The sequence below is a fragment of the Cetorhinus maximus genome, chromosome 1 (assembly GCF_964194155.1).
Source record: "Cetorhinus maximus chromosome 1, sCetMax3.hap1.1, whole genome shotgun sequence".
Classification (NCBI taxonomy): domain Eukaryota; kingdom Metazoa; phylum Chordata; class Chondrichthyes; order Lamniformes; family Cetorhinidae; genus Cetorhinus; species Cetorhinus maximus.
The window spans coordinates 80260481-81256482 of record NC_135879.1 but is presented as its reverse complement, the minus strand read 5'-3'; the positions used below and the strand labels follow the sequence as shown (position 1 = coordinate 81256482).

The following is a 996002-nucleotide window of genomic DNA, read 5'->3' as shown; positions in this document are numbered from 1 at the left end:
GGGCAAGCACATAATGGCAATATGTTGCAGTATTGAGGGGATGCTGCATTGTTGGCAATGTAAAGTGCCTAATTGGAAGATGAGGTGCTGTTCATTGAGCTAATGTTGAGCTTCATTGGAACAGTGTAGGAGGCCAAGGTCAGAGAGGGAGCAGAGCAAAGAATTAAAATGAGCAGCAAGCAGAAGTTCGGGGTCATGCTTGCGGAGTGAACAGAGGCTTCCGTTAAGTGGTCATTCAATCTACATTTCCCAATGTAGAGGAGACTGCATCGTGAACAGCGAATGCACTATGTTAAATTGAAATTGTTCAAAAAGGAAATGGGGAGGGTACAGGCTCAACATATTCCCTCTAGGGTGATAGGAAGGAGTAACAAGCCCAGAGAACCACGGATGACCAGAGATATTCAGGCTACGATGAGAAGGAAAAGAGAGGCTTTTAGCAGGTACAAGGGAAGCAAATCAGCAGAGGCATTAGTGAAGTACAGACAGTGCAGGGTGGAGCTTAAGAAAGCAATTAGGAGAGCAAAGAGGGGATATGAGAAAGTTCTGGATGGTAAAAGTACGGAAAATGCCAAGATATTCTATAAGTATATCAATGGGAAGAGGATAACCAGGGAAAGAGTAGGGCCCATAAGGGACCAAGGGGGCAATCTATGGGTGGAACCAGAGGACATCGCTAGAGTGTTGAACGAATACTTCACATCCATCTTCACCCAAGAGAATGAGGATGAAGGTATCAAACTCGGGGAGAGAGACTATGAGGTTCTTAAGCAAATTGATATAGGAGTGACAAGGTATTGAAGGTGTTGGCAGGCTTAAAAGTGGACTGGTCTGGATGATTTGTGTCCCAGACTGCTGAGGGAGGCAAGGGAGGAGATTGCAGGGGCAATGACCCAAATTTTTGATTCCTCTCTGGCCACGGGGATGTGCCAGAAGACTGGAGAACAGCTAATGTGGTTCCGCTATTTAAGAAGGGTCCTAGAGATAAGCTGGGGAACTACAGGCCATTGAGTCTCATGTCAGTGGTAGGGACACTATTGGAGAAATTTCTGAAGGAGGTTATCTATCTCCACTTGGAGAGGCAAGGTCTGATCAGGGAAAGCATAGCTTTGTCAGACGGAGGTCATGCCCAACAAATTTGATTGAATTTTTTGAGGAGGTGACCAGGTATGTAGATGAGGGTAGTGCATTTGATGTAGTTTATATGGATTTCAGCAAAGCCTTTGACAAGGCCCCACATGGGAGACTTATAAAGAAGGCAAAGGCACATGGGATACAGGGTAATTTGATAAGGTGGATTCAAAATTGGCTTAGTTGGAGGCAGAGGGTGATGACAGAAGGATACTTTAGTGACTGGAAGCCAAGTGGCGTACCACAGGGATCTGTGCCGGGTCCCCTATTATTTGTCATTTATATAAACTACATAGATGACTATGTGGGGTTAGGACTAATAAGTTTGCGGATGACACAAAGATTGGCCGGGTGGTTAACAGTGAGGTTGAGTGTCTTGGGCTACAGGAAGATATAGACGGGATGGTCAAATGGGCAGATAAGTGGCAGATGAAATTTAACCCTGAAAAGTGTGAGGTGATACACTTTGGAAGGAGTAATTTAACAAGGAAGTATTCAATGAACGGCATGGCACTAGGAAGTTCTGAGGAACAAAAGGACCTTGGCATGTGTGTCCATAGATCTCTGAAGGCAGAGGGGCATGTTAGTGGGGTGGTGAAAAAGGCATATGGGACACTTGCCTTTATCAATCGAGGCATAGATTACAAAAGTAGGGAGGTCATGTTGGAGTTGTATAGAACCTTGGTGAGGCCACAGCTGGAGTACTGTTTCAGTTCTGGTCGCCACATTATAGGAAGGATATGATTGCACTGGAGGGGGTGCAGAGGAGATTCATCAGGATGTTGCCTGGGATGAAACATTTAAGTTATGAAGAGAGGTTGGATAGACTTGGGTTGTTTTCGTTGGAGCAGAGAAGACTGAGGAGCGACCTGATCGAGGTGTACAAGATTATGAGGGGCATGGATAGGGAGCAGCTGTTTCCCTTATTTGAAGGGTCAGTCACAAGGGGGCATAAGTTCAAAGCGAGGGGCAGGAGGTTTACGGGGGGTGTGAGGAAAAACATTTTTCCCAGAGGATGGTGACGGTCTGGAATGCACTGCCTGGGAGGGTGGTGGAGGTGGGTTGCCTCACATCCTTTAAAAAGTACCTGGATGAGCACTTGGCACATCATAACATTCAAGGCTATGGGCCAGGTGCTGGTAAATGGGGTTAGGTAGGTGTTTCTCACGTGTCGGTGCAGACTCGATGGGCCGAAGGGCCTCTTCTGCACTGTGATTCTGTGAAAGAAGTACAGGTAAATTGCTATTTTGCCTGGAAGGAGTGTTTCAAGCCTTGAACAGTGGGAAAGAAAGAGGTAAAAAAGCAGACGTAGCATCTCCGTCACTTGCATAAGAAGAAGTGTAATTGAAAAGTAGACCAAGGTATCATGGAGGGAACTGTCTTTTCAGAATGCTAATAGGGAAAGGGAAGATGATGGTAGCATCGTGCAAGAGGTGGCCAAAATGGAGGAGGATAATCCATTGAATGTGGAAGCTGGTGAGGTGAATGATGAGGTCAGGGACAACCATATTGTGGTTCTGGGAGGGAAGGGGGCAGAGGTGAGAACAGAAATGCAGGAGTGGAACAGACACAGTCAAGGGCCCTATTAACAAGGATTGGAGAGAGGGAGTCCTCACTTGACAAAAAAAGGAAGATATCGCAGGAGCATTGGCCTGGAAGGTGGCAGTGAGGAAACTGGGAGAATGGAATAGTGTCTTTACAGGAAGTGGAGTGGGAGAAAGCTGAATGAAGGTAGTTGTGGGAGTCAGTGAGCTAACGGTGGACATGGGCCAGTAGCTCATCCCCAGAAATGGAAACAAAGGGCGGAATTTGCCGGGTCCACTGGTGGCGGGCGTGATAGGTGATGTGAGCAGACAATATGGTGTGATTGGGTTCAGGAAAGCAGGTTGTGATTGTTTGCTCAGCCCGCCTATGGCGGGCTGCGTTTCCCGCCATTGGTCGTCGGGAACCTCATTGTAATACATCAGGCATCTCATTATCAGGCCACCCTGCAGGCTCTTGCACCCCTGCCGGATCATCCGTCCATATTGGCAGGAAAGCACACCGACATGTTTCAGAACAGCACAGAGGCGATGTGCACTTGGTGGCCTGCACTTTGGGTGAACTGGTGAGTGTACAGCTACGTTCTGCAGAGCCTGCCAGGGCCACCAGTTGTTTTGCAGGCTTCAGGGGCACCGGGGTGGGGGAGGGGGTTGGGGGTAAGTGCTGCCCTGCCTTGGAGGCGACTGGTGAGGGGGAGCGGAGAGCAGGTGCAGCCCTGTGTTAGGGGAAAATTAAAAATGCTAAATGAGAAGACTAAGAATTTACTGAAGAACACTTAAAATATCCAGGCAGACATGGTTGCTGAGCATATTAAGAGTTGACGATTACCAGATGAACATTGCACAGCCTTGAGAGTCAGGCTGAAGACACAAGGAAGACATAAAATAGATTACATGTGCTCTCCTCTCACATAGGGAAGGGGCAGATGGTTTTAGTTTAGATATGGGAAGACATACAATGGACAAAGAGGGGGCTTTGATGAAACACAAGCAGTCTTGAGTTGTAAGAACCAAGGTCTTTGCGTACATGTTTTAATTTTGATTGGATAATATAATTACTTATACATCCTTTAGAATAATTGGTTAGCAAAATCACATGTTTATGTACTCAATAGGATAGTTTTAACATGGTACCTGTGTGTCGGTTACCGATTGGATGTATTCAAATATACTCAAACGTATTATGAAAAGAAAAAGTACAAAAGTAATGAAATGTAATCATTCTGGGAGCTGAGTCTTCATTCTTAGGAATGATTGCGACTCCCTTGCATATGCTTGAATAAAGCCGGTTAAAGGAAGCCTGAGTCTCTGTGGTCACTATGTGATTGGGGATTGTAATTTCTCCTCTTCAGCTGGCCTATGTGGTAGCTGCTGGATTGGAGGGAGTACCCTCTTCAATTGGCGTAGTCAGCAGGATTCGCCCGGATCTCTGTGAAGGCGGAACAATGATCTGGTGAGTATTTTCTTTTTGAAAGATACTCTCCGGTTGTTTGTGTCAGACTAGAACGGAGGTCTAATAGGGCGGATCTGAAAGTTTCAGCCAGGGAGACTCAGGACTCGGGGATTGTAATTTCTCCTCTTCAACTGGCCTATGTGATAGTTGCTGGATTGGAGGGAGTACCCTCTTCACCTTCCTTGGAGACGACTGGTGAGGGGGAGCAGCATTGCCGGTGATGCGACTGATGGCAGTGGGGTGGTTAAGGGCAGCCCTCCTTCTGAGGCAGCTGGGGTTTGGTGGGGGGGGTGACAATGGCAGCGCTGCTGTTGAATGTAGCGCACAAGTATTCGGAGTGGGGGGTAGGGTGGGCAAGGGAACTGACCACACATTAGGGAAACCTGTATAAAATAACCATTCCTCTGCAACTGAGACAGTTAAGGCACAGCCACATTGATATGATTGGGGTTGGGCTCCTAGCTGATCTGCCCACTCAAGCAACGCAGAGGCATCAAAGTGCCACCAAGTTTTCCAGAGCTAGCCCCACACCCACCCCAGCCGGCACAGACTGCAAATTCATGAGCACTTAGTGGACTGCAGAGCAGTTGGATGACTGCACACGTTGTACAATCTTCTTGCTAAAGCTGGCCATGGAGCAGTCACTGCTGGAGGCACTCAGAGCCCCTTGCAAAGTCAGCATCCCAGTTTGGACCAGCCACCCCATGGTTCAAGCTAGCAGGGCAGCCATGCAGCGCACTAATCTCTGGCCATCCAAGTAGTGGCCAGCACTCTCCGGGAATCGTTAAGGAGCCGTCACACTTAACCAGGACAGGTTCTTAATACACCCATGCTAACCTACACGTCTCTCTCTTTCATCCTGCAGAAGGAGTACATCAGGATCATGGAGCCTGGTGAACTAGCTGTATGTCTGATGGCTTGCAGAGAGCGAAGACGATGGAGGAGAGAGCAACTGAGGCTCCTGGCTGCACAGAGGCAGGAGCAGCACTCTCAGGAAGAAGGGGTGGCTGGGGCTCCTGTTCACGCCACCCAAGAGCCACAGCAAACCATGGCAGGCCGGCGCCTAGCGATACCCAGGGTCTATAGACACTGCCTTTCATTCCTGCAGATGGCCGAGAACCAGTGCCGCCAAAGAATGCACATGTCCAGGGAAGTGGTCGGTCACATCTGCCACCTACTGCAGGATTTGGCGCCACAGGGACATGGAGGGCATCCAATACCTGTGCCTGTGAAAGTGACCACGGTGCTCAATTTCTATGCCAGTTGCTCCTTTTAGGGCTCCACAGGTGACCTCTGTGGGATATCACAAGCCTCCACCTACAAATGCATCCATGAGGTCACGGATGTCATCTTCACAAGGGATCACAACTTTGTGCATTTTGCCTGGGACCAAGAGAGCGATTAGATTTGCCCAGATCTCGGGTTTCCCACAGGTTCAGGGTGCGATCGACTGCATTTGTGGCGCTCAGATCTCCATTGCAACACACGGTGGACTACATCAACTGCAAGGACTTCCATTTGCTGAATGTGCAGCTGGTGTGCGACCACCAGAAACGCATCCTGCAGGTCTGCGCACGGTTTCCAGGGAGTCTGCACGACGTCTACATCCTGAGTCGCTCACAGATCCCTGCAGTCTTCCAGGTCCACAGAAGCTGCAGGGATAGCTCCTCGGGAAGAAGGGCTACCCGCAGATGATGTGACTGATGACACCCGTGTGGCAGCCTCAGACTGCAGCAGAGCGAAGGTATAATGAGGCTCATGCTGCAACTCACAACTTGGAGGAGCGGACCATTGGGATGCTGAAGGTGAGGTTCCGATGCCTGGACCGGCCTGGTGGATCCCTGCAATACAGTCTGCAGAGGGTGTCATGCATTGTTGCCATCTGCTGTGCCCTTTACAACCTGGCGCTGCAACGGGGAGACGAGCTGGCTGAGGAGGAGATGGAGGAGCTGCACAGCTCCTCAGGTGAGGAGGACACTAACAGGGATGATGCTGAGGAGGTCCTTGGAGGCAATGGTGACGGGGATGAGGCCCTTGTACTGGCCAGATGAGGCAGGTGCACTCGGGAGGCCCTCATAGCTGCTAGATTTGTGAAGGATGATGACAACATGCAGTGAGATGACCCCATAGTTCCTCACATCGCATTTGTGAAGGTTTGACTCCAGTCTGGCATATGGAAGTGCGAATACCCTCTGTGAGAATGCTTCTGTCATGGCGATGAGTGGAGGCCCTAATAGTCGCTCAATTGCAGGAGGATGACGACAACATACAGTGATGACACTCCATAGATCTTCACATAGCCTCTGAGAATGTCTCACTCCTGTCTGGCCGAGCGAAGCTTGCTTGTGCTCCATGATCAGGGTCATCTCAGAGAAGCAGCCATGAAACATTAGAAGTTCTGATGCTTTGTCCGCCTTCAGCACCTGAGCCCTTCAGAGCTGGAGCACAGCTTCAGTGGTCACAGAGATGGGGATAGCCCCTCCTTAAAGGTGCTAAGTGCTCACAGAGAGAATGAGAGAACTCTGTGGCGCCTGCCCACTACATTCTGGCAGCAATGACCAGCACCGCTGAGGTGCAGGCATCAGTAATGTTTCCAGGAAGTGTGAGGCCGGACCATCACTTTGGTCTGAAGGCTGCACAGAGCACATGGAATAGGCCCTGGACTGAGACACCTGCCTTTATCTTGTGCAGAAAGGTTTCACATCTGAGTGACAAGAACACTGCTCATCAGAACAAGGAGCCACAGGCAGGGAGACATTCTTGGGGGAGTTTATTGATAATAGTGAACAGTATGTATAAGTGATTATCACCCGTGCCTTGGCTGTGCAACTAATTTCCCTTAACTTTCCTAACCCTGCCTCTACGTTTTGGTGCTCCCTGGGCATCCACAGTGGAAGTGGATGCTGCCTGCTGACTGTGATGCCCTGTCCGTGATGACTTTGGCAGGCGTCCTCTGTAAGGCCGAGACCTGGAGGGCCCCGGCCTGCTTTCGGGGTCCTGCTGTGTGGCAGTGGCACCCTCCTCAGCCTGTGGAGCTGGACCTGCTGAGGTCACAAGGAGAGAGAATTCGGATGCGCTGGTCGTTCCTGGAGTAACCTGGGTGGATGGCCCTGGAGCGTGCACCTGCTGATACCCCCCCCCCCCCTCAATGGGTGCCCGAGGGCCTCCGGCTGACTCCGTGAGCGGAAGGGGTATCTGGAGTGAGATCAAGCTGCCCGGCACCCCTACACTGTTGTAGGCCAACTATGGCATCATCGATGGAGTTGAGCCCGTGCAGGAGTGACGTCCTGGACCAGGGTCTCCATGGTAGCCGCCGTCCTACAAGTGTTGACCTTGGTGCATTGACATGCCGCGCTATCACCTCCACCGTGCCTTGCAATCTGAGGAGTGCAGTGAACAGCCCTTCCTGATGTTCCCGAGCTTGCTTTTGCAGCTTCAGCAACTGAGGTGTGACTGAGTCCAGAGGCTCGTCATCTGACTCAGACTCAGCAAATTTCTGACCTTCAGCAGTCCTCCGTGTGACAGAAGCCTAGGAAGTCCCTGCCTCTGCCTGCTGAGGATCAGACAGTGTGATGTGCTCATCAGATTGTGATCCCGTGTCTATTCTAAAGCTAGGTCCCATCGAGGTGTGTGCCTCTGGACTGGTGGAGGGTGTGGGTGATGCTGTGACGGAACTTCGAGGAGGGTGCCTCCAGATTCCCCTTCGGAGGTTTCTTCGGGGCTTGATTGGAGGCTCTGGGTCATGGACTCCATCAGCTATTTGGTAGATATGCCTGCGAAAGCAAGGGGAGATAAATAGTGCATGGCAGCGGCCTGTGAAAGAGGACACATCACTCACGGCATGGTTGCCTGATGGGTGTTGCACTGCTGGATCCTCACTTGGTAGAGCAGCACTGACCTCACCGTCAGCACAGGACTGGCCATCCAGCTAGATGGCTCTGTTTTCAAAGTCCATGAGGATCTTGATTTCGGGCATTCTGCCACCGTTCTGTGGCCTCTCCCTCTTGTGTGCCAGCTTGTCCTGCATGAATAGAGATGGAGAAAGTGTAAGCAGGATGCCTGCCAGGCCAGATGATAAATGTGCTTGTCCTGTGCGGGTGGTGAGTGGTCCCATGGACGAGATGAGGACAGTGAAGGTGTGTGTGAGAGAGTGAATGGTGATGTCCCTTGAACTGGCAGTGAGTGAGGGCCCTGTGGATGTGCGATGGGTTTGAGAGTGTGTGAGTTGAAAGTGATAAGAAGAGTGACTTACACTGGCGGAATGGAGGAGATCATTCATCCTCTTGTGGCACTGGGTAGCTGTCCTCTTCTGAAGGGCATTGGCGCCAACCACCGCTGCCACCACTTCCCAATGTTGGATCGATCACGTTGCTACCCACCCTGTGGCCAGAGCAGGGGTACAAGACATCCTGGTGGGCCTCCATGGCATCCAGCAGTCGCTTGAGGAACCCGTCATTAAACTGGGGGGCTGCAACCTTCTTGCCTTTAAGGACCATGTCCCCTGAGAAGCATTTGTGAGCTGGAACCAATGAGCGCTGTGCTTGCAGCTGGCCTTTAAACATGGCGCCCGGTGTGATGCAACAGCGGGATGATGGCGGGTGGGTGAACGAGGAACCCGCCTACCATGGAAATGGCGTGTTTCCTGGGAGTGCATAAATAATGAGATAGACTTGGGACAATCCTGCCCGCTACCGCACTTAGTGCAAATCTGGGAAAATTCCACCCAAAGAGTTGAGGAAGGGAAGAGTCACAGAAGGACCATGTGAAGGCAAGGGAAGTGTGGAAGTTAAATTTTTCAGTTTGGGGCAAGAACAAGGGCAAATTTTTAGCTCGACCTTTGTGAATTGACAGACGTTGGTTGAGCGTCCTGACCTCAACGCACAGTCGTGCGATATTTCAGTCGATGGACATGCGCCAGAGTCGGCAATGCACCCGCCAACAATTAAACGACCTTTTAACACCACTAACAAGACTATTGAAAGGAAATTCTTTATTTCTTTTTTCACAACTCTTCATCTCCCTGAGGCAGTATGCACAAAGATCGCACTCACCCCACTTGTACTCCCCACCCCCGCCTGCACAGGCAGCGCTGAGCACTGCCGCTCGCATTTCACACTGGGTGGGCCTTAGTTGGCCCGCCAGCGCAAAATCGCCTTCCGGCTTCGATCACGGGCGGTGGTCGGCTTCCTGCCCACCCGACAAGGGCAAGATTATGCCCCAGGAAATGGCACTGATACATTCATCAATTTACTGGAAAAAGGGGGACCTAAGTAGTACTGGAACTAAAAATGCTCCAGTAACCCCACAAAAAAGGCATATATACATATATAGCAAGGACCCATATAGATTCCCACAGCAACACTTCTTATTTAGAGGAAGTCAGTGGAATCAATGGAGAAGTTGTTCAATGTGAGAACAAGTTTAGCTAGAGGGAGGAGGATGGTGGTGGATATGGACTGGTTGGGCTTCTGTTCAAGGAAGAACCAGGGAGCCCTTAGGATATTGGGGGATGTAGATGGAGAAACTTGATCCCATTCACTGAGAAGGAAGGGAGGTGGCAGTCAGTGCAGATTCGCCCTGACTTGAACTCGGTCTTTCACTCTCCTCTCGTCAAGGCATCTTGAACCGCTGCAGTCCACGTGGTGTAACTGCACCCATAAGGCCATAAGCCGTAGGAGCAGAAGTAGGCCATTCGGCCCATTGAGTCTTCTCTAATGAGATCATGGCTGATCTGCTAATCCTCAAATACACTTTCCTTCCTTTTCCCCATAACTCTTGATCCCCTTACTGATTAAAAATCTGTCTATCTCCGGCTTGAATATACTTAACGACTTCCTTAAGTATAACGACTATACTTAAGAATTCCACAGATTCACTACCCTCAGAGAGAAGAAATTCCTCTTCATCTCTGTCTTAAATGGGCGACCCCTTACTCTGAATTTATGCCCTCTGGTCCTCGACTCTCCCACAAGGGGTAACAACCTCTCAACATTTTCCCTGTTAATCCCCCTAAGAATCTTATGTGTTTCAATAAGGTCACCTTTCATTCTTCTAAACTCCAATGAGTACAGGCCCAACCTACTCAACCCCTCCTCATAAGAAAATCCCTCCATACCCGGAATCAACCTAGTGAACCATCTCTGGACTGCCTCCAATGCTAGTATATCTCTCTTTAGATAAGGGGACCAAAACTCTTCACAATATTCTAGGTGTAGTCTAACTAGTGCCTTGTATAGTTTTAGCAGACTTCCCTATTTTTATACTCCATTCCCTTTGAAATAAAGGCCAACATTTCATTTGCCTTCCCTATTACCTGCTGAACCTGTATGCTAGCTTTTTAGGATTCATGCACAAGGATTCCCAAATCCCTCTCTGCTTCAGCCTTCTGCAGTCTTTGTCCATTTAAACAATAATCAGCTCCTCTATTCCTGCCAAAGTGCAAAACCTTGCATTTTCCCACGTTATATTCCATCTGCCACTTTTTTGCCCACTCACTTAACCTGTCTGTATCCCTCTGTAGACTCCTTGTGTCATCCTCACCACTTGCCTTCCCACTTATTTTTGTATCATCCACAAATTTGGCGATAGTACATTCACTTCCCTCACCTAAGTCATTAATATATATTGTAAATAATTGAGACCCCAGCACTGACCCCTGTGGCACTCCACTAGTTACAGGTTGCCATCCTGAAAATGCCCCTCTTACCCTAACTCTCTGTCTTCTATTAGTTAGCCAATTCTCTATCCACGCTAATATACTACCCCCAACATCATGGGCTCTTATCCTATTAAGTAGCCTTATGTGCGGTACCTTATCAAATGCCTTTTGGAAATCCAAATATATTACAACTGCTGGTTCCCCGTTATCTATCCTGCTTGTTACCTCCTCAAAGAATTCTAATAAATTTGTCAGGCATGATTTCCCCTTCATGAAGCCATGCTTGATTAGATTATGTAATTCTAAATGCTCTGCTATTACATCTTTTATAATAGACTCTAACATTTTCCCTCATTCACCCACATTGCTGATAGGAAGGGAGTTCCAGGATTTTGACCCAGTGATAGTGAAGGAATGGCAGTATAGTTTCAAGTCAGGATGGTATATGGCTTGGAGGTGGACCTCGTGCCTCATGTCTTTATAGGTGATAGAGGCCACATTTTAGAAGGTGCTGTCAAAGGAGCCATGGTTGCTGCAGTGAATCTTGTATATGGTACACATTGCTGTCAGAGTGCGACAGTAGTAGAGAGAATGAATGTCCCTAGAAGATGTTGAACTCCTGAGGGCTGTTGGAGCTGCACTCATCCAGGCAAGTGGGGAGTATTCCATCACACTCCTGACTTGCAACTTGTAGAAGGTGGACAGGCTGTGGGGAGTTGGGAGGTGAGTTACTCGCCGCAGAATTCCCAGCCTCTGACCTGCTCTTGTAGCCACGATATTTATACCACTGCTCTAGTTCAGTTTCTCGTCAGTGGTAACCCCCAGGCTGTTACATCATCTACATCAACTATATCTCATTCAGTTCAAGAATCCTGCAGCTACTGAAATCAACCAATATCAGCCCAATCTGTACGCATGCATACATCGGCTTGTTTTCCAATTTGATTTTTTTAATCCTGTATTTTATTACTTGTGGGGTCGCAAATGTCAATGGGTAAGGAGATGGTGGCGGCTGCAAGGAGAAAAGGAACTGCTGGGGTCAAACAGTGAGTTGCTGACTTCCTGGCGGAAGAGGAGCAGAGTATATCAACATTGGGAAACTACCACGATTGACAATACCAGCAAAACTGAAACAAATACCAAACTTCTTTAAAATGTTCTGTACTGTATAATTTGTTCACCAATTTTCTCTCCTACATTGAAGGCCTTCTAATCCTGTATGATTAAGTGGTGACTTAGTGGTATGTCAAGAAATACCTAACTCCATTGTCCCCATCCATTCCCATGCTACATACTGGCCACACAATTTAACTGATACTCAATCATCCTATTTATACACCATTGTCACACAGTCTGGCCTCTTTTGCCTTATGGTTTTGGTGATGACTATACATTTCCCAGCCTGGACTCTTACCCTACTTGCAAAGTCCCTTGCTTGATAACCTCATGAGAGGCCCCTTGATGCAAAATCAATTGCCACTTACCCTGGATGATCAGAGGAGGTTGTTCATGGGTTTGCAGAATTGGGCCCAGGACCTTGAGTAGACCCATGGCTGCTCACCTCCTCCGTGATCTCTATCTAGGCCACTGTAGTCAAGCAGGATGGGTCTCCGATTGCCATCCCTAGAAAAAGGTACCTCCCACCATTCCCGGACAACCTGCAGGGACGCATTGCTAAACTGTGCAGCCGTTCTTTGTCTGTAGGAAGACCTTTTGCTAATTGGGTTGGGGGGGAGCAGGGTGGCGACTTTAGGGATCCAAGAAGGTAATTTTCCAGCTGACAGGGGGACACAATTGGGCTGGGGGGCTGGGGGAGTGGTGGGGGGTGAATTGATGGCAGGGGATGGAGCCTGCAAGACACACAAAACTGTCCCAGACGGGTGTGCGGGTGGAGGATCACTTTTCCCAATCGGCAGCAGTTGTCCCTGCCTCCAGAGACTGGATGTTTGCAAAGGGAAGCCTTTTCTCACCCTCTCTGACTTGCAGCTCAAGTCAGCTGATGATGAGTATGGATACCTCCTACCTGCTCTCACCGCTCGATTGCCTGTTGTGCGCACTTACAATTTGTAATAATTGCATATGCTGCGGCCCCTGACACTCGAGCACAAATGGCCGCCTACTTCTGGTCCCACTGTCCAGAAGCCACACTCATTGCATTAAATTCCACCCATGAATTCAATTCTGGGTGTCACACAAGCTGTGAAGGCTTGAGAGAAAATATTTACGTGAATAGTTCCAGAGATGAGGGACTTCAGTTATGTCGATAGATTGGAGAAGCTGAAATTGTTCTCCTTAGGGAAGGTTGTTAAGAGATTTAATAAAGTTTTTCAAAATCATGAGGGGTTGAAACAAAGAAGGTAAATAGGAACTGTTCCCATTGGCAGAAGGGTCAAGAACTAGAGGACAGTTTTCAGATGATTGTCAAAAAGCCAAATGTGACATGAGGAATAAGTGTTGTTATGCAAGTGGTTACGTGCTGGAACGCACTGCTTGCGAAAATGTTGGAGGCAGATTCAATCATGGCTTGCAATAGGCAACTAGATAAGCATCTGAAGAGAAAAAAACATTGCAGAGCTACAACGAAAGGGCAGAGAAGTTGCACCAGCTAAATTGTGCTTGTTGAGAACTGGCATAAGCTCAATAGGCCAAATAGCCACCTTCTGAGCTGTAACAATTGGATGTTGAACTACAAAGGCAAAACAGAACAGAAATATAGGGCAGAGCTTCCCAACCCACAACCTGAAGAATCAGCGGGGAATACATCCGGGCTGATGCCGGCTGCCCCTCAGCCATTTAATGCTCCAAGGAGGAGGTCTTACCTCCGAGAGCTATCAGCCAATCCGATTGGACGATAGCCCCATCGTCCTTGTCACGCCACATGTGAGTGGCAGCCTCTGCTGGGGCCACACCGAGTTGCAGCGAAGAAGATCCAGGATATGGACAGAAGGTAAATACTGGGGGAGTCTTTCAGCAGGGGCAAAGCAAAAGGCCCTGAGGTGGGGCAAGGGGTTGGTCTTGAGTGAGAGGTTGGGGAGAAGGGAGCATCCAAGGCGCACAGACCTTGGTGTAAGCCCCCTGACCAGGAAAGGGGGTCATGAGGGAAGTGCCTCCCCACCTACTGTCCTGCCTGAAGCATGAGCGGGGTGATGATCTGGCTTTGCCCCGTCCATGACCACTTCCAAATTGAGGCTGAGTGGGAAGTTGGCCATTAATTGGCCACTTAAGGGCCTCATTTAGGGCCTCGGGCCACCTGAAAGCAGAACAAATACCACAATGTTGGTAAACTTGCAGATTCCCTTAGTTAAAATTTACCTGCATAGTAAGTTGGTCACTCGGATAGGTCATATCAAGCTTACCAATGCAGGAGGTTGACCAATGTTGGGTAATTACTTGGCTGGAGGTGCAACATTGTGTCCAGAGGGTCTAGGGCAGTCCATAGAGACTGGAAAAGCTGAAGGAAGTAAACAAAATGCTGCTCAACTGCAGAGGCCTGAGGAAAACCCTAGAATCCAATGGGGCTGGTGGGGGCGATAGAATCAGTAAGGACTAAAGAAGCTCAAGGAAGGCCAGCAAAATTTACAGGGGCTTGGGTAAAGTTGGTAGAATTTAAAGCAGCTAAGTTTACAAAGGCCAGTATTGGGCCTGCAGAATTTAAAAGCACCAGAGGAGAGCAAAAGTACTAGGATAAAAGCAGCAAGCGTTGAAAGAAATTCACCCGAGGTGTGGTTTGCAGAAACCTTCCAGGATTTAAATAGGACCAAGAGTGTTCCCAAACAGGCAGACAGAAAGTGATGGAGATGCCTCACCTTCTTGAAGTGCTACAAAGGATGCAGCAGAAACCAGACCACCACCTGCAGGCAGTAGTGTCCCAGGGGACATGGGACAGATTGGGGAAAAATCCATCACTGAGGTGAAGGAAAATGGGAAGTTGATACGTCTTAAGACAAGTAGTACTTGGGAAAACCACAAGGGAAATACAGGTACAGCCAATGGGGCACTGTAGCTAAAAGATCAAATAGTCCAGTTCAAACTTCAAATCTCACCAAGCTCAACAATTCAGCTTCAGAATCCACTAAAAACTAGGTGCAGGAGGCAAACCCAGATGTGCTGCAAGGGATTAAAAATAATTAATCACCCTCCATCACCCTGGAAATATAACCTGGAAGATAAATCAATGTCCCAGAAACAGACTATCTAGCCAATGGGTTATAGAGACAGCCATCGAAGGGTTAAGGCTTGTGCAGGCAGGACAGCTGGGCAATAACAGAAATTTGCATAGGAAAAGGCTAGTCCTTAACAGCCTGTGGAACCAGGTTCTTTCTGAGGGGATTGCAGACTCAAACAGGATTCTTTGCTAACCCTGCAGCTCACCAGAAAGTACGTGTTTGTTGGTAGTAAATTTTCCAAAGGACAACAATCAAATGTTAATAAAAACCCTATCCCACCAGACAAGGCATAACTGGGAATGTTAAAAAAGGGAATTGGGGCTAGAAAGCATTAAGCTCCTGAACACAAGTCTTCTTAAAGCTAGCCCCAACACCCGAAGAAATTCAATTACACTTGTACCTCATCCCAAAGAGAAACAAGGAAGCTGAGAAAGCCTAAGCTTAAAATAAACTTACAATTTCAATAAAAGGGAGAAAGTGTACAGAATGTGTGTTCATTTTTCTCTTGCTTTACAATGGAAGCAATGTAAAAGAAAACCAAGATTACTATGGTACAGCAGGTGGTATTTACCTGGCTGACTAAATCCACAAGGGAAACTTGGCCATGCTCTCACAACTGTTTTGCAATGTGTATTTATTATGAAAAGGCTTGTGCATTGAATTCAGAAATAATGAGTCCACTAACACCTTTAGAGATTTTAAAAATTAAATTAAAACATTTATTAACAAAAGAAAAGAAGAAAATACATACACAAGATTACAATTACATGATTACTTAATATAACAATTCCCAAAATTCCTGGTTAACCAGACTCCCAACTGCGCACCCGCTTTAAGGCAACAGCCCAAAATAGTTTTAAAGTTATAGTGACAATCCAGCAAGGTTACCACAAGCACCAACTTGACAGTGGAATTCCAAAGGCTTTTAACACAACTTTGATTACTGTAACAGCAGACTTTTGCAAAGTGGCTAGAGGCTTTTCCCCAAGTCTGTTTCACACGGCCACATCCATAGCCTTCCAATCCTTCTTTAAATATATTTCTTCCTCTTTAATCTATAAATCCCATTGTTCCCCCATGTCTTTGGAATTTTCTTTTCCCATAATAGAAAAATCTGTGTGTCATTATGGCCAGCACTTTTGGGAAAAATCAACATAATAACCTGCCCTTATTATCATGTTAGTTGTAAACACCCTACCATCCCTTTGAAAACCAAACACCTCTCCACTTATCTTAAAATGAAAATTTCATTCACACCCTATCTGCTGAAACTTTACTCTAGTTCACTCATTAGCATTTCCACGTCCTTTTACGCCTAATTCTTTTGATAATTTCGACCTTGCAGACTATCCACCTCTAATTTAATTAATTCAGCCACACAGACAGAACCATCCATCCACACACACACACACACAAATATAAGCCTACTTTATAATTTCCCATAATATTATGAAAAATATGATAGCTTTGTGACAAGATTCCATTCTTTTCCCATGCGGCAGAGGCGTATTATGCCCGGTAAAGACATGTCATATTCATACCTTTAAATATTGACTTTGTATTTGTATAGAAGTTTCTGGAGTGGTTTTTTATTCAAAATGGATAAGGATGAACTATTAAGATGGCTGCCAAGGGTTAGGTGACATTTGCAATTTCAACACAGTCTATGTGAATCTTCTGGAAAGTTCCTAATTGTATCATCCTGTTTGAGGGCCTCCCCTGCAATGGACATATCAAGACGAATACTCTCTGTGGAATTCACACTTGCTACTGTTTGGGGATTTATCCAAAAGACAAGTCAAGACTCCATGCCTCTGAGTTGGAACCCCAACAATGGGGGTTGAGCAGAAACCAATTTAAGTGTGAAAAACTTATCCATTATCTCCATTGTACAGCTATGGCCTTCAACTAAGCCATTCCGGGTGGACAATATCAGTATTGGTCATGTGACCAAAACTGGCTGGAAATTATGCGTTCTTATCTCAAGACCCAGAAGGACCATGGGCAGCCTGCAGAAGAACACCACAAACTACAGCAGCTGCAGAAAAGACAGTGTCATCTTGGCCTTTTGAGATCCTAGAGGCTGTAACAGTTTTAAAAACCTCCCAGCCTGATTCCTAAATCCAAGTCCAACTGTAAAGTAATTGGACCTCCCGATACGAATGCCATAAGTGTCTAACTTGATGACCTGCTGCACATTCATCTCTTTGAGGGCATCCTGCCACAACTTTGGCCATTTGAATCCACCTAGACTAACCCTTCAAGAGCAAAAAGCCATCTTCAATGGACCTGCGTGAAACTGTTTTCCTACAACAAGACAGACATGAGCACTATGAACTTTCGGTTACAAATTATATAAGTGCCCTATTCCCTTTAACTGTGTTTCTTTTCTCGAGTGTGTGTTGAAGTATATTGCTATGGCACATTATGTGGGACTGAGTGCAGTATTGCCCACACTGTGATGTAAGAGTACACATGACTTGTACCAAGGGATCAGTCTAGTGTTGGACAGGGCCATGCACACAAGCAAGCATGGAGAAAGGTCCTAGCTTGAACCCTTTACTGTATAACAGGCATAGTTCTTATAGTTAATAAAAACATACAGTTAACCTACTTAAGATTAAAAATACTTAATTAAGACCTAACGAGTGAAATCCAACACCTTCCAGCATGAATGGAAAAACCCTAAACCTTGCAAAAAATGCAAAGAAAGACTAAAATTCTGCAAAACTAAAGAAGCATTCAAAGAAGCATTCTGACCTGAAGAAAAGCTCGAGAAGCAGGCATACAGAGGAAAATGGCCAGGGAAAAGCTCCAAAGAAAGGCTTGGAAGCTGAAGGCGGAAATTTAAACTTCTTCACTGTAGTTGAAGACTTGGAAGTCCAAATTCAATTCCCAGAATGCAGAGCCAGAAGACCTAGCAGGGGTGAGCTAAAACTTTTAAATTCCAGGGTGAAGCAAACCCTGAGAAATATTTAAATAGTTCAGTGGTCAGAAATTGCCATCAGAAAAATCAAATCCCTGAATCAGCACCTGAACACCAGAGCTCACTCCAGAAAAAAACGTAATTAATTCAGAAGGATCACAACTAAAGAATCAGCTTTAAAGACCAGCAAAGGCCAGAATTTGACCTTTTCATTACCTTATCGCACAGCACTGAAACAGAGAAGTCTGCAGCTTGTTGATCCAAACAGCCATTGTTTAACATTTTCTCGAGGTTAAGCATGAGCGCCATTGCAGCATCAGCCTCCGCTAACTAGCGAGCATGGGTTAAACCCTTTGTCTTCAAACAAACAGCAGCGCCATATTGAATTTCAACAACTTCTTAAAGCTGAACTTACGCTTTTAAATCTTTTAACCATGGATCAGAAATCCACTCTTCCAGATCAATTTAGACTTAACCAAGGCACAGATCGATCACTTAATTGGGGATTTTGGAGGGAAAGATTCCTTAGATTCATGATTGCTTCAAGTTTGGATAAACTGACAGAAGCTCAACAAATTAGCACACTGCTTTATTTGGTAGGCCCAAAAGCGGACATTATTGCTAGACAAGGAATCAACAAATCATCTGCTAAATTTGAAGAAGTAATAAAATCATTTGATGTTTATTTTAACCTAAGAAACAACAAAATCCTCAAAAGGGCTAAATTTAATATGCGTGACCAGCAGCCAGGAGAACCTGTCGACTCATTCATTAATGATCTGTACAGAAGGGCTGAAGGCTGCGAATATGGAGACCTGGAATTCAAACTTGTCAGGGATAGAATAGGTGTAGGAATCGTGGATGACGCACTCTCAACCATGCTGCAAGCGAAGGAAGATCTAACCTTTGAGAAAGCTATCCAGATGGTTAAGCAAGCAGAACTCCATGTGGAGCGCAGTTCCATTTTAAGAGGAGAAAATAAACTGCAGTGCAAAGGAAATCCTGTAGTCCAGCTACTAAAACAGCACAGAAACAGGGGCACTCCAGGCCAAAGGAAACACTACCCTAACCAACCAGTAGAGTGACCATGCCAGCGCTGTGGAGCAAAGCGCCCCCACAGGTGAGATCAATGCCCTGTAATTTCAGACGAATGCTCTCAATGTAACAAGATTGGACACTCCCGCAAACTGTGCAAGGTCAAAACATCTAAATGCACAGAAGACCCAAAGATGATTCATGAGGTTGAGACTACACACCAAGAGGACACACTGCCATGTTTTTTGGGTGAGGTCAACGAACCAGGATTTTTGTATTGGAATGACGACATTTTGGTTAATGGCCATCTCACAAACTTTAAATTGGAAATGGGAGCCAGTGTTATAGTCCTATCGGACAAAGAACCATGGCTGAGAGACTTCTTGCTTCTAAACAACAGACACACCAGTCTATGGGCCTGGAGGAATCTGACTTCAGTCATAGGCATGCTTCTGGAACCACTAAGGTAGGATGGCAAACAAATCTTCAAGCTGATGTATGTCATCCGTAACCAGTCTTTTTCTCTTTTGAGTAGGGATGCTTGAGTAGCCCTGAATCTTCTCAAAATGGCAGAAGATGTTAAGACAGTTACTGTTGTAAATTACACAGAACTGCAAGTTCCTGAGAGCTCAAACAAGGAAGAGGATCCTGACCAGGACTGCAGCTCTGAACTGTCTTCTCTCTTTGCAAAGGAGGTTTGTCCATTTTCATTACAGGTGCCTGAAAGCTCTCATTGGTCAGGATAGCCAACCACTCAAATGGTTACCATGATGCCTCAAATGGAGAATAGACAATAGAGCAACCAACAACCAGAAGAGCGTCAGTCTCCAACTATTGAGGATGCCAACACTGCAACCACAGAACAAACACTGCAACTCCCAGCCAGCATGACAGTGCCACAGACAATGCTGGAACCGAGTAGCAGCCACACATTACCGGCAGCACACCACATTGCCAAAGGCAAAGGTGAGCTTATTAAATAATCACATAATTCCTCATAACAGAAATATCCATCTTCTGTCACAAAGGACATCGCAATGACCCACATGACAAAGGGAGGAGAGGAAAAAATGACATGGAAATGAACACGTTTGTCTACCCCGCAAGTAACAGGATGGAGCAACAACCACCCCCCACCACAACTGGCGAATCGACAAAGAACGGTTCAAGATCAAGGAATGGAAAAAGAGGATAAAAAGAAACCCAAATGCCAGAACAACCCCTAAGTTAACAGAGTTTACATGCAACAACAGAGCCCATCATTCCTTCAACAGCGGTGTAATCGAGATACAGCAGGGCTATAAGGCCTCCAGACCACCTGAACCAATGAACTCAGAAGGGGGAAGATGGGGTAGTAATAATGATGTAAATAAATGGAGTAAACTAAAATAACCTGATAGGCATCTGATAAAGACTTGTGGGAAGAGAGCTGCCTCAGGGAGCTGAAGGATATAAAACCCTTAAATAAAGATGTGGGAAATATGAAAAACATGTCCCCACAAAGGACTTACTCACATGAACATAGACATAATAAAAAAGCTGTCAGAGCATTTTTATGTTTTTTAAATTAATGTTGGAAACCTCATTCTGTTCGTGGATGAGGTTTCCTCAAAAAACACAGAAGCCGCCTGGCCGATTCACCCGCCCACCAACCGTAAGGTTGGATAGGCAGTGAAAAATAGCAGTTAATTAATTGATTAATGGCCCCAATAGGCCTTTTAATTGTTGGCGGGCGCGCTGCTGACTCTCGCACACGCCCACCAAGTGAAATATCGTGCAAGTGCTTGATGACGTTGGGACGCCTGCCCAATGTCATCGTATGCTATTTTACACTCAATCAGGTCGGGCACTCGCCCACCCACGGGTTGTAAAATGCTGCCCTTAATAGTTATGTTTTTCCTAAAACCTCTTTGTAGTCATAATGCTTCTGGGCTAATTTTGGAAAAAACTGATACATTATTTATAAATCAGAATCATGCTCTGTTCCACTGAGTTTGCCTTATCTGACTATGAATTATGTGTTCTTTCACTCACACTAATGAATTATGAACACATTCTTGCCTTTTCACCAATAACAGATCTCTGTAAATTGTCTTTATAAAATGATGCAATTTTATTCTGTTCTAGATTTCCTTGCAGTTATTTGAAACCCCTTATAAATGAGTGTTGAAAAATGTGTTTTTTATTAAATTCATTCACAGGATGTGGGCATCGCTGGCAAGGCCAACAGTTATTATCCATCTCTAATTCCCCTTGAGAACATAAAGATAAATGCAAAATACTGCGGATACTGGAAATCCAAAATAAAAATAAAAATACCTGGAAAAACTCAGCAGGTCTGACAGCATCTGTGGAGAGGAACACAGTTAACATTTTGAGTCCATATGACTCTTCAACAGAACTAAGGAAAAATAGAAAAGAGGTGAAATATAAGCGGGTTTAAGGGGGTGGGGTGGGACAGGTAGAGCTGGATAGAGTGCTAGTGATAGGTGGAGATTGCCAAAAGATGTCATAGACAAAAGGACAAAGAGTTGTTGAAGGAGGTGATATTATCTAAGGAATGTGCTAATAGGTGACATTAAGGGTAGAAAGCAGGATGAGCAAGGTACAGATAGCCCTAGTGGGGGTGGGGTGGGGGGAAGGGATCGAAATAGGCTTAAAGGTAGAGATAAAACAATGGATGGAAATACATGGATAATACAATGGATGGAAATTTAAAAATAATGGAAATAGGTGGGAAAAGAAAAACTATATAAATTATTGGAAAAAAGGGGGATCGGAAAGGGGGTGGGGATGGAGGAGAGAGTTCATGATCTAAAATTGTTGAACTCAATATTCAGTCCGGAAGGTTGCAAAGTGCCTAGTCGGAAGATGGGGTGCTGTTCCTCCAGTTTGCGTTGAGTTTCACTGGAACAATGCAGCAAGCCAAGGACGGACATGTGGGCATGAGAGCAGGGTGGAGTGTTGAAATGGCAAGCGACAGGGAGGTCTGGGTAATGCTTGCGGACAGACGCAAAGCGGTCACCCAGTCTGCGTTTGGTCTCTCCAGTGTAGAGGAAACCGCATTGGGAGCAGCGAATGCAGTAGACTAAATTGAGGGAAGTGCAAGTGAAATGCTGCTTCACTTGAAAGGAGTGTTTGGGCCCTTGGACGGTGAGGGGAAGTAAAGGGGCAGGTGTTGCACCTTTTGCAGTTGCATGGGAAGGTGCCGTGGGAAAGGGTTGAGGTGTAGGGGGTGAAGGAGGAGTGGACCAGGGTATCCCAGAGGGAACGATCCCTGTGGAATGCTGTCGGGGGGGTGAAGGGAAGATGTGTTTGGTTGATGGTATCATGCTGGAGTTGGCGGAAATGGCGGAGGATGATCCTTTGAATGCGGAGGCGGATGGGGTGATAAGTGAGGACAAGGGGGACCCTATCATGGTTCTGGGAGGGAGAGGAAGGTGTGAGGGCAGATTCCATTTTCTGAATTGCTGCAGTCCTTGTGGTCTAGGTACTCCACTATGCTATTAGGTAGGGAGTTTCAAGGTTTCGTTTCAGCAATGATGAAGGAGCAATATATTCCCAAATAAGGATGGCATGAGAATTGGAAAGCCACTAGCAGGTGGTGCTATTCCCACGCACCTCTTGCCTATGCTCTTCTAGCAGTAGAGATCATAGGTTTGGGAGTTGCTGTCAAAGAAGATTTGTGAGTTGTTGCTATGCATCTTGTATATGATACTTACTGCAGACATCGTGCGCTAGCAGTGAATGAAGTGACAAATCAAACGGGCTGCTTTGTCCTGGTGCTGAACTTCTTGAGTGTTGTTGGAGTTGCACCTATCCAAGCTTTGGGAACATTCCATCACTCCTGACTTGTGCCTTGTAGATGGTGGACAGGCTTTGGGGAGTCAGGAGGTGTTATTTGCTACAGAATTCCCAGCCTCTGACTTGCCCTTGTAGCTACAGTATTTATGTAGCTGGTTTGGTTAAATTCCTGGTCAATGACAAGAGGTAATCAGCAGATTGTCTTGCTCATATTTGACCTGATGCCATGAGACTTCATTGTTGAGGACTCCCAGGACCATTTGCTCCTGATTGTATACCACAGTGTTGCTAGCTCTGGTGGCTCCTGCCACTGGGACAGGACGTAGCGAGGGATGGTGATGGAAGAGTTTGGGATGTTGTCTGGACTAGTCTGTGAGACAGCTCTCCCAATTTTAGCACAAGACCCAGATGTTCATAAGGGCTTTACAGGCTGTGCCTTTGTTGCATCCAAACCTGGTGCCTAGGTCAATGCCAGTTGGTCTGTTTCTTTTACTCTTATAGGTTTGTGTCATGGTTTTCATACAACAAATAGATTGCTAGGCCATTTCAGAGGGCAGTTAAGAGTCAACCATATTATTGTGCATCTGGAGTTACATATAACAATGGCAGATTTCCTTCTCTAAAGGACGTTGCTGAATTGTGGTGTTTTTACAACAATTCAGAAGTTTCATGGCCACCATTACTGACAGTAGCTTTTCATTCTACATATATTTAATTAACTGTATTCAAATTACACAAGCTGCCTTGGTAGAATTTGAACTCATGTCATTCGTCTAGGCCCCTGGGGCAGAAGTTTGCCCTTGGTGGGCAGGCTCGGCGGTGGTGGTCAGGAAGCCGACCACCGCCCACAATCGGGACCGGATGGGCCGCAATTCCACGCTCGCAGGTCAATTAAGGCATTGCCTGTGCGGGGGGTGCCAGGGGGAGGAGGGTGAGCAGGCCGAGCGTGGAATTCGCGCTTGAAAATCTCCCTGAGGCCCAGAGCTGCCTCAGGGAGATGAAGTGTATTTTAAAAATAAAGATGTAATAAAACATGTCCCCTCATGTCACATGAGCAGGGAAATGTTATTGATTACTTTTTAAAGCTCTTTTTTTTGCTTTTGAAAACCTCATCCCGCCCGTGGATAAAGCTTCCAAAAAAATGCAAAGGCCTCTCGGGCAGTGAAAAATTTAAGCTAATTGATTATTTAATGGCCTTAACAGGACTTTTCATTGTCAGCGGGTGTGCTGCCGACTCCGGCGTACGCCCACCAACCGAACTATCGGGCATCAATGCACCGACGTGGGCACGCCCGGCCGACATCAACGCGCATCATTTCACAGCCGAGCGGGTCGAGCGAGCACCTGCCCGCCAAGTGAAAAATTCTGCTCCTGGATTACTGGACCATAACCACCCCCCTTCAGTACCCCTTGAATGCACTTAGAATGATGCAACACAGAAATGTACCCAAACTATTCAATGGTTATCCAATCTTTGTCTGAGATGGAGAACTCTCATGATTCTGTGTGCAGCAAGTGTAATTTGATGCAAGTTTACAATTTAGTTATCAATGAGGCTACAAAGTAATTGCAATGACCTTCATCAATGGTGTGTACAGCTATCTAGACTTTCTAAAGCAGCCTGAGGTTAAAAAGTTGGAAGTTTTCACTAGTTTCAAGATTAACATAAGTATTTCGTATTCCTTTGAAGATCTCTTCCTTTTTCCCTGTGTCCCTCCTCCACCCTAATAAAATAAAAAACCTTATAATGCCATGCATTACATTGAGAGACAATCAACCCAGCAAAGCTTCTGGTTATAAGGCAAATAATTCAATTATGGTTAACAAATGGGTCCATTTGTGAAGATGGCACATTCATTACTCTCACATAAGGGGCAGGGCTGTCAAGTCGTTGGGCGGGCACAGTGGGCAGGCCCGGGAGCGGGCGGGAAACAGTCCACTGCCTGCGATCGGCCCCCGACTGCGATTTCACGCTGGCGGGCCAATTAAGGCCTGTCCCGCGTGAAATGCAGCCCTGCACTGGTCAGGAAGGGTTAAAAACGGCCCAGGCAGCCCCTGGAATCCTGCCACAGAGGAACGTTTCCTCTGCATTCCCAAACCGAAGTGATGGAGTCGAGTGCGGCTGGACATGGCAGGAGAGAGGGCAGGTCCGGTGGATACTTGGCACCCCCCCCACTTTTCCGACAAGTGTTTCGCCATCCTCCTGGAGGAGGGGGCTGCCAGGAGGGACACTCGAGTCCTCAGAGATGGGAGGAGGCTACCGCGCCTCACCAAGAGGGCTTGGGAGGAGGTGGTAGCAATGGTGAGCAGCCATGATGTGGTGCGACACACATGTGTGCAGTGCCAGAAACGTTCAATGACTTGCTGCACTCAGGAAGGGTGAGTACCATGTTGGCATGGATCAGAGTGGTGAAGTGTTAAGGGCTGGCCATCCACCTGTGGAGCTCAGGGGTGCTAGAGTCTGAGTGCCAACTGTCAATGATGCCGGAGCTGGCCAAGAGGGTGAGCCCTGGTTCCTTGGACTGAGTGCCTTGTGGCTCGAGGGTCACAACTCGGATGTGCCCTGCAAGGTGTTCCTCAGCTGGGGTTGGCCAGGCTGCAATGGTGCAGAGAGTGGACTAATCAGTGCTCCTCTGTCCTTTCAGAAGACAAGCCATAACCAGGTGGGAAGGTCAAGTACAGATGGAGGGCAGCCCAGCCCCCTGCTGCTCAGCAGGTTCGAGCAGGAGAGCCGGCGCACTCCCCGTGCAACTGGGCATGGAGAGGCGGGGGTACCAGATGAAGGTAAGAGCGCAGAGCACAGAGGTGAGAGTTTTGGATTGTGCGACCGTTCTAGTGCAGTCTGTTCAGTGATGTGAGCCTCGAACCTGGAGTCCCCATTGATCATTGGAAGATGATGGCACTGTGATGCAGGTCTCCATTGTCTCACCAGGATACCTGGCACACACAGTGACAGTGTGATGACTTTAACTAATGACACGTCCTTCTTCTCCCTTTCAGGTTCACCAGCAGGCGTCCAATCTGCAGACCCTGAAGGCCTACCCCTAACACCGGAGAAGCACCAAGCTTCTGTTGCACCTGTGCCACACTCACTCTCTGAACCAGGCACCAGCACAGATACCAGCACCTCGGTGGGAATTATTTCGGCAGCTAGTATCTCAGTGCACATTGGTGAGGGCACTTCACATTCGCTTGAGGTGCAGTCAGAGGCAGAGAGTGCCCAGGGCGCCAGCAGTCGGAGGACTGCTGGGGACCAGGAACGTGCTCAGCTGGTGGCTGATGATGAGCCTCTGGAGTCGCCCATTAGGCGGCAGATGCTGGATGTCCAGCGAGATGGGTGGGAGGATCTGAGGAAAACCATGAGCGTATGCGTGTCATGGTCTCCATTATGGTGGAGTCCATGCGGAGCGTGAGCACTGTGTTGACTCTTGTGGCCGAGCACATTGCCTCCTCCATTGAGAGAGTGGCAACTCTCATGGAGAGGCAGCTCCAGGGACAGAATCAGGTGTTCCTGGGGTTGCGCTCAGACCTGCAAGCCCTCACATAGGCAGTGACCTGAGGTGATCATTGTCAGTGTGGGAGATGGATGAGGCACCCAGTGTCCCAGCTAGGTGCCCGTCCAACAATAGTGAACAGGAAGATCCAGAGCGATCTCACGTTGGCACATGAGCTGCTTGTTGTCTCTGTGGGTTCCTCTCAGGACGCTCTGGATGACAGCAGCAGCTTCTCTGCCCCTCTGCCAGTGACCATGGCATCAGATGTGGCAGCGGCAACTGGGGAGATGCCAGCTGTGGCACTGTCTGCTCCCTCCCAGCCAGGGCCAGCACAGGCTCCACTGGCCAGAGGACAACCACCAAGGTCATCAAGGCCAACAAGACAGCAGACTGGCTCCAATGCCAGTGGCAACAAGGTGGGAGCACCAAGACGTAGTACTCGGAGATGTAAATTAGCACAAGAGGGACAGGTCACGGGTGATTTTATGTCCATTTATATTTACTTATCTATACTGATATGGGAATGAAGACCAGAGAAATTTATGTAAATAGTTTGGAATTGTTAAAATGAGATAAATTTTGTTTTTGTCATCATGGCCTGGGTATGCTTCACCTTTTTATTTTATTGGTGCAGGGTCTGCCAGTATGTAATGCTGGATGTAAGTGGCTCTGAACTTTATTGCACAGGCACTGTGTTCTTTGTGTTCAAATAAAAGGGTCCTTTCAGACAACCGGGATGGAGGAGGCAGCCCTGGCATGCATTTGAAGCTGATCTTTGGTAGCCTAGCTGAAGGAGCGTTGGATCAAGGCGTCCCTGATGTCCCTGCCTCCCCGCAGGTTACTGAGGTCTGGCTTCACGCCCTTAGCATTCTCCTCACTGTGTTCATCTTTGGACTCACTACTGGACTCATCAACTGTGGCCTGTGCAGCTGTGTCAAGATCCTCTTCCTCCAGTGGGTCCTCTCTTGCCAGTGCCAGATTGTGGAGAGCACAGCATACAACCACTATCAGTGACAACCGCTCTGGGGGTGTATTGTAATGCTCTCCTTGAACGGTCCAGGCGTCGGACGCACATTTTGAGAAGACCTATGGTCCTCTCTACCACCGCCCTTGTGGAGACATGGTTCCTATTGTAACACTGCTCTGCTTCTGTTCTTGGGTGGCGGAAAGGCTTCATGAGCCACCACTTCAACAGATAGCCCTTGTCAACCAGCAGCCATCCATCCAGTCAGGCTGGAACACTGAAGACCCTTGGCACCTGGGAGTGTCTGAGGATGTAAGCATCATGGGAGCTGCCAGGGTACCAAATACAGACTTGCAGAATCTGCATCCTGTGATCACACACTATCTGCACGTTCATGGAGTGGAAGCCCTTCCTGTTGACGAAGGCACCCGGCTGACCCACTGGTGCCTTGATGGCCACATGTGTGCAGTCGATCGCACCCTGGACACGGGAAGCCAGCAATCACTGCAAAGCCTCTGGCTCGCTCAGCCTGGCTGGCCTCGTCCATATGATAAAGAATAAAGGTCAGTACCTGCCTGAACAGGGCTTCTGTCACCAGTTTGAACCAACTGTGGACAGCTGATTGGGAGGCTTCACAAAGATCCCCCGCTGACTCCTGGAAAGAGCCGGAGGCATAGAATTTGAGGGCCAATGTGACCTTCAGAGCCACTGGCATGGGGTGTCCACCCACATAGTCGGAGCTGATTTCAGGCCCAATCATCTGACAAATGGAGGTCACTGTCTCCCTTGAGAGGTGGAGCCTCCTTCGGCATTGCACCTCAGACATATTGAGGTAGCTGCATCACCGCCTGTAAGCCCTGGCAGCAGGATAGTGTCGTCTTCCATGGCCCCTTCCGCCTTGGGCTTGCTGCTGTCCTCATGCCCCTTATGCCTGCACCTATCTTCTTCCAGGCCCCTTCCCTGGACGCTGCATTGGGACACCTGGCCTCCTCTCCCTTCTGCCCCTCTCTTCCTCCTCAGAAGATTTGCCACTAGCAGAAAGCACAATCCCCGTTACCAGGGTAAGGGAAGGCTGTCTGATACCTGGAAGGGTCCACGCTGTCTGAATCCTCTGGGGGCCTTGCAGATACCAAGGAGTCCTGAAATGAACCCTGGAAATGCAAAGAATGAAGCCCCAAACAGATGAAGCGGCCAAGTGCCAATAAGTCACCAGCAGCAAACTATCCCGAATCTTCTCACTACTAACACTGGCAATGCAGCTGACCTTTTTTATCCCGCCCTTGGATGAGGTTTTTGAAAATTTCGGCTGGCCGCCTGCCCGTTTTGCCTGTGCGATGAACGCAAAATTGCACAGGCAAGGAAAAATCTCCGTCAATTTGACTGTTAATGGCCTTAATAGCGGGAACAGCTCCAGCACCTGCACGCGCCCACCAAGCGAAATATCACGCGAGTGTGTGATGATGTCAGGATACTCGTCCGATGTCATCGCGCATCATTTTACGGCTGATAGGGTCGGGCGCGCCCCCACCCACAGGACGTAAAATCCTTCCCAAGAAATTCATCTAACTGCTGAGATTACCCAAGTCACTTTGCAGAGACTACCCCAGAAATCTAGACTGATAAGTTATCTTATTGCAATGTCAATATATTTTTCAACTAAATTCCACTTCAATCGGTTTTTTAAAAAGTGTTTACTACTTAAATTACTAGGTTTTAGATTATGTTCCAAATTTCTTATAAATTGTAGGCGGGAGAGGCAGTAACGTAGTGCTAATGTCACTAGATTGGTTTTCTAGGACCCAGGGTAATGATCTGGGGATCTGGGTTCACATCCCACCTCGGCAGATGGTAGAATTTGAATTCAATAAAAAAAAATCTGGAATTTAAAGTCTAATAATGACTGTTGTTGTTAAAAACCCATCTGCTTAACTAATCCCCTTTAGGGAAGGAAATCTGCTGTCCTTACCTGGTCTGGCCTACATCTGACTCCAGACCCACAGCAATGTGGTTGACTCTTAAATGCCCTCAAGGGATTGGCTGGCCTAGCCAATGATGCCCACATACCAAGAATGAATAAAGAAGATACTTGAATTCAGAGCCAATCCACCCCCTCTATTACTTTCCATATCACTTGGGTCTCTGTATGTTCTGAGAACCCTCACTCCAATTTCTAACCAAATGTACATATTTTTCATTCTCTCTTGCTGGTCTAAAAGTACAGGTAAAAGTACTGTCTATTGTAATATCAAGCTAAACAAAGCAGAATATCAATCTGTGCTCCCTGTACTGTTAACTGATCTATGATGGGGCATCTACTGGGAATGTGGTAACCTGATGTGTAATATACCTTTGAGAAGAATGTTATAATGGAAGATCACATGATCTTAGTATCCAATAACAGAGTAGTGTGGGCTACCTCAGTAGTCAACAGTCTATCGTTAGGGTCTATAATATGCAGAGACAGGGTTTGAGTTGTTGGCACACAAGTGTAGCTGCTAAGTTCCTTTGTAAATAAATAGAATGTGTTCTACTTAAGAACGGTCTGCTGATCTACTCTATGTCTATGGTACCAACTCGGCCATCCTGAAGAAGCGTACAACCCGAATCCTTAAGTCCAACCAACCTAGTGACTAGGATCCGATATACTGGCGACGAGGTGAAAAAAACAAAGAAAAAGCAAGGAAGGATGAGAATAAAACAAGTTAATGACAGAAATCAAGAGAAATGAAATTGGGCCACACCTGGCATGGTAATTGTAAGTAGAATTTCCGTCCTGATCGTCGAAGCAGCCCCCTTGAAGCATTCCACAGTTTGGAAGAATAGATCCTTTTGATCCTGCCTCGGATGATTGGTCCCATTATGTTGAATGCCTCATGTTCTTTTTCCAAGAGAACAACATTGTGGGGGAGGAGAAGAGGCGAGCGATCTTCTTATCCACGTGTGGGAGTAAGACCTATGAATTGATTCAAAGTTTGGCGGCACCCATTGCCCCAGATTCGACAAGTTTTGATGACTTAGTGAACCTCATAAAATGTCATTACCAGCCAAAGCCCTTGGTAGCGATGCAACGGTACAAATTTATCTCAAGAAATAGAGCCCCAGAGGAGGCAGTTGCTTGTCATGTGGCAAGTCTGAAACAGTTAACAGAACATTGCGAGTTTGGTACATCTGTAAATGATATGCTTAGAGATAGTTTGGTGTGCAGTGAAAATGAAGATACGATTCCGAGGAGATTACTGTCTGAAGCAAATTTCGATTTTGAGAAGGCGCTAGAGATAGCACTGGCCATGTAAGGGATTCAAAAGCCATACAAGGAGTGCAGAATGGCACTGTCCTCCAAATTGGGGGTGGAGGCCCAGCCAAATGGGGCAGGAAAATGCACAGCTCTGATGAGAAGCAGGAAGTAGCCAATGCTAGCAGACAAATAAAAATAAATGACTTAGCAGCGAAAGCATGAAATTATGGTATCAGAGGTGGAAGTACATAATCTCGTAATGAATGGAAGTTTTAAAAAATCAAATGTTTTTTACTGTCATCGAAACAGACACCACATGAGATATTGCAAGGATAGAATCAGGCAGGCTTTCAGTCAAAAGAAAAAACCCTGTGAGATCCACAATGTAGAAGAACTTGAAGTAACAGATTCAGATATTTATTAATTGTATAATTTGAAGGTAGGAAGAACAGAACCAATCTAAGTAACAGTGAGAGTGAATGATAGACCTATTAGAATGGAGGTGGACACAGGAGTTTCCAATATGGTAATAAGTGAACATATTTTCAAATACATGAATTATGGGGAATGTAAATTAAATTTGTAAGAAATAGATACCAAATTGAAAACTTAGATGGGAGAAGACATCAAAGTCAAAAATATATGCAGAGTTACTGTACAGTACAGGAGCCAATCAGTAAATCTATCCTTGATGGTGATAACAGGCATGAGGCCAAGCCTCCTTGGAGGAAACTGGCTGAAAGAAATTAAATTGGAATGGGGTGAAATTTTCCAACTGAGAACAAGTGGGTTACAGAGCTCCTACAAAGATACACCTCAGTTTTCAAAGATGAACTCGGGAAGGTCCAGGGGCTGCAGGCAAAAATTCATGTGGCTCCAGAGGCAACCCCTAGATTCATGAAGGCCAGACCAGTACCTTATGCATTGTGGGAAAAAGTCGGCGCCGAACTGGACAGATTAGAGAAACTGGGAGTGATACAACCTGTGCAGTTCTCAGAACGGGCAGCACCAATAGTCCCCATACTCAAACCTGAACAAAGTGTTCAAATTTGTGGAGACCACAAATTGACAGTTAATAAAGTGGCTAATTTGTACAGACAAACTGTACCAAAAATCGAAAACCTATATGCTAAGCTGGCAGGTGGAGCCGCCTACACGAAGCTTGATATGAGTCATGCTTATCAATAATTAGAATTAGAGAAGGCCTCCTGGAAATTTGTCACAATTAATACACACAAAGGGTTGTACCAATATACCCGTTTGACCTTTGGAGTCTCCTCAGCTTGCGCCACATTCCAGAGAACAATGGAAGTTTACTGCAGGGACTGCCCCACGTTGTAGTTTATTTAGATGATGTCCTGGTGACAGGACTGACTGAAAAGGAGCATTTCTCAAACTTGGAAGAGGTTTTGAAACATTTCTCGCAGATTGGAATGTGTTTACAAAAAGAAAAGTGCACGTTCCAAGCAAAGAGGTAATCTATTTAGGTTAGAGAGTAGATTCATAGGACCTCCATCCGGTTGAGGAAAAAGTGAGATCCATAAGAGAGGCCCCTGCACCAAAGAACACCTCTGAGCTCAAATCATTTTTAGGAATGATCAATTATTATGGGTGCTTCTTGCCTAATTTGTTGACAGAACTGACACCCCTGTATTGCCTACTCTATAAAAACCTGTGGTATTTGCCAAGATCAAAGTTGTTTCTTTTTCCACCACCGAGACACAGTAACAGCAGTGTGTACCATCTACGAGATGCACTGTAGGAATTCACCAAGGCTCCTTTGAGAGCATCTTCCAAACCCATGACCACTACCACTTAGAAGGACAAGAGCAGCAGATAAATGGGGATACCACCACCTGGAAGTTACCCTCCAAGTCACTCACCATCCTGACTTGGAAATATATCACCGTTCCTTCAATGTCGCTGAATCAAAATCCTGGAACTCCCTCCCTAACAGTACTGTGGGTGTACCTACACCACATGGACTGCAGCGGTTCAAGAAGGCAGCTCACCACCACCCTCTCAAGGGCAACTAGGGATGGGCAATAAATGCTGGCCCAGCCATCAAAGCCCACATCCCGTGAATGAATAAAAAATAAACAACTTTGATCTTCGCAAAAACCACAGAAAGAAGCTTTCACAAGGTGAACAATTGTTGCACTCATCCACCCTATTAGTACATTTTGACCCGAGAAAAGAGTTGGTGTTGACATGTGATACATCTCCCAATGGAGTGGGAGCAGTGCCCTCCCATCGAATGGACGATGGCTCAGAACAGCCTATTGGATATGTATGAAGAACGCTCAACATAGCAGAAAAGGGGTACTCACAGATAGAAAAAGAAGGCTTGTCAATCATCTTTGGTGTCAAGAAACTTCACCAGTATGTATACGGCCTCCATTTAACTATCGTATCAGACCTCAAGCCTTTGCTAGGATTGTTCAGTGAGGACAAGGCTATACCACCCGTAGTCCCAGCAAGAATACAAAGATGGGCGTTGACCCTGGCAGTGTATGAGTATACTTTCATCCACAGGCCTGGAAATCAGGCTGCAAATGCTGATGCACTTAGTCATTTGCCCTTGCAAGAAAATGATGAGAATGTTCCAGTTCCTCCAGAGCTCGTTTTATTGTTGAACTTCTTAGATTCATCACCAGTATGTGCTAGGCAGATTAGGGTTTGGACAATTCAAGACCCAGTCTCATCCACAGCATGAGAACAAATTCTTCATTGTTGGTCACAAGAGCAGGAATCCAGTGAAATGAAACCGTATTTTCACCAAAGATATGAGATAACCAGCTAGGATGGTATCTTATTGTGGGAAGATTGAGTGATTGTTCCTTCAAAAGGATGAAAACCATTGTTAACTGAATTACATAGTGCACATCCAGGAATTTCCCGAATGAAGACCATAGCACGCAGCTATCTATGGTGACTTGGAATGGATGAAGAAATAGAGAGCTTAGTGAGGAGCTGAATGCAGTGTCAACAAGTACAAAATTTACCTCCAACAGCTCTGTTACACCTGTGGGAGTGGCCAGGAAGGGCATGGGTGTGATTGCATATTGACTATGTGGGGTCTTTTATGGAGACAATGTTTCTTCTTATGGTCAATGCTCACTCAAAATGGATGGACATTTATGAGGTGAAGCCATCAATATCTGCTACAAATGACAAACTACGTCAAAGCTTCACCATCAATGGACTACCAGAAGTGGTCAAATCAGATAACGGCATTCATGAGTGCTGAGTTTCAACAGTTTACCAGCCTCAATGATATTACTCTTGTAAAAACTTCACTGTACCACCCTTCGTCAAATGGACTGGCCGAGTGAGCGGTTCAAATGTTCAAAGCTGGCATGAGAAATTAACTGAAGGCTCCATTGTGACCAAGTTAGCACATTTTCTTTTCCATTATAGGATGACCCCTCACACAACAACAGGTGTCACACCTGTGGAGTTGTTGTTGAAACGCTGTCTGAGGACGAGATTGTGCTTGATAATGCCAAATTTAGGGGTGAAGGTGGAAAGGAGTCAGGGAAGTCAGAAAACTGGACTATGACTGGCATAGTCATGACAGTAAGTTTGCCGTAGGAGAGACGGTATATGTGAAGAATTTTGGAGAGGGACCCAAGTAGTTATCAGGTGAAATAAGTGCAGTGACTGGACCTCTTCCTTACCACGTGAAAGTGGAAGACCGAGTCATATGGAGACATGTGGTTCATATCAGGAGGAGAGAAACAAAGTATCAAGAAATGATTCCTCCAGTGCTCACAACTGCGTCAACGTCTCCTGTCAAAAAAACTCAACTGAGTACAGAGTCTGAAGGATCGGCTATACCGGCAAGAGTTGAGGAAACGGATTTGCAGGTGCCCACCGAAGAACCTGATGTTCGGACAACTCCAGAAAAGGAGATTCCTAACAAACCATCGGAAGCTGTAGAGCTGAGATGTTCTGCGTGCATAACAAAACCCCCAGAAAGACGGATTTGTAAATTATTTATCTGTGTAAATAATTTGATATTTTGAGAAAAATTTTAATTGTGACTGTAAAATGTGTTTCTGAGTAAAGGGGGAGGGATGTGGTAATCTGATGTGTAATATACCTTTAAGAAGAATGCTATAATGGAAGATCATATAATCTTAATATCCAATAGCAGAGTAGCGTTGGCTACCTCAGTAGTCAGTCAGTAGTCTATAGTTAGGGCCTGTAATACGTAGAAACAGCGTTTCAGTTGTTAGCACACAAGTGTAGCTGTGAGTTCCTTTGTAAATAAATAGAATGTGTTCTACCTAAGAATGGTCTGCTGATCTACTCTGTCTATGGTGCCAACCCAGCCGTCCTGAAACAAGCTTGCAACCCAGAACCATTACTCTAACCAAACTAGTGATCCAACATGGAAGCTATATTTGACCTGATACCCAGATTAAGGAAATAAGATGTCAACCAAGGATCCTAATCCCAATTTCTGGAAAGTGCATGTTTAGTCAGTATAGGATTAGACTTTGATATTGTGCCCTCCACAGTTGAATAGCGCCATCAACACTCAAGAAGCTCAACACCATCCAGGACAAAACAGGCTGCTTGATTGGCACCCCATCAACCACTTTCAACATTCACTCCCTCCAACAATGATGCACAGTGGTAGCAGTGTGTACCATCTACAAGATGCACTGCAGCAACTCACCAAGGCTCCTTCGACAGCACCTCCCAAACCCGCGTCCTCTACCATGTGCAAGGATAAGGACAGCAGATGCATGGGAACATCACAACCTGCAAGTTCTCCTCCAAGCCACAAACCCTTCTGAGTTGGCACTATATCACTGTTCCTTCACTGTTGCTGGGTCATAATTCCAGAACTCCCTCCCAAACAGCACTGGGGATGTATGTACACTACATAGACTGCAGCGGTTCAAGAAGGTGGCTCACCAACACCTTCTCAAGGGCAATTAGGGATGGGCAATAAATGCTGGCCTAGCCAGCAATGCCCACATCCTGTGAAAGGATAATAAATAAAAAACACTTGTTGCCTGGGCTCACAACAAAAAAATCACTTAGATTTTTAGGTAGAAGACAGTCAGCCAACCAGACCTAACAAGAGTCAGCACCTAAAGGCAATAGGGGCCTCTGCAAGCTTTGACACTTCGGGCTGAATTTTGCCGCCGGTGAGCAGGGGGCGGGCCCCACTCGCCGACACGAAAATGACGCGGGATGATGTGAGGGGGGGATCCCCCAAAGTCATCCCGCCCCATTTAAATTTTCAGGAAGGCGGGGACACAGCGCAATCAGCTATCCACCCACCGACCTGTCATTGGCCAATTGAGGCCATTTGACAGGATAATTAAAACAATTAAAGGACCTGCCCGTCCAACCCCAAGGTTGGCGGGCAGGCCAGGAGCCCCGGAGGGGAATAGAAAAACCATGAAACCTCATCCACCGGCAGGATGAGGTTTCATGCAGGGTTTAAAAAAGTTTATTAAAGCTTTAGTGAAATTTAGTAACATGCCCCATCTCGTGTGACATTGTCACATGAGGGGGACATGTTAAGGATTTTTTTATTTTTCTATTTTTAATGTTTATACAGCTGTCAGCGATCCCCCTGAGGCTGCACCTAGCCTCAGGGAGATGTGCGCTCTTTTGTGCGTGAAAGAGCGCACTCTCGCTTTTGGGGAACCCTCCCCTCCCAGCCCACACAGGAAGCACATAGCGCTTCCCGCCGGGCGTCACGCTGGGAAGGCCTTAATTGGTCCACCCACTTAAAATGGCGGTGGGGCCCACTTCTCCGGCAGGAATCGGCTCCCCGCCCGCCGGAGATTGGGTCAGGCCCGCCCACCCAACATGCAGAAAATTCTGCCCTTCAAGTTTGTACCAGTTTCAGCAAAGAACCATGACCAGTTTGAATCTTTAACAAGCAAACCTCTGTTTAAAATTCTTGTTTAGAGAGAAAGCTGGTTATATTTTAACGTATAAAGGAAGTTAGTGAAGTGCACGTTTTGCTCTTTTACACACCACATACTGTTCATTATTTATTTTTAAAAAGTGTTGATTCAACCCATGAGCCTCAATCTGATAAGAATATGCTTCCCTGTTTGAAATGATAATTAGGTAAACATGGGGAGGAGTAGAAATATAGTTGTCAAGAGAACATTTGCATTTTTAAATAAATCAGACTAGACTGTTTTCAAAGGAGTGGTGAAATGCATCACCTAGCTGGGTAAAGTTTAGAAACAGTAGCCAGGGTTTCCCGGTCGGTGAGCAGAGGGTGGGGCCTGTTCGCCGAGGCATAAAATGACGTGGGATGATGTCAGGCGGAACTCCCGACGTAACCCCGCGTCATTTCAATTTTCAGGTCAGTGGGGGCTCAGCCGAATCAGCTGTGCACCCGGCGACCTGTCAATGACCTATTGAGGCCGTTGACAAAGTCGTTAAAGTAATTAACGAACTAACCTTAAGGTTGGTGGGCAGGCTGGGAACCCTGGCGGGCTTAAGAAAAAGCATGAAACCGCATCCCCGGGCGGGTTGAGGTTTCATCTGGTTTTAAAATTTTTAATAAAATTGCCAATGAAAGTGATGGACATGTCCCAACTCGTGACAGTGTCACATGAGGGAACATGTCAGGGAAATTTATTTCTCCTGTTTTTAAAATTTTGTCAACAGGAGCCAATCTCCCTGAGGCAGCACTTAGCCTCAGGGAGATTAATGCACTCTTTCGCACGCCTGCGTGAAAGAGCACACTCTTGGCTCAGGGAATTCCCTCCGCCTGTACAAGGAGCGCATAGTGCTTCCTTGTGGACGTCACGGTGGGTGGGCTTTAATTGGCCCGCCCACATAAAATGGCAGCATGCCCGCGATCAGGAGCGCCGATCAGAGACGCACCTCCACACGCCCGCTCCTAAACTTCACCCCCGACGGGGGGAAAATTCTGCCTACTGAGTTTATTTATCCCAAAGACTACTGGTAAAACTGCCAAGCTTCTGGCACCACAAGCAGCCTGTCTGTACAGGAGGGGAGGAAGAGACGAAGAGCAATAGTAAAAGAGGATTATAGTCAGGAGAACAGATAGGTGCTACTGTGGCCATCAACATGACTCCAGGGTGGTGTGTTGCCTTCCCAGTGCAAAGGTCCGGGATGTCACTGAATGGCTGCAGGGTATCCTGAAGGGGGATGGTGATAAGGTAGAGGTCATGGTACATGTTGGTACCAATGACATAGGTAGAAAGAGGGATGAGGTCTTGCATCAAGAATTCAGGGAGTTAGGCAGTAGACTAAAAAGCAAGACCTCTCGGGTTGTAATCTCTGGACTACTCCCAGTGCCACGTGCTAGCGAGCTCAGAAATAGGAGAATAGGATGAATAAGATGAATACGTGGCTTAAGAGTTGGTGCAGGAGGGAGGGTTTTAGATTCCTGGATCACTGGGACCGTTTCTGGGGAAGGTGGGACCTGTAGAAGCGGGACGGTCTTCATCTGAACCAGAACGGGACTAACATCCTTTTGGGCGGGTTTGCTAGTGCTGTTGGGAGGAGTTTAAACTAATTTGGCAGTGGGAGGGGACACAGAATATTAGCAGAATAGGGACACATCATAATACAGTCAAACAATCAAGTCAGAGGGAGTACAGCTGCATTAAGTTTCAAGGGAGTTAGGCAAGGCTGGATGGCCTCTACTTTAATGCCAGGAGTATTACAGGTAAAACGAATGAGTTAAGGGTGAGGATTGACATGTGGATTTGTGATATTGTAGCCATCACTGAGACGTGGTTGAGGGAGGGGCAGGATTGGCAGCTCAACGTTCCGGGATATAGAATCTTCAGGCGAGACAGGAGAGGGGTTAAAAGAGGAGGAGGCATTGCATTAATAGCTAAGGAGTCCGTTACTGCAGTAAGGAGAGATGATATCTTGGAGGGGGCATCGAATGAAGCTTTGTGGGTAGAGCTTAGGAATAAAAAAGGAGCAGCCACATTGTTAGGTGTTTATTATAGACCCCCAGATAGTCAGCAGGAAATTGAGGAGCAAACATGTGCACAATTTGTGGAGGTGTGTAAAAACAATAACAATAGGGTAATTATTAGGTGATTTCAACTTTCCCAACAGTAATTGGGATAGACATAGTGTTAAGGCCTTGGATGGAGTGGAATTCTTGAAATGTGTGTAGCAGAACTTTTTAGGTCAATATGTGGAGGGTCCAACAAGGGACGGTGCAGTGCTGGACCTAATTCTAGGGAATGAAGCCGGACAGGTGGCTGAGGTCGTGGTGGGGGAGCGTTTTAGTGATAGCGACCACAACATGGTACAATTTAAGCTTATTATGGACAAAGAAACAAATAAGTTGCAAAAAAATGTTTTGGATTGGGGGAGAGTCGATTTTAGTAAAATAAGGCAGGGTCTGGCCAACAGTGGGGAAATCTACAGAGGAGCAGTGGGGGGCATTCAAAAAGGAAATGGGGGAGGGTACAGGCTCAACTCTAGGGTGATAGGAAGGAGTCACAAGCCCAGAGAACCATGGATGACCAGAGATATTCAGGATACGATGAGAAGGAAAAGAGAGGCTTTTAGCAGGTACAAGGGAAGCAAATCAGCGGAGGCATCAGTGGAGTACAGAAAGTGCAGGGTGAAGCTTAAGAAAGCAATTAGGAGAGCAAAGAGGGGATATGAGAAAGCTCTGGCTGGTAGAAGTAGGGGCAATCCCAAGATATTCTATATGTATATCAATGGGAAGAGGATAATCAGGGAAGGAGTAGGACCCATTAGGGACCAAGGGGGCAGTCTATGGGTGGAGCCAGAGGACATCGCTAGAGTGTTGAACGAATATTTCACATCCGTCTTCACCCAAGAGAATGAGGATGAATGTATAGAACTCGGGGAGAAAGACTATGAGGTTCTTGAGCAAATTGATATAGGGAGTTACAAGGTATTGGAGGTGTTGGCAGGCTTAAAAGTGGATAAATCTCCAGGTCCGGATGATTTGTGTCCCAGACTGCTGAGGGAGGCAAGGGAGGAGATTGCAGGGGCTCTGACCCAAATTTTTAATTCCCCTCTGGCCACTGGGGAGGTGCCAGAAGACTGGAGAACAGCTCATATGCTTCTGCTATTTAAAAAGGGTTTTAAGCCAGGGAACTACAGGCCAGTGAGTTTCACGTCAGGGAAACTATTAGAGAAAATTCTGAAGGAGAGTATCTATCTCCACTTGGAGAGGCAAGGTTTGATCAGGGATAGTCAGCATGAATTTGTCAGAGGGAGGTTATGCCTAACAAATTTGATGAATTTTTTGAGGATGTGACCACGTGTGTAGATGAGGGTAGTGTAGTTGATGTAGTTTATATGGATTTCAGCAAAGCCTTTGACAAGGTCCCACATGGGAGACTTATAAAGAAGGCAAATGCACATGGGATACAGGGTAATTTGATAATGTGGATTCAAAATTGGCTTAGTTGTAGGAGAGAGAGGGTGATAACAGAAGGATGCTTTAGTGACTGGAAGCAAGTGTCCAGTGGCGTACCACAGGGATCTGTGCTGGGTCCCCTATTATTTGTCATTTATATAAACGACATAGATGACTATGTGGGGGGTAGGATTAGTAAGTTTGCAGATGACACAAAGATTGGCAGGGTGGTTAACAGTGAGGTTGAGTGTTTTGGGCTACAAGGAGATATAGACATGATGGTCAAATGAGTAGATAAGTGGCAGATGGAATTTAACCCTGAAAAGTGTGAGGTGATATACTTTGGAAGGAGTAATTTGACAAGGAAGTGTTCAATGAATGGCATGACACTAGGAGGTTCTGAGGAACAAAGGGACCTTGGCGTGTGTGTCCATAGATCTCTGAAGGCGGAGGAGCATGTTAGTGGGGTGGTGAAAAAGGCATATGGGACACTTGCCTTTATCAATCGAGGCATAGATTCACCAGGATGTTGCCTGGGATGAAACATTTAAGTTATGAAGAGAGGTTGGATAGACTTGGGTTGTTTTCGTTGGAGCAGAGAAGACTGAGGGGTGACCTGATCGAGGTGTACAAGATTATGAGGGCCATGGACAGGGTGGATAGGGAGCAGCTGTTTCTCTTAGTTGAAGGGTCAGTCCCGAGGGGACATAAGTTCAAGATGAGGAGCAGGAGGTTTAGGGGGGATATGAAGAAAAATCTTTTTACCCACAGGGTAGGGACGGTCTGGAATGCATTGCCTGGGAGGGTGGTGGAGGCGGGTTGCCTCACATCTTTTAAAAAGTACCTGCATGAGCACTTGGCACGTCATAACATTCAAGGCTATGGGCCAAGTACTGGTAAACGGGATTTGGTAGGGAGGTCAGGTGTTTCTCACATATCGGTGCAGACTCGATGGGCCGAAGGGCCTCTTCTGCACTGTGTGATTCTGTGATTCTGAGAGGTTTTTATTATCAGGGAAGATAAAGTCCAAAGACATAGTGAAACAATTGAGATTTTCATTCAATGGAGAAATTATATATAAAGAAGCAAAGGTTGTGTGTAAGAGGCTGTGTGTAAGGGTAGGCATTTTAAGATCTTACAAGCATGAACAAACCTTCAGCATCTAGGCCTCAAGCTGCTATCTTCAAAGGGTTGAAGTTAAGAAAACTCACTTTGAATTAGACTTGTTCAGGGTATCATGTTTCTTTGCCTGTGTCTTTTAAAATCTATGAGCCTTACTGTTGACTTAACGAAACTGTAAATGGGAGTTAGATTGATTCGGGGATTTAGAAGTTATCATAGCACTAATTTGTAGATCTTTGCATACATTTAAAATCATTTCTCTTATTAATAAATGTCTAATCTAGTTTTGTAAATCCTATAAGACTTGGTGCTCTTATTACTAATAAATTCAAGGCACACATCTCAAAATGTATACAAACTGCAAAACAAATTGTGGCAGTTGCTTCAAGTTTCCCTTTGGGATTTGAAAAACTCAGCATTTACCATTGGCTGTGTCATAACACCAAAGTTAGGGTAACTGGCTGCTGAGTTGATCAGAGAAGTGTTGGAAGCGGTCTGTGCCTATAGTCAGAGCTGGATTCACTTTTCTACAGATATTTCCTGGTCAATCTCTCAAGGCATTAAACATGTGATTCAAGAACGAGTATAGTCTTCAAATGGTGCAGGGTTCGAGTCCAAGAATAATTGGGCTAGGGTAAGTGTGCAGATTTAATTCAGTCCCAGTTTTAAAGTCATGCATTCTATCTTTCTTTTTTATATATTTTCATTATAAATTCCAGAGTCCACGCTTATAATGTAAACTACCTAAGCAAACGTGTCATGTCACAATTAGATGGTTCTACAAGAAATTGCTAGAAGCTAAAGAAGCATCCCATCAGCACAGCTGCATGGCATATACTCATGATGCACAATCCAATTTCAACCAAGAGATACAAAGCTCAGGACAAATAGAGCCAGGCTGTGGATGTGATGGGCCAAATGGCCTTCTACTTTGCATGCTATGCTATTCTGTGGTTCTGAAGGATCATTGTTAAGGATGACAAAAAGAAAGAAATTCAGACAAAATTTAGGTGAAGGAGTAATAATGATATTGAACAAATAAAAGTATAGTGGGGTTTAAAAAGGGATTATGTAAGTAAATAGAGTTCTGAGTTATTAAGATTTAGCAATGCTTCAATGTAATCTTGTGGGTGATTGAATTGATAGGCTAATGGAGTAATAATCTATTGCTAAAAAGATGTTACATTACCAACGCTGTTAAAACAAGGCTATGATTCCAAATGACTGGCACAAAATCGCTGCAGTCTGACTGCACTAAAGGAGTGGGAGGGGAACATGAATGGAAATGTTGTAAATTTAGATTGTTGTTCTCATTTTTACCATTGCCAAATTTTTTAACTGACTCAGTTGTTGCCGTCTTGCAAAAAGGAAAGTACTGCTTTTATCAGGAGACCCAATGCCACAAGCAAATCCATTTTTCACTTCTAGTTAATTAGCACTTAAACTAATTGGCACTGGCTCAGGTCAATATTTACAAATTGTTGATAGAAAGTGAGGAATAGAATTCAAAGTCTTGTCAGCGATTAAAGAAAAGCCTCACCAGCTTACATTCTTTCCAAAGCAATGCCTTACATTTAAATTCAAATGATTACTTCCACATCGGACTTTGGTCTACACAAAATATGCAGCAAACTCTGTAATGTGGGAAACCTCAGTTGTCCTATGCCCTAACTAAAACCAGCAAAATCTATATAGAATTTGGCTGCTCACCTGCCTTAATTGAGAAGTCACATTCATAAAATTACACCTTGTCTGTTGTAAGTATGCCCTTCTTAATAAGTCTCAGTAATTCACAAGCCCCGGTCTTGTTTAGGTATTGGAGACCAACTTGGACATAAACACAGCCATCTAAGAACAGTAACTCTATTTGGTTAAAAAATAGATACCTTTCTTGTGACCACAAACAGCATCCTATGTGACTGTGACCGTGATGCACTATTCCTTTTAATCCTTCTCAGCCTCTCTGCAGCCTTTGGCACGGCGGACCACACCTTCCTCCTCTAACACTTCTCTTTATTGTTCAGCTATGTGGACCACCTTAGCCTGGTTCTGGTCATACCTATATAGTCATAGACCAAGTGCCCTCAGACCACTAGCTCTGGAGTCACTCAACAATCTATCGTTGATCCCTACCTACTTCTCCTTACCATGCTGCTCTTTGATGACATCTGGAGAAATGCCAGTTTTCACACATAACCCAACATTACCCAGTCCTACCTCACTGCTCTTCACCCCTCTGCTGCGTCTGTCTGGTTAGATTTGTTGCTTGACTCTTCATACTGCATTAGCTGGAATTGTGATCGATTAAATACTGGGAAGAGTGAAGCTATAGTCATTGTCACTGAATCAGGAGGCTAAACTCTTCTTGGCTTTTGTGACCATGTCTTCACTGGAGCAGCCCTGGGCTGCAAGCATTGAGAAGTGTGTGCGCTGCTGCAGTTTAAATATGGTGCCCTGTGTGAGGAAGCAGCGAGACAATGTTGTGGCAGGCAAATTGGAGGCCGCTCACCAGTGAGGTGGCGTATTTCCAGCTGAGGCAGGAATGGGATAATACAGCACGAAAAGCTGCCATTGCGGCTGGCCGGTAAAATGTCCTTTTTCCCACCAGCTCCACCTGCACCACTTGGTGCAAACCCAGGGCAATTCAGCCCTGTAGCTCGGTGCTGATTTTAGTTTGCAAGGCCAATATGACCCTATATGCTATTTCAGGTGAAGAGAAAATTCTAACTGGAGTCATGTTTAACACTGCTCTTCATTTGAATTGCCTTTAATTCATGAAAAGTTCAATATTTACTTTCGTTGATTCGAAGCTTATCATTACAAGGATCCTGCAATTGTTAGAGCAGTGTGCCATCTTGTGGTAAATGCCAGGTATAGCAAACTGGTTGTGAGAGATATGGAGGGTACAGGAGGTGTGCCCATGCCCACACCTGTTGGAAACAGAATGGGTAAAACATAAAATTCATCTGCCCACTCAATCCACCAGATAGGAAAGCCAGAGGCCCAGAGGAGGACCAGGATGAGTGGAAAGGTGCAGGGCCCTGTGCAGTCCAGGTCTCCATTTCAGTGCAAGCTCCTCTGCACACTACAGGGAGCTGAGTAGCATTCTTCAGAAAATTATTCCAGGCAGCCTTCCCTTTTTAAAGGCACAGTCCCTATTAAAGGGAAGCTGCAGCAATGCAATGCAGGCATCTGGACTATTGCTATTGGTCACTGACTGAAAAACCATGCCACACCAAGGGAAGGAGCAGGTTCCCGGGTTTAGCGGTACTGCCCTGCATTCCCTCTGCCAAAACCAGGGAGGAGGCAATGGTTCTGGAGGGGGCAAGAATCCCTCCAGAGTGACCATGTGTTGGGAGTGGGAACACATGGCAAGGGTTGTGAATGCCCAGATATGGCATCTTGGACCTGGCAGCAGTGCAGAAAGAAGTTTAACAACCTCACTCGAGTGGCCAAGTGAGTAAATGCAGCTACACATCACACACCAAACCCACATCACCACTTACATTTCACGCTGCTCAATGCACCAAACTCCTATCACTCAGCCAGCAACACACAGTGGATACACAATGTCCTCACACTACACCTCTCTCACACACACCTTCAAAGTATACCAACCATGTACACATCTCCCACTGCCTCCATATTGCTCCAGCTATTCCGATATAACAGGCATGACACATGCACACTGACATACAGTCATTGCCATTCTGCCTTCTCTCTTTTACAGGATTAGGTCACCAACACCAGATAGGAAAGCCAGAGGCCCAGAGGAGGACCAGGATGAATATACCTCCTCAGCAACCTGGAAGAGATGGTCCTTCAAATCATAGGAAGCAATACCAGTGGCATCCAGTGCAGTGGAGGCCATCTTGATGATAGTGAATTGTTGCCTTAAGCACCTTCTGCACTAACACCTCGCCCTCATGCTGAAAGGTGTAATGAAATAAAAGCTGCAGATAAAGTGACAGTGGATCTTCTGCTTTCCTCCCACACCACTTCCCTCACACCAACCCTCCCTTTGTGCTTTTGTGCTTTCAGATAGTCAAGAACTACTGGCTGCCCAGACCCTGCAGAAGCAAAGGAATGGTTATGGCACCGTAGGAGGTTATTTGGCCTGTCAAGTCCGTTCCGGTTCTCTGAAAGTGCCATGTAGTTAGTCCCATTCCCCCTCGCTTTCCCCGTAGCCCTGGAAAGGTCAGAGGAGGAACAGAGATTTGATGAAGAAACACCGTCACTCAACTTAAAACTCGCAGCCACCAGCTCAGACATTGGCACTACGAGAATATTAAAGTTTTAAGGTAGAATCAGGATTGCACCTGGTGAGCCACTGGACATGAGTGGGCTGCAGCTAAGACAGGGAGATAGGTCCGTTTATGTATGAATTTCCCAGTGGGTGAGATTGCACAGCATTTCTGCTGCATGGGACTCAGATGAGGACTTCATTGTGTGGACCACACGAAAACACTGATGACGTGCACACCGAGATGTGAGGTGCATCAGCAGTCCTGCCTGATAGCCTCCAGGCACTGGCAAGGAGCTGGAGGAGTCCGGCTCCACTCTGGCAGAGGGAATGTGTGTAGACCCTCGATACGCAAACACCAAGTGTCACTACGTGCTGAGGTTCTCCCTGTCCCTGGTGTTGTGAAGGATGGGTCTGGCCAAGCTGCCGCAGAAAGCACCAAGTATCCTTCATGGAAAAGTTTATGCAGAAAAACACCTTTGACCACAAGTCCATCAAGCAGTGGTCTGCACATAATATCCTAGAGGCCCTGCAGGAAAAAGAGATGGTGGATCCTGTTGGATGACCCCCCAAGCAGACTGTCAAAGTCATTTGGCAGAATGCCTCATCGCCAGAACTTTCAAACAAGCACCAAGATATAGCTTGGCTGGTGGTGAGAAAGGCCCTCCCTGTCAGATCCTTCCTACATGCCTGAGTCTCAGCCCCCCCTCTGCACGTTGCCCTCGAGGTGGCTGTGGTGGTGAAGAGACCATCACCTACCTCTTTGTGGAATGTGCCTTTGCGAAGAAGGTCTGGAGAGAGATGCAATGACTTTTGTCGAGGTTCATCCCGAGCAGCTCCATGACGCATGACTCTGTGCTCTACGGGCTGTTCCCAGGGACACACACCGAGACAAACCAGCTTCAGCTGGTGGATCATCAACCCAATAAAAGACGCTCTTTGGTCTGCCTGAAACTTATTGGTCTTCCACTACAAAGAGTTGTCCCTGACCGAGTGTTGCAGACTGGCACATTCCAAAGCCCAGGACTACGTACTGAGGGACGCACTAAAGCTTGGGGCAGCTGCTGCAAAGGCACAATGGGGAAGGGTCGCTGTCTAAGATCATTCAGCCATAGTGCACCGAGGGGCTGGGAATTGTATAGGGTCCCTCAGGCTGTGTGACTCACACTGAATGTATACAGTAAATATCACATGTACCACAATTGTATTGAAGCACCTCAGAGTGCAACATGATCTATGTAGAAAATTTGAATATCATTGCACTCTCTGTGATGGCCATTTTGAAAAGTTTTGCAATGTTCTTTTAGATATTTTATGAATAAAGTGTATTTTTCAAAAAAAATTTCACAGATCTTGGAGCCCATCCTTTCCACCATGGAAGTTGATGGGCACCTCCATGGCAGCACTGCCAGACAGACCCACCATGGAATGTCTGCTGGCCACTGTCTCAGCTTCCGCTGTCATCCTGCCAATGCATCAGTGCTTGCATGGGAAGCTCAGGCAGGGCTCATGAGATCTCTGGCTGTTGACATGTAGACTCAGGCTGCTGCCACCCATTCTGTGGCTGTTTCCATCCAGACCAGGCAGCTGCCATCATGGGTGCATATCCCAGTGTTCGATGGAGCAGGGTTTCACAGCAGTCCAGTAATCCGTGTGCCAGCAGATTACTGGAATTGTTGAGGCAATGTCCCATTGGAGATGCTCAGTGGAGCACAAACCTGCTGTTCTCTCACGGGATGACAACATTCGAGCTCCCACCAATGCCATTCTGTCCGTGCCCTTGCTGTTGCCTCTCAGCCAGCCAAGCCACTATTTGAGGTGTTGCAGTCCAAAACCTTCAAGACTCAGAGCTGCTCAAAGGTATCCTCTGAGGCCATCTGCAGTCTCCCCCATTGAATGTCAGTAGCCTTTCACCAGTCATGCTGCAGCCACTGGGGGTGCACTGTGTCGGAGCACTAGGACACGTAAAGGCATCAGCAAGACAGGCACCAAGGGGCAGCAGAAGGGTGAATAGTTGAGTTGTTTTTTTGCATGATTGATGTATTTCCGAATAAAGTTGCTGTATACAGATTTCTGCTCTTGGTCTTTAGTGAGTGATGTTGGCCAAGGGAACTTGTTCATGGGGAGTGTGTAAGGGGTGCACTGCAAAGGGGCTTGTGGGCCATATTGAGGGAGGCGATGTTCCTTTCAACTGAAGTGAAACCTCATTACAAGGCAATTCCTCTCACTCCTGGTGTTCATAAGAACAGAAGAAATGGGAGCAAGGTTAGACCATTTGGCCCCTCAAACCTGCTCCACCGTTCAATAAGCATGTGGCTAATCTGGCTGTGGCCTTAACTCCTTCCATGTCTGCCTTCCCCTTGTCCCCCAATAACCTTTGACTCTCTTGCAGGTCAAAAATCTATCTAACACTGCCTTGAATATAACCAATGGCCCAGCCTCCACAGCTCTCTGTGGAAGAGAATTCCAAAGATTAATGACCACCTGGGAGAAGGAATTCTTCCACATCGCCACCTTCAATGGGAGATCCCTTATTTTGCAACTGTGCCCCCTAATCCTAGGGGAAAGACCCTCTCAGCATCGATTCTGTCAGGTCCCCTTAGAATCTTATGTTTCAATAAGATTATCTCCCATTCTTCTAAACTCCAATGAGTATAGGTCCAACCTGTTCAACGTTTCTTCATAAGACAAACCCCTCAGCCCAGGAATCAGCCTAATGAACCTTCTCTGAAATGCTTCCAATGCAAGCATATCCCGCCTTAGGGATGGAGACCAAAACCATACACACTACTCTAGGTGCAGTCTCACCAATGTCCTGTACAGTTGTAGCAAGACTTCCCTACATTTATGCTCCATTCACTTTGCAGTAAAGGGCAACATTCTATTTGCCTTCCTGATTACTTGCTGTACCTGCATGTTAACTTTTTGTGATACATGTACAAGGCCACCCAGATCCCTCAATACTGCAGCATTCGGCATACTTGGTGTGGAGATCATGGCTATGAATGAATCCTTTGCAGTAGATTCAACAATTTGATGCTTGAGTTAAGCAGATCTGCAATTTTTCACTGAATTGTTGATGACTGATTAGTGAAACTAACGTATTGATGGAGACGGACCTGTTACAGCAACTGAGTTCTTCCACCTTTAATCATCATGTTCCAAAGCTCTCTCAATTCAGGGATTGACTCCTTGGACTGGAAAGTTGTTAATGTCACTTCGTTATTTCAGAAGGGTGAGATGGATAAGTTAGGAAATTTTAGATTTTTTTAGTCTGAAGTCAGATACTAGAACCTGTTATTAGGGACAGAGTGACTAAGCATTTGGACAAATATGAACTGATTAGAAAGATCCATCATGGATTTGTAGGGAGTAAGTCATGCCTAAAGAACTTTGTTGAATTTTTTGAGGACGTAACAAATGTAGTAAATAAAGAAGTGTCTATGGATGTTGTTTATATGGATTTCCAGAAAGCAATCAACAAGGTTTCATGTAAGAAACTGTTACTAAAAATGAAAGTGCATGGAGTTGGGGGCGAGCTAGTAGCTTGGATAGGGCATTAATTGGGAAGTAGAAGAGAGAGATTGGGAATAGGAAGAATAGATGTATACACAAATTGGCCAGATACAAGTAGTGGTCTGTACTGGGGCCTTAACTTCTCACTATTTTTATCATTAAGTTAGATGAAGGAAGAGTGATGTGTATATCAAGTTCTCTGACAATACCAAATTAGGTGGCACAGTAAATAATGTAGATTGAAGCAGAAAGTTACAAATTACATTGATAGATTAAGTGATAGGTAAGATCAGGCTATTTTCTAATCGGTGAGAATCCAGGAACTGTGCAGAAGCAGAGAGATTTAGGAATCCATATACAGATGTAACTAAAAGCTACTGGACATGAACAAGTAATAAAAAAAACCTAATGGAACGTTAAGCTTTATCTCAAGATGTTTAGAATACAAAGGGGTGGAAGTTATGTTACAGAGTGTACAGAGCTCCAGTTGGACCCTATCTGGAAGGATGCATTAGCCTTGGAGGAATTGCAGTGCAGATTCACCAGAATGACACCAGGGTTAATTTCTGAGGTTAGATTGCATAGACTGGGTTTCCATTCACTTGAATATAGGAGATTGAGCAATGACCTATTTGAAGTGTTTAAAATGTTTAAAAGATTTAACAGGCTAGATGGAAATAAATTATTTTCTCTAGTGGGAGAGTCCAAAACAAAGAAGCATAACCTTAAATTTCCAGCTGAGCCATTCACAGGGGTGATGTCAAGCAGTACTTCTTCACACAATGGTAGTGGAAATATATGGACCTCTCTCCCCCAAAATGCTAGATAAGGCTAGATGAATTGAAAAGTTTAAAACTGAGCCTGTTAGATTTTTGTTTGGTAAGGGTATAAGGGTTATGGATCCAGGGCAGGTACAGGTCATCCATTATCTAAATGAAGAGCAAAACAGGCTTGTGCGATGACTGGCAAATTTTCCTTAACTCAAGATAATCCTACAGGCCAAGGCATAATGGATGGTCCTGTAATACATCCTTAGCAATTCAGTTTGGAGATCCTTAAGCAAAATAATGGATTTCTATTCAGGTCTATTCTATTCTATTCGAATATCATGGTGGCCAAAAGAAATTCAGCTTAAATACAGAGAATCGCGGTTGCAGAGGTCAGCTCTATATGAGGGCACCCCATAATAAGTACATTTCATTTCTAACTCAGCAAAATGTGTGTTGTCTGCTAGAAATGTAGAAACACAGATAAGCCACTGTACAGCAAGTGATGATAGTCTGTGTAATTTAAATGATAGCACAGATGTTGAGACTGTTATCACATCCAGTATTCATAATTGTTATTTTTAAAAGTAACTTGGCATTTGTTAAACCTGTGCTACTGCAAGCTGTTGAAACTGTAGCAGGAATTCAGCTGCCATGCTGTTACTTCTATAAATATAGGTTGCACATAACATTTTGGAAAATGTGTTCTCTCCATTTTTAAGAAAACTGAAAAAATTAAGGTGTAAAGGATTATTATGTTACCTATCCATTCCTTGCACATAGCCTCTCTCATCTATTGATATTATGTGGTTAGTATTGATCAATCAGAAAACACAAAGTGGCCACATTTGAACCCACACCAGCCTCTCTGTATCTGCCTGACTTTGAGGCTGTCCCTCTCCATCCATTTTCAAACTGATGGTCAAGGCATTCTCTCTATTTCCCATTTACACTTCTTGTCTACCAGTGGTCTTACCTCCCCTGATCCACCATTCCAATGTATTCCACACCCACACCTACACTTCTAACCCAGAGAAAAGTTGGGTCTTAGTCTCAGGTGGTTATGGGGAAGCTACCAACTCAGATATGTTCTGCAACTGTGTAATACAGCTACCAACTTCTCAAATCCTTAATAAATGAACTTACATGTTTTTGTGCTAATCAATCCCTTATGCATGATTGCTGCCTTATGTTTATCTACTAAATAAGCACAAGGAGAAGATGATGGCAGTGGTTGAGAATTTTTCATTTCAAGCACACTGTACACAATGTGGTGCCAGTGCTAACGGGAGAAGCTGGTAAGCAGGAAAATCCAGAGTTTAAAACCACTTAGTCAATGCAAGGTTTTTGGTCTCTAAGCAGAGATCAGAGTGCACAGTCTGTGAGTTCAGCAGTGAGTCAAGAGATTCAGCACCAGGCAGTGCCCAGTTGGGGAAGGTGAGTAGCTGAAACACGGGCGGAATCGATTGCAGGCAAGGAGGAATCGAGAAACGTTGCGTAAATTGGGCCGACTAAGTTTGCTGAAACAATAGGTAAATCAAGAGTGGGTGAAAGCTGAAAAGTCTTGGACACCGTCATTCATTTTGTGGAGCATCAACCCGCCACAACTTGGCTTCATGGGCGGAGCTTTAGAACTGTACATACAAGCGGCAACAGTGCCACTCTTCCCAATTGCTGCAGCAGCAGCCATTCAGAGGCATGTGTGAAAAGCAGGGAATAGGTCACACAAGGTCAAGGTCATATGAGGTCATCACACCCAATGAGACGGAAAGAGGACAAATCAGAGAAGTACCAATTCTCAACCGCAACGTGAGACCATTGCATCCAGGTGCTGGGGCAAGGGCTGCATTGTGGCTGGGGTGAGTTGTGGGGGCAAGGCAGCCTGGTCTGATGGTAGTGCACAAGCATGTGCAGAGTGGTGGAGGGGAGGGAAGCAGCCACGCATTAGGGAAACCTAGTATAAAGCGACCATTCCTTTGCAACTGAGACAGTTCAAGCACAGCCACATTGACATGTGTAAAGTCGGGCCTCTAGTTTATCTGCCCACTCAAGCAACCCAGAGGCATGAAAGTGCCACCAAGTACTCCAGAGCTTTTCACCCCTCTGGCACAGGCTGCAAACTAATGAGTGCTTTAGTGGGCTGCAGAAAAGTTGGATGACTGGGCACGTTGTACAGTCTTCTTGCTAAAGCTGGCCATGGAGCAGTCACTGGTGGAGGTGCTCACAACCCCTTGCAATGTCATCATTCCGGTTTGGACCAGTCTCCCCCAAGCTAACAGTGCAGCCTTGCAGTGCAGGTTTGGAGAATTCCTGCATCTGAGCTGAGAGCACGGCATGCAGTCCAGTGGGCAAAGCTGCTGCCAATCGGTCAGGTGGAGTGGGGTGGAGAAAGGTGGGGTTTTGGGCAGCCATGCAGCGCACTAATCTCTGAGCATCCACGTGGTGGGCAGCACTCTGGAATGCGTTAAGAGGCCTTCAGGCTTAACCAAGACTGGTTCTTAGTTAACGCATGCTAACTCACGCATCTCTCTCCTTCATCCTGAAGGAGGAGTACATCAGGAGTATGGAGCCTGGTGACCTAGCTGTATGTATCGTGGCTTACAGAGAGTGGGGAAGGAGGGGAAGATAATGACGGAGATGTCTGGCTGGGCAGAGGGAGGAGCAGCAACCTCAGGGAAAAGGGGTGGCTGGGGTTCCTACGCACATCACTGCAGAACCAAAGTGAGCCATCGCTGGTCGGTGCCTAGCTAGACCCAGGGCCTATAGATATCGCCTTTCATTCCTGCAGACGACCGAGAACCAGTGCCACCAAAGATGGCGCGTGTCCAGGGAACTGGTCGGTCACATCTGCCAGCGGCTACATGATTTGGCACCACAGGACATGGAGGGCATCCACTGCCCATGGCCAGGAAAGTGACCACGGTGCTCAATTATTACGCAAGTGGCTCCTTTCAGGGCTCCACAGGTGACCTCTGAGGGATATCGCAAGCCTCCACCCACAAATACATCCATGAGGTCACGGGTACCATGCTTGCGAAGACCCACAACTTTGTGCATTTTGCCTGGGATCAGGAAAGCCAGGAAGCAAGAGCACTGGGATTTGCCCAGGTCTCGGGTTTCCCACAGGTGCAGGGTGCCATTGACTGCACTCACGTGGCGCTCAGATCTCCACATGGTCAAATATGTCAACCACAAGGGCTTCAATTCACTGAATGTGCAGCTGGTGTGCAAGCACCACAAACACAACCTGCAGGTCTGTGCACAGTTTCAGGGGAGTGTCCATGACTCCTACATTCTCAGTTGGTCACAGATCTTTGACATCTTCCAGGGTCCACAGAGGATGCAGGAATGGCTCCTTAAGGGAAAAGGGCTACCCACAGAGGACGTGGCTGATCATGCCCATGCTGCGGCCTCAGACTGCAGCAGAATGACGGTCTAACGAGGCTCATGCTGCAACCTGCACTTTGGTGGAGCAGACCACTGGGATGCTTAAATGAGGCTCCAGTGCCTGGACCGGTCTGGTGGAGCCCTGCACTATAGACCGCAGAGGGTGTCACACATTGTCGCCGCCTGCCGTGCCCTTTACAACCTGGTCCTGCAACGGGGAGGGAGCTGGCTGAGGGGAAAAGGAGGAACTGCACATCTTCTCTGATGAGGAGGAGCCTACGGTGATTGAGGGTGAGGAGGTCTTCAAAGGCAAGGATGATGGCGATGAGGCCCTTGCTCTGGCCAGTCAAGGCAGTCCTGCTGGGGAGGCCCTTATAGCTGCTAGGTTTGTGGAGGATGATGATGAGATGCAGTGAGGAGACACCATAGATCCTCACATTGCATCTGTGAACATTTGTCTCCAGTCTGGCTTACAGCAGCACACGTATTGTCTGTGATAATGCTTCTGTCATAGAGACGCAGTGGAGGTTCATAGTCCCGACATTCCAGGAGGATGATGAAGACATGCACTGGGGACACTCCATAGACCTTCACATAACTTATGTGAATGTCTCACTTCTGTCTGGCTGATGGCAGATCACTTAGACATTGTGAACAGGGTCATATCATGGAGATGCAGCAAGGAAACTTTAACTTCTCCTGATTCTATGGCATCCTTCCTGAGCTGAACCCTTCAGGACCACACTGTCACCAGACGCAGATGCTGATGAGATGTGGGGGGTGGGGGGCGGGGCAGCAGTACCTCGAAGGTGCTGAGAGCACACAGAGAGAATGATGGAACTCTGTGACGCCTGTCCACGACATCCTGGCAGCAATGACAAGTACCATCAAGGTGCAGGCATCAGTAATGTGTCCAGTAACAGCGAAGGGGCACCATCAGTGTGCTGGGAAGGTTGCACAAAGCACAGGGAAGACGGCCTGGACTGAGATACCTGCCTTTATCTTGTGCAGGGGCTAAGGCTTCACATCTGAGCAACATGAACACTGCTCATCAGAACCAGGAGCCATAGGCATGGAGACATTTTTGGAAGTTTATTGACAATAGTGAACATTATGCACAAGTGATTAACACCCATGCCCAGGCTGTGCAACTATATCTTCTTAACATTCCTAACTCTGCTGCTACATCTTGGTGCTCCCCACGACATTCACAGCGGAGGTGGAGGCAGCCTGCTGACTGTGAAGCCCTGTCTGTGATGACTTTGGTAGGCACCCTCTGGAGGGCCGAGACTTGGAGGCCACTGGCTTGCCTTCGGGGTCCTGCTGTGTGGCAGTGGCACCCTCCTCGGCCTGTGGAGCTGGAGCTGCTGGGGTCACAGGAAGAGGGGGTTCGGATGGGTTGGACACTCCTGGAGTCACCTGGGTGGATGGCCCCAGATGTGCACCTGCTTATCCTCCTCCCTGTGGGTGCCGCCGTGGTACACAGAACAATGGACTCACAGTTGAGTTACCAGAGGGATGACCTGGTGCATGGTCCTCACTTGAAGGTTTGGCGCCGACTTCGCCATCGCCTCAGGAACAGTCCGCGTCCTCTCCGGCCAGCTCCAACACGCGGTCTTCAAAGGGAGTGAGGACCTTGATGTCTGGCACTCCACCCCCGGTCTGAGACCTCTCCCAGTGATTGCGCACGATCCTGTCCTACAAAAAGACAGATGGAGAGAGTGTGAGTGAGGCGCATGCCAGGCCAAATGAGAAGGATGGCAGGCGTGCATGTGTGCTGAATGGAGGCATGGACGGGATGAGGAGGCAATCGCCAGAGGAGATGAGGCCAGATGGAGATGTGAGGGTGTGAGTGAGAGAGTGAGCTGGCAGTGAGTGAGATGCCAGTGAATGTGTGATGGCCTTGTGAGTGTGTGAGTTTAGAGTGATGAGATGGTTGATTTACCCTGGCAGCGCAGATGAAGTCATTCATCCATTTTCTGCACTGGATGCCCAACCTCTTGTGGGCAGTGTTGGCACTGATCATCACTGCCTCCACCTCCCAAGCTGGATTGGCGATGTTGCTGCCCCTCCTGTGGCCAGAGCATGGCGGGCCGCCAAGGTGTTCAAAAGGTATTCCAGTGATGCGGCACTGAATCGGGGGCTGCAGTCTTCTTGCCTTTTGAGGCCATGTCTTCCTTGCAGCTGTCCTGGGCTGGAAGCACTGAGAGGTATGCGCGCAGCTGTACTTTAAATATGGTGCCCGGTGCAAGGTGAGGGTGTGGCGGGTGAATCGGAGACTGCTTGCCAGCGAAACGGTGTGTTTCCTGGGAATGCATGATTAACGAGGTGGGAATTGGGATGATACGGTGCGAAAACTGGCCATTGAGGCCAGCGGGTAAAATATCCTTTTTTCTGCCCGCTACCACACTTAGTGCAAATCTGGGATGATTCTGTCTTTAGTCTTACGTTGTTCTGGAGAAGATACCAACTCAGACATGTGTCCTAGTTCTCCAACTGTATAATACTGTTATCAACATCTCAAATCCTGAATAAATGAAACCATATCTTTTGTTTTATGTGTGGTTGGTGCCTTGATGTTTATTCACTGAGTAAGCGCAAGGAGGAGAAATACACAAGAACCAGGTTATATATATATCTTACAACACTCCTACAGATCAACCTGCTCAGCATTGTTCCCAATCCCAGGTGCTTCTCCAAGGGAAACAAATTCTATTTATTTGCAAGCATCTTTCAGCTTTGTTGTAGCTAAATACAAATGGCATCCTTTAAGGGGGCCAACTCCATAATTTCTAGCAACATTTCAGTCTGACTTTCTTGAACTTTGGCCACCTGAAATGGAGGAAAAGGAAATTAGACACAATGTAGAACAAGTCCATTCGTTATTGCTCCTTTATTGCCAGGGGTCAATTTCAATTAAAATAAGAACCTGAAAAGTGCACTGCTGCTCCAGGAACACTCACGTTGGGAAAGGTTAGTTTTACGTCCATGAAGACAGGCTGAACTGAGATACTCAATGAATGAGGGGCAAAAGGCAAATATATTTGTAACTACTGTTCCTCAGCTGGTAGTATTCTCCAACAATAGTTTCTGCTGTCGTCTAATAATAAATAAACCCTTTTCTCATTTTTATGCTCATAGCAAACAGGAGAACCCTTCCCTCTTAATCTCCATAGAATGGGCATTTATTCAGATGTCTGGAAATCAAAAGTATAACAAATTAAAATAATGAATGAGCAGTTTAGCCTGAATAAGGGGCGGAATTTTCCAGGCCCGCAGGCGGCAGGTGTGATAGGTGGCGTGCGCGGAAATAATGGTGGGACCCACTTCACGACGGTGTGAAGGCAGGTCGCGATCTTCTGCTCAGCCCGCCATCGGTACACGGGGAGCTAATTGTAATACATTAGCATTTAATCGAAAGGCCACCCTGCCGGGCTCTTGGAACCCCGCCAGATCATCCGTCCACGTGGGCGGGAAAGCACGCCGACATTTTTCACAACAGCACACAGGTGATGTGCACTTGGCGGCCTTCACTTTGGGGGAACTGAGGTGAATGAGCAGCAGCGTTCTCCACAGCTCACCCGTTGTTTACAGGCCTCAGACGGGGGTGGAGGAAACTGAAGCCTGGCCCCGCAGGCAACTGCTGAGGAGTTGGGGTATCTGGGGGTGAGTGGCGACCAGCCTTGGAGGCCACTGCTGAGGGGTGGGGCTGTCAGGGGGCAAAGTGCTGGCCAGCCTCAGAGGGGACTGCTGAGGGGGAGGTGGTCAAGTGCTGCCCTGGCGCTGTATCTCACACACAGGCAATCGAGGTGGGTGGGGGCAGGGTAAGTGAGGGAAGTGGTCACACATTAGGAACATCGGGATGCTGAAAATGAGGTTCCGGTTCTTGGACCGGTCTGGTGGAGCCCTGCAATACCGTCCACAGAGGGTATCACACATCGTCGTCGTCTGCTGCACCCTTTACAACCTGGCACTGCAACGGGGAAAGGAGCTGGCTGAGGAGGAGATGAAGGAACTGCATATCTCCTCCGATGAGGAGGATGTCGACAGGGATGAGGATGAGGGTGTCCTTGGTGGTGACGATGACGGGGATGAGGCTCTCGCACTGGCTAGATGAGGCACGAACACTCGGGAGGCCCTCATAGCTGCCAGATTTGTGGAGGATGATAGCAACATGCAGTGATGTGTCCCCGTAGATCCTCACGTCACAGTTGTAAACGTTTGACTCCAGTCTGGCTTATGGCAGCGCGAATACTCTCTGTGAGAATGCTCCTATCATGGAGACACAGTGGAGGCCCTAATAGTCCCTCAACTGCAGGAGGATGATGACAACATGCAGTGAGGGCACTCCATAGATCTTCACATAGCCTCTGAGAATGCCTGACTTCTGTCTGGCTGAGGGCAGCTCACTTGTGCTCCTGGATCAGGGCCAAATCAGAGACGCAGCCATGAAACTTTAGACACGTCTGCCGTGTCCGCCTTCAGCACCTCAACCCTTCAGGAGCTAGTGCACAGCATCACTGGTCACAGGTGCTGGTGTGATGGGGGCCAGACCCACCTTAAAGGTGCTGAGAGCACACAGAGAGTATTAGAGAACTCTGTGGCGCCTGCCCACTACATTCTGACAGCAATGACCAGCACTGCTGAGGTGCAGGCATCAGTAACGTTTCCAAGGAATGTGAGGCTGGACCATCACTTTGGTCTGAAGGCTGCACAGAGCATAGGGAAGAGGTCCTGGACTGAGACACCTGCCTTTATCTTGTGCAGAAAGGTTTGACATCTGAGTGACAAGAACACTGCTCATCAGAACAAGGAGGCAGAGGCAGGGAGACATTCTTAGGAGTTTATTCACAATAGTGAACAGTATGTACAAGTGATCAACGCCTGTGGCTAGGCTGTGCAACTACTTTTACCTAACTTCCCTAACCCTGCCGCTACGGTGCTCCCCGAACATCCACAGTGGAGGTGGAGGCAGCCTGCTGACTGTGAAGCCCCGTCTGTGATGACTTTGGCAGGTTTACTCTGGAGGGCTGAGGCTTGGAGGGCCAGGCCTGCTTTCGGAGTCCTGCTGTGAGGCAGTGGCACCTTCCTCGGCCTGTGAAGCTCGATCTGCAGAAGTCACAGGAAGAGGGGTTCGGATGGGCCGTCACTCCCAGAGTCACCTGCCGATCTTCCTCCTTATGGGTGCCCGAGGGCCCCTGGCTGACTCCATGAGCGGAAGGGGTAGCTGGAGTGAGATCGAGCTGCCCAGCACCCCGCTCACGTACACTGTTGGAGGACAATTATGGCATCAGCGATGGAGTTGAGCCCGCGCAGCAGTGCAGGAGTGAAGTCCTGGACCAAGGTCTCCATGGCGGCCACCATCCTGCCAGTGTTGGCCTCAGTGCGTTGGCATGCTGGCACTATCGCCTCAGCTTGAAGGTGGACAGACTCCTCCATCGTGCCTTGCAATCTGAGGGGTGCAGCAGACGTCTCTCCCTGATGTTCCCGAGCTGCCTTTGCAGCTCCAGCAACTGTGACGTGACCGGGTCCAGAGGCTCATCATCTGACTTGGACTCAGCAATGTTCTGGCCTCCAGCAATCCCCCGAGCGCCGGACACCTGGTAAGTCCCTGCCTCTGCCTGCTGTGGATCAGACAGTGTGATGTGCTCACCAGATTGTGACCCCAAGGCTACTCTAAAGCTAGGTCCCACTGACGTGTGTGTCTCTGCGCTGCTGGAGGGTGTGGGTGAGCGCTGTGATGGGACTTCAGGGAGGGTGACTCCAGATTCCTCTTCGGAGGTTTCTTCGGAGCTTGATTGGAGGCTCTGGGTCGTGGAGTCTGTCGGCTGCTTCCCAGATGTGCCTGCGGAAGCAAGGGGAGCTAATTAGTGCATGGCAGTGGCCTGTGAAAGAGGACACATCACTCACGGCATGGTTATCTGATGGATGTTGCACAGCTGGATCCTCACTTGGTGGAGCAGCGCTGACCTCACTGTCAGCACAGGAATGGTCCAGATCCTCGCTGGCCAACTGGGTGGCTCTGTTTTCGAACTCTGTCAGAACTTTGAATTCCAGCATCCCTCCACCTGTCTGCAACCTTTCCCTCCTGTTGTGAGCCAGTTTGTCCAGCATGGATAGAGATGGGGAGAGTTTATCAGGACGCCTGCTGAGCCAGATGATAAGTATGCCTGGCCTGTGTGGGTGGTGAGTGGTCCCATGGACCAGATAAGGGCAATGACAGTGTGTGTGAAAGAGTGAATGGTAATGTCCTTTACACTGGCAGTGAGTGAGGGCCCTGCGAATGTGGAATGGGTTTATGAGTGCGTGAGTTGGGAGTGATGAAAAGAGTGACTTACCCTGGTGGAACGGAGGAGATCATTCATCCTTTTGCGGCACTGGGTGGTTGTCCCCTGCTGCAGGGCACTCGTGCTGACCACCGCTGCCACCGCCTTCCAAGCGGGTTGGTGACATTGCTACCCATCTTGCAGTTGGGTGGTGGTACAGCACATCTCGACCGGCCTCCACGGCATCCAGCAGTCGCTCAGAGGACCCGTCGCTGAAGCAGGGAGCTGAAGTCTTTTTGCCTTTGCTGGCCATGTCTCCCAAGCAGCGGTGGTGAGCTGGTGGCAATGAGCGCTTTGCTGACAGCTGCCTTTTAAAGATGGCAGCCGGCCTGATGCAACAGCGAGGTGATGGCGAGTGGGCGAATGAGAGCCCGCCCACCATGGAAACAGTGTGTTTTGCTGGAGTGAATATATAATAAGGCGGACTCGGGAAGATATGGTGTGAAAACTCGCCATTTTCATTGGCGGGTAGGACTCCATTTTACCCGCCCACTACCGCACTTAGTGCAATTCTGGGAATATTCCGCCCAAGGTGTTTCCAAGAACCTCTGTGTGCCACATTCATTCAGAATTTACAAGCTTATTAAACATGTACTGTTGTCAAAAATTGTGATGAGCTGGATTTCTTTGTTCTTCTGTGTGTCTAATATCACTTTTATACACACACCTTTCATTAGCAGTTAGCCTAACAAGGAAGAGTCATCATAGAGGTTATTTGTTTAAAGTCAGCATATATTGCAATCAGGGAAACCTGCGTTCTCACTACCTGCTTTTGGAGGAGTGAGTAGGAATGAGGGAAGGAAAGGTAGATTCATGTTCAGGTGAGTGACAGTGGAGTAAAGGAAACGGGGGAATAAAGGGATTGCATGGATAGTTCCAAGGAGGGGAGGTAAGAAAAGCATTGGGAGTAATTAGGAATAATCAGAAGGTGAAGAGGTAAGCAAGGGAAAGGAGGCACAATGGGAGTGAGGGATTGGGAGGAGGCACAAATGGTGGTGGAGTTAAGGGAAAAGGGGCCACTAAGGTTTCATGACTACCCATGCCCGAAGCTCCAGCCATAGACTGCTCCTTCCTCTGTCACAACATGACATGGCATCTGTCATCTCACATGTAACCGATAAGAAGAAATTAGAAGCAGAAGGTGACATAGAGAGAAACAAAGAAAAAGCAAGAAAGAAACAGAGGAAAAAGGGAGAAAGAAGTAGGAGGAAATAAGAAAGTTTTGCATTTATATAGCACCCTTCACAACCACCAGACATCTCAAAGCACTTTATAGCCAATGAAGTACTTTTGAAGTGTAGTCACTGTTGTAATGTCGGAGAAGGGAGATAAGTAAACTGCAACAAAGGGCTTAATTTTCACTCCCGAGTCAGGAAAACTCCCAACTGCGCAAACCTGACTCGGGAGGAAGTGCCTTGGATATTCAGATTTTTGTTTCAGGTGAGGTGGGTGTTAGCGGGAGTTGGGCCCACTGCCCCTGGAAACAGTGCAGTGGCAGCCACAGGGCTTGCCGGGTGCCAAGGCAGGCTGTTTAAAAGGCCCACCTCAGTGCTCTGGGACTTAGTCCCTTATGTAAAAAAAAACAATAAAACCAAAAACAGCCCTTTAGCCCTCACCCCCCACACACTCCCCATTCCCCGTCTATGTTAACTCATGCCAACTCATGATCCTCATCCACTGCACCCCCCACCCCAACCCCCAAACCCCATCCCCACCCCCAATGGCCACTCATGCCACGCGTGAAATTCAGGCTTATGGCATTTCTGGGAGTATTTTTGCTGTTTTATGCGCTAATTTGCTTATCATTAATCCTGTGCTCACAGTTGTTTCTTTAATGGAAATTCTATCAAAGCGCAGCAGAAGGTATTCAAGTGGCAAGCACCATCTCACATAGGCACCATTTTGTTTCCAAGGCCTGAATTTTATGTTCCGAGGTCAGGCTTGCCCCTGACCTGAACGCACGTGAAATTGCACGAGATGACATCTGGCGTGCATCCCAAAATTATCGTGCGTGCATGCGAGCAATATCCAGGTCAGCAGGGGCGTGTGGGAGTCGGAACTGCACCCGCTGACAATTAAAGGCCAGTTAAGAAGCCAATTATATTCGATTTTATGTTGCCTGCGTGATTCCCCGCACGGCACAAGGGAAAACTGGGCAGGCATTCTGCCCATTTTTAACAAATTGTCATCCAAGGGCGGGATAAAAAGGGTCTGGAGCATTGCCATTGTGAGTAGTGCGGAGTTTAGTTGATAGTTTGTTGCTGATTGCTTAGTCAAACTTAACAGCTTTATCCCTGTTTTGAGCTTCAGTCTGTGCATTGCTAGCCTTCATTTCAGGACTTATTGGCATCTCCAAGGCCCCTGGAGGATTTATATCATGTGGACTTTTCCAGTCACCAGATAGCTTTCTGTTTCTCTGGTAATGAGGATTGTGTACTCCACTGGTGGTAACTCCTCTGAGGAGGAAGAGAGGGGCAGAAGGGAGAGGAGGCCAGGTGTCTGTAGTCAGCATCTAAAGGAGAGACCTGTGGGAGGAGAGGTGCAGGGGGAGCAGGCCCAGCAGGGAGTCCAAGGTGGAAGGGGCCACAGAAGATGTCACTTTCCTGCTGCCAGAGTGTACAGGCAGTGAAGCAGCTACCTCAACATGTTGGAGGTGTAGTGCCAAAGGATGCGCCGTCTCTCCAGGGAGACTGCGACTTCCATATGTCAAATGATTGAGTCTGACATCATGTCCAACTGTGTGGGTGGACACCCCGTGCCAGTGGCCCTGAAGGTCACGGTGGCCCTCAACATATATGCCTCCGGCTCTTTGAAGGGTCAGTGAGGGATCTGTGTGGAGTGTCCCAATCAGCTGCCCACAGTTACATGAAGCTGGTGACTGAGGTTCCGTTCAGGCAAGTCATGACATTTATTCATTTCTGAACAAGGGGGCCCGTGCTTTCTTGGTCAGGTGCGGTGGCCTCTTACCGTTCCCGAGGATGAGGATGTCCTACCTGGCACTGACCTCCTCCACAAGGCTTCCCGGGTACTCATCGAAGAACGGGGGGAGTGCCCACACGATACAGGATTTGCCCTCCAGCCTGGCCTGCCCAACAGGTGTAGATGCCATTGCAGCTCCAAAAAAAATGTTTTGTCAAATAACTCCAAAGCTACAAAGTGTCCGCTGGTAGCCTTCAGGGAGCTGCCTCTGCTGCTTTTAAGTCCCCCACCAGGTCGCCATTGGACCTGGTGCCCGACAGGCTCCCGCCTCTGCCCAGCCCCTCCAACCTTTGAGCAAACGTGTTTCATGCTGGGTGGCCCTTAATTGGCCACCCATTGCAAAATCGCATTGGAAACGCAATCTCACCCAAGAGTGGATTATATGTTCACTTCTGGGCCCACTGATTTGGTGCGCTTGCCTAGCATGAAATTCAGGCCCAGGTCTTTTCCAGTTATTAATTAAGCTAGTGGCGGACCATAGGCATCAGAATAAAAACAATGAAGAGAAAATTTTACTGATATAGAGATGATGATGATGATGATGATGACGACCATGATAACTCTTCATTAAAATGGTCTGACGATCATGGTTTCCACACAATTGGCTAATTAAGTACTATGTGGTAATTATGGCTTTATTTAGTGTGCAATGTGCCTTTAAGAGTAATACTTGTTGAGGAAGATCACATGATCTGTAGTAACCAATAGGAGAGTAGCGCGGGCTACCTCTGCAGTCAGTGTAAATATAGACCTGAATATTGCTGTCGGCGTGCGGGGACGGGTGTGCGTCCCGACGTCAGCACGCAACATTTAGGTAGGATGAGGTTTCCTGAAGGTTTTATAAAATAATTAATTAAATTTTGGACAATTCACAAACATGTCCCAGCTCATGTGACACTGTTACATGATGGGACATGTTTAATTAATTTTTTCCCTCCTTTATCAAAAGGTTTTACTATCAACTTAATCTTCCTGAGGCAACTCTGTGTCTCAGGGAGATTTCTGTGCTCTTTTGCGCGCATGCGTGAAAGAGCTCAGGCCCCAACTCTCCCTCCTCCCCCGCCCGCACAGGTACTGGCCATGCGTCACACTGGGCAGGCCAAGTGAGGCCTGCCCACATAAAATGGTGGCACGCAGCCAATTGTGGGCAGCGATTGGCTCTGCGCCCAGACCGCCCGTCATAGGTAAGATGCAGCCCATTGAGTTGGAGTTGAAAGCACACGGTGTAGTTGCTGTTGAGTATATTGTAAATAAACTTAAAGTTTCCACCCAATATGTGTGTGCTGATCAACTCTATCATTAATAGCACAACTTGGCAACCCTACAACAAACTGGTGATGAGGATAAAACAGGATTGAACAGAAGAAATCAAGTTAGAAAGAAATCGGCACTGTACCTCGCCCAGTGATTGTAAGTGGCAAGCTGCGTTAGAATTGAAGAAGTTATCCTCTCTCAAAATGCTACAATTTAGGAGAATTGATCCTTTTAAACCAACCACAGACAATTGGCCTTGTTGTGGTAGCTTTGACAAACGGACCACAGGGGGCTCAGGTACAGGTTGCGATCATTTATTCAAGCAATTGCAAGCAGAGACCCACCTCAAGCAGCTTGAGGTAGCACTCTGCTAAATTACAAGTGTTCAGCATATTTATACATTGCTAGTCACGTACAAGAACATTTTTCAGATTCCAATCTCGTCAACATATAGGTTTACATTAAACAGACATCTCTGGTAACAGGCACATGCATCGTATGTCCCTATTTTCATCCAGTCAGAGACCTTCCCTCCTATCTAAACTAGGACCATCTGTTCTTTCCCTATCTGCTAAAAACAGGCTCAATCTTAGTTGTTTTTCAACTTAAGTCTCCAGTCTGACTCCTAGGACACCTAATCTATCTTATTTGCATTCTTCTATGTCCAGCCTGGCTCCCAGGGCCTTGCTGATGATCACAGGCCCTGAGGGTTTACAAGGTTCATATGGTGGTTTTTAAACTGTTTATGTACTTGCAGGCACAGGTTGTTTGGAGATTCAAACAGTATCACTCCCTTACAATAGATTATTACAGTACTCCTGTAGTCCCCCCTAACAGTCCCCACTTTTGGCCCTTGGCCTAGGCCAAGGTAGCCAATTACAGTATACTGTCTTCTCCCTTTACATACCGCCACCCATTGATACTGGCCAGGTATCCAGCTTTGGCACGTAAAAAGGTACTGGTCAGACCATCTGTTTCATCTAGCCCTTCAATTCAGACCTCTGACTTGCTAAATTCCTTCTCCATCCGTTAAAACTCCCCCAGCGCCACCTTTTTTGTTTCCTTCGGGTGCAGTGAATCAAGTATGTTAGATATATAATCAATATCAGCTGAAGTATAACTAGGGCATGGGAGATAATCTGAATCCAGGGCCATATCTGTACGTTTGAGCCCCAATTCCACAGATCCTCCCACCATGTGGAGGAACCTATTTGCTCAATATCATCTTTTAAGGTTCTAACCTTTTGCTGCAGTGTATAGTAAGTTCTGCATATTTGCTGAACCTGTCTCCAAATCGTGTTTAGGTGCTCTGGTAATAAGGGAATTTCATAGGAGAACTGGTTCAAATACTGTGTCAGGTTATCCTTAAGGGTCTCCATGACCTGAATAGTAGCCATTCCCCTCTTGTATATTTCGACCAGTTCTACCTTCCCCACCTTTGCTGGCACCTGTGGGTGTAGGCACACTGAATGATTGTGGATGGGGCACATCCGGTTGTTCCCGTATTGGATCTTTTGCTGCCACATGGTGATACAATATCTCCCATTCCCTGTATATGCAACATGGGTGGGTTATTTTGCAACCCATATAGTTTCCATTGTACAGTTTGCTGCTGCTTTAAATCCACACCTAGCTTCTTGCCTCTCATATATTGGATGTGCACATACTACTGCAGTGGCCTCCATACTATATCCTTCTAATGTGGTGCTAACTATATTCCCTTCTATGTTTACTGCATATGGCGGAATATCATGGTACTTAATATAGTAATCCCCCGTATCACCCCAATATTTTCTACTCTATATAATGTCCTGCCGGGTGTTGACATAGGTATAATAGGTATTACTAAGACAATGCCTATTAGCATATTATTATTCACTATACATTCAACATTCATTCTATATACACGTGTTAAACCTCTGAGCTGGCAACCAGTCAAAGTCACGATCCTTATATCGTGTAAGATTAAATAAATGTTCATTAGTTACCCATAAAAGAACTATCCCTTCATTAATCTGTCTTAAATTCTCTCGGGTTTATTCCAGTGCCCAGGATCCATAGATACTGCAAACATCATTTCTGCTTGCTTCGTCTGAAATATTTTTCCCTATCCCAATCAGTTTATTGATAGTCCCCGCATGACTTTCGAGCACGGTAGCAGGGTTTTGGATTAGCTGTGTCATGTCCTGGTCTATATTTAATTGGATGTTATGCATTCCCTGTCCCCACTCTCTAAAATTTCCTTAAGCTTAGAGCTCAAGGTTAGACCTTCTGGTCAACAGTTGCTAGGTCAATAGAATTAACCATTGATGTCCCTGTGTTGAATATCATGGCAACGTCATTCATCATGCTGCGCTTATCTCAGTTTCCTTCTAGGCCTGATCGCATCCCACCATTGAACTGAACTGCTTCAGTCATCAACTGGCCCATCAGAGCCATATAAAGTGCTCGAGTATGGGTTGAGCACCAGTGGGGCAGGGCAATACCGGATATGTTCAAGACTACGGGTGCCAGCTCATGGTGTACATTATCATACAAAACTTTATTCTGATTAACCAATACGAAACCATTCGTCGGCCCTGGATTCATAGCTGGACAAGGTGGGTTGGTTGGTGTGGTTTGAGAGGCTTCAATTGCCTCTGCTCGGACTGTGGAGATAGTCGTGGGAGGTGGCTGGGTAATGGTACCAATCTTCTCTTCTGGGCGGACCTCCAACGCCCACCTCCCATCATGTTTCCCCAAGTCGGTATATTGTTATTGTTTGGGCTACAAATGTTCCATTTCGAATCCCTGGCGTGAGAATGAGTAACCATGGTCTCTTACATTGTCAAACATGCTACATAAACATGGCTCTCTAGTTCACAGACAAAATCGAACTGCCCTGCCCATTCCTTAAGCTTAAAACACACAGTAGTTAGATTTGGGAATTTAACATAAGAGCCAACTTTCGCAAACAGCCCCCACCAACCTCTCACATGTGTCATGTCTCTGACACTTCCACACCCGATCTGAAGCAAACCTTTACTACAATTCAAAAGCACTAGTTCCCCTACTGTTACAGTTATCATTCCCCGTTGTGTGTCACATTCGGCACTGCCCGTGCTGTACCATAGTCCCTCCTGCAGTGTGGGACGAGTTGTGATCACTCCCGACCTTGTTGACAGTATCGCCATGCCCACGAGCGTTGACATTATAATTAAAATTCTGTGAACTTAAGCAGATAACCATCCCAGTGGTCACCGGTTGGTTGTTGAGGTTAGTTCTGTGGATAAAAATCAGTTAATAAATCGCTTCAATTGTGACCAGTGTTTCCAGTGCCCCTTTCCCCTAAAGTCCATGCATGCGCATGTATCGCTGCTCATGATTACCTCATACGGCCCCACCCACTTGGGTGCAAACCCAGGTTTCTCGGGGGCAACTTTGACCATAACTTTCTCCCCTATGCCAGACACTTCAGCTTGATCCGATCTGACTTCCCCTTTCAAATCCCGTGTAATCTGCTGATCCCTGGCCTCCTGCCTTAGCCCGTGAAGCTGTCTACACAGCTCCCGGACAAATTGCTTCACTCTTGCCCTCATTGGCCCCACTTCCTCACTGCCAGTTATGACGTCTCCTGTCAACCTCATCGCTCTTCCCGTCATCAACTCATATGGGGTTAACCCTGTTGTTCTGTTAGGTGTCGCCTGAAGTCCCATAAGAATGCTGGGCAATAAGTCTGCCCACCCTCATCCCGTATCCTGGATGGCCTTTGCCAATGCTCACTTTAAGGTCCTATTCATTCGTTCAGCCATGCCTGAGCTCTGTGGGTAATAGGGGACATGAAACTTCTGTTTAATTCCTCGCCACCTACATATTTCTTTGAGTACGCGCCCCGATTTATCTCGCGGAAGTAACATAGCTTCCCAAGCCGCTCACCTACCATCTGAAACCGTTCTTCATTTTCCCGTATTGTGTAATTCCACTATAGTACAGTTGTGGCTGAGCAATCCCGTATGGGGAAAGCCTCTACCCATCTTGTGAATTGATCGATAATAACCAAGCAATAGTTTTTCCCTCGGCTCAGCAGGAGGGATCTCGTAAAATCTATTTGTATCTGTTCCTAGGGACTCCTCAGCCGGGGTTGGTGCGACATACGAATTTTGATGGGCCTGCCTGAATTATGTTGGGTGCATATTAGACACTGCTGGCAATATTTAGCTACACCTCTTCCCATTCCCCGCCACCAACAGAATCTGCCCATCTGTCCTAACATGGCTTCCCTTCCATGATGAGAGCTCCCATGGTATATTCTCATAAGACTCTGTTGGATACACTGGGGTGCTACTACCATCCATGCTTTCCATTGCACCTTGCCCCTTCCACTGCTCTCACTCCTCTTTCTTAGCTTCTCTGTGCAAATCCCTTACATTCACCTCCTCTAACCCAGCCGCTGTTACCGCCACCGGATACTCTGGGCCGGTAGCTGCGGCCTCTTTAGCCGCTTTGTCTGTGCGCTGGTTGCCCAGCTCGGCGGGGTCCGCTACCTTCCGATGGGCTTTCACCTTTATTACTGCTGCTTCTAGGGGTAGGTTAGCAGCTTCTCCTAGGTCTCCAACCATCGCATCATTCTGCACCCTCTCCTCCTGACGTGACATAACCCCTGTGGCTCCAGGCAGCCATGTAATCATGTACTACCCGAAAGGCGTACCTACTGTCCGTATAAATATTAATCCTTTTTCTCTGCGCTATATGCAAAGCCTCTTTCAGTGCCACTAACTCTGCTACTTGAGCTGAAAAATTACCTGTCAATTTTCCCCTACCCAAGATCCATCCTTCTCCATCCACCATGGCCCACCCAGTGCATGGGATACCATCCACATACCTACGGGATCCATCCATGAACAGGATCAGATCCGCATCTTCTAACTCATTTTCCCTCAGTGCCTTTGGATTCTCCTCATTTATCTCCCGCGAGCAATCATGCTGGAGTTCAATAACATGTTCCTTCCCTTCTGACAGCAACCCCTCTGCTGGGTTAGTCCCTGAATCGCGAACTATTACAACTGATTTATCTCGCGGAAGTAACATAGCTTCCCAAGCCGCTCGTCTACTATCTGAAACCGTTCTTCATTTTCCTGTATTGATAATTCCACTATAGTATGTCTTGTGTGTAATACCAGGTCTCCAGTCATTACTATTGGTTCAGGGGCTCTAACAGCCCAAGATGCATAGTCAATTGCTGCTATGCACCGAGGCATCCCGCCAGCCACAGGCGACTGCTTCGTTGAAAAATACCCTACGGGTCTCATCCGATCCCCGCGCTCTTGGGTCAGCACCGCACTGTAAAACCCTCCCTCATTATGGGTATAGAGATGAAACACTTTCCCCATACAGGGCAATCCTAAGGCTGGCGCTCGAGTGAGCGCCCGTTTTAGCGCAGTACAAGCTATTTCTTGTTTCTCACTTCATTCTACACAATCCTGTGATGCTTTCCCCCCTCTGGTCAATTCCTGTATGGGTGCTGCTAACTTCGCAAAATCCTCCACGAAGGTCCTACAGTGATTAAACAACCCTAAGATTTGCCTAACCCCTCGCACACCTATGGGTCTCGGCATTCTTTCTATAGCTTCCTTCTGACTATGGGGAATCTCTCGTTTCCCTTGCGATATCACATAACCCAAGTACCACACCTCCCGTTTTCCCAACTGAGCTTTCTTTACACTTACTTTAAACCTGGCTGCTTCTAATAATTCCAAAATGTGTAACAGCGCCCCTATGTGTCCTTTTGCCGTTTCTGAGGCAATCAAAAGATTGTCCACATATTGGATCACTACACTGCCCTCATCTAGTTCTGTGTGACTCAAAGTATCGCACATTACCCGGTGAAAAATAGCCGGACGATTGTGGAAACCCTGTGGCAAGCGAATCCAAGTGTATTGTCTGTGCCCTATCGTGAAGGTGAGTTTGTTCTGGGATTCCTCATCCAACGGTATTGCCCAAAACCCATTTGCTATATTTAGGACCGAAAAGATTGTGTGGCTTGATCATAAGTTGTTGAATATGATGGCAGGACTTGCTGCTATTGGGTGTTCTCAAGGTGTTACCTTATTTAAAGCTGTATAGTCAATTGTCAGTCAATATGACCCATCCAGTTTCTGAACGGGCTAAATAGGGGAATTGGTGGTGGACTGGGTCCTCCTCACTATCCCGTCCTGCTCTAGACTCTATATGATGTCCCACACTGCACTGTGTGCCTCTGATTAAATGGGATATTGTTTCCTCGGAGGGTGTTCTGGCCCCAGAATATGTATGGGGGTCATTTTAACCCTACCACAATCAAGTCTGTGTCGTGCCCAGACTTTGGCAACTTGCCGACATAGGATGCCCCATTGCCCATGTTGCTTCCATTGATCTGGGTTTGACTCCGTTACTGTAGCCACACCACATAGAAGAATCAGTGTTCGATTCTTCTCGAGTGGACCTTGCATAATAATATTACCGTCCTGTGGGCTGATTACTGCCTCTAATCTTTCTAAAATATCCATTCCCATAATGCTCTCTTCATTAGTTTGACCTACTCAAATCCGGATAGGGACGAAAAACCCCCCTATCTCTAAGGGAGTAACCTCACTTTGTCTCGCCCGCGTATGTACCCCACTTATTCCTGTCACCATTATGGTAACACACGTAGTTGGTAGGTCCAGGTCCGTAATTGAAATGGACACCCCGGTGTCTATTAACATTCTGCACTGCCGGCCCCCTATCAGTGCGTCAAAAAACATGCGTGGGTCTCCTGCCCTGGACATCCTGAGGGCTGGTGCTATCTATGCACGGCTTGACAAGTCCCGGAATGGCCTCCGGGCCTCGTCCACTGTCAGCAGCTGTTGACCCGGGTCAGCCTTAGTGGCTTTCTGTCTGCCCCCATTTTTGAATTTTTGAATAAAGGAGTTACATCTGCTATTTTCCAGACTCATTCCTGAATCTCAGGAATTTTGGAAAATTAAAACCACCAATCAAGCCCCGAAGAAACCATAGAAGAGGAATCCTGTAGTAATTATGGTTTTATTTAGTGTGTAATGCACCTTTAGGAATAATGCTTGTTGAGGAAGATCACATGATCTGTAATAACCAATACGAGAGTAGTGCGGGCTACCTCAGGAGTCAGTGTAGAGATAGAAAACAAAAACAGAATTACCTGGAAAAACTCAGCAGGTCTGGCAGCATCGGCGGAGAAGAAAAGAGTTGACGTTTTGAGTCCTCATGACCCTTCAACAGAACTAAGTAAAAATAGGAGAGTGGTGAAATATAAGCTGGGTTAAGGTGGGGTGGGGGTTGGGGGGAGAGAAGTTGGGGGGGGTGGCGATGGTTGTGGGGACAAGCAAGCAGTGATAGGAGCAGATAATCAAAAGATGTCACAGATAAAGGAACAAAGAGGTGTTGAAGGTGGTGATATGCGCGTGCCCCCAGTTTCATTTTATAGCGCGTGCCCCCAGTTTCATTTTATTATTACTTACCCCTCAGTGTAGAGATAGAGTTGGAGTTGAAAGCACATGTGTAGTTGTTGTTGAGTACAACGTAAATAAACTTACTGTTTCCACCCAAGAAGTGTCCGTATGTCAACTCAATCGATAGTAGCAACTCGGCCACCCTACGACAAACTGGCGATGAGGATAAAACAGGATTGAACAGAAGAAATAAAATTACGAAGAAATTGGCACTGTACCTTGCCCAGTGATTGTAGCAAGTAGCAAGCTCCATTAGAATTGAAGAAGTTGCCCTCTCTCAAAATGCTGCAATTTGGGAGAATCGATCCTTTTGAACCAGCCACAAACGATTGGTCTCAATACATAGAACGCCTCACGTTCTTTTTACAAGTGAATGAGATTACGGGGGAAGAGAAGAGGTGAGCAATCCTCTTAAGTGCTTGTGGGAGTAAAACCTATGGTTTGATTCGAAGTTTGACAGCACCCAGTGCCCCAGATTCGAAAAATTTCAATGAATTAGTGAACCTCGTGAAGGGTCACTTTCAACCAAAGCCCCCAGTCACAATGTAGAGGTTCAGGTTTAATTTGCAAAATAGTTACCCGGCTGAGGTAATTGCATGCTCCATGGTAAATCTGAAGCAGTGAATGAAATATTGTGAGTTCATTACTTCTCTAAACTACATGCTCAGAGATCATTTAGTGCGTGGTGTGAAAGAGCACTCTATTCAGAAAAGATTATTGTCCGAAGTGAATCTGGATTTCAAGAAGGTGCTAGAGATAGCACTGGACATGGAAAGCACAGTAAGGATTCAAAAGCAATACAGGGTGCGCAAAATGGCGCCATCCTCCACATCGGGTGGGAAAGGGCTCGAAAATGCAAGACACCACCGAGAAGTGGGAAACAGCCCCCGCTAGCCGAAGAATAAAGAAAAGTAACTTAGCAGCGAAATCGAAGAATAATTGCAATAGAGGTGGAAACAATCAGTCTTCTAGCGATTGGCAGTTTAAAGAAATCAAATGCTACTATTGTCATAGAAATGGACATATGATGAGACAGTGCAAGGCCAGATTCAAGCAGGCTTGTAAACAAAAGAAGACCACCAATGAAATCTACAGTGTAGAAGAGCCTGAAGCAACAAATCCAGACATTTGCTCGTTGCTTAATCTGAAAGTTGGAAAGACAGAACTAATAACTGTCAGAGTGAAAGTAAATGGCAAACCTGTTAGAATGGAAGTGGACATGAGACTTCCACTACAGTAATTGGGGTACATACCTTCATATATCTGAATAATGGGGAGCATCAATTAAGTTTAGAAGAAACAGCTGCCAAACTCAAAACACATATGGGTGAAGACATTCAAGTAAAAGGCATAAGCAGAGTAACTGTCTATTATGGAAGCCAATCGGCAAAACTACCAGTGTTGAGAGGCAGAGGATCAAGCCTCCTAGGGTGAAATTGGCTAAGGGAAATCAACCTTGAGTGGCCACTGAGATTCCAAAGGAAAGCTCGAAGTGTTCTTGTTTTGAAAAAGGGGTGTGTAAGGTCTCAATAACATGAAGAAATGCAGGCTGTCTTCAGCCAAATCTGGAAGAACAGCAGAAGAAACTCGAAGATACCCTGCTTGTGACAGAGTCTGAGACAAGGTGAGCAAACTTCGAAAGGAAAAAGAAAACCTGTTGAAAGATCTTCACACACGACAAGATTCCCTCAGGTCAAAGTTTGTACCTCTGGAAAAGTCTGAAGAGAAACAGAAAGAATTCAGCACTTCTCTGAACAAACTGAAGAATGAGTTGGCAGAGAAGGCACAACAATGTTCAATTTTCCAGGAGGCAGCAAACAAATACCAAAAAGAAACAGAAGAGCTGAAGAATCAGGTAAATGAAGCCAAAGAGGTTTTGGAAACAAAAGTTACAGAATTTCCCAAGAAGCAGATAGATAATGAAATTTTGGGACACTCAGCCACTAAGCTCAGACAAGCTGAGCTTGCATCTGAGAGAAGTCTGGCCAATGGTGAAGTCAAAAAGAAGGCCGAGGTTAAAGTCTGCACTAGAAAGAAGGCGGCACGTAGAAAGAAGATACAGAAATACTTATAGAGCTTTAATTCTGGCAGCATACGAATACACTTTTGTGCTTGTACATAGGCCTGGCAATCAAATTGCAAACGCCGATGCACTTAGTCATTTGACTTCACAATAAAATGATGAGCATGTCCCAGTTCCACAGGAACTTGTTTTACTGTTAAATTTCTTAGATCTCTCGCCGATACGAGCTCAACAGATCAGAGACTGGACAAGTCGGGACCCAGTCCTATTCTCAGGTACGAGAACAAGTACTACATGGTTGGTCACAGGAGCTGGTAGCTGATGAAATGAAACCGTACTTTAACAGAAGACATGAAATAACCAGCCAGGATGGCATCTTATTGTGGGGAGCACGAGTGATAGTTCCTCCAAAAGGAAGGGAGCCACTTTTAATTGAACTACGCAGTGCCCATCCAGGAATTTCCTGAATGAAGACCATAGCATGCAGCTATCTATGGTGGCCTGGGTTGGATGGTGAAAGAGAGAGTTTAGTAAAGCACTGTGTGCAATGTCAGCACTGCAGAAGTTGCCAGTGATAGCTCCGTTACACCCTTGGGAGTGGTCAGGTAGACCCTGGGTGCAGTTACACATTGACTATGTTGGACCTTTCCTGGAAACATTGTTTCCACTCATTGTTGATGTCTATTCAAAATGGTTGGACGTATATGAGGTGAAGTCACCAACATCGGCCAGTACAATTGAGAAACTATGTCAAAGTTTTTCCATTCACAGACTACTAGAAGTAGTCATTTCTGATAATGACACAATATTTATGAGTGCTGAGTTTCACTGGCTTATCAGCCTCAATGGTATCACTCATGTAAAAACTGCACCGTACCACCCTTCCTCAAATGGACTGGCTGAAAGGACGGTTCAAACGTTCAAGGTAGGCATGAAAAAGCTAACTGGTGAATCCTCAGCAACCAAGCTAGCACGCTTTCTTTTTCATTACAGGACTACTCCTCACACAACAACAGGTGTCACACCTGCAGAGTTATTGTTGAAACGCCATCTCAGGACAAGATTGAGCTTAATGTTGAATTTAGAAGGGAAGGTGGAAAGGAGTCAGGGAAGCCAGAAAACTAGACACGACTGGCATGGTCACAAGAGGAAATTTACAGTGGGATAGCCGGTATATGTGAAGAACTTCGGATAAGGATCAAAGTGGTTATCGGGTGAAATAAGTGTGGTGACTGGATCTTTATCTTACCACTTGGAGGTGAGAGGCCGAATCATCCATAAACATGTGGAACCTTTAAGGAAGAGAGAGACAAATCACCAAGATTTGGTTCCACCTGTGATCATGACCGGGTCTACAATGTGTCGCAGGAAAGTTGATCGGACCCTGGATAGTGTGTCTGCAGGTGTTTGATGTTTCCTTTGAGCTTATACTATCTCATATGCAATTCCCATGAGATGCAAACAGAATCTCTGAATTATGGGGGGCATCTTTGCAAGTTCCTTCTCGTGTAACAGTGAGACCAATGGTTTATGATCCATTTCAATGGTGACTTTCAGGCCAACAATGTAGTCAGAGAACTTCTCACAAGCCCACATGACTGTGAGAACTTCTTTTTCGATAACTCCATGATTGCTTCTACACAGGCCTCTGTCCAATCCACAACTGACCCTAGTCTCAGGTCATATGTCTCTTTACATCACACTGTTGGCAGTACCGTTTCCCAGTCCCACATTAACCCTTGCTATGCCAGATACCTTTTTACGACATTCAGCTCCAAAGTAGCAGTGCTGGTGTCACACCAGCAGTACACACTGAAAACACCTCATTTTGTTCACTTTGCAAACTGCTGGCAGACGCTTCTTGTGCATGCATTACCTTGCTCACCAAATTGGAGTCCAGTGCGACTGGTACCAGAAGTGTGTGCACATACCTTGAGAGTTACTTTGTAGCCAGAAAAAAGCTATTGCTAAAGAACCAAATTTTATGGCCTTAGTCTGTTATTGTTGGCCTGTAGCATCATTGGTTTAGGAGCTAAAATAAAATATGTTTACATCTTTGTGCTTTTTCTTTATTACCTCAATTTCATATCACTAAAGGATAGTCTCAAATATTTATTGACAGAAATTTATATTTTGTGATTGAGCAAAGTTTTTTTTAAGAATGTGCCGTTTTAACTGCCATTTTGTTCTCTCTTTGGAATCCTTAGAACAGTACTCATTCACTGAAGAGTGAAAGTTATAAGACTGGGCAGATAAGCCATGTACAGATTTATGAATACTCCACTCTTGAGACAACTAATACATGTGTAAATTTTGTTTGAGGAGATTCAATGTCTAACTTTTCTCTATAATGTTAACCTTGGCACAGTGGCGGCTAACCTGCCTGACAGACGGAAGGTCATTGTTCATAGCTCTCCTCCAGGGAACATAATCCAGGCTGGCTTCAGTACTGCATATTTAGAGGTTCTTCATTTTAGATCAAATGTTAAATTGAAGCCCTGAGCACCTCATTTTAGGGTGGCTATAAAATATTCAATTTTTGTAAGATATGACAGGAGCTTCCTTATTATCCTACCAGCATTTATCCCTTAACCAACATCACTGAAACTATCTAACTACTTTTGTAGCACCTTGCTATGCACGATTTGGATAGTTACAACAGTAACTATGGAAATCTCAATTTTAGTGTGTACTTAACTGTTTATGTGCTGTGCCTATAAAGATCTAGTCAGACAGATTTTCTTGGTTAACAAAAGGATTTGTTCTATCACTCTAAAAAAACTGACCCAGATAAAATATTAAAATTCTCCCGCAAACACACATGCGCACACACACTTGAAAACCAGACACATAAATACAAAAGAGGGTAGGGGAGGATAGATTTAGCCATATAAGAGTTCGTTAAAAAAAAATAAATTCACAGTTTGTAGCTTGCTGTCTTGTCCGGCTGCAGGTGGGATCCGATGGTCTTATTGCTTCTGACTTAGGTAGATGACTGAGTTCATTGTTCCTATGGAGATGCAGCTGTGGAGGCGAATTTTTTCTTTTAAAAAATCTTTGTCTACTGCAGAATGGAGTCACAGCTATATTAGTAGACAGGGCTCAGCTTTTAACTGGAGAGAGAGAGAGACAGAGTGTGGCGGGGGATGGGAAGAAGAGGCTTTCTTTCACTCAACTGCTGCTGGTTTTTTGCCCCAAACAAGCACGTGCTTCAAACACACACAAAAAGCTTGGTTGGCCACATGACCTCTCTCCAACTGCCAGTATTTCAAAAAATAATTCTATTTTCCAATGATATCTCAATTAGCTCCTCTGGGGAGCTTTCTTTGAGCAAAATCCAGGTCTTTAATCCAAGAAATTAACCTTTTAATGGTTCATCTTCAATTGTTAAATACTGTGGATGTCTCCATAAATATCTTTGATTTGATAAGACAAGACAGTTGTTTACAAATCCGCAGGGAAGCCATTGTCTATAATGGAATTCATAGACTTGTTATCTTAGATGTAGTTAGATTTGCTCATCTTGCTGCAGATTTGAAATCACTTTAGTCTGTCTCAATGAAAACCTGACTTTTTAAATAAAAGCAAAAAACTGCGGATGCTGGAAATCCAAAACAAAAATAAAAATACCTGGAAAAACTCAGCAGGTCTGGCAGCATCTGCAGAGAGGAACACAGTTAACGTTTCGAGTCTGTATGACTCTTCGACAGAACTAAGTAAAAATAGAAAAGAGGTGAAATATAAGCTGGTTTAAGGGGATGGGGTGGGACAGGTAGAGCTGGATAGAGGGCCAGTGATAGGTGGAGATAGCCAAAAGATGTCATAGACAAAAGGACAAAGAGATGTTGAAGGTGGTGATATTATCTAAGGAATGTGCTAATTAAGGGTAGAAAGCAGGACAAGCAAGGTACAGATAGCCCTAGTGGGGGTGGGGTGAAGGGAAGTGATCGAAATAGGCTAAAAGGTAGAGATAAAATAATGGATGCAAATACATTTATAAATAATGGAAATAGGTGGGAAAAGAAAAATCTATATAAATTATTGGAAAAAAAAGAGGGGGATCGGAAAGGGGGTGGGGATGGAGGAGAGAGTTCATGATCTAAAATTGTTGAACTCAATATTCAGTCCGGAAGGCTGTAAAGTGCCTAGTCGGAATACGAGGTGCTGTTCCTCCAGTTTGCGTTGAGCTTCACTGGAACAATGCAGCAGGCCCCTCACACCTTCCTCTCCCTCCCAGAACCATGATAGGGTCCCCCTTGTCCTCACTTATTACCCCACCAACCTCCTCATTCAAAGGATCATCCTCCGCCATTTCCGCCAACTTCAGCATGATGCCACCACCAAACACATCTTCCCTTCACCCCCCCGGCGGCATTCTGCAGGGATTGTTCCCTCCGGGACACCCTGGTCCACTCCTCCATCACCCCCTACACCTCAACACCCTCCCACGGCACCTTCCCATGCAACCGCAGAAGGTGCAACACCTGCCCCTTTACTTCCCCTCTCCTCTCCGTCCAAAGGCCCAAACACTCCTTTCAAGTGAAGCAGCATTTTACTTGCACTTCCCTCAATTTAGTCTACTGCATTCGTTGCTCCCAATGCGGTTTCCTCTACATTGGAGAGACCAAACACAGACTGGGTGACCGCTTTGCAGAACACCTTCGGTCTGTCCACAAGCATGACCCAGACCTCCCTGTCGCTTGCCATTTCAACACTCCACCCTGCTCTCATGCCCATATGTCCATCCTTGGCCTGCTGCATTGTTCCAGTGAAGCTCAACGCAAACTGGAGGAACAGCACCTCATCTTCCGTCTAGGCACTTTACCTTCCGCAGGAGGCCCATCAGTCTCACCACTCCAGCTTGGGAGATGGTGGCAGGAGTGGTCAGTGCCAATGCTGCACACAGCTCAGCCATCCAGTGCATTAAATGAATGAATGATCTCATCTGTGCCTCCAGGATATGGCAACCATCTCATCAATCTCAACTCACCCACTCACAAGCCCATCACATATTCACTGGCATCTCACTCACTGACAGCTCAAGGGACATGACCACTCAAACTCACACACACCCTCATATCTCCATCTGGCCTCATCTCCTCTGGAGGCTGCCTCCTCAGCCCTCACCATCTTGAGGCCACTTGCACAGATCAACATGTGCCCCCACACACACCCTGGGATACCCCCCTTCCCCAGTACAGCCCTCGCTCTGCAGCTCCTTCCCTTGCCTGAGGCCACTTCTCCCACTTCCCCAAGCAAGCCCTAGTCCTGCAACTGTTGAAAAGCCACCCCTGCCTTATGGCTGATCTGGTAGGTAGAGGCCTACTTGTGAGTCCCTCTAAAAGTGATGTGGTGCTGCCTACGAAGTTTGGCACTGATGACTGCGAGTGCTGCCCGAAGCAAGGTAGGCAAACAAACCTCGAAGTCCCGAGTGAAATGCAGCTCGCCAGGTGCACATCGCTTACGTACTGTTGTGAAACAGGTCATCGTGCCAACGTGCCTGGATGATCCAGCATGGGGGGGTGATTCCTGTGAACAGGGCTTATAATGAGATGATAACGCATTGAAATTTGGTTACCGATGTGTGGCGGTCCCCCATTGATGGGTGGAGCTGACGATCGCAAACAGGTTTCACAACGGAGTAAAATGGATTTTTGGCCTTCGCACCATATTATCTGCTCACACCCACCATGATGCCAACGGGACCAGACGATTCCGCCCATGGTTACTAAAATAACTTACCATAATCCAAATGAGTCAATGAATGAGGTCTCTTGCTTTCTTGAGATGATAAAAGTTAGGCAAAGCAAGAAACACTCAGTACTTTTCTTTTGTTGCAGCCATTCTTCTCAGGTTTTTAATGTGTCACCTTTAAACGGGTGTTGAGTTGTTTTCTGTATTCATCGGTATCCCGAGTAATTCTGATACTCTATTTTGGGGGGCATTAGCACACTTCAATGCCCAATGGTTGCACTCATTTTATTGGGAAATCATATAACAACCTCTTTTAATTTAAGGGTTGGGTTTCTCTTATTTTTTCTAATCTAAATAAAACTTTGAAATAAGCTTGAGTACGTTCTCCATCTCCTGCAATTTTTCTGTCAGTGCAAAATAAGTTACATTTATACATTTAATGATAAAGATCAGGTTCTTAATTTTGTGGCGGGGTGAAGTTAAATAAGTCAGCATACATGACTCCCTCAGACACTATTTGAGATGAATTACCTTACTATCAGCAGTAGCTTATTGCAGAAGGTACAGCTCTTACAGCTTTCTGTTAGCTATAGCTGAAGGGGGTGTCACTTGGTTCACGAGTTCAAGTTGTGTACACTTTAAGAAATTAAAAATGTTTGCATATGACATGGTTTATTTTGAAGTTATATCTCACTAGGGGAAATTCGTTAATTATATAAGCCAAGTGTGCTGAGCTGTATGATGAAAGATCACCACCAGGAGTTACAGCACAGCATGTTTTCCAGTCTCAGTCTTACTATCAATGGCGCCAAGTATATAGGCTGGAGGCTTCTCTGCAGGGAAGGAAGATGAGACACTGTCGGTCACTCAAACACCCATGGACAGCCAGTTTCAGTTCAGTACTAGCAGGGACTTAGCAGCAGGTCTCCAGCCCATACTCTCAGTGTGGAATGAAAACAAAAAAAGGGATGGAAGGGAAGAAAATGAAATAACTTGTATAACATCACAATTTTGATTACAAGAAAGTACAAGGTAATAAAATAAAGTTAATTTATGAATTATAAACACTGTAAAGAAACCGTGCTGCCATATTGGTCAGCTTTCAGAAGTCTCAGTTCTGGGAACAGCCTGTTTTGAAAATTCTGTAGCAAAAGTCACCACACTGGTCAACAACAAAATTTTGTATTGGATAAATCGTTGTTCGTGCTGCAGTTCAAGTTTTTATAATACAGGCTTCTGAACTTTACCTCATTTTATTAATAATCCAAGTAATTAATTACTAGCACTATCCATCACTGTGGTAACAGTGTGTTTCAAGACCTTTGCCATAATTCTTCATACAGAATATGATGTATACAAACCTGACAAAGAACTTTGAAAGACACGGTGAAAACATCTTTTCCGGTTCTTTCCAAAAAAAGTTATCCTTTGAAATTAAAAACAAAGTACAAATGTCATTTTGATTTTACTGCCAAAACCTGATTGGTTCTGGCAGCTGCAAGACCATCATAATCATTTATAAGCATTTTACTGCTTGGGAGAAAAAATAATAATCACAGACATTTACATGTAACACTTGTACATTTTATTTTAATTAAATCAGCCATTTTACACATTGCAGTTGCTATGTATTTGTTAGTGTTTTAAGTTTGCTTCCATTTATCTTTATTCTAATACATGCCCTCATAGATATCATATACAATATTTGTTATCACCATGGGAACAAGATGCTGAATCGTCAACTTAAAATTCACTCCTTCTCACAGTTCTGAAGTTCTTTGATTACACAGCAAAAAAAAGGTATAAATCAAAATGTAATTACAGAGACATCATCTGTGCTGCAAGTAACACCACATAGCATGGCCAAAACAGTTACACACTCTCTCCATTGGTTCTTGTAGTCAGTCAGTACAGGCCTCGACACAAACAAAACAGGACTGACATTCTGCCTGCACTAATTGAGTGAGTAAATTAAAGATTTATTTATTTAACTTTCTGAGCACTGAGCAGATATTGTCCTCATATTAACAAGTTTTCTGTGCCATAATAACTTAAAGAAAATCTACAATAAAATCTTATGAATACATTGAAGGGTAGAACTGAACAATTAAAAAATACTATATATTTACCATAATTGATTCCTGCTTTTATTGTTTCTCTTTTTTTCTGTTGAGGCAGCGAGCTGAAACATTTCCCCAGTGCAAAGATGGTTAAACAACCGTATAGATGATTACAACAGCTATAAATACTACATGCACTTACAAAAAGAAGCCAGTCTTGTTACATAATGCTGAAATAACCAAAGGATTCTGTCTTTTTTTTTGTAAAGTTCATCCCAGTTCCACTTATCTACAGTGCAGGTGCCAGTAGAAAGTACCAGACCACAGATGCAAGACTATGTGGTTTGGTGGAAGCAGTGAAGAAAGTTGCAAATTTCTGGAAACAAGTATGGCAGCATGAATTACACGACCAAATGTAGCCTGCCACACACCCACTGTTTAAATTCATACTAATGCAATTAATGGAGATATGTCTGATACATTAAGTACAGGTGCTAGCATAGTTATTAAGCTTTGAGAAGTTTTGAGGGACTGTAAGATTCATAAGTGCTCCCTACTAGGCCTGCACACTCACACTCTGTTACTATGGCGACATTTAGTCAGACTCAATTCGGCAATGAAGAAAGGATCTTGTGTTTGGTGGTGATTGGTGTAGTCAAGGTAGGCAGTGTCTTAGTTTCATAAGCCAAAACACTTTTGCTATTTACATGTTTGTGTTGTAAAGTCCTTCTGAAACAGAAAATGAGAAGAGGCCTGTGGATGAAGTATTTTCTGAATTTCAGAACAGTTGTTGCAGTTTGGAGGCAGCAATGTTTGCATGTTCCTAATACAGCCATATGAGGAAGCTCTATTGTTCAAACAGTATAAGTCATCCAAGATATGGATGCCATCTTTGGTCACAAATTTACTTACGGTAAAGAAAAGTCTAATTCAAATCTACCTTTCTGCACAGGTACTCCAGCATCTTCAGATGGAAAAAAAATAATATACAATTTCTTCATGTGAGCAAACTGTGCAGTAGTGACAGAATAGATATGCGTGATTTGAGCTGTTTATTTTTCATCCTGTTTCCAGTCCTCACTGCAAAAGCGACCAAGAAGTTGTTGTAGGTCGTGTTGCAGATCATCTTTTTGAAGCGCTTCAGGCACGTCCTCCAGCCGTTCCTCGTGTATATGCTTCCCCTCCTGATCCTTCACCACAGTCCTCTTCTGTGTGCTAGTCTTACTCATGGTCGCCCTGGAAACAGGGATGGAGGGAGAAAACAAGACAGAGATGGAAAAGAGAGAGTAAACAAATAAAGGAGACGAGAAAGGGAGGCTCCAGGAAAACAAAACTTAGTATTATGTTTATGGATACGATTAATGCTTTCCAAACAGCCACTTTGCTAATTATTTGAAGAGCAGAAAAATCCATGAACAGTCCAATCAAGAACTGACAGCACTCTTGCAGTTGTACAATAAATTAGTGCAGTATTTATCCTCATGCTTTAGCTCTTAAACCATTGATATAAATTTGAAGAAACATCTGGCTTAAATGGCGAAATGTAGACTGGGCTCTTAAATTGTAAATAATCTTTTATCATTCCCCAAATGTGTGAAGAAATAGCCCCTGCTCTGCTGAGGAAACAGCATGCCTATGAAAAGAGAACTTTTTTACAATGTACAATAAATAACTAAGGCTTGCATATATTTTTCTGCATATTCTGAAGCAGCATGTTTGTTTCATTCATATATTAGGCACAGCAGAATGCGGTGTGTTGAGCGGTACAAGTGTACAGGTATATATATATATTTTGGAAATAAAGAATTCCCATTGGCAAGGGGCAGAATTTTTCAGTCGGCGTGCGACACAGTCACGAGGGGACATGTTTATATACATTTTTAAACTTTTTATTTAATAATTTCAAAAGCCTTTCAATCTATCTGAGGCAGCTCTGTACCTCAGGGAGATTGAAGCGCTCTTTAGCGCACATGTGCAAAAGAGCGCTGGCCCTGACTCTCCGTCCTCCCCCTGCCCGCCTGCACAGGTAGTGCTGAGCGTTACTGCTCGTGTCTTATGCTGGGCAGGCCTTAATTGGCCCGCCAATGTAAAATGGCGGTGCAGAGCCGATTGTGGACAGGCGACTGCCCCCGCCTGCTCCCGCTGAGTCCGCCCACCGCCTGAAAAATTCAGGCAAGGATTAAGTATACCAAAAAGAAAAATAATTCAACCTTATCATCCAATGCATATTCAGGGGCTGGCTCAAGTTTTTTGTTAAGGTGGGGGGGTGAAGTTAAAATGAAGGACGTCAATGGTAACGAATAAAGGGGTAGAAATTGGTACGTGTTGCATGAAATAATCACAAAGCATTCCAACTTAGCAGTGAAACAATCTGTGTCCAAGCTGCACAGGCATTGCTCGCACTGTAAATTCACATGGGTCTTTTTTTTAGGGGAAAAATTTCCCCCCTGTTAGCGGGGGGGGGGGGAAGTGTGGGAGCGGGTGCGGGCGAGCACGCCTCCAATCAGCGCCCCCAATCAGGGGCGCGCCATTTTACGTGGGCGGGCCAATTAAGGGCCACCCAGTGTGACGTCCGCTAGGAAACGCTATGCGCTCCCTGTGCGGGCGGGCGGGGGGGTGGGGTGGATTCCCTCAGCCGGGAGTGCGCTTTTTTGCGCGCATGCCCCAGCCCTGCTCGCCGATCGGAAGATCCTGCCCTATGTGTTCCAGGCAGATACTGGAAATAGACATTGACGACTTAAATGCTTAAACTAGGAAAATAATGCCTTTTGAAGGACCCTCTCAATTTGGGGATTAGTGAGGCAGGTGTTCTACTGTGTCTGGTTATGCAGTGGGCCCAGATCAAAATCTACCCCACACTATTTTCTAAAATCTGCACCCAATATTAGCATCAACCATTCATTGGAATCTTACAGCCAGCAAGAAAGTTGGGTTCATTCCGAACTGTAGTGCCTATAAGAGATTTGAAATTACACTGCTGTATAAAAATGAAAACTAGGTGGTATTCATACAGTATGGTTAGATGCAAAGTATACTGCCTCCTCATTACATCAATGATGTGCCTTAATCCCAACCTTGGAAAAGCAAACCTTACTGCATCAATGTATTTGTTTCCATTTCTCGCGCCAGCTGTCATTATGGTTTTATTGAATGCGACTATCAATTCAGTGGCATCTGTGATCCAGTGTGGACAGTTTTGTGCTATGGAGTTACTAGAAACTAGGTAGGAACATTATAACCAGCAGGAAATCGGGTTCAGTCAGATCTATAGTACATATAAGAATTTTGAGATTACGCAGCGTGAAAATGAAGAGTATAATATATTGATTTCATGAAAACAATCAATCAGCACACTGAAGAAGTCGAATTATCTAACACTAGCAATTGCTAGCTCCAGTGGAGCTGCAAAATAATCTCAGCCCTTTCAATAAAAAGTGATGGAAGCAGAAACAAAGATGGAATATTTCAACCTTTCATCTAAAAACTCAGTAACAAGATTGGTTCATATCAAATTTTCCTCCAAAAATTGAACCTTTCTAAACTGAATGGCCCAGGCTTTCGTCCGTGAGTCATGTTCGCCAAGTCGGGTGATTTCCCTGCTCAGTGAACCAGACCTTTAAAAATGGCCACCAGCAGGTCGGATTTTCATAGGGGGTGGGTATGTGGGATGGGGGATGGAGGGGAGGTGCATGGGCAGAAACAAGAATCAGGGAAGGCAACCCTGGAACAAATGCACAGACTGCTAGATGTGGAGGGCGCAAGGCCTGCCTCTGTGCTCTGGCACTGTGTTTAAATAAATAATAATAAAACAAAAAACACTCCTCCAGCCCTCACTCCTCATCATCACACCACACACTCCCTATGCCCCATCCATGCCCCACTCACTTCCCCATGGCCCCTCACAACTCTATGCTAATTTAGCACCCTACTAGCCATCTTCACATTGCCCCCTACCCCTATGCCAACTTAGTGCCCCTCTACCCTCCCATTGCCCCATGCCAACTTAGTGCCAACTCATGCCAACCCACACCAAACCCACCACCCTGTGCCCTTAACGCCTCCATGCCAACTCACCTAGTATCCTGGCAAGTTCCTTGACAGATTTGACACTTCCTGGACAGCTTTGACAGCTGGACACTTCCTTGGCAGCTGGACAGCTGGACACTTCATTGGCAGCTGGACACTTCCTTGACAGCTGGACCAGTTCCGATGAGTTTGTGCGTAAAAAGTGCATAATCATGTTCACTTTTAACATTCCCTAAGGGCGCCTTACTTCTCCCAAAAGATGTCTTCCCTCTCCCAAATTGTGCCTTACCTCTCTCAAAGCTGTCCCAGGAACCTTATCCAAAGGGGTAGCCTGGTTATCCAAGCTCATCAACAAGTTCAGACCTTCTTTTACCTGTTCTAATCTCCACACTCTGGATTCCACACTCCTGTTCTTCCAAACTCCCACTTCAGTGGAGGCAGCTGGTGATTTAAATGGCCAGCTGCCTCCACAAATTGCGTATGCACAAACCCTGGCCCAATTCGAGTCCCGTCCCGGCGAAGATGTGAAATACAAGGGGTGGGACTTAATTTTCAGCTATTTCCAGAATTTTTGCAACGACAGAGAGACTCTCCATCGTGTTGAAGATCTGCGCCAATATTTAGTGTGTTGGAATAAAAACAAAAAATGCTAGCAAAGCTCAGCAGGTCTGGCAGCATCTGTGGAGAGAGAAATAGAGTTAATGTGTCGAGTCTGGATGACTCTACTTCAGAACGTTAACTCTGTTTCTCTACAGATGCTGCCAGATATATTCACAGAGGAAGACACAAGTGACATCCCCAAAGTTCAAGAGAGTCGGGGGGCAGAGGTGAGTATGGTGGCCATTACCAAGGAGAAGGTGCTAGGAAAACTGAAAGGTCTGAAGGTGGATAAATCACCTGGACCAGATGGATTACACCCCAGAGTTCAGAAGGAGATAGCTGAAGAGATAGTGGAGGCGTTAGTGGTGATCTTTCAGGAATCACTGGAGTCAGGGAGCGTCCCAGAGGACTGGAAAATTGCTAATGTAACCCCCCTGTTTAAGAAGGGAGTGAGGCAAAAGACGTGAAATTACAGGCCGATTAGCCTGACCTCGGTCGTTGTTAAGATTTTAGAGTCCATTATTAAGGTTGAGATTTCAGAATACTAGGAAGTGCTTGGTAAAATCGGGCAAAGTCAGCATGGTTTCATCAAGAGGAGGTCATGCCTGACAAATCTGTTAGAATTCTTTAAGGAGGTAACGAGTAGGTTAGACAAAGGCGAGCCAATGGATGTTATCTACTTGGACTTCCAGAAGGCCTTTGACAAGGTGCCGCACAGGAGGCTGCTCAGTAAGATAAGAGCCCATGGTGTTAGAGGCAAGGTACTAGCATGGATAGAAGGTTGGCTGTCTGACAGGAGGCAGAGAGTGGGGATAAGGGGGTCCTTCTCAGGATGGCGGCCGGTGACTAGTGGAGTTCCGCAGGGGTCAGTGTCGGGACCACAACTTTTCACTTTATACATTAATGATCTAGATGAAGGAACTGAGGGCATCCTGGCTAAGTTTGCAGATGATACAAAGATAGGTGGAGGGACAGGTAGTATTGAGGAGGCGGGGAGGCTGCAGAAGGATTTGGACAGGTTAGGAGAATGGACAAAGTAGTGGCAGATGGAATACAACGTGGGGAAGTGTGAGGACATGCACTTTGGTAGGAAGAATAGAGGCATAGACTATTTTCTAAATGGGGAGAGAATTCAGAAGTCTGGAGTGCAAAGGGACTTGGGAGTCCTAGTCCAGGATTCTCTTAAGGTTAACTTGCAGGTTGAGTCGGTAGTTAGGAAGGCAAATGCAATGTTGGCATTTATTTCGAGAGGACTAGAATATAAAAGCTGGGATGTGCAGCTGAGGCTTTATAAGGCTCTGGTCAGACCACATTTAGAATATTGTGAGCAATTTTGGGCCCCGTATCTCAGGAAGGATGTGCTGGCCCTGGAGAGGGTCCAGAGGAGGTTCACGAGAATGATCCCAGGAATGAAAGACTTAATATACGAGGAACGTTTGAGGGCTCTGGGTCTATACTCGTTGGAGTTTAGAAGGATGAGAGGGGATCTGATTGAAACTTACAGAATACTGAAAGGCTTGGATAGAGTGGACGTGGGGAAGATGTTTCCATTAGTAGGAGAGACTAGGACCCGAGGGCACAGCCTCAGAGTAAAGGGAAGACCTTTTAGTACAGAGATGAGGGGAAACTTCTTTAGTCAGAGAGTGGTGAATCTATGGAATTCATTACCACAGAAGGCTGTGGAGGCCAGGTCATTGAGTGTATTTAAGACCGAGATAGATAGGTTCTTGATTGGTAAGGGGATCAAAGGTTACGGAGAAAAAGCGGGAGAATGGGGTTGAGAAACTTATCAGCCATGATTGAATGGTGGAGCAGACTCGATGGGCCGAATGGCCTAATTTCTGCTCCTATGTCTTATGGTCTTACATGCTGAGTTTTCCCAGCATTTTCTGTTTTTATTTCAGGTTTCCAGCATCTGCAGTATTTTGCTTTTATTTTAGGGCATTGGATACAGTTTCCCTGTGCAATCAATGACTGGTGTATTTCTAAGGACCACAGCACCAAAGGGATCAACTGATTAAAATATTTTCTGAGGTTTGGAATAGAGTAAGACTAAAGAGAAATGTTGAGTGCCCTTGTGATTCAATTGGTAAATACACTGCCAAATGTGGAGCTAATCCATACTGCCAGATTTAAGATACAGTTTAATATAACAGAATGTAAGATACTTACCTTTTGACTTTAAATGGGGAAGCATGGAGGAAAATGACTGAAAAGATATTAGTTGCCTGGTCAAAGAAGCCACCAAAAGCTAGCTCATAAGTACAAAATGTGATCAAAAAGGTTAATGGAAGTTGGGCTTCAACAGGTCTATAGGCTCAGATTTTTGTGAGTTGTGCCAACTAGGGCGCCTTTTAAAAATGGTGGGCGCTTCCGGGAATCCTGCCCCCATTCCCATTTGTGGCAATTTCTGCCAATGCAGGTTAAGGGTGTTGTCAGTCAGCCCACACTCAGCACTCCCACCTTGCCAGCTCCAATGTATGGTTTGGGCAGTTTAACTCCCTTGCTACTGCAACCCCCCTCTCCCGTGGAGTCAGTGGAGTTGATCCCTTTTTGTAAGTACACATTGTTCATAGGCTCTCATAGAAGGTGTGAACAATGGGGGAATTCCAGTCCCAAGTAAAGAAACAAAACAAAAAGCAGCCACCTGCTCCTGGAATACTTTCATTAACAGGTTTTGCAAAACAAAACAAAAAGCATTTTTGCTTTCAATTTTGATAGTTAAAAGCTGTATTTTAAGTTAACTTTGTTTTTACTGCATTGATTGATTTTAGGGCTCTATCTTGTAAAGGTAAGTTGACCATTATATTGATCAGCATTGTGTAAGTATTGAGATGCATTTGGATACTTTTCAGATTGGGAAAAGTGCTACTATGTATACAAAACTGAAGACAACACTGCTTGGGATCTCTAGTATCATAATCCCAAATGATTTATCTGCCTAGAGCCCTATTAATTTGAAAAAAAAAATGTTTACAGCTTTCATTTAGAGGAGGGTAAAAAAACAGATAACTGCTCCTGGGCTGCTTTGATTGATGAGGCATTTGGTGCAGTTTAGGGAAAAAGAGCAAATGGGCTTTTAGTTTCAAGAGGCTCCATTATTTGCATTGGCAAAAATTTGTTTTGACAGCTGAGCATATGAATGCTTGGCTGAGTTTCAAAAGTTACAGAACCACTTATCTGAGCAGAAGGCTGTATTCACATTTTGATCAATAGCATTAAGAGGTTATTAAAGGATAATCAGTCTTTGATGTGGTTAGTGAAATAGATGTTTGCTTTTATGACAGATTAACCACTTGAGGGGATTTAAATTTTTTGAATGGGTTTAATGAATGACAGTTTTTTTTCAGCATGAAGTGTGTTTGAGTGAGAGTGCTATTAAATGTTAGCAGTTTAATTTTTTTCAATTTCCATTTCAAATACCATGGCTCCTGAGGTCTACCCATAGTGAATACTGGGCAAGTGCCAATGGTGGATACATGGTGGATATGGGGGGGACTGGGGGCGTCGAGGTGGCATGGAGAATATGAGGGGGCATGTGGGGTGGGCGGAGGGTGAGGAAGGCTGAGTGTTTGACGGCCCAACATTCATCATTTAAACTGGACTAATGTCCAAGTAAATGGAGGCAGGCATTCTAGCATGCCGGCCTGGCCAACTGCCTGCCTCTGTTGTTGCCACAGGCCTGCCTTCCGCAGTGGTGGGTTTGACTCCATTCTGCCCTCACCTCCTTGGAACAGAAATATGGCAGGCGGGGGCCTTTTTAAAAGAGATAGGTCCACCAAATTGGGAAGTTTCCGGATGCATCCTTCCCCCCCTCCTCCACAAAAATCCTGCCCATAATATAAATACATGGAATCATTACCATAGTTAAGCATTGGTCGTACAAACAACAACAGCTTCCCTTTTTATAGCACCTTTAATGTAGTAAAACTTTCTAAGGCAACTTTATAGCGAATAAAATTTGACATCATGCCAATAAGGAGATAGCAGAACAGGTAACCAAAAAGTCAGATTTGGTGAACCGGCTCGAAGGAGAAATGTAGAGAGGTGGATGAGCTTAGGGAGTGAATTCCGGAGTTTAGGGCTTAAGCAGCTGAAAGTATCTCAGTAGGAATATCATGTTCAATGTTGGAAATTCAATTTTTTTTCTTGAGTCACAGGATGTGGACATTACTGGTGGGAGCAGTATTTATTGCCCATTGTTAATTTCCCTTGAAGAGATGGTAGTGAATTTCTTGATACAATTGAGTGGCATGTGGCCATCTTTGATGACAGTTAAGATTCAAAGGTCGGTCTGGAGTCACATACAGGCCAGGTTGAGAAAGCACAACGTATTTTCTTATTTTAAAAACAAGAATCTGGTAGTTTCATGGTTACCCCTACTGCTACCAGGTTTTTTATTCCAGATTTTATTCAAGTAATTGAATTTAAATTTTCCAGCTGCTCCGGTGGGATTTGAGCTCACGTCTACAGATCATAAATTCAGACCTCTTGACTATTTGTCCAGTTACATAATCACTAATGCTCCCATACTTGCTTCTGAGGAAGGACAAATTTTCCTTGAGAAAACCCATTGATGATTCACCTGGATGATACTTGGATTAAAGGGATTAGCTGTGATGTGAGACAAAGTAAATTTAAGTCATATTACCTAGAGATGAGGATCAGGGTGATCTGATTGAGATGTTTAAATTAGAGTAGGGACATGACAGGGTCACAGAGAGCAAGTCTTCCATCCAGTAGAGTATTTCAAAACAAGGGTCTCGAATGTTAAAATGCGAAATAAGCTGGTTAAAAGAAAATCATGGAAAAAAATCGTCGTAACAAAGGAATGGGAGAATGTGGCATTTCCTCAGAAGGGCATAATGTGAAACAAATTAATGGGTTTAAAAGGTAGATAGGTACATACTTGAGAAGTAAGCACTCATTGAACTACACTCCAGTATGAGTCATTGGGGCAGGATGGTGGGATCGGAAATTCCTGTCCAAAGTCGGGGGATATTTGGCTGCTCTCCAAATTTTCTGGTCCCACCCACGTTGATTCCCGTCGCAGGCATATCCAGAAAATTCCAGCCATTGTCCTCAGGAGAGGAATGGAGAATATTAGAAAGAATCCCAACCCGACCTCCCCTTCCAAAAAAATACTTGGGGCAGAATTTTCCCATTGGCTTGAGGGGGCGGGACCCGCATGCCGAGGCGTAAAATGATGCACAGTGATGTCGGGCAAGTGTCCTGACGTCACCGCGCGCCATCGTGATATTTCGTTGGGCGGGTGTGCGATGATATTCGATGCGCACCCGCCATTAATTAACGGGCCACTTAAGGCCCTTAAGGTGCCAATTGACAGTGAATTTTCAGGTTGGCGCACGGGTACAACTGGCTGGCGGGTAGGACACATTTGTATAAACCTCATCCACGGGTGGGATAAGAGGGCTCAGTGGGGTCACGAGTGTGCTCTGTCAAATATTGTTTTTTTAAAGCTACTGATACTTGCCTGTGTGATCTGCAATACTTCAAAACACACACCAGCTGCTTGGTTTGGGCTCTTAACCTTCAGGACAGCACTTTGCACTGAAGAATCTTTTTTGGGCCTGCAGGTTTCAGGAAGCCTTCCCTTAGCCTGGGAATGGGAGTTGAACTCTCCACTGGAGGCACCTTCTCTGAGGAGGAAAGAGGGCTAGAAGGGGAGGAGGCCAGGAGTGCACATTCACCTTCCAGGGAAGCTACCTTTGGGAGGACAGGCGCAGTCACAAGGGGCACAGGGCCAGCAGGTAGTCCAAGGCGGAAGGGGCCACAGAAGATGCCATTATCCTGCTGCCAGGGTTTACGGGCGGCGAAGCAGCTACCTCAATATGTCCAAGGTGCTGTGCCGAAGGAGGCTCCGTCTCTCAAGGGAGACAGTCAACAATATCTGTCAGATGATTGGGCCTGAGATCTCTGCAAATTGTGTGGGTGGACACCCTATGCCAGTGGCTCTAAAGGTCACAGCTGCCCTCAACTTCTATGCCTCTGGCTCCTGCCAGGTTGTCAGTGGGTGACCTTTGCGGTGTCTCCCAATCAGCTGTCCACACTTGTGTCAAGCAGGTTACAGACGTTCTGTTCAGGCATGCATTGACCTTCATCTACTACCGTTGGGACCAGGCCAGCCAGACATAGCGAGCCAGAGGCTTCGCAGCCATTGCTGGCTTCCCCCGTGTCCAGGGTGCTATAGACGGTACACGTGGTCATCAAGGTGAGCCCGGTGCCTTCGTCAACAGGAAGGGCTTCCACTCCATGAACGTGCAGATAGTGTGTGACCACAGGATGCAGATTCTTCAAGTCTGTGCAAGGTACCCTGGCAGCTCCCACGACGCCTACATCCTCAGACACTCCCAGGTGCTGGGGCTCTTCAGTGCTCCAGCCCGGCTGGATGGATGGCTGCTGGGTGACAGGGGCTATCCCCTCAGAAGGTGGCTCATGACGCCTCTCCGCCATCCAAGAACAGAGGCTGCATAATAGGAGCCATGCCTCTACAAGGGCTGTGGTGGCTTCCGATGCCTGGACCGCTCAGGGGGCACACTCCAGTACCCCCCATATCGTGCGTCGCTCATAGTGGTTGCATGCTGCGTTCTCCACAATCTTGTGCTGGGCAATGGCCAAGCCATGTTGCAAACTTCAGTCACTGAACTTTCAGCACTGCCATGGCTACTGAGAGAACAATGGTGACCTCACTGCTGGGCAAACATACCTGCCCCTGGCACGCCAGCCTCACCGACACCGGTGGACCTGGGCGCATGGCACCTCTCCAGATCTAGGGCCTCCTGCTTGAATCAGCTGAGAATCGCCACCTGAACCGGCCCTCCGCCAGTCCTCACCTGCTCGGCGGCATTATGTGCATTCTTCTCCTGAAAAGGAGGGAAGAGCATTGATTAGTGCAACTTGTACCTGGATTTTCTTCGCGCATGGCCCAGCCCAACCAGATTGGGACATTGCAGGGCTCCAGTGTCTCCTCATTCTGCTGCTGTTGAACACTCACACAAAGATGCTAGACCTGTTTCCTCCCCCCCACCTCCCTTGGCCAAATGCTGCCTACATCACATTTGGTACCACACGGTCTAACCTTCCATAGCAAGGAGGTGCAAGCACGTGCAGCGCAGAGGACAGCAGATCGATCGGTGCCACGCCACCTTTAAGCTCCCCTCCCAGCATGTCATTACCCTGACTTTGGCATGTCCTGGAGTTCCAGCACTGCGCCTAGGTTGCCTTCAAAACAGTCATGTGGGTCTCAGTGTACCACATGCTGCGGGTGCAGAACCCATCTCTTCACCACCCTCTCAGGGTGACCTGCACATGGGCAATATCTGCTGGCCCACCCAGCGAAGGACACATGCCGTCAATGATTCAATGCAGTCAGTACACTCAGAGTTGCCGGGGGTGGGGGGCCGCTGGGGGGGAAGCCTGCCTGCTGGGTTAAGTGATCAATGCCAACATGGTACTCACCTTCCCAAGCGCAAGAGGTCGTTGAAGCGCTTGCGACACTGGATCCAGGTGCATCGCACCAGGTCGTGGGAACTCACCACCTCCGCCACCTCCTCCCAGGCACGTTTAGTCATGTGGGGAGGCCTCCTCCTCCCGTCCTGGGGTACGAGGACCTCCCGTCGTGCTGCCACCTCCTCAAGGAGGGCAGCAAGACAATTGTCTCAAAAACGAGGGGCTCAGTGTCCCCCTGCCATTCCCTCCTGCCTGGCCTGCTCACCAGCAGTGCTCTGGGGAGCCCTTCCACTAGCCGCGTTTGTCAGCCTTTCAAAGGCTGCAGCAGTTTTTAAAACAGGCCCCCGGGTCGCCATTGGACCCTGTGGTCATTGCAGTCCCGCCGCTGCCCATCCACTCCCGCTGTCCTCGGGAGTCGCGATTCACACTGGGCGGGCCTTAATTGGTAAAATGGTGGCACGGACCCGATCGCGGGCTGCAATCGGATCCATGCCCACCCGCGCCCGCTCCCACTCCGCCCGCCCAATAGGCAGAAAATTCTGCCCTTGGAAAATTTAAGGTGAAAATTTTGAGGTACCCTTGATTTTCAGTGTAAATCGTATATATGGTAAATCTCATTTCTGCCTTCATATAGGAGAATTAAGAGTTAGAATCATGTCGTAAAGAAGCAGTCTATTGCCCTACATGTATACTGATTAAGTAATGCTGCATATCACTTTCTATGCTGACTGAATATTACTTAACATAGTCACAACTGTAGTCACAATTATAATTTGGTAATGTATCCCAATTATTCATTTAAAATTATTTACAAAATAGGGTGGTCGTCTGAACTGTTTGATTAAATGGCTTCTCAATGTACTTTTTAAAAATAAACACACGAAATGAGTCATATTGCAATAGTTTTATCTTATTTTGTGCCTTTTCTCCTACCAGAAGCTATCGCAGCCAATGCCATCTGCCAGCACTCGCCATACGGCTTTTATAGTTTAACAGCGCTTCAGAGCAACAAAATAACTTAAAAACATGCCAGCAGGTTTCAAATCACTGCATGCAATGCCTCTAGATTAATTGTTAGCATACACCAATCATGTCATGTTAAATGACACCACTGTAGCTACTTTCCAAATACTGCTCGTTCCTGAGTGGTAAGAGGTGCAGGCAGACCGCCACCACACTCTGGCTGGTTAGTAATACTAGCTACTGAAAAAAACAAGAACACTACAGAGTAGCCCAAACCTTTTAATAACTGATCCATCCTCTTTTACAATCTCTCTGTGAGCTACATTTGGGATGTGGACCTTTCCATGGTTCCCTGCAAAACTTAGAGCCTGGGCAGAACGAAAACAGTACAAATACATAAACACATATTGCTGCACTAAAAATCTGTATAAACCTCTCAAAGAATGAGAAACAAAAAAAAAAGCACAATAGTCATGCATTTCCCGAGTGGAAAATTTACAGTAATTTCTGTGTCAAAGTGATCCAGAAAAGTTCTCAGGCTGCTTGAGATGCCTTACTGCTGCTTACTTGATTATTCACCTTATCATTCTCAGGGTTACTCTTAGAATAATCTTATTACTCCAAAATTTAAAACTTGGACTGAAATTTTTATTTGAAATAACTCAGTTTTCAAGGCATACTGAGGTTTATATGCTGTTATTTGGGGGATTTTAAAAAAGTCTTTCATGGGATGTGGACATTGCTGGCTAGGCCAACATTTATTGCCCATCCCTAACTGCTCTTGAGAAGATGATGGTGAGCCGTCTTCTTGAACCACTGTTATGTGGTTCAAGAAGACAGTGCTGTTATGAAAGAGAATTCCAGGACTTTGATCCAGCGACAGTGAAGGAATGGCAATATATTTCCAAGTCAGGATGGTGAGTGACTTGGAGGAGAACTTGCAGGCGGTGACGTTCCCATGCATCTGTTGCCCTTGTCCTTCTTAGTGGTCTATGTCACAGGTTTGGAAGGTGCTGTCGAAGGAGCCTTGGTGAGTTGCTGCAGTGCATTTTATAGATTGTGTACACTGCTGCACCTGTGCGCAGGTGATGGTGGATGAGAATGTTCAAGGTGGTGGATGTGGTGCCAATCAAGTGGGCTGCTTTGTCCTGGATGGTGTCAAGCTTCTTGAGTGTTGAGGAAGCTGCACTCAACCAGGCAAGTGGAGAGTATTCCATCACACTCCTGACTTGTGCCTTGAAGATGGTGGACAGGTTTTGGGAAGTCAGGAGCTGAGTTACTTGTCACAGAATTCCCAGCCTCTGATTGCTCTTGTAGCCACACAATGTATATGGCTGGTTCAGTTCAGTTTCTGGTCAATGGTAACCATAGATGTTGAATGTGCTGGCAAACTGGGTGGGAGGATGGGAGTGGGGGGTGGGTGTTGGGGGTCCAGAACATGTGGGAAAGCCGGGGGTCTAGGTTTTCCACGTATTATGGAACCTCAAAACCAAAAGGTCCCAAAGGGGGATGCAACCCCATCTTCTGGAGGAGGGGTCCAATCTAAGAGGTTGGGGTGGGTATGAATGGGGAGGGGTTCAGATGGTGTCAGAGCTTGTTGGGGAGGGCGCTTGGGGCAGGAGGGAGGAGGCTCTCCTCCTCCTCGTGGGCCACAGGGAGTGCTGTGAAGGCACTTACATTCTCCACGGAGCTCCTCGTCTTGCTGCAGCTGTCAGGTTTCCCACTCATGAAACTCAGTCGACCACAGATGAACCTGCTTCCAGCCTCATTAACATCTTCTAAAAGCCTTTCCACTTCCTGGAACCAGGTTGGCTGCCCACCCCTTGCCCTGCCTCAGTAAAATCTGGAAGTCGAAGGGTTGGAGCGGTTGTACCAACACATTTTGAAGTTTTGCCCATTGAACCACCCCACCCACAACCAATCCTACCATCTGCTCATCCTAAAACTCACCCCATTGTATCAGGCTCGTAGATCAGGAAACACCCCGCAGAGGATGTCATACATCTTAAGAAATGATTCAGGATGAAGCCTGAGTCAAGCACTTTCACTTGTTCTGGCATTGTGTATTCATCCTCTTTTTAAGCCATTTCCAGGATGTCATCAATGTTAACATTTTTCATGATAGATGAAATCTGAACCCTTAACTGCTTTGCCACTGGACAATCTATACTCTGAATCCTGTTATGTTCCTGATACATATTTCTGGAAATATTCTGCTACACATTACAAAATACACTCACCAGTTGCCCTAACACCGAATTTGCATTCAAGGGAACTAATGTCATTATCTGTTATGAGTTACATACATTAAATTTTATTTAACTAACTAGTTTGTCAGAGGTCATTTTAGTGTACCAGAGTACTCCCCCATTGATGTATGCATTGTTGGCACATGTAAGAGTGCAAATTAAGGTTACTGTTTGGGCGTTGAAAGTAGGGCATAATATTTATTCTGCAGATCATACTCATCTGCTTTGTCCTGTTCTTCTGCCAATAACAGCCTGTGCCTGTCTAATACTACTCACCACTCTCATGCCCTCGATGTTTTTCATTCGGTTAGTATTCCAGTTTCCCCCTCCGTGTCTGTGCAGAGCAGTGGCAGCACATGGGATAGTTAATTGCATTCAAAACATTTTTCCTGCTCTCTGGGGAACCATAATGACACGGTTTAGCGCAAGGGTCTTAGGTTCTCAATCAGAGTTTTTGAAAGTAGATGTATTTACGTGACATAAAAACAGGAGTAGGCAACATGTAATGACCTTGAACATGAGTATACAATGGTAGAAGAACATTTATTAACACTTAAGATTCCCCATGAGGGAAAGGAATCAAAGAGTCAGTCAATATGGGTTTCTCTTGCACTTCCTAATGAGAAGTGACTTGAGAAGAGGAAAGACCTGGAAGCAAAGACATCTGCTTGCTCACTCATACAGCAAGACCCTAAGCTAGGAAAGAAAATAAATTCAAAATGGGGAACGAAATAAAAATAAAATAAATTGTTGAAATATCCATTGCCTGTATGATGAAAATATTTAAACGGTACAGACAATGGCCAAGTTGTGAATTGTACCATGGTTCATAATATTCTGTGTTTAGTCAATACTGAGATGGACTCCCAATCAGACTCGGCTCCCTATCAGGGTCCAAAGATCTGAGAAATAAACTGTGCTGGTGGTGGGCAAATATCAGGGTGAGTCAAAATTTATAGTCCAAGAAAATTACTTTGCTTAAAAGTGTGTTATCCAGAAAATCGCTTCAAAAAGAAAAGGAAAAGTCAAGATTAAATCAGACTTCAAAACGTGAGCCTTTTGTGTATTGCTCCAAGATCGATCAGTTTTTTGAAATAGCTAGCCCAAACGAAATAGATCACACTTAAAATAATTTATCTGACTACATAAGTTGCAGAATTTCTACTCTGAATTATATTTTGTGGAAAAGGAAAAAGGTTACATTGAATGAAAAGACATTGGTAAGGATTTAAAAGTGCCATATCATACCATATTAAAATCATCTTTGGCTGTTGGAAGGTCAGAAGCTAACTTGGGGTCTCCAAGGTGTTTCTCCATTCTGTCTCCGTGGATGACAGTTGTCTTGATGACCTTACTGACCCTGCGACCCTCAACCTGCTCAGACTGGAATTCAGAGCCAGGGGCCACTTGTGGTTCTGAAAATGTCATCTGCGGGTACACACAGAGGATTTTGTGATATTAAGTATTCTATACATGTATAAACAAAATAACATGTAGAAATACTTATGGCGCAGACCTGTTGATCATAAATAGTATGAAAAGAGAAAATGTTGAAAATATACAACATACCAGACAGTAAAAAGGAAATACATATTATTATGGCCCTGATTTTAATGGAGGACTGAAGTGGGGACAGCTTGAGTCCCAAACTGGGGTGTTTGGGCCATGGAGACTTGGCTGTTAATTACCAAAAAGTTTGTGCCCTCCTGCCCAAATCCACTGCCTGCTGGCGGACAGGTACCACGATTCACCAACACCAGTAAAGCAGAAGCAGGAAGTCACAGCTAGGAATCCAAGTTAAGTGGTAAAGAAACTCTGGATGCAATAGGCAGTGGGGAGCCTGAGGCCCAAGGCCCAAAATGGGTTCCCTCAGGGAAGTTGCTAACATGCCAATGCATTGAAGTGAGCCCGATCCTATAAACAACTGTGCAACCAGTGCTTGTGGAAAAATGTTCCAAATAGGTATGTCATGAAGTCAAGTGGAGATTCATTGCTGTTGCTCTGAGAAGTTTCTCTGTATTCACAACTGCTCATATAGCTCTGCCTCTGTTTCCCTTCAAGAAAGTATAGGTTAACAAGCTTGGAAGGAAGCAGGTGTCTTTCTTTTGAAACACTTTATTTGAAATTGTTCAATTGTGATTTGTTGCTGCAATATGATTATGATATGCAAGATGATCAGATGTAAATATGGCACTTTCAAGTGTAACGCTGTGAGATCCAACAAACATCCTATGCACAACGCTTTAATATATGTATTAGCAAATCTACTGAAGTGCAGCTCACTGTAAAGCAGAGAATGCATTGTAAAGGCAGCAATGTTATTACATTTAAATCCTTCTGCAGATTTCTGTCCTGTAGAAGCTCCAATGTCTAACTACTGTTAAGAAAACACAAGATAAGTTCATGCAGAGCTGAATTAAGAGGTTGGAGATATTCTGGCACTGATCCTTTGGGTTCCTGGGGAGTCCCTTCACTTATATCTCTTTGGGCTGTGAGACAGAAATATCAAATGTGGACATGACAGACAAGAAATGCACAGATTGGATGCATAATTTCTATAATATATAGATTAAAAGTGCTGCATAAAGCATGCACGAGCACATATTTCCTGTATTACCTTTGCATAGTACTTCCTGAAACCCTTCTCTACAACATTTCACAGTGACAATAATCATAGCCAAAGTCATTCTAATTATTCATGAATTAATTTTAAACTAGGCAAGTTTCTTTTACTTATTTAATTGGCTCATTCTTTCAACAGCACTAACTCCTACATGTGGTTCCCTAGCCTCAACTCCCAGACTGGAATAGTATCAAATTCAATAACAATGCAGCACTGGTGTTGTTGGTGCAGCATGAGCGATGCACCAGTAAATCGTGCAAAATCTGGCAAAGTCAGGCCACTTATACGCAGGTGTACTTTGCACCTGTGCAGCTCATGGGTTGCATTATCTGTGCCCAACCCACAAGTTTTTTTTAATTCATTCTTTGGATGTGGGCATCACTGGCTAGGCCAGCATTCATTGCCTATCCCTAATTGCCCTTGAGAAGGTGGTGGTGAGCTGCCTTCTTGAACTGCTGCAGTCCAGGTGGTGTAGGTACACCACAGTGCTGTTAGGGAGGGAGTTCCAGGATTTTGACCCAGTGACAGTGAAGGAGCAGCAGTAAATTTCCAAGTCAGGATGGTGAGTGACTTGGAGGGGAACTTCCAGGTGGTGGTGTTCTCATCTATCTGCTGCCCTTGGCCTTCCAGATGGTAGCGGTCATGGGTTTGGAAGATGTTATCCAAAGAGCCTTGGTGAGTTCCTGCAGTGCATCTTGTAAATGGTACACACTGCTGCCACTGTGCATCAGTGATAGAGGGAGTGAATGTTTGTGGATGGAGAGCCAATTAAGTGGGCTGCTTTGTCCTGGGTGGTGTCAAGCTTCTTGAGCGTTGTTAGAGCTGTACTCATCCAGGCAAGAGGAGAGTATTCAGTCACAATCTTGACCTGTGCCTTATAGATGATGGACAGGCTTTGGGGAGTCATGAGGTGAGTAACTCGCCACAGGATTCCTAGCCTCTGACCTGCTCTTGTAGCCATAGTATTCATATGGCTAGTCCAATTCAGCTTCTGGTCAATGGTAACCCCAAGGATGTTGATAGTGGGGGATTCAGTGATGCCAATGCCATTGAATGTCAAGGTGCGATGGTTAGATTCTCCTTTGTTGGAGATGGTCATTGCCTGATGCTTGTGTGGCGCGAATGTTACTTGCCACTTGTCAGCCCAAACTTGGATATTGTTCAGGTCTTGCTGTATTTGGGCATGGACTGCTTCAGTATCTGAGGAGTCGTGAATGGTGCTGAACATTGTGCAGTCATCAGCAAACATCCTCAGTTCTGACCTTATGATGGAAGCAAGGCCATTGATGAAGCAGCTGAAGATGGCTGGGCCTACGACACTACCCTGAGGAACTCCTGCAGTTATGTCTTGGAACTGAAATGATTGACCTCCAACAACCACAACCATCTTCCTTTGTGCTAGGTAGGACTCCAACCAGTGGAGAGTTTTCCCCGACTCCTGTTGGCTCCAGTTTTGCAAGGGCTCCCTGATGCCACACTCAGTCAAATGCTGCCTTGATGTCAAGGGCAGTCACTCTCATTTCACCTCTGGAATTCAGCTCTTTTGTCCATGTTTGAACCAAGGCTGTAATGTCAGGAGCTGAATGGCCCTGGTGGAATCCAAACTGTCAGTGAGCAGGTTACTGCCAAGTGCCACTTGATAGCACTGTTGATGACCCCTTCCATCACTTTACTGATGATCGAGTAGACTGACGGGGCGGTAATTGGCTGAGTTGGATTTGTCCTCCTTTTTGAGTACAGGACATACCTGGGCAATTTCCCACTTTGTTGGGTAGATGCCAGCAAAGTAGCTGTACTGGAACAGCTTGGCTAGGGGCATGGCAATTTCTGGAGCATAAGTCTTCAGTACCATTGCTGGAATGTTGTCAAAGCCCATAGCCTTTGCAGTACCCAGTGCCTTCAGCTGTTTCTTGATATCACGAGGAGTGAATCGAATTGGCTGAAGACTGGCACCTGTGGTGCTGGGAACCTCTGGACGAGGTCGAGGTGGATCATCCACCTGACACTTCTGGCTGAAGATTTTTGCAAATGATTCAGCCTTATCTTTTGCACTGATGTGCTGGGCTCCTCCATCATTGAGGATGGGGATATATGTGGAGCCTCCTCCTCCAGTGAGTTGTCTAATTGTCCACCACCATTCATGACTGTATGTAGCAGGACCGCAGAGCTTAGATCTGATCCATTGGTTGTGGAATCGCTTAGCTCTGTCTAACGCTTGCTGCTCATGCTGTTTGGTGTTGTAGCTTCACCAGGTGGACAATTCATTTTTAGGTATGCCTGGTGCTGCTCCTGGCATGCCCTCCTGCACTCTTCATTCAACCAGGGTTGATACCCTGGCTTGAGGGTGATGGTAGAGTGGGGAATACGCCGGGTCATGAGGTTACAGATTGTGTTTGAGTACAATTCTGCTGCTGCTGACGGCCCACAGCACCTCATGGATGCCCAGTCTTAAGTTGCTAGATTTGTTCGAAATCTATCCCAATTAGCATAGTGGTAGTGCAACACTATGGACGGTATCCGCAATGTGAAGACAGGACCTCGTCTCCAAAACGACTGTGCAATGGGCACTCTACCCATACTGTAATGGACAGATGCATCTGCAGCAGGCAGTTTGGTGAGGATGAGCTCAAGTATGTTTTTCCCTCACCACCTGCTGCAGACCCAGTTTAGCAGCTATGTCATTTAGACTCGGCCAGCTCGGTTTGTAGTGGTGCTACCAAACCATTCTTGTTGATGGACATTTAAATCCCTCACCCAGAGTACATTCTGCGCCCTTGGCACCCTCAGTGCTTCCTCCAAGTGGTGTTCAACATGGAGGACTGATTCATCAGCTGAGGGGGGACGGTACATGATAATCAGCAAGAGGTTTCCTGGCCCATGTTTGACCTGGTGCCACGAGACTTCATAGGGTCTGGAGTCGATGTTGAGAACTCCTAGGGCAACTCAGTATACCACTTTGCCACCACCTCTGCTGGGTCTGTCCTGCCAGTGGGACAGGGCATACTCAGGGATGGTGATGGTGGTGTCTGGGACATTATCTGCAAGGTATGATTCCCATGAGTATGACTATGTCAGGCTGTTGCTTGACTAGTCTGTGAGACAGCTCTCCCAATTTTGGCACCCAGATGTTTGTAAGGAGGGCTTTGCGGGGTTGACAGGGATGAGTTTGCCATTGTCGTTTCTGGTGCTAGGTGGATGCCAGGTCGTCTGTCCGGTTTCATTCCTTATTGACTTGATTTTAGTGGTTTGATACAACTGAGTAGCTTGTTGGTCCATTTCAGAGTCAACCACATTGTTGTGCATCTGGAGTCGCATGTAGGCCACAACAGAATGGTGTGAATGGTAGATTCCTTTCCCTATAGGACATTAGTAAAACAGATGGGTTTCATGGTTATCGCTGGAATTTTAATTCCAGATATTTTATCGTGGTGGGATTTGAATCCAGGTCCCCAGAGCATTACCCTGATTGTCTGGATTACTTGTCTAGTGACAATGCCACTACACTACTGCCTCCCCATGTAACCAGTTGTTATCTTTTAGGAGCATCTGGAGATTAGCAGACATGTCCTAGTTCTGGTCTTGGCATTCTTTGACTATGTTATCAATTCTCTTTCGTTGATTTTTCTTTCCAAATTTCTGTCTCTCCTTTGCTCGAGGCATCATTTCCTCACCCTGGTACAGGTCCAGAGGTTGCAATTACTCTCCAGTAACTTAATGTCAAGCACTTTGCCTATAGTGCATCAAGGGATTGGCTTCTATCTTTATGTCAGAGTACAAACTAACCTTACTCACAAGAAAAGTTCCAACCTGCCCTTTCATACCAATTGACAAAATTTGCTTTCAACAGCGTTCATTTGACATCAACTGCACTCAATTGCAACAATTTTGCCATCATTTGACATCAATTGTTCTCAGGTGCAATCATGTTGTCATCACTTGCACTCAGAAGTAATCGTCTGGCTATCAGTCTATTACATTTTAATTCAGAACTGACCATTTCGTTATTATTTTCCCTCAGAACCATACTTGTGATGTCAACAGATAGTTATCAACTGACATCATTGTCATCAATTGCCATCCTGCAGCGATCACAGCAAAAATGTGACTATCTATACAGCCAAAAGTTATTAAAGTCCCAGTTGATTATGTATGTATGCGTAGGGTCAACCCCCCAACACCCCCATCCAACCTCTCTCTCTCTCTCTCCCTCCCTCCCACTACACCTCTTGTGCTCCTCCCCAACACCTCTTATTCCCCTCCCTCTTCTCCCCTCCCTTCTTTTCCCCCCACCTCCTCCTTTCCCCCCTCTTCACCCTCCCCTCTTTCCTCTTCCCCTTCCCCGCTCCCCACTTTCCCCACTCCACTCTTTCCCCTCCCCTCCCCCTCTCCTTTACCCTGACCCCTCCCTCCTTCTCTCCTCCTTCACCCCCTCACTTTCCTCCCTCCCTCCTGCCCCCGCCACCACCAACCGGAGATTTCTGTTCACATCGCTTCTGGTTACCAGCCAGTCCTGGTGCAGACTTAAAGTCAGCGGAGGAGCAGCAAGGACCGTGGCAACGAGGTAAGTATTGCGGGAGTAAGGTGGGGGGAGTGAGGGTATCGTCGAGAAAGGTCGGGGGTGGTCGTTGAGAGAGGTCAGGAGGTTATCAAGAGAGGTCGAGGGTGGTGTCGTCAAAAGAGGTTGGTGGGGGTCGTTGAGAGAGGTCAGGGGTCATTGTAAGAGCTATGGGGGGTCATCAAGAGAGGTCTGGGGGTTGTCGAGAGAGAGGTCAGGGGTCACCAAAAGAGAGGTTTGGGGGTCAGTTTTTGAGAGAGTTGGCGGGGGGTCATTGAGAGAGATCGGGGAGCGTCGAGAGGTTCAGGAGACGATCGTCGAGAGAGGTTAGGGGTTCGTCAATAGAGGTCGGGGGGTCATCAGTGAACATTCCCACTTCTGACCTTATGATGGAAGGTCATTGATGAAGCAGCTGAAGATGGTTGGGCCGAGGACACTACCCTGAGGAACTCCTGCAGTGATATCCTGGAGTGAGATGACTGACCTCCAACAACCACAACCATCTTTCTTTGTGCTAGGTGTGACTCCAACCAGTGGAGAATTTTCCCCGATTCCCATTTAATCCAGTTTTGCTAGGGGTCCTTGCCACACTTGGTCAAATGCTGCCTTGATGTCAAGGGCAGTCACTCTCACCTCACCTTGTGAGTTCAGCTCTTTTGTCCATGTTTGAGCAGGATCTTAATAATCACCATATAAAGGTGTGTGGGTCTGCTGTGCAGACATTTCTCCTGGATTTTTAACATCTTTAATTTTGTTTTTAAAAATCTTCAGCTCCCTGTGCCTTAAGGGAGCTTTCAGTGAGCGCAGCCCCGCGCATGTGCAAATTTCAGCGCTCGTGCTCGTCCCGCCCCCACCCCAGCAGTGCTGAGGCTCCCAGTGCGCGTTTCACGCTGGGTGGCCGCTAATTGGCCAGCCAGCGTGAAATCGCGGACAGGGCCCGATCGCGGCTGGTGGACTGCTTCGTGGCCTCTCCTGGGTCTGCCCGCCACGCCTGCCCGATGAGGAGAAAATCCTCGTCCTGGCGTTTTGGAGCCATTGGGCAGAATTTTCCTATCAACTTCGGGACCCTGTATTCCTGCAGCCAGCCTCCTAATTGGCCCCCTCCGAGCTTGCCATCCAATTAAGGATGACGGGCAGGTTCCTGATGCTGCCAACCCAATCACGAGGCTGGCAGTTCAAGGGGGCACAATTTTCCTCATGGGCTTCAATATCTCACTTTCAGGTTCAAATGGGGGTCAGAAGCCCACACTACATGGGAACTAGTCACTTATTTGTGATTTTCCCTGAATTAGCCAATTACTGACCAGAAGGCAGGTTCACCACCCTCAGGGTTGATGCTTGAAGGTGGCGGGGGTAATAGGAGGCCCTCCAGCTTGGAAGCAGCAGCAGGATGCACCTGCAGGTAAGTGAAAAAGGGAGGGCGTCTCAAAATGGTGGTGTGCTCTCTCTAACTTTTTGGCCTGAATTTTCAGCTTGGCAGGCAGGCGCAGGCACAGTCAGTGGGCCCAGGAGCGGTAGGGAAATGGAAGGCCGACCACGATTGGCCCCCAACCGTGATTTCACGCTAGCTGGCTAATTAACGGCCAGCCAGCGTGAAGCGCGTGCTGATATGATCAGCGCTGCCTGGGTTAGGGGCGGGAGTAGGGTGAGCACTGAAGTCAGTGCGGGCACAGGGGGAGCGTGGAATGAAAGCTCCCTGGAGGCAGAGATCTGCCTCAGGGAGCTGAAGAATTTAAATACAAAAAATAAAGATTTTAAAAACTGGGAAAAAGTGCCCACACATCGGAAACAGTCACCTGAACATATACAACATCAAAATTTTGTCCAAACTTTTTTTAATCTAATGATGGAAAGCCCAACCCGCCCTTCGATGAGCTTTCCTGAAAAATACAAAGGCCGCCTGGCGATTCACCCGCCCGCTGACCATAAGGTTCGATGGGCAGTGAAAAATCCCAGTTAACTGTGCCACTAATGGGTTTAAGAGCCCTCTTAATTGTTGGTGGGCACACTTCCAAGTTTAGCGCACACTTGCCGACTGAAGAATCGCACAAGTGCGCGATGACGTTGGGACGCACGCCCAATGTCACCACGTGCCATTTTACATTGCTTGAGAGCAGGTAGCCCTACCGCCCCTCATTCCACCTCCAGGAAAACAGCCTGGGGATGGGATGGCTCTAGGGATGTCGCATTTTGGCCATTGGTGCTATTTTACTATGTGCCAGCTTCAATGCAGCATTGGGCGGGGCCTGGGATTTCAGCCCAAAGTCTCAGCAGCCTCACCGAGAGAGGCAGGGGCCCTGAAGCAGATGGGAGAATGCAAGGGCAAGTCAAAATGGAAGTGTCCTTGGAGGAATGAAAACAATTACATCTTTTAGAGGGACCAAGAAGGCAGGCCTCTCCATTCGGAGGGTGCAGTCTTTGCTGCTCTAAACATCACTTGATTGGGGACTTAAATGTGCAGATTGACTGCCCGCCACCTTGCAGTGAGCATCTGATCTGAATGCCAGCCCGATTCTGGGAAACCTCCCTGTCGGGAATGCATCAGAATGCCATCCCGATGTGGTTCCCTGCTATTTTCTGGACCCCTGCCTCCATCCTGCTGCCTCAGGACTGGGAAAACGCCCCCTCTTATGTCTTTAAGGCATCTGAGCTATGCAATTTGAAAAAGACCACCATGTGGATTTTGCTTGATTTATCGAGTTACTGTTTAATAAATCTGTTTAGTAACTGAGCCATAGGGCAAAATTTTCCCCCCATTAGGGGGGAAATGCAAGGGCGGATGGCCCTCTGATTGGCGCCCCCAAATTTGGGGGGGGGTTGCCACCATTTTTAGTGACTCTGCAGGGAAGCCCTATGCGTTTCCTGTGCGGGCAGGGGGATTCCTAAAATTGGAAGTGTGCTCCTTCGCGTAGGCATGCGAAAGAACACTCCGATCTCCCTGAGACTAAGTGCTGTCTCAGGGAGATCAGTTCCCAAAGTAAAAAAGTTACTGGAGTGAAAATTTCATTCACCATCCATCTCCCCTCATGAGTTGGAACATGGACATAACGTCAATTAAAAGTGTCTCTTAATTTTTCAATTCAGCAATGAAACCTCATCCTGCCCGTGGATGAGGTTTCATGCTTTTTCAGGTGGCCACCAGCGCTCCCGACCTGCCTGCCAACCTTAAGGTTGGAGGGGCAGGTCCACTAATGAGCTTAATTGTTTTTTGAATGGCCTAAATAGGCCGTTGGCAGGTGCACAACTGATTTGGCTGCGCTCCCGCCAACCTGAAAATGCAAATGACACGGGATGATGTCGGGAGTTCCGCCTGACGTCATTTCACGTCATTTTACACATTAGTGAGGGGGCCCCTCCCCTGCTCGCCGACGTGACGATCCAGCCCATAGTCTACTTAAGTATTTATTTTATTGCATTTCTCAACAAAATTGAGAAAATCACCAGAGGGCATGTGATAGAACCAGAAAACTATAATACTTTCTATTTCTACTCAACATCAAGGCTGACTATAAATTAACCAAATATTGAGCAGATAAATGCACACTCTGGATGATAGGAGCAATGGCTGGTCTATGGTAATGGGCTGAGATATATCAGAGAAAAACAAGCAAACTTGATCCTCCTGTGAATCAGCATCCATGCATTCACATTCCCAGTAGGGGTCACCTTACAGAGAAAAGGAGCAGAAAACCTGGCCAATTTCCCTTTGCCTAAACCATGGTTGCTACAGCCAATTTTGGTATCAATACTGGTGCCACAGACCAAGGATTACCTTCCGCCACTCTGTTTCAGGCAGTTCTATGAAGTACGTGGCTCACCTCATTTCCTTTTTCAATTCTGATGAAGGATTTCTATCCAAAATGTTAACCCATATTTTATTTTTTTGGATGTTAACAAATGTGTGTCCCACATTTCGTGTTTTTATGCATTAATGCTAGAACCTTAGGATGGAATTTAAATTTGGCAACAGTGGTCGTGCACTCGCCCAGCCCCGGCTGGAGAAGTGGCAAAAACCCACTGTAATCCTCCAATGGGGAAGGCCTGCTGGAATTAAGTGCCCAACAGGCACTTAACTGGCCATTGTTGAGCTTTTCCCAGGATTTAGGAGCCTGGAGGCAAGAATCCCACCCTCTGACAGCTGCTGGCCAATCAGCTGGCTCCTGCTGGTAATACGCCCACCAATGACCTAGGACCGACAAGGGACCCAGGCTACAGGTGAATGAGGAAGGAATGAGTGCTGTGGGGTGGGCCTGCTGGCTGTTTGTTGTAGCGGGCGGGTGGGCGAGTGGGGTGGGGGTGGGCTGTGGTGGCGGTGGGAGGAAAGGGCAGGGGTTTGGATCCTAGCCACCATTGGGAGCATTATGTCCTGTCCTTAGTTTCTGGGTTAGTTGTTCTGCATGAAAGGAAAGATATTTCCTTATACATTAGATGTTACCATAGAGTTGTTACCAACACTTTGAGGCCAGTGGCTTTCCTAAGTTAGATATAAACTATATGTCAACTATAAAATTGAGATTAATCATTGACCTCAATTAGAAATTTATACTTGCCACATATCCAGACTCATTTGAACTGAATCACGTTCAATGACTATTTAACTGAAGCAGTCCACACCCAAATGCAGGAAGACCTGGACAATATCCAGGCTTGGGCTGACAAGTGGCAAATAACATTCTTGCCACACAAGTTCCATGCAATGACCATCTCCAACAAGAGAGAATCTAACCATCACCCCTTGACATTCAATGGCCTTATCATCACTGAATCCCCCACTATCAACATCCTGGGGGTTACCATTGACCAGAAACTGAACTGGACCAGCCATATAAATACTGTGGCTTCAAGAGCAGGTCAGAGGCTAGGGGTCCCGTGGTGAGTAACTCAAATCCTGACTCCCCAAAGCCTGTCCACCATCTACAAGGCACAAGTTAGGATTGTGATGAAATACTCTCCACTTGCCTGGATGAGTGCAGCTCCCACAACACTCAAGAAGCTTGACACCATCCAGGACAAAGCAGTTCACTTGATTGGCTCCCCATCCACAAACATTCACTCCCTCCGCCACCAACGCACAGTAGCAGCAGTGTGTACCATCGACAAGATGCACTGCAGGAATGCACCAAGGCTCCTTAGACAGCACCTTCCAAACCCACGACCACTATTATGTAGAAGGACAAGGGCAGCAGATAGTTGGGAACAGCACCACCTGGAAGTTCCCCTCCAACCCACTCACCATCTGACTTGGAAATATATCACCGTTCCTTCACTGTCGCTGGATCAAAATCCTGGAACTCCCTCCCTAACAACACTGTGGGTGTACCTACACCACATGGGCTGCAGCGGTTCAAGGCAACTCACCATCACCTTCTCTAGGGCAATTAGGGTTGGGCAATATGTGCTGACCTAGCCAGAGACACCCACATCCCATTAATGAATAAAAATAAACATGAGAAATGACAAATGATTTAAGAAAATAGAAGATATTTTGCCAATCAGGAGCAGGTGTTAAAGCTAACCTCTGTTTGTTCACTATCACTTTTCAGTACAGTCCGTTTTAAAACTTTTGAATATCCATCTCCATCTTCAATTGTAATTGGTTCTTGCTCTGCTCCTTGCATTATCACTTCCTCCTTTTCTGTCCCATCGGGTGAAACTAAGCGCCTGATAATCTTCCTGGTAACCTTAAGGGAAAGGAAAATGAGAAAATAAATGCTTAATTGCTTACTCATGCATGGACAATTTATCATTTCACTTCACTGCACCTCAGTTACTTTTAGTAATTTAATGAAGTGCAGTGAGGTAAGTATTATGTATGTGTCAATGTTCCAGTGTGGGAATTTCTGGCTCCGCTGTGATCGATTAGTCCTGCCGAAAGTCAATGGATTTTTGACTGGGCCGCCAAATCTCCCATGGCGGGGCCTGCCATGACAGGGCCAGAACATCCCTTCTCCATCTATATGAGGAGAAAAAGGAATGCACATCAAGGTTAACCATGCTTGCTACTGCATTACCTTTTTCACAATGGTATTTCCATGTTCATCTGTGTATTGTTCTTCAGTAACTGACTCTGGTAGAATATCAGACATGTCATCAGCCTAGGAAGTTAATAAGCTCTATCAATACCAGATAATGGAATAGACACTTTTCTTAGAGTGCAATCGACAATCCGGCCACAAATTGTGCTCAAAATTGTGTTAGCTTTTCAAGGTGAATTTATCCTTTGAGTTTCTGATCTAACTCATTTGCGTATCACTGAATTTTCCTGGTCCAGATCAGGACCAATTAGAGGCAGGACTGAAAAAAATGGCCACTGAGCAGGGGGGCCGAAGGTCCCACCTTCATTTCTGCCATCAGCTGTTTTCACAAGTGTGGGTGAGGGAGGAGGCTGTGGAAATTGCACACTTCTATGAAGATGAAATTGACAGTGTTGTGGGCCCATTAAGAGCCCACCTCAGGTAAGTTTAAAAAATTTTTTTTTGGAGGTGGCCAGGCTTTAGCAGCTATCGGGTTTTACACCAGCAGTTGTGAACCATGGATTAGAGTAAAATAGCATGATAACCAAGTGTAAATGCTTCATCTTTTCTCATTGCTTTTATGTATTCAATCTAGACATCTGTTCAGATAGCAGTTCTGAAATTTGTTTGTTTACTCAGGTAGTTTTATGGGCTCTTGGTTGCAATCCAACTGCCTAATCATTTTACAAGTGCTTCACATTATATATGCAGTTACTTTGAAGAGTCTGTTTGTTTACACAGGGTGTTTTATGGGCTATTCAACAGCTTCCAACTCATGATAGGTTTTGTGAGTTCTGGTCATAAAGTGGATAGTGGATGAGGGGGTAAACGATGAGGGTGAGGAGGTGAGTGGAGGGGTGAGGATGAGGAAGTGAGGGGGTGAGGGGATGAGGGGGCTGATTTCCTCAGAAGTCCTGGGCTGAGGCTTCTTGAGAACAGAAACAGGTCTTTTAACCTGCCTGCTCTGGACTTAGCCTGCCTCCATTCCTGCCTCAGGCCTGCCTCCTCTGGTGGCAGGCCCACCTTCAGGCCACTTCAGGCCTGGACCCCCAGAAGATCCTGTCTACCGGCAGTCCCGAAGTTAAGGTGAGACCACGGCGGGATTAGTCCCGCCTCCCAATTCCCACCTCCAACATGAAAATTTGGCCCAAATCTTCCACAAAACAAGGGGGCATTTTATAGCGCAATTGATTTATTCTTGCATTAAAAAATATTCCTTTGTCCATTTAAGAGTGGCAACCTGCTGCAGTTTTATTAATACAGTTGAAAATGGGTTTATTGCAAAAAAAAACATTTTTTTTACTGCATGTCGAGTGTGCCTAATCTAAGTTTAAGTAATTGAAAATTACTTAAAAAAATTTTTTACAGAACCATTTGCTAGCTTCATTGTTGTATAGTAGCCAGTTTTTTAGTAAATTAAACATGTTTTATAATATTTAGAAATTATGAAAAGGTGCGTACTAGTTCCTTTACATCTAAAAAACCTTAAATTGAACAGCCTCCTTAAAAGTGGCAGAAGGGTCTAGTTAGCAGAAGTTCGCCAAGGTGAGAAATTCAATTGGGGGTGTCATCAGTTTTGCAGTAGGTGTTGGCTATAATCGCAATGCTTTTAAACTAGCGCAAAACATTGCTGAAATTTGATTTGCGCTGAACGTAAAATTGCTTTTACAATTTGCCAATCTTTGGCTGATTTTGGATGAATTGTACTGGGAAAAGAAATGCAACCTTGCAGAAACTTGAGGCCTATATCTTTACTAAATCCCATTATGCAATAGATCCTGTTTTGATTTGGGGGAGAAATTCATTTGTGCCTTAAAAATACTTCAAATTTTCTTTGTCATTCAGGGTTTCATAAGACAATATTAAATAGTTGTCAGAATTTTCTAATAGTATTAATAACACATGGAAACACCCTCCTTTCCATGAGAACAGGGCAAATATTTGCCCTTTAATTTAACGATACGATGAAGGGAACAGTGAGAATCTTAAAAATCTCTATTTTAAAAAAAATGGGTCCAGAACTTCCATTCCCTGGGGTGTTGTACCTCTGAGGCACCCTAGAAGATGCGCTGGGGGACCCCTGGAAGTCCCCGTGCAAGAGCTACACAGGAATTGACCGGGAAGTTTAAGCTTCCAATGGACGACTAGCCTGCACTGGGAACAATCCAATACTCCAAATTAAATTGGAGACTTTGGATGGTTCTGACTCTCTTAGCAGAATAGTTACGCAGGAAAAGAAAGAAGGGTTAAAACCCCTTTGAAATCCTGGGTAATAATGGTACTGACCCCACCGACTCCAATCCCACTGGACCTCCCAACTATGCCCCCCAACCCCCAACTATCCTCCCAACCCGACTACCCTTGCAACACCCTAACTATTCTTCCGACACCCCGACTACCCTCCCAACCCCCAACTAACCTCTCACCCCACTGACTATCCACCTGACCACCCTCCTGACACCCCGACTACCCAGCCACCCCCCTGACAGCCCTCCCGATCCCCCTGACTACCCCCCACTCCCTGACTATCCTCCCCACCCCCCAACTGCCCCCCTGACCCCACTACTTTCTGGCTACCCACCCGACTGCCTTAGCCGCCCACCCCCGACCACCCGGGCCCCCTCCCCCTGACCACCCGACTCTCCCCCTTCACCTGACTACCCGAACCAACTTATCTTACACACTTACCATCTTCCTGGTTTCTCAAAGTGGCTGGGACCTTTAAACTTACCTGATTTATGGCAGCTAGTACCATTAAAAGGGGGAATGGCTTCATTTCCCCAGATGCTGCTGCCCTGCACTAGAAGAACTCAAGAACCAGTCTATGCTACTCATCTTTAAGCAGGCCCGGGTCAGAAGTCTGGGTGAGAAATCTGCACTAAGATAAATTAAAAGGAGCCGAGTGGCAATCCAATGGTGATTGCTACTGCTCGAAAGTTATGGCCTATGTATTTCTTTCTCCAATTTTTAGATCTTTACTACTGCCATTTCTGAAGAACTGGACACCAGTCACCACCATTGATATCATTGATAATGATAGGTAGCATATTATTCAAATGGAGAGAGATTGCAGAACTCTGAGGTATAGAGGGCTCTGGGTGTCCTGGTATATGACACACAAAAAGTTAGAATGCAGGTACAGCAAGCGATTAGGAAGGCAAATGGAATGTTGTTGTTTATTGCAATGGGAATGGAATATAAAAGGGAGTGATGTTTTGCTATAGTTGTATAGGGCATTGGAGAGACCACATCTGGAGTACTGTGTACAGTTTTGGGCTCCTTATTTAAGAAAGGGCCTAACTGCATTAAAAGCAGCTCAGAGAACATTCACTTGACTGATTTCTGAGATGAGGGGGTGAGCTTATGAGGAAAGGTTGGGCCTTTTTTAGTTTAAAAGAATGAGAGGTGATCTTACTGAAACATATAAAATCCTGAGGGGGCTTGATAGAGTGGATGCTGAAAGGGTGATTCCCTTTGTGGAAGATGCCAGAACTAGGGGACATAGTTTAAGAATAAGGGGGCTCCCATTTAAGGTGGAGATGAGGAGAATTATTTTTCTTCCAGAGGGTTGTGAATCTGTGGAACTCCCTTCCCCAGAGAATGGAGGAGGCAGGGTCATTGAATATTTTTAAGCTAGGGATAGATAGATTCTTGACTAATAAGGGAGTCAAATGGTATTGGGGGTAGGTGGGAATGTGGGGTTGAGGCCACAATTAGATTAGCCACAAACTTATTGGCTGATGGAGCAGGCTTGAGGGACCGAATGGCCTACTCCTGGCTCCTAATTCGTATTTGTATATCAATGTTGTCATCAGGGCCACTGGTTTAAAATAAGTCAAATTAATTTTTATTCCGTGGAATTCTGAGCTTTCTACTGGTGTTTTGTGGATTGCATACAGTGATTCTGTATGGCTTTAACTAATTCCATTGATCTATTGGTAACTGCATAAGCTAACATCTATTTTTATTAAATGGGATTTTCTGCAGTTTTGCAAAATACATTCTACAACTTGTCCTTCTTTTCATTATAACTGTAATTCCCACAATTATCAATGCCACTTCAACACACCCAACAAAAAGCCAGATGATTGTTTTGGGTGCAATTGATAAATTCCTGCATTAAATAGGGTTCATCCAATATATTACTGCAGGTGCACCATTTTGCAACCTACCTAGAGTTGGGAATGTACACCTTGAGCATGGTAGAGGAGGTGTCAGCTGTGGCTCAGTTCATAGCACCCTCGCCTTTGAATCAGAGGGTTGTGGGTTCATGTCCCACTCCCGGAAACCAAGAACTGTGATTGTACTCCAACGAGTTGCAATCTGTGACTGTTGATAACTCAAAAGAGTTTGAGCATGGCAGACAGGCTTAAATATCATTGAGGGCTCGTTTTCAGGCTTGTACTTACCTGTTAGGAGTTCAATCCCCGACAAATGCAGCCATTAGTGCACCTGTAATTTATTTGTTAACAACCAATATCAATGTAGTAGAAAATTCCAAGCTGCTTTGTGGGACTGGATGGGATGTTAGAGCACAATTTGGAGAGGTGGCCAAGAGCATAGAGAAGAGGGAGGTTTTGAGGAAAATTTTGAAAGGTGGAGAGAGATGGAGAAAAGTGGAGGGGGTCAGTAAGAGAATTCCTGAGTTAAAGAATATGAAGGCTCCATCATTATGGTGGCAAAGACAAAACACAGTAGACCATAACTGTAGCGAGTGTGGGGTGTGGGCTTGACTCTAGGGCTGGAAATAAGTTATAAATAGGGTGAGGCAAAACTGTAGGGATTTGCAGATGAGGGTGAGGACTTTATGCCAGTGCACTAGGTGCTGAAGAACCAGTGGAGGTTGGCTCGAAGAATCAGCCAAGATGTGCTTGGAACTTAGTGCGTGATGTAATGTAAGGAGTGAAGTTTTGGACAAGTTTGGGTTTGTGTAAGGAGGAGCTGGCGAGACTATTAAAAAAGCAACGGTAAAATCAAGCCTCAAGGTGATGAAGATATGGATGAGCGTCACAATGCTGGTGAGGGTAAAATAAAGACAGTGGCGAGTGAAGGTGAAATAGGCTGCCCTGATTTTTGAGTGGGTGTGGGATTGGATGTACAAGGGATATTCTTACTTACTGATGTTTTTATTTCCCCATCCACAAACAAAAAGTTTGAAATGCTGAATGGAAGTCACAGGAACAACAAATATTCAATGGCACAAGGAATAGTAATAGCTTAAAAAGTGACAGAATAAAGAATGATGGAATAAATTTTCCTTTGTCATTCTTTTTAGCAAAACTTGGATGTGAATGTGAAATCGTGCTCTGCACTTTATCTACATTTTCTGGTGAAATTAGCAGAGGAAAATATATCTGAATGAAATTATCCGAATGGGTTGATGTTATTTTTGCTAGCAAATCCATAAGAGTGATGACCCTGTGGCCAAGCGCTCCCAATGCGGAGTGGAACTCACAGGAAAGTCACAGACCCAGTGTCCAATTTTGCTTCTATTTATATTGGTTGAGAATTTGCTGAAAAAAATAATGACATGTGAACAATGTATATCCTTATTAAAGGGCAAATCAGCGAGCAACTTGTGGTAAGGAACAAATATGTCATGAATTGCAAATCCCCACCAACTATGGAGTTTAATTCCTTCAGGTTGAGTTTTGTTGGAGATTTTAAAAAATGTCACAGTTTTAAAAAACTGACTATATCCTTTCTACCTCTTTTTCTCTGTTTCTTAATTCCAACCTTTCCCCCCTCTTTTTATTTCTCTTCTTATGCCTGATTTGACATTAACTCCATCCACTCTAATTAAAACTCTTTCTCAGTCTTTTGTCTGTTTATTTCTCAATTCTTTAACCTCATTGGCTAAGGATACACTGTTTGTCCCATTGTTCACCAGGGTTGAAGAAATTGCCATTGCTACGTTATTAACATCTTGCACTTCCAGCAACTTATAGGGCAAAAAAAAACTTTGAGCTGAAAGGTGCAGGAAGAAATCTAACTAACAGGGCTTGCAAAATGCCTCCAACAAATTCTAGGCCATGAATTGATTTAGTTATCAAAAATAAAAGGTCGCATCCATCAGGAAAGGCAGTTACTGTGTAAAAATTAGAGGATGTACAAGTTCTGAAAATTGGTTCAGTTAATGAATAAAACTGGTGGGTGCAGAAGGATCCTCCAACATCACCCTGCCCTCCAGCCCTGTCATCTCCTTTCATCCTCCTCCAGCATGCCAATGAAAGATAAGGTGACATGTTATATAAATATAGACCATTACTATTCAGTGCAAACAAAGTAGAGAGATTTTTGAGACTTTTAAAAAATATATATAGTACAACAACTCCTGTAAAGCTGTTGATACATATTCAGACTTGATGCCACTACCTGACAATCCATTGTTCTTGCCTTCTCCTGATGGGTTACATTTGCGAGACTAACTGGGGTCAGTCAATCATAAATCCAAGAATAGATGTATTTTATGAAATCACAAACACAGCAAATTTCAAATGAAAATAAAAATGATCAATTGCAGTGAATGTTTAAAAGACACACTGTTCAAACAATAGTGAAAAGAAATCATACGCAAGGAGTTCTCTTCCTTTGGTAAACTACTTTATGTGAAAATTCCAACAAAATGCTAAGAACCACAACTATTCACACCATGCCACAAATCCTAGCATGCATCAGTGCAGAAAAATTGATACTGCTAATTCCATGCACAAAAAAAGTTTGATCTAAATTGAAAACTAGCACATTCTATACTTGATCAAAGACCAGCATTCCAGTGTTGGGTACCTGAATGATCACCCGTCGGCGAATGACCCTGGTAGTTACTGTCTCCTCATCAGAACTGCTTTCAAGGGCCCCCAGCTCTTCTGCTATCTCCTAGTGAAGGCAGTCAAGGAGACAGGATTGCAAAGCTGGCAGACTGAAGCCCCACACTATTATTCACCAGAAAGGTTTATTCTTTTCAAGCTACCCTTTTGCTTTAACCTACTAGCTTTTCATAAGGAATTATTTCATGTAATCTATGAGTTCACAATGAAAATGTTGGACTTCTGGTTGTAGTATATTTACTTTCCCTCATCTGACACCTATCACATCACATTATTGACACTGTAGAATGCTCTGAGGATAGGAAAGGGTTTATACAAATGCAAGTTCTTTCTTAAGGGTATTATAAGGTTAAAATTGTTACTAGTGCCTATGGAGTAAAACATGAACTTTTTTCTTAAAACAAAAAACGCTGAAAACTGCTTTACTGTCTGAAGGTTTCATGTCTTTACAGATAACATTTAAAACTTTTAAATGTTTCTTTCCTTTCCAGATCTCTTTCACAGCAAGTGTCTACTACAAGTGACCAGCTCCAAAGCTTCCACCTGTACTATTCTAAACAGACCAGTCTGAGGTGTACAAGAGTGGACTGGGGACAACATTCTCACTGAGGTTCCTTTCATCTATGTGAGAAGGTAGCCTATGTCACATGTTTCTTTCACAATGATGCAGCTAAAATAAGAACCAGTGGCAACCAATATTACTATGCAAATCTATTGCACCAATAAGCCACCACTTTTCAATAACTTCTAATGGGGATTAAATTCGGATTAAACAGGCATGTTTAGGTTTCTAGTTAGTAAAGAGACAGCCTGTTTTAAATGAAAACCATTTTACAGCAGGAACAATTTTCTGTTGCAACAGCATACAAGCATTGTTCTCCTAAAAAGAGTGGATGTTGTTGCAAACATCTGGTTCATTTGTTTTAATATATAATTTTTAGTTTTAGGAATTAAAGTTTAACTGTAGAAAATGGGATAAATACAATTAAAGCCTCCAACTTAAAATGTTGGAGCCATGTTGTTTTAGGAGGTTAACAGCTAAAAAGGTAAGATCATAAAACAGATGGGCTTACTTAGCTGGGGAACTGGGGATGTGATGTCTACACTGCTTGCAAAGAAGTGCAGTCCAGGGAGGTGCTTTTGTTTTGGGAGTTACAGCTAAATTAGTCTAAAAGCATTCAGGGAACCTTGAAAGGTTATAAAGTGCAATTACTTCATCAGTTCAAAAGGAAGAAGTTGTAAATGAGATATAATTAGCCTAACGGTTGGTTTGAGGATAGCCCACAGCAGGCTACATTATCATGGAGATGGGTGCATCTTAGGAAAGCTCTATGGTTTCAATTTATCTAGGTGTTTGTTGAGAGAAGTTTTTAGTTGCAGTTTGGACCGCGTGTGGTTTGCAGCTCATTGAGAGATCCTCCAAAATAAATGACAGTTAGTTAGACCTGCACTGTAATTAGAGTAGAACCTTAACTTCATCATTGACTATGTGGAAGGCAGATGAGTCTTAATCTCAGTTTGAATTTTGTGAGGGACAGAAGATGGAAGATTGCCTAGTTTGAAGCCAGTGGGAAACTCTACAGTAGAAGACGTCACACTGACTTATTGCCAAAGAAGATAATCAGCAGATTATCTTGGAAATATTGGAAAAGTAACCAAAACAAAGGAATGCGGCCCCAATTCTATTTTCCTGCCTATCCCCTCTACTGCTTGACTCATTTGTCAATCAAGAATCTATCTAACATAACCTTAAAAATATTCAATGACTTCTCTTCCACTGCTCTCTGGGGGAAGAGAATTTCACAGACTCGCAACACTCTAAAATGGAAGTTTTATCTCTGAGAATAGCTGGAGCTGTGGAAAACTCTCCAGAGGACTTTGTCATACTTATGGATGGTCCCTACAGAAGTAAATAACTTTAAGATTGATGTGTCTTATAAGAGAATTCTTGGGGGAAGTAAAAAGTAAATCTGAGTGCATAACATATGTAGTTATAAACCATATTGCTAAGTTAATGATAGTTGTTTTGTTTAATTCTTTTACGTACTGGGTTTTGCTTCATTTTTAAAAAAAAGGGAAATCTTGTGGCGTGGTTCTAATGGTTAAAACAAGGTGTTCGGATTTCTTACTAAATATTTATTGTCCATAACTATATCGTAATAACATGACCTCACTAAGATTACTATTCTTACATTATAAACTGGTCTGCCGAAAAAACGGTTGAGAAAAGCACTTTGAAATAAATTACAGTTACTGACAGTATCCTATGTCTGAGTCTATCCTGGCAGAACCTCATTACCACCCAAGGAAACAGTTTCTTACCAGCAAAAACAACCTGCATTTATAAAATGTTCTTATCATAATAAAACATCCCAAGGTGCTTCACAGAAGCATAATCAGACAAAAAATTGAGACTGAACCAAAGAAGCAGACAAACAGGTGACAAAAAGCCTTGTGGAGATGATATGTTTCAAAGAGGGTCTTACATGAAAACAGAGAGGAAGAGATGTTTAGGATGGGAATTCCAGCACTTTGGGCTTAGGCAGTTGAAGGTACCATCCTTAATACTGTGGGTGAAAGCAGATTGGGATAGAAAGAAGCCAGATTTGGAGGAACACAGTGATTTTGAAGGGTTGTAGGGCTGGAGGAGGTTATAGAAAGAGAGATGGGTAAGTCTACAGAGAGATATGGACATGAGGATAAGAATTCCAATAGGGAGGTATTTGGGGGCTGGGAGCCAATATAAGTCAGCGAGCACAGGGATGATGAGTGAAAGGAGCTTGGTGCGAGTTAGGATTCGGGCAGCAGTGTTTTGGGTGAACTCAACTTTATTGAGGGTCGAAGATGGAAGACTGCCCAGGAGGGCATTGGAAGATCTCCATATGAGGTTAAGATCAGAAAGCTAGTGTAGCAATAACTATTAAGTAAAGTGTAGCTATCAGTGGGTGAAAGATCAATCAGTAACAGCAATAAAACTGCTATTTGGTATTGCTGCGAGAAGTCACATTCATTCCTCTTTTATTAGATACTTCTATTACTATTACTATTAGTTGTTCAGTTCAGATTCTGGAAGCCCAAAGCTGGCTCCCTGTGTTTGTACTTGTGAATTTTTGTAAACCCCATATTTCATGGATCTATGACTCTGAGAAAAGGGAATGAGGTTTAGTCATTTAAGTGCACAAAGCCTAGTCATAGACACTGGTCTTTCAGAACCTGAATTAAACAAGTGCCAATATAAAAATGATAGTTTTTCCTCACATCATGATCTTTTCATATGAAAAAAATTGTTCAGTACATTAAGTTACAATCTTACCTTTTCTAGTGATTGTTCCTCAAAGGCTTTTTTAGTGGTCTCTGGCTGCTCCTCCGTTGTTTCCACTATAGTGGGGCCGATTGTCCGGGGAGCTTGCAACCCCTCACAAACTTGAACTTCATCAGGCTCCTGTACAATGGGACTTTGTTCCTCTATCCTCAGCGTTACCATCTCTTCAGGCTGCTCAAATTCCTCTTTCTCCTGGACATCACACTTTTCTAGCTCCTCACATTTTTCTCTAAGAAAATCAATGAGTGCCCCACCAGACGCTGCAGTCTCTTGCTTCCTCACTCTGTCCGAAAGAATTTTCATATCATGGAAGTGTTACAAACATTTGACTATTATTAATTACAGCTAAAGATTAATTTTGAAGCTCTTTTCTGTCCCTCATTAGTTTGAATTTCTGCAGACTAAGCTCATCCTATAGTGGCAAAAACTTTAAAGATGCAGAAATTAATATTCTACTGATGTATCAATGTTCTACCCAATGCAAACTTTCAAAATCACCTTCACTGTGCACTTGAGATGATTTCCAAAATGACTGTCAGTAAAAGCACAAATACAATCAAAATCAAATCACTCAAAGCAACAATTTTCAGTATAATCTGGTTACTTCTGATCAAATTCCAGCAACAATTGCTAAGAAAAATTTCTAGAGTCCTGCAACTGAAAGTTTCTTTGAAGGGGGCTCATTCTGGCATTCCAAACATAAATAGTTCGCACTTTGAAACACCAAGTGTTAACGTGCCTGACATTCATCACAATTGCATTCTTCCGCATGAGAAAAGATTCTTTTGCTGAAGCTGACATTTATTAGAAGTGATATTTCCCCTCTTAAGTCAACAAAGAGCTCAGATAAGCAAACTGATCCTGGCCGCCACGTATGTCAATAGGAGACTTTCACCAACTCTGCCAGTTGAGCGGCTTGGCATGCCCCTTTATTTCTTTCTCTTCAATGGAGAGTCATTTTGACTTAAAAATGGAAAATGCTGGAAATACTCAGTAGGTCAGGCAGCATGTGAGGGAAAAAAACATTGGTCTAAATCTTCTAGTCAGTGACAATGCTGGTTTTCTGCACCCCAACAGAACTACCCATTTTCAGACAGGACTTTTGATACTGGCTGGAGCAGAAATGGGCCAGTGCAAGTCCAGCAGAGTCAAAGGAGGAAGTGGAGACACCCTCTTTCAATGGCACTAGCTGCTGTATTCAGGTAAGTTTTCAAAGGTCCCCAGTCTTCTAATGTATGAGTGCGGGTTAGTGAATGGGTGAGTGAGTGGATGATTGAGTGGCTGGCTGAATGAGGGGGTGGGTGAGTGGGTAGGCAGGTGTGAGTGGGTAGGTGGGTGTGAGGTTTTTTCTTTTACTCATTCATTCATGGGATGTAGGATTCGCTGGCTGGGCCAGCATTAATTGCCCATCCCTAATTGCCCTTGAGAAGTTGGTGGTAAGCTGCATTCTTGAACTGCTGCAGTCCATGTGGTGTAGGTATACCTGCAGTGCTGTTAGGAGGGGAGTTCCTGGATTTTGACCCAGCGACAGTGAAGGAACAGCGATATATTTCCAGGTCAGGATGATGAGTGACTTGCAGGGTAACTTCTAGGTGGTGGTGGTCCCATCTATCTGCTGCTCTTGCCCTTCTAGATGGTAGTGCTCGTGGGTTTGGAAGGTGCTGTTGAAGGATCCTTGGTGCATTCCTGCAGTGCATCTTGTAGATGGTATACACTGCTGCTACTGTGTATCAGTGGTGGAGGGCGTGAATGTTTGTGGATGCGTTGCCAATCAAGTGGGCTGCTTTGTCCTGGATGGTGTCAAGCTTCTTGAGTGTGGTGGGAGCTGCACTCATCCAGGCAAGTGGGGAGTATTCCATCACACTCCTGACTTATGCCTTGGAGTTGGTGGACCGGCTTTGTGGAGTCAGGTGGTGAGTTACTCGTCGCAGAATTCTTAGCCTGTGGCCTGCTCTTGTAGCCACAGTATTTATATGGCTAGTCCACTTCAGTTTCTGGTCAATGGTAACCACCACGATGTTGCTAGTGGAGGATTCAGTGGTGGTAATGCCACTGGACGTCAAGGGGCAATGGTTAGATTCTCTCTTGTTGGAGATGGTCATTGCCTGGCACTTGTATGGCATGAAAGTTATTTACCACTTGTCAGCCCAAGCCTGGATATTGTCTAGGTCTTGCTGCATTTGGACATGGACTGCTTCAGTATCTGAGGCGTCGCGAATGGTGCTGAACATTGTGCAGTCATCAATGAACATCCCCACTTCTAACCTTATGACGGAAGGAAAGTCATTGATGAAGCATCTGAAGATGGTTGGGCCGAGGACACTACCCTGATGAACTCCTGCAGTGATGTCCTAGAGCTGAGATGACTGACTTCCGAAAACCACACCCATTTTCCTTTGTGCTAGGTATGACTCCAACCAGTGGAGACTTTTCCCCCCGATTCCCATTGACTCCAATTTTGCTAGGGCTCCTTGATGCCATACTCTGTCAAAAGCTGCCTTGATGTCAAGAGCAGTTGCTCTCACCTCACCTTGAGAGTTCAGCTCTTTTGTTCATGTTTGAACCAAGGCTGCAATGAGGTCAGGAGCTGAGTGGCCCTGACGGAACCCAAACTGGGCATCAGTGAGCAGGTTATTGCGAAGCAAGTGTCACTTGATAGCACTGTTGATGACCTCTTCCATTACTTTACTGATGATTGAGAGTAGACTGATGGGGTGGTAATTGGCCGAGTTGAATTTGTCCTGCTTTTTGTGTACAGGACATACCTGGGCAATTTTCCACATTGCCGGGTGGATGCCAGGGTTGTACCTGTACTGGAACAGCTTGGCTAGGGGGCATGGCAAGTTCTGGAGCACAAGTCTTCAGTGCTATTGCCAGAATATTGTCAGGCCCCATAGCCTTTGCACTAGACAGTGCCTTCAGCCGTTTCTTGGTAACACGTGGAATGGATCGAATTGGCTGAAGACTGGCATCTGTGATGCTGGGGACCTCCAGAGGAGGCTGAGATGGGTCACCCACTCGGCACTTCTGGCTGAAGATTTTAGCAAATGCTTCAGCCTTATCTTTTGCACTGATGTGCTGGGCTTCCCCATCATTGAGGGGGTATTTGTGCAGCCTCCTCCTCCTCCAGTGAGTTGTTTAATTGTACACCACCATTCACGACTGGATGTGGCAGGTCAGCAGAGCTTCGATCTGATCCGTTGGCTGTGGGATCGCTTAGTGCTGTCTATCACTTGCTGCTTATGCTGTTTGGCACGCAATTAGCCCTGTGTTATAGCTTCACCAGGTTGACACCTCATTTTTAGGTGTGTCTGGTGCTGCTGCAGGCATACCCTCCTGCACTCTTCATTGAACCAAGGTTGAACCCCTGGCTTGATGGTAATGGTAGAGTGGGGGATATGCCAGGCCATGAGGTTACAGATTATGTTCGAGTACAATTCTGCTGCTGTTGATGGCCCACAGTGCCTCGTGGATGCCCAGTTTTGAGTTGCTAGATCTGTTCGCAATCTATCCCATTTAACACGGTGATTGTGCAACACAATAATGGAGGGTATCCTCAATGTGAAGGCAGGACTTCAACTCCGCAAGGACTGCACGGTGGTCACTCCTACTGACACTGTCTTGGGCAGATGCATCTGCGGCAGGCAGGCTGATGATGATGTCAAGTATGTTTTTACCTCTTGTTGGTTCCCTCACTACCTGCTGCAGACCCAGTCCAGCAGCTATGTCCTTTAGGACTCGGCCAGCTCAGAGTGGGTAGGTGGGTGTGAGTGGGTAGGTGGGTGCGAGTGGGTAGGTGGGTGTGAGTGGGTAGGTGAGTGTGAGTGGGTAGGTGGGTGCGAGTGGGTAGGTGGGTGCGTGAGTGGTTGGATGAGTGAGTGAGTGAGTGAGTGGGTTAGGTGTGGTTGGGTCAAGTAGGCAGTGGTCAGGGGAATAGGTAGCCGGGTTATGGAAGTGGTCGGGTCAGTCTGGGCGGTGGTGGTGGGAGAGAGAGTCGGGTCAGCAGTAAGTAGTGATTGCATGACCAATTGTGGTGTTCAGTTCAGTTATGCTGGTTAATCTCAGAGTTAGGCCAGGTATTAACTAACGTAATATTTCCTGGGTAAGTATACAAGTAACTCCCGCCAGTCTGGCCCAAGACTCTGACCCTGAGCTTAGTTTCAGAGACATTCATGGAGGGTCCTGGACAGTGGAAATCAGTGCATAAGAAGTTTAAACTTCCTGAGCAATTACAGCGCATGGGCGTGTGCCAGGACGTCCGCAGGGTCCTTATGCATAACACAGATTTAAATCCAGATTTTGCTGCCGCGGTCAATGGAAGATTTAGGCTATTAACTCTTGCCAGATTGCTGACTCTTTCCAGCATTTCATGTTTACATTTCATGTTTCCAGAATCCACAGTATTTTGTTTTTGATTTTGACTCCTCAGTTGTCCTGTCTTTTGAGCTCAGTTGAGACTATGGGTGGGATTCTCCAGCCCCGCCCATCGCTGGGATCATCCAGTCCTGCCGAAAGTCAATGGGCTTTTGTCTGGGCCACTGAACCTTCCGCAGAGGCTCCCGCCACAACAGGGCTGGAAAATTGCGGTCCACAGCTCCAATTTCAATCGTGCCTGCCAATTGGGAAGGATGCAAGCATGGGATTAAAATGTTGGCTCGGTGCTGTCCATTTTCTTCCTGCAGCCCCAGAGATTTTGGAGACCAAAAGGATACTGCAGTGCCCAATGGTGTAATTTGAACTCTGGCTCTAGGTGAACTGTGAAATCTGAGAGGCCTGAGAGCCACCAGTGAGAGCTGACAGTGAGCCTGAAACACAAAAAGTTAGCATGCAGGGACAGATAGCAATTAGGGAGGCAAATGGAATGCTGGCCTTTAAAGCAAGGGAGAATGGAGTCTAACAGTAGCGAAGTCTTGCTACAACTGTACAGACATTGGTGAGACCACACCCAGAGTGTACAGTTTTGGTCTCCTTAAGGAGGGACATAGTTACATTGGAAGCAGTTCAGAGAGCTGATTCCTGGGATGAAGGGGTTGTCTTACGAGGAAAGTTTGAACAGGTTGGGTCGATACACATCGGGGTTCAGAAGAATGAGAGGTGATCTTATTGAAACGGATAAGATTCTGAGGGGGCTTAACAGGACTGATGCTGAGATGGTGTTTCCCATTGCGGGGGAATCCAGAACTGTTGGATTCAATTTCAAAGTAAGGGATCTCCCATTTAAGGTGGAGATGTGGAGGAATTTCTTCATACAGAGGGTCGTTAGTGTTTGGGATTCTCTCCCCTTCGTGAGCAGTGGAGGCTGGATCACTGAATATATTCAAGGCTGAGTTTGACAGTTTTTTGATTGATAAAGGAGTTAAAGGTTATGGGGGCAGGCAGGAAAGAAAGTAGAGTTAAGGTCACATCAGATCAGCCATGATCTTACTGACTGGCACAGCAGGCTCGAGGGGCCAGATGGCCTACTTCTGCCCCTATTTCTTATGTTCTTATGAGCTTTTCAGGGTCAGAGGATGCTCAGGTAACTTCCTTTTTTAAAGTTTTCTCATGGGCTAAGTGGATTAAGATTGCCCCTTCTGGCTGCACATGAAATCCTTAGACTTCTGCTCAGGTTTCCTTTCCTCCCCAAGCATGATCACCAGGAATCCCATTCCTCAGCCCCGCACTTACATTGCTGGTGCTTGTTTCCTTGATTTCCTGGTGCCATCTTCCATTTGCTCTGACTTCCCACTTCTGGTCTCCACATTATCTTACCAGCTTCAGGTGGGAGTGAGCATTGGGACGTTTAAATAAGGGCAGCATATTGGTGTCAACTTGGGCTCTTCCTTCCTGCTGCATAGTCTGCGTACACCTCAGCCCTTGCCCGCATCCCCCACCCCCCCACTCCCCACTCCCCCCAAGGTTGACGTTGGGCTTTTCAGTTTGTTCCAAACCTATGTTTAAATACTCTAGTACAGCATATGTTTATATCATCGGACTTCTGCTAACTGTAAAGTTTTTTTTGTGTAGAACAGATTCTCTGCACATCAATTTGTGTTTTACTTTATGAACTGTCAAAAAGAAACTGATGGAAAGACCTGACTATAACAACTACAAATCATAGATCACTTTGGCTTAGAATTGCACTTGCTTTGCATTATAGTACTGAGGTTTAAACTGTTTCCTAATTTCCTAATTAACATTACTGTCTGTGATCCACCCTTTTAAAAAAAAAACAAGTCCTATAATCTGTGTCAAGCAGGCAAGGAAATAGTTTTGAGCTCAAATTTTCCTTACTGGCTTCAGAACAACTATTTTCTAAGTTGTCCCTACCGCCAGAGAGAAGCATGTGATGATAATGTAGAATCAAAATTTTGAGCTGTCCCTTTGAAAACTTCAGATTAGCAAAATACAAATGTCAGGAGAAGCCCAACAGATGAACAGCCACACTAACCAGAATGCGTTATGTAAAAATGTCAAAATTCTGAGTCCAGTTCTCACAATATTGTGCCATAACTGAAATATGATGCAAATCCGCTTTACCATCTTTTACTTGACGCTTTTTTGTTATGTCCTGAAGAACAGGAGGTCAATGTAGCTTAGCTGGGGCAGGTGGGCTAACCCATTTACTCCCTCCATAGGCAACTTCACACACCAGGAAACATTAGAAACTCAAACTCTCAGCTCATGGGGTCAAAGTATCTGGCGCCAATATTTAAACGCCAGCCAAAAACACACATTCCTTTCTGCAGCCCAGCTGTGTGGTCAGCAGTTCTGGAGATGGCTCCACGGAACAAGGCGAGTGTGCCAAGGTTTAGCCACAGCTCCCTGGTGACTTTAATTGGAGGTGCCCGCCAGCACCAGGAGGCTCTTTTTCCCAGGGATGGATCCAGCAGGTCCACTAATCTCACCTCACCAGCCTGGGAGGTGGTCGCAAAGGAGATCAGCTCCGTGGCCAACTGCCAGGGAAATGCCATCCAGTGCAGGAAGAGGATGAAAGATCTCACCGCACCGCCAGGGTAAGTCAACCTTCAGCACATTCAAACTCACACTCTCATCATGGCATTATGCACTCAAAGCGTCACACAGCTCAGGGATCTCACACAATATTAGTGGGCAAGATATCAGCATTGAAAGCCTATTCACCAGCATCTCAGCTATAATCCTGCACAAACAGCACCTTCACCCCTTACTGAAGGTGGGATGGGGTGGTGGGGCTCAGCGCACACAGCAGGCATGCATGCTTCCCAATCTTGTCTCCATCCCTTCTCATCAAATCCCATTCATTTGTCTTCATGCAGGACAAGTTTACCCACACCAAGAGGGAGAGATCCCAACTGGAGGAGGGAGGGCTGACATACAGGAGCTCTCCAAATTCAAGGAGGATGCAGCTGAGTTGGCAGGGGAGAACAGAGATCGCTCCTGCGGGGAAGGCAAGATCAGCCTCACCCAGCAAGCCAGTATGGATGAGCCCTCCATGTGTTGATCACATCCTGACATTCTCAGAGAATGACATGCAGTGTTGTATTCAGCCTGTTCATAAACTAAATCTATCTTCTCTCTCTTACAGGCAGCAGCAGGTCCAGACAGACCAGCACAGGCAACAAAAGCCCCAGCCCTAGGCCACCTCAGAGGAAGATGGTGAGGATTCATTTGAAGAAGACCCATCACAGCGTTCACCTGTACCCTCCACCAGCGCAGAGACTCATACCCTGATGGGTCATGGTTCAGATCCAGCGTTCTGGCTGAGGTGCAACCTCAGATCTAGGTGAGCAAGGTGCCACCCCAGTTACTTGACATCTTAATCCCAGAGAGGTTGGAAGAGGATTGAGCACATCCAGGATACATTCAACCTTACCTAATGCACTCCTGCTATGTCTGATCTGGTATACTGATTATGCCTAACCTGCACTTTTGGAATGACTGGATGCCCTTTGGCCTGTTGGCCATGCCAATTGGAGAAAGCACATTAGAGGCTTTCATTGATCATCTTGCAGATATCCAGCAGCTGTGCTCCTGTCATGGTTGGCTGCATCTTCCACTCTCACATGAGGTGTCAGCTGTGGCTCAGTTCATAGCACCCTCGCCTTTGAATCAGAGGGTTGTGGGTTCATGTCCCACTCCTGGAAAACCAAGAACTGTGATTGTACTCAAAAGAAGTTGCAATCTGTGACTGTTGGTAACTCGAAAAGAGTTTCCACTCTCACATTCCTCTCTGTTAAAGCTCACATTGCTCCACTTCATTGTAAACCCAGTGACTCCTGCAGTCTCCTGTTAAAGCATTCCAAATGTCAGTGGCTCCAATTGCATCTTCTCAATAAACTCTTCCTGAGTTTTGTCAGCTCAGACTCTATTTCCACATTGTTACTCTAAGCAGTGTGAGCTTAGGGCCCCTGAGTCCAGCTGTGAGCTACTCCCACACTGCCTCAGCCCCCTCCCTTGCAGATTCATTTCCAGTTTCAATTTTAAACTGCGTCATAACTCTGGGGTTGCAAGATGGTTGTGCTGCATTTCTACTTTGAGACCAGCTTTGACCCTCCCCCTGTCAGAGTTGGGTCCTTCCGATCTTCCTGGAGCCTCACAATGTGCGGGTAGACCTCCCTCTGGTGATTCCCCAGCCTTCAGTAACCCTAGATCACATTGTCATTGTTGTGGAAATTCCTGCCCTCCCCTTCTTGAGGCTGTGTGCACGGTAACATACAGAGGTGATGCCTCCCTGCCCCCCAAGGAAAGTTTCGAGTACCGCCCTTTTATTATGTTTTCCCCATTTACAGGCTGCAGTTGCCTCCCCTGACCATTACCATCCCATCAGCAGCCCTGTACCAAGACAGGCACCTCACCACCACTAACTGTGAGACTATGACCACGCCCTGCACATCAAACTATGCCTCGCCCCCATTGAGCACAGAGGCCTTACCCCTCCCTGGAGCGGGAACACGGCATGTGTGCCATGAATAGCCCTGTAGCATGGCCCACAGAGCCCCAGGACTGCCTTTCGTCTCTCACCATGACTATGAGGTCCACAGAGCCCCAGGATTGCCTTTAATCTCTCAACGTGACTATGAGGTCCACAGAACCCCAGGATTGCCTTTAATCTCTCACCTCGACCTCTAGGCAATAGTCCAGGGACTACGACTGTCTACCACTCAGCTCTCTGGCTCCTCAATCAATGATCACCAGACCGTTTCCCTTTGCCCTCACTCCATGAGTCTCTGTGCAGCTGTGATAACCTGATGTGTAATATACCTTTAAGAAGAAGGTTATGAAGGAAGATCACATGATCTTAGTATCCAATAGCAGAGTAGCACGGGCTACCTCTGTAGTTAGTAGTCAGTAGTTAGTCGCAGCAGTATGGCAGAGATCGAGTTTGAAGTGTAAGTACATGTTTAGTTGCTGCTGAGTACTTTTATCAATAAACACAGAGTTTCCACCTATGAAGTATTTGCTACTCAACTCTATCATTAGTACCAACTCGGCCACCCCTTACAACAAGCGTGCAAAAGGGATTCAACAAACTGGCGATTAGAATTTAACATATTGGCGACGAGGATTAAACAAGTTAAATAGACAAAATCAAGAGAAATGAAATCGGCATTGTAACTTGTACAGCAATTGTAAGTATAAGTTACGTTCAAATCGTCAAAGTAACTCCCTCACAGCACACCGCAATTCGGAAGAATTGATCCTTTCGATCGCGCAATGGACGATTGGTCCCACAACATTGAGCATCTCATGTTCTTTTTCCAAGCAAATGAGATTACGGAAGAAGAGAAGAGGCGGGTGATCCTCTTAAGTACATGTGGGAATAAAACTTATGGCTTGATTCGAAGTTTGATGGCACCAAGTGTCCCAGACAGGAGGAATTTTGATGAATTAGTGGACCTGATGAAGGGCCATTATGAACCAAAGCCCTCAGTAACGATGCAAAGGTTCAAGTTTAATTCAAGAATTAGAGCCCCGGGGGAGATAGCTGCAAGCTATGTAGCAAGCTTGAAGCAATGGATGGAGCACTGAGTTTTCTACATCCTTAAAAGATATGCTTAAAGATTGTTTAGTGTGCGGTGTGAATGAGGACACAATTCAGAAGCAATTGCTATCCGAAAGTTTGGATTTTAAGAAGGTGCTAGAGAAAGCACTGGCAATGGAAAGTGCAGTTAGAGATTCGAAAGCCATACAGGACGCACAAAACGGCACCGTCCTCCACATAGGGCGGGAAGCCCCAGCCAAAAAGGGCCCAAAATTGCAAGACTCTGCTGAGAGGCCGGAAACAGCCCCCGCTAGAAGGAAAATTAGAAAAAACGACTTAGCGGCGAAAATAAGGAGTAATATCAATAGAGGTGGAAGCAAACAATCTTTTAACAATTGGCACTTTAAAAAGATAGAATGTTTCTATTGTCATATAAATGGACACAAAGGCCAGGATTGGTACCTTGTCGGGTGGGCGTGGCGGGCAAGCCCGGGAGCGGCCACGAAGCTGACTGCGATTGGGCCCCGACATTGATTTCACGCTGGTTGGCCAATAAACGGCCAGCCAGCATGAAACGATTGCTACAATGCTCAGCGCTGCCAGGGTGGGGGCTGGAGAAGGGCGAGCGCTGAAGTTCGTGCATGAGCACAGGTGCGTGCAATGAAAGCCCCCTGAGGTACAGAGCTGCCTCAGGCAGCTGAAAATTTATAACATTAAAAATAAAAAAGTTAGCAATGTTAAAAACATGTCCCCGTGAGCAGGGGTATGTTATGAATGAATTTTAAAAAATTTCATTCAATTAGAACTTTAATGGCCTTGATAGGCCTGTTAATTGTCCGCAGGTGCACTGTCAACTCCCATGCTTGCCCGCTGACCAAAATATTGTACGAGTGCACGATAACATCGGGACGCTCGCCCAACGTCCTCGCCCGCCATTTTGTCGCTCGAGCAGGTCGGGCGCGTGCCTGCCCACTCAGCGCAAATTTCTGCCCAACCTTACAGTTGGCAGGCAAGCAAATCAGCCAGGCGGCCTTTGGATTTTTTATGAAACCTCATCCACGGGCGAGATGAGGTTTCCAACAGGAATTAAAAATAAAAATGTTTAAATCTCATTGATAACAAGTCCTTGCTCATGTGACAGTCACGAGGGGACATATTTTTTAACATTTTAAAATTCTTTATTTATGTTTTTAAAATTCTTCAGCTCCCTGAGGCAGCTCTGTGCCTTCAGGGCGCTGTCAGTGCACGTACCCACGTGCATGAGTAAACTTTGGCGCTCGCCCTCCTCCTGCCTGCATTCAGCAGCACTCAGCGTTGCAGCGTGCGATTCATGCTGGCTGGCCTGATCGCGGGCGGCAGTCAGTTTTGCGACCGCTCCCGGGCCTGCCCAATGAGATAAAAATCCTCCCTGCCCAGTGAGACAGTGTAGGGAAAGAGTCAAACAGACTTTTAAACAAAAGAAGAAAAGCAGTGAGATCTACAATGTAGAAGAGCCTGAAGCAACAGATTCAGATATTTATTCATTGTATAACTTGAAGGTTGGAAGAACAGAACCAATCTATGTAACAGTGAAAGTGAATGGTAGACGTGTTCGAATGGAAGTGGACACAGGAGTTTCCACTACAGTAATTGGGGAACATACCTTCAAATGTCTGAGTAGTGGGGAACATCAATTAAATTTGGAAGAAACAACTGCCTAATTAAAAACATACATGGGTGAAGACATTCAAGTCAAAGGCATAAATAAATAATTGTTTATTATGGGAGCCAATCGGTAAAGCTACCCTTGATGGTGGTAGCAGGTGAGTGGCCAAGCCTCCTGGGCTGAAACTGGCTAAAGGAAATTAAATTGGAATGGGCTGAAATTTTCCAATTAAGAGCAAGTGGGTTACCAAAAGTACGCCACAGTCTTCAAGGATGAACTCGGGAAGATCCAGGGGCTGCAGGCCAAAATTCATATGGATCCTGAGGCCACCCCCCCAATTCATGAAGGCCAGACCAGTACCTTATGCATTGAGAGAAAACGTCGACACCAAACTGGACAGACTAGAAAAAGTGGGCGTTATACAATCTGCGCAGTTCTCAGAATGCGCAGCGCCATAATTCCAGTTCTTAAACCCAACCAGAGCGTCCAGATTTGTGGAAACCACAAAATGACAGTTAATAAAGTAGCTAAGCTAGACAGACACCCCGTACCAAAAATCGAAGACCTGTATGCCAAGCTGGCAGGTGGAACCACCTACACGAAGCTTTATATGAGTCATGCTTATCAACAATTAGAGTTAGATAATGCCTCCCGGGAATTTGTCACAATTAATACCCAAAAAGGGTTGTACCAATACACTCGATTGCCTTTCAGCTTCTCTTCAGCTTGCGCCTTCTTCCAAAAAACAATGGAAAGCTTACTGTAGGGACTGCCCCAGGTTGGAGTCTATTTAGATGATGTTTGGGTGATGGGACTCACTGAAAAGGATCATTTCGCAAACTTAGATGTCTTAAAACATTTCTTGCAGGCCGGGGTGCCTTTAAAAAAAGAAAAGTGCACGTTCCCAGTGAGGGAGGTAATCTATTTGGGTCACCAGGTAGATTCACAGGGCCTCCAACCAGTTGAGGAGAAATTGAGAGCCATAAGAAAGGCACCTGCACAAAAGAACACTTCAGAACTCAAATCATTCCTAAGAATGATCAATTATTATGGGTGGTTCTTACCCAATTTGTCTTCAGAACTGGAACTCCTGCATTATTTACTCAAAAAGAACCAACATTGATCTTGGGAGGCACCCCAGAAAGAAATTTTCAATAAGGTCAAACAATTACTGCACCCGTCCAACCTATTCGTACATTATGACCAGAGAAAAGAATTGGTGTTGACTTGTGATGCATGGGAGCAGTGCCCTCCCATCAGATGGACGATGGCACGGAATGGCCTATAGGATACATATCAAGAACGCTGACCACAGCAGAAAAGGGATACTCACAGTTAGAAACAGAAGGCTTGTCCATCATCTTTGGTGTCAAGAAATTTCACCAGTATGTACACGGCTGCCATTTTACTATTGTTTCAGGCCTCAAGTCATTGCTAAGATTATTCAGCGTGGACAAGGCTATTCCACCCATAGCCCCAGCAAGAATTCAATGATGGGCTTTAATCCTGGCAGCATATGAGTATACTTTCGTACATTAGGCCTGGTAGTCAAATTGCAAATGCCGATGCACTTAGTCATTTGCCTTTACAAGAAAAGGATGTGAAAGTCCCAGCTCCATAAGAGCTTACTTTGTTATTACATTTCCTAGATTACTCGCTGGCATGCACTCGACAGATCAGAGCCTGGTTAAGTAGGGACCCAGTCCTATCACAAGTATGAGAACAAGTACTTCATGGTTGGTCACAAGAACCTGTGTCTGATGAAATGAAACAGTACTTCAACAGAAGGCATGAAATAACCAGCCAGGGTGGTATCCTATTGTGGGGAGCACAAGTGATAGTGCCTCCAAAGGGTAGAGAGCCATTGCTAATTGAAATACACAGCACTCGTCCAGGTATATCCCGAATGAAGACCATAGCTTGCAGCTACCTATGATGGCCTGGGATGGATGGTGACATAGAGAGTTTAGTGAAGAATTGTATGCAATGTCAACAACTGCAAAAGTTACCCTCAACAGCTCCATTACACCCTTGGGAATGGCCAGGAAGGCCATGGGTATGATTACACATTGACAATGTTGGACCTTTCCTGGGAACAATGTTTCTGCTCATTGTTGATGCCAACTCAAAATGGATGGACATATATGAGGTGAAATCACCAACGTCTTCTGCTACAATTGAGAGGTTATGTCAAAGTTTTGCCATTAACGGACTACCAGAAGTGGCCGTTTCTGATAACGGCATGGCATTTATGAGTGCTGAGTTTCTGCGGTTTTTCAGCCTCAACAGTATCATTTGTGAAAAAACTTCACCATACCATCCTTTCTCAAATGGATTGGCTGAAAGGGCAGTTCAAACATTCAAGGCAGGCATGAAGAAATTAACTGGAGATCCCATAATAACCAAGCTAGCATGCTTTCTTTTCCATTATAGGACTACCCCTCACACAACAACAGGTGTCACACCCGTGGAGTTACTGATGAAACGCCGTCTCAGGACGAGATTGAGCTTAATTATGCCAAATTTATGGGAGAAGGTGGAAAGGAGTCAGTGGAGTCAGAAATCTAGAAACAACTGGCATAGTCACGAGAGGAAATTAACTGTGGGAGAAACGATATACATGAAGAACTTTGGAGAAGGACCGAAGTGGTCAACGGGTGAAATAATTGCAGTGACTGGACCTCTATCTTAGCACGTGGAGGTGGAAGGCCAAGTCATACAGAGACATGTGGATCATCTAAGGAAAAGAGAAACAAATCACCAAGAAATGATTTCACCATTGTTCACAACCGGCTCAGCGTTTCCTGTTGAGAGAACTCAACCTAGAACAGACACATCTGTTGTTCCTTCAATGGTGGACAGTACAAATCTGCAGGAGCCCACCAAAGCACCTGATGTTTAGACAACTCCGGAAAAAGAGGTTCCTGACAAAGTATCTGAAGATGTGGAGCTGAGGTTCTCTACATGCATAAGGAAACCCCCAGAAACACTGAATTTGTAAATTACTTATCAGTGTAAATATTTCACTATTTTCAGAAAATTGTAATTGTAAATATAAAATGTATTTCTGAGTAAAGGGGGAGGGATGTGGTAATCTGATGTGTAATATACCTTTAAGAAGAATGTTATTAAGGAAGATCTCATGATCTTGGTATCCAATAGCAGAGTAGCGAGGGCTACCTCTGTAGTTAGTAGTCAGTAGCAGCAGTACTGTAGAGATAGAGTTTGAAGTGTAAGCACATGTTTAGTTGCTGCTGAGTACCTTTGTAAATAAACACAGAGTTTCCACCTATGAAGTGTCTGCTGCTCAACTCTATTATTAGTATCAACTCGGCCACCCCTTACAACAAGTGTGCGAACAGGGTTCAACAAACTGGCGATTAGGATCCAACAGCAACCCATCCCTCCTGTGCCACACTAAACCCCTCCCCTTCATGCAAACGGAACCCATCCACCCATGTCTGCATTTTACTGTTCCATGTCGGGCTCCAGCTTCCCCATCCCCAGTCTTCCCTCTGCCTGCCATTGCTTCCTCCCCCCATCCAACCCTAACAAGCCCCCTTCACCCTCATGTCTCTGTCATCTCCCCCACCCCAGTTGCCATGCTAGTCTCTGTTTTAGAGTACAACCCTGTCTGAGACTTGCAGCACACAATGCTGTCCTGCTGGAGTAGTGTAGCAACCATGGCGAGCAGCCCAGCTCAACACCCGAGGCAGCCACGGTGAGCAGTCCCACCATACGCCCCCACCAATGTGGGCTAACACTGGCATCACTGAGGAACTGGAGCAGTGCTGTTGCAGATAGGCTTTGAACGTTGCATTCACCTTGAAGTCACAAGTGAAGTGAGAGTAGACAAGTGCATGCCACTTACATCCGGTCGTGATTTAGACCAGTCTAATTTCCCGCTGGCATGACAAGCAATTGGGAGGGGGAATGTGATTGAGGCGAGTTGTGTTTTTAATGACTATTCTTGACATGCAAATGCATGCAAATGGCATTCATGACAAGGATCAGTGGGAAAGCTAATCCGACTTTATCCTGCCATGAGACTCGTGAGGGGAAAATTCCAATTCGTTTTTCCATCGGTGGGAATCTGACTTTTGGCTTCACTCTGAATTTTCTGCTCCTGCCCACCATGGAACCCGCTGCTGATGGGACCGGAAAATTCCGCCCTGAATGTTTAACAGGTTCCTATGAAATTCTTCAATACACTCTCAGCTATCTTGTCCAATGGCAAAATAGCACTCATGTAAGCATCCAATGAATAATTAAGATAATCTCTTCTCATTGTACTAAAAACACTATGAACACATTTCTCAGGCAGTTTGGCCACATCAGCCTTTTAAACTTAAGTCAAATGAAACCTTACATGGGTCCTTCGCTTTGAGAGTCAGGAAGTGATTTCTCCTTTGCTTCAGTTTCTTTTTCCTTTTGAGTTTGTCTCAAGAGTTTGGGGATGGACTGTTCATCCCCCGAATCCTCCAACTGATCCCATGACTTTGCTCTGATCTGTGGACTGGTTTCCTGAGGTTTACAGCTACTGATGGAACTATCTTCTTCTGAGACAAGAGGTGGTTGTGTTTGAAAGTATTCACCATGGTGTTCACGTGCTATTTGGGCTAGATCACTATAAAGCTCTCTAGAAGCTGGCTGTCCAAATTTCATGGTCTTTGGACTGTACAGGTCATCTGAAAGTGCAGAGAAGCCTGGAAGTAGAAAAAGCAAAGTGTTTACAGTGAGCTGCTATTATGGACAGTGTTAGGGAAAGCAATGTATTCAAAAGTGTGAACATTTACTCAGTTTGGCTTTCATGTCTACATGGCTCAGTAGATTTAAATCTAAAATATTAATGAACATTTTTCCTCACTATTCATCTGTGACGATTCAAAAAATTGACCAGCGCTAGGTATGACATGAGAAACTGTTCAGTACAGTAGTGGACATTTCCTGCATTGCACCTAAAAGGTAGACTCAGTGCACTGTTTCAGGGGTGTGCTTTAAATGGGCGCCATTTAGGTGCAGTGTTGGAGAACAAACCGATGGTGCTATGAAATAATATGAATCAGGTTTGTTCCACTATTACAAGAGATGGAGGAGGAAAGAATGGAATAGATTTTTAATTTGCCTCCCAGTGTAAAATTAGTTTTATGGATCAGTTGTCCATTATAAAAACCTCCTATTTAAATTAATAGAAATGAAAATCAAGTGATTTCTATATCACGCACTCAATCCGCAAAGCTAATCTTACACCTGGGTGGCATGTTGAAAATCTATTTTAATGTTTCACATTAGCTGAGGTGTTGAAATATTTGATGATCCTGCTCAGCTGAGGAAAATGAGTGGAAGGTAGAAATCGTGAAATCTGGCTCAAACCATCACATGCACATATAGATCAGAATTTTACAGCCCCCCTGGAGGCGGGATGGTGGTGGGGGGGGCCGCAAAATTGGGCACCATGGTCAGTGGCGCATTCCCAGTACCGACGGTCTCCCACCCGCCCCCTCTGCAATTGTATCAGGGGCAGTGGTGCAAAACTGATGGTCGCAAATTGCCAACTGTTATATACCCCACCCACTGGATGAAGTCCACGGAGAGGAATGTTCAGCAGGGTGTATAGCGGGTGGCTAATCCATCATCAGCAGTTTTCCGCCACTGAAAATTACTCCTGAGTGCTTTTTATACAGATTTTATTTAGTGTTTCATACTAGCTCTTGGATTTTGAGAAATGCATTTACCTTCACTGTGATCCAGTGCTATTGTTTGTTCAATCTCGGCATAAGTGCGGGAAACAAGCTCTCTGCTAGGTGATGTCTGTGTGGTTTCCAACAAGCTGATGATATCCATGCGATTAATTTTGGCCAAGGTCTCCATTAGTTTTTCATCTTGGAATGAAAAGAGCAAAAATGTTAATAGGGAAAACATTTAACAAACACTGATTTACAGTTAACTGCTGGAGAACTGAGAAAAATACACCATTTGAGCGAATGTGTTTCCTTTTCCAATCTAAAGTTTCAACTTAATAAGCATTAAGGCTCAAACCAACAAGAAATTGTCTTTTTTTAATTCCAGGATCTCAAGAAGGACTGTGTGTTTTCACAAATATATTCACAAGGAAGAAAAAAAAGAGGAATTAAAACATTAGAATTAAATACTGCATACATGTCAGTGCTTAGGCAAGCAGACAAAAGAGTTTTTATAAACATTGTACAATCTGTGAAGAAATGGCAGTCTTACCTCGTAGACAAACCTAGCTATCTGTAACTACCCATTATAACAAGCATATACAATTAATCCTTTAATCATGGCTGAACAGCAAAAGTATAAGGGAGAACATGGGGAGATGGTGGCGTAATGTTAATGTCACTTGACCAGCAATCCAGAGTCCCAGGCTAATGCTCTGGACACATGGGTTCAAATCCCAACATGGTGGAATTTAAATTCACTTAATGGCCAGAATTTTTCCCTCATTGGGCGGGGGTGAAGGTGGGCGGCTGAGAAGCCGATTGGCTCCGCACCGCGATTGCACGCAGACTCAGCGCTGCCTGTGCGGGCAGGGGGAGGAGGGAGAGCCGGGCCTAATGTGCAGTTCACGCATGTGTGCGAAAGAGCGCTTCAATCTCCCTGAGGCCAGGAGATTGAAGCGCTTTTTAAAAATTAATTAAGACAATAAAAATGTAATAGTCCCCTCATGTGACTCTGTCACATGAGCTGGGACAGGTTTTAATTCAAAAATAAAGTTTTTATTTTATTTGTATTTGTTTTAGGAAACCTCATCCTGCTTGTGGATGAGGTTTTCTTAAAAATGTAAAGGCCCTTGGCCTTTTTGCCTGCCTGCCAAACATTAGGTTGGACGGGCAGCATAAATTTCAAGTTAATTAGATTGTTAATGGCCTTAATAGGCCTTTAAATTATCGGCAGGCACGCAGCTGACTCCGGTGTGTGCCCACCGAACAAAATATCACGAGACAGTGCGGTGACGTCAGGACAAACGCCTGATGCCATTGCACGTCATTTTACTCTCGGGCATCCAGTGTAATATTCTGACCAATAAATCTGGAATATAAAGCTGGTCTCAGTAATGATGACCATGAAGCTATCATTGATTGTTAAGGATCATTAATACCTTTTAGAGAAGGAAATCACCCTTTGATATGGCCTAGCAAACCACTCAGTTCAACGGCAATTAGGGATGGGCAACAAATGCCGCCTTTGCCAGTGATGCCCACATCTGATGGAAGGATAAATTTTTTAAAAACTGAAAATTATATAAGAGGGGCAAAGAGAGCGTATGAAAATACAATAGTGGCTGTTATATTGTTATTAATGAATATCATCCAATATGAAATGTTATCCAATGTGACTTAGGAACTATATGTGTGTATACATAAGTATCCAGAGTGTCACAGCACTCATTACTGCACTACAGTACACAGCACATGGCGTGATCTGAGAAATACATTCAATGAAGCTCCAGCATTTGTGTCTAAAAGTGTGTGATTATTTCAAACTTCTGGGAACCAGGTTTCTGTAAGTAAAACCCAAACATTATAAACAAAATAAATGCTGAATTAGATTGGGAAAAATCAACCCAAATCAGTGCTAGAGAGAGAAATCAAAACTGAGTGTATCGTGTGAAAACAAAATGGCTACTGCCACAGCAATGAACGCACAGATCCAGCTCAGGGTGAACTGGGAGGCTGATGATGTTGCAGAGGCATTTGAGAAGTTTAAACAAAAGTGCAGATTAACATTCAGTAGTTTTCTACAAGGTACTAGTGAAGAGGAAAGGATCAGCTACATCCTTTTGTGGGCAGGAGAGAAAGAGTTAATACTACTTAATAGTTGGGGGATCAGTGAGGATGACAGTATAAAACTCAGACAAAGTTTTTGATGAATTCAGTGTACATCTCCAGCCAAAGTCAAACCATTGGATCCACCTATTTGAATTTGAAAGTCTGAGGCAGGAACTAGATAAGCCTGTTGATAATTTCTTAATTAGATTGAAGAATGTAGCCAAGAAGTGCAAATTCAAGGAAATGGATGAAAGGCTGATTGATCAGCTCATTTGGGGGCTCTACATACCCTGATGTACAAAAAACTGATTGGAAAAAACAAGCCCAAATTATGACACAGGCTATAGACACTGCCAAAGCACATGAAGCAATGAATAGACAGATGAAGATGCTGACTATGCAAATGACTAGTCTTCAGTTAAGTCAAGAGAAAGGCAGCAGGGTTGATGCAGTGTGCAGAATGCACACCAGGCAGAGAGAAAGATGTGCAAGAGCTGTGGATGACCAATAAGTTCACAGAGAGCAGGAAATGTCCTCCATATGTATCAGGCTATAGAGCTTGTGGAAAGGTCAATCAGTAGGAAGAAACTGATCTTTCAGCAACCTTGTAAACAGGGCCCTGGCCATTTGCTCACCTTGAAAGCTTGACACAGAAATAGAGAGCATCAAAGCTTTCCTGCGGGATAATGGCTAACCTGGTTAGATCATTGTTCACTTTGTATTGCACAAACTCACAAATGGGCCAAAGGCCGCCACTTGTGGACCTGAAAAATGCTGGTCTATCACAAATTATTCTGGATAGGCAAAATATTGCAAAAATTTGTAGCAAGCCATTTCACGCAGCTACTATGCAATGGCCACGCAAGTGGTATTTTCTACTCATCAGTCCAAAAAGATGCTCTGCCTACTACACAATAGAGCAATGTCATGTATGAATTTCAGTGTCAGTGTGATGCCAGGTACATACACCATACTTTCCAACGGCTGGCCGATTGAATCAAACAGCATGTTCCTTTGGCTGTTCGTAATAGGCAAAGCACAGACTACACTCAACCAGCCCACGCTTACAAAACCCAAAACAAATTGTCCACTGTTAGATGTGATTCCTGGATTGGGCAGCACTTGCTGAACAAACCTGAGTGTGCCAATAGCTCCAACTAGCAACCAATTTAAGATAATCAGTTGAGATTGTAACGTGGCTAATTTACTCGTGCTGCAAGTAACATACATTCATACGCAGGGACCCATTCTATTCAAACACAAGGAAAATGTTCCAGGCTTGCGCTCTTTTTGAATTACTCAGGAGCCTGTGGAGCCTATAGTTCCCAATAGCTTTCTCCATGGCAACATCTCGGCCAATCAGAGTTGAATTGTCAACCAATCAGCATCCTTTTCTCTTGTAGTGCAAATTGTGATCATTTGAAAATTGGCATTCTTGCCAATTATCTTGTCCTGATGAGTGCAAGACAAAAAGCTTTGGCAGCATGTCTCGCTTTTCAGTTTAGCAATATTACTACTGTTTAATGAGTAACACTCTATTCAAGAAAAAATGGGACAGGCAAATAAAGGCACAGAATAGAAACTCTTAAATTTATTTAATAGAGCTATAGAAATATTTATATTCTATAAAATTCTCTAAAAATTTAGGAGTATAATCAACAACGAGAAAAGTAGTAATTGGCTTCAAGAAGACATAGACAGGCTGGTGGAATGGTGGGCACATGACAGTTGAGGTTAAATGCACAAAAGTGTGAGATGACACATCATGCTAGGAAGAATGAGGAGGCACAGTACATGTGAACAATTTTAAAGTGTATATAAGAACAAAGAGATCTGAGGGGATTTGTGCACAAATCCTTGAAGGTGGGATGATGGGGTAACAACACAGTTAATAAAACATATGGGGTCTTGGGCTTTATAAACAGAGGCGTGCAATACAAGAGCCAGGCAGTTATGCTAAACCTATATACCAGCCTCCAGCAGGAGTATAGTGCCCAATTTAGGCACAGCACTTTAGAAAGAATGTGAAGGCTTTAGAAAGGGTACAGCAACTTAACTACAATGGTTCCAGGGATGAGGGATTACAGTTTTGTGCATAAAGTAGAGAAACTGGTTTTGTTCTTCTTGGAGAAGAGAAGGCTAAAGGGTGATTTGATAGAGTTATTTAATATCATGAAAGGTTCAGCTAAACAAAGGGAAAATGTTCACAATGGCTGAAGGGTAGATAACCTGAGGACATAGATATAAGGCGATTGATAAAGTAACTAGGGGAAACATGAAGAAAATATTTTTCCGTGAGATGAGTGGTCAGGTTTTGGAATGTACTGCTTGATAGGGTGGTAGATGCAGATTCAATAGTATCCTTCAAAAGGAATTGGATAAATACTTTAAGGAGAGAACATTGCGGGGATATGGGGAAAGAGCAGGGGAGTGAGACTAATTGGATTGCTTTTAAAATGAGCCAGAGCAGACTTGATCTACGAATGGTCTTCTTCTGTACTATACCATTTTATCATTCCATGAAAATTACTATCAATATAATCAGCAAGGCAAATTGAAACTGCCATATCAATTGAAATGAATAAAATGGAAATTAGTTGGGTTCCATAATGGGTGGGTCATACTTTCTGCCAGATTACTGCTCATGTGGTGGAGGTAACAATCTGAGCAATGATTTTGAAGGCAACAAAGGTGTGAATGAGAGATTCAGCAGCACATGGGCTCAGATAAATGGAAAATATTATGAAGTGAAAATGAAGAAGAGGATAAGTAGAAAACTCAGTTTGGGGCTGTGGACATTTTGATTTATTTCAACAGTAGGGAGGAGAAGGAACGAGTTGATGGCAACGGTCCAGAGTTAGTACTAAAAATCAAAGATAATGGGCAGAATTTTGTCATGGCCTTTGGGAAAGTGACATCAGGACGAAATGGGGGTCACAAGCCTGCACTTGCCATAAGCGAGACAGGCTTTCTAGAAGCACTCCCAATTGGCTGCCTCTGAGCTCACTGTCCCCATGGGCTCACAATGTTGTTTGCACAATCAGAGGGCCACCAGCTGTGGCTGGGGTAGGAAACTGACTGAAGAGATTGAAGTAGGGGGCTAAAGATCTTGAAAATGCTTAGATCTTGAGAGGGACAGTATATTTCAGAACCTTGGAAAAGAATGAAAGCAAGCAGCCCAGGAGAACTTCAGGAAACTCTACAAAAAACATCCACCAATTTAAGATCAGCCTGGAGCACATTGGCCTAAAGGCAACTCTAAACAGCAGCACATGCACCCATTGTGGTTTTTGTAAGTTTCATGGCAACTGCATGTCCTGCATGGAGAGGTGGGACATTTCATTAAAATATTTAAATTGGGCTCCCACCATGCAATTGAGAGTCAGATTTAAAGTTCACTGCTGCTGTGCAGGGTTCCCAAGGCTTGGGAAACCTGCAGTGAAAGGGAGTCAGAAACTGCTAGATCCCCAAGGTAAGTGGGTTTTTTTCAGCACTCCTTGTGGACCAAGAGGAGCATGAGTGTCTCCTCTGCCCCTGAAGACCCATCCTGACTGTCAACCTTTCTCCCTCCCAAATACCAGGGACAATCCCAAAGTTTCCCTGTCTGTAGTCTCCTGCTGCTGGTTTTCCTTCCTTGTCACCAACCAGTGGTCAATCTGGACAGCTGCTGGGCAGGAAATGCATCCATAAACAACAATGAGGTTGCTCGATTCAGCGTGGCCTCCATGTCCTCGGCCTGTCCGTGTCCTTCAGTTGTTTTGGTCTTTCCCACACCCTCCCTGCAGACAGCAGGGCCATGAATGTGATATCAGTGACAGAGAAATCCATGAGCACTGAGCACTTGCTAATAGTGATGGTGGGATGGGTGTTCAGGATGAGAGCCAGTTAGTAGATGATAACAAATGCAAAGGGGTTTCGGGTTAGCATTGTCCTCCAGCCTGATCTTAAATTAGTGGATGGTTTTAGTAGAGGTTCCTAAAGTTGCCAGCCAGACCTGGTGGTGGATGGCTAAGCTGGTGGTGTGCCAGAAATGCTGAAGTTTACACCCCTTCCACTTGAAGAAGAAAAAATAAAGATTATATCAGGGGAGTGACTGGGATTGAAGGCTGTGGACATTTGGGGAGGAGACTTCAAAGGCAGAGGTGAGGGAGTGGTTGAGCAAATCAACAGCTTTCATGTGATTGGAGGGCCAAAGATTAGGCAGTTAGAAAGGCCATGGGAGATCGTAAGTCCGAGGAAGTGGCCATGAATATGGGTAGGAGAATTTATAGTGAGGTGGAGGTTTAGGAGGGATGCATGCTAAAAGAAGACAGTGAATTCAGAGGAGAATGGGCAAGGACGTCTGAGATGGAGGTTTAAATCACCAAGGCTGAAGATCAGTGCAAAGGCTGAGAGAAGAAAGAAGGAAAGATTTTTCAGAGAAAAACTTGGGGTGGAGGTGGATAATAATGGGGGCTTTAAAGGAGAAGTGAAAGGTGTGGAACATTGTGTCCTAGGCCCAACCATCTTCAGCTGTTTCATCAATGACCTTCTCTCCAACATAAGGTCAGAAGTGCAGATGTTGTCTGATGATTGCACAGTGTTCAGTCTCTTGTGCGATTCCTCAGATGCTGAAGAATTCTGTGTCCATATGTAGCAAGACCTGGACATCATTAAGGCTTGGGCTGATAAGTGGCAAGTGACACCACACAAGTGCCAGGTAAAGACCTACTCCAACAAGAGAGAATTTAAGCATCTCGTCTTGACCTTCAATGGCACTACCATTGCTGAATCCCTGACCATCAACATCCTGAAGGAGTGCCATTGACCACAAATTTAACTAGACCAGATATATAAATACTGTGGCTATAAGAGCAGGTCAGAGACTGGGAATTCTACATCAAGTAACTCACCTTCTGGCTCCCCAAAGCCTGTTCACTATCTACAAGGCACAAGTCAGGAGTGTTTTGGAATGCTCTCCACTTGCCTGGACAAATGCAGCTCCAACAACACTCAAGAATCTTGCCATCATCCAGGAGAAAGCAGCCCGTTTGATTGGCACCCCATCCACCACCTTAAACATTAATTCCCTCCAACACCAGTGCAGAGCAGCAGCATTGGGTACCATCTACAAAATGCATTGCAGCAACTCCACAACAATTCAACAGCACCTTCCAAAAATGCATCCATCACCTAGAAGGACAAGGGCAGCAGACACAAGGGAACAGCACTACCTGCAACTTGCTCTTCAAGTCACACACCATTCTTACTTGAAACTATATTACCATTCCTTCACTGTCACTGACTCAATAACCTGGAACTCCTTTCCTAATAGCACTGTAGGCGCACATACACCAGATGGACTGCAGTGGTTCAAGAAGCTGGCTCATCACCACCTTCTCAAGAGTAATTAGGGATGGGCAACATATGCTGCCTTGCTAGTGATGCCCACATCCCATGAATGAAAAGAGAAAAACATGGTTAAGTAATTGAAGGAAAAGATGTCAGAGGAGAACTAGGAAAGGCCATGGCTTGCTGCTGAGGCCAAGGTGCCACACCAGCGGTTTCTGTGGATGATGGATAGTATAGCCAGCTGGGAGGCTTATGACAAGGAAGCATGAGCCAAGTTTAATCAAAGCTTGGATGCCAGTATGGCACAATAGGTTGAGGAAGGCGTGGGCCTTGCTCACAAGTGAGCCGGTGTTCTAGATGAAAATGCAGTGTGGGGCAATGGTTATTGAGTGCGGTAGTAGGCGTGGTTCATGGGACAAGAAGGAGATTGCTGAGGTTAGCCCCCAATGGGTGCATAATTTGGGAAGCTGGTGACAGAGAAGGATGTTATTACTCTAATGCCAGTGTTAGTTGCCACATCAGATCCATTGGAGCACAGAAGGAAAAAACAGTAAAAACTGGGAAATAAGAATACTGGTCCGAACTGGCCTTGTACACTTTAAAATGGTACGCCAGTAAAAACTAGGAAATAAGAGCACTGGTCCAAACTGTTTTTTCCTTCTGGGAGGATGCCAGGAGAGGCATCCAGAGTAGCTGTGGGTTTGTTCAAGGGAAATTCAAGCCATGGTGATGGCAGGAGTGAAGGAAGAATGAGGAGTAATGAATGATTGGAGTAGGAATTTGGTGAAGATGAAGTACCTGACAGGGAAGTGATGAGAGGAGGTCTGGTTGGGTGTGAAGGGAAGGACAGCAAGGTCTGCGATGTGCTGACAAAAGAACAATTGACCAATTCTGTGGTAAACCTGACAATTTTTAAAAAATCATTTTAAAACTATACTTTCAGGTACAGTAGATTGCAACGTTTTTTCCTGACCAATGCCATTAACTAGAAACAGTTAGTGTATTTCTCTTTTTTGGGAAGTATTGTTGACACTGGAGGTTATATATTACTGATACACGATAGGAGTGAAATTCAAACCTATACATAAGCCAATGAGGTAAGTAGTGCGCATAATTCAGAGTTGCACTTCATATGAAATGTGTTAGTAAACAAAGAATGTTTTACCTGAAGCACACTTGCCATCTCTTTCCAACCAATATTTTAATAATGCTTGACTCTGGTCCACCAATGAGTTTGGGTTTTCTATTCTGATCTGATGGATCTGTTCCTCACTGAAGTCCAGGTCCCTGGCCAGCTCTACAATAAAAGCAAATGTTTAAACAAATAATGTACACAAAAATCACTTGGGTTTCTTTTCACTGAATCACGTCAAAAGTATTGTAAATTTAGGCATGCCATGCTATTCCGATGAGGCCTGCTGACATTTTGCTCAAGATCCGGATCATGGACATAATTGTTCTGAATGATTCAAGATTATAACATAATTGTAAGTTTATCAAAAGGTTATTTCCAGTTGATTAGAGAGAAATTCTCTGTCCAATGCATATCATGAAGAATCACAGAAGATTTAACTTAATTTCTAATTGAAATATAGAGAAAAGGAATCTTCATAGAATAAGGAGAATTATTTACTGTCCTTGAAGAAAATTTTGGGACAAACCAGAAGTAGCACACAGAGCCTGTGGTCCGTACAATGTTAATCAATAAAGGCAAACATTTTCAGGGACTGCTCCAACTTTGACTAAGGTTTCACCTCATATTTTCACATATCACATGATATTTCCAACACTCCACAATTGGTATATTTTGATTCTTCCTAGGGTATCAGTTCCACAGGTCTTATCCATCCTCCAGCACCTCAATATAGATTTTGTACCCATTGCTCATGAATGGGTGATAAATATCCAAAATAAATGCTCACAAAAGAGAGCAAAGAAGAATTAATCCAGAGGCTGTCAATGAAAAGCGAAATGTAAACCACCACGATTAATGCTCTTCCTTATAATGGACTAAAATGATAAGTGAGAGATTGATGGAGAAAAATAAACTGAGAAAGAATCAAATGGAAGCAGAGCTGGGGAATCTGATGGAGAAAGACTGATAAATTAATAACACTGATGTTTTGCATTTAATTTATTGTAGACTGAATTGTAATTAAGCTGATTTTATACACGTAGCATTTAATGATAGTTTATTGGAGGAGTTCTTGAAAGTTAATGGACTGGAAATTCTGTGGGGGTTCTCTTGGATTTCCTGTTGTAACTTTGGCAAGAGGTTGGCAGAATTCCCAGAAAAACAACTTAAACTGCTGTTTATACCATTTCTCCAGGCATTCTGCTGATTTCCCAGTCATTTACAATGAAAGATTGGGAAATTCAGGACCAAATGTCTTATTTTTAAGAAGTGCTCAGTGACAAACAACTCTTCGATTAATAGCAGACATTAGGTGGATTGAGATTGAGCAGCTAATGGCAATTGGCTTAATAACAGGCATGCAACAAACTCTCATTAAATCTGTCACTATTAGTTTTTAAACAATATATAAATACTACCTGTTCTAATCCTGTCTTTGTTTTGAATGGATAATCTCATCTTGAATGGGAATTATTGAGGGCAATGGCATGACCAATTACTATTAGAAGAGACATCACTGAACAAGGGAATGTCAATGCCCATACAACTGCAACCATGGTTTGCATTTTACAGGGCGTCGTGTTCCCCACAGCCAGTGACCAGCTCTTAGGGAATGAATTATGGGACACATTGGTATCCGAGCTGGGTTGGGGTTGGGGGTGGGGGTAGGGGTGGGTTGGGGGGTGTGGTGTGGTGGGGTTGATGGGGTGTGCAAATCTGGAGGAGTGGAGGGGGGTGCGAGATTTCATGATCAAGAGTACGGGGCAAGGATCATTCTGGTTGCAGACGCCCTGGGAGGCAGGACAAGCACCTAAAATAAGCGACAGTCCCAGGAAATTTGGGACGGTTGATTACTTTACCATGCCTCCAGCTACAAAGTTGTGGGGGGTGGGGGACAGGACAGGACAGGACGGACCGGGGGGGTGGTGGGTAGCAGTGGATAACCACCCAGCAAAAGAATATCTGCCCCACAGCAATAGACTTCAGGTGGCACTTTCACCCCTCAGGTACAGCCCCACCAGCACTGGGGATGGTGGTCGCTGCTGGTACTGAAATGATCTCACTTCAACTGCCAAACCAATCTTAAATAAAGGCATTGTTTAGAAATTAGAACACTAAGATACTGAGTTATAAGTTTTACCTGTCCAGCTGAATCCAAGGTGGTCAGCAATAAGATAGAGCCTTTGCTCAGCTCTTTCAGAATCCTCCTGAGCATCCACAGCTTAAATTAAGAAAAGAAACAGCAACAACTTGTGTATAACAGTTAGAGCAAAACAGGTACTCTACTGCAAATAAGTCAATCCTATTGATATTGTTAACGAGGCACACTACCAAATTGAGTCTTTTCCTTTAAATATAGTTGGAAAGTTAAATAACACTGACAAACCAGTTTGGAGTGAAGGAATACAAAACACACTCTGGACAAAGATGAATAATTCAGAGCAAATTGCTTAATTATGAAATGGAAAGTTTGGATGGAAGTAAAGAATAGGTTTCTCAATTTGGATTGGGGAACTGCCCTAACCCTGAGAATATGCCAAACCTCCATGCTGGAGGGATCCTTCCAATTTCTTTCAAAACGCGGGTTTTAATGTAACTGATCCCTTCATGAATCATGCTCTAATTCTGCTGCTATGTTCACACATTAAACTCAACCAGCCTTCCGCTGATTTTGGAAACATAAGACATGAATCGTTAGCTTAAGACATTCAAATTTATTTTTACTTAAACATTTCTGTTAATTAAATTAAAAGGTTGGCCCCCACAATAATCTGATCAATTGGTTGGCAGCTGGTACCTACAGGAACAAAGCACCCACGTAGCATTATGTACACCATTGCATCGCAAAGATATTATAAGGCCACCAAACATTTCCTGTGCATTAAGTTCAGATATATCTTTTTTGTTTGAATTATATATTAATGCCCTTAATTATAATTAGAAATATTATTTTTAAAATGATCTTTCAAGGAAAGTGAATCATTTTTTTTAACATAGTAAGGCTCCAACATGAGAATGCACCAATTAATTAACACATGGAAGATCCTGTAGCGTTAGAAGCAATGTTGAGAAGCACTACAAAGCTGACCTCCAGCATTGAAGGCCTGAGTTATGGAGAAAAATTGAAAACACTTTAAAAGAGGCACCTGAGAAGTGGTCTTATAGAGAATAATATACTTTAAGATATGGAAACAGTAAATCTAGAAAATTAATTTGAATTGAGCTGTGGGAATAAGGACATTGTTTTAAGAAAGATCTGCATTTGGAATGCTAACTTGGCTGTTTTTTTTCCCACAGATGCTGACCTGCTGTGTGTTCCCAGCCTTTGCTGTTTTTGTTTCAGATTTCCAGCATTTGCAGTATTTTTCTTTTTATTATTTGTATCTTTCTTGTTTTATAAAGGCAGATGAAAGTTGATATCATCCCTAAACTGACCAAAACCCAAACTCAGCTTGTGTATTGTTCATCGGCAAACAGCTGCATGTCAAACCAGTACTGGCAGAGACCAGGCGCACCTGTATTCAATATTAAATATTCATGGGACATACTAGCAGACATCAGTGGACTTGTGAATCCCTTAATTCATTTGCCTAGATCTTCCAGTCAAGGGTGAGACCGAGGCACATGCTGCTGACTACAACTTAAACGGTAGTCTTACCTTTTGGCACTGGAGCTTTAGGGATTTCCTGTCCTGGCTGCAGGATGCAGTCATCTGCAAATAGAGCCACACAAGGTAGTGGTGCAGCATAGAAGCGCAGAGGCCATGGCTCCTTTGATATTAGTAGTGGAAGGAATGCCCCTGAAGGTCCAGCATTCTTGGAGTGTTATAGTTGAGCATTTTTTTCAAAAGTTGAGTATTCTTTAAAATAATTTTTAATTTTTCAAAGGCTTTTAACTGCTTTTATAAGTTTGTATAACCTTTAATTTAATGTAAGTAAACATGCAAAAGTCTTGAAGTGAATGTAAAAAGTACTTAAAATGAAATAGATGGTAAAGGAATTGGTCTTGTGACTTTAAAGTGCTTTATTGAATTGTTGACACAGTCGTTGGATTTTCTCCCATACTTAAATGTGTTTATACTACTGAACTTAATGCTGGGGTTGGGGTCAGAGATGGTGTGGTGGCTAGGTTGGTGATGAGTGTGGGTTAGTGGGTGGGGAAGTGGCTGTAGAGTGGAGGGCTGGGTGGGGATGGACATGAGGGGGAGTTGGGGATTGTTCATAAAGTTTACTTTTAAATACAGATTGAGGCCTTCCCTATATATCTTCTGCTGTTAAACACTTCCAACCCAGGTCCTTCGCTTGTATGTGTGGCAGGACTTCCTCTGAGTTCTAAACAAGCAAGTGACAAACATCTCAACATTCGTTGCTTCTTCAATTGGAAGATCTGGGCCATTAGTTTCAGTCACTCCATTGAGAAAATGATATAGCTTGTGCCTGCTTATACATACATATTCAAACTGTAAACATAACATACAGTCTGCATGTAGAAATGAATACAATTATACGGGATACAGAAATAAAAATAGTGCAGCTTCACTCAGCCCACCTCTGTGGATTTGAATATACAGGCACTGAACCTCCATGAAGGAATTCCCACTCATCTATCATAATTTGGGTGCAACAGCCACAGAAATCTTGGAACCATTGTGTAAATGCCATTCATGCCATTACTCTGGGATTTCACAGCTCTTTGCAGAAGTTACAGCAAATGGGTGGGAGAACTCCAATTGCAATTTACCTCCTATGTGTGGATTCTAGCACTGAATCTCAGCTTCAACATGATAATCAGATGATCATAGTTACATGTGCTGCAGAGTTCTAGCTAGAAGACTCAGAACACAATTTCAAATGAGAAAACAGCTTTACTGTGAAAAGCAATTTTAAAAATTTATATGTTGTTTTACAACAGTGAACAATGGCATCATCTCAATATTTCATCCTTTTAAAATATGGCTCTCTGTATACTCAGGTGCCACAGTTGTCAGTGCAATCAGTTATTTAGCAAGAATGTTTGCATATATTGCTATGCACTTCTCTGGAAGATATTTTCCTCAGAAATTCCTAAGGAAAACTAAAGTATCTTTATTAAACATCTTGAATTTTTATACTTATTCATGGGGTGTAGGCAACACTAGCAAGACAGTATTTACTGTCCATCTCTAATTTTCAAGGGTATTAATGACCAACCGCACTATGTGGGACTGAAGTCATGTATAAACCAGACTGAGCAGAGATGGTTTTTGCAGAAATTCTATAGCCTTCACTTTCATTTTCTGGTGCCAGCCTATAATGACTACCTTTATGGAATTCATTTCCATTACTCGCCATGGTGGAATTTGAACTCACAACCCCTAAATTGCTAGTCCAATGCCACACCCTTGTAGATGCCACTTGATAATCGCACACTTAATTCGTAGAGCAAACTCCTGTCACACTTTGCTGATAACATATCTATTGTTAGAAAATATCACATCCTTCAACTCACCGTAATGTAATGGGAGATCTTCTGGTAGTTAAATAAAAGCCATGTTAATTGTAAGAATTTTTGTATTAGGAAAATAGTTTCCTGTGTAATTTTTAAGGAAATATTATTTGGAATCATTTTACTTAAGCCATGGGAAAATGATTCCATACCAATCTCAAGCATACATTAGGTTTATGATTTGCCTTCACCCAAATCTCAGTGGCATGTTCCTTCCAAATCTCCCCAGTGCATTTTTCTGTTGTTGTAATTTTAAAATATATATATACTTTTTCCAACGGCTGATAAGGAATAATAATCACCCTGGTTTGAGATGGACAATGCAGTGAAATTACTATAAATCTTAGCACCAAGTAGTCTAGAAACTTTCCTTAAACAAGGTGGTTGGCTGAAGAAAGAACTTAGCTTATTTTTCTATCGCACTCCAAACTGGTAGTGTCAGTGAAATTAATATCTTGGTATCCCTATTATCAGTGGGGCTGGATTTGCAGTGGTCTCCTTTTGAATTTCAATTTTCCCAGTCTAAATAAAGAAGCATTTATGAAGCTTGTTGAATGTTGTATAAACAGCTGTCATTGGATATTTTGAAATGTTGTCTTTTGCATGAATAAAATCATCCTTACAGTGACATACTTTTTTAAATCTAGTATTCAAAATTTAAATATTCTGATCAACATAGATATACATGAAAAAGATCCAATTTCTTTTTTTATTAAACGAATAATCATTTATTTTACAAACCTCTCATGAAATCTAAATCTCCATATTTTAAATTTAACACCGGGCTCGATTTTAACCTACTCAAAAGCCATCCACATATACAGTGTTAAAATCGGACCCTATGATTACTAGTTATGCTGGTTTTAGACTTTCTGCTCAGTACCATAATGCTTCTTGAAGAAAGTGGGAAAATCAAATTCAAAATGGTCAAAGATTTCCTCATTACTGATGCTAGCTGCTACTGATAAATTGCCATTGTTTTTCTATGACCTAAATCTATGATCCCCTCTTTCCCTTTCCAGCTTGCCAATCTTGAGATCAGTCTAGTAGCACATCACAAAACATGAAAATCACAAAGCCACAACACAGACTCTCACAGGACCACATGAACAATCACAAAAGCTTCAACTGAATGAACTGCAAAGCTAACTACAAATTCTGGTGTGCTATAGCACAAAGAACCCCAGTAGATGGCTGGTACCTTCAAAATGATCATGGCCATTTTCTTCAGGAATTCTTTCAATCTGGGTTTCAACAGATTCATCCCAGATAGGCCTCACGTCAAACAGATCTTCAGGAAGAGGTTGATGTGTTTCACTAGGATGTTCAGTTTCAACAATAGAACTATCTACAGCACTGCTATCATCATCTGATAACACCTCACGTTCTCGTTCTTCCTCCGTCAAACGATCTACCAACTTTGAAGCCTCATCACTTATCTCTTCAAAAAATTCAATGGAATGTTTATAAAGTTCAAAAAATTTATCCTTATTGCCTTTAGAAGAACCAGTTACAGCTTGTGAACTTTGGCTAACTTTGGTCTTCACTGGAAGTCTGGATTGGAATACTTTTGGTTTAGTACTTTCGGATGTTTCTGATCCAGTGCTAAAGTGGTCGGTCAGCTCTTTTGCATCAGGTTCGTTATCACAACTCTTCCCTTTATTTATAAGTTTAAATTTCAACTCTGCAGAATTGACCGCATCAGACTCAGACTTGCTTCGTGGTTCTTGTCTTACTGGCAACCTAGATTTAACCTCATGGGTTTTGATGGACTCTGAAGTCTTTTTCATTTCTGGCATCATAGATGAAGAGTGGTGGTCAAATCTGTGCGCAACTGCCTTAACAGGAATTCTCGACTTTGACTTTACTGAATCATCTGTAGATCCTTCTTGTACACTTGAAGGGGATGAATGAGATGTTGAAGGAGCCTTGTCTTCAGATGTAGTTGGTGCTCGAGGAATTGCTGTTACAACAGCAGTATGTCTAACAGGAAGTTTTGATTTTGCCTCTGCCTGATAAGTTTGTTGAACAATTGCAGTAGGAATTTCAATAACTGAACGTTGCTCTTCAGGTGATGAGTCTGATGAATCATCATCACTCTTTCCAGCCTGCTGTGAGCAAATGGTCCTTGTCACCGTAGAAAAGTCTAACTGGACATGAGTCATAGTTGACTCAGGAGAGGTAATAGCATCTACCTCATCATCAAAGTTGAAAGGCTTTACTTCGGCCACTTCAGGAACAGAAGAGTCTTTTTTTGAAGGTTTGGTTGATGCAGAAATGCCCATTTTGATTGGAATTCTTGATTTTTGCTCATTTTTTGTCGCTATTTGTTCATCTGTACAATTTAACTCAGTAGAGGATTGAACATTTGATTCAGCACTGGACACTGAATCTGGTAATGAACTGTATTGAAACTCAGTCTGAGGCTGGGTAGGAAATCTATCAGGCATGCAATCAATTTTGGGAGACTTCACCTCATCTTCAGTTTCCGATGTTTCTGTTAAAGCTTCAGCAGCCTGATTTTCTCCGATTTGGAAAAAATGGAAACTTTCATCTCCATAGCTCCTTTTGCTCATATCAATAGCGCCACTTCTGGTCATTTCAAACAATTTTCCCTCTTGAAATAAGAATGGGTTTTTTTCATTGGTTGGCGTACCATCCTCAGTGGGAGTTCTTACTGGTGTGGTGTCTGGAGTTGCACCTCGAGACTGTTTGTCAACCATTAGGCCAAATATTTTCTGTTCTTCCTCTTTAAGACGGGCTGCAAACACCTCATCATCTTCTCTAATTGTATTCCATGAGTCAAGGTCAGCCTCTGTTTTAGTTATTATTACTTTGCTTAGCTGCTCTTCAGCTTCTTGCCTTGAGAGTATATCCTGCAATGCAGCTTCATCTGTAAAATCTGACCTATATTCTGCACAGTCAATTGCTTCCACAGCTTCCTCTTGGCCTAGTTGCTTTTTGTCATCTGCTTTTACTTGACATTCTTCAGGTTTGCTATCCACCCACAGTTCACCTCTCATTTCTGCAGCTTGCTCAAGACGTTGGACATCTTCCTCAGTTAGGAGATCATCCTCTTGCATTTCAGGCATGAAACAGGCTGCTTCTGAAGAATTAATTTCTTCAATAGAGTCACCAGTAGCTGCAAAAGAACAGACTTCAGAAAAATGATCAATTTCATTAGCTCCACATGTTATGATAACTTTAGGCACTGCTTCACAAGACTGTGAATCAGCTAGAACATTGCAATCTGTGTCCAAGCTTCTGTTTTTTGTTAAATCTATGTCATTATCATCTTCTGCTACTTGGGCACTTGATTCCTTTTCATCATCTATTATCTTAAAAGTATATTTTTTGCCCACAATAGGGTGAAACTCTGCATCTTCAGGACTAGAACCATCAACTCCAGCGGGTAGTGGAGACGGAGGTTCAACTCTAATAACAGGTTCCATAATCAATCCACATTCAGCATCTTTGCTTAGCTGAGTTAGTTCTGGCTCACTTTCTGAAGATGAGGAGCTCTTTCTATGTTCAGCATGAGATACAATTATTACCTCTGCTTCATCTATATTGGTTATAGCAGGAGTTGGAGATATTTCAGGTTCTTTTTGTTCCTTTTTACCTTCACGCTTTAATCTAGCGTCCTCTTCTAGTTCATCAAATGTTTTAATTTTGGCTGCCATTTTAAACATTTCTTCTTCTGGTGTAAACCTTTTCTTTGATTCACTCTCTGGGGAATCATCATCAATTTCCTCTTGGATTTCAGGGATTGCAATTGGTTTTTCAGCAACTGACAGAATGTGCGCGTCAGGTGTTTTGGGTGTGACTTCATAGCTAATCTCCTCAGAGCTTGGGGTTTCAGGTGAAAGAGGGCTCTTTCCTGAACTTTCCATTTGCGATACTTGGTCCAAACTATCTTCCTCTGCACTTCCTTCAGGTGACATAAGTTTCCTTGTCTCTCTGTTTATGGGTCCTTCTCCCCGCATGTCTCTGAAAACTCTACTCCTGACAGACGTGGCATCCAAAGAAATATCCATTCTTTCACCTTTTTTCTCAGTGACTATGGTAGAAGTTGGCTTCTCATTCTGTTGTGCAATGGAAATTGCTACACTCAACTTCTGTTCCACAGGGCTACTTTCAAGAGAATCTGGACATGGCGATTCTTTTATTGGACTTGGCTCGAGTGAATCTGGGGATTTGTGTGAAGTTGTGTCAATATCATCCTGTGTGGGACTAGCCTCTAAAGAATCTTTATGACTGACAATGTGTTCATCTGTCATTGGACTGAGACTATCGAGTGACACTCCAGTTAGGCATAATTCTAGCGCATGACTCCTTGTTGTGTACTCTGGTGAAACTGAAGAGCTAACTGGTGAAACAGCTTCCTGGTCCTTTTCTTTTGAAGAAGCATCTGGAGCTGCTTTCTCTCTTGGTATAGAAACAGAGAAGTTTTCATCTTCGTCTTCAAATCGACTCCCCAGTGAAACATCACATACATCCAGAATGGGAAGGGATGCTGTCTCTTCCTGTAGAAAACCACCTTTTTCACTCATATCATCTGCAGCTTTAAGGGCAGAGACTGATTCGCTAGTGGTCTGTTCATCCACCTCGTCTAAAAGAGATGTGGCTTGAGTCACCTCTGTTGATTGAAATCCGTCATACTCTATGCAGCCAGAGTCTGCAGTGAGTTCAGCATCAGTGCCATCAAAAAATTCCTTTGTTGCTTTTACATCAGAAACTGCTTCAGTCGAGACAATATTTTCATATCCATGCATTTTCTCTTGTGGTGAAATGTCATTCACCATGAGCTCCCCAATCATGGCAGATGATTTCATGACGGAATCACCTTCCTTTTCTGTGGCAGCAGTATAACCAATAGTCTGTGTAGAAGGTGTGGTTTTCTGAAAGTTTTGCTCCTTACTGTCAGTTTTGGCATGATCTTCAACATCATGTTTTTCTAATGTTGTTTGTTCAGTTTGCTTTGGTGAAAGGGACAGACTTTCAGGGCTTGTTTCAGGGGTCTCTGCAAGACCTTCATGTTTGTAACTCTCCTCAGAGCTAATCTGAGGTGTGCCATCACCTAAGCTAAAGCTAGGTGAGTCAGCAATACCTTCATGCTTTAGGCTTTCTGAGCTGTCATCAAGGGCACCATTTTGCAATGCAATATCTGGTGTAAATCCATCCTTCACATATTCTTGTGTGAAACTAATGTTCAGATCATGGTGAATTGGACTAGTCACTACCTGTTCAAGGTAAAGTTCTGCTTCTGGAGTATCTGAAGTTTTCCTAAATTGCTGATACTTGTCATTATCTTCTAACTCCTCTTTAATGACATCAGTGAAATCAGTGGACGTTTTCCTGTCCGGACTGATCTGTAAATCAGTCGTCACAGTTATTCTGCTACTGTGTATTTCAGTTTGCTTTTCAAGATCTTCGGTAAAAACAGGTTCATAGTTCTCTGATGTTGCAGAACCGAGATCATTTCTTTCAATAGATATTGTGATTGCCTGCTTATCTTTACTTGATGGTATCCTTTTCTTTGCTTTAGCTTCTGTTCTTACTTCCCCTGTGCTATGTGAAATTGGACCAGTCAACACTTTTTCATTGTAACCTCCGTGTAACATATCCTGTGTGGGCACTTGTGACTGAAATTCTTTTGATGAAAGTTCTAACTCATCTGCTTTAGCTTTATCACCAACTGTATGGGGAAACAAATCTGGTTGACTTTCTTTACTTTCACATACATGATGAGATTCTTCAGGCTTCTTTAATTCTTTCAAACTTTGTTTTTCTGGTAGAGAAGTATCCGACGTGTGTTGGAAGAGTCGAGACATTTTCTTGGATGGATCTTGTCCTGATTGGAATGCTTTCATCAGTTCACGCACAGACATTGTTTCTTCAAGTCTTTCTGTAACAGTAGAAGAAACAGGGACCTCTTTGGTTATTACTTGTTTAGTCGATGTTGTGGAGATCTCATCTTTTACAGGAGCTTTAGTTTGTTTCCGTTGTCCTTCCTCTGCTTCTACACGCTTCTGAAGAGCTTTTACCTTCTCTTTTATTGAACCAATAGGAGTTTCTTCCACCACGGGTGAAATGTCATCTGCAACAGTTGGGGGCACTAATGTTGTTTCTTCCTTCACTACCTCAGTGAAATCAGATTCAGTGATAATATTCTGTTGCACTTTTCCAACCTCTGTCCTAGTATCTGTAGCTAGACCTTGAATTGCAGGATCCTTAAAATACATTGTATTTTCTTCCTTGAATCTCTGAAAAACAGGTTTTGTCTTTCCAGGAGCTAATTTAGTTTGGTCTTTTATTATGTTTGATAGTTCATGTTCTGTCCCCTCCTCCAAACACACAGATTCTGAAATCATCTGCTGTGTTCCCTTTTTAATATCTTTGGCAACAATCGTTGCGTCAATTCTTTCTTGAACAGTATCTATTTGGCAAACTGCTGAAGGTATTGCCACTTCTTGTGTTAAATATGTATCTAGATCATTTTCCAAATAATTAAGCATTCCACTCATATCTTTCTTAACCTTCTCTATGGTACCTCTGTCAATGTGGTGCTCTACAAATATAGGTTCACAGACCTCTGCTGGCATCTCTCGCTTGATCTCCTCAATTTCTTCATCACTGATAATAACCCAGTCTTCTTCCGGAGGTTCTTCATCTTTTTCAGCGCCAATGGCTTCGTGTATGGGTTCTTCACCTGTGTATGTTCCACTTCTTAAAATCTTACTCACTTTTTCCAAGTCTTCTTTCACTTTCTCTACAATTTCAAATGGCTCACCTGGTTCTTCTTCAGCTTCTTTTGCTAATTCCTTCACCTCAATGGGACTTCCTTTACTTCCTGCTGTTGAGTCTGTTTTCAAAATTTTCGTCACCTTGATTAAGTCTTGTTTCATGTCAGACACATCTGAAAGCAAGTCTGGGCTTGCTAGTACAGGGACGTCATGGACCAGGTGTGATTTTATGGCAGAAGAAATCTCAGCAGATTCAGTCTCCTCCTCTTCATCTTTGATTTTGACAGAAATGGTTCGAATTTTTTTCAAAAAAATGGGATTCAAAAAACAGAGATTGGAAAATGTAATCGGGGTGACACAATACAGAGTCTGAAGCGGTAGGTCAAAATAAAAAAATGGATTTTTGATGGTAGACAGGGATCCACAGGGTCTGAGGGTGGGTACAATCGCAAAGCAAAGCCAACTCAAAATTGGAAAGAAACAGGCAGGAAATAACTTGCTTTATTTTCACCAGAACACATCCACACCACGTACAACACCAAAGCAATAACAAATTGAATTAATCAGGACATCAACAAATCAACAAACTGAAATAAATAGGAGCAGTGGATTTACACAGAGATAGGCATCTCAAGATTGTTTAGATGTAACAGATTCATGTCTAAAGGAAAAGATCAGAAACCACAGAAAGCTGATTTCCTCTTAAAGAAAGCCAGTGCTAGCAAACTGTCAGAACAACATTTGTAGCCCTCTATTTCTAAAGATTTTTAAGTAAAAGCTTATTTTTTTGAGGAACTAGAACTGAAAAACTGCAATGAATATCATATTATCTGAACCAGCTGCAAACCGGCATTTCAACAAGAAGAATCTCAAACCTAAATGTACAGAGTAAAGAAAAAGCTATTTAAATGAAGTAAGGTCCTTTCCTTGGAACATCCTAGTTGTTCTGACAACTAAACAAAAAATAAAACACTTGCAAAAAATCAACCAAATTAATAAAAATGGACAAACCAAAGAGAATTTACTAATAGAGATCAAAAATGTAACAAGTGGTGAATTCAGAAAAAAAAAATGGTATATAGCAAAATGAAAAATTTGAAACACTCACACAAACACACAGAACGCTTAAGCCAAGTTATTTCCATGCAAAACTAAAGTTCTGACAGCACCAGACATGCAGTCTTATGTAAGCACTGAATACCAAAGGCAATTTTAAAAAATGTTAAGTGACATTGTGGTGAAGTACAGTGGTTAGTGCTGCCAAATATTTAAAAGTAGGACAGACAATTCATAGAAATGCATTTTTGTTGAAACGTGTAAACAATTCCAGCATTAAATAGTCTCCACGCTTTAGGGAAAGAAAATTTGGAAGCTTGATTAATTTAAAAGTTGAAATGTGATTGTGAATAATCTTATTTCATGGATATTATATTTGTGGAATAAGGCACTTTAGTAGCTTACGTAATTGTAATTTAATGCAAGCTGATAACTTTATCTTTCTATGTTCAAAATGAGTGAGCTGCAGAGTGACAAGATCTTAATTTATTTTTTTATTTTATGTGCAGTATTTCTTTCCCTCAGTGTTATAGCAGAATTGAAAAAATGCCCATTGACACCCACAATATAGCAGTCCCCTCAGTTGTACACCTAACCTGCTCAATTTGTATACATTTACTGCGATAAGAACTTTGTGAAAAATTATATTTTATATGCTTTTACTTTTGAAACAGTTTAGTACAAGAAAATAACCTTTATGATAAACAATCAGCTCATTGGATCCAAATCTTGGAGCTCCCTACAAGAAGTACAGTGGCAGTGTCTTCGCTACATACAACAGGCGGCTCACTATCTCCTTCCACTATCACCTTCTCAAGTGCTTGCCCACAATTGTTGCCCAAATCAAATGAATAAAAAAAAACACTCCTGTTTGTTGAAAAGCCTGATTATGTCCATCTAATATTAAAATTGGTTTGTCTTGTCAACTTTTTAAAAACATTCTTTTATGGGAACTGGGTATCACTGGCAAAGCCAACAATTGTTGCCCATCCCTAATTGCCCTTGAACTGAGGGCAGTTAAGAGTCAACCACATTGCTGTGGGTCTGGAGTCACATGTAGACAAGACCAGGTGAGTTAGATTTCCTTCCCTAAAGGACATTAGTGAACCAGATGAGTTTTCACAACAATCGTAGTTTCATGGTCACTATCACTAACTTTATATTCCAGATTTAATAACTGAATTCAAATTCTACCAGCTGCCATGGTGCGATTTGAACCCATGTGCCCAGAGAATTAGCCTGGGCCTCTGGATTACTAGTGATATTACCACTATGCCACCATCTCCCCTTCCACTCTTCCATTCAGGATTCTAATTATATTCCCATAGGGTTTTCAATGATAATTGGGTCTATATGTGTGATATATCTGTTGCAATCTACCCTGTCACCTAGTTAAAAGCATTTTTCTTTTATTACGTCAGAGTGAGATGTTCAAAAAAACGTGTTTAAGAGATCTGGCATACTGACCTCTACCTCGCAGAGGCTGAGCGCCAATCCATAGACACTTCCTCCTACCTCCTCCTGGACCATGACCCACCACCGAACATCAAGTCATTGTTTCCAGACTGTCACTGACCTCATCTCCTCTGGAGATCTTCCCTCCACAGCTTCCAACCTCACAGTCTCAACCTCAGACAGCCCGCTTCTACCTCCTCCCCAAAATCCACAAACAAGACTGTCCCGGCAGACAGATCGTGTCAGCCTGTTCCTGCCCCATGGAACACATCTCTTCCTATCTTGACTCCATTATCTTTCCCCTTGTCCGGTCTCTTCCCACCTACATCCGCGATTCCTCTGATGCCCTACATCATATCAACAATTTCCAGTTCCTTGGCCCCAACCGCCTCCTCTTCACCATGGACGTCCAACTCCTCTACACCTCCATCCCCCACCAGGATGGTCTGAGGGCTCTCCGCTTCTTCCTTGAACAGAGGCCTGAACAATCCCCATCCACCACCACTCTCCTCTGTCGGGCTGAACTTGTTCTCTCACTGAACAATTTCTCCTTAAACTCATCTCACTTCCCCCAAATAAAAGGTGAGGCTATGGGTACCCGCATGAGCCCCAGTTATGCCTATCTCTTTATGGGGTATGTAGAACATTCCTTGTTCCAGTCCTACTCCGGCCCCCTCCCAAAACTCTTTCTCTGGTTCATCGATGACTGTTTCAGTGCTCCTTCATGCTGTTGTCTGGACCTGGAAAAATTCATTAATTTTGCTTCCAATTTCCACCCCTCCATCATTTTCACATGGTCCATCACTGACACTTCCCTTCCCTTCCTTGACCTCGTTGTCTCAATTTCTGCTGATAGACTGTCCACCAATATTCATTACAAGCCCACCGACTCCCACAGCTACCTCGACTACAACTCCTCACACCATAAGGACTCCATCCCATTCTCTCAGTTCCTTCACCTCCGTCACATCTGTTCCAGTGAAGCCACTTTCCAAAACAGTGCTTCTGACATGTCTTCCTTCTTTCTTAACTAAGGTTTCCCACCCACGGTGGTTGGCAGGGTCCTCAACCATGTCCGACCCATCTCCCGCGCCTCTGCTCTCATACCTTGCTCTCCCTCCCAGAACCATGATAGGGTCCCCCTTGTCCTCACTTTTCACCCCACCAGCCTCCGCATTCAAAGGATCATCTGCCGCCATTTCCGCTAACTCCAGCATGATGCCACCATCAAACACATCTTCCCCTCACCCCCACGTCAGCATTCTGTAGGGACCATTCCCTCCGGGAGACCCTGATCCACTCCTCCATCACCCCTAACATCTCAACCCCCTCCCACGGCACCTTCCCATGCAATTGCAGAAGGTGCAACACTTGCCCCTTTACTTCCCCCCAACCTCACCATCCAAGGGCTCAAGCATTCCTTTCAAGTGAAGCAGCGCTTCAATTTGGTCTACTGCATTTGCTGCTCCCAATGCAGTCTCCTCTACATTGGAGAGGCCAAACGCAGACTGGGTGGCCGCTTTGCGGAACACCTTCGGTCTGGCCGCTTTGCGGAACACCTTCGGTCTGTCCGCAAGCATGACCCAGACCTTCCTGTCGCTTGCCATTTCAACACACCACTCTGCTCTCATGCCCACATGTCCGTCCTTGGCCTGCTGCAATGTTCCAGTGAAGCTCAATGCCAACTGGAGGAACAGCACCTCATCTTCTGATTAGACACTTTACAGCCTTCCGGACTTAACATTGAGTTCAACAACTTCAGATCATGAACTCTCTTCTCCATCCTCACCCCTTTTTGATCCCCTCTTATCAAATATTTATTTTTAAATTTTTATATATTTTTTTTTTCCATCTATTTCTATTATTATTATTTTTGAAATGTATTTCCATTCATTGTTTTGTCCCCACCTTTTGTCTTATTTCGATCTTTTCTTCCACACCGTCCCCTCTTTCCAACCCACCCCCACTAGGGCCATCTGTCACTTGCTAATCCTGCTTTCTACTCTTAATGTCACCATTAGAACCTCCTTTAGCCAGTATCACCACCATCAACACCCCTTTGACCTGTTGTTTATGACATCTTTTGCAATCTCTCCTTTGCCTCCACCTATCGCTGGCCTTCTATCCAGCTTCACCTGTCTCACCCCCCCTCCCCCCCACCCCCCAAGCAGTATATATTTCACCACATTTTTACTTCTCTTTAGTTCTGAAGAAGTCATATGGACTCAAAATGTTAACTCTGTCTATCTCTCCACAGATGCTGTCAGACCTGCTGAGCTTTTCCAGCTATTTTTGTTACTGTTTCAGATATCCAGCATCCGTAGTATTTTGCTTTTATGTTTAAGAGATCCTCCCTTTCAATGTCCAGTCTGCATGTAGTCATAGCCAATGGCCACTAGTTGCATTGGGGGAGATTTTTTACCGGGTCAGGATGACTTGGGAGCTCTTTAAAAGTGATGGGGATGGGTCACGATTCCGAGATTCCCAATCCAAGACCTCATTATGTATTCTTGGCTGAGAGCCCAGAAATACATTAGCCATACTAAAACCCCTGAGCCCTGGGGAAAACATTGTTTGATTGACAGCTCTGGCTCTGTGATCTATGCTGTCAATTTCACAATGTTTATTTATGCAAGATGAAGAGGTTTCAAGTGCTTGCTGTTTCAGTTAATGGTAATTTAAAGAGTCTGGATGATTGGCACTTTTATTGGGCTGTAGTAATAAGGTGTTTTTTTAAGGAAGTGGAATGTTATCAGTGAATGACAGTTTTTTAAAGATTTTTTTTACACATCCTACTGTCATTATAGCATTCATTGCTTCTGTACAGGGTATAGTTGGTGAATGGGCATGGAAGTGCCAAAGCTTGACACAGACAGAATGAGAGGCTATAGGGATTGTTTAGGGAGGCATAGCTTGGCATGGAGGCATGAGGGGCCATATGAGTAGGTGGGGGAATGAGGTGGCACAGATGGGGCATGGGGAGTGTGTGGGGTGAGAGCTGGAGGGCCTTTCTGTTTTTATTATAATTGGGACAAAGTCCAGGTATATTAAAAACCAAGGCAGGCCTTTTAAACAACCCAACTTCATGCCCGGCAGCCCCTGTGGCTGCCTACAAATGTTTTCCCTGATCGCCTGAACTGACTGCAGACCGAACCCGCTCCGATGAAAATCCCAACCTTACGGACACTTTCTCCTGGGCTTGGAATTTTTCCAACTTCCTCTACCTACCCTAAGAAGAACTTCCGGCTCTGAAGAAGAGTCATACGGACTCAAAACGTTAACTCTGTCTTTCTCTCCACAGATGCTGTCAGACCTGCTGAATTTTTCCAGCACTTTTTGTATTTGTTTCAGATTTCTAGCATCCACAGTATTTTGCTTTTATCTAAGAACTTCTAGCCGATTGTCTCAATTTCAGGAATGGCTAGATTTTTTACTTTCGGTGGCAGATAAAGGCCAACAGAAGATCAGCCACTCATTTATAAACCCCGTGTGCTGCCACCAGTTTTCCACCGTCATCAAAAGTAAAAATTGGCCCTGCTGTCTTTCAAACTTTTTAGACGCCCAGAGTAATTTTTTGAACTTCAACCCAAAATGGATGCAAAGTTAGTGGTGCATTCAGAGTGCTCGCCCAAAGCAATGGTGAGGAGTTCCAAACCTACTTCAGGTTCAGTTAATTGACAGGAGCAAGGGTAAAGCAGGTCCTCTGCTGGGCTCCCTGGTTCTGAAAGGAAAAGCGTTTGGCTTCTGCTTAGTCTGTTGGGCAGGTGGGATCCGATCGTGGGGTAGGGAGGACACCTAGCAGTGGGACTCTGTAATTGACCCAGAGGAATGGGTCAATATCTGGTTCAACTGGGCCTAGCGTTCATGACAGACTACCACCCATCGTATATGAAAGCAGCCTTCGGAATTCTGAACAAAAGTTGGACCACAATTTGCATACTTAAACATGCTGCTATGTATTTTTTGTGGAAAAAAGTGGGCGGCCATTTAATGGCTGCCTGAAAATTGAATCAGGAACATCTCTTTCGTGGAAAAGGTGTCCAACCTCTGCCTGTGGCCCCCATTCCTTAGTTGAGAAATAGATGAGTGCCAGTTAAAGTGCTCCCCTTCTATCTGCCACGTTGTTAATTATTCATGAACATCTTACTTCAAATGTTGTTTCTTTTTAACTGTTTACGCTTTAATTGCCTTCTTTTCTCCTTTTTGGGCTCTTGCTATCTTTTGGCCTTCTACTACCTCTCAAAGTAAACTTAAAATTTGATTCCTGTCTGCCTTCTCCTGCTGGCTTCTTCTTTGCCCATTGCTGGATCTCTAGACATTGTCTCTCCAAAATGACTGCATTATATAACAAATGTACTTTTGACAGTACACCTTCATGTGTATACTAGCTCCAGCATGACCTGAAATTCCCTCCTGGTTACCCCTATGGGTCTTGCTTTGAATCACAGAATTGTTACAGCACAGCCCATCGTGTCTGAATGAGCAACTCACCGAGTACCATTAGCCCACCTTCTCTCATAACACTGCACAATCTTGCTTTTCAGATAACAGTTTAATTCCCTTTTGAATGCTTCAACTAAACCTACCCCCACCACACTCTCAGGCAGTGCATTCCAAACCCTAACTACTTGCTGCGTAAAAACTTTTCCCTCGTTTCACTTTTGCTTCTTTTACTAATTCTTTAAATCTGTGTTTTCCCGTTCTTGATATTTTCATGAGTGGGAACAGTTTCTCCCTATCCACACTGTCCAGACCCCTCATGATTTTGAACGCCTCTATCAAATCTCCTCTCAACCCTCTTGTCTCTAAGGAGAAAATCATAACTGAAGTTCCTTATCACTGGAACTATTCTCATGAATCTTTTCTGGATGACATTCAGGATATTTTACCCCATCCCTTACTTACTGACCATGGTTGAAATAACCCCGCCCAGCTCCTGCTATTGTTGTCTCTGTGTTTGGCCATGCTCTCCTGTATCATTGCTTTGGTCGATTTTGGCTCCTCTGGCATTTTCTGTACTGGTCAGTGCAGCAGCCATGTGCTGAACTCAAAAAATGAGTGAGCGGGGTTTCTATTCTAACAAGTAGATAAACTAAATTATTGAAGATAAGAAGATAATAGCTTTGATTCCGCTATCAAGTCCAGAGTTTTTCTGGATTCTCATGAAGAGGTAATAAATGAGCAAGTGGGTTGACTTTTATACTCATTATAAAACTTGAATATTTAGTTTAATCAAATTGAGAATACATTGTAATTTCAGATCAGGCTAGTTATCATTTATAATTATGTTAGCTATTGTAACTCAACTCACAGGTGGTCACACCTTGTCCCTTTACTGAAGCCTTCTCACCTGGCCATACATTTCATTACCTGACACAACCGAACCACCGTGGTGGCAGTATGGCTCTCATCACCAAATCACACCTCAATTCCTTCCCTACTCTCCTGGCACTTTCTCTTTCAAGCACTTTACCTTGTTCAATCCCTTTTTGATCTCCTTTGAAACCCCAATTCTCGACTGGTTCTCAAGCCACACTTTGGTTGCTTAATGAGATATCCTTCCTCCTTTCATCCCTCAGCTTCTGCACTGGGCAAATCCTCATCCTCAATAATTTCCATCTCTAACTCAATTTAATTTTGCCCTCCTGTCCTTCAATTTCCCTGCCATCCATTCCTTCCTATAGCTCACCCTTCCATAAACTCTCCTACTATATTCACAGACAAGGCAATCTCAACCCACTTCCTTGTATCCCTCAACACACATCTTCCCATCCCTCTCCATACTCTTCTCATTTCGCATCTACCACTTGAATAAACTCTCTCCCAAATCACTTGCAGCTACACCCTCTTCATTAAACTTCTAGCATATATCCTTCTTTGGCTTGGCATTCATTTTTTTCTGATTATGGCTCTGTGAAGTGCCTTATCACATTTTGCTACTTCAAAGATGCTATATAAATGCAAGTTGTAGTTATAGTTAAAAAAGATAATTTCTCACAAAATAATGATTTAAATTTGCTTATGTTTTGCTTCTTGGGAGACAGCGATTGCAACATTTATCTTTATTAATTATTATTCAGCGTATTCATTTGGGGCAATGTCAATTGTTCAGAAAGATAACACTTTTGCACCAAATTAAATATTGAATCAATAAAAGTGCTGTATGTACAAAGTGCTAATATCCACAGGGCAACTGCAAGGAATGGGGGGCTTTGAGGGTTTTTAAAAATATTTAGCCAGAAACAGCATCAGGGCTCAGTAATTCCTAAAATGCAAGTTGACTTCTCTCTGGCAACAAGCTGCAGAATAGTAATCTTATCTCTAAATTTATGTAATCCCAGAGCAAAAGTATTTCCACCTACCCTCAAATCAACCTCCAGCTAAAAAAGAGATTTTAAAGGCTTTCAGGGCAGCCATTCCCTGGTTCATTTCCCAGGGCAATGCCTTGACCAGAGTTGACCCTGCCTTCGAAATGGAACAAAAGCTTGGCAGTTAACTGTTGTCTGGTGCATTCTCCATGGCAATGCCTCTATCAATCAAAGTCCATTTGCCAACCAATCAGCACTCTTCTCTCATGAAGTATAGATTGTTGTTCCCTTTATAATTGGTATTCTTGTGAATCTGTCCTGATTAGTGCAAGACAAAAAACTTCAATAGCATGCCTCTTCTTTCAGCAATAATTTTATAATGATCACACCTTTATTTCGCTGCAACTGTGTTTGTATTCATTCCTCTTATTTTATCAATATATTTAATTACATTTTATGCAATTGTATCTCTTTAATAATCACCAGGATTTTCCCCTCGGTGATTTGGGGGCGGGGCCCGCTCGCCAAGGGGAAAATGACACGGGATGACGTCGGGAGGAACCCCCGACGTCATCCCGGTCCATTTAAATCTTCAGGAAGGCGGGCGGGCAGTGAAATCAGCTGTCCACCCACCGACCTGTCAATGGCCAATTAAGGCCATTGACAGGCTAATTAAGCTTGTTAAAGACCCTGCCCGTCCAAGCTTGAGACTGGCGGGCAGGCCAAGAGCCCCAGCGGGCTCCAGATTATTCATGAAACTTCATCCACTGGCAGGATGAAATTTCATGTCCGTTTTTTAAAAATTTAATAAACTTTATGTGTTTCTTATTAACATGTCCCATATAGTGTGACATTGTCACATGAGGGGGACATGTGAATAATTTAAATATTTCTCTATTTTTTGACTTTTCTTACCTGTCAGTGAACTCCCTGAGACAGCACTTTACAAAAGAGCGCACTTTGACAGATGGGGAATCCCTCCACCCCCCGCACAGGAAGCGCATAGCGCTTCCTGTTGGGCAGGCCGCTGGGTGGGCCTTAATTGGCCCGCCCACTCAAAATGGCGGTGAGCCCCATTTTGGTGGCGGGGGTCAGCTGCCTGCCCGCCACCGAGCTGGTGGCGCCCGCTCGCCCACCAAGGGCAAAATTCTGCCCAATTTTTCAGAAAATAAAAGCATTTATTCCTTTTATTGATTAATTATCCCTGTATCTATTTAATTAATAATTTTACACATGCATTTGATTAAATGCCCAATGCTACTCTTGTTATATGTCCGCTCTTCTCATTTAATATATATTTTTCTTTAAAAAATCCATTGTTTTTATTAATAATGTTTTGGAACAAGGTTTCAGTTCCTCTAACTTCATGTCAGCACTTTGATGTGAGCCACTAGTAGTAATATTAAATATGAAAGGAAACTGATTTGAACCTCTGCAAAATTTATAATAAAATATTATTTCAACCATGTAATTGCCAAAATTTTTGTAAAAGATGTTATTTTAAATCCAATCTGATTTTGCTGTCTGCACTATTTACTTCAGAGCTGCTTTCTAAATAGCAACTGAGGACAGGATGATTTTGGTTCCGAGCAAATTAGAACTGATACTAAGGTCTTTAAAGGGGTTAGATAATGTCATTCAGTAAGGCTAGGTGTCGTTTCATCATGTAGCGTTGAATTAGAATAGTTAACAGATTAGTGTTTCCAAAAATGAGAATAGGTCTAGTTACTAAGTCTGAGCACTGTTAACACACTGCAAATCTATACAGTGAATTTATACTTATGCAACATTGCTACTACCAAAGACATTCCCAGCTCTTTTTCAAGTTGAGATTTTAAAATTCTTGTCCTGGTTTTCAAATCCGTCCGTGGCCTGACCCCTGTCACTGTAACATCCTCTGAGATCTCTTCACTCCTCCAATTCTAGCCTCTGACACATCCCCAATTTTTATCACTCCACCATTAATGGCCATGCCTTTAGTTGCCTGGGCCCTAAGCTTGGGAAACACTGTTCTAAACCTCTCCACCTTTCCTCCTTAAAATTTAATTCTTTGACTAAGCTCTGGGTCACCTTTCCTAATTTCTCCTTATCTGGCTGGGTATCAAACTTTGTTTGATCGTCATGCCTATGAACAGCTGTGGGATGTGTCATTTTAATGTGAATTCTTGTTGTTGAGATGCTATTTGTGCGTTTAGTAGCACAGATACCTAAGGAAATGGCTTTTCCCTACACTTTCAAAATATATTACTGTACCACACTGGAAAATATTAACAGCCGGTGAAGGCACAGGAGACTGTATTTTCAGGCCACAGGTGAGCGAAATGTACACTAGCACTGTGGTATTGGAGTCAATGCTTTCCTCGACATTGGGGATTTTTTGCAACTAGAAACTGCAATGATATTTTTAAACAGCTGCATCTTTGCAATATGGAACTTGACGGCTACTGTATTTCCTCATTGCTGCTGGTTTCTGCAATGTATACTACTGTGTGACCAGGACAGAGTCCAGATTTTGGCAGCCTCAGCACATTATGGAACCACTTGGGTAGATATGGTTCTCCGCATAAATGCACTGTTAAATTAAAACTATTACTGCTATCATACACTTCAGAGAACAGCCTTCTATCAAAATAAATTGGGAAAACTGTTTGTAGAAACATTAAAAGCACCACCGCACATAAGTGTGTTAAACTCTCAAAGGCCAGTATTTAGTGTTTTGGAATGCTTCAAAACTAACCCTAGCAATGTCCTGAAGATAGAATATTTCAAAAGATGATATCGGGTGTTGTTGTTTCACTTCTGTGTTCAGTTTTTAATATGAAAAACCAAAACTGTACTTCACCACAGCAGCTGCCATCCTGATATTGGAACACTTATTTAAATATAATGGAACTAAATGTCAAGTGAGACATGGAGGAGGCATGTCCCCTGCTCATCAAAGAGCATGAAAGAGAAACATGGAAAAATGAAAGAATTTCATAATGAGCGCAACAGGCACAGCAGGACTATAAGGGATGTCAAAGGAAAGTGGATGCTTAGATGATACACTGATTATTTAGTTATTAATGCTTTATATAAGCAAAGTATAATACTAGCATTTTAATCAATTAAAAAGTTGTAAACAGAATTACTGTTATTTCTACAAGCATTAGTAACAGTTTGTTAAATTATTTTAAATAGTTCATACTCTGTTATCTTAATACTTATATTTTACAGATAGAAAATATTCTTACATTTATCTTGTATTCCAGTCACCTGCAAAATAATAAAGGTAGAAAATAAGTACATGATATACTTCATCAATTAGAACTGGTCATAAGGTTTTATGGCTGGCTACGACTTACTGGAAACAGTGGCAGGACTTGAATTAATGTGTGCAGTCCCCCATATTTCCCAGTTCCCTATCTCAGCCACACTGCTGTGGGAAAACATTGAATGGAGGTCAAATGCTTTCTCAGAGACAGGACGAAGTCATCCTTGGAATATTTTCATATCTTGTCTAGTAACTCATGGCTACTATCACTTCCCCAAAGGCAGAGGCCTGAATTCTTCTTCTGCATGAAAATGCTGGCAGAGGTCTGGATCTGGAAGACCACTACCCAAAATTGGCCTCTACTATTTTCATGGGGGGGCGGGGGCATGGGGGAAATGGGTGCGGGTTCTAATCATGGTTTCTGGAGGCAGCTAACCCTATAAATCAGCAGCGGCCTCCACTGTGTGTGGTTTTGGTGAGTTAAGTGCCTGAAACTGGAAGTGTGAAGGTTTGATGTGGTAGGAGCAGGTCTCAATCTTGTGGATTTGTTTGGATGGCCAGGGTACCATTTTAGAGCGGTAGGTGCCCTTTGGTGGAGGTAAGTTACCCTTTGGGAGAGGTAAGGCACCCTTTTGGGAGAGGTCAAGTGCCCTTTAGGATTTAAAATTAGGCATAAATGTGCATAAAAGTGCATAAACTCACTGGAACTGCCAAGCTGTCAAAGAACTGTCAAAGCTTATTGAAACTGTCAAAGCTGTCAAGGGATTTAACTGTGCTGGGCTTTAAATTGCCATTATAGGATTTGTGCTGCATGACTGATTTACAGCCTAACATTATCACAATGTGGTGCCTGTTAAGTGAGCAATTTGATTGACAGCTCCAAGTGGTTATAGAATAGAGATGCTTACTTTCAAGAGATTAAGTACTTAAATAAAATGTTTGTTTTCATAAGAGAAGAGATTAAGTACTGAAATGAAATATTTGCTTTTATAAGAGATTAGTTGAAGGAATTTCAATGTATTGAATTTTTTTAATCAAGGAGAGTGTTATTTTTAAATAGCGTCATCATCAATAGACAGAACTTTATTTTATGCCAGCTTGGCTCCTGATATTTGCCCTGATGGATATTAGGTGTGTTGACATGGAGGGGGTAAGAACAAAGGGTGGTGGGTGGGGTCATGGGTAGGCATGAGTTGACATTAAGTTGGCATAGGGGGCTATATAGGACAGTGGGAATGAGAGGGGACACAGGTTAGCATAGGGGGTGGAGGGTGTGGGTAAAGGAGCATAGGGTGGCACAGGGGTATGACAGGCCTTGAGGGTGGCATAGGGGTATTAGGGGCCATGGGGTGTGGGTACTGGGGAACAGGTTGGTTTGTAAGGGATAGTTGTCCATGGGGGTGGAAACAGTGCCATTGGTTGATATGGAGGGTATGGGGGTCAATGTGGGGTGGGTACAGGGACACAGGTTGGCATTGAGCATGTGGGGATGCATGGGAGGATGGGTGGGAACATGAGGTGGCATGGGTTGGCATAGATGGGACATAGGGAGTGTGTGGCAGGTGAGGGATGAGGGCTGGAGGGATTTTTTTTGTTGCTTTTTTTCAATCTTTCACACAGTGCCAGTGCACAGTGGCAGGCTTTCCAGTGCCATCTCCACACCTAGCAGCCTCCGCACTCTTTCCTGGGGTGGCTGGCCTGACCTCTAATTCAGTTTGCCCCCCGGAACAAAAATCTGACATTCCAGGCCACTTATTCCTGGGTCAGGTTCGCGGAGCCAGGAATGTCCCAACTCTGCATACCCGACTCGGGAGCGAATATCTGGGCCAGAATGTTGATAATGTACCCTAATGTTCTCAGCTACAGATATTATACCTTAATCTGCACATGTAAAACAACATCCTTAAAATCTAATAGCAACAGCAGAATATAAACACATGTACCTTATTCAGAACATGCTTAAAAAGTCCTAGAAGCCAGTGATAGTAAACTAATAGCTATCATTAAAATAATACGCAAGAGTTGTTACAAGGCCAGGAAATGTACCATTTTGAATTATCTTGCATTTCAATGGTGCTGTTTGGTCATCTCCTTATTTCATAGCTATGTTTGTGTATAATGAATGGCATTAACAGGACAATGGGATATTGATGTACTTTGGCTATCTGAATGCAATGTTTGCCCTTAGCCTCTTGCCAACGCCCCCCCCACCACTGAAATACTTATCCATACCTTTTTTAACCTTAAAATAGCCTATGGCGAGTCATTCCTGGGCTACTTTATGTACTTTATCTATTAGTTCACAGCAACTATTTCTCCAAGGCTCAATTACTCCAATGCTGCATTTGCCTGCATCCCCAGATATGTCCTACACAAGTTCCAAATTGTGTATATCCATATCCATCGCTTATTCTTGCACCTTATTCTGTGCAGGGTCCTGATCGCTGCCATCCTCTTCAAGCTCCTCCAGAAATGAGGGACGTTGCCTGTGGAGGACTCACAATCATGGATGGATAGCAGAGAGTGAGGATGGATGAATATTTTGGAGTTTTTGCTGAACTACTTCTGATAATCAGAAACTACAGCTGGGGTTTTTTGCTTCTGCCAGCAGCAGGCATCATTGCAGGCAGGATGGGAAAATGTGGGGAACAGCCAAAAGCCAATTGACTTTTAGCCACTCTCCAAATTTTGATGTCCTGCCCATGGCCATGCCCACTGCTGGTGGGACTGGAAAATCCCACCCTACATTCCCTCACAAGTTTAAAGGATGAAGTAGGGCAAATAAATGGACCAGTTTGTGGAATGTTGTAATTTGCATCCTACTTTGAACTAGGTCTCCTCCCAGATTCATGCAGTTGGAATTTCTGTGGAGGTCCTCCAGATCTCCTGTGCTAAGTTCGGCACAAGATTGGCAGAAACAATGTAAATGGTGCACTGTTCTACTTTTCCCCAGTTTCCATTAAGGAGAATTGGGAACCTTCCTGGAAATTCTAACCTTTTATGTCTTTTGAGAATAGCAGAAAGGCATAGTAGCAGGCTTGACTGGCACCTCATCTGGCTATCGCTGGGGGCGTGGGGGGAGGCGGCATGAGGGGGATTGGGGTGCATCAAAGATGTCACTTGAGGAGTAAGATTCAGGCAGATCTCCTTTAAGAAGAAGATCAGCCCTGACTTAGGTGGCTGGTCAAATTCTAAAGGGAAATCACAATCCAAGAAAAGTGGATTTTTTAACCCATTCAAGTACTAATGCGGTGTAGTTTTACTGGGTTTGTTGGATTTGGTAATTGTGCTACATGCCCTATGTCTTCAGCAAGAGGTGCGAGCCATTTATGCTTCCTGAACATACTATCAGTGAGCGTGGAACTCTCTGGAGGTAGGGGGAAGCAGGAGATTTGTGGAAGCAGACCTGCTGGTATCTGAAAATTTCATTGGGAGCTTAAAAATGGCTTGGGTTTCCAATTTGCATATTACAAGTAGATTGCAGACTGAAACAGGCAGGCACTCTGGCCAACCGTTCCCACAATGTGTCGGAAATGGCAGAGGATAGATCGGGAAAGGGATCGGGACAGTAAATTCAGCACTACAATTTTTGGAGTGCTACCAGCCAGTAAGGTGAAGCAATTTAAGCATTCTACATTTACCATTATGATCAGTCATTTAAACCTGCAAACCATATCATCATTCATGGGGCATTACAATTCATTAAATGAACTCAGTAACAAATCTTTTTCAAGTAACTCCCTTTGAACTGCGCTCAAACTTGAGCTTAGCTTCCTTTCCTTTCCTGAGGACTGATTATTAGTGACCCTTATGCAGTACTGTTGTCATAATTCTGTTATGAGTGTAGAGGGTGAGTGAGAGATTTGGTTAATAACCTTCCATGGAGGTTAAATGAGATCTTATAAGGGTCAGAGCATTGTAAAAGAGGTTGGTTGTGAGGCTAGGAAGGAACTCTTCTTAATCCCCTTACAAAGGTGGAGCATAGGGGCACTACTGGCACCGTCCTGAAGGAGGAACCACTCCCTTCCAGAACACACACTGTCTGTCAGCCTCCTGGATAGATAGGTGCCTGAAATTCTGAATTGCATCCCTAGTGGCATTTGCACCTCCCTGGGATATATAAATTGCACGACCTCCCCTCCGCCCACCCAATCTAGCTGTCTGAAATCATGGCTGTGCTAACATCAGGATGCTGGGACTATGAACTTTTGGTCCCTGATTAGTATCAAGATCATTTTCTTTCACTGCGAAAACATCAACCACCGTTGCCTCTCCTCCTCAGTGGCCAAAATCATATCCATGACTTTATTACCCCTAAGGCTTGATTTCTCCAATGGTCTCCTTGCTTGCTTCCCCACTACCTGTCACAAAGATTTATTCAGAATGCCAGCGTACACTTTCAGCCCTGCACCAAGATTTACATTAACCATGTCGATAACAAGCTAAAAATTCTCCCATGCCCTGAAGAATTGACTTTAAGAGTCTGTTAGTGTCAGTTCTGCCGAAGGGCCATGAAGGCTCGAAACGTTAACTGATTTCTTCTCCGCTGATGCTGCCAGACCTGCTGAGTTTTTCCAGGTAATTCTGTTTTTGTTTTGGATTTCCAGCATCCGCAGTAGCTTTTAGCTTTTTGTTTTTATTTAAGAGTGTCATGCTTGCCTTCAAATTCTCTCAAAGCTTTTGCCTTACAGTGCCTGTTCTATATGTGAAGAATGCTGCATAATAGTAAGTTGTTGCTGTAAGTACCTAACAGTAATAGCATGTGCAGTAGACATGCTTGCCTCTTCAAGATTGACCATTTGAGCCTGCCAAATTCTCAATATGTCAATTCAATGATTAGCTGAACTATACAGACCAGGAAAACCTGTGGTTGGTTTCCATGTTATGTTGACTTCATTTCAAAATAGTTAGTTTCAAAATAAGGGGTCTCCCATTTAAGAAAGAGATGAGAGGGAACTTATTCTCTCAGAGGGTTGTTTCTTTGGAATTCTCCCAGTGAGCAGTGGAGGCTGGATCACTGAATATATTCGAGGTTGAATTAAACAGATTTTTGATCTATAAGGAAGTCAAGGGTAGTGGTTGCAGACAAAGAAGTGGAAATAGGAATCATAAGCCATGATCTCATTGAATAGCAGTGTAGGCTTGAGGGGCCAAATGGCCTAGATTTTCTTCTATTTCTTATGTAAATGATTCCCAGCTATAGCAGTAGTTCAGGCACCATAAGGACCTCAGTATCCTCAGGCTAGGGAAGAATATGGCAAGGCTTCCAAATCTTGGTCACTATTCAGTGACCCCTGTTGCAAATGCAAATGTGGATGACAGCCAAGGACAGGATTGGGGGGCAGGATTTTATGGCCCCATTGCGGCAGGGGCGAGCCCGGAAAATGCGGTGAGCTGTTCAAAACTCCATTGACTTTGGCGGGACTGGAAGATCCCACTGGCAGGATGGGCCATAAAATTCCGCCTGGGGTTGGCTTCATGCGGTTGAATAGCTTGCAAACAGCCATATGAAGGATTACAACTGAATGATGACCACATGACTGAAATATTGAAGGGTGAGTGATGCCTGTAGGATTATACCCCAGGAGAAAGGCAATTGTTTTAGACAGATGGAGAGGAGAGAAAAATGGTGAACAAAGTGGTGAGAAAAAAGGACTGTCTTCGTCATAGTAGGTGAAATGATGATAGCTTCATTTTGTGCAGTGTGCTGCTCCAAACCCCATGGGAAACTAAATACATTATTTATTTCAAACTTAGATTTAAACTTCTTAATCAACTGCCAAAGAACTGATGCTGGAAATCAATGGACAATTAACAGGAGATAATACTGCACAATTGTTGGAAACAGCATAGTTTCATTTTGGAATCAATTCCAGGCCTTGTTGGAATATTAGCGATGATCTAGTTAGGCAGCAATGGATTACTAGTGTTAAAATTACCTCTTCCTCTTGCTCCTGATCTGAATCTGACTCCTTTTCATCCAAAGGTGATAACAGAAAGAAGAACAGGCAGAGCATGGAATAATCAGAAAGGGATGTGGTAAAACAGAAATAAAAAGAGCATCAAGGAGTCACAGCTCATCAACATTACAAATTATTCTAGACAAGCGCCGTGCAATACAAAAAGCAAGCTTCAGTATAAAGCTCACAGAGAAAAGGTTGGATCCATCCTACATTGATAAGACTGATTATTATCAATATAAGGTGCAAGACAACATGCAAGGGTTTTAGTTTGAATGAGTTGTTTAGTAATAGCTTATCTTGCTCTGAATAATAAAAAATGGAAGAAAAGATAAGATCTTCCCGATGAGCTGGCAAAAATTGTTAGGAATAGATTGCAGTAAAATAAGCAATTTGAATCACTGATTAAGTTGAAATTGGACTTTCTGAATACCACAGAATCATTTGCAGTTCCTTTATATGCGTAAAGTGGTACCTTTAAATATTTTGCACATGATCAAGACACATTTCTACTTTCAGGTGAACACAATGGAGAAATAATGCAGTATCTGACAAAAGATGCTTAAATATTGCCACATCTAATCTGTCACCACCTACATGCTGTCAAAAAGGCTTTTGCTGGATGCTGTAAGATGTTGGGATTGATGTTCAGCAAGTCATTTTACATCTATATTTCAGCCAGGCAGTTGTCATTTTCTGCTTCATTTATTTGAGTAATTACCACCTGCACAGACCAACATTTTTTTTCCTTTCAAACTAAAACTCCATTATTATCTTTATCACCAGTGGGAGGTTCAATTTCAAGTGTTAAAATGCCAGGCTATCAGCTTGTCTTTCCTGCTGTATAGAAAGTAGCCTGTGGCAGGGAAAGAGTGGGATAGGGAGGGGAAGTTATGAAGGAAGGAAATTGGGCAAAGAAGCACACAATAAGAAAAGTCTGTGGTATATTATGCAGTGATGTAATGGGGTGGAGCTTAAACCTGCCGGAATCAGGAATAAGGGCAAAGGTTAGCAGAAGTTGAGTGGGGTTTGGCTGGGAGGGGTGGTTGGGCAGGTGGGGGGGTGGTGGAGGTGTGGTGGTGAGGGGAGGTAGAAGGGTGGAAATTCATGAATAGAGCACAGAGAGGATACAATTTCTATTTTCAAACAGCTGCACACATTTAAAAAGCTGAGCAGGTTCTTAGAAGAGGAAGTGAAATGGGAAAAGGTAAGGATTTTTCTCTGAGGTGATGTGAAAGTACTCATGGTCTGAAATAGAGAAAGCAGGATGTAGCAGAATGCTGTTGTTGGAAGAAGTCATTACATGCACTAACATGGGCCAGATGGAAGTAAGTGGCTGTGGCTTTGCATGGAACCTACAAATCGCTAAAGAATCATTGTAGTGGTACAAGTTTAATGACTTTACTTGGTCAGGAAAGGCAACTGAGAAGCAATTAGTTATTCCTGAACACAATAGTCAAGTAATTCCCTTTGGACCATCAACAGCAGCATGTTCTTAGCTCCAGAAGCAAAGTTACCTGGCATTATTTATGTCAATTGTCTCAGATTCTCTAACGCACACTAGCCGATTGAAGACTCTTATCCTCAGTCTTTGCTCTTTTATACCTACAAATAGGACCACCTATCCATGAATCCTGACTGTGACTGTAGGATACAGAGAATGCAGCAACCAATTAAAACAGCATTTCTTCTACAGAACAGTACAAAATGCCAGGAAAAGTCAGACCACTGGGGTAAGGGGTCCAAACATCCAACATTTAACACTACATGATGAGGAAACAACGGCAATAATTGTTTTCAACACTAGCTTGGCCATTTTTTTTTTTATTATTCATTCAAGAGATGTGGGTTTTGCTGGCTGGACCAGCATTTATTGCCCATCCCTAATTGCCCTTGAGAAGGTGGTGGTGAGCTGCCTTCTTGAACCGCCGCAGTCATGTGGTGTAGGTACACCCACAATGCTGTTAGGAAGTTCCTGGATTTTGACCCAGTGACAGTGAAGGACTGGCGATATATTTCCAAGTCAGGATGTTGAGTGACTTGGAGGGAAATTCCAGGCGGTGGTATTCCCACCTATCTGCTGCCCTTGTCCTTCTAGGTGGTAGTGGTCATGGGTTTGGAAGGTGCTGTCAAATATTCCTGCAGTGCACCTTGTAGATGGTACACACAGCTGCTACTGTGCGTCAGTGGTGGAGGGAGGGAATGTTTGTGGATGTGGTGCCAATCAAGCGGGCTGCTTTGTCCTGGATGGTGTCAAGCTTCATCAGTGCTGTGGGAGCTGCACTCATCCAGGCAAGTGGGGAGTATTGATGGAAATAGGAGAGTTATTGTGCCTTCAGTGGGTTTAAGAGAATTAAATTAATGTTTTTAAGTATTGTCAAGTCTCTTCACCAGTTACAAGTTTCCTCACAAGAGACCCACAAAGTAGTTGACCAAGATAAAATTCTGCTTAATCAGACCAAGGTTACAGTACTATTTATTCTTCCAGAGGCTGAGAGCCAGAATGCAGCTGAGAAGATTGCTGAAGAACAATACACTGCAGTCCCCTCTACTTTGGAGAAAAACTTATGAACATTCACCAATCCCACCATGGACCGTCTCCCTGAGGAGATAGATAGGGTGGATGAGGAATTGATATGTGGTGAGAATCAGAGCATGACAAAGCCAGAGGTTGCAAATGTGGAAGCAAAGCCTGGTGTAATTGAGTGTAAGCAGAAGACATGTCAACATCTGGCTGCAATGCAAGCAGATGATGCTCTCAGGATTCTTAAATAACAAGGAGGATAGCAGAATTACACACATATTACAAGAGGAGTTGAACATAAAAGTAAAGATGTTCTGCTTCAGTTATACAGGGCATTGGTGAGACCACATCTCGAATACTGTGTGCAGTTTTGGTCTTCTTCTTTAAGGAAGGATGTAAATGCATTGGAGGTGGTTCAGAGGAGGTTTACTAGACTGATACCTCGAATAAGCAGGTTGTCTTATGAGGAAAGGTTAGACAGACTGGGCTTGTTTCCACTGGAGTTTAGAAGAGTGAGGGGTGACTTGATTGCAATATATAAGATCCTGAACGGTATTGACAAGGTGGACGTGGAAAGGATGTTTCTGATGGGTGAGTCCAGAAATTGGGGGCACTGTTTTAAAATTAGGGGTTGCCCTTTTAGAACAGAGATGAGGAGAATTTTTTTCTCTCAGAGGGTTGTATGACTTTGGAACTCTCTGCCTCAGAAGGCGGTGGAGGCAGGATCATTGAATATTTTTAAGGCAGAGGTAGATATATTCTTGTTAGGCCAGGGAATGAAAGGTTAGCAGGGGTAGATGGGAATGTGGAATTCAAAACACAAACAGACCAATCATGATCTTATTGAATGACGGAGCAGGCTCAGGGGGGCCGAATGGCCTACTTCTGCTCCTATTTCATATGTTCATATAAGAAAGGTCTGTGTGCCCTCCCCTAAGGTTTGTTGCAAATGACAGAGGTAGCAGTGGTGCCCTCTGGCCTGCTGTGTAGTAGTACAAGAGGGCTTCAACTCGTTTCAGGACATCCTATAGAAAATAGCAGCTGCAGGAGCATCTTCAAACCTTCTCTTGCTTTGTGAGAGACCTGGGCAAATCTGTAAACTCAACCCTGAGGCTTTAAATGAAGAACTACAGATCTTGGGAGAAACCATCTTGTGAGGTCAATAATACCTAGACTGCATTTAGGGCAACATTTTGCAGGGATTTTCTTCTAAAGATTAAATTATATTTTCGATTTTGTGAGGTCCTTTCCCAACCTAATTGCTAGACACTAGAATTCTGTTTCCAGTGCCAGTTAGGTAGTGTTCATGTGTCACACAGAGATTGTTTCCTCTCACGGCAACAGCAGAAAGCAGCACACTAGTAGCTTCCTCCAGAAGCCTTCAACTTTGCTGCCTGTTGCAAAATTAGCCTATCTAGGACTTGGGTACCTTAAAGGAAGGACAACCTGTATCTCACAAAGCTCATGTTTCACAGTAGCCCCAGATCCTCTGGTAACACATGCAAGTGTTAAAGTAGAACAAACAGAAATGTGCATTGCCACAAAAGGTGTATATGTTGATGAAGCTAAGCAATATTTTCAGACTAATAAATCAGTAGGATATTTGACAGAAGAACTATATGGCGTTTATTCTTTTTTGTATGATAGTGGGGGCAGATAATGTATTGGTGTTGAGGCTCATAATTATGGTATAATAGCTAGTATGGTATAATAGCTGTAAGAAGCAAAGAATTTGCTTAGACTACAGGGTAGCAAGAAGGCATCGATGGGCAGACGGGTTGAGATTTTCAAATAATGTTGCTCTATTAATCTGTGAAGTTATACTCATGAGTCCGTTCTTCAGGTGTGACAGTAGTTGCCACGCTTGTTTCCTGATTTTGATATACTGGGCCTTCAACATAAGCATTATCATCATCAGCCTCCTTGGTATCTTCTGGGACATTTCCTAGCACTTTTCCCTCATTGCAATGTTCTGAAGCATACAACATGTTTACCACAATCTGCAAGATCGTGCTAGTGCATACTGCAAGACACCCCCTAGATCTAATCCAGACACTTGAACCTTCCTTTCAGCATGCCTTTGAGCTTTGTTTAATTCTTCTCCCTGCCTTCACATGTGCTTCATTATAGCATTTAAATGCTTGCCCTATAAAGAAACAGCAGGGAGTGAAGGGAGGAGTGGGAATCCTCATCACCCAGCAGCAATCCTGGCCCTTGCCTCTGCTTTTGAAATAGAGCTAAGACACTGGACTGATGAAGTATATAAGCATCATGACAGCTTCAAACAGGCCATGTGCAAGTAGCTGGGTGTTGTATAGCTGTGCATTTAGGGAGTAGAAACCTTATGGTACATATAAATATGTGGGTTTACATTTGGGTCAAGCAATGTCACAGGGGTGCCATCAATAATCCCACAACCTTACAGGATCCAGCAGTTCTGAAAGGTTTCTACAAATCTTCATGACTGTAACATAGCTCTCTGAGATAGAACTCCTGGGAAAGGTCTCAGAAAATGCAACTGGGTCTACATATTGTGCTGGATGGCTACAACTGAACTGCTCTGTGCCTCCTCTGGTTGTGTCTGATCAATCTGGTATCCGTGACAGCTTCCTGATGCTCCCCTTCCTTCACCAAGTATGTTGTGGAAAATGGGGTTCCCATTGTCCAGCCTTCAGTTGGAAACTCAGCAATTCTCTTGAAAAGGAATGCTTTCCAAGGTTAATGTAGAATGAAAGGGAATGTTCCCTGAACAGACAGAGTTTTTTTCCAATTTATGAAGTGAACCCAAGATAGAGCTAAATGTTTCCAAAAACAATCTTTGATGAACAGTGACCCCTTTTAACCAATAATAAATCCAATAAAAGATTCAAGAGAAACTTCCTTGCCCAGTGAATAGCTAGAATATATAACTGGCTACCACATGGAGTAGTTGAGGAGAATAGCATAGATGTCATTAAAAGGCAGCTTGATAAATGCATGAGGGAGTAAGAATTAGAGGGACATGCTGATAGGGTTAGATGAAGTAGTGTGGGCCCATGTGGAGTATAAACACTGGCACAGGCCAGTTGGAATGAATGGCTTGTTTCTGTGCTGTATAACCAACAATCACGTATTTCTGCCGTGGCCAACAGTTCTGGACGGATTGCCCCTTTTAAATTAAATCCTAACTTTGTTGCAGGTGTTGCTTCTGCAAAGCCAAAATACCACAGGATTTGTACCAGGGTATTTCTACAAATGAGACTCAGCATGCATCAACCTTGTCCAAATTTTCTGATTCCGCAAACGTGTAATTGCCAGCTGACATCCTCCCCAACACAAGAATTTCAGGGCCTACTATTTCACAAAAAGAAAAACAATTATTTTTCTAAACAAGATATCTTAGACCTCTGTTGTGTCCTGTCTGAATAAAATTCAAGATTTACTATCGCCCAATTTTAGCAATAAAAGGTTTAATATGTCACAAACAGGCATGAACTTTCAGGCCTCCCACCTCGCAGATGCAAGATAATAATGACTTAAAAGTGATGGGCTATCAACCCATTGTCACTGTCATTGTGGCCTTGGCAATGGTTCCCCAAGTCTGGACTCTAGACACCTCAAGTGAAGCAGTGGGCCCATTTAATATGCTAATTGATATCCGGTGATGTATTAGGACCAAATTACCTATTGGGCGATACTGGCCAAAATGTACACAGTGCAGCAGCAAAGCAGCTCAGACCACAATTGGTAATGGGGTCCTAATATGTTATTAAACAATAAGTTACATTATTATATTTGAAATGTAGAACATTTTTTTACCTTGCAGTAAAGCGGTAGCGTAATATTGAGGTTGCAGATTGCATGTTGTACAAGGCCTCTTGTCGATTTTGGCTCTTTTATGAAGGATAATCGTCCACAAGGTTCCTGAGTCGTATCTCGTACCTGTTGTGACACAGTTCAGAATTGGAGTTGGTTCATACAACTAATGTTGAAATACACCGCATATATCTGGCAAACTGGCAGGCCAGCACCCATCCATTTAGGTTAATCCCACTGAAATGCACCAATGCATCATTTGTTCACAGTTCATCATACTAAAAAGGACACACAGACTGTTTCTTCCCTAAAAAGGAAACTGTTTGTCAAACACCTTGTATAGTTGTAACTATAGTAATATATTTAATACTCTTCAGAATTCACAATGATAAGCCAGCACATTCTCACAACTTGAACAAGTTAAAATTCAAAGTTTAATATAAAAACATTAAGTTTTAGTATAAACATTTACATATAAAATAGTCATATATAAGAATACTCTCATTGGTAAGGTATGCTTTCCAAGTTCATTTGGGTACTGGGTTCAGAATCCACTTTTGATCATCTGGGGTATGAAAGCTCTGAAGTCAAGATGGATGTGTTAAAACCACAGCACACAAATCACATTGGCAGAAATGTTTATTCATGCTCCTAGTCTCTATAATATATGAAAGCTCTTGCATATAGCAGGCACTTTGTATAAATTTCATACTTATTTCCTGTAACATTTTAACTATCACATTGTGATAGCAGTGCATCATCCACTGACAGCAATGCTGCAGAAACTCTGCTAGCATAGGTTATAAACAGATTTTACCAACTCAAAGGTTCAGGGATAATAACCATTAACATTTGGACTTGAATGGATACACATGACCATAAACACACTGCCAAATAAGATTACCAGAGATTGATGAGATTTATTATTACTTTTTATGCTCCTTATTCCAACAGGAATTAGATAGCTACATCACAATCATGAGGGTGCTTCCCTTGCCCATTATATCATGAGGATATAATTTCCACAGCTACCAGACTACCAGAAAGTGGATGGATTCATTACAACTAGATCACATGCTTCCCCTTCAGGAGCTAGTGCAATGTACCACAACACCAAAATGTCCCCAGCACACAAAAAAAGGGAACAGTTTGATGGATTCCTTTAATAAATTAAGATCAAATTAATTTTCACTGTCACTATAATGGCCAACACGAAGAAATCATTAAATAACCTTTTAAATCATTTTGAACTTTACGGGCCACCGATAGGAGGGAACGCAGATGGATGGACCCATAAATTAGGCCCCATGCCTGGGGCCCAATTGAGGTCCTTAAGTGGGCAATTAATGTGGGCAGTTAAAGAGGAGAGTGGCTCTTGCTGGGCCCCTGGTGCCAATTGGAGGCCCTACCCTATAGTTTTGCCTCCCCACATCCACCTGTCCCCATTGCCCTGTCTAACATGCCCCCCACCCATCTGCCAGAGCTTGCCAGCCTGGTCCAGCGAGAGAAAGTGAGTCTGGGAATTAATAATGGAAAATAAAGAGATGGCAGATAGACTGAACAAGTATGTTGCATTGGTCTTCCCTATAGAGGATACAAGTAACATCCCAGAAATAGCTGTATATCAGGAAATGGAAAGGAGGGAAGAACGCAAGAAAATTACAATCAACAGGGAAGTGGTACTGAGCAAATTGTTGGAGTTGCAGGCTGACAAGTCCCTTAGGCCTGATGAACTTTTTCCTAAGGTTTTAAAAGAAGTGGCTAGTGAGATGGTCGGTGCGTTAGTTTTAATTTTCCAAAATTCATTAGATTCGGGAAAGGTTCCATTAGATTGGAAAATAGCAAATATAACTCCTTTATTCAAACAGGGAAGGAGGCAGAAAGCAGGAAACTACAGGCCAGTTAGCTTAACATCTGTCATGGGGAAAATGTTGGAAGCTATTATTAAAGACATTGCAGCAGGATACTTAGATAAATTCAAGGTAACCAGGCAGAGTTAACATGGTCTTATGAAAGGGAAATCATGTCTAATTACTTTATTAGAGTTCTTTGAAGAAGTAACAGGTGTTGTGGATGAAGGGGAACAGGTGGATGTACCATACTTAGATTTCCAGAAGGCATTTGATAAAGTGCCACATCAAGGGTTATCGCAGAAAATAAAAGCTCATGGTGTAGGGGGTAACATATTGGCATGGATAGAAGATTGGCTAGCTAACAGGAAACAGAAGGTAGCCATAAATGGGCCATTTCCTGGTTGGCGGGATGTAATGGGTGGTATGCCACAGGGATCAATGCTGGGCCCTCAACTTTTTACAATTTATATAAATGACTTGGATAAAGGGGCCAAAGGTATGGTTGCTAAATTTGCTGATGACGCAAAAATAGATAAGTTGTGAAGAGGACATAAGGAGGCTACAAAAGGATGTAGATAGGTTAAATGAGTGGGCAAGAACTGGCAGATGGAGTATAATGTGGGAAAATGTGTAATTGTCCATTTTGGCAAGAAGAATAAAAATAAGCACATTATCTAAGTGGTGAGAGATTGCAGAACTTTGAGATGCAGAGAGATCTGAGTGTCCTAGTGCATGAATCGCAAAAGGTTAGTTTGCAGGTATAGCAAGTTTTTAAAAATTAATTCATGGGATGTGAGAATTGCTGGCTAGGCCAGCATTTATTGACCATCATAATTGTCCTCGGGAAGGTGGTGGTGAGCTGCCTTCTTCAACCACTGCAGTCCATTTGGTGTAGGTACACCCACAGTGCTGTTATGGAGGGAGTTCCAGCGGCAGTGAAGGAATGGCGATACATTTCCAAGTCAGGGTGGTGTGTGGCAGGAAGGGTAGTGGTGGTGTTCCCATACATCCGCTGTCTTTGTCCTTCTAGATGCTAGCGGTCATGGGTTTCGAAGGTGCTGTCTAAGGAGCCTTGGTGAGTTCCTGCAGTGCATCTTGCGGATGGTACACACTGCTGCTACTGTGCATTGGTGGTGGAGGGAGTGAATGTTTGTGGATGGAGTGCCAATCAAGCAGGCTGCTTTGTCCTGGATTGGGAAAGGTAATAGATTGTTATTGTTTATTGCAAGGGGAATTGCATACAAAAATAGGGAGGTTATGCTTCAGTTATACAGGGCATTGGTAAAACCACATCTGGAGTACTGTGTATAGTATTGGTCTCCTGATTTAATGAATGATGTAAATGCATTGGAAGCAGTTCAGAGAAAGCGTACTAGACTAATACCCTGGATTGGGCAGGTTGTATTATGAGGATAGGTTGGACAGGCTAGGCTTGTATCTGCTGGAGTTTGGAAAAGTAAGAAGTGACTTAATTGAAACATAAGACCCTGAGGGGTCTTGACAAGGTAGATGTGGAAAGAATGTTTTCTCTTGTGGGGGAATCTGGAACCAGGGAATTGCTGTTTAAAAATAAGGGGTCACTCATTTGAGACAGATGAAGATAATTTTTTCTCTCAGAGGGTCGTGAGTCTTTGAAGCTCCCTTCCTCAAAAGGTGGTGGAAGCAGAGGTAGATAGATTCTTCATAAGCAAGGAGATGAAGGTTATTGGAGGTAGGTGGGAATGTGGAGTTGAGGTTACAATCAAATTAACCATGATCTTAATGAATGGTGGAGCAGGCTTGAGGGACTGAGTGGCCTACTCCTACTCCTAATTTGTATGAGATTCTGGGCATACCTGAGTGTCTGGGTCTATTGCTGAACACCTTTGGCCTACCTGAAGTACATGCAGTGGCACCATCCCTGCTGGCGTTGTCAATATGCAGAGCTGTTGGCCTCCGATTGGCTGGCAGCTTGGATTGGTGTACTTGGATTTCCAGAAGGCATTTGATAAGGTTCCACATCAAAGGTTACTTTACACAAAATAAGATTGCATGGTGTAGGGGGTAAAATATTGGCATGGTAAAGGGTTGGTTGGCTAACAAGCAGCAGAGAGTAGGAATAAATGGGTCTTATTCGGGTTGGCAAGTTGTGACAAATGGAGTGCCACAGGGATTAGTGCTGGGGCCTTAAAATTTTTACAACTGCATCAATGATTTGGATGAAGGGACTGAATGTATGGTAGCTAGGTTTGCTGATAACACTAAGATAGGTAGGAAAGTAATTGTCAAGAGGAGGTAGAGAGTCCGTAAAGGGATATAGACAAGTTAAGTGAGTGGACAAGAATTTGGCAGATGGGTTATAATGTGGGAAAATGTGAACTAGTCCAGTTTGGCAGGGAGAATAGAAAAACAATATACTGTTTAAATGAACAGAGATTGTAGAACTCAGTGGTGCAGAGGGATCTTGGTGTCCTGGTACATGAATCACAAAACGTTAGTCTACAGGTACAGCAAGTGATGCTGTCGAATGGAATGCTGTCATTTATTGCAACAGGAATGGAATATAAAAGTATAGGGGAGTCTCCTTATTTGAAAAAAGATATAGGAAAGAATTTTACATTTCCCTGCTGCTGGGTTGTAGGTGGTGGGGGGCGGTGGGGGGGTGGCGTGAGCACTAAATTTCTCAGATGGCCTTCCCGCCAGGTTCCTGCCTGCTCTGACCTCAACAGAATTTGACACTTGGACGGGCGACAGATTTCAAATGAAATATTAGACTGGCTAACCAAAATTTTCTTTATGTTTCATTTTCGAGGAGCAGGTAATTTAATTATTCGAAAAATAAAATGATGAAATGTTAAACCGCTGCCCAATAAGCGGCAAAGTTTTACAGGCCAAAAGATCCCAGGTGTGATTTCCAGTCTCTACAGAGTTAGCTCAGTTCAATTGAGTATTTTGTCCCTGGGTTACAGAAAGGAAAAGTCTCTAAAGGGTCCTCTGTAGATCGGCATCCAATGTCCTCTGCTGCAAGTGTTGGGTCTTGGGTGAGCAGGGGATCCTGTGGTTAAATAAGTTGCTCACTCTCTGGACCCACACATATTAAATGGTACCTGTGGCAAGATCCTGGAGGGTAAATGGTTTCCAACGAAAATCCAGCATGATTCAGAACTTTTAAGAAGTTTGGGAGGTTAGTTGAGAGGTAGGGAAGGAACGAAATAGATAAGCATGAAGTCTAAATATACCTTGATACATTACAAGTTCCTTTTATGTACTGGCACAAACAATAACTTGATTTACTATACCTTGACAAACAGTGCAAGTCTATTTTCTTTGAAAGCGTAGAAACTGAACAGGTGATGCTGTCCACTCTTTGTGAGAGGCACAAGATTGCCAAAACAGTCAGCATAAATTGGCTTGCCCTCCAATACCTACAAAAACACAAATGATTTAGATGAAAATTCATGTCCCCATTCATAACATGTTTCTGATTCATTCACTTCTTATGCTGTATGTTTTAATTACACTGTTAGAAAGGAAGAGGAAGAGGGACAGAGTAAAGGAGGAAGGAAGGGGCAGAAAGAGGAGGGTGGGTACAAGAACTAATAGTACTGAATGTCTAACATTTGTTGTCAGTTTAAAATTAACAAAATATCTGCATGAACTTAGGAAACAGAAGTATTTTTGGATGGAGTCAGACTGAGTGTGGAATTTTCTGTGCCCGCTGGTGTCAGGCGTCATGGTGGGCGTGAGTGGACAATATGGAGGGAAGGCCAAAAATCGGTTTCACAACGTTGTGAAACCAGTTTGCAATCGTCTGCTCCGCCCGACAATGGTGGGCCACGTATCCTGCCGGCGCAGGTCGAGAACTTCATTGTAATACATTTGTATATCGTTATAAGCCCAGCTTGCCAGAATCATTCCCCTACGCTGATTGCACGCCGATATGTTTCACAACTGAACATAAGTGATGTGCACCTGGCGAGCTGCACTTCACTCGGGACTCTGAGGTTTGTTGGCCTACCTTGCTTTGGGCAGCACTTGTGGTCATCAGTGCCAGGCTGTGCAGGCAGCACCACATCACTTTTAGTGGGGGCTCACGGGCACGTCTCTACTTATGAGACCAGCTGTAAGATGGGGGGTAGCTTTTCAATGGCTACAGGGCTACGGCTTGCTTTGGGAAGGGGGAGAAGTGGCTTCGGCAAGGGAAGAGGCTAGAGCATTACTGAGGAAGAGGGGTATCCCAGGGTGTGTGTGGGGACACATTGATCTGTGCAAGTGGCCTCAAGAGAGTGAGGGCTGAGGAGGCAGTCTCCAGAGGAGATGAGGCCAGTTGGAGATGTGAGGCTGTATGTGAGAGAGTGAGTGGTGATGTCCCTTGAGCTGGTAGTGAGTGAGATGCCAGTGAAAATGTGATGGGCTTGTGAGTTTAAAGTGATGAGATGGTTGCCTTACCCTGGTGGGATTGGAATGATATGGGGCAAAAACCCGCCATTGCAGCCAGCGGGCAAAATGACCTTTTTCCCACCCGCTACCGCATTTAGTGCAAATTTAGGATGATTCAGCTCTGAGTCTTTATATAGATACACTGTTATTTTAAACTATTTTTTAACAATTGTTGTGATTCATAATATAGTCAAAATAAATGTAATATAAAGTTGTATTGAATCAGAGGGAGTGAATTAAACTTTACAAAAAATGTCAAGTTCAAGCACATGGGTATATGTGTTAAAGTGGTGAAATACAACAGATTTTATTGTATAAAGTGGTGCCTTGTGGGCACATTTCCCTGCTACTGTGCTTTTATGCATTGCATCACATGGGCACAGTGAATAGAGAAAAATTGCGTGGAGAAAATTACAAATCTGTAAGTGTTTCTCTATTCACTGCACCCATGATTTAGACTTTTGGAGGAAGAAATGCACAGATCAAACCTTGGTGCATTCCTCCATTACTGCAGAGGACTGCCTATCCATTAAACTCATTCATTACTTGTTCTAGTACCTCAACATCCCTGCTCCTTGCAACTTCCGTGAAATTTTCCTGCTGTTCCAATGTTTTGTCCACCTTGTCATCTGTCATACAAAAACATCTCAACCGTGCCTCGATTGGATCAAGTGATTTGGCAAAAACTACAAATTTGGCCATGTACGGTACACAGATAATTTCTCTGTACATTTGTGTGGCAAAGTTGACAGATTCTTGAATCTGCCGGCAATCTATGAGCCAGAACCTGCAAACAAGCAAAACAAGAAACATTTTATTCAGTCTCAGCCAGCCATTTGCTTTTCATGTAGGGTACCAAATTGGTTAGGATTGATAATACGTGATGATTATTTTAAGTTCAGCAATCTGATGTATCTTGGGAAATCATGGGTGCACAGCTTTAAAACTCTCTAAAATCCTTACCTAGCTGACACATTTGTAGTGAAGGAAACACATTCATTGACAAATGATAATGGTGTAGTTCCAGTTATATCTTCCCATTGGGCTGGCGTTGTTCCACCTAGGAAGCAAGGCAAAGCCAGAAACTATTACTCCAACTGTAAAATGTGCCTTTCAACCACAAGAGAGCTAAACGTGTACAGAGTAGATTTGCCACACAGTGCATTTACATATTGTTATAATGGAGAAGGAGGATGCTTATGGAACAGCACAACTTGAAAAATAAATGTACCCACACGAAAAGTGAGTAAATTGCTGAAATCCAAATGCCATTTATGGTGTTTATAAAACTCAACCAACTTGAACTTTCAGTATAATTAATAGCACTTCTGTGTTAAACATTTTCAAGAATTTTGGTAACCTCCAGACAGTAAAGCAGGACCAGGTAGGTGTGCAAGGGTCTCCTGAGATCACCAACGGCAGGTCAGGGGCTGGGAATTTGGCAGTGAGTAATTCACCTCCTGACTCCCCAAAGCCTGTCCACCATCTACCAGGCACAAGCCAGGAATGTGATGAAATATTCTCCACTTGCCTGGATGAGTGCAACTCCAACAACACTCAAGAAGCTCAACGCCATCCAGGACAAAGCAGCGCACTTGATCGGCACCCCATCCACCACCTTAAATATTCACTCCTTCCACCACTGATGCACAGTGGCAGCAGTGCATATCATGAACAAAATGCACTGCAGCAACTCATCAAGCTTCCTTCGACAGCACCTTCCAAACCCACGACCTCTGCCACCTAGAAGGACAAGGGCAGCAGATGCATGGGAAAACAACCACCTGCAAATTCCCATCCAAGTCACATACCATTCTGACTTGGAACTATTTTGCCTTTCCTTCACTGTCACTGGATCAAAATCCTGAAACTTCCTGTGGGCGGTGCACCAAAATCAAGAAGGCCACTCACTGCCACCTTCTCAAAGGCAAGTAGGAATGGACAACAAATGCTAACGTTGCAAGGGATGCTCATGTCCCATGAAAGGTTAAAAAGACTTGCTCACATTCAGTTCTGAATACTGGCAAGAATGATATTTCCTAGTACAATTGGAATACAACCAATTCCATGCTACCACGGCTGACTTCACTGGTCAGTTTGGTTTAGAGTAGTTTTGGAAAAGCCAGGGTGACCAAATTTTATGAAATAAAATAAGGGACACTTAAACCATCAAGGTGGAGGGGTGGAGTGGGTGGTTGCTGGTGACTTTTGAGAGCAGAGGCCATGAGAGCAGGAGGAGGAGAAGGAGAGGGGATTGGTAAGCATCATAGTTGTGAGCTGGGGGGTGGCGGTCACAGTTAGAGGGAGGTCTCTTGAGACCATAATAGCAAGGGATGCTTTAAATTCAACTAAAACTTACAATTTATCTTGTTGAGTCACAACATTATCATCTCTCTGCTAGCCAACTCACTCATTTGCAGCCCTGCTTGAATCACTCAGACTGGACTCTCAGGGTTCATCTCCCACAGGCTGTCCTAGAAATAAGGGCCAAAAGGCATCCCTTAAGGACATGAGGCAGTCAAATTAATTGGGGCAATCCCTTAACATACAGGGCAGTTGGCCACCCTGGGAAAAGGATAAAGATAGAACAAGGGTAAAAGTTTTAACTTGGGTGAAGGCTGTTGTGTTTTATGCCTTGGAGATAAGTAGAGATGTGTCTCACCAGGTTCTATGGGTGAACAGGACTTCATTGCAAATGCTTTTAAAATGTCTGCAACAAGCTTCCAGCTTACTTTCAGTTTCTCTGTAACCGCATCCAGCACAGTAAGCAGTCAACAGACACAATCAAAAACCAAACAATGGAACACAACAAAGTCCAAGTAAGCTGAGATGTGATTTGCAAATGTGGACTGGAAACAGCTCCTTGAAGGTAAATCAGTGTCAGAGCAGTAGGAGGAATTCAAAGCAGAAGAGCTAAAGAAGGTCCAGAACATGTTCCAACAAAGCAAAAGGGTTAGACCACCCACCCCACCTCCCCTTATACCCCCCTCGCTCTGAGATGTCAACGAACATACAGAACAGGATAAGGCAAAAAAAGAAAACTTATGCAGCTGCCAAAGATTCAAACTGCAGAAAGCAGAAAGGAGTATAGAAAGTGCAAAGATGAAATTAAAAAGGGCATGAATAACACAGCACAGGTTGTGCAACTCAGGTACAGATAAAACGAGGACCTTCTGAAAGGCCCATTTGAGAGGTAGGCCAACAATGGTGAAGTCCCTGTGGCACAGAGTGCATAGGTGGGTTTCCAAGCTGTGAATGTTGTCCAACTGTTAGCTGACCCTGGATTGTCATTTTTGCTGCCCATTCAAAGTGTAATCTACTGAACCATTGAAAGCACGGATTCTCAAGACACAGTAATGGAGATGGCATCATCTTGCCGCCACTACCTGGTACAGATATTATGCAGTAATGTGGTTAGCTGCCACGGCTCAGTGGATGGATGAATGATGAACGGTGCCATGCTCATTATCCCATCCACTTGCCCTCCTGCCACCCATCTATCAGGATGCATCCATACTGTTGACCCTTGACCAAGTCCCTCACATCTGCACACTGTCACAGCATAACAGTGTGACTAAAAGGGGGGTAACCAGTGAGGCTGTCAGTGGTCAACAGAGCACAACATGCTACCTTAGAGTCACAGCCGCAACATACATGGCACCAAGCATTTGCGGAAAGCCTGTTTCTCCACCACACCTTATCAGTAATCATTGATGATATGATGAAAATGGTTACTGTATGTAAGCACACAAAAGTGAATGAGAACATTACAGTCTGAATGGCTCACAACCCTTTTAGCCTTATATTTTTATTCATAGAATGTCACACACAGGAGACGTGTGGAAGGGATGGGTCTAGTTACCCCACGCTTTTCCCACCAGGACTTTCACGTTTTGGTGGATGAGGTGCAGAAGAGGAATGCAAGAAGGCCTGGATTCAAATTGGGGCTGTGCTGTGCACAGCAGGAGACCATCAGCGCTCATGGATTCAGTGCAGGAAAAGGTCCAATGACCTGTTGTGTTCTGTGAAAGTGAGTAGCTTGGCTCATCCACACAGAGCTTCATGGGAATGGTCATATCTGCATGCTGCAGCTAAGGTGTGAGACATGACACATACCTTTGCCTCAGCATTGAGGCTTGTATGTGTACACAGCTCATGCAGGTTCACACAGAACATGTGTGAATGAGCACTGTGATGTACTGATGTGGTAAAGAGCAATATCCCTACAAGCACTATATCTCAGGCTAACATAAATTCATATTGTCGTTGCAGAGGAAAAGGGTGAAGAACACCATTGAGATGGTCCAGACTGTGGGGGGGGGGTTGCCTGGCTGAGATGCATCTGCCCCTTAATGGCCATGGAGATTGCCAGGATGCCTGAACAGTTGTCTGTTGGTGATGTGCCAGTGACCACAGCTGCCCATGCAGTGACGCAGAGGCCACAGTTTGAAGGAGGTCCCCAACAGGTGCCTGCACGACACGGCAGACCACCACGCTCCTCATTGCTGTTTAGACAGAAAAGTAAGCAGCCTCCCTCCAACTCATCCAAGGCAACATGGGGGGGCACTTTGCAGGGGTGTGTGAGGGCAAAGGGTGCCATCTCACCTAGCGAACAAATGGGTTCACCATGGTAACACATTTCACTTGAGCATTTCTTGAATATATTTACTTACACTTGTACATGACATAAGAGAGCTCAAAAAGAATGGTAACATTATGAAGACAGCTTTTACCAATGATAATGAGGGTGGTATACTAAGGTCCATCTCGTTGTGCTGTAAGAGGATCAAAGTTGTCTGTTGATTTGTGTTGCTTTGGAGGGCTCCTTCCTTCTCTGCTATATCACATAAGAATCCAGAGGTCAAAGGCACAAGTACTGAGATGCTCCTTGCATATTTCATCGTCCATCCAAGCTTGACTTTAATGGAGGCTTAATGATCAGAGTCTATAAACAGATGCTGGGCAGCAGATGCATCTCAAGCATGATTGACAGCTGCAAGGCATCCATCTTCACTGCAGTGTTACACATTGGCCTTAGTGTAGGCACTGCAGCTTGAGAGGCCATGAATTGTGCCGGTAATATTGGTTGTCTGCTGTGCTCACTACTTTGGCTGCATTTGCATTCCAGGTGTTACAGGGTGTGCTTTGTGTGGTAAGAAGTATATGGAAGCCAGGAATGTTACATGTGGCACCCACATCAGAAACTGGACCATTGGCTAGAATGGATGGTGCACAAGTTATTTCAAAAAGCTGTTGTTGGACAGATATGGACCCCTCATGCGCAAGATGTCTTATATGTATGTATGGTTCAACATACAATCCTATCAGCATGTATAGGATTTGAATTCTAACATTGTGTCACTCTCAGCATTGTGGGCATGGTTTGATTATGGACAATTTGGTGGCATGGTCCCCTCATTTACGGTCAGTGGAGTTCATGAGAGGGACCAGGTTGTGAATGACTTATTACCATGTGTGTTTGCTATATGATGAGGCTCATGGTTATGATAGTAAGGATTTCAGCCATGTGACTGAGTCCAACTTATTGATGTTTATTGTCTCCCTTGTGGGGGGTGGGCAGCCCCTTGAGTAATTGTGGAGTCAATGTACAAGGTTCTTTAGGGAAGTATGTCACAAGGAACTGGCTGATGGCAATTGTGATACTGGAGAACCAAACGAGAATCTATTTTACACAAGACTCATCTGGCGATGATCCCCTCCTGCACAGAGTCAGCCCTGGCTACATCGTCATGCCTCCCAGCTGCTCTGCCATTGGCAACCTCCTTACCTTCAACTGTTTTGGAATCTTCCAAATGGACAGGGGCTTCCTCCTCCTCCTCAGAAGTTGGAGCTCTGCCCATGGCGTCATCATCATTGATTTGTAATCCCCTCCACTGTGCCATGTTGTGCAGCATGAAGCACACCACTACTGTTCTTGATACCCTTGCTGGGGCATATTCCAGAGCTCCACTTGAACGATCGAGGCACCTGAAGTGCATCCTGAAAATGCCAAATGGCCTGCTCAACAGTGCTCTTGGTGACAATATGGCTGCTGTTGTAGCTGTGCTCTGCCACTCTTTGTGGGCTCCTAGAGGGAGACATTATCCAAGTTCTTAAGGGGAAGCCATTGTCCCCTAGAAGCCAACCATGGATCTGCGAAGGTAGCTGAAATAGCTGAGAGAGTTTGGAACTCCTTAGCATGAAGGAGTTGTGGCAGCTATCAGGGAACCTTGCACACACATGAAGGAAGACCTTGTGATGATCACAAACCACCTGGACATTGAGTGAGTGGAAGGACTTCTGTTTGACAAATGTGTCCACTTGTTGGGTTGGGGCCTTTGTGGCAACATGGGTGCAATCAATGACACCCTGCACCTGAGGGAAGACTGCTAATTGACCAATGGCCATGGCTCCCTGCATCTGAGCTGCTAAATCTATAGGGAAATTAATTTGATCCCCAACATGAGCAAACAGGGCATTAGTTACAGCCTTAACGCAGCTGTATGCTGCTGACTGGGATATATCAGACAGGTCTCCTGATGATCCCTGGAAAGATCCCGAGACATAGGCATTGAGGGCAACAGTTATCTTCACAGTCGCTGGCAGGGCATGGGGATTCAATGAATTATGGCTCGAGTTGCTGCTGGACCATGCGACATATGCCTGTCACCATCTCATGGCTTAGTTTCAGTCGCCTTCGACACTGGTTCTCCATCATGTTGAGGTAGGACATTCTTGGTCTGTACACCCTTCCCATAGGGCAGTACCTAGTTGTCCTGCCTCTCCTCCTCCTCCTTCCTAGTGCGCGGACATAGTTCATCCTGGCACAGGGGACCCCAGAATAGCCAAAGAAATAAGCCAAATTCAGGCCTGCTCTTACCAGGTCTACCTTGCACACTTCGGGATCCACACTCCTCAGCTAACAAAATCAGACTAGAGTGGTGGCAGCTGTTAATTTGATGGCCAGCTGCCTCCGTAAGACGCACATATGAAAAATGTGATGCCCCTCCATTCCTGCCCCTGCAAAAGTGGGAGATCCTTTGTTCAGGAGCAATTTCCAGCCACTGCTACAATGGAGAGGCTCTCCGTCATGGTGAAAATCTGAACCTCTGTGTTTGTTTTCACAAGCGAGGGACAAAGCAGACATTGCAGCTAAGAAGGAGAAGTGTGAAATATCGGATAGGCTAAACATAGTAAGGGAGAAAATGTTAAGGTGTTTAGCATCCTTGAAAGTGGATAAGACCACAGGCCCCAAATGAAATTTAAAATAAAAACAGAAAATGCCAGGAAAACTCGACTGGTCTGGCAGCATCTGTGGAGAGAGAAACAGAGTTAACGTTTTGAGTCCGTATGACTCTTCAGTTCATATGACTCTTCTTCAGAGCTAAAGAGAAGTAGAAATGTGATGGATATTATACTGTTTAAGAAGGGGTGAAGCAGGTGGAGCAAAACAGAACTTTAGGGATAGGTGGGAGCTTGGAGAGATTGACAAAGATGTTATGGGCAAAAAACAAAGTGAGTGTTAATGGTAGTGTTAAAGACTAAAGAAAGTGCTGATAGTGGCATAAAGGTAAGATAGCAAAATGTGAGGTGAGAGTGACTGCCCTTGACATCAAGGCAGCATTTGACTGAGTATGGCATCAAGGAGCCCTAGCAAAATTGGAGTCAATAGGAATCAAGGAGGAAATTCTCCACTGTTTGGAGCTATACATAGCTCAAAGGAAGATGGTTGTGGTTGTTAGAGGTCAATCATCTCAGTTCCAGGATATCACTGCAGGAGCTCCTCAGGATAGTGTCCTAGGCCCAACCATCTTCAGCTGCTTCATCAATGAATTTCCTTCCATCATAAGGTCAGAATTGGGGATGTTCACTGATGATTGCACAATGTTCAGCACCATTCGCGACTCCTCACATACCGAAGCAGTCCATGTCTAAATAGCAGCAAGACCTGGACAATATCCAGGCTTGGGCTGACAAGTGGCAAGTAACATTAGCACCACATAAGTGTCAGGCAATGATCATCTCCAACAAGAAAGAATCCAACTATCGCCCCTTGACATTCAATGGCGTTACTATCACTGAATCCCCCACTATCAACATGCTGGGGGTTACCATTGACCAGAAACTGAACTGGACGAGCCATATAAATACTGCAGCTGCAAGAGCAGGTCAGAGGCTAGGAATCGTGCATGGAGTAACTCACCTCCTCACTCCCCAAAGCCTGTTCACTACCTACAGGGCACAAAAATCAAGAGTGTCATGAAATACTCTCCACTTGCCTGGATGAGTGCAGCTCCTACAACACTCAAGGAGCTTGACACAATCCAGGACAAAGCAGCCCACTTGATTAGCATCACATCCACAAACATTCACTCCCTCCACCACTGACACACAGTAGCAGCAGTGTGTACCATCTACAAGATGCACGGCAGAAACATACCAAGGCTCCTTAGACAGCACCTTCAAAACCCACGACTGCTACCATCTAGAAGGACAAGGGCAGCAGATACATGGAAACACCATCACCTGGGAGTTCCCCTCCAAGCCACTCCCCATCCTGACTTGGAAATATATCGCCGTTCCTTCACTGTTGCTGGGTCAAAATCCTGGAACTCCCTCCCTAACAGCACTGTGGGTGTACCTACACCACATGGGCAGGAGCGAGTCAAGAAGGCAGCTCACTACCACCTTCTCAAGTGCAATTAGGGATGGGCAATAAATGCTGGTCTAGCCAGTGACATCCACATCCTGTCAATGAATAAAAAACAATAACAGCTGAATAAAGGTCAGCGCTCTATGAAAGCACAACACCGAAACAAGTGACAGAAGGCCCTGTTAGTGGTGGGGGGAGCAGGAGGAAAAGTATTTTAAAAAAGGATATAAGTAAAGAATAATTTTTTTTTTTTTAATTATTAAAAATGGGGTAAAGATGGAGGAGAGAGTTCATGGTCTGAAGTCGTTGAACTCAATGTTAAGTCCAGAAGGCTGTAAGGTGCCTAATTGGGAGATGAGGTGCTATTCCTCCAGTTTGTGTTGGGCCTCACTGGAACATTGCAGCAGGCCAGGGACGGACAAGTGGGCATGTGGCAGGATGGTTTCATGAAATGGCAAGCGACAGGAAGGTCTGTTTCATGCTTGCGGACTGAGTAAAGGTGTTCCGCAAAGCAGTTACCCAGTCTGCATTTACTCTCCCCAGTATGGAGAAGATCGCATTGGGAGCAGTGAATACAGTAGGCCAAACTGAAGGAGATGAAAGGAGTGTTACAGAGGAAACATATCCTGGGCAAGGGAAGAAATAGAGGAAGCTTTGACCATCATTTTCCAATCTATTCTGGTTACAGGCAGAGTACCAGAGGATTAGAGGACTGCTAACATTGTCCAATTTTTTTTAAAAGAAGGGATAGCTTGAGTCATTACAGCCCAGTCAACCTAGCCTCAGTGGTGGGCAAAGTATTGGAAACAATTCTGAGACATTTGAGGAGGTAACAAAAAGGGTCGATGATGGCAGTGCATTTGATGTTGTCTATATGGATTTTAGCAAGGCTTTTGACAAGGTCCTTCACGACAGACACCAGGATTTCCTGGCCCCACATGGCAAGACCCACCTGGGGAGATTCGGTGACCCAACCAGAAGTCCATTGATTTTCGGAAGAGTAGACGATCCTGGCGGCAGATGGGACCGGAAAATTCCACCCAGGCAGTCATAAAAGTAAAAAGTTATGGGATCCAAGGGAAAGTGGCAAGTTGGATCCAAAATTGGCTCAGTAGCAGGAAGCAAAGTGTTTGTGTGACTGGAAGGCTGTTTCCAGAGAAGCTCAGCAGGATCCAGTACTGGGTATGTTGTTGTTTGTGATATATATCAATGACTGAGACTTAAATATAGGGCGCATAATTGAGCAGTTTGCAGATGATGCGAAAATTGGCCATGAGATTGGTAGTGAGGAAGAAAGCTGTAGACTGCAGGAAGATATCAAAGGTCTGGCACAAAAAATGGCAAATAGAAATCCATCTCGAGAAATGTGTAGTAATGAATTGGGGAGGACAAACAAAGCGAGAGAATACACAATAAATGGTAGGATTCTAAGAAGTGAAGAGGAACAGAAGGATCTTTGAATGCATATCTTCAGATCCCTAAAGGTAGCAGGACAGGTAAATAAGGTGGTCAGGAAGGAATGCGGGATATTTTCCTTTATTGACTGAGGATTAGAATAGAAGGGTAGGGAGGTCATGCTCAAACTATATAAAACACTAGTTAGATAGTAGCTAGAGTATTGCATACAGTTCTGGTCACAGAATTACTACAAGAACGTAATCACACTAGAGAAGATACAGGAGATTTACGAGGATATTCCCAGGAATGGAAAGTTTTAGCTATGAGGAAAGATTGGATAGATTAGTATTCTTTAAAGGGAGTAACTAACGAGCTTAATCTAAAGGGAAGTCATGGCAGCAGAGCTCACACCCGTGATATGCTCCTCCTGCGTTATGTGGGAAGACATGGACACTTCTAGTGTCCCTGACGACCATGCGTGCAGGAAGTGTAGCATTTTAGAGCTGGAAATGCGGGTGGATTCACTGTGGAGTATCTGCAATGCTGAGATTATCGTGGACAGTACATTCAGTGACGTGATCACACCGCAGGTAAAGACTAAACAGGCAGAAAGGGGATGGGTGACCATCAGACAGAGTAGAGGAAGGCAGATATTACAGGAATCCCTGTGGCCATCCCCCTCTCTAACAGATATACCATTTTGGATGCTGTTGGAGGAGACAACTTCTCAACGGAAAGCAGCAGGAGCCAAGTACATGGCACCACAGGTGGCTCTGCTACACAAGAGCGGAGGAAGAAGAGTGGCAGGGATATAGTGATAGGGGATTCAACAGTAAGGGGAACAGACAGGCGTTTCTGCAGCCATAAAAGAGATTCCAGGATGGTCTGTTACCTCCCTAGTGCCAAGGTCAAGGATGTTTCAGGGAGGCTGCACGGCATTCTGAAGGGGGAGGGCAGACAGCCTGTGGTCGTGGTACATATTGGTACCAACAACATAGGTAAAAAAATGAATGAGGTCCTACAAGCTGAATATAGGGAGTTAGGACTTAAATTAAAAAGTAGGACCTCAAAGATAGTAATGTCAGGATTATTACCAATACCATGTGCTAGCAAGAGTAGAAATAACAAGATATATCAGATGAATTCGTGGCTGAAGAAAGGGTGTAGGGGGAGGGATTCAGATCCCTGGGACATTGGGACCGGTTCTGGGGAAGGTGAGACCAGTCCAAACAGGACGAGTTGCATCTGGGCAGGACTGGGACCAATGTCCTCTGGGGGGTGTTTGCTAGTGCTTTCAGGGAGGGTTTAAACTAGAATGGCAGGGGGGTGGGAACCTGAGCAGGTAGACAGAGGAGGGGGAAACAAGGATAGACATGAAAGAGAGAAAAGTGAGAAGCAAAAGTGGAAGGCAGAAAAAACAAGGGCGAAAAACAAATGGGGTCATAGTGCAAAATAAAGCCAAGATGACTAACAAGATTAAAAAGACAAGTCTAAAGGCATTGTATCTTAATGCGTGGAGCATTTGCATTAAGGTAGATGAATTAACAGCGCAAATAGATATAAACAGTTATGATATAGTTGCGATTATGGAGACATGGCTCCAGGGTGACCAAGGATGGGAACTGAACATCTAGGGTTATGCAATATTTAGGAAAGACAGACAAATAGGGAAAGGAGGTGGGGTAGTATTGTTCATAAAGGAGGAAATCAATGCAATAGTGAGGAAGGATATTGGCTCAGAAAATCATGACGTGGAATCTGTTTGGGTGGAGACAAGAAATACCAAGAGGCAGAAAACATTGGTGGGGGTTGTCTATAGGCCCCCAAACAGTAATGGAGATGTAAGGGAAGGCATTAAGCAGGAAATTAGAGATGCATGCAATAAGGTACAACTGTAATCATGGGTAACTTTACATAGTTTGGACAAACCAAACTAGCAATAATATAGGGAGGAAGATTCCTGGAGTGTGTACCTGATGGTTTTTTAGACCAATACATTGAGGAACCAACTAGAGAGCAAGCTATCCTAGACTGGGTATTATGCAATGGGAAAGGGTTAATTAACAATCTTGTTGTGAGGGGTCCCTTGGGGAAGAGCGTCCATAAAATGATAGAATTGTTCATTAAGATGGAGAGTGAAGAAGTTGAATCCGAAACTCGGGTCCTGAATATAAGTAAAGGGAACTATGAGGATATGAGGCACGAGTTGGCAACAATGGATTGGGGAACCTTACTAAAAGGGTTGATAGTGGTTAGGTAATGGCTAATATTTAAGGAACATATGCATGAATTACAACAATTATTCATTCCTGTCTGGCGCAAAAATAAAACAGGAAAGGTGGCTCAACCATGGCTTACAGAAGAAATTAGGGATAGTATTAGATCCAAAGAGGAGTAATATAAAATTGCCAGAAAAAGCAGCAAGCCTGAGGATTGGGAGTTGTTTAGATTTCGGCAAAATTGGGCAAAAAGATTGATCAAGAAGGGGAAAATGGAGTGTGAGAGTAAACTTGCAAGGAACATAAAAACTGACTGCAAAAGCTTCTATAAATATGTGAAGAGAAGGTGATTAGCGAAGACAAACGTAGGTCCATTATTGTCAGAAACAGGGGAAAATATAATGGGGGACAAAGAAATGGCAGAAAAATTGAACACATATTTTGGTTCTATCTTTACCAAAGAGGACACAAATAGTTTTTCAGGAATGTTAGGGAACCAAGGGTCTTGTGAGAGGGAGGAATTGAAGAAAATCAGTATTAGTAAAAAAATGGTGCCAGAGAAATTAATGGGGTTAAAGGCTGAAAAATCCCCAGGGCCTGATTATCTACACCTCAGAGTACTAAAGGAAGTAGCCCTGGAAATATTGGTGGTCATCTTCCAAAATTCTATAGAGTCTGGAGCAGGTCCTACCGATTGGAAGGTGGAAATGTAATCCCACTATTTAAAAAAGGAGGGAGAGAAAACACAGAGAATTACAGACCAGTTAGTCTAACATCAGCAGTGGGGAAAATGCTAGAATCTATTATAAAAGACGTGGTAACAGAACACTTGGAAAGCATTAATGGGATTAGACAAAGTCAGCATGGGTTTATGAAAGGGAAATCATGCTTAACTAGTCTACTGGAGTTTTTGAGGATGTAACTAGTAGAATAGATAATGGAGATGTGGAGATAATGGATGTGGTGTATTTGGATTTCAAGAAGGGTTTTGATAAGGTCCCACATAAGAGGCTAGTGGCCAAAATTAAAGCACATGTGATTGGGGTAATTTACTGGCATCGATTGGTTGACAGACCGGAAACAGAGGCCTGAATTTTTCCCACATTGGGTGGGCTCAGCGGGAGTGGAAAGGGGTGGTCGCGGAGCCGACCGCCGCCTGCTGTCAGCTCCATGCCGCCATTTTACATGGGTGGGCCAATTAAGGCCCACCCAGCGTAAGACACGAGCGCTAGTGCTCAGCACTACCTATGCAGGCGGGGAGAGGAGAGAGAGTCTGGGCCATGCGCGAAAGAGTGCTTCAATCTCCCTGAGGCAGCTCCATGCCTCAGAGAGATTGAAGTGCTTTTCAAATAAATAAATAAATGGATTGAAAATGTAATTAAACATGTCCCCTCATGTGACTATGTCACATGAAATGGAACATGTTTTTATATTTCAGAAAAAGTTTTTATTTAATTCATAAAAGCTTTAGGAAACCTCATCCTGCTCATGATTGAGATTTTCTAAAAAACATAAAGGCTGCTTGGCCTTTTTGCCTGCCCACCAACCTCAAGGTTGGACTGGCATCGTAAACACTGACATTAATTAATTCGTTAATGGCCTTAATAGGCCCATCAGTTATCAGCGGGTGGAGGCAGTGGAGGCCGGGTCACTGAGTATATTCAAGAAAGAAATTGATACATTTTTGGATATTAGAGGCATCAAGGGGTATGGAGAGAAAGTGGGAAAATGGCGTTGAGATAGAGGATCAGCCATGATCATATTAAATGGTGGAGCAGGCTCAAAGGGCCAAATGGCCTACTCCTGCTTCTAGTTTCTATGCTTCTATGATAGGCTGGGGTTATTTTCTTTGGAACAGAAGAAGCTGAGGGATGATTTAATTGAGCTGTATAAAATTATGAGTGGCCTGGATAGAGTGGAGAGGGAAAAATTATTTCTGTAGCAGAGAGTTTAATAATCAGGGGCATAGATATAAAGTAATTTGTAGAAGGATTGGGGGAGTTGAGGAGTAATTTTTTCACCAAGGTATGGGGGTATGGAACTCACGCCCGAAAGGGTGGTAGAGGCAGAAACTCTCATCAGATTTAAATTTTAAAAATGGGTATGCACTCAAGGTGACATAACCTATAGGGCTACAGACCAAAAGCTGAAAGTTAGGGTTAGGCTCGATAGGACATGGACATGATGGGCCAAAAGGACTCCTTCTGTGGCATAAATCTTTCTCTGTTTCTAAGAGTGGAACCATGAAACAATGAAGCTGGACACAGAGGAGAAGCATGTAAGAAGCATGCTGTGGTCGAATGTATGGAAGGCTGCAGAGGTTGAGAGGATAGGAGAGATAATGCACCACGGCCATTATCACAGACAATTTTTTTTGGTGCTGTAGGAGAAAAGATTCTATGGGTGTATTGTGGAAGACTTGGGTGCAGATCTGAGAGACTATATAGATCAAGGACCTTGGAGAAGAAATGCAGGTTGGAGGCAGGATTGTAGTTTCTTAAACCCCTCTCCCGTGTCCCCTCCACCCTCACCTTCAACAAGTGCAAGCATCTCATGGGCTTCTTGGTCACTAAAATAGAGACAATCTGATCAGCTGCCGGAGCTGCGTAAATCCTTTCCACTAGGTCGCCTAGCCAAACTCTCTTTAATTCTCCCCCCTGCCCTGCCCCTGAACTTGCATCTTTCTCTAGTTTCTCTCCTATATCCCCTCATACTCTCTGGGAGTTCATCTTATCCATCACCTCATCCTGTTCCCTCAATCCTATTCCCACTAAACTGCTGATCATCCAACTTTCCTTTGTTTCTCTCTCTTCAGGTGTCATCACTCTCTCCTTTAAATCTGCCGTTGTAACCCCCACCTCAAAAAAAACTTTTGACCCCTTGATCCTTGCAAACTACCATCACATCTTCAACCTCCTTTTCCTCTCCAAACTTGTTGAACATGTTTTGACCTCCCAAATCCATTCCCAATCTTTTCCAGAACTTCGCGCTTGAAACCCTCCAATTAGGTTTCTAGCCCTGCCATTGTATCAAAACGGCCGTTATCAAAGCCATAAATTATATCCTCTGTGGCTAAAGGCAAACTTTCTCTCCTCATCCTTCTAAACCTGTGTGAAGCCTTTGACATGGTTGCCCACACCATCACCCTCCAATGCCTCTCCATTGTCATCCAGCTGGGTGGGATTGCTCCTGCATGGTTCCATTCTTATCTATCTAATCGGAACCAGAGAATCACTGCAATAGCTTCTCTTCCTGGTCTCGTACCAAAACTTCTGGTGTCCTCAAATGATCTATTCTTGGCCCCACTCCTATTTCCTGTCTACATGCTGCCCCTTGGTGACATCATCCAAAGGCACAGCGCTAGTTTTCACATGTATGGTGATGATACCCAGCTCTACCTTACCACCATCTTGCTTGATTCCTCCACTGTTTCTAAATTATCAGACAACTTATCCAACATCCAGTGATGGATGAACAGAAATTTCCTCCAATTAAATATTGAGAAGACGGAAGCCATTGCTTTAGGTCTCCGCTCCAAACTCCATTCTCTAGCCACCAACTCCAATCCTCTCCCTGGCAACAGTCTGAGACTAAACCAGTCTGTTCACGGCCTTGGTGTCACATTTGACCGCGAGATGAGCTTTTGAGCTCATATTCGTCCCATCACTATGTATGCCTATTTCTACCTCAGTGACATCGCCTAACTTTTCCCGTCTCCACTCACCTGCTGCAGAATCCCTCCTTCAGGCCTTCATTATCCCTAGGCTCAAATATCATAATGCACTGCTGGCTCCAACAGTCTATCCTCCATACCTTGAAGTTATTCAAAATTCTGCTATTAGTGCCTTAACTTGTGGCATGTCCCATTCCCCTATCCCCCATGTTTGCTGACCTACATTGGCTCTTGGTCAAATGACAACTTTAAAATTCTCATCCTAGTTTACAAATTCCTCCATGGCGTCATTCCTCCATAACTCTGTAATCTCTCCCAGCCCCACAACCTTCCAAGATGTCCACACTCCTCTAATACTAGCCTCTTGTACATCCCAATTATATTTGTTCCACCATTGGAGGCTATGTCTTCAGGTGCCTAGGCCCTGAGCCCTGGAATTCCCTCCCTTCATCTCTCTGCCTCTTTAACATCACATCAAAGAGAGAATAACTTGTTACAACCTCAAAAAAGTATCAAACAAAGCTAGCACTTCCCTTCGAGCTGTGTCAACAGTGCCAACAGACCTAAATCCATTAGTCAGTCTTGGAACTCAGCCAAGTATTAATAATGAGGCCATCGAGCAACTGTATCAACAGAAGAAGATTGACCAAGTTTGAAACCATCTTTTTTCGACTCAGAAACAAGGCTAAGTATGGTATACAGCAAATTATATAAATGGAATTGAATTTAGTCCAGAAATTGCTGGGAAAATAATAGCGAGTTCATGGCATTCATCATTATTAGTGTGCAAAAAAAAACTAGCAGTTTGTGGTGTGGAAGAGAAACATCATAAGTTGTAATCAGCCTCATAAAAATGGACACTCACCATCAATCTCCCCAAGTGTTGGAAAATTGTTCGGTTCACCACCTTCATGCCGACTCATGCCCTCCACCCACCCTCATGCCAAGTTATAAAGACCCTGTTATGTGATTTTTGCTCTTGACATGAAACTACACCTTGGTGATCCAAAAAAAGAACAATTGAAATCATAGAGCCTCACTCCTGCATGAAGTAAATTGTTCCTGGAGGGATTTTTTTAAAAATTAATTGTTTAATTGTTTTCTTACTTTTTCTTTCTGTCTCTTTTTTTCTCTCTCTTAATCCAATTTTTATTTCCTTCCATTTCTGTTTCCATAGCTAATATGACTCTAATTCACCTGAATTTCCCTCTCTATCATTCATCTGTTGCTGCCTCTATCATTTTGTTTCATTGGTAAGAAGACCTTCACAAGGTCCTGGATATCATGTTTTTAATCTGTGGAACAAAAATAATTGGGAGTTGAAGGGTGAGAAAAAAAAAAATCCAATTCACACCTCTCATTTTGAGATGCACCATTCCAGGATTTACTGAGCTATTACAGTAAATAGAGCAGTAAAATAATAATAAAGGATGGGGCAGGATCACTCAAAGATAAAGGGAGTTCAATTGTGCAAGGTGAAAGCATGGCTGACATATCTAATAAATACTTTTCATTTTTTTAAATAAATGGTGAAAACAAGAATGTACTAAAAGAGTTTAGGGAATAGCTACTGGCCTAAATCTTCTAGTCTCCAGATTGTCGGGCGTTCCAACGCACTGATTCCATGGAAATTATACAGAAGTTTGAACTTCCAATGGGCAATTCCCCTGCTCCCTGGGACCCTCTGAAAGAGTCTCCAACTCTGAATTAGATTTGGAGACTTTGGACAGTTCTGACTTGTGTCCTGAATAGTTACCCAGGAAATATTAGACAGAAAAAACCATGGCTAACTCCTGGGTAACTATACAACTGACACCCAATCCTCACCCTGAACCCCAGACTCCCACCTGACCACCTGCTTACCTCCCTGACACCCAACTCTGCCTGAACCCCCCCAAACTTCTGACACCCCCTGACCCGACCTGACTAGCCCTCTAACCCAACCTCATTACATGAATCCCTTCTGACCCCCTGACTACCCTGCGACGCCCTGACTCCCTCTCAACCCCACCAACTACTACTCCTGACACTCTGATTCCCCCAAAACACGTCTCCCCTCTTGACAGCACCCCCCACCACTGAGCTGATCTGACTAGCCCCAGACACGACCTGACTATCCACTCACTCACCTGTCACCCGGTTACCTCACCCAACTACCACACCATCCACCCATCACCCTATCTACCTACCACCCTACCCACCTGCCACCCTATCCAGCGGCCATCCTACCCACTTACCACCCTATCCACCTGCCACTATACCCAGCTGCCACACTGCCACCCTACCCAGCTGCCATCCTGCTAACCTACCCACCTGCCACCCTACCTCCTCACTCACCCTTACCCATCCCACTGCCTTACCCATTTACCTTCTCTCCGTGGCTTTTCAAGGAAGCTTTGAGACATTAAAACTCTTTACTTACCCAAATATAGCAGCTAGTGCCATAAAAAGGGGGCATGGCTCATCTTCCCCCGATGATGCAGCGCTATGAAGAAGCAGTTCCATTTCAGGTATGCTCCACATTTCTGGTGAAGCCAAGATCAGAAGTCCCGGCCAGAAATGCAGAGCTCTAGCATGGTAGAAAAGAGGAGCGGAGTGGCAATCCGACAGTGATTCCACTCTTCGGAAGATTCAGGCTGATGACATGGGGCCAGATTTTCACTCCTGAGGCTAGTAGGAGGCTTCCCAATTCAGAAGAACAACCTTGTTTTAAAGGTGCCGTTAGATCCAACTTTCACTCCAGGGAGGCAAGGGTAGGATTGCGTTGGACCTGCCAACCCCAGAAGCAGAATTTAGGTGGCTACAGAGTGGGGGGTGGGGGGGTGAGTGCTGAGGCGGCCTGGGCAGAAGGCACACCTTGGTTCTCTGGGACTTTGTTTGTGTTGTTTCAGATGCTGTTAGGGCCTTTAACCCTCATTCCTCACACCCCCAACCGTCCCCATGCCCCCTCATACATCCATGCCAATTCATGCATCCCACCTATCCATCATACTCTCTCATACCCCCTATGGAACCTCCATAGGCACTCACCCAGTATCCACCATGGGCAGGCCTCAGGAGCCATGTGGAGATGAAAATTCTCATTTCAATGGAATGAAAATCAGTCAGATTCTTTAACAGGCTAACAATATGCTCCACCAGATTAGCAGGCAGGCAGTGAAAACAAAAGTCTCAGCTTTGTGTCACCATTTAAAACCAAGTACTTATATCTTACCTGTTATACTACAAAGTAACCTGAGAGTTGGAGTATCTCTACCGTAGCCATTCATTAGTCCCTCAGTAGAATATTTAGGAATGGGAATCGTCATAGTAATAGGTTTATGGAATTTCCTTCTTCTAGGTTCCAGGGTGACTATTGGACTAAAGGTTGCCTTGTTACCCAGAATTTTCTTGACTAGCTCAAAGTGCATGGGCTGGGCCTGGACATTAATAAAGAAAAACAATCAAAACTCTTTTCATGTATAAAACACAGTGAATTAATACTTCTTATTTAAACATGTTTAATAATTGGTTCCAGTATGGTATGTTGTTTAAAATTCTGGGAGATCAGTTACCTGGAGGCCAACTCTAATCCTCTTAGTTAAAGCTCCTTCAGGGAAGACAGCCTGAACCTGTGGTACAACAGTACTGCTCAGCACACCCCCTTCTGGCCCAATCAAGTTACTGTCCTGTCTGACCCTGGACACAACTGCAAAGTACTGTGGGAAGTCCCTGGTGATGATACGGCAAATACGTTTCTTGTCAAGTTCCTCTGGGCTGTCAAGCACTATAAGTAGTAAAGAAAAATCATTACTGCAGATTTTCTGTTAAAATTGTGTACCTTAATCATAAATTTACATCCCACTGTTAAGTGATCTATTTAAAAAGATAACAAATTACCAAAAGTCATAGATACAGAAATCTGAATTGGACTCGAGCATTAAATTGCTAAAATACATTGTTTTAAGAGCATATTTATGATTTAATTTGGATCCATTAAATCAATGTGAAGTTGTGCTTTTTTATGGCCTTACGTATGCCCTGGGCAAAGTAGCTTGTACATTTTAACAATGCCAATGTTGGTGGTGCGGTTAAAAGGTAAATACAATAGTTCTGAGGAGTGAATCTAATACATGAAAAAAAGCAACATTCTCCATAGTTGAACATGATAGAGTTGACATATCCATTGGAGACAAGGTTGGAGGAAGCACGTGAAAGATACCTGCTGAAATATGCAGAGTTGGTGGCTGAGTACAGAGACAGAGGGTGTATAAGCTGCAAGTGATGGAGAGTGGGTGTCAACCATTCGAGAGACAATGAATGGTGGAAGGCTGGTGACGAGAAGAACCAAAGCAGTTGATGTGATCAAGAAATCAAGAAGATTGAGAGTGCAACTTTGGAGAAGGCATCATGAAGTGTGCTAACCTTTACCTGAAAAAGGGCTCAGGGTGAGAGTGAGTGATCACGGGTTGGTGGCGATGTCTGCAGGCATCAAAACTAGCTGGCCCCTAGCTTGAGCAGTAGTCTGACAATGTCTGACTTGCATTGCAGGAAAAGTAGTAATTGTACTGTTTGTGTGATACAACTGAGAGATCATAATTTATTCAACAATCCCTAGTCACACAGAAGTGGTACATAAATCCTTAATTTTATAACTATAAACTAGAATCTTGATCAATTTACATTTTAAAGCTGAATGTATAAAATTATGAATTTCTGTCATTCAAAAATAATACCATAATAATAAACACTCCAATAATTTTTATTTTGGAATTGAGGAGAGAGAACTGTTTCTAGTGCAAGGTACAATCCTATTGCTTGCTCTAATAGATGGAATTATTCTACATGGAATAAGATAAACTATGACTGCATATGTTTCTTTCTGAATAATTGACTGATGTTGCAGAAAAGATATTTGCCTTCCCATTGTAACACCATCATTGCATTGTTACAGCCTCTGTTTCAGCACCCACACCTTCAAAAATTACAAACTCCTTCAGCTATTCCCAGTAAAATCCAAGGGTAAGACCTACGCCAGCCCACAGTACAAGGACAACTTTAGATTGATTTAATGGGTCCAAATGCATCTTCAAGGAAGGATGAATGTTGGACCCATGGTTACCCAAATATGTTCATAAGATAATTATAATGGCTCTTTATTTTTGTCAATTGTCTCTTGCACTACCTGATGCCTCCCATCACCCCAACAAAGTTGGTACCTTCATCCATCCCATTCAATATTTCATTCAACTCTTCCTCAGTATATTCACATTGATGCTCCTTCCAGGTCTCCCCAGTTTCACTGCGCAGCACCACCAATTCCCGTTCCTTCCCACGCACGGCTGCAAAGTGTGGAATCTCCACAATCACAGGCCTGAAACACCAGATGTTAGAAATGAGTAAAATGTGGAAACAGACCTAATTCTAGCATGTCTCATGACACTCTTTACCCCCTTTATATAGTCAGTAACAAAGTGAGCTGGCATTCGTTTTTCAACATGGATGCAAGATGTTCAGATAGGGACTACTGAATAGGGATGCAGGGTTTGCCTCAGTGTCAAGTTACCTCAATCTAGCTGCATATGAAATAGGTTGCAACAATTAAAATGCATTCTATCATTTAAAATGAAGCAGCCAAAAATTCCTGTTCAATTTTTATTTTCTCTCCTTTTTCTAACAGAAACTATCCTATTAGGAGGCAGCAGTCATTCATACTGAGAATTTCGGCATGACTGCTTTGTGATCAGGTGATAGAGATCAGAATTACTGATTCTCATTTAATTGTCTGAATCGGAATGAACTTCAATTGAAATTGCAAACAGAAAGATGCCCAAGATTCTATAAGAGGGGTGCAGTCCTGAAGTTGAATGACATGCTACAAATCTGAACTGTTTTGAAACAAATTCAACATCTTACTGCCTAGAGGTTATCTTGAAATGCTCTTCAACCATTTCACAATTAGCGAATATCCCAAAAGTTTATAATATAGACTTACTGGTTTCACTCCGTATTCCACAAGGATTTGAAGCAGTTCTGAATTTTGGTAAACTAATACAAATTTAATATTTTCCTGAAGAAAATCATATTATAGACATTACCAATGATAATTTAATAAACAAATGAGAGTAAATTGCAGAAATGCAGATTAAGGGTCAAAATACCAAATAATCTTCTTGTGCTGAATTTAATTTTCTTACTGTTTTGCAACTCCCCCATCTATTCATTTCTGTTTATGGCTAAATGGTATATATAATGCATTTGTGCTCATTTCTTTCAATATATAAAAGTATTGAAAGTTTCTTCCTGCCATGACTGACTCCCTACTTTGTATCCACCTGCCTTCAGCTAGTTAGTTTCTGGCATGTATGGCATTTTAAAAATTTGAACTACATCCCCTGACCAGCTCTAAAAGGACTTTTTAACAGGTATCATTGAACTCAACTGGGAAGAGAGTGGGATTCCTATCCAGTCCGTTGAAGAGGGCTGGCAATCGCACCCCACCCCCCGCCCCCCCACCCCCCCCAAAGATCATGGGTGTTGAAGAGCAGAGGGCAAGGTTGCCAAGGAATACTGGATAGTCACCTGGCCAGAAGGAAGGCTCCAGCTGGTATTGCTGTGCGATTGTCAAATTTCAGGCCCTGTAACAATGAGAAGAACACCCTCCGCAGGGAGGGCAGAAGCTCAAGAACCAGGAGGGTATGGGAGAGGAAAGAAGGACAGGAAGGCAACGAAGGCCAATCATTCAATAATGGTTTGCCTGCTGAAGACAGAGCTACCTGGAGATGACTGAAAAAGCAGTTCCACAGCAGACAACGAATGATCACACAGACATTTGTGTCCTCATCGTCGAAGACCGCATGCCTCGACATACTGGTTGCCGTAGCCGTCAAGGTCACTGTGGCCTTGAATATCTTCATTTCTGATTCCTTCCACGGATCAGATGCGGACCTTAGCGATATCCAAAAATAGCTGGACACCACTGCATCTCACAGGGAAATGATGCTCACTTTGCCAGAGTTAGAGGGCACATTCATCTAACAACAAACATGTCCTCAGAGGTACGGTTGGCATTGGGAGTTCCCTCCATCATTGGATTACCCAAAAGCAGGGCATCATCAAAGGCATCCATGAGGCCATCAAGGCACTCCGTGACTGGCCAGTGACATCGATCAACAGAAAGGGCATTCACTCCCTGAATATCCGACTAGCCTCAATTACAACAACATCTTCCTTCATGTACGCACTCGCTTTACTGGCAGCTACCATGACTCCTTCATTCTCTGCCTCATATCTTCACTCCAATCCCCAGAGGGTATGGATGGATCCTATGGGGAAAGGGAAATCCATGAGTGGATAACTACTATGGGAGCCTCAGACAGAAGCACAGAGGTGATACAACCAATGCCACCTGCCCTGTAGAACAACCACTGAGCAGGCTATCAGGCTTCCGAAGGTGCAATTCCATTTCCTGGACCAGTTGGGTGGTGCCATCCAATACTCTCATGCAAGGGTTTCGGTCATTGTGGTGGTCTGCTGTGCTCTCAATAACACAGCCCTCTAGAGAGGTGTGGGCCTTGAGGATGGTGAGGCCCTGGAAGGAGACAGCTCACTGGGGAAGGATCAGGAGCAGGCAGTAAGAGAGGAGAAGGAGCTAGAGACAGAGGGAGATATTGCTGAACAGGGAGGTGCCCCTGCTACACCATTCACTCTCTCTCACACACCTTGATTGTCCTCATCCTGTCCATGGGACCACTCACCACCCACACATGCCAGGCATACTTATAATCTGGCCTGGCAGGCATCCTGCTTACACTCTCTCCATCTGTATTCATGCAGGACAAACTGGCACACAAGAGGGGGAGGTCGCAGACTGGTGGAGGAATGCCTGATAACAAAATCCTCACAGGCTTTGAAAATAGAGTCATACAGCTGGCCGGTGAAGATCTGGACCGTTCCTGTTCTGATGTTGAGGTTGGCAGTGCTCTACCAAGTGAGGGTCCAACAGTGCAATATCCATCAGACAGCCATGCTGTGAGCGATGTGTCCTGTTTCACAAGTCACTGCCATGCACTAATTATCTCCCATTGCTTTAACAAGCACATCTAGGAAACAGCTGAGGGAGCCCACGACCCAGGGCCTCCAGTCAAGCCCCAAAGACACATTGGAAGAAGAATCTGAAGACACCCCCATTGAAGACCCATCACAGCGCTCACCCTCACACTTCACCAGTGCAGGGACACACACCTGGGTGGGACCTAGTTCTAGAGTAGCCTTGGGATCACAATCTGGTGAGCACATCACACTCTCTGATCCGTAGCAGGTAGGGACTTCCCAGGTTTCCAGCCCTCGGAGGACTGCTGGAGGCCAGAAATCACTGAGTCCGAGTCAGATGACAAGCCTCTGGACTTGGTCATACCTCAACTGTTGGAGCTGCAAAGGTAAACAGGAAGGGATGTCCGCTGCATTCCTCAGATTGCAAAGCACGATGGAGGAGTCCATCCACCTTCAGTCGGAGGTGATAGCGCTGGCCTGCCAATGCACCAAGGTCAACACTGGTTGGATGGCAGCTGCCATGGAGACCTTGGTCCAGAACATCAGTCCTCCACTGCTGCGTGGATTGAACTCCACCACTGAAGCCATAGTTGGCCTCCAAAGGTGTCAACGTGAGAGGGGTGTGGGGCAGCTCGATCTCACTCCAACTTCCCCTTCTCCTCAAGGAGTCAGCCAGGGGCCCTTGGGCACTCATAGGGAGGAAGATCAGCAGGTGCACACCCCGGGGCCATCCAAGGTGACTCCGGGAGTGTCCAGCCCCATCCAAATCCTCTCTTCCTGTGACCCCAGTAGCTCCAGTTTTGCCGGCCGAGGGGGATGCCACACAGCAGGACCCCAAAAGCAGGCCGGGCCCTCCAGGGCTTAGCCCACTAGTAGACGCCCATCACAGTCATCACAGACAGAGCATAGTAGTCAGTAAGCTGCCTCCACCTCCACTGTGGATATCCGGGGAGCACCAAGACACAGCGGCAGGGTTAGGAAGATTGGGAAGGTGTGGTTGCATAGCCAGGGCACGAGTCTTAATCACTTGTACATACTGTTCACTATTGTGAATAAACTCCCAAGAATGTCACCCTGCCTATGACTCCTTGTTCTGATGAGCAGCATTCGTGTCACTCAGATGTGAAACCTTGGTTCCTACACAAGATAAAGGCAGGTGTCTCAGTCCAGGGCCTCTTCCCTGTGCTTTGTGCAACCTTCAGACCAAAGTGATGGTCCAGCCTCACACTCCCTGGAAACATTACTGATGGCTGCACCTCGGTGGTGCCAGAATGTTGTGGGCAGGCATCACAGAGTTCCGTTGTTCTCTCTGTGTCCTCTCAGCACCTTTAAGGTGGTGCTGGCCCCCCAGCTCGTCAGCGTCCATGAACAGTGACACTGCACTCCTGAACAGGTCATGCGCTGAAGGCTGACAAAGCATCAGGTGCAAGTAAAGTTTCACGGCTGCATCCCCATGATATGACCCAGATCACAGAGCACAAGTGAGCTGCCCTCGGCCAGACAGAAGTCAGACATTCACAGCGGCTATGTGAAGATCTATGGAGTATCCTCACTGCATGTCATCATCCTCCTGGTATTGAGCAACTATTAGGGCCTTCGCTGTGTCTCCATGACAGGAGCCTTATCACAGAGAGTATGTGCACAGCCATCTGCCAGTCAAACGTTCACAGGTGCAATGTGAGGATCAATGGTGTCTCCTCACTGCATGTCATAATCATCTTCCGCAAATCTAGCAGCTATGAGGGTCTCCTGAGCACGCCTGCCTCATCTGGCCTGTGCAATGGCCTCATCGCAGTCATCCTCATCATTGAGAACCTCCTCACCCTCATCCCCATCGACGTCCTCCTCATCGGAAGAGACATCCAGCTCTTTCATCTCCTCCTCAGCCAGGTCCTCACGCCGTTGCAGCGCCAGGTTGTAAAGGGCACAGCAGGCTACAGCGATGCATTGCACCCTCTGTGGATTATATTGCGGGGCTCCGCCAAACCAGTCCAAGCACTGGAACCTTATTTTCAGCATCCCGATGGTCTGCTCCACCAAGGTACAAGTTTCAGCATGAGCCTCATTGTACCTTCGCGCTGCTGAACACAGGTGTCATCAGCCACATCCTCTGCAGGTAGCCCTTGTCCCCAATGAGCCAACCCTGCAGCCTCTGTGGACCGTGGAAGACATCAAGGATCTGAGACCGACTGAGAATGTAGGAGTCCTGGACACTCCCTGGGAACCACGTGCAGACCTACATACATACGAATTAGGAGCAGGAGTAGGCCACTCGGCCCCTCAAGCCTGCTCTGCCATTTAATAAGATCATGGCTGATTTGAATGTAACCACGTTCAATGTAGGCACATTCCTGCCTACCTGCCCATATTATACTCCATTTGCCTGATCTTTTCCCTCTCACTTAACCTATGTCACTTTGTAGCCTCCTTCCATCCTCTTCACAATTTACTTTCCTACCTCATCTTTGTGACGTCAGCAAAGTTAGTCACCATTCCTTTGGTCCCTTCATCCGAGTCATTTGTATAAATTGTAAAAAGTTGAGACCCCAGCATTGACCCCTGTGGCACACTACTTGTTACATCCCGTCAACCAGAAAAAGACCCATTTATGCCAACTCTCTGTTTCCTGTTAGCTAGCCAATCTTCTATCCATGCCAATATGTTACCCCCTACACCATGAGCTTTTATTTTCTGCAATAACCTTTGACGTGGCACTTTATCAAATGCATTCTGGAAATCTAAGTACTGTACATCCACAGCACCTGTGACTCCTTCAAGAACTCCAATAAATTGGTTAAACATGATATCCCTTTTACAAAACCATGTTGACTCTGCCTGATTGCCTTCAATTTTTCTAAATGTCCTGTTATAACAGCTTTAATAATAGCTTCTAATATTTTCCCTATGCCAGGTGTTAGGCTAACTGGCCTATAGTTTCCTGCTTTCTGTCTCCCTCCCTTTTTGAGTAAAGGAGTCATAGTTGCTATTTTCCAATCTAATGGAACCTTCCCTGAATCTAGGGAATTTTGGAAAATTAAAACCAGTGCATCAACTATCTCACTAGCCACTTCTTTCAAGACTTTAGGGTGAAGTCCACCTGGATCTGGGGATTTGTCAGCCCGCAGCCCCAACAATTTGCTCAATACAACTTCCCTGGTGATTGTAATCTTCCCCGAGTCCCTCTCTCACTTCCTTTTCCTGATTTACAGCTATTTCCGGGATCTTTCTTGTGTCCTCCATAGTGAAGACTGAAGCTAAAATACCTGTTTGATTCATCTGCCATCTCTTTACTTTCCATTATCAATTCCCCAAGACGCACTCTCTATAGGACTAATGTTCACTTTGTTAACTCATTTATTTAGTTATCTATAGATACTCTTACTATCCATCTTTATATTACTAGCTAGCTTTCTCTCATACTCTAATTTTACCTTCCTTATTAATCTTTTTGTCATTCTTTGCTGTTCTTTATATTCTTTCCAATCTTCTGACCTGCCACCCAGCTTTGTGTAATTATATGCTTTTTCTTTAGTTTGTTACTGTCCTTAACTTTTTTAGTTAACCACGGATGGTGGGACTTCCCCTTGGAATTTTTTTTTCTCTTTGGAATGTATATATTCTGTGTATTCTGAAATATCCCTTTAAATATCTGTCACTGAACTTCTATTGACATATCCCTTAACCTCATTTGCCTGTTCACTTTAGCTACCTCTGCTTTCATGCACTCATAATTACCCATATTTAATTTTAAAATACTAGTCTTGGATGCACTCGTTTTTCCCTCAAAATGAATGTAAAATTCAATCAAATTATGATCGCTGCTACCTAGGGGTGCCTTCAATAGGAGGTTACCAATTAACCCTATCTCATTGCTCAATACCTGGTCTAGCATAGCCTGCTCTCTGGTTAGCTCCAGAATGTGCTGTTCTAAGAAACTAGCCCGAAAACATTCTATGAACTCCTCATCTACATGACCTTTGCCCATCTGACTTTTCTAGTCTATATGTAACTTAAAATCCCCCATGATTATTGCTGTACCTTTCTGGCAAGCTCCCATTATTTCTTCTTTTATACCCTGTCCTACTGTGTAGTTACAATTAGGAGGACTGTACACCACTCCCACAACTGACTTCTTGCCTTTATCATTCATCATCTCAACCCAAACTGCTCCCACATCCTGGTTTCCTGAACTTAGGTCATCTCTTTCTAATGTGCTAATACCATCATTAATTAACAGAGCCACCCCTCCACCTTTTCCTAACTTCTTGTCCTTCCTAAATGTCTCATACCCTTCAATATTCAGGTCCCAATTTATGTCATCTCTGTAATGGCTATCAAATCATATTTATTTATTTCTAATTGTGCTATCAGTTCATCTGTTTTGTTTCAAATACTACATGCGTTTAGATACAGAGCCTTTAGTTTTGTCCTTTTATTATTTTTGTAGCGTCTAGCCTTATCTGCTGATTTACTCTTAGAATGGTACTTTCTGTCCCTTCCTGTCACAGTCTGTTTATCATTTCCCATAATAATACTTGTCTCTACTCTTTGGTTTACCACATCTTCCCAAATTTGATCCCTTGCCCCCACTATTCAGTTTAAAGCCCTCTCTACGTCCCTAGTTAGGCAGCTTGTGAGGACACCAGCCCCAGCACGGTTCAGGTGTAGATTGTCCTCATGGTACAGATCCCACTTTCCCCAATACTGGCGCCAATGCCCATCAAACCGGAACCCACTTCTCCCACACCAGTCTTTCAGCCATGCATTCATTTCTCTAATCATATTTGTCCAAGGTCAACTTGCATATGGTTCAGGTAATAATCCAGAAATGACTACCTTTGACTTCTCAATTTGGTGCCTAGCTCATCATACTGACTATGCAGGGCCTCCTTCCTCATCCTGTCTATGTCGTTGGTACCTACATGGACCATGACCACTGGATCCTCCCCGTCCCACTGCAAGTTCTTCTCCAGTCCTGAGCAGATGTCCCAAACCCTGGCACTGGGCAGGCAATAAAGCCGTCTGGACTCTCGCTCTTTGCTACAGAAAACAGTGTCAATCGCCCTCACTATACTGTCCCCTACAACCACTACATTCCTTTTTGCTCCCCGCATTTGGATGGCTTCCTGTACTACGGTGCCCCCACTCTCATCCAAACAAGCTGAGAGAACTTCAAAGCTGTTGGGCAATTGCAAAGGCTCACATTCCTGCATTTCTGCCCTCTGGGTGCCCTTACCTGCCTCACTTGCAGTCACATGCTCCTGTCCTTTGCCACTGACCAAATCAGAAAACCCTATCCTAAGTGGTGTGACTGCCTCCTGGTATAGGGCATCCAGATAATTTTCCCCTTCCCTGATGTGTCGCAGAGTCTGCAGCTCAGCCTCCAGCTCAATGACTCTGAGCCGAAGTTCCTCAAGCCGCAAACATTCACTGCAGACGTGTTTGCCCCGGATCATCATGTTATCCAGGAGCTCCTACATGCAGGATGCGTTTGTGGTGGTCGCACATTCAGTGAAATGAAGCCCTTGCGGTTGACATAGTTGACCGCTTGTTGCGACGGAGATCTGAGCATCACGTGAGTGCAGACGATGGCAGCCTGCACCTGTGGGAAATCTGAGATCTGGGCAAATCCCAGAGCTCTTCGCATCCTGGCTTTCGTGGTCCTGGGCGAAATGCACAAAGTTGTGTGCTCTCGTGAAGGTAGAGCCTGTGACCTCATGGACGCATTTGGATGGAGACTTGTGATATCCCACAGAGGTCACCTGTGGAGCCCTGAAAGGAGCCACTGGCATAAAAATTGAGCGCCACGGTCACTTGCATGGCCACGGGCAGTGGATGCCCTCCAACTCCCCATGGGGCCAAATCCTGCAGCAGGTGGCAGATGTGAGCGACCAGTCCCCTAGACATGCGCAATCTTCAGCGAACACTGGTTCCTGGACATCTGCAGGAATGAAAATCGGCGTCTATAGACCCTGGGTCTAGCTAGGCGCCAATCAGTGATGGCTTGCTGTGGCTCTTCAGCGGTGTGTGCAGGAGTCCCAGCCACCCCTTTCTCCTGAGGGTGCTACTCCTCCCTCTGCCAGCCAGGCGTCTCTTGATCTCTTTTCTCCTTCATTTCCACTCTCTGTAAGCGATGAGGATCACAGCTAGGTCACCAGGCTCCATGATCCTGATGTACTCCCCCTGCAGGATGAAAGAGAGAGACATGTGGGTTAGCTTGGGTGTACTAAGAACCTCTCTTGGTTAAGTCTGAAGGCCTCTTAATGCATCCCGGATAGTGCTGGCCACCACTTGGATGGCCAGAGTTTACTGCGCTGCATGGCTGCCTGAGACCCCACCCCACTCCACCTGCCAAATGACAGCAGTTTTGCCCACTGGACTGCATGCTGTGCTCTCAGCTCAGGCATTCTCCTAACCCACACTGCAAGGCAGCACTGTTAGCTTAAACCATGGGGGAGACTGGTCCAAACCAGGATGATGACATTGCAAGGGGCTGTGAGCATCTCCACCAGTGACTGCTCTATAGCCAGATTTAGCAAGGAGATTGTACAACATGCCCAGGTGTCCAACTGTTTTGCAGTCCACTAAAATGCTCATTAATTTGCAGTCTGTGCCAGAGGGGTGAAAAGCTCTGGAGCACTTGGTGGCACTTTCATGCCCCTGCATTGTTTGAGAGGGCAGATAAGCTAGAAGCCCAACTCCATGCATGTCAATGTGCCTGCATCTGAACTGCCTCAGCTGTGGAGGAATGGTCACTTTATACAAACTTTCCCTAATGCATGGCCGCTTCCCCCCACTGCACCCCACCCGCATGTGCACTACCATCAACTGCAGTGCAGCTCTTGCCACCCTCCCACAACTTGCTTCAACCGCAGGGCAGCCCTTGCTCCCCCACCAAGTCGCCTCAACTGCAGTGCAGCCCTTGACCCCCGAAAAGTCACCTCAACTGCAGGGCAGCCCTTGCCCCCCCATCCACAAGTCACCTCAGTCGCAATGCAGCCCTTGCTCCCCCACCAAGTCGCCTCAACTGCAGTGCAGCCCTTGCCCCCCTGCACAAGTCACCTCAACCACAGTGCAGACCTTGCCCCTCCCCCCCAAGTCACCTCAACCATAGTGCAGCCCTTGCCCCCCTTCTCCCCACAGCTCGCCTCAACCACAGGACAGCCCTTGCCCTGGCACCGCACTGTCAGCGAGCTGGGAAAAAGTGACTTGCCTGTGCCCTCGCCTTAATGCACGGCACTACAACCTTTAAATCCAACTGGCAACCCTTGCGAGTGCTGCGCAATGTTACTGTGCGCTCACTTCCGAGTTCCCTCCAAAATGCAACTCGTCGACGCGCAATCACCCCGATGTACTTGGATGGTCCAGCGTGGGGGATAATCCTGGAAAGCTGCGCTCATAATAATATAAAGATGCGTTACCATGAGGTTCATGACGTCCAACGGTGGGAAACGTTGGCCGCCATTGACGGGCAGAGTGGACTTTTGCAAACTGGTTTCACAACATCATGAAACCAATTTTTGCCTCTTCGCCATACTGTCCGCTCACACCGCCAAACACATCAGCTGCCAATGGGCACGGAAAATTCTGCCCACAGTCTCCAGCATTAGATCCAAGTCGGCATCAATGGAGGGAGGGTTATGCTCTGGGTGCCAAGTGTCCAGCTCTCCTGGGACATCTCGCTTATCTTTGGTGCAGTGGAACACTGCAGTGGCACAAACCGCTGATCACTCCCTCAGGACAGCCAGCAGCCTCAGTGATGGCTGACATGAGGTATCTAAATGAGTCTCACACTTCATCTGACCCGTCTCCATTCCTATCCCCATTGGCTTTAAGATGACAGGAAACCCGTATCTATATCAATTAAGGACTCACACCATGAAAATCTGAACGTTAATCAGTTTCCCACTGGAGGAGATGTTCTGACCCAAAAACAGACCCGCCTCCTGTTTCCTGCCTCCGTGGTGAAAATTCAGCCCTTAATTGTCATGAGTAAGGATATAAATCCAGTATTTGTAATTGAATAAGGGCTGCTTCCTAATTAAGTAATAAAACTACTAGAATTTATTTTTATTTGAACAGTGTAGCAATATTAGAATACATTTACCCAGTGAAACAAGAAATGTGAAGGAATGTTCTTCAGTAAATAATTCTCAGAAATATCATTTACCTCTGCTTGACATCTAGCTACGTATACATCTTGGTGGCCTTTGCTGCAACAGTGACTGGTGTTGTTGCTGGTTCTGTACTTAATGATTCTGCTAATGTACTTCCTCGTCAAGAATGTGTTAACTATCAAAGCAAAAGGAACTAAAAGGTCTGATTATCAAATAGTGGTGCAGACAAAATTTCCCACTCTCTGCTAATCAGAGGGCTCCAAATCCAACTTTTTTTTTTTTGCATGGAGGCCAACCACATAGAACATGGGGTACCCGGCATCAGATGCAGATTGACAGCACAAAGGAATGGAACAACAGAGCTGAAAACACAGACACTAAAGATAGTTGGAAAAGGTTAGATATAAAACAGCAACTTGAGAGAAAATGGATAAGAGAATGAGCAGTAATGGTAATTAGGAAAGCAATTGCAAAGGAAATTGGTAGCATTTTCCAAATGAATAAATGAATCAGCAGCAAGAAAATATTGGGAGATACATCGAGAGATAAAAATGGAAAATAAAAAATGAATGGGGCATGAATGGGCAAAACAATCAAATTGATTGTGTTATCATGCATACATTAAATATTTTACATTGTTCTCCTCCATCCCCACCACAGCTGACTCATCTTAACTAATAGCGCAACATGATTTTGATTTTGTGTTGTAAATGAATCAAGGGGGGAAAAAAACGTAGTATCACAGGAAAGAAATGAGGAAGAGAAAAAGACCATTAAGACCACACTGTATCTAAAGAGGCAAAATGCTGGGTTGAATTTATTTTTTGGATTTAAAAAGTTAAGCCCAACTGAGACCCAGGACTTAACTATTTTAAATCTTAGCAGGATCCTAGCCTATAAATAGGTAACAAGACACAAGAACTTCAGCACGCTTGTATTACGTCTTTCTAATAAGCCTTCTTTCAGTTTCCATTTCACTTTGTTACAGACTACAATTTAATACACAGTTTAACAAGGATAGGAAAATATGAGTGAACATTTTATAATGTCCACTAACACATGAGGAATTAACAAAAGGGATGGAGGGGTAGGAAAGCAACAGAGGGAGTTCCTTACTATGTTAAGCACAGTATTCCCAGCTATGACAACATTCACAACACAAAGCCACAGAACACTACAACAGTTTACTTCTAGCGAATGTGATCCATATATATATAATATATTTATATTTATATCTATATATATATTATATACACAAAAAAGAAACATTTAAACACGTTAGGGATAAAGATAGATGTGTTAAAAAATTAAAGCATAAAGAGTGTTGGAAAGGGTTGCAGGGAATATGCATGGAGGCATCCAATGAATTCTTCTCTGAACATTTTGTTTGTCTCTCCTACCCAAGGAATTTGGTTCCTGAAGGCCCAAGCTGCAGGATTCGGCTAACCAAGCTTTCTCCCTCATTTAGAGGGGGAGGAGAATTAGGAAGATGCAGTTTACTGAGTAAATCCAAAGCAGCAGTGGAAGAGAGAAGATGAAAAGTATAAAACCAACAAACATTCAGTCTTTGTTCTGATTGTTTCTTTTAGTTATTCAAGCCTATATTCCTTGCCTATCTTGAAATCATTAACATGCAATCAATACCTTTTCTTTTAATATGCTGGATGCTTGAAAAATTATTAGGAATTTTGCAATCTTACAATTAAGACATATTACAGATATTAATAATTGACCATCAGTTATTGTTGATAATGTCTCAATCAATGAGATATTATAATTCAGGAGTTAAAAACGGCTGATTGACAATTGATTCTGTGATTGCCTGCTGGACAATCAGTGAAAACGAGGTTGTTTGTGAAAGGCTTAATTCCTCTCTTATTTTCCTAAGTTTCTCCCTTGTATTCTACACTATCCTAAGCTTCTTACTGATACCTTGGCTTCATTGCAAAAGATACAGATTTCTCAGGAACAACAAAATATAGCAGTTCAAAAGATGTTTCATACTGGTCTTTTGGAAGGTCACCCTGACAAAGTGAAGCTAGTGAGATTGACAGGTAAAAGAATGGTGGGCGGCAGAGGTGGGGAGGAGATGGTATAAAGCACATATGTATGTAATATGCAAATGACACATACTGCTTTATTTCCAGCTGGATGCCAGTGCAGATACTTGTATCAGTACAGATACATATCTGTAGTATTAACATTTAATAGGGTGTTGCATTCATTATGGCCCCTGTATCATTCCTTCGTAGTTTCAGCAAGATTAGTCCACCACTGGGCCTACATATTAGCTGACTGGTACTTGATTGACTTGATTGGGCATAGCTAAATGTTGGGATCTCAATTTAATATTAAGTCAAAATCGTAATTTGACCATGCAGATTAATAATACAAATAAAGCCCATACAAGATATGATAAAAATTCATGTACAGTTCAATCCCATTCATTGTAATGGAGAGAGAAATGATTAAAGAGTGTGTAGATGGGTAGGTAGGGTTGCTTAATCAAAATGAAAAAGGCTTGTGGAACATAATGGACTCTCCCTGTTCTCTAAATTCTTATGTTCTTGTATTATATGTACAAAATATATATGTTAGATCAACCTCTACTTAAGAATATATTTAAAGGTACAATTTAACGCTGGATAATTTAGCATCGTTCCTCTATTTCTTGCTCTACAATAGCTTGCTAATGATTAGTGATTATACTCTCATGATGAATGAAGAAAAGACTTGCTGAGTATCTTTCTACTGCATCTTGATTACCTTGTGCTCTAAATACAACACATTACAACATTTTGCCACATTAGAAATGCATAATTTTCATTTTGCAATTAGCGCTAAAACAAACCTTGCTTTAGTTTTGTATTTCTTTGTAATTTATGGTTAGACACCACCACCTATTACACTACCACATTGCCCAGATCTGTAGATTGACAAGTTCTTCAGTGATTGCATATTAGCAGGCTGGCCCTTATCCGAAGAAACATATATTGACAAATAATCTTTCTGTAAGAATATTTCTTTAAATTTATCAAAATTAACCGGGTGTAATGTAGCCTTTGGATTGATAATGACTGCATTTTAAACAAAGCAAAAAGATAACTTTGGCAGTTTATAGAGTTTGCATTTTTAGGAACTTACCCAAGGAATTGAGCACCTGATGGTCCAACTTCAATTAGCCTAGTTGCATGGCCCTCTCCTTCCACCATAGGGGGCATTGTGGCCAGTCTGTGACGTTTAACCAGGCGGCAAGTCACACGTGTTGGGGCTGTGCACTTCCGAGGGGGAATGATAATACGAAGCCCATTATGCCTGCAGCCCCGCATGGATCCACCACGAGCATCCACCATGAAACTAACCAGGAAACTGTAATTAAATACAAAGCTTTTATTATCCACTTTATTCTTGTTTCGAATATTTCTTTTTGATTTGGATAGTGTAGTGATGGCTGTTCATTCACGTGAGGCAGAATGTAAATGGTGAAAGGGAACAATCACTCAATCTGTGGTCATATGGGACATTTGTAGGTCTAGTTTGGTGTAAAGGCTCTAGTGGATTCCTAGACTTCAATTGGATGGTGCAGCCTTCTGTAGAGTCGATTCCACTTTCAGGCACAGCAGGTGAGATTTCCAATTGTCATTCTTTATCTGAGGTCTCAATAAACAGAACGCTTTGATTTATTTGATACACTGAAAGAGATTCTAGTGGTATAGTCATTGTTTTAATGCTAAGGTACTGGGCTGTGGGAAGAATGAGTTGCAGGTCCTCCTAATTCATGAGAAAGAGAGGGGTAAGTTGAGTATAGAGTGATAGAGAAACAAACAGCTTTTTTCATTAAACGCAGCTAGAATTGTACCAAATCCATGCTCTCTCAATCCTTTTTTCCAGTTTAAAATCATGCCTTTAATCTAAATTCACTCATCTAATTAAATTAGAGGCAATTCACACATTCACACTATCATGTTTAACATACAACAAAGCTGCTTTGGATTCATGGCCTCCAAACAGTAAACTTTGAAAGCTAGTAATCAAATCTATAGTCTCCAATAAGCAGCTCCAATGGGGAATGTTATAACAAACCCTAAGCGTCATCCAACCATATTCTGGATAGATACCAGCGATGGGTCTGGTGCATCCTGTGTGTAAATCAACATTCTCAGCAATCATTCTGATGAACTGGGAGTATGAACATGGGCCATGAAGGCTCGAAACGTTAACTGATTTCTTCTCCGCCGATGCTGCCAGACTTGCTGAGTTTTTCCAGGTAATTCTGTTTTTGTTTTGTAACTGGGAGTATTGTTTGGTAACAACTGAACAAAAACCCAAAAGCTGCACTGTATCTGATAAATTCATGCCAGAAAGAGGGAGACTAAAAATTTCACAATGAACAGAGGTAGATGTTTATCAAGTAAATATACACATTTAATGTACATTCACCTGTATTATGTTTAAGAATATTTTTCTTGAAATTAGTACATGTGGCTAAAACAGTATCACCATAGCCACACCTGTGGCTCGTCAGCGATTTCTATGGCAAATCACAGCAAAAATAGACAAGGTATCATTTGTATGCTAGTAAACTAAGGCATGACATCATGGTCAGAATAATTTATTATTTCATAGCCTGTGTCCAAGCAGTGAAATGAAATCAGCAAAGGAGCAAAGAAAATTCTTCTCCACTGACTACTGTACTACCAGGTAACAAGCAAATGGTTCTGTTCCTTTAAAAAGACACTTTCGGTCATTTCAAATTGAGTTACTCACAGGTGGTGGACTGACAATGTGATTAAAAATGCTCATTTTTATGATAAACCCATTTTCCGCTGTATGAATCAAACTGAACCAAGTTACCATTCTTAAACAAGGTAAGGCTGAAGCATTTGCTACAATCTTCAGCCAGAAGTGCCAAGTGGATGATCCATCTCGGCCTCCCCCAGGAGTACCCAGCATCACAGTTACCAGTCTTCAGCCAATTCAATTCACTCCATGTGATATCAAGAAAAGGCACTGGATAGTGCAAAGGCTATGAGCCCTGACAATACTTCGGCAATAATACAGAAGACGTGTGCTCCAGAACTTGCCGTGCCCGTTGCCAAGCTGTTCCAGTATAGCTACAACACTGGCATCTGCCTGGCTATGTGGAAAATTGCCCAGGTATGTCCTGTACACAAAAAGCAGGACAAATCCAACCAGGCCAATTACCGCCCCATCAACCTACTCTCAATCATCAGTAATGGAAGGGGTCATCAACAGTGCTATCCAGCAGCACTTGCTTAGCAATAACCTACTCACTGACACCCAGTTTGGGTTCTGCCAGGGCCACTCAGCTCCTGACTTCACTACAGCCTTAGTTCAAACATGGACAAAAGAGCCAAACTCCTGAGGTGAGGTGAGAGCGACAGTCCTTGACACCAAGGCCGCATTTGACCGAGTGTGGCTTCAAATGGCCCGAGCAAAACTGGACTCAATGGGAATCAGGGGGAAAGCTCTCCACTGATTGGAGTCATACCTAGCACAAAGGAAAACGGTTGTGGTTGTTGGAGGTCAGTCATCTCAGCTGCAGGACATCACCGCAGGAGTTCCTCAAGGTAGTGTCCTCGCCCAACTACCTTCAGCTGCTTCATCAATGACTTTCCTTCCATCATAATATCAGAAGCGGGGATGCTCATTGATGATTTCACAATGTTCAGCACCATTTGTGACTCCTCAGATACTGAAACAGTCCGTGTCCAAATGCAGCAAGACTTGGACAATATCCAGGCTTGGGCTGACAAGTGGCAAGTAACATTCACACCACACAAGTGTCAGGCAATGGCCATCTCCAACAAGAGAGAATCTAGCCATTACCCCTTGACGTTCAATGGCATTACCATCACAGAAACCCCCATTATCAAACTCCTGGGGGTTACCATTGACCAGAAACTGAACTGGACTAGTCATATAAATACTGTGGCTACAAAAACAGGTCAGAGTCTAGGAATCCTGCGGCGAGTAACTCACCTCCTGACTCCCCAAATCCTGTCCACCATCTACAACGCACATTTCAGGAGTGTGAAAGAATACTCCCCATTTGCCTGGATGAGTGCAGCTCCCACAACACTCAAGAAGCTTGACACCGTCCAGGACAAAGCAGCCTGCTTGATTGGCACCACATCCACAAACATTCACTCCCACCACCACTGACGCACTGTAGCAGCATTGTGTACCATCTACAAGATGTACTGTAGGAATTCACCAATGCTCCTTTGACAGCACCTTCCAAACCCATGACCACTACCATCTAGAAGGACAAGGGCAGCAGTTAGATGGGAACATAATCACTTGGGAGTTCCCCTCCAAGTCACTCATCATCCTGACTTGGAAATATATCGTCGTTCCTTCACTGTCGCTGGATCAAAACCCTGGAACTCCCTTCCTAACAGCACTGTGGGTGTACACGCAACACATGGACTGCAGGGATTCAAGAAGGCAGCTCACTACCACTTTTTCAAGGGCAACTAAGGGATGGGCAATAAATGCTGGCCCAGTCAGTAAAGCCCACATCTCGTGAATGAATAAAAAAAAATCAAGGAACCTATTTTAAAGCAAAAGGTAGTTTTTAAATTATCTTTTAAATTACTTTCAAAACACTGCCTGATTGTGTTGGTTCAGGGCAGATTTTGTATTTGTCAAATGTAAAGGAGTTTGAGCAGAAACTTGAGGAAAGAAAAATACTTCTCAAAATGTTTACAATTTTGGATGCAATTTGTAGATGGATCATGGATTGTGCTCAAAGCAGAAACTCTAATTCGCTATGTCAGTTCCAAGCAGACAGGGTGCATATTCTTTGCAAGTTTTCCTTACAAAGAAAAGTGAAACTTTACTACATAAGGCATTTTTCATCAAGGTATTTGTTATGTTACTGTTAGTTGGTGCACATCTATTGAAAATAAGACTCCAAACATAAAGATGTTAATACAGTTGTCAAGAGCATATTAAAACACACAAGAGGCAACAACAAATAATATTATTTAATTAAACAATAAGTATAATTCCAATTAAAGAACTGTTCTCCTTATGAAGTGACTTTATACAAGTGCAGAGATGATTCTCTTTCAAATAAAATTATTTTTTTCCCATTTTACCTGAATTGTTATAAATTCAGTGTAGAAAATAAGTGGATCATAGGACTGGTCTGGTTATTTCATTTTATGGCTCTACTAAGAGTTACTTCTATGTCAATAACATTTCTATACCACTGCTCAGAAAGAATTCCAAACAATGTGATTCAGGCCTTATTAATTCTTTGCATAAAACAGATTTACACTAGCAAAGGAAGAAAGCATGAAAAAAATTCATACTGCACCAGTGATAATGTCAGTAATGGTCTTTTCATTTATCCCAATACTAGTTGAGTAAAAAGAAAAATCACTTCAGTGCTTTGCATCATCGATGCTCTTAACCTTTAGGATGGGAAATCATACTTGTAGAATTACATTGCCTTTTTAAATGCAACAGTTGTAATGCTGCTACGGCTGTGTAAAGATGACAAAATTAGTAGCTTCATACAAGAAAACAAATGGAACATTTATTATAGAATAGTCATCTCTTCAGGATGGTCATTTAATAGATAGGTTTACATTTCATAATTTGTTTTCCTGTTTCTTTCACTGATGTTTAAAGAGAGAACAAACATTTGGTGCAAATTTCCATTAGCCAATAAAAATGAATACCCAGTCTGGAAAAGAATATGCGAGTTTAAATACTGACACTTGCAGTTGTTTTTTGGTGGCCAAGTTAACACGACCACGTGAGACAAAGCACTGAGGAATTTTAATCCTTGGTTAAGGAGGGCTGTGAAATGCAATAAAGCAAATGGACCCACACAGAAAGCCACGATGCAAATCTTCACCTTGATTCACTTTCAGAGATTGGAGAAGAATAGCTGAAACAGAATATGCATGGAAAGCAGGGCATGAGCTAGCAGAAGGTTAATTGCTCAAGAAGGCATATGACCACGATATCTCAAGACACTGCCAGGCAATAGGCAGAAAGAGAGCGGAGCTATCAGCTACTACAATGGAAGATGAGGTTGCTCTTGGCTGCCTGCTGGCTTCTACCTGAGTGTGAAGAGGGGGGATTCAGAAGGGTCTCACAAGAGAAAAGGGAAGAAGTCTGGGGAGGCTGCAAATTTCCTCGTGGTTCCAAAGGCGCACTACTGCTCCTCCTCCGAAGGACATTTTCTGACTCACCCGGAGCTTCTCTTCAACACTTTCACTGGTCGCTGACTTGCTTAAGTCTTATAGAAAAGCTGCAGTGGCAACATCCCCTCTCAGGCCCCAGTCAAAATGCCATAGCAATCGCATTAACTTAATAGGACTCTGGTTTCATCAATGCTTTATGTGGGTGCCTCATCTGCTTGCAAAAACCTTCAGATTAATATTGAGGACAGTGGGATGGAGTCAAAGTTCATACTAGTAGGTAACCTGCCTGTTGCTTAACTAACCACCTGCTGGAGTTCTGCTGACAGGAAAGGGTTAAAATGGATGGATCCTCAGGTGTTCATCATGTTCCCATTTGGTTGGGAGACTTCATATATTACTGATGTCAGGGGAGGGGATGCAAAGGGCCTTGAGCCAGTAAAACCTTTTGTTCTTTCTTTCAATGAAGTAGTAAACCCTCCAAAAATATCAATCCAAATGGATAACAGAACTAGTAGATTATTTCCAGGTATTGTAGGATCAAAATCCCCTCCAACTGGGAAACTTATGGAACATAATTTCAAACCCACAGACATATTTTGACCTCATGGTTGGAACTATAAATTTCAAAAAGATAAGCTGCAGTCAGAAGTACAGGGCTGGGCAGCAAGAGGTTAATTTGGATATTTAATGAAAACACTATGACTCATCAAAAGGGTTTGGACATTGACCAACGCGATCAACAAGTCTGATTACCCAATACAATGGGACAAAGGACATATCATCAATACAATACATTCAAGGAATTATTTAACCACCACGGACAATAGTACTGGAAATAGGGTCATTCAAACCCTCATTAACTTAGGAGCCAGGTGCTGTTGCTGTGCCACCTCAAACAGCAGGAGAATTGCTCATACAATGAGAACGAATAATATTCATCTAAATACATCTTCCATGGAAAACCCTGCATTGTTTCAATCAACTGGAACTGATGACATTTGTCTGGGCTTTGCATGGAATCAACTCAATGGACATTGGAACGACAGGAAATGTGTTTTGACATGTCAGAGTTAGATTATTATAAAAGAAGGGCAGGTCTGAAGGTTTTGGGCTGCAGTTGGAAGGAGGGTCGAGTTTGACTCAGGCCTACAGTCAACACCAGACAGACCAGCCATGTTGGGGGTTGTAAGTGTTTTCAGCCATATCGTGGTGATACTGGCCTGAAGGTTTGGGGCTGCAGTCAGAAGAAGGGTCGAGCTTGGTCACCTTGACTCAGGCCTACAGTCAACACCGAACAGACCAACCGTGTTCGGATTGTGAGTTTCACCCAAATTGTAGTGATATTGGTCTGAGGGTTTTATGAAGGTTTGGGGCGAAAACTTGGTGTTTTTTGCCAGTACCTTGTAACTTGTTTCAGCCATATCTTGGTGATATTGGTATGAAGGCGTTTTTTTCTTAAGGTTTCAGGACAGGACGTGGTGTTTTTTCTGTGTTTTTGTAAGTTTTAACCGAGCCGTGGTGACTTTGTGTCGGGTACTGGGAATAGGCTGTTTTAAATTTTGGGTTCTGTATTGTGGGGTTGTGGGTGATTCAATAAAGCAATTATGAATTATCAGAAGAAACTTGTCTCGCTGGTCATTCTGTTCAAGCCATACACTTGTGAATCTGGTGCCACGAACTTGAGTGTGGGGAGGGTCTCTGAGGAAAAAGGGGAACCCCTACAGTATCCATCAATGAAATATGTTTCTACTTTTAATCAGCACTAATAAATAACTTCACTAGCCTGAACCTTGACTATTTTCCTTAGGGAGTCTGCTTGTTGCAAAGCTATGCCCCGTAGAGGTCCTAAGTTGATGAGCTGGAAATTCCTCTCTGCAGTGATTATTTTGATTGTTTTGAAATGCCATTACAGTGCCAAGGAAACAAAATGCTTTAGCCATTGTGGTTAACATTTAGAGTACTGCATTACTGTTGCAGGAATAACTAAGGTAAGTGGTGGCAGAGTTACTTGCATGGAACTACTGGTTACAAATAGTTGTAATAATGAATCAGAAAGCTTTTTCAGTCCTTGCATACAGGTCTCCATTTAACATGAATGATTCATTTCAAAATTATAATTTAGCTACTAAAACCAGCACAAAATGTCAAAAGTAATATGGAATCATACATTTTCATTTGGAATGTTCAGCATTGTTTATATACTTAGGCACAATGGTCTTTAACAAAATCATTGAAGAATACGCAATGCAGTACAGCTGGATAGACATTGACCTTTTACCTCTAGGATCTGGGAGGGATTTTAAATGTTTTTTCAATGGGCAGCTACTGGTTTCAGCTAGTTTTTCAGCTGCCCACAGCAGTCTGAGGCCATGGCAATTTTAACCATTCATTGTATTACCATGCTTTGGTCAACTTCCTGCCTGGATCTAGACAGAAGTAGGTGGAAAGCAGCAGTCAGCCTCCAGGCACTCAGGAAACAGGTTTTTGGAGGTGACTTCTGATAGTGAAAGGCTCAGGGAGTTTAGGGCAAGGGAGGACTAAACTTTTCTTATGAAGCATGGAGGAGCACGCCTGCTCCCCTGGCACTATGAAGGAGACCTAGAGGGACTCTTCAGCTCTCCAATCCTCTTCCCCAGGTGGGAAAACTGTGGTGGCCTCCCCACTCAGGCCAAGGTGAAGATTATGGCTGGGCCCAAGGGCATCATTAGAACCCCATTGCCATATAGAAATTAGGACCTTTCCAGCTTTGGGTGGGCATCTTAGCTGCCTGTCTAGAAGCATCTTTTACAATCTGGTGGGTAAGTAATCTGGAGCATTTTAACTGCCCACCTCCTCGGAAACCAATGGATGGGTGGGCTTAAAATCCCTTCCCACCCAACCCCGAGTTCAGATCCAGTCTAGACAGATAGGATAAAAGTCTTCTCACCCTGCTGGCTGTAAAGTTCCTATGTCTTGCACCATCTTGCTCCAGTAGCTGAAGGATAAGATACAAAGATGGGAGGCAGCAATGGGGGATTTAAAAAAGATAATAAATGGGGGAGGGCAACAATAAATATATGCTGAGAAATGTAACCACAGCAACCATGACAATTTCACAGATAGTCAATCACTACTGCATTCACTAAACTCATCTAAAATTTAGTAAAAGCCATTTAATTGAGATACCTCAATGGAAATAAATGTATCCAGATTAATCAATTGTCACTGACCATTGTACTTCTGGATCATTGATCCAGCGGTCCCCGTCAATTATTGAATCTTAATCAACCTTGAGATTCCACTATTCAACTGGGTACACAATCAAAGTAGGTTCTCAGTAAAATATGATTTTTCAGCTGTGTTTGAGTGTTGGTAGAATAGCTCAGTTTCACAACTGACTGAAATGCCAGGAGACTGGGAACTAGAAGATCGTTAGTCAGTGAGACACGTCAACAGATCAGTCAGCTATACGACTCATCTCTGTTTGCATAGCTCTAAAAAAGTTGATTCTCGTAGGTGGTTGCTCAGGTTTTGCACCTCCCCCTTCAGCTAATTGGCATTTCAATTCAATGGTATCCTCGTCAGCTGAGAGATTTAGATATTGTTGTGTTTTATTGAAAATTCTCCTAGAAGCCAACAGTCATTGCCTAAATGGATAGGCCAAGTAGATAGATGCTAGCAGGCCAATCCACAGGAATTCATGAGGGCAAATCAGTTTCCAATGGGCCTTCTCTGTAAGGTGGTCTTAAATGGCTTCTACTACATTAGATGTTTCAAGATTTATCTTGTATCCTTTTGTGATAAGGATTAAACAGTTTTATTCAGATTCATGCTATCTTAGCTTCTCTGCTGAAAATGCAACTGCTTTGAAGCCATGCTGAGAGATGATTAAATTAAAAAAATTGAGTAGCCATCTACTATTCCTTTAAATATTAATAATTTAATACTGCCATTTAAGCCCTATGTTTGACATCCTGAACTGATAGCCTTGCTATTAAAAATTGGTTCCTTCAGTGACAGATTATCTTTGAGATTGGTTGAATAACGTTGGCAGCTGATATCTTGTTGGGTGCTCTATATCACTTGTTGAAATATTGGGTAGGAATTCTAAAGCTATCCATTCCAAAGTGAAATCAAAGTATTTGCAATGAATAGCAATAACATTTCAGTTGACAGTGTGTACAAATAATGTTTTGATTTCAATGATTAATTTGAACATAACTTCAAAATGTAAGTTTAAACTTTAGAAAAATTTCTTGTGTCTCAGCCACTTTGCAAAGAGAGGGAGCTTAATTGGTTAAAGTGGTAAATGCTATAAAGTACACTTTAATGGGATGGTGTGGTGTATGGTAAGTTATATATTGGCATGCTGAGTGAACTGAGCTCTAGGGGCCTCGCCTGAAGGACAAATGTGAGCCCAAAGCCAAAGTGGTGCTTTCCATCTGCCTGTTCCATGTGAATGAGGAGCCCTCCTGCTGAGTCTGTCTGATAGTCCGTCCTAAAATCTATACATCTCTTCAACGAGCTGCTTACAGTTCATGGAACAAGATTATTATGAAAAATTGATAGGCCTTGAAAATATGCAAAAACAATGCATTTTAAGGATGAAGCTTAAAAAAAACTTATTTAAATGTGAAAAATGCAATATTAAAATGTATTTTAAAAATCCTTGGACAGAGTGATATATTCCCAGTGAATGCAGAATATCACATGCTGTTTTCCCAGCTCACCCACAAACACATGCGCTCCCCTTTCTTCTCTGTACTTGCCAGATATGTTTATAAATCTCACCCTGAATGGATTGGACTGGAAGAAAGAGCCACATTGTCCAAGTTCTCTCCTTCCCAACTTAAGCGATATGAGGAGTCCTTGTCAAGGCCCTTGGCCAGAGCTACCTGTAATTTCAAAGGAACACTTCTTTTTAGAACTAACGAGATATTTTCTACGTAACTGCTGATGAGACTGTCTCTATAAATAAAGTTAGAACTACTACACATGCTTAATAATAACAGCATTTAATGATACAACTCAATTTCAAAACCATTACAATGTAATTGGATGCATATTGTAAACTTCTCATTCTAAGTGCGTATGAGAATTCTTACCAATGAAAACCACTTAATACTAAATTTGAGTTGCATTTTATAGCAAAGCACAATACATGAAGTGCTACTTTATTCCTCAGTTTTTCAATTTTAAAGGAGGAAGCACATTATCTAAGAAGAATTCTTGAATAGAAGTAAAAAGGAATAACTCTTAACCGATGCAGAGCAAAGAAGAATCCTTTTTATTAGTGAAAATACTGCATGTAGTTTAAAAATTAGGGATAAGGCATAAATTTGCATTAAAACAGCAAAAGTGCTACTCAAACTATATCAGAGATGCAATGTTGCATACCTGGCTACTTGTAGCTGTGATTAGTTCTTCAATCATGGCACTGTCCCTCTGGTATGGGCCATGGCTTGGTGTGTTGGACCTGTCTGAACTGAAGGATCGCAGGCTGATGGGTTGGCCAGTTGCAATGGAAATGCAGCAGCACAAAGATGATGTGATGGAATGAGCAGGAGAGTGAAGAAAGCATGCTATTAGCATATTATGCAACTTCCAGGGGAGTGGGATTCAATAAAAAGAAAATAAAGTAGGGCCAATGGCAGCACTCATTGCATTCAAGGGACAAAATACTCAATCCCTAACTACTGGGAGCAGTCAAAATAAAAAAATACAGTCCCCGCAAACCAGTTTAATATGATGGAGCATTTACACTAAGTGAGCAATAAATTCTGACCTACTCTCCCAAATAAGACATATAGGAGATGCTTAACACAATTATGGAATATTTTGCTTTTCTTTCGATCAGAGTAACCAAGATACTCTAAAAATGAGTGGGAAAGTGACTGAAGAATCAGGATATTTTCTGTGCTGCATCAGCTGACACAGAAGGCAGTGTGCATCAGAATGAAAGTAGTAGTTAGCACCTCCACTACTTGAAAAAGATAGTACTTTAATTTTTCAAACTATGACTAATCTAAGAAAATCAGAAGGCTTTAAAGGGGATATATTTTTAGAAAAAAACATGCAACTAAAGAATTAAAAATCAACTCCAAGAATCCCAATGTGGTGATGAGCAAACTCGCCTTTGGCTTTGTATAAAGCTGCTCAGCAACATGAACACTGATCATTCTGTGGAAACCCCTGGAAGGTACATTGAGGCAAGTAGTGGTCAGTCACATACGTCTTACTGTAGATATGTGACTATGCTGTGTATCAAAAGGCCTGTAGAAGCTGGTATTAATTATAAGCAGATTTCTATGGGTGCTGTTATAATCATCTTCAACCCTATAAATTCACACAGGTCTACTTGAGTCACATTAGAAAGAAGTCAAGGAACATCAGATATTAAAGTAAGGAACTTAAGAAATTGATCCAAGTTGAAATGCTCACAGTGACAATGAGTTCTAATATCAGGTGGTCCAAGCGAAAAATAAAGAAACTTGGGCCCAGATTTTCGCCACAACGGAGAGGCTCCCTGTCATGGAAAAAATCCTGGAAATGGTCAAAATTTCGAAATCCCACCCCCGAACCTGGCATTTCCCATATTCACAGGGATGGGACTGGAGTTGGGTCAGAGTTCGGGCATGCGCAATACGTGGAGGCAGTTAGCCATTTAAATCACCAGCTGCCTTTACTGAAGTGGGATTTTGGAAGTGTAGGAGTGTGAAACCCGGAGTGTGCAGATTAGAACAGGTAAGAGGAGGTCTAAACTTGGTGGATTTGTTTGGGTATTCCTTTAAAGAGGTAAGGTGCCCTTTGGGAGAGGTAGGACGCCCTTTGGGATTATCAAAAGTGAATGGGCAGAATATTACGCTTGGTGGGCGGGTGCATGCCCAAGCGTAAAATGGCGCACGATGACGCCGAGCGAGCATCCTGACGTCATTGCGCAGTCTCACGATATTTCATTCGGTGGGCGTGTACCGGAGTCAGCTGCGCGCCCGCCGAAATTTAAAAGGCCTATTAAGGCCATTTAGAAGCTAATTAAATACAAATTTACGCTGCCCATCCTACCTAACGGTTGGCGGCCAGGCGAGAAGGCCAAGGGGCCTTTATATTTTTTCAGAAAATTCATCCACAAGTGGGATGAGGTTTCCTAAAGCAAATAAACATCAAATAAAAATTTTATTTTTGAATTAAAAACATGTCCCAGCTCATGAGGGGACATGTTTTATGACAATTTTATTTCCATTTTTTTAAAAACAGCGCTTCATCTCCCTGAGGCAGCTCCGTGCCTCAGGGAGATTGAAGTGCTCTTTCACACGCACGTACAAAGATTGCGCCAGGCCTGCTCTCCCTCCTTCTCCCGCTCGCACAGGCAGTGCTGAGCACTGCTGCTCGCTTTCCATGCTGGGCGGGCCTTAATTGGCCCGCCCGCACAAAATCGCGCGGTATGGAGTCGATCGCCGGTAGCAGTCGATTTCCTGACTGCCCCCGCCAAGCAACCGCCCACCCCCCAGGTCAAAACCTTGCCCAATGTGATTGCATACTTTTTAAACGCACAAACTCATTGGAACTGTCACGCTGTCAACAAACTGTGCAGCTGTTAAGAACTGAAAAAGAGCTGTCCAGCTGTCAAGGAACTGCTAAAGAGCTGTTCAGCTGTCAAGGCTGTCAAAGCTGTCCAGGAAGTGTAAATGCTGTCAAAGCTGTGCAGGATGTGTCAAAGCTGACAAGAAACTGTCCAAGGATACTAGGTGAGTTGACAGGAAGGGGCTAAGGGGCATGGGTTGACACTAAGTTAGCACAGAAGGTATGGGGGCAATGGGGTGGATAGAGGGACATGGATTGGCAGGGGGATATGTGAGTCATGGGGGATGGGTGGGGTTATGGGTTGGCATAGTTTGGCATGGATAGAGCATAGGAATTGTGTGAAGGCTAAGGGCTGGAGAGATACATTTATTTAATTATTTTTTGTTTGTTTAAACATAGCGTTGAAGCACAAAGGCTGGTCTTGCACCTAGACCGCCTTTGCATCCGGCAGCCTCTGTGCTTGTTCTGGGGTCGCCTGCCCCGATTCCTGTTTTGGCCTGCCCTCCCTGACTGAAAATCCAACCTGCAGGTGGGCATTTTTAAAGGTCAGGTTCGCCAAGCCAGGAAATTGCCAGACTCAGTGAACCCGACCCCGGGACGAAAATCCAGGCCTTGGAGTAAGAAAGGAACCATAGGTACCAGTTTCAATCAAAAGGTAGGAAGGAGGCTTGTGTAATAAGGTGCCAGGGAAGACCACTGAAGTTGGTAATGAGTTCAAGCAACAATTAGTTATGTTTCTTGGGGCAGAAGGAATTGAGTGCTATTTTGAGAAGGAAGGCAGTTGAATTTGAGATTAATCAAAAATGGACAAACGTATTCTCAAATATTCCTAGGTTCCTATTTTATCCTCCAGTGCCTATGCCCCTGCTCTCTGGAACAACCTCTCTCAGTGTCTCTGCCTTGCTGCCTTGCCTTCAAAAGCCCCTTTCCTTTGGCCATGTTTTTGTGCTCTTTTTAATCCATCTCTTCCCTTTTACCTTCCTTCTGTTGCCCACTCATTGTCCATTCCAAAACACTTCTCTGTACATGAAAAGCAATATAGCAACATAACTAGTTTCTTCACTATTCCAGTAAATGGTAACATGATTAGAGGTTTGGCAATAATTTTTACTGGATATAAAAACTCACATACCAAAGAGCCTAATTTATAACCTTTGGGCTTGGTTCAGTGGTCATCTTGTTTTATTTCACCAGTCCAATCTCTGTAACTATTCACAATTCCCACCCTGAAGTGCGTTTTCAAACTCTGCATCACTTACTTTACAACTATAGGTAGAAATCTACCCTCTTGCTACATGTATTTTCTAATCTAATTTTGTCTTTTTGCCTTCACGCCTTATCAGGGCACTGTATACATGTTGGATCAGGATTCTCTGGGTACTCTCAGCCCTCCAGTTCCACACCCAAGTCAGCTTATTTCACGTGTGAGCTGCATACGGGTGTCAGCAGTCCAATTCTGGAGAGCACCTTGGCTGAGCCTAGTCCTGTCAGGCTTCCTAACACAGATATCATTGGACAATTAACTGTACTAACAATGGCTAATTTTCTTTCCCCTCCATTGCCTGGAGGACTGAGGTCAATTGAAATACAAGTGCTGCAACCAACTCAGCACAGCGTGGAAATCCTACTGGGATCCTGGGCCAGATTTTGCTGTCCCAACATGAGGCAAACTTGCGGGAAAAAGAGGCAACAGAAACAGGGGTTCTTAAGTTGCAACCTGATTCCCACCGGTCACCATTTTGACAAGCGTGGGAAACATGGCGGGTCATGACCTGATGTGCATGAAACTGACGTCAAGGCTTCCATGTTGCTGCCTACCTCAGTTCTGCATTTCATTGGGCAGAATTTTACATCTGGCGGGCGGGTGCACGCCCGACCCGATCGGGCATAAAATAGTGTGTGATGGCGTTGGGCGAGTGTCCCAACGCCATCACGCACTCGCGCTATATTTCGGTCAGCAGGCGTGCGCGAGAGTTGGCAGCGCACCCGCTGACAATTAACAGGCCTACTAAGGCCATTAAAGCTTCAATTAACGTGGATTTTTCGCTGCCTGTCCAACATTATAGTTGGTGGGAGGACGAATCAGCCAGGAGGCCTTTGCATTTTTGGAGAAACCTCATCCAAAGGCGGGATGAGGTTTCCGATATTAATTTTAAAAAAATGTTTGGGCAGAATTTTTATTATCTATATGTTGAGTCCTATGTGGAGGCATTTTTTTCAGAATTTCATAATCTTTACTTATGGATTTAAAATTCTTTAGCTGCCTAAGGCAGCTCTCTGCCTTCAGGGAGCTTTCATTGTGCGCTCCCTCGCATCCACACTGATGTCAGCGCTCACAACTTCTCCCGCCCCGGCAGCGCTGAGCATTTCAATGCGCCTTTTACACTGGCTGGCCATTAACTGGCTAGCCAGCATGAAATTGCAGTCGGGGCCGATCGTGGGTGGCAGGTCGTTTCCTGGCCACTCCCAGTCTCACCCACCGCACCCACCCAACGACCCAAAATTCCTGCCCATTGAGTTTGACATTTTGAACGAGGTGGGTGGATTTCTGAAGCCTATGTGAATCATGTCAGATCTGAGGGTTCATGAACCATGGTGGAAGCTGGTTCTGGAGTCAGGAGCCTTTTGACAACTTGTTGACAAGTTGTTGACAACTTCACATGTCATAATTAGATGCTGTATGATAATTTTAGTATATTTTTCATTCAATGATTGATGATAGGCCTTTGTTCTTAAAAGGCAAGTGACCATTAAATTGACCAATATTGTGAAAGTGTTCAAGTATATTAAAGTACATTATCCACTGGATAAAGTGTTCTTCTGCATTCAACTATTTTGAGATTCAGATTTTAATATGTCATTTGGATCCTGTAATTGTCTTTACACCAATTCACAGCCCGGCCAACTGTTGAGCCTTTTAAATAGCTGACCAGATTGCTGACTTCTTTGTTTGACATCCCAGCCATCTGTTGAGCCTTTGAAGCAATGGACTGGTGGAGTTTGAATGACTATGTGTTTGATTGACAGTTTCATGAGTTCCTAAGAGAATTTAAGTTTTTGAAAAGGTTTTTGAATGGCTGTTTGTTCATTTCAACAGTTTCATGGGCATTTCAAAGACTTCCCAATGTTATTATAGGGCTCATGAGTCCTCTCCATAGTGGAAACCTGATGAGTGGGCATGGGAACCATAGAAGAGCGATGTGGACCTTCTAACCTGCTCATCGCAGCATCCACCCACCACTGTTCCAGTCTTCTTGAGGCAGTAGACATGACTCCAGCCCATCTCCATTACCCAGGAAAATAGCCTGGGCGTGCACTGCCACTCGAAAGATTGAATTACAATGTCGGGAAATGGCGTAACATACGATTCCTGCCTCAAAGGGGAAAATCTGGCCCCTTATGTTTATATGACATAGTACTACCAGGAATACCTTAAATAGTACACATGGGAACTGCATTTAAAAAGTGCTCATAGAAATATATTAAGAACTGCTTTGGAAGCTCTGACAGTCATTAACTGTTCTGTGAAAGTATTAGAAATCAATATTACATAAAATGCACAGAATTTCCAGCACAGAAACAAACTATACAGCCCAACTGATGTCCATACGCCACATGAATCACCATTCACCTCTATTTCATCTAAGCCTATCAGCATAGTCTTTTATTCCTTTCTCCCTCACGTACTTATCCAATTTCCCCTTAAATGCATCTATACTATTCACCTCAAATACTCCTTGTGATATGAAGTTCCACATTCTAACCACTCTGGGTAAAGAAGTGTCCTCTGAATTCCTACTGTATTTATTAGTGATTATCCTACACTTATGGCCTCTAGTTTTGGATTCCCAAAAGTGGAAACATTTTCTTTACATCTCCTGTTCTAGAGTGATGCAAAAATATCTTGGGGGCAATTTTATTTTTATTTCCTGGGCAGTGGCTGAAATCAATTAAACGAAAATACACCCTGTTATACAAAGGGTGGGCAATCTGCCAGATTACCTTCCACTCAGTGAAGCACATTACACTCCATATGTTTGAACTTATTTTCATTCCAATGGTACAGAAAAGGTTGCATTTGGCCAATGGTAATATTTCTGAGGGTTTACAGTACGGTCAAGTCTTTGCAACAAATGATTTGTAAAACGCTAATTCCTGATGACGATAGGCCTTTTGACGAGCCAAGTTACATTGTTCTGGCTGCCACACAATCAGCTTTTGACAGCCATCAGTCTGTCCTGGCATATTAAGCCACTTCATTTTGGCAGATAATGCTTATACTCATTAAATCCAAACTTTAACGTGAAAGAATGCTTTATCACCTGACATAGATTGGTTACTTTAAACAGTAGGAAATTTGATTTTATCTAATAATTTTGAGAAATGGGGAAGTCTGGAGAGAGCATTTTTAATTGAAAGCACACTTCAATTTGATAGAAGCAAATATTAACTTCAGTTTCTCTTTTAGAAACAAATTTTCTTATTCCCATGGAGACCCTTGAGTTGGATTTCCCTGCTAGGCACTCCAGTGAGGTCACCAACAGTAGCATTCCCATGTGTTCTACAAGGGTAAACAGCAGAGTCTGCAACTGAGAGTAGCTCCAGAGCCTCTCAACTTCAGGAAACCATTCTAGCCGTGGGGAATGCAGAATGCATGGATTCCTGGGTCTAGGCAGCTGAGTATCTCTTAAGCCATTCTGAAGTCAAATCTGCCACTGCATGTAATAGAGCAAGTTACATCAGTGATATTGCTGCAGCCAACTATCAGTAAGAAAATTCTTTTAAAAACTTCTTGCACATTCCAATACAGCTAACTTTTCTTCTCTAAATTTCAGTGGGTTCCAAAAAGATGCTTGTATAGTAAGGGTTGAGCCAAGAGAGGCCTAAGGATTCTCTTGCTCTGCCCGACCACCCCCAAGGGATCTGCATGAAGAATGGTATCTTATTTTTATTTACCACAGGCTTTTCTGGCTACTCTCCTGCAACCCACTGTTTTTTTTCCTGGTGGTCTTGACAGTGTTTGCGCCTCCCTCAAGTCTTTGTTAAGATCACATTGTGAAGCTGATGGCACCCTCCCCCTTACAGTATCCACCTGTACCTTGCTAAGAATTCTGAACCCAGTATTTAAGATATCAGCTTACGCCAGATTCAATAGTCAAATATATATCACAAGATACTAGTCAAAATACATATAATAATCAGATCGCAATCAATAATTTGCACCATTGAATGGCAAGTTTTTCTTTTGTTTCTCTTTTTGATGGATTATTTGTTGCCTCAACATTCAGGTTATATTTCCATGTTACATTTACCTTGAGTGACTCAAGTACAAATGTGCTCTTAAAGGGTTAAGCGTATGCATTGCTCTTTCAAGTCTAAAGATAGCAAGTTCAACAATGAAGATGTAAGGGAAAACTGAAGCTTTTCTCCCAGAGTTCTGCATTACCTTAATGTGGCAGCTAAATAAGTCAGAGCAACATAACCTACGTGGCTGGATTCGAAACATTGTCTATGTGACATGACAAAAGGTTATTAATGAATTCAAAAATCATAATGTAATAATTTTCATAGGATGTCATTAAAGCTTTTATAAAAATTTAAAACATAAAATGCCAATGTCTATAAAATAACATTCATAATTTCTACTAATCATAATATAATGCAATGTCTAATCCTTAACAGGCAAGCAGTACATCAGAGACAGCAGTAATAGCACAAACAGTAAAATAGGTGATCACAGTAAACAGTAAATAGATGTGACTGCTAGCAAAATACGAAGAGAATCATATTTATAATTTTTTACAACAAATACCTGGAAGAGGAAAACAAATTGTGTCCCTGCAGCAAGAATGTATTCCTAAAAATATACACCCAGCAACCCACTGGCAGAGGAAGAAAAATATAAAATCATAATCAAGCTTCGACTCGCCTCCCCTATCCCACCCCCATTTTGTCAATCAGTGGTAGATTCCAGCTGAATAATCCAGGCTGCTGAATCTCAGGCCAGCAGTCACAAGAAAAAGGAAGGTAGCAATGGCAGCTGTTTCAGCATTATTACAGTCTCGTAGACCTCGCCTGATGTGAGCAGCTTAGCAGTGAACATAAGAAAACACCAAAGGAAAGCAATGCAGCCATGAAAGCAGTTCCAGTGCACCAGATGAATGTCTCAAAACCCAACCCCAAGCAGAATTACCATATCAGCAAAAGTGGATTACAGACATTGCCACAGCACTGTGACATTACTCTTGTGTCAAGGACCACCTACCTGTTTACACCACTGTGTGGAAGCATATGAAAAGGAGAGGGAAAACAGCAACAATGAAGGGAGAATGGCAGAACAATGGTAAAACTATGCTCTCTTCCACACCCACACATGCAGATGCATACAGAACAACAATGTTAACCGACAGACAAAAACTTCTAACGTAACATCAAAGTCATTCCTTTTATCACATTTATCAAAACAATTAAAAGAATTGGAAGGACATGGATTTATTTTTGAAAGAAGCTCACAGTATTGCGCTGGAAAAGAACAACGTTTTACTGACGTTTTGATACATTACATACACAGTACACAGAAGAAAAAACATTTAGCTGTTTAATTAGTTAAAGACATGGTTAGTAACTGGAAAGGGTAATGTCCATTGCCTCATCATTTTACATGCAGCTTGGTGTCATGCCAAATGCAAAGCTGGGCACATCTAACAGGTTGATTTAGCTTTGTGTTCATTATTCTCTTCCCAATAAATGTTACAGCAGTTAATTATTTTGAGTTTTGTTAAGTGTTTTCTCCATATATTTGTTTTGTTCATGTCTCCCTACCATAACAGGCCTGGTTGAGAGGTCATGCAGCTGACCTCCTTCCAGTGCTTATCAATGTCACTGTAAAATGGCCACGAATGACTTTCACTTATTCATCTCTTACACCTCTTCCAATGAGGAACCTTCTGGCTTCTGATTTGCTCTTCTCCCCAACAATAGGAAAGGACCTGCATTTACATTTTTGCATATTGCATACTTCAGATGTCCAAAAATGCTTTATAGCCAAATTTCTTTTGAAATGTAGTTATTATATTAGGCGGGTAGATAAATGCAACAGCAATATATACACAGCTAGGGAACTCCAACAACAATCAAATTAGTGGTCAGTAAAATTGTTTTGGTGTTTGAGGGGTAAATATAGACTAGGACACCAAAAGAGCTCCTCTAATCTTCTTTAAATCTCTCATGGCCACTTGAGCAGGCAGATTGGGCCTAATCCGATAAACAGTGGGTGAAATTTTCTGGCCCAGTGGCGGGAGGGGCCGGAAAAGTCCGGCCAGTATTTCTAACAACAACTTGTGTTTATTTACTACCTTTAACATAATAAAATTTCTCAAGCACTTCACAGGAGCATTATAAAATAAAATTCCAGAGCTGAGGGCCTAGGCTACTGAAGCCACAGCCATCAGTGGTAGAGCAATTAAAATCAGGGGTACTGAAGAGATCAAAATTAGACGAGTCCAGATATCTCGGAGGGTTGTGAGGCTGGAGGAGATACAGAGATAGGGAGGAATGGGGCCACGGAGACATTTGAAAACAAAGATGAGAATTTTAAAGTCAAAACTGTACAAAGCAAAGTTTGTGGTTGAGATTTGCAAAAGCTATTCAACCCTGGGGGAGCATTCATGATTTAAATGAAATACAGAATACAGTTTGCTGTAGGCAGGTGTATAGAAGCTGACCAAATCTTACCAGCATTCATTGTGAAGGCCAAAAAGCTTTTCAAACTAAAATAACCTGTTAAAAGCTGCAAGTTATTGTTTTTTGCTGATGAACAGAGCTATTGGGCTGTGATAGAAAATTGCTCTTTCAAAGCTATGGAACATTTAGCCAGAGGCTCAAAAGTCATAAAATCCTTGGGTTGAAACCAATAAACAGACATACTTCAAAGCTGTGTTACTTTGGTGAAACTTTATGTTTCGATAAGCACACAAAGAACGTGCAGACGTAAGGCTGGATTTTAATCCGAGAGGCGGGTAGCAAGAGTTGGGAAATTTCCTGGCTCGGCACGCTCGCCCTAGGAAAAAGTGCCTGGAAAGGCAGGATTTTCGTTCTGAAGAGGTGGGTGCTAAGTGGAGTCAGGCCCGCCGCCCCCAGAAAGAGTTTGGAGGCAGCCACAGTGGCTGCTGGGTGCCGAGGTGGGCTGGTAAAAGGTGCACCTCAGTCTTCTGGGACTTTGTCCCAGTTACAATTAACACAATAAAACAGAAAACATCCCTCTAGCCCTCAACCCTCACATACTCCCCATGTCCTTTCCATGCCAACTCATGCCACCCATCCCCAATGGCCATTCATAACCTCCATGTCAACCTATATCTCTCCACCCGCCCCCAATGTCCACTCATACCTTCCATGTCAACCTATACCCCTTCAACCACCCCCCCCAATCTATGTTCCTACACCAACCCCTGATGGTCTGTCCTTATAGTCCTCCATGCCAACCTATGCCCCACCCATGGTCCCTTATACCCTCCATGTCAAAATATGGCTCTTCAATGCCCATCTACCCAGGATACACACTGTACAGAACCAACGGACTCTTTAGCAACAATGTCATGTGTGAAAATGCCTTAAAAAAGTAATATCTTCCTTACAAAAACCTTCTTCTTACTACACCCTTATAAAAATGTCAATCAACCAGCCCTTTAAAGTGTCAAGAGCAGAAACTGCAGGCGCTTGACACCTCTTTATCTTGTGTAAATAAACAATGTGCAATTGAGAAATTGATCTAAGAGAAAGCTGTCAGTCAAGCAATGTTTTCTCTTGGATGCAGCTGTTTCAACAGGCTAATGGATGCCTGGGCTCTCAGCCAAGAATGCATAATGAGGCTTGGGTGAATGGGGCATAGGTTGGCATGGGGGGGGCATAGGTAAGATCTTTTGAACTTGCCTTTCAAAAGGTTCCCCCATCCAGACTATGGGTTCATGACACCTCTGAGGGACCATGAATCACGACTCATTGAAAAGCTGGCCTGTCTCCACAAAAACTGTGGAGAGCTAGGAAATGCCCATTCCTGCAATGAAGCTGGCCAGGTCAGGAGTGCAACATGTGGGCTCGCAACCTCCACCATCCCACACCCTTGATCCACGCTGGTGAAAATTGGGGGTGCTGGGAATGGGGCTGGAAATCCAGGAATTGCGTACTGTCTGCCATTTTTAAAGGCCCACAGAGTCGGAGAGATTCCACAAAAATCCAGCCCATATTGTTTGTCCTGAACGGTTGTAAAATGCAAAATATGGGAATACCTGAATATATTTAAAAAATGATAATTAGGCAGGCACTCCATTGGGTGTTTTGAAAACTGTGAGAAAGCAGTACAAACTGACACTGATTGATGATGTCAGAGTTTGTCTTCTTTTGAAATGCAGGGAAACAAGAAGCAATTTTAAAAATTTGCTTTATCAGAGAAATTCTGTCTTTAATTCATCAAGAAATAATGTGTAAGAAGTCAATGATTTGAGCGGCTCTGATTGTTTAATTATCTTGGTGGTCATGAAATGTGCGCAATCAAGAAAGGAAGCTGCTGTTGTGTGCATTGATAATGATCTAAAGACACCTATAGCATCCAAAAGAGATTGAAAATTACTGAAGGGCGCTTAAAACAAATGTACAACTTCTGGGAAGACTCTCTAATATTGTGTTTGAACAAAGAATTAGATGCCTCACCGGACAATTGCTGGATTTTGACAGGATAGCATGAAGCTGTCAACGAAAAATCTTATCACCTTGGAAAGAAAGGTATAAAAAATTGTTGCAAAGAGTGATTTTGTGCTATAGCCGGGTAATTTGGTTGGCTGCTGAAGAATACAACTGACAGGAGGTTGACTGGGTGATCGTATGTATAAGTCCTTGTTACTTTCATCACTGAAGGTGGGCACAGGTAATGTTATGGCCCCTGTTAGTCTGTTTGTCTATAAATAACATATCTCAAAAACTAATGGATGGATTTCAATGATACTTGGTACACTGATAGGGTAAAGAAGAGCTGATTAGTATTTAACAAAGATGCTGATCCAGATCTGAATCCTAGAATGCTTTAAAGGGGCTATCCGTTATCATTGGAAAATTGGATGAATTTTTCTAAAGAATGTTTCGGCTTATTTGATTTAGAATGTTCTGGACTACTTTAAAATATTGTGGATTGTCTCAGTTCTCTGGTGCAATTTGTCACAGTTTTCAAACTGTGAGTTTGTTGGACATGGATTGTCCTGAAGCCTCCACACTGAGATGGAAGCTCTTAATAAAAATATTTATTTTTTCTCAGCTTTGTCGTTAGAAAGCATCAACCAGGCAGGAAAAAGCTTCAAGGAAGAGCTGTGTAATTGGAATAATATTGAGTTAGCACAATGTGGCAGAGGTATGCGCTCTACTGAGTGCCCTCTTGTAAGGTATTTGTGACTAACTGGTATAATGCTAACGGACATATTGTACTGTTAACTGGCATTCATACTAAACCTAGTAAAGACATTTATGATTAATTTGGGCTTTGAATATAGACTCATGGGTAGAATTTAATGCCCCTTCCCCAGAGGCAGGTTCGGAGGTGGGGGGATGTGCCATGTGATCAGGGTGGAAATCCTGCCAGTTGCCCGCCTCCCTCTGGGGTGGGCGGCCTTCCTGTCTGGAGGCCAATTGAGGCCTTTAAATGGACACTTAATGGCCTCATTCTACCACCATTGTTATTCAACCAGCAGCGGGCAGGGGACACGCAATCTGGGAAGGCCACCCAGAAAGCCCTGCTGAATTTTCCTGCAGCCTTCTAGGGGAAGCAACTCAGTGCCCAACTGACAGATGAGAGGCCCAACCTCAGGAAGGAGTGGGGGAGGGGGGTGCCCATAGGAAGCCAATCCCTTGCCCTTGCTGTCGACTACCCCACCTCCCAGTCCCTGGCCAGCATCCCTTCCCCAGAACTCCATCCTGCCCACTTACCTGTCTCTGGATCATCCATCTCCGATCATCCCAACGTCATTGTGCACTCACGCGATACTTTGGTTAGCGGGCACGCGCAGGAGTCAGCAATGTGCGGTCGCCAAAAATTAAGAGGGTTGTTAAGCCCATTAATTAATTAATTAATTAAAGTGAAAAATTCCCTGGGCAAATAGGCCAAGCAGCCTTTGTGTTTTTTGCGAAACCTCATTTACGGGTGGTTTCGAGCAGTAATTAAAAAAAAAAGTTTTAAAGCTCATTTTTAACATGTCCCTGCTCATGTGACAGAATCACATGAAGAGGCATGTTTTCCTTATATTTGAGTTCTTTATTTTTGATGTTAGAAATCTTCAACTGCCTGAGGCAGCTCTGTGCCTTCAGGGAGCTTTCACTAAGCGCACCTGCCACGCATACGCAAACTTCAGCACTCGCACTCCTCCCACCCCCACACTAGCAGCGTGAAATCGTGGTCAGGGCCCGATCGCGAACAGTGGACCGTTGCGTGGCCGCTCCCGGGACCACCCGCCAGGCCCACCCGATGAGGGGAAAAACCTCCCCCACTTGTCACATCCTACCAGCCAGAAAATGACCAATTTATGCCTACTCTGTTTCCTGTTAGCTCGCCAATCTTTTATCCATGCCAATATGTGATCTCCTACAACATAAGCTTTTGTTTTCCACAATAACCTTTGATGAGGCACCTTATAAAATGCCTTCTAAAAATCTAAGTACATTACATTCACTGTTACTTCTTCAAACAACTCCAATAAATTGGCTAAACATGATTTCCCTTTTACAAAACTATGTTGACTCTGCCTGATTACCTAGAATTTAACTAAGTGTCCTGCTGTAATGTCATTAATAATAGCTTCTAACAGTATGGAATGATATGGCTGAAAAGTGGGGGTTGACTTACATGCTGAATATAAGCAAAAATAATAATTTTGGGGGCCAGAAAAATGGGGTTGTCTTATACATTAGGTCGACCTATATGCCAAAATTTATGGTAATTAATTCTGTGGCAGATCATGGCCTTCACCTGAATGCTAGTTATTCCATGGTACTGAAGCCTAAAACCAGTGTATCAGTGCATGAGCCAGAATTAGCATTATTCTTAATGGAATTCACAGACATTTACATGCACTTTGAGCAGGACAAACAGCTACTAAGGTTTGCACCAGAACACCTGAAGCCCTAACCAAATTCACTATACTCTAATTTCCAATATCTATTCAAAGTATATGAAGTAAAATGAAACTATTCACAACCTTTCTATTATATTTGTCCCTGAGGTGAGTTTCAGATTGCATATTTGCTCCATCAACAAGACTGCCTATTTCCAACCTTGTAGCAATTCCCAACTCTGACCACGTCTCAAGTCATCTGCTGCTGAAACTCTCATCCATGATTTTGTTTCCTCAAGACTTAACTATTCCGATATTCTCCTGGCTGCCATACTATCTTCCATCCTGCATAAACCTGGGCAAGTCAAATACTCTACTGCCCATATTTTAACTCACACCAAAACTTGTTCACCATCACCACTGTGCTTGCTGACCTACATTGGCTCCCAGTCCTGCAACACCTTAGCTTTCAAATTCTCATCCTTATTTCCAAATCCATCCACAGCCTTATCTTCCCCATCTCTATAACTTCCTGTGGCTCTACAACCCATCAAGATCTCTGTACTCCTCCAATACTGGCTTCTTGCACATCCCTGGTTTTAAATGCTTCACTATTGGCAGTTGTACCTTCAGCTTCACAGTTCCAAGGTCTAGAATTCCCTCCATAAACTCTCCTCACTTAAGATGCTCTTTAAAACCCACCTTTTGACCCAGCTTTTGGTCACCTACCCTAATGTATCCTTACATGATCTGGTGTCAAATTTTGTTTGATAATGCTCCTGTGAAGTTCTTTAGTACTTTCACTACATTAAAGGCGCTAATATAAGTGCACAATATTGTTATTGGGGTGAAAGCTGGCTGGTTTTTCCTTACCCTCCCTCAAGGGTACTGAGGTCAATTGCAACATGAGAGCTACTGGCCCAGGTGAGATTGACCAACACAGCACAGTCTGGGTATCAAACCTGAAATCTTCTTGCCTGTGTGGTTGAGTACCTCACCATCCAGTGTACTTTCCAATTTAGCCATTGGAGAAGGAAGCATAGTAAGTTTCTCTGTAAATTGATAAGCACTACTCCTCTGCTTACAGTGCTGAGGTGAACAGTAATCCAAACTTAGGTGTGAGGTACACTGGGGTTTCATGTGTTTTAAATAAAATTTAAGTAAAATGCAGAGGCAAGGATTATAATTAGTTGAGGAAACTTAATGAACTGATGATAAATTTGATTTATGGATGATTACTCACAATTAGAGATATAATAACACAAAAACAGAATAAATGGATGCCATATTTGTAAACCTTCCAGATATCACAAATAAAAATCAGCAGTTGGTATGAAAACAATTGAAATGCATATCTTAAGAGCTCATTATTGCCACCAGTTTAGTAAGGCCTTCTGAGATGCAGCTTTGGTCTGTTTGGACAGCCTGGCTACTCCTGAAACTTTGCTTGGAATCCTTCAAAATTATTGAGGGAATAGAATGTTTCACCCATGCACAACTAACAAGAATTATTAACTTCCTGGAAAGTAAAGCACAGTGCACTATACACAGTTGTTTGAGACTGGAATTTCTCTTAGCCAATGAGATTGCTCAAATGTAAATATCAGTTACAGCAGCATTTAGATCAAGCTTGCAAAACCTAAACACGGTTACCTGTCTGAGCGTTCTCCAAGGCGTCCTATTCCTCTATACATCATATTGTCCAGGTACCGACTGCTGGGTAGAGAGTCATCTCCAAGTTCTTTCAAATCCTCTGGTCTAAGGTACTCTCCTCCATCACCTGTCATTGTATCATCTCCTTGGGATCAAGAGATAGTTGATCAGTCAGGAGAGACACTGAGGTTGTAATGTGATCCCAGAAAAAAAGCACAAGCCGGAAATTAATCATGCACAGTCAAGCAGCATTAAAGCACAAATTTCTTGTTACTAAAGGCTGAAAGAAAACGTACAATAAGAACCTAGTGGCTGCAATACATTACAACAGAACAGTGCACTGCAACTGTAAAAACTTGGGGACGCTTCTCTTATTATCAAATAGTAGGCTGAAATAAACAGGCAGCCTGGTCATGCGAGGGACACTGATTTTCTGGATTCGATGATGCAAAGGCTGGAACCATTTTCTGTCTAGGGCAGACACCACCTTGCACAGGAGGTAGATACTTTGTAAAATCAATAAGGAGACAGGGCTTCCCCTGGACTGGTTTTGATTGTTTGCATTGTCCAGGATTATTTACCCTAATTGGCCTGAGCTTTTATGTCGTTTTTTGGCTCTTCCAGGAGATTCCATAGCTCTGGGTGGCAAGGAAGTGTATTGTATTGAACATGTTGTGTTGCATAGAGCATCATAACTGTATGGAAAAGATTGGATGGACCAGGTGGTCTTCTCCTAGCTCTCATTTTCTGTATGTTAACTAGCAAGTGACACTCGCGCCAAACAAGTACCAAGCAATGACCATCTCCAAAAGAGAGAGGCTATCAGCCACCCCATGACAGTAAATTTTGTTATCACTGCTTGATCCCACACCAACAACATTTTGGACAGGTATGTGCACATGTACAGGTGGGGGGGTCGGGGGGCGGTGCAGTGGTCACCATTGACCAGAAACTTAACTGGACCCAGCATATAAATGCTATGCCTATTAGAGCAGGTCAGAGGTTGGGAGTTTTGCAATGAGTGACTCACCTCCTAATTCCCCAGGGCTTTTCCACCATCCCCAAGTTCCAAGTCAGGAGTGTGATGGAATACTCTCCATATGCCTGGATGCATGGAATTCCAACAATACTCAAGAAGCTTGACACCATTCAGGACAAAACAGTCCACTGGATGCACACCCCATTCACCAATTTAAACCTTCACTCCCTCCACGAGTGGCACATCGTGCTGCAGTATGTACCATCTACAAGATGCACCACAGCAACTCACCAAAGCTTCTTGAACAGCACCTTCCAAATCCATGACTTCTACCAGCTAAAAGGACAGGACAGCAGGTACATGGAAACAGCCTAATCTCCAAGTTTCACAAATGTTGACTTGGAAATATATTGCCATTCCTTCACTGTCACTGGATCAAAATCCTGGAACTCTGTGGGAGTTACTACACCACATGGACTGCAGTGGTTTAAGGGGGTGGCTTAATAACATTTCTGAAGGACAATTAGGAATGGGAATAAATGTAGGCCTTGCCAGTGATGCCCACATCCCATGAATGAATAAAAGAAAATCCACAAAGATGAAGTATTGTAATCAAAACAATACAGTGCAATTTAGCCCCTGTAGTTTGCTTTGTAGACTACTATGAGAAAATACTTATATTAGCATAAATTACTCCTGTATCTTTTTATTTCCGTCAATTTTCTCCCAAAGCATCCCTACTTCCTGGAAGTGTTAACTCCTGCTAGCACACAGTTCCACAGGCACCCCTCTATGCACCTCACACTGGTGACCACTCATTAGATGTGATTCTTGACATTGATTTTTTGCAAGTTACTCGACTGTACAACAACTAACTCTGACCCTGACCCTTTTCTCATCAACACACTGGTACTTCCAACATCAATAGCTGGGCAGTAATTGTAACTGGGAACTCTGGCCAATTTTGCCCTCTCTAGCCCAAGGGCAATTTGTCTCGGGTGACAAAACAAAAACAGAAACAGAAATACCTGGAAAAACTCAGTAGGTCTGGCAGCATCGGCAAAGAAGAGCACAGTTGACGTTTCGAGTCCTCATGACCCTTCAACAGAACTAAGTAAAAATAGGAAAGGGGTGAAATATAAGCTGGTTTAAGGGGGGGGGGGGGTTGTTGGGACAAGAAGCCAGTAATAGGTGGAGATAACCAAAAGATGTCACAGACAAAAGGACAAAGAGGTGTTGAAGGTGGTGATATTATCTAAAGGAATGTGCTAATTAAGAGTAGAAAGCAGGACAAACAAGGTTCAGATAGACCTAGTGGGGGTGGGGTGAGGGGAAGGAATACTAAAAAGGCTAAAAGGTAGAGATAAACAATGGGTGGAAACACATTTAAAAATAATGGAAATAGGTGGGAAAAGAAAAATCTATATAAATTATTGGAAAAAACAAAAAGGAGGGGGAAGAAACGGAAAGGGGGTGGGGATGGAGGAGAGAGTTCATGATCTAAAATTGTTGAACTCAATATTCAGTCCAGAAGGCTGTAAAGTGCCTAGTCGAAAGATGAGGTGCTGTTCCTCCAGTTTGCGTTGAGCTTCACTGGAAGAATGCAGCAAGCCAAGGACAGACATGTGGACATGAGAGCAGGGTGGAGTGCTAAAATGGCAAGCGACAGGGAGGTCTGGGTAATGCTTGCGGACAGACCGAAGGTGTTCTGCAAAGCGGTCACCAAGTCTGCATTTGGTCTCTCCAATGTAGAGGAAACCGCATTGGGAGCAACGAATGCAGTAGACTAAGTTGAGGGAAGTGCAAGTGAAATGCTGCTTCACTTGAAAGGAGTGTTTGGGCCCTTGGATGGTGAGGAGAGAGGAAGTGAAGGGGCAGGTGTTGCATCTTCTGCGGTTGCATGGGAAGGTGCCGTGGGAGGGGGTTGAGGAGTAGGGGGTGATCGAGGAGTGTACCAGGGTGTCATGGAGGCAATGATTCCTACGGATGTCGCCGGGGGGGGTGAAGGGAAGATGTGTTTGGTGGTGGCATCATGCTGGAGTTGGCGGAAATGGCGGAGGATGATCCTTTGAATGCAGAGGCTGGTGGGGTGATAAGTGAGGACAAGGGTGTCCCTATCATGTTTCTGGGAGGGAGGAGAAGGCGTGAGGGCAGATGCGCGGGATATGGGCCAAACATGGTTGAGGGCCCTGTCAACAACCGTGGGTGGAAAACCTTGGTTAAGGAAGAAGGAGGACATGTCAGAGGAACTGTTTTTGAAAGTGGCATCATCAGAACAGATGCGACGGAGGCGAAGGAACTGAGAGAATGGGATGGAGTCCTTACAGGAAGCGGGGTGTGAGGAGCTGTAGTCGAGGTAGCTGTGGGACTCGCTGTGGATATTGGTGGACAGTCTATCACAGACTTCTGATGAAAGGTCATTGACCTGAACAATTAACTCTGTTTCTTTCTCCATGATGCTGCCATACCTTTCAAGTGTTTCCAGTATTTTCTGTTTTTAATTTCAGATTTCCAGCATTCAAAGTAATGTCCTGGTCCAGATCAGCTAATTTAGCACAGACTGGGAATTAAATCTGGCCCTTCCTGGCCAGGACAGTTCTGCTATACACTGCTTTAAACAGTTGTACCCTTGCCAACTTATATTTGCATGGAAGAATTAGTTATCAATACATAATTACTGCCAGTTTATTAGGTAATAACCTGATCATTGTTTTCTATATCTGGTGCAGTGTATTTTAATAAAGGTGTCAAAGTACATTTGAGGTTAAAAATAATCTCCCAAAGATTTTGCTTGGTGAAGGGGAGAACCGTTCCTCAGTGGACAAATGAGGGTCAGGGAATTAAAAAGTAATTATTATATAGTTACAGCTTTTTCATTCAGATATACACACTCAATTTAAGTGAAACTAAATATGTGCAAGAGTCACATTATTGCCAGTGAAATAAAGCTGCTTTTAAGTTGTTTTATGCATTGATAAATACTGTTTGCTTACAGCAATCTGCATGCATTACACACTTGTTCATTATACAACAATGCATTATCCTTTCAAAACTATTTCTTGTGGATTTATTCAAGCCAAAAGACATGTCAATTTGTTTCCAAGGGGGAAAGAACTACCCCTGTCGCTGTGCACTATGAAGCCATAAACACATTCATTTTCTCCACAAGAGAAACTGTTCTGAAATACATTCTTTGGATTTAGTTTTTCAAATTATTTCTACAATTTTATATACAAGTAAATTGAACTGAAAAATACAACTGTGCAATGTTATAAAAATAAAAAGGAGGCATACTTTCGACAAAATCCAGGATACACGAATGGGGAAATTTCCATCTTCATTTCAGCTGGATATGTTAGTATTGGCAAAGGAATAGCACCTCATCTTTTGATTAGGCACTTGACATCCTTCCAGATTCAACATTCTATTCAACAATTTCAGATTATAATCTAAGTCCCTATTTTCTTCTCTTTTCTTGGTTGGCGTTGATTTTACTGTCTTGTTTTTCCCCCTTTGATGCTTTCAGAAGGCAACTGCACATTCTGCTGTTCACACTGCCTCTTGGCACATCTCCTTTTTCTTTGCCTGTCCCATTACCACGACCTTTGGCCTTGCACCAACAACCCTATTGATAATTTAATCTCTCCTGATTTCTACCCATCACAGACATGCCCTTTTGTTCTCCCCCACCCCCGCCACCATCATTTGCTTAAAACGTTTTTAACTCTTCCCAGTTCCGATGAAAAATCATTGACCTGAAACATTGGGCAGAATTTTCCCGCGGGTTTCGGGACCAAATAGTAATCCCAGGCTCATACGTGCTGGAAGCCAGACCAGCAGAACTATTTTCCCAGATGTGGCCTCCAAATTGGCCACGTTTGCCATCCTATTAAGGATGGTGGGTGGGTTTCCAATGGTACCAGCTCAATCACAGGAACAGCAGCTCTAGGGCCTTGGCAGCCTGACCAGGGGAGGTGGCTGTGGCTCAGGCAGGTTTGAGGAGCGACATTGAAGGGTCAAAAATAATTAACTATTTTAAAGGGGGAACATGGTAAGCCCCTTGGATTTGAGGGGAATACCCTCCATTTGGATCATTAGAGTCAAGGGGGTTGCCTTTCCTGCAATGGCCCCCTCTTTGGAGGATGGAGCCTCTGGTTCCAATGGTCCTCAGCCTGTCACTGAGAGGCTGCCTCCATGGAACTGCCAGCGGCGCCATAGCATGCCCCCTAATTGGGGCTCCTACTATTCAAGTTGCCTGCCTGCCCCCTGCGGTGGGAATGCATTGGGGCACTGTCCTGCCACAGACCCCGCCTAATATCCCACCCTCCTTTCCAACTCCGTTCCCACCACCACAGGGTCAGGAAAATTCAGCACATAGTAGAATTTTGCTGGCACCAATTCACCCCTTTGAAATGATCATGGTGTTAGAAATCACAGCAGTTCAATGCAGACTCAATACATCTGAAACTTAATTTGATTTCTCAGTACAGTACAGCATTACTCTGGTCCAGAGGGAAAATGTTATGGTCCCACACAGAAGGTTAATGAGCAAAATTAGAGCACATGGGATTGGGGGTAATGTACTGCTAAGGATTGAGAATTGGTTAACTGACAGGAAACAAAGAGTTGGAATAAACGGGTCATTCTCAGGACGGCAGCCTGTGACTAGTGGGTTTACTGCAAGGATCAGTGCTTGGGACATAGCTGTTCACAATCTATATAAATGATTTGCATGTGGGAATCAAACATAAACCAAATTTGCTGATGGCACAAAACTAGGTGGGAATGTGAGTTGTGAGAAGGATGCAAGGAGGCTTCAAGGGGATTTGGACGGGCTAAATGAATGGGCAAGAACATGGCAAATGGCATATAGTGTGAATAAGTGTGAAGTTATCCACTTTGGTAGAAAAAACAGAAAGGCAGAGCATTTCCTTAAATGCTGAGAGGTTGGGAAGTGTTGTGACCTGGGTGTCCTTGTTCACGAGTCACTGAAAGCTCGCAAGCAGGTGCAGCAAGCAATTAGGAAGGTGAATGGTATGTCAACCTTCATCGCAAGGGGAATTGAGTACAGGAGTAAAGATGTATTGCTGCAATTGTATAGAGCCCTGGTGAGATCACACCTGGAGTAATGTGTACAGTTTTGGTCTCCTTATCTGAGAAGGGTGTATTTGCCATAGAGGGAGTGCAACTGAGGTTCACCAGACTAATCCCTAGGATGGCAGGATTGTCTTATCAGGAGAGATTGAGGGAACTGGACCTGTATTCTCTAGAGTTTCAAAGAATGAGAGATGATCTCATTCAAACTTACAAAATTCTTACAGGGCTTGACAGGGTAGATGTGAATAGGATGTTTCCCCTGGCTGGTGAGTCTAGAACCAGGGGCTACCACCACAGAGTAAGGGGCAGGCCATTTAAGACTGAGATGAAGAGGAATTTCTTCATTCAAGATGGTGAATCTTTGGAGTTCTCTACCCCAGAGGGCTGTGGAAGCTCAGTCATTGAACATGTTTAAGACAGAAACGATAGATTTCTGGATACTCATGGCATCAAGGGATATGGGGATAGTGGGAAAATGGCGTAAGAGGTAGATGATTTGTTTCAATGGCTCAATGGACCAAATGGCCAATTCCCGTTCCTATTTCCTCTGTTCCTATGTACAACCGATATTAATTAAAAAGCAAGTTTTCCATTTGGCAATGTTTTGTATTCATCAAGATTGTTTAATTATCTGATTAATTCCCACTCAGATATTTCAATACTATCTGGTAAATTTCAGACAAGTATTGAAGTATTTTTGTTACCATTTTAAGGCTGACAATTTTGATGGGAACCAACATTATATATGTACATAATTATGTATTAGCATGCTAGATACATGCAACCTGCTTTCGGAGATACAACAGTGTAAATATTGACCACAGCAAGTATTGATTAAACAGTATATTCTTACAACAAGCCTCTAAAATTTATCAAGTTAAATAAGTGCAGAAGTACAGGATAGAAAATGGAGAAATGTAACATACCTTTCACTGTGCGCATTAACCCTACAACTGACCTCTGCTCACTGACACCTCATGGAGGCAAAGCTGAGATTGGTACCTCACTGTGTGGAGACACTTTATTAACAGTTTCTAGAACGTACACAATGGTGAAGTATCCAAATATCATTCAACATTCCTCTCCGCCAACAATCTGGGTAAATTGGAAATTGCACGTTCAAATCTGCCTTGTATCCCATTATATCGAGGCTGTCTGCACCAGTGTAATCACCACAGGGAACACTTTATTTTCAACCAACTATTAACCACTAAGTTCAGGTGCATTTTGTTAAACAGATGATGAAGAGCTGTTTTGCCCCAACGTACATAGTTATTAAGTTGTGTAAATTAGGATGAAGGTGCCTGTTGCAGGGCGAAAGTCTTTCCTGGTTAGGGTGGCTGTGGGTTCACTTGGAAACGGGGCCTTAGGATTATTATTAGTCAGTGGGTTGAGGCAATAATGAGGATGGGTAAGAGCTGAATGGGATTCTTTATCTTCTCTCTTCAGCAATTGGACTAATGGGAGGCAGACTTGCAGGAAAGGGCACAGCGACCCTTGATGTTATCTCAGCTCCATTCCCAAGCCATGCACTCCTAGCTCTGAGTGGTAAATGCCCGTTTGTGCTTTGCCAAGGGGCTGGGTTTTACAGGACACTACGGTGTCCACCCCCTACCCCTACCCCCCCACCCCCCCACCCTCCCCCCCCGCCGACTTTGCTGTGGTGGGGGGCCAACCCACAATTCCAATGGCTGTTCCACAGCAATTTAACACTGGAAGCAGCGTTAATTGCGTTAAGGCAAGACTACCACCGCTCTCTCGGGAGAAAGTCCCATCTTAGGGAGCTACCGACCATCCGACTGTTGTCTCAGCAGTCCAGGTAGGAGTGGTGGCCGCTCCTGGGATACAGGCAGTCTCACCACATTGAGGAGCTCAAGTAGGTCCGGAGGTCATGAGTCTTGGCGAGGTGGATGAAGGCCAGGTTCAAGAGTCCCAGGTGGGGGGGTAATGACCTTGAGGGAGGGGGTGCCTCTGATGGGCCCAGCACTCTCACAAAGGAGGGCCCGCTTTTGCCTGACACCAGCCTGTGCAGCTAAAGCTGCTGGGCTTCCTGCATAGAACAGGTCTCCCCCCACGGTTGGTAAAATACCGGCAGCAGTGGGATGAGGCCCTAAGTGGCCAAAAGAGCTTCAAGAGGTCCAAAGGTGAGCAGGCCACCTGACACCTCCCCTGTCCACAGTAAAATTTCAGACAGTTCCAGGATGAGCGGGTAGGCAGTGGGAAGGCCACCCACTGGATGATATGTGTCCCTGATAGGGAAGTGTAAAGTCCAGCACCATGTGTGTTGTGGGCTTTTCTAAGTTGCACATGAGCAGAGAATGTGTTCTCATGCAGCCAAGAGTGAAAGTTTGGTACAAATCAATAAATGGATGTGGTTCCTCAACCAAGTGCAGCAAGATGTTGGATGCTCAGAAGTTGGTTTTGGTGAGGTGGGGGGAGAGGATTGGGGAAATCATTAGATCTGTCATTCCTTCATTAAGCTGCAGGATGTCAATTCGGAAGAGTTGAAGGATAGCCAGAAGTAAAATGTGTAGTGGAGTGTCAATTGAGCTCTCCTCTGCCAGGGTGGGATGGAGGTTTCTACATTCATGCTGAGTCAGGTATGTGGGGTAGAATATTTTGAGTTGACCATATTTATTTTTCTTCAGATGGAGGATTGGTGATAATCACTTCTTTGCAGTCTTTCACAAAGATGGGGTGATCCAGATTGTACCTACTGAGCCATGGAAGTTCTCCATGTTAACTGGTATGGCCTGGGCAACATTGAGTAGTGGGTCAAGATGAACCAATGAGGCAGCAATGTGTGTGACAGACAGTTCTAATGAGGTTGATGTACATTAGATTTTACAGACCAAGGCAGGAAGATGAGATTCCCTAGGACTTTACATGACATATTCTCAGAATCTATAAGGTTCATTTTAACTTTCAGTGGTGGCAAAGGTGGATCTGCTGCCCATTATACATCCCACCCAATTGACCTTTCCACTGGAAGAGAATATTGAAATGTGTATATAACAGTGCTGATTTGCTACCAGCCATTTCCGGCACTGCTTTAAGTTAAAATCAACCCTTATATGTGACGTTAGTGAAACTCAGTTCATAGATCTAAAATCATTATATGTGGCTCAGGTTAAAGTATTCTATTACTACTCACTAGCATTTAAGTCCATTACAAGAAACCTGCATCTCTGAGCTGATCATTAGTTTGCAACGACTATATTGTCAAAAGTCTCAGTTAATCATTATTAGGCCGTGTGCATACCTTAATCTAATGAAAGAGAGGAGAGTAAATTGAAGTAGATTGCATTGACAGCGGTGGTAAAGCACAGCGTTGCTACTATAACTATTGCTCAAACTATTAATAGACTCCAAATCTATGAAAGCTTTGAAGGGAACAAATCAAGCAAAAAAGAAAATTGCAACATACTGGATAGGTGAATTAATTTCTGAGAAGATTGTGAATAAAAGTTTTCTCCTATAATTGTTCGGTAAAAGGGAAAAAAAGAAATGAGAAGGTTTAATCATGCAGAATGAAACAAAATCAATTCTTGCAATGCAAGCAAAGTACTTTAAAATATACTAAAAACATATACACAGAGGGCTCAATTTAAATCTCTAATCAAATTGGTGAAATTACACCCCAATTCATTAGTCTGGGTATTTGTAACATTAACAGCAACAAGAACCTGCATTTATGTGACAACATTCACATACTAAAAAATGTTCCAAGGAGCTTAAGTATGGTCCATGGCAAATTGATTTTGCTTTGGTATCCACTAGTTAAAATTGGTTCATAATGACACTACACCAATATAAATGACTTATCAGAAATTGAACAGAGGTAAGAAGCAGAATCCGCCACCGATGTTAAAGATTTTGTAATATAATGATGAAAAAATAGCACCCGTCATCACTTCAAGCAACCTCAGATTTCAAGACAATCACAACTGTATGCTTTGATAAGGGGACTTTATATTTTTTCTAGCTGCTTGAGTTAGAAGGGGCCAAAAGGGCCCTCTCGTCTGCAGCTGTCATGAAAACATGCTGGAGTCAACTCCTCTTAAACTAGTTAAAAATCCAGTTGTTTATTTTGATGGCAATGAAGGGGAGTGAACCTTAAAGCCTGACTTATTGTTTTGCATTCAACTTGCACTCACTGCCAGGGCAGACTTTACCCCCCTATCAAGTATACTTTTTTTCTCTCCTGTTACTATAGGTGAAATGCTTAAACTAGGTGCTTAACAATGATTTTGAAAGCTACCTGTTGTTACCGAAACAAAATTATCAGCAGGCCCTAATATCTGGGCATGTGAACTGTCCTTGGGACAGTTATGCAGTATTTTAGATTACTCGTGTAGTGTTGATGTGATTTACCTTGAAGAGTGAACATCCAGGCTCTACCTTGTTGTGTCTGGGATACTATTACTTTCACAACCCGTAAGTTAAGGAGATACACAATTCCTTGCCCTATTGTCTCAGATGCCTTGATTCCCTCATTGTGACAGCTTCAGCTTGCAATTTCAGCAACTTGGGATGTAAAAATTTTAAAGACCTGTATGGGCATGGGCAAGTCTCACTAACAGCAGATTGTGCTAGGTGCCCAGCAACATGAAAATTATGGCTCAGTATAATAATGTTGCTCAGCTACTTTGGCAACCAGAAACACCATTAATTAAACCTTTTAGCTTCAATAACCTAATCATAACATACCCTGAAAGAGTGACATAATTAGGTTTACAAATATTCAAAGACTGCACAAACTTCCACCTTATTTTTCTCTGGCTAGAAATGGGTTAAATAGGAATTAACGATGTCTGCTTTGACAAAGATATTATTGATAAATGGCTGCCTATTCAACATGAAAGCTTACATAGCCGTTGTTATGGTTACAGATTACATTTTACCTTTTAAGGACTACTGTCAGCTGACAAAGTGCAAAGCTGAAGCTCTTGTTGTAAACAATTGGAAGAAGCAGGATGAGTAATGAATCATTTTCTAAAGTAAATAGATTAATGCCATAATCAGTTCAGACGGGAATGGCACACAAGGGCATTAAATATTTGGACATTAATTTTTGCCAATTTGAATAGATTTCCACACAGAATAGTGACAGTTAAGGCATTCAAATCAGATTGATCATATTCCTTGGTTAAGCATAGAGGACAATACAGCCTTGAAACCTGGTTAGGTGAGGTTTTGAAGAGACAGAGCCGAGTGACTGGAAAAGCAGATAGGCTGAATATAGATTTTTTAAAAATCAGGATATTCATACTTCTTACCTGTTTCCCAAAATATATTCTTTAAGTGAGATAAATTTAGATTACCTGTTATCTGAATTTATTCAAATCCTCATCTGAACAACAACAGTAGAAATTATACACTGGGATTTCAAACACTGAAGCAAATATGAAGCTTCAATTTGGACAAATAGAGGGTACATTAGGTAGTTTTTCAGGACAAAGTTAAAACTTTCCTAATAAGAAGAAACTCAATTCAAAAAAAATAAATTAAATTGTGTTAGAATATCACAGCCAAAATCCACGCTATTTTCACCGTGGGGTGGTGGGGACAGACTGGGGTTGGGGCTGCCACCATCTGAAGTGAGCCTGAGATGGGAATGGAGGCAGGTGGATGCTGAGGTCGGCAGGTTAGACGGTCCGCCTCCATTTGCTGGGACATCGGCCCAGTTCTGTACATGAAATTTAGGCAATTCCTCACCCCTCACTCCATCACCCGCCCCATACCAATCTCAGCCCATGCCATAACTCTCTGCCCTCCCCATATCACCATATTCCCATGCACCATATCCCCAATGCCCGCTCCATACCACCCATGCCCCCTACATTCGCCCCGTGCCTTGTCAGCCAATATTCATGATGGACAGAACTCATAAGCTGTATAATAACTTTGAGAAGTATTGAAAAGATCATGAATATATCAAAATAAACAAACAGCCATTCAAACTTCACTTGAAAAAAAAATCCTCTTAAGGGCTCATAAAGCTGTCAATCAAACATACAGCCATTCAAACTTCACTTGAAAAAACCTTAATCTTTTTTTGGCAGTCATAAAACTGTCAAAATAAACAAACGGCTATTCAGAAATCACTTCAAAAACACAATCCTCTTCAGAGTTCATAAAGCTGTCAATCAAAATAAATCTCACAGTCCCCTTGAGAGCTGTATCAACAATCCTTGCTGAGCTGAATGCATTAGTGGGGTTTCATAGTGAGATTCCACTGCATAACTGTGTCAACAAAATCTCTAGAGCTGAATACATTAAAGCCTTTGATTGTTCCACTGCTTCAAAGGTTGAACAAATGGTTGACTTATCAAAGAACTTAGCCACCTGTCACACTGCTTCAACAGTTCAACAGATGGTTGGGTTGTCAGTCAAATAAATCAGCCACTTGTTCAGCTATTTTGAAGGTTTAACAGATGGTTGGACAGTCAATTACTGCAAAAATCAAAGCACAAGGCCCAAATGACACATGAAAGGCCGAATCTCAACACCATTGAATGCTGATGAGAACTTTATCATCAGGATAAAGTACCCTAATGCATCTTTCACAACGCTGGTCATTTTAATGGTTTTTAATTTTTTAAGTACAAAGTCCAATAATCAACCACTGCATTAAAAAAAAAGTTAAAACATTATACAGCATCTATTTATGACATGTGAAATTGGCAACACCTTTTAAGCTACCTGCAAAATGTACCAGAACCAAATGGTTCACAACACCTCTGATCTGGCAGGAACCATGTCACTTTTGATGCCAGAGCTGGCCCGAATCCATGAAAATTGCGTGGATTCTGAAATCACTACTCCTGTAAAGGAGCTGCTGCTGTTTGGATTGCTGAGTGTGGAATTGCAACCCCTGCACCTTTATCCCGTGCCTTTGAAAACAGCACAAGGCAGGAATAGGGTTAGGAACCCTGGAATTGGATCCCCCAGCCTCTTTTCCCCTAACTGACACAGGTTTGCCCCAGTTTGCGTGGGCAAAATTCAGCTACTTGTTTAATGCATCTTAAAATGTCAAATCAGAACTAATACTAATGATAATTAGGCATCAAGTTATAAAAAACAACTACTTGTATTTATATAGAACACTTAGCTTAACAATATGTGCCAAGATACATCACAGGAACGTCATAAAGCAAAAGTTTGACAATGGGCCACGTACAATAATATTTTGTCAAATAACCAAATATTGGATCAAAGTTTTATGGAGCATGTAAAAGGAAGAAAGATAGATAGAGAGTTGGAGAGCTTTAGGAAGGGAATTGCAGAGCTCAGAGCTTTGGCAGTTGAAGGCATAGCCACCAATTATCATGCGATTAAAATCAGAAGTTCTCAGGAGAACAAAATTAGAGGATGAAAATATGCTCAACCAGGAGCAACAACAGGTGCTAGGTGAACAGGGCTTTGCACAAGATAGTGTTACTATGAAGAGGTTTATAAGATTGTTATGTTTTGGGACTATGGGCAGAATTTTGTCCATGGAGGGTGTACGGGGACAGCCAACCCCCGCTGCCATTTTGAGTGGGCGGGCCAATTAAAGACTAAGTGCTGTCTCAGGGAGAGTAGTGACAGTGCACAAAACTTAAAAAATAGGAAAATAAAAATATTATTAACATGTCCCCCTCATGTGACAATGGCACACGAGATGGGACATGTTAATAAAAAGGACATAAACTTTATTAAACTTTTTAAAAACGGACATGAAACCTCATCCCGCCAGTGGATGAGGTTTCATGTATTATCAGGAGTCCGCTGGGGCTCCTGGCCTGCCCGCCAGCCTTAAGATTGGAAGGACAGGTCTTTAATGATCTTAATTAGCCTGTCAATGGCCTCAGTTGGCCATTGACAGGTCGGCAGGCGGACAGCTGATTTTGCTGTCCGCCCACCTTCCTAAAAGTTTAAAGGGACCGGGATGATGTCGGGGGTTCCTCTTGACGTCATTCCGTGTCATTTTCCTGTTGGCGAGCGGGCTCCACCCCCAAATTGTCGATGGGAAAATTCTGGCCTATATCTTTAAGGTAAAATGAAGGGATCATGTGACCTGTTCTGATGTCTACCTGACAGCATGCCTGGGTGGTTTCATTACTAAAGATTAAAGGGGATCCAGACTATTTTACTGCTAAGAAGATGTAAGCTGTTTACACTTGGAGATAATGGCAGCAGCCTATGTGCTAACAGTAGATAGGCTGTGAGTCTCCAAATCTCAGACAAGTGTTCAGAATGTTGGGTTGTAAACAGTTGTACTTTAAACTGTCTACTAACTATGAAGATAAAAGAGAGTTGGGGTCGCAAGTATAATTAATCAGCATTTCTACCTGGATACAAGACACATGTGATTCACATTGTCATGGAGATGGGCTTTGAGAGAGGTCTAGATATCCCTGAAAACTCTCAGACAAGCTTAATATGCCACGATCTGGGAGGGAGAGAGAGCTCTAGGCAGCAAGATGTTGTGGTTCATCACGCAGGGATGCCTGTGGGAGTTTGTTCTTCGATTGAAAAGACTGAATTCATGAGGAATTAAAAATGAGGTTGTAGGATTCACCTAGCTTGCACTACAGGAAGAATCTCTGGGGGTTGGGGGGGGCGGGGGGGGAGAGAGAATTCACTTTCAAAGCCTGTTCTGGGATTAAAAGTTCCTAGGCTGAGAAAGGAAAAGAGAAGTAAATCCTTGGGTGGTTCTGGGAGAATTGAATGTCTAATTAAGAATCAGTATAAAGTGTGTCTGTTAGGTGTTTTTGGTTGTACTAAAAGAAAAAGGGAATGTTCTGTAGAACAAGTCGGAAGATGAGGCGCTGTTCCTCCAGTTTGCGTTGAGCTTCACTGGAACAATGCAGCAAGCCAAGGACAGACATGTGGGCAAGAGAGCAGGGTGGAGTGTTGAAATGGCAAGCGACAGGGAGGTCTGGGTAATGCTTGCGGACAGACCGAAGGTGTTCTGCAAAGCGGTCACCCAGTCTGCGTTTGGTCTCTCCAATGTAGAGGAAACCGCATTGGGAGCAACGAATGCAGTAGACTAAGTTGAGGGAAGTGCAAGTGAAAAGCTGCTTCACTTGAAAGGAGTGTTTGGGTCCTTGGACGGTGAGGAGAGAGGAAGTGAAGGGGCAGGTGTTGCATCTTCTGTGGTCACATGGGAAGGTGCCGTGGGAGGGGGTTGAGGTGTTGGGGATGATGGAGGAGTGGACCAGGGTGTCCTGGAGAGAACGATCCCTACGGAATGCCACCGGGGGGGTGAAGGGAAGATATGTTTGGTGGTGGCATCATGCTGGAGTTGGCGGAAATGGCGGAGGATGATCCTTTGAATGCGGAGGCTGGTGGGGTGATAAGTGAGGACAAGGGGGACCCCATCATGTTTCTGGGAGGGAGGAGAAGGCGTGAGGGCGGATGCGCGGGAGATGGGCCGGAGTCGGAAGATGAGGCGCTGTTCCTCCAGTTCCTCCTGTTCCTCCACATGGGCCCCAGCTATGCCTGTCTCTTTATAAATTAAAAATGTTCTACTCTCCGAAGGGGAATGTTCTGTTTTGTGGTGTAACGTAAACGTTGCCTACCATGATAGTGTTTAGTGAAGAATGTTGTAGTCTTTGGTTACAATAAAAGTTTTAAAATGTAAAATTTAGTTGTGTCATCTTTTCAGCTATTAACTGGAAGTTCAAATTCCTTTTTAAAGGTTATCAGTCTCTACAGGGAGGAAACAAGCATTGGTACTTTGGATGACATCAGAATTACAAAGGGTAAATTGAGAGACTTTTGAGTGTGTAGATGTGAAACCACCAAAGCCTGAATTTTGCCCTTGGCGGGCGAGCCCAACTGACTTGGTGGCGGGCGGGCAGCCGATCGCCGCCGCCAAAACGGGCCCTGCCGCCGTTTTAAGTGGGCAGGCCAATTAAGGCCCACCCAGCGTGATGCCTGGCGGGAAGCGCCATGCGCACGAAAAAGCACACATCTCCCTGAGGCAAAGTGCAGCTTCAGGGAGATCGCTGAAAGGTTGTCAATGTGTAAAAATAGAAAAATAAAAAAATCATTGACATGTCCCCCTCATGTGAAAATGTCACACGAGATGGGACATATTAATAAAGTGCACAAAAACTTTAATAAACTTCTTTAAACCCTTCATGAAACCTCATCCCGCCAGTGGATGAGGTTTCATGTTTTTTCAGAAGCCCGCCAGGGCTCCTGGCCTGCCCACCAACCTTAAGGTTGGACGGGCAGGGCCTTTAATTGATTTAACTACCCTGTCAATGGCCTCAATTGGTCATTGACAGGTCAGTGGGCGGACAGCTGATTGCGCTGTGTCCCCGCCTTCCTGAATATTTAAATGGGTGGGATGACGTCGGGGGTTCCGCCCAACGTCATCCCGCGTCAGCGAGCAAGCCCCGCCCCCAGCTCACTGACGGAAAAATTCAGCCCTAACAGTTGGATGTTTATAATTTAGCAGCAAAATATAGCTTGTGTCACACTGAAAAATTATGGGTATTAGTCTTCAGTATTAGCCGCTTCCTCAGGTCTCTAAAACCACAGATGCCTGTCTTCAGCAACTTTTAAAAAAAATTCATTTACGGGATGTGGGTGTCACTGACTAGGCCAGCATTTATTACCCATCCCGAATTGCGCTTGAGAAGATGGTGGTGAGCGGCCTTCTTGACCAGCTGCAGTCCCTGTGATGTAGGTACACCTGTTAGGGAGGAAGTTCCAGGATCTGGACCCAGCAACAGTGAAGGAACGGTGATATATTTCCAAGTCAGGGTGGTGAGTGGCTTGGAGGGGAACTTCCAGGTGGTGGTATTCCCATCTATCTGCTGCCCTTATCCTTGTAGATGATAGCAGTCATGGGTTTGGTGGGTGCTACCTTGGTGAGTTTCTGCAGTGCAGCTTGTTGTAGATGGTACACACTGCTGCCACTATGCGCTGGTGGTGGAGGGAGTGAATGTTTGTGGAAGGGGTGCCAATCAAGCGGGCTGCTTTATCCTGGATGGTGTCAAGTTTCTTAAGTGTTATTGGAGCTGCACTCATTCAGACAGGTGGAGGGTATTCAATCACACTCCTGACTTGTACCTTGTAGATGGTGGACAGGCTTTGGGGAGTCAGGAGGTGAGTTACTCACCACAGGGTTCCTAGTCCCTGACCTGCTCTTGTAGCCATAGTATTTATATGGCTAGTCCAGTTCAGTTTCTGGTCAATGGCAACCCCAGGATGTTGACAGTGGGGGATTCAGTGATGCTAATGCCATTGAATGTCACAGGGTTATGGTTCGATTCTCTCTTGCTGCAGATTTCATTGCCTGGTGCTTGTGTGGTGCGATTGTTACTTATCACTTGTCAGCCCAAGCCTGGATATCGTCCAGGTCTTGCTGCATTTGAACATGGATTCACTCCATCTATATCAAAAAAATAGCTGAAGGCACACAACAAATACTATGGGCGCTGACGACATCCCAGCAGTAGGACTGAAGACTTGTGCTCCAGAACTAGCCCCACCCTTAGCCAAGCTGTTCTAGTACAGTTACAACACTGGCATCTACCTGAAAACATGAAAAATTGTCTCGGTATTTCCTGTCCACAAAAAGCAGGATATATCCACCCATTATTGCCCCATCAGTCTATTCTCAATCATCAGCAAAGGAATTGAAGATGCCGTCGACAGTGTTATCAAGCACTACTAACACAGCAGTACCCTGCTGAGTTCTGCCAGGGCTCCTTGGCTCCTGACCTCATTTTCACCCTTGGTCCAAACATGGACAAAAGTGAGGAGAACTCAAGACATGAAGTGCGTGTCACTGCCTTTGACATCAGGCCATATTTGACCAAGAATGGTACCAAGGGACCTAGTAATATTGAAGTCAATAGAAATTGGGGGACATCTCTCCACAGGTCAGAGGCAGGTCTAGCACAAAGGAAGATGGTTGTGGTTGTTGGGGGCTAATTATCTCAGCCCCTGGACACTGTTGCAGGAGTTCCCCAGGGTGGTGTCCTAGATCTAACCCTCTTTAACTTCTTCATCAATGAACTTCCATCCATTATTTCAGAAATGAGGATATTTGCTGATGATTGCAGTGTATTCAATATTATTCGTCACTCCTCAGATACTGAAGCAGTCCATGTCTATAAGCAGCAAGATCTGGACAACATTCAGGTTTGGGCTGATAAGTGGCAAGTAACATTTGTGCCACACAAGTGCCAGTCAATGACCATTTCTAACAAGAGAAAATCCAACCATTTTCCCTCAATATTCAATGGCATTACCATCGCTGAATCATCCACCATCAACATTTTGGGGGCTACCACTGACCAGCAACTTAACTGGACCAGGTATATAATTACTGTGGCTACAAGGGCAGGTCAGAGGCTAGGGATTCTGAGCTGAGTAACTCACCTCCTGGTTCCCTAAAGCCTGTCCACCATCTATAAGGCACAGGTCAGGAGTGTGATGAAATACTCTTCACTTGCCTGGATGACTACAGCTCCAACAACATTCAAGAAGGTCAACATCATCCAGAACAAAGCAGCTCACTTGATCGGCACACCATCCACCACCTTCAATATCCACTCCCTCCGCTACGGACGCACAGTAGCAGCAGGGTGTACCATATACCAGATGCAGAAACTCACCAAGCCTCCTTTGACAGCACCTTCCAAACATGTGACCTCTACCAGCTAGAAGAACAAGGGCAGCAGATGCATGGGAACACCACCACCTGCAAGTTCCTCTCCAAGACACACATCATCCTGACTTAACCATATCACTTTTCATTCACTGTTGCAGGTCAAAAACCTGGAACTCCCTTCCTAACAACACTGTAGGTGTACCTACATCACATGGATTGCAGCGGTTCAAGAAAGCTTCACAAGGGCAATTAGGGATGGGTGACAAATGCTGGCCTTGCCAGTAATGCTCACATCCCATGAAAGGATAAAAAATGTCTGTAAAATTAATTGACAAATGTTGTTTGTAGCTGACAGAAATCATTCTTTCTCTGGTATCTATATGTTAATGGCCCAGAATTTGCTGTAGCCAACAAATAAATGAAGTCTGCCATTCATTAAATTTACCCTTACCTGTCTGATTTCTATGAGACTTTGCCCTGCATTTGCTGTTATGGAGAAATTGAAATGGTGCAGCACCCTGTACAGAGCATCTGAGATCTGAGTGAACAGGCTAAGCAACTGTATGACTCCTTAACAATCAGATTGAATTTTTGAGGATTGAACAGTGCAGAGATTGATCCAGGAAGCATCAACTCGAATAATGCACTCAATGTCAAACCAGGTACAGAAAGAAAAATAATGGTATGAATCATAACAACAGTTAAATTCAAGACGCTGAATGATAATAAGGCTCAAGGCTCATTGCCCGTCCACCTTCCTGACTCATTTAAAGCCAGAATGAGTGGGTTGGAGACAGGTTTTGGTTTGGCAATCTGGGCCTGGATTTTCATGGTCCAAATAAGTTGGAAATGGGTTGGATCTGTCAAAAAAACAAGTCTATGGGACTGCAATTTTGAATTTCCCATTGAAAAAGTAGCCCATACAAACTTCCAATACATTGGGAGAGCTTTGGGTCAGGTTCAGGTAATGACCCCACATGTACATTCTATGATGGGGTTGCTATTGACAGTTCTAGAGGAAGTATAGCTTCCATCAGGTTGGATTGGTTTTGGAAGGCTTCTGAAAACCTGCCTTGATTGACAGTCATGAACCTTGGGGGTGGCCGGCTGAGGAGTCAATGACATTCTGGCAGGTAAGCGTTAAATGGTTTGACAGCTTCCAATACCATTCTTAGAAGCTGTATTATAAGTTAGATATGTTTTTACTGTAGTGATTAATCGTGCAGATCTGTCCCACAAAGGTAAGTCGACCATTACATTCACCAGCATTGTGTAAGTGTTGACATCAAGGCAGCAACTGGCCGAGTGCGGCATCAAGGAGCCTTAGCAAAACTGGAGTCAATGAGAATCAGAGGAAAAAATCTCCGCTGATTGAAGTCATACCTAGCACAAAGGAAGATGGTTGTGGTTGTTGGAGGTCAGTCATCTCCACTCCAGAACATCACTGTAGGAGTTCCTCAGAGTAGTGTCCTCGGCGCAACTATCTTCAGCTGCTCATCAATGACCTTCCTTCCATCGTGAGGTCAGAAATGGAGATGTTCGCTGATGATTGTACGATGTTCAGCACCATTTGCAACTCCTCAGATACTGAAGCAGTCCATGTCCAAATGCAGCAAGACCTGAACAATATCCAGCCTTGGGCTAACATGTGGCAAGTAACATTCACGCCACACAAGTGTCAGGCACTGGCTATCTCCAACAAGAGAGAATCCAACCATCGCCTCTTGGTGTTTAATGGCATTACCATCACTGAAACCCCCACTATCAACATCCTGAGGTTACCAGTGACCAGAAACTGAACTGAACTAGCCATATAAATACTGTGGCTACAAGTGCAGGTCAGAGGCTAGAAATAGTGCACTGAGTAACCCACCTCCTGACTCCCCAAAGCCTGTCCACCGTCTATAAGGCACAAGTCAGGAGTGTGAAAGAATACTCCCCACTTGCCTGGATGAGGGCAGCCCCCGCAACACTCAAGAAGCTTGACACCATCCAGGATAAAGCAGCCTGCTTCAATGGCACCACATCTACAAACATTCACTCCCTCCACAACTGACACACAGTAGCAGCAGTGTACCATCTACAAGATGCACTGCAGGAATTCACCAAGGCTCCTTCGACAGCACCTTCCAAACCCACAACCACTACCATCTAGAAGGACAAGGGCAGCAGATAGATGGGAACACCACCACCTGGAAGTTCCCCTCCAAGTCATTCACCATCCTGACTTGGAAATATATTGCTGTTCCTTCAATGTCGCTGGGTCAAAATCCAGGAACTCCCTTCCTAACAGCACTGTGGGTGTATCCACACCACATGGACTGCAGCAGTTCAAGAAGGCAGCTCACCACCACCTTCTCAAGGGCAGCTAGGGATGGGAAATAAATGCTGGCCCAGCCAGCGAAGCCCACATCCCATGAATGAATGTAAAAAAAAGATGCATCAGAATACTTTCCCAATTGGGAAAAGTACCATTATGCAAAACTGAAGAAAACAATGCTTGGAACTCTACTGTCATGATCAGAAGTGATTTAAATGTCCACAGCTCTTTAAATTTGAAAAAGATTGATCTGCAGCTTTCACAGAGAGAAGGCAAAAAAAGCCACTGGCTTCTGGACTGCTTTGATTTACTTTGAAAACACAATTAGGCTCATTAAGAGCCTTGTCAAAGGTAAGTTTTGAAGGCCGACTGGGTTTTCCAGTCAGCTTGTTTCCCGATGCAGCGGGAAGCTGATTAACAGCCTGGCCAAAGATATTCCAGTAGAACTGGTCTTAAATTAGTCTAAGCTGATTTTTCCTTCTTCCACAGGCCCTCCTTATCTGCCTGGCTAGGAGTGCAGCCAAAGACCACCCTGTAGAAGGGTTCTATTGTGTTAATTTGCAGGTGTGTTCTCACAATTTGAAAGCTTTTCAGTCCATTGCAGAGTTTTACTTGGAGCTGGTATACTTGGTCTCCACCATTGTCCTTGCCGACACGGCGTGCCTGGCCAGTTCCCCGGGCAGCAGCAGGCGCACGGTGGTCTGGATCTCCCGGGAGCTGATGGTGCTGCGCTTGTTGTAATGGGCCAGACAGGAAGCCTCACCCGCGATGCGCTCGAAAATATTGTTCACGAACGAGTTCATGATGCTTATGGTCTTGGAGGAGATGCCAGTGTCGGGATGAATCAGTTTTATCACTTTGTAGATGTAGTGGCTCAGGGTTCTCATGATATAAGTAACAGCAACTAAAAGTTTATTGTCAACTCTTTCACCTGCAAACCACTTCTGCCCACGCTTTGTCCCACCACATTAGAACTAGCTGGCATACAGATCACATCGTTTAATTCCACAGATAGATTAGTCTCACATTTTCCCCGTCAGATTTACAGGATAGTTTTTGCAATTCTGAGCCCCTGGCAGGGAGCAGTGAGCACAAAATAGGCATCCAGTCTGTGATTCATTCTAATGGACTGAGAATCATGGATTGGAGACCACAATTCATAATCCTCCTGCAATTGTGAGAATCACAGAATTATACCTATAGGGCCTTCACAAAATGTTCCTAATCAAGTGAGTTTGGATTTCCCTGCAGCATAATTACCAGGACTGTTCTCACTGGGCAAGAACCAATGAAGTAAGTTGGTAGGCCATTATACAGCCTGTCTGAATTTCCTTTCCATTGATGGACCTAATCAAGTAGGTGTAAAATGGACAACCAACTTGCTTCCACCTGTGTTCTGCCTGGGGGAAACAATTAGACTGACCCATGTTCTGGAAAAGTGCTGAGGGAATTGTAAATAAGAGATTATACAAATGACGGAGTCACCCCACACCCTGCTCCCCACCCCCAAATTATTTTTGAGGTCAGCCCACACAGTTTTGGAAGACCAGCTTTATTTTTAACCCAGGAACCTCTGTCACCCATTCATCATCCAGATTTGGCCCCCAGATGCCTCCAGTGCCTGGCTCGGACTTCTGAGTAGGTGGGTTGGTATTCCCAGTTCCTGGCACAGCCTTCGGGCTAAGTGAGTCGGAGTTCAATCCATGTGTCCCCTATCCCCAGTCACTCAAAACCCAGCTCCACCACTACTTGAAACCACATAAAATTTACTGCATTGTTTAAAAATGCAAATCTTGCATTTGAACAGATAACTTATATGGATCTCTGACCGATTCCTTAACATTTCTACAGTTTTTACTCATATCTCTCAAGACTGAATTTTTATTTTACAAAATGGAAGGACATGGCATTATCTGTACATTTGGGTGCTAACCTGCGGATTTTTTTTTTAAAAAGGTCATAAGTTCACTTTGGAGCTTTCAACAAGCAGGCCTCTTCCAAGAAATCACCTGACCTTTATGGTGCTTAAGGAAGATCTGGTTGTTTGTTTTGAACAGCAATCACTTTAATTGATGGAGGGAAAAAACTGAAAAAGCAAAGGCTGGGACTTGCTGGAAATCACATGGAGAGAGAAAAAAACTTAAGTTGTAAACCTGCTGGTTGTGAAAGCAGTCTTGTTGGGAACAAGCTGAGGAAGGAAGGCTACTCCCTCTCTTTACCTTGCCTAAAATTGTGTGTAGCTATCAACCTGCAGCCAGAGAAACTGCATCTGAGTGTAACTGGTCTGCATTTGAACGTGCAAAGCTAAGACCAGTTGGTGAGAACTTCCAGACGTCCACTCGGACAGGAGGGAACTCCAAGTTGACAGCGTTAAGACCCTGCAAACTTTATCCCTTATTTTATGACATCCATCCTCTAAAACCCAAAACAAAAACAAAATTACCTGGAAAAACTCAGCAGGTCTGGCAGCATCGGCGGAGAAGAAAAGAGTTGACGTTTCGAGTCCTCATGACCCTTCAACAGAACTGAGTATAGTTAGGAGAGGGGTGGGGGGTGGTTATAGGGACAAGCAAGCAGTGATAGGAGCAGATAATCAAAAGATGTCACAGACAAAAGGATCAAAGAGGTGTTGAAGGTGGTGATATTATCTAAGAAAATGTGCTAATTAAGAATGGATGGCAGGACACTCAAGGTACAGCTCTAGTGGGGTTGGGGTGGAAAGACTGACAAGGTATTAGTTGTAGATTTAAAAATAGTGGAAATAGGTGGGAAAAGAAAAATCTATATAAATTATTGAAAAAAACAAAAGGGAGGGGGAAGAAACGGGGTGGGGATGGGGGAAGGGAGTTTAAGATCTAAAGTTGTTGAATTCAATATTCAACCCTGAAGGCTGTAAAGTGCCTAGTCGGAAGATGAGGTGCTGTTCCTCCAGTTTGCGTTGGGCTTCACTGGAACAATGCAGCAAGCCAAGGACAGACATGTGGGCAAGAGAGCAGGGTGGAGTGTTAAAATGGCAAGCGACAGGAAGGTTTGGGTCTTTCTTGCGGACAGACCGCAGGTGTTCTGCAAAGCGGTCGCCCAGTTTGCATTTGGTCTCTCCAATGTTTTGTTGTTTTGGATTTCCAGCATCCGCAGTAGTTTTTTGTTTTATTTTTGTTTTATTATAAACAATCGTTATGAATTTATTGAAAGAAGCCTGGTTGAAGACTCTTTATTCTGGGCATCAGTAGGAAAAATAGATGATTGGCTATTTTGGTGAGAAAATTAAACTTTTAAATTAAAGGTATAGCCTGTGGAGTAGCGGGGCTAGGTCATACACGTACTCCTCTTATTTATAATTAATCTTTTTTGGTATTTTCAAACAGCAAGCTTGATAATTACAAACAGTTAAAATAGCAAGGTAGAATTTTATCTTTACTACCTCAGTAGTAATCTGTCAGAGCAGACTGACTACACTTTATAGAAGCGGACTGATTTTCAATCCACTTAAATCAATGAAATAAAAATCAGCTGTGTTCTATAATGGTTGTGGAAGTGCTCTGCTAAATTACCACCTACCTGGTGAAGATGAACATCTACCCATGCCTCTCCTGTCTCGCTATCAATAGTAAAACATAAACCTAGCATTTCATTGTGGATTTCCTTTATCCTGCATGCCAGTAAACAACAACTATCAAGATGAAACCCTGCTGTGAAACAGTAGCATATACAGAGCAATTCCATGCCATATGCATGAAGGTAACTGATGTTCTTTTGATTTTTTTTGACACCACAAAATATTTATATGATTGGACAGAAGTGACAAATTTTTAATGGCACATAGAGGCCCATTTCAAGACTGAAAGAAAACATTCAGGAACAGGAATACCACAAGCACCAGTTTTTTTTCATCCTATGGCTGTTGGGTCATTTTCAAAAAAATGCTGAAGGCAGACATGTTATGAATAATTCCTGGATTGAAATCTTTTTTTATATTTCCATGTTTGCATCCCTCCAATCTGGCCACTGTCACAAATGATATCCTATGTGACTGTGAAAAAGGTAAACTATCCCTCCTCATTCTGACACTAACCTTTGACATGGCTGACCTTGCCATCATCATCCAATGCCTCTCCACTCTTGTCTAGCTGGATGGGACTGCACCCACCAGGTACCATTCTTATCTATCCAGTCACAGCCAGAATATCACCCGCAATGGCTTTGCTTCCCAGGCTGTTGCCTCTGCTGGCTGCAAGAATCTATTCTTGGCCTCTTCCTAGTCCTCATCCAAAAGCTGTCCCTTGGTGACATCATCAGAAAACACAGGCCGGAATTCTGCAGAGGCAGCAGAAGTCCCGTTGTTTAGGCTGAAAGTGGGATCCTGGCTGCATTTTGCCAGAACAGCCAGTTAAGTGGCTTCACTGGGACTGCTTTCTTATTAAAGAAGGCAGCCAGCCCCAAAAACCTGACGACCCAATCATAGGGCTGGCAAGTCAGATGCCTCAGCAGCAGCATGGCAAGTAATGGCCATTGCCAGGGCTCCACTTGGCAGGAGAAGGTCCATCAACAGCTGCACACCTTGAAGACAAGTCTGTGGATGCTGGCTACAGGCAGGCATGCTCCTGTGAGGTGAGCGGGGGATTGGTCACTTGGGGCAGGTGCAGTGTTGCCGCAGGGGCAGCCATTGTTGCTGGGGGAACCCTCCATGGGCCAAAGTGTGCCCAAAAAGGAGGCACCACACCCCCACCCCCCTCATCCCCTCAAGGAGCCTGCTTGGTGGCCACCAGGGTTTATCTGGTGGTTTCTCCATGTGACAGCACGTCCCCTAATCATTGGTAAAATGCTAACTTTGGTGTCATAGTTGACTTTGAGATGAGCTGCCAACCACAGACCCATTCCATCACTAAGGCCATCTATTTCGACCACCTTAACATTATCTGACCATGCCCTTGCCTCAACTCATCTGTTGCTGAAACTCTCATCCATGCTTTTGTTACCTCTAGACTTAGCTATTCCAATGCGATCTTGGCTAGCCTCCCACATTCTGCCCACTGTAAACTTGAGCTCATCCAAAACTCTGCTGCCCGTATCATGACTCACACCAAGTCTTGTTCACTCATCGCCCCTGTGCTCTTTGACCTACATTGGCTCCTGGTAAAGCAACACTTTGATTTTAACATTCTCATCTTTGCTTTCAAATCCCTCCATGGCCTTGCCCCTCCATAGCTATGTAATGCTCTTCATCCCTATAACTGCATTCCCACATTCTGGCCAATTTTAATTGCCATTGGTGGCCATGCCATTAGCTTCCAAAGCCCTAAGCTCCAGAATTCCCTTCCGCAACCTCTCCACCGGTTTACCTCCTTTCCTCTCTTAAGATGATTCTTAAAACGTACCTCTTTGAGCATGCTTTTATTCATTTGCCCCAATATCTCCTTATGAGGGTCAATGTCATTTGTTTGATAATGATTCCAGGAAGCACCATGGGATGTTTTACAACATTAAAGGTGCTAAATAATTCAAGTTGTTGTTGCAGAATCCATAACCAACATAGCCCCAGACAAAGAGCAAGCAGTACCTATAGTGCTTTACACTGCTTGCAGTGAGTTTTTTTTTAATCTGAGCACTAATTTTCATAAATGTAGTGATCTATAGATCATTTGAGAATATGATGTGTATGTTTCCAATTATTTTTTCTTCCCAGTTTTTTTGTCTCTTTTCTCTTCTCCTCTCCTGAAGGCACTTAATGCCGCTGGTGTACTGTTTCAATGTCACCAAGTACCCTCACGTGCTTGTCCAAAGTGGTTATTCTTTATATGTAAGTTCACAGGTGATAGGGTACTTCACCCTGGGTATCGTCAAAGGTAAGCCCAAATCAGGCTTCATCTTTTACACATACATTTTGTGGCAGCAGTCAATGATCAGGAGATCAGGGTGGCACAGACAATTTACCTGATGCATCATAACTGCTGTCCCAGCTGAGATCAGCTAACTCAGTACAAACCAAAGATTGAACCTTGAATCATATTGGACTAGGTGGCTCAGTAATTCAGTGGATTTTGCTTTTACCCAGAAGCATACTTTAGGCCAATTAAGTTTATAGTTATTATTCTTCCATTTTACTACTTGATAACAGGGAGATGCACACACGTCATAGATCCCATCAACTTTTAATTACAATTCCATGCAAAGGAACTTGACACAAGCTCAGGAACCAATGATTTTCCAGAGGAACTTACGGCCACATGAAGCTTGGACTTTATTTTTGCACCAGACTGAAATGTGATTTAGGGAATTTTCTAGCATTATTATCAATTTATCCTGAGAAACCTGTTCCCTACTTATCAGCTAGATAATATGCAAATTGTAGATCATTTAAAGTTGGCTGAAATGACAGGAAAACTGACTCTAGCAAAATATATTTTGCAGCAAAAACACCAGAAGATCAACAAACGGCAAAATAGCTAGATAAATGAAATAACTCCAATATTAGTTTAGAATTTCTCACCTTCACTCTAGGGTATAGAAAATAAAACAATCTAACAGTTATGAACAACACCTTATATTATCAAAAAATCTGGGTTAGATCTTTTAAAATGGTATTGCATTTTAAAATTATAACCATCACATCAAGGAATGAGAATAATAATCATAGTTTTAGTATGGCAACAATTCATATCATTGTTGATAGTATTGTACAGATAAAAACATTTCTCACCTTCCTCATCTGAGACATCCAAAATCTCAGTCATGGTCTCGGGTACATTCAGCTTGTGTTTTTCAGTTACAGTCTGCAATAAGTAGGAATAGAAATACAGGAATATGTTAACTGTTTGCAGGAAGAACCACTGAATGGCAGCATACCAACCTGTCAACCTCAGTTTCATTTCTGCTGTATCTATTTTGAAAGTTCTGCCATTTGTGCTTACATCAATCAGGTACCACAACTCATAATTCAATAAATAATTATTGTTGGTAAGCTCAGAGGATAACTGCTTCTTTGTTTATTGACTTTCTTCACTTCTCAAATTTGGTTCAAAACTTGAACCACTTTTGCCTAATTGCAATAGCAATGAAAATTCAATAGCAATAATCCCAATCGCAATGAAAAGCTGGTTGCTATGAGGATCAACAGGGGGGTGGGGGGAGGGTGGTAGGGCAGCAGGAGCCTCAGGGAATTATCTCCCCTTTGACCTGCCCCCTCTGATGTCACAAAATATATTTAGGGTGGATGAAGTTTCAGTTCCAAATAGAAATTCATGGCCTAGCTGAGAGTCAGGCAATCTAGGCCTGGTCAGTTGTGCTGCAGTCTTGGCTGATTTATGCCACCTAACCTCTCAGGATCAGTATGTTTATCAGCATAAATATAATCTTAAAACTTCTATTACTCAGTATTTATTTATCCTTTCACCAGGACAAAGCTGCAGTTTGATTTAAACAAAGTGCAATACTAATGATATTAACCTGAATCTCTGTGCACAGCCAATGTCATTATTTTTATTTAATTGAATTTCAAATACTTGTGGCATTGTTTGAAAGACAGACACATAGATCAGATGTTACCTGACCCAGGATGTTAGAAGAACAGCGTAAAGTAATTATTGAGAAGTAAAGGCAGCATTTAGTGATAATCTGAAACCCGCCAGAACACTGCCATAGAGACCTTTGGCTCAATATAAATTGGTCAGTTATAGCAGAGGAATCAGGTGAGACCTATTTTGCTCACTTATTGTGAAGCTACTTTTTGTATATTGTTTTCAGAGAATGTTATATTGACAGGTTCAATATTCACCGGCAGATGTTCGAGGTTATGCATTTTCAATTATTTATTGCAGTTAAGTGATTCAGCCCTTACATTTATATTTTGTTTTACTATCTATCTCAAAATCCATAATCCTTTCTCTTACTTACCTTGGAATAAAGTCAAACAGCAAGTGAACATCAGCAAATGCAGAAAATTACAAGCAGTCATGCTTCTCTATGATTCCATTGAGAGCCAATGGATGTTATCTACTTGGACTTCCAGAAGGCCTTTGATAAGGTGCCGCACAGGAGGCTGCTCAGTAAGATAAGAGCCCATGGTGTTAGAGGCAAGGTATTGGCATGGAAAGAAGATTGGCTGTCTGGCAGGAGGCAGAGAGTGGGGATAAGGGGGTCCTTCTCAGGATGGCAGCAGGTGACTAGTGGAGTTCCACAGGGGTCAGTTTTGGGACCACAACTTTTCACTTTATACATTAATGATCTAGATGAAGGAACTGAGGGCATCCTGGCTAAGTTGCAGATGATACAAAGATAGGTGGAGGGACAGGTAGTATTGAGGAGGCGGGGAGGCTGCAGAAGGATTTGGACAGGTTAGGTGAATGGGCAAAGAAGTGGCAGATGGAATACAACGTGGGAAAGTGTGAGGTCATGCACTTGGTAGAAAGAATAGAGGCATAGGCTATTTCCTAAATGGGGAGAGAATTCAGAAATCTGGAGTGCAAAGGGACTTGGGAGTCCTAGTCCAGGATTCTCTTAAGGTTAACTTGCAGGTTGAGTCGTTAGTTAGGAAGGCAAATGCAATGTTGGCATTTATTTCGAGAAGACTAGAATTTAAAAGCAGGGATGTGCTGCTGAGGCTTTATAAGGCTCTGGTCAGACCACATTTAGAATATTGTGAGCAATTTTGGGCCCCATATCTCAGTAAGGATGTGCTTGTCCTGGAGAGGGTCCAGAGGAGGTTCACGAAAACGATCCCAGGAATGAAAGGCTTAACATATGAGGAACATTTGAGGACTCTGGGTCTATACTCGATGCAGTTTAGAAGGATGAGGAGGGATCTGATTGAAACTTACAGAATACTGAAAGGTCTGGATAGAGTGGACGTGGGGAAGATGTTTCCATTAGTAGGAGAGACTAGGACCCGAGGGCACAGCCTCAGAGTAAAGGGAAGACCTTTTAGAACAGAGATGAGGAGAAACTTCTTTAGCAGAGAGTGGTGAATCTATGGAATTCATTGCAACAGAAGGCTGTGGAGGCCAGGTCATTGAGTGTATTTAAGACTGAGATAGATAGGTTCTTGGTTGGTAAGGGGATCAAAGGTTACGGGGAGAAGGTGGGAGAATGGGGTTGGGAAGCTTATCAGCCATGATTGAATCGTGGAGCAGACTCGATGGGCCGATTGGCCTAATTTCTACTCCTATCTCTTATGATTCCCTTGTCCCCGTAATACTTTGCTCACCACAGTGGTGCATCACTCAGAACAGACAATTTTGCAACGTTGCTATATGTCTAGGATGCAGCTTCCCAAAACAGACGTATTGACCAATAAAGGAGATGGTTATTTTACGGATTGTAGTTACTGATCCATTTGCCAAATCCTGAAATGGATTGGAATATATGCTCACACTATTATGTTAACATAGGGTACACTGTTCTGTTCTGAAAGCGAATAAGGTTCATTGTAAAGTTATATTTAAACTTGGCATATGCTTTACTTAATTCTAATCAACCATCTCTGTTGACAGTTGGATTTCATGATACTCAAGGTGTGGTCTGATCAGAGTGTGTGTGATCATGGCTTCCTCGAGTTTAAATCCTATCCTTTTAGCAGCAAAGTTTGAGATTCTATTGGTTTTGTTGATTGGAGCTCTTGCACTGCTTGGACACGTTGAGTGTCAGGTTTACTAGAGATTGTTAGGTTTTTTTCAATTTCATCTTAGTTATTTCAAGGAGTACCTATATCATCATTTTTCCTTCCTATGTGCAGCATTTACACATATCTGTGCAAATTTAATCTGCCATTGTTCTGTCAACTTCTATATTTTGTCCAAAGTAATTTCTGGGTTGTCTCCTCTAATCCCACTGACCCACCTAGTTTGGTGTCTTAAGCAAATTTGATCCATTTCATTGAGTTTCTGAATCTAAGTCATTGATGTAAAGGAATAACAGTAGTGGTTCCATTATCAGTCCCTGGGTCACCCCACTCTTCTAAGCATAATATAACTCTTCTAAACAAGCACCCAGTTTCTTGCACTCTTCAGCCAATCTCTTAAACTTTCCCAAAAATTACTTGAAATCCACATGGCTATGAGCTTAAGCAATAGTCTTTCATATGAAACTTTGTAACTTGTCTTTTGAAAATCTAATTGTATCATTCTCTAAGACATTTTACGGTCCTTTGGATTGTCACATTCTCATAGAAGTTGAGGAGGATGGTTAGGCATTTTTCACTTTTGAATTTATGTTGATTGCTGTTTATTGGGTTACTGCTGTGCAGTTATTCTTCAAGTTCACTTCTGAAAATAAATTCCATTGTTTCACACAAAATTGGGTAAAATTAGTGAGTCTGTAGTTATGTGTATTTGCTCTATTTTGCCTTTTGAATATGGCATGTTAGTGTGTTTCCAATTAACTGGTACCTCCCCAGTGTCCAGTGACTCCTTTATCATGATCATCAATGTCTCAGATCACCTCCCTAGTCTCTCTTAATCCAGGAAGATACTAATTGTGTCCATGGGAATTTGTTTGTTTTGAGTCTTTGTTTAAGGGAAGAATTTTCCCCCCGTCGGGGGGGGAAGTGCAGGAGCGGGTGCGCCTCTGATCGGGGAGGTGCCGCCATTTTACGTGGGCGGAGATTCCCTCAGCCGAGAGTGTGCTCTTTCACGCATGCACACGAAAGACCACACTCATTTCCCTGAGGCTAAGTGCTGCCTCAGGGAGATTGGCGCCAAATTTAAAAATGGTGAAGGGGCAAAAATAAAACTTTCCTGACATGTCCCCTCGTGTGACACTGTCACATGATTTGGGACGTGTCCATCACTCTTAATCAAACATTTATTAAATTTTTAAAAACCCTCATGAAACCTCATCCCGCCCTTGGATGAGGATTCATGCTTTTTCTGAAGCCCGCCAGAGCTCCCGGTCTGCCTGCCAACCTTAAGGTTGGACGGGCAAGTCCATTAATGAGCTTAATTACTTTTTCAATGGACTCAATAGGCCGTTGACAGGTCGGCGTGCGCAGAGCTGATTCAGCTGTGCCCCCGCCGACCTGAAAATGGAAATGAAGTGGGGGGACATTGGGAGTTCCGCGTCGGTGAGCGGGCCCTGCCCCCCCGCTCGCCGAACTAAAGATCCTGGCCTAAGGGTTCTATCTTGGAAGGGACAGAGTTTATTTCAGTTATATCTGTTTGCGGTGAAGCGTGTTGCTCATGGCCTTCTCTTGTGAGTACTTGGAGGAAGTAGTCATGCAAAATATTTACTATCTTGTACTCATCCTTTGTTTCAAGCCTATTTGTATCTTTCATAGTTCTCGCCTCATATCATACTAAAATAATTATGGCCTGAATATTCTGTTCAGTGTGTGGGAGAGGGCCTCACTTGCCGACGTGTAAAATGAGGCGCGGTGATGTTGGGCATGCGACCCGACATCACTGCGCGCTATTCTGATCCTCAATTCGGCGGGCACGCAGCAGAGTCGGCTGCGCGCCCACTGAACTGTCAAAGGCTTATTAAGGCCATTATTAAACTAATTGAGGAACTTGTCGGGGCTGTCCATCCAACCTTAAGGTTGGCGGGCAGGCAAAGAGCTCAGGCGGCCTTCGCATTTTTCGTGGAACCTCATCCATGGGCGGTATAAGTTTAATAAAAAATTTTAACATTCATTGACATGCCCCAGCTCATGTGACACTGTAACTGACATGGACATGTCTGAAATTTAAAAAAAATTATTTTATCCAACTTTTCATAATCAAAGTAATCTCTCTGAGGCACGGAGCTGCCTCAGGGAAGTTTCTGCACTCTTTCGCATGCATGAGCGCAAAAGAGTGCAGGCCCCAACCCTCTCTCCTCCCCCCACCCGCACAGGGAGCACTACGCGCTTCTGGGTGCGCATCACGCTGGGTGGGCCTTAATTGGCCTGCCACGCAGAATGGCAGCGCACAGCTGATCGCGGGCGATGATCAGCTACGCGCCTGCTTGCGCCCACTCCTGAACCGCCTGCCCAATGGTGAGAAAATTCTCCCCTATGTTTCTCATCTACAGCTTTTACCTAGGTCGTCCTCTGCCCTACTGATTGCCCTATTAACTCATTTCTGCATGTTTCTATACTGATCTACGTGAACAGTTTCCTCATTCTCACTACAGGATCTGTAGAAGTCCTTTTTCCTTCCTTTTTACTTCACTTTGCTTTGTTTGTAAACCTTTTCAGTGTCATGCTTGTATGGGGTGAAATTGTGATTCAAGTAATGTAATTATTGTACATATTCAGCATTATTCCTTTAGATTGCTACGAAGCATTGTTGAATAACTTCATTCAACCAATTCGCTTAAGGCTGTTTCTCATTCAGCCCACTTAAAGTTTTATACATATACATATATATATATATCCCAGTTCATATTGAACTCAGTCGTTCTGTGGCCACTATCCTCCAAAGTTGCCACAACTTAAATTTTCTTTATGTTATCAAGGTCACTTACAAGCTCCAGGTTAAGATGAGTACTGTGTCTCAAGGGGTGATTTAAGATACATTACATCAATCTGACTCCAAGCCATTTGGGTTTTCCCTTGTAGTGTTGGTTGTTTGGAGCACTTATTAAAATAACTTTTCTGTTCTCACATACCCAATCTCTTTGTTCAGAACAAACTGACTTCCTTTCATGCTCACCCAGTGGTCTGTAGTAAACTCCTATGTTTTTTTAAATAGAGGAGTCTACCCAGAGTTATTGGGCTGAATTTTCATCCCGTTGGAGGGGAAGTTGATGGGCGGGTGCTTATGGCCGCGCTTCCGATTGGCACCCCCGATCAGAGGCGCAGCGCTATTTTACATGGGCGGGCCAATTAAGGCCTGCCCAGAGTGACATCTGCAGGGAAGCGCTATGCACTCCCTGTGTGGGCGGGGGGATTCCCAAAATCGAGAGTGCGCTCTTCTGCGCATGCGCACGAAAGAGCGCACTCATTTCCCTGAGGCTAAGTGCTGCCTCAGGGAGATTGCCTCTACTTTCAAAAATATTAAAAATAGAAAAAGAAAAATTCCCTTACGTGTCCCCTCATGTGACAAAGTCACATGAGTTGGGACATGTCCATAATTTTTACAAAATTTTTATTAAAAGTTTTTAAAGCCTACATGAAACATCACCCCGCCCGTGGATGAGGTTTCATGTTTTTTCTAGTTCCTGCCGGGGCTCCTGGCCTGCCCACCAACCTTAAGGTTGGACGGGCAGGTCCTTTAATTACTTAATTGACCCTGTCAATGGCCTCAATTGGCCAATGACAGGTCGGCAGGCACGCAGCTGATTTTGCTGCGCCCCCGCCTTCCTGAAAATTTAAATCGGGTGCAGGGACATCAGGAGTTCCCCCTAACGTCACCGCACGTCATTTTACGCGTCGGCGAGCGGGTCCTGCCCCCGCTCGCAAAATTCTGCCCATTAATTGTGTATCTTTCTGTAATGTGGCCAGCTAGTGTTATTGTTTCACTGCAATTTGTGACCCCTTCACTGGGCAGTCTAGAAATGCCCCTAATGGGGTGAGCGTCTGACATTAGCATGGAAGTCAAGAAGTATCTGAATGACCCGTGAGAGCTTTGGCAACGGAAATCCTGAAAATGACCCCCAACCCAGCAGATTGTCTTTAGAACCAAGTTTAGGAAGCATTGTGCAATTTCAGCAGCAAATTGTTTATGACAACCAATTGATATGTAAACTATTGGTTTTGCTTCAATAAACATGCTGTAAATTAACATGATTTCATATTCCCTCTTCTTTCTTTCCTCATTGCATCAACTTAATCCAAGGGTTCTGCTGAACTAGGCTGTGAAGCAGTCATGATATTTTGCTTAATTAATAATACATTCCTCAAGCTATATATAAACTTCCATCAAGTCAGCCCTGTAAGAAAATTCTGATTGTCCTCACATATAGCAAGTTGAATCTCACCACAGATGTCTCATCAGCAAATATTTATATATCAAAAATAACAACCTTTTGTCTCTAATCTAGTGTCATAATTTGTCAATTAATTTAATTGTTAAACCTATTTGTGACAGGGCAAAGGTTTATAATATTAGTTTACAACCAATACTGCAAAAAATGCTGCAACATAAAAATCAAATTTATCCTTAAAATGCCAAGAAAGAACAGTACCTGAAACTCCCTGATGAGATTTTGTCTTCAGGGATATACTCACAGTTGTAGTGGTGGTGACTTCTTCTGTGACAACCTTCAAGGTATCAACCACAGAGATATATCCAAGGCGTTTGGCAATTGCTAAGGCAGTGTTACCATTCTGCAAGGAAAAGAGTTGGGTTAATTGTGAAATTGCACTTTGTTTCGCCAGAGCCCTGTGTGAGCTGATGTCCCGTCAATGGTGATCACTAAATCCTAAAAGGATACTATTTGAAACTTTCCACTCATCATATCTATTTGAAATGTGCAGGTTCACCTGACTGCCATAAGCTGACTAGAACTTGATACTTTATAAAACTTACATTAACTGGAGAGGTGGTTATTAGTAACAGCTAAATAACAGTGAAATTATTTATGCAGTCCTTTTATTACACGATCTGACCTTATTAGCATGGTAAAAAATTAGATGATGTAAGATATAATTTTTTAAACACAGCTTATGCTGAAAAGGATGCTAAAATCAATAGATTGTGACCTTTTGAGATGACAGCAGCAATTAGCACTAGTATCAATGATCCTTACTGAGGCATAAGCCTTCTGCACACACACAATCTTCCAGCTACTCCATCAAGCAAAGAGATAGACTTACTGCAGTGATGGCATTGGCTCTGGCTCCGTGTTGAAGGAGGACGTTGATAATGTGGGTGTGACCCTGTTGTGCTGCCTGATGCAAAGGTGTATATCCATTCTGAGTACGCAGCCAGGTTTATTCAAGAGCATTCAGATAACAGGAAAGAAATAGCACAAATGAGAAATTTGATTGCCCGTCATTAGCATATCACTGCAATAGTGGATTGAGGAAGTTCTCTCAGTGTTGAGAATGAACTGCTGAAACCCCTTGGCCTGAATTTTCAGGTCGTTGGGTGGGCGTGATCAGCGGGCCCAGGATCGGCTGGGAAACAGACCGCTGACCACGACTGGCCCAGACCGCGATTTCACACTGGCTGGCCAATTACCAGCCAGCCAGCATGAAACGTGCACTGAAAAGCTCAGCGCTGCCGGAGTGGGGGTGGGAAGAGGGCGGGCACTGACGTCAGCATGGGCGCAGGCCGGCGCTGACAGAAAGCTCCATGAAGCCAGAGAGCTGCCTCATGGAGCTGAAAACCTGAAGCAGCAAACATAAAGCATTCAAAAGCTGAAAAAAAGTGTCCATGCATCATAATCAGTCACCTGACAACTTAGCTTATGAAAATGCTGTCCACAGAAATTTATTTATATTTTATTTCATCACGGAAACCTCATCCCACCCGTGGATGAGGTTTGTGGAAAATGCAAAGGCCGCCTGGCCGATTCGCCCATCCACCAACCATAAGGTTGGATGGGCCACGTAAAATGACAGACAACTGCGCCGTTAATGGACTTAATTGCCCTCTTAATTGCCGGCGGGCACGCTTCTGATTTTTGCATGCGCCCGCTGACTAAAATATTGCGCGAACGTGGGATGACATCGGGACGCTCGCCTGACATCATCACGTGCGATTTCGTGCCCGATCAGGTTGGGCGCACACCTGCCCAAACAGCATAAAATTCTGCTCATTGAGACACAATAAAATTTTTCTTTACATTCACTCTCAAAATGTGGACATCACCAGCAGGCCAGTTTTTATTGTCTATTCCATATTTGACCTTGAGATGGTGGTGGTGGACAGCTTTCTTCTTGAGCTCAACTGATTAGCCAATAGTTGAAAAATGGTTGAGGGGGAATGAAGAGCTTAAGTGTCAATTGAGAGAACCATCCCCCAACTAACATTGGAGAATGATGTCTAGAATAGATCATATAGAATTAATACAGAATATATAGCACAGAAACAGGCCCATTGGCCCAACTCATCCGTGCTGTTTATAAATCACACACATCTCCTCCCATCCTATCTGCTTTATCTCTGCCTACAGCTTATCTTTCTATTCTCTTTTTTCTCAAGTACTCTTCTAGTTTCCTTTCGAAAGCTTCTAATGCATTTGCCTCAACAGCTTGTACAAATGCAAAATACTGCATATGTGGGGAAAATTGAAATAGAAACAGAATGTGCTGGAAATATTCAACAGGTCTGGCAGCATCTGTGGTGAGAGAAAGGGAGTTAATGTTTCAGGTCAATGACCTTTCATTAGAACTCATGCCATTGACTGAATATTTTCTGCATTTCTGTTTTAATGCCTCAGCAAACTTTTATGATTGTGGATGTTTTTTAAAAATTCATTCATGGAATGTGGGTTTCGCTGGCTGGGCCAGCATTTATTGCCCATCCCTAGTTGCCCTTAAGAAGGTGGTAGTGAGCTGCCTTCTTGAACTTCTGCAGTCCATATGGTGTAGGTACACCCACAGTGCTGTTAGGAAGGGAGTTCTAGGATTTTGACCCAGTGACATTGAAGGAACGGCGATATATTTCCAAGTCAGGATGGTAAGTTACTTGGAGTGGAACTTCCAGGTGGTGGTGTTCCCATCTATCTGCTGCCCTTGTCCTTCTAGATGGTAGTGGTTGTGGGTTTGGAAGGTGCTGTCGAAGGAGCCTTAGTGAATTCCTGCAGTGCATCTTGTAGATGGTGCACACTGCTGCTACTGTATTTCGGTGGTGGGGGGAGTGAATGTTTGTGGATGTGGTGCTAATCAAGTGGGCTGCTTTGTCCTGGACGGTGACAAGCTTCTTGAGTATTTTGGAAGCTGCACTCATCCAGGCAAGTGGGGAGCATTCCATCACACTCCTGACTTGAACCTTGTAGATGGTGGACAGGCTTTGGGGAGTCAGGAGGTGGGTTACTCAGTGCACTATTTCTAGCCTCTGACCTGCACTTGTAGCCACAGTATTTATATGGCTAGTCCAGTTCAGTTTCTGGTCAATGGTAACCTCAGGATGTTGATAGTGGGGGTTTCAGTGATAGTAATGCCAATGAACATCAAGGGGTGATGGTTGGATTCTCTCTTGTTGGAGATGGTCAATGCCCGGCACTTGTGTGGTGCGAATGTTACTTGACACTTGTCAGCTCAAGCCTGGATATTGTCCAGGTCTTGCTGCATTTGGACATGGACTGCTTCAGTATCTGAGGAGTCACGAATGGTGCTGAACATCGTACAATCAGCAGCGAACATCTCCACTTCTGACCTCATGATGGAAGGAAGGTCATTCATGAAGCATCTGAAGATGGTTGAGCCGAGGACACTACTCTGAGGAACTCCTGCAGTGATGTCCTGAAGCTGAGATGGCTGACCTCCAACAACCACAACCATCTTCCTTTGTGCTAGGTATCACTCTAACCAGCAGAGAGTTTTCCCCCTGATTCCCATTGACTCCAGTTTTGCTTGGGCTCCCTGATGCCACACTCTGTCAAATGCAACCTTGATGTCAAGGGCAGTCACTCTCACCTTGCCTTGGGAGTTCAACTCTTTTGTCCATGTTTGACCCAAGGCTGTAATGAGGTCAGGGGCTGAGTGGCCCTGGCAGGACCCAGACTGGGCATCAGTAAGCAGGTTATTGCTAAGCAAGTGCCACTTGACAGCACTCTTGATGACCCCTTCCATTACTTTACTGATGATGGAGAGCAAACTGATGGGATGGTAATTTGCTGGGTTGGATTTGTCCTTTTTGTGTCCAGGACATACCTGGACAATTTTCCACATAGTCGGGTAGATGCTAGTTTTGTAGCTGTTACAGGTCAGTATGTCTTAAAGATCTCTGTAGTCTTCTGTAGGTTAACTCTAAGTATTTATTAACAGCTGGAACTATTGACACGTGTACAGTAAAGGGTATAGGCTAGGAGCTATCTCCGTGCTTAGGTCTTTACACAACTATACTCAATCCCTGGGTCTGGGTCATGTGCCTTCTTACATCACTGGGTGGGTGGTACTGTACTCAGTCCCATGTTAACTTTATATGTGCCAGACCCTATACTACAGCAGAGGTCTTGAGAGGCAAGGTTTCCAAGACAGGCAGCATCCCAGCCTCTAAGCCAGAAGCACCAGATTTGTGTCCCACTTCAGGACTTGATGACCAAGAAAGATCCGTTCATAATGCGGCCAAACAGGTTAAGCATCAACCCGCAAATCCATCCAACATAAGATGGGGGCACCCGCTGAATGCTTCTGCAGTTTTAAAACTTAAGTTTGGCTAAGCTGTAAGGCCATCATTGTGGAGGGAGAACCCATCCACAGGACAGTCAATGGTCATGGTTATGCCCCTCTGATACCCCTGGATCATGAAGGGGGGATTTTAAGGAGGCATTGATGGCCCCCAACCTATTTTTGGGAGGATGCCTCCAGACACCTTCCAGGCTTTGGCCTCAGTGGGGCCCGTCCTTCGATAGGAGGATCCTGACAGCAATTTCCCACCAATTGGGCATCTAATTGCGAATAATTGGCTACCTGCCACTGGCGGGAGGATAGCCGGTGTCATCTCACCTCCGGCAAGATCGATAATAGGCAGGACCGCATCAGAATGGCTCACCGATGTAAGGTTCTCTAATTTTGCTTCAAATTCCACCTCAAGGCCTGTCTCCACGGGACTGAGAAGATGCGGCCCCATGGGTTAGCTTTCCCTCTTCCTATGCCTGCTCATATAGGATCACCTGATATCAATCAAATATGTGACAACGAGCCCTAGCAAAACTGACATCAGTGGTGACGGGGTGGCGGGGTGGGGCGGAGAGATGGAAATGTATCTGACAAATAACCCAATTATCACATTAATATTGGAGATCCTGAGGGTGGTGCCCAAGCCCCAAACATAAGGTAAGGCCTGAACTTTACATTGTCCAGCTCCGTTTGCAACTCCTCTGATAATGAAGTAGCCCATACCAGCCCACAACAGAATCTGGCCCCTGCTGCTCGATTCAATGCCCACCCTCACCATCCCTGGCACACTGTGGCTCCATTATGTTCTGTATAGAATGAACTGCAGTGATTTGCCTGGTGTAATCAACAGCGTCTCCCAGCCCTGTCAGCTTGACCGTCAACAAAAGAAAACAGTAAAAAGATCATGGGAACAACATCATGTCCAAGTTCCCCTCCAAGTCACACACTATTCTGACTTATATCTATGTTGCTTTTCCTTCACCGCGACTGCATTAAAATCCTAGAATTCCTAATCTAATGTCATGATAGGAAGAGCATTATCACACAAGACCTGCAGCAATCAAGGAACACACTAACCCCATTGCCTTTTCAGGGCAACTAGGGATCGTCAATGAGCGATAATAAATTAATAGGGCCTTGTATACAAAAACCAAATGTTTAAAAACATATATCCTGTGGACTAAAAGTTGCTCTTTTTTTTTACCTTGGTTTTGGCATTAACATTGGAGCCATGCTGTAGGAGGAAATTGACCATCTTAACGTTTCCATAGTGACAAGCCACAATCAGTGGAGTATAGCCAACCTGAAAGAAAGAAGTTTTAGTCAGAACGTATAAAGACAACTTTATGACTGCAGGAATCCTGAAATATTATAAAAGTGACAAGAAATTTAAAACAGAAAAATGAATAATTTGCTGTCAACAAGTAGATGCTAAATCTTATCATTATTGGCATGTGATACAGTTCAGCCAAAAATCTAACCTATGGTCTCATTTCCAAAATATTTTTGGGTTTGTGAACATCATTGGACAAGAAAAGGATAGAGTACAGCAATGATGTCCTCGTGCCACTCACTTCCAAAACTCACACAGGAAGATTGATCAATCGAATGTAGTGCCAGAGAGCGATAGACACAAATGGAACCTTGTCCCCATTATTCAGGGGGAGAGAGGAATTGAGACCAAAAGAGAGAGAAAAAAAAAACTAGCTTTTTGCATTTTGATATTAGTCTACATAAAGTACATATTATAAAGGTTCACGAGTTCACCAACCACTACAGATGCGTGTGGCGTATCTAAGACTGGCAATGAAAATGAACAAGAATAAAACAAAACTACGAAGAAAAATAATTCCGTGCTGCAATACCTTAGTCTGTGCATCAAGATTTGTGCCTCGTTTCACCAGAATTTCTGCAACATTAACCTTGTCCTCCTGAGCTGCCAAGTGCAGTGCTGACAATCCGCTCTAATGACAGACATAGGAGAGAGATGACACATGAATTTTTTTTAATAAGCATGGAGCCACTTCTTTTTTTTTAAATCACTGACTTCTATGATTTCTTTATAAGATTTATATTTATTGTTCCCTTTCTGGTCTCTTCATTTAATTTTCTAAAATGGCAGGTGCTATTTTGCTTGCTTTCTGCATATCAGCATTGATAACCCAAAGCTTCTATCATTGCTATATTCATCGGGACCAATGTTATTCAGGCCATCTTCCAGTGCAGCTGAAAAGAACATTTTCTTACACTTGAACTTACCATAGGAATCTTGGCCCTTCAAATCAACATACTGTATGTATTTCTCTGTTGGGAGTTAATTACAGACTGATGAACAGTGGATATGTGATACGGGAAGAGATAGGCAGATAAATTTGAAAAAAAAATCTGAACCAACAGGGCCATAGTAATGGTCTTGATTTTTACAGGGGCAGGATTTCTAGGCCAGGTAGGGTGGTGGTAGTGGTGGTGGTGTGACAAGAGCTGGTCATGTACCTGAATGCCATGGAGTTTTAATTCCATGGCCTGGAGAGCTGCTCCATCTATCACTTTTAACCCATCCCTCTCTTTTCCACCACAAGTGCAAGATGGCTATAGCTGTGGCCACAGGCTGCCCCGCGAGGGGTTTTCCCTCCACACTGACAAGCCTAACAGCTGTGGCCTCCTTATTTTTAAGGCAATAAAAGGTCTTCAGAGGATGGCTCCAACTTGAGGTGCCCTCCCTCTCCTACCTAGATCAGTAGCTCCCATGCAGGGGCTGTCAATGTGTAAGTGTTGGGGGGCCCCCTATTGGCCTTCCAGCCTTGAGAACCTGCCTGCCATTCTTAATCGGAAGGCAAGTGCGTTCCTTGGCCACTGTTCTTCCTGCTCTCCAAGATTCATGTTGGGCGCAGGCATTTTCCAAAGGCAGTTGATAATGTTTTTCATAGGCCATTTCTTAACAAGATCAAGACTTATGGGGACTGATTTTCAAGTCAGCCTCAAAACTGATGTGATATTGATGATGTACCCACTCAAGGCCACAGTCGAGAGCACAGTCTAAGCCATGTGGCCGCAGCAACCTGGAAGTTCCGATGCTGGCTGAGCACAAGTCAGCCCCTTAATGTTACCAAGCATGCAGGGCTCTGCAAACAAATGTAAAGGACCCACACACCTATATAAATAGACTGTGCACAACATAAAAAAATTAGAGGGGACATTGGTTGGAAGGCTGGTAAGTTTTCAACTTGGGCCGCGTAAATTTTCATGAGGTGCCAAACTGGTGCTCTGCTCTGCTGCAGCGTGCTGTTTGCTGCATCAGAAAACCTGTCAGCTCCGGCACCGATCATTCTCACCCAAAACCAGCAGATGGGGCCCATTGTGGCTGGCAGCCGATTGCCGGGTGGATTGACTGAGTCAACTGTACCTGGCCCAAAAAAAATGTAAAAAGCAAAAACTCTCCTTTCACAATGGCAATACAATCAGGAGAGGCAGGAACCAATGAGTGAATGGTGTCAAAATTCCAGCATGGGGCCATTATTTTTCAAATTACTGCAAAGTATATTTGCTATCTTTTTTGGTTTTATATACGAGAGCAGGAAAGGTACAGTACTCAGATGGTTTAATGATTCATTCCTGTAGATAATGTTATAATTAAACACACAATCCAGTTATTGTCTTAACATAAAATCAGAAGTTTAAGATTTGCTGGACATGTCCCGTGAAGACTATACACTGTGTACTAAATTTGCATTTTAGTCATGGGGCAGAATCTTCTGCCTGTTGGGCGGGCAGGTCGGGAGCAGCCGCGGAGCCACGATTGGCTGCACGCCGCCATTTTACATGGGCAGGCCAATTAAGGCCCGCCCAGCGTGACGCGCACCCGGTCACGCTCAGCACTACCTGTGTGGGCGGGAGGAGGAGGGTGAGCCCCATGCGCGCAAAAGAGCACAGAAATCTCCCTGAAGCACGGAGCTGCCTCAGGGAGGTTAAGTGCAGTTTTAAGGCTGTAAAAAAAATTAAATAAATAAAATAATTCAGGCATGCCCCCTCATGTGACAGTGTCACATGAGCTGGGACATGTTTATGAACTGCCATAAAATTTTTTATTTAATTAATCAAACCTTCATGAAACCTCACCCCGCCTGTAGATGAGGTTTCATGCAAAAAGCGAAGGCCGCCTGGGCTCTTCGCCTGCCCGCCAACCTTAAGGTTGGACGGGCAGCGTTCAGAATTAGTTTAATTAGTTTATGAATGGCTTTAACAGGCCTTTGGCAGTTCGCAGCTGACTCCAGTGCGTACCCACCGAACGGAAGATCGGAATGAAACGTGGTGACGTCAGGACGCACGCTCAACGTCATCGCTCATCGTTTTATGTGTCGGCGCGCGGGGCCCGCCCCCAAATGCCGACGAGAAAATTCTGCCCATGTTTTCAGCTGACTCAAAAAAGCTGAAGGTTTGGTGTCAGATTGAAATCATTTAATCAAATGGCCAGAGAAGACAAATTGATTGATTTTATGGTATAAACACCCTTTTTTGCTGGTTATTAACATTCAAAAGCTTCTAAAGAATAGATTTTCAAACATAAATAAGCTACATATTTTCTTGCTGAAAATTTGACTTGAAGACTTTCAAATTTCAATGGCCTCTTCATACCAGAAATTCAGGGCAGCCCTCAAGTCAAACAAGTTTCACTATTCTTCATGTAAGAAAAATGATACCAATAAACTTGTCTGAAGGCATTCCATTAAATATTAGCTGCATATCTTCTTAAAATCGGTTACGGTTTTCATAAATATGTATTATGAAGCAATATTTTAATTTAAAATAAAACCCAGAGCTATAAATCTGGAGTGTTGCAGTCCCAATGGGAGACATAAGGCTGAATATCTTGACTGCTATCATCTCTTGGGTTTTATTTAATAGACGACTAGTTTCACCAGATGTCAAGGCCTGGCTGTGGAAGGGAGAGAAAAATGGCCCTGTTGTGCTGCGAGGTAGTCCTGCTCAATCACTTCACATGCAAGGTCAACCAAGGACTTGATGCTCGCAAAAATGTAATAAATATTTACATTTCTTGCTGTGACATATCTTAAAGGTACAATTCATTGCCACATATTGTCTTTTTACTCTCTTTAGTTTCTGCATCATTCCTTATTATGGAACCAAAAGTGCCATCAGAATGTGCCCAGCTAAACTGCACATGGAGATGTGAAATCCATAAACAGGAGTATTTCTGTGGCATACATGATGCTTAGTGCAACAGAGGCCTGGGCTTGGATATTGGGTGTCTTATAGTGGGAGAATGTCTCCTTCAAAAGTCCTTGAACATGTTGTCACCTCCCAAATCCATGTTCATCTTTCCTGGTACACCATGTTTGAATCCCCCCATTCATGTTCCCACCCCTGCCACAGTACTAAAACTGCTTTTATCAAAGTCTCAAATGACTTCCTATGTGACTGTCACAAAGGTAAATTTTCCCTCCTCATCCTTCTTAACCAGTCTATAGAATTTAACATAGTTGACCACACCATCTCCATCTGCTCCACTGCCTCCCCACTGTCATCCAGTTATGTTGGACTACTCTCACCTGGTTCCATTCCATGTGGGGGTGGGCCCGACACGCCGGCACGTAACATGATGCGCAATGACATCGAGTGTGTGTCACGACATTTTGTTCGGCTGGCGCGCACCTACCAATAATTAAAAGGCCTATTAAGGAACTAATGAATTTCAAATTTACGCTGCCTGTCCAACCTAATGGTTGGCGAGTAGGCAAAAAGGCTAAGCGGCCTTTACGTTTTTTTAGGAAACCTCATCCACGAGCGGGATGAGGTTTCCTAAAGCTTTAACAAATTGAATAAAAAATTTTTACGAAAAATAAAAGCATGTCCCACCTCATGTGACACAGTCACATGCGGGGATATGTTTCATTTAATTTTTCTTGCATGTATTTATTTTTTTCGAAAGCGCTTCAATCTCCCTGAAGCAGCTCCGCGCCTCAGGGAGATTGAAGCGCTCTTTCGTTTGCATGCGCGAAAAAGCGCTGGACCCGACTCTCCCTCCTCCCCCGCCTGCACAGGTAGCGCTCGCTACTGCTCCTGTATTATGCTGAGCGGGCCTTAATTGGCCCACCTGCGTAAAATGGCGGTGTGGAGCCGATCACGGGTGGCGGTCGGCTCTGCAACTGCCCCCGCCAAGCCCGCCCGATGCGGGAAAAATTCAGGCCCTGATCTATCACCCTTTGTAAACTTGAGACTCTCCAAAACTCTGCTGCCTGTGTCTTATTTCACACCAAGTCCTGTTCACATATCACTCGGGTGCTCACTGACCTGCACTGGCTTCTGGTCAAGTAATGCCTCGATTTTAAAATTCTCATTGCTTAACAGCCTCACCCCTCCCTATGTCTGTAATCTCCAGCCCCATAACCCTCCAAGCTATCTGTGTTCAATGAATTCTGGCCTCCTGAGCATCTTCAGTTTGAATTGCTCCACTATTGGTAGCCACGCCTTCAGCTGCTTGAGCTCTAAACCCTGGAATTCCCTCCCTACACCCCCGGCTTCTCTACTGTGCTTTTCTCCTTTAAGACACTCTTTAAAATCCACCTCTTTGGCCAAGCTTTTGGTGTGGCTTAGTATCAAATTTCTTTTGGTAACACTTTGCGAAGCACCTTGGAACGTTTTACTACATTAAAGACACTATAAAAATACAACTTGTTATTGTTGACAGCAGCAACTAAAGGGCTTCCAACAGCCAGTTACCCTGCAAGAGCAACCAATTTTGTCCACAATAACGTGAAACACATACCAATCTGATGCTTTCTGTTGTTTTTATGGTGATGGGTTTCGTGGCATGCAAGTGTCCTCTCTTGAAGAGGTGGCACATTTCATTAACATATTTAAATCAGGCTCCCACAGTATAATTGTCAGCCTGACTTAAAATTTGCAGTTCCAAAGGTGAAGTGTCTTTTAAGGCACTTCTTGAGGGCCAGGAGGAGCAGGAGTGCTCACCCTGGCCCCTCAAGGAATCCTTTGGACTTGACCTGTCGATTCTGATCTTACTATGTCTCACCCCCTGTCGCTATCAGTGACCTCTCCCCATCCCCATAAGCCCCAATCTGCAGTCTGCCCACCTCCCAATTACTGGGCACCATCCCCATGGATCCTTTGCTGCAATCTCCTGCCATTGGGTTTCCTATACGGGAGCTTGTCAGGTTGTCAGTTTGGCTGGCTGCCAGGTGGGAAAATGGAGGAAAAAAAATATCATGAAGTCCCGTCTTTAAATTTGGTATAACCTCCTTGTCCCCTGTCTTGCCAGGTCCTTCGGCCACTTTTGGCCTGACCCTCCTTCCCTTCCTAGAAATATCAGGGTCTGAGGGCAGGATTTTCTTGTGGGCTCCTGAACCCTGTCACCAGGCTCAATTGGGGCTCAGAAGTTTGCATGGTGTTCCTCACCTGTGATGTTCCCCGCATTGGCAAATTATGGTTAGTGGTTTGCCAATTAAGGATGGTGGGCAGACTCTCAAAGCTAGAGGGCCAATCAGAGGCCCTCCAGTTTGAAAGCAGGATAAGAGTGCCATGACAGGTAAGTAAGAGAGAGGGTGCCATAAAATGGAGGTACTCTCTCCAACCTTTTCAAAGTTAAAATAATAAATTCCAACAGACTGGCCGCCACTTTGGCCGGGAAGCAGCTAGGTGGGAGCCCCTCTACAGAGCAGCCTGCGGTTGCTGCTGAACCCAAGCAGTTCAGGAAGGCCTCTAAGCCTGCTTGGAGCGCTGGCCCCCAGGTCAGCTGCCAGAAGCTGGCCTCCAGGCAGCTAAACTATCCCTCACCACTTGCAGGGACCTGGAGGTCAACTGGAAAATCCCAGTCGGCTTTCAACAATTAGCCTTAAGTGGCCATTAATTAGCTGAATTGGCTACCTGCCATTCATGGGCGGGTAGCCTTGCCACCTGCCCTCCCTCAACCCACCACCCTCAATCCCACCTCTGGGAAAATGGCCCAGGGTGGGATGGAGCCGGGGAACCAGCACGTCGGTTAACAGCACTATTTTTAGTGCCCGCCTGCCTCAGTTCCTGGTTCATATGAGGCCTTAAAATCCTCTCCTCAGTGTCTGGACTGCTCAGCCTACATTATGGGGACCTGCCATCTTGAAATGAAAGGTGGAGCCTTGATGAGCCTTCCTTACAGCCAGTGTGCAGGCTTGCAGAAGATGAGACACTTCTTCATGCATTTCCCTGTATTCCAAGGCTGATAATAGAGAATAAGCACCTGATGTGCATCAGAGTTTCAGGCGTCTGCCTTCATATTATTGGCCCCTATGAACATAGAACGCTCATGTAGTCTTACGATCTTCACAATGCTTTGTCAAACTCTAGGATAGACAAAAAATAATTTCTATATTGATTTCTATAATCAATCCTTGCACCAGGGTAATAAATATGAGGAAGAAATCAACTTGAACTTATTTGCCTCTCCATTAATTAATATTGGACTCCTCAATTTAATTTATAAAGTTTTTAACACTATTTCATAAAATTAGAACAAAAATGCATAAGATTCACCCAGAGCAACAGGTAAAATTAACGGCACCAAACATTAGGCGTCTCAAGTTCACAACATTTAAACACTTCTCTCTTCACAGTAATAAATGACACAATTGACACAATAATGCTTTGCAGTTACCTTTGTGGCCACATTAACATTGGCATTTTTATCCATCAGACGTGAGACCATGTCCACATGTCCCTCCTGTGAAGCCAGGTGGAGGGGGGTCACTCCCTGCTTCGTTAGGGCATTAGTCTGAGCTCCATACTCTAATAAGGTGGTGGCAATCTCCATTTGGTTCTTCTTGGCAGCAATGTGCAGAGGTGTATAGCCATTCTGGAAAGGCACGAATTTAAAACCCGAGGCAGTTAGTCTTTACCAGTTTCTGATCAATGCTGAAATTTACTTTGCAAAATATTAGCTACAGGCAAATCCACCAATTATCTGTTCCTTAATTTGCTGACTGAGATTTAACTCAATTTATTTGGCTTTTAATTTAGATATTATTTACCAAATATAGTTTATTATTTTTTAACCATATTTTCTAAAATAAAACATTACCAGTTCAATTTGCAAACATTTTTCACTATCTGCATGCCTAGGACTGAACAGTATTTGACATCCAGTTACATTGCTAGAGAATGAGAGTTTGGTGTGGTACCTTCCATTCCATTAATCATGCCTACAGTAGTAGGTAGTTGTGTAACTGCCTATATCACTGCATCTCCTTGACCCTTTGAAAAATCTCCTTTTTAGCTATCCATCTTCATTTAATTTGTTTTGGCATTCAATTTTATACTTGCTATGATTTGACTCAGTTGAAAATAGATGTTCTCATTCTCATTACACCTAATAATCATCCTGGCAGATTGTGTATAATTAAAGCAGGAATCCATGGCAACTACAAAAAAAATATATAAAACATGGCTTCAGGTTGAGGTCGTGACAAAAAATCACTTCTGTGTAAATTTAAAAAGGTAATGGTATTTTATAAGCACTCCTGTTACTTATTAATTTCAGTGCACCAACAGGGGAAAGGTTTGAAGAGAGTTAAGGCTTAATGATCATTAGCACATAAGAACATAAGAAATAGGAGCAGAAGTAGACCAGTTAGCATCTCAAGCCTGCCCCACCATTCAGTACGATCTTCTGCCTCAACTCCACTTTCCTGCCCACTCCTCAGATCCATTGACTCCCTGAGAAACCAAGGGCTGGATTTTCCCATCCTGACACTGGATCGAACTATGTCATGTGGGCATTAAAAATGGCCGATGGGACCTGAATCCCACATTCCCGCCTCTATTCTCAGCGTTAACGATTTTCAGCAGCGCAGGATAAGGGGTGGGTTGCAAGTACACAAGCTGATGTGCCGATGTTGCTGGCACCATTGCGAAAGTGGGCTCGGGAGCAGTCGAAAAGCCGAACGCCACCCAAGATCAGGCCCTAACATGGATTTCATGCTGGCTGGCTAAGTAACAGACAGCCAGCGTGAATCACACACTGCAGCACTCAGCACTGCCAGGGTAAGGGCAGGAGGAGCGTGGAAGTCTGCACATTTACAGGGTTGTGTGCAGTAAAACCTCCCTGAGGCAGCTGAAGATTTTTAACAATAAAAACAAACATATTAAAAATTATGAAAACATGTCCCCTCATGTGACTGTCATATGAGCAGGGACATGTTAAATATAAGTAAAAGTTTTAATTTTTTTAAATAGCTGGTCAAAACCTCAGCCCGCCCGTGTAAGAGGTTTCACCAAAAATGCAAAATCTGCTTGGCCTTTTTGCCCAAACGGTTGGACGGGAGCGAAAAATTCGAGTCTATTGGGTTCTTAAGGGCCTTAATAGGCCGCTTAATTAATGGCGGGCGCAGCTCAGACTCCCGCGCATACCCAACAACCAAAATATTGCGCGAGTGCGAGATGAGGTCAAGACGCTTGCCGACATCATCGCACATCATTTTACGCTCGTTCAGGTCAGGCGCGCGCCCGCCGATGATCGAAACATTTTTCCCCTTGTGTGTGACACCTTATCAAATGCCTTTCTGGAAATCTAAGTATACTAAATCTATTGGCCCCTTTTGTTTATCCTACTGGTGTCATCCTCAAAAAACACTGGTAAACTTGTCAAACATGATTTACCTTTTATAAAACCATGTTGACTTTGTCTGATCATATGGGGCAGGATTTTATGCTCGGTGTGCGGGCGCGGCCCGACACACCGGAATGTAAGATGACACGTAATGACGTTGGGCGTGTGCCCGAAGTTGGCTACGCGCCCGCCGATAATTAAAGGGCCTAATAAGGCCATTAACAAGATAATTAAATTCAACTTTACGCTGCCCATCCAACATAACAGTTGGCGGGCAGGCAAAAAGGCCAAGCGGCCTTTACATTTTTTAGGAAACCTCATCCATGAACGGGATGAAGTTTCCTAAAGCAAATAAACATTAAGTAAAAACTTTATTTTTGAATTGAAAACATGTCCCATCTCATGTGGCACAGTCACGTGAGCGGACATGTTTTATTAAATTTTTACTGTCACTATTAATTTTTTTAAAAAGTGCTTCAATCTCCTTGAGGCAGCTCCATGCCTCAGGGAAATTGAAGCGTACATGTACGAACTGCGCACTGGGCCTGGCTCTCCCTCCTCCCCTGCCCGCACAGGGAGTGCTTAGTGCTGCCGCTCGCAATCCACGCAGGGCGGGCCAATTCCATGAAATCGCGGAGTGGAGCCAATCGAGGGCAGCAGTCAGTTGCCCGACTGCCCCGCCGAGCACCCCCACCAAGGGAAAAATCTTGCCCATGATTTTCTAAGTGCATAGTTCTGATTTCCTTAATAAGAGAATCCAGCAATTTTCCCGATGACTGATGTAAGGCGAACTGGCCTTTAGTTCCCAGCTTTCCCCTGCCTCCTTTCTTGAATAGAGGTTACATTTGATGACTTCCAATCTGCTAGGAGGGTTCTAGAATCTAAGGAATATTTAAAAGCCTGAACCAGTGGATCCACTATCTCTGTAGCTATCTCCCTTCAAACTCGAGGGTGGAGGTCATCAGGTTCTGGGGATTTGTTGGCTTTTAGTCCCTTAAGTTTCTCCAATACTTTTTCTTTGCTGCTATCAGTAATCTTAAGTTCTTCGCTCCTATTAGCCCCTTGGTATCCCTCTATTTCTGCTCTGCAATTTTTGTCTTCTGTAAAGATAGACACAAAATATTTGTTAAGCGTCTCTGCCATTTCCTCATTCCACATGATAATCTCTCCTGTCTCTGCCACTAAAGGACCAACATTTACTTTAGCTACTCTTCTCCTTTTTATATACTTGCAAAAGCTCTTACGATCTGTTTTTATATTCCTGGCTAGTTTATTCTCAGTGATTTTATTTTTCCCCTCGTTTCTTTCAAGTTCTTGGTCGCCCTTTGCTGGTTTCTAAAACACTCCCAAACCTCAATTTTACCAAAATTCATAGCAACAATGTAAGCCTCTTCTTTAATCTCAGGTCATCTTAAACTTCCTTAGTAAGCCTCAGATACTTTGAATTGTTTTCTTAAATTTTTCCTACTGTTTATCTACTGCCATACTTTTCAGGCTACTTACCCAATCAACCTTAGCTAGTTTTGCCATTGTGCCTATGTAATTGGCTTTGTTAAAGTTAAAGGTTCTTGCTTGGGATTAGAGTGTGTCGCTTCCAAACTTAGTATCTTAATAATTTTAATCAATTTGATTTGTCCAGTCTATACGAAGATTAAAGTCCCCCGCAATTAATACATTACCTTTGTTACAAGCTCCAATTATGCCTTGATCAATGCTCTGTCCAATGGTATAATTACTGTTTTGGGGGCCTATAAACTGCTCCCATGACTGATTTCTGACCCTTATTCTTCCTAATCTTCATCAATACTTCTGCAGAGCATCATTCATGTCAGTGATTCACACTTCCTGATCTTTTCAGCCAAGATCCTTTCTCACTACTGTCCTTATGTTATCCTTTACTTTCAGGGCGCCTCCTGCTCCTTTTCCATGCTGGCTGTCTTTTTAAAATGTTGTGTACCATGGAATATTTGTTACCAATCTTGGTCACCTTGTAACCATGAGCTGGATATTCAAAGGGCTGCAGGATGGGGGCCCGGTGTGAGTGCGATTTTTAAATCACAGTCTCCGGGATCATCTTGGGGTCCCGGCACTTCGAGGACAGCTTTTAATTTTCAAAGGGCCGGTGGAGGGAGCGAACGGGAAACCCATTCACCATTGATTAACAGCCTTTAAGCTCATTAAGGAGCACGTTCAGAGGCACATCCTGTGCCGAATGGAATCTTTAAACTTTATGTCAATGAACCTGAACAGTCTGGTGCATCTTAATGCACAGCTTCTGGGTTTGTTGTGGGGCCAATTAAGATTTATTTGTCTTTGTTTCAAAATTGTTTTTTAATTAGTCTACATGCACCAGTGCTAACACTGGACCTTAATTTTGCCTCCCAGAGGTGCTCAGTGCCACTAACTGAGTGCCAAGTTCACCTCCTGGCCAACTAGACCATTTGAATTTAAAAATAGCGTCGTGAGAGTGGCGCAACTGAGGTGTGGGCTCGGGAACCAGAATTCATCAAGTGTTTGGGTTCCCAACCCTGCTTTGAAAATCTTCTTCCATGCCTCTGTAATAGCAATTAACTCTAAAATGTTTATCTCTATTTGTGCCATCTTCAGATAAAGAGCCATTAATTTTCATTTTTTACCACTATTCTTTGTATGGACCTTATTCACTGATGCACTATTACCATCAACCACTCTACCCCTTCCTGTCCTAGTCTTCTTGTTTTTACCCAGATTGCTACACTGCTCTATTGCTGACTTTTCTCCTTAAATTTCTAAATCCCGCTTTACCTGACACTCTCCTAACTCCTGTTAGTTTAAAGCCCTGTCCACAGTCCTAGTTACATGATTCACCAGGACATTGATCCCAGCCTGTTTTAAGTGGTGCCCATCCCAATGGAACAGCTTCTTCTTTCTCCAATACTGCAGCCAGTGCCCCCATGAATCAAAAACCTTTCTTCCCACATCACTCTTTATGCCGTGTGTTTAATTCTCTAATCTGCTTGAGCCTATGTCAATTGTAGGTCAGGTGTCAATCCAGAGATTATTATCTTTGAGGTTCTGTATTTTAATTTGGATCCTAAATCCTGCAATTCTTTCCGCAGAGCATCATTCATGTCAGTGGTTGGTTCACATGTAGACCACAGCAACTGGATCGTGTCCTTTCCATTCCAAGTTCATCTCCAGCAGCGAGAAGATGTCCTTAACCCTGGCACTGAGCAGGCAACGCAAACTTTGGAGCTCCCAGTCGTGGATCCAGAGAATAGCATCTTTCCCCCTGACTATAGTGACCCTGATCACTACCACATTCTTTTCACTCACCCCACTTGCATGGTTTCCTGCACCATGTGCTATGATAAGTTTGCCCACCCACACTGAATCCTTGATCAAATAGCAAATATCTCGTACCTGTTTGTCAAAAGTCAAGGGTTGTGGCTCCTCCATCATGACATGCTGCTTCTCCCTACCTGCCTGACCTATAGTCACACCCTCCTATCTCTGACCACTGACCAACTCTAAAGTTCTACACAACCTAAGGAGTGTGACTGCCTCCTGGAACCAAGTGTCCAAGTAACTCTCCCCTTCCCTGATGCCTGCAATGTTTGCAGCTTGGACTCCAGCTCAACAACTCTGAGCTGAAATTGCTGCAGACACTTAGCGTAGATATGGTTGTCTAGGACTGAAATGTTCTCCACACCACCTACCCTGCCATGTCTGTCCCTTATTTATTTATTTGATTAGTTAACTAGTTATTACTTTAGTAAATAATAAGTTACAGTCTCCTAGCTCAGAAACAAAACTAAAAGAGTAGAAAGAATAAAAAGCAGAAGAATATAAAAAGGGAAGCAGCACTTCCCGCCCCCCACAAAGTCATGTTAGCCTGGATTTTCTGATTGGTGACATTTTAATATTGCCAGTAGCCCATTTATTTTAAACATGTTAATGTTAACATTAGATATTGCATTGCAGAAAATGTAGGCACATTACGTTTCAGAACCTGGCTTTAGGAGTGTACCAAGCAAGGGTGATGACAAGTATTGGAAGGTCAGCCATTTGGTGCAAAGTGATTCGAAGATAACACTACTACAGGCCAACATCCTGAAGGATGAATTTAAGGAAAGTTTCTCAGGTAATGAAACCTGGTGCATTGATGTGAATGCTGTTGTGGTTTGTGTTATGGAACATGACTGTACAGAGCTAGGGTCGGATCTTAGGGTTGCTTACAAACAAGAACAGGGTTATATGAACAGACAGGGATTTCAAAATTTCCATATCGCTTCTAACCAGATCCCTTAACTTCTGACCAGAGCTCAATTCAATTACAAATAATCCTCCTCTTGGTTATCTTTCTAACTAAATGCTTTTAAACTTCAATAAACACAGATCAAATTATTTGAGAATAATTAATGTCTAATGTTACCACCAAATCATGGATAATGTTCTTTACCACTAGATTTCAAATCCAAAGGTGCACACTGTACATCTACAAATATTATTTAAACAAGTACTGGTCCCTAAAAAAAAGAACTGCTGGTAACTACCAACTAAAAGCAGCAGTATATTCATGTATCAGCCAATAATAGGACAGACCAGTTTCTTTTATTAATACGTTTCAATTGCCTCACGGAGATAACCTCGACCTGTCTTCGCTTTCAGGTTTTCAAAAAAACCATTTGGGCATTCGACAAATTATTTTTCTTCCTTCTTTCAAAAAGGGGCTTTGTTTATTTCATTAAAAGATTTAGCGGCAGAATCTTGTTGAGGAGTCAGAGGTCTCGCTTGCCGAGTGGAGAGTCAGTGTGCTGCCTCTTTTTGGGAAGGCCCACCGAACCACAAGCCAATCAGGTGGTGGCGAGGCCAGTGGTGGGCCGTCCCTTCATTCAAGACTCCGGGGGCGGAGGTCTTGCCTACCAAGAGTTGTTGGCCAATCAAAGGCTGGCAACTCTTGTGCTCAGTAGCGCCACTGGGGAGCCCTGGCTGCTGCCAAAAGTACAGGCAGCAGAGTCCCAGGATTTTGGACAATCCAGACAACAGGTAAATAATGTGGGGGATGGGGCGTGGGAGGGTTTCATGGGGTTGGGGTCTTGGTGAGAAGGATGCGAGGGGCGGGTTTGGCAGTAACGGCAGGAGGGTGGCTCTCAGTGCCTTCCCCTTCCCCAATGTCGAGTCCCTTGATCAGGCACTGCGTGCCTTTGATCAAGGGACTTCCCCCAGGGAGTGACAAGCTGGCCATATGGTTTTAGCTGCCATGCATACCACATGGCGATGGGCCTGCCTGCAGCTACCAGCAGTGGCAGGATGAGGCCTTTAAGTGGTCATTAATTGGCCACTTAAGGGCCTCAATTGGTGGCGAGGCAGGAATGTCAACCATGGACCTTCCTGCCCAGAACTTAATTCTGACAGAGGCGGAAAGGCAGCGAGGTTCAGGTACACCGCCATCCTGCCTAATTAAATGCCCTTCCCACCTCCAAGCTTGCCACCAGGGAGAGCAGAAGATTTCACCCATTAAACGTTTCAGTTCCCAGTTCTAATTAAGAGTCCACAACCCAACCTTTTATATAGACTTGCTGTTTGTTTCCACCATTTTCAGTTTTTATTTTGGTTTGCAGCATTTAATGTTTTTTATTTGAACTAGACAAGGCCTGTAGTGCTCAGTATTATATTTAACCCATGGAGACCTAAGCTAAATTTCCATCCAGGATTCAATTCTGCTTAGTTCTGACAATTCTCGTAAAGACCAGTGTGTTTCTGTACAGTACACAGAAAGCTATGCTGACCAAGTAGGAATGAGGATTATGTATGCAGCTAGTATAGCTGAAGGAATTCCTCTATAGTTTAGGACTGTAGAAGCAGTGGTCTGTATATCCAGCACTTTCTCTGAAAGGAGGAGATTTGACTTTGAGCAGTCAAACTCGACTAAAATAGTAAAACACAAAGATTCCTATTTTCACCAATGTTGGGATAAGTGAAACATTACACCAATAGCTTCTACTGCACTTTTTTCATTCGTTCTTGGGACGTGGGCGTCACTGGCTAGGCCAGCATTTATTATTCACCCCATCTCTAATTGCCCTTGTTGAGAGGGCATTAAGAGTCAACCACATTGCTGTGGGTCTGGAGTCACATGCAGGCCAGACCAGACAAGGACATCAGATATCCTTCCCTAAAGGACATTAGTGAACCAGATGGGTCTTTACAACAATTGGCAATGGTTTCATGGTCATCATTAGACTTTTAATTCCACCATCTGCCATGGTGGGATTCGAACCCAGGTCCCCAGAGAATTAACCTGGGTCTCTGGATTACCAATCCAGTGACAATACCAATACGCCACCGCCACCCCATCAAACATCAAATGTGCTACAATTATTCAAACTTTAAAGGAAAAATGCTCCAGAGACATTTTTCCAGATATCAATGGAATATTGGCCTGTAACTCAGGACTGGAATCAAAGGGGAGAAAGTTCTGCGTCAGCTGTACGGAGCCTTGGTTACACCCCATCTGGAGTATTGCATTCAATTCTGGGCACTGCACCTCAGGAAGGGTATATTGACCTTGGAGATGGTGCAGTCATGATTTAGTAGAAATATACATGACTTGAATGGTTAAATTATGAGGACAGGTTACATAAACCTGGTTTTTATTCCTTAGAGTTTAGAAGGCTAAAGGATGATGTAATCAAGGTATTTAAAATGATGAACGGACTCAATAGGATAGATACAGGGAAACAATTTATTTTGAAAACCAGGACAAGGAGGTACGATATAAAAATGAGCACCCTTCAGAAGTGAAATCAGGAAGCTGCTTCCACACGAAAGATGTGGAAATCTGAAATTCTCTTTTCCAAAAGGCTGTGGATGTTGGGTCAACTGAAACTTACTAGACTTGAGATTTTGGGCTGGATCTTTGTGGTCCTGATTGGGAAAAAAACAGAGACTGGACCAGAAAAAACATGGCCACCGAGTGTGATGGCTGGAGGTCCCACCTCCATTTCTGCCATTGCCTATTTTTACAATGGCAGGGGTGGGATCAGTCCCCAGAACCCACTGGTTCCTATTAAGGTGGCAACAGACAACTTTGTGGGCTTATTAAGAGCCCACCCCAGGTAAGTTTTATTTTAATTTTCAGGGGAGCAGCTGGACTTTAGCATCTGCTAAGTTTTTTACCAGCTGCATGGAGGCATGAACCATTTATTGGAGGTGGGAGGAGCTTAAAATGTAAGTAAAATGGTTTTGCTTCCTTTGGAGTTCATCATTAAATCATGTAGCTTGAGTTCTATCTGTATTCATTAAGGTGGGTCTTAATGATGAGTTAAAATCATCTTAAAGATGAGTGTTCAGATGAGCTAAAAAAGCTCATCTAAAGGATGTATAGGTCAAATACATTTCACACTACTGAAAGGGTAGTCTGTATGATAACTGTGTAAATTGTTCATCTTTCCCATTGCTTTTATGTATTCAGTCTGGACATCTGTTGAGATGGCAGTTCTGAAGTCCTTTTGTTTACACAAGGAGTTTTATGGGCTCTTGGCTGCAATTGAACGGCCTAATTGTTTCACAAGTGCTTAACTTTGTTTACACAATTGTTTTGAAGTAACTGTTTCATTACTCTGAGTTTTAATGGCTATTCAATTACTTTCAACTTTATTAATAGGGCTTATGAGCTCTGTTCATAAAGTGGATAATGGATGAAGGGGTAGAGAGTGAGAGATTGAAGGGGTGAGGGTAAGAGGGGTGAAGAGTAAGGGGTGATGAGGTGAGGGAGTGAGGAGATAGAGTAAGGGAGGAGGATTAAAGTGGTCACAAGGTTCAACTTTATACAGATGATCCACGGATTGCCTTGGAAGCACCGGGCCAAAGATTGTTTTTGGGAACTTAGGCGGGCCTTTAACCTGCCCACTCTGGACTCAGTCACCTCCATTGCCGCAGGCCTGTCTCCAAGCTACCTAGGGCCTAGAGCCCTGGAAAAAACCCACTCTTCGGCAATCTCAAGACGGAGGCGCGATAGTGATGGTGCAATTAGTCCCATCTCCCGACTCCCACCCCTGCCATGAAAATCTGACCTCTTCTACCTGGTAAGTGCAACGAGGAATATGGATCAAAAGTGAGGAAACAGAGTTGAGATACAGAGCAGCAAATCAAGCGGGGGTGGCTGAATGGCTCCTGTTTTTATTCTTCAATCTTTGGGTTTCAATTCAAATAAATTAAGATCAAGCTAGAGGATAAATTAATGGAAGCATTAGTTGCAGGTGATCCATTTTCTCTGTGGCACAGCTAGGAATGTTGTGCTATTTATCCTGTTTGCAACAGTGCAGCAAAAACAGCACAAAAATGTTTTGTTTTCAAATCATATCTGAGTTTTAGCAGGAGCGGTAGCATCAAGAGACTTGGGGTTATACGTAGCATGTAGATTCATAAAGTTGTAGCACGGTTGCTCTAACGTTTTCGATTGCCATTAATATCTATCTTATAAGATCCTATCTTTTGCAACTTGTCATATTCCAGTCAAGCATAGTAATTGATACTTTTATTCAACACATGTGAAAACTTAATGATTGATTCAAGAAATAAAATATCAAAGTATCGTTTACAAGTAACTAATTGTGTCTTATTTTGCAAATTGTTACAGTGAGTGAAATCCAATCTTCAGATAAAAATGAACTGCAGAACAGCAGTTGAGAAGGGATGCTATGCTACACTGTTGCTTTGCAAATTTACCATTTGAATATACAATCCTGCAGAACATTTCAGCTGCCCTTCTTTGGTGACATCATGATGGAGAAAATGCTACACATTTTCAGTTTTCAAGGAATTTTTCATACAGGCTTTAATTTAATTGCCAAAGGTTTATCCATTTAACTGTTAGCAAGACACTCTGCATTAAAATACAATTGTTATTTACATGTCTGTTAAACTCAAAAACATCAAACCATCTACTGCATTTTGTTTTGAGGTTACTGACAATTATTATTCTCTTGTAGCAATTAATACCTTGGCAGAGGCATGGGGAGAGGCACCTTTCTCCAGCAACAGCAGCGCCACCTTCTGGTTGTCATAGTGAGCAGCAACATGGAGTGGGGTTAGGCCGTTCTGTAAGAATTCGTCTTTGTTAATAAGTGCTAGTGCTGTTCTTAAAGAAACGTGTGTTAGCAAACCACAAATACAGAAAATTGCAGCTGCAAGCAGTTCTTGTCTGTACAAAAACATCAAAAATGGAAAGATGAGTGTCAAAGAAAGGAGCTATAGCAGATCCTACAGCATTGTGATCAACAGCCCATATCTAATGGCTTCTTTGCACAATAACAAACTGCTGAACTTCCATTGTATTCCAATAGTCAGGAAATTTTCATAATTTGAATGATGATTCAATAAATTGTAAAGGTATCTTTTATGCACTAACAAGATTTTGATCTTGCTTTATTCCAAATTGTACAATTGGAATGAAGCAAGATCAAAATCTTGCTCAAAAACAGAAACAGAAATACCTGGAAAAACTCAGCAGGTCTGGCAGCGTCGGCGGAGAAGAGCACAGTTGACGTTTCGAGTCCTCATGACCCTTCAACAGAACTAAGTAAAAATAGGAAAGGGGTGAAATAAAAGTTGGTTTAAGGGTGGGGGGGAGGGGGGTGGTTGTTGGGAAAAGCAGCCAGTGATAGGAGCAGATAACCAAAAGCTGTCACAGACAAAAGAACAAAGAGGTGTTGAAGGTGGTGATATTATCTACAGGAATGTGCTAATTAAGAGTAGAAGATAGGACAGATAAGGTACAGATAGCTCTAGTGGGGGTGGGGGAATACTAAAAGGTAGAAATAAACAATGGGTGGAAATACATTTAAAAATAATGGAAATAGGTGGGAAAAGAAAAATCTATATAAATTATTGGAAAAAACAAAGAGGGGGAAGAAACGGGAGGGGTGGGGATGGAGGAGAGAGTTCAAAATCTAAAATTGTTGAACTCAATATTCAGTCCGGAAGGCTGTAAAGTGCCTAGTCGGAAGATGAGGTGCTGTTCCTCCAGTTTGCGTTGAGCTTCACTGGAACAATGCAGCAAGCCAAGGACGGACATGTGGGCAAGAGAGCAGGGTGGAGTTTTGAAATGGCAAGCGACAGGGAGGTCTGGGTAATGCTTGCGGACAGATCGCATTGTTCCAGTGAAGCTCAACGCAAACTGGAGGAACAGCACCTCATCTTCCGATTAGGCACTTTACAGCCTTCCGGACTGAATATTGAGTTCAACAATTTTAGATCTTGAACTCTTTCCTCCATCCCCACCACCCTCCCGTTTCTTCCCCCTCCTTTTTGTTTTTTCCAATAATTTATATAGATTTTTCTTTTCCCACCTATTTCCATTACTTTTAGATGTATTTCCACCCATTGTTTATTTCTACCTTTTAGTATTCCCCCAACCCCACTAGAGCTATCTGTACCTTATCTGTCCTGTCTTCTACTCTTAATTAGCACATTCCTTTAGATAATATCACCACTTTCAACACCTCTTTGTTCTTTTGTCTGTGACAGCTTTTGGTTATCTCCACCTATTACTGGCTGCTTGCCCCAACAACCCCCCACCCCCCACCTTAAACCAGCTTATATTTCACCCCTTTCCTATTTTTACTTAGTTCTGTTGAAGGGTCATGAGGACTCAAAATGTCAACTGTGCTCTCCGCCGATGCTGCCAGACCTGCTGAGTTTTTCCAGGTATTTCTGTTTCTGTTTTGGATTTCCAACATCCGCAGTTTTTTGCTTTTATCAAAATTTTGCTAACCCAGATGCTGTGATTGATGTAGTATCAACAATTGAGGCAGTTTTTCTCAGTGCTAAAACAAAACGCCAGTTGAATAATTTTGTGGTGCTAATACTTAGGTACAGTAGAATGACTACACATGGCACCAAGTGCCCATTTCCTGGGCAAGAAATAGACAGACTTCAGGAAAGGCAGTGCTGCTGTTCAGGTCCATCCCTCTACTCCTCCTGTCGAGTAAGGGACAGCAACAAAAAGCGCTTTTGTGTTCAGTTGTCTTTGAAGAAATATTCTTGTCTCACACACACTTTAAGTAGTCAAGTGTGGAAATCCCACAATGCAACAAATGAGAGGATGTTGCTGTGGGGGCTCTGCATTGCATGTGCTGAGTGGAAATAGTAATTAACAGAAATGCAAAGAGTGTATAATTTGCCTTCAAGTATTCCATTTCTAGACATTGCCCACTCTGTTTGTTGGATGATAAATCTTCAAACAGAAGTTAGTCATTGTTCCTTCTGTTTTTAAGGGAATAAATTATAAAACAGAAGACTATATTTTCACCCTGGAATCACCAAGTAAATTTAATTTGCCTCCTGCCCACAAATACAAACAGAACATAGGTCAACAACTGTGAAGCAGCTGAGCTATTATCACCTCCCTTGCTACCCTGAAAACAGGAAGTTAGTGTTTCAGGTATGCAAAGGGAGTCAGGGTGGCCAACAGCAGTGCCGGATGTTAATTTTTTATTCTGACCATGCAACAATCTCTCTCTCGATGGCAGGAATAAGAAAACCCCATCGCATCATGGTAGAAGCAGAAGGATTTTTGTGATGTAAAAACCTTCAGTGAAACAGCTGCTTAAAATTGGGTGAGGCATTTTCTTTTGGAATGTTTGGCATACAGAATGGACAGCAGCAGGCAGAATATAAGAGGAGCACATTACCAAGAAGGAAACATGAATCAGAACTCATCTCTAGTGATTCATGCAGAAATCCGGGAAGGTGCTGTGAGAGCAGAAGTGCTTTAGGTTTTGAAAGCACAGGGGTGAGGGAAAAGGACTACGCAGGTAATATTTTGACATGCAACAAAGGTAGTTAGGTCAAGCTACTGGAAAAATAGGTTCAATTGCAGTGACATTCAATATTTTCTGTATTTTGAGTATCAAATTTTTCTTCAGTGGCCTAGGAGACCATAATTTTTATAATTTTTGGAATTCACGTGTAATGTTTTATGCATAAACCAATGCAATTATGAATCTTCTAATTAGAAACTGTAAATTGCTTTTTGTTGCCCAAAATTTTAGATGGCCAGAATTGTGTTAGTTTTATCTTCTCATGGTAGACAAAACTAATAGCATATATCCAGACTGAACTTTTAAAAGTTCAATAGCAACTTGCCTTGCCAGCAGAATCTGGAGAAGCAGCGCGTTGCAGAAGGAGTTTTGCCACATCTAGGCTCCCGTACTTAGCTGCGACATGTAGCGGGGTAAATCCCTTCTGCGTTAGGGGACAGAGGAAACACAACTGCTACTTAGTTAACAAGCATGCATAGAATACAGTATAAATAAGGAACAGGGATGCAATAATACTGTATAACACTAGTGCAAAATATAGGCAGGTGTACACAATGGTAAAATAGTAGTAGTTTTACCATACATGATGACTTTTCTCAAATGAAATTTTGGGACAATATGTATTGGGAAATCTTGGAATACAATGTATAATTCTTTGAGTGAGGATGGCTTGGTAATTTAACTATCCGAAACAGAAGAGTTGGTAATGGACACTGCTTCTACAAAAGCATGTGATCTGGCAACTAGGTGGATATTTTTCCCTATGTTCATGGGTTGCCTTTAAAACGTATGTATTCATTTTAACATGGCATATTTTTTATATGTGGCAGAAATGGAAAATGTCACAGGCAGCATCAAGATATGATAAATATTACCACTTGAGGAGTTTGTCATAACCCATAAGAGTACATCTCTTATGTACTAGCTGCTTAGTGTTAGTTCTGGAGAGATTTATTATATCGTAGCATTTCTCCATTAGATAAACTATATTACTAAAATTAGAAAGTCTACCAGAAGGAGATGGACTCATAATGAATGTTGTAATATCTTTCCAAAGATTCACTATTGTGCAAGTGAGGAGGGTTGTTAGCCTTTATGTGACTGAGTCTCAATGTCACTTGTCGCATTGAAGGATGTTTGCACTAATAAGAACTGAACTGAAGCATGTTATTCTGAAATATATTGTGGGGAATGTATGGATTCCAGTTGAAACAAGATTATTTTCAAAAGGTCTAGCCCCTTTGAGGACATTGGTTGAAGAAGAGTGAGTTAACTGAAAAAGACTATCAATATAAATGGCTTAACGATATGTCTGATTCAATTGCTTGTTTTTAATGGACAAATGACCAGTGGCTTGTTTGGAATATAAAGTTATCAATACTGTGCTCATGAAATATTCAGTACATTGAAATTTGTAAATGAATACACCTGCTTTGTCTACTAGCTCTTCCTTTCATTTTTTTTTCTGATTCTTCATTCCCTTCTGTTTCTCTCGGAGTAATTTAGCCAAGTTCTGCTCCTGGCATTGAGGCTTAATAGGCCTGCATGCTGTTCAGGGATAGGGTAGGGGTGATTTGAAACTTGTATTCGTGTGTGCGCGTGCGTCTGTGTGTGACTGCTGGCCATGACATATAGTTTGCTGCTTGGGAAAGGAACAAGATTGAAAGATTAATTTACTACTTGATAATTGTCAAATTTACATAGACAGTTCATATGTTCTTGTTCCATATACCTTACTTCTCAGCATGACTTTGGAAGGTTCCAGTAGTTATGCATGATTTGTAAACATTTGAGAAAATCAGTATTGGCCAGAAAACGTACAACTTTGGAGTTCTGTACAGATCTATCTGCACCTTACTTAGTACAGAACATTAACTTCTAAAATATGGGGCCAGAATTTGATGTTAAAATAACGGCAAGGCTAATGGCATTCACTGTTAATCATGGGTAGCTGGTACAGCAACTTCAGGCAAGAAGCAGATGTGCAGTTAAATCTGAATATCTAAAAGCTGCTGACCGAGTTGTGCCGCTCTGCCTTTAGCTTTGCAAAAATGCATCTCATATTGAGTCCCTCTTTTTTTTGGAACTTGCTGTATTTGTCCATTAAACTTATCAGAGAAAGTTAATTCTTGTCATAACAAATGAAAGCATCCTTTTAACAATGTGGTAAGCATTAATTACTGCTAATCAAACTTTCTGGCATCAAAAATTAACTATTACGAGCGTGGAATCGCATTCCTTCAAGTTTTGATTTCTTCAAGATCTTAAAAATACCAAATTTAAAACTCAAAATTATTTTTCTTACTTTTCCTTTGTCTTTTTTTCTCCCTTTTGCCCTTTGTTTCTCTTTCTGTACCTGGTTTGACATTGAATTTAACCCCTTTAATTAACCCTCCTCACCAGGCATTCCTATGTTTATTTCCCAGTCGTTAAATCTGATTGGTTAAAGGGGATATCATGTCGATTGCACTGTTCACATGTCCTAGGTGTCCTGTTTCCTTGTTGTATTATTACCAGCCCACATTTTCAGCAACATTGTGGGGAAAAAACAAAAACTGAACTGAAGAGTGGACGGACACATCTAACAAAAAGCATTAGGTGCCCTGTTATGTCAAATTCTGGCCCATTATGTTGTTTTCTATTTAATATACTTTTTACAGTATTTCTCCATGAATCCAATATAGCTTTATAGTCAAGAGCTGATCAATTTTGGAGAAGTAAACATCTATGACAAATAATCACGGTAGTGGAAGAACCATCCCTCTCATTTTATTCTTTCTCTATGCTGCGTTTAATATATTGGTATCCATTTTACATCCATCATCTAAGGATAAGCATCAAGCATCTGAAATAGATCTATTTAGTTGTTTCAAATTTTGATGCACCCAGCCTCATAAGAAAATTGCACTTGTGCAGTGGGATTATTTCCCTTTTTTGTCTGGCCAGCCAAAGATTTATGCTATTTTGTTCGTATTTTTGCTAGCTTTTACCTCTGGGGATTCAGTATCGATTAAGCCAAGCGGAATGATGAAAAGTCAAACCTTCCCCATATGTTGAAAACTTGTACATAGAACACTTTTGGCAATCACAGTACAACTGGAAACAGGCCAGCTGCAAACAGCTAACTTGAAACTGGCAATTGTATTTAGATACTCAGCATGGAAGATGGAAAATCACCCTGGGCTGCAGGTGTTCTGCTGAGACTGGGGAAAGTGGTGGATTAAAAAAAAAATTAAATCACCTAATTTAACTTTCAACTTCTCATAAACAGTTCCCCAACTTAAACTGAAAGACATCTGTCCTATAATGAAATAAAATAAGAAAGAGTATTGGTTTGAAAGTGGGAAGAAATCTGCACGATTGGTAGAAGCAATAAATTGGTAAAAGAAACAGTTGAGAATTATAGATGAAGAGGTAAACAGTTTATTACAATCTGGTGAGTTTCTTTGCTTTACAGCAAGTGACTGGCAAATCAGTAAGGAGAATTTTCCAATTTTATTGTGGAAGAAACTTATTATAGGATTGGAGGGGGTGGGGACAGAGAGAGAGGTGGCTACATGTAAAGTGGAACAATGTTTAATTTCTCAGTTGCATCACATATAATTATGATATCCAGAAAATATGGATCGAATAGAGTTTTTGCTATCCTCAAGCTGACAAACCATGACAATCATTCAATAAAGAAAATTAAAGCTGGAACCAGGATTCAACATATAGAAGTTTGAACATGTCACCAGAAAGCTATGAAAACCACGAATTACCTTTGTTTTAAACAGTCGCTTGTTCCTATTACGTCGCAATTCAATATTAGTTCAATATTTCTCCCTCTCCAACAAACAAATAACCTCTTACCTTTGTGGCTAATGAGTGTGAAGCACCTGCCTCAAGCAAAATGGAAGCCACATCTTCCTGCCCCTCCCTGGCAGAAATATGTAGTGGGGTGTAGCCATTAGTTGTGCAAGCATCTGGAAAAGCCATATGCTGTAACAGCAGCTGCACAATCTCAGTTTTACCCAACCTTGAGGCAATGTGTAAAGGTGTCTGATCCTCCTGGGGGAAGAAAATGGAATAAACACAAAATATTTCTTATCCATTGCAGCTTTGTCTACAGAATTCCAAGCAGGAACACACCATCTTCAGCTTTCTGCCTTAAGCAAATTTGGAAACCAATTTAAAAACAATCATTTTTGTGATCATCCAATAAAAATAGTATTTGAAAAAGTTTGGAGTTATTTTTCATAGATATGTTCAAAAAGATGACTACATATAGACAACAGTTTTGAATGAACTCTATCTACCGTCTGACAAACCAGCGTTTGCAACAAAAGCTGTATATAAAAGGGTTTAACACTTAATACCAACTTCTGGTCAATCCATGGAAATGTAAATTATCAATATTAGTCAGGTTTCAATGCTGTCTTTGGAGCCCAATTTGAACATTAAAGAAGAAGTCCACCAATTTCAGGCAGGTATCCTGTCATAAGCTCAAACATTCCTAACTGTTCGAATGAAGCAGGTCATTAGTGGGAAAGCCTTGCGGCTAATTTTAACTGCCGTCTGCCTGACTTCTGTCAGGAGCACAAAGTTAAAATATGACATTCAGTCTTCACTGCTCTGCCAGATCTTGGCCTGGTTTCTGATAGAGAACTTTATAGGAATGGTGTACTGTAAATTCAATTTCCTGTCCTGTTATCCACTTCCAGAAGTTGTCTTTTATTGAATCATTATTGATCAACAGTGGCTATATATATTCACAGCCAAGACTCTACCAAGGGTGAAGGGTAAACTAGGGCAAAGGGAAGAGAGTCAATAATGGGAACTTAATTAGGAGAAATATAAATTTCAGAAGATTGTTCATATTGACATTGACTCTTCTCATCTGTAAGGCAACTTTAAATTCATTCACAAAATAAGGTACAATTTGGAGCTGAATGTGGCTAATTACCCTCATTTTCAAGTAATTGTCAGATACCACTGAGTCTGTCTTTTGTTGAAAAGATATCTTCTACATGTTACCCTTTGTATCAGTCATAGTATGCTTTATTAGTGCCAATTTCATATTGAGCCGTCTGTTGAAATTGCACTTAGCTTGGATTGGTTACTTTAGCCTTAACGTTCACAACAATCATTAACCGCATTTTAGTGGCATATTGACCAGCAAGTAAATTGGTATATGAGACTGAACACCTGCCTTTACTGAATGCGCTTCATGGAAATTGCAAAAAAATACTGATCAATAACAGATATACAACAGTTTAAGGGATTTTGTTTCTCCTTCACCTAAGCTTTCCATTTTGTTTGTGAAATCTGGCACAACAGAAAGCTTATTCCAGCAACCTCGCATTTTATAATGCTAATGTACCTTTTTAATAGCCAAAAACTGCACAAAATGTGTGCCACATGAATCATAACTTTGCTGTAATATCCAAGAGGCATCAAAGAATATGATTAAAAGAAAATTCTGATGTTGCTCCTTCTTTCATCTTTTTCTCCATTGTTTAGTTCCCGCCATTGTTTCTTGCTACCATGGTTCATAGCCAAGATTTTGTCATAATGAGCATCAATGCTACTCTTAGGGAAATGAGGGAATGGAAGGAAGATTGGTTTTGATGGTTCAACACCTTCCCCACCCAACTGCTATGTCATGCTCCAGCTTTTCCAATAAAAACTGGTGGGATTGAGCACCTGTGATCCCTGCAATATGAACATAGAGACATCTGAGCTGAGAGTAAATCACTTTGTTGCAAAAGCCACAAATGCCAGTTTATTTGATATCACAGCTCCAACATGTAAAAGTATGAGTTGTTAAACCTTAACTTGTTATTTTTGCACAACACTAAACTTTTAACACCTTTTGTTAGTATCAACATCTGTTCTGGTAGCATCAATAAACATAATCATTCGCTGTTCTTTTACAAAACCTACCCTAGCTTTAGCATCCACTAGGGCCCCATTGCGTAGCAGGCAGCGCACGACTTCCACCTGTCCAGCTCGTGCAGCCATGTGCAATGCAGTTTCTCCACGCTACGGAAAGAAAAATAGTTCATAAACAAGACAGAGGTAAACATTGCCATTTTAGATGTGACAGAGAACTCCATTTCTATTGTGCTGTAGAACAAATGATCAAAAAGGAAAAAATACAGCAGTCGATTTGTTTGGTATACTTTCCATATCGCTCCATAAATAACAAGGTTGAGAACAACATTTTTATTTGAATTCAGTGGAACAAACTGAAATGTCCCTGAAATCTAAGAAATTTCAATTCAAGCCGTGTCTTTTGGGCTTGTAAACACAGATTAAGGAAACTAAATTGGATAACAATGCAAGATTAACCAGTGCCCATTAATTGCAAACAAGTCAGCATGTTAACTTTGTGTTGCCTACTCACTTGAATGATCGCTGTGTCCAACCAGTGCTAACCGCATTGTTCATCGGTTGGGTGCAACAGCAGGGAGCCAATATTGTGAATGGCTACCACCACTTAAAGCTATTTTGCAATGCTTTAAGATGGCTTGCACCTCTGAAACGGGAGGTACATTATGTTTGGAGCAGGTGCTGCTCCTTCAGCATCAGCATCAGCATTGCACACTTATTGACATCAGGACCTACTAGCTCTGCATATCTGGCAGACATTCACTGACTGCTACACATGCATCAATATGGCGATTCACCCCATTAATGTACGCACATACCATAAATGCCATACTGGAGTTCTAAGGATTCTCATAGTTCCTAAAGATTGGCACAAATGAGCCCAATTTCTCACCAAAAGTGTCTGCTCTGTACAGTGGGGAACAGGGTGAAGGGCTCAGAGTTGGGACTCCGAACATCACAGCCAGATTCTCCAAATGAGTTCCAGCTGTAGTCTTTAAGCTAATTTAATCCTTTTATATAGCTGCCACTTAGCTTTACTTAGCATAATTAAAACAAAAAATAACTATGACTCATGCTTTGGCCCTAATTACAATTCTGGTTGAAACTCATAGGGCCTGGAATTTCCTCAGAGCTGCTCCCATCCACTGCTGTAACTCAAAGTGTGTAAGAATGTCCATTAATATCCGTAAACAGGAATTTTGGCACACGTCCGGTGAAGTTACGGTGATGGAACAGGAACATCTCTGATGAAATTTGTAGCCATAGCCTCAGCGCAAAAAGTCATCTTTTTCACTAGTACATCCTGACTTTATGAACTTTCAGATGAATATTGAAACTGAATCTGAATATACTTCCGATGTGTGCTTAACATCTTGGCTATTCGTTAAGGTTAGGACAAATAGCTTGGTGTCATATAGCATCCTTGATTTTCTATACTTAATACATATAGTTGGATTTTTTTTTGCCAGAGTAATTGAGTTTGTAAAAAAAATCCCCTGAGGCAAAGAAATTACCATATTCTGTGGGGACTCAATACTCACAATACTGAATAGCCATAATGAGAATAGAGCCCTGCATGCCAGCATTTCACTCTACTCTCCAAATTTATTCAAACGCTCAGCTCTTCTGTATCAAACAAGCCTGCTACTTCTCCGGAAGGTTCCATTCATATAGTGGGAGTTTCATGCCTGGATTTCTGCAATAAACACCTTTTATCCTGTGTTAATTTTTTTTTTCTCTTTATATATATGTTCAAGAGTAACAAGGCAAGAAAACCAGCATGGAAACAAGTAAACTGTATCCATTCATTTCGGAGTGGCGTTTTGCTCACGTCGGACTTTTCCCCTTCATAAAAACCCGTCATTTCAAGTTTATTCCTCTGTGTCACTGTTAGAGAGTTGCATTTGGAGCCAATCTTGTTTATCCATTGTAGCTTCCATTAAATGAATGGAGCCACCAGAAGACATTGCCAGAAGTTATCTGTTGTTGGATCATTATTGATCGAAATATTCCTGTAAGTTAGTCCTGGTTAGTATGATCACACAATCAGTTGTTTGTTTTCTAAAGTCTTCACCACATTCCATATCAATGAAAAGCAATTATATAGCCTATAATGCAGTTCTAACACAGTAATATAACCTTATTTATCTATTACAATCTTTAAAACCTGTAGGGAAATGATAGTGTTGTGCTTTGAGGTGTGACACCAGGTTAAGGCTTCAGGGTTTAAGATACAGTGAAGTCTTTCCATAATATCCGCACTGCTCTAAATGGTAATATTTCTAGATAACACTCTGCTATGCTGAAATAAGCAGAACTAGTTTTGCCTGGAGAATCAGTGGTGAGTGAATTCTTGGGTTCTTTGTTGAAAGTGAGAAGGCTAACCTGTGTGATGTGAAGATAAGCCTTTGCTGCCCTTTCACACTCTAGTTATTAGTCAACGAGAGCACACAGAGGAATGTATTTCAAACCTATTTATCAGATAGTACATTTTTAAGTGCTGCACTATAAAGGAATTTAAACAAGCCCAGACCTTTTGTACACACTTTCTATTGATTAAGGCTAGCCATACTCACAATGTTAGAAACATCCGGAGACGCTCCATTCTGCAGCAAAAGGAGTACTATATTCAAGTGGCCCATGAAGGCAGCCACATGTATTGGTGTAAGGCCAGACTGTGAAACAAAGCAATAGCATTTTACTCCTCTGCAGGGGCTGCTACTTGTTTTAAATTGATGCAACAGAGGCAGTGACTAGGTATTAAAATTGCCTTCTACCTCTGTTATGGCTTGGATTGAGGCCCCGTATTTCACAAGAAGTTCCATCACTTTAACACGATTTTTCTTACATGCAATGTGCAGTGGAGTAAAGCCATTCTGTACAAAAAAAACAACCAGGTTAGCATTCACATCAAACATGCATACAAAATTGTTACTCCAAGATCATGCATGTAAATCTCATGTTAATTCAGTCAGGTTCCCATGACTGTCATCTAAAGCTGTGTTTAATCTAAAGCTAGCGGCTTGACACTGATAGATACAGAATCGATTTACAGTCAGGCAGTCCATTGTTCATAAAAACAAAAAGCTACTGCGGATGCTGGAAATCCAAAACAAAAACAGAATTACCTGGAAAAACTCAGCAGGTCTGGCAGCATCAGTGGAGAAGAAAAGAGTTGACATTTCGAGTCCAACATGGGTCATGTTGGACTCAAAACGTCAACTCTTTTCTTCTCCACTGATGCTGCCAGACCTGCTGAGTTTTTCCAGGTAATTCTGTTTTTGTTTTAGTCCATTGTTCATGCTGCCTGGTCCCACACTGAACTATCAGGGCCTGGAGGAAGATATGCACAGAACTGCTTCTACACATGCAGCCACCTCCAATTCTTGCCAGTAAATTTGAAATTTACTGATGTACAGGCAGGAGCAACCACATTTTAGAAATATGTCAAACCTCTTTTTGACTTGTGGAACCAGGGTTGACACTGCAATAAAGTTATCCTCCATGTGGTGTCAAGCACAAGCAGAGTGAGCTGTCTTATTACCAAGGCCATCTAAGATAACTTGCCTTTGGAGTGGTCTGGGACCTGCTGCTGGAATAATATAGTCGCCTTTGTAACACTTCAAGAGCATATAAGGATTGAATTCCCCTCCCTAAGGAAGTCTGACCCTCAAATAAAGTCTCCCTAATTAACCCCTTATCAACAGACTCCCATATTAATGCTGTTTCTTGATAACCACTCTATCTCAACTGACAGTTGAAGCCTGATCACCATTTCTCACATACGGGGCTCCGACAATCGAGTAGTTAATTACTCAGGAACACAATGCACAGTATATAAACAAATAATATGTTACAACAGGAAAAAATTAATACAAAATAATGCACCAAATAAAATTCTAAAAAGTAATATAAAATGATTATATCAAAAAAATTCTACCAGATTAACTTTGTTAAATAGTGGAATAAACATAAAAGTTTTCACACGCGTGAGCAGAATGCTCATTTCCAGAATTCTTTATTATATATTTTTTAATTTATCACTCCATAATGAAATGTATTGTCTAGCAGATAAATATTATCACAATGCTTGGACTTTGACCTCCACCCAGTAAGGATCCATGTGCCTCCATGTTGGAGGAAGCTTGTGCTGTCACTAGCTCTTTCCTCTCTCACTTACAGGTGCCAACAGGAAGAGGCCAAGCCTCTTTTTTTGTTTATCTCAGGAGATTGTGTTACAAGGGAACAAGCTGGTGGTCTATGTGGCTGTACCATATCTGAACAAGGTGGGTTTGATGGACCAGATGATCTTTTCCCTTTCTTTTTTTCATATGTTTGTAATATAATGTCCATTACGACCAGAGTCATCCTGTATATAAATCCAGGGCTGGATTTTACAAACCCCACATCCGCCCCCGCGACCACCACCCTACAAACCCCCAAAGCGTGTTTTCAGCTGGAGGTGGAATGCAAAATATTTTGGGTGGCTACCCCACCACCTTCCAGCCCACCCTCAAATCCCCCATAATACGACAAGGGGGGAAAAGGTGTCCACTAGCCTGGTCACCCATAAGCCTATTGAGGCCCGTAAGTAGCCAATTATTGCCCATTGAAGGCCATTGATATCAAATGCTATGCAGTGGCAGACAGGCAAGAATGAGAAGGCTGTTTTTTTAAATAGCTTTGTTGAGCAGGCTGGGAGTAAGGGGGACACATCATCCGGGAGGGTGCAATGTGCACATCAGGGCCCCCCACCACCTTTGTTCCTCCAAACAATGAACGGCATGACACTAGGAAGTTCTGAGGAACAAAGAGGCCTTGGCTGTGTGTCTATAGATCTCTGAAGGTGGAGTGGCATGTTAGTGGGGTGGTGAGAAAGACATATGGGACACTAGCCTTTATCAATCAAGGCATAGATTACAAAAGTTGGAGTTGTATAGAACCTTGGTGAGGCTACAGCTGGAGTACTGTGTGCAGTTCTGGTCGCCACATTATAGGAAGGATGTGATTGCACTGGAGGGGGTGCAGAGGAGATTCACCACGATGTTGCCTGGGATGAAACATTTAAGTTATGAAGAGAGGTTGGATAGACTTGGGTTGTTTTCGTTAGAGCAGAGAAGACTGAGGGGCGACCTGATCGAGGTGTACAAGATTATGAGGGGCATGGACAGGATGGATAAGGAGCAGCTGTTCTCCTTAGTTGAAGGGTCAGTTACAAGGGGACATAAGTTCAAGGTGAGGGGCAGGGGGTTTAGGGGGGATGTGAGGAGAAGCTTTTTTACCCAGAAGGTGGTGACGGTCTGGAATGCACTGCCTGGGAGGGTGGTGGAGGCGGGTTGCCTCACATCCTTTAAAAAGTACCTGGAATGGCACTTTGCACATCATAACATTCAAGGCTATGGGCCAAGTGCTGGTAAATGGGGTTAGGTAGGTAAGTCAGGTGTTTCTCACGTGTCAGTGCAGACTCGATGGGCTGAAGGGCCTCTTCTGCACTGTGTGATTCTCTGATTCTGTGAAACCTGTCCCCCCCAATCCCTTAGCCTCCTGCCTAGGTTCCCTAGTCCCTCCCCATCCAAAACCCCGGACTTACCTCTCTCTGGTGGCCATATCATCTTTATCTTGGGGCCTCCTTGTAGTCCCAGCAGCACCCAGTACTGACTTCTGGTGCTGCTGGGACTGCAAGAGCTGCCGACCACTCAGATTGGTTGATAGCTCTTGAGGGCGGGACTTCATTACACTGAGAGGTGGAAGCCTAGCCTCAGCTTGTTTAGGCTGCTGGCAGCACGTTATTGCTACGGAATGGCCTTTTTTTTTTAAAAAGTAGGTCGGTTTGGAGCCGATTTTCCAATCCAGTCCTTTTATCGTTAACAGAATGACAGACAGTAGAAAAGCAGAGAATGCTGGAACTACTCAGCAGGTCTGGCAGCCTCTATGAAGAGAGAAACAAAGTTTGACGTCAATGACCTCTTATCAGAACTGATGTTAGCGTTAACTCTTTTTATCTCTCCACAGATGTCTGACATGCTGAGTATTTCCAGCATTTTCATTTTTTATTTCAGATTTCCAGCGTCTGCAGTGTTTTACTTTTGATAGAGAACATATATTGTTGACATTTTTTTGTAACGCTGAAATGCTATTATGTGATTTATGAAGAGTAATCTTGATGCCTGCTATAAATAAATGTTAGTTTTACAAAAGCGATCAGCTTTAATTTTAAAAGGGATTACCATCCTTCAGAGTGCTTGCTTGATTTTTCCGTGGTTTTGATTTTCAACAGTTATGTGCTAAGAAAGGATTGTGCAACTCTGAAATCCATGTTATTTGCTGAACACTTCTTCTTGAGCGTGCTCTGTGATTTTAGGTTAGATTTTGTTCCTGGGCCAATCAAATTGTTTATGTTCACCTGCTGAATAATCTTGTTAAATAGTCCAAATATTTCATGCAGCTCTTTCATTTCTCCTCTTTACCAGTCACATAATTGTGTCCCTATAATAATAATAAATTCTTTCAAAGGGTACTCATTTATATAGCGTTCTCCAGGACATCAGAATGCCCTAAAGCGCTTTGCAGCCAATTAAGTGCTTTTGAAGTGTTGTCACTGTTGCAATGTAGAAAACGCTGTAATCTGTAAAAAAATGTCACTGTAGTGGAGGTACCATAACACTCAATCCAAAAACTCCTTAGACCTGCCACTGCTGATACCACTTGCTACAACGTTCCTCCTGTTGTGCTAATTTTAGCAAAATACTTGGTGCAAATATCTGCTTTGTAGTTACACTGACCTCTCCCATGAAAATTATCAATAGAAAGAATCTTAACTTTGGCTGGAACATAAAAAGATGTATGAAGTGTTAAATGCAGGAAAAATTACAAGAAGAAAAAGTCCTCAAGTTAAAACTTTGTGCTTGATAAAGTATTGTAATGACGCGTATGTCAGTGCTCCACTCTGTGCTGCAAAGCCAAGTTTGTGTGTGGAGTAAGTTCTCAATTTGGTACAGTACATGCAATAAGATAGAGGGGCTATTTGGCAACAATGCACTTCCCTTTATAGCAAGATGAAAATCAAGTGCAAGTAGCTCTGGCAGCATCTTCTAGTGTCCATCTATAAATTAGCATTAACAGAACCCCGAGAAACGGTAACATGTTCTCTGGAGAACTAAAAATAGGTAAAGAAAATCAAAAGAAAACTCAGCAAAAGCAACACTCACTTCTTGGTGCCAGAGTTTTCCATTATACTGCGTAATTTAATATCTGGTATGGAACGGATAATTATAACTTCTGATCATAATAACTCTATGCGCAGCATAAATCAGAACAATGGTGTAGCTGAATTAATAAAATGTCAGCCTTTTTATGCAGTATCATTGATAGTTCAATACAACTATAAAGTGAACTTCTTTAATTGTATTTACCAGTGCCCGAGCATTAGGATTGGCTCTCTTGTCCAGAAGAAGCTTGGTGGCCCTGTAGTGACCGCAGTGAGCAGCGACGTGCAAAGCAGTGAGATAGTCAAGTGTGACATCATCGACAGGTGCCTTATGTTGCAGTAGATGCTTGACACATTCCACGTGATCTCCCTGTGCAGCCATATGGAGGGGTGACAAACCATTCTGTTCACACAAAAAGGAAGAATGAACACGAAGATTATTATTGATCAATCATTCACTCAAACTAGGGGTAGATTTTAGATAACTTCAGGAGAAAATTTCCTTTGGCAGAAGCAGAAACTCCAAAGAAAGTGAGTAAATAGCTGTAGTTCCTCCTGGGTTTTTGCTAATCTTCTGCTTAAGTTAGAGGTAGATCAGCAGAACCCTCGCAGAAATTACTATGGCAGGTGTACACGCTCATGGAGGAAGAGCGATTTCTGATTTGTTTTTAGAAAAGCATTTATCAATTTAAGGGACAGATGTCATTTCAAGATCAAAGTGGGATAACTGAAATGATTTCATATTTGTGGATATTAAAACATTTAATAGCCTTAAAGCCTCTAAGCATGATGGGAATTGTAGCCAATGCTGTAGGAATGATGGGATGTGTAGATAGTACTGTGGGAAGCTAGCTAAGAATAGAAGTTGTAAAATTTAATGACCTTCACAGGCTGAGAAAACAACTGTCAGGGTGATAAGAGGACAGAGGTGGTGCTGTTAGACCCAAAACATTAACAAACTCCAAGGACTAAAGCTGAGATGAAAGGAACATCTGCAGAGCATGAATTACCAGTTCGTTGGTTAGGATATGTGATGTATATGTTAAAATATTGAAGGTTGTACCAAGCAGTGGAGTGAAATGTGATATCTAAAAGCTATAGATTTGTTACACAGACTTAGTATCAGAGAGAGAAACCCTGCAAATCAACCAGGTGACATCTCTCCCAGCTTATGCTAGAATTAAAATCTTCATTTGCTTGAAGCTCACAGACTCAGTGGTTGATTTATTGATTTTACCACATCAAAGATCTTGGGGTATGATTTACTCAAAGGTTCCCCAGTCGTCCACCACAACTGTGGCAGAAGAATGGCGGAATCTCTGGAGAAATGTGGAAAGAAGTTGCATCTCGAGGATTTTAGCCAAAGTTGCGGTGGGAGATCGGATCTATCTTGCAGAACTTTCTGATACTCATCAGGAAGAATATGGTATGAAGCACTGCAATACAACAAAGTGATTGAATCTGTCGGGAGAAATCATTTTTATGATTTAAAACAAAATCTCCCAATCTCTTCCGTGGGTGTTGATTCATACTGGCAAGCAGCTGGGGTTAATTTTGACCAATAGGAAGTTGACTAGTCCCTAAGTGCAAATCGACCCCTCTCTCATTTATGGCCTTAATCATTAAGCAGTGCCAGGCTATACAACCATTAGTGAAATCTCTCAATTTGCTGAGCCCTGCATCCTGCAAGATTGTAAAGGCTAGAAAGTTGTAACAATTTAGTCAGACATTGCTAGCTTAATTGTCTACTGTCAGTGTATCTGTAAATATATGACATATTGCCTTTCAAAGGAAGAGCATTGCTACCTCCAAAGTTTGGTCTATTCTCATGTCATGTGACATCTGCATACAGACGTTTTTCAGCAGGGATCAATCAAAAGCAAGAAGCTTACTTGATTTAATTCCCTGCTCTGTTCCCGAGATGCTGAAGCCAACTGTTCTGCCCATGTACTTGAAATCAGTGAACTCGGATTAGAATAGGACTGAAGCTTGGACATTGTGAGTGGAACTTTCCGCTATGGAAACTAAGTGTGGTCGCAGGGGGGATCAGCGGATCAGATTCTCATGCCTGATCTTCTGCTTGAAAACTGATTAATTGTGTATAGGCTCACTGCTTGCTGAATCACATGGGGAGGGGGGCATTGATTCGTCAGCTCGCCATCACCTCATGGGGTTGAAGTTCCAGGCGCCATATTTAAACACCACCCAAACACACACATTTCTCTCTGCAGCCCAGCTGTGTGATCGCAAGTTCCGGAGATGGCCCCAAGGAACAAGAAGAGTGCACCAAGGTTTAGCCATGGCTCTCTGGAGGCTTTAACTGAAGATGTCTACTGGCACTGGGAGGTTCTTTTTCCCAGAGATGGATCCAGCAGGTCCACCAACCTCACCTTGCCAGCCTGGGAGACGGTCACAAAGAAGATCAGCTCCGCAGGCAACCACCAGAGAAATGCCATCCAGTGCAGGAAGTGGGTGAATTATCTAAACCGCACCGCCAGGGTAAGTCAATCTTCAGATAAAAACAAAAAGCTAAAAGCTACTGCGGATGCTGGAAATCCAAAACAAAAACAGAATTACCTGGAAAAACTCAGCAGGTCTGGCAGCATCGGCGGAGAAGAAATCGGTTAACGTTTCGAGTCTTCATGGCCTCTGCCGAAGGGCCATGAAGGCTCGAAACGTTAACTGATTTCTTCTCCGCCGATGCTGCCAGACCTGCTGAGTTTTTCCAGGTAATTCTGTTTTTGTTTAAGTCAATCTTCAGCTCACTCCAAACTCACGCTCTCATCATGGCATTATACACTCAAAACGTCGCACAGCTTAGGGATCTCACACAATATTAGCGGGAGAGATATCAGCATTGAAAACCTATTCAGCACCTATCATCCTGCAAAAACAGCATTTCAGCTCTTACTGGTGGCGGGGGGGGGGGGGGGGGGGATCAGCACACACAGCAAACATGCATGCTTCCCAACCTTTGTCCATCCCCTTCTCATGACATCCCATCCATTTGTCTACATGTAGGCCAAGCTTGCCGACAACAAGAGGGAGAGATTCCAGACTGGAGGAGACACTGCTGATATACAGCAGCTCTCCAAATTCAAGGAGGATGCCGCCGAGTTGGCAGGGGAGGACAGAGATCACCCCTATGGGGAAGGCAAGATCAGTCTCTCCCAGCAAGCCAGTAGTGATGAGCCCTCCATGTGTTGATCACATCCTGACTTTCACAGCGAGTGACATGCAATCTTGTATTCAGCCTGTTCATGACCTAAATCTATCTTCTCTCTCTTACCGGCGGCAGCAGGTCCCGACAGACCAGCACAGCCAACATAAGCTCCAGCCCCCAGGCCACCTCAGGGGAGGATGCGAGGATCCATCTGAAGAAAAGCCGTCACTGTGTTCACCTGCACCCTCTATCAGCGCAGAGACACACACCACAGTGGGTCACACTTCTAGGCTAGGCTTGGAGTCTCATTCTGGGGAACACACAGGGTGCAGCAGGTGGAGGCAGTGACAGCCCAGGTCTCTGGCACTCGGAAGACTGCTAGAGAACAGCCACCGACTGAGTCTGAGTCAGATGATGAATCTCTGGAAGCGGCCATCACAAACATGATGCAAAGACAAACGGCAGAACATCAAGCAAAGCTGCAAGAGGCAGTCAACAGACTAGAGTGAAGGATGGAGGATCTGTCCACATTCTGCCTGATGTCTTGGCTCCGACATGCGAGCACCTCAAGGTCTTTATAGGAAGGGCGGTGGCTGCCGTGGTCCAGCAGGTCCTGCCGGATTTGCGTTCAGACCTTCAATCCATCGCTAGAAGCATTGGTGGGATCCATCAGTGGCTAGGCGAGAGGGGAGCTCGGCACCTCGACTGCTCTCTAGGTGCCCCTTCTCATCCAGAATTCTGGCAGGGGCCCTTGGGCACCCACAGGGAGGGGGACCAGCAGCTGGACACCCCGGGGCCATCCACTCAGGTACCTGCGAGTGTTCAGCCGATCCCAATCCCCTCTGCCTATGACCCCGTCACCTCCAGCTGCACAGGAGGAGGAGGGTCTTCTGCCCTCCAGGCTTCAGCCCTCCAGAGAACACCTGCCAAAGTCATCAAAGACAACAGGACGTAGCAGTCAGCAGGCTGCCTCCACCTCTGCTACAGATGTTGGCTATCCACAAAGATGTAGTGGTAGGGTTAGAAAGATTAAGAAACCTTGGTATCACTTTTGGGTACAGATGTTCACTCTCTGTATATATCATGCATCTTTGTATTCGCTGTTCATGACAATGGTTTTGTCATTTGAATGCATCGTGCCTATGCACCTATGTGACCTCTTATTGCAAGGGTGACCCAAGCTCCCACTCTGTGTTCACCTCCATTTGTGAGCCTCACGTTCATGTGATGTCTAGCTGACTCATGTTAATTACCCACCCCTTGTCTGATGTCAGGGAGATGTGTCAACCTCTATTAAAAGTGACTGCAAATTGAGTTAGGAAGTGATGTTCATTAAACACACCATGGAGCTGTGCATGCTTTGTTGCATGGGAGGGTTATCACTTATGTCTCTTCATCAAATAGCTGTCTTCATTGTTAGTACCAAAGCACAAGATCTATAGCCATGATGGTCTCTCCAGCCATATGTCCATCTCTGTGGCAGCAAGAAGTGTCTCACTCAGGAGGCGACGACTGCATCAAGTTCACTTGACATGGACTTTGCTCTGGCATGCTGCCCTTCACTTCCTGGAGTGGCTAACTGCAGCTTTGGTTGCTGACCTTTCCAAAGACTAGGGCCTGGTGGAACATGAGGGTTGGAGGTCCAATGCTGACTTTGCTCTCGATGTTAGTGGTTGTAAAGGCCTTTCAGATCACTGGCATGCTGCCAAGGGACTGGAGAAATGTGCATGGGTATTTCTGCCTGCACTTTATTCCTCCTGGAACCTTGTCACAGGTACGTCTTCTACATCTTGTGGCTTCAACCCCAACCTTATATGGAAGCTCCTCATCATCGCCCTCTTCAAGTTCCTGCCCTTCTAGGTGGGCATCATCCAAGGAAATCTCAGCGCTTCCATGTCTCCCTCTAGCAAATGATCTCCCCTTTTAAGTGCTAGGTTGTGCAGGGCACAACAGACCTTGATGATGCGGGGTACACTCTGTGCAGAGCACTGCAGAGCCCTACCTGGGTGGTCCAGGCATTGGAAGTGCATCTTCAGGATGCCAGTGGTCTGCTAATGATGATGGATCTTGTCGAACTATGCACTGCACTGTATCTTTCCTCCGAGGCACTTTGAGGATGATACACGGGTGTCATGAGTCATCGTTTCAGCGAGTACCCCTTATCACCCAGCAGGAAGCCCTGTAAGTGCTGTGGCCCTTTGAATATCTGAGGCACCCGGGAGTCCCTCAGGATGTATGAGCCATGGGAACTCCCAGGGTACCTGGCACAAATGTGCATGATTTGCTTCTGATGATTGCACACCATCTGAACATTTAGGGAGTGGATCCCTTTCCTGTTAATGAACATCAGGGGATGCTGCCATGGAGCTCCCAAAGCCACTTGTGTGCAATTGATCACACCCTGTACTCTAGGGAAGCCAGGGAATGCCACGAAACACAGGAATCTAGCAGCCTGGCTAGCTTCACCCAGTGTGAACTTTACATAATGATGAGTCTTGCTGTAGAGGGTATCCATCACCTCCTTAACACATTATGTGTTGAGGACTGAAAGATGCCATAGGTTCCTTGTGGATCCCTGGAACGACCCACTGGCAAAAAAATGAGCGCAGCGGTGACCTTCAGGGGCACTGGCAGGGTATGTCCTCCCAGCCCATGTAGCATTAGTTCCTCCCACCGGATGTGGCAGATATGAGCCATCACATCTCTTCACAAGCGCAGACGTGCGTGGCATTGTCTCTCGCTCATCTCCAGATAGGAACAGCGTCTTCCGTAGGCCCTTGGTCGTGCGAGTCACCTCCGTAGGATGGGTCTGACTTCTTCATCCTCTGGGTCTTGCTGAGGCTCCCCAGACCATGGACCTCAGGCCAGGCCTCTTCTCGAAGCTGTGCCAGGCGGCACTGGGCCCTTTTTCTCTTCCTCAATCGGACCACTGCCATCAAGAAGGCAGATTGAGGGTAGGCTCCATTATTCACCCTTTCTCACTGTGGACAGATAGATCCAACAGATTAACGAGTAATGGGCAACTACAGTGGATCTTCTGATCACTACCAGAAAGCCAGTCATGGCCTAGAGCTGCATCTGTGCTACTCACCTTTCCCGATCCAATGTTCCAGCTGAGGCGCTACCTCACAGATCTCGGTGACCAAGATGCCACCCCAAGTACTTGACATCTTAATCCCAGAGAGACTGGAAGAAGCTTGAGCACATCCAGGATATATTCAACCTTACCTAATGCACTCCTGCTATGTCTGATCTAGTATACTGATTATGCCTAACCTGCACTTTTGGAATGACTGGATGCCCTTTGACCCATTGGCCATGTCAATTGGAGAAAGCATCTTAGAGTCTTTCATTGATCATCTTGCAGATATCCAGCAGCTGTGCTCCTGTCATGGTTGGCTGCATCTTCCACGCTCAGCTGTGGCTCAGTTCATAGCACCCTCGCCTTTGAATCAGAGGGTTGTGGGTTCATGTCCCACTCCCGGAAACCAAGAACTGTGATTGTACTCCAAAGAGTTGCAATCTGTGACTGTTGATAACTCGAAAGAGTTTCCACTCTCACATTCCTCTCTGTTAAAGCTCAAATTGATCCAATTCATTGTGAACCCAATGACTCCTGCAGTCTCCCGTTAAAGCGTTCCAAATGTCAGTGGCTCCAATTGCATCTTCTCAATAAACTCTTCCTGAATTGTATCAGCTCAGACTCTATTTCCACGTTGTTACTCTAAGCAGTGTGAGGGTGCCCCCGTTAGGGCCCCTGAGTCCATACCTGGGCTCCTCCCACACTGCCTCAGCTCCCTCCCTTGCAGATTGTTTTCCAGTTTTGATTATAAACTGCATCATAACTCCGGGGTTGCAAGATAGTTGTGCTGAATTTCTACTTTGAGACCAGCTTCGACCCTCCTCCTGTCAGAGTTCGGGTCCCCCCATCTTCCTGCAGCCTCACGACATGTAGGTAGACCTCCCTCCGCTGATTCTCCAGCCTCCCCAGGAATCCTGGATTCCATTGTCATTGTGGTGGACATTCCTGCCCTCCCCACTGAACCCATCACTGTTGATGTACCCATGCCTCAATTGGACTTCAGCCCTCCCCCTCTAGAGGCTGTGTTTTGAGTACCCCCCTTTATTACATTTTCCCCATTTACAGGTTGCAGGTGCCTCCCCTGACCATGACCGTCTCATCTGCAGCCTAGTACTGAGCCAGACACCACCATCTACTGAGCCAGACACCCCCATCACCACCAGCTGTGAGACTATGACTACGCCCTGCAACCAAGCTGTGCCTGAACTCCATTGAGCACACAGGCCTTGCCCCTGCCTGGAGCTGGAGCACAGCGTGTGTGCCATGCGTAGTCCTGTAGCATGGCCCACAGGGCCCCAGGATTGCCTTTAAACCCCCACCCTGACCTCTTGGCATCATTCTAGGGACTATGACTGTTCTTCACTTAGCTCTCCAGCTTCTCAATTATGAGTCTTGTGCAACCCTTCCCTCTTATGCCACACTAACCCTCCCCTTTCACACTCTAGAGCCTGTGTGCATCCCCTCCCATCATGCAAATTTCATTCACCCACCCCCCTCTGTGTCCGCATTCTACAGTTCCATTTTCGGCTCCAGCCTTCCCACCTCCAATCTTCCCTCTGCCTGCCATCATTTCCACCCCATCCAACCTTCCCAAACCCCCTTCACCCTGATGTCTCTATCATCTCCTCTCCTCACCACCACCCCCAACTCTGATCCCAACCCCCCACCAGTCACTGTGCTGGTTCTCTGTGTTAGAGTGCAGCCCTGCCCGAGACTCGCAGCACACAATTCTGTCCAGCCGGAGTAGCGCAGCAACCATGGTGAGCAGACCAGCTCAACACCCAAGGCAGCTATTATGAGCACCTCCTCCAGTGTGGGCTAACACTGGCATCTCTGAGGAACCGGAGATGTTGCACTCACCTCAAAGTCACAAGTGAAGTGAGGGTGGACAGCTGCACGCTCCTTGTATGTGGTCGTGATTTAGACTGGTTTAATTTCCCACTGGTGTGGCACGTAATTGGGAGGGGAACGTGATTCTGCCAAGTTGCGTTTTTAAAGGGTATTCATGACATACTAATGCATGCAAATGGCGTTCCCAGCATAGATCAGTGGGAAAGCCGATCTGCCACCCCACCCCCGCCATGAAAGTGTCAAGCGGAAAATTCTGACTCATTTATCCGCCTGCCGGAATACGACTTTTGGCCTCGCTCTGAATTTTCTGCTCCTGCCTGCCACGAAACCCACCGCTGGCAGCACCGGAACATTCCATCCTCTGAGTCTGTATTGTTTAGTTCCAACTCACATGGTGCTGTTATTCAGCAAGAATCTATTTTATCATTTTTAACATAAAGCTAGTGAAACATGCAAGTTTAGACTAGAATACAGCACAGCATTTGTTGTGGCATGAACTCTTCTTGCACAAGGATGTCAAAATAGCAGTTCTGCTCCTTTAAAAGCCACTGTGATGGCTATTATAGCATGGGTTATGATAGCTCCAAGACTTTGGGGCTGGCCACATGAACTGCAATACTATCCTCCTATTCTACATTCCCATGTTCATATCGTACACTGAGCATAAATATAAAGAAATATATGAAGAGATTTCTACAATCATATTCTAACTTTTACAAGACAGGTCAGGTGGTGGTGGGGGCTGGGTTGGGCGCAGTGTATGGGGAAGATGGGGGATTAACAACATGGTGTTGTTAATCCCAGTGCACCCAATGTTAACATCAAGCATTCCCAGGTCAAGCACATCATAGCCAAAGCTCCCTTTCCTTTCCTCAATCTCACAAGAGCATAAATTATAAATTACTCCCAGATTTTATGAAATAAATAATGAATTCATTATGCATTACTCTGAAATGCCACACTCTTAAGTTGTACACTACGCCACACTGAGCACTAAACTACCTTTGTCCTGGCGAGCATTGGGGCCCCCCTCTCAAGCAGAATTTCTACAGCTCCATCATGTCCGCTCCTTGCTGCACAGTGAAGTGGGGTCAAGCCATCCTGATGGAAAAGAGCAACACAGTTAAAATACATACTGCATGATATCTAGCTAAAGCTATACTTTTTCTCATAAGGAATTTGCAATCCAGAAAAACTATTGTGACAAATCAATTGTTTCCTTAAAAATGAAATCCCACTTAAAATTTTAAGTGACTAGGACAAAAACTTGCATTGGAAATAGAAAATTCACCTTCAAAGTTTTAAATATGCACCATTAATTTTGTTGCCAAATTTTGTCTGCCTCCTTTGCCAATGGAAAATCACAACATGGCAGAAATATGAAGGTTCAAATGATGAGATTAATAAATAGAACAGTTCAAAGAACATAAGAACGTAAGAATGGGAGCAGGAGTAAACTATATGGCCCATTGAGCCTGCTCCACCAATCAATACAAAGAAAAGGGAGCTTAAATATATTGGCAATCAAAGTGTAAAGAGGAGATTCAGAATGATAATCTATCAGAGCTTAAATGTGCTTTTAGATCATAAGTTTACTTTTTAGCTTGGTCTCTAGTCTAATATAGCTTTGAATTGTATTTTACCTATTAATATGTATCAAATAAATGATTTAGTTCTTCTGAAAGGAAATGCCAACAATTCAGGCAAGTTAGGAAGAGACATGTCTTTACTGAAAGTGCTACGCTAGAGAACCTATTGGAAACTAACTTGTTTCCGAAATTGCACAACTGGAAGGATAGCAACCATCTTTCCCTCGCTCCTGAATTGTTTGAAACAATACAGCAGCACAGGCTGGAGTATGTTGAATGTTAACATTTAAAGAGGAAGATGTTAGACTGTACCATAATATTGTTAGTATTGGTTAAAAGCAGGAATTCATGACAGGGTGAACCATAAAATGATGAAGTTGATGATATATTAGTTATTAATTAAAGATTAAATTAAAGATTTAATTAAAGCTTATGTATAATTTGGTGATGGAAACAGTGGCACTACTTCCATGGGATAATCTGCTTAAGGTGAGCACTTTGTGGGCACAGGCATAACAATGAAAGCAACAAATAATTACAATAGACAGCATACAAAAGAACAAACATTCAACTAAAATAATACTGAAGAGGCTTGATTTGAAAGGTAACAAATTATCATTTGTGATTTTTATAAATGGTCTTTAGTTCATTACTACTGCTAGAATTTACATGTTTCTGAATGCAGGGTACCTGTAGTAATAAATTAATATTATACTGACCTTTGTGATCAATAACCTATTTAGGTGCTGTTTGAATAATATTGCTATAAAGATGGTCCAATTTTATAAAGCAGTTTTTCTCCATAGATTTGGCTGAGAAACCTTCAAAAAAGTTCAAAGCTTACCGAAGATTTTCATCAAATAGTAAATTGCTTACAAACTCAAGTTCAAAAACACGTGACAGTGTCATATAAATGACACACAATTACTGCACCATTTCCTTACTTTATCCAATGTTAGATCTAATGCCCTGCTCCTCACAACGTGCCTCCAAAAATTTCTAATCAGTCTGAATCCAATCTTGGTTTCCACAAAATTGAACACTCGAATGTAAATAGTTTCCTACCAACAGAACCTTAAACCCTACAGAAGCAATTAAATATGAACCAGACCCTCTTGTTAGAAAATTTTAAATTTGATGGAAACTTATCCTCATTTATTACTGCAAACATATTTGCAACTTACTCATTTTGGCCCAATGCGGTAATAGAATGCAACACAATATTACCTAGGTGAAAAAGTTGGACCTAATTGGAATAATCTTCCTTATAATTTAACAAAAAAAATATTACACAGATTGACCTTCATTATTACCCTTGGAAAATAATGAGAACAATTTTGACCTAAGCCACACATGGGGAACCTGACATGATCGGGTGGAATGCTGGTTTTACATCCCACCTAAGTTTCTTCTCCATTGAAGAGAATGAAGTGAATATTAGATGAGCATAAAATCAGTGTTCCAACTGACCCTGTGGGTTTTCATACTAGCAAGTTAGATTCAAATTATCCCGTAAATATGTGTATATATTTCTAAAATTCTCAGGAACTAAGTGGTTTAAAACATTTTAGTTTTCTTTTAAGGGCATTTTGAATACTTCCAGTAAGAAACTTGTAGATTTATGGTACTATCTGTCTGCTAGTTTTCTCAGCTCACCTCACTGTATGTAAAGATCTAGCAGCAGTAATGGCCATCAGACCATCTTAATGTACTCCTGAGTACTCTCAGTTGGAGAACACAGTGCAAACAGTTAATAGCACATGAAAGCAATGAGGCGGATGCACTAACTGGCCAATATGTACAATGGGTGCAGATTAGGGTATGGGTATGAATCAAGAGATAGCAGACAAACATTTTTCTTGCTGCTTGTATTGTAGTTTTCACATTGAGCTTTTTTTTTCCATTGTTAGCCTGAGTCACATGATAGCTGGCACCTCCAAAGATGAGAAATGTGTGAATTTTGAAGTGAGGAGGAAGAGCCAGATGACTTCCCCTTTAAATGCACAGGACTGGCATGCAACAGCAAACCTACCTCATCAATACCCTACAAACCCATAGCCATAGCAAACACATGGAATGCGGTTAAAGCAAGAAAAAGAGACACCAATAATGTAAAAAGAAAATCACTTCAGCAACACGCACGTGAAGGATATAAGTAAACCACACATCAAGTTAAAATAACCCTAACATACAAATAGATGGAAAATGAATACTCAAGTACTAAAAACAAATCAAGCTGATAATATAAGGAAAGTGCCTTCACATCACAAGGTTGTTTGTTTATTTTGCAATTCTGATAAAATTATAATTACGTAACTACAGTGTCACTATTATAATTTTACAAAGGTTATTTTCAAACAAAGGCTTCATTTTAAGATGCAGTGAGCTCGTATTCATTTGCTGTACTGACATAACAAGCAAAATAAGTTACTTCTGATATAAAGGAAGTAATTTGCTTGTATCCAATGGAAATAAAATCGGGGGTTCCACAACAGGTAATTGATCACTCTGTCAGAATAAAGTTAATGATGAGGATGGTGATCAGGCAATCGATGCAGCTTGCCAGGTTGACCAATTTGGGACAAAAATAAAAATACCTGGAAAAACTCAGCAGGTCTGACAGCATCTGCGGAGATGAACACAGTTAACGTCTCGAGTTTAATTGACTGTCATTTCTCTTCAAGGAATGCCTACCTTGAAGAAGTATTGCTCTTCTCTATTTTGCCTTAGTTCTGTTGAAGAGTCATACGGACTCGAAACGTTAACTGCGTTCCTCTCCGCAGATGCTGTCAGACCTGCTGAGTTTTTCCAGGTATTTTTATTTTTGTTTTGGATTTCCAGCATCCGCAGTTTTTTGCTTTTATCTTAGTGACCAATTTGGGGGTCAGTTTCACTTCTGCTTTTCCTGGATCCACACTCAGGTAAGAACATAATGAAAAAGTAGGTCTCCTTCAGTGGCCTCCAGCAGGCCTTTTAAGGACAGAATGCATAAACCAGGAGAAGCTATTCAGTTTATGTACAATTTAGCAGGAGTGTCCTGAAATAGCTAAGCCTCTAATTAGCATAATCAAGTGTTTAATGCCCATTTTAAGTGGGCACCTCAGGCACTCAGAGTTCATTGACTGCCAATTCAGACAAACTTCCAGCAGGATTGGATATACTGCTGTCCAAAATTGCTCCTTCCAGCCCTCATTTTACACCGAGATATCAGACGTGGCGCATACCAAATTCTAGCACCAAGTTCTTTAAAATTCATTGACATATTGGAAGAATAATTTGGAAGAATAATTCAAATATTGTGCATTATATTTAAATGCTTTTCAGCTTAATATTCTCCTAATTTTGTTATGTGAGGGCTTTTTCAGAAAGACTCATTTGCTAAAGCAGACTTCGAAGAGTCTTTAAAGCAATGTTGTGCAGCTTTAAACTAATTTTCATTCTTTTTATCAGCATTTTTTCACTATGTGCAGCATACTTGACAACACATTCAGTTGGTCGATATGAAAATGCACTGACCTGTAAATGCATGCTCTCAAACCTAGCTCCAGTGAATCTGCTCTTATATTGAAAAGACATAGCTCTTCCCAAACTCTCAAAATAGACTACAATACAGTGTACTAACTGGACGAGCATGATGTATTAAGGGGAAGCAGTGCTGCATTAAGTAACAAAAACTCACCCTCGTCTTAGCATCTATCTGAGCTCCTCGATCCAGAAGCAGTTTCACCATGTTGGTATTTCCTCGTTTAGAAGCTACGTGTAGTGGAGTGATTCCATTCTGGATTGGGATTGGGGAAAGGTGAAGGAGGATACACAGTATTATATCCACAGAAAGTACAAAACAAACAATGTATTAAAAAGCAACAGTTCAATTTCAATACCATTACATTTGTTTACGGGCTTTCTTGCAATGGAATAAGAATATAACGATTTTAGAAATAGGGAAAAAAGACCATGAGGTGTAACAAATCATTCTTGATGAACAGCTCTTGAGTGTGAGAGAACTGAGCAGCTGTGTTTTAACACAATTGACAGCTTCATCAACAAATGTATTTCAATGTATATAAATCAGTAGCTTTTTAATGAAACCTGCTGCTTCCCACTGATTTGTTACGTTAATTTTTTCTTAACCTTCACAACAATCCAACATTGAACTGCATTTCTTAACGTTAAAAAAAATTGCATTCAGCAGTTTTTGGCAGTTTATAATCTCTATCTGGTAAACTGTTTAATGTGTCTATTTTGGACTTAATTGGGTGCATAATTGCAACATTGGCATTTAGTAGTATTAGGGGACAGTCTCTAAATTCTTATACTCAAGTTGACGTCATTACTTAAGAACAAATTATTATTACTGTCAACGTCCTTGAAAACAAGAAAGAATTGCACTTTTTATAACTAAATGTTTTTCGTGCTGTCCATTTTCATCAATTTTTAGAGAAGTTCTAATATATTGATATATATCAATATAACAAATATCGAATCCTTCCGGACTGAATATTGAGTTCAACAATTTTAGATCATGAACTCTCTCCTCCATCCCCACCTCCTTTCCAATTTTCCCCCTCGTTTTTGTTTTTTCCAATAATTTGTATAGATTTTTCTTTTCCCACCTATTTCCATTATTTTTAAATGTATTTCCATCCATTGTTTTATCTCTACCTTTTAGCCTTTTTCGATTCCTTCACCCCACCCCCACTAGGGCTATCTATACCTTGCTCGTCCTGCTTTCTACCCTTAATTGGCACATTCCTTTAGATAATATCACCACCTTCTACACCTCTTTGTCCTTTTGTCTGTGACATCTTTTGGTTATCTCCACCTATCACTGGCCCTCTATCCAGCTCTTCTTGTCCCACCCCCCCCCACCACCTTAAACCAGCTTATATTTCACCCCTTTTCTATTTTTCCTTAGTTCTGTTGAACAGTCATGCGGACTCGAAACGTTAACTGTGCTCCTCTCCACAGATGCTGCCAGACCTGCTGAGTTTTTCCAGATATTTTTGTTTTTGTTTTGGATTTCCAGCATCCGCAGTTTTTTGCTTTTATCAAATATAATATATTGTTATTTCTTGAAACTAATAAGGAAATACACCTAGTTGTGTTTTGAAACTTTAGAATTTTAACATATGATTCTTTATAAGTCTTTCATGGTGTCTAATCTCATGATGCAATGTTACTCCAAGAACCTCCGTTGGTTATGGACATTTTTTTTATTGTCTCTGATCCATCACATAACGAAGATAGTGCTGTTGGGTCAGACTTATTGCTAATTTAAGACTTCATTCTTCATTGGTTTCTCTAATGGCCAAATAAAGTACAATGTTATGTTTTCATCACAAGTGCCTTGGATGCAACTGCTCTTTGTTGGTATTACGTAAGAACATAAAAAATAGGAACAGGAGTAGACCATTTTGGCCTCTTGAGCCTGCTCCGCCATTCAATAAGATCATGGCTGCTGATCTTGTGTTTCGATTTCCACATTCCCATCAAACCCTTATTAACTTTGATTCCCCTGCCTAACAAGAATCTATCTACCTCTGCCTTAAAAATATTCATTGACCCTGCCTCCACCACCTTCTGAGGCAGAGAGTTCCAAAGTCGCACAATCCTCTGAGAGAAAAAATTTCTCCTCATCTCTGACCTAAAAGGGCGACACCTAGTTTTAAAACAGTGCCCCCTAGGTCCGGACTCACGCACAAGAGGAAACATCCTTTCAACATCTACCTTGTCAAGGCCGTTCAGAATCTTGTATACTTCAATCAAATTGCCCCTCATGCTTCTAAACTCCAGTGGAAACAAGCCCAGTCTGTCCAACCTTTCCTCATAAAACAATCCACTTATTCCAGGTATCAATCTAGTAAACCTCCTTTGAACCGCCTCCAATGCATTTACATCCTTCCTTAAATAAGGAGACCAAAACTGCACACAGTATTCGAGGTGCAGTCTCACCAATGCCCTGTATAATTGAAGCATAACATCCTTATTTTTATGTTCAATCTCTCTCATAATAAAGGATAGCATTCCATTAACCTTCTTAATTACTTGCTGTATCTTTATACTAACTTTTTGTGACTCATGTACTAGAACACCTAGGGGAGAATTGTGTGTTGGCTGGGGGAGGAGGCTCTCCCTGAGGCATGGAGCTGCCTCAGGGAGTTTAATTTCATTATGAAAAATTTAAATAAAGAGAAAAAATTTTTTCAGGCATGTCCCCTCACTTGAGCTGGGACATGCCAATGAATTATAATTAAAAAATTTATCTGATTTATAAATCCTTCATGAAACCTCATCCCACCCGTGGATGAGGTTTCATGATAAATGCGAAGGCCGCCTGGGCTCTTCGCCTGCCCACCAACCTTAAGGTTGGACGGGCAGCTCTGTTAATCCTTTTAATTGGTATTTAAATGGCCTCAATAGGCCTTTGACAGTTCGGTGGGCACGCAGCCAACTCTGATGCGCACCCACCGAATTGAAGACCTGAATGACGCACGGTGACGTCGAGACACACGTCCAAAGTCACCATGCGTCATTTTATCCATTGGCAAGTGGGGCCCACCCCGCACACCGACCAGAAGATTCAGGCCCTAGATTCCTCTGCATCTCAGAATTATACAGACGTTCCCCATTTACATATTACGCTTTTTTTTTGTTTTCCCTGCCAAAGTGAACAACTTCACCTTTTCCCACAATAAACTCTATTTGCCAGATCTTTGCCCACTCACTCAACCTATCTGCAACCTCATGTCCTCCTCACAACATACTTTCCTACCTATCTTTGTATCATCTGTAAATTTAGTTACAATGTCTTCACTCCCCTCATCTAAGTTATTGATGTAAATCGTAAAAAGTTGAGGCCCCAGTACAGACCTTTGTGGGATTCCACTCAACACATCTTGCCAATCAGAAAAAGACCCATTTATGCATATTCTCTGCTTTCTACCAGCCAACCAATCTTCTATCCATGATGTTACATCCTACACCATGCGCTTTTATTTTCCGTAATAATCTTTGATGTGGCACCTTATCAAATGCCTTCTGGAAATCCAAGCACAGTACATCTACAGGCTCCCCTTTATCCAATGCACATGTTACTCTTTCAAAAAACTCCAATAAATTGGTTAAATGTTATTTTCTTTTCACAAAACCATGCTAACTTTTCCCGCTTGCCTTGAGATCGTCTAAGTGCCCGGCTATAACCTCCTTAATGATCGATTCTAATAACTTCCCCATGACAGATATCTAGGCAGATGTATTATTGTGTATCTATGTAATTGTGGTAGAATTTCCAAGACACACTTTATCATCAGATTTCAGTCCTGGAAAAACTACATGGTTAATTACCAAAGTGAAACTTTTGTTTGTTGCTCCTTTCTGTACCTTAGCAAATATTAATTATCAATAATTCTGTCATGATTGGTAGATCGGTTCTTATTCTTGTTCCTATAAAGGAGTTGTTCTAATGATACTTGCTTTCTAATAGGTTAAAACGTCAAACTTAAAAATTCAAATTCAAATCATTACTGCTGTTGCACAATTTCATGAAATCTTTTACTGTCAGTTTGGCCTATCTCATGAGTTCCTCCAAATGTGCCTAATTAAAAATTGAAGTTGTGTAAATGACATTGCATTCACTGGCAAGGTATCTGAACACAGTACTTGAAAACTGTGAACCATTGGCACTAAAGACTTCATTAAGTATTTCATGGCTGGAGAAGCTCTCAAGTAACATCAATTTTTTTTGTCTAGGATGTTTTGTATTGTACACACCTCTAAGTAAATTATATGGTACTCAGTAAGCATTAAGTAGCCCTTCCCCTGTCACATCAAGAAATCAGTATGAGCTGTTTACTGTAGCTGGTATGGTGAGGATTCAGCAATTCTATATTTGTATTTTTGGTCTATACTTAAAGCAAGGTGGGCAAGTTTTTTTATTCATTCAGGAGATGTGGGCATTGCTGGCTCAGCCAGCATTTATTGCCCAACCCTAATTGCCCTTGAGAAGGTGGGGGTATGCTGCCCTCTTGAACTGCTGCAGTCCAAATTATGACTAACATCCAGATTTATTTTGGGGAAACATATGATACTGCATGATCACTGTTCACATTTCTCTACACCATACAGCAGTTACGAATCTTTTGTAACAAGCATTATATACATGTTTTGATATCACTGTAGAGACATAGAGCAGAATTTTACGCCAGCAGGATGTTCCGGTGCCATCGAAGTCAATAGAGTTTGGAATAGCTCCGCTCATTATACAGCCCCATCCCCACCTCAATGAAGCCGTAAAATTCCGGCCATAATCCCTTTGTGTACTACTCTGTTAACGTTGCTGTTAATTTCTTTTCTAGTCCATTTGTATTTCTGAATACCAATATTGATTATTTGTGCCCTTACTTCTATTACTCTTTCTTTGAGGATCCCAGATGTCTTTCCTGACTCAGTTCACATTAGCCTCGCCTTCTGATCAAATGCCCGTAATAAACACTTTCAATTTCAGCTTGAATATTCTTATGAGATTTTGTATTTTGCTTTCGCATTCTGGTCCACGTCTTATGTTTTGCCATATGTCTGTGACACACTTCGGTCATAGTTCTGTAGTCTGACAATCACATCTTGTTTTCACAAAGAACAATCATTCAAAGAGTTGAAAAATAGCGGTTCGCTGTATTTCTCAACATCAAGGAACCAACCATACATGAATGGATTGAATCCTTTATACAAAAAATAATAAAATATACTATAAAATAACTGCTTTCCTTAAGCTATACAAACCTTGGCCGAAATTCTCCAGCCCTGTTGATGTCGGGTGTTATGGCGGGTGGGGGAAGGGACAATATGGTGAGAAGGCCAAAAATCAGTTTTACGCTGTTGTGAAATCAGTTTGCGATCATCCGCTCCACCAGAATTGGCGGGCTGCATTTCCCACCCCGGTACGTCGGGAACGTTATTTTAATACATTTGCATCTAATTATAACCCCTGCTCGCCAGAAGCATCCCCCCACGTTAGTTACCGCCCGCATCGGCGTGACTTCAGAACAGCGTGCTTCACGACTGCCTTTGAAAAGCACGCACCTGGCAACCTGAACTTTGAAGAGAACTCAGAGGTGAGTGCACACAACCTTGCACAGCACTCGTGAGCATCGCCCATAGGACATCAAGGAAGAGGCATCACATATTTGCTAGGGGCACAGGCAAGCCACAATTTCCGGCTGGCTTTCAGTGCGGTGCCGGGGCAAGGGATCCAGTGTGGGTCAGGCCGGGGTGGGGGGGTTGTGGGGGTGGCAAGGCAGCACAGGCAGACTGAAGGAAATACTCAAGCACATGCTGTGGGGGTGGGGGGCAGTCAGCACAGAATGAAGGAAATATTCAAGCATATGGGGGGGGGGGTCTGAGGGGAGTGGCCACGGACTTGGAAAAGCTTGTCAAAAGTGAGCATTCTTCTGCAGCTGAGACCATTCAGCTGCAGCTCCATTGACATGCTTGGAGTCGGGCCTCTGAAGCTTTTCTGCCCACTCAAGCAACGCAAAAGCATGAAAGTTCCACCAAATACTACAGCTTTCCACTCCTCGGGTGCAGACTGCAAATTAATGTGCACTTTAGTGGACAGCAGAGCAATTGGTCAACTGAGCAACTTGTACTATCCCCTTACGAAAGGTGGCCATAGCGCAGACATTGGTGGAGGCGCTCACAGCCCCTTGAAATGCTTTAGTAAGGTTTGGGTCAGTATCCATCATGGTTCAAGCTAACAACACAGCCTTGAAGTGCAGGCTAGGAGAATGCCTGCACCTGAGGAGAGAGCAGAACATGCAGTCCAATGTCCAAAGCTGCTGCCAATCTGTCAAGTGGAATGGGGCGGAGATGGGTGGGGTTTCAGACAGCCAATAAGCACACTACACATGGGCCATCACTCTCCTGCATGTGTGAAGGGGCCTTCACAGTTAACCAAGAGAGGTTCTTAGGACACTTATGCTAATCCACACATCTCTCTCTTTGATCCTGCAGGAGGAGAACATCAGGATCATGGGGCCAGGTGATTTAGCGGTATGCCTCATGGCTTACAGAGGCCAGAGAAGAAGAAAAAGAGTGATGCGGAGGTGCCTGGCTTGGCAAAGGGAGGGGCACCTCCCTCAAGATGAAGGGGCGGCAGGGCTTGCTGCGCACGCAGTTGAAGATCCACAGCGAGCCACTGCTTGTAGGTGCCTTGCTAGACTCAGGGTCTATAGACAGCGCCTCTCATTCCTGCAGATGACCAAGAACCAGTGTCACTGAAAACTGCACATGTCTAGGGAACTGTTCGGTCACATATGCCACCTGCTGCAGGATTTGACACCACGGGGAGACAGAGGGCATCCACTGCCAGTGGCCATGGCGCTCAGTTTTTATGCTCGTGGCTCCTTCCAGGGCTCCATAGGTGATCTGTGCAGGATCTCGTAAGCCTTTGTGCACAAATGTATCCAGGAGGTCACGGACGCCATCTTCGCAAAAGCGCAGAACTTTGTGCATTTTGACCAGGATCAGAAAAGCCAGGAATCAAGAGCGCTGGGATTTGCGCAGAACTCAGGTTTCCACAGGTGCAGGGTGCCATCGATTGTACTCATGTGGCAACTCTGTGGCAACAAGCAATCAACTACATCAAATGCAAGGGCTTCAATTTACCGAATATTCAGCTGGTGTGCGACCACAACAAATGCATCCTGCAGGTCTGCGCGCATTTCCCAGGGGCCTCCATGACTCCTACATCCTTAGCAAGTTTCAGATCTCTGACATCTTCCAGGATCCTGAGAGGATGCAGAGTTGGCTCCTCAGGGACAAGGGCTACCCGCAGAGGACGTGGCTGATGATGCCCATGCTGCGGCCTCAGACTGCAGTACAGCGATGGTATCACGAGGCTCATGTCCCGACCCAGACTTTAGTGGAGCAAATGTTAGGTATTTTTGAAATGAGGTTCGGGTGTCTCGACAAGTCCGTGGAGCACTGAAATGCAGTTCCCGGAGGGTGTCGCACATCATCACTTGCTGCATGCTCCACAATCTGGCGCTGCAATGGGGGCAGGACCTGGCTGAAGAGGAGATGGAGGAGCTGCACATATTCTCTGATGAGGACGATGTCAAAAGGGATGATGGTGAGGAGGTCCTTGAAGGCGAGGATACCGGCAATGAGGCCATCACACTGGCCAGAAAAGGCAGGTGCGCTCGGGAAGCCCTCATAGCCACCAGATTCATGGAGAATGATGACGAGATTCGGTAAGGACAGTCCTGACATCCTCACCTTGCATCTGTGAATATTTGACTCCTGTGTGGCTGATGGCAGCGCACATACTCTCAGTGCTCAGGTTCGTGTCATGGAGACACAGCAGAGACCCTAATAGTCTCTAGATTCCAGGAGGATGATGATGACGATGTGCAGTGAGGACATTCCATAGACTTTCACATAGCCTCTGTGAATGTCTGACTCCTGTCTAACTGAGGGCAGCTCCCTTGCGTTCTGTGATCAGGGTCATATCATGGAGGTGCAGCCATGAAACTTTAAATGCACCTGATCCTTTGTCAGCCTTCAGCACCTGAGACCTTCAGGAGCACAGCATCACCGGTCACAGATTCTGAAGAGATGAGGGGCCAGCCCCACTCAGTGAGAGCACACAGGGAGAATGATGGAACCCTGTTACGCCTGCCCATGACATTCTGCAGCAATGAGAAGCATCATCGAGATGCAGGCATCATGAATGTGTCCAGTCAGTGTGAAGTTGGACCACCAGTTTGGTCTGAAGGTAACACACTGCACAAGGAAGAGGCCCCAGACTGAGACACCTGCAGGAACCAAGGTTTCAAATCAGAGTGACATGAACACTGCTCATCATAACAAGGAGCCATAGGCAAGGAGACATTTTTGGGAGAATATTTACAAGAGTGAACATTAAATACAAGTGATTAACACCAGTGCCCAGGCTGTGCAACTACATCGTGGCTCAGTTCATAGCACCCTCGCCTTTGAATCAGAGGGTTGTGGGTTCATGTCCCACTCCCGGAAACCAAGAACTGTGAATGTACTCGAAAGAGTTACAATCTGTGACTGTTGATAACTCGAAAGAGTTACATCTTCTCAGATTGTGTTAATTTAGTTTATTGTTTTAACTCTGAAAGAGATACATCTTCTCAGAGAGGTGTTAGCTGTGGCTCAGTCCATAGCACCCTCGCCTTTGAATCAGAAGGTTGTGGGTTCATGTCCCACTCCCGGAAACCAAGAACTGTGATTGTACTCAAAAGAGTTGCAATCTGTGACTGTTGATAACTCGAAAGAATTTTTTCACCCGGTGCGGAAGGGGGTCGGGAAGGAGGAGGACCTCCTCGTGAACCTGCTCCTGGGCCTGGCCAAGTTGGCCATCAACAGGTCCAGGCAGCGGGCGATCGACGGGGGAGTCCCGCCCAATTGTTTGTCCCTCTTCCGCGGCTACGTTTGCGGCCGGGTGTCCCTGGAAAGGGAGCACGCGGTGTCTGCCGGCACCATCGAGGCCTTCCGTGCCCAGTGGGCACCGCGGGGACTGGGGTGTTTTGTTGACCCCTTTAATCACATTTTGGTTTAATGTTTGTAAGTTTCCTTTAAACTTTGTCCTTGGTTTTACAGCTGACCTGAATTAGGGGCTGTGCTTAATTTCTCCCTTGTTATTGTTAATTTAGTTAATTGTTTTGACTCAAAAGAGTTACATCGTGGCTCAGTTCATAGCACCCTCGCCTTTGAATCAGAGGGTTGTGGGTTCATGTCCCACTCCCGGAAACCAAGAACTGTGAATGTACTCGAAAGAGTCACAATCTGTGACTGTTGATAACTCGAAAGAGTTACATCTTCTCAGATTGTGTTAATTTAGTTTATTGTTTTAACTCTGAAAGAGATACATCTTCTCAGAGAGGTGTTAGCTGTGGCTCAGTTCATAGCACCCTCGCCTTTGAATCAGATGGTTGTGGGTTCATGTCCCACTCCCGGAAACCAAGAACTGTGAATGTACTCGAAAGAGTTACAATCTGTGACTGTTGATAACTCGAAAGAGTTACATCTTCTCAGCATTCCTAACCCTGCCGCTAGGTCTTGGTGCACCCCCAACATCCACAGTGGAGGTGGAGGCAGCCTGCTGACTGCTACGCCCTGTCTGTGATGACCTTGGTGGGCATCTTCTGGAGGGCCGAGACTTGGAGGGCCCTGGTCTGCTTTCGGGGTCCTGCTGTGTGGCAGTGACACCCTCCTCAGCCTGTGGAGCTGGAGCTGCTGGAGTCCCAGCAAGTGGGGATTCAGACGGGCCGGTCACTCTCGGAGTCACCTGGGTGGATGGCCCAGGGGCGTGCACCTGCTGATCCTCCTCCCTATGGGGACCAGAGGGCCCCTGGCTGACTCCTTGAGGAGAAGGGGTAGCTGGAGTGTGATCGAGCTGCCCCACACCCACCTTGCGTACACACTGTTGGAGGCCAATTATGGTGTCAGTGTTGGAGTTCAGCCCACACACAGTGCAGGTCTCATGTCCTGGACCAAGGTCTCCATGGTGGCCGCCGTCCTGCCAGTGTTGACCTCTGTACATTGGCATGCCGGCGCTATCACCTCAGCCTGAAGGCAGATGGACTCCTCCATTGTGCCTTGCAATCTGAGGATTGTAGCAGGCATCCCTTCCTGATGTTCCTAAGCTTACCTTTGCAGCTCCAGCAACTGAAGTTTGACCAAGTCCAGAGGCTCATCTTCTAACTTGGACTCTGCAGATTTCTGGCCTCCAGCAGTCTCCGAGTGCCAGAAAACTGGGAAGTCTCTGCCGCTGCCTGCTGTGGATCAGACAGTGCGATGTTCTCACCAGATTTTGACCCCGAGGCTACTCTAGAACTGGGTCCCATTGAGACACATGTCTCTGCACTGGTGGAGGGTTTGGGTGAGCACTGTGATTGGTCTTTAACTAGGGTGTCATTAGATTCTTCTTCCGAGATGTCTTCGGGGCTTGACTCCAGGACCTGGCTCGTGGGCCTCCTTGACTGCTTGCCAGATGTGCCTGTGAAAGCAAGGAGAGATAATTGGTGGATGGCAGGGCACTCCAGAATTGGGTAGCTAACTCACAGTTCTAACTAACTGATGGATTTTGCACTGCTGGATCCTCACTCGGTTGAGCACCACTGACCTCACCATCAGCACAGGAATGGTCCAGATCTGCGCCGGCCAGCTGGATGATTCTATTTTCAAAATCTGTGAGGACCTTGATGTCAGGCATTCATCCACCAGTCTGCGACCTCTCCCTTTTGTTGTGTGCCAGCTTGTCCTGCATGAAGACAGGTGGAAAGAGTGTAAGCAGGATGCCTGCCAGGCCAGGTGAGAAGGATGCCTGACATGTGTGGGTGGTAAGTGGTGCCATGGACAGGATGAGGACACGATCTGCACAACAGATGAAAGTGTGTGTGAAAGAGTGAATGGTGATGTCCCTTGAACTAGCAGTGAGCGAGATCCTGTGGATATGTGATGGGTTTGAGAGTGAGAGAGTTGAGAATGATGAGAAGAGTGAATTACTCTGGCGGAACGGAGGAGATCATTCATCCTCTTGTGGCACTGGATGGCTGTCCTCTTTTGCGGGGCATTGGCGCTGATGCCGCCTCTCACGCTGGATTGGTGACCTTGCTTGCTGGTCATCGCCCAGTGTGGGGGTAGAGGGCTTCACGGCAGACGTCTACTGCATCCAGTAGGCACCTGAGGGAGGCATTATTTATTACTGAGGCAAGTTGCGTTGAGAATGGGACGATAGAGTGTGAAAACCCGCCATTGGGTCCGGCGGGTAAGACATCCTTTTTCCCATCCACTATCGCACTTAGTACAAATCTGAGACAATTCCACCCCTTGTCTCTGCATAAATTGATTAACATGACACATGACACTTTGTAGCCAATTGTCATACTTTTGGGACAATACAGTTCTTAATCACAGAGCCATGGTCCATCTGGTGAAATTTTTGTTGACCTTTCAGTATTGTAGAAGTTCACAATTACTTATTGCATGAACTTCCCTTTCAGTTTTCTTCTGTTTTTGTCCGTTTGTGATTCTAGCTTCATTTAGTAGTCTTAAAAGTGAAAATTTCTCTGATGCATCTGTATGAATTGATCCAGATCATTGGATGTGCCAAAGAGTTGCCATCCTTTCTCATATATAGATGTGACCCATGACTAGTAGCTGAGTACTTCCTATTTTCAGGTTTGAAACTTTATGATGACTACCAATCAGCTCAGTGACTCCAAATAAGCAACTGTCATTAAGTTTCTGGTTGAATCATCTGGTAATTTTCAAAGTCTGATACTGCATTTCTCTTTGTCAGTGATTTTATGCCATAAAATTCATGATATACTTCTAGAGCCAAAGTAAGCCAAGGGAAGCCACAACAATTTGTATTTCCTATAAGGAATATTGAATGACTTGGATCTTATTTCATTCAAGTTCAGTCACTAGAAACCTGACATAATAAAACATTTTACATTTGGAATATTTATAGCTTGTCATTATAATTGCACAGGTCAAATTATAGATTTACCGAGTATTCTTATTCAGGTGCAACTCCATTGCACAACACATGCTTTAGAGTATAATACACCATTTTTAAATGTACACACAACTACCCACACTTATAGTGCAGGTCCACTGGCTTAAACTGTTCTTTTACCATTCAGCCAAACTTGAAAATGGAAACAGTGGACCAAGGGCTATATGCTGTCTGGCCAAATTCATTTGGTTAAAACAATAAGAAATGACACTGTAATATCAATAAAATGCCGAATCAATGTTTTTACCAAATATAATGAGGTGCAACACCTCAACAAGTCATCAAAGTTCTACAATAAAACATTTGTTTTAGCTACTCCATTATTTTGACCAGCAGCTAAACATAAGAGTGCCCTCAGAGCTGCTTTTGCTTCCGATTCTATCAATATAATGTCATCGGAATTACAACAAAAACTCTGTTTATTTGGTGTACAGGGATTCAGATGCACATCCAGTGAAGTTAGGGCAATTGTGTGAAGACAGAATGACTGCAAAGCTAAAAGGAGGAAAAAATAATTAAAATCAAAACCAGGAGGAAACAAAAAACTTACCCGGGCTGTGAAATCCACAGCAGCTCCTCGGTTTAATAGCAGAGTAGCTACATTCACGTTTCCATAGTGGGCAGCAATATGCAGAGGAGTGAAGCCACTCTGTGAATAGGAGGGAAAGACATTGAAAATGTAAACCCAACCACTGTATAGCTTAACTTTCAAGGTGTCTGATACCCAGATCTTCAATAAGACCCTTGTTCACCCAAAAGCAGAACCTTAAACAATGACCATCTCAATAAATACTGAACTATCCCACAGCAAACAGGTAAGTCGAGTCACCAGAGCATTCCCTTGTTTTACTGGTGGAATCATCATATCATCATCAGCACTAGGAAGGAGATGACTTTAATTCCCTGTTTTTTTTTTCCTGCAGAATTATATTTGGGAACCTCTCTCAGTTCATTAACTGCATCCTGTAGCTGTATTTGAACTAGGTAACAAAGCTTAATGAGTTGCAATATGGTAGTGGAGTGATTCCAGACCACAGGTAGATATACTTTGGCCATGGGGTTCCAATCTGTGGAGGAATCATTTCCAGCACTGTCAGAATAAACTTTTTGTAAGTTTGCCAATAGCACAGTTATTATAATATGAGAGTAGATTTTCTGTTGCATTCACATGGTAGGTGAGGCAACTCGTTGCATGCAAGGGCTCAGGTAATTTACCCAATTATTGTCATTACGCAACTTATTGGTGGGTTTTTGACTGAAAAATTATCTAATGTTTACAAACTGATGGCTAATTTAGTGCCTAAAGGAACAAAGAGGCAGATTTTCAACTTGATGTCAGAGGTTGGGGTTGGGGTGGTGGGGGTGGGGGGGTGCAAAACCCATGTCTGAGATGCCTGTTGATGCAAGATCAATTCATTGTCATATTAAATTATTGCTACCCAATAATAATGCAAGGCATGCAGGGAGTGTATTGAGCTCATTGATGGAATTTTGGGCAACAACAGCACATAAGCAGCTATTGACATCCCAATCTTCAAGCACATCTTATTGATTTGCGGAAGGGAAGGAGACTGATAGCCAATGCTTGACAAGACAGGATGGTCCTGGTGTGAGGTTAGAGCACCTAATGAAAAAAAAAGAAATAACCATTTCAGTCTCCCCTGTAGTTCCATTGAGTAACTGCAGCATTGCCCAGTCAGGTGGAGTTATTCTGAGCACCCTTAATTTAAATAAATTATTCAGCCTTAGTGAAACTTTGATGCAGAGACTCCCAAAGGGTTACATCGCCAGCCACACTGCTGATTGGTTGGCAATCAGAACTCTCTTCACATACAGCATAAATTGTTGTTTTCTCCTTTTATGGTATTCTTGCAAAGTGTCCTGATGAGTGCAAGACAAAAAGCTTAGGCATGTCTCTTTTTTCAGCAATACTCAAGTTCTGTACTACCAAATGACTAATTGTATCATTACTGTGTGACTATGCTCTAGGGTGAACAATTGTGACATAAACAATGCAAGTATATTGAGGGATAATCAACTGGGAAATAACACAATAATACAGAAAATAAAAATGAATTCACTTAAGAGTAATTTTAGGGTCTGTAGATCCCGAAGTAACTTACTCCCAGAAATATGCGCAGGAGTAGATTTTGCCTTCTGGCAAAATGCACCGGTCAGTCACCATAACAGGACTGTAGAGGCTGCAGCCATTATGAGGGCCAGGGGTCATTTAAATAGAATTGCAGAGTAATGGATGCCAAATGGGTATCACATTGCAACTTTCTGGATTTGGGTTACCACAATAGCTTATGGCTGAGAGGATGCCCGGCTGATGTTGGGGGGCGGGTGGCAGCAGCAGCAGCAAGGTTGAGGTTTCAGCCTGGGACAATAGACACCCAGTTTACTTTTGCGACAGCGAAATACTCCTGCTCCACCTGGCTCTTTAAAAATAATTTTAAACTTACTTTTTGGGGCTTCTTCAGCTGTGCTGCCTGTAAAACTGGGCAAAGCATGGGAGACACACTCTCTACCCAGTTGTCTCCCTCAATGGCAGTTGGAGTCTTATGTATGTCATATAATCCTGATCTGCACATTAAAGGGTTGAAACTGCTTGTAACAGTGGTGGGCCACTCTAAAAATGGAAAGAGCTGCAACATCAGCCTTAAAGGGGCAGTAAATTTCCTACCCATCTTGTGGCCAATAACATTGATCTGACCAATTTAAATTAAACTCCAAAGAGTGAAGATGTGGCACTGTCTATTGAAATTCCAACACATAGCCCTTAAATTTCTGAGGGAGTTTGCCCAAATTTCTCCCGAAATATCAGCAGGAGAAATCATTAGAATCTCTGTAAAAAGAAAGGGAACATTAACAAGAAGAAAAAGCATAAACTCTGAGCAAAGGAAGGCAAATGTGCTCAGACGAATGATAAAGCATAAAATGAAAACAATATAAACATCAGAAATCAGAAATTTAAAACGGGAAGTTCTTTCATTTGAAGGATTTGGAAATATAATGATATAACTATTGAGGGTAGCTTTCAAAAAAAATGAGAAAATATGAGAAGGTCTGGATATATACCTCTGTAGTCCTATTCACCATCATCTGAGCCAGCGTTAATAAGAAGCAGAGAAATAAGTGTAAGAAGGAAGAAAAATGAAGAATTTAAAATGGAAAGAAGCATTGAAACAAAGGACTGTCTATCAGTGAGGACATACAGGATTCTTTGTCACAGAAATCTGCACAGAAAACACAATGTGTATTGCAAAACCAAGTAAAGACCAGTATGATTATGTATAATCTATATCAAATGGCAATAATGACTTGTATTTATTTAGCACCTTTAACATTGTAAGCAGCATCCCCCAGCAGCATCAAATATCTCCTAAAGCCATGGAAATTATGATGGTGTTTATATAAAAGCAATTTATCAGCGATGTCTCTTAACTACCCAATTCATTATACCGGTATAATATTGCAAGAACATAAGAACACAAGGCCACACCCTCAACTAACCATGTACAATTTACCTTTTTAGATTAATCTACAAAGCACACTCAATCTTCTGAGGCAGGGACCGAGCCACAGGTCAGTTTTAAAATGATAAAGTAGTATCAATTATTTTACTGACTTATGAAGATAGTCGCACAAAATTCCAGGATATTAGTCTGTCTGCACAAGGCACAATAAGATCTTAATTTATTGGAGAATTTAATGCCACAACTGGCCCACGCACAGTCCCATAAGACTTAAACTGTCATGTTCCAGACTATTTCATCATTTTTATCTATGCTTATAACCTTCAATCCCCTTTTTAATCATTTATCTAACTCTTTTCAAAGAAAGCAGGAGGATGGGCATTGCCGTTATTAGATGCTAGTTTTTTGATGATGGTGAAATAACAGGGTGATCGGTGAGATAGAATTAAAACTGGGATGAGAGGATTTTGTAGATTTGTTTTAATTATAGAGAGTATTACAATTGTTTATCCTAAACCAAAGAGTTTCCCAAAAATTGTAAGGCCGGATTTCTATCTCTGAGGCAGGTAGCGGGAGTCAGGGAAATACCTGGCTTGGCTCGCCTGCCTCGGGAGACAGCACCTGCAAAGGCAGGACCTCCATTGCGGGCCAGGGGAGATGAGTGGGGGGAGAAATTGTGGCGAGTATGGGCTGGAGTCGGGCCAACTGACTGGGGAAAGAGGTCGGGGGCAGCCAAAGGGGTTGCTGGGTGCTGAGGAATGCAGTTTAAAAAGCCCGCCTTGGTGCTGTGGGGCTTCAGCCCAGTCAAAATACAAACAGAAAAGCGCTCCAACCCTCATCCCTCATGCCCCCTCACCCCACACATACTTCCCATGTCCCATCCATGCCAACTCATGCCCCATATGCCTAGCTATGCCCCTCCAACCACAAGCCCTCCATAGTCCCTCCTCATGCCCCCTATGCCAAGCTATGGCACTCCACCCGCCCTCATGATCCCTCATGTCCCCATGCCAGGCTATGGCACTTCCATGCCCACTGACCCACAGTACAATGTATAGAACCAATGAACCCTATAGTGACAGTAGAATGTGTAAAGAAAAGCTTTTAAAACAGTCATTTAATCATTCATTACTTTCCACTATGTTAAAAAGTGTCATTTCGCTACAGAACAATATGTCAATCATCCAGACACTTTAAAGTATCAATAACAGAAACCACAAACCCTCAAAACCATTTAACCTTGTGTAATTAAACATTGTGAAATTGACCTCAAAAATCAGAGAGCTAGGGTTGTCAATTAAGCAATGTTTTCTCTGGGGCTCAGGTGTTTCAACAAAAGTAATGGATGTTTGGGTTCTCAGCCAAGTCTCATTATTCCAATTCTCTACTGAATATTTTCCATTAACTCTAGCAGTGTGCAAGGATGCAGTACAGATACCTTGGGTAGGCTGAAACCAAGGTGCCCCAACATGAATACACTCTATAGCAGATGGCAGTATGGGTGTGAGTTATGACTATCGTGCTAATTATTGATTAGTCATGTTATGAAGCTGCAAACTTTCCTGCAGAAACAGTAGGCAGGATTTTCCAGGCCCGCCCGCCACTGGGAGTATCGAGTCCCGCTGAAAGTCAATTCCGGTGGGGCTGGAAAATCCCGGCTTCTGTTAACTATGTCAACAAACTGTGAACAGTATTTTAAGGGGTTTGCCTATTCCAGGTGAAAAAGGCTCTACTATAGAAAGTATTTAGGAGCAGGAGATACATGCACTCATGTTCAAATGTGTGAAAATGAACTATTATGCAATATGTCTTCAAATAATCTGGAACAAGCAGAATCACTTGTGTCTATCAAATGTACATTGCTATGATTTGCTTCAGATTTATGCATAATTGCAGACTTCTTTTCAAACATCAATCCAAATGATTCTCTGGATGTAAATCTTCTTCCACATCGAGGAAAAAATTGAGAATGAACTTCTTAAAGGCCATTCCCTTTAACAAGTTACTGAGAAGGAGTGGTGGAAACCCAGGAACAGATCAGTTGGCCAACCTGAGCACGTGGGCTACAGTGAGTAGCAAAGGGACAAAATAACAAAGAATGGAGTCATCAATAAAGCAAAATAATTTGTTCTGCATCATGCATTTTTTGTGTCCATGTGCATCATATGGGATGGGGAACACATATCAATATCTTAAATAAATCAAAGATATCAGAATGAATGCCCCACTGTGAAATGGGGAAACAAACAACCTGCTTCAAAAAAGGTTAAATACGCACAATCTCACTAAAATAACTTTATATGTGACATGAAGTGATGGATGTTCATCCTTTCCAGCTTTATAAGCAGCCCAATACAATGCATGAGTTGCCCTACCTTGGACTGCACATCAGCATTGTGATCATTCTGTAGTAGCAGTGCCGCAGATTTGGTATCATCCTTCCTGGCAGCGATGTGCAGGGCCGGTAGCCGCACCTTTCCCTTGGTGTCATTCTCCAGTAAGATGGCAACTACTTGGTTGTGACCCTGTTGCAGCGCAACAGCTAGGGGAGTGAACCCATCCTGACAATGTAGAAACAAGGATTTTACTTCAACAGAAGGTGGCTTTGATTTGGTTACTTGAAAGTTTGACGACAGATTTAACAGGTCAACCACAAAATACAAATAACAACTTGCTTTATAAAGTCCTTTTAACTTAGTAAATGCCCCAAAATGCTTCACCAGAGGAGAAACACAGGATAGTAACAAGAGTGTTAAGTGAATTGGCGGTTTTGAGGAGACTTTTGAAGGCATGAAAAGAAATAGCAAGGTGAAGACCATAAGACCATAAAACCATAAGACATAGGAGCAGAAATTAGGCCATTCGGCCCATCGAGTCTGCTCTGCCATTCAATCATGGCTGATAAGTTTCTCAACCCCATTCTCCCGCCTTCTCCCCGTAACCTTTGATCCCCTTACCAATCAAGAACCTATCTATCTCGGTCTTAAATACACTCAATGACCTGGCCTCCACAGCCTTCTGTGGTAATGAATTCCATAGATTCACCACTCTCTGGCTAAAGGAGTTTCTCCTCATCTCTGTTCTAAAAGGTCTTCCCTTTACTCTGAGGCTGTGCCCTCGGGTCCTAGTCTCTCCTACTAATGGAAACATCTTTCCCACGTCCACTCTATCCAGGCCTTTCAGTATTCTGTAAGTTTCAATCAGATCCCCCCTCATCCTTCTAAACTCCATCGAGTAGACCCAGAGTCCTTAAACGTTCCTCATATGTTAATTCTTTCATTCCTGGGATCATTCTCGTGAACCTCCTCTGGACCCTCTCCAGGGCCAGCACATTCTTCCTGAGAGATTCCAACGAATACAGTGAGCTCTCCCACTGATGGAGAAGTGGGGGAAGGGAGAATGCATGAGATGTATGGATCAGAAGGCTAAATGAGAAGTAGGGCTGAAGGAGATCCCAGAGATAGGGTGAAGCGTACCTCAGGCGAGGCTAGAAAACAAGAATTAGGATCTTGAAGTTAGTGTGTTGGGAAGTGGCTAACCAACGGAGGTTGGCAAGGCCAGGTGTGATGAATGCGTAAAACTTAATGTGGCACAGGACGTGGGCCAGAAATTTCATCTGAGTTGGGGTTTATGTCGAGTGGACATTTTTGAGGCCAGTGAGGAAAATATTTCTGAAGTCAAGCATGGAGGCAACAAAGACATAGCTAAAGGCTTCCGTAGTCCAATGGAAAGGGAAATTGAATAGGCTGCACACTGCATGGCCACTATCAAACTTGAACTTTACCCTGGATATTTCTACTTTTTATTATGTTATTATCTATAATAATACTCAGAATTGTCTATCTGGAATCTTTTGATTGGTCAGTTTAAAGGGTCTATTTGTTGGTGGGTTTATTTGGTGGGCAGTGCCTGGTACACACAGAGACATGCGGGGCACATAGAGGGCTGGAGCAGCGAAACACATGTGGCTGCCAATGGTTGATAACTGCGGTGTATTGGTGGGAAACAAAAAGCAGCGGAGCCCAACAACAAAGTTACCATGGCTGGAGAGATTATTCTGTGAGGAATGGGATGGGATAGGAGGGATGAATGGGCATGGCAAGAGTGGGATGGGGATGGCATGGGAGAGATGGGAGGAATGTGGCAGGGATGACATGAGGAGGATGGAATGACATGGGATGGAAATGGCATGGAAGGGATGGATGAGATGATGGAATTGGTTAAGTGAGACAAAATGGCAGAGATAACTATTTGATACAACTAATTATTCAAAAGCTTTTTGTGCTAAGAATGAAGATTCGCTAAATTTGAATGATAAGGTTTTAGAAAAGCTGTCTAATGAATCAAAATAATGCATCAGCTTGATTCTATAGATGAAGAAGATGATAACAATCTATAACCCCTAGAATTTCTACACATTTTAACTCCAATGGGCATGCCACCGTACAAACTCAAGGAAGTAGCAGTTGTAGTGTTGATATGAAACTTGAATCCTAACCAAGGACTTTGTCATGGAACAAGATTGTAGTTAGGAAGTGGTAGATGCTGATATTATAACATTCAAGGAAATAAGAGTGTTTATTTATCAAATCATATTGAGCCCATCACATGTAAATCTGCCTTTTCAATTCAGGAGAAAACAGTTTCTAATTAGACTTTCATATTCTATGATTAAACAAGGCTAGACTTTTGACAAAGTGTGTATTTATATTCCTAGGCCTGTTTTTACACTTGGACAGCTTTATGCATCTTTTACCAGAGTGAGACATTTTGATTCTGTTAAGGTTTTTGGTGAAAAAAAAAACTAAAAATCCTGTATTTAAAGAAGTGCCATTGGAATAAAGACAGTAATTTAACAACAAATATTTTGCAGATCTGTGCTAGTATTATTATAATTATATCTAAACTTCATCCCTTGAAAATGTTTAACACTGCTTTTAAAGCACAACATAATCTCTTCCGTTCCAATGAAAACAGTTGCTATCTTTCAAGTATTTCTTAATAATTGTATTTCTTCATGTCAACAACCCATTGAAACTGCATTGTAGCCCTTCATATCACTTCAATGGTTTTGTTTTGTTGTGGAGGCCAAAACTGCATACACTACTCCAGGCTATGGTCCTACTCAGGTTTTATATAGATTTAACCATTACATCTCAGCTTTTACATTCTTATGTCCTTTCATAAAACCCATTGTATCCATTAGCTTTTTTATGGTCTTATTCGTTTGAAGTACAGCTTTTAGTATCTTGTAAACCTGAATTCCCTAATCTATCTGTTGAAGCTGAATAGTATTGAGCCCATCGCATGTAAACCTGCCTTTTCAAGTCAGGAGACAGTTTCTAATTAGACTTCCATATTCTATGACTACAAACCAGCCACAAGGCCTGACTCTTCACAAAATTTGTATTTATATTCCTAGGCATTGCCTGATTCACTAATATCAGACAACCTTCCCCATTCAAAGAATAATTATCAATTTCATATTTGTTACCAAAATTTATCACCTAACATTTACTGATATTGATTTTCATCTGCCACTTTTTTGCTAATCGATATCTCATTTTTGAAATTCTCTCCTCGTACTCTATCCTTGCTTTCCTTATCCCTTTTCTAATTTCATACCTGTCCTCATTTTTTTACATTTTGTTGTAATTATTATTTTGCTTTTAACCTCTTTATTTATTCACAGCATCATTAAACTTGAAGTAGTCATGGTTTAAATAATATAATGTTTTGAAACTTTACTACTTCCTTTTTAAAGATAGTCCATTGCAGATCTATATGCCTATTCCTCTTTCCACCTAACCATAGCTCATTCATTTTTCAAAAATCGATTGTTTTGCAATATTTTACACCTTTCCATTAGGACCTTATGGAGACTATTCTCCTGGTGCTCCAACATATATCTCATCTTTTTGACAGATTAGTGGGTAAATGCATTGAATACACAGCCAGGGTTCCTGTTCCCGATTGCTACCAAGTGGCTAGTATAGAATGTGCTCACATGAAAATTAGGTGAGGACTGCAGTAGGCTAGGCTATGTTGACTTCAGAACTAATTGTTTTTTGACACAGTGATTTGGTGCTGAGGTTCACACATGAAAAATGGTCATTTGGGGTATGTAGTATCAAGCAGCCAACAACCATGGACCTGTTCCCGAGCATGAAGAGACAAAATAATGGGGAGAAAATTAATTTAAAAACTCTTTCTGTCCCAAGGCTCTTTAAGTTTTGGCAGGTTGTTTGCAATGAATAATGATCAACTCAGTTGACCATTTCAAAGAACACCAAAGACAATAAGAGAACACAATGGATCAAATGCCAGTTCTTACTTTTTATGACACAGGTTACAGTCATAAAACATGGTCGGGTTATGCTTCCATGTTATGCAAGACAGCAATCTCTTACTGTTAATGGCAATACTAGATTGTCATAAAGCAATATTTAAGTCATAGATAAATTAAATTAAAATACAGCCGTGCTGTTAAAAACAACTATCATCATTTTCATTAAATGTATTAAAGGCATTTGCAGCATCTGTATTTTCTAAGCATTTAAAGGTTTCAAAAGTAATCACTAGCTTCTCTCCTGGCACTTTCTAAACCAATTTGACACTGCACTAGACTTAGGCTCCATCTGTCAAACCCACGAGCTGTGAGATTGCCTCCTCCATGAGTCCCATCCACAACACTTCTCTCTGGAGTAAGGTCAGGCCATGGCTCTGAATCTATATTGCGACTTCAACATTGCTACTAAGCGGAAACCACTTCAGAGATGTTAAAGTGGTAAGGTAGATGGTTATATGATACTATAATGCTTGAAAGTTTGATCCACCACCCTGCTGAGTCCTTGCCACTAGCTGAGTTACAGTGGGGAAGTGTTGAAACATTTCTGCTAGAGGAAAATGATCTTTTTGTGCATCATTTTTAATGCTGGTTCAGTGGCGAAAATCTCGGAGTCCTTTAGTTGAAGCTCAAAATGACTGAAGAAAAAGAAAAATGAGGAAGAAAAGATATAAAATATTCCTTTAAAAATGTAATTATAAAAAACATAATTGAACAAAATGCAACATTCCAGGATGCTTAACTGCATACCTTTAACTGGGTCACATTTCTACTGAATCACTGTTTTTGCCATGCAGCTAAAAACGTTTAAACAAAATGTACATATACTGTTTGTTCAGTGATGATTGGATACTGTGCACCTTCTTAGATAAGCCTCAAAATAAAGAAAAGCCTTGCATTTCTACAGCACCTTTCATGGCCACCTGGCATCCCAAAGTGCTTTACAGCCAATGAAGTATGTTTGAAGTGCAGTCACTGTTGTAATGTAGGAAATGCGGCAGCCAATGTGCACATAACAAACTCCCACAAACAACAATGTGATAATGACCAGATAATCTGTTTTTGTGATGTTGATTGAGCAATAAATATTGGCCAGGACACCGAGAACAATCCCCTGCACTTCTTCAAAATAGTCCCACAGGATCTTTAAAGTCCATCCAGTTGAACATCTCACCTGAAAAACAGAACCTACAATAGTGCAGCACCCCTTCTGTATGGCACTGGAGTATCAGTCTTAATTTTTGTGCTCAAGTCCTGGAGTGGGTCTTGAACCCACAACCTTCTGGCTGAGAGGCAAGTGTGCTACCAGCTAAGACCACAGTTAAAAAGGGGAAAATAAAATGGTATGGGGAAAGTACAGAAATTGAATTAAGTAGATAGCTCTTTACGAGAAGTAGTGCAATTGTAATGGAATAAATGCTCTTTTTCAGTACTGTAAAATGCTATGATTAAGTTAAAATGAGAATTGTATTGTTAGTTTGTGTGCCGAAAGTGATAAATCCCTTTTGCTTATGGTTAAAGAAACAACTGAAAGCCAAAGAAATAAAAGGGCTATCTGTGATGAAAGAAACACAAAGTTAATTTACATTGGCAGCCTCCATGCATCATGCTCTTGGGACTGCTACAACTTGGCTGAAGTAATGTGAGTAAATGAACGTATGCATCTTTTAGAGTCAGGCTGAATTATTCCCACTATTTGTGAACTCAGTTGGGTGAATGCTTCATTAATTTCTAGATCAGATATTTGGCTCTTTCTAAATGCCCTTGAAGATTTCATATGCAAATCGAGTGCACTAAGGGAGAAGCTGACAGCAGCGCCTTGAGACGAGAATGCAATTGTGCTCTTGCCTTGAACATCTCACACCTGCCATTTTATTAAAATTCATTGTGCCATGAACTCTCAGGTTTTTCTCAGACTGAGCCCTGGCTGGAATCCACAAACTGTGAGAACAGCCTGAAAACCACAGTGAATGTGGCAAAGTCAGATCAAAAGATGGAGAAGATAAAGAAAGGATGCAACAAGCTCACTGCGACCAATTTTCAAACAAACCTGTGACTCTGCCAGAGGGTTTATGATTCCAAATACCTCAATTTTTGCAAAGAAATTTAGGCTGCTGCACATCTTACTCTTGAACTTTATTGCATCTTCTGCATCTCTGTCAGAAGGAGGAAGTAGCAATGTTTTCAGAAAGCCGAGAGGAATGTTATCATAAAGTAGCCCCATCTCTTCTCTTTCATATGGCTTTGAAAATAAAAACACTCCCTGGTGATTGTGTAAACTTGGCTTATATTTCCTTGAATGTAGAAGATCTAATCGAAGTGTTTAACATGTTAAAAGGATTGTTATGACGTTATAATATTGATAGAGTAGGTGGGGGGAATCAAGAGCAAGGGAACATGGCCTTAAAATTAGAGCCAGGCAATTTAGAAATGAAAACTGGGAGAGGTTTTTCATACAAAGCATAGTGGAAATCAAGAACTTCTCCCATCCAACCCTCCCCAGCCCCCCTGCCATCTCCCACCCCACCCCACCCCACCACACACCACCGGCCACATGCACACAAAGGTTGTGGATTCTACGACAATTGAAGAGTTCTAGAAAGAGTGAGAAGTGAGATAAATTTTTATTAGATAAATGTATCAAACTATATGCAGCAAAGACAGATAAATAGAGTTGAGGTGCAGATCTACCTTGTTTTAATATAAGGGTAGAGTCTATGTAGAAGAATAGATTTGACAATTTTAATATTGTTCTTCATCCCCCTGTTGTTAGTTAGGTTAAATAAATTGGATTCAAAAGGGCTAAAAAATTGTGTGCGCAGTTTTTCAGGCACACAAGAACTAGAAGCTGGAGAAGACCATACGGCCTGTTGAACCTGCTCTGCCATTCATTCAGCATGATCATGGCTGATCTTGAGCTTCAACTCCATTTTCCTACCCACTCCCCATCTCCCTTAATTCCCTGAGATACCAAAAGTCTGTCCATCCCAGCCTTAAAGTTCTCAAAGATGGAGCATCCACAGCTCGCTGGGATGCAGAATTCCAAAGATTCACAACACTTTGAGTGTAATAATTTCACCTCATCTCAGTCCTAAATGATTGGCCCCTTTATCCTGAAACCATGCCCCTGTGTTTTAGATTCTCCAACCAGCAGAAACGGTGTCTCATTGTCTACCCTATCAAGCCCCTTCAAAATTTTGTAGGTTTCATTGAGATCACCTCTCATTCTTCTAAACTCCAAAGAATATACGCCCAATTTATTTAGCCTCTCATCATAGGATGACCACCTCATCCCAGGGACCCATCTCAAGAATCTTCCCTATACCACCTCCAATGCAAATATATCCTTTCTTAAACGTGGAGACCAACACTGCACACAGTATCCCAGACGTGATCTCACCAAAACCCTTTACAATTGCAGCAAGACTTCTTTATTCTTTGTAGCATGTAAACTTTGTGCTGCCTCCTCATTTACATTTTGCCATGCAATCCTGCATGACCCACACTGCTGGCTGGCTGCACACACAACAGGGGGCCACAGAGCCAAGGCTAACATGGATTCTAACTCGCCTTCAAGGCAGTCTATCCTTCTTAAAGGGAAGCTGCACTGGATAACTGAAGACTGCAAATAACTCATCTGATACAGGTAAAGTGAAGGAGCAAAGAATACCAGACCATGGAAGGGGGTCCAAGGTTTTCAGATGCTGCACTCAAGGCACTAGTGTTAGAGTTCTGATAAAAGGTCATTGACCTGAAACATTAATTCTGTTTCTCCCTCCACAGATACTGCCTGACCTGCTGTGTATTTCCAGCATTTTCTTTTTTATTTCCAATCGCCAGCATCCACAGTATTCTGCTTGTATTGGAAGTGGGCTCAAGGAGAGGTGTTTTTCCATGGGGAGGGTGGGATCAGTGGGGGGCCAGGAGGTCTTCATACCAGGCCCTTCAGAAATGGGAGCAGATGGTAAGGGAGGCAAATGCCCAGAGCCTAGCCCTGAGAACCTGGCAGCAGTACCAGGAGATGTTTAATGACCAGACACATGCAGTCAAGATCAGTGAATGCATCTTCATATGACATCTCATACCCACCAATCTGCCAGCCTCTCTCTTGCTGCTCAATGCACCAGATTGCCAGCAATCACACATTAGCACTCCTTAGTACTCAGGACTCATGCCTAACATTCACATGCTCTGCACCTACTGTTATTATCCCAGTTGATGTTACTACAAGTTGGATCCCTGGGCAGAGCCTGGCTTGATAGGTCCTAGTTTTATTTTTGTTTCGAAATGTGAGTCTAAACAGAGTCACAGAGTCTGCTGATGTACTTTTAACAAGAAAAAGATGGATTATGTTACACTACTCCTTCATTCGCAACCACATCTTTACAGATATAGAAACATAGAAACTAGGAGGAGGATTGGGCCATTCGGCCCTTCGAGCCTGCTCCACCATTCATTATGATCATGGCTGATCATCCAACTCAATAGCCTGCTCCCGCTTTCTCCCCATACCCTTTTGATCCCTTTCGCCCCAAGAGCTACATCTAACTCCTTCTTGAAAACATATAATGTTTTAGTCTCAACTACTTTCTGTGGTAATGAATTCCACAGGCTCACTACTCTCTGGGTGAAGAAATTTCTCCTCATCTCAGTCCGAAATGGTCTACCCATATCCTCAGACTGTGACTCCTGGTTCTGGACTCCCCCATCATCGGGAACATCCTTCCTGCATCTACCCTGTCTAGACTTGTTAGAATTTTATAGGTTTCTATGAGATCCCCCTTCATTCTTCTGAGAATATAATCCTAATCGACTCAATCTCTCCTCATATGTCAGTCCCACCATCCCAGGAATCAGTCGAGTAAACCCTTGTTGCACTCCCTCTATAGCAAGTACATCCTTCCTCAGATAAGGAGACCAAAACTGCGCACAATATTCCAGGTGTGGTCTCACCAAGGCCCTGTACAATTGCAGCATGACATCCCTCTTCCTGTACTCGAATCCTCTGGCTATGAAGGCCAACATACCATTTGCCTTCTTTACCGCCTGTTACACCTGCATGCTTACCTTCAGTGACTGGTGTACAAGGACACCCAGGTCTCGTTGCACATTCCCCTCTCTCAATTTATAGCCATTCAGATAATAATCTGCCTTCCTGTTCTTGCTACTAAAGTGGATAACCTCACATTTATCCACATTATACTGCATCTGCCATGCATTTGCCCACTAACTCAGCTTGTCCAAATCACACTGAAGCATCTCTGCATCCTCCTCACAGCTAGCCCTCCCACCCAGCTTTGTCTCATCTGCAAATTTGGAGATATTACATTTAGTTCCCTAATCTAAATCATTAATATATATTGTGAATAACTGGGGTCCCAGCACCGATCCTTGCGGTACCCCACTAGTCACTGCCTGCCATTCGGAAAAAGACCCGTTTATTCCTACTCTTTGTTTCCTGTCCGCCAACCAGTTTTCTATCCATTTCAATACATTACCCACAATCCCATGCGCTTTAATTTTACTCACCAATCTCTTATGTGGGACTTATCGAAAGCCTTCTGAAAGTCCAAATAAACCACATCCACTGGCTCCCCCTCATCAACTCCACTAGTTACATCCTCGAAAAATTCCAGGAGATTTGTCATGCATGATTTCCCCCTCATAAATCCATGCTCATTCTGTCCGATTCTGCCACTGTTTTCCACGTGCTCAGCTATTAAATCTTTTATAATGGACTCCAGAATTTTTCCCCACTACCGACGTCAGGCTGACTGGTCTATAATTCCCTGTTTTCTCTCTGCCTCCCTTTTTAAATAGTAGGGTTACATTAGCTACCCTCCAATCTGTAGGAACTATTCTAGAGTCTATAGAATCTAGGAAGATGACCACCAATGCATTCACCATTTCTAGGGCCACTTCCTTAAGTACTCTGGGATGTAGGTTATCAGGCCCCAGGGATTTATCGGCCTTCAATCCCATCAATTTACCCAACACCATTTCCCTACTAATACTGATTTCTTTCAGTTCCTCCCTCTCACTAAACCCTGTGTTCCCCAACATTTCTGGTATGTTATTTGTGTCCTCCTTTGTGAAGACAGAACCAAAGTATGTATTTAGTTGGTCAGCCATTTCTTTGTTCCCCATTATAAATTCCCCTGTTTCTTACTGTAAGGGACCTACATTTGTCTTCACCAATCTTTTTCTCTTCACATATACAGATCCATAAGAATAACACAAGTTTCAAAAACTCTATCTTATACACTAATGTTCGCAGTAAGTACACACTCCATGTAAACCAATAGGTGACCTGTGGTTAGACACACCACCTCTGAAACCAAGTGACAGATACCACCCCAAACAGATGCTATGGATCTCTCATCCACTACCCCAGACACTTGTCACACTATGAGCCAACCGGTCTCATGAAATGAAACTTTCACACGAGGATTTCCAATGTCCACTCTCAGAGAACTCACTTTGGAATCTTCTCCCAAATAATGCTTTCTCTCAGATGCTTTCCACAAGGGTCCATTCAAACTTAGCCTTCCATGAATTCTCTCTCAGATACTCAGCCATGCCAATGAGTACCACCTATTCTCATTTCCATAGTAAAGACACCTTTGGTTATCTCCTTGGATCTTCTGGCTTCTTGCAAGCTGATTTTGTTTTAAGTCTATGTCCTGTAGCTTTCTCCCTTTAAGCTTGGAACCTTCCTCCCTGCTCCTTAATTTCACTTCCACTGAACAGGACCTTTTCCAGACACCTTTTGACTAGAATGTCTTCTTGGGATCCCTCCTTTCTGTCTCACTTCTTGATTTTGGGACATTTTGGGACTCTTGTGAAATCTGCTCTCTCTGCAGTTCCATATGCTGTGTCCAGCCTCTCCTAGCTCCTGGCTTCAATTGAACTATAAACTGTTCTGTTTCTCCTTTTGTCTGTGGGCCTCTTGTTGCTAGGCAACAGCGCAGTTTTTCTACCTTGTATTTGTTTTAACTCCCCTTCAAGAGTCATAAAATCTCATTAAAATGCAGGCGTCCTTTAAAGTGAAACAAAAATCAAGTTCCTCCCTTTCTTAACACACCAAAACAGAAATATAAATTGAACTTAAACTTAAAGCTAAAACTCATTCCCCAATACCTATAAATACAAATATAACTCACTTCAACTAATCCTAGTTCCTAACACACACAAATTCCAATGATGTAACCCTCACACTTGCCTTTCACTGTCTACACAAACCTCAAGCTATTCAGCTTTGACAGGCACATCACCCAAACACATAATCACTGACATTCTACCATCTCTCTTGCAAGACAAGGTGGTCCTTAATAGGAGACCCAGGGAAGTGAAGCAGGAGTGGAGGGGTGGTGATGGACCGCCACAATTCCATCCACTCAGCCCAATTCAGGAGATGATACTCCAAGTCATCAGGCCAGTGGCAACAGAGACCATGGCATCTAGCAGCGCCAAGGTCATTCAGGATGATGTTAAATTACTGCCTTATGCTCCTTGTCAACTCCCTCCTTACCCACATCATGACATCTGGCATGAAATGAAAGTTTTAGATGGTGTCACTGTGGACCCCCTGCTTTCCTCCTAACCCCTTACCTCAGTCCAACCCTCTCCTTCTGCATTTATACTTTCAGAAATCCAAGAGCTGCCACCTAGTCAGCCGCAACATAGCCAGGAGGAAGAGAGAGATGAAGAAACACTGTCGCTTGGCCCAACACTTGTCAGTCACCAGCTCAGGTACTGGCACTCTGCATACCTTAGAAGACAGTATGGAGTCAGGATCTACAGTTGGTGAATTGCCTGACAGGAGCACACTGCAGCCAGGCCAGGGGAAAGGGTGACTCACTTGCCAGCTCTTCAAAGGATTAAATTACAGGGACCCAGAAAAGAACATTGATGGGGTGCCATTCAGGAGAATGTTAGTGACCACAGACACAGAGATACTTGGTGGATTGAAAGGTCTTTGCCACAGAGCCTTCCATCACTGTCAAGGGACATGAAGGAGTCAGGCTCCAACTTGGCACAGGGCTTTGTGCAGAGCTTGGAGCTCATTCAGTGTGGAAGTGGCGCCAGCTTGAAGACCACTCTGGCGGTTCCAACTGTGATGCAGCGTCTGGTAGCCACTGTCTTAGCTTCCACTGTAGCACAGGCAGAAGCCATGCAATATCTCAATGCTGCACTGGAAGCTCAGACAGAGATCATGAGATCTATGCAGGCTCAGGCTGCTGCCATCATGGATGTGAATCGCAGTGGTCAAAGGAGCATGCAGAATCTCACAACAGCATCCTGCAAGGCCATGCTGCACTCACCGGGGTATACTGTGATGGGCAGGGATTGCCAAGCCCTCGGTCCCAATCCCCAATGGAGTCATGGATGAGCAATTGGGGTTACAAGCTCCCTACCGCCAGGGCAGCAATGGTGACTGAGGAGGGAAGACAGTGATGGGAAAGCCCTGGGATCAGTTCCAATGGCCCAAAACATGCACTCATATATATATTTTTTCTTCCCATGGTTCGGTGAACATGTCCTCAGGTGAATGAGCTTCAAGGCTCTAGTACTGACTCCATCGAGCCTGCAAAACAGTCAGGGAATAAACCATTGGCCCACTGCTTTCTTCCTTCAAACCCCACCCTCACAATTCCACCTCCCTTGGAAGTGGCTGGCGATTAAACCTCACCCCAAGAAGGGTGATTGGCTCCCATAGCATTGTTTTCAGCCATGTAGGATGTCATTTATGATTTATTAAGAGCTGTTTCAATACTGTGGCAGGGGTGGAAACCTGACTGGGAAAGGTAGGCATGGATTTGGAAGGGACAACACACTCAAGGACTTTGGAATGGAGAGGGAGTTTGAAAATGTGACTGTATCAAAGGTAATCTATCCCTCCTCGTCCTTGACCTGTCTGCAGCTTTGGGGAGTTGTCGGGATGGCTCTCAGCAGTGGGCTGCGCAGAGAATCAGCTGCCTGCTCCATAGAGGTGGGCTGGCAATTTAAAGAATTAAAGCCTCAGCTAGGGGCCATTTTACATAGCTGTTGGGATTTTGTCAATGACGGTGGAGCCAACCACATGGGGAAGCTGTCAGCTTCTTGAGGCAGCCTGCCTGCAGCAGCCTGGGGGACCAGAAATGGGGGCTCTCTGATTGAGCTGGCAGTATCAGGAGCCAGCCTGCCACCCTTACCTGGATGGTGGGCCCACAGGCGGCAAACTAGGGGCCACATGTGCTAAAATCACCAAGCCAGTCCCACTGCTGGCAAGTGTGCGCTCAAGACTCACTTTTTAGCTGGACTTTCAAGTCCCAAAACCTATGGTAAAATTCAACCATAGTGGAATCATCCGTGCCCACTGGCACTGGGTGTGTTCGGTGGCATGAGCGGACAATATGGCGAGAAGGCCAAAAATCGTGAAACCAATTTGCGATCGTCTGCTCAACCCGTCGATGGTGGGAAACGCAGCCCGCCATCAGATGTCAGGAACCTCATTGTAATACAACCGCATATCATTAAAAAGCTAGCCCGACGAACTGATCCCCCCCTTGCTGGATTGTCCGCCCACTTGGCATGCTTACTTGTATAAAGTGACCATTCCTCTGCAGCTGAGACAGTTCAGGTGCAGCCACAGTGATATGATTGGAGTTGGGCCTCTAGTTTATCTTTCCACTCAAGCAACGTAGAGGCATGAAAGTACCACCAAGTGGTCCAGAGCTTTTCACCCCTGTGGCACAGACTGCAAACTAATGAGCGTTTTAGTGGACTGTAGAACAGTTGGATGACTGCGCATGTTATACAATCTCCTTGCTAAAGCTGGCCGTGAAGCAGTCACTGGAGGAGGCGCTCACAGCCCCTTGCAATGTCAGCATCCCATTTGGACCAGTGTCCCCCTTGGTTTAAGCTAACAGTGCAGCTTTGCAGTGCGGGTTTGGAGAATGCCTGCACCTGAGCTGAGAGCACAGCACGCAGTCCGGTGGGCAAAGCTGCTGCCAATCGGTCAGGTGGAGTGGGGCAGAGGAAGGTGAGGTTTCGGACAGCCATGCAGTGCACTAATCTCTGGCCACTCAAATGGTGGCCAGCGCTCTCCAGGATGCGTTGATGGGCCTTCAAAATTAACCACGAGAGGTTCTTAATACACCCATGTTAACCCACGCATCTCTCTCTTCCATCCTGCAGGAGGAGTACATCAGGATCATGGAGCCTGGTGAACTAGCTGTATGCCTCATGGTGTACAGAGAGCAAAGACGATGGAGAAGAGAGCAACTGAGGCGTCTGGTTGTGCAGACAGAGGAGCAGCACCTTCAGGAAGAAGGGAAGGCTGGTGCTCCTGCACACGCCACCAAAAATCCACAGTAAGCCATCACTGGTCAGTGCCTAGCTAGACCCAGGCTCTACAGATGCCGCCTTTCATTCCTGCAGATGGCCAAGAACCAGTATCGCCAAAGACTATGCATGACTAGGGAACTGGTTGGTCACATCTGCCAGCTACTGCAGGACTTGGCACCACATAGACATGGAGGGCATCCACTGCCATGAAAGTGACCATGGTGCTTAATTTCTACACAAATGGCTCCTTTCGGGACTCCACAGGTGATCTCTGTGGGACGTCATAAGCCTCCACCCAGAAATGCATCCATTGACTCACGGATGTCATCTTTGCAAGGGCACACAACTTTGTGCATTTCGCCAGGAGTGCCAGGATGCAAGAGCAATTGGATTTGCCCAGATCTTGGGTTTCCACAGGTGCAGGGTGCCATCGACTGCACTCACAAAGCGTGCAGATCTCTGTCGCAACACGTGGTCAACTATGTCAACCACAAAGGATTCCATTCGTTGAATGTGCAGCTTGTGTGCGACCACCACAATTGCATCCTGCAGGTCTGTGCACGGTTTCCAGGAAGTGTGCATGACTCCTACATTCTCGGTCAGACACAAATCCCTGAATTCTTTCAGGGTCCACAGAGGGTGCAGGGAAGGCTTATTGGGAACAAGGACTATCTGCAGAGGATGTGGCTGATGACACCCCTGCAGCGGCCTCAGACTGCAGCAGAATGAAGGTATAATGAGGCTCATGCTGCAACTCGCAACTTGGTGGAGCAAACCATTGGGATGCTGAAAATGAGACTCTGGTGCCTAGACCAGTCTGGTGGAACCCTGCAATATAATCCACAGAGTGTGTCACACATCGCCATCACCTGTTGTACCCTTTACAGCCTGGTGCTGCAACAGGGAGAGGAGCTGGCTGAGGGGGAAATGCAGAAGCAGGAGGTCTCCTCCGATGAGCAGGATATCAACAGTGTTGCGGATGAGAAGGTCCTCGAAGGCGACAATGACAGCGATGAGACACACACACTGGCTAGACGAGGCAGGCGCACTCTGGAGGTCCTCATAGCTGCTAGGTTTGTGGAGGATGATGACGACATGCAGTGAGGAGAAACCATAAGATCCTCACATTGCATTTGTGAACTTTTGACTCCAGTCTGGCATATGGCCGCGCACATACCCTCTGTGAGAATGCTCCTGTCATGGAGATGCAGTGGAGGCCCTAATAGTCGTTCAATTGCAGGAGGATGATGATGACATGCAGTGAGGACACTCCATAGATCTTCACATAGCCTCTGAGAATGTCTGATTCCTGTTTGGTCGAGGGCAGCTCACTTGCGCTGTGTGATCAGGGTCATATCATAGAGACATAGCAATGAAACTTTAGAAGCACCTGATCCTTTGTCAGCCTTCAGCACCTGACCCCTTCAGGACCACAGCATCACTGGTCACATATGCTAACAAGATGGGAGCCAGCCCCACTTTAAAGGTGCTGAGAGCACACAGAGAGAATGACGGAACTCTGTGACGCCTGCCCACTACATTCTGGCAGCAATGACCAGCACCATCACGGGGCAGGCATCAGTAATATTTCCAGGGAGTGTGAAGCTGGACCATCACTGAGGTCTGAAGACTTAGAACCTGCCTTTATCTTGTGAAGAAAGGTTTCACATCTGAGTGACATGAACACTGTTCATCAGAACAAGGAGCCATAGGCAGGCAGAAATTTCTGGGAGTTTATTGGCAATAGTGAACATTATGTACAAGTGATTAATACCCATGCCCAGGCTGTCCAACTACATCTTTTTAACCTTCCTAACCCTGCCACTACATCTTGGTGCTCCCCAGACATCCACAGTGGAGGTGGAGGCAGCCTGCTGACTGCTACACCCTATCTGTGATGACCTTGATGGGCATCCTCTGGAGGACCGAGACCTGGAGAGCCCTGGACTGCTTTCAGTGTCCTGCTGTGTGGCAGTGGTACCCTCCTCGAGCTGTGCAGCTGGAGCTGCTGGGGGTCACAGGAAGAGGGGATTCGGATGGGCTGGACACTTTTGGAGTCACCTGGTTGGATGGCCTCGTAGTGTGCACCTGCTGAACTATGGGTGCCCAAGGGCCCCTGTCTGACTCCTTGAGGTGAAGGGGTAGCTGGAGTGAGATCGAGCTGCCCCACACCCCTCTCACATGCACAGTGTTGGAGGCCAACTATGGCATCAGCGATGGAGTTCAGCCCACACAGCAGTGCAGGAGTGACGTCCTGGACCAAGGTCTCCATGGCGGCCACCATCCTACCAGTGTTGACCTCGCTGCATTAGCATGTTGGTGCTATCACCTCAGCCCAAGGTGGACGGACTCCTCCATCGTGCCTTGGAATCTGAGGAGTTCCCTTCCTGATGTTCCCAAGCTTGCCTTTACAGCTTCAGCAACTGAATCCTGACCGAGTCTAGAGACTCATCATCTGATTCGGGCTCAGCAAATTTCTGGCCTCCGGCAGTCCCCCGAGTGCCAGAAACCTGGGAAGTCCCTGCTGCCACCTGCTATGGATCAGAAAGTGTGATGTGCTCAGCTACTCTAAAACTAAGTCCCACTGAGGTGTGTGTCTCCACGCTGGTGGAGGGTGAGGGTGAGCGCTGTGGCAGTTCAAGGAGGGTGCCTTCAGATTCCTCTTCAGAGATTTTTTTTGGGGCTTGACTGGAGTCCCTGGGTCATGGACCCCCTCAGCTGTTTCCCATATGTGCCTGTGAAAGCAAGGAGAGGTGATTAGTGCATGGCAGTGGCTTGTGAAAAGGACACATCACTTACAGCATGGTTGTCTGATGCATGTTGCACTGCTGGATCCTCACTCGGTAGAGTACCGTCGACCTCACCGTCAGCATAGGAACAGTCCTGGTCCTTGACGGCCAGCTGGATGACTCTGTTTTCAAATTCCTTCAAACCTTGATTTCAGGCATTCCTCCACCAGTTAGTGACCTCTCCCTCTTGTTGTGTGCCAGCTTGTCCTGCATGTATAGAGATGGAGAGAGTGTAAGCAGCACACCTACCAGGCCAGATGATAAGTATGCCTGGCCTGTGTGGGTGGTGAGTGGTTCCCTGGACGGGATGAGAACAACGACGGTGAGTGTGAGAGAGTGAATGTTGATGTCCCTTGCACTGGCAGTGAGTGAGGGCCCTGTGGATGTGTGATGGGTTCATGAGTGTGTGAGTTGAGAGTGATGAGAAGAGTGACTTACCCTGGCGGAATGGGGAGATCATTCATCCTCATGTGGCAGTGGGTGGCTGTCCTATTTTGCAGGGCATTGGCGCTGACCATCACTGCCACCACCTCCCAAGCCAGATTAGTGAGGTTGCTGCCCATCCTGCGGCCGGAGCAGGGGTAGAGGCCATCACAGCGAGTCTCCACTGCGTTCAAGGGACGCGTCATTGAACCTGGGGGCTGCAGTCTTTTTGCCTTTCAGAGCCATGTCTTCTTTACAGCAGTCATGTGCTGGAAGCGCTGAGAGGCATGTGCATGGCTGCACTTTAAGTATGGCACCCAGCGTGATGAAGCAGCGAGGTGATGGCGTGGCAGGCAAATGAGAGCCCGCCTGCCTGGGAAATGTCGTGTTTCCCAGGAATGCATAATTAATGCAGCATGTATGGGATAATACGGCATGTAAAGCTGCCATTGTGGCCAGCAGGTAAAACGTCATTTTACCGGCCCACTACCGCACTTAGTGCAAATTTGGGACAATTCCGCCCCCATTGTCTTTAGTCCCTGTTCCAAACTCCACTCCCTAGCTACCGACTCCATCCCTCTCCCTGGCAACAGCCTGAAGTTGGACCAGACTATTCATAACCTTGCTGCCAAGGACTGTGGGGTCCAGGGTTGTTTTTCTTGAGGGTAGGGCTAGTGGCTGTAGGTTTAAAGGACAGGAAGACAATACCTGATAAGAGAGAACTCTGAACAATACCAGCTAACCTGGGGCTAAGAAATTGTATATATTGTTTTGGAACTTGTGATAAAAATAGACATCTCAGCATGTAGCTCTGGAATACAGTTTTCGTCCCATTCATGAAGAAGTCCTCATCACCTACGGGTCTCTCCCATCTGTCATGAGGTAAATTAGCATTCTGCAGTAACCAACTGCTTCAAATCAATATATATTACTACATAAATATAAAAGCAAAATACTGCAGGATGCTGGAAATCTGAAACAAGAACGAAAATTGCTGGAAAAACTCAGCAGTCTGCCAGCATCTGTGGAGAGGAAGACAGAGTTAATGTTTCAAGTCCGTATGACTCTTCATCAGAACACTGGTTCTGACGAAGAGTCATACGGACTCATTATATTACTGCATTATCTGTTCAAAACGATAAAGGAACTTGTTGGAAAAAGTCTTGCCAGCATCATTGACAAAGTTTTAGAAAAGTTTTGAATATGAGGCCTCATAATTTTACTAGTAAAAGGCAAGAGTTAAATGTCAGTTGACCAGCTTGTCTTCTGAAAGGTCACTGAACATAACCTTTAGTCCTCAGCAAAGCCTGAATTTCATCCCCTTACACCCCCATCACAATGAAGTTTGAGCTGTGCATGATGTTGACCTCTTCTTCAGTCACCTCTGTGCCCATATCTTTGGCCAGGAGTCATCCCTCAGCACAGTGGAACATTTCTCTCACCATCAGGATTATCATTCCACTTGCCTCTTACCCTCTCCAGATCTTTTCATTGGCAAGTGCCAGTATAACATCAACCACCTTAATTTTTCCACTCGGCTCACTGACTCTAATCTATCCCTTCTAAACTTGCACCCCACTCTATTCTCTCAGGTCCAACCCCAACATTACCAATAAACGTGCTGACAAGGGTGGTGCTGTTGTTTTTTGGTGAACAGGCCTCTATCTTCTGGAGCCTGAATGTCAACTCTCCTACACCTCCTCCTACCTACCCTAGATCATTGTCCCATCAAAGAACAACAAGTCATTATTTTCCAGACTGTCATTGATCTCATTTCCTCTGGACAGCTTCCATCCACAGCGTCTAAACTTTCAGTCCCCAAATGCCTCACAGCCCACTTGTATTCCTTCCCAAGGTCCACAAACAGAGCTGCCCTGGTAGACCCATTATTTCGGTCTGTTCTTAACCTAAGGAACTTATTTCTCCTTATCTCAACTTTATTTTTTTTCTCCTCTTCTTCAGTATCTTCCCACTTACAGTTGGCAAATTTATGATGCCATCCACCATTTTAACAGTTTCCAGTTTCCCAGCTAAAAGCATCTCCTTTTCATGGACGCCCAATTGCGCTCCACCTCCATCCTCCAGCCTAAGGGTTACCGTTTTTTTTCTTCCTTGAATGGGGGCACTACTAGTCACTACTGACCACCACCCTCTTCTGCCCGATTGAACTCGTTCTCACATTGAACAGCTTATCCTTTAGCTTTATTTACTTCTTCCTGTTTTATCATGGGATACATGGAACATTCTTTTTCTTAGTCCTCCTCAGTTCCTTTCCCTCCCCTCTTTTTCTGGTATATTTATGACTAAATCAATGCCACTTCCTCCTCTCATCTCATCAACTTTTCCTATAATTTCCACCGCCTCCCTACATGCGTATTATTCAGTTGTCCGGTGTTTGAGTGTGTGCATCTGTTGACTGTTCTCTGTGCTGTTAGTCAAGCCTGTGTGGTAACTGAGAAAGGGAAACTAAACTCAAAGCTAGAAACTGTAAGCATGAGAGCAGACATTTCAGAAGCATTGTAAATAAAATTACTGCATATATAAAGAAAGTGGTGTGCCATCTCTGCATTTCTCTGATGCATAAAACACAACAACATGGTCCAACTTCAACTCCTCTCCTCCTTTCCTATCATCTCCAACTACGTTTCTGGAGATAGGCTGTCAACAAATATCGACTATAAGCCCACCGATTCCCACAAAAATATGTTGATTATATTTCCTCCCATCCTGTTTCCTGAAAGGGTTCTATTCTATTTTCAGCTTTTCTATCTCTGTCACATCTGTTCTGATGATGCCATCTTCCATAGTGCTTCTGATATGTCTTTTCCTTAACCAAGGCTTCTCCTCCACTGTGGCTGAAAGGGTCCTCAATCATGTCCATTCTATCTCCTAAACTTCTGCTCTAACGCTTTCTCCTCCCTCCTAGAACCACAATAGAGTTCCCCTTGTTCTCAACTTGCACCCCACCAGCCACCATATATAAAGGATTATGCTCCGCTATTTCCGCATGATGCCACACCAAACACACCTTCCCTGCCCCTTACAGCATTCAGAAGGGACATTCCCTCCACAAAACCTGGTCCACTCTTCAATCGCTCCCAACAAGCCTCACCCCCTTCCACAGAACCTTCACAAGCAAGCACAGAAAATGCAACACTCATCCTTTTACATCCCTGCAGAGGCCTGAGCTGCAAACTCACCCTTCAGGCAAAACAATGATTTACTTTCTTATTACTTTCTTTTAACTTAATATACCATATTTGCTGCTCGCTATGTGATTTCCATTTCATTGGAGAGGCCAAACCCAGATTGGATAATCGCTTTTCAGATCATGTCCGTTCAGCCAGCAAGTGTGACCCCGAGCTCCCTATCACCATCATTTTAATTCTGCATTTCATTCCGACTATGACCTTTCTGTCATCAGTCTCCTAAATTGTTCTAATGAAGCTTAACAGAAGCTCGTGGATGCAACACTTCATTGTTCAATTAGCCACTTTACAGGCCTCCGGGCCCAACATTGAGTTCAACAATTTCAGACCATAACCACTGCTCCCATTTTTTCATACAGCAATTGCTGGTAATAATTCTGCTTTTATCATTTTCAGCTCCTCTAGGCCCATCCCTTACTTCATTTATTGTTCCATGACCACCCTTATTTGCCTTACACCATCATCTCTTTGTAATTTAATTTCTCCTGCCTTCCATCCTAATACAGATCTTTAATTTTGTATTTTTGTCTCTTCTTTCCCCTTCCCCTGCTTAAGTCTGCTTTTACAACGTGTTAGATATCTAACTTTTTCCAGCTCCGGTGAAAGGTGATGGACCTGAAATGTTCACTTTGTTTCTCCCTCCACAGATGTTGCCTGGCCAGCTGAGTGTTTTTGGCACTTACTGTTCTTATTTCAAGTTTCTAGCGCTGCACTATTTTGCTTTTGTAGCAGTCTTTAATTTGGTTGGTGCAGTTTTTCATTTTTTGAATATAGGGCAAGTCAGAATGAGAAGGGATGGCCACAGTTACTTTAATTCCAGGACAGTACAGGAGATGCTTACAATCCACCAGCATTTCCTTGTATCTTTTCTTTCAAAATCAGTGATCTATTGTTTTCAAGTCAGCAAAAAGGAAGTGGTAGACTTATAAATACAAAGTTTGTAAAGTAGCTCCCATTCCCTGAAATGAATTAAAGAAATGCTTTGGTGAAAAGGTGCAGGAGGCTCATTTTTACCATAAAGTACAAACTTATCAAAAATTCAAGAGTTAGCACACCATAAGCTGCCCTTAATATTATCACTAATATTAATAACAATAATATTAATTCACTGCAAGTTCCTCACTAGAACCTAGTGGTTCACTAAGTTTTCTTTAAAGGTTACAGCAAAAATTTGGTCTGTATCAACCAGCCTTAAATCCCTTTAATGTTTCTCTAGAATTTCAAATACAAGTAAAGACTGAATGCTCTCAAGAGGGCATTGTTGCCACTGTGAAGTTAATAGAAGAGTTTCTGGTTTATGTTGATAAATGTATAATTTAATGTTATCATCCAAGTTGTAAAAATAACCAGCTCCCATGAGTTATTTCTCTCCCCTAATGATGCTGAATTCTTTTAAACTTTGCTGCTCACAGGACATGGAATTGAAGAAAAAGTCTTTAAGAAGTTGAGAGTTTAATGGGGAGGGGAGTCACTTCTCACCTTCACCTTTTCACTACAACTTCCCTGAAAACTGAACTTTATATATACATTGAGCAAAATTTAATGGTTTTCCCCTCCTCGGTGGGGTTTGCAGACAGGTTAATTTACCTGGGCAGCCTTCCCACTGCCCAACCCTGCCCCTGACCTGTCCTCAAGGTTCTTCTGACCTGGTCTGAATTTTGAGGCCAGCAAGAGGAGCTCAGGGTGGAGGGACAGGGGAAGCCTGGCAGTTTACTCTGCTCGGCCTTGTGTGGGAAAAGGACACTTCCCTTCAGGGCCCCCTTTCCACACCAGGTGACACCTCCCACGAGGTCTGCCCCACCCTAACCCCCGGGTGTTCCATGCTCTCTGGCCTCTCCATCAAGACCCCTCTACCCCCACCCCCAACCTCCCCACCCACTCTGGACTTCACCTTCCCTCCCCACCATGAAAACCTCTGTACTTACCTGGTCCAGAACTCAGGGACTCACACTCTGGGGACTGCTTGTAGTCCCAGCGGCCACTGCTCCACGTGGCACTGTTGGAATCACAGAACTGACAGCCAAACTAATTGGCTGACCGCTCTCTGAGGCAGGATTTCTGTTGATCGTTAAATGGCTGAGGGGCAGCCAGTATTGGTAGTGGTGCATTCCCCACTGGCTCTTCCCACCCCACCACCCTTTTAATTCTGCCCATAATGTTCTTTCAAAAGTTCACAATCTGTATGTTGTTGCCCTTCTGAAGAAGCAGTGCCCCTGAAAGTCCATGGTAGCTTACATCTTTCTCCAATGGTACTACTGATGAGTGGCATGGACAGAGTAGATAGTCAGAAGTTTTTTCCCAGGGTGGAAGAGTCAATTACTAGGGGACATAGATTTAAGGTGAGAGGAGAAAACTATAAAGGTGATGTGCGGGGCAAGTTTTTTTACGCAGAGGGTAGTGAGTGTCTGGAATTCGCTGCCAGAGGTGGTGGTGGAAGCAGGTACGATAGTGGTATTTAAGAGGCAGCTTGACAAATACATGAATAGGATGGGAATAGAGGGATATGGATCCCGGAAGTGCAAAATGTTTTAGATGACGGGCAATGTGATCAGCGCAGGCTTGGAGGGCCGAAGGGCCTGTTCCTGTGCTGTACTTCTCTTTCTTTCTTCTTCTTTGCTGATTTCCCAATGATGGGAAATTGTGAGAACCTCCGCAGAAATTCAGGCCCCTAATGCTGAAGCCTAAGGTCTAAGTCTTTAACTTATACTTACTGCAATTTCTCTAATGTTCAAATGTTTGAACCAAACACCAGTCATGCACTAATCAACTAACTAAATAAAGAGAAACAGGAGGTCTCCTTTGTGCAGACAAAGTTCCTATTTTAGATTACCAAAACACATAGACTGACTGAATCAGCTAATGCCGAGGATATTACCATTTATCTAACTGATTAATGGGAAGCCTGCAGCATGTTTGGCTATGAGATATTGAAACTCTGACCCACACTGATTCACTATAACCTAAGGGCAAGTACAGATGGTGCCTGCAGGCCTCAGCCCCATGGGTATCTGTAACAGAATCAGAATTTAACAGCATACAAGGAAGCCAATGAGCCAATCGCACCTGCAATGGCTCTCTGAAACAGCAATTCACATCGTCCCATTTCCCTGCCCTTTCCCCGTACAGTTGTAAATGTCTTTTTCCCTCAAAAAGGTATCTGCTTTCCTTTGTTAAGAACATTGTGAATTTGCATCCACCTCAGTTTCTGCTAGGCATTCCATGTCCTAACAGCCCTTTGTGCAAAAAATTATCTGAATCCCTCCCTTCATTCTGATGGGAATGACCTTAAATTTATGCCCTCTAGTATTTTAAAAAAAATATCAGAACCTATTGTATTTTTGAGCACCTGCCTCAGATCTCTCTTTAATCTTTTTTGACCTATTGAAATGAATCCCAGTTTCCCATTCCTCATTTAATTTAGCAAGTCTCTTTTCCAGCTACCCCCTCCCTAGCCCCACCATTCATAAAATTTGACAGACAAATTACACAGAGTAGTGGAGATATTCCTCGGTCTGTGCCCAAGTGCACTGGATCACCTGAGCAGCTCATACATTAGGGGCAGAATTTTTCAGTCGGCGTGCGGGTGCAGGCCCGACATGTCAACGTGTAAATTGACGCACGATGATGTCGGGCGTGCGCCCCAACGTCATCGCGCTCAGTAGCGATGTTTCGATGAGCCAGCTCCGCACCCGTTGATATGTAAATGGCCTATTAAGGCCATTAAGGATCTCATTAAGGTTATTGTCCGGGCAGGGAAAAAGTCCAAGCGGCCTTTGCGTTTTTTAGGAAACCTCATCCACGAGCGGGATGAGGTTTCCTAAAGATTTTATTAAATAAATTTTAAAATTTTCATATAAATAAAAACATGTCCCATCTCATGTGACACAGTCACATGAGGGAACATGTTTAAACAAATTTATGAACCTTTTATTTCATTATTTCAGAAGCCCTTCAGTCTCCCTGAGGCAGCTCCGTGCCTCAGGGAGATTGTGCGCATGTGTGGAAGAGCACTGGCCGCGACTTGCCCTCCTCCCCCCGCCTGCACAGGTAGTGCTGAGCGCTACTGGTCGTGCCTGACACTGGGCGGGCTTTAATTGGCCCGCCGGCGTAAAATGGCGGCACAGAGCTGATCGCAGGCGATGATCGGCTCTGCACCCGCCCCCACCTGCCAAAGGAAAAATTCTGCCCCAGGAAAACAGGTGGGTTGTCCTATAAAGGAACCAGCTACATTTTCTTCCATTTATGGTGCACATCAAAATCTCTGCCCTTCCTCCCATCAATTGACTCAGTCAAGCTTGCATTTAGGTAATGGAAGAAGGGAAATTTGTTTGCAAAAAGAGTCCTTTTGTTTTTCTTTAGTTAATTCGTTAATTACTGCGCGATTGGTGTTTATTTCTAATATTTGCATATTAGAGCAATTGCACTAAGTATAAGTTAAAGACTTAGCTCTTAGACTACAGCATGCCCACAGCACCATAAACTCCTCCATCTTGCTATATGAAAATGGAATTAAATAGTTGTGGTCCATGGGGACCTACCGCAAGTCACATTCGGGGAAGCACTGTCAATTTGTCATATGAATGACTAATACTCTAAACTGAAATTTACATTAAATGATTTAGTTCATTTAACAAGACTCATTGGATTTCGTAGCCCAAGGGTTCACATTTAGGTGCTGGTTTATGCAAAATAATAGAACTCATTCCTCAACAAGTCAGGCTTTAGAAATAGCAGGCAAATAAATGATAGGAAAATCAGAATTTTTTCCTATTTTCATTTTTAGTCATCTTTCACTACCAAAATAAGGCAAACATGTATTTACCATGTGTCTCAGAGACATCTCAAAGCACTTCAACACAAGCCTTACCTAGGAGTGCAGTAACTGTTGTCATGGAAGTGAAATAGAGATATTCATTTATAAAATATTTATAAGATAGAGACTATGCAGAAAAGATTTACAAGAATTTCTCCAGGGGTGAGGAACTTCAATTACCGGGATAGAGTGGAGATGCTGGAGTTGTTCTCCTTGGAGAAGAGATGGTTGATAGAGGTATTCAAAATTATGACAGGCCTAGACAGAGGAGATTGGGAGAAACTGTTCCAATTGACAGAAGGGCCAAGAATGAGAGGATGTGGATTCAAATGATTGATAAAAGAACTAAAAGCCTTATGAGGAAAATCTTTTTTACACAGCAATTGGTTAAAATCTGCAATGCACTGCCTGAAAGGGTGGTGGGGAGCAGATTCAATTGTAGCTTTCAAAAGGAGATTGGATAAGCTCCAGAATGGAAAATTCTGCAGGGCTACAGGGAAAGGGGTGGGGTGGGGTGGAGTGGGGTGGGGCAGGGTGATGAATTGAGTGTTGCTAAGTGGTTCTTGCAGAATGCCAGCAAGGGCTCAATGGGCCAAATAGTCTTTTTCTGTGCTGCGGCCATTCTATGATGCTATTCTATATTGAACTAATGCACAAAGACCTCAAGCACTGTATCTTATTTTTAATTTTTCATCCTCGACTCCTTAACCAACAGCAAAACTGTCCTTTCTATCTTAGTTTGGTGTACAGACATTTGGTAGATGTGGCGGGAAAGACAAAAATTTGCAATTTAACTTCAAGTTAACAAAAGATTGTTCAGATGAACTGGGATTAAATTAATTGCGACATATGCAAATTAATGATCTTTAACTAGACACTCCTCTACTACCAGTTTGTGTTAACACAAATTAATGGACATAGTTTGCCATTGGAGGGCGTCTAAAATGTCTGGCATTAATTAGATTTGCCCTTGTATGTTTAGCTTTTTAAGTTTTTTATGTGGCAAGTTGCTGAAAGTACAAGCTAATCATGTCACAGTGAGAGAAACTGGGTATCAGGGACCTGACTGAACAGTGGCAAGCAACTGTGTATCTCCTTAATCAATCAGATTGATTGAAGGGTTTTGAAATAAACAGTGCAAGAACTGAAGGTAAGTGTAAATTAGAGTGGGCAAATTCAGGGTCAAATCACCAACAGAAAGCTAAGTAGAGAGAAAGACTGGAAGAAGAGTGTAAGAATGCAGAACAGAAAAACACATTTATTTTTTAATTTTACAATTTTAAAATCTCTAATAAAAAAAAATGAGGAATGAAATTCCTTGTTTATAGTGGTTAATTTTCAGTGCCAGAGAGGTTGATTGGCAGGAATTAGAACATCACATTGTTAAAAGAATGATTTTAGTTTGTAACTACTGTGTAAATGCAGCAACTTTCCATTCAATGCACTTCAATGGTGAGGCAGACAGTGAGATGTCATCTTCATGAAGCTAATGGTGGAATATCACAACTTGGGAAGCAATTTTGGGAGACCTGCACTAAACAACCCCTCACCTGAAGTTCTTGTAACATTTGTGCATAAATAACAGTAAGCACCATTAGCCTCATCATTATTTGGGCAGAAAATTCTGGTCACATCAGATTTGAGGTTTGGTGAACTGTCACTTATAAAAGCCATGAATGACCAGGAGAAAATGCTTCCAACATTTCAATGTTAATATTCGTAACACAGTCTAAAAAATTGGCCGTTGCTTATTCTATAAGTGCTAATTGAACGGATCATCAGCGTAGAGTAACCTACCTCAGTGGCTGTGCTCTGGTTAGCTCCAATCTCCAGCAGGAGCCTCACAACTTCAATGTGATTTTCTTGGGCAGCCATATAGAGCGGAGTGAAACCATTCTAAAATAAAATTTTAAAAGTGGCATAAGTTAGCACATTTAGAATTAAGCAACAACCCACAAGAAATGCAAGACATATACCAAAACTCCTGCCTAAATATCTCAGCTTTATTGTTGATTGACACAAACCACATAGCATGAACAGTTTTCAGAGACAGACATCATTTCTCTTGTACAGTCTTGAAAAATCTTGTCCCCTCCTTTTTGATTGGTCTTTGCTCACTAGCTCAGATTTTTTAATTTGGTTATAATGCCAGTGTTATTATAAAGCTTGCTGACCTGAAAATCTAGGCCAAGATGTCTGGCTGACAGGCCAATCTTTTGCCAATGATCTCGGGGCAGTATGTCTAGAGTTTAGAATGATTTTTTATCTGACCTTTCCTCTTTTGTAGGAAAGTGCCTAGAATCCCTTGGGTACAACACATAGAGAAATGCATATCCCAGTCACAGAAACAGAACAGAAATCATGGCCTCACATGGATTGTGAAAGTAAAAAAACCTTGAAATCCAATGAACTGAGGGAACAAAATGTTGGCTCTCTAACACTCTGCAATGTCATATTATCCCTATTACGCTTTTTCTGAAGTCCACTGTAGTTAGCCTATTCTGCAGCTGGTTAGATGGTTTTCCCTCCTGAAAATCAGACAGTTGTAAATTGTACTAGTACAACTACTTCAAAAAAATGGAACGTTTCAATCTATGGAAATAGTGCCTCTCATAGCATAACACAAAAGTTAACTTCTTCCTTGTGGAACCATCACATCTAATCTGAGGAACTGATCTATTTAAATGTGGTGATCCCCAAGCAGAATATTAAAATGCATCTCTGTTTGCCAATAAGTTGCTGGAGTTGATTGCTGTTATCTAACGTAAGAACATAAGTAATAGGAGCAGGAGTAGGCCATCCAGCCCTTCAATCCCACTCCATCATTCAATGAGATCATGGCAGATCTTCTACTTCAACACCATTTTCCTGCAGTATCCCCGTATCTCTGTATTGTTTTTAATACGTAGAAATCTATCAATCTCAGTCTTGAACATACTCAATGATTGAGCCTCCACAGACCTCTAAAGCAAGACTGGATTTTATGCAAATCAATTCATGAAATCTGTGATTTCTGAAATACGCATCAGACAAATTTTCAAATCCCTTAGGTTCTCTATGTTGGTGAATTGGGCCTTTAGAATGGTCACAACACTAGAAATACACACTCTAAATCTGACATTAAATATGTGACATATTTTGTTGTAGTGATTCAACAAAGAACAATTCTTTTGGAGGGGTGGCAATAACTAGTAACCAGAAAAAATGGAACAGCACATTATTTTGCTGAGTTGGCACTCCATTCAGTACTGAAAAAAAACTGTAGATGTTGCAACAAGATGATCAATGATGATATCACCTGCAGTTATCAAAGTGGGAGAAGTCATTAGACACAGTCATAGACTAGCTGAGCTGTTTTCAAACATAATTTTTTAATATGTTTATTAAAGGGCGAATTTTGTAGATGTTACCATCTGCTTATATTGAGAGGCAGAATCTCAAGAATCTTTTTAGTACAATTAAATCAGGCATTATTATAACACTAATCATAAAATGAATATTAAAATTATTAGGATATTAAAATTAATGATAATATTACATTGTCCCATCAGTATGTAGCAATAACCAACAGGTTTTTGTGTGTGCATGCTCATTTACACTGGGATGAAGGTTTAACCAAGTTCAAAAGCTGTAAGCAAAATTTGACTATTTTGTGTTCATTTGCAAGTACTAAGATTTTGTCGAATTGAAATTATGTCAAGTTTGGGTTGACTAACTTCAAAATTTTGCAGTGTAAATGGACAGAGGTGTTCTAATGAAAGGTTTTTGACATGAAGCTTGAAATCTGTCGGCAGGGTTTTCCCAGGGGCTTCAGGACCCTCCCGTTAGACTCCACTGGGGATCAGAAACCCGTGTGGGAAACAATCACACCCATCTGTGTTTTTCCACGACTAATGGCCAGAGGGCGAGCTTGCCAGCCAATTAAGGGTGAAGTCGCGAACATGGGGAGCCAATAGGTGGCACTTTAGTTTGAAAGCATCAGCAGGGTGCCATGGCAGATAAGTGAAAGGGGCCCTCTCCTCAACATTTTTAAATCCATGCACCCTGCCACCCGCTCATCCCACTTCTGGGAAAATTGTCCAGGGGTGGGATGGAGCCAAGAATCTGGCACACCAGCTGGTGGCATGAAATTCTATGTCCACCTGCATCCATACCCACCCCCATCAGGAGCTAAAACTTAAGCCCTGTGTTTCCAGCACTTGGAGTATTTTACTTTTTATCATCTATCAATACAGTGAGCCACCATCCATTCAGTCTGAAGTGGGGCGTCAGATGCCTGGAGGTGTACGTGTAAATGCCAATTTTTTTTAATGGAACAGTGTGGGGGTTGTATTTGCACTCTATATTGACATATGAAGAATGATCTCTAACTGGGAGATCATAATCAGGTTTTTTAAACTTTAAGTTCTGATTTGCTGATAAATAGCTTTTAATATTTCCAAAACTCAGTCTCGCAGCAGAATGAATTGGCACCCATAACATATGTGATGTATTTGCCTTAGTAAATATGATGTTCTTATATCTGGGTGTCTGTCAACAGTTTGAAGGAAATACAATTGAGACCAAGACCAAAACTATATACAGTACGCTAGGTCTGGTCTCACCAATACCCTATACAACTGTAGAAAAACGTCCCTACTTTTATATTCCATTCCCCTTGCAATACACAACAACATTCCATTTGCCTTCCCAACCACTTGCTGTACCTGCTACTAACTTTTAGTGATTCATGTACCAGGACACTCAGATCCCTCTGTACCTTTGAGTTCTGCAATCTCTCCCCATTTAAATAATATACTGCTTTTCTATTCTTCCTGCCAAAGTGGACAGGTTCACATTTTCCCACATTATACTCCATCTGTCAAAGGTTTGCCCAATCACTTAATCTATCTATATCAATTTGCAGATTCCTTATCTCCTCTTTACAACTTACTTTCCCACCTATCTTTGTGTCATCAACAAATTTAACAACCATGCATTCAGTCACTTCATCCAAGTCATTAATATCAATTGTAAATAGTTGAGGCCTTAGCACTAATTGAGGCGGCACTCCACTCGTTACATCTTACCAACCCGAAAATGACCCGTTTGTGCTTACTCTGTTTCCTGTTAGCTAAGCAATCCTCTATCCATGCTAATATGTTATCCCCTACACCATGAGCTCTTATTTTGTGTAGTAAACTTTGACATGGCATCTTGCCAAGTGCCTTCTGCAAATCGAAGTACAGCACAGCCACATCCCTTTATCCATGTTGCTCGTTACTTCCTCAAAGATCTCCAATAAATTAGTCAAACATGATTTCCCTTTCACAAAACCATGTTTACTCTGCCTGATTGCATTGAGACTTTCTAAGTGCCCCTCTATTACCTCCTTAATAATTCCAGCATTTTTCCTATGACAGATGTTCAGCTAACCCGCCTGCTTTCTGTCTCCCTCCTACCTTGAATACAGGAGTTACATTTGCTATTTTACAATCTGATGAGACCTTTCCAGAATCTAGGGAATTTTGGAAAATTAAGACCAATGCATCTACTATCTCAGCAACCACTTCTTATAAGACCCTAGGATGAAATCCATTAGGACCACAGGACTTGTCAGCATTTAGTTCTAATAATTTTCTCAACACTCTTTCCTTGGTGACTGTAATTGCTTTAAGTTCCTCACTCCTTTTCACCTTTTGATGCATACTTATTTCTAGGATGTTATTTGTATTCTCCATAGTGAAGACAGATGGAAAATATCTGTTCACTTCATCTGCCACTTCTTTATTTTCCATTATTAATTCCCTGGATTCACTCTGTAAAGGACCAACTTTACTTACTCTTTTCCTTTTTAAATATCTGTAGAAACTCTTACTATCTGTCTTTATAATTCTAGCTAGCTTTCTCTTGTACTCTAATTTCTCCCTCCTCATTGGGCAGAATTTTGCCGTCAATGAGCAGAGGGCGAGGCCCGCTTGCTGACGCGTAAAATGACGCGGGATGATGTTGGGTGGAAACCCCGACGTCATCCCGGTCCATTTAAATTTTCAGGAAGGCGGGGGCACAGCAAAATCAGCTGCGGGCCTGCCGACCTGTCAATGGCCAATTGAGGCCATTGACAGGAGCAATTATACAATTAAAGGACCTGCCCGTCCAACCTTAAGGTTGGTGGGCAGGCCAGGAGCCCCGGCGGTAACTAGAAAAAACATGAAACCTCATCCACCGGCAGGATGAGGTTTCATGCAGGGTTTTAAAAAGTTTAATAAACTTGTTATGTAAATTATGAACATGTCCCATCTCATGTGACATTGTCACATGAGGGGGACATGTTAAGGAATTTTTTTTTCTATTTTTCATATCTTTACAAGTGTAATCGATCTCCCTGAGGCTACACTTTCCCTCAGGGAGATGTGCGCTCTTTCGTGCGCATGCGCGAAAGAGCGCACTCTTGCTTTTGGGGAATCCCCCCTCCTGCCCACACAGGGAGCGCATAGCGCTTCCCGCCAGATGTCACGCAGGGTGGGCCTTAATTGGCCCGCCCACGTAAAATGGCGGCGGAGCCCGCTTCTCCAGCGGGGATCGGCTCCCCACCTGCTGGAGATTGGGTCGGGTCCGCCCGCCTGGTAGGCAGAAAATTCTGCCCATTATTTTTTAGCCATTCTTTGCTGTTGTTTATATTCTGGCCAATCTTCTAACCTGCCACTAATCTTCACAGAATTGTATGCTTTTTCTTTGAATTTGATACTACCTTTAAGATTGTTAGTTAGCCATGGCTGGTACATCCTTCCCCTAAGCCACGGGCAGAGCTGCTACCTCTGAGGAGGAAGAAGAGGAGGAGGAAGCTCCTGCACATTCTACTGATTCTAAAATGGATGAAGATGAGGAGCCCGCCAATGGCAGAGCAGCAGGGAGTGATGGCCATGTAGCCAGGGCTGACACCATGCAGGAGTGGTTCATTGCCAGACGGGTCCTTGCTCAAAACAGATTTTCATGAGGTCCACCTATATAACACTTGCCATCAGCCAGTACCTGGTGACATACTTCCACATAAAGATTCTTGTAAACTGACTCCACAATTACTCAAGGGACTGCCCAACCCCTACAAGGGAGCAAATAGAGTTTGACTCAGTCACATTCATATGACTGCGAACCTCTCCATCATAAACACGGACCTCACCATATTTGAAAGCACGCATGGTAATAAGGCCATCACAACCTGTCCTCTTCACATGAAGGCCATTAACTGTAAATGAGCCGCCAGCTTGTCCCCATAATCAAACCATGCCCATAATGCAGAGATGGACACGGCTTAAGACTTAAACCCTGTATGCACTGATACGAGTGCATGTTGTATCATACATGCAGATATGGCGCTTTGTGCATGATGATGACACAACTGTGCCCTTGCAGCTTCCTGAAAGAACTTACGCAACATCCATTCCAGCCAATGGCTCTGTTTAAGAACTGGGCACCAAATGCATCATTCCTGGCTTCCATATATACCTCTACAAACTGCACAAATCACAGTCTGTGACACCTGGAAATCCAATGTAGCCACTGTAGTGGGGACAGCAAATAACCAATATTATCTGGACGATACATGACCTACCGAGCTACGATGCCCACACCGAGGCAAAAGGGCAAGCCTACAGAACGGATGAATGTTTTGCAACCAGCTCTCATGCTTGAGATGCAGTTGATGGCCAGCATCTGGTTGTGGAATCTGATCACTGAGCCTCCCTTAAAGGCATACTTAAATGCAAAATGAAAGATACAAGAAGTATTTCAGTGCTTGAGCCTTTGCCCTCTGGAGTCTTATGTAATACAGCAGAGAAAGCGGAAACTCTCCTATGGCTCATCAATCAGCCCAAATCCTTGCTCCTGTTGAGGACACATTGAGATGGACCTCAGTTTACTGCCCTCATTATTACTGGTAAGAAGCACCTTCATATTTTGATCATTCTTTTTGAGCTCTTTAGTATACAAATACACACCGACTCATGTAGAAGTGAAAGTAATTATATTCAAAAAGTGCTCAAGTATGATAAATAAGATGTGACGATTGTAACCATGATGAACCCATAAGTGCTCTAGACGAGACGGCGCCCTTTTCTCCCCACGTTGCCTCAGAGGAGGTGGAGGCAGGATGCTCACTTCTTGGTCTATATGGCAATGAGCAGTATGTTGGCTGGCCTCACTGTGCAGGTGCCCACTGGGCATCAACTTCAGACTGCAGCCTCTCTGCATGGTCAACCATGGTCACTCGCACATGTGCAGCAGATGTGGGCTCTGGCAGAAGGGCTGGGGAGGTAGAGAAGATGAGAGTGCCACAATCACTGGGGCCTGTGTTCGAGGGTATCTCAGCATGGAGGCACCTTCCCCATCTACCTGTAGCCTGAGCAGGGTCACCTATATTGGTTGCACTACCGAGCTACTGGCCCTTTGATTGGTCCAGCATTTCTGGGAGGCAGGCTACTGTCCTCAATTGGAGGGGTGATCCAGAAGGAAGCCTCTAAATTGGTTGCCGCCAGTAATTTGCTGCTCAGGGGCCCACCACCCCACATGCTGAGTCAGCTCCCACTTTTGGTTCCAGTAGTGGGACTACTTAATTAGTGAAAAAATTTCGGCCATTGTTTCCAAAGGCTGGTTTTGAATTTACCCCCATTTTAGTAGAGTGTCCTCTGGTTCTATTGTTTTGCACAATGTGAAACAGCCTGTTATGGTCTACAGTATCTAGACCATTTAGAATTCTATAAACAGCAATCCCATCACCTCTCAACCTTATGTTTTCCAGTGAGAACATCCACAATTTATCTAATCCAATCAATCCATCGCCTCTGTCATCCTACTTGTCCTCTTCTGCATTCCCACAACTTCAATATTTTTTTCCACTGTGGTGACTTGTGTAATGACATTTCCAACCTTAGAGATATGTAAGGTAAATCAAATTCATTAAAATACAAAGGAGAACTGAATGTTTTTTTCAGTAACGGTTAAGGAGGTATCATCTTTAGTTAAAAGTGTTTGACTAATCTTTTATTAGAAAATAAACACAACTTAAATTGTATCAAAAGTTCATCACTTCTTCTGTTTGTAATATTATTGCGACACAAATGACTATTCTCTATCACCAAACAAAAACACCTTTGTCAAATATTTTTCATTAATGCCTTGTCCCTTTTCATGTCTATTAAATAATAATAACTAAACATGCTAGATGCATGTCTCCCATGGAATAACAATAGCAAGAAAACCCAAGAGATGTTTCATTGAAGCAATATAACAGAGCAATCACAGCCTAATGTCTTTAGTTAAAGAGTAACAGATGGACAATGTTTTGAAAAAGAATAAAATTGAAACATCATTTCACGCAATACTAAAGCCTGAGGGCATGCAATGCATACAAATGAATTCCCTCAGTGACCCACGGCAACATTAAATAAATTGCTACTTGTGCAATTAAGAAGATTAAGATAAAATAGCATTATAGGTCTGATGTTAAAAAGCATCTTTTGTAAAGGTTCTTTTTGGGCCACTGAAATTTTGAATTATCAAAATCAAAAATAGGTCTCACCAAATGAGGTCCCAGTTCCAGAGGAGATGTATTTTCGCAAATGAAGTTAATATTGGATGATAAGCACCATAATTCACTATGCTTGTCAAACATAGAAGCTCAACACCCAGTGATGCACTTTATTACATATTAACAGCAACTCTACAAGGGTAAATATTGTGTGAACAATCTTCCATTTTCCAGGTGCAACATTGGCCTAGCAGTCATACATGCGTAAAAATACAACAGAAAGAGCAGCCCAACCATGGTTAACAAAAGAACTTAAAGATAGTATTAGATCCAAAGAGAAGTCACATAAAGTTGCTAGAAAAAGAAGCAAGCCTGAGGATTGGGAGCAGTTTAGAATTCAGCAAAGGAAGACCAAGAGATTGATTAAGAGGGGAAAAATAGAGTATGAGAGTAAACTTGCAAGGAACATAAAAGTGGACTGTAAAGCTTCTTTAAGTATGTAAAAAGAAAAAAAATTTGTGAAGACAAATGTAGGTCCCTTACAGTCTAAAATGGGAGAATTTATAATAGAGGACAAGGAAATGGCAGAGCAATTAAACAATTACTTTAGTTTTGTCTTTATGGAGGAGGACACAAATAACTTCCCAGAAATACTATGGAACCGAAGATCGCGTGAGAAGGAAGAATTGAAGGAAATTAGTATTACTTAAACAATAGTGCTGGAGAAATTAATGGGACTGAAAGCCGATAAATCCCCAGGCCCGTTAATCTACATCCCAGGGCACTAAAAGAAGTGGCCATGGAAATAGTGGATGCGTTGGTTATCATTTTCTAAAATTCTGTAGGTTCTGGAACAGTCCCGGCAGATGTAACCCCACTATTTAAAAAAGGAGGGAGGGAGAAAACAGATTGGTTATCCTAACATCAGTGATGGGAAAATGCTAGAGTCTATTATAAAGGGTGTGATAACAGGACATAGAAAATATCAATGGGATTAGACAATGTCAGCATAGAGTAATTGAAAGGGAAATCATGTTTGACAAACCTACCGGAGTTTTTTTTGAGGACATAACTAGCAAAATAGATAAGGGAGAACAAGTGGGCACGATGTATTTTGATTTTCAGAAAGCTTTTGATAAAGTCCCACATAAGAGGTTAGTGTGTAAAATTAAAGTACATGGATTTGAGGGTAATATATTGGCATGGATTGAGAATTGGTTAGGAGACAGGAAGCAGAGGGTAAGAATAAAGAAGAAGCGGAGTGGCAGACAGTGACTAGTGGAGAACCACAGGTATCAGTGCTTGGGCCCCAGCTATTCACCATATATATCAATGATGTGGATGAGGGAACCAAATGTAACATTTCCAAGTTTGCTGACAACACAAAACTTGGTGGGAATGTGAGCAATGAGGAGGGTATTAAGAGGTGTCAAGGTGATTTAGACAGGTTGAGTGAGTGGGCAAATACAAGGCAGATGCAGTATAATGTGGATAAGTGTGAAGTTATCCACTTCAGTAGGAAAAACAGAATGGCAGAGTATTATTTAAATGGTGATAGATTAGGAAATGTTGATATACAAAAGGGCCTGGTTGTCCTTGTACACCAATCACTGAAAGCAATCATGCAGGTGACAGCAAGCAGTTAAGAAGGCAAATGGTATGTTGGCCTTCATTGCGAGAGGACTTGAGTACTGGAGCAAGGATGTCTTACTGCAGCTGTACAGGGCCTTGGCGAGTCAGCGCCTGGAGTATTGTGTCCTGTTTTGGTCTCCTTACCTAAGAAAGGATATACTTGTCAAAAAAGGGAGTGCAATGAAGGTTCACCAGACTGATGCCTGGGATGGTAGGATTGTTGTATGAGGAGAGATTTGGTTGACTAGACCTATATTCACTGGAATTTAGAAGGATGAGGGAGATCTTATTGAAACATATAGAATTCTGACAGGGATGGACAGACTGAATGAATGACATTTCCCTCTGGCTGGGGGGGTCTAGAACAAGGGGTCACAGGATATGGGGTAGACCATTTAGAACTGAGATGAGGAGAAACTTCTTCACTCAGAGGGTGGCAAACCTACAGAATTATCTACCACAGAAGACTGTGGAGGCCAAGTCGCTGAACCTATTTAAGAAGAAAATAGATCGATTTCTGGACTCCAAAGGCGTCAAAGCATATGGGGAGAGCGCGGGAGTACAAAGTTGAGATAGAGGATCAGCCATGATCACACTGAATAGCGGAGCAATCTTGAAGGGCCGAATGGCCTATTCTTGCTCCTTTTTTCTATATTTCTATTTCACCCATTCTTGCTAGCTAAATGCCCAAGATATTTGGGGACCAGGGATTTATCTGCATGCTGCCAGCCAAGTTTAAGGGTGTCATGTTTTGAACTGTCTCTAGTAGTCCATGTGTGGGTCAACAGATAGGCCATTCAATCAATGCCTGGTACAAATGGGTAGAACAGAATTGTAGTTGGGATCTTCCAATCAGCATAATGTGCTGATTTGCTTATTTAAGCAGTCTGTTCCAGGCAAGCGAGCTGCTCCCCATTTACCGATCTGTATTAAAATTACATACAGTGACCAGGGATAACTCTTCTTTGAAGTATTGGCATGGGATCTCTTACATCCATAAGAGTAGGTAGATAGAGCCTCAATTTTTAAAATAGGACTCTAACCTTTGTATTTTAAATTATTTACCTCTTGCATGGTAGTTTCGTCTGTAACTGTAATAAGCACGCATATGTGTTGGAACAAGGCTCCTTCTAGTCTCTGAGTATCACAGATCTAAAATTTATAGACACTTTAAAAAAGTTAATTGATAGGAATTAAAATGCTCCAGCCTACCAAACATGCTCATTGCTCAAATATACTGCAATGGAGTAAGAACATTTCGTGAAGTTATGGCCCTCAGTATATTGGAGAATATTCCTCTTATGGTGCTTTCTGGAGGCAATGTGAGTGCAGCATACCAGAGGAACGCATCAGGCTGAAGTAGTATGTGATTTTCCTGTGGCTCTGACTGGAATGAACAGGGTAGACTTTGAGCACATGTGGAAGCAGCAGCATTGTTAAAGAGTCTTTTAAGTGGAAGCCCCAGAGGAGATCCAGACAAACTTTGAACTTTAAAGGAAATATGAGTGGAGCTTTTATTGAAGTAATTTCTGAGGAATTCTGGCTAGTTTATAAAAAAACAAATTGTCAGCCAGATAGTGTGATTTGCATATCCGCTCTTTCACCGCTATTTAAAGGTTCTGTCCCCATGAATGAATTTGTGCTACTGTGCCATGACTAGAATGGCAGCAGCACCCAAGCAGGGGATCAGTGCTCCTGCAGTCTATGTTGGACAGATGTAGTGCCAAGCAATAGAAGGCAGAACAGAGTATGGATATGAGGAACAATGGGGAAGGGATAGGAGCAGACAGCTGATATAACTGTGAGGTTTCTCTTTCTTTTCATGGGGTAAACTCTTGCTTTGTGGCAGAAGTCAATTTTAATGGCTCAGGAATGGCCGAGACAAATAAGTTCAATAGTGATCAAGGGAGGCTGCAGTTATTTCACAACGGCCGCATCCAACATGTGGCAAAAGTGTCATCTCTGGGCACAGCACTGAACGCAGTCTCCATCACTAAATTTAACAGATTAACAGCAACACATCCTGAAGCAGCAAAGCTATTATTTATTCAGAAGGTCAGAAGTATAAAAAAAACATACTTAATGCAAGCAGCAGCTAACTGGCAGCTCGGAATGCCACAGTGCCAGGATTTTATGAGGACAGTTTACTTCTGATTTGCAACCAGTTCTATTGGAGAAATTTTGTTTGCATAGTCTTTGAATATTCATGCATGTGTAATTTACATTGCTGAAATATCTTCAGGTGCAGACACCAGAAAAGCTATTGAGGGTGTTTTGATGCAGGTCTTTTCAGAAGGTGACTGTAGGAATGGGATTGGTGTCCACTTTTACCGTGCACGACAGCCATTTCCAGGTTTTATTTGGAAGCAACGCAGGTGAAAACTGGCATTCAGATAACTTTCAAAATAAGCAGGTGGATTTATTTTCAGTCATTAGATATTCTGGAGTAATGGTTCATGCACGGGTTTTAAAATCTACAAACTAGCAGCAATGCAAAATTTTTGCAGGGTTGAGCAACCAGTGCCAATGGATTTTCACCAGCAATTCATGGACAAGCACACAAATCAAATTAGATACACACAGATTTCTTAAATATGCAGCCATTCTACTATTCATAACTTGTTTCATTTGTGCCACACACTATATCATTATTACTCAGGCATAGTTTGGTTTGTAAGCTAAACTACACTTGCTAGAGGCCTTCTCTGTAATTTTGATCATGAAAGCTGCAATTCTGACCCAGCCACTGGTTACAGAGGATCTCCATTCATCACAGTGACAGTCCCTCATGCAGGAGCAGGGTGCAGAAGGAACATATTAAAACACAGTCATTGTTTGGGTCAAAGCCTAGCGGCAACCATCTCTTTTTTGAGTCTTTGATGGAAGTGCTTCACAGCCACAATAACATAACTAAAAAAGAAACAAAAAAATAACATAACCAAACTAAGGATGTGAGGTACTGGCCTGGATGTTCATAGAGTCAGGGAGCCCTTTTAAAATGGCAGGTGGGACCTGGTTCAAGGATTCCTGCTCCCATTTCCATTTCCAGCTATTTTTGCCAGTGTGGGAAGCTTTCTCACATGCAGCGTTCCCGCCCTTGCCAGCTCCATTGCAGGGCTGGGCAGTCCAACACGACCCCCACCCCATTTTTGTAGAGTCGGGCCCAATAAGTATACCTGGTTCACAGCATTTCAGAGGAGACATGAACCATGGGGAAATCCAGTCCCAAGTAGGGAATGAGAATAAAAGTCACCTGGTCTCGGAATTTCTTCATTGACAGACTTTCAAATATATTTTAAAAAGTGCTTTCAATTTCAATAGTTAGATCTTGTGTCCTAGGTAAGGTGTATTTTCACCACAGTGATTGACTATAAAACTCTGTCCTGCAAAGGTAAATAGACCATTATATTCACCAGTAATGTGTAAATGTTGACATGCATTAGAGTCCTTTTCCCGTTGGGAAAAGTGCTCTTATGCATTCAAAATGGAAGAAAACACTGCTTGGGAACTTTAATGTAATGATTTTAAATGCCCAGAGCTCTTTAAAATGCAAGAAGAACCTTCAACAACTGTCAGTTAGAGGCAAAAAATCACACACACACCTGCTGCTTAGTGGATTGATTGACAGGCCATCAGGTATAACTTAAAAAAATCTTAGGCATCTGTGTTTTGCAATTTCAATAGACTCCATTGTCTGAGAGTTAGAATGGCTTGTTTTGATAGCTGTTACCATTATGAATGCTTGGCTGTGTTTCAAAAGGTCCACAACCACTTATCTCAGCAGTGTATCGACACTTTGATTGACAGTTTCAAGGGTTTGCTGCCTTTGATGTTGTCATTGAAATAGATGTTTGTTTGTTTTTCAACACACTGAGCACTTGAGGGATTTGAAGTTGTTGGAATGGCTTTTGTCGAAGGAGGTTTTTTTCACTATGGTGTGTTGGGATAAGATTATATTGTTAGAAGTTTTTAAAAAAATAATCCATTTCAAAGACATCCTAGGTCTTCCCATAGCAAACTGGGTGAGTGGCTACGGAAGATACATGAGGGACATGAAGGGGCAAGGGGGATCTGAGGAGGCAAGGTGTGGCATGGGGAGTGGAAAATGGAGGATGAGGGAATGAGGGAAGGTGAGGGAGTGAGGGGTGTAAGTGTTTGAGGGCCTGACATTCATTACTGAAACTAGACAACATTCCAGTAAATGGATGCGGGCATTCCAGCCTGCCAATCCGCTTGCCTCTGTTACCGCCTTGGGCCTGCCTCCGGAGGCGTTGGCCCAACTCCATCACTTCCCCACCTCTCCAGAGCAAAAATAGTGGGTACAGGAGCCCTTTATATGGAGATGGAACTGTCCAGTTGGAAAATTTCCCAACTCGACCTTCCCGCCTCATCAGCAAAAGTCCGGCCCACTATCTTAATTGATGTTTATTTTTGGATAATGTCAATTCATATTAATCCAAAATGAACCAATGAGTTCAGTTCCACCTCCAATTATTTACTTTAATGTGTTCAAGCATAATGTATTGAATCCTTCAAAGCTTCGGCGTTTATGTTTCAACCCATTCTCACCATCCTTTCATAAAGATCACTGACACATACATCTAAGTCATCGTGTTCGAGCTAAGCAGCCTGCTTTTGGAAAGGCAAATATTGTGAAAGTTAAATCTGCCTTACGACATTCTTGGGGGAATTCAGCAAGCATCATAGGATCCACAGTTTTCAAAATCACTCACTGCTGTGGCAATTTAATGAGGCAGCTTAGTTAAGCTACATTGAAAAAATATACTGGGAGCACTCAACAGGCTGAAGGTAATGCTTTTTATTGCAATGTTTATGCAAAAGAGAAAATGCTGCAATGTAAGTACAAATATAACTTTACAGAAAAAATAAACGAATGAGTTATGCTCCAGTGATGCTGTTCTCAGAGGTTGGACAATGCTTTAGGACAGGTTTCAACCATTGGGTGACCAGCCAGCAAAGTGGACAGTTTGGCACTCTAATTCCTTAGTCATGGGCCATTAATCAAGGGGTGATAGAACGGTCAGAGAGAGGAGGGGAAGTGAGAGAAGTCATGCTGGCAAGAAACTAGCTGGACAACATTTAAATAAAATTTGATGAAATGGACAATTACCAACCTATAAGGGAATTGACGTTTCTCATAATGCCAGGTGTGTTCCACTTGTACCTCTGAGCACACCTGATGCTGGATTCATCGAAACATCGAAGTTGCACAGTAGTAGGGAGATCTGGACTGAGGGATTTCACTGCCCTCGGGTTAGCCCCCTGTGACATCGAAGGCCATATTTGGGACAGATGGAAGTTCTGCCTGCCCCAGGCCATATGCTAACATGAGTGGGAAAGATTCCAGAGATCTGACATTCTTGAGCACGTCAGATATTCTTGTGCAGTCAGGCCTCCTTGTCCCTGACTTAGATATACCTTGAGGGGCCCATATGTATTCCTCAGAAGCTGCTAAGCAACAGAGAATTCTCATAACTTAAAGTACATTTTTGGACAGCTTCCCAATAGTTTCTGACTGTAATTGCTTCTTCTAGGTGATTGCAATATATCAGTTTTGAGATTTTCATGATTGTACAAATCAATATTACAGCAGTGAACTGTAGTGGGGCTGAGTACAGTACACCCACACAGTGACATAGGAAGGCACGTGATCAGTCTAGCGGTGGACAGAGATGTGTGAAGACTGAGGATGGAATCAGCTCCATATCTGTACCCTCCACTGTATACATGTACACAGTTATGAGTTGCTAATAAAGACTTGCTGTTAATATACTCAAGGCTACAAAGCCTACTTCATGGTGTCCGAAGCAGGATTCTTCATGAACCACACTTCTTTTCCATTGTTCACCAATTACATGCCTTCAGCATTAGCTTGATTGTGCAGTTTGAATAATTTGGCGAAAGATGGCCATGACAGCAAAGGTGACGGCAGCCCCAAATTTAGAGATGCCTCTCTGGGGCACCTGCTGGATGCAGTGGAAGGCCGCTGCGAATGCCACTGCCCCAGCTCTGGCTGCAGGAGGTCCACCAGAGTCACCAATGTGGCCTGGGAGGCGATGGCAGCAGCAGTCAGCGCCAATGTCAGCCATCCAGTGCAGGAAGAGGATGAATGCTCTCATTCATTCCACCAGGGTAAGTCAACCACCCCATCAATCTGAACACACACTCCCAAACCCATCACACATTCACAGGGACCTCACCTCAAGGGACAACATCACATCTCCATCAGGCTCATATCCTTATCCCAGCCATGGCTCCGCTCACCACACAAACATTCCATGCATCCTTATCAACTGCAGTGGCATGTGTCCTGCTCACACACTCTCCATCTGTTTTCATGCAGGAGATGTGGTTCACAACAGCAGGGAGAGGTCCCAGACAGGGGGTGGAATGGCCCACATTAGGTCCCTCACTCACTTTGAGGAGCATGCCATCACACTGACTGGTGAGGACATGGACCGTGGCTGCGGCAACGGTGAGGTAGACAGTGAACACCCTCGTGAGAATCCTGCAGCACATCATCCCTCTCTCAACGCAACTGAGTGCACTCTTTCCTGTTTTTGATTCTGCTACCTTGCACTAATTATCTCTACTTTTGTTCATAGGGAGCTCTGGAAGCAACCTATGCTCTCAGCCAGCCAGTCCGTGAGTCCATCCAGGTCCTTAACTCCAGACAAGAGGGCACCTCCATTGAAGAGCTGGAAATAAGCAGTCTGGAAGACCTGTCACAGTGCTTACCCACATCCTTCACCAGCGCAGAGACACACACCTCGGTGGGACCTAGATTTAGAGCAGGCCTGGGTTCACAATCTGGTGGTCACTGTGTGACTGCAGCAGGAGGAGGCAGGTTCAGCCGAGCTCCCCAGTACTTGGAGAACTGCTGGATAAGAGGCATCTGTCAGGCCCGAGTTAATTGACAAGCCTCTGGGTTTAGCCTTCCAACTCATTGTGGAGAGCAAGCAGAAGACGCGGGAATATCATGCAGAGCTGTTGGAAGCCTTCAACAGGGTGGCATGCAAGTCGGAGGTGTGCATCCGCCTGCTCCCTGATGAATTGGTGCCCACATGTGCACACATGGAGGTCTCTATGGGAAGGACAGTGGACACTAAGGGGGCCTGGTCCAGCTCTGATCCAGCAGAATGCAGAGATGCACACTGAACTGCACTCCATTGTGGTAGCCATGGGTGAGTTCCTGTAGTGACAACGTGAGGGGGAAATGGCATTACTCCAGGTGCTCCTTCCCCTCAAGGAGTCAGGCTGGGGCCCATTGGCACCAGAAGTGGGGAGGAGCGGCAGCTGGACACCCCTGGGCCATCTACTCAGAAATCTCAGAGGCTGTCTGCTTCCTCCAAGTCCCCTTTGCCTGTGACCCCCTCAACCTTGTCCTCTGCCACTGCAGGGGGAGTGGTTGGCCGACAGGAGGACAGCTAAAGCAAGCCCAAGCCCCAACACCTCGGCTCTCCTGAGGGTGCACACCAACGTCAACAAGGCCAACCATTGCACAGGCTGTCTCCACCCCTGCTGTGGATGTCAAAGCAATGGTAGGCATATAAAAGTTTTCCCGCCGGCGTAACGGTAAATCAGACATGGGGGACGATTCCGGTCCTGCCTTTCTTTGCATCCCATTAGCAGGATGTAAATCAGGTTCACACCAGCCTCCAGCAAGATTCGCGACCCGCCACAGCGGACACCATCGGATGATCCCGCTGTGATTTCATGCCAATGAGAAACCGATTTCTGCCCTTCCCGCTGTATTGTCTCCTCCCGCCTGCCTTTGATGCCGCCATAAACGAGAGCCGACAATTCCGCCTCTTGTCTTTGACAGTCTCTACGCTATGAATGATTGAAAAGACTGATGGGGCGTACTGCACAGACAGGAAGCCACAATCAACCAGCTCAATTCCAGAATATTCTATGCTCCATGCTATGTTGTTTTGTTGATGATGGAAGTGGAAACCACCTCAGGGTCCAGCCCTGAGATATGGAGCACACCCCCGAAGATTTTGATGAGATATATTTTGATCAGCAGCTAGTCTCTACTGCACTTCCTTTCCCCTTCTTCTGATGAGCACCTGAGGTGCAGCTTTAGAGATGCAGACATGTATAGAGATCATTAGTAACCGAGCCTCTCCTGATTCTAGAAAATCTGAGGGAGTCCATGGCTGAGGTTTTACAGAAAAAAAAGCACATTTTTCAGGGTATTTTGAACCAGTTTACACATATAATTGCAGAATTATATAACCAATTTGAGTGGCATGTTGCACTATGTTTCAACCAGAAATCATTTTTAGGACAAGGCAACACATTTATTTAAATACTTTTCCAACTATTTACATTTATGTGACACATTGAAAGTATCAAAACTTTCAAGGTGAAGTGCAAAGGTGTAGCATGCAATTGACCAGGAGCAGGACGAAGGTTAAAGGAACTCACTGAAGATATTGTTTTAATGAGAAAGATTTTGAGGTAACTTTTAAAGGCGGGGGAGATATAGCACAGCGAAAGGTTAAAATACAGATCTGCAAAGAGCAGGGGTCTGATAATTGAAAGATGTGCCAATGTAATACAAAGACACAAAAGAATGTGAAGAGCTCACAAGGTAAGCTGCCATAGGGCTGCAGTGGTAGATTAGAGAGACGCCATGGAGGAATTTATAAATGCAGACTAAGATCAGAAAATCCATACGGTGAAGCAGGGGGCACCAAAAATTATTTAATGCTCGTTAATTGGGGACATTAGACTACAGCCAGAAACCTTCAGGAAACATCACAATTCATAACTAAAAGCTTGTGCACATGTGGCATCAATATTTCATGTGGGTGTGCAAACATTACTCCGCTTCTGCGCACATAGACCCCATTGGCTGAGTGTCAATGTGTAGGGAAGAGAGGCCTTCATTGATGTCCCACTTGAGAAGCCTTTAATCTGACCTCTTGCATTTTCTTATTCTCCTCCTCATTGTAACACAAACTAAAAGCATTCCACAGAACAATATATACTTTGAATGCCAAGCAGAGCAGAGTAGTAACAAATATTCTGACTCAGTCTATGAAGTGCTTTAAAGGGCACATTGCAGACAAATAAACATCAACCTTCAGTATGAGCACATAAAGTGGCCTCCTCTAAGCAGTGCTTGGCTTAGGGGTACCTGCTGCAGTCTCTCCCATCACAATTATAATACCATTAATTATTTGAGGCAGATTTTTAAGTGAAAATGGAGCGTGCTGGGTTGACAGGGCTGGCCAACCACCCTGACTCCACTTATGGGGCAATAAGCACCTCTGGCAGGTCTTAAAGGGAATTGGGATAGGAGAAAGCAGGTGCAATTTGCTGGGTGTGGATATGCGGAGGTAGGTTTAAAAAAAAATCTGCTCCAATGTTGTCTCAAAAAGTATGACAATTTGAAGGAGAATTTCCCACCGCTGGGGCAGAATTTTTTGCTCAAGCGGGGTGAAATAGCGAATGACGATGTCGGGCGAGCGTCCCAATATCATCACGCACTTGCGCGGTATTTTGGTCAGTGGGCGCACGCAATGGTCAGCAGTGCACCCACCAACAATTAAGAGGCCATTAACTTAGTAATCAACTGTGATTTCTTGTTGCCCGTCCAACGTTACGGTTGGCTGGTGGGCGAACCAGCCAGGCGACCTTTGCTTTTTAGAGGAAACCTCATCCAAGGGCGGGATAAGGATTCCAATATTAATTAAACAAAAATAAAAATGTATGGGCAGAACTTTCATCAGGTATATGTTCCGGTGACTGATTCTGATGAGTGGGCATTTTTTGCCGGTTTTTAAACTCTTTATTTCTGGCATTTAAATTCTTCAGCTCCCTCAGACAGCTCTCCACTTTCAGGGAGCTTTCTGTGAGCGCTCCCCTGCACCCGCACTGACTTCAGCACTCATCCGCCTCCCACCCCGGCAGTGCTGAGCCTTTCAGTGTGCCTTTCACACTGGCTGGCCAATTAGCAGGCAGCCAGCGTGAAATCACAGTCGGGTGCCAATCGTGGGCGGCGGCCCATTTCCTGGCCTCTCCCGTGCCCACCAACCACGCCCGCGCGCCGAACTCAAAATCCTGCCCCTGATTTTCATAATCACTTTTGTACTCCGCAAATTGCGCTAAATATATTGGAATATCTCCATTGTATTATTTTGTTCTATGTATAATGAGGGCTATTAACAAACATTCTGCTTTTGCCCAAAGAATGCTTATAATCTCTAACAATCTATATATAACCTTTCAGATTTTCAAATAACAGCGATTTGAGTGTTGAGTCATAAAATGGTGAACGAGATTTGGTATCGAGTTAAACACATTCAATTTAGATTTGTTGCTGTCTATCCACGTACAGTCTGTCTGGATTTTATAATGAAACATAATTTAAACTGCATTGTAGATCTACAATAATCTGGACAGCTGTTAACTGCTTTTATTATTAATGAAGGAGATGTGTGGTTTCAGTAAATTGTCAGTTGTTATAACATAGTATAATTATTGCAGCAGGGATGGTGATGTAATTGTATTTTGTTCAATTATCCCAAAGATCCTTTGGCCAGAATTCTCCTATAGGCATTATATTTACTTTCTGATTTTACATATCATTCACCAAGCGCCCCTCCCCCCCGCTCCCCCACCACCCCACCACCCCGACCAAAAAAAAAAGTTCTATCTGCATCCACACTGGTAATGAACTGGAATCCACTGCCCAGAAGTCTGGTGAAAGCAGATTCCATAGTAATTTATAAAATGGAATTGGATGTATACTTTGCAAGGAAATTTTAAAAAGTACAGGCTATGGGGAAAGCTAGTGAGTGGAACTAATTGGGTAGCACTTTCAAACAGGGGGGATATGTGGTGGCATAGTGGTATTGTCACTGGACAAGTATTCTAGAGACCCAGTGTAATGCTCTGGGGACCTGGGTTCAGCTGATGGTGAAATCTAAATTCAATAAAAATCTAGAATTAAAAGTCTGATGATAACCACAAAACCATTGCCGATTGTCAGGAAAAACCCATCTGGTCCTTAGGGAAGGAAATCTGCCATCCTTATCTGGTCTCCACGTTACTCCAGCTCCACAGCAATGTAGTTGATTCTTAAATGCCCTCTGAACAAGGGCATTTAGGGGTGGGTAATAAATGCTAGCCTAGCCAGTAGTGCCCACATCCCATAAATGATTTTTTTTTAAATGGGTTGAATGGCATCCTTCAGTGCTGTATGATTCTACTATAATAGTTTACTGCTCATATCTAGGGTAGGGATGATGCATGCCTTGGTATTCTAACTCTTTACAAGTTTTCAGCATAAGTGGCATTGATAGCAAATAGATGCAATCCTTATCAACACTGTACAATAAATACATCATGCTCTCTTCACAGATATGACTAGACATTGGTCCCCTGCACTGCAGCTTCACAGTGCTGAGGCTAGGTATAGGATCTTAGAAATTTGAGCACTGAAAGAAGGCATTTTAATGTATCATGTTATGTCATTACTAGCTTCATACCTGGATGTTTATTTTAATCCCTTAATCCTGTTTTTCTCACATGGCCTGTAGTATTTTCCTTCTGTATGTGCTGACCTAGCATCCAGCTTAAATATTTGATTGAATCAGCCACTCTTAATCAAACAATGGCTTTGTCCCCCAGGAACCCTATCCTAGTTCTGGGAGGGAGGAAAGGGTGAGAGTGGAAATGTAGGAAATGGGACGGACATGGTTGAGGGCCCAGCCAGCCATATTGGAGGGGAATTCTTGGTTAAGGAAAAATTAAGTAATTTCAAAAGCACTGGTATGGAAGGTGGCATCGTCAGGACAGATGCAATGGAGATGGAGAAGCTGGGAGAATGGAGAAGTGTTCTTACAGGAAGCAGGAAGGGTTCTCCTTGTCCTCACCTTCCACCCCAGCAACCACCACATTCAATGAGTTATCTTCTATCACTTCTGCCACCTTCAGTGTGATCACTGATGCCATCACCAAATGCAACTTCCCCTCTCCTCCACTTGCTGCATTCCAAAGGGAGCATTAGCTTTGCTGGATCCACTTCTTAATCACCCCTAACACTCTTACCCCCTGCCTGTGGTACGTTCATGTGCAAGTGTTGGAGGTGCAAAACCTGTCCCTTTGCCTTCTTCCTTCCCATGGTCCAGGGGCCCAATCATTCCTATTAGGAAGCTATGATTTACATTTTCTTGTTTCAATTTAGTATACTGTATTCACTACTCACAACGTGGTCTCCTCTACTTTGGACGACTGCTATGTGGAACATTGCCATTTTGTCTGCAAGCATGACCCCAAACTTCCAGTTGTCTATTATTTTAATTCTTCACTCCACTTCCATTCTGAGTCCTCCTTGGCCTTTCACTCTGTTCTAATAATGCTCAACAATTCCTCATCTTTTGATTAGGCACTTTACAGTCTTCTGCACTCAACACTCAGCTCAATAGTTTCAATTCATTACCTTTGTTGCTATTTTTTCAGACAGCAGCTGTTGAGAACGATTCTGATTTTCTCATTCCCACCTTATCTAAACCCATCTTCTCTGAAGGGCTAAGACCTCACTCTACATTTTTATAAGCTATACATATAGATATTCTCATGACTATTTCTAAAAATTTAAAACTTGACAAAGACCTTTTAAATTGGCTGAATCCATGTCTGTCTGTGACCCTTAAATAAAAGGAGTTACCCATGACAGTATCAAAGAAACTTGTACCTTGTTATCACTGAAGAGAGACTAATGATCCCACTGAGGGTGCAGAGAGCAAATTCAAAGACAGCTATACAAAAGCCATCTGCATTTCATAACCCAGGCTGACCAACCAGAATCTACTTGTCTGTTAGACAAAGGGCCCTGCAACCTTCCTTTCAATTCTTAATGGTTGAGACGTTTAACCTTCTTGGGGACCCAGACAAGGGATACACATCCCTTGCCAAAGACAATGTAGAGAGCTGGTAGTCATGTGACATGGACCTCTAGCTTGTGCAAACAGTATTATTGCCTTGCTGTACTGTAAAATCTTGGTCTGCTGTTTTAGCAGCCTCACAGAAAAGTGGCTCTGCCAAGATTGAATCTGGCCCCAGCTACGTTGTTTATGCTGGAACTTCTGTACCATCGCCTACAAGACTGATTCATTATGTGAAGTCAACTCCACCAGAAAAGCATATTATACAGCATCAGTTTTCAACCTGCTGACCTCTGTGAAGGAATACCTCATTGGACTTTGATTCCGGACTCTAGAACCCATGTAAAACATCATTTCTTTTCTCTGTGGTCTTTGCACTCTAAATCTTTCTTTTCTCTATCCCTCTTTTACTGGATGAATACAAAAGGGGCAATTTTGTTGTTTTGAGTATGTGCAAATAAACTAACCCTTTGAGTTCATCCTATCCCAAGTTTGCTGTTGGGTTATTAATAGAAATTGGACAACACCAAAACCAAAGCGTTGGAGAAATATGCCACCATTTAAAGGAGGAAACAAGTTATAACACTTTTCTGTTTACATTCGGGTGGTGTGGGGAGAAATTAGTGCAGTTTAAATTAATGCCCCTCCTGTCTGTAACACTTAACTTGTCGCATTACCACCTCCTTTTGTTTGCGCCATCATCTCTTTTGTCATTTAATCTTTCCTACCTTCCAACCTATCACAGACCTTCCCTTCTGTTCTTTCCATCCTCCCCTCTTCCGCTTTGTCTGTACTTGCTTAAAACCAATTACATCTCTCACCTTTCCCAGTTCTGATGAAAGGTCATCGACCTGAAAGACTGCGCTGGATTTTTGACTCCCATTGGAGGTGTAAATCAGGTCACAAAACACTGAACTTAGGCCTGGATTTTCAAGGAGTCAGGAAGAATCTGCAGACCTTTAAAAATGGTAGGAAGAACCTAGATGCGCCCATTTCTGACAAATCCAATTTTTGCTGATGGGAGAATGGGGGATGGACAAGATTCACACATGAGGGAAACCTCAACTCGGTAGGGCCATTTGAACTTATGACTTATGACCCTATTTTGGCTGTTGCAAGGACATTAATCCGCAATGTGGGAGCCTCTGAGTCAGGAACATTCAGAAAGGTAAAATATTTTTACATCTTCAAATGTAACTATTATATGCCGTATTGTAATGTAGATGTGTTTTTAATGCAGTGATTCATCCTAAGGATCTGTCCTGCAAAGGTAAGTTGACCCTTACATTGACCAGTATTGTCTTGCATTAATTATTGTACTTTTCCAAATATCAAAAGTGCTATAATGCATTGAAAAATATAAAGAAAAATGTCTCATCAGCCGCTGCTGTCATGTTTTGTGCTGTAATTTAAATTGACTGACAGCTCTGCCTATCAAAAAAAAAACACTACTTATGAAAGTTGAAAAAAACTTCCGCAGCTGCTCCCCTCCATGGATTGACAGACACTCTGCTTTGAAATGGAAATGGGACATCATTCTATTCTGCCAGTTTCAGGCAATGTAGCTGGAAGTTTTTGTTATGATAGCTGTGGCCAATATGAATGCTTGTCTGGGTTTCAAAAGTTAAAATGGCTTCAACTCAACAGGTGCTTTATTGATCCAAGAACAATTGAAATTTTTAAGATGCGGTAATAATGGAATATGCCTTTGATGTGGTTTCTTATTTGTTCACAAGTCTAATTGGCACTTTAAGGATTGCAATGTTTTTTGCACTGGAGTAGCTTTTATTCCAGAATCAATGATCGTGTGTTTGAATTCAGGGTTTTATTAGATTGTTAGAGGTTTATTTTTTCCCAAGGGTTTTAAAATAATCCCCATTGCTATTGCACGGTTTATGAGGAATGTACGTAGTGCATATTGGGCAAGTGGCTATGGAAGATATATGGGGGGTATAGGGGTGGCATGCGTGATCTGAGGTAGGATGGGTCAGCGTGAGGCTGGGTGGAGGGTGAGGAGGCATTGAGATGGAATAGATATTTTGGAGGGACCATGTGGTAACATGGACGGCCTGAGGGGGCATGCAGTGAGGGATGAGGTTCAAGGGGCCTTTAAATGACGTTGGGAGCTGGGCTGCTGTGTTGGAAAACCAAGACGAACACACCTCCACAACCACACTCCTCATGAACTCCATCGTGGTTCGGACAATGCACTTTGCACCTGACCCCTGTGCAAAAAGACAAAAGTCCCAGGCAAAGTCAGGTGTACATTTCAGAAGCTGCAGAAGTGCGCAGGTCGGGTGTTCCTGTGCCCAAAAGAAAATCTGGTCCATTAGCTTTGCTTCTCCCTCCGCAGACCACATTTAACCTGTCGAGTATTTCCAACATTTTCTATTTGTATTTTAATTTTCTTTTAGTTGTTCCAATGCTATTGCATATCTTTTCCTTAAAGGAAAAAGCTAAAATACTGCAGATGCTGGAAATCTGAAACAAAAACAAAAAATGCTGGAAAAACTCAGCAGGTCCAACAGCACCTGTGGAGCGAAAGACAGAGTTAACGTTTCGAGTCTATATGGCTCCTCTTCAGAGCTAGAGAGAAGTAAAAATGTGGTGAAATATTATGTGGAGTATATATTTCTCTGGTTGGCCATCAGCTTTCGGGGGTGGGATTTCCACCCCCGGGGTCCTAAGTCCCAGGGAAAGCCTGATGCTGGCCAGCTGATGGGCGCTTAATTCCTAGAGGCCTTCCCCAGCAGAGGCGGTGCAGGCTCCCGCCAGTTCTTCCGCTAGCAGGCGACACCCCTGTCGCCAACATTAAATTCTGGCCATTTAACTTTGTTAGAAATGGATTAAAGTTTGTCCTAAATTTTAAACCAAATTTTGGAAAAGATTAGTTTAAAATTAATAGGGTTAGATTTTACCATTCAGGATGCACCCATCTCTCTAAGCACAGATCGACGAGACTCATTTAATTTAGTTTTGACAGGATCTGAGCTATTTCCACATTTGCCAGGTCACTCACTTTGGATGAGACAGGAGGAATGTTATCATAACATGATCAGAAGCCTCCAGAACTGTCAAAGGCAACGTTTTTATAAAAATAATTTTTCAACGATCCATTGTGCTTTTTCATAAAACTTAAAGCCACTCCGCACCACCATCACACCCACCACTCTGCTTCCTTAACAATGCTGGATAGCAGGGACGTGGTGGAATTCCTGATGCCTAGTATTGCTTAGGAGGTATTTGACAGGAAAAATGTGTGATGTATTCCCATCACTAATCAATGATTTCAATACGCCTGCCCAAATATGGTCAGGTGGATCCAGCTCGCTATCACTTCCAGGAAAACATAATAAAATGACAACTGATACTGGGAAGCTAATGGAAATGTTCCTCATCTCCATTTTGTATCTCCGCTGCTTCAAAACTAACTGGCATCGCACAACAAAAAAAAAGGAAATATTGCCCAGAGGGTCTTGCTTCCCAATAATGCCTGAGAAAAATCTAAACTAAACTAGCAAAAGCAGAATACTTCAGATGCTGGAAATCTGAAATAAAAACATAAAATGCTGGAAATACTCAGCAGGTCAGGCAGCATCAGTGGAGAGAAAAACAGTTAACGTTTCAGGTCTGTGACCTTCAGTATAATGCCTGAAGTGGAAAACTGAACTAGACTTGGATAAAAGGCTTCAAACTATTTAGGTCCATTGCTGTGAACATCTAATCCATGGTTCATGTGTTTTAGAAGATGAAAGTTTTAGAAATTAAAGTGTTAACTGTAGAAAATAGGGCAAATGCAATTAAAACCAGCTTAGAGTCTGTTACACTTAAAAGGTTGGGGCTATGTTGACATAAGAGGTTAACAGCTAGAAAGATATGATCATAAAACAGCAGTTGGGCTTACTGAGTTAAAGAACTGGTGCCTGACTTGTGCAATCATTACAGTAAGGGCAGCCCAGACAGCTGTTTCTGTTTTAGGAGTTAGTGCTTAATTAATTTAAAACCATTCAGTAAACCCTGAAGGGTTGTAAAATCCATTTATTTCATCAGGTCAAAGAAGGAATTGTAAATAAAGGATAATTAACATGAAGGCCTGTTCGAGATCATTCCAGAGCATGCCACATCATCTTAGGCTTAGGGGGTTCTCTGGTTCAATTTTACTTGGGTGCTTGATATGACAGTTAGTTGCAGTTTGGACCTGGTGTAGTTTGCAACTTACTAAGAGAGAGCCAAAGTAAATAATAGTTAGCTAAATAATAGATTGCCTAGTTTGAAACTAGTGGAAGAATCCACTGTGGTCCTCACAGAGTCTTGTGGCAAATTGGAAGTATTGGAAAAGAAACTAAAACAAGGGACTGAGGCATCCACAGTCAAGAGATGGGAAATGGAAGTTTTACCTCTGAGGAGAATTTAAATAGTCTCCCTAGGATTGTGGCATACTTATGGTTGTTCGCTATAGAAGTAAAGAATTTTAAGATATCATAATGTATAAGAGAATTCTTGGGGGAAGTAAGAAGTAAACTAAGGCCAACATATGTAGGTATAAGCTATAGTGTTAACTTAATTGTATTTGCTTTGTTTAATTTGTTCTGTATACAATAAAGTTTCTGCTTTGTTTTAAAAAGTAAAATCTTGTGACAATAGTTTTATTGCTTAAAATGAGGTATTCAGATTTCTCTTTAAACATTAGTAGACCCTAACTGGATCATTACACCATCCATAGCAAAACTCTGAAACCCAGAATTCTAGCTTAATTGCTTATGTTGCCTTTTTTACAGGAAAATTTTACAAACTATTATTGAGTGAAGACAAGCCTCTGAGCCTTTACTGTAAAGCAAACATTGAACTGGAACTGAAATACCAGATCAGTTTGAGGTTTTTTCAAAAATTAGATTCTAGTCTGTCTAGATCCCTTTACTGCTACACATTTACTGCTTGTTGCACTTTTCAGTGTTGAAGTTGTATTAACTCCAATTCAAGTCTGTTGAAGCACAGGTGGCAATTATACATATCACTCTGGACAGCAGTTGTCAGCTGTGTGTCCTAATATTCATATATGAACCAAATATTGACTTCAAACTATCCAATTAGATGTGTTTAACTTTAAGATGGTTCCTAACCTTGACTTTTTGCTGACCTTCAAAAGTGTTATTTACAGCAGAACGGGGATGATACAGGTCGAGTGTTCTGTTTTATTTATTGAGACACTATGAAGATGTAAGAGCATAGGAACAGAAGTAAGGCCATGCAGCTCCTCAAGCCTGTTTCACCATTCACTGAGATCATGGCTGATCTGCAGCCTAACTCAATATACCTGCCTTTGCCACATAGCCCGAATTCCTTTGGTTAACAAAAGTCTATCAATCTCAGATTTAAAATTACTAATTGATCTTGCATCAAATCCTGTTTGCTGAAGGGAGTTCCAAATTTCTACCACACTATGCATGTAGAAGTGTTTCTTAATTTTTGTAAGGCCAGGCTCTAATATTTTGTCTCTAGCCCCAACCCTCCCAACCCCCAGTCCTGGACTCCTCAACCAGTGCAAATAATTTATATCTATCTATTCTATCTATTCCCTTAATATCTTGAAAAAGTTGATCAAAACATCATTAACCTTCTAAATTCCAGTGAACACAACTGTAATTTGTGTAATCTCTCCTCATGACTTAAGCCTTGGAGTCCAGGTATTATTCTTGTAAATCTACACTGAACTCCCTTCAAAGCCAATGGGCAGAATTTTCAAGGAGCTTGGGAGACTCTGCGGGCCTTTAAAAATGGCAGATGGGATCTGATTCTGAGATTCGTCCCCCATTCCCGGCACCCCCAGTTTTAGCTGGTGCGGGAGAAGGGTGAGCTCACACCATGCATTCCTGACCTAGAAGGTTCCATTGCAGGGTAAGCATCTCCAAGCCCCCAACCATTTTTGTGGAGTCAGGCCAGCTTCTCATGGACTCATGGTTCATGACCCTTCAGAAGAGTCGTGCATCATGGTCTGGATGTGAGAACTTTAGTTCTTACTTGTGTCCCCCATAGAACCATAGAAAAGTTACAGCACAGAAGGAGGCCATTCGGCCCATCTTGTCCACGCCAGCCCGAGGACGCCCTTTCTAATCCCACCTTCCTGCACCCGGCCCATAGCCCTGAAGCTTACAGCACTTTAGGTGCAGATCCAGGTACTTTTTAAAAGAGTTTAGAGCTTCTGCCTCTACCACCAACTTGGGCAGCGAATTCCAGACACCCACTACCCTCTGCGTAAAAAAGTTCTTCCTTATGTCCCCCCTACACCTTCTGCCACTTATCTTGAATCTATGTCCCCTGGTTCTAGAATTCTCCACTAAGGGAAACAATTTTATCCTGTCCACTCTATCTATTCCCCTCATAATTTTGTACACCTCAATCAAATCACCTCTCAGCCTTCTTTGTTCTAAGGAAAATAACCCCAACCTATCCAATCTCTCCTCGTAGCTACACTTTTCTAACCCTGGCTACATTCTTGTAAACCTCCTCTACACTCTCTCCAGAGCTATTACGTCCTTCCTGTAATGTGGTGACCAGAATTGCACACAATACTCCAGCTGTAGCCTCATCAGTGTTTTATACAATTCCAACATTATATCCTTACTTTTATATTCTTTATACCTCTGCCAATGGAGAGCATTCCATATGCCTTCTTTACAACCTTGTCTACTTGAACTGCTGCCTTCAGGGACCTGTGTACTTGTACGCCAAGATCTCTCACTTCATCTACCCCTCTTAGTAAATTCCCATTTATTGTGTAATCCCTGTAACTGTTTGACCTCCCTAAATGTATGACCTCACACTTCTCTATGTTAAAATCCATCTGCCACTTTACCACCCACTCCACCAGCCCATCTATATCATTTTGGAGATTATGGCTATCCTCTACACTATCCACTACTCGGCCAATCTTTGTGTCATCTGCAAATTTCCCAATCATGCCCCCCACGTTCACGTCCAAATCGTTAATATATAACACAAACAGCATGGGTCCGAACACCGAGCCCTGTGGAACACCACTTGAGACAACTTTCCATTCGCAAGAGCATCCATCGACCATTACCCTTTGTTTCCTGTTACAAAGCCATCCTTTTATCCAGTTTGCCACATTACCCTGAATCCCATGGGCTTTTACTTTCCTGACCAATCTGCCATGTGGGACCTTGTCAAATTCCTTGCTAAAATCCATGTACACAACATCCACTGCACTACCTTCATCAACCCTTCTTGTCACTTCCTCAAAGAATTCAATCAAATTTGTGAGGCAAGATCTTCCTTTAACAAATCCATGCTGACCATCCTTGACTAGTCCATGCCTTTCTACATGACAGTTAATCCTATTTCTCAGGATTGATTCCATTAATTTGCTCACCACCGATGTAAAACTAACTGGCCTATAATTGTTTGGCATTTCCTTTGATCCCTTTTTAAACAATGGAACAATTTGCATTTCTCCAGTCCTCCGGTACCTCCCCTGTATCAAGTGAAGATTGGAAAATCATCCTCAGAGCATCTGCTATCTCCTCCCTGACTTCCTTCAGCAGCCTCGGAAACAATCCTGGTGACTTATCAACTTTCAAGGATTTCAACCCTTCGAGTGCTTCTTCTCTCTTTACGACTATCCCGTCCAATATCTCGCAGTGTTCCTCCTGGACTACTATATCTACATCCTCCCTTTCCTTTGTAAACACAGAGACAAAATATTCATTTAAAACCCTTCCCACAGCCTCTGCATCTACACACAAGTTTCCATCTTCAACTTATGACCCCCACCCACACCCAATGGTCCCTCATACCCTCCATTCCAATCCGTGCCCCCACCCACCCCTGATGGCTCCTCATACCTTCCATGGTGACCCTTGCTCCCCCAGCAACTTTCAATGGCCACTCATACCCTCCATGCCAACTCATAGCACCTCCATGCCCATTCACCTAGTATACATTCTGTATAGAAACAATGAACTCTATAGTAACAATGACATGTGTGGAGATTCTTTAAAAAAACAGGCATTCATAAATTGCTTAAAAAACTTGCTGTTACTACAACCCTATGGCCAGGATTTTATATTGGTCAGGTGGGCTCGGCGGGAGCAGTTGCAGAGCCGACCACTGCCCGCGATCAGCTCCGCACCATGATTTCATGCAGGCGGGCCAATTAAGGCCCATCCTGTGTGGATTGCGAGCTGTAGCGGAGTGCTAGGTGAGGGGAGGGAGAGTCGGGTCCAGCGCTCTTTCACACGGAGCTGGCTCAGGGAGATTGAAGACCTTTTTAAAAAAAATATAAGGACAGTAAAAATTTAATGAAACATGTCCCCTCATGTGACTGTGCCACATGAGATGGGACATGTTTTTATTTTCAAAATGAAGTTTTTGTATAATCAGTATTAGCTTTAGGAATAAAAACAAAAAACTGCGGATGCTGGAAATCCAAAACAAAAACAGAAACAGAATTCCTTGGAAAAACTCAGCAGGTCTGGCAGCATCGGCGGAGAAGAGCACAGTTGGCGTTTCGAGTCAACTCGAAATGTCAACTGTGCTCTTCTCCGCCGATGCTGCCAGACCTGCTGAGTTTTTCCAGGTATTTCTGTTTCTGTTTTTGTTTTAGTTTTAGGAAGCCTCATCCTGCTCGTGGATGAGGTTTCCTAAAAAAACGTAAAGGCTGCTTGGCCTTTTCGCCTGCCCGCCAACCATTAGATTGGACGGGCAGCATAAATTTGAAGTTAATCAGTAAATTAATGGCCTTAACAGGCCTTTCAATTATTGGCGGGCACACAGTCAACTCCAGCACATTCCCGTCGAACAAAATATCGCGAGACAGCACGATGACATCAGGACACACGCCTGACATCTTCGTGCGTCATTTTACATTCCGGCGTGTTGGGCGCACACCCGCACGCTGAATGTAAAACTCTGCCCCATAAAAATGTCAATCAACCAGACCCTTAAAGTATCAATACCAGAAACTACAAGCACTTGACACCTCTTTTTCTTGGTAAATAACATTGAGCAAGTGACAAAACACTTTATTGCCCAGTCCTAATTGCCCTTGTTCAGAGGGCATTTAAGAGTCAACCACATTGCTGAGGGTCTGGCATCACATGTAGGCCAGACCAGGTAAGGATGGCAGGTTTCCTTCCCTAAAGGGCATTGGTGAACCAGATAGGTTTTTACAATGATCGACAATGGTTCCATGGTCATCATTAGGCTTTTAATTCCATATTTTTATTGGATTCAAACTCCAACAGCTGCCGTGGTGGGATTCAAACCCGGGTCCACAAAACATTACCCTAGGTCTCTGGATTACTAGTCCAGTGGCAATACCACTACACCACAGCCTCCCCTATCAATAAAGTAATGTTTTCTCTTGTGTGCAACTGTTTCAACAAACTAATGGAAGTCTGAGCTCTCAACCAAGCTTCAATTATGCATGGATGGGGCATGGCGAGTGGGTGGGGGCTAGAGGGCTTAATATTTAACCAAACAATTGGGACAAAGTCCCAGCCATTTAACCAGCCTGCCTCGGCATCTGACAACACTTGTGGCCACCTCTGCTTACAGACAGATGGCAAGAGAATAAGGAGTTTGGTTTTGCCTCTCTCTCCTGTCCACGACAGTATTCAGAAATCTATCAATTTCTGTCTTGAACATGCTCAATGATTGAGCTTCCACAGCCCTCTGGGGTAAGGAATTTGAAGGTATAGTGTCCAGAACAGCTCACAGAACTCCAAGTGAGGTCTAAGCAGGGCTTCATTTAGCAGAAGCATAACTTTTACATCTTTCTATTCTGATCCTCTAGATATAAAGACCAGCATTTCAATAGCCATTTTTGACTATTTTCTGTACACATTCATGATATTTTCACGATCCAAGTACATGGGTATCCAAGTCTCTTTGGACCATCCACTGTCTGTAGTTTTTCACCATTTAGAAAGAACTCTGTTATACCTTCCCATTCATTTAATTTATTAATATCTCTTTGTAATTGTATGCTTCCATCTATATCTGCTTCCATTCTTTGCTTCAACTTACTAAGCCACATTATCTTTGTGTTAGGGCCACACTAGGATATGTGGCTTTCTATGCCATCACCTAAGTTGTTAATGGTGTTTAAAGCTGAGTCTCCAACTCAGATCCTTGTGGAAAACCACTCATCCATCTTGCAAATTAGAGTACCTGTCCATTATCCTTGACAACTCCTGTCACTCAGCCAATTTCCTAACAAAGTCAATAACTTGCCTTCAATTCTATGAGCTTCAACTTTAGTTAACTATTTCTTATGAGGAACTTAATCTTAAATGCTTCCTAGTAGTTCATGTGCATACCATTCATAGCCATTTCCCTATTCATTCTTTAGTCATCTGGGGTTTAACCAGTGGTGCGAGGCCCACGCCAAGCAACCAGCTGGCAGGCCTCCCTACATGGGATGGTGGTGGGTGGGTGGGGGGAGGGGCTGCCTCCATAACTGGATGAGGCCCTTAAATGAGCATTAGGATTAGGGGTTAGGTTAGGCCCAAAGCAGTTTGGCAGGTGGAACAACTCAGTTATAGTTTTGTGAGGGCAACAGAATCGTCTCAAGCATTGCTGAGTATTCCACTGAGACCACTTACTGTCCTGTGTGTGTCATAATCCTCTGCTCTATTTTCTCAAAGCACAGAATGGGAGAAATCCAAGGATGGCACCATTGATTCCTAATGCCAATTCCATAAGATTATCAAAAAAACCCACAGTAATAGCCTTTAAAATAGTGGTCAAACCTTCAGTTGCCTCAATCCTACACTCTGGATTTCACCTTGACATCACAGTCAAATGGGGGTCACATGACTGCCCTGTAGGGGAAATGGTCATCTGGCAGTGATTTGCCTCAAATTTGCCAATTAGTGGCCAGAGGATGGGCTCGCCATCTAATTAAGGACCAAAAGGAAGCTCTCCAACATGAAAGGGACAGCAGCCTGTAGTTCAGGTAAGAAAGAGAGAGAGGGGATACCTCCATTTTGAGGCATTGTCTCTGCATATTTTAAAAGTATTACATTTTTAAAAAGCAACTGGAGGGCCACCTTGCTACAGGGCGGCCTATGTCCATTGGGAGGGAAGGCTGACGTGTCCCCACCATGGGATATTATCAACAGTGGGAATGGCAGCAGCTCTGTGCTCACTGACCAGAGGCAGGTGGTCAATTAAGGTCAATAATTTGCCTATTGATGGCCGTTTTACAAGCCTTGGCGAGTCGAGGTAGCCTCCCAGTGTTTTCCTGCAGGGGTGGTCTGGCTAGCTGGCCCGCGCCGCTGGACAGTTCATCCCACTGACCACAGAGCTTGTCCGTCTGGCCCTGGCATATAAAGAAAAAAAATTCCACTCCCTCCTTCCCCTTGCAACCTCAACAGCGGCCACCTCTGATTGCGCCGGTAGCTTGGATGGCAGTCCCAGCAGTGACCTCTTAATTGTCCACCGCCAGTAAAATTGCCCCATGGTCCCGCATCCACCCGTGTGAGCTTGGGAGCCATTTTCTGTCCCGATATCAGGGCCCATGGTGTACCGGCATCTATATGAATAGATGGTTCAAAGGAAACTTCCCAGCAACATAAAACAATCCATTCAATTAAACAGCAAAGAGTTCAATGCATATATACTAAATTACTATTAATATTTTGTTGTGTTAAATTGAGTATTTGCTTCATTTAGTTGAACATTGTGCACAAATAGCTTTTGGAATCTGTTGATTTTATAGGAAATAACAACTCTAAAGAGCCTCACTGTGAGTTTTTTTTTAAGATTTGTCCATTTAAAGCAAATTTGACAATCTGGCTGTTAAAGTGGCCAACCCTTACGAAGCGACTCCTGTTATTATTGTACCATTTATAGTCACAAAAGGGCTGCTCATTTACAAAGTGAAATTTGATTCAATCAATCACTCAGTGTCCTGCTAGTAAAATTGGTGGTGGGAAAAAAAATCACTACTTCAAGGTTTGCAAAGGATTAAAATGTAGCATTATAGCTGGAGCAATTACAATGCTAGATTTTGGGATGAGATGGTTCATATTAGGTAGAACACTTTTTATCCAGAAAGAAAAACTGGATTAAATGTCAATCAGGCATTTAACTGTCTGCCGTCGAGGCTTTCATGCATTTAAAGGTGAAGAGCCCGTCTCCAAGAGCTGCCAGCCAATCAGAAAGCTGCAGCTCTTCAGTCCCAGCAGCCCTGCCAACAGTAGTGCACTAGAGTCATAATCCAGAGGTCCAGACTAATGCTCCAAGGTTATGGGTTCAAATCCCACCACGGCAGCTGGCGGAATTTAAATTCAATAAATAAATCTGGAATATAAAGCTATTCTCAGGAATGGTGACCATGACAACTATCCTTAATTGTTGTAAAAACCCATCTGGTTCACCATGTCCTTTAGGGAAGGAAATCTACCATCCTTACCCAGTCTGGACTACATGTGACTCCACAGCAATGTAGTTGACTCCAAACTGCCCTCTGAAATGGCCTAACAAGCCACTTAGCTCAAGAAAAAGTAGGGACGAGCAACAAATTCTGGTCATGCCAGTGACACCCAGGTTTTTTTAAAAAATTGACCTCAGGGTAGGAAGGCCATCCTCAACCTTCCCCGTTCTTCTGATTTAATCAGTGTCAGTCAGGAAGGGGATGGCACTCCAACCCCAGACTTCTCTAGAGCCCTCCTGCCTCCAAGCCCACTCCTAGGGAGGAGGGGAATGAAATGCCACCCTGTGTTCCCTGTAGGGGATAACTAATTTACAGTGCATGATTGAATCAAATTACATTTTTATTATTCCATATGCTAGGATTTTGACTGTTGCAATGGAGGGTCTGGTATTATTTTGTGAATAACTAAATGTATGGCCTATATATGTTCCTTCACTTGTGTGTTTACAATTCATCCCTGACCACTCTTTAAAAGCTGAAGACAAACAGCAAGATGGTAGAGAAGCTACACCAGTTGGAAGTAAATGTTGCCATATTGAGAAAGGATTGGGTTTGACTGTATTTTTGCATTGTCATGGGCTTTAGCAGTATTCTTAACTACTTTAATTAATTTCTTAATGGCCTTAATAGACCCTTAACATTTTGGTGGGCATGTGCCGGAGTTGGCTGCGAAATATCGTGAAGCACGCCCGACATCATCGTGCGTCATTTTATGAGTCGACGTGTCAGGCCCTCTACCACACAGATTCTGCCCTAGGTTCCAGTGCCTTGACAGGCCAGATGAAGCACTGCAATACAGTCCCTAGAGTGTGTCGTACATCATCGTCACTTGCTGTGCACTCCACAACTGGTGCTGCAACAGGAGGAGGAGCTGGCTGAGGAGGATATGGAGGAGCTGTATGTGTCCTCCAATGAGGAGGATGTCAACAGGGATTACGATGATGCGGTCCACAAAGGCAAAAGGCAAGGATGCTGATGAGGCCATCGCACTGGCCAGAAAAGGCAGGTGCGCTCAGGAGGCCATCATAGCTGCAAGATTGATAGGGGATGATGTCGAGATGCAGTGAGGACATCCTCAGCTTGCATCTGTGATATTTGACTCCTTTGTGGCTGATGGCAGTGCATATACCCTCAGTACTCAGGATCATGTAATGGAGACACAGCGGAGGCCCTAATAGTCTCTAGATTCCAGGAGGATGATGATGACGTTGTGCAGTGAGGACAATTCATAGATCTTCACATAGCCTCTGTGAATGTCTGACTCCTGTCTGGCTGAGGGCAGCTCACTTGCCTTCTGTGATCATGGTCATGTCATGGAGACGCAGCTGTGAAACTTTCAATGCACTTGATCCTTTGTCAGCCTTCAGCACCTGAGCCCTTCAGGAGCACAGCATCACTGGTCACAGATGCTGATGAAATGGGGGCCAGCCCCACCTTAAAGGTGCAGAGAGCACACAGAGAGAATGACGGAACTCTGTGACGCCTGCCCACAATATTCTGGCAGCAATGACAAGCACAGTTGAGGTGTAGGCATCACTAATATGTCCAGTGAGTGTAAGGCTGGACCATCACTTTGGTCTGAAGGCTGCACAAAGCACAGGGAAGAGGCCCTGGACTGAGACACCTGTCTTTATCTTGTGCAGCAACCAAGGTTTCACATCTGAGTGACACGAACACTGCTCATCGTAACAAGTAACCAAAGGCAGGGAGACATTCTTGGGAGTTTATTTACAATAGTGAATATTAAGTATGTGTGATTAACACCTGTGCCCGGACCATGCAACTACATCTTCTTGACCTTCCTAACCCTGCCGCTACATCTTGGTGCTCCCTGGGTATCTGCAGCAGGGGTGGGGGCAGCCTGCTGATTGCTACGCCCTGTCTGTGATGACTGGGGCAGGCTTATTCTTGAGGACCTAGACATGGAGGACCCTGGCCTGCTTTTGGGGTCTTACTATGTGACAGTGGCACCCTCCTCGGCCTGTGGAGCTAGAGTCAAAGGAAGAGGGGATTTGGATGGGCCTGAGACTCCCGGAGTCACCTGGGTGGGTGGCCCTGGGGTGTGTACCTGTTGATCCTCCTATGGGTGCCCTCGGCCCCTGGCTGACTCCTCGAGGAGAAGGGGAAACTGGAGTGAGATAAAGCTGCCCGCACCCCTTTCATGTTGACACTGTTGGAGGCAAACTATGGCGGTGGATTTCAGCCCACGCAGCAGTACTGGATCAATGCCCTAGACCAAGATCTCCATGGCAGCCGCCACCCTACCAGTGTTGACCTCGGTGCTTTGGCACCTCAGACTGTATGTGGACAGACTCTTCCATTGTGCCTTGCAATCTGAGGAGTGCAGCGGACATCCCTTCCTGGTGTTCCCGAGTTTGCCTTTGCAGCTCCAGCGACTGAAGTGTGACTGAGTCCACAGACTCCTCATCTGATTCAGATTCATCAGATTTCTGGCCTCCAGCAATCCTCCGAGTGCCGGAAACATGGAAAGTCCCTGCTGTGGATCAGGCAGTGCGATGTGTTCACCAAATTGTGATCCCGAGGCTACTCTAAAGCTAGGTCCCGCCGAGGTGTGTGTCTCTGCGCTGGTGGAGGGTGTGAGTGAACACTGTGACGGGTCTTTAATTAGGGTGTCACCAGATCCTATTTCCAAGGCTTCTACAGGGCTTCATGGCCTGGCGCGTGGACCACCTCGGCTGCTTCCCAGATGTGCCTGTGAAAGCAAGGAGAGATAATTAGAGCATGGCAGGGGACTGCGGAACAGGGCCACTCACTTACATCAACGTTGGCTGTTGGATGTTGCACTGCTGAATCCTCGCTTGGTTGAACATCACTGACCCCACTGTCAGCACAGGAATGGTCCAGATCATGCCGGCCAGTTGGATGACTCTATTTTCAAGGTCTGCGAGGACCTTGATGTCAAGCATTCCTCCACCAGTCTGTGACATCTCCCTTTTGGTTGTACAGCAGCTCGTCCCGCATGAAGACAGATGGAGAGACTGTAAGCAGGGATCCTGCCAGGCCAGATGAGAAGGATGCCTGGCATGCGTGAATGGTGAGCAGTGCCATGGATGGGATGAAGGTGTGATCCGCAGGGCACATGAAGGTGTGTGAGAGAAAGTGAATGGTGATGTCCCTTGAACTGGCAGTGAGTGAGATCCTTGTGGGTGTGTGATGGGTTTGTCAGTGTGAGTTGAGAGCGATGAGAAGAATGATTTACCCTGGCAGAATGGAGGAGATCATTCATCCTCTTTCGGCACTGGGTGGCTGTCCTCTTTTGCAGGGCATGGGCACTGACCACCGCTGCCTATGCTGGATTGGTGACCTTGCTTGCTAGTCTTTGCCCAAAGCGGAGGTAGAGGGCTTCACAGCGGGCCTCTACCGTGTTCAGTAGGCACCCGAGGGAGGCTTCGCTAAATTTAGGGGCAACATGTTTTCTCCCTTTGGCAGCCATGACTTTGCAGCAGCTTCCAATCCCTTAGAGAATGCTAGCTCTGTGGAGGGATGCTCTTTAAATATGGCACTTGGATTACTGAAGGCCTGAGGTGACGATGAGGCAGGTGAATCAGAGGCCATCCCACCAGCAATCTGGGAACGCATTATTAATTAGGCGGGACACGCCTTGAATGGATCAGTATGGCGCGAAAACCCACCATTGCGGCCGGTGGGTAAAACGTCCTTTTCCCCACCTGCTACCGCACCTTGCGCAAATCTGGGATGATTCTGCCCTCCATCTGCCATCTTGTTGCCCACTCACTGAGCCTGTCTATATCTCTTTGCAGCCTCTCTGTGACCACCCCACAGCTCAACTTCCCAGCTAGCTTGGTATCATCAGCAAACTTTGATATATTACTTTGTCTCTTCATCTAAGTCATTAATACAGATTGTAAATAGCCGAAGTCCCAGCATTGATCCTTGCAGCATTCCATTATTCACTGCCTGCCTGCTTGAAAAAGCCCTGTTTATGTCCACTCTCTGCTTTCTATCCATTAACCAATCCTCTACCCATGCTAAAATACTACCCCCAACTCTATGAGACCTTATCTTGTCTATTAACCTTTCGTATGGCACCTTATCAAATGACTTTTGGAAATCCAAGAATACTACACCTACTAGTTCCCCTTTATCTAGACTACCAGTTACATCCTCAAAAAACTCTAATAAATTTGTCAAACAGGATTTCTCTTTAGTAAAACCATGTTGACTTGTTCTAACCATGCTATGCTTATCTAAGTGCATTGTTAAGACTTCCTTCATAATAGATTTTAGCACCCCAACAGCTGATGTTAGGCTGTTGTTCACTGTTTTCCCTCTCCCTCCTTTCTTGAAAAGTGGTGTAACATGTGCCAACTTCCAATCCAAAGGGACCGTTCCCAAATCTAAGGATTTGGCCCACCCACTATCTCTGCAATGATCTCTTTTAGAACCCTAGGGTGTAGGCCATCAGGTCCCAACAATTTGTCGGATTTTAGTCCCTCAATTTTTGACAATACTTTTTCTCTATTGATATTAACTTCTTTAATTGCCTCACTCTTTTTAGCCCATTTCTGGTATGAAACTCCTGTCTTCTGCTGTGAAGACGGGTACAAAATATTTGTTCAATGCCTCTGCAATTTCCTCATTCCCCAGGATAATTTCTCCTGTCTCTGCTTCTAAGGGACCAACATTTACTTTCGCTACTCTCTTCCTCTTTTCTACTTATAAAAGTTCTTACATACCTTTTTATAGTCCTGGTTAGTTTACTCTTATATTCTATTTTTTTCCATTTTTATCAACTTTTTGGTGGCCCTCTGCCACTCCCAATCCTCAGACTTGCTACTGATTTTTACAACACTGTAAGCCTCTTATTTTAATCTAATGCTATCCTTAATTTCCTGAGTGAACCATAGATGGGTAGTTCTCATTGAGTTTTGTTTTTAAATGTAATTGAGATGTAAAAAATTATGAAGGGCCTAGAAAGCTTAAATAGGAAGGACCTATTCCCCTTAGAGAGAGGTCAATAACCAGGGGGCATTGATTTAAAGTAATTGACAGAATGATTGGAGAGGAATTGAGAAATCTTTTCACCCAGAAGGTGGTAAGGGTCTAGAATTCACTGCCTGATAGGGTGGTAGAGGCAGACGCTCTCAACTCATTTAAAAAATACTTGAACATGCACTTGAAATGCAGAAACTTACAGGGCTATGGACAAAGAGCTAGAAAGTGGGATTAGGCTTGATAATCTTCTTTGGCTGGCACAGATACAATGGGCCAAGTAGCCTCATTCCATGCCATAAATGTTTCAGCTGCAGTTGTTCGTATCTTTGGTTGGGGGGCGGGGGGGGAGAATTTTAACCCCTCCCAACCCACCAGCAGAAACTGGCCAAAAGGATAGTTAAAACGCTGGGAGCCATTACCACCAGCTCTTGCCTCGATCCTGACAGAATGGCAGTTTTCTGACAGCTGCAATTTATGACTTTATTTTCTGGTTGCCAACTTTCCCCAAAGGCTAGGCAAATTACATACAAGCTACAAAAGCAAAATAGCACATCTTTGACTTGTGCAGATGGCCATGCAGTAAAGGGAACAACCTACTCCTCTTGAGATGATTTTGTATTGCTGATGGAGCTGTTTTTGCTTTCAAAGAAGTGTCAGCAAAAGAATACTGCCTCTATAGGTTTGTCTTCTATATTCATGGAAATTTTACCATATAACAATCCTACTAAAGTGAGGGTTGCTCCCGGCAAACTATCGCTGCAAGGTAAATGCATCAAGGGATACTCAACTTTCCATTCATTTTAATAAAGGAAAAACACATGGTCCACTGCTAACTTCAAAAAGCTGCAAAACACATTTCAAGAAGGTGTCAATGATAAGTCTTGGCACAATCTATTTCTAGCCATTTCAGCTTCTGACACTCTCTCCTTTCTAACTTCTATGGGCTTGATCCCAGTCTAATTAACAACATTCATATTCACAGTTAAGAAAATGTCAGACTGTCAAATCATCCAGCAAATATTTTAAAATAGCATTTTATCTAAATAGCCAGAAACAGTCAATAGATTATTTTTTGCACTGATTGATGACATTTGTGTCATAACGCTTGGAATACATGGATGGATGCCAAAATTCCAATCATACTCTGAATATTTGGATCTGTTTGATTGAGTCCAGCACTGAAAACCTTTGAACAGCTTGATGCAATAACATTACCAATATATAGTGCAGCAGTGGCAACACAAAGGATAACCAATTAATGGCCGTAATGACGATGATAAGTGACAGATTGGCCCTTTGGCAGCACTCTCACCTCAAAATTATGAAGGTTGTGCACTCAAACATCATTCCAAAAATTGAGCATATTATCTAGGTTAATAAATTAGTGCAATGAGTAGGGATTATTGTACTGACAAAAATATATATTTTAGATGGGGTGAGATGGGCTGATCTGTTTGTTTTGGTGGATGTAGAATATCTCAAAGGCTTGATTTTCAATCTGGGATCAGGATCCCGGCTTTCAGATCATTTCTGGCCACCGTCCCAGCGCCGCATCTATGTGGTTCACGCAACACTATCTTAAAATGCAGGTCTACTAATTGGGCCGTAGATGAGCTCAGCACCCGACCAGCGATGGTGAGTGCTGCCAGGAGGCAAAAAACTGACTGCTGAGTACAATCCTTAAAGGCAGATGGCAGCCATGACTGGGCTTGTCGCTGCCTTGCAAAAAAGAGGAGGCAGGAGATCAGAGGGCCAGCAGCTGCACAACGCAGAGCAGAGACCAAACGGCCAATGGTAAGATATTATGCACACTATGACACAATAACACTTTTTTCCAAAATCAATTTCTTCAGAATCAACATGAATTAATGGCTCCCCACATTGCACCTAACGGCTGTGCACTAACTTGCACCAGACTTTTTGGGTTCTCCGATCTGCAACTGGAAAATTGCCTTCTGTTGCTCTCCAGGCCATTACCAAGCTCCTCAAGGAGCTTAACAGGCATCTAGTTGGAGCCAAGTGGGTTTCTGGCTCCTCCTGGCTCCTCCTGGCTCCCCCCCCACCATCCCCCATCCCGTTTGCCCTCACTTTGAAAATAGCAGCGTGACAGAGATACCGAAATGAGTTATTTTCAAATGTAATTGCACCCGCAATCCTGCCCCCAAGGGTGATTGGAAATCATGCCCCATAACGCTATTTGAAGAATCGTATGGAATTTTGCTGGTATTTTGCAACATTCTTCTCTCAGATAACACTAAAGGTGGGTTAACTGGTTAAGTGGATTTCCTTGTACGGAAATTGGCTGCCATCTTTATCTAAAAATACTGACTGTGCTTAAAAGGAAAAGTAAATTAATTGGTTTTGAAGCATTTTGAGAATTTCTAAAAACATCAAAGTCACCATGTAAATTAGAGGCTTTCTCATGTCTAATGACTCATGAGGCAGACAAAGCACATGCTTATGTCTGTTTTCATGGCTATTTTCTCCTTGAAAACATCACCAGCCTGACACCAGAGGCTATAGCTTGAGGGCCGCCACTCCACATCAAGCACTGCTGACCAGGTGATTCCCCTTCTCTCACCACCTGCTATTTCATTGTGTGCCGGATATTGGAAGGATCTACAGGTTGCTGATTATCCTGTTTTGGCCATGTTATGCACACACCTTCCACAGTCGGCAAGTCTTGGACTGGGACTTGAGCCCAGAGCTTCTCACTCAGAAGCAGGGATGCTACCCACTGTGCCACAAGACCTCCTATATAAATGTAAATGGAGAGTGATTTTGGCTGGAAACTTTAAGTGCTGAAGAGGTGACCAAGATGGGGTCTTAAGCTGCAAGATCCATTTAGGCCACATTTAGCGCAAGACACCGCCTTGGTGGAGGACTTGAAGCCGGCGTGGGGAACAGCTTCCTGGAGACTATAGTTAAACAGTTGATTGCCATTTAAAATGTCTACTCACCAATATTCCCTGAAAACTGCATGGCCACTCAGCAATCCAAAAGTCCCTGTGCACAAGTCGGCCCCTTAAGCTGCTGTGCACAGACACACAAAATAATTTAAAGGGGCTGCGGACTGAAATAACTCATCCGGACACTCCAAACAAAATTAGAGGGCACGTTAGAAATTGCAGGGGCCCTGGCAGAAATATTTAAAATGTCCTTAGCCACGGGTGAGGCGCCGGAGGATTGGAAGGTAGCTCATGTTGTTCCGTTGTTTAAAAAAGGCTCCAAAAGTAAACCAGGTAATTACAGGCCAGTGAGCCTGACGTCAGTAGTAGGTAAATTACTGGAAGGTGTTCTGAGAGATCGGATATATAATTATTTTGACAGCCAAGGGCTGATTAAGGATAGTCAGCATGGCTTTGTGCATGGTAGGTCGTGTTTAACGAACATTGTAGAGTTTTTTGAGGAGGTTACCAAGAAAGTAGATGAAGGAAAGGCTGTGGATGTTGTCTACATGGACTTTAGTTAGGCCTTTGACAAGGTCCCACATGGGAGGTTAGTTCAGAAGGTTCAGACAATTGGTATCCATGGAGAGGCTGTAAATTGGATTTGAAATTGGCTGTGTGGGAGAAGACAGAGTGGTAGTGGATGATTGCTTCTCAGACTGGAGGTCTGTGACTAATGGTGTGCCTCAGGGATCTGTACTGGGACCATTGTTGTTTGTTGTCTATATCAATGATTTGGATGATAATGTGGTGAACTGGATCAGCAAGTTTGCTGATGACACTAAGATTGGAGGCGTTGTGGACAGCAAGGAAGGCTTTCAAAGCTTGCAGAGAGATCTGGACCAACTGGAAAAATGGGCCAGAAAATGGCAGATGGAATTTAATGCGGAAAAGTGTGAGGTGTTACATTTTGGAAGGTCAAACCAGGGTAGGACATACACAGTAAATGGTAGGGCACTGAGGAGTGCGGAGGGACAAAGGGATCTGGGAGTTCAGATACATAATTCCCTGAAAGTGGCGTCACAGGTAGACAAGGTTGTAAAGAAAGTTTTTGGCATACTGGCCTTCATAAATCTAAGTATTGAGTATAGGAGTTGGGATGTTATGGTGAGGTTGTATAAGACATTGGTGAGGCCAACTTTGGAGTATTGTGTGCAGTTCTGGTCGCCTAACTACAGGAAGGATTTCAGTAAGATTGAGAGAGTGCAGAGAAGATTTACTAGGATGTTGCCGGGTCTTAAGGAGTTGAGTTACAGGGTAAGATTAAACAGGTTAGGACTTTATTCCTTGGAGCGTAGAAGAATGAGGGGAGATTTGATAGAAGTTTACAAAATTGTGAGGGGTATAGACAGAGTAAATGCGAGTAGGCTCTTTCCACTTAGATTAGGAGAAATAAACACGAGAGGACATGGCTTTAGGGTGAAAGGGGAAAGGTTTAGGGGGAACATTAGGGGGAACTTCTTCACTCAGAGAGTGGTGAGAGTGTGGAACGAGCTACCATCTGACGTGGTAAATGCGGGCTCACTCTTAAGTTTTAAGAATAAATTAGATAGATACATGGATGGGAGAGGTCTGGAGGGTTATGGACTAGGTGCAGGTCAATGGGACTAGCGGAATAATATTTTGGCGCAGACTAGAAGGGCCGAATGGCCTGTTTTCTGTGCTGTAGTGTTCTATGGTTCATGCTCACACTCACTAAAGAGGGTGCATGGCATTTTGGCAGCTAGCACTTCATGCAATACACCCGTCTCACAGTAGCTAGCTGTTTGCTATTACACGCGGCAATCAAATCCAAGTGCTACTTAAAAAGGAAACTTGCCATTCAATGTTTATTTCTCCAGCAGCTGTGAAGAAAACCTTTGAAATGCAACAGGAGACTTTTGGGGACACTTGTTAAAGCTTCATCAACACTAGAGCAACATTTATCCCTGAAGATTTCACCTAATAAGAGTTTGCGCTATTGGACACAGAGGAATCATCAGTAGAACTGGACTGCTTGGGCATCGGCATCTTGCTAGGGATCACCCTTGCTCTGCACAAGGGTATGAGGCCAGACAACACAGCACCAGCTGTTGCAGGCAAGACGGATAGGAGGATGAACTGGCATCCTTCTTCTCCACTGAGACATACAGTGCCACATCCAAGAGCCTGTGCATCGCCTCCCTCAGTTCATGAGCCTGCAACCTGCCATTGTGCGGCTGCCAGAGCACCCACACCTCAGTGGAAATGAGGGAGTGGAACCCACAAATACAAAAATTGTAATTAATCAGCACTCGAATGCTAAATCTGCAGGTTTCTAGTTTACTTTCTGCAAGCAAGCTCAAATTATGATAATCAGAAATTGGAACCAAAATTGTGTGCCAAATCCAGACTCTCAAACAGGCATGTTGTGTTAGCATAGCATCCATTTAGTCCCTGTTTTCACTCTTTGGCCAAAATAACCCCTAAGTTCTTTCTTTTTTTAATGCAGGTGTAAAATTTACGAGTACCGATATCAATCAATATCTCAACAACTTATCCTACATAAAAGTAAACATTTTTCCCAAATGTTCTCCTCTTCTGAAGCTGCTGGATCACATGGGTCCACAACAACTGGTTGTTCTTCAATCCTTCATGTGTGTAAACCCTGGCAGTGAGTGACAACAGATTATTTTATCTGGGGGCCATGACATGTTAGCTTGCACCCACTTTCATCCAACCACAGGAAACATGCAACTTTACAGAAGAGACAAGAAAAATATAATTTCATCCACACTAACAAAGCACTCATCTATTCTCCTTTAATAATGTAGTAATGACTGCAGGGTCGAGTATTGTTGTGAGCACTTTATTTCTTGCCAGAAGCAACCCCAAACATCATGGGCAGAATCTTCGGCTTGCCGAGCGGGTGTGGGCCCCACTCGCCGATGCTTCAAATGACGCACGGTGATGTCGGGCATGCGGCCCAATGTCACTGCGCGTCATTTAGGTTTTCAGTTTGGTGGGCACGCACCCAAGTTGCCTGCGTGCACGCCGAGCTGTCAAAGGCCTATTAAGGCAAGTTAACTATCAATTAAATCAATAAACTGAGCGGCCCGTCCAATCTTAAGGTTGGCGGGCTGGCAAAGAGCCCAGGCGGCCTTTGCATTTATCATGGAACGTCATCCATGGGCGGGATGAGGTTTCATGAAGGTTTTTTAAGTCTTGTAAAATTTTTAAATAAAATTAATGGACATGTCCCAGTTCATGTGACAGTTTCACATGAGGGGACATGTCTTAAAAAATTTTTTTCCTTTATTAAATTTTTTTGAACTTAAACTGATCTCCCTGAGGCAGCTGTGTGCCCCAACACAGGCAACCGCACCCCCCCAGCCCTCCTCACCCGCACAGGGAGCGCTCAGCGCTTCAGGGTGCACGTCACACTTAATTGTCCTTAATTGTCCCGCCCACGTAAAATAGCGGCATGCAGCGGATCACAAGCACGCCCGCTCCCACCCAACATCCCCCCGATGGGGAGAAAATTCTCCCCTATGTGGGTCCTTTAAAGAATCAATTTTTCTGCAGGTATTCATAGATATTGTTGCTGTAAAATAATTGATCCAAGCAAAGAATTGTCTTGCACTGACAGCAACTTTAGCAAACCTTGTAGTGGAATCTTCGCTGGGGTGGGACTGGAGTCAGGCCGGGGTTCGCACACAGTGATTCGCGGAGGCAGCTGGCCATTTAAATCACCAGCTTCCTCCACTGACTTCCAGTTTTTGAACCCTAGCTGTGTGAATCCTGGAGCGCGAAGAGCAGACTCAGCAAGAGGTCTGAACTTAGCAGATTCTTTGGAGAGGTAAGGTACCCCTTTGGAAAAGGTCCTGGGACACCTTTGGGAAAGGTAAGGCAACCTTTGGGATTGTCGGAATTAAACATGATTGTGCACGTTTTACACACAAATTAATTGGAACTACCTGGCTGTTCAGGGAGTGTCAAGCTGTCCAGGAACTGCCAAACAGTCCAGGAAGTGTCAAAGCTGCCCAGGAGTGTCAAAGGATACTAGGTGAATTCAGATGGAAGGGGTAAGTACAAACGGTAGTAGGTGGGAGCTATGCAGTGGCATGAGTTTACACTAATTTGGCATAGGGGGTTTAGAGGGGCCATGGGGGTTTGGTGGATGTTATGAGTTGGCATGGATATTTCATAGGCCGTGTGTGGGGGGTGAGGGGTAGGGGGTGAGAGCTGGAGGAATGTTTTTTGCTTTCTTTAATTTAAAACTGTGCCGGAGCACAGAGACAGGCCTTAAGCCCAGCCCACCTCCACACCGGCAGCCTTTGCACTCATTCTGGGGTTGCCTGCCCTAACTCCTATTTCAGCCCACCCTCGCTCCCCCCTCGCCACCGACTGAAAACTAACCTGTGGGCAGCCATTTTTAAAGGTCAAGTTCGTTGAGTCCGGAAATTTCCTGACACTGGAAACCCAGCCCGGGGACAAAAATTTGGGCCGTGGAATTTTTGTCCTTGCAAAATACTTTCACAAAGTTTCTTTTAATACTGATGAAAAATTCAATTGCAGTTACCAAGTTCAAATTAGAAACACAACTTTAGTGAACCTGAAAATGCACTGAAAACATTAATTAACGTTAATTACTTTGAGAAATCCACTTATATTCCAGCTAGATAAATGGTATCAAATTATTGAAGATTGCGAATAGCAATTGATTACAATGAACCTTTGAAGACATCAGAAAAGGGCTGAACAAATAGAATTACCATTTTAAATGCTTAAAATCAATGCAGTTGATTTTACTTTCAAGCAATTGACTGAAGATCAAATGGACATCCCCATGTAGTTCACCACATTAAGGCTAGCATATATCAGGCTGCCCTAGCTGACAGTTGACATAACTGGCTCCACAAAAATAATTCTAAAGCCCAAAATAAAAACAGAAAATTCTGAAAAAACTCAGCAGGTCTGGCAGCATCCATGGAGAAAGAAACAGAGTTAACGTTTTGAGTCTGTATGACTCTTCTTCAGAGCTAAAGAGAAGATGAAATGTGATGGGTTTTATACTGTTTAATAGGGGATGGAGCAGGTGAAGCAAGATAGAAGATCAGGGATAGGTGGGAGCTAAAGAGACTATTAAAGGATTAGCTGTGTTTGATTTGGGGTCTGAATAGAAGTTTGTTTGTTTTTCTAAGATATCAACCACCTGAGGAGATTGAAACCTTTGAATGGGTTTCTTGAATGGGAGTTTATTTTTTAAATATCAAGTATGTTTGAGTGAAAACGTATTAGATTGTTAGAAGTACTTTTTTTTTTCATTTCCATGTTGCTCCTGAGGTCTGCCCATGGTGAACACTGGGTGAGTGGCTATGGAAGTGGCATGGGGGTATGAGGGAGCATGGGGAATATGAGGGGGCATGGGGAATATGAGGGGGAGTGGGCAGGTACTTGGGGGCATGGGTTGGCTTAGAGGCGTCATGAGAGTGGGAGGAGGTGTGAGGGGTGCGATCTAAAACAACTGGCCCCAGAGAACCAAGGCAACCCTTTTAATTAGCCTGTCTAGGCACTCGCCCACCCGGTGGTTGCCTACAATCTGCTTCTGGGATCAGTGGGTCCAACTCGATTCTGCCCCCATCTCCTGGACGTGAAAGTTGGGTCTAACGGGGCCTTTTAAACCTAGGCGGTCTGCTGAGTTGGGAAAGTTCCCACCTCGAGCTATTTGCCCTAGAAGTGAAAATCTGGCCAATACTCCAGCTGAGGCATAACCAGTGATTTGTAAAAGATTTAACATATCTTCCTTGTTTTGTATTTTGACGCCAAGGATCCCAAAAGCTTTTTTAACAGCCATATCTACTTCTCCTGCCACCTTGAAACATTTCTTCATGTAAACCCTTGTGTTCCTTCCAAAATGCATCAATTCACAATTTCTCTACATTAAATTTCATCTGCCCCGTGTCTGCCCATTGTATCAGTCTGCCAATGTCCTCCAGCAGTCTGCTACCAGCTGCAGCTAGCAATACTAAAAAGCTTCTAAAAATTGACTAATTCCAAGCTAAAAGCTACTTAAAAAAAAAATAGTAATTTATGATTTTAAGTTCAACAAAATGTTGTATAGCAGTTACATTACAGTGGAACTAAACTTAGAATATACACTGGGGGAGATTTTCAACTGCTGGTAGCCTTACCTTGCCTAAAATAAGGACAATCTGCCAAGTAATATTTGGTGGGGACCTTGTACCCAATTTTCCCGCCTTAATAAATTTGCAAGTAGGTTTTTAAATGGGTTCCCAGTGGCCCCACCCTAAACAAGCTTGTTCAAATATGCCCGCTTGCGAAACAACGTGTTCCCAGTGGCTGCAGAATTAATGAGTTGGGAAGCGAACGATATGGCGTGAAAAGCCACCATTGCGGTAGGTGGGTAAAACATCGTTTTTCGCACCCGCTACCACACAGTGCAATTCTGGGATGATTCCACCCCCAATTTTTGCTCCGGGGAGGTGGAGGCAGGATCAAGTTGGAACCACCAACCCAAGAAGTAGACTGTAGGCTTCCATGGAGGTGGGTGAGTGCCGAGGCAGGCTGGTTAAAAGGCCAGCCTTGGTTTTCTGTGACTTCATCCCAGTTGTTTCAGACCTCACTCATCACACCTCCATCCACCCTTCATGGCCCCTAATAGCCGTCATGGCACCTCCATGCCAACCTACACCCCCCTGATTATGTTTGATCCCCATTGCTCACTGGTAACACTTAAATGAGGCCCAGACCTGAAAATGGTTCTGAACTCCAGACTATGGGCGGAATCATCCCAGATTTGCACTAAGTGCAGTTGTGAACGTGCAAGAAGGCATTTTACCCGCTGACCGCAATGGCGGGTTTTTGCGCTGTACCATTCCCTTCCTGGCACGTCCTGCCTCATTAATAATGCATTCACGGGAAACACTCCAGATCACTAGCGGGTGGGCTTGGATTTGCCCACCACGCCATGACCTCATCACTTCCTCGCTCCAGGCGCCAACTTTGAAGCACACCAGAGCGCAGCCTACTTCATGTCTACGGACCAGGACTGCTCCAGGCAACAGAAGGCCCCAAAAGCAAAGGAGGAGGCATCCCCAAATTTAGTGATGCCTCTCTGTGGTGCCTGCTGGGTGCAGTGGAAGCCCGCCATGATATCCTCTACCACAGCTCTGGCCGCAGAAGGTCCACCAGAATCACCAAACCGGTTCAGGAGGCAGTGGCAGTGACGGTCAGCACCACTGGGGCACAGAGGCAGTCAGCCATCCAGTGCAGGAAGAGGATGAATGCTCTCATCCGTCCGCCGGGGTAAGTCAACCACCTCATCACTCTCAACTCACACACTCACAAACCCATCTCACATCCACAGGGATCTCACACCTCAAGGGGCAACACCACTAACTCTCACACACACCCTCACATCTCTGTCAGGCTCATTCCCTCTGGAACTCACGTCCTCATCCATGGCTCCACTCACCACACAAACATTCCACGCAGTGGAATGCAAGATGCTCACAAACTCTCCATCTGTTTTATTTCAGGAGAGGTCCCAGTCTGGGGGAGTGGCCAACATCGAGGAGTGTGCCATCACACTGACTGGTGAGGACCTGGATCATGCCTGTGGCGATGGTGAGGTCAATGGTAAACATCCATGTGAGGATCCTGCACCTCATCATCCCTCTCCCAATGCAACTGTGAGTGCTCTCTCTCCTGTTATTGACTGTGCTGCCATGGACTAATTATCTCTACTTTGGTTCACAGGGAGCTCTGCCAAGCGACCGACACCCTCAGCCAACCAGTCCCTCAGCTCCATCCAGGTCCTCACCTCCAGCCAAGAGGACACCTCCTCCATTGAAGAGCTGGAAATAAGCAGCCTGGAAGACCTATCACAGCGCTTACCCACACCCTGCACCAGTGCAGAGACACACACCTCAGTGAGACCTAGGTCTGGAGCAGGCTCAGGTTCATAATCTGGTGTCACCACATGGACACATGTCCGCAGCAGGAGGAGGCATGTTCAGCCGAGCTCCTCGGCACTCGGAGGACTGCCGGGGAAGAGGCATCTGTGAGGTCCGAGTCAGATGATGAGCTTCTGGATTCGGCCTTCCAACTCATCATGGAGAGTCAGTAGAAGGTGGGGGAACATCACACAGAGCTGTTGGAAGCCCTCAACAGAGTGGCATGCGAGTCAGAGGAGTGTGTCTACCAGCACTCTGATGAAGTGGTTCCTATGGAAGTCTCCATGGGAAGGATGGCAGACTCCATGGAGACCCTGGTCCAGTAGAACACAGAGATGTGTGCAGACCTGCACTCCATCGTGGTAGCCACAAGTGAGTTCCTGCAGTGGCAATGTGAGAGGGAAACAGGCACCTCAACATCCCTCCAGGTGCTCCTTCCCCTCAAGGAGTCAGGCCGGGCCCTCAGGCACCCAAAGGGAGGAGGAGTGGTAGCTGGATACCCTTGGGTCATCCACTCAGAAATCCCAGAGGCTGTCTGATCCCTCCGAGTCCCCTTTGCCTGTGACCCCCTCAACCTCGTCTTCTGTCACCGCAGAGGGAGCAGCTGGACCACAGGACAGCAAAAGCAAGCTGGGGCCCCCAAGGCCTTGGCTCTCCAGAGGATGCACGCTGAAGTTATCAGCAGCAACAGGGCCAACCATTGCACAGGCTGTCTCCAGAACTCCTGCAGCACCGAGAAGAAGGGATCGGCCTAGAAAAGTTAAGAAATTCTGATCACAAGTGGTTGCACAGGTGAACACATTTTGTCACTTTATAATCTGAAAATATATTCACTTTCACTGAATAATGTGAGATGTTCTCTTTCAGCTTCATTTACAGACTTCACCTGTCCTCCCCCTGTATCCCCAACACCCCCCCAACCCCCCACCTCCCCAGTAGCAGTTCAGCTGCTCGCAGCCAGACAATGAGTGATTCTGGAGGGAGAAGCCTGTGTGTGTGGGGGAGGCAGGGCATTTTAGAGACTCGGGCAAGCATTCTCCCACGCACGCAGAGCCTTCACCCATCACACTCACTTTACCGCCCCGAGCATTTTCAATGCTGCCTGCTGGGGTTCTCTTTCAGTTGTCCATCTGAGCTGACCTGCATCTCCGCCCAGCCACTGATCACACTCCCAAGCAGCAGCTTTGCCCATCCAACTCGAGGCTCCGCTCACTTATAATTTCTGCGAAATGGTAGTTGTCAAGTTTCTCGTAAGCCCCAACCGCCCCACTCGTGCTTTCCCCTCCTCCATGCCCTTTCCCCATCACTCTGGACCCCCCGGCATCACCTTCTACCTCCCCACCATCACCTATCAGTCCGAACCCTTGCCATTCCAGGATGTCTAGGTGAATGTGCACGTTCCTTACTTTCTTGAAAATCCCACCCCCATCCACATTGTCCTCCCCAACATCCTCCTTCCCACCTCCAAGGTCAAAGTTTGCCTCCGAGTCCCCACCAACCACCCTTGTCATCCCTTCCAGTGTTACCAACACACCTTCACCCTCCCAGCTCCCCCTGCCCCCTCTCACACTCACCATTCCCTCCTAACATTCCCCCCCTCAGTTCACTCCTCAGAAGGCAGTCATTGACTCCACAGACTCCTCCTTTCCACATTCAACTAGATGTTTCCCATGCCCCCCCACCACCACTTATACCCTCTTATACCCTCCTTCACCCTTAGTCCCTCCTCCTCACAGACACCTTCCCCTCTCTGAACTCCTTCTTCCCCCTGGGCACCTATCCCTCTCCAAATTCCCTTCTTCCCCTCTGACACCTTCCCCTCTCCGATCTCCCTCCTCCCCCCAGACACCTCCCTTTCCGAACTCTCTTCTCCTCCTGGACACCTTCCCCTCTCCAAACTCCCTCCTCACCCCAGACACCATCCACTGTTCAAACACCCTCGCTTACACCTTCCTCCCCCTCTTACACCTACATCCCCACTTTCAGCATTCTCCCCTGTTACACCATCCTGTTCCCATACTCCACCCTGTCCCAGTATTCCCTCCTGTGCCTGTACTCCCTCCTACCCCAGACACCCTCCTTCTCCCCCCCAAACTCACTCCCCCTCCGACACCTTCATTCCCCTCCAACCTCACCACCCCATCCCCCGACAACTTTATCACTCCCTCCCAACCTCACTTCCCCGGGTACACATTCCTATCCCACTCACACCTAGACCTTCCTCTCCACCCCCCCACCCCCACACCCCACACCACGCCTCCCCCCACCCCCGACCCCGCAACTTTGCCAATCATCCGTAGCAGCTCATCGCCAAGACTGTGATGTTCCGATGAAGGTCCAAAGCATCAGTGGAGACCTCCCAACTTACGAGAGATGCATCGTGGCAGAACCATGTCCATAAGAATTCACCCAGCATGCGATGCATGTGTTCCTCCAGGGTCTGGTAGCTGTAGGGCTCCAGCATCTTCTTCTCCTCAGATATCCACAATTTGAACAAGGCCCTAACGATAAGTCCCAAATTCTGCACGTCACAATTGTCCACGTGTTCTGGGCCGGCGTAACAGTAAGTCAAGCGTGAGGTGACAATTGTGGTTGGGCCTGACTTTGCATCCCATTACCGGGATGCAAATCGTGTTCACGCTGGCCTCTCCAGCGGGATTCGCATTCCGCAATGGCGGACACCAACGGATGATCCCGCTATAATTTCATGCCGGAGTGAAACCGATTTCTGCCCCTCACACCGTATTCTCTCCACTCACCTGCCATGATGCCCACTGCCAACAGGTCCAGACAATTCCGCCCTGTGGCTTTGGGCTGTGGGTTCACTACCAATATCGCATTCAGTTTGAACCTGTTTCCTGTTGGTTCCACAACATATTGTTCTAAGAAACTGTCCTGAATATCTTTGAACTTGTCCTCAAGTCTACCTTTACCAACGTGATTTGTCTAATAAATATTAAAGTCACCCATGATTATTGTAGTACCTTTCTTGCAATGGAAAGGAAAATTGGCCAGGGTCTATAAGGGGTGGTTAATCTTCTGCCAGTTGTCTGCCTGGTGGTGAAAGTTAAAATCCACCCTTGGGAATCACATTACACTCTGCAGCTGCTAGTAGGTGTTGAAGGAATACTATGTGAGAGAAAAACTCTGCTTATTTCTTAAGTAACAAACCATTGTTGATTCCTATGAAAATATGTGTGTGTAAAATGTAATTTACTAAAGCAAATTAATCAGCTAGTAAAATTTGACCCAAAAATGCTGTGAAATTTAAAATAAACAGTCTGGAGGAGTTGGATAGTAAAATAACATTCAGCATTTAAATAGCATTGAAAATACAAATAACTTAAAGTGGAAAGAATATAAATCATGCATCTAAACGATTATCAAGATTATGTAACGGGGTCCTGGAGTGTTAATGTGAATTCAGGGAGTCCGAGTTGCCGTGGCAACATGAACTTTCACATACATGTTGTAGTCTGGAGCTTTGGATAGTGATAATAGAGGCTCTAACATTCTTTCCATTACATGGTTGACCAGGAATCTCTCCCTCTCTTACCACCTGCCATTGGCATGTGTTGGAAGGATTTACAGCTTGATACTCAACCTGTTCGGCTGCATTATGGGATGGGACTCGAACTCAGAGCTTCCAGCCCAGAGGTAGAGACACTATCAACTGTGCCACATGACCTCCAACCATGACAGGGTAGTACAGTATTATTTTATTTTTCTACCACTGGTTATATGCTCCTAAAGTGCACATTATATGGATAATCGTGTGTGACATACAGTGCAATTTGAAAGCAGCAAATCATACTCCAAGCTCAGGGGCTCCATAAACAATTTGTAAAGATGGTCATTAAACTGAAAGGACATATAGTTTTTAGTAAATCAGTTAATTTCCATCTGAAGGAATATAACAAGATCAAAAACTAAATGGTACAAAGAAGTTCTACTTTAGAAAACATTAAAAACACAAAAGCATTGTACATTCTACATGGATATCTGAAAATCATTCTCTTTGGAAATTCTTAAAAGACTTTGAATGTTGAATTACTGTAACAATTCATTTGCTTAATGTTATGAACTCAAGTTAATAGAAGTACACACAGGCTAATGAACTTATAAACCAGTTTTGAATCTGATGCATTGATTAAAGGCAAAGTGATACTTCACTTTACCAGCTGCAGAGCCAGTACAGGAGTATCAGAAAGTATGACGATGATAGACAGAAAACAATTTTTATGTTGCCATTTTATTTCAAGTGTGCCCATTCTGATGTGTTTCAGTTACTTGCCTGGGACTGCGAATTGATGTTGGCACCCTGCTTCACTAGAGTTCTAACCACATCAGTTTGTCCAGCCAGAGATGCAATGTGTAGGGCTGAGTTTCCTTTCTGTTAAGAGAAAGAAATAATTAGCAAGAAAGACAGAAAACCCAGAACAAGCCACCTTGTTCAGGAGTGACGAGGTAAATAGAGAATGACAAAGAAGCCTGGAGCAGAAAAGAATGTATTTTCTTAAGGATGTATTTTCTTAGGAAAGGGAAGCAAAACATTTAGGAAAGCTCCTATTAATGTTCAAGTTCAGTGGCTTCCTCTATGTTAAACGATACCATAAAATTCATCTGTAAAGAGTTAACTTTACATAAGTATGAAACGATTTGATGATCAAATCTTGGATAGTGTCACACTTTCGTAAAAATGGTATGCAACTTGAATAATATGTTAATTTTGTTTATCTTACGACCATAAGAAACATGAGCAGGAATCAGGTATTTGGCCCTTTGAGCTTGTTCTGCCATTCAACAAGATCATGCTTGATCTTATACCTCAGGTACATCTTCTGCACCATCTCCATATCCCTTAATTCCCTTGTTATCCAAACATTTGTCAATTTTGGGCTTGAATATACTCAATGACTGAACATCCACAGCCCTCTGGGGTAGAGAATTCTCAAGGTCCATTAACTTACAGTGAAAATGTTTTTCTTTATCTCAGTACTAAATAGTGAAGACCTTATTCTGAGACTGTGACCCCCTAGTTCTAGACTCTCCTGCCAGGGGCAACATCCTCCCAGCATCTAATATGTCAAGCCCCTTAAAAATTTTCAGCTGATCAGAGAGAGACAACATGGATTTAAAAAGAGTAAGTCATGCCTGATGAATCTGACTGAATTATTTCTAGAGATTACTAAAGTGAACAGGGCAATGGCTGTGGATGTTATTTACATGGGCTTCCAGAAATCCCTCATCAGAGATGGTTAACTAGTATCAAAACTCATGGAATTGAAGGCGAAGTAGTGACCTGATTAGGAAATTGGTTGAGCATCAGGAGACAATGAGTAAGGATAACGGGCAGGTTCTGCAACTGGCAGAATGTGACTAGTGGCACTGCAACGACCTATGTTGGGGCCTCAACTACCCACTGTATTCATTGACGACTTGAATAATGGAATAGAAAGCCAAGGACTCCAAGAGATTACACAAACCACAGTTGTATTCTGTAGAATTAAGATGATTCAGAGTGATTTGATTAAAGTTTTCAAGCTATTAAGGGGAAGACATAGGGCGTATAGAGAAAAATTGTTTCCACAGGTGGGGAGCTTAGGATTGGGGGAGTGCAGAGAACTCATCCACAAATACCAATTAATATTAGACAATTGTTAATTTTAAAATTGTTATTAATGGTTTTTTGTTAGCCAAAATTATTAAGGGATATTGGGCAAAGATGAGTCAGTGGAGTTAGGTCACAGATCAGCCACAATCTCATTGAATGATGGAACAGGTTTGAGGGCTAAATGGCCGACACCTGTTCCTATATTCCTAATTTGGTATTTACTTCAGCAAGATCATTTCACATTTTTCTACACTCCAGGGAATAATCAATCTCTTGATCCCAAGAATCAGTCCAGTGAACCCGTGCTACATGCCTTCTAAGGCAAGTATCCTTCCTTAAGCACGGAGACCAAAATTGTACACAGGGCTAAAGAAGCGGCCTCACCAAGGCCCTATACAATTGTAGTATGATTTCTGTATTACTCCAATCCATTTGTAATAAAGGCTAACATACCATTTGTTTTAATAATTGCTTGCTGAACCTGCATGTTAACTTACTGTGACTAGTGTACAAGGGCACGCAGAGCCCTCTGAATACCAACTTCTCTCATTCTCTTGCCATTTAAATATAATACTGCTTTTCCATTTTTTGCTGAGTCAGGCCGATTTTGGAGGAATTTTAAAATGGCAGGTGGGATCAGATTCTGGATTCTTGCCCCATTCCCATTTCCGGCAATTTTGGCTGGCATGGGATAAGGGAGTCTTTTTATTCATTCACGGGATGTGGGATTTGCTGGCTGGGCCAGCATTTGTTGCCCATCTCTAGTTGCCCTTGGTGAGCTACCTTCTTGAACCGCTGCAATCCAAGTGGTGTAGGTACACCCACAGTGCTGTTAGGAAGGGAGTTCCAGGATCTTGACCCAGCGACAGTGAAGGAACAGCGATATATTTCCAAGTCAGGATGTTGAGTGACTTGAAGGGGAACTTCCAGGTGGTGGTGTTCCCAACTATCTGTTGCCCTTGTCCTTCTAGATGGTAATGGTCGTGGATTTGGAAGGTGCTGTTGAAGGAGCCTTGGTGAATTCCTGCAGTGTATCTTGTAGATGGTACACGCTGCTGCTACTGTGCGTCAGTGATGGAGGGAGTGAATAGTTGTGCATGTGATGCCAATCAAGTGGGTTGCTTTGTCCTGGATGGTGTCAAGCTTCTTGAGTGTTGTGGGAGCTGACTCATCTAGGCAAGTGGAGAATATTCCATCACACTCCTGACTTGTGCCTTGTAGTTGGTGGACAGGCTTTGGGGAGTCAGGAGGTGAGTTACTTGTCACACGTTTCCTAGCCTCTGACCTGCTCTTGTAGCCACAGTATTTATATGGCTAGTTCAGTTCAGTTCCTGGTAAATGGTAACCCCATCTGGTCAAGGGTAGCCAGCCTATACACAGCACTTCCGCCCTTGTTAGCTCCATTGTGAGGTTATGCAGTTCAAACCCCTCCCTCAATTTTGGTAGAGTCGTGCCCCTTCAGTAAGTATATGTGGTTCATGGCCTTTCAGATGAGGCGTGAACTACAAAGGAGTCCCAGTCTTGAGTCATCAGCCAAAAAAAAAACAGGCATTCAACATTCCCGTTGAATTCCCTTGGCCCTTGTACCTTTTCAATCAATCAACCACAGATATTCATAACATCAATGTCAGAGGCTCTTCTCCACTTCACAACTTTTAATCTTGTGTGAATAAACAAGCAAGCAAAAAAAAAAATTCTTCAAAGAAACAGCAGTTTATATGAATATACGAGCATATAAATTAGGAGCAGGAGTAGGCCTTTCTGTCCCTCGAGCTTGCTCTACCATTCAGTAAGGTCATGACTGATCTAATTGTGGCCTCAACTCCACATTCCACCTATCATTGATAACCCTCGACTCCCTTGTTGGTCAAGAATCTGTGTACCTCTGCCTTAAAAATATTCAATGACCATGCCTCCACTGCTCTTCGGGAAAGAGAGTTCCAAAGACTCACAGCCCACTGAGAGAAAACATTCTTCTTATCTCTTAAATGGGAATCCCCTTATTTTTAAACTGTGCTCCCCCAGTTCTAGTCTCTCCCACAAGGGAAAATGTCCGTTTTGGATCCACCCTGTCAAGTCCCCTTAAGATCTCATATGTTTCAATAAGATCATCTCTTACTCTTCTAAACTCCAGTGGATACAGGCCCAGCCTGTTTTTGCATTGCCAGTGTGTTTATTCACACAAGATTAAGAGCTATGAAGTGGAGAACAGCTTCTGACAGGATGAATGACTGTGATTGACTGACAGCTTTATCAGAAAGTAAAAGGGCCAATGGAATTCAATGGGAATGTTGAATGCCTGTTTTTTTTTTAGTTGGTTACTCAAACCTGAGTTCCTTTCCTTATAACACCCCACCCCACATCCAAGTTTATTACAAGATAATAGAGATGTCAACCAATGCTTTCACTACCTTCTGCCGCTGTATAAACATTGCTTGCTGAGGTCTAAGAGCATTAGCCATTCTTGGAGCTCAGCCAAGTATTCAAAATGAGGCCATCTATTCAGATTGCTTTTGTTGATACAGTTGCCAGAGTTTTCTTGTACTTTCTGCCATTGAATAGCTCAGCAGATGATTTCATATCAACCCTGAGAGGTGTAACTCGGAGTGACAATAAGGCAAAGTTTGGGTCCGCCTTTGTCTCTTGGCGTTTTGAGAGAGTTCTCTTGATTGTCTGGATGTGTCTTTCTATAAAACTGTGTCTCCTTGGGTAATGTGGAGATGAGGTGATGATGTTCAACCCATACTGTTCAGAAAAATTCTTAAATTCTCTAGAAGTGAATTGGGTCCCATTATCACGTGTTACTCTTTCAGGAATCCCTTGCTCAGCAAACAGAACTGGTACTGCTGAGAAAATTATCGTAGCTCTCAAATCTTTTACCTTTCTGAAAAAACTTATAGAATCATTGGTTGCAGAAGGAGGCCATTCTGCTTGTCATGTCTGTGCCGGCCCTCTAAAGGAGCAATTCACCTCATGCCACTCCCCTGTCTTTTCCCCATAGCCCTGCAAATATTTCCCTCTTCAGGTAATGGTCCAATGCCCTTTTGAAGTCTCAATCTTGCCTCCACAGGGTCTCAGGCAGTACGTTCCACATCCCAAACACTCATGAAAACGTTTTTCCTCATGTCACCATTGCTTCTTTTGCCAATTACCTTAAATCTGTGCCCTCTGTTCTCGATCCTTCCACTAACAGGAACAGTTTCTCCCTATCTACTCTGTCCTGAACACTCGCAATTTTGAATACCTCCGTCAAATCTCCGCCTGGCCGTCTCTTCTACAAAGAGAACAGTCCTAACTTCTACAATCGTTCCAGGTAACTGAAATTCCTCATCCCTGGAGCCATTCTTGTGAATCTTTTCTGCACCCTCTCTAATGCCATCCTAAAGTGTGGTGCCCAGAACTGGACACAATACTCCAGCTGAAGCTGAACCAGTATTCTATACTGGTTTAACATAACTTCCTTGCTTTTGTTCCCTATGCCCCTTTGATAAAGCTCAGGATGCCATATGCTTTATTAACTGCTCGTTCAACTTGTCCTACCAACTTCAATGATTTAGATACACATACACCCAGTTCCCTCTGCTTCTGCACCAGCTTTAGAATTGTAACCTTTATTTTATATTGTCTGTCTGTGTTCTACCTCCCAAAATGAATAACTTCAAACTTCTCTGCATTAAATTTCACCTGCCACTTGCCTGTCCATTCCACCAACCTATCTATGTCCTTTTGAAGTTCTACACTATCCTTCTCACCGTTCACAATACTTCTAAGTTTCGTACCATCCGCAAATTTTGAAATTGTGCCCTGTCCACCGAGGTCTAGGTCATTAATACATATTAAGAAAAGCAGCGGTCCTAACACCAATCTATGTGGAACTCCAATATAAAGCTTTCTTTTACTGACTGAGAAAAACAATTACTCACCATACTCTTTTTTTCCTACCGCTCAGCCAATTTTGTATCCATGTTGCTTTATTCCATGAGCTCTAAATTTGCATACAACTCTGTTATGTGGCACTTTATCACATGCCTTTTGGAAGTCAATGTACACAACATCATCAGTATTATCCTCATCAACCCTTTACGTTACCTCATCAAAAAACTCACTGTTTTCCCCTAAACAAATCCATGCTGGTTTTCCTTAAATAACCTACATTTGCCCAAGTTACTACTAATTTTATCCCAAATTACCATCTCTAAAAGCTTTCCTACAACTGAGGTTAAACTGGCTGGCTGGTAGTAGCTGGGCTTATCTTTACATCTTTTTTCTGAAAAAGGTGTAACATCTTCAATTCTCCAGTCCTCTGGTATTACCCCTGAGTCTAAGGAAGATTGGAAAATTATGGCCAATGCCTCCGTAATTTCCACTCTCACTTCCTTCAGTATCCTTGGGTGCATCTCATCTGGTTCTGGTGCCTTAACAACTTAAGTACAGACAACCTATCCAACCTATCCAACACCACCTCCTTAGCAGTTTTAAACACTTCAGTATCTGAATTCCCTCCTCTTTCATGATCTGGGCAGCATCTTCTTCCTTGGTAAAGACTGATGGAAAGTGTTCATTTAATACCTCAGCCATGCGTCCTGTCTCCATGGGTAAATCCTCTTTTTAGGTCTGTAATCGGCCCTCCTGCTCCTCTTGCCACCATTTTACAATTTTATGTCTATAGAAGACTTCTGGATTTCCTTTTATGTTAGTTGCCAGTCTCTTCTCATAGTCTCTCTTTGCTTTTCATATTTGCTTTTTCAATTTCCCTCTGAACCTTCTGTATTCAGCCTGATTGTCAATTGTATTATCCACCTGATATCTGTCATAAGCACACTTTTTCTGCTTAATTCAAATCTCCATATCTCCTATCAGGGAACTCTAGATTTGTTTGCTCTACCTTTAGCCTTCATGGGAATATACCTTGATTGCACTTGAACTCTCTCTTCTTTAAAGGCAGCCCATTGTTCAGTTACAGTTTAGCCTGCTAATCTTCGTTCCTATTTATTTGAGCCATACAAGGGCTGCAGGACTTTCTGAAGAAGGGACCTTCTCAGAGTAACTAGGGGTGGGCAATAAATGTGCTTTTGTCCTTTCTCGATCTGAGGTCTGAGGTGGGTGTCATACTGGCAGATGCCACTGCCTCTCCGGTGACGCTGCTGACTACGGAAGAGCTGCCGGCCTCTGATTGGCCGGCCGCTCTCAGCAGGCGGAAATCCCACCCTCAGGGTCCTTGATCCTGGGGAAAGGTCTGCTGCTGGCCTATCAATGCCTGCATGGTACATGATGCAACAGGCCTCCCCAAAAAGAGGTCATGCGGGTGCCTTGCTGGCTCCCCAGCTGGCAGTTGAGGCCCCTGCTGCCTCCACAAGATTCCGCCCTCTCAAACTACCTGAATTCAGAATGAAGTTCCCTTATTTGACTTGAGTCTGTGGGTACCTATGCCACTTTGGTGCATCTCGTGAATCAGATAGAAGGAGGGACCAGCTGCTCAATCATCATCCAATGCCATGGCCTAATGGCTTAAGACATAGGGGTGCATTCTGGGTTGGTTCTCCAATGTAATGCATGGCTGCTGTGTAAAAGTTTACATTTTTAAGAAATAGCTTTTTAATTTTTACAAAAATATTCAGCAAAATCCAGGAAATTCTAATTGCTTTATCTTATTCTTGATGGATTTATTAGTGCAGCATTTTTAGCCAAACAGTTCTTCCTCAATGGAAATGTCCTCATGTCTGCCCAACCTCTAAGAAATGTAATCCTTCTTACCTTTCAAACGACTAGTCTGTTGTGTTTGGATGGCCTAATCTGTGATTGATTGCACAAATTTGGCATGAGTGTTCCACTAAATACTTTATTGTTTACAATTCATTTCTAGAAATGTATCCTTTATGTTTACAAACCTCAATTGTCTTGTAATATAATGGTTAAACAAGACTATCCTGATTCCTATGCCCTTGGAAGGACCAATGAATATATTGCTTCTTTCAATTTTTAAAAGTCACATGTTTTGAAATGCTAATGCACTTGTCTGAGATTTCTGCCCACTACTTTTAGAGAGGCATTAACCCATGCTACAGGCTACAGTTACTCCACAACTTTGGTAGAAGATCAGTCAAAATCCTGGAGAAACAATGCAAACAGCTATTTCTACTAGTTTTAACTGAAACTTCAATGGAGCATGGAAGCTGTCAGCTCTTGACACTCCAGCCAACAACTACAACCTCGTACCTTTCATCAGCCCACCCTTACTATAGTGTTCTTCTTTCAATACTCTTTCCCTCAATATTGCCACTAAAAAAAGATGGTTCTCTCTTTTATGCCAAACACTTTTTATCCCCTCACAGTCTCTTAATTATGTACAGAACCTAACCCTGTCCCAGGTTTGACTATTTCTCAGATATCTGGAATGACTATATCCCTGTTCTTTCGAACTCTTGGAAAGAATACAAGAAAAAACTCATCATCAGATGGACAATCATCTCTCAACTCTATTCTTCTCATTTTTATTGCTACTATTCTAGTTAGTCCTTTAAATCAAGCTGCTTTGCTCCCCCTAAACTCTAACTCACTGGCCCAAGTGTTCCTTCCCTTGAGATCCTCACTGAGTTGAAATCAAGCCTCATTTCACACTCTTTTATCCTGTGCCAGGAACTCAAAATTGCAATATTTCTTACCTCCCTCCTCAGCTTCTCCTTTCCCCATCACCTTCAGGCCAAGCTTAGTATCAACTAATAACTAGTTCCTGATTTTTCTGATCTTTCCTTTTGCCCTTTAAAATTTGCATTAGGGGATTTATCTTGGTTTGTCAAAAAAGTTGGCAGAGAGAAGGATTTTGATTGATTAATCCTTTCAATGCTCCATTTATATTAATAATCAGCTTCAAGCAGAAGTTGTGATCTAAATCGAGTGATGCACAAAGCCCCAGGAGCAGGAAACACCACTCCATAAGAAGGAGTCAAAGTGCCACTCAGGGCAAATATGAATGTTGTTGCCTGTGTTAGATGACCTCAAGACCTCACTTTATTCGGCATTCAGGTGTGTAGAGCACATATGTAGTTGCACTCTTCAAATATAATTACGCCAGATAAGGAAATAATTTGTTCAGAGTGTTTGATGTCAGATATTACCTTTGTTGATGAATCAACGACTGCACCTCTCTCCAGTAATTCCTGCACAAGTTCCACATGTCCTTCTTTTGCTGCCAGATGCAATGCATTGAGGCCATTCTGCAACAGTAAAGTACACATACCATTGTATAGCTGCATATCAATATCACATGAACACTTACATTCCAATGGACTAATGCGAGGATAATACACTAAATCCTTCAGTTAAAGTGGCATATTTATCCAAGTTCATTTTTATTAGTTTATTGAAATGTTTCATGGCAACCAATGTCACACTGAATTCCATCATTGCAACACTTGTGTGTATTATCATCATGTTTGAAAATATACAACCTTTTTCATCAAATCTCTCATCTTGCAAATTTAAAATGAAGCTATTAAGACATATCACAGCCCACTTAAATAAAATTATTCAAAAATAAAATACAATAATTCAATAAAATAAAATAATTCAAAAGTCACGTCAATGCTTGTTTCAAGAGTGGATAAAACACTTATATCAGACATACTGTCCTGTGTTAGCCATTCAGTATTACTGGCAGAGACGTATTAAAAACTCTTTGTACCTTAGGCACCAAAGACATTTGGGAATCTTATGCACCCCCTCACTCAACCCTCCACCCAGCCTCAATCCATGGTGGTGTGTTCAGTTTGGAGCTTTACTCCGGCCCCTCAGCCGTAAAGGGATTTGAAAGCAGAACTCTTTAAGATAACATGTAAAATATGTTAATATATCCAATGAAGGATTAAACTTCACCTCTAATATCTAGACCGTCACGTTAATTGGAAAATATATCAATCAATCAAAATAACTTCTGATTGGAACTATCTGACCACACTATTACTAGCATTTCTGGATTTCAAGATGCAACCTGCATTAATTTTTTATTTTCCTTTATCTTTTGCAAACAGTTGTGAGAAAGGAGTTTGCTCCCTTAAAACAATTTTCTAAAAGAAATGAAATTGCATCTGAATCGCTTTAAAATCTGGGTGATGAACAGTTGATCCATTTTAAATCTTTTAAACTGGCTGGCAAGTAAAACCAGAGCAAAATTGTGTTCCTTTATACATAAATTAAGATAGAAAGTAAAACCAACGTGCTGTATAAAAAGAATTCAGGTTGCATATGTAACTACAACCTGTCTAGTCCAGTTGTAGCCAATTGACTAAAAAAATCATTCTTGGGATTTGGGTGTCCCGACAAGGCCAGCATTTATTGCTCATCCCTAATTGGCTTTGAGAAGGTGGTAGTGAGTCACCTTCTTGAACTGCTGCAGTTCGTGTGGTTAAGGTACTCCTACACTGCTGTTAGGCACGGTGATATACATCTATCAGAATGGTATGTGACGTGGAGGGAAAATTGAAAGTAGTTGGATGCCCACGTGCCTGCTGCCCTCTAAGCGGCAAAGTTTGTAAGTTTGGAGATTCTTTTTGAGACGCCTTGGCGAGTTTCCTCAGTACACACTGTAGATCGTAAACACTGCAGCCACGGTGCAGTGGATGTTCAAAGATGGTGGATGGGTTATCAGTCAAGCAGAAGGTTGAATAATATCAACCTTCATGACTAGATGGGTGCAGCTGAAATAACACTCAAGTACAGAGTCTTCCATCACACTTGTGGCATACCTTGCAGTTGCTGGAGAGGCATGGGGAAGACACAAGGTAAGGCACTCCCCAAAGAATATCCAGCCTCTGACCTGTTATTGTATTTACATCACTTATGTGGTTGTCTAGTTCAGTTTCTGATTCATGGTGACACCTGGGAAGTTTATGGTGGGGATATTAGTGATAGTGATATCAGTGAAAAGTCAAGAGAGGTGGTTCAACACTTAAGACTGAAACTTCCACACTTTGAAAATTTTTGGGCATCAGGACCATTTTTGGGTCCTGATCCCATTTGCAGCAACAGTGGGACTTCAGGCATGATCTTATGTGAGATGGTCAATTAAGAATCTTCTTCTGGAATCGCCATCCAGGGAAGCCAGGTGGTTTCTGGAGGAAGGTGGTGGAAACAGTGAAGCCCATTGCTAAGGTGGCTGCCAACCTTCACAGTGTTATCAGTGAGATACTGCTAAGGAGCAATCAATAGGAATTGTAGGGACATAATGGAGGCACCATCATTATCAGGGGAGTGGCTGGCAAAGTACCAGTCTCAGCATTATCTGAGTCAATCTGCAGGAGATCCTCACGCTATGGCAAGCCTCTTATATGGGAATTCATCAGCCTTGCCATATCTTTCCTGTAAACATTAAAAAAGCTTTATAATTTCACACAGCTTCAACCTCCCACTGTGCAGCCACTTCCCATGAGTTGCCGAACTGCTGAGACAGCGCGAGCCCTTGTGGCACTGGAAAAATTGCCTAGTGCTGGAAAATTGCTGAAAACTGATCCTTTAAATACCTTAATTGGCATTCTGCCACTGATGTGTTAGTTGCTGACACCGGACCCGGCCAACCCCTAAGAAAAGCAGCTGGAGGTGAAAACTAATCAGCGAATCGGCCCAACACATTTTTTCTAAATTTGCTTAGCCTTCCCCCACCACCACCACAGCCATTTCCATCTCCAAGGACCTGGGAAAATTATTCCTAATTCCCCTTGTTGTTGGAGCTGGTCAATGCCTGGAGGTGTGAATGTTACTTGCCACTAATCAGTCAAAACCTGGATGGTGTCCAGGTCTAGTTGCAGGAACAAAAACAGAAAATGCTGGAAAAAGTCAACAGTCTAACAGCAACTATGGAGAGAAAAACAGAGTTAACGTTTCGAGTCCATATGACTTCTTCAGAGCTAAAGAGAAGTAAAAATGTGATGGAATTTATACTGTTTAAGAGGGATGGAGCAGGTGAAGCTGGGTAGAAGGCCAGCGATAGGTGGGGACAAAGAAGGGATTGCCAAAGATGTCATGAACAAAAGGACAAAAGGGTGTTAATGATAGTGGTGCTGGCTAAAGGAGGTGCTGATGGTGGCATTAAGTTCAGAAAGCAGAATGTGATAATAAAGAACAACACGAACAAGTGACAGATGGCCCTTATGGGGGTGGGGGGAGGGGGTGGTGGCGGTGGGAAAAAAGATTGAAAATAGGATAAGAGGTGGGGATAAAACAATGAATAAAAATGAAAATAAATAAAAATAAAAAAAGTGGATAAAAAATAATTTAAAAATGAAAATGAATATTGAAAAAAGGGGACAAAAAAGGGGTGAGGATGGAGGAGAGAGTTCATGGTCTGAAGTTGTTGAACTCAATGTTAAGTCCGGAAGGCTGTAAAGTGCCTAATCGGCAGATGAAGTGCTGTTCTTCCAGTTTGCGTTGGGCTTCACTGGAACATTGCAGCAGGCCAAGGACGGACATGTGGGCATGAGAGCAGGGTGGTGTGTTGAAATGGCAAGCGACAGGAAGGTGTGGGTCATGCTTGCGGACAGGCCAAAGGTGTTCTGCAAAGCAGCCACCCAGTCTGCGTTTGGCCTCTCCAATGTAGAGAGACTGCATTGGGAGCAGCGAATGCAGTAGACCAAATTATAGGAGGTGCAAGTGAAGCGTTGCTTCACCTGAAAGGAGTATTTGGGCCCTTGGATGGTGAGGAAGGAGAAGGTAAAGCGGCAGGTGTTGCACCTTCCACGATTGCATGGGAAGGTGCCGTGAGAGGAGGATGATGTGTTGGGTATGATGGAGGAGTGGACCAGGGTGTCCTGGAGGGAACGATCCCTACAGAATACTGACATAGTGGGTTGGGGGGGGGGGGGGTGCAGTGAAGGGAAGATGAGCTTGGTGTGTGTCATTTCCAGAGTGCTTACCCTTGTCCTGCTATAATCACATTCTGCTTTCTCACCTTAATGCCCACCACCAGCACCTCCTTTAGCCAGTACCACTACCATTAACACCCCATTGTCCTTTTGTTCATGACATCTTTGGCAATCCCTCCTTTGCCCTCATCTAGCGCTGGCCTTCAATCCAGTATCAGCTGCTCCAACCCCTTAAACAGTATAAATTTCATCACATTTTTACTTCTCTTTAGCACTGCAGAAAAGTCATACAGACTCAAAACGTTAACTCTGTTTTTCTCTCCACAGATGCTGTTAGGCCTGCTGAGTTTTGCCAGCATTTTCTGTTTCTGTTTCAGATTTCCAGCATCTGCAGTATTTCGCTTTTATCTAGTTGCAGGAAGCTTCCAATGGGATGTAGTGAATTAGATGTATTCACATTTTTACTGTTCTTGATTATTTCTGGAAACTACTTTAAAGTTTCAAGATAGCTGATTTTCTGCAGTATCCAGGGGAGAAATTTCTTTCTGCAAATTCAAATTTTGTTAGCAAGAAATATTAATGTCAAATCATAAAACCCTTCTTTGCACCCATACAGGGAAATTTAGAATGAGTTATTAAGTTCACCAGCTGATATATAAGAGTCCTCTGCGAGTGAGCACCAGGTTCCTCTAAAATAGATAAGGCGTATTTCAGCACATTGTCATTGTCATTAATCCTCAGAATCATGGATCAAGTCCTGTCAAGATTGGGGCTGGGGGTGATCATGCTTAGAGCAGAGAAGGCGGGCCATGGTCCACAACACAAGCGTGCCCAGCAGCAGATGGGGCATAGAAGATACTTGAAGCTCATGTGTAACTTTACAACTGCCAACCACCGTGTTCCCAATTCAGTCAATAAGAGAACATTGTTAAATTGAAATAGTTTTAATTTATTTGTGTCACTAGGTATGGAAGCCCATGAGATCTGTTTTTACGTTAGTCTTTTTCATACCAGTTTACTGGTTGATACGCTCCTTTGAAATAATTGTTCTGTATTGATGTATCCATGCAATAGTGCATTAGTGGCCCTGACATGATGCAAATTTGGCGACTCCAACTTTCTTGACTGCTGCTGAGCTTCATAAAATGTCTGGTTAACTGCAGTCATAAAATACCAAGTACCTAAATCAATATAAAAGAGATGTATACCACACAATTAATTTATATTTCATTACCTCTGCTTTATAGGAAATAATGTATCACTTCTTCTATGATTTTAATAGCAGCCACCATCTATTTCTCCAGTGAAAGTTCTCAAGCTAATTTAGTGATTAGATGAACTAAAATGTGATACCATGGATATAAAAGCGCAGTAGGGACAATGAAGCTTGCATGGCTGATGAAATACTGTGCTGGATTTTGCATTGGGCAGGGGGTGTCGATAGCAAAATGTCAGCTTTCACCCTCATTACCCCCTTGACCGCAACTTCAGAATGTCAGGCAGATGCAGATTAGTGTGGAAATCCTGAAGTTGTAGTTTGGCACTCGGTTTTGACACATGCTGTGCTGTGTGTATCCCACCATCCCATTACATCCCCAGAGCCAGCAATCACTTAAATCAGTGAGAATTTTAACTCTCCTGCTCCCACAATGTCACTTGAAACCCCTTTAAAAAGTTACACCTTGTTCAATCAGGTGTGACTGAGGTTTTAATGGCAGTGTAATTAATAAACTTTGATGAAAACAGATCTGGGGCTGGAAACATATTTTTATAATCCTGGAGTTCTGTTAAATGATTAACCATTAGGGCCCAAATCTTCCTATCTCTGGATTATGAAGCTCAGCAGCAGTCAAGAAAGTTGGAGTCGCCAAATTTGCGGGACTTACCTGGATACTTACCCAGGAAAAGTTAGACAATTTAAAACCTGGTCTAACAGCTGGTTGACTTTACAACTGACCCCTTCAAACACCTTCTCCCCACCGTCTGACTAGCCTCCCAACCACATGACTACCCCCTGACCAGCTGCCTAACCTCCTACCACCCAACTATCCCCCCAACACCCTGAGCATCCCCCCAGGCACCCGATGATCCCTGCACCATCCGCCTACATCCCCAACCACGCAACAGTCTACCCAACCACCCAACGATCCCTGCACCACCTGACTACATCCCCAACAACGCAACAGTCTGCCCAACCACCCGATGAACCCTGCACCATCCAACTACACCCCTGACCATCTGATTGTCCGCTCGACCACCCGAGTACCTCCACAACCTGACTACTCCTGACCCAACCTGAGTACCTTGACCACTCAACTACCGTCCCCGACCACCATATCCCCGACAACCCGACCACCCCCACCTATCCGACTACACCCTCCAACTAAACCCCCCGACCTGACCGCCAGCCCAGCCCAACTACTCCCCGAGCATCTGACTACCCCTCAAACCCCGAGACAACTCGCCCAACCCGAGCTAACTACCCAATGACCCCCCCCAACTACCCCCTGACCCAACTACGCGCTCACCCACCTACCCACCTCACCCAGCTATACACCTGCCTGCCTCAGCCACTCAGCCATCTGTCTACTTACCTACCTCATCCACCTCACCCACCTACCCACTCACTCCCCCTTTCACTCATTCATCCATTCACTAACGCACATTCATTTATTAAAAGACTTGGACCTTACCCAAATACGGCAGCTAGTGTTGTAAAAAGGGGGCGTGTCCCCTCATTCCCTCTTCTCTCCTATGCTCGCTGGACTTACCCGGTAGAGACTGTGCTGCCCATTTCTCCTTCAACTGGGATCGGAAGATCCCAGAAGAAATGAGCAGTTTTGTTAGGTCAGTAAAAACTTCGCAGACAGCAGCAATGTGCTAAGCATTGCCACCGACTGGCTGTTTTACACTATTCTTTAAAAGCTTTTTCAGAATAGTTTAGCTTCTACTTTCACCCGATGTGTGTGTCTCAATCTTTAATCTGCCCTCTGTAAAAAAAACTTTGAAAAGTGATTTTATTTTACTGCTTTTATTTTCCTGCCTGGGTGGGTGTCTGTGAAAATCTTTTTATGTGATTGGCTGCTCGGACATCACTCCAAACTGGGAAACTCCAGTAACAAACACTGCAGTCACAATACAATAATAGAGTGGAAATTCTCACCAGGGAGAACGCTGGGTCTCTTAGCCAGACTTACTTCATGGTCAGTGCCGAGCACCCTTGTTTCAACACTGACTGCAAAATCTGGCCCAATGAAACATGGACAAGTCAAGGAGGCTAATGTTGAGTTATTTTATGAAGATGACCATGCCTGTAAGTTTCTGTGGAAACCTCCCTGCTCACTACCCTAACTTTACCAGAACACAGTAGAAACCCCACTTATGCAAAAGTAAAATTGGATTTCCATGACATTTCTAGCATAGTTCTGACAGCAGACTGGAAGTGCTCCAAGCAAATTCCTGACATGTTTTTACGAAAGCCATAGAAATTTTCAAGAAAGAATTATTCCCAAATGCTAAAAACTGTGCATACCTGATTTGATGTGTTGATATCTATCCCTCCTTTGAGGTACTCGAGCACTTTATCTAGATTCCCTGCTCTGGCAGCACGGAGGAAGCTTGCATTGCTGTCAGACTGCAAAAAAGAAATACCATCAATTAGCGATACAATTTGCTCCACTAATGGGATACACACAATAAAAGGGAATTCCAGACAGTCAGTGGTAAATATTAATTTGTGGGGAACTATAAGAGTATGCAGCCTTCATGCTGCAAACCAAGTAAACCACTACTGGCTTGAGGCTGGTTATATTAAATATTGTTTTTTTCTATTACTTAATTTCTTGAACCTTTAAAACTGCAAATTATTTTCTCAAATAGAGCAATGGAATACTCCATTCAGGTCATATGCATTTGGTCGTGTCACACAGAATTGTTAGCCACCTTGGATTGTATAAAAAAAGTTCCTGTAAAGTGTAATCGCTCCAGTCTGATTATAATAAAGCCTGTCCAAATTATGCGCCCATCATTTACAGTACAGCAGAAATTACCTGATAAACATAAAGGATACTGAATGAAGGAAAATATGAAGAATAAAACTCATGATTGAGTAACTTCTTGGCAACCCAGAATAATCAAATTCTTTCAGCACAGACTGTTTTTCAAACAAAGGCATTTAAAACTCACAAGGAAATCATTAGTAGCTGCTTGGTTGCGTAAACCCAAATTATGATTCAAAGTGACGCAGAAAGGGCAAGTGGTGAAAATACACCACAAACAAATCAGCATATGAAAAGAAAAATGGTGCACAGATTTCATCATAGCTCATCCGTTTTGCTTTATATGCCAATATGCTTCCTGTATGTTTCCAAAAATTTTGATTTTAATTACAGATTTCCAATGTTTGTACCTTGTCATTTCAGATGGTTATAGAATTCATCCTCTGGTAGGGGTTAAATTGGACAGCACCCAAAAATGAGTGCGATTACCACATGTCTATGCAATGTGATGCTGGCACTACGCCAATTTTGTGACATTACTATGATTGTAACAAGCAGCCAGCACTAAAAACATTGTTCAGCAACTACAAGCATCAGCAGGTGGTCGGGGGTGGTGGGGAACAAATCATGAGAAGTAAATGCAATTTAAAAGCCAGCCTACACTACTTAAAGCCATCCTGCATCTCTTAAGTGGATCAGCATTGTGCCTGGAGCCAGTGGTGGATGTCCTTGTATAAGTTGTTCTGATGTTGAAAAAGATTCAATAAAGGTATAACCTTGGGAGAAAGCATGCTTCAAGGTTCTCAGACACTGCAATGGAGATCTTGGTGGAGGAGGTGAAAAGGAGAGAAGTGCGGTATGGTAGGGGGCTAGGAGGCACTCCAGACAAATGCTCAGAAGGAAGTGGGACCAGATAGCTATCAAGGTCAATGCCAGGAGTAAAGTCCCAAGGAGCTGGAGTGGTCAAAGTCAGTGAATATATCTTGACCATAGTCACAGAGCAGCTGCACTTGGAGGAAGTGGAATCCCTTTCAGTGCTGATATAGGACAGAGTTGACATGTGGCCCCTGCAAAGCAATGTGTGTGCAGTCAGTGGTACTCTGCACCTTGAAAAGCCTGGAGAAGGAGTGTGCTCACCCCATTTGCTTCTTTCTGGCAAAAAGAATGCAATGTATTCAGCCCTCTTTGAATAGAGATCCTCAATGACCTCCTACACTACAGTGGAAGGCAAACTGAGAGATGTTGTAAGTATCTCTAGCTGCACTCCAGAAAGAGCTCGACCCATAAAATGTCATGTCCACAGTTACTTTCATGGCTGCCTTAATGCTGGGTCCTTGCACTGCACTGAGCTTGCAGTAGTTGCTGCAGCAGGTTTTAGCGAAGACTGTCCCTACTGAAGTGCAAACATCTCACACGTAGTCCTCCCTGGTAGGAGAACATCCTGTGTCCTGAACAGCCTGGTCTGCTGTTGCAAGTCCTTCTCCCCTCCTACTTCCTCTTCCCTCTTCTAGCAGCTTGCCCTGTTCTGTGTGATCTCTGCTCAATCTCTGAGTTATGCTGTATTCAAAGGGAAATGCCTACTTATGCACTCAAGTCTGGGTGCAATTGATTTGTGCAAAACCATTGAAGCCAGAACAAGGTCCTTCAGCACCACACCCTACGCAGCCCCCGACCCACCCCGTGCCCGGAATGAAAATCTCGTGTTTACTGCCACTTTCTCCCAAGGCGGGCAGACCGAGCCAGGAAATTTCCTGGCTCCTACCTCTAGGATGAAAACCCAACTCATACTCTGCCTTGTGGAAATGCTGAAGGGTAGCACAGGTTGACTTGTCCTACAATTTTCACTCACCAGGAATTGTCATCGCCATGAGCCCACACATCAGTTGAAAGCCATCAGCCTGTTGAAACAACTGTACCCCAGGTAAAACATTGCTTGACTGACGGCTGTAATCTATTCTGTCAATTGCACAATGTTTATTGACATAAGATAAAGAGGGGTCAAGTGCTTGCAGTTTCTACTATTGATACTTTAAAGGTTCTGGATGATGTACACTTTCAAAGGGCTGTAGTAAAAACAGTTCTTTTTAGAAAGTTATGGAGGAATGAAGTCTTTTAAAGCTTTTTTATACATACTATTATCACTATAGGGTTCATTGGTTCTGTGCAGTGTGTATAGTGGGTGAATGGCATGGAAATACCATAGATTGGCATGGAGAGTATGAGGGCTCATGGGGAGTGGTTAGAGGGGCATAGCTTGACATGGAGGGCATGAGGGGCCATAGGGGTTGGATGGTGGCATGTGTTTGCATGGATGGGGCACGGGGAGTATGTGGGGTTTTTTTTATTCATTCATGGGATGTGGGCGTCGCATCTATTGCCCATCCATAATCGCCCTTGAGAAGGTAGTGGTGATCTGCCTTCATGAACTGCTGTAGATTAGGGGTGTGAGGGTTGATAGCTAGAGGGCTGTTCTTTGTTTTGCTGTCATTATTACAAATGGAACGAAATCCCAGATCACAGAGGGAGACCTTTTAAACAGCTCACCTCGGCACCTGGCAGCCCCTGTGGCTACCTTCCAACTCTTTCTGGGTGTGGTGGGCCCACCTCCTGTTATACCCCTGTTACCACCCCACCCCATCCTCCCCAACCCCGGGAATGAAAATCCTGTGTTCGTTGCCACTTTCTCCCAAGGCAGGCAAGACCAAGCCAGGAAATTTCCAGATTCCCGGCCCTAGGATGAAAATCCAGCTCATAGCTTGCTTTAAGATCTCTTGTGGGGGAAATTCCAAAGAGCAGCACAGGTTGACTTGTCCCACAATTTTCCCTCTCCAGGAATTGACATCACCATGCATCATCTCCCCATCCTACCCCAGGGACAATGCCAACCTAAGCTTATTTTTTGTAACTCCCAGCAGCCATTTATGGAGCAGGATCTAGCAGGGTGATAATAGATTAATAATAATAAATAGATTAGGGTGTGATACATGGAGGAGCCTGTGGTGACTGAGATAAAACACACGTGAATCAGTTCTCAATCTCCAGAATAGTCTTGAAGCATGCCCTGCAGTTGTTTTGGAAATAAATATGGTAAACATACCAGCCCCTCAAGACCACAACTCTATCAAAGATCCTGGTCAAAAATAAAAACAGCCCATTTTTCCCAGTGAAACTCAGTGTTCAGGGATGGTATGGACATATTTTTGTGCAATGTTCAATATTTTGCTTGAAAATTTGTAATTGTTTTGAATTCCAGCACTAGGTACGTCAATAAAAAGGCTACAGTTTTGATTTAAACTATATTACGTTCAAAGGGCTGAACATCAAAAACCCTGCCTCTCAAATTCTACCAATGAAACAGCTCAAAGAAATGCTGCACTGCAGTGACACACTTCATTAGATTTTTTTTCACATCCTCAAGCATATCTCCCAGAAAATAATGTAAAAATGCCATTAAAACAGATATGTATGTAGAGAACATTTCCTCAGGGCAGTGTGACTATCTACCATATTTTTCTCCAGCTGCTTTTGTTTAATTGAGTTCCAAAAGAGAATCAAGTCCAGCAATGCTGCAGTGCACCGAAAGAAGACGTGGTAGTCTGCATTAATACGTAATGATGCCCTGCAGCTCCTGTTAGTCAATCACTGCTCCAGCATTACATATGATGCAGTGGTACAGTGACACCCTCCACAATCTGCACTGACAGAGGCGTGGTCATATATATAGCAAGGACATCAGAAAGTTTCTATCTCTGTTGGGTTTCTGCAAATTATCTAACCATGTTTATCAGTCAAGTAAGGAGATAAAAGGCAGGGTCTTTTTTTTTTTACACTGGTCCTGGATATTGAACAGTTGTCTGCATTTCCATCAATGGTATTTCACCAAGCTAACTGAGCTCAGAGTGCTGTATATTGCGGCATTGCAGTATTCATGTGACTCTACCAGTCCATAAAGTCTGCACCAATGGAAAACCTGACTTTACTAATCCCATAGTCTGTGACCACTGCAGTTTCAAAGATCACTCTCTTCAATGGAATCTCAACTGAATTAACTTCAATGTTCAAAATATTACTGTATATTATTTGAAAATGCATTACATAATCTACATTTATTTGTATAGTTTCCCTGCCCATCAGACTAAAAATACATAAGATGTACCATCTTATTTATGTGCACAATCAAACCAATAACAGTTTGTTTTCCTGCTTCTACAGCGATGATTGTTATCATTACAGACATTACATTTACTTTGTGGAGAAGGCGGCAAAACTAAAATCAGTCATGGAAGACCTTGACTTTATGAATCATTATAATCCTATTTAATCATGAGAGTTGAGACCCTACCTAAGAATACTCCTTATATTATTGCTGTTATACTGCAGAAAACCAGTACCGACTTTGAGCAGTTTACAACCAGCACTGTAAAGTTACTCTGCTGGCTCTGCATTCTTCTCTAGTCAAGGAATTAGAGTATTAACATGCATGCACAGAGCTACATTCACCTCCATCAAGTGTCATTTACATTTTATTGGTAGTGAAGAGGTAAAATGGCTGTTGCTTCTCTTCTGACACTATCAAAATTGAAAATCAGCAAGTTCAAAATGTTCCAAAAGCTTGGGAATGTCTTAAATCTCACTTTTCGTGGGGTGCAAAAGTCCTGTTTCTTTTTTATGCACCCAAAGAAGTTCAACCATGGTAAGCACAAGACAACTAAAAACTATAATACTATATTTGAGTAACAGCCAGTAAAGAATATGTATTTTAAAATTACAAAGCTGATACTTTTAAGTTCTTCATTTTCAATTTTCTTTTATAGTACTTGAGAATTCATTGACCCTGAAAATCCAGGGGCTTTTTGATTGCTGAAAGCTTGATTTTCCACCAGAAGAAATCCACCAGGATTTGGATTAGAAGATGATTCTGCTCGATTTTGCCTAATTTATTCTGACACTCTAAATCCTGAACAGGGAGGCCATTGAATGGATCTTCTGCCCATCTTCCCCACATTAAGGGAAGATAATAGGAGTTCTTAAGCTTCCTCAGGAAAAATTATGTGCAATCAATTTTCACACAGCAAAATACAACAAATGGTAATGTTTTTAGGTGTGGGATACATGTTGGCACTGAGTCCTCTATTTCCTTCGAACAGTGCCATGGGACCTATCACATCCACCCTAACAGGACTGACTGGGTCTTGGTTTAATGTCCCATCTAAAAGATGGTACCTCTGACAGTGCAGTACTCCCTTGCTGCTATGCTGAATTACCAGCCTAGATCTATGCACTAAATTCTCTAGAGTGGGACTTAAACATACAACTTCTTGACTCAAAGACAAGAGTCAAGGCTGACACTTGCAGAGAGAAATAGGCATTTCTCACTCTGAGAGATAATTAGTACAGGTGAAGGAGGTTCATCTTTCCAGAGGGTGCTGTTGCGGCAGACTTGATAGCATTATTAAAATAAATTAATATCTTAATAAAGGTAAAATTGGACACTTTCTGAGAAGCATTCCAATCATATTATGCCCTATTTTCAGTGGCATTGCATTAAAGGAGGAGATCAAGAGCAATGTTCTTTCTAGTGTTCTTTCAGTGTAAGTGGTCTGTTTCTTGCACTGCATGGTCCCTTTAAGATTGACGCATGGCCTTGCAAGTGTGCAACTTAAAGGCACCATTGCTTGTTCATGGCCTGTGCTGCAGATTCCTGATTACTGCTTGGCTGCACCCACACAGCTTAGAGGGAACATTAATCAAGAGCCAGTGTGACAACAAAGTGCCACTGAATGTTTCTGTTAGCCTAGACACATCTACCCAACAATGAAGATGATTCAGAGACAGCTAGTGAGCCATATGCAAAACTTTTCCATCTGTTGCCCTGATCATAACTGCCTAGCAGCCACATCTTCATTCCCACAGGTTCTGGAACTCAGTATGCTAATGAGTCCCAAGAGTTAATTTGGTCCAAGCCTCACGATGGTACATTGTGGGTACATCATTCCTATCCTGCCAACATATGCGAGTTAAAAGCAGGGCTGCTGAATTTGCACCCACACAGTGACCTCCATCAAAGTACCAGATGAAGTATTCTCCCTTCTTGAGTATCCATATAGCATATAGCATTGCTTGACTGAGAGGACTGTCTGCTCATCTGCTCTCCTCCTAATGGTAAGTGTGCCGTGAGAAAGTAACATGGTGCTCCCTTCCAGATCGTGCCTCTAAGTAGAAATCTAGCCTCCATTCACATTTACCCATGACAGCATAGCTGAGATCAGGCAGATGTATTTGGCAGATCAATATTTCTGTCAGTTTTCCAGGTTTTTATGGACTAGTTTTGATTGTCACTGGGGGTCAAAGTGGAATTTCCTGATTCACCCTTTCTTTGTCTAGTTATTTGCTTCTCTTAGAAGGATGCTAGTGAATAGGGAATGTTGGGAATCATAATGCTAAGGGTGCCAAGATTCTATGAGGCAGAGTCAGTGGACAAGCTGGACTTTACTTCTATGATTTTCTTATTTTTGTATACTCGGAGAAAAAGAGCAGACATTTAGAACATTGAACAATAGTGCCCTGGATAGGAGGCTCTGGGCTGCATGGTATAGCGCTTTAGAGTTACAACCTAGTTCCCTGGTGAAACACTAACTCACAAAGACCAGAGGTTCCCAGGCTCAATTTTTATCCTGTGCCCATTTCATTGATTTTGTCCAGAGGAGTAGTTGTGGTCATACAACTGGCCTCAGCATCCGTGGATGAAGGAAAGAAAAATCAGCCATAGTTCCTACTTTTTATTATTAAACATGTCTCCCTTAGAACCGGGTGAGAACAGGATCGGGCTTGACTAATATGCCCACCACAGTGGAAAAGCCTATTGATGCTCATTATCTAGGGCCTGAATCTTCTGGTCGGCATGTGGGGGCGGGCATCGCACGCTGAAGCGTAAAATGACATGTGGTGACAAGGGGCTTTTGTCCCGACGTCACGGCGCGTCATTCCAATCTTCAGTTCAGCTGGTGTGCACCGAAGTCGGCTGCGCGCCCGCCGAACTTGTCAAAGGCCTATTAAGGCCATTTTTCAACTAATTGAGCTGATTATCTGGGCTGCCCATCCGACCTTAAGGTTAGTGGGCAGGCGAAGAGCCCAGGCGGCCTTCGCATTTCTCATGAAACTTCATCCACGGGCAGGATGAGGTTTCGAGAACGCTTTATAAATTAAATTTAAAAATTTATAGAAATACTTAAATATGTTCCAGCTCATGTGACACTGTCACATGAGGGGACATTTCTGCGTAATTTTTTTTTCTTTTTCACAATGCTTTATTCTTAAACTAATCTCCCTGAGGCAGCTCCGTGCCTCAGGGAGATTTCTGCGCTTTTTTGCGCACATGCACGAAAGAGCGCAGGCCCCGACTTTCCCTCCTCCCTCCCGCCCGCACAGGTAGCGCCGAGTGCTTCCAGGTGCGTGTCACGCGGGGCGGGCCTTAATTGGCCTGCCCGTGTAAAATGGCGGCGCGCAGCTGATCGCAGGTGGCAATCAGCTGTGCGCCTGCCCACACTCGCTCCCACCCAGCCCGCCCGATAGAGGGAAAATTCTCCCCTAGGTTTATGTGTGGAGGCTGGCCATGTTCACAAGGGCTACTAGAACCCCAGGAAGATTTTATTCAGGAGAAAAAGAGAAGTCATTTGATAAATTGTGAGGACCCTTGTGCTTTGGGGAAAAGCCTGTATTTTCTTTTGGGAATGTCCCTCTAATTCCAAAGTGAAACTGGATAGTATTATGAAAAGGGGTAAATGGACTTCCAGCAATTATTTTACTTCCAAGAAATGCCCACGTGACTTGAGGTTGCTATGGGAATGAAAACTAAAAAGCAAAGGTCAAATAGACATCTAATTGGGTGATCCAATTATAGCTGGTCTCAGAAGCTGCAGTTCAGAATAAATCCTGGTGAAGAAACAGGGAGAAGACTCTGAGATTAGGGCAGGGACTATTTTACTGCCTATGTTACACAGTTGGAAAATACAGTGAGCTGAAGACAAGGAGAGCAGGAGCTGTGGATTTGACGAGCCCACCACTGCTGCTGTTTCAGTTTTGCCAGAGCTAACTACACAGTTTAAAAGTTGCAGATGGAGTCTCTTGGGATTCTATGCCATCAAGACTGTAGTCAATCTAACTAAGGAGGTTCTGCAGGGGTGTGCCATTTGGGTGTTGACCGTACCCGGTAATTTAGGATGGAATATGTTGTTGATTAAAGTGACTTGTGTGTCAAATCCATTGAGTAGGAAGTGAGAGATCCTACCTGAGTTGGAAAGGCTGTGAGGTTGCAGATGATGTCACATTTGTGTGGGAAGTGATGTGAGTGCTTGTAAATAGGTGAGGCATATCTTAGTTGCAGTGACTATTTAAAGTGAAATTTATCTTTATATTTGAAATATCATTTGCCTATTAATTAATGTTTGAATTTTTTTAAGGAATTATGATGATTTAGTTGGCTTGTTACAATAAAAATTTTAAAGAGAGAAATCTTGTCCATTGGTTTTCATTCCACTGGCATCATGGGTATTCCTGTCTTTTTAAAAGTTATTTGTATCTACGGGAATCATAACAAAATAAATTTGTCCATAAACTGGTTTCTGATACAAGTTAGCAAATGTCTCTAACATTGCCGACTTGACTGTAACCACGCCTTGCTACCCAATGAACTAGTCAATGAAAGCCTGTGCAACACAAAACAATTTCACATAAACAGGGTCAATGTGACCTTTCCAACTAAAATATCATAGAATTTTATGTCACAATGTATTGTCACAACAGTCTGATCTGCACAATATGGCTAGTCACATTTCATGACAGTTCAAAATACCACGATATGATAATCAAACACGGTATCACTGATTTATTTGGCTCATTTATCTTATTGTGTCTGCTTAGTGAGTGGCAGAAGACTGAAAGGTCTATAAATCCTCCTTCAATCTGTAAAAATGAATTTGCCAACAGGTTAAAAAAAGCTACTCAAAATGATTAATAGTAAATGACTAGTCCACTGCTTGCAGCAAAAAAATCCATAAAATTCCTGGATATTTGAGCCCAGTAAAGCAGTCATCTATGGACTGATATTGTGCAAGGTCCCAGAGAAGTACTTTCTCCTCGTTGAAAACTGGGTGAAGGCTGGTGTTTATTCTTGAATTGCCTGGTTAAAACTAGTATTAGTTTCATCTGTTGATAATCCAATCTTAACTGCTTCAACATGGCAACCTATCTCTGCTTGAACAAATTGTGTATTAGGGACATCCTGTTACTGAATAAAAACTGCAGTTTGTGGCAGTAAATTGAATTTCAGTATTCTGGAAATTAAGAACTTGAGAAACAGACAAAATTTAAGATTATGTAATAATCGTTGAGGCATCTGGTGAAAAACAAGCTTTTATAACCAGACAAACATTGTTTGGAGACAGCTTCAACATAAAGCCATAGACAATTCCATGCAGCTTAATACAACGAGATTTGTATTAAGGCTAAGCCCTTGTGGCAGGTATACGTTTACATATTAGCAATTATCAAAACATTTAGACACAATTTGTGGTTGTAGTATGATTTTCTTTTGTCAGTAAAATTAGCAAATCTAGTTATAAGATACAACTGGGTCAATTAATTTAGTGGACTGTTCACCAAATATTCTTGTTACTATGGTTTTCACAATAATTTACTGAAAAATATACTTTCACAACAACTGGCAAAATTTTCCTTTTTAAATTGTAACTGTCCTTCAAAATTGAACCAGACAGAGAAAGATTTGCTCTACGACCTTGTTTACAAAGAATGTATTTTTCCCATTCTCTCAGTTCCTTCGTCTTCGTCGCATCTGTTCTGATAATGCCACTTTCCAAAGCAGTTCCTCTGACATGGCTTCCTTCTTTCTTAACCAAGGTTTTCCACCCACGGTGGTTGACAGGGCCCTCAACCGTGTCCGGCCCATCTCCCGCGCATCCACCCTCACACCTTCCTCTCCCTCCCAGAAACATGATAGGGTCCCCCTTGTCCTCACTTATCACCCCACCAGCCTCCGCATTCAAAGGATCATCCTCCGCCATTTCCGCCAACTCCAGCATGATGCCACCACCAAACACATCTTCCCCTCACCCCCCCGGCGGCATTCCGCAGGGATCGTTCCCTCCGGGACACCCTGGTCCACTCCTCCATCACCCCCTACACCTCAACCCCCTCCCACGGCACCTTCCCATGCAACCGCAGAAGGTGCAACACCTGCCTCTTTACTTCCCCTTTCCTCACTGTCCAAGGGCCCAAACACTCCTTTCAAGTGAAGCAGCATTTCACTTGCATTTCCCTCAATTTAGTCTACTGCATTTGTTGCTCCCAGTGTGGTCTCCTCTGCATTGGAGAGACCAAACGCAGACTGGGTGACTGCTTTGCAGAACACCTTCGGTCTGTCCACAAGCATGACCCAGACCTCCCTGTCGCTTGCCATTTCAACACTCCACCCTGCTCTCATGCCCACATGTCTGTCCTTGGCCTGCTGCATTGTTCCAGTGAAGCTCAACGCAAACTGGAGGAACAGCACCTCATCTTCCGACTAGGCACTTTACAGCCTTCTGGACTGAATATTGAGTTCAACAATTTTAGATCATGAACTCTCTCCTCCATCCCCACCCCCTTTCCAATCCCCCCCTTTATTTTCCCAATAATTTATATATATTTTTCTTTTAAATGTATTTCCATCCATTATTTTATCTCTACCTTTTAGTCTTTTTCGATTCCTTCACCCCACCCCACCCCACCCCAACTAGGGCTATCTGTACCTTGCTTGTCCTGCTTTCTACCCTTAATTAGCACATTCCTTAGATAATATCACCACCTTCAATACCTCTTTGTCCTTTTGTCTATGACATCTTTTGGCTATCTCCACCTATCACTGGCCCTCTATCCAGCTCTACTTGTCCCACACCCCCTTAAACCAGCTTATATTTCACCTCTCTTCTATTTTTACTTAGTTTTGTTGAAGAGTCATACGGACTCGAAACGTTAACTGTGTTCCTCTCCGCAGATGCTGCCAGACCTGCTGAGTTTTTCCAAGTAATTTTATGTTTATTTTTGAAATGCATTTTTGATGCTGCTGTGCATTGGGAAATATAACCAATGTGTGCAAAGAAAGCTAATATTTATGTCAATTTAAATTCAAAACTGAATCTGCAAACTAAACTTTGGATATTTACATTAAGAATTAGTGAAAAAATAGGGAGGGGTTTTATTTTTCAGTTAAATTCCCACACTGCCATAACATCTTAATAGAGGCTTAAAGGTTGATATGCACTCACACTGGGAGCTAATCTGAATTTTAATTTATGAAAGAGCATTTTAGTGCTCTTCTTGTGGGCACTATGAATATTGGACAATCACAAACTAGATGGGTGTGTCAGTAAAAGAAACCAAGCAAACTGTCCTCCTTTAACTTAATCAGACAGGTTACTTTATAAGCGTTATGTTCCCACTCACCTGATTTTCCAATACTGTTGCATCAATATGATCCAGTGCAGCTGGGTGCAAACCAAGGAAAACCTCCCCCATTGTATCCTTTGCTTGATTTTTAAAATTAATTCTCAAAGCAGTGAATGTCAACAGGCTAGTTTTCATTAGTCATCTCTACTTCTTCTTCAGCTGCTGACAGTTTGAATGACTGAATGGCTTGTTAAGACACATAAGAGGGAAATTCAGAGTCAACCACACTGGTGTGCTCCTGGAGTGACCTGACCAGATCAGGTAAGGACGGCATGTTTCCTTCCCTAAAAACATTTGTGAATGAATTGGGTTTTTAATGACAATCTGACAACTTTGTAGCCATTTATATTAATTATGTTTTTCAATATGAATTCAAATTATATGATGGTGGGAATGGAGCGCACATTCTCTGGATTATTAGACCACTGGGTAACTTCAACACTGCTGTTCTCCGTTCACAGTATTAAGAATATATGCATGAAGATTTAATGCTGCTCTTGTTCTCCTTACTATGCAACTATCATTGACAACATGGCTGCACTCACCTAGCTAGCTTGCTATCTATCTACTTATCTGTCTATGCTATAATAAAAATCTTATGTTTGTATGCACTTTCCTGTTATCTTGTTAGTTCTTGTTATCACACTTGGTGTCAGCTTTTTAAATCATAAATTCCAATGTCCATAATGGAAACTGTCTACATGTAAAATTTTCCACAATGTAAACCAATAGTGGTGCAGCAATACCAGTTTTACATGAGTTCCTTAGCGTGGACTGCAGAAAAAGTCTTATGCTCCAACCAGTTTCGCTTCCACTTTGTTTTAAGCTTTGCTATTTAGCTGTAAGTAATAATATAAAATGAAATAATTATTTCATAATAAGGACAGAACTTGTGACATTGAATAAGGGCTGTATTATGCTGGCATGCCTTAGTCCAATGATCCCTCACCCTACAACCTAAATACTCCACTAGAACTTGACATCTCAAGAGCAACTTGGGACATGAACTCTAGTAAATATTATAACCATTAGTCAAGCTTTTTTTTATTTGCTTTGGCTGAAAGTACAGTTATACTCTTTGGACAGTCATCAGAATTGGATCTGGATAATTGTCTGGGATCAGGCTTGGTGGCAAATTTTCAGCAGGCTCCTAGTGAGTCTCCCTCTGTCTGGGAATCTGTCTTGGGGGGAAAGAAGTAATGCAGCCTTGCAGGTATCCGCCAGAATGTAAGAGAACCAGCTACATCTAGGGCAACCAAATTAAATAAAAAATAAACACTTAAACTTACTGGGCGGGTGGGGGGTGGGGGTGGGGGGTGGGGGCGCCCCCAAATCGCCGAAGGGAAAATCCTTCAGCATATATCATAACAACAATGGATACCGGGAATGCACCAAATTCTGTCTTCTAGCTCCATCAACAGGCAGCTGAACTCATTATAAATCATAATCCTTTAAACTCATTAAACTAATTTATGTATTAATTTCTGGATGACCTTCTGTTTCCTCTTCAGTTTTATTTCCCTGCTGCACCACTGGATGTTTTCTAGTTGGCTCAGACCATCCATTCCACTTGGGCCTTGCCCATTTTGTCACTTGTTCACTCACCCAGTTCTGCTACCACTCCTGCTTGCCATTGCTCTAACACCTGCCCTCAGCCAATTTGTACCACCCAGTCGCTACCATTGCCAGGAAACTGACAAGTTATTTTTAAAGTACTATGGTCTATTAATAGCATTATAAGGAGTTCAGAAAATTGCTGGTTTCATTATGAACTCCACTGCAGGTGGTTGAGATTGGAACAAGCAAAGGGCAGGCTGAGGATGGTTGTGGGGAGGGGAACTAAAGGGACCAGGAATGGTACTAAAAGGGCAAAGGGATAAATGAAGTGATATGTACACCACGGATCAATAGCACAAATGGTGGGCAAGGTCATGAAGGAGTCTGGAGATGATGTGCTACTAGGGAGGGGTGTTGGGGCAGCATACAGGCAGTTGATATGATTGTAGGTTTCCAGGGAAGCAATAGAGGAAAAGTAAGGAAGGGGATGTGAAGGATGAGATGCAACAGGGGGATAAAGTGGCAAGTCAGGGGATAATGGTCAACCAGAGGTAAGGACAATGGGAGGCACCAGCGACATAAGGGAGGCAGGACGATATGGAAGCTGAGCACCTCATTCAAAATGAAATTAGTAAGGAGAAGGGCAAGGGGGACGTGCCTAAGGCAGGAACATTATGAGGGGAAAGTTTTCTACCACTACAGAGGAAAGAGATTGAAGGGATATTAAATCAGATTGGGTAAATGGCATTAGAACTTTTTGCCCATGTAGAGGTTCAATACCCACATGGACTGTGTGGGCCAAATAGACTGGTTTGTGTTGTGGCTTTTTTTATTTCTATGTATTTTTATGACTCCTTTCCATGTAAAAGTGCACCACGAACCAACTCCTACCTGAAAGGTCAAGAGATCACATAAAGAAGCAGAAGGGAATGGACACAGAAGCAAAAAGCAGGAGTTAAAAAGGCAGAAACATAGGCCAGAAATTTCCCCCCCGGGAGGGTTGTGCGGGGGCAGACTCAAACCCGATCGGCGCCCCCGGTCGGGTCCTCACCGCCATTTTACGTGGGTGGGCCAATTAAGGTCCGCCCACCTTGACACGTGCCCAGAAGCGCTGAACGCTCCCTGTGCCGGGGGGGGGGGGGGGGGGGGGGGTTCCCTGAGTGGTTTCCTGTGCTCTTTCGTGCATGCACGTGAAAAAGCGCAGAGATCTCCCTGAGGCAAGGAGCTGCCTCAGGGAGATTTGTTTCAATGTTAACCTTATAAATAAAGGATTTTTAAACTTTTAAAACATATCCCCTTAGGTGATACTAACATGTCAAAGAATAAATGTATAAATTTTTATTAGATTTTAAAGCAGTTCATGAAGCCTCATCCTGCCCGTGGATGAGGTTTCATGAAAAATTCAAAGGCCGCCTGAGTTCTTCCCCTGCCTGTTAACCTTAAGGTTGGACAGGCAGCTCATTAAATTGAGTTAATTATGTTTTAGTTGGCCTCAATAGGCTTTTGACAGTTCGGTAGACGCACAGCCGAGTCGGCTGCGTGCCTGCCGAACTGAAAATCTAAATGACGTGCAGTGATGTTGGGACGCCCGCCCGATGTCACTGCACTTCCCCTGCTCACCGATGGGAAAGTGCTGCCCATAAGAGAGGCCTGCAAACTATCTCTCCGATAGTGGCTTAGGGGCTGTCTGCTTAAACAGTCCATTTCTACCAAGATTATGCCTGAGATTTCTTTCTTTTTGTATTGTAGATAGTGTAAAAATGGCTGAATAGGATGATAAGGTGAATTTACTTGTTCCATGCTTTCTTATGTTCCTGCATGTCTATGCAAAATGTTTTTCTGGAGTTGTACAGGTGTGTTGCATATTTCTTGTAGATTGTGGGGTAGGATATCCATCCACATTATCTTTTTGCGCAGTAATCTTGGAAAGAGGCATATGCTTCTATAGCCCATCTATCTTACTTTCAATTGGAAGGGTCCTCCCTATGAACTTCACGTGGCTTTTTTTTTGTGGAGCAGGGGGGTGGTTTGGATTCACGCTCAGACCATCTAAAGTTTGAGTAATTCAAATTGTTCCAAATGCTCATCACTACTCATCCAGAGTAGATTATTCTGACATATGACAGCCGCATGAAGTCAGTGTCTGGAGAATCATTTATATTATTACAGCAGAGTACCCTGCACGAGCAAGTGTTGACATCATTCAACATATCTAGAATTCTCCTCGTGGCATCAGTTTGCAAGTGTATTCAAACAGCCCATTGAAAGGGCGTGGGTGAGATCTTAGTGCTGGTTCTAGACATTACTCAGATGATGGAAATTTTGGCATCTTTCAGTATTCTGTTACTAAATAAGGCAAAGGTTACACAGCACTGATACAGGAATTACTTTCCTAACTTGCTTTGTTACTATTATTAAGATAGTACCTCACTAATTTACAATTTGCATACCTGCTTATCGTAACTTGCGACACACTTCATATTGCACTAAGTCTGAGTGACACTCTGGCTGAATTTTTAAACAGCCACAAAGGCAGAACTAGAGGCTTATGGACCCATAATTGCCTGCCGCTGGCCAGCGCTTTTGAAGGGCCTGTTTGGGTTTTTGGCGGGGGTCAGGGTCGGGGGGTCTGGAAGGCCAAGCGGCTACCTGCCCAAAAGCAGCAGAAAGCCAATTAACCCCCTTCATAGACCTGTGAAGGCTAGTGTGCAGATGCCGAGTCAGGTTCCCTGCTAAGGCCGCAACCAGATTGATGAACACATGAACTGAAGGGTCCAGCACTCCAGCTATCATTTTTAATTCCTGCCCACCACCCCAGCCCCCCAACCATGGTCATGATTGCACGATAGCCACAGCTGCGGCCTGTTGGTAGACTCCCTATTCAGTGACAACCTGGCAGCTGTGACCTCTTAGAGGGCATCTCCATCTTGAGGTGACATCTCTTCCTCTTCCTACATCAGCAGCTCCCATCTCTGACAGCAGAAGGGCCATCTATTGGCCCTGATCCAGCATTAAGAATCTGCCCTCTGTCCTTAATTGGACAGGGATCCCGGAAGTGGCCACTTAATTAGCTGCTTCCTCAAAAATTGCCCTCTGGATCCTGACCCCGGCATTTATGGGTTCCCGGCCTGCATTTCCTTCCGCCAACAGGATCACGACCCACAAACAAAATTTAGCCCTCGGTCTCCATCTTGAAAAAGAACTGCCAGTAGAAATCGGCAAATGATTGCCTGCTGCACATTGGCAAGAGAATTCCAAAGATTAACAACCCTTTGAGAAAAAAAGTTTCGCCTCATCTCAGTCTTAAATAGAAGACCCCTTTTTTTTTATCTGTGTCCCTTAAGTCTAGACACCTATGGAGAAACATCCTTGCAGCAACTACCCTGTCAAGCTCCCTCAGAAACTTTAATATTTCAATAAGGTCACCATTCATTCTTCTAAACGCCAATGGATATAGGCCCAACCTGGTTAAACTTTCCCCATAAGATGACCCTTTCATCCCAGGAATCAGTCCAGTGAACCCTCTTTGAACTGCTTCCAATCTAAGTATATTGCTCTATAAGGAGACCAAAACTGTACACACTACTCTAAGTGTGGTCTCACCAATGCCCTGCACAGTTGTAGCAAGGCTTCCTAAGTTTATGCTCCATCCCCCTTGCAATAAAGGTCAACGTTCCATTTGTTTTCCTAATTACTTGTTGTACCTGCATGCTAACTTTTTGTGATTCATGCACAAAAACATTCTGTTCCTCTGTACTGCAGCATTCTGCAGTCTCTCTCCATTTTAATAATATCCTACTTTTCTATTCTTTCTGCCAAAGCGAACCTTATATTTTCCCACGTCTTACTGCATCTGCCAAATTTTTGCCCACTCACTTAACCTACCTATATCACTTTGCAATGTATATCACCAATGTACCTCTCACAACTTACTTTCCTAACTATTTTTATATTGTCAACAAATTTGGCTAGAATACAGTCAGTCCCTTCATCCAAGTCATTAATATAGATTGTAAATAGTTGAGGCTGCATCACTGATCCACCAGTTGCAGTCTGTCAACCTGAAAATGTTCCATTTTTCTAGTCTCTCTCTTTCCTGTTAGTCAATCCTCTACTTATGCTAATATAGTGCCTGCAACACTATAAGCTCTTATCTCATGCAGGAACCTTTTATGTGGAACCTTCTCATATGCCTTTTGGAAATCCAAATACACAGCACCTCCTGGTTCCTCTTTACCCACCCTGCTTGCTTCATCCTCAAAACATTTGTTAAAACCATGCTGACTCTGCCTAATTATTATTTTCTAAATGTCCTGCTTTAATTCCTCAATAATGGATTCTAGCCTATCCCAATGACAGATGTTCGGCTAACTGGCCTATGCTTTCAGTTTCCCTCTTATCTTGAATGGAGTATTTGCAGTCAGTGAAGATAAAATTTAGGCCTGGGCTTTGCAGTTGCGGTGATGATGAAACAGCCAGCATTCACCATTGTCACTACAATGAAACTGACAGTAACTTCTGGCACAAAAACAAAAATAGCTGGAAAAACTCAGCAGGTCTGACAGTATCTGTGGAGAGGAAGACAGAGTTAACGTTTCGGGTCCATATGACTCTTCATCAAAACCCTTCGGGCATCTGCACGTGCAGTTAAACACAGAAATCCAGAAGCTGCTGGCACTGATTCCCTGCTCACCTGTAGGGGGCACTGTTGAAGTCCCCACATATCACGCGGAATCTTAATGATGCACCAGGGGTCTTGCCTGCTGGCTGGAGAGACGCTGAGAGATCCATGCTGCCCCCTCTTTTTGGGAATGAACCACAAGCTAATCAGGCAGTAACAAGGCCACCAGCAGGCTGTCCCCTGGAAGCAAGACCCCGGGGGGTGGAAGACCCACCTAACAAGAGTTGCCGGCCAATCAGAGGCCAACAGCTCTTGCACTCAGCAGCACCACAATGGAAGTCAGGGCTGCTACAGGAAGAACACCCCTGTTTATACAGTGTACTATCTCATATTTTCTGCTGACAACCTCACTGGCCCTGATAATTTCATATTGATGGTATGTCAAATTTCTCCATTGTGATAAAAATTAACCAGGTTTTGAATATAAAAATAATAATTTTAAGAATGTTTGTTTGATATTTCAGCTTTTACCTTAATCTCATGTATGTGTCCCAATCTATATTTCACTCTCTGAAAAATGATTAAAAATTGAAGGATGATCAGTACATTTTGTTTCCTGGTTTGTTGGTGTTGGTGTTAATTGTATCTCAATTGTGTTCAATTATGTGTAGATAGAGGCGCATTCATTGGAATTTCACGAGCAAAAATAAGGAGACAATTACAGAAACTGTAGCGTGGCTGAGTTAGGAGGTGTAAGCTTATAATGGTTTACTCTGTAAATAAATGTAAGACTGATTCAAGATTGGCTCCAGTATCATCCTTCACCAACTGGCTTTCTGGAATAGAACAGTTGGTGCCAGAATTAAATTAATGAGCGGAAGAGAAATCTACCCCACAAAGATCATTAGTGGCAGAATTTTACATTCGGTGTGCGGGCGCGCGCCCAACACACCAGAACGTAAAATGACACATGATGATGTCGGGCGCACAATATTTTGTTCAGTGGGCGCACGAGTCAGCTGCACGCCCGCCAATAATTGAAAGGCCATTAACTAGGTAATTAAGTTGCATTTTACGCTGCCCATCCAACCTTACGGTTGGCAGGCAGGCGAAAGGGCCAAGCGGCCTTTATGTTTTTTAGGAAACCTCATCCACGAGCGGGATGAGGTTTCCGAAAGCTAATACAACTTAAATAAAACCGTTATTTTCAAAATAAAAACATGTCCCATCTCATGACAAAGTCACATGAGGGGACATGTTTCATTAAATTTTTCATGTCTTTATTTATTTTTGAAAAAGCACTTCAATCTGCCTAAGGCAGCTCCATGCCTCACGCGCTCTTTTGCGCACTAGGCCCGGCTCTCCCTCCTACCCCTGCCCACACAGGTAGCGTCAGAGCTACCATTCATGATCCACGCTGGGCGGGCCTTAATTGGTCGGGCCTTAACCGCGGTGCAGAGCCGACCACAAGCGGCTCAGCGACCGTCCCCGCCCGACCAATGTAAAATCCTGGCCTAGATCTTTAAGGGCAGCTTTTTTTGAGGTCAGTAGAGAACACAGTCACTTCATCGCTGACTACAAAATCTGGGCCATTGAGAGCAAAGTGGGCTTTAAAGGCAGTAGCACAATTAAAGAGGCCAGTACAGCAAAACATCCATGAGACACACAAATCTTCATTTTTCTTTTAAAGGTAATTGTGCAGGGTTTATATAGTGCCAATTTCTCATGACTTCTGAAATTGGAACTGTAAAAATTTTGCCTAATATTTATAGTGCCAAGCTTGATGCTGGAAAAGTTTCAATACACTTTATATGTGCCAGAAGCAGTGGTTTGCATGTTAAGGCCTATATGTTACTTTAAAGGTTTGGATTTCCTGTGAATGAGTTTGTGCTGCTACATAATGGTGAGTTGTCAGTGGTACCCCAAGCAGCAATCCGAGCAGCACAGCAGTCTACCTTGAATAAAGCTTATGAGTACCTTTGAGCCAAACAGTAGTCAGAGGACCACAGAAAACAAGTGTGTGTATGATGAATGGTGATGCAGTTTTGGTGCTGATTTGACTGTGGGCTACTTGGTCTATTGTAGGTAGTACGGAGCATGTCAGGGAGAGAAGGATCTCTTTACTGTGATGAGGAAACCAGTTGTTATCAGTCAGGGGAGACCCAACCAAATACTTCAGCAGCTGTCAAGAGGGCTGGCAGCTGTTTCCCTTAAATAAACCACATCACAGGGAGTGCGGACGAAGGCTGAACATAACTTTCATCAGTCAATGTTAAGGAATAACAGCATTCTGCAACTTCATGTGGATTTCAAAATTCAGAAATTTCCTGTTAGACCGATAACACCAAAATGACAGACAAAATTTGGATTCTTCTGAATAAATATGAATGAATTGATTTTGGAATAATATTTGGGGGACCTCTCTACAATTTATCACACCTGCAGAGACAATATTGTCCTCCATGCAAATATCAATCGTGCTCAAAGTTCTTTCTTGAGGTTATTGTCTGCTCTAAAAGCTATGTGGTGACCCTGGAAAAGCTAACCATTCTTGTGGATATGCTGTCTGCACAGTCTGAGGAAGCATGGCCAAGAGGAACAATAATTCTTTGAATTACACAGCCAGAACTTCCAATTAACAATAACATATTAAAGTTCCTGAGACTCATTTGTGAAGTGTCCTTGTACTTTCTGAATAACTCAAATTTGAATTACCTATTGTAAGGCCCAATTCTTTAAAATTAATTCTTTGAAATCTTTAGAAAGACACCAGTGCTTTCAGCAAGAAAAGGTTACAAGCACAGAACCAGAACAATGCGAGCCTGAACTTTATTTCTTTCATTTCTCTGAGAAATTCCGTTTTGGCCTCGAGTCTGCCTATTTTCTCACCTGATCTGATTGCACTGGCGGATCAACCAATTGGAGTACTTGGGCTAGTTGCAAGGTTCTCTAATGATGATAATTGCATTCAATACTTTTGTATGTGACTCCAGTCTCTCAACAATGTGGTTGACTCTTAACTGCCCAAGTACTGGTCTCGCAATTCAGTTCCATCAAACTAGGGATGAGCCTCATCAGTGACATCTAGATCCCAAGAATGAATTTTTAAAATATCTACTGTAACCATACAATACAAGTTGATGCATTTTGATTTACAATATATTGTAAGTCTGTATAAAATTTTAGATAACCAAAGAGTTCTCTTCCGGACATTGTGTACTTTTAAAAGAACTTTGCTGCAATAATCCTGAAACAATGCTATAAAATACCCAACTGTTTTATGTGTTTCTGTTTTGAAATATTTGAGGGAGACAGTACATTTAAAAGCACAGGGTGCACTTTTCTTCCACTTGGGCCATGGGTTGTTACAGTTGATATTAACTGAGGTTTGCACCTTGTTGCAGCTTTAACAGAAAACAGATTTGGACAAAAAAAGGTCAATGATGAAGTGAATCAATCAAAACGTTAAACTGTCTATTTACTTTTCAGATACTTACAGGCCCACTGAGAGTTTCCAAACGCTTCCATTTTTCTAAAGATTAACTTGACTCTGTTCTTTTCTGCCAATGTTTTGAAACAATGGTTGAGATTCAAGGAAAAATCAACCAGTGCTGAAAAGCACCATCCAGACTTCTCCATTTTGTCTTACACTGATGGAACAAAGTTCAATGGACTAGATTTTCATGGAGTTAGGGGGGACTGATAAGTTCAGCAGTCTGGGCATTTGGAACCACTACTATCATTGCCTGGTTTTGTTGCAATTTTAAAAATGCTTTTATGACTTGTTTTCATAATTAAAGGGCTTTTCACAAGCTGAATTGAATGGTACAAAAAGCAAATATAAGATGAACTGAGAAAATGTACTAGGTAAAACTGCCAGGGAGTGAAGATAGTAAAGAAAAATTGAAGCAGAATTTAGGAGTACTGATCATTTTATATCCAGGAAGTTGGTAAAGGACATTAACGTAATGAAGGCATTTGTTTTCCTGCATAAACAACTGACTTTTCAATTATGTTTCCTTAGCTACAGTAAAGGTTAAACAATAAAATTTGCAAAGCTTCAATGCATAGAAAGTAAGAGTGAAATACATGTTGAAAATTGGTTCATTGGCACTGTTGAACAGGGTTCATGCAAAGATGAGTGATTTGTTGACTACTTCATAGCAGTTTGTGCAGATGTTGAAGTAACAGTTTAGGAACTACGAAAAATTGTCCACTTTCACATTCCATAGGTATAGGGTTATATGATAAAGCTCCAGTCAAACTTATTTTGTAATACAGGCCCAACCACATAAAATGCCCACATTTAAAATGAGCATATTACATAGGATATATGGCACAGAAACAGGCCATTCAGCCCAACCAGTCCAAGCTGGCATTTATGATCCAATTGAGCCTCCTCCCATCTTTCCTCATCTCACTCTATCATTGTAACCATCTATTCCCTTCTTCCACTCATGTTTGTCTATCTTAAATGCATCTGTACTATTCACTTCAACCAGTCCCTGTAGCACGTCTCACATTCTCACTATTCCTTGGGGTAAAGAAGTTTCTTCTGAAGTCCCAAATGGATTTCTTGGTGACTATCTTATATTGATGACCTCTAGTTATGCTCTTTGCCACAAGTGGAAACATTGGGCAAATTGAATTGAGCCCACTGGAGCAGGCATAATGGCAGGGGTGCCAGGGGAATTGGGCAGGGGTACTCCCATTGGGGCCAGGAAGGGCCTGTTGGGGTAATCCCGCATGCTGGCAGTGGGTTGTCAATTAGGCTCATTATTGAGCCAATTGACACCAATTATCCCTGAGCCCATCGCAATTCAGTGGTGGTTCAGGGATTAAATGGGAGTTGCATTCAGTGCCTGATATCAAGGAGCCTGGCAGCAGGAAGGAGGGGGGCTGCTGAAAGAAATGCCCCTGCCCTTGCATCTGACCCTCCACATGACCCTTTCCTCCTGACTCCCATCCTGCCCTCATTCACTTTTGGCCTGATGGTCCCTCATTGAACTTGCATTTCTGGTGGGTACACCACTCCCACTGCCATGACGGTAATGAGGAGTTGCCAGCCTCTGATTGGCTGGCAGCTCTCGGCGGGCAAGACTTCCAACCCTGGAGTCCTCAATCCCAGGAATTGTCCCTGCCTGATGGGCATTTAATTCCATCGCACCTACCCCACAGAACTGACAGGCTTCCCATCGGTTCTCCAACTGGTGGGCGAGCCCCCCCATCAGGCCTATTAAATCCCGTTCATTCTCCTTATATCCATGCTATCAAATCCTTTCATAATTTTAAAGGCCTTTATTAGGTCACCCCTCAACCTTCTATTTTCAAAAGGATAAAAAACCCAGCCTGTCGATCCTTTCCTGATAAGTATACCTATGCATTTCGTCTCATTCTTATAAATCTTCTCTGCACCGCCTCTAGTCCCTCTATATCCTTTCTATAATACAACAACCAGAACTGCACTCAGTATTCTTAGTATTGTCTACTTGATAAATGTCTACCAAAACTTCCCTACTTTTCAATTCTTTCTCTCTAGAAATAAAACCACATGCTTGGTTCTTATGTCGTACTTGATGCCTGTATCAGCTCAAAAAGGATAACTGTTTCGTATTTGCACTAATATCAGTTTCAAAGTAGCTATTCATGGCATCGTATTTCAGTCAGATAAATTCAAATCCAGGCTGACCAATTTCAGAAGATGCAAAATGCAGTGATGACTTTCCTTAGCTGTTGCCAACTGATAATTGGAAGCACAAGAAGAAACTCTGCAAACCAGACTGAGATTAATAGAATGTATAGTTCCCATTGCAAGAAGGCAGTGGGTGGTAAATCGATCAGAAGAACTTCCATATCCATCAGAAATCAGGCATACATCTCCAATGGCACTCTTTAAGACAGGGAAGCCCTATCCAGAAAAGATTTAGGGCAGAATTCTTACCTTGATGGGCGGGCGGGCGGGCGGGCCCCACCGGCTCGGTGGCGGGCTAAGCGCTTCCTGTGCGAGAGGGGTGGAGGGAATCCCCAGCCGTCAAAGTGCGCTCTTTCGCGCATGCACGCAAAAGAACGCATTGCTCCCTGAGGCAAAGTCCTGTCTCACGGAGATTCGTGAGAGGTAAGTAAACTCTAAAAATAGATAAATATTAAAATTATTAACATGTCCCCCTCATGTGACAATGTGACACGAGATGGGACATGTTAATAAACACATAGAATTTATTAAATTTTCAATAAACAGACATGAATCTTCATCCCGCCAGTGGGTGAAGTTTCATTAATAATCTGCAGCCCGCTGGGGCTCCTGGCCTGCCCGCCAGCCTTAAGGTTGGCCGGGCAGGGTGTTTAATAAGGTTAATTAGCCTGTCAATGGCCTTAATTAGCCATTGACAGATCGGTGGGTGGACAGCTGATTTCGCTGTCCGCCCGCCTTCGTGAATATTTAAAGGGACCGGGATGACGTTGGGGGTTCCTCCCGACGTCATCCTGCGTTATTTTCCCCTCGGTGAGCGGGCCCCGCCCCCAAATCGCCGAGAGGAAAATCCTGGCCTTAGTGACAACACTGTTATCTGCTTGTCTATTCCTGATATAACCAAATATAACTGAATAATCACAGCTCTTTATGTTTATTAAATGGTGCACTGAAATTGTGCAAATCGTCTTTCAAGACTCTTAGGACCAGATTTTCGGTACTGAGGTGGGTAGCTCAAGTTGGGAAATTTCCCAACTCGGCAGACCTGCCTTGATTAAAAGTGCTCCGTTATGCACAACTTTTGCCCCGGGGGTTGACGGGGTTGGGGGAGTTTGTCTGAGTAGGAGTGGAATGCAAGGCGTTAATCCCACTGAATAATGAAGATTTTGGGTCCATTTCATTTAAAGGTTTAAACTCGGAAACTCTTTTGTGATCATACTGTAGGATTTCAAGCTTGAGAGCGTGAACATTTAATGAACTACAACAAATCCTCGGCTTTGGAGGTATCACCTGATTCCCGTCTACCTGAATCCAGTTATACCCAGTAGTGCTAGAATTCTGTATTCTACTCTCTTCTGTATTTGTTTGCTTACTAGCACTTTATTGCTGTTTCTGTATACTAGTGGGGAGGTTGGGGATCCTGATGGAGCACTGTGGGGAGAGGGGCCCTAATCTGATGGATCAGTGATGGAGGCACCACATCCCTCCCCTCATCTCTCCCTCCTGAGGCATCCCCACACTTATAGTCACCAACAGACCACCCCGTCCCCAATCCCTACTCTTATGCTCACTTTCATATGATCTCTGTAGGGACCAGTAATTTTTTTTAATTTTAAAGTAGGCGAAATTTGAAATCCCATTTATTTGCTAAAAGCACAAAACCACAAGATTCCATGGTTTAAAACAGAAGATTTTTTACTATACTATACAACAAAGCAAACACTAAATGCTATCTTTCCATAATCCAATATCCAGAATTAACATGAGGTAATTAACAGGCCACTGGTGGACGAATATAAACCGTAAAATGCATCCAAATGGTAGTTACAACCAAGACAGATCTTACAAATTTACCCAGCAGTCCACTCAGATTTCAGTGATCACAGCGAGTCACAAGTCCTTTAAACTCCTCATGAGGAATTTCAGCTCCTATCTTACTGGAAGTTAAACTGATTCCCAGCTATCAGCAGCGCACAACCAAGCTGAGTTCCAGGAACATTGTCTTCAACACAGATGGCACATGTCTGCAGACCTGCTCAACTCCATCTGGATGGCATAGACCCACCAATGTTATTTTCCAGTAACAGAAAAATCTGCAGCAACCTATTCTCAGCTTCTGGATCTGGACTGTGTTCTCAAGTCTTCAGCTTTCTTATACTGCATCAGTGGACTCAACAACTGCTACTGCTGCCTGGACTGATCTGTGCCCTGTTAGATCTTTCAACACGGTTCAATTTCTGTTTTGAGGTAGGTTCTGATCTATCAAAACTTGGTACATCTGTACCTTAAATGTTACAATATCCAACTAATCAACTATCGCTCCCATAGGTGCGAAATTGCAATGGCTCACTATCCTCACTTGGCACTCCATGAAAGCAAGGTCCTGTAAATTCAACAGAAATTTTTCCTTTGGGTGTATCTCCCTCACAACTAGCAGACCATGCCCCCGTCCCCAAAACACTGCTCTTATGGTCACCAGCACCCACTCCCCCAATCAACATACAAACAAGGAGCAGGAGTTGGCCATTCAGCCCATTGAGTCTGCTCTGCCATTTAATAAGATCATGGCTGATCTGCTAGTAACCTGAAATCGGCATCCCACCTACCTGATAACCTTGCTTACCAAGAATCTATTCACTTCTGCCTTAACAATATTCAAAGTCTTTGCTTCCACCACCTTTTCAGGAAGAGAGTTCCAAAGACCCACGACCCTCCAAGTGAAAAAATTTCACCTCATCTCTGTTTTAAATGGGTGACCCCTTATTTTTAAACAGTGACCCTTAGTCTTAAGTGTCCCATATCTTATTTCATAAGTTGGTCACCCTACTGTGGCCCATCATCACCCATCCCTGAACTTCTCCCACTGGCCTCAAAAATAATTTGGCCATTTAAGGACTTCAATAGGGGCGAGCAAGGGAGGGAGGGAGGGAGGGTGGGTGGGTGGGCAACCTAGGCCTCGCCTAGCCGCCTAAAATTTTGGACAGGCTGGGGACAGGCAGATTGGCTGCGTGCAGTTCACCTGGGGAATTTTACAGGCCCCCACAGTCTGCAAACCCGCTGGCAGGTGCCCATAAAATTCTGCCCAGTATGTTCAGGAGGCACCCAGGACTCAGGATACAGAATATTTTGCAGCGCTCCCTGGAAATGTGATGGCAACTACAAACATAATGCATTGCTCTCACAAGCACCATCTCCCTGACCTTGTTGCTCCCACATCTATTGAAGCTTCATGCCACTCACATCAACAGCACACTTCACCCCCAGGTTAACATCACATATAACATGACGCCGATCATCTATACTTAGGTAACATGTCAGTTCTAAAATATCACTGCAGATTCTACAAGATGAATATATGCCATAATGCCAGGACAGTTTGTCCCCATAATGAACTTGTGTTGTGTACATACAAAGAGCATTTTGAAAGCTGCAGGACCTCCCAATTTATGGGAAACTGTTAACTTACATGAACACAGATAGTATTAAAGTGTCCTTCCCATATACTCAATATTATACATTAACTCAAATAATGTTACTTAAATGTCCATATATACATAGTTGATTGAGGTAGGGTAGCTGTGAAAAAATATTTCATAGTTAATCACTGAATATCTTTTATTACATTATGATTATGCTTGGTTGTCCTATATATGTAAAATGGCAAGCAGTTTTGCATTTTAAAATATTTTGATATTTATGTCTGTACAGTACCTAAACCAAACCATGTTATCTAATCTCATCCAGCAGCAAACATCAGTATTTGAGCAATCATTGACTAAAATTGTTAGGTTTCAAGCGTATTACCACTTTTCTGCTGAATAAAACAATGAAGTTTTCCAGATATGGTGACCATAGGAAGATGAAGAAGATGCCAAAAAAGAAAACAGCCACAATTCAAACATTTGCAACCACCATGCTGGCATAGAGAATTCAAGGGAAGCGAGGGACGAAGAATAATTAGTGGCAGAGACCAGAGGGAGAATTTTCTCCCCATCAGGGAGGCTGGCCGGGGGCAGGCGCACAGCCAATCGCCACCTGCCGTTGGCTGCGCGCTGCCATGTTATGTGGGCGGGCCAATTAAGGCCCGCCCAAAGTGACACACACCCGGAAACGCTATGCACTCCCTGTGCGGGCAGGGGGAGTAGGTTGGGTCGGGGCCTGCGCTCGTTCGCATGTGCGCGAAAGAGCGCAGAAATCTCCCTGAAGCACAGAGCTGCCTCAGGGAGATTACTATGATTTTTAAAAATTTTAATAAGGGGAAAAAAAATTTAAAGACATATCCCCTCATGTGACAGTGTCACATGAGCTGGGACATGCCTATGAATTTTATTAAAAATTTCTATTAATGTTTTAAAAGTTTCATGAAACCTCATCCCGCCATGGATGAGGTTTCATGAAAAACGAAGGCCGCCTGGGCTCTTCGCCTGCCCAACAACCTTAAGGTTGTTTGGGCAGCTCAGTTAATTGTTTCAATTGGAATTTAAATGGCCTTAATAGGCCTTTGACAGTTCGGCAGGCGCGCAGCCGACTCCGGTGCGCAGCCGCCAAACTGAATATCTGAATGACGTGCGATGACGTCGGGACACACGCCCGACGTCACCGAGCGTCATTTTACATGTCGGCGAGCAGGGCCCACCCCCGCTCGCCGGCCCGAATATTCTGCCCCAGGAAACAGATATGGCTCCAACTTTTGACTGATGAGTGGTGTACAGCTTAAGAAGCTCCAGGAAGAGAGGAAAATAAATATACACAGTATACCAGTGATGTTGTATATTGAGTGATAGAAAATACATGATGCACAGGATTTAAACAGAGATTGGATGTGTCTTGATTGTTATTTTCTTAAAATTAAATATGCAAATTATAAATTGGGTTTACATAAAAACAAGCATTCATAGTTTAAAACCAGGAAATGTATTTAATCGTGTAATGTATTGAATTATCTTTTGCTTTGTTGTATTTCATTGGTTGACATTATGTGGTGCATTTAATTTTAAGACTTTTTCTTTATAAAATGTCCCAGATTATGTGTTATTCAAATAGCATTCAGTTTTAGAAGAATGCCTATGGGATGCTAATGGTCAAAATAGAATATATTTTTTAAAATTCTTGATTTTTTTTTCAAAATAAGTGTAGATAAATAACACATTTATATATTTTAACTCTCTGAAGCCACCTGTTCCGCACTCTGTTCTTTTTATTGAACTGACAGCTGTGAAATAGGAATGTGGCTTATTTTCAACTGTGACTGATATCCCAGATTTTATGTTATGTATATTAGGGTCTATTGCGTTTGAAGAAAATCTGAGGATTAGTGTTGTAAAATGTTTGTAAATAACTGTGGCACTTCAATCAGGTGCAGAAATGTCACCCCTCACAAGATCCAGCAGGAACTCCCAGCATAAACCCAAGAGCTGGCGCATTTAATTCCTGGCCAAATTTCAAGCTCTTCAGCCACAATCCTGTTAGCATTATAAGGGGAGTGAACCAGAAAGGTTGAGTAATTTTGGGCCTACTAGTGATTTGACAGCCAAGCCCTGCTTGAACAGTTTGTGTTTTCTAATACATTAATTGTTTTAGAAAATCAAACTGACCTACTCTGGCTCTGAGATTGCCAGGGTCAGAGTCTTGAAAATAGATTTTTTAATAATATTATGTCATCCAATCAACATCAGAGGAGTCAAACAAGCATCAATAATTGCTTGAGTGTATAGAGATTCTCCACTCCACCTCCAAAAGGAAAACTCCCAGCAACTTGAACAACACTGTATTGGTTATCACCTTTGAAAATAGCAGAACTAATATTTGGTTAAAATAAAATTATGGGTTAAGATATAAACATGGATACAGGTGACCAAACATTAGCTGGAATATATTAATTTATAAGCCATTGGGACCATGGGAATGTCATGCCAAAGAGGGCAACTGGTCAAAGATCAAAGGTTATCCACTCCATTTAACTTTATGGTTAAGAAACTTAGAAGATTTATTTTCTTGGCAGACTAAATGTCTTGGATAAAATTGATGAAGAAACTAATTGTACTAGGTCTCTGAAAAAATTGGGCTTGCTTAGAAAAATGGCCTTTCCTCATTCCTTGCTTTCTTATGTACTTGTTTAGAACTCCAAGCAATTCTCCAATCTTCCCTGAACTGAAGTCATGGCATAAGTCCTCACCATTCCTCCAAATGTATCTGATTTGCTCTATCACACACTCTTCGCATTGAGACAACGCAATCCTGAAACGTCAGTGAGATGTCACCGGAAGAGTCAGCATGGATTTGTTAAAGGAAAATCGTGTCTAACTTGCTGGAGTTTTTTGAAGAGTTAACAGAGATGGTTGATGAGGGAAAGGCCGTTGATGTGGTGTATATGAACTTCCAAAAGGCGTTCGATACAGTGCCACACAACAGACTTGTGAGGAAAGTGATAGGTCATGAAATAAAAGGGACAGTAGCAACATGGATACAAAATTGGCTAAGGGATAGGAAACAGAGAGTAATGGTTAATGGGTATTTTTTGGGCTGGAAGAAGGTTTGTAGTGGAGTTCCCCAAGGGTTGGTATTGGAACCCTTGCTTTTCCTGATTATATATAAATGATCTAGATCTTGGTGTGCAGGGGACAATTTCAAGGTTTGCAGATGACACAAAACTCTGGAGAATTGTAAACTGTGAGGAGGATGGTGTAGAACTTCAAAAGGACATTGACACATTGGTGGAGTGGGCAAATAGGTGGCAGATGAAGTTCAATGCGGAGAAGTGTGAGGTGATATACTTCGGTACAAAGAATATGGAGAGACAGTATAAAATAAAAGATACTATTCTAAAGGGTGTGCAGGAGCAGAGAGACCTGGGTGTATATGTACATAAGTCAGTAAAGGTGGCAGGACAGGTAGAGAGAGCTGTTACTAAAGCATACAGTGTTCTAGGCTTCATTAATAGGGGCATAGAGTACAAGAGCGGGGAGGCTATGATAAATTTATATAAGACACTGGTTAGACCTCAGCTGGAGCATTGTGTACAGTTCTGGGCGCCACACTATAGGAAGGGTGAGAACGCATTAGAGAGAGTGCAGAAGAGGTTTACGAGAATGGTCCAGGGATGTGAGACTTCAGTTATGAGGAAAGATGGGAAAAGTTGGGACTGTTTTCCTTGGAGAGGAGAAGGCTAAGAGGAGACTTGATAAAAGTTTTCAAAATCATGAGAGGTCTGGACAGAGTAGATAGGGAGAAACTGTTCCTCCTTGCAAACGGATTGAGAACCAGAGGGCACAGTTTTGAAGTGTTTTGCAAAAGAAGCAAATGTGAGGTGAGAAAAAACTTTTTCACACTGCGAGTAGGTAGGGTTTGGATCGTTCCCTCCGGGACACCCTGGTCCACTCCTCCATCACCCCCTACTCCTCAACCCCCACTTATGGCACCTCCCCATGCCCACGCAGAAGATGCAACACCTGCCCCTTCACTTCCTCTCTCCTCACCGTCCAAGGGCCCAAACACTCCTTTCAAGTGAAGCAGCATTTCACTTGCATTTCCCCTAACTTAGTCTACTGCATTCGTTGCTCCCAATGCGGTCTCCTCTACATTGGAGAGACCAAACGCAAACTGGGCGACCGTTTTGCGGAACACCTGCGGTCTGTCCGCAAGAAAGACCCAAACCTCCCTGTCGCTTGCCATTTTAACACTCCACCCTGTTCTCTTGCCCACATGTCTGTCCTTGGCTTGCTGCATTGTTCCAGTGAAGCCCAACGCAAACTGGAGGAACAGCACCTCATCTTCCGACTAGGCACTTTACAGCCTTCTGGGCTGAATATTGAATTCAACAACTTTAGATCTTAAACTCCCCCTCCCCCCATCCCCACCCCGTTTCTTTCCCTCCCCCACCCGCCCTTTTTTTTCAATAATTTATATAGATTCTTCTTTCCCCACCTATTTCCATTATTTTTAAATCTAAAACTAAAACCTTCAGTCTTTCCACCCCACCCCCACTAGAGCTGTACTTTGAATATCCTGTCTTGCATTCTTAATTAGCACTTTTCTCAGACAAAGACCACCACCTTCAACACCTCTTTGACCCTTTTGTCTCTGACATCTTTTGATTATCTGCTCACACCACACCCTCAATGTGTCTCTTCCCCCCCACCCACCTTAAACCAATTTATATTTCTCCCTTGTTGAAACTATGCTTCAGTTCTGCTGAAGGGCCATGAGGGCTCGAAACGTTGACTGATTTCTTCTCCGCCGATGCTGCCAGACTTGCTGAGTTTTTCCAGGTAATTCTGTTTTTATTGGGTTTGGAATGCACTGCCTGGAAGTGTGGTGGAGGCAATTTCAATTGAGGCATTCAAGAGGGCATTGGATGATTATTTAAAGAGAAACAATGTGCAGGGTTATGGGAAAAAGGCAGGAGATTAGCACTAAGTTAAAATGCTCAGAGGGCCGGTGCAGACACAATGGGCAATGGGCTCCTTCTACACCGTAATAATTCTGTGACTCTATGTGACACAGTTTGACAACAACTATGCAAATAAGTCACTTCTTGGATCTGCGGAGAATCTGCCAAATTCCACCCTCCTTATTGGTGTGCTGTTGAAACAGTGCTTGCATTCATAAAAATTATGCAGATGAGACCCAGCTATGGAATTGGTTTAGACCTCCTGCAAGTGTGAGCACATGAGTTCAAGCCTATTCGTGCTTCAGATGAAAATCAACCCCTTTATTTAAAAAATAAATCAAATGTGCCAAGGTGTTCTGTTAAGAAGTTATTCATCCAGTTATCTAGACCCCGAATTCATGATCGAATACTTATTGCAGGATAGTGCCCATTGTGGGGTTGAGGAGGGTACCTAATTTGTATAGGCACAGTTGGAATCCGTGTCCCTAACAATGTATATTAAATGTCCACGATCCCACAAAGACTGGTTACTTGGGGGTCAGGTCCTCTCATTGCGGAAACCAACTGTTTGGGCCCTTCAGTACTGCTCAAAAGACTGGTAAATCTTATATAATTGTATAAATTGGCCTCCATACCTTCACTAAATTTTACTGAGGCCAGCATTGGGAGACCCTACAATATACCCTGCCCCCTTTTGCTGTGAAGGGTATGGATTTTCACAAAGCTGTGCAGAGTCCGAGGACATTACAAAATAGCAGGCGGGACATGGATCTGGAAGACCAACTCCCATTTCTGGCAGATTCTATTGTTCTGGGGTGGGTGGGAGGGGGGTGAGGGCACATGTGAGAAACTCAAACTCAGCAGGGCCAATAGACCCAATTTTCACTAGAGCAAGATAGATCTCATAGCGTGGGAGTTACGAATCTTTAGAGAAGTCACAAATGTTCTTGAAGGGTGAATAAGGTCTGTGGAACTATCAATCTGTCAAGTTATTTAAATGGTCAGTCCTTTAAATTGAAGAAGAAATGCCTGCCTATCTGTCTGAATTGAAAAAAACCTGTTCAAGGATTTCAATAGCTGTTTTTTGACATAACTCTAAGTGCTATCATTATTGCACAATTAATGCTTGGGCAACCTATCATCACAGGTGGAGGGGTGACAATTTGCTTGACAGCTCAAAGAGGTTATTAAAGGGTTAACAATCTTTGATGTGGGGTTTTGAATACAAGCTTTTTTGTTTTGATTAGGATTAAGAACTTGAGGGGATTTAAAGGTTTTGAGTGGGCTTTCAAGAATGGAACTTATAATGTAGTGAATTCTGTAATAGATACTTAGAATTTTATTTTGTTATCCTAGTATGGCTCCTGAGGTCTGCCCATGGTGGATACTGAGTGAGTTGGCCTAGAGGGTATAAGGGTGAAAGTTGGTGGGTCGGGGCTATGATTTAGCATGGAGGGCTTTAGGGACCATTAGGTGCGGGTGGGGGGCATGAGTTGACATGTATGAGCATGAGGATCGGCTGGGGACGTGAGAGGGTGTGAGGGGTGAGGATTAGGGCGCCTAATGTTTAGGAAGACAACTGGGATGAAATCTCAGGGAACCAAGGCGGGCCTTTTAAACAGCCCACATCAGCACTCGGCAGCCTCAGTGGCCGCCACCGATCTTCATCCGGGGTGGCGGACCCAACTCCATCCCGCATCCATACCTGTCCCCTCGGAACAATCCTGCCATTCAGGGCATTTTTTCTCGAGGCTTGTGCAAGGAGCCGGGAAATTTCCCACCTGCCGCCATCTGACTTGGGAGTGAAACCCCAGGCCTATGCTTGGGCCAAGCAAATCCTACAAGATTTGCTGAATTTCAGCTGGAATTATGGCATAAGTTTGTCAGCATTTCACTGTATTTTGAGGCCCTAATGCTGATACAATGTTGGTATCTCTTTAAAGGCACAGACAAAAAGTAGTTTAGCTCCGTCTATGACTCAGTGGGTATATGTGGCACATAGTTCTAAATTCTCTCGCTGATTTGTGGCTGTATGAACTGGTAGTGGAGAGCTACAAATGGCCTCTGTACCTGTGCATTGGAAGAAAGAAGGGAAATTGGGTGAAGATGGTATCTGTCAACTAACAAATGATCGACCCAAGCTGTAGAATGGCCTGTTAGAAAAGCTGTTGGAGACTTACTGTGGAACTGTAATCCAATATTAGTCAGCATCTTTAGGAATGGGAATAAAACTGCCAGAAAATTAATAGAGACAAGTATGTTTAATCTGTGTGGAATTACGTCACAAGTATCAATGGCATGGCCTGAGATCATTTGCAAAACAGGGCATAGCAAAACAAAAAGGAGCTTGTTAACTCTTTCCATCTGAAATGCAAGATAAAAATCACCTCAAACAAGCTTCACTTCATTCACAGATTCATTGCTATGCTAAATTATTCAATTACGAGCATGAAACTGGAATATTTAACACATGTTGAGTATGACTTGCAGCCCACAAACTCTAGCACAACAAAGCGAACAAGCCAATTTCAAATGTGGTATGCTGCTGTTAGATTTTCACCAATGTCAAACAAATACCTTTATTCAGAAGTCACTGGAAGCACTTTGCATCAACAAAAAAGTAATAACATAATGCATGAGTAGTACAATTATTGTGGTTTTGGATAGGGTTACATTTGGTTACGATGCTGGAGTCCTTCGATATCCTGAATCCCTTGTTCAAACTTGTACAGTAAGTAAAAATAAAATTCTTTGTTTCCATCCTAATATTTTATTTTCAACCAATCGTAGCACAATTTCCTTTTTACACTTCGTGTAATGCTGTTTGCATTTTGTTTATACAGGACACTTGAGAAAATCCCCCCTATCACGAACAAGCAAGTGTTTTTGTTCATGAAAAAAACCTTTATCAGCTTCTTCAATTTCAGTTAGCACAAAACAGTGATAATTACACTATTCCACCCTCGCATTATCACTTTATGTTGATGAAAGTGGTTTCAGATGCATATTAATGTGAAAGTAATTCAGAAATCAGGACAACTATTTGACAGCTGAATGTACTAGAGTTAAAGCATCTCTCCTAACAGGTTATTTCACGTCACTTTGGCTTCAAATTGGTTGCTGTAAGCATCAGACATCTTGCAGCCACTTTAAATGTTCTCCTCAATGTTTTTAATGTAAGGAGAAAAACAATACTCCCGCCAACATCGACTCCGGACCCCATGAGACCTTATGGCATCAGGTCAAATAGGTCAAGGAAACCTCCTGCTGATTACCACCTACTACACCACCCAACATCTCACCTGATGAATCAGTACTCCTCCATGTTGAATACCACATGGAGGAGGCACTAAGGGTGGCAAGGGCACAGAATGTACTCTGGGTGAGGGACTTCAATGTCCATCACCAAGAGTGGCTCGGTAGCACCACTACTGACTGAGCTGGCCGAGTCTTAAAGGACATAGCTGCTGGTCTGAGTCTGAGGCAGGTGGTGAGGGAATCAACAAAAAGGAAAAATCTACTTCGCCTCATTGTCATCAATTTACTTGTCGCAGATGCTTTTGTCCATGACAGTATTGATAAGAGTGACCACCGCTTGTGGAGACGAAATCACATTTTCATATTGAGGATACCCTCCACCTTGTTGTGTGGCACTACTACCACCATGCTAAACGGGATAGATTTCAAACAGATCTAACAACTCAAAACTGGGCGTCCATGAGATGCAATGACCCATCAGCAGCAGCAGAATTGTATTCAACCATAAACTGTAACCATAGTGAGGAACCCATTTTTGAAAAAGTTAAGGACATCGAATATTAGTCATTCTTCCTCCTGAGTTATTTTTTAAAAGTTTGCAATATTAATTCAGGGCAGTGAATATGCCACTCTTCAAGAAAACACGGATCAATATGGATGTCCAGTGGGGCACAACTGGAGAGGGAAGAGATACTTTGTAAATCTAAGCTAACAAAGAACTGCTGTTGCCAGACTCTTGCTGTTTGGTTAAAAAAAAACCTGGCCTAAGAGAAGTATTATTTGAACATCTTTGTCTTTAAAAAAACTTTCAGTGAGTGTGTAGGTCCCTTAGAAGCAGGTTACAATAAAAAGACTCTCTCTTTCCCTCTCTCTGCCCCACCTTTGTGTTAAACTTTCCTCAGAAATGTCTCATCAGAGTAAATCATCTTGTTTAACTTTGAAAGTCACCAAGTTGTGATAAGTAAGAGCCATCAAGGATAACTTCACCAAAGAATTCTGTCTGAAAGAACTTCCAGATCTATTGTGAACAGAACTCTGTTAGATCAACGGCGTCGAGGTCTCTTCGAATTTTATCCTTTTAAAAGAGACATTCCAATACTCCAGTCTCTGCAGGGGGCTGTATTCATTTTGTCCTGTTTTGTGTTTGTGTGAGAGTATATGGGGGTTTGAATATCTGGTTTTTAAAAAGGGAAAATTGTTACACTTCTGAACAACAGCTAGTAAGTTAACCAGTCTATGAACTTGTTTTCAAAAAGAAGTTTGGTTTATAATAAGTTGATTTTTTTTCTGTTTACTGAAGGAAGCCTGGTTAGAGTCTTTTTAATGCTGGGAATAATAGTATCCAAGGTAAACAATTGGCCAGTTTTGTGGGTGAATTAAACATTTAAACTATTGTTACGAACAATGAAGAAGTGAGGCTGGAATTAACTGCGCATTCCTCCCATCATGGTCCGTAACATAAGTTTGGGGTCTCTCATGGGATTTGAAGCACAGAAAATGAGTGATTGGGTGCAGATTAATAATAGTTGTTAAAGGATAAAAAGACAGATATCAGGTTTCTGATTCATTGGTAACCGACATGCTTTGGAAGTTGCTTTGATTTTTTTAAAGATGGAAGATTTATCCCTGACTGGTTTATAAAAAGTAACCAAGGCTAAGTTAAGGGAATTGGCAGAAAATAGAAGTTAGGATTAACCGAAGAGGCGAGGTAAGCAGACATAGTTGAGGTAATAGTGCAGCATTTGGAATTGGAAGGGATACAAGAGAGATCACATTCTCCAGGGGGTGAGTCAATTGAGTTAGCTAGATTTCAGTTGCAATCAAAGCAACTAGAACTGGAACGTCAGGCAAGAGAGAAGGAATGAGAAAGGGAACACCAACTTAAAAGGCTGGAATTTAAAACAGAGTCACCTGACGTTGGGGAGCATTTTGCAGACAGAAGAACTTATCCCAATCCAGAGTCCAGTAGGGAAATGTTTAAATTTGTACATGCCCTTCCAAAGTTTGAGGGAAGGAATGTAGAGGCATTCTTCATTTTATCTGAGAAGGCAGCTAAGCAAATAAAATGGCCAAAAGGAAACTGGACATTGTACAAAGTAGGTTAGTGGGCAGAGCTCATGAGGTTTATGCATCACTTTTGGAAGAGGTGAATATGGATTATGATGCATTAGAGAAGACTATTCTTAATGCGTATGACATGGTCCCTGAGACATACAGGGAAAAGTTTTGAAACATAAAGAAAAAGCCTGAACAGACCTACAATGAATTTCAGAGGGTAAAGCAAACTAACTTTGTTCGTTGGATGCAGCCACATATGAGACCTTCTGGGAAATAATTCTCCTGGAGAAATTAAAAAATTCACTCCCTCTTGTCGTAAGAACTCATGTACAGAACCAGAAGGTTTCAACAGCTTGACAGGCAGCAGAGATGGCTGATGATTATGAGCTTGTCCATAGATTCAAACCCTTTATCCATCACCCACACAAACCCAAGAAAGATAGAAAGTGGGAGGGTGAAAGGAAGGCAAGTAGCCAGGGAAGGGACAACTGGGAGTCTGCTGAAATCTCTTCTTCCGACCAGAAAAGAGAGTTCTGAGGGTGGGAGTAACATTCAAAGGCCTAAATGTTTCCATTGTAACAAAGTGGGACACATTCGGGAAAATTGCTGGAAGTTGCATGGGAAATCCATGGGATTTATTAGGGTACGTAAGGGTGATTCAGAAAAGAAAGCCCCGGCGGAAAATACAACTGATCAAGTTGTATGTTAACCGCAGCTGTGAGTCCGAGTGTGAACATTGCTGTGAGTGCGGGGGAGGTGAACAAGATACCTGAAAGCTACAGGGAATTCTTATCAAAAGGAAAAGTAACCCCTCATTTCTCCAGTGAAGCAGGTAAGCCTATAGTCATACTTAGGGATACAGGGGCTACCCAAACCCTTTTGCTGGGGAAAAGCCTGACTTTGCCACAAGAGAGTGCGCTAAATGCCAAGGTTTTAGTGAACGGTATTGGCAGGGAGTATATACCCACACTTTTGTATCGGGTGCATCTGGAGCGCGACCTAATGTCTGGAATGGTAACAGTAGGGGTTGTTCATAGTTTGCCCGTTGAGTTACTCCTCGGGAATGATTTGGCTAGAGTGAAAGTAGTAGCTTCTCTAGTAGTTACAGAAAGACCAAGTGAAGTCAAGGAGACAGAGCAGTTGCAGGAAAAGGTTCCTGGAATTATTCCTTCTTGTGTAGTGACCCAAGCAATGGCTAAACAAGTTCCATCATCAGAGGTAAAATTGGCACCACAAACAGATATTTGGCTTTCGGAAACTTTCTTTGAGGGTTTGGACAATCCGAATGAAATGTTCAGTAAGTCGTCTCTAGATTGGCTTGCTGAGCCTCAATCAAAGATAAGTGGTGCAAACAGCTCAAAATGAAGCAGAAGCAGAAGGGGTTCTGGAATGCTACTGTATTAAAAGTGGGATTCTGATGAGGAAGTGGAGACCTCCTCACAGATCTACGGACAAAGAGTGGACAATGGTTCATCAGTTCATGGTACCGCCCAGATATCATCAGGAAATAAGGATAGCTCATGAGATTCCTATGGCAGGGCATGTAGGGATCTAAAAGACCCAAGCACGTATACGTCAACATTTTTACTGGCCAGGTCTTCACAAGGTTATGGTGCAGTTCTGTAAAGCATGCCATATGTGCCAGGTGGTGGGAAAACCACAACATGCAATCAAACCAACACCTTAATACCCATACCCATTTTAGGAGAACCATTTAGTAGGGTGTTGGTAGACTGTGTGAGACTGTTGTCGAAAACAAAAACGGGACACCATTATATCCTTACTATTATGGATATGACAACTCAATTTCCAGAGGCCAGCCCTTTGAGAACGATTACAACTAAGGTTGTGTAGAGAAGATAACCCAATTTTTTATTATATGTGGATTACTGATGGAGATCCAGTCAGATCAAGGTTCCAAATATATGTCTAAAACTTTTAAAAACATAATGGGCTGAATTTTTCCCGTGTCGGGAGGGACTTTGATGGGCGAGCGCATGCCGGTGCGCTTCCGATCGATGCCCCCGAACGGAGGCACCTCGCCATTTTACGTGGGCGGGCCAATTAAGGCCTGCCCAGCATAATGTCCGCAGGGAAACGCTATACGCTCCCTGTGCGGGTGGGGGGAATCCCTAAAATCGAGAGTGTGCTCTTTCGTGCATGCGCACGAAAGAGCGCACATCTCCCTGAGGCTAAGTGCTGCCTCAGGGAGATCGCTTCCACTTTGAAAAATATTAAAAATAGAAAAAAAAAATTCCCTAACATATTCCCCTCATGTGACAATGTCACATGAGATGGTACATGTTCATAATTTCCAAAACAACTTTATTAAAGTTTTTAAAACCCTACATGAAACCTCATCCCGCCGGTGGATGAGGTTTCTTGTTTTTTCTAGTTGCTGCCGGGGCTCCTGGCCTGCCCGCCAACCTTAAGATTGGACGGGCAGGTCCTTTAATTGTATAACTGATCCTGTCAATGGCCTCAGTTGGCCATTGACAGGTCGGCAGGCCCGCAGCTGATTTTGCTGTGCCCCCGTCATCCTGAAAATTTAAATGGGGCGGGGTGACGTTGGCAGTTCCGCCCAACGTCATCCCGCGTCATTTTACGCGTCGGCGAGCAGGCCCCGCCCCCGCTTGCCGATGGTAAAATCCTGCCCAATGTGTAGTTTGGGTATGAAACAGTTAAAGTCCACAGCATACCATTCACAGACACAGGGAGCTTTAGAGAGGTACCACCAAACTCTGTTATGACCTGTGGAGAATTGGGGCTAAAATTAACTACGCTCTCCTCCCATCACGGTCCATAACACCACCATGACACATCAAGTTCTGCAGCAGTTCACCCCATATGCAGCAAGACTTGGGCAACATTCAGACTTGGCTGAAAAGTGACAAGTAACATTTGTACCACACAAGTGCCAGGCAATGACCATCTCCAACAAGAGAGAATCTAATCATTTCCCCTTGACATTCAGTGGCATTACAATCACTGAATTCACCGATTAGCAACATTCTGGGGGTTACCATTGACCAGAAACTGAACTGGACCAGCCATATGAAAACTGTGGTCAGAAGATTGGAACTCTGCAGTGAATAACTCACCCCCTAACTCCCCAAATCCTGTCCACCATCTACAAGGCACAAGTCAGGAGCGTAATGGAATACTCTTCACTTGCTTGGATGCGTGCAGCTCCAACAACTCTCAAGAAGCTTGACAGCATCCAGGGCAAAGCAGCCTGCCTGATTGGCACCACATTAACTATTTGCTCCCTCCAACCACCAATGCACAGTGGCAGCAGTATATACCACCTACAAGATGCACTGTAGCAACTCACCAAGGATCCTTCAACAGCAGCTTCCAAACCCATGACTTCTATTACCTCAAAGGACAAAGGCAGCAGTTACATGGGAACACCACCACCTGCAAGCCCCTATCAAAGCCACACACCATCCTGATTTGGAATATATCACCATTCCTTCACTGTCGCTGGGTGAAAATCCTGGAACACCCTTCCTAACTGCAATGTGGGTGTACCTACACCACATGGACTGCAGTGGTTCAAGAAGGCAGCTCACCAACACCTTCTCGAGGGCAATTAGGAATGAGCAGTAAATGCAGACCTGGCCAGCAATACTCACACCGCTTGAAAGAATACATTTTTAAAATTTATCCTCCAGTCAGATTAGGACCTAAATACTTATAATGATGCACTGAATTCTAACTATTACATTGCTAGCTGTGTTTTACTTGTCCATATAGAATTAGGTTTGTAAAAAGGAGAGTATTTTACCAATTCATAAATACTGGCGGATGCTAGAATTTCTGTAGTATGTGATATCATTATCCCATCACCCTATACATGGCTAATGTTGAAGTAGAGGTATGCGTGCAGCAATTTGAGACTTTCACTGACAGCTACCATCAGACTTATTGCTGACTGGTCTAGAAATTCAGTCTCAGCCAAAAATTCCACAAGGTTTATAACTCTAATGACTTGGAACTGAGGAGTGGCCCATAACCCTCGTGTCGCAACAGAGGCTCTTCCTCCAGCACCCATTCTAAATGTGTAAAGTCCATAACTGTGAATAAATTATGAGATTATGTGATACCTTGGACCTCACCACGATCACAGCTACTGAATTGATCTTACTGAAATGTGGCTTCTGGTGGAACTTCAATGACCCCTTAAGAATCTATGGAGCTCCACACCTTGCCTCTGGCTGTAAAATGACAGTCTGCATATGGAGTCACATTTCTGACTTCACAATCATGAAATAACAATTCTCTTGCTATGTTAAGTATCAATCCTGGCATGAGAACAAGTAAATATTACATTTCATAAAGAGGATAAGCTAGAAAACAATAATGGGCTTTTACTACTTTGGAGTCAGTGCAGGAGAAGGTGCTCAGCCTGATAAATAGTGCTGCGCTCTCAAACCAAAAGGCTTGCATTTAATTAAATCATTGGCTGTGATTTTTTTTGTGCCCACTGGCGGGCAATATGGCGAGAAGACCAAAAATCAATTTCACGACGCCATGAAACCAGTTCGCGATCGTCCGTTCAGCCTGTCGTCGGGAACCTCATTGTAATGCATCTGCATATCATTGTAAGGCCAGCCTGCTGGACTTATGTTGACGGGAAAACGCGCTGACATGTTTCACAACAGCGCATAAGTGAGGGGGGCTCACTGGCTGGTCTCTACCTACCAGATCAGCCATATGTGGGTGGCTTTTCAATGGCTGCAGGGCTAGGGCTTGCTTGGGAATGGGGAAGAAGTGGCCTCAGGGAAGGGAAGAGGCTACAAAACGAGGGCTGTACTGGAGAAGGAGGGTATCCCAGGGTGTGTGTGGGGGCACATGTTGATTTGTGCAAGTGGCCTCAAGATGGTGAGGGCTGAGGAGGCAATCTCCAGAGGAGATGAGGCCAGATGGACATGCGAGGGTGTGTGTGTGAGAATGGGTGGCGATGTCCCTTGAGCTGGCAGTGAGTGAGATACCAGTGAATGTGTGATGGGCTTGTGAATGATGAGATGGTTTCCAAACCTTGCCTGCACGGATGAGATCATTCATGTTTTGGATGGCCGGCCTCCTTTGTGCAGCAATAGCACTGATCACCACTACTATCACCTAACAAGCCAAGCTGGTAATGTTGCTGCCCATCCTGAGGCCACAACGGGAGTAGACGACATCACAGCAGGTCTTCATTGCATCCAAAAGGCAGTCAAGGGCTGCAGCCTTCTTGCCTTTCTGGGCCATGTCTTCTTTGCTGCAGTCCTGGGCTGGAAGCACTGAATGCGACTGTACTTTAAATGTGGTGCCTGGCGTGATGAAGTGAAGAGGTGACGACATGGCAAGTGAATTGGAGCCCGCCCGCCATCAAAACAGCGTGTATCTCGGGAATGCATAATTAATACGGCGGGTATGGGATGATACAACATGAAAACCCTCCTTTGCGGCCGACGGGTAAAACGTCATTTCTCCCACCCGCTACTGCACATAGTGCAAATCTGGGACAATTCTGCCAATTGTGTTACACAGCCATGCTCTGCGCAGCTAGTGCAGGCATGAAAATGTCAATAAAACAATTTCAAAAAGTGCGCTTATAATAATGTTTTAAAATATTGGTTAAATGGTTGAGTTTTAAATGAAATAAACTTTAAGAGACAAAAAAATCCAAACACGCTGATATACTGTTCACCCCTCCCTCTGTTGCTTTCCCTAATCAATTGTTCTATTTTTAACAAGTGACATTCAATTCACAAGATCCAGTTGTCACAACAGCTTAAAGTCAATGGGACTAGCTGTCCTTGCATTACACATTTGCTTTTCTCCAATGATTTAATAAGCAAGTACGATTCTCTCCCAAAATACCCATCTAACAGTCTATGTAGTGAATGAGATTTGTTAAGATTTGTTTGAAAAGGTTTACAATATAAAATTTCTGCTATTCACCAACCATCAACCACCACATCTGCCTAGCAACCTGATCCCAAACCACCAGCAGTGAAACAAAGGTCGGCAGCATCCAAAACAAATTAAATTAATGCAATAGGAAGTTTGCATTTTTAATAATTATGGCTGTTCACACAATACCAGGTGGTTACTGAGTACCAGCAATAATTGTTAATTACAGATTGTGAACTTTTTATTACATCTGCAAAATCAGAATTCAAATAACTCTATAATCACAGGAGATGACACAGCAAATGAGAAGTTTCTAGCTTCCTATGAGCACAGATATGGTACCATTTCCCTTTTACAGAAGGTTATAGTATCAGACTCTAAGAGTCATGTGTCATTTATTTAATTCAACTTCATATTCCATGGCAAGGTCATTCTTTAAATATGACACTTCAAATTTCATTCATTCAAGACTCACCAGTGCCTCGGGTTCTTTGCTTATATCAGAGTAATAGTCAGGGTATGTGTCTATGTTCTGCCACTCCGTACGCCTCTGAATACCCTTGTCTGTATGACAAGAATGGCAAAGTGGTGCATTGCCCATCGCAGTCCCCTGTCAACAGTTACCCGTGTGAAGGACCCCAGCCACGAGGCTCTCCAAATGAGCACAAGTAATCCAGATGGTCACTGCCGCTCTGCTGCCCTAAGCCACTCCTCGCACTTACTGCTGGCCACCCAATTCTGAAAGAAGTAGAGTTAGAAACGCCACACAGTTGGCAGCAAACTCCAACCATTCCCAACTCAGGCACTGCCTGGCTATTTTTACACCCACCAGACAAGCTATGTATGCAAATGAATGACTAGAGTGCAAAATACAGTGCTGGTACTGAAGTTTGTGTAGCACTAAATGATCTAACTCCTAAATGACACAAAACTTTGTCATATGGTTCCCCGAGTCTTGTTCTGTCACAGTCTTAAAACATCCTAATTAATATACAGCAGACTTTACATAGCACTATCGTGTCTGAATAGCTTTCAGTGTTATGCTTCCAAGTACTTTGTTAGCCCACTGAATACTTTGAGGAATGTTACGACAGTTGAAAAGTCTTGCAGACATTTTTTTACAGGAATAATTTTTTAAATAAAGTCATCAGATTGAGTTTGTTTATCTTATTTAAGATCAATCATGTCAGGATATGGATTTCTGCCCTTTCCCTGTAGTGTAGAATTATGAAGTGTTGCACCCAAAAACAATTCCTAAATTAATTCCTGATGCTTCTTAGCAGTACACTCATGAATAGCCTAATAAAATGACAGTGAAATCATTTTACCAGGTTTGCAAACAAGTGACATGTAGCAAAACTGATTTTTTTTTCAGTTGGTACTTAAAGATTTGTAACAATTACTACAAAAACCACAGTACGACATTTGACAAAATTTGCACCTAGTGCAGCAGACTTTCCTGGTGATAAATATGGTGGCCTTGGAAACTGACTTTTCGGGGAAAACCTGTGAACACCTTGAAAGAGTAACAGCACCACTTTAAATATAACACCTTAAAAGCTGAAAATAGTTTAATACTAAAGTGAGGCAAAAAAAAGGTTTCCTCCAATGCAGCAGAGGATTTACAATGTTAGAACAGCCTACTGCAGCTGTTAGTTGTTTGTGTGTGTGAGTTGATCAGTGTTAAAACATAGAAGATTAGATGGGCTGAATTATCACTGCCAATTGCTTAGGAATTATGTCATGTTTCATAAACTTCTTTGTAAAAACCAAGTTTCATGTGTCCGCAAATGTAGCTTCCCGTCTTTACCACTGCTGGCTTTATGAGTGAAAGAAAGACTAACTTCTATATAATGCACCTATTCATGTCTTAGGAGTATCTTAAAGTACTTTACACACAATGAACTGAATTTTGTTGTCACAGTAGGAGTTCCGATAATGAGCTGGAAAGCCAGGGGCAATCCTGCCTCAGCCATTTTCAGGCCCTGTGGCTGCATTTTTCCTGTGTGAGGCAACTAATTAGTTGCCATCAGGGCTGCTGCCCCTTTAAATGATGGCCTCCCACCACCAGGAGCTGACAGCCAATTGGAAAGCTGGCTGCTCAGTAGTCTCAGAAATGTCACTGGGAGAATGGCCACAGCTGAGGCTCCATCTGGAAGAAGTATGGTGGCCTTGGATACAGAACTAACCAATAAATACCTTGAAAGAGTAATGAACCACTTTAAATATAATTAAAAAGTGAAAATAGTTTAATACTAGAGTGAGGCAAAAAAAAAAGGCTTCCTCCATTTTGCTGTGGAAGCACACTGCCCTGTCAACCAGTGGAGTCTGGCAAGCCCCAGCAGGGTGTGGTCAGTGAGAGGAGGGAGGGGGTTGCTGCACAGGTGGCCATTGCCACCAGAGGGCCCCTCCATGGGCCATAGAACGAGGGCATGCCCACACCGAGCCAACAGGGAGGCCACCAGGATTTACCTGGCTGTCTCCCCAACGGTGAAAGTCCCACTGGTAAAATGTCAATGGCAGCCCTCAACTGGCCACCTAAGTGACTTAATTGGCCTCTGAGCAGGAGGACCATCCTCCACCTGCCTCATCACTGGTGAAATGGCATGGCAGAGGGAAGATGACAGAAGCTCCATCTACACCTAACCTTAATTGCAATCTTACTGACCCTGTCACCTCCTAGCCTGTCCCCACAGGGCTGGTAAAATCCAACTCAATTAATTACTTTTGATGTACAGTGTCCATTGTTAAGTGGGCAAATGCAAAACATATTTTATGCGCAACAGGAACCCATGACATCAATGAGGATGAACAATTAGTTCATCTATTTTTCATGATATTGATTGAAAGAGGAATGTTGGCCAAGAACCAGGGGAACTGCCTATTTTTTCTTTTTCAAATAGATCCATTGCAATTAAAGTCCATCTGAATCACTACAATAAGCAGACAAGCCTCAGTTTCACATCCTTTCTTAAGGACAACAACTCTGATATTGCAGCATTTGCTCAGTTCTCAGTTTGTTTTATATGCTCAGTCTTGGTAGCTTGGATCTTCAACATTGTTACTTTCACAATATGAAAATAAACCTGACTAATATTGCAGGTGACATGCACAGTCTCTACTTCATGCTCCACTCTCAGAAGCTGCTGCCAGTAAATGTGTTGCACGAATGATTCACTTCTTAAAAATGAACATTCATTCACCCAACAATGCCACAAGAACAAAATGTCGATAGGAAGACAGATCCACATCAGCATAAGGGCTATCACCAATCGTGATTTTAGATTTAAAAAATGTTTTCAATTGAAGGAATCACATTGAAAACAGTTTAAATTGCTATTGTAATGGTACACAGTGCTTTATCTCCAGTTCCATTTTGTGTAATTCCTCCAGAAGTTTCATGCTAAATAAAAGATTACCCTGAAAATAATGAGGGAACCCAGGACTAAAGGGATTCGTATATTAAATTTAAGTTCATCTGTGTGATCTGTAAAACCATCCATCGACTCCAGTACACAATGTCCTCTGCTCAAAGCTCATGAAATGGTTTGAGGTTTGTCAATGCATGTGAAACTCTCAAATGATACATTTAGCATTGAGGCTAAAATATTCATCTGGAAACTCTGAGCCCAGAGCAACTGGGAGACTGGGGGCGGGAAGTATTTAGAGAGAAACACAAACTAGGAAAGAGGGACTGGTGGGTGGGGGGAAGAGAGAGAGAGAGCGCAACACAAATTGTAGGGAGGGAGAGTTCATGTTGGCCTGTGATATACTATGTTGTGTAATGTGTTTCTGGGAGTGAGACAGCTTTGGTGTTTCTCTTTTGAGAGCTAAGCCTCAGCTTCCTGAAGCTGAGCTTCACTGGTGGGGTGTGGGAGTCAGTGAATTGAATAGGATTTTGTTTTGGTTTTATTTAGAATTTTAATAACGTGCGGTATACTGTAAAAGTCATAGGGCTGTACTTTATGGGCCACCCGCCGGTGGGAAAACAGGCAGGTGGACCTGTAAATTTGGGTGCAGTGCCATTAGCAGCATATCCACTACCGTCCAGCCACAACACCCCACCCCCTCCTCAATTTTACAGGCAGCCAGGGTGGTGGCAGGTGGGTCACCCACCTGTGACCCAATTGAGGCCCTTAAGTGGGCAATTAATGCCCAATTAAGGGCCTTATCCCATCACCGATCTGATTTCATGGGCAGTGGGAGAAACCTGGGCCCAAAGTACAGCCCAGCAGGTTGAACCCCGTGGGCTGCTGGTCAGTAAAAGGGAGGTTGCCTCTTTCCTGGGCGCCCTGTGGCAATTGGAGGCCCCACTCCCACAGTTTCGTCTCCCCATGCCCAATGTGCACCCTCTCCCTCCCCTAAGTCCTGTTCAATGTGCCCCCACCACCGCTTTTGCTGGGGCCTGTCAGCCTGGCCCCAACGAGATCCCAGATGTCCAGGTGCGTTGCTGAATGCCACCTCCTTGCCCTACCTGAGCACCGGCAATGGCCACCGACCCTGCTTGGCGCTGCCGAGTGCAGAGCCATTGGCCGCTGATTGGTTGGCAGCTCTATGAGTCCTCCTGGAGATGGAAATCCCACCTCATACTAATTAAAGGGCTGACGCCTGAATTAATGCAGGGTGAGCCGGCTAAGCAGTGGAGGGCTCGCCCTCACAATTTATGCTGGGGTAGGGGGGAGCCCACCCTCCATGTAAAATCCAGCTCATAAAATTGTACAAAAACTTGAATTAGAAGTTAGTTATTTTGATGATATTTTTGTTGAATCATTCTGTAGAAACATCACAGAAGTAGGTTATGTATAAATAGTACTTGATAAGACACTCATTTGAAATAAGGAGGAGGAAGGCCATGAAGTGAGTCAAACTACAGGAGCCAATCTTGATCAGCAAGGGTTATATGCAAGTGGGAATTCGTGATGGATGAGCAACAGAGTTTTGGATGTGTTATCTGGTCCCATAGCTTTAAACATCTTCACTTTCTCAATAGCTTATTTACTACTGTTTTCGTGATTGGCAGTCCTTCGTTTTGTCATTGAATAGCTCTTGTGCATATTTTTTCCATCTATCCAGGATGTCATTTTCTCCAGCATTATTGCACCATCTTTAGCTTTGATGCAGCTGTTTCCACTTCAGTAGCTTATACAGTTGGTAACCTCTTTCACCTTGTAATACATCATTTGAATGCCTTTTTCCTCTAGCAGTTCAATTTATTCACATTGTTCATTAATCCATTTTTCTTTTGCTACATCACATTCCTTTGGTATATGTTTATCTATATCATTGTATTTTCTGACAAAGCTATGGTAAAGCTAGAGGGTAAAGCTATGGGACCAGATAACATAAACATGGAAATGATATTAGCATGAGGCGAACTTGGATATGAGATGATGACATCATTTCGCAAACAAAGTGTACGACTCTGGCTTAATTCTAGAAGATCTTTGTAAGTCAGTATTTGTACCTTAAAAAACAGATGCAACAGAATGCAAATTTCATAGAACAATCAGCCTCATGAGTCACATCATCAAAATCATTCGATGGATCATTATGAGATTACAAAGCAGAATTGGATCAGACATATCAGAAGAACAATAGTTCATTGAAAGAAAAGGATCAAGAAATGCAACATTGCGTAAACTATAATGGAGAGAGCAATAGAGGTTCAAAAAGATGTGTACCTATCTTTTATAGATTACACCAAGGTATTTGACAGAGTGAGGCACAAACAGATGTTTGAAATGCTACGTCACTTGGACATAGAAGGGAAAGGTTTAAGACTGCTTCAAAATTTATACTGGAACCAAACAGCAGCAGTCAGAACAGACAATAAAAACAGCAAATGGATAGCTATAAAAGGAGAAGCATGACAAGCTTGTATTCGGTCTCCAGATCTTTTCAATCTTTACAATGAATTGATTATTAAACATCTATCAGAGTTACAAGGAATTTCAGTAGGTGGACAGAATAAATATAATCTGAGATATGTGGATGACACAGTAATATGGCAGATACAGGGGAAAAGCACAAAGATTCCTAGACATAATTGTAACAAACAGTAACAGGTATGGATTATCATTAAACTGCAACAAAACAGTGCACATGGTAATATCAAAGAAAAGGATTTCACCTAGATACAAAATAATAGTGGAATCGAAAGAAATAAAAGTTGTTGAATCATTTTCTTACCTAAGTAGCCTAATAGTATCTGATGGGAAAAGTGATTAAGACACCAGGAAGCGCATAATAATTGTAAAACAAACATTCACAAAAATGTCAAACCTCTTCAGAAATAAGAACATCTCTATGGAAAGCAGAATGATATTACTAAAATGCTACATCTGGTCAATGTTACTACAGTTACGGATGTGAAAGTTGGAATATAAGCAAGACAATGGAAGATCAGTTAAAAGCAATAGAGATGTAGGCTGGACTTTACAGGGCGTCGTATCCTCGCTCCACTGACCAAAAAGTTGGTTGTCGGCCGCCCACCCAAAACCCAGCTGCCCTGCCGTGATAGTGCACTGGGAGCAGCCTTCATTGTTTTGGAGTGGGACTGCCGTCCCTTCTCGGCCTTTTGGCTAAGATCAAGTGTTGCAGGGGCGACACCATGATCCTGCCAAGGCAAGGTCGGGATGGAAAGGCTATAACCAATCGAAATCCATACCATGGGTTACCTATCACCGTCCGAGTCACGGTGAACGACAGCGAAGGAGGATCACCTATGGATCGGGTCTTCTTCGCCAGGAGGATCCTGTTGAAGGCGTGCGGCTTCGAAGCTCCGGAGATCGTATCCCTGCAGGACTTCCCCAAAGCTGGTTTTTTCAACGTGACGTTCAAGCGGGTGGCAGACTGCGTCCAGCTCCTGAGGGTGTTCGAGGAAAAGAGAGACCTGCCGGAGATGAAGATCCTGACGGCGGAGCCGCTCTTTTCTCTGCCGTTGCAACTGGAACGTGTGGTGATGGTGCATCTGTACAACCCCTTCGTCCCTGTCGCTGACGTGGTCACCTTCCTCACCAGGTACTTCGATAAGGTGGGGAGCGGCACCGAGATTCGAGACGAGTTGGGGATCTGGACATGCAAACGCCTGTTTAAGGTCACGCTAAAGACCGATGGTAAGGGAGCCATTTTCCACCCTCCTTCCAGTTTCGCTATCGGGGGAAACCGTGGCTACCTGGTCTATGCTGGGCAACCCAAGCATTGTCGCTCATGCGGCAAGGCTGGTCATGTGGCGGCCAACTGCAGCGCCTCCCTCTGCAAGATCTGCAAACAGGAAGGGCACCAGACAAAAGACTGCAAACAGGCCAAGTGCTGCAACCTGTGTGGCGAGGCAGGTCACCTCTACAGGACCTGCCCCAAACGCTGCCGTACTTACGCACAGGCAGCCAAAGCCAACGAGGGGGAAGCAGAAGAAATGTTTCGGGTCACTCCAACCACCAAGGCCCCCAGGGAGCTCAACGGGACAAAGGAGGACACAGAGAGAGACAAGGTGGAGAAAGAGATTGAGGCAACAGAGAGCCAATCAACAGCACTACCCCCTGAACCTCCCAGTCCTCAGGACAGCGAATCAATGGAGGAGGAGGCAGCAGTGGAAAAGCAGCAGGGGGAGTGGCGGACGGTGAAGAACACCAAAAGGAAGAAGGAGCGAAGAAGAAGCAAAGCCATTTCCCAGAAAAGCGGCAAGAGGCGCCTCCCATCCGACATGGATGACAAGGGCAGCAGCTCTTCGGATGATGAAGTGCCAGGGCGGCACCGACAGAAGAGGCGGCAAAGCTCCAGGGCGTTGGAGGACGAGACACCCGAGCTCCAGAACATTGGAGACAACAAGGAGACCAGCGCACCCCAACTTTGCCTGCAACCTGAGGAGGCCAGTGCACCACAGCCCCTGGAATCTGGGAGCAGTGAGGTAATCATCGCACCCCAGCTCCAGGAAGCCGGGAACAGCAACACCCCAGAGGGGGTGAGTTTTGGAGAAGCTTCTCCAGCAAAGGTCATCTCAAAACCCGCTCTCTACGTGAACCTCCAGATGCCACCTGAGCAGAACACTGCCAAGGAGATCTACCTCAGCCCATCCAAAGTGAAGGAATTTGAGCTCACTACGGGTATGAAGGAGCAGACTAAAGGTCTGGGACTCTCAGAGACAACAAGTTTGGTAGGAGAATAAATGCTTTAAAATGGGTTTAAAGATTGTATCCATAAATGTGCGTAGCATTAAATCTACTACGCAATGTGTTGCGACCTTGGACTACCTAGCCAAGGTCAAAGCTGACCTGTTGTTTCTGCAGGAGTGTGCGATACCGCACCTCAGCTCCTACAGGCAATGGTCACGATGGTGGTCCCATGGGCCATCGATCTGGTCGGGCGGAAATGACTCTCGTTCCTCCGGCCTGGGTATTCTGCTGCGGGGAGGCAACTTCACCGTCTCCCAGGTTAAGGAGGTGGTGGGCGGGCGACTCCTCGTAGCAGACGTAATGTACAAGAACGCTCCACTCCGGTTAATTAACGTGTATGGCCCGGCACAAGGGGCCGAGCGGCTGGAGGTTTTTCAGCAGCTCCCACTGCTGCTGGCGACCTCCAGGCCGGTCATTCTGGGCGGTGACTTCAACTGCATCATCGATGCGGCTGGACGATCCAGCAGGGCCGACAGCAGATTGGACGCTACGTCCAGATCCCTGATGGAAACAGTTAAGGATGCCAAGCTGCACGACGTCTTCAGCAACCCTGCAGACGGAGCGCAGCGTAGATACACCCAGTCGCGGCCAGACGGGTCCATTCGTTCCAGGATAGACTTCCTGTTTGTGTCCCGTGCATTCACAGTCAGATCCACCGATGTCAAGCCGGTGTTCTTCTCTGACCACTGCCTCCTACTGGCGGACTGCCACTTGGAGAAGGACCTGAGGGTGGGCAGGGGGGCATGGAAGCTAAATGTGCAACTGCTGACCCCAGAGAACATTGAGGAGCTCAAGAGGGATTACAAAGGTTGGAGAACCGTGAAACCCCTCTTTGAGTCCCTGACACACTGGTGGGAAGCGATCAAGGGAAACATCAAGAGGTTTTTCATCCTCAAAGGCACCCAGAAAGCTAGAAAGGAACAGAGGGAAATGTCCCGACTCCAGAAAAACATGCAGAATCTGCTCCGGCTGCAGTCGATGGGGGTCGATGTCAAGGAGGAGCTCCAAGAGGTGAAGAGCCAGCAAGCCTCGCACTTTGCCTCGGAGGCCTCCAAGATCATCTTCCGTTCCAGAGTCCGCTCCGTGGAGCAGGATGAGACGTGCTCACGTTTCTTCTTCCAAAAGGTACACAGAGAGAGCTCTGTGATCAGCAGCCTGAAGGAAGAAGACGGCTCAGTAAAGTCATCACGGTCCGACATTTTGAGAATCAGCAAATCCTTTTATGCCGGATTGTATGACGTGAAGCCCACGGACAGCACGGCCTCCCAGTCCTTCCTGTCCTCTATCACGGAGGTCTTAAACCACAGTACGCGGGAGAGCCTGGACAAACCGCTAACTCCTGATGAACTGACTAAGGCCCTTGAGTCCTTCGAGAAGAGTAAAACTCCCGGAAGCGACGGCTTGCCGGCGGAGTTGTATTCGGCTCTGTGGGACTTGATCGGCCCAGACCTGCTAGGAGTGTACGAGAGTATGCTCCTGGCCGGTAGTATGTCAGAATCCATGAGGAAAGGCATCATCACCCTCATCTACAAGCACAAGGGGGAAAGGGAGGAAATTAGAAATTGGCGACCCATTTCACCGTTGAACGTGGACTATAAGATTCTGTCCAAGGTCATCGCCAATCGGGTCAAATCCGCTCTGGAATTGGTGATTCACCCTGACCAGACCTGCACTGTGCCAGGCAGGAAGATCTCTGACAGCCTCGCGCTGCTCAGGGATACGACTGCCTATGTACAGGACAGGGGTGTGGATACCTGCCTCATCAGCTTGGATCAGGAGAAGGCCTTTGACAGAATATCGCACACCTACATGGTGGATGTGCTCTCCAAAATGGGGTTTGGGGAGGGAATTCGAAATTGGATCCAACTGCTCTACACTAACATCAGTAGCGCAGTCTCAATCAATGGGTGGGAAACAGATAGCTTTCCGATTAAATCTGGAGTCAGGCAGGGCTGTCCTCTCTCCCCTGTTCTTTTCGTGTGTTGCATAGAACCCTTTGCCGAGTCCATCAGGAAGGATCCGGGCATAAGAGGAGTGACGATCCCAGGCAGTGGAGGCACTCAGGTAAAAGCCTCCCTGTACATGGACGACGTCGCTGTCTTCTGCTCAGATCCGCTGTCGGTGCGCAGACTGATCCACATCTGCGACCAGTTCGAACTGGCCTCGGGAGCCAAGGTAAATCGTGGGAAGAGCGAGGCCATGTTCTTTGGGAACTGGGCTGACCGATCCTTTGTCCCCTTCCCTGTCAGGGCTGACGGCCTGAGGGTGCTGGGGATATGGTTCGGAGGGACCAGGGCATGCGTTAGAAACTGGAAGGAGCGAGTGGCTATGGTGAAAAGGAAACAAGGCATGTGGGAGCGACGCTCCCTCTCCATTGCGGGTAAGAACCTGGTCATCAGGTGTGAGGCACTCTCGCTGTTGCTGTACGTGGCGCAGGTCTGGCCCATTCCAGACTCCTGCGCGATGGCGATCACTCGAGCCATCTTCCGCTTTATCTGGAGGTCGAAAATGGATCGTGTCCGCAGGGACGCGATGTACAAGCCTCTAGATAAAGGGGGAAAAAACGTGCCCAACATCGCCCTCATACTGATGGCCACCTTTGTGTGTGGCTGCATCAAGCGGTGCGTAGACCCTCAGTACGCAAACACCAGTGTCACTACGTGCTGAGGTTCTACCTGTCCCCGGTGTTGCGAAGGATGGGTCTGGCCACGCTGCCGCGGAACGCTCCAAGTAATTGGACCATGCCGTACCACCTGTCCCTCGTGGAAAAATTTATGCAGAAAAACACCTTTGACCACAAGTCCATCAGGCAGTGGTCAGCACGTAACGTCCTAGAGGCCCTGAGGGAAAAGGAGAGGGTGGACCCTGTGGGATGGTTCCCCGAGCAGACTGTCAAAGTCATTTGGCAGAATGCCTCATCGCCAGAATTTTCCAACAAGCACCAAGACGTGGCTTGGCTGGTGGTGAGAAAGGCCCTCCCCGTCAGATCCTTCCTACACGCCAGGAGTCTCACCCCCTCTGCACGTTGCCCTCGAGGTGGCTGTGGTGGGGAAGAGACCGTTGTTCACCTCCTTGTGGATTGTGCCTTTGCAAAGAAAGTCTGGAGAGAGATGCAGTGGTTGCTGTCGAGGTTCATCCCGGGCAGTTCTGTGACACAGGACTCTGTGCTCTACGGGCTGTTCCCAGGGACACACACCGAGACAAACATCAACTGCAGCTGGAGGATCATCAACTCGGTGAAAGACGCGCTTTGGTCTGCCCGAAACTTGTTGGTCTTCCAGCACAAAGAGTTGTCCCCGACCGATTGTTGCGGACTGGCACAATCCAAAGTCCAGGACTACGTGCTGAGGGACGCACTAAAGCTTGGGGCAGCTGCCGCAAAGGCGCAATGGGGAAGGGTCGCTGTCTAAGACCTTGCTGCCACAGCGCACCGAGAGACTGGGAACTGTTTAGAGCCCCTCGGGCTGTACAGCTCAAAATGAAAGGCTGTAAATGATTGTAATATTGTTTGTACTGATGCACCTGGTGATACATTTTGTAAAAGTTTAACCTGGATTGTACCCTTGTAATGGTGTTTTTGAAATGGTTTGGAATGTGATTGAAGATATTTTATGAATAAAGTATATTTTTGCAAAAAAAAAGACTGCCGCCCCCACCTGAGAGGATGTCCTGCCTTAGAAAGCTGCCAACCATTCTGATTGGCCGGCAACTCTGTAGTCCCAGCAGGACAGTGTCGGACAGTGGCCACTGCTGGCACTACAGGCAGTTCCCAAAGCAGACGATTGATGGATCCCGGACTTAAAGGTGAGTCTGGGATTTTGGATGGCAGATCCCAGCAAGGGCGATGGGGGATGGGGGCCGTGTCTGAGAGGCGTGTTTACAATCTTTGTGGTGCCTCCAACTGGCGTAGGGGACCCACCAAAAGAGGAACACTCCCCTCACCTACCTCCAGCCTGACTGCAGCCCGCACAGTGAAAAATGCTGGGCTACCCACTTTGCCTCCATCTCACCCAGCCCCATGCAAAATAGCAGTGGAGGCAGAAAGAGGCCCTTAAAGCCTGAATTATTTACCACCCAGGAGTATTTGATGCAATGACATGGTCACATGAGACATTAACACACGGCCGTAACGTCTGAACTGCAAGAGCTTTATCTATCTATTTCCTCAATAGGTCTAAGAGAGACCTGATGCCTTCGCCACCCATTTTAATATGGGAGACAGGTCAGGGTTGGGCAGGAAGGCCACCCACTTGATTTTACAAGCACCCCACCCCCCCCGCCAAGTTCAAATACACCAGTGGGAGGTCTGTAAAATCCAACCTGTGGTTTCTGAGATATATGATGAGGATTAGTTGGACAACACACACAACTAACGAGAAGGTTTTGAGGAAAGCAGGCACAAAATAAGAACTTTTGCAGTTGATCGCCAAGGGACAATTACAATTCCTCGGACTCATAATTAGGAGAGAGAAATGAGACCATCTGTAGTGACTGGTAAAATTGAGAGTAGCAGAGCAAGAGGAAGACGAAGGAGAAAATACACCGAAAATGATCATGTGCTACTGGCTGCTCAACACCGGGAAATTGATAGATAAATCTCTTGCAGTTCAGGTAATGTGTTAATGGCCCATGTGACCATGGTATTGCACCAATTCAGGCACTCAGAAGATCGTCAGCCCCCTCACTGGCTGAATGCTGTTTGATACACAGCCCAAAGACATCAGTAACAACACCCTAGGATGAGGCAAAGTCGGCTGCAGAAAATAAAAATAACATAACTAACAAAGCTAGGAAGTCAGTGTTTGACATGGAATAGACAATCACAATTTGGAAGGGCCCTTTAAACAGGACCAAACAAAGCCAGTTTTTGAAGACCAATAAAGACCTGGGATATTGCAGTATATGAAAGACAATGCCTTTAATTTGAAGTTCATGTACAAATGTGAGCTTAGATAATGGTCATAGGATTATGAAATGGTATTTCAAATGTGAACCTAGCCCCCACCAGAGTGGAAGTCGGATGGACACTGCCAGATGGGAAAATAAGATGGGGCCGGCCAAAAGGACCAGGTGAGTACATTTATGGAGCATCATCAAGAGTGGAACATCTCCTGAGCTACAGCAAAATAAATTGTGATGGACCGTGGCCAGTGGCGGAGTCTTAATGCCGACTATCCGGCACAGGACTGCAGGAACTAATTCTAAAGTCAGTTATTAGAAGAGAGGGTTTTACCTGCTCATTTACTCAGTTCACAATTTATTCTTTCACAGGATGTGCACTTTGCTGACTGGGTCAGCATTTAGTGCCCATCCCTAATGAGAAGGTGGTGGTGAGCTGCCTTCTTGAACTGCTGCAGTCCATGTGGTGTAGGTACATCCACAGTGTTGTTAGGAAGGGAGTTCCAGGATTTTGGCCCAGTGACAGTGCAGGAACGGTGATATATTTCCAAGTCAGGCTGGTGTGTGACTTGGACAGGAACGTGCAGGTGGAGGCGTTCCTGTGCATCTGCTGCCCTTGTCTTTGTCTTGGATGGTCGAAGTCACGGTTTTGGAAGGTGCTGTTGGAGGACCTATGGTGAGTCGCTGTAGTGCATCTTGTAGATGGTAGACACTGCTGCCACTGTGCATCGCTAGTGGAGAGAATGAATGTTTAAGGTGGTGGATGGGGTGCCAATGAAGTGGGCTGCTTTGTCCTGGATGTTGTCGAGATTCTTCAGCGCTGTTGGAGTTGCACTCATCCAAGCAAGTGGGGAGTATTTCATCACACTCCTGACTTGTGCCTTGTAGATGATGGACAGGCTTTGGGGAGTCAGGTGTTGAGTTAGTCTCCACAGAATTCCCAGCCTCTGACCTGCTTTTATAGCCACAATATTTATATGGCTGGTCCAGTTCAGCTTCTGGTGAATGGTAACCACCAGGATGTTGATAGTTGGGGGATTCAGTGATGGTAATACCATTGGATATCAAGGAGAGATGGTTGGATTCTCTGTGTTCAGCTCTTTTGTCCATGTTTGGACCAAGGCTAGAATGAGGTCAGGAGCTGAGTGGCCCTGGCAGAACCCAAACTGAGTATCACTGAGCAGGTTATTGCTGAGTAAATGCCATAGATAGCACTGTCGTCGACCCCTTCTATCACTTTCCTGATGATCGAGAGTAGACTGATGGAGCAGTAATTGGCTGGGTTGGATTTGTCCTGTTTTTTGTAGACAGGACATACCTGGGCAAGTTTTCACATTGCCAGGTAGATGCCAGTGTTGTAGCTGTACTGGAACAGCCTTGCTGGGGGCTGTGGCTAGTTCTGAAACGCAAGTCATCATTACTACTGCCAGAATGTCGTTAGGGCCCATAGCCTTTGCAGTATCCAGTGCCTGCAGCTATTCCTTAATATCATTGTGCAGTGAATCAAATTGTCTCAAGACTGGCATCTGTGATGCTGGAGACATCAGGAGGAGGCTAAGATGAAACACCCACTTGACACTTCTGGCTGAAGATGGGTGCAAATGCTTTAGCCTTGTCTTTTGATGTGCTGGGCTCCTCCATCATCAAGGGTGGGGATATTTGCAGAGCCTCCACCTCCAGTGAGTTGTTTAATTGTCCACCACCATTCATGACTGGATGTGGCAGGGCTGCAGAGCTTTGAACTGATATGTTGGTTGTGGCCTAGTTCTGTCTATCATATGCCACACCTATACTGTCTGGCACACAAGTAGTCCTGCACGTTTTAGCTTCATCAGGTTGACACCTCATTTGTTTTTTTAGGTATACATGGTGCTGCTCCTAGCATGCCCTCCTGCACTCTTCATTGAACGAGGATTGTTCCCCTGGCTTGATGGTAATGGTAGAGCGGGGGATATGCCAGACATGAGGTTACAGGTTATGGCTGAATACAATTCTGCTGCTGCTCGTGACCTACAGCGCCTCAAGATGCCTAGTTTTGAGTTGCTAGATGTATTTGAAATCTATCCTTTTTAGCATAATGGCAGTACCACACAACAAAATGGAGGATATCCTCAATATGAAGACGGGACTTTGTCTCCACAGGGACTGTGCAGTGGCCACTCCTACCAATACTGTCATGGGCAGATGCATTTGTGACAGGTAGCTTGGTGAGGACGAGGTCAAGTAGGGTTTTTTTCCCTTTTGTTCATTCCCTCACTACTTGTTGTAGATCTAGTCTAGCAGCTATGTCATTTAGGACTCGACTAGCTCAGCCAGTAGTGGTGCTACTGAGCTACACTTGGCGGTAGACATGAAATCCCCAACCAGAGTACATTCTGTGCCCTTGCCACCCCCAGTGTTTCTTCCAAGTGGTGCTCAACATGAAGGCGTTCTTATTTATAAGCTAAGGTGAGGTGGGGTGGGGGGGGAGGGGGGGCATGGTAATCAGCAGGAGGTTTCCTTGCCCATGTTTGACCTGACAACATGAGACTTCACGGGTCTGGAGCCAATGTTGAGGCGTAACTCCCTCCTGACTGCATGCCACTGTGCTGCCACCTCTGGTAAATCTGTCCTGCCTGTGGGACAGGACAGACCCAAGGATGGTAATGGTGGAGTCCGGGACACTGGCCTGAACTTTCATCTCCAGGCCGGTAGGAGAAGTCAGAAAGATTCCCACCTTTGTGCACCTGTCTCGGGAGAACATGCCCGCAAAGACAAGATCTTTCCTTGCAAGGGGATGGGTGCAAGTTGCAGTCAGGCCAGCCAACCCGGGACAAAGTCGGAGGTAGCCTAAGGGGCTGCCAGATGCCAAGGTGGGCTGTTTAAAAGATTCAACTGGCTGCTGTGGGACTGTATTCCAGTTATAATGAAAACAGTAAGGCCCTCTCGTCTTCACACCTCTTCACCCACCCCCAAACATTCCCCATGCCCTATCTATGACACCCCATGGCACTTCAACCACCCTCATGGCCCCCATGACTCTTATGCCAGGCTATGCTGCTCCAACTGCCACCCCATCATCCTTCATGAGGATATGTAAAAAAAAAGCTTTAAAAAAGGTCATTCATTCATGGAATGCATAATGAGAGCCCAGAAATCCATTAGTTTATTGAAGCCCCTGAACCCCGAGGAAAACATTACTTGATTGACAGCTTTGGTTCTCTGATCTCTGCTGTCAATTTCACAACCTTTATTTTCAAATGGGTAAGAGGTTTCAAGTGCTTGCAGTTTCAGCTATTGATACTTTAAATGGTCTGGATGATTGACACTTTTATTGTCCTGTAGTAATGGGCTTGTTTGTTAACAGTGGAAAGTTATGAACGAATGGCTGTTTTTTTTAAAGATTTCTTTTACACATCCTATTGTCACTATAGGATTCATTGGTTCTATAAGGTGTATAGAATGGGCATGGAAGTGTCACAGCTTAGCATAGGGGCATGAGGAGCCATGGGATTGGGGGGGGTGGGGTAGTGAAAAGATGGGACATAGCTTGGCATGGGGCCATGAAGGGCCATGGCAGGTGGGTAGAGGGGCATAGCCAGGCATAGGGGACATAAAGAGAACCTTTTGAACTTACCTTTCAAAAGGTTCCCTCATACAAGCTCTGGTTCCTGATACCTTTGAGGTGCCATGAAGCTTTAAAAAGCTGGCTCAACTCCATGAAAATTGTGGAGGATGAGGACCAACTGCCTATCCCCAACAATGGAGAGAGTCAGGGTGCAGGGTGCAGGCTTTTGATCTGAACCAGATCAGATTAAGGTCCTGGTGAAAATTGGAAAGCCTGGGAATGGGATCGGGAATCCCAGAATTGAGATCTGCCTGCCATTGTTAAAGGGCCCCTGAGTCATCCCGACTCAGCGAAAATCTAAGCCATTGTCTGTAAGGCATGGTTCTGTAAGTATGATGATGTCAGACAGTTGTTCATATTGGACTTCAAACGTTAACTCTGTTTCTCTTTCCACAGATGTTGCCAGACCCGCTGAGTTTAATCAAACATTTTCTATTTTTAATTTCAGATTTCCAGCACCTGCAATATTTTGCTTTTAGGTCAGGCTGTTGCTTGACAAGCCTATGGGACAGCTCTCACAATTTTGGCATAAACCCTGAGATGTTAGTAAGGAGGATTTTGCAGGGTCGACAGGGCTGGGTGTGCCATTGTCGTTTCCGGTGCCTAGGTCGATGCCAGTTTTATTCCTCATTGACTGTTCAGTAACAGTTTGATACAGCTGAGTGATTTGCTAGGCCATTTCCAAGTCAACCACAATGCTGTGGGTCTGGAGTCACACACAGGCCAGCTGACGGCAAATTTCCTTCCCTAAAGGGAGGAAATTAGTGAATCAGATTGTTGACAGTGGTTTCATGATCACCATTACTGAGACTAGCTTTCAGTTTCAGATTTATTAATTGAATTTAAATTCCACCAGCTGCCATGGTGGGATTTGAACTTGTGTCCCCAGCACATGAGCTTGGGTCTCCGGATTGCTCGTTCAGTAACAGTACAATTACGCCATCACCTATACCTTAGTGGATCTAATTTATGCATTGGTAATAACTCAAGTTTATCATTTCATTTTAATTCTGTGCAACTTTTAATTGGGTTTAATAAAATTTCAATAAATATTTTAATTGAACACTGTGAAATTAAACATGGTAAATTGTTGCTCCAATGTACGGTACCAGTCGAAAGTGGCTAGTGGGATTTGTGCTCAAATTTTATATTCCTGATCTCAACTATGTCCTAGGGAATAGCTACCAAATGGAGATCAGAAACTTCCCTCCAAACAAGGCTGCAAAATAATTTTAAAAAGAGCTATTGCACAGCTCCTCATTTCTAGCTTCCGAATGTCACTGTAAAAACTTCATAGCTATCACCTGGCTATCTTTCACCTGTGCATTATTGCGCATAGTAAGGGAAATCAGGAGAAGAAAGCAGTGAGGAAAACTATGTAATATTGAACTGTCAAATGTGATGCTTTGTAAAATGACATAAAGCCCCTTTTTGCCTGCACTCTATATGGCTCTTAAAAAATTTCTCCATCAAATGTGCAGGCCTTTAGATATATTGATTTATCTGAGGAAGAACGAGTATTCATTTGCATGATGAGTTGTGATGAGCTTTGGTTCTGTCATTGATTTCCAGAATCCATTCTTTGTAATGGTGCTCAGTTCATTTCCTATTCATATGCATTCTTGTGACTAACAGCACAGCAGCCAGGCGACTGGTGGCTTTCCATTGCCTAAAGTGCCATTAACAAATAGAGTAGATATTAATGATACTCACCCATTTCCAAAAGTCTCTTGCATTTTTAATGCCCTAGATTTTTGCAGATATGGTTGAAATCTCTCCCTGATGTACAATTAACTGACCAAGCAACTGGCAATAGAATGGCTATGTTTGAACTGGGGTCGTCTGACCATTGCAGACAATGAAACTTTCCCCTGTATTAATATGTTTAATATGTTGTGAGTTTTAAAAGAACTTCAATCCACAATATTAAAGAGCACTCTGTCATTTTTTAAATTTGTTCATGGGATGTCACCAGCATTTATTGCCCATGTTCAGAGGATAAATTCAGAGGGCATTTAAGAATCAACAACATTGTGGGTCTGGAGTCACATTTCCTTTGGGAAATCATTAGGACAAAGGACATTTGGGTTTTTATGACAATCAGTAATGGTTTCATGGTCATCAGACTTTAAATTCCAGATTTTTATTGGATTCAACTGCCATAGTGGGATTTGAACCCAGGCCCCCAGAGTATTGCCCTGGGTCTCTGGAATACTAGTCCAGTGACAATACCAATCTGCCACCACCTCCCCATGCACCATGCACTTTCTTTTTAATAACTTGTGTGAAATGAACAGAATAGTTGTGATATGTTCTGGAAAATTCAGAATTTGGATTTGAAATATGAATTGTGGAACTGAAAACTAAACTGAACATCTAAATAGCCTTTACAACCTTACCAGGGACATGAAGACAATCTACCTTATTGTTAAACTTCAAGCAAGCGTGCTCCATTGTCCAAGTTCTTCATTACAGGTAAAACCGTAGTGTTCTCTAGACTGGAATAACTTAACCTACACTCAGGAGCATGGAAAAGAACATTCACTATTTGGATTTACATAGTACACAGTCATTCGCACAATAGTGGAAATTTACCTAATCCAAAAATCTTGGATGAAAACATCCAATATTTGGAATCCTATTTATACATAAGGCCTCCAAAGTACAACTGGGCTGAATCTCTACTTTTCAAATTGTAACATTCCAATTGAGATCCATGAAAATGTACACTTTGCTTTCATCCCAAAACAATTAGCGTGTAGTGTTCCTTGCTTTCCTTTACCTCTTATCATTCCCAATACAGATTAGCATAGTTCACATTTTACTCATGTTACAGCTTTATTTTATTCTAATTCAGAAACACTTAAGCTGAGCTTTGTGGAGGTATTTGTTTATTTTGGATATTCAGTATTCTAATCACCACGAAAAGTTACTGCAAAAAATCTGGTTATATAATTATTTGAATCAGAGGGGACTGGGTACAGTATCATAACATTAAAAGCACTGAAACATTTGCATATCAAAAATGTGCTGACAAAATGACATTTACACTACAGTATAAACATCTAAAATTGTGAACACTAATATTCATTGTCAGCTGCACTGTGCTTTTTTGATGCGGTTCCTTTAATTACTTTTGAAGAAACACAACCTTCAAGCACAGAATTGAAAATCAGATGGTCTACCGACTGTTGCTGACCAAGAAGTGGAGACGAAACTAACCCCCAGTCATACATAGTTTTCACGGGCATAACGTTACACACCAATGTTGTGCAAATTTTTGACAGCACTTAAGTTGTTGTATTTTGAGCTTCCAAACAAATGAATCTTTGCCAAGCACTTTATGAAAATGTTAACCCTTTAAATGTACAACATTCAGTGTGAATTCCAATGCATCAGTACTTGCTTGGCTTACTAAAGCTTTACCAATTGTAACCGTGTATAGCCTTTTTATTATGCCATGCATATAGGTGTAGGTATCAGGAAAAGTGACCCACTGATCACATATTAAACAACGTGACAAACACTGCCATGTTTATTAGCATGGAATGCATTCTTACATTCAGTTGCGACAAAATGAGAAGAGCCAATTTTTAAAAAATGGTTATTACTTGGTTTTACAGGCATTGGCCACCAACCAATACTCAGCTCAAGCACTCAGTTCAAGAGTGGGCCAATGACATAAGTATCATCAGGTTATTCCCTCATGGGAGTGCAGAGACAAACGATGTCCATACACCACACCCGCAGAGTCATTCAATAGAATTGTGTAGCAGAAACATTAGCTAGTTTTTCCCTCCCTAACTGAAGAGAATGAAGCCAATTGTTGCAACCGTACTGCACCCCACACACACTCCACATTACTCACTGAATAAAACAGCTCAGCCACTGGGAACCTGACTGCGATTTAAGAGCAAACTCTGTGGGGAGAATTGGGGCCCGCTCGCCAAGGCGTAAAATTATGCGGGGTGACATCAGGCGTATGTCCCAACGTCACTGCGCGTCATTTAGATTTTCAGTTCAACAGGCGGGCAGCCAACTTGGCTGTGCGCCTGCCGAATTGTCAAAGGTCTGTTAAGGCCATTAATGAACTAATTAAGCCTAATGAGAATGCTGCCCATCCAACCTTAAGGTTGGCGGGCAGACGAAGAGCCCAGGCGGCCTTTGCATTTTGCATGGAACCTCACCCACGGGCAGGATGAGGTTTCATGAAGGATTTATAAATCAGATACATTTTTTAATTAAAATTCATTGACGTGTCCCAGCTCATGTGACACTGTCACATGAGGGGACATGTCTGAAATTTTTTTTTTAATTTAAATTTTGCATAATGAAATTAAACTCCCTGAGGCAGCTCCGTGCCTCAGGGAGATTTCTGCGCTCCTTTGCGCACATGCACGAAAAAGTGCAGGCCCCAATTCAGCCTACTCCCACTGCCCGCACAGGGAGCACTCAGTGCTTCCAGGTGCGCGTCACGCTGGGCAGGCCTTAATTGACCTGCCCACATAAAATGGCTGTGCACCCGCCCGCGCCCGCTCAACCCCCCCCTCCCCCGACAGGGAGAAAATTCTCCTCAGTGTGCATTGTGGTTACAATGGGCATTGGCTATACTCAAGCCATTAAATTCAACATCATGCAGGTACTGCATTTTTTGCATTATGTAAACCTCTCAAAATATGGGCCAAAATATTTATAACAGCCACCAAATATTAGCAGTACACAAAGCTGTTACCTGGAACAACACAGCTGTCAGGATGAATCTAAACCTGAAACTACTGCTCCTGCTATTTCCAAAAACTGGAATAACTGACATTGCAGAAACATCCCAGTTAATTTGGGAATGGAGGTTACAGATAGGCATTTCACTAACTGTGGCATGTGGATTTTTATCATTCTACAGGTCTTAAAACAGCTGCCAGGATAACTAAGTTGGCCACCACATTTTAAAGCAAATCCCATAAACTGTGATCAAAATTCCCTCCAGTTTGTCACTGAGCCTGAAAACATATTTCAGATATAAAATTATGTGGGACAAACATAGATTAGTTCTGATGAACAAAACCTATCATTCATTAGAAGATTCTGAGGCTTGGCCTTTGTCGCCAAATGTTATCATCAACCGTGGGTACCAAGTGTTTGAAACGACCACAAATAAGAGCTTTCAAGATTCAAATATAATTGCTGGCATCTTGTCCAGGAATACATAGTATAAATTTGAGTGAAAATGTCTGTGGGCCTCAAAGCACTTCTGTCCACAGGAAAACCAACAGGACCCATAAAACTGAATTTCTAATGAGTTCCTGAGCTCTGTGCCAGAAGCCCAACTTCTTCAAATCTATTCTTAAGTGTAATTTTCTGATGAGTTTCAGCTTTCACACATTTATTTCAATCACTTATTTTCCTTATTCCAATTTCTTTCAGTTACACACTGAAGCAAATAAGCCCAAGCAAGGCTAACCATACTGCTTGACTACCCTCAGTTAAATAAAGTATTCGCTCCAATTATGCAAATTAATTGCAATCCAGTCTTTCGGTCCCAATTTCACGACAGCATTCTGAATTTTAGAATAAATCTAAGTGTAAAACTCTTGGTTCAGACAAGATTCAAAAGGAAGTTTCAGAACCAACAGTTCATTTGGTAACCAAGAGCATAAAGAAAAACTTCTGGGACACGAGATGTTGGTTAAGGAGGAAGCAGACATATGTAATGTTGCATTTTGTAAATAAATCTAAGTAAAAAGATTGATGTCTGGTTTCCTACTTCACCATCTGGCTTTGGAGTGAATTAACAGATAGGCCTTCCATTTTTGTATTTTTTTGAAGAAAAATAGCTTGCTGCTTCGGAACATGTTCCAGAATGCTGCTAGTATTTTATACTTGACGATCGATGTCTTATTCAGCATTGTGCCCAATCTCTTCCTTCCTCCTCCTTGATTTATGGTATAGTTTATTTAAAGGCAGACAGATGAACAAGGGGAAACAACTGCAACCCACGCCCCCACCACCTTCATCCCAACGCCTACCTCCCCTACCCCGACCCTGACAGCTGCTGAAGTCATAAGTCATCCACATCGTCACCTTGTGAGCTACAAACACCTACTTCCATACCATCAAGTAGGATGGTACAAGGGCCATTTTAATTTTTAACTGGATCAAATTTGTTTGAGTTTACTGTCAGCAACACAACGCTGTGCCATGCCTCCAATCCCTGCCCAAATGTTTTCCACTCCCATTTTAGGTGGATTCTCTGGGGGAAGCTGGACTTTGAATTAAAAATTATTTAAATGAATCTGAGACCAGAAAACCAGGGACACATCTGTGAGCTGAATGGAGGTCTCTTCACATCAGAAATGTGCCTCAATCACACAATTTCAGGAATTCTAGCCCTTGATCTTTGGCTACACTATTTTCTCATCACCTGGTTTGATTTTAAGATATTGCCCTTTTTGGTATTAAAGGGCATCATAAATGTTAATGATAGAGAGGCACCTGATGTAAGGATTGTAGAAGAGTTTGATGGAATAACAGCAGTTGTTTTATCCATTCTCCTTTAGTTGTTTAATTTCACAGGCAAATAGAAAGGGCATCGTCCAAATCAGAGGAGGAAAAATTGCTTTAGGCTAATTTACTGACCCGCAACACACTTGGAGCGACGCCAGAAAGTGCAGGCTCAAGGATCATTTCAAATAGGGCGTCAAGCCTCATCTGAATAATTCTGGGCCTTGCTGCCGGTGGTGAACAGGCATCCAGAGGCAACTTGCTGGCAGCAGTTCTCCGATAAGTCCTGGGAAGGAGGGAGGTGAACAGGAGAGGAGAAAACATAGGCCAGAAGTGGCCCATGGTATTGATGTGGAGCCAGGAGGAGCAGTCCTATTCATCCTGCTTCACACAAAGGTAAATTAAAGAAAACTAAAACCTCCACCATTTGGTTGGTAGCCTCCCACAGTCTGGTTATGAAATAGAAGAGCCAGGGATGACAGAACATTTCCTGGATAAATATTGTGGCACATGTATTTCACATGCCCAGAAAGCACTGGTTCTTTTTGTCCCACTAAATCTCTTACCAGGCTCTGATGGCTCCAATTTCTCAGTTTCAGAATCTGAAATATTGCATAATTGCAATATTCTCTCTGTCACATCTTCAAATATGAGTGGCTACAGCACTCGTTGACTAACTTTTACCCTCGACAATTATTAAAAGCAGGATTCATTTACTATCTCATTCAAAAAAAAGTCATGTACCGATTCTGCTAATCAAGTTTTGATAATGATACTTAACACAAAGTGAGAAAAGTAAGAAATAATCCAGTTGGCATGATACATATTTGGAAGGAGACCATTAGTCATCAAGATACCACTTAGAAAAACAAAATTGAGATTCACTGGAATGTGAATAAGAAGAATTCTGTTTCAACAGTTAATTAACTCCTTGAAACGAATCACACATCCATAATTCCACAAAACATGCCGGGCACCAGCGTAAACTATTTTCCATGGACAACTCACAGCTAGCAGTTGAGAAAAAGCCCATTTTACCCATTTTATTGGGATCAAATATGTTGGAAACAGAATTGGAAATTACATTTCAACATAATTTATTTCTTGCTACAAATACGCTTGGCTAAATCTAATTAGATTCCCGTTATTATTTTCCCTTAAAAGTCCTGGGTTCTTGTTTGCGACATAAAAGCTGAAATGATCCCTCAGCAAATTACAATCAACATTGCATTCACAAGATAGTCCTTGCACAAGTACAGGCATGGAAAAGGACATGGCAACATTAAGTCTATTCTAGTTTTCTTAATGATAATGTTCAAATATCATTTATCCCAAAGGTGTGCAAATAATAAAGCTGTTTAATAACTTTATTAATTTATGTAAAAACGCAATGGTGCTGTGTACTTTAACTGTGCTGTTCTGTCACAGTTGGATACAGCTTCATATCCATCATTTCCACTGTAGTTCATGATCTCAGCTGTGCCATTCTTGACAGGCACTGAGCAAAAGGCAGACTCTTCACAGACCACTTGCATGCCACAGCTAGTGCTGGTGACACAGCTACCTGGGCTGACTGTCCATGGGCCTCTTCTCTCAGCTGGCATGTCGAGTGGTACAATGATGCCAACAGGAGAAAAAAGGAAAAATAATACAGCAAGAATATATCAAAAGTGAATGTCATTGCAAAGATTGCAGAAGACTTACATTTATCTGCCATCACTTTCAAATCTCTGAACTGACTACTGTTAGCAGACTGGAACTTCTGGCTTGCAAGCCAGATATTCCTGACAGCATTGCTCATTTATGCAGAACTTGAAATTCAGCAAACTGGCAAATCTTCACTCCTGCTTTCTTCTGTAAACTTGTAGCATTCATTATTATTTCTATTTGTTCTGCTATTGATAAGGCTGACTATTTATAAAACAATATTCATTTTTGTTATTGGGTGACTTAATAATTTAATTAAATAGGAACACTGAAACAAAAGTCTTGCTTGGTGCTCCAATGTTCTGCTTCAGAGTCACATACCAGATTGGTGTAGATCACAGCTGTTCAACAGTGTTGGTTATATTTGGATGTATACTGTTCATTGGTCAACATCTTCCCTTGTAGCTTGTGGACTACACTTTTCATCTAATTCATCTTAATCAGTTTATCACAATTTGAGCAAGATGGCAGGAATCCTGTGCCAGAAGTGGCTCCTGGCAGCATTTTGGGCTGAAATTTGTCCATGTTGCACACATTCCTCACATGCAGACTGGGACCAAAATGTATCAATTTCACAGGGATCTGTACTAGCGCCCAAATGGCACTAGTAGAACTCACTAGGAAGACGATATTTAGGCATCTCTGGCAGTCATCCAAAAAAAGGCATTCGGTTCCTTGCACGAGCTAATCAGGTGCCTAATGCTCATTTCATGACCCAGAAATTTAGCAGCAGTACTCAAGACATGCACTGAGCATTCTGCACTCAGCTTAATTTAAAAGCAAAATAGTTTGAAATATTAGAATGTAATGAAAAGCATCAAGTGGAAATTGTACGACATGTGGTATAATAATGAACTAATTTTATAACATCTGAAAGATCCATAATAATTAAATAATAATTTTCTAGTTGTGATTATAGTGTTAGTGGGGACAAAATTTGATAGTTCCCAAAAACAGGAATGGAGATCACCTTTCTCTTTAACTATTGATATTCAAGGATAGAGAAAGAAAAAAGAGTGATGGAGAAGGATGAATTGGAGTCAAATCAGGAACAGAAATAAAATAAAATTGCTATGACCTGGCATATGCACTGCCTTAAAGGGTGGGGGGAAGCAAATTCAGTAGCAACGTTCAATAGAATTGGATAAATATTTGAACAAAAAGGATTGGGATAAGATTAGATGGGGTGGGGGTGATTAATTGGATAGGTCTACCAAAGAGATGACAGGAACGATGGTTCGACTGGCCTTCTTTTGTGCTTTACCTTTCTATGATCTCTCTACCCAAGCTACTAACCTATGTCCTCCTGAAGTCACTTATGGTCCTCCTTGCTGTTAACTACATTTCCCATGTTTATGTTGCCTTACAATTTTTGATACTGTGCTCCACATTTGCGAGTTCAGATCATTTATACGTATTAAGAACAACAATGGTCTTCACACCCTGGAGACATCATTGTTTACAGCCTTCCAATCTAAAAAATATCCACCATGTATGCTCTTCTGCTTTCTGCCCTTTAGCCAGTTTCATAAGGATGCTGCCTCACGACTCCAATGTGGCAACTTATCAAATACCTTTTGAAAATCAAAATGAATAATATCGACAGTGTTTCCTCCATCAATGTACTCTGCTATTTTCTGAATGAATTCCACAATATTTGCCAGACATGATTTGCCTTTTACAAAATGTCCTGACTGTCCTTATTAACCTATGTCTTTCTTAGTAAATATTAATTTTAACCCACTTTATGGCCTCTAGATGCTTACCCACCACCAACGTTAGGCCAGCAGTTCAATACCCAGTTTATCCCGTTGTGACCAGGAGTATTACATCAGCAACCCTTCAATCCTCAAACTTTCATGCTGAGGGTTTCTGAAAGATTGTAGTTGGAAGCTCTGCTACATCCCTCCCTAGCTTCCCAGCGCATTCTAGAAGGTTCCATCCTTTCAGTTCCATTTTTTCAGTACTACTTCCTTCCTATCTAATTGTGCTATCTCCAAATGTAATGCCCTTTCAATAACACTAGCATTTTTTGCAGGCAAACCAAAACAAAGGGCTTGGTGGGCAGGATTTTATGGGGTGCTGGGTTCCCTGCACCCCCCACTCAGCTAAAAAAGTCGGTTGGGAGTTGGCTACCCCACAGACATTCTATGCTTGCTGGGGCATAAACTGGCTCAGGGCAAGAATTCCACCCCTATCTGGAGAGGACATCCCTTATGCAGCTGCCAGCTAATCCAATTGTAGGATTGGTTCCAGGTTGGAGTGGTGGCCACTGCTTGGACTATAGCCATTCCCCAAAAAAGAGGAGGTTATGGAGGCCAGGCTGAAGCTAAGTCCAGAGTAACACTGAGGGCTGACTGGCAGGCCTCAGTAAGGGTGGTAAGGGAGAGGTGGGGGTGGCCAGATTTGAGAGGTCAGGGGTAGAGCTAAAGGGGCAGTATTACCTTGGGGAAGCCTCCAATGGGCACAGGGGACCGCCCAAAGGATGATCTCTCCCCCTCCCTGATACCAGCCCACACAGTAAAAGCTGCCGGGCTACCCACTTGGCCTGGCCCTGCCCTTGCTGTGGGTAAAATCATGGTGGTGGTGGGATGAGGCACTTAAGTGCCATTAATTGTCCACTTAAGGGTCTCAACAGGCCCAAGGATGGGCGGGTCACCCAATGCCTCCCCGGCTCCCTGTAAAATGGGAGACAGTTCAGCAGCAGGTGGGAAGGTGACAGGAAGGCCCCATGCGGTATTTTACACCCTCCCCTATCCAAAGGGTGGTGGGCAGTAGTCTTCCCCTGAGCCAATTGACATCGAGCATAAAATGCCAGCTTTCTTGTGGGCGGGCTCCTGATTGACTTTTTAGTCAGGGGTTTGGGGGTGGTGGTGGAAAGTGACCTGCAAATTCTATCCCATTATTTTTTGAGTCCCCTCTATATTTTCCATACTTTGCTTAATTTACTTTGGTATTATTAGCCCTGAATTTGCCATTAATTTTTATAAGTCTCATTTTAAATTGAATTGCACTTTACATATGGGGATTTCCAGCTTTTGCTGCACCTCTTTGTTTCCTGTGGTATGTCGGGCTTATACCAGAATTGTTTCCTGGTTGAAAATACATCCACTGTCTCACTGCCAATTTCCTTGTAAATTTATTCAGGCAAGTTCTCCTTTGGTCTCACGGAAATGATTTATTTTAAAGTCAAGTACTTATGTCTTTGGCTGCTCCCTCTCCTTTTCAGTTTTTCTATTGAACTTAATCGTGTTCTGCTCGCAGCTTCATAGATTTCCCTGACCCTTACCTTACCAGTTACCCCAGTTCATTTTCTAAGACAAAACCCAGAATAAGCTCATTAAGTTACTGGGGTAAAAAAAATACTCATTTACAAAGCAGTCCTGAACTCAATGTGAAAACCTCTAATCTTTTTTGCTGATCACACTACTGTTCTTCCAATCTATCTACAGATAGTAAAAGTCACCCCTTACTATGATTCAATCCTTAATGTATTTTCTCTAATTTTGCTACATATCTTTCTCTCTCATTTTCCACTACATTGCAGTCTATAATGAACCCCCAACAGAGTAGCGGTTCCCTTCAAATTTCTTAACTCTGATCAAATGCTTGGAATTTTTTCACAATCCAAATGTTTTAGTATTATAGAATCCTTAATTAATATTGTCTCTCCATTTTTCCTAGTCTAACCCTCCTGATTATTTTGTAACCAGGGATGTTAAGCACGTCTCTGTTAATAGTGTTACATCATCACCTACCTATAGAAAACAGTGCAGCAACTTTATGGTCATCGGCACACGGGGGCGGGCCCGACACGCTGAGCGCAAAATGACACAAGATGGCGTTGGGCGGTTGTCATTTAGATCTTTCATTTGGTGGGTGCGGCGGAGGCGGCTGCGCGCCCGCCAAACTGTCAACGGCTTATTCAGGCCATTAAAGAAATTATCAAGCTTATTAACACCGCTGCCCGCCCAAACTTAAGATTGGTGGACAGGCAAAGAGCCCAAGCGGCCTTCATGTTTTCCAGGAAAGGTTTCTTACAATTAATAAATAAGTTTGGTGAACTTGACAAACATGTCCCAGCTCATTTGACACCGTCACATGAGGGGATATGTTTAAATATTTTTTAAACTTTATTTATGACAAAATTCTTTTAGCAGCTTAATCTCCCTGAGATAGCTCCATGACTCCGGGGGATCGCTGCACTCTTTCACGCAGGCCCGATTCTCCCTTCCCCCGGCCACCCCCCACCCCTGTCGTCCGCACAGGTAACCGGCCAAGCACTACGCTGGGTGGGCCTTAATTTACCCGCCCATGTAACATGGCGGCGCGCAGCCGATCGCTGGAGGCGACCGACTCCACCCCCATCCGCTCCCGCCCAGCCAGCCCGACATAGGTAAGATGCAACCCTATGAAGCATACCGGGTACTTCATGCATTTACGTGCACACAACTCAAACCGACCTCTGTCTCTTTGGCAGTTTTGTTCTTTTTAATCCCTCCTCTTGCTCTGTTTTCTCTTGTTGATCTGTTTTTCTCCGTACTACTTAATCTACACCTCTCATTCCTTTACTTTCTCTCTGGCTTCCTTGACTGGTTTCTTCCATCTTTCCCCATCAAGTGAATGGGCTGTCATGAAAACAGAAATGCTGGAAGTACTTGAATGGGCTTTCAACCTCCTCAGAGTCAAAGGTCCAAAATCATTACGAAGAAGGATGTAGCACCACCACAGACTGAGCTTACCGAGTCCTAAATAACATAGCTGCTAGACTAGGTCTGCGGCAGGTGGTGAGGGAACCAACAAGAGGTAAAAACATACTTGACCCCATCCTCACCAACCTGCCTGCCAAAGATGCATCTGTCCATGACAATATCGGTAGGAGTGACCACTATCCTTGTGGACACAAAGTATTGTTTTCATATTGAGGATACCCTCCAGCTTGTTGAGTGGCACTACCACCCTGCTAAATGGGCTAGATTTCAAACACATCCAGCAACTCAAGACTGGGCAACCATGAGGTGCTGTGGGCCGTCAGCAACAGCAGAATTGTACTCGAACACAATCTATAACCTCATGGCCCGGCATATGCCCCACTCTACCATTACCATCAAGCCATGGGATCAACACTGGTTCAATGAAGAGTGCAGGAGGGCATGCCAGGAGCAGCACCAGGCATACCTAAAAATGAGGTATCAACCTCGTGAAGCTAAAACACAGGGCTACTTGCATGTCAAACATCATAAGCAGCAAGTGATAGACAGAGCTAAGCGATCCCACAACCAACGGATCAGATCTAAGCTTTGCAGTCCTGCCACATCCAGTCATGAATGCTGCTGGACAATTAAACAACTCAATGGAGGAAGAGGCTCCACAAATATCCCCATCCTCAATGATGGAGGAGCCCAGCACATCAGCGCAAAAGATAAGGCTGAAGCATTTGCTACAATCTTCAGCCAGAAGTGTCGAGTGGATGATCCACCTCAGCTTCCTCCAGAGGTCCCCAGCATCACAGATGCCAGTCTTCAGCCAATTTGATTCACTCCATGTAATATCAAGAAATGGCTGAAGTCACTGGATACTGCAAAGACTATGGGCCCCAACAACATTCTGGCAATAGTACTGAAGACTTGTGCTCGTGAACTTGCCACACCCCTAGCCAAGCAGTTCCAGTACAGCTACAACACAGGCATCCACCCAACAATGTGGAAAATTGGCCAAGTATGTCCTGCACACAAAAAACCAGGACAAATCCAACCCATCCAATTACCGCCCATCAGTTTACTCTCAATCATCATTTAAGTGATGGAAGGGGTCATCAACTGTGCTATCAAGCGGCACTTGCTTAGCAATAACCTGCTCACTGATGCTCAGTTTGGGTTCTGTCAGGGTCACTCAGCTTCTGACCTCATTACAGCCTTGGTTCAAACATGGACAAAGGAACTGAACTCCAGAGGTGAGGTGACAGTGACTGCCCTTGACATCAAGGCCGCATTTGGCTGAGTGTGGCATCAAGGAGCCAAAGCAAAACTAGAGTCCATGGGAATCAGGGAGAAAACTCTCCGCTGGTTGGGGTCATACCTAGCACAAAGGAAGATGGGTGTGGTTGTTGGAAATCAGTCATCTCAGCAGGAGCTCCTCGGGGTAGTGTCCTCGGCCCAACCATCTTCAGCTGCTTCATCAATGACCTTCCTTCCATCATAAGGTCAGAAGTGGGGATGTTTGCTGTTGATTGCACAATGTTCAATGGTTCGCAACTCCTCAGATACTGAAGCAGTCCATGTTCAAATGCACTGAGACCTGGATAATATCCAGGCACAGCTGATTGCGGGCGGCTCACAAGTGGCAAGTAACATTCGCGCCACACAAGTGCCAGGCAATGACCCTCCCCAACAAGAGAGAATCTAACCATCGCCCCTTGAAATTCAATGGCTGAATCCCCCACTATCAACATTCTAGGGGTTACAATTGACCAGAAACTGAAATGGACTAGCCATATAAATATTGTGGCTATAAAAGCAGGTCAGAGGCTAGGAATTTGGTGGAGAGTAACTCACCTCCTGACTCCCCAAAGCCTGTCCACCATCGATAAGGCACAAGTCAGGAGTGTGATGGAATACTCCCCATTTGCCTGGGTGATTTCAGCTCCAACAACACTCAATAAGCTTGACACCGTCCAGGACAAAGCAGCCCGCTTGATTGGCACCCGTTCCACAAACATTCACTCCCTTCCAACGAACAGTAGCAGCAGTGTGTACCATCTACAAGAAGCACTGCAGGAACTCAACAAGGCTCCTTAGGCAGCATCTTCCAAACCCGCAACCACTGCCACCTAGGAGGACAAGGGCAGCAGACACACAGGAACACCACCACTTGTTAGATCCCCTCCAAGCCACCCACCATCCTGACTTGGAAATACATTGCTGTTCCTTCACTGTCACTGGGTTAAAACCCTGGAAATCCCCCCTAATAGCACTATGGTGTACCCACACCACAGGGACTGCAGTGGTTCAAGGCGGCAGCTCACCACCACCGTCTCAAGGGCAATTAGGGATGGGCAATAAATGCTGGCCCAGCCAGCGAAGCCCACATTCCATATATGAATTTTATAAAAGACTCTATGTACCCATCTTATCCATTGACACTTTTACCTAACAAAAAAAACTATGGATAGAATCTTACCTATGGTGGGCGTGCTGGGTGGGAGCAGGTGGGGTCAGGCGTGGAGCCAATCGCCGCTCGCGATCGGCTGTGTACCACATTTTACACAGGCGGACCAATTAAGGCCCGCCCAGTGTAACGCGTGGCTGGTAGTGCTCAATGCTACCTTTGCGGGTGGGGGGAGGAGGGAAAGTCAGGGCCTGCGCTGCAATCTCCCTGAGGTACAGAGCTGCTTCAGGGAGATTAAGTGGATAATAAAAGTTAAATAAATTTTAAAATTATTTAAACATGTCCCAGCTCATGTGACAGTGTCACATGAGCTGGGACATGTTTGTGCAGTTGACAAAATATATTTATTAATTTTATAAAACCTTCAGGAAACCTCATCCCGCCCGTGGAAGAGGTTTTCTGAAAAACGCGAAGGCCGCTTGGGCTCTTCGCCTGCCCGCCAACAAGGTTGGATGGGAAGCGTTGCTAATAGGGTAAATTGCTTTCTTAATGGCCTTAATAAGCCTTTGACAGTTCGGCGGGCGCGCAGCTGCCTCCGGCACATACCTGCCCAATGCAATATCGAAATGACGTGCAATGACGTTGGGCGTGCGTCTGATGTCATCTCGCGACATTTTACGCGTCGGCGTGTCGGCCCCGCCCCTGCAAACCAACGGCAATATTCTGCCCTATGGACTTCAGTCTTGAAAATTTCATTTGATCCAGGATACACAATCTTTTGAGGGCACAAACTCCAGATTTTCAGTGCTCTTTGTGTACAGTTATTTCTGATTTCAGTGCTAAATGATCTAACGCTGATTTTATGATAATTAAGATTACCCAGTTTAAGAACATTAATTTTAAACTTATGCTCTCTTGTTCTTGAATTACCTGGAGCCATAGACCAGAGAAAATAGTTTCTACATATCCCCCCTACCGATTTCCTTTATCGGGCCTTGGTTGGCTATTTTTGACTTTGCTACATAAACAACAGTGGAAAACATCCTTGGTTATGTGTCGTCAAACAAGCAAGTAAATTCTCTCACTTCTCTTCCCTGTGTTTTTTAAATATTTTCAACAAACAAAAACATGACATTAAACCAGCATTAGACACCAGTCAAGCATTAGACACCAGTCAGCACAAGAAGTGAAATGCGAGGAGTGAAATATTTTGCTGCATTGAAGCTGGAATACCTCAACAGGTCCCCTCCCTCGGGCACTGTCCCTTGCCCCAGCAAGATTCCTTTCAATATGGATATAGTAACAGAACAGACCAGGAATGCAAACTTGTGTGCTGTTATTTTTAGATATTTAAGGATTCAGTTCTGTTCTTTCATCCAAGGATGTGCACATTGAGAAACTCAGCACGTTACTCAAATGATATTGGTAATACTTTCTGAGCACGCACATGTCATTTATTTCCTCCTATCTTTAAGTTCAATTGTATAAAGAGGAAGATTTTCTATTTTGGCAAACTGACATCCAGAATGACTAGGAACCAGTGTGCAAAGCTAGCAAGAAGTGCAGAGAGCATCATAAATGCAAGTCTTTGTCTTTTAAATGTAATTGCTCTCAGCTCCATGTACAGACTTGGTCTTGTGCAGGTAGATTGTCTAATTCAAAGGTGGGGTGTGGAATGGGGCTAGAAAATTGCTCTTCTGGAAATTCAAGGGAATGTAGGTAAAAACTGCATCCCCTTGAATGCAAATGGCCAGATTGAGATAAAACATTTCTTAATTTCTTGAAAAGGCTCTAAAAGCATTTCTGTATTTAGCCCTCGCCAGAGCTGTAAAGAAATGCTAGCCAAAATGAAATGGAATAAATTCCAATATGGAGGAGTGAATAAAAGTTTGCAGGCAAGTACCAGCACAGCCCAGTGCCTGATTCACAGTTTGTTGGCTGGTGAAGTATAACATCAGGTGGTTGTAGGCTTTGTTTGTCATTTCAATGTACCCTCACTATAGGGCAGCATTGTTTAGACAGGAGACAGTTTTAAAGGTTCACCTAATTGTTACTGTCATTGGCTGTGCCACCCCAATGGTGCATCCTAGCTATAGATGTCCTTTCAGCAGATGGCACAGCCCCGTACATCAAAAGTTTTTAGATCCAGATTCCTGTTATCATAGTCAAATGTGTGTGTCAAGACCTGCACGTACTTGGTAGCAGAGTGGCCCATTTGACCAATCAAGCTGCATTTTTTTTTGTTCATTCATTCATGAGATGTGGGTTTTGCTGGCTGGGCCAGCATTTATTGCCCATCCCTAGTCGCCCTTGAGAAGGTGGTGGTGAGCTGCCTTCTTGAACCGCTGCAGTCCCTGAGGTGTAGGCACACCCACAGTGCTGTTAGGAAGGGAGTTCCAGGATTTTGACCCAGCGACAGTGAAGGAACGGCGATATGTTTCCAAGTCGGGATGGTGAGTGACTTGGAGGGGAACATTCAGGTGGTGGTGTTCCCATCTATCTGCTGCCCTTGACCTTCTAGGTCATGGGGACTAGCATGCTGTTTCTCATCTTTCATATAAGAATACCATGGTTGGGAGGGCTTTTGAAGAACATTAGATATTGGAGCTGGGGTAGACCATATGGCCCCTCGAACCTGCTTCGCCACTCAGTTCAATCATGGCTGGTCTTCTGCCTCAACTCCACTTTCCTACCCACTCCCAATATCCTTTATTCCCTGACAGACCAAAAATCTATTCAGCAACTCACCAGTATTAATATTAATCACGTGGTTATTTTTGTTAATCAAGGTATCACATTCATGCCTTCACACTGGGAATTGACACCTGCACATGCACTGCTCCTCTGACAAAGATATACATGCACCTGACTATAGATGCAGCGGTGACGTTCTCAGTAGATGAGTGCATAGGACCTCTGGCACAGCTGGACTTGTTTCGTCTCTTACGGTCAGGTTTTCTGCCCTCAAAAAGCAGAAATATGGGGAAATTCCCATAAGTAAACCCACTGTGCCACTACCATGAGAGCAAAAACTGCCACAGTGCTCCTGATCATTTAAGTAAAAGTAACAGCAGCAAAACAGGAGTTCAAAAATGGCCAAAAATTAAAATGGTCTAAATAATCCTTAAAGCCACTTCCATATCTGGCTCTGTGCCCAGCAACCCATTTTAAATGTGTGAGAACTTGATTATGCAATCTGTGGAACATTCTGAAATTGTGGGCACATCTAATTGATATAACTAATATTTAATTAAAATATAAACACTCAGCTTCCATCTGTTTCAAGCTGAAATTTCTTGTACTCATCAAACCCATATCCAGATTGGATGATTCAATTGGGCAGAATTTTTCCCTCGTCAGGTGGGCGAGCGTCCCGATGTCATCGCGCACTTGAGATATTTTGGTTGGCAGGCGCGCACAGGAGTCGGCAATGCGCCCACCGACAATTCAGAGGGCTGTTAAGCCTATTGATTAATTAATTAATTTAATTTAATTTTTCCCTGCCCATTCAACCTTACAGTTGGTGGGCGGGCGAATATGCCAGGCAACCTTTGCATTTTTTGAGAAACTTCATCCATGGGGGGGGGATGAGGTTTCGATCAGTGGTTAGAAAAAATTAAAAACTTTTAAAACTCATTTTTAACATGTCCCTGCTTATGTGACATGAGTCACATGAGGGACATGTATTCCTTAATTTTATCATCTTTATTTGTAAAGTTAAAATCTTCAGCTCCCTGAGGCAGCCCTGTGCCTTCAGGGAGCTTTCTGTAAGCACACTCACACACATGTGCTGCCTTCCGTGCTAACCCTCCTCCCCCTCTACACACACAGTGCTGAGCGTTTCGGCGCACAATTCACGCTAGCTGGCCAATGAATGGCCAGCCAGCGGCCAGCATGATATCATGGTTGGGACCCAATCGCGGGCAGTGGACCATTGCGCGGCTGCTCCTGGGCCCGCTCACTGCACTCGCCCGACAAGGGGAAAATCTTCCTCAATGTGTTACAGCAACTTTATAGAAGCCATTAAAACTGTCTTATGTAATAATTTTGGATGTAAGCACTTTGTCCTATTCCTCATGCTTTAATCGACTCACTCTCACTTACTCTAATATTAAATATTGCTGAATATTCATTACTTTACAGTAGGAACGTTTTAAATACAGCAGTCTAAATGCTGTTCCAAGTTTGGCTATGTACTTCTTTATGGGTAGAATGTTCCCCCCGTGAGGGGGGTTGTGCGGGGCGGGGGCCAACCCGATTGGCACCCCTGATCGGGTCCATGCCGCCATTTTACATGGGCAGGCCAATTAACGTGAGGTGCCTCAGGGAGTTTAGTTTTAAGTTTTAACAGTTCAATAAAGTGTTGAAAAAATTTTTATGACATGTCCCCTCATGTGAAACTGTCACATGAGCTGGGACATGTGCATTAATTTCAATAAAAACTTTTGAGAAAATTTAAAATCATTCATGAAACCTCATCCCGCCCATGGATGAGGTTCCATGAAAAATGCGAAGGCCGCCTGGGCTTTTCGCCTGCCCACCAACCTTAATCTTGGACGGGCAGCTCCATTAATTATTTTAATTGTTAGTTAAATGGCCTTAATAGGCCTTTGACAGTTCAGCAGGCGTGCAGCCGACTCAGCTGCGCACCCGCCGAACTGAAAATCTAAATGACGCGTGGTGGGGTCACCCCGCGTCATTTTACACCTCCTGCTCGCCGAACCAAAGGTTCTCCCCTATGGTCCACTGCATTTATTTTAGAAACATGGTGGTGGGGGCTGGGGTGGAGAAATTGGACTTCTTCATGCCTATTTTGTGGGAGCAAAATGGATCCAATGACTGCCAATTTTAGGGATCAATGTTCCATGTCACAAGGTGACGGAAAGATGTCCAAACCAATAATGTTTGGCTCCTTTGTCAGGCATCCCTGGCGACCACATAAAGCAGTCATTAGGGGCAGGATTTTCCTTCTGGGGGCCAGAAACGGAGATTAAAACAGTTCCCAGATTCTGATTCCATTCCCTAAAAAAAGCAGTCACAGCCCCCATTTTTTCAAAGGGACATACTGTTAATTGGCTGGAGAGTGGGTTTGGCAGCTAATTAGCTGCAGTGAGGGTGGGGATGAAGGCAGGACTGAAAGAAAGCGGGCCTGATTTAAACAGAGTGTGGCAGGTATTACCGTGGCTGCCTTTTCACTGCATTACCTGCTGGAAGAAATATGTCTCAGAGGAAGCATAGGCTAAAAACCCGGGCTGGACATCCCCTTGTTTTGTGAATGCTGACATGGAGACCCTCCGCGAGGCAGTAAAGGAGAAGAGGGAGGTCCACTTTCTGGAAAGTGGCAAGAGGATGCCACCCTCTCATACCAAGCAGGCCTGAATGGAAGTCACCAACACAGTGAGCAGATGGAGTGTGGTCCACAGAAACTGGGTCCAGTGTGAGAAAAGGTCCGATGACCTTACTTGCTCTGGCAAGGCGAGTGCAAAGCCAAACCCTCAAGACAGCATTCTGGGTGCTCAACCTCCAACAGACACCAAAGCTGAAGAACTGCTCTGAACATGGGAGGAATGTGTGTCCAGGGTACTTTCTGACCCCTCAGCAATACAAAAAGCCATAGTGCGGTTGAGGGCCTGCCAGCATTTATACATGCAGCTTTGAATGAATATGAGCAGTTGGCATTGGCCATACAGACCAAGAGTACCTTATCTTTTACTCCTTTGAACCCCTTTCCCTCTCATTCCTCCATGCCATCCCCATAGCCACTCATACAGTATTCGCCATGGACAAAGCTCAGGAGCCATGTGGAGATGAAAAAATGAACTTCAAACAATCTAATACAGTTCTCATTCATATACAATTGATAGTGAAAAAACTCCCATCCATGAAACCCACTAAAAGGTTTTAAATCTCAGCAGGTTGTCCGTTAAAAAAAAAACAAACACACTTATATTCAGTAGACACATCAAAGATAGATAATCCTTTAATGGTCTCTTTAAACTGTCAATCAAAATGTGAACTCAGAATCCCTGCTCAGATAATGCTTTTCAAACTCAGCGAAGCATTCATAATGACATAATAATAATCCTTGCGAAATGTCAACAAAGTACTCTATTGAAACTGTCATTTTTCTAGCCTACATCAGATGGCCTAGCAATCAAAGCAGTTCAGCAGACCGTGTTTTTTTTTTAACTCTTACTGAGAGATTATGCCAGTTTTTATTCAAGCTAAAGAGTAGGGGACATAAAAAAGCTTCAGATGATGACACTTAAACAGACCTTATCTGTTTGTTCAGGAGTGGGTTATGTCTACTCCATAAATTTGTAATTCCCACACTGTGAGTTAAGGACCTTGGAACCGGCAAAATTGGGTCTTTTTGAACTCAGCACTAAGTTAAAATGGCCCTATGAATCCCCATCTGTGAGAATCATGCCACTCTGCCTTCCCCCTGTTGGTAAAAAGTGGATCTGTCAGAAATGGGACAAGACTTTTGCATCCATGTCTCAACTGCTATTTGTAAAAGTCCAGACTCCACGAAAATCCAGTCCACTGAGGACAAATTAAGGTTGAGAGAAACACAAATGACCATTACCTCATGCGAAGCTCCAGATTGTTCTTAGTCACTGCAAAAATGCATCATCTGTGATTGATAATTATAATGCTAAACATTAGAAATGATGAACACTTTCCTTTAAATTAGGTTAAAATCCACTATTGCCATTTAGGTCACTAACCATCTGAGTAAGCCAGGTAAAAAATCATATGCCATACTACAGACACAGATGGAGGAATTCAAATATTTAAAATCTCTTAGTTTTATTTTTAATTTTGAAAATTTGATCAGTTGATATACCAAATTGACATAAATCCACAAAGTCTTTCCACCAATTACAAGGCAGAAGTCAGGAGTGTGATGGAATAATCTCTGTTTGCTTGGCATAGCTGCAACAATACTCAAGTCACTCGACATCATCCAAAAGACTTTACCGGCACTTCACCCACTAGCTTAAACATCCAGCCTCTCCCCCTCTGGGGCACCAGTATGTACAAGCTTTTATTTATTCATTCACGGGATGTCGGCTTCACTGGCTAAATTGTCCATCCCTAATTGCCCCTGAGCTGTCTTCTTGAACCATTGCAGTGTATGTGGTGTAGGTACATCCACAATGCTGTTAGGGAGGGAGTTCCAAGATTTTGACCCAGCAGCAGTGAAGGAACGGTGATATATTTCCAAGTCAGGATGGTGAGTGACTTGGAGGGGAACATCCAAGTGGTGGTGATCCCAGGTGTCTGCTGCCCTTATCCTTCTAGATGGTGGTGATTGTGGGTTTGGGAGATTCTAAGGAGGCTTGGTGAGTTCCTGCAGTGGATCTTGTAGGTGGTACGCACTGCTGCCAATGTATGTTGATGGTGGAAGGGAATGAATGTTTGTAAATGGGTGTGCATCAAGAGGGCTGCTTAGTCCCGGATGGTGTCAAGCTTCTTGAGTGTGGTTGGAGATGCACTTATCCAGGCAAGTGGAGAGTATTCCATCACACACCTGGCATCAGCCTTGCAGATGGTGGACAGGCTTTGGGGAGTCAGGAGTTACTCACCACAGGGTCCTAGCCTCTGACCTGCTCTTGTAGCCACAGTATCTATATGGCTAGTCCAGTTCAGTTTCTGGTCAATGGTAACCCCAAGATGTTGATAGTGGGGGATTCAGCAATGGTAATGCCATTGAATGTCAAGGGATGATGGTTAGATTCGCTCTTGCTGGAGATTGTCATTGCCTGGCATTTGTAGTCCATTGTGCAATTATCAGCAAACATCCTCACTTGTGACCTTATGATGCAGGGAAGGTCATTGATGAAGCAGCTGACAATGGGTGGGCCTAGGATATTACCGTGAGGAACTCCTGTAGCGATGTGCTGGAACTGAGATGATTGACCTCCAACAACCACAACCATCTTCTTTTGTGCGAGGTATGACTCCTACCAGTAGAGCGTTTTCCGCCTGATTCCCACTGACTCCAGTTTTGCTTGGGCTCCTTAATACCACACTCAGTCAAAACTGCCTTGATATCAAGGACAGTCACTCTCACCTCACCTCTGGAGTTCAGCTCTTTTGTCCATGTTTGAATCAAGGTCGTAATGAGGTCAGGAGCTGATTGACCTTGGCAGAACCCAAACTGAGTGTCAGTGAGCAGGTTATTGCTAAGCAAGTGCTGTTTGATAGCACTGTTGATGACCCCTTCCATCACTTCACTGATGATTGAGAGTAGACTGGGTGGTAACTGGGAGAGTTGGATTTGTCCTGTTTTTTGTGTACAGGACATACATGGGCAATTTTCCACATTGCTGGGTAGATGCCAGTGTCGTAGCCGTACTAGAATTACTTGGTTAGGGGCACAGCAAGTTCTGGAGCATAAGTCTTCAGTACTGTTGTCATGATATTGTCAAGGCCCATAGCCTTTGCAGCATCCAGTGCTTCAGCTGTTTCTTGATATCACAGAGTGAATTGAATTGGCTGAAGACTGGCATCTGTGATGCTGGGGACATCTGGAGGAGGCCGAAATGGATCATCCACTCGGCACTTCTGGCTGAAGATTGTTGGAAATGCTTCAGCCTTATCTTTTGCACTGATATGCTGGGCTCCCCCATCACTGAGAATGGGGATATTTGTGGAGCCTCCTCCTCCAGTGAGTTGTTTAATTGTCCACTACCATTCATGACTGGAGGTGGCAGGGCTGCAAAGCTTAAATCTGATCCATTGGTTTTGGAATCGCTTCACTCTGTCTATCGCTTGCTGCTTATGGTGGTAATGGTAGACTGGGGGATATGCGGGGCCATGAGATTACAGATTGTGGTTGAGTACAATTCTGCTGCTGCTGATGGCCCACAGCACCTCATGGTTGCCCAGTCTTGAGTTGATAGATCTTTTTGAAATCTATCCCATTTAACACAGTGGTAGTGCCACACAACACAATGGAGGGTATCCTCAATGTGAAGATGGGGCTTTATCTCCACAAGGACAGCACGGTGGTCACTCCTACCGATACTGTCATGGACAGATGTATCTGCGGCAGGCGAGTTTGAGAGAATGTGGTCAAGTATGTTTTTCCCTCTTGTCGGTTCTCTCACTACCTGCCGCAGATCCAGTTTAGTAGCTATGTCCTTTAGGACTTGGCCAGCTCGGTCAAAAGTGGTGCTACCAAACCACTCTTGGTGGTGGACATTGAAGTCCCCTACCTTGCGCCCTCAATCCTTCCTCCAAATGGTGTTCAACATGGAGGAGCATTGGTTCATCAGCTAGGGGTGGTGGCAGGGTGCTGAATGTGGTAAACAGCAGGAGGTTTCCTTGCCCATGTTTGACATGACGCCATGAGGCTTCATGGGGTCCAGAGTTAATGTTAAGGACTCCCAGGGCAACTCCCTCTGGACTGTATCCCACTTCGCTGCCACCTCTGCTGGGCCTTTCCTGCTGGTGGGAAAGGACATACCCAGGGATGGTGATGGTGGTGTCTGGGACATTGTCTGCAAGGTAAGATTCTGAGAGTATGACTATGTTGGACTGTTGCTTGACTAGTCCGTGAGACAGCTCTCCCAATTTTGGCAGAAGCTCGCAGATGTTAGCAAGGGGGACTTTGCCATGTCAGCAGGGCTGAATTTGCCGTTGTCAGTTCCAGTGCCTAGGTCGATGCCGGGTGATCCATTTGGTTTCATTCCTTTTTGACATTCTAGCATTTTGATGTAACTGAGTGGCTTGCTAGGCCATTTCAGAGGGCATTTAAGAGTCAACCACATTGCTGTGGGTCTGGAGTTACATGTAGGCTAGAACAAAGGACAAAGAAAAGTATAGCACAGGAACAGGCCATTCGGCCCTCCAAACCTGCACCGATCATATTGCCCATCAACTAAAACATTTTGCACTTCCGGGGTCCATATCCCTCTATTCCCATCCTATTCATGTATTTGTCAAGCTGCCTCTTAAACACCACTATCGTACCTGCTTCCACCACCTCCTCTGGCAGCGAGTTCCAGACACTCACTACCCTCTGTGTAAAAAACTTGCCCCGCACATCTCCTCTATAGTTTTCTCCTCTCACCTTAAATCTATGTCCCCTAGTAATTGACTCTTCCACCCTGGGAAAAAGTTTCTGACTATCTACTCTGTCCATGCCACTCATAATTTTGTAAACTTCTATCAAGTCGCCCCTCAATCGCCGTTGCTCTAGTGAGAACAATCTGAGTTTCTCCAACCTCTCCTCATAGCTAATAACCTCCAGACCAGGCAGCATCCTGGTAAATCTCCTCTGCACCCTCTCCAATGCCTCCATATCGTTCTGATAATGTGGCGACCAGAATTGCATGCAATATTCCAAGTGTGGCCTAACCAAGGTTCTATACAGCTGCAGCATGACTTCCCAGCTTTTATACTCAATACCCCTGCCAATGAAGGCAAGCATGCCATATGCCTTCTTGACTACCTTATCCTCCTACGTTGCCACTTTCAGTGACCTGTGGACCTGTACACCCAGATCCCTCTGCCCGTCGATGCACTTAAGGGTTCTGCTATTTACTGTATAATTCCTGCCTGTATTAGACCTTCCAAAATGCATTACCTCGCATTTGTCCGGATTAAACTCCATCTGCCATTTCTCCGCCCAAGTCTCCAACCGATCTATATCCCGTTGTATCCTTTGACAATCCTCTTCACTATCTGCAACTCCTCCAACCTTAGTGTCGTCTGCAAACTTACTAATTAGCCCAGTTACATTTTCTTCCAAATCATTTATGTATACTACAAACAGTCAGACCAGGTAAGGACAGCAGATTTCCTTCCCTGAAGTACATTAGTGAAGCAGATAGGTTTTTACAACAATCAACAATGGTTTTATGGTCATTAGACTTTTAATACCGGATTTTTATTGAATTCAAATTCCACCATCTGCCGAGGTAGGATTCGAACCCCGGTCCCCAGAGCATTACCCTGGGTCTCTGGATTACTAGTCCAGTGACAATGCCACTACGACACCATCTCCCCTCCCACCACCTACAGGATGCACTGTTGCAACTCACCAAGATTTCTTTGGCAACACTTTCCAAATCCATGAACTATGTCACCCTGAAAGACAAAGGCAGCAATTGCATTTGAAAACATTCATCTCCAGGTTCCCCTCCAGGTAATACTCATCCCAACTTAGGCATATTAAAATCCTGGACCTCTCTATCTAACAGTATTGGAAGAGCATCTTTACCACTTGGACTACAGCTGTTCAAGAAGAATGTCTACCACCACCTTTCCTAGGAATGGGCAATAAGTATCATAAGACCATAAGACATAGGAGCAGAAATTAGGCCATTTGGCGCATCGAGTCTGCTCCGTCATTCAATCATGGCTGATAAGTTTCTCAACCCCATTCTCCCGCCTTCTCCCCGTAAACTTTGATCCCCTTACCAATCAAGAAACTATCTATCTCGGTCTTAAATACCGACACTCACCTCCCAAGAATGAATAAAAAGCAACCAACCAGGTACTCAAAAGATTGGATGTTAGCACAAGATGTCCAAAATAGCTTTGCCAGGATTAAATAAATGACTTGCATTTATCTGGCAACGTAAGAAAATATCTTAAGGCACTTTACAGAAATGTGATCAAACAAGAAATGACACCAAGCTAAAGGAGGAGAGAGGGTAACTAAGGCTTAGAGGAGAAATACTGCAAGTGAAAAATGAAAAGCCTCTTTTCAAAAGATTGTTAGATTTTACTACATTGCAGAATATATAAACACAAACAGCAACACCCAAGGAACCTGATGATTGTACTCACTTTTCTGAAAATCTTCTTGATAAATAATGACATTATCGTCCACTAAGCTGTAGCCACCATGAGAAACAAGAAGTTGGATTTGCACACATTACAGTTCTTCAGTTCCTAAGCTAAGACCAATTCATCCAGATCGAAAACTAACTGGAGTCTGTATGCAATTGTTTTACTCCGTAGGTATCATTTATTGGGATGGTGTTACTGCTGCTTCCTACCTTGCCTCAAAGTTATCCAACCTCTAAAGTCCACATATAGAATGAGCACAGTGGATGAAAGAAAATACTGATGTACTGTCAATTTGTGCAAGAAAAATGTTAATGGACTTATTATTTTTTCTTGTTTGAATTACATGTGGAAAGCATTAAAACTTACACTACACAGTGCCTCATCAAAGGAATGGACTCATAACAAAACACTGAATGGAACAACTGATGAGGAATGTGCCCCATTCCCATGAAGAGAAGTCCAGTTCTGGTGTTATTCTGGCACCAAACTCACTCTGAAGTGGAACATACTGGCACATGTTGTATACATCTGTATTGACCTGGTTTTCAAAGAGACTATTTTCAGTATAATGCGATGTAATCCACATCAACACAATGTGTTGCTAATAGATACAAGTGGTACTAATTTACCAACTTTCTTTAAGCCTTTGAGGAATGCACTGCTTGGAAATCGAGAAAATGTTAGAATTTAAATGTTTAGTGGTTCTAAACATTTGTGATTCTACAGAAAATGATTTCATAAACTATAAAATGAAATATGTCCACGGGTTTGGAGCTGCAGTACACAAAACCACACGTAAAATTAATGATCAATGAGTTTGCTTGGTGGACAGAACACACTACTTACTGTGTTAGACCCCAATACTTCAAAAAATACATTCAATTGGCATCCAGATGCATTTACCAGATTTTAAACAGCTACATGTATTGGGTATGAGTACTGTAAAGAATCGTTATCATCCTCTACTTATCACATGTTGTGAAGAATTTGCTGAGTCATTGAGTCTCTTGGTTAACCAGCTTTTTTTTTCTATAAATCTATAAAAATGTTAACTTCTTTCAATGTTCACAGTTCCTTTCCCTATTGTTTTGACATATCTTGAAATGTTAAAATATCTATGTTGGATTTGTGAAGTATGCAAAAGGACTTATAGCTGCTAACTTAAACTAAATTAAAGTTGTTCCCCCCCCTGCAGGATACTGTGCAAATATTAACATTATATAAACCCAAAACACATTTACATACTGTCGAAAAACATCTTTAGGTATACCAAAGTGCTGGAGAAAAACAGTAACAATATGTTAGGGCCAAGTTGTTCTTTTTTATTCTTTCATTGACAGGGCCAGCATTTGTTGCCCATCCCTTGATTTGAGTGGCTTGCTAGGCCATTTCAGAGGGCAGTTAAGAGTCAATCACATTGGGCCAGACCAGGTAAGGACAGCAGATTTCCTTCTCTACAGGGCATTAGTGAACCAGGTGGATTTTTACAACAATCAACAATGGTTTCATGATCACTATTACTGAGACTAGCTTTTAATTCCAGATTTTAACTGAATTTAAATTCCACCAGCGCCATGGTGTGATTTGAACCCATGTCCCCAGAGTATTAGCCTGGGGGCGGAATCATCCCACATTTGCACTCCATGTGGTAGCAGGTGGGAAAAAGGATGTTTTACCTGTTGGCTGCAATGGCAGGTTTTTGCAACATGTTGTCCCAACCCCGCCTTATTAATCATGCATTCCCAGGAAACACGCCACTTCACTGGCAGGTGGCCTCCAATTCACCTACCATGCTGTCACCTCACTGCTTCCTCACGCTGGGCACCATATTTAAAGTGCAGCTGCGCGAACACCTCTCAATGCTTCCAGCCCAGGACTACTGCACAGAAGACATGGCCACGAAAGGCAAGAAGATTGCAGCCCCTCAATTCAGTGATGCAGTCCTGGGACGCCTTCTGGACACCATTGGTGCCTGCGGCCATGTCCTCTACCCCCGTTCTGGCCGCAGGAGGCCCATCAGTCTCACCACTCTTGCTTGGGAGGCGGTGGCAGTGGTGGTCAGTGCCAACCCTGCACAGAAGAGGTTGGCCATCCAGTGCAGAAAGAGGATGAATGATTTCATCTGTGCCGCCAGGATAAGGCAACCATCTCATCACTCTAAACTCACACACTCACAAGCCCATCACACATTCACTGGCATCTCACTCACTGTCAGCTCCAGGGACATCACCACTCACTCTCTCTCACACACCCTCACATCTCCATCTGGCCTCATCTCCTCTGGAGACTGCCTCCTCAGCTCTCACCCTTTTGAGGTCACTTGCACAGATCAACATGTGCCCCCACACACACCCTGGGATACCCTGCTTTCCCAGTAATGTCCTAGCCCTGCAGCCTCTTCCCTTTCCTGAGGCCACTTCTCCCACTTCACCAAGCAAGCCCTAGCCCTGCAGTTGTTAAAAAGCCACCCCTGCCTTATGGCTGGTCTGGTAGATAGAGACCTGCACGTGAGCCCCCCTAAAAGTGATGTGGTTCTGCCTGCAAAGCCTGATACTGACGACCACAAGTGCTACCCGAAGCAAGGTAGACAAACAAGCCTCAAAGTCCCGAGCAAAGTGCAGCTTGCCAGGTGCACTTTGCTTATGTTCAGTTGCGAAACACGTTGGCTTGCAATCACTCTGACGTGCTTGGCTGATCCAGTGTGGAGGGATGATTCCATCCAGCTGGGCTTATAATGATATGCAGATGTATTACAATGAAGTTCCCAATGTGCGGCGATGGGAAATGGGGCCTGCCATTAATGGGTGGTGCGGACGATTGCAAACTGGTTTCACAACATCGTGAAATTGACTTTTGGCCTTCGCACTATGACACCTGCACCACTGGGCACAGAAAATTCCACCCTAGGCCTCTGGATTACTAGTCCAGTGACATTACCACTACACCATCACCTATCACCTCCCCAGTGATCTCGGATTCAACTCTTTAATTGTTAGGCTGTTTTGATAATTATAAGGAAATTTCAGCAAGGACCAGGGAAAAAATGTTTGCTAGATAATAGTAATAGTTCATTAAAATGATGCTCAACTGTAGCTAACCTTACATTAGAAGGTAAAATTGAAGAAGTTGTGGGTGAAAAAAGAAATCACCATTTGCCCCATTGAGTTTTTCTTACTCATTTGTGTGGAGCATTGTTAGAGTTTGCCAATCAGCAATGGCTGAGTAGTAGCACTCTCCCTCTGAGTTAGTAGGTTGCAGCTTCAAATCCCAATCCTTGAGACTTAATTGAGTACAAAATTTAAGCTGATGCTGCCCTCTAATTCTGTGGTAGTCTTGCCTGCTCAAGTAAAAGTAACTGCACTGTTTCAAAGAAGAGCAGAGGAGTTATTGTTGGTGTCCTGGCTCATATTCATTCTTCAACCAACCTCAATTTTTTAAAAAATGATCTGGTCATGATAAATGCTTGTTTATACGAACATAGGAACAGGAAAACGCCATTCACAGAATCACAGGATTGGTACGCTGCAGAAGGAGGCCATTTGGCCCATTGTGTCTTCATCGGCTCTCCGAATGAGTAACTCACCTATTACCATTCCCCCGTCTTTCTCCCTGTAACCCTGTACACTCTTCCTTTTCAGATAACAATCTAATTCCCTTCCGAATGCTTCAATTGAACCTGCCCCCACCACACTCACGGGCAGTGCATTCCAAACCCTAACCACTCGCTATGTAAAAAAGTTTCTTCTGATAACACTTTTGCTTCTTTTATTAATTACTTTAAATCTGTGCCCTCTCATTCTCAATCCTTTCTCAAGTGGGAACAATTTCTGTCCAGACCCATCATGATTTGAACACCTCTATCAAATCTCCTCTCAACCTTCTTTCCTCAAAGGAAAACAGTCCTAACTTCTCCAATCTATCTTCATAACTGAAATTCTTCATCCCTGGAACCATTCTCTTAAATCTTTTCTGCATCCTCTCTAATGCCTATATCCTTCCTAAAGTCTGGTGCCCAGAACTGAACCCAATAATCCAGCTGAAGCTAAACTACTGACTTATACAAGTTCAACATAACCTCCTTGCTCTTGTACTCTATGCCCCTATTAATAAAGCCTAAGATACTGTATCCTTCATTAACTGCTCTCTCAACCTGTCCTACCACCTTCAATGATTTATGCACATATACACCCGGTCCTTCTGCTCCTCCACCCACTTTAGAGTTCTACCCTTTATTTTACATTTATTTCCTACCAAAATGAATCGCCTCACACTTCTCTACATTATTCATCTGCCACCTGTCTGCCCATTCTACCAACTTGTCTATGTCCCTTTGAAGTTCTGCACTATCCTCTGCACAGTTCACAATGCTTCCAAGTTTTGTAGCATCATTTAGTCCTATGTGAGCTGCTCTACCAATCAATTAGTCATGGAGGATCTGTATATTAACTCCGTATTTACACCTTGATTGCATTTCCCTTAATACCCTCAACTTGGCAAATATCTATCAATCTCAGTTTTAAAGTTCTCAACTCATCTAGCCTCAATAGCATTTGAGGTGTGAAAATTCTAGTTTTTAATTTGCTTTATTTGAAGAAGTACTTCCTGACATCACTGCTGAACAAGCTAGCTCTTATTTTTAGGTAATCCCCCCCTTGCTCTGGACATCCCACCCGAGAAAACAGTATCTTTCTATCTAATCCATCAACTGATTTAATCACCTTCAACACCTCAATTACATCACCTTCTGCACTCCAAAGAATATAAACTGAGTTGATGCAACCAGCCCTCAGAATTTAATCCTCTGTATCATACTGGTGAATCTGTGCTGCAAACCTATCCAAGTCCAATACATATTACAGGAAGGACATAATTGCTCTGGAGAGAGTACAGAGAAGATTTACAAGAATGCTGCCAATGTTTGAAAATTGCAGCTATGAGGAAAGATTGGCTAGGCTAGGATTGTTTTCTTTAGAACAGAGGAGGCTGAGGGATGACCTAATTGAGATATACAAAATTATGAGGGGCTTAGATAGGGTAGACAGTAAAGACTTGTTTCCCCTAGCTGAGGGGTCAATTACCAGGGGGCATAGATTTAACATGATTGGTAGAAGGATGAGAGAGGACATCAGGAAAAACTTTTTCACGCAGAGGGCGGTGGGGTCTGGCTAAATAGGTGGTTAAGGCTGAAATACTCAACTCATTTAAAAGTTACTTGGATCTGAAGTGCTGTAACCTGCAAGGCTACAGACTAAATGCTGGAAAGTGGGATAAAAATGAGCAGTCAGCTTCTTTTTAATCTTTTTCTGGCTGGCACAGACATGATGGGCTGAATGGCCTCTTTCTGCACTGTAGCTTTTCTATGATTCTGTATCATTCCTGAGATGTGGTGTCCAGAACTGAATGCAATACTCTAGCTGTGGTCTGACCGGAGCTCTGTACAATGGCAGCGTAACTTTCATCCCTTGTATTCCAGTCCTCTTAAGATAAAGGCTAACATTCTCTTAACTTTTTAAATTATTGTTTAGAACTATGCACTAGCTTTTATTGATGTCTGTACATGGAACCCTAATATCTGCTCATCCGCCTCTCCTAGTTTCTCCCCATTTAGAAAATACCCCGATCTTACCTATCACTAATCTATCAATATCCCTTTGTAACTTTCTGCTTCCACCTAAACAATTTACTACTGTGCCAACTAACTTGGTGTCATCAGCAAATATTGACATACAGTTCTCTATTCCTTCACTTAAGTTATTGAAAAATATAGTGAAAAAGTGAGACCCAGTACAGATCCTTGAAGGATACTGCTGGCCACATTCTAGAAGTTGGAGTACGTACCCATTATCCCTACTCGCTTGCCTACTAACATTAACCAATTTCCTAACAATGTCAAAAGGTCGTTTTCCAATTCAAAGCACTTTGATCTTTCCTGGTTGTCTCTTGCGTGAAATCCTAACGCATGCCTTCTGGAAATCCATATATATTTTATCCATAACTCCTTTCCCCACCATATTAATGACCTACTTAAAAAATTCAACTATGTTAATTAGACATGACTTACCCTTTACACCCATGCTGGCTCTGTCTGATTTGTCCACCTGCCTAGTTATTCTGTTCCTAATGACAGATTCGAGTAACATTCCCTCAGCAGACGTTAAACTAATAGTTCTATAATTTCCTGGTTTATCCCTCTCACCATTATTAAATGGCGGAGTGATTAATAATTTCCCAATCCTCGGGAACACTCCTTAATCAGGAGAGATTTGGATGATCATGATTAATGTACCTATAATTCCCTCACCTACTTCTTTTAATATGCTGGTGTGGAAGCCATCAGGACCTGCAGAATTGTTAATTTTCATTAATTTTCTTCATAACCTTTTTTTTTGTACTTACATTAAATCTAATGGGGAGGCAATGGCGTAATGGTATTGTCATTGGACGAGTTATCCAGAGACCCAGGGTAATGCTCTGGGGACCCGGGTTCGAATCCAAGTTTGGAGTTTGAATTCAATAAAAATCTGGAATTAAAATGACCATGGAACCATCTGGTTCACTAATACCCTTTAGGGAAGGAAATCTGTCGTCCTTACCTGGTCTGGCCTACACGTGACTTCAGACCCACAGCAATATGGTTGACTTTTACATGCCCTCTGAAATGGCCTAACAAGTCACTGTAACAAACCGCTACAAAGTCACAAAAAAGGAATAAAACCGGACGGACCACCTGGCATTGACCTAGGCACCGGATACGAGAACGGCAATCTCAGCCCTGTCGATCATGCAAAGTCCTCCTTACTAACATCTGGGGGCTAGTGCCTAAATTGGGAGAGAGCTGTCTCACAGACTAGTCAAGCAACAGCCTGACATAGTTATCCTGACAAAACCACATCTTACAGACACCGTCATCACCATCCCTGGGTAAATCCTGTCCCATCGGCAGGACAGACCCAGCAGAGGTGGCAGCACAGTGGTATACAGCCGGAAGGGAGTTGCCCTGGGAGTCCTTAACATCAACCCCGGACTCCATAAAGTCTCATGACACCAGGTCAAACATGGACACAGAAACCTCCTGCTGATTACCATGTACCACTCTCCCTCAGCTGATGAATCAGTGCTCCTCCATGTTGAATGTCCATCACCAACGGTGGCTTGGTAGCACCACTACTGACCGAGCTGGCCGAGTCCTAAATGACACAGCTGCTAAACTGGGTCTGCAGCAGATGGTGAGGAAACCAACAAGAGGGAAAAACATACTTGACCTCAACCTCACCAACCTGCCTGCCGCAGATGCATCTGTCCATGTCAGTGTCAGTAGGAGTGACCACCGCACATTGTAGAGACTAAGTACCGCCTTCACATTGAGGATAGCCTCCATCGTGTTGTGTGGCACTACCACCGTGGTAAATGGGATAGATTTCGAACAGAATTAGCAACTCAAGACTGGTCATCCATGAGGCACTGTGGACCAACAGCAGCAGCAGAATGGTACTCAAACACAATCTGTAACCTCATGGCCCAGCATATCCCCCACTCTACCATTACCATCAAGCAAGGGGATCAACCCTGGTTCAATGAAGAGTGCAGGAGGGCATGCCAGGTGCAGCACCATACATACCTAAAAATGAGGTGTCAACCTGGTGAAGCTATAACACAGGACTGCTTGCGTGCCAAACAGCATAAGCAGCAAGTGATAGAGAGGGATAAGCAATCTCACAACCAACGGATCAGATCTAACCTCTGTAGTCCTGCCACATCCGGTCATAAATGGTGGTGGACAGTTAAACAACTGGCTGGAGGAGGAGGCTCCATAAATATCCCCATCCTCAATGATGGGGGAGCCCAGCACATCAGTGCAAAAGATAAGGCTGAAGCATTTGCTACAATCTTCAGCCAGAAGTGCCGAGTGGATGATGCATCTCGGCCTCCTCTGGAGGTCAAGCATATTAGATGCCAGTCTTCAGCCAATTCGATTCACTCCACTTGATATCAAGAAACGGCTGAAGGCACTGGATACTGCAAAGGCTATGGATCCTGACAATATTCTGGCTATAGTACTGAAGACTTATGCTCCAGAACTTGCCACGCCCCTAGCCAAGCAGTTCCAGTACAGCTACAACATTGGCATCTACCCAGCAATGTGGAAAATTGCCAGGTACGTACACAAAAAACAGGACAAATCCAACCCAACCAATTACTGCCCCATCAGTGAAGTAATGGAAGGGGTCATCAACAGTGCTATCAAGCGGCACTTGCTAAGTAATAACCTGCTCACTGACGCCCAGTTTGGATTCTGCCCGGGCAACTCAGCTCCTGACCTCATTACAGCCTTTGTTCAAACATGGACAAAAGAGGTGAGGTGACAGTGACTGCTCTTGACATCAAGGCCGCATTTGCCAGACTGTGGCAACAAGGAGCCCTAGCAAAACTGGAGTCAATGGGAATCAGGAGGAAAACTCTCCACTGGTTGGAGCCACGCATAGCACAAAGGAAGATGGAACACCACCACCTGCAAGTTCCCCTCCAAGTCACACACCATCCTGACTTGGAAATATATCACCGTTCCTTCACTGTCGCCAGCTCAAAATCCAGAACTCCCTCCCTAACAGCGGTTCAACAAGGCAGCTCACTACCACCTTCTCAAGGGCAATTAGGGATCAGCAATAAATGCTGGTCCAGCCAGCGACACCAACATTCTGTGAAAGAATAAAAAAATCAATGGAAATCCAAATTAAGAGGATTCTATGAGGTGAACGAGCTACGCTGAATATTTCCCTCATCAAAGACACCAGAGGAGGCCACAATCCAGAAACAAGTAGAGAGTCTGCTGCTGGATTATTAATAGTGTAGAGGAGGGCGGTTGAATCCCAGAGTGTATGGGCCCGACTGCAGGGGAACAGGCTCCAATTGTGGAGGCAAAAATAGATCAGCTTAGACGGGCTGGACGGAAGCACTCTTACTCCTCACAGCCCACAAGACACAGTGGAAAAGCACTTATCTATCCTGTGTCGTTGCCCTCCATTTAGCTGTCTAGTTCTGGGAGGCTGGGGAAACCTGGCTACTCAGATTTAAACCTGGAAGCTAGGTTAAATCTGCAGCACACAGAGTCATTATAATATTTAAATGGCCTTTAAATGGCGATGGTTGGATTCTCTCTTGTTGGAGATGGCCATTGCTTGTCACTTGTGTGACATGAATGTTACTTGCCAGTTGTTAACCCAAGCCTGGATATTGTCCAGGTCTTGCTGCATTTGGACATGCATTGCTTTAGATGGTAGTGGTCGTGAGTTTGGAAGGTGCTCTCAAAGGAGCCTAGGTGAATTCCTGCAGTGCATCTTGTAGATGGTACACACTGCTGCTGCTGTGCGTCAGTGGTGGAGGGAGTGAATGTTTGTGGATGTGGTGCCAATCAAGTGGGCTGCTTTGTCCTAGACGGCGTCAAACTTCTGGAGTGTTGTGGGAGCTGCGCTCATCCAGGCAAGTGTGGAATATTCCATCACATTCCTGACTTGTGCCTTGTAGCTGATGGACAGGCTTTGGGGAGTCGGGAGGTGGACTACTCGTCATACTACTCCCAGTCTCTGACCTGCTCTTGTCGCCACAGTATTTATATGGCTAGTCCAGTTCAGTTTCTGGTCAATGGTAACCCCCAGGCCAGCCCAGATACTCAGACATAAGGCTACATGTGACATTCATTCTGGCACATTGTCACCAATGTTACAGTGGTTGCAGGTTTTCAGGATCCTCTCACTTAAGTAACCCACCCACTGACCTAAGGTGTTCTTTATACTTAAGTCAGAACAAACATTTTTGTACAATGAAATAATGCCAATAGCCCTGAGTCAATTGTGCATGGCAGTATGTATGATACTTTCTGAAGGCTATTATAATTGACAATAGTTTTCTGTAGTCATCATTGGAGGCATGTGTGTCTTCTAACTTCAAGACTTGAATATTTTTCCCCCTTAATCAAAGGGTGCCTTCAAGTCTCTGCTTTTTGAAAATGAAAACCGCACGGTAAAGCAGGTTCAAATCCCACCATGGCAGATGGTGACATTTGAATTCAATAAAAATCTGGAATGAAAAGTCTGATGATGACCATGAAACCATTGCCAACTGTTGTAAAAACCCATCTGGTTCACTAATGTCCTTTAAGGAAGGAAATCTGCCATCCTTACCTAGTCTGGCCTACATGTGACTCCAAACCCACAGCAATGTGGTTGACTCTTAAATGTCATCTGCATGAGATGGGCAATAAATGCTGGCCTAGCCAGCTATGCCCAATTCCTTGAATGAATAAAAGAAAAATCCTCAATGATGGGGGAGCCCAGCACATCAGTGCAAAAGACAAAGCTTAAGCATTTAGAGCCATCTTAAGCCAGAAGTGCCAAGTGGATGAACCATCTCAGCCTCCTCCTGAGGCCCCCAGTATCACAGATTCCAGTCTTCAGCCAGTTCATTTCATTCCACATGATTTCAAGAAACGGCTGAAGGCACTGGATGCTGCAAAGGCTACAGGCCCTGACAATATTCCAGCAATAGTACTGAAGACTTGTGCTCTGGAACTAGCCGTGCCCCTAGTCAAGCTGTTTCAGTACAGCCACAGGACTGGCATCTACCCGACAATGTGGAAAATTGACCAGGTATGTCCTGGAGGCAAAAAAGCAGGACAAATCCAACCCGGCCAATTATCGCCCCGACAGTCTACTCTCCATCATCAGCAAAGCCATGGAAGGTGTTGTTGACAGTGCTATCAAGAGGCACGTACTTAGCAGTAACCTGACCTGGACTATATACAGGCTTGGGCTGACAAGTGGCAATTAACATTCCTACCACACAAGTGCCAGGCAATGACAATCTCCAGCAAGATAAAATCTAACCATTGCCCCTTGACATTCGATGGCATTACCATCGCTGAATTCCCCACCATCAACATCCTGGGGATTATCATTGACCGGAAACTTAACTGGACCAGCCATATAAATACTGTGGCTGCAAGAGTATATCAGAGCCTGGGAATTCTGCAGCGAGTAACTCACCTCTTGGCTCCCCGAGGCCTCTCCGCCATCTACAAGGCAGGTGTGTGATGGAATACTCTCCATTTGCCTGGATGAGTGCAGCTCCAACAACACTCAAAAAGCTCTACACCATCCTAGAAGAAGCAGCCCGCTTGATTGGCACCCCATCCACCACCTTCAATATTCACTCCCTCCACCACTGGCGCACAGTGGCAACAGTGTGTACCATCTACAAGATGCACTGCAGCAACTCACCAAGGCTCTTTCGACAGCATCTTCCAAACCCACGATCGAAGGACAAAGGCAGCAGATGCATGGGAGCACACCACCTGGAAGTTCCCCTCCAAGCCACACACCATCCTGACTTAGAACTATATTGCCGTTCCTTCGCTGTTGCTGGGTCAAAATCCTAGAACTTTCTTCCTAACAGCACTGTGGGTGTTCCTACACCATTTGGACTGCAGGGGTTCAAGAAGGCGGCTCACCGCCACTTTTTCCAGGGCAATTAGGGGTGGGCACAAATGCTAACCTAGCTAGCGACACCCACCATGTCCCATGAAAGAATAAAAGCAAAGTAACAGACTGAACTTTATGGCCCCACTGCCAGACATTTTATTGGTGTTGGGGCACGTAAAATATAATGGGTGGCTAGCCCACTGCCTTTCCACCCACTCCCAATCCTGTCCCTGTAATACGGTAGGCAGGTAAGCGTCGAAATCGGCAGACCACCCACCATTTTTAAAAAATCATTAATGGTCAATTGACTCAAATATTATGCTGTCGGTGCCATAATACGGTTGGTGTGGGCAGGTGGGCAGAATTGGCCAGGCCTTTTTTTAAATCCCAACTGATTAAAAGGCAGGAAGGAAGGGAGTGTACAGCCTTTGGGGTGTGCGCTCCGTGCATCAAGGACACCCCCTCCCAAGATGATGCCCCATTTGTGCTTCTCTGCCTGGCCTCCAAAATGCATCCCCATGCCCACCCCCCACTTGCCTATAGGGTGCTCAATCGCTCCCTGCCCTCATGGCCTGGGACTTAGCTTAGTCCAGGATCCATTGCTCTTCTTCCCAGTCCCATCAGCACCCACTACTGAATTCTGGTGCTGCTGGGACTGCTAGAGCTGCCAGCCAATCAGATTGACTGGCAGCTCTCGAAGACAGGACTTCCTCGACTGAGGGGTGGAAGTCCCACTTTCTGCTCGTTTAGGCCACCCGCAGCAGCTATTGCTGCAGAGCAGCCTTTTTTTTTGAAGTTGGTTGATTTGAAATTGAGTTTTGTAACAGCGGCGGTGAAAAATATGCCCCCTCCCCTGTAAAATTCAGCCCAATATATTCAAAACTTCCACCATTTTTACACTTTATAAAGCTATCACTTTTTTCCCCCCAGGAAGAGAGTTCTGGCCATCAATGATTGCAGTATTATGTAGAGATTTCAACACTTCAGAAATGCTAAGTTATGTTCAAGCAGTTCAGTAATATTTCCATTTTAATCATTTTGAAAGTGCATCATGTGGCGACGCAGCAAGTCTTAGTGTTTTGTTACTAACTTAGTGCTTCGGTGTCACTCTCAGGATCACATTGTACCTATCTAAATTCTCATTGTTTTTAAGTTCATTAACAGCTTGCCCTTTTTAAGCTGACAGTTACAGTTTTGCGATAAAGTGTAAAATGAAATATGGCACTTCTTCTTGAATGTATTTTCTCCCCAGCTTCCAGGTCATGTACTGGCTCTGACCAATACCACAGTGGGCAATCCGCCAATACTGTATTACTTCAGGGTGACTGCTAAGAGTTGAAGGAGATGAACCTGCAAAAGGCTCTCATGATTTTTCCCTCCCATGTTCCCATCAGCCTGAGTGAGATCAGTAACGCAATACTAATGTGATATCTTGGAGAATGCAGCACACAACCCTGCCACAAAATAAACGGCAGTGGCCTTAAATTTAAACAAAGAGAATTACGGAGGTATGAGGGGCAAGTTGGCTGACAGAGTTTGGAAAATTCAGATAAAAGGTAATAACTGTAGATAAGCAATGGCAAACACTTAAATAAGTAATTCCTAATTCTCCATGAATGTACATTTCCTTGAGTAATAAAAATTCCAGTGGAAAAGTAATAAATTCATGGCAAACTAGAGAAGCTAAAGACAGTGTCGGATTAAAAAAAAAGCTTATAATGTTGCCAAGAAGAGTTGTAAGCCTAAGGATTGGTAGGGTTTTAAAATTAGCAAAGGATGATTAAGAAATTGATGAAGAGGGAAAAAATAGAATATGAGAGTAGACAAGAAAAATAAAAACAGGTTGCAAGAGCTTTTACAATTATGTAAAAAGACATAAAAGATTATCATGGGTCCCTTAGAAAAAAAGAAAAATTATAATGGCGAATAAGAAAATGGCAGAGATGTGAAACATATATATTGATTCTGTCTTCACAGTAGAAGACACATAGCAGAAATTGTCGGGAGCCAAGGGCCTAATGAGATTGAGGAACTTAAAGTAATTAATACTGGTTAAGAAAAAGCACTGGAGAAATTAGTGGGACTAAAAGCCAACAAATCCCTTGGACCTGATGGTCTGCATGTCAGGTTTTAAAAGAAGTAGCTACTGAGACGGTGGATGCATTGATTTTGACCTTCTAGAATTCTCTAGTTTCTAAATGGTCCCTGTGGTTTCAAAGGTAGCGAATATAACCAGGCTGTTCAAGAGTGGAGGGAGAAAGAAAACAGGAAACTAGGCCAGTTAGCCTGACCTCAGCAGTAGGAAAAATGCTAGAATATATTATAAAGGACATGGTAACACGGCACTTCGAAAATCTTAATATGATTAAGCAGTTTCAACACAGCTTTATGAAAGGGAAATCGTGTTTGACATAATAATTAAGAATTCTTTGAGGACGTAACTAGTAGGGCAGATATGGGGAAATCAGTAGGTGTAATATATTTGGATTTTCAGAAGGCTTTTGAGAGGATGCCACACAAGAAGATGCTACACAAGTTTGGGATTTATGGGATGGTGGGGAGGGTTAATATCTGAGCATGGACTGAGGGTTGGTTAACAGATAGAAAACAGAGGGTAGGAATAAATGGGTAATTTTCAGGATGGTAGGGTGTAACTAGTGGAGTGCCACAAGGATCAGTGCTTGATATTTGTAATCTGTATCAATGGCCTGAATTTTCGTGCAGATGGAGAGGCTCCCCGTCTAAATGCCAGCACAGACCCGAATCCATAAGTCTTGTCCCCAAACCCTAGCCTGGCCACTTTTGCAGGGTAGTAGGGGAGGGGGGAAAAGGGGGGGTTTGTTCTAAATTGCACATCCTTGGTTCCTGGAGGCAGTGGCCCATATATAAGTCAGCAGCTGCCTCCACTCGTGATTTTGGTGAGGTAGGTGTCTGAAACACAAAGTGTGCAGATTCGACCTGGTAGGAGCAGGTCTGAACCGTGTGGATTAATTTGGATAGCCAGGGTACCCCTTCAGAGAAGCAAAATAGATATAGTTCCAGGAAAGGTCACATGTCCTTTGGTCGAGCTAAGATACTCTGCGGGAGAGGTCATGTGCCCTTTGGGATTTCTAATAATAGCCACAAACATGTGTAAAAAAGCACATAAACTCATTGGGCTGAATTTCCCCCTCCCCCCGTCAGGGGCAAGGTTGAATGGCGGGTGCGCACAGGCGCACTTCCTTTTGGCGCCGCAGCACCATTTTACGTGGGCGGGCCGATTAAGTCCCGCCCAGCGTGACGCCTGCACAGACGCATTATGCGCTTCCTGTGCGGGCAGTGGGGGGGGGGGGGGGAGAAGAGGGGAATCCCAAAATCGAGAGTACGCTCTTTCGCGCATGCGCACGAAAGAGAGCACTCATCTCCGTGAGGCTAAGTGCAGCCTCACGGAGATCGGCTGTAAATGTAAAAAACCTAAAAATAGAAAAATAAAATTTCCCTAACATGTCCCCTCATGAGACAATGTCACATGAGTTAGGACATGTCCATAATTTTCACCAAAACTTTAATTAAATTTTTTAAAACCCACATGAAGCCTCATCCCGTCCGTGGATGAGGTTTCATGCTTTTTCTAATTCGCGCCAGGGCTCCTATCCTGCCCGCCAACCTTAAGGCTGGACGGGCAGTTCCTTTAATTACTTAATTGCCTCTGTCAATGGCTTTAATTGGCCGTTGACAGGTCGGTGGGCACGCAGCTGATTTCGCTGCGCCCCTGCCTTCCTGAAAATTTAAATAGGGTGTGGTGACGTCAGGAGTTCCCCCCGAAGTCACTGCGCGTCATTTTACGCGTTGGTGAGTGGGCCCTGCCCCCGCTCACCGACGCATAAAATCCTGCCCATTAGAACTATTAAACTGTCAAAGAACTGTCAAAACTTATTGGAACTGTCAAAGCTGTCAAGGGGTTTAACTCTGCTGGGCTTTAAATTTTAAAAAATGTTGAGTTTAAAAAAAGATCAGTGCTGGCAATTTCACTGTGTTGGCATAGCCTGAGGGTTATTATCATAGGATTTATGCTGCATGATTGATTTTACAACTGAACATTTTCACAGTGGGGTGCCCGTTAAGTGAGCAGTTTGATTGACAGCTTCAAGTGGTTATAGAATATAAATGTTTTCATAAGAGATTAAGCACTTAACTTAAATGTTTGTTTCTATAACAGAAGGGATTAAGCACTGAAGTGAAATTTTTTTTCATAAGAGATTAGTTGAAGGAATTTCAATATTCTGATCTTTTTAATCAATGAGAATTCTTTTTAAAGTAGTGACATCATCAACATACACAAGTTTATTTTATATCAGCATGGATCCTGAGGTTTGCGTCATTTGTCTTATCAAGTGGATACCAGGTAAATTGGCATAGAAGAGGTAAGGGGAAAGGATAGTGGGCGGGACATGGGCTGGCATGAGTTGGCACTAAATTGGCATAGAGGCTAATAAGTGTCATGGGGATGTGTGGGGGTCATGGGTTGGCATAGGTCATATGATGGGGCTTTGGGGGTGAGTAGATGGGCATGGGGCAGTATAGAAGGTATATGGGGCTGCAAGGTGGGTACAGGTGCATAGGTTGGCATGAAAGGTATGGGGGTCCATGGAGGCAGGTAGAGGCATAAGATGGCATGGGTTGGCATAGACTAGGCATAGGGGTGCGTGGGATGGTGAGGAGTGAGGGTTGGAGGGGATTATTTGTTTTAATTTTTTTTGTTCAACCTTCCACACCATGCCAGAACACAGAGACAGGCCTTCTGGTCAGCCCACCTTTGCACCTGGCAACCTAACAACTCGTTCTGGGGTTAGTGGGACTAACATCTAATCCAGCCCACACCCCTAAACTGAAAATCCCAACTTCCGGGCCTTTTTCTCCCCAGGTCGGATTCACGGAGCTAGGAAATGTCCTGACTCTGCACACCCGACCCAGGAGTGAAAATCCAGGCCAATGGCTTAGATGAGGGGCCTGAGTCTAATGATCTAAGTTTGCTGACAATACAAAGATAAGTGGGAAAGCTGTTTGGAAAATGAAAAGAGGCTGCAAAGGGCTATACAGTTTACATAATTGGACAAGAAGGTGGCAGATGGAGTATAGTGTGATGACGTTATTCACTACAGTAGAAAAAACGAACAAACAGAATATTTGTTAAAAGATGTTGGTATGCAGAGGGATTCAGTTGTCCTAGAATGTGAATCAAAGCTAACATGCAGGTAAAGCAAGTAATTAGCAAGGCAAATGGTATGTTAGCCTTTATTGAAAGTGGTTGCAGTATAAGAATAAGGAAATCTTGTCACAATTATATTGGGTTTTAGTGTGACCACACCTGGTTTAGTTTGTACAGTTTTGGTTCCCTTACCCAAAAAAGGGTACATTTTCCTTCAAAGGGGTACAACAAAAGTTCGGTAGGTTGATTCCTGGGTTGAGAGGCCTGTCTTATGGGAAGAGATTGAGTAAAATGGGCCTACAATCTCCGGTGTTTAGAAAGATGAAAGGTAATCTAAAGAAAATGTAAAATTCAGAGAAGGTTGGAAGGGTAGATGCTAAGAGGTTGTTTCCCCTAGCTAGAGAGTCTAATACTAGGAGGCATAGTCAGAGGATAAGGGGTCGGCCACTTAGGACTGAGATTTGGAATTTCTTCACTCAGAGGGTAGGGAATTCTCTACCCCAGAGCTGCTCAATCAATGGGCAGAATATTGCCGTCGACGTGCGGGGGCGGGCCAAACACGCCGACATTTAAAATGACGTGAGATGACGTCAGGCGTGCGTCCTGATGTCTTCACGCATTATTTCAATATTTTATTCGGCGGGCGCATGCCAGAGGTGGCTGCACGCCTGCCGAACTGTCAATGGCCTATTAAGGCCATTAAAAAATAATTTAACTTATAACAACACTGCCCGCCCAACCTTAAGGTTGGCGGGCAGGCGAAGAGCCCAAGCGGCCTTCGCATTTTTCAGGAAACCTCATCCACGGGTGAGAAGAGGTTTCCTGAAGGTTTTACAAAATAATTAAATAAATTTTGCAAACTTCACAAACATGTCCCAGCTCACGTGACACACTCACATGATGGGACATGTTTAAATAAATTTTTACTTTATTTATTCAAAACTTGTCTAACCCATTCAATCTCCCTGAGGCACGGAGCTGCCTTAGGGAGATTTCTGTGCTCTTTCTCGCGCATGTGCGAAAGAGCGCAGGCCCCAACTCCCCCTCTTCGCCCCCCCCCCCCCCCCCACTCCGTCCGCACAGGCAGCGCTGAGCGCTACTGGCCGTGCGTTACACTGGACGGGCCTTAATTGGCCCGCCCGCGTAAAATGGCGGCTCGCAGCCAAATGCAGGTGGCGATCGGCTCTGTGCCCACCCCACCCCCCCCCATTCCCACTCAGCCCGCACGCCATAGAAAAAATTCTCCCCAATGAGTATATTCAAGACTGAGATTGATAGCGTATTGGACACTAAGGGAATCAAGGGATATGGGGATAGAAAGTGGAGCTGAGGAAGAAGCTCAGCCATGACCTTATTAAATGGTGGAGCAGGCAAGAGTACTTGGACTACAATACACAAACTATTCCTGGGGGAGAATTTTTCCTTTGGCGGGCAGGCTGGGTGGGAGCAGGCATGTAGCCGATCGTCGCCCGTGACCGGTTGCGTGTTGCCATTTTACGCAGGCAAGCCAATTAAGGCCCGTCCAACGTAACGTGCAGCTGGCAGCGCTCAGCACTACCTGTGCAGGCAGGGTGGGGAGGAGGGAGAGTCGGGGCCTGCGCTCTTTCACATATGCGCACGAAAGAGTGCAGCAATCTCCCTGAGGCACGGAGCTGCCTCAGAGAGATTGAATGGATTATAAAAGTTTTTAATAAATAAGGTAAAAAGTTATTTAAACATGTACCATCGTGTTACAGTGTCACATGAGCTGGGACATGTTTGCGAAGTTTGGAAATTTTATTTAATTATTTTATAAAACCTTCAGGAAAGCTCATTCCGCTCGTGGATGAGGTTTCCTGAAAAACGCGAAGGCCACTTGGGCTCTTCGCCTGCCCGCCAACATTAAGATTGGGCGGGCAGCGTTCTTAACAAGTTTAATTACTTTTTTAATGGCCTTACTAGGCCGCTGACAGCTCGGCGGATGCGCAGCTGCCTTCAGTGCGCGCCCACCGAAAGAAATATCCAAATGGCACGCGATGATGTTGGGGCGCACACCCATCATTGCGCGTCATTTTACACATTGGCGTGTCAGGCCCACTCCGGCATGCCAACAGCAATATTCTGCCCCTGATCTTATTTCTTACCTACATACTAAATTTTATCTTTTTTGTTGAGTGTGATGAAGTTTAAGAGAAAGGCCAGGGGTTCAGCCCTATAATCTAGCTGAGATTTATCTCTGCAGTTTGGTAACTGCCATGAGTGGATTTATTCTGCAATCTTAACACACCATAGACAGTGGCCAGAAATTTCCCGTCGGTGATTTGGGGGCGGGGCCCACTCGCCGACAGGAAAATGACGCGGGATGATGTTGGGAGGAACCCCCGACGTCATCCCGGTCCCTTTAAATTTTCAGGAAGGCGGACAGACAGCGAAATCAGCTGTCTGCCCGCCGACCTGTCAATGGCCAATTGAGGCCATAATTAAAGTAATTAAGGACCCTGCCCGTCCAACCTTAAGGCGGGCAGGCCAGGAGCCCCAGCGGGCTTCTGATAATACATGAAACCTCATCCACGGGCGGGATGAGGCTTCATGTTCCTTTTTAAAAACTTTAATAAATGTCGTGATATTTATTAACATGTCCCATCTCATGTGACATTGTCGCATGAGGGGGACATGTTAATAATATTTTTATTTCTCTATTTTTTACATTTCTGACAGTGTCACTAATCTCCGAGACAGCACTTCGTCTCAGGAAATAGTCCGCTCTTTCACGCGCATGCGTGAAAGAGCCCACTTTGACAGATGGTGGCGGGCCCCGTTTTGGCGGCGGCGGGGGTCAGCTGTCCGCCCGCCACCAAGCAGGCGGGGCCCGCATGCCCACCAAGGGCAAAATTCTGCCCATTGACTATGCAACACATTTAGGTATTTTGGTTTGTGCATCTCCTTAACTCGATGGCACTTATTGTTCAGCAGTGTCAGCTCATCCCAGCATGTTGTTCATCAATATTCTCACAAAAAACTGCTCTGCAGAATATGTTAACTATACAATGGGATTCTCAAAAAAGGATTTAGACAAAGCAAAACGGTATCTATTTGCATGCATAGGGTAAACTGTAAGTAATAAAGCTATGTTAGCACACTAAATGCATTAAAACAAGGCATATGGCAGAATTTCAATCAAAAATTGATGCCCTAACAACGTCTGCTTTTTAGAGAATCCAGTGATGTGAGAAGATGAGCACAGACCCATGAAGGGAGAGCTTCCCTTGACAGTTTTGGGAGTTGCCTTGAAACTTAAGAGCCCTTTTATTGCGCTTGGAGACTGAGCAGTGTTTATGCAGTGGTCTATCAGCCATGTTTAACATACCGATGAAAGGCATGCTTAGGCAGTGCTGGATATTAATAAATCTCTGGTGATATTATCAAGTTCTCAGTATTTTGAAGCTTGACATAAACTGTCTCATGTTGCCACCAGTGTTTGTTTTAATTACTTTTTTAAAAAAAATGCATTAATCAGGATGGCATTTAGCACTGAACTGTCTCCAAAGAAAGCACTAGACGTATCTGTTTATAAACTATATTTGAGATTTGCACTGTTGTTGTTTAAAATGATTTGGCTTAACTCTGAACCATCATGATTTCAGATTTAAATAGCACCAGCTGTAAATGAGGTTCTGTATTTAGGGCCTGAAAAGAAGTGGCTAGTGAGATAGTTGATGCGTTAGTTTTAATTTCCCAAAATTCCCTGGATTCGGGGAAGTTGCCATTAGATTGGAAAATAGCAAATGTAACTCCTTTATTCAAAAAGGGACCGAGACTGAAAACAGGAAACTACAGGCCAGTTAGCTTAACATCTGTCATAGGGAAAATGTTGGAAGTTTTAATTAGAGATTGTATGGTAGGGCTCTTAGAAAAATTCAAGGCAATCAGGCAGCATCCATATGGTTTTGTGAAAGGGAAATTGTGTGTTTAACCAATTTATTGAAGTTCTTTGAAGAAGTAACATGTGCTGTGGATAAAGGGGAACTGGTGGATGTAAGAACATAAGAAATAAGAGCAGGAGTAGGCCATTCGGCCCCTCAAGCCTGCCCCGCCATTCAATAAGATCACTGCTGATCTGACCCAGGCCTCTACTCTTCTTTCGTGCCAGCTCCTCATAACCCTCAACTCCCCAATATTTCAAAAATTTATCTACCTCCTCTTTAAATACTTCCAGTGATCTAGCCTCCACATCTCTCTGAGGTAGAGAATTCCAGACATTCACTACCATCTGAGAGAAGAAATTCCCTTGCATCTCAGTTTTAAATGAGTGTCCCCTTATTCTGTAACTATGTCCCCTAGTTCGAGATTCCCCCACTAGTGGAAACATCTTCTCAACATCTACCCTTTCAAGTCCCCTCAGAATCTTGTTCATTTCAATAAGATCACCCCTCATTCGTCTAAACTCTAATGAATTAAGGCCTAACCTGTTTAGCTGTTCTTGATAAGTCAACAGCTTCATCTCAGGAATCAGCCTAGTGAATCTCTTTTGAACTGACTCCAATGCCGGTATATCCTTTCTTAAATAAGGGGACCAAAACTGTACACAGTGCTCCAGGTGTGGCCTCACCAATACCCTGTACAGTTATAACAAGACTTCCCTATTTTTAAACTTCAACCCCCTAGCAATACAGGCCAAAATTCCATTAGTCTTCTTAATTACTTGCTGCGCCTGCATGCTAACTTTTTATGTTTCATGCACAAGAACATCCAGATCCTTCTGTGTTGCACTTTTTTGGAGTCTCTGTCCATTTAAATAATTGTCTGCCTTTTGATATTTCCTACCAAAATGTATGACCTCACACTTTCCTACATTAAACTCAATCTGCCCAAGTTTTTGCCCACTCACCCAACCTGTCTATATCCCCTTGCAGATTCCTTATGTCCCCATCACAACATGCCCTCCCACCTATTTTTGTATGGTCAGCAAATTTGGATACATTATACTCTGCCCCCTCTATAGATAGCAAATAATTGAGGCCTTAGGACTGATCCTTGTGGCACTCCACTAGTTACACCTTACCAACCTGAAAGACTCATTAATCCCAACTCTCTGTCTTCTGTGTGTTAACCAATCCTCAATCCATGCTAATACCGTGAGCTATACCGTTATCTTGTACAATAACCTTTTATGTGGCACCTTATCGAATGCCTTCTGGAAATCCAAATACGCTACATTTACTGGCTCCCCTTTATCAACTCTGCTACTGTACTGTACTTAGATTTCCAAAAGGCATTTGATAAGGTGCCATGTCAAAGGTTACTGTGGAAATTAAAAGCTCATGGTGTATGGGGTAACATATTGGCATGGATAGAAGATTCGCTAGCTAACAGGAAACAGAAGGTAGCCATAAATGGGTCTTTTTCTGTTGGCGGGATGTAATGAGTGGTGTGCCACAAGGATCAGTGCTGGGGCCACAACTTTTTACAATTTATATAAATGATTTGGATGAAGGGATTGAAGGTATGGTTGCTAAATTTCTTAATATTACAAAGATAAGTAGGAAAGTAAGTTGTAAAGAGAACATAAGGATGCTACAGGGGATATAAATAGGTTAAGCGGGCAGGCAAAGGTCTGGCAAATGGAGCATAATGTGGGAAAATGTGAAATTGTCCATTTTGGCAGGAAGAATAAAAAAGCATATTATCTGAATGGTGAGAGATTGCAGAGATTCAGAGGGATCTGGGTGTCCTGGTGCATGAATCACAAAAGTTTAGTATGCAAATAAAGCAGGTAATTAGGAAAGCTAACACAATGTTATTGTTTATTGCAAGGGGAATTGAATACAAAAGTAGGGAGATTATGCTTCAGTTGCACAGGAGACTGGTAAGACAGCATCTGGGGTACTGTGTACAGTATTAGTCTCCTTATTTAAGGAAGGATGTAAATGCATCAGCAGTTCAGAGAAGGTTTACTAAACTATTACTAGAATGGGCGGGTTGTCTTATGAGGAAAGATTGGACAGGTTAGGCTTGTATCCACTAAAGTTTAGAAGAGTAAGAGGCGACTTGATTGAAACATATAAGATCCTGAGGGGTCTTGAAAGGGTGGATGTGGAGGGAATGTTTCCTCTTGTGGGGCAATCTAGAACTAGGGGGTCACTGCTTAAAAATAAGGGGTTGCCCATTTAAGACAGAGATGAGAAGAAATTTCTTCCCTCAGAGAGAAGTGAGTCTTTGGAACTCCCTTCCTCAAAAAGCAATGGAAGCAGAGTCTTTGAATGTTTTCAAGGCAGAGGTAGATAGATTCATGAATAACAAGGGGCCAAAAGGATATTGGGAGATTACAGTCAGATCAGCCGTGATCTTATTGAATGGCGGAGCAGGCTCGAAGGGCCAAGTGGCCTACTCTTGTTCCTAACTCATACATTCACATGTTTGTTTGTACAGGAATTTACCAATATAACAAAATAATAATACTTGAATGTAAAAAATGTAGCCTTTGTGAAATGCCAGAATAACTCATTGTCAAATGGAAGACCATAAAAGTGAAAAGACAACAAAATCCTATTGTACAGCTCCTACCACAGTTTATAATAAATACGAATGGCTTTTTAAATTTAAACTGTATGCATTTTTCACAGTTATATCTTTTGGAATTGAAATATATTATTAGGTGCCTAAACAGATGGGTCCTTGGTATACATAGGAGTATGATCCCACTTGTCTATTTTAAACAATATAAGCCTTTAAATATAGATTATGTTTTTAGACTTTTCAAAGCATATCATAACTAAATTGAATTAAAGAATTGCATTCATTATGGTAAAGAAAAATTGAGGTCAAGCCTAATATTGAAGGTTGTGTAGCAAATGCATAATACCAGACATGCTCTTTTTAAATGTTTTCCATTTTTTTCTTTCGAATCTATCTTTAAATTGCTGGTCAAGGTGTGGGACACAATCTATTTCCAGGCTCCTGCTCTGCTTCACTTGATCTTGCTGCAAGGAGATTCACTGGAGCAAACCTCTGAAATTCTTGGCCTCTAACAAATTCCTGGCAGCTGAAATCAGGACCACGGTGTGTGAGTAAAGGCATGAGCATGAATCAATATGCCCAAAGCCAAGCGGGTTTCATGCCAAATGGATTGGGTCCTATCATTTCCCACTTAGCCAAAAAGTAGCAGCTTTGACAGTGGACCCTTCAGCCAAAGGTACTCATTAACTGAAGTCTAGTGAGCTACATCAGTCCAATGTTACACCCTTCTTCCCACTGGCTTATATCAAAGCAAAGCTGGCAAAGTTCTTAGTCTGACCTACTGGGGAGAAATAACCAAATAATGTATAAAATGACAACAAAAAAAATCTACTTTGGAAAGATTTTCCATCACAAGTTACAAAACATTTCATTCATGATACACAAAGGTAGATTATTTTAGGAATCAATAGAGACAGGGCTATGGGGAGGTTTTTTATGCAGGTGGAGTAGTTTGGGAACACAACTAATCTATTCTCACTTTGTGCTATTATGCTACTGGTATAAAACCTACCTCATTGACCAAGTTTTTGGTAATTTGTCCTAATATCTCCTTATGTGATTTGGTGTTAAATTGTGTTTAAAGCCATTCCTGTGAGCACCTTGAGATGTTTTAATATATTAAAATTACTGTAGGAATGCAAGTTGTCATCGTAGGTGTAGGACAAGTTCAACTTTTTTTTATCTTAAAGCATTCTCCATTATTCCATCCTGCTCCCAAATCTATGCCAATGCTGTCTGATATTTAAAAGACTTAAATTGTATTAAATTAAATTAAGCCTACTGGTGTTTTGGAAGCTTGGTCTGAATCTTACTTGCAAGGGTACATTTTGTAATGCCTTTCCAGCACAGAGCTTCCCTCAAATGGCAACGTGGAATGAAGAACTGGGTTCAGCAGACAGTGCATTCAATATGCAATGTTACGAAATTAACTGTAGTCACTAGAAAATTAGCAGAACCCTAAATCTTGTAAGTAAAAATTGGATGAATCTCAGAAGCACTGGGAGAAACAGGGCCATGGGAGAGAGAGGGCTGCAGGGATTATTTTCAGATTGCTGCAAACAGGAGGTACAATGAGCCAAATGGCCTCCTTTCGTGCTCGAAATATTTACGCTTCCATATCCCTAGTGGAAGCTGAAAATGACCCTTAAGCAATCTGACAGGCTGGCTTCATTCTCTATTCTCCATCCATTCTCCAGTCAAGCATTAGGAGTGCCAGTCACACAAAATTTACCCTTTAATGTTCGTGAAGCATGCATTTAAAAATTTATATTATGAAGCACGACGTCAATTAGTCTGCCCTGTAAGTAGCACAATTGGTGCTATTCTTACACTAGCCTACACATTTATCAGCATGTAGACCTAGATCAGACAATGTGGACTAGTGTTGATGCTGTGTAACATACCCTTAATGCCTGACCAGCTGCTTATTGTTTGACAGTAAATTGCCCTAAAGATTACTATGAGCTTAAAAACAGCCACACAAAGCTGCAGGAAATCAAGTAGCTCTCCTGCGAAATCTACTAGACTGAATAGTTCACTGGCTGAGTAGGCCATGCTTTAATCTGCAGTTAAGCTTTTAATTATCTAATTCCATTTAAAAGTATCTGAGTATCAGATTCAACCTATAAACAATCAACTTGATGTTATAACAACATAGAACATAGAACATAAGAAATAGGAGCAGGAATAGGCCATTTGGTCCTTCGAGCCTGCTCTGCCATTCAACAAGACCATGGATAATCTTCTACCTCAGCTCCACTTTCCTGCACTATCCCCATGTCCCTTAATTTCCTTAGTATCCAAAAATCCATTGGGCAGAATTTTGCCGTCGGCGAGCAGAGGGCGGGGCCCACTCGCGGACGCGTGAAATGACGTGGGGTGGAACCCCTTATGTCACCCTGCACCATTTAAATTTTCAGGAAGGTGGGGATGCAGCAAAATCAGCTACGCGCCCGCCGGCCTGTCAATGGCCAACCGAGGCCATTGACAGGATCATTTAAACAATTAAAGGACCTGCCCGTCCAACCTTAAGGTTGGCAGGCAGGCCAGGAGCCCCGGTGGCAAATAGAGAAAACATGAAACCTCATCCAGCGGCGGGATGAGGTTTCATGCACGGTTTTAAAACTTTTAACAAAGTTATTCTGTAAATTATGAACATGTCCCATCTCATGTAACATTGTCACATGAGGGGGACATGTTAGGGAATTTTTTTTTTCTATTTTTAATATTTTTCAAAGTGGAAGCGATCTCCCTGAGGCTGCACTTAGCCTCAGGGAGATGTGCGCTCTTTCGTGTGCATGCGCGAAAGAGCGCACTCTCGATTTTAGGGATTCCCCTCCACCTGCATAGAAAGTGCATAGCACTTCCCGCCGGACGTCACGCTGGGTGGGCCTTAATTGGCCCGCCCACGTAAAATGGCAGCGGGGCCTGCTTCTCCAGTGGGGATCGGCTCCCTGCCCGCCCAACAGGCAGAAAATTCTGCCCATTGTCTTCTGTTTTGAATATATACAATGAATGAGCATCCGCAGCTCTCTGGTTAGAGAATTCCAGGTATTCGCTTCGCCTCAGAGCTAAATGACCAACCCCTTATGCTGAGACCGTGACCCATGGGCAGGATTTTCGGGTCGTCGGGCAGATGCAGTCAGCAGGCCCAGGAGCAGCCGGGAAACAGGCCACTGCCCGCTATCTGCCCCCGACCACAATTTCACGCAGGCTGGCCAATTAAAGGCCAGTCAGTGTGAAACGTGTGCTGAGAAGCTCAGCGCTTCTGGGGTAGGGGTGGGAGGAGGGCGAGTGATGAAGTCAGCGCAGGCAGCGGGGGGGAGAGCACGCAATGAATGCTCCCTGAAGGCAGAGAGCTGCCTCAGGGGGCTGAAGAATTTTTAAAGCAAAAATGAATGTTATGAAATGCAGAAAAAAAATGTCCCCACATAGGACTCACTCACCTGAACATAAAGATAACAAAAATTCTGTCAAAACATTTTTTTAAAAAAATTAATCTCGGATATCTCATCCCAACGGATGAGGTTTTCTCAAAAATCGAAAGGTTACCTGGCCGATTCACCTGCCCACTAACCCTAAGGTTGGACGGGCAGCGAAAGATCACACTTAATATATTAATGGTCTTAATAGGCCATTAGGGATGCTCACCCGACGTCATTGCACACGATTTTATGCCCGATCGGGTTGGGCTCGCGCCTGCCTGTGGGACGTAAAATTCTGCCCCATGTTCTATAGTCTCCAACCAGGAGAACAACCTCTCAGTGACTATCCCGTCAGGCATCTTAAGAATTTTATATGTTTCAATTAGATAACCTCTCACTCTTCTAAACTTCTGGAAATATAGCATAATCTACTCAATCTCTCATCCTAGAAACCAGTTTAGTTTCAGCTTCATTTCACTCCCTCTACAGGAAAATATGTTTCATTATCCATTCATTGCAAAGCCAGCATTTGTTGCCAGCCTCAAATGCCTTTGAGAAGGTGATGAGCTGTCTTTTTTATTATTTATTAGTTCACAGGATTTGGGCCTCGTTGGCTAGGCCAGCATTTATTACTCAGCCCTAATTGCCCTTGAGAAGACGGTGCTGAGCTGCCTTCTTGAACTGCTGCAATCTACATGGTGTACACCTACAGTGCTGTTAGGAAGGGAGTTGCAGGATTTTGACCCAGTGACAGTGAAGGAACAATGATATAGTTCCATGTAAGGATGGTGCGTGGCTTGGAGGGGAACTTGGTGTTCCCATGCATCTGCTGCTCTTGTCCTTCTAGAGGTGGTAGAGGTCATGGAGTTTGGAATTTGTTCTCAAGGGAGCCTTAGTGAGTTGCTGCAGTGCATCTTGTAGATGGTACACACTACTGCCATGAACAAGCAGACTGCTTTGTCCTGGATGATGTAGAGCTTCTTGAGTGTTGTTGGGGCTGCACTCATCCAGGCAAGAGGAGAATATTCCATCACACTCCTCACTTGTGCCTTGTAGACAGTGAAGAGGCTTTGATGAGGCAGGAGCTGAGTTACTCACCACAGAATTCCCAGCCTCTGATCTGCTCTTGTAGCCACAGTATTTATATGGTTGGTCCAATTAAGTTTCTGGTCAATCATTACCCCCAGGATGTTGATGATGAGGGAATTAGTGATGGCATTGAATGTTATGGGGTAATGGGTAGATTTTCTCTAGTTAGAGATGATTATAGCCTGGCACTTGTGTGGTGCAAATGTTACTTGCCACTTATCAGCCCAAAGTTGACTATTGTCCATGTCTTGCTTCATGTGGGCACGGACTGCTTCAGTATCTGAGGAGTCGCAAATGGTACTCCATAACGTGGAATCATCGGTGAACATCCCCATTTCTGACCTTACCTTGTAAGGAATCTCATTGATGAAGCAGCTGAAGATGGTTGGGCCTAGGATGCTACCCCTGCAGAACTCCTGCTGTGATATCCTAGTGATGAGATGTTTGGCCTCCAACAATGACAACTATCTTCCTTTGTAACAAAAACAGAATTACCTGGAAAAACTCAGCAGGTCTGGCAGCATCGGCGGAGAAGAAAAGAGTTGATGTTTCGAGTCCTCATGACCCTTCAGCAGAACTGAGTAAAGTTAGGAGAGGGGTGAAATATAAGCTGCTTTAAGGTGGGGGGGGGGAGAAAGAAGTTGGGGGGGTGGGGTGGTTGTAGGGACAAGCAAGCAGTGATAGGAGCAGATAATCAAAAGATGTCACAGACAAAAGGAACAAAGAGGTGTTGAAGGTGGTGATATTATCTAAAAAAATGTGCTAATTAAGAATGGATGGCAGGACACATTAGCTGTACCTTGAGTGTCCTGCCATCCATTCTTAATTAGCACATTTTCTTAGATAATATCACCACCTTCAACATCTCTTTGTTCCTTTTGTCTGTGACATCTTTTGATTATCTGCTCCTATCACTGCTTGCTTGTCCCTACAACCACCCCACCCCCCCCAACTTCTCTCCCCATCCCCCCCCGCCCCTTAAACCAGTTTATATTTCACCCCTCTCCTAACTTTACTCAGTTTTGCTGAAGGGACATGAGGACTCGAAACATCAACTCTTTTCTTCTCCGCCGATGCTGCCAGACCTGCTGAGTTTTTCCAGGTAATTCTGGAATTTTGGATTTCCAGCATCCGCAGTAGTTTTTTGTTTTTATCTTCCTTTGTGCTAGGTATGGCAATGGAGGCTGGTTTGAATATATTCAAGGCTGAGTTAGACAGGTTTTTGATCTACCAGGGGTTCAAGAGTTATGGGGGACAGACAGGTAAGAGAGTTAAGACCTCAATCAGTTTATCCATGATCTTAATGAATGGCGGCGTAGGCTCGAGGGGCCGAATGACCTACTCCTGCTCCTATATCTTATGGTCTTAAGTATGCCTACTATGTGATGTGAGCGTCATCCAGGTTGGCTCTCTTTCTACCTTTGCTTACTCCTTTTATGTGAAACATGCCTTGCTTCCATTCTGTACATGTCCCAGACAGCCTGGACAATACTGAAAACCCAAGGGGTGGAGCACTAAGATAGCAAATCAGAGTGTATCACCCACCTCACAACCAGATTGCTTTAGAATGACATCTTTAAAAGCTAAATTCACAAAACTGTAAAATACAGCAGATGATGAAATCTGAAATAAAAACAGAAATACTCAGCAGATCAGGCAGCCTCCAAGGAGGGAAAAGCAGAGTTAATTGGCTGAATTTCCCTGCAGGCTCTGAACCCTGATGTCGGGATCATATGGCGTTCCGAAGCTAATGCAAACCTGCCGGAGCAACCTACATGATGCAGCCTCCCAATTGCCCACCTCCGGGTTCACAGTCCTCTCCCGAAGCAGGCGGCTCAATGAGAGGGCTGCAGTAATGTGAAGACAAGGTGGGTACTGATGAGAGAGGAAGGTAGGGATGAGGGTACCTCAAAAGGGAGGCGTTCTCAGATGTCTGTTGAATATGTTTTAAAAAGAAGGCCCAGGACTATTAGGGCCAACATCCACAGAAATAATTGTGGCTGTGGCTACGCCATTTGGTGTTTGAGGCTCTTAGGGTCCTCTGATCTACTGCTGTGAATCTGCCTCCATGCAGTTAGTAGGCTCTGGGCTTAGCAAGGGTTCTGTTTTGCACCAAAAAAGTTCTGTTGACATGGGATAATGGCACTTGATTGGCACCTTAATTGGAGCTATTCGTTATCTGCCTCAGTGGATTGGGCTGCCAATTCCCCTGGCAGCACTCTTCTGGGAAAGTCACCCAGATGTGGAAGAGCAGCAGCGTTTTCCCAATGGGTTGTCCTGCTACATTCCCGACACACCCCTGCCTCCAAACCCATCTCCAGATTGAGCCCAACAGTTCGGATTGATGACTTTTCATCAGAGCTGTTCAGATAGCCCAGTTCCGACCAAAGGTCATCGACCTAAAACTTTAAGTCTGGGCTGGATTTTACGTTTTTTGACGCAATGAGTGAGGCGGAGCAGAAACGGAGTGATCCGCTCACTACCTCCTCACCCACCATCTCAGTTCATTGAATCAGTTCATTGGATGGCCAATTAGTGGCTGTCCAGTGGGAAGGCAGCCAATTAGCAGTGCGAAGGTGATACCACGCCCAATCAGGAGTCAGAACGGGAGGTCAAACAGCAGGGGGGTTGTGTGGCCAACAGGAAGTTAGTCACAGTTACAAATTTAAAGGTCTTTTATTCTCCCAATTTTACCTTATTTCTTATGGCAGGCTTCAAAAATAAGTTAAAAACACATACAGATATTGCCACCTTCAGCAGCAGAATCTGCTGCTACATTCAGCCATGATCACAGTGTGTGGACATTTACTTCCACTTATGTGCCACCTCGTCATAGCTGCCATAAATCAGTCACAAGCTTTTTCACATCTGATGCCTGAAAAATGCAGCAGTCCAGGAAAAATTGCAGACAATTGGGTGGTTAACAAGCTCAATAGCTTGTTCATTAATAATTTCAAAAACGCTAGAAAGTGGCCAAGGAGCCGGCGCCAGGCGCTGATCCGGCTGCCGGGGAGGAAGGTGAACCAGAAGCCGGAGCTGAAAACATCCCCGAGGGAACCGGGCAAGGAGCAAAACGGTGAAGGAGGGAAAATAAAAACATCCGAGTGGAGAAAATATCCACCTGAAAATAATTTCAAAATGGCAGACAAGCTTCTGATTTCTGCACCCGCTCGCCTTCCATAATTTTGGAGACTAGCGTGATGACGCTGTATTGCCAACCCAACGTCATCATGCTGTATTTTACGTTCACATGGGGGGGTTAGTGGTGGCAGCCTGATTTGCAGCTGTAAAATCCAGCCCTCTATTTCTCTCTCCACAAACACTGACTGACCTGCTGAGTGTTTCCAGCATTTTCTGTTTTTATTTTACAAAAGTAATGTATAATTTAACCATTACGTTCAACATTAACAAAACAACTTTTCTTTCCATTTTCTTCCTTTTTATTCCTTGCATCTGCCCTCTGTTACTTCATCCAAGTGCATGTTGGTAGACTGTTCATCAACGAAGCATCACAGCAAAGCCCAATCCTGCTTTCGCCCAACATCCTTACATGCTCATTTCAAGCTGGTTGTCACAGAAAATAACCACAAAGGAGCACGAACTACAGCCGATTCCTCCCTTCCCAGCTCAGTGAACATGTAAGCCAATTTTAACATTCCATCAGCTCCCCAATGGTGATCTGCTCATTCAGCACAGCCTTTGATCTTGCAGAGCCTGGGCATTTCTGATCTTTGTTGCTTATTTTTGTGATGAAATGAGCATTTACTTATGGAAACTACAAATGAGTTAAAACATTTTCATTTTTTAAAAAACCAATAGGGGAGTGGGAAAGGATGAAATTGATCTTTGTCAATAATATAAAATTGTCTCATGGCAGTTTGGTTGCTCATTTTATACCATGTCTGATTTTCTTCTCCCTGGTCTTCACCCTCAGGGTTGAATATTAACTGGTCATTTCTGCTCTTGCAAATGATGATATGGCTTGACAATGTCACCTACTTCATAATACTTAATATACTGTTTGCTCCAATACCATGGATTGAAAGCCAGTAATTTATGAAAATTGGCAAGCCCATTAAGACCAACAAACAGAGTCAGTAGAAGTGGCATAAAATGGCTGAAATCTTGTGACAATAATTGTCTTGTACATACACCTTCAATTACACAGTTCAATAGAAATTTTGGGAGTGTTAATATACTTGGAATCAAAATATACATAAGCAGGGGGCCTGATTATGTTGTGGAATCACACTTGAATGAACATGTCAGTTGTCACCTATATTTGTAAATGCACACGGAATGTTGAATGACTCTCAGAACAAGCCATAATGTACTAAATATTGACAGAAGAAAAGTTATAAGGGGCCAGATTTTGTGGTGGAAATAATTGTGAGGCTAACAGTGTACTCTGTTATTTACATGGAAATCAGACAACTACGTTTGCTGACCACACATGCCCAGTTAAATGCAGAAATTCAGAAGTTGCTGTTTGAGATGTCCTGTTCTTCCAAAAGTGAGTGGAAGGATATCGCACCATCTGACTCAGCATTCCAATATATTGAACAGCGTGAAGCTCCAGTACTTAACTTACAGATAAGGACAAAACTCACCAGAAAAAGTTAGGCTTCTCCATTTCAGTGGAAGCTTATAACAGCGTGACAATTCTTAATTACTAAAAAACACTATCCCTGGCACTTAAAATTACTCTTTACAAATGTGGAGTCTTATTCCCTCAGATAATAATTATTATTTTTTAAAAAAAATTAAATTAACCTTTTCTCTGTCTCTTGTATCTACCTCTCTTAATCCAATCTTCCTTTCCCTTTATTTTGCTTTCTTTACAGGATTTGACATTGAATTCAATATTCTAACTTACACTTTCTGGTTCAGACTCTGTGCTACTCATTAATGATTCTTCAATCCAACTGATTAAGAAGATATACAGTTCCTTGACTTGCTCACCCAGGTCCCAGGTGTGGGTGCTTTGCTGTTTGCAATTTCCAATTCAAAAACCTATAGCAAAAAATTCTATAAGTGCAAATATAACGAATAGCCAGTGCCATTTACTGACCACAAAATACTGCCCAAGGTGTTTCTGCTTTTGTTTCCTTTATTAACTGGTGAATAATCCAGTATTATTAATAAATTATTTAACTGATTGGGAATCAGAATAACATTATAATATAAACAGTCTCTGTATTTCAACTCATTGACCTAGATTTTCTGATTAGCATTATTTTAGTGCTAATGGTAATCTATTTATTTTAAATGGGTTACTGCCAATGTTAAAATAACGCTGATTGGAAAATTTAGACTGTGGAATGTAAGGTTTGAAATTAGAAAACAGAACCTGAAAATCTGAATAAACCTACAGATCGGATGTGTTTAACAGTGCTGAACAGAACAATCTTAGTAAAGTATATTGTAAAGGATATATCTTTGTTATCATAGCATCACAGCATATGGTAGTGGTACCATTTGAGACCTCAGCGTGTGGTTGTTCCTCCCCTTTAATAAATCGACCCAGGCCCAAGTAAGGGTCCCATGCTTAGGGTTGTAAGCTACAGCCAATGGCAGAACCACCAAATTTTCAGTGGTGATGGGGGAAGGACCATCAGCTGCTTACAGGCCAAAGGTCCTTCAGGAAGGGGATTTGTGTTTCCTTTAAGCACACATGAGGAAGACAACGGGAAACCACCTCATGTATTCTTTTCCCTAGTCATATTGATCATTAAAATTGAAAATGGGAATCTCTTAACAAATGAAGAGGAAATTGCAAGACTGCGAGGTGTGGAGAAATGAGCAGAGAATCTGCCCTTGGGCAGATCGCCACTATAACTTTCATTGCATGTAGCTCAACTTTGTGAATAAACTTCAGGACTTCCTGAATCAGTGAATCAAAATGGAAAGTTCATGAATTCACAAAAGACTTCTTGACTTCAACAATATCCAACAGTATGCTGGTGACCAGTTAGCTTAAGCTGACAATCCAACCAATGATACAAGAAATAGTGGAGCAGAATTACATCTTCATCCCCTGTGCAATAATTTAATGGAAAGAATCATTCATCAATTATAGAACCTGTCCAATTTTCATTACATTAATTTAATCCCAGTGAAACTTGGATGGGCAATGTGAGAACACATCCAGACTTTAGGTTTCATGTTGATTGCAGTATAATCACAATCAGTGTGTAACAGGTCCCCCAATTCCACGGGTCACCATCTTGGCAGTTGCAATGGGGTGAACAAAAGTTTCGCCCCTCACAAAGTAATAAAGAGCTTGGCAGAAACCCCATTTCCTTAGGAGTTTCAAGTTGTGGCAGGAGAACCAGCAAAACGTCCTGTGGAATTTGAGGCCAAAGTGTTTTAAAGGTTCCCAAGAAGTTAATTTTGTGAGCCCGAAGTTATCTTACCCACTTCCTAGTAACATAAAAAAGAACCACAATTTTGAAGCAAGTAACTAGAGCATGCATGCAAAGAACCCAATCCTCCCTTATCAGACACAATGCAGAGTCAGAATTATAACTCAGGTCATCCAGCTGCATATGTACTATTTGAATATCTGTATTCTAACTGGCCCCATATTTTATATTCATAGTCATAAAACCGGATCTAGAAATGGATTCCTACCCAAAGCACTAATCATGATAGGGAAATCAATTATTAACTTTTCTAATGCCAATTTATGGAAAATGATGAATGCCCCATAAAGCAATAATCTCTATTAATATTGGTTTTATGATTGTTCATGTAAAGTCAACCAATGCTGAAATCAATCTGTGAGCATAATTGACCTGAATTTCAGAAACAGTTATCCTGAACTCCTGCTGTAATTTCAGTGAGAGTCACAAAATCAAATTATAAAATCACATTTTGGATTCTAGGATCTGGTACTCAAGCAATGAATCTGAAATGTCAGGCACTGAGAAAGACTATCCTGCCATTTTGAGTAGAATGATGTTGTAATGCCATGTTCACAATGATGTCTTCCTAAAACCACTCATCAGCTTGAAAAGAAGGATCTTCTGACTGTGCATCACAGCCAGCAGAAATAAATATCAGGTTATTAGCTGCAGCACTGGACAGATAGGGAATTATTAGAAACACAAACAGAATTAAACCAACCTGTAAGATAAATCTTTACTTACAATTAAGACCTGGTCATAACTTAATACTTTTATCCTAGTAACAATTTCCTCACATTTTAATATGGTGAAACCCTTCCTCAATATCAATGCATTGAGGTTTATAATTAATTTTGGGTGTTAAGCTTTCATTGAAATGTTCATCCAAAATCTGTTGGCTTTTAAGAGTGTGCACTATACGTAAACTGTTTTCACTAAGCTTTGGGGCAAAGCTCCTGTTTTATTTTAAGACATTATTCAAATAGTAACTTCCTTAAACTAGCACATTGTGAACCCCCTTCCAACCTAGTGGTTAAGTTACTGCATGGAAATCACTCCAGGGTATATGGAATTTCTATAATATTAAAATCTTAGCCTTACACACTTGGCAGCAATTTAATTATGGGTTTTGTTTTTGCACAGGCAGAGGTTTGCTGCGATCTATCAGTGGACTTCTGTGTCATACGTATGTAATCATATTCACACTGAAAAATTAATAATTATGATACTTTGAAAATATAGTACCATACAACAAAATATTTTGCAGGTGCAAAAGCTAAAGTAAATTACAGAAGACTTAAATAAATTGAATGAGCTTATTTTTCTTCTTTTGTACTACCTTTCTATTATTGCCTCTAACAATGGGGGAGCAGACACAAATTATGCACTTCTTCCTGTTGAATTCATTATTTGGCTGGGTGATTAGCTAACAGGCTAACAGAGACATGCTGATAATGTCAATACCAGTTGGAGTGCATAACTCTCATAAGTGTTCCTCGGTCCTGAATGTAATCTAACTGTGAAATGTAAGGGTATAACCAGCATGTTGCAACACAGGCACATCCTTACACTTATTCTCAGAGTTCAGTGCACCACGAAGGGAGATCCAAGTGACTAGCATTATAACTTAATGAACTAGGGGACACAGTTTAAAAATAAGGGGTCACCCATTTAAGACAGATGAGGAGACTTTTTTCTCTCAGAGGGTGGTTGGTCTGTGGAATTCTCTTCCCCAGAGAGCAGTGGTCATTGAATTTTTTTTTAAGGCTGAATTAGATAGATTTTTGATTGACAAGGAAGTCAAAGGGTATAGGGAGGTAGACCAGAAAGTAGAGTTGAGGCCACAATCAGATCAGCCATGATCTTATCAAATGACAGAGCAGGCTCAAGGGGCTGAATAGCCTACTCCTGCTCCTAATTTGTATGCTTGTATCTGCTTTGGGAACTGTCACCATTAAGCACCAGGGATGCTGGAGCAAAATCTCATCTTGAGTTTTGTATCTGGCAAAAAAAGACAGTAACATCCACAGAATATGATAAGTAGGAAATCTCAAAGTGAATGTTATGCCACAATACAACATGGTCAAAATACATTTGAAAAATTTGAATTGTGAGAAATTTTGTGACAGTATTATATGCTTCATGCATTGTAAACATAAAAGAGAAACTAGATGGATTTTAATGATCTTTTAATAAGTAATAACAGCAGCAACTGACGATATATATATACCACTTTGGATGAAAAGTAGAATCTCACAAAGAGTTGATCTTCATCTTTTTGGAAGCTCATTTCTGAGTACTTCATGCAAATAGACAGAGGTAGCACATGAATCAAGATTCATTTATACAAATACTGAACAAAGTAAGCTCCTAGCCCAGCAAACAATCAACTTAATGTCCTGAAGGAGCCATGTTTCAACGTTTGAGATTGCAATAAAGAACAAGCCTTCTTCGGCTGTTTGAAAATTAAAGGCAATGAAGTTAATTTTAATTTGCCAAAGTCAGTAGTTAACGAGGCAGTAATGGTCTCAAAATGGAACTGTGGACTCATTGTGGCATTAATGCAGATATTCAATCTGCTGCCATTCTCAGACGGACTTACTAAGCTTCTATCTTGGACTCTAGGCATGGGACTTGGCTAATAGACAGACTGTAGACATATTCTGGTGTCTGCTTAAGACTTGTTTATTAGGAATACATCTAAACAGAATACAGGTTAGACTTGTTGCTCCTGGGCATGTTGTTCCAATCTCTCTCTCTCTAACACATGACTGACTGGTGTCGGTGGTACATCATCATCTACGTCATAGATTAACATGTCCTATTTGTTAACCCTTTATACGACACCTCTACGTCCCCCCAAGTGTACAATCCTACTTTCAACAAGAACATGAAACTATGGGCTGAATATTACTGGGGTCGGACGGACGACTCGCCCTGGTCCCAACCCTCCCCCACTCCATGCCAGCCTGCCCTGCAGCCATAAAGCGCTGCGGGCAGGCTAAGCTTGGGGAGGGGTGGGCTAAACACAGGGGAGGAAGTTCTGCCCTCAGGAGTTGCCAGAAGCACCATCAGTCCTGGCAGCAGCAAGTGCATGTTAGTGGGTAGTGCCAGGACTGCAAGAGCAGGAGGAAGAAGGCCCATGGGTCCCAGAGACAGACCCAGAGGTCCAGGGCAGGGAGTGTTTGGGCAGGTCAGGAAGCGGGGCAGGGGGTTGGGGCTGGTGGGTTTAATGATGCAAGTGGGTAGGAAGAAATGGGGGGTGGGTGGTGTTCTATTTTGGGGAGGCTATCACCCAATCCTCAAAGGGCAGCCCCCAGACACAGAAGCCCCTCTTTCCTTCCCATCCATTGAAGATACTATTTAAAAAATAGGGCTGCCCACTCCTGCCCAACTGCCCACGCCAAACATTTTATGGTGTGGGCAGTGATTATCAGGGTCAAGAGGCTTGGTAACAAGCCTAATTGACCCTTGATTATCTACTTAAATATAGCAGGGACAGCTGCTGATTTCGGTGCCTGCCAATTATGGGGGTGAGCTTGTGGGTGGATTGGAAGGTGGTGGAGTGGGCACCCACCCCATTTTACAAGGCCCCCTCACCCCGCCAAAAACACACCCGGTAGGATGGTGGGGGCACATAATATGCAGCCCCATATCTTTAACTATCTACATTACATTTCTGTAACTCCCTTTTTACAAATACAGATTCTATACAACTCTTATTCCTACTCTTCCCCTCACCAATGGGGGATTCAATATCCCACAGTGTTTGCGAACCTTAGGGAAGACATCTTGGAGACATGAGGGTTTTCTTCTGCATCAGGTAGGACATCATGTGCAGAATGGGACAGCACTTTAGCAGCAATGCTGGAAAGCAAAGTATAAGTTGCAGGATGAATGAACAGTAAGGACAACAAAGACTTTTCAATGAAAGACCGATCTGAGAGAGAAGACTGAAAAGCTTGGATCCATGGGCTCTCTGGGACTAGAAGAGAACTCAAGACACTCTGAGGAACTTGTTGCTCCCTCGAAGCACCTGGGGAAACAGCTTCAGAAGAGGAATGATCTTCAACTCCAGGGAAGACTCTCACAGCTGTATCATCCACTGCTGTATTGATGACTGAAAAGGCAGTTGAAGATCTGAGATTTCAATGAACTTAGATGATGAAGGAAAATAAACTACATTCTGTAAGGCTGTCAGAAAAAGAAGAGATGATTTCCCAATGATATTTCAGTAGGACTGTCTACTTTCTGTAGGCCGTGTTAAGAGAGCCATGCTTCTTTCTGTGTGAGGTTGCTCCACTATGGGCAATGGGAAGAATTGCTGAGGACATGGAGATAGGTCAGCCTCATCTTCTGTGATGAGACAAATTTCCTGTAGGCAATTAATTCAGGAACAAGATTGCTGTACAGGATTCTGCAGCTTCAGAAATGTTACAGATTCTCGCACAGCTTCTGTGCTGACCTCCAGCTCTGGAGGGAAGGAGACTTTCAGCTGGGACTGAAGTATGGGTGGCAATTGACTTTCACCCTTGCTCTTTAGCAGTGTGATCCTCAATGACTCTGGCCTGGACTCAAGCAAGGCATTCTGTGTAGAGGATTCTTGATGGACAACAGGAGATAGGCTAGACAATTCATGTAGATACAGAAGAACTAAGATCTGAATGCTGCTCAGCCACTAAAGACATAGCTGACTCCTCTAAAAAGACAACAGAGACTTCATATAGTTGTCCATCAACTGGAAAGATGAATCATCCTCTAGGACCCCAACCTCCAAGGGATCAGTCAGTGCTGCAAAGGTTTCTTCCTCATCACTTTCAAGGAGAAGCCAATTCAGGTCCAGCAGGTCTTCATGGGGATGGTCACCATCTGCTGCAGTGCCTTCTGCATCCACCACCTCTGGCCTTACTTCATGATGAACTGAGAGATTCATAACTTTCATCTCTGCCCAGGGTCTAGTGGAAGTTGTTTCTGTGGAAGAAGGGAACTCACTGCTGAATGTACAAACTTCTTCAGCTTCTAGAGGCTGAATTTCCACTGCTCCTAAATAAAAGTTTGAAGATTGCTACGTGAAAGACAGTGATTGTTCAAATGTTGAGCATCATCTGGTGTTTCTAGAGCTCCTAGAAGTGGGCCAACATCACCGCTCAACAAGGATGTACATTGATTGTAAAGAACATAGAGAGAATCAACGATCTGCCGCCCCTTGTAGCTGACAGGAGCAATAATCCTGTCTTTGATTAGAAGCCCTGTACAGTTGAACCTTGTAATTTGATGCCTGATGGATGAAGGGTTATTGGCTGAAACCAGTTGAGGTCATCTGCTAATATGTATTCAGCAGGGGCAGTGTCAATTTTAAAAGTAGTACCGAAGCCTTGACTTGCACTGTAACTGACCAATAGTCTGGACTAATGCTATCAAATTCCCCTCAGAGCTCAGTAATTTTGTCTTTTTCTTGACTTTCTATTTCTTGGATGTAATTTGTTTTATAAATAATTTGTGTCTGACTTTGATTAAAATTGCTGGATTTGCAGAAATGCTTGAAGTGTCCAGTGTCGTCGCACTGGAAGCATTCCACGCTCTCTGCTGGGCAGTCCTGGCATCTATGTTGGTTTTCCATGCTTCACCACAAGCATCTCAAAATGACTGCAGGCATGGATTTTCCCGTCCTTTCGCCTGGTTTGTTAGGTTTTTATAGGGTGGGGCCACTGCTTGTAGACCTATGTAATCCACAAAATCATGTGAAGCCTCGGAGTTGCAACGAATTATAAATAGATTAAATGTTCAAAGCTTGGCCTGCCTTGCATGCTGGACCACTTGATCCAAAGTAAGATCATTTTTGGTCTGATGAAAGTCAGAGAGTTTTTCATCCATGACACCCATGACTATGCGAACATGGATTAGCTCGTCCTTCAGCATCCCAAATCCATAACAAGTTGCTAGGCGACATGGGTTGATTAGAAATAATTCAATCAATTTGTCAGGTCGTTGCAACTGCTGGTTAAAATTTGCTCGTTCAATCACTAAGTTTTGCTTCAGGCTAAAAAAAGGTGTCAAAGGCTTTAAGGATGGACTCAAAAGTCTGTGGTGGACTCCTGCACCTCCTGCCTTGGGAAAACAGTGTGTGCTACTGGACCTACTGCATAAAGAAAGCAACTATCTTGAAGCTTTTGCTTCTTTTCATGAAGGCCTGATGCTGCTCGGTGCTGGAGAAAATGGCATTTCTATAACTCCCACTGCTGGTCTCTCTGTGGGCCCTCGAGACAGTCAAACGAGGAGAGGCTGTTGACAACGTACAATCATTGTTTCCTCTCTCCAGTGTGTATCCTTCTTCAACTGATTTTTTTATGAGCTGCTTTCAAAGTTTTCTTCACTCTGTGGCTCCTTCGATAACACCGATGTGTTTTTTACATCTATGTCTCCACTGCTGCCACTTATGTTCTGAGATGTGTTCTTCAATCTTACACTCTCGGCATGGGACTTAGTTAATAGACAGACTGTAGACATACTCTGGCGTCTGCTCAACACCTGTTTATTAGCACTACATCTAAGCAGGTTACCGTGTAGGCAAGTTGCTCTTAGGCATGATTCCAACCTCTCTCTCTCTCTCTCTCTCTCTCTCTCTCTCGAGTCGAATACATGACTGACTGATGTCAGTAGTACATCATCATCTATGTCATACATAAGCATATCCCATCTGTTAACCCTTTATACTACACAACAGAAGTGGCAGGTCTCTTCTAACATACAAATCAAGGTCCTTCATGATACGTAGGACACTGGTTGTCATTTTAGGAGAGAACTGGTCAAAGCAAGTGCTGCGCACTCTCTGGTGACCTAACAGAAATGAGAAATTGGTTAGGATTTTTCACTGGCTACCAAATATGACTAATTAATTGAAGAAGTTTTCAAACTAAAGCAAAAAACAGAAAACTAGTCCACAACACCCACATCATGTGAACACACACATGCAGCCAAAAACCCAAGCAGATGGTGGGAGGGTTGAATCATAATTACGAGAGTTAGAAAACAGAGTTAGGAAACATACTTTTGAATCCTGCTAATCCTACATACTCATAGTGCTGGATTAATGTCTGGTGAATGCCAGCTTTCTCAGAATGAATATAGCACAGCTTGGTAGATACATTTGTCAATCTTGACAGGTAATTTTCATTCGTTTGTTGACAAAAGGTTTTGCTTTATGTTTTCTTAGTGTGATTATAAATTTAGCTCTAGGGTATGTTTCCATCATGGCCGGATTTGTGTCTAGAAATATTTTTTTATGAAGTGAAGGTTTAAAATCCACAGGATCACATTTGTGTCCCAAGATGTGTTGATGCAGGAAAGATGTGCATTTATATAGCACCTTTCACAACCACAGAGTGTCCCAAAATGCTTTTGAAGTGCAGTCACTGGTGTAATGTAGGAAAGATGGTAGCCAATTTGCAGACAGCAAGCTCCCACAAAAAAAAACACCGTAATGACCAGACAACTGTGTTTGTGATGTTGATTGAGGGATAAATATTGGCCAGGACACTGGGGATAGCTCTCCTGCTCTTCTTGTCATGAAATCTTTTACATTCACCTAACAGGGCAGGTGGAGCCTTGGTTGAACATCTCATCCAAAAGATAGCATCTCTGACAATGCAGCACCCACTCAATGCTGCACTAGAGTGTCAGCTTGATTCTTGTGCTCATGTTCTAGAGTGGGACTTGAATCCACAACTTAACTGACTCACAGGTTAGAGTGTTACTAATTGAGCCACAGCTGACACATCTAAGCACAATAGCTTTGTCCCATAAATGTGGCACAGCTGTACTAAGGCATGACTTCAACTCTCAAGAAGAAAACAACAAGCTAGATTGGCCTGTGCATCAATTAGCACTCAGCAAATTAGCTCTTCAGGAAAACTAGTGTTTAAATTATTAATTTGGTCGATGTAATGCTGGTAGTCTTTTGATTATCAAAGTATACAGCCACTGGAAAAGAAAAGAAACGATCTTTTAAAAAACTGTCTGGTTGAGTTACCAGTCTCTTTCGTTGTTCCGTCAAACAGAAAAAGACAGGCAGTAATCAATTTCTACTGACAAGCGGGTGCCTCAGAAGTAATGGAAATGGCAATTTAGTTTTGGCACCAGAAGGTGGGACATTTAACGGTCTTCGCCTTCTCTGCATTTTACAAAACAACTTAACAAAATAACTCAACAAATAGGAAAGGTTATACTGCACCAAGGTAACTTGAACTACTGGTATAACCATCACAAAAAAGTGTGACAGAGAAACAAAAAGACAAATCAAAGAGAGATAGAAAAATTGTCACAGAAGGTAAATGGGGAGAAGATCGCAATGGCCTGTGATGGCCCGTGTGCTTTTGGGGCAAAAACCTACGTTTTATGTTGGAGTGGTAGTCCAGTTAAGAGCTAGGTATCTCTGAAAGAAGAATTATTGTAAAAAAGCAACTTGCTTCCAATAATTGATCATGTGAACAAACTGCCTGGGAGATAAACACTTGGGAAAAGGGTCAACTAGAAGTTAGTTATAGAGGTGAGTAGCTTTTTGGGTGTGGTTCTGTGTTCAAGCAGTTTGGGTTTAACTTCGAACAAGTTGGCTACAAGGAACATTTTATTTGTTTCATGCTCAAATGCAGCAGTGCTTTCTGTGTATTTTCAGTCTGAAGTCTTTATTGAACTGATGTAAAATGGATGCTTACAGAGCTTCCCTCATGGCAGAGATCACTAGGCTACAGCAAATCAGATAGGATGAGGATAGGATTTTAAGGTGAGAGGTGAAAACTATAGAGGAGATGTGAGGGGCAAGTTTTTTACGCAGAGGGTAGTGAGTGTCTGGAATTCGCTGCCAGAGTAGGTGGTGGAAGCAGGTACGATAGTGGTGTTTAAGAGGCAGCTTGACAAATACATGAATAGGATGGGAATAGAGGGATACGGACCCCGGAAGTGCAAAATATTTTAGTTGACGGGCAGTATGATCGGCGCAGGCTTGGAGGGCTGAAGGGCCTGTTCCTGTGCTGTACTTTTCTTTGCTCTTTTCTTTGTTCTTTGTAGCATTTCAAAACCCAAACATCGTTCAATCAGGATGCAGTTGAAATTCTGTGTATTGGCTAAAAGTGGTTTTTAAAAAGTGGTTAACTAAAGGGCTCTACTAACAGTGAGTTGGACTTCTGGGAAAGCCAAGCTGAGAAAAGAGAGAGAGAGGTCTAGATCCAAGACTCTGGAGTTACAGAACATTAGAACCCGGAGAGTTTCAAACTGAGGTGACTATACTTAAGACACGAGCAATGCCTGTATCGAATGGAGGGGGGCTACAACAGTGGGATGTTTGGAGGAGATTTGAAGGGAAAATCTTACCAGAGGTAAGCGGAAGGCCCAAATAATCGCAACCCTTATACAAATATTTAAAACAGTACTCAAATCAAAGTGGTCTTCCAATTCCTGATGAGTATCTTACTTGAGATTTGGGGGTGTAAGTCAAATAAATGTAGAAGGGAATCAAAGTTAGGAAGTTCAGTTTAAGTATAAGTAACTGTGCTCATTGTATATTTAATATCTTAAACGTAACTGACTATTTAAGTTAGAGTGTAGTTATTAGTATTCATGTTCATGTGTGGCTTCATTCTTTTATATAAATACCTGATATTTGGAATGAGCAACAAAAATGAAAGTGTTGCTGGTCTCTACTGAGATCATAATAGGCCTTATACATGCACACGTACACACACATATGCACAAAAGAAAGTGATGGTGCGACAAGCTCTTGCATCACTTCTTGGGGACAAATTTTCATTTTAGTTTACAAATGTGATCTGTTTTCTTATATGCCATGAGACATTTAAATGGAATTGTTATCTGTATCACTGTTGCTGTTCATAAGTATTATTTTCGCCATTTCCCTGAATTTGTTAATTCAGAGAGAGAAATGAGAACTAGGCACCTGGATACAACTTTTGTGCCCTCCCTCAATGTTTCAAATTAAATGTTGCTTACTAGCATTATAAATAAAGGCAACTGGTTTTATCTTTCACTCATTTTTGGGAGGCAATTTGAGGAGCACATTGGGTAATTGGTAGGCAGGCAGAACACAATCGCTGCCTGCTTTTTGTTACAACCATGGGACCCAGGGTTGGAAGGTCATGGTCTGAGTCAGGCTAAAATCGAGGTGGGTGGCCAGAAAAAATGGTGGTGATGTCGTGACCTCCAGACTGCCAACTCTCATTTCTGGCATTATAAATTTTCCTAAGGATGGGGGTAGAAGTGCAGGCCTGAAACTCATCTGACCTCACAAGGAGGTCAACTAAGCTAGTTGAGGGCTTCAGAAAACCCCATCTGTCAAAATTTTGGATTTTCCTGGAGGTGGCTCATGTTTTGCAACTGCCTCCCTCAGAGCAGATGGAATCAGGAATTGGCCACATTGGGGGTGAGTCACAGAGGCCATAAATGTTTCTAAATGAAAGTAGAATGGCTTATCATTGGTTCAATGATTTACCGCTTTGAATTTAAAGTTGCAGCAGCCCATCACATGCCAAGTGGAAAAGTCAAAATTAAGAACATTGCCAGTTCAGAGGGCCATCAACCTTCTGGCATCATGTGGGCACTGGAGCAGTGGGCAAGGTTGTTTGGACTCCACCTGAGTACCAGGGATACTGCAGCTAGAAATGGGTGCTGCACCCTCAGAACTCAAGGCCACTGGAGAGGAGCAGCCGCCTGCACAGGAAGGACAGACCAATGAGAAAGGACAGGGATGAGGGGCATGAATGAGAAGAGGACACCACCCTGAGCACAAGATGTAAAGATAGAGGCAAAGATACCTATAGAGACAAGGAACTAGTGCCAAAGGAGTCTGCGACTTTCTAGGCAGGTGGTCACAGACAGTGTGGACCTCTGTGCCATCTCACAGGAGACTGCACACTGGTGCATCATCCAGGTGACAGATGCCCTCCTTACCATGCCTGGAGCACACATCAGATTCACAACTGATGGGGCATCGCAGGCTCAGAGAGCACTGAGTCCAGTGTCTGGATCGATTGGGTTGTTCCCTGCAATACCCTCCCGCAAGAGTTTTGGTCGTTGTGGTGGTCTGCTGCACTCTCCGTAATCTGGCCCTCCAAAGAGGTGTGGACCTTGAGGACAGTAAGGCCAGGGGAGCGGACAACTGATCATGGGAGGAGCAGGAATAGGAGGTTAAGCGAGGAGAAGGAATTGGAGGCAGAGAGAGACGTCATTGAACAGAAAGGTGCTCCTGTTATGAGGTGGTCTCCTCCTTCCACCCTCCAGGAAGAGGACTTTCCTCCTCTCAAATATGGGTACCTAGCCTCCAGCTCCCCTGTGACGTCTCATTTCCATGTTTCACAGTGGCAGGCTTTGACACCAACTCTCTCCCTCAGGACAACAAGCAGCCTCAGTGATGGCTGCCGGGGATGTCTGGATGAGTCCCCCTCCATTCTTGCCTCCACTAGTTTTAATTGGGCAGCAAAACCCATCTCCATATCAATTAAGGGCTCACTCCTGGAAAATACGAACTCCAGTCAGCTTCCCATCAGAGGTGGGCTTCCAAGACAGAAACAAGTCCGGCTTCTGTTTCACGCCTCCAGCAAAAACCTAACCCCTTGAGTTACCAACTCTGATTGGATATAATCCTGGAGGTTTTATCACGTGACCTCCCAGCAGCAGCACCCCACCTACTCCATTCTCAAGCCTAACATGGCCATCCTTGTGACACACCATCTTCCGATTGGAAGATTGTTGATTATGAATCAAATAGGTTTCTCAAATGAAAGCATTCAAAGAAAATGAAAGAAAAACAAGCAATTCTTTAACACGTCTATAATTTTTCTCCCAGTTTTGCTTGCAGGAGTGATTAATTTTAAATTTCTGGATAGTCCAGGGGCAAGTGTGTAGTTTTTCTCTGGGATCCAAGAGGAGTCTCCTGTACAGTCCATCTATTTGTACTTCAAAATTGCTATTGGGATCCTGTATATATCAAAAGATCACAGTTTGCATATTACAAAGGACCTGCACCCGAAACAGCTGATCACTTGGGCTGCCCATCTCAGTATCCTACCCAAGTTGAAAATTGATGTTAGATTAACGGTTAATTTTAAAACTGAGATTCACAGATTTTTGTTAAACGAAGGTATGGGGCAGAGGTGGGTATCTGGAGTTAGGTCCCAGATGAGCCATTGGATCGCGGTAAAGACTTGAGGGACTAAATGGCCTAATCCTGTTCCTATACTAAGATGGTGATAGCCAGAGCGCTAGCATCGAAGGGGGAGGTTAAATGGTCTAACACCATTTTCAGACCACTCTTTCCATTTATGCTCCAGGCTGTGCCCTTAAAATTTGTGACTAAAGAGCTAAATGGTCACATATTTGTCCTGACTTTACAAAATGTGGACAAAAGAATTACCTTTCTCTTTCTGTGGAGATGTTTTATATACATAGAGATAACGGACTGGATTTTATACAAACTGACTGATGTAAAAGAGGCTGCCCAGAGTGATAAAAGCAAAATACTGTGGATGCTGGAAATCTGAAACAAAAACAAAAATTGCTGGAAAAGCTCAGCAGGTCTGACAGCATCAGTGGAGAGAAAGACAGAGTTAACATTTCGAGTCCTTATGACTCTTCTTCAGAACTAAAGAGAAGAAAAATGTGGTGAAATATATACTGGTTAAGGGGGGGTGGGACAGGTGAAGCTGGATAGAAGGCCAGTGATAGGTGGAGGCAAAGGAGTGATTGCAAAAGATGTCATAAACAAAAGGTCGAAGAGGTGTTGATGGTGGTGATATTACACGAGAGGTGGCCTTAATAAGCTCAGTGTGGGACTTCTGCCTCTCAGTGCAAGGAAGTCCTGTCCTTGACAGCTGCCCTTCAATCAGATTGACCAGCAGCTCTTGCAGTCCTAGCAGCACCAGAAATCAGTAGAGAGCGCAGACCCTCAAAGAAGAAAGCATGGGTCATGAACTCAGGTAAGTCCAGGATTTTTGGGCAGTGAGGGATCGGGCATTCTAGGGAAGGCGAGAGGGGAGTGGGGAGTCAGATTTTGGAGTCTGGGTGGGAGGCACAAAGGGTGGAAGGGTAGCGTCTTGGTGGGGGGGTGGGGGTGCTCGATGTATACAGGGCACCCCTCCAAAAGGAGGTGCCCTCCTCTTTCCTTCCGGCTTTTTCAGCAAAGTTGGTGATAAAGCAGCCTACCCATTCTCGCGCGCCTTCCCCCACCAACCAGGTGACATGATTCAGGTCAGTTGGCTTGTTAACAAGCTCAATTGTTTGTTAATAAGTTTTTTTTTAAATGGTGGGTGGGCTGCCAACTTTGGCACTCACCCAACTACCGTGTTATGGGAAACCGACATGTTGAAATTGGCTTTGTGATCCGACGTCATCAAATGGATTTTGTTCATGCACAGGACAGCAGCGGTCCAATTTCCACACATAAAATCCCGGCCAACACGTCATTCATTTTGCTACAAATAAAAAAAACTGAGGAAACATTTTCTCTGTATATCTCATCATAAAATTCGTTTTTTTTTTTAAAGATTGATGCCTGAGATTCATGGGTCAATGGACTGCACACTAGCATAGAGTATTGAGACATAAATACTGAGAGAAGGCTACCTTCTCTGGAATAGGCCTACATGGAGGAAGGGCTAGTAGAGGGTACAAACCAGGGAAAAAGTTGTGAAATCAGCTCTTTGAAGCTATTTACTGGATGGGCCAGAACCTTTGAGTATGATGGTAATACTAAGCTCTTAAGCCAGCAATGTCTCTTCACTGGCCAATGGAACCTCAGGTGAAGATCAACAAAAAGCCCATTTAATATGTATCTGTGTTACCACCAATTTTCGGTTGAAGTTATAATGACCAACCGAGAGCTCCTCCAAGGAAATTCCAAGTGTAAGTTTCTGCTCCATCGGTCTAAATAATAACATTTGTAAGTGAGGCTACAGTGGGAAACTGAGTATAACATTTTTCATCGTTTATATATATATATATAAAACAATATTATTCTGCTATGTAATTATGGGATATCACTCTGTTTTTCTTAGTTTCCATGTGAAGGTCAGGGGTGAGTAAGCCTTCAAGGCATGTTTTCAGTACTGATTCTGCATCAACAACTGAATAAAATTTATTATCACATCTCAATTGTCTGATTGAGTGGTTCCTTAATAACCTCGTCCTCCAGCAGTGTGTGAAAACAGCCTTTGATATTGAGCAAAATGGTCACCATAATTTTACTACTGCTACTTGGAACAACTCCACATAGGACCTGTACATTACACAGGGCCTTCAAGAGAATTCAGATAGTGCATTGACTTTTTTGCCAGATCAGTGGTGATTGTTGTATTCAGATTCTTGATGAAATATACCAGACGCCCATAGCATACCAAAGTGTGTGCAAGTGACATTTGACACTCGGAACATTGCCATCTGGACAGGCTAATTATATTCCTATCCAAATATAGCATCATTACCAGATTTGAGGAACAATGAAGTAATTAAACTAACAATGAAATCAAGCTTGCTGACTTATGCCACACTTTAGAAGTAGGATCAAAACATCATAATAAAATTTACAAGAGAAACACAGTGATGAGCCTGATGATGTGAAGGAGTCACTCAGCTGCAAGTCACATTGGGAACAGGACACTGACAAAATGAGATCAGCCGCCCATTTTACACTGTTATAGCCTGATCCCACCAGTTTCCTGCTAGGCAGGTTAGATTAAAGTGACCTCATTACCGTTTATTAAAAGTAAAAATAATAAAATTGCATTGTAAAGGTCTGAATTATGTTTATATCATTTCATAACATGAATAAGTAAAACTATTTTTCTGGCTCTCTCTCATCTTTCCTTCTTCATAGCCAAGGTTCAATACTAAATTGTGGCATTACCTATTCACTGCTTCTTGTTGACCTGTTCTCTACTACTCTCTTTAAGCTTTGTACTGTCCTTTACCACGGAGTTTGGTCCTTTACGTAGATTTCTCAATTTTAAACAAGTATGCAATTAAAAGCCCAAATTGCAGGAGCCTCTCTGCAATATTGTGCAAACACATAAAGCCTTGCACATTTTTTCAAACTCTACAATTTTCTTTCAATTGTATTAATCTTTCAATGCAATTTTTTCTATAGGTGCTTTTGCACTACGGTCACATGGCTAGAAGCATCTTTCTGTCAGTTCACCCATCATACCTCTGCTCGCTAAACCACACTGGTTCCTGATTGAGCAACATCTCAATTTTAACATTCTCATCCTCATTTTCAAATCTCTCCATGGCCTGCCCCCTCCCTATCATCAGAATCTCCTCTAGCACCACAACCCACTGAGATCTCTATGCTGCTTTAGCTCTGGCCTCTTGAGAATCCCCAATTTTAATCGCTCCACCACTGTGCCTTCAGCTGCCTAGGCCCTCAGTCCTGGAATTACCTCCCTAAACCTCTCCACGCCTCTCTCTGCCTTGCTTTCCTCTTTGACCAAGATTTTGGTAATCTTTCCTAATATCTCCATATGTGGTTCAGTATTGTTGTTTTATAATGCCTCTGTGAGGTGCCTTGGGATGTTTTATTACATTAAGTTGTTGTTGTGAGAGGCAACAGAAATGTTGGTCTATAAATGTTCAGTTGGATTAAGGGAGCTTGCTTCTATGAAATAAACCTGGATTATGCAGTGCTTGCATTTCTACCTTTAATTTCATATTACACAGCAGCAATCAGCTACCAACTCATGGACTAAGTGCGAGACAGCTGCCCAAAGAAGACACATTCCCAAATAGGATCCCATAACAAGCATAAAAGTGTAAGCACCTTAACATAATATGGCAGACTGCACATGCTGTAACTCTCTCTATTAAACAAAGGGACCGTATGCACAATATCGACAATCCTTCCAACACTCACAGCATGCTCCCAAAAAGACTATGGCTGGACTTCCATTACCCTCCAAAACCTGATTAATGAGTGTCAGACTCAACAGCAGTGGAGCCTTCTAATGGAATACAAATGAGTTTAAGACAGACAGTGAGTTATTATATCTGTGAGAGGCACATCTGTTACCCTAGTCAAACAAGCTGCTGCATTATTTATTTGAGGGGAAAATCCAAGTACAAAGCAACACAAATTGATTTTTTTTATTTCAATGAGTTGCCTATCAATTTTGCAATGGCACACAATAAGACATCAGAAGTACTAGCATTTCAAAAAAATAAACCAATAAAATGGCATTTTTAAACCTGATAATATTTCAAATTAAGGATGGTTCTGTTGTTTTGTTGGTGTCCCTAGTGCACACTGTGGGTTGGGCCATGGGCATTCATTGTGGTTCTCCACATGATAATTAGCAAAAAAGAAAGACTTGTATTTATATCGCAGTTTTCATGACCACTGGACATTTCAAAGCGGTTTATAGCCAATGAGTTCATTTTAAAGTATGGTCATTGTTGTAATGTAGGAAATGTGACAGCTAATTGCTGCACAGCAAGCTCCCACAAGCAGCAATGTGCTAATGACCACATAATCTGTTTTTGTGGTGATGATTGATGAATAAATATTAACCAGGAGACCAGGAATAACTCCCCTGCTCTCCTAGAAATAGTGCCATGGGATCCTATATGCCTATTTGAGAGGGTAGACAGGGTCCCGGTTCAATGTCTCATTTGGAAGATGGCACTCCTGACAGTGCAGCGTTCCCTCTGTACTGCACTGAATTATCTAGCTAGACTGTTGTGCTCAAATCCTGACTTCAGCCCACAATCTATTGACTCAGAGGTGGAAATCCTACCAACAGGGCCATGGCCACCATAGCATTGCCTAAACAATTCTGCTCAATTGATAAAGGGGAATAAAATGGAGGCAGTTAGGTTCTCAGGAACAGCATAGGTGTGGACCAGTGAGAAAGAGCAGATTATTTGGCTATGAACGGTGAGCAGTGCAAGACATTCCAAAAGGAAATAGTTGGATTGTATGTTTTATATTTCTTACTAAAATCTTTATCTAGGCTTGCAACCAGAGTTTTAAAAATATACTTCAGTTAATTATTGTTTTGGGGAAACTATTGTTTTTGTATTGTGAAAGGGCAGGGAATCTGGTTTGAAACCCAAGAAGTCATTTGAACCATAACAAATAATATGGTGTATCCTTGGAGACAGGAAGATGTTTTGCCTCTGATGATGTTACTTATATTTGAAGAAATGTGGGTGGATTTGAGCCTTGGTTCATAGGAAGTACAGGCTTGTCGTGGAAGCTGATGTGTGCAAAGAGCATGAATAAAGAGAACTGGGAAGTAGTCCCAATCATAACAGTCTGTTCATTGAGATGACCAATAAAAATGAGAATACTGCTTTATCATTCAATTTTCATTAGACAAAATGCAGCGGTAAGATTTAAGGGAAATAGTGTGCAGGGCTGGACTGTAATGTATAACACCAGCTAAAGCTAATGAAAGGGTAGGCCAGAAAGTCAGATAGATAGAAGTATTTGTTAAGTAACACTATTAGAATTTAAAGGCTGTAGGAGGAAGGAGATACTGCAGTAAAAAAATTCATTTTTGAGGGCCTGAGAAAGAATGAGATACAGCAAGAGAGTATGCAATTAATCTCGATTTTAAACACAGGGGCTGACAAGTGCTGAGGCGGACTGGTTAAAAGGCCTGCCTTTGTTCTCTGGGACTTTGGCCTACTTGTGTTGTTCAATATTAGGCCCTTTAGCTCTCACCTGTCACCACCCCCCACCCATATCACCCCATCCACCTCCAGTGGCCCCTCATACCCTCCATGCCAGCCCATTCCCCTCCACCCATCTCAATGGCTTCTCATATCCTCCATTCCAACTCAGCCCCTCTGCTCATTGCGTAGCCCCATATTGTCCCTATGCCAACTTAGTGCCAACTCACAACCCCCAATCATCCCCATGATGCCTTAGCCCCTGTGCCAACTCATGCCAACCCATGACCCCCAACCACCCTTTGTCCATACACCCCTCATGCCAACTCACCCAGTATCCACCACTGTCAGACCTCAGGAGCCATGCTGAGATGAAAAAAAAATTAAAACTCTAAGTTTCTATTACAGACTTCACTATACATAAAAGAAAGAAACAGTCTCATTGATAAAAGTCCTGTCTCAAGACAATAAGGGGCAATGAGATGAGTAGAGGGGCATGAGTTGGGATGGTGGTTATGAGAAGTCATTGGGATGGGTGAAAGGGCATGAGCTGGTTTTTAACCAGCCCGTCTCAGCACCTGACAGCCCCTTTGTCCATCCCAAAACTATTTCCAAGGTAGATGGACACAACTCCAGCATGCACCCATTCCCCTGGAACGAAGAGCCCGCCATTCGGGGCACATTTTCCCAAGGTCAGTGTGCCAAGCCTGAAATTTCCTGACTCTCCTGGCTCGGGAGTGAAAATCCAGGCCCTGGAGTCCAGGAGCAAGTAAGTGCTAAGGTCCCATGGCCAGGAGAGGAGAGGAAGCATGGGGAGCGGGGTTCTTTATGGAGAGGCCCAGGGGGGAGGGGGGGACATCTCTGCCCCTGAACTTACCCCACAGCTTCAAAATTAAGGCTGAGTGGGAAGCGGCCCTTAAGTGGCCAATAATTTTCCTCTAAGGGCTTCAGTTGGGGCAAGGGTGCATGGGCCACCCTAAGCCTTGCCTGCCCCAAGTAAAATTGCAGACAGATCGGCGGTGGGAGGGAGTACAGTGAGAAGACCACCCAGGGAATTTTACAGGCCCCTTCACCTGCAAACCTGCCGGCAGAAGACAATAAAATTCCACCCCAGAATCCAGGCAGTGGCGAGTAGCCAATCAGGGGACTTGATGGGCAATTAGCTCCTACTGTGCAATTGGATCACAAATTTTCTGATGGTACACAGGTCCCACGCTGTCTTAGGAGCCCAGAAACTGAGCAAAGGCAGCTTCACTGAGAGAGGTCTAAGCCACAAACCAAGTGAGGCTTTTTATTATGTTGCTGGCAATAAATCACAGTGGTCAGGCCTCCCAAAGCAGCAGACATGCCATTGCAGCCCTTTCATGGAGACAGATGTCTCTGCTAATGTAATTCTTGCTGCAATGGCAGTTGCTGCAACCCTACTGAAAGCGCCGCTATACACGGCACCACCAGCACTCCTCATTCTGTGAGGGCACTGATGGCCCTCTCCACGGGCCACACTGAATGGACCTCCCGACACTGGAACCGACTGCTGCCCCTAACTGGACAGTGCTCCCAGAGGCAGCTTCTTAATTGGCCACCTCCGGGAAGATCACGTCCAACATCCCATCATAGCCATTTCCAGGTTCCTGACATGGAACTGAGGGAGCCATTGGAATCGCAACCCATCCGGAAAAATTCGGCCCATAGTGCAAGAAATGCCCAGTACAGACCCTGCAGCATTTAGGGTAAATTTTCACCTTAAGCCCTGCCAGTGCAGAATTTAACATGTCAGGAATGTGAAGCACTCTGTTGGGAGCGCTAACGGAGAAAATTTACCTCGTTTTCATTACAATAGGAATGAACCAGAGTAAAGTTAAAGCTGCATGAGGTCAGCTTTATAAAAACCACATCCGCTCTCAAGATGCGTCACTTAACAAACTATTATTTGTATCACCATGTCAAACCATTCTGATAAAGAAGCACATCACTTTGAAGTTATATTTCTAATAATTAGCATTTGGTATAATTGTTCAACCTCTTATCAGCAGAAATGATGAACAAGTATGGCTTTTTGCAAAATGGTGGTATCTTGGATGGAATCTGCCATCAGATCACTTGTGGTCATCGAAAAATGATAACTGGAGGTCACATGGGGTGAGAATCAGTGAACTTCCTAAGCACTTCATAGCAGTAGTGAAGGCTTGAAAACATATTGCCCTCTCAATGAGAACAAGAACTGCAGGGTGGAGGGCAGGGTAAATTAGAGGGCTTCCATATGCTCCGAAGAAGAAGCAAAATAGGTAACTGTCATACTGAACATCATAGGTCACACTTCTAAATATGGATTAAAGTTGCAGAATTTTTTTAAAAAAACCTTTTACAGTGATTGCAGATTGCAAAATGATTTTAAATTGGACTGCCAGTTAAATGTCTGTAGTCACATTAACTTAGATTTTCTTCAAAAATCTAATTCAGTATTGCATTTGTCGCCAGTGCTTAATCTCTAATCTCTACATCAGCTGAGCTACACAGAATCACTGGTCACTGATCTAAAATTGACACCAGCTGTAGATTACTGGGGGAAAAGAATGTATTAAGCAAGTGATTATACTTGAAAGTAGCTTAAAGTACAGATGCTCTGATTGCAGCAGATCCAACCGAGACTGCAGCCAACGATATTAGTTATGTTCCGACCAAATACCTATTTGCACTTTACAAAACCTCATGGTACACCACCAAATCACGTGCATTTGAAACTCACCACGAAGCTTGGCTTTGTCGTTTAGCCAAGATTTTCTTGTATCTGTATGACTTTATGGTGTCATTTTCTGTTGAAGTTAAGTCACATTACCAGGGACACCTGGGTTTGATAGAGTGGACGTGGGGAAGATGTTTCCATTAGTAGGGCACTCGAGGGCACAGCCTCAGAGTAAAGGGAAGACCTTTTAGAATAGAGATGAGGAGAAACTTCTTTAGCCAGAGAGTGGTGAATCTATGAAATTCATTGCCACAGAGGGCTGTGGAGGCCAGGTCATTGAGTGTATTTAAGACCGAGATAGATAGGTTCTTGATTGGTAAGGGGATCAAAGGTTACGGGGAGAAGGCGGGAGAACGGGGTTGAGAAACTTATCAGCCATGATTGAATGGCGGAGCAGACTCGATGGGCCGAATGGCCTAATTTCTGCTCCTATGTCTTATGGTCTTACTTTGTTGGTTTTGGCCCTCACAAATCCTACCCAGCAGAAATTGTGCTGAAACTGATGATGAATTTCACAGTTCTCAAGCTGCTTCCACAACGTTTTCGGAATAGATCTCAAGTCGCACAGTGATGAAGCCAGGATGCAGAAATAATGGCTGCTTGCTACTGAAAACCCCAGCTATTCTGGTAAAGCTCACACTATCCTTGATGAAGTACATGGGAAACAACACGATATTTTTGAGATTAGACAGTAGTCCACCAACCAAGCTCAGGTGTGGCCCGTAACTTCCAAGCTCCCCAGCGCCAGGTTTGGAGGTACCCTAAAGATGCGCTGGGGAATCCCTCTGGGAAGTTCCGACATAAGGGTTTGCACAGCAATTGCCCAGAATGGCACACTTCCTCTGGACAATTGTGCTGCACTGGGAACCATCCAAAAATGTGGTTTAAATCGCAAACTTCAGATGGGTCTTGCCAGGGTTACACCGATAGTTATTCAGAAAAAGTTAGAAGAATTAAAACCTCTTCTAACTTCTGAGTAACTATTGTGAAGACCCAGACCAACCCCACAGGATGCCCCCTACACCCCCAACATCACTCTCCCACCCCCAAGGGACAATAAAACAAAGTACAACCCTCTAGCCCTCACCCCTCACAGCTCATCTCCACACATTCTCCATGCCGCATTCAGGCCAACTTATGCCATCTCATATCCCCCATCCACCCCCCCATAGCCCCTCATATCCTCTGTGCCAACCTATGCCCCTCTACTCACCCCCATGTCCCTTTCACACCCTTCTTGCCAATCTATGCCCTTCTACACAACCATGGCTGCTCATACCCTCCATAATAACCCAAGCCCTCCACTCATTGGCCTAGCCCTAAATAACTCTGGTGTCAACTTAGTGCCAATTCATGCCAACCCATGGCCCCCCACCCAACACCCTTTGCCCTTACACCCTCCACGCCAACTCACCCAGTATCCACAATGGGCTGATCTCAGGAGCCATGGTGAGATGAAATAAAATAAAGTTCTTAAGTGTCTATTGCAGACTTCATTACATTTAAAAAAAACTCTCATTGATAATATTTTAATCCCCTCTAGTATTTAATCCCTTATATAAAACCAAACATTTTCAAGTACTTAATCCCATATGAAAACATATATTTGCATTCATAGCCCCACATGAAAGCTAATCTCTTTATAACCACTTGGAGCTGTCAGTCAAACTGAAATTACAGGCCAGCACTGTGATAATGATAGGTTGTGGAAGCAGTCAAACAGCACTAATCCTTAGGTCAACAAACATTGAAATAGCAGACATATGGGAGAATTTTCCAGTCGGCGAGCGGGGCGGGGCCCGCTCGCCGACGCATAAAATGACATGCGGTTACGTCGGGCGTGTGTCCGGACATCACCGCACATCATTAAGATTGTCAATTTGGCTGAACACCCGCCAAACTGTCAAAGGTCTATTAAGGCCATTAAGAAAGTAATTGAAATTGTTAAGAATGCTGCCTGTCCAACCTTAAGGTTGGCGGGTAGGCGAAGAGACCAGGCGGCCTTCACATTTTTCATCAAACCTCATCTACGGGCGGGATGAGGTTTCATGAAGGATTTATTAATTAAATTAAAAGTTTTGGAAAAATTAATGGGCATGTCCCAGCTCATGTGACAATTTCACATGAGGAGACATGTCCTTAAATTTTTTTTCCTCTATTAAATTTTTCTGAACTTGAACTGATCTCCCTGAGGCACGGAGGTGGGGTGGGCGTTAATTGGCCCGCCCACGTAAAATGGCAGCATCGACCCAATAGGGGGTGCCAATCGGGTTTGTGCCCGCCCCCGCACAACCCCCCCGAAGGGAAAATTCTTCCCATAGTTTTTTTTTCAACTGCAGGCTGGATTTTTTTTTTCAAAAATATAAAGGGTCTGGGGCTTTAAATGGCTTAACAGTTCCACAAAGCTTATCCAGTTTTTACTCACATTCATGTCTACTCTTAACAATCCCAGACCCGTACCCTACCTCTCCCAAAAGGATACCTCCCCTCTCCCAAAGGGATACCTTACCTCTCCAAATAACTCCGGCAGCTTTAGACCTTTTCCTCAAATGTCTAAAGCCTACAAGTTGTGTTTTGGAAAACCCAGTAACGAAAATTGGATTTGTTTGAAGGCAGCTGCACTTTTACATGTGCTGTTGCTTCTGTGAACCATGGTTGCGCAAAGTACAACATGCCCCCATTCCCCCCAATCAATCCCGGCAAAAATAGTGGGTGCTAAGTTCAGGGGCAGTGCTTCTGGAATTGGGGCTCTTGCATCATTTTGGCTAAGGTGCAGGGCCCTTCCATCTCTGCTAAAATTCAGGTTATAATGTCTATTGATGTCACCATCATTGAAGCAAAGGAATGACTAGTTTATAAAAATAATTATTCTTTAATTTTACACCTTGTAGAAAATATATTACTTGGACAACAGTACTTCTGCTTATAAATAGAATTAGATGTGATATCACTCATATGGAATTACTTCTAACTTAAAGAAAGCACTAACTGTTTCCATGTAAAAGGACCCAAGAATCCTGTACCTTGTACTGTGGTTACAAGACCTTAACGAGGTTTCTTATTTTATTCCTGTTTCATTGTTCAGATATCAGAACTTTACAAGCATGAAGAGATCGGCTTTGAATAATAAAAAGTTTTCAGGGAATTTGCAGATGTATGCACTGCACCTTTCCTGCAAAGATCGACATCATGAAAAAAAATCCAAAGATTGGCACCTACTGCACTGGTATCACTTCACCTATGGTCAATAAAAATTCTCTCTTTCTGTGATACCATGGAACCACTGGTGGGAGAAGATTCAGAGTTTTAGGCGAAAGTAATTTCCAAAGGATTCCAGGCAATCCTACAAGTGTTAAATGCAGTCAGATGATTAACACAAATGGAGATTTGTATCTGTACCATCTGCTTCCATTTTATCTGCCAATAATTTTGCACCAAGAGAAAATTCCTTTCAGCTGTATTTTACTTCAAAGTCCTGACCTCTCATAGCTAACTTTGTAAAACCACCAGTACTGCCTCCACAAAGTACCTTGAGGCATCTAACTAATGGAGATATGAGTCAATACATTCTGATCTTGACTGTTAAAAATAAACCTTTTACCAATGCAACTCCTGAACTACCTCACAAAAAGGAACACCATTTGTATAGCCTAGTCAAGCGTAGCTATTCCTTTATGCCAGTAAAAGTACTTGGATTGATCTGTGTTTATGGCAGACAAAAAGTATTTCCCTATTACATTCCATTAGAACTAGAATTCCAACCCTCATCAGAGGTACAAAGCATTAAATGAGCTAAAGGTTGTTTGTCACCATATAAACTACAACTGGAAAATTACTTCTCTATGTGTAACATAATTTTACAGAATTATATGAGCAAAATTGCCATGCTGTAAAGAATAAGAACATTACAACTCAACACATAACTAAAAAGCTTGCAATGTGATTATGACCAAATAGAACAGACTGACAATAGACAGATTGCAATTTATATTGTAATGAACAGATTTAAGTGCAATTTGGCAGATGCAACATGGAATTCAAGAAACACGTAATATGTGATTTAAAAAAACACAACCAATATGACAACTAAGAGATTACAATGCGATTGGTGACTGAAAGCCCCAATTGAGTAGCCAGAACAATAAAGAATTGGTATAAAAGCAAAATACAGCAGATGTTGGAAATCTGAAATAAAAACAGAAAATGCTGGAAATACTCAGCTGGTCTAGTACCTTCTGTGGAAAAAGAAACAAGTTAACGTTTTAGCTCAATGATCTTTCATCAGAACTCTCCAGCAAAAACAACCTCCCTCCAATATCTTCTGAAAGATGCATGGGCAGCTTTTGGTGGTTCACATAGTAACCCATCTCATAGATATACTGAAGTGGGTACTAAACTGTGGAATACATTGCACTTACCTTGCTTTCCAATCCTAAAATTGGTCTCCTTGTGTTATAACATTAGGAAATTCCAGCAACACTTTGCTTCATCTACTTACTGTAACTACAACAGTAAAAAGTTTCAGGACCCAAAATTATGGGAGGTGTTTCTTTCTCTTAGGAAAGTACAAGGTGAAATCAGCATTTAGATCTGAAACTCAAACATGAAAGAGCCTGCACTAAACCATAATGGGTTTGGTCAGCCACCTATTCATACAGCTCTATGGATTCAGACAAATGCAACCATTACAGATTGTAGGACTCAGACACATTACCATTATTTGATAGATGTAAACATTTAAGTACAACCAACCACTAGATGATGAGCACAAGTGCACCAATAAGTCTTTATACATTCAGAAACATAACTCTAGGGCACAATGGACTGTTTCAATCAGCAATATTAAAACCATTAACAACAAGCATGGAATAGATGAGGATAGGTGGCCCATCTCAATGTATCACTTTGGACTTACTTCCATTTATTAACCTCCAGGACACACGCACCAACCACACATGAGCATGCACAACTGAACCATAATATTGAGGAACTATTACAGTACAATTGTTTAAAGATACCAGATTGTAGTCATTCCTGGCCACTAGGGTCTGCAATAATGGAGTCACTATTGATGACTAATAAAAGCACATTAAACTTTAAACCATTCTATTTACATGTAATACCAGAGTCAGGTGATTTGGAAAGATTGCAATCTCAGTTTTTTTCAAATAAATCAGAATTGCACAAATTTTGCAAAATTAAATTTATTGCTTTAATTCACAAATCATTTTCACCACAAATGAAGTGTTCCAAAAACATAAGCTGAAATAAGTTGTCAGGAGCTGGATGATAGGCACAGCTCCCAATGTAACAAATACGTTGTTTTGGGAAATGCAAATCAATTCCGACTCCCCTTCATAAATTTTGAAGCCTTTTCAATAGGTATGAATGGGACTGTTATGTCCTGAAGCCTATAGATGGCTTAAAAAGGCAAAATTTTCTGAGTGAGCCTGGGATCTCCCCTAGCCGTGTCTCACTGACATGGTGGGCAGAAGATCCACCCATGACCCCGAGCTGAAATTTCAAGACTCTGTCTAAACAGGTACAGCACCAAATTTCCCCTATGGTTCTAGAAATCAAAAACAGAATAGTTTACCCACTAGAGTGGGTCCTGAATTATATTTAAGTGCAATTATTATCCATGTACTATTCTTACTGAACAGGAAGATCTGAATGGAAGAATGATAGGGGTAGACAGATATGAGAACAAAGTATGGTGCTGAGATCTTATGTCATCTATGGCAACTGCCTTAACTGAAACAGCAATCAAACTTGTTAAGGCCTTACTCTGTGGGTTCTTTTACACATGTACCTATATTAATACACTCTATAAAATTGAACCATTTTTTCCATTTGTGGACTCAGAATAAGAATAAAAACAGTTATCTTTGCATAATGATAGAATGCAGAACTTATATTAATTCAAGAAGGTGCCTGCAGCATTCATCAATGTGGAATTACTCACAGTTTTAGAAGCTTCGCTTTTAGAATTAATTTCCTTACTAGCAGGTACTGACTGTTTTACAGGCAGTGGCGCTATTTGGGAACAAACCCAAGTACTGGAAGGAACCATTGGATGCACCAAATTGATTTCCAGCTTCTTGTAAGATCTAACATGCAAAACCAGTACACATTTATAACTTGTTGATCAGACTGAACCAGTCAAAATTTTGCAATATCTTGAGCACTGAAAATGTAATATTTTATGTCTTTTCCTGGCCTGGATTTGAATCTATTTTAAAAATAAATAATAATATATGTCTTTCACTGAAAACTCCTTTGGCATTATTAGGTGTGATATGAAAAATAATCAGCCCTACATCAAAATGTTTTTATCTTCATTTAAAAATGCCCATCAATAAGCATTCTCTTTGACTAGAATAGGTACTGCATAAATTCAAGCAACTTGTTACAGTGTCTGTCATTGGTTGTTTTTATAATATTGCTGAATATTCCTCAAACATTACATTTTTCACTGCAGCTAATTTACTACAATCTCAAATCCTGCAGTCTTTAGATATTTTAGATATCAAAAAGGGAAACCATCGTTTCCAATTGCAGCAGTCCCTAATAATGAAAGTAGGAGTTCCTAAAACAGCGTTTGAGCCCTACTGCAGAAAAGCCTTCGCATTGCCCTATTAAATCATACCACCTCAGTCACTTCTAGCTGAATTCAATACAGCTTTGCTTAAACAAAGACAGTAACTGGAATCAACAAAAACAAATCTACTTCTGTAAAATGTAGTTAGGTTAGATGACACAATATAAAAGATAAAAATCATTTCAGTTTCTTTTTAATATCTGTTAGCACCTTGTGCACATTGCAAAGCAGAAAGGCAGCCCCTCAGCACAGCACCAGCAGATGGACAATTTATTGCAGTTTCTGTTTGCTGCAAAGGGCATTGCTAGCTAGTATCTCTGTGCATGCTGGTGATGGAAGATTCACACACACACTCCCAAGCGCACACAAATAAACAGCATTGGAAGATACAGCACAAACACTACATGAAAACAAATCATTGCTGCAGTCAGAAGCAAAGTAAACAGTAAAAGGGCATCTTTTAATCCAATTAATTAAATCTGGTTGGGTATCCTACAATAGAAAACCTGATTTAGCATATGTTTATAAATTTAATGGTATTCTGACAGGGCTAGCAGGGCACCACAATGCAGTGAATCTATAATCATTGCTGAGTAGAGTCACGTATAGCAGGTGTCTTTAAACAGTCAATGCTACTATATTTTTGGTAAGGTGGCGTACCTTGCGTTTACGACTTAGCCGTTCGCTGCTTCTCCTTGATTGCCTCTTCCTCTCTCTTTCCTTTTCCTTCTCCTTCTCTTCATGATCAAGCTCCCGGGCTTTTTTAAGGTGAGCTGCAGCGTGAGCCATACCAGAAGGGAATTGCCAAAACCCAGTTTAAGAATTCAAATCATCCCCAACCACAAATTTAAATGACTTGCTAGCAAGGACAGTGCAAAGGAGGCAGGAATCAAGAGCTGCAATCCCACTGGAAAGGTCACCTCTCAAACAAAATTCTTGCAGCACCCTTAATTCAAAATGCAATTCAGTTCCACAGATGCAATCCTTCCCAAGAATGTGAAGCAAGTTTGAGACCAGCTCTCCTTAGAGCTGCAATAGATAATAAGCAGACAGACTAAGAACATATCCTTGAGCACATAACGTCAGAGCATGGCCTTCTGGGGCCCTGGGACTGGCTGTGTCCCCCGACTAGAGCAGGCAGGACCCATATTAACAGAAAGTGAAGGGGGGGAGGGGGTGGTGTGGGTGGGGAAAATCCTTCCAGCTTAAGCTACACCTTACTACGTGTTGAGAAATGGTGCAGTCTGCTTTAATGACTAGTGCAGCTATTGCTGTTGTCTCTGCTGAAGCACTGGATATTTGTCTTCCTATTTAAAGCAGGTCTTTTCATGAAAATGGGTTTCTACAATTTTGTCAGCAATCGGTAATTATGTTTATATCTATAGATGCGTGGAGAGTGGAGGGCTCTGACTTTTGTAATGTTATTGCTTCTGACGATTTGTCTTTTTACCCTGCATGTGATTTTGTGTTCAAAAATCTAAGATAAGCACTTAAAGATGACCTCAGAATCTATTTGAGTAATATAGTACTTCACTCAATCCTTGGGTTGCCCAGATAGCCACGTAAGTAATTATGAATGTCTCCAGCACGAGTTATTTCTTTCCAATAACAAGCAAATACTGAAAATTCATCTAAATCAAGTGCTTAACTGAAAGATACGTAGAAATTTAAAGAACATGTAGTTCATTCAAGTTGTGTTCAATAAAGCCAGCAGCCACAGGCCATCAATAATAGTCTTTTTATCAGGAGGGCAGGTCTCCAAAAGATGAGTGTAAGTGCTCACCACAAGGATTTGAGCGTCAAACATTGTGGCACACCAGTGAAAGCCAAAAGAGCTGATTAAATAACACTTCTCAGATGTCCGACACTTACATCTTTGAATTTTACTTTTAGAGGATATAATTAAAACAGCAATATTTAACTCCATGCAGATTTATTTTTTTAACCCCCCTACCTGATTACCCCCGATGTCCCCGACTAGGAACCCCCCACTAACCTGACTACATTCCTGACCCGACTACCCTCCTACACCCAACCAACACCCCCCCCACTCCTCAACTACTGCCCCCAACCTGATGAGCCCCCCGACTACCCCCCAAACTTTCCCACTACACCCAACCCCCTCACCCACTTACCTGCCACCCTATCCCCACAACCACCCACCAGCCACCCTACCCCTCACCACGCCCCTGCCACCCTATCAAAATCAGGAATAGATCTAGTATAGATGGATTCAGGATTCCAATTACAGATTTGTTACAATTGTTTTCCCATTTACACAAATGGTCTAGTTGATATTAGATGGTAAATTTGTGCTGCCATCTAGGAGCATCTTCTTCTGGCCACACAAATCAAGAGAGGTTACATTCAGGCATCCCACCAGCCAGAAAATCATGGGCATAATGGCTGCTATTTCCTCACATGTACAGTCAATGGCAAAGCTAGACACTGGCAGTGCAAACTCAACAATTCGTTTCTTACAGTGTTGAAATAATTTTGTTACATCTGTTACTTTTACGATTAGTGTTTTCTCTCCCTTCATTTTGAGTCCCATTTGTTCACCAGGAGTAACTATTGTGGGATACATTGAAGACCAGCATGGTCCAAGCAAAATGTTGAATCCATCCCAAAACGAGAAAATTGTAAAAACTAGGGAATAAGAGTACTGGTCCAAACTGTTTTATTCCTTTTGGGACACAAATACTTTGATGTTTATTCTGAATTAATAATAATAATCTCTGGGCGGAAACTTGTGTCCTCTCCTGTGGTGAGTTTGGTGGCGGGGCTATTTCGTTGGACGAGAGGGAGGTGGGTGGAGATCCCACCACTTCCTTGTCTCCTTCCCGCTCTCACTCCAATATGTGGACGGCCTTCCCACCCCGTCGCCAATTAGGGCCTTAAGTGGGCAATTAATGCTCATTTAAAGGCCTCATTCTGCTGCTGCTGGCATTAACCCAGTGGCGAGTCACAGGGGCTCGCCATACAGGGAGCAGGATGAGCAAACCCTGGTATGTCTACTTGCAGACTTCTGGCGGGGTGGGGGTCCCTCATTCAAAGGCACTCAGTCCCTGATTGAGGAACCCAGCTTTGGGAAGGTGGTGGGGTTTGGGGGAGGGGGAGGGGGGAGGGGGAGGGGGAGGGGGGGAGGGGGAGGGGGAGGGGGGAGGGGGAGGGGGGAGGGGGAGGGGGAGGGGGAGGGGGGGAGGGGGAGGGAGGGGGGGAGGGGGGGAGGGGAGGGGGGGAGGGGGAGGGGGGGAGGGGGAGGGGGGGAGGGGGAGGGGGGGAGGGGGAGGGGGGGGAGGGGGAGGGGGGGGAGGGGGAGGGGGGGAGGGGGGGAGGGGGAGGGGGGGGAGGGGGGGAGGGGGAGGGGGGGGAGGGGGGGAGGGGGAGGGGGGAGGGGGAGGGGGGGGGAGGGGGGGAGGGGGAGGGGGGGGAGGGGGGGAGGGGGAGGGGGGGAGGGGGAGGGGGAGGAGGGGGAGGGGGAGGGGGAGGAGGGGGAGGGGGAGGGGGAGGGGGGGAGGGGGGAGGGGGGGGAGGGGGAGGGGGGGGGAGGGGGAGGGGGGGGGAGGGGGAGGGGGGGTGGCAGCTAAGAGCCCACCTCCTGACCTAGCTGCCGACACCCCACCCACCCCCATGACCCTGTTCCCACAATGCCCTTCCTGCCATTACTCGTCTGTCCCCTAGGCCTGTCCTCGATCTGAGGTCTCAGGTGGGTGAATGAACTGCCAGCAGCCACCGCCTTCTGGTGGCTCGTCAGAGTACAGAAAAGTTGCCGGGCTATGATTGGCCAGCAACTCACAGTGGGCGGAACTTCCAGCCAGAGTGGAGGCCCACCACTGACCTGTCAATTGCCTGAGTGGCACAGGGTGCAACGGACCCTTGTGAAAAGAGGTGACACTGGGGCCGGTGGCTCAAGCCCATGTCACTCAAGATTCTGCCCTCTGTATTTGTCAAGGTGACGATTATAATATGGGGAAATGGAATACTTTCTCACTAAGCATTGGTATATGGTAGTTGCAAGGGCAGATAGGCAGAGCTCACTGTACTCTGTACCAAAATTAAAAACAACTTCCAAAATACACTCCCTGGTAAAGTGTTAATCCAATGTATTAAACAGTTGCACTTTAGTCTGCAACCAATGCTGGAAATACTAAGGCCACAGGTTTTACTCCCTGTCTCCTCACAAATGAATAACTTCCTCAGTATGTGATATTTAAATCACCTCTGCAAAGAGTACCATCATTACTTGTTTGAATGATATCATCAGCTGCGAGAATTTTGCAATGCCTCTCATGACTCTAATTAATATTGCTGTGGCCGTACAAGCAACAAAACACACATTTTCAAAAATTGTTTTGGGACATTTCTTCTTAGTACTGGCACATGCTGGCTGCATAAGATTGAAATTACAACCTGGACTAATCCTTTGAAGATGTTTATTATAGCAAAGCCATTGGAGAAATATTCAAGATGGATAACTGAGCAATAACAATGTTAAAATATGTCACCTTTTTAGTGCCACTGCCGCAGTTTTAAAGGCCTCATTCTGCTGCTGCTCGTATTAACCCAGTGGCGGGTCACAGGGGCTCGCCATGCAGGGAGCAGGATGAGCAAACCCTGGTATGTCTACTTGCAGACTTCTGGCAGGGTGGGGGTCCCTCATTCATAGGCACTCAGTCCCTGATTGAGGAACCCAGCTTTGGGAAGACAAAAAAAGTTGAATTCCAGCGTGTTGCAGCATGAAATAACAGAGAAATTAAGACAAGCTGCAACTGCATCAACCTATAACAAGGCCTCTTTATCACGTTCATTCCTGACAATTGTGTGGCATGAATGTTACATGCTGCCTATCAGCTCAAGCCTGACCGTTGTCCAGGTCTTGCTGAATAGGGACACAGATAGCTTCAGTATCTGAGGAGTTGCAAATGGTACTGAACATTGTATAATCTTCAGGGAGCATCCCCACTTCTGACCTTACGATAGGGGGAAGGCCATGATGAAGCAGCTGAAGATGGTTGGGCCTAGGACACTATTCTGATTTACTCCTGCAGTGATGTCCTGGGACTGAGATGATTGACCTCCAACAACAACAACCATCTTCCTTTGTGCCAGGTATGACTCCAGCTAGTGGAGAGTTTTCCCCCTGATTCCCATTGACTTCAGCTTAACCAGGGCTGCTTGATGTCACACTCTGTCAAATGCTGCCTCGATGTCAAGGATAGTCACTCTCACTTCTCCTCTGGAGTTCAGCTCTTTTGTCCATGTTTGAGCTAAGGCTGTAATGAGGTCAGGAGCCAAGTGGCCCCAGTGAAACCCAAACTGAGCATCAGTGAGCAGGTTATAGCTGAGTAAGTGCCACTTTATAGCACTGTCGACGACACCTTCCATTACTTCGCTGATGATTGAGAGGAGTCTTGATACGGTGGTAATTGGCTGGATTGGATTTGTCCTGCTTTTTGTGGATAGGACATATCTGTGTTGTAGCTAAATTGGAATAGCTTGGCTAGGGGCACAGCTAGTTCTGGAGCACAAATCTCAGTACCAATGCCAGAATGTTGTCAGGGCCCTTAGCCCTTGCAGTATCCAATGGTTTCAGCCATTTCTTGATACAACATGGAGTGAATCAAATTGGCTGAAGACTGGATAAAGGCAAAATACTGTGCATCTGGAAATCTGAAACAAAACAAAAAATGCTGGAAAAACTCAGCAGGTCTGACAGCATCTGTGGAGAGAAAGACAGAGTTAACTTTTCGAGTCCGTATGACTCTTCTTCAGTAATACGGACTCGAAAAGTTAACTCTGTCTTTCTCTCCACAGATGCTGTCAAGCCTGCTGAGTTTTTCCAGCATTTTTTGTTTTTGTTGTGGTTGAAGACTGGCACCTGTGCTGCTGGAGAGAAGGCTGAGGTGGATTATCCACCCGGCACTTCTGAAGATGGTTACAAATGCTTCAGCCCTGGCTTTTGCACGGAGATGCTGGGCTCCCCCATCATTGAAAATGGGGATGTTTGTGGAGCCTCCTCCTGTAATTAGTTGTTCAATTGTCCACCACCATTCACAACTCGATGTGGCAGGACTGCAGAGCTTAGATCTGACCCATTGGTTGTAGGATTGCCTAGCTCGATTCATCACATACTGCTTTTGCTGTTTGGCATGCAAACAGTCCTCAGTTGTAGCTTCACCAGGTTGACACCTCATTTTTAGATATGCCTGTTGGTGCTCCTGGCATGCCCTCCTGCACTCTTCATTGAACCAGGGTTAATTAATCCCCTGGCTTGATGGTTATGGTAGAGTGAGAGATATGGCAGACCATTAGGTTACAGATCGTGGTTGTATACAATTCTGCTGCTGCTGATGGCATACAGCACCTCACAGATGCCCAGTTTTGAGCTGCTAGATCTGTTTTGAATCTTCCCTATTTAGCATAGTGGTAGTGCCACAGGACACAATGGAGGGTATGCTCAAGTGAGAGTGCTGGACTTTGTATTCACAAGGGGAGATGCATCTGTAACAGGTAGATTGGTGAGGACAAGATCTAGAAGGTTTTTCCCTTTGTTGGTTCTCTCACCAGCTGCTGTAGGCCCAGTCTGGCAGATATATCCTTCATGACCCAGCTAGCTCCATCAGTAGTGGTACCACTGAGCCAGTATTGGTGATGGACATTGATGTCCCACACCCAGAGTACATTCTGTGCCCTTGCCACCCTCAGTGCTTCCTCCAACTTGGAGGAATACTGATTCATCAGCTGAGGGAGGGTGGTAGTTGGTAATCAGCAGGAGGTTTCCTTGCCCATGTTTGACTTGGTGACATGAGATTTCCTGGTGTCTGAAGTCAATATTTAGGACTCCTGGGGCAACTCCCTCCTGACTGTATACCACTGTGCTGCACTGCCTCTGCTGGGTCTGTCCTGCTAGTGGGACAGGTCATACCCAGGGATGATGGTGGTGGTCCAGGACATTGGCCACAAGTTATGATTTTGTGATTATGACTCTGCAGGGCTGTTACTTGATCAGTCTGTGGGACAGTTCTCCCAATTTTTGCACAAAGCCCCAGATGTTTGCAAGAAGAGTTGGGTATGCCCTTGCCATTTCCGGTGCCTAAGTCAATACCAGGTGGTCTATCCAATTTTATTCCTCTTTGATTTTTCTGTAGCTGTTTCAATATTTCACATTGAATTTCATCTGTCATTATTTTGTGACATTCCAATTTTATTCTACTCATTCTATGGGCCCTAACAACATCCCAGCTGTAATGCTGAACACTTGTGCTCCAGAACTAGCCATGTCTCTAGCTAAGGTGTTCAAGTATAGCTACAACACTGGCATCTACCGAACAATGTGGATAATTACCCAGTTACGACTTAGAATCATAATAATACAGAAGGAGGCCATTTGCCCCATCGGGCCCATGCTGGCTCTCCCTAGAGCAATCCAATCAGTTCCATATCCTCACTTTAACCCCATAGCCCTGTAAGACTATTTTCTTCCAGTGACCACCCAATTTCCTTGGGAAATCATTCATTGTCTCTGCTTCCCGCATACACCTAGGCAGCGAGTTGCAGGTCGTTACCATGCACTGTGTAAAAAAACTTCTTCCTTACATTCTCCCCTTCATCGGTTGCTCAAAGCCTTAAATCTCTGTCCCCTCATCCTTGTACCATCAAATAATGGTAACAGCTTTTCTTTGTCTATCTTATTCATAATTTCGTACACCTCTTGTACATAATCTCCCCTCAATCTCCCCTGGTCTAAGAAGATCAACCCCAGCTTCTTCAAACTAACCTTGTAGCTAAATTCCCTCACCCTTGACAAATATCCTTTGCACCCTCTCAAGGACTTTCACATCCTTCCTAAAGTGTGGTACCAGAACTGTATGCAATACTCCTGTTGTAGCCTAACCAGAGCTTTATGCAGGTTCAGCACAGCGTCCCTGCCTTTGTCCTCAACACCTCTATTTATGAAGCCCAAGATTCCATATGCCCTGCAACTGTTCTTTCAATATGTCCTACCCCCTACAAAGATCTATGTACATGAAGCCCCGGACACACTCTCCCTGCACACAAATTTGAACTGTGCCATTTAGTCTATATTGCCTTTCCCTATCCCTTCTGTCAACTGCATCACTTCACACCTCTCTGTATTAAATTCTATCTGCCACTTGTCTGCCATTCTGCTGGTCTATGTCCTAACCACAAAATTTGGCTGTATGGAGCCATTTTATAAAAACTACTATGGGTGCCATATCAGGTCAAAACTGGCATCTGCTCCACATGTGCGCACAACTTTGGTGAGGTCATTATTGCAGGTGCTGGAAGCACGTGCCAGAAGTATGCACAGTGGGAAGATCGTGACATCAATCAGCATGTAACACTTAGCTGCCATTTTTGACTTCAGTGTTCCAGCTAATGCTCTCTCTGAAACATGCACAGTTGAACATGTGTTCAGCAGTAGGAAGCATGTCCCACCAGTGCCATTTAAAGGGATCATCAACTACTTTCAGGTTAGTTGTTGATTGATTTCTCCTGGCTGTTCCTGAGTTTATAGAATTGTTTGGTGTTTGCATTGTTATTTAATGTTGCTGAAGTCTATAAGGAGTTGCCGAAAGACCTTGTCCTGACTTCAAGGATTTTGCACAAAGCGCTTGCTCTCAGGAGGCCATATCCATCCAGGGGCTTCAGGGAGCAATTCCCTTACCTCAGCCCAAACCAGGAACACTGTGTGCGACATCTCTGATTCAATGAGGAGGGCTCAGAAAAATCTGGACTACTCTGGAGCTGCACTGAAGTACTCTCCAGAGTGGGTGCCACTGCTGCAAACTGCACAACGTCGCAATCTTGGGGGCACAGCTCTTCCCACCAGATATACGGCAGTAGTAGGAGGAGGAAGAGAAGGAGACGCCTAACAGAATCTCCTTTCTGGCTCGGATGTTTGATCAGCTCATCTGACTATGAGTTCAGTGAATGCACGTCCAATTCCCCATTCACCAACAGTCCCACACCTAACCTTCCTCTCCATCACAGCAAATCTTGGTCACAATGCTGAAATAAAAACCACCACAAAAGAAACATTCCAAACCAACTTTAACAAACAAACTATCCAGTATTCCATAGAAAAGTCAACTCATCACCTTTGTGTATTCCCTTAGTACCCATCCTCAGTGCTCCACTGCCTGGTGTAGTGTTCCTATGCAGTGCTACCCCAGCGCCTGCAGCATGGCTGGTGGAAGGCTGCAGATGGCCATGCAGGGGCCTTGAATGCTCAGATGTACCATCTTCGCCTGGGCAGCAGCAGCCTGGGCTGAGTGACTGATAGATAGCTGCAAGCTAGGACAACTGGCAAAGGTGAGAAGACAAATGCTGTCATCCTGAGAGAGCCACTGCCAATCACCCAGAGCAGCATCTTAATACCAATAGTAATCAGCTGGAGCACAGATTGCTGGACTGCTGTGAGACCCTGCAAGTCCCTTTGCAAATTTACATTCGCAGCCATGATGGCAGCAGTCTTAGAATACATGCCAGCAATCTGCATGACTTCAGCCTGAGCTTCCACTGCAGCACCCAGATGATGGATTGTTCCTGCTTGTGCTGCAATGGAAGCAAAGAAGTCAGCCATCAGATGCTGCATCATGGTTGCCTCCATGCTGGGAAGGTCAGGGTCCAAGTTCTGTAAAAAGTTCTGTGCAAGGTCAGTGCCAGACTCCTCAATGTTTTTTGACAGCGACTGCAGGCTTTCTGGCAGCCTGCCAATGCACCAAGCATCTCTGTGTGCATACACATAAGCCTTTTTCTGTAGGCCACCCCAATAAATTTCTCATCTGAGTCCTCTGAAGCAGAAGCGATGTGTGCCCCATTTCTGGTGAGTTGGCCCCTGCCACACCCTTTCCCCCTACCCTGACTGCAAAGCACTCATTCCTCCTAAGCAGTCTGAGCAATTATATGATTACAATTAAATTCAAAGGCTAGTTAGGTGAGAAAACATGTGTTGAAATGGATTTAAGCTTATTCTACTGAATGCGCTCAGCAGTTCACTCTGGTCAAGAAACCTTGCAACGCTGGACATCTAAATGAAGTTCACTATTGTTTATGATAGTCTCTAAAACCACTTTGTTTTTCAGATGCATCATTGGATTGTGCCGAATGCCTCGCCATGTGAAGGTTCTGCCTCTAAGCTACCCTCTAAAGTATGCGCAGTGTTAATTTCTGAGCTGATAGCTGCAAGTGTTAGAGCCAGTGACAATGTTTCTTCATCATCAACCTTTTGTCCCTCTATCATTTCAGGAGGAACCTACAGCACTCTCTGACCAGCTTGCAGTTCTTGGATATCTGAAATGAGAAAGGCTCACGGGTAAGGTTTGTGATGAGGGGCATTGTGGGGGAGGTGGGGGGGAGGAGGGGGTAAGATGTGCATGCTTTCACCTCCTGACCCAAGGACTCCAGTGCTGCATCTGAGAAACCTGGAGCATGCCCTTTCCTTGTTCTGCCATTAGTCATTTTTCCAGGTCAGGCTCTCTTCCCCAGCCACTCCCAGTACCTGCTCCAGCCAGTAGGTAGCTCCCCTTAAGGAGGTGCAGGTTGGTTTTAATTAGTGTAGTCAGGCTTTGAGTGGTACTAGCTTTGCACAATCTTGGGTCTCCTGCTGAGGTGTGCAGCCACTCAACAGCATGTTTAGCACTGGGCTCTATGCTACTAATTATATAAATAAGCAGGCAGCACATGGCTGGCATGCTGCCAATAACGGAAGGTATGGGCACAGGTTAATCATGAATCATGATCACAACTGTTTTTGGGGCTATCCAACTTTTCCCCCTAAAGTTTCTGCATCTCTGGTACTTGCTTGCATGAGAATTGCATACAAAAGTGGTTTCTGAGTGCATATAAGTAAAAGCAAACTTCATTTGATTTGCAGCTCGTGCTAAGAATGGCAGCCAGGCAAAGTACTTCAGGTTGCTCATGCACTGAAGCTATATTTCAACTTGAATCTTCAGGATAAACCAGAGGAAAATGGGGAAAAAATTACCAAGAATTATCATTAATAGTTTCTCTTTACCATTCCTATTGATTTCCATATATGATATTTAAACAGTGAGTGCCAGAAAAATCACTGAGATTATGAGCCTAAAAAATTTACTGAGCGGAATAGTGCCTTGGATTGTATCTTACTATCATGGTGGCAACATGCTGAAATTTAATGCCTCATTTCACAATGATATCAGTGAGGGAGCGAAGCAAGTGATGACAATTTAAATGCGGCCAGTGCTTCCAACTAAAGTCTCACAGTGGATTTGCTTCACTATAATTATAATTACAGGGAGTTTAAAGAAAAGACAGGTAAATATGTTTAGAGTGAAAAGCTCTCAACATCGTGTTACAGCTTTGCTTTTTTAAGAAAAGGAACCTTGTATGTAATACACATGTAAGACAACAACGGTTACTGCCTAGGTGCTGTTTGCAGCCTTTTTTTTTCCAGAGACTTGATGCCTAGTGACTGGAGAAGTATTGCTGAAGAAAGCATTTCTTTCAGCAACAAACAAAATGTCCCCTTAAGCAGTTTGAGAATTATGGTACGATTACAATTAAATTCAAAGGCTAGTTAGATGAGAAAACTTGTATTAAAATGGCTTTGAAAGAGGGATCAAGCAAGTATAAGCTTGTTTTACAGAACATGCTCAGCAGCTCACTTTGATTATCAAGAAATTTTGCAATGCTGGACATCCATTGGAAGTTTGTTTTTCTTTATAATGGATTCCAAAGCCATTTGCATGCAACTTTTACACAAGTTAGTACCAGAATTGTGAAAACCTTAAAGAAGGTGGATTAGTGAAAACGGTCAGATAAATAGGAAGTTGCAAAAATTTCCCCAGATTTTTCAGCCACCTAACTCATCGATCAATCTTTCAGATGCATCAATGGATTTGGGATTGGCAGAGGTGGAAAATTGCTCAAGGACATGCATTGCTATATCCCTGCTTCGTTGCCTCTCTCCCCCATTTTTAAATGCCTGATGAGCAGCGGTCTAGAATTTGGCTGGCAAAGGTGCAAAATACATCCTCCACTGCATTTTCCTTTATTTGTACTGTTTGGATGCCTGTTCCATCAATCTCATAGGGCTGAATTTTTGGGGGGGGTGGTGGAGAGGCAGCGGGTGTGGGCTGGCGCGGACCGATTGCCATTCGCGATTGGGTCCACACCGCAATTTTTCACAGGCGGGCCAAATTAAGACCCGCCCAGTGTACTTCACGACTCCCGTGCATAGCGGGAGTGGGTGGGTGGCGGCAGGTGCGCTCAGCCCACTGGGTCCACTGGCGACCCAGCGGCCTGTATAAAGGAAGGCCTGGCAACTTTGGAAAGGCTGCTCGCAATAGCTGGGCGAAGAGCTCTGCAGAGGGGCAATGGAGGTGATGCAAGTCCGGAGGGTAGGCGATCGGGGCAGGCCAGGCCCCTTGTTTTTCCGTTGACTGCCTTGCTGCCCTCCTCGAAGAGATAGAAGCACGGTGGGAGGTGCTGGTTCCCCAGGACGGAAGGAGGAGGCCCCCCCACATGACCAAATGTGCCTGGGAGAAGGTGGCGGAGGTGGTGAGCTCCTGCGACATGGTGCGGCGCACCTGGATCCAGTGTCGCAAGCGCTTCAATGACTTGTTGTACTCTGGAAGGGTGAGGACCATGTTGGCATTGGTCACTTAACCCAGTAGGTTGGCTTTCCCCCCAGGTGTCCCCCCTACCAAGTCTGAGTATAGTGACTGCATTGAATCATTGATGGCATGTGTCCTTCGCTGGGTGGGCGAGCAGATATTGCCCATGCCGAGGTCAGCCTGAGAGGGCGGTGAAGAGATGGGTTCTGCGCCCGCAGCATGTGGTACACTGAGATCCGCATGACTGTTTTGCGGGCAACCTGGAGGAGCTGCACCTGGGCGCATTGCTGGAACTCCAGGACATGTCAAAGTCAGGGTGATGACATGCTGGGTGGGGAGCTTCAAGGTGGCGTGGCAACGAACCATCTGCTGCCCTCTGCGATCCGTGTGGTGCCAAATGTGACGTAGGCAGCTTGTGGCCAAGAGGGGGATTGGGTGGGGTGGGGAACAGGCCTAGCATCTTTGTGTGAGTGTTCGGCAGCAGTGGGGTGAGGAGGCACTGGAGCCCTGCAATGTCCCGCTCTGGTTGGGGTGGGCCGTGCGCGAAGAGAGTCCATGTGCACTTTTCACTAATCAATGCTCGTCTCTTATTTTCAGAAGAAGAATGCTCACAATACTGCAGAGCGTGTGAGGACTGGCAGTGGCCAGGCGCAGCTAGCCATTCTCAGCCAGTTTGAGCAGGAGGCCCTGGATTTGGAGAGGCGCCACGCACCCAGGTCCACTGGTGTCAGTGACGCTGGGGTGCCACGGCCAGGTATCTATGGCCAGCAGTGAGGTCAGCATTGTTCTCCCAACAGCCGTAGCAGTGCTGAATGTTAATTGATTTAATTTTGCAACATGGTTTGACCATTGCTTATGGAAGGGTGAGCGCATAATGATCTGGGGGACAGGGATGCACATTGACATTGTCTCCACGTTAACTGATCCAATGTCGTTGTTCTTCCTTTCAGCATCAGCGGAGCAGGGCCGGGAGAAGGAGCAGCAGGGGCCCCCTCTCACACCTGAGGGCCCTGAAGTCTCACCAGCATCACACCATCTCTGCCAGGCAGGCACTAGCGCAGATACTAGCACCTCGGTGGGAGTTAGAACATCAGCTAGTGTCCCGGGGCACAGGTAGGGCACTTCACAGTCGCTGGAGGAGCTGGCAGAGACAGAGAGTGCCCATGGTGCCAGCAGTCGGAGGACTGCAGGGGACCGTGCATATGCTCAGTCGGTGACTGATGATGTGCCTCTGGAGTCTCCTTGGTGGAAGACTCTACGCAGACGATCGCCGACACAATGAGCCACATGTCCGAGCACCATGTGTCCTCCATTGAGAAAGTGGCGACTCTCGTGGAGAGGGTCCTCCAGGAGACCCATCAGGGCTTCCTGGGGATGTGCTCTGACCAGCAAGCCCTCATATTGGCATTGACCTCAGCTGGTCAGTGCCAGTGTGGGAGATGGTCTGGGCACCAAGTTTCCCAGCTCAGTACCCATCCATCCATGGTGAACAGAGAGGACCGAAGCGACCTCACATCGGTGCAGCAGCTGCCTGTTGTCTCTGTAGGCATCTCTCAGGGCACTCCAGATGAGGGCAGTAGCTCCTCCGTCCCTCTCCCAGTGACCGTAGCATCTGGTGAGGCTGCGATGACTGGGGAGGTGCCAGCTGTGGAACTGGCAGTTCCCTCCCAGGCAGGGCCAGCACGGGCTCCATGGGCCAGAGGACGACCGCCAAGGTCATCGAGGCAAACAGGACAACAGAGTCAGCAGGCTGTCTCAGATGCCACTCCCAGAGATGGGGTAGCACCAAGACACAGCACCCAGAAACGTAAACATAAGGCACCTTAGGCACACCACGGGTTTATCACTGGTGCTTTTGTGTTGGCCCGAGGTGAGGTCTTGATGATTTGCTTTGAATTGGAACACCAGTGTCATTTTTTTGGCTTAAGTTTCTTTGCCTGTGATATTAAATTCAGACATGTGACCATGGCTGAGGGTGCCTCTTTTCTTCTGCATGTGCATGGTTTCCAAAAATGTTGAGTGCTTTGTGAGAAATTCATCTTTATTAACAATGCCCTTAGTTACTGTTCCTAATCTGGCAGATTTGGCACTTGGGTATCGAGTATGGAGCCTGCAGCCCAGGCTTGTCCTGGAGGTCCATCTGTGGTAGGCTAGCTGAAGGTTCGTTGGATTAAAGCCTCCCGGGTGTCCCTGCCTCCCTGGAGTCAGCGTCTATCCCCTCAGCGTTTCCCTGTGCATGCTCATCCTCAGACTCACTGCTGGATTCATCGTGGGCAGCTGCAGCCACTGCGTCGATGTCTTCATCGTCCACTGCATCCCCCCTTTCCAGCGCAAGATTGTGGAGAGCACAGCATGCAACCACTATCACCAACACATGATCTGGCAGGTACTGGAGTGCGCCACCTGAGCGATCCAGGCATCGGAAGCGCATCTTAAGAAGACCGATGGTTCTCTCCACCACAGCCCTTGTGGAGGCGTGGCACCTATTCTACGGCTGCTCAGCTTCTGTTCTTGGTTGGCGGAGAGACGTCATGAGCCACCATCTGAGGGGATAGCCCTTGTCACCCAGCAGCCAACCATCCAGCCGGGCTGGAGCTCTGAAGAGCCCCGGCACCTGGGAGTGTCTGAGGACGTAGGCATCATGGGAGCTGCCTGGGTACCTTGCACAGACTTGTAGAATCAGCATCCTGTGATCTCACACTATCTGCACGTTCATGGAGTGGACGCCTTTCCTGTTGACAAAGGCACCGGGCTCGCCCGCTGGCACCTTGATGGCCACATGTGTGCGGTCTATGGCACGCTGGACACGGGGGAAGCCAGCAATTGCCGCAAAGCCTCTGGCTCGCTGTGTCTGGCTTGCCTGGTCCCAACAGAAGTGGATGAAGGTCAATGCACGCCTGAACAGAGCGTCTGCAAGTGTGGACAGCTGATTGGGAGACACCGCAAAGGTCACCCACCGACCCCTGGAAGGAGCCAGAGGCATAGAAGTTGAGGGCAGCTGTGAGCTTCAGAGCCACTGGCATGAGGTGTCCACCCACACAGTTAGTGGAGATCTCAAGCCCAATCATCTGACGGATATAGTTGACTGTTTCCCTTGAGAGACAAAGCCTCCTTCGGCACTGCACCTCAGACATATTGAGGTAGCTGCTTCGCCGCCTGTATACCCTGGCAGCAGGATAGTGACGACTTTTGCGGCCCCTTCCGCCTTGGTCTACCTCTTGGCCCTGCGCCCCTTGTGCCTGTCCTCCCAAAGGCAGCTCCCCTGGAGGCTGAATGTCCACTCCTGGCCTCCTCTTCCTTCTAGCCCTCCCTCCTCAGAGGAGGTGCCTTCAGTGGACAGTTCAGCTCCCATTCCCAGGCTAAGGGAAGGCTTTCTGAAACCTGCAGGCCCAAAAAAGACTCCTCGCTGCAGAGTGCAGTCCTGAAGGTTAAGAGTCCAGACAAAGCAGCTGGTATGCTTTTTGAAATACTGCAGATCACACAGGCAAGTTTCAATAACTTTGAAAAATCAATACTTGACAGAGCACACTTGTGACCCCACTGAGCCCTCTTATCCCGCCCGTGGATCAGGTTAATTCAAATATGTCCTACCCGCCTGCCCGTTGCGCCTGTGCGCCGACCTAAAGATTGCACAGGCGCCGAAAAATCGGCATCGATTGGGGGAGTCAAGGGCCTTAATTGGCCCATTAATTAATGGTGGGCATGCAGCGGATATCATCGCGCGCCTGCCCAACGAAATATCGCAATGGCACGTGGTGACGTTGGGACGCTCATTTTACACGCAGAAGTGCGGGGTCCGCCCCCACACACCAACGGGAAAATTCTGCCCACAGTGTTCTAAGATTGATTGATTATTTATGTAGCCAGTGCCTGCACTGGCAAGGGTGTCTAACTCTAAAACATAATGACCCATAAGAACTAGAAACTCAAATGTCAGGACAGAACTCTGGGCCAGGAGATATCATTCCCTTCCAAAGATGTACCCTAAACCCACAAGAGCAGACAATCTAGGCGATTACACTGAACAGGATGTGCACATGGGATTTATTGATTGCTTGTGCATCGAGTCAGCCATGCTGCCCTCTTATTTGCAACGTTTCGCTCAAAGAGCACGCCTATCAGACAAGAGGGGCACAGTGGCCCAGGTTTTCTTCTTCAGCACCTGCGTCATCTGCCATAAGGGCGTCGATCTCAGATTGAGGCATGTGCTGCTCATAATTCTCTAACAATTAGAAGTAAGGACAGAAAACTGAGAACAGATTGCATCTGAATTTATAATGTAGCTCTCACTGGGTGAAGCTCTTATATTAAGACACTAAAGAGGAAACTTTTGGATAATGATACTGCAGCATGCCAACTCAAACAAGTAATTTTGTAGATCAAATTGGATTTCTATTTGTTGTGCCGACGTGACTCAGGACAGCTTGTCGTCCAAGATTTTCCTCTTTCCTATAGCTGACTGTTGCAATTCATCTCCGATCTGTACCTGATGGTTCATCTCAGAACAAGAACTTGCTATCTGGACGCCATGGACCCAAAGCCCACGGGCAGCACTCGTATATCAATGCATTACTGAACTACCCAGTTACCAGGATCATCTATAATTTTATTTAATTTTCATGGCACTAAAATTTATTCTATGTTGATGTGCAGTCTGTTTTGCCTCCTTTCTTGAATATACCCACGCCATACACCATTCCTTGCTGAAATAATCCAAGTGAAATGTTTGCTGGCCTCCGCTAATATGCACAGTGACACTTCTGGCCCTGTGGAGAGATCCTTCTCCATGCTGTTCTCCCCATGATAGCATCTTTAATAGGAGGCTCATCATGAGAAATTGTAGACACAAACTTGTATCCTACTACACTCCTGGCACAGCATGTTGGTATTATAATGTACTGTACCATAGAACCATCTGAGAAGCTTTTCTTTTCCCAACAGAATGTTTTGACTGATATCCCCACGCCCAGACAAATCACTTCCTCTTCCTCTAAAGATTAATCTTCATTGGCAGACATTCCATGACTTAAAGTGTATAAACAAAAGGTACATTCAGTTAAACACAGGACGGTTGGTCACCCTGATAGTAGCTGGGAGATGGGCATGCAAGTGGCAAACAATTTCTATAGGTGAATTTAAATTTGTGAGCAAGGTCTTCTACCAAAAGAAGAGGCAACAATCCTCCTTAAAATGGTCAGAGGAAATAATGGCCAGAATCTTATGCTGATCTGGTGAGCGCGCACTCAAGCCGAACTCACGTGAAATTGCGCGAAATGACGTCAGGCCTGCGTCCCAACATCATTGCACACGTGAGCAATATTGAGGTCGGCAGGCATGCATGGGAGTCAGAGCCACGCCTGCCAACAATTAAAGGGCCAGTTAAGGCAATTAAAAATCCTATTGTCCATAATTTTACATGCCCGTGCAATTTTGTGCTCGTTGCATGGGCAAAAATGGGCAGGCGGGCAGCCCATTTTTAATAAGACCTAATCCAAGGGTGGGATGAAATGTCCAGAGTGAAATATAACAAAAAAAAACCTGGGGGCTGATGTTTTTTGAGATCTGTTGTCAGGTGCTTGAATGTGCTACATAGACAGTTTGCTGCATTTTTTTCTTGTCATTTAATCTGTTCAGGTCTGCAGCTCCCTGAGGCAGCTCCGCAGCAGTTGTCTGCCTTCAGGGAGCTTGCTAGAAGCGCCCATCCGCACCTCACTTCTGTTGGTACCCACCCTCTTCCCGCTCTCACCTCCCCCTCGGCAGCGCTGAGGCTTTCTCAGCTTGCGTTTCATGCTGGTGAGCCATTAATTGGCCAGCGTTTGGGGGCTGATCACGGGTGGAAGCACATTTCACGTCCTCTTCCGAGCCTGCTGACTTGGCGCACATGCCAAACATGAATTTTTCAGGCCAATCGGGAAAAAGAACCCTTACCCCATCAGCAGCAGAGGGTGAAGTTTGTCAAACTATGATCTTGCAATATTGTATGGGTGCAGCTAAAAATATTTTAATTCTGTCCTGTCAAATTAAGGAACATGAACAAGTAGATTCAGGAGGCTTAATTATAGGAACATGGGTCTTAGGAGTCGGCCATTCGGTCCTTCGAGCCTGCTCTGCCATTTGATAAGATCATGGTTAATCTGGTTGTGGTCTTTTAGTGGTTGAAGGTATAGCTTTTCCTACTGCCTATTAAGGGTCACATAATTGTTCTTAACAAATCAACCCTGAGTGTGGGTAATCTGGGGGAGGATGGGAGGGGCTAGTCGTGGACCTGGTTCAAGCATGTAGCTTCTAAAAGAGCTCTGTAATAAAGTTATCTGTTTCAAGTAGAAACCTGTCCAGTATGTCAAGACATTACAGGTCTCAACTCCACTTTCCTTTCTGCCCCTCATAATGCTCGACTCCTTTGTCTATCAAAACTCCATCTAATTCAGCCTTAAATTAATTCAGTGATCCAGCTTCCACTGCTTTCTGGGGAAGGACATTCCACAGATTAACAACCCTTGCGAGAGAAAATAAATTTTCCTGATCTCTGTCTTACAAGGGAGAAATCTTAATCTTAAATTGTGTACCCTAGTTCTAGTCTCTCTTACAAGAGGAAACATACTGCCGGTATCCACCTTATCAAGTCCCCTCAGGATCTTATATGTTTCAATCAGATCGTGAGATCTTATTTAAAGTAAGATTATGTGAGCTAGAAAAGACTGGTATTTGTTATTAGCAAAATATATTGACCTAAGGTGAAAGGAATTCTGTGAAGAAACAGATTAGGATACAGTGTGCTTGTGTGCTGCAGAAATGCCCCCTGCTGTATTGCTCTGTAAGTGTCTCTTATCATCATTGTTCAACTGATCTCCGTTGGCATTGCTAATAGGTAGCCTGGTTTCTGGAGCATGTTTATAATGTTTGAGTGCTCACCCTGGTCTCTAGCTATAAATTGACTACACAGGTACTCTCTTTTGGAAAGCAAATTTCAAAAAAAGTCCTCCAGTCAACCTGTGTTTATATAATAAAAGCAAAAAACTGCAGATGCTGGAAATCCAAAACAAAAATACCTGGAAAAACTCAGCAGGTCTGGCAGTATCTGCGGAGAGGAACACAGTTAACGTTTCGAGTCCGAATGACCCTTCAACAGACTCGAAACGTTAACTGTGTTCCTCTCCGCAGATGCTGCCAGACCTGCTGAGTTTTTCCAGGTATTTTTGTGTTTATGTAATGTTTTTTGAGAACTTAACAGATTGTCAGACATTTGTACCTTTCCGGCTCCAGGGCCAGAATTTTCAGGTCGGTGGCCGCCTGCAATCAGCAGGCCCGGGAGCGGCCGGAGAACAGACCGCCCCCAACTGCAATTTCACGCTGGCTGGCCAATTAACGGCCAACCAGTGTGAAACACACACCAAAAGGCTCAGGTCTGCTGCATGGGGGCAGGAGGAGGGCAAGCGCTGAAGTCAGCGTGGGTGCGGGAGAGCGCAGAAGGAAAGCTCCCTGAAGGCAGAGAGCTGCCTCAGGGAGCTGACAAATTTAGAATCAATAAAAAGAATGTAAAAACAGGGAAAAATGTCCACGCAGCAGAAGGAGACACTTCAACATATCGATGAATAAAAGTTTTCCAAAACATTTTAATCTTTTTTAAATTAATCAAGAAAACCACATCCCACCCTTGGATGAGGTTTCGTCGAAAATGTAAAGACTGCCTGGCCGACGATTCGCTCGCCGTCAATTGCTACTTTAGTGGGCCTCTTAGTTGTTGGCGGGCGCGCTACCGACTCTAGTGTGCGCCCGCCGACCGAAATATCACGCGAGTGCGCGATGACGCTTGAGCATGTTGGGCGCATACCTGCACACCAATCGGGTAATATAAAACACAATGGTGGTGAAATTGGTCTTGGATAGTAGCACAGAAAGGGTGGTAGTGAGTTGGCAGCTCATTCTGCATTTCATCTGGTTTTGTTTTTCATTAATATTAATGGAAAACAAATCAGGCAAGCTGTAAATGTGATTCCAATTCACTACTCATTTTGTGCTAACACCCAATTTCACTTCCAGTGTCAAACAAAAACAGAAAATGGTGGAAAAACTCAGTAGGCCTGACAGCACCTGTGGAGAGAGAAACAGAGCTGAGGTTTTGAGTCCATATGACGATGCTGTCAGAACTGTTGTTTTCCCAGCATTTTGTTTTCATTTCTGATTTCCAGCATCCGCAGTATTTTGCTTTTATCTTTTCACATCCAGTGTGCCTTTCTTTTTCTTTTTTATATCTATTAACACTTTAGAGTGTGACTGTGTACTCAGAAAAATTACATAATCAATTTGAAGAGAATAAGGTAATGAATGAACACCAAATGTATAGAATTTAAAAATATGTTATGCAAAGTTTCATGTGCCTAAAATTACACAGTGCAAACTGAGATGTCACATCATGGGGCATCATAAAGACGCCAGTTAATATAACTTTAACCTTGTGTTTTCAAGGAACAACCCTAAGGCGTGATGATATGTGTACATTTAGACCCTGGCAACAAGTGTCTTCTCTGTGCATTTGCCTGCGCTTTAATATATAATATTATAGTCTATTAAGCAAGTTCTATAGGATATTCCATACAATAGCATACCATGATCTTACTCATTTCCTAATTGGAAATTGATTATTTTTCTGCCGCAGAAATTATCTTCGCCATAAGGGTCAATATTTTAGCCAGACAGTCAGGATTTTCAGCAGTGTTTCACCTCAGAAATCCAAATTTGATGCTTTCATTTCATTGACATGGGTTAATTCTCATATCAACAAACTACCTTTCAAAATAAAAATGAATATTCTGTAGAGTGACATTGATGGAACACCTGCAGGCAACACAGAATGTGCAATCAATATTATCTGTGTATGTATGTTTGTGAGCATGGGCTGGATAGAGGCCAGATTTGAACTGGCTGAGAACGTTGCAGAAAATAAATCCAGGTCTCATTTCAATTAGGCCAAAGGCTGATTTATGGTTGGATTTTAAAAATGTCGATTGATATTTATGATGAAGTGTATTTAAAGATACAAGTGAGATCGAGTTTATTGTCAGTTTGAATACAAATTGCATCCTAGGATTGTTGAACATACCAATTTCATTTGGCTAAAGTAACTACCTGTTGTTTCTTCCAATGGAATTTAATGGGCTTCCCTTTAATCATAGGTTTATATTCCATAGTCTTGCATCACTATGAGTTTATGCAGGCTACATTCGAGCACCGGGATCGCGACGCGCAATTAACCCAGACCCATTCCTGTCAATGCTGGCTGCATGCAAACATTGCGCTGCCTGCTAAGTAAGATGATTGTAGTGTGCAGCCCAGCACTAAATGGGCTGTTGAGTGGCTGCATGTTTCAGCAAGGGACCCAAGTTCATGTGGGGCTACCATCACTTAAAGCTAGCCTGCTCCTAAAACCAGCCTGCATCTTTAAAAGGGGAGGTGCTGAAACAGGTGCTACGAGTGGCTAGGCAGGACATTCCAAGCAAGAAGAACACCAGCTAATGGAACATCATGGCAGAGAACGTGTTTTAATGTTTTCATATGTAGTACTGGAGGCTTTGGTGCAGTAAGTGGACAAGAAAAAAGTGTTCTGCTATCAGTAGAGCGTCAGGAAGTCCTCTAGACAATCTCTGAGAAATCAATTGGAGCAGATAGCCATCGCAGTCAATGCAAGCAATGTAGCCCTGAGGGCCTGGATTCAGCGCTGCGAGAAATTTAACAACCTCTCACAAGTGGTCAAGGTCAGTGAATGCGTCTGCAAATGCCATGTCCTTATAAATGGACCACTAGCCTGAGACACTGCTCAATTTCCCATCCTGGCTTCAATCACCTACCAACAATCTCTAACAATCATGACTCACACCTCACATTCATGGAAGAGCGAAATATTACAGATGCTGGAAACCACCCACAATTACACATATCTTCAAGATATTCAGCATTCCTTAGACCAGCATTCTCGCTGCATCCTGAGACCCACACTCAATGCCATGCACCACCAGCTGCACGCTCTTGGCCTCTCTCTTCAGCAGCACCGACTCACTATCTTAAAGCTGTTCTGGCCCACAAGTTCCATTTCACCCTTCATCTTATCTGGCTCTTTAACAAAAAAACTTTATTTTTTCCTCTCAGGTGCAAAGGATTGCAAGCTTCAACAACTCATGGACACCAAAGCCCTTCCAAATTCTTCTTCCCCATCCCTTTTTCCAATCTCACCACTTGCCATGTATTTATGATACCCTCCAATCTTCCTGTCTCTAACTCTGAATGGTCTGTCCTGAGCAAAAGCCTCAGGTTCATGGCACTTACATTTCCATCTCAATGATTTTCTACTTTCGTCACCTTCATCTCTGCACACATTACTCTGGCCAGGAATCTTTCCCCGAATGGTGGGTCTTTTTACCCACCTTCAGAATTCTCCCTGCACCTGGACTTCTCTCTTTCAACTCTTACCTTTTCCGGATTTCTTCATTGAGAACTGTCAATGTGTCATTGGCCATCTCAATTTCTCTGCTTCCCTCACTAACTGTAAACTGTCTCCCTCTGAATTTGCAACACTGCATTCTCTTAAGTCTAATCCTAATATTGTCATTAAACCTGCTCACAAGGGTGGCACTTTTATTGTTTGGCAAACGAACTTCCACAGAGCGAAGGATGAACCCCAACTCTTTGACACCGTCTCCTACCTCCCCTGGACCATCAAGCAATTGTTTCCAGGACTGACACTGACTTTATCTCCTCTGGCGACCTTCCCTCCACACTCTCCAACCTCAGTCTCCCAACCCCAAATAGCCCGCTCCTACCTCCTTCTTAATTCTATAAACAGGGCCGTCCTGGGAGAGCCTTCGTTTCCGCCTGTTCTTGTTCCACTGAACTGTTTTATTCCTGGAAAATTCTTCCCCATTTATTCCTATCATGACACTATTTTTTCTCTCTTTGTTCAGTCTCTTCCCACCTACATTCTGATGCCCTTCATCACTTTAACAGCTTTGTTAGCCATCTCCTTTCTCACTATGGACATCCAATCTCTCATCAGCTCCATCCCTCACCAGGACGGGCCCGCTTGCTGATGCGTAAAATGATGCAGGATGATGTTGGGCGGAACTCCCGATGTCACCCCGCATCATTTCAATTTTCAGGTCGGCGGGGGCACAGCCAAATCAGCTGTGCGCCCACCGACCTGTCAACGGCCTATTGCGGCCATTGACAAAGTCATTAACCTCATTAATGGACCTGCCCGTCCAACCTTAGGGTTGACGGGCAGGCTGGGAGCCCTGGCGGGCTTCAGAAAAAGCATGAAACCTCATCCCATTTCATGAGGGTTTTTGAAAATTTAATAAATGTATGATTTAAAGTGATGGACATGCCCCAACTTATGTGACAGTGTCACATGAGGGGACGTGTCAGGGAAGTTTTGTTTTTGCACCTTTACCATTTTTAAATTTGGCGCTGATCTCCCTGAGGCAGCACTTAGCCCCAGGGAGATGAGTGCACTCTTTCGCGCACATGCACGGAACAGCGCACTCTTAGCTGAGGGAATCACCTTCCCGCCCGCACAGGGAGCGCATAGTGCTTCCTGGCGGACGGCCCGCCCACAAAATAGCGGTGCACCCCCAATTGGGGGCGCCGATCAGAGGCGCGCTGCCCGCGCCCACTCCTGCACTTCCCCCCCGATGGGGGAAAAATTCTTCCCCACGAATGGAGGCGCAACCAATCCTCATTCACCACCACCCTCTCCAGCTTGGCTGAACTTGTTCTTGCATTGAACAACTTCTTTCTAACTAGAGATATGTGGAACATTCCAGATCCACACGGAGCCCTCCCTCGCCTCTTTTTCGGTACAATCAGTGCAGTTCCCTGCTCCCACCTTGAACTGGAAAATTTCATCAACTTTGCTCCTAATCTCTATTCTTCCCTCACCTTCACCTGGTCCATCTCGGACTTTTCCCTTCCATTCCTCAACTGCTGCCTTCTTTTCTGGGAATAGACCATCAATATTCACTATAAGCTCAGAGAGACTCCCACAGCTACCTTGACTATGCTTCCTCCACTTCCTTCTTCCTGCAAAGACTTTATTCCATTATCCCAGTTTCTTCCTCTCTGTTGTTTCTGTTATGACAGTGTAACCATCTATACAAGCTCTTCCAACAGGTCTTCCTTTTTTCTCAACCACAGATTCCCCCCATCATGGTTGACTATGCTCTCAACTGGGTCTGTTCTCACCCCTTTCCCTCCTTCCCAGAACCACAATTGTGTTCCCACCTTCCAGGACAACAACCTTCGTATTCAATGAATCATCCTCTGCCATTTCCTCAAAACTCATCTTGATGCTACCACCAAACACATCTTCCCCTCCCCTTTCGGCATTCTGAATGGACCGTTGCTTCTGTGAAACCCTGGTCTACTCCTCAATTATCCCCAACCACCTCTCCCCTTCCCACGGCACCTTCTAGTGCAGGAGATGCTCTTGTACCTCCTCTCTTCTCAATGTTGAAAGCCCCAAACACTCCTTCCAGATGAAACAGCAATTTACGTGTACCCCTTTTGATTTAATATGCTTATTTGCTCCTCATGATGCAGTCTCCTCAACACTGGGAAGACAAATACAGAATGGGTGAATGCTTTACAGAACATCTCCATTCAGTCCACAAGTATGACCCTGAGCTTCCAGTCATCTGTAATTTTAATTCCCCAACTTGCTCCCACTCTGACCTTTCTGTCCTGAATTTCGTTCAGTGTTCCAATTAAGTTCAATGTAAGCTTGAGGAACTGCTCCTGATCTTTCGACTGGGCACTTCACAGCTATCTGGACTCAACATGGAGTTCAACAGTTTCAGATTAGAACCTTTGCCCCCATTTTGTTTTATTTTTTCTTTGTTCATTTTGGTTTTTCTCTCTTTTTGCTTTTGGAAGGCTGCCGTTCTTGATTCTGCCATTCACACCTCCTCTAGATACATCATCAGTTCTGATGAAAGGTCATCTCCCTCTAAAGATCCTGATGAGCATGTACACCATTTTCTGTTTGCATCATCTTGTGTTTCTTTACTTGTCCTATTACCACTCTGTTTGACCTTGCACTATCAATCCTGTTGGCATTTAACCTCTCTTGCCCTTCATCCGATTACAAACCTTCCCCTTTGTGAGTTTTCCCAATCTCCTCTATACTTATTTTGGGGTGTATGGCCAGGAGGGGTAGTAACTCTGTAAAGAGAGGACATGTTGCACTCTTTGGAGTAGTTAACCTTTCATTGCTTCCCACTCTTATCTGTGGTTCCAAATAATTGTTTGCATGTAACAGTCGACACTCCCTAGCAAACCGTCTTGACAGACGGGCAATAGGCAGGTGAGCATAGCCGACGTGTCTTTCCATCAGTGAGTTAGGATTTGCCTATCTACGCGGGCGAAGTCTGACTTGGCGAAATGGGCAGAAGAGCTCAACGCAAATTCAACATCATTAAGGGCAACTAAACAAAAAGCGTTGTGGAGTGCTGAGTGTGGTTGGGGCACTCAAGGTACTGAGGTCATCCAGTGCATGCAGTATCATCTCCAGCCACCTCAACTTTGCCTTGCCATTGGACTCAAGATGTGCCTAAGCAAGAAGGTGAGGTTGGCACAGCACAACTCCCCCTCACTCTAATCTAATTCATGTGCAAGTGCTGCAGTGGCTTTGGGCTGCATTAGAGTGCTTCATTTGGAGTTTGGTGAGAGATGGACTTTTAAGGGCTCATTTCCATCTAAAGTCTGATCTTACTTTAACTTAGCAACTAACTAAAAGTTGCTCTTTGGGTTGGGAGAAGGTGAGTTTTAGTCCAGTTTTAGGACAGGGGTTATACAGGCTCTGCTTGCAGCTGCAGCTGGTTAATTAGTTAACTGGCTTAAACAGGTTTTCAGAAGCTAGATTCAGACAGCATAAAAGCAAGACATCTACAGTGCTGCTTTTGTCTGCTCTGGAGTGCTGCTTTGGGCTGCCTTATAGTGCTTAAGTTGGAATTTAGTGAGAGAGGGAGTTTGGTGAAGAGGGAAGGAAGTGATCCTTTAATTTTCTACCTTTCCTCAGTAAGGAGAGTGGCAGCCTTGGTAAATTGGACCTGGTGAGAATTTCTTCTGTCCTTAATATTCTCTAAACTGGAGGAAGTAAAAGTAAAGGGAATAATTTAAGAGTAAGTCATGGCAGGGCAGCTCGGGCAAGAGGAATGCTCCTCCAGTGCAATGTGGGAAGTCAGGGACCCTTCCGGTGTCCAGGACATGCATGGGGACAATTTTCTCCCCGTCGGGCAGGCTGAGCGGGAGCGGGCACACAGCTGATCACCGCCTGCGATCGGCTGCCTGCCACCATTTTACATGGGCGAGCCAATTAAGGCCCGCCCAATGTGATGCGCACCCGGAAGTGCTCAGCACTACCTGTTCAGGTGGGGGGAGGAGGGAGAGTCAGGGCCTGCGCTCTTTCGCGCATGTGCTCGAAAGAGCGCAGGAATCTCCCTGAAGCCCGGAGCTGCCTCAAGGAGATTAATTTGATCATGAAAAATGGAAAAATAACAATTTTAAAAATTATTCAGACATGTCCCCTCATGTGACAGTGTCACATAAGCTGGGACATGTCTATGAATTTTAATTTAAAAATTTATTAAAAATTTTAATATAATTTATTATTAAAAAATTTTTTATTAAAGTTATAAACCTTTCATGACACCTCATCCTGCCCATGGATGAGATTCCATGGAAAATGCGAAGGCCACCTGGATACTTCGCCTGCCCGTCAACCTTAAGGTTGGACGGGCAGCCCTGGCAAGTACTTCAATTAATTGATAAATGATAAATTAGGCCTTTGACAGTATGGCAGGCACACAGCTGACTCCAGTGAATGCCCGCCGAACAGAATATCGGAATGACGTGCAGTGATGTCGGGATGCATGCCCAACGTCACCGCACGTCATTTTACGCATCGGCGTGCGGTGCCCATCCCCGCACAACGACCAGAAGATTCTGCCCCAAGTGTGCAGGAAGTGTCTTCAGCTGCAGCTACTCGAAATCTGTATTTCGGAGCTAGAACTGCGCTTTGAGTCACTGTGGAGAATCCACAAGGATGAGGTCTTCGTGGATAGTGCGTACAGTGAGGTGGTCACATTACAGGTAAAGAGTGCACAGCAGAAAGCGAATGGGTGACCGCCAGACAGAGTAAAAGCACTAGGCAAGTAGTGCAGGGGTCCCCATCTCCCTCTCCAACAGATTTTCTGTTTGGGATAACGCTGAGGGAGATGGGTCCTCAGGGGAATGCAGCAAGAGCCAAGTCCGTGGCACCACGAGTGGCTCAGCTACACGGGGGTGGGGGAATAAGAATAGGAGAGCAATAGTGATAGGGGATTCTATCATAAGGGAAACAGACAGAAGTTTCTGTGGCCCCAGACGTGACACGGGGATAGTATGTTGCCTCCATGGTGCCAGGTTCAAGCATGTCCCTGAGCGGCTGCAGGACATTCTGAAGGGGAGGGTGAACAGCAAGAGGTCGTAGTCCACATCAGTATCAACAACATAGGTAAGAGGGATGAGGTCCTGAAAGCAGAATATAGGGAACTGGGAAATAAATTAAAAAGCAGGACCTCAAAGATGGTAATCTAGGATTACTCCCAGTGCCATGTACATGCTAGATCAGGAATAGGAGAATAGACCAGATGAATGCGTGGCTGGAGAGATGATGTAGGAAGGAGGGATTTAGATTCCTGAGGCATTGGGACCAATTCTGGGGAATATGGGACCTGTACAAGCTGGACAGGTTGCACCCCAGCAGCACCAGGACAAATATCCTCACAGGGTTATTCGCTAGTACTGTGAGGGAGGTTTTAAACTTGATTGGCAGCAGGGAGGTGGGTGGGGAATCTGAGCAGGGAGACACGAGAGAGAGAAACAAAGATAGGAATGAAAGACAGAAACATAGAAAACAAAAGTGGAAGGCAGAGGAAACAAGGGCTATAGCAGCATATAGAGCCACAGTACAATAAGGATGTGTAAAAATGTTAAAAAAGCATATCCAAAGGCACTGTATCTGAATGCACGAAGCATTCACAATAAAGTAGATGAATTAACAGTGCAAATAGATGTAAACAGGTACGATATGATTGTGATTACGGAAACATGGCTGCTGGGTGACCAAGGCTGGGAACTGAATATCCAAGAGTACTTGATATTTAGGACGGACAGACAAAAAGGAAAAGTAGATGGCATAGCGTTGTTAGCGAAGGATGCAATCAGTGTGATAGTGAGAGAGGACATTGGCTCAGAAAACTTAGATGTCGTCAGTCTGGGTGTAGCTAAGAAGCAACAAGGGGTGGAAAACATTAGTGGGAGTTTCTATAGTCCTCCAAACAGCAGTGATAAGGTAGAGGATGGCATTAAACAGGAAATTAGAGATGAATGTAACAAGAGTGCTACAGTGATCATGGGCGACTTTAATTTACATATAGATTGGGTAAATCAAATTATTAATAGTACTGCGGCTGGTGAATTCCTGGAGTGTGTACAAGATGGTTTTTTAGACCAGTGTGTCAAGGAATCAACTAGGGAACAGGCTATCCTGAATTTGGTATTGTGCAATGAGAGGGGGTTAATTAATAATCTTGTTGTGCGGGGTCCTTCAGGGAACAGTGACCATGATACGATAGAATTCTTCATTAGGATGAAAAGTGAAGTAGTCTGATTTGAAACTAGGGGCCTAATTCTTAACAAAGGAAACTACAAAGGTATGAGGCCTGAGTTGGCTAAGATAGATTGGGGAACTTCATTAAATGGCATGATGGTGGATAGGCAATGGCTAATATTTAAGGAATGAATGTGTAGATCGCAATAATTATACATTCCTTTCTGGTGCAAAAACACAACAGAAAATGTGGCCCAACCATGGCTAATAAAGGAAGTCAAGGGCAGAATCGTCGGCTCGGAAAGCGGGGGCGGGGCCCGCTCGCCGAGGCGTAAAATGACGCGTGGTGACGTCGGGCGTGTGTCCCGACATCACCGTGCGTCATTCAGGTTTTCAGTTCAGCGGGCGGGCACCTGAGTAGGTTATGTGCCTGCCGCACTGTCAATGGCCTATTAAGGCCAGTTAACTATCAATGCTTGCTTATCCGCACAATCACCCCACCCTCAACTTCTCTCTCCCCCCGCCCCCCCACCTTAGACCAGCTTATATTTCACCCCTCTCCTAACTATCTCAGTTCTGCCAAAGGGTCATGAGGACTCGAAACGTTAACTGATTTCTTCTCCACCGATGCTGCCAGACCTGCTGAGTTTTTCCAGGTAATTCTGTTTTTGAATTAAAATAATAAACTGAGCTGCCCATCCAACCTTAAGGTTGGCGGGCAGGTGAAGAGCCCAGGCAGCCTTCACATTTTTCATGGAACCTCATCCATGGGCGGGATGAGGTTTCACGAAGGCTTTTAAAGGTTTGAAAAGAATTTTATGAAATTAATAGACATGTCCCAGCTCATGTGACAGGTTCACATGAGGGGACATGTCTTAAAAAAAATATTTTCTTTTATTAAATTTTTTGGAACTTAATCTCCCTGAGGCAGGCCCCAACTCAGGCAACCCCTCCCCACTGCCCGCACAGGGAGTGCTGAGTGCTTCCGGGTGTGCGTCACGCTGGACGGGCCTTAATTGGTCCGCCCATGTAAAATGGCGGCACCCAGCTGCTCACAGGCAGCGATCAGCTGCGCGCACGCCCACATCCACGCCCGCTCCTGCCCAACCCCCCTGACGGGAAGAAAATTCTCCTCCAAGGATAGTATTAGATCCAAAGAGGAGCCATATAAAGTTGCAAGAAAAAGTAACAAGCCTGAGGTCTGGGAGCAGTTTAGAATTCAACAAAGGAGGACCAAGAGATTGATTAAGAAGGGAAAAATAGAGTATGAGAATAAACTGGCAAGGAACATAAAAGTGGGCTGTAAAAGTTTCTTTAAGCATGCAAAAAGAGAAAGATTAATGAAGCCAAATGTTGGTCCCTTACAGTCTGAAACAGGAGAATTTATAATCGAGAACAAGGAAACAGCAGAGCAATTAAACAACTACTTTAGTTCTGTCTTCACAGAAGAAGACACAATAACTTCCCTGAAATACTAGGGAACCAAAGGTCTAGTGAGAAGGGGGAATTGAAGGAAATTGGCATTACTAAAACAATAGTGCTGGAGAAATTAACGGGATTGAAAACTGATAAATCTCCAAGATACTGGAGGTGGCCATGGAAAAATTCTTCCAGAATCTACAGAATTTTGGAACAGTCCCGGCAAATTGGAGGGTGGCAAATGTAACCCACTATTTAAAGAAGGAGGAAGGGAGAAAACAACAAATTACAGATTGGTTAGCCTATTATCAGTGGTAGGGAAGAAGCTAGAGCCTATTATAAAGGATGTGTAATAAGACGGGATTAGACAAAGTCAACATGGATTTATGAAAGTGAAATCACATTTGCCAAACTTACTGGAGTTTTTTGAGGACATAACTAGCAGGTAAGGGAGAATCAGTGGATGTGGTGTATTTGGATTTTCAGAAAGCTTTTGATGAAGTCCCACATAAGAGGTTAGTGTGTAAAAATTTAAAGCACATGGGATTGGGGTTAAGATATTGGCATGGATTGAGTATTGGTTAGTAGACAGGAAACAGAGAATTGGAATAAATGGGTCTTTTTCGGAGTGGCAGGCAGTGACTAGTGGGGTACCACAGGGATCAGTGCTTTGGCCCCAGCTATTCACAATATATATCAATGATTTGGATGAGGGAACCAAATGTAATATTTCCAAGTTTGCTGACGACATGAAACTTGGTGCGAATGTGAGTGATGAGGAGGGAGTTAAGAGGCTTCAAGATGATTTGGACAGGTTGACTGAGTGGGCAAATACATGGCTGATGCAATATAACATGAAAAAGTGTGAAGTTATTCACTTCAGAGGAAAAACAGAATGGCAGAGTATTATTTAAATGGTGATAGATTGGAAAATGTTGATGTACAAAGGGACCTGGGTGTCCTTGTAAACCAATCACTGAAAGCAAGCATGCAGGTGCAGCAAGCAGTTAAGAAAGCGAATAGTATGTTGGCCTTCATTGTGAAAGGACTTGAGTACAAGTGCAAAGATGTCTTACTGCAGCTGTACAGGGCCTTGGTGAGACCACATCTGGAGTACTGTGTGCAATTTTGGTCTCCTTACCTAAGAAACGATATACTTGTCATAAAGGGAGTGCAGCGAAGGTTCACCAGACTGCTTCCTGGGGACAGATGGGGTCAACTAGGCCTGTATTCACTGGAGTTTAGAAGAATGAGAGGGGATCTCATTGAAACCTATAAAATGCTGATGGTGATGGACAGACTGGATGTAGGGATGACGTTTCCTCTAGCTATGGAGTCTAGAACAAAGGGTCACAGTCTCAGAATATGGGGTAGACCATTTGGGACTGAGATGATGACAAACTTTTTCACTCAGAGTGGTGAACCTATGGAATTCTCTACCACAGAAGGCTGTGGAGGCCAAGTTACTGAATAGATTTAAGAAAATAGATTTCTGGACTCTAAAGTCATCAAGGGTATGGGGACAGTGCAGGACTACCGCATTGAAATAGAGGATCAGACATGATCATATTGAATAGCACAGCAGGTTCGAAGAGCTGAATGACCAACTCCTGCTCCTATTTTATAAGTTTCTAACTTGCTTAATAACTGCAATATCTTCTATTACATTTCCCAATTCTGATGGAAGGTTATTGACCTGAAGTATTGGGTGGGATCTTCTAGTCCCACCAATAGCAGGAAGTGTGGCAGGTGGGGGGTGGGCGGGGAAGTTAAAATCTGTTCTTGGGACTTTCAAGGCGGATTAAAGGCGGGTCGAGCATCCTAGCAAACGTCAGGAAGCCCTTTTATATACATTAGCATGTCGTGCATGCTCATTAAAATGCCACCTCACCTGATTGAAGTTCCCTCATCAAATTAAGTTCTTTGCCAGCAGGAAATTGGAACATTCAGCTTTACGACTGTATAAAAGTGGCGTACACATGGCGAGTTTCACTTCTTCCATGATTTTGAGGTCAGTAGATACTGCTTTCACCGCCTTGAGCACCACTCATAATTTCACTTATATCGTGTGCCAGTAGCACAAGTTGCGTAAAGACTGGAGGGGGTGGGCACAGGATGGAGGGGGCGGTGCGCGGGTGTGAGTGGAGGTGTGCAGCAGGATGGAGCAGAGGCTGGACCTGAGAGATAGACTGAGGATAAAGGGAGGGAGGCTGTCCAGGTGCCGTTTAATTATGGTGCCTGGACCTTTGACCCCACGAAGTAAAGGCGAGACTTCTCGCCTGCCCCTCTTTGAGATTCGTCATGCTTCACAAGGATGCATCAGTAATGAGCTGAACAGCACAAGACTGTGTATGTTAAGCCATCCTGACCCCCCTCAGTGGGAATTATACCCACTTCCACACCCGCCACCAAACTTAGACTTCAGAGCAGAAGATTCTGCGCTCCACAAATGTTGTCATGTATGCAGAGTAATTCCAGCATTTTCTGATTTTAACTTCACATTTATGGCTTCACTTCATCCTTACCCCAATAGCAGTACTGCAAGCTTCCAACTCAGAGCTTGCACACACTGTCAACTATTCAACCAAGACAGGCATATCACTCAATCACATTGCACCGCACTCACTGACACACTTTTCCCTTCTCTTCCAGGAAAGCTGGCCCATAACAGGAGGGCTGCAGTACCAAACTGTTGGGGACAGGCAAAGCTACATGTCCTTACTCCATGGAGGGGAAGATGCTCTCCATCATTGGAGTAACCATGACTGAGGCTGTGACCAGCAATGTGGCTGTAACAATGGAAGATGATGGTATACCCATTCCTAATCCTTCTTCTCATATTCCACTTCCTCCTCATCTGACAATCTCTTCTCATTTACAGTATATGGTGTAAGCATACACCTCTTGTTTCCTGCCACTAACCCCATCTTCCCACAACCACAACTCTATCCTTGTAGCTTTCTCCATTCAGATACCCAAGAGCTACTACCTGGTCAGGCAGTGGGGGAAAAGTTAAAGATATAAGAGCTAGGGAGGCAGTGAAGGAGGAGAAACACTGTCACTTGCTCCCACATTCACAGTCACAAGCTCAGATGCTGACAATGTTTATACTTTAGATGGTAGCTTAGAGAAGGGATCTGCACATGGTGGGACCTGCAGACATGATTGGTCTGCAACCTGGGTAGGGAACAAGAGTAGCACAGGTGAAAGCTCACCAGGGGGTAAGGTCACACACAAGCTCTGTTGCAGAGGGTTTGGATGAGGGCTTTGATGGGGTGACCTACCAAAGAAGGATGATGGGCGGGAACAATGAAACGCTTGATATATAGGCCTGCCTGTCAGATCAATGCCAAGTAGCATGGAGGAGACTGGCACCAACTTAGGGTTTAGCACAGAGTTCGGCACTCGGCGAGTGGAAGCAGCACAAAGGAGACAGGCACTAAAGAAATGCACACAGTAATTAGTTGACTATTGGATGGTTTAATTCATAAATTTAGTTAGTTATGTTCGTTTTGTGGTAGCTACTACTTAGAATTGTGAACAAGAGGATACTGTGATGGTCAGTGACAGAGGGAAGGTCAGGGGAGGGACTGTTGGTAAATGGGGAATTGGAGTCATGTTCACTGGTACTGTACTGCAATCGGATATGTCAATCACAGACAGCCTGGTCAGAAAGAACAAACATTTTGGTTGTCTACTCCCTTCCTCTGCTTCCTCCTCAGTTGCTCACCGTATAGCTGGTGGAAATGACCATAGCCTCATGTTGGTGAGGTTGTGCAGTATGCAGCAAACCACAACAAATCCTGACACGTGCTTTGCTGAGTACTGCAGGACTCCACCAGAGTAATCCAAACAGTGAAAGCATTATATGAGCACCCAATGATCTGCTCTATCATATTTTATGTGGCAGCATGGTTTCCATTACATGCATGCTGCGTTGTGCATCAGAGTTATGAGCCATTTGATCGCATATTGGCCACACTCTGGTTTGTTGTGGTGGCTCTAATGCAGATGGCACAGTTGACTGCCACAGAAAGGAGGCACCATGATTATTGCCAGGATACCAAGCATTCACCTATATGATGCACAGAGCATGGTTGTACCAACTAGGCACTTAGGGAATGGTATCCCTTCCAGTTGCGGTCCTTCTCAGAGTAGACATGTGGCACCCACAAAGCAATGTGTGTGCAGTCAATGGAACCCTGCACTATGGTGAATCCTCGTGAAGCCACATGTTCGCTCTGCCTGCTTCTCTTTAGCCAGAGAGAATAAGATGTGTTCAACTCTCTTTGCATACAAGCCTCAGTGACATCCCGGTGAACTGGGAGACATTGTAAATATTGCCCACTCCAGCCTGGACAGAGCCAGCTACAAAGGTTTATGGCCACAGTCACCTTCACAGCCAGTGGCAATGCGATGCTTGCCCTGCTGTGAGGCTGCAGGTCCTTATTGAATCTCACACTGTTCCTCATTGAGGTTCGAGGTAGGAGAATTGCTCCCTGATGGCCCTAGATGAATATGGCCCTGTGTTGAGAGCCCTTCTCCCCTTCTCTTCCTTCCTCTTCAAGCAGCTTGTCTTCTCTGCAGTCACCTATTTCATTCTCCCTGCCAAGCTATATGTCGGGGAAAAATATATATTACTACACTCATGTCTGGGAGCAAGTGGTTTGTGCAGAATTCTTGAAGTCAGGACCAAATCCTATAACATGTGCTACACCATTCCCTGTAGATTTCAAATTATGCAGCAAACTTGCAAAGCTTTTACAAACACAGCAATACCCAGTAGAATCAGCTTTTTTGAAAGTAGTTGATAATCCTTTTAAATAGAGTTGCTGGAGGGTTGGGGGGTTTGTGGGGGATCAGGGAGAGAGAAGTGGGGTTCAGGGTGGTAGTCGGGCAGTGGAAACTAGTCAGGTCGGGTTGAGGGGGTCAGGGGATGGTCAGTGTGAGTGTTTGCTGATTGGGTGGGAAGGTGGCTCTCTGTTGTATAATTACCCTGGAGTTAGACTAGGATTTTTTCTGTCTCTCGTTTCCGGGGTTACTTTTCAGGTAAGTCAGTCAGAAGTGTCTGAAGCCTCTGACCCTAACTCAGAATTGGAGCCTTTGCGGAGGGTCACGGGGAGCAGAGGGAGTGCCCATTGGAAGTTCAAGCTTCACGGGCAATTCCCACAGAGTCAATGCGTTGGGACTTTCGAGGGGTCCCATAGTGCATCTTCCAGGGTATGTTGGGTCTCCGGCTACCTGGAGATTGAAAGATCTGGGCCCATCATCTTTTTAGACCACTTTGGAGTTTAATTTAAATTCGTAACTGAAATGTATATTTTATATGTTGGCAGGGAGGTGGTGGCATAGTGGTATTGTCACTGGGGACGTGGGTTCGAATCCCACCACAGCAGATGATGGAATTCAAATTCAAAAAAAGTCTGGAATTATCTGAAACCATTGTCGATTGTTGAAAAAACCCATCTGGTTCACTAATGTCCCTTAGGGAAGGAAATCTGCTGTCCTTACCTGGTCTGGCCTACATGTGACTCCAGACCCACAGCAATGTGGCTGACTCTGAAATGGCCTAGCAAGTCATTCAGTTTCTCAAGGGCAATTGGGGATGGGCAATAAATGCTGGCCTAGCTGGCAACACCCATGTCCTATGAATGAATGAAAAAAAAATAAACAAATTTTGGAAAGCACACTGATAACTGGAATACTCAGCACTAAGTTACAAAGCATACATGCTGACCATCAATGTTTCAAGCATTGTTTTCGACCCCTATGTCAATTTGTTGGTGCTTTACAAGGAAAATTGTTTTCACAAGGATTGTAGGCTATTGTGCAATCAGTATGTTAGAGCACAGAAGGAAGCCAATCCACCCACTGTCCTTATACCATGTCTCTTTTAATCACATTCCCCTGCCCCTTGACCCATAACCTTTTCATTTTTTCTTGTTCAAATATTTATCCATTTTCCTTTGAGAAGCTTTAGGAATTCTACTTCTATCACTCTTTGAAAAGGGTGGTTTGTATGTTAAAAAATGCCTGCATAAAAAAAGTACCTAAGCACTTCATTATTTTCAAGTGATAACTTTAAATTTAAAGTCCTTTAGTCATCAATTCACTGACTGGTTGAAATAATTTTCTCAAATTATCTTATCAAAACTCTTCATAATCCTGAACATCTCTAAGACCTCCTCTTAAACTTCTCTTTTCAAGTGAAAACAGCACCAAATACAATTCATAACTAATGTCCATCATCCTTGCGATCATCTTAGTCAAGCTCTTCTAAATCCGCCTTAATAACTCTTGAAACCTAAAGTAAAGTGCCCAAAACTGAATAGTTTCTAACTGCTGTTTCAGCAATAACTTGTAGAGCTTCAGTGTTACCTCGTTGCTTTGTACTCATTTTCCCTATTTACATTACCGAAATTTCCGTAGCCTAAGTCGTAACTCCCAACAATGGGTGGGTTGGGATATTGTCAAAAATTAAAATGCAAAAAATCTCAAACAGGAAAAAAACCCTCCTCAAATCCACCTACATCCAGTTTTAAGAGAGGCAGGGCAGGGGAGTGACAATAAGCCACTCCAAGGAAGCCAACTGGTTATTTAAATATTGTAATAAGGACATATACCTTCATTTTAACAGCCATTCTATTTTTCCCTGGAGGCGGCTAGGTATTTCAAGCCTCGGGAAACTCAGCAGTTTAAAGAAGGAGTGAAGGGTTAAATTAATGAGGTAAATGCTCCAAGAGGCTCACCATGCTACCAATGAACACTGCCCTCTATGCTCTGTCTGCTCCCTCTGCCCTGACAGCCAGACACCCCAAGCACCACTGGATTTCTCTCTTGCAATCCAGATCTCCCCTGAGCCACCATTAGATTCTTCTCCTGCAATCAGAAACCTACGGACCAATGTCAGACACCGCCCCGCAATCTGGTCACATCCCACCAAACCCCGCCCCCCCACATAATCCAGAGATTCACACCCCACCCCCACCGCAATCTTTCTCGCTTCCCCAATTCAGCTACTTGCTTTTGTGGGCTTCAGCCCTGTGAAGAAGGCTCCCCACACAAAGGCCCTCTGCCCTTTTGTTGGGGCAGGAACCCCACTTAAAGGAGCCCTACATATAAATTCTGTAGAAACTTTGGAAACACAGAACAGCCGCAACACTTACAGACCACACCCCGCCCCACCACCACACAGAATTTACTAAAATCCAGGTCCATATCTTTTAACAAAGAACAGATTTATTAACTTGTCTTAAAAATTTGTACATCTGAAACTCTACAGGGGATAAAATTCAACTTTGGTGAGATCGCAAAACAAATGGTAGTGGGATACACCCCATCCGATTTTCCCTTCTATTGACTTTTATTTTAACCAAATTTTGATATTTTGCCCTTAATACCCGAGCTCAGATCTTTATACATATTGAGATGAGCAATTGGCACAATATTGACCACTGGAGTGCACCATTACTTAATCCCTCCAGTCCAGTAAATTCTGTTTTCTGTCCTTTCACCAAATTGACACAGGTTCCAGATTGCACGTAACTTCTCATTGTTTTCCTTTTATATATTTTTGGGGGTATCGATTTATATAAAGCGAATATTTCAGCATTACTTTTCTGAAAGCAATTTGACACACCCAATGTTCCTTTTAAGCAGCACAGCTGCACTAAACATTCTGCACAGGCTGAGCACAAGTTGGCCCTTTTAAGCTACTGTGGTCTGCAGCAGTGCAAAAAAACTTAAATGACCTGCGCATCCAAGTATAGGCTGCACATAACAAAACAAAATAGAGGGAACATTGCTTATCAGCCACATCTCTCCACATATGACAGGTCATCATTGTGAAAATCTAAATTTATAGGGAAATTTTAACTTCAAATGCTTTTCTTGGGGCTTTGATGGTTCCATGCCTATAATAGCGGTATGGTTCCAAACCATAGACCAGGAACACTTCAGGATCACTTTCTCTGCTTAGCTTAGTTATCATAGCACAATGAAGGTTACCACAATTGATATCAGAAGTCTCAGGTTAGTGAGGGGAATAATCAGCCTGTGAAATAGCCTGAGAATTGGAAGAAGCTACGAGAGAAGGCAAAGTAAAAACTTTACAGAGTTGCGGGAACTAATGAAGTGAAATGCAATCATAATCATAAAGGTCTACGAAGCATCTGGACCTAGACATTAGCCAGGATCCATTTTCCAGCCTAGACTTGGCACTACTGAGAGGTCAGAAGATCAATGGAAATTGGTCTTAGGACCTCATCAACATACTCATGCCCATGCTGGCTAGCCACCTAATTTCCTCCTGCTCAAGTGGGCAATGACTCACTTCCACTCAGTTCTCACCTGGCAGGAAGTTAAAAATGACCCCTATAGTAGCACATTTCCATGCAGCAGCAGTCTGACCCCTTATGCATATTATGGTGACAGATCCAGGAGTATCACTATAATATCTGTTAATCAGCTCATATAGGAAAAAGGGATCAGTTTCGGGTTGCCAACTCTGGAGTTGGACGTATTACTGGAAGTTTTATCACATGACTACCTGCCTCCAACCTCCTCTCCCCATGTTCCCGCCAAAGGTCAGTGACTTGTCTTTCTGTGTCACAGCATTTTCTCATCCCTACTGGAAAAGGGTTAAGCTCTTCATTACCCAATTAAATGATCCTTGGCAGTCAGTCAAGTGGCCTTTTTCCCATGTCCAGTGTTTATAGAATAAAGAAAAGAAAGTTTTCAAAGAAAATGAAAAGAAAGCAAATCTATTTTTATGCTTCTATGATTTCTCTCCTGGGTTGCTCACAGCAGTATCCCAGGGCTAGAAAGTCAGGTGCCCTGTTTTTTGAGTACTGGGATCGCAATTCGTGACATTCCCTCATCCATTCAGATCAAGGTGGGCAGCGTGCAAATTTGGTGCACCTGACCTCATCTGCATAATTCTAGCATCCAGCCAAGTAGCTCCCGTGGTGATGTTTTCTTCTTAACACTGCCAACTCCCTCTGCGCTCAGCAGGGGGCCAAGTAGCATTGTTCAGAAACCACATATCGCAGCCTGTTAGCCTGTTCTTCTTAAAGTTAGGCTATCCCTCTTAAAAGGGAACCTGCACTGAAGAATATTGCTGCAATTCAAATAGCGGCAAAGTGATTACCAGGGAACAGAGAAGGTTCCAGAGTGATGGATGTGGCACTGGAGGCATTCATGGTGGAGGTGGGCAGGATGAGAGATGCCATGGTTTCACAGGGGGCCAGAAGGGAGTGGAAACATGAGGCCAGGGAGATCCACTATCAAAGCCTGGAACTGAAGACCTGGCAGCAGCTCAAGAGGTCTAATGGCCTCACACAGGTGGTCAAAGTCAGTAAATGCATTTTCACATGACATCTTTTACCCACTACAATATCAACTTCTCAGTGCTGTTCAAAGCACCCCACCCCCATCACCACTCTCTAGTACTTAGGACTTATACCTGAAAACCAGATACTTCACCTCACATACCTACCAATGCTGTCAGCCTAGCACCCATCTCTCACTGCTTCCAAATACTTCTAGCTATTCAGCTGTGGCAGACACATCATCCAAACACAGTGATACACAATCACTGACATTCATTCTGTCCTCTCTCTTGCAAGTCAAGGTGGCATACAATAGGAGGAAGCAGAACAAAATCAGCAGGGCACAAGGATGCTTGCATCTTTCGAGCCCTACAGAGAAGATAGTGGTCTGCAATATAGAGTCGGCTGCAATGGGGCCCGTGTCTTCAAGCATCACTGAGAACTTTGGGTATGACCATGTGTTCTTGCTTTATGCCCCCTCTCAAATCTCAGCAAACCCTCATCCTGCTGTCTAGCACAATGAGCAAGCTACTGATGGTGTAACAAATGATCTCTTGCTTTAAGCCCCACCCCTACTTTCCTCAAAACAACCTTCCCCTCATGATATTGTTATGGAGAGGAGAGGAGAGACAGGCAAACTGTACTTTTTCCTTTCACCACCTGTCCATAAATAGCAGGTGTTTTAAATTAGTTTTTAAAGTACGTGGAGGCGTGTTTTTCCAAATGCTGTGTGTGAGAGATCCAGCAGCAAACTCGTGTTACGCATATGCGCACAGGCACACGCAGAACGCAGTAAGTGGGGTGACAGACTATGGATAGTAACAGTACAAGAACTACAGAAATGAACTTTAGTGATTTCCAGAGTCCGGAGTCCATTGAGGATTTCTTTCAGGTAAAAGCTCAAGTTCAGCTGGCTGAAGACCATCGCTTTACAGTTGGTGCTGATATCGCAAGATGAAGTAGATACACAAAGACTGGGTCAGTTCTGCAGGCGATGGTAGGAAATCTTCCAGCAGAGACAGGCTCTGAGGAACAGGCTGCTATTCTGTCTGGAGTTCTGCTTCTTGGTGGTTCACCAGTTGGATGTTAAACAGCAGACAAAGGATATAAGTGAGATAAAAGATATAACTTAAAACTGTCCAAAGGGCTAGAGGCTTTGGTCACATGACATGGTCCATTAATGGTTTATTGCAGCATAAGAATCGGTTCCTGTGCTTCTGGCCAGAATTCCATTGTTCCTCCTTAGGAGAGAGGCAGCTGGTTTTTTAGCATCTCATCAAGTATAATGAGTTTCAATCTCTCTCTTTTGTGATAGTTCCAGCTGGTGAGCCAGTTCGCCTGCACTTCCTCTGCTTTTGTTGATTATATGGAGTCTGTGCAAATAGGTGTGAGGTTTCACAGACTGAGCGAGGAATTCTTTTGTTCTTGTAACTCCTGGTGGTAGCTCCCAGAGCATAGTGCCAACCCTGTGGTCATGTGACTTGTAGCAGCCTTTTTTTTTGGTTCAGCAGAAAATCCATTCTTTTAAAATGGCAAAAGAATAAAGTTCTGGAGTTCTTTCCATGTCATAGGGAACCCAACAATATCCTGCTCTTAGACACCCAAGAGCTGCCACCTGCCCAGCCACAGCAGCCCAATGAGTAAGAGATGCAGAACAACAGCACAGCAGTGGCAAAGAGGCCCTGCCACTTGATCTCTTACTCTCAGCCTCCAGCTCAGACACTGGCACTGCACATGTCTTGGAGGCTATTATAGAGTTGGGATCAGCATCTGGTGAGTCATCCAGGCATGAGTGGGCTGCAACAAGGCCAGGGGTAAAGGATGGTTTGTTTGCCAACAATCAGGAGGCTGAGGTTGCCGCATGAGTTCTGCTGCAAAGGATTCAAATGAGGACAATGACAGGGCCACATACAGGAGAAAGCTGATAAGGATACACACCAAAGTGCTGGGTGCATTGGCTGACCTGCCAGGCAGCCTCCTGTCACTGCTGGGGAGCATGGAGGTGTCTAACTCCAAGGTGACAGAGGGCATGGCGCAAAGCTTACTCTCTCTGCAGCCATTGCCCCATTTCCCGGTCATGCTGCAGACCCAGAGGCACTGTCACTGCTGTCCCCACATCTGTTGCCTTTGTGCCACACTTTCTTGCATAGGTCACCTGTTGTCTATCTCCCCTGTGAAGATGCAGCAACACTCTCCAGGAACACAACACAGAAGACCTTCAGAAACACTCAATAGTACTTCCAGACATTATACAGAAGAAAAATTTGTAAAAAAAAAAATTACCTTACCGGCAATTTGGGTGGCTGGCCCTTTAAGGAGTGTTAGCGTGGGGACCGCCTTGCAGCCTCACATCTGATCTTCACAGAATGACACGCAAATTCATTGTTAGGACAAGCATAGCTCAAATTCATATGCTGGCATTGCATCAGCCAGATGGGCTCTGTGATGTCAGGATAGCCTCTTGCTTCATGGGATTCCAGCACACACTGGGGACACATGTTCACGTGTCATTTCTAACAGGCCTCGCTGCGCTGGAGGCTCCTGGAAAGCAGAGCTATGTCTCCATAACACAACTGCAGTTTCTGCTCCTTGAGATTAATCTTTAATTCCAGGAAACTCCAGGGCAATCCTGGGTGGTTGGCAACCCTAAATCAGTAAGCAATTCTCAAGCAAAAAAAAAATCCCCCCCATACAAAAGCAAAAAATATTTTGATCAAAAAAATAATAAAATGTTAAAGAAAAGAATAATTACTTCTTAACATAGCAACCAGTGAAGGAAATAGCAGCACTATTCAGCCAGCAGATGTCACCTCTGGGTCTCAAACAAATCGCAACAACTATGACTCTAATTCATGCCACACCTGCCTTTGTTCATCCTCCACAAAGATCTGACACAAAACAACTGATTTACATTTCCTCTGAATTATCAGAAAGCAATTAGCCATAAACTTATCAGTTATACAACTAATATCAGTTTACAAATACAAGATAGTAAATTCACAAATCTCTCAATAAGGAGCTTACACTGTGCAGCAAATGAATGTTACCAGAACATTATGAAATTAAATATGATAATTATGTTTTATGACAGAACTGTCATAATTAATCATGTCCCATTACTGCAAGTGACTCATCTTACTGATTTTATTACGAATTAATATACTTAGAAGCTTAGTACAACATAATTTTTCTCGTTAGTCCTTCAATGCGATGATGACTATGTTCGTCATCTGGGATGTTTAGCCAGGTTCTGGTGGGTACCTAGATGACAGTGAAGGCCGAAATGCGCCTGGAAGGTGCTGCTGCAAATACAGCAGGATACCACAGACAACTGAGTTTTGGACAAACTGGTGGCACGTAATTCAATTTTGTTTAAACAATATTTTGTAATACTCTTTCGTTCTCTCTGTGGCATTGAATATTCCCTAGGATAGCAAGATGCCCTCAGGTTTTTTCCAGTCCCCCATTGCAGCTGTCATTGTGAGATACGTCCAACATCATCGTCTGTATCACAAAATCACCTACTTCCACCTCTATAACATTGCCTTCGACCATCCCGGCTTCGGACCGTCCCCAGACTCAATTACTCCAATGTGTTCCTGATTAGCAGGCAATCCTCCAAACTTTAAAAACACTAGCTGATCTAATATTCTGCAGTTCAAATCCTATCCCATGGCAAGTCACACTCGTCCATCACACTCCTGGTCCCCAACACCTCAGGCAAGAATTTTTAGACGATAGAGTTTCCCTCCCAGCCCCACCCCCTGAAGAGTCAGCGGGCAATGCACCCCCGCTGATCCACAACAGCCCCGCTGTTATTTAACACTGTAAGGAGAGTTAATTGGCTGGAGTCAGGACTTTCACCTCTCACTTGGGCAGAAGAGAGCTTATTGGTAGCATCTCTGGAACTCCCTCCCTAACAGCACTGTGGGTGTACCTACACCACCTGGACTGCAGAGGTTCAAGAAGGCAGCTCACCACCACCTTCTCAAGGGTAATTAAGGATGGGCAATTAAAATGTTGGCCCAGCCAGCGAAGCCCACATCGTGTTAAGGAATAAAAAAGAACTCTGTGGTCCCAGTAGCACCAGTGGCGAGGACTGCAACTACAAGCAGACCCCAGATTCCAAATCCTCAAGTTCAGGACCAGGGGCCTGATTTTCACAGCATCAGAAAGTCTCTGAAGCCATTAAGGAGTAAATTTGACATAAGGAAAAATTGTTTCACCCAGAGGGTGGTTGGAGTCTGGAACAAACTTTCTGAAAGGGTGATGGCGGCAGGTTTGATCGAGGTATTCAAAAGGGAATTGGATTGCTGCTGAAAAGAGAGAATGTGCAAGGTTTCCGGGAATAAGGACGAGGAGGGGGATAGGTGGAATGCTCTTTCAGAGAGCCAGTGCAGACTCGATGGGCTGAATGGCCTCCTTCTGCACTGTAAAGATTCTGTGATATTGTGAAATGGTGGGGGGTGGGCAATTCCAGCATTCCCATCCCTATTCCTGGTGCCCCCAATTTTTACTGGTGGGGGATAAGGGTGTGAGTGGCAAATCCATACCCTGCACTCCTGAACTGGGTGGGTCCATTGCGGGGGTTGGTGTCTCCTAGCTCTGCCCCCAATTTTTTGGAGCCGGGCCAGCTTCTCCATGACTTGTGGTTTACAGCTCCTCAGTGAGGTCATGAACCAAAATCTGGATTTAGGAACCTTTTTGAAATGTAAGTTGAAAAGGCCTTACCCATGCTCCCTCAATACACCCTCCATTCCAACTCAGTTCCAAGTCACAGCCTCACCCATCCCCGTGGTTCCTGAAGCTCCTATGCCAACTCAATGATTACTTATGCCCTCCAACCACCTCCATGACCTCATTATAGCCCCCAAGCATGCAAAATGAGGCTTGACTGAGAGCCAAGACTCTCATAGGAGGATTAGCTCTGTTTACCCAGATAGAGAGAAGTGTGTACTTTGATTGATTTATAAAGGTTTATAAAGTTATAAGAAGTTATTTTGTTCTGTGGCCACCGTTGTCAATGGCTCAATGTTTATTTTTCACAAGGTTAAAAGGTCAAGTGCTTAAAGTTTCTATTACTGATGTTTTAATAGTTTGATTGACTGGCACCTTTATAGGGTTGTAGCAACAGCAGTTTTTTTATTCAAAAAATTATGAATGGGTGTTTTTTTAAGCAGTTTCTCATATGCCATTGTTACTCGTGTACTGGGTGAATGGGCATGTAAGTGCCATGTGTTGGCAGGGATGGTAGGAGGGGCCATTATGAGTGGGTGGAGGGGCATGACTTGGCATTGAGTTGATATGGGTGTTATAATGGGCCATAAGGCTGGGTGTGGTCATGATTGGCATTAGGTTTGCATAGGGGCATGGAGGTGGCAAGGGGAGTGGGTGGGGGATGATGGGGTGTGAGGGGTGGGGACTAGAGGGATGAAAAATGTATCCAAACAACTGGGACAAAGTCGCAGAGAACCAAGGCAGGCCTTGTAACCAGCCCATGGATCTGCACCAGAGGGCGGAGGGTCCAACTCCATCCCACACCCGCCTCCCCATACTGGAAATAGCTGGAAATAGCACATAATGGGGCACTTTATACCAAGACGGGTCTGCCAAATTGGGAAATTCCCAAATTTGAACTACCTGCCTCAATAATGAAAATCAGGCCCTAGGTAAGTGCGGGTGGTCTCACGGCAAGGAGGGGGGTGAGGCCCGTTAGGGGTGGGTGGGGGTTGTTTGAAAGGCTTGGGGGGTGGGGAGGGTGGGCGGGGAGAGGGAGCACCTGCGACGGACAGACCTGGGGTGGGTAGGGGGATGCCCAAAGTGGAAAGGGGACCCTTGAAGGAGGCGATCCCCTCTTCCTACCTGAGGCCTGAGCTGCAGGGTGACCTGCTGGGCTTCTCCCTTTCCCCTGAACTCCTCCCACCTGTCTCAAACTTGAGGCCAGGTGGGAAGCAGCCCTATAATTGGCCACTTAAGGGCCTCAATTGGGGCAAGGACGAGCAGGCCCCATGAAAAATTGCGAACAGGTCAAGGGTGGGCAGGAGGACAGTGGGAAGGCCATCCAAGAATTTTACACAACTCCCCCCACCACCGGCGCCCCGCCCTGCAAACTAGCCGCAGGAGACGGTAAAATTCTGCCCCATAAATTTAAAACTCTAATCCTTAGGTTTAAACCCCTCCATTGTCTCACTACTAACTTTGGAACCTCCTCCAATCCTACAACCTCTCAATTATTCGTCTGTCTCTGACCTCTTGAACATCTGTCTCTCCCTTTGCCCGACCTTGCCTTCAGTCTCCTTGGTCCTTCTCTCCAAATAGGCCTTTGGAGGATTTTCTATATTAAAGATGCCCATAGAAATCCAAGTTAATGTAGTAGCAATATTTAATTTTTCAATGCCTGTAAATGCCCACTATCCAGCAGAGGCCACTGGAGAGCGGCCAGAAGCAGGAATCCTGGCTGACTGATTACTTTTTTGCCCAGTGGTGTTAAAACTCCTACACTCCCTGGGCTGAGATCAGCTAGTTCAGCAGAGAAAAGTCAAGGTGCTACAGCACTGTAATGAGAACCACCTCACTACTAGATCCACCATACTTGCTGCCAGAGTATCTTTTTCTTAGTTCTGAAGGTTGATATTACAGTCTCCAGCAAGCAAATGATGAAGGGAATGACATATCATCCGAGTGCCTAATTGTTTTCATATAGCTAAGGGAAAAGGGTGGCATGAAGAGATTGCTGTAATATTCTGCTTTAACAGTTTTTTCTTTAAAATCTGTTAAGTGTGCCTTAAAAGGTTCATCAATTTCTAAGTAATTTCTGTGGTGTAAACAGCTTATTTCGAATTTTGGAATCTGGCAGGAAACAACTGAGTCTAAAATCTATCTGAATTCTATTGTTTTGACATTTCCTAGCACATTCAATTCATTTTGCTGCCCTGAAATCCATGTGCATGGGGAGGTATTGTGATTCAGTGTTCATGTTCCCCAGTGTTAACCTGCACCATGGCTGCTAGGGGGCAGACATGAGCAGGGGGCAGACATGAGCAGATGGCAGTCACAGACAGGCGTGTGGCCCTGTCACTGAAACACCAAAGCTTCAGAAATGATTGTTTAAAACACATTGCTTAAAATCAACATTACACCTCAGCATTCACTTGTTTCTGTATTAATTTGCAAATATTTGTTAGAGTATGAATCCTTTAATTCTGGCACTTTTCTAAAAATGAGCAGGTGACCAGCTCTCATCGACTTTCCACTAGTTATTTGCTACTTGCCAGGCAGTCTGTGAAATGAGGATGACTATCAACATTGGAGATATATCAGTTTCAAGCTTATCGGCTCCCTATAGTGGTATGTCAGGTTGAACCTTCCCTTTCCCCCAGTGTCCTTCTTGGTATTTTCAGTTTCTAATTTGCCAGGACAAATAATGCTAAATATATGGAATGACACAAATTAGATTAGACAAGTTAAGGAAGGAACATGTCACAAATTAATTGGGCATGGCAAGCTAAATAAAAAAGAAAAGAACATTTTAAAGGAAGCAATATCCAAGATGCCAAATGATTCAAATTCTTTTAAAATGCTCTTTATATTTGAGAGGCATTGTCATTGTCCCTGTGATGTTGCGAATTCTACAGAATGGAATTGTCTTTTCTAAAGCACTACCCATACCCTTTTATATTCTTCTTTTATAAGTATTATATAAACTGCCTTTTAAAAACACAAGAACAAGAGAACACAAGACTTAGGAGCAGACAGTAGGCCATTCGGCCCTTCGAGCCTGCTCCACCACTCAAGAAGATCATGGCTGATCTGATTATGGCCTCAACTCCACTTTCCTGTCTGCCCCCCATAACCCTTGACTCCGTTGCCAATCAAAAAAACAAATATATAAAATATATAAATATAAAATATTAAAACTACCAAATATATTCAATAACACAGCCTCCACTGCTCCCTAGAAGAGAACTCCACAGACTAATGACCCTCTGAGAGAAAAACATTCTCCTCATCTCAGTCTTTGTTTAAAGCACATTGTTAAATGGGAGACCCCTAATTTTAAACGGCATCCTCTAGTTCTATACTGGCCCACAAGGGGAAACATCCTTCAGCATCCATCCTGTCAAGCCCTTTCAGCATTTTATATGTTTCAATAAGATCACCTCTCATCTTTCTAAATTCCAATGGTTTTAGGCCCAACCTGCTCAACATTTCCTCATAAGCTAACCCCTTCATCCCAGGAATTAGTCAAATGAACGTTCCCTGAACAGCTTCTAATGCAATTATATCCTACATAAGGAAGCCAAAACTGTACACAGTACTCCAGATATGGTCTCACTAAGACCCTTAACAGCTGCAGTAAAACTTCCCCATTTTTATACTCCATTCCTCTTGCAATAAAAGCCAACATTCCATTTGCCTTCCTAATTACTTACTGTACCTTCATTCTAACTTTTTGTGATTAATGTATCAGGACACCCAGATACTATAGAATTCTGCAGTCTCTCTCCATTTAAATAGTATGCTACTTTTCTAGTCTTACTGAAAAGTGGAAAGCTCACATTTCCCCACATTATACTCCATCTGCCAAATTGTTTGCCCATTCACTTAACTTATCTATATCTCTTTGTAGACTCTATTTCCTCTTGACAACTTATTTTCCTCCTTATCTTTGAGTCATCAGCAAATTTAGCTGCCATACATTCAGTCCCTTCATCCAACTCTTTAATATATCATGTAAATAGTTGAAGCCGCAGCACTGATCCCTGTGGCACTTCACTAGTTACAACCTGCCAACCCAAAAATGACCCATTTATCTTTATTCCCTCTTTCCTGTTAGCTAACCAATCCTCTAACCATGCCAATATGTTACTGCCTACACCATGAAATCTTATTTTGTGAAGTAACTTTTGATGTGGCACCATATTGAATGTCTTTTGGAAATGCAAGTACACCACATCTACAGGTTCCCCTCTATCCACCTTTTTTATTACTTCCTCAAAGAACACGATTTCCCTTCCACAAACCATGTTGACTCTGCCAGATTGTATTATAATTTTCTAAATGTCCTGCTATTACCTCCTTAATAATGGACTCTACAGTGGATTCTCTGCAGCTGAGAGTAAGAATCCAGAAGGCTGTGTTGTCTGCAGGGTGCCAGGGTTCAGGATATCTGCTCAGTGCTGAAGAGGGACTTGCAGTGGGAGGAGGAGGGTCCAGTTGTCGTGCTCCACGTAGGTATCAATGACATAGGTCAGACTAGGAAAGAGGTTCTGCATAGGGAATATGAGGAGCTAGGCACTAAATTAAAAAGCAAAACTTCAAAAGGTAATAACCTCTGGATTATTACCTGAGCCATGTGAAAACTGGCATAGGGTAAATAAGATTACAGAGATGAATGCACGGCTCAAAGACTGGCGTGGGAGAAATGGGTTCCGGTTCGTGGGGCAATGGCAACAGTACTGGGGAAAGTGGGAGCTGTACCATTGGGATGGACTTCATGTGAACTGTGCTGGGACCAGTGTTCGAGTGAGTCATATAATTAGTGAAGTAGAGAGGGGTTTAAACTAAATTGTGGGTGAGGGGATCATGTAGGAGAAGATTGAGTAAATTAAAGGGAAATGACAAGTCAATAGATCAAGGTAGCAATAAAGTTAACAATAATCAGAATATGGCATGAAGGGACAGTGATTGCAAACGTAAGAGTGTGCCAGCAGCTAGGGCCAGAGTTTACAAAAAGAGTTTACAAAAACAGTAAAAAAAATGGAATTAAGGGCTCTGTATTTAAATACTTGCAGCTTTCGCAATAAAACAATAGAAATTCATATGTATGATCTGACAGCCATTACTAATAATACCTTGCAGTTCCTCATTTACACTAGTCCTTTGATTCTCCATTACTTGTGGGAGGTTTTTAGTATTTTCCTCCATGAAGACAGACACAAAGAGCAGAATTTTTACCTCGACGGGCGGGCACACGCCCGACCCGCTCGAGCGTAAAATTACGCGCGTTGACATCGGGCGAGCGTCCCGACGTCAACACGCAGTCACATGATATTTCGGTCGGCGCACGCACACAGGAATCGGCAGCACACCCACCAACAATTAAAAGGCCTGTTAAGGCTATTAACAAGGTAATTGAAACAAATTTTTCACTCTCCGGCCTTTGCACTTTTTTGGAAACCTCATCTACCAGCAGGATGAGAGTTCCAACATCAAATAAAATTTAAATTAAATTTTTCAAATTTCATTTAAAACATGTCCCTACTCATGTGACAGTCAAATGTAATGTCTTATAACATTTTTAAAATATATATATTTTTTGAAAACTCTTCATCAGAGTTCCCTCAGGGAGGTTTTCAAGCACGCACTTGTTTGCATGCGCGAAGTTCGCGCTCGCCCCACTCACCATTCTCCTCCCCCCCCCCCCACCTCACAGGCAGTGCTGAGCACTGCTGCTCGCGTTTCACACTGGGTGGACCTTAATTGGCCCGCCAGCGTGAAATCGCGTCTGGCCCCGATCCTGGCAGAGATCGGCTTCCCGACTGGCCCCTCCCACCAACCTCCTGCCCTGCCCATCAACCTTAAGGTTGGACGGGCAGGTCCATTAATTAGCTAAATGACTCTGTCAATGGCCTCAATTGGCCATTGACAGGTCGGCGGGCCAGCAGCTGATTTTGCGGCACCCCGGAAAATTTAAATGGGGTGCGGTGACGTCGGGAGTTCCAACCGACGTCACCGCACGTCATTTTACACATCGGCGAGCGGGCCCCACCCCTCGCTCGACGATGGGAAAATCCTGCCCTTAGTGTTTTGTTTACAACAAAAATGCATTCCTTTAATGCACAAAAATCCAGCAAGGAAAATGTTCCAACTACGGCTAATGAAAGAAATCAAGGATTGTATTAGACCAAAGGAAGAGGCATATAAAGTTGCCAAAAAAATGGTAAGCCTGAGGACTGGGAACATTTTAGGATTCTGCAAAGCAGAATCAAGAAAAATACTATGAAAGGGAAAATAGAATATGAGGGAAAATGAGAGACAAACATAAAAACAGACTGTAAAAGTTTCTATCAGTATGTAAAAAGGAAAAGATTAGCAAAAACAAGTCTGGGTCAATTACAAACAGGGTCAGGAGAGTTTATAATGGGGAATAAGGAAATGGCAGGTGAACTGAACAAATACTTTGGGCAGAATTTTGCCCTTGGCGGGCGGGCACGGCGGGGCTAGTTGGAAGCCGACCGTCGCCTGCAATCGGGGCTGGACCGCAATTTCACGCTGGTGGTCTAATTAAGGCCTGCCCAGCGAGAAACGTGAGCGGCAGTGCCAAGTGCTGCCTGTGCAGGCAGTGGGGGGGTGTGGAAGGGAGTGAGGGTGAACTTCATGCTTGCGCGCAAGTGAGCGTAGAGCTGCCTCAGGGAGATGAAGCGTTTTTTTTAAATAAAGAATTGAAAAATGTAATAAAACATGTCCCCTCACATGAGTAGGAACATGTTATTAATTAAATTTTAAAACTTTCATTTTATTTTTAGTTGCTTTTGGAAACCTCATCCCGCCCGTGGATGAGGTTTCCAAAAAGGCCTTTTCGCCTGTCCGCCAACTGTAAGGTTGGATGGGCAGCAAAAAATTTAAGTTAATTGATTGCTTAATGGCCTTAACAGGCCTTTTAATTGTAAGCGGGTGCACTGCTGACTCCAGCGCGTGCCCGCCAACAGAACTATCACATGACCGCGCATTGCCGTCGGCACGCTCGGCCGACGTGAACGCGCATCATTTCACGGTCGAGCGGGTTGGGCGCGCACCCACCCGCCGAGCTAAAAATGTTGCCCTTTGTGTCTGTCTTCATGGAGGAAAATACTAAAAATCTCCCACAAATAATGGAGAATCGAGGGACTGGTGTAAATGAGAAGTTGCAAGGTATTCTTAGTAAAAAAAATAGCACTAGAGAAATTGATGGGCCTTAAAGTGGACAGGTCTCCTGGACCTGATGATCTACATCCCAGAGTGTTGGAAGAGGTGGCTGTAGAGATAGTAGATGCATTTATGGTCACCTTTCAAAATTCTATCGACTGTGGAAAGGTTCCTGCAGATTGGAAGGTGGCAAATGTAACCCCATTATTTAAGAAAGGAGGAAGAGAGAAAATGGGGAACTCCAGGCCTGTTAGCTTAACATCAGTTGTAAGGAAAATGCTAGAATCTACAATAAAGGATGTGATAACAGGACACTTAGAAAATAATGGTGAGATTGGGCCAGGTTATCATGGATTTATACAAGGAAAATCATGTTCAACAAACCTATTTGAGTTTTTTTGCGGATGTATCTAGCAGAATCTATATGTAGGAACTGGTGGATGCGGTATTTTAGATTCTCAGAAAGCTTTTGATAAAGGTCCCGGACAAGAAGTTAGGAAACAAAATTAGAGCCCATGGGATTGAGGGGGGAATATACTGGCATAGATCGAAAACTGGTTAATGGACAAAATGGACAGGGTTAAATGGGTCATTTTCAAGCTGTGACTACTGGGGTACCGCAAGGATCAGACCTTGGCCAAGCTATTCGAAATCTATATTAATGATTTGGATGTGGGATGAAATGTAATATTTCCAAGTTTGTAGATGACACAAAACAAAGTGGAAGTGTGAGTTGTGAGCAGGATGCAAAGATGCTTCAAGGGGATTTGGAGAGGCTAAGTGAGTAAGCAAAAATTTGACAGATGGAATACAATGTACAGAAATCTGAGGTTATCCACTTTGGTAGGAAAATCAGAAATACAGAGTATTTCTTAAATGGTGAGAGGCTGGGAAGTTTTGAACTTCAAAGGGACTTGGATGTCCTCATTCATGAGTCACAAAGCTATCATGCAGGACCAGCAAGCGGTTAAGAAGGCAAATGGCATGTTGGCCTTTATTACAAGAGGATTTGAGTATAGGAGTAAAGATGTCTTACTGCAATTATATAAAGCCTTTGTGAGACAAACGCATCTGGAGTATTGTGTGCAGTTTTGGTCTCCTCACCGAAGGAAGGATATACTTGCATTGGACAGAGTGCAACAAGGTTCTTCAAACTAATTCCTGGGTTGGAAGAATTGTCTTATGAGGAAAGATTAAATAGACTGGGCCTTTATTTTCTAGAGTTTAGGCGAATGAGAGGTGATCTCATTCAAACATACAAAATTCTTACAGGGCTCAATAGGCTTGATACAAGAAAGATGTTTCCCCTGGCTGGGGGGGTCTAGAACCAGGGGACACAGTCTCAGAATAAGGGGCAAGACATTTAGGACTGAGATAAGAGGAATTTCTTCACTCAGAGAGAAGCGAATCTTTGGAATTTACTGCCGCATAGGGCTTAGGGAGGTTTAGTCGTTGAGTATGTTCAAGACTGAGATCAATAGATTTCTACACATTAAAAGCATTAAGGGATACAGGAAAATGGTGTTGAAGTAGAAGATCAGCCATGATCTCATTGAATGGCAGTGCGGGCTCGGAAGGGCTAAATGGCCTACTACTGCTCCTATTTCTTTCGCTCTTATGTAATATTCCCTCTAACAGATGTCAGGCTAGCTGGCCTATAGTTTCCTGTTTCCTGTCTCCCTCCTTTCTTGAATAAAATCTAGGCCTAAATTGTTATTCCAGATTCATTTAGTGAACTGAATTTAAATTCCCCAGCTGGCGTGGTGGGATTTGAATTCATGTTTCCAGATCTTTAGTCCAGGTTGCTTGGTACTGATCCAGTAATGTAACCGCTATGCTATTGTTCCCTGAAAAGATTAGAAACTTGGAAATCCCACAATCGAGTTTGAGGGGGAGGAAGTTCAGCAGGACAGGGCTTCCACTGCCACTGTAAACCACTGTTAACCCTTCCCTAAATTCGAAGGATGGGTCATTTGAATGTTTGGGACAGACCTGTAGAAACAGTGTAACAGACACACACACACACAAGTGAACACGCTCCAAGGGGGGAGCCCAAGGCCCAAATTTATCTGAAGAAAGCTTCTGAAAAACTTTTTTAATCCTCCTCGGGTAACAGAGCAGAAAAACTTCCACTGAGACTGAATACTGCATGTTTCTCTTTTGCTGGTGTCTTTTTGACGCCCAAAACAGAACCTATGCCAGCGCTCAACAGACAAAGGGCCTGCGGGGGTCTATTAGGGAACTGTGAGTAGTCTTCCAGGAAGGACTGGCAATTCCCTCCAATTTACCTCCTAACTGACAACTTTTTTTTAATAATAGTGATAATACTGAGTCTATAATCCTTTGTTACTATTTCATTATCAATCTTTCCCTAATCTCACGCTCCATAGAACAATAGAAAAGTTACAGCACAGGAGGCCATTCAGCCTATCTTGTCCATGCCAGCCCAAGGACACCCAGGTGCCCTTTCTAATCCCACCTTCCTGCACCCGACCCATAGCCCTGCAGCTTACAGCACTTAAGGTGCAGATCCAGGTACTTTTTAAAAGAGTTTAGAGTTTCTGCCTCTACCACCAACTTGGGCAGTGAATTCCAGACACCCACTACCCTCTGCATAAAAAAGTTCTTCATGTACCCCCTACACCTTCTGCCACTTATCTTGAATCTCACACCTTCTGCCAATTAACTTGAATCTATGTCCCCTCAAAAACTTTTGTGATTTTAAAAACCTCTATGAGGCCCCTCCTTAATCAGTGCTATGTTAGCGCATATCAATGCCCCCAGGCTAAGGAGGAAGTATGTTTAATCCTGCTGGAAAGCATGTATGAGTGTGGGCACTGAATGAGGCGAGGATGAGTGAAGCAACCACAGTTGAACAGCTGCATCAAGCAAAGAATGTCTATTTGAATGAGATAGTAGGAAGGTGCCAGAGGCTGTGAAACCAACCCCTCAGCATGAGCCACCACTTCAGTAAGAGGAAATATACTGAAGAAAAATCCTGTCACTATAAATGTGATGAGAGATTCCTTCACAGAGTTGACTATTAGTATGACACAAGCCTTCCTGTCAAATTCAAACACTCCATATTCCTTGAACCATATCTTCAAGAACTGTACTTGTTTTTAAAATTTGGAAGGGCATTGCATTATTAAGACACTTAGATTTTTTTTAGAAAAAAGTCATAAGTTCACCTTGAACTGTGAGCAAGCATGCCTTTTCCAAGAAATCACCTGACCTGCACGGCAATAGCTGTTTGCCTATTTGAACTGCAATCACTTTAACTGACATGAAAAAAGCTGTTTTAAAGGCAAAGGCTTGGTGATTTACTGGAAATCACCTGACCGAGGAGCTTTATGTTTTGAACTTGTTGTAATGAACTGAGAAAGTGAAGCTGCCCAGTTCTCACTCTTGCCTGAAATATAGTGGTTATCAGTATCCAGCTAGGAATCTACATCTCAGTGGAACTTGTCTGTCATTGGAAACCTGAGAGGCTGAGATGAGAAGGGTTGATCTGGCTCTATTTTCTTCCCCGCTGAAGCTCCATTGGTGAGAACATCCAGGCATCTGCTGGGACTAATGATCTGTCTTCACACAAGGGAGCTCCAGACTAACAGCGTTGAAACCCTGTGAACTTTATCCTTTGTTTTATAAAGTCGTTTCTTCAACTGCCCATCTCTGCAGAAGCTCTATCTGTTTGTCATTTGTGTGTGCGCGCGTGCTGGGGAATTTTAAGAGGGATAGATAGTTACACTTCCAGATTACAAATTGCACGTTAACCGATTCTTGCAACCCGTTTTTAAAAAAGTTTTGTTTTATAATAAGTCAATCGTCTGAATTTATTGAAATAAGCCTGGTTTTTCATTCTGGGTAACAGTAGAAAAGGTAAACAATTGGCCATTTTGGTGAATGAATTAAACTTTTAAACTAATGGTGCAACCTGCGGAGTGGTGGAGCTAGTCAAACTGCACACTTCTCCCAACCCGGTCATAACAAGATACACTAATTGAATCTTCTTTGTTAAACGGTCCAGATATATCTCTAAATATTTACCACAAAGCAAAGTCAAATACTCTTTTCTCTGTAAATAAATGCTCTGAGGATTCTGCAATGCAGCAGTAACTGGAGTGAATCCTGGCTGTTACCCCGGCCCTATAACTCCCCCTTACTTTATTCAAATTAATTTTTTTTACTGGTGTAAGGCACTGCATTGCAGAGAACTCTTGCTCCTTCCTGACTTGGATCACAACGTAATAGCATTCCAATAAGCTTCTGTTGGCTATTTAATCCCCTGAACACACTTACAATGAACAACTGCAGCAGCATAAATAACGGCTTGCAGACGATAAAGATTTTGCTGCAGTGGGAAATTTCCAATGCTGAAAAGATCCAGATGTTTAGAAGAAAATTCTGTCTGATGATCTCCTCCAGCTGGGGGTGTGGAGGATGGTGTAGACATGAACATTTTACAGTCGAGAGGAAATCCTCAGAAGCAAGGTATGCCACCAGATAGCAGAGAATATGAACATTGCGTTAAGCCCTGCCACACCTGACAGAATATAAACAAGAGTTTCCATGATCTGAAGAGAAGTACCAGGGTAAAGATCCAAAGCAATTGGTAAAATTTACAGCACAATACATATGGGAATCCAGGCGTGGAACATCTCCCAGCTGTTTACTTGTGATACAACAAATGGCATCATCACCCACAATGGCAAAACAACTTTGGTTGCAGCACATCAGCAATGTTTCTATTTCTTTCAAATCCAATACAAATGTACTTATTAGAAGAATACGCCATTGAAAATGCTGCAACAACAACTTGTATTTATAAAGTGGCCCAGATCTTCCAAGTAGCAGCAATGATAATCGGATTGCCGCTGTGCTTATAAATTCCCCTGACTCGATGCTGCTGTACATTTCTTCCGGGACCTTCTGATCCCAGCTTTCACAGAAATGCAGTGTCCCACGGGGAATTCTGTCAGAGTGGAGTAGAGCCAGGGAAAAACAGGACACGCCCCCTTTTTACAACACCAGCCACTGCATGGTAAATTTAAAGGCCTTGTCTGAATGTCAGTGAATAGGTGAGTGGGTGAGTGTGTAGGTGGGTGAGGCAGGTGTGGTGGGTGAGGTGGGTAAGTTGATAAATGGGTAGGTGGGTTGGTGAGCAGGTAGTTCAGTGGGTAGGTGGATGGGGGGTGAGGTAGGTATGTGGATAAGTGGGTACGTGGGTGAGGTGGGTAAGTGGGTAGGATGGGTAGGTAGGTGGGTGAGTGGGTAGGGGCTGAGGTGGGTAGAGTGGTTGAGTCGGTAGGTCGTTAAGGGGTTAGGTGGGTAATCAAAATGGGGTAGTCGGGTTGGGTCAGGAGGGGTAGTTGGGTTGGGGAGTTATATTGGGCAGGTCGGGAGAGGAGTCGGGTAGTCGGTTGGGAGGGTAGTTGGGTGGTCAGGAGGAGTAGTCAGGTCGGGGGTTAGTCAGGTTAGGGGGGTGGGGTTTAGTCAGGTTGGGTCAGGGAGTGATTGGGGGTTAGTTGTGTAGTTACCCAGGTATTAGACTAGACTTTAATATGTCTAACATTTCCTGGGTAACTATTGAAGTAAGCCCCATGGACCTGTCCAGAATTGTCTAGCTCAGATTTGGAGATATTCGCGGAGAGTCCCAGGGGTCAAGAGAATTGCCTTTTGGAAGTTGAAAGTTCTTGGTAAATTCTTACATAGTGATCCGACCAAGTGTCAGGACTTCCACAAGGTCGCAACGCGTATCTTCAATCGTATGTCTGATGTCTGATGATCTGGCACCGAGTCACATAAGGAAATATCAGGACAGATGACCAATAGTTTGGTAAAAGATGTAGGTATTAAGGAGTGTCCATAAGGAGTAAAGCAAGGTACAGAAGTGGAATGGTTTAGGGAGGGGGTTGCAGAGCTTAGTGCCCAGACAACTGAAAGCACAGCCACCAATGTTGGGATAATTAAAATCGGGGATGCTCAAGAGGCCAAAATTAGAGGAGCACAGACATTTTGGAGGGTGATGTGGCTGGAGGAGATTACAGAGTTAGGGAGAGGTGAGTCCATAGAGGGATTTGAAAACAAGAATGAGAATTTTAAAATCAAGATGTTGCTTACGCGGGAGCCACTGTAGGTCAGTGAGCAAAGGGGCAATAGGTGAAAGGGACTTGGTGCAAGTTACAACATCAGCAGCAGAGCTTTAGATGACCTCAAGCATAAAGAGTGTAGAATATGGGAGACCGGCCAGCACTGCAATGGAATAGTCAGGTCTAGAGATAACAAAGGGTTTCAGTAGTAAATCAACTGAAGCAGGGGCTGAGTCAAGTCATGTTATGAAGGTGGTCTTGGTGATGGCATGGATGTTGTTGGAAGCTCATCTCTGGGTCAAACATGGGACTGAGGTTGCTAACAGTCTGGTTCAGCCACAGTCAGTTGGCAAGGAGAAGGATGGAGTCAGTGATTAAGGAGCAGAGAGGGTTAGGGGGCAGATTTTGTGACAGGGACCAAAGACAATGGTTTTTAACTGATCCTTCAATAATGTTTAAAACACAAGTGGTGGCGCCAGACATCCCTAGGAATTTGTTCTGAACACTGACGACATTAAATCCATTGAGGGAATGGGGCAGAAGTTGAAAATGCATCCCATGATACTGATTTAATCTCATTATAGAAATATACAGAACCCTTTGAAGATCTGAATACAAGATTATCATAAAATAAATCCAATTACAGTCATGTATCTTTACTCCATGACAGATTATTAGCAAGTAACAAAGAAGTGCCTAAAAATGAAATTACATTCGTTCTGTAGTTATCATTAGAGAATGACGTCAAGACCATTGTAGACCTTTATTCAAGACTTGTTCAAGTCAATTGTCTATCTTAACAACAAATTTAAAAGCAACAGTCTTATTCAGCTGTTCTCAAACCTTTTCAAGCTGGACATCCACATCAAAAAATACTTTCACGTCCCTTTGGCTAAGGGTACTTGCAGTGTCAGGTCTGCAAAAGATATTTCTCTCTCTTTCACTGTTTCACTCTATTCCACTTCTGTCTCACTCTCACTTCCAGCAAGCAGGAACCTGCTATGCAGCACTATCATGTTTCACCATCTTTCAGCTATTTAACCCTCAGACCAAGAATACATGGAGGGCATTTAGATAGTGAGGAAAATGAGGCATCATAGATCATTGGCCAGGACAGTTTGGACCAACTCTAAGTGGGAGCCAGCTTGCTAATTTACCTTTTCCATATTGTTTTGGAAGCCTTGCTCCTTTTATACCCCCCACTCCATTTCTTCCTTTTGAAACTTCACTCTTTCTGCTCTTTTTAAAAAGTCACTACCTCTGCTCTTTTTGAAGTCTTCATCCTATGCTGTTGTAAAAGCCCTGCTCTTTTCAAAGTCTCGGTCCTCTTGCTCTATTTAACATCCCACTCCCTAGCTGATTGAAAGGCCTGTCTAGCTCCTTCAACTTTCCCATCCTGCTCCACATAGGGCAGCTCCAATGTTGCAAAAAGTACAATAGAAAGAAAATAGTGTTGAAGAGGCAACAAGGAGAAAAAGAAGTGAAAAGTAAGAGCAGAAAAACAATAAAAGTGAGGGGGAGCTCCAACTGAGGAAAGCTATTTTGACATGTGTCAGAAATTGAACCTGAAATCTCTGCCAATCGCAAGTTGACAACTAGTTCAGACTCATTGTTTACACCTCACATGACTCCCCAAAATGCTCTGCAGGTACAGAATCACTTAGGTCACCAGGTTCAAACCATGCTCAACTCAGTTAGCTGATTTCAGTCAGTATGGCAATTGGGAGTGTTAGTTGTCCTCAATACCACTGACATTGGGAGAAGAACAGTCAACCAGGGTTGACTATTATCATTATTGGTGTTGTCGATTATCTGGTAACCTGCTGCAAAGCTCTCATGTATGAGCATCAGATGAAGACTATGTTTGGCTGTGATGTAAATAGCATGTCGATGCTCATTTTCTAGGTTCATCAAGTGTGACTACTTGAGCCATATACCAGTGGACAGGCATTGTCCATCCCTGGAACATAATCCAGTGAGTGAGCACTTCCAGGAGAGGATAGTGAAAAAAGATTAATAACTTATTCATGTTACTTTTGTAAGCACTGGTCACAACGTTCACTATACTAACCCTACTGTAAGTAGAAGATTAATATTGGTTCTTGGTTTAATTTGCAAAGCATAAACAACAATTTGCATATATCTTCACAGTGGCTTTAATGTAATAAAACATCCCACAGCACAAAGAAAGAAGACAGGCTATGATCATTAATTATGTAAAATGCTTGCTTCATCTGAACCCAGCTCAGACAGGTTTAATCCTAATCGTCTAGCTGTTTACATTCCTCTCTCTTTCACTTGATCACATACTTGCAGCTTAATATGAACACTAGGGAAATGCTCCCTGGAGTATTAACCTCCCAGAATTCCTTTATAAAACATTGGAAGAATCTACCTTTCCTTCAGTTTGTTTTAAAATATAGAAAGGATGAACTTCTGCAAGGTTTTCCTTGCTTGTCTGCCATAGTTTTGGTGGATGGGTCACAAAAAATCCTGGAAAATGGTACAAATATCATTTATGCCTTATTTTCGGAATTCCTGTTTTCCTGTTCGGAAGTTCCTGTACCAAAAATTACAGTAGATGAATGGGAGAACATCCATGGTAATTCACTACTCTGATCAATAGAAAAGAAATCTTTACCCAATGACCATTTTTACAGAACAGGATCCCTGCACTATTAACTGATTTCAGAAAATGCTGTATCCTTGACAGCACAAGTCAAAATAGCATATCAATAAATTTGGTCACATTTTCTTCCTCTGTCTTCACCTTCCCTTTTTAAATCTGTGACCTGCTACAGTGCAATATAATTACATTGAAATTACTGGACAACATAAATAACAATCTTTCTACTTTTTGACCAAGTGATACTAGGTTGGTTTGTACTAAGTCATAATTGCTACATTTCTGGGATGTGGGTTTAAATTCAGCTCACAACTTGATAAAGAAAAGGCGACTAATTAACACCCTAGCAGCTGTATTTGGGGTCAATAATATCTCTTCTACTGAAATTACAGCAAGGAGGAAGGACAAACAATAATAGCATCAAGAAAGTTTAAATTATTCTTAAGGTGTTGAAGGATAAGGCTCTTGGGATATTTACTGAGCGAGTCAAGTTATTATCCTCAATGTGCCCTGTATTTTTGACTCAATATGAAAATGGAACAGATTTCATCAAAGAGTATAGCTACTGACCATTTTATTCACTGTAACGTTTCTGTTACACAAAATCATGGGCAGAACTTTTCCGCTCGGCATGCAGGCACGCGCCCGACACGCTTGAGCGTCAAATAGCGCATGATGATGTTGGGCGAACATCCTGACATCATTGCGTGCTTGCACGATATTTCAGTCGGCAGGCACGCACGAGAGTCAGCAGCATGCCCACCAACAATTAAGAGGCCTATTAAGGCCATTAACATGTTAATCGTGATTTTTCACTGCCTGTCCAACGTCACAGTTGGCAGGTGGGCTTTGCCTTTTTGAGGAAACCTCATCCAAAGGTGGGATTAGGTCTCCAATATTAATTTTAAAAATGATAATGTTTGCACAGAATTTTCACCTTGTATGTGTTCAAGTGACTGTTTCTGCTGCCTGGGCATTTTTCCGGATTTTAAAATCTGTTATTATTCGATTTGAATTCTTTAGCTCCTTGAGGCAGCTCTCTGCCTTCAGGGAGCTTTCTGTGAGTGCTCCCCCACGCCTGCGCTGACTTCAGCACTCACCCTCCCTCCTGTTCCCACTCCAGCAGTGCTGAGCCTTTCAGCGCGCCTTTCACACTGGATGGCCGTCAATTTGCCAGCCAGCGTGAAATCGCAGTCGGGGTCTGATCGTGGGTGACACGCCAAACTCAAAATTCTGTCCCATGTTTTGATTGTTAATGCATTTGTATGTAGCACAAGTAAACAAGAAAAAGCTGTTTGGTAAAAACTGTCCCTTTAGGAGGTCCCTCCGGAGAGTCTTTCACTCCTTTATCGAGTAAAACAGCGACACACAGGTGATGCTGGCCAAGAGGTTCTCTAGAAGCATTCTCAATTCCTGTAATCAGCATGTTCATTTGTGAACTCATTTTTTCACCTTTTTTAAAACTTTCCACGTTGTGTGTTAAATGAATCCAAAAGTTCTCAGTACATAATTAAGGCAGAAATTTTCTTTTGGTATTAATATAACTGTCCAACTTTTAAGTAAGTTCTTCTTGTCATCAGAGGAGCTCAAAGATTAACACAATGACCAACAAAATTATTGGACCCTACGAGTTTTGAGCAATGAAGCTTCACTGTAATATTAAAAAGGGTAACCTAAAAGTTCTGGCCTGGAATAGGAAGGGTCAGAATTTGGGGCAGAACTCAGTTTATCTGGAACACTGCTCCTTTATTTTTGATTCTTGCAGCCATATCCCAGCGGTGGGATCTATGCCAACCCCCTACCTGAGCTTTCTACCCTTTAAACCATTCAGGGTTTCAGTAGACCACAAGTCCCTCTTCTCAGGCTGAATGACAGTGGGCTGCTCCATCTCGCAAGGTAGGAATGTGACAAGTGCCACTGAAGTGGTTGCCCCAATCATACAAATTACTACGTCCCTACAATTAGGAGCAGGGTCTATGGCCCAGTGCAAAGGCAAACTGGGTTCTGCTCTGCCAATCATCCATGCCAACCAGTATGTATTTCTTCGAACAATTGCCAAAATCTTACAAAGCAGCTAAAAAACTCATATTCTTTTGGGGTTCAGGACACATAGAAAGATGTCTCAGAGCTCTTTCCAAGGTGACAGATGGTGAGCGGCCCACATTTAAATGTAAACAGGGCACGTTTCCTGTTGATTTGTTAGAGGCTGTTTCTTGATAAACATACAGTTAGAACAGCACAATAATTGACAAGTGTCATATCAATGTCATTATGCAGAAATCCATGGAGTACAGTGGCAGTCTACACCTCCGATGGTAGCTGCTGCAAACAGAAAACTGACCAGAATATTCCTCACCTCACCATGCACACACAACTGAAAATCTCATTAAAAATAAGCACCAACATCAAGGAGTGATTCAAGGCCTTTATACAATCTTCAGGTTCATGTAGAGGTTACACACTATTGAGTTTTGCTTTCACATCTAATGTTATCTAAATCCCTCTAGCCCCTGACCATCACTCCCAATTACCCTCATCTTCTCAAGATGAATCTAATTATGTGCAGATCAATAACTTGTTACTAAGGTAAAAGGGAGAGGGTAAAATATGCTTCTGCATAGAATCTGTGGGGCATCTTACTTTAAATAAATGACTAAATCTTATGAAAAACAAATTAAGGCCAGTATTTTATCATTGCTGCCCAGACCTGAAAGCCGGAGGCAACCCCCACCTTGAACATTTGCGGGACCCTCAAATGCACTTTACGGAATCAGGCAACTAACTGCTCGCCAGAGATGTTATCCCTTTAAAGGACAGCTGCCTGCCCCCACTGATCTTTTAAACAGCCCACCTTGGCAGCCCCTGTGGCTGCCTCTGATATCTTTTTGGGGGTGACTGGCCCGACAGTTAGCACCCACCTGGAGCTTTGCTGGCACTTTCTCCCGAAGCGGGCTCACTGAGCTGGGAAATTCTCCAACTCCTGCTACCCGCCTCGCAGATGAAAATCGAGCCCAGTCCATTTTCTCGTAAAACACACTTTACAGATCCTAACATATGGTATTCCTTTCCCCCCTCCCGTGTTGTTATGAGAGAATGGAAATCGAGTCCAAAGCCAAGTGAGTAAAAATTATCATTGCCAATGAAAATGTGTGCTCAATAAACTGCACATTTTAATATACAATTTAAAAATGGCAATTAAATGCCCATCAGTACAGAACAGTAACATCAAAGTCAATCCATTTCACAAAGCATCCTTCTGACCTGTTTTTTCTCCTTACAGGGTGCAGAGAATTTTTTAGCACATCACCTGAACTTGTCTTAATTAAAATTCCAGTTTTCTGCTAATGTTTTATCTCACAGTTTCATCTGATTCACCCTATACTCATATTCTAATGGCTTGTTCTGCTATATTTCTGATATTACTGGAAATTCTCTTTGGTATGAGTTAACATCGACAAGAGAGTAGTGGAGAAAAATTTTTTTTTTTTTTTTTTAAATGTTGACCATTCTATAAAAGATCAATTAGTTCCCATAAGTGTAAAGGTGGCCAGAGCAAGGGTGTCAGACCAGAGGTCAATATGCTGTTGGAATCCATGGGAGCATGTGATGATTTGAAGTTCACAGGATCCAGATTTCAGGCCGGTGGATGCCAAGGACCCCTACAAATATTTAACGGAGAAGGGAGATGCAAGTTGACACTGTGCATAGGATTGGAGGGGAAATGAGCCAGTGTTTCCCGTGTAGGGTTCATAATCATGTTATGAAATAATCACCGATCAGTCTGTAAAAAATCTAAACGGAACAATACAAAAGAGAGTAATACAATTGCTATTGAAAGAAAGAATGGTGTTTGATGTTTGTGAGTTTTGAAAGTTAAAGTTAGAACATAATCTGTATCAAGTTCAGACAAACCAAGTCAGTGCCTGGTGCGAGAGAAGGACATTGAGAACTGGTGTTTCCTCTGATTAACTAGTTAGCAGTAGGGTGGGGCTTCGGCTCATGTGACCTTGACACTAACATGCTGATTTACGGAGTGCCTCTCACTTTACATGCAGGGTTTATAGTAGTAAAATTGCTGGCCATTGGTTTATGTTGCTGGTAGGAAGGGAAGTCAAGTTGTGCTGCAGTATTTAAAATGCTGCAGCTAATTAAGGAGCCCCTGCTTTTTGTCCATTCTGAAATGACACTGCGAAAAGTGAAACTACTTAGAAGAAGCCTCGGGAAAGAGGAGAAAGAGCCTCCAGATTTTTTGATGCATTCAACAACAACAATTTACATTCATATAGCTTTTTAAATCCAGGCTACTATCATTATTGGTTCAGAACTTCAAAAAATTTACTCTTGTTGATCATAAAACATCTTCAGCCTGTATTCTGACGTGATCCAAAAGTTCATACCCAGAGCACTCTAGCAGGGAAAGTATTGAAAGAGAGCAATTAGATATTTTTTACATGCTCCTCTGGGAAATGTCTAATCTAAGTTGGAATCAAGAGCTGGGGGTGGTTGGGGAGAAGAATCAATCTTGAACTTAATCAGACACACAAGGGGTGGGTGAATTTTTTCCAAAATGGTGGAGGTCTTGTGGTCAGGGTGGTTTCCAAGTTGGAGGTGAGGAACGACTTCTCCTTTGCAAGCAGAAGGCAATTGAAATCTGGCAGATGGAATTTAATGCCCTCTTCCATGGCAAGCTTAGTGAGGGGGCGGGCATTTAATCAGGCAGGTGGAGACCCCTCTACTTTCGCACCTCCACCTCAATTAAGTGAGCAATTAATGCCTACTTAAGGGCCTCATCCTGCAGCAACTGGTATTAATCCAGTGGTGGGTGGGAAGCTCACCATGGAGGGAACACAAGCAAACCCACACAGGGTTGCTTGCAGACTCCTGGAGAATCTCTCATTTACAGTATCTGATTGAGGGGCCCAGCATAAGGAAAGGGTAGGCTGCTGAGGGCCACCCCTCTGCATTTGCTGTTGAGCGCCCTCCCCAGCGACCCCTCCAATTATGATCCTGCGCCTTAGGTGAGTGTTGTCCCAGCAGCAGCCACCATCTCCCAGAAGGCGCTGCCGTTCAATAAAGCTTTTGGCCTCTGATTGGCTAGCAGCTCTGACAGGCAAGACTTCTGACCCCAAGGTCCTTAATCCCATAGAAGGCCTGCTGTTGCCCAGTTAAGTGCCTTATTGGCACGTAATTCAGTGGGCCTCCCGAAAAGAGGCAACACAGGGCTCTCGCTGGGACTCCAGCCGGTGGGTGAGAACCCCATTGCCTCCATTAAATACTGCCTAGCAGGCAGGGAGGCAGTCTAGTAAGGGTGGCGGGTCAGCCTTCCGTACTTTCAGCCCAGAGGGACAGCATCTCCGGAGCCATGGCAATGCCACCGAGAGATGTCGCCACTGCTGAGGCAACTAGGAGAATGCAAGGGCACCTCAAAATAGAGGAGCCCTCACAGGGGTAAGCATGACTTTATTTTCTTGCTGGACCAAGCAGCCAGACCACAGAAACCAGAGGGGATATCCCTCCAGTAGCAGCACTGGGCTACAGATGCGGACTGTGTTACTGGCAGCACCCTCCTTGAGCCACAGAGCTTCCAGCTCCGATAGACTGTCCTCTCCCAGGGTGCTGCAGGGAGGCTGCCTCACCAAGCGGCAGGGTGATTGCTCCATTGCTAGAAAAGGCCGGTAGCCTGGGAAAATGACATTAATTGGGTTTTTAATTATACAAATTGGCTGCCCACTTCCATTTAGCTGAGCCATGACCGGTCCCAACTCTGGCAAACTTCCTCGGCTGTGGGACTGAATCAGGGAGCCGTTCTGGTGCCACTCCCTGTTATTTTCCCAGGTCCCCTGCCTCCCAGCCCATCACCCTGAGGTCAATAAAATTCCATCCGAAATCACAGCATCAACTGTACCAAGCTAATTTTTCTTCTGCTTAAGTGAAAAGCAGCTTCAAACATGACATTGTGTATTTGTTTGATGAAAACTGCATGCTGCACATAGATGCTTTTGTCAAGTGTACTTTTTGCTTCAATACAGACGTTGGTTGCCACCAAAAGAAGCCTTTCACCAGATCCGATGGAATGTTAATGTGTAAGATTCTTTGGAATTGCACTCTATCCAGCAGTGCTGCAATATTGGACAGAAAATACATTTCTCTTCTCGCTGTTCTCTCAACAAGTGGCTATGACCTTTTATTCACCCAACCCATTTTTCAACTCTGAATCATCAAAGCCCACCCTCAGTGATTCAGAAATGATTAGAAATTAGTTTCAAACTAATTTGAAGAAACCAGTTTATTTACTGGTTTTACTGAGGTTGAGCACAGTTTCTCTAAAAGGCACACACACAAAAATTGTTTTGCTTCTAGCAGAATTAAAATATTTCATATTGGAAGAGTTGTCCATTATTATGGGGGGGAAAACAAATTATTTGACATCATCAAGTAGAGAAAAAAATTGCTTTCCAGATTATTCAGCTGTATTTTATATTAAATTAAACAGCTCTCCTTCTGTACACTATTTCATTTATATGATGATGCAATGCAAAAAATCTACTCAAATGCTTTCATTGGCAATAAAGGGCAGATGAAGAAACTCCCAGGTTCAATATTCAGCCTGTGCTGATCCAAGCCGAGGTGGCAGCGAAAGCACAATAGCCCTCAGAGTCCGTGGAACCGTATACTGGCAGAAGTCAATACCTTAAGTGGAGAGAAACAGGGGAATTGAAAAAAAATAATAAAAAATGAACAGCTATGGTGATTAGGTCTTGATTTACAGACCTTATTTAAACTTAAAATTTTACAGTATTTTTTCTATAAAAACCTAGTGATTCCAGCATATTCTATGAGTTAATGCAAAATAAGTTATTTGCTAGAAATAGGAGTAAACTTAAAGGAAGAGACTAGTGGAGCCAACTTGGCTTTTTCTGCTTTGTGTCCAAAAACATGCAGCAGTGGTTGGAAAATGGAGCTGGCCAATTAACACTGGTTTCCAGGACAATCCAATTTTCTGAGGTGGAGGCAATTGCACAAGTGCAGAGGACTTCCTTCTGAAGCATGTAGAAGGTGCAGGGATGGGCATCAAGCTAATATCTGGTTTGAGCTGAGTATGCTGAATATTGAATCTCAGCACGACCTTGGAAACCCAGCAAGAAACAGGTTTCAGGTAAATCTGCAAGTAGGCAGCCTTTTAAGGCCCCTTTTTTTTCAGGCCCTTCTTATTATTGTTCTGTATACTGCTGGCACTTAGCCTTTGAGCCAGCTGTCATTATTTATTTAATTTTGCCCAAACTCCATTTATTAGCATCAGAAGATTCTACAAAAGGCATCCTCCAGGCCAAGGTATTTGGAGCTTGAGTAGGAGCTCCAGAGGGAAGCCAGACAGGTATAACCTCCGACCTGCACCTGCCACATCACATCCACAGAGAGGGATGAAATGTCTCATTTTGGCAGATGTTGTGTTGTCAGACCAATCTTCACAAAGGACACTGCACAGCAGTGAACCTCACCTGGTGACATCTCCTTGAGACACGAACGCCTCACTAACCATTAAGCTCCAGAACCAATCACACTGTGTCATGCTTTACATGGTATTGTATGAAAGAAGGCATGGCAAGATCAGGAGCCAAGATTTCCTGCTCGATTGCACACACAAACCCTGACAAGCCTACCTGGAATAACAATGAGAAACAGTCACAACAGGGTTTAAGGGTGTTGAGGAAGGTGGAGAGGAAGTTGCCAAGCTGTCACAAGTTACCACATTCAGGGGCAGTAATGGTCAGTTCTGGGCTGAAATTTGACTCTACCATCTTACAGGCATGCTGCAATATTGTTTTTTCGAGATGGCACTGTGGAGCACAGAGGACAATCCTTCCTGCAGTAGTTCTTCAACTTCACCCACCAAACAAGAGGACAAATACTGTCTTGCTTCAGCATTTGTCCATAGTCCCTTTTCCTTCATCTTGGCCTGTGACTTCTTAAACTCCTGGCCCTTTCAGCCTTTATAAAGAGTACTGAAAGATTGAGTCTACTTTCAGAGCTCTGCAGAAGTTTTGTGAATTTTTATCCCCCTACTTGTGACAAGCCTTTTTATTTGTCGTCATCTCTTTTAATTTGACTCACGATAACGTTGCTTCCTTCGACTCAAATGACTTTGCACCCGGATGTAAATAATTACGCAAATAATCTTAGTCTAGAAAATTGAACGCTATTCACAGTTGAGCTTTTGGACAGGTTGTAAAAGGATACTAACCAAATTAAAACTATCAGCAACTGAAGACAAGGTTTGGCAACAGTATCTCAGCGATCTCCATGAGTCCAATAGTAAATACTGCATCGACAATCCTGACTAACACCAATGACAGTGCAATACGAAAAGATAAGTGCATGATTATGACTGGTGGAAGAATAATGCAAGTTTCTTTCTGAAATAAAGTAGCGTGTTATATTATGGACAAATAAATAAGCTGGGAACACACAAGGGTGAACCATAATGTCATCTATCATTAATTTGATTAATACCTTCCATCTGTTTCCAACAGCAATTATATAGCACCTTTAGCGTAGTAAGGCTTCCCAAGGTGCTCACTTCACAGAAACATTATCAAATACAATTTGACACTCACTCTCCCTTTGTTTCGCTCTTCCTGCATCTTACTCTCTGCATCTCTGTCTCTCTCATTGCCTCTCGCTCTCCCTGCCATTTGCTCTCATCGCCTCTCGATGGCGGCGCCTCTTGCTCTCCCCCTGTCCATCATCATGTCTTTTGCTCTCTCAGCCTCTCAAAAGCTTGGCCAAAGAGGCAGGTTTTAAGGAACATGGTAAAGGAGGAGAGTAAGGTGAAGAGGTAGGTTTATAGAGCTTAGGGCTGAGGCGGCTGAAGGTATGCCTGTGGTGTGATAAAAGTTGGGATGTGCAAGAGGCCAGAAGTGGAGGTGTGCAGACGGTGGCTGGAACCTTTCCGGCCCTTTGGAGATGGCTTTGGAGGTGGAGGTGTGGTAAATTTGGATAGTTGTACACCAGATCTATTCCTGACCCATTCCCACCTCCACGTGCTTTTGTTAGGTGAGGCCAGCTTTCAGGGGCAGCGGTTACCCACCCCTCAGGGGTACCCAATTAGGGTGATTACAGGGGCAATTAGCCTGGATTTATCCATTCCAATCCAATAAGATCTTATGAATGGTGCCTGTGTTCCCTGCTATGTCCGCCACCCCACCCCCCGCCACCACCACCCTCAGCAGGTGAGAGGACGTTGCTTCACAGCAGGAGGTTTGAGCCTCAACTTCTAATGCCGTTGAAGAGTTCACGGGCAGAAAATGGTGAGGCTGCTGTCTTCTCCTTTCGCAGCCTTGCCATTCAGTGATAAAATCATGCAGAGGGATGTCTCTGTTAGCGATATGCAGTGAGCTTATCATTCTCTCCACAGACACTAATGACGGCTGCAGTGCTCATCTTCCGCTGCTTTAGCCTGAACATCAGCAGTGCTCCCACTGGTCTCTCAGTGGGGGCTGCCAGAGTCTACCATCTAACTGGATAACAAAAACAGAGGCAGCCTCTTAATAGGCAAACTCCTGGGAGATTTCCGCTGTTGTTGCACCTCTTACCCAAGCAGGGTCATGACCTCTCAATTATTTTCTATGTCCGAAGATTCCAGCCAATGTTCCCTTTAAGCTGTGCACAGCTGAACGGCAACTCAAAAGTCCCAGTGTAGGCCAAGAGCAAGTGGTCAAGCAGTGAGACAAATCAGATACAGTGGAGGGGTTGAGAGAAGTGGTGGTGAAATAGAGTTCTTAGTCATCAACATACATGTGCAACGTAACGTCTTTTTGAATGGTATTGCTAAGAAATGGCAGAGGACCAAGGGTAGATCCTTGGGGGCACCAGAGGTGATGATGTGGGAGAAGCCAATGCAGGTTATTCTTGGGCTATGACTGGATTGATAAAATTGAAATCAGGTGAGGGCAATCCCCCCATGTTGGATAGCGAGGAGAGGATGGGTCAACCATGTCCAAGGCAGCAGAAAGATTGGGAAAGATGAGGAGAAACAGTTTACCAATGACACATTCATATAGGACGTCATTTGTGACTTATAAGGGACACTTCCATACTGTGGTGGGATGAAAACCTGACTGGAGGGGTTCAAACACAAATCCCAACAGCTAAAATTATGCAAGTTTCATATGTTTACATTCACAATAAATAGCTTGTTCATGCTAAATTTCTATAATATTAAGCAGACCTCGAAGTTTGAACAGTTAGCAATGTGTTTTTATGATGCAATGTAATCACAATCGAGCAAGGAAACCCAGGCTAACACTAATGAAAGGACAACTTAATCCAGGTGTCTAGAGGAACTACTTTGTGCAAAGAGTTATCAATGCTCAGAATCATCTTCTAACTAGAATGGAGATGAAAATGTTAGATTCACTGAAGATACAGTTAGACAATGAAAATGGGCAGGAGGAGGGGGGAGGTTAGGTGGAATTATTTTTTTCAGAAACAAATGAGCAAAAATGGGCCAAGTGACCTTCCACACCCATATTTCAATACTCCACTATTAGCCTCAGAAAAGTATGTTCAAATTTCAGACTTTGCTTCATGGAGATCAATGAGAGATTGTACTAATGCAATAAGAACCAAGTAAAAACTTGTTGGGTCCTTTCACTCAATGAAGGCTGAGTTTAGAATGATAGCTCTTGAGAATACAAAGATAGGGGTACAGAATACCTGTGATGATTCCCGAATCTCCCACCATAGCTTCAGTAAAAGTTCATTGGAAACCTCAGAAAATTGACTCAAATTACCATTTCTGCATTTTTGGTGTTTCCACTGATCATCCCGCAAAGTTACAGTGGGAAATTGGAAAACTGGATGGTAACTTTACCCTAATGGTTTTGAGCTTCAAAACACTTCAATAGTTAACATGATGTTCGTAAAATGCTCAAACTTTGTTCTAACCGCATCACATAGATCACATAATTTGTATCATTGTGACCATTTACAGCCATTTGTTCATATATACTTACTGACAATCAAATCATTGGGTGGGATTTTCCAGCCCCAGGCAAGCCTGAAGTCAACGGACCTTTTGCTGGTCCATCAAATGTTCCATCCCATCCGCTACGATTCCTGTAGCGGGCGGAACTGGAAAATCCTGCCCATTGTGTTTTGTACAAATATCTATCCCATTTAGTAACACAGCGGCAACCTCTGACATTCAAGAGGAGAAGGAGGGTGTGGCATCTACTTAGTAAAAGTGACTGGTATCAATATACCAGTAGGTCTTTCAAAGTTGGCTGGTGACAGCTATTAAAAATTCATCCTGTATGTGTAATGGTTTTGTAGTAATCGGGGATTAGAACTGCAGATCTGCTTTTCAGATGCAGATTATACTGCAGATCTGCTGTAAACAGGCAATGTTCTAGAGTTTTAGGGCAGATTGCTGTTGTCAAAAATGCCACATGTTGCAGAGCTGACAGCTGGGACTTAAATTTCTCTAGTTAAAACACTTACTTACAATTTCTTTGTGCTGTTTCTTAAAAACACAGTCATTAATGTATTATATATTGGTATCAGGTCTCCAGCGTTATGTTGCCAGATGTTTCATAAGGGGTGAAGGTGGGTGGGGGAGTAAGACACTGAGCAGAAATGGAGAGAGATGGAATGTCTGATTAAAGTGATTCATTTTAAGGAAAAAGATAAAGGCAAAATACTGCAGATGCTGGAAATCTGAAATAAAAACAAAAAATGCTGTAAAAACTCAGCAGGTCTGACAGCATCTGTGGAGAGAAAGACAGAGTTAACGTTTCAAGTCTGTATGACTCTTCTTCAGAGCTAAAGCGAAGTAAAAATGTGGTGAAATATACACAGTTTAAGGTGGGGTGGGACAGATGAAGCTGGATAGAAGGCCAGCAATAGGTGGAGGCAAAGGAGAGATTACAAAAGATGTCATAAACAAAAAGGTTAAAGGGTTGTTAATAGTGGTGGTGCTGGCTAAAGGAGGTGCTAATGATGACATTAGGAGTGGAAAGCAGAATGTGATAATGGCCGGACCACGGTAAGCACTCTGGAAAGTGACAGATGGCCCTAGTGGGGGTGGAGTGGGGGGGGGGGGGGGGGGGGAGGGGACGGTGGTGGGGAAAAAAGATCGAAAATAGGCTAAAAGCTGGGGATAAAACAATGAATAAAAATGGAAATAAATTTTAAAAATAATAATAATGAAAACAAGTGGGAAAAAATTAAAATTAAAAACTAAAAATGAATATAGAAAAAAGGGGGATCAAAGAGATTTGGGGATGGAGGAGAGAGTTCATAGTTTGAAGTTGTCGAACTCAATGTTAAGTCCCAGAAGGCTGTAAAGTGCCTAGTTGGAAGATGAGCTGTTGTTCCTCCAGTTTGCGTTGGGCTTCACTGGAACATTGCAACAGGCCAAGGACGGACATGTGGGCATGAGAGCAGGGTGGTGTGTTGAAATGACAAACGACACGAAGGTCTGGGTCATGCTTGCAGACAGACCAAAGGTGTTCTGCAAAGCAGTCACCCAGTCTGCGTCTGGTCTCTCCAATGTAGAGGAGACCGCATTAGGAGCAGCGAATGCAGTAGACTAAATTGAGGGAAGTGCAAATGAAACGCTGCTTCATTTGCAATGAGTGTTCGGGCCCTTGGATAGTGGGGGGGGGGGGGGAGAGAGCAAAAAGGCAGGTGTTGCACCTTCTGCAATTGCATGGGAAGGTGCTGCGGGAGGGGGGTTGAGGTGTTGGGGTTGATGGAGGAGTGGACCAGGGTGTCGCGGAGGGAATGGTCCCTACGGAATGCGGACGGGGGGGGTGGTGAAGGGAAGATGTGTTTGGTGATGGCATTGTGCTGGAGTTGGCGGAAGTGGCGGAGGATGATCCTTTGAATGCGGAGGCTGGTGGGGTGAAAAGTGAGGACAAGGGGGACCCTATCATGGTTCTGGGAGGGAGAGGAAGGTGTGAGGGCGGATGTGCGGGAGATGGGCCGGACACGGTTGAGGGCCCTGTCAACCACTATGGGTGGGAAGCCTCGGTTAAGGAAGAAGGAAGACATGTCAGAAGCACTGTTTTGGAAAGTGGCATCATCGGAACAGGTGTGACAGAGGCGAAGGAACTGAGAGAATGGGATGGTGTCCTTACACGAAGCAGAGTTTGAGGAGCTGTAGTCGCAGTAGCTGTGGGAGTCAGTGGGCTTGTAATGAATATTGGTGGAGGTCATCGAAAATGGAGAGTAATGTGGGCAACTGGGGTTTAGGAAGAAAATCCCAAACTGCCATACCACGATGGTTGGAAGTTCTGCCACTCATGATGGAATGGGATTGATTCACCTGGTTTATACTGCAGGCTACTGGCAAAGATTGGGACATAAGAATTGACAACAAAATTGAATTTTTAATTTTCACATTGGCTCCAATATTTATGGGGAGACATGGAGGGAATAGGGCATTGGAGAGTGGTAGTTGGTGGCGAGGGGGAGATGGGGGACAACCTATAGTGACCGGGAAACACAGAAGTACAGCGAATGCAAATGTCCTGATGAACTCAGCTGCAGGGCCTCATCTGAATTTTTTTCTCCGTCTCCTGGCCAACAGTTGGCCAGCTGAGGGTGGCTGCTTGGCTGTCAGGTAAGTAGGTCCACACTGGAAGGCCACTACCAAGACCAGAGAGGAAGGAGGAAGAAATTATGGCGTGTGTGGGGAAGGGAGTGTTGAAATCACAGGTCGACTTGGAGATCAGTGGGGGTTGGGGAGTGGGCGGGAAGAGGATGACAGGGTAGTTGCTGGATGTCAGGGAGGAAGGCCAATCATGGAAGAAGATGGCGGTGGGGGGGAGCATTCCTGCTCCTCCTGGTCCACGAGCAGTGAGGGAAAGGCACTTACATGCTGGAATCAGCAGTTTTTGCCTTTCAACTGGCCTGCAGCAGTTAAATCTAAATGGTTACTAAAAATCTGACGAACACACACTCATTAATATATTTAACTGACTGACCTGCCTCTCAAGGGCTGGTTACTTGCCTCAGCCTCTATGGTTAAAGCAGAAATATGTGTTTTCATGGCAGGTTTCAGATTTTTAAGAATTTAACCCCACCCATTGTTGGGTTTAAAATTCCCCCCATTATGTTTGCAATGTGCAAAGGTCTATGCTTTGATTCAGGATAAACAGAGGTCCTAATTGATAGCACAGTAGAGCATTACCTAGAAAGGCAGGCCTGCCTCTCTATGTATTGTTGCAAAATGAATAGATTAAAAGTTGCCAGCAGTCTCCCGGAATAAAGGCAATTGTGGTGTAGGAAAATTCTGTTTATCAATCGCTAAGGTGGTGACATAACCTACATGTAGTGATGTAATTTCCATTGTGGATTATTTTATCTTTAGAATCAATAACTAAAATGATATTCAGCTCTATTACAGCTGCCAAATTTCTCCATGCAACTCTGCCTTACACAACAGGACAGAATCGTTTAACATTGTCACACAAGGCTACTGTCAGCTGACAAGGAGAGGAGGTCGTGCTGAGAAATATTGCCGCGTTACACAAAGTATAACTCTTGATTATTTTGAAATTATTTTGTGGCTCTCAAGCAGAATTTTAGTGTGTTATATCTACTAATCAAAACTAAGTATATTGCAAATAACTTGATTATTGTCATTCAAATCCTTTACTATGCCCAACAACTTGCATTCATATGACACCTTTAGTATAATAAAACATTGCAAGGTGCTTTACAGGAGCATTATGAAACAAATTATGACACCGAGACATGTAGGAAGGTTTCAGGGCAGATGAGGTGGTTTTAACAAGTTTCTTTAAGGAGGAAAGGGAGGGAGAGATGTAGAGAGGTTTAGGGAGGCAATTTGAAATATTGGCAGCTGAAGGCACAGCCACCAATGGTAAATCAATTTAAATCAGGGTTCCTAAGAGGCCAAAATTAGAGAAGTGCAGATATCATGTAGGATTGTGGGGCTGGAAGAGATTACAGAGATTGGGAGGGAGTGATGCCATGGAACAATTTGTAAACAAGGATGAGAATATTAAAATTGAGGTGTTGCTTAATTGGAAACCAATGCAGGTCAGCAAACACAGAGGTGATGAGTGAATGGGACTAGGTGCAGGTTAAGGCATGAGCAACAGAGACTGTATGACCTCAAGTTTATGCAGAGTAAAATGTCGAAGACTAGCCAGCAGGGTGTTGAAATTGTTAAGTCAAGAGATAATAAAGTTATGGAGGCATGGATGAGGGTTTTAGCAGATGAGCTGAAACAGGGGCAGATTTGAGCCATGCTATGGAGATGGAAGTAGGTAATTTTAGTGATAACGTGGATATGAGGCCAGAAAATCATGTCAGGATCAAATACGACACTGAGGTCATGGAAAGTCTGGGTTCAGCCTCAGAGTGTTGCCAGGAAGAGGAATGGAGTTGATGGCTAGGGAAATGAGTTTATGTTGGGGAATTGGTGACAATGGCTTCAGTCTTCACAGTATTTAGTTGGAGGAAATTTCTTCTCACCTAGTACTGGATGCCTGACAGCAGTCCAACAATGTAGAGACAATGGAAGGGTCCAGAACAGTGGGGATCACACAGGACGTCATTTGTGACTTTGATAAGCACCATTTTGCTACAGTGGCAGGGCAGAAACCTAACAGGAAGGATTCAAACATGGAGCCTTGGGAAAGATGAGCATGGAATCGGGAGCCATCAACGTCTTCAAAAACTTTGGAAAGAAAAGGAGGTTGGAGATTGGTTGTTAGTTTGAAAAGACAGAGAGGTCAAAATTTGTTTTTTTGAGGATAGGAATGATGTTGGCAGATTCGAAGGAGAGGCGGACAGTACCTGAGGAGACTGAACTGTTGACAATATATGTTAACACGGGAACTAGTAAGGGAAATTGGGTGGTCAACAGCTTAGTGGGAATAGGGTCAAGGGAGCAGGATGTGGTTCTCATGGACAAGATGAGCTCATAGAGGGTATGAGGGGAGATAGCAGAGATTCTAGAAAAGGATGCAAGTTCAGGGTTAGAGCAAGGTTTGCCAGGAAACCTTAGAGGAAGTTTGGCATGGTGGGATAACCGAAGGGAGGGATGTGACAGAGGCAGCTGCGCAGATGGTCTCAATCTTAGTGACAAAGCAGTCCATGAGCACCCAACAACAGAAGTGTTCACCTTTAATTCAGATGTAACAAATGATAAATACTACAAGACAAAATGCAGGAAGTGTGCATGACCTTGCCTCCAGACCTGTATGCTGTCCCATTAACGTATAACTTTATTACAGATCCAATGCTTTCACGGTGAATTAATAAAGGGGAGCCATAATTAACCATCTGTGACAATATGTACTGAAAGAGAAGTGATTAACCCAATTGCATTATATCAAATTTTTCTGTGGAGTTCAGGGTTCAGTGAAATTTATGACAATCTCAGATCTACTCAAATTAATTTTCGTAACAAGACAGGGTAGGAATAAATATGCTGAAAACAGACCCACTTGTCCTACACCCAGGCTTGGAGGAACCACAATTTCCTCCAGTTAAAAACTGGGAATATCGAAGCCATGGCCAGGGTTTTCCTTCCTCGCTGTGGTGGAACCTGCCACAGCCAGCCAAAGGTCCGCTGACTTTCAGAGAGGCTGGATGATCCCAGTAGTGGGCAGGGCTGGAAAATCCAGCCCTATGTCTTCAACTTCTCTGATTAACTCCTTTGTCTTGCCACCAATTTCATTTTTATGGCTCATTATATAAATAATGGTCAATAGGCCCAGGTACTAGCACAACCAGAACCACAAAGGAGTCTATATCTTTAAGGGAAGAGAAAAGAAAAACTTGCAGGATATTGTTGAGTGAAAAATAAAACAAATAAATAAACAAACAAGTACTTTTGAATTTAGTATTAGTTCAACAGAACCAAAAGTAATGAACCATACATCTGTGTGTGCTAATGCCCTAGAATTATTTTTTTAAATCTATCTTTGCAATCTTCTGCACTGAAGACATTCATTCTGATACTTCCATAGGCACTGTCAGTATTCCAGTATCTGGCAAAGGGTTGATTCTTAATGCTCAAGCTCAGACATCAAATATTGGTATTCTAGCCAACCACAGGGTACCTCATACCCAAACTCAACTCTGTGCTTATTCAATATCCATACGTGCAGTTTCTGGACAGCAATCTGGCTCACATTTTCCTTGCCATAGTCCAGAAATGCTGAGGCTTTTCAATGCTCCCTGCTTCCATGCGGCCTGAAATTCAGACGAAATTCATTAAGCTGCAGTCTTTTTTTTCTCCTTTTGCACAGCTCAGCTTAAATGGGATGAATAGTTTTCCTTGTCTGCATGGATCTTATGATCTCTACTTAGATCAGGAATAGAGCCTGGTATCTTCAGAGTTTATATGTGTCTCCAATCAACATTGGACAGCAAATTTATCAATTCAATTATCATGGAAAATTGTAATAGATTATAGCTTATTTAACTGTGAGAAGCACCACTTCTATATAGTTAAATTAATACAAATGTGATTACTAGATTAATTTTACTAAGTGCAAGCATTTCTCATGGCACTTTGCAGGAAGCAGTCTCATATAAAGCATAGAAATAAAGAGCATTTCCTCATCTTTTAGAAACATGGTATTAAAAGTAAAAAAAAAAACACTTGCATATAACTTTTAAAGTGTGGTGATGGTAAGAGGCTAAAATTGATCTCATTGCCCATGTGATAATAAAAACATAGAAAACAGGAGCAGGGTCCCAGCCTGCTCCACCACCTAATATGATCATGGCTGATCCTCAACGCCATACTCCCACTCTTTCCCCATACCCTTTAATGCCTTTAGAATCCCGAAATCTATCTATTTCCTTCTTAAATATATTCAGTGACTTGGCCTTCACAGCCCTTTGTGGTAGAGAATTCCACAGGTTCACCACCATCTGAGTGAAGAAGTTTCTCCTCATCTCAGTCCTAAATGGTCTGTATCCTGAGACTGTGACCCCTTGTTCTAGATCCCCCTGGAAAAAAATCAGGCAGGGTCACCATACCTGACCACAATCCAGTGACTCTTTGTAACAGGAATGTGTGAGCAGCAAGCCTGTCCTTCTGCTCCCATTATGAGTAGTTGCTGGCTCTCAGTGAGACCCTGCACTTCATTAGTGACAGCAGAGTCAGATTGGTCAGTCAATTGATGGCAATGTGCTGCACCTGAGTGGCTTAAATCTCCAAAGAGAAAGCATCTATTTTTTAAAAAGTGAATCCCCTTACAAAGAAGGTTGCTCTGGGCATCTGCAATAGAAACATGCCAGTATCAGCAGCACAGGTCCTGAACAGACACATTCCTGTCTGCAATAAATTTCAGCCTCCACGTAATTTACTACTGATCAAATCTGGGTCTGTCAGGACTCTATGGCTATTATGTTTACTAAGCCACCAGGATGCAAGCTTATGGTTGGATTGACTTCCCTTCATATCACCCATTGGCTCTCACACAATAAAACAACTGCATAACCTGATCTCATACCTTTGATAGCATTGTACATAAGCACATTACTTAGAGCAGTGAATGAATTGGAGTATTTTGCTCATTTACCTTTCAATCTTAGGTAACGTATTACTTGAAAAACATTGCACAGGGTTGATGCACTGCCAAGCAGCCTTCATCTTTCAAATGACTGGGTGAAATGAAGTAGAGTGGGAGAAGGCTCACATGGAGCATAACTGTTGACATAGACCAATTGAGTCAATGGTCTGTTTCTGTGCTGTACTTCTATGTGAATGAATCAGTGATCCACTTATTCTTTAGCTTACACACCCAGTTTTTAAGTGTCATGTTAAATGTGTGTGTTCGCTCTCTGATGGTACAATGAATTCTGTTGTTTGGAACGGAGCCACCCAGGCCAGGAAGGTCCCTTGACACAACTGATCTGATCTCAGTTGAAGAAGTGGAGGCACTTTTATGGTTTCAGTGTTCCCTGCTAGAAGAGTACATTGTGTTAGGGAATGATTGGCTTTAGCTGTGCTGTTCTCTATAGTTGAATAGCCTTTCAAGGCTAACACAAAGAATCAACCTTCGGCTGTGATTTTGGATGACAGGTATCAATAGAAACCTAAGTCAGCATGATCTTTAGGAGAGGCAGAGAGAAAATTAAAAAATAAATGTCTTCTTGACACAGGTGTTAAACATATTTCCAAGGAGGTGCTAGATTTTATAACTAAAAAGGCCGAATATGTAAAATTCAAATCGTGACACTCCTCTTTAAAACTGCATCCCGCTGAACACTTTATTCACAACAAAGTGCTTGGCCCTCACGCTCACGCCCTCATATAATCTTCACTCCTGCTTCCTCAATAGTTTTCAACAACTATACTGTCATAACACTAAGATTCAATTCCATTTTTCAGCTGTACAATGCATAAAGAACTCTGATTGGCAATCGGAGTTCCACTTACAGAGGATAGATGGATCAGACAAGCCACTTTTACACAAACCCTCTTAAAAATCAGAATTTAATAGGATATCACAAATATACTAATGAAAAAGATAAATGGAAACAACTATTCTAAAAAAACTGGGAATTGAATGCATTTACTAAAGGTTTTATTTACTCTCACTTTTATTAGAATAGATGTTACAAGGCAAATAAAAACATCTAATAATCCACTGTCAGCAGCAAACATTCCCAATGGGATTTCCCCTTTTCTACGCAAGCTATCGTTACCTCCTTTTACTACTAATTTATGCAGAATCCTATCCAAGTGTTAAAATTAGGAGGCTTTCATTCCATTGGTTTAGATTTTGTTTTAACTCTAGTTCTGCTGGTGAAAAAGACAGCAATTTTAACGGATGAAAAATCTTGGAAGTGTACACTAATTTCCAGTATGTTCTGCTGGTGGGCAAGGCTGTGCAACAGGAGTGTGTATTTGTAAATCTTATCTATCATGTTAATTATATATTAATTGTGTTTAATTGCATGCAGGTCATGGGCATTAATTGGGGATTCATATGTACACCCATAAATAGGAATAGACTGAAACTGGGATTGTTGGGTAAGGAGGTGCATGTTTTGTAATGTGTATCTGTAAATAAAAGCTTATAAAAAGTGTGTTGGCTCCAGTTCTATCCTTCATTGCTGGGCTTTCTGGAGTAGAACAAGTATGCTAATCCAATGCACTCCCAATCACTTCATTAACAATGCCACAAGAATGAGTTTACAAACATAAGTTATCATCCTCCATACAAGTTGAAATTTTACAAGCCAGTTAGTCTCAAAAATTGTTTGCAAGTCTTAAGTCATAAAGTGATGAATATTCCATCATAGTTTAGAACTCCCATGCTGGTAATTACATATTCATTATAAAGTGATGAGATCATTGTTACAGTACTTCTCTCCAACTTTCTCCTAAATGATGCAATTCAAGCTGGGGTGCAGTTCTGCAGGAGTTTGGTGCAGTAACATCACATACTTCACACAAGAGCCTGTTGTTGGTATTTCCCTGACAGTGGTAGCAGAACTGAGCCAAATCCTGTTCTCACCTAACATCCACACATTCAGCAATGGTTATTGGACAATATCAGCAGCAGGAACCCTATCTGCCTTTTGTCCTTCACAACACTGAGACACAACACTAGAATTTATAAAATACTTTTAACTTGTGAAATGTCACAGGACATTTCACAGAAGTGTACTTAGAAACAAATGAACACCAAGCCAAAAAAAAATTAAATGGGTGACCAAAGGTTTGGTCAAAGAGTTGGTTACGGAAAGTCTTTAAAGGGGAGAGGGAATTTGGAGAGGTTTAGGGAGGAGATTCCAGAATTTTGAACCCCTAGATGGTTGCCAATGGTATGGCAAAGGGGAGGGAGTGTACAAAACAGACCAGAGTCAGAGGGGAGTATGATTGTTCATGTTTATTGTTAAGAATTCATGGACCTCCTCATCAATTATACTGACAATAATTTGAACACTTCCATTACACTTAAGTAGCTTCCATTTCACAACTCCAATTGAAAAAAAACTCATCATAATCACTTCTAATACCTTAACATCTTTTCAGACAATACATATGAGCATTGCATTAATTGAAGTGAAACTGTTTAACATACACATCTTTCAACATTGATCCCATGGATTTGTAAACCAGCCAACAAATACTGCTGGCAACACAAAAAAATTGCATTGCTGATGTTAAATTCAGATAGTTTCAACCAATGAAGAACGGGGATAAAAACAAAAAACTACTGCGGATGCTGGAAATCCAAAACAAAAACAGAATTACCTGGAAAAACTCAGCAGGTCTGGCAGCATTGGCGGAGAAGAAAGGAGTTGACGTTTCGAGTCCTCATGTTGAAGGGTCATGAGGACTCGAAACGTCAACTCCTTTCTTCTCCGCCAATGCTGCCAGACCTGCTGAATGAAGAACGGATCCTGTTTGCAGATGACTTTGAAGACCTTTATGGGATTTTAATGACTTTTCAAAATAATATGTTTCAGGCTTGCTCTCAGAATTTTCAATTCAACACTGAAATTGCTGAAAGTTTACTGGGCTAGTTACAATACAATATGGTGTGGACTTAAATTAACCTATGAAAGATCCAGTAGACTCCCTTCAGGCTGTGCTGTCCTTCCTGATCCCAAGCTATTTCAACTCACTGCCCTAGGCACAGGAGTTGGAAAACTTACCCCTATAAAAATCTTTATGAAGGCATGGTTATACTCAAGAAAAATGTCCAAAGAACTGAAACATTTCAGGCGTTTCCAATGTTAAGTAAATTTGAAATTTTAATGCGTGACACTTTTGACTTGTTGATAAAACTCTTCTGTTTTCAAAACTTGCATTTTTTGTCACTTGTAAGTGGAGCTGGCTTTCTATCTCAATACAAAGCTGCTTTTAACAGCTGTGAATGTGGTGTTGGGCAGCAGTTACCACATGAGTAAGCTACATTTAAAAAATAGACAATGTTGAAAGATAGACTGTATGGGAAACTAATGAATCCAATGGTATTCAAAATGAAAACATATGTACAAAATAATTTGACCATGATATTTTACAGAAACCATGAACTAAACCAGAAGGAAAAACCAGTAAAACTTGGAAATGACTGGTACTGGTCCAAACTAGAGTTCCATTTTAAGGTATAAAGACAAGTTCAGACCAGTACCAGTCATTTCCCAAGTTTTACTGGTGAGCTCCACTGTAACGTTGCCATGTTGCTCATCAGATGTAAGTCTGTCCTACATTTAGTATTTTATATGCTACAATGTCAACTTCCGTTATCCAGTTTTTTCTTGTCTACGTTTCAATTTCGTTGCTTTCCTTTTACAAAAGAAAAACAAACTGACAGATGTGATCAGTGTTGGGATGTCAATATTGTGTCATGGTGCACAATTCATTAAGTGTTAAGACAATTCACTAAGACAGTCAACTGTAAACATGCTACATTGGATTAATTCAGACATCGTATTGATAAATATTGATCCAGAGAGGCAGGCGGAATTTAAACACTAAGGCCGGAAACCAAAAATCGGTTTCATGCCGTCATGAAACCAGTCTGCGATCATCTGCTCCACCCGTCAATGGTGGGCTGCATTTCGCGCTGCCAAACATCGGGAGCTTAATTTCAATACTTTAACATCTCATTATAAGCCCTGCTCATCGGAATCATCCAGGCACATCAGCGTGATTGCACACGGACGTGGTCCACAACTGAACATCAACGAAGTGCACCTTGCAAGCTGCACTTCACTCAGGATTTCGAGGTTTGTTTGCCTATCTTGCTTCGGGCAGCACTTGTGATTATCAGCACCAGGCTTTGCAGGCAGCACCACATCACTTTTAGGAGGGCTCACGGGCAGGTCTCTACATACCAGACCAGCCGTAAGATGGGGGTGCCTTTTCAATGGCTGCAGGGCTTGAGCTTGCTTGGGGAATGGGGAGAAGTGGCCTCAGGAAAGGGAAGAGGCTGCAGAGTGCAGACTGTACTGGGGAATGGGGAATCCCAAGGTGTGTGTGGGGCCAAATGTTGATCTGTGCAAGTGGCCTCAAGGTGGTGAGGGCTAAGGAGGCAGTCTCCAGAGGAGATGGGACCAGATGGAGATGTGAGGGTGTGTGTGAGAGAGTGAGGGGTGATGACCCTTGAGCTGGCAGTGAGTGAGATGCCAATGAATGTGTGGTGGTGTTGTGAGTGTGAGAGTTTAGAATGATAAGATAGTTGCCTTACCCTGATGGCATGGACGAGATCATTCATCCATTTTCTACACTGGATGGTCGACCTCTTGTGTGCAGCGTTGACATTGACCACCTCTGCTACTGCCTCCCAAGCTGGGGCAGAGAGACTGATAGGCCTCCTGTGGCCAGAGCGGGGATAGAGGACATCACGGCGGGCCTCCACGGCATCCAGAAGGCATCCCAGGGATATGTCACTGAAATTGGGAGGCTTCACCCTACTTGGTTTTTGGGGCCATGTCTTCACCGGAGCAGTCCTGGGCTGCAAGCATTGAGAAGTGTTCACGCGGCTGCAGTTTAAATATGGTGCCCTGTGTGAGGAGGCGGCGAGGTAAAGGCACAGTAGCAAATCGGAGGCTGCCTGCCAGCGAGACGGTGCATTTCCAGTGGCTGCATAATTAATGAGGCGGGAATGAGACGATACGGTGTGAAAATCCGCCATTGCAGCTGGCGGCTAAAACAACTTTTTTTCTGCCCACTGCCACACTTTGCGCAAATCTGGGAAAAGTCCGCCCTAAGTAGTAAACATGAAACAAACATGGATTAAGATTTAAAGCCTCTACACTGAACTAGAAAGGAGGTCTTGTTCCAGGAAGCTGCAGACATCAGCAAAGGCCTGTCATGAAAGTCTGAGTCTCCTGAGGCACCGGCACTCACAAATGTTAACAGAGCTAATCTTCTGCCTGCACACCTTGTGTTGGGAGTCTCATCTCCTTGGAACTGGATTGCTGTGTCCATCTCCTCTGCTCTGAGCAGCATGTGGCTGAGGAGAGGGCAGCAGATTTACATCAACTACTCCCAGGCCATGGTAAAAGCTGGCATCAGGGAATGGCAGCTGAAAGTGAGTGAAGTGCGAGACAGGTGAAGTGTTTTCCAAGATGTTGGCAATCACTTGTCAAGTACTAAAAGAACTGAAATGCTGGCAGCAACAGTCTCTCACTGGGTAGCTTTTCAGTTCCACTGATCAAAGGCCTTCCAGCCTGTTCGTTTCACTGAAGTAGCTCTCCTCACTGTGTACTCATCTTAATGACCCTGGTAAGTTGCACACAGCTCAGGAAATAGACCCCATGCCTGTTAAATCCAGAATCCGTGGTTAAAACTGAACTCAATTGCTTATTATAATATTTAAATACCCTACCCAATAGGTGTGTGGGGGCTCCCAGTGCATCTTCAAAACCACCTAGTGAAACCAGAAGAGTGTGGGATGATGTTGGGATCCCAATCCAACATCACTTTGAGAATTTAACACCCCATAAACATCCAGATCCATTGCCTGTAACAAATTCCACCCAACCAGTTTAAAATCCCACATGGCAAGCTGTGAAATTGAATTCAATAAATCTTGTGGACTGACACCTGATAAAATTGCCAAGAAAGCTGTTGATTATTGTAAAAGCCTGCATCTTTCAGGGAAGGGATACATTACACCAACCCTGGCCTGGCTGACATGCGATACCAAACCCACGATATGTGATTGACTGTTAATGTCATTAGGGTAATGAGAGATGAGCAATAAATATTGCTGAGCTTTTGTTATTCACATCCTATGAGCCAATTTACAAAAGACTCATTCTCTTGGATTCAGCTTTTTGGTCCTTCTCTGCACTGCTTCCAGCACTTGAATGTCTCCCATCTGTCTCAACAACCTGTTTTAGCCACAGTATTCAAGGTCCATTCTGACTAACCAACTGCACAGTTTGACCATGACCTCATCTGACTTACGTATAACTGTTTTGACTATATAGTTCAATATTCAATTAACTTTGCTAATTGTTGCTCTGCATTGATTACACATGTTTAACAGTCTACTAAAGCTGCTGAGTTTCTTTCAATTCAAGTCTTAGCTATTTCAGCCACATTATCCGAGTATGTGCAATACTTTAATATGTGTTGATATCTGCCGACTTACAGATGTTGTCCTACTCCCTCTGTAATTCTGCAGTTGCATTGCTTCTCCTAGTTTGGCATCAACAAATTTGACCACTTTGCATTGAGTTTCTAAGTTCAGTTCATTTGTGTAAATGAAAAAAAGCAATTATTCAAACATCCTGGACCTCCCACTCAGCATTTCTCATACCCCAACATAGCTCTTCCAATAAGCAATATGTCTAATTCCCAGTTTACCCTTCTTTCTTCTGAGAAATTTATTCATGTTTACCCAATATCTAAATTTGTGAAATATCACAGATTCACAGTGCAGAAGAGACCCTTTGGCCCATTGAGTCTGCAGCGACACATAAGAAACACCTGACCTACCTACCTAATCCCATTTACCAGCACTTGGCCCATAGCCTTGAATGTTATGACATGCCAAGTGCTCATCCAGATACTTTTTAAAGGATGTGAGGCAACCTGCCTCCACCACCCTCCCAGGCAGTGCATTCCAGACCGTCACCACCCTCTGGGTAAAAACGTTTTTCCTCACATCCCCCCTAAACCTCCTGCCCCTCACCTTGAACTTATGCCCCCTTGTGACTGACCCTTCAACTAAGGGGAACAGCTGTTCCCTATCCACCCTGTCCATGCCCCTCATAATCTTGTACACCTTGATCACGTTGCCCCTCAGTCTTCTCTGCTCCAACGAAAACAACCCAAGTCTATCCAACCTCTTTTCATAACTTAAATGTTTCATCCCAGGCAATATCCTGGTGAACCTCCTCTGCACCCCCTCCAGTTCAATCATATCCTTCCTATAATGTGGTGACCAGAACTGCACACAGTACTTCAGCTGTAGCCTCACCAAGGTTCTATACAACTCCAACATGACCTCCCTACTTTTGTAATCTATGCTTTGATTGATAAAGGCAACTGTCCCATATGCCTTTTTCACCACCCCACTAACATGCCCCTCTGCCTTCAGAGATCTATGGACGCATACGCCAAGGTCCCGTTGTTCCTCAGAACTTCCGAGTGCCATGCCATTCATTGAATACTTCCTTGTTAAATTACTCCTTCCAAAGTGTTTCACCTCACACTTTTCAGGGTTAAATTCCATCTGCCACTTATCTGCCCATTTGACCATCCTGTCTACATCTTCCTGTAGCCCAAGACACTCAACCTCACTGTTAACCACCCGGCCAATCTTTGTATGGCTTCCAGTCACTAAAGCATCCTTCTGTCATCAGCCTCTGCCTCCTACAACTAAGCCAATTTTGAATCCACCTTATCAAATTACCCTGTATCCCATGTGCATTTGCCTTCTTTATAAGTCTCCCATGTGGGACCTTGTCAAAGGCTTTGCTGAAATCCATATAAACTACATCAACTGCACTACCCTCATCTACACGCCTGGTCACCTCCTCAAAAAATTCAGTCAAATTTGTTAGGCATGACTTCCCTCTGACAAAGCCATGCTGTCTATCCCTGATCAAACCTTGCCTCTCCAAGTGGAGATAGATACTCTCCTTCAGAACTTTCTCCAATAGTTTCCCTACCACTGGCGTGAAACTCACTGGCCTTCAGTTCCCTGGTTTATCTCTACAACCCTTCTTAAATAGCAGAACCACATTAGCTGTCCTCCAGTCCTCTGGCACCTCCCCCGTGGCCAGAGAGGAATTAAAAATTCGGGTCAGCCTAAATCTACTGCCTCATCTTATTTAATTCCTCATGGTATGGAAATTGTTATTAACAAAATATTTATCCTTGAATGTTATATCCTAAACCATTACTGGCGTTAAGATTTTCAGTATAATGGTTCCTATGTTAGACTAAAACTTCAATGTGTTAGTGCGGCACTCCTTCAATGTCGGAGATACTGTCTTACAGCTAAAACATTGGACTTATATTCAGGGAGAAATAAAATATCCTAATGAACTACTGAAAGAAGAGTAACTATGTTCTCCTACTGTTGTACCCAATATTTACATCTCAAGACAATACCGCTCATTTATCTTAGTTTTTGTGGTACCTCATGTGCAAAAAGGCTGCTGTAGTTGCTTGTATATCATGGGTGACCTACACTTGAAAAGCGTTCAATTAGTTGTGAAGCCAGAAGGCATGACACACACTGTATCAATCTATTTTCTTTCTTTCAACTCTGACTCATTCTTTTCTTGATGTCAAAATAGTGAAATTTCCCACTTTCCTCAATCATTCACCCTACAAGCTTCAGAACACTAAAGTTCCAGCTGGATAATATATAATTACCAATTTCTGATTTAAAACTTTTCAATCTTCATGTGCTTGCACAATGATCTTTTCCTGTTATTTTGTTCTCTTAATGAGTGGTGACAGTGACATATTTCAATTGATGGGGGGGAGGGGTGTTGCATGATGTGCCTGCATGCCACTGTAATGTAAAGATGCTCGGCAGAGTAAGGATTAATGTGGGACAGGAGAATAGCACCACCCACAGTATCATATAGAGAGTCACATGGTAATAGACTGAGAGAACAGTCTAGAAAGAACACTCTGGAACCAGCCTGCATGGAGGTAACAGCACCGTGCATGACCATACCTGGGATCTGCAAATTGTTAAAGATTCATGCTTAAATATACAAGTCTCAAGATCTCATCATTGAGACATCTAAAGAACTCATAATTACAACAGGTGGAGAAAAATTAGTCAAATTCCAGTGGCACCTGCTGGAAAATGTACATTTGTGTGGCGGTCAGTCATGTTATAATTTGCGTTGGTGTACTAAACGGTGGCTGGGACCCACGGAATCAAAATTCCACAGGAAAAGCTGAACCCTGGGCACCAGGAGGATATGGAAGAAGAAAGGAGGACAGGGAGGCAATGGAGACCATTTCCTCAACAAAGGATCTACCTCCAAAGATGGAGCCACCTGGAGATGACCCAGAACACGTGCCAAAGGAGACTCTCCAGGCAGATGGCCATAGAAATCTGTGCCCTCGTCACTGAAGACCTTGCAGCACTGGTTGACACGCCCTACAGTGGCCACTGAAGTGGCCTTAAACTTCTAAGTTTCAACTGTGGACTTGCTAAATATTTCCAGAATGTCCTATTTTCATTTCAGATTTCCATTACCCACAATATTTTGCTTTTGTATTTATGCAGTTCAGTTTGAATCTGGAGTCAAATCATAGCAATCTCCAGGTGTCTCCAGCAATAGTGATATCATCAAGTGGAGTAAGCAGCTAACCACATTGAAGTATTCTCACAGACAGGAAGCAAAATGCATCAAATCTTTCACTTTCAATTTTTTTTTTACAAGAGACTTAAATAAAGAGCAAGTTTTCATCATTTCAGTGATTTATAATTGATTGCAGCCTGGGGGACCTTCAACAGCCTAACCTGTAGAATCACTGACAACAACTTCTGGATTTCTGCATTTAACTGTATCTGTGTGGACTACCAAGAAGTTGCTGATAGTTTTAGAGGAGGAGTAATGACAGCAAATGTTGCAGTTTTGTGCTCATTGCTACAGGTAGAGTGTCTCAAAACCGGCAACCTCAGGACCGAGTCCATGCCGGATTTCGGATCTTGTGAGTTTACGGAAAAGGGTCCCAAAACATTTCGCAGTACATGTCTTGTAATTAGACTTAGGCTTGATGGCTGTCAATCTTTGTCTAATCCAGCCACACTGAAGCTGGATAGTGTTTAGGTAAGGCCACAACTTAAAAACTGTGTTTACTTCAGGTCACTGGAACACTAGAGAAACACCCAAGATGGAAGCTATGCAGAGCAGTGCAACTCCCTGAACTTCTCTGAGCTGAGTCGGGTGAGATCAAGGGTCACTCCGACCTCAGAGCATGGGAAATAACAGACGCGCAATGTGGATAACTATTCAGCAGGCCACCCTACCAATGCAGCAACTCCCTGATCAAGCCAGTAAGCTTTCTCACTCATTTAATAGCACTTAAAACTCGTGCATGGTCTGCTTTAAAAAAATGTCTGGTTTTCGGACACTGCCAGTTTTTGGATAGCCGGATTTGAGATTCTGGACCTGTACTGCAAAATCTGGGCCACAGAAATTACAGTGTAGGTATAGGGTTCATTATGACTGCCGACACTACCTCTTGCACTGGAGATTTCAATTCTAATTCTATTTCTATCACCTTTCACCATCTCCTTTATTGTAAACTGCTTAAAACTAGGTATCTTAAATACAGTTTTTTTTTAAAAATACCCTACAATTAATACACATTTTATTATATAGGGGCTAGGTGTAGAGGTCTCAAATTATGTTGCATTACCATGGACATATTTGTAAAACCACAGCTCATAATTGAGACTGAGGTTTGTTATTGATGGTGAGTAAAAAGGTTTCATGTTTCAAAAAAAAACAGCTGGTAACAAGCGAAGAGGTAACAAGTAGAGCGCATACCTCTGTCATCCTGTGTTAAGTTAAAGTTAAACTACATTATAACATTTATGCACTTCTAGCTGACCATCTTCCCATAAAACGTGCCAATAGAATTAACACTCAGGTGTTCTTCACTATTCTACATATATTAAAAATTTCACATAATGGCAACAATCTGGATCTCTTTGGACAATGGCTAACCAACATCCAACAACTCTGCTCACATTTTGACAGCTGTGACAAATTCCACCACAGCAGCTGAGATAATCCACAACATTCTAAATCAAACAACCCAAAGCATTATAAAACAAAGTCAATTCACCCTATCTCCCAACATTAATAATCCTTTAAAAAGTTCCAGGATCTGCATCTTTGCCAAAATTTAATCAGTTCTTCCTTGGGCCATCCGAGTACCAAGTTTTGTTGAAACCCATCAATAGTTTAAGATACTAAAAAATGCAGGAATGATTGTCAGACATGTTGAGTTTTTCCAGCATTTTTTGTTTTTGTTTCAGATTTCCAACATCTGCAGTATTTTACCTATATAATAGTTTAAGATATATTGTTTACAGGCAAATAGACTTACAGGGATGGAAACATTACCTCTGCACTCCTACCACTGCTACCCACCCCCCCCACACCCCACCTTTGGTGACAGAAGTAATAGCAATTGGTCAATTACTAAGACTATTTAATTGTCTCAAGGTTGCTATTCAATTTCTGGATTCTGAAGTGGCTTCAAAGTGCTAACACTAGAATTCAGAATGTTTCTAAGGTAAATTAAAATACATTTTTGACTCTATACCTTTTTAGTATAAGTGGAGGAAAGAAGCTGTCCATATCGAGACAGTTATTAGTAACTTTAAGACCAAGATGCTTACGTATACAAAATGTGGAGGCTTCATTTGTTATGCTGGGAGATTGTAATTATAATTATTAATTACAATAATTAGATTTAATTGGCATGTATAATTAGATTTAATTAGGATTATTAGGAAGTGGACTTTTGCCAGTATTTAAAAAGCTATAAATCTTCTCTTTTTAAAAGTTACCATTAGATCTGCAAAATGGAAAATGGCATTATCTAGAGTTGTACATATACAAATTGGGTGAATTACACAGTAAGGTTTCCTGTGCAACACAATCACCACAAATGCCTGATATGCAGAGGAAAAGCATGCAAATAATATATTTACTACATTCCATTTCAGATTGACACATACTTGACCTTCATTTATATTATTTTAAAGGGAAAGTATATTTGATTGGAATTCTCTCAATCTCAACATTTTTTGAAGGGAGATAGAAGCTGGGATTTTGCCATGACGAAGTCCGTCCTGATTGGGTCCTTAGCTCATACAGGAGGGCAACGAGACGGTGGCAGCAATCTCCCGAGCGGCAGCCGATTAAGACGACGCCACCTGAACTGCCTTTCAATTAAGGGCGGTGAGCTACCTCTCCATGATGCCGTTCCAATCAGAGGGCCAGCAGCTATACACCCTCAGCAGCATCACTGATTGAGATGGCTGCTGCCAAAATGCAAGGGAAAAGAGAGGACACCTCCATATTGAGATGCCCTTGAAGGGGAGGTGAAAAGTAATTTTGTTGAGCTGGGGCAAGGTAGGTCAATCAAAGGGGTAACCCCTCAAGTGGCAGCACTGAAGTCTCAGGGGTGGCCACTGCTGCTAGGGCCCCCTTCCTCAGTGCCTGGTGCCTCCAGCAACCAACTCTCCTGTCTCTTCCCACCCACCACCTACCCAGGTAAGCCACTGGAAGGCCACTCCAATGCAGCTGACAGCCTCCCCACACAGCGAGAGGCCATGATGCTACTGGCAAAATGCTGGTGGACCTGGAAAATTGCCATCATTGGCTACCCATCTCCAGTCCGTGATTGGCTGAGCCGCTGCCATTCCTGCTGTTGGGAATATCCCCTTGTGACACCTTTCATCGCCATTTTCCACTTTTTCCATCTCCCAGCCCATCTTTAATATGCTGCTAAAACCCCAGCCACGGTCTCCATTTGTCAAATCTCTCAGTGGTCCCTCGTTATAGAGAGTAAATAATGATGTTGACCTGCTAGTTAGGAGTAACCTGGGATCTGCTATTTTGTACGGAACACCCCTACATAATATGATAATATTTTACTCCAGTGAGATCATGGATAGGAACAATGGATTATTCCTGATGTCACTGGAATGGAAATTCATGATAGCCCGTAACAGGTGAGTTACATATAAAATATCTTCCTGCTCAATGCCTCTAATTAACACCTCAACATGGGATTGAACACATGAAACAAATTAATAAAAATGAGCAGTTAAAAACAGTTTAGTAGAACATGCTTTGCTTTTGGTACTTAGTGCTTGAAAAGGAGAAAAACAATTTCTAAAATGTCGGTGGACATAACAGCACATTTAGAAATGTAACTACTTTTGTGGAAGTGATGGAGCATTTTCCTGCTTCAGTATTTTCTGCTGTTCTGGTTCAGATTGAATTACTAAATGAGTAGCTGTGGTACTTACAGGTATATAAATTAGAAATCAGTATCTTCAGTTTCTATGAGCTCAAACAAAGCATGAAGTCTCTTGAGAAACTCTTTATGCAATTAACAGGACATCTACAATTCAAGGGTATAATTTACCTTTTTGGGAATGTGTGTGTATATGGTTCAGTTCTTTCCGGATGCACTAATGGAAGCCATCATTAATAATTTACGGTGACTTTATCTAGTTTATGTTTCGCTTACATGAATCAATTTTATTCATCGGGGTAGTATCCTGCTTTTAGGCTAAAAATCCAATTGTGTACCTTTTCCAATGAATATATAAACTTTAGATAGCACTTAACTGCACCTTCATTAATCCAAATAAATCTACTGCATATTCAGCTTGACTGTAAAGGTTCTGGACAGAAATTGTGTTGTAACTCGTGTTACAACCAGTGCCCAGGTGAGATTCCCCCAATTTGTTACGACTCTGGGTGAGGTACCCCAAATTGCTATGCTCCCAGGTGAGGAAGGATGAATTGGCTTCCTTTCTTTATTCAACCCCCTCGGTTGTTCGCAACAAGGTTAATTTAATAAGGAACCCTTCCCTTGTGGATACCTTTTCCCAGTCCAGATGTATTTATGTTTTAAAAGGAGCCAATTTAACCAGGCTGTCTTGGTTAAAGAGTGAGTTTATTAGTTACTAATTGCAAGGAAAAATAATAAAAATGCAACACATGTATGTGCAAATTAGAAGTGAGAAATTGAGTCCAAAAATAAAAGTTTTTTAAAATATACGAATCAGTCCTTTTGCTTGACCGTGAGGAGGAGATGGCGAAACATTGCGGCCGTTAAGTTGGAGTGATTCCGGTAGCACTGACTTTGGCTGTTATGCAATTGGGTTGGAGTTCTTTGTTCTGCAGGTTAGCTGAAAGGAGTTGTCCTGTTTTCCTTTCGATTGTGGCTTTGCTGACTTGTGACTTGCTTCCAGCAATCAGAGAGAAGACTTTTTTACCTGCAAGCGCAGGGATGCCCAGCTGTGATCATCAGGGCACACACACACACACCAGACATGCACACAGAACTAGGGTTGCAGTTGGTTTTTTTAACCCCTTTCCTTGGATTCCTGGAAGGGAAAAAAGCAAACGTGTCTCTCGCCCAGATCTGTTTTCTTTTCCAACTCAATTCATGTTCACAGTCTGGGATACAACTCAACAGGTGGTGGTTTCGGCTGAGATGGTAATTATATTCCACTATCTTTGCAACCACAGGAGATTACAGTTCAGTTTGCATTGTATCTTTTTCCTTTGAAGTGCCTCTGCCTAAGGTAGGCTGTGTCACACCTTTTAGGTGCAACATTCTGTTTTCTCTGAACTGTTGGTCAAGTAATCCACGTAGGAATTTTTCAGCAAGTGGTTACCTCACAGTCCCAGCCAGCTTTTGCTTTATTTCCTTTTCTAAAAAAATATATGTCTTACTTAAAAGTTTAATGTGTCAATAAGCAATTCGGGGATTGGATCCATGGTCATGATACTAGGCGAATGTGAATGCGTGAGGACGGTACTGTACTGAGTTTTTGATGCCATGATACTTAGAATGTAATGTCATCCAGTTGTTACAATACAAATTGATGTTTTAAAGATTAGATGCAATTTTGACACCAGTGTAGTTTGCAATTTGATATAAAGATGAACAATTAATACAATCAGCTCAAATATGAATGAAGATTTTTATCTAAGTGAGAAAGCTAGGTGAAAGTCAAGCCAGCAATGAGCGAAGGCAACCAATCTATCAATGATAGGAACTCTGACCTTGCTTTTCTGTTAAATGATTATTGACATTAAAGAAAATGACTATTCACATTAAAGCAAAATGATATCCAAATTTCAAATCTATAGATTGATAATGAAGGAGGCAATTTGGTCCATTACGCTTGTGCCAGCTTTTGAAAGAGCTATCCTTTTTTTTCAATATTGGGTACTGCATTCTATATTTGTGACAAGCTTGCTAGTTATTGAAAAGTCATACTCCATGTGCAACCACCAACCAGTATTTGAACTGAAGATGGATGTTGATTATTGTCATGTAGCAATCCACGGTAAAGCAAAGTTTACCCTGCTGGCTTTGAAAAGTGTTTCTGCTTTATACTAGGAATACACTGAATATAAATTGATCATTTATCAAGGGAACTAAATGAAATGTTACCAATTGATAGTGTACAATTAGTACAGTACATTTTTAAGTCAATAAATATTTTCAAAATTGTGCGATTAAAGCAATTTTGCCATGGCATTTGGGAAAACATGAGAATCAAAATTTTCTGCTCCTGTGGCAATGTTTGCTGAGCAATCTGATCCTTTAAGCTGGACAAGCCATATGTTTTAATGGCTTAAAGAGGCAAACAGTATTGCAAATTATATCTATGTTGGTGACACGGAGAACACTTAAAGACATACCGATCTGCAAGTCTTCAGATCATTGCTGATCCTTCTATCAATTCAATTGATTCTTTTCGCTGTTTAAAATTTTCTACATGTATTGCAATATTGTGTGAGGTATGATCTGATGTTCCGAGCAACTAATGTTACTGCGGCGATAATGATTGAAATGCAAGTATTGTTACACAGTCATTATCCCCTTATTTGAGAATCTATCTGTACCAATCTGTGCTTTTGGCATTCAGTTGGAAAATTGGAAGGAGCAATTATTGGGTAGGGATTCAAAATGTTGGGATCCTAATGCAATTTTCTGCCCTTATTTCTTCATCACCACACCCCAATTGCCTCCCCTCAACCCCGCCATCCCCAAGCACTGCCACTAAAACAGCAGAAGTGGAGGTGAATCCTGCCTCCGTTCTCTATTATCAGGAAAACAGCTTACATTAAATAATTTACCAACCATCATAGCTAGAAAAAAATGTTTATTTTAAAATTAAATTATATGTCTCAGTATGGAGTTACTAGAGGGATGAGCTTCAATAGCCAAGAAATGGCCTTTCCTGATTCCTGATAATTTGTCAGAAAATAAACAAGCCAACGTATACAACTGCAAAATTTAACCTATTTTTTCCCTCATCAATAATATAGTTTGAGGAGGAAAGTTTCCTGTGCACTCTGACAAACATTCTGGTGATAGGCGTTCTCAAATTTCAAGTTTCAAGTATTAAGAAATCGATCTTCCAACCACTTGTCACTGATGAATAGAATCTCAATGCTTAGTTCTCAAATTCCAAGTTTTAATTTTACACCTAAAAAATGAGACAAAGAGGCTTCTGTATTCCGGGTTGGATATGAGATTTGTATCACTAAGCACAAAGTGAATCGTATGAACAAGGAGCAGGAGTAGGCCATTCAGCCCCTCAAGCCTGCTCCGCCATTTAATAAGATCATGGCTGATCTGATAGTAACCTGAAATCTGCATCCCACCAAACCCCAATAACCTATCATCCCCTTGCTTAACAAGAATCTATTCATCTCTGCCTTAAAAATATTCAAAGACTCTGCTTCCACCACCTTTTCCGGAAGAGAGTCCCAAAGACTCACGACCCTCTGAGTGAAAGAAATTCGCCTCATCTCTGTTTTAAATGGGCGACCCCTTATTTCTAAACAGTGACACCCAGTTTTAGATTCTCCCACAAGAGGAAACATCCTCTCCACATCCACCCTGTCAAGACCCCTGAGGGTCTTATATGTTTCAATCAAGTCACCTTTTACTCTTCTAAACTCCAGCAGATAAAAGCCTAGTCTGTCCAACGTTTCCTCATAAGACAACCAATCCATTCCAGGTATTAGTCTGGTAAACCTTCATCCTTCCTTAAGGTGACCAATACTGTACACTGAATCCTCTGTTATTGGCCTTTGTATACAGATGGTGGTACAATATGTTAAGCTTTTGTGTTTAAGAGTTTGTTAAAAAGCTATTTCCATACTAAGCAACTGGATTCTGGTATGTTATCTAAGCCTCTATGGCTACTCAGTACACCACTACAAGGAAGACTGTGAAGTGACTGAAACTCACATGGAGAACACATGAAAATAGTTATGCCAATCTGAGTTAAAAGGGTAAATGTAATCCAATACAATTTATAAGTTGGACAATTGAATACATAAGCCACAAAATGTGGTTATTTATCTCTGATTTTCTTCTCTCATAGAAAAAAATAACTTGCATTTATAATAGTGCCTTTTACAACCTCAGGCCATCCCAAAATGCTTTACAGCCAAAGATGTGCTTTTAAACTGTATTCACTGTTGTAATATAGGAAATGTGGCCATCAATTTTACACACAACAAGCTCCCACAAACAGCAATGTGATTATGACCAGAAAGTCTGTTTCTTTTAGTGGTTGAGGGATAAATATTAACCAAGATACCAGGGATAACTCCCCTGCTCTTCTTCGCCCTGGTGCCATGAGGTCTTTCACATGAATCTGACAGCGGGCGAGGCCTTGATTTAACATCTCATTTGAAAGATGCTACCCCCAACAGCGCCCCGTTCCCTCAGTTGTTCAATGGAATGTCAACCTAGATTTTTTCGACGTTCATATAAAAGTAATGAGTGCCAGAGTTCCTTTTCATTAAAAGATTCAGTTGTAGGATTGTCCGGGTAATCAGTGTAGAACTTTGTCCATATTGCAAACCAATATAATACGCAGTGCTTTTGAAGAAACACAATGGCAGTTCTAACAGCATATTGACTGAAAGACATCCCGTACCACTACAAATCTTCTGCGTGGCAGAAGCAATACAACATATTCCTGCTTACTCTGCTTCTGCTACTATCACTGCTATAATACTCATTGTACTGAAAATTCCTTTTCCAAAGCAACCCAGAGTTGTTCTAATAATGGAAGCATTTTGCCACCTAAAAGCTTTACTGAGAACCCCACAGATTATTTTAGAGGATTAGATATATGCAATCTCACAGGGAAGAAGCCATACCTAAAGCGTACCACTTGCACTTAACTAGAAACAATTTGAAAATGAACAATCTTACCGTCTTTAAAGCAAACTTATCAGCAAGTTTTGATTGTGATCATCAGCTTGCGTTTTTAGTCAATGCTATTTGCTACTTTTATACCTTTACATTTCGATATTTGCTGAAGCATATTCATATTTTGTCTTTTATATAGGTTAGGAGAGATGCAGATTTCCAAAGTTATGAGAAATCATACAAACACAGCAGTAACAATAACACATGGCAAAGCAATATGGATCAACCCTATCAATACTAGCTGTAATGCCTGAAACGGTTTGGTATGTGCAACCTAACTATATTTTGCCTTTGGTAGATCCAATCTGTACCACGTTTAATAAATGGAAAACCCATACAGTTAATAGGAAAAAACAACACGTGACAAAGCACCTTAAGGCTGAAACACATTTTAAATTCTCATTCCAAAAGTAAGTGATAAACAGTATACATACAGTTTAATAAAATGAAAAGATATGTTTAATTTAGTTAATATTTGATAAATATTTTAAATATAAGTTAATAAATGGTCTGTGTCTTTGCCTAATTTTTGGGTTAAGCCATAATTCTTCATTGCAGAACAGTAACTCTACAGTCTGGAATTCCTTTGGGTTAACCAGTAAATGTCATTGAATATTATATGCTGCTTGGAATTTTCGATTCATGATTTTCCACTTGGATTTGTCATGGTTATTTTCTGAAATTTGAAACAACAACTCCTTTCCCCCAGACTCTACTTCTCCATGGTGACCAGCAGGTCAGCAGAGTGGATGTGCAGCAGTGTACATTTTCTCAGTTCTGAAATCAGCACTGTTTAATTACATTATTTGTTGAAAGCCTCTCACTTCACAACAATTTTACACATGAGCCCCTGAGTTAAAGGGATGAGCCAGATTTCTATTGGTGTTCCCAGGGTGGGGCTGTCCTCGTTATCATTCGAGTAAATATTAATGAAGATCATCACACTTAGTGATAGAACAGTTGTGGGGGGGGGTTAACCCCTCACCACTGACTGGGAAAACAAACATTTTACTGCTTTTCCAACAATGGCTCTGGATTTCTGATATGAAATATGAAACACAGGGCGAGGGGCAATTCTGAAGATTGTATATCAAAAATAAAATCCTTGTTGTTACAATTCTAAAAAGTAATTTGAATACCAATAAACAATAAAAGCCTCTATTTCTCTCACAACATAATGTCAGAATAAAAGCAAGTGAACCTCTAGTCTGACTTTAACAAAGCTATAATAAAATTCTTTATGGCTTTAACAAAGCTATAATAAAATTCTTATCATGCTTGTCACCACATATTAAATTCTGGTACTTAAAGGGTTATCATATGGACACAGCACTGATGTATTGTAGAGATAATGCCACCTTCTGTCTTTTAATCATGCCATGCCTGTATGCGTCTTTCTTAAATGGCATGGAAGATATTGACCAGAGACATATTTTATAGATAAATTCTGCTCAAGCTCAAATGGCAGCCTGCAATGAAAGATACCTTCCTGAAATCTATCAATGCCACATTTTATTGTTGGCTGCCATAGAGACAATGTAAATTGAGAAAACAGAGTTTTAAAGGTTCAATTTTGAAAAATTGTGTAGCGCCTGCAAAATAACTGAATTTTAAGTGCAAACATTTTGTAATGAACTGTATGCAAGATAAATCTTGAACTGCTGCTAACTTATTTCATTCTGCTATTGGTAGGGAACAACAATTGAATGGTAAATCTCTGCCCAATAAACAAGTTTATTTGGTGCCTCTCTTGATTCACATAAGACCCTCCATTGTTTCAATTTAAGATGTGTCAGAATAGTAACTGCTGATCCATTGTTTAATTTCCTTGATTTACAAAAAATGTTTTTATATAGAAAGTATTTTTAAAAATATTTTCTCTCTCTTTTAAGACAATACCAATTTTATTGTCTTGCATTTATTCAGACAAAAATGAATGAATAAATTCTATTCATATAGTTCATATAATATACAACGACGCGCCTAAATAACAATTCTATTCGTCACATACAAAACCAAACTGAAGAATCACCATCACCATCAGAAACACAATTTGATCTTAACTGCAATGATTTAAGTCAAATTTTCAACGGCAATTTTGTGATTATTATCAGCTCAATTATCTTATCAACACATTTCTAGTAGCTTCTCTGCTCAGAATGAGAGACACACACAGAGATATATAATGATGAGCTGAGGCGCCTGTCTGGTTTCTAAGGGAGCAGCTCTTCAGCATCCCTCTCCAAACCCTGCTTGCAACAGTAAATTCCACTCTTACCTTTTTGGGTCTCTTTCGCTTCTGATTGTTGCCATTGCATTTATCTCCACCATCACTTTTCTGGGCTTCATCGCTCATTGTTTTCTACTTGTGTTTTTTTTGTGGAAAGAACACTGCTCTCCCATCAAAATCTCTTGTCTGCACACACCAGACTGAGTGTTTTGTCACTTGCTGGAAGGAGGGGAGGAAGGAGGAGGAGTTGGGTGGGCAAGCATGATGACGTCTCCTTGGAAGCTGTAGTAACAAAGGCTATCTGAATGTGCTGCTGAACTTTATTTAACCAATTATAACCAGTCTAGTGAATTAAGCAGAAAAAGAACTGAAGTCAGAGAACATTTGGGCTACTACATCACATCTGCCACTTGCTGCTTGTCAAGTGCACCTGAAATAATTCAATTGTTTTTATACTCAGCATGGAGAGCAAGGGGAGGATCAAAGCAATGTAACTATAAAATCAGCATGATGCTTTAAAGGATCAACGTAGTCAATTTATCCCCCCAAATTTCTTTCCTATCTACCTTCCTCTCCTTAAAGTACTGTCTCTCATTGAGGTCCTGTTTTGTGGATCCCATTAGCTCTCTAGGATTTGCTCAAGTGGCAATTCATCACATGTAAGCTTAGACAGCATTCATAAGCTATTGGATCACTGGTGCCATCACATCCAAGTCCAATCCAGTGCAAATCTGACGTCCCACTCAGTATACCTTCTAGCATCGGTCACCACATGGTGGTCAGGAATTCCAGGTTGATTTCCCTTTCCTAAATTTAGGGACACTAAGGAAAATTCTTCTACTAGCTATGGTCATCTGACTTGGTACAGGCCAAGGAATCAAAAGTGGTTCCTTCTCAGTCTATATGATTCAATGCCACACCAGACCATTTATCTATTCAGCCCCTGGGAGAAGCTCATTCTGAGATTGCTAATGACACAAGTGTAATTGCACATCAATCGCAACTACCTCTACAAATGTTATTTTTACATTAAGATTTAAAATAATTCTGCCCAAAGCATTGTTAACTAGAGAACAGAGTCAATGTAGAGAAAGAAATATCAAAAAATACTGCCCCAAAATAGAGAGGAAAGTTCACCTAGAATACCCACTCCTAATCCTTATTTGGTGAACTCCAATCAAAAGGTCTGCCTATATGGATGGGAAAGGACAGATCAGGTTTGGCTGCGATGCCCCCAAGGTCAAAGAGCCTGCACTGTCATGGCACACACCTGTATAAAGTCCACTTGAATGAAGTCCTATGGGGCTCCTGGCACCTGTGGATCAATTCCCAGTGCAAGTTGTCACTTTCAGGAGAGGACAGGTAAAACAAAAAAGGCAGGCAAAAATAAAGGAGCCATCTGAGTGGTCTCAAGAAGCTGGACTGCATGAACTCATGAAACAATGTTATTTGTAGGAAGGAATTCCCTACTCTTGGGTCTAAGAAGGTGAAGTTTTCTAACACTCTCCTCAATGAATAGCGCAGTAATTAGTGTGTGATGACCAGCATTTACACAGGTTGTTCCTCCACTGGCAGCTGGCTTGAGTGAAATCATCCATGTCTGGCTGACTGTCTCCCTGGCAGTGGCCCTCAGGTAACATATTCAAGGGGACCAAACACCAATGTCAGGTGTCTGCTTGGGATGCTTAAAATGTGGACACCACAAATTTGGCAGTTGGAACAACATCTGGGCTGACTGGGTGCAGGCTGTCCTATGCTAAGTTTGTATACTTTGTGACTTTTTAAATCCATTTCTATCCCATTATTTATGCTCAGAGATTTAACTTTCTAGGTTTATTGTTTTTCTGAACCTGATAAAGTGACTGAGTAGCAATCCTTGTCCCTTTTCACAACCACACAGCTGCTGCTAACTCAAATCATTCATGTTGAAATCCTTATTTAATTCTGTGCAGACCAAAAGTACACATTTCTTTAATTTAGTTTCAAAAATAATTTGGATTTAACTGACTTAATGGCAGATGGCACTCTGTCATTTTTGTTGTCTTTCTTCCGTATGGATGGCTTGTTAATTAGTATAAAAGTCGCCAATGAGACTGCAGTGAGGGTCTACTGAGATTTCCCTTATTCTTCCTAATGAGATGTTTCACCGGTAACCCAGGGCTCCACCGTGCTGTTGCAGCTGGCTGGCTTCAACCAGACCAGAATAATACAAAACCGCCCCGATATAAACAATGACTTGACAGAGATGCCACAAAGTGGCAAGGAAACACGTACACACATGGCTCCCAGGTACCTTGTAATTATAGTGTCATGTCAGATGCTGCATGGCTGTTACTATGGCAACCGGACTCCCTGCTGGAGTCAATCCGACTTAATAGAATCCTCTGGGATTCCAAGAGAGCTGAGGAGAAAAATCACTGCTTACAAAGAAATGAAGAGAACCTGGTGTACAGATGCAAGCGCATAGGAGAATCATCAGACTGTTTAAAACGTTATTATTTTTAAATAGAATTCCTCTAGATGTTAGTATTGCCTGGTATCAAATTCAGAAATTCTTTTTAAAAGCACACTCATCCCAAATTTTCAAAGGGCCCACTGGTTGTACATCCAGAAACACAAGTCAAAACTTGAACAGCACAAACTCTATGAAATTTGTCAAGATTCATCAAACAAGTCACAAAATATGTGCAAGACCCACAATTCAACATTGCGCGGCACACACCCTGAACAGTTCTGACTTAATGGGCAGGATTTTTCAGATTTCCACAGTTTCCCACCCCACTACCGAAAAAATCGTCAGGGAACACGTCCCCGCCGATGTCAGCAGCTTTGCAGTTGTTTAATGCTCCATGTTTAAAGAAGCCCTATCTCAGAGCTGCTGGCCAATCTGATTGGTCAGCAGCTCTGTAGTCCTAGCAGTGCCACTGGGAGCAGTGGCCACTGCTGGGATTACAGGCAGCCCCCAGATTCTAATTGCCAGGAGCCCAGAACCAATTAAGCATGGGTGGTCTTGCAGCAGGGGTGTAGGGGAGGCCCTGGGAGGGGGGGGGGGGGGGGGGGGAGAGAGGAAGGGGAGAGGAACCTAATTGAGAAAGGAAAGCCATAAGGGAGGCAGCCCCCTTTCTGTGCCCGAGGCCCAAGCAGGCAACCTCGTTACACTTCCCTTCTGTCCCTGACCTCCTCGCACCGGCCTCAAAAATGCATCTCGGTGAGAAGCTGTATTATAAGGGTCTGGCACATATATGGTTAATGTGAGAGTGAGTACAGTACCACCTACACAGTGATGTAGGAAAGCACATGACCCGCACCCAGGGTCAGTGTAACATTGGACAGAGCTGTGTGCACCAGCAAGAAAGGAGACCGCTCCTAGCTTGTATCCTTTATTGTATATTTGTAAATAGTTCTAAGAGTCAATAAAGACTTAACGTTAACCTACCTATGACTATGAAGGCCTTCCAAAGTGTAACAACACCCTACAACATGGTGGCAGCTTGTGGAAAAATCCAACACCTCACAAAAAATGCAGAAAAAAACTAAAATGCTAGAAGACTAAGAAAAAATTCAGCATAGTAGCCTGACCTGAAAAGAAGCTCCAGAATAACAGGCACAGAGGAAAAATTGCCAGGAAAAAACTCTAAAGAGAAGTTTGATGGCTGAGGACAGAAATTTAAAGTTCCTTTCTGCAATGTAAGACTCCACTGAATCTTCTTTGGAAGTCCAGCTTCTAATCCTAGAGTACACAGCAGGGATGAGCTACATCTTTTAAAACTCTAGGCTACAGCAAGTCCTCAGAAATCTTTAAACAATTCAGAGTCAGAAGTGCAGTTTGAAAAAACCTGTCACTGAAACCCAATCTCCGAACTCGCTCTGAAACAGAAAAAAATAATTAAATAATCCAGGAGGATAGCGACTTCTAAACTCATCTGAGAGAAAGCAAAAGCCAGGATTCAACAAATTTACTACTTTAAAAAGTGAGATGCTGAGCAGGAGAACTCTGTCATAGGGTCATAGAGGTCTACAGCACAGAAAAAGGCCCTTCGGCTCATCGAGTCAACGCCGGTCAAACAAGTACCTAATTATTCTAATCCCATTTTCCAGCACTAGGCCCTTAGCCTTGTATCCCATGGCATCTCAAGTACACATCCAAATGCTTCTTAAATGTTATGAGGGTTTCTGACTCGACCACCCTTTCAGGCAGTGAGTCCCAGATTCACACCACCTTCTGGGTGAAAAAATTCTTCCTCACACACCCTCTAACCCTCCTGCCCCTTACCTTAAATCTATGCCCCCTGGTTATTGATCCCTCCACCAAGGGGAAAATTCCTTCCTTTCTACCCTATCTATGCCCCTCATAATTTTATACACCTCAATCATGTCCCCCCTCAATCTCCTCTGCTCCAGGGAAAATAACCTCAGTCTATCCAATCTCTCCTCATAACTAAAACTCTCCAGCCCAGGCAACACCCTGGTAAATCTCCTCTGCACTCTCTCTAGTGCAATCACATCCTTCCTATAATGCGGATTCCAGAACTGCATGCAATACTCTAGCTGTGGCCTAACCAGCGTTTTATACAGTTCCAGCATAACCTCCCTGCTCTTATATTCTATGCCTTGGCTAATAAAGGCAAATACAATCTCATATGCCTTCTTAACCACCTTATCTACCTGTCCTGCTACCTTAAAGGATCGGTGGATATGCACACCAAGGTCCCTCTGATCCTCGGTACTTTCCAGGGTCCTACCATTCAGTGTGTATTCCCGTGCCTTGTTTGTCCTGCCCAAGTGCATCGCCTCACACTTATCCAGATTAAATTCCATTTGCCACTGATCAGCCCATCTGGCCAGCCCATCTATATCCTCCTGTAATCTAAGGCAATCCTCCTCGCTATTTATCACCTCACCAATTTTCATGTCATCCGCGAACTTACTGATCAATCCTCTTACATTCAAGTCTAAGTCAAACAGCAAGGGACCCAACACCAATCCCTGTGGAACCCCACTGGACACAAGCATCCAGTCACAAAAACGCCCCTCGACCATCACCCTCTGCTCCCTGCCACTCAGCCAATTCTGGATCCAATTTGCCAAATTGCCTTGGATCCCATGGGCTCTTACCTTCGTTATCAGTCTCCTATGTGGGGCCTTATCAAAAGCCTTGCTGAGGTCCAAGTAGACTAAGTCAAATGCATTGCCCTCATCTACACACCTGGTCACCTCTTTGAAAAATTCACCAGTCAAATTGGTCAGACATGACCTCCCCTTAACAAAACCATGCTGACTGTCCTTGATTAATCCCTGCCTCTCCAAGTGTAGTTTAATTCTGTCCCTCAGAATTGCTTCCAATAGTTTCCCCGCCACTGAGGTTAGACTGACTCTGCAGGCAGTTGATCCAGGCAGCCATTGTTGAAAATTTCTTTTTCAAGCTGAGACCAATTGCCATTGTTGTGGAGCGTGCCAAAAACAGCAGGCGCAGGAAATCCCTTTGTCTCCAAGTGAACAGTAGCACCATTTTGAAATTCAGAAAGCTCTTAAAGCAGAACATACACTTTTAAAAATTTAACCATGGATCACAATTCCACTCATCAACAACAATTCGAACTTATCCAAGGGCAAAACCTAACAGAAAATTTGACGTCCTTGAGAACAGAATTTCTAAACTACTGAAGTACATCGAGTCTAAGTAGAAAGTCAGAAAAAGTTCAGATTAACATCTTTTTATATTGGTTTGGTGAACTTTTGGTATTCCTAATGCCAGGCATTGATGAATCCTCAACCAGGTTTGATGAAATATTAAAAGCCTTTGACAAATATTTCAATCTTCAAGTTGTGGAGCGCACAAAACTTAAAAAGAGGGATAGAAAACCCCCAGTAAAGCTACGAAAGAGGAACAGTTGCTTGAAAGCAGAATCAACAACCAAAACTGATGAACTTCTTGAACTTTGTTCCAATCTGAGCAACATGAAGGCTGAGATATGCAATGTGGAAGAGCAAATCCAGACTTTAAAAGCAGATAAGAGAAATTCTATGAAATAGACTTACAATCTAATGAGTGAATTGGAAAAGCACAAGGAGCCGTCAGTGACCATGGAAGAAAGTTTCCGAACAGAACTGAATGCCCAGGTGAACTTGTCAAACTTATATAAGAGTTCTGCAGGTAACTCTGAATAAAAGAAAACTCAACTTACCAGAGTAGTTGCTGCACTGAATGAAAAGGTTCATAAGCTCAAAAAACAACTAGGAAAGTACTCAAAAATTTGGGTAAAATTATGAAACAAGTGGGAAACAGGGTTCCATTTTTGAAACATAAACTTCCATATACGTTGCAATGACCCACATGACGATGGAAGAAGCGAAAGAAACAACAACCAGACGAGCACAATGATCATCCACCCTGCAAGAAACAAGTTAGAGCAGCAACCACCGATCAGCGCAACAGCCAGGCAAGACCAAGAGCGGTTCAACGAAAGAATGGATGAAAAGGGTGAAAACATACCCAGATGCCAGAATAATCTCCAAACCTACAGGAAGAACATGCAGCGACAGAGCCTACCACTCTTCTAACAGTAGTGCAAACAAGATATGGAAGTGTTATAAGGTCTCCAGGATTCTTCATTCTGAACCTTTGAATTCAAGGACTTAAAGGGGGAGATGGGGTAGTAATAATGTAGAAATGACAATGTAAATATCTGATAGTAATAACAATGTTAGACATGAGGTACACTATAATCACTTAAAATACATGTGATAAAGACTTGGTGGGGGGAGGTGTAGTATGAGGGTCTGGCACATGTAGGGTTAATATGGGACTGAGTACAGTACAGCCCACACAGTGATGTAAGAGCACCCTGACCTGACCATGACCTGCACCCAGGGTCAATCTAGTGTTGGACAGAGCCAAATGTACCAGCAAGCATGGAGACAGCTCTTAGCTTGTATCCTTTATTGTATATTGGTAAATTGTTTTAAGAGCCGACAAAGACTTACAGTTAACCTATGTATGACTACAAAGGCTTCTTCAGACCTACCGAACTGCAACCAAGACCCGAAAACAGTAGACACATTGGCCACCAAAGGGGCTCAAGTGGGGCAAGGGTGGATGGGCCACCCTAAGCCTCACCCGCCCCCTGTAAAATTTCAAACAGGTCGCAGGTGGGCAGGTAGCTCAGGAAAGCCACCTGGGAATTTTACAGCTGCCCACCCCACCCTAACCGCAAACCCACTGGAAGGGGCTTGTAAAATTCTGCCCAAAATGGCGATCTATTTAGATCATAGGCTCCTGATTTCCATATTAAAAGAAAGCTATGATTTGATACAGGCAGTTGCTTTGAACATGCAGAGGTAGGCCCTTTTCAGGATGGAGCTGCCACATCTCTGGTGTTAACATTGGCAAAACTGTTGAATATTTACAAAAATCCAGCAAGTTTTATTGTCAATTTTCTCTGTCATTGGCTAAAAATTTCAATTTCACAACTTTGTCATGGTGGCATTAGAACTCATAACCTCTGGATTGTAAGTTCAAGTATCATATCCGTTGTAGTACAGCCTGTTCTGATTTGTAATATTAATTTTACATTCTTAGAATGAAAAAGGATACATTTTTTTCATGTTTCCTTCAGTAGTTATTTTGAAAATCTCAGCCATTTCATCCCAATGACCTGATTATCTGTCTCCCTTTCCAATTCATTTTCGTGAAACATACATATCAGTTTAGAGAACTAGCCAAAGCTAACAACAGCTTTAAAATAGTTTCCAAAGCAACAAAAAAGCTGACAATTCAAAATTATATGAATGTGATAACTTGCGAAGACAAGTGATTGTGTAGAAAGTGCAATGGGACATCGGCTTGTTACTTACACTGTAGATATACCCAACTATCCTTTTTACTGGAAAGAAAATCCGAAGGAGAATATGAGAGTGAAAGGCATAATATTAATTTTTTGGGAGGGATGTGAGCGTAGCTGCCGCAGAAAATTCAGGATTTTAATACTTCCTGATGCAAATCTACAATGAACATAGAAATTGATATTTCGTTTTCTTTAACTATTATAAAGGACATATGTTCAATTTTATTTAAAACAACCTATTTACTATTTGGGAATTCATTCTTCTTATTTATAATTAAACAATTGTTTATTTCCAGTGCCAACAATTAGTTTATTACTGGAAGGAAAAAGTTATCTTTGAAATTTTAAAATATTTGCCGAACACTAAGGGGAGAATTTTCTCCCCGTCACGCAGGTTAGGCGGGCAGCCGATCGCCACCTACAATCGGCTGCGCGCCAACATTTCCCGTGGGCAGGCCAATTAAGGCCCGCCCAGCGTGACACGCACCCGGAAGCGCTGAGCGTTCCCTGTGCGGGTGGGGGGAGGAGGGAGAGCTCGGGCCTGCGCTCTTTCACGCATGCGCGCAGGAATCTCCCTGAAGCACAGAGCTGCCTCAGGGAGATTATTTTCTTTATGAAAACTTAAAAAAAGAAAAAACTATTCAGACACGTTCCCTCATGTGACAGTGTCACATGAGCTGGGACATGTCAATGAATTCTAATTAAAAAATTTATTTAATTAATAAACACTTCATGAAACCTCATCCCGCCCGTGGATGAGGTTTCATGGTGGCTCTTCGCCTGCCCGCCAACCTTAAGGTTGGACGGGCAGCCATGAGAATCAGTTTAATTAGTTAATTAATGGCCTTAATAAGCCTTCGACAGTTCGGTGAGCGTGCAGCCGACTCTGCTGCACGTGGCCGAATTGAGGATCGGAATGATACACGATGATGTCGGGGCGCATGCCCAACGGTATTGTGTGTCATTTTACGCGTCGGTGAGCATGGTTCGCCCCCACAAACCGCCCAGAAGATTCAGGCCTAAGTCAATGATTTGATTTCAGCCTTACTGGCCTCAGGTTATTCTAATACACTCCTGCAATTAAGGGGTTTCTTGAATTTAAAATCCTCAGAGTTGATATTACTTCAAATCTCTTGGACGTCTTTTGAGGATTATCAATTCATACCTGAACTATGCTTGTCTCTGCGTTCCTCTAATTCTTTAATTTAAACTTGGACTCTCCTTATTCTCCATTATCCACTTTCTGCTGTCCTACTGAGGAGCTGCAAAAGAGCAACTTTTATTTATATAGCACCTTTAATGTAGTAAAATGTCCCAAGGTTATTCACTGGAGTTTATAAAGCAAAGTTTTACACCAAGCCATATGTGGCGATATTAGAGCAAATTCCCAAACCCGGGTCAAAGTTGTGGATTTTAAGGAGTGTCTTGAAGCAAGAAAGAGAGGAGCAAGGCAGAGAAGTTCAGGAAGGGAATTCCAGAGTTTAGGGCCTCGGCCAGGCGAGTGCAACTTGAGGCTCCAGAGCCACATGTGGTTCTTTTACATCTCCCTTGCAGCTCTTAATCTTTTCCAGTTGGATCACATTAACGTGAAAAAAGTCTAAAACAAAAGTCAAGAAAAATAAGAGCACTGTTTTCGCCTTGGAGACAAAAAGCTAATCATTATGCTGCATTTTATGGTCAAATGTTTGTTTTAACGAAAAACATTATCGTGCTTTAAATAAACCTTTTACAAGTGGCATGGCTGCACCATGCTCATATATAATGCCTTTGCTTTGAGGAACAGGTTTTATAGTTGCAGCCATTGTTGTTTCTGACATAGCTGAGACAATAAATTATTCTGAACGTGCTGTTAGAAGTTTTTTTTATCATCAGAATCAATATCTGAAAAAAGTGTCCTAAATTCTACGCATCATAATTTTAAAGTTTGATTTAAAGATGTCGCTATTTTTGCTATAATTTTTTCAGTAAAGCGTGCGTAAATTGGTTAGATTTATTTTCAATTTAATTTTATTTTCTATTGATACACAAGTTCCATGTATGTATTTTACTTATATATAAATTATGCATTATACCAGAGACACCGAGGGCAGGCAGCAGCATAGTGCTATTGGTCACATCCAGGGATCCAAGTTAATGCTCTGGCGACCAGGTTTGAATTTTGAATTTACTCATACCTTACAGACAATGTCCCAGACACCACCATCACCATCCCTGAGAACATCTTGTCCTACCTGCAGGACAGACCCAGCAGAGGTGGCGGCACAGTGGTATACTGTTGGGAGGAAGTTGCCCTGGGAGTCCTCAACATCGACTCCGGAACCCAAGAATTCTCATGGCATCCGGTCAAACATGGGCAAGGGAACCTCCTGCTGATTATCACCTAACGCCATTCACCGCCCCCCCCTCCCCCCAGCCCGCCCCTTCAGCTGATGAATCAGGATTCCTCCATGTTGAACGCCACTTGAAGGAAGCACTGAGGGTGGCAAGGGTGCAGAACATACACTGGCAGGGGAATTCAATGTCCATCAGCAAGAATGGCTTGGTAGCAACGCCATAGACCAAGTTGGCCGAGTTCTAAAGGACATATCTGCTAGACTTGGTCTGCGGCAGTGGTGACGGAATCAACAAGAGGAAAAAACATACTTGACCTCATCATCACAAACCTGTCTGCAGAAGGTGCATATGTCCATGACAGTACCGCTAGGAGTGACCTCCGCACAGGTCATTGTGGAGACAAAGTCCCACCTCCGCATTGAGGATAGCCTCCATCGTGCTGTGTGGCATTACCACCGTGCTAAATGGGATAGATTTCGAACACATCTAGCAACTCAAGACTGGGCATCCATGAGGTGCAGTGGGCCATCAGTAGCAGCAGAATTGTAGTCAAACACAATCTTTAACCTCATGGCCCAAAATATCCCCCACTCGACCATTACTACCAAGCCAGGGGATCGAGCCTGGTTCAATGAAGAGTGCAGGAGGGCATGCCAGGAGCAGCACCAAGCATATATAAAAATAAGCTGTCAACCTGGTTAAGCAACAACACAGGATTACTTGCATGCCAAACAGCATAAGCAGTGATTGACAGAGCTAAGCAATTCCACAACCAATGGATCAGGTCTAAGGTCTGCAGTCCTGCCACATCCAGTCCTGAATGGTGGTCAACAATTAAATAACTCACTGGAGGTGGAGGCTCCACAAATATCCCCACCCTCAATGACAGGGGAGCCCAGCACATCAGTGCACAAGATAAGGCTGAAGCATCCGCCACAATTTTCAGGCAGAAGTGCCGAGTGCATGATCCATATCAGCCTCCTCCGGAGGTCCCCAGCATCACAGATTCCAATCTTCAGCCAATTCGATTCATTCCATGTGATATCAAGAAACAGCTGAAGGCACTGGATACTGCAAAGGCTATGGGCCCTGACAATATTCCGGCAATCGTACTGAAGACTTGTGCTCCGGAACTTGCCGCACCCCTAGCCAAGCTGTCCCAGTGCAGCTACAACACTAGGATCTACCCAGCCATGTGCAAAATTGCCCAGGTATGACCCATACACAAAATGCAGGACAAATCCAACCCAGCCAGTTACCGCCCCAACAGTCTACTGTCAATCATCAATAAAGTGACGGAAGGGTTCATCAACAGCATTATCAAGCAGCACTTGCCTAGCAATAACCTGCTCACTGATGCTCAGTTTGGGTTCTGCCAAGGTCACTCAGCTTCTGACCTCATTACAGCCTTGGTCCAAAGATGGAAAAAAGAGCTGAACTCCAGAGGTGAGGTGAGAGTGACTGCCCTTGATATCAAGACAGCATTTGACCGAGTGTGGCATCAAGGAGCCCTAGCAAAATTTGAGTCAATGGGAATGACGGGGGAAACTCTCCGCTGGTTGGAGTCATACCTAGTGCAAAGGAAGATGTTTTGTGGTTGTTGGAGGTCAATCATCTCAGTTCCAGGACATCACTGCAGCCATTCCTCAAGGTAGTGTCTAGGCCCAACCATTTCAGCTGCTTCGTCAATGACCTTCATTCCATCTAAGGTCAGAAGTGGGGATGTTCGCTGGTGATTGCATGATGTTCAGCACCATTCACAACTCCTCAGATACTGAAGCAGTCCATGTCCAAATGCAGCAAGACCTGGACAACATTCAGGCTTGGGCTGACAAGTGGCAAGTAACATTCGTGCTACTTAAGTGTCAGGAAATAATAATCTCCAACTAAAGAGAATCTAACCATCACCCCTTAACATTCAATGGCATTACCATTGCCTAATCCCCGACGAACAACATCCTGGGTGTTGTCATTAACGGGAAACTGAACTAGCCATATAAATACTGTGGCCACAAGACCAAGCCAGAGGCTAGGAATTCTGCAGTGAGTAACTCACCTCCTGACTCCTGTCCACCATCTACAAGGCACAAGTCTGGAGCATGATGGAATACTCTCCACATGCCTGGATGAGTGCAGCTCCAACAATACTCAAGAAGCTTAACACCATCCAGGACAACGCAGCCTGCTTGATTGGCACCCCATCTACAAACATTCACTCCCTCCACCACCAACGAACAATGGCAGCAGTGTGTACCATTTACAAAAGGCAGTGCAGAATCTCACCAAGACTCTTCAGGCAGCATCATCCAAATCCACGGCCACTGCCATCTAGAAGGACAAGGGCAGAAGATAGATGAGAACATCACCACCTGCAAGTTCCCCTCCAAGCCACTCACCATCCTGACTTGGAAATATATCGCTGTTCCCTCACTGTAGCTGGGTCAAAATCCTGTAACTCCCTCCCTAAAAGCACTGTGGGTGTACCTACACCACATGGGCTGCAGCAGTTCAAGAAGGCAGCTCACCACCACCTTCTCAAGGGCAATTAGTGATGGGAAATAAATGCTGGCCTAGCCAGCAAAGCCCACAACCTGTAACTGATAATAAAAAAAGACAATTTGCCAAGCATTTGGTTTAGAAATGCCAAATTTCCATGTTGTGGCTCCGCATAGTTTTTTGATTACAACAATTTTTTTTAAAAGGGGTCTTCAGGCAAAAAGGTTGTCAACCCCTGGCTTAGGCAGCTGAAGGCTTGTCCAGCAGTGGTCAAGTGCTTCAAATCAGGGATGCTCCAGAGGCCAGAATTAGATGAGTACAGAGGTCTTGGAGGGTTATGCGGCAGCGGGAGATAACAGAGATAGGGAGGGGCAAGGCTTTGGAAGGCATATGAAAACAAGAATAAGAATTTTAAAATTGAGGCATTGCTTCATCTGGAGCCAGTGTAGGTCAGTAAGTCAGTAAGTGGTGGGGGGAAATGAACTTGGTGTGAGTAAGGGTGGACAGCAGAGTTTCGGAAAACCTTAAACTTACAGAGGGTAGAATGCGAGAGGCCATCCAGGAGTAGGTTAGAAAAACCAAGCTTAGAGGTAACAATGACATCAATGAGGGTTTCAGCAGCCGATGAGCTGAGGCAGGGACAAAGTGAAGCGATGTTTACTAAGGTTGGAAAAGGTCATTTCAGTGATGGTGAAAATAGGTGGTTGGAAGCTCATCTATGGATCAAATGTGACACCAAAGTTGAACAATAAACACTGCAAGTGTTCGTTTGTGAAATTACTCCTTTATATCTTAATCATTTGTTATGGGAGTTCCTTACTTGTCACCATTGCAACAAATTTAAGGTGCTTCTCATAAAAATCTGACAGCTTCATTATCTATTTTGGAGGAAATGGACTTCTTCATGGATGTGTTAAAGTTACTTCTGAGAGCCATGCTTAGGTCTGATGAGGTGGATTGTTTAATCGGCATCATAGGCAACTGCCATTATTGGTGCAGGACAATCCACTAAATCAACATCAGGAGAATCTTCAGGAATTCCTGTGTACCTAAATGCTGTTTTGATTGCCAGTGTTGTACCACTGGGGAAGTTAACTCTACTTCCTTCCGATGGCCCAGTTTGTTTTCTTTTTGATTCATTCACAGGATCTGGGTGTCGCTGATCAGCACTTTTTATTTCCCATCCCTAATTGTGCTTGAGAAGGTGGTGGCGAGCCTCCTCGTCCCGCTGCAGTCAGTGTGGGGAATGCACTTCCACAGTGCTGCTGGGTAGGGATTTCCAGAGGGAGAATTTTCTCCCGATCAGGCGGGCCAGTCGGGAGCGGTGCAGGGCTGATTGCCGCCCGCGAACAGTTGAACACCAATTAAGGTCCCCCCAGTGTGACGCGCAGCCGGAAGTGCTCAGTGCTACCTGTGCGGGTGGGGGGAGGGAGAGAGAGTCGGGGCCTGTGAGGCACGGAGCTGCCTCAGGGAGATTAATTTCAGTCATAAAGATGTGAAAAATAAAAAAATAATATTATTCAGACATGTCCCCTCATGTGACATTGTCACATGAGCTGGGACATGTTTATGAATTTTCATAAAACATTTTACTGAATTAATAAACCCTTCATGAAACCTTATCCCGCCCGTGGATGAGGTTCCATAGTAAATGTGATGGCCGCCTGGGCTCTTCGCCTGCCCGCCATTAAGGTTGGACGGGCAGCCCTGACAAGTTAATTAGTTCTTTAATGGCCTTAACAGGCCTTTGACAGTTTGGCGGGTGTGCAGCCGACTCCGGTGCGTGCCCGCCGAACCGAAGATCGGAATGACGTGCGATGACATCGGGACACACGCCCAACATCACCAGGCGTCATTTTACATGTCGGTGTGCGGGGCCCATCCCCACTCGCCGACCAGAAGATTCTGCCCCAGGATTTTGATTCAGCACTGATGAAGGAATGACAATATTATTTGCACATCAGAAAGGTGTGAATGGAAGGGTATTTGAAGGCAGTGATGTTCCCCTGTGCCTGCTACTCTTTGGGCAGAATTTTCCCCCTGTCGGGGGGGAAGTTGATGGGCGGGCGCCTGCGGGCGTGCTTCCGATCAATGCCCCCAATTGGAGGCGCAGCGCCATTTTACATGGGTGGGCCAATTAAGGCCCGCCCAGTGTGACATCCACACGGATGTGCTATGTGCTCCCTGTGCGGGCGGGCGGGGGTCAATGCCTAAAATTGAGAGTGCGCATGCGCACAAAAGAGCGTACTCATCTCCCTGAGGCTAAGTGCTGCCTCAGGAAGATTGCCTCTACGTTCAAAATTATTAAAAATAGAAAATAAAATTCTCTTACATGTCCCCTCATGTGACAATGTCATATGAGTTGGGACATGTTCATAATTTCCCAAAAAAATTTATATTTTTAAAACCCTACATGAAACCTCATCCCACCTGTGGATGAGGTTTCATGTTTTTTCTACTTCCCGCTGGGGCTCCTGGCCTACCCACCAACCTTAAGGTTGGACGGGCAGGTCCAGTAATTACTTTAATTGATCTGTCAATGGCCTCAATTGGCCATTGACAGGTCGGCGGGCGCACAGCTGATCTTGCTGCGCCCCCGCCTTCCTGAAAATTTAAATGGGGCGCGGTGACATCGGGAGTTCCGCCTGACGTCACCACACGTCATTTTATGCGTCGACGAGCAGGCCCCATCCCCGCTCGCCAACTCATAAAATTCTGCCCTTTGTCTTTCTAAATGGTAGAAGTCTGGGGTTTGGGAGTTGCTGCAATGCTCTTTAAATGGTACACACTACAGTCATGGTGTGCTCATGTGTTCTTGTAGCCACAATAATGTGCCTGGTGAAATTAAGTTTCTGGTCAATAGTGATCCCCAAGGGTGTTGATTTTAGGGAATTGCCTGGCCATGAATGTCACTTGCCCCTTATCAGCCCAAGCCTGGATTTATCCAGTCTTGCTGCATGTGGACATGGACTGCTTCATTATCTGAGGAGTTGCTAATGGAACTGAGCACTGTGAAATCATTATCAAGCATCCCCACTTCCAACCTTTTGATGGAGAGGAGGTCATTGATGAAACAGCTGAAGATGGTCATGGACCTATGAAAACCAGCAAAGTCCTGGGGCTGAGATGATTGGCCTCCAACAACCACAAACATCTTCCTTTGTGCTAGGTATGACACCAACCAGTAAACAGATTTCCCCTGATTCCCATTGACTTCAGTTTTACTCGAGCTCCTTGATGTCTCACTTGGTCAAATGCTGCGCTGTTGCCAAAGGCAGTCACTTTCACCTTAGCTGTTTCAGCCATGGCTCAATTGGTAGCATTCTCAGCTTGTCAGAAAGTTGGGGCTCAAGTACCACTACGGCACTTGAACACAAAAATCAAGGCTGTCACTCCAGTGCCGTACTGAGGAAGGTGCCAGCTTTTGGATGAAATGTCAAATGAAGGTCCTGTCTGCCCTTTCAGGTGGACGTAAAGGATCCCATTGCACAATTTCAAACAGCAAGATTGTTATTCCTGGTGTCTTGGCCAATATTTAGCCCTATCCACATCACAAAAACAGATTATCTGGTTATTATCACATTGCTGTTTGTGTGTGCTTGCTGTGTGCAAATTGACTGCCATTACACTTCAAAAGTACTCACTTGGCTATAAGGAACTTTAAGGCCTCTGGTATTCATGAAAGGCACGATATAAATGAAAGTCTTTCTTATTTTTGTCCATATTTGGACCTAGGTTGAAATGAAGTCTGGCAGAAAGCAAATTGAGCATTAGTGAGCAGGATACTGATGAGCAAGCGCTATTGTTAATGACCCGTACCATCACTTTGCTGATGATTGAAAGTGGAAAGCAGCAATTGGTTGAATTGGATTTGTAATGCTTTTTGTGGGCAGGACATACGTGAGCAATTTTTGACTTTGTTGGGTAGATGCCAGCTTTGTAGCTGTGCTGAAACAGCTTGGCTCGTGATGCAACTAGTTTTGAAGCACAAGGACTACAGCTGTGATGTTGTTGGGGTCCATAGCCATGACTGTATCCCAGTGTGTTCAGCTATTTCCTATTATCACAGTGACCAAAGAGTCCTCTAATGTTTTTTGTTGTACGTGATCGATTTGTTTAAGTACATGAGCCTTTTAAATTTTTTATGCACAGGCACACATGTTGTTACCTCAAAGGGGCTGATGTGCGCAGACTGCACATGAATTTTTGGGCTGCTATGTGGTGGCTCAGTTTAGAGGCACTGATATGGAGTGAATTGATTTTGTTGAAAAGTGGCTTCTGTGATGATGGGAGAAGGCAAAGGTGGATCATCAACTCAGTACTTGTGGCTGAAGATGGTTGCAAACGCTTTGCACAGGCATGCTAGCATCATTTAAAATAGGATGAATGTGGAGCCATCTCCTCCCATTGTTTAATTGTCCTCCACCATACAATATTGGATGTGGCAAACTTCAGGGCTTTGATCTGATCAGTTGGTTTTGGAATTGTCTATAGCATGTTCCTTCTGCTGCTTAGCATGCATGTGGTCCTGCACTATAGCTTCACCAGGTTGGCACCTCATTTTTAGGTATGCCTGATACTGCTCCAGACATGCTCTTTTGCACTCTTCATTGAACGAGGGTTGGTCACCTGAAGTGTTGGTAATGATAGAATGTGGGATGTGCTGAGCTATGAGGTTACAGATTGTGTTGAAATACAATTCTGCTGCTGTTGATGGCCCACAGCACATCGTGGTGAACCATTTTGAGCAGCTTGATCTGTTCCAATCTATCTATCTATTTTGGACGTTGGTAGTGCCACACAACACAATGGAAGGTATTGTCACTGTAAAGATGGAACTTTGTTTCAAAAGGGCTGCAGGGTGGTCGCAGATACCAATACTTTCATGGTTAGATGAATCTGTGATAGGTATATTGGTGAGCATAAGGTAGAGGAGATGTTTCCCTTGTATTGGCTCATTCACCACCTCCCACAGGCCCAAGTCTGGCAGCTATGTCCTTCATGACTCAGCCAGCTCGCTCAGTAGCGCTACTGAAGCATTCTTAACAATAGGCATTGAAGTTTCCTACCCAGAGTGCATTCTGTGCCCTTGTACCTTAGTACTTCTTCCAAATGACATTCAACATAGAGAAATACTGATTCATCCATCAGCTGAGGGAAGACAATAGGTGACAATGAACAGGAGCTTTCCTTGCCCATATTTGCCCTAATTCTGTGAGATTTCCTAGGGTCTGGAGTCAACATTGAAGATTCCCAGGCCATTCCCTCCCAACTATACACCACTTCGCCACCACTTCTGGTGGGTCTATCTTACTGGTGGGACAGTACAGATATGATGGAGAAGCTTGGGATGTTGACATATGATTCTGAGAGCTTGAGCATGTCAAGCTGTTGCTTGACTATTCTATGGGACAACTCTTCCAATTTTTGCCATCTGGAAGGAGAACGTGGCAGGGTCTATTGGGCTGGGTGTGTATGGATCATACCAAAGTGATCTTCAAAGTGGAAAGGGGATACGACTGGAGCTCCATTAAAAAGTTCTTCATTGAATCTCTACTTCATCGTGGAGCTAACAAGTTGGATCAATTGAATATATGATTTCACATGTAAACATCACACCATGGGTATTATTCCAAAATAAGAGTATTGTATTACTTCAAGATAAATGAAAGCATTGACATATTTATTGTTTTAAAACAGGGACTAAGGGGTAGCTTTCAACCTCAGCATGGGCGAAAAATGGGCAGTAGCGGTTCTGCCAGCCATGATTTATCTCATCTGATTCAAATGGACTGTATAACAGGCAACTGACCACTGCCATCCATTTTGACAAAATTTAAAGTTACTCCCTATGTGTTGAGTAAAGCCTTGTAATATTATAAAATTGTCTGTGGTTACTCTTACTTTTGCTTCATTTTACATCTCAATAAACCCGATTCATAAGTAGTAGCTTGAAGTACATGGTCTATCAGAGTGGTGTAATCGGGACTGTATGGTAAGCTCCCAGTGCTATTTGTTGTGCATTCCTTGACAATAAAAAAATGTTTTGTTTGCCCTATGGCTTGATTTCCCTAATAAGTTTGTGATTAAAGAAATGTTTTGTTCCCTACCACGTGACTGCATACGGAAAGCAGGCTTTTATGCTGGGATTTTTCTCAAGAGGCTGTCCCATTCAGTTGATGTAACTGACGGAAATCTCAAATAATAATAATAACGGTATTTTATTCAAGGAACACATTCACAGCCAGAAGGCTGAATTGCAGTGTGACTTAGATCATACATAGATTGGTTTCTATCAATCTTCCGCTAAAGGGTACCGATAGGGAGAAAATTTCAGGTGAAGGTAGAGTGCCCAACTCATAACAGAAGCTTAGGAAATTACAGATAAGAATGCACAACAGATTGGCAGTGTGCCTTTATACTAACACTGCTATTCACTATGTAACCTTAGTAGTGGATGATTCATTATTACTTCTCCCAATCTTCTGCATTTGCAATCAATCCAGACATGTCTGGTTTTTAAGAAAGCCTGAAGATACTGGATAGATTTTAACATTTGATACAAAATGAGCAGGTGGCATGCAGAAATCAGCCGCTTTCTACACTGAGCTAGTCAACAGCCTCGGCCTTAGGTGGAAGACAATCCTGGGGCAGGCTGGACATGGCCCGGCAGGGAGCCACAGTATTTTTGTACCCAATCCTGTTCCTCATGACCCCATAAAAATAAGATGTGAAAATGGTTTTGCAATGCTTTTTGGTTAAGCTACTCAATGCAACAAATATGGAGCATGCAGAGGGTATCCTAGTTGCAGCTTAAAATTGATATCAATGCCCAACTATAGGCCACAACCAAGTTGGCAGTGGCCAGAGAACCAGCATAAACAGGAAGGTAAGTGTCCCAAAGTAATTTTCAGTCTGTGCCCCATTTTACTAAAGAACAATATCTGGAGTATTTTCTAAAATCCATTAATTGAAAAAGAGAGAGAAATAAAAATTTATCTTTAAAAATGAAATAGCATGGTTGTGGTATTCACAGCCTCCAACCAGCTGAAATCTGAAAGTAATGAGCTGAAAATGGAAATGCACTACTCAATACCCTACTCCCACTCCAGATACACTCACTGTAATTTCCATGTTATGGAAATAGGTGGGCGCCTACTTTTAACAAGCCAATCATAATCCTTAGCCGTTGTTTGAACAAGCAATAGGCAAAGTTTGCGCCACACATGTTACACCCATGGTAAAAAGTGTTAAGTGGACCAAACCTTCTTTAAATGGGCCACAACAGATCACTCATGAAACATTGAAGTTTTTGTTTCCTTTAAGATTAATCTGGAGCCAAGAGGAGCATGATGGCACAATGGATTTGTGCCTTCACCATTTAACTGCTGGGGAAGAAAAGATATACTTAGAGGAAATGGAAAAAAGGTTAATTAGATTGGTTCCTGGGATAACGGAATTGTTCTATGAGAAAGGATTGAGTAGGCTAGGGCTATATTTCCAGGAGTTTAGATGAACAAGAGCTGATGTCACTGAAGCATATAAAATTCTCAAGGAGCTTGACAGGGTAGATGTTGGAGAGTGTAAAGTCAAGAACACGGGGTCACAGTCTCAGAAAAAAATGGTTGGTCATTTAGAACTGAGGTGAGGAGAAATTTCTTCACTTTGAGTTGGGAATTCTCTACCACAGAGGGCTTTGAATACACCCAGCAATTGAGCATACAAGTCAGAAGTAAATAGATTTTTGTACACAAAGTGACATGAGGGTGAGTGGGAAAGTGAAGTTGAGATAAAAGGTCAACCATGCTCCAATTCGACGATTGAGCATGCTTGAAGGTTAGAATAATTACTCCTGCTCCTATTCCTTACCTTATGTTCTCATCATGGCTTGGGCTTCCTCCTCCACTACTGACAGTAGTTGTGGCCCCCTTTTCACCACTTACCACAGTGTCGAGACAGCTTACCTTAGCTGCCCAGTACTGGCCTCCTGCAGCACAAAATCCTGCTTCTGACCACTAGCTTCCTTGGAATTGTCATTAGTATTGGGCATGAGTCCATTCTGGAAGATGGTGTTGAGGCTTGGGAATTAAAATGACCCAGGACTCATACCAATACAGTCACGGGCACTCCCGCCTGCCCAAGCTTCCACATGGGACACTCGCACCACAGTTAAAATTGGAATTAGGTAAAATATCCAGTCTACTACGTTATTTTAACAATGTCAAAGAATGGCATTGACTTAACGTTCCAGGGTAACTGGCTTTTGTTTGCTCTTATTAATTGGAACATAGTTAAAAAATATTTCAGATGCTGCACAGATTGTTTCACTTTAAAGATTTAAATTTAAAGATATGCAATGCCAAATATATAAACATTATTAAGTTAAAGTGTGAAGTTTTTCAACACATTTAGCATCAATGTTTGCAAGCAAATTTAAGGGTCAGGGTCAAAAATACCACAATTGTCACCTAGAAGGCAGAGTAGATAGATTTCGCAATTTGACAAGTTTATTACACAGCAAAGAATTCCAGAGGAAATAATAAAGTCTCACTTGAAACTAGATATTATGCTCTCATCATGAAAATGGAAATAAGAATCTGAGGCACTAACTGTGCCATGGGACTTTAGAATAGAAGGAATTTGCTGACATCCATGGATACAAACACTGCAGCCAGGAGGTGCAAATTGGGTCAGCTGTAGAGGTCACGTGGCAGTTTTGCTGTGTGCCTTCCCTTCTATTGCTACTTGTAAAAGAAAGGCTGTAGTAAACCAGCATTCTGGGCAGTGTTTATTATCATCAATTTGCAGCACAGCACGGCTTATGTTATGAAACACTTGCTGACTATAAGTGCAACTTGCTACTTAGTTCAATGAGAAAGGCTGCATATCTATCAATAAGTGGAATGTGAATAAACATTGAAGTTATATACTAATGATCATAAGATCATAGGAAATGGGAGCAGAATAGGCCATACTGCCCCTCAAGCCTGCTCCACCATTCAATAAGATTCATGTACCAGGACACCCAGATTCCTCTGTACCACAGATTTCTGCAGTCTCTCTCCATTTAAATAAGAGTGTTTTCCTATTCTTCAGCCTGTAAGAATATTTCAAACCTCGATTTAAGAACAGCAAATGCTGGAATTGTTCAGCAGGCCAGACAGTATCTTTAGACAGAGAAATAGAGTTAATGCCATCAACATGAAATGTTAACTTTGACTTTCTCTAGATATTAAAAACCAGCATTCTATTAAGCTTTATGATTATTTTCTGTACATGTTCAAGAAATTTGATTGATCTGTTTACCTGGACACCCTCCCAAGTCTCTTTTGACTTCTACTGTTTCTACCTTTTTATTATTTAGAAAGTACCCTATTTTATCCATTTTCTGTCCAAAGTGGATGACCTCTCATTTGCCCACACTGAAATCAAGTTGCCACAACTTTGCTATTCACTTTATCTATCAATATCGCTTTATAATTTTACTCCTCCATCTACACTGCTTACAATACTGCATTTCTTTGAGATATCAGAGTAGAAGTGTCCTGCTAAAAGTCTTGTGCACAGCAGATAAATCTGGAGGTTTTTTCCCCCAAAAGATGCAAATAGTAGAGGAGGCACTCAACTCTCCATTTGGTTATCTGATTGTTAGTCACCATTTTGCCTTTCCTGAGCCTTACACCATAGGTGACAATTAATTGATAAGAATAATATCAATAATTGCAAATACTGTAAACACACAGCAGAACCATCAGCATCTAAAAGAGAAAAGATGGTTTAACATTTCAGGTTCATAGCCTTCATCAGAACTCAAATAGGAAGAAAAGTGAGACTGAACAACATGGAGGGAGAGGAAGAACTAAAGGTAGAAGTCCAGAGTCAGATTTGTGAACTCCTGTTACAAAGAGGTACCTAATGTGTTTGATAGTCTGCAGATAGAATAACTGTTGAGACTGCTTGGATTTCTCTTTGCAAGTGACAAAACTTGGAGCTTTACCAGCATCAACGTAGCGGAAATTTCATTCCAGTTATGACGTTTGTGGTGGCAGATAGAATTACAGAGCAACTGTTTTTGACACAAAAGGATGCCTGTTCATTTTTGGCATCCAGCATTGGTGATGAATGGTGCAAGGAGTATTTACAATTTAAAGAACTGAAAGCCTCCACTATCAAGCACAGGGTGCTTGACTGCACAAGAGTGGGTGAAAATCTTTTAAATTTTACATTTCAAAACAAGATCATTCTACAGCAGGTTGGCCACACAGGCTTCTTCCAGGTGGACTCTTCAAGGTCAAGGAGCTCACCAAAATTATTTAAATTGTCCCAATAATGGAAAATATTCCAGGTCAGACATCCAAGTAGGGGACCACATATAACATTATCTATTTGCAGTGGCACAAGAACTTTTCAAGAGCGCCCTCAGCAGGTAGTTTTGCCAGAAGCTATCATGGTAGACTGCACTCCTACAGTATATAAAGGATGCACAATAAAGAAGAAAGGTAATTTAGGGTTCAGCAACAGTTGGCTGACCAACACCATATTGAGGTCTTCTGTTTATTCAAGAACTGCATTCTGTGAAAACTGCAGCAAAGTAGAACATAGGCCAAGTGAATAATCAAACATCACAAAGGTTTGCACATCAGATATTTGGGGAAAAACACTGAGAAATTGCAGACAAATGATTTGTGGTGGCATATGAAATTCTTTATGATTTAAACCTATGGGGTAAATTTTAATCATTGTGCATAGCCAGCGGGCATCACTCTGTCAGCTTGTAGGAGTCATTTTTTTAGTCCATTCATGGGATGTGGGCATTACTGGCTAAGCCAGCATTTATTGCCCATCCCTAATTTCCCTCGTGAAGGCGGTGGTGAGCTGCCTTCTTGAACCGCTGCACTCCATGTGGTGGAGGTACACCCACAGTGCTGTTAGGAAGGGAGTTCCAGCATTTTGACCAGGTGACAATGAAGGAACGGCAATATATTTCCAATTCAGGATGGTGTGTGGCTTGGAGGGGAACTTCCAGGTGGTTCCCATGTATTTTCTTCCCTTGTCCTTCTAGATGATAGCAGTCAATGACTTGGAAGGTGCTGTCTAAGGAGGCTTGGTGAGTTCCTGCAGTGCATGTTGTAGATGGTACACACTGCTGCCACTGTGCATTGGTATTGGAGGGAGTGAATGTTAGTGGATGGGGTGCCAATCAAGCGGGCTGCTTTGTTCTGGATGGTGTTTAGCTTCTTGAGTGTTGTTCGAGTTTACTCATCCAGGCATGTGGAGAGTATTCTATCAGACACCTGACCTGTGCGTTGTAGACGGTGGGCAGGCTCTGGGGAATCAGGAGGCAAGTTACCCGCCACAGGATTCCTAACCTCTGAGCCACAATATTTATATCACTAGTCCAGTCTACCTCAGTACCTGAAGAGTCGTGAATGGTGCTGAACATTGCGCAATCAGCAGCAAGCTTCTGATTGGATCATTGAAGAAGCAGCTGAAGATAGTTTGGCCTAGGATACTACCCTGTGGAACTCCAGCTGAGAATACTGACCTCCAACAACCACAACCGTCTCTCCAAAAATTAGAGTTTTTTTTATTCGTTCATGGGATATGGACACCGCTGGGTAGGCCTATCCCTATTTTCCCTTGTTCAGAGTCAACCACATTGCTGTGGGTTTGGAGTCACATGTCACAGGTAAGGATGGCGGATTTCCTTCCCTAAAAGGCATTAGTGAATCAGATGGGTTTATAACGACAATCGGCAATGGTTTCATGGTTATCATCAGACTTTTAATTCCAGATTTTTTTATTGACTTCAAATTTCACCATCTGCAGTGGTGGGATGCGAACCCGGTTCCCCAGAGCTTTACCCTGGGTCTCTGGAATATAGATAAGTGACAATACCACTATGCCACCACCTCCTGTGGGGTCAGTATTATTTTTTGAGGTCAGGCTATTTGACATTAAATTCATCTAGTTACCAAAGGGAAACATGCTCCCAAAAGACAAAGAGGTGTTAATGATAGTGGTACTGGCTAAACAAGGTGCTGACAAACACCCCTTTTGTCCATGACATCTCTGGCAATCTCTCCTTTGCCTCCACCTATCGCTGGCCTTCTATCCAGCTTCACCTGCTCCACCCCCCTTAACAGTATAAATTTCATCACATTTTTACTTCTCTAGCTCTGAAGAAGAGGCATACGGACTCGAAACGTTAACTCTGTCTTTCTCTCCACAGATGCTGTTAGACCTGAGTTTTTCCAACATTTTCTGTTTTTGTTTCAGGTTTCCAGCATCTGTAGTATTTTGCTTTTATCTTGGGGCTTGGTGCAAGTTAGGATCTGGGAGGCAGAGCCTTAGATGAGATCAAGTTTATGGAGGGTGAAAGCTGGGAGTTCAGCCAGAAGAAGATTGGAGTAGTCGAGTCCAGAGGCCAAAACCATGGAAGAGGTTATCAGCAGATAAACAAAAGTGGAGCGGAGACAGCGAATGCTACAGAAATAGAAGCATGGAAATTGGTGATGGTGTGTGATATGGGAGCTCAGCACAGAGCCAAAAAGGATAGCAAAATTGTGAACAGCTTGATTCAGCATTAGAGGCCAGGGAAAGGGTTGAAGTTGATGGTTCATGATGCCTCCACCAGTTTCTTTGGTGAGCTCAAGAGATCTAGATCTATAAATAGGATAACTACAGTGGGTGGAATCAAGTGTTGTTAGCACTAGAACACATGAACAGAATAGGTCATTTTGGCCCTCAAGCCTAATCTGCCATTTAATTAGATTGTTGTTGATCTGTAACATAACTCCAAATCCCTCAATACCTCTGGCTGACAAAAATCCATCAATCTCAGATTTTAAAATAATAATTAAGCTAGTATTAATTGTTGTTTGAGGAAGAGAGTTTCAACTTCTACCATCCTTTTGTGTGAGGAAGCGCTTCCTAATTTCTCTGCAAGTTTTGACTCTAATCTTTAGACTATGTCCCCTTAGACTCTCCAACCAGCAGAAATAATTTTCTCTATTTACCCTGTTTCCCTCAATATCTCAAGAATTTTGAACAGATCACCACTAATCCTTCTAAATTCCAATAAGTGCAATCCAAGTTTGTGTATTCATGTCTTGTAATTTAAACCTTGGTAGCCAGGTATCATTCTGGTAAATCTAAACTGTACTCCCTCCAAGGCCAAAATATACTTCCTAAGGCACCAGGCTTCTCACAGCACATGCAATGTGGTCAGATCAGGGCTTTGTAAAGCTGTAGCGTAACTTCTATTTCCTAGCCGGGTCAATAATTTACCACAAATTTCAACTTTAGCTAACAGTATCTTATGAGGAACTTTATCAGGTGCCTTCTGGAATTCCACATAAATAACATCCACAGACAGTTCCTTGTCCACTACTTTAGTCACCTCTTCAAAAAGTTCAGTCGGGTTTGTCAGGCATGATCTACACTTTACAAATTTGTGCGCTCTCTCTCTCTGATCAGCTGAAAATATTCAAGGTGTTCAGTCACCCTATCCTTAATCACTCGTTCATTCATGTGTACTTTGCCTGAAGACAGATTCTTGGCTCATTGCCTACTGTTGCTTCATCCTGAGCCATTTTCGTGGCAGTTTTTGTCAGTGGTGGCTTTCCATTGCCTTCCACTCTCAGGGGCAGGGTGAGGAGGCAGGGTCCCAAGTCTATCTCTGCCAAAACAGGAACCCATACTGTTGACATTATTCTGAACCATACGCTAGCCATCTAAGCTAACTGGCCCCTATCCTGAGTTGTAGACTTTAGTAATTTCCTAACAACAATTTTTAGGCTAACTGGTCTATAATTCACTAGTTTCCCTCTTCTACCTTTCCTAAATAGCATAATGACATGCTTCCAATCTAAAGGAATGGTTCCTGAATTGAGAGAACTTTGGAAGATTAATGTTAAGATATCTACAATGTTTTCACCCACTTCCTTTAAAATCTTGGGGTGGTAACCATCTAATCCATGGAGATTTCTCACTCTTTACTGCAATTAATTTCTTCTTTTCAGTTATTTTGATTACATTAATGTTGGTAAGCCTCCATCCCTGATTCAATATTAGTTTCCTTAGATGTCTGGCATGTTATCATTTTCCTCTACTGTGAGTACTGGCACAAAAACATTCAATCCACTGCACTATTTTGACTCTCAGTATTGCTACATTCTGAAGTGCAAACCAGGTGATAAGGACAGGAAAATTCCACCCCCCAGTGCATTGTACTATTTTTAACTACACTAACAGAAATCTTTGGAAATCATTTTTCCACATAGACCAATCCCACAAATGCAGTTTCTTGGAAGGGCATTCACCTTTCTTCACTATTTCTTTTCAAGAAAATATTCCAGATAATGTTATTCATTCATGTTTTAAAGAGAGGTTTCAGGGTAATAAGTATTAGGAATGGGGTGCATTCTCTTAAATGAATTCTCCCCCCGCCAATTAATTTCTCGAAAAGTTGAATGGAGGACTCACCTTTAATCAGAGGAAAAGATGCCCCAGAATGATGAACAGCTGGGATTTTTTTAGCATTTCTACGCTGTATTACTTAGTACTGTTGAGCTGAAAGACCAATTGTGGTCCTTTCTGTGCTTGTTTACAAGCCTGGTCAATCTGAGGAAAATGGTGTAAAATGCTGTAAAGGAATCCCTGTTATTGCAGTTTATCCACTGGACTAAAATGGATATGTGCAGGGTCCTGTTGAAGAAATGGAGCACGATGTTGGGTAGATGATGAACAAATTATATGGGTTTCATGTGAGAGTTACAACACACATACCTTTCAATATTTTAAATGTCCGCGATATGTAGCACGGAACTGAAATTTATAGAATCCGTTTTTCACAACATGCTAAATAAACATCATAAATAGTTTTCCGGGAGCTTCTGTGTAATGTTGATAGAAATAATTGTAGAAACATTGGATTAAAATTTTCAACATATCACCTGCAACCACTGGAATACTGAATGTCAACTGAATACTTTTAATGTTCACCGCTTGGCCAATAAACCTGCAGGCCTGCAAGGCCCATCAGAAAAATTATTCAGTTTTCATTTCCAACAAAAGACAATCCATCCTGCCAGTTTATTTCCCAAATGATGAAGACAACTATCACCCCAGTGTGGCATGGGAGAAATTTGAATTTGGAATTTGTGGCACATCACAAAATGCATGTAACTGGCAAGGTATAAGTCAGCAACATTCTTATCCCCTCCCCCTTTGAGAAAAAACTATTAGTTCATTCCTACCTTTAATACGCTTGGGTAGTAAAAATTAACAGCAAATAGTAGAATAACCCAGGTGTTAAAATATATCATTGGGTTCGTTTGACTTTGCGTATAGCCAGGATGACCAGGATGGTCTGAGGGCCCTTAGCTTCTTCCTTGAACAGAGGCCCAAACAATCCCCATCCACCACTACTCTCCTCCGTCTGGCTGAACTTGTTCTCACACTGAACAATTTCTCCTTTAACTCTTCTCACTTCCTCCAAATAAAAGGTGTGGCTATGGGTACCCGCATGGGCCCCAGCTATGCCTGTCTTTTTATGGGGTATGTGGAACATTCCTTGTTCCAGTCCTACTCCGGCCCCCTCCCACAACTCTTTCTCCAGTACATCGATGATTACTTCGGTGCTGCTTCATGCTCTCGTTGGGCCATTACAAGCCTACCGACTCCCACAGCTACCTCGACTACAGCTCCTCACACCCCGCTTCCTGTAAGGACTCCATCCCATTCTCTCAGTTCCTTCGCCTCCGTCGCATCTGTTCTGATGACGCTACCTTCAAAAACAGCTTCTCTGACATGTCCTCCTTCTTCCTTAACCGAGGTTTTCCACCCACGGTCGTTGACAGGGCCCTCAACCGTGTCCGGCCCATATCCCGCGCATCCGCCCTCACGCCTTCTCCTCCCTCCCAGAAACATGATAGGGTCCCCCTTGTCCTCACTTATCACCCCACCAGCCTCCGCATTCAAAGGATCATCCTCCGCCATTTCCGCCAACTCCAGCATGATGCCACCACCAAACACATCTTCCCTTCACCTCCCCCCCGGCGGCATTCCGTAGGGATCGTTCCCTCCGGGACACCCTGGTCCACTCCTCCATCACCCCCTACTCCTCAACCCCCACTTATGGCACCTCCCCATGCCCACGCAGAAGATGCAACACCTGCCCCTTCACTTCCTCTCTCCTCACCGTCCAAGGGCCCAAACACTCCTTTCAAGTGAAGCAGCATTTCACTTGCTTTTCCCCTAACTTAGTCTACTGCATTCGTTGCTCCCAATGCGGTCTCCTCTACATTGGAGAGACCAAACGCAAACTGGGCGACCGTTTTGCAGAACACCGGCGGTCTGTCCACAAGAAAGACCCAAACCTCCCTGTCGCTTGCCATTTTAACACTCCACCCTGTTCTCTTGCCCACATGTCTGTCCTTGGCTCGCTGCATTGTTCCAGTGAAGCCCAACGCAAACTGGAGGAACAGCACCTCATCTTCCGACTAGGCACTTTACAGCCTTCCGGGCCAAATATTGAATTCAACAACTTTAGATCTTAAACTCCCCCTCCCCCCATCCCCACCCCGTTTCTTCCCCCTCCCCTTTTTTTTCAATAATTTATATAGATTCTTCTTTTCCCACCTATTTCCATTATTTTTAAATCTAAAACTAAAACTTTGTTAGTCTTTCCACCCCACCCCCACTAGAGCTGTACCTTGAGTATCCTGTCTTCCATTCTTAATTAGCACTTTTCTTAGATAATATCACCACCTTCAACACCTCTTTGATCCTTTTGTCTGTGACATCTTTTGATTATCTGCTCCTATCACTGCTTGCTTATCCCTACAACCACCCCACCCTCAACTTCTCTTTCCCCCCACCCCCCACCTTAGACCAGCTTATATTTCACCTCTCTCCTAACTATACTTCAGTTCTTCTCCACCGATGCTGCCAGACCTGCTGAGTTTTTCCAGGTAATTCTGTTTTTGTTTTGGATTTCCAGCATCCGCAGTAGCTTTTAGCTTTTTGTTTTTAACTCTACCTTGTGAGTCTGCTTGCAGTCCCAGCAGCGGCCACTACTGAGTTTTGGCATTGCTCAGAATACAAGTGCTGCTGGCAATCAGATCGGCCGACAGCTCTCGAGGGCTCGATTTCCTTCCACTGAGGGGCAGAAGTTTGACCCTTGTAGCTTGTTAGGGCTACCCGCAGTGTATTATTGCTGCAGGGCGGCCTTTTTTTAATGTTGTTCATTTTCCAATGGGAACACCCCACCCCCACCACCAACCACCCACCCAACCCCTCAAAATTCAGCCCTTGGTCTCAGCTTCTGTATGCTTGAAAGGGAAAGAAAAAAAAAATCAGCCAGGACTCATATTCATAATGGCCATGCAGTGATGCTTACTGGGAAGTGCACAAGTGTGAATAGCAACTGAGTAAAGAAGGGATCCTATCCTATTAATTGAATTGTTTGCCAATGCCGTCTGTCCACTTAGATAATGGGAAATTGTTTGAGGTACTAGAGTCTATCCATGTAGTGCAGTCCAGCATGAATCACTCAACACTCAGTGGAGAAAATGAGGAGCAAATTAGAGGGAGAGAGAAAAGAAGTATTAGATTGGATTTCCTATGGAATAGAAGCAATATAATTTGACAACACACTATTCAGTATTATGTAAGTAACCTTTAGCAGATCTTACAGCTCAACGCATGAATGTGAAACAGAATAAAAATCATGAAGTGCCAGGTTCATTGTACCATGTGCATAAAGCGTTTCATGCCCTGAAAAGGTTTCCAGTTTCCACGTGAAATGTATTCATAGCTTTAGATCAACGTTTTTTTGCTTTACTTCTCCACCAGTGCTTCTTTCCCTATCAAAATACTAAGGCTTTATGGAGATTTTAATGCCAAATTTCGAATAGATGAAGGAACATTAAAAAATCTCAGACTCCAATAAAATATGCTTCCCTGTCGATCACCTGGGCAGGTTTCCCTCCAACCTGATTTCCCTTCTTTTCTCCTTCCTGAAGGAATAGAGCCATATATCAAATTTGCTGATGACAGCAAGTTAGATGGCATACTAAGGGTTTCAACAGTTCTAAGGATGGGCGGGCTAGTGGGTGCTTTACCCAGCCCCGCCCCTCACCCGCTCATATTATAGGGACTGGGTTGGGCGTAGGAGGGAAGGTGGCTGGCTACCCAACCATCATATTTTATATGCCCCCCTCACTACCCCCTGCCGAAAACATGCCTGGCAGAGGAGGGCGGATGGGGGGGGCCGTCAAATCCAGCCACAACTACTCCGAACCAGGAACTGAATTTAGGAATATTCTGTTATGCACGTGGCTGGCAGGAGAATGTTATAAATGGGCATTATTAGATCAAGTGAGTGTGCAAAACTGTGGCATATGGAGTTCAATGCAGAGAAATGTGAGGTCAAGCCAGTTAAATTTCTACCAATGTACCAGTTTAAACTCAGCTGGTTTAATAAAGTTAAAGATCCTCTCAAAAATGTGTTCAGAAAGAAACAAAATAATTTAAAGTGGTAAAGTAAATCAATACGTGAAAAAATCAGAAAGTAATATAAATTTCAATTAGGAAAATTACATTTCTAAACAATAGATCTCTTTATGCCTTTAATCTATCTGAAAGAATTTTTTTAAATTGGCCTGCTGGCTCAGATGGTTACGGTGTTTCAGGTGGAGTCTGGTGCTTAATAACATTGACAGCATAGTGGGTAACCTTTCAAAAACAATAACCAGTCCCCGTACTGGCTGTTCACCCTGCAAATCAATAAATGGCCTCTCCCATTTCATTCCAACAAGGTCAAAAGGTCGGGGAACTAAAGCCAGGGATCTTTGGGTGACAAGGGAAATAGAGCATATGACAAAACAAAAAAAAAAGAGGGTGCATCATGGATGTCTCATGAATTCTTCAAATGAGAATCAGCTGAATTACAACAAGTTGAGAGGGGGTGGAGAGGAAAATAAGGCTGGCAAAGAGAGGATATGAAAATAAAATGGCAGTTGACATGAAATGGAACCAAAAATCTTCTACTAGCATATGTAAATTTAAGTGGGTAGTAAGAAGTGGAGTGGGTCCTATTAGAGAGGATTTGCCACTCGATCCAATTCCAGAGGATTGGATTGAGTGACAAATGTGACATCCTTATTCAAGAAAGGGTGAAAGGACATTCCTAGTAACTACAGGCCGGTTAGTTTAACATCAGTGGTGGGTAAGGTTTTAGAAACAATAGTCAGGGAAAAATTAACAGGGACTTGGAGAGGTTTGAGTTAATTAAAGGAGAGCTGGCACTGATTTGGAAAAGACATATAGTGCTTAACCAATCTAATTGAATTTTTTGATTTAGTAACAATGAAGATTGATGAAGCGAAAGCAATGGGTGTTGTCTATAGGTATTTTAAGAAAACATTTAACAAAGTACCATATAAAAGGCTGGTTAACAAAATTGAGGCTCATTGAATGGGAAGCTTGGATAAAAAAATTGGCTTAAGGACAGAAAACAATGAGTCCTTTTAAATGGTTGTTTTTCAGACTGGAGGATGGTAGGGGTATTTCCAAAGGTTCAGTGTTAGGACCACTGCTTTTTTTTTGATATATAGATATATCACAGAATCACAGAGTGCAGAAGAGGCCCTTCGGCCCATCGAGTCTGCATTGACACGTGAGAAACACCTGACCTACCTACCTAATCCTATTTACCAGCATTTGGCCCATAGCCTTGAATGTTATGACATGCCAAGTGCTCATCCAGGTACTTTTTAAACGATGTGAGGCAACCCGTCTCCACCACCCTCCCAGGCAGTGCATTCCAGACCGTCACCACCCTCTGGTAAAAAAGTTTTTCCTCACATCCTCCCTAAACCTCCTGCCCCTCACCTTGAACTTATGTCCCCTTGTGACTGACCCTTCAACTAAGGGGAACAGCTGCTCCCTATCCACCCTATCCATGCCCCTCAATCTTGTACACCTCGATCACGTTGCCCCTCAGTCTTCTCTGCTCCAATGAAAACAACCAAAGTCTATCCAACCTCTCTTCATAACTTAAATGTTCCATCCCAGGCAACATCCTGGTGAATCTCCTCTGCGCCCCCTCCAGTGCAATCACATCCTTCCTATAATGTGGCAACCGGAACTGCACACAGTACTCCAGCTGTGGCCTCACCAAGGTTCTAAACAACTCCAACGTGACCTCCCTACTTTTGTAATCTATGCCTCGATTGATAAAGGCAAGTGTCCCATATGCCCTTTTCACCACCCCACTAACATGCCCCTCCGCCTTCAGAGATCTATGGACATGCACGCCAAGGTTCCTTTGTTCCTCAGAACTTCCTACTGTCATGCCATTTATGGAATACTTCCTTGCATATGTATGGTGCGGATGGCGGACTACAGGGTAAAATTTCAAAATTTGCTGAAGATACCAAACTTGGAGGAGTGGTAAACAGCGAGGATGATATAAATTGACTGCAACAGGACACAGACAGACTAGAAGAATGGGCAGTCAAGTGGCAGATCAAATTTAAGACAGAGAAGTGTGAGGTGATGTATTTTGGCAGAAGGGACAGGAAAAGACAACAAACTAAATGGCACAGTTCTAAAGATTGTGTAGGTACAGAGGGACCTGAGGGTTCATGTGCATAAGTCTTTGAAGATGGCAGGACATATTGAGAGAGTGGTGAGCAAAGCATAACAGATATTGGGCTCCACAAATAGAGATATTGAGTACAAAAACAGGGAAGTTATGCTGAACCTTTATAAAGCTCTCATTTGGCTACGACTACAACATTGTGTCCAGCTCTGGTCACCACGCTTTAGGAAGGATGTGAGGGTCCTTGCAAGGGTACTGAGGAAATTTACGAGAATGGTCCTAGAGATGAGGGACTTCAGCTACAAAATTAGGATGAAGAAGCTGGGATTGTTCTCTTTGGGCCAAAGGAGTTTGAGGGGAGATTTGATAGAGGTGTACAAGATTATGACAGATTAAGATAAGATAGGCAAAGAAAATCTGTACCCATTAACATTCACTTTCAATATGGAGGCCACATAGGATAAATCAAACTCTGAAGATAGAATGGATCAACTCCAAGAAATGAGTCTGCCCATACAGAGAAGGTTCTGGAGTCTAGTTCAGCCTTATCTTTTGATTTACACTATAAATTTAGCATCAGATGGAGTGCAAATAAATCTTTACACAGCTTTCTATTACAAATGACACATTTAACAGATTTTGAAAAGGGAAAGATACTCACAAGGGATGCTTGGCAATCCTTGTTCTTCAATAAAAGCCTCAACTGCATGCGTTGGGTTCAATCCTAAAGTCAATGCCCCAGAAGACACACATCTGTCCATCTAACAATACATTGAAATATGCCTAAGCTATTCTCATAATACTGCATGTTTCTTTTCCCCTGATTCATTGTATACATGCCACACTCACTAGTTCTGTGTCATTCTTAGGTAGATAGATTTTGGAATCAACTTTGATAGGGACAGGAGTGAGGATGGACTCCTGCCCTAACAGTAAAAATCCAGAACTAATGGTAGATGACTAGAGGAAAAGTAGTTCACCAACTGTTCGCAGGTGAGTTTATGCCACCAATGTCACTGTCATCCATCAGTGGTTCAAGTGGGATCATATATATGTTCTTATAACATAATTCATGAACTAAAATTCACAAAGTGAAGTCCAAATAAGTGACTGTCATGAAAAGAGGAAACAGCTGCCAATTCTAGCATCCTGAGCCTCAAGTCATTTCTATGGTCTACAAACCAGGAGAGTTTCTATAACAGAAAATCAAAGACTTCCTTCTAGTCATGCAGATTTTGATCATGATTTCATGTAAAGTGGCAAGGTTTGCATGGGGAGTCAGTCAGAATCACTTGTCCCTCCTGGCTTTCTGAAAATACATCCGAATTGGAGTGAATGGGAAATATGGGTCCAGTGCTCGGAGGAGCAGCAATCATCCTCAGATTGCTGCTAAGCTCCTATTTTTTCCCGCCCCAATGCTGGCCAGGTCTTCAGGGCCTGGCTTCTTCTGAAATGCAAAATGCAGCTTCCGTCCAAGAGCTCCATCAGAGAGCTGCAGCGTCAGAGGAAAAACTGGACCCATCCACTTTTTACAGCACTAGCTGCCATACGGTGTTTAAATGTCCAGTGTAAATGTTAGTTAATGGGTCAATGTTAATGAATGGGTGAATGAGAGAATGGGTCGGGTGGTAAGTAGGTAAGCAGATAGGGTGGGTGAGGTTAAGTGGCTAGGTGGGTAGGATTGGTCAGGTAAGTGGGTAGGATATAAGGTTGCTTGGTGTATGGAATGGGGGATAAGGGGTAGGGTGGCAGGTGGGTAGTATGGCAGGGTAGGAGGTAGGTAGGGTCGTAGAGTTTAACTGGGTAGGGTAGTAGGTGGGTAGGTGGTAGGGTAGCTAGTGATTGAGGTGGGTAGATAGGTGTGTAGATATAGTGGATTAGAGCGTAGTCAGGTCTGATCGGGTGGTGGGGGCTAGTCAGGCCGGGTTGGGGGGTAGTCGGATGGTCGGGGTTAGCATGATCAGGTGGGGTTGGTGGGTCAGGCCAGATGGTTAGTCAGGTCGGGGAGGGGGGCGGTGGGGGTCATGAGGTGTAGTTGGAGGGTAGTCAGGTGGGGTGAGGGGCGGGGGGGGTGGCAGCAGGGAATCAGAGGATCAGTGTGAATGATTCGGGGGGTCAGTTGTGCAGCTACCCAGGAGGTAGACTTGGATCTTTTTGTCTAACATTTGCTGGGTAACTATCCAGGTGAGGAGGCTTTTGCGAAGGGTCTGGGGGAGCAGGGGAAGTGCCCGTTTGGAAGTTCAAACTTCCTAGAAAATTCCCATGGAGGCCAATGCATCGGGTCTTTTGACATGTCACAAAGCGCATCTTGGTTGTACGCCTGGTCTTCGATGATCCAGAGACCGGAAGATCTGGGCCATGAGTTCTTCGACAATAAATGAGCATTCCTGAGTCCTCAGGACATATCGTATCTTTCATCATTTCTCTTTCATGCATTCATTTAACACATTTCTAGAGAGACAAATAACACCCACTCTTTACGGCACTAGCTGCCGTAAGGTAAGTGTGAATGTCAGTGACTGAGTGAATGGGTGAGTGGGCAGGGTTGTAGGATGGGTGAGGTAAGTGGGTAGGTGGGTAAAGTTGGTGAGGCAGTTAGGGAAGTAGGTAGGGTGGCAGGTGAGTAGGATGGCAGATTGGTAGGTGGCAGGGAGTGAGGTGGGTAGTGGGTGAATGTATCGGGGTGGTCGTGTTAGGCTGGGTCAGGACGGGTAGTTGTGTCGGGTTGGAACGGGGTGGATTTGGGGTGGGGGGTGGTGGCCGGGGCGCATTGGGTGTCAGTGTGAATGACTAGGGGTCTGTAGTTACCCAGGAGTTAGACTAGGATTTTTCTGTTTAACATTTCTGGGGTAACTATCCAGGTGAGTGCGTCAGAACTGTCTGAAGTTTCTGACTCTGACTCAGAGAAGCAGGAGAATTGCCCTTCGGAACTTGAAACTTCCTGGGCAATTCCTACAAAGGTCAGTGCATCAGAACTTCTGCGGGGTCCCGATGCACGATCTTGGGTCGCACGTCTGGTCTCCAATGAGATGGAGACCGGAAGATCTGGGCCATTATCTATTCTTAGATACAACATGACAGGAGGGTGCTGCCAACTCAGATTTATCATTGATCCATCAATTGTGCTAGCCCTATACTGCAGTTTATTGACCCTGTCTTGAGAGAACATACTGTAATAAAGCGATCATATAAGTAATAGTGCAGTTGGTACATCCAGAGATAAGGGTGCTGTTGGTACATCCAGAGATAAGGGTGCTTAGACACTTGGCACAGACTGCTAGAACGACGGGTCAGATTTTTGCTGTCAAGGCGGGTAGCGCAAGTCGGGAAATTGCCTGGCATTTTATTAAAGCAGAAATTTGATGACACTGAACTTTCATGATGAATTTTTGGTCTTGTCATAATACCAGATACTGTTGGTACTGCCTCATGCAAATAAGCCATAGTCTCAAAATCCCTAACCGGACATTGCCAAAAATGAATTCCACTGAAGTCTAAAATGTTATCTAATATCATTATTAGATACAGCCGTGTTAAGACCATACAATGAGAAAGAGGTCCCTGTCTTATCCCAGGTTCAGGGTGGAAGGAGGCAGTAGAGTTGGAGGCAGCTTTGTGGTCACCTTCAATTTCTAGCAAATTTAATGGTAGGACTGATTTGTATTTTTATTTCCATTTCCCGAGCTCAGTCAGTCAGATTGAGAGGCCGGCTGGCTCAAGTAGGTATGCCTTCAGCACCAGGAAGTAGCCAGAGAGCAAAAAGGGAGAGAGTGATTCAAAGATTGGAAGCTAGGTAGGTGATCACAGGCCAGGGTTGGGAGAAAGACCAGGGAAAGACCAGAACACAGAGAGGAGATCAGAAACGTGGTGGGGTGGGGTGGGGTGGGTTTGCAGGGGGGTGTGGGGGGGTGTGGGGGGTGCGGAGATTGGAAGGGGAACAGCAGTGGGGTGTCTGATCACAAAAAATGGATGAAGCAAGCAAACTGGATCAAGCAGTTAACTGCAAAGACAATTACCTCCTGGAACCAGCAGTCCTCATCTCCTTTTAGCTGCTGGGTTTCCCAAGGCCTGGGTTAAATTTAAGGGAGTGGTTAATTCTGAGGCAAGTAGCCTCATTATAATATTTAAATGACCAACTCGCTTCCTGCAAGCTAGTTGCTTGTGCACTCCACCTTTGACAACATCTGTTAGAACTGAAAGTGATAACGTCACAGGGCTAGTAATTCCAGAGGCCCAGGCTGAACCTCTGTTGAACTTCTGAGAGGACAAGTTCAAAATCCCACCATGGCAGCTGGAGGAATTTAAATTCAATTAATAAATTGAAAGCTGGCCTCAGTAATGGTGACCACAAAATTATTATTAACAAAAACAGAAACAGAAATACCTGGAAAAACTCAGCAGGTCTGGCAGCATCAACGGAGAGGAGTACAGTTGACGTTTCGAGTCCTCATGACCCTTCAACAGAACTCCTCTCCGCCGATGCTGCCAGACCTGCTGAGTTTTTCCAGGTATTTCTGTTTCTGTTTTTGTTTTGGATTTCCAACATCCGCAGTTTTTTGTTTTTATTTTTGTTTTTGTTTTTAACAAAATTATTATTGATTGTCTTAAAAAAACATCTGGTTCAGGGGAGGCAGTGATGTAGGGGTAATGTCACTGGGATAATAATCCAAAGACCCAGGCTAATGCTCTGGAGACACAGGTTCAAATCCCACCATGGCAACTAGTGAAACTTAAATTCAATTTGCAATTTTAAAAAAAAAGCTAGTCTCAGTAATGGTGACCATGAAACCATTGTCTAGGTAAAAACCCATCTGGTTTACTAATGTCCTTTAGGGAAGGAAATCTGCCATCCTTACCCTGTCTGGCCTACATGTAACTCCAGACCAACAGCAATGTGGTTGACCCTTTACTGCCCTCTGGCATGGCCTAGCAAGCCATGCAGTTCAAGGGCAATTATGCATGGAAATAAATGCTGGCCTTACCAACAATGTCCACATACCATGAAAGAATAAAGAAAAAAAAATCTGCCATCCTTACCTGGTCAGGCCTACACGTGACTCCAGATCCACAGCAATGTGGTTGACTTTTAATTGCCCTTCAAATGACCTCACAAACCACTCAGTTCAAGGGCAATTAGGGATGGGCAATAAATGCTGGCCTTGTCAACGATGCCAACACCCCATGAAAGAACACAAAGAGTACGAGAGCCAGAGGTAGATTTCAGATATTTAACAATCATCTTCCACCCAACCCAAATCCATCCATTTTTGAGGTTTAAAATTCCCCATCAAGAAACAGAAAGTTGAAAAACCATATGCCAAATATTCTGTTGCACCGTTGCGCTTTCAGAACAATGGAAGTACAGAATTTCTGTCCTGGTGGAGACCCCAGCCCAATTCCTGGTGATGGGAACATTTAAACAATGTTTGTTGGGGGCTTGGTGGTAGGTGCCTGTGCCCGTAGCATGAGGGCACTTGACCCATGGAGCTAGTGTGATCTTGGAGCACCACCTTACCACTTCCAGGATAATTCAATGTTGACCTCCCCAAATTTAAACTCTACTTGCTCTCAGCAGACATCAGACCCACTGGTGGGAATGGTGGGAATCTTTGAGTAGCCTGCAGAGACACAGACACAACCTGTAACGCACTTAACTAGGGAGATGTGTTCACAAAATCATGGAAATTTAAGAAGTGGGTAGAAACCCAGACATTCCTGGATGCACCCTATTTTCTGGCATCCCTCCCATGGGGATAGCTCCAGAATCACGCTGGGACCATCATGTAATTTGTAGACTCAAGTTCCTGTGCATAGCCTTAAAAAACAGTGATACCTGCAAATGAAAAGCCAAACAGCTCATTATTAACTCAATTTTTGAAAAAGATTTCGGAAAAGCACATTTTGGTAAGTTAGACCTGACTGGATGCATTCCTTGCATTTTCTTCAACAAAATAAAGTACCTCATAAAAAATCTCTTCAATGCAAGACAGTTTCAATTTGGTAATACAATAATATTTGTTTGCATACCAGTTTTGAAAGAGAACTTTGTATATGGAAGTTGTTTACTCACTAACATTTGGATTTTTCCAACAATTTACCACAGTTTCAACTTTATTGCAAGATTACTTAATGCCACCAAGACATTTAATAGAACAATCGGTTTTGCTTAAATGCAACATTTGGAAATGTGATTAATTACATGCAAATGACAGGATTTCAAGCCACAAGATGCATTCATTTCACAAAAAATTGGCCAATTTGTTATTGCTGGGGAAAAGCTGGTTAATAATGCTGGTGTGACTTTTACATGGACAGGTAAAGCATGACTTCTTGTAATTCAGATCTCAAGATTCCTTTCGAGCTTATGACAGAAGTCCAGCACTACAAGTACGTGCTTATTAAGCCTTTACCTCCTGACGACTTGGGACCATCTGATCCTGGAAAGTTACCCTGTGACGTAACAATCTCTCCCGGGGAGTGGGGGTGATTTCACTCCCACCTTGCTGTCATGTGGGAATTAAGAAAAGAAGAGTCACGGTGTAAGAAATTAAACCATTGGCAATGCAGTGTGGTATTATACTGTTAGCAAGCAAATAACAGGAGCTTTCAATTCCTGTAATTCAAACTGCTGCAAAGTGACATTTTACTGATAAGCAACCCTCTGTGACTGATAGGGATGAGCGCTCAGCCAAACTGAAAACCCAAAGTGGTCAGAATTTAATATTTCAATTTATTCACAGAGACATGAGTTTGCCAGGTCTTGTTTCTTTTAATTTGGTAGTTGTAGCTAAAATAATTGCACTTAAACATTTTTTTGAAGACTTGATTCCTGGCCAATTTGTTGAGGAACAAGAGATAGTTCTATATTGCTTAATTATAAATACAACTCCAATCTTCAGTGATCTTATAAGGACTGTCTGATTCTTGATGGTCCTATAATTGTAGCACTTTAGGTGGGTTTTTTTTGGGGTGGGTGTGGGGGGGCTAGTTACAAGCATACACTAAATTTACAACGATCTCATAGGTAAGTGTGTATTTTAATTTCCACAATAGTGCAGGCAGTTTTGGAAGGGAGAATGAGAGGGGGGTCAACAGAGACATATTCAGTTTTCAATAGTCCTGTGATGGCTATGTGTCTATGTGTATTGTCTGATATCAGTCTTGAGTGTTACTACAGGTAGCAGTTGAACTAATATGCATGGGCCTGGGCTCTGTTGATCTTGCCATGTGTTTATGTGTACATTCCTTGCCAGTCTCGTGATGCATATGCATGTGATGTGTAGCAGTTTAATGGGGGAATATGCTTATGTTCCTTGGTTTATCAAGAGAAGATAACACATTGCTCTGGGCTGTCAGGGTTGTTCTTTGACTTGGCCTTTATGAATAGGCAAACTTTCATCTTCCAAAGCCAAAGCCAAAATTCAAACGCTCATCCCTAGTGAATAGTGCAGGAACATTACGTTATTAATGTGGGGGTTCCCATCTAATTTCAATACTTAATATTGGTTTTCAGCATAATTTAAGCAATTGGAAACTACCTCCATAATAAATCCAAATAAACACACAAATATCCTGCACTTTCACAAAATCTGGCAAGCAGCATTCATTTAAAATATTACTTAAGTATGCATTTCACAAATCCATTAATTGAATAACGGATTAAGTGAATCTATATGAAACATATAGACAGGTAGTAGAAATTGAACAGGAAATAAAATATTAAAAAGAAAGAAATCAAGTTTTCAAAGACATAGTCAGGCTCCTTTTAGTTAATCAATTTTCTTAATTCCATGAGCACATGCAGTGCAGCATATGTAAAGCCATTCTGACCCCTCCCCTAAGCTTGGAGGGAGGTTAAGCTATATTTTTTAAATGAGCAGCTAATATTGCACAAGCAAAATGAGAAGAGAAGCACAGATGCTGCAAAGGGGAAAAATAGGAGTGAAGTTTCTAAAAGCAAAATGCAGCTATCCAGGCTAGGAGGAATTAAAGCATCATCACAAAGATCAATGTTATTCACTTGCTGAAGTATTCACAGATTTGTTTGAATATTAAACCTTATTAATTTCATGTCACTTGTGACTACTTGAGGCAGTTTTACCTAGAATTGCCAGTGACACTTTATGGGCCAAATAATAGCGATGATCATAGGTTTGTTGCTTTAGAATTTTATAGCAGTTAGACCATAATGAGTTGGATTTGAAGATTCTGTTTTCTCTATCTCTTCCCTTTGATTTTTTTCCCTTTTATCTGCCTCATCTGAACATAGCAACTCATACAGAATTCTGGCTCTCCTGTACCTTTCGATGATCACTTTTCACATGAAGGTAGCGTGTGTCAATTGGTTATGTGTGCAGTGGAGGCCATAACCTGTTCTCATCCAAAGTTCAGGTTTTATTTAGCAGAACTAATGCTAAATAATCAGGACTGGGAACTCAGTTTTTTTTCTTTCCTAACAGGACACCCTGAAGGCAATTGCAGTATCTCCAGGATTACCCTACATAAGATCAGCTAATGAACGCCCACCAACGATCAAACTAAATCCTTTCTGGTCTGTACTATTTCATTGTCACATCACTACAAAGCTTCTTTTGACTATGTCAATGGCTTATTTCAGCTATGGTGTGCAGAGTTTTGTCATTATATCAGAAATATAGCATCAGCATGACAATAAAAGAGAATGGTGGTCAAAAGAATCCTCAGACAGGGAGATCTGGCTAAGTGCTGACTCCAACATACTAATCACTGTGAGCAGGTGCAATTATTTGATGGTGATCCATCATGGTTGTCAACATCCAACTATCACATTTTGGGAAGTCTCAAGATAAAGATTATAACAATGAGTTTGACTGATTTTCATGGATCAGGATTGAGTTTCACTGCATTTCTAACTCAATTGATCTATATATGAAGCAAAGTGGGAAAAAAAGAAGCTAAACTGAAATCTATGTTTAATTAGTTAGTGTATTTTTTTTTAAATACAATAAAAAATGTGGAGAAAATCAACTAATTAAGCTCCATATTCATTCTGCTCTATTGATTGATGTATCACCCTAATTATTTTAATTGTAGACATTTTTGTCTACTCAGTTTAGAGCAAAATGAATGATAGACAGACTTTCTTTTTTAATTCTGATTCAATCTAAATAATTACGGTTACATATTCAATCACTGCTGGACAGTTAACCTGTTTTGAAGTAAAAACATATGAAGGCAACCTCTGAAAAGGACTTAAGCTTTCCGACGTGGTTTTGATCTATTAAATACAGAATCGAAACAGTATCACCCAGAGCCTTTTTTGACTTCAATGGTGAAGTAAATCGAATAGTGTTTATCACAGGTGACCAATCCATTATCAGCAGTTTCCGGCCCTGTCAAAAATGAAAATTACTCCCCAGCTTTTACTCCAAGCCATATTTAGATCTTTATCAATATCAAATAATTCTGCTCTTTTACACCAAAGCATCATTTTACATGGCTCTAAGGATGCCTTTGAACCAGTGAATAAAATCTTTGTTATTTCAGCTATTGCTAAACCCTTAACGAGGAGGAAATCTGACTTCCAAATAGAAATTTATGACAATGCATAAGAGATAAATTCTTAAATTGCATTCCAAGCACAAAGCTTCACTCACCAGGACTGAACATGGGGAATTTTGACTTCAAATAATGACAACAAATAAGCTTTATGCTATCATGCAATACCTATAAATCTTGCTGATACACATCAATCATTATTGCCCAGTTGAACATGAACAAAAAAAAGCAGGACTGTTAAATGAACTGTGAAATGTTCACTGTGTCGCAATTTGGCAAGAGTCTGTTCTTTCTGATAATGACAAAATGTGCTCAAAAATATGTTTTATTTTCTTTTATAACTGGAACAAACTATTTCACAATGCTTTCATAATTGCTTAAGACACTCAATTTTACTGGACGTGACTGCACAAGCCATTAAAATTATGGAAAGAACATTTCTCTTTTGCATGATTAGTTGCAAAGTTTAAATCTAGATAGTTCCATCTGATTGTATAACTTTCTTGGATTTTTAGCAGGGTACATAGATCTCTGCTGCTGAATTCCTAGTATGCAGTCCCATTGCTCTGTGTCAGAAGTATTAAAACATAAAATGTACTTTCCCCCCAAGCCCTTGTCTCATCTCTCCGTCATCTTTATTTGCTCATGGGTTGTTAGCATTGCTGGCAAGGCCAGCGTTTGTTACCCATCCCTAATTGCCCTTGAGACGGTAGTGGTGAGCTGCCTTCTGTACCACTACAGTCCACTTGACAGCACCGACAGTGCTGTCATAAAGGATGTTCCAGGACTTTGACCCAGCAACAGTGAAGGAACGGTGATATAGCTCTAAGTGTCAGGATGGTGTGTAACTCGGATAGGAACTTGCAGGTGGGGGTGTCTCCATGCATCTGCTGTCCTTGTTCTTCTGGGTGATAATGGTCACAGGTTTGGAAGATGCTGTCGAAGGAAGCTTTGCAAGTTGTTACAATGCATCTTGTAGATGGTACACACTGCTCCCACCATGTGCTGGTGATGGAGGGAATGCTTAAAGGTGCCAATCAAGTGGGCTGGTTTGTCCTGTCTAGAGTGTTGTTGAGCTGCACTCATCCAGGCAAGTGGGGAGTATTACATCGCATTCCTGGCTTGTCTCTTGTAGATGGTGGACAGGCTTTGGGAAGTCAGGAAGTGAACTTACAGCATCCCCAGTCTCTGATCTCTTGTAGCCACAGTATTTATATGGCTGGTCCAGTTAGGTTTCTGGTCAATGGTAACCCCAGGATATTGATGATGGACGATTCAGTGATGGTAATGTTGTTGACCGTCAAGAGGAGATGGTTATATCCTCTCATGTTAGACTTAGTCAGTGCCTGGCAACTGTGGGACACGCATGTTAATTGCCAGTTATCAGCCCAAGTCTGAATGTTGTCCAGATCTTGCTGCATGCAGAGCAAACTGTTTCAGTAACTGAGGAGTTGTGAATGATACTGAACACTGTGCAATCATTAATGAACATCCCCACTTTTAATCTTATGATGGAGGGAAAGCCATTGATGAAGCAGCTGTAGATCATTGAGCTTAGGACATTGCCCTGAGGGGCTCCTGCAGCGATGCCCTTTGAGCCTGCTCCACCATCCAATGTGATCAAGGCTGCCCTACTGCCTCAACTCCATTTTCCTGCACACTCCCTCAATTCCCTGAGTGACCAAAGATCTGTCTACCTCAGCCTCAAATATATTCAGTGATGGAGCAAAGTGATGGAAGGTGTCATTGACAGTGCTATCAAGTGTCCCTTACTCAGCAATACCCTGCTCACCGATGCTCAGTTTGTGTTCCACCAGGGCTGCAGAGCAAAATATGGACTGGTCATTTGGGGCTAATATGGAGGAGAAATTTCTTCACTCAAAGGGTTGTGAAGTATTGGATGTCTCGGCATTGGCATGGCCAGCCTTGATCACGTTGAATGGTGGAGCAGGCTTGTGGTCTACTTCTTTCTTATGTTCTTATTTGACTGAATATGGCATCAAGGAGCCCGAGAAAAACTGAAGTCAATGGAAATCAGGGAAAGGACACTCCACTGGTTGAGTAAAGCTAGCACAAAGGAAGATGGCTTTGGTTGTTGGGCATTAATAATCTTAGCTCCAGGACACTGCTGCAGGAATTTTACCCAAAGAGGGCTGAGTATGTGGAACTCTCTACCACAGGAAGTGATTGAAGCGAATAGATACATTTAAAGGGGAAGCTAGACAAGAATATGAGGGAGAAGGGAATAGATGGTTATGAAGGTAGATTCAGATGAAGAAAGATGGGAGCATAAACATGGCACAGATTGGTTGCGTCAACTGGCCTGTTTCTGTGTCATATATTCTATGTAATTCTATGGATGTAATAATTCTACAACATGTGGAGGGTATTTGTCCGGGCCCCTGGATCACCAGTCCAGTACCATTATCAATATGCTGTCTGGATGCAAGGTTTTGTGATTTAGTCATAAATAACCCCAAAATCACATCATAAACTATGACAAGCACAAGATATTCATAACTAGAATTTATTTCATCCAAAGGATCTTAAATTGGAGCAAGCATGCAGTGAAATCTATCAAATCAATTACTTAGCAAATGATGCAAACCTTGTGTGGTTTTTTTTTACACTATATTTGACACTTCTGAATAAAATGCACAATGTCTATAGTAAATTTGACTATAAATTGCAGTTTACATGCTGCCATGAAATCCAATCGTTTATATTCGATCACTTCAGAAATCGATAAATTGAAAACAGAAGTGAGGGGAAAATGGTTAATAGCCTATATTATTATTGATTTTTCACTCAATAATTACTGGCCTCATCTTACAGGATTATTTATTCCTCCACTTTTCAGCTTAAAACAGGCTGTATTAGGGAAAAAAACCCTAAAATTTACCATATCATCTTTATCATAGAACCTTTCTTATTAAAGAAAACATACGCTCACCTCAAAAAAACATACGCTCGCCTCAAAAAACATACGCTCACCTCAAAAAACATATGCTCACCTCAAAAAACATACGCTCACCTCAAAAAACATACGCTCACCTCAAACCTTTCACAGCATACACAAAAAATAGAAGTTGCCAAACACCACTTTACAATATATCTTTACTGTATGTAGAGAGGGGATTTTCTTGGGTCTTCATTAAGGCAATCAAGTGTGCCTGGGTGGCAACCCAAGAAAATCTTCCCATAGGTGCTCCCTGTAGCTAGAAAGTTTTAAACGCCAATATTGGTAACTCTGGAATTTTTAAGAGTACATGCGGAAAAGGATACTTTGTATTTACCATTGGATTTTCTTCAGGCAGCTTTTTCCCCCACGTATTCTGCCTGAAGAGAGCCCAATGGCTAAAATACCATTTCATTTTAATGCGTGTCCTAGGTTTATTGAAAGTACGAAGCTGTCACATTGACTCATTGTTTATATTTGAGAAATTTGAGTGAGATGAAGCCATTCTTAGATAAGGTTTTGGAAAGAATGTTTTTATTATTGGGACAATGCAGAGAAATACTACAATACTAGTTTTTCAAGCACAATTATTTAGACCAATATTGTATTAATTTTTGTGGACTGTTCCACATGATGATTATAAAATAGATAAAAATACTTATCACGGTTCAAATTACACAAATAAACTGGTTGAGCACCTCATGGTAACTTGGCTTCAGTTATTTCACTACATGCGATGTTACAGGCAGCAACAGGCGTAAAATAATGTCCTACGTCCAGGCCTATTCTAAAATTCTATCTCTTTGCCCAGAAAGTAGCAACAAGCCATACAGATTAGAAATATGTAGGTTACTATTAGAAAAATACAAACATTCAATCCTTTACCAGTCACAGATATGCACCAGCAAAACCAGTAAATGAAAAACTATTGTAGACAAACAACTAGCAGTCATTACTTATACATTTCTTCCATTTTCCTTTTTATGTGCCTTCTGTGAAAATTTCAATGGCACAATGAGCAAGTCATATTACTACAGCAATATAATATGGACAGATTTCCATAGCAACTAGTTGTGACTCATTCGTTTCTAATTCCAGACATCTTTAACATGACCTTTCGAAAGGAAGATAACTGTCAATAATGTAGACAAGATACAATTAGGTCTTTGCTATAAATTCACTTTGATGCAGCACTGCTGAGATGCTATCTGTACTGTTAATACTTGTATGATTCCTTGGCTGTAACCAGAATGTTACAACTAGAATTCTGGATTAGGCTGGGAGGGGTGTAAGTAAAAATAATGTCATTCCTACCTTAAGCTGTGTCCATAAGCTATTCAATTTGATTTTCTCATTGGTGGATGTTTCCAAAGACCATAGGTCAACACAAAAATATGCTTTTTGAGAATATTTAAATGATACAATGAAGTCAACTCTGCTCTAAGCAGCCCAGTAGGAAACTGACAGGATTGAATTGGCTATCTGTTCTATACCCCTCCAATTTTATAAAGAGCTGTCGATTTGATCCAATTAGATTCCTAAAGTAAATCCTGTGCAGCATTTCTGATAAACCAATACCTGAGAAAGAGAAGCCCGCTGGATCATTTTGTTAACTGACAAGCCAGTCTTTTCTTTAAGCAGACCTACAGGGGCAGAGCTATCACTGGATGACACACATTAGCCATGCAAATTTTCCTAGTATTTAAGTCAGAATTTCTGATTTGGGCCAGTTCAAGGTTGGGGGGAGGGGTTCCACTCTACCACAACTGCACCAATGGAGGGTGTCTCCAAAAGGTTTGGTGTTCTTGTATTGGGAAACTACAATTCTTGATTTAATTAGTCTTAAACAAGTAAATCATCAATATAATGGTCAGTTTTGTTAAATTCATTAAATTAGCATCATATGTAAAATTCATGGCAATTTGCAGTGGAATTCAAATCTCCCAACCAGAAGATCCCTTATGCTATGGCATATCAGCAGAAAGTTTGATTTACAACTCAGATTACTGCTAATTGCTCCTGATCAAATATGGGCATCCCCAAAAAGATTCTAGGGTAGAATTTTGCCTTTAACACCTTGACAGCAAGCACTACTCAGGTGCAAGATGGACAGTAAAATTGTGCATGTAGGATCACAATCCTGTAATGAAACCTGCTCAAGTTTACTTCTTGTTAAAATAATGGAAAAACATTCACGCCCCAGCTCAGTTATAGGCATATGGATGTTCCTCTTTGCCACTTTGCACTCTGCTCTGTACCAGGTAATATTTCCAGCCAGGTGCTAAAGACAAAATTCTGCCTTATTGGAACTGTTTCTATATTTAACGCAATGTGCATGTGGAAATTCAGTCTTACTTTTAATAACAATAATTTAGGGATGGGCAACAAATGTTGGCCTAGCCAGCAATGCCACGTCCTGTGAAAGAATTTTTGAAAATCAAATGCTGGGGTGTACCATATAATCAATGATATCTGACTAGGGCAATTGGGACAAGAATTGCCTAACCATTATGTTATAAACGTTCTCAAAGTTAAAAGTTTGTATGATTGTAGCTACATAACATTCTCTTAGATAATATTAAGATTTCTTTTCTGCTCAAGGTCTCCACATTGTCTAAATTTGCTCCTCATCAACAACTTCCAGTTGACTGCCCACTTGCCTCATCCCTTCATGTTTATCCATTAAATTTATCCATCTGTTTTTCTGCTTTAAATGAACAACTGTCTGATGGTTGCTGTGCATGTTGGGGGTTGCTATGATGTGCATACACCTTTAAGGAGCGTATCTTAAACTACTGTTAACCATTATACACCTTGACAGGATGTGATGTATTAGTCCCATGACTTGTAGTCAGTCTACAAGCAGCAGTGGTAGAGATTAAGTGTACTATACCTAGCACCCCCCCCAGTGAATACCATCTGTATATAGTCTCATCTTCAAGAAAAGAGCCCACATTATTGTTTCACCAATCCTTGTGTATGATTGGTACATTTATGTCGAAGAGAGGAAGAATGTAACATGGTGACAGGGTGGCAGCATGGTTTTGAAGATTTGCTTGAGCAAAATACAACCCTCAATCCTTCCATATTCAGCAGAAGAAAATTTGTGTGAAAATGAAACAACTATCAAAACTAACTGTATGCAGGTGATTCTGCATCCCTGTAGGAATCCGACACACACCATCCCTTTTTTCTGGGATTGCACCTCTGTCCAGACAGCCAGCAGTAGGTTCTGGTAGGATTGTTCAAATTTGGGAGAGCTTAAAAAGTACAAGTCTACCTGCTGTCAAGTTTAAGTAGGAACAGAAATTAAACAGCAGGTGATCTTGCTTTGAACAAAACTCGAGAGTCAGGAGGATTCATTACTGCTTACTGGAGGCCTAGAGAAGCTAAATACTGCAGACTGGGCTAGGAAAAAGAACCTATCCAAAAACAGTTCCTAACACCTAAAAGACGACAGTAAAAAAGCTATTTTCACTGTTCGCTTTCATTTTTCAAGCTATGCAGCCAGCCATTTTCCCACCTATGTCACTGCTTTGTGGGTTGAGCTTAAGTAAATAGGGGGGGGTGGAAATCAGGGACAGCTCAACAGCATCACTAGTGCATTCAAGCTGTAACCTTGACCAGCTAGTGGCCAATAAAAGTACTGCAACTCAGAGCTAAATTAACAAACTGGAGGAAAATTGCACACCTGTCAAAAGCTCCAGAGAGCATAAAAATCCTGCAAATAAGCTAAAAGCAAAATTTCCAACACTCAGTTGGAAGGCAGTGGATCTCCTGTTGAAGTTTACTTTGTTCCAACAACACACCGAGCCATGTTTTCTAGACCTCAATATTTACAAACCAGATAAACAAGCCATTAAAATTAAAATTGCTCTAGGCAGTGAAGGCCTCCACAGACTGAACACGTCAGGTCCATCCGACGATCACCTTAAAATTTCAGAAAAAAACATGGGCCAGGATTTTACAATCCCTCCCGCCCAGAAGGATATTACAGTCCTGCCGAACTGAATGGAGATTTAAATGGCTCGTCGCATCAGCCGGAGAGAGAGATGCCGCAATGGGGCCATAAAATCCATGCCATGGTCAACACTTGAAGATTAGTTATGCTTAACTTCAGAATTCACCGTTTGGAATTCATGTCCTTTAGGCCAACAGAGACCATTGACCAATTCATAAGTAGATGCAGAGACAAGGGATGTGATTGTGACTTTACATCGTCAGCGTTGACTGACAGAATAATCAAGTTTGTGATAACATCGAACCCAATGGAGACGTCCCAGAAAGACATCTTGTCCAACCCAATAGTTACACCATGGAAAAACTACTACAAAACAGATGCAAGTACGAAGCCATAATAATGAGTAAGCAGAGTCTACAGGCTATGCTTAATTCATCCGTCATTGGCACGATAGCCAATGCAAGCAAGCCTCGTAAGTAATGCAGGCACTATGGCCTCATACATGCACCCAGAAATTGCCCAGCTTTTAATGCTGAATGCAAGGCATGTGGCATCAGAGGACATTGCTTTCTGCACTGGCGCTTCCAAAGGTCAGAACAAGTGGTTCAACATCATGAGAAGCCACAACCAGAGGCCAGACAGTACAGCATTCTAATCAATCAAGAGCACGTAGCAAACAGCATCAAGACAAGATCCATGAAATGTCTAGCCAAGCTATATGGTCAGATGATAAGGATGACCAGACCAATGACACACTTGGTGAGCCGACATTCAACACAGTGAACATCAATGAATGTACTGGCACAGTGGTATCAAAAGAAGCCTTTGCCTCCGTCCAGATTATTTGCCCACAGATGAAGGGTCAGCATAACCTATATGCAAAACTAGATACCAGTGCAGATGCAAAACCCCTTCTACTTCACACACTGAAATATATGAACCCACAGAAGTGGCAAGTGATCATTCAATCAATCACTGCAAAACTCGCCACGTAAAACAGCTCAAAGGTTCCATCTCTGGAATCCACTCAAGTGTCACTCCAAAAACTCACCCTGGTCACCCCAGATATTTTGTTGTCAACACCACTGGTCCAATGATCACAGGCCCACCAGTGTGCCAGGATCTGTCCTTAGTCACTATCCATGGCAATGTCAAGACCATGATGAGAACCAGAGACCACAAGGAGCACTATTGGAAACCCTGTGTTCACACTGAGAGAAGAAGACCTAACTCTGCAATGCACACTGTTTGAACCAAATACATAAACCCATTCTGAGTGTACCAACTTCATACTGCAGAACCAATGCGGAATTCCTATTTGGCAGACAAGTGTGAACAAACCTCCCCAGCCATCACTCATCACATGATGCAGTACTAAAAAAGCAGGGGAAGACGAAAGATGCCCATGACTGGCATGCGGATAACGAATTACCCAGCTTGAATGTCGGACAGAAAGTTCCAATACAACACCCAACTGATAGCAGCTGGAATTGAGCAAAAACCATCAGCATAGGCCCAGAGCCAAGATCGTATTAATTATAAACACCACATGACAGTGTGACGAAACAGATCCCAAATTAAGACACTACCACAATTTGAAACACCAAGTGGCCCTATTGTGATGAGACACGGTCTAAGGCACAACACCAACAATCATTCCTAACCAGCATACTGAAAACATAGAGCAACCTCTGGCTCTGATCACCACGACTAGGTCAAGACGGATAAGCAAACTGCCAGCACATTTCAGAGATTTGTAGATATATTGTTCTGTGTTAAAGTATGTGCAGACACAGTGTTATTTTGTATTACTTTCATGTAAATAGTTTGATTCTTTAAGCATAAACTTAAGAAAAAAGGGGTATGTTATGATATGATGTGTATGCACCTTTAAGGCAGTGTATCTTAAACTACTGTCAGTCATTAGACACCTCAACAGGGTGTGATGCTTTAGCCCCATGACTTTAAGCAGTCTGCAAGCAGAAGTAGAGATTAAATGTACTATACTTAGCCTGTCAGTAAATACTATCTGTATATAATCTTAGCTCACATACGAATTACAAGCAGGAGTAGGCCATCGGCCTCTCGTGCCTGCTCTGCCATTTGATAAGATTATGGCTGATCTGATTGTGGCCTCTACTTGTCAGTCAAGAATCTAGACGAACAAATTACGAACTCATAGGGCAGGATTTTTCAATCTGCGTCTGGGGGTGGGCCCAACACGCCAATGCGTGATGACGTTGGGCATGTGTCCCGACGTCATCTCGCTGTCTCGCGATGTTTCTCTCGGCCGGCGGGCACCAGAGTCAGCTGTGCGCCCGCCGATACGTAAACGGCCTATTAAGGCCATTAAATAAGTGATTAAGCTAATTGTTAATGCTGCCCATCCAACCTTAAGATTAGCGGGCAGGCGCAAAGGCCAAGCGGCCTTTGCGTTTTTTAGGAAACCACATCCACGAGCAGGATGAGGTTTCCTAAAGCATTTATTAATTTAATTTTTAAAATTTCCTACATATAAAAACATGTCCCGTCTCTTGTGACACAGTCACATGAGATGGGACATGTTCAAATAAATTTTTACTCCATGTATTTAATATTTTCAGCAGTGATTCAATCTCCCTGAGGTAGCTCCATGCCTCAGGAAGATGTGCGAAAGAGCGCTGGCCCCGACTCTCTCTCCTCCCCCCGCCTGCATAGGTAGTGCTACCATTCACGTCTTACGCTGGACAGGCCTTAATTGGCCTGCCCACATAAAATGTCGGCGCGGAGCCGATCGCAGACAGCGGTCGGCTCCACGCCCGCTGCCGCCGCCTGAAAAATTCAGGCCATATTATTATTTCACCAATCCTTGTGTATGATTGGTATGTTTATATCGAAGAGAAGAAGAGCATAATAGTGGCCATTTCATTCCCAGTCAGGTTTTTATACTGTTCCATCACTGATCTAGCTGCCTTTAACATCTTCCTTCAATAAGTTCTATCAAAAAAGTGCATTCTTCTACAAACATACAATTGCTAGAGTGATATAATGCCAGTTAAGACTATTAGATAGTGGTTACTCTTGTATGGCTTCTTCCTGGAACTATTTCTAGTTTCTCACTTATGAATTTGCAGCACTCTCAAAGAGTTAATGTAAAACAAATCCGTGCAGCAACATAAGTAAATCAAAAGAGTAAGAAAATCAACACTGCATAAGGCTTGGGTTAAGATTTATTGGTGGTTAATATTGATATAGGGCCATAACTTCCGTGGAGTGGCAAACACAGTCAGATTGCCACTCTGCTCCTATTTACTTACACTGAAATGCATCTGCACCTTTCTCACCTGACCTTCAAACTTGGGCCAGGTGTGAAAAATGCAGTGCAGCAGGTTCCCAAGGCCTTCAGTCAAGTGCAGAAGAGTCTAGGGTGAGGAAGACATGCCCCCTTTTTTACGGCACTAAACCTACCTCTTTATGGCAGCTAAGTCCAGCCACTTTGAGAAGCCAGGGAGAAGGTACATGTGTAAGGTAAATGGGTAGGATGGGAGGGTGGGTTGGTCAGCGGGCAGGGTGATCAGTGGTGGGGGTGATCAGTGGGGCTGGGGTTTAGTGGTCAGTGGGGGCGGGGTCAGGTAGTCAGTCGCAGGGGAGAGCATGTTCAGTGAGGGGGTGGTCAAAGATGGTAGTTGGGGTGTGTGGGGTAGCCTGGGGGTGGGGACGGAAGTAGGGAAGGGCAGTTGGGCGTTCCCATGGGGGGGTCAGGAAGGTAGTTGGGGGAGTGGGGAGGGCAGTCGGGCGTTCCATGGCAGGGTCAGGAAGGTAGTTGGGGGGAGTGGGGATGGTAGTCGGAAGTTTTGGGGGTTGTAGTCAGGAGAGTCAAGGAGGTAGTCGGGGGCGGGTGGAGATGTCCCGTGCTGGGTAGTCTGCAGGTAGCATGGGGATTGAGAGGGTAAATCTGTGGTGGGGGCAGGGGTGGTGGGAGGTTGGTGGTCAGTACTATAGTTATCCAGGAGTTAGAAATGGTTTTAATTCTTTTAACTTTCCTGGAAAACTATTCCTGTAAGATAGAGAAACATAGAAAATAGGTAGATGGGTTATTCGGCCCTTCGAGCCTGCTCCATCATTCAATATGATCATGGTTGACCCTCTATCTCAACGCCATACTCCTGCTCTCTCCCCATACCCCTTAACGCCTTTAGAGTCTGGAAATCTATCTATTTCCTTCTTAAATATATTCAATGACAGAGGAAACATGATCCCTGCATCAAGTCTATCTAGCCGTGTCAGAATTTTATACATTTCAAAGAGATCCCCTCTCATTCTTCTGAACTGCAGTGAATTCAGGCCTGGTTGACCCAATCTCTCCCCAAAAGACAATCCTGCCATCCCAGGAATCAGTCTGGTGAACCAATGCTGCACTCCCACTATGGCAAGTATATCCTTTCTTAGGTACGGAGACCCGAACTGCACACAATACTCCAGGTTTGGTCTCACCAAGGGCCATGGAAACTTCGGGGGTGTTTGGAGGGGATGGGGTGTGGTGGGCTTCCCCAGCGCATCTTTGGGGTACCGCCGGGTACGGCATCCTGTAGAATAGAAGTTATGGGCCATAACAAACTAAAGTCTGAGGTATCGAATTTTTCTTTTTCAGTTGCTAGTGGGATACATAGAACAACTGTAATGCAAATAAATTACATCATGACCACTCCCATGGCATAGCAATTAATAAGGGCACATTTAAATGCAGCCAATTCACTATTTTGTGGCAAGGTTTTAACCAAAACTGTACAGATATATAACAGCTGATATAGGCTTTTATATTAAACAATTTGTTTTGTACATATAACACGGTTCATAAATTAACACCCAGTGCAATGTAGGAGCGCCTCAGAGCATTAACAACATTGCCAGAGAGTTGTAGTATGGGCTCACATTGGGATCGAGATTAGGTTCTGTTGTACCTGTTTTACAGGCATGAAAAGGACCAAGCTCAGAAACCCAAGTCCTGCACCCCAAAGACAACTGAAAGACGCCTTTTAGATCAGGCTACTTTTTAGAATTCAGTGGAGACTGCTTAAAACATGCATTAGGTCTCTCAAAGAGTCAGATGGGACTCAAAACATTAACTCTGCTTCTCTCTGCACAGCATGCCAGACCTGAGTTTTTCCAGCATTTTCTGTTTTTATTTCAGATTTCCAGCATCCGCAGCATTTTGCTTCTACATTAGGTCCCTCATATTTGCTAACCAGGGGCTTGTTTAACGGTCAGTTCTGGACCCAGGCCAGCTCCATTCAGATATTTTGGATGCGGATGGGTCCAACCAGTAATCACCAGCAAAAAAGGTAAATCCTATCCCCCAGGACTTATCCAAGGCAAAGTAAGTGGCTCGAACTTTGACAGTGGTGGAAAAATGACGGTAACGGATCGTCTACCCATTACACACCCTGCCTAATTTTCCTTCCCGTTAAAAAACAAATACAGGGTGGCTGATTTGCTGAGTGCCCATTTTACATTCTGCCAAACTTGAATTCACTCCCTTAATCTCAGGAAAGGTAATGTAGGGGTATTTTAACTAGCTTCACTACTCTAGATCAAGGAAGAAAAGATCTGACTCCAGATTGTTACCACCTGACCCTCCCCTACAGAAAACGGCACATGCCGAAATTCAGGGCAGAATTTAATACCCCCAACCCTCCCGGAGGTGGGAGAGCTGTTTATTTGGGCAGGAGGGTCCAGGTGGACATGCTACCACCTTTCCAACTCGCCCTGTTCAAGCTTCAGGAGGTAAGGGTGGAGGGCAGACTTCCTGCCCAGAGGTCAATAAGTGACCACTTAAGGATCTCATCCTGCAGGGAACACATCATCCAGTAAGACCACCCGGCAAACACTAGTGGGGGTGTGGGAAGAGTGAGGAGGAGGGCTCCTTCTTTCTCAGGCACTATTGTGCCTGATCAAGGAACCCAGCAAAGGTGGTGGGGTGGAGGGAGGGTTGTATGCGGGATGCTAAATGCTACATCCTGTCCTTGCTTTTGACGCCCACCCCAAGTGCTCCCTCCCAGCTCCCCCATCCCACATAAACTCGCCTCTCTCCAGGGATCCATCGGTAATCCCCAGTGAAGGCCTGTGTGCAATACTGGTAGTGGTCTGTGCACCTCTTATTGACCGGAAGCTCCCGGGGGCAGGATTTCCATCCTGTTCAGAACTTAATTTCCATTGAAATGGTGGTGTAGTTATAATGTCACTGGGTTGGTAATCCAGAGGCCCAGACAAATGCTCTGATGGATTTTAAATTCAATTAATAAATCTAGTGACAGTAATGGGCGCCTTGAAACTATTGTCAGTTGCTGTAAAAACCCATCTGGTTCACTAATGTCCTTTGAGGAAGGAAATCTGCCTGTCTTAACTGATCTGGTCTACACGTGATTTTGGACCCACAGCAATGTAGTTGAACTCTTAACTGTCCTCTGAAATATGGCCGAGCAAGCCACTCTGTTCAAGGGCATTTAGGGATGGGCAATGAATGCTCACCTTGCTTGAGACACCTACATTCTATGAAAGAATAAAGAAAAAAAGAATTCGACTAGAGACCTGACACTGTCCAGTTAAGTGCTTGATTGCCTCGAAATAACGTTTGGCCTCCCGAAGAAAAGTGACGCAGGGTTCCTAATGCTTTTCCAGATGGTATGTGGGCCTTCGTTGCCAGTGTTAAATTTAGCACAAATTAGCTGCCAGGTAAGGGTTGGCTCCTAAAGCCAAATAACCCACAGCTGGTACAGGTTAATGGTCACCCGTGAATTTGGACTCATACAGCAACACCTTCAGAAGACAAGGGAAAGAAAATTGAGAAAAAGTAATACGCTGGCATGGGGATAGGAAGAGAGACTTCAAAATAACTGTATCTGTTAATGTAACATTTTCTCTCACTTAGCCTCAATTAAGATTATTTGTTTACCTACAGCTACATTAGTAGGAAAGGATAATGAGTCCAACAAACAGCTCTGTTAAGAAACAAGACCAGGGATCACAAGCAAATTGCTTCAATCTCTAAACTCATATGGCTTGTTATGAAAGCACAGTCATGTCAAGAAACCTCAATGTGCCGCTGTACTCCTCCAGCAAGTACTGTATAATCAAATGTACAACGCTTTCATTAAATGTGTCTGCAAATGTGAACTTTTGAAAATACTAAGAAGAAAATTGCCATTAAAAAATTAAACTTTAGCATCAGCTTTACTTTTTGTGTAATTTCTGGAATTAATGGCAACTGGAATATATCAAAGAGCTGCAGCTTACCGATTCACAGACATTCCCTCTTTTCTATTTGAAATCTATTTTCAGACTTTGAAGAGTGTGACATTTTGAAACAATAGTACACCAAGAGAATTTGCAATCGTCATCTACAGTTTGTCTTTTTTTTAAATGAACCCCTTCAGTACTGAAAGACAAGTTCAGCTTTTAAAATATTTCACTCTGTTCTTTCAAATAATCTTGTACAAACAATTTTCTGCACATTAGTAATGTAGAATGCTGTGAATGGGGTTGGAAAGTATCCTGATTTAAATAACATTTTGGAATACATGTAGAAAACAAAGTCACAGTGGTCTTCTATTTTGGTGCTGAAATTATATTCTTCACAATATAGCAAAAATCTCTTCCAGTGTTCCTGTCCTGCATCTAAATTCAGCAGTGAGGAAAAGCATGGCAACAAATGGTAACTAATTCACAGTTGCCATGTTGTTCATCATTGGGTAATGAGTTTTGGAATTATCCAAAATAATATTTTTTTTCCAATTTTGAAGAGAGAAAACATGCCTATTTAGTCCTTTGTGAATGATTACCAGCCTCACTGAATAAACAAGTCCCCTCATTGACACTAGTCCTACTCTTTATATAAACTGGGCTTAAATACTCTATAAACAATGCCAGCAGTGCAATAGCATCTTACATTATAATTCAAATCTTCATAGCTCATACCTGGCGAGATAATTGTTACACCTATGTTACATTACTGGAAGGATACAAGATAAAGCTTCATGTTTGATAGGTAGCCCATACAATGGGCAGAATTTTCTGCCTGCCGGGTGGGCGGGCTCGACCCAATCTCCGGCGGGCGGGGAGCCGATCCCTGCCAGAGAAGCGGGCCCCGCCACCATTTTACATGGGAGGGCCAATTAAAGCCCGCCCAGCGTGACGTCCGGCGGGAAGCGCTATGCGCTTCCTGTGCGGACGGGGGGGGAGGTGGCGGCAATGTCACATGAGATGGGACATGTTCATAAATTACAGTAAAACTTTATTAAACTTTTTAGAACCCTGCATGAAACCTCATCCCACCGGTGGATGAGGTTTCATGTTTATCTATTTGCCGCCGGGACTCCTGGCCAGCCCGCCAACCTTAAGGTTGGACGGGCAGGTCCTTTAATTGTTTAAATGATACTGTCAATGGCCTCAATTGGCCATTGACAGGTCGGCAGGCGCACAGCTGATTTTGCTGCGCCCCCGCCTTCCTGAAAATTTAAATGGGGCAGGATGATGTCGGGGGTTCCGCCCGACATCATCCCATGTCATTTTACATGTCGGAGAGCAGGCCCCACCCCCTGCTCGCCGATGGCAAAATTCTGCTCAATATCTCTAGCTTCCAATCTCTTTCTCTCCAATACAATCTTTCTCACCTTGATCTGTTTCATTAGTAGTAATATGGTGTGTGCTGTTTTGATCTTTCCTCTCTCATTCTTCTTAAGCTCCAAAACACCTTCCTGTGCATTCCATTCTACTTCAAACCATGTTGAAATCAGGAATCATTGTACTTTCTCCTATTCTCAGTCAGCCTTTCTCAACAAGAGATTGAATTTGTGAAGTACTTTTTGCATAGAAAAACAGCCTAAGGCATTTTATAGAGGAAGAGGGAAACAGAAGAGCTGTGTGTGTTTTAACTCATAAGAGATGTGTTTTAAGGAGACTTTTAAAGATGAAGGGAGTTCCTGTGATAGTTGAAGAATTGGCACATGTTGCCTGGTTGTGCAAGGAAAGCTATGCACTATTTTTGTAACCTACTGACAAGTTTTGCAGTTTGCCACCATCCTGAACCTGCCCGCTGCCCACTGCATGTCACACTCATCATTCAAAGATTGGCAGCCTCCACACAATTCACAAACCTTAGATAGAGCTAAAGACGAAGAAGCTCCGTTTCATCAGAACAAATTGGGGCACAGTACCAGGAGTGGAAGCAAGCAGGAAGAGGGACAGCTTCTATCCAGACCACAAGACCCATGGAGCAGGCAGTCTGAGGGATTGTGGACACAGGACTCCCTCAGATCATTAGGAACAGAGAGTCAAGAGGATTGCAGCAACACAGTTGCTGCCTTTTAATCTGATTTTCTTGTATCCCTTGGTTAGACCACACCTAGACTGCTACATGCAGTTCTGGTCGCCATATTACATAAAGGGTATAGAGGCATGGGAAAAGATGTAGAGAAGATTTACAAGGATGCGTAGACATACATATCAGGAAAGGATTGACAGATGGGGACTCTTCTCTCTTGAAAAAAAGGCGGCTGAGCGGTGACCTAGAGGTCTTTAAAATTATGAAAGGTTTGATAGAGTGGATACTGAGAGAATGGCCATAATTTAACATGGAGGCAGTGGCCCTGCCTCTACCTGAAAAGTCTGGGGTGAACCTACCTTTGATTGGCTAGGTTGCTTGTTAATTGGCTCAAAAAGGGACTTAAACCTCCATCTGGGAGTAAGACCCATCTTTGAGAGTTGCCGGCCAATGAAAAGGGGAAACGATGGGATGGTGGATCTACAGGCGATCCCCAGTGAAGAAGAGCTATGAAACCAGATACCCAGATAAATCCGGGATTTTGCCAGGGCCAGATGGGTGGCCTCGTCACATGGGGTAGACACTTCCGTCGGCTGGTAAAATACTAGCAGCAGTGGGGAAAGGACCTTAAGTAGACATTAATTGGCCACTCAAGAGCTTCAATCGGCCCAAGGGCAGGCTGGCTTTCCAATGCCTCCCCTGCTGATAAAATCGCTGTGGAGGTGGTTAGGTGACAAGCTCCCAGCCCACTCCTGGGGCGGGGTGGTGAAACGTAAAATTCCAGCCATTGTTTCCTCTTGTGGGGAACAGCATAACCAGAGGACATCAATATTAGTCACCAAGAAATACAATAGGAAATTTAGAAGAGTGGTGAGAATGTGGGACTTGTTACCACAGGGAGTGGTTGAAGTGAATAGTATGAATACATTTTAGCAGAAACCAAACAAGCATATAAGGGAGAAGGGAATAGATGGCTACACTGGTAGATTTAAATGAGGAAAGATGGGAGGAGGCTTGAGAGGAGCATAAACACCAACAAGGACTGGATGGGCTGAATAGCCTGGTTCAGTAATCTTTGATATATAATCATGGAATGGGCCAAACTGGTGATGCCTCATCACTCCTCATACCTAAGAATCCATAACAACTTGTACTTGCTTCTATCTGCTAGTTTGGGATCAACCCCACCGGAGGAAGAAGGTGAGCAAAGCCAACTTCACCAATCTGCTCTGTCATCCTTTCCCTTTTCAACAAGCATCAGCACAGGCCTCAACAGCCTGTGTAGAATAGATAGTGGATTGGAGGAGTCTACACAGGGTGAAAGTTCACATCAAAAGTGAGCAACAGCTGGCACTAGTGAAAAGGACGGTAGAGGATACAACCAACTGGAAGGCAAGCACTACCGAAGAGGACAAAGGTGAAAACTTTGACGCCTCTGCATTTAAAAGAAAGGTCTTGGAAGTAAATTATAAAATACATTGAACGACCTGCAGTACAGCCTTTGCTGAGCACATGAAGGAGCCCAGATTTGGCATGTGCAGTTTTCTGGTGGAAGGCATGACTTTTCTGCAGTCTAACATGGAACATGTGGTGTTGCTAAGTTAACTGGGATATACTGAGCTGCCCTGGCTGAGATGTATCAGCCTGTAACCAGTCCCTCACAGAGTCTCACTGCCCAGAACCATCACCACAAACATCCTCACTGCCCTATTAGAACAAAACCAACCATTCTAATATCTCCACCGGAGCAACACAGCATCAGAGTACTAATGTTGGGAAAAATGCACTTAAAAAAAAGAGTATTGGGTAGTACCCAGGTGGTAGGTATCATTTTGTAGCCGTTGTTGAATTTATTCAAGAAAAGCAAAGCATTTGCATCTATTTTTCTGAGCAAACTGGCTCAGCTATAGGCTTCCTGCAATTCAATTTTCATGCTAAGAGCATTATGTAAATATAGCGCTGCACTTGAGAAGTAGCTGCCTGGACTGCCTGAGTCTGAATCAGGGGTATAAATGGCAGCAGACATACGCATGAACGAATAAGGAGGCGAGTACTGCCTTGTCATTTTAAAACTCTTGACTCCCGGTTTGCACCAGTTGGAGTAGGTTAAATATCGACCCACTCTGACAAAGTTATGGTGCTGGCGTGAGAACCAATCAGAGGAAATTCATAGTTAAATGTGATTTTAAATAACATTAAATAAGAAATTGAATGTTTTTATTTGTAATGTATTTATTTTCTGAAAAGCTGATTAAATAGAAATCCCTAGCAATTTGATAGTGTGTTTTGTTTCTTTTTCACCCTTATACTTCATTAGACTACTTGGCCATCAATTTTCTCAGGAAAACAGTAGAATCTGCTAGAAGTCTCTTTTCCAACAGTGATTTTGTTATTTTTCTGGAGCAAACATTTTACCACAGGGTTTTACTCAGTTAAATGAGATGGATAATTGATGTATTCACATATAACAGCAAAGAACAGCTTAAACATAAATGAGATATGAGGAGAAAAATTATTTACTTAAATATTATACGTTATTCTGCGCATTGGAGTTAACAAATACAGAATATAGCGGTATAGATTTAAATTAGAATTAAAACCTGAAAGAAAATCCCTGTCAAAGAATGTTATTCAAGATGTAATTCCTTGATGCACACCCCACTGGAATACCCTCGATACGTGATTTGACTAATGAACTAAACTAGATTGCAGGGATCACAATTTAATTTGAAAAATTGTATTTGCATCTGCATTTGATAAAGCGAATACGAAGCCATGTTACTGCCAAAAAGAGATGGTCTACTGGCTACTGTCAAGCGTTATTAAATGCTGCAATAGATGAAAGCATGTATCTGCTAGGCATGAAGGAAAAATTCAATGTTTATACATTGTAGATTTACATCTAGACATTTGAAAGTCAGCTGGGTCCCATGGGTGTTGCTCACTTAAATCAGCTGTAGCCCAGAGATAGCTTTTGCAAGTTGGTCTGCTGGAAGATTGGATAATGAAACTATAGCAAAAAACAAAGCAACAAAGAAAAAGAAAAATGCCAAGGCCAAGATCTAGTGTCACGTGCCCTTGCCTTTTCTGGTCATGCAAATACATTTAAGTGACAGTTTATGCATTGGTTAAAGGGGAACCTTGACCAATCTATTGCCTTTGAAATGAGGACTAATCAGTTTTGCCAAAGAATCAGCCAAGACCCCTGACTTCTCTCATGTTTAAAACTGAAGCAGTATAAAAAGGAATGTTATTGTAAATTATTCTGGGATATCGAATAAGGGCCGTGATAGTTACTATTTGTATTAGATTATTCATATAAGTATAGAAACTAAGCATTTAAAAAGTACATGACTCACATGCACAGAGGTAGCCTAGAGTTGAATATTAAATTCAATGTTTGGATTGTGGGGAATATGTATCTAGTAAGAAAAGGAAAATAAATCTGAAACATTTTGATTTATATTCAACCTGAGTATGTTGTTCTAGTTCAAATAATTCCCTTAGATATGAAGACTAGTTCATTATAACTGATTACAGAGGCAGTGGGAATAAACACTACCTGAGCCTGCAAAGCAGGTATGGCAAAGTAGCTTCAGGGCAGAATAGAGAACAGAGAATAATAAGGTGATGTTCATCATACTTCAACTAGTCAATCACGGATAGAGTAACAACAATTACATAATGCCTCCTATAAACTATCATAGGCTGGGCTATTTTGGCACTGGGAACCAAATTGAACTTTAGTGGCAAGTACTTCAAAATTACCAAAATATTACAAATAATGGGAAGTACTTGGTAAGGTATAAAAATATGCACAAAAGATAAAGGCTCTACTTATACAGTTAACCAAGCATTGTCAAAAAATGAGATGAGAGTATCAAGCTAAAAAGCTACTGCACCTCACCTCCAGCAAATTCCCACAGCCATGGAGATAATCTGTATAACAGATAGTTAGACAACCTATGCTGCCTTAAATACAAAACCAAAATCACTCCAGCCTCAGTTTGACTGAGCGTACACAGACATCATCTGCATACTGAAGCTCTATGACTGAGCTCTAGATCACTGTTGACTCTGAAACATATGAGAAAATGATACTATCACTAAATACCAGGAAACTAAGGTCATCTTCCAATCAGCTCCTACAACACCTCCGCGCCCCCCTCCCCGCAATCGATTATGATCAATGGCAAGATCCTGGAAAATGTGGACCATTTTCTGTATCCTAGGAACCTCCTCTTGACAAAGATGACACAGATGGTGAAATCCATCGTCACCTCCAATATGCCAACTCAGCCTTTTCAGCCGTCAAAGGGAAAGAATGTTTGAGAAGCAGGATCTCAGGCCCGCGACTAAGGTCTTGGTTTACTGGGCAGCAGTGATCCCTGTGCTCCTATATGTTTTGGAGACTTCGAAGATCTACAGCAGGCGCCTCAAAGACTAGACAAGTACCACCATCAGTGCCTTCGCAAGATCCTCCAGGTCAGGCAGCAAGAAAGGTGGTTCAACAGCAGCATCCTCGCTCAAGCCAACATGCTCAGTATTTAGGTGCTAAGCACTCAAAACCAGCTCCACTAGGCGGGACATGTAGCTCACATGCCTGACACCAGACTCCCAAAGCAACTGCTCTACTTGGAACTCAGGCGATGCAGGAGACTCCTAGGAGGGCAGCAGGTAAGCACTAGGGATGTCCTCAAAACATTCCCAAAGAGGTCAAACATCCCCGCTGACTCATGGGATACCCTGGCTTGTGGGCAACCAAAATGGAGAAGGCTCATTGGGAAGGCACCAAACACATCGAGAGACTTCGTCGGGAACGTGCAGGGGTGAAGTCGAAGCATCAGAGGAAATGTACAAACCTCCAAACAACCCATCTACCCAAATCTTCAAGCACCACCTGTCCCGCATGTGACAGTGTCTACAGAATAGCACATTGAACATAGGAGCCATCTCAGAACTCATCGAACTAGAGTAGAAGCAAGACATCCTCGATCCCGAGGGACTGTTTATAGAAGGAAAGAAAAAACTAACACAAAAAGAAGGAAAAGTGGAAATCCACAAGAGCAATAACAAGCAACACTGGGTTAACAAAGAAAATGTTTTATAAATATATTACCAGAATAACAGTGGTAAAAGAAAATATGGTCCCATTAAAGATGCAGACTAAACTATAATAGGGAAATGGCAAACTTGATAAATGAGTACTTTGTATCTGTTGTCACAGTGGAGAAAGATGACAAGGGAACCTAAAAATGAGTCAAGGAAGGAACAGTGAATAAGTTTTTTTAAAATGGTAATGAAGAAAATAAATGGGCTCAACATGGTTTCCACCCAAGATTATTAAAAGAAATATGAGGACATTACAGATGTGTTAGTCACAACTTTCCAAAGCCTGGATTGAAGAATTATGTCTTTGGTTTTGAAAATTGAGAATGTCACTCCATTATTTAAAGAAGGGAGGGAGAAACCAGTGACAATAGATCTATCAGTTTAACATCAAATGAAGGAAATTACTCTTAACATTACAGACAGTGACTGAATGCTTTAACGGTTGTTCAAAGAGGCATTGAGGATTTGTGAAGAATAGGTCAATTCTGATTAATCTACTTGAATTTTTTAAGGAACATGATGGAAAGGGGAGTGTCTATAGGTGTTGGCCATATAGATTTCCAAAAAGTATTTGATAATGTTCCAAGCAATAACAACTTTTATTTATATAGCAACTTTAACGTAATAAAAATGACCATCGATGCTTTGCAGGAACAGTATAAAGCAAAATTTGACACCAAAGCACATAAGGCAATATTAAGACAGATGGGGGGGAAAAATAGTCAAAGTAGGTTTTAAGGAGAATTTAAAGAAAGAAAGAGAGGTAGAGAATCAGAGAGATTTAGGGAAGAAATCCAGAACTTAGGGCCTAGGCAGCTGAAGGTGCAGCACCAATGATGGAGCAATTAAATCAGTGATCCTAATGAACCAGAGATCAATGAGCAAAGACAGGGGCTGGAGGAGATTACAGAGATAAGGAGGTGAGGTTATGAAGGGATTTGAAAACAAGAATGAGAATTTTAAAATCAAGGCCTTGGTTGACCAGGAACCAATGCAAGTCAGTGAGCACAAGGGTGATAGGTGAACAGGACTTGGGGCAGGATTTTTCCTGCACGCTTCAGGATGGCACAGTCAGGATCATATGGGGGTCAGAAGCCCACACTGTATGGAAAACAATCATTCACCTGTGATATTCTCCAAATTGGCCAATTAATGGCAAGAAGGCGGGCTGACCATCCAATTAAGGATGCGGGTGGGCTCTCAAAGCAGAAGGACCAATCGGAGGCACTCTAGCTGGGAAGCAGTAGGGTGCCTTTGCAAACAAGTGAGGGAGAGGGTGTCCTAAAATGGAGGCATTCTTGGTCAATCTTCTTTAAAAATAAATCAAAGATTAGATCTGGCAGGCAGGCCACCATTGCTGGAGAGAAGCTCTTCCACAAGGCAGCCCATGACTGCAAAAGAAACCTGGCTGTGCCTCTAAGCCTGTCTGGAGTGCACCCATCCCCCCATTCCTATCCCCGGCCTGCTGCGGAGAGGCTGCTTCCAGGCAGCTGTATTGTTCTCCAGCATTTGCAGGGCCTGGAGGGCAACTGGAAAATTCCTGTTGGTCTTCACAACTGGCCTCCAGTGGCCATTAACAGAGTCAATTGGCTACCCACCGCTTGGAGGTAGCCATGGCAATTCCCCTATCCCACCTCCAGGAAAATGTCCCAGAGGAGGGATGGAGCTGGGAAGGCAGCATGCCAGGCGGCAATGCTACTTTTAGCACCACCTGCCTCTGTGCCCATCTCAAGCAGGGCCTAAAATTCTAGCTCTTGGTGTGAGTCGGAACTTGGCAGCAGAGTTTTGGATGACCACAAATTTATGAACGATAGATTGTGGGATACTGTCCAGGAGTGCATTGGTATAGTCACGTCCAGAGGTAGCAAAGGCATGAACAGTGTTTCAGCACTAATGAGTTAAGGCAGGGGCAAAATCAGATGATATTACAGTTGGGTGATAGCATGGATATGAATGTCATGGGGGCAGGCAGGAAAGTGGAGTTAAGATCACAATCAGATCAGCCATGATCTTACTGAATGATAAAACGGGCTCAATGGACCAAATGGTCTACTCCTGCTCTTATTTCCTGTGATCTTATGTGGTTGAAAGCTCCTCTCAGGGTCAAATATAACACCAAGGTTGTGAACAGTCTGGCTCAGTCTCAGATAGTTGCCAGAGAGGAATGGAATTGGTAACTAGTGGCTTGGCCCTCCAAGCCATTCACCATCCTGACACATGTACGCTGATGACACCCAACTCTACCTCATCACCTTGTCCTCACTTATCACCCCACCAACCTCCGCATTCAAAGGATCATCCTCTGCCATTTCCGCCAACTCCAACATAATGCCACCACCAAACACATCTTCCCTTCACCCCCCCCGACGGCATTCCGCAGGGATCGTTCCCTCCGGGACACCCTGGTCCACTCCTCCATCACCCCCTACACCTCAACACCCTCCCACGGCACCTTCCCATGCAACCGCAGAAGGTGCAACACCTGCCCCTTCACTTCCCCTCTCCTCACTGTCCAAGGGCCCAAACACTCCTTTCAAGTGAAGCAGCATTTCACTTGCACTTCCCTCAATTTAGTCTACTGCATTCATTGCTCCTAATGCGGTTTCCTCTACATTGGAGAGACCAAACGCAGACTGGGTGACCGCTTTGCAGAACACCTTCGGTCTGTCCGCAAGCATTACCCAGACCTCCCTGTCGCTTGCCATTTCAACACTCCACCCTGCTCTCATGCCCACATGTCCGTCCATAGCCTGCTGCATTGTTCCAGTGAAGCTCAACGCAAACTGGAGGAACAGCACCTCATCTTCCGACTAGGCACTTTACAGCCTTCCGGACTGAATATTGAGTTCAACAATTTTAGATCATGAACTCTCTCCTCCATCCCCACCCCCTTTCCGATACCCCCCTTTTTTTCCCAATAATTTATATAGATTTTTCTTTTCCCACCTATTTCCATTATTTTTAAATGTATTTCCATCCATTGTTTTATCTCTACCTTCTAACCTTTTTCGATTCCTTCACCCCACCCCAACTAGGTCTCTCTGTACCTTGCTTGTCCTGCTTTCTACCCTTAATTAGCACATTCCTTAGATAATATCACCACCTTCAACACCTCTTTGTCCTTTTGTCTGTGACATCTTTTGGTTATCTCCACCTATCACTGGCTCTACTTGTCCCACCCCCCCTTAAACCAGCTTATATTTCACCTCTCTTCTATTTTTACTTAGTTCTGTTGGAGGGTCATTTGGACTCGAAACGTTAATTGTGTTCCTCTCCGCAGATGCTGCCAGACTTGCTGAGTTTTTCCAGGTATTTTTGTTTTTGTTTCTACCTCATCACCACCTCTCTCAACTCCTCCATTGTTTAAGTTATCAGACTGCTTATCCAACATTTAGTACTGGATAAGCAGAACCTTCTTCCAATTAAATCTGGGGAAGACTGAAGCCATTGACCTCAGTTTCCATTCTTAATTAATTTTTTTTTTTCGTCTATGGGATATGGGCGTTCCTGGCTAGGTCAGCATTTATTGTCCATCCCTAATTGCCCTTGAGAAGGTGATGGCGAGCTGCCTTCTTGAACCGCAGTCCATGTGGTGTAGGGAGGGAGTTCCAGGAATTTGACTCAGTGACAGTGAAGGAACAGCTGTTTAAATCAACATTCCCTTGCCTTATTTTTTTTATAAAAATGACTCCTCAGACGGCACTCTATGCTTGTATTTCTTTTATAGCCTCCAAGACAGATGTGGATTCTAAAGCATATGTGATTTTTAATTGAACTCTTAATATGGATATTATGAATGATTATGTTTGGTTGAATTTTATTCTGAATAGTGTCCTCTAACTCTGGATTGTGTACACACTTCTCCTTTTGCCCCTCCATTGGTGGCAATGGCATTAGCCACCTAGAACTCATGCTGTAGAATTTCTTCCCTATACCCCTCCACTTCTTGCTTATCCTTTTCAACCCCTTTGGAAAACCCATCTCTTTTACCGAGGTTTTTGATATTCCCCTCAATATCTCCTCCTTTGGTTTTCTGTCCATTGTTGTCTGACTATAACTATTTGAAGCACCTCGAAATGTTTTCTTAGATTAAAGGTATCATATACATGCAGATTGTTCTTCATGTAGTTCATGAGCCATCAGCTCTCTGGTACTCCAGCTACCCATTCTGCACGCGTAAGCTTTAAGAATAAATTGACAGGCTGTTGACTGTAGGGTAGTGACATTACAGCCCTGTCTTCATCCAAACTCTTTCGAGTTATCAACAGTCACAGATTGCAACTCTTTCGAGTACAATCACAGTTCTTGGTTTTTCGGGAGTGGGACATGAACCCACAACCCTCTGATTCAAAGGCGAGGGTGCTATGAACTGAGCCACAGCTGACACCTCCTGTCTTCATCCAACACCAACACCTCCTAGAAGTCACTGCATAGGGATCAGGTGCAAATGGTCTAGCTGAATTTTCTTTGCACTAGCTCAGGGCACTTAAGCCAATTGTAGCATCCTATGGTTAGCAATCCAGTGGAGTTCAAGAAACTGAATGAAGTCCTGCCCCACTGCTATCCTCCCCATAGTATCTAAAATCAATAGTTATAACTATTTTAAGGGATTGAGTTTTATGATAATTATAAATGGGTAATTTGCAAACGCCTTTGTCAGTCATAAACGGTCATTAAACACGTAGCAGTAAGCAATCAGTTTGTGCTGGTGACCAATTTGATGGGTCCCTAATCTTAGCCAAGAATCTGGAGAAGGCCCATGAGCAATAACCTCGTGGTAAACAAGAAAACTGAGGCCAGAGTCAGGTCTCACACACAGCTCACCATGGGATGAGATTAGCACTGACACATCCTATGCCCACCCTCTCAACCAAATAAAACAGCTTGATCCAACAGTTGGAGGACACTATTCAGAATAAAATTCAACCAAACATAATCATTCATAATATCCATATTAAGAGTTCAATTAAAAATCACACATGCTTGAGAGTACACATCTGTCTCGGAGGCTACAAAAGAAATACAAGCATAGAATGCCGTCTAAGGGGTCATTTTTATAAAAAGCAAGGCAAGGGAATGCTGATTTTAACAGCTGTTCTTTTTATGCTTTGCATTCCTTCCCACACACTCTCACATCACGGATGTGCAGTTATTGACCGTGAAAGCGTGCAGTCTATTGGGTATTAATTCTCCTCACTTGTGAAGTCAGAAACAAGGCAGACTCCTGATAACGAGGGAGGAAGGTATTCTGAGAACTTGCCATCTTCCTACTCTCACTTCTGTTGTATTCTCAGAAACAAGAGGTGAATTCACAAAATATGCCACACATACAGACTTGTCTTCTGAACACTGCAGAATGGAAAGTATACGAACACCAACAATACTGAATTTCCCTCTGTCCTTAATTATAACCACTCAGCATGCACGAAGGTACAAATCCATCTTTGATAATCATTCATTTCTATGACCTCTCTCACCCCGAGCTATGTGTGTTTCATTAATAATTAATACCTATTTTTAGCTGTCTTTTGCAGGAGGGAGAATGCTTGTTTCACATCAACTTTCTTCACTCTTCTGCTCTCCTCCTTTGAAAGGGCTTCATGGACATTGGCAGCCTTCTAGTGCCTTGCCCAAGTAGTCTTCATGTGAGGTAGTGAGGGGTAAATTTTAATTGTCATTACCTGGACAGTAATTTGGCAGAGTGAATTGCCTGCCCAGTGTAAAACCCACCCAAATTTGTTTCATTCCATGGAATGAAAATCAGACAGGTTCTACAATGAACAGGTGCACCAGGACCTCAGATTATTGCCCTATCAGTGAAGATAAAGATTTAAGATTTGCAAGTCGGCAAGCCGCTTTGCCCATGTGGATATTACAAACAAGCTAGATTCAGCCCATACTCTTTCATGTGCCAACAACTCCATATGTTACATTCTGTGGTGCTGGACTGCAGATTAGTTATTAAAATGCACCTGGTTGTTTTAAAAAGAATGTGAAAATTAACCAATATTGAAATGCACATTATATGTATAGAGAAGGCTGGGAGTTGTTGCAGCAGCAGAATGCCAAAGTATAATATTATGGGGTTTATTATTATCCTAGAAATGCATTTATGAAAAGTCAGAGGAGGATTCAGAAAAGCTCTTCTTTGACATCCCCTATTGGATAACTCATGAAGAGCAGATTAGGCTTTGTGGGGGAAAGCTTGGAACCTTGGTTAATGAATTATATTTGGTCAGAAATAGTCAAAAAAGGCAATAATTTAGAAAGTAAGCTGGGAAGAGAAAATAATTTATTTCAAAAATATTAAGAAACGTTCTAAGCAACTGCAGCTTCCCTAAATCCACTCCTTCACCATAACAAATCTATAGAAAATCATCCCTACAACACAGGATTAATGTTTTTTTTATTTATTGTTTTTAGATATAACATAATGGGCTGAATTTAATAGTTGCAGCAGTGGCCCCATCCACTGGCTGGAAAGCTGAGGGCAGCTCCACCACAGCCATATTCGGAAGACCCAATGGAATTCAATGGCAATCAGGCAGTTCGCTGACTGGCATTGGGGCTTCTGTGCCTTTAAGAGCAGAGTTGTTGCTTCCAAGAATTGCCAGCCCTTTAGTCCCTGCAGTACCACCAAAGGTAGTAGCCACTTCTGGTACTGCAGCCAGTCCCCACAGCAGCCACAATGGAGACAGCCCTGGAGCGTAGGTGGGTTTGTGGGACTCGCCTGGGCCAGTCAGATAGTGAGGTGGGGTCGGATGTTGTTGTGGAGGCCAGGGGGACTCTTTCAATGGGGGGAAGACCTTTGCTACTGAGGAGGCCTGCCAAGCAGCACATGATGCCCGAATCTGAAGGGCCCTGGCCCCAGCCCCTCCCCACACCGAGCCAGCAAGGCAGGCACCAGATTTTACTGTGAGGCCTCCCATGTGGCTTACGGCACCACCCCCACCACCAGTGGAATACCAATGGTGGCAAAATGAGGTCCTTAAGTGGGCATTAATTGGCCACTTAAAGGCCTGACTTGGCCTCCAGGTAGGAAGGCCTTCCTCGACCTTCCCTGCCCCTGACTTAATCGGGGAGGAGGCAGTCAAGAAGCAGATGAGCAATCTCCCCCCCAACACCACCCCGTCCCTGCCACCCAACCCACTGCTGGGGCAGGAATTAAATTCTGCCCAATTGGTAAAATAGTTGACAAGTAGCCCTGGATTTTGCATTGATAATGACAGAAAAACCGTCAGTGCTTGCCATCATAACTTGAGACTGACAGCAACTTCTAACATCCACACATATGCAGTTAAACACAGAAAGCCAAATGCTGCTGTCAGTGATTCCCCGCTCCTCCATAGGATGCGCAGATAGAAATCTTTAGGAATCAGATGACACATGTGAGCTTCCCTTTTTATACTTGCTACTGCTGTAAAACAAACCCTGAAAAGTTACACATTGCTGAAAAGATGTAAGTGGGGTTTTAATGCAAACTAAGTCATAGGGCAGAATTTTGCCCTTGATGGGCGGGCGGGCCCCATCAGCTTGGCAGTGGGTGGGCAGCCGATTGCCACCGCCGAAACGGGCCCCGCTGCCATTTTAAGTGGGCGGGCCAATTAAGACCCGCCCAGCAGGCCAATGCGCTTCCTGTGCGGGGGTGGGAGGGGGGGAATTCCCCAACTGTCAGAGTGTGCTCTTTCACGCATGAGCGCACATCTCCCTGAGGCAAAGTGCTGCCTCAGGGAGATCGCTGAAAGGCTGGCAAATATAAAAATAGAACAATAAAAAAATTCATTAACATGTCCCCTCATGTGAAAATGTCACACGAGATGGGACATGTTAATGAAATAAACAAAAACTTTATTAAGCTTTTTTAAAACCGCCACTGGATGAGGTTTATAAAAAAATCACCTACCCGCCTGCCCGTTGGGCCCATGTGCCAAGCCAAAGTTCGCACGAGCCCCTCAAAATCGTCAACGATTGGCAAGTTAAGGGTCTTAATGAGGCCTTTAATTAATGGAGGGCGCGCGTCCCGCTGCATAGCGCGCCCGCCACCCGAAATATCGTGATGCCGCACGCTGATGTCGGGACACTTGCGCGACGTCAGCACAAGACATTTTAAGTGCTGGCGAGCGGGCTCCGCCACCCGCACGCCAGCCAGAAGACTCTACCCATAATTACTCATTACCTCTCTGGCCCTGAAAAATTAATTTTATATTTGTGGAGTTTTGCCCATGTGGACATTAAAACCAAGCCAGATTCAGTTTATGCCCTTTCCTATATTAATAGCCTAGCACTTTACATAGCGTAGTGCTGGGCTGCAAAATTTTACACAATAAAAATTTCCATAGACATTTAATATTTTTTTTAATTATGTAATTTCAGATTCTACTTATTCCCATGTGTATGCCCAATCTTTATTTTGCTCTCTGTAAAATTTATAAAACGTCAATAATAATGTGTTTTACTCATGGTTTGCTCTCTGTGAAAATCCTTCAATGTGATTAACTGTTTACACTGCTTGATGAAATCACCGATGCTGTATGCCTGATGATCCCCTAGCCTTGATCTAACATCGTGAAAGAGTCAATCCAGGTCAGAGGTCACTAGATTGTTATGCAGGCAACATTTTTTGAGGTCAGCAGCAAGTGCCATCACTTCACCGCTTACTGTGCAATCCAGACTTTAATTTTCTGGCCTCTAGAAAATATTTGGTAAGGTTTCCAACAACTGTCTTGTAGCTGAGGCGAAAGCTCTCTGAATAAAAGAGGAAACATAACTTGAATAATAAACTAAGTAATAGTAGACAAAATGTTATGATCAGTATTAATTTTAATTGCACAGCTCTGACAGTGGAATACTCCAGTGTTTGCTTAGAGGGCTCATTTCAAAATATTTATAAATAATGCAGGTATTAAAATTAAAAGGGCTGAAAATCCACAGCATGGCAGGTGTAACCCTTCTATTAGTCCAATGTGAGCTCACGTAAGGAAAAGGTATGGATTCATTTGGTTCTGGGATTCCACACCTGTATCTACAGGGCCTTGGAAATCAAGGCCTCTGTCCATTGCAAAAAAAGATCATTTGTGTTCCAGAGAACTTGGTTGCGAAGATACCCAGACCGGCAGTATCCTTATCCTTACCCTGATAAGAATGGCATTGACCACTACAGGGGTGACCCTTCTTCAGATGGGCCATACATCATACGGACTCGAAACGTTAACTCTGTTTCTCTCTCCACAGATGCTGCTAGAACTGCTGAGTTTTTCCAGCATTTTCTGTTTTTGTTTCAGATTTCCAGCATCTGCAATATTTTGCTTTTATCTTACAGTACAACTTGGACCCTGGCTTTCGAGGTGAGAGGAGCAGGGGGATCAATACTGGGTCAAGGCCCAAAATATTATTTTACTAGTTTATTTTGTTAAAACATAACGACATGCATTGTTTCGGGGTGTTTCCAGGGAATGCACTATAATAATGCAAATATAAATTCACGAAACTGAACCCGCACTTGCCAGTAAATGGCTAGAATGCATTTGAACCAGTGGCCAAGTATTGACAGAATAAAACAAAAAATGCTGGAAATACCCAGCAGGTCAGGCAGCATGTGTGCAGCGAAACAGAGTTAATGTTTCAGGTAGAACTATAGAACCATAGAAAAGTTACAGTGCAGAAAGAGGCCATTCAGCCCATTTTGTCTGTGGCTGCCACAAAAGAGAGAAAAAAAACAAAAAAGAAACTAGCTGCTCATTTTATTCCTACTTTCCCGCACCTGGTCCGTAGCCTTGTAGGTTACAGCACTTCAGGTGCAGATCCAGGTACCTTTTAAACGAGTTGAACGTTTCAGCCTCAACCACCAATTTGGGCAGTGAATTCCAGATGCCCACCACCTTCTGGGTGAAAAAGTTTTTCCTCATGTCCCCCCCAGTCCTCCTACCAATCACCTTAAATCTATGCCCCCAATAATTGACCTCCTGTCTACCCTATCTAGGTCCCTCACATTTTTGTACACCTCAATTAAGTCACCCCTCAGCAGAAGGGCCAACACCTCTGCAGAATGACCTCACTGCTGTCCCACAATTAAACTGATAATCTTTGTACCTACTTTATGCTTAAAACACAGATGCAACACATGCCAATTTCTAACCTATAGAGGCAGCATAAGAAATACTGAGAAGGGAAACAAACATAATTCAAGGTTTTAGACTACTGAGCTATGAAGCCATGTGATGGATGTTAATTGATTCTCTGAGATAGAATTACAGAAATATTCATCCAATCTTTTCTGAAATAATAAAGGGTATGTAGAGTGTTTTCTACAAATGCAAGAACAGAGAAATAGGGGGGAGGTGATTATCATATTAAATCACAAAGTGGATCAATATAATTAAAAATCTTGTAGCTCCACAGGAAAATTATCCATCACATTTGAAAATGTCATTTGCGTAGTTTTTTTTAAACTTGTACTCGATTGCTTCAAATGTTCAAATAAAGCAAAAGGTTACTGTTCAATAAATGGTATTGATTACCTCAAGTATTATTGGTATGCCCATTCTATCAACCTGAAAGGATATACAAGTATGACTGAAAGGTTTATAGCCTGGGCAGAAGTTTATAAAACATTGCATAGCAAAGAGATCACAGGTGCACTAACCAAAAGTGGATTTGCAGTTTAGAATGAGAAGGGCATCAAGGGCATTATCAGAATTTATCACAAATGCGCGATCTTTGAAGTGAAAATCCACAGAACTTTGAATTTGTGTTGTGTCTGCTGAGAATCTCCACTGCTGAACTGCCACTTAACAAGGTCAGGGGCAGGTTCCCACATTTAGTTAATCTTGGAAGGTGGCCACCCCACTTGGAGCATACCTTGGGCCACTTATTTCAGTAGCGCTTGGAAGCATGATAGTGCGTGTTCCTCTCTTTCTGTACCGGTATATATAGAAGGGCTCTCAGCAGGAAGCCACATCCACCCAGGAAGTTCAGAAACCAGAACCTCAGCAAGGAACAATTTGAGAGACATCTGCGCTTCAGTAAAGATGTCCACACTGAAATCTGCTACCTGCTGCACTCACAGCTGCAACCAGTGGCTGTGAAGGTGACCATGAGAAAAAACTTGTGTGTGTCTGGCTCCTTCCAGGTTGAAGGTGAAAATATTTGCTAGATCTTGCAATTTTCCATTCACTGTTGCCTAAGGGAGGTCACTGAGGCTTTCTATTCATTGAGAGATAATTACATTTAATTCTTTCTTGCCAAAGAAGTAGGCGGAGTGAGGTTGCAGCTTCAATAGGATTGCAGACTTCCACATGGTACAAGCACCATTGACTGCACACACATTGCTTTGCAGGCACTGCATGTCAACTTTTTCTTATGCCAGAACTGAAAGGGATTCCACTCTCTTGATCTTCAGCTGGTGTGTTGCCATACGCAGCAGGAGCAGCTGGATTCCCAGTATCCTGGCAGCAGTTACGATGCCTCCATTCTGTGACAACATGGCTCATGTGCCTGGTGCTTAATCCACACACAATGCATACAATGAAAGCCATAGTGCCATACAAAATGTGATAGAACAGACCATTTGTAGTACTGAAACACCTCTGGTGCCTGTTCCACTCTGGAGGAACCCTGCAGTACTTAGCAGAGTGGGTGTCAAGATTTGTGGTGGTCTGCTGCATGTTGAACAATCTCACCATCATGAAAGGTAAACCTCTTCCAATAGCTATCCATCAAATAGCTGAGAAGAAGAGGAAGTGCAAGAGGAAAGGGGGTGGGGGAGGCAACCTAGACAGCCACTTTTTGACAAGGCTGTCTGGGAAGAACTCATCTGAGTACAATACCAGCAATGGGAAGAACTAGTAACTACAGCCCCAATTCCCTGTTTAACAACAGTTGTACCCCGTTATCTTCTCTCTGTAACTGGCAATCGCAGCTTTCGCTTGGCCATAACGGAGCAATAAAAGTCTCTACAAAATAAGCCACTCCAAACCAAATATATAAATGAAATTATGTCCTATCACAAACAAAATTAAATTAATCACCCTTGTTCATTCCCTTAGTGCCTGCTTTCCATGTACGTTTGCCTGTCCTAGTGCTCCTATGCGGTGCTACCCCAGTGGCTGCAACATGGAAGGTTGCTGAGTTTCACTGCTGGAGACTGCAAATGGCCTTGGAGGACAACCTCAAGCAGCTTTGGAGAGTAAGGCCTGGCCTAGAACTACACCATGCCAGCATGGGCAACATTAGTTTTGGGTGGCTGCCTGACGGGCAACTGAAAGCTATACTCCTGAGACAGGACAGCAGCTTTATGCCGCATGGAGTCACTATCACTCCCGCCCACGGCTGGGTGAGTTGGGGGTGGCCTTAGCAATCCTTGTAACATTTTGGAGGACAGATTGCTGGACTGATGTGATATCCTGCAAGATCCTTCGAACACCGCAAACCATAACGATGACAGTAGTTTGACTTGCTTGACGGCAGTCTGAGCTTACACTGCAGCACTCCGATGTTGGGCAGCTGTTGCTTGTGGTGCAAAAGAAGCTGTGAGATGGACCATCAGATGCTGCTTAATGGTTGGGTCCACATGATGCAAACAGAGTTGGCCACCATTTCCACACTGGAAAGGGTGCACTTTAAGTTCTGTGCAAAGCCCTGTGCCAAGTGGTGCTGTACTTCTCCATGTTCCTTGATCACAGGTTTTCTGGTTCCCATTGCATCAAGCATTTTGTTGCACATGTCCATATGTCTTCTTCTATAGCTTGTCTCATCAGAGTGCTCATCTGAGGATGTGAGCTGCCTTCCTAACACCTTCACTATCCTTGCACTCAACTCTGGCTGCAGGCCACTCATGTCTCTAATGTCTCAGCATGTTCAGAGACCGCCTCTGCGCTCTCCTCTAAATTACAACCAGTGTCAGTATCTCAGCTTGTGACCGAGGGCGGAATCTTATGGTGGAGTTGGGGGTCTCATTTGCCAGCAGAAGAGCTGGCAAGAGACCTGCGCCGCCTCGTTTCCGGAAGGCCCACAAAACCAAATGTCGATCAGTCCGTGGCGAGGCCACTGGCGGGACTTCCTCTGGAATCAAGGCCCCAGGGGCGGGAGTTCCGCCTAGCAAGACAGCTGACCAATCAGAGGCTGGCAGCTCTTGCTCAGCACCGCCACTGAGGGGGCTGTGGCTGCTGGGCACCCTCCAGAGCTACTGTTAAGTAATTTGGGGGGTGGGGGGGTTGTTTTGCAGGGCGGGAGTGGCAAGGAGAGGGGCAGAGCAAGTCAGAAGCAAGGGCAGGATGGTGGCTCTCAGCGAGTTCCTCCTTCCTGATATGTAGTCCCTCAATCAGCAACTGATTGTTTTAATCAAGGGACTCCCACTTCCCCCACCCCCCCATCCCCAAGTGACAAATCACAGAATCACACAGTGCAGAAGAGGCCCTTCGGCCCATCAAGTCTGCACCGACACGTGAGAAACACCTGATCTACCCACCTAATCACATTTACCAGCACTTGGCCCATAGCCTTGAATGTTATGATGTGCCAAGTGCTCATCCAGGTGCTTTCTAAAGGATGTGAGGCAACCCGTCTCCACCACCCTCCCAGGCAGTGCATTCCAGACCGTTTTTCCTCACATCCCCCCTAAACCTCCTGCCCCTCACCTTGAACTTGTGTCCCCTTGTGACTGACCCTTCAACTAAGGGGAACAGCTGCTCCCTATCCACCCTGTCCATGCCCCTCATAATCTTGTACACCTCGATCAGATCGCCCCTCAGTCTTCTCTGCTCCAACGAAAACAACCCAAGTCTATCCAACCTCTCTTCATAACTTAAATGTTTCATCCCAGGCAACATCCTGGTGAATCTCCTCTGCACCCCCTCCAGTGCAATCACATCCTTCCTATAATGTGGCGACCAGAACTGCACACAGTAGGCCTCAGCAAGGTTCTATGCAACTCCAACATGACCTCTCTACTTTTGTAATCTATGCCTCGATTGAGAAAGGCTAGGGTCCCATATGCCCTTTTCACCACCCCGCTAACATGACCCTTCACCTTCATAGATCTATGGACACACACACCAAGGTCCCTTTGTTCCTCAGAACTTCCTAGTGTCATGCCGTTCATTGAATACTTCCTTGTCAAATTACTCCTTCCAAAGTGTATCAACTCACACTTTTCAGGGTTAAATTCCATCTGCCACTATCTGCCCATTTGACCATCCTGTCTATATCTTCCTGTAGCCCAAGACACTCAAACACTGTTAATCACCCAGCCAATCTTAGTGTCATCTGCAAATTTACTAATCCTACCCCCACATAGTCATCTATGTCATTTATATAAATGACGAATAATAGGGGACCCAGCACAGATCCCTGTGGTATGCCACTGGACACTGGCTTCCAGTCATTAAAGCAGCCTTCTGTCATCACCCTCCGTCTCCTACAACTAAGCCAGTTTTGAATCCACCTTATCAAATTACCCTGTATCCCATGTGCATTTGCCTTCTTTATAAGTCTCCCATGTGGGATCTTGTCAAAGACTTTGCTAAAATCCATATGAACTACATTAACTGCACTACCCTCATCCACACACCTGGTCACCTCCTCAAAAAATTCAATCAAATTTGTTAGGCATGACCTCCCTCTGACAAAGCCATGCTGACTATCCCTGATCAAACCTTGCCACTCCAAGTGGAAATAGATTCTCTCCTTATGAATTTTCTCCAATAGTTTCCCTATCACTGACATGAGACTCACTGGCCTGTAGTTCCCTGGCTTACCTCTACTACCCTTCTTAAATAGCAGAACCACATTGGCTGTTCTCCAGTCCTCTGGCACCTCTCCAGTGGCCAGAGACGAATTAAAAATTTGGGTCAGAGCCCCTGCCATCTCCTCCCTTGCCTCCCTCAGCAGTCTGGGACACAAATCACCCGGACCTGGAGATCTGTCCACTTTTAAGCCTGCCAACGCCTCCAATACTTTGTCACTCCCTATATCAATTTGCTCAAGAACCTCGCAGTCTTTCTCTCCGAGTTTCATACCTTCATCCTCAATCTCATTCTCTTGGATGAAAATGGATGTGAAGTATTCGTTCAACGCTCTACCGATGTCCTGTGGCTCCACCCATAGATTGCCCCCTTGGTCCCTAATGAGCCCTACTCTTTCCCTGGTTATCCTCTTCCCATTGATATCCTTATAGAATATCTTACGATTTTCCCTACTTTTACCAGCCAGAGCTTTCTCATATCCCCTCTTTGCTCTCCTAATTGCTTTCTTAAGTTCCACCCTGCACTTTCTGTACTCCACTAATGACCCGGTGATTTTCTCCCCTTGTACCTGCTAAAAGCCTCTCTTTTCCTTCTCATCGTATCCTGAATATCTCTGGTCATCCATGGTTCTCTGGGCTTGTTACTCCTTCTTTTCACCCTAGAGGGAACATGTTGAGCCTGTACCCTCCCCATTTCCTTTTTGAACACCCCCCACAGCTCTTCTGTAGATTTTCCCACAAGTAGCTGTTCCCAGTCTACCTTGGCCAGATCATGCCTTATTTTACTAAAATCCGCTCTCCCCTAATCCAAAACATTTTTTTGCAACTTGTCTATTTCTTTGTCCATAACAAATGGCCCACACAGGTTCACCTGTCATATATGCCGCATGGCAACAAGCCTGCCTACAGCTGAGTTAATCCCAGAGACAGTGGGATGAGGCTGATAAGTAGTCATTAATTGATGCGGGGTAAGAAAGTCCACATGGGCCTTCCCGCCCAGAACTTAACTCTGGTGGAGGAGGAAAAGTGGTGGTGTTCAGGTACGCAGCGAAGCTGAGTGCTTATCTCTGAGAATTTGATAAGTGAGGGGATTCAGTGCAGTGAAGGAGGTGGTCCTGCCTGGTCTTTTACAAAAAAAAGTGTTCTGAGAGGGAGGATCTGAAAGGATCCTCTAGGCGAGAGTAATCATTATATGCTGAAATTTCACATTCGCTTTGAGGGTGAATTGTGGGTCTGAAACTAGAGTCTTAAACTTAAATAAGGGCATATACAAGGGTATGAAGAAAGAGTTGGCAAAAGCAGAATGGGAAAATAGGTTAAAAGGTAAGACAGTAGAGAAGCAGTGGTAGACATTTAAGGAGATATTTCATAACTCTCAACAAATACATATTTCATTGGGAAAGAAAGACTTCATGTGAAGGATGCACCATATAACTAACTAAGAAAGTTAAAGATGGTATCAAATTGAAAGAAAAAATGTATGATGCATTGAAGATTAGTGGTAGGCCAGAAGATTGGGGACATTTTAGAAACCAGGAAAAAATGACTATAAAAATAATAAAAGAGGGAGGAATTGGAGTATGAGAGAAAACTAGCAAGAAATATAAAAACATGCAGTAAAAGCTTCTACACATATAGAAAAAGTGAACGTTGGTCCCTCAGAAGAAGAGGCTGGGGAATTATTAATGGGTAACAAGGAAATGGCAGAGACTTTAAACAAGTATTTTTCATTTGCCTTAACAGTAAATACATAAAAAGCATCCCAAGAATAGTAGAAAAACATCCCATGGGGGCAAAAGGCAGGGAAGAACTTAAAACAATGGCGATCACTAGAGAAAAAGTACTTGGAAAACTAATGGGACTAAAAGCTGACAAGTCCTCTGAACGTGGTGATCTGCATTCTAGAGTCTTAAAAGAAGTGGCTGAAGAGATAGTGGATGCATTGGTTGCAACCTTCTAAAATTCCCTAGATTCTGGAAAGGTCTCAACAGATTGGGAAACCACAAATGTAACACCTCTATCTAAGAAAGGAGGGAGACAGAAAGCAGGAAACTATAGACCAGTTAGCCTAATGTCTGTCAGAGGGAAAATGCTAGAATCCATTATTAAGAAGGGAGGAGAAGGGCATTTAGAAAATCTTAATAAAACCGGGCAGAGTCAGCCTGGTTTAATGAAAGGGAAATCATGTTTGACAAATTTATTAGAGTTCTTTGAGGATGTAACAAGCAAGGTAGATAAAGATTTACCAGTAGGTGTGGTGTGTTTGGATTTCCAAAAGGCATTTGATAAGATGCCACATAAAAGGTTTCTGCACAAGAGCTCATGGTGTTGGATGTGATATAGAAACATATCATAGAAACAAGGAGCAGGAGCAGGCCATTCGGCCCTTCGAGCCTGCTCCGCCATTCATTATGATCATGGCTGATCATCCAACTCATTAGCCTGCTCCCGCTTTCTCCCCATACCCTTTGATCCCTTTTGCCCCAAGAGCTATATCTAGCTCCTTCTTGAAAGCATACAATGTTTTGGTCTCAACTACTTTCTGTGGTAACGAATTCCACAGGCTCACTACTCTCTGGGTGAAGAAATTTCTCCCCATCTCAGTCCTAAATGGTCTACCCCATATCCTCAGACTGTGACCTCTGGCTCTAGGCTCCCCCACCATCGAGAACATCCTTCCTTCATCTACCCTGTCTAGTCCTGTTAGAATTTATAGGTTTCTATGAGATCCCCCCTCGTTCTTCTGAACTCCAGCGAATATAATCCTAATTGACTCAATCTCTCCTCATATGTCAGTCCCGCCATCCCAGGAATCAGTCGGGTAAACCTTCACTGCACTCCCTCTATAGCAAGTACATCATTCCTCAGATAAGGAGACCAAAACTGCACACAATATTCCAGGTGTGGTCTCACCAAGGCCCTGTACAATTGCAGCATGACATCCCTCTTCCTGTATTCGAATCCTCTGGCTATGAAGACCAGCATACCATTTGCCTTCTTTACTGCCTGCTGCACCTGTATGCATACCTTCAGCGACTGGTGTACAAGGACACCCAGGACTCGTTGCGCATTCCGCTCTCTCAATTTATAGCCATTCTGATAATAATCTGCCTTCCTGCTTTTGCTACCAAAGTGGATAACCTCACATTTATCCACATTATACTGCATCTGCCATGCATTTGCCCACTCATTCAGCTTGTCCAAATCACATTGAAGCATCTCTGCATCCTCCTCACAGCTCACCCTCCCACCCAGCTTTCTGTCATCTGCAAATTTGGAGATTATACATTTAATTCCCTCATCTAAATCATTAATATATATTGTGAATAACTGGGGTCCCAGCACCGATCCCTGCGGTACCCCACTAGTCACTGCCTGCCATTCAGAAAAAGACTTGTTTATTCCTACTCTTTGTTTCCTGTCTGCCAACCAGTTTTCTATCCATCTCAATACACTACCCACAATCCCATGCACTTTAATTTTACACCCCAATCTCTTATGTGGGACTTTGTTGAAAGCCTTCTGAAAGTCCAAATAAACCACACCCACTGGCTCCCCCTCATCAACTCTACTAGCTACATCCTCGAAAAATTCCAGTAGATTTGTCAAGCATGATTTCCCTTTCGTAAATCCATGCTGACTCTGCCCGATTCTGCCACTGTTTTCCACGTGCTCAGCTTTTAAATCTTTTATAACGGACTCTAGAATTTTCCCCACTACCGACGTCAGGCTGACTGATCTATAATTCCCTGTTTTCTCTCTGCCTCCCTTTTTAAATAGTGGGGTTACATTAGCTACCCTCCAATGTGTAGGAACTGTTCCAGAGTCTATAGAATCTCGGAAGACGACCACTAACGCATCCACTATTTCTAGGGCCACTTCCTTAAGTACGCTGGGGTGTAGATTATCAGGCCCTGGGGATTTATTGGCCTTCAATCCTATCAATTTCCCCAACACCATTTCCTTACTAATACTGATTTCTTTCAGTATTAACATGGATAGAAGATTGGCGACCTAACAGGAACCAGAGAGTCAGGATAAACGGATCATTTCCAGGCTGAAAAAACGTAAATAGTGGAGTGCCACAGGGATTGGCACTGGGGCTTCAGCTATTTACGATCTACATTAATGATGTGGATGTAGGAACTGACTGTACTGTAGCCAAATTTACTGACAATACAAAGATAGGTAGGAACGCCATTTGTAAGGGGGAATACAAAGAGTCTGCAAAGGGGTATGGATAGGTTAAGTGAGTGGGAAAAAATTGGCAGATGGAATATAATATGGGAAAGTGAGAGGTTGTCCACTTTGGCAGGAAGAATAGAAAGACAGATTATTATTTGATGGGGAGAGACTGCAGAATGTAGTGGTACAGAGGGACCTGGGTTCCTTTTATGAGAATCACAAAAAGTTAGCATGCAGGTACAGCAAGTGGTTATATAGGGAGGCAAATAGAATGTTGGCCTTTATTATAAGCGGGATGGAGTATAAAAGTAGGGAAGTCTTGCTACAACTGTACAGCACACTGGCAAGACCACACCTGGAGTACTGGGTACAGTTTTGGTCTCCTTATGTAAGGAGGGATATACTTGCATTGAAAGCAATTCACTAGACTGATTCCTGCGATGAAGGGGTTGGCTCATGAGGAAAGGTTGAGTAGGTTGGGCTGATACACATTGGAGTTTAGAAGAATGAGAGGTGATCTTATTGAAATATAAAAGATTCCGGAGGTGGCTTGACAGGGTATATGATGAGAGGATGTTTCGCCTTGTGAGGAGTTTAATAATAAAGGATCTCCCATTTAAGACAGAGGCGAGGTGGAATTTCTTCTCTGAGGGTCATTAGTCTTTGCAATTTTCTTCCACAGGAAGTAGTGGAGGCTGGACCATTGAATATTGTCAAGTATGAGGTAAACATGTTTTTGATCTACAAAGGTGACAAGGGTTATGGGGAGAAGGCAAGAAAGTGGAGTTGAGGCCACAGATCAGCCCTGATCTTATTGAATAGTGGAGCAGGCTGGATGTGTGGAATGGCCTACTCCTGGTCCTATTTCTAATGATATTATGTTCTTATGAGAAGGAGAACTGAGCACACGTATACTGTCACCTTTGATGGTTTCAACCCACCAGATGGTTTCAGCACCGCCACTAGCCACAGAATCAACAAATGACATCCCAATAATGGCCAGGAGCATCTCAACCATTGTTGAGGGGTCATGAGGGGGGATAAAGATGTGCACAAATGCCTGTCTCCCTCCAGTTGTGCGCCACCTAGTCCTCCATGAGAGAATGATGTGTGCCATGTGTGTCATTAATTCAGTTTGGATAATGTGGCTGCCATGGTTGAATAACTGGCAGTGTGTAAGCTGTGGGGAGAGAATGGGGAGAGAATTCAGAAATCTGGAGTGCAAAGGGACTTGGGAGTCCTAGTCCAGGATTCTCTTAAGGTTAACTTGCAGGTTGAGTCGGTAATTAGGAAAGCAAATGCAATGTTGGCATTTATTTCGAGAGCACTAGAATATAAAAGCAGGGATGTGCTGCTGAGGCTTTATAAGGCTCTGGTCAGACCACATTTAGAATATTGTGAGCAATTTTGGGCCCTGTATCTCAGGAAGGATGTGCTGGCCCTGGAGAGGGTGCAGAGGAGGTTCACGAGAATGATCCCAGGAATGAAAGGCTTAACATATGAGGAACGTTTGAGGACTCTGGGTCTATACTCGATGGAGTTTAGAAGGATGAGGGGGGATCTGATTGAAACTTACAGAATACTGAAAGGCCTGGATAGAGTGGACGTGGGGAAGATGTTTCCATTAGTAGGAGAGACTAGGACCCTAGGGCACAGCCTCAGAGTAAAGGGAAGACCTTTTAGAACAGAGATGAGGAGAAACTTCTTTAGCCAGAGAGTGGTGAATCTATGGAATTCATTGCCACAGAAGGTTGTGGAGGCCAGGTCATTAAGTGTATTTAAGACCAAGATAGATAGGTTCTTGATTGGTAAGGGGATCAAAGGTTATGGGGAGAAGGCGGGAGAATGGGGTTGAGAAACTTATCAGCCATGATTGAATGGCGGAGCAGACTCAATGGGCCGAATGGCCTAATTTCTGCTCCTATGTCTTATGATCTTATGGTCTTATGGTGACTTGTTGGTGTGAAACGTGCAGCAGTGCTAAGTATGAGGGTGTAGTGAAGCATACAAATTTTAGGTATATGCCCTGATTGATAGAGGTTATTGGAAGGTGAGTGATAAAGGTGTGGTGAATTGAGTAGCGGCTGAGGCTAATGGTGCAGTTGGTGAGGTAGTGCATTTGAAGATGTACCACTGACCTTGACCGCTCATGTGAGGTCATTGAATTTCTTGCAGCACTGCATCCAGGGCATTAGAGCTTGACTCCAGGCATTGATGTGCATGGTTATCTGCTCCCACTGCCTTCTCAGCATGTGTCTCTGGGGCTTCCTAGCCCCCTGCAGATGAAGGGCATCTCTCCTCCTTTTCATCTCCTCCATCAAGGCCTCCAGAGTAAAGTCTGCCCATTCTCTCTCATGTTGTGCCAATCTTCAATGTTTCCCAGGTCAGAGTTGTTTCAAGAAGGTCAGCCAAAACGGAGATGCTCTCATGCCCACATGTCCGTCCTTGGCTTGCTGCAATGTTCCAGTGAAGCCCAACACAAACTGGAGGAACAGCACCTCATCTTCTGATTAGGTACTTTACAGCCTTCTGGACATAAAATCGAGTTCAACAACTTCAGATCATGAACTCTCTCCTCCATCTTTACCCCCTTTTTAATCCATTTATTTATTTTTAAAATGTATTTATTTATTTTTGAAGTTTTTTAAATCCTTTTTCCCCAACTGCCCACCCACCCACCCCCACTCCAACAGGGCATTCTATCACTTGTTTCTATGTTGTGCTTTCACAGAGTGCTGACCCTTGTTCTGCTGTTAACACATTTTGCTATCTTATCTTTATGCCACTATCAGCACCTTCTTTAGTCTTTAACACTACCATTAACACTTCCTCTGTCCTGTGTCCATGACATCTTTGTCAATCTCTCCTTAGCTCCCACCTATCCCTGACCTTCTATTTTGCTCCACCTGCTCCAACCCCTCTTAAAAAGTATAAAATCCATCAGATTTCTACCTCTCTTTAGCTCTGAAGAACAGTCATATGGATTTGAAACATTAACTCTGTTTCTCTCGCCACAGATGCTGCCAGACCTGTTGAGTTTTCCCAGCATTTTGTGTTTTCACTTCAGGTTTCCAGCATCCACAATATTTTACTTTTATCCTCTTTAAGAGGTGCAGGCTAACTTAAGTGGTGCTATCCACTCATTATATTGGTCCCCCACTAATGCGTCCAACCAAACAGTGCTGTAAGCGCTGGCTGTGTGCTGGTATAATTTGAAATGAGTAGGCATCAGAAAGTTGGCGTGCTGCCTGCATCACAATCAATGGGCACAGGTTAATCGTACATTGCGACCCTCCACCCCCATTTTCAGTTGCTTTCGACTTTGGCCTCCATGCTTTTAATTTTAAAAATAACTTACTTTTTTGATTAACCTGGAATATAAATTGTTAAATGTCTTCCTGTTTAAAATGTTAATTTACTTATTTGTTTTTTTTTGCTTCCTGAAAAAAAATATGGAATAAAACAAAGCCGATTTTAATTTTAGGTGCACAGTGTATGGTTGGTGAATGGAGCAAGTTCACCATCTGCCCATTGCTACCACATTGAGGCCTGAACTGTTTTGAGGCCTCTGCCACATTTGAATACTGCTATTGAGCTGTGGACACCAAACTGGCATTCCAAGATAATACAGGAAATCAACTGACTCCAGTGTACAGAGCTGGGACATGGGACAGGAGGAAGGGTGATCCCAGTGACCTGGTGCTTATTCCTGCTCATCCATGCCTCACCAGGCAGACAAGTGTCACTAATATGTATTGCAGTATAAACGGACAATATACTTACCTACTGTGAAAACATCAACTTATTTAAAAATGACAGTGTTTTGGAGGGTAATAGGCATTAAATCAAAATGACCTGCTAACTGCTGAAAGAAACTACCACTAATGATTCCAGAAAAATAAAAAAAGGTACATATTAGTACCGTGCACACTAGAGTTAAGACAATTCCTTTGGATGATTAAAAAAAAATATGAGGACTAGATGTGAAAGTAAATCTTTTCCAGCAGCTTCTCTGGGTCAGTGAAATCTGCACCCTGTCCTCCAAAGTAAGTTGAGCTTTATAAACTTCCATGGAGGCCATAAACCTTTCCCTCAGCAATATGCAGTGAACTATTTGAGGGAAAGAACTGACTTCCCTTAAATCTATGCTCTCTCATTGCTGTAACTGTTCTGATTTGTTTTGTGCTTAGGCATCTTTTATTACAATAATTAAACATGTTTCCAATAAGGAAATTGTAACATACCAACAGTGTTCCTCAATCAGCTCCTTAATCCTGTACATGGTTAAATTTCATTATGTATAGCCACTGTCTAACGTGGAGTATCGATAAAAATGGTTGCTGTCAGTGGCAGGTTTGCAATTTCCTTCACCCCGTTTCAGATTTCCAATAGGATGTGGCCACTTAAGAAAAAGAATGTGCCAGGTAATGTATTGCAGCAGGGGCAATGACGGACACAAATTTGCCTGATTTGTACTAACAGCCCGCGGACTTTACCTACATCAACCTTAGCTGTCATCCATTTAGAATTTACAGATGTTTATTATTTGCTTACATTTTTTAAATGCTATTTTGAAGATTTTACTCCCTTCTGCTTCCTGGGGTCGTTTCAGTGGAAATGACCATTGCAGAATGTCAGCTCGGCAATCAAATTAACATGGTTCCTTTCACAGTGCCACAAAGAAAATTAGGTTGCTGACCAAAAGAAATCCAGCAACAAATTTACTACCACCCACCCAAGAGAAAATATGCTCACACTACTTTCCAAGTTACTTTAGAAGCATTGTGGCCAGTGGCATATTGCCTGGGAAATATGGGGGCAAATGTAGTAACAATCTAAAGAATCTCCTTGAGTAAAGCTTTACAAAGAAACCAGGTCATAACCAAATGGATTACTGCAAACAGCAAGTCAAACTCTCATTGTTTCTCAGCGGGAGTGATTTTGACCTTCAACTCTGCATTGGGATGGAACCTTTGGAGTTAATTTTAAAAAGAAGTCAACTGCTTATTTTGTACATTAGTTCTATTGTGACTACATAATACTTTACAAATGTGATCTTCAAACCTTCCTATGTGTGGGAGCTCCTATAAACATTGATAATCTCCTAAGAACCCCCTCCAAATATCATTATATTCCTAGGGGCCATCTGCCTACTGAAAGACAGCATTTGCTACCCATAGTAAAACAGGGACTACACTGCAGAAAACAGTTTTAATTAATCTACATAATATCACTGGAAACACGGTGCAGTAATTGAACACAAAAATAAATCTGGAGATCTGGTCACTTCGGGAATCTATCATATACTCCCAGGAATCCTATTTGAAAAGTTGTAACAGGAATTAGAATCCTGCTCTAGTTTTGTCCAGCAGTTCAAACAATAGAAACTGATGGCATCTGAGCTGACAGAAGATGTAATTTTCTGGTTTTGGGCTACTATTGGAGATCCTCATGTACTGAGATTCCACAGCCAAAATTTGGGTCCCACTGCACACAATCATTCAACCGTTATTTTAAGAGATAAAAAAAACATGCACAGCCCAAGGGGAGGCGATGGCGTAGTAGTATTGTCACTGGACTGGTAGGACAAAGCCAGCAGAGGTGGCAGCACAGTGGTACACAGTTGGGAGAGTGTTGCCCTGGGAGTTCTCAACATTGACTCTGGACCCTATGAAGTCTCATGGCATCAGGTTAAACATGCGCAAGGAAACCTCCCGCTGATTGCCACGTACCGCCCGCCCCTGCCCACAACCCCCGCACCCCCCCCCCCACTCAGCTGATGAATCAGTAGTCCTCCACTCCTCCAAGTTGAACACCACTTGGAGGAAACACTGAAAGTGGCAAGGGCACAGAATGTACTCTGGGTGGGGGAATTCAATGTCCATCACCAAGAGCGGCTCGGTAGCACCACTACTGACCAAGCTGGCCGAGTCCTAAAGGACATTGCTGCTAGACTGGGTCTGCAGCAGGTGGTAAGGAAACCAACAAGAGGGAAAGCATACCTGACCACATCCTCACCAATCTGCCTGCCGCAGACGCATCTGTCCATGACAGTATTGGTAAGAGTGACCACCGCACAGTGGTTGTGGGGACAAAGTCCCATCTTCACAATGAGGATACTCTCCATCGTGTTGTGAGCTAAATGGGATAGATTTCGAACACACCTAGCAACTCAAGACTGGGCACCCATGAGGCGCTGTGGGCCATCAGCAGCAGCAGAATTGTACTCAGCCACAATCTGTAACCTCATGGCCTGACATATTCCCCACTCTACCATTACCATCGAGCCAGGGGATCAACCCTGGCTCCAAGATGAGTGCAGGACGGCATGCAAGGAGCAGCACCAGGCATACCTAAAAATGTGTCAACCTGGTGAAGCTACAACATGGGGCTACTTGTGTGCCAAACTGCATAAGCAGCAAGTAATAGACAGAGCTAGATTCCACAACCAATGGATCAGATCTAAGCTCTGAAGTCCTGCCATTTCCAGTCATGAATGGCGGAGGACAATTGAACAACTCACTGGAAAAAGCGGCTCCACAGATGTCCCCATCCTCAATGATGGAGGGGCCCATCACATCAGTGCAAAAGATAAGGCTGAAGCATTTGCAACAATCTTCAGCCAGAAGTGCCGAGTGGATGATCCTCCTCGGCCTCCTCCGGAGGTCCCCAGCATTAAGATGCCAGTCTTCAGCCTATTCGATTCACTCCATATGATATCAGGATATGGCTGAAGGCATTGGACATTGCAAAAGCTATGGGCCCTGACAATATTCCGGCAATAGTACTGAAGACTTGCGCTCCAGAACTTGCTGCACCCCTAGCCAATTCCCGTGCAGATACAACACTGACATCTACCCGGCCATGTGGAAAGATGCCCAGGTATGTCCTGTACACAAAGCAAGACAAATCCAACCCTGCCAATGACCGGCCCATCAGTCAACTCTCGATCATCAGTAGAGTGATGGAAGTGGTCATCAACAGTGCTATCAAGCAACACTTGCTTAGCAATAACCTGCTCACTGACACTCAGTTTGGGTTCCGCCAGGATCACTCAGCTTCTGACCTCATTACAGCCTTGGTTCAAACATGGACAAAAGAGCTGAACTCCAGAGATGAGGTGAGAGTGACTGCCCTTGACACCAAGGCAGCATTCGGCCAAGTGCGGCATAAAGGAGCCCTAGCAAAACTGTAGTCAATAGGAATCAGGAGGAAAATTCTCTGCTGGCTGGAGTCATAGCTAGCACCAAAGAAGATGGTTGTGGTTGTTGGATATCCGTCATCTCATTTCCAGGACATCACTGCAGGAGTTCCTCAGGGTAGCGTCCTCGGCCCAACCATCTTCAGATGCTTCATCAATGACCTTCCTTCCATCATAAGGTTAGAAGTGGGGATGTTCATTGATGACTGCACAATGTTCAGCACCATTCGTGACTCCTCAGATACTCAAGCAGTCCATGTCCAAATGCAGCAAGAGCTGGACAATATCCAGGCTTGGGCTGACAAATGGCAAGTAACATTCACATCACGCAAGTGCCAGGCAATGACTATCCCCAACAAGAGAGAATCTAACTAGCACCCCTTGACATTCAAAGACATTACCATCACTGAATCCCCCACTATCAACATCCTGGGGGTTACCATTGACCAGAAACTGAACTGGACTAGCCATATAAATACTGTGGCTACAAGAACAGGTCAAAAGCTACGATTCCTGCAGCAAGTAACTCACCTTCTGACTCCCCATGTCCATCATCTACAAAGGCCCAAGTCAAGAGTGTGATGGCATATCCTGCTCTTGCCTGGATGAGTGTAGCTCCAAGAACACTCAAGAAGCTTGACGTGATCCAGGACAAAGCAACCCACAAGATTGGCACCCCTTCCACAAACATTCAGTCCCTCTACCACCGATGAACAGTGGCAGCAGTGTGTATCATCTACAAGATGCACTGCAGAAACTCACTAAGGCTACTTAGGCATTCCTTCCAAGCCACTCACCATCCTGACTTGGAAATATATTGCTGTTCCTTCACTGTCGCTGGGTCAAAATCCTGAAACTTCCTCCCTAACAGCACTGTGGGTGTACCTACACCACATGGACTGCAGTGGTTCAAGAAGGTAGCTCACCACCAGTTTCTCGAGGGCAATTAGGGATGGGCAATAAATGCAGGTCTAGCCAGCAGCACCCACACCCCATAAATGAATAAAGAAAAATCTGCTTCCAATAAGCATCATCAGTCGATAACATCCCCCACTGGATGTGCAAAATCACAAAATTACCCACGTGATGACAGAAGAAAGCTGCAACTTTGTGATGCCTGAAAAATGTATTACAACAACAGCTTATATTTATAGCACCTTTAATGTGCTATAAGGCACAAGGCTTGATTTGCCAGTTAAGCGTGAGCCCAAATGGAGTTAAACAAGTACAATTTCTCACCGCCCTATGTAATTAACACTGATCTCACAGTAATTTACAGTCTTATTTTAATAATTTGTCTGAGCTTCCGGTATTAAAAAGCACGCTGACCGGGATAGGCGCCTATACAAGAAATAACCAAACATCAACCAGTAGTTTTTGCTATAGCACAGGAATTTCTTACTCCAAAAATATCTGTAATTTCTGCGGAAAAGCAGCCAAAACCTGTTTTTAGATTTTGCTGTGGAAGACCTCCTGCAGGAGTTTAAGCAGAGAATGGAAGCCCTCTCTACAACAGAAACATACAGGTTACCAGAAATGTTCAGGCTCAATGTAAAGTGGTAGTTAGCATAGCGAATATCATTCCAACACCTACGCTCAAAGCTGGAAAATTTTTAATGACCTTAATAAGGCACAAAAGGCAAGAGGAGTCAGCTACCAAACATATTACCCAGCATTGACCTAGGCACCAAAAACAACAAAAGCACACCTTGCCCAACTGACCCTGCAAAGCCCTCCTGACTAAAATCTTGAGGACTTGTGTTAAAATTGAGAGAACTGTCCCACAGACTAGTCAAGCAACAGGGTGACAATTACATTTACAGGATCATACCTTACAGCCAATGTCCCAGACTTATCCATCACCATTTCTGGATATGTCCTGTCCCACCAGCAAAACAGACATTCCAGAGATGATGGCACAGTTGTATAGTAATTACAAAGGAATGATGACAGACTTGGCTGGAGTGGACTGGGAAAGGAGTTCAGCAGAAAAGACGGTTGATGAACAATGGCAGATGTTTAAGGAAATAGTTCATGACCCACAACAAAGATATATCCCAGTGAGGAAGAAGGATTCTAGGAAGGGGATGAACCAACCATGGTTAACCATGATTAGGGATAGTATCAAATTGAAAGTGAAAAATATACAATGTAGCAAAGATTAGTGGTAAGCCAGAGGATTGGGAAAGTTTTAAAAACCAACAAAAGATGACCGAGAAAAATAAAGAGGGAGAAAATAAACGTTGAGGGGAAACTAGCAAGTAATATAAAAACAGACAGTAAGAGCTTCTTTAAATATATAAAAAGGAAGCGAGAGGCCAAAGTGAACATTGGCCCCTTACAGAATGAGGCTGGGGAAATAATAATGGGAACCAGGAAATGGTAGAGGAGTTGAACAAATACTCTGCATCAGTCTTCATGATAGAAGACACTAATAGCATTCCAAAAATACTAAATAATCGAGGAGCAAAAGGGTGGGACGGGGCTGGGTGAGGAAATAAACACAATAACTATCACTAGAGAAAATGTATTAGGGAAACTAATGGGGCAAAAGGCCAAAAAGTCTCCTGGACCTGATGGGTTGCATCCTAGGATATTAAAGGAAATAGCTACAGAGATGGTGGATGCACTGGTAGTAATCTTCCAAGAATCCTTAGATTCCAGATAAGTCCCAGAGGATTTGAAAACTGCCAATGTAACACCCTTATTCAAAAAGGCAGGGAGACAAAAAGCAGGTAGCTATAGGCCAGTTAGCTTAACATCCGTCATGGGGAAAATGTTAGAGTCCATTATAAAGGATGTAATAGCAGAGCATTTAGAAATGCATAATACAATCAAGCAGAGTCAGCATGGATTTATGAAGCAGAAATCATGCCTGACAAATTTATTAGAATTCTTTGAGGAGGTAACAAGCAGGATAGATAAAGGGGAACCAGTAGATGTAATATATTTGGACTTCCAAAAGGCATTTGATAAGGTACCACACATAAGGCTACTTCCACACATAAGGCTACTTAATAAGAGCCCATGGTGTTGAGGGTAGTATATTAGCATGGATAGAGGACTGGCTAACTAGTAGAAGACAGAGTTAGGATAAGGGGGGCACTTTCAGGATAGCAATCTGTAACTACTGGAGTGCCACAGGGATCAGTGCCGGAGCCACAATTATTTACAATATATATTAATGACTTGGATGAGGGAAATGAATGTACCATCACCAAGTTTGCAGGTGACACAAAAATAGGTGGGAAGGCAAGTGGTGAGGATGACACAGAGTCTACAGAGGGGTATAGACAGTTTAAGTGAGTGGGCAAAAAACTTGGCAGATGGAATATAATGTGGGAAGAATAGAGCAGCTGAATATTATTTAAACAGAGAAAGACTGCAAAAAGCTGCAGCACAGAGGAATTTGGGGGTCCTCATGCACGAATCACAAAAAGCTAACATACAAGTTCAGCAGGTAATAGGGAAGGCAAATGGAATGTTGGCCTTTATTTCAAAGGGAATAGAGTATAAAAATAAGGAAGTCCTGCTAAAACTATACAAGGTACTCATTAGACTACACCTAGAATACTGTGAACGGTTTTGGTCCCCTTATCTAAGGAAAGACAGATTGGCATTGGAGGCAGTCCAGAGGAGGTTCACTAGGTTGATCCTGGATTTGGAGTAATTTTCTTATGAGGTTGAGTAGGTTGGGCCTGTACTCATTGGACTTTAGAAGGAGAGGCAACCTTATTGAAACATATAAGGTTCTTTGGGGGCTTGACAGGGAAGATGCTGAAAAGGTTGTGTTCCCTTTTGGGAGAGTCTAGGACCAGAGGGCATAATCTCAGAGTAAGGGGTCGCCCATTTAAGATAGAGATGAGGAAGAATTTCTTCTCTCAGAGAGTAGCGAATCTGTGGAATACTTTACCACAGAGGGCTGTACAGGCTGGGCTGTTAAGTATATTCAAGCATGAGATAGACAGATTTTTAATCAGCAAGGGAGTCAAGGATTATGGGGAAAAGATAGGAAAGTGGAGTTGAGGATTATCAGATCAGCCATGATCTCATTGAATGGTGGAGCAGATTCGATGGGCTGAATGGCCTACTTCTGCTCCTATGTATTATGGTCTTATACCATTGGGTGGGAGTTGCCCTTGGAACCTTCATCATTGATTCTGAACCCCATCAAGTCTCACAGCATTAGGTAGGTCAAGTATGGGTAAGGATGCCGCTTACTGAATACCGCCTATTACCCATCCTCAGCTGATGAATTAATACTCCTCCATGATGAACACCACTTGGAAGAAGAACTGAGGGCAAGGGCACAGAATATACTCTGACTGGGGGACTTCAATATCCATAATCAAGATAGGGCGGGTAGCATCACTGCTGACCGAACCTTGAAGGACATATCTGCCAGCTCAGACCTGTGACAGACACTGAATGAAACAGCAAGAGGGAAAAACCTACTTGACCTCACCCTCACCCATCTACTTATCACACAGGCATCTGTCCATAACAGTATTAGGAGGAGTGATCACTGTACAGAGTATGTGCAAAGTCTTTTTTTCATACTGAGGATACTCTCCATCATGTTGTGTGGGCCTAGCACTGCACCAATTGGAATAGACTTCAAACAAATCTAGCAGGTCAAAACTGGGCATCCATGAAGCACTGTGGGACATTACCAGTAGTAGAACTGTATTCTTTAACAATCTGTAATCTCATGATCCGACACATCCCTCATTCTACCATTAACATCAAGCCAGGGAATCAACCTTGGTTTAAATAAGCAGTGTAGGAGGGTATGCCATAACTACAACCAGACATATCTAAAAATTAGGTACCAACCTACTGAAGCTACAACATGGGGCAGTAATGGTAAATAACAGAAGTAACATGCAATAGACAAAGCAAAGCTCTGTGGTCCTGCCACCTCTAATTGTGAGGCCTCCTCAAGCCCCCTCAGAATCTTTTTTGTTTCAGTAAGAAACATTCTGCTTTTCTCCCTAATAAATGCTGTACTAATCAGTGAATTATATCATAAAAGTTTCATTACATTTTTTACACTGAAGTGATATCCAAATTCTGCTCCCCTGGAAAAGACTCTAACCTCCTTCCCACTTTTAATCCTCTAAATATGTCACAGGATGAAGACATGGACTCCTTAACCTCTGTTGATGCCAGCAGTATACACCATGCACTGTCACTCACTGTATCCCAAATAAACCAGTTCCATCGTCGGAGGGAATTGGAGAATCAGCCAGAGGGGAGTGCAGTAGGTGACAAACACAACACAAATGAGCAGTAGTAAGTGGTGATGGTGCATTAAGAGGGAGCCATTGCTGGAGATTCACGACGCATCATGTCTTACTTGGACAGATAGGGGACCTGGAGCCCAAAGGCCCTCTTTTCAAAAGGATTATACTGATAAAGTTTCAAGCTTTGATACAGGCAACAGAGGCTATATCAGACAGAGCGGTGCAGAAAGCTGTTCAGATGGAGAAGCCCACTAGCAAGAGGACTGTAACAGCACAGAGGATTACCATGGATTTTGAGAGAACTCCATGAACATCTACAAGGAAAACTTCCATGAAAGAGACCCCACAGTCCGATTGCCCACTCCAGATGCCCAGATATTACTTCAAATTGAACTGCAGCAGTCAGACAATTGGTCGTGGGAATAAACTAGTAAAAGATAATCTAAGAACTGATATTGAGAAATTATTTCTTCACACAAAGAGCAAAAAATGTGTTGAATAGACTTCCAGATACAGTGCTGAAGGCAAAAATCCTGGCATCATTAAACAAATATGTGAGTAACCCAGTTGGAAAGGTGGGGTGTTGGGATCTCTCTGGATGGATGAACTAAGGTGAGCCAAATAGTCTTCCTCATCCATGCAAAATTTTTGATCTTATACTGAAAATAGGAAATAGGAGTAGGCCATTTGGCCCTTCGAGCCTGCTCTGCCATTCAACTAGATCATGGTTGATCTTCTACCTCAATGCCGTTTTCCTGCACTATCCTACTATCCCTTGGAGCGCTTGGAGTTCCAACAGAAGCAAATTCTACCCAATTTCCACTTCCAGCATCCAATCTGTGCTAGTGTAAGCGGCTGGCTTAAATTCCGGGCTTCAAAGAGCAAACGACTAGACTTCCTGTGATTTAGTACCTCAACATGAGTCAACACTTTCTGAAGAGGAGAGATAAAGCAGAAAACTAGATGTTTCATGAACATGATATCATTGCCTGTGATTATAAAAAATGCCACAGATTATTTTCCTCATAAGGTAATAAAATTTTCCACTCGTATTTCTAAAATTTAAAAATAAATAAAGTTTTAAAAATAAAAACTAATGGTGCTTATCCATATCAGCCACAAGAGGGAGTAATTGGTTACTTAGAACCACCCATCATATTGCCGCCAGTATGTTTTCTCAAATGTTTTCTGATGCACAAATATTTGAAATGCTCAATTGTTCCTAACAATATTATTATGCCTTGCCTTTGTTATATTAAGTGATGCAACCTCCAATGAATTAATAGCATTCCAGTTTCCCCCTCACCTGGCTAAACAAAAACAACTTGTATTATTTATATGGTGCTTTTAATGGGGAAAACAGGACTGTAATCAGACTGAAATTGACATCTAGACAAATAAAGAGGCATTGAAACTGGTGACAAAAGGCATGGTCAAATGGCAAGATTTAATAATGGTCTTAAAAGGATGAGGGAGAAGTGGAGATGCCGAGAGGTTTGGAGAAGGAATTTCAGAGCTTAGGGCCTAGACCAAGGAAGACTCAGCCACTAATGGTGGGGTAAAGGAAATAAAGGAAGAGCAAAAGTTGTCAGGGATAGACAAAAGCCCAGAGTTGGAAGAACATAGAGATCTTGGAGGGCTGTACCAAACGTTAAGGAAATTCAAGACCTAATGAGGGAACAGTGCAAGGTGAATTCACTCAGAGTTCAGTTGCTCTTCAGGCTGCTTTGGAATAATCCAAAATTCAATGTATGGCTTTATTTCTCTTTGTCTCCAGTGATTATTCTATTAAGATTATTTTTAAGTGAGAGGCTACAGACAACCTGGGGTAATGTTCCATCCACGGATGGTAATCTGGCCAAATGAATTGTTCACCCATTGTGGTACCCATATGAATTTCATCCCATTAAAGGTGCCTCCTGCATTAATATTTTCTGTTGGGAAAATCAACCATATATTCCAAATGACTGCCTTTCAATCTCTGACTTTGAATAAAAACGTTGAACAAAATATGCCTATGAGCCGAACAGCAGCAACAAAATTTGCCTGGAAATAAGTTGCCTACTTAAATGTGACAGAAAACTGTGATACGGGAAGTGTGATCTGACGGAAATACAGACATGTATCACTTTTAATATAAAAATATGGACAGGTTAATGTCCTGGTTAAATATCATTAAAGGTATTTCATGTGAATGCGTTATCCCATCTGATAGTTATTATCACACAATACAGCTTCAATTCCATAGATGAAGAAAACAGATGGAAAATGATTGAAATATTTTATAGTTTTGACAATACATGGCTACTTAGTAAAAATCGTTGACCTAAAGAGGAAACAGTCACATTCACTTGGGGAGTTAGTGAAGTACCTTTCAAAAAAAGCTATGCCCTGTGCAGTCACTTCTTCCATATAAACATATTTCCCATAATTTGGCCTTGAAAAATATTAGACTTTAATTCCCATTTAGCAAGACTATGGAGGGAAACAGCACAAGCCCCAAGAGGACAAACATGTGCATCAGCTGTAATAGGGTCACATGCTTATGTTATATGAATGTACCCTTAGATTTACTTTCCTCAAGTCTACACCACTACACTGATCCCTATTCTTTTACAATAAATTCTAGAATTAAATAAAATTACTTCAGAAAACCTACAACATTGTCCAGTATTCTTTAATGCAGGGCCATTTGTTTCATTAATTTATTCCTATTATAGTCAAGGAATATTGAGGTCATATAGATACCCCATGTTGAAGTCAGTTTCTCTCAGATGTTTCACTCTGTAATAGTCCAATAACTGCTGATAAAAGCCCTCATTGGTTATGGATTCATAAGGTAGTGAGCCCCAAAACCCTGATGGCTGCAAGCTATCTTATTTTAACACAAACATGGGGGACTGCCGTTTTCTTTTCCACACAGCTTAAAAACTGGTCAAAAAAGTTCAGACAAATAATAGATGTCAATAAATCTGAAAAAGGACAGGCATTGCCTTGTTGTTCTCTTGAAAAAAAGAACTGATTTTTCTCAAAATCAACTCCAGATCCGAGAAAATATTCCAAGTACAGAATTCCAATGTACCAAATCATTTCCCATGCACTCCTATTAAATTAAACCTTGATCCACACAGCAGATGGTTCGACGTTTCCCTGTCTTTGCCTCTTATCAGCATTCAAAGCAGTCCCAAATGTTGATTTCCAAGTTTGCTCATCAAAATATTGAATACATTCTGCCCAATATTCTTTTGCATTGAAATCAACAGAAGCGGGGGAGTAGGGAGTGTGGTTTACACTAAAACTGAAAGTTGCGGGATGTAATATGAACATATCTTCTATAATTATGGTTCAAAAATCTAAAGTGTAGGGATGACTGGCATGGTTGCAACTTTGTCAGCATGGCAGATGAAATAGGAAATTTAAAGAAAAATTTAGAGATGCAATTAATATAACTCTCCTATTTTCAAACATTCTATTCATAACATATTCATTTCTCCTCATGATATTCACAAATAATATCACCATAAAACAGGCCTTGGTAGAGATAATTAATGTAATATTTTTCATTGTTGGTAAATATTGCAAATTGTGCATGTACTCCAAATGCAGTGGCATCATCAAGGATACACAATTATGGTCATAGACATCAGAGCAACTTGAAAATAAAACAGCAAAAAAGATTTCTGGCGGTCCAATATAAATTAGTTCTCCATATGCAAAGCAAATTCAGCAGTAATTCACTCTCAGCTCACTTGGTGCAGCATATATGCACCCTTAATCATGCTGCGGCCATCATTACTCAAAATTGTAATTTTCTTTATGTTTTTGGGGTCACTCGTCATTAATCAAACTAAGAGCTGCCTTTTGTGAATTCCTTGACACATCAGGTCATGAAGCAATCATTTACCAATTCTGATTCCCTTGAACAATTTCAATTTATACCTGATTGGTGACAATATCTTATTAAAATACTATTTGCTTATTTATTTTATCTTTCATAAAGCATCTTTATTTTCAAAAGTATACCCCTACAACTAACAGTTGGTAGTATTTACCACAATAACGAGCGCCAGAAAAAAATCTACAAAATATTATTTACCTGCAAATGTCAGCTACTTCAGTTGTTTCCTGTTGTCAGGATAATTTACTGGAACATGATGATGATGCACTTCACAATTTACCAGCAAAGGACCACAGCAACTTAAACTTTACAGCATTTCCACCATGTAGGCATCAACAATGTAAGAGAGATAAGATCAAGCTGGGAAGTACAACCATGGCAAAGTGAAGTAGTAGAGTTGTGACACAACAAAGATTTAACACAGAATGAAGTAATAAGAAAGCTAATATAAATCACAATTTATTTTTCAGGACATGTGTGTTCTTGATAAGTGGTAATAGTTTCTAGCATCAACAATGTTGGTGTGTAGTTTGTGGAGCTGATATTGAAGTGATTAAAAAGCGTGAAGATGAATTAGATGCTTGAGGCAACAGAAGATTTTCAACACTTCATTTTCTACAGAAAGTGTAAAAATTAGACACTGATCTATTTCAGAGGCATCAAATCTAGTGGACTTGAAATTAGTCATGCATCAAACTGAAATTAAAATTCATAAATAATTAAAATCTATTTAATTTTTCCAGCTGCTATATTAGCCTGGGAGAAGAGTTGAGAGTCATTAAGAGGGAATCTGGGAATTGGAAGGTACACAATTATAGCCATGGTTGTCTCATGAAGCAGGTGTATAAGACAATTCCATCAATATCACTTTGGGGGCTGGGGAATAGAATCTATTTGAAGAAAATAGGGGAAAGGAATGCTCTAATCTGGCCCACGAGGTTACATCTCTGATCTGACATGGCAAGTTAACAGTTCTGTTTGTTGGTATTCAGAAAACTGCAAATTGCCTCCAAAACATATTTGGGGCAAATCAGTCTTAATGCAGCAGGTGTAGCATCTCAAATGTTGGCACTATTTTCCTTTTGGGTAGGTGCCTCATTATTTGGAAGTTAGGAAATAGGGGCACCAAACTGTGTATCAAATATTTACAATGGTTCCCCATATTTGACACACTGATCTAGATCCTATTTCAACATTTATTTTGATCAGTTATCATCTTGTCAAGCCCTAAAACTAAATCCTTCCACCACTTCTGACCCAGGGATGAATTGAATTCCATTTTGAGTATTTTCCTTGCTAAGTGGCAATCTGTTTCAACACTGAACAATGTCAAACATTAATTAGTTGTTCCTTTAACTAAATTTAACTGGTAGCACCTTTAAACTCTCATCCTCAGGTTTGTTTGTTCTAGTTTTATACAAAATACATTTCTACAACTACCAGATACAAAAAGGTCATACTAACTCAGCCCCTAGTTTACATATATATGCAAACAACCTGCTTATTACTTACAGTGTAACCAAGAAACATTTCAGTACTTGTATCTTGTCGTATAGATGGAAAGTGAAGGAGTGATGGTTCTGGGTTTTCAAAGCACTCTTTTACCCACTGTTTCACAGCATGTTCATGAGTGGAACTTGTCCACCATGAATGTGCAATCTATCTTTTTCACATAATTTGCTGTTGCATAGGTTTCAGTGCCCCATGCACTAACAATTAACACAACTGCAATAAACTACTCCCTAGAACATCTTCGATTCAATCTTCTGAGCCAGGAATGATTTCAATGTTCCGTTCCATATGCAAATCCTCAGATAATGAAGCAGTCCGCGCTTACACGCAGTAAAACCTGGGCATCATTCAGGCTTGAGCTGATATGTGGCAAGCAACATTTGCATCACAGAAGTGGCAGGCAGTGGCTATTTCCAACAAGTGAGTTTAAGCATCTGAAGTCCAGACATGTACCAATTGAAATAACTACAACATTGATTTATGAATTATATAAGCCTCAAGTGTAAAGCAATTATTTCAGAAATCAGAATAGGCCAATACTCAAGAGTATATAACAATCCTAAATGTTCTTTAAGGTTGAAGGCTTTCAGTATCTTTCCTCAAAGTTCCGGTTTCCATAGAACTTTGGAGACTATTTATTCTCTGATTCAAAATACTCAGCAAACTGTACTGCAGGAATATCTTTTGAGAGGTTTTCTCTCATTATGCCTATGAAGAAGGCGACTTTATGATGTCATGTAATTCTCCCTTCTTTACTCCACTTAGGGCTGTGAATAAGTCACGTGCTACAGTTCAATTTTAAATTCAATTCCTCTTTGAAGGTCTTTTTGGACTATGGGCAGAATCTTGCCCTTGGCGGGGTGCTTGGCAGGGGCCGCCCAGCATGAAACATGAGCGGTAGCGCTGCCAGGGGGTGGCGGGGGGAGTGCGAGCCGGACAAGTGCAAACTTTACACGTGTGCGTGGGTGAGCGGTGCATAATCTCCCTGAGGCACGTGTCCGCCCACCAAGCGAAAATTTCTGCCCTATATTTTTGTAGCCAGCTTTTCTTATGGACACATTTAAAAAAAGGATTTCCATCAGACACTGTCAATCCTAATTTCATCTACCTCATTGACACATAAATCAGGGCTTACATCTAACTGATTACTTTGATGTCTTCAGAATAGCCAACTTTCGAAGCACCATTTAACCATCTATTCGCCAAATGGTGCAAATAGTCATTATATACATCAGTGTTTCAAATTCCTGAGCTTAACTGAACCTGCTTTAAAAGACAAATTGGCTGTCATACCAGAGGAATTAGTGCTTGCCTGACATTTCAATATTCAAAGTACAGCCTCTTTTTTAACTTTATTTACAAATATACATCTTCCAAACAGGCTTTTTTTTTTGCCACACACATCAATGCAGTACAATAAACCAGAACTCCAATAACAGATAACCAGTCAACAAAATGGCTTGGATTTCATGGGCCCAAGATAGCCCACTTTTCACTAAAGAAATGTGTTGGAGCAGTAAAACGTACCAGCAGCCATATAAATATGAAAGAAATGAGGTGCTGCATTTACACTCTCCCGCTGGTGGGTTGAAGGCATGTAAAATCCAGTGCGCACCTTGCCCGCCGCCTACCTGCCTGACCCTACCATAATTTTACCAGCAGTGGGCGTGGCATCGGATGACCCATCCACCAATTCATACCCACTTAAGGGCCTCATCCCGCTACTGATGGGAATTAACTAGCAGTGGGCGAGGCCCACACCAAGCCCCTAGCCCAGCAGGTTTCCCTGTGTGGGGTGGGCTAGGTACCTCCTGAATGGGCCCCCCAGAGCCCATTGGAGGGCTTTCCCAAGGTGTTACACACCCAATTACCAAGATACTCCCCACAACAGCCTGTCGTAATCCAATCCCCCACCCATTTGCTAGGGCCTGCCAGTGCCGCCTGGCAAGACCTCCAAACACTTGCAAAGTCCTGATCCAGCACAGCTCACCTCGTCAAGCCCCGAGTGCAATACTGGCAGTGTCCATCTCTCCCAGTGGTCTGATGGTACTGGAGAGCTGTTGGCCAATTGCCCGACTGCTCTCTGAGGTGTGACTTCTTGTCACCAAGGGGTGGAAGCCCTACCTCTAGTCTATTAAAGGCTAATCGACCATTAAATGGCTGCAGAGCTCCCCCTAAACATTTTAGCCAGGGCTGGCAGGTCCACTGCACCTTGTAAAATCCAGCCAAAGGAGTTAAATTGTTTTGCAACATTCTAAAGGGACTGAATAAATCACATAAATGCTACAATTGAGAAACCTGCTGTGGCTACCCTCAAAAAAGGAAACAGTAGCATCATAGTCATGTTACTGGATTAGTAACCCAGAGGAACACGTTCAAATCCCACACAGCACCTGGTGAATTTCATTTCAGTTAATTAAGTAAATCTGGGATAATAATCTAGTATCAGCAATGGCGAACATGAAACTCCTGGATTGTTGTAAACCCCTATTTGATTTATTAATGTCCTTCAGGGAAGGAAATCTGCTGTCCTTACATGGCCCAGCCTACATGGAAATCCAGACCCACAGCAACATGGGTGACTTTTAACTGCCCTGTGAAATGGCTTTATATGAATAATATAAGTGAAATAGCTGTATCAAACCATTACAAAAATGACTATTAAGAATAAACTTGACCATCCATTGGATGTCGAATGCAACAAAGGCAAACCCAGAACAATCAATCCTGCAAAGCCCTTTTCACTAACATCGGTGGGACTTGTGTCAATACTGGGAGAGTTATCTCACAGACTAGTCATGCAAAAGCCTGACATAGTTAAACTTACAGAATTGTACCTTTCAGACTCATGTTACAGATTCCTTCATTACCATCCCTGGGTATGTCCAGGAGAAACTGGAAAATTCAGCAGGACAAACCCACCAGAGGTGATGGAACAGTGGTATACAGTTGGGAGGGAGTGGCCTCAGCATTTCCTCCAGACCCCATGAAATCTCATGGTATCAGGTCAATCATATGTAAGGACTACAACTTATCACCCTCCCTAAGCTGATGAATCAGGACTCCCTCCATGTTGAACACCATTTGGAAGAAACACTTGAGGGTAGCAAGGGCACAAAATGTACTCTGGGGGGAGGCTTCAATATGCATCACCAAGAGTAAATCAGTAGCAACACTACTGAAAGAGTTAGTCCAGTCTTATAGGACATATCCGCCTGACTTGAGGACAAAATGCACTTCAGGAACTCGCCAAGGCTTCTTCAACAACACTTTGCAAACCTGCGACCTCTACCACCTAGAAGAACAAGAGCATTTGGCCCATGGAGACATCACCATGTGCAAGTTCCCCTCCAAGTCACATACCATCCTGATTTTGAAATATATCACTATTCCTTCATAGTGCTGTCATAATCCTGGAACTCCCTACCTAACAGCACTGTCAGTGTACCTACCCCACAAGGACTGCAGCAGCACCTCACAACCTTCTCAAGGGCAATTAGGGGTGAGCAATAAATATTGGCCATGCCAGTGATGACCACATTCAACAAATGAACAAAAGAAAGGCACACGATAATTTGTTTGGGTATTTTAAGTATAAGGCAACAACGATGACTGATACAGGATTCTATCCAGAATGTTAAATAAAATTGAATATCCACATTTGTAACTGAGTGGCTGTTTGTGATGACAATACTGGTCTGACTGCAATATGAAGGAAAAAGGCACTGCTCCCCGTGAATATCTTCTCTTTGGTTACGACAGTAGCTGTAGCCACCATTCACCCACCACATTTGATTTCACACTTACATATAGCCACTACTGTCCCAACCTTTTTACCACAGCCTTCGCTACTGTCCCCAGTAGATCTCAACCCAGGGCTTAGCTGCACCCATTCTCCAGACTCTCCATGCCATATCTGCACATTCTTTCTTTTTCCTCATATCGGATTCAATATCTGCGTCAAAATTGAACCTTAGCACAGCCTGCACTTTTCCTCCTTACCCACACCCAACTAATGATTCAGCCTTACCCTAAGCTGTAGCCCAAGCCAGAATCTTTCTCCAAGACCCACCATGGCCCAACTCTGCCCGCATCCCAGTGTCAGTTCTAGCCTGTAGCTTCATCCTGTACGTTTACCCCATCCAACACGCTGAACAACCAATCCACACCCAGTATGTCTCCGGCCTCCAGCTGGGATATCAAGAAGTTGTAAATTAAATTGATCGAAAAGGAATAAAAGTATGATTTTTATTAAAATTCTTTGGAACACACAAGTCCCATTATAATATTGTATGGTTGAGTTTGTAGTTCGAATAGCCCCTTATGTAAATTATCTGTAATTCGGAGATAAATTCAGATAATTCACTTCTCAATCACTGAAAAAACTATTATTACATTCATGCAATGAACCTGACCTTTAGCTTTACTGCTGAATGACACAAGGAGCTATATGAATCGTTGTAGAGTGGCAAAGCCGAAATATGCAATTAGATAGAACTGCACTGTGCTGTATGACTGCTCAAGGATGTAGAACATGAATAGCTCCAGACATTTGTCTTTATGTGATGCTGCTTTACTTTGCATTTGACTACTTTGAAAGTGAAATCTGCTCCAGTAGTTTCTATAGCCCAATTTTTATAACAGAAGGATCCACTGAAACATTTTCCAATATTTTATGGTTTTGACATCGAAACTGGACAGGGCTGATTTTCATTGTAGCTGGACATTGAACACATGTTGGGCATAGTAATTGCAATGTCAGTCTGTTGTCACCAATGAGGGGTTCAAACCATTCTTATGGTGGGGCTTTATTTTAAGTTGGTAGGCAAGCTGCTGCATCTTTCCAGCATCAACAAGCAGCTCACTGATTGGAGGGAAGTGCGGAAAATCCAGTGGCTGCGCTACAGGACAAAGCCAAAAGTATTATAGTCTGATTTTCAATGTACATCTGCCCTGTTCCCACCTGGAGGAAGGGATGAAAACCAACCCTGAGATGTTGCAACCATGATGACCTGGCATTGTGATCCCATCCCAGCTCCTTGTTATGTCCCAGAAAGCCAGCTGATGAAGTGTGGAACTGAAACCAATCTTTACATACTTTGTAAGTATTTATTTGCAGCGTTACAGATTACAAGTATACACCTCCTAAACCAACAATTCCAGTTCTAAAACAAAAACAGAATTACCTGGAAACACTCAGCAGGTCTGGCAGCATCGGCGGAGAAGAAAAGAGTTGACGTTTCGAGTCCTCATGACCCTTCTACAGAACTGAGTAAAATTAGGAGAGGGGTGAAATATAAGCTGGTTTAAGGTGGTGGGGGGGTGGGGGCAGTGGTTGTAGGGACAGGCAAGCAGTGATAGGAGCACATAATAAAAAGATGTCACAGACAAAGGAACAAAGAGGTGTTAAAGGTGGTGATAATATCCAAGAGAATGTGCTAATTAAGAATGGATGGCAGGACACTCAAGGTACAGCTCTAGTGGGGGTGGGGTGGAAAGACTGACAGGGTATTACAGGTATAGATTTTAAAATAATGGAAATAGGTGGGAAAAGAAAAATCTATATAAATTATTGGAAAAAACAAAAGGGAGGGGGAAGAAACGGAAAGGGGGTGGAGATGGAGGAGGGAGTGATTTGTGTTCGTTTAGTTTTTTTTACCACAGAGGGAGATGAAATTTCATCTCTTTACCGACGGGTGTAATTTACCCTCTTGGGCCCGAACGGGGGAGTGTGTTGGTTTATAGGGGCACAAATAAATCCCCAGTTAATGCCCACCACCTGCATATAATTAAACACAATTACTATACGCGTAACACTACCTTGGGGTATTTTACTTTATTAAAGTCACTTTTGTCATCTTTGAGTTAAAATGGATCTGCCCAGCATTGAATGTGCTGAAAGTATATAATATTATGGGTAAGATTTTGAGACCTAGACAGCATGTGGTGAACGCTATTCGATGATGGGTGGCATGGCTGTTAATCTGATGTTGTCATTACTAAACATCCATTCACAAATGTTTTAATCGGAGTCAATGGGCTGGATTTTGTTTTGTGTTTAGACTCTGACATCAGGATCACATCCCAGTCCTGAGTCACACCTTTTTGGAAATAATCACCCAGTATGATTTTTGAAGAAATGGCCAACTAATAGGCAGAGGACGTGCTTGCCATCCAATTGAGGAAGGTGGGCAGCCTCCAGGAGTTGGGGGGCCAATAGGGGGTCTTCCAGCTCTGAAGGAGCTGTAGTCTGTCATTGCAAGTAAGTGAAAGAGAGAGTGCCTCAAGGTGGAGATGCCCTCTCAGTACTTTTCACAATGCAGGCATCTACCAGGCTCTGGACACCTCAGGATCTAAAGGTCGATTAGAATTTTCTAGTCTGTCTCTAATTATTGGCCTTAATGGGCCTTTTAATTATGTTAAACCACCCTTTGCCTGCTGGTGAACAGCAATCATCACCAATCTGCCTCCTTAAAAATGACCTGGAGACTGGAAGCTGCTGGCAAATCGGCACCTAACTCGCACTGAGAAATTGTGGGCCTACCCACCTTCATTACTGCCTCCAACAGGCTTTCAAAATCCAGCTACCATGTTTCTTTTCTTAACAATATGTATCAGCTTCAAATTTTAAACATAGGTGGATACTTTCATGCCATTGATTTCAATGGAAGTGAAAGAGGTTCAACATTGGATGGAAAACCTTCACACATATCAAAAAGAAAAATCCACTCCTTAGAGACCTGCCCAGGAGATTCTGAAGTTGCTAACCCATTACCTTTGGGAGGGAGCTCCAGCAACTTAATAGATATATTACAGGACTCATGGTCCTTAATAGTTGTCATAAAAATGAGTATAAAACAATTTACAAACATTATGTTAAAGTAATATTGAAAGTGTTGTGGAAAGACATGTAAAGAGGAGCAGTAAAACTTGATAAATAACTTGTGAAATTGGCAATAATTGTCTGAAAATCAACTCTGCACAGACATTTATACAGCTCACTGTTGGTCATGACACATCGGCTACAAGTTTCTTTTTTTAATACAATTTTGCCACTTAATATGAAAATATTATAATGTCAAGGCATGATTAATATTTAATCAATTAATAATTCGTTGGAAACTATTTTAAATCAGATATGTGTAATTCAAAATAAATACATCAAGAGAAAAGTGATTTTGAATAAACTCGTCTATGTTTTACCCTTTAATCCAAGTACAGTTCTGGTATTGCCATGCACTCACAGCAGATGGCATAGGAGAGACTAGCGTGATAAGAGATTAATCTGTACACAAACTTAAAAATGTTTGCTTGGCAGCTTACCTTGGAGATTGTTACAAGTGCTTTTCAATTATTTAGCTCACCTCCTAAATAGAATTTGAGCCATAATGTTACCCTACTACCATAAATGGCAGCACACAATGTTTGTACCAAGCCATTCCAACCATGAAGAGAAGGCAGGTAAATTCCACTTATAATGGTATAAAAAGGCAGGTAGCTGGGTATGTTAAAGCCAGAGTACATTGTGCCACAGATATGGGCCTGTCATGGCAGGAACCATGGCGGCCCGGCCCACTTAATCATGGAAAAGGCCCCATGTCAGTCTTCCAGCACTCCACCCATTACCCTGGCTGAGATTAGCTAATTTCATGCACCCAGGCCTTCATTAAGCACTTCATTTACCCAATCATTTATTAGGGGAGCAATATAGCAGCACTTAAAGACAAGTTTAATAGACAGTTGACTTATTTTTGAAACTTTAAGTCCGTGAGTTGTTTTGAGGACGCGAGAGGTGCAGCACAGAGTGATTTGATATAAAAAATTGTATACTACCATTTTTGGTAGGAGGGTGGAATTTTGACTGTCAGCTGAACTTCTATGCCTCAATGGAGAGTCTGAAGTGGGAACAGCTGGCATGGTCGGTTTCCCTGAGGCAACAATTCAATGGAAAATAGCTGTTTAGAACTTGAGTATTGCTGAAAAAAGAGATATGTCAAAGGTTTTTGTCTTGCACTCATCAGGACACTTTGCAAGAATACCAAGAAAGGGGAAAAACAACAATTTATACCATATGAGAAGTGAGTGCTGATTGGTTAGCAGTTATCTGTCAGTCACTATCACTGGTGCATTCTCCATGACAACGCCTCTACCAATCAGAGTCCACTTGCCAAACAATCAGCATTTTCTTCTCGTACAGTTTAAATTGCTGTTTTCCCCTTAAATTGGTGTTCTTGCAAAGTGTCCTGAAGAGAGCAAGATGAAAAGCTTTGACATGTCTCTTTTTTCAGCAATACTCAAATTCAATGGTATTTAAAATGGATTTTAGAAAATATAGAGTACATTTTAGAATTTGAAGCTCCCAGTGTGGAGTTTCACCTGGGAACTCAGGTATGGATGACAGCAGGTTCTTGAAGACATTCTGTTCAATAACCTTAATGGGCTTCAATAATCTGAAAACTTTCAAGAGGTCCAATGATTTCTGTGCCTGAAGTCTCACTGTGCATTCCCAACAGCTGATGCTCAACAACAGGAGAATGAATTTTAAAATAAGACCATTAAAGTTTGGTCCCAGTATTATTTCTCTATTGAGATGAGTTATTTGAACAGAAATATTCCACATAAAAATCAAATTTATTTTAATAACTATTTTGATAATTTAAAGCAAAATCACAATTATTGCACACTTATTATTTCAAGTTTATTTTAAAAAGGCTACAAATTTTAAAAGATGATCAGAGCAGAGTTAACTACTGTTTTTATTGCATTATTGCTAATGATCAACTTTTGCTGCTTGTTATATTGGCCAGGAATTTTCTCAGACCTGTGCTAATGTGTTAGAACCATATGAAATGATATATGGCTACACCTTCATATCACTTTATCTTATGGGAAGGTTTTTAAAAAAATTATTAGTACCTTAATTTTCAAGTAAATCCTGCATTTGTTTTTCTGAATTTGACACATATTCCTTTCACTTGGAGAACTAATCAGAACTGTGCCAATCAACTAAATATTATATTACCCACCAAAAGAGTATTAACTTAAAAGAGCATAATTTTACCAATTTAATTATGTCAATTAAGTTAGGCACAGACTGCCTTTTTCTTAAAAGAATTACAAAGGGGGCTTGATTTTGATAATGAAGTTTAATTTTCCAGTGAAATTAAGGCCCGCCCGTGGATGAGGTTTCATGATAAATGCAAAGGCCACTTGGGCTCTTTGCCTGCCCGCTAACCTTAAGGTGGGCGCACAGCTGACTCCAGTGCGTGCCTGCTGAATGAAGGATCGGAATGACACGTGGTGACATCGGGACGCACGCCTGACATCACCACGTGTCATCTTATGCGTTGGCGTGTGGGGCCCACCCCCGCACGCCGATGAGAAAATTCTGCCCCATGTACAAGCAACAAGTAGATTCATTTCAAATCTAATTTGTGACATGTATTCATAAACAAGTGATAGAAAAGTTCAACACTTTCCAATGAAGATAGTGTTCCTCGGTTCCCAATTGGAGTATGGCTCAGTTAATAAAAATAAGGCATAATTGAGCTGTGCAGAGCCGGAACACCTCAGGTTCAATTTCAAGTCTCTGTTGAGTTAGTTGGCCCAAGTCAAATGACAGCAGATATGTTAAATTTGACCTTAACACCCTTGGATCATGGGGAGAAAAATTGACCAGAAATTTTCCGCTCAAGTATTAGAGATGCTGGCAAATGTATATGGGTAGGCATTTATTGCAAACAGAAATCAGGCCCTTTTTCAAATAGCCTCCTAAAGATCTACAAAATATTGCTGCTTTGGCCAGTGCATGTGGCACTCCAACCTAACAAAGAATGCTGCCATTGCCAGTGATGCCCACATTTCATGAACGAATATACTGTTCAGTCATGATCTAATTGAATGGTGGTGGCAGCTTGAGGGGCTGAATGGCCTACTCCTGTTATGTTCCTAAAGGTAAACTAGTCTGAATCTAATTCTGGCATCAACATGTTTCTGAGTTTCATGTCCATACCTATGCATGCCCATTCAACTATAGTTCAATAAAGCTATGAATTTCTCTTATAAGAATCAGTAAAATAAATTCCAATAACACTGTTTCCAACTAGCAATATTGTCAATTCACAGGTGCACAAACAAGATTCTTCCAGCTATCAAACAGTATGAGCTTCACACTTAGATATGTGAAAATATTCATATATGAAAATATGTGAAAAGCTGCATAACACACTCCAGAATATATCTCAAGGCACTGAAACAAGGAGGGTTTGAGATGATATAAATAAACTACTCAAGCATTGCTCTCACAGTCAATTGCATCATCTCAGCCTTCAAAGCATGACTTCCTTGAAGTACTCTACAGAATATGTGCTTGCCTACATGTAAACAACATGACAGAAAACATCACATTATTAAGAAGAGTTTACTTTTCGTGTCATACCATAGAAAATGTCGAAATGCATCATGTAAATGTGTATCCATAATAAATTAAACACATAAAGGCTTAAAATTCTCATTAAAAAGTGCAAAATTCTATAAAGCAACAAACACAATGCTTGATACCACAGTTGCATTTAGCCACAAGGGTATCACTGACTCCAAAACAGTTAAAAAGGGATTTTTATTTCATTTATTGAGCAAATTGTTGATGTTATTATTTTTAAAAATAGGGTATTGATTTCCTTAAACATCCACATCAGCTGCTAGCATTCCTGCTTTTTGGACTTTTGGTCATTGCGCTATTAGCAGAATACATGAAAAATCTGAAACACAATTTGTAGTTACTAACTTGCCATCAGTCACATAAATTAGGGGCCATGTCTCATCCTGCAGAGAGTAACAACAATTACCATAGTAATAATATTTGGTTCTGTACAAGATATGACAATCTTGACAATCTTTTTGGAACATTTCTAGGCCTAATCTTCAGGCAAAGCTTTCTTTGAAGTGTTGCTGTCTCAGAACATTGCACCTAGTGATAGCAGAGGAGGATTCCTGCTTTCTGGTGATGAAAGGAAATTGAAGAGCAAAACAATCTTAACAACCTTCATACATCTCCTGAAAGCCAACTATAAAGCCGCACTGACAGACTGAGTGCAGGCTGGCTGTCTGCTTAGCTACATAATGGTGCACAGCATGGTGGTGATGGAAGTAAAAACCGGGAGGTGGAGATAACAAACTGGAGGATTGGAAGGGAGAGGGAAATACTGGCTCAAACTGAATATTGAACTGACTCTAGCACTGCGCAAACTCGTCAGTTTGTTTATTGTCAGAACTGTCAACTTTATAAGTCGTAAAATCTCACTGTCTCAGTTTTTATTTAAAATAACCCTGCCAATTTCTCTCTTCCCTTCCTATAGAGATATCGGGGTAGTTATTAGTCTTGGGTGACAACACAAAATAAATTATATCACATGATCTGCCCAGCATTCAGTTCCAAGACAAGGCATATAACAGGCTATTTGTTACAGCCTTTTTGCTCTGCTGCCCAAGACAGTTTTCTACCAGTTCCAAGGGTCAGTTGACACCCTTAGTATTCCACCCAATGGACCTCTGTTCATGGGCAATCCATGACAGTAGGTGTTGGAAGGCTATTCGACCACTGAGTTGAATCACATCCTCAACCAACATTCACACATGCACCACCATGTGGACAGCAAACAGAAACAACTTCCCCTCTCGACAATAGGCACTGAGGCTAGCTGTAGCTGCAGTTGAGGTCAGCGAACTCAGCACAGACCAAGGATTGAATCGGGTTCCTTCTGATCTACTTAACCTATCGCATCATCTTACAGAATTAACCAAGGAGCTTGATATATCTTTTTTTAAAAAGTATGTGTTATTTTAAATCCGATTTATACTATTCCCATCCATTCCCCATTTGCTGCTATATCTGATCCTACTGCAATATAATGAGGAGCAGAAGTCGGCATGTGTATGTGCTAAGCTGAAGTAGATAGCCCCACATCAAAATTCTATTTTTAAACGGTTTTAAAGTAAATGGCCCTGAAAATCCTAGTTCCACAGTTTCCAATTTTAACTGTGGTAAAGCATTAGCAAAACCTATTGAAAAGCAGCAGAGGCCTGGCCGTGATGGGTTTTGATTGTTTCTAGAATTTTTCCGCCGACTCTTTATGGAGTCAGACATTCATCCATCACTTTTGGAGCCTGAAATTGGCACTACTCACCCCAGGTATTCCCACTGACTGGATTCTGGGGGAATATGGTCCTAGGTGGTGAACATGTCTGTAGATGTTGCATAAACAAGTAGTCTGAACCCCTGGAGAATAATGCAATTCTCTTTTTAAATTTACTTTGAGTTCCCCTTTTATACAAGGAGCCAATGGGGCTATTGCAAGTTTCTGGGAAGGAGAGCAGGGCAACTCATCCTCGGTGATGCCCACTTGCCCCATTGATGTGGGTGCCCTCTGCTTGATCCCAGTTGGGTAACATTAGTTAGCACTGGCAAGTGGGATCCTGGCATAACCACCAAGGTCACATCGAATGGATTTGCCCGGCCAATGAATTCTAATCAATCTGATGTATACTCTGCATCAAATCCCTGTTCACCTCATTGGCTGCCAAAGTGTAGATTACATAATTAATTATTTTCTTATTTGTTTATGGGATGTGGGCGTCGCTGGCTGGACCAGCATTTACTGCACATCCCTAATTGCCCTTGAGAAGGTAGTGGTGAGCTACCTTCTTAAACCGCTGCAGTCCATGTGATGTAGATAAACCCACAGTGCTGTTAGGAAGGGAGTTCCAAGATTTTGACCCAGTGAAATGAAGGAATGATGATATATTTCCAAGTCCAGATGGTGAGTGATTTGGAGGGGAATTTCCAGATAGTGGTGTTCCCATCTATCTGCTGCCCTTGTCCTTCTAGGTGGTAGCAATTGTGGGTTTGGAAGATGCTGTCGAAGTAGCCTTGATGAATTCCTGCAGTGCATCTTGTATATGGTACACACTGCAGCTACTGTGCATCAGTGGTGGAGGGAGTGAATGTTTGTGGTTGTGGTGCTAACAAGCGGGCTGCTTTGTCCTGGATGGTGTCAAGCTTCTTGACTGTTGAGGGAGCTGCACTCATCCAGGCAAGTGGAGAGTATTCCATCACACTCCTGATTTGTGGTTTGCAGATGGTGGACAGGCTTTGGGGAGTCAGGAGGTGGGTTACTCGTCGCAGGATTCCCAGCCTCTGACCTGCTGTTATAGCCACAGTATTTATATGGCTAGTACAGTTCAGTTTCTGGTCAATGGTAACACCAAGGTGTTGATAGTGGGGGATTCAGTGATGGCAATGCCATTTAACGTCATGGGGTGATGGTTAGATTCTCCCTTGTTGGAGATGATCATTGCCTGGCACTTGTGTGGTGCAAACGTTAATTGCCACTTGTCAGCCCAAGCCTGGATATTGTCCAGGTCTTGTTGCATTTGGACATGGACTGCTTCAGTATCTGAGGAGTCACGAATCGTGCTGAGCATTATGCAATTATCAGCGAACATCCCCACTTCTGACCTTATGATGGAAGGAAGATCACTGATGAAGCAGCTGAAGATGGTTGGACCTAGGACACTACCCTGAGGAACTCCTGCAGTGATGTCCTGGAGCTAAGATGATTGACCTCCAACAAGCACAACCATCTTCCTTTGTGCTAGGTATGACTCTAACCAGTGGAGAGTTTTCCCCCGATTCCCATTTTTTCAGTTTTCAGTTTCCCATTGACTTCAGTTTTGCTAGGGCTCCTTGATGCCACACTTGGTCAAATGTGGCCTTGATGTCAAGGGCAGTCACACTCACTTCACTGATGCTGTCCAAGTCAAGCCAATGTCATGCTTTAAGGAAGTATGTAAAAAGGAAAGAATTAATTTAAAATCTAGATCATAAGTAAACAATGCTCAGCCTCCCACTGCAAATAACAGTTTATATATCTTTAATGCAATTAGTTCTTAAACTGCTAATGAAGGTGCCTCATGGCCACAATAGCATCATGAATATCAATCCAAAATGAAGAAGTGGAAGCAGCAGGTGTGCACACAGAGTTCTATCTAACTGAAGATTACCTCATTTCTCCATCTGTAATACTGCAGTCAACATATTCAGGAGAGAGTGTAGTGCTAGGTCAAAAAGTTAAACTCATACAAGCTGATTTGCTTCAACCATGCTGTGGCTTGGTTTCAGTTGGCTTGGTTCAGACTCCTTGTAAAAAGGCTGATCTCTGTTCATCAAGACAATCTTGCAGTACAAGTTGGAAAACCAGAAATTAAGACAAGTTTCCGCCTATGAATGTAGTTTGGGTCTAGGTTCAAGTTGAATAAGTTGGGGTCAATTCAGGTTGAACTTCAGATATCCTATATATAGCCAGAGGGCAAACATATGCTGCAATGACTTGTCATCAAGAAATTACTCCAGTACCATGGTACCGTGATACCATTAGCCAGAGTGCCCATTAGTGCTACAGCCCATCACAACCCTGAATTCAAAAGAGTTAGAAACATTAGAGATTGGAGAACTCATTTGTTTTTAGACACTATACAACATCAAGGTTAGATTTATTAAAACAAATATTTTTAAACTCTATTTCAAATCCTCCTGTTAACATTCCTACTGGATCTATTCTGTGCTCTCTGATACAAACCATTTTATTCTGAATGTTTGAGTCTTTCAACTCCAAAAGAATGGCCTTATTTATGGCTGTGCTCATTGGCACACAGTAAATTTGACCAACAAATAATGTAAGAGGAGCATCACATAGTGACCCGCTATTAAAAGGAACTCAGGGTTAAATTGCCCTGATATCGTTCAAGATAAAACCAGCAACCTATCAGTGGTAATTACTCAGAGCAGAATCAATATGTTAGGAAAACAGAACAGGTACCTTCTGTAACATGGTGCTCATCTTTCCATGTCAGTTCCTCATAATAATGTTCATTTACTTACCTGCAAAAAAAAGGAGGAAAAAGGTTAGGTAAGCAGTTTTAAGATATATTCTTATGACGTTTTCCTCATTTTGTTTGTATGAATAAAGTAATTCAACCCAGCATTATATTGTAGTAGAATTACTGGTCTAACTAGGCTTGAATATTTTACTTTCACAATACTGATTGATAGTCATTTGAAAAAAACCATGCAAATGATTTGTTCATATTATTAACATTGTACACTTTTTAAAGAGGGTGGATGGAGGAATGATTGTGTAATTTATCTTGTCCCCTCCAATTACCTGCCCTCATTTCCTGAAAGCACTGACTCAAGCAGATGTACTCTTACATAGACACAGACCAAGCTCTTGATACTTTATTCAAATATACATTCCTCATGTGTAAGCCTCAATAGCAAGTGTCACAGGCCATCAAACTATATAGACCATCACAGATATGCTTAATTCAGTCAGCATTGGTACTGGTGCATATTCCATCAAGGATCATGAGATAGCAAGAGGTAGCAGGAGCCTTAGTTGATTTTTGCTTTCCCTCACTCACAGGCGTGCTGAATTCTAGTCCCCTGCTGCCATGTGATCAGTTAACTTAGTGAATTGAAGATCAAACCTAGGACTTCCCTCAACTGTTAGTCAGTTTCATATTAAACAGTGTAAGTATTAACTGAGACACCTGGAGAGTTGGGCGGTGTATGCAGATGTTAAGAATGGCCTACAATTGATCTCAGGTTATCACAGTGACAGAGAGGCCACTGTATTACCATGCATTATTGGTAAACTCTTATGCATGGTTAGTCATGGTTCCACTTTGAAGTCCATTCACTTTCACTGCATTGCCAACCTGGTGTTTATGAAACTGGCTGACAGGAGGACACCACCCTCAGTGGTAAAATATACATGTGCACACACTGAAACTCCTCTATCCACATATGGCAAAATGTTTGCATGTGACCAGAATAGTCATTAATATTTTGACCAGACATCAACAAGGTATAGCAATACATCCTCAAGAAAGGTCAGGGTGAGGTTGATTAATGTACAGAAGACATAGCATAATACACTGTAAACATATTCTGTGTCCCAAAAGAAAATTATTACTGGATTGTTTTCCCAGGGTATTCACTGGAAGACAAAGATTCACATGCACCAACCTTCTAGGAACATTTTAAGTACCATATTGTGAAAAATACAGAAATAAAGCTTTTGGGTTAAAGGATTAGTCACAGGTAGTTAAACTATAATCTGGATCCGCGCTCTATTAGCTTTTCACTTTTTAGTAGCTGATTGTTGTGTTCCCACTTCTTGCTGTGCAAAGTCTCTCTGCCAAGGCAAGATTGTTAAAAGTCATTTGGCAACAGTAACTTCACAAAACCAAAGGCCTATCACAATAGAGCCCTTACCAAGCAAGGATTACTGTAAGCCATTTATGCTGTAACATAAATATGTATTTACATATGTAACTGAGAGAAATGTAAGGAAAAATCGTCATGGTTTATCCTTTCTAAATGAAATCTTAAAAAATTTATATTTGTTCCTGGGATGTGGGCATTGCTGGTTAGGCCAGCATTTATTGCCCATCCCTAATTGCCCTTGAGAAGCTGGTGGCGAGCTGCCTTCTTGAAAGGCTGCAGTCCATGTGGTGTAGGTACACCCACAGTGCTGTTAAGGAGGGAGTTCTAGGATTTTGACCCAGCAACAATGAAGGAACAGCGATATATTTCCAAGTCAGGATGGTGAGTGGCTTGGAGGGGAACTTCCATGTGGTGGTGTTCCCATGCTCCTGTCCTTCTAGGTGGTAAAGGTCGTGGATTTGAAGGCGCTGTCAAATGATGATATTAGATAATTGCTTAAGGCTGGGGTGGGAAACCTACAGCTCTTGTGCCGGATCTGGCCCCTTGTACAATTTCATCCGCTCGCACCAAGATTTCTAAAATTATAGACCTACAACAGTAGTGCCTTCAAAATAACATTTATCATCACTGTTACCAATTTGGTTTGAATAAAAGCATCAGCTAAATTACTATAATAATATTTAACAATATAACATTCAAATTCAGCCATCCCATTGAAACAGTGGGTGAGCTGAACATTTCTGTATTCTCTCTAAAAAAAAATCTAAATTAAGTTGAATTTTATATGTGTGTGGCCCACGACTGATTTTGTCTATGCGTGCATGGCCAAGGATAAGGAAAAGATTCCCACCCCTGGCTTAAGGGTTTATTTTTTCATTACTTGATAACTTGATAAAATTCAGTCTATTACATCCAACCCCAACCACATGACTTAGAAGTAAAGTTACACATTCCTGGGTCAGGAACGCAGAGTTGGGGCAATTCCCAGCCCCGCAAGCCCAGCCCAGGAAAAAGTGCCCAGGAAGATCTGAGTTTTGATCCGAGGGCGTGGATGAGAATGGGAGTTGTAGCAGGTGGAAAGAGGTAAAAGGCTGCTGAGTGCCGAAGTTGGCTGAACGAAAGTCTGGCCTCGGTGCACTGGCACTTTGCCGAGGCTATGAAAATTTAAAAAAAAAACAAAAACCAGCCCTCCAGACCTAACCCCTCAACGCCCACAACACACTCTCCATGCACTGTCTATGCCAACTAATGCCATCTCATGACCCCCACCCACCCCATGACCCCTCATACCCCCATGCCAACCTATGCCCCTCCACTTATCCCACATGGCCCTTTATAACCCTATGCCAACTTAGTGCCAACTCATGCCAACCCATGCTTCCCTCCCACCACCCTTTCCCCTTACACCTTCTATACCAACTCAGCCAGTATCCACCATGGGCAGACCTCAGGATCCATGCTGAGATCAAATAAAGTTCTTAAGTGTCCATTGATGAATTCACATTTCAAAAAAAACATTATTTGATAAATACCCATTCACTACATTTAGCTTCCTTTAATTCCTTATGAAAATAAGCACTTGAAGTCATAGTCCCACTTCAAAGAGTTTAGAGCCACTTGGAACTGTCAATGAAACTGTGAAGCAACAGGCACTACACTGTGATAATGAAAGGTTGTGAAATCAATCAGGCAACTCTAATCCTTTGATGATAGCCCTCAGGCTTATGTCAGTAGACAGAATGAAATAGCTTGGCACTGCTTTTTTTTAAATACTGCTTTTTTTTTAATTTAAAGGGCAGAAGATTTAAATCTCTTGACAGATATCTTGACAGTTCTCCTGGCAGTTCCAATGGACTTGGCAGCTCCAATGAGCTTGACACTTCCAAAGAGTTTATCACTTTTTGTACACATTCATATGTACTTTTAATAATCCCAAATGGCACCTTACCACTCCCAAAAGGGACCTACCACTCACAAAGGTGTGCAGAGACAACATCCAAAAGAGTACTCTACCTCTCCAAAAAACTCCAGTAGCTTTAGACCTTCTCCTACAAAGTTTTAAATGCACACATCGGCAGGAATTTCCAGCCCCGACGTGACAGGACCCACCGTGGGAGATTCGGCAGTCCAGACAAAAGTACATTGGCTTTCGGTGGGGCTGGACGATCCTGATGTCAGGCAGGGCCGGAAAATCCCACCCATCTTGTTTTAGAGATACCACTAGCCAAAATCAGATCTGACTGAGGCAGCTGCACTTTAACAATGTGCAGCTGCCTCTGTGAACTACGGATGTGTAAATTTGAACCGGCCCTCAGTCCTACACCCCTGTGAAAATGGTGGGGGCTTGGTTTGAGGCCAGGACTTGCAGACCCAAGCCTGTGCTGCCATTTTTGCAAAGACAGCTGTAGGCCATAGAGTCTTTTATAGCACAGAAAGAGGCCACTTGGCCCACCGAGTCCTTACTGCCTCCCCGCAAAGCAATCCAGTCAGTCGCACTCCCCCGCTTGATACCCATAGCTCTGCAAATCTTTTCCTTCAAGTGGATATCCAATTTCCTTTTGAAATCATTGACTGTTTCCACTTCCAACATCCTCATGGGCAGTGAGTACCTGGTCGCAATTATTCATTGCAAAAAAGATTTTCTTTCATATCCCCCCTTCATCTCTTGCCCAAAATCTTAAATCTGTGTCTCCTAGTTCTTCTATTATCAGCTAACGGGAAAAGTTTTTCCCTGTCTGCCTTATCAGCACCTGTCATCATCTTGTACACCACTGTCAAATCTCCTCTCAATCTCCTTAACTCAAAGGAGAACAACCCCAGCCTTTCCAACCTAACCTTGTACCTAAAATCCCCTATTCTTGGAACCATTCTGGTAAATATCCTCTGCACCCTCTCAAGCACCGTCATGACCAGGACCATTGTAAAACTCTAATTGGGCTCTAACCAGAGCTTTATAAAAAGTTCAGCATAACCTACCTACTTTTGTACTCAATGCCTCTACTTATGAATAACTCGATTCCATATGCTTTGCTAACCACTCTAACCTTCATAAAGGTGAATGTTCACACAGAGAAATGGAAAAGTCCAAGTAGGTCCTATACTTGGACTTAAAAGACAGCATGAATAAACCGGGCAGCCTTTTCTTATTTAATTCTGCAATGATTCTTTAGAAAAATAAACTTGTCTTTATATAGTGCTTTAACATGTTTTCCCCGGGACATGTCCAAGTGTTTTTCAGTCTAAACATGATAGCCAAGATGTGCGCAAAAGGATCCCATGGCAGCAAATGAGATGAACAACCAATTCCAAACTTTATTCAAAATAATCTTTATTATAAAAAAGTGATCAATTCACGTTGTTGCAATATTGTGCAAGCTAACTGTTCTACTTTACCATATCTAAGAAATACTAATGACAATGGTCATTGAGCTTAGTGCAGGTTGTAGTCTTTTCTGTATTAACTACTTTCTCAATGGCCCATATAATACAATTAGGTTTCTAACAAATATGTGCCATATCTTGCCCCAAGGAAATATTCTCTACTAAGAAATCCCTTCAACAATGTTTCTGGCTTCCCCTGCTACTGCTGAAACTTACCACTAGAGTGAGCATTGAGCCCAAGAATGGCAAATTAGCACATTACAACAAAATTCATTTGTCGCAAAATGCAAGTGCATTTTGCAATAATGAAATTGGAAATAAAATTTATCTATACTTAGTTCTAGCTCCAATTTGCCTGCAACGTCAACCTGCTCAGATATTTTGAGACATAAAAATCACATATTTAAAGAATAGTTCTCTGGGGTCCCGAGCAATATTTCTCCTTCAACCAACACATAAAAAAACAAAGATTAACTGGTCATTCATCTCACTGCATTTATGATACCTTGTAATGTGCACAAAAGGACTCCCACATTCACCTGCAGAGCAGAAATCACTCATTTTCAAAAGCAATTAATTGAACAGCCTTTTCTTGCTCAATTCTCTTAGTAGTTTCTTATAGAAAGTTTTTTATAGAAAAGTAAACTAGTGTTTATATTGCATCTTATCATGTTGCCTTCAAAAAACCTCTCCTCTCCTCAAAAACCAAACCTTGACCTGACCACCCTTACAAACTACCACCTAATCTCCAATCTCACTTCCACTAAAGTCCTTGAAGATGTTGCCTCCTAAATCAGTGTCCATCTTTCCTGAACTCCGTGTTTGAATCCATCCAGTCAGGTTTCCACCCCTGCCACAGAACTGAAACAGCTCTTATCAAAAGTGACTGCAACTAAGGTAAGCTATCCCTCCACATCCTTCTCAACCCATCTGCAGCCTTTAACATGCATGACCACACTAATCCCTCACAACACCTCTTCACAGCCGTCCAGGCAGATGGCACTGTACTTGCCTGGTTCTATTCTTATCCATCTAATTGTAGTTAGAGAATCACTTGAAACGGTCGCTCTTCCTGTTCCCACGCCGTTACTTCAGGTGTCCTCCAAAACGATATTCTTGTGCCTCTCCTATTTCACATCTACATGCTGCCCCTTGCAAGCATTGCCACAGCACAGCGTTGATTTTCACACGTACCATGACAACACCCGGCTTTATGTCCCCACCACCCCTCTCAATTTCACCACTGTGGCAAAATTATCAGACTGCTTATCTGACATCCAGTACTGATGAGCAGGAATTTCCTCCAATTAAATATTGGGAAAACAGAAGCCATTGTTGACTCCAAACTCTGTTCCCTAGTTACCAAGTCTATCCTTCTCCTTGGCAACAATCTGAGGCTTTCCATTTGCTTGGATGAGTGCAGCTCCAATAACATCCAGGAAGCTTGACAACATCTAGGTCAAAGTAGCCCATTTAATTGGCACCCCTTCCACAAACATTCACTCCCTCCACCACTGACACATAGTGGCAGCAGCGTGTACCATCTACAAAATGCACTGCAGAAATTCACCAAGGCTCCTTAGACAGCACCTTCCAAACCTACAACCACTACCATCTAGAAGGACAAGGGCAGCAGATGGATGGGAACACCACCACCTACAAGTTGCCCTCCAAGCCACTCATCATCCTGACTTGGAAATATATCGCCGTTCCTTCACTGTCACTGGGTCAAAATCCTGGAACTCCCTCCCTAACAGCACTGTGGATGTACCTACACCACATGGACTGCAGCAGTTCAAGAAGGCAGCTCACCACCACCTTCTCAAGGGCAATAAGGGTGGGCATTAAATGCAGGCCTAGCCAGCGATGCCCACATCCCCTGAATGAATAAAAACTATACTACTTTGCTTGCAACCTTGGTGTCATATCTGACCCCGAGATGAGCTTCCACCCACATATTCTCACCATCACTCAAATGGCAAATTTCCACCTCCAGAACATAACTTAACTTCACCCCGTCTCAGCTCATATGCTGTAGAAATGCTCATTCATTTCTTGGTTACTTCTAGATTTGACTATTCCAACCCATTCCTGGCTGGTTCCCACTTTCTACCCTCCATAAACCTGAAGTCATCCAAATCTCAGCTACCTGTGTCTTAACTTGCACAAAGTCCTGTACACCTATCACCCCTGCACTAGCTGACCTACATCGGCTCCCGGTCAAGCAACATCTTGATTTTAAAATTCTCATCCTTGTTTTCAAATCCCTCCATGGCCTCACCCTTCCTTATCTCTGTAGTCATCTCCAGCCCCACAACCATGTGAATTACCTACACTTATGTTATCCTGGCTTTTTAAGCATCTCCAATTTTAATCATTCCACCTTTATTTACTGGACCTTTAGTAGTCTAGGACCTAAGCTTTGGAATTCCTTCCTTACACCTCTCCACCTCTTTATGTCACTTTCCTCCTTTAACACACTCCTTAAAAGCTAACTTTTTGACCAAGCCTTTGGCCATTGGACTAAATATCTCCTTTCGTGGCTCAGTGTCAGATTTTCTTTTACAATGCTCCTGTGAAGCACCTTGCAATGTTTTATTATGTAAGGCCAAAATATATAAATATAAGTCATTGTTGAATGTCAAGTGCTTTAAGACACCCCAAGCAAAGTGGTGACATATTATATAAGTGCAAGCTTTTTTCTTTTAACTCAGTTAAATATGCATTTTACCAACTAATACAAAAACAAACCGAACAAAGCATTTGATGAATCTTTTCACAAATTACTTGCTACAGTGATTAAAAAAGACTGCACTAGGAAAGTCTGATTGGGCTTTTCAAATAATATAGGTATTTGGAGTGAGTTCCAGTGGGTAAGCTATTCCAGTGAGAAGCTTTTATTAAAGAAGTTACAGCAGGGCACTTGGATAAGCTCAAGGTCATCAGGCAGAGTCAACGTGGTTTTGTACGAGGGAAATCGTGTTTAACCAACTTATTAGAGTTCTTTGAGGAAGTAACACTACTGTGGATAAAGGGTAACCGTTGGATGTACTGTACTTAGATTTCCAGAAGGCATTTGATAAAGTGCCACATCAAAGGTCATTGCGGAAAATAAAAGCTTATAGTATGGGGGTAACATATAGGCATGGATAGAAGATTGGCTGGCTAACAGAAAGCAGAGAGTAGGCATAAATGGGCCTTTTTCAAGATGGCAAGATGTAATGACTGGCGTGCCACAGGGATCAGTGCTGGGACCTCAACTATTACAAGTTATGTAAATGACTTGGATGAAGGGATTGAAGGGATGGTTGCCAAATTTGCTGATATCACAAAAATAGGTAGGAAAGCAAGTTGTGAACAGGACATAAGGAGGCTACAAACAGATATTGATAGGTTAAGTGAGTGGGCAAAGATCTGGCAGATGGAGTATAATGTGGGAAAATGTGAAATTGTCCATTTTGGCAGGAAGAATAAAAGAGAAGCATATTATCTAAATGGTGAGAGATTGCAAAGCTCTGAGGTGCAGAGGGATCTGGGTGTCCTAGTGCATGAATCACAAAAGGCTAGTATGAAGTACAGCAAATAATTAGGAAAACTAATAGAATGCTATAATTTATTGCGAGGGGAATTGAATACGAATGTAGGGAGGTTGTGCTTCAGTTGTACAGGGCACTAGTGAGACCACATTTGGAGTACTGTGTACAGTTTTGGTCACCTTATTTAAGGAAGGATGTAAATGCGTTGGAAGCAGTTCAGAGAAGGTTTACCAGAATAATACCTGGAATTGGTGGGTTTGCTTATGAGGAAAGGTTGACATACCAGGGTTGTATCTGCTGGACTTTAGAAGAGTAAGAGGCAACTTGATTGAAACATAAAAGATCCTGAGGGATCTTGACAGGGTGGATGTGGAGAGGATGTTTCCCCTTGTGAAAGAATCTAGAACTAGGGGTCACTGGTTAAAAATAAGGGGTTGCCCATTTAAAACAGAGATTAGGCAAATTTTTTTCATTCATAGGGTTGTCTCTGGAACTCGCTTCCTGAAAAGGTGGTGGAAACAGAGTCTTTGAATATTTTTAAGGCAGAGGTGGATAGATTCTTGTTAAGCAAAGGGGTGATAGGTTATCGGTGGTAGGTGGGATGCAGATTTCAGGTTACTATCAGATCAGCCATGATATTATTAAATGGCGGAGTAGGCTCGAGGGGCTGAATGGCCTACTCCGGCTCCTCGATCGTATGTACGTCTGTAAATAGTGGAGGGTTAAGGCACAGATTTAAATTCCAGACTTTAAATGTAACTAAAGTTTTATCAAAGCTGTGATATTTGTCACGGGTGAGGTTTCAGAGCAGGAGGTGGGGTTGGGGAAAAGAGTTATAGTCAGGTTCTCAGATTGCTGTCAAATATATGTTTTTTCCTCAGACAGATTTTCCATTCAGAGGCCAACATGATTCACAGGGATTCGTCAGGGACAGAATGAGAGATCACAGGGCTGTTGACAGGCTAAGCTGTTGGGTGGAGAACACTCCTGCTCCTCATGGCCTACAAGCAGAGAGTTGTGACGATATTTATTTGATGGATCCAGTTCTTCTTTTTTCCTTTTACCTGCTGGGTTTCTTAAGCCCAGGGAAATCCAGCCAACATGGATTAAAATTAGAAACTTTGCAAAAATGGAGGCACACAAGAAGAGATTTGAATGACTGACCTGTTTTCTGAACCGAATTGATCACCTGCCCCTCATCCCACCTTCATTAAAACTGGAAGTGAGCGTTTCCTGGTTTAGATTTTTTTTCACATTTTAACCTCCCATCTGAACCAAAACCGCCCATTATTGAAGCTTAAAATTACCCCTACTGCACTCCCAAGTCACAATCAGATCAGTAGATTACAGAATCAGACACTAATAGAATTCAATTGGCAAGAGGATCTACCTGGATAACTGACTGAGATCTTGCCATATCCACGCTCCCAAAGTTATTTTAAAAAATTAAGCATGGTGTTGTGTGGAATGCTGTGCAATTCTGTACTGTTTCTTTAACAGATAAAAGCTGCACAATTGCTCACATATTTACGTTGATTTTGTTCCAAGGAAAAAGGCTTTGTTTACTTTGTTCAATGGGAATACTTCATTCACTAAAGAACACAAAGATTTGGAAGAAAAAGCCTTTAATAAAAGATAGAAAGACTTGCATTTATATAGCACTTTTCAAGACCACCGAAGAGTGGTCACTGTTGTAATGTAGCAAGCATGGCAACCAGTTTGCACACAGCAAACCCCCACAAACAGCAATGTAATAATGCCCAAATAGTCTGTTTTTGTGATGTTGATTGAGGGGTAAATATTGGCCAGGACACCGGGGATAACTCACCCGCTCTTCTTCAAAATAATGCCACGGGATCGTTCACATCCACCCAAGCAGGCAGAAGGGACCTTGGTTGAACCTCTCATCCAAAAGACAGTATCTCTGCCAGTGCTGCACTCCTTCAATATGGCACTGGGGTGTCTGCCTTGATTTTTGTGCTCAAGCCCTGGGAAGGGTCTTGAACCTGGAACCTTGTGACTCAGAAGTGAGTGTGTTACCAACTGAGCCACAGTTGACATTTTCAGTTGCAAATGTATTTCAGTGCAAAATAAAGACACATAATAGAGGTAACACTCTGATCCCTACTCAGGTCAGCTAATGTTTCAAATGGCTTTAGTAGCTTGGGGTAGGGAGAAGAAAAATCAGCTGGAAATTCTACTCTTGATTTTTGTCAATGACTCAGTACCTTGGTGCTCAACAGATGAATGACCACTTGGGCAAGGACCAACTACTACTGTGTACTACCAGTACACATTCACTGGATACCGCACTAGTGCACCAGAAACAGGGCAATTTCCAGCCCCATCAGCTCTCAAGTATCAAACATGCTGGCATAAATGTAAGATGTAGCGGGATAAAATCAATTTAAACAGTGAAAAAATACTGAAGTATTAAAAAAATGCAGACTACCTGGCATACTTTTAGAACTCAACATTCACCAGTCAAGGTACATGAGCAATTACTGAGCTTACTTCTAAAATGCTAACGTAACAAAGCTATCTGTCCCTTGCTCGTCCTGCTTGCTACCCCTAATGTCACCATTAGCATATTTCTTAGCTAATATCACCATCGTCAACACCCCTTTGTCCTTTTGTCTGTGACATCTTTTGGCAATCTCCACCTATCACTAGCCCTCTATCCAGCTCTACCTGTCCCACCCCCCCTTAAACCAGCTTATATTTCACCTCTTTTCTATTTTTCCTTAATTCTGATGAAGAATCTAACGGACTCGAACCATTAACTGTATCCCTCTCCGCAGATGCTGTCAGGCCTGCTGAGTTTTTCCAGGTATATTTGTTTTTGTTTCGGATTTCCAGCATTCGCAGTTTTTTGTTTTTGATAAAGCTTTACACATCTTGGTTCTTGAAGATAATGGCAGACAGCTTCAAAAAGGCAAAATTAGTGTGTTGGTTATCACTGGAATCTCAGGGTCTCTCACAGAGAGGGGTGTAGGTGGTGCGTGACAGGAATTCAGCCACTATTAAGGCAATTTTAAATTGGCAGTAAACGCAGGGTGGAGAGGAGGTGGTGGCATAGTGAATACTGTCTAGTAATCTAGAGACCCAGGGTAATGCTCTGGGGACCCGGGTTCGAGTCCCACCACGGCAGGTGGTGAAATTTGAATTCAATAAAAAAATTGTAATTAAAACCGAATGATAACCATGAAACCATTGTTGATTGTCGTAAAATCCCATCTGGTTCACTAATGTCCTTTAGGGAAGGAAGTCTGCCATCCTTACCTGGTCTGGCCTACATGTGACTCCAGACCCACAACAATGTGGTTGACCCTTAAATGCCCTCTGAAATGGCCTAGCAAGCCACTCAGTTCTCAAGGGCAATTCGGAATGAGCAATAAATGCTGGCCTAGCCAGCGATGCCCCCATCCCATGAGCTAATATATTTTTTAAAAGGATCACGTGCTGGATAGCCAGCGAGAGCACCATGTTACCTTCTTTGGGGATGCCCGCCATATTAAGCACTTAAATCAGATACTTAAGTGGCCAGCAGTTTGCATTCCCCAGGGTATAGGACCCCGCAGCGGAAGAGCTGCTGGCTAATTGGAGGTGTGCAGCTCCTCGTTAGCTTCAACACTACCATGGAATCAGCGGTAGCTGCCAACAATGCACCCACCAGGGTCCCAGGATCAGTGAGGGACCCAGGCCATGGGTGAGGGAGGTATAGAGGTCACGGGGAGGGAGTCGCTGGCTAGAGGGGGTGCAGGAGGTTCAGAAGAAAGGGAAGGGGTGGCTTTCAGCAACACCTCCTCTACCCCGCACCCCTACTTCCTCCCACTTCCCGATGCTGAGTCCCTCAATCAGCCACTGAGTTCCTGACAATGAGGGATCCCACCTGAGAGCCCGCAAGCAAACAGCAGGGTATTTTTTGGGCTTCCCGCGCAGCTACTGCCCCACCCACCACTGGGTGAACATGAGCAGTGGTGGGATGAGGCCCCTAAGTGGGCATTAATTGCTCGCGTCAGGGCGGGTCGTCCACGAGCCTTCCTACTTTTGATTTAATCGGTGCAGAGGCGGGAAGGCAGTGGAATCCCCACCGGGCACCTGCCTGCACAATTAAATGCCCTGTTCCCTCCGAACTCACCCCAGAAAGGGCATTAAATTCCACCTAAAGTAACTGATCATTATACAGGTTTAAAAATTCCTTTCCAAATGTAAAAAAAAATGCAATTCAGAATATTTTTTTCCAAAAGGTTGCGGATGGTTTTGTGCTTAGAAAATAAGAAATAACTCCACAAACAACCTAATAATAATAAAATTAGAAGTGGGGGGAAAAAAACACACAAACAATCCATTTGCTGCTTGTGAGGACTGAATTTTACGTACCTCAGCGATGCACAGAAGTCCATCCCAGAAGTCAGTGGCTCGCTCGCTGACACCCGCCCCCACCTTGGAAAGATGTTGAATAATACGTGAGCGGTCCGATTAACGTGCGGCCAGCGGGTGTCGGCCAACAGCTTCTGGGGATGGGGGGGGCTGCACACCCAGTGAAGGCAAAACATCCAGGCACAGAGGTGGCAGCTGTCACCCAGAAAGAGGTCACAGCCATTCCTTTAAAATGGACCCCTGGCATGGGCACTGTGTCATGTGCACCAGGCAACATTGTATGGGTGAATCTGAACGTTCTGTTGATGAATCTCATTTTACGTGAACCACTGCAATAGGTAAGTGAATAATTTTAAATATGCCCGATTGTTCTTACAGATGGGAAGCATTCAGAATCTTTACCATGGAAGAAATAGCATTGGAATGTGGCTGATCCATCACCCTGATGAATGTCAAGTGTTTAGGGAGACACTGAACATCAGGCTGTTAACTGTGTCTCTCCACAGATGACCTAGAGAATGGAGCCAGGAGATGGGGAGGGCCAAGGATGACCCTAAGGTTTGAAGATGACCCCCCTGCAAGCCCTCCTCCAGACTAAGTGACAGGCAGGAGGTCCTAATGGCTGCTGATGGGAAGAGAGGACCTCCCAGCCTGACAAAATCAGCCTGGATGGAGGTCACAGCAGAGGTGAGCAGCCTTGGGGTTGTCCAGAAACCTGGATTTCAGTGCCACTAATGCCTCAGTGACCTGAAATTTGCAAGGGTGAATGTATCACCATTCTTGAGTGGACATACATGGAAGGTTGTGATTGTCTTGTGTGTTGCCCAAAAGTGTTAGGCAGCATGATGGACACATGACATTCTGCATGGCACCAGGTGCTATGAGGGAGGTTTAAATACCAGAGATTAGTTGGCACAAAACATCATGATAAGTATGCTGCTAATAGAGTTCGCATTGGTCATATTTGAATAGGAATGATTGTTTAAGAGAATAATCTTCATTTCAAAGTCACTCTTCAATTGCAGAAGAGGATGCACAATTCAAGGGGGAGAAGCAGAACCAGAGGTGGTGTGCAAACCCTGACCACTCTAACTACCATAAAGGAGAAGGTACTGCAGTTGACTGCTAATGAGTGGAGCTGGGTCATTGGTCGAGGTGAGATATGAAAAAGGCTCCGGGTCGTGAGATTGCAAAGGAACATCTTTATAATTGAAACAAACATGTGTTAAGAGGGCTGGGGAGGGGAGGGTGCATGATGGTTGGTATGCTGTTAGGAATGAGGCATTAATGGATTGTGACTTTAACGGCTCTCATGCATCAGGAGGAATGTGTGACTGTATGTTGAAAGCTGTAGGGATGCAAACACTGAATAACATCATATAATGATTCCAGTGCTTAAAATGAGGATGTTTTCTCAGCGCACTCACCTCAAAAAGGTTGAAGATGGCCCTAACTATCCTTCCTTTAATTCCCTACACAGTTGCAACATCGGCAGCTGCTGTTAGCCGCGAGTGTCCCACATTGACCTCTGAGGAGGAAAAGGAAGTCTGAGGGTGCAGCATCACATTCTTGCTCCATACCCAGCACCAATGCAGATACGGACACCTTGATGGGTATGTGCAACTCAAAAGTAAGGAAAACACAAACTGGTGAAAGCACATCACAGTTACACATGCTGCTGCTGGAGACTGAGATGGAGCAGGCCTCTGGCAGTCAGGAGTGATGACAAGCCTTGAGTTGTCAGTTAGGTGGCAGATGCTGGACATTCAGCGCGAGGTGCGGAGATGTGACGGGAATACCAGAGGGGTGCGCATTCTGGCACAGATATTAGAGAAGTCCATCCAGCCCATGATCCAGCACTGTGATCACCTATTCTACAGAATACATGGCTTTCTCCATTGGCAGAGTGGCAACTGTCATCGTGGGTCAAAACCAGCAAATCAATGATTCAATAGCGGGTATCAATTCTGACCTGCACTCCATCACCTTGTTTTTGAGCTCTGGGGCCCAGAGCCAGGGCAAGAGGGGTCAAGGAGCCTGGAGTCAAATTCACTCCTGGGCCCTCTCAGGAAAGCAGGGAGAGTCAAATGGCAGAGGGTGAGCAGCAGCTGATGCTATCAGAGGGCACCTCTCGAGGGACAGCCTCCTCCGCCCCTCAGCCATTAGCACAGATACCTTTGAATGCCATGTCGACAGATGAGCATCCTACCACTATTATTAAGAGCTTCAAAGAAGAGTCATATTGGACCCGAAATGTTAACTCGGTTTCTCTCTCCACAGATGCTGCTGGACCTGCTCAGGTTTTCCAGCACTTTGTTTTTAATTTCAGATCTCACACATCCACAGTATTTTGTTTTTATTGTATTGCTGTTATTAAGCTGTTTATTACTTGTATTGTATTTTGACAGAAAATTACTTTATCTTCCTGTCAGGAAATGATGCAGAAGAAAACAAAATGAGATCTCAACACAACCTCAAATGAAAAGAACCACTTGCTTTATAAGAGACAAGAGGAGAAAAAGCAAATGCTTGAAGTCACAAATGAAATTAGGAAAATTATGGTCCAAAAACCCAGGATCGCCAGGCAGATTTTATCTGACTGCTTGCCCACATTCTGAGCTGAGCTATAGTTTGTGCCTAGGTGACTCTTGAGGACCAGCAAGCAGTTTCTATTAGTTCACTGGATGTCTTCAGCATCGGAGTGCCTTTCAGAGACATTTTGCTTTGATTCCAGCTAATTTTAGTCTTTTGAAACACTTGAAATTTTAATTGCTTTTTGTTGAAGGTTGACTCCTTCCTCTCTATAATTCTAGTGGTCATGCTCTATATGAGAAAGCACACCTAGACTCCTGGGGGGGGGTTGGATTTGGTGAAACCAATTCTCAATCTATTTAGATAATTTACAAATCATTTCATGATTAACATCCCCTAAAATTCTCAATAAGGAATTCTTGAAAATCCAGATAAACTACATTACTTGATTATCCTCATTCACTGTCTTGGCTACCTTTTCTAAGGACCCTGGTAACTTTGTAAGACATGACTTAATTGCTTCTAAAACTAACCTCATGGTTGCAGTGATAACTGTGCCTTTAGATGTTCACTTAAAGCATCCTATAGAATGCCCTCAAGCCTTTTCTCAACAATTGATTTTAGGCTAAATCATCAAGAAGTTGCAAGGATTGCTCCTTATTTCGATACTGAAGCTGCATTTACTATCATGCAATCCTGAGATACTGCGGATCTTGGAAAAAATGTCCAAGCATCAGTTTATTTTGGTTTTGTAATGAATAAAAATCAAAATACAGCTCCCCCCCTCAATTGACTACTGGATAAAGGTGCTATTTTAGGCTATACAGACCAGAAGATTCCAAGATTCCAATTCCTGGTCTGTGCCACGTCAGTAGTTGAGGCATTACCCTCAGCTCTCAGTGGGGAAAATAAAAATCAGCTAGAGTCTTGCTCCTGATTGCTATCCAGTGAGTCCTGCTGGAAAATGCACATTAGCTAAGAATATGGTTTGCGCAAAGTCATAATGTCCTACACACAGAATAGCTTGTCTATGCACATTGTTATGACTTTTGCAAAGGAATAGTCACTTGAGGAGAAAGATGAATGATTCAGTGAACTGGACCTTTTGCCTCCAGCACCTGAGCTTTCCACCTCCAAATCCAGGGTTTAAATTCAAACCAAGTTTTTTCTGGTTTCTGAGTGGGCATTGGTTGTGCAGCACTAAACATCTCCCAATGCACTCAGGAGGCTATGGGATGGACCTTTAAAAAGTGGAGAAATGTTGCTGCAGTGGAGAAGATAGGTGCACTTGCTGTTAGGACCATTATCAGAACATTATAAAAAGATCTTTACTCAGCATTTAATACCAACTACGTGTGACATGGAAGTGTTTGATGTTGACCCTGCCAAATTAAAATGGTATATATTCCTTTCATTTACCTTGGCCTTACTTGTACATTTTTTTTATATGTCAAAAATTTAGAAACTCTTTATCCAAAAAAGAATATTTACAGAAGCCTTTTTTGGTCTGAACATTGATCCCAGCTGTTAAAAACACATCAGAAAAATAAACACTTAGCTTGTACACCAGATGGTACTGCTCTAGAAATTTTTAACTGAATCTGTTAATAGTTTATTTACCACAGCAATTACTCCAAAGCCTGTCCACCATCTACAAGACACATGTCGGTTGTGTGTTGTGTGACGGAATACTCTCCAATTGCCTGGATGAATGGAGCTCTAACAAGACTCAAGAAGCTCAACACCATCCAGGACAAAGCAGCCTGCTTGATTGGCACTCCATCCGCCTCCGACCCACAGTAGCAGCATTGTGTACCACCTTCAAGATGCACTGCAGCAATTCACCAAGCCTCCTTAGACAGCACTTTCCAAACCCACGAACTCTACCACCTAGAAGGTAGAGCAATAGATACATGGGAACATCACCTGCAAGTTCCCCTCCAAGCCGCACATCATCCTGACATGGAACTATATCGCTATTCCTTCATTGTCACTGGGTCAAAATCCTGGAACTCCCTCCCTTACAGCACTGTAGGTGTCCCTACATCACATGGACTGCAGCGGTTCAAAAAGGCAGCTCACCACCGCCTTTGAGAGCAATTAAGAATGGGCAATAAATGCTGGCCTAGCCAGTGGTGCTCATATCCCTTGAAAGGAATTTTTTTTAAAATTGCCCTATTGAGCGTAAAATTCCCCAAACAGTTCAGGGAAAAAGAATAGCTATCTGGGCAAACTCCTAGGGTGCCAATTGTGTCTGAAGAACTGTACACTGGCAAGTCAACTTTTGCCAGAGAAGAAGCAAAGTGCTGTATTAATTCTATAAAATAGGGGGTGAATTTCCACAGGGTGTTTCCCACTTGTTCACTTCAGTGGAAGGGCTGCAGAACCCCTGAGAAAACACTTGTGTTTTGCAGCTATTTTGTTTAAATTACAATGGACACACTGAAGAGCCCCCAGAGTAATTTGTCTCCTTAGTATTGAAGAAAAGAAAGGACTTGCATTTAAATAGTGTTTTTTACAACCACCGGATGTCTCAAAGTGCTTTACAGCCAATGAAGTACTTGTTGAAGTGTAGTCGTTGGGTTAATGTAGGAAACGTGGCAGCTAATTTGCATTCAACAACTCCCACAAACAGTAATGTGATAATGACCTGTCTGTTTTTGTGAAGTCTGTCAAGGGATAAATATTGGCCCAGAAACTGGGAATAACTGCTGCATTTCTTCAAAATAGTGCCATGGGAATCTTTTGCATCTACCCAAGCAGAAAAATGGGGTCTTGGTTTAACAGCTCATCCAAAATACAGCACTTCCAATAGTGCTCTGTCAGTACTGCACTGGAGTGTCAAGCTTGATTTTTGAGCTCAAGCCCTGGAATGGGACTTAAGCCCAAAACCTTGTAATTCAGAGGCGACCTTGCTACCAACTGAGCCACAGTTGGCACACAAGAGCCAACCAAGGCATGGTTAGCAGGTGTCAAAACTATTGTATATTGCATTGGCCTTGACTATCATAATGCACATTACTGTACTTGAGTGGAGCCAAGGCTGCATAGCTGGAAAATGGAAGACTTTTCTTTCATCTACACATACATGCCAACCAGCCAGGAAGTCATCATTTTGATAAAAGCAAAATACTGTGGACGCTGGAAGTCTGAAATAAAAACAGGAAATACTGGGGGGGAAAAAAACTCAGCAGCTCTGGCAGTGTTTGTGGAAAAAGAAACAGAGTTAACGTTTCGAATCTGTATGATCCTTCTGCAGAGCTTATCACACTAAAACTAGGCAGCTCAGTCATAATTGTGAGATCAGTTTGCACTTCCAAAGAAAATCAGTGCTCCTGGTGACACCACTCCTCAGCGTCACTCCTGGCTCCTGTTGATTATTACAGCTGCTACTGTTCCAAAGGAGGCACACTGCTGTGGGTGGGAATTCTTACAATAGTTTTGCAAGATCAGGAATTCTCGCCCACAGCAGAGTTCCACTCCCTGGAGTAGCAGCAACATCAAATAACAGGAGAGTAGTGATGAATTTAATAATGAAAATGAAAAGAGGATGGGCTCTATAAAAAGATGGGTGAGCCTACCCACCAGTTTATCACCCAAGCAGAGAAGGTAAAGATGGCACCAATGGGTGTCGGCAATCTTTCAGCATCACAACTGAGCCTAGTCCTGTTGTCACCTGATGCAACTTCCAGAAAAGTTACTGATGAGCAGGTGGAGACTCGGTGTGATTCACTCCCTCACTAGTACAAGGCCGAGGCCCATTGTGCCCAACTGTAGCCTTCGCAGAATTTAGCCAACAGCTCTGGCCAGGAATTATTCCTACAGGTCTATGTGACTTAATGTTGCATTGGGTGGTGCCTTTCTCCATTAAGTGATGGGATTGGGGGGGGGGGGTGTAGGTGTTGGTGGTGGTTGGAGATTAAAATGAAGATACGCTTAATCACAGATACATTTTCCTCAAAACTAGAAGAAGATTAACAGCTAGTTCCTAGATGCAAAATGCTATACAACAACTAATACTGTGCATTAGAAAATGCCACTTCTTTATTTGCTAGGCTTTAACTCAGATCTTTTGTCTGACCTCTCTTCAGCCTCCCTTTGATTGAATAAAATGCTCTGAATTGAATCACTGGGACACCAGCATTAGAATAAATGCATCCTTTGTACTGTTTGCCTGGAAGGGAGCAAGAGTTCAAATGACAAACACAATACAGTTAGAGACAGTGTCGAATGCTTCAAGAAACGATACAGGATGGTTCATACAGTCTGCTCTGTCACTTAATCACTGCACTGCACAAGTCAAAGAAATCTCCTTTACACCCTTGGGTTCAGATTATGAAAAGTTGTTGTAAAAATGATTTTACTTTTAATTTTATATCCTAACCAGCATAGTTACATCTAAAAGCCTAAAATGAAAACGACTGGTTCAATAAGCACGATCCTTTCACCTCTGGTGCCGGGGTTCAAAACTAACAAAGAGTAATGGGATAAAAGTCTCTCTCACCACTTTAAGACATCATCCAAAATTAATTTGCAGCAGCCACAACATAATTTCCATTGAGAGTGAGTTTGCAGCATAAAACTACTCATAGTTCTATATAAATTGTCAATAATCTGACAATATTACTCAGAGAGGCCAGAAGGGGAGTTTGCTGTGGGAAATGGAAAAACTTACTGATACTTTTCTGAAGTTGAGTTAGGGGACATTACTTAGCCCAATGTGGCGAAAACGCAACAGTAGCACTTTTTGCTTTATGTCAGGAGGTTGTGGATCAAGCCCCACTTCAGAGATTTGAGGCACATAATCCAGGCCAACACTTCAGTGCAGTACTGTCAAAGGTGCTGCCTTTCAGATATGTTAAACCACAGCCTCTCACACAAAGAACCCACTAATCATCTCCATAGTGCAGCCTCTTCAACATTACATCAAACACACCAACCTCCATTTAGCATAAAGAATTCCAACTAAAATGACAGAATGAACAAAAGATTCTTCAAGAAGCATGGTAAAACAAAAAAATAAAAACAGTTTTAATAGTAACACATTACTGAAGTGTCTGTGGTACTTATGATTCAGGCTATATAATTGGCTTGTGATTTCATTCCTCAGGAATTAATAGGCCAGATTTACTTTTTGCCTCAGGCTACTGCCAATGTTTCTTTCAAAAATCCCATACAAATCTAAAAAATTCTAACTGAGGAAGGAGGTTTTTTTTCAACTTGTGTCTCAGCATAGTTTCCTTGTAATTTTTAATCAACTTGCAATGCATTTTTTAATCCAGATCCCCAATTTGGAAGCTGTATTTCCTTCAGTTTAAGGCCAAGACTGTAATAGAATATTTTGGTTGCCCTTTCTGTTTTAACAAATAAAGAAATTGCTCACAATACATGCCAACTGCAGCAGAATTAACTACAAACTAGACCCAGAACAGATGAGAATCATGTGCATCCCAAGTTAGAATCACAGAAACCACTTAAAGTAAATGGTGACAATTGTTTTGGTGCTTTACACAGTGGTACCTATCACACTACAACTAGGCAGCTCAGTAACGGTGCTCTTTTAAAATAAGCAGATACAAGAAGAGAAGTTTGTTCATATTTGTCACTATTGTTTTTCCTTGTTACTTAATCGAGCTAGATAGTTTTAGGATGGCTGAAAGTGATCCAAATATGCCAATGTTCAATCAAGATCAACTAATTTTATTATGTTTTTAAAACTAACAAAGCTCACCTCAGGATCTTCATTTCATTTTCTACATTCTGTGATGATGTGTTATGTATGTTAAGCTGTGGACAAATTACAGGCTATAATTTTCAGAATGCATGTAGGATATCTAAGGAGCCAGAGAACACAGGTAGACCTATTAAATAAGCTTCTGTTGAAATGGATAGGATTAATCCTTTTATGTATTTTTTGTTTACCTTCACCAATAAATGTTCAAAATTGAAAAGCTGTCTCAGGAATGTGAGAAATGGATGTTTTAAAAATATTTTTGGGGAATATCGTGTTATGCTGTGGAAAATGGTGCGTGTGTGTGTGTGTGTGCGCGCGCGCGCGCGTGTGTGGGTGTGATTAAATTAAGATGGGCAGAGATTAACAGGAGCCAGGTTGTCTGGGGAGGTTGAAACATGAAAAGGATAGAGATGTTAGACTTGAGGTACAAGTAAATAGGTTAGATCTAACATTTGCATTTTTAGATAAGTTGAGAGTTTGAGTATCAAAGGGGAGTCAGAATACAAAATAGGGTATGGCCCGTCAGCCAAGTTTCCCTCTGAGATTTGGTTTGCGCAGCAATTAACGCCGGCTGTGGTCATAACACAATATCTTTTTAAACAGCATTTTCATGTTACATTCTTATATATGCATTATGGTCCTAAAAGAGAAGAAGGGCATCTGTCCTGCTGTTTTTTGCAACTGCAGGCTGTGACATCGCGAGCGATTTTTACTTAACTCGTAGGTGAGAAACCCATGGAACTGGGGGAATGTCAGTTTTACAATGTCCCAATATCACACACTAATGGTTTCAATGGAAAGTAATATCAAGCAGAGTGTAAATTCAACATTGCACCCAATCTCATTTGTTTCCCAATGAGCTGGATAGGTCAAAATTGATTCTATCACATCTATGTCATACTCTTGAAAGCATAGGATGGTGAGAGATCTTTAACATTCAATCAGCACATTTGGAGAAAGCTAACAAAAGTTCCTTAAGTGCAACTTGAAATATGATGGTCAGAATCTTAACAACCAAAGGGAGGCAGGCTCAGGTAGTACAGGGTTAAACCCCCAGAAAGTGGTATCGGGTTGGGAACCAAATGTGATTCCACACCCTCCCAGGTTTGACGGTGAGCAGGGAACCCCTGTGCAGTTGTTGGGGAAGTCATTAAAATATGCAAACAGGTAATTTACTATGAATTTAACCCCACATTCTGTCTGTAACAGTTAGCGCACAGGTCCAAACTCTTTCCATCCTTCCAGGGTCAACGAGGCAAGTGCACAGCGGGGAATGCTTCATCAGTGAAACAGACAGGCTGAGGAGCCTTCAAAGGGTGAAACTGAAGAGCTGCAGGTGAGAGGCTGCTGCTAAAAGACTTCTTGTGAGAGTGTGCTCTTATTGCTTGACAGGCGACGTCAAACTTCTTGGATGTCAATTCACTGGTCTTGTACTTCACTAACCTTGATCTGTATTTCCCCGCTGTCAGCCCTTACTGTGGTATGGGAGCAGCTTATGCAGCTCTGGGGAGCATGAGGAGCAGCAGTATCAAGACCAAAAGCACCCGCAGCAGCTTCAGCTGCCTTCCCCTCAGGCACATGCTGCTCCACAGGATAGAGGGGTGAGCACAGGGTTCCAGCTCAAAGGAGGCGAGCTGCCCCAAATTAGGGTCTACAGGTAGAGGGTCAGCTCTCTTGCCATGTTTAAGTGCCAATACCTCAGAGGGCTCAGGCTTTCATGGCAAGTTGTTGCTGATATCTGCAGCCTCCTGGAACAGTGGCTCAGGTGGACACGCATTAGCAACAACTGCCCACAGGTGGCTATTATTGGAGGCCACCCTCTGCCTCCTCAACCCCCCGACACCTCAGTTCTCTGCCTTTCACTGGAGTTCTGCACTTTCTTCTGCAAAGAGAGAGAGAGCAGAGTGTTAATTGTGAGTGCGATAAATGGATTTTATAGAGAGGAGGGAAGGACATCTGTAGATGGCAACTGTGAGGGATGGGTACAGGATGGCACAAAGATGAGTGTGAGTGCTGACTGTTCAGGTGGGGATGTAAGGTGCCTGTGAGAAAGTAATGAGTGGGGCTGGAAGGTGTGTTGTTCTAACGAGGGTCTTGCAGGAAACTGCTGGGAAAGTCAGAGTTTGGGACTTGGCACAAGAAAGCCACTCACCTTTCCTGTCCTTAAAGCCCTTAAATTTCTTGGGAGACCCACTCTCCTCCTTCTCACTTCCTCAGCCACTTCTTTCCAAAGGCAGGCATGGATTGACAACCTCACTTCAGTCCCTCATATCCCACAGCAGGGCCTCCAGATAAGAGTCAGAGACCCAGGTGACAGCATTCCCAGGTCTCCCTTCCATTCCAGGGGTTGCCAAAACCTCAGGAATCAATGTACAGTTCAGGCATTCTGACCCCTGATTGGATCTCTTTAAACTAGAAATCCTTCCTTTGACAAATTTGGCACATCTTTACACCTACCCTGTCTGATTGGCCAAGAAACCCTGAAGCAGTATGTTAATGCTGCAGCTGAATTAAGGAGCCATGGGAAAGCTTGCGCCAATTGCAAACAGGTTCCCAACCCTCTACCCATTTCCCTCGCTGCAGCAGGTCAGTTTCATTAAGACACCCTCCCAATAATTCTGACTTTTTGCTAGACTAATGTGTTATAGGATATATAAAACTCAACATTGATAAGACCATCCTCAAATCACTCGATCTGACTGGACGGAGGTGGCCATGGAGGTCAGCAACAATGGTGTGACGTCTCGAAACTGGAGGCAACGCAAGAGGCTAATTGACCTTTTGAATCTGCAAGGGTGAGTCCTCACTCTGTGTATTAGTGTGCAAGGAAGGTACAGGGAAGGCTCAATAATGCTCGAGCCTTGAGAGTACCTCTGAAGTCCAAGGCAGCGTTATGCACCACTGTCATTGCTTGTGGCCCCAATGCATCTGTGGAGGTATCATTGTGGTTTGAGGCGGGGGGGCGGGGGGGGGGGTCGGCATGGTGGTTTGGTTTTGGCCTTGGCCTTGAGGAAAGGACACAGCATAATGGCTGCCAACTATTGTGCAGAGTATGCAACCCTCACAGAGTTTGGATGCGTGTTGAATTTAAGGTACCACTGAATAAACATAACAATGTCACACCACATTTCAGGAAGAGTGGATCCACAATGCCCAGGAGAGCAACAGAACTGGAGGTGGAGGTGGAGTGCCTGATCTGACAATCCTCATGCCGCTGGAAGAGGAGGTTCTGCTGTTGTCCTCCACAGAATGGAGCCACTGGATTGCCAGAGGCAAAATTGGAGGGAGGCCTGAGGCTGTTGAGATTGCAAGGGGCTTCAGCCAGATCTGGCACACAGAGGGGCAGAGGGCTAGGGGGAGGGTGACTGAGGCCTGGAATGGTCACATAAATAGCACGTGTGGTTTATGCCTTCAAAGGTCAGGAAGCTTCCTGGTAGAAACCTTTTGAGTTTGTTACAAGTGGTTTAGTGGTTGTAAGGTATCATTTGTCATAGTCCATATAGTGCTAATGGTGTTCAATATTGTAACTTTGCACATGTCATGAAGGCTGTGAAAGGTCAATTAATGCCTTTTCTTCTACGCAGGTCAACCTTCATCTGTTGACCCCACCAGCCCTGAGGGACCAAAACAAGCCTTCGAGGAGAAAGAGGAAGCCTCGGAGGGTGCAGTGTCACATCCTCTCCCTGCACCAAGCACCAGCATATCCTCTCCCTGCACCAAGCACCCTCCCCCTAGCACCAGCACAGATACGGGCACCTCGGCATAGATTAGCACATTGGGACGAGGGCAAGCATAATCTGGTGAAGGCACTTCACATTTGCTTGTGTAGCTGCCAGAAAGCATGGTGGAGCAGGCCTTGGGCAGTCGGAAGAGAAATGTTTGAGATGATCTAGAGACTGAGTCTAAGTCGGATAATAAGCTCTGAAGTCTTTCTTGAGGCGGCAGATGCCAGATGTCCAGCACGACGTGCATGGAGATTTGGTGGATATACCAGAGGGGTTGCGTGCTCTGACTCGGACTGTGGAGGTGTCCATCTAGGCTATGTGCACCACTCTTTGCAGCACCAAGCTTCCTCCATGGACTGACTAGCGACTGTCCTGAAGGGACAAATCAAGTGCATCGCAGACACAATGACTATGTGCTCTGACCTACATACCATTGCCCTGACTCTGAGCTCAGGGACTCAGACCCAGGGCGACCAGGGGACTGGGAGCCTGGACATGGAGTCAGTTCCTGGGATCTCACAGGGAGGCAGGGAGAACCAATCAGTCCTCATGGCAGAGGATGAGCAGCAGTTGCCATCATCTGGGAGCATCTCTCAGGGCTCCCCTCCACCCCTCCACCACTGGCACAGTCCTCCTCTATTGCCGCAATGACAGAAGCTCCTCCTGCGACTCAGCAGGAGTCTTCTAACATGGCAAGGCATTGAAGGCCTCAGCTGCACAGAGGACACCCGCCAAAAGCATCCAAGGCAAAGGGACAAGCATATCAGCAGCCTCTCTCCAGTGCAGCAGCAAGCAAAGGGGGAGCAATACACTGGAGCACACAGAAAAGAATTAAGAAGACTCCACACTAGTGGGTCACATGGTTGTGTACTGTAGGTGTTATCATGAGATGGGCCATTGCCAATTATGTTAATAAATCTTCAATGTATTATCCCTCATGCAGAAGCTCAGTTTATCTATAAGCACTTTGGGAAATGTATGGAGAAAAGATTTATGAACTGTCAGTAGTGAACATTGGTCAAGATGCAACAATGCCTAAGGAATCCAGATGATGAGTGTGCTGACAGGACTTTCTCAGTGAACTCACAGTCTAAATGGAATGACATTGAGACACAGAAAGTACACGCATCTCAGAGGCCAGGAATGCTTGGCCTACTGGAGCTTTTGTCTTATTAAGGCCTCCCATGTGTCAAGGCCATCCACGCACTCCCATGCATGCCTTGCAAATCTCCGTCGAGGTATTCCCTCACCTCATCAGAGGAATGCCCACTATCTTGCAGCTCCTCTTCCTCCAGGGCATCCCTTCTGAATGGTGAGGTTATGCAGAGCCCAACACACAATGACTATCAGTGAAGCTCTGGATGCCACATACCTGGATAGATCAGGAGGAGCACTGCAGTATCAGAACCCAAATGTCTGCTCAATGATGGCCCTGGTGGTGCTCTGGCTGTCATTATAACTCCTCTCCGCCTCTGTTCCAGGGTCCCTCACAGGCAACATGAGCCATCTCTTAAAAGGGTAACCCTGGTCACCCCGAAGCCGACCATCCTGAGCATCAGGTCCAGTAAGCATGTCTGGCATCTGGAAGTTCCGGAGAATGGAAGACTCATGGCTGCTGCCCAGGTACCTAGTGCATACCTGCGTAATTCTTCGATTGTGGTCACACACCACCTGAACATTTGAAGAGTGATAGGCCTTCCTGTTAATGAATGTTTGGGGCTGGCCTCTATGGTGACTTAAGAGCAGTCTATTGCTCCCTAAACTCTGGGGAAACCTGCAATTGCCGCAAAGTCTCTAGCTCATTCAAGTTGACTGTGGTGGTCCATTGTGTAAAGACCTAAATGTAACGGTATGCAGCAGGTTGTGTCATGCCACTGAGGTCTCCACAGGCAGCCTGAAAGGACCCAGTGGCAACAAAATTCAGCACAACAGTTTCCTTTACAGCTACTGGCATTGAGTGACCATCCACACAGTTGGAAGCAATCTGCCCTGCCAACAGCTGAGAGAGAGAGGGAGAGAGAGAGAGAGAGAGGTCACTGTGGCTCTGGAGGACCTGAGTCTCCTCCAGTACTGTGTCTCTGACATTTGGAGGTCACTCATTCTCTGCCTATATACTCGATTGGCAGTATTAAATCCTTGCTCTGTGCCTCCGTTGTTGCAACATTACGCCTCAGCAGTAACTTGCTCTGGTGCAGGTCTGCCACCCTCATGCACCACTGGCACATCCTGCCCCTGATGATCTGGCCTTCTTCCTCTCCATTTCCTCCTCCTCCTTACTGAAGGATGTGTCTCCCACGGAGACCACTATACCCACGTTTTTACAATCAAACAGGCTGAGGTACAATTAAGGGTTTAAATGCACCTTTCAGAGACAAAATGAAGCCTCACAACAGCCAAGGTATCCCCCTGGAAACACAACTTCCAATAGCAAATGATAGCAGCAACCGCAGCAGCCTGAACTACTGAAGTCAAACTAAGGACCCAGCTGGTGACTCTTAACCCACCCTTTCAATCTTTCACTAAAAAAAACAGATCCCCACCTGGCATCATTCACATTCTCTGAGCATTTTATTGCTCCCAGCACGTATTATTCCAGTCAGTTGCCACATTAAGAAGCTTAACAAAGTAACTAAATTCAATTTGAACAAGGTGGGCGGTCTTCCGATTTCTAGGTCCACCCGCCTACAGTATTATCACGTTCCAGCATAATGACATGGGGAAACATGACGTGACATCATCGCAACTAATAATACATCAGTGCGGGCATGATTCAGGCCCGTTTTTGCTGCGTATTATTCAGCCTAATGTACAGAGCAATCTCAAGAAAAAGCAAAAATATTCAATTAAATTGTTGAAGTCCCCAAGCTATTGCAAATACCTTAAATGTCACAGGATTGTCTGTAACCCTTGACTCATTTTATGAACCACATTTAAAAAGCCTGAAAAGGTATTAAACCTTGACCTTACCTAATGTCTATTTCATACAACTTTGTAGGTTCACCCTAGTAATAGAAAATCACATCAATTATGTGACAGTCCTCCTGTCCTTATAAAATAACATATACTATTTATCATAAAATCACCATGAGAGATCTATTAATAATTTTAACAAGAGAAAAGCTCTTAGTGCTGGAGCCATTGTTCATTAACAACCAAGTTTATCATGATTTTGTAAGTTCTTCTACATTTCTGTAAATAACATGGCTGCAGTGGCTTGATTTATCTGCTTTATTTATTTGATTTACTTTGTCTTTCTCCCTCAATAAAGCTCATGGGAGTGTTTTCTCCTATGATTAAGGTGCTAAGCAAATGCAAATTGCTATTGTAATTCAGAGTTCGTGAGGGTGATCATCAACTTCACCGTCTTGGCTATAATCTGGCAGTTCAGTTCACTTGCTCATTGTAGAACTTGTTGGAGGAAACTCTGGGTCATAATTTTTGAAAAAATAGACAAGAATTGGTCATACTTCTAACAATTTCTAAATATGTCTATGGTATTGAAAATTCTGCTTGTTCAATGTGGATTTAACTTGTATATAAAATTAAATAACATTTCAATTTATTTAAGTTGCATATATATTTTTAAAATCATGTTGCATGCATGGTATAGTGGATACCGGGAATAGGTTTTGAAAGATCTGTTTAATGGTTGCAGAAGATGTTGTAAGCTAAACTGCACAGATTAAGTGCTTTAAAGCTATCATCTGAACTCCTCTCATATACTGAAGGCTTATAATTGCTTCCACATCCCAGCTACTGTTAATATTACATATAGTTTTGTGTAGAGTTTTCTTCCTCTTTTGTTAGTAGCCACATGATGCAGACAGAATCACATAATTGTTATGGTGTAGAAGGCGGCCATTTGGCCCATTGTGTCTGCACTAGTTCTCCGAGAATTTTAACTTGTGCCAATTTCCTGCCTTTTCCCCGTAACCCTGCACATTGTTTCTATTTAAATAATCATCCAATGCCCTCTTAAATGCCTCAATTGAACCAGCCTCCATCACACTTCCAGGCAGTGTGTTCCAAGCCCTAACTGCTCGCTGTGTGACAAAGTTTTTCTCACCTCGCATTTGCTTCTTTTGCAAAACGCTTTAAAACTGTGCCCTCTGGTTCGCGATCTGTTTATGACCAGGAACAATTTCTCCCTATCTACTCTGTCCAGACCCCTCATGATTTTGAAAACTTCTATCAAGTCTCCTCTTAGCCTTCTCCTCTCCAAGGAAAACAGTCCCAACTTCTCCAATCTTTCCTTGTAACTGAAGTTTCCCATCCCTGGTACCATTCTCATAAACCTCTTCTGCACTCTCTCCAGTGCATTCACATCCTTCCTATGGTGTGGTACCCAGACTGTACACAATACTCCAGCTGAGGTCTAACCAGTGTCTTACATAAGTTCATTATAGTCTCCCTGCTCTTGCATCCTATGTACCTATTAATGAAGCCTAAAATACTATATGCTTTAGAAACAACTCTCTCTACCTGTCCTATCACCTTTAATGACTTATGTACATAATACACCCAGGTCTCTCTGCTCCTGTACACGCTATAGAATAGTATCCTTTATTTTATACTGTCTCTCCATGTTCTTTGTACCAAAGTGTATCATCTCAAACTTCTCCACATTGAACTTTACCTGCCACCTATTTGCCCATTCTACCAATGTGTCAATGTCCTTTTGAAGTTCTACACCGTCCTCCTCACAGTTTACAATTCTCCCAAGTTTTGTGTCATCTGCAAACTTTGAAATTGTCCCCTGCACATCAAGATCTAGATCATTTATATATATCAGAAAAAGCAAGGGTCCCAATACCAACCCCTGGGTAACTCCACTATAAACATTCTTCCAGCCTGAAAAATACCCATTAACCATTACTCTTTGTTTCCTATCCTTCAGCCAATTTTGTATCCACATTGCTACTGTCGCTTTTATTCCAGGACCTATAACTTTCCTCACAAGTCTGTTGTGTGGCACTGTATCGAATGCCTTTTGGAAGTCCATATACACCACATCAACGGCCTTGCCCTCATCAACCATCTGTTACCCCTCCAAAAAACCACAGCAAGTTAGTTAGACACAATTTCCCTTTAACAAACCCATGCTGATTCTTCCAAATCAATCAACATTTTTCCACTATTAATTCTATCCCAGATCATTGTTTCTAGAAGTTTCCCCACCACCAAAGTTAAACTGACTGGTCTGTAATTGCAGGGCAGATTTTTACAACCTTTTTTGAATACGGTCGGAATGTTTGCAATTCTCCAGTCCTCCAGCACCTCCCCCAAATCCAGGAAACATTGAAAGATTATTGCCAGTGCTTCTGTGCCTCAGCATCTGTTTGTTTCATATCTTCAGTGCACAATGCCATTTTCAGGAGAGGATTAATGAAGAACATTAATGCAGGATTAGAGAAATAATCTGCAGTTGTTTATCAGAAAATTCCAATGCTAGTATGTAATACGAATGAGGTAACTAGCATTGTTAAATTTAACAAAGATGTTCCTGTTGCACTGGATAGGCCAGATGCATTTAAGTACAAGTACACAGAGCTGCTGAGTCAATACCAGTGAAAACATAAATAAACTCAAAGTTAAAACAGCAAATAATCAAGTTATATTGATAGTATGTACTAATAGAGCAGATTAGTTTTGTTCTAATTAACTGTCCCCTGCTCAGAACACAAGTTAATTCTGTTCCTTCAGTAATGTCCTGCAGAGTATCTAATTTTTTTTCTAAAGTGTCCCAGCCAAACTGTTTGTGTGTAAATTTTTAATATGTTAAACCTTTGATCATATGTGTCACAAGCTTCCAAGATCCAAATGAAAATTATGATTCACAAAAACACAGAAACGACTGCTAAAGTACAGTCCTTTAGCAATATCCCACTAATTTCAACCACATCTAAAGATGTTTGTAAATCTCATGCAGGACACTTGTTCTGTCTTCATGACATCCAGAACACTCAAGGGAAACAATTCCATAGCTATAATTTTACAGGACAGTGGTGGCCCCATCCAATGGCCAGAAAGTTGGGGGCAACCCAGCCTCCACCGGTCATAGAAACCCTGACTGAATTTAACACTGTCCAGGCAATTAATTGTCTGCACTCATGGCTTCCACCCCTTTAAGGGAGGACTTGCCGCAGCCCCAAGTTCTGCGGGCCAAACAGATGGCCGGCAGCTCTTCAGTTTCAGTAGTGCTATCAGGAGCAGTGGTCACTTCTGGGACTGCAGCAGGCCACGGACGTACCACAATGGAGAAGGCCAGGTGTGCAGGTAAGTGGGCCCCTGTGAGGGGTCTTTCAGGGGGGTGGACCTTGTTGCCAGGGGTCTCTCCATGGACTACAGGGTGCCTGATCAGGAGGGCTTATCCCCTACTGAGCCCACATGGAGGCCACCAGGGTATACCCGTCAGGATCTCTCCGTGGTGAAGTGCCCATCCACCAATGCTAAAAGACCAGCAGTGTTGGAAAGATGATGCGTACGACATGCCCCACCATCCCATCCAATTTCACGCTGCCCCCACCATCTCACAAGCTCTCAGGGGCCCTGTAAAATCCCAGCCCACATCTTAACCTCACAGCACACTCAACTACACAGTCCAACTAATCCAAGTTAAAATGTTACTTTTCATCTTTTCAAATATTATTTAATTTTGACGGCTTTTTAAAATGCTGTACAATTTCCAGTGAAGCCAATAGTTAATTTGGGATCATGACCCAACTGCAGTTAAAGGTCACAGCTTTCCTTAACCATCCTCAGTAAAAGAGCTAAGTAGCGACAATGTTCCTCCTTCCCCAGCCATCAAGATATTAGACATCTATGATTTCCACTAATTCCCTCAGTCAGTTGAGTTCTGGAATTGACCTTCATTGTGCGTACATACACGAAAAATATCAGGTAAGGTTAAGCTATTGTTAATGGCCAATAACCAAAAAGATAGTCTTGCAAAAAAAAAAAAAAAAATTCCATTTCAATTCGAAAACATAGATGATAGCAAGTACATCATGTTTATGGAGAGTAGTTTTTTAAAATGCTGACAAAAATCAAGTGTTAGTATAGATTTCTGCAATCTTGTGTTCACTTTAGGATAAGAACTGGTAGTTGCACAAATTTCCACCTCAGAGTTGCAGACAGAACAATGGGTCTCCAGCTTGTCTGGAATTTCAGATCCTAGTGGTATCTATGACTGATGATAGGGCTTCAACACAAACTCATAAGATAAATGAAGGATGAACAAAATTTATTCAGCCTATCCATAGATCTCTTAATGCTTCCCTTGATGTTGTATCCAGTCGTTTCTTAAAATACTTGAGTTTTTGCTTCCGCTCCTCTCTCTTAAAAGTTTATCCAACATGTTGGTCACTTCGTGTTATGAAGAAATTCCTGGGCCAGAATTTTACCTTCGGCGTGCGGGTGCGCGCCCAACACGCTGGAATATAATATGCCGCGCGATGACGTTATGCGTGCGTCCTGACGTCACCTTGCACACGCGTGATATTTCCTTCGACGGGCACGCGCCTGAGTCAGCTACGTGTGCACCAATAATTGAAAGGCCTATTAAGGCCATTAAGGACCTAATTAACTTGAAATTTATGCTGCCCGTCCAACCTAACAGTTGGCAGGCAGGCGAAAAGGCCAAGCGGCCTTTACATTCTTTAGGAAACCTCATCCATGAGTGGGATGAGGTTTCGTAAAGCTATTACAAATTAAATAAAAACTTTATTTTGACGTTAAAAACATGTCCCATCTCATGTGTCACATGAGGGGACATGCTTCATTCAATTTTTACTCTATTTATTAATTTTTGTAAAAAGCGCTTCAATCTCCGAGGCAGCTCCGTGCCTTGGAGATTGAAGCGCTCATTCGCACGCATGCGTGAACTGCGCGTTAGACCTGACTCTCCCTCTTCCCCCTGCCCGCAAAGGTAGCACTCAGCACTACCACTCCCAATCCACACAGGGCAGGCCTTAATTAGCCTGCCCGCGTAAAATGGCAGTGCGGAGCTGATCATGGTCGGCGGTCGGCTTCCCAACCGCCCCTGCCTGCTTCTGCCAAGCCCGCACGCCGACCATAAAATTCTGGCCCTGATATTAGTCCTAAAATCAAGCTTTATTAATTCAAACCTATGTCCCCTTGTTATTTTCTTGAAGGTTAATGTAATAGACCAAGTCATTTTTTTATATATTGTTAACAAGCTTATACAACTCTATAAGATCACCTCTCAGGTATTTCCTTTTTAGGCTGAAAAGCCCAAGTTTCTTAAATCTTTTCTCGTAACTCGGTCATGTGATACCAGGGCTGGGAATTTCCTCCGTGGACAACTCCTGCTCATCCATCATAACCTGTCCCACAGGTTAGGGAAACCCCAGGCAGTCTCACTTCTGACAGCTGCAGCAGTATAGGCAGAGTATCTCTGATGAAATCCTCAGCCTAGCGAACATCCTGATGGCTGATCTCTGCATTGCCTCCAGCATTTAGAACTGACATTTGGCCATACCTTCCTCTGAACTATAATCTATCATTTTGTTCAAGTAGTTCAGTATTCAACTGGCTTTGTTAACTGCTGACTGGCATTGATTCCTACATCTCTTTCAGCTTAATCTTTAGCTATTTCACCGCCACTATGGAATATGCATTTCATCTACCTTTTGCTTTGCTACATGCAGCATTTTACATTTTACATTTCTTTGCATTAAATTTCACCTGTTCATTCCAACTCTGTAATGCTGGAGTTGCTTTCCCAAATTCCATTGTCCCTTCTAGGTTGATGATCATCTGCAAATTTACCAACTTTGCATTGAGTTTCTGAATTCATGTAATTAATGTAAATTGGACACAGCAATAGTCGCAGTACTCTCCCCTCAGGAATCCCACTCAGTACTCCCCCAATACTAACATAAATTTTTCCCAATGAATACTAATTGTTTCCTATATTAACAGATTTGTACAGCCTGACTCAGTTTTTCTCTGTAAATGTGGATTATTCTCCTTAGAGCAAAGGAAGTTAAGGGAGACTTCGTAGAGGTTTGAGTGGTTTTGATGGCAGAAATATGGATCAACTGTTACCATTAGCAGGAGGGTCAGTAACCAGGGGGGACCGATCTAAGGTAATTGGCAAAAATTTTAAGGGGAGATGAGGAGATTCTTATTCCACAGCAAGCTGAAATCCGGAATACACTCCCTGAAAGGGTAGTGGAAGCCAATTTAATAGTAACTTTCAAAAGGGAAATGGACATCTACTTAGAGGAAAAATTTACAGGCTACAAGGAAGAACAAGGGAATGGGACTAATGGGACAGCTCTTTTAAAGAACAGGCAAAGGCATGCTGGGCCAAATTACCCTCTCCTGTGCTGTATGATCTATGATAGTCTGTTTCTAATCTGTTCATGCAGTGAGTGTCTCAGAACTCTCCTCCCTAGTGTGTCTCAGCACTGTGGGGATTTATTTCTCTATTTACATTGTCTCGCATTTCAACCTCAGTTATAACAGCATAATTGATTTAACTTGCAATATCTTGTTTGCACAAGGCATGTTTCTTAAGTCTTCCTTGCTGAATTGGAAGAAGTCTTCATTCTGAACACCTTCTGTTCTGTGCTCATCCTCAGTTTCAATGTTTTGCATCTCTATGGTTTTCACCTCTTCCCTGGCAGTCCTCTTATTGTTCTGCTGCTGAAAGAACTGTTTTATTGCTATGCTCAGTGTTAGTTGTTTTCATTGTTGCCAGGTCTTTCTTGCCCCTCTAATCACCTTTTAACATTTCTGCAAAGTCTTATATTCATCCCAATCAGCCCCTTCTTCTTTCTGATTTGAATTTTATAAGCAATTTTTCCCTTTTATTTCACTTTTAATTTGCTTGTTAATCCATTTAGGGTCATATTTGCTTAATCTGAGCTGGTTGGTTTTGAGAATGTATTTTTCCTGCATGTTCAGCATGCTAGAATAAGTATTTCAAGCATTTGTTCACATCCTCAAAACCTCCCAAGGTGCTTGAAATATAGGCTGGAATTTAATGGAGCTCACTGGAGCGGTCTAGGTGGCAGGGGGCCCACATAATCATGGGGAGGCCAGACATCGCATTCCTGCTGGCAGAAGTCAATGGTAAGTATGGGCTAACATGGGGAACCCACCCACTAGCTAAGTAGACTCATTAGTGAGCCACTCAAAAGGCCATTATCCCTGAGCCCACCAGGATTCACTGGTGGTTCAGGGATTCTGCCGAATTTCCATGGGTTCCCCATGCATCCTGAAGGCCACCTGGCAAAATCTCTCAGATTTGCAGTGGCTTCCCAGGGGGGGTCCCTCATTCAAAGGCACACAGTTCCTAATTGAGACACTAAGAGTGACCCCTGCCCTTGCAATGGAATCTCTGCAACCCACTCCCCTCACCCGCGTCTCTCTAGGTGATCCGGCAATGATTGCTGGTGTCTGCCCCTGTGCACTTTCGACAACCACCACCATTCCCAGTGTTGCTGTCTGTAATGTAAAGCTGCCAGCCTCTGACTGGCTAGCAGCTCTCAGGTGTGGGGCTTCTGCCTTACTTTTTTTTTATTCAATCATGGGATGTGAGCATCGCTGGTTAAAACAACATTTATTTCCCATTCCTAATTGCCGTTGAGGTGGTGGTGGTGAGCCACCTTCTTGAACTGCTGCAGTCCATGTGTTGTAGGAACACCCAAACTGCTGTTAGGAAGGGAGGAATTCCAGGATTTTGTCCCAGTGACAGTGAAGGAACTACTGGGGACTTAATTCTGTGAGGCCCAACACTGCCTGCTTAAGTGCTTGATTGCACTTAAATAGTGTTGGGCACCCCTTGGAGAGGTAGTAAAGGTTTCCCACCGGTTCTTCCACATCACCTACACCCTGTTATTAAGTCATCAAATGCAGCAGAAAATTTGCACATGGCAAGGTCCCACTAAGAGCAATAGGATTAGTGACCTTTTAAATCTGTTTTGGTTAAGGATTAAATGTTGGTCAAGAACTTGCCTGTTCCACTCCAAAGAGTGCACTGGATATTGACCAGAGGGCTTAATGTCGCATCTGAGAAGTGGCACAACTGACAATGCAGAAATCCCTCTGTACTGGATAGAAGTGTCAGTATACACTGCATGCACAGGGTCTGGAGTGGGGCCTAAACCTCAATTCTTCTTACACAGAGCTGAAGCTGCTACCAGTGAGCCAAACTGACAACTACTCTAGAGCTTGTTTTTAGAAGATACCGTTATTAAGATTAAAAAAAATACCAGTGTCATCATAGCCTTGGGGAGAACAGCTGGGGGAAAGATAAGCTAAGGGCAGAGAAGTATGCTCTATTACCATTTATTTATTACACAGCCTGGTAGCAATTTATTTTGAGTAAAGCATTCTTACACACATTTTCTGTGAAGAATGAACAGGTTAACATACGATCAGAATTAGTTGAACATTCTTTGACACACTCAGTGGTTTATATGCCACCTGCATATCTGGTACAATGTGGGCCCTTGCATTCAGCCTTCATCAGAAAGTAACAGCAGCAATCACAAAGCCAGATTCAAATTAAGGAGAAAGGTCAAAATCCTAATCAATGGGCAGACATTATCGGCAACACCATGGCCTTCAGGAGCAAAGAATGTTTTTCTGAAATTTATATTGTAAATTATGCAGTACAAGCTTGTAAAAAATAAGGCTGTTTGAGAAAGGGATGTCATACAGAAGTGTGGAAGAAATGAAGATGGTTGCCTGCAAGCACCTTTAGAATGTGCAGGGACATCTAGCACAATTGAAAATCTCTCAGCCAGATCACTGTGGAGTTGCTTGGTTCAGCCTGCGAGCTACCTGAGTATGATCAAAGAATAAAAATTACAATTCTCTATGGTGAATTCTATAATTTCACTCTCGTGTTCTTAACTTTCACTTCTCCTCCAATGTAATAAAAAATTGGACAATAAAATAATTGGCTAAAACTTTAACTGAACTGACATCTCGTAAGGAAGGATTCACCAAAACCTGCTTGCTAGTCCCAGTACTTCCATAAACAGCCAAAGTAAATGAAATTGTTCTTCAAAATCTAACTAAACAATTGAAAATAAATCAATTGGTACTAATATCCACTGGTTTTGACAATCTTTTTATTCTTGTGGGTAGACATGACCACTAAATTTCAGCTTTCATTTGTCACAGACACTCTTTATTGCTGTTATAAAATATACAGTACTTGAAACTGATGGAATGAACCTCAGACAGCTAATCCACTGCTGACCATTCCATGTCGCACTGAAACTGAAAGTTTCACCTGTTATGTTGCAAATTCAAGCTACACAGTACATTGAGGCAGAATTACAGAGCATCTATGCTGTCAAAATAGAGCATCAATCCCTGTTCCAACCACATTTCTGTGCAGAGCTATTGATCAAAATTCAGATACACACAGGGTGGAAGTGAAGAGGGTAGAATGTGGGAGACTGGCCAAGAATGCATTAGAATAGTCAAGTCTAGAAGTAACAAAGGCATGAATGAAGGCCTCAGTGGCACTCGAACTGAAAAAGGACAAAGTTACAAATGTGGAAATAATTAGTTTTAAAGGATGGTGCAGATGTGTGGTCAGAAGATCATCTGGAGCTAAAATATGACACTAAGGTGGTGAATTGCCTGGTTTAGTCTCAGACAGTTGCCAGGGAGAGGGTTGGAGTCAGTAGCAAGGGAGCGGAGTTTTAAGTGGAAACCAAAAACAATAACTACAGCCTTCCCATATACTTAATTCGAAGAAAGTTCTGTTCATCCAGTACTGAATATTGGACAAGCAGTCTGATAATTTAGCAACAGTGGGGCAGTTGAGAAAGGTGGTGGTGAGGTACACCTGGGTGCCATCAGCATATGTGAAAACTAATGCTGCATTTTTGGATTAAGTTGCTGAGATACAGCATGTAGGTGAGAAATAATTATTAAGGATGAGATTTCAGAATACTTGGAAGTGCATGGTAAAATCGGGCAAAGTCAGCATGGTTCCATCAAGGGGAGGTCATGCCTGACAAATCTGTTAGAATTCTTTGAGGAGGTAACGAGTAGGTTAGACAAAGGAGAGCCAATGGATGTTATCTACTTGGACTTCCAGAAGGCCTTTGACAAAGTGCCACACAGGAGGCTGCTCAGTAAGATAAGAGCTCATGGTGTTAGAGGCAAGGTACTAGCATGGATAGAAGATTGGCTGTCTGGCAGGAGGCAGAGAGTGGGGATAAGGGGGTCCTTCTCAGGATGGCGGCCGGTGACTAGTGGAGTTCCGCAGGGGTCAGTGTTGAGACCACAACTTTTCACTTTATACATTAATGATCTAGATGAAGGAACTGAGGGCATCCTGGCTAAGTTTGCAGATGATTCAAAGATAGGTGGAGGGACAGGTAGTATTGAGGAGGCGGGGAGGCTGCAGAAGGATTTGGACAGGTTAGGAGAATGGGCAAAGAAGTGGCAGATGGAATACAACGTGGGAAAGTGTGAGGTCATGCACTTTGGTAGGAAGAATAGAGGCATAGACTATTTTCTAAATGGGGAGATAATTCAGAAATCTGGAGTGCAAAGGGACTTGGGAGTCCTAGTCCAAGTTTCTCTTAAGGTTAACTTGCAGGTTGAGTCAGTAGTTAGGAAGGCAAATGCAATGTTGGCATTTATTTCGAGAGGACTAGAATATAAAAGCAGGGATGTGCTGCTGAGGCTTTATAAGGCTCTGGTCAGACCACATTTAGAATATTGTGAGCAATTTTGGACCCCGTATCTCAGTAAGGATGTGCTGGCCCTGGAGAGGGTCCAGAGGAGGTTCACGAGAACGATCCCAGGAATGAAACGCTTAACATATGAGGAATATTTGAGGACTCTGGGTCTATACTCAATGGAGTTTAGAAGGATGAAGGGGGATCTGATTGAAACTTACAGAATACTGAAAGGCCTGGATAGAGTGGACGTGGGGAAGATGTTTCCATTAGTAGGAGAGACTAGGACCCGAGGGCAAAGCCTCAGAGTAAAGGGAAGGCCTTTTAGAACAGAGATGAGGAGAAACTTCTTTAGCCAAGAGTGGTGAATCTATGGAATTCATTGCCACAGAGGGCTGTGGAGGCCAGGTCATTGAGCGTATTTAAGACCGAGATAGATAGGCTCTTGATTGGTAAGGGGATCAAAGGTTACGGGGAGAAGGCGGGAGAATGGGGTTGAGAAACTTATCACCCATGATTGAATGGCGGAGCAGACTTGATAGGCCGAATGGCCTAATTTCTGCTCCTATGTCAATGGTCTTATGGTCTTATAGAATGTCATTTGTGACTTTGATAAAGGCTGTTTCAGTACTGTGGCAAGTTCAGCAATCATGGCATTCCAGGAAAGATGGGCACAGATTTAGGAGTTAACTCCTTCAAGAACTTTGGACAGGAAAGTGAGGTTGGAGATGGAGTGGTAGTTTTCAAGCATCGTGAAGTCAAGGATGGTCTTTTGACAAGGGTGGTGCTCACAGCAGATTCTAGGACAACACCTAAAGACAGGGAGCCATTAACAACATCAGCACTAGGAAGTTGGGAGATCAGCAGTTTAGTAGGAACACGTTTGAGGGAGCAGAATGTGGGTCTCATGGACAAGCTGAGCTCAAAGAGGGGATGAGGGAAGAAAGGAGAGAAAACATAGGGGGGCTCTATAATGGAAGTTTGGTCTGGTGGACTTATGGAAGGGAAGGAAGCAGCAGAGGCAGCTAATCGGATGGTCTTGATCTTAGTGATAAAGAAGTCTATGAGTCCCTTGCATCTATTTTTGGAGGACAGGATGGAGGAGACTGGGAAGAGGGGTTTAAGAAGTTGATCTGCTGGGTTTATGTGCATTCCAGGATGATCGAATAGTGAGCTGTTTAGCAGATAAGAGCAGCACCTGATAGTGCTTTATGTGGTCCAGCCAGATCTGGTGGTGAATGACTAAACCAGCTGTCCGTCATAATCTTTCAAGTTTGGGTCCCTTGGATTTAAGGTAGTGGAAATGAGAGCCATAATCAGAGAAATGGCCAGGGTGAGAGCGAATAATAGTTTTATGAGGGACTTTGGCATCAAAGTTGGAGGAGAGGGTGTGGTTGAGCAAATCTGTAGATGCAGAAATGTGGTGAATGGAGGACCTTAAGGCTGAAAATACAGGTGGAGATAGAGCTGAGGTGTAAAAGGGGGATGTGGGTGCAGAGTGATACAAATTTATAAAAAAATAATGTCGAATGACTTAACTATTGAGCGAGATGATTTCAGTGTATTCATGCTGATCTGCATAATATTTTCTATACATTTCATAAAAGAATTTTTACTCAATTTTTTTAAACTGTCATATGGATTTTCAAAGGGTAATATATAATAATAAATATATATAATAAATGCAGTTTACGTATTCTGGCTAGACACTCCAAAAACCTAAAAAACATTACTGCCAAGTTGCAATCTGTCATTGTTGGGGAATGCTAAATTATCCACCTCTATGTATTACTTATCAATTTAAATATGTCTCTACTGATAAACATTTAGTATATACTCCAGCTCCAGGCACATGCAACTGTCCATATGTATGTGAGACATGTTTTTGCTTTGGGGCAGAGTAACATTTGTTGTTTTCTCATGAATGTTTATTAATGTGATTCCACTTGTGGCAGCTGCAGATTTGCATCTCATATAAATCTGCAGCCTTCGTATAAGTTGATTAAGATAGACACCTCTCACCATCTAATGACAGTGCGAACTATAAAAACACATATCCTCATCAATTCCATTGCCAGAAGACATTGCACCATCTCTTTCCCACCCCATCTCTGGCAGAGGGATGGACAGGCATCCTCAAACTCAGTCTTGAATAAATCACTGGGCATGGCAGAGAACTGCTGTCTGTCATAACCACCAAATTCAAGGGCATTTCCAAACACAAATGGGCCAGCTGCCGATGACAACTTTGGACTCTGAACCAATCGACTCTTTATTCTAACAGCAGCTGATTTGCTGAATTTAAGCCACTGTATAATGACATGAGCATTTGGTGGAACAGCCATAGAACCAGCAGATGGTTACTTTGCACCAGGAAAGGGTTCAAATCTACCAACAAGTAATCTGCCCCAAAGCAAACTGCATTTATTATAAACTACCCTTTCATAATATTAATTAGAATTGTTAGTAATATTCATTACCAGGAGCAACAAGCCAGAGTTAGACTATAGTCTCTGTCTGAGTTTTTTATGTGACATTAGTTAAGATAAGCTGGTAAAAATAAAATGGAATTTTCCCCCTAATCATAGTCAAAGGACAAGGAAAATGTTTCTGATTATTGCTCTTACATTTTTACGTTTGAACCATATGCACCTTTTTATGATTGCAAACAGAGAGCGACAAGACAATCTTTAATTTATGGGTAACTTCTGCTTCAAAAAAATTGACCTAAAAATTTACTTAACAAAATGCATGGTATTACAAGGTTTTAACATGGTGTAAAAAATAAGCCAGTTCTTTATCATGCAACAAGTAGTTACATTGCCTCCCAGTGCTAAAGCATTTTGTCCATAAATTATTTCTTGCTCTTGCTTGCTCAATGCTAAGACACTGGTAATGATGCATCAATATACAAATTAATACGGTGAGATGGGTGTCTTGACCTCTGCTATTCATACATTCCTGGATTTCTCTGGAGAAAATGGTACGGTGTGCATTCTGGTGCTCAGGATACACGTGAGTTTGTGTTAACACAGTATAAGGTCGATTTCTGACCTTAGCATCTCAGAACTCCTACAAATATGCACACTGAAGGAAACCTCCTGCTGATTATGAAACAAGATGCCCCTGACCCTCCAGTCTTCTCCACCCCCCGCCTCCAAGCCTGTTCTGCCGTTCAATGAGATCATGGCTGATCTGCGACCTAACTACATATGCCTGCCTTTGCCCCATATCTCTTCTTACTTATAGGAACATATAAACATATAAATTCCCCAAAATGCCAAGTTGGGGTTTAAACTAGTCATACGTGGATCCAACCTGTTCCAGTACAGCTACAATACTGGGATCTACCTGGCAAAGTGGACTATTCATCCACGTTTGCATACTCAACACAAAGCAGGGCAAATTCAATATGATAGTCCCAGCCCATTCAGCCTACTCTATCATTGTAAGGTTTTATCGACACTGCTATCAAGCAGCGCTTACCATTAGGCAGCTCACTGATGTTTAGCCTGGGTTCTACCTAGACCCCTCAGCTTCAGACCAAATTACAGCCTTCGTCCAACCACTGACACAAGAGCTGAATTCCAGAGTCGAGGTGAGATTGGCTTCCCTTGACATCAAGGCAGCATTTGACAGAGTGTGGCATCAAGAAGCCCTAATAAAATTATAGTCAGTGGGGTTCAAGGGAAAAAGTTTCCACTGGCTGTAGATTTTCCTAGCACAAAGGAAGCGGTTGCCGTTGTTGCAACCAATCATCTCAGACCCAGGACATCACTTCAGGAGTTCCTCAGGGTACTGTCCTAGACCCAAATATTTTCAGTGTCTTCCTCAATGGCTTTGTCTCCATCATAACAGAAATGGAGATGTTCACTGGTGTTTGATTCCATTTGTAATTCCTCAAATAATGAAGCAGTCTGAGCCTGCATGCTGCAAAACCTGGACAACATTCAAACTTGGCCTGATAAGTGGTGTAACATTCATAGCACACAACTGCCAGGCAGCAACCACCTCAAACAAGAGCGATTCTAAGAAACTCCTCTTAAAATTCAATGGCATTACCCTCATTGTCAAATTCCCCACCATCAATATCCTGGGAGTCATGAGTGACCATTGACCATAAACTTAACTGGATCATCCAAAATAAATACTGTGGCTACAAGAGCAGGCCAGAGGTTGGGTATTCTGCAGCAACTGCCTTACCTCCTGACTCCCCAAAGTCGTTCTACCACGTATAAGACTTAAGTCAGAAGTGTGATTGAATATTCTCCACTTGCCTGGATGAGTGCAGCTCCACCAGCAAGTCCTGTATGGTCTTTGCAAAGGACTTATGTGTGTCTAGGGTAGCCCATAGATAAGCAGATACAGTGAGCTGTGAGGACAAATCCAACCTAGCAGCTCATTACTCCTACACAAGTCCAACAAGCATTTCTGTAACTTAATTTCGAGCTGGGCTATCTAGTCATTCTAGGGGCTGGTCCAATGGATACAAATTTGGACCCATCATTAAGAATGGCATGAATTTTGTTGACAAAGTCACACAATATTCCTGTACCTTTGTCGGGTTTACAGATATTTATGTCTGGGTTGGCCTTGAGGCCTCCTAACGCCACCAGGCACTCTTGTTGCATGTGAAAATCGGTCAAATCATTTGGAATCCCACAACATAGGAATGCGCTAGATCAGCTAGGCACGCTTTCAAGAATTCAGTATCTTCAGTAGATGCTGGTTTGTGGTGGGATAGCTCGGAGTAGAGGATTTCAAACTCAGCAAATACCTCTTTCCGTTTGATGTGGACAAAGGCACAACAAAATTAAAGTCATTCACAAGAATGAACTCCTTGATTTCAGAGAGATCATGGTCAGCAAGATTCACTACATGGGCAGGATACTAAGGTCAGCAAGCGGGGGACAGGGCCCACTCGCCAACGAGTAAAATGATGCGGGATGACGTCGGGCGGAACTCCCAACATCATTTCAAATTTCAGGTTAGCGGGGGCGCAGCCGAATCAGCTGTGCGCCCACCGACCTGTCAACAGCCAATTGAGGCCATTTAAGAAGTAATTAGCCCAGTTAATGGACCTGCCTGTCCAGCCTTAAGGTTGGCGAGCAGGCTGGGAGCACTGGAGGGCTTTGGAAAAAGCATGAAACTTCATCCACAGGCAGGATGAGGTTTCATGTAGGTTTTTAAAAATTTAATAACAGTTTACTTAAAAGTGATGGACATGTCCCAACTCATGTGACTGTGTCACATGAGGGGACATGTCAGGGAAATTTCATTTCTCTACATGTACAATTTTTAAATTTGGCACCGATCTCCCTGAGGCAGCACTTAGCTCAGGGAGATAAGTGCGCTCTTTCGCGCGCATGCGCAAAAGAGCGCACTCCCGGTTTACAGAATTCCACCCGCCACCCACAACCGACCCCACCCCGGTCCCCCGTACAGGGAGCACATAGCGCTTCCTGGCAGATGTCACGCTGGGCGAGCCTTAATTGGCCCGCCCATGTAAAATAGTGGTGCACCCCCGATCGGGGGCGCCGATCAAAGGCACGCCCACACACGCCTGCTCCTGTACCTCCCCCACAACGGGGTGGGGGGGGGAATTCTTCTCCACGTTTGGTGGAATTATTAATTGCGCTGCCAAATCATTTCCGCTTAAGTGAGTTTACAGTGCGGGTGTGTTTTAAGTGGGTGTTGTTTATGGTTCGGTCATCTATTGAAGCAATATAGCATCGAAAGCAGATCAAATCAAAAAATGAAAGGAGTTTCCACACCTCAGACCAAGTGCAGTGTAGGGCACGGCATAAATCTGTTCCATCTCATCTTGCATAAACGCTTGCTTGATCGTGGGACTGTCTCTCACTTTGGCATTGTCAAGACGCTTGGAGGCGAACACTGGCACAACCTTGGGTCTAGTACACATTTGGAGAAATTTGATAGACAGCTTAGCTGTTCATAACGTCCCCGTATGTTGAACTATGTTGTTGATATCCAGAATGTGGCCTTTGTTGTACCTCTGTCTCAGGTTTACAAATAGTCGTTTGGTGGTATAGAACTCAAGTATTGCAGGAAAAAAGAAATATGCTATCAATGTTGCTGAATTCAGCAACTTGTGCAGTTGAGTTCAGGTTTAACAACACCATGTATGCCCAAGTAGATGGTATTGCCATGGGATCCCCATTAGCCAACTCTCGCAAACATCTTGGTCGGTTTCCACGAGAAACACACCTTCAATGGAATGACACCTAACCTCCAACACCTTGTATATCTCCGCTACGTAGGTGATATGTTTGCTATATTTAACACCACAGCTGCATATAAGAATTTCCTTACACACCTTAATGGACTTCATCCTGCGCTCAAATTCACCTTTGGAATGCAGCAGTCAAACAAGCTTCCTTTCCTTGACGTGCTATCAAGAAATCTGCCAGTGTGTTCTCTACTACCATCTATCTCAAGCCTACCTTCACTGGTCAATATACACGTTAGGATTCCTACAATTCCATATGCTATAAGATCGGCTTTAAAGGCAGCCTCGTAAATAGGGCCTGATCCATTTGTTCACCGTGCAAGCTTGATTCTGAAATAGGGCACATCAAAGCCATCCTGCGGGATAATGGCTACCCTAATCAGATCATCGCTCGCTGTATATCACGCAAATTCATGAATGGGCCTAAGGCCACCACTTTCAATCCTGAAAAGTGCCCAGTCTACCTCAGGTTACCCTGGAAGGATAAGGTGTCTCAAAAATTTCAGCAACAGGTGAAGCTAGTCATTGCATGCTGTTACTGTGCGGTAGCAACATGAGTGGTATTCTCCACTAACAGGGTTCAGTCATCAAGCCAAAAAGACGTTCTGCCTATCACACAACTGAGTAATGTGGTATTCGAATTTAAGTGCTGTTTTGGTGCCAGGCATGTAGGCCATACGTCCCAATGACCGGAGGATCATATCAAACAGCACGTCAAGCGTGTCCCTTCGACTGTTTGTAACAAGCGAAGTATTGACCATACCCAACCGGCCCATGCTTGCAAAACCCAAAACATAGTGTCCAATACTAGATGTTATTCCATGATTGGAAACATCTGCTAAACAATCCTGATTGTGCTAAGAATTGCACTGAAAACCACTGGCTCACATTATGCATGCTAGCAGCCACATATATTCACACACAATGCCCTGTCCTTTGCAGACAAAAGGAATGTGTCCACGCATTGTGCCTTTTTTCAACTAAACAAAAGCTTAGGGAGCTGTCATTCCCTGGTTCATTCCTCAGGTCAATGCTTTGGCCAGAGTCGATCTGCTCAGTTTGAATTTGAACAAAGCTGTGCAGTTAACTGTTCCATGCTGCATTTTCCATGGCAACACCTCCACCACTTGCCAACCAATCAGCACTCTCTTCTCATGCAGTTTAAATTGTTGTTCCCCCATTACTTTTGAAAATTTTTTGTGAGCTATCCTGATGAGTGCAAGACGAAAAGCTTTGATAGCATGTCTCTTTTATGCAGCCAAACTCAAGTTTTGTACTAATGTTTATTAAGCATATATGGGAATCAATCTTGCATGTTGTTATTGAAAAACCATTTCCTCAATTTCTAGACTCAAAAAATGTTTCCTGCACAAGGCAACGTATGTCAAGATCTTTATTAATGCTTTATGCATTGGGATTTCCCATTCCTATCTATGTAAACTCCCCCAGCCCTACAATTCTCCAAGATCTCTGCATTCTTCAAAACTGGCCTTTGTGAACCTCAATTTCCTGCACTATACCTTGCAATGAACTATCTAGGCTCCAAGCTTTGGAATTCCTTCCCTAAACATCTCTGCCTCTTAAACAGAAGCCAAAAATGGCAGATTCTGAAAACCTGAAATAAAAACAGAAAATGCTGGAAATACTCAGCAAGTCTGGCAGTATCTGTGGAGAGAGAAACAGAGTTCTGTAACTTTTTCATCAGAACTGGGAAAATTTGGAACTGCAAAGGTTTTGAGTGAGTGAAAGGGGTCGGTGGGGGGAAGTTGGGAAGAAGAACAAAAGGTCCTTGATAGGGTGGGGGACAGGAGAAATTAAATAACAAAATTTAAGGATGTGAAGGCATTGGAAGCAGTACAGAGGAGATTCACAAGAATGATTCTATGGATAAAGAACTGTAGCTAAGAGGATAGATTGGAGAGGTTGGGGCTGTTTTCCTTGGAGAAAAGAAGGCTGAGAGGAGACTTGATAGAGAGGTATTCAAGATCCTAAGGGGTATGGGAAGGGTAAATAGTAAGAAGCTGTTCCCACTCAAAAGAGCATAAAGAACTAGTGGGCACATGTTCAAAATAATTGGAAAAAGGGAGTAATAATAATGTGAGGAATTTTTTTTTTCCACCCTGAGGGTGGTTGGAGTGTGGAATGAACTTCCTGAGAGGGGAGTGGAAGCAGTTTCAATCAATGTATTCAAAAGGGTATTGGATTACAATCTGACAAGAGAGAATGTGCAAGACTACAGGGATAAGGCAGGGGAGTGGGACTAGGTAGAATGCTCCTTCAGAGGGCCAGTGCAGACTAGATGGGCCGAATGGCCTCCTTCTTCACTGTAAAGATTCTGTGATTTTCTTTCATGGTGCAATACCAAGGAGACTGGTAATGAAATAAGTAAAGAAACAAAAAAAGTGTTTAGAGGAGATGTGAATGGCAGGGTCCTAGGTAGCTGTCATCCAAATGCAATGTCAATGTCAAAGAAATAAGCAAAAAAAGGAAAGCAAAAGCCAGCAAAGAAAAACTACACAAAATGGAGGTTATGACTTAAAATTGTTAAATTCAATGTTGAGTCCAGAAGGCTGTAAAGTGCCCAGTCAAAAGATGCAGTGCTGTTCCTTGAGCTTGCAATGAGCTTTATTGGAACACTGCAGCAGGCCAAGAACAGAAAGGTCAGAGTGACAGCAAGGTGAGGAATTAAAATGACAGGTGACTAGGAGCTCAGGGCCACATTTAGTTGTGGACTGAATGGGAGCACTTCACAAAGTAGTCAGCCAATCTTCATTTAGTCTCGCCAATGTAGAGGAGGTCACATTGTAGTAAACTAAATTGAAACAAGTACAAATAAATTACTGTTTCACCGGGAAGGACTGTTTGGGGCCTTGGATGATGAAAGGGGAGGTGGTAATAGGGAAGATGTTGCTTCTCCTGCATTTGAATGGAAAGATGCCATAGGAAAGGGAGGGATGGTTGTGGTGACTGAGGAGTGGATCAGGGGGGTGCTTTCCACTGATCTCCACAGGTCCTAACCCTCCTGGTCATCTTACCTACCTGATTTGTGGCTGGCAACTGGGAATGGAGGCCCTCTCACGTTCCCCCCCCCCACCCCACACTACATACTTCAGCGGCTCCCACCCAACAGTTGAGCTCCAATCTTTGACTGTTGGCAGGTCTCCTATTGACCCTCCAGACTCAGAGGTTTACCCGCCACCCTTAATTTGACAGGGCCCCTGCAGGCAGCTGCTTAATTGGCCGTCTCCTTCAAAAGCGCCCTCTGGGGGTTTCTGACCCACATTTCGTCCTGACGACGCAATCAAAATCCCAAAATGAAAATTCAGCCCATTAACTTTGTTTCTCTCTTTGCCTCTCTGACTTCCTTTAGACGGTCATTAAAACCTACTTCTTTGAGCAGGCATCAGCAGCAATGTGGCACGGTATAAAACTGTCTCTGATGATGCTGCCGTGAAGCACCTTGGGACATTTTACTACGTTAAAAAGGTGCTTATACAAATGCAAATTTAGAGAATCGTGCGGCACAGAATGGGGCTGTTCAGCCCTTCATGGATCTGATGGCTCTTTCGATGATCTATTCAGATAATTCCATTCCCTTGCTATTTCCCCATAGCCCTATAGTTTTTCCCATTCTACTTCCCCACAGGTCTGGAATTCTTTTTCCTTTTTCAAAGTCTATATATAATTCCCTTCTGAAATACTATTCAATCCGCTTCCATTGACCATTTCAGGCAGTGAAATTCAAATCATCATAACTTGTCATGTAAAAAAGATTCTCCCCATTTCTTTCGCCATTTGTCTTAAATCTGTCTCTTCTGGTTACTGACCCACCTACCAATGGAAACAGTTTTTACTTATTTACTGTATCAAAACCTTATCATTAATCTCTCCTTAACCTTCTTCGCGCCAGTGAGAATCCCTTTATGAATCTCTCCACATGACTGAAGACCCCCATCCCTGGTATCATTCTAGTAAATCACTTCTGCACCCTCTCTGAGGACTTTGACGTCATTCCTGAAGTACAATTCCCAGAACTGGACACAATATTCCAGCTGAGGCCTAAACAGTAATTAATAAGGGTTTAGAATAAATTTCCCTTGCTTTTGTTCTCTGTGGATTTAGGCCAAACTAAAAATGGTGAGTGAGCCCGATTCCAGGATTCCCAGCTTTATTCCCATTTCTAGCAATTTTCACCGGCATGTGATAAGGGTGGGTAACAAGCACACACCTTGCACTCCCAACCTAGCCAACTCCATTGCAGGGGTAGGTATCCCATACTACCCCACAACTTTCATGGAGTCCAGCCAACTTCAAGTTCATGGCTGGTGACACCAATGTCTGGCCATCTGTTTCTGTTGATTCAGTCGCCAGATGATATCATTATGAATTCTTGGTTGAGCTCTAAGACTCACAAATGGAATCAGCTCAGCAGGGGTCTTTTTAGACAACCTGAGGAGTGTTAGTTTTGATTGATTGACATCTTTCTGAGGTTATAATAAGTTATTCTGTCTTTGATTTGGTGTTCCAATATCTTTATGGTTATTTGGACACGATTAAGAGCTGTTGAAGTGGTATCAAGCTTCTGACTTTGATACTATGAAGGCTCTGTCTGATTGACACTTTCATAAGGTTGTAAGAGTAACAGTTTTTTTTTCCCAACGGAGATGTTTTTAGCTGTTTTTTTCCCCATGAACATTTCAAATACTTGCCACTGATTTATATAGCTCATTGGTTCTGCACATGGCGCATACTGGATGAAATGGCATGGAGGATGCAGGGATGGCATGAAAAGGGGATGGGGTAATGGAAGCATATAAAGGAACATGGGGGTATGGGGTGCATAGGTGGGTATGAGGGCATGGAGTGAGCAAGTGGGATATGAGGAAGCTTGGAAGGGGCATGTGGTGTAAGAGTGGGCATGGGAGGCATGAAGGGGGCATGGGGGATGGATGAGAGGTTAAGGAGTGTGAGGGGTGAAGGCTAGAGTTGTATTAGGCTAGGCCCTATAATACAACTGGTCCGAAGTCCCAGAGAATCGAGACAGGCCTTCTAACCAGCCCACTTTGGCACTCACCTAACCCCATGACCACCTCCAACTACCTCTGGAGGTGGTGGGCCTGATTCCATCCCACTCCTATCTCCTCAGAGGGAAAATATGCTGGACGGGGTCCCTTTTAAAAGGGGACAGTCTGTCAGGTCAGGAAGTTCCCCGATTCAACCTTCCTGCCTCTTCCACACAAACCTGACTCTTTGCCTCTATTTTAAAAAACCCTGAATCCACTATTTAAAAAAAGAAAACAGCACTACTAACTTGCCTTGTCACCTTCAAGGATTTTGTATGCGCACCCCAGGCCTCTCTGTTCCTGTATCACAGGTAAATTTGCACCATTTGCTTTATATTGCTTCTCCTCATTTGCATCAAACCGCTGTATAAAATTTCATCTGCCTATTTCACTAGTCTGTCCACGTCCTCCTGAAGTATGTTAATATCCTACTCATTGCTTATTGTGTTTCTGAGTTTTATGTCATCTGCAAGCTTTAATATTATACAAACAAGGAGCAGGAGTAGGCCATTCAGCCCCTTGAGCCTGCTCCACGATGCTGGGTCATCAAAAGAACAGTAGTCCTGGGCACTACCACTGCATACTTCCCTTCAGTCTGAAAAACAATAATTCCACACTACTCTCTGCTTTCTGTCTCTTAGCAAATTTTCTACCCATGCTGCCACTGCTCTTTTAACCCCCATAGGCATTAATTGTTACCGCTATTTTGAATGATACGCATTTATTTTTCATCTCACTTTTACCATTGGATAATCTGATCCAGTGTATTACTTCCCAAATCAGCAAACCATCAAAACAGCGCAGCATTCTCAGCAGCACATCCGGGAACTGTGTGAACAGGGTAACCAACTATGCATCTCTCCATCTAATCCGATTGAAGAGTCATGAATGAGCAATGCACAATCTGAACCAGGAAGTGTCAATTCAAGTACTGAATTTAATATCAATTGCATACCCTCTGGTTTATCCTGTTTGAATGCGTGGATCTGGAGGTTTTGAAAGGATTGTTTGTGGTACTGTTGCTTCATTGATAGATAAGAACTAAATCAGAACACTTGGATTGCTAATATATGCAGCTCAAGATATTAAGTGGAATATTCATTTAAACTTTATGTATGACACACAAAGCTCATGTTATGTGACCATGAAGACAAAAAACTGGGGGTTGAATTTTGCCAACAAAGATCAAGTCATGGCCAATTAACTTGAGGGTAGTAGTTTCCCACCCCCACCCCGCCCCCCCCGAGCTGCCAGACCAGTCAGAGGGCCAGAAGTTCAGCAACTTTGGCAGCGCCACCTCTAGCTGAAGTTACACCATGAAGGAGAGGATTACTCAATGCCAAGACGCCCTCAAAGACAGATGATTTGTTTTCAGGAATCGGGTCCAGGTGAACAGTATATGCCAGCAGTGGTGCCTTAGCCACAGTAGGAAACACTGCCACTAGGACCACCCCCTGCCACCCCACCCCCACATGAGCCATGGAGCAGCCCTTAAGGGGGAGGGGGCCGCCCTCAAGAACGCAATGAGAGGCTGCCAGGGTTTACCTAGCAGTCTCCTCACATTGCAAGTGGCCCTCCTGATGTGGGAAAAATGCCATTGGGGGTGGAAAGTGGCCCTTAAGCAGCTCAACTGGATCCCCAATGGCCAGCTGTGCCATTGAGGTTCCCACCACTGGCAACATGCGGTGGCAGCGGGAAGGCACCAGGATCCACTCCTGACACCTGTCCCCACCATACTGCCAGCCCTCCCATCTCCCAGTCCTTCGCCTTGGGTCTGGAAAATTCCACCCTGAGACTGTCTTTATGCAAGCTGACTGGCAACTGAGAGAGCTCTCTCTCTTGAGAGAGGAAGATTATTTGAGATTTTGAACATTTAAAAGATAATAATTATTGTTGGTGACTTTAGCAGGCAAACACTTAACATATTTTTCTGATGTTCCCCTGACTGCTATTTTAATGGAAGTGAACCATTTAGTTTGAAAAGATTAATACCCATCTTAATTTAGTTGACAAAAGTCTGCAGATGCAACCAGTAACAGAACTCAATTCATGCATGTACTATCACCTTTACAGCAAGATTGACATTGTAAATTTAAGAATTTAAAAGTGTTCATGTGTAGTGTAGTGTAGTGAAATATCACAAAAGCAGATTTTAAAAAATTCATTCTCAGGATATGAGCATCGCTGGCAAGGCCAGCATTTATTGCTCATCCTTGGTTGGCTTTGAAAAGGTGGTGACGGGCCAAAAGTGACAGTAGCTTCATCTTTGGTGAAGAATATCTATTATGTATGTGACCATTAACGTAAAATAGATGCTCTACATTTTGGCTGCTCTGGTTTCATGTCCCAAGTATGAATATTAGAAAACATTAAACTATTTACGTGCATTGAATTCTAATATAAAACGCGGGTCAGAATTTAAAATTTATCCTTAGTTTTAAAATGAAGCTGTGCCATTATGACACATTTATGTACGAGTTTCATAAAGACAGCCTTGAATACAATGGCTTCTCCTTTGGATCATTTATTGAGCTGTTGGGTTAGGCCGGCCTATCCATTGTACAGAACAACTTCAATCAATGCTTGGAAAAAAACAATTTGTTACAGCAGTAACCTCATTTTTATGTCTATGACTCACTAGTACTTTAAAGTACTTTAAAATTGGCAGCCAGTGAAAGAATCATAGAAAGTACATTTTTCTTTCAGTAACACTTTATAGAATCATGTGCTAGCTCTGATAGGACTCCATAAAAAAAAACTTGGTAATTCTGCATGTTGCCTTAACCAAGATTGCATTGCGCAAAAGTGAAACAGTGGTGGATTTAAAACTAATTTAGATCAATTTAAAAACTGCATAATAGTGAACAAAGGTTTGTAGAATTGTTTGGTGAAAATATTGTCCTTTTATTTGAAAAATTTCATCAATCTGAATTATGAGAACAGGTAAAGGCTGCTTCAAATAAATACTTTGAAATATTAGTGTCTACCAGCTTTATTTTACCACAAGCTAAAAACTGAATGATAAAATAACATAAGATTTAATCCCAAATTTAGCTATAAAAATATCTTCACTGGGAAACAATGGATATAGAATTTAATTTGCTCTAACCCTTAAGTTTCAACATAGTGGATCACTCGGCCTTACATGCAAGAATCCCAACAACGTTTGTGTAACCTATATTGACTATTATCACTTGCATATATAAATTAAAACAAAACTATTAGATTTGTTTTTGTAAAAATATTCTACTTATTAACCTGTTTGCCTATTGTTTATTCCAAGATTAGGATACTTACTTAGGATACTTACTTTCCGCTGGTTGCGATCATACCTAGCACAAAGGGAGATGGTTGTGGTTGTTGGACGTCAGTCATCTCAGCTCCAGTACATCACCACAGGAGTTTCTCAGGGGAGTGTCCTCGGCCCAACCATCTTCAGCTGCTTCATTAATGACCTTCCTTCCATCTTAAGATCAGAAGTGGGGATGTTCGCTGATGATTGCACAATGTTCAGCACCATTCGCGACTCCTCAGACACTGAAGCACTCTATGTCCAAATGCAGCAAGACCTGGACAATATCCAGACTTGGGCTGACAAGTGGCAAGTAATATTCGCGCCACACAAGTGTCAGGCAATGACCATCTACAACAAGAGAGAATCTAAACGTCACCCCTTGATGTTCAATGGCATTACCATCATTGAATCCCCCACAATCAACATCATGGGGGTTACCATTGACCAGAAACTGAACTGGACTAGCCAAATAAATACTGTGGCTATAAAAGCAGGTCAAAGGCTAGGAATCATGTGATGAGTAACCCACCTCCTGACTCCCCAAAGCCTGTCCACCATCTACAAGGCACAAGTCAGGAGTGTGATGGAATACTCCCCAGTTGCCTGGATGAATGCAGCTCCCACAACTCAAGAAGCTTGACACCATCCAGGACAAAGCAGCCCACTTGATTGGCACCACATCCACAAACAAACATTCACTCCCTCCACCACCAACGCACAGTAGCAGCAGTGCGTACCATCTACAAAATGCACTGCAGAAATTCACCAAGGCTCCTTCATCAGCACCTTCCAAACCCATGACCACTACCATCTAGAAGGACAAGGGCAGCAGATAGATGGGAACACCACCACCTGGAAGTTACCCTCCAAGTCACTCGCCATCCTGACTTGGAAATACATTGCCGTTCCTTCACTGTCACTGGGTCAAAATCCTGGAACTCCCTTCCTAACAGCACTATGTGTGTACCTACACCACATGGACTGCAGCAGTTCAAGAAGGCAGCTCACCACCACCTTCTCAAGGGCAATTAGGGATAGGCAATAAATGCTGGCCCAGCCAGCGAAGCCCACATCCCATGAATGAAAAAAAAACTTAAAAGATCAGTAAGATTATTACAGACGCAATCCCATGTATTCCCATATCCCCAACATCTGCCCCTTTATCTCCTCCCTCCTCACAAGCCAAGGCCTCAAACACTCCTTCCTGGTAAAGCAGAAATTCACTTGCAATTCTTTCAATTTAGTCTGCTCTCTTTGCTGTTTGCAATGCCGTCTCCTCTACGTTGGGGAGACTAAATACAGTCTGGGTGACCGCTTTTCAAAACATCTTCACTCCGTCCACAAGCATTACCCCGACCTTCCTGTTGCTTGCCATTTCACTTCACTATCTTGCTCTCATTTGTCCTTGGCCTGCTGCAACATTCCAGTAAAGCCCAATGCAAACTGGAGCAATGGCACTCATTCTTCCGATTAGGCACTTTACAGCCTTCTGGGCTTAACATTGAGTTCAACAACTTCAGACCATGAACTCTGTCCTCCATTTTGTTTTTTTCCCAACTGCTCCCCCACCCACAACCCCAAGTGCCGGTCTGTTACTTGCTCTCATGTTTTGCTTTCAGAAAGCACTGACCCTTGCTGTTCTCCGGGTCCAGAAAATCCCATTTCTCAGTAGTCTGGCAAAGAAGGTGGGATCGCAACATCAGGATTAGTCCCACCTCAGAATTGAAAATCTGGCACCAGGCATCAGTTTGTGCATTCTCTCTGCGCTGCCTCTAATAATCTTTCTTGTTTCTTGATAACCAGAACTGAATGCAGTAGAAGTAATCTGAGCATAGAGTACTTCCTGTTATTAATACTCAACTATTTTGGCTATGAGATTCAACATCCTATTGGCTGTTGCCACAAGTGATTGAAAGGCACCAGAATGAGCCATCAAGGTAGGAGGTACTTGTTGTGCCTTTATAGTAATGTTGAAAATTATGGAAGGTGCTAAATTGAAAGTGAAGTTCACTATAAAAGCAATGACTTTATCCCAGTAATCACTTAATAATTTTCCCACTCCTTCCCAAACAGAAATCAATGAATCAGTCTGATATCATCACTTTCAAATGCATCAGTCTTGTTAGACAAACCCTCCTAATGGGAGACTGAGCAGATGTTTCTCAACTACAGAATCTGCCTGTACCCCCTCCACCAAAAATCTATTTATTTAAGTAACTACCTCAGAGCAAGGTAACTTTGTTCATCTTGGATTTGTGTCATTGGTGTCAATTTAGGTCATTTATCTGGATATATATCATGTAGCTAGCTGTTCTTAACTGCTGCATAGCAATACTATTAACATACCTAATGAGAACCATGTTTTTTGAGAAAGTGCATCTAAACTTACTAACACCAGGACTGCGTTATGCAATAGAAAAACTATCAGACTAAAAGGTCATGTATAATTACAGGTTAATTGTTTGTAATGTGATATTTTGAATTGCAGCACTGAATTCTGTTATGGAAAGTGTTAAACCTTGCTGGTAATATAGGTCAAATAATTAAAGCACAATTGTTCCAATTTTTAAAAAAATCAATGACAAGAACAATTTTCAAATATCACCACCTGTTTCTCACCTGAAAACAGGTGACTGGCAGAGTAAAATCAAATGAACATGTCAAACGTTCCTTTCGACATACTGTTAAGAGGGACTAAATTGGACAGCCAGTTCTTGACCACATGCACAGTTAAATGTGGACATCAGGCAGCTGCTGTCTAAATTCCCTGGTTCTCCAGACACTTCACTTTAATGGATCTAAAAGATGCCTCATTGTTTTGTATTTCTAATTGCTATAAATCATATTGTAGAACTCCCCAAAGTCTCTAGGCAAGAGTAAGCATAATGAACAGCAAGCAATGTTCGTTCATTGCTGACCATAAAAATGCCATTGTATTTCTTCAATTTTGATTGAAGACAATAAAATATCTGGTGTAAAATAGACCATGGATCAATTTTAACTTTCACTAGCTTTTGGCTCAAAGTTAAACTCTGCCTCCAAAAATCTGTACATCGTGCTGTGTTCACTTAGGCTGATACTAAACTGTCAGCTGTCAGCATTCCCGAATCAGATAGAAATAACAGCCAGGCTTCTTGCTGCTGAATGCTGTCCAATGGCCCCCTGCTGAGAAGTGTATCTTTTTGGAAGCTAGTTGAACCCAAAATCGGAACCTGCTGTGATGCCGCCTAAGCTTGAAATAACCTGTCAACTCTGCCCAGATATACATATAAAGAATGACCACTTGCAGTGAGATATCAGTTGGAATTAAAGTCAAGGACAACTACCATTTTCAAGCGAGCGCAGGGAGAGTAGAGAGAAAAATCAGAGGAAAGGGTGAGCTGAAAAGCAAAGAAATGAATCCATCCTGAGAATGAGTTCCGCTGTTGTGCTATTAGAGACTGTTTGATAATGCTCCCAAGAATCATATTAAGTAAAAGAACAAACAATAGCTAATTTCTCCCAATACTTTGTATTTCATTAGCATGCTAACTGATTAAAAAGTATCTAAGTAATCTTAAAATATAATTACCTATACATCTCCTTTTGTAGTTTTTCCATTTTAAAAACAACAGCCATTTCAATCAGCATTCATGTTTAAAATGATGCTATAGCAATGTTGGAAAGTTTAGGACTGCCTAAAATTCTGGAGCAGCTTGCTCCAAAATAAGTCACCAAGCTGGTGACTGAAGTACATTTCTATAACCTCCTGGTGATATGGTTAATATTTTGCCTCATGCCAAATCAAAGTTTCATAATTGAATTATGAATGTGATTCTGTTTATAATCAATTAAAGAGCTTTTTAATAAAAGCACACAATAATCTGGTCTTGAATTCCAACCTTAATTTATACTGTCCTAAATGAGTGCATATCAATGAAAAATTTCTAATTTTATTCTTTTTCATCAATGTTAAAAAATTTTGTAAATGATGTATCATTAAATATCATCTGAAGAAACTCACCACAAAAGTAAATTTAATTTCTAACCAGCTCAAAATGATACCCTTTTGAAAAATAAGACATTCTTGCTTTGTGCATGGTGTAATGTCCTACTTGCTTAAGTAGTCTCACACAATAAATGTTAGTACATCAGAACTGACAAACCGTATCCTCACAAGCTGTTAGCAAAAACCTAGCAATTCAATTCTAAGTTCATTCATCAACTGATGCTCTGGATCATTTCAATTTAAACAGACTTGGACTCTGTGGTTGTCAGAGCTACGTGCAAAGAACTCAAGTGAACAAATCTTGATTTATTTCCATGGAATTTTAGAAAGAGGTCTCAAAATTGTTATTTCATAAGAACCTTCCATAAAGATGTAGTCTTGCAAGTTGAATTTCTCAATGCACAACAGAATAGTTTAGAATATTTGGCAGTGGCCTGTACTTGAGACAGTGCTATTGAAAATGCACTATTTTTAAGTGATGAGTGAATTTTCTTTAAACCTTTTGTCTTTTGCTTTGAAATATCTTCTTGAAGTTTTTCTCTAAATAGGTAATGCCACAATTTACTATCTTGATCCAATAAATTAAAACATTCAAACTTAGGGTGTAGCTTTATTTCATTAAAAATTATGTTTCTGAGATCATTTCTGGATTGAATGTGATGTTATCATTTTGTTTTCCATGAACAAGCACCATTCAACAATACTGTAGACTCAAATAAGTAAATCACTGCAATTAGCCATAACTCTGGTATTTGCTGACTTAATGTATGGGGCAGGCAAGCACAGTATGAATAGAGAATAAATACAGAAAATGCTGATAAAACTCAGCAGATTAGGCAGCATCTGTAGAGTAAGAAACAGAGTTAACAGGCTGGATTTTACCAGACCTCCGGAATCGGGCTGAGAAGGCAGAGGGAGGGCTGGTAAAATGGCAGTGGGCAGCCAATTAATTGAGTTAATTGGCCAATTAGTGCCCACTTTTCTCCCGTGTTGGTATTTTAACGGGGGGGGGGGGGGGCTTCCTTAATGGCTGCTTCATGGCCCATGGAGGGGCTCCCTGGTGGCAATGAATGTCCCCATGGTTCCGACACCGCCGCTGAAGATTTCACTCTTTCAAATCGCCAGGACCTGCCTATCTGACCCCGGCACATTTAAAAAAAATGCTTGCCCTTCAATGTGCCTGCTTTTTCTCCCTGCAGTCTCAGCAGCAGCAACCACTATCGGTGGTACTGTCGAGGCTGCCGAGGACTGCGTTTGCTGCCAACACAACTGCAGGGGGGGTATTCACTGGACATGCAGTTGCAGTGCCTGTGACATCATTGCCAGCCACAGATACCTGCCTGTATCAGAGGGTGAGACTATCCATAATATTGAGCAATGTAAAAATATTTAAACAAGTGCAGTATCAATAAAATGTGTTTCTCCTTTCACCATAGTTAAAGATTGCAGTTGTCACAGAATATTGAACCCGAAAACATCAGTTAAAAATCCTGGGATTGCGATTGCAATTTTCTTGCTGCCTCACTAGCTGTTCCTGAACCCTCACTGTCTCCCCATCACTCGCAGCCCTGCACCTTTGCTGTCTACGGGGAGCAGATAGGGTAGCGAGCGAAGAGGTCAAAGATTAGGAGTGGAGCGGTGACCAAAGCAGCAAGTGGGGCAGCAGAAAAGCAGCAAGTGGGGTCGCGAGAATTGTGGTGAGTGGGGCAGGAGAATAGCAGCGAGTGGGGTGGCGAAAAATGTGGTGAGTGAGATGGGAGAAAAGCAGTGAGTATGGCGAGGAGCAAAGCGACAAGTGGGACGGGGAGGAAAGGATAGAGCGGGGAGCCAGTGGGGCAGCGAGCAAAGCGGCCAAAAGGGAAGCAAGAAAGTAGGTGGCAAGAGTTCAATAGGCGCATAACAATGACAAAAGTGGCACCATGCATGCGCCTAGGGACGAAGTGGGTGCCAACTTCCTGTTCCAGATGCACAATGACGACATCAGCGGCACCAACATTCTGTTTCAGTGTGGTGGCAGGAGATACAGTGATTGTAAAATGCACTGTAGTGTCTCAAAATAGATGAGACACGCTGCTGACTAGATGACTGTAGGGTGAGTGACAAGGAAGGAGGTTACAGAAGAATTAGGCTAGGTACCATGTAATAAAATATAGTGCCAGCTTTTATAACAACCAGAAATAATTGTAAAATTGGAGGACTACACAAGTGACTTTTTTTCCCCAAAGCTTAATTTTCACTGAGATAAAGTCAAGCAAAATTTTCTCTTTTTAAATTGGTAAATACATAGAATAAAGAAGGACAATATGGACAAGGCAGTAACTAGAAATTCTTTGCCTAGTCTATTACAGACCTATTTCCTGAAGCACTCCTTTATGGAGTTGTAAATAAGGCACAATGGCTTCAAACAAATCCCATTCAATCAAAATCCCAACACAAATGCTGAGTAGTCAACCATAGCATGTTCGACCATCTGCTTCACTGCCATAATTGTATATACCCACAAATTCTTTGTACCGGATTGCCGCAAATCTCATGCTGATATAGCAACAAATTAGAATTGAAGAGAGATGGATCATATAAATGAACGGATAGGGAAACATCCAACAAAGAACAACCAAAGATCTAAGAAAACAATGAGGCATTTTTAAAAAACTTTTAGCCTGGGTGAAAATCTGGCAAAGCAGATCACCCACCCTTTATAGAACCATCTGATCATAGTCCACAGAGTCAGAAGTTGAAAATTAACCCCAATGAAAGCAAATATGGGCAATGAGTGACATAATTCAAAAATAAAATCGATGAAACAAGCAAATTGCTTGAACTATTATTTTTCATCATTTCACCTGCCGACTTGAGTATCTGAATGCTTACATTGGAAATGAAGTTTATAACATTATAAAGACATAAAAACAGCAAATGATCCAACTTACCTACAGAAATAACATTTGCTACATTTACAATGTCGGTAGTAACTTTATCTATTAGAGACGATAGCTTATGTAAGCCTCGAGTTCATCCAGTTTCCTCGATATATCACAGCCAGTTTAAGAGATTTAACAACACTGCTGATTATAATTCCAGTACACACCTCTCCATACAACTTGAGAATGTTATAAGATTGACAACCTGCCTGTCCATTTACATGGTGTTCCAGGACTTGCTGTTTCTAAGTCCCACATCTTCCCCAGTCCAGCAACAGAGAGAAACCAACAGGAATAACAAAAGAAGCTATTTATATAACATTTACTTTTTTGTATAAAACAACAAAACTAGTTAAAGCATGTGGTGTTTAACACTTGTGTGATTTTGTTTCTGCAAATAATTTTATTATTTTCAAGGGCTTGCTTATAGTGTGTTAGAATGTGACAAATGAAACTTTCCATCAAGATTCTTGGCAATGTTAAATCTTTACATCATGTCACGTGCTCAAGTTTATTTCAGAATTCAAAGCAAACATCCAAAATCAAACGATTAACATGTAAGCATCAGAAATTCCAGAAGGACTGTGTCACTATGTAAATATGGAGGATGATTTTGAATTAAGGTACTAAACTTAAACATGATTGAAGACTAAATCAACAATAAATGCTTTCCCACAGATGTTTGGTAAATTAGGTTTAATATAATTTTTGGCTTTTGCTAAAAGTTGCTGATATTATGCTGGTCAAGCTGGGGAACTGTCATAGAAGGGCATCCCTACAATCCCAGAAAATGTGGTACTGCTCAGGGTGGAGTTCCAGGGTAGAGGCAAAAGCATCCGTCATTGTGGTGCATTTCAGATATGCCTGGTTCCAGATCCATTCATAAAATCATGACATGTTAAAATTGAGTGAGATGAAGCATTTCTTCCTCAGGTTTTAAGGGACATCTCATTCCTGGGATCTTCTGAAAATTCTAACATTAGATCCAGCAGGATATATGTCTGCAGAAAGCAAACATGGGTGCTTGCAGGCCCCATTCGGCAGAAATCAATTGCTCCCAGATGGATTGCTATTTGATTCTAGGGCTACTGTCAAAGGAGTGGCGTTCAGAATTAAAGTCAAGCATCAGTGTCTTTGAACCATTCAGCCTTGTGTGCACCCCTTCAGGTTGCCAGGGTGACAGTCTGTCCTCCTACTGGCCAGCAGATTGGTACCCATCATAAGCACCTGCTGCAGCAGATGCCTGTTTCCCAACATGGTTCCTGGGATTTGGGATTTGGCCATGGTAGAGCCAAAAGCAACAGGCAGCTCTTCAGCCCTGGAATGTTTATCCCCATTTATTTCTGAGTTGATCTCTTACAAGGTTCTTTCTAACTCCTTTCAGAGGCAATCAGAGCCCTGCAAGCCCCTGCCCTCTCACGTTCCAACTGCTTAACCTTTGACTCACCAGGCAATCCACTAATACTCTTATCAAAATACAGTAACATAAATAATCAGCTAGTATGCATCAAATCTAAAAATGCAATAACCTGTAGGGTACATTATATGATGTACATATAAGAACATTGGCATGAAGGAGAATGATGAAAGTTTCCCACAGTATAATGATTCTGCTATCCTATCTCAATCAATCTAATTGATTACGGAGACAAAACATGGCCAAACACTTGGATAAAAATACAATTTTTGTTTTCAATCAAGCAAAAACAGTGGTTACAGAATCAGACAACAGAATGTTGCTGTGGTATAGCCACAAACATCCCTCTTCCTCCCAAATTAATGTAGTGATTTGATCTGCAAAACAAGTGATATCATCTTGCTTATTTGCCCTAGCATACACTTTCACCCTTGACCTTTTACGAACAGAATAAGGCTATTCTCAATGCTACAACATCAGATAATGGCAAAATTGTTTATGGATTCCACAGAAACAAAGAAAATATACATCCTCCCTGTTGTATACGCTTCACATATTATTTAAATCTTCCAGAGATCACATTGTACAGAAGGGTTACTCTACTTAGCATTGCAAATTGAAATTAAAAATTTTGAAGTTTAATAACTTATGTGTTTGTCAAAAGATTAGTCAATTTTCCATAGTTCACTACCAAAGCCTGGATTTTGCACATAGAAAACTGGAGAAGCTAGCGGCACTCACTGTTATTATGGAATAAGTTGGACAGCAACTTCCGGATTGGATGCTTGCACAATGAAAAGTGGTGGAGTCCAAGTTGCTCTGCTCTTCCACAGACTGTGGTACCCTCGCTGAGAGATTTGGCATTGAAATTGATGTAAAGACATGAAGTTGTGCTACCTATCCACTAAACACGCCTAAAAAAGTTAGGGTTGGTGCATTCAGATGTGTATGACACATGAGATGGGACATGTTCATAAATTACAGTAAAACTTTATTAAACTTTTTAGGAACCTGCATGAAACCTCATCCCGCTGTTGGATGAGTTTTCATGTTTTTTTCTATTTGCCAACCTTAAGGTTGGACGGGCAGGTCCTTTAATTGTTTAAATGATCCTGTCAATGGCCTCAATAGGCATTAAATACTATTAAACAACCTCTCTGGCTCTGAAAATTTTAATTTTATAAATTTTTTAGAAAATAAATATTACTGGTTGATCGCCTGTAGCCTTGTGCAAAGCATGACAAGGAATACGGTCTCTCCCTTATATGTCTGTTTTTTTGCATTCTGTGGTCTCTTTTTGCTTGTTTCTTTAACTGTTTTCCTCAAAGCAGCTTTGTTTACTTTCAAAATTTGAGCTAGTGTTCTTTTAAAAATAAAATTAGAATAAGGAAAGACACCCCTGTCTGCGTCTCTTTTGTCATTCTTACCCTTTTTAATTTTCTCTCTGATGCAAAAGGCACTGAGGCCATATTTATTGTTACATAAGGAATTCCAAGACTCTGATGGTGACAATGGAGGAAAAACAATATGTATCCAAGTCTGGATGGTGCATATTTGGAGTGAGCTTTGAGATAATGGGCAGGATTTTATGTCTCACAGGCAGGCAGCTGCCCGACCCAATTGGGCATAAAATAGCACGTGATGACATTGGTCCAGTGTCCCACTCATGCGGTATTTTGGTCAGCGGGCACACACGAGAGTTGGCAGCGCACCCACCGACAATTAAGAGGCCTATTAAGGCCCTTAATCAATTAATTTAAAGCTATTTTTCACTGCCCCTTATGGTTGGCGGGCGGGTGAATTGGCCAGGCGGTCTTTAGACTTTTTAGAAAACCTCATCCACGGGCAGGATGAGGTTTCTAACATTAATTTTTTTTAAAAATTTTGACATAAACATTAAAAAATTATATTCATGTGAGTGAGTCCGATGTGGGGACATGTTTTTCACATTTTCAGAATCTTTATTTTTGATTTTAATATTCTTCAGCTCCCTGTCTTAAGGGAGCTTTCAGTGCGCGCTCCCCTGCGCTTGCGCAGACTTCTGCGCTCGTGCTCCTCCAGCACCCACCCTAGCAGCACTGAGCTGCTCAGCGTGCCTTTCACTCTGGCCAGCCAGCATGAAATTGCAGTTGGGGGCCGATTGAGGACGGCGGACCGTTTCCCGGCCGCTCCCAGGCTCATCCGACGACCCAAAAATCCTGTCCAATGTTTCTCTAACATTCCTACTTTGTTCTTTTGGTGGTACAGATCACAACTGAGGTTGGTATTGCCAAAGTAACCATGGTGAGTTGCTGCAGTGTATTTTATAGATCACGCACAGTATAGCAACAGTGATGAAGATGTGTTTGCAATTGGAATTTCTGACTTACAGGTGTAAGTAATTAACAGTTACCTTTCCTAACTATCAAAAGAAGACAAAAAAAAACAAGACAAGAAATTAGAAGTCAACTGTTTCTATTTTTAACTTATTAACATGAAGATAGATTTTTGGGCACTAATGTAATCATGGATATTGGGATAGGATAAGAAAGCAGAGTTGATGTAGAATTTCAACCATGACTTTATTGAATAGCAGAATCAGCTCAAGAGGCAATATGGTCTCCTGTTCCTACCTATTTCTTATGTCAGGATGTCTTCATATATTGAATTCACCAGTGAGAGCAGCAGTCTGCCTTTGATGCTTACAGAACTAGGGACTAGATTCTTTGGAGAATCAATTATCTGTAGCAGCATGCATTAAAAGTCAGTAGATTCTAATTTACTGCGTTGCAGAGTTACAATGGCTGATGGCTGTTCTCAAAATTTTAATCTGCTGATGATTTTAGAACACGCCACCAAACGACAACTTAGACTTCCAATCATCCTGATCCTACCTTTGGCTGCAATAGCGTTACTAGCAATGAAACACCTAGTTAAACACTTAATATTAAAGTCGGAAAAGCAATTATTCCTCCTGTTGTCTCTCTGGGTCAGCACATATGCTATCAGCAGTGCGAGAAGGTCTTCACCATACTAAAACTCAATTCCTGGTGACTCTTATCCATGTTGATAAGCTGTTTGTGTGGTAATTTGTCCATGATAAGAGGGGTTGGAGAATGTCACAGTGTTAATAATGCAGTCCAACTTCAAATCCAACAATTTGATAGGCCAAATGACCTCCTTCTCACCCTAATAACTCTATGACTCAACAGGTATTTTCCAAGTGAAATTAAAATGGCCGAAATGTCATGGGGTTGAAAGGACATGAGCTTGTGCTTTAGGTTCTGGTGTGATGATGATATTCCATTCGCATACACATTTTGGTTGCTACTCCTGACCTGAGCCCATCACAGTTTCTCCGCTTTTGCTTTTTTTTTTAAAAAAAAAGCTTTTCTTTTTTACTCCTCTGAGGCCTCTGTCTTCTAGCATCATGCCTCCTTTCACTTCTTCCTTCTCAGTTACTCGGTCCTCCCAATTCTCTACACCAACTTTTCAGTACTCCTCGACATTCCTGCTCTCTTGCTGTCATCCCAGGCTTGACTCCCTCTTAGATGAGCCTACAGCTTTCCTCTGTGTCTCTGAAGGGCTCATCGAGGCACTCGGTGCTGGCTCATTATGGACAGCATACCAACTGCCCCACTCTAGTTCCTTCTGTATCTGCCCCGGGAAAAAAAAATCATCCAATTCACTTACAACTGCTCTTCCAAATCTCAGCTGTCTAACCTTTGGCCCACCATTCGCCCCAACATTTCTGCACCTACAGATTTGCTCAACCTCACCCTCACCCTCACTTCAAACTTTGATGCCTTGTCTCCAATAAAACGAATACTCTCTCTTACCCTGTTCCCTTACTATAGCCTTCATCTTCATTCTCTCGAGCCCGAGGGACACAGACTCGAAAAGATATGGCGGATAGCTGGTTGATCCAATCACTGCAGATCTGGCTGCACCACATAAAGCAGAATCAGGTCCTGCTCTCATTTATTAAAAACTGTTCACTATTCCAGGATCATTCTAGAATGCAAAGGTAAACCATGGCTTCTTTCTTTCTACTACAAACCATCTTCTTAAATCTCCTCCATCCTCAACTCCAACCTTATGGCCGAGGGGCTTCTTTGTCAAGACCGTACAATCAGCTGCCTCTAGCTTACCAGGCCAAACTTCCTCTAAAGACTCCCTATGCCCTCGCCCTGAATTCACATCTTTCCCGAGTTGCTCTCTTATTTTCTCTCACGTTCTCTCCAAGCTCACTTTGTAAATGCTACCTCGATCCCTGCTAAACTGCTGACCACCCAATTTTCTCTCTCGGCCCCATGTCAGATGAAATTTTAAATTGTTCTCTCTCTTCAGGTGTTGCCGCCTGACCTTTTAATCTGCCGTCACCGCCCTTCTCGAAAAAAAACCAACTCCAGACTCCGTCACGTGTTTTATGAAAGGAAAATAGTGTTTGACAAACTTGTTACAGTTCTTCGAGGATGTAACAAGCAGAATGTAATAAAGGATTTCATATCTTGAGAATGTAATGAAGGCGCACCTGCAGATATGGTGTATTTCAAAATACATGTCTCCCATGTAAAACAGCGATGAAGAGGAGTTTCTTCTCTCAGGAGTCATTAGTGTTTGGAATTCTCTTCCCCAGCAAGCAGTGGAGGCTGGGTCATTGAATATATTCAAAGCTGAGCTAGACAGATTTTTCATTCACAAGGGAGTTAGGGCTTATGTGGGGAGCAGGCAGGAAAGTGGAGTTAAAGCCACAATCAGATCAGCCATGATCTTGTTGAATGGCAGAGCAGGCTCAAGGGACCAAATGACCTACTAGTGCTCCCATTTCTTATATTCTTATGTATTTGGATTTCCAAAAGACATTCAATAAGGTGCCACATTAAAGGTTACTACACAAAGTAAGAGCTGATGGGGCTGGATTTTATAGTTACTGGTGGGGTAAGTGAGGCGGAATAGGAAGTGCGCTCGGTCCTATTCCTGTTATTTCAACACGTCAAATGAAGAGTCAGCTGGCCAATTAGCAACCAGCCGGCAGGAATACCAGCCAATTAGCATTGTGAAGGACGGCTCTGCACCCATCCAGGTGTCTAGGGTGCCCAGGCAAACAGGGCTTAGGCGATGAACTGGATATTGGTTCCAGCCACCAATTTAAAGGTCCCCCTTCTCTCTGACTCTCTCTTTAATTGTTATGTCAGCCTATAAAAACTGACCAAATAAAGTCCACTAGCAGCCAAACACTGCCACCTTCAGCAGTAGACTCTGCTGCTACATGCAGCTATAGGTCCCATTTACAGGCCTTTTCATTCGCCCTTGTGCTGTCTCCTCACCTGGTGTAACTCACTCCCAACGTTTTTCCCATGTGACTGGCAAAAAACAGAGTGAGCAATGAAAAATCCAGTCAATTGGCTTTTTAACAAGCTTAAAAGCTTGTTAAGTCATTTTTTCCCACCACTGGTGGCAGGAAGGGGAGCGGGGCCAGGCAAAAAAGTGGAGTTATGGCTACTATCCAATCAGCCATGATCTTATTGAAAGGTGAAGCGGGCTCGAGGGGCCGAATGGCCTACTCCTGCTCCTATTTCTTATGTTCTTACGCACTTGCAAACTACTGTCTCATCTCCTTTCCCTTTCCTGTCCAATGGCTTCTCGTAGCATTTGTCTGCTATCCCCCAAGGATCTGTCCTGGGTGCCTTCCTATTTCTCATCTACATGCTGCCCCTCAGCAACATTAGCCAAAAGCACAGCATTACTTTTCATGTTTTCACTTTTGACAACACCTAACTCTACCTGACCACCAACCCCTCGACTCCTCCAGGCTGCTTATCTGACATCCAGAACTGAATGAGCAGGAATTTCCTCCAATTAAATATTGGGAAGACTGAAGTCGTTGTTTTCAGTTCGTGCTTCAAACTCTGTTCCCTAGTTACCTCTCCCTAGCAACTGTCTGAGGAAAAACCAGCCAAGCCTAAGCTTTGGAATTCCCTCCCATATTTCTCTGCCTCATTCCCCTCCTTCAAGACACTTCTTAAAACCTACGCCTTTGATCAACTTTCTGGTCATCTGACCTAACACCTTTTATGGTTCAATGTCATATTTTGTTTTACAATGCACCTTGGGATGTTTTATGTTAAAGGTCTATATAAATATAAGTTGTTGTTGAGTTCTTCACTCCAATCATCAGAGGTGACAAACTGAAAAATAGAATTTTTTTCACAAGAAAGAGAAAACAGAAGTATGAGGAAATCAGTGAAGCACATTCTTACTGTTCCCTGAAGCTTCACTATTAAGAAATTAAGACCCATTGCAACATCTCTTAATCACTTCCTGCCTGTCTAGTGAAAGCTGCCAGGCTGCTCGACTTGCCCCCGCATTCACCCACCGACTGAAAAATTACAGCAGAGGCGAAATGAGGTCCTTACGTGGCAGTTAATTGTCCATTTAAGGGCTTCAATAGGCCTAAGATCAGGCAGGCTGCTTGATGTCGTACCTACCCAGTGTCATATGCGGGACAGGTCAGGGGTGGGCACGAAGGTGACAGGCTGGCAACCTGCTTCATTTTACATGTCCCTCTCACCCCATTTAATTAAACAATTAACCACAGGAGGAGGCTCCGCAAACATCTCGTCCTCAATGATGGGGGAGCCCAGCATGTGAGTATAAAAGACAAAAGGCTGAAACATTTGCAAACATCTTCAGCCAGCAGGGAAGAGTGAATGATCCATCTCAGCCTCTTCCTCAGGGCTACAACATCACAGATGCCAGTCTGCAGCCAATTCGATTCACTTCACCCGATATCAAGAAACAGTTGAAGGCACTGGATACTGCAAAGGCTACGGGCACTGGCAACATCCCAACTGAAGACTTGCACTCTAGAACTAGCCAAGCCCCTAGTCAAGCTGTTCCTTTACAACTACAAAACTGCCATCTACAAAGGCAATCTGTAACATTGCCCAAGTATGTCCTGTCCACAAAATGCAGGACCAATCTAATCTGGCCAATGATCACTCCATCAGTCTACTTTCAATCATCAGCCATGTGATGGAAGGTATCAGTGACAGTGCTATCAAACAGCACTTACTCAGCAGTAACCAGCTCATTTCCGCCAGGGGCACTCAACTTCAGACCTCATTACAGCTTTGGTCCAAACATGGACAAAAGAGCTGAATTCCAAAGGTGAGGTGAGAGTGACTGTGCAATCATCGGTGAACATCCCCACTTTTGACCTTATGATGAAAGAATGGTCATTTATGGAACAGCTTAAGATGGTTGGGCCTACCACGAGGAACTCCTGAAGCTATGTCCTGGGGCTAAGATGATTGGCCTCCAACAACCACAGCCATCTTTCTTTGTCCTATGTATGACTCCAACCAGTGGAGATTTTTCCTTCTGATTCCTATTGACTTCAATTTTGCTAGGGCTTCTTGATGTCAAATTCAGTTAAATGCTGCTTTGATGTCAAGGGCAATCAAACTCACCTCACATCTTGAATTCAGTTCCTTTGCCCATTTTTGACCTAGGCTTTAATGAGGCATGGAGCAAAATGGTCCTGATAGAACCTAAACTGTGCATCAACACTGATGATAACAACACTGATAGCACTGTCGACAACATCTTCCAAAATGGCATGACACGGTTTTTTCCCTACATAATTATGTAGTTATGTAGGGAAAAGAGTTAAGTACAAACCTTTTGAAATTTCATCTTTAATTAGGTCACAACTTCATAACATATTTACATTCAACGTCTTCTGTATACTGCACATCAAAAATTCAGTGTTCATTTAGATGTCATTTGATACCAGTAAAATTTGATAATAGTTGAGAATATAAATAGAAATGCTATAATTGAGGCTTGAACACCTAGAAAACTAGATTTGTTTGATATGAAGCTTTTTCTAAATGCAATTTCCGTGATGTTCTGACTCTTACTTCCCGTTATTGCAACTCAGCTATATATGATACAATACACTGGCAATAGTCCTTTTAGCAAAGTGCAACCTAAGTCTACTGAATCTTGCACCAAGGTCACTAAAAAAGCAGATTCTGCTTTCTGGCTACACAGTTAAGGCTACCAAGCAACACAAAGGTCCACCATCATGCTGATTTCTATCAACTCAGATCGGTAAAAAGATGGCAAACGGCTTTCCACAGTATTGATGCTGAGACCACATTTAACCAAATGATTTGGACTTCCGAATTCTTTCTCCCTTAATCCAATCTTTCTTGTCTTCTCTATCATTTTATTTCTATTTATCTATCCTATTTTTACATTAAAGTTACCCCCTTAAAGTCACCCTCCTTTTCAGTGTTTCTCTGTTTACTTCCCAATTGCTAAATCTGATTCGTTAAGGAAGTACCCTGTTGATAGGCCTGTTGACTCAAGTCCTAAATGCCCTGTGCTCTGCCGTCATCAGCTCGCACTTTCAGCAACTTAGTGGGCAAATGTTTTTGAGCTGAAGTGTGCAGGAGCAAATCTAACTAATGGCAGATACTGTTAGTTGCTCTACTGTGACAAATCCTGGCCCTTTGGAGCAGCTGGAAATGAAATAAATGGATTAACGTATGCTCAATGGATCACTGGTCAGAAATTACAAACCTTTGTTTCCCATTCGGTAACATAGGAAATAGTTATCGGATTAAAATGTGATCACCATGGTATTCATTTACATTATTTGATTGGCTGACCATTTTGCTTAACCACTCGCTCGTAATCTGTTTCCAATAGACATGAATGGAAAGTAAAAGCAAGTACAAAATCACTACATTCATATTTGAGACCACTGACATTGTAGGCAGTGTGTCTTGTGTCCATGAAATCTTTGTCAAATATCTCCTCAGCTTCCACCTATCCCTGACCTTCTATTTTGCTCCACCTGCTCCACCCTCTGCCTTCAACAGTATAAACCCCATCGCATTTCTACCTCTCTTCAGCTCTGAAGGAGAGTCATACAGATTCAAAACATTAACTCTGTTTCTCTCTCCACAGATGTTGCCAGACCTGCTGAGTTTTTCCAGCATTTTCTGTTTTTATATGCTCGGATCCCTACTTTGACTGCCGGGATGCTCTTAGTCACATACCCTGGTTTGTGGAGCCTCTGAGGGCCCTGCTAAACACTGTTCCATCTGCACCTGTGCAGGGGAGGACTCAGCCATTGGGATACAAGGCAGCATGTGAGGCACTGACTTGTGGGAGATGGGCCGCAGTTTGCTGGGAGTTAGAAGTACAAATGCTTAGAGGAGCAAAGTCTGCACTTCCATGTCCCCTTTCACCATTTTCCCTCCCATGGCCCACTCGCAGTTTCCTGTTAGCAGTGAGTTAGAGAGCACTTTGCTACACAGCAATGGGGTACTGAAGGGCCAAGGCTAGGTTTTTGATCAATCTGATTTAATCCACATTAAGAGCAAGCCATTACTGAGGGTCAGCTTGCTCTCATTGGGCTCCCACAATGGATGGTCCGTGCAGTGGCCACTCTTTCCATGGCCAAAGACAACATTGCACATGCCTGTGACATAATGGGACTCATGCTTGATATGGAATCATCCAATCTTTCTCCAAGCATACACTGTGCAGCTAGAAGGCTGCAACCATCTCACACATCTTTTGCTGCTACTCCAGAGTTATCCTCTTCACTGGCAGTCCCGGAGGCCCTGTATCAGCATCCAGCCTCCACCATCTGCTCTTCCTCACTTCTAATAACCCAACTGACCTTAGCCAAGGTGTGCGCATTTGAGCTGGTGCATTCTCTGCATGAGCCTTCTGATGGTGCATCCTTAAAGTGAGTGACCTCCTCTGGAGGAGTGTTTGTTCTCTCCTTTCACCACCTCCTATGGGACTCATACGCACCGCGTGTTGTCTAGGGAGGCATGTGAACCGAGGCACAGCCTTGCCACATTAGTCCAGTTGCTTCCTCTATTCCCCCAACTGCACAACCCTTCATTTGTCATCTTCACAGTGTCCCTTTAAATAGTTCAGCTGAAAGACACCAGAAGTCAGATGTAAACGCAATAGCTGTGTTTAATGCCACTAACAAATGTGCTGCAACTACTTCCAGGTTCCCAATGAGTTTCGGGGCGCCCTCGCTCAAGGGCAAGTCAAAACATTAAAAATCCATTCAAGGTCCCTTGGAAAATGTATGCTGGTGATTAATATTAGTAATTGTTATTAATATTATATTTTAATCTTCATCGCTTTGAATTAAAAGAAACAGCAGGCTCTATAATAAGCAGGCAATCTACACCATGTTTCCACTCAAGCAATAAAAATAAAAAATTGGCCCATTGTGTTTGAGGGAGAGTACAAAACAAACAACAGTATGGCTCACGGGATGGAAGAGGACCTCATGCTGGTTCCAGGAATTTTTCAGCTAAGCAACTCTTAGATGAAATGAAAAAAGAAACTATCATGACCAAGAGAGTTACATGACAAAGAGATCAATACAAAACTTCCATTTCAAACAACAAAGATGTCCTCATTGTGTAGAAAATCTTTGCCGTGAAAGCATCATGAATAATAAATGATGCATTCACTGCATAAGTGGTAACCTTAAAGCATATGCATATTTTCCACAAACAATAGCTGAATGCAATAGCCTTAAGTTTTAAGTGACAAGTACTTATAAAGAAGGCAAATGCACATAGGATACAGGGTAATTTGATAAGGCGGATTCAAAATTGGCTTAGTTGGTGAAGACAGAGGGTGATGACAGAAGGATGCTTTAGTGACTGGACGCCAGTGTCCAGTGGCATACCACAGAGATCTGTGCTGGGTCCCCGATTATTCATCATTTATATAAACGACATAGATGACTATGTGGCGGGTAGGATTAATTAGTTTGCAGATGACACTAAGATTGGCGAGGTGGTTAACAGTGAAGTTGAGTGTCTTGGGCTGCAGGAAGATATAGACGGGATAGTCAAATGGGCAGATAAGTGGCAGATGGAATTTAACCCTGAAAAGTGTGAGGTGATACACTTTGGAAGGAGTAATTTGACAAGGAAGTATTCAATGAATGGCATGACACTAAGAAATTCTGAGGAACAAAGGGACCTTGGCGTGTGTGTCCATAGATCTCTGAAGGCGGAGGGGCATGTTAGTGGGGTGGTGAAAAAGGCATATAGGACACTTGCCTTTATCAATCGAGACATAGATTACAAAAGTAGGGAGGTCATGTTGGAGTTGTGTAGAACCTTGGTGAGGCCACAGCTGGAGTACTGTGTGCAGTTCTGGTCGCTACATTATAGGAAGGATGTGATTGCACTGGAGGGGGTGCAGAGGAGATTCATCAGGATGTTGCCTGGGATGAAACATTTAAGTTATGAAGAGAGTTTGGATAGACTTGGGTTATTTTCGGTGGAGCAGAGAAGACTGAGGGGCGACCTGATCGAGGTGTACTAGATTATGAGGGGCATGGACAGGGTGGATAGGGAGCAGCTGTTCCCCTTGGTTGAAGGGTCAGTCACGAGGGGACATAAGTTCAAGGTGAGGGGCAGGAGGTTTAGGGGGGGATGTGAGGAAAAACCTTTTTACCCAGATGGTGGTGACAGTCTGGAATGCGCTGCCTGGGAGGGTGATGGAGGAGGGTTGCCTCACATCCTTTAAGAATTACCTGGATGAGCACTTGGCACGTAATAACATTCAAGGCTATGGGCCAAATGCTGGTAAATGGGATTAGGTAGGTAGGTCAAGTGTTTCTCACGTGTCGGTGCAGACTCAATGGGCCGAAGGGCTTCTTCTGCACTGTGTGATTCTGTGATACTCCTGTTCAAATTTGTGCAGTATTTGTCTGCAGCTGTACAGCATGATTTGTGAAGTAGTGAAAGCTAAGGAGCAATATGCATACATAGTTGGAGATAGATATGAAGAAAATACTGTCCACAGGGTCATATTTAATTTCTATTGTACCTAAAAATCAGAGAACACAAGGAAAAGAATGTACTGTAGTACTTTCCATGGGAAGAAATATCTTAATGCTCATTACTCACAAGTTTAAAGGCAAAACGTGCACATAATAAAATGGCAGAACATAAAACTAATAGTGGACCCCAATATCGCAACCACAGTTGTTTTAAGAGCAAGTTGGCGTCAAGCTGTTCTACAGGGACTGACTGAAGGTATGGATTCTGTGGAGATTGGAGGACAGCCAGAATTCCATGCTATTCTGATATTCTGTGATTCACACTGTTGCAGGTTCCCACCATACAATCCCAGTGGGTGAGGCTGTCCAGCCAGAGTGCAACTTCATAAAATTACCCCTTATATAAGGACACAAATACATTCATGCACAATGATTGTATCCAAGATTATAGTAGAGCAAATATGGATACAGGTGCTTATTTATTACTATTTAATCATCCATTCTCTATACAGGATAAGAAGACATTCTGTCACGAGCTTGATTCAATGAGCACAACTCACCGTAATCCCAAACAGTTTTATTCCAAGGTTAAGCAGTCAGCGCTACAGTTAGGCAGAGATGATAGTAATGTTCAGAAGCAATCATGCAATTAAGTAATGAGAACTGGCAAGTAGGGTAACCATAAAATGATGATAAACAATTAGGATCAGTTGATGTGGGTTGGAGGCCCAGAATGGCCGCGAGCCCGGACTGAATAGTATGAAAGTACTCATCCTAGTGGGCTAATTTTGAAATGCAGACTGATAGAGATATCAAGATTTGAAGAGCCACTTGTCTCCTTACAAAGTGCAGTAAAAAAAGTGATACTTTTTAAAAATTCATTCAGGGGATGGGAATGCCACTGGCATTCAGTCGATGATGAGCCACCTTCTTGAACCGCTTACACCTAGAGTGCAGTTAGGAAGTTCCAGGTTTTTGATGCAGCAACAGTGAAGGAACAGCAATATGGCGCCAACTCAGGATGGCGTGTGGCCTGGAGGGGCCTTACAGATGGTGGTGTTCCCATACATCTGCCACCCTTGTCCTTCACAGATTTCAAAGAGACTGTTGATGGAAGCTTGGCGAGTTGCTGCTGTGCATTTTATAGACCACAGAGAATCTGCAACTGTGGTGGATGGAGTGAATGTTTGAGTGGATGGGATATCCATCAAGTGGGCTGCTTTGTCCTGGGAGGTGTCGAGCTTCTGAGTGCTGTTGGAGCTGCACTCATCCAGGCAAGTGGAGCATATTCCATCACACTCCTGACTTGTGCCTTGTATATGGTGGACAGGCTTCGGAGAGTCAGGAGGCAAGTTACTCGTCACAGAATTCCCAGCCTCTGACCTGCTAGTGTCCGTAGTATTTTTACAGCTGGTCTCCGGTTAAATTTTTGTTCAATGGTAACCCCCCACCCCATGCCCCCATCGCCACCACCACGCACCCACCCCCCAACCCTGCTGGATGTTGATAGAGGGGAATTCAGCAACGATAATGTTGTTGAACTCCAAGCGGAAATGGCTAGATTCTCTCTTGCTGGAGATGGTCAATGCCTGGCACTTGTGTGACATGAATGTTACTTGCCACTTATCAGCCCAAGCCTGAATGTTGTCCAGGTCTTGCTGCATATGGACACAGACTGATTCAGTATCTGAGGAGTCGTGAATGATGCTGAACATTGTGCAATCGTCAGAGAACATCCCCAGTTCTGACCACTGTAGAAGGAGCTGAAGATGGTTGGGCCTAGGATACTTGAGGAACACCTGCATCGATGCCCTGAGGTTAAAATGATTGGCCTCCAGCAACCACAACATCATCTTTTATGCGAGGTATGACTCAAACCTGTGAGGAGTCTGCCCCCAATTCCCATTGACTTCAATTTTGCTGAGGCTCCTGATGCCATACTCAGTCAAATGCTGCCTTGATGTTAAAGGCCTTCGCTCTTAACTCACCTCTGGAATTCAGCTCTTCTGTAAATGTTTGGACAACACCTAAAATGAATGCTGTAATCTTCCTTAATAATAATGTCATGGAGGAGCAGCTTTCTATACTGCCATCTGTTAATGAACATGTAGCAACCAGTGGCATCACCAGTAGTGATCTCATTTATGCAGGCCATAATTGTATTAGATAGATACCTTCACTCCTGTTAGATGCTTCAGTATTTAAATTTCAAGATGCAGTCTTGGCCCCTTGGCCAGCTTCAACTGATTTAGAAAATGGTTTCAGGCAGCTATGAGGCCAGGAATCTGATACCTCATGGATACCACTGTTATATATTCAGAGATCAGTGAATATTGAGAGCTGGTGCACCTCCACCCATCTCCATTCCCAATCCCGGTAGAAAACATTTGGAGTAATGCAAAAACAATTGATGAGAATGATATAATTTTAACCATGATTAAGTTTATCTTTTAAACAGACTGTTTAAAGTCCGGCCTTAAGCTTCATATACAAACTAGATAAACATACTAAGGTTTACATGGTGAGAGTGAGTGAGTATCTAGTTTGACTACAAACTAAACTTTAACAATCTCATCATGGATAAGCCTGAAGATTAACAGTAAATCCAGCTGATTATATATAATGCTGCCTTAGCAATTGACACAAGTGATTGACTGCCTCATGGCCAAGGCCTGGAGATGCCACCATGCAAATGTACTGATTCAAAATGGATTCCCAATTTCCAAAACCAACCTTGAATTTATTTTTCTAAAGCATATGAGGATCGCTTTCACTTGGAGATATATCTAGAGATCAATTCTTGAAAAAGGTGGCGAGAAAGTGCAGTTATTCCACGGCTTTCACTATCTTGCCCACAGCTCTTTTCTAAAGTTATTATTGAATTTTCTGCTGGCACAATTTTCCAGACAATTCCATTGCTACTTGAATCATAGCCAAAGACATTAACTGATACCGGCATTTTACTGTCTGTCTGACCATGTGTCGCTTTTTAGCTATTAGCGGAATTAATAATTTTATTCTTCCATTGAGCTGAGTTATAGTTCTATGCTAGTGTGCTATGACACATTGGTGATGTGCAGCATCAGATTCAATATTTTGCTGTAAGTTAACTAGTGCGGGACAATAGTTACGGAAGGAAGGTGACTTTTACAATTGTACGTCAATGAGTTTGACTGATTAGCAGTTACAATGAAAGGTGCTAAGGGACTCTGTCAGCAGCAGGCAACGACAGGTCAGTATTGCACAAGTCAGAGGCAAAGTAAATCTGTTTCTATTTCAGGCCTGATTACAGATCATATGACATTGTTTTCCTTTTCGACACTGGCTTTCCACTTGGCCTCTGTGAATGAGATTGCTAATTTAAGGCTTGATTTTCTGCCCAAAGTTAATGGATGGAAAAACTAGCTATTAGAAATATCGTGTAACATTGCAGTAATGGCCCCACAACGACCAGTAACTAGGTTACTGCACAAATGGGTGTGAGGGTGCTCGGTAAAACCTAACAGCTTGAGGTGACTTTAAATACACGGTTACCTTGATTCAAAGTTAAAACCCAGGGACAATGACCCCAGTATTTATTTCAGGACATGGAGGTAGCAAGGCAGGGGGGTGATTTTTGGATGGGAAACCTGGAAATAAGGATGAGATTAACAGCAAGGTGTCCTTTATTTCTTTTTCCAGCAGGTTTACAACCAAAGAAAGCAGCCATGCAGTGGTTGCAGGGGAACTAGGGGACCTAGGGAGATCAGAACTTGAGATCAGGGAGCCTAGCGGCTGGGCCTGTAAAGAGGGAAGTTTGTTGGACTTGGAGAAAAACTCCTACGCCTCCTGGGCTACAGGCACTGCTGTACTTACTTCAGGCACACAGCCCTTTTTGCCTCCTTTAACCTGCTGGGTTTGCCAAACCCCCACATATCAGATCTACATGGGTTAGTTTTTGTTTATAAAACCACTATTAAAAATGGAAGCACGTCACCTCTTTGAAAGCTTACACAGACTGACTGACCCCAACAGCAGATTGGTCATCCGTCCAATGACTTGTCTTAGTTAAAACTGGGAATAGACAGATTGGGATTGGGTGTGAGATTTATTTTTTTACTTCCCACCAGCCCTTGGGGGTTAAATCTTCTGTCAATGTGGCACTGTGCTATAAATTTCAAAAGTAATAGATGAACTGCCTTAAGAGAAACAAATAGCAAAGATGAAGGATGATAAAATTAGGAGACATATAGCAAAGTGGACTGAAAACTGACTTGACAACAAAAAGCCAAAAAGTAATTATTAATGAGCATCATTTGGCCTGGGGAAATATGATCCAGAGATTTCTGGGTTCAATTCATTATCATCTACATTAGGAACCTAGACAAAGCAATTAGTAACCAGGAGACTGAGTTTCCTCTATTTTATGCCAGGGTATAACTATTGCTACAACAAAGCAGAAGTGGCCGAGACGGTGATGCTGGGACCATAACCTTATTAAATTGTTCATGAAGCAGGTGCGACAAAGGAGATTGGTAACTAATAAGTGATGTCACCATGCCCTTCCATTTCATTTTCCTTGGTTTTCAGATTTACTGGGCCTTATTGCTTTTGTGCAGCCCCCCTGAAATTGGGAAGTCCAATTTAACAATTGTTTACTTTTCAGGGTCAGCATGAACACCCATCAGGTCTTGAGGCTGTCAGACTGTGGCCGGGGCTAAACCCGAGCTACGCAGGTGCCCTGAATTCAAAATACTGGAGGGGTTTAGACCATATCGGACACAGACACACTTTATCTGACTTGCTCCCAGGTGGTGGGGGCAGGGAGCAAAATCAGTCCCAACATTTCTAAGGTTTCGATAGAGCTGTACAGGATGTTCGAATATGTAGCCGGAACTGGTATTCAAACAGATCATGAAAGGAAATTCTGGTCAAATTGCTTGTGGTATAAAAACAAAGTAATGCAAACAGATATGAATAACATTAATATTGATTTCAAGATCAACAGCTAGAGTTTGAAGGGGTGGATCAGGAGCTACATTTGAAAATGGCCATTAAATTCTGTTCTGCAAGATGACAGTCAATAAAATAAACAAGAAAGGCATTAGGCTGCAGTCCAAGTTTAGTGCATTTTGCTGGTGGATATTAAGTTTATGCTTTGGATATTATCTTCAGCTTTAGTCAACTCAACTCCTACAGAACATGACTGAACAGAAATGATTCATATACATAGGGCGGAATTTTATGCCCTTCTCCCTCCCCCACCCCAGAAGCAGGCTGGCGGAGGGTGGGGGGGGGTGGGGGGGGGGGTGCATCTCTGTTCAGGCATTCTGTACCCAACGAAGGCAATCCCCCTCTCAGATGGCTCCCCCCAACCTGTTCTCCCAACCTTCACTGCAGAAGCCCATCTCCCACCTGCGTGCCAGTAATTACCAACCTGGCCCCAGCAAATCCCCAAACTTACCTCGGTGTTAGGCTTCTGCTCCTCTTTGTTGGGGATTGCCTGTAGTCCTAGCAGTAGCCATCACTCTTGGGTGAGACTAGAGAATTGCCAGCCATCTGATTTGCTGGCAGCTCTCGAGACGGGATTTCCTCCCCGATGGGGTGAAAGATTTGCCCTGAGCCACTTAATGAATTTTTGAACCAAGAGGTGGGGTCCACCACATTTGCGTAAAATAGTGTGTGCACCTACTTTCTAATTTTTAGTGAAACACACATTTGTTTTTCCCACGCTGAAGCCGTTCCACCATATACACAAAAAATATAATTTTTCAAAGCATATTGCAGACAATGGGGGGAGTTTTTATTTCCCTGACCTGCAAGAGGTAGGTTAATCAGAAATGCATGGGAAACCTGCAATGTGGGATTGCCCTACATGTCCGTGGCATTACTCATTGGTTCCCTGCCTGGATGCCAGTCTGATCGACAGGCTGGGCCTCCGATTGGGCAGGGACCCAGTCTGTGAAGGCCGTAGCAGCACGTAAGTCAGGGGCAAGGGGTGTTATGGGGATTGGGGTCCAGTCCCCTGTGGTGGAGGAAATCAGGTGCTTCATGTTGGAATCTGAGTTGTTAGGGACTGGGTGGGATGGGCAGGGTGTGAAGACACTTACCTCCTGACTCCACTAAGACCTCACCTCAATGAAGCTGCTGGGTTTCCCGTAGCTCGAAAAATCCGGACATCCAGTGTTAGTGTTTAAAGCCTAATTGACAATGAGGCTTGCAGCTCATCATCATATGTTCCAACCTGCCCCCTATGGTGGGTTGGCTGCTCGAGCTGTGGCTCAGTTCATAGCACCCTCGCCTTTGAATCAGAGGGTTGTGGGTTCATGTCCCACTCCCGGAAAAAACCAAGAACTGTGATTGTACTCGAAAGAAGTTGCAATCTGTAATTGTTGGTAACTCGATAGAGTTTCCAGCTTCAGTGATAATTGAAAATGGGAGGGGTGTTGGGGTGAGGAAATGGATTCTTCAGACTTGACCTCTCTCCAACAGACCAAAATCTATTCATTCCTTTAAGTTAAATTCAGCCCAATATGTGTACTGGAGATATCGATGCCTCATCAATTTTTATCCACTGAAATCATGACAGAAGTAATTTTTTGAACCAATTGCTGAGATGAAGAGTTAGCCAAGGCAACCTCAACATTATCTCAGTTCTTAATTTTGGATTAAGTATACTTTCCCTCTTCTAAAGACTGAAAACTGAAGTCGTCATTTTGAGCTCCTGCCAGAAATTCTGTAACCTCACTGCTGACTCTAGCCTCCTCCCCAGTCAATGTCAAACCAGGCCGCCTGCATCTTCAATGTCTTATGTGACCCAGAGCCGAGCTTCCAAATCCATCAGAAAAACCGCATACCTTCGCCTTTATTTATCAACTGCCTTCATCTCTGCCTTAGCTCATCAGCTGCTGAAACTGTAATTTGCCACCTCCAGACTCAACTATTCAATTTTCTTCTGATTGGTCCCCCATCTTCCACCCTTGGCTACTCAAAAACTCTGCTGCCCTCACCCTATCCCACACTGTTCCACCCAACCTATTCTGACTGATGTGCATTGGTTCCAGATCCCTTTATGCTTCAAATTTAAAATGCTTATCCCTAAAGCTAAACCCTTCCATGATCTTGCCTCTATCCATCTCCATAACATTTTCCAGCTCTAACTCCACTGAAGTCTCAAACTCTGGCCTCTTGTCCATCCCTTCTCCCACAATTGACAGCCATGCCTTCAGCCACCTAGACCCCATGTCTAAACACATCTGCCTTTCCACTTCCCTCTCTTCCTCTAAGACCCTCCAAAGCTCATCTCTCATCCATCAAATTTTTGGTTAACCTTTCCAAATATCGTCTTCTTTAGCTTGGCATCTTTTCTTAAAATAAATCGCTTCAGTGAAGCTCATTGGGATTACATCAAAGGAGCTGTGTAAATGCAAGTTGTTATTATGATAAATGTTGTTCCCAATTTGGCAATCTTTGATTTTGAGAGACTGGAGTCGAACATGTGGGAAAGCATCACATAAGAGACGTGCTTCTCAAGAGCTGTAATTAGGACAGCTTTACTAAGGCTATGTACGGAGTAGGGAGGAAACGGTTATGTTAAGATTGTTTCCATGACAAAGCAACATTCTGGTCACATTGCAAAAGATATTGTTGCAGAATTCAAGAAGATTTCCTGCATAATCTTTGCTTGAATAATTTTTTAAGTACAAAAATATGAACTTCAGTTGCAGATTTTCTTTGTTCGTTCATGGGATGTGGGCGTCGCTGGCTAGGCCAGCATTTATTGTCCATCCCTAATTGACCTAATTGGCATTTAAGAGTCAACCACATTGCTGTGGGTCTGAAGTCACATGTAGGCCAGACCAGGTAAGGACGGCAGATGACCTTCCCTAAAGGACATTAGTGAACCAGATGGGTTTTTACGACAACCTGCAATGGTTTTATGGTCATCATCAGACTTTTAATTCCAGATTTTTATTGAATTCAAATTTCACCATGGTGGGATTTGAACCCTGAGTCCAGTGACAATACCGCTATGCCACTACCTCCCCAGAATTGCCTGTGGTTGCTGGGCAGTCAGTTTAACCTGGGTGGTGGGGAGCTTCTAGAAACAATAATTTGGGACAAAATTAACAGTTACTTGAGCAAACATGGGTTCATTATGGGAAGCCTAGCATGGATCATATTTAACTAAATTGCAGTAAAAGAGGGTTGATGAGGGTGATGCTCTTGATGTAATGTACATGGACTTCCAAAAAGCATTTGATAAAGTGCCACACAACAGGCTTGAGAGCAATGATATAGCTCATGGAATAAAAGGGACAGATACAAATTGGCTTACTGACAGGAAACAGAGTGATGGACGGGCAAGCGGCAGATGAAATTCAATGCAGAGAAGTGTGAAGTGATTTATTTTGGTAGGAAAAATAAAGAGAGAGAATACAAAATAAAGGGTACAATGCTAAAGGGATACAGGGGCAGATCGACCAGGGTGCATATAAATGCATAAGTCAGTGAAGGTGCAGGACACATTGAGAGAGTGGTTAATAAAGCATACAGCATCCCATGCTTTATTAATAGGGGCAAAGAGTACAAGAGCAAGGAGGTTTTGTTAAACTTGTATAAACTGGTTCCCCCTCAACTGGAATATTGCATCTAGTTCTAGGCACCACAATTCAGGAAAGATGTGAAGGCATTGCAGAGAGTGCAGAAAACATTCACGTGAATGGTTCCAGGGATGAGGAACTTCAGTAATGTAGATAAATTAGAGAAGTTGGGACTGTTCTCCTTAGAGAAGGGAGGTCTAAGAGGTGATTTGATGGAAGTATTCAAGATCATGAGGGATTTAGATAAAATAGATAGGGAAAAACTGTTCCCATTGATGAAAGGATCAAGAACCAGAGGACATGGATTTAAGGTAATTGGCAAACAAAGCAATGGAAACAATGAGGAGAAACTTTTTCATGCAGCGAGTAGTTAAGGTCTGGAATGCACTGTCTAAGAGTGTAGTGGAGACAGGTTCATTCGAGGCATTCAAGAGGGAATTGGATTATTATCTGAAAAGGAAGAATGCACAGGGTCATGTAGAGAAGGCAAGGGAGTAACACTAGGTGAATTGTTCATTTGGTGAGCCGACACAGATACAACAGGCTGAATGGCCTCCTTTTGTGCTGTAACAATTCTGTGAACGTTCCTAAAGATAGTTTTTCATTGTGTGGGGTAATGGTGTGCTTTATATTTTGAATGTGTTACAATAATAACTTTTTTTATATAGCTCCTTTAATGCAATAAAACATCTCAAATCCTTTCACCGTATGACACCGAGCCACATAAGGAGATATTAGGTCAGGTGACCAAAAGCTAACTTAAAAGGGTCGCTTTTAAGGAATGCCTTGAAGGAAGAAAATGAGCTAGAGAGGCAGAGAGGTGTAGAGAGGGTATTCAAGAATATAGGACCGAGGCAACTGGAGGTGCGGCCACCAATAGTGGACAGATTAAAATCAGGAATGCACAAGAAGCCAGAATTAGAGGAGCACAGATACCTTGGAGGGTTGTGGGCTGAAGGAGAGTACGAACATAGCGAGGGGCAAGATCATGAATGGATTTGAAAACAAGAATGAGAATTTTAAAATGAAGACATTGCTTGATCAGGAGGCAATGTAGGTCAGCAAGTTTAAGGGGGATTGGGGAACAGGAATTGGTCTGAATTAAGACACAGGCAGCAGAGTTTTCATACAACATCAAGTTTACGGAGGGTAGAATGTAGGAGACCAGCCAGGGGCACATTGAAATATTCAAGTCTAGAGGTAACAAAGGCATGAATGAGAATTTCAGCAGCAAATGAGCTGAGACAAGGATGAAGTCAGGCAATGTTACAGATATATGGTTTTGGTGATGGCATGAACAAGAGGTTGTGAGCTCATCTCTGGGTCAAATGTAACAGCAAGATTGTGAACAGACTGGCTTAATCTCAGAATGTTGCCAGGGAGAGAGATGGAATCAGTACCCAGGGAATGAAGTATGGAGCAGGGACCAAAAACATTGGCTTCAGGATCTCTATTATTTAATCGGAGGAAACATTTGCTCATCCAGTACTGGGTGTCAGATAAGCGGTCAATAGATCCTTGGAGGATACCAGAGGCAACGGTGTGTGAACAGGAAGAAAAGGCATTCCAGGTGATTTTTCTAGCTTTAATTAGATAGGAAAGAATAGAACCAGGTGAGAGCAGTTCCACTCAGCTGGCCAACAGTGGAGGGGCATTGGAGAAGGATGACGTGGTAAACCATGTCAAAGGCTGCAGACAGGTTGAGAAGGACGAGGAGAGAAAGTTTACCTTTGTCATAGTGCAAATTCTGTGAGACTGTGATACTGTACTGTGGCAGGAGCGGAAACCTGATCGAAGGGGTTCAAACATGGAGTTCAAGGAAAAATGGGAATGGATTTGGGGGCAACAAGACATTCAAGGACTTTGGAATGGAAAGGGGTGTTGAAGATAGGATGGTAGTTTGCAAGGATGGTGGGGTCAAGGGTTAGATTTTAAGGAGAGTTTTGATTATGGCAGATTTAAAAGGAGAGAGGGACAACACCTGAAGAGAGAAAAACGTTTACAATATTGGCTAACATGAGAAGCAGGTGGGGAAGTTGGGTGATCAGCAATTTAGTGGGAATAGGATCAAGGGAGCAGGAGGTGTGTCTTGTGAGCAAGATGAATTCAGAAAGGGCATGAGGAGAGAAAGGGGAGAAATTGAAGAAAGATGCGCGTTCAGGGCTAGAGCAGGAGAGATTGTCAGAGGAAGTTTGCTGTGGTGAGCTAGTGGAAGGGAGGGATGTGACAGAGGCAGTTGATCGGATAGTCTCAATCTTGGTGACAAAGAAGTCCATGAGATCTGGGCACTTATTCTTGAAGGTGAAGTTGAAGGGGACAGGGAAGAGGGGTTTAAGATGATAGTTTGCAATAGAGGAAAGAAGTCAGGATTTATTTTTGCATTCCAGGAATAGGGAACAGTTTTAGCACTAATAGCTTTAGATAGTGGGATATACTCTGTGACAGTTCCCAATGTTAACTGCCACAGGGGAAATAGGAGAGAAGACATTTGCTTCCCCATTGGTAAGAAGGAGGAGAGAAAGTGAGAGAGAGAAAGAGTTATCCTTGGACCTTTCACATGCACTTCCCACCAACTTTATTAAATGCAGTCATGAAAGAAAGATGGGGAGAAAGTCACCTGCTGTTATGGTACAGGCCTCTAATCTCATGTGCAAAAAAGTATTAACCCGTTATGTTGTTTCAGACATCACCACATTCAAAAATGACCAGAATCACCAGCCGAGATGATCATTTAGCATCAAGAACCCAGCCTAAAATGGAACTTAAGAACCATAAGAAAAGTGAAACTTAAGTATAAGGTCAATTACCCCACTAAAAGTTGTCATTCTAACACTCCAGCTGTTCCATTATAGCCTGCAGCCTCTTTTTGATGTCGCTACTACTACAACTGTCAAATTATTCAAAAAATGATAAACGTTGGTTACAAAGAAATATTTCCAAATATCAGTATTAAAATAATGGGGTACAACTTTCCCAATAAATTTTGAGGGCAATGTGCTCGGCTTTGCAATCAACTGGTGGGTGCCTGTCACTAGGTGTACATCTTGGGCACCCACCCGCTAAAGAATCCACAACAACAGCATACAAATCTTCTTCCAGAGCTGCCGGAATAAGGTGAAATAATTTTCCCTTGGGCTCCTTCACTGAAGGAAATTGCAGTTCATCTACAAAAAAAAGCAGGACAGATCCAACACGGCCCATTATCACCCCATCAGTCTACTTGTAATTGTCAGCAAAGTAATGAAATACAAAGTAATGTTGTCAACAGTGCTATCAAGCAGCACTTACTCAGCAATAACCTGCTCACTGATGCTCAGTTTGGGTTCTGCCAGGGCCACTCAGCTTCTGACCTCATTACAGCCTTGGTTCAAACATGGACAAAGAAGCTGAACTCCCGACGTGAGGGGAGGGTGACTGCCCTTGGCATCAAGGCAGCATTTGACTGAGTGCGGCATCAAGGAGCCCTAGCAAACCTGGGGTCAATGGGAATCAGGGGGGAAATTCTCCACTGGTTGGAGTCATACCTAGCACAAAGAAAGACAGTTATGGTTGTTGGAGATCAATCATCTCAGTTCCAGGACATCACTGCAGGAGTTCCTCAGGGTAGTGTCCTCAGCCCAATCATCTTCAGCTGCTTCATCAATGACCTTCCCTCCATCATAAGGGTTAGAAGCGGGGATGTTCCCTGAATATTACACAATGTTCAGCACCATTCATGACTCCTCAGATACTGAAGCAGTCCATATCCAAATGCAGCAAGACCTGGACAATATCCATGCTTAGGTCGACAAATGGCAAGTAACATTCACGCCGCACAAGTGCCAGAGAATGACCATCTCCAACAAGAGAAAATCTAACCATCCCCGCTTGACATTCCACGGCATTACCATCACTGAATCCCCAACTATCAACATCCTGGGGGTTACCATTGATCAGAAACTTAACTAGATCAGCCATATAAATACTGTGGCTACAAGTGAGGTCAGGGAGCTCACTTCCTATCTCCTTAAAACCTGTCCACCACCTAAAAGGCACAAGTCAGGAGTGTGATTGAATACTCTCCACTTGCCTGGATGGAGTGTAGCTCCAACAACACTCAAGAAGCTTGACACCATCCAGGACAAAGCAGCCTGCTTGATTGGCACCCCATTCACAAACATTCACTCCCTCCACCACCACCAACAAACAGTGGCAACAGTACCATCTATGAGATGCTCTGCAGGAACTCAGCAAGACTCCTTCGGCAGGACGTTCCAAACCCTCAACCACTACCGCCTAGAAGTCATGGGCAGCAGATGCATGGGAACACCACCACCTGCAATTTCCTCTCCAAGCTACACACCATCCTGACTTGGAACTATATCGCTGTTCCTTCAATGTCAAAATCTTGGAACTCCCTTCCTAACAGCACTGTGGGTGTACCTACAACACATGGACTGCAGTGGTTCAAGAAGGCTGCTCACCGCCAACTTCTTAAGGACAATTAGGGGTAGGCAATAACTGCTGGCCCACTTCCCATGAAAAAAATAAATAAAAACAAAACTGGATGTCTGACAAGCAATCTGACAACACAGCAGCAGTACAGGATTGCAAGAGGTGGTGGAGGTAGAGCTGGTTGGTGTCATTGCAAGCTTACAAGTTCCTTTAAGTAAAAAATTTTACCTGATCAGTGCAGCCATTTTCCCTCCCTTTAATTTACAAATACTGACTCGGACTTGCTAGTCCCGTTTGTTTGGCACATTCTCCACCGGGGCAACACTTCAGACTGCCACTGAGACATCCCCGAGCTGAATTTCTGGCCTTAAATTGATTTAAGTACAGAAGATGGGCTTCCCACGAGTGCTCTGCCATGTCCCCAACCAGTATCATGTCCCAGCTGCTCTAGCTCCGTTGAAAATTTGAACGCGGGGGTGGGGGGGGAGGAGAGGGGCACAGGCAGATCGTCTCAGCCACTGTTAAGTAAAAATGTAACTGCAATTTAGTGCTTAATTTGTAAAAGATATACAACAATGTGATTCTATTTATCTGAGATTAAATCAGTCTGTTCACAAACTTCGAGTCACATTTGACCCAGAGATGAGTTTACGACCTCATATTCATGCCATCACTAAGTCTGCCTATTTCCACCTCCATAACATTGCCTGCCTAAGCTCTTCAGCTACTGAAATCCTCATTGATGCCTTTGTTACCTCTAGACTTGACTATTCCAATGCACTCCTGACTGGTCTCCCACATTCTACCCTCTAAGCTTGAGGTCATCCAAAACTCAGCTTTTTTGCAGCGATAAGCATGTCCTAGTCCTCCACAATTTTCATGGGGGGGTCGGGTCAGCTTTTCAAAGAGTTGTGGTTCACGGCACCCTAGGTAGTGTCGTGAACCATAGTCTGCATCAGGGAACCTTTTGAAAGCCAAAGTCAAATGGTCCTCCTCATGCCCCTCATGCCAAGGGATGCCCCCCACTCACCCCCCATGGCCCCTCATGGCACCCATCTCAAGCTATGGTATTTCCATGCTCATTCATCCACTATAAAATTTATAGTATCAATGAACGCTATTGTGACAGTCGGATGTGTAAAAAAAAAGCTTTGAAAAAGCCATTCATTTATAACTTAAGAACATAAGAAATAGGAGCAGGAGTATACCATTCAGCTCTTCGAGCCCGCTCCGCCATTCAATTAGATTGTGGCTGATCTTCTACTTCAACACCATTTTCCTGCACTATTTCCATATCCTTTGGGTGGACAGGACTGGAAATTCCCACCTGAAGTCAACTGACCTTTGGCTGGTGTGTCAAATTTTCCGCCCCACGCATGGTGGGAAGCATTATGGGTGGGAACAGAAAATTCCAGCCCCTTATGTCATTTTTATGTAGAAATCTGTCGATCTGTGTCTTGGACGTACTCAACAACAGAGCTTCCACTTCCCACTTTTTTTTGGAAAAAAAAACCTTTTTACTGCAGGCCAATAAAAATGTCAATCATCCAGACCATTTAAAGTATCAATAGCAGAAACTAAAAGCACTTGAAACCTCTTCATCTTGTGTAAATAAACATTGTGCAATTGACAGCATAAATCTGAGAGCCAGAGCTGTCAATCAAGCAATGTTTTCCTTGGGGCTCAGGTGTTTCAGCAGCTTTAATGGATTTGAGCTCTCATCCAAGCCTCATTATGTATTCTTGGCTGAAAGCCCAAAAATCCATTAGATCACAAATGGCCTGGGGACATAAGGTGGCATGGATGGAGCATTTGGAGTGTGCGGTGGGCGAGGGCTTGAGGGCCTTACTTTTTTCATTACAACTGGGATGAAATCCCACAGCACTGATCCAGGCCATTTAAACAGCCCTCCTTGGCACCCAGTAGCCCCTGTGGCTGCCTCTGAACTTTATCCTAGAATCAGGTGGCCCCACTGTAGCCTGCACCCACCCAGCCACCCACCCCAGAATGAAAGTCTCAGGGAAGACAGGGTTTTCTCCTGAGGCAGGCAGGCCAAGTTGGGAATTTTCCCAACTCCTGCTATTTGCCTTGAGGATGAAAATCTAAACCAATATCTCTTGAAGTGGCTCTGTGTCATATTTTGTTTTATAATGCTCCTGTGCAGCACCTTGGGGCATTTCATTATATTTATATGACACCTTTAATGCAAGTTGTTGTTGTTTATGAGCCAGTCTTTTAACATTAAAATCCTGTTCAAACCTGCTTTAAAAAACATCAGGTGGCATCTAACTGGTGCAGTGACTTGCTTTTGGAACTGATTGACTGTCTGTAACCACATAATCACTTTGGTTTGGTGGCTGCTTTATCAAACACAAAATGATACACTTCAAAATAATTCAGTGTTCTGAAGGGCAAGTGTTTCAGTATCCTAAATATCTCCAGTCCAGAAGTAAAAATGTAATTTTGTTTTACTGGCAGTCACCTGAGTTACCTGATCACACAAAGACGTTAGTCTCTTTTTCCAAAGTCAATATCAATCTATAGAAAGGAAAATTCTAACTGATTTTGACACAGACACACCATTTGAAACCACACAGTGTTGTCACAACTTAGGCGGTTTATGGAGTGAAATAGTGGCCAACTTGCAATATTTTAAGTGTACTAGTCTGACTTATACTTTAGGATTTAAGACGCACTAGGCTACTGTAAATTTTACCTCTATTTACAATTACTGACTTCAAACATTAATATTGTTGAGTTTTCCTTACATGCACACACAATTATATTTTTTTCAAACTACGCATTAAAATAATTAGCAATTTTATTTTAAAACAGCACTTGGTATCAATTTGAATCTGAATAATCATTCATAATCTCTAAATTGTGAATGTATTGTTTGAAATAAGCATGGTTTGCACAGTGCATTTTCAGACTTTTTTTTTTGCAAGCTTCTATCATAAATTAGGACATTTGAAATCCATGTCATCTCCAAATATATTAAAAGTTATTCTATTTCCATTCACTCTTTAGATTGCCAAGCACCCTGTGCAAACCCTGGCACCACACGTCACTGCTCAGAAGTGATTTGCTGTGCAATGGTTAGTGCCATGTTGCAAATGACCCTCAGGTGAAGAGAAGGGAAATTTTGCAATCACTTGCAATGCGCCATCAGGTTGATTGCTATTTTATGCTATAGGAAAAAATGTACTCATAAATAATCTGCAACTTTCACCTTCGAAGAACAACAGGAAACAGAAGAAAAATGGTCTGGGCTGGTTGCAAAAAGAGACAAACTGCTGCAGCAAGGAGGGCACCTAATAACAATGGCAGCATTGTTAGGCTAAACACCTGAGTTTGTCTGAAACCATCTATCAGAAGATTATGAAGATTTCCTGTGTTCTGGTTGTGCAGCAAATCTGAGGTCACTTTTATCTCCCCAATATTCACAATGAACATTTGCTTTTATTTTCATCAGAGATTGTATTTTGCAGTTGAATGTCATGTCTGAATGCATGTCACAAGTTTTCTTTTACAATGCTTTATAGATTCCATTGACTCTTCCATCACTATAAAGGAGGGTCTTTGACATCAAAACAATTTTTTTAATGTAAGCTTGCAGATGCAGTTGAGTTTGAGTACCAGAAAATATTTTAGAACTCTGTAAAGATTCTCTGAAAGCATCTCTACAATATTCAGAATTAGCATTTATATAAAGCAATTTGTGTAACTGTCTTATAATGGATCATGTGTCCACTTAAACATTGACAAAGCATAATGAGTTATTAAGGATTGCACCTGGCTACGTTAATATCATGTAATTCCCACATATATCAATATTTTTTCATAAATCTTAGCATTTAATTAATTTCTTGTAAATAAAAGGTTAAACTATGCACTCTATCCCACCTGAAGCCAGCATGAATGATGCAAGACTTGGTGAATAGTTGTGGGAAATTCAGCAAGATTGTGAAATTGGATGGATGGATGGCCTCTGCAATGTACCCAAGGCTATGTTCCCCAGAATAACCTTAGTGTTGGGAAAGGGGTCTGCAAAGGAGCTGGTGATGGTGGTATAGGAGACAGAAAGCCAGAGCTAAGGAGCCCCAAGGATTTGTTATGGGATTCAGCAGAGTGCTGATGCTCCATTTGGCCCACAAGGAATCAGCACAAAAAACTTACCTCAGCCTCTTCTGGTCACATTACTGCCCCCCATCAGGTATTCATCAGGTGGGCTTATCGCATGAAGACCACCCATAATTGACAGTAAAATGGAGTAAGGTGCAGACAGTGACTGGGTCATAACTTTTCCATCTAAATTGGGCCCCTGCCTGCCCAGGACGGGTGACCTTCCTATGCCTGATCTGAGACATGTTAAGATGGTGGGAGGACAGGAGTGTGTGGTGTGTCCCTCCCACCTTCTTAATAAGCCCCCATCCCTTCACTTCAGTTCCCCCTATGCCCCCAAACCCACCTGCAGTGTTCCCACTAGATGGGTAAGTTTAAAATTGGGCCTTAGGTCACAGCACTCTCTGTACACTTTCAGTGTTAAAATAAAGCAAATTATCCACATTCAAATTAAAACTATGCAGTATTCACAAGGCCATGCAAGATATAGCTGAAAAACACAAACAGACTAGTCTCAGGAGCTTTCTAATGGAAACTAAATGGAACTTTGAATTGCTGCTGCGTCTTTGCTCCGCACCTCTAATGTCAGAAGTTTGAGTCTAGAGGGAGGAAGCTGACACCTCCATGTGCCTCCCATTAGAGCTTGGGTTTCAATAATTGGCACACCTCGAAGGAGGAAATGAGAGAGAACATATATCAGAGGAAGGGCAGTCTTGTCATGTATTATATTAATTACAAGCTTTCTCTGTGCATGAACAAGGCTGTTGAGGTTTGTTGAAGATGTTCCACAGTCTAACACTTTGCAACAGCAATGAGCAGCACGAGTGGCCATTGGGATAAAGGTTTGCCAGTACAGCCTCACACACACTCAAGTGTCCTTATCCTAGGCAGGGTGCTACAGAAACACCTGGCGACTGAGCAGACAGAGGTCCTTCTGCTATTCTTGTATATTTATTGGCTGCAAGTTCTGCAAATGCTTGTACAGGCATGGGGGTTTCACTGTTCCATTCAAACTACTCCTGATTTAGGTTATATATGTTAAATTATTGGAAATTTCATTACATGGGATGGCATTTGCCATCTAACGGTTCAGCCTCGACAAAGATTCAAGCCCCGATTTAAAGTTGCTGTTCATGTTGTTTCCTTGGCTGAAATTTCATCAACGCAGTGGGGGACTTGGCGACAGGCCTGAATGCCTCCAAGAGCTGCCAGCCAATCAGAAGCTGTGGCCACTGCCTGGACCTTTTTTTCATTTGTTCATGGGATAGCGGCATCGCTGACTAGGCCAGCATTTATTGCCAACCCTTAATTGCCCTTGAAAAACTGAATGCCTTGCTAGGCCATTTCGGAGGGCAGTCAACCATATTGCTGTGGGTCTGGAGTCACATGTAGGCCAGGCCAAGTCAGGACAGCAGATTTCCTTCCTTAAAGGACATTAGTGAACCATTACTATCTAGTTAGTAATTCTTAATGTTAGGAGAGGGCAGGCCCAGAGAGTGACCACTGTCTCATAACATAAACCAACTCCGCATTAAGTTTATAAAGCGATAGCAGGTCCAACAAATATAGATTATGTTAAACAAATCAGTGAAATATGCACTCCATACAGTGCCATGTCTTTGAATGGGGTCTCAAACTATACTGCACCTGAGGCAGATTGTGACCTGACTCCACAGCTACTTTTGTGTTATTCTGTACCCATTGCTGCAAAAGTTACACCATAACTGCAAATATCATCACTTAGTCCCAGCTGCATTCTATCTGGGGTCTATAACATTAATTCCACTAACTGTGGGGTTTGTGGGGTCAAGGTGCGTGTCCTTCATTTGAATTGCCCTGGCAAGTGCCTGCATCAGTAGGCTGCCATCATGCCATAGAAAGCTGCACACTGCAGTGTAAGTGTGCCAAGCCAAAAAGATCTCGATCAGCATCCCCACAGCCCCCTACGTAAAGTAGTTAATAACAAAAACCATTTTACTTAATGTGTCCGGCGGTTCAGGCCGCAACCCAAGCATGGACGCATAGGTGTGCCCCTCATCTGCCAGCGAAGTGGGCTGAATTGGCACACAAGCTTCTCAAAGATCTGCCCAGAGACTGAGGTGCCAAGGATGTAGGATCTCCCAGTGTTGGTACACCACAGGCCTTCTTGAGGTGAGCAGAGCCGATGCATTTTACAAGAGCGTTGGGCCCGAAAATATTGTTGATACCCAGAATGCCAGTCTTGGGACACCGCTGGCCATTTTGGGGAAAGTGTGTTCAGGGCCCAGGAAAGGCACTCGCCTCTGGGATGTAAGAAGGAAATTAGGGTCATTAAAGACCTTGCTAAAGCTAGGTAAAAGAGACCAATTGGGAGTTTCCTGGTGGCCTCCAATTTCGGAACATAATATGGGGAAGATCAATTGCCTCAAGGCAGGCACCTAGTGGCAATCTGGGGTGCAGTGCTCCTGGAAAGCAGACAGGCCCCCCTGCCTGCCAGGGCGGCGGTACAGCCAAAGACCACCCTTAAGGGGAGCCCTCCCCAGCCACACAGTGGAGCTTTCTGTATTTTTTTTTAAGAAAGTGGCTCAGAGGGCACCTTTATGTTGAAGTTATTTTTTGGACTGCAGCCGGATTCTCCTCTGAAACTCAAAGACCTGGACTGGCCTTCCAGCTTCAAGAGATCACCCACCATCCTTAAATTGTACAGGGACCCCATTTGTATGCCAATTAATGGCTCACCCGTGTGAATATCTTAACTTTAATCAATTAACCCCACCCTTCCCCAGCCCCAGGGGCAGTTTCTGGCCCAAAAACAAGCCTGGATCCTGATCCCAACTCCGTAGTGAAAATTCAGCCCCTTAATGTTTGTATTGCTTTCTAGCACTCAGACATCAGATTGTGCATAAGGCACATGGAAACCAAGTAAATCACTTTAGTGCCTTAAGTTTTCATTGCATTATTAATTTTACTTCCTTGTTTTGGGTCCCTTAATCTACATTTGCCATTCCTGAATTTTGAAGGCACTTTGTTCCAAGGTTTTTGCCAATACCACTGTTACAAATATGAAGCGTATAAGTTTGTTATGTTTTGTGACTGTCTGTTTAATTTAAGAAAAAAATTGAGTCCTGAAGAGGTCATGTGACCCGCTCTGAATCCTGCTTGACAACAAGCTAGGGTAGCTTGGTTACCATAGGGACAGTGATGCCCAAGTTGTTTTACTGGGAAGAAAGTGCAAGATGTTGTTGACAATGGGAAGAGCATTTGGGCTAACTTTGGGTAGACAGGCCCAGATTTTAAAATGCCAGGCTGGACCTAATTCCATGACTCCTGCCCCAATTTTCTGCACCAGTTATTTTTGCCAGTGTGGGATGATGGTACAGATAGCAAGCCACACCCTGCATTCGGGACGTGGGCAACTCCATGGCATGGGTAGGCATCTGTTAACTCCGTACAATTTTCGTGAAGTCAGGCCAAATTCTCCATGGCTCATGGTTCACAGCCACTCAGAGTCGTAAACCATAGTCTGGATTCAGGAAACTTTTGAAGGCGAGTTCAAAAGTTTTTACCCATACCCCATGTCACCTCCATGGCCATTCACCCAGTTTGCACTATGTATGGAGCCAATGAGACATATAATAACAATGGCAAGGTGTTGCAATGTTGAGATAAAAAGCCATTCAGAAATCTTCTTTGAAAAAAAAATTTGCTGTTGCCTTATAAAAGTGTCAGACAGGACAATTATAGTATCAGTAACAAAAGCGTTAACAATTTCACATCTCTGAATCTGTCCAAATAAGCATTCAGACATTGACAAAAAAGAGGTAACAGACAAATTAACTTGTTATAACCACATAAAGATTGTCAATCAAGCAAAGTATACACTCCACTCAGCTGAGAAAACAGAACTCCTGCTGAGCAAATGCATGAGAGTTTGCGAGCTCAACAAAGCATTTATAATGAGGCCACCTGAAACTGTTTCAATAGAAACAGGTGGCCAGACATCTGGGTTCTCCATGTGTGCTCATTATTGATGTTTGGTCATACTTTAGACTATTTAATTTCAAGATAGAGTGGAGCTGGGAGTCTAAAGGATAACTAACTAACATTTGTTTCTGGATACAAGACCCATGTGATTCACATTACCATGGAGATGGGCTTTGAAAGGAGAAAGAGTCCATAGCAAGCTATTGTAGTATCAGGTTACAGGGTTTTCATAAGATATCCCCATACCTCACAGACAGCTCAATCTGCAAGAATCTTATAGACAGTGCAAAAGAGTGAGAGCAGAGAGATACAGGAAGCCAGTCCCTATTGTTCACCACAAAGAATGTGGATACAAGCTCACACTCATATTGAAGAGACCAATTTCATGAGGATTTAAATGAGGCTGAAAGGTTTGCCTAGCTTTGGCTAGAGGGAGGGATCTCAGGGTAACCCTCACCATGAAAGTCAGTTCAGAGATGAGAAGTTATCATCTGGGTAAGGAAAAAGCAAGCAAGCCATCAGGAGCCAAGAATAGCTTTGGATTGGTTCCTGGAGAATGAAGTATCCACTTAAGCGGGGGGCATAAAGTATAACCATGGAGGGGGATTTCCAAACATTTTAAAGTTAAATGGAGAAACTTCTCTGTAGCTCAGAGTATAAGTTGCCCACTGAAATAGTGTTTAGTCAATGTTGCTTTTAGTTTGTTTGTTACAGTAAAAGTCTTAAAACATGAAGTCTTGTTGTGTGATCCTTCCAGTCACCGGAAATTCAAATATCTTTCTAAAAGTAATCAGTTTCTACAGGGTTCGTACTCAAAAACTGACCAGAAAACCATTACAGATTGATTCTGTATCCAGCTCCAGCCATTTCAGAGATCATCAACACTTCGACAGAAGCCAACATCCTAAACTCTTTGCTACTATGCCACTTCACATACCATTTCTAATTGCTTACTCCCCTGCTGTTTTCATTTTGTGATGGTGCCTAAATGTTTGCTTAAAATACACAATTGCTGGCAGTTTCTATTTTTGTGGCCATGTGTGTATCTTTTACATTTCTGCACCCATTAGCATCAGAGCTGTAAAGAATTATTGTATTGTACTGGCTATCCAGGTTCTTTGTCAATGGCTCATGATTGAAAGTTTTAAAGATATATAGAAAATTGAGAAGGTAACTAAATGATATAGCATTGAAATCGGTAAAAACAATTTTCAATCAAATAACTGAATGGAGCCCAGGAAATAACTGGCCAACACTTAAAATGGTACAATGGTTTCTTACAAATTTCTTGCGAAAATATAATACTGCTTAAAAAAAACTCTTAATAGTATACAATAAGCTAAATCAATTAACCATGTGCTTTTTGTTTTCCATAATAACCTATTCTTGCATGCTCAGCCTTATTCTGCTATCAATATAATATATTGTATTACAGTTCAAGGCTGAGAAAGTCAGAATTTCAACCATTAATATATTATAACCACAGAGCCAAGGTGCAGGAATTGATTATCCTTCATACGGGTCAATTCACAGAATGTACCAAGAAAAGTTAAAAGCAGGAATCAGATTAGATGGCTGTCAGTGATGCAATCACATCAAATCTAGACTACACTGCAGGACTCAAACTGCATTGTTCAAAAGTGTAAATTCTAGTTGAGAATAATTATTAATACTACATGTCAGAGCACAGAAATGTTACAACCATAATTACAAACTTGAGTTATCAGTAAGTCTATTCTAAATTATAGTATGAGTGAATGTAATCCTAATCATACAAAGATACTACCTCAAGGATTTACAGAAGGGGACTATGGTGCCAAAGGCAGTAGCTAGAGGTCACTTGTGTAACCCAAGGGGTCATAATTTATTGGTAAGTGAACTTTGAAGTGCTGGACCTTTAGAAGAAAAAAGCTCAGAGATAACAATATCCTTTCATTATCCTACAATCTCACTTTCTAAAGAGCCCAGTCTTCTTCAGCAAGTCAGAAGTCATCACTGTTGACTGCAACACTTTATTTCCCTCTTTGAATCATTACTGATTAAGCTACTAAATCACTTCCCATTTCTGATCATGCTAAAAATTGTACTACAATACTTGTTTCCATTTATATAGAAAATGCCCCAAGGCACTTCACAGAGGTGTAATCAAATAAAAATTGTTGCATAATTGTCTATTTGATAAGCTAGTAAGATCCTACCATTTTGCGATTGAACTTCTGAAAGCAATAGTTTATTTCTCAGAGTTATATTTTAAAATATTTCATGATAATTTGCAATATTTAAGTGTTGGTATTGGTAGCCCTCTCACATCTGAGTCAGAATGTTGTGAATTCAAATCTCACTTTAAGAATTGAGGACATAATCTAGGCTGACACTTCAGCTCAGCACTGAGGCAATGCAGCACTATTGGAACTGCTGTCTCTCGGAGATGTGAAACCGATACCTCATTTGCTCTCTCAGGTGGTTGTAATAAATCCCATGGCACTCTTTGAAGATGAGCAGGTGCTAGTGTTAGGAACAATGTATAACTTGAAGTTCAATTTATATATTTTTTTGTGTTAAGAAAAGTGGAATATGATTTTAGTTTCATTTAGATTTTTTATGAGTTTGGTGCGAGGAGGTCTGGAGGTCCTCCTAACAAAAAGGTCAGGTTTTCTGGATTTGTTTGTACACATTCATTTTTAATGAGGTTTTACAACCCTTGAAGTGAAGAGAGGGGTTAAAAAGGAGTTAGAAGTATAGGGATTTGAAAAACACAAGGTTGAAAAAAACTATGCTGTTGCCTAGCAACAGAGGTCCAGTGACACACAGGGACACAGGGAAAGATAGAAAATAAGTTCAGAGTGCATATATCAGACAGTAAAGACAGGAGTTCTAAGCTCTCTGATAAGAAATACTGCAAGGTTGCTGGGGACTGAGTATAGGGAACTCATGGGCAGGATTTTTCCTTTGTTGAGCGGGTGGTCCCGGGAACCCACAAGACAGACCGCCGCCCATGATCGGGTTCCAGCCCCGATTTCATGCTAACTAGCCAATTAATGGCCAGCCAGTGTCAAACACATGCTAAGAGCCTCAGCACTGCCAGGGTGGGGCAGGAGGAGCGCGAGCACTGAAGTCTGTGCATGCACGGGGGAACGCACACTGAAGGCTCCCTGAAGGTGCAGAGCTGCCTCAGGGGGCTGACAAATTTCAACTACAAAAATAAACATTTTACAAATTATATAAACATGTCCCCACGTGTGACTCAGACACATGAAGAGGAACATGTAAAAAAAATGTTTAAATTTTAAAATTTTTTTTAGTAACCGTTGGAAACCTCATCCCGTCCTTGGATTAGGTTTCGTGAAAAATGCAAAGGCCTATTCACCCACCCGCCAATCGAACAGTTGAGCAGGCAGCGAAAAATACAACTTGATTAATTGCTTAAGGGCCTTAATAGGCCCCTTAATTGTCAGCAGGCATGCTACCATCTCTCATGTGTGCTCGCCGACCGAAAGATCGCAAGAGTGCGCGATGACATCAGGACGCTCATCCGATGTCATCACAAACTATTTCACTCCCATTCGGGTCAGGCGCGCACCTGCCCACGGGAAGAAAAATTCTGCCCCATGTGTTTGCTCTGCAGTTGAAGTAATAGTGAGTTTAGAGTGCAGTTTTGAGTGTCTTAAGGAGACATACCAGCTGGAGAAAAAGGATCTAGTGAATGCTCATAAATTGGCCAGAAGAAAACCATTTGCAACTGGGCCAGCCCAAGCAAGAAATCTTGGTGTTAGGATAGTGGTAAATCTTCACTGGGGTTGTGTATCTGTAAGGGTATTTGCTGGAATAAGAGGAATGGTGAGAGTTTGAATCATTTTCTTGCTTTTGTATTGTGATCTTTCCAACCTTTATGTCTGGTGCAATATAGTTCATTTATTAAACAGGGGAAAAATATTTTATTCTTTATGTTAAAAATTCATCAGTAAACTCCTGTGAATTTGTTCAGTAACTTTCCTCCATGGTTTCTAAAATAAAAATCAATTTTAGGATCTACCAAGCCAGGCTTCACTCTGGGATCTGACTTGTCCAGTATTATCAGCTGGCATGATAACACTAGCCAATATTTATCCCGCAACCAACATCACTAAAATAGATTATCTGGTCATGTATCTTATTGCTGTTTGTGGGATCTTGCTGCCTTCAATGGCTATCAGATTTCTCTACATTACAACAATGACTGTGCTTCAAAATTAGTGAATTGGTTATTAGGCACATTGGGGCATCCTGAGATTGTGCAAGGTTCTCCATAAATTCAAACTCTCTATTTTTGCCTAGATAGTTAGTCACAATTGATAAAATTCATATGAACCCAAAGATATACCACAATATTTGCTGAAAGCTCCTTACAATATTAAAAATCATTTTAATACTAATAGCTATTTGAAATGATAATGCCAGAGATAATTATGTAACAAAAACAGCTTCGGCAATAGGATAATTTAAGCTGCAATAAAACTGTCAACTGGAGAATTTGCACCCTTTTTTCAAACTTAGAGAAAGCAAGTACTTTAGTAATTAAACTCCTAAATTTGAATAGTTTCAATCATGTTTAATCAGTTCCCTTCCACAACACTGAAGTGACATAAGAACATAAGAAATAGGAGCAGGAGTAGGCCATTCGCCCCCTCAAGCCTGCCCCGCAATTCAATAAGATCATGACTGATCTGTCCCAGGCCTCAACTCCTCTTTCGTACCAGCTCCTCAAAGCCCTCAACTACCCGATATTTCAAAAATCTGTCTACCTTCTCTTTAAATACTTTCAGCGATCTAGCCTCCACAACTCTTTGGGGTAGAGAATTCCAGACATTCACTACCATCTGAGAGAAGAAATCCCTTTGCATCTCAGTTTTAAATGAATGTCCCCTTATTCTGTAACTATGTCCCCTAGTTCGAGATTCCCCCACTAGTGGAAACATCTTCTCAACATCTACCCTGTCAAGCCTTCTCAGAATGTTGTATGTTTCAACAAAATCACCCCTCATGACCCTAAGCAAATTCGCATTTACCATTCTCTGTGATTGTAACATGGTTCATCAACACTCCTCATCAACCTCTCTGCCTTTGAAATGGTCAACCATACTATCTTCCTCCATCCTGGTGAAACTATTGTTGTTTTAGTTTCAATCAAATGCAATGTATCTCTAGCAATGGCTTCTGTTCTTGTCCCTGAACAATCACCTTGGGAGTCCACCAAGGCTCTCTCATTTCCACACTACACCTTAGCAACATCGCCTGCAGCAATCAGTCAGCTTCCACATGTATGCTACATGCAATTCACCTCTGATGGTTGCTGCACAGCAGTGCTTCTGTCAGACTGCTCATTTAACTTCCATTCTCAGCTGAATCAATTTCTTCCAGCTAAACATTGGGAAGACTGAAGACATGGTCTTTGGCCTCTGCCACAAGCCCTGTACCCTCATCATCAACTTCATCCCTCTCCCCAGCCAGTATTTGAGGTTAATTAACTAATTCCCAGTGTCAATATCCTATTCAACCTCTAGGTAATCTTATGACCCCATATCACCTCCACAATCAAGGTGGCCTATGTCCGTCCGGCAATCTGAAGGATTTTAATTCCGACCTTAACCCATCTGTTCCTTCATCTCTCATCCACGTCTCATTTTGTCATCTCTAGTCTTGACTATTCCCATGCTTAACAATTACAATCCCCTTCCAGCTGGCCCCCAATCCTTCATCTTCCATAAACTTCAGCTCATCCAGAACTGCAGTCTCTGTATCCTATCCTGCATCACATTCTGTTCACCTACCACCCCTTTTCTCGTGATCCACTTTGGTTCATGGTCACTTGACACTCAAACTTTTAATTCTCTTCTTTTTGTTTAAATATCTTCTTGTCTTTACCCATTTCTAAATCTGTAGTTTTTCTAGTAATCCAAATCTATCTTAAACTATCCCTCTGACTTTCAGCCTCTTGTGCATTCCTTTGCCCCAGCATTGATGGTTGTGCCTTCAGCTGTCCTGATTCCTTGCTTTGTAATTCACCCTCCAAACTGCACCAGCTCTCCACTCCTTGGCAAATTTAGACTTCAAATTGCTCCCCACTTGGCCTAGGATCCATGTTTCTCTATTTACTTTGGGTCATTTTTCTACAATAACGGTCCATAAAAATGGAAGTGGTTGTTTTGGTTTTATCTTTGCTCAAGAGTGCCTAAATTACATTGATCACAATAGAAGTGGACAATGAAATGAAGGTTTGACTTCCACTATTTTTTAAAATACAATTCCTTTTTTGGTCTAAAATGGGCAGTCTCTTTAGAAATAGAAAACCACTTTACTAATCACTGACGCATAAAGTCTAATACACTGCAACTGCCAGTGAAGAAATGCTGGTTAGAAGCAACTGATCACTCAAATACAAAGGCAGTACAGCTTTCTCACAAGATTAAAGGTCAATCTTCTTTCTTCAGATACACCAAATACCATAAAATGGTGCAGTATCAGAAAAGATTACACGCAACTGCAATGAGACAAATGTGTGGTGATTGTGAAGAGATTTTACTGCCTCAAATGGTTGTTAATTTTTCTTTTTCAATAGACCTTTGCTGCTGCTATTTATCAGCACAGAATGAATTGTTTCTGTCAAACTGTTTGGGGATAATCTTGTAGCCAAAATGTAAAAAAAATCAAATAGCGCCAAATGAAATGCAATGTATTGCACAATATACTACAATCACATTTGGGCCTTTGTACATATTCTGAAGTAGCTACTCTTGACCAGTGCCAGCTTGCCTCTTAACTACTTACTCAAGAGTCTGCTCAGAGAAAAGCTCCATTCAATGTGTTCAAACATAGTACATTTATTCTTATGTGCTTACTTTATTTGTCTTTTTCGAAAGGTTCTTTTCCTTTTTTAAAATGTTATCGAAACTTGAAAACATTCAGCCCATGATCAACACAGTTCCACCTTTCATGCTAATCATGGCAATTGCATCTTTTTAATCTTATCTTTTTCACTCCTGTCCTACCCAGCTCTGCTGAAACAGCAGCATTTTATTTGGCCAATCCTTTTACAAAAGTAGCTGTGGTTTTACATACACACACACACATAACTTTTTTTTACACTTTTCATAAAAAGGTTTGGGAGAAGAAATTCAAATCATGGTTGTCCTTTTTGCAGCAGGGAAACGGACAGCCTGGGGTCAGCCTTCCCATTGACACCCAATATTGTAACATTCCAGCGTGCCAGGAAATGGGCGAGCAACCTGTACACTTCAAACAAACCAGGCTGCTTAAATATGCAAATAGAGGTCCTCTGTCGGTCGCAGAACCCCAATTACACAATGCACACTCTGCCTAGTTGTGCCAGATAGTGAAGAGGAGGCGGTCCCAAAAAGCAAAGCAAATTGTTTATTTTTGTGGGGCCGGAAGGAGCAGGACTGTTCATTTGGGCTCCACAGGAATAACATGGACCACTCGGCTCTCCTCATTCGGTGACCCCCACACCACTGGAAAGATCAGCCTAGGGGCTGCCAGTTACTGCACTGCCTGGTGGAATGGGCTGATGCAGAACGTCTGTTTGGTGCCTGCAGCATACCAGCCGCATGGCGATAAAGCCAGAACCCAAATTTGATTTGGACCTCACACTGACACAAATGGAAGGTGGAGCAGCTGCACCACTGACTTTACACCCACATCAGGCAGGAGTTGAATTTTTGCCCAATTGTATCTGGACTATAACAGGCATTGGAGCACCAATATAGATGGCCATGCAATGTAAGGATACAGGCTCTCCCCCCACCAAACTGCTGAGTTTTTTATCTCTGTATTCTGCTGGAGGAATACGAGGTAATCAGATTCTAAATCCTCGGTAGTTGTTATTACTTACTCTGGGCCAGATGAAGAAAACTGGCAGAGGCGTAGGAGAATATTGTAGTATAAGGGTCTGATATATTACAGGGTTAATGTGGGACTGAGCACAGTACCTCCCACATAACGATGCAAGAAGGCACATGACTCAGAGCTAGAATCAGTGTGGTGTTGGCCAGAGACATGGAGATGGCTCCTGGCCTGTGTCCTTTACAGTATATGTATATAGTTACAAATAGTTAATAAAGATTTGCTGTTAATACACAGAAGACTACAAAGACTTCCTTAACAGACACATTCTGTAACCAACGCCATTACAACAAATACCACCTCACTACTTAGCCACAGAAGCTGCAAACCCTTGTGAATACTTAATAAGAACAGGAAAATAATCAATGAATACTGCTCTTCAAAACTGTATCCTACACACTTTGTTTATAACACTTTATTCACTGAAGTGTCAGCTTTGGCTCAATTGGTAGCACACTCACTTATGAGTTAGAAGGTTCTGGGGACAAATCCCATTCCACGGTTTGAGCACAAAAAATCTAGGGTGACACTCCAGTGCAGTACATGAGGAAGTGTTGCACTGTGGGTGCGTGTTGTCTTTTGAGTGAGAAATTAAACCCCTCAGGTGCTATTTTGGAGAAGAGCAGGCAGTTATCCCTGGTGTCCCGGCCAAAACGTATTCCTCAATCAACATCAGGGTAAATTATTTTGTGATGTTGATTGAGGGATAAATAAACTTAAAGGTTATTACATTGGCTATGCAGCACTTTGGAACATTCTGTGGTCCTGGAAGGTATTATATATAATGCAGGTCTTTCTTTTTTGATTCACTCCAGATTAGAATATTGAATTTTCAACCAAGTTATTTAAAGCGTAACAACAGTTTTAAGGGCCCAGCCCTTAATAGGTCTTGATCAATTGTCATTCCATCCTTGCCAACCTCCAGTGTATTGCTTTCAAAATCCTTGTTCTCATCTTCATGCCTTTGCCCCACCCTATCCTAAGACTTCTTTCTGCCTCACATCCCAGATAACACCTTCTGGTTTTCCAGCTCTGGTTTAAGGGGGGTTCCTAATCTTGCCTTCCCTCTCTAGTTCATTATCAGTGGCAAAGACTTTCTGCTTGTAGCCCTTCAACTTCCTAACTCACTTCTGCTTTCAAAAGCCACAAAACCCAATTCAACTGAACATTTGGTCAACATATTTATATATGCCGTACACACTTGGGAAGTTTTGCTACTTTGAAAGTACAAGTCGATGTGGTGAAAATGGCAAATGCCAGGTTGATTTTAACACAGGAAAAGGTGAAGTGGTGCCTTTTGATTGGCAGAATGAGGAGAGACAATATAAACTAAATGGCAGAATTTTAAAGGGTGCGCAGGGACAGAGAGACCTAGGGGTATATGTATATAATCCCTGCAAGGTGGGCTGGGCAATTTGAGAAGGGTGTTAAAAAAAAGCACATGGGATGCGTGACTTTATAAACAGAGGTACAAGAGTACAAAAGCAGGGAAATTATGTTAAATTTTTACTCATCACTGTTTAGGCCTCAGCTGGGGTATTGTGTTCAATTCTAGGCACCACACCTGAGGAAGGATGTCAAGGCTTTAGAATGGGTGTAGAAAAGATTTATTAAATTGGTACCAGGGATTTGGGACTTCAGTTAGATGGAATGATGAGAGAAGCTGGGCTGCACGTTAAGGTTACATGTTAAAGTTCTTTTCAGAAAGCTAAGAGAGAGATTTAACAGAGGTGTTTAAATTCATGAAGGGTTTTGATAGAAGGAAATAAGGAGAAACAGTTTCCATTGGTAGAAGGGTCAGTGAGCAGAGAACACAGATTTATAGATAATTGGCAAAATGAAGCAGAGAGATGAGATTAGTTTTTTTTTTAAAAGACAGCAAATTATTATGATCCAGAATGCACAACCTGAAAGGTTGGTGGGTTCAGATTCAATAGTAACTTTCAAAAGGAAATTGAACAAATAGTTGAAGGAGGAAAAAATTGCAGTGTCATATGGAAATGTCAAGAGAGCAGGGCTAATTGGAAAATCAGAGTATAACAAACAAGAGATTAAAGGATAATACCATAATGTTTGCACAATATTTAAGGCATTCAGACATCCAAAAGTATGAGTTGAATAACCAGCACCAATGACATTGCAAGTCTGTGTGTCTTGGATCTTCATCCTGACATGGAAAGACATTTCACTGCAAACCACTCACTCTAATTTAAGTCTTTTTTCAGGACAACATAAGACAAATATATTTTGAGCAGTTCCTTGCTTGTCTTTCACAAACTAAGTTATGTGTTGCTTAGCTAGAACTTTAAGGCCAGGCCAAAAAAAAGAGCTTGTGACAAATACTCCATACTTTTCTTGACCATTTCTCATAGATGAATTTAAAATGGTGCAATTAATACACTAATGCAAACTGTCTAGAATTTCTCAAATAGAACCATAGCAGGGGTTTCAAATAAATATTCATCTATTTATGGCAAGTGCAAAATATTCGTTTCTTGCTACAGATTAAATGAGGGTGTCTACTGGCACAATGGATAGTGTCCCTTCCTCCACACCAGAAGCTCTGGGTTTGGGTTCCACCCCAAAACCTGATGGCCAAGGGAGGTGTGTTCATAATGTGGCCAAATAGGTTGATTATCAACCTACAAATCCTTCCAACACATGCTAATGGCAGGTGGTAAGAGTGGGACAGATTTCCTGGTTAGTGATGGAAAGAATGTTGAAGCCTCTTCCATCATTATCCATAGCTCCAGACTACAATGTCCATGTTGCCACAGCAGCTTCGACTTTCTGAGTGATCTGTAACCCACAACTACCACAGATTAAAATAGAAAATTCAACCAGAGAGATATCCTATTTACTGCTGCTCTATCATGTGCAGAAAGGTTTTTGTAATTCACTCATTGCGGTGGGGCTCCATCACAGGGAGGATAGAAAATTCAGAGAGGCAGCCAAATGTCGTGCAACTTTGCACAGGAATTTCCAGTCCCGTCCGGAAATCCAGGCCTTAATCTATTGTCACCTTGTGAAATATTTACTAATGTCAATGTTCAGCAAGTATCTAGCTTACAAGTTGATCTTGAATATTCTCATTTACAGCAGTTCTCGTGAGCCCAGTAAGCAGTCTGACCATCTTACATTTAGGAGTGGGTCCATATTGGGCAATATCTAACAATATGAGAGAGTAACAGAGTAGCATAATTAATGGTGCCCTGTGTGACATATATGCCTCACTGTGTCTTTCCAATCTTTTCAAAGGTCAGCCAATTGAAGCCTTGGTAAAATAAGGCCAGATTTAAATAGCTAACGTGCTTTATTTCACAGAAAGTAAATATATAGGGCAACGGTAATGTTTAAACTCATTTCATTCAAATCAATACAACTTGCCAATATTTAACAATAAGCACACTATGCTTTTCCAAGATTATCTTGCTTGACCTAAATAAAATAATTACCAACTAGCCTCCTGCATTCTCCTTCTGACCCAGGCAGAAACTTGTCCTTGCAGCTTTCTATTTAAAAATCTGCCTAATTGCCTCAGCCTCTATTTTTATCTGAATGTTCAGAGACCAAAAGATGGGTCTTTGGTTGCAACAGTTGACAACCCCTGGCCAGTTCGCAGGCTGAGGAACCTGCCAACACAATGGATGGGAGGGGTTTATTGAATACTGTGACAACATAGCAAATTGTTTACTGTTAACACTCTTTAGGGAAATATCATCAAAGTTCAACTCATTCACATGATAGCTACCTTGTCATTTTCTCTTTAACAAATGAGGATACAAATTGCTTTAAAATAGAAACCTTAAATGTAGCTTCCATTTTTCAAATCTTCTTTATGAATAAATGATCAAAAAATTCTGACAACTTTTGATTCTAACAGTTGTTATCTCGGTCAAGATCAGTAACTTTTGTTTTAAAAAATATATCTGAAATCTCAAGTTATTGTTGAAAGACTAAAGCCACAAGATCAAAATGAAAAGATTTTTACAACACAATACTCAAACAAAGCAAGTACTAAATACCATCTTAGGTAATCACCTATACTCCAAAACCCAGAATCAACACAAGTTAAGCATGAATTAACAGACAAACTGTGGTCAATTATAAACTATAAATTATACATCAAATGGCAGATATAGCTAAAACAGGTCTTATGAATTGGTTTGGCAGTCCATTCAGTATGTAGGTCACCAATCTCAGTCACAAAGTCCTTCAAAACGTTGTCTTCTTCCTGAAAAATTTCAGCTCCTTCTCCTAGGATTTAGCTTCATCCACAACCGACAGCAGTGCACAGAGTTCCATGGGCATGATCTTCACCAAAAATGGCACACATCTGCAGAGCCTTCTCAACTCTGCTTACGATGGTCTGGATGATGGATATCCACCAATGTTATCTTCAAGTAATAGGCACAACCACAGCAGCTGGGTCTTTAAAAACAAAAAGCTAAAAGCTACTGCGGATGCTGGAAATCCAAAACAAAAACAAAAACAGAATTACCTGGAAAAACTCAGCAGGTCTGGCAGCATCGGCGGAGAAGAAATCAGTTAACGTTTCGAGCCTTCATGGCCCTTCGGCAGAACTGAAGCATAGTTAGGAGAAGGGAGAAATATAAACTGGTTTAAGGTGAGGGGGCGGGGGGGGGAAGAGAGAAGTTGAGGGTGTGGTGATTGTGGAGATAAGCAATGATAGGAGCAGATGATCAAAAGATGTCACAGACAAAAGGATCAAAGAGGTGTTGAAGGTGGTGATATTTGTCTAAGAAAAGTGCTAATTAAGAATGGAAGACAGGATACTCAAAGTACAGCTCTAGTGGGGGTGGGGTGGACAGACTAACAAGGTTTTAGTTTTAGATTTAAAAATAATGGAAATAGGTGGGGAAAGAAGAATCTATATAAATTATTGAAAAAAAAAGGGGTGGGGGGTGGGGAGAAACGGGGTGGGGATGGGGGGAGGGGGAGTTTAAGATCTAAAGTTGTTGAATTCAATATTCAGCCCGGAAGGCTGTAAAGTGCCTAGTCGGAAGATGAGGTGCTGTTCCTCCAGTTTGCGTTGGGCTTCACTGGAACAATGCAGCAAGCCAAGGACAGACATGTGGGCAAGAGAACAGCGTGGAGTGTTAAAATGGCAAGCGACAGGGAGGTTTGGGTCTTTCTTGCGGACAGACCGCAGGTGTTCCGCAAAACGGTCGCCCAGTTTGCGTTTGGTCTCTCCAATGTAGAGGAGACCGCATTGGGAGCAACGAATGCAGTAGACTAAGTTAGGGGAAATGCAAGTGAAATGCTGCTTCGCTTGAAAGGAGTGTTTGGGCCCTTGGACGGTGAGGAGAGAGGAAGTGAAGGGGCAGGTGTTGCATCTTCTGCGTGGGCATGGGGAGGTGCCATAAGTGGGGGTTGAGGAGTAGGGGGTGATGGAAGAGTGGACCACTTCTTTGGGCAGGAGTCCTCTCCCCGTTCAACGGATCCTTTTACTCACCTCCAATATTCTCCCTCCACTTGGACTCCTCCCTCTGGATTCTTACCTTCTCTTGATCTTTTCATTGAGAACTGTCGGCGTGACATTAGCCGTCTCAATTTCTCCGCTCCTCTCACCCATTCTAATCTGTCTCTCTCTGAACTCACTGCACTCCGTTCTCTCAGGTCCAACCCCAACATTGTCATCAAACCCGCTGACAAGGGTGTACTGTTGTTGTCTGGCGCATTGACCTCTACCTCGCGGAGGCTGAGTGTCAACTCGCAGACATTTCCTCCTACCTCTCCCTGGACCATGACCCCACCACAGAACATCAAGCCATTGTTTCCAGGACTGTCACTGACCTCATCTCCTCTGGAGATCTTCCTCCCACAGCTTCCAACTTGATAGTCGCCCAACCTCGGACGGCCCGCTTCTACCTCCTACCCAAAATCCACAAACAGAACTGTCCTGGCAGACCGATCGTGTCAGCCTGTTCCTGCCCCACAGAACTCATTTCTCGTTATCTTGACTCCCTTCTCTCTCCCCTTGTCCAGTCCCTTCCCACCTACATCCGTGATTCCTCTGACACCTTACGTCACATCAACAATTTCCAGTTCCCTGGCCCCAACCGCTTCCTCTTCACCATGGATGTCCAATCCCTCTACACCTCCATCCCCCACCAGGATGGTCTGAGGGCCCTTAGCTTCTTCCTTGAACAGAGGCCCCAACAATCCCCATCCACCACTACTCTCCTCCGTCTGGCTGAACTTGTTCTCACACTGAACAATTTCTCCTTTAACTCTTCTCACTTCCTCCAAATAAAAGATGTGGCTATGGGTACCCGCATGGGCCCCAGCTATGCCTGTCTCTTTATGGGGTATGTGGAACATTCCTTGTTCCGGTCCTACTCCGGCCCCCTCCCACAACTCTTTCTCCGGTACATCGATGATTACTTCGGTGCTGCTTCATGCTCTCGTCGGGACATGGAAAAATTTATTAATTTTGCTTCCAATCTCCACCCCTCCATCATTTTCACATGGTCCATCTCTGACACTTCTCTTCCCTTCCTTGACCTCTCTGTCTCAATTTCTGATGATAGACTGTCCACCAATATCCATTACAAGCCTACCGACTCCCACAGCTACCTCGACTACAGCTCCTCACACCCCGCTTCCTGTAAAGACTCCATCCCATTCTCTCAGTTCCTTCGCCTCCGTCGCATCTGTTCTGATGACGCTACCTTCAAAAACAGCTTCTCTGACATGTCCTCCTTCTTCCTTAACCGAGGTTTTCCATCCATGGTCGTTGACAGGGCCCTCAACCGTGTCCGGCCCATATCCCGCGCATCCTCCCTCACGCCTTCTCCTTCTTCCCAGAAACATGATAGGGTCCCCCTTGTCCTCACTTATCACCCCACCAGCCTCCGCATTCAAAGGATCATCCTCCGCCATTTCCGCCAACTCCAGCATGATGCCACCACCAAACACATCTTCCCTTCACCCCCCCTGACGGCATTCCGTAGGGATCGTTCCCTCCGGGACACCCTGGTCCACTCCTCCATCACCCCCTACTCCTCAACCCCCACTTATGGCACCTCCCCATGCCCACGCAGAAGATGCAACACCTGCCCCTTCACTTCCTCTCTCCTCACCGTCCAAGGGCCCAAACACTCCTTTCAAGTGAAGCAGCATTTCACTTGCATTTCCCCTAACTTAGTCTACTGCATTCGTTGCTCCCAATGCGGTCTCCTCTACATTGGAGAGACCAAACGCAAACTGGGCGACCGTTTTGCGGAACACCTGCGGTCTGTCCGCAAGAAAGACCCAAACCTCCCTGTCGCTTGCCATTTTAACACTCCACGCTGTTCTCTTGCCCACATGTCTGTCCTTGGCTTGCTGCATTGTTCCAGTGAAGCCCAACGCAAACTGGAGGAACAGCACCTCATCTTCCGACTAGGCACTTTACAGCCTTCCGGGCTGAATATTGAATTCAACAACTTTAGATCTTAAACTCCCCCTCCCCCCATCCCCACCCCGTTTCTCCCCACCCCCCACCCCTTTTTTTTTCAATAATTTATATAGATTCTTCTTTCCCCACCTATTTCCATTATTTTTAAATCTAAAACTAAAACCTTGTTAGTCTGTCCACCCCACCCCCACTAGAGCTGTACTTTGAGTATCCTGTCTTCCATTCTTAATTAGCACTTTTCTTAGACAAATATCACCACCTTCAACACCTCTTTGATCCTTTTGTCTGTGACATCTTTTGATCATCTGCTCCTATCATTGCTTATCTCCACAATCACCACACCCTCAACTTCTCTCTTCCCCCCCCCCCCCCCCGCCCCCTCACCTTAAACCAGTTTATATTTCTCCCTTCTCCTAACTATGCTTCAGTTCTGCCGAAGGGCCATGAAGGCTCGAAACGTTAACTGATTTCTTCTCCGCCGATGCTGCCAGACCTGCTGAGTTTTTCCAGGTAATTCTGTTTTTGTTTTTGTTGCAGCTAGGTCTTTGCCTATTCTCAGCTTCTGGATTTATCCTCAACTTCTTCAGACTGCCTGTACTGCACCATTGAGATCATTATCTGAGCTCTGGTGGCATTGTCCTTTCATATGGTTTCAACCAGTTTCAGTCTCCCCAGAAGTTTTGGTTTCCAATCTCAGTTTCAGTCTTAGTTTCCTTAAAAATTGAAAGGATCACTTTCCCCACTCAATCAGGGTCTTTCTAAAAAAAAGAATACAAGTTTTGAAGCCATGGATTCCATCACAACAGTTTGAGTTAAAGACCCTTTGAAGAACTGGTACTATATTTACTTATCTATGGATATTATGCAATGGGTGTGGATGATATAAAATACCCCAGTCCGCAGTGGTGACCAAAGCTATCAAAAACATTTAACTTGTAGCAAGCCAAATCATGTCAATAGTGTACAGTGACCATAAGGAGAAATAAGTGGAGTAGACCATTGGGCCCCTTCGAGCCTGCTCCTCCTTTCAATACAATCATGGCTGTCTTCTGCCTCAACTCCAATTTCCTGCCTGCTTCCCATATCCTCCAATTCCCTGAGTGAGGTAAGAGCAACTGCCTTTGACACAAAACAGCATTTGACCGAGTGTGGCATCAAGGAGCCCAAGCAAAACTGGAGTCAATGCAAATCAAAGGGAAAACTCTCCGCTGGTTGGAGTCATACCTAGCACAAAGGAAGATGGTTGTGGTTGTTGGAGGTCAATCACTTCAGTTCTAGAACATCACTGCAGGAGTTCCTCAGGGTAGTGTCCTAGGCCCAACCATTTTCAGCTGCTTCATCAATGACCTTCCTTCTATCATAAGGTCAGAAGTGGGGATGTTCATTGATGACTGCACAATGTTCAACACCATTCGCAACTCCTCAAATACTGATGCAGTCCATGTCCAAACACAGCAAGACCTGGACAACATCCAGGCTTGGGCTGACAAGTGGAAAGTAACATTCGTGCCACACAAGTACCAGGCAATTACCATCTCCCACAAGAGAGAATCTAACCATTACCCCTTGACATTCAATGGCATTACCATCACTGAATTCCCCACTATCAATAACCTGGGGGTTACTATTGACCAGAAATTGAACTGGACTAACCATATAAATACTGTGGCTACAAGAGCAGGTCAGAAGCTAGGAATCTAGTAGCGACTAACTCATCTCCTGACTCCCCAAAGCCGGCTCACCATCTCCATGCACAAATCAGGAATGTGATGAAATGCTGTCCACTTGCCTGGTTGAGTACAGCTCCAACAACACTCAAGAAGCTTGACACCATCCAGGACAAAGCAACCCACTTGATTGGCACCCCTTCCACAAACATTCACTCCCTCCACCATCGACACACAATGGCAGCATGTGTACCATCTACAGGATGCACTGCAGGAATTCACCAAGGCACCTTAGACAGCACCTTCCAAACCTACAACCGCTACCATCTAGAAGGACAAGGGCAGCAGACACATGGGAACAGCACAACCTGGAAGTTGCCCTCCATGCCAGTCACCATCCTGACTTGGAAATATATTGCCGTTCCTTCACTGTCGCTGGGTAAAAATCCTGGAACTCCCTTCCTAACAGCTCTGTGAGTGTACCTACACCACTGGACTGCAGCGGTTCAAGAAGGCAGCTCAAGGGCAATTAGGGATGGGCAATAAATCCTGGCCCAGTCAGCGACACCAACATCCCATAAATGAATTTTTAAAAAATCTGTCTATCTCAGCCTTAAGTATATTCAATGATGGAGCATCCACAACCCTCAGAAAATTCCAAAGATTCATAACCCTTTGAGTGAAGAAATTCTCTTTATCTCAATCCTAAATGATCAGCCACTTATCCTGAGATTTTGCCCATTGTTCCAGATTCTTCAGCCAAGGGAAACAATCTCTTAGTATCTACCCTATCAAGCCCCTTCAGTATCTCAAATGTTTCAACAAGATCTCATTCTTCTAAACCCCAGAGAGTATGTGCCCAATTTACTCGGCCTCTCGCATAGGACAACCTTCTCTGTCCAACAAACAATCCAGTGAGCCTTCACTGCACCAGCTCCAACGCAACTATATCTTTCCTTAGCTATGGAGATTAAAATTGTGCACAGCTCTCCAGATGTTCTCTCACCAAAGCCCTGTACAATTGTAGTAAGACTGTCTTATTCTTGTACTCCAATCTCTTGCAATAAGAGTCAACATGCCATTTGTCTTCTTATTTGCATGCTGTACATGCATGCTAATTTTGTGTTCCTCGTATGCGTACACACAAGTCTCTCAGATCATTACAAGTTTCATGCCTTTTAAAAAATATTCTGCTGTGCTATTCTTACAACCAAAGTGAATATCCTCACGCTTCTATACTCCATCTCCCATCTGTTGCAAACTCATATAACTTGTCAATATCTCTTTGAGTCTTCCTCACAGCTGATTATTCCCACCTAGCTTTGGATTGCCAGCAAACTAAGATACATTATTCTCTGTCCAAGTCATTAATATAGGTTGTAATTAAATGAGACCCCAGTACTGATCCTTACGGCACTCCACTAGCCGTAGCCTACCAACTTGAAAATGCCCCATTTATCCCTACTCTCTGCTTCCTGTTCATTGACAAATCCTCTATCCATGTCAATATATTATCCGCAACTCCATAAGCCCTTACTTTGTGTATTAAGCTTTTGAATAGCATCTTATCGAATGGCTTTTGGAAATCCAAGTATGCTACACCTACTGGTTCCCCCTCATCTACACTGACAGTTACATTCTCAAAAAATCCTAATCTGTCAAACATGATTTCCCTTTCATAAAACTGTGTTGACTTGATCTGATCATGCTACAAATTTTCCAAGTGCATTGTTAAGACTTCCTTAATAAGAGATTCCAGCATTTTCCTAATGACAGATGTCAGGCTAATTGACTTTCTCCCTCCTTTCATGAATAGTTATATTTGCTAACTTCCAATCTGCCAATCTGCTAGGGCCACTCTAGCATTCTAGAATCTAGGGCATTTTGGAAAATCATAACCAGCACTTATATTTTCTCTGCAGCTACCTCTTTCAGAACTATAGGATGCAAGCTATCAGATCTTGGAGATTTGTCAGATTTTAATTCCTTAGGCTTCTCCGATGCTTTTTCTCTCCTGATATTAATTATCTAAATTTCCTCACTCTAATTATCCCCTTGGTGACCCACCATTACTGGTATGTAATTTGTGTCTTCTTCCATGAAGACAGACAAAATATTTGTTCAATGCCTCTGCCATTTCCTCATGCCCCATGATAATTTCTCCTGTTTCTGCCTCCAAAGGACCAATGTTTACTTTAACTACTCTCCTTTTATACACTTATAAAAGCTCTTACAATCGGTTATCATATTCCTAGCTAGTTTACTTTCATGTTCGATATTCTATTATTATTCTATTTTTTCCCCTTTTTATCAACTTTTTGGTCAGCCTTTGATGGCTTCTAAAGCACTCCCAGTCCTCAGAAGTACTACTATTCTTTGCAACACTGATGTTATCTTTGACTTCCCTAGTAAGTCATGGATGGATCTTTCTTGCTGAATTTATGACCTGATTTTTTCGGATGGCGGGGTCTTGTTTCCTGCCATCCAAAGGGTCTGTGGGGAACACATTCTTGTCAATTCTGTCTGCCCCGCAGCCAATTTACAACCTAATGAGCATTAATTGGCTGCATGTGAGTATTACGCCCCTCACTCAGGAGGCAGTCCCACCTTAGAGAGCTGCAGCCAAACTGATTAGCCAGCAGCTCTCCAGTCCCTGCAGTGACAGCGCACAGAAGAGGAAGTTCAAGAAGACATCGGAGACCAAGTCCAGGAATCAGGGTCCCAGGGCAGGGAGGGTAGGGAAGGCTGAGGGCGGGGATGTGGTGGAGGAAGGTCCAGAGGCCACTGGACCATAAATCACCGGGCGGGTGCCCAACTTCAGAAGGGGGCAACCTGGAGGCAGCAACTTCCCGTCTGAGGTGTAACTTTGAACCTCAGTGGGGAAAGCCCAAGACACAACAATCCTCTTGCCGGCCTAAAAGTTGAAGCTGGGCAGGAAACAGCCCTTAAGTGGCCTTTAATTGGCGACTTAAGGGCCTCAACTGGGGAGAGGGCTGACTTCCCATCTGAGGCCTTACCCACCCCAGCGTAAAATCACTGGCTGGTCGGGACAGGCGGAAACATGGAGGGAATCCCATCCCTTCAATTTCACGCTTCCCGCGCACCCGCATAAAAACCCGCCGATCAGGGAGCGTAAAATTCTGACCTATGTTTTTTAATGGAACATATTTTTGTTGAACATTTTGAATTATTCCTTTAAATGTTCCCACTTTTTATCTATCCTCATTCCTTTTAGTCTATTTACCCAATTAACTTCAGCTAGCTATTCCCTTGGCTTTAAGTTTAAGATTCTTGTTTGAGACCGGAATATGTTGCTTTTAAATGTAAATACGGAATTTGATTATATTATGATAATTTTTGCACAGTGGATCTTTTGCCATGAGATTACTAATTAACCTGGCCTCATTGCACAATACTACATCTAAAATAGCTTTATCCTTAGTTGGTTCCACAACATATTGTTCCAGGAACCTCCTATGGAAGCAGTCTACGAGCTTATCTTCTAGACCACCTTTGCCAATTTGACTGATCCAGTCTATATGTAGATTAAAGTCTCCTACAATTATTGCATGCCTTCATTTCAGGCTCCACTTATTTCTTGCTTACTGCTCTGACCAACACTGTATAATTACTGTTAGAAGCCTCACAAACTGCTCCCATCAGCACTTCCGGACATTGCTATTCCTAATCTCCACCCATATTTATTCTACGTCATGATCCTCCGAGCCGAGATTCTGTGTCACTATTGTCTTTATGTCCTCCTTTACTATTACTCCTCCCCCTTTTCCATTCTGCCCGTCCTTTTGAAATATTGTGTGCACTGGAATATTTATTCCCCAATCTTGGTTACCTAGTAACCACGTCTTTGTAGTAGTGATTAGATCTAAACTATTTACAGTATCTCTATTTGTGTCATTTGTTCATCCATCTCATGGCAAACGCTTCGCGCCTTCAGATAAAAAGCCTTTGTTTTTTTAAAACTGATTATTTACTTGGACCTTAATACTGATCCACTATTCGATTAAACTCTCTGTTCCTGCTTGTCCCACTCTGCCCTACCTCCCGCTGTAGCTCATGTGTCCACTTCCACTACCCACTTCCTTAATGTTATCCTCATAGATCATCAGACTTGAAGTAGATTACAATGTTATGAAACTGCACACATTTAGATGTTTTAAATAGATTGATACATTGTGTAACATATGTTGTGGCTATTTATTAAAATTACAAAAAAATATATTTTTTTCACTTTCCATGTCAACTTTATAACTCTGGTGAGAATACTAACTCATCAAGTATATTTCAAAAGCATCAAAACATATGATTTACTCTGTTCACAGATGCAAACAAACATATCATATTTTGATTTATTATCACTGATGCAGAAGCTCAAAGAGGAATAAAAACCTGCCTCATCCCAACTACTTAATTTGCCTAACAAAAACAGAATTAACTGGAAAAATTCAGCAGGTCTGGCAGCATCGGTGGAGAAGAAAAGAGTCGACGTTTCGCGTCGACTCTTTTCTTCTCCACCGATGCTGCCAGACCTGCTGAGTTTTTCCAGGTAATTCTGTTTTTGTTTTGGATTTCCAGCATCCGCAGTAGTTTTTTGATTTTATTACTTAATTTGCCTTATTTGTTTCATTTGCTGATAATGGCTGTTGCCAGGAAAAATAGTTTTCCTACTTCAATTGCACTTTATCAAGTCTGCAACCAATGAGAAAAAGCAATCACTATTACTTTAGGTTGTTTAGTGATAATGTAATTTAAAATCTCAATTTTTTCAGACTCTACTTATTTGTTGTAGCTTATGGATAGTGACTTCTAATTTTCTGATTAATAACCAAAAATTCAAAAATCGAACAGTGGAATACATATGAAAAATTATTTCTGCAAGATAAAATTCAAAGCAAGAACTTATATTATACAAGGACAAAATTGATGTGATGAAAGATTTCAGGGTCCAACCCTCTCTTATAATGACAGTCTTGTTTCCATTTGCAGGAAGTCTCATGGGCACTGAACAGATTTTTGGTTCTCGGCATCCTATTCCTTAATGCCAAGAAACTGTGGTAATGGATTCATTCTTACATTAACCAGCATTGATGCATGCCAAGAAATACATCTATACTAGTTGCAAAGCATTTATTCATTAATCTTTGATTCGAAGGTCAATTTGTCACAGCTCTCAAAGATTATGTGGAAAGGACCAAGGCCGTGTCTCTGCAGTCTTAGGCCTCTGTCTATTCTCAGATCCAGACCAGCAAAGCATTTTTATGGATCTTTTAAGACCCAAGTCCATGATACCTCTTTTGTAGTCACCTCGTGTGCATGTGTGAGACCATGTGACCATGTTCTATTGCATATACGTTTTGGGTGCTGCATTTATCCTTTTTTTAAAACTTACGAGAAAAACTGTCATTTGTCTGTTCTTGAGAGTTACAGCACTCAGGGGGTTAAAACACTTCTTTTGAAACACATCTGTCTTCGGTCAGTCAAGAGGTGGAACCATCCTGCCATCACTCTCCTGCCTGTAACATTATATGCTGGGCTGCTGAAATGTGCTGGGGTTTTTTTGTGGAAAAATTGCTGCAAGCTGCATTTTTGGCAATTACTGAAAGTGGCAACACAGCAAGACTCCACAAACAGAATGACAAGTTAATCTGTTTTTGTTGATGTTGGCTATGAGCCAGGACTCTCTGCTCTTCTTCGAATAGTGTTATTAGATTTTCAATGTTCATCTGTGTCACCAGCATAAACAGACAGGTCCCTGGTTTGATGTCTTTTGACAGATGGCAGCTCAAGTCCTGGAGTGATGCTTGAACCTAGAACTTTCTATCTCAGAGGTGACAATGCTTCCAATTGAACCACTCATATGTTCTTAAAAGAAATGAACAAGAACTTTACTCTGTATAAATATATCAGATTTATCAATGCAAAGACTATCCTGATTAATTAGTAGTAAAAATGTTACAACGTATGAAAATGAGTTTGAACGTAAATACTCAGGGCAACTTCAAACTCTTGTATAATGGATAGCTTTCCAAACTGGAGTCCATGGACCATGGGAGTCCACAAGTTGGCGTGAGGGTTGAGGCATGATGTACACCAAGAGCTCAGCATTTCAAGAATCTTGCATTGCATATTTTTGCTATTTTTGATGGCTTACTAGCAATTACCTCTATTGCTCATACTATTAGAAAACATTTCCTGCATTAGAACTGTTTTCCTGACACTGTCATTCAGAAGTTAGGACAGAGGAAATTGCTGGGAGTGAGTCATATTTGCGTGAGGTTCCGGGGTATGTGAAAATATTTGCAGGGGATCCCACACAGAAATCTTTGTAAATGACTGCTATCAAACTTCTAAATTTTATGAATAACTACGACATTACCGAACACTTTCTCCCAACCACCCTCCCACCCCCCAGCTAGTTTAGATCAAACTGTACCAAACGTTTCATTGGACTTTGTAGGCAGAATGCCCCATGTGCTCCCTCCCACCAACATTTTAACCTCACACTTTTCAGAGAAGACTGAGGCACCTGCTGTAGCAGGCCTTGTGAATACCTTAAAATACAAATTATATGATTCAATTAGGATCTACACAATTTGAACTAAAAATTGCTGCAGTTCTACCCAGTACCAGACCCACCAGTAAAACATGGTGGCAAACAGATCCAGGGCTTTAAGAGATGCAGCACTTTATGTTCCCTTGTGGGTCAGGAGGAACAGGAATGGAACAGGAATTCTCCAGTAAACCCACAAGAAAATCTTGGGCTTTTCCTCCCCTTCCCCTGACAGTAAGGATCTCTGGGCCCTCTCTTATGAATTTACATCACTCACAGGGACTGTTTCTTTGGGATCCCAGTGGTGGTCTCCCACCGCCCGAAATCCCTCTCAATTTCCTTCCTGTTCAGCTAGCATTTTCCTCCAGGTTTGGGTGGAGGGCTGACCAGCACTGTGCTGATGAGATCCACAAGTTGAAATCTCCTGGGCCTCACACTGTGGATGGTGCCTTAGTCCCTCTGCACGTGACTCTCAGAGGGAGATAAAATCTGGATTTTGAAGTTATGTCCAGATTATATGAATCATGGAATAATATGCTCTGAAGGAAGCCATTCAACCCATCATGTTTGTGTCAGTCCTGTACCTACTGCCCTGTTGGCTTCCCCACAGTCATGAAATTTCTTTCACTTTTCAAGCACTTATCCAGTTTCCATCGAGTGTCATTGTTGAACTGCTCCACCACCCTTTAAAAGCAGTGCATTCCAGATCATCATAACCCATCAAGAAACATTCTCCTCCTTGCCACATGATTCTTTTTCCAATGATTTTAAATCTGCTTCCTTTGGTCACTGTCCAATCCACTTCCTTTGGTTACTGTCCAATCCACTTCCTTTGGTTACTGTCTCTCCTAATTTATTCTATCAAAACCCCTCAATTTTGAATAAGTCTTAAATCTCCCGTAATGTTCTCTGCTCTTCAGAAAACCATTTCAGCTTGTCCAGTCTGTTCACATATTGGATGCCCCTCGTCACTGGTGTTATTGTTAGATCACCTCTGCACCCTCTAGAAGACCTTGGCATTTTTGTCAAAGTGTGGTACCTAGAACATGCTAGCTGGGACCAAACTAGTGATTCATAAAGGTTTAGCATAACTGGTTTGCTTGAATTTTGTTCTTCTAAGTGCAATTTGCCTCTCAAAATGATCGCTGGTCAAATATCATTATTTCAGTCACTTATTAGATGCTGAGGTACATGGAAGTTTGGGTCACTTGGTGGAGAAGATAATGATCTCAACATGTAATGAAGACATAATTTAATTTTGAACATTGAATTCAGAAAGCTTTTTGCTTTCCTTAAATTGTATTTGGATCACATTTATTGAGAACAATCCAGCATTCATGATGCTCAGCATTACAGCCAAAATGTACCTCACAGTCGAGAACAATGCCAGTTAATCACTTGCTTCACATCTGAACAGTTGCGTATTTGTTTGCCGACTCCAGCCTCTCCATTACAATCTTTCTAGTCTTTCTCTGTTTTATTTACGTCACTATGTTTATTGTTCCTTTGATTTTTCCTCAGTTGTTCCATCTGCATCTGTGTTCTAAATATGACTGGGCTCCAAATATAACATTCTACATACTCTTTCTTCCTCCCTGGTTCCTAATTCCATTAAGCTTCTTCAATAAGGCTTAAAAAAATATAACACACATCATTATCCTCAGTTGTTCCTTCCTTATTCTTCCTCTGGCCTTTAAAACACAAGTTTGTCATTGTTTGATCAAAATTCCTTGGCCTGAATTTTTCAGATGGTGGGGTTTCCCTTCCTGCCATCCGAAGAGTCGGCAGGGAACACATCCCCACTGACTCCGACTGCCCCACAGCAATTTCATGCTCGAATGACCATCAATTAGTTGCAGGCAGGACATCGGCCCCGTCAATCTGATTGGCCGGCAGGTCTCCAGTCCTTGCAGGGACAAGAGCTGCAGTGGACTGAAAATGGACTTCAGGAACAAGGCTGAACCTAAGTCTCGGGACTAAGGGACAAGGCTAAAAGGGTCCCTGGGCAGGGGGGGTGGGGGGGGGGGTGTGTGTGTGTGTGTGGGGTGGCTGGGGGGCTGGTGGTACAAAAGGGAGTGATCGTGGTGTCGGGGGAAAGGCCAGGGTGGGGAGGGAGATCCAGTAGTCACTGGACTTTAAGAGGTGAAGTGCCAGCAGTCAGAAGGGGGCTTCCCCCACCAAATTTCCCGCCTGAGTTCCAGGCCCATTCTTTATCAAGCTTCACCCATATCAAGTAAATTCTCTTGCCAGCCTAAAAATTGAGGCTGAGCGAGAAACAGTCCTCAAGGGTCTCAATTGGGGCAAGGGCGGGCGGGAACACGGAAGGAACCCTGTTCCTCCAATTTCACGCTTTCTCTCCGCCTGAAAACTCGCCAGGGAAGTGTGAAATTCAGGCCCTTAATTTCCTCTCATCTTTGTGATGTTTTCTAGCATAAACCTTTTTCCTTCGCTTGTCTTTTTTTAAGAGCACAGATGGAAGCCATTCGCTATGTCACTTTAGTTATATTTCTTTTAAACTTAGTCCCCTTGCCCTACCCTTTATCCATACATTTATTTCTTTAAATATTTATCCACTTTCCTTCCAGAAATTATTATGCTGCCGCTGCTGTTTCAGGAATTCCATGTGCCAACAACCCTTCACACGAAGAAAAATGTCCCTTTCATTCTTTTAGTGATTAACCTTCAAGAGCAATCAGAGGTTGGCAATAAATGCTGGCCCAGCAATCAACGCCCACACCCCACAAAAGAATAAGTAAAAAAAAACTAAATTCATGCTTTCCAGTTAGTGACTCACTGAATCACCAGCAAGGAGAAATATTTTTCCCCTATTTATTTTATCAAAGCCCATTATCATTTTGAACATATCAATTAGATCTCATCTTACACTTCTGTCATTTAATGGAAAGAGTTCAAGTCTCTCCTCCTAACTGAAGTTTGTTACCACTGGTACTATTTTAGTGAATCTGTTCTGCATCCTCTGCATGGCCTTGATATCCTTCCTAAAGTAAGATTTTAAAAGTGGGATACAATATTCAAATCGTGGCCTCACCAATGATTTGTATAGGGTTAGCATTACCTCTATTCTCCATTTATAAAACCTAGGAACCCATACTCTCTTTCTAATATTGTCAGTTGTTTCAGTGCCACCCCCATGATTCTGGTCTCGGATTGCCTCTCCCACCCAGCCTCAAAGGAGAGCTATGTCACTTCTCCCACCTGCAGTAGTTTTTTGTTTTTATTTTTATCACTTCTCCTACCCCTCATTTTAATTTAATTGACAAACTCCCTGTTAGTGTTGATTGAGCACTGGCAGCTAACCCATCAAGTCAAAATGATGCCTGACCAAACAATAGTTGGGGCCTCTTGATGGTGCCATCAGGCTAGTGGTGCGATCGCTCCACTTACTGCCTGCCCGATCTGCACTATTGTTCCCGCCATTTTTAATTGGAAAAATTGTGGAAAGGCTTCTATCATTTGTGCTTTTATTCAGATTATATAAATATTGAAAATGTTTGATGACTGAGCCCCTATTAATTTGAGCACGAGACTCATTTTGTGAGGTGTGTTGGGAATGTCTTTCTCACAACTAAAGGAGTATTGAAAATAAACCATCATCATGCCTATTTGTTTATTTACTCTGCAACCATTGTCTGTAAGATTTATGAATGTCTCAGGATTTCAAATAGAGCAGGCTATTAAGTGGAAGTCACAGGTACACGTACATCATGGTCATTGTTTCATTGAATTGCCAGCAATCCCAATAGAATAATTTCCACAGGAAACAAAGCTCTTTATTATTCAGTATTCTGAGCCTACTATTTCTTCTGAACAGCAAAATCCCTTAAGTATTTTTCATTCATATGTTTACATGCTGCAAAGCATTTTCATTCTCTGCCACATATAATCCTTAGGTCATTTATCACTTTCTTTTACAATTAATCTATTATCAAGGACATGATAACAGGTCATTTAAAAAATCATGATATGATTAAACAGTCACTTAGCTATGAAAGGAAAATTGTGTTTGACAGATCTGCTAAGGTCTTTTGTGGTTGTAACTGGCAGGGTAGATAAAGGGATATCAGTGAATGTAGTCTATTTGGATTTTCAAAAGAAAACAAGAGGTTGTTGTACAAAATTGGGAATAAACATGAATTGAGGGTTGTTTAAAGGACAGAAAAAGGAGAGTAGGAACAAATAGGACATTTTTGGCTTTGAAGGTTGTATCTAATGGGGTGCCACAAGGATCTATGCTTGGTCCTTGGCTATATCAAAGGCTTAGATGAGAGGATAACCATCATGTGTTTAGGTTCGCTGATATTATAAAGTTAGGTTTACTCTACCACTATTTAACCACCCATCCATCCTGAGTAGGCACAGTTAAAATTAAGGTTCAAGTGTCTGCCTTGGTTCAGTGGCAGTACTCTCAGTCCTGTCTCTGAAGACTGGGGCCCAGAATTATGTTCCCAGGTCAGTTGCATAGAGATGGGATAATTCCCAGCTCTATGAACCCAACCTTTAAAAATGGCCACCTGGATTTTCATTCTGGTGTTGGGGGTGGTGGGCTGGATTGGAAATCAGGCCCACCACCCCTGTAATGAGTGCGGGGGCTGCCAGGTGCAGAGGCGGGCTGGGCAGAAGGCCCAAATCCAGTCCCACCCCCATGAAAATGGAATATGCTGTGTTTGGCGGCTAGACTTAGATTTTACGGCCAGTTCTGGGATTTTCACCACGACGGAGAGGCTCTCGCCCACTGCCTGAGAAAGCAACAACTCTTAGGAGGAAGGCCCGCCATATCTTCTGCCCATCAGGCAGTTGGGAGGAAGGCCCACCGCTGTCCTCTTAACTGAGGACCCTGGGATATGACATACCGCCCGCCAAAGCCTGCCAGCCAGAGGCCAGCAGCTCTTGCACTCGGGTGTGCCACGGAGGAGGCTGTGCCTGCTCTGGAACAACACCCCCAGAGTCCAGGATCATGGGGTGACATGTAAGTGCTATTGGGGGTTGGTCTCGCAGAGGTCAGCAGCAAGAACATGGGGTGTGGCTGTCAGCAGCTACCCCCTACCACATGCCCTCACTCATGCACAAATTAGTGCAAATTGAGGGACCACTGCCACCATCCCCCCACCACCCCCACTCCAGCTGACATGCAGCCTGCACAGCTTTACTAGTCACACAGGCCACATGTCGGCAGACCTGCCTGGAGCTGGGAAGATTGCAGCGGAGGCGTGAAGAGGCCCTTATGTAGTTGTTAAATTGTCCACTTAACAGACACAAGTGGAGGCAGGGCAGGAGGTAGACCATGGGCCTTCCCACCCAGAACTTAATTCTGGTGGAGGCAGGAGGGCATCGGTTATCGATCCCGACAACAACCCACCAAACAACCAGGCCTACCTGCTTCCTTCTACACCTCCTGAAGGGGCAGAAGATTCTGGCCTGTGTTTGTGTTCAAACCCCACTCTAGAGGCTTGGGTACTTAATTCAAGCTGACACTCTAGTGCACGATTAGGGACTGTTACACTGACACAAGTGTCTTCTTTTTGGTGAACCATTAAACTGAAGCCCTGTCTGCCCGCTAAGGTGGATGCAAAAGATCTCATGGCACTATTTAAAGAAGAGTTCTCCAGCTATCCTGGCCAACATTTCTCTCTCACCCAGCATCACCAAAGCAGATGATTCATCTCACTGTTGTTTGTAGGGCCTTGATATTGACTGTCACATTAGCTTTCTTTCTTTAATTGTCCAGAGTGATAGAACCCACTCAAAATTTAACTTGGATAAATGATAACTTGCACCTCTTAATAGCTCAATAGGCCGATAGTTCAAAAGGAGAATCCAGGCCATGATAAAGGAACTATTGCTATGTTCAACTAGACTAAATAAAGGTTAGTATCAATAGGTTACAGTCATGGAACTAAACCATGGTTTTGGAATATAGGTACAAGAGGCCTAATTTTCTAAATTTGTGTATTTTCAAGATAATTTTACCCATCAGCTGTGCGCACGGAGATCAGCACACCTATAGTTTCTTAATACACACAACAGAGACATTAGAGGTTCCCTGCCAGCAGTGCAAGTTCAAAAAATTAGTCCCAGAAAAATATTTTGGCTACAGAGGCGGATAGTTTGAGTTAGGAAATCTCGCAACATGTCAGAACAACTTCGATTAAAAACATCCCAAAACCCATGATTTTTGCTTTTGGAGGTGGGTGCAGGATAGAGTCAGGCCTGCTGACCCTGGGAGCAGAGCTGGGATTTTGTCCAAGTTGTTTTAGAAATTATTAGACACTCTAGCCCTCAGCCCTCACACTCCCCACCCACCCCCCCAATAGCCCATCATACCCTCCATCCACCCCCATACCTCTTCATAGCCTCCATGCCACCTCGATAGCCACTCGTTCAGTATCCGCCATGAGCAAACCTCAGGAACCATGTAAAGACGAAAAAAAAACTAACAATCTAACACAACTCTCTCATACACACTTCATATTGAAGAAAACTCCTATTCGTTGGACCCAAAGCTTTTAAATCTCATGTGGTTAATCTCTTATAAAAACAGAAACTACTATTCAGACTCCACATCAAAGACAGCTAATACCTTAATAGCCTCTTTAACTGTCAATCAAACTGTGAACTCAGAATGCCTGCTGAGATAATTGTAGCTTTTGAAACTCAGCCAAACATTCAAAATGACATAATGATAGCCCTTGGGAAGATGTCAACAAGGAATTTTATTGAAACTGCATGACCAGTAGGCCTGCTGATCAGAGCACTCCAACAGAAGTTTATTTTAAAAAATTCTCACTAAAAAAAAAACAGGCTGTAGCTGTCAAAATTTAGGAGTGCAGCATTTGAAAAATCAGATCATACGAATTAGGAGAGAGAGTAGGCCACTCAGTCCCTTGAGCCTACTCTGCCATTCAATAAGATCATGGCTGATCTGACTGTAACCTCAACTCCACATTCCCACCTATCCCCAATAACCTTTCGCCCCCCTGCTTAACAAGAATCCATCTAGATCTGCCTTAAGAATATTCAAAGACTCTGCTTCCACCGCCTTCTGGGGCAGGAGAGTTCCAAAGACTCTCAACCCTCAGAGAGAAGAAAAATGACAGTTATACAAGCCTCATCTGCTTTTCAAGAGTGCTTGCACCAACTCCATCATGACTCTCACTGCAGGGTAAGGCCCTTGCAACAACCAAAATGAGGTCTGTTTGAACCTAACACTGAGATAAAATAGCCCTGCTGAATTTGGGTTTCTCTCCTATATGAATCATGCCCCACGCCCTCCCCCCATGGGAACAAATTGTATCTGTCGGGAAAGGGTGGGCGGGACTTTCGCAACCATGTCCTGCCCACCATTTTGAAAAGGCTCATGATGTCTTCCCGACTGCAAAAATCCAGTCCTTATTGTTTTCATGAGATCTTAAGATGGCCTCTAGGCTATTTGATTTTATTGTTCCAGAATAATAGCCCTTATTTCTTCCTATTATAGCATCCAGCTGTCACTTAAATGAGTCCACTCTCCATGGCCTCTGCCACCTTCCCTGCTAATCTGCTCTAGCTATTGATTATCCTCTGTAAAGTAATACTTCTGTCCTAAACTTGCCCTTCACAACTGTGGATATGTTTTCTTCTTCCTGCTGCCTTTATGTGTCTGAAGGTATTCTTCTGGGTTACTTTCCCTATCCCATTACGTATTTTACATAATTCTGTATGGTACATTCAGGGGCTTCTTTCTGAGGCTCAAGAGCCCTCGCATATTCAGGCGTTCCCCATCATCCTCTTTCAACATCAGAAATCTCCTCTCCTCTACATCTCAGTCAGAAATTGTTTTGAGGAGGATTTTAATAACAGAGAGTAAGATGCAGCAGCCGAGATCTTAAGGGGGAAAGTTCCAAAGAACAGAAATGAAGTAGCTGGAGGGAATCAAAGGGAGAAAGGGTCCACAAAGGCCTAAGTTAGAAGAACAGAGTTTCAGGTAGGGACATATTTAAGTTGGTTGACATTGCGAAGATAGAATGGACATATCGTGTTGGGATTTATCGATGATGAAAAGAATTTTGAATTGAATGCAATGTGGGTCAATGAAGATATTATACGTCAATGAGAATTGGCATCCCTGAAAGTGTTATAGCTGAGAGTGAGCACAATCCCAATGCCTTGAACCAACATAGCCTGCCAGCAGGCATCCTCCATTTTAATTCCAAATATCCAATCAAACATTTTGATTTTGTCACTATTTGAATGAAAATCCAAATTTAAACCAGCCAATTGGAGTAGATTTTCAAAAACTGACTTCCTTGGGTGTTATCAAATGGTTGTTTGAAATAAACTATATTTACTCCTTTGATTTTTTTCATGTTAAGAATATGATTATAAATGCTTGTCTGACACAAAGAGTGCAATAGCTTGAATACCCACTTAATCAACGGTGTTGCACTATAGAGTGGCATGCATCAAAATGGGTCCTTTTTAAACAAGAACAACCAAATGTTATTCCATGAAGTGAGACTTGACAAGTTGGACTCGCTGCTGCAGAATTTCACAAGAAATTGTGTGATTGATTACAGTGGATTTAACAATGGTATTCTTCATCTTCTGGAAGGGAGATACATCTCGTCATGAAAAAATTATGTCATAGCCAGTATAATTTATGCTCACTTGCATTGCATATGGTAGGGTGGGGTTACCCACGATGCTCTGTGATTACACCACATACATTATCTTATTCTTCTGCTTCAAGTCATAACTCTTTATAACTTTATGCTGCATTAATGTAAACACAGAAGTCACTGATGATTTGAATAATTTTACTATCAGCAACACTATTCCATACCCCCAGGCCAGCAACTGGACTGAAATCACTGCTGGATTCTTCACATTACTGTGCTAATGCAGACATGAAATGAACAGAAAAGTCCTCACCCCCATTACTCCAGGTCTGGTTTGCTTGTTTACTATTCCTAATACACGAAGAATAGGCTGACTCAGTAACAGTCAGTGATCGCTGTAGAAATCCCCACATTGCACTACAAATTCATGCAGTGTGCTATATTCATCTGTATTCTGAATACAACTAGTGACACTGGGTCTTTTATAGACGAAGCACAGTGTTAGTATTCACCTCACTCAATCCGATGACACTTGTTGGCATTTAATTTGTCCTTTTGCCATGCAGTTTATATTTCTTTTTGGCAAGGCTCAGCAGTTGTCATTAAATCATCATTCATAAAAGGAATGTTCCTGAACGAGTCATGGAAATATTTGCTGGTTTAATAGCTTTGCAAATTGTAAAGTAAAATAAAACGTATGGTATTTGTTGCACAGAGCTTGCACTATCTTAAAAAATTCTGAATTTCAGGAATTCTTTCATGTCAAGTGTTATTTTCAAATTCACAACTTGCCCATCTAGAAAATAAATATGAACAGATGACGGTTCTCCAAATCTTAATACTTTAATACTTGCCTCCAATGCAAACCAAATGAGGATTAACTTCAATCTGCTGTTGGCTTAATATTATAGATTACCTTTTTTTTTACTTTTAGCACTGTCTCTTGCAGAATACCACTGCTCTCTCATTAGTTCTCATTTTATTACTGTTATGCTATCATTATTGCACCAATGGCAAAATTTAAACATCTTTGATTCTGTTTCCTCTCTCTCTTGCTAAAACATTTCCTATGAACCAGCACTATAGATTGTACTTAGGAGCTGACACTCCTGCATTTGACTTGTGTACCTAATATACAGTTCAAAAACTATAGTCACTGAGCCATTAAAACACTATGTGCAACCTGCATTATTACCCACGATACACGAGTAAGCAGATTGCTAGCGCCAATTACTGTAATAAGCCAACCATACCATTAGCAATACATGCCCTTCATCGGCAAAATGGCTCAGCAGAGGCCACAACACACCGGCTGCATCGATTCTAGCAGTCTTACTTTGCAGTTTTGACTATTTCAGTCACACTTCACGTTAAATATTTTCTAAATCATTGTCTGGAACACTGTACACACAAAACTGATTTAGAAAATGAGATTACTAGATTTGAAGATCTTCTGAACGCAACGAGTTAAAGTGTAAATTTTGTAAACCTACGCACAAGTCACAATTGTTAGTCTTGTTTTTGACATCATTGTTCCTATTCATCAAAAACTACAAAATGAAAATTTGATAATAATACATCAGTTCATAGTTGCTCCTTGCATAACAACACTACATGTTTTATCTGTTTGAGAATACGGTAACTTAGTTCTGTATTAAAAATATACTGTGAAACCATCACTGCTAAAAATGCACCATTGAAGAAAAGCAGGCAAAAGTAATTTGATGATACTGCTGAGAAGGTGAAAACACAAAGGCAAGGGTGGGGCAATTTCCTGTACTGCACAGTCTTCCAGTGGTTAGACAGTTAAAGCAGTTCCTTTCGCCTCCAGCAGTTGCCTGATTAATGAAGGGAAAGTGACACAGATTTTACGGGCAGCAACAAAGAAAATACTGCTGTATGTTAACATCTGAGCACTAATCACTTTCTTTATTATATAATTGCACTAAGTTGATTGCACGAACAAGGCAGAATCAGTAATGCTGGAGTGTTCACACCCAAACACAGTAAACAAATGAAGGATGTTACAGCAATGACAAACACCTTGGCCCATCCACTCCACAATAGCCAAAAGACAAAGATAGCAAATAGAACAGATAAAAACGGAAGGTTCGCTAGCAAAAGAAGACACGGAATTTATAATTGTTAATTTTTAACTTTTTTAAAATATGTAGAATAATTAAGTAGTGATGATTTAAAACACAATAGAAGTCAATCATCAAAGCAAGAAAACAGAAAAACTGTGCTCTGCTAGATTATCTATAGTTAAAATGTTAAATACATGCAGCTACAAATAAAGACATCAGGAAAGTATAGGTTGATTTGATTCAATATCATATCCAATTACAGACTCACTTATCTGACTGCTTATTCTGCCGAATTGTATGTGATCTGAATCCTCAGACACCAAAAATGTACTGAGCTTGTTAGTCCTTACAACTGCCAGCTTAAAGATGTCTAGCAGGCAATCTGTTCTTGGTACCTCTACATTATACATGTGCTTCCGTTCCACCAGTCACAGCTCACCTAATATCACATGACCCTCAAATTACATCATAAGCAACGACACCAATCATTATTCTCCCTTTCCCTTTTCTCCTGCCCCTTCTGTTATTTATCAGATACATTCGATGGGTGGGGGATTCACTTTTGTATTCAGTACATTCTTTTTATGCACAGGTCACAATAGATTTAGCCATTAATTTTGAGTGGAAGCAACAAGATAACTCGTATATTAAATCACTTGCCAAAGTCATCATTCAATAATCAGATTTATATGTACGCACAATGCAAGAACCTTCTGTTGTTTCTGCTGGCAAACTGAATTAGCTACAAACATAGCTGTATTCTGTCAGAAAACCAGAAAATTGTCTCTAATGGCAAGGATGCTTCTAGCACTTACAGGCCCTTAGAACAGCTGAGAGATGGTCCACTGTTTCTACAAAAAAGGGTTTTATTTAAAATAATTTTTTTTTTTAAAATTCAAGTATCATATTTTCGTGTAACAAATCCAATGACCATATTTTTGATCTGGAGGCTAATAAAGTGGCACTATGAGTATGCTGGCAATTTGCAATCATTCAGTAACCAAAACAAGAAATCTCATACATAATATAACCTAAATTTTTACTTAAAATATTGCAGATGTTAAAGTAAAATCCATGCAGGTTAGTGTAAAATCATTAACACTTTAGTAATATGTAGCAGGACTATGTGATTATTTTCCTCAGTGCCTGCTATTAATGCACAGACAACATATGATTCAGCTACTGTGTCTTAATGCAATCACTGCTTCTCTTTCAGAATTCAAAGTACATAATTGCCTCGTCTAATGTACAGGCTCTCCTGTATCACACAAGGTAGAAAGTAGGAAGCATATAAAATCCGTGGGTTCTCCTCTTTCCTTTTAGACTGAAGCACACTGTCCAATTAAGAATTACAATGCATCAAACCACAGTTCTGTGTACAGTTTCAAACTAACAGGGTTTCTTTATTAAAAGAAATTCAAGCTCAGCCTGCGCAATATCTCTCTCGACTCCTCTGATTTGATACCAGAGCTGTGGAAATTCAGTTAAGTGCCTGATCCAAAAGTTAATTTAATAGGGTTTTTTTCACAACAAATATTCACATTATTTAGTGTTGCTTACTATCTTAAGTTACAAAGGATTTTGCCAGAATAGATTTGCAAAAAGATAAAATACAAAGCGTGTTAAATCCAGGTCTTGAGGCCAAGAAAGGAAAACTTGCAAAGTGATGGAAAGGCTTAGAAATTCACAGAAGTATTCATTTCTATTTCTACATACAAGAAGCAACAACCGATTCCCACTTCATTTTTAACTGGGGCCCATGTCCTCTTCAAATTAAACTAATTGCTCACTTGTCTCACTAAACAAGTCTTCTTTCTGTGATTAGACGCAAAAGGCGCAAAATTCATTTTCCCCAATTTTTAGGTTCAGGGTCTGAGATTTGTGGTTGCCCATGTCTCTTGGAAACAAGGTGGACAAGGCACAAAATTAATCTACCCACCGCACTTCCCTGCAAGTGGTATGGCCTCAAGTGGCTCCCGCGTTGCCACTCTCTCCATGGCAAGTTTGGTAGCAAGAAGGTATTTAATCGGGCAGAAAGGTAGCAGACGGGGACCCCATTGCCTTCTTGCCATGGTCCCGATTAAGTTTGTGGTGGGAAGTCCCATGGATAAGCCTTTCCCCTTCCTACCCCCACCACTGATTGTGACCTTTAAGTGGACAATTATTCACCCGACAGTGGGCAGGGGACTTGCCCTGTGGCAAACCAGAAATGCGAACCCTGTCGAGTTGCTAGCAGGTGTGGTCCTTCGTTCAAAGGCACTCAGTGCCTGATTGAAGAACCTGCCATTGGAAAGGGGGAGGCTTACTGAGCTTGGGGGGGGGGGGGGGGGGGGTGTAGGCGGGCAGCTCTGATTGGCCAGCAGCTCTTGGCGGGCAGAACTTCCACCTAGAATTCAGGACCGGCATGTTCCTGCTAGGATGAAGGATAAGTATGGCAAGTTTCAGGAACCTTGGATAACGAAGGATATTGTGAGATTAGTCAAAAAGAAAAGGGAAGCATTAGTAAGGGCTAGAAGCTGGGAACAGATGAAGCCCGTGGACAATATAAAGAAAGTAGGAAGAGACTTAAGCAAGGAGTCAGGAGGACTAAAAGGGGTCATGAAAAGTCATTGGCAACCAGGATTAAGGAAAATCCCAAGGCCTTTTATACATATGTAAAAAGCAAGAGGGGAGCCAGGGAAAGGGTAGGCCCACTCAGGGACAGAGGTGAGAATCTGTGTGTGGAGCCAGAAGAAATGGGAGAGATACTAAATGAGTACTTCTCATCAGTATTCACCAAAGAGAAGGACTTAGCGGTCGATTTGTCTAGGGAAGAGTGTGTACATAGCCTGGATCATGTTGAGATCAAAAAAGAAGAGGTGTTAGGCGTCTTGAAGAATATTAAGGTGAATAAGTCCCCAGGGCCAGATGGGATCTACCCCAGAGTACTGAGGGAGGCAAGGGAGGAGATTGCTGGGGCCTTGACAGAAATCTTTGTATTCTCACTGGCTACGGGTGAGGTCCCAGAGGACTGGAGAATGGCCAATTTTGTTCCATTGTTTAGGAAGGGTAGCAGGGATAATCCAGGAAATTACAGGCTGGTGAGCCTTACGTCAGTGTTAGGGAAATTATTGGAGAAGATTCTTCATGACAGGATTTACTACTATTTGGAAGCAAATGGGCGTATTAGTGGGAGGCAGCACGGTTTTGTGAAGGGGAGGTCGTGTCTCACTAACTTGATCGAGTTTTTTGAGGAAGTGACAAAGATGATTAGCGATGGAAGGGCAGTGGATGTTAACTACATGGATTTCAGTAAGGCCTTTGACAAGGTCCCTCATGGCAGACTGGTACAGAGGGTAAAGTTGCACGGGATCAGAGGTGACCTGGCAAGATGGATACAGAATTGGCTTGGTCATAGAAGACAGAGGGTAGCAGTGGAAAGGTGCTTTTCTGAATGGAGAGCTGTGACTAGTGGTGTTCGGCAGGGATCAGTGCTGGGACCTTTGCTGTTTGTAGTATACGTAAATTATTTGGAGGAAAATGTAACTGGGCTAATTAGTAAGTTTGCAGGCGACACCAAAGTTGGAGGAGTTGCAGGTAATGAAGAGGATTGTCAAAGGATACAACAGGATATAGATCGGTTAGAGACTTGGGCGGAGAAATGGCAGATGGAGTTTAATCCGGACAAGTGTGAGGTAATGCATTTTGAAAGGTCTAATACAGGTAGGAATTATAGAGTAAATGGCAGAACCTTTAAGTGCATCAACGGGCAGAGGGATCTGGATGTACAGGTCCACAGGTCACTGAAAGTGGCAACGCAGGTGGATAAGGTAGTCAAGAAGGCATATGGCATGCTTGCCTTCATCGGAAGGGGTATTGAGTATAAAAGCTGGGAAGTCATGCTGCAGCTGTATAGAACCTTGGTTAGGCCACACTTGGAATATTGCATGCAATTCTGGTCGCCACATTACCAGAAGGACATGGAGGCATTGGAAAGGGTGTAGAGGAGGTTTACAAGGACGCTGCCTGGTCTGGAGGTTATTAGCTATGAGGAGAGGTTGGAGAAATGTGGATTGTTCTCACTAGAGCGACGGAGATTGAGGGGCGACTTGATAGAAGTTTACAAAATTATGATTGGCATGGACAGAGTAGATAGTCAGAAGCTTTTTCCCAGGGTGGAACAGTCAATTGCAAGGGACATAGATTTAAGGTGAGAGGAGAAAACTTTAGAGGAGATGTGCGGGGCAAATTTTTTACGCAGAGGGTAGTGAGTGTCTGGAATTCGCTGCCAAAGGAGGTGGTGGAAACAGGTATGATAGTGGTGTTTAAGAGGCAGCTTGACAAATACATGAATAGGATGGGAATAGAGGGATACGGACCCCGGAACTGCAAAATGTTTTAGTTTGACAGGCAATATGATCAGCGCAGGCTTGGAAGGCCGAAGGGCCTGTTCCTGTGCTGTATTTTTCTTTGTTCAGCGGTCCTTGATCCCGAAGAAGGCCTGGCACTACCCAGTTAAGTGTCTGTTGGCACTTAATTCAGTGGGCCTTCCCAAATAGAGGTGATGCGGAGCTCTCACCAGCTCTCCAGCTGGCAAGAACCTCATCGCCTCCATTAAATACCGCCCACATCTCTCATTGTCCACACCACACACCTCTCACACTGATCAATGCAACAACATCCTCATCGCTTAACCAACAGCACACCATGGTACTTAGGATTCAGCCCTAAAATCCTTACACTACACCTCACCCATACACACCTTTCAATCATGCCAGCCGTACACACATCTCTCCATGCCTCCACATACCTAGGGCTATTCTGCTAAGGCAGGCACACTACCCAACCACAACACGTGAAATCACTGATATTTTGTCCTCTTCTTGCAGAAGAAGATCACCCACAACAGGAGAAAGAAGCAAAGGACCACCGTGGACCCATCCCCTCAATGTCCTCATGGAGATGGGCCACTGGACCAATGCCACTCAGCAGTATCAAGACCATCCTTGATAATGGTAAATTTCTGCCTTATGAAGCTTCTCCACTTAATCTGCACAGAAATCCTGAATGATGACTTCAAGCAGAAATTGCAGTTGGAGAGAATTGTGGTCCTTCTGATTTCCTCCCATCATACCATTGTGGCAGTAGGCATCTTGCAGAGTTTAGAGCTCATCATTTCCACTGTGGAAATGTGGACACCTCCATGGTAGCACTGCCAGGTCAACCGATGATGGAGTGTCTGCTGGTTGTTCTCTCAGATTCCACTGTGGCGCAAGCGAAGACCTCCCGATGTAACCATGTTGCAGTGGAAGTGAATAGTGGCTGCTCAAGCATGCCTTCTGTTTACTATCTTACATTGGCATCAGGTCTTCGTGTACCAAAAAATATGAAGTATGGGCATCTGGATTATAGCTATGCATAGGGCACCAAAGAATGTATTATTAACCCCAATACAAACCAGGTGTTTGAGGGTTTATTATACATAGCCTCAACTCTGCTTAAGACTTGTTCATCTTAGGCTGTATTCACATTCCAAATGCAGCATCACAGCATCAGTGCTGTAGACACAGTGTAGATGTAGTCTAACTTCAACATCAGGGACTAATCTGACACCTGAGGAAACATTAGTGAAATTCCCAGGAGGATGCAGTCCCATTGCACTTCACTTCAGAATTAGTTCAGGCCTTGGAAACTCATTTGCATTCTAAGTTTATCATCAACACAAAACAACTTCTGCTCTGCACTAGCGAGGAACTTGTGGAATTTAAATGCATCTTTACAATCACAGGCTCAACTCTGCACTCCAAACACAAATTAAGATTGCATCTACATTATCCATTTCTCTCAGCATTTTAAACCAGAGATTATTCCTTACTCTTTTCCTGGAGAGGTCAGGTACCCTTTTGGAGAGCTTCAAAAAGTTCCACCAAGTGAAGTTCAATACAGGTGTGTGGCTGACACCAATGGAGTTGGAGGGTGGGGCCTCTGACCTTGGAAGGGCAGATATTTTTGGCTAAGGCCTGGACCCCTTCCATCCCTGTGAAAGCTCAGGCCAAAAGATGGTTGTGGTGAATCCAATAACAAATACAGATCTAACAAATACAGAACCTATGTGAGAATCATACAGCTTGTAGCTATATTATTTCCATACCAATGGTGAGCTGATGATGGTCCTGATGTTAGAATCTACCTTTATACTAAACCCCGGTAAAAAAAGACCTTTCCTCTTAGGATTTGGTAAGAAGACAGATTTACCAGTTCCCTAGTTTGCCTTATCTTCCCTGTGTACAAAGCATTTTAACTTTTTGGACAATGGTTTGCATGTCTTTCATTAACCACATCAGTGAAATGTGATCCAGATAAAGTATCAATATTCAGACTGGTTAAAGGATCACCAATCATGGATAGCAAATTCTTGCTTCACACAACTCCAGCTTATTCTACTTTGGAGAAAATGTTGTGCTTGGAATTTCTTTCAAGGTGCATACCAAGTGGTTGTCAGGTGTCACAATTGTTGCTTTATTAAACATACTCAGATAATTCAGTCAATCCTAGCTCTAAGTAAGCATTATCACTAAAGGAATAGCAAACCACAATGGGTGATGATAGAGTGGGGGGTGGGTGAAGGATAAAGCCATTAGTATCTGAATGAAAGCATGCCAAGATCATAGCGATCTATTTGTTACCAGCATAATGTAGTGGCTATTAGCATCTTTACTTGAGAGAATTGTACACCTAAAGTGCATCTCCAAGAGGAGCACATCAGGGGAAAGGACATTGAAGCAAACTGGTTCCAAGTCTTGCCTGCGGGAGAATGCTAACATGCTTTTTGGGATAAAAGAGAATTTTGTCATCACCTGTGCCATGGGCTCATGAAAGCAAATAATCATTGCTTTCTCTAATTAAAAATGTTTCATTAGGTTGGGAAAATGCACAGCCAAGTTTGGAAGTGAGCCATACAGAACACAGGAGTCCTCATTTTTATCTCCAGTAACTGCTGAATTAACTGAACTCACCCAGATTGACAATAAGTGCACCACAATTGGCCTCAGTGCCCCTGGAGTAGGGTGGGGAAAAAAGCTCTCCCATCTCAACTTTCTCAACTCTCCATGCAACAACTCCTGAAAAAGTACATCTGGACAACATTGGACACTCTGATGTGAAGCCTGCATGGTTAATTGTCTGGGTTCACACAGAGGAAGATAACCACTTGGGAAAGGAGAGGTGAGGCGAAAAAGTAAAGGGGAACAAACAGACCAACCATATTCATGTCATGTAAATTTACAATTCAAGTGTACAAATTCAAAAAAAAATGTTGCTTTATGTTAGCTCTGACAGAGGCCAAATTCTCTAAAATTCAAACTTGTCTTTGTCAAATACTTCACCGAATTTCATTCATGTAAGATATTACTAGTCTCAAAATGATGCAAAGACAAAAGGAGACCAGTTTTAGTAATAACTTATTGTAGCCTCATCAAAAAATAAAGAATACTGACACTTTAAGGTACTCTAAATACATTTTAGTCAGTTTTTCTTTTGGACGACAGATCTTCCAGATTCATTGTTAAATGCAAGTAAATCTACAATGATATTTCACAGGAAGCCAAGACCAAGTGCAATATTCAGGTCAAGCAGGGTTATAACAAGCTGGACACATGTAGGGAAGGGGAGAGATGGCATAACATGGAGCGGATGGGAGGGACGGAAGAGAGGGAGGGGGAGCGCAAAGAGAAAAGGGGAAATAGGAAAAGGAGGAAGATAGGAAGATCGATGGAGAGTTGGCAAAAAGAGATAGGAGAAGGAGTAGGATTGGGGAAGATAAAGAGGGCAGGAGAGAGGAAAAAGAAAGGGGGCAATAACGGCAGGTTAAGGGTGGATGGCATAGGCCACCTGATTTTCTTTTCAATGGAAGGATTTTCAGTCAGCATGGGTCCCTTTGTCTCACAGTAGGGAAGAGGCCACATATGCACCACCAAATGGCACCTTGCTGAAATACTGCAGTGTATCTTGGTTAGGTGCATGCACATGAGCGTTAATGATACGGCCATGTTATAAACTATATTTTTGATCAGTTCCATCTTAAAAGCCACCATTCTTATTTCTTGCTGCTATAAGAGAAATGTCTGGGGTTGCTAAGGACTTGAGAAAATGAAGCCAGCAATTTAACTGGATTGGGTGGATTTGCAGAAATTTATAATATAATTTTGCTTTAGATTATCAGCTGCTGCTAACTACTTTCACATGTGCCTCTGTGCCATTTATTGTGGGCTCACCATTTCCCCCTCTCCCACTTCGGGGCATAATGTATTTCCCAATAGAAATTTCCCTTTATCTGTACTTTATTGAAGAAAAAAAGCTTCCATGAAATGAGGATTGCCTCAATCCCAAGAGTCCCAAGTTGGAACTAATGAATTGGAACCATGCACATTCCTGCCACTCAGGTATTACATTAGAAGATCGTATAGTGCCTCAATTTTAAAAGTCTCATCCATATTTACAAATCCTTCCATGGCCTCACCCCTCCCTGTCTCTGTAATCTCCAGGCCCATAATCTTCCTAGATATCTGCACTCAGCTAATTCTGGTCTTTTAAGCAAGCCTGATTTTAATTGCTCCATCATCGATGGCCATGCCTTCAGTTGCCTAGCTCCTAAGCTCTGAAATTCCTCCCTTAGCCTCTCCGCCTCACTACTTCTCTCTCCTCCTTTAAGACTCTCCTTAAAACCTACCTCTTTGACCAAGCTTTTGGCCATCTGTCTGAATATCACATTATGCGGCTCAGTGTCAAATTTTGCTTTATAACATTCCTGTGAAGCGCCTTGGGACATTTCGTTATGTTAAAGGTACTATATTAATATAACTTGTTGTTATAACATATAATGGAATCAAGGGAAGTTTAGTGGTAAAAAGAAGATTGCTTGCATACACAGTACAGTTTAAGAAAACAACAAAGAGCTTGCAATTATATAGCACCTTACCTGTTCTCCGTACATCCCAAAGAGCTTCACAGCCAATGTGTAATTTTTTAGTTTGAATTGTAGGGCCTGATTTTCGCTAAGAAGGCAGAAAGCTCAAATCGGTAAATTTCCCTATTAGGCAGACCCATCTCGATGTAAATACCCCAGGCATACACTATTTTCACTCCAGGAGGGTGGGGCATGGATCGAATCAGGCCCACTGTTTCCGGAAGCTGATCAGAGGTGGCCACAGAGTGCGAGTGCTGAGGTATGCTGATTAGAAGGGCCACCTTTGGCCCAATTGTATTAAAGACTGTTAGGGCCCTTAGCCCTCATCCGTCAAACTCCCTCACCCCGACCAACTCCCCATGTACCCTCCATGCCCCTTCATATCTGCCATGACCCCTCCATGCCCACTCACCCAGTATGTACAATGTACAGAACCAAAGAGCCATATAATAACAATGGCTAGTCTTGAAATACTTATGGCAAACACCCAGTCATAAATCTGCTTTGAAAAAAAATCTGCTGCCCTTACAACCTTATGAAGGTGTCAATCAGACACTGCCATTAATAGTTTAAATATCAGAGCTTTACCCCACTTCATATATCGAATTTTCTCCAAGTAAGCATACAGGCATTGAAAAAGTAGATCATCTGGCAACTGTATCAACAGAAACAAATGGTCAGGCAATTGTTTCTCCAGATGGCCTCATTATGAAAGCTTGGCTGAGCTCAAAGGTTCACTCATGTAATCAGCCAAGCAGGGTGTGTTTATGCAGGCTGAAGTGGAGGGTTAGCCTTGATTGATTGACATCTTTATGATGTTATAATAAGCTATTCTTTTGTTGATCTGTTTTTTCACTGTATGTTTATTTGAGCAATTAGGGAAATTCATAATGGATTTATTAAAGACAAATTGTGTTTAAGTAACTTGATTCAGTTTTTTTTGATAAGGTATCAGAGAGTGTTGATGAGGGTAATGCAGTTGATGCGGACTGCATGGATTTCCAAAAGGTGTTTGATGAAGTGTACATTAATAGAGTTGCCAGCATAGCTGAAGCCCATGGAATAAGAGAGAAAGTAGCAGCTTAGATACAAAATTGGCTGAGTGACAGGAAACTGACAGTATTGGTGAACTTTTAGTTTTTGGACAGAAAGCAGGTATACAGATGCCACTAATAGGACCACTCCTTTTTTGATATATATATTAATGATCTAGGCTTTGGAGTGCATGGCACAATATCAAAATTTACAAATGACACAAAATTTGGAAGTATTGTAAACTATGAGGAGGATAGCGAAAGACTTCAAGGGAACATAGACAGGTTGATGGAATGAGCTGACATGTGGCAGGTGAAATTTAATACAGAAGAATAAAGTGATGCATTTTGGTAGAAAAAGCGAGGAGACACATCATAAAATTAAGATTACAGTTCTAAAGTGGGTGCAAGATCACAGAATCGGAAGGCACACAAACTGTTAACAGTGGCAGATCAGGTGGAGAATTGGTTAAAGAGGCATAGGGATCCTGGGTTTTATAAACCGAGGCATAGAGTACAAAAGCAAGGAGGTTATGTTGAACCTTTATAACACTGGTCCAGCCTCAACTGGAGTATTGTGTCCAATTCTAGGTACTACACTTCGAGAATGGTTCCAGGGATGAAGGGGTTCAGTCACCTAGATTGGAGAAGCTGGGGTTGTTTTTTTCTTTTAATTATTTGTTCATGGAATGTGGGCTTCGCTGGCGAGAATTGCATTTTTTGCCCATCCCTAATTGCTCTTGAGAACGTGATGGTAAGCTACCTTCTTGAGCTGCTGTAATCCATGTGGTGTAGTTACACCCACAGTGCTGTTAGGGAGGGGGTTCCAGGATTTTGACCTCAGCAACAGTGAAGGAACAGTGATATAATTCTTAAGTCAGGATGGTGTGTGGCTTGGAGGGGAACTTGCAGGTGGTGTGTTCCCATGCACCAGCTGCCCTTGTCCTTCTAGGTGGTAGCGGTTGTAGGTTTGGAATGTGCTGTCAAAGGAGACTTGCTGAGTTCCTGCAGTGCATCTTGTAGATGGTACACACTGCTGCTACTGTGCGTCGGTGGTACAGAGAGTGAATGTTTAAGATGGTGGATGGGTTGGGGCAGAAGGGAAGGTTGAAAGGAGATTTGACAGAAGTGTTCAAAATCATCAGAATAGATAAAGAGGAACTGTTTCTATTTGCAGTAGGGTCAGAATTCAGAAGACAGCGATTTAAGGTGGCTGCCAAAAGAACCAACAGCGAGGTGAGAAAAAACTTTTTATGCAGCGATTGGTAAGGATCTGGAAAGTAGTACCCGAGAGTGAGGTAAAGGCAGATTCAGTCATGGCTTTTAAATGGGAATTTGATAAGCAACTGAACAGAAATGAATTTGCAGGGCTAGAGGGAAGAGCGGGGAGTGGAGCTAGCTGAATTGTTCTTGCAGAGAGCCAGCACAGACACAATGTGCCAAAAGGCTACCTACAGTGCTCAACATACATACATACAAACAAGGAGCAGGAGTAGGCCATTCAGCCCCTCGAGCCTATTCCGCCATTTAATAAGATCATGGCTGATCTGATAGTAACCTGAAATCTGCATCCCACCCCCTCACCAACACACTCTGTTACCTCATCAAAAAAAGCTGAATCAAGTTAGTTAAACACAATTTGTCTTTAATAAATCCATTATGAATTTCCTTAATTGCTCAAATAAACATAGTGAAAAAACAAATCAACAAAAGAATAGCTTATTATGTCATAAAGATTCTTGCTTAACAAGAATCTATCTACCTCTGCCTTAAAAATATTCAAAGACCCTGCTTCCACCATCTTTTCAGGAAGAGAGTTCCAAAGACACAACTCTCAGTGAAAAAATTTCGCCTCATCTCTGTTTTAAATGGGCAGCTCCTTATTTTTAAACAGTGACCTCTAGTTCTAGATTCTCCCATAACAGGAAATATCCTCTCCAAATCCATCCTGTCAAGGCCCCTCATGATCTTATATGTTTCAATCTAGTCGCCTCTTACTCTTCTAAACTCCAGGGGATACAAAATTAGTCTGTCCAACCTTTCCTCGTAAGACAACCCACCCATTCTAGGTCTTAGTTTAGTAAACCTTCTCAGAACTGCTTCCAATGCATTTACATTGTTCCTTGAATAAGGTGACCAATCCTGTATACAGTATTCCAAATGTAGTCTCACTGGTGCGCTGTACAACTGAAGCATAACCTCCCTACTTTTGTATTCAATTCCCCTCACAATAAATTATAACATTCTAATAGCTTTCCTAATTATTTGCTGTACCTGCATACTAGCCTTTTGTGACTCATGCATTAGGACACCCAGATCCCTCTGCACCTCAGAGCTCTGCAATCTCTCACCATTTAGATATGTTTCTCTTTTATTCTTCCTGCCAAAATGGACAATTTCACATTTGCCCACATTATACTCCATTTGCCAGATCTTTGCCCGTTCACTTAACCTATCTACGTCTTTTTGTAGCCTCCTTATGTCCACTTCACAACTTACTTTCCTACCTATTTTGTATCATCAGCAAATTTGGCAACCATCCCATCTATCCGTTCATCCAAGTCATTTATATAATTGTAAATCGTATAAATTGTAAACAGCTGGCATTCTATGACTCTATGAGTTTCTTTATCTTCACAGGGTAAGCAGATGATTGGGTGACCTGTCCACAGAAAGACTGCAACAGGTATGGGAACTGCAGATGCAGTGACTCTGGGTCTGCAGCAAAATGCAGAGATGGAGCAGAGGCTGTGGGGAGGAGAAGCTCTGTGTCATTGCTCTGCCAAGTTTGACTCAAATCCCTCATGCTCTTTGACAGTAACAGGAGGCTGACTGGCAAGCCAGCCAATGAAACCAGCATCTAGATGTGTGAATCCAACAACATTATTCTGTATGGTCCCCATCATGGTTCTCTGAAACCAGGTCACGAATCACAATCCCTGCAACCAACTATCATCAATGCTATCTAATATTTAGCTCATTGTGTTTGAGGAGGTGTGGAAGTTACTTTCATGAGGTAGCCTGAATGGGAGATTGTGAGTTGTTGAGCAATAAGGAGGAGTTGAAGATGATGAATCACAGAATCACAGTGCAGAAGAGGCCCTTCAGCCCATCGAGTCTGCACCAACACGTGAGAAACACCTCACCTACCTACCTAATCCTATTTACCAGCACTGGCCCATATCCTTGAATATTATGATGTGCCAAGTGCTCATCCAGGTACTTTTTAAAGGATGTGAGGCAACCCACCTCCACCACCCTCCCAGGCAGTGCATTCCAGACTGTCACCACCCTCTGGGTAAAGAAGTTTTTCCTCACATCCCCCCTAAACCTCCTGCCCCTCACCTTGAACTTATGTCCCCTTGTGACTGACCCTTCAACTAAGGGGAACAGCTGCTCCCTATCCACCCTGTCCATGCCCCTCATAATCCTGTACACCTCGATCAGGTCACCCCTCAGCCTTCTCTGCTCCAATGAAAACAACCCAAGTCTATCCAACCTCTCTTCATAACTTAAATGTTTCATCCCAGGCAACATCCTGGTGAACCTCCTCTGTGTCCCCTCCAGTGCAATCACATCCTTCCTATAATGTGGCGACCAGGACTGCACACAGTACTCCAGCTGTGGCCTCACCAAGTTTCTACACAACTCCAACATGACCTCCCTACTTTTGTAATCTATGCCTCAATTGATAAAGGCAAGTGTCCCATATGCCTTTTTCACCACCTCACTAACACGCCCCTCCGCCTTCAGAGATCTATGGACACACACGCCAAGATCCCTTTGTTCCTCAGAACTTCCTAGTGCCATGCCCTTCATTGAATACTTCCTTGTCATATTACTCCTTCCAAACTGTATCACCTCACACTTTTCAGGGTTAAATTCCACCTGTCACTTATCAGCCCATTTGACCAGCACGTCTATATTTTCCTGTAGCCCAAGACACTCAACCTCACTGTTAACCACCCGGACAATCTTTGAGTCATCCGCAAACTTACTAATCCTAACCCCCACATAGTCTTCTATGTCATTTATATAAATGACAAATAATAGGGGACCCAGCACAGATCCCTGTGGTACGCCACTGGACACTGGCTTCCAGTCACTAAAGCATCCTTCTGTCATCACCCTCCGTCTCCTACAACTAAGCCAATTTTGAATCCACCTTATCAAATTACCCTGTATCCCATGTGCATTTTCCTTCTTTATAAGTCTCCCATGTGGGACCTTGTCAAAGGCTTTGCTGAAATCCATATAAACTGCATCAACTGCACTACCCTTATCCACACACCTGGTCACCTCCTCAAAAAATTCAATCAAATTTGTTAGGCATGACCTCCCTCTGACAAAGCTATGCTGACTAACCCTGATCAAACCTTGCCTCTCCAAGTGGAGATGGATACTCTCCTTCAGAACTTTCTCCAATAGTTTCCCTATCACTGACGTGAGACTCACTGGCCTGTAGTTCCCTAGGTTATCTCTACAACCCTTCTTAAATAGCGGAACCACATTAGCTGTTCTCCAGTCCTCTGGCACCTCCCCCGTGGCCAGAGAGGAATTAAAAATTTGGGTCAGAGCCCCTGCCATCTCCTCCCTTGCCTCCCTCTGCAGTCTGGGACACAAATCATCTGGACCTGGAGATTTGTTCACTTTTAAGCCTGCCAACACCTCCAATACCTTGTCACTCCCGATATCAATTTGCTTAAAAACCTCGCAGTCTCTCTCCCCGAGTTCGATACCTTCATCCTCATTCTCTTGGGTGAAGACGGACATGAAGTATCCATTCAACACTCTAGTGATCTCCACCCATAGATTGCCCCCTTGGTCCCTTATGGGCCCTACTCTTTCCCTGGTTATCCTCTTCCTATTGATATATTTATAGAATATCTTGGGATTTTCCCTACTTTTACCAGCCAGAGCTTTCTCATATCCCCTCTTTGCTCTCCTAATTGCTTTAAGCTCCACCCTGCACTGTCTGTACTCCACTAATGTCTCTGCTGATTTGCTTCCCTTGTACCTGCTAAAAGCCTCTTTTATCCTTCTCATCATAACCTGAATATCTCTGGTTATCCATGGTTCTCTGGGCTTGTTACTCCTTCCTATCACCCTAGAGGGAACATGTTGAGCCTGTACCCTCCCCATTTCCTTTTGGAACACCCCCCATTGTTCCTCTGTAGATTTCCCCACAAGTAACTGTTCCCAGTCTACCTTGGCCAGATCCTGCCTTATTTTACTAAAATCCACTCTCCCACAATCCAAAACATTTTTTTGCAACTTGTCGATTTCTTTGTCCATTACAAACTTAAACTGTACCATGTTGTGGTCGCTATCGCTAAAATGCTCGTCCACCACCACCTCAGCCACCTGTCCGGCTTCATTTCCCAGAATTAGGTCCAGCAATGCACCATCCCTTGTTGGACCCTCTACATATTGACCTAAAAAGTTCTCCTGTACACATTTCAAGAAATCCACTCCATCCAAGCCCTTAACACTGTGTCTATCCCAATTAATGTTGGGAAAGTTGAAATCACCTAATATAATTACCCTATTGTTATTATTTGTACACACCTCCACAAATTGTGCACATATTTGCTCCTCAATTTCCCGCTGACTATCTGGGGGTCTATAATAAACACCTAATAATGTGGTTGCCCCTTTTTTATTCCTATGCTCTTCATTTGATGCCCCCTCCAAGATATCATCTCTCCTTACTGCAGCAACTGACTCCTTAACTAATAATGCAATGCCTCCTCCTCTTTTACCCCCCTCCCCTGTCTCGCCTGAAGATTCTATATCCCGGAATGTTGAGCTGCCAATCCTGCCCTTCCCTCAACCATGTCTCAGTGATGGCTACTATATCACAATTCCACCTGTCAATCTTCACCCTTAACTCATCCGTTTTACCTGTAATACTCCTAGCATTAAAGTCGAGGCCATCCAGCCTTGCCTTACTCCCTTGAAGCTTATTGCAGCTGTACTCCCTCTGACTTGATTGTTTTACTGTATTATGATGTGTCCCTATTCTGCTAACATTCTGTGTCCCCTCCCCCTGCCGAATTAGTTTAAACTCCTCCCAACAGCAGTAGCAAACCCGCCCACAAGGATGTTAGTCACACTCTGGTTCAAAAATGCTTGTGAAAGGAAGGAGTTGATTTAGATGGGACTGTCAATACAATGGTCAGATGCAGATGTAAAAAGAAGACTTTCTGTTTACAGTTAGCCAGTCGAGTCTGGCATTCCAGCTGACTTCAGACTGGTTAGGCTGCTGTCTATATATTCCTTCTGGCCTTATATAGGAATATATTGTAATGATCTCAGTAATATTTAATGTGTGCAGTTTGAGTTAAGATTGTAAAATTTTGTGGTCCAAATTCCCGAGATGCTTTCAAATTGAAAATTTGTCCATAGTGAGATAGCATTTGCCAGAATGTTACTGATCTGATCTGCTCTTGTCTTGAGCATTAGCAATGGTTTAACAAATGCGTTATTATATATTACTGATTGCTGCTGCTGATCTTGCCTGACATTTGCTGCATATTCTTCTATGTGAAACAGTTTGCCTGAATTTCTGATTTAAAATTTCTAAATTAATTTTTATTTTAACTTTGAAAATTCTACACCTCAAATTCTCTTCTATTTCAATGAAGACATTTCAAACTTCCTTTACCTTTCCTTAGACTTTTGAAACAATGGTCAGTATTTTTCAGCTCCGTTGGCATTGGACGTCATGGCAGGCACGAGCGGACAATATGGCGAGAAGGTCAAAAATTGTTTTCACGCTGTAGTCAAACCAGTTTGCGATCATCCACTCCACCCATCAACGGCGAGCCGCGTTTCCCACCGCTGGACGTCAGGAAACTAATTTCAATGCATTTGCATCTCATCTTGCCTACTTGCCGAAATCATCTACCCACGCCAAACTTACTGCCCAATTCGCCGGGAAAACACGTCAGCCCAGAACATGCCTTTACAAGTGTGACGTGCAGAAGTCGGGACTTACCATTAGGGCCTTGTTCACATTGCGGACGTCCAAGGAGCAGAAGGTGCTGGAGCCCTACAACTGCCAGTCCCTGGAGGGACATGTGCATCACATGCTGGGTGGATTCTCATGGACACAGCTCTGCCACGAAGCAGCTCAAGGAAGGTGGGATATCTCCAATGATGTCTGGGGTCTGCTTTGGGACATCACAGTTTTGCCATGGGCTGCTATAGATAATCGTCAGAGTGGGGAGGGGAAGTGGAAGGTTCAGCTATGAGTGGGAGAGGAAGGTGCCTCAGTGGGGTCAGGGGACGGAGGGGCGGTTGGGCGGGGAAAGAGGGATGGTGGGAGAGGAAGGTCTAGGTTTGACTGGAAGAGGTGGGGGGGTGGGTGTAATGGGGGAGAAGGCAACAACTGGGGAGGTATGTGTTACAGGGGAGGAAGATGTAAGGGAAGGAGTTCGGAGGGGGCAAGGAGTTCAGAGGAGGCAAGGAGTTCGGAGGGGGTAAGAATTCCAGGGTGAGGAAGGAGTCTGGGGGGAGGAGGGAGTGGGGTGGAGGAGGGATTAAGGATGGAGGAGGGAGTTGGTGGGGAATGTCCAGGTGAATATGTAAGGGAGGGGTCTGTGGAGTCAATTACTGCCTCCTGAGGAGTGATAGTCATGGTAGGAGGGAATGATGAGTATGAGAGGGGGCAGAGTGAGCTGGAAGGGTGGGAGGGTGAGGGTGCATCGGTAGCAGTAGAAGGGAGGTGAAGGTGGTTGGTAGAGATTTGGAGGCAGACACAGACCCTGGGAGTGGGAAGGAGGACGTCACGGAGGTGAATATGGATTGGGGAGGGATATCTGGGAAGATAGGGAACGTGCACATTCACCTGGACATCCCGGAAAGTAAAGGGTTCGGGTTGGTAGGTGACGGTGAGAAGGTGGAAGATGATGTCAAGGGCGTCAATTGTGTTGGGAGAAAGGACATGGGTGAGGGGAGGGGAAAGGATGAGGGATTTGAGTAAAAATCTGACTACGAACATGTTTTTGAAATCGAAAGTAAGAGAAGCCTCATGTTGGGTGGGCACAGGTGCTACATGGAAGTGCGATCAGTGGGTGGGCGGAGATACAGGTCAGCTCAGATGGACAACTGAAAAAGGACCCCAGCAAGCAGCATTGAAAATTGAGATGAGTGTGATGGAGGTTCTGCATGTTTGGAAGAATGTTTGCACGAGGCTCCAAAAGACCCTGCCACACACACACTTCTCCCTCTAGAATCACTCGTGGGCTGGCTGCGTGCAGCTGAATTGCTAGTGAGGGGGGATGTAGGGGGAGGACTCGTGAAGCCTGTAAATGAAGCTGAAAGACATCATTACACATTACTCAGTGAATGTGAATATATTTTCAGATTATAAAGCAACAAAATGTGTTCGTCCATGCAGCCACTTGTGATCAGAAATTTTTAACTTTTCTACGCCTACTGCTTCTTCTAGGTGCTGCCCTGACATCCGCAGGAGGGGTGGAGACAGCTTGTGCAATGGTTGGCCCTGTTGCCTCTGATGACTTTGCTGTGGCTCTGGAGAGCCAAGGCCTTGAGGGCCTCAGCTTGCTTTGGCTGTTCTCCTGTGGGCCAGATGCTCCCTCTGCAGTGGCAGAGGACAAAGTTGAGGGGGTCACAGGCAAAGGGGATTCTCAGGGAGCGGACAGCCTCTGAGGTTGCTTAGTGGATGACCTGGGGTGTCCAGCTTCCGTTCCTCCTCCCAGCAGGTGCCCAAGGACCCCGGCCTGACTCCTTGAGGAGAAGGAGCATTTGGAGGGACGTTGAGGTGCCCCAGTTTCCTCTTGCGTTGCCATTGCAGGAACTTGCCCTTGGCTACTGTGGTGGAGTACAGGTCTGCACACATCTCCACGTTCTGCTGGATTAGGGTCTCCATGGCATCCACCATTTTCCCCATGGAGACCTCCATGCGCGCACATGTGGGCACCACTTCAACCAGAGAGCAGGCAGACACACTCCTCTGACTCGCGTGCCACTCTGTGTGATTTTTCCCTGCCTTCTGCTGACTCTCCATGATGAGCTAGAAGACCAAATCCAGAGGCTCATCATCTGACTTGGACCTCAGATGCCTCTTCTCCAGCAGTCCTCTGAGCGCTGGGGAGCTCAGCTGAATCTGTCTCCTCCTGCTGCGGACATGTGTCCATGCAGTGACCACAAGATTGTGAACCCAAGCCCACCCTAGATCTAGGTCCCACTGAGGTGTGTTTCTCTGCACTGGTGCAGGTGTCGGTAAGCGCTGCGACCGGTCTTCCAGGTTGCTTATTTCCAGCTCTTCAATGGATTAGGTGTCCTCTTGGCTGGAAGAGAGGACCTGGATGGAGTTGAGAGACCAGCTGACTAAAGGTGTCGGTCACTTGGCAGAGCTCCCTGTGAACCAAAGTCGGGATAATGAGTGCACATCAGCAGAGTTAAAAACAGGAGAGAGAGCACTCAGAGTTGCATTGAGAGAGAGGGATAATGTGATGCGGGATCCTCATGGGGGCGTTTACTGCCAAATTCACTGTCGCCGCAGGCACGGTCCATGTCCTCACCTGTCAACGCAATAGCATGCTCCTCAAAGTGAGTGAGGGGCCTAATGTGGGCCACTCCACCGCCAGTTTGGGACTTCTCCCTGCTGTTGTGAGCCAACTTCTCCTGGAAACAGATGGAGAGTGTGAGCAGGACGCATGGCACTGCGTGGAATGTTTGTGTCGTGAGCGGGGCCATGGACGGAGTGAGGATGCGAGCTCGAGAGGATATGAGCCTGATGGAGATGTGAGGGTGTGATGTGAGATTAGTGATGTTGTCCCATGGGGTGTGAGATCCCTGTGGATGTGTGATGGGTTTGTGAGTGAGTTGAGAGTGATGAGAAGAGTGACTTACCCTGTCGGAACAGAAGAGAGCATTCATCCTCTTCCTTCACTGGATGGCTGTTCTCTTTTGCAGGGCATTGGCGCTGACCACCGCCTCCCATGCTGGATTGGTGACCTTGCTTGCTGGTCTTTGCCCAGAGCTGGGGAACAGGACTTCCTGGCAGGCCTCCACTGTATCCAGTCGGTGCTCGAGGGAGGCATCACTAAATTTGGGGACAGCATGTTTCTTCCCTTTGGCAGCCATCATATCCCAGCAGCTTCCTATCCTTTGCAGAGTGCTAGATCTGTGCAGGGGTGCCCTTTAAACATGGTGCCCAGTTTATTGAAGGCCTGAGGTGATGGCAGGGCAGGCAAATCAGATGCCGTCCCACCAGCGACTGGCGTGTTTCCTGGGAATGCATTATTAATGAGGCAGGACGCACTGGGGAGGGGACAATAAGGCACAAAAAGCTGCCATTGTGGCCAGTGGGTAAAACGTTCTTTCTCCCGCCTGCTACCACACTTATATTCTGCCCAACATCTTAATTGTTTTATGCCCACCATTTTAGGGCAGTCAAATTCTTTCAATGTTAAGGTGGCCAACAGAGTGCAGCCAAAGGAATGTTAGGTGTGATTGTGTGCCTCAAATGTAAAACAGTGAGTCAACTCAAGCTGGTTATGAATCAAAGAAGATTTAGGAAAAAAACTGTAAAACATATACAAGCTAATCCTAACAGCTTCAATAACTAAACCTTTTATTTATCCATTTTCCTTTAACCACTGCCATCTCTCATCTTTGCTGATGGTATCATCACAATGGTGTTAGGAAATGCCAGGATTTTGAACCAGCAACAAAGAATGGTGTTAGATGTCAGAATGGTACATAACTAGTGATGATATTCTTATGATAGTTGATTACTCTGTCTTCTTTATTTAATGGTATTTTTGATTTGTAGCATTTTGAACTTCATGATTGGTGATTTTTAATTCTGTTTGCTATTTGCTGATTGGTCTCAATTGGATGTGGTAGGTTTACAGAGCTTTGCTCAGGTCTATTGGGTGTAAGACTGCTTAGCTCTCTCTATAATTTACTGCTTTCGATATAGGTAACGCTTTGTTACTTCATTGTTACTTTAGCACCTTATTCTGAGGCATGTGGAGTCCTGGCAAAAACAACTAACAGGAGCAGGAGATTTAATGAACATCTCTATCTTGAATCATGGTGTCAACTAGCATAGAAGAGTGAAAGTTGTAGTGTTTGCAAGTATCTTCAGCCAAAAGGCTAAATTGATGACCCTAATCAGACGCTTCCCAAAGTCCCCATCATCATAAATGCCAGCATTCAGCCAATTTGGTTCAGTCTACATGATATTAAGAAGCAGGTTAGTTCACTGGACACAGAAAAGTCCTGAATCGTACTGATGACCTGTGCCTCCACACTCGCAGCCATGACACTGGTATCTGCCAGACAATATGGAAGTTTTCTGATGGATGTTCTTTCCACAAAGAAACTGTACAAATCCGTGAAGTGATGGAAGGAGCAATCAATGGTGCCCTCAAGTGACAACCAGTCAAAAAGTAATCTTCTCACTATGGTCAGTTCAGCTTCCATCAGACTTCAGGTACAGAGCACTTCACAGTTTTGATCTCGACAGAGGAGCTGAATGCCAGATGAGAGACGGCAGCGGCTGACCTTGACATCAAGTGCCCTTGACTCAGTGAGACATGAATCAGCTCTAAAACTAAGATTAATGGGGCATCACTGTGGGACTTCTTCAAGATAGTATCTTCAGCTGCCTCTCCATGACCTTGCCTCTGCCATAAATGACCATCTCAAACAAGAGAGGTAACTATCACCTGCTATCTTTAACAACATTAGCAGAATTGGTCCCACGGCCTAAAAATCTTCAGTATTACTATTCTCCAGCCATATTAAAAAGAGCAGGCAAAAACTGAGTACTTTGTGATAAGTGACTCGTCTCTTGGCCTCTCCATCCTCTACAAGGTTCATCAGCAGTTTGATGAAATAATCACTATTCGCCTGGATGGATGCAGCAATAACAGTCAGAAGCATGAGACAATCTAGGTCAAAGCAGTCCATCTGGACTCAATATCCATTCCCTTTCTTACTCGTGTAGTGTGCTTGCAGTGTGCATAATCTCAAGAATGTACTGCAGCAAGTCACCAAGGTTACTTCAACTGCACCTTCTCCCTTACATCCTCCACTGCCAAAAATGACACCACCATTGCGAATACTGTGCTCATCAAATGGACTTCAGCCACAAAAGAAGAAGGCTGCCATCACATTCTTGGGGCAACTAGGGATGGGCAATAAATGTGACCTTACCCACATCCTTAAAATAAATTTTAAAACATGTTACACTAGGCTATGATCTGGGCAGTTTATTGCAGCCAAATTTGCTGATGATACAAAGATAGGTAGGAAAGAAAGTTGTGAGGAGGATAAAAAGAGAATGCAAAGGAATAGAGATCGCTTAAGTGAATGGACAAAAATTTGACAGATGGAATATAATGTGGGAAAATGTGAGGTTGTCCACTTTGGCAGAAAGAACAGAAAAGCAGATTATTATTTAAATGGAGAGAAACTGCAGAATGCTGCAGTATAGAGGGATCTGTGTGTCCTTGTACATGGATCACAAAAAGTTAATATGCAGTTACAACAAGTAATTTGGAAGGCAAATGGAATGTTGGCCTTTATTGCAAGGGGGATGGAGTATAAAAATAGAGAAGTCTTGCTAAACTGTGCAGGGTATTGGTGAGACCACACCTGGAGCACTGTGTACAGTTTACTTACTTAAGGGGGGATTTGCATTGGAAGCAGTTCAGAGAAGGTTCGCTAGGCTGATTCCTGAAATGAAAGTGCTGTCTTATGAGGAAAGGTTGAGCAGGTTGGGCCTCTGTCCATTGGAGTTTAGGAAAATTGAAAGGTGATCTTATTGAAACATAAATGATTCTGAGTAGACTTCACAGAGTAGATGCTGAAAGGATGTTTCCTCTTGTGGAGGAATCCAGAACTAGGGGGCATAGCTTAAAAATGAGGGATCGCACAGTTAAGATGGAGATGAGGATGAATTTCTTCTCTCAGAGGGCTGTTAGTCTTTGGCATTCTCTTCCACAGATAGCAATGGAGGCTGTGTCATTGAATATATTCAAGGCTGATTTACACAGATTATTGATTGACGAGGGAGTCAAGGGTTATGGAAGACAGGCAGGAAAGTCGTGTTAAGGCCACAGTCCAATGAGCCTGGATTTTACTGAATGGTGAAGCAGGCTTGATGAGCTGAATGGCCTACTCTTGCTCCTGTTTCTTATGATCCTATGATCTGTGATGTCAGCGATATGTTTCAAACACAGGTCAATAAAGGATGATTATAAACAAACTCCCAAGAGCTACATTGGTGTAGAGCTAATAACATGTCAACAACTATCTGGTCTCTCAACTTTGAAGGAATTCATGATGAAGGAGACAAAAAATTCACTGTTCGAATTCAATGAGCAAAATAAACAAAAAAAGCCATTGATCACCTGCTTTATTATGCACTTATTGTGTTATGTATTCTTTATCAATACTTGATTACAACCAGGTGATATATTAAAAACATCAAGGGACATGGGAATAGTCCAGGGATGGCACTGAGGTAGAAGATCAGCCATGATCTAGTTGAATGCTGGAGCAGGATCAAGGGGCCGAATGGCCTATTCCTGCTCCTATTTCCTATGTCCTATGTCCCTATGGCTGTCGATTTGTTTTACCTAACAAAGCAGACATGCTGTATGGATTTCTTATTGTGACCAGAACTGAATTTATGTGGAGAAAAGTCACACAACATAAAATTAGATGTCAATTCTGAATTCCTGTCAATAGGCTCTAAGCTCTAAATTTTTCACCTTTGCCATGTTGACACACCAAAGCACAGTGGCTTAGAAATTAGAACAATCCCCACCCCTGAATGGACAAGCCCAAGGCACATGTGATATTGGGCCTTGGGCCTCATTATCATTAAGTTAGTGAGTAATTGAAGATCTAGCTTCTGTGATGTCAATAGTGGCCCTCAGGTGCAATTGTAAGTGAACTGGGAAATGGGAGATGATCAGGAGGGCTGGGGCAACTGGATCAAGAGAGCCTTTAATTCTTAAAGGACACGATGGAAGGGAATGTGCGGACAGCATTAATCGGGGAGGAGGGTACCTGGCAGAGGCCACAATCTGAGAGGGGGCTAGCAGCAGGAATTGGGCAGGGGGCTGGCAGGGAGGTCTGGCAGCAGCTAACTCCTGCTCCTCTCAACTCCACATTCAAATATTTTTATTTTTATTATTTACCTTGTTGATTACAACCTGCAGTGACTCCTTTAAGTACCACCTGTTAGACCACATGTAGGCCTGGTTTTCCAGTACAGGGTGTCTTCAGTGCAACCCAGTATTGCAGAGGGGGCTTTAAACAGATGATAGGCCCCTTATCTGAATATGACACGGTACAACACATGTTTCAGATGTGGGCCCTCAACACTTATAGTTTGCCTATAATGACTTGGATTTCCAGCTTGTAAAAAGGGTAGTCTTCTTGCCTGCCATTTTGGATGCTTATGAGGCTATTTCAGGCCAAAGAAACAGACAACACCCGGTCAAATTACAAGATCTTTCTTCTGAAGGCTAAAGAAATAAAAACTGCAGTAGAAATATATATGTAATGTTATATGATTTGGCTTAGCAGATTATCCTACAGAGTTGGATCCTCCTCTTCCAGGTACCATGCCCTAAGAGGGAACTGGCAGCCATGAACTTGCATTGGATTGGTCCATGATTATGCGTGGCAAAGTACTGCAGTGGTTTGCTGTTGCCTTCTACAGTATGGCTGATCAGGAAGCTTTCCTGCTCTTACCACCTGCCATCAGGACATATTGGAAGGACTTAGAGGTTGGCAATCAATCTATTTGGCCATATTACGAACTTAAGGCTCGTGCTTCTTGGAACATCATAACATTATGCTCCTCTAACCTTCCACTCAAGTGACTGTAGATATGCCAGTAAGTGAATAGTGCAGCAATGGATGGGGCATAATCACTGGCATTTCATAGTGCAGCTCAAAATGGTAGACAGCCTCACTTCAGTCTTAAGAGGCTCTGACTGAGATCCAGCTGCTAACTTCTTCAGTTATTGCTGTCATTAGTTGCAGAACCAGTTCTGCACTATACGATTTTTAACATTTATATTATTAATGTAATTGTTCTTGTTACAGTTTATTGTACTACATTATGTACTGTGGACGCATTACATAATTGGTATAAGAATACATAACAAAAGTAGTCCAATTTAAAAACAACTGGCAGATTGTTTTAGTAAGTGGTTATCTAGAGGTGAATTATTCTGTATTTCAACTTAGTTGCTAAATTTTGAAATCAAATTCTTGGTTCAGTTCCGTTGTATATATAAAGGGCATGTTTTGTGCACAGCCTGGTCATAATCAGAAAATCCAAGTCAAAATGTGGCCAAATATTTGAAGACTGCACTATTTCATCAAATAATACTTGGAATCATAGAATGGTTATAGGACAGAAGGGGGCCATTTGGCCCATTGTGTCTGTGCTGGCCCCCTAAAGGAGCAATTCATCAAATGCCACTCTCCTACCTTTTTCCCACAGCCCTGTATATTCTTCGTTTTCAGATAATGATTTCCTTTGAAAGTCTCAATTGACCATGTCTCCACCACACTATCAGGCAGTGCAGTCCAGATTCTAACAACACACTGCGTAATAAAGTTTTTCCTCATGTCACCATTGTTTCTTTTGCCAATTACCTTAAATCTATACCCTCTGGTTCTCTGTCCTTCCACCAATGGGAACAGTTTCTCCCTAGCTACTCTGTCTAGACCCCACTGGATTTTGAATACTTCTGTCAAATCTCCTCTCAACCTTCTCTTCGCGAGGAACAACAGTCCCAGCTTCTCCAATCTTTCTACGTAACAGAAGTTTCTCGTCCTTGGAAACATTCTCATGATTCTTTCCTGCATCCTCTCTAATGCCTTCACATCCTTACCAAGGTGCGGTGCCCAGAAATGGATACAATACACCAGCTGAGGCCGAACCATTGTTTCATACAAGTTTAACATGGCTTCATTTGTCTTGCACTTTAAGCCTCTACCTGGCAGGGGAGAGACCATGATCATGGTTCTGCCAGGGCAAGGACGTGAAGCAATGGCTATAACCAATCGAACCCCATACCATGGGGTACCTAACACTGTCTGAGGCACGGTGAAGGACAGCGAAGGAGGAGCACCTATGGATCGGGCCATCTTCATCAAGAGGATCCTGTTGAAGGCGTGCAGATTTGAAGCTACGGAGATCTTCTGCCTGCAAGACTTCCCCAGCGCTGGATTTTTCGACGTGACGTTCAAGCAAATGGCAGCTTGCGTCAAGTTCCTGAAGGTGTTCGAGGAGAAGAGAGACCTGCTGGAGATGAAGATCCTGATGGTGGAGCCGCTCTTTGCTCTGCCGTTGCAACGGGACCAGGTAGCGACGGTGCATCTCTACAACCCCTACGTCCCTGTCGCCGACATGCTCACCTTCCTCGCCAGGTACTTCGACAAGGTTGGGAGCTGCAGCGAGGTTAGAGACGCCTTTGGGATCTGGACATGCAAACGCCAGGTTAAGGTCACGCTCAAGACCGACAGTAAGGGAGCCATCTTCCACCCCCCTTCCAGATTCGCTATCGGGGGAAGCCGTAGCTACCTTGTCTACGCTGGGCAACCCAAACTTTGTCGCTCATGCGGCAAGTCTGGTCATGTGGCGGCCAACTGCAGCGCCATCCTCTGCAAGAACTGCAAACAGGAAGGGCACCAGATAAAAGACTGCAAGCAGACTAAGTGTTGCAACCTGTGTGGCGAGGCAGGTCACCTCTACAGGACCTGCCCCAAATGCTGCCGTACTTATGCACAGGCAGCCAAAGCCAACGAGGGGGAAGCAGAATAAATGCTTTGTGTCACTCCAACCACCAAAGCCCCAGGGAGAACAACGGGACAAAGGAGGACACAGAGAGAGACAAGGTGGAGGAAAAGATTGAAGCAACAGACAACCAATCAACAGCACTACCCTCTGAACCTCCCACTCCTCAGGAGAGCGAATCAATGGAGGAGGAGGAGGCAGCAGCGGAAAATCAGCAGGGGGAGTGGCAGCTGGTGAAGAGAGCCAAAAGGAAGAAGGGGCTAAGAAGGGACCAAGCCACTTCCCAGACAAGTGGCAAGAGGCGTCTCCCATCCGACACGGATGACAAGGGCAGTAGCTATCCGGACGAAGAAGTGCCAGGGCGGCACCGACAGAAGAAGCGGCAAAGCTCTAGGGAGTTGGAGGACGAGACACCCAAGCTCCAGAACATTGGAGACAATGAGGAGACCAACACACCCCAACTTTGCCTACAATCCGAAGAGGCCAGTGCACCACAGCCCCAGGAATCTGGGAGCAGTGAGGCGCTCAGCACACCCCAGCTCCGGGAAGCCAGAAGCAGCAACACCCGGGGGAAGAGAGGATTGGAGAAGCTTCTCCAACTAAGGTCATTTCAAATCCCGCTCTCTGCACGAACCCCCAGATGCCACCTGAGCAGAACACTGCCAATGGGGAGTTTCAAGACAGTTTCCTCAACCCATCCAAAGTGAGGCAATTTGAGCACACTATGGGTATGAAGGAGTAGACCAAAGGTCTGGGACTCTCAGAGACAACAAGTTTGGTAAGAGAATAAATGCTTTAAAATGGGTTTAAAGATTGTATCCATAAATGTGCGTAGCATTAAATCTACTATGCGATGTGTTGCGACCTTGGACTACTTTGCCAAGGTCAAAGCTGACCTGTTGTTTCTGCAGGAGTGTGCGATACCGCACCTCAGCTCCTACAGGCAATGGTCACGATGGTGGTCCCACGGGCCATCGATCTGGTCGGGTGGAAACGACTCTCGTTCCTCCGGCCTGGGTATTCTGCTGCGGGGAGGCAACTTCACCGTCTCCCAGGTTAAGGAGGTGGTGGGCGGGCGCCTCCTCGTAGCAGACGTAATGTACAAGAATGCTCCACTCCGGTTAATTAACATGAACGCCCCGTCACAAGGGGCCGAGCGGCTGGAGGTTTTTCAGCAGCTCCCACTGCTGCTGGCGACCTCCAGGCCGGTCATTCTGGGCGGTGACTTCAACTGCATCATCGATGCGGCTGGACGATCCAGCAGGGCCGACAGCAGATTGGACGCTACGTCCAGATCCCTGATGGAAACAGTTAAGGATGCCAAGCTGCACGACGTCTTCAGCAACCCTGCAGACAGAGCGCAGCGTAGATACACCCAGTCGCGGCCAGATGGGTCCATCCGTTCCAGGATAGACTTCCTGTTTGTGTCCCGTGCATTCGCAGTCAGATCCACCGACGTCAAGCCGGTGTTTTTCTCTGACCACTGCCTCCTACTGGCTGACTGCCACTTAGAGAAGGACCAGAGGGTGGGCAGGGGGGCATGGAAGCTAAACGTGCAACTGCTGACCCCAGAGAACATTGAGGAGCTCAAGAGGGATTACAAAGGTTGGAGAACCGTGAAACCCCTCTTTGAGTCCCTGACACACTGGTGGGAAGCATTCAAGAGAAACATCAAGAGGTTTTTCATCCTCAAAGGCACCCAGAAAGCTAGAAAGGAACAGAGGGAAATGTCCCGACTCCAGAAAAACATGCAGAATCTGCTCCGGCTGCAGTCGATGGGGGTCGATGTCAAGGAGGAACTCCAAGAGGTGAAGAGCCAGCAAGCCTCACTCTTTGCCTCGGAAGCCTCCAAGATCATCTTCCGTTCCAGAGTCCGCTCCGTGGAGCAGGATGAGACGTGCTCACGTTTCTTCTTCCAAAAGGTACACAGAGAGAGCTCTGTGATCAGCAGCCTGAAGGAAGAAGACGGCTCAGTAAAGTCATCGCAGTCCAACATTTTGAGGATCAGCAAATCCTTTTATGCCGGATTGTATGACGTGAAGCCCACTGACGGCACGGTCTCCCAGTACTTCCTGTCCTCTATCACGGAGGTCTTAGACGACAGCTCACGGGAGAGCCTGGACAAACCACTAACTCCTGACGAACTGACTAAGGCCCTTGAGTCCTTCGAGAAGAGTAAAACTCCCGGAAGTGACGGCTTGCCGGCGGAGTTGTATTCGGCTCTGTGGGACTGGATCGGCCCAGACCTGCTAGAAGTGTACGAGGGTATGCTCCTGGCCGGCAGTATGTCAGAATGCATGAGGAAAGGCATTATCACCCTCATCTACAAGCACAAGCGGGAAAGGGAGGAAATTAGAAATTGGCGACCCATTTCACTGTTGAATGTGGACTATAAGATTCTGTCCAAGGTCATCGCCAATTGGGTCAAATCCGCTCTGGAATTGGTGATCCACCCCAACCAGACCTGCACTGTGCCAGGCAGAAAGATCTCTGACAGCCTCGCGCTGCTCAGGGATACGATTGCCTATGTACAAGACAGGGGTGTGGATACCTGCCTCATCAGCCTGGATCAGGAGAAGGCCTTTGGCAGAATATCGCACATCTACATGGTGGATGTGCTCTCCAAAATGGGGTTTGGGGAGGGAATTGGCAATTGGATCCAACTGCTCTACACTAACATCAGTAGCGCAGTCTCAATCAATGGGTGGGAGACAGATAGCTTTCTGATTAAATCTGGAGTCAGGCAGGGCTGTCCTCTCTCCCCTGTTCTTTTCGTGTGTTGCATAGAACCCTTTGCTGAGTCCATCAGGAAGGATCCAGGCATAAGAGGAGTGACGATCCCAGGCAGTGGAGGCACTCAGATCAAAGCCTTCCTGTACATGGACGATGTCGCCGTCTTCTGCTCGGATCCTCTGTCGGTGCGCAGACTGATCCACATCTGCGACCAGTTCGAACTGGCCTCGGGAGCCAAGGTAAATCATGGGAAGAGCGAGGCCATGTTCTTCAGGAACTGGGCTGACCGATCCTTTGTCCCCTTCACTGTCAGGGCTGACGGCCTGAAGGTGCTGGGGATATGGTTTGGAGGGACCAGGGCGTGCGTTAAAAACTGGAAGGAGCGAGTGTCTATGGTGAAAAGGAAACTGGGCATGTGGGAGCGACGCTCCCTCTCCATTGCGGGTAAGAACCTGGTTATCAGGTGTGAGGCACTCTCGCTGTTGCTGTACGTGGCGTAGGTCTGGCCCATTCCACACTCCTGCGTAGTGGCAATCACCCGAGCCATCTTCCGCTTTATCTGGAGATCGAAAATGAATCGTGTCCGCAGGGACGCGATGTACAAGCCTCTAGATAAGGGGAGAAAAAACGTGCCCAACATTGCTCTCATACTGATGGTCACCTTTGTGTGTGGCTGCATCAAGCGGTGCGTAGACCCTCAGTACGCAAACACCAAGTGTCACTACGTGCTGAGGTTCTACCTGTCCCCGGTGTTGCGAAGGATGGGTCTGGCCACGCTGCCGCGGAACGCTCCAAGTAGTTGGACCGTGCCGTACCACCTGTCCCTCGTGGAAAAATTTATGCAGAGAAACACCTTTGACTACAAGTCCATCAGGCAGCGGTCGGCACATAACGTCTTAGAGGCCCTGCGGGAAAAGGAGGGTGGATCCTGTGGGATGGTTCCCCGAGCAGACTGTCAAAGTCATTTAGCAGAATGCCTCATCGCCAGAACTTTCCAACAAGCACCAAGATGTAGCTTGGCTGGTGGTGAGAAAGGCCCTCCCCGTCAGATCCTTCCTACACGCCAGGAGTCTCACCCCCTTGGCACGTTGCCCTCGAGGTGGCTGTGGTGGGGACGAGACCGTTGTTCACCTCCTTGTAGATTGTGCCTTTGCAAAGAAGGTCTGGAGAGAGATGCAGTGGTTTCTGTCGAGGTTCATCCCGAGCAGTTCTGTGACACAGGACTCTGTGCTCTACGGGCTGTTCCCAGGGACACACACCGAGACAAACATCAACTGCAGCTGGAGGATCATCAACTCGGTGAAAGACGCTCTTTGGTCTGCCCGAAACTTGTTGGTCTTCCAGTGTAAAGAGTTGTCCCCGACCGAGTGTTGCAGACACGTCCAGGACTACGTGCTGAGGGACGCACTAAAGCTTGGGGCAGATGCCGCAAAGGCGCAATGGGGAAAGGTCGTTGTCTAAGACCTTTCTGCCACAGTGCACCGAGGGACTGGGAACTGTTTAGAGCCCCTCGGGCTGTACAGCTCAAAATGAATGTCTGCAAATGATTGTAATTTCATTTATTGTATTGATGCATTGCGTGATACATGTTGTAAAAGTTGAACCTGATTGTACTTTTGTGATGGTGATTTTGAAATGGTTTGGAATGTTGTTGAAGATATTTTATGAATAAAGTATATTTTTGCCAAAAAAAAAGCACTTTAAGCCTCTATTGATAAAGTCCAGGATGTTGGATGCTTTATTAACTGCTCTCTCAACCTGTCATACCAGCTTCAATGATTTATGTACATATATACCCAGGTCCCTCTGCTCTTGCACCTCCTTTGGAATAGTACCCTTTTATTTTATGTTATCTCTCTACATTCTTCCTACCAAAATGAATTACTTCACACTTGTTTGCATTAAATTTCATCTGTCCCTTGCGTTATGTCTTGAATGCCTTTTGAATGTCTTATTGAGCTTGCCATACTTGGCAGCCGGGCATTGGGAGATCACAGAGTCCATGTTTGTTTTGGTTAGCTCAGTTACTGCAGTCAATAAACAAAGCACCTTATTTAACCACCTCTGCGCCGGTGAGTATTTATCAATCTCTTAAAGGTTATCAGCAGTACCAATAGTTAAACACAGCAAATTGGCGACGAGGACGACGGAACTTTGCAGTATGCCATTCAAAAATTGAAACTACAGTGAAACAGCTGGTAGAAGGAAATTACTAGTAAAATAAAAAGCACAGAGTTTGAAAAAAAACAAAGTCCCTGTAGAGTTTCATAAAAATGAAAGTCAAATTGCTGCTGCTCTGAAGATTAAAAAGAAACGGCAATCAGAGCAAGGAGCAGTGCTGCAGTTCTGGGTTTAAAGAAACAACAGGTCCCAATCTGACTGGCTGAGAAGTCTCCCAGAGCGCTCCCGAAGATAATAAAAAAAACAAAGGGGATCTGCAAGAGCAGAAGTAAAAAGGAAGAACTAGCCAGCGGAGAAAGTGCTGCAGTGATTTTTTTTTTCAAGCGTGTAAGAACAAGAGACCCACGATCGTGAGGATCCCAAGAAAAGCACAGGAAGAGTACAATGGCAGAGCCGACAGCTGCAGACAGCCCCCAAAGTCCCAAAACGCGACCAAAATGCAAAAGGAAAGAATCCTAGAGGAAAGAAGTCCTCTTGCATTGAAAGTTTTAAAAAGTTTACAAAAGAAGGCCCACAATCGCTAGGATCCTGCCAAAGCAGAAAAGTGCGCGAAGAACCACAAGGAGCTAACTGGCAGCTGCTCACAGCCAGAGGTTAAAAAATGGGTACCATCTTAAAGCAGTAACAGCATTTAAAGTGACAACTACAAAAAAAGGTAAACTACAGTAAACAGAAAGTACCTGACGAAGAAGAGAAAATAAAAATGACTACACTCACCAGACCTATGGGGCATTTTGATGAGACTGTTGAACAATGGAGCTCTTACACTGGAGTGTAATGCTTTGAGTTTTTTGTCCTTGCAAATGGAATTGAAAATAATAGGAAGGTGGCAACTTTCTTAAGTGTAATGGGAGCTAAAACCTTTGGCTTATTAAGAAGCTTGTTGCACCCTGACAAATTCATATGAGGACATTGTAAAAGTCCTGGAGACATATTTTTCCCCTAAGCTACTTGACATAACAGAAAGATTGAGGTATCACAAAAGAAACCAAGGGCAGAATTTTACATCCCATGGTCGAGCGCGCATCCGACCCGGTCGGGCGTAAAATAGTGCACGATGGTGTCGTACAAGCATCCCGATATCATCTACACTCACGCAATATTGCGTTTGGTAGGCCATGCAAGATTTGGCAGCGCAGCCACCGACAATTAAGAGGCCTATTAAGGCCATGAAAGCATTCATTAACAGCGGCTTTTTGTGGCCCATCCAACCTTACGGTTGGCAGGCAGGCGAATTGGCCAGGCAGCCGTTGCATTTTTGAGGAAACCTCATCCACAGGCGGGATGAGGTTTCCGGCATTAATTTAAAAAGGAAAAAAATGTTTTGACATAATTTTTATCATGTTTCTGTTCATGTGAGTGAGTCCTATGTTGGGACATGTTTTTTCCAATTTTCAAGGTCTTTATTTTTTATTTTAAAATGCTTCAGCTCCCTGAGGCAGCTCCCTGCTTTCAGGGAGCTTTCAGTGCACACTCCCCTGCGCACACGCAGACTTTTGCGCTCACCCTCACCCCGCCCCTATCCCGGCAGCGCCGAGCTTCTCAGCATGCCTTTCACACTGGCTGGCCGTTATTTGGCCAGCCAGCGCAAAATCGCGGTCAGGGGCCGATCACAGGTGGCGGGTCGTTTCCCAGCTGCTCATGGGCTCGCCTGACGCGCCCGCCCAACAACTCGAAAATCCTGCCCCAAGAAGGGAGGAGAAACAATTGCGAAGTATGTTGCAGTACTTAAAAAGTTCATTGAACATTGTGAATTCAATGAAGCATTAAATGAAACCCTCCGTGACAGGTTAGTCTGTGGCCTTCGTACTGAAGCAATCCAGGAACGCCTCCTGACAGAGGCTAATCTCACTTTGCAGAAAAACATAGAGATTGCAGTTTCCATGGAATTGACTGGAAAAGAAGCACAGCAGCTGAATTGAGTGCATAACGTGACAATTGAATGTGCACACAAGATGGCAAGCAGCTGAGAATGTTACCATCATGGAAAGCCTGGTCACCATCCATCTGAATGTTGGTGCAGAGACCTTGAACACTGTCAGTGTGGCAAGAAGGAACACATTGAGCGTGCCTGTAAAAACAAAAAGTAGCAGTGAATCAGAAAGGCAAACCAGAGTAAAAGGAATCTGCTGTCTGGTGTAACAAGAAAAATCTGCATGTCATACAGCAAGAATGGTTAGACTAGAGTGACACCGAGTCCAAAGAGTAAGTGCCGCTCCACATCTTGTCAGTAGCAAGTGGTTCACAGGGCTACCGCTGCTGGAGGGCCAACCAATACATATGGAGCTGGATACAGGGGCAGCAGTTTCTCTGGTCCCAGATGCTGTGTATAAGAAGAAGCTTAAACATCTTCCCTTGATGCTTGCAAAAATCTTTCTGAAAACATATACAGGGGAATCTGTACCTATGATGGGCAGAACTGAAGTTAAAGTGGAACTAAATGGACAGACTGTTAAGCTATCACTGTTTGTGGTGAAAGGCTACCCAGCTTTAGTTGGACAGTCATGGCTTGAGAAGATCTGGTTAAACTGGGCAGAAGTAGCCAGCATTGCAAAAGAAGACACTGGTCTGACATCTGTTTTCGAAGGAGATTTGGAAAGCACGAAGGGAATCACCGTAAAATTGAATATCAAAGTTGACTCTCAACCAAAATTTCTGAAGGCCAGAACCGTGCCTTATGCCATACGACCAAAAGTCGAAGCTGACCTGGAGCGTCTGGTCAAGATCGGACTCTTGGTACCTGTCTTCCACAGCAAATGAGCAACACCTATCGTTCCAGTATTCTAGAAAATGGCTCCATACGTATCTGTGGAGATTTCAAGGTTACTGTTAACCCTGTGTTGTGTGCTGAACAATATCCACTTCCCCGTATTGAGGACCTTTTTGCTGGCCTGGCTGATGGACAGAAATTCAGCAAAGTAGATCTATTCCAGGCCTACTTACAAATGCACATTGATGAGAAGTTACAAGAATATCTGACCATCACAACACAAAGGACTGTACTGATATTCCCGGTTGCCTTTTGGATTAACATCAGCTTCAACCTTGTTTCAGAGAGCCATGGACCAGACCCTGAGTGGCTTGCCTGGAGTTCAGTGCTACCTTGATGACATCTTGTTAATGGGCAGGGCTGATGACGATCATCTCAAGAACTTGGGTGCCATGCTACAAAGGCCAGAGGAGGTCGCCTACGGGTTCGCAAAGACAAATGCGAGTTTTTCCGGCCCTCTGTGGAATATTTGGGGCATGTCATTGATGCTGCTGGGCTTCACAAACGACCCTCCAAGGTCCAGGCTATTGTGGATGCTCCAATTCCTCAGAATATCAACCAGCATCACTCGTTCTTAGAGCTACTGAATTACAACGGGAGATTTATTCCACAGCTGGCAACCCTGCTGAAACCCCTCATGAGCTTCTGTGTCAGAATAAAGCCAGGGAAATGGACAGAAGTCTGTGATGCTGCATTCAAGAAGGCTAAAGCAGCGCTGACAGATTCCGAGGTACTGACGCACTTTGACCCCTCCTTACCTCTACGACTTGCATGTGATGCATCGCCTTATGAAGTTGGGGCCGTTATTTCACACAATGTCCTTGGGTATGGAGAAGCCAATAGCTTTGCAAACTTTAAGCAAAGCAGAGAGAGTCAATACGCTCAAATCGAACACAAAGCTCTGAGGATTATTTTCGGAATCCAGAAGTTTCACCAGTACCTGTTTGGACGGAAATTCACACGACTGACCAATCATTGACCACCCATCTCAATATTCGGTCCACACAGAGGCATCCTTTCTTTAGCTGCAAGCAGGATGCAGCGTTGGGCATTGTGTTGAACGCTCACACATGTGACATCAAATGCCAAAAATCTACGTTTCATGGCAATGTTGATGACATCTTCTACTTTGCACAGGAGGAGAACACACCCATTACTTCAGTCCAAATCAAGAAGGCCACTCGAGTGGACCCAACATTGTCCAAAGTCATGGACCTTGTGATGCATGGCAACTCTTCCCCGAACTTCCAAGCCTCATCTGACCTTCATCCTTACATTTCCAGGAGAATGGAGTTATCAGTCACTTCAGGATGTTTTCTTTGGGGCATGCGAGTTATTATTCCACCAACATTGAGGAAACCAGTGTTGGACCGACTGCATGTTGGACACTGTGGAATAGTTCACATGAAAGAGATTGCAAGAAGCAACTTTTGGTGGCCTGGCCTGGATCAAAACATTGAAGCCAAGGCAAGATCTGGTTCTTCATGTCAGAGTGTGAGAAACATAACTCAATTGGCACCTCTCCATCCATGGGATTGGCTGGAATACCTGTGGCAGCACATCCACATCAATTTTGCTGGTCTATTTGAAGGAACAATGTTCATGGTGGTTGTGGATGCTCATTCCAAATGGCCAGAAGTTTCAGTGATGTCCTTTACTACAGCTGAAAGTACAATTCAAAGGTTAAGAGAAATGTTCAGTCGTTACAGGTTACCAGAACAACCCCTGACTGACAATGGACCTCAGTTTGTCTCGCAGGAGTTTGAGAAATTTTTGAGAAGTAATGGAACTCATCACATCACCTCAGCACCATACCACCCATTTACCAATGGGTTAGCTGAGAGATTTGTTCAAACCATGAAACATGCTTTAAGTTCGGCATGAAGACATTCCTCCATTCAAAAGTGTCTGGACACATTTCTGCTGAAATCCCGAATCATGCCACATGCTACGACTAAAGTATCTCCAGCATTCCTACTACTGAGATGGCAACTGCACACTTGCTTTGATCTGCTGAGATCAACAAAAACACGGCAAGTTGTGCAAGATCAACAGCACGACCAAGTAGAGAGAGGAGTACAAAGGTCAAAGCCAAGAATTTTCTGTTCTGGACAAGAAGTTCTAGCGTGTAATTATGCTACCAGAGCTAAATAGGTTCCTGATACTGTGATTGCTCAGACAGGGCCTGTTTTGTACACAGTCCAAACAGCAAATGATAGACTCATTGACGTTTAGACTCAGACATTTACTGCACAAAAGGAGGCCATTTGTCCCATTGTGTCCATGCCGGTCAACAAAGATCTGACTACACTAATCCCATTTTTCAGCGCTTGACCCATAGCCCTGGAGGCTGATCTCACCTGGCGGAGACATGTTGACCAACCGTTGCAAAGTCAAGCACAATCTAAGGATACACCTCTTATGGAAAAGCCATCTCCAAGTCAAGGAATACTGACTCCAGTCTCACCTCCTCAGTCTAACTCGACTGAAGTTGAGGACGTCTCCTCTTCACCTGCATTAGGCAAAACTTTGGATTCCAATGCAGGTCCTGGGTTGCCATCAGTCTCCGATAAGTAATGCTCTATTAAAGCGCCGGAAATCCGCCGTAACCCACAGCGGGAGAGAAGTCAGAGACTTGAGATGGGTTCAGCAGGCATGGAGGCAGTCTACCCTCTTCCCCTAGTCCAGAAAATGTTTTTGTTAAACAGACATTTTCAATAAGCGGGGGAGGAAGATGTTATGTATTGAATGTCTTTTGAATGTCTTATTGAGCTTGCTGTACTTGACAGCTGGGCATTGTGGGATCACAGAGTCCATGTTTGCTTTGGTTAATTCAGTTATTGCAGTCAATAAACAAAGAACCTTGTTCAACCACCTCTGTGCCTATGTGAGTATTTATCGATCTCTAAAACGTTACCGGTGGTACCAATAGTTAAACATAACAAATTCTCCACTCATTCCACCATCCTGCCTATGTCCTTCTAAAGTTATTTGCTATCCTCCTCAGGGTTCACAATACTTCCAAGTTTCATATCTCTGTAAATTTTAAAATTGTGCCCTGGTACATAAAGGTCTAGGTCACTAACATGTATCGGGAAGAGCAGGAGTCCTAACACTATTCCATTGGGACTTCAATTGTGATAGTCCATGTGCTTTTGGAGAAAAAGCCAATATTTGTGTTGAAGCAATGGTCCCTTTAATAATTACGTTTCTCTAGCTTATGATTTCTTGTAAAGCATCTAGCTTCCAGGAAATGATCATCTGACCAGGTTGCCTGGGAGATAATCAATGGGGGGAAAAAAGGGTGAACATAAATTAGTTGTAGAATATGATTCTGTGTTCAAGCTGTTTAGGTTTCGGGGGGGGGAGTACAAGCTGGCTGCAGAAGAGCAAACATCTCATTCAAACAGAATTCATTTGAAATTTTGTGTGTTGGCTAAAAGAGTTTAAATCTTGTTAACTAAAGGACTTCTAACAGTGAGTTGAACTTCTGAGATAGCCAAGCTGAGAGAGAGAGAGTTTCAGATGCAAAGAGAAAAATAATATTAGAATCAGGAGAGTTCTGACTTTAGGTTGCTACGCTTAAGGTGCCAGAGACGCTTGTGTTGAATAGGGAGTTTGCAATTGTAGAATGGTTGGAGAAGATGTAAAGGGAGAACCTTGCCGGATGTAAGCAGAAGGCACAAAAATCTCAACCCATACATAAATTTTTGAAGCAATGCTCAGACCAAGGAGTTAATCTTCCAATTTTTGATAAGTGTCTGACTTGAGTTTATTGGGGTTGTAAGTCTAATGGGTGTAGAAATAAATGTGATTCAAAAAATTCAGTTTAGATTATAAGTAACTGAGTTCATTATACTTTTATTATCTTTATTGCAACTGACTGTTTAAGAGAGAATGTATTTATTTGTATTCATGTTCTTTAATTTTTATTTAGCTAAATACTTCTGATTTAAACTGTCAACCTGTGACTTCATTTTTTTAGTAAATACCTGGGTTTTCAGATTCTAAAATAAAAATTACTGGTCTCATCCAAGATTGTAACACACTATAAACCTTCCTCCAGTCCAAAAATCAAGTGTTCACCACTACTTTTGTTTCTTGTCACTCAGTCATGTTGCTATTGTCACTTTATTCCATGAAAGCTAACTTTACCCCCAAGCCTATTGTGTGGCACTTTATCAATTGCTGGTGAGGATTGGACTACTTGGTTTATAGAGGGGGAATGGGACTGACTGGATTACTCTGCAGAGAGCTAGCATGGACTCAATGGGCCAAATGGCCCCCTTCTGTGCTGTTATGAGTCTGAGACTATATCTGAGATACCCCATTTTTTGTCATGGTCCTCATCCCCGGCACCTATTTTCTAGATGCTTTAAAATAAATTTTACGTACGTGCATGAAACTAATGTCTATGACACGACTTGATACAGATTGCACTTTGCGTAGTTGTAGTTTACCTTTGTGCTTTACACAGCATATTTACTCACATATGTAAAAATGAACCTATTTCGCACATATACTATTCAATTAATGGAAAGAGCCACATTTCAATTAATTAATGGAAGAGTCTTTTGATAGTGCCCAGAAATGGAGCACACAATACCTTGGCACTGTTTGCCGATCTCACAATGACCAGTAGGTCAAAAACTAATAGCACAATTCTCTGATGGAAAACATCTTGGCCTGAATCGGAACAATTCCTGGCTCCACAAACCCAACCTGGGAAAAAGCGCCCTGAAAGTTCAGATCTTTGGCCCAGAAGGAGCAGGGGGAGATGGTAGGCAGAGAAAATGGAAGCTGTGGCAGATGACTCTGGAAAGAATTCGGAGACTGCCAGGTGTAGAGGCAGGCTGGGTGAAAGGCTGACCTTGGTGCTCCAGCGCTTTGTCAAAGTTTTGAAAAAACGAATGAAACAAAAATCAGGCCTCCAGCCCTCACAACCTCTACCCTCTCTACACACTCCATGCCCCATACATGTCAAGCCATGGCGCCCACACATCCCCCTATAGCCTCTCATAATCTCCATGCCAACCTATGCCACTCTACCTAGCCCCATGGCTTTTTAGCCCCTATGCCAACTTAGTGCCAACTCATGCCAACCCATTACTCCACACTTTGCCCTTACACCCTCCATGCCAGCTCACCCAGTATCCACTATGATCAGACCGCAGGACCCATACTGAGATTAAATAACCTTAAGTGCCGATGGATGAATTCACTATTTTTTAAACAAACCCTCATTGATAAAAAAACCCATTCAATAGTGTTAAGAAATAAAGATAGCTTAAGTAAGTTTTTTTGTATTTTTTAAGTGTTAGGAATGAGTTTTAACTTCAGTGTTTAAGTTTGATTTGTATTTCTGTATCTGTGTGTTAAGAAAGGTCAAATTGCGTTTCAGTTTCACTTTAAAAGGTGCTTGCATTTCTAATAAGGTTTTTACGGCTGTAAGCTAAGTTATGCAAACAAGAGTAGAAAAAAACAGTGCTGTTGCCTAACAACAGGAGTCCAGAGAGGCAGGTCCCTCCCACAGATGCACACACACACAAGAAGAAAAACAGCAGCTTGATTTTGGAAGATGTTTGAGTTCAGTTGGTTTGAAGACGGCTGTCAAGCAGAAGCAACCTAGAAGGGGCAGATAGCCAATCCCAAGCTAATGTTGGTTGAAAGTAGCTACCAGGAGATACTGGAGCAAAGGAGAGAGATAGCAAGTCCCAAGCTAAAGAAAAACCCCAAGAATCCAGGGGAATGCAACAGGGGAAAGTCCCAAGCAGACCTTTCTGTCAAATGAAGGACAAGAACCTGGTAAAGGTCCTGTTAAGTGAAGTTAAGAGTGAGGGGCAGAAAAAAAATACTCCAAGCTTTAGATATAAAGAGACAAGAGCTTTTGTAACTTGTGTTATCCTTACAAATTTGTATATATCAGTCAAGGTATAGGTGTGGGTGAAGGAGTATTGTAATATAGTTCATCTTTTCTTGTTGAATAAGTGTTTTATTCTTTTGTTAAAAGTTCATCAGCTGACTCTTGTGACTCTGTTCAGTAGCTACTCCCCACGTATCTAAACGAACAAATATAAGTTAGGATCTAGCAAGCTGGGTTCCACCATGGGATCAGACTTGTCCAGGGGTAATCTCAGCTGGGATCATAACACAACATTTACCTTCCTTCAAATACTTAATTCCATACAACAACATAGTATTCACAGTCCCACTTCAAGGACTTTATAAGCACTTGGAGCTGTCAAACTGTGAAGTGACAGGCACCCAACTCTGATAATGATAGGTTGTGAAATCAGTTATGCAGCGCTAATCCTATAATTCTAGACCTCAGGCTTATCTCACCAGACATAGTGAAATAGCAAGCACTGATTTTTTTTAAAGCTGCAGACAGATTTTTATTCAAATATTTAAATCTCTTGACAGTTTGACAGTTCCATTTGACAGTTCCAATGAAGTTAATCAACTTTTTATTCACATTCATGTCTACTTTTAATAATCCCAAAGGGCACCTGACCTCTCCCAAAGATGTCCTGGGACCATATCCAAATGGGCACCTTACCTGTCCAAAAGAGTATCTTACTTATCCAAATAACTCTGCTAACTTTATATTTTCTCTTACCAGGTCTAAAGTGCACAAATCATGTTTGGGACTTCCCACCAGTCAAAATCAGATCAGCCTGAAGGCAGCTGCACATTAATATGTGCAGTTTCCTCTGTGAACCACAGATGTGCCATTTAGAACCACACCACAACTCTCTCTCTCTCTCTCCCCCCCCACCCCCCCAACAACCCCCACCATTCCCTGCCCCACTGCAAAATTGTTGGGAGCCAGGTTTGGGGGTGGGACTTTCAGATCCAGACATCCACAGCCATTTTCACAAAGACACAGCCTCTCTGCGCAAAAATTCAGCCCCTTGCTTCTTAGGATTTATATGTGTTGCATTAGTTATACACTTTCGGTATGCAAAATGATTTAAAAAGCAATTGTTTCATGACCTTACAACAGGATCAAATTGTGAGGCGCACAAGGATTACAAGGTGCTATTTCCAACTGAAGCAACCACAGCACTCAGCTCATATGCTGCCAGAATCCTTCAGATCCCTGCCGGCAATTTAATTCCTCAAGTCACTGCTATTTTCCTCAGGAGGATTTCTCATTAAATCAGCATCCAAACATCCCAATAAAAACAATAGTAATGAATTTAAGTTTTTGTAAAATTATTACTGACCTTCCTAATTTCATGTATTTGATTATACCCATCTGTGTACCTGTGGAAAATGCGCACTTCCTCTATAGGAAATGTAAGAAAGCCTATGAAATGTACAGGTGGTATATGAAGGCAGAAGTACCAGCATGGATTGTGTGCTAATTTACAGAACGACACCTGGAATTCTTTTATTCTTGCCAATTCTGGAACACGTGGGAGGTTTGGGGAATGAAATTTGGCTAGCGATTGGTAAAAAAGTGTCAGTGTCCATGATCTTACTAAGTATGCTTTTTTGCTTTTTCAAAGGTGGTGGGGGCTATAATTTGAATGAATGAATCACTTTAATGTCAAATCTTTGAAGACCCATTGTGATGATAGTTATATAGTACATATTTAACATTTTGTAAATGAGACTTAGACTTTAGGCTTTTCAGGGGGCAGATCATAATACAGGTCTGTGCAGATTACCACCTGTTGCATCATGCATCCTACACATAATGGAAACATTGCATGGTACACTGAAAATTTGTCAGAGAGACAAAAGCACATTAATGATTAGAGTAGTGATCAAAATGACATGTAGGAACAAAATGAGGTGGTTAGCAGGAATATTTATAATGTTACTTACAACATTTTGTAGTAAGATTCAACACAGTTATCATATGCTTGCACACTGTGTGTTGTAAGTGATAAGGATGGCTGGTACATTTAGGCAGTCTCATTCTTCTGTAAATCCAGAGGGAAAAGGTATTATCTCTGGCCACATATTGTCTTGAGAAAAATTGAGATACAAAGGGAGGTAGGAAGAAAGATGTTTTTATTATAACCGGAGAATCTCTACTACATATCAATTGTTTTAGTTTTCAAAAGGCAATTTTTGTGTGAATTTTATGTATATCCAACTGAGGGGTGTTAAGTGCTGAGGGAATGAAATGCTTTCCCATTTTAAGCATCATTGTCAGGGTCAGTCACTCTCAGGTTAGATACAGCGTAAAGCTTCCTCTAGTCTGTCTTAACATTCCATTTTCACCCACTTCACCTTGTGATTTCTCCATTCCCTTCATTAGTGTCACTTGGGGGTTGGCCTTGTCGGCTAAGAAGTGGATTTGGACTGTCTAAACTCATCTCGTACAGCTAGAACTTAACAGCCAGGATTTTGTCAACAGCATACTGCTCCGGACGTTGTAACTGGAGCTCTGCACCACTTTCACTTTCTCTCTTTTTGTTGTTTCCCACACAATTATAGTTAAAATTCTAAGGGTTGGCGGTGTGCATGGAAAACATGTGTGGTTTAGTAGCAGCTTTTAATTGGTGAAACCCACCATCAGCTGACAAAGCTGCATCGACCGGCGGCCTATTAAAAAGCCTCCTGTTCAAACAGGGAGGTTGTGCATCACTGCCAGAACACTGCAGTGCTGGAGAGTGCCATCTTAGTCAGAGATTAATTCGAACACTCCATCGGACCCGATGTCTGACCACCGCAACAGACCAGACCCACAGTTCAGTGATGCCTCCCTGCACATTCTCCTCCAGGCCACCAGGAAAAGACAGAAGATGCTCTTTTGTGAAGATGGAATCAGAAGGCCCTCCCCTCAGACCAACAGACACATAACACCCGTGAGAAGAGATGCACAGGAAGTGGAGTTCCTGACCTCAGGCTCCTCACAGCCGCTGAGGAGGCAATGCAGATTGCTGGGAAAGTGGGATCATGAGTCGTAAACAGCAAGGCTGGACCATCACTGTAAGGAGGAAGAGGCAGCACCCTGCTAGTGGCATATGGTATTGATGCGATAAAATGTGATGCGCTCAAACTGTGATGATTCTCAATATGACTCTTTTTGTTCTCCATGACAGTCATCACCATCCAAAGACCAGGCCGGAACTATTGGAGTAGCCTGAAGACTTGACTTCTGGGGACGAAGAAGTCAGTGTCCCAGAGGAAGCACTGTCATCTAACCCTGCCAGCACAGATACACCCACACGTTTCGTAGAAGGATCACATGTAGATTTGGGAGCACAATCTGGTGGCACACCAAACACACATCCCAGCAGTTGAGGGACGATGTGACAGCCAGGTCTCCTGACACTCAGAGGACTCCTGGGGACCAGGTTCCTGCTAAGTCCCAGGGTGATGATGGGCCTCTGGTCACAGCCACAAGGAACCTGCAGTATTTGCAGCAGAGGCTTGGGGAAACTATGGCAGCTTGGCACGGGATATGGAGGAGTCCACGCCATGAGATCTGCCAGGTCTCAGGCATTTGAGCACGTGGCTTCATCCATGGAGAGGATGGTGACTGCCATTGAGAGCCAAGTCAAGCATTCAATCCATATGCAACCTGACCTGCATTCCATCACTCTCGCCATGGGCTCGGCGCAGGAGCTCAACGAGAGGGGACTAGACCCCTGGACATCCATCCAGGAGCCCTTTCCCCTCAGGGAGGCAGGGAAGTACCATTGTGCATTCAGATCGAGGAGGAGTGCGTGCCAGGGGGCTATGTCACAGGACACACCCAGGGCTAGTGGCATCTCCTCATCTCTTCCACCACTGACCGCAACAAGTCCAGCAGCCATGGTCGAGGTGCCGACGCCCCTGCACCAGTGCAGGAGATCCCCAGTAGGCTCAAGCCCTCCAGGCCCCATGCCTCCAAAGGACGCCTGCCACAGCCATCCAAGGCAACAGAGCATGGCAGTGAGCATACTCCCTCCACCTCAGCTGCTGATGTCAGGGTTGCACCTAAATGGCGGTAGAGAAAGAAAATTGAAAAAAATATAAGCACTAAGGTGGCACAGGTGAGTCATCTATGTCTTTCTGACTTGTAATAATGCGCATTATATAATTTATTTTCTGTAATCATTTCTTATTATTGAGCAGTGTTGAACCCTTTCATAGTATCAGATGTCGCGGTCATAGTATGCCCTATGTTTCTCACAATGTGATGGTGGCTAGAGAGGAGGTACGGACATAAACATTATTCCTGAATGTATTGCACTTTCGTGTATTCTTTACTGAATGTTTGTGTGAATTGTTACTTCTGTGATGAGCATTCTATGAACATGCATTAAAATGCACGCAAAGCTGGCCCCTCCATCTATGCACTCCAGAGGATGTGACCCACTTTACTCTCCGTGGGTATAAATGAGGCACAGGAATTGCAATCAAAGCACTTTAAAGATGGCGCTGGATCTGAATAATTGGGCAAGGCAGGCTGTTACATGGATGCCCACGTACCCCTAAGATGTCCTTGATACCAGCACTCATTAGCGAGTGTGTGTGACAAAATTTTCCCCATTCTATTCTAGATGGTAGAGGGTGCAGGTTTAGAGTTAATTCTGCAAGGGAGGATGGCAGGGCTAGGTCTGCGCCCCAGGAAGGCGGTACAGGTCTGGCGATAGAGTGATGGTCATGTAGATTTGTTATTGTTGTGTAAACCTTGTGTGGATCAGGTTGTCCTCGGCATCCCTTGCACGTCTCTCCATGGCCCTGGCATCCATGAAGGCTCATTTGAATTGATGGCCTCCTTCTCATGCTCTGGCAAATCCATGTAATCTGAGGGGGCTGATGTTTCTTGCACTTCTTCCCCTTGCAACGTTTGTCCATGTTGCAGCACCAGGTTGTGCAGTGCACAGCAGACCACTACTATTCATGACACACTCTGGGATGTGTATTGCAGAGTCCCTCCAGACTGGTCAAGGCAGCAGAAACGCATTTTATAAAGCCCAGTGGTGTGCTGAACAATGGCTCTGGTGGATGCATGAGTCTGATTGTAGCACTCCTCTGCCTAGCTCTGGGGATGCCTCACTCCGTCATCAGCAATGTATTGAGGGGATGGCCCTTGTCCCTGAGGATCCATCCATCAACTGGGCTGGAGCTTCAAAAAACTCTGGGAGCTGTGAGTTGCTTAAGATGTTAGTGTAGTGGCAGCTCTCTGGGAAACAAGCACAATCCTGTGGCTGCACCAGTTGTATGTTCAAGGAGTGAAACTCTTTACAACTTACAAAAGCAACACAGGTCCCCAGCATCACAGATGCCAGACTTCAGCCAATTCAATTCACTCCACGTGATATCAAGAAATGGCTGAAAGCACTAGATACTGCAAAGGCTATGGGCCCTGACAATATTCCAGCAATAGTAGTGAAGACTTGTGCTCCAGAACTTGCCGCGCCCCTAGCCAAGCGGTTCCAGTACAGCTACAACACTGGCATCTACCCGGTTATGTGGAAAATTGCCCAAGTATGTCCTGTACACAAAAAGCAGGACAAATCAAACCCGGCCAATTATCGCCCCATCAGCCTACTCTCCACCATCAGTAAAGTGATGGAAGGGGTCATCAACAGTGCTATCAAGTGGCACTTATTTGGCAACAACCTGCTCACTGACACCCAGTTTGGGTTCTGCCAGGGCCACTCAGCTCCTGGCCTCATTATAGCCTTGGTTCAAACATGGACAAACACTCCAGGGGTGAGGTGAGAGTGATTGCCCTTGACATCAAAGCTGCATTTGATCAAGTGTGGCATCAAGGAGCCCGAGCAAAATTGGAGTCAATGGGAACCAGGGGGAAAACTCTCCACTGGTTGGAGTCATACCTAGCATAAAGGAAGTTGGTGTGGTTGTTGGACGTCAGCTCCAGGACATCACTGCAGGTGTTCCTCAGGCCTAACCATCTTCAGCTGCTTCATCAATGACCTTCATTTCATCATAAGGTCAGAAGTGGGTATGTTTGCTGATGATTGCACAATGCTCAGCAGCATTCGCGACTCCTTAGATACTGAAGTACTCTATGTCCAAATGCAGCAAGACCTGGACAATATCCAGGCTTGGGCTGACAAGTGGCAAGTAACATTCATGCCACACAAGTGCCAGGCAATGACCATCTCCAGCAAGAGAGAATCACCCCTTGATATTCAATGGCATTACCATCATTGAATCCCCCACTGTCAATATCCTGGGGGTTACCATTAACCAGAAACTGAACCAGACTAGCCATATAAATACAGTGGTTACAAGAACAGGTCAGGGAATAGGAATCCTGCGACGAGTAACTCAACTCCTGACTCCCTGAAGCCTCTCCACCATCTACAAGACACAAATCAGGAGTGTGATGGACTATTCCCCACTTGCCTGGATGAGTGCAGTTCCTACAACACTCAAGAAGCTTGACACTGTCCAGGACAAAGCAGCCTGCTTGATTGGCACCACATCCACAAGCATTCACACCCTCCACCACCGACGCACAGTAGCAGCAGTATGTGCCACCTACAAGATGCGCTGCAAGAATTCACCAAGGCTCCTTCAACAGCACCTTCCAAACCCACGACCACTACCATCAAGAAGGTCAAGGGCAGCAGATACATGGGGGCACCACCACCTGGAAGTTCCCCTCCAAGTCACTCACCATCCTGACTTGGAAATATACCACTGCTCCTTCACTGCCGCTAGGTCAAAATTCTGAAACTCCCTTCCTAACAGCACTGTAGGTCTACCTATACCGCATGAACTGCAGCACCACCTTCTCAAGGGCAAATGCCCACTCTGACCCTGAACCCTCCTGTTATCCTTCCTTAAATAAGGAAACCAATACTGTACACAGTACTCCAGGTGTGATCTCACCAATGCCCTGTACAACTGAAGCACTACCTCTCTACTTTTGTATTCAGTTCCCCTCACAATAAACGATAACATTCTATTAGCTTTCCTAATTACTTGCTCTACCTGCCCACTAACCTTTTGCAACTCATGCACTAGGGCATCCGGATCCTCCTGCACCTCAGAGCTCTGCAATCTCTCATTATTTAGATATTATGTTTCTTTTTATTTTTCTTGCCAAAGTGGACAATTTCACATTTGCCCACATTATACTCCATTTACCAGATCTTTGCCCACTCACTTAACCTATCTAAGTGCCTTTGTAGCCTCCTTATGTCCTCTTCATAACTCACCTTCCTACCTATCCTTGTATCACGAAATGAAGATAGGCACATAGCTGGAAGATGCAAAGGATGCCAGTGGGTTTGCTGACTACTGTAGCAGCAAAAATTTTGATGCTGTTACCTCCCTGCTTCCATAAAACTCTCAATCCCCGCAAACCTGGACAGTGAGCGCTGACTATCCATTCAACAGAGAATTCATAGCCAGACTCCTCCCTAGTTTTGTTCAGCACCCAAACATGTCTTTCAAGCAAGATGTGCAAGAACTCTAACTAATTTCTCTTCCCTGCTTCAGAGGCGTGGATTGTAGTGCACCAACAACACCTTGGCTGGGATCAATCTGCTCAACAAAGATTGGGATTAAAGCTGGGACCTTTCTGGTTTATATGGTTTATCTCCTCATAAGAGGAATAGAGGGGTAGCTCTCAAACTCAGCATTATTATCAAGTTATTCCTGCTCCTGTACTGTGCCATTGGGATCATCACCATACTTGGAAACTAATATCCACCACTTTTAATGTTTCCCTCAATTAAACTGTACTAAAAGCACTCATGCATTAATTATTTTTATGCAGAAACATACACATGTATTTCCAGGAGCATTACAGCTATACTGTACTATATTTCTGCGCACTGCACATCCACTGCAACCATGAAGACCAAAAATAGTTTAGAACTGAATTGCCAGTGTCTGATGAGTGAAAGACATCAATAAGAAACTTTGCTATAATAATCTACTTAAAAATCAACGTTGAAACAGTGAGTGTTCATAAAATAATTGGAAAAACTTTGGACAAATTATTATCCAACAATATGGGGACACATCATCAGTGAATTTGTTTCTTATTCTAGACTTACAGGTGTTGCTGGTGAAGCTGACATTTATTGCCCATTTTTAGTTGCCCTTGAGCTATTAATCTGGGATTCTCAGCGACCTTGTCATTTCCCTCTCAACTCTCTCATACTATCAGATATTTATTTCTCTAGTTGTTTTCCCTCGTGAGATCACCAATATTCAAAAGTAAATGCAATTGTAAAATTCAACAGAAGTAGACAAAAAAATTAATTATAATTCAATTTTAACATTGATTCATAAAACAGTTTGTCAGATAAGTTTCATAACTTGACTGGCATTTGGTTAACTTGATGTAAAAATTTTGAAGTTGCTAAGATGACACAATGTAATTTAGTTCCTACGATGGGCGACGCCACCCCCATGTCACACTGTCCAGGAGGCTCAATGCTATTAACTTGCAATCAGGCACTTAATTAGCCAGCATCAGGTCTCCCATGCGTTCAAGGCCCCAGTAGGGTGGAAATCCCAATCCCAAAAGGGGCCATCAGCTCTCCATTGCCAGCAGCGTCACCAGGAATGGCTGGTGCCGGTAATGTTCTGAGGCCTTCATCAGGGATCATCACTACATCCCTGGAGGCAGGTGAGTGGCGGGGGGATGGAGGTCACAGGAAGGGGGATCAGATGTAAGGGCAGGGGCGTAGCTTTCAGTAGTCCCCCACCTCTCCCCAATGCTGGGTCCCACTGTCAGATACTGAGCGCCTGTCAACAAAGGACCCCCAACCTGATAGGCCACTGGCAAACCCGAGAGGGTTTGCTGGGTGGTCTTTGGGAAGCATGGGAAAATCGCGCGAGTCCTGTTAAATCCCTGAGGCACCATTAAATTCCGGTGGGCTCAGGGATAATTGTCTTAATCAACTTGTTGGAGTTTTTTTTGAGGATGTTACTAACAAAACTGATAAAGGGGAGTCGACGGACATAGTATAATTGGATTTTCAGAAGGCTTTTGATAAAGGCCCCCGCAGGAGGTTGATTAGCAAATTAAAAGCACATTGGATTCATAGCACCCTCGCCTTTGAATCAGAGGGTTGTGGGTTCATGTCCCACTCCCGGAAACCAAGAACTGTGATTGTACTCGAAAAAAAGAGTTGCAATCTGTGACTGTTGATAACTCGAAAGAGTATACTGACACGGATTAAGGATTGGTTAACAGGCAGAAAACAGAGAGTAGGAATAAACAGGTCATTTTCACGTTGGCAGGCTGTGACTAATGGGGTACCACAAGGATCAGTGCTTGGGCCCCAGCTGTTCACAATATATATCAATGATTTGGATGTGGGGACCAAATATAATATTTCCAAGTTCGCAAACGATACAAAGCTAGGCGGGAATGTGTGTTGTGAGGAAGATGTAAAGCGGCTACAGGAGAATTTAGACAGATTTAGTGAGTGGACAAGAACATGGCAGATGTAATATAATGTGGAAAATGTGAGGTTATCCACTTTGGTAGAAGGAACAGATGTGCAGAGAATTTCCTAAATGGTAAGAGATTAGAAAGTGTAGATGTACAAAGGGACCGTGAAAGGTTAACGCTGACAGGAGCCTTTCTTTCAGCCTAAAATCACTGATTTCTTTGGGAACTGCAACTTTGTTCAATAACTTTCAAGTGCATTGACTCCACTGAGCTCAGTCTAAACTTTTTGCCTGTGAGACCTCCCTGCAATATGAGGGCTGCTTACTCTGCCAGAGCTTGGACTTCTGAGGTGGAACTGCAGCATGTTCCAATCCAGCAATCACAGCAACGGGGCAGCCCCT

At 43.5% G+C, this 996002-nt stretch overlaps 1 protein-coding gene across 6 annotated transcripts; it reads right to left on the bottom strand.

Moving 5' to 3' along the window:
- Positions 1-80143: 80143 nt before the first annotated feature.
- On the bottom strand, positions 80144-946151 carry LOC144681248 (ankyrin-2-like). Of its 6 annotated transcripts, XM_078542889.1 has the most exons (54): positions 946058-946151; positions 817278-817339; positions 741163-741255; positions 453300-453401; positions 446030-446128; positions 437595-437693; positions 382716-382814; positions 355385-355570; positions 352612-352635; positions 350081-350179; positions 337657-337755; positions 333391-333489; positions 324498-324695; positions 319863-319961; positions 319662-319760; positions 317137-317235; positions 315064-315261; positions 311537-311635; positions 308390-308488; positions 297455-297652; positions 290658-290756; positions 289997-290095; positions 285319-285417; positions 284731-284829; positions 277288-277360; positions 249573-249717; positions 241274-241336; positions 233644-233731; positions 233038-233141; positions 231194-231241; positions 227976-228008; positions 223226-223450; positions 221482-221580; positions 209132-209286; positions 207488-207699; positions 207148-207352; positions 188954-189050; positions 188549-188777; positions 186850-186975; positions 181722-181844; positions 175379-175411; positions 169420-169441; positions 151823-157639; positions 147278-147358; positions 145168-145299; positions 136614-136760; positions 135248-135584; positions 119282-119573; positions 115928-116017; positions 109139-109222; positions 108644-108808; positions 97198-97377; positions 93977-94068; positions 80144-81877 (listed from the first exon to the last, which is right to left on the bottom strand). In XM_078542889.1, the coding sequence occupies exons 2-54, from the start codon at positions 817296-817298 to the stop codon at positions 81694-81696; spliced, it is 12186 nt and encodes a 4061-aa protein (XP_078399015.1). In that variant the 5' UTR covers positions 817299-817339; positions 946058-946151; the 3' UTR covers positions 80144-81693. The 6 variants fall into 6 exon arrangements, with proteins under 6 accessions (XP_078399015.1, XP_078399023.1, XP_078399016.1 ...); XM_078542897.1 differs by lacking the exons at positions 221482-221580; positions 241274-241336; positions 352612-352635; ... (1 more) ...; positions 817278-817339; positions 946058-946151 and adding an exon at positions 602299-602714 and having other exon boundaries at positions 233644-233746; XM_078542890.1 differs by lacking the exons at positions 221482-221580; positions 227976-228008; positions 231194-231241; ... (3 more) ...; positions 817278-817339; positions 946058-946151 and adding an exon at positions 602299-602714 and having other exon boundaries at positions 233644-233746.
- Positions 946152-996002: the final 49851 nt, after the last annotated feature.

Bases quoted from the DNA above. Each gene is read 5' to 3' on its own strand.
- LOC144681248 (XM_078542889.1), bottom strand. From the start codon at position 817,298: ATGAGCACCATGTTACAGAAG. The intron at 277,361-284,730 runs GTGAGTATATCC...TACTTATTGCAG, and splicing joins AAGTCACCACCACTACAACT to ACTGTAACTGAAAAACACAA. The intron at 181,845-186,849 runs GTATAGTAAATC...GTGTCACAACAG, and splicing joins GACTTGCACTGTTTGTCAAG to GTACGAGATACGACTCAGGA.